The sequence below is a fragment of the Delphinus delphis genome, chromosome 18 (assembly GCF_949987515.2).
Source record: "Delphinus delphis chromosome 18, mDelDel1.2, whole genome shotgun sequence".
Taxonomy (NCBI): domain Eukaryota; kingdom Metazoa; phylum Chordata; class Mammalia; order Artiodactyla; family Delphinidae; genus Delphinus; species Delphinus delphis.
The window spans coordinates 64,411,841-65,565,273 of NC_082700.1; the positions used below are offsets into that span (position 1 = coordinate 64,411,841).

The 1,153,433-nt window shown below is 39.7% G+C and overlaps 4 protein-coding genes and 6 pseudogenes across 4 annotated transcripts; 6 read left to right on the forward strand and 4 right to left on the reverse strand.

Moving 5' to 3' along the window:
- Positions 1 to 291: 291 nt before the first annotated feature.
- DNAJC3 (DnaJ heat shock protein family (Hsp40) member C3) lies at positions 292 to 83,875 on the forward strand. The gene is made up of 12 exons (XM_059995736.1): positions 292 to 489; positions 19,549 to 19,659; positions 24,648 to 24,772; positions 26,955 to 27,029; positions 45,563 to 45,715; positions 47,605 to 47,786; positions 48,223 to 48,342; positions 53,491 to 53,596; positions 53,681 to 53,801; positions 77,138 to 77,270; positions 78,153 to 78,301; positions 80,022 to 83,875. The coding sequence occupies exons 1-12, from the start codon at positions 408 to 410 to the stop codon at positions 80,177 to 80,179; spliced, it is 1,515 nt and encodes a 504-aa protein (XP_059851719.1). The 5' UTR covers positions 292 to 407; the 3' UTR covers positions 80,180 to 83,875.
- LOC132413960 (ferritin heavy chain pseudogene) lies at positions 7,418 to 10,513 on the reverse strand (annotated as a pseudogene).
- Positions 83,876 to 88,884: 5,009 nt separating the features above from the next.
- On the reverse strand, positions 88,885 to 260,144 carry UGGT2 (UDP-glucose glycoprotein glucosyltransferase 2). The gene is made up of 39 exons (XM_059995737.1): positions 259,973 to 260,144; positions 246,236 to 246,318; positions 241,572 to 241,702; positions 240,991 to 241,103; positions 231,220 to 231,394; positions 225,665 to 225,764; positions 223,014 to 223,086; positions 220,556 to 220,656; positions 214,184 to 214,283; positions 211,752 to 211,812; positions 198,606 to 198,697; positions 194,314 to 194,464; positions 184,842 to 184,961; positions 183,894 to 183,979; positions 183,210 to 183,345; positions 173,159 to 173,290; positions 166,046 to 166,210; positions 165,568 to 165,691; positions 165,377 to 165,475; positions 163,136 to 163,227; positions 155,260 to 155,466; positions 151,778 to 151,909; positions 146,535 to 146,659; positions 144,645 to 144,740; positions 139,705 to 139,807; positions 136,222 to 136,301; positions 133,724 to 133,907; positions 129,307 to 129,465; positions 128,872 to 128,957; positions 120,269 to 120,353; positions 115,010 to 115,092; positions 112,487 to 112,585; positions 111,306 to 111,390; positions 107,899 to 108,081; positions 105,424 to 105,584; positions 104,667 to 104,781; positions 97,094 to 97,210; positions 92,606 to 92,732; positions 88,885 to 89,745 (listed from the first exon to the last, which is right to left on the reverse strand). Exons 1-39 carry the CDS (start codon positions 260,122 to 260,124, stop codon positions 89,723 to 89,725), a joined length of 4,536 nt encoding a protein of 1,511 aa, XP_059851720.1. The 5' UTR covers positions 260,125 to 260,144; the 3' UTR covers positions 88,885 to 89,722.
- On the reverse strand, positions 173,860 to 174,575 carry LOC132413653 (2-iminobutanoate/2-iminopropanoate deaminase pseudogene; annotated as a pseudogene).
- Positions 260,145 to 297,625: 37,481 nt separating the features above from the next.
- Positions 297,626 to 950,345, forward strand: HS6ST3 (heparan sulfate 6-O-sulfotransferase 3). Its single transcript, XM_059996259.1, has 2 exons — positions 297,626 to 298,466; positions 949,081 to 950,345. Exons 1-2 carry the CDS (start codon positions 297,760 to 297,762, stop codon positions 949,787 to 949,789), a joined length of 1,416 nt encoding a protein of 471 aa, XP_059852242.1. The 5' UTR covers positions 297,626 to 297,759; the 3' UTR covers positions 949,790 to 950,345.
- On the forward strand, positions 754,676 to 755,465 carry LOC132413961 (probable palmitoyltransferase ZDHHC24 pseudogene; annotated as a pseudogene).
- On the forward strand, positions 762,939 to 763,139 carry LOC132413892 (guanine nucleotide-binding protein G(I)/G(S)/G(O) subunit gamma-5 pseudogene; annotated as a pseudogene).
- Positions 797,577 to 798,368, forward strand: LOC132413963 (ubiquitin-conjugating enzyme E2 variant 3 pseudogene; annotated as a pseudogene).
- A 100,359-nt stretch (positions 950,346 to 1,050,704) lies between the features above and the next one.
- On the reverse strand, positions 1,050,705 to 1,051,718 carry OXGR1 (oxoglutarate receptor 1). Its single transcript, XM_059996265.1, has one exon. The coding sequence runs from the start codon at positions 1,051,716 to 1,051,718 to the stop codon at positions 1,050,705 to 1,050,707; it is 1,014 nt and encodes a 337-aa protein (XP_059852248.1).
- A 48,125-nt stretch (positions 1,051,719 to 1,099,843) lies between these two features.
- LOC132413628 (ankyrin repeat domain-containing protein 13D-like) lies at positions 1,099,844 to 1,100,444 on the forward strand (annotated as a pseudogene).
- Positions 1,100,445 to 1,153,433: the final 52,989 nt, after the last annotated feature.

Genomic DNA, 1,153,433 nt, shown 5'->3' on the forward strand with positions numbered 1-1,153,433 from the left:
GGACTCGGCGGCTGCCACACAGCTGCCCGGCCGCCTCCCTCCGGCCCGCCGCAGCGATTTGGAGATCCTGACAGCTCCACCGCAGGCGGACGCAGTCTTGTCTCGTGCTTCCACGTTATCCTATCAGATAAGGGGCGGGGGCAGCGGCCCCTACAGCCTATCAGCGCGAACCACGACCCCGGCGAGCCCAGTAGGAAAGTGGCCAGGAAGAAGGTGATTGGGCGGCGGCGGCGCTCGGGGCGTAGCCCCGCCCGGGCCCCGCCTACCGCTGCCTTCTTCCGCGGGGCGCCAGCCGCCTTAGGCCCGAGCAAGAGCGGACGGCGGGTGGGCGCAGCTGCAGCGTGAGCGCCGGCGGGGGCTGGTGGGCCCCGCACCTTTGCTCCTCCTCAGCGCCCGCGCCCTCGGACATGGTGGCCCCCTGCTCTGTGACCAGCCGGCTGGGCTCGGTGTTCCCCTTCCTGCTGGTTCTGGTGGACCTACAGTACGAAGGTGAGTCGTGTCCTGCCCCGGCCGGAGGAGCGGGCTCCCGGGCCAGGCCTCGCAGCGCTTCCCCGCCTCCGTCCCGGCACGAGTTTCGGGGCGGCCCGGGCGGTGGTGCGGGAGCCGGGGACTCCGTGGCCTGGCTTGGGCCTAAACCCGCCCCTGGGCGGGGGCCGGCTCCCGGTTCCGGGTTTGTCTGGGGAAGAGGTGCGGGACCGGCGGGCCGCGGGGCCGGGACAGCGGGTTTGGAGTGAGGAGTGGGGCTAATGGGGTCGGGGGGAAGCGGGGCACCGGGCAGCGGCTTCTGGGGCGTCCTGGGACGCGGAGACCCGGGCAGCCGTCGGCTCCCGGCCTCGCTCGGGACCCTCGCTTGGCGCCTGGGGACTCTAGGGCAGTGGTGCTGGGAGGAGGCGGTAAAGGTGGCCCAAGGGGTTCCGGGGGTTGGCGGTGGGGAGGATGTCCTGCTGAGTAAGGTGAGGGGGACAGTGTAGAATGTTAAAAGTGAGTAACCGTCACCCTGCTCTGCTGTCTTGTGTCTAGAAGTTGTTAGGTTGCAGTCGTTAAGTAGCCGGTGCAGGCATTCAGGCTCCCGGCGGGCAGGGCACTAAGTTTGTGGCTTTGCAGCCTGTTGTTGGTTCAGCTTTCCTATTACGAGTTCTCTGGAAAAATGTCCCCGTAAGAAGATACGAATGCTTCAGCTTCCCTACGGTCCTACAGTTGGGAATGTTGGCTACTCTAACAGAACAGCAAAAATAGAGGGCTGTCCCGTCTTAGTTGTCAACTTGAGGAGTACGAGTGAAACCTGCAAGCGCTCATTGAACTGACGCTGCTAACTTGGTTACCCTGCGAAATATTCGAGTATAATGACATACCACGTGCACTGACCTATTTTCGTCCCCATGAATAGGCTAGTAGTCAAATTAAACATTTTAATATTGGACTTAATATTAGAGGGAGTGCGGAGCTGAAGTTGGGAATTGTTTACGGTAAAATCCCCTCAAAATTATAAACTTACAAAAAGGAGTAATACTCTCCAATTTTTAGGTGTCATTTATGGCAGTGGTTTTTTTTTTGGAGGAGGGGTTCCCCTGGAGACCATATATTTTTTGGAACACCAAAACAAGATATATAGTGTGATAACATTGGGACAAAGAATTTGACAGTGAAATTGGAATGCCTGGACCACTTTAATATAGGTCATGTATTCCAGTTCTTTTGCGTTTTCTGATGTTAACACCTCCTGCCTGGTGAAGTTTAGCGTTAATCCCCAGTTGTCATTAATTAATTATGGCCACTTAAGAGAAAGTTGCCTATATTGTGCTTAACGTCAATTATTTTTTAAGTTACACAGGTACACACTTATGAATGATTTGCTTTTTCCACTAGCTTGTAGACCACCTTTTTAAAATCGCTGTTCTGTATATGATTCTGTAGGACTCATAACACTTCATATCTCTCCTGTGGTATTTTCCAGAAGAAAAACCTCGCCAGAGAGCTTTTCGGTATGGGAGGCATTGGTAACATTTCTCAGAGGGGTGCTAAAGTGCTGTCTTCTTTAGGGTGTTGTCTGTGTAAAGCAGCAGGGACTTGGTACAGGTGGTAGGGAAGAAAGGAAGATGATCTTACATTTATTGAAGGTCTGCTGTGTGCCAGGTACTGTCCTGGACACCTTTCTGTAATCTGTATCTTATTCATGGAGGTATGTGATGTTATTTCTGCTTTACAGATGAGGGAACTGAGGCTCCAAGAGTTTAATTAACTTAAATAAGGTCACATAGCTGTTAACTCTAAGAGCCATAAGTTTAACTCAAGTTATTTGACTCTAAAGTTCATCTTGTGTGTGGGCTGGAAACAGAAGTTAAGTGGTTGACAGCATAATGTGGGCCCAAGCATTTGTAAGTGGTGGCAGCTGAGAAAAATCAGCATTTTTGTTTGTTTCTTTGCTTGCCACCAGCAATAATGAACAGGAAGGTGATTTCCTGACATGTTTAATACAGCGGTTCTCAAGCCTGAGTGTGCATCACCTGGAGAGCTTTTTAAACAGTGCTGAAACTTACTCCCCAAACTTTTGATTCAGTAAGTCCAGGTAGGACCTGAAATTCTGCATTTCTAAAAAGAAATCACTGGTGAGAATCACTGATGTAATAAATTATATAGTGGAGTTAACTTAGGTATCTGTTATTATATATCTATTATTTTATTTGGTGATGGGGATATAAAGATAAGAAAGAACCTCTGACTTGCATTAGCAAATGGTTAGCTCCTGTTTTCCCAAATAAGTTCTGCCTCTGGGTTCTCTAACCTAAATGTCCTCTGGAGTCATTCAGGACTGTGTGATCCCACTGTTAGGCTTAAGGCTTGGGGAGAGAAGAAATAAATGAGAATGGGTGTGAGAAGAGTGAGTGAGAAACAAGACCTTGCATATGTTGGAGACTGTCGCCAATAATTAGCTTAGCTGGCCTATTTTTTTCTGATTTAAAATATTCATCTTTTTTTTTTCTAGGCTTTTCTGTTAATGTAATTCAGAGGAAGAAAATATGTGATAGGCTCATGAATTGAAAGGTTAAATCTTTTAGCATCCCTTTTCAAAAAGGCCTTTGAAAGGGGGAAGTCCAAAGCACTAGTTTGGGAATAGAATTTTTGGAGCAGAAAGAAAACTTTAGTATAAGCATCTACTTTAGTATTCTCATATTACAGATAAGGAAGCTATTTTAATTCTCTGCTAATGGTGTGTTCTATTTGGTGATTTAAGTAGGAACACAACCTGGGAACCAAACCTTCTTTTATCTCTTTTTCTTCCTCAACATTCTTTCAGGACTCAATTTTTCTTTATTTCACTGAACTGATCTGACTAAACCATATATTTTGGACATTGGGAAAAGAATAGTTAGAAATCTCCTGAGTACAAAAGATGGTGATACTTCTTATGTGAATCTAAATTACTAAAAGTATGTTTTGTGTTCTCTAGGATTTTCTTGACATTATTTAAATATGAAAAGAATAAAGTAGCGAAAACAAAGGACTTTCAGTAATTTATATACAGTAGTCCCCCCTTATCTGTGGTTTCGGTTTTCTTGGTTTCAGTTACTTGTGGTCAACCGTGGTCCGAAAATATTAAATGGGAAATTCCAGAAATAAACAATTCATAAGTTTTAAATTGCGAACTTTTCTGAGTAGCATGATGAAATCTCACGCTGTCTCACTTAGGTCATGAATCATCCCTTTGTCCCATGTATCCTGCCTGTTAGTCACTTAGTAGCTATCTGGATTATCAGCGGTATCTCAGGGCTTGTGTTCAGGTAACCCTTATTTTACTTAATAATGGCCCCAAAATGCAAGCCTAGTGATGCTGACAATTCGGAAATTTGGATATGCCAAAGAGAAGCCGTAAAGTGCTTCCTTTAAGTGAAAAAGTGGAAGCCCTTGACTTAGTAAGGAAAGAAAAAAAATTGTATGCTGAGGTTGCTGATATCCACGGTAAGAACGAATCTTCTATCCGTAAAACTGTGAAAAAGGAAAAAGAAATTTGTGCTAGCTTGGCTGTCGCAACTCAGACTGCAAAGGGTGCGGCCACAGTGTGTGTTAAGTGCTTAGTTAAGATGGAAAAGGCATTATATTTGTCCAGTAAGATATTTTGAGAAGAGGGGACCACATTCACATCTTTTATTACAGTGTATTGTTATAATTGTTCTATTATTGTTGTCAATCTCTTACTGTGTTTAATTTATAAATCAAACTTTATCATAGGTGTGTATGTATAGGAAAAAACATAGTGTATATATAGGGTTCGGTACTGTCTGTGGTTTTGGTATCCACTGGGAGTCTTGGAATGTATTCCCTGAGGATAAGGGGAGATTCTTATAAACTAAGTATTTTAGCAGATGATCAGATTGCTTCTAGAATTATTTTAGATTCATTTAATGATATATGCTATAGTTAGCAATAGTGTCCAAGTCCCAATTCACTTGACTAGTTAGCATTGCAAAGTGCCCAGAAATGCAGTTGATTAGATTCTGTGGGACAGGGGGAGTTGTTCTGAGATGGGTGCCCTGTAGTAATTAGGCTTTACTTTCCCATATGAAGTTAATTAATTTAATTTCTATTGCCATAGTGTTCCTTTGGTTATTGTCCAGCTATTAATCTTTGTTTCTATGGAAATAATAATGGGAACCCAATCACCTGCTCTTAAGAGCAAAAACATCATGTCAACCATAAATTGATTTTTCAAGATCTTCGGAATGCTGCTTTTTAAAAAAATTTTTTAATAAGTTTAAAAAATCTGATGAGTTTATGTTATATGGAGTTCTGGACTATGGAGAAGACTCATTTAATCAGTTAGCAGAGGCTTCACTGTAGTGTTCTTTGGTGAGGTATATGTAGTATAGAACTCTTGGTTTTTGCCTTTGAGTTTACAGACTGCTTGGGGATATAAAACATGCTTTGTGAAGCATCCATGTCCTCTTCCCTACTTTCTCAGTGTAGATTTAGCAGTCCATCTTGTAGTCACTCCACTGTAAACATCCTTTAATTTTCTTGCTCCTGTGCTCTTTTGTTTTACTCACCTGGCAAAATTTGAACTGATTAAATCCAACTTGGCCAACTTGTTTGTCAAACCTCACAGCTGAACATGGATGGAGAAAAATGAAGATAACCTTGCTGACTGGTCTCATTTTAAGCATATAATCTCTATTTCATATGCACACTCAGTACTGCTAACATTTCTACAATTCCCTAGTATGTCTATTGAAAATCAGTGTCTCAAACCTCTTCCTCTTTCCTTAAATCTCCAATTTAAACCCTCCTTTTCTTTCTTCTGTTGCCTCATTCTTTTAGACCTTATCTTTATTGGGAAAATGAAAGCCATCACAGGGCAATTTCCTCTTCTTTCTACCTCTGAATTTACTAGCCTACTTGCATCTCTACCCATTCTGCTAATTTTCTTATATTAATGGATAAAGCATCTCTATTCCTGGCAAAACCCAATTCCTATACTTATGCCCTGGATTCCATTTCCTCTTGCCTTCTGAAAATATTGCTTCTACAGTTATTGTTTTTCTCCTGTATCATCATTTTCTTCCTCTTCTGGGTCATTGACATCAGCACTTCAACATGCTATAGTATTTCCACTATAGTGTTTCCAAAGTTTTGATAGCAGAACTTAAAGAGTGGTTGGTAGTCTCTACTGCTATATTCTCGTCTTCTGTTCTCTTCTCAACCTAATACTCCACTAATACTGCAAAGCCTGACTTATATGACTCCTATTTACTTATATCTCTTTTCATCTTAATCTTCTCCATTGCTAGGCTCCTACCACATCAACTTTACTTCCAAATGCCAAGCTCATTTTTTGACTGTCTTTATTCCTGTTGTTCCTATATTCTGAAGATTTCAGAGAACAGCCAAATGAGCATTCATGTTTCAGTCCTGACGTATTATGTAAGAAGCACGCTCTAGGTCAGTTAATACTCTCCCTTTACCTTTTTGTATTTTCTTCATAAAACTTAATATTGTCTTGAACTACCTCATTTGTATTTCTTGTCTGTCTGTTCCTCTAGAACATAAGCTTTATGGAAAACACTCTTGTCTCTATACCTAAAACATGTTGACGTGAAGTAGATGTGCAGTAAATATTTTTAGAATGGATGAGTGAGGTTGACTGTTTTAACTTTTTTTTTTTTTGGGTAAGGACCATTGCACACTTATTTTCCAAGTTGAAATTCCTTGAACAAGGAGTTCCATCACAACATTTATGCTTCCATAGTTAATTGAAACAAAGACACATGTCCATTGAAATCGAGCAAACTTGGTTACAATAGATGTTATTTTCCTAGTTTACCCAGGAAGATTTCATGCAGGCATTGTTCATATGTACTTGCTACATAACTACTCAGCCTTATCTTCCTTTCAGTTTGGCTTTGTATACTAAAACACTTTTTAGGTTAGAGTAATTGGAAAGAGATGCTTACAAGGTCTAGGGTTTCCAGCTCAGTGTATTTTTATTAAAACTGTTTCATCATTGGTCCTCACTGACTGTGGAATTGCGAAGATAATGAACTTCTTGCTCTTTCTGTGGCCAGATTCCAGTTTCCTGTGTTTCTGTCATGAGACTTTTTTCGGACTCTGCCCCATCTTGCTTTGATCTTGGATTTAGATAGGACCTTTTACAGACAGTACTTTTTTTTTCCCCTTGTGTACCTTTTTAGAATGATCTTAAGGTTCTCTTCCTCCCTGACATTCTAAGTGCTCCAACCTGAACAACCACCCTAAACTTGCTTCTGTTCTGCCACCTGGTCTTGGCTTGAGCCTGAGCATCTCTGACCTTTTATTCTTGCCTTTTTCAGTCTGGTTGCTCCAGTCTTGATTGTGACTGTCAGCACATCATACTTTTTTTTTTTTTTTTTTTTTTCAGTACGCGGGCCTCTCACTGTTGTGGCCTCTCCCGTTGCAGAGCACAGGCTCTGGACGCGCAGGCCCAGCGGCCATGGCTCACGGGCCCAGCTGCCCCACGGCACGTGGGATCCTCCCGGACCGGGGCACGAACCCCTGTCCCCTGCATCGGCAGGCGGACTCTCAACCACTGCGCCACCAGGGAAGCCCAGCACATCATACTTTTAACCCCTCAACTTTATGTTTCTTAAAATTCTTTATATTTTGCTCTCTAAAATATGACAGATTCTAATACTAACTTCAGTGAAAGAGTTAGCTACTCCACCTTTTTTCCTGTCCTTCCTGTATATTTTGCTGACCTTTGGTTGATACTTGTCTATGGAGAAACTTATTGTTTAATTCTGTTCAGGAGATGGCAGGATGTTTGGTTGCCTCATCTCTCAGAATTAGGAGACTGCTTTCATTGTCACTGTCTCCCGGGATGTGGCAATGGAATAAAAAATTATCCATGGCTCAAAATAACACAGTTGAGATATTGCAAAAACAGCCACATTTGCAATTTTTAAAGAAATGTATTAGTGTATTTATGAGTCTTTGGTAGTAGTATCAGTTTGATTTTTTAATTGTTATTACATAGCTTCTATTATTCTGACGAATTATACATTTAAGAAGGAATTTAGTTACATTCATTCAATAAATATTGAGTGTCCGCTTTGTGAAAGGTACTGAACTAGGTGATAAAAAGAAGAAAAGACCGTTCATTCTCTCCGACTTGCTTTCGATCAGGTTTGGGACTGTGGGGGTTGTGAGAGGCAGGCAAACTGTGAAGGTCAGCTTATTGAGACTGGGGTATTGCAAAGTGAAGTCATGTACTTGTGAGTGGAGGGATGCACAGTATAGCAGGAGCATAGGAGGAACTTTTCCCACCTTCTCACTGAAGTAGTTAGGGAAAGTTTCACAAAGGAACCAGCATTTGAGGGCAGAATCCTGATAGAGGAGTGGGAGTTATCCAGGTAGGCAAGGGGGGGAGGCCTTTTCATGGCATAGCAAGTTTAAAGGGATGCAGCATAAGAACTAGTATGTTCAGGAAAGTTCGGCCAGTTCATTATGTTATTGGAGTATAAATTAAGAGTTGAAGGAGTGAGGGGTGATAAGGCTGGACCCACATCAAGGGACCTGATCAAGAAGGGTCTTGTTTGCCTTTAGATCTGAAGGGACTGAGGTTGAATCTAGCCAGCGACCTGAAAATACTGCAGAATTGTTACTAGGAGTGCATCTTGGGAGGATTGCTCTTGCAGTAGCATGGGGGCTGGATTTGGAGGAAGGTGAGAGAAGATCCCGGTTAGGAGGCACACCATCTCTTTCGGGGAGAAGGCGGCCTACACAACCGCCACGTACACTATGGCAAGTTCTGTTATGGAAAAGTGACCAAGATGCACTGGAGGAATAGTAATTCTCCCTGGATGATTGAAATTTTTGTAGAGGAAGTGGTATTTACTTATCACATTATTAAATAGAAATTATATTGGGTAAAATTGTAACATAATAAAGATCTGAGTTTTATTTAAAAGGCACAGAGAAATGCTGGATACCTCTTTTAATCATAGAAGGCAAGAGAAAGTTAGTTTGGAGAGGAGCTCAACCTTTGGGGTGACAGTATACATAACTTTTTGGAGGGATACCACATTACATTATTTGAAGGAATAGTACAAATGAAAGAATGTAGATGGATGTTTTGGTGCAACTTATACAAGAGGTAAAGGTGACCCCAACTTGCATGCACTGCCTTCGTGACCAGGAAAGTGACCCTGTGGCCATGGGAAGCCAGCCTGAGGCTCAGCTCTCAGTGTCCCTGTCTCCCAGTGTGTGCTTGTGAGAGAGATACTTTGCCATGCCAGGTTCGTGGGCCCCCGTTTGTGCAAGCTGGTGTTATGGTCACCCAGTTCTTCGGATTTCATCTGCTCATTCAGGTAGTGAGGCTCAGTGAAATCACACAGGTGGGTATCATTTGTCAGTGAACAGTTTGTGCCGTTCCAGTAGGGACTGATTCACACTGTTTTCCAAGTATAACACATGTTCTGTTGCATTCAGCCAGCTTGCTCAGTCGTCATGGTTTAGTGTCTTGGTATCCTGAAGAGTTTGGGATTCAGCCACCTCATTGGTTCTGCAGCTTCATCAGTTTCTCAGCGTATTCTCTCTCCTCATGACACTGCTGAAGAAAATATTAGGCAGTGTCCTTCACAGCCCCACCATCGGGGTCAAAGCAGCAAGACACGGCCAGGTAGACGGAGGAGGCGTAGAGCTCCAGTCTGGTGGTCGATGGGGGCCTCCGAGTCCTGGTGGTCGCTCCGGCACACCCGCGAGGGGGCCTCGGTCATGGTGGCAGGTGGCTGAGGAGGGGCCTCCAGGGTGCTGTGGGGAGGTGTTGCAGCGACGGTTTGACCCAAGCTCTGTCAAGCCCTGTTGAAGCAGGACACCGCTGTGGCTCTCCGTGAAGAATGTCTGGCTGGGGGCATCTGGACAGAGTACTTCAGGGAACTTCACAAATATGTTCTTGGTTCCCACTAGACTTCAGGCTCCGCTTGTGAGGTTGGAAAGGATTGTGGCTAAAATGTTACATTAAATGATGGGTTCGGTGAGTGAAGCATACAAGGCTTAGTAGCTGTGGAAAGAAAGCTTAGCCTGGTTTATATGGGGAAAAGTTTCCTGAGCTGTGCTGCAAAGAAAGCTAGGCTTTGGAATTGAATCTTATTGTGACAGTTACTGTGAGTCTTCAGGCAGATTGGGTAACTTCTTTGAGCCTCAGATTCCTCAGTTATAAAAGTATGGAAGATGTTTACTTTCTACGTTTGTTGTGAAAATTAAGTGAAATAAATATACTGAAAGTATCCACTGTATAGTAGGTTCTTAATTTCTTTCTGTGTTACATCTTTCCTGTTAGACATTTTCATGAGTGGATAAGGAAAGTACTGTGACTAATGGTTTATCTCATATCCAGATTTCTTACCTCCTCAAGCAATCTGGAATCTTCTATTCAGTACATTGATCTGATCTTCCCTTTTGAGAAAATATAAGTGGGAGATGTTTGAAATCTTCTTGCTAATTTGAAGACTACGTCCTTTCCCCCAACATGTTGAGAACACATAGATAAACCCATCAACTTGCCCTAGTAATTAATTGTTCTTACTGTGACAGGCTGGATCCTTCCATAGCCCACACACAGCATTTTCACCATTCTTATTTGCATCCCTAGTTCATTCTCTAGTATCATTTTAACATGGTTTCTGCACACGTTTCTGCATAAGTGATGCACAATCCTTTATATTTTACACTAGGAACTGTAAACGTTTATGGGTGTAGAGTTTATATTAGAATTTACCTTTACAAGATCAAAATGAACTATCTTTAATTGTTTTAATTTCCCCACCTCTATCTCTTAAAAGGATTTAAAGTAAAACCTTATTTTGTGAAACGTTCTACATTTACAAAGGTGGGGAATGGTATCATGAATCCCCAAGTACTAATCTCCCAGCTTTAACAATTTTCAACCCACGAGCAATCTTATTTCATCTATACCTGTGGATTATTTTGGAACATTTCACATGACATCATTTCATTCATAAATATTTTAGTATTTATGAAAGATAAGGACTTTAAAATTTTAGAGCCTGTATCATCTATATTCCCCGCAGTGTCTGATTATAATGCTATATCTTTGAACTACAGTTTAACGAAAACGTTTAAGGCAGGGTTATTTTGCTCTTCTTCCTCACTTATTAGGCTGCTTAATTATAAAATATGTCTCTAGTGTTAACAAATACTCTCTAAAAGTTTTCAGTTGCAAGTGATTATTTAATCAGTACATTGTTAACAAAACACATTCCTCAGTTTACTTTCTTTTTAAGCGCATGAATACATTCTTACTAGAAAAAATTAAACAGTACAGAAATACATACTATATCTTCTTTTTAAAGCATAAATGAAATCTGAGTATATTTACTGTAATGAAACTTGCTGTCCTTGGTTCACACCACCACAGTCCTTTCCATTCTTTCCCGCCTCTAATCTGTTTTCCACACCGCAGGCAAAGTGATCTTTTTAAAATGTAAATCAGATAGTCAGTTCCTTGCTAAAAAGCTATCTAATGACTTCCCTTTGCTCTTAGAATAAAACCCAGATTTCTTACCAGAGCCTGCAAGGCCCAGTGTGATCTATATTGCCTGAATCCTCTATCCTTCTTAACATGCTGGGAGCCTCCTTTTGATTCCTTAGAGTTGAGCTTGGCTTTGAGCTTATTTTCTGCTCCTTGCCTGGTCACATTCTGGCATGCTGGAGGCTTCTTGTCATTCAGGACTGCTCTCCCGCCTTTTATGCTTTAACTCAAACATCTTCTCAGGGAGGACTTACTTGACTATATTAAGTCCTCCTCTTCCTTGCCTCTGGCAGAAATGATCTTGTTTATCCAGCTTTTTCTCCACTGCATTCCTACTGCTAGATTAGTCAGTGCATAGACCTTTGGTCTGTTTTTTAATGTGTGTGGCATCCTGTGGATCTGTAAGAATGTCAATTGTATTCATTTTTAGATTTTTTTTTTTTTTTTTTTTTTGCTCCACTAAGTTTGGTTCCTTAATTTTCTTATTTGGTGTTAGTTTCTTATGGATTGATTTTATAATTAGCTTTGTTTTTCAGAATTGCTCATTGCTAATCTTTGAATTCTGATTGTGGGAGAAGGCCGATTGCCTGTCTGGAGGCTGAGAAATCCCCAGGGCCCCTTCCTTTTCCTTGTATCAGAGTTTGGATCCCTCAGAGAACTGCAGCCACCTCCATGGTACATTTCCCCTGAGAGGGTCTTTGGATATGATTTTGCCCACCAATCTAATCCTGTCCTTTTTATGTTTTGAGAGTTTCCCCCAAATTTCTGTATTTTAGGTGGCCCTCTTCTTCTTTAAAAACATTTTTTTTCCAGCAAGGTTATGCATTTATCTTTTTAAGTGAATTCTGTCATTTCTAGAATTTGAGCATGTTGGGAGGTAGGCTCATGTGCTTAGGTGACTGTCTTACTCTAGTCCCCATGGACTACTTTCTTCAAAAAAAAATTTTTTTAATGTAAGGGGTAGTTTTTATCAGCCAGTCTTTCCTCACTGAAAGGATTTACATTAAAAAAAATTTGTTTTTGTAAAAATCTTAAAAATATACCAAAGTAGAGAAAATAGTATCATTTACCACTGTGTACCGTCTGTCACCCAGCTTCAAAAATTACCAACACCAGGTCGCTCCTATTTCATCTATATTTTCATCCTCCTCTCCAAGATGATTTTGACGTCAGTCCCGTTCTTCACATTATGTATTCTGTAAATACTTCAGTATGTGGCAGAGACTCCAATGTAATGCTGGAAAGTAGCCTCTCTCTCCAGAGTCCATGATTACCTGCCGTCTAGGGGGTCCTCATAAAGCTAAAGGCTGCTGGGTTCTCCTCGGTGCTGTTTTGGGAGAGGCTGCCTTATTCATTACTGTTATGGCCACAGCCTTACATATAGATTTCAGTAACATTTGTTAAGTGAAACATTAATTTCCATAATCTTCATTATGAAAAGTAGGTTATATTTTTGGAAATGGTATGGAATAGGTGGAAACAGGTGACCCTCACATTCTGAATATAATCAGTTTCTAAATCTATATTGCATAGTGAATTTTCACAGGGCAGGAGCCTATATCTTCATTTTAAGTGGGAAAAATAACAGTACTTTCCCAGCCCACTGAGATCCCCCAACTGATTTCTCCAAATTTTACCCACACGCTCTTAAATAGGTTAGATATTTTCACATTTTTGCCCTAAACAAATAGGGCTGTGCAGGACCCTGAGTTTTTTGTTTTAAATTAATTTTATTGAAGTACAGTTGACTTAAAATGTGTTAATTTCTGCTGTACAGCACAGTGATTCAGTTATACATACACACACACACACACACACACACACACACACATACATACATACATTCTTTTTCATATTCTTTTAGGGTTTATCACAGGATATTGAATATAGTTCCCTATGCTATACAGTAGGACCTTTTTATTTATCCATTCTATATATAATAGTTTGCATCTGCTAATCCCAAACTCCCAATGCATTCCTCCCCCACCCCCTTTTCCCCATTGGCAACCACAAGTCTGTTTTCTGTGTCTGTGACTGTTTCTGCTTTGTAGATAAGTTCATTTGTGTCATATTTTAGATTCCACATAAAGTGACATCATATGGTATTTGTCTTTTTCTGACTGACTTTCTGATAGTCTCTAGGTCCATCCATGTTGCTGCAAATGGCATTATCTCATTCATTTTTATGGCAGAGTAGTATTCCATTGTATATCTGTACCACATCTTTATCCATTCATCTTTTGATGGACATTCAGTAGATTGTTTCCATGTCTTGGCTGTTGTGAATAGTGCTGCTGTGAACAAAGGGGTGCATTTTATCTCTAAATTATAGTTTTAGGGCTCCAAATTTTTGAGACCACCAAGTTAAAGTTTCCTCCTTCCCCCTCTCCCTTTTTCCCTTCCTCCGTTGTACAGAGGGCTCCAACAGGCAGCCAAGGTAATAAAACACTATACAGAAACTGCAGACCAGGAATAGGAAAAGCAAGCTGCTTTGTTTAGTAGGGTAAATAGTAAGGTAAAGTGCATTTCATGTGGCTTTTTGCTCTATTCGTTGAAATCAGGAATTCACTAGCTTTTGATGACTGAAATAGCAGGCAGTTGCTCAAATAGTCACTCTGGGTGTCTTCCTGATCTCCTGCTCTTTCTTCACTTGACCTCTGCATCCAGACAGTTGACATAAGTCACAGGTAGTCATCTTTTTCTTTCTCTTATTTTTCTAAGCAGTGTATTCTTCTCTGTTTCCATTGCTACTACTCCACGGTCAGGTCAGCGTCATGTCGCCTGGGTTATTGTAACAGAGAGTTTATTGGTTTCCCTCGTCCCTTCTGGCTGTTTACTGGAATCCTCTAGCAGTGAAAGTGACCCACTCAGAGCAATGAAGTCATGATGGAGAGGGGAGCTGGCTGAAATCCTGGACTTGGAGTTCTCTGAAAGCCTCATTAATCTTGAGCTCTGGGCTTCTAAGTATGATGTTCTTTGTGTTTGGAGTGCTGCTTTCTCTCTTCAGCCTATTCCCACAGGTCCATCCTCCCCATTTGTCTGTCAGGTTTCAGGGGGGACCTCGGGGAGACCGCACCCCCCACCTCACCCCCAGCACTGTCCCGTAGAACTTTCTGTGATGGTGGCAAATGTTCTGTATCATCCTTGCTGTCCCACACACTAGCTGCTAGCTATCCAGCATTTACACTGTGACTAGTGAGACTGAGTAGTTGAATTTTAAATTTAATTTTAACTACAGGTGTTAGGCGCCTTCACTTGTGCCCTCACAGCACCCTGTGTGTATTCCTCGCATCCAAACACTTACTGTAGTGTATGTTTTCCCAACATTTTGTTACTAAACATTTGCAAGTTGAAACAGTTTTATACTGTCCAGTCCTATACCCATCACCTAAGCTCTATCATTAATGTAATTAGTATACTTGGTTTTTGTTTTCTTTTGGCTGCGTCGCGCAGCATGCAGGATCTTAGTTCCCTGACCAGGGATCGAACCTGTGCCCCCTGCATTGGGAGCGCGGAGAGTCTTAACCACCGGACCGCCAGGGAAGTCCAGTATGCTTGTTTTTAACACATATCCATTTGGGCATGTCTCTATCCATCCATTCATTAATCCTTTTTTAAAAAATGTTTTTCAAAATAACATCAATACACAGGTCCCTAAATAACATGCATATCATCAGTAGTTTTGGGGGGGATTAAAATTTATATACAATAAAATGTCCACTTTGTCCAAGCATAAATCTGCTGGGCTTTGATAACCGCGTGTGCCTGTGTAACCCTGGCCTCCACCAGGGCTCGAGCGCTCAGCGCCCCGGAGAGCCCCTCCAGCTCCTGCCCGTGGTCCCCGCACCTTCCTGAGGGGTGACTTCGGATTTTTTTTCCCTGCAATGTCCCTTTACACACTGAAACACGTAACATCATGTTCCCTGTAAAAGAGAAGTGCTTTGGCTGCTTCGTGTCCATATGCGCCTTCTACACACGTTTGAACTTCAGAACAAAAATACTCTATTTCCTACCTAACAAGGTACAGCTCTTCTTATAAGCGAAGAAGTTCTCACCTGTACCCTGGTTGAGAAGATACATTTCCAACAATCACTGTGTCTGTTACTGGCTGTTACTAATTACTACTCTGAGTCCATCACTGTCCTGTTCAGTATTCACTTATATAAAAACGAAATTGTAAAGTTAATTCCAACAGCATATTGTAAAATAAAAATGGGAATTAGAGAAAATGTGGTTAGTACAGTTTATTCTCCTTATTCATGGCACTTATATTCCATATGTCTTTACGAATGTTGAATTAGCAAATACTGAACCATTGTACGTGGGAGGAAATTCAGGGTTAGGATCCTGCAAGGCCTCAGGTCACTACATGTTTGTTAGCAGATCAAAACATAACTTTGTTTTGTGTATGTTTCTGTTTAAAAATATCTTATTTAATATATATTATTGATTGACTAACATTGAACTCATGGCCAGCAGCATTATCATTCATGTCTGAATGAAGCTTATCTAACAAACTTATTTTCTTTTATTTAATTAAAAAATTTTGTTTTAGTTTTTTGCCCGCTCTGCGTGGCTTGCAGGATCTTAGTTCCCCGACCAGGGGGCGAACCCATGCCCCCTGCAATGGAAGCGCGGAGTCCTAACCACTGGACTGCCGGGGAATTCCCTAAACATATTTTCTTCGAAAGGCACAGTACAGTCTCTTGCCCTTAGTAACACTAGGCAACACTATGCTTGGGGGCCATTTTAAACAGTGAAATAACCAAAAAAAAAAAAACCCACAAGAATAAAAAAATGACACCAAATACACTGTAGAAAGGACACTTGCTTATAACATGAGAGCTCACACAGGAAGAAAAAGTATCACCTTGTTTGACTTCAGCTCGGAACGTGCACTTTGAGGGACTCAAGTGTGCCACCATTCTGCACATTCACATGTCCTCAAATGACTGCCAAGGCACCCTGAATATTAATTTGGGGATTACACATGAATTGGAGGGGGTCACAAATGCATTTTCGGGAGTGGGCAAATTCTGAGATACAGAATCTGTGAATTGTGAGGATTGACCGTATATACAAATAAACGTGTATAAATAAGCAAAGAGAAAATGTGCAAAGCTACTACAGTCCTGAGTCTGTAATTAGTCACGAGGTCAGAGTTGATATATATGGCATCCTTTGTCAACTTCCTGTTCCATACTTCTCATGCCTTCGGCTGGAACCTCAGCCACTCTGGCTTCTTTACCTGATGGCGTAACCCAGACCTTTGTTCCTGAAGGGTCTGAGTGCTTAACTGTTCTGTTTTTGGTTGCTGTAGTTTTTAATTAACCTTTAGTATTGGGCATGGAAGTACTAACACCCTAGAGAATCCGCTGGGTTCCAGATGTAGCCCTCTTTGCCACTCCTGTATAGCAGCAAACGCCATTTTTCCTTGATAAGCAACCACTTGCAGCTGGACAGCTAGCTGATGCTTTATCTCAGTTTCGTGCTGCATTATTAGGTTTGTATCTTGGAGCCAAAACCCTCAGTGGCCGTCCTAGTGAATTCTAATTTATAGTTCTTTTTTTTGGATAACATTTAAAATAAATATTATTTACTGTTTAAGTAAAATATTTAAAAATATATATAGGATTCTGGGTGAAGTAGGTTAATAAATGCATAACAGTCAAATGCGTGTGTATCCAACATAAGAGAATTTTCCATGTAACTTAAGTTACAACTGTAAGTACCAGGAAAAATTCAAGATAATTTTGACAGAACACTTTTCTCAGTGTATTATAGTCATCCCTAGGTTTTGTGGGCTCTATGGCTTTTGTCAAAGCTACTCAAGTTTGCCATTGTAGCATGAAAGCAGCCTTAGGCAGTGTGTAATGAAGGGGCGTGACTGTGTTCCAGTAAAATTTTATTTACAAAAACAGTTTGCTGAGCTCTGCTCTAGTAAGTGGGCACACATCAGTTAATGATACCAGATACAGTGTTATATTCCACTCTTCTTGTTCTAACACCTTTAGAATCCATTCCCACATGTTCCATGGGTTTCTGCTAGTTTATCAGCAAAGTCTTGCAGTTCTTTTGGTGTGTAAACTATTTTTCTTAGGTCATAGTGTATATACCTGCTAGTGACATCTGGAATGGTTAGGGTGGGTCTGAGTGAGCATCCCCTTTCATGGCATCTTCCCTAAGTAGTCCTAGGAATTGTAAGCAGTGGAAGGCTAGGTTTCTCTGATAGTGGAAGGCAAGCTGCTTCTACTGGTAAAGGAGGCTCAGAAGGGCTGGGAGGTTTAAGTTGGTCAGTTTCATCCAGGTACAACCAGATGTCTCCATTCGAAGTCTGAGGATCCCATTCTTTACTAATACGTGTCCTGAATTTCACAGGCGAAACTTGGCGAGACTCTGAATTCGACTATTGTTTTAATTCAACAGCCCTCAAAATTAAATTTTGTGCCTGATTTTCAGCTAAATCAGCTCTGTGGCTACAAAAAAAATAAAAAAAGAGAGAGAGAGATGGTTTCAAGGCTGCCATGGAATCTCTCAGACTGAGTGGAGCTAGGAGTTAGCCCCGAGCTTGTTATTTTCTCTCTGTAAGTGCTCTAGTGTGCTCAGAGGAACCCACCCCACGTTGCAGTCCTTATATTCATCATTACTGCTATGATGGTCAAGTGCAGCAGCCACTTCGGTTTCCAAGGCATGTGCCTCAGTTAGTACTCATTTTCTGTCAACCACAAACGATATCTTCATTAATTGATTCTACTGCCTGCTACAGATGACTAACCTCTTGTTTCTCATTGACAGGGAACTCAGCCCTGCACTCAAGCTCAAGGGCATGACCAAACCAATCCTTAAATCCCATGTTTGTGGCTCTCTTAGAACCACTCCTAGTACCATTTGTGTATAAAAGTCTGGGTCCCTGCAGGAGACAGAAACCACAGGTGATTTTAAAGGGGGAAGTTTAATATAAAGAATTATTATGATGGGAGGGTGACCATAATGATGTAGAGAGAACTCTGCAGGATAGTCTAGGACTGAGAGACACTCCCCAAGGAAGGGCCAACTTGGAGGGGGACCCTCTCCTCAAGGCTGGGGTTCAGACTTCATCGGAGACAGTATAGTTGCAGGCTAGGGTTGCTGGTAGGAAAGTGCGCTGAGTTGTCGGGGATAGAGCTGGTCCACAGTGGCTGCGGAAGCGAGAAACCACCTTCTCAGGTGTAGGTGAGCCCCAGCTGGTGGGCTTGGGTGTGGGGGGGAGTTGGGGTGCTGCTGTGGGTGTGAAGCCTGGAGTACATGGCGTCCTGCTTGGGAGGGGGTGTGTGACCAAGGCTCCAGGTGGCTGAGGGACTGGATCCCTGGGTGTACGGCTAGGCCAGGGCACCACTGGATGTCCTCCCCGCTGCACGCCACGCAGCAGGAGCCAGAAGGAAGTAAAGGCAGCAGTGGGGACCAGGAGGTGTCCTTCCTGCAGTGCCCCTTCAGCACCCTTTCCTGACAAAGCCTAACACTGTGCTCAGCGTAAAGAAGAATGCTTACACGCTCCGGCCCGTCATTACAGTCAAGAGCTGAAGGATGAATTCAGAGCCGAGAGGCAGCACGTTGGTTGAAAATTGGCCTGGTCAGTCGGATCGTATTATTCTACTCACGATTCCTCGCCAGCTCCCGATTTTGCTAAGAGTGAAGCCAAAGCTGTACCTAGTCGGACCCTCTACTACTACTCTGACCTCATCTTATTTGTTATCTCCCTTGTTGGCTCTGTGGTAGCCATCCTGACCTCCCTGCTGTTTCCACGACATACCTGGCATGCTCCTGACCCAGAGCCCTTGCACTAGCTGGCCCTTCTTCTTGGCAAGCTCTTATCCTAGTAGATATCTGCCTGGTGAGTCCTCACTTTCTTCAAGTAGGTCTTTGCTCAGATGTCAACTTCTCAATGAGGCCCTTGACCACCTTAGTTAATACTGAAAGCCCCGCCACTCCTGACCCCCCTCATGCAGCTCTACTTTTTACCTACCTTACTTTGTAATTCACTCCTTTCTTATGTCTGTCTCCTGCTACTATAATGTCAGGTGCCATGAGTGATAGAGGTTTTTGTTTTGCTCACTTATCCCAAGTATCTAGAACAGTGCCTGGTGCCCTGTAGATGCTCAGTAAGTTCTTGATTATTGTAGTGGACTCTAATATTCGTTGAAGTGAAATTCTAGTTTAACAAAGCAATTCTAATTTTGTTGTTGAACAACAAATTATAAATATTTTTGGTAGTACCGTGTTAGGCAGTTTTCCTTGCATTTTGTAGACTGGGTACATTCTTTTGACTAACTAGGTCGATATGGGTATATTTTTGGGTGGCTTCTACTCTATAAAATGAAGCACTGTTTGTACTTTATTGTTACTTTCTCTAGGTCGCTTTTCAGCTTCTGTGACTTTTCTCATCTAAGTAAATGAAGGAGGCCGACAGCTATTTTTTAAACATTTTATTCTTTAGAATTAAGTCTTGGTTCGTGGAAAGTTAATTTATTATTATTTTTATTTGTTTTTAGGTGCTGAATGTGGAGTAAATGCAGATGTTGAGAAACATCTTGAATTGGGCAAGAAACTTCTTGCGGCTGGACAGCTAGCTGATGCCTTATCTCAGTTTCATGCTGCAGTAGGTTTGTATCTCAGAACCAAAACACTCAGTGGCCATCTTAGTGAATTCTAATTTATAACCCTTTTTCTGGATAACATTTAAAATAAATATTATTTATTGTTTAAATAAAATATTTTAAAATACAGGGTTCTGGGTGAAATAGATTAATAAAAGCACAATATTTGAATACATACGTATCTAACGTAAGATTTTTCCACGTAATTGAGACTTAACAACTATTAAGTACTAAGAAAAATTCAAGATAATTTTGACAGAACACTTTTCTCAATGTATTATAGTCATCCCTAGATATCCTCACAGGATTGGTTCCAGGGCCCCCTTGGATGCTTAAACCTGTGGCTACTCGAGTCCCTTATATAGAATAGTGTAGTATTTGCATGTAACCTACACACATCCTCCCGTATACTTTAAATCATCTCTAGATTACTTATAATACATAATGTAGTACAAATACTATATAAACAGTTGTAAATGTAATGCAAATGCTATGTGAATAGTTGCGCAGCGAATTTTTTCCCGAATATTTTCTGTCTGTGGTTGTGGAACCTGTAGGTACAGAGGGCCGACTGTATATATTTTTCTGCCTCCTTAAGCAGATTTCACTGAATACAGTTTTAATTTTCTTGATGATTCTTGATCAGTATAATAGTTACTTTGAGGCCCTTGGGGGATCCTGCAGTTCATCTCCTGTTCATTGTTGGTCAGACTCTCTCTACCCCTTAGGCTGTTGCTTTTCTTATTGCTCACTTGTGTCTGTCTGTAGCATCAACTATCTTTGCAGTGTGTAATCTGTTGGGACTGTGAGAAACGAGGTGACCAGAGTAAACAGGTTGTGAATGAGGTCTTAGAGGATTTTCTTATGAGTCACTACATAAAGTTCTTTGCTAAAGCTTTTTGATATCGTTATTCCTCATTCTTTTTTTTTTTTTTTTTTTGTGGTGCATGGGCCTCTCACTGCTGTGGCCTCTCCCCTTGCGGAGCACAGGCTCCGGACACGCAGGCTCAGCGGCCATGGCTCACCGGCCCAGCCGCTCCGCGGCATGTGGGATCCTCCTGGACCGGGGCATGAACCCGTGTCCCCTGCATTGGCAGGCGGACTCTCAACCACTGTGCCACCAGGGAAGCCCTCCTCATTCCTTTTTTATTTACTTATATATACTTACCTTTATTTGGGATAGTTAAGAGTGACAAGTCAACCTGCAGAGTAATGAGTAGTGTATTTTTAATAAGATATAGTTCTGCTCACCAGAAGAATTATCCTATTGTTGTAACTTACTATATAAGCAAAAAGTAGTTAGGTTTTGGTTTGGTGATATTTTTCTTCATGCTTTTTCTTGAACTTAGATTTTTATTACTGACGTTACTAGCTCTCTGGAATAATAGGAAACCTAGATTTTAATCTTGGCTTTGCACTTGATAATTCTGTGACATTGGTCAAGTTACGTAAGAAAGTGTAGGCTTAAAGAAGTGACCTGCACATTCCCAGCAGTTTCACTTTGCCACGGAAAAAAGGACTTTCTGTGAAGATTAGATGAGAGAAATGTATATAAAGATTTCTTTGAAAATAGGGGACAGTTACATGTGTAAGGTATGTAGAAATACTGTATCTTCGAAAATTAAGACTTTTCTAAAAGCAAATTTACTATGTTAATAGGGTTTTCTTAACTATGTGGAGCTTCTAAGGGGAAGGTTTTTCCATTTCAGTGACTAGCTCACCTTGGAAAGTTGTAGTTAATTGGTACTATTTGCAGTAGTTACTTTTCGCTAGAGACGGTATACTGTGTGACCGGGTCATTCCTAAGTCCACACTTTCTCTGGTGATTTGAGTTGTCTTCAGTGCTGCAGCACGGTAATTAACATTTTTTCAGTTATTGTCTTAGATAAAGCATGTCTTAAAAAAAAAAAACTGATTCTTCCTTGCTACCATGAGAATTTTGGAATATGTATATGAACTATATAAAGAAGAAAATCCAGTCTCTGCCCACGTAACTACTGTTGACCTGAAGTGAATTTCCTTCTGCTTTCAGACACAGTCACTGTAAGTTTCACTAATTCTTAGATGTCAGATCATTCTTATGGCCAGTTTTGCTGACCAAGTGCCATATATTTTACATTTATTGCACATTCTAAATCAAATATGAATTGAACCAGAAATATTATATATCTGGCTAGTATGCGCTAAATATAGTTCCTCTGTTTCTTACTCATTCTTCAAGCTAATTACAATTTTTGTGGGAAATAACCTGTATTTCCCACAAAGTCATTAGCAAAGGCTACTGACTTTGCTCTTTTGTCCTTACCTTCCAAGGGAAATTGATCAGGGAAGAAAGTTCAGTGATGCTTAGCTGGGAACATATATGGATTTTTTGTTTTTTTATTTTAGATGTAAGGAAAAGAAGTCTTATATTGTTAAAATGCCCAATTCTCTTATTTTTTCAAAAATAGTCCTGTTTTTCCCCTGACTGCCTCATTCTTTTGCTTTTTTTATTGTAGTAAAATATACATAACAAAATTTACCATTTTAACCATTTTTAAGCATGTAGTTCAGTGGCATTAAGTGCATTCACATCGCTGTGCAACTGTTACCACCATCCATCTGCAGAACTTTTTCATCATCCCAGACTGAAGCTCTATACCCATTAAACAAGTGTTCCCCATTTCTGATCCCCGTCTCTTCTCGGTCCTTCCTTGGCAACCACCATTCTAATTTCTGTCTCTATAAATTTGACTACTCTAGGTACCTCATAGAAGTAGAATTGTACAATATTTGTCTTTTTGTGTCTGGCTTATTTCACTTAGGATGATGTCTTCAGGGTTCCTCTGTAATGTAGCATTCATCAGAATTCCATCCCTTTTTTAAGGCTGAATATATTCCACTGTATGTGTATACCACATTTTATTTATCTACTCATCCACCGGTGGACATTTAGGTTGTTTCCACCTTTGGGCTATTGTGAATAATGTCACTGTGAATATGGGTGTACAAATATCAGCTTTCAGTTCTTTTTTTTTAAAGGTTATACTTCATTTATAGTTATAAAATATTGGCTATATTCCTCATATTGTACAATGTATCCTTGTAACTTATACCTAATATTTTGTGCCTCTTAATCCCCTACCCCTATATTGCCCCTCCCCTTTTCCCTCGCCCCCACTGGTAACCACTAGCTTGTTCTCTATATCTGTGCGTCTGCTTCTTTTTTTTGTTATATTCACTAGTTTGTTGCATTTTTTAGATCCCACATATAAGTGATATCATACAGTATTTGTCGTTTTCCGTCTGACTTATTTCACTTAGCATAATGCCCTCCAAGTCCATCCATGTTGCTATAAATGGCAAAATTTCCTTCATTTTTATGTCTAATATCCCATTGTATATATATACACATCTTCTTTATCCATTAATCTGCTGATGGACACTTAGGTTGCTTGCATGTCTTGGCAGTCAGCTTTCATTTCTTTTGGGTATGTGTACTCAGAAGTAGAATTGGTGGTTCATAGGGTGATTCTGTGTTCAGTGTGTAAGGAGCCTCCGTATTGTGTTTCACAGCAGCCACACCAGTTTACATTCCCTCCAGCAGTGCACACGGGCTCCAAGTTCTCCACACTCTTACTAATCCTCCCTCCCTCCCTCCCTTCCTCCCTCCCTTCCTTCCTTCCTTCCTTCCTTCCTTTCTCCCATTCTCCCTTTCTCCTTCTTCTTTCCCTTTCTTTTCCTTTTCTTTTTCTCTTTCTTTCTTTCCTTTCCTTCTCCCTTTCTGTCTTCTTTTTCTCCCCTTTCTTATCCTAATGGGTGTGAAGTGGTATCTCAGTGTGGTTTTGATTTGCATTTTCCTAATGATTAGTGATGTTGAGCATCTTTTCATGTGCTTATTGGCCATTTGTGTATCTTCTTTCATATATGGTTTTATAGCCTGTTTTCTCTTCCTGCCTTAACTCCCCCCAGCAGTACTTCAGGTAGTTTTCAATGCCGTTAACAACTCCTTAAAATCATAATTTTGAGTGATTATATACTATCCCGCCATATAGGTTCCCATACTGTAATGTTTTACAAATGATAAGACCTTCAGGGATAGAACTTTTAGGGAATTTTAGTTGTAAATCTTATGGTAGTGAATATCTGTGTGCATAAATATTTATTTTTTTAAGGTACATGACGATTTGGTCAAGATAATTTTTAAGAAAACAAAATGTATATATATTGCTTTTTAGAAGGATTGTTTGGCAGCATGAGGTTTACTTCTCATTGAATTTACTCCTTCCCCCATTTTGTAGGTGCTGAGCAGAGTAGAGTTAGTTCAAGCACCTAACTCATCTGTCTGCTTTCCTTCCTTCAGATATTGTTAACGACTCTAGCCTTACTCTCTGGTCTCACTCTCTCTTCCATTCTCCTTTGTCCCATGGTCTGTACCTTTACTTCTTCACTGCCATTTTAGTTGGAGTTTGGGAGAGAGCAGTTGCACATTCAGTATATCAGTTTAAATGGAAGTCTGTAATTTTCTAAAATCCTGTGAGTAAGTGCAAAGTCCATATTCTCAATCAGAATTTCACTTAAGAAAATTTCAACAAAGACAAACAGAATTGCAAACAGAATTGGATACTTATAAAAGTTAAGAGTTGAATATAGTTAATATTCTAGACCAAAGGTAGGCAAACTTTTTTCCCTAAGGGACCAGATAATAAATGTTTTAGGCGTTGCAGCCACGTAGTGTCTTGCATATTTTTCTATTTTTTTGACAACTCTTTAAAAATTTAAAGAATATTAACTTGAAGTCTGTGGGTTGTTTTGGGCTCAGAGGCTACCAGTTTGCTGAGCCCCTGTTCTGGATTTATTTGCAGTGATCTTGCTAGGCAAAATGACCCAGTATTGATGAAGAAATTCTTTTCTTAATGCCTTTGCTAGTAGAATTGCAAACTCTAATACTGTTCAGATGACTTGGTTTTTTGAATAAAGTACTGAGAGTTAATATTTGTTATTTTAATTTTCAGATGGTGACCCTGATAACTATATTGCTTATTATCGGAGAGCTACTGTCTTCTTAGCTATGGGCAAATCAAAAGCAGCACTTCCTGATTTAACTAAAGTGATTGAATTGAAGATGGATTTCACTGCAGTAAGTTCATCTAAATTTTCTTTAAAGGAAAATTTAAGGAAACTCGGAAGAGGTGATTTGTTTCTTAAGGTGAAGACTGGCATGCTAGGCATAGCTGGAGGATGTAGAAAGCCACTCTGATGTAGTGGACCAGGCAACAAGAGAAACTCAGTCCCTGGAATCAAAGGCCTGTGTGAAGGAGGCACAGGGGAGTGGGTACATTAGGTGATTTTTAGAAGGTTGGTAGTGATGTTAGCCTTGTGGTTTAGAAGGATATCTGTGTGGAGGATGGAGTGTAGGGCAAGATGTGAGGCTGAGAAATGAGCTGATTAAGAGACTGTTGAACTAAGAGGCTGTCAGGTGGCTGATGACAGTTTCAATTAAGGGTGTGGTGGGAAGAATAAAGAAGAGGGTGTAGCTTAATTAAGCAGTGGTTTGTGATGAGAGTACAGTGCTGAATGACACAAGAGTCCTGCCCTGAACCAACACTCAAGCTTCAGAAGTGGAGGAATTTACGGTCTAACAGGATATCTTGACAATTGGCAGGTCACTGTAATAGCTTAAAATAATAGGACCCAATTATATTGTTTCAAAATTAATTTGGTAATTCACTTATTGTTTATGTCCTGCCATAATCCAGAAAGTATTCGAGATGATTGATTAGATATGGGTGAACATTTGGTTTGAAATATTACTATTATTTTAAGAAGGAATTCACAAGTGTCAGTTTTTTCTTTATTACTTTACCCAGCTAAGCATAACCTTCCACAGAGGTTAAGTACCTCATTTTCCTAGTATTATAGTACTTATTAGCTAGTTGAAGTGGCTTTAATCTTGCTTTTTATGTGTGTTGATGCATTTTACAGAGGATTAGGGAAGTTTTTAAGTACTGTAAAAGTAATATATAAGTTTTAGTAGAATATTGGTGTGGTTTCTGTCTTATGGTAGACATTGATCATCAGAGAGTTGGTATTCTTGGGAGAGATGGGATTATGCGCATTAGAAGAGGAATATCAGAGATGATTGATGGATGTTAAAAGGAAGAGGCATTGTTATTCTGGTTATAGTGGAATAAATATGTGCATTAAGAGTTAATAAAAAAAAAAACTATTTCTAGTCCTTTGATTGGTAGAGTCCCAAATTATAACAACTTTTATTATAGTGGTAAAAAGTTATCATGCTGGCTTAAAGTACTTTTTAAGTGAGATATAACTCACATATCATCAAATTCACCCTTTTTTTTTTTAAAGAATGTGACCATTTTTTAATATTTATTTATTTGGTTGCATCAGGTCTTAGTTGTGGCTCACCAGCTCCTTAGTTGGGGCACGTGGGCTCCTTAGTTGGGGCATGTGGGTTCCTTAGTTGCGGCAGGTGGGCTCCTTGGTTGCGGCAGGCATGCTCTTTAGTTGCGGCATGTTAACTCTTAGTTGCGGCATGCATATGGGATCTAGTTCTCCGACCAGGGTTCGAACCTGGGCCCCCTGCATTGGGAGCGCGGAGTCTTGTCCACTGCGCCACCGGGGAAGTCCCCTCACCCTTTTTTAAAGTGTGCAATTCAGCAGTTTTTATTATATTCACAAGGTTCTGCAAACATCGTCATTATCTAGTTCCAGAGTGTTTTTATCACCCCCCACCCAAAGAAACCCTGTACCCATTAGGAGTCACCTCCCATTTCTGTCTTAGCCCCTGGCACCTTCTGTCTCTATGGATTTGTCTGACTTGGATATTTCGTATAAACGAAATCATACAATATGTCGCCTTTTGTGTCTGACTTCTTTCACTTAGCATAACGTTTTCAAGTTTCATCCATATTGTAGTATGTGTCAGTAGTTCATTCCTTTTTATGGCTGAATGATATTCCATTGTATGGACATATCACATTTGCTTATTGATTTATTAGTTGATGGGCATTTGGTTTGTTTCTACTTTTTGGCTATTGCTATGAACATTTATGTCCAAGATTTTGTGAGGACACGTTTTCTTTTTTTTTTTTTGAGATATAGTAAAATGTATATTTAAAGGAAGCATACTTTAACAAAATTTATACACATTCATTGGTTCCAGGAATTATTCTCAGAGTGTGAAGTCAAATGGGCATAGGAAAATTTAATATTTCATTAGCTTATTTAGTTTTATTCTTTGTGTTTAAAGAAAATTTAGAAATTCATAGTACTCAGTATACTTTTTTTTGTTTTTCTAGGCAAGATTACAGAGAGGTCACTTGTTACTCAAACAAGGAAAACTTGATGAAGCAGAAGATGATTTTAAAAAAGTGGTAAGTTAAGTTCAATTTGTTTATGGCTCTGTGAAGATATTTTGAGTGAACATATTGAACTTATTTTTTTATATTAAGACATTTAATAATCATTTTATACCTGAAAGGGAAAATCATTGGATTTATGTGTGTAAGATCCATAGTTCCTGAATTAATATTTAGTGGCTGGCATCAAAGAATCATTTTAACAGATGGAAGGTAAAGTGTATGGAATAGATAAGTAACCCTAACTCAGTTTATATAGCTCATGTTCTGCCTTGTCCTCCATGAGAATCTAAAGATGTCAGCTGAGCTATTCTAAAAGTTGCCTGAGTGACCTGGGAAACCCTTTATTTGATTTGAAAGGAATAATGAAACAGATCTTAAGAGGAAATTTTGCAGTCACCCACATGACTACTTTAAAAAGTATAGTGTTTTGGGTTTGTTGGGGGAAGTGTTACAGATTACATGTAATTGAAGGGGTTATATCCTGAAAAAGGATTTGAAGAGAGACAGCTAGCTAATGTCTTTATGCCCTCATGGGACTTGTTTTAAGACCTGCTTTTTGTTCCACATGGATTTGATTCTGGAGGTCTAGAAAGGGTATGTCTATGTATATATATATATATATATGTATCTCCCATTGTTCATTATTTGCATTTTTGTAGTTTATCAAAATGCTTAGTTACCGTGATGATAACCACTATGAAAATAAAACTAAAATTTTTAATGTTTTCATAACCTTTGTCATAATATTCAGACAGGTGCAGACAAATCCAGAATACATTAGAAGTTAACTGTATTGAATCAGAAACTATCTCATGGTCTTAATAAAGTTCGATGTCATTTTCTGTTTATCTAATCTACCTTGCTACGTGGGAACGTGTTAGAGAGGAGGCTGAAGGACAGGTGATGGGGAGGTAAAGTGCTGGAGTGACCTTTCCCTAGCCTCGGTCCTTTGTACCCAGCAAGTGTTGTGTAAAAATTTGTTAAATGGATGAGTGATAAAACATAAGAATGTATTTCCTTCTTTTAAACAAATACTTAAATCTATTACTTAGAATTCTTTTCCAGTTACAAAGGCTAGAGTAGCCTTTTAGAAATACCACAATTTAGAATAAAGCTTTATCACAAATTAGTCCTTACTGGGTATTGAATATATCCTTTTGGAAAAGTGTGGATATGTCTTGAGTTAATGTCTTTTCTGTCATCAATATTAAAACCTCTCGGAAATAAGAAGGGGACTTTCATGAAACTTTACACTTTTGATTGTCCTCTGAGAGTCGTGCTTCTGCTAGTGTGTTCTTAAAACCACCCTTGCTATTATTGTTATAGGATTCTTCCATGAGAATGTGCATCTGTATTGAATGATATTTTCCTTTTACTTGAAATCTTTATTGAGATAATTGTAGATGCCCATGTAATTGTAATTAATAATACATAGAGGTCCTGTGTACCCTTTACTCACTACCCAGTTTCTCCCAATGATAACATCTTTTAAAACTATATTATGGCATTACGGCCTGGATATTGACATTGATATAATCTACCAGTCTATTCAGATTCCTCAGTCTTACTAATATTCATTTCTCTATATGTATTTAATTCTATACACTTTTTCCTGTATCCATCACCACAGTCAAGATACTGAACAGTCCTCTTGCCACAAGGATCCCTTCTGTTGCCCTTTTATAACCACACCCACTCCCCTCCCATACTGCTTCAGCCCCTCATTCATAACGCCTGGCAACCACTAATTTGTTACTTGTTTCTTAAAGTTTGACGTTTGAAAAATGTTACATATGTGGTCTCAAATGTTATGTAACCTTTTGGAATTTTCTTATTCAGCATAATTCCCTGGAGATTCACGCAGACTGTTGCATTATATATCACTTAGCTATTTCTTTTAATTGCTGAGTATTGCATGGTATGTGTGTGATGCACTTTATTCATCTGTTCATCAGTTGATAGACATTTGGGTTATTTCCTCTCCTTTCCTGGCAAGGACTCAGTGAATGAAAAGCCACGGACTCTGTTTACTACAGCCCTCCCAACTTTCTTTTCCCCTCTATAAAAGTGCTCTCCTTCCCTTGCTGTCTGGGGAGTTGCACATAGCTTGCCTTGGTCGCAGACCCCAAACTGCAGTTCTTTGCTGATCCCGAATAAATACAACTTTGCTGGAGAAATATTTGGCAATCTATTTGTTTTAGGTCAACATTTTGGGATCAGAGAAGACTCCCAGTGGCTCCAGAGCTGGCAAGCAAACAGGTGCATTATCCATAAATGAGCTCATTGTTGCTCACTGCTTTTCTCACTGACCCTGGAATTTGAAGGTACATCTTTCTCATTGATCCCAGCTCATGCCCTCTTTGCATTTGAAGCTCTCCAGGCTTTATTTGGGATCTATTTTAAGGTTTCGTCTTACCGGTTAAGGCCTTGCTCTGTATGAGAGTACTCATTTGGCATTTTGGTCTGATTTTCAGATCAGACTGTTTTATTGAAGCTGGCTAGCCTTCCGCGCATTCCTTCGGAGACAGGGGCAGTTTCTCCTGAACCAGTTTAGCGATCGGCCCATTGCTTTGGAATAGGGGCTGTTCTCTGGAAACTGGATGGAAAAAGCCTTTGGTCTGGCTCTTCCAACACCAAGCTACACCAAGCTATCTCCTTAGAATTGGCTGGTATTAGCTTGCAAGCTGTCTGAATTGAGCTGTTTGAGCTGTAGACTGTTTAAGCTGTTTGAAAATTGTTCCTTTACTCTAGGAAAAAAATCTCTGAGAAATGGGATCCCAATACACAAATATTTTGAGGGCCCCCCCATGTTTAAAAACTATGGTCCTTCCTCATGTGCATTTCTAACAAAATGGACCAACCTGACTAAAGACCGTTTAGAATACCAGTGGCCATTATGGAGAACTTTTGAAATCCAGAAATGAAAGGAATGCCTATTTCAGTTGGTATTTTGAGGCTTCCTAATGTTATCAGAAGCCTAAAATTGTTTCTCTGCAAAATAAGATTTTAAGATTAACTGAGGCACACAAATGATTAAAGAAAAGTAAACTGGCTCCTGAAGCCTTAGGCTCTTCTTCCTTGGCTTTGAGGATCTGTTTATTAATTTTTCACAGTATGCATCGTTTGCAGGCTATTCCTATGGAATGTAGGCACAGGTCTGAAATGTGTGTATATGTTCTGCATGGTGTAGAACATTTGTTGATATTTGCATTAGAAAGAGTGAGAAAACATGTGTATTTGCTTGTATATTGATAAAAGCCTTTGGAAAGATATGCAAGAAACTGATAATATCCGTTACCTCTTGGAGGAGAACTGTAAAGTGACCTTGGGAAGTTCTTACCTTCTGAGGACCTCATTTTCCTCATTGTGAAGCATAGAAATTGAAGAGATGACATGGTCCAATCTTTATTGTTTGGTACCATAAAATGGTTTGAAAAGATAAATTTTATATTATGACTATATTTTATCTTTGCCAATTAAAGAATTCTTATATTTTATTTTTTGATGATCTGTGAATATAGATGATATATAATTTATTTTCTTTCTATGTTCTTAAGTGAGCTTTTTGTGGTATTTAAGAGAGTTTACCAGTCTATAAAGTCCATAAAGATTTCATCTTACTAATAACAATATACAGTCAGGTAGCTACATTCAGTTACAGATTTTACACCTTGGAATAGAAGTTTGAATATGCTTAATCTCTTTCTGAGCTACAATGAGAATTTCATATTTGTTAAGTGTACAGGTTACTCTGCTGCCAGAGGGTCTCCTGTAAACAGGGTTGCCTCAGGTCCATACTGGTTGTCGTAGTCCTGGAAAGGATCTTAGATGGTTTAGTTTGTCTTCAAGCTATCAGTGACTCCTGTAACCAGTGCCTACGGTCATTTCTTAGTTCAGTGAGTGTTTTAGTGCATATTTGCAAGTCAGAGCGGTAGGGTTAGAGGGTTGCTGACAAAGAAAACTAGTCTCTTAGGATAGCGTATGATAAGTACTATGATTGAGCCTGTGGGAACATACCAGTAGAGTTACCTAACTGAGCTGGGAGTTGGGGGTCTGGGGTCAAAAAGGGCTTTCCTAAAGGAGGAAGAGCATGCATTTATGATCTCACAGTTCATGGGGTCAGGAATTTGGACAGGGTTAGTTGGGTCCTCTGCTCTAGCATCTCTCACAGGCTACAAAGTGCCAGATGGGGCTGTAGTGTTATCTGAAGGCTTAGTTGGTGAAGGAATTGCTTCCAAACTCACTTGGTTGTTGGCAGGATGAGTTTTGTTTTTTTTTTAAGAGCATCAGCTTTATTGGTCATTTGTGCTTTGGAAATGTGTGTGAGTGAGAGTCCCCTGAGGAGGGGGCTGGGTCTCTGCCTGGTCACTGCTGGTTCCTCTTGAGCTGTTAGACTGACTTTGGTTTCTTCCAAGCTATTGACCAGAGGTTTCCCTCGATTCTTTCTTACCTGGGCCTCTCCATAAAGCATCTCACTACCTGGCAGGCTTGCATCATCAAAGTGAGCAAGTGAGAAGGCAAGAGATTACCAGCAAGAGACAGAATGCCAGCAAGATGGAAGTCACAGTGTTTTGTACATAATCAGGGAAGTGACATCCTGTCACCTTTGTCATGTTCTGTTTGTTAAAAGGAGTTACCAGCTCTATCCCATACTCTAGGGGAGGGGATGACACAAAGGAATAAATTCCAGGGGGGGTGCATCTCAGAAGTCAAACAACCTGCTGTTTTCACTTGAGGTACCAAATTAGGGGTGTATTTAGATTAGAGTAGAGTAGATTAGAGGGCAACTTACCTCTTTCAAGTCCCCATCCCATAGTTATTACAGGGTTTTTGTTTTTTTATAACCATCTTTATAATTGAAGTACAGTTAATTTACAAAATTATGTTAGTTTCAGTTGTACAGCAAAGTTGATTAAGTTATACATGTGCAAAATCTATTCTTTTTCAGATTCTTTTCCATTATAAATTATTACAAGATATTGAATATAGTTCCCTGTGCTATACAGTAGGTCCTTGTTGTCTATCTGTTTTATGTATAGTAGTGTGTATATGTGAATACCAAACTCCTAATTTATCCCCCCCTCCCACCGCTATCCCCTTTGGTAGCTATAAGTTTGTTTTCTATGTCTGTGAGTCTATTTCTGTCTTCTAAATAAGTTCATTTGTATCATTTTTTTAGATTCCACATGTAAGTGGTATCATATGATATTTGTCTTTCTCTCTCTGACTTCACTTGGTATGATAACCTCTAGGTCCATCCATGTGGCTGCCGATGGCATTATTTCATTCTTTTTATGGCTGAGTAATATTCCATTGTGTGTGTGTGCGTGTGTGTATGTATATCTGCACACCACATTTTGTTTTTTTGTTTTATTTTACATTTTTATTGCAGTATAGTTGCTTTACAGTGTTGTGTTTATACTGTACAGCAAAGTGAATCAGCTATACATATATCCCCTCTTTTTTGGATTTCCATCCTATTTAGGTCACCACAGAGCACTTAGTACAGTTCCCTGTGCTATACAGTAGGTTCTCATTAGTTATCTATTTTATTTTATTTATTTATTTTTAATATCTTTATTGAAGTATAATTGCTTTACAATGGTTTGTTAGTTTCTGCTGGATAACAAAGTGAATCAGCTATACATATACATATATCCCCATATCTCTTCGCTCTTGCGTCTCCCTCCCTCCCACCCTCCCTATCCCACCCCTCTAGGTGGTCACAAAGCACCGAGCTGATCTCCCTGTGCTATGCGGCTGCTTTCCACTAGCTATCTATTTTACATATGGTAGTGTATATATGTTCATGCCACTCTCTCACTTCGTCCCAGCTTACCCTTTCCCCCCGCATATCCTGAAGTCCATTCTGTAGTAGGTCTGCGTCTTTATTCCCGTCTTGCCCCTAGGTTCTTCATGACCTTTTTTTTTTTTCCCTTAGATTCCGTATATATGTGTTAGCATACGGTATTTGTTTTTCTCTTTCTGACTTACTTCACTCTCTATGACAGACACTAGGTCCATCCACCTCACTACAAATAACTCAATTTCATTTCTTTTTATGGCTCAGTAATATTCCGTTGTGTATATGTGCCACATCTTCTTTATCCATTCATCTGTTGATGGACACTTACGTTGCTTCCATGACCTGGCTGTTGTAAATAGTGCTGCAATGAACATTGTGGTACATGACTCTTTTTGAATAATGGTTTTCTCAGGGTATATGCCCAGTGGTGGGATTGCTGGGTTGTATGGTGGTTCTATTTTTAGTCTTTTAAGGAACCTCCATACTGTTCTCCAAGTGGCTGTATCAATTTACATTCCCACCAACAGTGCAAGCAGGTTCCCTTTTCTCCACACCCTCTCCAGCATTTATTGTTTGTAGATTTTTTGATGATGGCCATTCTGACCAGTGTGAGATGATATCTCGTTGTAGTTTTGATTTGCATTTCTCTAATATTAATGATGCTGAGCATCCTTTCATGTGTTTGTTGGCAGTCTGTGTATCTTCTTTGGAGAAATGTCTATTTAGGTCTTCTGCCCATTTTTGGATTGGGTTGTTTGTTTTTTTGATATTGAGCTGCATGTGCTGCTTGTAAATTTTGGAAATTAATCCTTTGTCAGTTGCCTCATTTGGAAATATTTTCTCCCATTCTGAGGGTTGTCTTCTCATCTTGTTTATTGTTTACTTTGCTGTGCAAAAGCTTTTAAGTTTCATTAGGTCCCATTTGTTTATTTTTGTTTTTATTTCCATTTCTCTAGGCGGTGGGTCAAAAAGGATCTTGCTGTGATTTATGTCATAGAGTGTTCTGCCTATGTTTTCCTCTAAGAGTTTTATAGTGTCTGGCCTTACATTTAGGTCTTTAATCCATTTTGAGTTTATTTTTGTGTTTGGTGTTAGGGAGTGTTCTAATTTCATTCTTTTACATGTAGCTGTCCAGTTTTCCCAGCACCACTTATTGAAGAGGCTGTCTTTTCTCCACTGTATATTCTTGCCTCCTTTATCAAAGATAAGGTGACCATAGGTGCATGGGTTTATCTCTGGACTTTCTATCCTGTTCCATTGATCTCTATTTCTGTTTTTGTGCCAGTACCATACTGTCTTGATTACTGTAGCTTTGTAGTATATTCTGCAGTCTGGGAGCCTGATTCCTCCAGCTCCATATTTCTTTCTCAAGATTGCTTTGGCTATTCGTGGTCTTTTGTGTTTACATACAGATTGTGAGATTTTCTGTTCTAGTTCTGTGAAAAATGCCATTGGTAGTTTGATAGGGATTGCATTGAGTCTGTAGATTGCTTTGGGTAGTTTAGTCATTTTCAGAATGTTGATTCTTCCAATCCAAGGACATGGTATATCTCTCCATCTATTTGTATCATCTTTAATTTACTTTATCAGTGTCTTATAATTTTCTGCATACAGGTCTTTTGTCTCCTTTTGTAACTTTATTCCTAGTTATTTTATTTTTTTTGTTGCAGTGGTCAGTGGGAGTGTTTTCTTAATTTCACTTTCAGATTTTTATCATTAGTGTATAGGAATGCCAAGATTTCTGGGCATTAATTTTGTATCCTGCTACTTTTACCAAATTCATTGATTAGCTCCAGTAGTTTTCTGGTAGCATCTTTAGGATTCTCTATGTATAGTATTGTGTCATCTGCAAACAGTGACAGCTTTACATCTTCTTTTCCTTGGATTCCTTTTATTTCTTTTTCTTCTCTGATTGCTGTGGCTAAAACTTCCAAAACTATGTTGAATAATAGTAGTGAGAGTGGGAAACCTTGTCTTGTTCCTGATCTTAGTGGAAATGGTTTCAGTTTTTCACCATTGAGGACGATGTTGGCTGTGTGTTTGTCATATATGGCGTTTATTATGTTGAGGTAAGTTCCCTCTATGCCTACTTTCTGGAAGGTTTTTATCATAAATGGGTGTTGAATTTTGTTGATAGCTTTCTCTGCATCTATCGAGATGATCATATGGTTTTTCTCCTTCAGTTTGTTAATATGGTGTAGCACATTGCTTGATTTGCATATATTGAAGAATCCTTGCATTACTGGGATAAACGCCACTTGATCATGGTGTATGATGCTCTTAATGTGCTGTTGGATTCTGCTTGCCTGTAGTTTGTTGAGGATTTTTGCATCTATGTTCATCAGTGATATTGGTCTGTAGTTTTCTTTCTTTATGACATCTTTGTCTGGTTTTGGTATCAGGGTGATGATGGCCTCATAGAATGAGTTTGGCCCCATAGAATGAGTTTCTTCCCTATATTTGGAAGAGTTTGAGAAGGATAGGTGTTATCTCTTCTCTAAATGTTTGATAGAATTCGCCTGTGAAGCCATCTGGTCCTGGGCTTTTGCTTGTTTGAAGATTTTTAATCAGTTTCAATTTCAGTGCTTGTGATTGGTCTGTTCATATTTTCTATTTTTTCCTGGTTCAGTCTCATAAGGTTGTGCATTTCTAAGAATTTGTCCATTCCTTCCAGGTTGTCCATTTTATTGGCACATGGTTGCTTGTAGTAATCTCTCATGATACTTTGTATTTCTGCAGTGTCAGTTGTTACTTCTCCTTTTTCATTTCTAATTCTATTGATTTAAGTCTTTTCCCTTTTTTTTCTTGATGAGTCTGGCTAATGGTTTATCAATTTTGTTTATCTTATCAGAACCAGCTTTTAGTAGTATTGATCTTTGCTATCGTTTCCTTCATTTCTTTTTCACTTAACTCTGACCTGATGTTTATGATTTCTTTCCTTCTGTTAACTTGGGGGGCTTTTTGTTCTCCTTTCTCTAACTGCTTTAGATGTAAGGTTAGGCTTTTTTATTTCAGATGTTTCTTGTTTTTTGAGACAGGGTTGTATTGCTATAAACTTCCCTCTTAGAAGTGCTTTTGCTGCATCCCATAGGTTTTGGGTCATCATGTTTTCGGTCATCATGTTTTCATTGTCATTTGTTTCTAGGTATTTTTTGATTTCCTCTTTGATTTCTTCAGTGATCTGTTGGTTATTTAGTAGTGTATTGTTTAGCCTCCATGTGTTTGTATTTTTTACAGATTTTTTCCTGTAATTGATATCTAGTCTCATAGCGTTGTAGTCAGATAAGATACTTGATACGATTCAATTTTCTTAAATTTACCAAGGCTTGATTTGTGACCCAAGATATGATCTATCCTGGAGAATATTCCATGAGCACTTGAGAAGAAAGTATAATCTGCAATTTTTGGATGGAATGTCCTATAAATATCAATTAAGTCCATCTTGTTTAATTTATCATTTAAGCTTGTGTGTCCTTATATATTTTCATTTTGGATGATCTGTCCACTGATGAAAGTGGGGTGTTAGAAAGTTCCCTACTATGATTGTGTTATTGTTGATTTCCTCTTTTATGGCTGTTAGCATGTGCTTTAATGTATTGAGGTGCTCCTATGTTGGGCGCATAAATATTTACAGTTGTTATATCTTCTTCTTGGATTGACCCCTTGGTCATTATGTAGTGTCCTTTTTTGTCTCTTGTAATAGTCTTTATTTTAAAGTCTATTTTGTCTGATATGAGAATTGCTACTCCAGCTTTCTTTTGATTTCCATGGAGTATCATTTTCCGTCCCCTCACTTTCAGTCTGTACGTGTCCCTAGGTCTGAAGCGGGTCTCTTGTAGACAGCGTATGTATGGGTCTTATTTTTGTGTCCATTCAGCCAGTCTGTGTCTTTTGGTTTGAGCATTTAATCCATTTACGTTTAAGGTACTTATCGATATGTATGTTCCTTGTACCATTTTCTTAATTGTTTTGGGTTTGTTATTGTAAGTCTTTTCCTTTTCTTGTGTTTCCTGCCTAGAGAAGTTCCTTTAGCATTTACTGTAGAGCTGGTTTGGTGGTGCTGAATTCTCTTAGCTTTTGCTTGTCTGTAAAGGTTTTAATTTCTCTGTCGAATCTGAATGAGATCCTTGCTGGGTAGAGTAATCTTGGTTGTAGGTTTTCCCCTTTCATCAGTTTAAATATGTCCTGCCAGTCCCTTCTGGCTTCCAGAGTTTCTGCTGAAAGATCACCTGTTAACCTTACGGGGATTCCCGTGTATGATAATTGTTGCTTTTCCGTTGCTGCTTTTAATATTTTTTGTGTGTGTTTAATTTTTGATAGTTTGATTAATATGTGTCTTGCCATGTTTCTCCTTTGATTTATCCTGTATGGGACTCTCTGCGCTTCCTGGACTTGATTGACTATTTCCTTACCCATATTACGGAAGTTTTCAACTATAATCTCTTCACATATTTTCTGAGTCCCTTTTTTTTCCCCTTCTTCTTCTGGGACCCCTATAATTGGAATGTTGGTGTGTTTCTCTTGTCCCAGAGGTCTCTGAGTCTGTCCTCAATTCTTTTCATTCTTTTTTCTTTATTCTGCTCTGTGGTAGTTATTTCCACTATTTTATCTTCCAGGTCACTCATCCATTCTTCAGCCTCAGTTATTCTGTTGATTCCTTCTAGAGAATTTTTAGTTTCATTTATTGTGTTGTTCTTCATTGTTTGTTTGATCTTTAGTTCTTCTAGGTCCTTGTTAAACATTTCTTGTATTTTCTCCTTTCTATTTCCAAGATTTTGAATTATCTTTACTGTCATTACTCTGAATTCTTTTTCAGGTAGACTGCCTATTTCCTCTTCATTTGTTTGGTCTGGTGGGTTTTTACCCTGTTCCTTCATCTGCTGTGTATTTCTCTGTCTGCTCATTTTGTTTAACAGTGTGTTTGGGGTTTCCTTTTTGCAGGCTGCAGGTTTGTAGTTTCTGTTGTATTTGGTTTTTGCTCCCAGTGGGTAAGGTTGGTTCAGTGGGTTGTGTAGGCTTTCTGGTGGAAGAGAGCGGTGCCTGTGTTCTGGTGGATGAGGCTGGATCTTGTCTTTCTGGTGAGCCAGGACCATATCCAGTGGTGTGTTTTGGGGTGTCTGTGAACTTATGATTTTAGGCAGCCTCTCTGTTAATGGTTGGCTTGTGTTCCTGTCTTGCTAGTTGTTCGGCATAGGGTGTCCAGCACTGGAGCTTGCTGGTCGTTGAGTGGAGCTGGGTTTTAGCGTTGAGACGGAGATCTCTGGTAGAGCTTTCGCTGTTTGGTGTTACGTGGGGTTGGGACGTCTCCTGGGGACCAATGTCTTGAACTCAGCTCTCCCACCTCAGAGGCTCACGCCTGACACCTGGCCAGAGCACCAAGACCCTGTCAGCCACACGGCTCAGAAGAAAAGGGAGAAAAAAGAAGAAAGGAAGAAAGAAAAAATAAATAAAATAAAGGTATTAAAATAGAAAAAAATTAATAAAAATGAAAACATAAAATGTAATAAAAAAAAGAAAGAGAAAAGTGACCAACGAAACCAACAAACAAATCTACCAAAGATAACAAGTGCTAAAAACTATACTAAAAAAACCCCAAACAACAACAACTAAAAATGGACAATCAGAACCCTATGACAAATGGCAAAAGCAAAGCTATACAGAGAAAATCACACAAAGAAGCATCCCCATACACACTCACAAAAAGAGAAAAAGGGAAAAAAAATGTATATTAAAAAAAAGGAAGAGAGCAACCAAATCAATAAACATATCTACCAATGATAATAAGCTCTAAATACTAAATAAGATAAACATAAAACCAGAAACCAAATAGATGCAGAAAGCAAACCCCTAGTCTAAAGTTGCTCCCAAAGTCCACTGCCTCAATTTTGGGATGATTCATTGTCTATTCAGGTATTCCACAGGTGCAGGTACGTCAAGTTGATTGTGGAGATTTAATCCACTGCTCCTGAGGCTCCATGGAGAAATTTCCCTTTCTCTTCTTTGTTGACACAGCTCCTAGGGTTCAGCTTTGGATTTGGCCCCGCCTCTGCATGTAGGTCGCCTGAGGGTGTTTGTTCCCCACCCAGACAGGATGGGGTTAAAATAGTGGTTGATTAGGGGGCTCTGGCTCACTCAGGCCGAGGGGGGCAGGGAGGGATATGGAATGCGGGGCAAGCCTGCAGCAACAGAGGCCAGAGTGACGTTGCACCAGCCTGAGGCGCACCATGTGTTCTCCCGGGGAAGTTGTCCCTGGATCACGGGACCCTGGCAGTGGCGGGCCGCACAGGCTACCGAGACGGGAGGTGTGGACAGTGACCTGTGCTTCACACAGGCTTCTTGGTGGCGGCAGCAGCAGCCTTAGCATTTCATGCCTGTCTCTGGGGTCCGTGCTGGTAGCTGCAGCTCACGCCCGTCTCTGGAGCTCGTTTAGGTGGTGCTCTGAATCTGCTCGCCTTGTGCACCCTGAAACAGTGGTCTCTTGCCTGTTAGGCAGGTCCAGACTTTTTCCTGGACTCCCTCCCTGCTAGCTGTGGCACACTAGCCCCTTCAGGCTGTGTTCATGCAGCCACCCCCAGTCCTCTCTCTGGGATCTGACCTCTGAAGCCCGAGCCTCAGCTCCCAGCCCCCGCCCGCCCCAGCAGGTGAGCAGACAAGCCTCTCAGGCTGGTGAGTGCTGGTTGGCACCAATCCTCTGTGCGGGAATCTCTCCGCTTTGCCCTCCGCACCCCTGTTGCTGTGCTCTCCTCTGTAGCTCCGAAGCTTCCCCCCGCCCTCCTCCTGTCTCCGCCACTGAAGGGTCTTCCTAGTGTGTGGAAACTTTTCCTCCACAGCTCCCTCCCAGAGGTGCAGGTCTCGTTCCTATTCTTTTGTCTCTGTTTTTTCTTTTTTCTTTTGCCCTACCCAGGTATGTGGGGAGTTTCTTGCCTTTTGGGAAGTCTGAGGTCTTCTGCCAGTGTTCAGTAGGTGTTCTGTAGGAGTTGTTCCACATGTAGGTATAGTTTTGATGTATTTGTGGGGAAGAAGGTGATTTCTACGTCTTACTCCTCCACCATATTGAAGTTGTCCCCTAGTTACCTATTTTATACACGTTATCAATAGTGTATATATGTCAATCCCAATTTGCCAATTCACCCCCCCTTCCCCCTTGGTATCCATACATTTGTTCTCTGTATCTTTGTCTCTATTTCTGCTTTGTAAATAAGATCGTCTATACCAATTATTTCAGATTCCACATATATGCATTAATATATGATATTCATTTTTCTCTTTCTGACTTCCTTCACTCTGTAAGACAGTCTCTAGGTCCTTCCACGTCTCTACAAATGACCCGATTTCAGTCCTTTTAATGGCTGAGTAGTATTCTTTGTGTGTGTGTGTGTGTGTGTGTGTGTGTGTGTGTGTGTATCTCCACACCACATCTGTTTTATCCATTCATCTGCTGAGGGACATTTAGGTTGCTTCCATTTCTTGGCTATTATAAACAGTGCTGCTGTGGATATTTGGATGCATGTATCTTTTCGAGTAGGGTTTTCTCTGGGTATATGCCCAGGAGTGGGATTGCAGGATCATGTGATAACTCTGTTTTTAGTTTTTTAAGGAACCTCCATACTGTTCTTCATAGTGGGCTGCACCAATTTGCATCCCCACCAACTTTGTAGGAGGATTGCTTTTTCTCCACACCCTCTCCAGCATTTATTGTTTGTAGGCTTCTTAATGTTGACCATTCTGACTGGTGTGAAGTGATACCTTATGGTAGTTTTGGTTTGCATTTCTTTAATAATTAGTGATGTTGAGCACCCTTTCATGTGCCTGTTGAGCATCTGTATGTCTTCTTTGGAGAAATGTCTGTTTAGGTCTTCTGCCCATTTTTCATTGGGTTGTTTGGTTTTTTTCATATTAAGCTGTATGAACTGTTTGTACATTTTAGAAATTAATACCCTGTCTGTAGCATCATTTGCAAATATTTTCCTCCAGTCTGCTGGTTGTCTTTTCATTTTGTTTGTGGTTTCCTTTGCTGTGCAAAAGCTTTTAAGTTTAATTGAGTTCCTTTTGTTTATTTTTGTTTTTATTACCATTACTCTGGGAGATGGATCCAAGAAGTATTGCTGGAATTTATGTCAAGGAGTGTTTTGTCTCCATTTTCCTCCAGGAGTTTTATAGTATCTGGTCTCACATTTAGGTCTTTAATCCATTTTGAGTTTATTTTTGTATTTAGTGTTAGGGAATGTTCTAATTTCAGTCTTTTACATGTAGCTGTCCAGTTTTCCCAGCACCACTTATTGAAGAGGCTGTCTTTTCTCCATTGTATATTCTTGCCTCCTTTGTTGTAGATTAATTGACCATAAGTGCATGGGTTTATTTCTGGGCTTTCTATCTTGTTCCATTGATCTCTATTTCTGTTTTTTGTGCCAGTACCACACTGTTTTAATTACTGTAGTTTTTTAATATAGTCTGAAGTTAGGGAGTGTGATTCCTCCAGCTCCATTCTCTCTCAAGATTGTTTTGGTTATTCGAGGTTTTTTGTGTTTCTATACAAATTAAAAAAATTTTTGTTCTAGTTCTGTGAAAAATACCATTGGTAATTTGATAGGGGTTGCATTGAATCTGTAGATTGCCTTGGGTTCTATGGTTGTTTTAACCATGTTAATTCTTCCAGTCCAAGAACTTGGTGTATATTTCCATCTATGTTGTCTTCAGTTTCTTTCACTAACATCTTAGAGTTCTCAGAGTACAGGTCTGTTGCCTCTTTAGGTAGGGTTATTCCTAGATATTTTATTCTTTTTGATGTGATAGTTAATGGGATTGTTTCCTTAATTTCTGTTTCTGATATTTCATTGCTAGTATATAGAAATTCAACAGATTTATTTATATTAATCTTGTATCCAGTAACTTTACCAAATTCATTGATGAGCTCTAGTAGTTGTCTGGTAGCATCTGTAGGATTTTCTATGTATAGCCTCATGTTGTCTGCAACAGTTTTACTTCTTCTTTTCCATTTTGGATTCCTTCTATTTGTTTTTTTTCTCTGATTGCTGTGGTTAGGACTTGAATAAAAGTGGTGAGAGTGGACATCCTTGTCTTGTTCCCAATCTGAGAGGAAATGCTTTCAGCTTTTCACCATTGCGTGTGATGTTGGCTGTGGGTTTGTCATGTGTGACCTTTATTATGTTGAGGTATGTTCCCTCTATGCCCACTTTCTGAAGAGTTTTTTTAATCACAAGTGGATGTTGAATTTTATCTTTTCTGTATCTATTGAGATGATCATATAGTTTTTATTCTTTAACTTGTCAATGTGGTATATTGTGTTGATTTGCAGATGTTGAAAACTCCTTGCATCCCTGGAATAAACCCCACTTGATCATGGTGTATGAGCCTTTCAGTGTGTGGAATCAGTTTGCTAGCATTTTGTGGACGATTTTTGCATCTATGTTCATTATTACGATTTTTTCTCCAAAAGATAGTGACTGTGGTTAATAAGAAATAAAGTACTATTACAGATAGAGGTTTGGCTGAAAGAGTCAGAAATGTAAAGCACCAAAGAAAAGAAGGGATATCAAGAAACATGACAAAAGGAGGGAGGGAAATATCAGTAGGGTTCACTCTCCACGGGTAAGTATCGCAGAACATGAGAGGGCAGTTGGGAGGAGTCAGCAACCTTGGGATAAGAGTGAAAAGCTTCATCTCACTTAACCCTCTTTGAAACTCTCCTGAGTTATATGCCCTTAGTTTGTTCCTCAGATTCCTTTCTTACCTCCCTGGAAGAATCTCCCCCTCTTCTCCTCTTCCCTCCCAACCCCAAAGAAGCCCAGATGACCAGAGCTCACTCCTTCTTTCCCATTCCCATTATTTGACCATGGAGTGAGGCTGAGCCCTCCATTCTCACCCTCGAGGTTTAGGGCCTTCCCCTCCCTCACCTTCCTACAAGAAAGATTGTGTTGAAGAGAATAGACTGTAAAAGTTTGGGAGAGAAAAGATGCAAATTCCATCCAGAAGAGGCAGTCTCTAATACATTCTGTCCAAAAGGGGGCAGTAGTGTACATATAGGAAACAACTTACCAATATATATGCCCCCCTCTATGTCCACTGCAGCATTATTTACAATAGCCAAGATATGGAAACAACCTAAGTGTCCATTGATGGATGAACAAATAAGGTGTAGGGGCTTCCCTGGTGGCGCAGTGGTTGAGAGTTCGCCTGCCGATGCAGGGGACACGGGTTTGTGCCCCGGTCTGGGAAGATCCCACATGCCACGGAGCGGCTAGGCCCATGAGCCATGGCCACTGAGCCTGCGCGTCTGGAGCCTGTGCTCCACAACGGGAGGGGCCACAACAGTGAGAGGCCTGTGTACTGCAAAAAAATAAAAAATAATAAAAAAATAAGATGTAGTATGTATATGCAGTGGAATACTATTCAGCTATAAAAAAGAAATCCTTCCATTTGTGACAATATGGATGGATCTTGAGTGTATTAGGCTGAGTAAAATAAATCAGATGGAGAAAGACAAATACTGTATGATTTCACTTATGTGGAATCTAAAAAGACAAACAAATGAACAAACAAAATGAAATTTATTCATAGTTGCAGAGAATAGATTAGTGGTTACTGGAGGGGACGGGGGTTGGGAGTTGGGTATAATGGGTGAAGGGGGTCAGCTGTATAATGATGAATGGTAACTAGACTTGTGGGAGTGATCACTTGGTAGTGTATATATACAGATGTTGAATTATAATGCTGGATACCTGACACATCATCATCATCATCATCATCATCATCATCATCATCATCGTGGAAACAAGTTATCACTAAACATCTACTTTTACCCAGAGCAAAGTGACAGCACATACACACTTATACTCCTTCCAGCGTGGTTTATTAAAAATATTCAAGACTACCCCGAGGATGCTAAAGCAAAGACAGGTATTCCATAGCCCAAAGTAGCTTCCTTCAACTTGTAAATTCAGTCATGCAGGGAAAATCCTCCTCCATAGTGAGCTAAGGTTGCCATTTCCCAGTGACCTATGAATGCTTGGAGTCCTAGCCATTCCTTCAAAAGCCAAAGATTAAACAGACAGAAAAGAATACCTAAAATATCCAAAAAACAAAATGGAGAAATACAGTCCCTTCACCAAGAACTAATATTCCTAAGTTTTCTCATTCGGAGTATTCTCTTCTACCAGGTAGCTACTGGGGGTGTTTTTAAAACATGAGTCCACTGAAGGGGAAGCAGTGTGATCGGTCAACCGAAGGGGAGGTATTTCTAGAAATAACCTACTGGTGTCTGTACTTCACCCAAAACGGGAGCCCATTAACTACAATTCCCATCTTAGTAGGAATATTAGATTTCAGGAATTATCACATAGAAACTAATCTTAAAGAAAAATCTTTCCAAAAAATCAGTAGCTTTTTATTTATTTATTTTATTTATTTTTTTTTTGCGGTACGCGGGCCTCTCACTGTTGTGGCATCTCCCGTTGCAGAGCACAGGCTCTGGATGCGCAGGCCCATTGGCCATGGCTTACGGGCCTAGCCGCTCTGCGGCATGTGAGATCTTCCCGGACCGGGGCACGAACCTGTGTCCCCTGCATTGGCAGGCGGGCTCTCAACCACTGCGCCACCAGGGAAGCCCAAAATCAGTAGCTTTTTAATGTAGGCATCCAATTTTTCTGTGCCGTTAGGCTTAAGATTTTTCCATCTGGAGGAAGAAATTGTTAAGAGTTGACTGTGCATATGAGGCCAACCTGGGGGCAGGAATGAACTGTAAGCAGACACAAGGGATTTTATTGAGGTGGCAGAAATGGTCTAAAACTGTGATAATGGTTGCATACTTTGTAAGTTTATTAAAAATCATGAAATTGCACAGTCAAAATGAGTGAATTTTATGGTATATAAAGTATACCTTGATAAAGATGTTTAATAAAAGAGTCAATGTGTGAACCTCCTAAAATCATGTCATAAGCCTTTTAAATAAGATATTACTCTCTTATTTTTCCCTGTAAAGTCTTCCTTTCTTACTATACCTCAAACCCTCTGGTATCAAATCCTTTTTATCTTATAACCTCTAAAAAACTACCCTCTCCTTCAGTTTCCCTATGCTCTTCATTATTGTGATAAAATTATTTTATACTTAAAAATAAATACTTAAGGGGCTTCCCTGGTGGCGCAGTGGTTGAGAGTCTGCCTGCCGATGCAGGGGACACGGGTTCGTGTCCCGGTCCAGGAAGATCCCACATGCCGCGGAGTGGCTGGGCGCGTGAGCCATGGCCGAGGAGCCTGTGCTCTGCGATGGGAGAGGCCACAACAGTGAGAGGCCCGTGTACCGCAAAAAAAAAAAAAAAAAAAACTTAAGAAATATAATTAGAAGGCAAAACACATAAAACTCAAGTTTTTCTGCAGCTATATATAAGAAAGTGAGAAAGGTGCTTTTCTTCATTCTTCTCTACCTTTTCACATTCCTAAATATATTTGCTTCCTGGGAAGTTTTGGCGACCCAACTGTTTTGACTCTAGCTCCACTGCTTGCTCTCGTGCACCGTATTGGTGGGAATAAGGATGCCTTTGCTGCTGCTTCCCACAGTGATCAGCACCAGGGGACGAGTCATTGGAGAAGCCGGTTGTGCCAGTGTCTCCTTACCCCTTTCCCCCGATGAACTTGAGTGTTTGGAAGGGTCAGATCATTGTATATTATGGTTGTTACACTCAAGAGATTGAAAACCCTGTTTAATTTCTTACTATTGTTATAGCTCAAATCAAATCCAAGTGAAAATGAAGAAAAAGAAGCCCAGTCCCAACTTATCAAATCTGATGAAATGCAGCATTTGCGTTCACAAGCACTTGATGCTTTTGAAAGTTCAGATTATATTGCTGCTATAACCTTCCTTGATAAGGTTTTAGAGGTAAGTTTTTTTTTGCTCTTGCAGCTGACATGCCTAACACTTACTGCTTTTTACTATAAGGTATGTGTATATACTTTGACATGTTATATACCATAAAAAAACCTAGATAGCATAAAATCAGATTGACCCTGGGGTTTTCAGCTCCTAATTGAAAGATGGTGTTTATACAGAACAAAATTTGGGACTGAAAATTTCAGTAAACATACTGAAGGTGCTATGGAGTGGGAGTTGCATATTTTTGTACATTGCCTGCTTTGCTGTTTTCTGTTTGATTTTGCATTTTGGGGGGGCAGGGCAAAAAAACTCTAGGGGTTAGTTAATGGGGCAAAAGATGAAAGAGTTGGTTGAAGAAAAAGGAAAGATGATGTTTGGGAGGAAAGATGAGTGTTTAGAGTGAGAAGTTTCTAGGGAAGAAGGCAGATGAAGAGTTGATAGGATCCAGAGGGTTCTAGATAGGGAAGTCTAAGTCTGCCTCAGCAAGGACTTAATGACAAAGGATGTAATGGTTTCAGAAGGAAGTCTAAAATAATATTCAAATGGAAGCAGTCATAATTCATATTTATTTATCATTTTCATAGCACTTTGTGTAGTCTAATCTTGGCAATAAACTCGATGTATGTAGAATGGCCACTTTTTGATAGTTTTATAGAGGAAATTGTGTGATGTCCAGTGGAATTCACGGTTTACTAAATTATTTTGTTAATGCTTTATCAAGGAAATATAAATTTATGATTTTCACCTTCCAGTAATGAGACTATCCATCTTGACCTAGCTTGTTGTATTTAGTTTATATACAATATTGATTTTGATATCTTACTCTGTGAAAAGTTGACATGACTTTAATACAGCTCTAAGAAATATATAAAGACACTTACACAGGTCTTATTGGTGAGCATTTGGGTTTACATTTTGAAGAATACTAGTGGTGTACTAAACATTGACAACTTTTTGATAAAATGGAAACAGTGAAGCTTCAGCCTTCTCACATTGTTTTTCTCTTTATTTTTGTGATATGCGGATTTAATTTCAAAGAGGTAACATATTTTAAAAGATCATTTAATATAGTTACTGGTAGAATAAAAATACTTTGTGAATTTAGAGCCTAGATTTTATTTTTTGAGACTAGAAATTAGAATTGTTAACTACAAAAATCCAGTTAGAAAATATTCTCTTCAAAATCAAATACAGTAGGGCTTCCCTGGTGGCACAGTGGTTAAGAATTCACCTGCCAATACAGGGGACACGGGTTCGAGCCCTGGTCTGAGAAGATCCCACATGCTGCAGAGCAGCTGAGCTTGTGCGCAACTGCTGAGCCTGTGCTCTAGAGCCCGCGTATCACAACTACTGAAGCCCACGTGCCTAGAGCCCTTGCTTCGCAATAGGAGAGGAGAGGCCACCGCAATGAGAAGCCTGCACAACGCAGCAGAGAGTGGTCCCACTCGCCGCAACTGGAGAAAAGCCCATGTGCAGCAACGAAGACCCAACACGGCCAAAAATAAAAAATTAAATAAAATAAATAAATTTATATAAAAAAATCAAATATACTTCACTGGGAACCACCTTCTAATAGTAAATACCATGTTTTCTTACTTTCAGTGTTTTAGAATTATATAACTGAAAGGGGTAGGGAAAGGGCCTTGTTAGTACATATATCCCTTACCCCATTGGAATTTATTTAAGACATCTGTGGAGAAATTATTTTGTCACATCTCATTATTTTTGTCACATCTAAATTGTATTAGACTTTTTAATATTACTTACAATATAGGAGTCATCACATTAATTGAGGATGTTTTATGTTGATAAATATGTAGATAAAATATATCAGGTGCAAGTATGAATGTGCATAATTTACTGTTTCTTTAAGTCTAGTTCTTTTGTTTCTCAAGGTTTGTGTTTGGGATGCAGAATTACGGGAACTTCGAGCTGAATGTTTTATAAAAGAAGGGGAACCTAGGAAAGCGATAAGTGATTTAAAAGCTGCATCAAAATTGAAGAATGATAATACTGAGGCATTTTATAAAATCAGCACACTGTACTATGAGCTAGGAGACCATGAACTATCTCTCAGGTCAGTTCTAGTAACATACACATCTCCTCATCTTTTTATTGTTTGCAGTAAGAGAATACTCCCATTTTCTTTTTAACTTTAATAAAATTATGGTTAAGGCTTTTTTATGTATCTATAATTTTGTGTTATCTCTTAAGTTATTCTGCTTCCACATTAGTTCTTTTCATACTTCATGAAATAATAAATAGGGTATTACATTTGCAGAAGCAAAATAGTGTTTGTTATATATCTCTACTTAAGTCATTTGAACTAGAATTAATAAATGTGTGTGCATAATACAGTGTCGTATATAACAGTGTATGATAAATTATTGTCAGTATATTTTAATTGTTACAGACAAAAAATACCTTTTGTTGTGATTTCTATATTTAGTATGAAAAACCATTTATTGATTATTTTTACTTGGAGTATTTTCCTTTTTTTAATCCATGAACAGTGAAGTTCGTGAATGTCTTAAACTTGACCAGGATCATAAAAGGTGTTTTGCACACTATAAACAAGTCAAGAAACTTAATAAGCTGATTAAGTCAGCTGAAGAGCTCATCAAAGAAGGCAGGTAAGACTATGCTTGTGTAGAGGATCTCACCTTCCCTCATATGTCTGGTTGTGGCCACAAAAGAACAACTGAACTGCTTGCTCTTACTTCTTGCCGTTGAGGGTGGAGTATCTTAGATGGCATTGAGCCTTAGCAAAACTACAATTGTACACTTTTTGAATAAGGCAGAATATAAATAATGGTAACTACATAGTATTCTTTTTTAAATTTATTTACAATTTGTTTATTTGTTTATTTTCAGCTGTGTTGGGTCTTCATTGATGCGTGTGGGCTTTCTCTAGTTGCAGCCAGCGGGGTTGTTGTGGTGCGCAGGCTTCTCATTGCGGTGGCTTCTTTTGTTGAGAGCACAGGCTCCAGGTGCACGGCCTCAGTAGTTGTGGCACGCGGGCTTAGTTGCTCCGCGGCATGTGGGATCTTCCAGAACCAGGGCTCAAACCCGTGTCCTGGCAGACGGATTCTTACCACTGTGCCACCAGGGAAGTCCCTGCATAATATTCTTACCAGCAGATTTATTTTATATTTCACCAACTATTTACTGAATTTTTCCTGTATCAGGAACTGACTATGTACTGGGGGGTGCAGAAATGAATATGAATAGTAGTGTTTGGTCTTAAGACGCTGGTAGTTTAGTGTGGGAGACAGGCACATAAATTGATTATTAAAAGGTAATATACATCTAGAGTGATAGCGATGTATACAGAGTATGCAGACATTTCCTCTCAGTACAGGATTCTGGGTTAACAGTTCTTTTGTTACAGCAGCTGAAAAATATTGTGCCATTTCTTTCTGGCTTCCATGGTTCCTGATGAGAAATCCATTGTCATTCTAATTGTTTTTTCCCTAAAGATAAGGAGTTATTTTCCTCTGACTGCTTTTCAGATTATTTCCTTGTCTTTAGTTTTCAGAAGTTTAATTATGATATATCTCAGCATGGATTTCTTTGTGTTTATCCTGTTTGGCGTATCCTTAGCTTCTAGAATATGTAGGTTTATGTCTCTTGTCAAATTTTGGGAAGTTTCCAGCCATTATTTCTGGGAATACTTTTTCAGCCCTGCCCTCTCTCTATTTTCCTTCTTAGACTCTAATTAACATAAATGTTAGAGTTTTTGTTTTAGCCCTACAGTCCCTGAGGCTCTGTTTATTTTTCTTTTTCAGTTCATTTTCTCTGTTGTTCAGATTTGGTAATTTCTATTCTTCCAATTCACTGATTCTTTTCTCTGTCCCCTACATTCTGCTCTTGAGCACATGTGGTGAGCAATTTATTTCAGTTTTTATACTTTTCAGTTCTAAAAATTCTATTTGGAATGTTCATATCTTCTATTTCTTTGCTGAGACTTTCCATTTCTTTGCTGAGGCATTCTATTTTTTCATTTGCTTTAAGCATGTTTGTTAATTGCTGCTTTTTTCATGGCTGCTTTAACATCTCTGTCCTCTTGGTGTTGGTTTGAGATCTTCCTGTTTCTTGGTATGATGATTAGTTTGTTTTTTTGCGGTACACGGGCCTCTCATTGTTGTGGCCTCTCCCATTGCGGAGCACAGGCTCCAGATGTGCAGGCTCAGCGGCCATGGCTCACGGGCCCAGCCACTCCATGGCACGTGGGATCTTCCCAGACTGGGGTACGAACCCGTGTCCCCTGCATCGGCAGGTGGACCCCCAACCACTGCGCCACCAGGGAAGCCCTGATGATTAGTTTTTAATTGAAACCTGGATATGTTCATTTTATAAGATACTGTATTTTATTTAAATCTTCTGTTTTGGGTGGCTTTTCCTGACATTGTTCCAGCAAAGTGAGCATGAGGGCCTGGGGGGTAGGCACAACCTCGTTAACTGCCAGATTGAGGTAGAAGTTTCCCACTTGGCCTTCATTGCTATTCGAGGTGTGGGATTGTCACTGCTGCTTGGTGTGGGTAAGAGTTTTGGGGACTCAGTTCTGGCCATGGATGAAAGTTTTGGCTCCCAACGTGGCATTCTCCGACACCACCTTGCTTGGGTGTGGACACACCTCATTACAGGCTCACCAGGGAAGAAGTCTAGGCTCTCCAGTTGACCTGCTGATGTTGGTGGGGGTGGGATCATAATTTTCTTGTCTCCCCCTTTCTTAGTCTTTTCATATTAAAAAAAAGGACATACAATGTCCAGGATATTTACACAGGTATCTAGGTAGAGGAATTGGGGAAGGTACATCTACTCCACCTTTCCAGAAGCTACCTTTTTTTGTTTTTTTAAAGTGAAGTGCATTATTTTCTAATTGAACTTTTAATTTCTAATTGTAGTTTCACACATAGTTTTAAGAAATAGAGCGAGGTCTCGCATACTCTGTATAATTTCCTACAATTGTACCATCTTGGAAATCTATAGAACAGTATCCCAACTAGGATTTTGACATTGATGTCTAGCTTTTGCTTTAAGTTTTGTATTTAAACCTATATTTTAATACAGTGGCATTTAAATTTGAAGATTGCAGCACTTTGGGAATAATGTGCCACAATGGCATGTAAATGCAGCTTGCGTTGGGTGGGCCAAAAAGTGCCTTCGGTTTTTTAACTAAAAATAAAAGACACATTTTTCATTTTCACCAAGAACGTTATTGAACAACGTATTCACCCTTTTTTTCCACTACCTTCTGCCATTTTTCAGGCAACGTCATAATTCCATCTACCAAAACCTTTTTATCTTTTTGAGCAAAGAACTGTTCCAGGTGCCTTTTACAGTCTTCCAGGAAATTGAAATTTTTTCTGTTAACAGAATTTTGTAAAGACCGGAATAAATGAAAATCTGAAGGTGCAATGTCTGGTGAATATGGTGGATGAATCAGGACTTCCCAGCCAAGCTGTAACAGTTTTTGCCTGGTCATCAAAGAAACATATGCGGTCTTGTGTTATCCTGATGGAAGATTATGTGTTTTCTGTTGATTAATTCTGGGTGCTTTTCGTGGAGTGCTGCTTTCAGTTGGTCTAATTGGGAGCAGTACTTGTTGGAATTAATCGTTTGGTTTTCCAGAAGGAGCTCATAATAGAGGACGCCCTTCCAATCCCACCGTATACACAACATCATCTTCTTTGGATGAAGACGGGCCTTTGGTGTAGTTGGTGGTGATGCGTTTCGCTTGCCCCACGATCTCTTCCGTTCCACATTACTGTACAGTATCCCCTTTTCATCGCCCGTCACAATTTGTTTTAAAAATGGAACGTTTTCATTACGTTTCAGTTGAGAATTGCATGTGGAAATATGGTCAAGAAGGTTTTTTTCGCTTAACTTACGTGGAACCGAAACATCAAAGTGATTCACATAACCAAGCTGGCGCAAACGATTTTCAACATTTGATTTGGATATTTTGAGTATGTTGGCTATCTTCCGCATGGTATAATGTTGACTGCTCTCAGTTTTTGTTTCTATTTGATCGCTGTCAACTTCAACTGGTCTACCCGACCGTGGAGCATCATCCAGTGAGAAATCTCCAGCATGAAACTTTGCAAACCACTTTTGACATGTTCAGTCGGTCACAGCACCTTCTCCATACACTGCACAAAACTTTTTGTGCATTTCAGTTGCATTTTTACCTTTCTTGAAATAATAAAGCATAATATGCTGAAAATGTTGCTTTTTTTCTTCCATCTTCAACATTTAAATGGCTACACAAAAATTCACCAATTTTTTTTTTTTTTTTGGCGGTACGCGGGCCTCTCACTGTTGTGGCCTCTCCCGTTGCGGAGCACAGGCTCCGGACGCGCAGGCTCAGTGGCCATGGCTCGCGGGGCCCAGCTGCTCCGCGGCATGTGGGATATTGCCGGACCAGGGCACGAACCTGTATCCCCTGCATCGGCAGGCGGACTCTCAACCACTGTGCCACCAGGGAAGCCCACCAATTTTGATCTTTTTTTAAATGCACACTGATATGACAGCTGTCACATACAGTCTAACATAATTGTTTCAAATGAAGTTAAAGACAACTAAGTGCTACTAGAGCCATCTATGGAAAAAACTGAACGAACCTTTTGGCCAACCCAACAGTTTGCCATTAATGAGGAGAGTAACAATGCATAACATGACTAGTACTTTCCACCGGTTTAAAAAAATGCTGAAATAGCTTTTATTGTTCTTAGAAAGCTAGTAATGTTGGGAATTTAAGCAGGTTTCTTGTCCGCGGAGTAAGTAAGCCTGTGCGCCACAACTACTGACCCCGCGTGCCACAACTACTGAAGCCCGTGCGCCTAGAGCCCATGCTCCTCAACAAGAGAAGCCACTGCAATGAGAAGCCCGCACACCGCAATGAAGAATAGCCCCCGCTCGCCACAGCTAGAGAAAAGTCCACGTGTGGCAATGAAGACCCAATGCAGCCAAAAATAAATAAAATTAAAAAAAAAAAGGTTACCTACTGTATGATTACATTTATATAGCATTCATGAAATAAAATTATAGAGGTGGTAAACAGATGAGAAATTGCTGAGGGTTAGGGAGCAGGATGATGTGTAACTATAAAGGGATGGCATGAAGGAACCTTACAGAGGTGGAGTAGAGCTGTATCTTCATTGTGGTGATGGTTACACGAATCTACACATGTGATAAAACTATATAAAACTACGTATACTCACACACATACATATACACACACAACTAAGTGAGTAGAAAACTGTTGAAATCTCCAAAAAAAATAAAAAGCAGGTTTCTTCTGCAAGGAATTACAATGTACTTAGATTTGAATATTGATATTTGTTATATAAAATAACATGTAATGGGCGCTGTTATTTCATCAAAGTGTGTAGTAACTAAGAAAGAAAACCTGATCTCTGTTTTGCTGAAAGTATAAGCCTTGTATAGTCGGACTTTAACAAAGTGTTTTCCTCAGTTTCAAAATCATGAGCACTTTTCTGTAGAGAATTCATCATTTGGTTTGATGGGTACTCACAGGTATGCTTTGATTTATCCAGATACATTTTCTGTGGTCATGTGTGTTATCTCCCAACTCTTAATTGCAGAGAGAACCTTCCTTGCTACTGTAGATTAATAAGGTAGAAGCAGTCTTTGAAGGGATGTGCTCATTCAGGTCAATTGATTTAAGTAACATATAGTGAAGAATAGAGGGTCGTTTCTTTAGCTCTGGAAATAGAATTTCATTTTTTACTCATCATGATTTGCTCATTTAACAGATACACAGATGCGACCAGCAAATATGAATCTGTCATGAAAACAGAGCCAAGTGTTTCTGAGTATACAATTCGTTCAAAAGAAAGGATTTGCCACTGCTTTTCGAAGGTAACTGTTGACTCACTCCCAGAATTGTAAAAACTTGACATTGTGGAAAACAACTATAAATTCTTTTCTCACACTTACTTTTAGGATGAGAAGCCTGTTGAAGCTATTCGAGTGTGTTCGGAAGTTTTACAGATGGAACCTGACAATGTGAACGCTCTGAAAGACCGAGCAGAGGCCTATTTAATAGAAGAGATGTACGATGAAGGTAAATCTTTGAGGAATTTGATTTGCGATACCTAAAAGTTGTTATATGTGCAATTAGCACCTGTTTAACATCCTTTTGTTTAGAACAAGTTTACCAGAGTACCTGGAAATGTTGGCAATTTTAGAAAAATGGCAGAGAACCTGAAAATTATTCTTTCTTGGTGGAACATGAAAACTATACCATATAAGGAAAGAGTTCTGCTGTTGACACCAGTACAGTGGAATATAAAAATAAATATTTTAACTTTCTTTGTTGGAGACAAGTTAGAAAAGATATATAACAAGGTAGAAAATTTAAATTATAGATCTCATATCATCCAGAGGTAATCACTGCTTGTTTTGGATTTACACCTTTCAGACTTTATGCATATGTATGAGTGTGTATTTTATGCATACATATTCTACGCATGTATGCAGTATATATATTCTACCTACAGCAGACATACATGTGACATATATGCGTAAATATAAAATGATCCTCTGTGACCCCTAAGCTGTTTAGTAAATGTTAGGATACCTGCTTACCGAACTTTGTTCAAGTTGAAGTAGCAGAGAGAGAGATTCCTGCTAGATGTTGTAAGGACCTTGAATAAAGGCAGTGGCCTATTTTTGGAAGATAACTAAGGGAAATACAGTAATTGTATAGAATCCTTTCATATATATATATATATATATATATATATTTATCTTTCATATATTTTGTTTTGTGATCTTTTTCATGTGACATTATGCTATAAACATTTAAATGAGATGATTTTGAAAAGAAGTGAGTCTTAGAGCCCTTAATGAAAAGTTTTTGTTTCAAATCAAGTAAAGCGTTTTGTTTTCTTTATTTATTTTTAACATCTTTATTGGAGTATAATTGCTTTACAATGGTGTGTTAGTTTCTGCTTTATAACAAAGTGAATCAGCTATACATATACTTATATCCCCATATCTCCTTCCTCTTGCGTCTCCCTCCCACCCTCCCTATCCCACCCCTCGAGGTGGTCACAAAGCACCGAGCTGATCTCAATGTGCTATGCGGCTGCTTCCCAGTAGCTATCTAGTTTACATTTGGTAGTGTATATATGTCCATGCCACTCTCTCACTTCATCCCAGCTTACCCTTCCCCCTCCCTGTGTCCTCAAGTCCATACTCTTATGTCTGTGTCTTTATTCCTGTTATGCCCCTAGGTTCTTCAGAACCATTTTGTTTTTTTTTTAGATTTCCATATATATGTGTTAGCATACGGTATTTTTTTTTTCTCTTTCTGACTTACTTCACTCTGTATGACAGTCTCTAGGTCCATCCACCTCACTACAAATAACTCAATTTCATTTCTTTCTATGGCTGAGTAATACTCCATTGTATATATGTGCCACATCTTCTTTATCCATTCATCTGTCGATGGACACTTAGGTTGCTTCCAAGTCCTGGCTATTGTAAACAGTGCTGTAATGAACATTGTGGTACATGACTCTTTTTGAATTATGGTTTACTCAGGGTATATGCCCAGTAGTAGGATTGCTGGGTCGCATGGTAGTTCTATTATTAGTTTTTTTAAGGAACCTCCATACTGTTCTTCATAGTGGCTGTATCAGTTTACATTCCCACCAGCAGTGTAAGAGGATTCCCTTTTCTCCACACCCTCTCCAGCATGTATTGTTTGTCGATTTTTTGATGGGCATTCTGATTGGTATGAGGTGATACCTCACTGTAGTTTTGATTTTCATTTCTCTAATGATTAGTGATGTTGAGCATCCTTTCATGTGTTTGTTGGATATCTGTATATCTTCTTTGGAGAAATGTCTATTTAGGTCTTCTGCCCATTTTTGGATTGGGTTGTTTGTTTTTTTTGATATTGAGCTGCACGAGCTGCTTATAAATTTTGGAGATTAATCCTCTGTCAGTTCCTTCATTTGCAAATATTTCCTGTCATTCTGAGGGTTGCCTTGCATCCCGTTTATGGTTTCCTTTGCTGTGCAAAAACTTTTAAGTTTCATTAGGTTCCATTTGTCTATTTTTTTCCATTTTTCTAGGAGGTGGGTCAAAAAGGATCTTGCTGTGATTTATGTCATAGAGTGTTCTGCCTATGTTTTCCTCTAAGAGTTTTATAGTGTCTGGCCTTACATTTAGGTCTTTAATCCATTTTGAGTTTATTTTTGTGTATGGTGTGAGGGAATGTTCTAATTTCATTCTTTTACATGTAGCTGTCCAGTTTTCCCAGCACCACTTATTGAAGAGGCTGTCTTTTCTCCATTGTATATCCTTGCCTCCTTTATCAAAGATAAGGTGACCGTATGTTCGTGCGTTTATCTCTGGGCTTTCTATCCTATTCCATTGATCCATATTTCTGTTTTTGTGCCAGTACCATACTGTCTTGATTACTGTAGCTTTGTAGTATATTCTGCAGTCAGGAAGCCTGATTCCTCCAGCTCTGTTTTTTCCTCAAGATTGCTTTGGCTATTCGTGGTCTTTTGTGTTTCCATACAAATTGTGCACTTTTTTGTTCTAGTTCTGTGAAAAATGCCATTGGTAGTTTGATAGGGATTGCATTGAATCTATAGATTACTTTGTGTAGTATAGTCATTTTCAGAATGTTGATCCTTCCAGTCCAAGAACATGGTCTATCTCTCCATCTGTTTGTATCCTCTTTAATTTCTTTCATCAGTGTCTTATAATTTTCTGCATACAGGTCTTTTGTCTCCTTAGGTAGCTGTATTCCTAGGTATTTTATTCTTTTCGTTGCAGTGGTAAATGGGAGCGTTTCCTTAATTTCTCTTTCAGATTTTTATCATTAGTGTATAGGAATGCAAGAGATTTCTGGGCATTAATTTTGTATCCTGCTCCTTTACCAAATTCATTGATTGGCTCTAGTAGTTTTCTGGTAGCATCTTTAGGATTCTCTATGTATAGTATCATGTCATCTGCAAACAGTGACAGCTTTACATCTTCTTTTCTGATTTGGATTCCTTTTATTTCTTTTTCTTCTCTGATTGCTGTGGCTAAAACTTCCAAAACTATGAGACTGGACAACCTTGTCTGGTTCCTGATCTTACAGGAAATGGTTTCAGTTTTTCACCACTGAGAACAATGTTGGCTGTGGGTTTGTCATATATGGCCTTTATTATGTTGAGGTAAATTCCCTCTATGCCTACTTTCTGGAGGGTTTTTATCATAAATGGGTGTTGAATTTTGCCAAAAGCTTTTTCTGCATCTTTTGAGATGATCATATGGTTTTTCTACTTCAATTTGTTAATATGGAGTATTGCATTGATTGATCTGCATATATTGAAGAATCCTTGCACTCCTGGGATAAACCCCACTTGATCATGGTGTGTGAGCCTTTTCATGTGCTACTGGATTCCGTTTGCTAGTATTTTGTTGAGGATTTCTGCATCTATTTTCATCAGTGATATTGGCCTGTAGTTTTCTTTCTTTGTGACATCTTTGTCTGGTTTTGGTATCAGGGTGATGGTGGCCTCGTAGAATGAGTTTGGGAGTGTTCCTCCCTCTGCTATATTTTGGAAGAGTTTGAGAAGGATAGGTGTTAGCTCTTCTCTAAATGTTTGATAGAATTCGCCTGTGAAGCTATCTTGTCCTGGGCTTTTGTTTGTTGGAAGATTTTTAATCAGTTTCAATTTCAGTGCTTGTGATTTGTCTGTTTATATTTTCTGTTTTTCCTGGTTCAGTCTCGGAAGGTTGTGCTTTTCTAAGAATTTGTCCATTCCTTCCAGGTTGTACATTTTATTGGCATATAGTTGCTTGTATTAAACTCTCATGATCCTTTGTATTTCTGCAGTGTCAGTTGTTACTTCTCCTTTTTTATTTCTAATTCTAGTGATTTGAGTCTTCTCCCTTTTTTTCTTGGTGAGTCTGGCTAATGGTTTATGAACTTTGTTTATCTTCTCAAAGAACCAGCTTTAGTTTTATTGATCTTTGCTATTGTTTCCTTCATTTGTTTTTTCATTTATTTCTGATCTGATCTTTCTGATTTCTTTCCTTCGCCTAACTTTGGCGTTTTTTTGTTCTTCTTTCTCTAATTGCTTTAGGTGTAAGGTTAGGTTGTTTATTTGAGATGTTTCTTGTTTTCTTGAGGTAGGATTGTATTGCTATAAACTTTACTCTTAGAACTGCTTTTGCTGCATCCTATGGGTTTTGGGTCATTGTGCTTTCATTATCATTTGTTTCTAGGTACCTTTTGATTTCCCCTTTGATTTCTTCAGTGATCTGTTGGTTATTTAGTAGTGTATTGTTTAGCCTCCATGTATTTGTATTTTTTACAGATTTTTTCCTGTAATTGATATCTAGTCTTATAGCGTTGTGGTCGGAAAAGACACTTGATACGATTTCAATTTTCTTAAATTTTTCAAGGCTTGATTTGTGACCCAAGATATGATCTATCCTGGAGAATGTACCATGAGCACTTGAGAAGAAAGTGTATTCTGTTGTTTTTGGATGGAATGTCCTATAAATATCAATTAGGTCCATCTTTTTTTAATGTATCATTTAAAGTTTGTGTTTCCTTATTTATTTTCATTTTGGATGATCTGTCCATTGGTGAAAGTGGGGTGTTTAATTCCCCTACTATTAATTGTGTTACTGTCAATATCCCCTTTTATGGCTGTTAGCATTTGCCTTATGTATTGAGATGCTCTTATATTGGATTCATAAGTGTTTACAATTGTTATATCTTCTTCTTGAATTGATCCTTTCTTGAATTGATCCCAAAGTGTCCTTCTTTGTCTCTCGTAATAGTCTTTATTTTAAAGTCTATTTTGTCTGATACGAGATTTGCTACTCCAGCTTTATTTTGATTTCCATTTGTGTGGAATATCGTTTTCCATCCCCTCACTTTCAGTCTGTATGTGTCCCTAGGTCTGAAGTTGGTCTCTTGTAGACATCATATATATGGGTCTTTTTTTGTATCCATTCAGCCAGTCAGTGTCTTTTGGTTGGAGCATTTAATCCATTTACATTTAAGGTAGTTATTGATATGTGTGTTCCTATTACCATTTTCTTAATTGTTTTGGGTTTGTTATTGTAGGTCTTTTCCTTCTCTTGTGTTTCCTACCTAGAGCAGTTCCTTTAGCATTTGTTGTAAAGCTGGTGTGGTGGTGTTGAATTCTCTTAGCTTTTGCTTGTCAATAAAGGTTTTAAGTTTTCTGTCGAATCTGAATGAGATCCTGCTGGGTAGAGTAATGTTGGTTGTAGGTTTTTCCATTTCATCACTTTTAATATGTCTTGCCACTCCCTTCTGGCTTGCAGAGTTTCTGCTGAAAGATCAGTTGTTAACCATATGGGGATTCCCAGGTATGTTATTTGATGTTTTTCCCTTGCTGCTTTTTTTTCTTTCTTTCTTTTTTTTTTTTGCAGTACACGGGCCTCTCACTGTTGTGGCCTCTCCCGTTGCGGAGCACAGGCTCCGGACGCACAGGCTCAGCAACCATGGCTCACGGGCCCAGCTGCTCCACAGCATGTGGGATCTTCCCGGACCGGGGCACGAACCCGTGTCCCCTGCATCGGCAGGCAGACTCTCAACCACTGCGCCACCAGGGAAGCCCTTCCCTTGCTACTTTTAATATTTTTTGTTTGTATTTAGTTTTTGATAGTTTGATTAATATGTGTCTTGGAGTGTTTCCCCTTGGGTTTATCCTGTTTGGGACTCTCTGTGCTTCCTGGACTTGATTGACTATTTTTTTTCCCCATATTAGGGAATTTTTCAACTATAATCTCTTCAAATTAAATGTTTTCTCAGTCTCTTTCTTTTTCTCAGACTCTTATAATTCAAATGTTGGTGCATTTATTGTTGTCCCAGAGGTCCCTGAGACTCTACTCAATTCTTTTCATTCTTATTTCTGTATTCTGCTCTGCAGTAGTTATTTCCACTATTTTATCTTCCAGGTCACTTATCCATTCTTCTGTCTCAGTTATTCTGCTATTGATTCTTTCTAGAGATTTTTTTTTTTTTTTTTTTTTTGCTATACGCGGGCCTCTCACTGTTGTGGCCTCTCCCATTGCAGAGCACAGGCTCCGGACGCGCAGGCTCAGCGGCCATGGCTCACGGGCCCAGCCGCTCCGTGGCATGAGGGATCTTCCTGGACCGGGGCACGAACTCGTGTCCCCTGCATCGGCAGGCAGACTCTCAACCACTGCGCCACCAGGGAAGCCCCTAGAGAAGTTTTAATTTCATTTATTGTGTTGTTCATCAGTGTTTGTTTGCTCTCTAGTTCTTCTAGGTCCTTGTTAAACGTTTTTTATATTTTCTCCTTTCCATTTCCAAGATTTTGGATCATCTTTACTATCATTACTCTGAATTCTTTTTCAGGTAGACTGCCTATTTGCTTTTCATTTGCTAGGTCTGGTGCGTTTTTACTTTTCTTCTTTATCTGCTGTGTGTTCCTCTGTCTTCTCATTTTGCTTAACTGACTGTGTTTGGGGGTTTCCTTTTCACAGGCTGCAGGTTCGTAGTTCCTGTGTTTTTTTTGATGTCTGCCCCCAGTGGCTAAGGTTGGTTCAGTGGGTTGTGTAGGCCTCCTGGTGGAGGGGACTGGTTCTTGCGTTCTGGTGGATGAGGCTGGATCTTGTCTTTCTGGTGGGCAGGACCATATCCAGTGGTGTGTTTTGGGGTGTCTGTGACCTTATTATGATTTTAGACAGCCTCTCTGCCAGTGGGTGGGGTTTTGTTTCTGTCTTGCTAGTTGTTTGGCATAGGGTGTCCAGCACTGGAGCTTGCTGGTTATTGAGTGGAGCTGGGTCTTAGCTCTGAGATGGAGATCTCTTGGAGAGCTTTTGCTGTTTGATATTATGTGGAGCCGGGAGGTCTCTCATGGACCAGTGTCCTGAACTCGGCTCTCCCACCTCAGAGGCACAGGCCTGACACCTGGCCGTAGCACGAAGACCCGGCCGGAGCATGAAGACCCTGTCAGCCACACGGATGGCTGGCAGGTTGGTACTAACTGTTGGCAGGCGGCCTCAGTTCCTCTTAGACCACTCCATACGGCTGCTTGAGTGTCCTCACAGAATGGTAGCTGGATTCTGCTTGAAGGGAGACAAGTAAGGGGTGACCCAGAGCCGACTGTGTGTATTGGTGGTGGTGCCGGAGCAGGGGTTAGAGAGCAAGTAAAGCATTTTAAATCAAAACCAGTAAGTGTATTTTTCTGGTGAAACTTGGTTTGTGATACTCTTTTTTCTTTTCCACAATTAATTGCTGCATATTTATTTAATGAAGTTTGCAGCTATTTTATTTTATTTCATTTTTTTTCACATTTAATTTTTTTTTTTTTTGGTGGTACGCGGGCCTCTCACTGTTGTGGCCTCTCCCATTGTGGAGCACAGGCTCCGGACGCGCAGGCTCAGCGGCCATGGCTCACGGGCCCAGTGGCTCCGCGGTATGTGGGGTCTTCCTGCACCGGGGCACGAACCCGTGTCCCCTGCATCAGCAGGCGGACTCAACCACTGCGCCACCAGGGAAACCCACATTTAATATTTTTATTAATTTCCATGAGAAGAGGTACAACATTGGCAATGTTTATATATATATTTTCCACATACACGCACTGTATTTTATTTTTACAAGAGATAAATAAACTGACACCAAGCATTGTAAGTGGATGACCACAACAAAAGCAACAATGATTGCAGTTACCAAACACGAAACACACTCATAATGTCGTAATATTGACATTCAGTCCAGTAATCGTCCTTTGTAACAGCTCCTTTACTTTGCAGTGAAAATTGATTTGTGTATTTTTTGCCTGAGTCCTTGGGGGATTTTTTTTTTTTATTCAAACAAAGTCACAAAAATTATAATCATCCTCATCAGTTCACTCAGTCCCATGTAATTAATTTTTTTTCATCTTGATCTTTTGTTAGCACTTTTATGAATTCATCAGTTTTCCATTAGAGTTCTGAAAATGCTTATTCATTCAGTTCAGCAGTATAGTCAGTTACCAGAAACCTGTTCTTGTCAGTCTTTTCCATGAATTCCTTGAAGATGAAACCCTTTTATAGGAACATTTTTGCAAAAGCATCAGAGTACACCCAGAACTCTGTAAATGACAAGAGACTTAAAAATGACCACAGTTAAAGATTTGATGAAAGTTCATAATAATGCAATTGACAAGGAAATTTAGTTATTTCTGAGATATACATTTTAAAGTAATAACTGGAATTATGACTTATAGCATTATACCAGAACATATAAGATTTTTAGAAATTTCATGTAATGTCTGAAACATTTATATTAACATATTTCCATACAAATAACCTAAAGAAAGTTTAGTATTAGTTGTTTTTGTTTTTTTATACTGCAGATTCTTATTAGTCATCAATTTTATACACATCAGTGTATATATGTCAATCCCAGTCGCCCAGTTCAGCACACCCCCATCTCCACCCCACCATGGTTTTCACCCCTTGGTGTCCATACGTTTGTTCTCTACATCTGTGTCTCAACTTCTGTGCAGCTATTTTAAATGTAGTAAGAATGCATTGCAGCAATGATAAAACCTATACTAAGATACAGATAACTACACTTATAATTGAGAAAGGTTTGTGGTACTCATTTTTAAGGCAAACTGATCATTTACTTTTTTCCTGCTTTAATTTAAAAAGAATCTTGCTTCTAAATGGTTTCCTGGGAGTGTTGACAACTCTGGTTGCACTGTGGGACATTTGTATACTATAGTCTTTGAGGTCTGATTGAGGCTTGAAATGTATGCGATCAAAATGATGAGCTTTCAGAGCCACAAGAATGCATCAGTAAGGCATGTGGTCTACATAGATTCCTTTCGCATACTTGCTCTTTTCACTTTTGAGCTCCTAGATGGCTATATTCTAGGATTTTGCATTCCAGTTAGTTATTGGAATGCTTCATCAAAGTGTACTTTTCTTATCTGTATGTGAACCCTCAGCTCTAACTGTGAAATCAGCGACGCTGCAGAAGAATTTAAGCTTAGCTGTTAAGAAAAAAGGGTTAAGGGACTTCCCTGTTGGCACAGTGGTTAAGAATCCGCTTGCCAATGCAGGAGACAGGGGTTTGAGTCCTGGTCTGGGAAGATCCCACATGCCGCAGAGCAACTAAGCCCGTGTGCCACAACTACTGAGCCTGCGCTCTAGAGCCCACAAGCCACAACTACTGAGCTGCGTGCCACAACTACTGAAGCCCGTGTGCCTAGAGCCCGTGTTCCACAACAAGAGAAGCCACCGCAATGAGAAGCCTGCACACTGCAACGAAGAGTAGCCCCTGCTTGCCGCAACTAGAGAAAGCCCACGCTCAGCAACGAAGACCCAATGCAGCCAAAAATAAATAAATTAAAAAATAAAACTCGTAGGCTGCTAAATATAAGTTGAAAGATGCCTTTGTATCTTTTTACTTTTATTATTATTATTTTTTTTTGCGGTACGTGGGCCTCTCACTGTTGTGGCCTCTCCTGTAGCGGAGCACAGGCTCCGGACGCGCAGGCTCAGCGGCCATGGCTCACAGGCCTAGCCGCTCCGCAGCATGTGGGATCTTCCTGGACCGGGGCACGAACCTGTGTCCCCTGCATCGGCAGGCGGACTCTCAACCACTGCCACCAGGGAAGCCCAAGATGCCTTTGTATCTTGAATATTAAACCAACTTTAGTTTTTAGAGAAATTTGACAGCTTAATTCTTGAAGAAAAAGATGCTTAATACTAATTTAATAGAATAGGTCTGTCTTTGAAGTCTATTTTAGCATTTAAAAATTTTAAAAACATAGGAGTTTATTCTGTGTCTTTCTGGGGAGTTTAGATTGTGCATTGCAGGATCTTTCTGAATTATGGTTTTAGAAGAATAAAATGGTTGTTTAGTCACAACTATGAAAATCAAGCAACCTCATGGAGAGAGAGACAATGGGTTGCTAGGTCTTTTATTTTGGGTTGGGGGCTGGGTAGGGTGTAAGTTTGTATAGTTGAAACTGAAAGGCGTTACTTGAGTTGTTTGGATTTGAATCAGAGGTTTAGTAAATGATGTAACTGAGTAGTAATCTTACTTAAAGGTGAAATAATATGTTGAAGTCCTGAGTTAATATATGAAGCCTTTCTGTATTATGTTTGCTGGTTTTACTTTTTTTTCAATCAGCAGTTTAAAATGATGGTAGGTATATAATGGATGAAGAAAAAATAGGTTTAGATTAGTGAATAATGGAACATGGAGGTTTATTAATTTGGAGCTTATGATAGAATGATCCGGAAAGATATTAGGGGATTCTGCTTACTAGAACATGACTGTACAAATACCTCTTCAACCCACCTTTCAGTTCTTCTGGATATATACCCAGAAGTGAAATTGCTGGATCATAAAGTAATTTTAATTTTTTGAAGAACCACCACATTGCTTTATCCATAGTGGTCGTACTATTTTGCATTCCCACCAGCAGTGTTGCAAGGGTTCCAGTTTCTCTCTGTCCTCCTCAACACATTTTCTGTTTTTTTGTTTGTTTTTTCTTTAATAGTAGGCATTCTAATGGATGTGAAGTGATATCTAGTGCTTTTGATTTGCATTACCCTTATGATTAGTGATGTTGAACATCTTTTCATATGCTTGTTGGCCATTTGTATATCTTTGGAGTGTGCCGTTTATTTTTGCCGTGTGATTTCAATCAAGTAACTTAGCCTGTTATGTTTTACTTTCCTTATCTGTAAGATAGGAATGAGAATAGTACCTATTACATAGGACTGTTGTGACAGTTAAAGAAGATGATGCTCAGAAAGTGATGCTTATTAGTACAGTGCTCCTAGTAAATGGTTTCCATTGTACTCATTTTTAGATCGTTGTTTGGAACTTGCATTGACTTTTGTATACAAATGGTACTTAGTGGGGTAGCTAGCTTCTAGGTCTGACCTATGACTGCTGTATTAACTCCATTTGACACGGCTTTTATTTTAGTATTACTAATAGTATCCAGAATATCCAGATACTAATAGTATCTTCTATTCTGAGAATAGGAACCAACTAGCATTTTTTTCTGGATGAAGGGCCAGCCTGGGCCAAATTGTGAAATAGACGTATTTTATCTTTGACGTCCTATGATGTTCTGTAACCAGATTCTTGTGCCTTCTTGCTTATTCTAGGACTCTGCCTAGTGATGCTAAGTCCTCCCTGGTCCACAAAAGTATTCTGTGTTCAAAGTTCATACCACCTCCTCGCTTCAGCATTCTTATGCCCCCAAAACAGCTGTATTTTAGGAAAAGTGGCCAAATTTAAGATATTTGTATAAAACACTGGTAGATTTCTGTGCCTTGTGATATAAGCATAAACTGGAATTTAACCCTAAAGAATATCAGATTAATGGAATTTCAGGCAAGTGTCTACGATAGCACACACATTGGGCAGCATGGCGGTCAGGTATGGGGCTATGGGGCTCATCCCTAGGCAGGAAGGAGACCATGTTTTTCTGAGTGGATCAGATTTCTCATGGCTGCTTCTTTTTTCAAGTTTGTCGGCCAGGGGTCCTTGGCTCCTGATTTAGGGAGGAGAAGTGGAAGAGGTTGGTCTTTATTGGAAAATGCTGGCTCTATTTAGGATCATACCTAAAGTTGGGAGGCTGCTTATATATTGATATTTTTACACACCAGTCATAACCATGGACAAGTAATCAGAATCTTGAAAGCAGTTACTTCTGAAACTCAAATCTTGCCTTAGGTGCATCCTAGTTTAGCTTCACCTAAGGAGTTGGAAGCAGGTAGTTAGAACAGAAAAATGGCTACTCCTTTGCAAAGACAACTAGGGTAATATATTGTATGTGGGTTGCTTAATTCCCTTGGCTGTAAATTTCATGACTGTGCGTCCTGCCTCTGCTTTTATTCACAGCCAGGCTGCTTAGCCACAGCTGCAGCCTCCTCTTTTCTTTTGAAAAGTGCATGGTTACAGGGAAGATTGCAGAGGTACCTGCTCTGTGGGGATTAGCACATCTACCAGTTAGCTTAGATTTAACACACTTGCCTATCATGCCAGTCAGAAAACATTGCACCCCCTATAGTGCCAACCCTATGACTTCCTGTAGGAAATACCAAGGAATCCATGAATTTAATATGTAGATAGGGAAATAGAAAACATTCACGGGAGTGAAGCAGTATTATTCAGCAGAAAAAGATAATGTTACAAGGCTAATTTCTGAATGGTCAAGAGCGTAAAGTATTGGAAATAAAAAAAAAATAGTCAGGAAGTATTAGGGAAGGACACTGCCTGTGTGGGAGAAGATGTAGTCAGAACGGAAGCCCAGAAGGCAGGGGAATTGAAAGGGTGTTTTGCCTTCCCAAAGGCGACAGCATTTGACTAGGACAGCGGGTAGCTTTAGAGAGGAGGAAGTAGGCCGTGGGTATGTTTCTGTTTTGGCTTTTTATTTGCCGGTTAACAGGAAAGTGATTACTGTGACAAACAGGTGTGACCTCAAACAGTGAAGTGGCTTCTTTAAAAGCGAAAAAAACAAAAAAAACAAGAATCTCTTACCATCTTAAATTGAAACAGACTACGTACATGGTCTGTATTTGTGTCTGTGTACTCCAGTGCTTTGAATACAGTTGGTGATATTTAACTGTTGATAGAGAAATTATTGCACGAGAGTTAAAATTTTATAATCTGACGGAAACTGGAATTTTCTTTTGGTATGTTACTGTTAGCACTATTATCTCTTTTCCACTATAAAAATTTCAACAAAACACATGTATAAAGCACAGTAATGTATCAGGTTCAGTTAGGGTGCAGGCCACCTTACGCCCCTGTGTACAGAATTAAAAATAGTTCGTCTCTTCACTTTCTAAGTATAATGGTTAGGCTTGCCCTCAGAGTCCAGTGCTAGAATGTGGTCTATTGTAGGAGGTAGTTCCATCGATGGAAGTTTGACTTAAAATTGTTCAGCCCTTTGTAGTGTCAGAAATATCTCACGGTTCTTTCATACTTCTGTGCTAATAGTGAATCTATATTGTAAGGGTACTTGGATAAAACTTCCCCTTTGTAGTCTAAGGATGAATATGTGTAAAACACAGTGGTAGAAGAGTTATTTTCATCGTCTGTATTATGACAGTCTCACAGCAGGTAAGCATTACCCCCAGCATTTTATTATGAGAAATTTCAAAGATAGAAGTTGAAAGAATTTTACAGTGAACAATCATGTCCTCACCATCTAGATTCTAAAATTAACATTTTACTATGTTTTATCACATTTATCTGTCTCTGTCCTTCCATGTATCCATCAGTTTATCTTTTTAAGATGCATTTCAAAAAAAAGTTGTAGATTTTGGTTTACTTTTTCCTAGATACTTCACCTTGCTTATTATTAACTAGGAGGTAATTGTATTGGGTTGGCCAAAAAGTCCGTTTGGGTTTTTCTGTAACATCTTATGGAGAAACCCAAACGAGATTTTTGGCCAGCCCAATAGATAAAATGAAAGGTACAGATCTTAGGGATACCAGTCCTGAGTTCTGATATCCATGCAGCCTGTTAAAGAGAAAAATTATTCATGACCCTTGTTAAAGACCTTAAGGAGGACTTTATTCGGGGGGTGGGGTGGGCTATCATGGTAGGTGTAGGGGACACTGCCCTGGGCTCTGGCAGTGAGAGAGAGAAAGTTTGGGCTCAAGTCTGACTCTAGAGAGGACAAGTGGGATTTCTAATCAAGGACCAGAGTTGGTGCGTGGTCACTGGATGCGAAATTACAAAGAGGAAGCATTAGGGAGAGGGGAGGTTCTTGCTAGATGGACCCAGCTGAGTTCTTGGTGAAGGCAGGCCAGAGTAGGGGAGGGGGAATTCGATCAGATATCAAACTCAAGTTTGGTTAGATACCAAGGGTGGGGAATCTTAGCAGGATTCTTGCTCATCCTGGATTCTGCAAGGACAGAGACGGAAGCCCAAGGTTGGGCCTTAGTCAGAAAGAAGATTTACTCCGAGGAGCCAGTCTAAAGTTTTGGTATAAGAGAGTCTTTGTCAAAGCCAGACTCCTATCAAGATGCAGAACTGGACATTATCCTCTTGTCCCTTACCAGGCGGTCCCCATCCTACCCCTACAGGCAGCCGTTATTCTGATTTTCTCCGTCACAGGTTGGTTTTACCAACGCTAGATCTTTATATCAACAGAACCATATAGTATGTCCTCTTTTGTATAAGGCTTCTCTCATTCGGCATGTTTTTGAGATTTATTCATGTTGTTATAGTCATTGGCAGTTCATTCCTTTTTATTGCTGAAGAGCAGAAGCTGGCAAACTTTTTCTGTAAAGGTCCAGAGAGTAAAAATTCCAGGCTCTGTGAGCCGTGCAGTCTCTGTTGCTCCTCCTCAGCTCTGCCACTGCAGCGGAAGAGCAGCCATAGACACGTAGACGAGACTGTACTCCAGTGAAGATTTATTTTAAAGACAGGTAGTGGGCTGGAAGGCTGTTACTTTCTTTTTCTACTGTAAAAGAGGGAAAAGCATTCAATATTTCATCATTAATCCTATCCCTGAAGAATATTCCAATTTATGGGTATACCATACTTTATCCATTCTCATATTAATGGACACCTGGGCTGATTTTAGTTAGCATGAAAAAAGCTGCTGTGAACATTATTCTGCAAGGTTTTTTTAGACATGTTATCAGTTACCTTGTCTAAATATCTAGGAGTGGAATTGTTGGGTCACAGGGTAAGCTGTATGCTTAGTTTTAAAGAAACTGCTAGACCCTTTTCTAAAAAGTAATTTAAAATTTACACTTTCATCAATAAAGTATGAGAGTTCCAGTTGCTACATCCTTGCAAACATTTGGTGTTGTGAGTCTTTTTAATTTTATACGTTTTGGTATGTGTTAGTAGTATCTCATTGTGGCTTTAATATGTGTTTCTTTGATGACTAAGGTTGTTTAATACTTTTTCATGTGCTGCTTGTTTATTCAAATACCTTTCTTTGTGAAGTGTTCAAATATTTACCCACTTAAAATTTGTTGTTTCTTTTTGTTAGAGTTATAGAAGTGTTATGTATATATTTGTTTTTCTCCTTTATTCTGTTAATGTGAAAAATTACATTGATATTCTGAAGTTAAATCAACCTGGAAATATTGGGATAAACTTTTCTTGGACATGACGTATTATCCTTTTTTAGATATTGCTGGATTTGATTTGCTAGTATTTTAAGAAGTGTGCATCTGTGTTCATTGCTCTGTAACTTCTTTTTTGTAATATCATTGTCAGATTTTAGTGTTAAGGTTGTACTGAACTCAATTAGTTAGAAATTGTTCCGGTCTCCTGCATTGTCTGCAAGAATTGTATAAAATTGGTGTGATTTCTTCTTTAAAGTTTGGGAGAATTCACCAGTGAAACCATCTTGGGTCCCAGAGTTTTCTTAGTAGGAAGGTTTTTGATGATTAATTCAGTGTCTTTAATCAATACAGGGCTATTCAGGACTTCCTTGGTGGTCCAGTGGTTAAGAGTCTGCTTCCAACTCCAGTGCAGGGGTTGTGGGTTTGATCCCTGGTTGTGGAAGCTCTGCATGCCATGCAGTGTGGCCAAAAAAAAAAAAAAAAAAAAAAAAAATTAGGGCTATTCATATATTTTGTTTGTTTCATCTTGTTTTAGTTTTTGTAAGTTGTGTCCGTCAATGAATTCGTCCGTTTTACCTACGTTGCTGATTTTGGTTCTATGAAGTTTATAATATTATTCTTCTTTTAATGTCTGTAAGGTCTGAAGTGATGATGATTCCTTCTTCATTTCTAATAGTGACAGTTTTTTTTTGTTGTTGTTCTTGTTTTTCCTCTTGATCAGTAGAGTTTGGTCAAATTTGTTGGTCTTTTGAAGGAACCAACTTATTGATTTGTTAATGTTTTACATGATTTTTCTTTATTATTTCATTGATTTCTTCTCTTTAGACTTCCTTTGGGTTTATTTTTTGCTTTTCCAGCTTCTTAATTTTAAACTATCAATGATTTTAGGCCTCTTTTCTTTTTTAATAAAAGTATTTAAAGCTGCCCTCTCACATTGTTTTATTTTCATTGTTATTTGATTTGAAATGTATTCTAACTTTCCTTCTGGCTACTTCTTTGATGCATGGATGATTTAGATGTTTTGTTTAATTTTAAAATATTTCACGGTTTCCTTAGTACCTTATTATTGATTTCTAATTTAATTCTGTTGTGCATAGGGAGCATACTCTGTATGAGTTCTGTCCTTTTAATTAGATTTGTTTCCTTTTGAATTTATGTAGCCTTGTTTTGTAACCCAGCATAGGCTCTATGTTGCTGAATGTTCTATGTGCACTTGAAAATAATGTGTATTCTGCAGTTGCTGGGTGTAATGTTTCTGTTAGTTTTCTCATCAGTTACTGAGAGGGAACTTTACCTGGTGTGGAAATTGCAGACTTTCCTACCTTTCCCTTTAATATTGTCCTTTTTTCCTTTATGTATTTTGAAGCTCTGCTGTTAGCAGCCTGCACATTTATGACTGTTAAATTCTCCTGATGACGCCCTCTCCCTGTCCTTCTATCAATTCTAGAAAGGAGTATTGCAATATTCTCAAAAAATTCTGAGGAAAAATGATTTTTAACCTGGACTTTCATATATAGAAAACTGTTAGGGTAGTTTTTTGTGATTATTTGGAAAGTTTCCTGTTTCAGTGTTATGGAATCTCCATGGAGAGCCCACTGCTTTATTGGGAGGTGGGGTTTTGGCAACTTTCTCTATGAAACTTGTTCTGTTTAGGTTTTCTGTCTCTTTTGGACTGGGTTTGAGTTACTCCGTTGAGTTTTCAGATTTATTTGTAGAGAATTTAGCAAAGTAGTCTCAATTTAATTTCTTCTATCTCTTTGATTATTTTTCACTTATTGCTTTTTGTATTTGAGCTTTTTTGACTAGGTTAGAGGTTTTTATTGATTTCTGCTAAGAAGTAAGCTTAACAGTTTTTATCTTCTTTGGTTTCATTAATTTCTATTTTTGTTCTACAATTTTTTTTCTAACTTTGAATCTCATAATTAATTCATTTTTCATCTTTAATTTTTATTGAACCACTAAGGCTATGAATTGTCCTCTTAGCACTGCTTGAGCTATGTCCTGTAGGTTCTGAATGGTAGTGTTTTCAGTATTATTATTTTCTAGATATTTTCCAATTCTTATTTTTATATTTCTTTGTCATAAGAGTTGTTGGAGAGTTTTAAAATGGTGCACAGAGCCTAGGTGGAAAAGTCCTATTTTCTCATTTACTATTAATTTCCAGTGTTAAAACATTTTGATCAAAGAATGTTTTTACTACTACTATTTTTTGGAATTTATTAGTCTTAGTTTTGGCCTAAAATGGCTGAGCTCATGAGTCAGGGACTTGAAAATAGATCTGCTCTTTTGTTTCTGGGACAGAGTTTGGCACATCAATCAGATCTACCTTATATTGTGGTCTTTCTTTTCTTGCCTTTTTTTTGGGCCACTTGATCTCATATGAACAGAGAGCTTGAAGTCTTCCACTACTAGTGCCCTTACATCTCTGTAGTGCCTCTTATAATTTCTGCTTTATAAATGGTTGCTGCTTTTTTATTTGATGCACAGATATTCATAATATGTCTTCACTATGATTTCTACACTCCCCCTTTTCTGCTCTAATGCTTTTTTTTTTTTTGGCCATGCTGAGTGGCTTATGTGATCTTAGTTCACCGAACAGGGATTGCATCCAGGACTATGGCAGTGAAAGTGCTGAGTCCTAACCACTGGACCGCCAGGGAATTCCCTCTGTTTAATGTTTTTAACCTAAATTCTAATTATCTGATGTTAAGATAGTGAACCAAATTTTATTTGCGTTTGCCTGGTGAAACTTTGACCATACTTTTAGTTTCAACTTTTTGGAATCACTTCATTTCAGGTGTGTTTCTTGCGTAGAGTTGGGTTTTGCTTTGTGGTCCAGTATGAAATTCTTTTAAATAGGTGAGTTAATAAGCACATTTATACTTATTGGTGTGACAAATATATTTGGTCTGAGTACTGTTACTCTATTTTTCAGAGAATATTTGTTATTTGGCCTGTATTATTTTGTATATACTATTCTAATATTTCAGAAGGTTTGTATTTCTCTTCTTGGTTATTTTTATAGGTTTATTAACTTAGCCCTCTTTCTTTGGGCAATATATATTAGTATCCTACAGCAAGGAACAATATTAGCATGTTTCTTCCTCTTCTTTCCCTTTCCCCTACCACTTAAGACTTGTTAATGAAATTCTAATTGTTTGCCTGTTGCTCACTAGTGGGTGATGTTTCCTGATTGCTTTAGCTGTGATTGGTGGGAATTAATGCACTTACTTACTCATCTTTTCTCCCCTTTATTTTCTCACTTTTTGTTAGCTGTACCCCTTCTGCATTGGCAGGGCATACACTCTACCCTGTCACTGTAATTCCCTGGTTTGTTTTAGTCTCAGTTCTACATTGAATATATTTAATGTGTACCATCATTCCTTTGACCATGCTTTCTCTAGCCTTTTCTTGGTGAATTCATCCAGTAGTAGTTTCCTTGAGCGGCTCCTGGGAAAATTCTGATTTCTTCTATGTTCAAAGCTGTTTGTACCTTTTATACTTGAAGGATGGCTTGGCTAGATGATAAAATCCTTTGTTCACACTCTTTCTGTATATCTTATAGTTATTTTCCCATTTTCTTCTGCACTGAATATTGCTATGGAAAATCTGGGGCCAGATTTTTTGGTTTTGGTCTGGCTGTCCAAAGAGCAGTTATCTTTTGGGTGTGTTGATTTTACTAGGATATATCTTAGAGTTGACCATCTCAGCCACTTTGCCCTGGTGCACCTGCTGTGCCCTTTCAATACCTAGATTCATCTTTTATTTCAGGAAAGTTTTCTTAAATTTAATCTGAATTGTTTTGTTATATTGGTTTGGTTTTCTGCTTCAAAGATTCAGTTAAGTACTGGTTGTATTCTCTTTGCTCATCATCTATAGCCATAATTTTTTTCTCTAGTTTTTTAAACTCTATTTCCATTTCATTTTATTAGGTCCTTATTTTTTCCCCATATGCTGCTTCTCCCTTGTGCTTCTTCTCATTTCATCTTCACTTCCATGATAGTTTTAATTTGTTCTTATTTTTCTTGAGTTCTGATTACTCACATTTTTATCTCTTCCTTGTCTCCCTCTTTGCTGAGTTCTTATTGTGCTTTGTGATTACCCTTAATAGAGGTGATTGGATTAAGTTTTAAACATTTATGCCATAACGTTTGCTTAGAATTTTCATATATTCTTTGGCTATGTTGTTTTGATGCATGTTCATCAGGCAAGTTTTGGTGTTCTTCTCCTGTTTTTAATTTAAAATTTAAACGGCTTTTAATTGAGACTGTGCCATATAAAAAACATTATTGCTCATCATAAAGTGACTTGAATTACCTTGCCCTGGCTATTTGTGGGACAGTCCTCCGGGGGTGTGTGTGTAAGGGGTGCTGGGGACAGGCAGCTTCTATACTTAACAGTTGCAGTACTTTCTGCTTCACTGTTTCCACAGACATTATGCTTCCTGCTAAAATGGCCTTTCTCTATAGCCCTGCCCTCTCTGTTTCTGTGAACCAAACTGTGTCCAGGAGGTCGTCTGCTGCCAGCCCTGTTGCCCCTCTGCCCACTTCCTTTGCTACACCGAAGGGGTGTATCTTTTGCACTTCTGGGTGAGCCCGTCACTTGCAGAGAGCACACAGTCTCCAAGCTGCCTGGGATGTGTTGCCCAGGGCTCTGTGCTCTTGTCACTCATCGTATTCTCCCTTTCTTGTCTTCTCCCCAGCAAGGCCTCTGCCTTATCTCCACCGTGTCTGCTCCAGATTTCATGCTTCTTGTACTAGGTACACGATGTAGGTTGTCACTCACTTCAGGGTGAGTCCATACTCATCGTGTATTTGCTGGCATTTTCTGTGATCTTTTCTCTTAGGGCTCTCTCACTGTTTGCTTCTTCCTCTCATCTTGGATTCATGGCTGCTATTAGCTAATTGTAGCAGCCTTTGAACAGTCTCCTTGTATTGTTGTGCTGAGAATGCTGTGTCCCCCCACGTCACCCCTGCCGTTTACCTTGTTTTGTGTGATACGCGGGAGAAGAAAGCTCCCTGGGGCATATTATATTGCAGGTCTGATGAACTCTTTAAAAGGACCTCTAAGGTCCCTGTTTTGAGAATAGACTTTTAGGGGAGTAAGGTGGAAGCTGGGAACACCTTATGAACACCTTTTGAAGCTATTATAGCTGTTCAGGTGTATTAATGATGGACTGCATCACAGTGCTAAGTGTGGACGTGGTGAGGAATGGTTCAACTCTGGATAGGTGTTGAAGCTGATTCGGGGCTTTTGCTAGTGGAATAATGGAGTGTGAGAGAGGGGAGCCATTTGCACCTGTGCATATTAGTGTATCTGTCTTTTCGAATGCTTCTCTGTACTGGGGAGCTCACGCCGGCTTTAAGCGGGTAGGACCTGTTCACAGGAAGACGTTCCCTACCGTGCTTGTCATCTTGCCCAGTTGCCAAAATGAGCAGGACTTCACACAGTTAACTTACCAGGTGGAGTCCTTTGGTGTTTAAATTCCGGGTGGGACTGCTTTTCCTGTGTGTATTCCAGACCTGCTGTGGAGGCCTTGGGTACCCGTGGGCTCGGCTCTGCTTCTCTTCCTGGGCCCAGCAGCACACGGCAGGGGCCTTCCACATGCGCATTTTCTGTTCTGCTTAGAGACGAGCTCTTGGGGTTAATGCTGCAGCCAGCTGCTCCACGTACAGGGGCAGAGGCTGCCCAGCCACTGCTTAGTCATCTCGCGAAGTAACCTGATGATTGCCTTAAAGGCCCTCCTGCTTGCTAAACTCAGAACCCTGGGCCAAAAAGAACAGCTCCCAAATCTGCTAGGGCCTCTTTTCAGCGCATATTTGGATTGTGGTTCTATTAGGTTTATTCGTGGTTAATGTGATCCTATTTGCCTTCTCTCTTCCAGAAATTTGTCAAAATTTCTGGTCCGCTGTAGTTTTCAGGGCTGCCATGGTTATATTATTTTTTGTCATTTTTGTGGGATAGTGGGATGGAAGACAGGAAATTCCTGTACTTACCGTCTGCCGTCTTGCTCTGGTTGTTTCACTGCTCCTTAAGAACTGGGTGAGGGGCACATAGGAGAAAAAGAATTTGGGAAGGATCAGAGTTTTTAGGTTCAGAGGTTAGAAAATGATTTGGCTAATATGTAACATACTGTTCATTAAGGACCTTAGTATTTCTGGCTTATTGTAATCTGTACAGCTGTTCAGTCATATGGGACATATAATATGGAACATAATTGGGTGTCATTTACTTTTTTTTTGAAGATACCCCCTTAGAGAGTGCACTATGAGAAAATATAAGTATGAATGAGCTGTCTAGTTTATGTCCATGGGAAGTCTTACATCGTCCATATTAAGTTTCTGATTAGTTAACTACCTGTAATCATGTGAATTTTAGGAAACAACTTATAATTTTATATCTTTCCTGTATTGGGAAAAATGTATCTACCTTAAGTGTTAATGAAAGATAGGAGACAGAAGACTGCTTTGGGGAAGATACTCTGAACATTTAAGAATGAAAACATGTTTTAAATGTAGGGTTTGCATAAGTAGAAAAATTGAGTATATTGAAACATTTTCCCCTTGTACTAAATTTCAAGTGTATTTCCTTACTAGGTTGTGATATCAAGTGCTATGCGTATTGCAAGTTAAACCTCACTACTGTTTATAATGGCTTTGTGTCTGTGTGCTAAATTGGAAAGGTATTTTATGGTGTCACTGTTGGTTGGGTGACAGTAATATTAATGTTTCATGTTAATATTTAATATTAATGCACTGAGGCAGGAAATAGGATAATAGCTTGAAGCGTCCCCCCTTCCGCCATGAGCCGAAGGTCATATTGGTTCATTTTTCTTTGTAGTGCAGGCTAACTAAATTTGTCCACCTTATTCTAATATCTTTCTCATTTTAAACCTGCCCAAGGTGCCTTCTTAAACCCCTTGCAGGATTAGCTGTTGCCAAGATGAATGCTCAGCTCAGGCCTGTTATCCAGAGAGATGGCTTTCCCACAGTGAAATGCACTTCCATAAAAAATGAGAATTTGAACCCAACAATCCATTATTTAAGTTCTCTGTCCAAGGAGGACAGTGAGAAAAATTACTACCCCCAGATTAGGTGATTCAGAAGGAGGACACTGGGACTCAGCATACAGTTGTTCTCAGGGCTAAGACTTATCCTAATGAAAGGATACAAACAAGATCAGCAGAGGGAAAAGGCACATGGGTGAAATCCAGAGGCAACCGGGTGGAAGGTTCCAAGAGTCTGTGAAATCAAGCAAGACAAGCTTAATTCCTCGGAGAACCAGGGCCCGGGGTCTTTACTGGGGGCTGGCCAGGTAGGCACCTTCTGCCTAGCCCGCACCAAAATGCCCACAAGGCGAGATGTTTAGCATAAACCACATGGTTTATACAAACAGTTTAGGTAGCCCAGCCATTCTTACCAGGGAAGGGTGGGAGCACTGCTGAAACCCAACTTGCCAGTCGTCAGCCAAGGGCCAGGCTTGCCAGCAGGTCCTTCTAAGGAGCGGCCTCTGCTCTGCATGACGTTAGATATCCAGAGGCCTGGTATTTTCTAAATATTTAAAATAATATGAAAAGAAAGATGCCATGTGAATTGTCATCAGACTTCCCATACCAGGACTGTATGTGTCTTTCTGGTTTTTTTTTTTTTTTTTTTTGGCGCGGTACACGGGCCTCTCACTGCTGTGGCCGCGCAGGCTCAGCGGCCATGGCTCATGGGCCCAGCCACTCTGCGGCATGTGGGATCTTCCCGGACCGGGGCACGAACCCGCGTCCCCTGCCTGCATTGGCAGGCGGACTCTCAACCACTGTGCCACCAGGGAAGCCCTGTCTTTCTGTTTTGATTGATACTTAAAAAAAAAAAAAATCAGGTTTGTAATAGTTTGTGTTGAAACCTGTGGGTGAACCTGCTCATTCTGACTGCTGATGGTTTCTCCAGGTCTCTGAGCCTCGCACCCTTCTGAACCGTGGCCCCATAGCTACCCACGAAGCTTTTCTTGGCTGCTGTCGTATTTTCCTGTGCAACAGGCACTTCATTGCTTTGCCTAAAGTGCTGATATTAAGACACCTTACGGTTGTGGGGAAGGTAATGTGGGAGGGTGGGCAGGCAAGCAAGCAGTGTGGCTTTTACTGAACGGGAGCAGTAGGCTACCTAATTCAGCCTTAATTATGCCTTTTGTGGTTTTGAACAAAATTATTAGGCTCTTCTTAGGCGCTTAGTAATGGCAAAGGAAGGGGTTGAGGATGGTGACTTCAGTATCACATTTGCAGGGTATGTAAAGGTTTAATTCATTTTAACAGCACTGTCTTCAACGTATTTTGACAGCTATTCAGGACTATGAAACTGCTCAGGAACACAATGAGAATGACCAGCAGATTCGAGAAGGTCTAGAGAAAGCACAGAGGCTACTGAAACAGTCACAGAAACGAGATTATTATAAAATCTTGGGAGTAAAAAGGTGAATTATAAATTTAAAATTCACATTGTTATTTTTAATCAACTGTTTTAAAGCTAATTGTTGCTCTTTTTTCCCTCTGATTCATTTCCTTTTCTTAGGTAATTTCAGTCATAGATTAAACCCTAACAATCTTGAACATCATAAAGCTGTTTTGAATATATTACAGATAAATTTCTTTGATAGAGACTAGTCATGCAATGATGGAGAATTAGTAGTTGGTGACAAAGAAAGGACACTGTGGCATGAATAGGTCCTGGGCCTAGATTTCTTAAGAGGGTAAAGAGGTGGGAGTGAGCTTTCTTTTGGTGGGGGCAGGAGGGAGGGAGGGGTTGGGGAAAAGATAACTTCTCTAGGCCTAAAAATAAAGTGGCACTTTCAGAATGAACTTGAAGGCACAGGGAGAATGTAATTTACTCAATACCTGCTTTTATATTAGACCCACCTTCCCTGAACAGGGGAACCATCAATCTTTCAATCAACAGTCTGAAACTTTGTTCTTTTGAGTAAGCTAATAAGCCAGGAGCAAAATACAAAGTGGGCTTCAAAGAGTCAGTGTCTCTTTTAATGCCAAGAATCGAATCATGGTAGTTTGGAAATTCAGAAAGTTTAAAAATGCATCAGTGCAGTTTTCTTAAGGGAGAATTGTAAAGCTCAGGAGCACTTAAATTGTTCCTGGTGAGATTCTGACATCAGGAAGCCTGGCGCCTGTAAGGGTCACGCGGAGTGCTGGGGGAGACGCTCAGCCGGCTATGATGCGGTGTTCAGAAAGCCGGGCTGCGGATCTGCCAGTGGGGTCTCCCTAACTGCCCCTCTTAGCTCCTCCTGGCAGTATGTTGGACACTTCTTAACTAATGATTATGAATTAACTTTACCACCCTTCAGAAATGCCAAAAAACAAGAAATCATTAAAGCATACCGAAAATTAGCACTGCAGTGGCACCCAGATAACTTCCAGAATGAAGAAGAAAAGAAAAAAGCTGAGAAAAAGTTCATTGACATAGCAGCTGCTAAAGAAGTCCTCTCCGATCCAGGTACTGCTTGCTTTAATGTTTCTGTTCTCCTGAAATGGCCGCGTCAGTGACTGGCGACTTCTTAGCTCTATTCCTTTGCCCGTCTTAGAGGCCGTGTCAGGAGTGGACAGTGGGGCGCGTGGTGGGTGGGCCCCCTGGGGCTGAGCTCGGGAGCTGGTGATGGTCCCTGAAGCCCATTCTCATGTCTACCCTTGTCAGACTCTAGGGACCCTCATGTGCACAGTGCAGTGGAGACGCCACCAAGTGTGGAATCAGAAGGCCTGAGGGTGACTCTTACCTCTCTTTGAATAAGGTCCTAGAACTTTTTTGGGCCTCAGGTTTTTTCACCAATGATAATGCCAGTACAACAAGAGGGCTCCTCTTAGGTTCGTTCCTTCCAGCTTCACAGATCAATGTGAATTTTTATACCAAACTTACAGTAGCTTGATTAGGATGTGGACCGCCAGGCAGGAATGTGCAGTGGTGGGACAGGGGCAGATCCTCTGAGAGTGGCTCCCCAGGAATCGTGCTCGAGCTCTAATGGTCATTCGATTTACTGGTTGATATAAATGTTATTTCACCATAAGCTAAAATGACCTGGAAAATGAGGGAGATGGTTTAAGAATTTAGGTATTACCGAGCAGTGCTTTGACATTTCCAGAGGGAATTTCATGTTAAGCTACTACCTACTGCTTTTTTGTGGCTTTCCATGTCAGTGGGAGCAGAAACTATGACTTGAGCTAGACAAATTTAACAAAATAGAAGGAAATCACATTTTATGCCCATTTGACAAGTTTCTGAACTACTTATGCTATGGAATTGAAAGTAAATGATGTTTGTTCTCAAGTAATTTATAATCCAGTGAGAGAGGGAGGAGTTACTTAACGAGTACAGGAGGATACATACTGTTTGTTCTTTTATTCTGCACACGTCGATGCCCGTGAATGGCTCTGTCCTCAGCGTGTGCAGCGGGCAGCTGAGGCGCTCTGGAGCTGAGCCCTGAGGGGAGCAGGGGGCCTGCGGGCAGAGCCGCGTGCATCGAGAAGAGAGCTGCACCCTTGGTTACTAGGAGTTCTTCTCTGTCCTCTGTGCCTTCTTCTCAGCCCCCGTCCTTACTGTAAAGATGGCAGCTGTTCCTATGAGGATATTAGCTTGCTCGTCTGCTGCCTCCAGGGTTCCTGTCTCCCACATGTCTGCGCTGGCCTCTGTCTCATCACGGGCTTCGCTCCGGACTGACAGGCACAGCAGTGGAGGTGGCCTCCTGGGCTGTACGATAGGGCGCCTCCCTCCCTCAGGTCTGGGGAGCCTTCCTTCTGTTTAGATTTAACAGTGAGGCCCCAGACGCTTCATGGGTTGATGAGGTTCGCCTGGCTGACTTGATGCTTGGAGTTAGGACGGTGAACACGGCCGTTTGATCAGAAGAGCGTGCGTGACTTTGAGGTCTCATTCCCTGCAACTCCTCGGCTTTCCCAGAGAAGAATTTCCTTGGGTAGCTTCTTGTGAGGAGAGAAGATTCAGGGGGTCCGAACTTGCATGAATATCCATTTTCAACCCTGAACCTCACCGCCTTCTCCGTGACTGGTTTCTCCTGAAACCTGTGATCTGGGTGGGAGAGGGAGGCTGGATTTGAGCATCAGTCGGTCACGGTTGTCTCGGTAACCGAGGGGTGTGGTCCTTAGACCCCGCCTCAGCCCACACCTCTGGCAGCGCCTGGCTCTTAGCTCGCTGCTTTCTTTTACAGAGATGAGGAAGAAGTTTGACGACGGAGAAGATCCCCTGGACGCAGAAAGCCAACAAGGAGGGGGCGGCAACCCTTTCCACAGAAGCTGGAACTCATGGCAAGGGTTCAATCCCTTCAGCTCAGGCGGACCTTTTAGATTTAAATTCCACTTCAATTAAACCAGCTGTTTTTCTGCTCTTCATTTTTTAAAGATTAAACACAAAAAACCTTGTTCCAGGATCTTAATGAAAAAAAATTTCAGTCTTTCGGTTTGTCCATGACCAAAGAGTTGTTTTCATAGGAAATACCTGTTCTTCTCCGTTTAGACCTGAGGCTGATGGGTTTGTGAGGGCCGGGAGGCAGGGGAACGGTTCGGTTCTGTGTCTGGCAGAGCAGCCTGTGTCTGGGCTGTGAACGTCGGGACGAAGGAGTCTGAGACAGGCGCGCAGAGCTTGTATTTTTCTACACTGGAGCACGTGGCAATTCTTTCCTTCACATCCTTGCTTACGTGTCTGTCAGTGCCTGCATTTGTGAGGAGCTGTGGTGTCAGGATTCTCCCAGAGGAATGAACATTCTGAGCTGTATGTTCTTAGGGACAACTTTGCTTAGATTCTGGTCAGTCCAGTCATTTGTAAATGTGTTACATTTCCACATGCATTCCCATCTCTCTACGAGCATGAATGTGGCTGTCATGGAAGGTGGGCAGAGCCTGTCTTTTAGAAAACCTGCTACCGAACGATAGTCGCTGGAGCCAGGGTTAGATTTGGACCGATGTTAAGCATGCATGCTTTTTTGTTCAGTACCTGCAGGGGAATGCTGAAAATCACTGAAATAGAATTAATTGTAAATCCTACTGGCCCTTTTAATATGAAACACAACAAACGAAAAAGTAATATGTAAAATAGGTTCAGATAATATAGCAGTGGTATTTAAAATAATATTGCTGTAGTGCAGAATGAAGTACTTTAACAACAACTGAAGTTGTGAGTTAAACAGCATTTCCTGTAACAGGATTGGCTTAGAAATGTAAAGTCGCTCAGTCAATATAAACAAACAGAACGCCATGTTTCCCACTTTTAGTAAATACAGCCGACAGTATCTCTTAGGTCCTGGCCTACCTGGCCCGTGGGTGCTCGTGTGGGACTGTTTTGAGGTGGGCATTAAATAGCAGGCCTGCCCCTTTTTCAGACCTTGATGCCTCCGGATGTTCTCTGCCAGAAAACAACAACAAAACAACAGAAAACAGGTTTACAGATCTAGTCAGCTCCAGCTGTATGGCCACTATCAAGATGGCATCTCTTCCTGGGATACCTTCTTCTTAAGAGAAATGAACTATTCAGTCTTTCTTTATATACTGGATAATTTTTTCCCTAAAAAAAAAAAAAATGAGTTACTTTAATCAAGAACACGGAATATTTATGGAATTATGATGCTGCATTTAAAATCTAAGAGAATTACTTTAGATAAAAATTACTACATTCTGGAAAGGTTTTTGTTTTTGCCTCAGAGCATTCTGAAGCAATTTAAGCAGGGTAGGCTTAATATATTGTTTTCAGGAAATCAAGCATTTTCTTTGAGTCGCAGGGACCGTCCTGACTGCTAATATCCACAACAGCCAGCCAAGCACAAATCGTTTTCTTCTACAGTCATCCTGAAACACGCGTGGAAAAAAGTTGTCTAAACTGAGACAAAACATATAGTTGAGATGAGCAAAACACGTGAGTGCTTTCTGCATCTATTTAGAAGTTTATTTCTTACCAATAAACTTAAGATTGCATTTTGAAAACTAGCAAACAGCTTGCAGCTCTCATTTTGTTTTAATGTCTCAAAATTCAAGTCAGTGTGAAAGTAATTTACAAGGGAAATTCATTTTTGTTTAATCTTGTTACTTCATTAGTTACATCAGCAACTTTTTTTTCAATCTGGTTCTTTCATATATGATGTCACTGTGAACTCTGAAATCTAGCGATGGCCTCTAATGACTTTCACAAGTAAGAGTTTTCACACAGAATCAGAAGGAGGGAAATATCAAACCACTTGCCGTTCTGTCCGGAGGAGAGGGTGCAAGGCTGCAGCGAAGAGGAGCTGGAAGGAGTCCGCAGGACTGGAAGCGGGCCACACGTCCTGGGCACCCGTCACCCCGCCGACTGCCACCCCGCCGCCGAGAGGGCTGTTTGCTTCACTTTTTTCTCCACCTGTAATAACTATAAATCCTGTTCCTAAAGCCTTACCGTGGACGGACTTTAGTCATCGTAGTGGAAATGTGCAGAGAGTTACTCGTTTTCAGTGAAGAGGGAGAAGCAAGTATGGTGCCCAGCGCCAACGCCACGAACAGAAATTCTCTGGGCTCTGTTGTTTTGCTAATTAATGAAGAAAATAACGACCTTGAAGTTCCAGCCGTGAGGGTCATCAGCGGTCTTCTGGCATCCCCGTGATTGGGAAGGTGGTCACTCCACGCTTCTTTCAGAGTGACCGAGGAGAGCGCTGGGAGTGCGAAGGGACACTCGTCTGTCCTGGCGGCCTGACGCAGGAGGTCGCCACCGCTCCCGCGGGTGCCGGGTAACCGGTGTGGTGCTCTCTGGAAAAGCCAAAGGAGCGGGGCGCCCAGCCGTGGCTGAATTACGTTCCCTGTTGAACTCCTCCCTCCCTTTTCAGTGAGTGCCGGAAGTGAAGTATCGCTGGCCTGTAAATGGATATTCTTCCACAGCAACAAGTATTCAACACATCAGCCTATAAACCTGAGAAAGTTCTAAAAAGAGAGGGTAAATTAATGCCCACTTCTGAAAGTTTGTGCTTTCTTAACATGGATAAAATAAAAACTGGAAAACGACTTCAGTAGTTTACTAATGTGAATTGGATATAACAATACTAATTTTAAAACATTTTTCTCTTCAGGCAGTATTAAAAGTTTAAGTATCAGTATGAAAACAGAACTTTTTGGGACTCTGATAATGGAATGTAAAAACTACCCACAGCTTAAGAGAAAAATACTACTGATAACCAAGTATGAAGGAAAAAAGCTAAAAGAATTGCAGTTTTAAGTTGGCACCATTTTCTATTCATGGTGGAAAATGAAAGATTTCACCTGTAAAGCATGAAATCGGTCAGAAGTTGTACGTGACATTTACCATGAAAAAAGGGCACAAGATGCTTCGTTAAAAATGTCTCCTCAGTCAGGCTTGCGCCTCCTTAGAGGGACAGGGCACCGGTGACTGGCCCCGTGCAGTTTTCACCGAGTACACACCAGTGGTTAACCTAGAGAAATTCATGCAGCTACGTTGAATGTAGTTGACTTTTCCATGTTTATAAAGGAAGGAGGAAGGCAAATGCTGATTTACCAACAATTATCTTTATTCTAAATCAGATCATTCCTTTTTTGTTAGTAGCAGAGTTTATTCTGTAATTGCAAATGATGTTAATAGGTGGGGATAATTCGTTTTGTTTAATGATCTCATTTGCTGAATGATTTAAGAGTAAAATTAGCCACTGCGTGGCTTGTGTATAGTAAACAGACTTTGTTTCTGCCTCTGTGGGTTGAACCTCCTCCGTGCAGTGGAAAGCAGAGCACGGGGAGGGGAAGCACTGGAGATGTCTGATCAGTTAGGCCGTTACTCCTATGTGGTTGGTTTGAATGAGACAAGACGAAGTAACTTAATCCATCTCAATTTAGTGTCTTAGTAAAAACACCACCGAACATTAACTGAAATGGGTCTCAGACATGTCTACAAATATGGGTACTATTTTTATGCCCGTGTATTTTCACATTTAATAAAAATATTTATGGTCAAATGAGTACTTCCTTGCTTTCAGTCTTTTGGAGAAGTCTGTTTTCCAACTTTGCTTTACAGGTAATCAGCTACTGAGGTGACAGAGGGCTCCTGCTTGACACGAGCTGCAGGAAGAGCGCAAAAAGCAGAAATGATTACAGTCTCGTAACCCAGCCCCCCGAGGTCCTAGGACAGTGAGGCCTTAACAGGTGGCGGTTCTTCACTTTCAGTACCATTAAAATCTAACACTTAGGTTGGCTCTGAGGACTTTCCCTTTTATATCATAACATGCACATTTCTGTTAAAAGTTCTGAAAGGGGTGGTGGGGACACTGCGGCTTACCTCAGTCAGATCTCTAACTACAAACAAAAGGAGATTTCTTCCTGTATTCTGCGTGTCCTAAAACTGCAGGACAGCTAGAATACTTAGAGAACTTTCTCAGAAAGCAGTTTCCTCATTCTTAATAATCATGATACCTACCTTAGCAACACGTCATCAATGAGCCTTCGTCTGAAGATACTGCAAGCGCCTGCAACAGGCCTGATGGCTGCCTGCCTGCGCACAGGAGGGGAGAGCACAGGAGGGCAGAGCCCAGCCTGCCAGCCCCTCAGGGGTTGCAAGCCCTGATCCCCTCCCCTTCCTACCCTCACGCCCAAGAAATCCAATCACTCCAGTCTTAAGGCACATAGGTCACACCCCAGAGACCCTGAACTCCGCAAACCTCTATCCACCGAGTCAGTCCTTCCTTGGAGATCAACAGATGATCAACAGAAGCGTGAGATGCACAGTCATCTGTCACTGCCTCACGCTAGGATTCAGTTTCTAACAAGGAGGCCTCCAGGTGACAACTCCGAGGTTGCAGTCTTGTTTTGAATACATTTCCAGCCTGTTCACTAAGGTCAGTCTACTGGGAGAAGCATCTCCTCCAGTTCTAATATTGCGAGGGACCGAGCAGCTGGATTTGGAAGGGCCACTGGCAGAAGGAGTTCCAAGGTCTTCCTGAGGAAATTGGAATTGAACGTTGTTAAAAGGCACGAAGGAGAAACCACTGCTTGCAGCATTTCTTGGTGGATTTAAGTCTGTGTTATTTGCATGTTTCCCTGCTCTTACAGGAGATTTCTATAAGAATAGTGTCTCATTTGTATGTATGTATTTATCTATGTAATGGATTTTTTAAGACTGGTTGCCCTAAATGGATGTGATTTTTCTCTGGAAGATTCTTTAAAGATAGCAAAGGATAACTCTTCTAACAATCCTTCACTGTATTAGTTTTCTTAGGATTTTAATAATACTCCTTCACACATACCACCTGTTGCAATGTTGTATTTCCTGCAGTGCTTATGCCTTTGTTGCCGCAGGTTACTAAAACCTCATAAAAGTGGAAAGACCTCATTCTACAGTGGCAAGATTTTAGTGCAGGCAAACTAGCTTCTCTTCCTCTTGGTAGGTCAACATGCAGTGAATGCTCTGTACAGCATGGCCTTAGGCCAGGGGAATTTTGTCTCGGACGCTGTGCAGTGAAGAAAAATCACATCGTCAGATCCCAAATAAGGCTGTTTGTCCTTATCCAAGAGCTTCTACCCGATATAGTCAGGAATGATGTTATGAATAAATATAACTGTTAGGAAACAATGCAGGCATAGAAATACTCCCGGAGAGGTTCTGGATTAACACTGATGAATGTGAGAGCCCTTCACTGCACTTTAGGGTCAGATCACCAAAGCGCTCCACGTACTTGATAAACTCCCCTAGGTCACCTTGTGCACCTGGCTCCAGCCTCCCCACCCCCTCCTCTCCTCGTCCTAAAAGGAACAAAACTACCCCCTTGCTAGTCTGCGCCCGGTGTGCACTTCCTCCTACTTCCCTTTGCACCTAAATGTCACTTTCTCACGCCTTCCTGACGCTTTCCCTGCCCAGCATTTTCATTTGGATATTTAGTGAATGCCACTTAAACTGGCCCAGTAACTTCCAAAGGACAGCCTCGCGCACTGTAGGTACTTAGCTATTTGTTGGATTTGTTCAGGTTAGGAAGACCTAGATTACTGGCCTTCGGATGAAACTGGAAACATTCTTCTGGTGGAAGCAGACTGTGGGAAAACAAAGGAAAGCCTACACACCAGTGGTGGGTTCGCTGACTTCTGTTTAGAAGGGAGTTTGAGCCTGGTGCTCTGGACTAGATTAGGTACTCCACTGTATGATTAGTTACGTTGACTTCGCAATTCATCTTACTCAGCAAGGCTAGTACCAAAATTACTCCTTCTCTGACTTTGCCCCAAATTTTAAACACTGGGCTACCCAGAGCCTTTGTCATTCAAATCTTTTGGTCTTGAACCAGTCTTTTAGAATTTGAATACCTTTTGTCCTTCCACTGTAATCAAAACCTTTGATTTTAAAGTGAAATCACGTAGGATGCAAACCTTACACCATTGGGCAGGATCACAATTGAAATACACTTAAATTCAAGTAATTATGAACTGTAGGCGACAAGATGATTCTCCAAATCTGGAGTCTGTAAACGAAGCTGTTAACAGTAGGTTCTAAGTAAAGAGACTTCGCTCTAGAATTTCTCAGAAAATAGAATTTGATATTTGATAAGCTGGGCTAATAAACAGCAAAATGGGGAACAGCTGTCCCATTACCTAACACTTCGACTCATGTTCTGAGTGGTTACAGGGTGGGCTGGCACCCCTGACCACGTGCTGCCATCAGAGAGTTGCCTGTTTGCACGCTCACCACCAAAGTCCTGAACCTTTGTGCCTCACCTCCCTCACTTTGCCACCAAAAGTAAGGTCTTAAAATCAATTGGTTCTTTGGAAGAAGGACGACCCGCTTAAGTCTGCTGAACAGAAATGGGCAAGACAGGGCTGGGAAGTGACTGAGACGTCGTGGTACTGAGCCTGGATCCGTTAGCACTTTTCGTTTGATCTCTGAACCAGGGATCTGAGACATAACGTCAGAGCCCTTCGATGAACAGCCTAATGTGTTCCAGCGGGAAGTTAAATGCCACCAACTTCTTTGCTGCTGTATCTCAGAGAAGAAAATTCTCTTAGCTATGCTTTAGTTACTGAAGGATAGTCTGACTTGACATATACCTATTGCCTTGAACACTATTCATCTGGGTCTTCTTCTGGGTGGTAGCAGCTGTCTGTCTGGTTGCTGACCCATGGGAGCAGCCGTTTCTTTGGGCAGGCTCCCATTTGTGTCAAACTACATTTTTACTATTAAAGAAAAGCCTGGGGCTTCCCTGGTGGCGCAGTGGTTGAGAGTCCGCCTGCCAATGCAGGGGACATGGGTTCGAACCCTGGTCTGGGAACATCCCACATGCCGCGGAGCAACTAAGCCCGTGCGCCACAGCACTGAGCCTGCGCATGTGGAGCCTGTGCTCCGCAACGGGAGAGGCCGCGACAGCGAGAGGCCCGCGCACCGCGATGAAGAGTGGCCCCCCGCTCGCTGCAACTAGAGAAAGCCCTCGCACAGAAACGAAGACCCAACACAGCCAAAAATAAATAAATTAATTAATTAAAAAAAAAATTACCTCCCTTAAAAAAAAAAAAAAAAAAGCCTGATTTTGTCTGTAAGCCCAGGCTGACGGCCTGTGGTGCTTCCTGGAAGTATTCTATGCTCTCCCTCTAGGAGCTTCATTGTTCCCTGAACTTGATAACTGGAGCCGAAGGATGGGCACTTCCAACATCTAACCACTGGTACCAAAGCATCTGGGAGGCATGAAGACTTTGTGGACTGTCTTCAGTCTTATATTCTGGGTTTACCTTATACCAAAACTTATACCCCAAACTTAAATGTCTTTTCATGGTTAAAACTCAAAACCTCCTAATTCTCAGATATGCTCTGTTCCGACTTTCCTCTGAGAAGGAGGAAGGAAAAGTGGACTGCAACTTCTCAAAATGGGAAATACCGTTTGTCTCTGCTCTCTCCTAGGATTTGATTTTTGTTAAAATTTGCTATAGGGCCTGCACCTGAACACCAGAATTCATGGTCAGGAATGTATGTGGGAGGCCTCGGGCTACCTTCCAGCGCCCTCAGGGCAGCGGAGCTGGTGGCCTTCTCTGCGAGGGCTGCCCTGCGCTCCAAGGTGGGCTGCGGTTCAGTTCCCCTAGTGCGTCCCCGAGGAGGGCAGAGCTCTGTATGGCGCTGCGCTCTACGTGCACTTGACGTAAAAGTTAGCCATTTTATAAAAGAATCTCCCTGTAAAGAAATATTTATAAGTCTGGATTTTTAGATATAAGGTATCATTCATCTGGAAATGAGACAAGTAAAATTTAGCCATTCAAATCACAAGCTACAAACTACATTATTCTGCAATTTTAGCTTATATTCTATGAAGTACAGAATCTAGCATATTGGAGATGGTAGTTAGTAATAAGTGTGGAAATCGGGTGCCATTACCTAGTGAAGTACCAGCTCACAGTCAGCTGGGGCTTCTGCCTAAAGCACCACAGCAGACCTGGGCTGGAGCATCTGGTCTAAGCTAGAAGCTTACAGAGACTCTTACCTCTCACCAAGCCCCGACTCCAAAGAGGAGTGAACTGGAGACCCCATGGAACTGGGGTCTTCACCCCAGGCTAAGTTACCACTCAAGCCTCTGACAGCATCCCTTAGGACCCTTGGAACCCACAGGAACAATCTGCTTCCATTCCAGGCCACACCTGGAACACTCCATTTTATCACAGACAAACCCAAACAAGTAACAAAGGGAAGGTTACAGGGAGAGGGAGAGGCCTTGTGATCTCTCATTAGGAAGAATGAAGCTGCTGGGGGCAAAGCAGTTATTTTCAAATACTCTGTGGGCTGTGCCATCCAATAGAGGAGGATTAGGCTCGTTCAGAAGAGCTCAAAGGAGCGAGAGTAGAGACCACCGGTAGACAGCTTCGGGCTCACTGTGGAACTCTGTACGGAGCTGTCCAAAGATGGACCAGCCAGTCTCCAGAGGCAGACAGTTCCATGTGGCCCTGGAAGGTTCCAAGATGGCTTGAGAGTCCACCTGGCAGGGCCTTGTAAGGGGGGGCTGTTCCTCAAACCTCACTTATCACCGGAGTCATCTGGAGAGCTTCTAGACAATCATGATTTCCCACGCTCACCTCAGCCCTATTCAACCAGCTTCTTCAGGGGACAGGGTCCAAATGACATTGAGGTCTTCTCCAGTCCCAAGATCCTATGATTCTAGAATAGTTGGATAGTTTTTGAACATTTACTATTCCTATTCATCTATTATTAATATAAAACAGGAAAACAAACTGTTTACACTCTTAACTAAGTTTCTATAAAACTAGCCAGTTCTTTTTTAAAAAGAATACATATATACCCCCATAAGCCCATGAATATCGTTTTATGAAATAAAAATTAGAAACATTAAAAAAATACAAATACTGCATAGGATTAAAACATCATATAGTTTAGGATAAACAAAATAATTACAGTGTGACACTACTTCCATTTTAAAACAACAGTTAAGGTGTAAAGGGGCTTACTTTAAAAAGAAATTATTCGGAGATAACCATGAGTCCTTCTTTCTCAGAAGAAAAAACACAAAATAGATTTCTCTAATTTAAAAGCATCTTTTGAATGAAGAAATATGGATGCACATAGAGCTGGAATATCCAAACACGTAGATGGTTTGCTAATTCCCCATGAGGACCAGCTAGTCAGATACGTTCTTCTACGTGGTTATCCGGCAAAATTATCACTTTAACTGGTGAAAACACTGTTTTAAGCAATCAGGAAAGAGGAACAATCTAGTTTTAAATACTCAATGGCCATTGCTTATAAAACTTAAACTTATTCAATACATTAAACACATGTATTTTTAAATAATTTAAATTGAAGAATATGTCACTGATCCTTAATGAAACTTTCAGAAGTCTTAGCAGTAGTTCCACATTTCCCCAGCAGGTGGCAGATTTCTCGTCATACTTTCTCATCTTCTTACACAGGCCCGTGCTAGAGTTCATCATGTGTCAAAACTGTAGGGGAGGAAAGTTTATTTAGCTCCTGAAATCTCAAACATCACATTAGCTTAAACCTGACTGAGGTATGAATTAATACAATAAAAAGCGTAGGTGCTCCCTGAGGATCCTCTAGTTTGTTAGTTTAGTACCTACTTGCTTCATTATGTGCCATAAGAATAGCTCTTTCTATGTTATGGTATCTGTTACATTGTATCATAACTCCTTGCCTCTTTACCCACCTAGAAGCCAGGTCCCATGAGTCTATGAGAACAAGGACCACACCTTATTTATCTTTGTTATCTTCGGGGCCTAGCACCCTGCCTGGCAATAGAGGCCTTGAACAGTACTAACAGATTACTCACCACGTACAAAGTATCCTGTTATTAATGTAACGGAACAACAAAAAGCAGAAGACATATATGGTCCTCATCTAAGATGGGAGGACAGAGCATTCAAACACAGACACAAATACTGTACAAATGTGAGAATCAGTACTAGCGAAGACCCTTAGAGATCAAAGTGGTTTCCTCACCTTCTGCATCCCTGAGCTGTCACATACTGATTTAAAAACACTGAAAATTCAAAATGATATTTTCAGGCAGAAATTAATTAATATACATTTAAAATGGATCCTGTTCCATAATTCAAGATGGCAGACTATATCTCTCCAGTAAACTCCACTGGAAAGATAAGAAATATAAAAGGGAATAGCAATAAAGACAATGGGAGAAGTGGTTATGAGACAACACTGGAGCAGAGTTATCAACGAATTTCTGAACGCGGAAAACAGAATACACAGCTGAGATGATGAGTTGATTTTCTTGACAGAGAAGCCTGGGAAAGCCTCCTAACAGAAAACACTGGTGGGGAGTATATCACCCAGTGAAGCAATTAACTGAAGGACTGTATGGAAAATCTGTGCACCTCAGCTCTCCACTCTCATTCCTTCTTCTGCATTGCAGAAAGAAACAGCCTGGTGTTTATTCCAAGATAAAAAGTGGAAGGCTAAAAATAGAACAGTTTGGGCTTCCCTGGTGGTGCAGTGGTTGAGAGTCCGCCTGCCGATGCAGGGGACACGGGTTCACGCCCTGGTCCGGGAAGATCCCACATGCCGCGGTGCGGCTGGGCCCGTGAGCCATGGCCACTGAGCCTGCGCGTCCGGAGCCTGTGCTCCGCAACGGGAGAGGCCACAACAGTGAGAGGCCCGCGTACCGGTTAAAAAAAAAAAAAAAAAGCAATAAACCCAAAAATCTCTTCTGTAAAACCTCTCTTATTTATACATATAACCATACAAAAACATATATACACAGACATGCAATTTTTCTTTAATTAAGATGTGGGTCAATAACATTATAAATATTCTATAACCTATTTTTTAACTTAAAAATTTGCTGTCAGCACAAATCTGTCTCAATTCTCTTGAAAGGCTACATTATATTTCATTGTATGTATCAGTGTTTATGCAATCGATCCTCTATTGATGGACAGATTCTATTTCATTATTGAAAACAATGCTGTAACAAACATGTATATATATGCATAATTTCTCTCGTTTAAATGTAAGTTTCTTGTGAATTGCTGGGTCAAAGGGCATATATTTTAATTTTTTATACATATTATAAAATTTCCTTAATTTATACAGCTACTGTAGGTATGAGAGTGCTTACTTGTCAATACCCTTGCTAATGCTGGGTATTATTAATCCTTTAACTCTTTCCAATTTGAGAAGAGAAACATTTCATCTCAGTGTTTTATACCTTTAAAATTGCTTGTGAGGTAATTATGCGAATTTTCCTTTCTTCCTTCCTTTTTTGCCTTCTTTCCTTCTCTCCCTTTGAAAACAGTTACACCACTTAGAGAATCATCTTTCTTCTTCTGAATTGAAATGGCACCTTTATACTACAGTATTAAAAATGCTTGGGTGTGTTTTAAATACTGAACTTCTCAGACAACACACACTGATTTTGTGAAGGAAAACAGAGTCAAGATGAAACAGAATTTCATGCTTATATGAGAAATTTTATATATAATCATTTCAGCCTCCCTAAAAAGTAAAGCTGAGGAAAATAAGAATTATATTCTGAACTACTAGAAAGAATTACTGTGAGGATTAACTAGTCTAACCTGTGAAAGTCTCTAACCTACTGACTGGAACACAATAGCAGCTCAGTACTGCTTTTAAAAAAGAGCGAAGGACAATAGAGACAGGCACTGACCAGGAAAGGGGATTATGAAGCGATCAAGAAGTTAATATCAGCTTTAGAAGAATATCCCACACATAGTTATTGGTGTTGAGGATTTATGTAGGGTGGTGATGAAATGCTAAGGTAACCTCAGTTTTTTATTTTACTTTTTTTTTTTTTTCCAGTTTTTTAAGTCTAAGAAATGGAAACAAATTAATCCAAATCACCCTCTAGTCATGACCAAGGCTACTAGATCCAGGAACCAACTTTTCATGGGGAAACCTATACCATGTACCAGATTAATTTAGGAGACAGGAGGTAATATTGTAGTTAGCTGTGTAAGGCTTTTATTAAACTTCAGGGCTTGGATTTTCATATTTAGGAAATTCAGTGTGTCTTAAAGACAAGTGTTTCTTTTACTTTTTTCACCTCTACATTATGTCAGGAGGTTAATACTATACTGACTATGTGATGATCTGAAGCTATATCCATGGGGGAATAGATTCTCTATCCATGTTTTAAATTTGCGAGCTTAATTCCACATAAAAATGAAATTTGTAATCAAGTCACGGACTTTGGTAAAGAAATTCTGACCTAATCATTTGATAACTTCACCAAGGACTGAGTCTGTAATCTATTCTGATTTCACTTAATGCAACATATGGTTCGTACACCACTGCAGAATAACTTACTTGCATTTTTCTTCTTCTTTTCAAGGTGATCTAATAGTTGTCGTATCTCAGTATCATACTCCACCCATTCTGGGACAATCCTGGCAGCAGCTTTTAGTTTAGGTTCTTTTGTTTTGGGGTTATTGCACTGAAAGTTTAAATAAAGCTTTGTTAATAAAAAAAAACCATGTTCGAGGAAACATAAAGGAAATACTTGAGGACACTGCTATGTCACTAGAGCAAACAAAATGCATTTTATAAAAAGCAGGGCCCTAGGTACTAAGTACTTGAAATACCGGAATTAGTTTAATAGAGAAAGCATCAAGTGAAATGACAAATCATAGTTTATATAAGCAGTAAGTATTTAATGCAAACACCTCAATCAGAACTTTAAACAAAAATTGTTTAAAGACTTTTTGATGGCTCATAAGAAGTCTGTCAAACAATTCTGTAAAATGTTTGCACAAAACACCCAATTATATGACCATCCTGCAAAAGAACACAGAAGACTATATTAATAAATATTTGATTGCCTTTTCTTCAGACTAAAACCTGGGTGTATATACTTTATGTTTTCCATACACGAAACTATTTATCAGCCTTTAGAAACGTCTTGAGTTTCTTTGGCAAAAGCATTCATCCTCTTTCACATGCCTCCGTTCTCATTAGCAGTTATGATATTAAAAATCAGTTAACTGGAACTCATTTGTCAAAATACTGACAGCTGTGAAATTCAGAGTAGCTCAGAAATCTCCACACCTTAAAAGTACTTAACTAGCCTGCTTAACAGGCACAGCGGAGAAGCAATGGACTTGGACCCTCAGTCCTCATGGTTCCAGTTTTTACTGGTAGTAAGACTTGGACGGTCCACACTTACTGGTAGTAAGACCTAGTCACTAAACTGTGTGTGTGTGGCGGCGGGGGCCTGGGCAGTGGCAGAATCTTAGTGTTTTTCATCTGCAAAGGACGAAATTAAAACAAGATCATCTACAAAGTTCCTCTAATATTTGATCAATTTTAATTAGCAGTTGGTCCTGTTATAGAGTTTCTTGGGAAATTAAATCAAGGTTAAAAGGCAAAAAGTAGAGGAGGAGTTTAAGAAGGTTCTGACTCTGGATGTATTTGAAGGTACCGCTGACAAGGCTTGCTCATGGGCTGGATGTGAATTGTGAGAAAAGAGAGGCATCAAATATGACCCTAGTGTCGTTGGCTTGAGCAACGTAAAGAATGGAGATGCCACTGACTGAGACAGGAAAGACTACGGGAGGAGCATAAACTTCACAGAGTTACACAAGCATCCTGTCTGCTCTTCACGAAGCATTAACAAAGAATGTGTCCTGAAGCTCACTTCTACGCGGCATTTTCTTATAGTTGCCCCAACTTGCTTTCCCCTTCATCCTTCATGCCTTATGGGAGAGCTAAGTTATGAACCGTGAGCCTGTTGTCTTATTTATTTATTTATGTCTGCGTTGGGTTTTTGTTGTGGTGCGTGGGCTTCTCATTGCAGTGGTTTCTCTTGTTGCGGAGCACGGGCTCTAGGCACGCGGGCTTTAGTAGTTGTGGCTTGCGGGCTCAGTAGTTGTGGCTCGTGGGCTCTAGAGTGCAGGCTCAGTAGTTGTGGCTTGCGGGCTCAGTAGTTGTGGCGCACAGGCTTAGTTGCTCCGCGGCAATGTGGGATCTTCCCGGACCAGGGCTCGAACCCGTGTCCCCTGCATTGGCAGGCGGATTCTTAACCACCAGGGAGGCCCGGGCCTGCTGTCTTAATCCCTTCCTCATCCAACATTTTCAGTTCATTGCACTGTGGAATATTTTCTAAAGTAACTTGAAAACTATTTTATTTGTAGAAATTAATTTCACAGGCAATATGTTCTATAAAGAAGACAATGGAACTATTTTCTAACTATGTCAGAAACTATTAAAACAAAAATACTATGTTTGTCCTTAGTGTATGCTACACTTCCGCCCCCCACTACAATCTGTATCAGCGGTGCCTAAGTGGGGTGACCACGCCCCACAGGGGAGCTGTGGCCAGGCCTGGAGGTATTTCTGATTGTCGTAATGGCGGGGGGGGGGGGGGTGCTATGGCCACCTAGTGGGTAGAGGCCAGGGATGCTGCTAAACACCCTCCTGTACAGCGCACAGGTCCGCCTCCACAACAGGGAATTACTTGGTCCCAGATGTAAATAATGGCCCAGCTGAGAAACCTTGATCGAAAGGGAGTTGAGACAGTATCATGACCTTCACAAACACTCTCGTCCTCACCTTCAATACCAGGAATCATGCTTTTTCCTCTCCATTAGGCCATTTCCTTGGGATTTTTCTTGTTAACTTTTTCCCCAAGAAGATGACCAAAAATAGCATGTTCTTCCATTTTTATTTTAAATGTTTCTGTGGGAGAGACGATGTTGTCCACCAAAATTTATGTCACCGATCCTTCTTCTTCTATGTGGACCTATTGCTAGGAAGTGGCTGCCCATCGAGGAATGACGATCCTTAGCTCCTGTTACAACTGGATGTGGCCACACGACCAATTCCTACCACGGGGCCAAGGCCTTCAGGATCAGGGTGCATTCTCCACACTCCTTTCTCCTTTCCCTCCAGATCAACACTATCCAATAGAAATAGGACGGAAGCCACACACGCAGCTCTACATTTTCTAGCAGCCGCATATAAAAATGTAAAAGGAACGGGTGAAATAAGTTTTAATACTATATTTTGTTTAACCCAATATTTCTAAAATGTTATCAGTCAAAATGTAATCAATATAAAAATTAGTAATGAGATATTTTTACATTCTTGTTATTGTACTGAGTCTTCAAAATCTGATATGTTTCATACCTTACGGCACGTCTCAATTTACACTGGCCACATTTTAAGTGCTCTATGGCTGCATGTGGCATGTGGCTGCCATACTGGATGGATCAGCTCCAGATGGACACAGATGACGACAGGACCCTAGAGGATGAAGAAGCCACAAGATGGATGGAGACTGGTCCCTGAGTCATGATGTACAGGGAAGCTGCTCACTGATAGGACACCCACTTAGGTCTGAACCTGGGTGTATGTGAAACCATGGAAACATGGGCATTTGTTAGAGCAGCTCATGTTAATCTAAGTACTAAAGAGCCCAAGGAGACCTTATGTCACTAACATGTGAGTCACTACCTTATACAACATAACCTTAACATTTTATGTTATGTTCAGTAATGTTCTTGACCTCTCTTTAGAAATTTCCGTCGCTTTCTTCTTACCAATGCCATCTTGTTTCTGCTACATTCTATCCCCTATGATTGCAGTCTAACATTGCGGCATGCTACTTTCTTTCTATACCTTTCTATACATATCTGGAGAAACATCCCTATATTTTATTGCCCTGTCTTATTTTGTTCAAAACTATGAGTTCTAACATTTTGACAGTCTGTTCTTCAGTGAAGATCTTGTAAACAATTATTCTACACTTCTGGCACATAAAAACAATATGGTCAGAAAAAGAATAATATCTTATACTATTAAAGATAATATATAGTATTGGAATATAATGTCTAGACAGCTGGATAATTAAGTTAGTTTAAAATATTTCATGTCTAGATTTAAACTGTGTAGCATAAACTGCTTAAAATGAAAATCTAAGAAAAAAGCTTCTCAAAAATAATGAAGAAAAATAGACATGTATAGGATAATTTCAGTAGACAGAGTTATTTTGGTTGTCTTTATTTGGGAAAATTATTGGCAGGGCACCTAAACTGATGGCATGTTGAGATGGCAGCTACTCCATAAACATTTCAGCCAGCTCTTGGCCCTTCTTTCGAAAGGCCTTGTGCAGGAAAGAGTGAGCACAGCAGGCCCGGGACCACCACTCTTAGGCCCGTGCTTGCAAGGCTGGCCCTCGGCTGGCACCTGGGAACTTGGGTTTCAGGAGTGTCCCCACCGTTCCCGGCTAAGAATGGCTCACTGTGCCTAAACTGTGCAAACATGTGGTTTACGGTGACCACCTGCCTTTCTTCCGGATGCTGGGAATCTTGGCACGTGCCAGGCAGAGGGGGGTCTTGCCGTGACCAGGCCCCCAATAAGAATCCTGGGCATTGGGTTTCTGGTAAGCGTCCCTGATAGACCACCTTTCACATGGGTTGTTGTACTTCTTGTAGCTTAAGGAATTAGGGTGGTCCTGGGTCACTTCACAGGGAGAGGACTCTGGGAAGCTTGAACCTGGTTTGCTCTGGACTTCACCCCATGCGCCTTTTCCTGATTTTGCTTTGCATTCTCTCACTGTAGTGTCTTCACAGCCATGATTCTGAGTCCTGTGAGTCCTCTTATTGAATCATCAAACCTGAGGGTGGTCTTGGGGGCCCCCAGCACAGCCCTCTACTTGCCAACCTAGGTAAACGTAACAGTCAATAACAGACTGAGCAGCAGGGTGCCCTATGTGTGCCATTCCGTTTGTAAGACAGAAACTATTTCCACTGGAACATTTCCACATCTGCTTATACAGAGGAAGATGCAAACACTCACCAGGTCAATTGTTTTGGCTCTCTGTTTGGATTCATCATCACACCAGGTTTCACACCACAACCAGTCTTGGGGAAGAGACTTAATGGCAACTTGGTAAATCATATTGTTGGGAAGATCCTACAGAAAAAAAGAATGATTTAAACATAGAGGTAGAGAAATTAGGGTCAGAGTGAAAGAAGTTGAAGATGTCATTTAGATTATGAACAGATCCTACAAAAACATGCACATCTCAGGTGTGTCTGTATTTTGAAGCTTTAAATACTTAATTTGACCCAACAGTCTTGTGTCGTGAATGACCCTGTGCACTGGAACAAAGACCGCACCTGCCCTGGGCTTCACCCCCAGCATCCGAGGTGGAGAGAGAGGCCCAGAAACCCACCATCCCACATGCCCTCTCTACCTCTTATCTGCCTGGAAACACCAGGATTAATCACTTATACCGTGTCTGCTCTTACTGTTTATGTAGTCAACACTGCACTCTCCAGATTCTGAGGCGACTTATCATTTCCCTATCAGCAAACTATGCTCCACAAATATTTTCACATTTCTGCATACTCAGAGCTTTCTAAGCAAAGATCGCTGGCACCTGGGTAAAAGGATGTGTAAATGGCAAATGAGCCTACTAAGTTAAAGACAGAGACCTCTGCAGAGATTTAAAGACACCTTTCCCAGAGATACCTGCTTATACATGCCAGGGATTGCAGAGCCCTTCCCAGAGAGTATCTGTTTACATTCCAGAGCAAAGGGCATGTTTCCTCTCTCTCCCAGAGGGTACCAGCAGTACTTGTGTTAGCTGTCCCATCTAAGTTCCAAGATTCATAATTTTAGGGTTCTTCTCTCAACACTCCTATTAATCATCATACTGGAAGTTCTAGCCAGTGCAGCAAGACAGGAAAAAGAAATAAATGGTATAAAGATTGGAAAGGAAGCAATAAAACTCTTTCTTTGAGGATGACAGGATTGTTTACGCAGAAAATCCTAAGAATCAGTAAAAAAAAAAAAAAAAAAACAACTGGGGCTTCCCTGGTGGCGCAGTGGTTGAGAGTCCGCCTGCCAGTGCAGGGGACGCAGGTTCGTGCCCCGGTCTGGGAAGATCCCACATGCCGCGGAGCAGCTGGGCCCGTGAGCCATGGCCGCTGAGCCTGCATGTCTGGAGCCTGTGCTCCACAACGGGAGAGGCCACAACAGTGAGAGGCCCGCATACCGCAAAAAAAAAAAAACCTCCTGGAACTAATAAGCAATGATAGCAAGGTTTCAGGATACAAGGTTAACATACAAAGGTCAATTGCTATATACCAGCAACTGGAATTTGAAATTAAAAGCACACCATCACTTACATTAGCACCAAACACCGCCCCCGCCAAAAACAAAAAACCCCAAATAAACCTGGGTTAAAAAATCTAACAAAATATGTTCCTCTACATGAGGAAAACTATAAAATTCTGATGAAAGAAATCTAGGAACATCTATATAAATGGAGAGATATTTCATGTTCACAGATAGACTTAATAGTGTTAAGATGTCAATTCCTCCCAACTCAATTTATAGATTCAACACAATCCCAATAAAAGTCGCAGAAAATTATTTTGTGGGTATCAACCAACTCATTCTCAAGTTTAGATGAAAGGCAGAAGACCCAGAATAGTCAACACAGTGTTGAAGAAGAATAACAAAGTCAGAGGACCGATACTACTGAATTTGAAGTCTTCATATAAATTCTATAGTAATTAAGAGATTGGTAATGGCAAAAGACCAGACAAATACAGCAACGGTACAGAATCGAGAGCCCAGAAATATGAGACTTCTTTGTATTTTCTGCTCAATTTTTTCCTGTAAATCTAATACTGCTCTAAAAAAATAGTCTATTAATTAAAAATAAATAAATAAAAGCTAGTTAACTGTTCCCTCTTCCAACACCCTTTTCCTGGGAATCCATTCTTTAATTCCTTAAACAACCTGGTCTGTCATCTTATCTCAGCCACTTTCTCCCATGGTCATATCCTAGCCAAGTCCTCTATAATTTCAATTTCATGCTCCCACTCTCTGACAACCTCTTGATTTTCAGCTTACTCCATCAAGTACTCAGATATCCATATCTTTTGACCCCCACTGGGACCTCCAATCAACTGATCCTACCATTATTTCACTGTCCTTTACCACCTGATGTCTTCACTCCCCCCTTCCTTAATTTCCATGGTTAATCATTATATTTAATCCCTTGAATATCTTCTCAATTGTCTTACCATTCTTGCATTTAGTTGTACTCGCTTGGCAAAATTATAGTCCTGGTTAAATCCAAACTCTGCACCTGCCTCCATGCAACTAGACATGGCTGGCGAAACACACAGACACATACACTACACTATACTATTTTATGTTCCCATCAGCAGTGTAGGATGGTTCCCAAATTCTCCATACCCTTGCCAAAGCTTTTACTGTCTTTTGTATTACAGCCATCCCAGTGAGTATGATGTGGTATCTCACTGTAGTTTTGACTTGAAGTTCCTAATGACCAGTGATGCTGAGCATCTTTTCACATATTTATTGGCCATTTGTATATCTTCTTTGGAAAAATATCTATTTAAATCCTTTGAGCAGGACTTCCTTGGTGGTGCAGTGGATAAGAATCCGCCTGCCAATGCAGGGGACACGGGTTCGACCCCTGGTCCAGGAAGATCCCACATGCTGTAGAGCAACTAAGCCCGTGTGCCACAACTACTGAGCCTGCGTGCCACAACTACTGAGCCCACATGCTGCAACTACTGAAGACTGCACACCTAGAGCCCGTGCTCTGCAACGAGAGAAGCCACCGCTCGCTTCAACTAGAGAAAGCCTGCATGCGGCAACAAAGACCCAGCACATCCAAAAACAAAAATAAAATCCTTTGAGCATTTAAAAATTGGTTCTCTTGGGCTTCCCTGGTGGCGCAGTGGTTGGGAGTCCGCCTGCCGATGCAGGGGACACGGGTTCGTGCCCCGGTCCGGGAAGATCCCACATGCCGCGGAGCGGCTGGGCCCGTGAGCCATGACCGCTGAGCCTGCGTGTCCGGAGCCTGTGCTCCGTGATGGGAGAGGCCACAACAGTGAAAGGTCCGCGTACCGCAAAAAAAAAAAAAAAAAATTGGTTCTCTTTTTGTTATTAAATTATAAGAGTTCTTTATGTGTTCCGGATACTAGTCTCTTATCAGATATATGATTTGCAAATATTTTCTCCCGTTCTGTGGGCTGTCTTTTCACTTTCTTGTGTCCTTTAATGCACAAAGTATTTGATTTTGATGCAGTCCTATTTTTTCTTTAGCTGCTGGTACTTTTTGTTTCATGTCTAAGAAACCATCGCCTAATCCAAAGTTACAAAGATGTACACCAGTATTTTCTAGGAGTTTTATACGTGACCCTCTTACATTCAGGCCTTTGATCCATTTTGAGTTAGTTTTTATATATGGTGTTAGGAAGGGGTCCAATCCATTCTTTACACGTGGATATGCTGTTGTTCCGGCACTTTTGCTGAAAAAGCTATTCTTTCTCCATTAAATTATCCCGGCATGCTTGTCAAAAATCCAGTGGCCATAGATGCATGGGTTTATTTCTGGACTCTCAGTTCTAGACCGTTGATCTGTATATGTCTAACCTTATGCCAGTCCATCCACTGTTCATATTTAAAGGGTACAGTCTGATAAGTTTTACGTACAAATATTCCTGCGACACAACGATCACAATCAAGCTCACTCTCAAGTTTTCTTGTGCCTTTTTGCAATCCTTCCTGCCTGTCCTTTCTACATTCACCTAAGCCAGTTAGCTCCTGGGCAAACACGAACTGCTTTTTGTCCATGTAGATTGGTTGCATTTTCTAGAATTCTGTATAAATAGAATCCTACGATATGTATATTTTCGGCTTGGCCTCTTTAGATCAGCGTAATGGTTTTTAGATTCATCGATGTTGCTATATGTATGAATGATTCCTTCCTTTTTACTGTTGAGTAAATATACCACCATCTTTCTGTCCGATCTCGTGTTGATAGCCATCTGGGTTTGTGGTCGGCAGTTTCTGGTATGGCTCCCGGTGATCCGTGCCTCCTGGTGTTCATTCTTTCGTGCACTTATTCCTCCTGGAGTGTGGCTGGACCTAGTGACTTCCTTCTGACAACAGAATATGGCAAAAGTAATGTGATGTCAGTTTTCTGGAAGAGCTTGTGTAGAATTGATACTATTTCTTTCTTTAATGTTGGGTAGAATTCACATAAGTTTGGTAGAATTTAGAAGCCACCTGGGCCTGGAGATTTAACCTAATTTCTTCAATTGCTATAGGGCTATTCAGGTTATCTATTTCATTTGGAGTGCATTTTGGTAGTTTGTGTCTTTTAAGTAATTTGTCCATTTCATCGAAGTTGTTGAATTTATTACCGTAAAGTTGTCTGTAATAGTTTCTCATTGTTCTTTCAATATCTGTAGATACTGTGCTGTCATGTCTCTCATTTCTATATTAGTAATTTATGTCTTTTATTTTTTTTCTGATCAGTCTGGCTAGAGGTTTATGTTTTCTTAATTTTCTCAAAGAACCAGCTTTGGTTCATAAGAAAATCTATGGAAACATACCATTTTTCCGTTTTTTTTCATTTCATTGATTTCCACTCTATTCTTAATTATTCTCTCTTTTCTACATACTTTGGTTTCAAATTTGCTCTTTTTTTCTAGTTTCTAGGTAGAAGCTGAGGTTGAGAGCCTTTTTCTTTTCTAATATGTACTTAGTGCTATGAATTTTCTAAGAACTGTCTTAACTGCTGTACCTTATCATTCACGTTGTATACAGAAGAGAAGCAGCCTAAGGCTAAAATATATATAAATTCATATGAAATGGTGAATGGCTTGGTTGATTGGTCAGGGGCCCAGAAAGAAGATTAAGGACAAGGGCGTGGGTCCAAGGGGGCAAAGTAGAAGTGACCCTGCTTATCCCTCCCAGTGACCTTCCTGGGGAACTTGTGCTTATTATCCCCATAACTCTAGGAGGTTCTGGGTTGTATCACTAGGTTAGGGGAATCTAGGTGAAGGAATAAAGACCTGGGCCCCTCGACAAACTGTGACAACAAGGAAAGGCCATCTCAGCTTCAGAACTCCCTGTGGGGGTTGTCTGAGGCCTTGGCTGAATTTGTAGAATTCGCCTAATTCTGCTTCCTTTCCTTCTCCAACAGCGGTTAGTCCTGAGAGCACTTCCTAATAAACTTCCTGCAGGCTAATTTCCACTTTAGAGTCAGTTTGTTTCCTGGGTAACCCAACCTGTAATAGGCAGCTGAGCAGTAGCTGCTGATGTAAGGAACAGTGGAGGAGGAATATAGCTCAGGTTTTTGACTTTTAATTTGAGAAATGTTCTGGGCATTACTGGGTCTATTTCAGTAGATTTAACATATGAGTTAGGCATTCAGAGGAGAGAGAAGAGTGAGATAAAGGTTTGGGAATTCTCGGTAGAGAAGCTGGAAATTAAAGCCAGTGTATGTAAGAAGCCAATAGAGCGGGTACAGAATGAGAAGTGGGCCACGGGCAGAAACTTAGAGGACAGCAACATTTAAATAAGAGGTAGAAAAAGAGTAGTCCTCAAATAAACTGTGCTGGGAAAGTCACGGACATCAGAGAAGAACCAGGAAGATTTGATATTATGAAAGCCAAGGGAGTTTCAAGAAAGGAGAGGTCAAAAACACCCACATCAGAAAAAAGGCAAAGAAGAAGAAACAAGAAGTGTTCACTGGATAAGAAGATATCACTTTCACTTTAGTGAGAAGTGTTTAGTGGACTGGTGTGAATGGTAGCCAAATGTGTCCGAAGAAGGACCACCATCCCGCAAATGTGGTGATGTAGCGCTGGGAGAGTCCCTCAGATGTTTGCTGGTCTGCTTGAAAAATGGGTCCTTTCCTTAGTTACCCACACACAGATAACCAGTAGGGTTCCTTCTGAATAATCCACTGGGGAAATGACTAAGAATTATAAAAATGTGATATTCACAATTTAAATCTGGAATGTTGCTGGGGTCTACTGAGGGCTCTACGTCTGTTTTTTACTAATTGGCAATATTGCAAAGGCGCTACCTTGCATTTGCACACGTACATATTTGGAGTTCTCTCAACTTTCAAGAATGATTTTTTTAAATCAGTCCTTCATCAGTGTGCTCCTGAATCAGTCATTAGTATTTTGATCTATAATATTCCATTTGCTCAATTTTTAAACAAACAGCCTCAAATTTCTATATTATCTAGACCCTCCGTCACCTCTCTTCCCTATGCCAGACTGTTTTTCCCCTCTGTACTATTCCTCAAACATGTAAGGCCCATGCCCACCTTGGGACCTTTGCATTCGATATCCTCTCTGCTTGGGATTCTCACAGGTACCTGTGTGCTCAGCTCTTAAGCCTCCATCTGCACGTCACCTGCGTATAGACATATGGCCGCTCAGCTTACAACAACAAACTCTAACCCCTATTCACCATTCTGAACTCTATCATGTTTTCGTGTTTTAGTTTTTCTCTAAAGCACTTATTACCTTTAAATATTGTTCATTAATTTATTTAGTTATTTTCCCACTAGAATGAAAGCACCATGAGCTAAGGATCTCTGTTTTGCTTTCTGATGTCCCAGGGCTTAGGAGAGTATCTGACACATAGCAAGTATTCAACAGATACTTCCTGAACTAACAAACATGGAAGGTTCTAGCAAGAGCCTATATTCTTAATTTACTTATTTATTTTTGGCTGCGTTGGGTCTTTGTTGCTGCATGCGGGCTTTCTTTAGTTGCAGAGAGCGTGGGCTACTCTTCGTTGTGGTACACGGGCTTCTCATTGCGGTGACTTCTCTTGTTGCGGAGCACGGGCTCTATGCACGCAGGCTTCACTAGTTGTGGCTCACGGGCTCTAGAGCGCAGGCTCAGTAGTTGTGGTGCATGGGCTTAGTTGCTCCGTGGCATGTGGGATCCTTCTGGACCAGGGATCCGAACCTGTGTCTCCTGCATTGGCAGGCGGATTCTTAACCACTGTGCCACCAGGGAAATCCAGAACCTATATTCTTTAGTCACTGGAAAGAGGAATAATAATAAAGAGGCTACAGGGTCTTTTTCTTCTGTTTAAATTGCTAAAATGAGGAAATGAGCAGGATACAATAATGAGGAAATAATGGGATTTGAGAAAAAAAGTATTTGTGAAGAAAAACAAAATGTAAGGCAGTAGTCAGGGAGGGCACAGGATGAAGGGAGTTTATCTTAAAAATCACAGAGAAAGAGAAATGGGAGAAAGGGAGGGGGGAGGGAGACAGACATGTTTAAATGATGATGGAAGCAAGTAAGAAAAATTTAGGGTAACAAAGTGAGATAGGGCACATAGTGGAAAGAAGAGGTTTAAGCATGGAAAGGTGAGGATCAAACGCTATTCTGAAAATGTTAGGCTTGAAGTGAAAAAATATGTAAGTCAAGATAGCTAATACAAAATTGCATAAAGGGAAGAAAGAGGCTAAAAATATAAGATTTTGACATCTATAAACAGGGAGATAGAACAGTCTATGTCTATGCATTGAAAATTATTCCATGAATATTTTACTTACCTGATCTAGGTTTGAAAGACTGTTTGGATCTTGACTGAGAGTTTGGTACTGGCCCCGGAGCCTGTCACCTGCTGCGATTCTCCTGAACTTCTTGAGATCCACCACGTATAAGGCACTGCAAGAAATGAAGACTCCTTGAGAGCCTACGTTGTTTACATAGATTTACTTTCCTCCAGTGATTGTCTACAGTGTTGGTACTAACGTTAGATATCCCTGGGTCTAATAATAATGAATCCTTTCATAATTTGCTCCTGATGTCTAATACTGTTTCCAAGGAGTTTGAAGTTTGATATGACACTGTTAGGATCCACATCCTCTTAAGGTCACCTTAAGTTTTTCCAAGATCTCCTGAAACTCATGGGCCTACAAAACAGTAACAGCTTTGAAGACAATCTTCATTTTGTTATGCGACAAACCAAGTTGAAATCTTCTACAGTAGTTAGGATCATACAGCTGAGCCATAGTACTTGGGTTTAACTCCGGGCTCAGCTATGAACTAGCAGCATAAGCCTGGGCAAGGTACACAAATGCTGTATGCCTCGGTTTCCTCATCTATAAACTAGAGATGATAGCAATATCTCAAAAGGCTGTCATAGAGATTTTATGAGTTAATGTATGTAAAGTCTTGTAAGGGTGATTGGCATGTAATAAGCACTAGATAATGGGCTGCCATTATTGTATATTTTCCAAGAAAACTGAGTATTGTAATTCAACAAGTTATTTATTCACTCAAAGGTAAGAGTATGACTCTTCGTACCTGATATGGTACTTCCTTCTTAAAAGATGTGATGCCCAGTATCCCGTCTTCCAGAAACGATACCCATCCATTTCCGTGCGGCTATCACAGAAGGGAGTATACCCATAAGGAGCTCCATCCAGATCAAAATCTCGGAGTTCTTTTAGGTCATGTCTCACAACCTAAATAATTAGAATACTTTCTCTGATGAAGACTATAAAATAATAGAAGCCCCTGTAATATGAATCTCAAATCATCATCACCTTGTTGTAGAAAGACAGAGAACTGAGTTTTCCCCACAGTTCTGTCACGTAGCATGAATTTACCAAACTTCTATTTTTTCCTTTTGCCCTTACAGATTAAAAGAAGCCTAAAATTTACATACCTAGTCTGTATGACAGTGGTCTTACTCATTAATAAGAATAGCTTGTTACATCATTTTTAATCAAGGTATTTTTTAATATTCTTTTTTAAATTAAAGTACAGTTGATATACACCTGTAGTATATATTACAGACGTACAATATAGTGACTCACAATTTTAAAGGTTATACTCCATTTATAGCTATTATAAAATATTGGCTATATTCCTCGTGTTGTACAGTATATCCTTGTAGCTTATTTTATTCCTCATAGTTTGTATCTCTTAATCTCCTACCCTTATATTGCCCCTCCCTCCTTCCCTCTTCCCAGTGGTAACCACTAGTTTGCTGTCTACGAGTCTGCCTCTTTTTTGTTTTATTCACTAGTTTGTTGTATTTTTTAGCTGCCACATATAAGTGATATCGTACAGTATTTGTCTTTCTCTGTCTGACTTGTTTCACTTAGCATAATGCCCTCCAAGTCCATCCATGTTGCTCCAAATGGCAACATTTTATTCTTTTTCTTTTTCTTCTTTTATTTTTTAGGCTGAGTAGTATTCCATTATATACATACACACACACCTCACATCTTCTGTATCCATTCACCTGCGGATGGACACTTGGGTTGCTTCCATATCTTGGTAACTATAAATAATGCTGCTATGAACACTGGGGTGCGTGTATGTTTTTGAATCAGTGTGTTTGTTTCTTTCGGATATACACCCAGGACTGGAATTGCTGGGTCATATGCTAGTTCTGTTTTTAGTTTTTTGAGGAGCCCCCCTACTGTTTACCACAGCGGCTGCACCAGTTTACACTCCCACCAACAGTGCTGGAGGGCTCCGTTTCCTCCACATCCCTGGCAACGTTTGTTATTTGTGTTCTTTTTGATGATGGCCATTCTGACAGGTATGAGGTGATATCTCACTGTGGTTTTGATTTGTAATCAAGGTATTTTGAACAAAATATATTTTGGTAAGGAATTAAATATACAAGTACATAGCTCTTAATTTCTCAAGGTATAGATTAATACTTCAAAATGATTTCTATGATATATCTCCCTTATTATATATTGGCAAATATTAGTTTGAATCATAAAGAAAAATCTCTTAATTATTCTCAGGGGCTTCAATGACATAATGTTAGTATGCTTCATTTTTTAATAGACTCTAGCCTGCTGGAAAAATATTATTGTATATATTGGGGGAAAATAGGAAAAATAAATTTTATGTCAGACAGTATGCTTGGAAATGCTTACTTCATTACACTTTTGCCTATTAGTTTTTAATTATAATGATTCATATCTATCAATTTGAAAAATAATATAAAAGTAATAGAATTTAGAATACAAGTAAATTATAAAGTAGGATTTGAAAATATACTTTTGGTCCTAAATAAAAATACTAACTTGTGCATTTGATTTATGTAATATTTATATTTACATATTATTGTTCTTAGAAATTCTGTGTATTTTTTTAAATTTTTAAGAGAAATTCTGTGTATTTTAAAAATATTTTTTACCATTAGTGATTAAAAAGGCATGCAAGGAGAAAAGGGGAAAAGTCATAAAACCTTCTGGATATATAAATTTTGAAAGCTGAGGACCATAATTTTTTCTGGCCAAATTTAGGACTCTTTTCTTTAAGTGGCAGAATGATGGGATTTGGTTATTGGCTAATTGCCAAAGAATGTGGCCGAAGGTGGAAAAATGAGAGGAGAGTGTGTGTGATTGCTAACTTTTCCAGCAAGAAGAAATAGTTCACTTTAAACAAATTTCAGCTCATATCCATAGGAACTCACATAGCTACTTTTATTATGACTAATATAAGTATTTCTTTCATTTTTAATTACCAACCCCCCGCCCCCAAAAAAAACAAAAAACTACTACTTCAGAGGAAAAAACTGCCTCGTCCTAAGGAATAAATGGTACTTCTGGCAACACCTTTGATTTTCCCCTGGAATACTGACTTTTTTTTAAAAAAAGATACTTTGCTTATATGTCAAAATTATGTCTTATGTTTGCATAGCGTGGCAACAAAGACAGTAATAAGAAGCGGCAACATAAATTGCATCCCTGTACTCAGAAGTGTAAAAAAGTCTTAAGTACTCTTAAAAACAATAGTTAATCTTATTACCTGGTCAGCATCAACAAAAATGATTTTGTCCACCGCAAGAGGAAAAAGGACATCAAGGAAAAGAATCTTATAACCCCAAATAATCCTTTGTTTTTCCGTCTGTTGATGAAGCCACTGGGGCCACCTGTACTGGACTAGTTCATATTGGAATCCATACTCCTCAGCCATGTGAGGGATCACCTCCTAAAACACACACACAAATCAAAGACTATGTTCAAGGAACAGAAAGCAGTTTTTGTTTTGGAGAAAAAATTAACATTTTAAAGGTTAGAGTTTACAAGTTGTTACAAATGAATCGGTAAAATGTCTGAACGGTACTTCTACAACTTACACCTATTAATCAGAAATAAGACAATGCTGACAAACATAAAGATGGAAGTATACATAAAACTTTGTAGTTTAAAGGCATTAAAAATAGGTACGCTAGCAGGCTTATCAAATAAGATAATTGTTCCTCTACTTTTACTACTAATGTTTGACCTGAGAAAACCTGACGATAGAAAGGAAAGCCTCTGGATCGTGGAACACCTGTGCATCAAACACTTTATGCACATGTCAACATGCTGGTTGGTCAGAGAGATAGGAAGATGAAAAGGGTGTACAAAACCCACAAAATTAGTAGTAAATTGATAAATTATATTCTCCATATGAGTTTCATGTTTGAGATTTATGACTATTTAATTGAAGAATTAAAAATACAAGGTAGTTATTGTGGCATGAATATTTGATATTTGATTCAGTGTCTTATAGGCTTAGAGTATCTTATTCTGTTTAAAACAGGGCAGTTAATTAAATATGTACACTGTTAGCTAAGTTTGGCTCAAGAGCCCAAATATTGAGAGGGATGACGGTAAAGGAGTGGGTAAAGACGGGTCAGCAAATGTAGAATTTGCATTCATCTCCTCAATTCTCACTTGTAGCTAGTTGCTGGTTATATGCTTAGTTTAATTTTCTCCCTGCTCTTGTAAGAACGATGTAGATTTAAAGTATGTTCCTTACTGTGAGCATTGGTTTTATCTGTGAGTTGCAAAATGTTGAAATTATGGCTAGAACAGTTACCGGGAGTCACTGCTTTCATTTCAAACTTAAAAAAAAAACTAGGATAAATTAGAAAAACTTTTTTTTAATTCAACGAATATGTATTAAAATATGTTCACTGAGAATGCACTATGTGCCAGGCACTATGCTAGGCCCTAGGGATCCAGTAATGAAACAAAACAGACACAAATCATGGCTCTCGTGAGGCTTACATTTTAGATAAAATAAGTGAAATTAGTAAGGTATCTATAGAAGATAGTGCTATGGAGAAAAATAAAAGGGGAAGGGAAATACAATGAAAGATCAGAAGGGACTGTCATTTTACATAGTGTAGTCAGGAAAGGGTTATTCCCAAAGTAGGTATAATTCAGCGAAGATCTGAAGGAAGAAAGGAGGTATGCTTTTAAAATTGAAGGGAAAAGATCTAGGGTACTAGCAATTTCTGTTTCCATATCTGGCTGCTGGTTACACAGGTGTTTTAAATTTGTAAAAATTCATCAAAGTTGCACATTTACCGTTTGTACACATTATATTTCCCTGAAAAAAATATAAAAGGTAAAAATTTCGAGCAAAAAGAACAAATTACAAAAAGAAGGAAAATATTATTTCAGGTATGGTATCACCTTTGGCCATGCAGCAGAACAAGGCTTTTTTCCACACACAGCACTGCGTTTCTAGTGAATGATATAATTTCCTGGTAAGAGAATCTTCACATTGTATCATCGCAGTATATGCAGAGTTAAATCCCCCGATGCAGTGTTGCATCACGTGTTAAAAGTTTAGTAACAAACTAGTAAGACTTCTTGTCTAGATTTATGGGTTCTTTTTCAGTTTACAAGTAAGTACAGGAGGCGGCACTCTTGGTGGTGGTGGGGAGGGTAGAGGAGCTGTTTCATAAGTGTTAAGCACCTGGGCTTTGAGGTCAGAACACTTGGGCTCAAATCTCAGCTACTAATTAGCTATTTGATCTAAGGCCTGTGCCATAAAGGACAAATCCTGCTCAAAGCATGGTTGGGACCTTTGCCCTTCACTCCTGGGAAGTAAATGCTAACCTTGGAATATCCTGCCTGATGAGAACGTCTGTATTTACCTGGCCACCTAGGGCCACACCAGATAGTCTGTGCCAACAATGTGATTTATGATGGAGACCTTGGGCCACAAGATATCAGCTCAAGCTCTGGAGGGGCTAGATGCTAAGGTCAGTCATGGCGGCCGTCAGGTGGGTCTATGTACCCAACTCCCAATAAAAACTCTGGACAGCAGGTCTGAGTGGGCTTCCCTAATTGGCAACACTCCATGTGTACCGTCACAGTTTTGCTGGGAGGTATAAGCTCTGTCCACATGACTCCACTGGGAAAGGACAGCTGGAAGCTCGGTCTGGTGTCCCCTGGATCCTGCCCCATGCACCTCTTTGCTTTGCTGATTTTAATCTGTATCCTTCTGCTGTAATCAACTGTAATTGCGAGTATACTTGCTTTTCTGAGTTCTGTGTGTCCTTCTAGTGGGTTTCTAAACTTAAGAGTGGTCCTGGGTACCTCCCAACTGTGCAGGCCAGTTATGTAACTTCTGAGTCGTGGTTTTCTGGGAATAGGACTTTATGAAGAGCAACTGATAATGTAGGTAAAGTACTTAGCAATGTGCCTGGCAACGCCAAGGAATAAAAGCATGGTTGCCTGTTTTTATTTCTGCTTTCACAGCTGGTTTTGGTCTAGAAAGAAAATTTCTCTGAACTGCTGTTGAATGAGACCCTAACTTGCCTGGAATCTGATTAATAGGAAGAAACGGGGTACACTCTGTGGCAAGAGTGTAGGGCTGAGTAAAGGGTAACAGATGTTGGCCGTCGAAAAACTTCTAAATACAAATTGCTGGAGACACTACCTATAGTGCCCACATTACCACACCAACCGATGCACCGCATGTGATACCAGAGCCCCACTCTTCTTGGTCCTATCAAGCTATTCTCTGTGGTGCAGTTTTCATATTTTCTACTGTTCCTGCCTTTCTTTGTCAAAATATGACAGAATCTAATTCTTTTAATTAACAATCTGTACATATTTTTCATTGCCAACTTTTATTTACTTATTGTTATGAAAACCCACTAATCCTGATTTTGAGTTTACTTAAACATAAACCATCTTCTGCTGTGTTTTTAATCACTTCTTTAAATAAAAGCTGCATAGACTTTTTCTTAAACTAGATTAAAAAATACTGATTATCGAGGTTTTAAATTGATTACATATAGTAATTTGAGTAAATATACATTTCAAAAGACTCATTCTGAAAAGAGAAATGTTATGTGAACTTACAATGATATAAAGAATTTACTTCTGAAATATTAACTACTCTATTAAAAAAATTAATGTACTTACTTTAAATGTTGGTGAGAGATAATTTTTAAGAAACCAGAATTTCACTGGTGTTTTGGTGTTCCGTAAAACAGAAAGCATCATAATTCTGCATAAAACAACAATAAACTCAATAAATTAACATTAATAGGGGTTCATCCTACTTCTCTTAAGGCTTTTAAATATTTAAAGATATTAGTTGGTAGTTTTCACTATGAATTATGGAGAAATAGTGACGTATCTTCAAATATTATGGCTGCTCAGCAAGTATGTAACGTATGAGAATATATGTATATATACACATATATTGTATATACGTAAGTATGTGTGTGTGTATATATACATATATATACCTGGTATAGACTAAATTGATTGCTTTTTGTTTGGTCCAGCTGACAAGAGAAAGAAGCTAGTCTGAAACAGTCTTGTTTAGTTAAACTAGCATCTAATCTTGGCTCTGTTACTGTGTCACTAATAGCAGGTGTGTAAACCTTGAAGGGCTGAACAACATGTCGTATTTTGATAAAGTCACTGGACAGGCCACTTGTTTTGCTATCCTAGACCTCTGATTGGAGAAGATACAGATGTATCTAAAGTACATCTTAAAATATCAACACATATTCAAACATTTTTGAGGCGTTCTCTGTGATCCTTCTATAGAAGCAGTTAAAAAATAGCCCTTTGTAGTTTATAAATATTGCTTTCCTTCTCTCAGACTCCTCCCCGTTTTTATAAAACGTGGTATTTCTTCACCAGGAAAGGAAAATTTACTATATATTCTTTTTTTCCTTACACATCTTATTACAAAATATGTCCATTTTCTAACCTTAAAGAATAACAATATTTCAAATCAAACACATGGAATTTCACTGTATTTAGAAAATATACTTCCCTCATAATTTTAGGTAAAAAAAAAATAAAAAAGGCCAGGTGCAAAAGCACTATGTACTTTGTTACTATTTGGGAAAAGGGAGTTAAAAAAAGCAAAAATACATATTTGGGCTTGTCTATACATATATTTGGCAGGCTATGAAAATAATAACATTGGTTTCTTGTGGGAAAGGGAACTGGGTATCAAGGAAACAGAGGTGGGAGATTTTTCTTTTTCCACTGTAATTTCTTTTATTTTTTTAAACTTTAAAAATTCTTTTTGGACCATGTAAATGTATTACTTTTCAAAACATTAAATAAAAAAATATACCTACCTTAAAAAGCGTTCATATAAATGGCCAGAAGCAACTGAAAAAATGTTTAGAACGTCTGTTTCCTTATTGTCTTCTTTTTTATGCAGGCTCCTTGTGAAACTTTGAATGAAAAAGAAGTGACTGTCATTTTCTTAATACACAACTGCAAACTTTACATACCTAAATATTAAATTTGATAAGAAATAAAAATAGGAAGGCTTTTCAAACTGAATGGTTATTACACCGTAAACAAGTACTTATCCTAAAAATTATGAATTATTTAAACATGTGACAATGTAACTTGAAGTTTTATGATTTTTTAAAATTGGACAACATAGAATGCAATTCTATTTTCTCTAGGTTAATGGGATAATACCTTTGAATCTTTGTGAGTTACAAAAGTTGTTTTAAGAGCAGAGGATGAACTGTGGCGTTCTATGGCTATATGCAACATACTGAGGCTTTAGGAAGGCCAGTCGTGAGCGAAGAAACAGAATGTGCGAGTGTTAACAGCGGCACACCAGAGCTTCCGTCTGTGCTAACAGGGGAGGCCCCTGAGTGCTGTGGATGTGCCTTCCCAGGACAAGATGCTCTAAGAGGCGCCCGCAGCTTAGAGCTCCTCCGGCCAGGGACAGCCTCCCCACAGGCTGCGGGGACCTCTGTGCCTTGGGCGTGTCTCCAGGAGGGATAAGACAGCACTGGGGAGCCGCATCCATTCACGATGTGGTTTACATCGCCACAGCCTCATCTGGGCCCAGCTGTCACTGTCACCCCTTTCTGGACCCAGACCAGCCTTTGATATGCCCCACCTCATACATAAAAGTGACTGAATCTTATTTGGGGTATTCATAGTGTATCGTTTCTTCTTTTTCCTATTGAAAATGTTTATTTAATTAGAAATCTCATTTTTATACGCACAGATATTTAAAATGACTGACTTTAGAAAACTAAACAATTCACAATTGACATGGAATATATTTTGCCAAATAAGAATTGTTATGGCAGATGTATTCTTGCAATGTTTTCTCATTGTAATCCCCCAAATAAGAAAAATACACAGTTGATTCAGGGAGGGAAAAAAAAAAAAATCACTTGAAGTTAGGATTAAAACTAAGATAAAGAAGTGAAAACACTGTAAAACACTTATGCATCTGGAGGAGTTACCATCCCCCAAACTTACCCTCTCTCTTTCTAACAAAGCAGCATTTGTTTTGTATCCTCGCTGTGTAGTAAGTGGCTAAGCCATAGGCTAACAGTTATCTTTACTCCTTCTTGTCTCTACCTTTGGTTTTAATGGAAGCTCATGAACAGATACTCTTTAAAATGCCCAGATCCTGTTACATCATCCCCTGTCAAACGAACCTGCTCTGAAGTCCTCTCAAAGTAGTGAGTTCGAGCCTTTCTTGGTCAGTAACCAGTTCAATGCACATACTGGGACAGTAACACGATTCTTCCTATCAAACAAGGAGTCAACTATAGAAAAAGAGGCCTGAACTGGGCAACATCCAAAATGACGGGAGTGCTTCTGCTTAGGTTGCTGAAGCTATTTGGCCTGAAGTTTCTATTTCTTATCTTTGATAAAAATGATCAATAGTTCTCTATCATAATTCAAATTAAATCTCTAAAATGGACTTTCAGAGTTGTCTACAATGTGGACCACAGCAGCCCACTTCTGTGTTGCCCATCTAACGCCCTTTACACTTCTAGTCACAGTAACTTGGTATTGTGGGCAGGTGGGTGGGTGAGTAGCTGTTCCTCCTCTAATTTCATTCTACGAGGTTTAGGCAGGATGGGCCTTCTTGCTGGCTCTAGAGGTAGTAGCCACACGACCCAAGATTAGTCAGTAAGTCACAGGGATCAGTTCAGTCTGGTATACAAGGCAACAGCTGGGCCAATGAGTCAGACTTGGAACTGTGCTGGTAACTATCTGGAAAGAGGCAATTTCTTCCCATGGGAGATAGATGGCAAGTTCTTTCTTGTAAATGTTTGTCTGAAAATGAAGGAAGCACAGATAATAGAACTAGGCGTTGGAGAAAGAGTTTCTGGACTACATCATCTGAATGCCCAAAGTCAGTTCTACTCCTGGACTCTTTAGATATGTGAGCCAAAATACTCCTTTTTTGATTAACTAATATAGGTCCCAACCTAACTTAAAGATTCCCCCTTACATTCAACATCCCAGCTAACCTGGGCTACTTCCTGTTCTTTGAGAAACACACCCAATCTTTTTGACTTCACGTAACCAGGTACCTTCACTCTGTCTCCTGTGCATCCTTTAGAACGTATCTTAGCCACACACTCCTCCAGAGTCTTTTCTGAGGTTCCTCCTAACTGGATATAGACTTTCCCTTCCCTGGTTTGAACAGCCCTTTATGTTCAGTTGTCTTATAGCTCCAGTTTCCTGTCTTACATCAGTAACATTTATGTATGTGTCTTATCCTTTCTAGAGAAGATCTGTGCTTGACTTAAATATTTACCATCTGCAGGGCTTCCACAAACTAGACTCCTGATGGGTCTATAGTTAAAATATTAATTAGTAATCACCTTTTAATGGAATCCCACACTCCTTTTTTTTCATCTTTATCAGAAAGGATATCTTCCTGAATTCTGTCTGGCTTTTTTTGTACCTAGATAGCATGGTAAAGAAAAACTTTAGAATTTTGTAGATTTAAATATTATGCTGCATGGTTAGAAATATATAGACAAGATGACCCTTGTAAATCTAAGATAGTTGTAGTAAATGAAGCCAAGAAAGATCTTAGTATATTATAGACGATCTGATTTCAACTACCAGTTCAGCCTCTTGTTTTTGGTGGCTACCTCCATACCGCTGAATAATGTGCTTATACTTGTATTTACTGAATTGTCAACCGTGGATGTGATCTACTGTATATCTGATTCATAGAGTTTAGGCATTATTCATTCTTTGTAACAAAAGATGAACAGCTTACTTATATCACCCTTCCCTTCCCCTCTGTCTGGAGGTTTTGATAATACTATGTCATTAGTTCTTCTACTGAGTATTTTTGTAACTTTAAATAATGCTTAAATCTGTATTTTTTATTCCAACAAATTCAAGTTTCTCTTGCATGGCCTGTTATAAGGACACTAATATCTCTACCTTTTCCCTCTGCCTCCCAACTTATATTAGCTAAAACTTTACTTTAGCATTGTAAGTATGGATAATATTTACATTTAGCTTGGTAAACATAACTGTATCTTTTGCACTATGCCATGTTTATTCTACAACTTGAAAATCAGTAAGAAGTGCTTATTGTGACACTGTAAACACAACGCACTGAAGAGCTGAAAGGCTACTACAGTTACATTTCCTCCACATAGTTACGATGATGTGACCACCACGCCCTCCTAGGACCCTCCTCCTGCTTCCCATGGATTCTGTTTTCTCACATTTCACCAATACAGAAGTGTATTTTTCTTGGAATTTTATTGTATTTATTTTTTCTTGTGGTGAGATATACTTCTTCTTTACCATATACCTAATATTTTCCAGTTTGTTATTCTTGTTACTTAACTGTCTGAAATTCCTGTCTTCTTGAAGACATTTTTCTTGGGGCTTAACAATTAACTGCCTCTTTCGAGCTTTCTTTGCATTGGTTTTCACACTGATTTCATCATTTCTTACAATACCTATTTTCCTCTTTCTTCTGCTTCATCTTCATCGTGCTGGCAAACACCTTCAAGAAGGGGTGTGAAAGATAATTTTTCTAAATCTTCACCCTTCAGAGAATATTTGCCTGAAGAATCCTAGATTCAAAGTAGTTTTCCTCAAAACACTGAAATCTTTGTTTTGTTCTCTTGAAAATGAAACATCTGATGCTAGTGTGTCGTTCTATTGCAGTGACCCGCCTCTTCTCCTTGGTAGTTTTTAGGATCTCGTGTGGGCCATTTTTCACTCATTTGTGGACCCCTTGACATGGATGTGTTTATATTTCTCTATCTGTGGGATACTTTCCTTCCTCCATTTTCTGTTCTTCCTTCCTGGAATTCCTATTAGTGGCTACTGGAGTTCATGGGCTGAACCTTTATCTTGCTTATCTTTTCTCCTCCCTTTTTCCTGTCCTTTTGTATAATTTTGAGAGATGGAAGGTGAGCAGATAAAATTGTTACTAAAAAACAACCGAAGCACCTAGGTAAGGTTAGGCTGTAGAACGTTTGCTTCAGGTAAGGCATGATTATCACCCTCAAAGATTTGGTGGCTTTGGTGAAAGAGTCAGACCTCCTCTATAGCAGGGACCAACAGGTAAAATTAGAGCCAATACAGACAGTGAAAAAAAAACCAGCTCAAGAAAAAGAAAATAATTTTTCAATGATCAAAATTCCTCAAAGATAAGACATCCCAAGTCTCCCAGCAGAAATAATATTTTTCTCTCCTGTTTGTAGGGCTAGGATAAAACTAGCTGGAATGCTGGTCCTAAAAGGCTTGGGATGAGTTAGTAACTTAAGCAGCTGGTCTGAGTTTGTGGGATTTTTCATCTGGAAGGACACAGTATAAGTTTCTCTTCCTGAGAAAGGAAGCCAAAGCCAGTAGAGGAAAAACAGTATCAAATATGAGTATAAACATGTATAACTGATCACAGGAAAAAGAGCAGAGGTGATAAGAAACAGGTTATGATGTGGGATGCAAGGTCAATTTTGATGATTTGGTGGTTTAGAATCTCTGCAGTATGTCAGGCTTGAGTTCTGGTAGCCTACCATTATTACATCACAGAGATTCTGGCAAAATGGGTGTTTTCTAGTTATCTTTGCATATTAATCTCTACTGCACTGTAGACGGAGAACATACTCTGTATGAGTTCATTCTTCTGAAATCTGTTGAAACTTGCTTTTCAACTAAACGTAAAGCTAATTTTTATTAATGTCTGTGTCTGAAAGATTGTTCATTTGGTGTTATTGGCTATTGTGTTCTATATACATCTATTAGGTCAAGATTTATAATCACACTGCTCAAATCTCCATCTCTAATGAGTTTTTGGTCTGCCTGTTATACCAAGTACTGAGAGACGTATGTTAAAAATATCCCAGTATTATAGAGAATTGCCAGTTTCTCTTGGTAATTCTATTTCCGCCTTATATACACATATAAAGTAACCTTCTTTACCTTTAATAATGTTGTTTTAATATCTCTGATATTAGTATAGCCATACAAGCTTTGTTTAGGTTAGTATTGGCCTAGTATACTTTTGCCACACTTTTATTTTAATCTTTACCCTGAAACTGTATTGTTATATATTAGGTGTTCCTTCTTGCAAACATAGAGTGGGATTTAAAAAAAAATCCTGTCTGACAATCTTAGTCTTTGGACTGGAACATGTAGTCCATTTACATTTAATGTAATTGGGTTAAATTCTAACTTACTATTTTGTGGTTCTTCAATGGCGCATGTATTCTGCTTTGTTTCTTGTTTCTTAGTCCATTTATATTAATTTGCTTCATTCCATTTTCCTCTTCACTATGACATTATGCCTTGTTTCTGTTCTTTTAGTGGTTATCTTAGAAATGTAAAGCATTCAGATTTGCCCTTAAGTCTAAAAGTAATCATAATCCTTGTCCTGGTCAATATAAGAACCTTATATGTTATTATACACACCCTTATTTATATAATGCCTTAAATGCTATTGCTGATTTTATATATATATATATATATATATATATATATATAATTGATTATATATATATATATAATTGATTTTTAAGATCCTAAGACATAACTGTTGTTTTATATATTCACTGTTCACAGATTCATCCGCAGAGTTGCCATTTTCTTTTCTCTTCATTCTTTTTTCAAACTCAGATCTTCCATCTGAGATAATTCTTTTTCTGCCTGAAGTATACCATTTAGAATTTCCTTTAGTGTGAGCATACTGGTGGCAAATCCAGTTTTTTATTTGTCTGAAAATACCTTATGTTTTTTCTTGAAAAATACTTTTCAGGGTGAATTATACGAGGTTGACATTCCTTTCTTCTGTCAGTGCTTTTAGATATCATTCATTATCTTCTGGCTTCCATTATTACTGCTGAGAAACCAACTGTCAGGCTAACTACAGTTCTTTGAAGGTAATTTTTCTTTTTTCTTCTGGTTACTCTCAAGATTTCTCTGTCTTTTGTTTTCTGCAGTTTTATTAACAAGAGTCTAGGTGTAGATTTCCTTTTCATTATCTTGCTTGGGAATCACTCGACTTCCTGAATATGCAAATTAGTACCTTTCATCACTCATGAAAATTCTCAGCTATTATTGCTTCAAATAATACCTGTACCTCATTCTGTCTTTCGTCACCTTCTGGAACTCCATTTAAATGGATTTTATTTTTAAACACTCATAAAGTACTTCATAAAGCTAAATTATCTTATCCTTATAGTAGACCTATAAGGAGGGTTTCATCATTAACTCCTATTATGGATAAGGAAAATGAGATAGAAAGAGGTTAAGTAATCTGTCCAAGGTCACACAGCTAATGAGTGGCAGAGCCATGTTTAAATGCAATCCTGGTATCTTAGATTTCTCACTCTATTCTCTATGCCTTTTATATACTCTCTGCTGTAGTTTCCTCTTTTATAAGGTCAGTTGCATTTGGGATACGTCTTTTGGTCTATCTTCCGACTCACTAGTTCTCTCCTGAGGCCTTGTTAAAGCCACCCACTGAATTCTTTGGTCATTGTATTGTTCAGTTTTAGAAGTTTTACTTTAAAAAAAAATCAGATATGCACTTTTTATGGTTTTTTATTCCCTGCAATTGTTTTCAAGCCTGTCTTTTATTTCTTTAAACACTTTAGGCATAGTTGTTTCAGTGTCTGTGTCAATAATTCTAACATATGGAGTGTTTGTGCATCTGCTCTCTGTTATTTGCCATTTCTGTTGGTTTTCCTTGTTTATTTGGATATAGTAGTCTTATTCCAGAGATATCTGGATGTTTCTGTCAGATGCCTGTAAAACCTTATTAATCTGGAGACATTTTAGTGCAAATTCAAGGCTCAGGGTTCCTTTGATTTCTTAGGTGATGCCCATTTGAGCTAAAAGACTGCGTGGTATACTTTACTATGGTTCATCCTTACCCTGAAGCTATAGCCAGCTTATTGCAGAGAGGGTCTTCTAATAGATTACCCACTTTATGTGGGTCTAGGGTTTTAAGTTCTGTCCCCATCACCTCACAAATTAAATCAAAACGATAGTTCAAGTGCGCCAGGACGAACAAATGTTTCAGGGCAACAACAGCTTTCCTGGGATAAGAGAAGCTTCGGTGCCTGCTTACTTCACTAGGCTCTCATTTTCCAGTTAATTTTGGTTTTGTATTTCCTTATTATCATTCTTGTCAGCTCCTCAGTGCTTTTAAAATTTTTAAAAAACATTTCGCCCAGCATTTTTACTGATTTTAAGTAGGTGGGTTTGTCCAAAAGAACTAAACCTGCCATCATTAAAAACTTTTCTGGTTTTTGAAACATCACTTTTGTTTTTTTCCTGTTGAAAGGGGTAACTTTTCAACCTGCATTCCTGATCTCATCTCTGAAGCCTAATTTATAACATAATTTGGTTACAAATATAGTAGATACAGTAGACACATCATAACTTAAAAAAAAAATCGTTTCTTCTCTTCTATCTTCAAGCTCTCTGCTTTCCCTTCATGATTTAATCCTCTTCTTCCTTTCACTGCCAGAGTTCCAATATGAGATTTTAGGTACTAAAACTGTGAAATCAGTAGTAAAATAAAAATTAATTAATTAAGGACAAAAAAAGAATTCTTAATACTAAGAACAGAGCCTGTAAAGAGCTTTGGCCTCACACACTTGTACTTCCAGTATTTTGCTTTTGAAGCTGTTTAGCACAACAATGACATCTCCTAGGTCTGGTTGAGAGTCAGTTTCTTCATGCCTAGAAGCAGAAAAAACATGTAAATATCTATAATCAATTTAAGACATACAATTATGATGGTACAAATAACAGAATAAATTCATTTTGCAATAGACATAAGTATAATATCATTTGTGTATATGTCATATCTGCTCTTTCTATAGTCAATTAAAATACGCTGCAGGGCTTCCCTGGTGGCGCAGTGGTTGAGAGTCCGTCTGCCGATGCAGGGGACACGGGTTCGTGCCCCTGTCCGGGAGGATCCCACATGCCGCGGAGCGGCTAGGCCCGTGAGCCATGGCCGCTGAGCCTGTGTGTCCGGAGCCTGTGCTCCGCAACGGGAGAGGCCACAACAGTGAGAGGCCCGCGTACCGAAAAAAAAAAAAAGATATGCTGCAATACACTACAATTTTCAAAATTATCCAATTTTAACTTAATTAATAATTAATAAGTATTAATATTAATACTTAATACAAATTAAGATCGTACAAAAATAACTCACTAAATTTGATATCACCTAGTCACTCAGAAAGTGCAGATTATAGCTTATCTTTATTACTGTACACTAAAATTATCACAAGTCAGATCTTTCATATATTGTAATGATAATTAAAATATGAAACATTTTCTAGACTTTAAAATAAGTTGTTTATACAGCATAATCAAAGGAAATCTACACCATACAACTACTTTTCATTATTTACTAGCCAATTTCAAATGCCAAAATTTGAAGTATATCATTAAACTTAAAAGACTGAAAATGTGTCTGTCATGTCCATCTGCATCACTTGGATCTATTTTATATTACACATTATGTAGTTCATAGTCTAATTTTCAACACTGCATAAATAAATCAAACATGACAGCTTTGCTCAAAAATTTTTTGATACTATTTTCACTATGAACTGAAAAATGCTACTGTAAAAAGCATTTACCATAAAACTGAATTTTTTCAAAGAGGGAAAGCAATCAGATGTCAAATTAGTAGATACTTTGCATTCAGTCAGACATAACATACGCTTGAAAATTTTTCTAAAATAAAAACCTGGGGATTCTAGGGCTATGCCGACTAACACGTCTCTGACTCTCACTCGCAGTTCCTCAGATGAGGTGCCTGACCCGCAGCACGAGGCACAGCCCCTGCCAACATTTACCACTGGAAAAAAGAAAGTATTCCAACTTATGTAGTAGAAGCGTCAAATCTCTTAAAAACGTGCAAGAGCTTCCAGTACCAAATGTTGCTCAAGGACATCAGCAACTTCAGCCGTCGGATCCACCATCCACTGAGACCAGAATAGAGGCAGCACAACACTGCAGTTAGGCCCGTACAAGATCTAAAGCAACTTCCTCCATCCCACATGGTAGAGGGGGTAGTGATGACGATTCTTGTTCTACTTCGGGCACTATTTTAAGCACTTTATAGATATTAACTCATGTAATCCACACACCCATCCTCTGAGGAAGGTACAATAATTATCCTAGATCCAGACTAAGCCCTAGTAGTCTGGCTCTTCACGACTGCACTGTTACACCTGTGTAAGTAACACTAAGCAACTAAAACCACTGGATACGTGAAGACAGTCAGCCACTGAAATGAAGGGAACAAGCCAAGAAGTCAGAGGACACGGGCTTCATTGATAAGGAGTTAATAGAGGGGAAAAAAAGGAGCACTCAAATCATTTATATTCTCAATAAGAGACGTGAGAGAGTATTTCTCAGTAAAAGCCATTTATTTCAAAATGAGAGGATTCATTACACATCAGGAAGTATTACTTTACAAAAAAGGACGCATACGTATTTGTCCTGGAATTCTAACTCTAAATATCATTTAATTTTTTGTAAAGGAAAAGTTAATCACACTGCCTCTCATTTCGAATCCAAAACACCGGATGGCAGAATATGATGAGGAAGTCCTGTTTCAAGCATTCTGAGGAGAATTATAATCAGTACTATTATCAGGACTTAGAAAATAAGCCAAAGAAAGGCAAAAACATTTTCAGGCCTTTAAAATCAAGAGTATACCCCTAAAGTTTCTATAGAAAATATTTGTAGAAATCTGGTGCATATCGTGATATGGCAGGCAATATCCATTCCACCTTTTAGCATATACTGCAGAGGTTAGAAAGCTAAAAACTCTTTTTTCTTTGTAGATTCTTTTACAGCTATGGTCCTGGTTAATAATTAGATTCTACTAAACAGATACATGTGCATGTGATTTGGAATTTACAAGTAAGGGAGGGTCAATGCAGTGATGCCTGTTTTCTTTGGGCAAGCGACGTCATGGAGACCTAGAGGTTGTCTATGCCAGGGTTCCAGTGTGCAAACTCAGCTCTCTGGGGACTGACAGGGAGTTGACGTGTTGGTGGGGCAGCTTCATGCTTTCTCACTCTTCTGATCATGGGAGAGGTAGCAGTTCTTTCTGGCTGGTGAGTTCCTGGGCTGGTCCTGGGAGGCAGCTCTCCTGCAGAGCTAGCTCCTCCAATCCTTCCTGGTCCAATCAAGAATCCATTTCCCTGTGTTAACTCCGTCTCTGATATGGAAAGTCAGCCACCCAAACCAAAAATGAATGTGAAAGATGAAAGAAACATATAAAACCTATGATCAATAGTGAATTTGGTCAAGCTTATATTTAACTAACGGCAATGTGATGGTAAAGAACTAAAAGTTTGGGGGGTGGGGTACTAAAAAGATACTAAAATGCTTCAACTGAGGCGCTTGAAAGGAGGAAAGGAGTGAGATGAAGGCTGAAGAGAGTCTCTGGAGAAAGCTGTTGCCAGGCTGTGAGTGTGCACCTCTACACGCCCCCTGGGGAAGTGTGGGGAGCATTACCTTCTAATCCTAAACTCAGTAAGGCAGATGCTTTAAGGGGAAAGCACTTTGCAATGTACTTTCCTGAAGTTGTGAGACACAGAGGACTGCATTTGACTCTTGTCTGGGAAAGTTAAAATGGACCATGGACTGATATTTGAGGACTGACCTATTACCACTCTCACTGCCTTTGAGACCAGCCTGCACTCCTAGAGTTTGCTAGGCAAGTGATGTGTAAGTACTTCTCATGGATCAGAAGTAGCCAAGTAGGAGAGATTTGGTTTTGTTATCATGGGGTAGTCATGCGTCCTGCCAGAACAGCAACCTGGAGATATGAGGAGACCTCGGCAGAAATACGCTGTGGGTATAGCCCAGGATGCCCAGAGACCGAGGAAGATGCTAGAGAAGCCACCTGGAATAGAGATGCACCAACTGGGACCAGGGAATCAAACGAGAGTGAGGTGCAGCAATTAGAGACCTTCTAAGAGCTCACAGAAGGGCTTCACAAAGAGTGAGCTATAACCACCGCCAGGGCCAGTGGGCAGAGCTCTGAAACCTCTCTTGCCTTCTATATAAAGCACAGGAGAAGCAGATCAGTTTCAAAGGTGTAAAATAACTACGAATTAGGTAATCTGTTTTCCTGAAGATTTCAAGTGAAAAAGACTAGCAAAATAATTTAGCATGTTGAAGGCATATATAAAAATATATATGTATATGTAAAGCATCTGCTATTCTCTGTAATTAGGAAAATCTGAGAAGCATTTGTCTGATTTTAGTAGAGCTACAAAAATTTTCTAGGAGAGAATAATTTTATTGAGTATTTTTGAATTCAAGGTAAATAACAGTCAACACAGAGTATGGGTAGATGATTTGCAGTTAAAGATTACAAAAACATGGATAGACATAAAAAGTACATATGTGAGGATTATGCCTAATAAACAAAAAGGCAAATTAAAAAATATCAAACTATATAGTCATGGTTTTAAAATCTGAACTTAGAAACTCATGTCAATATTACTTTAGCTTAGCTTTTCAGCATATTTCAAGAATACTTTGCTTAAATATAAATGTAATATCAATTAGAACTAAATCATAAATTGGGATAAATAGAATTTCCATTTTTGTCATATTTCATATTGACCTGTTTTTCATTACTGAAACTTTAATTTCAAAAAAATCAAAGAGTAGCATCATTTATGTTTTTTCCACTCTGGCTATCTAGTGACATATTAATCGTATTTGGAGTTAAGTAAATTATGACTGAGAGAAATTTATGATATTATCATTTATAAGGAACATAAACAAATTTGAAATTCCTTCCATCACCAAGAGTTGGGTAACTGTGAATGAGAAAAATCAGTTTTGCACTAATTTGTTAGTGGTACTTAAACACAAAATCAGGGGCTATTTTCTCCCTAAACCATCCATTTATAGGCTGTGTATAATAACAAATAATGGTAAGGAAGATAAAATAGAACCTAATATAGTAACTGTTTTACATAATATATACTATGCATATTATATATAATACATATCGCATATGTATTATACAATATACATATACAATAATATATGTAACTGTAAAGAAGAAAGAAAGAGTAAGTGAGGAGGAAATGGACATTTACTCAGGACATGAGACACTAATCTCATGTAGTCCTTACCAAGACCCCACAAGATAGGTAGGATTATCCCCTCTTGTTATGAGGAAATAAAGACTTCAGAAACTTTTGCAAACTCATACAGAGAGTTGGTGGCAGAGAAGGAATTTGAATCACAGCTTACCTAATTGTTTGCAAAAAACAACAGTGAAACAATAGTGGCAGATTTAGAAACACAGAGTTCTTGGCAGCACAGTTTGCAAAGACCAAAGAAGACGAAGCAAATTTATCCTTTGAAACCATGATTTTTGTAAGAAGAGTCAATATGAAAGTCAACAGTGTATTTTGCTTATTTTCTGTACCACCACAGCACTCTTTTGTAGCACTTAAAACGTTTTACTGTCATTCATTTCCTTAACTGTCTTTCCTACTGGGATGAATTGTGGAAGGGTAGGAACTGTGTTTTATTCACCTGTTTATCTCCAACACTTTGCCTGCTTACCTGCCCCCTCCCCACCCCAGCTGCCCTCCATCTCCAAGCAACAAGTGATCTGACTTCCGTCACCATAGTTTGTCTTAATTACCTACCGTTTTACAACTTATAAAAGGAATCATACAGTATAGACTCTTTTTTTCTTTTACCTCACTTCTTTTACTCAGCATTAATTATTTTGAGATTCATCTATGTCACTGCATGTATCAATAGTTGATTCCTCTATATTGCTGGGTAGTATTCCATTGGATGGATATACCACATTTTGATAATTCCTTCACTTGTTAGCATTTGGGTTCTTTCCAGTGTCTTGCAATTACAAATAAAGCTGCTATAAACATTAATGTACAAGTCTTTGTATGAACATATATGTCCTTTTATGTTGGGTAAATACCTATGATTGAAATGCCTGGATCATATGGTAAGTGTGTATTTAAATTTTTATGGACCTGCTAAACTGTACCAAAGTGGCTGTACTTCTACATTCCTAATGATAGTGTATGATAGTTCCTGTTGCTCCATATTTTCATCAGCACTTGTTAGTGTCAGTCTTTTTTTTTTTTTTTTTTTTTTTTGCGGTACGTGGGCCTCTCACTGTTGTGGCCTCTCCCGTTGCGGAGCACAGGCTCCAGACGCGCAGGCTCAGCGGCCATGGCTCACGGGCCCAGCCGCTCCGCGGCATGCGGGATCCCCCCGGACTGGGGCACGAACCCGCATCCCCTGCATCGGCAGGCGGACTCTCAACCACTGCGCCACCAGGGAAGCCCTAGTGTCAGTCTTTTTAATGTTACACGTTCTAATAGATGTGTGGCAGTATCTCACTTTGGTTTTAATGTGCATTTTCCTTATAACTAACAACGTTGAACATCTTTTTTACGTGCTCATTTGACATCCATGTCTCTTCTTTGGTGAAGAGTCTGCTCAAGTTTTTTGCACATTTTTTATCAAGTTTTCTTATTGTTGAATTTTGATAGTTCTTTATATAATTTTTTGTTGAATAATGCTTTGCAAATATTTTCTCCACCTGTGTCTTGTCTTTTTGTTTTCTTTTACAGTCATTATATATTCCTTTAGTGTGAATTTCACACGTTTGTGACAGAAATGATATTTAATGAAGTGCTTTCTTAGATCCTGCTCAATACATCATAATATATGATATGTGTACTATACTAACTTTCTAAAATTTGGAAAATGCTATATTCGAAAACACATATGGCCCTAAGAGTTTTAGATGAGAGATCTGTACCTCCACCCTCTTCCTGGAATGTTCTGGCTGTCGTATGACTAGCAGTAAGTTCCTATAATTCTTCAAAACTCTCTTGAGGTATTATCTCATTTCTAATGTCAATACTGACTTCCCCCTACCCTTCACCCTATCACAGAATTAAGCATTCCCCATGCTCCCTGACTTCAGACTATACTACAAAGTTACAGTAATCAAAACAGTATGGTACTAGCACAAAAACAGACACACAGATCAATGGAACAGAACAGAGACTCCAGAAATAAACCCACACACTTATGGTCACTTAATCTATAACAAGGGTTGCAAAAGTATACAATGAAGAAAAGACAGTCTCTTCAATAAGTGGTGCTGGGAAAACTGCACAGCTACTTGTAAAGGAATGAAGTTAGAACATTCTCTAATACCATATATAAAAATAACCTCAAAATGGATTAAAGACCTAAATGTAAGGCCAGATGTTATAAAACTCCTAGAAGAAAACAGGCAGAACACTCTTTGACATAAATTGCAGCAGTAATTTTTGGATCTGTCTGCTAAAGCAAAGGAAACAAATGTAAAAATAAACAAATGGGACCTAATTATACTTAAAAGCTTTTGAACAGCAAAGGAAACCATCAACAAAACCAAGACAACCTACTGAATGGGAGAAAACACTTGCAAATGATATGACCAATAAGGGGTTAATAATCTACATATATAAACAGCTCATACAACTCAGCATCAAATAAACAAACAACCCGATTAAAAAATGGGCAGAGGAACTAAATAGACATTTCCTAAAGAGGAAATGCAGATGGCCAACAGGCACATGAAAAGATGCCCAACATCGCTTGTCACCAGGGAAATGCAAATCAAAACCACAACAAGATATCACCTCACACCTGTCAGAATGGCCATCATCAAAAAGAACACAAATAACAAATGTTGGCAAGGATGTGGAGAAAAAGGAACCCTCCTACACTGTTGGGGGGAAAGTAAATTGGTGCAGCCAACCGTGGAAAACAGTATGGAGGTTTCTCAGAAAACTAAAAATAGAATTACCATATGATCCAGCAATTCCAGTACTGGCACCCCGGTGTTCACAGCAGCATTATTTATAATTGCCAAGACATGGAAGCAACCTGAGCGTCCATCAACAGATGAATGGATAAAGCTGTGTTGTGTGTGTGTGTGTATATATATATATATATATACACACACACACACACACATATACTATTCAGCCTTTAAAAACAAATAAAATTTTGCCATTTGCAGGCACATGGACGGACTTGGAGAGCATTATGCTAAGTAGTCAGAGAAAGACAAATATTGTATGATATCACTTATATGTGGCATCTAAAAAATACAATAAACTAGTGAATAATATTTTAAAAAAGCAGACTGACAAATATAGAGAGAGAACAAACTAGTGGTTACCAGTGGGGAGAGGGAAAGGGGGGCACTATAGGGATAGGGAAGAAAAGGGTTATTATGGGATTACATGAAATAGTGTGTGTGAAACTTTTGAAAATTGTAAAGCACTATAGAATTTAAAGAATCTTTCATTCCATTAAAAAAAAAAGATTTAAAAGGAAGAATTCAGCATTCCCAGCTTTGTATGCTTAAATTATTAAGCATGTTTGTTGAAGGACACTATGTTCTAGGCACTATAAGGAAAAGGGGAAAAAAGCATTGAAAAAAGGTACAATAACCCCTGCCCATATATTACCTTTGTTAAGCACACTGCTTGTTATAATCATAGGTGCCCAATAAATACTTATTGAAATAAATGAACACTACAGATATTAAGGGGTACAAAAAAGAGTCTACCAGGTGCTGGCAAACGATGGCTGGTGAGCAATATCAAGTTGGTGGCTTATTTTTGTATGGCCCCTGTGCTAAAAATGATTTTTACATTCTAACATGGTTGTTGAAAAAGAAAATATTGACAAAAATCATATGTGCCCTCAAACATTAAATATTTACTATTGGCTCCTAATAGAAAAAGTTTGATGATCCCTGCTTTATACTAGACTCATTAATGAGTCGGAAAGAAACCAATTCTTATTTATAAAAATGAAAAACTGAACATAACTCACAGATAATGGCTTTGCTATATAAGATGCTATACATACTATATAGTCATTAAATGATAAATATGTTCATTATGTTAACACATGGAAAAGTCTATAGAAAATTAGGAGATGGAGTAAAGAACAAGATGTATACTTCAGTCATACCTTTTATATTTTGAAATAAAACAATGACAGGAACAAATGTCACAGTTTTATAAGAAGTTTTTGTTTTATACTAATGGTATTTGTGAGTATTTTAGTTGTTTTGATGACCTTGGTCTATCACACTAAAAACTTATTTATATATAAAAATTTGAAAGTGGTTTATATAACTCACCCAACTATTTGATAGATGTCTTCAGATTTTCCTTGGCGTAATTTCAGTATCCAAGCACCTGGGTTTGCTTTTAATTGAAAATATCCCTTTTAAGATGAGAAAAACATGATCATAGTTATATGAATGAAAATGAGGTCCAATTGTTCAAGAAAGATTATTCATGAATACTCCAAGATAAGTGTTTACTAACTGTGGAACGAATGATTTCTATAAATGAATTCCAAGGAAGAAGACTCTGCAATAACCTTAAAAGCACATTCTGAAAGTATGACTCTCTTCATGTTCCCTTTATTTAATTACCTTATTCAAGGATTTTTTTCTGGGAGCTGTTCAGTAACAGTAGGATACAAATTATTTCATATTATTAGGAAAACTTGGAGGATTTCACCAAAACATCTAATTAAGTATCATCCATTGAGTATGTATAATACTTACAAGATTGGCCATCACTATTGTATCAACGACAACAGGTTTATTTTTTGTGCCCAGTGTAAACTGCAGACCCCAAGGAGGTTCTTCTGTGATTATGTCAAAGCAATGTCCTTCGAGCAGTAGATATTCTAGTTCATATTCTGCTGTGACAGTTTTCTCAATCTACGGAGGAAATATGTCATTGTTTTTGGTGTTAGTAATTCTCATAATGTAAATTTTGTAATAAGTATATGTGATTATTTTAATATTAGCCAATATATTTTTGGGGGCAACCTCAAGTCTTTCTTTTAGACAAGTGAACCTAATAGCTGAATCAACTTCTTGAACACTAAAGCTCATGATGAATTTTCTTCCTTTCCCATGACATCAGCTCTACTCCAACATCACGATACATGCACCAAAATCGCAAGCAGGAGAGATGTGAGAATGGATGGGTGGCTCGGTAAGTTGTAGCACTCAAAGAATCTGCTTCGTTGGCTGTGCCCTAGATCTCCTGCTTCAGACCTGGCAAGAAGGCCAACTTGTCATCATTATCACCTTTCTTGCAATTAAAAACAATTAACGGTGAATTGTTTTGCATTCAAAAAAACATATGCTCATTAAAGAAAATTTAGCAAATATAAGAAAGTGTAAAAGGGAAAAAATAGAAACTACCTACAGACTAAACATTCATATACACGTCAATGCACTGATTTCTACTTTTGCTCCATAATTTTTTTCTAAGAAAGTATAACCTTTTTCATTAAATATAGTTTTCTAAGAACAAGTCCTTTATTTATTTATTTTTTAATTTTTTTTTATTTTTGCGGTACACAGGCCTCTCACTGCTGTTGCCTCTCCCGTTGCGGAGCACAGGCTCCGGACGCGCAGGCTCAGCGGCCATGGCTCATGGGCCTAGCCGCTCCGCGGCATGTGGGATCTTCCCGGACCGGGGCACGAACCCGCGTCCCCTGCATCGGCAGGCAGACTCTCAACCACTGTGCCAACAGGGAAGCCCCATGTCCTCTTTTTAAAACATCCTTTTAAATGGCTGGACATTCCAAATGTTTCCAGATTTTACTCTATTGCAAATGTTATAATAAATATTTTAGGGAGAAAGTTTTTTCTCTACATCACATGAAAAACATAACCAAACATAAAAATAAATCAAATGGTAAGTGATTTTTATATAGTCTGGCAAATTCTGTTGAGCAGATAAGATAATGATGCTATCTATCTCTAATTTTATTTCACACTACGAGGTTTTTGATACTACTTTTAATGATGTTTAGCATACAGAGTATTTGAAAATATTCTGTACTGTATAGTTGTTTTTCTTTGACTATAATTACTACAGAAATAATTATAGCACTTGTGTACAGTATTTCTTTCTTGAGCCCTGTTCTTATAATTTTACTGTTTTTAAGAACATGAAATAAGTAACTTGTTTGAAAATAGCATTTGTTTCAATGACTTTAGTTGAGCTCTGAATTAGTTGTTGAGTTATTACTACTCTAATGATGAACTTCATATACTTCATTAACCTGTATCCACAATCCTTACAGCATTTTGGATAGAAAGATTTCTATGGGATAGTCTCAGAATATGAGAAATCCTAGAGATCATCCAGCTTAGCTCCTTCACTTTACAGACAAAGAAACTACCCCAGAGGGATTATGAAGTAAAGCTTAACTATTTTAAATTATGAATTAGATATCAGGGCAGAGTTCAAATACATTCAATCAGTTTGTGACTAAATAATATCTTCATTTATAATACATTAATGTGAAAATTTCTCTTCCTTATATATTTGTATAACAGACATCAATTGTGTTGACTTATTCAAACCACAACACTAAAAATAGCAAATTCATTTTTCAAAGAGTACTTTCTGGTGAGTATTTATAATTTTGTGAATATTTAAAGTTTTATAATAATTTCATAAAGGTGATTTGAGTTAAATTAGTTCCTATTATCAAGGTTTATTTTTAGCAAGAATAGGAAAGCTAGTGATCTTTTTTGATGTTTACATCTCCTTTATATTTTTATTTATCTGTTCTAAATATTAACTATTGACATGAGACATGAATTTAATACCTTTCCAATATAACTTTGGTGCATATTAGTATTTCTAAATAGAAGTGTTTATTGTATTGTTCTGTGACTGAATAGTTAAGAATTTAGCTTCCTCCTTTAATAAAAGTATAAGTTTGATTATAAAGATTAACATTTGGGTTTATTAATATTATCTATGGCATTCAAATAGGAATTCTTTGACATTTACATTGGTAATGAATGCCTTGTCAATAAAGGCATATAATTTATTTATATTTCAAAAGGGGCTAATGCATTTTTCTGTGAATTCCTTTTAACATAGCCACATACCATTTTCCTTCAGCAATCTTTTATTTACTCACTTCCTCTTTACTGGGTAAACAATCACTATTGTTTCAGGTATTTTGACATCTGTCAGATAAAGGCTATGATGAAATGTAACCAGAGAGTCTTTGGACGCAGTTCTAGTTACAAGCTCTGAGAACCACCTCTGAACTCCAGGTAAATGTAACTGTCACACTTTAAGCTTTCCTAGAACCACTTTTGTCACCTTTAATAATGGCATTAATGCCGGCTGTGCAATAAACCATGTGAACAAAGACCTGGGAAGGAAGAATCTTTCTAGATCAAGCTTTTTTCAGGTGGTTATATAATGTTCGGGAATTAGATGTAGCAAGGAGTACTGACTATACAAGCTAGTGTGTAGTGACACATCTCTCATTATTAGTCTCACTTTTTTCCTTTACCTACAACTCCTTCTTTCTACTTGAGCACATGTCTTTGTTATTTCATATATTTCTAGGATAGTTGCAGGTAATACTGTAAGTATGTACAGCACAGAGTGGAAGAGAAGAGCCTTAGAGGTAGTTAACTTTTACAGCTGGTAGAATTTGTAATTTCCTTTTGTTCACTCATATAATCTACGACAATAGGGGAAATTATTTGTTTATTTTCGTCTTCTAAAATACTGTTCATTCAAATAGGTTCTAAAAAGGCATTGCTATATTTGCCACTCACAACAAAATGTTTAATCTCTATTAACTGTACAATAGAAACTAAAATTTTTTTACCAGCAGACTCAATTTAAAAACTTTAAGCTACATTAATTCTCCCACCGCAAACTTTTTACCCTTTTGGTTAGAATCTTTAAAGTTATTTACTGATATATATTGGTGAACTCTCTTAATGAAGAACCAACAGACCAACAGAGATCCAACTAATCATGGAGGAAACAGGATTTTTTTTACTTCATGCCAAATTCACTTCTGAACTTTCCCTCATGGATTTCATTGTTTTGCTCTCTTTCTATTTTTTCCCTCAATTTGAAGGACCGATTTCAGATGATTGCTATGACTGAGTTTTAGGTTCTTCTCCGGGTGGGTAAAGTTGGTCGTATAAGTGAGTATGTTCCAGGGAAGTGACTCAGGATCCCACAGGATCTACACATGAGTGAATCAGAAGAACGCTGCCTAGAAGGAAAATCTTTAGACAAAAGGTGACACGTGAAAAGCATGAGAAACAAATAATGAACAACCTGAACCAAATTATTAGAGGTAAAATGTTTATGCCTGGGTCAAGGTAATGGCTACCTTCTGAAGGAGCTGTCAAATGCAGAACTGGAAATAGGTCAGAGGCTGTGCAGGACCGGGCAGCGGGGAGGACAGTGAGAAGGAAGCACTGCCCCCAGCCACCCCAGTTTCTAGATACCTGTCTTCTAGGTAAACTCTCCTAAAATGCTTCTGTTTTTTTTTTTTTTGTGCTTTCTGAATGCCTTTCCAATTTTGAATAGAATGTTTGGAAAGACTCCGAATATTATAAAATAGTCTCCTGTCAGTGGTTTTGTTTTGTGTGTGTGTGTGTGTGCTGTGGATTGAATGACTACAGGTGGGGAAGAGAAGTCCGGTCATTTACTGGACAAGGGTCACACTGGAGGTGGTGGGAAAGAATGCACTCAGCCCGAAGTATATAAGCAAACTTTTTCCTGCTTTCTACCCTAATCTCATTAGAACTGCTTTCTCTGGCTATGAGCTGTGGGGCAAAAAAGAATTTCAGATGAAACTGTTCCTCTCTGAGTTAAAAACAAAACCTGAAGGGCAAAGGTACTTAATGGTTTTGTCCTAAACTGCCATTCATCTGTCTCCATAGCTTCTACATTGTTCATCTTAGGGTAGCACTTCTGAAGCAACAAAAACAGTGAGGGCATTTAAGAACCCATAAAACCAGAGAAGCTGAATTTGGAAGTTAGGGAAACTCGAAAATCAAAGGAAAGACTGGATCAGGATCTAGAATCATAAAGGAGAAAATTCTGGTGAGCAGTGAGTAGGCACTTGGTACAGGAATAATAGCTCATAAGAATTTATCCTATTCCTCTTTCTTTGTAACTTACATCCTTTAAATGAATATTATCAAGGTCACAGTTGCTGTGTACTGTTTCAACCAACCAGCTTTCAGGAGTAATCATGTTGAGGGTTAGAAGGGGTGATTCAGGGATATCCAAGAATTTTGCCACTGGTCCAGTAACATCATTAGGTGGTAATGTCAGTTCCGGTTCCAGAACAAAACGGTAGAAGCTGTTGGTAGAACATAAATAAAATACATAGTGTGACCAAAACTGAGATTTCTTCTAAAATATTTTAAAACTGAAAATGGCTTAAAAACATGACCAGAAAGTCTTAAGTTAAAAACACACTAAAGATTTAAAACACACTAAGGTCTTAAAAACACGCTATACTGAAGTTAATGCTTATGTAAATGGTAGGCAATCATTATTTTGTTTACACTGTTATCTATTTTAAGACTGTGTATATTATATACCCTTGTTAATTATTTCTTAATGAACACAATTAGAATCCCTTTAAGATATACTGACTTATGCGGGTTCCAGCAGTTTATGATCTGTATTCACTCACTGATCCTTCTTCAAAGTTTGAGCATGGTCTATTTTTAGTGATTTTTATTAGCTCTTAGCACCATTAAGAACACGAAGAGAAATGATAACCAGAAAGCAAGTAAAATTTAAGCTAAAATTCTGGTACTAATTCAAAAAGTGCAATTAAAAACAAACAGGAGTGAGTTTAAAGCAGCTGCTTATTAATAGAGCTTTTAGAAGTACCAGCAATCTTAATGTATTTAGCCTCATGCCCTAGTATCTTACATAATAAGAAATAGTTATAATACTAAGAACATTGACTTTCACTATTCTGGGACTACAATCAAGGTGTCCGCTGTGCTGTGGTTATCTCAAGGCTGCATGGGGGAAGGATCCACTCCTAGGCTCCTGCAGTTCCTCAAGGTCCACTGGCATGAGGGCAGTAGCTCCTCACTAGTGGTTGGCTGGAGACCTCCTTCAGTCCTTGCCACAAGGGCATCTCCAGCAAGCGTAGAGAAGCACTCAAGAGCAAGAGAGAGAGAATGCCAGCAAGACAAAAGTCACAGCCTCTTACAACCTAATTGCAGAGGAGACATTCCATCGCTTTTGCCATATTCTGTTCACTGAAAGCAAATCACCAGGTGCAGCCCGCACTCAAGGAGAACGTACGCTGAGTGTGACCCCAGGGGCGCTCATCACTGGCAGCCGTGAAGCTGCCTATGGCAGGCAGGCCAGCAGAGTCAAAAAAGAAGAGTGGGTAAGAGGAGACCCTGGAGAGAACACAGTCCAAACCAAGTAGCTGGTACTGTCAAATGCAGCAGAAACATCACTAGGTAAGAAGTATCCCATGGATGTTGCAAACAGCAATTTCTTTGTGATTCACTTAAAGCCCAGCTTCAGTGGAGGTACCGGTGAATGAGAGATGAAGAGGGGGCTTGGCCACACGTCTGCAAAGCTGAGATGATAAAGACTGGAGAAGAGGAGGAAAAGCCAGGGCACCAGAGGAGAGGAATTTAAGTTTATTTCTTTTTAAAAATTGAATAATTCTTAAGACTGAAAGAAGAGGGCTAGTAGAGAGGTTAGAGATACAGAACCAGGAACTATGTGGTAAAGCAAGGATCCAAAACAAATGGATAAGTTATGCGTATACTGTATATATATGCTTTTTTATATTCTTTTCCATTCTGGTTTATCACAGGATATTAAATATAGCTCCCTGTGCTACACAGTAGGACCTTGTTGTTTATCCATTCCATATATAATAATTCGTATCTGCTAACCCTGAACTCCCAATCCATCCCTCCCCCAACTCCTCCTCCTTGAAAACCACAAGTCTGTTCTCTGTATCTGTGAGTCTGTCTACGTTTTGTAGATAGGTTCATTTGTATCATACGTTAGATTCCACATATTATGATATCATATGGTACTTGTCTTTCTCTTTCTGACTTACTTCACTTAGTATGATAATCTCTAAGTCCGTCCATGTTGCTGAGCCCACTGTATATTTCTTTTGTTTGTTTGTTTGTTTGCTTGTTTTTGCGGTACGCGGGCCTCTCACTGCTGTGGCCTCTCCTGTTGCAGAGCACAGGCTCCGGACGCGCAGGCTCAGCGGCCATGGCTCACGGGCCCAGCCGCTCCACGGCATGTGGGATCCTCCCGGACCGGGGCACAAACCCCCGTGTCCCCCGCATCGGCAGGCGGATTCTCAACCACTGCGCCACCAGGGAAGCCCCACACTGTATACGTCTAAATAGGTATTCCTAGATCACATTTTTAAAAACACCCATGGATGAACACAAATCCATGTAAATTCTGTAATTAGATTGGGTCAATTTTACTGGTTAGGTTACTTTAGTTTTATATCAATTAAGGTTAATAAGTTATCTCTGATCTTCTGATCATTTCAGTTAAACATTTTGTGAAGACAAAAACAACAGATGCAGTAACTATGTTCCTTTTTTTCCTTTTAGCATTTGCAAATTTTTCAAAATGAAATTATGTTCACGTAGACCCACCTCTTTAAAGGGGCTTCTGAAAGCTTACCCCTACAGTTCATGAACAATTTTATCTTCATGTTGATAATCTTGCCAAGTACCTATTAGAAAAGATTTCCATATTTGAAATTAATAGCTAACACTTACGGCGCATTGACTATCTACCAGCTACTACATTAATACTTGACATCCGTTATCTCATCTGATTCACACAACATCCTTTTGAGGTAGCTACTTTTACACAGCTGAGGCACAGACAGAGGTAGTAATTTGCCCGAGATCACACAGCAAGTCATGGCAGAAGTAAGATTTGAATCCACACAGTTGATTTCACTGCCCAAAGGTTATGCTGCCTACCTTTTGCCTAGTGTGACTTTCTTTACTGGTATCCAAATTTCCTTACTACTGAAGAACAAGTAAAATAATTATTAGAACCTTGACTTGAAAGACAAAGTGGTGACCTCACAACAACGATGGCGAGGGTGCCCTGATCCTTTTGGAATTTCATCTACACTGTAAAAGATGTAGGAAGGTCTTGGCTACATACAGATAAAATACTCTCTTTTCTTTTTATTTCCCTAGAGCAGCGGTTGCCAACCTTTTTGGCAACAGGGACTGGTTTCGTGGAAGACAATTTTTCCACAGACCGGGGTGGGGGGTAGTTTTGGAATGATCCAAGTGCATTGCATTCACTGTCACTTTATTTCTATTATTATTACATTGTAATATATAGTGAAATAATTATACAACTCACCGTAATGCAGAATCAGTGGGAGCCCTGAGCGTGTTGTCACCTGCCACTCACTGGTAGGGTTCTGGTATGAGTCTGCAAGCAACTGATTATTATGGTCTCCGTGCAGTCAAACCTGTCTGCTAGTGATAATCTGTATTTGCAGCCACTCCCCAGCGCTAGCATCACCGCTTCAGCTCCACCTCAGATCATCAGGCATTAGATTCTCATAAGGCGTGCGCAACCTAGACCCCTCTCACGCGCAGTTCACAGTAGGGTTCGCGCTCCTGAGAACCTAATACCACCGCTGACCTGACAGGAGGCGGCGCTCAGGTGGGATTGTGAGCGATGGGGAGCGGCTGTAAATACAGAGGAAGCTTTTCTCGCTCACCCGCCGCTCACCCCCTGCTGTGCGGCCTGGTTCCTAACAGGCCACGGACCGCTACTGGTCCGTGGCCCGGGGTTGGGGATCCCTGCCCGAGAGCACTGAAGTAGGAGAATTATTAATGTTGATAGTCCCCACCTCCACAGAGGCAACAAGTCAGTGAAGATCTGAAAGATATTAGACAACAAAGGACATAGGTAAAAGGAGAAGAATAACACAGATACATGGAAGGGAAAGGATACAGGTTCAAGGAGAAATCAGAATGTACAGACCAAGGATTTAAGAGCTGTGAGTTTTAATTCCCATTCTATCAGTCCTATTAGCTACAACGGAGGCTGCTGAGCCACTGTTTCTTCCAAGTGTTAAATGAGACACTGACCATTTTTTCCAGTAAATTAATTTGTGCTTTATAGCACGAATTTACAGCATACATTTTCTCTATAGTAAGAAATAATATGCCATGTGAGGTTCTGAGTTGCTCAGAAACAAAGTATGCTACTGTTACCAATGATGTAAACTGGAATGCAATTCCATATTTTATATTTCTGTATAACCCATACTGCTTATTCCTAAATTCTATGTTTACATAAAAGCTTCAGAGGTAAGCAATTTTTTTTTTGGATAATGAATCCCCATAGGAATAGGGAATCATACTACCTCCATTCCTCATAGGTATGATTACTGATCTCTGTTTTCTAGAGACTAATAGGAATAGTGTGTCTACAGAAGTTAAAGTTTGAAGGTATACAAATGCAGAAAGAAAGAATGAGGCAAGTAAATCAGCTGTGGAATGAAGTTTGCCCTGATTATACACTGAACAGGTAGAATGGCAACGGGTTTCCAAAATTATTTGTACACATTAATAAATGCATTTATAACAGATACCTATCACCCATTTTTCCTATTTGATTTGAAAAGGCAAACTAATTTCTGAGAGAAACATTTTGAAATTTGATAGAATATACACCAGTGTGACCCAGCTTGATCATCTACATTTTCACCAGGCTTAATATCTAATTACTTTTGCCTGTTTCCAAAAGTAAACTGTCAAAGAACAAATAGTTTCCTCTTCTGAGAATATTTTGTGATGTGTCTTTAAAAGAAACAGTATTGAGTAATTTCAAATAGAAGTATCCCAAAATTTTAAACATCATCAGAAAAAAAAATAGAGCCTTCCAACATAACTAGCTTATTCAAATTTAAGCTACTGAAAGCGGCATCACAATTTGAATTTTTAAAATTTTCAGTACAAGGTAAGCCACATAATGTCCTTTCAGAGTCTGCTGTCTGTCTCCTAAGACTCATTCTCCTCTACTTGCCTAGGGGAAGGATCCTGTGACCAGGTGCAGCTGGCTGGCTGGCTGGCTACATTCTGGTCAGAGGGATGCAACTGGATGGAATATGTTTGGGCTTCGGCCCTTGTTCTCCCCTTCCCGCTGCACAAATACAGAGATGATGTTGTGATCTTAGACTGCTGGAAACAAGCTGCTTCATGAGGATGGCGGAACAGTACAGAAGATGTCTGAGTCCCTCACGTGTGGAGCTGCCTTGGCAACTCCAGTGGCTTACAGTGGGATGGGGAGATGACAGAAATCAACTTCAGACTTGAAGGTACCGTTACTTTGCTCTTGTTACAGTGGCCAAACCTCTCGAACATAGCCTTCATGTTCTTTCTTCCACTAGCTTCACCTGTTTGGCTAACGTTACTTATTATACTTTAAGCTTATTATACTAATTACGCTTAGACATCAGCTTCTCCAGAGGCCATTCTCCACACCTGGGGTAAGAAAGATGATGATGGGAAGACGCTTGTATTAGCTCAGGCTGCCATAACAAAACGCTGGGTGGCTTGAACAACAGAACTTTATTTCATGTCAGGGTGCTGGCATATTCAGTTTCTGGAGAGGGTTCTTTTCCTGGCTTGTAGATGGCTGCCAGGTGGTGGTGTACTCACATGAACTCTTTTTTATGTTTGTGAGGAGAGAAAGATCTCTCTTCTCCTCTTCTTATAAGGCTATCGATCTTACTGCATTACAGCCCAACCCATAGGATTTCATTTAACCTTAACTACTTCCCCAAGGCCCTATTTCCAAATACAGTCGCATTGGGGATAGGGCTTTAACATATGAATTTTGGGGGCGATGGGGACAGCAATTACATCCACATTAACACCTAACCTGGTACTGCCATAACACCATAGGCATACCTCTATCATTTCATTTTCTACACTGAAATATGACAATCTATTTAGAACGCTGTATGAAAGAATCAAGAGCAGACATTTGATTATACTTGAAAACAGACCTGAAAAGATTATAAATTTCAAAATAAAAGTAGTATATATCATATAATAAATATACATAATATTTAATAAAATATGATATCTTACAATCAATAACTGTGCCATCTTCTGTGCCTCTCTTGTCAATGGATCAACAATAGCAATGACATCAAAGGACATATCATTCTGCTGAGAATTTATCTTTATAATGCTAGAAAAATAGAAAATAAGATGAACAATGATCAGTTAAGTTTATTCAATTGCCTAATTAATCTTAGCGACATACATTCTTATAAATTTCTTTCTTTTTCACTGGATTAAATTAAATTAAATTAAATTAAATCCTGGTTATTTCACAGAAGAAAATGCAAATTTAAAAGTTTAATGTTTACGTTCACTAAATTAGAAAACTGCAAAGAATTAGAGAAAATGAAAGTAAGAAATTATGGACAAATGATTTTTTAAAAACTCTTCAAAGAACAATACTATTATAGTGAAAAAACTTTATAATTTTTTTTTTTTTTTTTTTTTTTTTTTTTTTGCGGTACACAGGCCTCTCACTGTTGTGGCCTCTCCCATTGCAGAGCACAGGCTCCGGACGCGCAGGCTCAGCGGCCATGGCTCTCGGGACCAGCCGCTCAGCGGCATGTGGGATCTTCCCAGACCGGGGCACGAACCTGTGTCCCCTGCATCGGCAGGCGGACTCTTAACCACTGCGCCACCAGGGAAGCCCAAAACTTTATAATTTTAAGCCCCCCAAATTCTCATGGATCATACAACGTAAAAAAATAAAACAGGGGCTTCCCTGGTGTCACAGCGGTTGAGAATCTGCCTGCCAATGCAGGGGACATGGCTTTGATTCCTGGTCTGGGAAGATCCCACATGCCGCGCAGCAACTGGGCCCGTGAGCCACAACTACTGAGCCTGCGCGTCTGGAGCCTGTGCTCCGCAACAAGAGAGGCTGCGATAGTGAGAGGCCCGTGCACCGCGATGAAGAGTGGCCCCCTCTCGCTGCAATTAGAGAAAGCCCTAGCACAGACACGAAGACCCAACACAGCCAAAAATAAATAAATAAAATAAATAAATAAATAAATAAAACAAAGATGCTTCTGTGTTAAATATATTTTCTCAGATTTGAGAATGACAGAATTAACTATTCAGTACTTCTATTAAACTTACTAGTTTTAAAAACCCAACATATTATAATAGGAAAGCTCAGGGGAAAAACACCCAAATTTTTCATATTATTTTGACCTAAGTCATCCTCTCCACACCTCCTCCCCTCTGACCTTTCCGTTTTTGAATTTCACTGATCTAAGTTAGAAGACGGACTAATCTTTAAAGGAAAATGTTGGGAAAATCATTAAAAGCACAGAAAAGGCCAGTAGGAGATAATCCATTCTATATTTAATTTAATGAAAAGTTTAAAGGATGTATTTAATTAAAAGTACAGAACAGTCCAATTGATTACTGTTTTAACACTACAATAACATAGGAAATCAGTTTTTTTGGAGATGTATAAATTAAATATCTTACATATTACAAAGGTAGAAAGATTTTACCAAATCAAACTGTACCCCTGTAAGACTACAGGGATCTTAGTCTTCTTTGGTACAAGAAGACTATAAATATCTAGACTTCTGCAGTGAAATAACTTCTCAGCAATCAAATAAAAGCTAATGTAAAATTCCCTTCAAATATGGGTCTTCTGACCTAGAGAGATGAAAGACACTTTATTTTATATGCAGTTGATAAGAGTTAATAATGTTTAAACAGGAGTGTCAGAATCAGACAACAAATCCTGGTAGATAATTGCTGCTAGAAACTAGGGCTACAAATCGGATGTTTTAAATTAAAGAGACTACCTACAATGGTTAATTCCTTTAGTTTTCTTGGTGAAAATTTTACAAATTACTGTCATACTTGTAGCACTAGTCAAAAGTGGTTGTTTTCTATATGCTTCATGAGACATTACTATGGCTAAAGGCTAAAGTAGGCATCTGTTGACAGCTACTTTAAGTTTTTTCCCCCAGACTACTACCAATTCTGTGAGGTTCTGTGAATCAGAATCCCATAGTTCCCATCACCTGTGTAGTATGTGTGTTGGTTAGGCCGAACGACATTTTCCAGAATTCCCTTTCCTTCACGTTTCTGGTGGGTGGGCCAGAAGAGAGATTCTCAGGATATCTGGAGGGCAGGAGGGGGCGGCAGCCATTCTCTAGCTCACACACTTTGTTACTGATCTGCTGACTCAACGTCGCTGGCATGAGGCCCCCACTGGTTCTACCTTCCCCAAGGTCCTCCTTCTACTCTCTGACTCCTAGGTCACGTATGTGTGTTTAGCACTGTGATAAGGCTCCCATCTTCTGCAGGACACCTGCTATGCACGAAGGTCAGAGGCAACAAGAACTGACACAGGTTTCAGTCCACACTTGTGGGATTCCAGCTTGCTCTTGACAACTCTCCCTTGCTCTCTCCCCTCTTGACAGTTACCTCTCTTCCTAATTGCCTGCCCTGTGAACTTAAAGTTCCAGTATCAAAAGTCAACAGCCTTACAGAGACTACTTAACCAGCTCCCACAATTGTGTAACGTCAAATCCTATAACAATTCATTCATTCACGCATACATACGTACATAAATTCTTATCTATACACTTCCCAATATACATATGCATACATATATACCACACACGCATGTGTGTGTGCAACAGTGATTCTACTGCTCTGACTGACCCAGACTACACAGCCCAGCATTGCTAATGTGCTTCTCTCTTTTTCTAGGCTTCCAACACAAATGAAATCCAACAAAGTCATTGTTTCTTCAATAAATTAAGACCTTCAATCAGATTATCATTAAGTCTTGCTGACATGGATCCTACATTTAAGGTAAGTATTCACATTTCTCCCCTGATTAATACGAGTTGATTTTATGGCTTAACTTTCAGGTTCAAGCTTAGTTCTCTTATTTCCAAGTTGGGAGAAGCACCTCGTTATTTGTGTAACAAATACACATAGCTACAACGCATTAAATAAAGATCTACTATACTTGAGACAGTAGGCCTGAATCTCATAAAACCCCTGAAGGGTAGGGATCATCATCTATATTTTATAGACTAAGAAACTGAGGCTAAGAGAGGTCACATAGCTAGGTAAGTCGTAGACTGGGATCAAAAAGCTGTTCTTTTTTTTTTTTTTTGACAAGAAAGCTCACGCTATGCCATACAACCAACGTTGATGTGGATGAATAGATCGTACCAACGTGTGTAAACACACAGAAGGAAAAGTTAGATACCTAAATTATACACATGAACTCAGAAAAGTGGAAGATTACTGACTTTGCCTTAAAAAATGTCAGGCATTAGATGAGTATTATTGTATAAACATAGATGCATACCAATACACATATACTACATATCCACTTACAAATATTCGTAACAATGCCCCAGAAATAAATAGAAAAGAACTGGAGAATTGTAAACCACTGTCACAAAGTCACATCATATCCTTCCACATAAAAGAAGGCTTAAAAGCAGCAGGACACATTGATTGATGTGAGAGCTAAAGAAAGAAAGCAGAGACTACAACAACAATAACCTATGAAAGATCAAATGTTTCAGACATTTAATGTGGGAATAAACATTTCCAAACATATCAAAATTCCTAAATATAACATAACCGTGTAACAGTATAGTGATTAATGTTTGCAATGATAGTTGTGAATAATTTGTGTTAAATTATTTCAGCATATGGTATTTAAGAAATCAAAGACGTTTGCAAAAAGAATTCCACTAAATGTGTTTAAAATACTTTAAAAGTATTGAATCTCAGTTATCTGAAAAAAATAAAAATTTCATTCCCAATAGCGCTAGATAATTTCTCTTTAGAAAGTAATTTTTCCTAAGAATGATACTACTATACATGTGTGAAGACACCTCAAAAGATAGACCTTCTACAGCCAAAGAACGTGTTATCTTGTAATACAGTAAACAGAAGCAATGCAAGATCGCATCTCCCATAAAATCAGAAAACTTAGAAGGAAGTGTCAGCCATTTTAAGTTTACGATAAAGTAATTTGTCTCATTTTAGCTTTATAAGAGCAGTGATTAGAAAAAGAAAATAAAACATGTCTATAGTTTAGTTACATAATGTCTAACTGATTATTTTTTCCCATTCTAAGTGGTCCTTAATTTTTAAATTAAAAAAAAAAAAAGTTCCTGCTGGGGACTCAGATTATTTTACGTATGTAGATAGAACTTGATGAATTTTATTTCAAATATCTTAGAGGGGAAGTATTATACAGTAAAATTATAAACTAGTTTATTATTCTAAAACACTATTTCTCTGATGGCTCTTTTTGGAAACCTAATTTTTATGAAATAATAAATTTTTAACAAAAAAAGTGTTCCATGAATAAGTTACCCAACTGTTGAGTTTACCAAAAATGAACTTTTCTTTTGTTTTCTTTTAGCCACACCACACCTCATAATCGTCAATATGTTGAGGCACACTGAAAATCTCACTCCTCCACCCCAAAAGGTTCAGTATTCTCTAAATTTACTTGACTACAGTTTCTCCCTCAGAAGATATCTGTCAACATTTCAGAGTAATGTTCCATAAAACACAGTTTGGGATATTCTGTTGTACATGTCTACACTTTATTAAACAGAATTCTTCAGTAACTGAGCCTTTTATACATTGAGAATATAAAGATATTATTATTTATAAAGATTATACTGCAAAAATTCCAAATGATCTTGAATGTGGAAGAAAGATGAGAATAAGACAAATCATACTAGATTTAACTTACTTGAAACTTCATATCCTATATATATATCTGTGTGTGTGTATATATATATATATATATATATATGTCATTTATTTACTAGAATATAATTAACTAAAATTTCTTTTCCCTATCTTGTCGAATACATTTATTCTCTAACAACTTTTAATTCTACTTTAACTTTTGCTATATTGTGATACATATGGTAACCATAATTCAGTATAAGATGCAGTGTCAGGAGAAAAACAGCACTAATACATCTTACCTGTGATTCTCCTCAAGAAATGTGACATCATGCCGAGATGCATGTTTAGGTAAAGAGGAAAGAAGGGCATCGATTTTCATAACAAGGTCACTCAGGCTGGAGAAACAAGATAAATGAGTTTTGGGGGGGAAAGAAAGGTCCATATTTTATGTCACAATTAATGTCTCAAGAAAGGGGAATTTAATGTAAAATATCTCCAATAGACAAACTGTATATAAATGACCTTTCTTCCAAACTTGTATAATTTGTCAAAGTAAAATGACTGCTGCTTTTAAAGTCATCCTATTTTTTCTTATCATTGATATGATATTTAAACACATAAGTGTTCCTAATAGTGTCTATAAGAATATGGAGAATCATTTAATTCAAGTCAATATTTGCTGAGTGCTGGTTATATATCCAAGCACTGGGACCCATGTAGGAAAGAAAGAAGAGCAGGAAGAACAAAAATTAAATGATAGAATAACTACTTTCAAAGAACTTTTAATATAGTTGAGAAGCCCAGATTTCTTTGGTTTCAAATTCATTTGAAAACTAAAATTGTACAAAATAAATACCTGGATCAAATATAACCAAATTAAAAAATCCATAATAGAGAAAATGTATATGTTCAATGATACGCTGGAACAGAAAATGTTAGCTGAACTTTAAGAAATGTTCCCCTCCACCAAAAAAAAAAAAAAAAAGGAAGAAAGAAACAAAGAGAGAAAAGATAGGCATCTCCATTTTATAAACAAAGAAATTTAGAGTCAGAGTGGTTGAGAACCTTGTCAGTACTGTCAGCATCTCTCTACTATAACATGTTTTGCTGGACTACAGGTCCTGTACACTGTATATTATTTTAATTCGTAATACCTACCATATCTTTACAGAGCATTACATTTAATGGCCACTTAATAAACATAAAATAAATGGGTTAATCCAAACCATAATCTACTCGTAAACTTTCTTAAGGTATTTATTTATTGGCCACACACTCTCTAATACATAAAATTGTAGGCACGTTGGAGGAAGAGCAAACATAAATTAAAACAATCATATGAAAAGATGCTCAACTTTACTAGAAGTCAAGGAAGTGCAAATTAAAACAAGATGCAATTTCACATCCATCAGATAGGAAAAATTAACAGGTTGCGTAACACCAAGTATTGGTGACGACTTGGGGAAACGAACACTTACACATTTCTGGTGGCAGTGTTAATTGTTGCAACTCCTTTGAAGGACAGAATTTAGCAACATCTGGTAAAGCCGAAGGTACATCTATCCTACAGCCCAATAACAACACTCGTCTACTCTAGAGAAACTCACACATTGTACAAGGACACATGTAAACCAGGTTCATGATAGCATTCACATGATAGTAAAAAACTAAAGCCAAGTTAACTGTGCTTCAGTAACGGAGTATATAAATGAACTGCAGTATATTCACAAAATGAAATACTAAAAAGAAACTGAAATGAATAAGCTCGCTCTATATACATGAACATGGATAAAGCTCTTATGGAGGCAGACTGCAAAAGGAGCCTATGTGTAATAGCATCTCTCTGAAAAAGGCAAGACTTTAACACAAACACTAATAATAGATATTTACATATGAAGCAAAAGTATAAGCACATATATGGGAATCATGCACACAACATTTGAGAAAATGGTTACCTCTTAGGGAGGGAGGAGAATGGGACAATCAAGACAAATAAAACGAAATATTAACATCTACAGTTTGGTAGTGGTAAGCAAATGGTTATCATCCGCTGTTTTTTTATATTCTCTACATGTCTTTTATTATATCTTCTGTGTGTATTTGAAACATTTTCTAATCTCAAAAAGAAAAAATCGGATACAAAATACCAAACTCTAAAATGAATTGCTCTTACAATTTTAAATACTTACTTCTTTGAGTTGACTTCTGTATTTTCAACAATGTCTTCAATTTTCTCTACTAAATTAGTCAATGTTATCTTTTCCAACAAGTAAAAATCTTCCGCACAGAAATCTTCATCTAAAGGTCCTAAGAACTTAAAAGCAGTTATATTATTGTATATCTTCTATAAGATACCAATTTGGGACAAGTATTTTCTTATCAAATAGATATTTCTTGAAGCAAATATTGATTAAAGATTAAACAGATGGTGGCTATTAATCCCACCATTTACTAAGTCTCCTGGGAAACAAGAGAAAACTATTTCCTCACTTCGATATTATAAATAACATTTGCATCAATACCAAAATCAATGTGGCAAAAAAATCAGCAAATTATTTCCATTTGAAAGTTTTACTTTGAGACATAATGCTTCCAAAAACCTAAAGCTTTTCATTCTAAAGTAAGTTATCAAAGCAACTGTCTATATTCCATAAGTCTTTTAATTTCAGTATTTTCCTATTTAATCTGTAAATTGTACTCTACACTATGCAGATATGAATTAATATATAAACAAGGCATAAAAGAGCAAAAACCAAGAAACAAATCCCATAATTACTTAATAATACCAACCAATCTTCATCTAACTGATGCTGTATAAACTGTCTGGAGCACAGCAAGGTCTTGTAGGTTAGCTTTAAACCAGTAACTACAGAGCGGGGAAGCTGTAAAATTCCCAGATACCTGAACTTCTCAGGATGGCTATCCCACCACAACCACCCCAACTCTGCTACCGTTATCATTTTCTGGAAAAGCTAATACGTGCATCATCATAAAATTATTAACATAAGCCTGATGTAGAAGGTGAGCCCTGACATAGTCTTATGCACTAAACAATTAGACTTAATGACAAACAACTAGAAAACATGTCAACCAGAATGAAATGGTTGCAGTGGATTTTTTAAAGTTAATTAATTTATTTATTTTTGGCTGTGTTGGGTCTTCGTAGCTGCACGCGGGCTTTCTCTAGCTGCAGCGAGCGGGGGCTGGCTATTCTTCATTGCGGTCTTTAGGCGCGCGGGCTTCAGTAGCTGTAGCATGCGGGCTCAGTAGTTGTGGCTTGCAGGCTCTAGAGCGCAGGCTCAGTAGCTGTGGCGCACGGGCTTAGTTGCTCTGTAGCATGTGGGATCTTCCCGGACCAGGGCTTGAACCCATGTCCCTGCATTGGCAGGCGGATTCTTAACCACTGGGCCACCAGGGAAGCCCTGCAGTGCATTTTCTTACTTCCCCTTCATATGCTTCTGCAATTAATATTTTCTAAAAATTAATGAAGTATAGTTCTTGAATCTTTTCTCATTTGCTCACATCAAAGGTGATATTAGTTGGAATGTTGGCATCCAGCTAAATAAATACCATGTTCACTTTAAACATAAAACCTGGGCTCTTAAAAGTACAAAAAGTGGGCACTGTAATACTAAAAGTACACATATGAACATTTCATTTCCTTAAGATTTGCTATCATTTTTAAGGTAACTTTCAAAGCACTTTTAATGCTGTATTTTTTTGACTGTGAATAGGAGAGGCCTGGAAAAGGGCTGAATTTTATCTATACCACTTCTAGTGACTTGAGTAGTTTGTTAATAACTTAGAATAAGGAACTAAAATCTCAAATAATTTTCCTAAGGGATGAACAAGATTGGGTATCTTTACTGATTAAATTCACCAGAAAACCGGCTCTATTGCACCTATGTAAGTTCAGTGTCAAACAGCTAGCAGAAACTTGGTTCTTCTGTGTCTTAGTTCTTCTACTTAAAGATGAATATGATGTTTGTGGAATAAAGCAACTTAAATAGTATAAAATCACATAATGGCCAAATTGGGAAATGGAACATTAAATTTGAAAATCACGTAATAGTACAATAAAACCTATCTGGAGCTTAAATCTTTACAACGTTTTGGAAATGTGATTTTTCAGTTATACAGAATAACTGCTATAACAGAAATGCATTACCTCATTTGACAGATCATTACAATTTTAGAAAACTCTGTTAGAATGTTCTTCCACATAGTGAGCTAAAAATCTCTCCCCCCTCGTGGAAGTTGGATCAACTGGGCTTGATTCTGTACTGACTCTCAATGAATACAATGCAAATCAAATCTATAAATGTACCCATATTTCCCATGATAGCCTTCAAATATTTAAAGAGAAAACAGAAGTTAATATTTACTGAAAATTTACTCTGGGGCTGTTCTATGTGTTTTATGTGTAAAAGTATATTTAATCTCTCTGGCAACTTTAAAACAGACTATTACCTTTTCCATTGTGCAAATGAGGTAACCAAGTCTTGCAAAGGTTATACAATTAATGGTGCAACCAGAATTTGAAGCCAGATTCGCCTAGCTAAAACAAAAAGGCCTTGTTTGTTTCCCTTCTCTCTGCCACACCACGTCTTTCATCAATTTGTAAATATGTAACATGATAAAAATAAATATAATTATAGCAATAGCATTATTTAGGGTTTTGTTTAATCTTAAAATATATAGATTTTTAATTCTTTAGCATGGCAGTAAGAAAGTATGAGATCATCATTACACCCCAGTTTGATCATTTATGAACAATTTTAACTTTGAATATGTTTCAATCCTAACGTAAATATTTGGACAGGTTCAAAATGAAGATTGATTCTAAAATGTCAGAATTATTTTAATCATTAAACTATCTGGTTCAGAATTATAACTATCTGTTACAATTGTTATGATTATTGTGTTTCATAGCATTGCTCTGAGACACAGTATAATATTACATTATAGTTCATAAACCATAGTACTTATTTTCAAATATATCATACTTTTGTATTCAAACCACAGTCCTACAAATAAAAGGATAATCAAAATTACAATTTTCCATTAGTCAACACAAAAAGTCAATGTCATCTGACTTAATATCTATCTCTAGCCCCAACCTCTCCCCGAATTTAACTCATACGTTCAGCTGTCATCTCAACCAGTCTACTCAGAGGTCCAGAACTGAACACTGAACTCTTAATACGTCCAGAACTGAATTCTCTATCTGCCCTTTCCACTCCTTCTGAACAAGCCCACTCCTCCTGCAGTCTTCCTTTCCTTAAAACAGCGGCAGCTCAATTCTGCCAGTCACGTAGTTCTCTTACATCCCACTGTAAATCTGTCAGCAATTCCTGATCATCCTCCAAAATACATCTCACGTCTACTTCTCCCTACTTCCACTAGAGCCATTCCGGTCCAGGCCACCATCACATCTTGCTTGGACTACTGTAATAGCTCCTTATGGTTTCCTAACACCTACAGTCTATCCTTGATGTAACAGCCACTAGCGATCCAAATGAAACGTCAGTTCATGTCAATCCCCCGCCCAGAACCATTGGCTTCTCAACTCATTCAGAGTAAAACCCTACCTGACCTGGCCTCCAGGTACCTCTCTCCTGTTCTCTTCATATCTGCTGTTCCTAGAACACACAGATGTGAGCTCATCTCAGGACCTTTGTACTCACTGTTCCCTCTACCTAGAACGTTCCCCTTCCAGATATGCAACATGGCTCGCTCCCTCACCTCCTTTGGTTCTCTGTCCAAATAACACTTTATCAGTAAGGACACTACTTTTTTTTGGTCCCTGCCCACCAAAGTGTAAACGCCACAGAAACATGTTTGTTCACTACTACACTCTCAGATTCTAGAAGGATGTTTGGTTCATGGCAGATGCAAAATTACATCTAAATGCTTTTGTCAATTTCAAGGGCAGTGAGAAGAAAACAGTTCTAAGAGAAATAAGTTGAACATAACTATATTTGTTATCACTAACATTGATAACAATATCTGAATTATATTAAACAATGACAAAAGAAAACATAGGGTAGCTTTTCCGTAACCAAAAGGCAAGGTAACAGATACAGCAGGCTGTAATTTTTTCTTTTTATCTCTTAAAATGCCTGACAGAGCCGAAGGTAGCCATATACTTTAAAACTGTTCTAAAAAGTTAGATTTCTTCCCAAAGCAACTGTTGACAAAAAAAGCAATGCCATTTTTGGGCTTTCACATAGCTCATTATCAAAATTCACTAATATTTTATATTACTGTAATAATAAATGGCAACTGTTGTCACCAATTGTAAAACAGCACTGTACACAGATGAACCCGCGTCTAACTATTTTTAGGAGCTAACACAATTAGCTCAAGAGCTGTTACACTGAAGCGGAAATATGTGATTTGTGGATGCTTGTGGATATGAGTCCCTCACTATTCTCCAATTTCTATTATTTATAGATTCAGATAAGAAGGAATAAATAAGCATAACTTTAAGGGAATGATGACACAGGAATGAAGCACGCAGGTGAATAGAGCTCATAAAAAGGCAGAAAACAGAGAAAACACTACAGCTTTGAAGAGGATTTAGGGATACGTAATTTGACGCTTCAAGCAGAGATAATGTCAAACACACTGCATTAGTTGATTTCTAAATATACCTAAGCACCAGATTCAATTTTTAAAAACTTAAACCATTCCTGAGAAAGAAAACCAGACTATCATACTAAAAAATATTAATAAGTAGCTATCATCCACTAATTTTGTATGTACCTATTAAAACTCCCTAATTAATCATATACACATTTATGATATACTAAGAGAAAAAAGTATGATATAAAATTATATATATATAATAGCATTACAATTATGTATTTAAAAAGACAGACATGGCTACATAGAGTAGAAAAAAGGGTTAGATGGTAAAACAATAAACTATTAATAATAAATTTTATTAGGATGGTGGGAGTAAGAGTGATTTTTACTATAGATTTTAAAAGATTATATTAATAAATACTACTTTATAGTTCAAAACTTGCAGTATTGTTATTTAACATAATCAGTTGTAGAAAAAAGCTACAAGAAGAAAAAGATGTCAGAATGTACTTTTTGCACCTACTTACAACAGTGCTCGATCACAATGTTGTAATGTATACAAAATTGTTCAATATTTATATTATAAAAGCTATCCCCCAAAACATCCTTAGCCGCATTCGATGTTATCACCAATGGGAGGGAGGGGTGAAGAAACAGGTACTGTGCCACGAACTGGACATCTCAGTGGCCATTTTATTTACGCTGAGACCTGTCTGGCGTGTCTAGCCCATGAGCACCGTCCTCTGTGTGTGTTGCATCAGGTGTGTTGTGACAGAAAACGCTTGACACCCCCGTATCACAGTGTCACTGAGAAAAGTGAGCAATTGCTTTTTTTACTTACTTTCCCATTGCTGACAACACCTATTTCTCCAGGACGCAATTTAAGTACATCTTGACAGAATAACTGGTGAGTTCGAAAAATATTCACTCCAATGGTATTATATTTTTTCTCAAAGGCATTTTTATCCACTCCCTAAGGTATAAGTTAAGAATGATAAAACCAGTAAGAGAACAGTAAATACATTAAATAATTTTTTAAACATAGCCTACCTTAATATATTAGTATAAAATTTTAAATTATATTAACTTGTAATTTTAAAAAGTACTATTTTGTTCTGAAACCACATTTAAAAAAAGAATCCTTCTTTGGCAAGGCAATTACAATATCTGTAAATCCTGTTACAAGTAGATACAGTTTGCTACTCATTCTTTGAGAATTTTGGGTGGATTACTGATTAGTAAAATGCTAGGAAACATCAATTTAAATAAAATTTAACATTAAACAATGAAATACAATGTTTATTAAATTCTGAATTCAGTACCTCCATTTTGGTGTGTTCAATTAAAAAAATTATTGTTTAAAATAGAAATACCCTGCTCATTCCATTATACCAATCCCATGAAACCAATTTAGTAATAGTGCATTTAAACTCTGAAATACAAAAGTAATCTTTGCCATCTCAGTGTGTATCAAACTTTAATATGCATACAAATCACCTGGGTGTAGATCCAGGGAGGGCCTTACATTCTGACTTTCTATCACGTTCCTGGTACTCCTGCAAGGTCAGAAATGTTCCCCCGCGTTGTCCAACACACAGCCACAGATGGGTACTGAGCGCTTGAAATGTGGCTAGTATGACTGAGAAACTGAATTTAAATTTAATTTAAGTTTAAAATAGCCACATGAAGTTAGTGGCTGTAGTATCAGACAGTGTAGCTCTAGATCTTTACTTCCAAAACCTCTGTCTCAGTCAACCCCTCTCTGACCACAATCTGCTGACCTTCTAGCTCATTCATCCCAGTGTCACCAGACCAACCATTACTCAACCCTTTAGTCCACTGACCCTACCACTTATTTACTGTCCATCACACTTTCCATATTATCATTTTGCTCCTAACCAAGTTATACCCCTGATCCCTTTACTATAACAGAAACATTCCATGCTCACCTCCCCTGGATGCTTCCCCTCAGTTATTCACCTGGCAAAACCTCAACTCTGGTTAAACACTTCTCTGCTTACTCTGCAACTGGATCCAAACAGCTTTAGGACAGCTGGAGAAAAGCATGCAGCCAACATCGATCTCACTTTCAATTTATGGTCATCAACCTCAAGTGGGCCCTCAGAAATCTTACTATAATGTTTTTAATTCACTTTCTCACTCGCAGAATACTAGAAAAATATTTGACATTTTCTCCTCTACCCTCGAACCTCTAAAAGCACCTACTCCTATTCTAATACTTAGCTAATGACTTGACCTTCTTTTGAGGACAAAATCAATCAGAAGTAAAGTACTCATCTTGCTACCACCAAAAAAATCTACCCCATTCTTCAGCCAATACTTACAGCTTGTGCACTGGGTCCCAGCACCTCTTAGCTACGCAAGAGCTATCCTCCCACTTTGCTCTGCTCCGTTTCATCTTTTCTCATTTTCTGGATGGACTGTTTTCATCAGCATACCACAAATAAGTGAAATCCTTCCATGACCTCAAGCCCTATTCTAGCTACAGAATATTTCTCGGTTCCCCACATAGGAAAATTCCTTTAAAAAGCTACCTATACTTGCTGTCTCTGTTTCCTGATTTCCTATTCTCTCTTGAATCCAGTTCACATTTATACCTATCACTTCACTGAAACTGCTCTTATCAAAGCCACCAATGACCACCTAAACAAATAAAATGGTCCGTTATGAAGCCTAATTTCAAGAAATATGGCATAGTTTATCATGTCCTCCTTGAAATACTTCCTCCAGGTGGCTTCTAGGATATCACACTCTCCTGGTTATCTTCCTAACCCAGTGGCTGTTCCATTTGTCCCCTCTACTGGATCATCCTTTTCTTGCGTTCCTCTACATGTTGGAATGTTCCAGGGCTCTTTTTCAGTCCCTCTGTTCTCCAACCCCTGCCCCACTCACTTCTAAGGTATTTCGTCCAGTTTCTTAGCTTTAAATTATATATAATGTTGACGACTCTCAAAACAAAACAAAACATTGTACCCTCCATTGATTCCTACACTTATTAACTAAATTGTCAACTCAACATCTCCACTTGAATGTCCAACAGGCATCTCCAACTTAACACATACAAAACTTAACTCTTGATCCCCTATGTATCCCAATCTTCTCTTCATCAAGACTTCCCCATCTCAAAAAAAAAGACACCACAATTCTAGCTGTTCAAGACAAAATCCTTGAGTATTACTTTCACATGTCACATACAACTGGCAGCTCTTCAAGCTGACTACAGTTGTAACAGATATTACGTATATACCATCTCACCATGTCCACCACCAATATCTACTCCAAGACACCATTATTTCTTACCTGGATTGTTGTAATAGCATTCTAATTGTTCATCCTATTTCCACTCTTGTTTACCTACTATCAAATCTTCACATGGCACCCAGAGTCATCTTTTTCAAGATTATTTATCTCACGAGATTCCTCAATGACTTTCCATTATACTCAGAAAAAATTTCAATTCCTTACCATGGCCTATGAGTGCTTGGATATCTGGGATTATGTTTGTGAACTCATTTCCTACTAGTCTCCCCATCACTCTACTTTGGTCATGATGACCTTCTGCCTATACCTCAAACCTGGCAAGACTGTCTCTGTGTCAAGCCTTTAGACCTGCTGTGTTCTGAACCTGGTATATTCTTCTCTGTAAGAAAGTCTGTAGACTTTCCATGGCTTGACTTCTCATTTCATTCAGAGCTCTGCTCAGACATCAGCTCTTTAGAGATGACTTCCCTTGACCACTCCAGCTAAAATAGCATCCCTCAAACTGTTTACTTTCTTATATTTCTTTATATCTTTCCAATACTACTTACCTGGTCTTTCCCATTACAATGTAAGCTCCATAAGAACTGGGACTCTGTCTGCCTTGTTCATAAGTATTATCTCCATTGTCTGGTAGACAATCAATAAATATTTTTTGAATGGATTAATGAATCTTTCTTCCAGAGGATCAGCTTCTGTCTTTAGAATTTTCCCTGTACTGGACCCCTTGAGTGAAATAACTGAGGATTATTCACATAATCCTTTAACTCCTAATGCTTCACATAAGTACGTATCCTGACTAGAATGCCTTTAACTTTAAGGATCATGAAGTAGCAGCTGAAATATATGAAATTTGATTTGTTAAGTGCCTCTATGCAAAGCTGTATCATGTAACATGCATCTTTTCCCACTGTAAAGGAAAGTTTATTATCCCCGTTTGATTATACTTAATGATTTTTTAACATGATATCTCTAAGCACACTGACTTATACTTTTGAAATATGCAAGATACTTATTTATTATTTCAAACAAATAGCTACTGACCTCAGTAAGGAATGTTTTAATTTTATCTCCAGAGTAAATAGCTGTAGCAGTTTCTTCCTCTGCCAGTTTCCTGAGAAAGTTTCTCAAAAAGCTGTTTTTTAGTGTAAGAAAAGCTGCCAGAATTCCTCTGGAAATAGCTGTGTTATCTTCATCTATTTTTGATGTAGGATTATAAATAACTCCCAACCGACCATGAACACTTACTTCCTGCAAAACATATTTATAGGTGAAAAATATCAGTATCTTACCTATCCTTTTACAACTGAACTTTCTTCTTTCCAATTAAGTTTGCTGGCTTTACTATACAACATCTTTCACTGTCTTCCTGTTGAATGTATTGAATGCGGTATACCACTGAAATAGTCTAAAAACAATCATTTTATTAACTAATTCTCTCCTCTTTGCGTCATGATTCTTTTGGCCTCTTTTTGGATGTGTGTGTGTAAACTAACACACATAAAAATGCACAAAATAAAACTGTAGAGCTCAGTGAATTAACCCACAAAATATCGCCCAGGTCAAGAAATAAAGCACTGCCAGCAACCCAGACATCTTTCATATCCCCTGCCAATTACTTCACCTTCCCACTTTCCTAAAGACAACCACTATCTTGTCATTCACAGTAACAACATTCTTGCTTTTCTTTATATTTTACCACCAATGTTTTCATCGTTAAACATTTAATCTACTTTGAACGTCATATGAATGTAATCATACACTATATATTCTTTTGTACTCTTTTTCCATTCCACATGATAGTGAGATTCACCAACACTGTTTGGAGTAGCTATAGTTACTTTTTTTTGGTACCATACAGAATTCCATATGAATATACTCTCCTTTATCCATTCTACTGATGCTAGACCTTTGAATTTTTTTCACTTTGGCACTCTACAAACACAATATACATATCTTCAACTTTAGAAGATGTTAAAAAGAGTTTTTCAGGAGAGTTAGACTAATTTTTACTCCCACCAGCAACATATGAAAGTCCCACTACCCCAGAGCCTCATAAACATTTTGTATTGTCAGATTTTTAAATTTAAATCATTCTGGTGGATGTGTAAAGATATCTCATTAGGTTTAATTTGCTTTTTCTCATCACTAATGATATTAAACATTCTTTAACATGTTCATTGGCCTCTTTTCTGATTTGTCTGTTGAATCTTTTGCCAGTATTTCACTGGAGATAATTGCCTTTTATGTACTGAGTTATAAGGGTTTCATTTCTAAGACTTGAGTGCTTTTTTGGCTACCCGTATGCAGATAACTTCTGCTAGTCTGTGGCTTGATCTTTTATTCTCTTGCTGGTGTGTTCTGACAAAAAACAGTCCCTAATTTCAATGTAGTTGAATTTATTGGTATTCTTCTTCATTGCTACTGGGTTTTGTGTTCTGTTTTACAAATCTTTCTCTTCTCTCAAGTCCTAAAGATAACCTTTGTTACCTTTGAGAACCTTTATTATTTTGCTTTCTATGTTTAGATCTCTATCCATTTGGAATTGATTTCTGAGTGTGATGTGAAAAGAAGAAAGTTTAAGAGACACCCTTACTGCTCTTTAAGGTCAACTCTATCATAAAGCACGTGTAGTATATACATGGGTCTGTTTCTGGATTCTCTATTCTTCTTTCACTGCTCTATTTTTCTATCCAAATTGTTTTCAGTTGTATAGCTTTATGAAAGATCTTGATACCCAGCAGAGCAATTATCCTACCTTCCTCTTCTTGAAGAGTAACTTAGTTATTCTTGGTCCTTTGAATCTCTATATAAATTTGAGAATCAGCTTGACAATTTCCATAAAACACGCTCAGATTCATATTGGAATTGCACCTAACCAATGCATCAATTTGGGGAGAACATCTTTAAAATACTGACTCTTTCATGATTATGGTATATCTCTCCATTCATGTAAGACTTCTGAATTTTCTCTCAATATTTTATTGTGTAAAAGTCTTAAACAATTATGTTACATTTATTCCTAGCATTTGATATTTTTGATACTATTATAAGTGATATTTTTATTTAAAATGCATTTCTTATTTGTTGCAACGCTTAGACTTAATTCTGGTATACTGACCTGTTGGGCAGCAACCTAGTTAAACTAAAAAATGAATTCTAATAACTTTTTGTGGATTTATATGTATTTTCTGTATAAACAATTTGGAAAAAAGACAATTTTAATTTTTCCTTTTTGATTTTTATAATGCTTATTCCTTTATTCACTTGTTTAGGATTTTTGCACCTATGTCCATGAGTAAGAGTGGCCTACAGTTTTCCATTCTTATATAATGCCCTTTTATGCATTTGGTTTTGAAGTAATGCTGACCTTGTACAATGAGTTGAAATGTATTGCTTATTTTTCTATTCTCTGGAAAAAAATTTGTGTTAGATTGATGCTCGGTACAGTTTACTAGTATGGTCATATAAGTCCGGGGTTTTCTCTTTTGAATATCTTAAATTACAGATTTAATTCCTTTGATAACTAAAAATGCCTTCTTCCTACCTCTGTCATGTCCACAGAATCTTGAGTAACATCCCCTCTTTCTATCAGAGCACTGATTGATTGGGTCTGCTTCTCCATATTTCTTGACCAGTTTTACCATGTGTTTCTATCAATTCTATTAGTCTTTTCAAAGAACCAAATTTTGGCTTTGTGGACCTTAACTACTGTATGTCTTCTATTTCATGACTTTTTGTTCTTATCTTTATCTTCTTTTTCCTTTACTTTCTTCGATAGAAGTTTAAGTTGCTGTTTTTAAATTTTAAGATTTGTGCTTAGATGACTGATTTTTCAACCTTTCTCTTTTTCAGATATAACATAGTTTTAGTTGTATCTGTCAAGTTTTAATGTCATTCAAATCTTAAATCTTTCAAAAAATATTTTCAAATGTGCATTTTTGTATCAACAGGTTACACAGAAGCATTTCTTAATTTCCAAATGTACAGAGATGTTCTAGTTTTCTTTTCGTGATTGATTTCTAACTTAATTACACTGTGGTCAAAGAATATACAGTTGATCTTTCAACAACACAGGTTTGAACAGCATGGGTCCACTTAAAAACAATTTTTTTTCAGTAGTAAATACTACAATATTACATGATCTGTGGTTGGTTGAATCTGCAGATGTGGAACCTTGAATACAGAGGGCTGACTATAAGTTATAAGTGGATTTCTGACTGCTCAGAGGGTCAGTGGCCCTAACCCCTGCATTGTTCAAGGGTCAACTGTACTTTGCATAATTGAAGAAGATACAACAATTGTGAATATTTATGCACCCAACATAGGAGCACCTCAATACATAAAGCAAATGCTAACAGCCATAAAAGGGGAAATTGAGAGTAACACAATAATTGTGGGGGATTTTAACACTACACTTACACCAATGGATAGATCATCCAGACTGAAAATTAATAAGGAAACACAAGCCTTAAATGACACATTAGACCAGACAGACTTAATTCATATTTATAGGACATTCCACACGAAGCAGCAGAATACACTTTCTTCTCAAGTGCACAGGGAACAGTCTCCAGGATAGATCATATTTTGGGTCACAAATCAAGTCTCAGTAAATTTAAGAAAATTGAAATCGTATCAAGCATCTTTTTGGACCACAACACTATGAGATTAGAAATCAATTATAGGAAAAAAAACTGTGAAAAACACAAACACATGGAGGCTAAACAATATGCTACTAAATAACCAAGAGATCACTGAAGAAATCAAAGAGAAATAAAAAAATACCTAGAAACAAGTGACAAGAAAACATGACGATCCAAAACCTATGGGATGCAGCAAAAGAAGTTCTAAGAGGGAAGTTTATAGCAATACAATCCTACCTCAAGGAACAAGAAAAATCTCAAACAACCTAAACTGACACCTAAAGCAACTAGAAAGAACAAACAAAACCCAAAGTTAGTAGAAGGAAAGAAATCATAAAGATCAGAGTAGAAATAAATGAAATAGAAACAAAGAAAACAATAGCAAAGATCAATAAAACTAAAAGCTGGTTCTTTGAGAAGATAAACAAAACTGATAAACCTTCAGCCAGACTCATCAAGGAAAAAAGGGAGAGGACTCGAATAAAATTAGAAATGAAAAAGGAGAGGTCACAACGGACACTGCAGAAATACAAAGGATCATGAGACTACTACAAGCAACTATATGGCAATAAAATGGACAATGTGGAAGAAATGGACAAATTCTTAGAAAGGTACAACCTTCTAGGACTGAACCAGGAAGAAATAGAAAATATAAACAGACCAATCACAAGTAATGAAATTGAAACTGTGATTAAAAATCTTCCAACAAACAAAAGTCCAGGACCAGATGGCTTCACAGGTGAATTCTATCAAACATTTAGAGATGAGCTAACACCTATCCTTCTCAAACTCTTCCAAAAAACTGCAGAGGGAGGAACACTCCCAAACTCATTCTACAAAGCCACCTGATACCAAAACCAGACAAAGATATCCCAAAAAAGGAAAATTACAGGCCAATATCACTGATGAACATAGGTGCAAAAATCCTCAACAAAATACTAGCAAACAGAATCCAACAGCACATTAAAAGGGTCATACACCATGATCAAGTGGGGTTTATCCCAGGAATGCAAGGATTCTTCAATATACGCAAATCAATCAATGTGATACACCATATTAACAAACTGAAGGAGAAAAACCATACCATCATCTCAATGGATGCAGAAAAAGCTTTCAACAAAATTCAACACCCATTTATGATAAAAACCCTCCAGGAAGTAGGCATAGAGGGAACTTACCTCAACATAATAAAGGCCACATTTGACAAACCCACAGCCAACATCGTTCTCAATGGTGAAAACTTGAAACCGTTTCCACTAAGATCAGGAACCAGACAAAGTTGCCCACTCTCACCACTATTCAACACAGTTTATGAAGTTTTAGCCACAGCAATCAGAGAAGGAAAAGAAATAAAAGGAATCCAAATCCGAAAAGAAGAAGTAAAACTGTCACTGTTTGCAGATGACATGATACCATCCATAGAAAATCCTAGATACACCAGAAAACTACTAGAGCTAATAAATGAATTTAGTAAAGTCACAGGATACAAAATTAATACACAGGAATCTCTTGCATTCCTATACGCTGACAATGAAAGATCAGAAAGAGAAATTAAGGAAACAATCCCATTTACCACTGCAACAAAAAGAATAAAATAGCTAGGAATAATCCTACCTAAGGAGCTAAAAGACCTGTACGCAGAAAACTGTAAGATACTGATGAAAGAAATCAAAGATGACACAAACAGATGGAGAGATATACCATGTTCTTGGACTGGAAGAATCAATATTGTGAAAATGACTATACTACCAAAGCAATCTACAGATTCAGGGCAATTCCTAACAAATTACCAGTGGCAATTTTCACAGAGATGGAACAAAAAATTTTACAATTTGTATGGAAACACAAAAGACCTTGAATAGCAAAAGCAATGTTGAGGGAAAAAAACAGAGCTGGAGGAATCAGGCTCCCTGACTTCAGACTTTACTACAAAGCTACAGTAATCAAGACAGTATGGTACTGGCACAAAAACAGAAATATAAATCAATGCAATAGGCCAGAAAGCCCAGAGCTAAACCCACACACCTATGGTCACCTGATCTATGACAAAGGAGGCAAGGATATACAATGGAGCAAAGACAGCCTCTTCAAAAAGTGGTGCTGGGAAAACTGGACAGCTACTCGTAAAAGAATGAAGTTAGAACACTCCCTAATACCATACACAAAAATAAACTCAGAATGGTTTAAGGACCTAAATGTAAGGCTAGACGCTGTAAAACTCTTAGAGGAAAACATAGGAAGAACACTCTTTGACATAAATCACAGAAAGATCTTTTTTGACCCACCTCCTAGAGTAATGAGAATAAAAAGTAAAATAAACAAATGGGACCTAATGAAACTTAAAGCCACAGCAAAGGAAACCATAAACAAGATGAAAAGACAACCCTTAGATGGGAGAAAATATTTGCAAATGAAGCAACTGAGAAAGGATTAATCTCCAAAATATACAAACAGCAGCACATGCAGCTCAATATCAAAAAAAACCACAAAGCAACCCAATCAAAAAACGGGTGGAAGACCTAAATAGACATTTCTCCAAAGAAGACATACAGATGGCCAACAAACACATGAAAAGACGCTCAACATCACTAATTATTAGACAAATGCAAATCAAAACTACAATGAACTATCACCTCACACAGGTCAGAATGGCCATCATCAAAAAATCTACAAACAATAAATGCTGGAGAGGGTGTGGAGAAAAGGGAACCCTCTGCACTGTTGGTAGGAATGTAAATTGATACAGCCACTGTGAAGAACAGTATGGAGGTTCCCTAAAAAACTAAAAATAGAACTACCATATGACCCAGCAATCCCACTACTGGGCATATACCCTAAGAAAACCATAATTCAAAAAGATACATGCACCCCAGTGTTCACTGCAGCACTGTTTACAATAGCCAAGACATGGAAACAACCTAAATGTCCATCGACAGAAGAATGGATAAAGAAGATGTGGTACATACATACAATGGAATACTACTCAGCCATAAAAAGGAATGAAACTGGGTCATTTGTAGAGATGTGGATGGATCTAGAGACTGTCATACAGAGTGAAGTAAGTCAGAAGGAGAAAAACAAATATCGTATATTAACGCATATATGCAGAATCTGAAAGAACTGGTATAGACAATCTTATTTACAAAGCAGAAATAGAGACAGACGTAGAGAACAAATGTATGGATATTAAGGGGGAAGGGGGAGGTGGGATGAATTGGGAGATTGGGATTGACATGTATACACTATTGATACTATATATAAAATAGATAACTAATGAGAACCTACTGTATAGCACGGGGGACTCTACTCAATGCTCTGTGGTGAGCTAAATGGGAAGGAAATCCATAAAAGAGGGGATATATGTACACGTATAGCTGATTCACTTTGCTGTACAGTAGAAACTCACACAACATTGTAAAGCAACTATACTCCAATAAAAAATTTTAAAAAAATAGTTACTACTGATGCAAAAAAGCAAAAGAAAATTTCATGAGATTTGCTTTATAGCCTAGCATCTACAAATGTTTTTTAAACGTTACATTTGTGCTTTGCAAGAACATATACTATGTGTACTTTTCTATCAATATCCATTAGGTCAGGTTTGATTATTTTATTATTCAAACATTCTATACATCCCTACTGATTTTCTGTGTACTTGGTTTACTTGTTATTGAGAGAGGTATGTAAAAAAAAATAGTACAAACTGGGGGCTGGTAGTCCAAGATCAGTGTGCCAGCATGGTCAGGTGCTGGTGAGGACCCTCTTCTGCACTACATTCTGCCGATTTCTCCTTGTATCCTCACATGACAGAAAGAGAGTGGGCTACCTCTCTGACCTCTTCTTGTAAGAGCAATAATCCCATTTATGAGGACTCCACCCTTTTGACCTAATTACCTCCTAAAGGCCCCACCTCCAAATATCATCACATTGAGGATTAGATTTGAACACATAAATTTTGGGGGGACACAAACATTCAGTACATACACACTATGTATGTAAATGTATGTCCAACTGCAAGGACTAGCAAAGAATATATAGGTCATGAATCACAGAAGACATGTAGGTTTTTCTTTTCCTGGGCAAGGTTACCCATTCTACATGGAGAAAGAATTTGAATGCCTGTCTTAATCTCCTTAGCACCATGTTCTAACCAAGTCAAGGTACTGAAAATGTTAACATGAAGGGAAATAATGATTTAATGCATGTTCTTCATATTGCTTTCTCGAAATTACAACAAATTAGAATTTTTGTAGTAAGAGTGTCTAAATACTCACCAGGTGATTTAATGCATTAAAAAGCAGTTTTCTCCCAGATGGTTTGTCAAAATCAGCAATAATCCAGAAAGTAACTGAAGAAATTACATCATCTGAAAGTTTCAAACAGTTTAGTCAAACTAATTCTTCTTAAAGTCAAACTAAAGACAGGGGCATGTCCAGTTAACAAAATACATAAAAACAGTAACAATTTTTAAAATGAATCTTTCTGAAAATAAGCAAATATTGGTAAAAGTTACATACACACAGAGTGAAATACACATAAAAATGTTGAAAGAGGAATAACCTTTATATAAACTCAGATACCAAAAAGAAAGAATAGTCCCCAAGAAACACATATGTGAGATACTTTTGCCAGTAGGGAAAACTGTATCATGCTTATCAAAGTTCTACTGTTGCCAAGCAAAAATGCCTTCCAGCTACACTTGTAAAAAATAATGATATTTGTACCTCACATATATGTAAAACTGGACACAATAAATTATTAGCAGATATTGAAAACAGCAATATTTATTAGCTTATGATTCATGTATTTCAAAAATTCTGACTATTATTAACTTGGCCTAATTCACATCATCCTATGCCAACATCAATGCAATTCTTGTTTCAGAAACATCTGAAAATTTGGAAGCCACAAGAAGAAATAATTTTTAATTCTGCAGTCACAGTTAAATGGGTTTAATTTCATCCAGCCTCAGCATATAACACCTGAAATAATACTTGTCTGGCCATCATTAAAACCTATAGAAAAATCAGTCCCTTAGATCTTATGACCCACTTAAAACAACTGTAAAATGTGTGCTACACCAAAAACCTACACCTGAATAGATGTGAAGCTACAGTTATTACCATACTCAGTAATATATAACTGTGCAAAAACTGGCTTTGGTTAATGAAAAAAATATAACAAAAAGAAGGATAACATCGATTCTACTTGCAATCCTTCAGAAGCAATTTGAGAGTAAGGCAGTGGCACATTCTTCTCAAAGAAGAAAGGTAAAGAATTCTCGTGCCTTCTTAATGTCATCACTTTTACCATTACAACTAGTAAACAGAACTATTTCAAAAGTGCTAAGCAAATTTCTCCCAACTCTTTTATTTCTTTACATACTTACATAAATGCAAATAAAGAAATCAGGTGTTTCTCAGTTAATAAAGTCTTCTTTTAGATTGCAAGAGATTTAACCAAAGGGCATTAATTATGGCCTAACTTATTCTGATGCCCAGAAGCAATTTTTGAAATATACCCCAGAACCTGATAAATATGTTTGCCCTATTTTTTATTCCCTGTTTCTCTGCCTCCTTTTCCCTTCACTTGACACATTCGGGACCTTAGCCTGCCATAATATGGAACTGAATTACATTTTATTATTTGTTGGTTCTCTTGTAGACAGACCACTTTATGAACATGAAATCATAGATCTGTTCCAAAGTAATTCAAGGGCCATATGGTCCTAATTTGGATTCACTCCACAGCATTCTCAAAAACTAGCTGTCTGCTTAAATCTCTCTCATATATAAAAATTTATCCCTTATTACATAGTAATTCCATCTTGAGATCACTCATTGTTAGAAAGTTACTGCTTTATATACTGAAATAACAATCAGCTTTCTTTTATGTTTCATGCATTGGCTCTTTTTGTTCTCTCTAGAGCAAAGCAGGTCAAACAAAACAAAGTGAAACCAAAACCAACCAAACTCCAATTATCTTCATGTATCTGAATAGTTCACGGTCTCTAACAGAACTGTGGTCACACTGAAGACTTTCCTATCCAGGCTAAGCCCTTATTTCCAAAGATGTTCCTGTCTTGGCTCCCTCTCCTTTGGTTATGACCCTTAACTTAAGCAAAACATTTAGACGTTGTTTAATCAGAATACAGAACTATTCTCCTCTCATCTGGGAATTACACTTTTATTCATGCCTGATAAGATTATCAATTTATTTAATCTTGAAAGGGTTTTTACTACCTTCCTAAAAAGGAGGAAAATGGAATAGCTTGCTTTAAAAAAAACAAAGGCAAAAACCCCTCAAGATTAACCCCTCTGCATATACGATTAGCTAAGATAGGAGGCATCACATTTTCTCATCACAGTCCTTACATCCTAATAATTTTCAAATCCTCAAATTGAAAGCCAGGTCTCCAGTCAGATATCAACATCTAGAAACGTATTATGCAAGCATTTAATAAAATTACAAGTTTTTGCTATTTAGGAATAAATTCAGGAAAATATGCTTATTACCTTCCTGGGTTACATAATACATGTTCTCTGCAATTACAGCACTCTTATCTTGTGAATCCAAGAAGAAGAAAGTAGAGAAATCTTCAACATCAGCAGTTACTAAAAATTTTAATATTAAATGTTAAATAATGAATAAAACATTCACAACTCAATAAACATTTATAGGAAAGTATATGGAAGGATTGTATTACCTGATGTAGATATTAAATTAAGGTACTGCCATTTATTGTACAAAATCAAAGGATTTATACGGGGCACAACATTATTTCTATCCATAAGGAAGTCAATTGCATTTGTTCGATCATTTAATGTACCCTAAAATAATAAAATATTATTTAGGTAACATATGTGATTTATATGCAGATGTTTTAAAATTATGCAGAGAATACATTTAAAGACTACTGAATCTAAAATAAGTCAATAAGTAACATGCAATTTAGGATTCTTATAATAAATTTTCCTATAAAACTGTGAAGTTTCTTTCCAATTAAGCAATTTTTTAGATGCAATTACGCACAGATAAATTTAATTACTACTTTAAAAATCATTACTAAACGATCAGAATGGAAACTTTTACACAATTAACTTTTGCTATTAAAAGATATTTTTAACATAAAAATCATCTTTAAATATCATTCATCAGATATTTTCTCATACATGCTTACCTACCATAAAAACTTCCTTTTGTAAATATGCAGTTTCATCCATCATTCTGTGAAGAACAGCCGTTTCTAGTTCCCTAATATTCAGCTCTTCATGGTGAAAGGATTCACCATTATAAAGAGCTTGAGGCAAAGGACCCAGGCCAGTCATCCTGTAATAGCTTGCTCCTGCCTATGCAATTAAAAAATACCAGAGAGTTAAACAGAATACGTTTGTCTGAAAAAGAAACACATAAATAAAGAAAGGGACACGGCCACATTTTGTATGTCATAGAAAAAATGTTAATTTTGCTAATTTTATCTGTCCTTTCCAAACATTATTTAAAGGAAAGTAATTTACCTACATAGAATAAGTCAGAAAACTTTTTCTGTAAAGGGCCAGATACATATTTTAGGCTTTGTGAGCCGTCTGGTCTCTGACACAACTACTCAACCGTGATGTTATAGTGCAAAAGCAGTGGCACACAACACATGAATGAGTGAACGTGGCTGTGTCTCCAAAAACCTGTATTTATAAAAACACGTGGTAGAAAGGCTGGATTTGGCTCATGGGCTGTAGTTTGCTGACCCCTCATAGAGAGTATGACATTACTTTAAAAAATGCATTTACCTGCATAAGAGATTCATTTCTCGCTATATTCATTTGTTTAGTTAACATTTATTGAATTCAAGCATTTGGCTAGACTTTGTGCATACACAGCTGAAAAATCTGCCTTCAAGGGGCTCACATATATACAAGCAAAACTGAGGCATATACCAGATTGTATGGGAGCCCAGAAAAGGAATGACTAAGCTTGAGGGTGGAGGGGAGGGATCACAGAAGGCCTCTGTTAGGGAGCGACACTAAAAGTCTTAAAAGGATGAGCAAAAATATGCTAGGGAGATAAAGTGGAGAAAGACATTCCCAGTGAAAAGAGACAGTACTGCAAGGAACAGAAGGGGAGAGAGAGGTGGTATATTTAGGTAATGGCAAGTACTTTTCTGTGTTTACAGTGGGAGGAGTTACATAGGGAGAAGATGTGGAGTCAGAGGGGATGGGGAGAGAGGACAGATCATGAAGGTCCTCAACATCTGGATTTTATCTTGTGAGGGATAAAGCATCACTAAACAATTAATTCATTCACTACTCAACCCTACAAATTATTAAAACTTTCATTATAGCCAACATATTCACAATTACCCTATGAAGCTAAGGACTACTATTATATCCACTTTACAGATGATAAAACAGAGAGTCACTTCCAATGCCACATAACGACTACACTTGGGAAACAGACTTTGTAGTTACATCTGTTTGACCAAGAGTCTGAACTCTTACCATCTCTGCATTTATTGGACATTTACTGTGTATTAGGCAATGAATGCATGAGAATGATATGCAAACTCTGTCCTAAGAAGACATAGTTTAACAGGGGGAGAGATGGATACATTAAAAATAAGTGTGAATAGATATCCAGGGGTACTAGGGAGGGCACGGTCAATTCTACCTAGGAAGAGGGCTCATGACAAGAAATACGATCAGATTTGCTCTTTAAAAAAAAGAATATAGTGGCGACAAAGAGAAGGAAGAGGGTCGGAGAGCATGCACTGGGGGCGGTGGGTCAGGGGCTACTGCAAAAATACAGGAAAGAAAAAGCAAGAGCCAGACAAAAATCAGTGGTGAGAAGCAAGGAGAGAATGAGGCAGTTTCTGAAATATTTAGTTGACAAAACTGACAGAACTTGATGATCTACTGTTCGGGAGGGTGTGAGGGAAAAGAAGCTGGACAACTATCCGGCTTCTAGTAGCCTGAGTGCCCTGGGAGAATGATGGCGCTACCCGCTAGGATAAGGCACAAAAAAAGAAAAAAAGGTTTGGGGTAACAAGAAAGACGATGGGCATAGTTCTAAATTCATTTAAGACCCTTATGGGCAATCCCCCAGGCAGCTGAATACATGGCTTTGGACCTTAAGAAGGATATTGCTGCTAGAAATACAGCAATTTTCCCCTGTGATTTTTCAGTTAGGCAACCTGTCTATTACAAAAGCCTTAATTACCACAAATAAGCCATAACACTGAATTTTGTACTTTTAGCCTACATCTCTATTCTGAGCTGTAGACACAAATATCCAATCACACTTCACATCTCCTATGGAATTCTCACAGGCACCTCAAATTCAACATGTGAAAAACTGAACTTCTGTTCTTATTTCCCACTTGGTTTCTCTTCCACCCTTTCCATCTTGGCAATGGCATTACCACCATCCCAGTGAGTTAGTTGAAGCCCGGGAGCCGTCCTTGACAATTTCTCTTCTCCTCTCTCCCCTTTCCAATCCAGCAGCAGGTCCTGGATTGTATTTCCCAAATACCTCAATTGTGTCCATTTTTCTCTGCCTCTACTCTTCCAAAAACCTACTAGCCCATCTCTCATCTCTCACCTAAATGCTTCCTAATCCGTCTTCCTATGTACACTTTTACCCTCTGACAATCTATTCTCAACAACGGAGAATGCTCTTTGGAGAAAATGCATGTCACTGTCACTTCACTTGCTTAATATCTTCTCAGGTTTTTCACTGTTGCAAAGGTATTCTACTGTTTTGAGTTCACAAGCTTGTTAATTAACTACGGCTCACCACACTCTGTGTAATCAGGCCCCTCGCTTACACCTCCAGCCTCATCTTAGGGACTTCCCTCTACAACACAAACACATACTTGCTACATCTACTCAGTAGTAACACCAACTCTCTTCGTTCCTTCACATTCAGGACATCCTAACATTTTTCTCTGGAATGCCGACTACCTACCACTTCTTTGTCTTCTTTTGTCCAAGTGTCCTCCTACTTCTGGACGCGGCTTTAATGTCACTTTAAGGTCTATGTATTGCGTATTGGGTGGGCCCCTTCTAATAAAGACTCATGTCCATCAATTTGGGGAATTTCTTTGTGGTATTCCTCTAATGCTTTCCTTTGTTTTCTCTGTTCTTTCTGAATCTTGTGAATTGAAGACTGTTTACCTTCTTACTTTTCATGTGTCTCTTTTTGTCTCTGTCCTATTAAATTTTGATTTTATTTTTAATTTTCAAAAGATCCTCAAGTACTCTATTCTTTTACCTCTTGTGGACAGAATATTGTAAGTAATAAATGTTTGTTGAAAGAAAAAATAAAGTTTGGATACAGAGAGAAAACTACAGGAACATGAGTTTAGGGAATAAAGGTCTGAAACATTTATTTTCTTTGTGACGTAGTAATCAGAATGATTTTTGAGGCATGAAGAGAAAGGTGAAAAGGGCTTATAGGACTGATGAATGTTTAGAATAACTCTTGGGAGGAATAGGTAAGGAATAAAACCAGGCACAACTAAAGGACGGTAAGTAACACAGAGTCCAATTTAAGCTGGAGATTAAGTAGACTTGAGAAAAATGCAGAAATTAAGAAATGAAGATACCGTCATTACAAGACAGTCTTAAGGGAGAGAGGTGTAAAAAAGGAGAAAACAGAAGACTGAACTCACACACAAAAGATGGGATTCAATGTTTCTGAGGCGTGTACTGAGTCCATAATCTTCACAAAAATCCTTAATGTGTTTCATCATTTCAGGAGAATATGACTACAGGTATCTTAAAACTGGCAACACCATAAAAATATTCATTTTGCAGCTTAACTTGATAAAGAGTAAAAGTGGATTTCTGATAAATACGGTAGATTTATCACACGTGCTCATCTCGATTCTGCAAGTTTCACTATGCCAGCTACAGAATGGCGCTTGCCACCCACCTCTACAAGGATTAAATCATGTGCTGCTGCAGCCGCTGACCTTCAACACCCCCTGAAAGGAGTTCAGGTGGAGAGCAGAGACGAGGCACTCTGTGCTCTGAGAAAAACTGGCAGAACAGGTCTTCAGATAGATATTTTCAGAAGCCAATTTTATGAGCCCAATTCTTATTTCTCCTCTTATCTAGAAAAGCACTAAAATCCTTCATGGTGACATCTGCTCCTCGTGACTAGCAGCAGCCTTCACTAGACTAGCGGAAACCTTCTGCAAAGAAAATGTGCTTAATTGCATGTACTTCCCTGTCACCAAAATCACATGTATACTGACCTTCCCCCCTACTTCTTCGGAGCAGTTTCTCAGAGCTATCTGAAATGCCGTCTCCCGGGCTATAGTCCTCATTTTGCCCCCAATAAAACTTAACTCGTGACTCTCACGTGCATTTTTTTAAGTCAGCAACTAAAATGAGAGTATAATAATAAAAATCATGATGACAACGATGATGATAACAACAATAACAAGATATGAGCCCACAAAGAAAAACGGGAGAAAAGATAAAGAGTAGGTGACCAAAGTAGAAAGGGAAGTCGCTCCCGTGCAGACAGAAAGGAACGTCAACGTTTTCAGAACCCCTGAGGGCTAAAAACCTAGACTACCTTAGAAGGAGAAGATAAGGAGCAGAGCATGAAATGCGGAAACCTGTTGAGAGTCTGTATGCAGAGAAGTTGTATACCAAGGTCCCTCTCTCAATCCTGAAAGGCTAAACTATTCTGCTTCCCTTTACTCTCTGTTGAAATTGAATCACAAAGGCTCTAGATTTGGGGATTCCAGGTATAGTGGAAGGCTGAGAAAGGGGATGGAAACAAGACAGAAGATTGAAGGAAAGTTCACATTCTTTCAACGCAGCCTATTACCACATCCTATTTCTGGACATATCCTATCGCCTCGTTTCCCACATCTGCACCCTTTCATTTGCCACATATACTCCTTCTAAGAGGAAAATAAAGAATTCTCATTTGAAGAAATCAAACCCTGCAACAGAATGCCAGCATTCGAAAAGACATTCATTTGTTGGTCATCTAACTGAAAAAACTGACTCACTCCCCAAGTGAGGCCCACCAGCCGAAAAGACCCGTTTATTTGTAAGCAGCTTTTTACGGTTTCATACTTACATGTCAAAGACAACCAGACATCATAACACATTTGACAAATGCTTCAAACACAAAAAAGGAAATCAAACTGGATGAAAAAGGGAAGGTATAGAAGGCAGAGATAGCGCGGGGCACAGAACAACACGTCAGAAAGCTAACATTCTTAGATTAAAAAACTGTGCTCATGAAAGAAAAACTGGACACTCCAAAAAGGAATAAAAGAAGAAGAAAAAGTAAATAATTGCTCAATCCAGAAGATTCAGAAAGAACAGAGAAAATACAGGAAAGCATTGAAAAACAACACAAAGAAATTCCCAGAATTGATGGACACGTATCTCCATTAGAAGGGACCCACCAAACACCCAATGTGTTAAATGAAACAGGATCAAGACAAAGACATATCATGAAATTTCCAAGCAACAGGGATAAAAAGATCCTAAAAACCTTCAAACAGGAAATATAAATAAATAGATCAAAGAAAGACAAAGGAGTCAAAATCAGATTGGTATCATTCATTTCAGTAGCTTATTAGGAGCTAGGAGAGAGTAAAAGAAAGCCTTCAAAATCCACACGAAAAATGATTACCCAGTCCATCAATAAAATGCAAATATAAAATAAAAAACTTTTATATAAAAGAGATCAAAGAATGTTTTTCATTCATACTTGCTTGAGAAAGCGGTAAAAGCAAAATAAATCAAAAAGAGGAAACGCACAGTGTTCATGAAGCCGGAGAAAAAGCAGAGATCCAATGAAGGAAAGCAGCAGAGGCAGATCCAGAAATGACAGCTGTGCTTCAGTACAGAGGACAACCAGTTCAGTTTAGACAAAATGCAGAGTGGCTGCAGAAGGGCATTCTTGGGGCTGGTGTGTATGGGGCAAAGTGCTGGCTTGTTAATGGCTTTGTTTGTGTAAGGAAAATTCTAGATATGTTATCTGACCAATATCTTGACTATCTTGATATATTTGCAATAGGTAGAAAAATACGTGAATGAGTAAAAATGGAGTAACCCTTAAAGCTACAAAAAAAAAGTTGTTAAAAAACAACCATAGTACTTGACTTACTAACAAGGAACACTTTAAAAGTCACACTCACACTAAATATTCATTTAACCAAAATGTGTTAAAAACAGATCTGATAATCAGCTGGTTTGCAACAGGACTTTCCAATTCTTATTGTACTGAAATACTTTTGCACCAGTTGGTAAGTAACTGCTGTCTTGGGACTGCGATTCCCCACATGAGAACTACCTTGACCACTTTCCCAGACCATCCATGTCAGCATGATACAGCTATAAGCAAGTCAGTATCAGCCTCCGAATGAAGCCTTCGAAGACTCCATTCCAGTTCGAGGATGTGCTTTGATTGATTCATCTGATTGTTTGCTCTTGAAGCCACAACAGGTTTAAAATATTTCAAGTACTACCACTGGGACTGGAGGAGACCAAGGGACGGTCAGGAGGTGGAAGAGAGCTCAACCTTCAATTACTGTAAGACTCAAAAAATAATATCTAAAAATTAAGACGTGCAAACTTGAGGAATACAAAAGAATAAGAAGACAAGATTCCTTTCCTTAAAGTACTTATAATACAGTTGGAAATGAAATTTACATCCAAATATATTATGTATAAAAAGGTATATATTATGTATAAAAAGGTAGTTAATAGGAAACAGTAATATTGGGTTGTGAACACCAATATCTGAGGATAACATGGTGTTAGATATTTTCATGGCAACTGATATAAATAGTATGTTTTGGCTATATAAAATTATCTCAACTTAAAAATTCATTTGTATCACATCATATGTTGCTGTTGCCTTTACCTAGAATACGTATGAATAAATGAATTCATTTATCTCTACATAAAAGTTAGAGTCTTGTTTGTAGAGCCATTCAGCCACTCTTTTGATTGGAGCACTTAGTCCATTTACATTTAATTATTGATAGGTGTGTACTTATTGCCACTTTTTAATTGTTTTAAGGTTGTTTTTTGTAATTTTCTGCACTGTAAATTCTGAGAAGTATCTGTTTTGGTACTTTTAAAAAAGCCAATAGTGGCAACTTAAATACTGTATACAACTTGTGTCATTCCAAGGTATAAATTTCCCTTTTTTCTGAGGGTCTAAAATCTAAATCATGAGTTAATTATACTGAGATCATTTATTCATGAGATTATAATAAAAGTTTCTTGATCACATTTTTAAAAATTTGCATTCCAGCTTACCTTTCTTTCACCATCATATTTAGAATAAATTCCCAAAATATCCCAAATGTTAGCATGAGGAAATTCATTTTGGAGAACACCCTTCACATTGTCCACAGTGAGTATATTGTGATTCTCTACTTTTTGGTACATCTGTGAAAATAAAGATATTATAATTAACTTTCACCTTACAGTAATTAGTTTTATTTCTTTCCCTTAGCATGCATATTTATAAAATAAAGAACATATTTTATATTTTGTAAGTTCTAAGCATACTATATACATACATATATATATATATACACACGATTCCCACACATACACAAATAAACCATTTTAAGAATACAATCTATTATCCTATAGTAAAAATGGTTTTGTGAATATTCTTTGGCTTTCAAAATGCCATATCATATTTGTATATTATATTCTATTTTGATCAAACCAGATGTTATGATTCTTAATAAAATAATGGTTAACTTTATTTTTTTATTATTTTTTTATTTTTTGAAAATCTGCATGCTATTTTATTTCCATTAGAAAAATGTTATCTATATAAAATTTGGTCCAGTTTCTTCTCCTTTACCTCTACCATTCAAACTTAAATGCTTTAATTTTACTCAAGTAAAAGCAGAATCATGTATCTGACATGAGAACTGAATAGTTCATACCATTAAATTAACAGAGTTTAATTGAATTAGGTGTGCTCTTCATTATTTCTCAGGAATACTAACTCACCTTTCCTACATGCTATTTCCCTTTACTTTTATTTTTCCGAGTAACTATGTAACGTGTGTCTCTTTTCCCACATCCAGTAATGAGTGTTATAGAAGTGTAATTTATAACATCAGTAACTAGATTCATCATTAATCTTCCACTCATGTTCAATTCCCCTTATTATATGGTATTTCCATAATAACTTCAGATATTTCAGTCAACCTTACACTTTCCAACAAATACTGTAAAAATTAAGATGTTAATTTAAAAACATTATTAAAATTCCAGACTAAATAACACGGGGCCCACTTAGAGTGATGCTGGCACGAGAGGTCCTTGGACAGCTACTGCTTCAATCTCAACACGGCCTCCTTTGGGCAAAGCAGCAACCTGGTAAGCAGCTCTTGCAGGAAAACTACTCTAGAAATACTGCTTGTAGATGTCATTGACAGTATTGAAGTCGTTTATATCAGCCAGCAAAACAGCTGTTCTTACCACATTCGTGAAGTCACAGCCTGCTGCTTTCAGGATTTCACCCATGTTTGTAAGAGCTTGTTTAGCCTCTTCTGCCACCCCTCCTGGCACAAGCTGTCCACTTGCAGGATCCATGCCTAGCTGTCCTGAAATGTAAATGGTCCTGTCGACTAACACAGCCTGACTGTAGGGAACCAATGGCCGCTGGGGCTTTCGCAGTGCTGATCACCTTTCTGATCAAAGATGACATGGTTAATCCTTTTTCCTTGCCGCCCCTCAGAGACAACTCAGCCCATTGGTTTTTTTAGTAGCATGTTGTTTAGTTGCCATGCAGGCTTTTCTTCTCATTTCTCTTTCTGTGATTTCTAGTTTCATGCTGTTGTGGTCAGAAAAGATCTTTGAAATAATTTCTATCCTCTTAAAATTTTTTGAGACCTGTCTTGTGTCCTAGTGTGTGCTCCATCCTAGAGAATGTTCCATGTGCACTTGAAAAGAATGTATATTCTAGTTTTTTTGGGTGTAATGTACAGAAAATATCAATTAAATCTAACTGTTCTATTGTGTCATTTAGGATCTCTGTTGCCTTACTGATTTTCTGTCTGGAATATCTGTCCACTGATCAATGGGGTGTTATAGTCTACTATTATCGTGTTCCTGTCAATTCCTCCCTTTATGTCTGTTAGTATTTCTTTTATGTATTTAGGTGCTCCTTTATTGGGTGCATATATGTTAACAAATGCAATATCCTCTTCTTATATTAATCCTCTTATCATTAGGCAGTGTTCTTTTTTTATCCTTTATGGTCTTTGTTTTAAAGTCTATTTCATCTAATATGAGTATTGCTATCCCTGATTTCTTGTCATTTCCATTTCCATGAAATATCTTTTTCCATACCCTCACTTTCAATCTATGTGTGTCTTTTGCCCTAAAGTGTGTCTCTTATAGGCAGCATATCGTAGGCTCTTGTTTTATTATCCAATCTGCCACTCTATGTCTTTTGAGTGAAGCGTTTAGTCCTTTGACATTTAAGGTAATTATTATTATTATTTTTCTTTTTTGTGGTACGCGGGCCTCTCACTGTTGTGGCCTCTCCCATTGCGGAGCACAGGCTCCGGACGCGCAGGCTCGGCGGCCATGGCTCACGGGCCCAGCCGCTCCACGGCATGTGGGATCTTCCCGGACCGGGACACGAACCTGTGTCCCCTGCATCGGCAGGTGGACTCTCAACCACTGCGCCACCAGGGAAGCCCTAAGGTAATTATTGATAGACATGTATTTATTGCCATTTTAAACCTTGTTTCCCTTAAATATTTCCATTTAAGGTAATTATTGATAGATATGTATTTATTGCAATTTTAAACCTTGATTTTGTATTTCTCCTTTGTTCTTTTCTTTTTATTTTCCCTTTTGCAGTTTGATGATTTTCTTTTGTGCTATGCTTAAGTTCTCCTCTTTTTTGTTTCTGTGAATCTATTTTATGTGTTTGATTTGTGGCTTCTCTGTTTTTCAATTATGTTATCCCATTACTATATCTACTTGATTTAGACTGGTAGTCATACAGGTTTAAATAAATTCTAAAAAAAAAATCTAAATTTTCTTATTCCCTTCCCCCACATTTTATGATTTTGAGGTCCTCTTTTACATCTTCATGGTTATTCTTTTGCTGTTCATTGTAGTCATCATCGCATTTCCAACTGTGATCTTCTCTTTTCTATAGATTCTTCCTTCTTTTCTATTTAGAGAAGACCTTTCAATATTTCTTTTAGGATAGGTTTAGCATTGCTGTATTCTTTTAGTTTTTGCTTGTCTGAGACATTCTTTATCTCACCTTCCATTCTAAATAATAATCTTGCTGGGTAGAGAGTATCCTAGGTTGCAGGATTTTCCTTTTTAGGACTTTGAATATATCTTGCCACTCCCTTCTGGCCCCCAACACTTCTGTAGAGAAATCAGCTGATAGTTACAAAGGAATGCCCTTAGGCTAACTCTTTGTTTTTCTCTTGCTACCTTTACAATCCTCTCTTTAACTTTTGCCATTTTAATTATAGCATGTCTTGGTGTAGGTTTATTTGGTTTTTCTTGTTTGGGACCCTCTGTGTTTCCTGTACCTGTTTATCTGTTTCCTTCTTTAGGTCTGGGAAGTTTTCAGCAATAGTTTCTTCAAATACATTTTCAATCCCATTTTTCTTCTTCTCCTTCTGGGATCCCTATTATGCATAGATTGGCATGCTTTATATTATCCCATAGGTCTCTTATATTGCTTTTATTTTTTTGTTTTCATTTGTCCTTCTGTCTGCTGGTTCTTATTGGGTGATTCCATTATTTTATCTTCCAGATCACTTATTCATTCTTCTGCATTATTTAGTTTGCTATTTATTGCCTTTAGCTGAGCTTTCATCTCAGCAATTGAGTTTTCTAATTTTAATTGGCTCCCCCTTATAGTTTCTAGTTCCTTGTTACAGCGATCTGCACTTCTATCGATAGTCTTTCTTAATTCCCTCAGTATTTTTATTACCCCCTTTTTGAACTCGGGACCTGGCAGATTGGAAAGATCTGTTTCATTGTTCTTTCAGAGGATTTTTCTTGTTCTTTTGGTTGAGAGTAGTTCCTCTGCTTCTTCACTTTACTTATATTTCTCTGACGCTATGAATTTGGGAGTAACAATTATCTACTGTGGTCTCCAAGGGCTGTTTTTATGCGGGAGCATCCCTGTGTATCCTGCATGAGTCTAATATCTTTGGTGTGAGGGCTGTTTGTAGTATGGATGTCTGCCACGTCTTTCCTCCATGTGTGCTGGCTGTTATCTCCTTAATAGAGGGTGTGACTGGTGTTGTGGTGACCAGTGCACTGGATGTTGAGTGGGGCCTCCTCTTTGCTCTGTGGTTGTCACAGCCCTGTTGGGGGCTGGGTCTGCTCCATAGTTGTTGGAATAGAAGCCCCCAGATTTGTTTCTAAGCTGTGGTGTGAGGTATGCAGGACTGGAGTGCTTCCACTGGTAGATGAGACGTTGAGTATGCCTCTGCAGGAGCTGTCCACCGGGAAGTGCAATCTGTGGTGGTGTCTGTCACCTGTTGTGTGGGCTCACAAAGTAAACTGTTGCTGGCGCTGCCCTTGACCCTGCCTCAGTCATGGGAATGCAGGCAATCAGCCTGGATGTCTCTCAGGTACTGTGCTCACAAAGCCATCAGTGCAGTTCCACTGAAGTCAGGAACCAGGACCCACTGTGGGAGCTAGGGAGTCAGCCCAGACCCCAGCTCCTGCAGGGAGCTGTTCACATGTCCTGTAGGCTCTGAGCTTACAAAGGTCCTGTGGTATAAATCCACTAAAGCCGCCCAGGACAGGGCTCAGATTTCAGCCACCCCCTTCCAAAGTCACATGGCCCCTGGGGATCAGCTCAGATTTCAGGCCCACCTCCACTTGGGGGCAACCCCCTGCACTTGCAGGCTCCCAGAGTTCTTGAGGCAGAGCTGAGCCAGCTCTGTTCACGGTAAAAAAGCTGCTGCTATGGTGAGGGCCCACCCTCCCTTTGCACATTAACAATGAATGGGGCTTTTTATGGTGGACCTGGGCTCCTTAAACACATTCCCAGTTTTGGCCTGTACTGCATTCTCGCCCCTTCAGGCTGTCTCCACACAGCCAACCCCAGTCCTCTCCCCGGGTCTGTCTGCTGAAGCCTGAGTTTCAGCACCCCACCCCCGCATGCACCAGCAGACAGAAGTCTCATGTTGGGGAATGCAATGAGGTGGCAAGAACCATCTGTGGTGGCCTCCTCTGTTTTTCCTGTTGCAGTCTAGCTTCTGTACTCTCCCCTGACCCTCTGAAGCTGGCTGATCCCCCAGCCACTGAAAAGGGTTCCCAGGGTAAGGGAACATTTCCTCTTTCATAGCTCCCTCCCAGGGTTGCAGGTCCCATCCCAATTCTTTTTTTTTTTTTCTTCATCCTACCAGTTACATGGTGATCTTTCTTGCAGTTTTGACTATATGAGGTCTTCTTCCAGAGATCAGTAGGTTTTCTGTGAGAATTGTTCCACAAATAGATGTATTTAATGTATTTGAGGGAGGAGGTGAGCTCCACGTCCTTCTATTCCACCATCTTGATCCCTGCCCCCGAATTTCTTACATATTTCGGTATTAACCCCTTATCAGATACGCGGTTTGTAAATACTTTCTCCTATTCTATAGGCTGCCATTTGCTTTTGTTGATGGTTTCCTTTGCTGTGCAGAGCATTTTAGTTTGATACAGATTCCCTGTTTATTCTGGGTTTTTTTGCCTTTGATTTTGTCAAATCCAAAAAATTACTGCCAAGATAAATGTCAAGGAGCTTAACTCCTATGTTTTCTTCTATGAAATGTTTCTTTTTTTTTCTTTTACAGCATCAGAGCTTATGTTCAACTCTTTAATCCCTTATGACTTGATTTTGGGGTATGGAATAAGATAGGGGTCCAGTTTCACCATTCTGCATGTGGATATCCAGCTGTCCCAATACCATTTATTGAAGAAACTATCTTTTTCCCATTGTACATTCTTGGTTCCTTTGGTGCAAATTAATTGATCACATATGAATGGGTTTATTTCTCAGTTCTCAATTCTATTTATCTGTTTTTTTGTTTTGTTTTGTTTTTTTGCGGTACGCGGGCTTCTCACTGTTGTGGCCTCTCCCGTTGCGGAGCACAGGCTCCGGACACGCAGGCTCAGCAGCCATGGCTCAAGGGCCTAACCGCTCCGTGGCATGAGGGATCTTCCCGGACCGGGGCACAAACCCATGTCCCCTGCATCGGCAGGCCGACTCTCAACCACTGTGCCACCAGGGAAGCCCTATTTTTCTCTTTTTATACCAGTATAATACTGTTTTGATTATTATAATTTTGTAATATATTTGACATCAGTAAGTGTGATGTCTCTGACTTTATTCTTTCTCAAGACTGCTTTGCCTATTAGGGGTCTTTCATGGTTCCATATGAATTTTATGATTTTTTTTCTATTTCTGTGAAAAATGCTGGAATTTTAAATGCGCTAAATCTGTAGATTGCTTTGGGTAGTACAGAATATTTAATGGTATTAATTCTCTAATCCACGAACATGGAATATCTTTCCATTTATCTATGTCCTCTTCAATTTCTTTCATCCATGTTTTATAATTTTCAGTGTAAAGATCTTTCACCTCCTTGGTTAAATTTGTTCCTAAGCATTTTACTTTTTTTGATGCTATGGTAGATGGGACTGTTTACTTAGTTTCTCTTTCCAAGAGTTCTTTGTTAGTGTATAGAAATGTAACTGATTTTTTCTGTTGCAACTTTATTGAATTTGTTTATTAGTTCTAACAGATTTTTGGTGGGGTCTTTAAGGGTTTTCTACATACAAGATCATGTCATGTGCAAACAGATAATTTTGCTTCTTTCTAATTTGGATGCCTTTTATTTATTGTTTTTGCCTAATTCTCTGGCTAGGATTTCAAATACTATGCTGATTAAGAGTGGTGAGAGTGGACACCTCACCTTGTTCCTGATCTTAGAGAAAAAGCTTTCATCTTTTCACTGTTGAGGATGATGTTAGCTGTGGGCTTGTCACATATAGCTTTCATTATATGTTGAGGTACATTCCTTCTATACCTAATTTGTTGAGAGTTTTTTTTTTTTAATCATAAAAGGCTGTGAATTTTGTCAAATGCTTCTTCTGCATCTATTGAGATGATCATATGAGTTTTATCCTTCCTTTTGTTAATATGGTGTTTCACACTGATTGATTTGTGTATGTTGAATCATCCTTGCATCCCAGAAATAAATCCCACTTGCTTGTGGTATATGATCCTTTTAAGGTACTGTTGAATTCACTTCTTTAACACTTCGCTGAGGATTTCTGCATCTATGTTCATTAGGGATACTGGCCTGTAATTTTCTTTCCTTGTAGTGTCCTTAACTGGCTTTGGTATCAAGATAATGCTGGGATTGTAAAATGAGTTTGGAAGTATTCTCTCCTCTTCTATTTTTTGGAAAAGTTTGACAAGGATTGGTATCAACCTGTCTTTAAATGTTTTGTAGAATTTGCCAATGAAGCCATCTGGTCCTGGGTTTTCTTTGTTGGGAGGTTTTTGATCCCTGATTCAATCTCCTTACTAGGAATTGGTCAGATTTTCTATTTCCTTATGATTCAGTCTTGGTAGGTTGTAATTTCTAGCAATTTATCCATTTCTTCCTGATTGTTGAATACTTGGCTTGTGAATAATTTCCCACCTTTCTTTATCCATTCTTCTAGTATGCTTAAGTTTAATTTACTCATACTTAACATAAGTATTGGTATGGGTGGATTAACTTGTGCCATTTTGCTATTTGTTTTCTATATATGTGTCTTTTGTTTATTGATTCTTCCTTTACTGTCTTCTTTTGTGCTTAAGAGATAATTCTTAGAGTGCCATTTCGATTCTTCTTTTGATTTTTAAACGATTTTTAAATTTATTTTCTTTGTGGTTACTCCAGTAATTACAATATACATTGGAACTTACCACAATCTACTTCCTATTAATCCTAATTACAAAATATAGAATTTAAAATAGATCCATTTCATTCTACTTTGTACAATTATTGTCACATGTATTACCTCTAAGTAAGTTAGAATTTATGTTTCATTAAATCTTGTATAATTTAAAGAGAAAAATATATTCATACAGCCTTCTGTATTTATCTATATATTTACATTTTATTTACAGTTGCCATTTCATTTCTTCCCGTAGATGTGAGTTACCATCTGGTGTCATTTCCTTTTAGTGTTTCTTTTTAGGTGGCCAGAAATTCTTTTTCTGTGAATATCATTATTTTACCTTTTTCCAAGGATGACAGTCCTTGTTGCTTCTTGTTGAACATCTGAAAACAGACTTATATCATGTATTTTGTTCAGTTTTATAAGTGCTTACTGTAGGATGGCTAATCTATTGTTTGTTACTCCATTGTAGCCAAAAGTTAAAGTCTTAAAGTGCTTTTACATTCTCTAACTGAATTCATCAAATATTCATTAAGTATGTAACATATACTTTTGAATCTGAATGTTGTAAGGTAGGGAGAGAAAATTAAACTACTTGTATGTCTGTACAGTCACTATGCAGTAGAGCTGAGATACAAAGTAAGATCATTCTACTACAAATAATGTACTTACTCTACCATAATTCTCCAATATATTTCAATAACTTTCATAGACTGTTATTATGACTTTGGCCTTCTGTTATATTCTTCCTCTCTCCTGATACTGTATTTTCAAATTAATTTAAATATAATAATTTGCTCATTGAAAGTAACGAAACAGTATTAAAGAGAATTTATAATTCATGTATTTTACTGAAAGACAAGATTTTGCTCAAATTATTCTAAATTAGTGAAGCTAAGTGATCTAATGGACATAATACTCTCCCAACAGAATGTTAACTCAACAACGTTTTACCTTTCTATGGGATATAAAAATTTTGTGGTCACAAGCACCTACAGTTTGAAAAACTATGAACAATCTGACCCTTCAGACCCCAGTGGATTCTAACTGCTTTCTCTAAATATCTCTTCCTCACTGATTTTTCCTTCTTCTTCTTCGTTTAGCACAACTTATAGGCTATTGCACATATTCAATACCTACTTTTATGCTGCTTTGTATTGAATCATATGGTTTCGAGTGCAATTCGGTTTTCCAAGAGATTACAGTACTGTGCTGAACATCACAGTAGATAATTCAAAAGGTAAGGTACTGACAAATATGCCATCATGTGCAAATTAACGTCTAATACAAAATGCTCAAAGAAGAGAGATTAAGTAGAGATAATTAAGGTAATTTAGGTCTCAATTATAAATAATTAAGGTAAAGATAATTTTGGAAGGTCTTGAAGTTTCTTAGTGTTGAATATCATACTGATCCTTTCACAGTGAGGTAGGTGGACTTTAATAAAAGATTTAAGTCAATTTGACTGAATCCCTTATAAACTCTTACACCAATCAGTAAAACTAATAGACTGAGATATAATATTGACACTTATTCCATGGTACTATTTTACAGAATACAGTGTATCCCCAAGTCACTGAAGTGTAGGTAACTTCTATACCTCAGGACAATGACTCAGTGAAGTATTTAGTGGTTTTCGTGGGAGCTCCAGAAACAGGGCAGGAAATTTACACTGCTTCGGTAATTTCATTTTCAGTTTGAAGAAGAACCATTCCCTGTTAGAATAATGGTTGACAAGCCAAAGAATAATAAATATAAAAATGAATAGTTGTTTAAAGCTATAACCTGACTTTCTTGATAACAACAGTATAGCTCTTTAATACATTTATATTTCCATTATGAGCCATAAGAGGGTTTCAAACCCTCCATTATAAAATAATCTTCTTACCTCTTGTTCTTCCTAAATAAGGTTCTTACCAATTTCTGGCATTTCTTATAGTCTCTTTGTCAGACTCAGCATCAATCTTACCATTTTGATACCAATTTGCTGTTGTGAAGTTTTCTTCCTCCTTTGAAATTCTCTAGGAAGTCTCTATATACTTTGTCATTTAGAACATTTAAGTTTGAAATAATCTTTTCTATTCATGATTTTATTCCAAACCCAGCTCAAGAATTCTTCCCTTACTAATTATTTTCTATTAATATGCTTCCTCTAAATTTATATATACAATTTAAGTTCCTTTATTGGTTGGGTAAACCTAAATAAATTCATAGATTTGGGCAGAGCCTCATTTATAAAATGGGGACAATACTATGTACTTCAGCTGGGAGCTGCAAGAATCAAATTCATCATGTGTACTAATCCCCATGGTAGTTTTTATAAACTTTGAAATGTTAAAATAATAATAATTATAGTAATGCAAAAACCACTAAACATCCTAAAGAAATTATATGTAGTACATCAACTCACGTGTACTATGGAAATAAATGCTTGTGATACACCATGCTCTTCTGCAATATAGTTGAAAGCTCGCCAAAGAGCAACTCCAGCATCATTTTTTCCATCAACTTCATCATCTGTATTAACAATGAACACAAAACCAATTCTAGGAAAGAAGATGAATGAGAGATGTTACAACTACCTCTTGAACCACAATAAACCACGATTTTTAAATATTATTAGACTAGAACATCTAGATGGGGGGAATGTGTTAGTATCTGGGGTAAAGGGGAGTATTATTATTTGAAAAGCTTTGATTTGTAATGCCTTTTCACCAAAATCCTCATCTCTGTTGGATTCCTCCAAAATGTAAAACTCTCTCTGGTGGTGACATTATCAAATAGCTATTTTTTTCCAGAAAGAAAAAGTGGAGGGAAGTGTACTCCTAACACGACCACGGAAAATGGACCCATCCTTAAGTACCCAAGTGACAATCATTCTCTCAGGAAGGTAACAGGGTAAACAAGACTACCAAGCAGCTCTGATTACTGGAGTCGACCATAAAGGTGTATGATTTTTCACAGCACACAGCTATGTCGTGTCAGGCCCTAGAGATGACCATCACTTTGAATTCAACATTGACACTCCGTGTGACACAACATGAACATCACTGGATTTCCTTCAGTTGACAGTCTGTTATAAATTGATAATTACCTAAGAGGAATTTTATGATAAAAGAAAAGTTCAGCAAGTTTTATAAAGTCCACGGTATATTCTTGAGCCGGATCAATAAACAGAACCTAAAAAAAAGTAGTAGACTATAATCACCATTTTGTTTTAACACTTCATAATTTTCATGAAATTGAAACTTAATCTAATTTCTGTAGCTAAAAGCATGAAATTCAAGGTACAATTTTTTAAATTTTCTAGCAATTTTAAAGAATTTTGAGGAACGTACATAAGAAAGAGTTGCACAGTTTACAAATTTCTAAAAGCTACACACCAAAATATAATACACGAAACTTAATCAGGTTATTCATCCTCTTTTTGAAGCACAGCACTAAGTAAATATTTTTTACAAGAAGTGAAATACCTTATTCTAAGTGTTCGTTGGATTTTCTGTGACGGGTTTTTTAAAAAAGGAAATAGAAATTGAATTTTGATCCAAAAAATAACAGCATTAACATCTGCTGTAGGAACTAAGATATTCAATTCCCATGTGAAAAAAATATAAAGCCCTAGGTGTTTTCTCCACATTACAAAGTTCTATAAGGTTATTTAACATTGTAATAATGAATATTTATATCACAGATGACATAGTAGTATTTATGTATTTTTCCCTGAAATGTACTTAAATTAGTTCTTTATAATAAAGAAGGAAGAAAAGTTTGATCATAAATTGCTTTTAGAAAATATAACAGTAACCCATCAATTTAATGATGGTATTATAAAAGCACATGAGGGTTAAATAATAAAAGGCAGGTTATGTGACACTGCTAGCTTTTGATACCTAGTCAGCCATGCCACCTCAAGCTTGTTGCATCAGGCAAATACTCCTTTCCTTATTACTCACATGCCTACTTACCAAGAGCAGGGTAGTCCAAAAAGAATGGTGATATCTTTATAAAAGATGTATACAAAATTTCAAAGTATAAAACTTACCAAATTATGAAAATTACGCCTTATGAAAGGTATACTTCCAGGGGACACTGGCTTCAAGAGTTCCTGGCAACTTGAAGGCCACATAACGTACAAATCATCAGTTTCTAAGTCATTAATCCACTAGAAAAGAATCCAGAAATCTGTGAAAGCTATATTAATACTTAGATCATTTTCAAAGCCGGATTTCACTCTGTCAAACAGCAAGTGAAATATACACAAGATTTTCTACATTTCTGATTAAGTATAAGAAGCTAGTTGAACATTCTTTAAGGAACATATATGTGCAAAAATTTTATATTCCCATAGCCTTCTACATTAAGCCTTCCCCTTCCGAAACAATTGACTCCATTTACTCATATGTTTGTTTTTCATACTAAAAAATAAAATTGTATAAAAATTACTCCGATAAACCATTTAAGGTACAGGAGGCAATGAGGTCATTTACCTTTCCTCTAAAATTTAAAAGCTTGGACATAAGGAAAATAAAACGACTTAACAAAAGTTAAATGTTTAAAACCGACATTTTGGACGTCCAGTTCTAATAAAGATGGAACAGCTTATATTAGACTAGCCTTTCCCCCCCCCACCCCGAAACAATGACAAAAGGTAGAGAAAAGCATTGTCTAGAGGCATGGAGGTAGGGGTCAACCAACAATTAACAACTGAGGAGTTACAATCCTTGAAAGCAGGAGGCAGAGGAGGAAAGCTCCTCAACTTTGTTGCTGGGGGCATTTTCCAAATTGCAGCCTGGAGGAAGAGAATTCCAACAGAGAGTGACAGTCATATTGCGCAGTCCCAGTGTGGGGAAGATATATTTCCTACATATCGGGAAAGACAGAAGAGAAAGTTAGGGCTGCCAAACTGATGAGATGTGAGATGGGGGCAAGTCCAGCAGAGGAGGAAACCGCAGAGAAGAAACCAAAGAAATCTCTGCAGAAACTCCTCTCATTTGCTGACTACTCATTTACACATACACATGGCAACACGCCTCCCCCCCGCAAAAAGGCCAGGAGAAAACAGAAACGCGGAGGTTGAAGCTGCAGGCATAACATGTTACTGAAGAGACAAGAGGTTGGAGTTCAAGGTGGAAGGACTTTGCTAAACACTGCACTTTCATTAGAGACCCAGTAGGGCCAGACGCTAGGAGTAAGACACAAAAGAGAAGAACTCTCACACAGCCTAAAATCAAGCCTCAACAGAATGAAGTAAGCGTCTGGTACCTGGACTGCCAGAACAGACCTTACAATTCTTTGCTTCTATAACTTTTCATCAGCAACTTCTGGTTCTTACCAAAAACCGTCATACGAAAAGAAAAGGACCAAATATCAAAATGCAGGAGAAAAAAAACAGACAATAGAAAGGGACTTAGGCAAGGACTTTAAAATAACAATTCATATACATTTTAAAAAGAACAAAAATAGGTGGAAAGACGGAAACTTTTAACAGAGAACTAAAACCTATTAAAAAGAAAGAACCAAAGGGATATTGCAGAATTTAAAACAGTGTCCATAATTAAGAAATGGATGAACTTATCAGGTGGTTTTAATTGCAGACCAGACACAAAAGAAGAGACAGGGATTAGGAAACAGGATGACAGATCAACAGAATGTATTTTAACTAAAGCAAACAAAAATAATGCAAAATCAAAACAAAGTGTAAGAGAGATGAGTGACACGGGCAAAAGGTCTAACGTACCTGTAGCTCAAAGTCAGAGAGGAGAGGACAAATGGGACAACGCAGTACCTGAAGAAACGAGGCGGCTTTTGCACTAATCCAGACATGAATTTCTGGAGGGCTTACCTAAGCCAGAGGCAGTGGTTTTAGAGAGAAGGCAGAATTAAGAGACACACACAAAGAGGGATGAAGAGGAGGGAGAAATCTAGGGTAATTCATGGCTTTCAGAGAGGAACACTGTATCAGCAGAGAGACATTAAGCTCTAAGAAGTAGGTTTTTCCAGGGGAGAGGACAGGAAAGCAGAGAAGGAATTAACTCGGTTTCAGACATCCTCGTCTATAAATGACAGTTGACAGTTGTAACAATTTCTATTTTAGTGGCTAACAAGTATGATGGGTTCTGGGATTAGCTTTTTTCCACTAAAATTTGTCTTGGTGGTACTGAGATAGAGGGGAGAACTTTAGTCTCCCTGGAAAAATCAGTAGTACTGTCTCTTATTTATGTTTCTGAGGTAATGCTTGCCAAGATGTGAAGGTAATGGGAACGGTTCCAAAGATCCTCACAATAGGCCGGGGATCCTGTGAGAACTGGAACTTGCAGTAGACTCAGTCAGCAATGTCTAGATGAGTTAACTGTTCTCCTGCGGGAATCCTGGGTCAGAGGAGAAGGCGGCGCCATGTAGAGGATGTGAATATCCGATCCCCTTGGTGGTGAGTTGTATTTTTTACTTCAGGTGATAAACTGGCATTATGCTCTGTGTATCAGTCCCACTGAACTTGAATTAATGACTGGAGACAGAGTCATTTCTAATGTGGATCAAAACAGCTGCACGTGTTTATTTAATATGAAGACTCCTTGGTGCCACTTCAGGTCTGCTAAATCATCCCCATTTAAAACAAGGGCCCTACGTGATTCTTATCACAAATACTAAAGTTAGAAAGCTAGAGAAATGGCCTAATTTACAGCCATGGGTTTTGGGGGAAGTAATTGAGGTAATAACGTGGGTCCATTTTGGAGAACTACTGAGACAACACTGGAAATCACATTGACTAGGCCCACAGACACTGAACTGCCCCTTTCCCCAGTCTCAGGTGAATACACAAAAGCAGCAACAGTAACTGGAAGAGCGCCTCACAAATTCGCATGCAGAACTGGCACTGACACTCCAGTGATCTACCTCCATCCATTCTGTTGGTCATAACTCGGGCCTTTCTATCTACTAGGCTTCCAAGATACTGAAAAAAAGATACTGTCATTTATAGATTAGAACCTGGAAGACAATTTCCTGAACATCCAAGGAGCTATACAGGTCAACAAATAATCACATAATGGGTCATGCTGTTAGAGGCTGACTCTCTCTCTGAGAGAAGCAAAGAACTTAAAAGACTTACAGTTCACATTTCTGGGCTCTCTTTGGGGAGTGACATTAGCTAAAATGGCTGAGTAAGGAGCTCCAAAACTCCATCCTTATACAGAAAATGGAAAAACTAGAAAATCTGTGGGAATGAATATTTTCAGAACCATGAAAACTAACCAAAAGCTTGCAGCAACCCTGAGAGTGTTTATTCAAGAAAAATGGCTGCATCTCAGTAAGAACACTGAGATGTGTGGCATTATAACTTACCTAAGTCCCATCTCCTGCTCCCAAGCTAATCAGTAGCCTTGAAAATGACAGCTCACATTCCAGTACCAATATTACCAGAAGCAGTAGAATGGACTTTATTCTGAATGAATTGTAACTTTTTGTTTGAACTGTCTGGTGACTCCCTAGAAAACCTTCTGAAAAGTCTTGCCTTTATCCTGCCTAACTTGTGATTCGCCTAGTGTTAAAGCTGCTACTCTGATTTATGGAAAACATTTACAGGCAAATGTTTTAGTCACTCCTGAGACAACAGAAAATAGCTGGGACGCACAATAGAGTAACCACAAACTTAGTGAGGAAAGGCTGGGGAATGAGATGTTTTGGGAAACAGGGCTTTGAGAAGTTCTGACGTATTCCTGGAAATCTACAAGGCCACGTGCATGCCCAGGAACACGTGCATGCTCAGGAAAGACCTGAGAAGGCCCTACGTTCTTCTCACACCTGGCTGACTTCCAAGCTCTATGCAAACAAGAACTGAAGGCTAATGCAGAGATGCAGACCACCTGATTGAATGTTTAGCGTGTGCTGCTCCCCCTCCCTCCATGTGCCACACACACAGAGCCCCCGTGCAAAGACTGGGAGATTTTCTGGTTCGAGGCATGTAAGTAAATCTCTGTCCAATACTTAGCAGATGACTAGGCTAACATAACAGACACTTCTGTGGCCACACATGAAAAAGAATACAGACTTTATAAAATTAGTCACTAAACAAATAACAAAAACAACAGCAAACAGCAATAACAAACCCTGGGGAGGGGTGAGAATCTGACTTCCAGAAGTGCCACAATACTATATTCAAGATGTCCAGTTTTCAACAACAACAAAAAAGGCAATGAAAAATCCTAAATTAAACATAAGAAAACAATTCCATTTATAGGGACATAAAAAAGGGTAAAATACTTAGAAATAATTTAACAAGTCTGAGACTTACACTGAAAGCTACAAAACATTGTTGCAAGAAATTAAAGAAGACCTAAATAAATGGAAAGGCATCCCATGTTCATGGACTGGAAGATGTAATATATTTCAATAGCAATATTCCTTAAATTGATCTATAGATTCAGCAAAATCTCAATAAAAATTCCAGCTGTCTTTTTTTTCTTTTTAACAGAAATGGACAAGCTGATTCCATAATTCATAATGAAAGGAAAAGGTGCAAAGATGCCAAGACAATCTTAAAAAAGAAGAATAAAGTTGGAGGACTCAAAATTCCCGATATTTAAAGTTACTACAAAGCTACAGTAAAAAAAACCCAAAAAAACCAGTGTGGTGCTGTCATAAGGATAAGATACAGATCAACAGAACTGAACTGTCTACAGTCAACTGATTTACAACATCATGACTGGACGTGGACAGGGAAACTTGCCTTTATGACTGTGGGATCCACTGTGGTTGGCAAGTTACACTCTTAGCTAAAGAACTTATAAGCTCTGCCTGTGCCTACTGGTGCCTTTTTAAAAAAAATCATATCACTATCATCTTGGTGACAATAACAAAAAATTAGAATTGTTTTTATATAATGACAAGTGGCTAGAGTGACTTGGGAACATTAAAGAAAATTAAAGAAAGTTATAATAAACGCCCCAGGAATACGGCTACATCATCAACATCACAGTACAGAAAATAGTTGCAGGGGTAGTTTTGCTAGAATATGACCAAAGCCTCTGTCACTGTTCGTGGTCTGGCACAGTGAACTGAAAAGAAATTACAATCCAAAGGAGCCAAACATATAATCCTATAATTGTTTTTACTGGCTCTTAACAAAATTCCAGTGACACCTGAGGTGATTCCTGATGTCTGAGACAGAGAAAGCTGGAATGGTAAATCAGGGACGGAAGAATACCAATGAACCTCAGATTCTTACTTAACTGTCAGTTAGACTTTTAAGAAATAAACCACCAAGATTTTTTGAGGGGGAGGGTATAAACACAGAGGTCAGAAGTGATTTAACTCAGGGCCTCAGCTTTCTCTGTAAAGATAAAAAGTAAGTGGGGAGACAGATCCAGGGGAAAAAGAATTAAAAGCAAAGTATTGCTTTCATTCATGAATAACTCTGTTTTGACATTAAGATAGTCAATGATTTTTTTTTGGAGTGCTTCCTATTCAATAGGACGTGATGTATGTTGAAGATATTTAACAAAGTCCTGGTTTTTGTGGCACTTAAATTCCACTGGAAGATTATTATAAACAAATACATATCATACTGGGTGGTAGCAAGTGCTATGAAACAAAAATAAAGCTAATGTGTGAGCTAATTTTGCCGCTCTAACAGACCAAGCTGAAGAGTACTGAGACCTCAGAGCTCTGCATTTGTACCAGTTGATTTTTTTAAGGTATCTAGAGAATAAAGCCTCAGAAACAATTTTCTACTCAGGCAGGCACTTTCCAAGTGGAAAAACAGAAGCATTTAATTGAGACACGAAGCTTCCCTTAATAGTATGTAAAAAAGATACTTTAAAAATTATTAGTTTTAAAAAGGAATGAAATTCTGATACATGCTACAATACGGATGAACACTGAAAACATTATGCCTAGTGAAATAAGCCAGGCATAAATGGACAAATACTGTATGATTAACCTTACATGAAGTACTTAGAATAGGAAATTCATAGAGACAAAAAGTAGAACAGAGGTTACCGGGGACTTAGAGGAGAAGGGAATGGGTTTCTATTTGAAATAATGAAAAAGTTCTGGAAATGGATAATGGTGATGGTTGGACAAGACTGTGAATCTACTTAATGCCAATGGATTACACACTTACAATGGTTAAAAAAGCATTATCTTATTTATATTTTATCTCAATAAAAATTACTTCATGACACTCTCAGATAGAAGTTCCTTGTAAAAGAAAGCCGCCCGAAGGTGTCGAAGAGTTGGGCAAGAAAGGAGACTTTATAGCAGTATAGGAGGAGACTTTGCAACTCTGTGGGCGGTGGAGGCAATGGGAACAGCATCAGGGCTGCTCCCCCCATGTGAGTGACTGTCTTCCACAGCCAACCTTAGAGGATCAGGATGTTACTTTATAAATGCAGCTGGACAGTTTCTTTACAGGTCTATTTCTTATGTCCAGAATAGCCTTGAAAATTACTTCCCTCATTTTAACAGTGTGACTTACTCTCAGCATTCTTCTAGAAATGATCAAAAGCATAAATGCTTAAAATAAAAGGCACAAAGTATTAAGATTACTAACATGGTCATTCCTTTTCCTGATAAAACATTATTAGAAAAGATATCTGCTATAGAGTTTAAATATATCCAAGAAAGAGTAAAATCTAGCTAATGAGAGAATATGGTCTAAAGAGTAGTAAAAAAAACAGTATCAACAAACAAATCATTTAGAAAATTGTTCTGGAAAATACGATGGTAACTAATTAATAACATATGTGGTTTGTCCTCAGTCTGAGGTCTCTGATGTTCAGGGAATATGGTAGTTCTTTGGTGCTGTTATTGTTCCATGATTCTTGGATGGTGGACTAGGTCTATAAGTGGGACGGCTGTTCCCACAGGACAAAATAACTGTAACAACTGCAACACTTCAGAGCGAATCCCTTAAATTTCTACAGGAAAACAAACAGTATGACATCCAGTGAAGTTATGTTTTTTTCCCTTAAAACCTCTTTTTTCCTGATCATATAATAATGCCCATTGTTAAAATCTGAAATTTACAGAAAAGCATGAAAAAAAATATCGACCAAACCACATCACCCATTAGTAACTTAATATTTTGATAGATTTCCTTCTGATCCTCTATCTTTTCACATGATGATATCATATAAATCTATATTTTTTATTTACATGAGGACATAGTCATTATCCCTGGTTATTAAAACATATCTATAAACATAATTTTGATCTCTGAATAATAATTGTGTGGTTATACAACTTACAACATTTCTGTTTATAGCTAACTCATTTCTAGTTGTTTCAAAAATATGCAGTAATGATATCTTTGGATATAATGATTTTTCTCCATTTCCTACTTCTTTATGGAAGTTTCCAGTGAAATTACTAGCTCAAGTATATATGAACAGTTTAACAGCACCGCAGCCATAATTTTTTAAAAGGCTATGCCAATTAACACTCTCCATGTGTCCTTTTACCCTTCTTTTCTAACTCATCAGTTAAGTTGTAGTTTTTATTATTAGTTATTAAGACTATTTTATCACATAGTAGTTATTAAGATATTATCAGGGTATTTCAATTTTTATGTTATTATGAATAAATCATTATGTCTTCCAAGTGGTTTTTGGAAAAAAAGCTTTTGATCTGTTTACAGTTACTTCAAACCCATATTACTAAAATCTCTTATTAATTATAAATGCTTCCCTTAAGGAGTTTTAGTTACATAATCTTATGCAACATTTTTATTTTCTCATTTCTAATAGTTAATACTTTTTATAATAATGTTAAATCATATCAGTGAATGAACATACTTATATTATGTTCTGACTGGAATGCTTCCGGAGTTTCACTGTTAAAATTATGCTTTATGTTGGTTTGAGATAAGTATTTACTTATTCATTCAAGGAATATTTATATTTATTGAGTACCTACTACAGCCAGGGATATAATGGTGAGAGAAAAAATGAAAAAATTCCTACCTTCATGAAGTTTATATAGTCAAGTAAGAAACAAAGACATCACAAAGAACCACAGGATAAATGTAAAATTATAACTGTGCTAAGTACACAGAGTGATTGGTAGTTCTATAACATAATAAATATAGATACATACATACACACACGTGTGTGTGTGTGTGAGTGAGTGAGTGAGTGAGTGAGTGAGTGAGAGAGAGAGAGAGGGAGAGAGAGGGAGTGAGAGAGAGAGAGAGAGAGAGAGAGAGAGAGAGAGAGAGAGAGAGAGGATTAAGTCAGCAAGCCTGGGCTGCCCACACCTTGCACATTCCCAAGAAGGGCCTGTGTTCCTGATAAAGGGTCTCTAGGTTGGCTCCTGGGAATTGAGCTCTTGGAATGTTCTGACTGATAAAGAGTGTTTTGCACGCTGAGGGCCTGCTGCATGCTCTAGCAGTTTGTACAGAGTTTTTACAAACGATATGATTTATGATGAATACCTGCTTTTTCTCTCAGGGTCTGGCGTTTCAGTGACTAACATCAGCCACATGGCCACTATATGCTCAAGTGCCAGACCCCTCTTAAACCCCTCTTAAACCCCTGAACCCTCAGGCTCAAGTCAGCTCCCCTAGTAGGCAGCACTTTGCGCGGACTGTCACACATCCAATTCAGCATGTCCTGCACAGCTCCACCAGGAGGAACTCCTGGAAGCTTGTACTTGGTTTCCTCTGGACTTCACCCCATGCCCTTTCTGCTTCTGATACTGCTTGGTATTCTTTTGCTCTAATAAATCGTAACCATGAGTATAACAACTTCCAGGCCTTGTCAGTCCTTTTAGCAAACCCACTGAACCTAAGGGTGAACTTGAGGATTCCTTGACACAATGCGTATATGAAATAATCGTCTACTTTGGATAGTTAAGGAAAGCTTCTCTCAGGAAGTATTTTTTGGAGCTGAAGTCTGAAAAGAGAGTAGGGGTCAACTGGATAAAGAGAGGAAGAACTGCTTTCCAAGCACGGGATAAGGGAGAGTGGTAAAAAAGAATGTATCATAGTTTAAGATATGAGAGGAGGAAGTAGGCCATTTACACCTATTAGGCCATATGATGGACTTTTTTTGTGCTTTAAGCAAGGGAAAGTGATGTGATCAGATTTCCAAAAAAATTCACTTAGGCTATAATACATGGACCGAACGTTAGGAGGCCACTGCAAATGGTTAGGCAAGATTTCCATTATATTAAGGTGGTATTCGTGTATTCCTCAGATTTTAACCATTTGGTATTTTGTTGTTGCTCATGTGGTTATTCTGTTGTTCTCACTTGTTTTTATCTTTAAAGCTGGAAAGGATAGTGAAGGAGCTGAGTAGATATTCTCGTGAGGAAGTACAGAGAATACCAGGAAGGGGAAAGAAGATGTAAGGATGAGAGGGGATGAGTCTGTAGTTTTAACTTTTTCTTCTCACTGAGTTCTCCTACAACATCTTTCAAAATGCTTACATTTACTCCAAAGTCTGCCAATATTTGGTATTATGTTAACTCTGAAGTCTACTAAAGGTTTTAAAGTGAGGAATTACATGCATACTTACCATTATGGAAGGATGTCTAATATCTAATGCATAGGTATCGTCCCAATCAGGCGAGCTTAACTTTAAAAATTTGCTCATATGTTCTTCTTTGATCCCAAGATTGCGAAGGCCATTCATCACTTTTCCTTCTAGTTTCAGCATATCCAAAAGACTTTATGTTTAAAGAAAAGAAATGTTTTGTTTTGCCAAAATTTTTAATTAAATCCTGTAAAGTTTATAGATTTCTCAAAGCATTAGAAACAAGTTTCACTGGTATTTTTATTAATAGCAGGAAAATACACTATTAAACTCATTAACAAATAAGACAAGGAGTCTAGTTATCCAGGGTAAACTTATGCTGAGGTTTTTTTTAAAGTGGTAACAAAATCTTCTTATTTAAAGGATAAGACAACAAGGTATATTTATTATACTCTTCACTAAAGAAGTGAGGATATACTCACCACTGAGCAGGTCAAAAATGAAAGGAAAAAATACAGTAGGTCGCTCTTTTGATAAAGCTACTACAAAAACAAGGTAAAATCAAACATGACCTAAAATATAAAATTTTAATGCAGGAGAAACCCCATTAAAGTATGAAAGTTCACATCTGTTGAGAATACATACTAAAATTTCTAATTACATATATAATAATAATTTGATAGCTCTTAAACATGTTTGAAAGTATTACTGCTAAAAGTAACAACATCAATAAATAACCCTACTGACAAAAAGTTAGGGCAGTTTGATTCTTTAAACTACTGTTTATCAAGTTCATTCTGTGTCTCAAAACAACCTCAGGAAGTCTCAAGTGACACCAATGAGGCTCAGAGAGGTGAAGCCTCCTGCCCAGTCACTCAGCCAGTAGAGTGGAAGAGCCGGGACGTGAAGGCTATAGGCACGCAGTGCTTCCCTGTATCTGCAAAGATGGATAAGGCTGTACAGAGTAGGGTAAAGCATGTTCATGTTCATGTTTGAGAAGGTAAAAATCTACTAGGCAAGGAGGAATTTTGATTATTACTTTTTGAAACCAAGTGTTAAAATTTATATTTATTTTATTTAACCTAAGTGCTTCATTCAAAAATCCATTCCTGGAAATCACTTCACCTTTCAGAAATGAAAAGAATTAGAATAAAGCAATATACGGACTTTAGAGTACAGTTCTCGGGGAGGACAATAGAGATCTACATTTAAAAAGCAGAGATCTAATAGCTAAACTCTGAAGAAGGCTGTTTTAGAAGTATTTCAAGCTGCTCTGTATGACATCAGCTCAGCATGTCTGTATCCTAGACAGCTCTGACCACTGCTTTACAAAGGAGAGTTTCTACCCCCTCCCCCCAAATCTATTAGAAGATGAGCGTGATAAAAAGAGTACTAGGTTGAATATCATAGTAAGATTTAGTCAGAGCTATAACACTACTTCTTCATGTGGGGCTTCTTGAAGTTCTTAATTCCTTGAGTCTAAATTTTCTCATTTGTAAAATAAGAATTTTGGATGGTATTGCCAATGTTCTCTCCATTTAAAAAATTTTATGATGCTTATTGATCTTATTGACTTTCGTGTGACAGAATTATAATATTCCTCATAGCTTCTGTAACGATCATCTTTGTTATCACAACCTAGTTTCCAAGGAAAACCACCAATAGAAAAACTAGATAGAGTTACATACTGTGGTACCTTGAAAAGGGCATGAAATTTCAAATCCTGCAACTACTTGCTAGCTATGTCCCTATCTTTATGTGAGATCTGAGTCTTTGTTTCCCCATCAATAAAAAACAGAATAGTAATAATCACTTGATAGGGTATTACGATGAAATGAATTTACTGCTGAGCACACAGTTGCCCTCAACAAGCAGTAGTTTCCTCCTTGCTCTTCTCAAATCTTGAATTTTGGATACCAATAGAAAATATCTGGTTCTTGAAATATGCTAGGTTTATTTATCAGGAAAACTTATATCTCTGGATTGTTAAATAACCTCTCATGCTTTCTCCTTTTAAATAGTCACTATCTTTAAATTTGCTTAGAAGCCTTCACTGGCTTCTCCTGCCCTTGAGACAAAAGGCCAAAACCCAGAACCTGGTTTCACAATCTGATCTTTGCCCACCTGTGCGACCTCAGCTTCTTCTAATGCTTCCTCACTGCAGAGTCTGGCCATACTAGACAATGCATTCTTCTCAAATATGTCATGCTTGCAGAACCTCAACTCCCCACTTTGCCTGATTCATCCTTAAATATCACTTCCTTGAAGAAATCTGATATGCACTGTCCCCACGTTCCATCAAGAGCAAGTTTAAATCCCTGGAGTTAAAAGCTCTCAAAGCACTGCACTTCATCTTTTACAAACCTTATCATAATACAATTATTTAATATCAGTTACCCTCCTAGACTGTAAATTTTGCTTAAGCAAGATGTTTCTGTCTTGTTCACCATGACACCCCTGATATCTAGCAGTCTCTACAGCATAGTAGGCATTCAGATATTAACCAAATCGAATTTTAATATTGAATTGATTTTATAATATTGAATTTTAATGTTGCTTGCATTACAAATACATATTTAATCCAGAGCGCAAAAGAACTGTGAGCCAGACAACTTTATTAAGATATAGAAAAACTCCACAAGTGCAAATATCAAGACACCTTTGTTACCTCTGTCTTTCTGGTAGTTATACTGTAGAGATATTACTCAAGCAGGAACAGGCTGGCTGTCAAAATGAGTAACATCCAGTATGTACCAGAGTCAGCTTCTTGAGCACTTGGACCTGACCAGAGTCTGGCCCATCCTGTGGCTGGAGTGACTACTAAGTAGCTCTAAGGCAAATGCATCTAAGGTAGATATAGAAAACACATTTACGGAACTCGTCAAATTTCCTCAGTCCTACCTGCCTTTTTCCCTGGTCATTGCCACTCCCTCCTACTGTCCTAGTCTCCCTGGGGGTGAGAGCTGGGCTTGGACACAGCCTGTGTGGACCTGGGCTGACCTGACACTGAGGCATGGAGGCTCTGGCTCCTCCGGGATCAGAGGAAGAAGGGTTAGGGCGTGGGCGTGGTACCAGCTCTACAACCCAAACCGCGACAAGGGTAGGAGATAGGAAGAAAGAGAAAAATAATTCCCCCTTCACTTTCTTTCCCCAAATCGACAATGTTAAAGTACTGGTTGCAAAGCACCTCTCTCCAGATCCAGGATATAACTTAATAGGACATTTCCTTCCTCTCCTCTTTCCTGAATCATTTTCTTTCATTCATCAACCTTTTCACACTTTTGATTCTACATGCTCTGATCCTTCCTGAGAACTTCTTTCTTTGATTTTTTATTTTGTGCTAAAAATGTCAGAAGATATAAATATCCTCACATATTTTCTTTTTTCTCCTTTAAGGGAATTATAGTAGTTTTAACTAGTGATCCGATCAACGAGGAACAAAAATGTATCACACGCCCTGCAGATCACTGATTACCAGGTGGAGAAGCCCAGGGGGCTCTATCTCTTGAATAACCTGTAGCCTTTCCAAGTTACACGTCACAATGTTCCTGTTATGAAAATTTCCCCATACACTGCCACAGAGAACTTTCCAAAATCTACCTACCATTTCTGCCCTCTTTTAAATCTATTTTCACTGTTCTTGAGCACAAATGTAATTTCTGTCCTCTAAAGTTTACTGCCAGGAGCTGACAACTGCTCTTCTCTATGTGTAGTATTTGGCCTTTATATCTCAGATTAGTATTTTCCCAAGATTAGGTCCAAAAATTCAACTAAATAAAGATAAAAGCCCCACTTGAACCCTACTTCTCAATCTTCCCTGTGTTTTCAAATATATTTCCAAGGTGCTAAGAAAATGAAACAAATGATCAATTAATTTAAGTTCAATAAAAGCAAATTGAATTCAATTAAAACTGAATATCTGAACTAAAGTATTGTGTTTACTAAATTCATTTTATATTCTAAATATGAATTTTAAAGTAGTTTTATGACTCTCTTTAAAAGTAAAATAGGGCTTCCCTGCTGGCGCCGTGGTTGGGAGTCCGCCTGCCGATGCAGGGGACACAGGTTCGTGCCCCGGTCCGGGAAGATCCCACATGCCGCGGAGCGGCTGGGCCCGTGAGCCATGGCCGCTGAGCCTGCGCATCCGGAGCCTGTGCTCCGCAATGGGAGAGGTCACAACAGTGAGAGGCCCGCGTACCGCAAAAAAAAAAAAAAAAAAGATATATTTGCTTTACCTTTAAAGTGATTATTTGCATTTTAACAAATACTAAATTCAGGACAAAAGTGTACCTTCATATATAAACCACAGTTTGTATCAATAATTCAATACTTACCTAAAAGGATCATAAGAATCCATATCAACATGAAGTCCATTTATATAGAGACCAGCATCGCCTGGCTGAATTTCAAATCTATCTTGAAGATGCTGGAAATACAGAAAAGAGTTAACCGAGTGATAGAACAATAGCTGATTTATGTCAGGAGTTGGCCAACTATTTCTATTAAGTCAGACAGTAAATATTTTAGGCTTTGCCAGCTGTATCATCTCTGTTGAACCACTCAACTCTGCCCTTGTAGCACAAAAGCAGTCACAGATAATTAACAAATGAGCATGATTATGTTCCAATAAAACCTTTATATGTATAAAGACAGGCAGCAGGCCACATTTGGCCTATATGTGGGTAGTACTGCCCACATCTGATCTAAGTGATGGGAATCTTAAAACAGATTAAAGACACGATACCTGAGGATTTTGATTTTGCAGTATGTGATATTAAATTTCTAATGCTACAACAATTACTTGCCTATTACATTTTATACTGTGTGTGTGTGTGTGTGTGTGTGTGTGTGTGCGCACACTTAGAATTTAATAGCTGGCACAATCCTATTGTTTGATATCCCAGAACTCAAAACCTTGGTGTATGTGTAAATATTTAGCAATCATTTATGAATTCATAAGTTTTCATTAAAGCAGTGTTTCAATGTTCACTAACTTTTTATTAAGTAAATATTTCCCAAGTGCCTACTCAGTGCTAGAAACAACTCCAGGCACTAGAAAAAAAGGGAATGTCCTAGCCATACAGCAGAGTTAGCAAGATCACGGTGAGGGAGTCAGATCTGGTTTAAACCCTAGTCTTGCTACTTACTCGTGGTAAGATTTAGGCAAATTTACTTAGTATCTTCCATAAGTCTCAGTTTCCTCATCTGTAAAATAGAATACTCACAAGTCTGTTATAAAGGTTTAATGTAATATATATCTGTGTCTAGTCACATATAAAGTACTCACAAATGAAGCTTTCATTATGACTATTACCATAGTAGGCAAATTGATTTAGGAAGAAAAACAATTTTAAAACAGTGCATTTCAATGACATCACACAATAAATGACCTAAGAGAGATTTGTATAAATTATTCTGGAAAGACAGATGAAGCAACTAACTTGAAGAAGTTCAGAGGAGGCTTTACAGAGGTGAATTTTTCTGTATGGTTATCACTCACCATGACAGGTGAGCTACATATAGAGAGGGGAGAGGAGGAACTAAATTTGTAACAGTACAGAAAATATCTCCATTTGCTTTATGCAGAATACTGGCAAGAGATTAACATGAGAGATTCAAAGGTGAAATTCTGATTTGTCTTTAGCTACTTCTGTGCCTTTCTATCAAATAGTTACTTTTTGCTAGGAAACTTGCATTTAAACTTCAACGTCTATAGAGGTCTAGTGAATCCACTGCCTGTTTTCCCAAAATTTGCATGGAACCATCATACACATTGTCTCAAGCTCTCTCCAGCACCTCCTTTGTTTTAGGCATCACATCTGAAAGTAGAAAGCATGTCAAACACTGATCTATACTAAACTAATTCCCTCTCTGCTAATTCCCTCAAGAATTTTTAGGCCAAGCACAGAGTCTTGAACAAAAAAGATGCTCAAAACAAGGGTAATAAGTTAAACTCAGTAAACTTGATGCTGAAACAATGTCAAAGAGAGGTATGTGTACTGGAACTGGTGGTGACAAATTATTTTCCCCTCAAAGGGGGTAGCCTTCAATCCTGGCAAACTATCCCAAGTGTATGATTAAAGGCAGCCGTTCTCAAATCAAGGAGTAAGAATTTAGTTTCTAGCAATACGATGAACCAGAGATCCTGAAATCCTTCTACTAAAAGAAAATATCAGAAATGCTAGATTAAAATATTAATATTGCCCTCTAAAAGAATGGTTTAACCTTTTAAATTAAAGATTTCACTTAAGAGTAGAGAAGAAGTGTGAATAAGAGTCCAAGGATATAACAAACACTGAAGGCCCTGCCCTGAGGAAATCTCAAGCATCCTCATCCTAGGTGGCCTAAAGTGTGAGTTTTTAAAGGTCAGTCTCAGAAGGACAGGAGGCAGCGCCTTGGGCCCACCAAGGGCAGGCAGCAGGGTCAGAGATATCCTTGTGCACATAAGGAAGTGCTACACTCACAGTGAAGTGAAAAGTTGACCTAGAAAACAAAATGTCCTGCAGAAACAGCATAGAAACTTGCTGAGTTCACCATGGTTCTTAATGGAGGAAGAACAGTCTTCCATAAGAATTCACAGCTTCTGGCTTATCTTCACATGAGTTTGAGGCCCAATTTCACACTATTTTGAAGGTCCAAAAAATATAAACAGACTTTTAATTTAAAGTGGAATTAGGGGAATTCCCTGGTGGTCCAGTGGAATTAGGACTCCGTGCTTCCACTGCAGGGGGCATATGTTCAATCCATGGTCAGGGAACGAAGATCCTGCATGCCCTGCTGCGCAGCAAAAAAAATAAAAAATTTAAAAAAAAAAAGTGGAATTGAGTTGGGAGTGCTCATAAGCTTTGAGCAGAAACAAATTCAAATCTCCATGGACAAATATGACCTCATTGAAGAAAAGAGGGAACAATGTACAGAAATGTATCCCTTTAACAACCAATGGAGCTGCGCCATTAGTTGAAACTAAAAAAATTCCAATTGATTGGATTTCAGGAGACTGGTTGAGCGTTATAACGGTAAATTGGTTTATAAACTTGTCTGGAGGTCCCTATGCTGGAACTACATGCATTCTGAACTTAAAATTTGAAGTCCAATCAGATGTAAATCTAATATAGGAAGGGTTTTGCTGTTTTCTGGATGAGTGATGAGAGAAACAAAGATTCTGAAAAAATATATTTTACAGAAGAACTGTTGGAGAAGATATGCTAACCTAGGAATTTTCTCTAGAACTCTGTAAAATTTTCACACATTCTAAGTAATTAGTTGACATAATTAGAAAAGTGTGAGCTTTTATCTGAATTAGGTATAATCTTTTAATTGGATTTTGTACTTAAATATCTGCATCTGGTTTATTATGTAATTACATAATTGAAACAATCTGTTTCACAATACTGACGCAAAAGAAGTTACCTGACCACCTAACCCCCTTCCCCATTTCCCCCCAACCAAAACAAATAAGTGTCATGCAATTTAATTAATATATTTAACAGCTCTTATGGTAAACAATAAGAGATACATATTGCATTGACATTGAATTTTAAATCATCTAAAGTAGATTCTGCCCAGTCTCTGAGCAAAACAACAATTATGAACTTCAAAGGAAACTTGCTGTACTTTGGAGTTGAATCAATTGCTTCCTGAATAAAACCAAACTCAAATTCACTTATACAACTTCAGCATAGTCATGATATTTTGGGGATAATCTTTGCATGAGTCCAAAGTCAAAAACTATGTAAAAACTATTCACAAAGAATTTTTGTTCTCATTCCAGCACCTTCCACCCTGTTCACCAGCCCCTACCCTTGGCCCACAGAGGTGACAAATTTTTCCCCCAAAGTTTCTGGTTTATCCTTCTGGTGTTTCTTTATACAAATATAATACAAACACATATCTTGTTTTCCCTGTTTTCTTATGCAAAATAAGACTCACCAATAGAGTGACTATCGTACGTATGAATTTTTGAAATCTGCTTTCTCAGTCTAACTCTGATCTGCATTTCTCTTACTATAGAAAGATGAATCATCTTTCTGTATATTTAAAGACCACTATTATTTCTTTGCTGTGTGTAAGCCCTTTGTTTACATGTTTTGCAACAGTGACACGTTTTACAGGAACTGTACTATTTGGTGCGTATGGATAAGATGTTGGAGCAGTGACATATTTCCAGGTGTTCCTGTAGCCCATCCGTTTTGCCTACATTAACACTGCAAGGGGCATTCCACGATTTTTTCACTTTCCGATCACAATCATCCCTTTCTTCTCCAAGGTTGGAACTCCCAGTTTAGTTACCTCCCACACACTCCACGTGTTAGTGGGTAACAGGGACTACTAGCCCCACACCTTTGCCTGGGATTAGTGACGTGAAAGCCATTATTCCCTTGTCTTTCTCTCAGCGTGTTCCGAAAGAGGCAGTAAACAAGACGGCCATATACAGTGTCAAGAGTAACTTACTGAATAAATGCAAGGTTCCTTGCTCAGTAATCAAAGCTTCTTTCAAAACTGTTTCACTGCTAATTCCAAGCGGATGAGAAGTGGCCAAGGTGACAGCAGTGGGTGGCCCCGGCATCCCTAAGCAGGCTGGAGCACCTGGTGGCCAGCATAGATATAGGAGGTACAGTCTGTGCTGCTGTGCACACAGGGCAGAGGTTCCTACTGCTCCTTTAATTTTTCAGAGTAATCCTGGCTATTATTCCTTGTCTACTTTTTCCACATGAATTTTTAGACTCATCTTGTCAAGTTTCAGAGGGAAAAAAAAACACTCCAGGTTCTGATTATATTTACAAATTAACTTAGAATTGACTTCATTGTAATTTTCCAATACAAGATACGTCCTTCTACATGCCCTTAAGTAGACTGTCAAATTTTTCTTTATATAGGCTTTACCTACTTGTTACGTTTATTCCTATATACTTTTTGTGTTGCTATTGTACATGGAGTCTTTTCGTACATTATAACTTTTAACTAGTTGCTTGCAATACATGGAGACTACTGGTTTTTTTTTTTTTTTTTTTTTTTTTACCAAGGTTCTTTAATGGAGAAATGAGTACCAGGTATAAAAGTTTGAGGGCATATCTCTAGTTCACATTTCACCATCTTGTCCAAAAGTCTATTTTGGAGATTTTTTTTCATTTTTTCTATTGTTAAACTTTATGCCACTCCTCTGATACTACACAGTACATTCTAGATTGTTAGAATTATAGAAAAGTCTGGCAATTTCACTGCTGTGAAAATTGGAACTACAGAAATAACATTATAAAAGAACTTAATACTATTTTGTTTATATAACAGTCTTTCAAAATGTAAGTGTAAAACCTTATTATTACCATAAATTGATGATAACTCCAAGTAAAGTAATAATTTAACAAGATGATAGACATAGTTTAAAATATTGAGAATTATTTTCCTTTAAAGTCACTAATATCAGTCTAGTAGATTATGATATCCTCTCCCTCTTTCTGACATACTCCAACTGCCTTACATATGTAAATATACATAGATATTTATGTATGATGTATTTTTCCCTATGTGTGTGTGTATATATAAAAATGCGGGTTTATGTATATCTACATATAAATATGTGAACACTTAGCAGAGGGCCACAGTTACTGAGGCGGACATTGTGCTAAGTCACTTTATATTCTCATTTAATCCTCCTAATAATCCAGTGAAATTGGTACTATTCTTTTTTTCTTTTTTTTGGATGCATAGAACTGATTAGCTTTTATTCATGTTACAAAGAGTTTTTTCTTTACAAAAATTATCTTTCTGTCTTTTTTTTTTTAACATCTTTCTTGGAGTATAATTGCTTTACAATGGTGTGTTAGTTTCTGCTTTATAACAAAGTGAATCAGCTATACATACACATTTATCCCCATCTCTCTTCCCTCTTACGTCTCCCTCCCTTCCACCCTCCCTATCCCACCCCTCTAGGTGGTCACAAAGCACCGAGCTGATCTCCCTGTGCTATGCGGCTGCTTCCCACTAGCTATCTACCTTACGTTTGGTAGTGTATATATATCCATGCCACTCTCTCACTTTTTCCCAGCTTACCCTTCCCCCTCCCTGTGTCCTCAAGTCCATTCTCTACGTCTGTGTCTTTATTCCTGTCCTGCCCCTAGGTTCATCAGAACCTTTTTTTTTTTTTTAGATTCCACATATATGTGTTACCATATGTTATTTTTCTCTTTCTGACTTCACTCTGTATGACAGACTCTAGGTCCATCCACTTCACTACAAATAACTCAATTTTGTTTCTTTTTATGGCTGAGTAATATTCCATTGTATATATGTGCCACATCTTCTTTATCCATTCATCTGTTGATGGACACTTAGGTTGCTTCCATGTCCTAGCTATTGTAAATAGAGCTGCAATGAACATTGGGGTACATGACTCTTTATGAATTATGGTTTTCTCAGGGTATATGCCCAGCAGTAGGACTGCTGGGTCGTATGGTAGTTCTATTTTTAGTTTTTTAAGGAACCTCCATACTGTTCTCCACAGTGGCTGTATCCATTTACATTCCCACCAACAGTGCAAGAGGGTCTCCTTTTCTCCACATCCTCTCCAGCATTTGTTTGTAGATTTTTTGATGATGGCCATTCTGACTGGTGTGAGATGATATTCCCCTGTAGTTTTGATTTGCATTTCTCTAATGATTAATGATGTTGAGCATTCTTTCGTGTGTTTGTTGGCAATCTGTATATCTTCTTTGGAGAAATGTCGATTTAGGTCTCCTGCCCATTTTTGGATTGGGTTGTTTGTTTTTTTGATATTGAGTTGCATGAGCTGCTTGTAAATTTTGGAGCGTAATCCTTTGTCGGTTGCTTCATTTGCAAATATTTTCTCCCATTCTGAGGGCTGTCTTTTCCTCTTGTTTATGGTCTCCTTTGCTGTGCAAAAGCTTTGAAGTTTCATTAGGGGCCTATTGATTTGTATATTTTAATTGTGCCTTCTATTATCTTTTGCTGTGGACTGAATTGTGTTGCCCCACCCCAAATCCATATGTTGAAGCCCTAAACCCCCATGAGACTGTATTTGGAGATGGGGCTTAAGGAGGTAATTAAGGTTAAATGAGGTCGTAAGGGTAGCACATGGGTGTGCACACAGAGGAAAGGCCATGTGAAGACACAGAAAAAAGGCAGCTGTTGACAAGCCAGGAAGAGTCCATATCAAATACAGAATTTGCTGAAACTCTGACCTGGGACTTCCAGCCTCCAGAACTGAGAGAAAATAAATTTTTGTGGTGTAGGCCACCCAGTCTGTGGTACTTTGTTATGGCGGCTCAAGCAGACCAACACACCTTTCTACATCTAATTTTTGTTTTTAGTTGATTCTCTTACATATTCCTCACCTTCCCCCAATTTTTATACTTCCAATATCCTTCTCTTGACTAATGATGTGGGCTAATAACTAATACAATAATAATTACCGTGATGATAATGTGCTTCATTGTCTTGTTCCTGATTTTGGTAAATATACCTCTAGTAATTTTCTATTAGTAAGATGCTGACTTTTAAGCTGAGATAAACACAAATACATATGCACATGCACACTTTTAATCATGTTAAGGAAGTATAATCAATTTCCTTATAAAGTGTTTTTTTATATTCAGGAATAGGTCTTGAATTTTATAAAATGCTTTTTCGGCATGTACAAAGATAATCATACAATTTTACCACTTAGATCTAACGATAGTATAGGAATAGATTTCCTAATCTATTGACCATTCTTGCATCCCTCAAGCTCCATTCAATTATGATATATTATCATTTCATTAGTTTTACTATTTTTATCTTTTAACTCATTTTTACCTGTATTAATTTCTTCTGCTTTTGCTTTTCTTTACTGTTCTTAACATTTTAAGTCTGATATTTAATTCATTTACTTTTTTTTCATTTTATTGATGTAAGACTTCAAGGCTTTTCTCTGAACTTTGTTTTATTTGGGTCCCAAAGATTCTAGTATCTTATGTTTTCAAATGTTGTTATCAAGAACTGTTGCAATTTTGATGTGTATTTTTTTAAATGTTTATTTTATTTATTTTCCTTATTTATTTATTTTTTTGGCTGAATCGGGTCTTAGTTGTGGCACATGGGATCTTTGTTGAGGCACGTGGGATCTTTTTCGTTACGGCGCGAGGTCTCCTCGGGTTTCTCTCTAGTTGCAGTGTGCGGGTTTTCTCTCTCTAGTTGTGGCACACAGGCTTCAGAGCACGTGGGCTCTGTAGTTGTGGAACGCGGGGTCTCTCGTTGAGATGCATGAGCTCAGTGGTTGTGGCACACGGGCTTAGTTGCCCCACTGCATGTGGGATCTTAGTTCCCCGACCAGGGATCGAACCTGGTCCCCTGCATTGGCAGGTGGATTTTTTACCACTGCACCACCAAGGGAGTCCCTTGATGTGTATTTTATTTTCCCTTCTACTTAAGAGTAAATAGTTTTTAACTTCCAAGTGAATAAACCCTTTTTTTCTGATGTTGTTATTGATTTCTAGTTTGCATTGATATTGAGAATTTTTTTTCTATTTTACCCACTTTCTGGATTTTTTGCCATTACTACTTCATAAAAACTTGAAGAAAGGCATATTTTTTCTATTATCAGGATACAAAATTTGTTATATAACCAGAAGACCTATTATCTATACAATCATAATGTCATTTGGTCTTCTATAGCTTTACTTACCATTTCACTAGTCTGAGAGAGGTAAATTATATTTCTCCTTCCATCTCCTGTAGTCTGTTTCAGGAATGTTGCTGCAGTGTTTTGATGTAAAAATATTTTAAACTGCTATTGTAGCCTTGTGAATTATAGCCCTAAGCATTATAAGCGGCCATTTTTTGCTCATTAATATTTTCAGAACTGAATTTGGCTTCATGGCATTTTAAGGTCACTACCCTTAACACACAGTATTCGCTTGGTATACCTTGGCATGTCCTTTAATTTTTGACATTTCTAAATTACTTTAAGAGTTTTTATTTTACATACATTGTACATGCCTAATGAAACAAACTGAACATTTTTGCTAATATGCTAGTTAAGCTTATTTACATTTATTGATATCATAGACCTGGTTAGCCTCAAATGTCATTCTTTCATGCTGTATTTACTCTTTCTAGATGTATTTTTTAAATGTCTCTTTCTTTTCTTGTGCATTCAGTTCTTTTCACAGTTTGGAAGATTTAGACTTTTGTTACTCTAGTTACTATTAAACATATATGTTGGGCTTCCCTGGTGGCGCAGTGGTTGAGAGTCCGCCTGCCGATGCAGGGGACACGGGTTCGTGCCCCAGTCTGGGAGGATCCCACATGCCGTGGAGTGGCTGGGCCTGTGAGCCATGGCCACTGAGCCTGCGCGTCCGGAGCCTGTGCTCCGTGATGGGAGAGACCACAACAGTGAGAGGCCCGCGTACCGCAAAAAAAAAAAAAAAAAGTATGTTCATTTAATACCCTCAGTCATCTCTTTCTTTAACCAACAACTAATGATTTCTGTTACAAAAAATAATAAAATTAGCCTTTAACCTCTTTCTGCTGCCTTTCCTCTTGCACAGCCCAATTTTATTCAATAGTTTTATATTCATTACTGGTTAACTATATACTTTCAAATAAGTTCAGGCTTCCACTGCTTGACTTTTCAGCTTTAATTATATCTTTGATTCCTGAGTATTATAGTTAAGGCAATCAACAAGTTCATTTTATTTTCTATCCCCCGCCATATTTATTAGTTGCAATATTTTATCTTTGTCAGAGTAGGTACTGTTTACATACTATACTATCACCCTGTCCCTCACTTTTTACTTTTAGTTCTACACATAAACATATTCAACGCCCAACAGGCAGTTGCTCTGCCCAAGAATCTTCAATCAGTTCTTGGTCGGAGAAATTCCACAGAAAGTGTTCTTGGGAGCAATATTCCCTGAATTTTTGCATGTTCAGCATTTTTGTAGCCTGTATATACATATCTTCTTGAAGGACAGTTTTTCTTTCCTTGAATGTCTTGTAGATGGAGCTTCACTGTTTCTTGGTGTTGAATTTGTTTTTGAGAAGTCTGATGCCAATGTGATTTTCTTTCCTTATCATCTTTCTTATTAAATGCATAAGTAATTTCCTTTGTTCCCTATAAAGTTCAATAGCTTATATTTGACCACTCTTGGTCAATTTTCCCAAGTTGCACAGTGCACCCTTTTTATTTGTGGATTTGGAACTTCTTTTGTTTCAGAAAATTTTCTGATTGTAGTTTTAGGTATTCGTTCTGTCCATTTGTTTTATTCTTCTATTTCACGGACTCTAGTCTAGGTATATTGAATTTCCTTTACCTGGCTTTACTTTATCATCTTCTCCTGAGTCCTTTCTATTTCTTTTTTTAAAAATTATCTCTGCATTTATTATTTCTATCTACTATGTCTTCTGCTGTGTTTTCTGTAAGGTCAGTTCTCCTTTGTGCCACTTTATAACTTTAGTTTTTATTTCAGAAATGGTTTTATCTTTACTTTCTACATCTTTGCAAAGTCCTTCCAGTTCTAGTTTCACATTCCCTTGTTGTTGCTCACCAAATCCATCACTTTAATGTTCACCAACACAATGTAAACTATCGTGTTACAAAGTCTACCCAATCCCAAACAATTCCCCACCTTGAAAGACCCAACTTAAACCACCTAAACAGAGACCCTCTCCAATCCTCTAATTACTCTACCCTAATGTCCTCCTTTTGAGACACTTAACAAGTGTCTATCAAGGTGTTGCTCTCCCTCATTGCAGCAAGTTTATTAAACTCAGCTTTGCCTGAGTAACAAGTTTCCCTGGTGGCTTTTTGTTGGCGAGCTGACAGTCTACACCAGACTGCCCCCTCTCACCTGGTTTTACTTAAACACATCTGTCTAGCCCTTTGTATGCTGTTCTCTTAGAAATAGGAGTCACTGAAGAATTTTTTTTAGAAGACTAGATCAAATTTCTTAATTTCATCAAATATCTTTCCAATCACCTAGCAAGGTGACTGGCAATAGAAAAACTCACAATTCTTATTAAATTGTTCTGAAATGAGCTGTAAACCAGGGCACAAATTCTGGTTCCATCAGTACCAATTCTGTGACCCAGAAGAAATCACTGGATCTCAGTTTATACATTAGGATATTAACAACTGCTACAATATACAGAACATCTTAAAAACTACACATTGCTAAATATAGAATGTATTATAGGTAACATTTAAATATTAAAAGTTTTCAATTCAACAAATATTTCTGACGGAATGCTCTGTGCCAGGTACTGTGCTCATTCAAACCCCTAGGTTCAGAGTTCCCTGATTTACTCATTTCCACTAACTTTCATTCCCACTCTACTTCAGCAGCTAGCTTTGACTGTCATCCTGTGATTATGTCATCACAGTGGTTCACCTTTGGAGCTATCCCATTTGGTCCTTCCAATTATCTCTTTTATTCCCACAATATCTCTTAAATCTCATAAAATTCTTCAGCCTCTGGAATCAAAATCATCACATAGAGCAAAGCTTTGATGACCAGGAACACCCCCTTTGGACTATTAACGGAGCAAAAAATAAACTGGATTATGTGATGCCACTGATATTTTGGCATTCCTTTCTTTTCCCTCCTTTTTCTTTCCCAACCTCTCTTCATTTCTTACTGCAAGTGGCATTATTCAAACAAACAAATACAAAAATTCTTATAAGAAAACAATGCGTTCTGCTTGAAGAATGGTAAAGAGCAATTAGGAAGATTACTGAAAGGAGTAGTGCTCAGTTTTGAAGGATAAGCGAGAATTTGTTAGGTGGTCAATGAGGCAAAGAACATCCCAGGTAGGGATGATGTGCTGCGGCTTCTATCACTCAGTCTCCCATGAACTGTGCATCTACTTCATTATCATCATTGTAGTTGTCTGTCATCATCAAAACAGCTGATATTTACTGAGAGCTTACTGTCTCAGTGTAAGAGGCACTGTTGATGGGCTAACCTGGCACTATCTCTAAGCCATTTCGCCTCTGCTCCCCTCGATCACTAGAAAAGTAAACACTAACTTTTCTAGTCTCCCTTGTGGCTAGGAATATCCACATTACAAAATTTTGGCCAATGAGACAGAAGTCAAAGATGGCTGAAGTGTTCCAGAAAGGCTTCAGTCAGGAATAATGTGGTTTGATCTTCCTGCCTCTTTCTGCTTTGAATCCAGACAAGTAGTCTGGAGCTGTGGCAGCCATTCTGCAACCATAAAAGAAAAAACCATGTCTGTGGAAACCTACTTTGAGACTTCTGGTTTTTTTAATATTTAAAATTTTATTTATTTTTGGCTGCGTTGGGTCTTCGTTGCTGTGCACAGGCTTTCTCTAGTTGTGGTGAGCCAGCTTCTCATTGCGGTGGCTTCTCTTGTTGCGGCGCATGGGCTCTAGGGTGTGCAGGATTCACTAGCTGGGGTGCATGGACTTAGCTGCTCCACGGCACGTGGGATCTTCCTGGACCAGGCCTTGAACCCGTGTCCCCTGCACAGGCAGGCGGATTTTTTTTTTTTTAAACATCTTTATTGGAGTATAATTGCTTTTCAATGGTGTGTTACTTTCTGCTGTATAACAAAGTGAATCAGCTATACATGTAAATTTATCCCCATTTCTCCTCCCTCTTGCGTCTCCCTCCCACCCTCCCTAACCCACCCCTCTAGGTGGACACAAAGCACCGAGCTGATCTCCCTGTGCTATGCGGCTGCTTCCCACTAGCTATCTATTTTACATTTGGTAGTGTATATATGTCCATGCCACTCTCTCACTTCGTCCCAGCTTACCCTTGCCCCTCCCTGTGTCCTCAAGTCCATTCTCTATGTCTGCATCTTTATTCCTGTCCGGCAGGTGGATACTTAACCACTGCGCCACCAGGGAAGGGACTTCTTTTTATGTGAGAAAAACAAACTCCTACTGTTTAAGGCCCTGTGTGCCTGGGATTAATATTACTTAAAGCCAAACCAGTCCTATGTAATAAAGCCAGGAAGTGTTCTCAAGCACTTCCTAAGTATTAACACAGTTAGAATCATTTGGGGTCTTAAGGTAATTTAGGAGACCATTTAGCAGAATCTTATCAAACTAGTGATCAACTGTGTACTGTATGTTATAGGACTCTAGTAATGTGTCAGTGGTCTAAACATGGCTTGGTCCTCACAAGCTTTTAAGCAAAACTAATGAGAAACAGAAGAATTATCTCATAGCCTTTATTCTCTATTTTGTGAAGAAAACCATACAGCATGGGCAGAAAATTTGGAGTATATAAGGTTAATGAGAAAGTAAGTAGGATCTATGTCAGGAAAGATTGGCTAGGATCACAAACTGTATGCTATATAAAGTAGACAATATAAAAATGGAAAAACCTGAACTGTTTTAATAATCAGAAAGTACAAGTTAACATTTCCTTTTTTGTATGAAAATTGAAGATCCAAAGTCTAAAATATAGTGTTATTAGTGTAGTAAATTTTTTAAAAAAGGAATTCAAACAAACCTTTTGATTTTCCTGTATTTCCTCCCTCATACGTTGATTTACAGCAATTCTGGTCAGAGATCTGGGAACATAAATACAGATACAATTCATTCTTCCTTAAATGTTTGGACTAATCTATGATTCAATGCAATATAATACTTTGTACGAGAAACTAAAAACTCTAAAGGCATCATGACTGAGAAGTGTACATTTCCACATAGCCTATTTGACAGGTGGTACTACGGCTTTCATTTGACAAGGGTATTTGACTCAGGTGGAATAGAGACTGTCAAAAGTTCACGTGCACAAACTGTACACATTACATGCTGTCGCATTTTTCAAGAATACTTGACTGAAAATGCTGTTTTGTGTTGTTTTGCCCATAGGGAGAAATTCTATATGAAATTACCAATGTCATTATATGTAGCGCTGCAAATAGGCAATGTTCGGAATATGTGTATAAAGAATTTTGGTTAACCTGAAATCTTTACCACAGTATGTAAGTTCTAAAATACTGATAATGCTGACTTCATATATTCACTCTATAAGGAAGCTTAGAACTCCCTTATAATTTAAAAACAGAGCAAACTGTCTTTTAAATAAGTCTATTAATTATATTTATTTGACCTAGTAACTACTAAGAATGCTTAATTAGCTATTTATCTGTCAATTTTATACATAGAAGAAAATGATTTAAAAATTAAAAGATTGTTAATGCAAAGTCTGGCATTAAGTAAAACGCAAGCGAAGGGTGTATCTTAGAACGACCCACGATAAGTGCGTATTACCTCCTAAAATCTGGCAGCATTTGAGATTAATTGCAACTGAAAATCTGATAATGCAAATTTTTCATTCATTTATCAAGTATTTCATTTCAATGAACATTTACTGGCTGTCTACAGAGTGACTTTATTTTTTTTGATGAAAAATAAAAACCATTTATTAAGTCTGAACATATATGGAGGCGAGATTTTTAGCCTTGGGTATCAATTATGGTTGCACCATAGATGGAGTCTGGAGGAAACCAATTCAACTCGCTTCATCCCAAGATTCAGGAAGCATCCACAAGTTCATGGAGTAATGACTTATCAGAGTAACTGTAGAGATATGCTTAAGCCTACAGTTCAGCCATTAAGCAGTGTTAGCAGAGGTGGTAAATTTTTTTTTAACGACCAACCACAAATTAAGAGCAGAGTTTAGCCACAAAATCCCTGAATAATTATAATGACTTACCGTCAAAACAGCTAATCGACTATCTTCCTAAAACTAAAATTATTTCACTTTATTTGATAGAGTAATTTCAAAAGCTATTGTTAGTTAACAGCAGTGTGGCTAAACATCTATGTTTATACACACATACATATTTCATATACATATACTGACTTCTCAAATTCTTGATTTTGCTTAAACTAAAACTGAGAGTCATGCCAATATATTCATTTTTAATCTGTAAATAAGGTGACAAACCTCTCTATTTTCAGGGTATCATGAAAAGGTTCTTGGTATCCTGTGGCCAAACATGTACTACTTATTTATCTTACAAAGGTACTGACTGTCTAGATTCAGGATTCAGTAATTTGTGCTGTGGATAAATGTACCAAAGTGTCTGAAACAAATAGAGGCGTAGTGATTATCCACTGCTTAAGAAGGGATGCTGAGGGCACAAGGATGCTCTCCAATTCCTCTCGGTGAAACGCTATTGCTGCACCTGTCACATGTTGTATATCTTCAATATAAGCTAACTTAGCTTATGTTTTACTGGTTGCTTATAATTTTATACTATTATTCCTACAAATGCATCAAAGTCTTGTTATTTTGTAAATCCTTATAAAACATGGTAACCAGAATTGTATCTACTGGTTACTTCTAGATATGGAAATGTATTATCTATTGAACTGGAAGATGCATTTAATGTAATATTAATATTTCTGAAAGCAGTTCAATTAGATATCTTATTGGCAAAGAAGTATTCCACAAAATATTCTATACAATTAAGACATTACTAATTGTTTGGAATCTGAAAGGGCAAGAACATGATTTGGCCATACATTGGGCATAGGTCTACTTAGAGCAATACTTTTCATCATCCTCTGTAGGGTAAAGAGAAAAATGTCCCCTTATTATATACTGCTTAAATCAGTTTTTTCTTGGATCACCATCTCTCACTGTTTATGTTTAAATAATTTTTTAAATACATTATTTTTTCCTTTCCATTTGCCTCTAATTCAAGAGTTCTCTTTTGTAGTATGTATACATATGCATGCACAAGCCAATATTTTGCTCTAGTTAAAAAAAACCCCAATATACATAATGAAAAGAGACCCTGATCTCATAAACACTATATATAACAGAATTAACTGATATCATTATGTTAAATGAAATCAGCTATTTTCATAAAATTTATTTAACGGAAAGAGTTCTGACTATAATCAAATCAATAAACTTTAATATACCTGGCTTTTATGGGGAAGTTCTGCGAAATGTCCTTCATTAATTTTATGGCATCATAAACTGGAGTGGACATTATTTGAGAAGCTGCTTGAAAACTAAGATCTGGAAGGAAAAGAATATCATTAAGGAATCTAGCATAATGTTAGACCTTAACAGACATTTCCATGTAATTTAAATAAGCTTTCTTGCCATATATTCATTATAGACACATTAACAAACATTCAAATTTAGCATTATTCAAAAGTTTTAAATGAAATGGAAAGCTATCACTTACATCCAATAAGGTAAGTTTTACACTTTTATGAATGAATAATTGTCATTTAATACCTATTTTTTGTTTTCCACAAATTACAGTGGAAAGAGATATGAAAAAAGAGATATGAAAAGAAATGCTGACGCAAAGCTATCTTTTCTTAGGTTAAGTGAAACTGGCAACAAAAAGCTTAAAAAAAAAAAATAAGAGAAAGGAACAAAGAGCTCTGAAGAGCCAATTCTGAAAAGAACTTTAAGACCTAATGTGTTCATTAACTCAGTAAATATGAAACATTCACTTTCTTTTCAACATTGTTTTACCTTTATACAACAATAAAAATAAAATCCTAAACTTGGTATGATTTTACCTGAAATGATAGTTCTCCGGAAAGAAAAGTGCGTGTGGCTTCCTGTAATCAGTCTCAAGTATGATAGAAGCAGTAATCTGCGTCTCATTACTTTGTCAAGAGTCAGAAATGATTTTAAAACTGAATTCTTTCACTACCTAATAGTGAAGCATTTTGTTTCTCTTTAACATCTCACCAGAATTGGAATCCTAGCTTGTCAAATACTAGTAAAACGACCAGTTTATCATAGCGAGACTAGTTTTGTTTCTACCTTTTCAGTGTACAGTGGCGAATCCAGTTGGAGTCAAAGCCTAGAAAAGATGTTCCCAGGGCAGCCTCCCACGGACTGGTAAAGTCTAGTAGACCAAGGTTCAAACTCCAGCTCTACATCACTTACTAGCTGAATAACTCTAAATAGAATTTCCTTAACCTACCTAAGAATGTTTCCACTCCCCAGCACTAGTGGAGCTATCAGTGCTCACTAAAATCTCCTAATTGCAAACACAATGGACTCTTTTCAGTCCTTATCTTGCCAGGATCCTTCTGCCATGAGATCACTTCCTGACAAGAAAAAGTAAAACTTTCTATTCAATAAGTGGTGCTGGAAAAACTGGATGTCCACGTGCGAAAGAATAAAACTGGACCCCTATTTTACACTCTATACAAAAATCAACTCAAAATACTTTAAAGACTTGAACTTATGACCTGAAACCATAAAACTCCTAGAAGAAAACACAGAGGGGTAAGTTCCTTAGCACTGGTCTTGGCCGTGAATTTTTGGATTTGACATCAAACACAAAGACAACAAAAGGAAAAATAAACAAGTGGGACTATATCATACTAAAAAGTTTCTGCACAGCAAGGAAATCATCAGCAAAATGAAAAGGCAACCTATGTAACGGGGGAAAATATCTGCACATCATTATATCTGATAAGGGGTTACTATTCAAAATATACAAGTAACTCGTGTAAACTGCCACAGCCACTATTGAAAACATTACGGAGATTCCTCAAGAAATTAAACAGAACTACCATATGATCCAGCAATCCCACTTCTGGGTATATATCCAAAGGAAATGAAATCAATATCTTGAGAGATACCTGCACTCTCATGTTCATTGAAGCGTTAGTCACAATAGCCAAGGTATGTAAACCACCTAAATCTCTGTGGGCAAATGAATGGATAAAGAAACTGTGGTGTATATAAACACAATGGAATATTATTCAGCCTTAAAAAAGAAGGAAATCCTGCCATTTGCAACAATGTGGATGGACTGTGCGGGCATTATGCTAAGTAAAATAAGCCAGACAAGAAAAAAAACCACAAAAAAACACTGCACAGCATCACTTATACATGGAATCTAAAAAACGTCAAACTCATAGAAACAGAGAGTAGAAAAGTAGCTGCCAGAGGCTGAGGGTGGGAGAGACGGGGAAAGGCTAGGAAAAGGGTACAAACCTTCAGCTCTAAGACTGAATAAAATCGGAGGATTTAATGTGTAATATGGTGACTATAGTTGATAACATTGTATTATATAATTGAAATGTATTAAAAGAGTAGAACTTAAATGTTCTAACCTCAAAAAAAGTACCCGATACATAAGTAGGTGCTCAATATTGATGAATGAATGGGTGAATGAACAGTAAACTTACAAATAAGATCCTTTATGTGTCTTCTTATTCTATTGCTATTAAAGGCAATTTTAAGTAACATAATTTTTAACTGGTGTGTATATATTTATGCTTTTTTAGATGAGAAAACTTAGTCATTACTTATATGATTGATATAACAACTTATAAAAGAGGATTTCTTGTTTTGTTTTGTTTATGTATCTTTTTAAATTGAAGTAGAGTTGATTTACAATGTTGTGCCCATCTCTGCTGTACAGCAAAGTGACTCAGGTATCCACATAGGTACCTCCTTTTTTTGGTATTCTTTTCCATTACGGTTTATCACAAGATAGTGAATATAGTTTCCTGTGCTATACAGTAGGACCCTGTTGCTTATCCATTCTAAATGTAATAGTTTGCACCCACCAACCCCAAACTCCCATTCCATCTCTCTTCCCCCACCCTTGGCAACCACAAGTCTGATCTCTGTCTGTGAGTCTGCTTCTACTTTGCAGATAAGTTCATTTGTGCCATACTTTAGATTCCACATACAAGGGATATCATTTGGTATTTGTCTTTCTCTTTCTGACTTACTTAGTATGATAATCTCCAGTTGCATCCATGTTGCTGCAAATGGCATTATTTCATTCTTTTTTATGGCTGAGTAGTATCCCATTGTATACCTGTACTGCATCTTCTTTATCCATTCATCTGTCAGTGGACATTTAGGTTGTTTCCACGTTTTGGCTATTGTGAATAGTGCTGCTATGAACACAGGGGTGCATACATCTTTTCGAATTACAGTCTTGTCCAGGTATATGCCCAGGAGTGGGATTGCTGGATCATATGGCAATTCTATTTTTAGGTTTCTGGAACCTCCATACTGTTTTCCATAGTGTCTGCACCAACTTACACTCCCACTAACAGTGTAGCAGGGTTCCCCTTTTCTCCACACCCTCTCCAGCATTTGTTACTTTTAGACTTTTTAAGGATGGCCATTCTGACCAGTGTGAGGTGGTACCTCACTGTAGTTTTGATTTGCATTTCAAAAGAGTCTTTCTTTTGAGGATAGCATATGATGAAAGACCTTGCCTGAGAGCATTTGGCTGCATGACGTTATACTTAAAAACAGTACAACATAGAGGGAAAGAAAGAATTTAGGCTCTAAAATGAGAGAGACCTGCTGATTTTAGGTATCGCTGATTTGTGCCTTATGAGACTGGTGACCTCGGACTAATTATTTTATGTGTATGTTTCTCAGCTTCCTCATCTGTAAAAGCAGGATATCTATCAATACCCCATGAGTTTTTTTTAAAAAATTAATTACGATGATGCATATAAAGAGCCTAATACAGTGCCAGACAAATAGTATTAGCTAATATTTTTATCACCGCCAATCACCGTCATCATCACGACCATGGACAACTATATTTTACTCAGGTCTGATAGCATAACTGGTCTTTTAAAACTTTTTACAACATGAATGGAATTTTGCTTCACATATGCTGTTCAAAAGCCCCTGAAAATTCACTCATGAAATCAGAGAAACTGTAAATGACAAGTAAATGAATATACTAGTAGCATAGTCTATTAACATCTTTTGCTTTTTTCTAAATTATTCCCTACCTAGATGACTCATAAATTGTTTAAGTCCTTCACTTTGCCTCTGAAATCCAGATTCCCATATTTAACTGTTTTCCTGGTTTCACCACTTGGATACTTCAAAAGCAGCACGTTCAATAACACATTTGTGATATTCCCACCCATCTTTGCCCCAATTTGGTCCTCTTTAGTCTTCTCTTTCCAGAAAAGCCACCACTGTCCATCCAGCTGGGTAAACCATGAATCCAGCAGTTGTTCCTGATATCTTCTCTCCCTCACACTCCATTTGCAGCCCCTTGAAAGGGTCTTTGATCTTCTCCCTAAATAACCCACCCTCAAATTTATTCTAGCCCTTCCTCAGATCTCAATTCAATCACCACTTCTTGAGGAGCCCTCCCATTTCTGTTACCCCTTCCCTGCCCCCATCCCACCAGTCAGATCTTCCTGGTATATGCCCTTCTTCATCTTACGTCCCTTTACTTTGCAGCAATTACAATGCTAATTTTTACATTGGTTTTTAAAGTTGTTTATGTTTGTCCAAGATCCTTTGAATAAACGCGGTGTCTGCTTTAACTCTTATTTTATCTTCAGAATACAGCACTTTTTCAAAGTGTCAGTTGGAACCCATTAGTTAGTAGTGAAATCACATTAGTGGATAATGTGAAGGTTTCTTTTTCTCAAATGAAATAGGGTAGAGTAAAAGAAAGTCTTGGGCTTCCCTAGTGATGCAGTGGTTAAGAATCCACCTGCCAATTCGGGAGACAAGGGTTCGAGCCCTGGTCCGGGAAGATCCCACGTGCCGCGGAGCAACTAAGCCACCACAATGAGAAGCCCGCGCACCGCAGCCAAGAGTAGTCCCTGCTCACTGCAACTAGAGAAAGCCCGCGTGCAGCAACGAAGACCAAGCACAGCCAAAAACAAATAAATACATTTTTTTCAAGTCTTACAGAATTAATAAAATGTGGTAAACATACACATCTATGCTGAAGCTTTCTTTTTAGTTTTAAGCATATCTGTGTATTCACACATTATATACTTGTGTATGGGTCTTGATGTAAAATATACTTCCTTCTCCAGGTCTCAGCCAAAAATTATAAAACCATGGCTGTAGGGACATGACTGACTCATAGTAGAAACTTGATAAACACTTGTTAAATCAGTCAACAAAGGAAAAGGTCCTGATCACTTACCCTCTCCTGGACCTACTTCCTCGGCTTCTGTAAGGTGCTCTTTCCTCCACCTCTCATCATTCCACCGTGTCCACTTTCCCCACGCGGACGAGCACGCGGACACTCCCTTGGGCACTGATTTGGGCACCCTACACTTTCGGTTAGCGCCCCCCACCTTTAAAAAACCTCTATGCTAATATTTTCAACTTTTAAATCTTCTCCTTTTAGTATAAGGACTTTATATTCACCCCACAACTGGACCTGGTCTCATCTGGATATGTCACCATCACGTTAAGTCTATCTTTTTTAACGCCAGTCTCATTATTTCTGGGCCCCGTATTCAACCCCCAAACCCACTTACATGTTTTATGTTCTCTCTACTCAGGCTCCAAGCTGGAAATTTTAAATTCATCTTTGACTCTTTTCGTCTCCTAAATATTTGCTAAATCTGGCCTTCCTCTCTATGCCTTTTACCACAGTCATAGTTCTAGCTCCCGCTACACTAATTCAATGATGTCTTAACTAGATTTCCTGTTTCTAGTCCATTCAAGTATACCTTCCACAGACATCAGTGAGGTTAATTACAAGTAAGCTAACTTTGCATGTTCTGTTTACCAGCCTTCAGAAGCACCCTATCACTTACAATTTTCTAAATTATGGGTCTCTGAAATTGACTGCTGACAGCTAAAAAGCTCTAAAAATATACTAAACCCCACTGAATTGTACTCTTTAAATGGGTGAACTGCATATCAAGTATATTTCAGTAAGTTATTATATTAAAAAAAAGTTGATGAGAGATGTGATAAAATTATAGATTCCACAGAAAAGTGACATATCCCCATGACCCACTAAACATTACAAATAATAAGAAAGAAAATTACAAACTGAAAAGGAATTTTGGTTCATTCTCAAAATTTGGTTCAGTCTCAAAATATCTGCTTATAGGATGTCGGTGTGGGAGCTATTCTAAGTTCGCAATGAAACATGCAATGGTCTGTTAAGATCAAAATTTTAAAGAGAAGAAAACTAAGATTTAGTTCTGATTTCTCCTGACTTACTAATCAGGATTTCTAATCAATGCTAAAGATTCTCTGAAATGTGATTTAATACCTGAGATGAATCTATAACTCGTGTACACTTTAAAAATGATTAGATGATATCAAATAACTGTACTTTATATAATTTTAAATCTCACAAACATAAAAATATGGTTTGCTTGATGAATAACCTTTTAATTAAATTTGTATTTCCACAAAAATAATGTATATTAGTCACATCATTAGTAATTATTAGTGCCTATGAAATAATTTATATCATGTTATATAAAAGCCTATTTAACAAAACAGAGATAAGTTACCAATATGCTATGTTAATGTGGACTGAAATACTATACCTTGTAGTTCCCAGACTTTCAAAGGCATCATTTCGTTATTACTCTCAATCAGGTATTTTTGGAATGTTGTCAGATTATCTCTAAGATCTGAATATCTTTCTCTGTATTAGAATATTAAGTAATGTTAATTATCATCATCTACTACAAATTACTACTATACAAGCAGTATATTTTTGAAATTAACTTTTCAAAATATTTAGACACAAACTAACTGTTCATCAAGATAATAATAAATAGTGAGGCAGCTATATCCACAGAACTTAAAAAAAAAATGAGGGAGATATGCATGTCTACTTTTTTCAATGTATAAAACAAAACAAAAGAAAACAAAATCTGGAAGGATGTACTCTCATTTGTTAACATTACCTGTAAGGGATCCAAGTGTGAGGGCAGAATTATTAGTTTTTATGTTATATACTTTTTATTTAACATTTTATAAATTACAAGTCTTGCTTTTATAATTAGAAATGAAAACTATTTTATAAGGAAAGACATTAATGCTTCCTATACAATTTTAGAGTTTACTCTATTTCTGAAAAGTTCCATCTTTGAAACTTATAAAAAACTTAAATAAGATAATTCTGCCTAATTAAACATATCTAGCATTTTTTAGAGAGTGCCAAATAACGCAGCATATTTTACTATACATATAATAAAAACTATAATCTTTATTCTTCCATCTCTCGTGAAATCAAAACACAGTACCATTTCATATTATTAGAACTGTTATAAGAAAAAAACTTTACGTAGCTATCAGCACAATTTATAAACAAATACATATGTTCAACAGTAAAGAGAAATAAATATTTTAAAATGTGAGATGAAAAATAAATATACAGAAATAGATTAATCTTATAGTTAACAATAATAAATGTACTACAATTTCATATCTTGCAATTTTATTACAATGTGGGACCACATTTTGAAAATGAATCAAGTCTGCTCTTACAGTGAGAAAGAAAAAGAACTTCTTTGAAAAGAAGGTCACTATGAATTAAATTAACCACTCCTTTCTCAATACTTTAAGTTACAGAGTAATACTAAGTTTATAAGAGCTGATATATTGTTTTTCATGTTTAATCATAAGCTTAACAATAATTTTCACGGCTAAAATTATTTATGTAATTCAGGCAAAAACACATTATTCATACAATACCTCAAAGCAGAAGGTTCTTGCCTAAATCAATTAACTGTGTAAAAACTAATTCTGAGTATTTCCTCTCTAAAAAAACTAATATGCCAGGGTTCCAAAGGCTTTCTGAAAGACATGCAATTTATTCCCATAAATAGTTACGTTTAAAAAAAACAGGGCTTCCCTGGTGGTGCAGTGGTTGAGAGTCCGCCTGCTGATGCAGGGGACACGGGTTCGTGCCCCGGTCCGGGAAGATCCCACATGCCGCGGAGCAGCTGGGCCCGTGAGCCATGGCCGCTGAGCCTGCGTGTCCAGAGCCTGTGCTCCACAACGGGAGAGGCGACAACAGTGAGAGGCCCGCGTCCCTGCCCCCCCGCAAAAAAAAAAAAACAGAACTATGGATTCTAAGATGCAAGACACAGCTGGAAATGGAATAAAAATGTTACCTACTAAATAAAAATCTTACTTAAATCCATTTTAAAAGATGCATTAACTTTTTAAGGCCACTAGTATACAACTTGTCCAGTAAACCGTAGAACTATAACTCAGTCATCTGTATGAAGGAGCATAGTGTCCAAAAATGTTCCCCTCACTCTGTACAGTTATCTACTCCCCAGGAGAACGGACCTAAGTGTCCTTTATAAATATTTGTAATACTAAATAAGAACTAAAGATATTAATAAAAATGGTTCTTTATTTTTAATTAATGTTGTCTTTATAATAGAATGATAAACTTTCCCTTCTTGTAAATAAGAGAAACGACACATAAAAAGACAACAATCCCCACCCATGAACATTCAGCGAGCACTCACCGTCCTATTCCTTGTCCTCAATCAGTGATGCAGGAAAAAAGAAGGGGGACAGAACTTCAATTTTTTGAAAGGTTACTTATATGTGTATATGAAATTAAGACCAGAAGTTAAAAGGTATTTAATATGGCAATACATGGCACAGAAATTTAGGGAAATAAATATTTTCTCTTCGAGACACGAAATTTTTTTCATGTTAAAAATCCAATATTAACTACGATTTTTGTAACCCATTAGATCTGTAAAAGAGTCCATAAATTTTTGTTTTAGTTTTTAGCCAGAGATAACTCTGATCACTTTCAATTCCAATATCTCTAACCATACCCATTATCCTGTGGAATTAGCGATTATTTTTCAATTTTGTGCTTTTCTGCATTAACCATGTGTTACTTTTGTAATAAAAACAATAGTATGTATATTTTTAAAATGTGAAACATATGCCAACCCAGAATATGGAATCAAGTCCTTTAGAAACAAACTTAAGTGTAGTAATACTTTCATTTCGATTCAGACTTACTTTAATTTCCCAAAGAGAAACCCTTGAACTTCATTTGTTTCGGTAATATCTTCTACAGTAGTATTAGTCACAGCTATATTTTGGAAACAAAAGCAAAATGAAAATATTTCAGACTGGAAAATATGTAATAAAAAATTAGAAGAACTCAAAATAAAATCAAATTCCATTTGTTTTACCTTGTTTTCCTTTCATGGATCAGCTTAATGAGACATGAGTGTGCTCTCTGTTTAAACAAGCTTGATTATGAAATATTTTAAAACCATCATAAATGCTCTATAGATCATTTCATAGTCAAGTTCTATTTTATACCAGAATGATAAACCAAGGAGTGTGCAACGAACCCCGGGCTTAGCTCTTAAGCCAGCAAGGAATCCAAACCCTAACAGATACGGGAGTTCTCACATTCTTTCTGACACCTTTAGACGTAATCAAGAAATCTTTAGAAAGACACCAAAACTCATGGCCTCAAAGAACAAGGATATATTTTATGTTCATTTCTCTTCCCCTCTCCTTTACTTACCAATAATTATAGCGTACAGTGTGGTAAGTGGTATGCGTGAGGGTACCCTGGGATTCTAAGAATCTGTGACCGTAAGCAGTGTGGGCTACACTCCGTCAGAGCTCAGCAAGTACACTTCTCCCTTCTTACTCGTCTGAGAGTCTGGACCTCTAGGACTGCAACTAAAAACACCGGGTGCTTTGATCCAGTCTTCCTTTCCCTCCCTTTCATTCATTCATCAGGCAAATATTTATCGACTGCCTTATTGACGCCCGATGCCTGCCAGACAGACACCAGGAAGAGAGACGCAAAAGACGCAAACCTCAGTTGGTGGAAAAGGAGACAAATAGACAATTTTAACAGACTGTTTAAAACTTTTCCAAAAGAAAGCACAAAATATGTGGACTATAGAAAAGGGAAAACCTTCCTCTGACAGAGCAGGAAGATGGGCAGCCATCTCAGAGGTACTGACTGATACACATGATCCTTAAAAGATGAATAGGCCTTAGATGAATAAAAGAGGTGGGAGAATGGAGGAAGGTTTCAGGCAGCAGGAATAGTATATGCTAAGGGATGAGAGAGCTCTACAGAGGTCACGAGGGCTGGGCATGGAGCCACACATGGAGGCGTCCAGGGAACAGAAAATTATTCTGTATAGTAGTTTAGTGTTACAGGACCACAGTGTACAAATGAGAGGGCTGAGGGACAGTGATTAGGCAGAAAGAGGCCAGAATGTGAAAAGCTTTCTCTGTTATGCTATATAGTACTTGAATTTATGAGGAGGTTACAGGGAACCAGTCCGGGATTTTAACTGGTGGAATCATAAAGTCAGATTTTCATCATAAGAAGTGCAGTCAGAAAGCACTGTGGAGAACAGATGGAATATTCTATTTGGGGGATGAGGGGACTAGGGGTACTGAAGAGGTCAGTTAGAAGCCTGACACCCATATACAGAGGGAAAAAAAGAAGTGAACTAAAGGAGTGGAAACTAGAATGGAGAGAAAATATATTCCGAATGTACGACACAATTTAATGTGCAATTCGTAATATAGAAATACATGTGATCACATGACTTTAAAAAAAAATTCTATAAGCCCAAGGATGGCTAGAAAATGCCTTATGTTACTACCATGACTGTTAAACAAGATACTACATTATAAAGCATTGTAGAGCTATATACAAGCTATATGGAAATGTATAAAATCTGGGCATTATTATTTCTACTATACTTTTTCAGTAACTCTTTAACCAGCAGGATTTTCAATCACAATAATACAGATGTTGATTTGTAGCACATTCAATAGGAGGGCTAGAGCTAAGCTGTGATCAGGGTAGGGCTGCCAGGACCAGATCTTGAATAGAGAAACAAAATTGTAGCAGAAGCAACATCTGAGACCATATAAAAGAATGAATTAGAAACTCTTAACCAAGAATCAGGTACAAATGCATTTCCAATGAGCCAGGTAACAAAAGATTTCCATAAGAATCTGAGAAGTTCTTTAGTGTTTTTAGGTCTCCAGAATCCTTCATCTAGAGCATGCGTTCAGTACACAGAACACAGACACTGGACTGGTAGATCACAGATCTACTCAATCTACTTCATCTAACCATCAACTCACAGCCCTCTCCATCCCACTTCAAAACAAAAACAAAAGCAGAAACACAAGACCATCATCCTCACTTCATTACATATAAACACTTCAGACCAAGACTTGTAAGGCAGTGCTACCAATGAGTTTTAGGTTTACTGAGATACTGATCCCCTTAGAGCCCCCCCACCCTTGCTCCCAGGGGGTGACTGGGCACATCATGGGCCAGTCTGAGCTCCTGGGTCAGTCCCCTCTAGCTGTAAGCAGCCTCATCTATTGCTTCTACATACCCTACATATATTATCGATTTTTATATGTTGCAGAAAATGGTTGGGAAGCCATTGAGTAAAAGCAAATATGCTACTTCCACTTTCTGAAGTTTTTGAGAGCACAATAATATGAAATGTATTTCTTTTAGTTTAAATTCCGACTAAGGAGGAACATGTCTACCCTGTCTCCAGCCTCAAATTAATGTGTGTAAGATTACAGTCATTTTCTTTTTTCAACTGAAGTGTGTAAGCCTCCAAATTTTCATTCTACTCGAATACAGAGAATAAACTTACTTTTGACTTGGGTATCATCCAACGCTTTGTATTCTGTACTCTTAATCGCTAGCTCCACACCATAGCCAGACAAGTACATTTTCTTCTGTGAGGCTGGTTTCTGTTCAAACACATTTATTTTTAAAAAAAAAAAAAAGAGAGAGAGAGAGAAAATATTTAGTCAAACATCTGCTTTTGAATTCAGAATGACTGTGTATTAGGACATTAGGGTAAATGACTAATATTGAAGTAATCACTGTGAAATATTGTTATTTGGGGGATATTTATACTCTCTCTAGACAGTCTATCAAGGAACTAGAATTTGGTTGACTACCACTTCTTTACTTTCTAAAATCTTTGTCATGACTCTGATGTTTTAATTACTTTTTTACAATGAAAAAAAAATCTGATCTTTTTCTGTTATAACATGGTAACTTTGCCATCTTTCCCATGAATTAATTAACAGAGGATCCCATACAATTGAGTTTCAACACAACTGTACTCTTTTGGGGGAACTACACAAGATTTGCTAAACCAGTAAATGCTATTCATTTGCGAGTTGTCTGCATATAGGACATCCAGAGTGTCCCCAAAAGCACATACTAGAAAGTAGAGGTAAAGGAAACAAAAATGCTCAGTGCCTTGAACAACCTATTTAAGTCTTTCTTCATGTTTCTCAATGATTAAAATATACCAAATGCCACAAATTAATACCTATTCTTGCAGTGAGAGGTAACAATTTGCCTAAACCTGAGTTGTCTGAAGTATTTATGAGCAGCATTTGGTACCTTTTCTTTCACCTTTCCAAAAGTGCAAATATAAAACGTACTTCTAGAGACTACTCTGTGAAGGAAGAGAAGTCATCACACTTTTTCAAAAAAGTAAGCAACCTGGATGAATATATGTAATATTTTCGAAGATGTCTAAGGTTCTTTCTAGCTTCTAGACTGAAATTCTTATCAGCTGTGCTACAATCATTACCATTTGGCATATTCTTTCATGGGTTAGAAAACGCATCTAATCTAGCACTCAGCAAACTCCTGTGAAGATGTTATGTGTCTTTGCTTAACTAACGATTGCGTGAGGGCAGTTTTGCAATTCTAAACATGACAGAGGAAGAGGCAGAGGACAAACAGAAAGAAAACCTTAACAGTGTACTACGGGTTTTAGTCTCTTCTTTCCTCCCTAAACTTCTCCCTCAGCCTTCAAAATAAGTATACGACCATAGTGACTATTCCTGGACTGTTCTATTTCTAAATAAGATGATGTAAGAATTAGTTTCAGATATGCAGACAAGTGTTTAACATTGCTGCCCACACTAAAATTTAATTTGCTAATTTCTCAGGCACATGCTATAATGAAAGATAGCATGAGGACACTGGGTTGTTTATAATTATAGTAATCTGACAAAGTTGCAAATCTTTTAAAGAGTTTTCAATTTCATCCAGCTCAATTTAAAAATGTATTTTGACTATCCACTCAAAAGACAATCAGTTGGTGGCTAGGCAAACTGAACCTCTAAGTCCACATATCTTGTTATAGTTCATAAAAGAAATGCAATTTCACATAACCAATTTCCATTATCAGTTCTGGAATGTTACCAGCTCCTCAATAATAAAGATAAATGTTTATTAACTTCATACTTACTTTCTCCTTTTGAAAGGTATTGATAAAAAATTTGAATTGTAGTTTAATAATTTTAGATTTGCAAACCAAAAATGCTCATAGGCTAAATCAACTGGTGAAAAAAATCTTTCTTCATTATCCTATTTCTTCTTTCCCCACAAAAAAGCATCTGTTCAGAAGGTAGCACAGGGACTTCCCTGGTGGCGCAGTGGTTAAGAATCCACCTGCCAATGCAGGGTACACGGATTCGAGCCCTGGTCTGGGAAGATCCCACATGCTGCGGAGCAACAAAGCCCGTGCACCACAACTACCTAGCCTGCACTCTAGAGCCCGCGTGCCACAGCCACTGAAGCCTGCGTGCCTAGAGGCCGCGCTCCGCAACAAGAGAAGCCACCGCAATGAGAAGCCCACGCACCAGCAATGAAAACCCAACGCAACTAAAAAAATAATAATAATAAATTAATTAATTTTAAAAAAAGTAGCACAAATAAGTCTATTTTTATTAGGATTACATGCTGACTAGATTTACAGTATAACTATTTTGGATGTACAATATGTCATTAATTAAGTAGAAGGCCATAATTTGATGCTACAAAGTACCCAGATAGCTAGTGAATATGCTTTCACAGAAGTATATTTAATGGTCACATTCTCCAAATAATAGCTTGGGACACTGATTCCCAATAGATGACTATATCATCCAGGGGCGGGGTGCATATTAAAACCACTTAGGGGACTTTTTTAAAAAAGATAAACATATACTTTGATCTCCCATTCCTTTTCTGATAATTGACATATAACATAGCATTAGTTTAAGGTGTGCAACATAATGATTTGATATCAATTCAAATCAAACCCTGGAACAGCATGGGTTTGAACTGCGTAAACTGCACTGGTCCACTTACACATGGATTTTTCTCAATAGTAAATACTACACTATTGCATAACCCATGGCTGGTTGAATCTGCATATACTGAACCGTGGATACAGAGGCATGGCGTATATACGGAGGACCAGCTAGAAGCTATACAAAGATTTGTGAATGTGCAGAGTGTTGGAGCTCTTAACTTCCAAGTCGTTCAGGGTCAATTGTATTATGAAATGATTACCACAGTAAATTTAGTTAATGTCCATGCCTCGCATAGCTACAGTTTTCTTTTTCTTGTAATGAGAACTTTAAGATCTACTCTCTTAGCAACTTTCAAATATTCAATAGAGTACTGTTAAGTATAGTCATCATGCTGTACATTACATCCCCAGAACTTGTTTATCTTATATCTGGAAATTTGTACCTTTTGACCACCTTCACCCATCAACCCTCCCCACCCCTCAATTTCAGCAACCACCGATCAGTTCTCTGTTTCTATGCATTTGGTTTTTTTCACATTCCATATATGAGCTCATATGATATTTGCCTTTTTCTGTCTGACTTAGCATAATGCCGTCAAAGTCCTTCCATGTTATTACAAATGGCAGGATTTCCTTCTTTTTTAAGGCCAAATAATATTTCATTGGGCATGTGTGTATGTATACACACACACACCACATTTATCTATTCATCCATCACTGGACACATAGGTTACTCCTATATAAGTAATGCTGCAACAAGTATGGGGGTGCAGATAGCTTTTCAAGATGGCGATTCCATTTCCTCGAGATATATACCCATCAGTGGAATTGCTGTATCATATGCTAGTTCTATTTTTAACTTTTTGAGGAACCTCTATACTGTTTTCCAGAGAGGCTGTACCATTTTACATTCCCACCAACAGTGCACTAGGGTTTCCTTTTCTCCACATCCTTACCAATGCTTGTTAACTCTTGTCTTTTTGACATATAGCTATTCTAACAGGTGTGAGGTGGCATCTCACTGTGGTTTTGATTTGCATTTCCCTGACAATTAGTGATGCTGAGCACCTTTTCATATACCTGGTGGTTATTTGCATGTCTTCTTTAGAAAAATGTTTATTCAGGTCCTTCGCCCAGTTTTTAGTTGAACTGTTTCTTTTCATTTGCTCTTCAGTTGTATGAGTTCCTCTTGTATTTTGGATATTAACCCCTTATCATATATATGATTTGCAAATATTTCCTCCAATTCGGTAAGTTGCCTTTTCATTTTGTTGATGGCTTCCTTAGTTATGCAGAGGCTTTTATAGTTGGATGTAGTCCCACTTGTTTATTTTTGCTTCTATTGCCTTTGCTTTTAGGGTCAAATCCAAAAACTCACTGCCAAGACCAATGTCAAGAAGCTTTTCCCTTATGTTTTCTCTAGGTGTTTTATGGCTTCAGATTTTATGATTAAGTTATTAGTCCATTTTGACTTAATCTTTTTGAGTGCTACATGATAGGGGTCCAGTTTCATTTTTTTATGTGGCTGTCAGTTTTCCCAACACCGTTTATTGAAGAGACTATCTATTCCCCATTGAGTATTCTTGGCTCCCTTGTTAAATATTAGTTGATCATATATGCATAGGTTTATTTCTCAGCTCTCTGTTCTGTTCCATTGCTCTATGTATCTGTTTTATGCCAATACCATACAGTCTTAATCACTACAGCTTTCTAATATAGTTTGAAATCAGGACATGTGATGCCTCCAGCTTCGTTCCTCTTTTTCAATATTGCTTTAAATTTTAAAGCTACTACAATTAAAATAATGCTATATTTGTATAGAATTAGATATATTATTGGAACAGAATAGAGTCTAAAAACATATATGCCTATGAAAACTTGGCATATGATGGATTAGTATAAAGAGTTAACTGTCCAATGAATTATGTGGAGACCAATGAATTTCCATATGGAACTAAAATTATGTCTCTACCTTACAGCAAATTCAAATATATCCAGATGAATTAAAAAGCAAAACACAAAGAACAGCACTTTAATTCTCACAAGAAAATATAAGAAAATGTCTTTATGGCATCATGAAGGAAACCATTAAGGAAAAGTTGGATAAATTTGAGTACAACTGCAATTAATACTTGCACTAAATGAAATATGACATATATTTTTTATTACCAGGAGACCAGAAATACGCAGAAGATGTTTGTAGAGTGTAGAAGACCAGTATTCAGAATATGTTTTTAAAAATCCGTAAATGGGGGAGGAAAGCCCCAAAGAATCCAATATAAAAACAGGCAAAAGATATGGATAGGCAATTAAGTATATCTGTAATGCTTTTATTACTTTAAACATTAAATTCATCATGAATATTTTGGGAAATGCAAATTAAAACACTCTTTCCATGTTCAGAATATAGAAGTAAAAAACAAAGTCATTCCTCTAATGGCCATTATATTTTAATGTGTGATGGTGAGAGTTTGGTTGTGTGTGTGTGTGTGTGTGTGTGTGTGTGTGTGTGTGTGTGGAGGTGTTAAAGAAATAAAATTAGAGACAGCACAGTAATAAGTGCTACGAAGTCATTAAAACAGAATAATGTGATAGAGTGTGACTGCAACGAGAGCTCTGGAGACGGGGATAACACAACACATTTGATCTGAAACTTGCATAAGAAAGTAATCAGCCTTTCAAACAAATAGGTTTGAGAGCATTCGCATACCAAGCTTAGCACTCTGAACTAATATATACTATCAAAATACCAAGTAAATTAGACTTCCTCATCATAATACATTTTCATTTAAAATAACTACATTTATGAATCCTAGCAGATATTACCCATGCTATTGTTGTACGGTTTTGTTTTTTATCCAAGTTTTAAATCTGTTCCAAATATATTATAAAGGAAAGAAATATAAACATGATACTTCTAGAAAAGACACAGAATCTCAATATATTTTTCCACATAAAATTCATATGTGATAGTTGTGTTAATCAAAAAAAATCTTTAAATAACTATTCTAGGGGAAATTATCATGTAAAATCTAGTAACGAAATTATTATAAAATGTATTTTTTATAGCCAAAATAATCTTGGACAAAACAAACACGTACCTGAACATAATGCCGAAGAACATAAAGAATTTCCCCGTTTTGAGCTTTTTCAGACAACACCGTGTGAAATTTACGAAATGCTCTGGTACCCATTTCTGCATAGAGGATAATCACTGGTAAGTTCTCTTTGTCTGCAGGAAATTTGTGGTCTCCTTTATACAGATAAGGTCTGGGCCTAAAATGAAAACAAAACACAAACAAGAACTGAAAGCAGAGCATATGAGAAACATATCGTGAAACTTTACAATTTTTACTTATCAAACTTATAGGAATGTATGTATATGCATTTGTGTGTGTGTCTGTGTGTATATATATATATACACACAGACACATACATAAAATCACAGAAAAAGAACTTAGACTTCCTGTGGTGACTCTGTGAACAGAACTTCTTAATGACAGAAAAGACAAAAAATAAATTTGGTTAGCCCAACACTGAATATTAAAAATATTTGATTTTCAATCAATGTTTGCTATCTTTAAAAATAAAATATAGGGCTTCCCTGGTGGCGCAGTGGTTGAGAGTCCGCCTGCCAATGCAGGGAACACAGGTTCGCGCCCCGGTCCGGGAAGATCCCACGTGCCGCGGAGTGGCTGGGCCCGTGAGCCATGGCTGCTGAGCCTGCACGTCCGGAGCGTGTGCTCCGCAACGGGAGAGGCCACAACAGTGAGAGGCCCGCGTACTGCAAAAAAATAAAAAATAAAAAATAAAATAAAATAAAATATAAATGGCAACATATTTTTTGATGAAATAAAATTTATATTTTCTTCAATTAGAGGAATATAACCTTTCATTATAGCTCACATTCCCTGAAAATGGGCTCCAAATCTTTAAAAAACAAAGGTACTATGTCATGCAAAGATTATTAGTTCTTAATATGAATAACAACTCGTTAAATCCCGAAGGATAATCAAACAAACAGAGCAGTCCTATGGTCTGGCCCTACCATCATAAACAGACTTTGACATCTTATTTTCCAGGCACTATGCAAGATTCTTTATACATATTAGTAAATTCTATCTTCACAATGAAATTAATATTAGTATTAAAGATAAATGTTTTCAAATGTTGGTAATTGGAAAGGCTGCTAATGCTATTAGATAAATCTTGAGGTTGAATATAAAAGAAAAAAATTAGAAGAAATGAAATAGATTTTCCAGAGACAAAGGTAAAGGTTAACATAACGTTTGTTCATGAGTCTGTAATGGTGAGTGCCTTTTTTTTTTTTTTTTGCGGAGCACAGGCTCCGGACGTGCAGGCCCAGCGGCCATGGCTCACAGGCCCAGCCGCTCCGCGACACGCGGGATCCTCCCGTACCGGGGCACGAACCCGTGTCCCCTGCATCGGCAGGCGGACTCTCAACCACTGCGCCACAAGGGAAGCCCTGGTGAGTGCCTTCTTATACCCTAAAACACATACCTTTCAAAGTCTGCTTTTTTAATTAATTCAGGAATCACATGGATATATCATAGGTAATAAAAAATTATACTACATGTATGGAGAATTACTCCGTAAGAGGGAAAACAGCTTTTAAAAATCGACTAGATTACATTTAAAAATAGGAAATTACATTTCTTGAATTGACTAAGATTATAAAGGGAAGTCATACAAATTAGCATTAGTGAAAATGTTAGAAATGGAGTATGAAACATAACCAGCTTTCTGAAGAAAAATTTTGAAATATGTACCAATTTTAAATGCATACACTTATTTACCTTGTGATTCTAGTTCTAGAAATTTATCTAAGATAATATCAAGATAACAGTATAACGATACATGTACATAAAAATATATGTACATGGACATTCAACTACATATTGTTTATAATAGAGGAAAAATGTAAAATACCTTATATCTATCACAGGGGGTGGGATAATTAAATGTACTTGTTCAGTTAATCACAGTATTATTCATTTGATAAATATCTGAGCATCTACTATGTGTCAGGTGGAAATACAACACTATATAAATGGGTCCTGCTCCACAATGACAAAGCATAGACCTATATTTATATTTATTTATATGCAAGAAATGTAGGGATGTATAATTCAGTGGGGGAAGGTTCTAAGACATCCTTTATAGTACAATCCCATGTAGGTTTTTTAAAAAAGAATATATCTGCATGTGAATATATGTATTTAAAAAGAAAAAAATGTACCAAACTTAACAGAATTATGGGTCATTTTCCCTTTCTACTTTGTATTTTTTCTGAATTATTTGAATTTTTTAAATAATGACCACATATATTTTTAACTTTTAAAATGCAGCTTTTGTAAATCAACTATACTCCAATAAAATTTTTTTAAAAAGTAAAAATTTTTTAAAAATGCAGCTTTCCACTTTGGACAAAAAAAGGAGGGTAACACAGATTTGAAGTGGCATTTGGAGAGCAGACCTTAATGCTACATTTCCCAAATCTCCAATGATATTTTCAAAGACACAGAAAAAAACGAAAACTCTTAATGAAGCTGAAAACTAATAATAACGTTATACTATAATTTGGGAGTAAAACCCAGTAATTATAAAATCTATGCCGTTTAACTTAGAATCATAACTGATGTCTTCCTACTTAAAACATAATACACCTTACCACTTGAAATACAACAATGTACTAGACAAAAAGAAAGATAGTGTAATTCTTTTTCTCTCTACTTCCTGTTCCATGGTTCAAAGATCCATGGTCTGAATCCGCCCCAAACTTGACAGATATTACACTAAAATGTCATTTATTTATTTGGGAGAAAGTGACAGCAATCGTCACCATCCTAAATGAGTATAACTTTCTCTCCTCCCCTGCTCCCAACAAGGAAATAAAAGGAGTTTTTTAGGAAATTGGGACAAGAATACCATATAGTAAAGAAAGATAACTTTGATGCCCTAAATGTGTTATGATTAAAAGAAAAAGAACCACATTCCTAATTCAACCAAAGGCAAAATAAGAAACAATATGAATGCAAATGGTAATACATTAGAACAAAAAAAAAGTATAATAAGTGTACCAGTTATTTCTTTAAAAAATATAAATCTAATCTGGAAAAACTGAAAGAAAATGAAAACTGAAGAAAACTTAGGAATGAGAAACATCTACAGAGAGGGAAAAAATTAAAATGTTCCTATTACTGTGTGTGTGTGTGTGCGTGTGTGTGTAAATACATTATTTGCTTAAATGAGAAAAAACAACCACCATGGACCAATGTTGATAGTGTGACATAAACCAAGGATTATGTGCATAAGGTTCACAAAAAAGAAAAAAAAGATTAACGCTACATACATACATATATACATACACACATATACCACATATATAACAACTCTGTGTGTGTGTGTGTGTGTGTGTGTGTGTACATATAAAAGACACTATATATATCTATGTATACCCATTTAGTTTCTGTCAGGTTAGGGAATTGATTTTACCCCGCTTACAAGCTAATAAGTTTGCCTTTTGTTGTTTCATGGATCCTGGCAGAAGACAAACTCTTAGGTCAAAACCAAAGAACTTTACTACTCCTGGCACATAAGCAGCATGAGCATTATTTAGCATGTTTGCATCAGTTCCCTGTGGCCCCCGCATTCCATTAGGGTGGAAATGGACCCACAAGAATGCTACACAAGAATGCTTAGCTGTACGCACCACAGCTAAGAAGCACTGAGTGCGGGGAGCCCCTCATCCTATAAGAAGCAGTAAACAACCTGCTGCTTGTCCCAGAGGCAGACATTAACTCATCCCTCAAAGTCACCTGCCGCACACAACCCTGAGAAATGGCCTGGGCACAGACCATTCAAGTCCTCACAGTCTTACCATACCCAGAAAGACACTCGGGGCTATGGCAGAATCCGCCCCCCCCAATAATAAGAAAGCAACCGTTACCCCCAATGAAAACATTCTGTGCCTGCTTTCTAGAAATACAAACGTTTAATCCCAAAATGGCACGTGTCACTCCAGTTCCAAAATTGTTAAACTTGCACCTAGTAGCTGCAGCGTCAACCAGGCTGCTCAGGAGATGGAAGTGTGTATATACATTTGTATCATTAAGGTTAAAAGAAGGTTGTCCAGCCCACATGTTTACACATGAATTTGGGGGAGGGAGGAATCTACGCTTCGGAGCTGCCACTGCTGGGAGTCAGACACAAGTCAGACCCAGGACTGGCCATGTTCACACAGCATGTAGAGGAATGACAGACCCCACAGCAGGTCAGATTGTCAGCCGCAGCTGCTGGCGACTCAGGCAGACTGTACGACTCTTTTGACAGGCTGCTGTGCTGGATCCAGGATCAAAGAAAACAATGTTTCCCCTTCCCACACCTTCAGAGCCTAAGGTCAGGTGCTAGACTTGCAGTTCTACCTCAGTAGCCATGAAATCAATGTGTCCCATCCTAATATCTACAATTTTACCTATTTTCGAATCATCCTCTATTTATACCCACACCTTTCATCTGGAAGAATCAGGTTCAAGGGAGACAAGAGCATTTTTAAGAAACTTACAAAGACCCATTATAGGCCCCCAGCTAGGCCCCTGTGGTCACCGTAGAAAGACTTGGTAAGCAGTGGACTCAACCAACTGGTTATCTTCACGATGTAGGACCACATCTTTCCAACAACACCATCCAGGGGGATAGACCAAAATTAAAGCTTGAATTCTTCAAGCCCCTTCTGGCTGGGCTACCACGTGGAGGCCATACCAACCAGGATGATCTGAGGCTGCTGTTGACCGAAGGAAAGATACACGACACCCAGCAATGGTCATGGTAGAATCCTGAACAAATCCATACAACCTCCTACCTCTTTCATCCTAACCATTTCACAGGAGGTGGCCAAGAGATGGAACCTTTCCGAGCATGGTCACATCCAGAGATCAAACGGCCTTACTAAAGCCTATGGATCAGAGGGTGAGAGAGGCAGAGTCAAAACTTTTCGAATTAATTTCTGAGGAGGCTATTCTAGTATGCTCAGAAACCAGATGCCTGTGGGTGGCAGAGAACGTGGAATGTTCAGTGAATGCCTTTGACTACTGATCTAGTGTTGCTGGCCTCCGTGAAATAAGGTGCATAGCTGTCAGACTATAGATGATCTGGAAAGCCAGAAAAATAACAGTTTAGATCCAAGGGCTACAGTGGTGTGGCCAGAGTTGGCTGATTGGACTTAAGTAGCGAAACCATAACGTAAAGAAGTCTCAACAGGGATGAGGCACCAAAGGCAGCACCAAGAGCAGGGTCGAACATCTGACCTAGTCAGTTTGCCAGAAGCAGGTGGTGGCCCAGTGCAATGCGGGCGCCTTTACCACAAGACAAAGAAACCATCTCTGGGCAGAGGTCACAGCCCGGTATGCTGTGGTAGATCTTACATCAGAAGCATGTAGTCCTTTATTGTGCTCCTGTCTATAATGGTGCATCTTCCACGCAGTGGTGGAGCCAGGTAGCAACAGCAGCAATTTGGATGCTGCAGTCTTGACATGCAGCTCGACTCCACTCAGACTCATTGGATAATGGGTGTGGACTGTGTGTATCTACAGAAGTAACCCAGACTGTCAGATGGGCAGGTGCAGCTTATTCTCACAGTGTACAGCCCCAAAGACTGGTGCCTCTAATCTGGTGGTCTTCGAGTGTCAGACCTCGAATTCTGCCCACTGAATGGACTGACCACATCTGCTTTCGGTTTTTCATAGCTGCAGCCTGGATGCACTGCAACAGCAGCCCTAAGTCACCACCAGACTGTAACTTAGCTGAGTGTATCAGTAACTTGATCCAGGCATTAAAGGAAACAATTGCGAATTGAGGGCCCCACTGAGTCAGAGATTTTACTTCAGGTAATGGAATGGGGCATTGGGTTTGTCCCAAAGGGGAGCTGCTGCCACTTCATCATGTACCCCTAAGATCACACAAGGTTTAAGTAACTCTTGAATATACTGTTTCCACTTGACCAGAGAGGCTCACTGACTCCCTTCTACCCTGTTAGTCACTGAATCCTAGTTGACCTGTGCCAAAATGTAAACATCATTGTAAACAATGTAAACAAGACTGCCTGAGTCAGGTGTTCAGTTTCAACTAAAGCTCAGCAATTTTCTCTTTTTAAAAACGGGTGTACTTGATGGCTGAGTCAGGCAGGTGGCGACATTGTCCTTGGAAACTACCTCTCTGGGCATTCAAGCAGCCATTCGGTCTGTAACTGAAGTTGTGATTTCCCCCCTTCTCCTCCTGGGATTCTACGTTGAGTCTGCTGGACCACCTGGGAGTAGATAGTAGATATGTAGTCTCCCAGTGAGAGTATCTCGCTTCAGACTTCATCAGCATTCGAAATATATACACAAACAATATCAACACCAGTTATAGATTTAGATGTGGGAGCCAAAACAATAAAAATAGAAGTGCAATGAATTGGTCGAGAGATCATGTTAATTCCCTTTCCCATTATGAGCACCTTCCAAGGCCCAGCAATTGAGGTTAGGTGCCTTTTCCGGTACGAACAAAGATCAAACATCCTGTGTGAGGAGCCACAGTAGCAGTTATCAGAAGAAGACTGCTGTCATCCAGCCAGGAGCACAGGGAGTGCAGAATGGTGGAAGAGAGGGGAGCAGTAGCAAAGAAATCCAAGTGTTGAGCTTTTGTCTCCCCAACCCAGGGGGCCTTTGTCCTTCCTCTTTCAGAAAGCTATGCGTCTGTCAACATCCCACTCTTGTTTCTAAAACTGTCAAGAACTATAAAAGGTCTAAGGCTTGGTTTTAGCCTACTTACAAAGTAGTAAGTTAGGCTTTTGTCATTTTATGGATTCTGGCAGAAGACCTGAGACTCCTGGGTCAAAGAGAAAGGACTTTTATTGCTCAAAGCATAGCAAGCAGCATGAGCATTATGCCTGCTCCCCAAGTTCCACAAGGCGGGCTGTGGGACAAAATATGGAGCTAAATGGATACTACACAGTGGGGGTACGTTGCAGCTGAGGATCACCGTACTTGGGGAACCACAGTTTTATAACAAGCAGTAAACAAGTTCATTCTTCTTTCCAGAAGGAAACGTTACCTAGTTCCTCAAGGTTGCTCACTACAAACACAACCCTGAGAAATGGTTCAGGTATAGAGCAGGTCAGGTCTTGCATTTTTTACTGGTCAGACCAGGCGAGAACATGCAAGGGCTCACAGCAACCACGGCAGGTTGCTCTCCCAAACAGCTTGATGTTAACCTTTTTTTAAGCTTAATTTTAGATTAAATATCTAAATATTAAATATTTAACTTTAATATTAGTTTCTCTAAGAAAATTATAACATCAGACATCAGATGCCAGAAAACAGTAACAATAATAAACTTTAAAAGTTACCAGACTTCCCTGGTGGCGCAGTGGTTAAGAATCCACCTGCCAACACAGGGGACGCGGGTTCGATCCCTGGTCCGGGAAGATCACAAATGCCGGGAAGCAACTAAGCCCGTGTGCCACAACTACTGAGCCTGTGCTCTAGAGCCTGCAAGCCACAACTACTGAGCCCACGTGCCACAACTACTGAAGGCTGCGTGCCTAGAGCCCGTGCTCCGCAACAAGAGAAGCCACCGCACGGCAACGAAGAGTAGCCCCCACTCACCGCAACTACAGAAAGCCTATGCACAGCAACGAACACCCAATGCAGCCAAAAATAAATAAATAAATTAAATTAAATTAAAAAATAAAGTTACCAAAGTTAACTTTAAAAAATGCACTAGGAAAAGAAAAACACATTAGGGCTGACAATTTCATAGTCTATTAATGCTTTAGAGAAATAGGTAATTGCTATGCTACACCAATTCTTACAGAATGACATGGCTGCCTAATTCACTATATGAAGCTAGAATAACATTTAAAAATGGCATAAATAGTTTAAATAATAGCTAATCTCATTAAAGTAGAAAAATGAATCTTAATAAAGATACAAGCAATCTTACTTCAACAAAAATTAAGATAATCCCACACCATTAACAAATAGTTCTCCCTAGAAATGAAAAGGTGTAATAGTTTAAAATATATTACCATGATACACAGTACGTCCAAAGAGAAAAACTTCGAATTAATCTTAATAGATGCAAAACAACTGATAAAACAAGTTATTTCTGATTTTAAAAACACAGTAAATTATAAAACTTTAAAGTTTTAAAAGAAGGAATAAACAGAAAACGTACTATGTTATCTGTTGAGAGATTCGACATAATAAACATTTAAATTCTTTTAAAATTAACTAATAGGTTTAATATAATTCTAATTAAAACCCAACCAAGGCTTTTTCGGGAGGCAATTTGGTAGGAGAAAAAGGACTCTAATGTTAGTTTGAAAGCATCAACAAGTGCAAAGAGCTAAGAAATTCTGGAGGATAAAAAAGCAGCCATGAAGAGGAAACTGTCCTGTGAGGTACCGGAATAAATCGTAAAGCAATAAATACTAACGACATGGTACTGTTACAAGAAACATAACAGTATAGAACAAAGTTATAAAATAGACCATAATATAAATATAATGAATATAATAACTGACTAGCCACCTGAAGGGAAAAAGATCTGACTGGATCCTTGCCTTCCTAAGAAAATAAACTATAGATAGTTTAAAAGTTTAAGGTAAAACAAAAACTTTAAGAAAGCTACTGGGAAATATTAGTAAAATCTCTCACTCAGGTTTGGGAAAAACTGTGTAAGTATAAAAACATACATACATAAAGGACAAATTTGGCTACGTAAAAATAAAAGCTTCTCTATATTAAAATCAATATAAATAAATATGAGAAAAAGTTTCCGACAAATAAAAGAAGTTACTGTTTAATATATAAAGAACTCTTTCAAAATTAGAGAAACAACTTTAATACTTCTTAAAGTATAAACAATCAGGCAGTAAAACATATACTGGCAGGCATTACTCTGTAAAAATCACTACTAAATTAATAATCTCCTTCCTACTTCTCATATTCATTTGTATTAAATACTTGGAAGAAGAAAAAGGTTTTGAATAATGCATTATAAAAAAGCAATTCTATACTACTGTTTTTGTTATTAATTTTTTACTCCCAAGGTATACATTCAGTTTCTATTTAAAGAGATATAGCTTAGATAAATCCACAGCTTTGTATGTTTACAGGCATACCTCACTTTACTGTGCTTTGCTTTACTGTGCTTCACAGATATTTCATTTTTAACACATTGAAGATTTTTGGCAATGGTGTCCAGCAAGTCTATGGTCACCATTTTTCCAACAGCATCTGCTCACTTCCTGTCTCTGTGTCACATTTTTGTAATTCTTGCAATATTTCACACTCTCCACCAGCAAAAAGATTGACTCACTGAAGGCTCAGATGCTGGTTAGCAGTTTTTAGCAATAAAGTATTTTAAAATTAAGGTATACATTTTTTTAGACATAATGCTGTTGGGCACTCAACAGACTACTGTGTAGTGTAGACGTAACTTTTATATGCACTGGGATACCAAAAACTGTGTGTCAATTATTGCAGTATTCACTTTATTGAGGTGGTCTGGAAGTGAACCCACAACATCTTTGAGGTCTGCTTGTATTTGCAAAAACAACTTACGTTACATAAAATACATCTCTCATATATTTTACGGTATTTTGGTATTCTAAAATCAAAAGCTAATCAAGATAGAATATTGAAAGTACTTATATACTTTAGAGAAGGATTTAGATATATTGAGAGCACATTCTTTAATATACAATGTCTTGGAATATTAAAATCTTTTATTATAAGAAGTTTCTATTTCACCCCTCATCTCTTTTTATAAACCACTTCTTTCACTATGGCCGATCATTAATTTACCTTGAAGTAGCCTTCTTCAACAGCTTTTTAATCTCATTAACTTTACACGTGTGTTTCTCGTGGATAACCACAAATGCATCACAGCCATCTGGTGGAGGCTCGTCAGCTGCAATCTAAGATTTCAAAGATTCCACTTAGCTACAGTAGTCGATAATTACAATATCATTTTTAAAACTTACACATTATTTTGATTAAAATAGCTTACCAACTATTAAGTTATTGCTCTAATTAAAGTAAAAATACATAGACAGAATAAAACATTTTAACAAAATCAACTGTACAGGAGGAAAACATGCTTTGAAATTGTTGAAAACATCCCATTAAGTTAAAATTGTCACTACAGTTCACTTCACTGGTGATTAGTCTTCGTAACTGCCTTATCCCAAATAACTACAAAATTACCTAAAATACTCAATTATACTATAAACAATGGTAACAATGAAAATATAATCGATGATAGGCTATGGAACCAGGTATTACAAGTTTGGAGATTTTTAGCCAAAGATATTCACATTAAGATACATGTATGTACATTGCTAGCATGCTTCTTTGTCAAATATAGTTTGGGTATTTTTACATACCTGTTGAAACATCTGAATAGTTGGAGAGTATGCCCTTATAGAGAAAGCAAACTTTAAGAGATTGATATGTAAATTGTCTAAAAACTGTCCAGCTTTCCTCAGGATTAAGTTGTAGTAAGAATAATCTGATTCTACAAAAAGAATTCAAAAGAAAAGGATGTTAGTATTTTGTATTCAACACATTGGCACATCTCTCACTGTATAGCTAATTAAATTGATGTCATATTTTAAGTTTGGAATAGAAGATGTTAGAGCAAAAGGGAAAATCAAGATCTCCAGTTTATTATTCATTTTTATCTTCCAGTGAAGTCCAGGCAATCAATACAAGTCCAGATGAAAATAATCTTGCCATTAAAATCTATTTGGGGGCTTCCCTGGTGGCGCAGTGGTTGAGAGTCCGCCTGCCGATGCAGGGGACACGGGTTCGTGCCCCAGTCCGGGAAGATCCCACATGCCGCGGAGCGGCTGGGCCCGTGAGCCATGGCCGCTGAGCCTGCGCGTCCGGAGCCTGTGCTCCGCAATGGGAGAGGCCACAACAGTGAGAGGCCCGCGTATCGCAAAATAAATAAATAAATAAATAAATCTATTTGGAAGATGCCAACATAGACCAATTCACTCCAAGGTTGTAGAGTTATAATACATAGATAAGATATAGGCCCTACTTACAATTTAAGAGGAGACTAAGAATAGCAAAGGACTCTATACCATCCCTAGATCAATTCTCACACAGTAATTAAAAATTATCTGTATAATTATTTGTTTAATGCCGTCCTTCCCATTAAGCTATAAACTGTTAAGGTGAGAATCTTTTCTAGCCTTTCAATTATGCCTTTCCAGTCTTGGCACACAAAACAGGCATCTAATGCATTTCTGGAATTAATGTTTAAGAAGTGGATAGACCTCTTCATTCTAGGCCAATAATACTTTCCTAATCCAGTAATTTCAAAGAGTCATCATATGAGAGTAGGTGTGCTCATTCACTTCTACTTTAACAAACTGTAGGTGATTTTCTCAGGAAGTTATGGTGAGTTTCCCCCCAAGAATCAAAAAGTAAGGCAAGACTTGCCTTCACTAGTAAAAGCAACACAAAAGCCATTACAGAAGAGATGTTACCTTAAAAATGGATCTTAAAAAAGACATAATAGCTATAGTAGGGTCAACAAAACAGTCAAAATTAATGCAATAATATAACAAAAACAAAGACTACATCAGTCAAAAGGACATTGGTTTTACATGACAACAGAGAAGAGGGTCAACAGAAACAAATGTGAGTCGTGCCTGACCACAGACACCAAGATTTGTCAAGGTCACTGTTAAGGTTGTCTCTAATGTAGTCATGGATATAGGATTCAGGGGTTACAGAAAGTAAGCCTATGTATTTTTAGGCTTAACTTGCAAGATAATCATGGATGCACTGGACTATTTTAGCTAATGTTTAAAAATAACTAAATCCATGCTTACCAACTAACCTGCTGATAATGATTTTGCCCTTTCGATTTCTTTCACCTTTCACTTGTTTTTTTACCTATTGGCATTTAATATACATAAATCACTCTCATCTTTAAAAAAAAAAAAAGCGGCAGCAGTACATGATGAATCACGTACTGATTCACCTTATTTGCTCTATAGTCAATCTTAAAGACGTAACAATAGTTACCTCTACTTCCTCAACCTACTGTAGTTTTTATTACTATACCAGTAAAAGTGCTCTCAAAGTCACCACTAATTTTTCTTTTGTTAAATCTTAGTATTTATATTACTTGGTTCTTCTTTAGTATTTGATAATGTCTATCACGTAGCACTTAATATTCCCCTGGCTTTCATGACATCACACTTTCTAGGTTTTCACCCACCTCCACTGGTGCTCCCTAGTCTCTATTGCAGGTTATTCCTCTGGTTATCTCTTAAATACTGGTGTTCTTTATTTTCTTCTCATTCTATCTCTTTTCCCTATAACTGCAATTACCTTCTTGATGTTGATAACCCCCAAATTCTACCTTTTAGCTTGGATTTTTTTTTTTTTTCACCTAAATCTCTCACTTACATCAGCTTACTGGATATCCTCACTTGGATATTCCACAAGCATTTCAAATGTGACACGTCCAGATGGCAATCTTCCTACCCCAAACCTGGTTCTCAATTATAAGTGACTGAGTTAGAAATGTCATAGCATTTTCTAAAAATCTTTCCATTAAAATATACGAGCAACTTTACTTGTGTAGAAACCATTAAAATCTTGAAGGACTTTGAGAATGAGATTTTAATATGCTGAGAACATGGAGAAGGGGAAATAAATAGGGGCTCTGGAGTCAGATAAACCTTGCTTGATATTTCTGATTCACCACACAAAACTACAAAGGTTAGCTAATATCATGCCACTTGAATCTTGAGACATCAATAAATATATAACTCTGTGGCAGACCCATACAAAATGATTTAAAAACAGGCAATTCAATGTTTAAAAGGTCTGAATATGCTGGCCCATAATGTAAACTGTCCTCACGAAATGGCAGGAAAACTAGCACCTGAATTCAAAGAGTTAATGTTCAACTTTTACAATTTTTTTAGGCAAGTACATCACTGAAATTATTTTCCAGTGGAGAGAATTTAGAGGGTCTCATGGAGATTCAACAACCTAGAAAATTACAAGTAACTAAGGATTCTAAATGTTTCCTCTAGGATAATGCCTTGAAAACAAATTCAGTAAAATCTGATAGCTTGTGTCATATTTAATTCCTCATATATACCGTTTCTTCCTACACCTAACAAGGTCAGCATTGAGGCAGCAATATGCATTTGGCTCTCACCATTATGAACAGGTTCAACAGAATTATAGTTTTGTGTTAGTAGTTCTTATTTAATACACTTCATTTTAGGTTCAACCCTGAAACACATACACCTCCTATGCTTAAAGTAGAGTTTAGGTACTCCTGCGCTTATATTCCAACTTGTTGATGATCTGCCACCAGTTTGTCCAGACATGCTGTTTTATTTAGGTATAAAATATGCTGACAAATTTGAACAACTTAAAGGGTTCAAAATTTATAAGAGTAACTTTCAAGATTGCTTCTCCAATGAAAATGGCACCAAATAAGGCCATAAAGCATGTACTGAGAACAACAGGTTTGGGAAAGGTACAGTCAGGATTTTAGGTGAGAGCCAGGAAATCTGGTGTTGGATCTTTTGACTCTCATGAAAACCTGACATATTAATCTAGCTTATTTTTACCTCAAATACCAAAAGTAAAATCACCAGGACAAATACAAAACCAACGGACAACAATCACCCACTGCTTTCCAAGTAGACTCCTAAGTGGTCACAGTTTCTCCACGTAATCTATTCCTGTGGTGTCTTCTGCCCGTCTCCTGTCCCTACGACCTCGTTAAATCCTATCATCCAAAACTCCACGCCAGCATTCACCACTGAAAAGGCTGTCCTGCTCTCTCTGAAATACTGACGGGTGCCTCTTAACGCACGTCCGGGTTATACCTATCCCTCCCCATTAAAGTTCTGATCACCTAATAATACATGTAGCTGTTCTGTTGTCTCTATCATATTATAAGGTCTGGAGAACACAGATCACATTTATTCATCTTTGTATTCTCAGTATCTAAAGCAGTGCATACTGTCTCTCGTGACTCAAATCATGATTAATGAATAATGAAGCTTTTTAGTAAAAGTTTTTTCAAAGAGCAAATTACTTGTTTTTAGAAATATTTCAGTTTAAAATATCATTAAAGTCATGTCTGCTCCCTTTATCTTAAACCTATCTCATAAAATCATAAAACTGTTGAACTTCAAAGCCACTTAAGCCAAACAGGCTCTAGTAAATGAACACTTAAAACATTCAAAACCATTGTTCATCTTACATTTACACTGAGGAATAAAATCATAAACTATTTAATCACCGTAGTAAATTTTCTCTAAGTTAAAAGGCTAAAGAATCGCCTCTTGAGAGATTCCATGTTAATATCATTTATTCTATTCTCTGTAGAGATAGGAAACTAACCTTTTTCTTTAACCTTTCTTTATAATAATTAGTAATTAACCTTTTAGCCTCTGCCGTGAAAACCTAATTTCAGCATCTGATCTTCCTTAAGAAACACATTAATAAACATTAGTTCATTCTAAGAATATATGTATGTATGCATAGATATATACTCTCATATATATTTAAAAAAGTAGGAATAACTAAGTCCATTTTCTAAATAATGAAATGAAAGCACACAGGTTACCTAACTCAATAAGAGCAAGTATTAAAAATCTCTCTAAGAGTTCAGGAGTAAACGTATTCTGGCAAAAAAATTTTAGTATTACTAGATGCAAAACTAATACTATTTCAAAGAAATCTAGGTAAAAAGAAAACCATAATTCAACAATTTCTATTCCTGCTTGATTATAATGAAATATCCAAACACTGCTAATCATATGAGTTTTTGTATAACAAAGTATTAGAGCCTTATATTTTTGGAAATGGATGCTTGGAATAGTTTCCAGTAAAACATTTTTTCAAATTTAATATTCAGACTTACTAACCCAATTAAGCATTTACACTTAAACTTTACCATTAAAAACAATAAACAACAAAAAACAATAAACATATCTAATATAGGCACATAAATATTGATACATATCTTGAAAGTTGAAATATGTACATCACCTACCTGTTTGTTTATAAATTGCTAATTCTTGTACAGTTTCCAAAAACTGCCAAAATTTTTCATTACTTTCTTCTGCCATAAATTCACTATTAAAAAAAATAAAAGTAATCAGTTAATCGATGGAAATAAAAAATGGTTTCAATACTATATTTTAGAGCCAAATTACAACTTCTGGTAAAAACAAAAACCTCCTCAAATAAAAGTCACTGATTTCCATTTATTATAATGCAAAAAGAGAACAAATTGATGATTCTTCCCTGAGGTATCATTCTTAACTACAAGCATATAATCATGACTGGAAAAGACTACATGAGGAATTACTTTTGGCTTTTCCTCTTTATTAGCTACAGCTAAAAAATGGATAATTTATTTTGTGTCTTCATGTGAAATGCCACTGAGAAGTATAATTTAACGGCAATAAAGAGAGTGTTATATAAAAGTAAAAAGTTAAAAAATAGACTGCCTATTTTTCACAACCAAAACCTGGTTTTATAAACATTTTTTAAAAGTCATATGATCGATTATTTTCATTTAGCTACGTATTTGTGTCGACAATATTTTTATTATTTAAAACAGAAAATATCTTAATCAAAAAATTAACAGAAAATTGGTGTATTGCATTAGGTCTTTGGTCTTGAAGCCCAAAGAAACTGCCATTTATCCACAGAGTGTAAGTAATAAAAAAAAAAAATAGCCAAAGCAATATAAAGCCTTTTGGAAATAATGAAATAAGTGAAAGATTATTCAGTCCTGTATGAAACAAAGTGCAAGACAACTAAAACAAGTAGATTTAACTATTTAAACCAGAAGAGACACAACCACCAAACAGACAGTACAGACTTTGTTATTGCCCACCTTATCTTTCTTTTAAGCCTCAGTAAACCTAAACTAATGCTTAATATAAATGGGAAGTATTGAGGACTTCCAGACACACGCAGAGTGATAAATTCTTGTGAGTCTGAGATGGTCACTAAAGGGGGAAAAGGAGGTGAAAAGGAGAAAAACTGATTAATTCATCAACAGAAACAGGACAGACATAGGGATTTAAAGCAATAAGCAACTTCAAAGCAACTCTTGCTATTAATGGTATCCAACTCAATGGCATTGAAACAAACAAACAGGCTAAAAGCAGAGGAAACTATGGGGAATACTAAATAGGATGTGACCTGAAAAGGACAGGGATGGTACAAAACCTTGAGAAAAGTAGAGCGCAACACTTATTCCCTAATTGACTTGACCAAACAACTACTGACATGCTCATTTATTGTGCATTCACAGGTAAAAGACTTCTTCCATATGGCAGAATTTATACATATGAGTAAATATCATCATGTGAATTATCTAAACTATGTATGAGGGAGGCCCTGTACGATCCATCCAGAGGCAAACTTCTCCTCCACGCGTGGACCTGTAGAACTAAAAAATTACATGCTTCCAAAATGCAGTGGTGAGATAGGTGTTCCAAATCCCAAAGACAGATATTCCAATTCCAAAAGGGAGAAAGTAGAGAGTAGAGGAGTCATCAATCCCAAGCAAGTTCGAATTGCAGCACAAGATTCTGTTAGGTTTTTAAGACTTGAGCATAACTCTCCGTGGCTTATTGCTCCACCCTCTGTGCTGCCTGCCATGGCTTTGCCCTCAGTGTCATTCTCCCTTTTTCTTGAAGTGTAGCACACATTTGCAGCCATGTAGTTCTATCAGCCAACTTCCTGCCTATAGAATTTTGGAAGTCTGGCAGCCTTCTCTCATTTCATCCTGTCTCTGTCCCTTTTGATCCAAGCAGGCAGTGTTTCTATTGATGCAACAATCAAAATCCTTGGGGTTCTTCTACGTATCTCACCAGGGTCATGCCATTACACAAGGATCCTCCCCAGATCCTTCTCCTGGATAAGCCCCTCTTTATTCCTGGCATCTGCCGAGATAGCTGAGTGGATCCACAAGTCGCACACCTAATCTATACAACAAAAGATATCCAGCCACACATTTGGCCTTCTTTACAGAGCATGCATTCCCAACACCGAGTTTCCTAATTTTAGCAACCTTTGCAATCTGGATAGGCTGAGAGCCTCCCAAATTACCAAAGGCTGCTTCCTTTTTCTTTCACAGTTCCTTTTTCAATTTCTCTCTTTCCTCTTGCATTTTACAGCAACAAGGAGAAACCAGATGATACTTTGCTTGGAAATCCTTTAACACTTTGCTTGGAAATCCTCTTAACTATCCAAGTTCATCGCTTACATGTTCTGCTTCCCACACAACTGTACAATCTAATTCAGCTAGATTTCTGCCTATATAACAAGGGTCATCTCTCTTTATTTCCAATAACACATCCCTCAGTTCCTTCTAAGCCCTTGCCAAAAGTGCCTTTAATGTTCATATTTCTACCAACATTTTATTCATAATCATGTAAGTATTCTCTAAGATGACAGAAGCTTTTTCCTATCATGCTTCACGCTTTCTTCTAAGTCCTTAACAGAATCGCCTTTAATGTCCGTATTTATGCCAACAGTCTCTTCAAGGCAATCTAGGCTTTTTCTACGTTTCTCAAACCTCTTCCAGCTCCTTCCGGATTCAACAGGTATTTCTACATTTTTAGGTATTTAGGTATTACAGCAGTATCCCCACTTCAAGGTACAAAATCAAATTAGTTTCCTATTGCTGGTGTAATAAATTACCAAAAATTTGGTGACTTAAAGCAACAGAAACTGTCTCACAGTTCTGGAAAAGTCCAAAATCAAGGTATTGGTAGGGTTACACTCCCTCCAAGGGCTCTAGGGGAGAACCTTTCCTTGCCTCTTCCAGCTTCTGGAGGCTTAAGGTGTTCCTTGGCTTGTGGCTACACCAATCCAATCTCTGTCTCTATTCATATGTCCTCCTCCTCCTTGTATGTGTCTTCTCCTCTTCTTTATCTTATAAGGAAATTGGATTTAGCACCCATCCAGATCCATAACAATCTTGTCTCAAGACCCTTAACTCAATTACATCAGCAAAGATACTTTTTCCAAATAAGGTAACATTCACAGGTTCCAGGGGTTAGGATATGGACATATCTTTTTGGGAGCCACCATTCAACCCACTAAAAGTAATGGGGTTGGTACATCAGAGTGTGGCTAGATTGTGAAGGGCCTTAAAGAGCATCCTACAGGAGTTTCAGTTCTAAGACTCCTGAGGCAAGCAGAAATTGAAACACTGCAACTATCAGCCTAATACGGGGAGAAGTTAGACTGATTTGGAACTGAGTATGAGATCAGATCCATGCAAGCTATGGGAGAAACTGGGGAAAAGGTAGAGGAAGGGGACATATTTTAAACTAGAATAGTTTATTTAATAAAAACTGTTTTATTACATCTGATACCACAGAAGTACAAGGGATCATAAGAGACTACTATGAACAATTATACATCAACAAATTAGGCAGCCTAGAAGAAATTAATAAACTCCTAGAAATATACAAAGTATCAATACTGACCCATAAAACAGAAAAATCCAAACAGATTTATTACTAATAAGGAGATTGAATCAGTAATCAAAAGCTTCCCAGCAAATAAAAGTCCAGAACCAGACAGCTTCATTGGTGAATTCTACCAAACATTTAAAGTAGAATTAATACCAATCCTCACACTCTTCCAAAAAGAGAAGAGGAAGGAACACTCCCAAACTCGTTTTACAAGACCAACATCATCCTTATACCAAAACCAGAAAAGGACACCACAAGAAAATTACAGGTCAATATTCCTGATGAACATAAATGCAAAAATCCTCAACAAAATATTAACAAACTGAATACAGTAATACATTAAAAGGATCATACACCATAATCAAGTTATTCCAGGGATGCAAGGATGGTTCAACACCCACAAATCAATAAATGTGAAACACCACATTAACAAATTAAGGATAAAAATCATATGATCTGCTCAATAGATGCAAAAACAAAAAGCATTTGAAAAATTTCAACATCCATTAAGAGTAAAAACTCGAAGTGGGTATAAAGGAAATGTACCTCAACATAATAAAGGTCATATACAACAAGCCCACAGGTAAAATCATAGTCAGGCACAAGATCAGGAAAAAGACAAGGATGCCCACTCTCACCACTTTTGTTCAGTTTAGTACTTAAAGTCTTAGCCAGAGCAGTTAGGCAAGAAAAAGAAATTAAAGGCATCCAAATCAGAAAGGAAGAAACCAAACTGTCACTATTTTCAGATGACATGACATTATATATAGAAAACCCTAAAGACTCTGCCAAAAAAAACTGTGAGAATATATGAATTCAGTATACAAAACAGTATACAAAAACCTGTTGGGTTTCTATACACTAATAATGAACTATCAGAAAGAGAAATTTAAAAAACAATCCTGTTTACAATTGCATCAAAAAAATACCTAGGACTAAATTTAACCAAGGCAGTGAAAGACCTGTACACTGAAAATTATAAGCCAATGATGAAAGAAATTGAAGACAACACAAATAAATGAAGACAAGACAAATAAATGGAAAGATATTCTACGTCCATGGATTGGAAGAATATTGTTAAAGTTCTCCATACAATGCAAAGCAATATCCAGGGTCAACACAACCCCTATCAAAATTTCAATGCCATTTTTCACAGATATAGAACAAACAATCCTAAAATTTGCATGGAACCACAAAGACCCCCAAATTCAAAATAATCTTAAGAAAAGCTAGAGCTAAATGCTCCTTGACTTCAAACTATATTACAGACTTCCGGGAAGATGGCGGAAGAGTAAGACGCGGAGATCACCTTCCTCTCCACAGATACACCAGAAATGCATCTACGCGTGGAACAACAACTACAGAACACCTACTGAACGCTGGCAGAAGACCTCAGACCTCCCAAAAGGCAAGGAACCCCCCACGTACCTGGTTAGGGCAAAAGAAAAAACTAAACAGAGACAAAAGGATAGGGACGGGTCCTGCACCAGCGGGAGAGAGCTGTGAAGGAGGAAAAGTGTCCACACACTAGGAAGCCCCTTCGCGGGTGGAGACTTCGGGAGGCGGACTGGGGGAGCTTGGGAGCCGCGGAGGAGAGCACAGCAACAGGGGTGCGGAGGGCAAAGCGGACAGATTCCAGCGCAGAGGATCGGGCCGACCGGCACTCACCAGCCGAGAGGCTTGTCTGCTCGCCCGCCGGGGCGGGCGGGGCTGGGAGCTGAGGCTCCGGCTTTTGTCGGAGCGCCGGGAGAGGACTGAGGTTGGCGGCGTGAACACAGCCTGCAGGGCGTTGGTGCGCCGCGGCTGGCCGGGAGAGAGTCCGGGGAGGGGTCTGGACCTGCCGAAGAGGCAAGAGACTTTTACGTCCCTCTTTGTTTCCTGGTGCACGAGGAGAGGGGATTAAGAACGCTGCTTGAGAGAGCTCCAGGGACGGGCGCGAGCCGTGGCTAAGAGTGCGGAGCCCAGAGACGGACATGGGACGCTAAGGCCGCTGCTGCCGCCGCCAGGAGGCCTGTGTGCGAACACAGGTCACTAGCCACACGCCCTTCCGGGGAGCCTGTGCAGCCCGCCACTGCCAGGGTCCCGGGATCCAGGGACGGCTCCCCGGGAGAGCGCACGGCTCGCCTCAGGCTGCAGCGTCACGCAGGCCTCTGCCGCTGCAGGCCCGCCCCGCACTCCGTGACCCTCCCTACCCCCCGGCCTGGGTGAGCCAGAGCCTCCGAATCAGCGGCTCCTTTAACCTCGTCCTGTCTGAGCAAAGAACAGACGCCCTCCGGCGACCTACACGCACAGGCGGGGCCAAATCCAAAGCTGAGCCCCTGGGAACTGTCAGAACAAAGAAGAGAAAGGGAAATCTCTCCCAGCAGCCTCAGAAGCAGCGGATTAAAGCTCCACAATCAACTTGATATACCCTGCATCTGTGGAATACCTGAATAGACAACGAATCATCCCAAATTAAGGAGCCCTGTGGATGAAAGGCTCTTGGTGCTGCAGCCAGGACTCAGTGCTGTGCCTCTGAGGTGGGAGAGCCAACTTCAGGACACTGGTCCACAAGAGGCCTCCCAGCTGCACATAATATCAAACAGCAAAAATCTCCGAGAGATCTCCATCTCAATGCCAGCACCCAGCTTCACTCAACGACCAGCAAGCTACGGTGCTGGACATCCTATGCCAAACAACTAGCAAGACAGGAACACAACCCCACCCATTAGCAGAGAGGCTGCCCAAAATCATAGTAAGTCTACAGACACCCCAAAACACACCACCAGACGTGGACCTGCCCACCAGAAAGACAAGATCCAGCCTCATCCACCAGAACACAGGCACTAGTCCCCTCCACCAGGAAGCCTACACAACCCACTGAACCAACCTTAGCCACTGGGGACAGACACAAAAAACAACAGGAACTACGAACCTGCAGCCTGCAAAAAGGAGACCCCAAACACAGTAAGATAAGCAAAATGAAAAGACAGAAAAACACACCGCAGATGAAGGAGCAAGATAAAAACCCATCAGACCTAACAAATGAAGAGGAAATAGGCAGTCTACCTGAAAAAGAATTCAGAATAATGATAGTAAGGTTGATCCGAAATCTTGGAGATAGAATGGACAATAGAATGGACAAATTGCAAGAATCAGTTAACAAGGACCTAGAAGAACTAAAGATGAAGCAAGCAATGATGAACAACACAATAAATGAAATTAAAAGTACTCTAGATGGGATCAATAGCAGAATAACTGAGGCAGAAGAACGGATAAGTGACCTGGAAGATAAAATAGTGGAAATAACTACTGCAGAGCCGAATAAAGAAAAAAGAATGAAAAGGACTGAGGACAGTCTCAGAGACCTCTGGGACAACATTAAACGCACCAACATTCGAATTATAGGGGTTCCAGAAGAAGAAGAGAAAAAGAAAGGGACTGAGAAAATATTTGAAGAGATTATAGTTGAAAACTTCCCTAATATGGGAAAAGAAATCGTTAATCAAGTCCAGGAAGCACAGAGAGTCCCATACAGGATAAATCCAAGGAGAAATACGCCAAGACACATATTAATCAAATTGTCAAAAATTAAATACAAAGAAAACATATTAAAAGCAGCAAGGGAAAAACAACAAATAACACATAAGGGAATCCCCATAAGGTTAACAGCTGATCTTTCAGCAGAAACTCTGCAAGCCAGAAGGGAGTGGCAGGACATATTGAAAGTGTTGAAGGAGAAAAACCTGCAACCAAGATTACTCTGCCCAGCAAGGATCTCATTCAGATTTGATGGAGAAATTAAAACCTTTACAGACAAGCAAAAGCTGAGAGAGTTCAGCACCACCAAACCAGCTCTACAACAACTGCTAAAGGAACTTCTCTAGGCAAGAAACACAGAAGAAGGAAAGGACCTACAATAACGAACCCAAAACAATTAAGAAAATGGGAATAGGAACACACATATCGATAATTACCTTAAATGTAAATGGACTAAATGCTCCCACCAAAAGACACAGATTGGCTGAATGGATACAAAAACAAGACCCATATATTTGCTGTCTACAAGAGACCCACTTCAGACCTAGAGACACATACAGACTGAAAGTAAGGGGATGGAAAAAGGTATTTCATGCAAATGGAAACCAAAACAAAGCTGGAGTAGCAATTCTCATATCAGACAAAATAGACTTTAAAACAAAGACTATTAGAAGAAACAAAGAAGGACACTACATAATGATCAAGGGATCGATCCAAGAGGAAGATATAACAATTGTAAATATTTATGCACCCAACATAGGTGCACCTCAATACATAAGGCAAATACTGACAACCATAAAAGGGGAAATCGACAGTAACACATTCATAGTAGGGGACTTTAACACCCCACTTTCACCAATGGACAGATCATCCAAAATGAAAATAAATAAGGAAACACAAGCTTTAAATGATACATTAAACGAGATGGAGTTAATTGATATTTATAGGACATTCCATCCAAAAACAACAGAATACACATTTTTCTCAAGTGCTCATGGAACATTCTCCAGGATAGATCATATCTTGGGTCACAAATCAAGCCTTGGTAAATTTAAGAAAATTGAAATTGTATCAAGTATCTTTTCCGACCACAACGCCATGAGACTAGATATCAATTACAGGAAAAGATCTGTAAAAAATACAAACACATGGAGGCTAAACAATACACTACTTAATAATGAAGTGATCACTGAAGAAATCAAAGAGGAAATCAAAAAATACCTAGAAACAAATGACAATGGAGACACAACGACCCAAAACCTGTGGGATGCAGCAAAAGCAGTTCTAAGGGGGAAGTTTATAGCAATACAAGCCCACCTTAAGAAGCAGGAAACATCTCGAATAAACAACCTAACCTTGCACCTCAAGCAATTAGAGAAAGAAGAACAAGAAAACCCCAAAGCTAGCAGAAGGAAAGAAATCATAAGAATCAGATCAGAAATAAATGAAAAATAAATGAAGGAAACAATAGCAAAGATCAATAAAACTAAAAGCTGGTTCTTTGAGAAGATAAACAAAATAGATAAACCACTAGCCAGACTCATTAAGAAAAAAAGGGAGAAGACTCAAATCAATAGAATTAGAAATGAAAAAGGAGAGGTAACAACTGACACTGCAGAAATAAAAGAGATCATGAGAGATTACTACAAGCAACTCTATGCCAATAAAATGGACAATCTGGAAGAAATGGACAAATTCTTAGAAATGCACAACCTGCCAAGACTGAATCAGGAAGAAATAGAAAATATGAACAGACCAATCACAAGCACTGAAATTGAAACTGTGATTAAAAATCTTCCAACAAAGAAAAGCCCAGGACCAGATGGCTTCACAGGCGAATTCTATCAAACATTTAGAGAAGAGCTAACACCTATCCTTCTCAAACTCTTCCAAAATATAGCAGAGGGAGGAACACTCCCAAACTCCTTCTACGAGGCCACCATCACCTTGATACCAAAACCAGACAAGGATGTCACAAAGAAAGAAAACTACAGGCCAATATCACTGATGAACATAGATGCAAAAATCCTCAACAAAATACTAGCAAACAGAATCCAACAGCACATTAAAAGGATCATACACCATGATCAAGTGGGGTTTATTCCAGGAATGCAAGGATTCTTCAATATATGCAAATCTATCAATGTGATACACCATATTAACAAACTGAAGGAGAAAAACCATATGATCATCTCAATAGATGCAGAGAAAGCTTTTGACAAAATTCAACACCCATTTATGATAAAAACCCTGCAGAAAGTAGGCATAGAGGGAACTTTCCTCAACATAATAAAGGCCATATATGACAAGCCCACAGCAAACATCATCCTCAATGGTGAAAAACTGAAAGCATTTCCACTAAGATCAGGAACAAGACAAGGTTGCCCACTCTCACCACTCTTATTCAACATAGTTTTGGAAGTTTTAGCCACAGCAATCAGAGAAGAAAAGGAAATAAAAGGAATCCAAATCGGAAAAGAAGAAGTAAAGCTGTCACTGTTTGCAGATGACATGATCCTATACATAGAGAACCCTAAAGATGCTACCAGAAAACTACTAGAGCTAATCAATGAATTTGGTAAAGTGGCAGGATACAAAATTAATGCACAGAAATCTCTGGCATTCCTATATACTAATGATGAAAAATCTGAAAGTGAAATCAAGAAAACACTCCCATTTACCATTGCAACAAAAAGAATAAAATATCTAGGAATAAACCTACCTAAGGAGACAAAAGATCTGTATGCAGAAAATTATAAGACACTGATGAAAGAAATTAAAGATGAAACAAATAGATGGAGAGATATACCATGTTCTTGGATTGGAAGAATCAACATTGTGAAATGACTCTACTACCCAAAGCAATCTATAGATTCAATGCAATCCCTATCAAACTACCACTGGCATTTTTCACAGAACTAGAACAAAAAATTTTGCAATTTGTATGGAAACACAAAAGACCCCGAATAGCCAAAGCAATCTTGAGAACGAAAGAAGGAACTGGAGGAATCAGGCTCCCAGACTTCAGACTATACTACAAAGCTACAGTTATCAAAACGGTATGGTACTGGCACAAAAACAGAAAGATCAATGGAACAGGATAGAAAGCCCAGAGATAAACCCACGCACATATGGTCACCTTATCTTTGACAAAGGAGGCAGAAATGCACCGTGGAGAAAGGACAGCCTATTCAATAAGTGGTGCTGGGAAAACTGGACAGCTACATGTGAAAGTATGAAGTTAGATCACTCCCTAACACCATACACAAAAATAAGCTCAAAATGGGTTAAAGACCTAAATGTAAGGCCAGAAACTATCAAACTCTTAGAGGAAAACATAGGCAGAACACTCTATGACATAAATCACAGCAAGATTCTTTCTGACCCACCTCCTAGAGTAATGGAAATAAAAACAAGAGTAAACAAATGGGACCTAATGAAACTTAAAAGCTTTTGCGCAGCAAAGGAAACCATAAAGAAGACCAAAAGACAACCCTCAGAATGGGAGAAAATATTTGCAAATGAAGCAACTGACAAAGGATTGATCTCCAAAATTTATAAGCAGCTCATGCAGCTTAATAACAAAAAAACAAACAACCCAATCCAAAAATGGGCAGAAGACCTAAATAGACATTTCTCCAAAGAAGATATACAGAGTGCCAACAAACACATGAAAGAATGCTCAACATCACTAATCATGAGAGAAATGCAAATCAAAACTACAATGAGATATCATCTCACACCAGTCAGAATGGCTATCATCAAAAAATCTGGAAACAATAAATGCTGGAGAGGGTGTGGAGAAAAGGGAACCCTCTTACACTGTTGGTGGGAATGTAAATTGATACAGCCACTGTGGAGAACAGTATGGAGGTTCCTTAAAAAGCTACAAATAGAACTACCATATGACCCAGCAATCCCACTACTGGGCATATACCCTGAGAAAACCATAATTCAAAAAGAGTCATGTACCAAAATGTTCATTGCAGCTCTATTTACAATAGCCCAGAGATGGAAACAACCTAAGTGTCCATCATCGGATGAATGGATAAAGAAGATGTGGCACATATATACAATGGAATATTACTCAGCCATAAAAAGAGACGAAATTGAGCTATTTGTAATGAGGTGGATAGACCTAGAGTCTGTCATACAGAGTGAAGTAAGTCAGAAAGAGAGAGACAAATACCGTATGCTAACACATATATATGGAATTAAAAAAAAAAATGTCATGAAAAACCTAGGGGTGAGAAAAAAAACTATATTACAAAGCTATACAATGAAAACAGTATGGTATTGGCACACATAGATCAATGGGACAGAATAGAGAGCCCAGAAACAAATCCACGCATATATGGTCAATTAATTTATGATGAAGGAGCCAAGAATATACAATGGGGAAATTTATGATGAAGGAGCCAAGAATACACAACGGGGAAAGGACAGTCTCTTCAATAAAATGCTTTTGGGAAAACCAGATAGCCGTGTGCAAAAGAATGAAACTAGACCACTATCTTACACCATACACAAGTAACTCAAAATAGATTAAAGACTTGAATATAAGACCTGAAACCATAAAACTCCTAGAAGAAAACATAGGCAGTAGCTCCTTGACATCACTCTTGGCAATGATTTTTTTGTATTTCACACCAAAACCAAAGACAACAAATGCAAAAATAAACAAGTGGGACCATATCAAACTAAAAAGCCTCTGCGCAGCAAAGGAAATCATTAACAAGATGAAAAAGCAACTACTGAATGGGAGAAAATATCTGAACATCATATATCTGATAAGGGGTTAATAATCAAAATACGTAAAGAACTCATACAACTCAATAGGAAAAAAAAACACCAAACAATCCAATTAAAAACTGGACAGAATTTGAATAGACATTTTTCTAAAGAAGACATACAAATGCTAACAGGTACATGAAAAGGTGCTCAACATCACTAATCATCAGAAATATGCAAATCAAAACCACAGTGAGATATCACCTCACACCTGTTAGAATAGGGCTATTATCAAAAAGACAAGAGATAGGGCTTCCCTGGTGGCGCAGTGGTTGAGAGTCCGTCTGCCGATGCAGGGGACATGAGTTCGTGCCCCGGTCTGGGAAGATCCCACATGCTGGGGAGCGGCTGGGTCCGTAAGCCATGGCCGCAGAGCCTGTGCGTCCGGAGGCTGTGCTCCGCAACGGGAGAGGCCACAACAGTGAGAGGCCCACGTAACACAGAAAAAAAAAAAAAAAAAAAGACAAGAGATAACAAGTGTTGGAGAGGATGTGGAGAAAAAGGAACCCTTGTTTACTGTTGTGGGGAATGTAAACTGGTGCAGCCACTATGGAAAATAGTATGGAGGTTCGTCAAAAATTTTTAAAAGCAACTATCACATGATCCAGCAATTCCACTTCTGGGTATTTATGCAAAGGAAGTGAAAACACTATGACTGGAAAAAATGTAAGCACTCCTATGTTCAGTGCAGCATTATTTACAATGGCCAAGATATGGAAACAACCTAAGAATCCACTGAATGATGAATGAATACAAAAAATGTGGTACACACACACGAATATCATTCAGCCATAAGAAAGGAAATCCTGCTATTTGTGAGAACGCGGACGGACCTGAGGGCATTTTGCTCAGTGAAATAACAGAACAAATACCCTATGAAATCTTAAAACACACGCAAAAACAATAAACAAATGAGCTCATATACAGAGAACAGATTGGGTGCCAGAAGCAGGAATGCAGGTGAAATGGGTGAAGGTGGTCAAACAGTACAAATTTTCTGCTACAAAATAAATAGGTCATGGGGATGTAATGTACAGCATGATGACTATAGTTTTAATACTGTCCTGTAGATTGCAAAGCTGCCAAGAAAGATCTTAAAAGTTCTCATCACAAGAAAAGAAACTTGTGTAACTACGTGTGGTGACAGACGTTAACTGGACTTACGGGGTGATCATTTCACAACATGTAAATACATCAGATCATTATGTTGTACACCTGAAACTAATACGCTACATCAATTATAGCTCAATTTAAAAATCTGTTTTAGTATCAATATCTTACACATGTAATGTCACGTAGGGCGACAAAGACTCTTTTTAGAACCAAAAGCTGTTGCTTTGGTGAACTACAAATGCAACCGGCATTAAAACTTCATGCCGGTTAAAAAAAGAAAACTTTCAAATTTTGTTTAACTCCTGGAATACTAAGAGCAAAATTCAATAGCTCCAAGTTTTGTTTCTCCACAATAAATGAAACCTTATGCACTAAACCCAGTGAATGAGATTCAGAAAGAAGTAATGGCTTTGCGAAGCTGTCTTCTCCACAGGAAGCCTAGGAGCTGACCGAATAATGTTATCATCTTGAAACCAGGTGCTTCAAATACCGGTTCCTAAAAAGAACTGCCTACATCAATTGAAGAGCTTGCATTAAACGCCACAGTCTACCTCCCATTCTTCCTTTCCTCTTTCGTAAACGCTAAGAAAATCCAAACGAATTAAACAAAGTTTTAAAACCCGTGGATGAGGCAAAGTACGAAGGCGGGGGAAAGAAACTGCAAGTGAGTGCGACGCACAGGGTAGCAGGGGAGGAGGTGATGCTCTGGGGGTCAAAGCACCAGCGGCGGTGCAAGAAGCTGACTGCCGGCGGGCTAAGAGACGGCGTCCCAGGCGCCGTCGGGGTCCCGGACGCCGGTGCGTTCCGGACCCCCCGGACCCTCCCTCCGCGCCGGCTCGGCAGACGGTCCGGCCCGCACTCACCTGGCCTCCAGCAGCAGCGGGGTCTCCGGCCACTTCGCGGCCAAGTTGGCAGTCACCGCCTTGGACGCGGAGGCGGTCCGCGCGCCGAACAGCGAGAGCCAGAGTGCGGTGGAGCCCAGGAGCAGCCGCACCACGTCGCCGGCCTTCGCCATGGCGCGGCGGAGGAAGCGCGATTTCCCCCCAGACCCGGCGCCCACAGCCCACAGCTACTAAGCTACCCCCGGCTCCTCCCGCAGCGCGCCCGCCCACTTCCGGTGGAGGGAGCCCGAGTCCGTTACTCGGACCGGGGCCTGGCTTGGGCCGAGCGCATGCGCCGAGCGCTCTGGCGCAGTCCCTTGAGCCGCAGAGGACTGAGCCCTGAGCCACGTAGGTGCGGGCGGCGCCGGAATGCGGAGTGTGGCTGATGCTCCGGCGGGTCCACAACTGGGACCTCCGGTTCTCGGACAGAGACTCTGGGGCACGCGGCCAGGAGACTGAAGTGGGATTTTGGCCAACTAAGGCTGGCTGGAGATGGCAAAATCTGGAAGCGAAAGCACGAACCAGCGTGGTTGTTATCCACATTGCACAGGCGGAAAAAAGGCCTATCAAGTTCAAATGCCTACCTCGTGGGAGTCTCAAATTTTATTGCATATTCGAGTCACCTGGTCGATCTTTTAAAAAGTCCTATGCCGAGACCACACCACGCACCAATTACAGGGCAATATCTGGGGGTGAGATTCAGGCATCAATAGTATTTAATCCGCCCTTCCCCCCAGGTGCTTCGAGTATGCGAAAACCAGTGACATCACCTGGAGGGCTTGTTAAAACCCAGGATGCTGGGCCTCATCCCGGTGTTTCTGATTAAGTAGGTTTGGTGTGGGGGCTGATAATTTGCATTTCACATCCATCAAGTTCCCAGGTGATGCTGATACTGCTGGCTGGGAATTATGCTTTTAGCCTTTGTTCTCAAAAGTGGTCCACAGACCAGAAGCTTCAGCATCACCGGGGAGCTTATTAGAAATGCAGAATCTCAAGCCCCACCCCAGCCCTACTGACTCCAAGCCCCTAGATTAACAGGCACCCCACGTGATAGCTTTGCTCGTTAAAGTTTTGAGAAGAGCTGTTTTAGAAGGTTACAGGTGAAAATGCATAGAAAAGTGATAGTTGTTTTTGTCGTTATCAGCCAAAATGACACAGCTGTGATTGGGTCTCGATTTCATCCAAGGACTGTCTGACCCGAAAACTCATCAGGTTCAAAAACAAAACCTTGGAACAGAGTTAACTGGTTTTCCAGTACATATGACTCATCAACTCAAAATACTCCGTTTTATTTAACTGGGCAGTGGTGAAGCCTCAAGATTCTGGCTGCTAGTCAGGAATGCTTCTTTTCCTATTCAGAAGAGAGGAAATTTATTGTAAATATTAAAATATATGGTAAAGAGACGCAGCAGGCGGGGAAACTAGTTTAGGGGATGCACTGATCTATTCCTTTTTTCCCCCCATGACTCCCTTGCTCTGTAGGGAATCTGGGTCTCTCCAAGTTGCTGAAACATGACCACTACACTTTTTCTTTTCCCCTCATTTGCTTAGTAAGTATATACCTTTTCTTGGAAGACCTTGCTCTGGAAATTCTACTCAGGTCTCACTTCCTGAGGTTAGCCTTCCTTTCCTGATGGCTCCCACTTGGTATGATCTATCCCTCCTTTAAATTCCCATAAGCTCTTGATTTTAACTGTCATAAACCACTTATAATTCTCACTTTAGAATTTGAACACAGTGCTTATTTATTCTACTAGAGATGATATATTCCCTGAGGGCTCATGCCTTATTCATTTTTAGCATCCCTTGCAGTACCTAGCACAGTACGTTACTGAGGCTCAATAAATATTGAAGAGCCCTTGTTTTATGGATTGGTAGGCAGCGATCTAATGCAGATGAGTAAGGAGCTTCATTTCTATGCATAGAGCATAAGAAAGAACATATTATGAATCCTTCACAGGTATGTACTTTAATTAACTCCTCATTTCCACTTATTTTTGGAGTGAATTTTTGACTGAGCTTGTGGGATGAAGGAAATAAACTATTAGCAGTGAATGTTTTAAATGTCAGCATATCTGATGGGTTGATTTGCCATTTAAAAAGTCACATGCAATACACTATTAAAGGACACTACTAAAACGTATATTATTATACATTCCAGTACATTTGAGTTCAGAATAGTGAGGAATATATTTCTCTTTTAAATATAATGAAATTAATCTAATGCAGGGCTATTTGTTTACATAATTATTATACATTTTAGCTTATATAGTATTTTTCTAGAAATTTAAATGGGTTTGAAATATTCCTCAGACTGGGCATCCCTGGGCATAATCCTCTACTGCAGAACAAAAGAAAGAGTAGGATTGAATGATATTTAAGTGTTGGAAGAAGTCACTGAGCGGACATGACCACAGGCTGACCCTTGAGTAGAACCTGGGCCATCAGAGACTCCTTACTCCCTCTTTGGAATGTACATTTCACTCACGGCTTCTGCACTAGGAACCACTTCAAGGAAGCAGCCTGAGAGAATAATGTTATTGAGACCATCTGGACTGTATACATGCCTGAGCCCCATTAAGACCTCTATATGAACTTTTAAGATTCTGGCGGGTGGGTGCAGAGCTCTATTATTCTTGTAGCCCCCTATAACAAGCCTCGTGTGTAAGTTTCCCTTGCTGATGAAAACTGCCACCTGCCAATCTGGAGTAATCTTCCTAATTCTCTGGTCTCTCTTTGCCATCTGTATGTGGGGGCCGGATTCTAATTTCACCTGGGGAACTCCTGAGGCTGTGAACTAACATTAAGGTCTCTTCTATATGTCATTTCTAAGGACAGATAGAAAAACTAAAATGCAAAAATTAAGTGACTCAGTAAAAGTCACTCAAGTTAGTGGAGCAACAAAGTATTCCAACCTCTATTATCCATAATCCTTTGGCACAGATTGGCTGTGAACTGAATGTAGTTCAGGGACACAATTGCACTTTAATATTTCTTAGCAAAATGTTATTCAAAGTTATTCACATCGGGATAATATGAATGGAAATTGATGAGGATAGCAGTTTTCACTGTATGTGGAAGAAGTGATTAATGAATGCTTTATAATAAGAATATTGTGTTTAATAGAATAAATCATCTTGAATTATTTTTAGGCACAGCATAGACTATTTAATGAGAATAGTGGTTACTGTTACTGCCAAATTATCATGCAGTAGAATAAAACTTTAATTTTCTCCACCTAAAGTCTCACAGCTGCAATGGCTTTTAAAAATTATCACCCCTAGGTCTTCCAGATATCCCTTATTAAGAAAGACTCTATTCTCATTTTTTAATTTGAGTATCTTAAACACAACAATTTCCCCTTATCCTCGGGGGATATGTTCCAAGACCCCCAGTGAATGCCCGAAACCATAGATAGTACCCTATCTATACTATTTTTTTTCCTGTACACACACACCTATGATAAATGAGACACAGAGATTGACAGCTATAACTAATAATAAAATAGAACAATTATAACAACATACTATGATAAAAGTTACGTGAAGGTGGTCTCTCTCCCTCTCAAAATACCTTATCGTACAAATATAAAGCCTTTTGCATCTTAACTTTATCATGCACTGTGGCCATAAAGTTTGCAGCTTGAGGTGCGACAGCAACACTAGCATAGATTTCTCTTTCCTTCTTCACAATTTCACAGATAGAAGATTCGTTCTTACCGTAGATCTTAGCAACCTCAGCATGTGATTGTTTTTTCCTTATTAGGGCAAGAACTTTCACCTTTCCACTTAAAAAAAATAACTTTAAGGCTTCTCTTTGGCATACCTGATTTGCCAGCATCACTACTCTTGTGCTTCGGGGCCATTGTGAAGTAAGCTCAGGGTTACTTGAACACAAAGCACTGCGATATCCCAACAGTTGATCTGATAACCCAGACAGATGGTTACTAAGTGACTTTGTTCAGTGGATGCACTGAACAAAGGGATGATTCACTTCTCCAGTGGGATGGCTCAAGATTTCATCCCTCCGTTGGGAATGGAGTAGGATTTAAAACTTATGAATTGCTTATTTCTAGAATTTTCCATTTAATATTTTGGACCACAGTTGATTGCAGGTAACTGAAAGCTCAGAAGGTGAAACCACAGATAAGAGGGGGCTACTGGACACGAAAATCCTGCTCTTCATTCCACGTGGGAAGAATTTATAGGCTTAAGTAATCTGTTATGCTTTTCCTCCCTTAGCCAGATTACCCCAAAATCATAACCAAAGAGTAATGGTTTAGTTTCCTTTACGTATCAGCAGTAACCGTGATTTTTTAGGTTTGCATATTTTACTTAAAATAGATTACAAATGCCTCACAAATCTTTAATTCCAGGTATGTTTGATGAAATTTTCAAATAGCAAATTAACTATGTGAAATACATAATTTTTAAATTAATTATTTGGGATGATATTAGAACTTTAAATCTGCTATGTAACAACCTTCTGTTCTTATATACGTGGTCAGTATTTTATAATTATGCATTCAAAGGTTGCTAAGTCACTATTCTGCTGCTTTTATTATTTGTTTTATTTCTTCAGCAAAACACCCAGGATTGAAATGTGTTGGTAGAAGACAAAGAAAAGTATATTCTGTGTTTACATCTTCTAGTAGAAGTTTGTATAGTTATGTGCACAAACATTATTTTCTTCAAAATATATTGTATATCATCTATGGGAAGAAGACTGTATCAAAAACTGGGAAAAATACTGAGATAAAATGGTTAGTGTCTTCAAAGGCCTTAGAGTGTAGTAAGAACATAAGAACATATCAATATATTATTACAGAGAAAAGTTAATAAAGTTCTATAAAAGTCCAGAAGAAGACACATTTTTAAGAAATCTTGTTGAACCAATAAACCAATGAAAAGCAAATTTTCTCATTAAAATTATTTCCTGAGTTTAAATCTAGCACTTTGAGAAGCTGTACAAATTCTTTCAATCCCTAGGGAAGCATCTGAAAAATACTGTCATGATTATTGACCACAAAAATAGTCATGTGTAAAGCAGCTACTTTACATTTATGTCATGAAACACGGTCTCAAACCTTAAGTGACACTGTCATTTGGTTAGGAAGGTAGTACAGTACATAAAAAGTACATAAGTTTTATGTGACAAGATCTGAAGGTCTGCCACATTACAATAACTGTGAGAGGAATTAAAGGAGGAGACTATCTTAAGAAAAGCCTCAAAGAATAGGTAGTGTGACTACACTTTGAGGAAAGTATAAATGACTTAGGTGTCAGCACTGTCATTGCAGCATGAATGCAGCCATAGACAATATGTAAAGAAATGGATGTGAATATGTTCCAAAGAACATTACTTAAGGACACCAAATTCCCTATTTTCACATATCATGAAATCTTCTTTTGCTTTTTGTAAAATTAAAAAAAATTCTTAACTCTCGGGCTATACATATTTGGCCCATGAGCTATAGTATGCCAACCTTTGGTTCTAAGAAAGTTTTGCAGGAAATCTATGCAAGAAAGCTCATAGAATTATTGTTTATAATAATAACACCAACAACAAAACTAGGTGCAGCTCAAATATCCGTTGAAGTAGAATAACAAAATACTCAAATATCCATTGAAGTAGAATAACAAAATAAATTGTGGTTTATTCGTTCAATAGAATACTAACAGCAGTGACAATAGTCACAGCTATATAGATAAACAGATGAATCTCGAAAACATGTCAGTGAAAAAGCAAGTCACGAAAGCATACGTGTACTAGGAATCTATTACATGGGGTTCAAAAAGAGATAGTACCAAATGATATAAACTTTAAGGAGACATATAAACTCTAATGAAAGTAAGGGAATGATTAACACAAAATTCAGTATATTTATTATCTCTGGGTAAGGAAAAAAGATGAGATCAAAGATGGACCCACAGAGAGCTTCAAAGATATTGGTAGTAGTCTAAGTCTTAGGAAAGGTGGTGGGTACATGGATCTTACTTGCCGGTGATGTGGTTCATAATTTTTACAAAGCGAAATAAAAAGCCACAAAATGAATTATGTCCACGTCTTCCTTAAAAAACCCTGACGCTTCTCCACTGCCTACAGAATTAAGATGAAATTCCTTATGTATATACTGCTTGAAACACTTAGATTTTTATAATGTTTAATTGAATACTGGCTATGGTTTCTTCATTTCCTGGAAGATCCTCTGCCGATGTTCTAAATCTTGCAGTGTTGTTCAGAAATACCCTCTGTTGGAATGGCTAAGTTTTTAGAGAATCTTTCTATGGCTATTTTACTTTCCTTGTGTTTAAAAAGCAAACAAACATTTAAAAATATTTAACACTCTGATCCCATGTACCCATACCTTTGTCCTCAATCTCATTACCATGTTCCTTATTCTTAAAATTATTTTCCCTTTCCTTAGCTTACTAGGCCCTTTTGTGTACTCTGTTTAATGTGAATGTTATACCTTTTAGCTAGAATTCACTTTCATTCTTTTGCATCTGGTGTAACAGCAAAGCCCATGCCTTTTCTATTATACCAGGATGTAGAGATAACGTCTTAGTCACCATGTATCTCCAGTTCCTTGCGTGGGGTTTAGCTGATAATAAGTGCTCAACTAATATATCCTGAATATTAAGTGAGGAATGGATTAGAATTGTAACTTCTCTAGAATATTTCAGTTTTCTTTTGGTCAATTATTTTCAGTGCTTTCAATGAAACAACTACACAAAATGACCATAAAGCAATTAAATTAATTTTTCAGACAAACATTCCAGAATTTTCCTATTTAAACAAACCTCCTAGAAAGTCCGCTTCAGTGGATATGTACATCATCAGATGCTACAACTGGTAAAAGTATTTTTTTTAATTGTGGTAAAATACACATACATAAAAATAATCATCTCAACCATTTTTAAGTGTGCAGTTCAGTAGTAAGTATAGTCACATTGTTGTATAGCCCATTTCCAGAACTTTTTCATCTTGGAAAACCAAAACCCTTTATCCATTAAAACACACCTCACCATTTCTCCCCCACCTCAGGCCCTCTCAACTACCATTCTACTTCTGTCTGTGTGAATTTGACTACTCTAGATACCTAATATAAGTGGAATCATGCAGTATTTGTCATCTTATGGCTGGCTTACTTGGTTTCCATTAATGTACTCAAGGTTCATCCATGTTGCAGCATGTGTCAAAATTTCCTACCTTTTCAAGTCTGAATAATATTCCATTGTATTTACATGCAACATTTGTTTACCCTTTCATCTGTTGGACACTTGGGAGGCTTTCATCTTTTGTGAGTAGTGCTGCTACGAACATGAGTGTCTCTCGGATGCACTGCTTTTAATTTTTTTGAACACACAAATGTATACCCAGAAGTGGAATAACTGGATCATATGGAAATTCTATTTTAAAATTTTTTAGGAACTGATACTCTTTTCCATAGTGGCTAAACTATTTTACATTTCCACCAACAGGGCACAAAGGTTTCTGGGTTTTTTGCTTGTTTGCTTGTTTTGTTTTTTATAGTAGCCATCCTAACGAGGATGAGGTGATAACTCACTGAGGTTTTGATTTACATTTCACTAACCGCTCAAAGTATATTTGAAATATAAGTTTTGACACTAATTCGAGAGCTAATTTAGGAGTACCCAAGTAAGTAACTTCCATAATTGTGTGAGCACAAGACACTCAAAGTCCCTCTGTCCATGCTTCACTCAGATTATCTCTCAATGTATCACCTAAGAGATTGAGTTAGGCTGACAATATCAACAACCCCAAAAGAGTAGCTTAAGCCAGTAAGAGATCATATTTTTTCTCATAAAACTGGCAGTAGGCAATCTAGAGCTACTTGCCAGCTGAAAGGTGCCCAATCTTTTGTGTCTTTTTGTTCTGCCATTTTTACTGTGTGGATTTTAACCCGTCATAGATGACTCCTATGTCTCCAGGCATCACTTATATTTTCTTGGCAGGAGGAAGAAGAAAGAGAAAGGACAAAACGTAAAACCTGGATGCCAACCGAATTGGCTATATTTAATAAACTTTCCTGGAAGCCCTAGCGAATGACTTTCTCTGACCTCTATTAACTAGTTCTCTGCCATCTGGTCACATCTTTGTGTCGGAAATGCTGGGCACATTTTCCCTATTTCTCCCAACTAAATTGGGATTCTGTTACAAAGGAACCAGAACATCACATGTATCCTGTCGACAGCTGGCTGTGTTCGCTACACCATGTATCCCTTCTGGTTTCATTTTGAGGCAATGGATTAACCTGGAAACTATGGGGAGTTAGATTCTAGAAGCCAAAGGACAAGTTGTAAGGCAACATCAGGAAATGGACGGTCTGCCATAAGTAAATACCTTCTAGCCTAATATAAGTACCATAATGTGGATTTAATTTGTTGAAGAAACACTTGAAAGCCGAATGCAGTAAGTTAAGACATGCCTTTATTTAAAAAATACTACAATTGAAAAGTAACAAAATATCAAAATTTAGTGCTTTTATCTTGAATCGGTTATATTTGCAGCTGCAAGTGCTAAAAAATCGCTTTGTCTAAAATTAGTTGTATCAAGTATCATGAGCCAAGAAAACTTACGTCATTTGTGTTATTTTGGTTTAAAATCCTCCTGACCCAGCAACTAATCTAGATATAACTAAATAACAATTTGTTTTATTTCAAAAGCCAAAAGGATTATTTTTGCCTAGCTAAAGGAAGACCAGAGAAATTCATTCTTCCCATTTACTTCCTCATCTTATTCTGAGTGTATAATTCAGCTCTAGAATTAAGAAAAGAAAGAAGCGCAGAGACACTTCCAATAGCACATCAAACAGGGGATTTATATGATGTGTATATTGTGTCCAATGGAGATACTGAGAGGGAAACAGGGATGGAAAGAAAGTGAGAGGAGATTTTACAATATTAGCTGACTTGGTAAACCTTTTTATTATTAATTAATTAATTAATTTAACATCTTTAGTGGAGTATAATTGCTTTACAATGGTGTGTTAGTTTCTGCTTTATAACAAAGTGAATCAGTTATACATATACGTATGTTCCCATATCTCCTCCCTCTTGCGTCTCCCTCCCACCCTCCCTATCCCACCCCTCTAGGTGGTCACAAAGCACTGAGCTGATCTCCCTGTGCTATGCGGCTGCTTCCCACTAGCTAGCTATTTTACATTTGGTAGTGTATATATGTCCATGCCACTTTCTCACTTCGTCCCAACTTGCCCTTCCCCCTCCCCGTGTCCGCAAGTCCATTCTCTACATCTGCGTCTTTATTCCTGTCCTGCCCCTAGGTTCTTCAGAACCTGTTTTTCTTTTTTTTTTTAGATTCCATATAAATGTGTTAGCATACGGTATTTGTTTTTCTCTTTCTGACTTACTTCACTCTGTATGACAGACTCTAGGTCCATCCACCTCACTACAAATAACTCAATTTCGTTTCTTTTTATGGCTGAGTAATATTCCATTGTATAGGTGTACCATATCTTTATCCATTCATCTGTTGATGGACACTTAGGTTGTTTCTATGTCCTGGCTATTGTAAATAGAGCTGCAATGAACATTTTGGTACATGACTCTTTTTGAATTATGGTTTTCTCAGGGTATATGCCCAGTAGTGGGATTGCTGGGTCACGTGGTACTTCTATTTTTAGTTTTTTAAGGAACCTCCATACTGTTCTCCAGAGTGGCTGTATCGATTTACATTCCCACCAACAATGCAAGAGGGTTTCCTTTTCTCCACACCCTCTCCAGCATTTACTGTTTGTAGATTTTTTGATGATGGCCATTCTGACTGGTGTGAGGTGATACCTCACGGTAGTTTTGATTTGCATTTCTCTAGTGATTAGTGATGTTGAGCATCCTTTCATGTGTTTGTTGGCAATCTGTATATCTTCTTTGCAGAAATGTCTATTTAGGTCTTCTGCCCATTTTTGGATTGGGGTGTTTGTTTTTTTGATATTGAGCTGCATGAGCTGTTTGTATATTTTGGAGATTAGTCCTTTGTCAGTTGCTTCATTTGCAAATATTTTCTCCCATTCTGAGGGTTGTCTTTTTGGCTTGTTAACCTTTATATTTATTTTCTTTTTTACCTCCATTCCACTTTGGGGCCCCATGTCTTTTTTTCCTCTTCCCTCTTTTCATTTCCCTTCTACTGTTAATCTGATATTACTCATTTTTAATTGAGTGTGAATGCATTTCCAAACCTAAGCTAGAGTTGCCAGAGGGCTATTTGGAAGAGCTGTTCGGTGTGTTCGAAGGTCATTCACTGCCCCTGCTCGCGGCTATGCTGGAAGAAAAAGGGACCTGGACACAAACTGAGAGGGCACAGGTTATTCTGCTCTACAGGGTCCCCGCTTTACCCATCCTTGGCTTCTATACGCTTTTCCCTGTAGTTCAGGCTTCTCTCCTCACATCAACACCTTTAGCTCAGTGGTCCCGCTTCCTCCTCGCAAACTGTATAAACACCCAGTGGACTAGCACTTTTGTCTTTTTCCCCAGAATTTTTTTTTATTTTGAATCATTTTGCATCCAGAACATGTGGGGCTGGGACTTCTAAAGATAGGTGAGATGCATATGAATGTACTTCTCAGAAACATATAAGAGGGCGCTAGGCAGTAGGTAAATATGGATCAGCGGGTACACCCTGGCTGGGTGGAGACCATCAGTCACGTGTGGCAAAATTTCTCAACACTTGGCTACTGGGGACTTAGGTATTTTTGTGCATTATGTTAATATGTTAACTTATGTGATTATAGTGAAGATTAAACTACCAATGTGAGCACTGTATGGGTACTCAAAAAACAATAAAGAGTGGATAAAAACTCTAAGAACAATGGCATTGACTTGGGAGAACGTCTCACTGTTTTTTATCTCATTGTAATGCATCACAAGAAGTATGTGTAAAACTTCATTAAATAAAATAATCTCTATAAAATGCCTTGTGCATGCCTAGCAGATGGCAGACACTAAAATGCAAATATATAAGTAAACATATTATCCTATTATATATTTATCATATTATATTACAATTATATCATGTTATAATACATTATATCACTTCATCATTAATAGGTGCTTTATGAGACTTTCAGTTTCTTATTGTTATAACTTCGTGTTCCCATAGCAGAGTTTTCTATTCATACATGTCCCTAATCAGTGGTTACATTAGTGTGTATTTTTATTAAATCCTATTGAGAATTTTAAGTCATACCTTCACCTAAAATTTATGTTCCAAGTTCCTATAATTCAAAATGTCAGAGTAATGTCTGTCGTTGACTCAGAAGGTGTCTCTTTGCCCACCAGTTTTTCTGCTGTTCTGTCTGGATTGATGTTTAAGCATTTGGCTTTCATTTTTATCTCGAGTTCAGCCAGGCTGGAAGAGTAGAATAGTAATACCAGCTGGCATAGAGTTGAGCCTGTATCAGCATATTGACATTCCTGCGTCAGCATATTGATGCTAGTGACACCAAAATGTCTCTCTGTCTCACAGAACTGCCGCACATCGGCATTAAACTGTGTGGTGACAAAAGGGAGTGGATAAGAATCATCCCGTAGAGTGGATGCACGGTTGCCCGTTGGAAGAGAGAATGCTTCACGGTGAGGTGGTGCATTATCACAATGACATGAAACACATCAGTAGATCCCAACTATCTATAATAAATGAGCATTTGACTTTCTGCTGGTCATTGATGATTAACTATTGAGAGCAGAACACTTTTGATTTTGAGTGTGATTAAAACAGAAACTCACCATGATGGGGCTTCCCTGGTGGCGCAGTGGTTGAGAGTCCGCCTGCCGATGCAGGGGACACGGGTTCGTGCCCCGGTCCGGGAAGATCCCACATGCTGCGGAGCGGCTGGGCCCGTGAGCCATGGCCGCTGAGCCTGCGCGTCCAGAGCCTGTGCTCCGCAACGGGAGAGGCCACAACAGTGAGAGGTCCGTGTACCGCAAAAAAGAAAAAAAAAAAAAAAGAAACTCACCATGATGAAGGTGTTTGTAAAAAACTGAAACTATTGCTCAACCATAATAGGAAGGTAACTGGCTAATTAATCATTTTTTAATTTTATTAACTTTTAATTGAAGGAAAACATATGTACAGAAAACTGCACCCATCATACTTGTACAGGTCGATAAATTTTCATATATCTATCACATTCATGGAAACTCCACCAGGATCAAAAAATAGTACATATTGACAATAGCCCTTCTGCCTCCTAACACTCATTACCCACAGCTTTCTCTCCAAAGGTAGCCACTAACCTGAATTTTTGCACAGTACATTCGTTTCATTTGTTTTTGAACATAATTCTATGCCACTTTTGAGAGTGGTTTAAAGTGAAGAGTATATTATCAGACATATGTAATAGAAAGGTTATTCTGCAGCAATATGAAGAACCAACTTGAGCCCCAAAGATCAGGAAAAAGATGATTGAAATAGTGCAGGTAAGAGAGGATGAAGGGTCAGTAAGGTGGTAGAGTAGGGCTGGAAAAGGGTGGGTGTCTGGTTTGTGTGGAGCGTGAGGGATCCAGACTGACCTACAGTTTTCTAGCTCTGACAACTAGATGGAGGGGTTTCTAGTCACCTGAGAAGATGGAGCAGGTTTTAGGGGACAAGAGGCGAGTTCAGTATTGGACATGTTGAATTTGAAGTGGAATGTGGCAAGGAGGTGTGTAGGATTCAAGATATTAGGATGTTAGAATGCAAAATCTTTGTTGGTTGAATGTGTGGGGGAGAACACATTAAAGAAATAACTATGTGAGCGCTGAGCCTCAGGACTCTGGCTTGGGCAAGTTGACAATCACTGAGCCAGGAGAACTGATGAGTTTTGGACATACTGCGTTTGAGGGATTTGTGAGGAATCCAAATAGAGACAGGATATGGGTAGTTGGGTATATAGATCTGCGCTTGAAACATGGATTATTTTTTGAAGATTAAAATAAGATATTTTAAACCACTCTGGAAAGTGTAGTGTGCGCCACAGACTACTATTGGCTATTATTTTTTGTTGACGCAGTTTAAAAAGGCTCTGAATGTGATATCCAACCAGTCCAGTCCATGATTAATTGCTGGAAGAGAAACATCATTTGTGGTTTTGTGGAGGTAAAAGAAGACATCAGCATTTTGTCACCAATAACAATGGCATCGTGCCAGTCTTAGAAGCCATTTTAGCCAGTGTTCGTCAGAAATTATTCACCTAAATTTTAACTGTGAGGCAATTCAATTCCGTAAGAAAGGGATACTAATTTATTCTCTAAAATTGGTTACTATTAACTGTGGCACTAAGAAATGCCTGTAGTTGAGCCAGTAAGTTGTTGGAACTGAGGATTCTTCTATAGTCCAGAGTGAAAAATTCTGTTATTAAAAAAAAAGTTTTTGCTATGTCACAAAAAACTAAGAATAGGACATTGTTGTCACCTTCATTTTCTGATCCTGGTGACTCACCTGGAAACCAGGGAAGCGTCAATAAGAAAGCAGTGTAGTGCTTGAGTTTGAAGTGCTTGGACTAAATAGAACAATCTGAAAAATCTCTGTAAGAACATCACTAATTGTTTTAGACTGACCTCAAATGTATGTATAGGATATTTCTATATAGGATATATATGTACATATATATATATGTATAAAATTGAGTTATGAGAAAGAAGGAAATCCTGCCATTTGCAACATCAGGAATGGACCTTGAGGGCATTATGCTAAGTGAAATAAGCCAGACAGAGAAGAACAAATACTGCATGGTATCACTTGTATGTGGAATCTAGAAAAAGAAAGTCAAACTCATAGAAACAGAGAGGAGAAAAGTTGTTGCCAAAAGGCGCAAGAAATAGGGAGAAGTTGGTAAAAGAGTACAGACTTTCAACTATAAGATGAATAAGGTCTGAGGATCTAATGTATAACATAGTGACTATAGCTTAACACTGTATTGTATAATTGAAATTTGCTAAGAGAGTAGAACCTAAATGTTCTCACCAAAAGAAAAGAGATAAATATGTGAGGTGATGTATGTGTTAATTAAGTAGATGGGGTGAATCCTTTGGCAATGTATACATATATCAAATTACCACGATGTATACTTTAAATATCTTATAATTTTATGTGTCAGTTATACATCAATAAAACTAAAGTAAAAGAAATAGCAAAAAAGAAAAGGAAAGAAAAGAACAAACTTGGAGAGGAATGATAAACTGCACAAGAGAAACCACTGATTCATTCCACCAGTCAAAATTCATATTCATAGAGACTACGCTGAGTATAAATATGTCTCTTCTCTCAGGGTCCATATACATTAGTGGAGAGACAAACCTATAAATAATTACCATGCAAAAGTATTAGTTATGTTAACGGAGATACAAGCAACATACAATAGGAGAACAGAAGAAGAGGGCACGTAACACTCCCAGTAAAGAACACGTGACAGATAAAATGGTATGAGATATGGGTAGAGAGATGAGTGGGAATTCAAATAGGCAGGAAAGCTTGGAGAGGCTCCTACCAGACAGATTTATGATAACCTGAGGTCAAAGATGACAGTAATTAATAGTAGTAGGTTGAATAAAAAATACCCTCAGCTTCACAATGATTCTCAAGTAAGAGAGAAGGGGAAAAGAGGTAGGAGTGGAAGTGGTGGGGGAAAGAAAGCTATAAAATGTAAAAGGAATGGTAACATCAGAAAACCAACATTTTAAACCCCTAGTGTAATATTCCATTCAGACACAACTCATGAAGAGGTGCTAAAGCCACTGCATAAAATGATTTTGGAGAATGTGGTATTTGAACAGTGCCAAAGTATCACCCCAGAGCTTACTTATCAATTACAAAGGGAAAAGTGTATCTTTATAAGAGTGATCTGGGGACACTGCCTTAACTGAGTGATCACACTTAGCATCTCACAGAGTTAGACAATGTGATGTCATGTGTCTTCTGATGAGGTGCAATCAAATGTACACAACATCACTTATGGAGTCTTTTTGGCTAAAATGTTAAACCTGAACCTATTCAAACCTCTCAACCTAATTTCCACTTTATAGAAAGTACAGGGAAGAGAGGAACAAGTTAAACAATGTTGTGAGAAACAGTCAAACAAGTTCAGGATGAGGGGGCATTCTGCAATAAAACTGGCCTGAACTTTTGTAGGTTAATGCCTTATGGGGAAAAATGATGGGACTGTCCTAGATTAAAAGAGATGCTCAAGAGAGGCAGCAACAAAATACAATGTGTGAGCCTTGATTGGATCCCTGTTAAAAAAACAAATAGTTATTAAGCACATTTTGGGGAAAACTGGGAGTAAATTTGAATATAAACTGGATATTTAGTTATATTGTAAAATAGTTAATTTTCTTAGTTGTGATAAGGAAACTGTGGTTATATAGGATAATAGATTTATTCTTTGGAGATGCATGACGTTTAAAATGTCTGTGACACACTTTCAAATGATTCAACAAAAGAAGGTGTATATATTTGGCAAAACTGTTGAAACGAAATTGAGGGTTTATAGGAGTTCATTGCACTACTCTTTCAAGTTTTCTGTATGATTAAATTTTTCAAAATAAAACTTTTAAGTATTATAAACTAGGAGAGAGCTTAAAATGATATTTGATCCTAACAAAATCATTTTGGTGCCATTTCTGTCTCATTATGTTTATAAATGAACCATAACATCTCTCCATACCAGTTATTTCTTGAATTCTATTTGCACAACTTAATTTTCCTTCACAGGCATACTAAATTTTTCTTATACGGTATTATGAGTGCACTGTAGCTTAATGACTATGCATGCGGGCTCTGGAGTAAGTTTTCTGTTTCAGTTTCTAAATTCCATGAACAAGGACTTTGTTCTCTTCACTACTGTGTCCCCTGGGCTTAGAACACACCTGGCCCATAGAGAGTGCTCAAATAATACTTAAAATACTTTTAATTTTGAAAATTTTTCAGACTTACAAAGAAGTTGCAAAAATAATAGAGTTCCATTTACCCTTTCACCAAGAATCCTTAAATGTTAACCTCTTATTAAACCATAGCACAATGATCCAAACCAGGTAAATAACATTGAAAATGTATAATCTACATCAAATAATACTTTTCAAATGAATGAATCTGTAGAATAGGCAAAATAATAGTTGCTACCTCAAGCACATAAACCTCATTAAGTGTTCACTATCATTTAAAATAAATAGCATTGTTCTGATTATTTCTGCCCCTCTAGAGTTTCTACATAGAAGGGGCAGAGGGACAGCAATCTGGCTGGAAGCAGAACTAGGGGACAGGAAGATGAATTTACAGAGAAGGCCTTGTGTGTGTTTACCTTTTAGTTTATCTGGAACTGCTATCATGCCTACCCTGTCAAATTGTCTAGGTCCTGGATCACTCGAGCTTTAGACATATTAGGGAGCCACCTCCATCGTGTGCTACAAGGATTCATTCATTCAAAATTTACTGAGTCCCTACTACAAACCCTGAGCAAACCCATGGGGATTCAATGATCAACCAACTAACCAACCAACCACATAGATAAACAAACAAGCTAACAACCAAACCAAACAAATACAAAAACTCTTCCTTTCAGGGAGTTCAGTCCAGCTGGGGTAAAAGATAAATAGCCAGTGATAAAAATAACTAATAAAGCAAATGTGATCAGAGTCACTTCTCCAAAACCCAACTGAATGTCTCAGGGAACCAGGAGAGAGCTGCTGACAGCAGGTGATACGTTACAGAGAAGCTACCAGCGTTCCGAGGAAGTTGTACTCACATTTCCACCAAAGCAAAGTGGCACTGCCTCAGAATGTGGGGCTTCCTGATCTTAGAAGGATACTGCTTCAAAGATAAGATGGAGTCTTCAACAGTCCTTTTCATGCTTGCCCAGGGCTTCCTGTGTCAAACCTATGACTTGCTTCCTGATTTTACTATCCCAGACTCCTTGTGACCGCCTGCTGTCCCTGGCCTGACATCAGATCTTTCTGGACTTTAGACCAGCGTGAATGTTGACCTGTATTACTATGACATGGTGGTTTTAAATCCTTCTAAGAGCCACCTAATATCTTCTGAGCCCACTCCAGGCTCCAATTCTATGTCCGCTGTGTGACGGAATGTTTAACATGTCACCACAAGGTAATGTCTCTAACAGACATCCTCAGACTTCTTGGTCTTATTGCAGGAGACAGTTCTTTTCTTAACTTTCTGTAGATGGCTCTCTCATGCCATGTATAAATGGAGACTAAACCAGACTCAAGCAAAAACAAGCAATAACATCATTCTCCATTTGCTGCTATTCAATTCACCACTGCGATTTCTGGGTGCTGAATTTCCAGTGAGCATAAGAAAGACATATTGCCCCAGTTCTTGTATTATATTCAGCTTTAACTAAATGAGGATTGAGGCTCATACCCCTATTAAAATCAAATCCTCATATATTTCAAATGTAGTAAGATAAAACCAAAAAATATGCTGATAACTAAGACCAAAACATTATCAGGCAATCAGGATATATGATTCATGCTTTGGGAAATAGAGTAAATCACACTCTGATTATAACGTTTCAAATTGGTAGACTGAAAAATCTGTTTTGAGTGAAATACTTCCTTCTCAAAAACATTGAGTCTATATAACAACTTATTTTCATGATTCTAAACATAGCATTTAAGTTACAGTCATTTAATCATCGAGTCCATGCAATCACTTATACTGAGCATAACTATGGTGAACATGTAAAAATTACTTTTCCATAATGTAACTGAACATGTCATATCTTTTCCCATTAATTTGAATATGTAAAATTTTTGACTGAGTTGATTTACATGGGGTCATGGGGCCAAGAAACAGCTTTAAAATCAATGCAAAATATAAAAGTTACACATGAATAAGTATAAAAAAACTGTAGCCACAAGCTATTAAACATATAATTAAAATGGATTTATTGCTTTTGGCTTTGATTTTTTTTTCCCTCTCTGTTATTGAATCATTATAGGGATCCCTTGAGTTCAATTATAATTACACACATACACATTATAATGTTTCACATATATATATTGTACATATACAGTCTTTAAAGCTGAACTAATGTAACAATATATATGCAAATTTAAATGTGTAAAGTTCAGGTAATTAAAAATTATGATTCCCTAAGCAGCATTAACATACAGATAGTTATGAATCACTGCATTGTTTGTTAAATTTATATCACAATACATTTCTGTGGCAAGGTGGATTTATGGTGTAGCTGGTGAATTCTTTAAATTTCATAACTTACATTCTTAAAGTATTAGGCATAGATTTCTATGTTTAATAATTCTATTCTATATTTACAGGCTTTCTTTGTGTCCTAGACAGCCAATCCTTTCCTGCACAGGGTCCCCTGCCAAGCAAAGTAGCTCTAGATGACTGCATAAGTTTAAATGGCTATAGCGACATCTCTCGACCCTGTTCCCTTGGCCACAGGTGAGATTAAGGGTGGGTGGGCACCCTACCCAGCTTTCCACAATGAATCGACTTGTCAAAGGCCTGAGTGGTGATTAGAGTTGAGGGTTTTGCACAAGAGAAGAGCAGATAACTCATTAGAATAATCCTATTCTCTCATTGATTTTGAATGTGAGATTCAGAGAAAGCTGAGCAGTTGGTAGGTGGAACAAAATTATTAAAACCATGAGAATAAAGAAGCTGAAACATGTCAATAGTGGAATACTGCAAGGGGGGGTCCATAAAATTTTGTGCCCTGAGGTGGCAGCAAGGTAAGCTAGTTCGTTGTTAAAGCTGGTCCTACCCAACTTTCTAGGTCAGACTCTGTGATGAGTTGAATTGTGTTTCCCCCCCAAAACATATGCTGAAGTCCTAACACCCGGTACCTGCGATTGTGACCTTATTTGGAAAAAGGGTTTTTGCAGATGTAATCAGGTTAAGATGAGGTCATTAGGGTGGGCCCTAATCTAATACCACTGGTGTCCTCACAGGAAGGGAAGATGGCCTTGTGAAGATGTTGGCAGAGATTGAAATGCGGCAGCTGCAAGCCCAGGAAGGCCAGGAATGGCCAGCAAACAAACAGAAGCTGGGAAGAAGCAAGGAAGGATTCTCCCTTACCGGTTTCAGACACCTCGATTCTGACTTCTAGTCTCCAGAACTATGAGATGATACATTTCAGCTGCTTTAAGCCACTTGGTTGGTGATACTTTGTTCTGGCAGCCCTAGGAAACCAATCAGTCTCTTGGAGTCACCTCGGCCAATTTTCCTGTCCTCTCACGAAGACTGGTTGTCTGACTTCTGAAGCCCATCAAACATGGCTCTAAGTTCCTTGCAACTAAAATATGAGTATAAGTTGGAATCAGGAATAGGGCTGTGCGCAACAGAGGCTGATGGGAAATGAAGGACGCGTGGAACTGGTTATGGTGAAGAGGGACGGCAACGGCAGTGAGAGTTCCCTCCATATCATGGATGAAGTGCTGGTAGCCTGCACTCTGTGGTGATGGAAGAATTCATTAAGCCATAACCTGCTATCTCTAGATAATACGTACACCAAAGGCAAGTCTTTGAGGGCTTTTGTAACTCCAAAGACTAGGTCCCAAAGGCCTGTAGAATTGCAGGGTCAGCTGAATTCCTGATTAGTCCATATCTCCATGTAAGAATTTAGGGCTTAAGTGGCAGAGTTTGGGATCCACATAATGAGAAAATCTGAGAAATAGAAGAGATTAAATGAGTTGCTCAAGGTTGCATTAATTTTATGTTATGTGCATTTGACCACAATTTAAAAAAATAAATAAAAGCACAGCTTATTATGAGTCAGGCAAAAAAAAAAAAGTAAAGAAAAACAATTATTTGAAATGCAAAAGGATGTATTGAGGATTATATGTGTGAATATTTAAGGCTGAATTTGGAACAAGATCTGTGCCAAAGACCTCGTATTCTCCATTGAATGTGACCTGTTGGACCAATGAAGGACTTGTCTCTATGGAAGTTTTATTACTGTAGTATGCATGTTTTGCTGAAATGTCCTAGTAGGGAATGGAACAAAATTTAGGATAATCTAATCTTTATGATCTTTATAGAATAGCTCAAAAAATGGAGAGTGTCTTACTATATCTAATACTTTGGAAATATTGGGGAAAATGAAATTATAAAAGATGTAAGGAGATAACAATCAAGTACTTATTTCCTTTTTAATACTTTGCCTAAAACAACTCACAGAATTCAGTTCCATAGTGTTTACCTGAAATATGCATCCGTTTACTTGAAATATGAGAAAAGAATCTAACTTTTCTAGCCTATGTGCATCCTACGTATCCCTGATGCCAGTCTGTTCCTTAAACAGAGGATTCAAAACAAAGGTGGAAACCTCAGTGTTGTCACGAACTGTCTTTGTCCCATTCTCTGAATGTCCCATTCGCTTAAATATAATTGAATATTAGACATAAGCTTGATTCCTGTATGAGGAGAAGGGAAGATAAAGGATCCTCTAGTTTTCTTTTGGTAGAATAAAAATCGCACCAACCTGTAACCTTTGCCCCCATATCAGACAAACCAACTAACAAGCCAACAAACACAAATTCTTGTACTAAATGCTCCTGTGCTCGTCTGAGCATCTTCTCACATTATGCAGAGATTAGTCCCACTCTAGAGACAAGGTTCTCATTCTTCACCAAGGAAATGCGCATGACTGGTCAAGGACAGGCAAGAGAGGGAAAAAGGGGAACAGATATCTTTCAAAGGTCAACTCTTGTAATTCTTTCAATCCTACTGTGATATATAGGGAGTAGGAGTATCTCCACGTTACAGAAGCGAAGGTGTTTACTGAGTCAGGATCGCTCAGCCAGTGACAGCTTGCTCTGACTCCAAGCCAGTTGCTTTTTCTAGTACATCACCCAGACTCTCATATTAAGAGAATATTTATTCAGGGACAAAATGATTTTTGTTTAACAATTTCCATAAATATCCTGCTCCCTTCAGATCTTGCAACAGCTAAGACCCCTTTTCTTAGGGTAGTTACACATGCGCACGCATGCGCGCACACATACCCCCCCAACAAGTCATAAAAGTGATAACAATCTGCTAATTGGTGACTTCCAACTTTCCTAGGTGCCTTTGATATTCTTAGCAAGTCAGCTTATGCCAATGAATGCCTTTTTACGCATAGCAGCTGGATGATACGTATTTTGAAACGATGATTACCAATCATGATAAGGATCCCATTGAGGCTATCTAAAAGTTGATATTATATGAAGCACTCCCTTTGAATTTGGAAAATCTTAGTAAGCTCATCATAGAAAAAGGACTAGATCATTATTTAATCAACAGATATAGTGCAAACTTCGCTATTTTAATTTTACCGTATCCGCTTTTCCTTTTGCTTATTAATCAAAAACGATTCTGTTTCTTGGCTTGGAGGAGTTGATGCTAACAAAGTATACTGTAATTGTTTAGAAGTGATTTTCTCCAGCGATCCAGGCAGCTTAAGTAGTTGAGTTTCCTATTACTTTCCGCCCCCTGGGTTTTACATTCGTTCTGCACTGACTTTCTTGTCTCTGTGTTTGTTGGAGTTAACGATTAGGCAGGAGGGGCTCCAGGGGACTGTTGCTGGCAGGAGCAGGTTGTGCTTAACTACCTTCTACTTACATGAACCTGATGCTGTTGGTTATTAACAGAGTTTGTGGAATCAATGACTACAATATCTCTTTGCTTAATAGGTGTATACAAAGGGAAAAAACAGATGTAATAACATTTATCTGCAGGTGCATCCTGCGGTCTTAATCCCAGAAACAGAATTTTGTAGAGTTCTTGACAGCTGTTTTCCTTGTTCTATGTTTTCATTGCACAGGTTGAGCCATGAATATTCAAAACATGGCCTGCCCAACAATGCCACCCATGGGAAAAATCAACAAGAAGAGACGTACTTGGTAGAAAGCAATGGGCAGCAAAGGCTATTGCAAATGGAGTGGTAGGAATTAAGCATAGACAAACTAGAATAATGGTAGAGACAAAATGAAGTCTTGTCTTTACAAAATGAAATATTGATGCCAGTGTCGAAGTTATATCAATGAGTGCTTTTGGATACTTGGAGGACCCTGATGACATCCAATTCATCTACATTGTCTGGACGCTGGAGACGAAACCAAGTTTCGTGTAAGAAAGTGTAAGTTTTTGTATTCTTGTTCTATCATCTTTCTTTTTACTTACCTTTCTTGTCTCTCTTTTTCTTTCTTTTTTCCTTACTTCCTTTTCTCTTCCTTTTCCATCTCCTCCTCTTTTTTCTACTTATCTTCCTCTTCTTTTTTCTGAAGATACGAGGCCTTCTTTGCGGCTGGGTGGGAAGAAAACCTGGAGAAAATGAAAGCCGGATGGGTCTTTGTGATAAAAAGGGAAGGAGAAATTCAGAAGGGAAAATCTAGTTCAGGGGTTGAAGGCTAGAGGAGAGATGGCCAACAGGAGGCAGGGAGAGGGAAGAAGAGGTAGGTTCAGGTGCAGAGGTCTACAGAAGTGTGGAGCTAAATGGCAGACGGGACTTCTGGGGGGAAAGGGACTGCACGGTAAAGATTTGTTGCTATGGGATGTGTGATGTAATCTCCATATCTGTATATCCAGCCAAACTACTGAATTTTGCTTGTGTGTGAGTGTGTGTGTGAGAGAGAGAGAGAGAGAGAGGAGTGTGTGTGTGTGTGTGTGTGTGTGTGTGTGTGTGTGTGTATCTGTTATGTCATTAGGTATTAAGCATTAGGTAAAAGGAGAGCTGACCCACTAAGACCCAAGGAAGACAGGGTATGAAAATGTTACTTAAATATAGGAATCCCTTCCTTTACTGTCCTCTATTTCAGGGGTGCCCACGCCCTGGGCCCCGGAGCGGTACCGGTCCGCAGCCTGTTAGGAACGGAGCCGCACAGCAGGAGGTGAGCGGCGCGCAAGGGAGAGAAGCTTCACCTGCCGCTGCCCATCGCTCTCCATCACCCGCGTTACAGCCGAACGCCCCCGCCCCCGCGTCCGTGGAAGAAGTGTCTTCCACGAAACTGGTCCCTGGTGCCAAAAAGGTAGGGGACCGCTGCTCTAAATTACCTACTGCAGTCAAATGAGACTACTCGCTGCTTCCTGAACTTCTTGCCACTTCTTACCTCTGCACTCTTGGTGCTTGTGTTCTCAGCCTTAATATCCTGTCACTTCCGTTCCAGTAGGCTGTCAAAATCCTACTAACCTTAACAAAGTTTAAACAGCTTCTTTCCCGTAAAGCCTTCTCTGACTCCATGGCTGGAAATTATTTTCCTCTTTAATTCCTATCCTTTGTTTGCAGCTCTTTTAACTCCCTCATCATCCACTGCCTTGTATTACAGCCACACGGGTGGGTCATTTCTCTGCTGAGCATGTGAACCCCTCCTACGAAGGGATCCTGGTCTATGCATCCACGTGCCACCTAGATCCTGGATCAGTACACTTAGCAGATGCTCAGTGAACATCTATAAAAGAAAACATGCCTGGTTCACCAACTATAGTTTTTTGCCTGCATCTTCTTTTATAATATATAGGTATTTTTTAAAAGCTCTTTTGCGGGTAAAATTTCCTTCCCAGAGTACAACCCTGAAAGGTAACATTGGCAATCACAAATGGCAATAGTCAATATAGTTCTAAAACAGGCATCCTTTAGACGATACTATTTGTATTTCAATAACTAAATTATAATAGGTGTTCATCCATTTGGGAAATGTATTTACAAAGTAAAATTGTGTGGAAGTGAAAGAAAGCAAAACTGTCGTTCTCAAGGTTTTTATGAGAATGGAAGGGGGTTTATGCTGTTATCTATCTTTGTCTTAAATTAAAAGAAGAACTGTAAAATGCAAAGTACTCCAGAGTCAGAAAATGTAAGTAACCTGAGGTGATAATTAGAGGTGGTTTTCATATTTCCCTTGTGGGAAGAACGGATGCTTACGGCTGTGCACATTTCTCCATTTTCATATCGTCCCTGTGCCCTCTGGCAAAAAGTAAGAAGAGAAATTCTGACTTGAGACACTGCTTGGAAGAAATAATAGGATCCCAGAGAAAATGAATGCACGACAGCCATATATATCAACACAGATGAATTCCAAAAACACATTGATGAGTGAAAAAGCAAATCACAGAAGAAAATGGGCGGGATGAGTCCCCGTACACAAGGTAAAAAGCAGATCAAACAAAACAATATGTTGTTGAGAAATATATTTATAGTGTTAAAACTTAGAAAATAGCAAATGTGAATGCCAAGTTGAAGAAGTGAACCTTATACCTTTTTGAAGGGGTGGAAGGGAAGGTAAATTTAGGAGGGAATAACATGGGGCTTCAAAGATACAGATAATATTTTCTTTCTTAAGCTGGGGGGTGGCTTTGTAAAACTATACTTATATGTTATGTACACTTTTGTGTATATTATATTATTAATGTTTAAATATAAATATATATTGTAACTTCACAGCCCTGTTGCAAAATTGGTGTATATATAGCAGCTTAGTAGAGAGTTGTGTTAAGGGGCTATGCAGGCGTACAAGGTCGACATAGCATTTGGCAATATCACTTTTAGTCAAAGTGTTGCGGGCAACACTTTCAAATGAAAGTATACTGGAATATTTTATGGAACAAAACAAAGCATTTGCATGAGGTTTCAAAGAGAAAATACAAGTCTTGCCAAGAAAGTCATTGTATGCAGTGAGCCATGCACACTACGTGAGATGCTCACTCATTGCCCTCCATGGTATTGGATGGTGCAGGGGAACGATCTGGGAAGTTCCAAGCAGTCAAAGAGAGGTGTGTCCCCTGAGCCAGCAGGGAGAGTAGACTCGTGCCTTGTCTCAGAACACAGCAAAGGGGTATTTATAAATATAACCCTGTAGCATATGGTGGTACACAAGCTGGCTTCCTTTTTGCTATTTTAGAGAACACTGAGCAAATTGCTTTAGAGTTCTTTGCTGAAATAGCTATTATTTTTGGTGCCCCCTAGAGGTTACTGGGCATACGGTAATAAATCAGCCTCTAGTTCTCAAGTGACCTACTAGTGACACTTCTAGCAGAGTGAGTGAGGGGTTCTGGAGAGTTTATAGGGGCAGATAACACACCTAAGACACAAGAGCCATCAGCAAGGAAAAGGAGACTTTAGGACACAAGAAACAGTCATCCTTAAAATGCAGAAAGACTTTGTTAAAGTCCTTCATCCAAATGTGAATTGAGCTGTCTCTTGCCAAAAAAGGGAATGTCAGTCTTCCTAATGTATGTACCTCAAGACAGAGTAAAAGTTGTCTCTCTAGACTAGCAGGGTAAGGATATTCAGAAAGTCTAGATTCAATCATTCTGCAAATATTTATTGAGTGTCCACTGTGCTAGCCAACAGAGTTACAGTGATGAGTAAAAACATCATCACCGCCCTTTGGGACATATGTCTAGTAAAGAAAAGGGAAATTAATCGAGTGACGTACAAATAAATGTACAATTAAAAGCAGCTAAAATGCCGTGGAATGAAGATACATGGTGCTAGAAGAGGAGGTGCTAGAAGATATGGTGGTGGAATGAATCCAGAAGAATTTCTCTGAAGAAGTGACACTTGAAGTGAGATCTGAAGGATAAGCAGAAATTAACTTGCTGAATTGGGGGTGGGGTGCCATGTTCTAGAAGAGACACCGTATATGCAAATGTCCTGAGGCAAAATACAATATCCATGGTACATTCTAGAAAATGAAAGAAGACCAGTGTGACTATAGTGCAAATAATGAGGGGGGTGAGTGAGGTGGGCATGAGAAGGGTCTTGAGGGCTATTTTAAAGATTTAGGTCATTATCCTAAAAGCAGTGAGAAACCGTTGAAGCACTGTACACAGGGGAATGATATGATCAGATATATAAGGAGAATATTATGACTTCAGGGTAAAGAATAGATTGTCAGACAGATACAGAAACAGGAAAACCATTTAGGATGAATTGTGAACCAAAGGAGTGGATAATGGTACTTACCTTATTAGGCTAATGGAAACAAAAGTGTTCTGAGAAATATTTGAAAGATAAAGTCTATAGGGCTTGAAAATGGATTGAATATCAGGGGTGAGAATCATCAGGGGTGACTCTCAGGTTTCTGGCTTGAGGTGATTGTGCCACTGACTTGGGGCACCCATAAGGGAAAGATCATGAATTTGGTTATAGATATGTTGAGTTGGAGATATTAGTAAAACAACCAAATAGAAATATTGAGAAGGCAGTGGCTACATGCAGGTGCAGTTGAGGGGAGAGCTGTCACTGGAAAAGAAGCAGCTGTCATTTGTATTTTCTGGGAGAAGGAGATGTTTGGTCATTTTGTGGTTGCATGGTGTCTTTGTTTTGATCTCTGTTCAGGCTTGTTTATGGGGTGGTCTTGTTTTTGTCTTGTTTGTAATCACAGAGTCCTCATCTGACGATAGTATGGGAAGCTGTTTATATAAAACAGGAAAACACCATGGCCTAGCTTGTAGCAATTAAGCCAGCTACCGGCTGACAGGTTTCAGCGCTGTTTTTCTTTCTCACCAGACAAGTTGGGGTCAGATCAGGGTAGGGATGACAAAATGGTCAAGGATAGATTAAGGATGAAGAATGGGATGGAAGTCAGGAAACACAAATAGAAAAAAAATCTAATCTAAACAGACATAATATGTCTGCCACACTTGCTCGGCTCAGAAAGGCCCATCAATCATTCTAAGAAATTCCTTTATTCATTCTCTGAAAATTCACTTGTCCTTGAATGGGCCACAATACAAGCCCTTTTTAAAAAAATTAATTATTATTATTTTTTGGCCGCATCGGGTCTTTGTTGCCGTGCGTGCGCTTTCTCTAGTTGCGGCGAGCGGGGGCTACTCTTCATTGTGGTGTGCAGGCTTCTTATTACGGTGGCTTCTCTTGTTGCAGAGCACGGGCTCTAGGCGCGTGGGCTTCAGTAGTTGTGGTACGTGGGCTCAGTAGTTGTGGCTCGCGCGCCCTAGAGTGCAGGCTCAGTAGTTGTGGCACACGGGCTTAGTTGCTCCGCGGCATGTGGGATCTTCCCAGACCAGGGCTCGAACCCGTGTCCCCTGCATTGGCAGGTGGATTCTTAACCACTGTGCCACCAGGGAAGCCCCTACAAGCCCTTTTTCTAATTAGTATATTTCTTTCTCTTCCTTTCCTTCCCCTTCCTCCCTCCCTCCCTTCCTCCCTTCCTTCCTTCCTTCCATAACCTCCTTCATTAATTGAAACCATCCACCTAATAACTAACCAGCCAATATGTTATTATGTACCAGGCACTGGGCTAGTGTATTACTTTTCTGTTGCAATGTAACAAATTAGCACAAACATACTGGCCTAAAACAAGACAGTTTGTAGGTCATAGTTCTGTAGGTAACAAGTCCAGGCTGGATTTTGCACTTAGCATCTCACAATGCTAAAATCAAGGTGTCAGCTAGGTCGATGTCCTGACCAAGGAAGAATCTGCTTTCAAGCTCATTCAGGTTTTGACAGAATCCGGTTCCTTAAGGCTGTGTGACTGAGGTCCCTGATTTCTCCCTGGCTATTGGTCAGGGACCCTCTCGGCTCTTGGAGTTCGCCTGCAATTCTTTTCCACACGGCTCCTCATGGACAATTCACAATATGATTACTGCTGTTTCCTCCAGGTCAGTGGGAATGAGGTTTTCTGACTCCTTCCTCTGCAACCAGCTGGAGAAAACTTTCTGCTTTTAGAGGACTCAGGTCTAACTCGAAATATCTCCCTTTTGCCATATAACATAACAGAATCACAGCTTCTGCCCACACTCAACAGGACTGGATTATACAAGGGCAATGGTCATTGGCGGTCACCTTGGAATTCTGCCTACCTCAACTACATAGATAGAGCGATCAGTAATCAACAGTGCCTGCCTACAAGGAGTTCACGATCTCACTTAAAAGTCAGTCATATAAACATAATTTAAATACAGAATGGTACAATACTAGAGCTACAAAATTGTAGCAAGGTAGAAAAGAGGAAGGGGCAATTAATTTCACCTGCAACAGAAGGCTTGTGGCGTGTCCAAATCGCTTTATGGAAGAGATGTTTCAGCTGAATGTGGAAGGGTGAGATGGATCCTGACTTGGAAGAGTATTCCTGATTGACCTTTGCCAGGAAGTGTGTGTGTGTGTGTGTGTGTGTGTGTGTGTGTGTGTGTGTGATGGGGAGGTGAGACAAGGGAGATGATGGTCCAGTCTAGACAGATAACGTAAACACGTAAGTGCTAGAACAGGAGCTGGTAAAGCAGACCCAGGGAAGAGCCCTAGTCAAAGAGCTAGTGTTTGTTTTCACTCTCCACAACAAAGCTCCCAGCCCACTCCTCTCAAAGCGTGGGTGAGGCACTCGGTTTGGATAAGGAGCCATCGTGTGAAGCACATGATCGTTTTATCTTGCTCTGCCATTTTGTGCTTTTAGCAAATAGAACTTCTCACAACAAAGACCCAGAAAGACAGATGTTTTAATTTTGTTTTTTTTCAGGGGAATGAAATGTTTCTGCATTTGCTACATTAGGACATAGGACAGCACTTTAGTGTTAGACACTTAAATGACGCATTATTGCCTTATAAAATCACAAGAACAACGTTTAACTAACAATGATTGGGAAGAATTCGCATTAAATGCTTAAGAGCAATTCACTGGAAAGAATCATCGGTAGACAGCTCCACTCCATGGAGGGAGGAAAATGAAAGAGCAACTGTTTTGAAATGGCTTTTTCTGCAAAAAAAGTATATTGAATTTGGGTGTCTGGAGCACAATTATACCCTGAGAAAACCATAATTCAAAAAGAATCATGTACCACAATGTTCACTGCAGCTCTATTTACAGTAGCCAGGACATGGAGGCAACCTAAGTGTCCATCATCGGATGAATGGATAAGGAAGATGTGGCACATATATACAATGGAATATTACTCAGCCATAAAAAGAAAGGAAATTAAGCTATTTGTAATGAGGTGGATAGACCTAGAGTCTGTCATACAGAGTGAAGTAAGTCAGAAAGAGAAAGACAAATACCGTATGCTAACATATATATATGGAATTTAAGAAAAAAAAATGTCAAGAAGAACCTAGGGGTAAGACAGGAATAAAGACACAGACCTACTAGAGAACGGACTTGAGGATATGGGGAGGGGGAAGGGTAAGCTGTGACAAAGTGAGAGAGTGGCATGGACATATATACACTACCAAACGTAAAATAGATAGCTAGTGGGAAGCAGCCGCATAGCACAGGGAGATCAGCTCGGTGCTTTGTGACCACCTAGAGGGGTGGGACAGGGAGGGTGAGAGGGAGGGAGATGCAAGAGGGAAGAGATATGGGAACATATGTATATGTATAACTGATTCACATTGTTATACAGCAGAAACTAACACACCATTGTAAAGCAATTATACTCCAATAAAGATGAAAAAAAAAGAATTAATTGATAAAACCCCATGCATTTCATAGCATGATTTTAAAAACAAATACTTATATTTTTAACTGAATAAAAATAGATGTGTGCTTCTGAGGTTGTGTGTAAGACCTTGACTTGGGTTTCGGTAGGCAGGTTTGTAGCTACATTAAACAGTTGGTTTTTGCACTTAGAATATGCTTTCTTGACGAACTATAAAACTAAAACAATAATGAGAAGAACTGAAAGTTTTAAGAAAATGCTCTGAAGATAATAATTCATTGCCAATGTGGAAAAAAGGAGCATTGCATCCTGATTCGTCATATGAAACATTAGGAAAGAGAAAATAGTCTTTACAAAATACACTTCTATCTAGACTTTAGTTTCCAAAGCTAGTAATTAAACTAAGTTTATCTGGCTTACTGCGGAAAAATGAAAGTAAATTTTTAAAGCCTTCTTCCTTAAAATGGAATGTAAATGTTTTGAGGCTCAAACCCTTTTCAAAAATGCAAACACTTAAGTTTGCTGAAAGAATTAATAATTATCTACACTGATTTCACTCCCAATCCTTTATCTATTTCTACTCTCATAGTAATGGTATTACCATCCTTGTAGCTTTCCAAGCTAGGATACTTTCAGTCATCCTCAATTTCCTCCTCTCTCACACCTTCAGACTTAGTCACTAGATCCTGTTGATTCTACCTGGGAAATGTTTCTCAAATTTCTGCTCTTTTGTTCCACTACCATTCCTTTTGTTTGTGTCTCAATTCCCTCTTGGACTACAGTAATTGCTTACTTAGTCTTTCACAGATTCCTTCAACAAATATTTACAGAGCACTCATGGCTATGTGCTACCTATGTTATTAAAACCACCACAATTTTATCTCCTGTCCAGTCATAGCTGAGCTCCAGATCCTATATACAGCCGTTTATTTAATATCTCCATTTGGCTGTCTCATTAGTACTTTACACTTTACTTATCCAAAGCTGAAATTAGAATTCACCTTTCCTGAAGCCCCAGCCTCCCAACTGGTTTCTCCTTAATTTCTAGCCTTTCAGTAAATAGAATGTCAGCATTCTAGTAGCTCCAATGAAAAACCTCAGAATCAGCTCTGAGCCGCCCCCTGTCCACTCCCCCTTATGCAATCTATCAGCAAGTCCTATTGATTTAGCTTCCAGCATCCATCTGAATGCAGTCACTTTCTCCAGCTGAAGCAAACCACCTGGTTCAAATCCAAGTACCATCACTTACTAGCTATGAGACCCTGGGTAATTAATGTCTGCAAGTTTTGGTTTCAAATGCAAAACCATACTTTCTGAAGAAAAAAATAGGTATCATTTCAAAAAAATTCTAGAAGTGTGGCTTTACCTATCAAGAACCAAAGTCTGACTGAGTGAGGAAAAAATGAGTGCTGATTTGGTCGCTTTATCTCCCCCAAACTGATTCATATTGTTAGGGGAAAGAAAAGGGCGTTACTAGATTCTCAGCGGGAGCAGTAACAAGGCTTAGGGGGGTGTTTGGGCTTCTCACAATGACGGGGAGACTACTGCTTTTATTTGGTGGTTGCAGTGATAGAACTGTCTTGCTTCCACATGACTTTTAAATATTCCACTACATTCAGAAATCGGATTAGCCTTGATGTGTAGCATGACTTCAAGATAGAAAGTGTGTTATTTTGAGATATTTGATATTATAGAGAAGTATTTTGGCCCAACATTGAAAAAGAAAACCTAGCTCACTTATGAAAACCACACTTCCCTATTTTCCTCCCTCCAAAAATCTGCAGTTTGTCTTGGTGTATTACCTTTGCTTCTTTTTCTTATCGTATGTATATTTATAAATCAGGAGTATTCTTACTTATTCTAACATTATTTTAAATTCTAGTATCCACTAACATCTCTGCTCTTTCAAATTCTTCTTGAAAGGGATGGCTTCTGATTTTACTTCTCGTGTATTCAAACAAGATATTTAAGAGACACAAGCATCTGACTACTTCTTTATGTTGTAGTCAGGTCTACTGTAGTCAGGTCTGAGCATTTACATGTTAAAATATACAGTGTTCTATTATTAAGTACTTTCTTTTTGTATCTCAACATTACAGTTAGGGCATTTTAGGTTAGTTTGGTTAATTATGTGTGTGGGTAGATTCTATTATCTGTGATATTTAAGTTTGGATTATTAAAGGGATTATTTAAAAATATCTGTTCAATAAAAATGAATGCTGGGTCTGGTGGGGTTGAAAACCACTGATTTAGATGCAAATGTGTCCCTGAGAAAAAGGCCATAGAAGAGCCAAAGGGGCTGACAGACAGAAAGGGCCCCATAGTAGAGTTGAGTAAGATACAGATCCTGTGGACATGACAGCTGAGGTCATAAAAGGGCAGCAGGAGACCCAGCAGAAATCAAGACCTACACTTCGTTCAGGAGAGACTAACTATACATTGTCAGGAAAGGCTGTGGAAACAGGATACTCCCCACAGACCACATCTCCTGCAGCCAGTGTGAAGATACTACACAAACTCCCGCAGCTCAGACCACCCTAGAGAGAGGCAAAGAGAAAGGGAAGGGGAGAAGGAGCAACTTCACTGTTTACCGTAAAGAGACAGAGGGTAACTGAGCAGTGACTGAGTTAAGTTGGATGCTTTCATTTTCCTCCATCTCAGGAAATGGAATCTTTAAGGCGACATTTCTTTCTACTATTAAAAAATGAAAAAAGGTACTTCTTTTCACACTGAGTTTGTGCGACAGTAAATTATTTCTTCCACTGCTTCCATCCTTTTCCAAGTCTCCATCATCTCTTGCTTGGAAAACTACACTGAGTGAGCTTTTAACATCCATCAGTCACATCATGTCCTTACTGTAAAATTCTCCCGATGGCTCCTTTGCACCGCTGTCATGGCTCTGAATGATCTGCCCCAACCGCTGTCCCTAACGTCCCATTTCTCCCTTGAGCCTGCCAACGTCTTTCCCACTCCAGACCTTAGCACACGTTGTTGTGCATAGAAAGCTCTTCTCCAGGACGCTTGGCATGGCTGGTTCCTTCTAATCCTTCAGGGCTCAGCCCCTTGGTCTCTGCAGAGCAACAGTCTGTTCTGACTGCCCAGTGGAAATGACTGCCTCCTTCTCTCCATCCCTGTCATCTATGCTTTGAACATCACTCTCCTTATTTACCCTGATAGCACTTGCAATGGTCCCAGTTGGCATCCCGGTTGATGGCTGCTGCATCCTCTGACTACAAGGGCCCCAAACCTTGGCATCATCCCTGGCTCTGCCTTCCTCTAACACCCCTCGTTCAATCCAGCAGGAAACACCGATGGCTCTGTCCTGAAAATGGACGGAATCTGACCACTTCCCAGTGCCTCCTGTGCCTCCTGTCTTGGTCTGAGCCATATCGTCTCTCTTGGTTATGGAACACCACTTAACTGGTTTTCCTGCTTCTATGTTGACCCTCCTACAGTCTATTCTCAACAAAACAGTTAAAATGACCCTTTAAAAACTGTTAAAACCCCCAAGTGCCTCCCCATTTCTTTCACAGTAAATGTCGTACAGTAGTCCACAAGGCCCAACTATTTAACCCTGCTTACATTTAAACCCTTGAGGGTGAAAATTATAGTCTCTAGTGATCACTAAATTATCCCAAGTACCTAGAAGTACCTGGTAACGTAGTAGGGGCTCAATAAATATCCTTGAAGTCCTTGAAGTAAATGGATGAATCTTGTTTCCTTTTTCATCGTTTATTTTTCCACCGTTGGAATGTAAGCTACACTTATTGGTCTTGTTTAATGCAGTATCCAAAGCACTCAGAAGAGCACCTGGTATATATTAAGTGCTTAACAAGTTCTTGTTAAAGAAATAAGTGAATATCTACTATGAAAAGACTATTGTATCTGCTTACACAATACTGACTTAATGAATACATTGTGCATACAGGTAGCATAGCTTCCATCCATCACTTTTAGGCGGCTATCAGTGGCAGATGAAGAGTATCATACAATAAAGCAAAGAATGAACTGTTCATATAAATAGAACTTTATGGGAAGCAGTATGTAGGATTATGGTTGCCCCAAAGTTACAATCATGTAATGAACTGGAATACATTCAGTAAATATCGCCATTCTTTCTGCAGTTTGCCCTGTCTATACAGACTCTTCTGCTCAACTTCCTCTGGAAAAAGAAAGCTACTGCTTTGCTGGTTATTTGCAAAACTGCTTACCCTGGGGGTCTTTTTTTTGTTTGTTTACAAAAATGAAACCAAAAAGTCATTTCAGTCATTTCAGTGTATAAGAGCACTTTGTATCCTTGAAGGAGATGTTTACGCTGCCAATGACTTACACAATCTAGTTTGTTTTTCATCTGTACTGAAGGGCATTTATATCCATATACTCCTGTGTGCAAATGTAGGGGATCCGAAACTATTCTCTGTGATTGTTTGGATTGTTAATCTCTCCAGGGTTTCCTCAGCATTCTCAAAGGCAGTTTCTGGCACCAAAGGGAAAGTGGAGAAGTTGAGATGCAATTTCATCTCCCAACTGAACTTGATTAAATGGGGACTGTTCTAATCAAAAGTTTGAATCCTAGGGGAGTGCAATGTTGTTAATGCGTTTGAGAATATTTGAGAAGAACAGGGAGGAAGAGTACTGAAGTTAAGGCAGAGAAGGAATCAGGCAAGAACGTAATTGTGGTACAGCTTATTAAGGCATAAAATTAGGTGAAGAAATTGCTTCGCAGATAGCGTCAAGCTCATCGCAAGACTGGCAAAGGAAGTGGAAGAAAGCTCTTTGAAAACATTATTTTTATTATTTTAATAATTTGTGTAGGAATCATAGTAGCTGCAATCTGTTAGCCAGAAACAATTGCCCGCTGGTGTCATTGTGGAGTAACTGTAGTGAGCTGAATGCAAACATGTTTTTCCTTTTACCTGGAGAGCATTCAATTTTAGAAACTTTCTATTCATTTTCACCTGAACGTGAGGTCTGCCCTTGTAGATAAGGAAGCATGTTTATTGCGTGTGATTTAAGAGCTATGACTAGGTTCACGCCAAGTTCCACAACTATAATAGGAAGAGCACACCTGAGGCAGACCGTTAACACAACTGAAGTTACCTATCATTAAAAAAAAAGAATATTTGGGTATATCCCTGAATTATCTACGTAATTGCTTGATTCTATGAATTGCTTTCCTTGTGTTTACCTCAAGGAAATTATGGCATTCCATTAGTTATTTTACTGAAAGCAGAAACAGATCTTCTGGGATAATGTTCTTTGAAAAAAGTTAAAAGTGCACTTATTTATGGAAACATACATTTTGTTAGCAACATAGCTGTTATATTTGTTTGCTATAATATCTTCTCCTGAAATTCTCCTAAATAATTTAACAATGATATTATAATCATGTTAAGGTTGTCATTGTCTTTCCCCTGTTTATCTGGAAAGTCACAGACTAGGTTCCAAAACGATGCAGGATGTAGCGATTTCTCAGCTTTGCCTGTAAAGCCAGAGGGAGCGGGAAAATAATTTAATTGTTCTACTGCAATTCTGTGTCTCTTCCTGCCTCTTGACTCAAAGGATCTCAAGAGAGGAGAGCGGAAATTATGGGCTCTGTGTTGATGTTCATTGGATTTCTTAAATGGCGATTTGAATGTATTTCAAGGATGTAAGTGGTTTCTAATTGTCTCTGCTTTCACCTAGTTTTCCTTGGTTAAGTTTCCTCATCTTTAAAATGGGATATCATTCAGCTGGCCTTCTGTATCCCAGGTTCTGCCTCCACAGATTCAACCAAGGACAGAAAACATTTGAAAAAAAATTCTGGAAAGTTCCAAAAAGCAAAACTTGAATTTTCTGTGTGCCAGCAACTATTTACCTAGTATTTACATTGTATTAGGTTTTATAAGTAATCTAGAGCCATTTAAAGGTATATGGGAAGATGTGCATAGGTTATATGCAACTACTACACCATTTTATATAAAGGACTTGAGCATCCCAGGATTTGGGGGAGGGATCTTAAAACCAGTCCCTTTCCCCCCAGCCATAAAAAAGGGAGGACTGTACTTCTTTTACCTCCTTAGAGTGTTGTTCTGAGGAGCAAATGAGATAATGGCTGGGAAAGTGCTTTCCACTATACAAATTGCCTTTAGTACTCAGGTTATACATTTGGGTAGCTAATGAGGTTGTATTGATCCATTGGATATCAAGTGATTTTACAGAAAACAAGAAACTTCTCAAATAAAGTAATACAAAAAGGTGTAATAGATTTTTACTTTGCTAAAGCAAAGGCATATTTAAAAAAATAAGTAACGCCATTAACTAGATGCATTCAGGAAATAATTGTTGGATTTTATTGGATTTTGTTCTATCACAGTTTCCTGCTTTGGAGAGTGATGTGATGCCATTAATAGGATTTTAAACTTTAAGTGAGAAAAAGAGAAATAGAATCAAGTAAGCTTTAAGGAAACTGATTTATCTTACCTAACACCTTTCTTACTAATATAGTCTCATACAGTTTCAGGAAGGACACGGTGGTTGTTTATAGAGTTGAAAAGAGGAAAGGAAGCAGAGGAGGGACGTTTTCTTAGAAGAATCCAACCCGCCTAGAACAATAAAAATAACTTCCTTTGGGCAAGCGTTAGCATCCTTGAAAGAAATCTGGATCTTAACTAATGGCTGTGAAGGACACAGTCTGACAAATGAAATAAATCAGCACAGTGATCTATTTATTTACTTATTACGGAGACAAATACCGCATAGATCCATAAAGAGGCCAGGTGGGAAGGCTGGATGCTACGAAGACTGGGATGTTGGGTGTGGGAAACTAGGACTGGCAGGGTACCCAGGAGGGACATGTTGACCTGAGTCAGGGAATCAAACTGCATTGTGTCCACCTTCAATACGCTGCCACTCTCAACTTGGGTCAACCTGGGCGGGGAGAGGGGGTGAATCTCGCACATCTAGGAGCTCAGCGTGTGTTAGCAGGATGAATTTTACGAGGTGACCCCTAAACTCCTCTTATGATCTAAGTGCTGCATGGTTATGGGCTGGACTTATCTGGTACTGGAAGAAACGAAGTGTGCATCGAATACAGAGCCTGATAGACAGTAGGCGCCTCATGGGTAATTGATGAATGGATGCTGGTTGAATAAAGTTGTAGAGTTGAACAAACCGAGTCTGTACGTGCGGAAGGACCAGAATAAAACTTGAGCACCAGTTACAACGTCTTGTGTCGAGATTAAAAGCAGTGTAGAGCCAACATCCCCTGCCGGCGAGGGACCAGCCAACTCCTGCCAAGTCTTGCCTAGGTGAGTCTGCCCAGCAGTGGGCAGGTGTTATCCTTGCAGACAGACTGGCCAGATTTCTGTCCACTCTCAGATTGAGAAAGCTGAGGATTTGGAGATCTCGGATCAGCGCCAGCGACGATCTCCTCGGATCCTGTCCTCGCTCCGCCTTTGCCTTTCTCCCGAATCTCTCCTAGCTCTAGGCTGAAGAGATTCCCACCCCCAGTTGCCTGCTCCGAGCCCCGCGGAGCCGAGGACTCCTCCCCTGGAAACTCTTCGGGGGCTGGGGAAGGCTTTGGCGCATGCTCCTTACCTAGGGCAGGTTTTCGCTCCGGGTAGCAGGGCTCCTGTCACACCGGCTGGCGGGTTGTGGCGGCGCCAGCCAGTGTGTGCGAGTGTGTCTGCGTGCCCGCGCCTGGGCGGACCGACCCGGAGCAGCAGTGCGCCTCGCCCGGGGAGGCGGCTTCGCACCGGCGCCTAGTCCGCAGCCGCTGCGGGGCGGGGCGGGGCGGGGCGGGGCGGGACGGGGGCGGGGAGCTCCTCTGCTAACTTGCGGCGGACGCCGTCCGTCCTCGCGGTTCCGGCGCCTCGCGACCTGAGGGCAGAGGCGCCGGGCGCGCGTGCGGGGCGCAGGGCCCGCGGGCGGCCGGGCCGCGCCTTTGCCCTTGGCCGGAGCCCTGGAGAGCCTCATGCAGCCCCCAAGCTCGCGGCCGCAGCTGCCTGGCTGCCCGGCTGCCCCGGGGCAGGTCCAGGACCCGAGCCGCGCTCCCCAGCGACTGAGCGCCGGCGGCGGGGTGCCCTGCGCCGCCTGAGAGCGCGCGCCGCGCCCGGGCGGGAGCAGGGAGCCGGCGGAGCCGGCGGAGCCGGGTGCCCCCGGGAGCGCAGGGCGCCCCGCGCCGCAGCCGCCACCGCGCGCGCCGGCGCCCGCCTCCCCGCTAGACTCGCAGGCCCGGCTCTGTCAGCCCCGGAGCGCCGGTGTGCCGCGGGGCCGCCAGCCAGCCGCACGCCTCAGCGTCAGGGGCATGGAGGAGCGGCGGGCTCGGAGCCGCGCCCCGGAGCCCCCGAAACTTCCGAGCGGGAGCCCGACAACGTCGCTGCCGCCGCCGCTTAGCCTGCCGGCCTGAGAGCGGGACCATGGATGAAAGGTTCAACAAGTGGCTGCTGACGCCGGTACTCACTCTTCTCTTCGTGGTCATCATGTACCAGTACGTGTCCCCCTCCTGCACCAGCTCCTGCGCCAACTTCGGGGAGCAGCCCCGCGCCGGGGAGGCCGGCCAGCCTGCCGCCCCCGGTCCCGCCCGCCCGGCACAGGCGCCGCTCGAGGACTGGGAGCGACGGCCCCAGCTGCCCCCGCCACCCCGGGGGCCGCCCGAGGGACCTCGGGGGGCCGCGGCGCCGGAGGACGAGGACGAGGAGCCGGAGGACCCGGAGGAGGACGAGGCAGAGGAGGAGGAAGAAGAGCCGGACCCCGAGGCCCCGGAGAACGGGTCGCTGCCCCGGTTCGTGCCGCGCTTCAACTTCACCCTGAAGGACCTGACCCGCTTCGTGGATTTCAACATCAAGGGGCGCGACGTGATCGTGTTCCTGCACATCCAGAAGACCGGGGGCACCACGTTCGGGCGGCACCTGGTGAAGAACATCCGGCTGGAGCAGCCGTGCAGCTGCAAAGCCGGCCAGAAGAAGTGCACCTGCCACCGGCCCGGCAAGAAGGAGACGTGGCTCTTCTCCCGCTTCTCCACCGGCTGGAGCTGCGGGCTGCACGCCGACTGGACGGAGCTCACCAACTGTGTGCCGGCCATCATGGAGAAGAAAGACTGTCCCCGCAACCACAGCCATACCAGGTACTGTCCCCTTCCGCGTCTCGCTTCCTGCCAACTGCCACCCCCCTCCCAGCTCCCCCAAGTCCCGACCCCGGCGGCCCCGCGCTCACTGGGCGGCGTGCTGCTGGTTCCCCAACATCTTCCAGCGGTTCGGCCAGAGGCTTTAGGAGAGCGATGAGGAACCTTTGGATGGTGCCCTGGCCTTGAACTCGCTCCCCCCTCCCCCCCCGTCGATTCCCGCTCCCCCTCCCCCAAAGGTGATGGGAACCATCGTCGTGTGTGTGTCCTTCCTTTTGCCTAGCACGGTGTGGCCTCCCTCCCAGCCGATGCTCGGAGAACCGCGCAATGGCCAGGAGGCCTGGGTTAGACTAGCGAGGTCGAATGCTGTACCTAAGTGCTGTGAGTGGAAACTCAAACCTGGTAAAAGGCAGGGGGAGCTGGAGGTAGAGAGGCAGGGCAGGAGTTTTCCAGGCATGGAGAAGGCAGAGACGAGTCTAGTGGCTCTTGGGTGGCTGCTCTCCAGCTCAGGAAACAGTCCTCTTGATGCCACTTTGAAGACACACGTTCAATTTCCTGCTCTACCTCTATAACCCTAATTCTGGAGATGGGCTTTGTTGCTGAGCAGCGCCAGGGTCTGGACTCATGCTGTTCTCAGCAAGATTTCCACTCTCCCCCAGGCCGATCCATCAACTCGTTCTGAAAGTATGTGTTAAATGCCTACTGTGTGCCTGGAAGTGTGGTAAATGCTAGGTGGATTCAAAGATTTAATAAGTAAAATCCCTTCCTTTCAGGATAGACTAGCTTCCTCTCCCACCCCCATCCATACCCGCTTTTAAATAGTAATGCTGCTGAGAATTAGGAAAGTTTGAAATCTTAATAGCCAATGAAACTGCATACCTTATTAACATCCTCTGAGAGACGCATGGGCTTAAGAATTTTGGTTGAATGTTCTTTCTGCCCATTGCAATTTGAAGATTAATCTGACATGCTTGCTCAAAGGACTAAAATATTAAAAGCTTGGAATACTAGTTTATTGAGGTTTTTGTCTCAAAGGTTTCAAACAATTTGGTGCAAGGAAATAGGACTTTAAAAACTCAAGCTCAGCATGTTGATACCAGATAGCTTTTGCACCTGACATTATGGAAAAGCTTCCTTTACTGGAAGCTACCCAGATTCTGGAATTCACCACCACTGAAGCATCTAATTCTACTTCATTTCTCCAAGAATGAGCAAAATTTCATTATGGGATTTTTTTTACTCTGGCAGTTTTTCAAATACTTTCTCTCCTCCTTTCCCTGTTTAATGGAAATTGCTTAGAATAAGAAACTGGTTGGACTTGGAATGAAAGCATTAGGCTCCTTCCTTAGGTTTTAGGACTTTTTACTTTTAAAGATTTCTAATTGTGTAGTGTTTTAGATCCTGCCCTTCTATTTTAGTTTAAGACAATTTTTCAATTGATAATTACTTACAAACTTTCTACCAAAAGACATTATTATTTCATGAGAGAGAGTCTCTGCTACATTTCCCCCCAAATGGTACTTTTTGTATTTACACCTTTATGTATTAATTCCTGAGTGACCCCAAAGAGTTTACTAGTCTGATTCCCAGCTTCCATTTCACTTAAACTAGAGACTGATTATCACATAGAAACATCTAGTGATTCTTCAGTAGGGATTGGCATTATTTTCTATCAATGTATATAAAACTGTTAGTGAATAGATGAAGATTTTAGAGGAATTAGAGATTATGGAATCTAAAAATAATTGGATTTTTGCTTAGTGATGAAATGCTGCTGCTGCTACAGACCCTGCGCAGATTCCAGCAGTGAGGTCTTACTTCTGTAGGAAATACTCAGTATCTCTCTGCTGTGTGATGTGGGAAAATGCCACCTTGGCTATTTGAACATATGGTTTCTACTGCACAGTCAAGTGCTTTTCTTTGTTTAGTGATGGACTCATTTCTCTCAGAATCAGAAGTTATCAGATAATCACCTGCACTGGTTTGCTTTTTAAAAAATTTTTAAAATTTTGTGGTAGTATTTTTTTGGGGGACCATTTTTTATAATCCTTCCTCCTCTTCGTCCTCACCCTCTCTTTCTTTCCTGGTATTCTCAGTTACTTTTCTTCTCTGGATACTTTAGGAAGGAATAGCTGTGGTTTATGCGAAGTGCCCTGCATCAGAAGCGATAGGGAAAAAGTTGAAGAGATGTTCAGCTGCACCTTCCTCACAGAGAAGATTGAATTAGTTGTCTGTCATGAGAATGTCTGTGTACAGCATTCTACAGTCAACTAGATTAGCTTGGATAATGGAGGGTCCATTTCCACAATGCAAAATGACAGATAATCTATTGCTACGTAATGGGAACAAGGTTCTACTTCAAATAGGGCTGACTCTGAGCAAAATCAAGAAGTAGATCATGTTGACTTTGGTGCCCTAGTCTCTTTGCTTTTGGTTCCCCCAATGTCGCCTCCTCCCCCACTTCTCACAGGGATCAGTGTCCTTGTGGGTCATGTTATAGGTAAGAGCAAGGATTATCGAGTCAGATGGACGTGGCTCTTGTGCTTACTAGCTGTGTAAGTTAGTGAGTTGCCCTTTCTGACCTCAGATTCTTCATCTTTAAATATGGATAATATTGGTACTTTCCTCTTAGAGGTGTTATGAGAATTAAATGAGCAAATGCATGTAAAATACTTGGTATAGTATCTGTGCATAGTATAATATGCTGGTACACAGCACTCAATACTTACTATGCAGGTGTATAGTAATACTTAAATATTAGTTGCTCATTGTAATAGCAGTATTTCCCCTAATCAAGGCCTTCTTCCACGAAAGGATGTGAGGTCAGTTCCTTAGAGCAGCTCAGTGTAAATGGGTCACCTTAATTCGTAGAGATGCCATTTTATCATTGTTTGTATGGAGACGGAATTCTAAGTTCAAAACATTAAGCAATAAATCGAAAATTATGGATGGCCATTTGGGCATCAGTCATTGCAGAGGACAGGATGGGAAACAGGGGTGGGAGGACACAATATAACTGAGTACACATTCTGTTGGTGACAAGAAAAACTGGTTGGAATGGTGAGAGAGGAGTTGGGAACATCTAGGACCAAAGGCAGAAGCAGGGAGCCAACTCTGGGAGGAGGTTTGTGGTAGAGCGGAAGGAACTGTCATAGGGGTTATAAGGGGCCGGGAAGGGGCAAGGCTCTGGGGCTGGCAGTTTGGGTCCAGTACAGAGGGCATTTCTGACCACAGAAACTGGTTAGAGTAAGATAGGAAGCTACGAGGAAGACGGCTTATCTGAATGACCTCTTTTATCATATTAGCGATGATTTCTTCCCATTCCTTTTCTTTCTTTTCTCTGTTATTTATTTGGCAGGATATTCTTTCTCCTTATCTTTCTCCTTCCTTCATCATTGCAGTATGTTTCCCCTTTTTGTCTGCATACCCAGGTCTTTGGAAGACTCTTCTTTACCATTGTTGAGTGTGGGTAAAATCGTAGCATTGTATGGCTAAAAAAAAGACTGAAGAGATAATCTAGTTCCATAATTTATATGGCAAATGGGTTATCTAATACTAAGGAGGTGTAATATGTCTAAAGTTTCCCCAGGGAACTCGTGTCTTCATTTTGATAATTTATATTCAATGTTTTGCCTACTGTTTCTTCTGTTCACTATGACAACTATACTGGAGAGTGTTTTAAGCGCCTACTGTGTGCACCTACTGTGTGATAGGTCTAGGAACACAGTTTTGAACAAATAGTGTCAGCCCTCTGAGCTTGGGCCATTAGGCAAGATGGACCTTGCTCTTCTTCAATAAGTGGGTATCGCTCTCATTCTTAAAATGATGGAAAGAGAGTCCATCCATACCTTTTGTAGGGTAGGATGGCAGTTGTTCCCTTTTATGACCGCATTCTATTGGTCCTGTTAGAGGAACCTTATGAGCATGGTGTTAGATAGGACCCTCTGTGTTGCAGACGATACAAACCTGACTCAGGCTCAATTCAGGCAGAGGGGAATTATTGACTTACTAACCAGAACACAGGAAAGATGGGGGTAGAGTTGGTTTTAAGAATGGTTGGAACTGGAGATTTGGGAACTTTCTCCCCACACCCCTTTTCATATTGAACTCATTATATCAAATTGGCTTATTCCATGAAATGAGTAAATGGCTATCAACTCTAATAGCTCCACCAGCTAAGAGGAAAGCAGGCCTTCTCTGAGTTCCAATTTAAAACCTTGGGGAATGACTCAGATTAGCTCAGCTTGGAACTTGTGACTATTCTTTCAGCCAATCGGTGTGGCCAGGGAAATGAGGGTCTCTGACCCACTTTGTATCACAGAACCATCCCATCAGTAGTGTGTACGTGTGTGTGTGTGTGTGTGTATCACAAGAAGGGGAGCTAGCATACAGCTTCTGGAAGACCACTGGGTTCTGCATAGTCCTTGTAATTGTGTCGATTATAGTTGTAAATAAGCCTTCAGATCTCTTTTAAAAAACTTTTAAGAAAAATTTTGAGTCAAGCTACTACTCCAGTTTATTCGCAGCATCTGGAAATCATGTCGTATGAGGAATAATTGAAGGAGCTGGTAATATTTAATATGGAGATGGGAAAAATAGGAGAGACATAAAAATTGCTTTCAAATACTCAGAGAAGGAAGATGTGGAAGGTGCAGGAGAGTTGTTCTGTATTTCTCCAAAGGATAGAATTAGGATAAGTAGGATAGAAGTGATGGGATAAGGATTTCAACTCAGAGTAAGAAAGAATTTCTTAAAATTTATAACTGTCTACAATGAGAATGAACTCTTTTGTGAAGCGGCGTGCTCCCCAGCAGTAAACATTTTAGATGTAGCTAATTAACCACTGATGTTGTAGAAGGAATTTCTTCCTGGGGAAGGGCTTAGCCTGTGTGGCCTTTTATTTTAAGGTTCTGTGTTCTAATCTAAGCTGAGTTCACAGTATCTTTCTTGTCCTCTTTCTTGCCCTGTACAGAGAAAACAAAACAACCTCCACCACACACACACGAAAGGATTATAAAAATGAGCTAGTTAATTCTCAGAGATTTCTCAGCATTTCTACCAAGGAAACTTTTAGTATAGCACAGTCTGATGGTATAGACTATTTTACACATTCAAGGCCAAAAGCAATAAATAGGTCCTGTATACTAAAACGTCTGCTTCTTCATAATAAGTATGAAAAGGTAAGGTGAGAAAATATAACACAACTTGCCACAAAAAAGCCATAACCACTTTGGAACACCATCTGGTTATTACTTTTCCTTTAGACAGCAGGCTAAAATATATAAGGAGGCTGCAGAGCTCTGTTTCAAGGCTATCTAGAATATTATGGCCCATACTGCTTTCTAAGGGATAATCTTTTTGATGTCTCTTCTAATTAGAAATGTGGAACTGCAAAGAAGGTTAATTTTCACCATCAGGTTTGTGTGCAGTATAAAACCAAGGAGATAAGAGATTATTCTGTCTATATGCCAAATCCACTTATATGTTCAGTACAGGGTCTCTTAAAGTATTGCTTCTGGTTCAAACCATGATATTTGCTATAAATCAGAAGGAGGTTGAACTAAACCCATTCAGTGGTTTTTTTTTTTTTTTTTTGAGTTGTGAAGATAAAACTGGAAGTGGTAGATGGTAAGAGATGATTTATTTTTCTGCATTTTTCTTGCTGGTTACCTTGGGATTTTTGAAAGGGTTGACTTCAGAAAAATAGAAATGTTCATGTAATAATTGGAAGGCAGGTAAATTTAGCCACTAGCGATATGGATTTGCTTCATCTTAGACTCTTATTATTCCCCAAAGCTAATTATTATCGTCTCATTTTGACTAAGGACAATCAGAAGCTTATGCCATTTGAAAGTTATTTATGCTTGATAATGAATTAAACAGGTTTAATTGAGACTGGCAAATCCTAATGTGATTTTAAGAGTCATGAACTAAATTATTAGGCCAAGAAATAGGTTTAGTATGAAAACAAGTAAATGCGGAACCCAAATTAATATCTTGTAGTAATCAATTATCTTGTTTTTGAGTTTGTTAAATTATGGATATCACAGATAAGTCTCTGATGATTTTAATTGGCTAATATAACTTTGTTTTAATTATAGCTAAGCATTTGCTTATGTGTTGGGAATTATCCTAAATACTTGTTGAACCTAGACAAGTGTTATTTATTTATATCTTCCTCTAGCAAATACAGTTAGTCAGTAAACATATGCAAAGTTCCCAGTACAGAGACTGACCAATAGATGTTCAATCAGTGTCAGCTAAAAATATGCTCTATGTTCTAGATTACCTTTAAAAAATATCGTCATAACTTGACAAGACTTTGGTTCTTTGAAAGATGGGATTATCAAACATTTGGTGTCATCCCTCTCTTCTTTTGTCGTGCAATTTCGAATTGTTAATAATTGCCTTTCATAATTAACAAGATGTCAACTCCCCTTGTTCACTAGAAGAGTCAAAGTAAGCATCAAGCCCAAGGTTTCTTAGAACATTCTAGAAGCTTTCTTCTCTTAGTATGCCACAGATCAGACATTCATTTGGGTACAAACAGATGTTCTTGCCTCTTGGGAAGGTTAATCTCATCATTCATTCTCACTTCAGGGAAAAATCAGCCTACACCAAGAGCGTGAGAACTCTGAGGTAGGATGGGAGGATGAGAAAAGTACCAGTAACGTAGACTCTGGGTTATTACTGGTCAAAGCCCGATGGTCGAGGCGGTTGTGGTTAAGGATTGTGATATTGGAGAGTAGTGGAAGGAGACCCCGAGTAAGGAAAAAAGTCCTCAACAGAAATTGGAGAAAATGACCAATATATCAGCCCCTGAATATTCCTGAAATTCGTGCTGATGCCCAGTTTGTGAATGTGATTAGGGTCATGTTTACAGCGTGGGCTGTGAAGTCAAGGTAGCTCGATTTTAATCCAGTTCAACTACTTGCTGTCACGTAACCCTGAATAAGTCAGTCACCTGCTCTGTACTTCAGTTTCCTTCTCTGGAGAATGGGAGGAATAATAGTACTATCTCATGGTGAGTGCTAAGAATGCATGTGGCACTCTTCAAACAGAGCCTGACACAGACAAAGTCACTATTTTAATTCTCTCATGGGAGTCATCCTACACATCTGCATTGTTTTGTGTGAAAATAAAATGATATGTAAAGCTGTACTTCCCTCTTTGAATCTGGAACTTTTCATCCTGAACAATGCAAAAATGAACTTGCAAGGTGTGATGCAAAGGAAAAGCCATAAATGATAAAAGTAAATGTTAATACTCGGGATACCATGGGCACTCAGTGGGCACTTAATTAATGCTGTGAATAGAAACTTGCGTTCTTCCTTTTCTTCAGCATGTCATTTTATTTTTTATGGGATATTAATGAAACAGCAACAAAAATGTTTAAACACGTACAATTAAATTCATAAATGAAGCAGTCCTGCAGTGAAATTGAATTAGTCGCCTGTGGGCACATAAATATTTGTCGTTCATTGCTATTATTAATACAGTACCATGCTTTTTTGGTAAGTACTGGGTCATTTATTGTCAGAAGCTTGCATTTAACACCATATGTTCACAGTTGCCCCTGCGTTCTAGTTTTTTTATAAACATAAGAGGGTAGAAAAGCTAAACACCTTGATGTCCTCCATATTTATTTATTACATTTTACAGAGTATTTCTTTCAAAGAATTCAAGGTTATGGATGTATGACTGTAAACCTGGATGATAGCTTCTGTATTTTGTGGACTCTAATTGGGAACTTGTAGAATTGTATAGATTTTCTTAAAAAAATGAAAACAGATCCAGAAGGAAAAGTAAACATGACTTTAAACATAGGTATGTGGTAACTTGGCCTGTGTGTGGAAATCTGCAGGTAGGATCCATGTAACGCAGTAAAGAACAAGGTGACATGTCAAGGAAGAGAGAACAGACAGTGATGATGCAGAGAGTAAATTAGAAGGATGCTACGGAGGAGGGAGAGGAGAAGGACAAAAGTAGTCAAGGTGAAGAATGAAGTCCTTCAAGAACTGAATCAGAAACATGGTGATATTGAGAGTTGAGGTCAGAAGTGCATCTCGTATGCAATGGTTTGTCTCAGTAGTACGTTTATGGGAAGTCATCACCTATCTAAGAGGCTGTCTGATTCGCAGTGCTGGTGTATTTGAATGTGGCCGATGTTCTTTTATTTACTTATACATTATTCTTCTGTACCAGGTTGCTGTTTCAAACATTAGCAGCTGTGTTGTAGGTCCTGGCAGCAAACAGAGGTACCAACCACCTCGGGTGTTGCCAGTGGACTAGTTACAGAGGTACGGACCGAGTAAGGGCACCGACATTGAACATGAGGTTCCTTACAACTAGTAACAAGGGAAGCAGTTAACCACCCTGGGCATGAAGTGGTGGAGCCAGGCAGGCAGTGTCAGCCTCCCATGTCTGCAGGCACCTGACAGGAGCTACAGTCTTGGAGGTAGGAAGGGCTTCCCCATAGGAGCTGTTTGTAGAAGGCAGCCACTGCTAGCAGTAAGGAGCTGAGGGAGGTGGGGGGAAGGAAATAAATATCTTGACTCCTTTCTCCTCCCACCTGTCCGTCTCCTCCCATTGTCTTCCAGTGGCTGGATTTACCTGGAAGCTAGAGGACGAGCGAGCTCCTCATTCCACATGGTTCACCAAGGCAGAGAAAGGTGGAGACTGGATTTGGGGTTGCAGGGGTAGAAGGGAGGAAAATGGAGAAGAACTTGCACAGTGACTTAAAATAGTTTGAAATTTCCTCTAATTCATTTTATGAATGCCCAATTCAATTCTACATATGAGACTAAGAACAAGTACCCTTTCTTTTAGTACCTGTACCACATATTTTCTGTATGGACCATTAGTCTCCACCCAAAGAATGGTGGATGCAGCAAAGGACACTCAGCAGTGGAGCCGTCACCATAACAAGGGGCTTTTCACTGAGTAATAAAAATGATCTTAGATTTGGGTGTTTTGTCCCCGTAGTGCTCCAGAATTGACTGGTGATAGTGACACATTTGGACAGTTGGATCTGTATTTTGATACAGAGTGGATAATATACATTTTATCAATATATTTTATCTGTGTGAGGTACTTTATAAATTTGAAGTTATATAACAATATTAGTTAAGACATGACAAAATAATTTGCAAAACTGGCTCTAGTTTGCAAAAGCATATTCCCGAGATGAGATGCTTTGTGTTGCTTAGATTTTCTTCCAAGAACATTAAGCACATTAAAAATAATATTAATGTGGCTTTAAGTCACTGAAGGTAACAGGTGAGGGAAGAAAAAAATTATATCACACTTGAAACTATTCTCATGTTTTTAGTTTTAATTTTAAAGGACTTTTGAAACATTATTTCCATCTTTATTTGGGGGGAGATAGGATGTGCTTGAAAGTATATATTCATGCAACTCTGTATAAAACATCATGAACCTGGAATCTCCTAATATTAGATACTGAAAAATAGTTAAGTGAAGTTGGTATCTGAGAAAACTCCGATAGAAAAGATAAGAAAAGAACCATCGATTCACTGCTTTAATTTCTAGAGTCAAAACGCCGTGAACAAGATGCTATTCAGCATATGAATGACAAAAGCAATTTTGAGTGCCATGTCTGTACCTAGAACATCCATTGGGATTGGTGCACATGGGTTCAATTCGTTTCTCCCATCTGTAGGAGGGGATTTTGAGTTGCTGGGAACAGCGTCATCCATGAAGAACACAGCGACCTCCGTCCTCTTTCACAGCCCTTCTTATGCACAATACTTTTTTGTTGTTCTCTGGGACAGCATTTTGTGACAAGGTTAAAGTCAGCAATAGCGTGTAAACAGGAGGGTCATCTTCAGGCCCTTACTTCCGTATGAAAGTTACTTGCTGTGAGAAAATGGCCTTAGGGAATTGTTTTCTGCTGGCTATGAAAGGTATTAGCAATAAGGAACCTGCACTCTGTTCAATTGGATTTAAGTCCAGTTAACTTAAAGCTTCTGGGAGAGGTTTCAGAGAACGTTTTCTTTCCCATGTGGCTTCAGCGAATTTGTCGTTGTGCCTTTCATATAAGCCACGAAAGATTATTCTATTTCTAATATTTCTATTTATAAACATTTCTATCAGTACTTCTCTTGATAAATAACTATTAAAAGTATTGTGTATAAAAACGTTGGGCAACACAAAGGAACTTAGCTACATTGGAAGTGTCCAGTTGATTACCTGATGCATTTTTAGTCTAAAAATATTTGTCAACTATCCTGGTCCATTCTTTGTCTTTTCAAGTCAGACTTAAGCCTACAATACAACACGGTAGATAAATTTCTTTGCTTTGAAAGTTTTATTCTCCTAGTTCCTTATGTGTGCTGTAAAGAATAATTAATGTAATGAAAAAATCAATATCGTGTATAAATTATTTAGGCTTTACTATCATTGTAATTTTCTCTTCAACACTTATTGATCAGCAACAATTCATTTGTTAATTTCTTCCTAGTAAGAGATTCATTGTATTAGGCCTGTAGTAGTGCTGTCCCTGCACTTTCACAAATAAGTCATGAATTACTAATGATACATGGGACAAGTTAACCTGCTCGTGAGTGCTGTGAGATGGAAAACAGGCAAGGGCAGTCATTTGAGATGCTGTCCTGTAGAAACCTTGTGTAGCCAGACAACTGCTGATAACTAAATGAGCAGACTCTTGCAGGATATTAATTTGTACTTCAAAACTTAATGTGAACCTATTTTTCCAGGTAAAAAATGGTCTTAGCACTGGCTGATTCTGTCTCAGCAGCATTTTCTAGATCCAGTAAAGCATAGAGGCAAAGAACCTAAGTTCTGAAACCCAGCTTTGGGTTTAAGTCCTGACTCTACCATGTATTACTATGTGACCTCGCACACATTGCATGCATTCTCCAAGGTCTCAGTTCTCGATCTCTAAAATGGTGATAAAACATTCCTACCTGGTGTTAGTGTGGGTTTGCAACCTTGGGGACTCCCCTGGTGAAATGTGAAGGTAGCTCCGTACACAGAGGGCAGGGAGGGACGGAAGAAAGACGCAGATCAGTCCAAGTGGGTAGGTGGCAGGTGTAATAAACAAGGGAACTTACACATGAGGGTAGACCTCTGCACCCACCTGCTAGAATCTTAGGAGTTTATATAGAGGTTTTAACGAGGTTCAGGCATGTAGGCTCTCCAGGTGGTCTCAACAGCACCCTATTCTCTCAAGGCTACGTTCTTGAAACAGCTTCTAGTGTGGGAATAGTAGATGGAGCATTCATTCCAAGGACAGGGGAGTGGGGCAGGAGCCTCCGACTGCCCGAGCCCGCTTTTGGGTCAGCCAGCGGTTGCATCCTTTAGCTGACCTCCTCCAAGAATTAGCGATGAAGATCATATGAGTTAATGCACAGAAACAATTACGTGTGCGTATGTTTCTTTTTTCTTTTTTTTTTCCTCGGTACGCGGGCCTCTCATTGTTGTGGCCTCTCCCGTTGCGGAGCACAGGCTCCGGACGCGCAGGCTCAGCGGCCATGGCTCACGGGCCCAGCCGCTCCGCGGCATGTGGGATCTTCCCGGACCGGGGCACGAACCCGTGTCCCCCGCAACGGCAGGCGGACTCTCAACCACTGCGCCACCAGGGAAGCCCCCATATGTTTCTTTTTTAAATCAATTTTAACTCCCTCCACGATTCTCTTGTTTGGGGGAATATAATAGTGCTCTGAATGTGTTGGTTATTAAATGCCATTTTGACTGTTGTCCACTGGATTACTTTAGGGGAGTGGAAAACATCTGAGACCTTTTGGAAACCCAAAGAGATTCAAGTCCAAACTGCCAAAATTCATGGCAAAGAGAACATTTGCATCAGTGAATTTGGACCAGGGAGGCAGATTGGTATCCTGTAAAGAGCTCTAAAGTTTTGATCAAGCAGCCAGGGTTTGAATCTAGGCTTCCTCATTGATTTGTTTACTTGTTTATTGTGTGGCTTTCCTGCCAAAATTTAAGTTTCCTGAAGATGGTGACTGTTTTGTTTCCTTCTGCATCCTCAGTGCCTAGAATAGTACCTGGTACATAATGGCTGTCAAATAAATGAATACATGAAAACAAGCATAAATAAATTCACAAATTTATTGGACAATTTGGATAAGAATGTATGTCCTATCTCTTTTTTTAGAGTTGTTGTGGATTAAGAAAATGACTATGAAGGTACTTCGTAAAGTATAAAGTACTGTACAAATTTAAATTTACATTGACAGTGAGAATTCTTTTGACATAGAATGGAAAAGGAAGGGAAGTTGGATTTTGAAAGTGCAATGCATAGATAATTCACCTTTTATAGACATCTTCAAAAATTGGGAATGACAAAGATGCAGTTGAAAAATATGCAGAATACACATGCAGCTGAACAACTTGTTAAAGGAATGAGCAGTTTCTTTTAGAACAGGACATAATAGATCTTAAAAGACTCGTCAAAATGTATAAGTCTTTTCCTTAGACCATCAGGAGACCTTTTTCTCCAGGGATTTGGCACAGATCAAGGTACGAAAGTTTTCTTTCTTTTCCATGGCTTTACCCTTTTGGGAAAGTTATCCAGGAGTTAATATTTTAAATTTTGTATTCATACTTTTTCATTATTTTCATATGGCTATAAATTATAGGTATCAGTTAATACTATGTCATGACAGTGAGCTCAGAATGTAACTCTTCTTCATTTGAGCTGACTTAGGATGTGTTAATCCACTGAGCTCTTCACTACATAACTTGATTTTGCAGCTAATTATGAAAAAAGAATAGAAAATAAAATCTTCCTGCGTCTAGAGTTTGCATTATAATACATATCTGTTAGGAGAATATTTTTCCTTGGTAATGAGTTAGTTTTTATACATGGGGCAATGCCTGGCTACTTCCAGGAGGATATGTACATTAGCATGGGCAGAGACCTAGGAGCACACCTAGCTCCCGGGCTAGGGTGGAGTCTCGGAATAAGACTTTCCATTCAGTAAACCTATGGACAACCGCGAAAGGGGTGATGGCTGTGGTCGGAGTCCTCAGAAGAACTGAGGATGGTTTTTCATTTATGGAACTCTTCTTAATCTTAACAGCAACCCTAGGAGACATAGAGACGTATCCCCATTTTAAAGGTGAAGAATCTGAATATAGGTATTAGGATGCCATCAGCTGCATTTAGCAAAAACGCTTCAAATTGCCTGAATAAGACATTTAAAATCTCATAACAAGCCCAGAGGGAATTGGTTGATTCTGTCTTAGTCACATCTTCCAGATCCAGGTAAGCAAAAACATAAATCCTGAAGCCCAACGATAGGTTAGATCCCAACTCTACCATGTAGTGCTACGAGACTTTGCACAAATTGCTAAATTCTTCAGGTTTTTCATTGTGTAAAACAGTAATGAAAACATTCCTGCCGGGTATCAGTGAGGACGATTGTGTGAGTCAATGCACACAGACGTTTAGGAGAATAGCTGAAGCACAGTAAGCACCTATTAGATGTTAGCTATTGTTATTGTACTGAGGACCCAGGTGGTTTTACATCTTTACTCTGCCACCTGCGCTTGCTGACTTGGGCCATAGGATGCCTCCCTCATGGTTGCGAGAAGTCTACAGCCACACAGGCAGAATTTCCTTGCCAAATGAACAGTGACTACAGTGGAAAGGGTCACATTCCCATCTGGAAACCAGTCACTGGCAATAGGAATGGACCCTCCAGGGTTTGTCCCTGAATACGGCGATAGGATTGCCCTCCCGAGTCCCATGGGGACCGCAGAACAAAATGGGGGCTCTCCAAGCAAGGGGAAGGAGGGATGGATGTTGGAGAGGCTACCAGTAGCATCTCCATCCTGTCCTAGAAAGTCACATGGGATTAAATATTAAAGCTAGACTTCCAACCCAGGTCTCACTTCCAAGTTCTAGCCTGTCGAGTATTCTAACCTATGTCTGCTGAAAGTGTTGCATTTCTATGATTGGTTCAAGAGCTAGGATTACTTATTGATTTTTTTTCCCTTCTTTTGTTGGTTCAGTCAACTTCAACATACATTTATTGAGTATCTACTATGTATCAATCACACTACAGTTTTAGGGAAATCAGAGGGAGAAGAAATAGTAATTATTGCTGACACATTTTGATTGCTTGCTCTGCTCCAGGCAAAGTGCTTTATGGATGTAAGTACCTGAATTAAGTAGGTACTCCTGTCATCTCCATTGTACAGATGAGAAGATGAAGTTCAGGGATATTAAGTGACTTGTCCACGGTTGCAGAACTCATCACTGGTGGAGCAGTCAGGTATTTTAACCCAGGTGTATCTGATTTTAGGACCATCTCTCTTATCCCTAGGTTGTGCTGATACTGTGTGTATTTGACAGCTGTCTGGGTAGGTAGTAGGAGTATCAGCAGGAGGAACGCAGGACCAAGGTCGACCTAGGGGGGCTACTATTATAATAGCCTCGTTTTCTAGTTTTTGTATTTTGTGCTTTGACATCTGGGGCCTTGCTGATGCTTGAGGGATTGCTCCTCCCAGGGTTAGCTAATTTTTTGCGATAGTAAATGAGCATGACTGTGAGCATGCCTTCATATGCAAACCAACCAATCCAGAGCCCATACGTCCAACTATTTCCTTTCTCAAGCTCTTATACTCCAGACCACTATCCCCCTTGCCCTAATCACCCCAGGCCGGGTATCAGACAACTTGGGACAACCCCTATTCCCCAAAGCCCACAGAAATTATTCAAACTAGCCAGTCCCGAACCCATTTACCCTGCTACCCTTGTTCTTTCCTTTGGAATCCACAATAAGGCCTCTTGCCCACATTTCCCCCTTGCTTCCTCTGCCTCCTGAATGACCCTGCTGCTTCCCTGTGTGGCAGGCTGTGCCTCCTATTTCTAGGTATCTGTGAGTATAAACAACTTCTTCGTGACAGTCATTTCTGTGTCGGCTTGTCCTGCCATACCTGATTAAACAAATCCCAGGTATCCTTAAAACAGTCACCAAGAATGGAACTCAAACATAGGACCATGAATCTACTTAATCAGAAGCACACAAGTGATAAAAAGTGGATTCTGAATCAGTGTAGAAACCAGTTGTTCGGAGTACAGGTGCAAGGTCAAATTGAGACGAGGTCCAGGATTAAACTAATCAGTGCCCACACATCCGTGGTCAGGATCACGGATTGGTTATAGAGATGGGAGCAAGTCTTCAAGCTAAATGGTTCTGAGCTATAGGTGGACATGGATGTAGGCAGAGGCAGGGAGAGAAGGGAAGGGTTGCAACACCAAGCAAAACCTGAGACAGCCAATCCCTTATAATTTAAACAATGTTGTAAAAACATTGCCTGGTTGACAAGAGAGATATAACGTATGTACTTTTATTTTGAGGTCATTTTCTTTCTATAGCTAGTAGGTAGCTTGATTGATTGGTTGATTCATGGTTACACATAGCCTAATACCAGGCACTGCAGAGGATGCAGATTGGGGAGAAGACTTGTTCCTGGCTCTCAAGGAGTGAAATCACAGTGTATGTAAGTCATAGATAAAATGAACTGGAAATATTTACATCACAACCTTTAAGTCAATTCATGGTACTATAATTAGAAGTAGACCTAGAAATTCTGAAGAAGGTGTGCGAAAAGAAAGCGTGTGACTGTCTGCAGGAGTGAATAAGGCACAGAATAAAGAGTTTGAATTGGCTGAAGAGCTGAGGGCTACTGGAATGGGTGAGTGGTAGTGTATGGAGAGCCCTGAATATATGCTAGGCTGAGGAAATGATCTTGATTGAGTACCAAATTTAGAACGACTTTAAATTCATAAACAGGGATGGTTTTACCAATATGTCTGTAAATTCTGGTACTCTTCTCTTCGAGAGGTGAAGCCTAATGCCTGTCTTCACCCCCAGTGTTGACTTCAGTAACTTGACCCTAAGGAATCGAACACAACTGAAAGGGTGAGATGCCACTTCTGAGGTTTGGTTGTAGAAGGACCATGGCTTCTGTGTAGGTGTTCCTCTTTCTCTCTTTCGGATCCCTTGTCCTGGGTGAAGCCGTGTTTTGTGCAGCCTTATGGGGAGGCCCACATGGCAAAGAACCGAAACCTCCTGTGAGTGAGCTTGGCAGCCCCCCTCTAGTCTTCAGAGACTGCAGCCTTGGCCAGCTGCTCGACTGCAAGTTTGCGAGGGGCCCTGAGCCCTGTTTGAATGCTCACAGGAACGCTAAAGCAAAGAGGGGTGATGGTAGGAGAGGTGTTTTTAAGAAGATGAGAGATTATCTGATTACAGGACACAGGATCTCATCTAGCTTCTTCCCTTTTTAACAGAAATGAAGGCAGAGCATTTGAGCACCAGATACAGGAAGGTTGGTGAATTGATAGTTGAAGGATGAGGTCGTTCTAATCTGATTGCATCTCTTTTCTCTGTGAGTCATGAAGCAAGGTCATTAGCTGAGAGTGGGGAGGAGAGGAAGGAATGTTGGAAATTTGAGGAGAACAGAGAACGTATGAATAATTATCTCGGAAGTTGGGGAAACAAATTTCCTAGGGAAGTAAGCTGTCTGACAGCTTTTTTTTTTTTTTTTTTTTTTTTGAGGTACGTGGGCCTCTCACTGTTGTGGCCTCTCCCGTTGCGGAGCACAGGCTCCGGACGCGCAGGCTTAGCGGCCATGGCTCACGGGCCCAGCTGCTCCGCGGGATGTGGGATCTTCCCAGACCGGGGCACGAACCCATGTCCCCTGCATCGGCAGGCGGACTCTCAACCACTGCGCCACCAGGGAAGCCCCCACTAGAGGTTTTGATGAGATGCACTGGGAGAAGGGCGCATTAAGGGGTGATTATTATGGTTTCCGAAAGATCACGCATTGCTTATATGTGGAAGGAGCCTTGTTCATAGATAGATTGGCTTGTGTTTTGTCTAAAGCTTGATTTCTTTCCCCATTTGGAGAACTACCGACATTTGTTCAGAATCTGTTAGCCTCTTGGTGTCTTTTGGAGAAGGGGTGGAGGTGGTACCATAGTTACACTGGTGTTAATGACTTTGAGGCATCAGAAAGGTTTAGAGGGACCAAGGACGGGCCTAGGAATAAGATCCAAAAATGGCCCAAGAAAGCTTAAATAGGAAGGTAGAAATGGCGGAGGGTACAGCACTCAGTATTTATTAAGCCCTTCCCCTTGATGTTCAGTAATATGACAGTTTTGGGCATGTAGAAGTGGCTAAGGCCCTGCTGATAAAAAAAAAAAAAGGTCTCTATCTTTCTTTCCTGATGGAAGACAACAGTATGAACAACTAGGATACAATGTGAGTAGGTGGGAAGTGCTTAGGCCCTGTGCTGGGCACTGGAGATAAAGGATGACTGAGACATGGTCCCTTTTCTCAAGGACCTTACCGTGGACAGACTAAAAGGTGGGCAATTGTAATATAACGAGGGATGGGCTGTAAGGTAGGTGCAGTGCAAGCACAGTAAAGGGATAAGGCACAGCCTGCACGGCAGGAAAGTCTTCCCTGGAGGGAATGGAGTAACTATAAAGAGTCATCAGAACTCAGAATAAAGAGTGGATGATTTTGCCTAAAGGGGACGGTAAAGACTTCACAAGTTATGATTCAGGAACTGCACACGGCTTACTTTACCTTGTCAAGGAGCTTCTCCAAAATCATTTTCTCACCATTCTTCACCCATTTGCGTCCAGATGTGTCTTGATGACATGCTGTTTGCTGCATGTCGACCAGTTACATAAGTGATTTATTACCCAAAATGTTAGAAGTACCAAAGTTTATGAAAAATGATTATATTTTTCTTTTAAATTACAGAGGACCTAAGGTGACCCGTGGGATTACTCTCGTATTCTGTAATACTTTCTTGAGCAGGATATAAAGGGGTAGATTTATAGTGCGTCCTGAAGGAAAAAGGTTGATTACTCCGTTTTTAGCATATATAATTAGGAACAGATGAACAATACTATTCAATTGGCATATAGCTTAATTACTTTTGAATGTGAATATTAAGGTGCATAACCTTCCTAGGCCAACTGCCTACCTCCAAAGACAATTTAAGGTGGATTACAGAATTAAAATAGGACAATTAAAAATATGAGTAAAACCAAAACAATTTAAAAGGAGCAGAAAAATGTGTGTGCCAGGTATGTAAGCTTAGTTCACTTGTGCAGTTAAACATGAACTTAAGCTTTTAATATCTTTCCTGCTAAGACAAAAAACAAAATACTTAGAGAGCTTTTGTCATTGGGTTAAGTTTGTCTCAGGGATAAAAACCTTTCGTTCTGACCTCTGGAAGGAACTTATTGCTTAAAGGGACATGTGATGACACCAGGAACAATGTTTTCACAAGAGTTTTGCAGAAGATACAGAACAGTCTTCAAAAGGCCGTTACTTACATCAACTCTATAAAACAAAGATTTTGGTATATCAGCAGTAAGTGGCTGAAGAATATAATGAAAAAATCTTATTCACTATATTGACAAAGACATAAAATACTTAGGAATTAGCTTTATTAGGGATCCCTGTGAACCATGTGAAGCAAACTACAGCACTTCATTGGAGATATACTTGAACATGAATGGAGAAATGTTTTCTCAACGGAAGAATGAATATCGTAAATATTGTAAGTTTTTTATCAAGTTAATTAATAAGTTTAAAAATAAAAAAATCTGGGCTTCCCTGTGGCACAGTGGTTGAGAGTACGCCTGCTGATGCAGGGGACACGGGTTCGTGCCCCGGTCCGGGAAGATCCCACATGCCGCCGAGCGGCTGGGCCCGTGAGCCGTGGCCGCTGAGCTTGCACTTCCGGAGCCTGTGCTCCGCAGCGGGAGAGGCCACAACAGTGTGAGGCCTGCGTACCGCAAAAAAAAAAAAAAAAAAAAAAGGAAATCTAGAGAGGTGCAGGTGGCAGAACCCCTGTCCTGTTGTGATTTTGGTGCACCTGACTTGTGTTCTAATCATTCCCCTTATGCAGAAAGGCTTAGGGGAACTTGGAGGTAGGTCAAAATGTATTTAGGGATCAAAGGGAGTTTGTATGAAGTCATGGGAAAAGCATGGGTTTTGGAGTATACAAATTAATTTTGACCTGGGCTTTATCATTTACTACATATATGTACTTGAGAAGGTCACTAAGTTCTCTGAGCCTCAATTTACTCATCTGTAAAATGAAATAGATAATTTAATCCAATTTTTAGGATTGAATGTTAAATGAGATTGTGAAATGAATTTTCTACGATGTAGTAGGTGTTAGTAATTTAATTCCCTTCCCTTTTTCTCTCCTTGCTTCTTACCTTCTTAAGTGCTTTGAGAGTTCTCAAAGGAGTCTTAAGAGTCTTGATTTCTGTAGCATGAAAGAGACTGTTTTGGCCTGAATATTTCATAAGACAAGGACTTGCAGGAAAATGCTAAAAGGATTAACATGGTAAGATGCCCCTGTGGTCTAAGCATATCAAAATAATAGCAAAAGAATTACAAAAATCATAACAAGTATCATGGAGGGAAAATAACCTTTGAAAACAATAAATGAAAATTTAAAATAAAAATTTAAAAACAACCATATCTCACTGTGAAAATATTTTAACACCATAGAGGAAGAATATATTTGCAGGACCAGGTATTTGCACTGGTAGAGGTGGAAAACAAATATTAAAAATTACAAGGAGACAAGATTGAATGATGATATCCACTTGAGAAGACAGAAAAGAAGGTATAATATCTATAAAAACATGTAGTGATGAGGAAAGGCTGCAGCACATGGAAATGCTGCAGAAATACCAAAAAAACAAGACAGGATGCAAAGGATAGGCTTAGAGCACTGGAGTAAAGATTACATTAGTTATAAACGGTAACACTATGTGATTGAATTAAAAATATGTAACAGACTGCATGAATCTAGAAAATAGATGGAGATAAATCTGTAAAGAATAGGGACACTGTTATGGACTGCATTGTGTCCCCCCGCCCCCCCGCCAAATTCATATGTTGAGGTCCTAATCCTGGTACTTCAAAGTGTGATTGTATTTTGAGATGGGGCCTTTAAAGATGTAATTAAGGCTAAATGAGGTCATTGGGGAGCCCTAACTTAATATGACTGGTGTCCTTATAAAAGAGATTAGGACACAGATACACACAGAGAGAAGACAATGTGAAGACAAAGGGAGAAGATGGCCATCTACAAGCTAAAGAGAAAGACCATAGGATGAAATCAACCCTGCCAACATCTTGATCTTGGACTTCTAGCCTCCAGATCTGTGAAGAAATAAATTTCTGTTGTTTAATTCACCTAGTCTGTGGTACTTTGTTCCGGCAGCCCTAGCAAACCAATACAGACACCAAAAGAAAAGTGATGATGAAAACCGTAGGAAGGAAGTAGAGACTTCTTCTAACCTGGAAAAGGAGAAATTATGAAAGGAGAACTAGGAAAAGTGTTGAAATGCCTTCTATCAATACTCCTAATTAACAGTATTTAGAGATGCTTGCCACAGGACTATGAGTGGAAAAAATATGAAGGACCAGATGAATGACTCATGTTGCTAAATATAGATATCATTGTATATATAGAAATCAACTATAGTAATCACTATAGTAATATAGTAATCACTGAAAAGTAATCAATATAGTAATCACTGAAAAGGCAGTTTATAAAATATTCTGTGTGCTCTAACTCCTATTATCTAAAAAATACATAAATGGATTATGTATATTCCTCCAGTTTGTATTCTATACATCATATTGTTAAAACTTGTTTTCTCTGATAAGGGGCATTTAGGACAATTTTTTTCATTATATTTTTCTGAAGTTTTCAAATTTTATAAGGAGAGAAGAATCTGTACGTGTTAATTTTTTGAAGAAAAATGTTTTTTACTTGGTATTATCTTTCTGTGACTTAGGCAACTGTGCTCTCTCATGAAAAATACAGAACTATAAGCAATTTTTAAAATTTAAATTTCTATGCATGGAGCTCAGCAGAGCTATTACCAGCTCAGGCACGCAGGAGGCCTAAACTAACAAACCATTTAGAATGTATAAAATATAGGAAGCTGACATCTCTAAAGAACATGTATTACAAAAAAAGTTAGAAAGTTATACATTAAGACGTAGCAGGTCAGTCTTGTCTGGAAACTGGGTAAGTTTGGGATGAATATAGGAGGTTCTGAAACTAATGGAGATTGATTGGCCTGTAATGAAATGAGCCGGCCTGGGCTGGATAGGAAAAGTGCCTAATAAAACTTGGGCACCAAGAATTTCGTTTTCCAAATCCCAGACCTTTTAAAAATAGATACTGTTAAAACTGGTCACAGAGGATTTAAATTCGTTTGCACACCTATCTGAAGAATATTTTTAGTTATTTGTTAAGTGTGTTCCCAACCACCCTAAGGTTTTAAAAATGCCTTCATTTCCCTTTGGGGTTTTAAATGTATGCCATTTCAGAGTTACTGATTTACTCACATTTTGAATTTGGACCAATTTAATTTAGCTGAATTGAGATATCTCCAAGTAGGTAGGTTTTATGGACTTCCTGGTACAGTTTATGAGAGGTTCATTAAGGAGTCAAGCACATGCAAAGAGAGGCTGGGATATGTGAGGTGAGTGTCGCCCTGAGGGGTACAGAATGGAGATGTCTGTAGAAAAGGCAATGTACGGTGACCTCTGTGGCCACTCTGCTTCCCTTTGGGCAGCTAGAACCTCTTTGATGCCACCAAGAAATGGAGAAAGCAAATGAGGCAGCCGGTGGCCACAACTGCTGATGGCGCAGGCCAGCTCATAACAGCCACCTAAAGAGTGAGCTCAGTTCTCCTCCAGTCCAAGGTCCCTTACTGGTAGCAATGGTTATGAGTAGGACATTACATATTCATGAAAACTTGGCTTATTTTTATTGGCTGCAGTCATTCTATTTGGAGAAGCAGCTGGCCCTGGGCCCCCAAATTTTCCAGATGCTAGACTCCCTGAATCACCTTTCATTTACCACCCAAGCTCTTCCCCAAATGAACTTACTGTTTGTCCGGTACTCATGCTCTCCCAAAATTCAACCCAACCCTGAAGAGGAACTCACAGGACTACATGTTACTCTGTATTGATTTCTTACTATTGCTTTATATGCTGTGATTTGTACTATTACAATGACATTAGCATGAGAAGAGGGTCTTGTCAATGGGAAGTAATGTTTGTGCAACCCATTGTCACCCAAGATTTTGTTCCTTTTGGTCACACTCTAACTTTCACCCTTTCGTTTTCAATAGCTAAAAAATTCAAAGCATTTCCCATGATCTGGCTATTGTAAGAGACTTACATGCTGGTAATTCCTTTAATCATCAGTATAATCCCTTCAGGTAGGGTTACTATTATTTATTTCATTACTATCATTGTCCGTATTTTTCAGGTGTGGAAATTGAGGCACAGAGAGGAGATTTTCCCGAGGCCATAAAAGATAGGAAGTGGTGAAGCCAGGATTTGATCTCAGGAGCCTGTACATTTACCTATAGGCATTTGTGTTTCATCTTAATAGCCCAGAAACTTAGCTATATGTATTTGTTTCTATCCAATTATGTCTTTGACCATCATCTTCTGATGTTACAATATATAGACATATTCTTCTAAATCTATTATTATAGTATATTATATTTCTATTAACATAGTCTCATGGTTATACTTTTACAAACCCTGTAGCCAAATATATTATATATATTTTCTGCTTAACCTCATTGTTTCCCCCCCTCACATTGTTGTATGGGAAATTACACTGTAGCCTTTCAATACACTACAGAGACCACTGAACAGAAAGGTTCATGGATAAAAATTAAGATGATGCAATCACATGGTTTATTAATCAATTTAAAATAAATAATCAGGGCTTTCCTGGTGGTGCAGTGGTTAAGAACCTGCCTGCCAATGCAGGAGACACGGGTTTGAGCCCTGGTCCGGGAAGATCCCACATGCCGCGGAGTAGCTAAGCCTGTGCGCCACAACTACTGAGCCTGTGCTCTAGAGCCTGCAAGCCACCATTACTGAGCCTGCATGCCGCAACTACTGAAGCCCACGCGCCTAGAACCCATGCTCCGCAACAAGAGAAGTCACCGCAATGAGAAACCCGCGCACCGCAACGAAGAGTAGTCCCCGCTCGCCGCAACTAGAGAAAGCCCATGTGCAGCAGCGAAGACCCAGTGCAGCCAAAAATAAATAAATAAAATAAATAAAAATTTTAATAAAATAAAATAAATAATGAGAATCAAGAGGAAAAAGGTGGGGTAAGTTAATGCACTTAGGATAGTATTCAATTGGGGTGAAAGGAAATCCACAACCTGAATTCGGGGCTACACCATGTTCATATATCTTATCTCTTTCTTTGCTGAATCAGCCTCCAAACTGGTGGTGTGTTAATGAGGATGAGTGAGTTTTGAGAAAGGGGCCCGGACAGGCAGATGGAAGGTGTCTGGAGGCACACACTTGCTCTGTCAAAGAGACACAAGGGCAAGTACACCTGCAAACAACTTTGCTCGCCAGTTAGCCTGCTGAACAGTGTTGGGTTTTATCTGTGTTCTTTTGGAGAGAACACTTGTGGGGCTAGAATTGAACCATATTAGACAGCTGATTTAAGGATAACATAATTGTTAGACCAGAATGGTGTGATTTTTACCTTAAGACTTGGACTTTCTGAACCTTCCAATCCAAAAGTAACACTCTTGTTTGTTCCATCATACGTTCCATTTATTCTATCTTTAACATGTCTTACAGGTTACTAACTTCCTGTTTATATCATCATATGCCTGTGTCTCATAAGCGCCTCATGATCTATATTTAGTGCATTCTCTGAATTTTGCCTCTTCACTTATGCTCTTAGCTTACTTATTTTCTATGCATAACATTTCTTGAGTTCCATACATTCTGCTTGTTTTGCTTGTCTTTTTTAGAAGAATTGAGTATTCTTAAATAATAGGGCAAGCACATATTCTTCAAGTGCAATAGATTTTCTCTCCTACCAACAGCTGGTGAGTAAAAAGTACTTTGAACAGAGTGACCATTAGACAAATGGTCTTGTGGATGAATGGTATTTTTGGTGGAAATATCAGAAAAGGTTTCGCAAAAGGGGAATTGGAGCCGATGCTTAGGCTCTTCAGACTGGTTAGTTTGTTTTAAACTGCTTCTTGTCAACTCATGAAAACCTTCTGTCCCCCTTATTGAAAGCTATACAACTGCTAAAGAAATTTCTCAACTACTTTTGATTGTTGAGGAAGTACATTTCTGGAAATCTGGCATTGAGTATAACTAGAGTACATATAAATTCTCTCCCCTTGTAGGGGTCTGGAATTATCAACTGGGTTTTATTACCAAAGGAGTTTTGGCATGACAGCTTTTATGAAAAGGGTAAAGTCAGGGTTTTGATTGCCTTTGTACCTAGCTACCTCTTAATTTTCACGAGTGAAGGATGCAGATAAAAGATTTATATGGAAAAATCCTTTTGATGCTTATTCCAGAAAAGCTGGTTTACTGAGAATTCAAAATAGTGTGGATAAGGATCCTTTATTGTGCCTCCCTCTTGGAAACATTATAGAAAAGGACCACCTGGTTGTTTTAGAAAATTAAAAACGCAGAGCTTGTCAAAATATTAGTTGTTGCATACCTGGGCCGATTAGGAGGTTTGGCTGATACCATAAGGTTAAGCCTGTTGAAGATCATGGATTTAAGCTCTCGTATTTGTCATATAGGGACTGAATCATCCCAGATATTAAAAAGAAAAGAGAGTGAAACGTTCAGGAGCTTTTCCTTAACAGTGTTTAGAAGCGGAGCTTATTGCCCTCTTGATGGCCATTTCTAGCCCGTTGTTCCACTGAATTGCCAGGAACAGCGATTTTACGTGGGACGTTATTAACCATCTCAAGAGGGCTATCCTTTAGCCCAAGGAGACCACTGGGGACTTGAATTGGAGAACTGCTTTCAGGCATTAAAGGTCCCAGTGGACAATATCATTTAGCCAGGCTTCTTTGGCAGACAGGCCCCACCAGTCTGCTTCCTAACTTTGACACTTCTCATTTCTCGTTTAATTGAATATATGTGAAAGCCATCCAAATCCTCCACAGCATAAGATGCAGTGTAAACAACATAAAAGGAAGCAACGTGATGGTAGGGTTTTCAACTGCAGTTTTCATAGCAAATGCAGAATCACTTAATGTGGTCCTTTGTTATTGGCTCATTAAAATTACTAAAATAAAATAAATAACTAAAATTAGATAGAAAAAATAAAGTAGCTATTGTTTTACTCCCTTTAAATAATGGAATGTGTAAGGAACTTTGACTTACAAGGCCTGTAAGCATCTAACGGCAGTGATGATGGATAATCCTTTGGTATAGTATTGGGGGTTACCTTTGATTTCTGCTGTTGAGCCAGAGGCCCGTGGGTTACATACCAGGTAAAGAACGTGTTTTGTTGATCTAATGAGTCATCCATATTAAGAGATGGTATAAATAAGCACTTTCCTTTCCTAACTCGCCTGTCTTACTACCAGCTATTAAAGATTCTTGCTTTTGATGACAGGACACAGATAAATAGTGGTAGGTAGTATAGAGTGCTGAGAAGCAGCACAACTTATTGTAGGTCTAATGTATAGTATGTTATCAATGATCCTCCACTTCTGAAAATAGACTGATAAATGTAGTGATACCCCAAACTAGACTCATGCAGGGTATTTCACCATGTCACATTCTGCTGTATGTAGAAAGGTAAGAAAAAAGATTTTAGAATAGGATAAATTGAGAAATGCTTTTTAGTGTATGAAATTAATTATGGAGGTGGCAGTTTTAAGTAAAGGTCCAGTGGCTAATTATCTCTGTTACTTATCTTAAAGTTATTCTATTATGCTTTTTATAGCTTTGTAAACCGTCCAAATCCCTCATAGCCTAAGGTACAGTGTAAACAAAATAAAGATAAGCAACATGATGGAAGGGTCTTCAATTGCAGTTTTTCTAATATATGCAGAATCATTTAATGTGGTCATTTATAATTGACTATAAAATTACACAAGTAACAGCATGTGGTCAACGTTCTGTTAGGCCGTTCTGGCCAATGACCATGCCTATTTATTTTTAGTTCTGAAAGGGCGTGTACTTCCTTCCTTCCTGATCTCTCATAATTCCACTCCCACTATGCCTGCTCCTTGACTTCAAGTAGACCATTAATCTCTTAGCTTCTCTCCTTTCTCTGCACCTACCAATCAGTTCCCTCTTGATCTCTCTTCCTTTCCAGCTTAGTATGGGCCATGTGTTCTGTCATCCAAGCTATTCTTTCACCAGCAACTTTAGCTGTGCTATCCTTGTCCTTCTGCAAAATGTAGAAGTAGACTTAGACTTACCCAGCGCTGCAAAATCTGGAATCAGGATTGATGCTACAGTTGATGCTGAGCCCTGTTAGAGAAAACCACACAACTGTGTAGGCTGTTGCCATGATATTATCATGCGATTCTGTCTCAGCTGAGCCTCTGTGTTTTCAAATCATCCATACTTGTTCTGTCATTTATAATGAGCCCAAAGTCTTACCTCTCCCTTCAGGCTCCCCTTTCAACCTCTCCCTCTCGCTCTTACCTCTCACTCTCAGTAAATGACATTATTTTACTGCTGCATCAAGAAGATCAGGTCCATCAAGGTTATCCCCCTTTCTTCCCATTTCCAGTTTTGAATGTGTTTATAACTAGTGGAATTGATTACGTCTTAGATTCTATCTCATGAGGCACTAGCAGTATGGTGTCCCAGAATATTTCGAGGACAGAGGGATTTTCTGATTGTTCCGTAGATGTCCTCTCACGGGCAATCGCTGACCTGGAGCAGTGCTGGATCGTGATGCACCCAGGGTAGGTTAGCCTTAAAGTGCATCCAGAGATAACTGGATGGTTATTTCCCATAACCCAGAAGTCAGCTGAAGAACTCTGACCTCCCTGGCTCCTCCGGGAAAGTGCTGAATGGTTTTGCCCCACGTGGGTGCAAAGCTCAGCTCCTTTCAAGCTCCAGAGCCCCTGCTTGTTTTTGCGAGTTCACTGGTGCTTTGGGGGTTCAGGTGGGAATTCCATCTTGTGCCCTGCAGCCTTTCTAATCTCCCAGTTCTCCCCTTTCCCTGCTTTTCTCCCTTCTTTGTCTTCCCCGAATCCTGTTCCATCTATCTGCTAAGAGCTTTACACATTCCCCTCCTTGTTCAATGCAGCTGAATAATGGTCATTTAAAAATCTGAGTGTGCTTGGGACTTTCCCCTTCATCCTAAAAGGCTTTTCAGAGTTTTTTTTTTCCTGTTCTCTTTCTAAGAGGAATTCTGGAAATAACATTTTCTCTCTCTCACTTTCTAAGACATCTCCTTCAGAGCTGTTTCTTAAACATGACAACTGTAGTGGTGTTATAGCCAATATTGTGAGTGGTTTATTCTGGCCATGATTGTTCCATTTCTGCAGGAAGTTCATTTTTTACTTCTCAAGGAGGATGCTACGGCAGGCAAGCATGCATCCAGATAATCTGATGACTAAATTACAGAGGGTGGAAGCTGCAGCATAAAGTTTTGCTTTACATAATTTGGAGTTTGACTTGTCGAAACACAGTCTCTTCTGATTCTTGTGGTTATGTTACAGTAAAATCATTTAAAGTCCCCGGGATCTGTATCTTCATTAGTTCGTATGAAACCAAGAATTACGGGGAACCAAGCATCAAAATTAATTTGGAGCATTTAGTTCTATCTTTAAAAAATTCACCTGAATTAATATCATGAGTAGTAGTAATAGTCATATGTACAATAGTTACGGGTTGAACTGTGTCTCCCCCAAAATTCAGATACTGCAATTCTTACCCCCCAGTTAAGACCCAGAATGTGGGCTTATTTGGAGATAGGGTCTTTTCTAAGTTAAAATGAGGTTATTTTATGGTGGGCCCTAATCCAGTAGGATTGATGGCCTTATAATTAGGGGAAATTTGGAGATAGACTTGCATACAGGAAGAACACCATGTGATCATGAAGACGGCCATCTGCCAGCCAAGGAGAGAGGCCTAGAACAGATCCTTCCCTCACAGCCCTCAGAAAGAACCAACCCTCCCTACACCTTGATCTCAGACTTCAAGCCTCCAGAACTGTGAGGCAATAGATTTCTGTTGTTTAAGCCACCTAGTTTTTGGTACTTTGTTATGACAGCCCTAACAGACTAACGGAGGATGGCTGAAATTACGGTTCCTTACGCAGAATGTTCGATGGCCTAATCTAGCCCTGTAGTTTGAGAGGGGGGAAAAACCAAAGTTTTAAAACTATTTCCACGAAAAATGAAGGGTATGTAATTTAGGGGAGAAGGATGGAGAAATTTTGGTAAATTCAGTAACTTATCCTAGGATTTTCTAAAGTTTATTTGGCAGAGAATCTCTGTTTTTTTTTTTAAGAGCTTTAAAGGAGATATAATAGCAGAACTGCTTAGCTTTGGTTGAAAGGGCATGTGTGTGTATCGGGGGGGAGCTGGTTGGTTGTGATTCCCCCCTGCCTCCCCCCCCGCCCCCCCGACTCCACTCTCCCCATTAAGCAATCTGGAACCCTGGGCCTTTTAAGAAACAGTGGGCACTTAGGTTGTTTCCATGTCCTGGCTATTGTAAATAGAGCTGCAATGAACATTGTGGTACATGACTCTTTTTGAATTATGGTTTTCTCAGGGTATATGCCCAGTAGTGGGATTGCTGGGTCATATGGTAGTTCTATTTGTAGTTTTTTAAGGAACCTCCATACTGTTCTCCATAGTGGCTGTGTCCATCATTGGATGAATGGATAAAGAAGATGTGGCACATATATACAATGGAATATTACTCAGCCATAAAAAGAAACGAAATTGAGCTATTTGTAATGAGGTGGATAGACCTAGAGTCTGTCATACAGAGTGAAGTAAGTCAGAAAGAGAAAGACAAATACCGTATGCTAACACATATATATGGAATTTAAGAAAAAAAAATGTCATGAAGAACCTAGGGGTAAGACAGGAATAAAGACACAGACCTACTAGAGGATGGACTTGGGGATATGGGGAGGGGGAAGGGTAAGCTGTGACGAAGCGAGAGAGAGGCGTGGACATATATACACTACCAAACGTAAGGTAGATAGCTAGTGGGAAGCAGCCGCATAGCGCAGGGAGATCAGCTCGGTGCTTTGTGACCGCCTGGAGGGGTGGGACAGGGAGGGTGGGAGGGAGGGAGATGCAAGAGGGAAGAGATATGGGAACATATGTATAACTGATTCACTTTGTTATAAAGCAGAAACTAACACACCATTGTAAAGCAATTATACTCCAATAAAGATGTAAAAAAAAAAAAAAACAGTGGGACTATGCTTGGCTACTACTTTGAATTGACCCAGAAGGAACCCTGCCTGAGGGGTTAATTAGACTCTTTGCATGGGTTAGGATTTGCTGCCATTAAAACAAGTTACATTGTCCTATAGGCAAAATATTATTTCTGGGAAAAGCGATTCATTATATATGCTATAATGGGGGAGGGGTTGCCAGATCCTAGTTGGGGAAGCTTTTAGGGTCTTTGAAACATGGGGTGAATATCATGGGGAGAAATAGCTAACCGATCATTGTGAACTTGTCTTTCTTTGATTCCTTTTTCTTGAAGTTATGCCAGGAGCAAGTATATCCCCAAATCTTCCTTCATTATTGGCCCTATTGGTTAAGCCTTGTGCTTTTCAGTGAGCTCTGTAGTATTGCATTAAAAACTGCTTATAAAAGGATTTACATTTAATGAATTTCTCTGCAGCTTTCACTGAGCTCATTATTCTATCCAATCTAGTCTGGAACTTCCTCCTTCAATTATCACTGCTCTCAGATTTTCAACCTTCTCCTCTCTGGTGCCTTATTCCCTGTAGTTACTCAAAATGTTCAAGCTTTACCAAGTTTACCAAACCCCAAAACACCTTCCCTGCAGCCCATCTCAGCTCCCTGAATTTTAAAAGTCATTCCTTCATTTCCCTCTTCTTACCCCCAAGCAGGGTATTTCAGGGGCAGATGACGTCGGGGCCTGGATCAGCATCTGCAGTGAAAAGTGTGTTGTTTCTGATCTATGCTTCATCAGCTCACTGACCTCAGCTTTCCCTTGAAACCACCTTGAAATCCTTTGCCAGGGACTGCAAGTCTTGGAAAGTCAACTCTGTAGGAGCCCTGCTGCCTTTGCATTGAACTCAAAACATGTTCTAAACTGCATCCAAGAGAAGTGTATATCTTGCTTTAGTAAAGAGCCTCTTCTATTTGTCTGAACTGTTTCTGTTTATTCTCCTTAGCATTGTTTGTCTTAATTATTCCACTTAATGCTTATGATGTTTTCTCTTTAAAAATTAAAACAAAAACTTCCTAGTTTAACTTAAAAAATCTTCTTGCCATTTAATTTTGTTATTTTTTATTATATTAATTTTTTGTTATTTTATTTTATTGTAGAAAGAACACTTAACATGAGATCCACCCTCTTAACAAATTTTAAGTGTACAATGTATTACTGGTGAGTGTAGGTACAATGTTGTACAGCAGGTCACTAGGGCTTATTCCTCTTGTTTGACTGAAACTATGCCTATTGATTTAGTAACTCCCCATTTCTCCTCCCCTCAGCCTCTGGAAACCACCATTCTGCTCTGTGATTCTATGAATTTGACAATTTTGGATACCTTATGTAAGTGGAGTCATGCAGTATTTGTCTTTCTCTGATGGGCTTATTTTCACTTAGCATAATGTCCTCAAGGTTCATACATATTATCACATATTGGAGACTTTTCATTTTTTTTAAGGCTGAATAGTATTCCATTGTACATATCATATATATCATATGTCATGTATAACATATCATATGATACGTATGTATATTTTACTTCTTTACAATTTTACCTCTTCTTTTTAATTTAAATGCCTTTTATTCCTTTTTCCTACTTAATTGTTCTGGCTAGGACTTCCAGTACAATGATGAAGTAGTGAGAGTGAGCATCCTTGCCTTTTTCCTGATCTAAGGGAAAAACTTTTCAATTTTTCACCATTGAGTATAATGTCAGCTGTGGGCTTCTCATATATGCCCTTTATTATTGAAGTTGAAGTACATTCCTTCTATACTTAGTTTGTTGAGAGTTTTATCATATTAACTTTTAAAAAGTCAAAATCTCTTTTATATTTAGCTTAGCACGTTTATACTCTTAAATGCCTCAGCTTATGGTTTTATGTATTTTTAATGTTTGAATTTCTTTTTTAAATTCTTTCAATATTCTCTATATAATTATTATTTTTCACTTGTCCTATTTTTTACCCCCTCTTTTCTTGGTGCTCTGGTTTTTTTCGTCATTTATCTTCCTTTAATTTTGTATCTTTGATACTTTTTTCTTTGGCTCTTTTCTCCTGATTATTACTTTTTTACCCATTTATATTTTTAGCGGTGTAATATTTCTTTCTCTTTTTATTTTGAGGTTTTGATTTTATCTATTTTATAGATTTTAATTTTAGCAATTCTTTGCATTGTAATCTTCCAAATCCTTTCACATTATTTGTCTATTTCTTATTTTCCTATTATAGTACTTTAATTTCTTTTATTATTATTTTTTAAAAATTACAGACACAGAAGCATTTTGTTGGAGACAAAAATTCTAAGAAATTTTTCTTAGTAATCAGAGTTCGGATGTTGTTCTTCTGACTGTCCCTAATAGTGGCTCCTTTGCCTTCGTAGAATATCTCCCCATTTCCCTTCAGTGTTGTTACTCCAGGAAAAATAGTATTATCGTTGATACCTGCAGAATTGCATATGATAAATTTATTATCCAAAGGCAGTAATGATCCTCCTTATGGAAGAGGCTCATTTTACATTAAAATTAGTAAGTTTTTCTTTCCTTGAATCTCATATTGGCCAATTGTTTATGAAGGAGCTGGATAGTCTCATAGAACTCTACTGCTCTATGTTCTCATTAGACCATATATGGAATCATAAATCTGGTCTGGGACATATACTTTAAATAGAATGGTGAGGCGACTTAAAAAGCATGCTGCATGAGGAATAGTTGAGGGAGTTGTTTAGTTTAATTATAACAGGAACTTAAAGGAGATTTGCCTGCTATTGGCAGATAGCCCTGGGCTGCCATGGAAGAGGGGGTTGCTCACTAGGGCAGAAGTAGATGCAGTGGGTGAAATTTACAGGGAGCCAGCTTTGACTGTGTTTGTGGAAGGAAAACAATTTAAATATGGAAACTGTTCAACCACACACCATACTGCTTCAAAATGGATCATGACAGGTTAATTCGAGAGGGAAGTTAGAAGGTTCTGTGACTCTTTGGCCTTATGTTCATTTTTTACCTCTGGCCTTAAATTAGAGTTTAAATGATCTGATTAGCTTATTTCAAACACAGTATTCGAATTTGAAATAGGTTTTTTCGTCTGATTTGTTTTTTTTTTTGGCTGCGTTGGGTCTTCGTTGCTGCCCGCAGGTTTTCTCTAGTTGCGGTGAGCGGGGGCTACTCTTCATTGCGGTGCGCAGGCTTCTCCTTGTGGTGGCTTCTCTTGTTGTGGAGCACGGGCCCTAGAGCGTGTGGGCTTCAGTAGTTGCAGCATGCGGGCTCAGTAGTTGTGGCTTGTGGGCTGTAGAACACAGACTCAGTAGTTGTGGCACATGGGCTTTGTTGCTCCACGGCATGTGGGATCTTCCTGGACCAGGGCTCGAACCTGTGTCCCCTGCATTGGCAGGTGGATTCTTAACCACTGTGCCACCAGGGAAGTCCCTCCTCATCTAATTTTACTTCTTTTGTTAGTGAGGAGGAAAGCTTTCTTCTCAGCATCATCACTGGCTCTATGCCGCCAAGGTTGTGGTTGTTGTCCTGATATCCAGTAGGATGCATTGAATTTAAGTTGAGGTCATATGAGACAAAAGATACTAGCATTGGATTGGAATAATTTTAGAGCTAATCTTTAGCTATCTGGAGATTTATTTTGTCTCAATTTTCTTTAAGGAGGGTAAGTAACATATGATAAAACGCATGATTTTAAATGTTTAGTGTGATGAATTTTGACAATTGTCTACACCTGTGTAGCCACTGCCTGGAAATTCCTTCATGTCCCTTTTTAATTGATTTCTTCCCCATCCTCACTCCCATAGATCAACCATTTTCTGACTTTCGTAGCTGTAGTTTTGCCTCTTCTAGGGCTTCATATAAATGGATCATAGAACCTTTACCATTTGTGTCTGGCTTTCTTGACTCACTATAATGTTTTGGAGGTCCATCATTCATGTTAATACAGGATCAATAGTTTGTTCCTTTTTATTGTATTTCATTGACCATTTGCTCCTCCGGAGATTCTGTTTTTTGAAACCTGGAGGAACAATGTTGAACATTTCCAAAAGACTTTGCATTCTGTAGTAAGCTTCCTCCTGACCTCATTACTTAATATTGTCATATTTTTACTTCATTTTGGCTATTTTTATTGAAAGAAACAAGATAATTGTTGTGTAATATAAAATGCTAAAATAGTCTCTAGCTTATGGAAAGTCTTCAATGAATGTGAGCTCTAGTGACAGCAATTAGCAGTTTACCTAATTTTGCCCCAAATACTTTTTAGTCCTAAACTTTAATGGTGTATTAAATATGTTAGTTAAATAAGTCTCAGAAAAGTTTAATAAAATCTGTTGGGAATTGCACAGGAATTGAAATCTCTTCATCAAATCCATGAATAAGCTTTAAATATACAAAGTTATGTTCTCTTTGAAATAAAGTGGGAGTTATATTTGTTACCACTTTATTTATAATTGCTAAACAATGGAACCAACCTACTGTGCAATAAGAGAATTTATAAAAATTATTTTTATCAGCTTTATTGAGCATGGTTGACATACAATAGCTGTGAATATTTAGTTCTGTGAATAACTGTGAAATTTGATACATTTTTACATACGTTTGCAACATGAAACCATCACCACAACCAAGGTAATGAACATATCTATTATCTACAGAAGTTTCCCTGTGCCCCTTTAAAATTTTCCTCTCTTGCCCTATCTTTCTCCTACCCTCAGTAACCGCTGATTAGCTTTCTGTCACTACATATTAATTTGCCTTTGATAGAGTTTTAGTAAGAGGTTGTTAAAATAAGTTGTGGTACATTTATATTCTGTTAAAATAATGCTTTTGAAGAATATTTAATTATAGGGGAAGTACTCATATACTAGGTGATAAAATGATATAAAATTATAAATATAGAATCATCTTAAATTTACGCACCCAAAATACCTTTAACATGAATAGAAAAAGGATGGAAGAAACATTAAAATGAGATGGTTATTTCTGGGTGTGTGGGGTTACAGGTGATTTTATTTAATTTATACTACTTGTCTACTTTCTAAATTTAGTATAATCAGAATACATTACTTTACAGTGAGAATAAAGTCAAAATAAAGAAATCTATGAACAAGGTGATCTGAGTCTCCAGTGAACTCTATAATGCATTTCTGCTTGGCGGAGTAAGCTTTTACTTAGGGATTTAAACTGTAAATAGTTGAAATTGTGTTCTCTATGCTAAAGGAAAAATTCTGGTAAAGAGCATTTTCTTTTTCCGGGAAGTATTGGAGTGCCTTGCATATTAATATAATTTCTCTGAGTAATCATGTTAATAACTATGGTACGTAAAATAATTCCTACGGTATCTGACCGCTTATCCTCCTGGAAGTGAACTGAAAGCATTAAGTGAGCTCTTTTGGTAATGAGGGTCACAAATCAAAAGAAGGAATATATGAAAAAAGGATTAGAACAAAAAGAGCTAAAGCCATAACTCTACGTCCCTGTTGTAATGAATCCTGTAATTTGACAAAAGTAAGCAGGTAAACAATGGCACTTAATGAATTAATTATGAGCTGCTGTTTCTGACTGTCAGTTGGGAATAAAAACTTTTTTCCTGAAATCCTGAAAGATTCAGCCAAAAAAAGCACACATAAATTAAAATAAGTTGTTAGACATAAGCAAATTATCATTGTTTTATAAATAATGTTTGTAGTAAAGAGTAATTTTTCCTCTTTAATTTTCCATAGGGCTTATAGCATGTGTAACATAAATAAAAATTATAAAGTTTGTATATTTATTTTTACTTCTCAGTTTAACAAACTAGTAATTACCTATCAAGTGTTAGTAGGCTTCTGCTCAGTGCTATGAAAATTACAAAAATGAGCAACTAGTATCCCTGGTCACAAGACACATAGAATTTAGTGTATTCTTTTGGGTATCGTACTTAGGCTTTAAGCCAGGTATGTATTTTGAGCTTGAAGAAAACGAGTATTTACAAGTCTTCTTTTCATCCATTAGTATACCAGAAGGAAGTGAAAAGTGACAGCATAGATCAATACAGTTATCAATTTCTATTAAAATTTAGTGTTTAGGTCATTAAAAAAGAATGTATTCTATAAAAAAATAAATGAAAATCACAACACACTTTTTTACTCACTTATTTTTAGTAGTGTTATTATTTACTACTTTGGGTAAGTCATTCTCCTGGAAAACACTTTTTCCAGAGGAGTAATAATTTATTATTTTGCATCCAAATTCCAGATTAGTATAGGTAAAACCAGACTGAATCTGGGATCAGGTCAGGAACTCCTAAGGCAGTTATTTCAGCCCTCAACCAAAGTGTAAACCAATGTTACACACAATGTAATACACACAAGGAAATGGCTGATACTTTGCACAGTCGGAAGGGTATGTATTGTACTTCCGCTTACCTGTGGCAAGAAGGTGTGTGAATCATGACTATGGGCAATTCTGATGCAAATGATCATGTCTTATCATAGAATTGTTCTGGAAGTTTATAAATGTGGTAAAGATATATGTCAGAAACAAAGGCATATCATGAAAGTACAGTTAATGCAATTAAACATTTTCTCCTTCCTTTGTGCTTCTGGTCTGGTTTTCTTCACAAATCCTCCCACTTATTAAACTGAACTCATTTTGAAGGATGCATTAGAAAATCAAGAAACAGGAATACGATATCTCACTAATGTCTTTAAAAAAAGATATTTCAGAGTTAAACTGCTGATGCTCTCTGAGAGCTTAATTGTATTTAAACATAAATGAAAATCTGATGACTTATGTCTTTCACCTCCCCCAAACCTTTTTCTAATGTAAATGCTATTTCATAGAAAACTCCTTAAGCAGAACTTGACATCTTTTAAAATCATTCACTATCATAACATAATGTAGTCTGCAAATGTTTTTCACTTTATCTGAAATGTCTGTATGGATGAACACAGATCCTCTTGATAGCAACGACTGAATGCTTCACTCTCCTTGCATAATGGAGCTAATATCACTATGAAATGAGATAATGAGCTTTCAGAATGTACAGAGCTCCCACAGACTTTTCACAGGTCAAAACAAAAACGTGGAGTAAAAATAGTGATACATCAATATTCCTTAACTGCTTTATCTTTACGCGGATGATCCAATATGTATACGTTAACAGACAGGATAGTTTCAAGAATAACCTTAAATACTTGGATGTGGTTTACTGCCAAGTGACTAGAATTGAATCCCTAAATTATTTAAGTTGAAGAGATGTATAAAAAAAATACTTAGTAGGATTTAAGAACTACTGGAGGTCATTTTTCACTTTCAAAATGAGTACAGTTTACTGAAAAAATAATGAAGACTGCTTTGCATTGAAAATGAGTTGTTCTCCCTTTCTAGACACACTCTGCACAAACCATTTAATGCAGTTTACTCCTGATGGTTTGCAAGGTGCTTACCCAGTTTGTAGGTTATTCAGATCCTCCGTTTCTCTTCTTTTTCTGTCTGCTTTCTACCCTCTGTTCATATTAGTGTTTTCACCATCCTAATTGGGTTGGGTGATTGAGAGGAAATGCCTAAAGAAACAGAAGTCAGTGAGTCAGTGTTTTTCTTCTTTTTTTTTTAAAACATCTTTATTGGAGTATAATTGCTTTACAATGGTGTGTTAGTTTCTGCTTTATAACAAAGTGAATCAGCTATACATATACATATATCCCCATATCTCCTCCCTCTTGTGTCTCCCTCCCACCTTCCCTATCCCACCCCTCTAGGTGGTCACAAAGCACCGAGCTGGTCTCCCTGTGCTCTGCGGCTGCTTCCCACTAGCTATCTATTTTACATTTGTTAGTATATATATATGTCCATGCCACTCTCTCACTTTGTCCCAGCTTACCCTTCCCCCTCTCCATATCGTCAACTCCATTCTCTAGTAGGTCTGCGTCTTTTTTCCCGTCTTGCCCCTAGGTTCTTCATGACCATTTTTTTTTTCTTAGATTCTATATATATGTGTTAGCATACGATATTTGTTTTTCTCTTTCTGACTTACTTCACTCTGTAGGACAGACTCTAGGTCCATCCACCTCACTACAAATAACTCAGTTTCATTTCTTTTTATGGCTGAGTGATATTCCATTGTATGTATGTGCCACATTTTCTTTTTCCATTCATCTGTTGATGGACACTTAGGTTGCTTCCATGTCCTGGCTATTGTAAATAGAACTGCAATGAACATTGTGGTACATGACTCTTTTTGGTTTTCTCGGGGCATATGCCCAGTAGTGGGATTGCTGGGTCATATTGTAGTTCTATTTTTAGTTTTTTAAGGAACGTCCATACTGTTCTCATTAGTGGCTGTATCGATTTACATTCCCACCAACAGTGCAAGAGGGTTCCCATTTATCCACACCCTCTCCAGCATTTATTATTTGTAGATTTTTTGATGATGGCCATTCTGACTGGTGTGAGGTGATATACCTCATTGTGGTTTTGATTTGCATTTCTCTGATGATTAGTGACGTTGAGCATCCTTTCATGTGTTTGTTGGCAATCTGTATATCTTCCTTGGAGAAATGTCTATTTAGGTCTTCTGCCCATTTTTGGATTGGGTTGTTTGTTTTTTTGATATTGAGCTGCATGAGCTGCCTGTATATTTTGGAGATTAATCCTTTATCAGTTGCTTTGTTTGCAAATATTTTCTCCCATTCTGAGGGTTGTCTTTTTGTCTTGTTTCTGGTTTCCTTTGCTGTGCAAAAGCTTTTAAGTTTCTTTAGGTCCCATTTGTTTATTTTTGTTTTTATTTCTATTTCTCTAGGAGGTGGGTCAAAAAGGATCTTTGTGATTTATGTCATAGAGTGTTCGGCCTATGTTTTCTTCTAAGAGTTTGATAGTGTCTGGCCTTATATTTAGGGCTTTAATCCATTTTGAGTTTATTTTTGTGTATGGTGTTAGGGAGTGTTCTCATTTCCTTCTTTCACATGTAGCTGTCCAGTTTTCCCAGCACCATTTATTGAAGAGGCTGTCTTTTCTCCATTGTATATTCTTGCTTCTGTTATAAAAAATAAGGTGACCATATGTGCATGGTGTTTTTCTTCTTAACTTTAGCAAAATGTTTTTTCCAAAAGCTGTTAGTTAAAATCAGGTTTTCCATGTACTGTTGATTTTAGTTTATGGTATATGTGTCTTTCATTAACTTAGGGAATCCTAAACTTAATGGAAAAATAACAGCAGCACGATATAGTGAAAAGCTTTGAAATCAGACACAGTGGGATTCAAATCCCAGTTTGGCCATTAATAACCATGGTAAGATAATTTAATTTATTAGCCTCTATTTCTTCATCGGTTCATGGAGGATGAGATAGCTGTCATAGAGACCTATTTTGAGAATTATTAATCATTTATGTTAAAAACTGGTACATAGCATATTCACAATTTTACCTGTTGTGTTTCTCAGTTTATTAGAGCAGATTCAATACCAGAGGCACGTTACTTGATTATATTAAGATTGCCAACTATATTGTGAAAAGTGGTTATCAGAAATATCATTGACCAAAGTTTCAACACATAAACGTAATGGCCCATTACTCACATAATCCTATGAAGATGGCAGTTCTAAGTCATAGAAAAGCACGCACCAGTTTTATTTAATGTATAGAAGATCTTCACGAATTAGACAAACACAGAAGAGGACATTCAAATTGATAACGCTAGAGACCTCAGTTATTCCTCAGGTTGTGTTCACTGTCAAATAGACATGTATAAAAAGATCTCACTTTATGTACCTTATGGACTAGATGTGATCCTGGAATTGGTTATATAGAAAATTCCTTTTAAAAAGAAGAAGTTTAAATATATTAGCAAACACTGATGTTCAGAGGAATCAGAAACTTCTGATAGATGCTCCCGAGTATATTTTGGGTTTCTTCAAGATGCAGTTATAAATCATGTCACAGAGTTTACATCTTATTCTTCCCATTCCTGCCAGGCTCTGCTTCCCAGGCCTCTCATGCTTGCCTGGGATCGAAGCAGTTTCATAAACTAATTCATATCCAGGTGTAATCACTTTGTGAAGAAATCTGTCGGAAAAATTGTTTTTCAAGTGTGTTATAGTTTTTTTAAAAAAATTTATTTATTTTTGGCTGCGTTGGGTCTTCATTGCCGTGCGCAGGATTTCTCTAGTTGCAGCGAGCGGGGGCTACTCTTTGTTGCTGTGCGCGGGCTTCTCACTGCGGCGGCTTCTCTTGCTGCAGAGCATGTGGGTTGTAGGCATGCAGACTTCAGTAGTTGTAGTGCGTGGGCTTAGTAGTTGTGGCATGTGGGCTCAGTAGATGTGGCTTGTAGGCTCTAGAGCACAGGCTCCGTAGTTGTGGCGCACGGGCTTAAGTGTGTTATAGTTTATTTAAAGTTATTTTAAAAAATTCAGAGAACACAGGGCTTAGTTCCTTTAATGTAAAGGACACAACTGCATTAGCTAGTGTTGAATTGTTAAATGGAGTTGAACCGTGAATCAGGCAGGAGGTGGTGTTGACTGGGAGAATCATGACTGCAGGAGAAGGTTGCTCTACCATCTATCATCAACGACACAAGAAGAGTTCATTGTATTTTCCAGGTAAGGAATTGAAATGCTGAGAGACACAGAAAAGCCAATGGAGTGACTCAGTGTGGTTGAGGGGCCTTTTTTTTTTTTTGGTAATAAATTTATTTATTTATTTTTGGCTGTGTTGGGTCTTCGTTTCTGTGTGAGGGCTTTCTCTAGTTGCGGTGAGAGGGGGCCACTCTTCATCGCGGTGCGCGGGCCTCTCACTATCGCAGCCTCTCTTGTTGCGGAGCACAGGCTCCAGATGCGCAGGCTCAGTAGTTGTGGCTCACGGGCCTAGTTGCTCTGCGGCATGTGGGATCCTTCCAGAACAGGGCTTGAACCCGTGTCCCCTGCATTAGCAGGCAGATTCTCAACCACTGCACCACCAGGGAAGCCCGAGGGACCTTTTTAAAGTAAAACTTTTGTTTTCTCAAATTACTGTACATACACCCCCTATTTTAACTGGAAAAAAGGGCAAATGTGTTTTATCATTCTTGATAGTGATCAACTGAGCACATAATGAAGGATTAGCTTAATTATTGATCACTGTAGGGAGTGTCATTCATAAATAATCCACTTTCACTAAAGCTGTGTGCTTCCCCCATTTTACCCTGTATTTTTCAGGTTACTAAAAGAAAAATCACTTACTGACCCTTTGACCAGTTTATTAACTATCTCTTAGAAATGTTGCCAAGTTTCAGCTGGATGGATAAGTCATAATGAGGTTGAAGACTCACCATCATCCTAAGTGCATATTGGACATAACTGTTTATTTAACAAGAGAATTATAGCACATTCAGTGGATTAATGGCAGCAGAGTATATCTGGAACATAGTCAGGTAGAAACACCTCTGAGTAGGCTCTGGGGAGAGAGAGCAGAAAGAGAGGTGAGATTGTGCTGTATTTAGCTATTCTTGATTTTTGGCCTGAATACTAAAGCTATTTCTTTAATGAACATTTCGGTTAATTAAGAAACTTCATTTAAAGTTTGGTAATCTTTGTGTAAACTTCAAAGAAGTGAAAACGGCAACGTAAAGAAAATGAATTTCTGGAAAGTCAACTTAAGTAAACTTAAATAAATTATAAGAAGAGGATCTATAAGTGTAAGAATCCACGTAAACGAGATTATTTCTGAAAGCAGCGCTGGTAAAAGTAGCAAGAGGACAGGAAAGCAGGATGAAACGTGGGTAGCTACGCAGAGCTGCAGATTTAAAAGGCGCCAAAGAGTAAGGATTAGCAAGGAGTGTTAGACCAGAAACAGGGCATATCGGTGATGGCATGTAAGAATACAACCAGGAAACCTGTGGTGAATAGAACTGAAATACACCAATTGACAAAAAAAAATTCTTTAGGTATGTAAGAGGTGCAGGGAAGACTGAGCAAAACGTATCTTCTATTAGATGCAAAGAAAAAGAGATATGGTACCAAAACAGAAAGCAGAATTCAGTTGTTATTTAAGAAAATTTAACCTTCGTGATAGAATATAGTGTATAATTTGGAAAATGGAATCGGAAGCTGTGGTTGAAGGGCAGGGAAGCAAACTAGACTTGCCAGGGAGTGGTCAAAGATCAGTTAAACAGATCCTGATGACATTCAAATTAGAATGCCAATTATTGATGATTCTGGCCCTGAGGTGCTAAAGATAACACCTTTTTGTTACAGTAGAAAACTATTCTTAGTGATTTTTAGATCACTGTGAACTCTTAGTGCCTGCTTCATTATGCTTTATGTCAAAGGACACAAATGAAATTTTTTTTTTATTATGAACGTAGTTCCTGGTCTTTTTTTTAAGTGCCTTATTTTTATAGCTTTTTCCTTTGTAATCTAGTGTGACTCCCCATTTTCCTGGATCAGCATACGATGATGGGACAAAAGCTCACCTCATTTAAAGTGACTTGTGTTCACAGTAAGCATTATAGATCGGTCTCAAGTGAGAAAAGCCAATCTGTGTGTCCCAAAGCTGCCAGGGCATCAGAGAGGAGTGGGCCAAACGATGAACCCGGGACAGCACCCGTCTTTAAAAACATTTTTTTAAATTATAGTTGATTTACAATATTATATTAGTTTTAGGTGTTTTAGTATAGTGATGCAGTATTTTTACAGATTATACTCCATTATAAATTATTACAAGATAATGGCTCACACTCCAGTCTTATTTTTAAAAAGCAAACGTCTTATTTGGATCAATTAAAGAAAATATACAATATATGCTATTTTAAAAAATTATATAATCCTCCCTTCTAAAGACAGCTTTTTATTATGTCCATAACAGAATACAATGTACAACTTTATATTCTACAATTACAGGGATTTGAAGAACCTGGCAAGCTTCCATGAAAAGCTGCAAAGATTACTCATCAGTAGCTGAATAATGCCTGTACATGTAATTTAATATTGATATGTATTTGCCCTTAAGATGTCTGAGAATGAATCAGTCTCGTGGAGGATAACACACGTTACCTGAAGGCAACTAGTTTTACTAGCGGTGAAACTGCTAGTGGTGGAAGTTTGGTTGAATATATTTAGCTTCTGGTAAAGGTCTACACTTTATCTAGAAGCTCTAGAGGAAGGTTCACACCGGTTTTTCAAGTAGTTCCTATGCCATAAAAGCAGCACATTGAGAAGTGTGCATTCCTGTCTGGGTGGTTCTCCGGTGACTTTGGCCAGGACACTCCAACTTTCTGTCCTCCTGTTGCCCTAGGCTACGTGCCCATGAAGGACTCTCTCAGGCACTCTGATTCGCTTTTGAATTCTCTCTTTGAAAATTTGTGGTAAAGGATGTACATAAAAGATCTAAATGTACCAGACCTTTGTGTGTGTGTGTATTATCTATCGCCATATTCTTAAGGGGAAGTTGAATGAGGAAATGTGGGTAGCAGATCTATCACCATTTTCCTTTGGCACGTAGGTTAATGGTTTGAACACATTTCTAAGTAGATGCCTCAGACATTGAAGATGTCCCTCAGTAGGAAAGTGATTAAGTTATGGGACATCCTTGTGATAGCCAGTCTGCTGAATAAAGAATATCTGGACACAAAATAATGTGAGCAATGCACATTCTATTTTAAAAATTACACACACACACATGCACACACACAGGGTCTGGGTGAATTTGTACCCAGTGTCAACAGTGGCTCTCCTTTGATGGAGGGATTATAGGTGACTATTTTTGCACTTAGGGAAAAAGCCCCAGTAAATATTAAAAAAAAATCACCTATTAGTTTTCTAGGGCTACTGTAACAAATTACTATAAAGTGAGCGGCTTGCAACATCAGAACCTTATTGTCTCACAGTTCTGAGGTCAGAAGTCTGAACTCAGGGTGTCCAAGGGCTGTGATCTCTCTGTGAAACCTGTAGGGGAGAATACTCCTTTGCCTCTTCTGGGTTCTGGCATTTGCTAGCCATCCTGTGTCAAAAACAAGCAAAGTATTTAATTTTGAGAATTTTATAATATTTACATAAATTTTAGTTCTACTATGATAACCACTAGTATTCAAAAATTCTGTTTTGGGTCTTCCCTGGTGGTCCAGTGGTTAAGAATCCGCCTTCCAATGCAGGGGACATGGGTTCCATCCCTGGTCGGGGAACTAAGATCCTACATGCCACTGGGCAACTAAGCCTGCGTGCTCCGGATCCTGTGGGCCACAACTAGAGAGAAGCCCGTGCGCCACAAGGAAGATCCTGCATGCCGCAACTAAGACCTGATGCAGCCCCCTGCCAAAAAAAAAAATCCTGTTTTAAATTTTAGTAAGTTATGTATACTAAACTTTAAAAATATAATGGGCTTCCCTGGTGGCGCAGTGGTTGAGAGTCCACCTGCCGATGCAGGGGACACGGGTTCGTGCCCCGGTCCGGGAAGATCCCACATGCCGCGGAGCGGCTGGGCCCGTGAGCCATGGCCGCTGAGCCTGCGCGTCCGGAGCCTGTGCTCCGCAACGGGAGAGGCCACAGCAGTGAGAGGCCCGCGTACCGCAAAAAAAAAAAAAAAATAAAAAAAAATATAATCAGTGGTGTTGACCCTTATTAATGGAGTTATCGCTTGAGGAATTTCCAACCAAAATACATAGACTAAATGCACTTGATAAAATGTCTGTTTCTAAGTTTGTTTTCATCGGTATTAGTGAGTACGCAATATTGCCATGGTAAGGGCTGCATGAGTATAAGGCCACATGCTTAGTGGTGAGGGGAACAGGTCCTGGGTTTGCATTCCACTCCATCACCTGCTAGCTTACTGGTCTTGGCCAGGTGGGTAGCCATTCTGAACCCGTGTTTCTCAACTGTAAAGTTGAGAGGCCAATACCCATCTGAAAGGTTTATTTTGAGAATAAAATGAGATAATTTATCTAAACCACTTTGCACACTATCTGGTGCTTAGTAATTTTTCAGTGAAGGGAGGTGATCAGTAATAATGTTAGTATTAAATAATGTCAGATAATTTGAGATTTAGTGGAAGCATCAGTTTTAGAGCGGCAGAACCATCTGTTTTATTTGCATTCATTGATTCAACAATGCATTAAAAGGCCAAGGCAAGGATAGGGAATGAGACAATTTGTCTTTAATTGGCTGGTGTGCCATGTTTGGGAAAAAGCCCTTTATATTAATTTCAAAAGATAAGTATAACAGGTAAGTGTCAGAGAAGGTAAAGACTTTTAAAGCCTTCAAATTGTCCTCAAGTAATGTCAACTTGATGGTAAAGTGTTCCTACTATACTTTAATTTTCATTTATTAGTGACCGTGATTTCACTACTTGACTTAGTGTAACATCAGCAAAATGTCAAGGATCCTTCTAATATTCTTACTTGTAGTATTAAATAATTTTCTGAGTAAAGGAGATGGCCTCATACAAATCAATGAAAAAAATGAGAGTTCTAATAGATGAACAGATAAAGATAATGAATAGATGACTCACAAAGGAAAACTGGAAAATAACCATGAGAAGAAAAATGTTCTCTGTAATAAGGGAAGTAGAAATTAATACAGCAGAGTGTCTATTTTATTTCTTGCCTATTGTGATAGGAAAACTTTTTGCTACAGAGAATTGGGATCTAGTGAAATTAATTAGTCACCTAGAGTACTGATGGCAGTAAAATTGGTGCAACCATTTCCTCTCAGTTTGAGAATATGTATCAGGGGCCTTAAAGTTGGGAAAAGGTATATGCAGGAAATGTTCATCAAAATGTTATTGAAAATTGTGAAGACTGGAACAATGTTAATGTCAGCTACCATGGTTAAATTAATATTTTAGTTATATATTGTGTAGTCAACATGTATATTACTTGTATACACATATATATTCCAATAGTAGTGTTAATGGAGAAAAACAGAATATAAAGTTACATGTACACCATAATTAAAGTTTTATAAAAATATGCATGAAAAAAAAACTTGAAGGAAAAGCCCAAATTGCAGTTGTGATTACCTAATAGAGGTGGTATTATGAATTTTTTCCCTTTGCATATTCTCCAAATTTTCTTTGCTGTAGTACTTATATTTTATACAAATGTTTTATGAAACAAAAAAAAAAAGAGACTGACTGTTGAGCAGATATATTCTTGCCTTGTGGACACGTTTATCTTGGCCTCCAGGGCAAAAGCTGAATGCTTAAATAGGTATTAATGAGCCCTAGATTCAGCAGTAGGAGAGGATGAAGATGTCAAAGGTTAATACACATTTTGACTGGGATGATGGATACAATGAAAATTCATGTCCGTGCTATTCTGGCAATTTTTCCTTTAAAAAAGTTTGAGGATGTTTTTTTAAAGTTAAGAATGGTAGTAATTTTTAATAATGAAAAACTGACAACAGAAAAAAGGTTTCTGTATATACCAAGTACTTCTATTTTCCATGGCCAACAACATAAGTACAGTTAGTTTATCTTGGTCTGTAATTTATCATGCTACTTTTTTGTCAAAACATATGAGACTTAGGATTGCGTTTAATCTTCCAACAATGTTCCCCTGAATAAATAGAATTGTAAACATACTACATTGTTTGGTGAATAAGTCATTGAGTCATGAAAACTTTTTTTTATGTTCACTGAAGACCTCCTCTAATCCAAATGCAAAGGTTGCTTTTTCAGTTACTGTTGTGGACTGAATGTTTATGTCTTCCCCAAATTCATAAATTGAAGCTCTAATTCCCAGTGTGGCTGTATTTGGAGATGGGGGCTCTGAGGAAGTAATTAAGGTTATATGAAGTCATAGGGGTGGGGTCCTGGTCTGATAGGATTAGTGTTATAAGGGGAGACACAGAGAACTGGAACTCTCTCTCCTTGCACTAACACACCAAAAGGAAGGCCATGGGAGCACATAGAGAGAAGGTGGCTGACTTCAACCCAAGGGGAGAGCTCTCACCAGGTACCAGCCCTGCTGGCACCTTGATCTTGGACTTTCCAGCCTCCAGAACTGTGAGAAAATAAATTTCAGTGTGTGGTATTTTGTTATAGCAGCTCAAGCAGACTAATAGAGTGACCTTTGAAAGGACAGGCACATAATTTCTCCTTCCTTTAAATATGCCTTCCTTTCAGCTTCCACGAAGCTACATTCTCATGCTTTTCCTTCTGTTTCTGTCTTCTCACAATATGGAGTCATCTAACAATCTGTAAAATATCTAACACATATCTAGTGAACTTTTTTATGTAGAAAGTACTATTCTGAATAATCACAGAAGCCTTTGAGGTAGGTAGGGTTATTGTCCCTGTTTTACAGGTGAGTAAACTGAGACACAGAGAGGCTAAGTGACTGACCCAAGTTACACAGTAAGAGGGAGACCTGGGACTGGAACCCGGTCCCCTGGTTTCAGAGCCTGGTGCTTTACCACTGCACCCCGTTTCTTAACAGTGCCCCTCAGTGGCTGAAAACCCAGAGGTGGCTCAGCGAGGGCAGGCATTGCTATGAGAAACCCAGAGAGTGAAAGGTACATGGCTTTCTGATTGGGTGACGTGATAGGAAGATACGTTTTTAGAACCCCTGGAAGACCCATAGGATCAAGTATGACTTTTTACAACTAAATTTCAGAATGGGAGCGCCGAATTCCTGGTGCTGTTTCCAAACAAGGTCCTGCTGATTTAAGGCAGCACTGGCCATGTGACGGTCAAAGGAAACAGCAGAGTTGGTTTTGAGAGCATGGATAGCCAACTTCACTAACTAGGAGACATTGGGTTTGTTTCTGAACTTCAGGTCCTGACCTTCAGTTGCTTACAAGGTGATACATCGTACTGTCCCATTCATAACTCATTCAGTACTTACATGAAAAACGTATAAAGGCTTTTAGCATAGTACACAGCATAAATGCAGGCAAAGTATAGCACTGATGTTCTCTCATGGAAATAATGGTGACTGACCAGGAACCCAGAGGCAGGGAGCTTTAAGCAGGTCAGTTTTTCCTGAGAAAATTCCTTCATGTCACTCCCACATATGGCAAAAAAAAAAAAAGGCTTCCACTTATTATCTGGGTAACCTTTGACAGTAATTGACCCTCTCTGAACCTCAGTTCATTGATCTGTTAAACAAGGATAATGACATTTACTTTGATGAAGATTAAAGTTAGATAATAATGTCTTTAATCGCTAACCTACTTTCTTATTTCTTTAGTATTTGAAGCAATTTAGTAAATGTTAGTAAATGTTATGGAAAGGTCTTTGGCTGTGAATTTTTCCAGTTTTCATTTTATGGCCACCTTACCTGGAACTCTGTTTCTTCTTTCTGCCATTCAATGGGGTCATGAAATTATAGAGATTTTAACTCCCCCAAGTTTAGAAATTAGGGGAAGTTTATCAAAGAAATGATATCCTGAAAAATAAGAGAGAAGAAAAAGGATTATAAAACAGAATGTAAGCTGGCAGGAAGAGATATTTCCATTGTTTTAAAATGAGTCAAAACTGAGTAGAAATAAGTATCAGCACTGACATTTCAGAAAGCAATGAAGTATTTGCCCAGAGACCTGTGAGATAATTCGTCATTTTGGACTTTTCAAGTAGGACTTAAAAAAGCACAAGTGAGCAGTTGGCTGACTTGGGAAACTGATTGGTGTTCTCAGAGAATCTGTTTTCTTCATTCAGTGGAGGTAACCTTAACAAGAACCTTAAAGGGTCATATTTTGTGACAACGTTTTTTATTTCAGGAGGAAAACAATGTTCATTACCTCTTGAATTTTTCTTGGTGTCTTACGTGATGAATTATTTGAGTGCGAAGAGACTCAAAAAATCACTTCATAAAAGCCCGTACCCTTGAATAGGATTATATATAAACCTGACCTGACGGATGGATCAACTTAACGAAATAGACATCTTCGAAGACCTACTGTGAGCCAGGCACTTGATCAGCAGTACATGAGGTACAGAGGGGAAAACAGCACCGTCCTTTCTTTCTAGGAACAATGAAGACAGGAACAGGAGTGAAGGGGGACAGGATCTTACAAAGTTACCCTGGTACCAAAGCAGTAAATACTATACATTACTGGTTTATACAGAGTGCTCTGGGAACATCGAGGAAGAACTGGATATTCTTAGGAAGAATAGAGAAAGCTTCACAAAGTATGTGACACGTGAGCAGAAATCTGAAGGCTAAAGGCTATATCAAGTGAAGGAAACAATTTGTATAAAGGTATAAAAGCTATCAGAGAGAATAAAAAACTGAGAAGTGCATAGCAAGAGCAGCAGAATTTTGGTGCATGTCTTTCTTTCTCAGGCAGGTGATGGTATCAGAAACTCAGAACAATATCTGCTCTATCTACTATCCTCTTTGGAAAGAACTCCAGAACCAATCTTTTCGTTCCCCCAACTGCCACTGCCCTAATTGTCAAGGGGTAGAAGATGAAGGGTTGGCTAAAGCTTAAATTCATTTATCTCTAGGTTGGTTCTTGACAAACATGGACACTTGTTAGTCTTACAAACCTTTGGAAAGAATCATCATGTAATTCTTACTCCTTTTTCCATCTCGTCTGCGTTACACAAGTCTGGATGTTCCTGGAGCTGTGGCAGATTGGACAACGGTTTTGGCCCTTTTCTCCGAACCGTTTTTAATTTCCCTGATTTTGTGGAATATGACAATCTGTGAAAAGAAAAATGACCTCCTTTCAAAAAAAAGAAAAGCTATTGGCCGTCCAGCATGAGGACCTGGTATGCCTCTGTGGTTGCTTGGCTGCTGTGAGGAGTAATAAGAGATGAGGCTGCAGGAGAAGGTGTGGAAAGGATTTCAAAATGGGTGGTTTCTGTTTGGGAGATGGAGTGGATCTAGGTTTGGGCAAAAAGAAGAAGGAGTGGGTTTGAGGAGAGAAAAGCTACCATGGCTTTGTGTAGTTTGAAGTATGTATTGGGGAGAGCAGAGCAAGAAGAAAAATGAGAAGCTTGAACTCTTGGAAGGAAAGGCCAAGGAAGAAACCCGTGAATAAGACAGAGAAAGTAGGAAGGACTGGAGAGGAACCATCCTAGAGGTAGGAAGAGAACCGGGAAAGTGTAGCATGAATGAATCCCAGAGAGAGCATTTGAGGAGAGAGCTGGTGGCATTAGCACAAACTAGGGGGAGATTAAGTGGGATGAGAAGTGAGAGTCCAGTAGGTCAGGGTCACTGGTGACATTGCCGAGAATGACTTCTCAAAAGCCGGGCTACTTTGGAATGATGGGGGGGGTGGGAGGTGAAGAAGTGGAGGAAGAACACATCCCTCTGCTGGTCCTTTGGCAGAGAAGAGAAGAAAGGAGGGCGAGAGAGTTCTGCAGGGACGGTGTGGAGTGCAGTAGATACAGAAGATTTGCACATGTTTGTGTTTGATCTGAGAGCTGCAGCCAGGAAGGGAGCAGGTGAGGATACAGAGAGGGCGAAATTTACAGAGGAAGTATCCAGAGGAGGTGACAGAGTCTGGGGTCAAGAACACACATGGGAGGATTAGTTCTTGAAGAAGCGGGACACATTTTCCTCTAAGACAAGAAGGAAAGACACAGAGACCAATGAAGGTGAAAAAGAGGAGAGTGGATTCTGTAAATGCCCTGCTTTCTAAACTCTCTTACCAAAGGGAGCATTTGCTCCCAGATGCTAGTGTTTGCTAACATTTATTTTATTTTATTCTGTTTTATTGGAATTGTTTCGGTTTTTTGGTTTGTTTGCATTTTAAAGGAAATGGAGATATCATACCGATAAATCTTGCAGGTTTGCAGAAATCATACATCGTCCAAGCTCTAGAATGTGCTGATCTGGAAATGGTTTACTTAGGGGGAGAATTCCTGGCCACATCTTTTCAATATGTTTCTCATACAATCAACCTTTGATCAGAATTGAGGAATTACTTAAGGGATTGACTGGTGTTTGTATCTTATTGGTTATACCATAATTTGTAATAATAATAATTTTAGGAGTCATTAAATACATGTACTATACAAAATAAAGAGAAAATAGTACATTAGCAAGGAACCAAAAGCTGCAGATATTATTAGAATAGAATATTAACAGTCTACTAGGTTGAACCATTTGACCATTTTTGGTATACAGAAGTAGCAGTTTCATACAATTCAGTGTGATGATAATGTTAAACTTATGAGAATATCTGAACAAATATATCCTTCCAATGGACACTAATGTGAGTCAGTCTCTGTAGTGGGAGGAGCCAGGACTGTGGCCCCAGAAGGGACCAGGAACTGTTCCCACCTCCATCTCTTACTAGCTGCATGACCTGGGGCACGTTATTTCATATCTTTGAGCTCTCATTTCCATTTAAAAACAAATAAATTTATTTATTTATTTTTGGCTGCGTTGGGTCTTCGTTGTTGCGCACGAGCTTTCTCTAGTTGCGGTGAGGAGGGGCTACTCTTTGTTGTGATGTGCAGGCTTCTCATTGCGGTGGCTTCTCTTGTGGCAGAGCACGGGCTCTAGGTGCACAGGCTTCAGTAGTTGTGGCTCGCGGGCTCTAGAGCGCGGGCTCAGTAGTTGTGGTGCACGAGCTTAGTTGCTCCGCAGCATGTGGGATCTTCCTGGGCCAGGGATGCGAACCCTTGTCTCCTGCATTGGTAGGCAGATTCTTAACCACGGCACCACCAGGGAAGCCCTCGTTTCCATTTTTAAAATGTGATAATGATAGTCCCTAATGCGTAATGTTTTTATGAGGAGTAAATGAGATAGTTTATGCGGCTCTTAGCAACATGCCTGACACGTAGTAAACACTCAATAAACAGCTAATAAAATGAATCTATGTAGCTATATGAAATTTTAGTAGAAGCAGCTTGTTTGTAGTAGAGGATATTGTGTGTAATGAAAATGCTGAATTGGTAGAAATTAACATACACTAAATCTGGTGATATTTATAGCTTTTTAAAGTCCTTCTGAACAGGTTAAATTAATACGGTTGCCCTGGGCACCTAGAGATAATGCTGCTGTGCTGATCAGTGTGTGGATGACGACTTCGTTTATAATATTAGTTATGTGCCAGAAGCTCTCTGAACAGAGCTCTGGGGGTTATTTAAAGGTTGGTTTTACTTACTGTGTTATTGAGGGCTATTTCCTTTATTTAAAGAGCTCCAAATTGTCCATTTTCTTATATTCCTGACCATGGACGCTTCATATTATATAGGAACATTTAGAAATGTGGTGATTAATTTCAAGAAGACCTAAATTCTTCTACCAGGTTCCTTTGTCCTGTGACCATGAGTTCATTTAACATTCATTTACTTTGGTTATTTATTGGAAAATGAGAATGACAGCTTTCCTTCTAGCTTGGGACTATTCTGAGGACAAATAAGGGAAAACTGTGGTATTTAAGCATTTATTTAGTCAACACTTTTAAATTTATTCTCTGATAAACACTGGATCTGATTTCTGTTCTCAGAGGGAATATAATCTAGTAGGGTAGACGGATACACAGACAGTTGAACTTTGGGTGGTAAAAACAATGAAAGGGGCATGCAGGCATGCAATAGAACCCAGAGGACTGGGCTATCACTGGGGGCTTTTTAGAAAGGGATGTGGTACTTGAGGCTGGTATAGGTTCAGAATTTCAAGAAGCAGAAATTTCTTTTTCCTACAATCTAAAGCTATGATACCGAATCCTAGTTTGAATGTCTTCATTTCCTTTAAGTTTAATTCCTTAATTCCTTGAATTTAATTTTATGAATATATATTTGCCAAATAGCACTTCTAGTCACTGGAACAAGGGTCACATCATCTTTCATTTCAAAAATGTTGTTGAGTGTCTATTATATGCTGAACATTATGTTGGGTGCTGCTTGAAATACGGAAAGAAGTGGTTAATAATGTTTGCCCTTAAGAAGTTATGGCCTAGTTAGGGATTCTAATGCATTACGGCAGAATGAGATAAGTACTTCTATAGGGATATGGGTAATATCTATATGAGGCTGAGATAATGAAATGTCCACAGCATATGTGAGGTTTCATAGAATAGATAGTAGGATTTTATCTGGATCTTTGCAAGTGAATGGGACATAGAAGTGAATTGAGCTTCAGCAAAGGCAGGGAAGCATGAAATTGCATAGATTCTCTGAGTAGTAGGGATGACTAGAGGGTAGTGATTTTGAAAACATGAAGTGGGGGAGTAGATTGGAAAAGGAGATGGGGCTAAAATTTAGGGGTTTTACCCTTTGTAGCCTCTGCTAAGATCTCTACTATAGAGTTCTTTTTTCTCTTGAGAGTGAAGGATCTAAAAAGCTGTTTTACTATACTTTAGTTAGAGGAATAACACCAGACTCAATGATCAGATCCTTAGCAGAACCTTTAAGAATAGCGCTGGTTGCAGTGTGATTTGAAAGCTTGGGGAGGAGAGATGAGATAGGAGGCTACTACCCAAATACCCTGAATGGGTGATAAGAGACCTTTAATTCAAGATTGATGAAGAAAGCAGATATTGAAATCTTCCCTTCCCACACAATACTCAGAGAAATATGTAAAAGAGAAGATATTATAAAACCAATAATTATATATCTCTGCTAAAAGAAGAAAGTAGATGAGGTTAAGTGTAAGAGCACAAGGGAAGATTATCTCACATAAAAGATGAAGTCAGTAGGGAATTATAAAGACCTGGGAAAGAATTCCATCCTGAAAGAATTCACAATTACTTAACATACACAGGATTTGCTCCTGAGGAAATAGAGATAATTGAATAGTCTGAAAAAGACGGTAAAATGAAAATATTGAACATCTTCAGGGTGATAAGTGTCTTCACGCTTATAAAACCAAAACAAGTATTTGTAAAATAAGAATAGACATTCAGATATCTTGGAAATAAACAATAAAATTATTAAAATGAAATCATAGCTGATAGACTACATAATAGCTTGGACGCAGCTTAATAGTAAACCAGTGATTTAGAAGATAAACCTAAAAAATTTCCCCAGCATACAGCAGGGATAAAGCTATGGAAAAATGATAGAAAATTTAAAATTTAAGAGACATGGAGGATGAATTCATGAACTTCAACATCCATATAATGGTATGAAGGTACGGAAGGTAAAAAGACAAAAAAAGGAGGAAAAGTGGAGTATGGGAATACAAAAGAATGAACTGAATCATTGTCTTGAATGGTTGAATAGATGAGAAACTTGGAGCACTTGTCAAATGTTTGGATGTAGAGTGTGAAGCTGGAAGAGTTGAAGAGGCTCCTAAGGGGAGTAAACAGGTGATGATGCTACTGCATTTAGGAAGAAAAAGAAAGTTGTGGGTAAATTATATTTCAATTAGGTTTGGAAATTCAGGAAAAATAACTCTGTGGACATGCTCATCCAGTACTAGAAACCAAGTCTGGAAGCTCAGAAGAGAGGTGGGGAAGAGATCCCAGAGGCAGTACTTGAAGGAATTCAAGTGCATAATGTAATGGAAAATGCGCTAAAATGTGCTGTTTGATATACAATTGTTGTACTGTATGGTTTTACTTTATTAAATCAAAGTTGATGGTGGTACAAAGAGGTCTGTCTCATTAAAAATGTATCACAGGGAAGATGAAAAGCAATGTGTTTTGTTATCTGGCAGTTCTTTTTCATATTTTGTGTTTGGATTATGTTGTTTGGTTTATGTTTGATATGTTAATTAACCATTATGTTTGATTTTTATTAATGCTTTTCCATATACACAGTAATATGGCTTTTCTTGTTCTCCCAGCACTCTCTTTCCAAAAGAAATGTGTTTAAATCATCATAGCTACTAAATTGCTCAAAAAAGCGTTCTTACCCCCAAATCTGATGTATATAACATATATACAACCTAATTTTAGGATTTCACCCCACACTGAATAGGACTTTCTTCATCAATTCTAAAGAAAACAGGAGAGAGATTGATTTTATGAAGTTGCGCTTCTGGGTTTGGAGTAAAATGCTGCTTTCATGGGACAGTGGGCATATATAAATTTTTTTCTGTGCCATTTCAATGCATTTGGTATGTAAGTCTTTCTGAGATAGTTTTTTAAAAAACCAGACCAGTACACAGTATATATATATATATTTTTGGTGCCTCCTCAGGTGGTATGTTCCAAAAATGTCATCGAAATAATAGTAGAGGATTAATTTATAATGACATTTAATGTATCCAAAGCTTAATAAAAAAACCCTTTTTTTCCCCTCTAGCCTTGGAATATATCATTATTAAACTACCACTGCATGACGTGATGTACTTAGATCATTCTGCTGTGGTAAATTCTTCTCAGCAGAAGTTCTGAATCTGCCAGTGTTGACAGTTCTTTATTCCAAAGTGTAGCTGCTGGCAGGGGTCCTTTTAGGAGAAGAGTTTAGATATATTACCCATAAGTTCTTAAATATGTATAAAACTGGGAAAACATTTTATGGTCTGGTTGGCCTTCTAAGATACATGGTTTGGGTACCGGGGAACACAATTCTTAGTCTTTCCGCGGTGCCCTAGGGATGATTCCCAGTGTTTTCCTATAACTGCTGCTAATATCAGCACATTGAGGCATCGTCCCCTGGTCTTGGGGAAAAGTAACTTCGCCTGGGATTAGGCTTTCTGCTCAGACTTGCTTTGTGAATCCAGAAAGCACCCAGGAGAGGTAGCCTGTCCATCTACTTCTTTGTCACACGCACCCCAACTGTGTTTTATATGCGCGTGAAACGTACTCTTGCAACAGAGGGGTGCACGCCTTCCGAGGGTACTAATGCGTGGCTAGTTTACAGGATTTGCAGTAACATGCCACTTTCAAGATGATCAACTTCCACATGTATTCTTTTCTAAAACTGCCTGAGAAAGTGTCTGCTTTGCACATTTCTTCCCTCACTTTACAGAGAAGGGCCCTCTGATGTGTAAATCTAGTACATTTGCTCCAGCATTAGAAACCTCCCATGCCTCAAAAGAAAAAAAAAAGGGATAATTAGAAATATTCATTTTGAAGGAGGACTCCTTTAATGATTAATCAAGGAAACTTAAACCTGGTGGATTTCTTGCCTTTCTGCATCTTACATATAATTCTGATAAGGGTAAGCTGGGCCTTGCGCATAGGTGAGTGGGGCCGGTTCTTTTAAAAATCTGTGTTTTCCAGGACTACCAAAGTTTTAAAGATACATTGGATAAAACCACAAATACATTTTTCATGTGGTTCTTTTGGATTCAGTGCAGCTTTCAATATGATAGTTAAAACCTATTTTATCAAAGCATGTCATGAAATTAGATTTCAAAGTCGATCCTCATCTTATTTTGTCTTATAAAACATTTAATATTTCATATCTCCTCCTAACAAAAAATTAATTTTTAAACTTATGATGAGAATTTTGGGGTGACAGTTAAAAAATGTGCAAAGGAGGTGCATATTTTTTTCAAAGTTTGTATAAGGGGAATGCAAGCAGAGTATTTTGAATAACACTGAAAAAAGGCCTCCTTGAACATCACCTGGGATTCTCCGGAGGCCTCAGTTGGCCCGTTGTTCATACAATCTTACCTCTTCTGGTGGATTATTCTTGCTGCTTTTAAAGCCCCACTGTTCACCCTGTGTTTCCTCTGGGATATCTCATTCAGGAGGACTTCGGAGGTTAACTGCTAGTTGATGGAAGGCAGTGTCAGAGGGCAGCCTTCCCAGAGACAGTTGGTTCTTTCCAGAGCTTCTCTTTTGTGGTGCCAAGTTCCAGAAAGGGTATGTGACTAGTCAAGACCGCTGGTTGTGCTCTGGTAACAAATGATACCAACATCTCAGTGGCTTACAACAGCCAAGATGCATTCCTTGCTCATTCTGCATGTGCACATATGGGTCGGCTGTGATTGTGTTTCTGTTATCTTCACTTGAGAATTCAGGTAGATGGATCAGCCTCTGTTTGGGAAAGAGGGGAGGGGGCCAGCTACAGGTTAGGTCCCAGAGCTTTTGCCTGGGGTGGCATGGCCTTCAACTCACTTTTCATTGATCAGAGCAAGTTCATGGGCCAAACCTGGTGTCAGTGGGGATGAAGAATATGGTCCTTTCTTAGGGAGGGCCAGCCAATATTATCAAAGCAAAATTTACACTGGGCAGAGTTAAACAGGCAGGGAAAACTTTATTCAAGGCTATTGAGATAGGAGAAAGAGACCCGAACATAGTCTGCAGGCATTTCCACTGAAACAAAGGGCAGGAGTTGTGGGTGGGGATCATTGGCCAGCTGTGTTTGTTAACTGGTCTTACAAAAGGAGAAGTAAATTTTCCCATATCTTCATGACAGGAGGTCCTTTTACAACGAGGAGCAATGCACTCACTGACTTTAGCCTCTACCCTCCCCCAGAGGCTGGGAGAAGGGGCCCTGTCTTCCCTCATGATTACATTTCAAAGAGATGGCTCCCAGGCCCTGGAGAAAACATTCCTGGGTTTCAAAACTGGCAGGAGGCTTTTAGAAAGGTTTACATCTCAAAGGGACAGAGAAAGAACTTACAGTTACAAGTTTTCTAAACTAAATGTGTGTAAGTAACAGAAGGTCAGGGGCCTAGAGTCAGTAAGAAGCCTGTGTAAAGTTTATTGAAGCTGAGGAGAATGTTAAGGCCATCTTGGTGAACATTTAAGAACAATAACGCAGTCTATCTTAGTGTAGAGCATGTGTGTGTATGTGTGTGTGTGTGTGTGTGTGTGATTTGCTTGATGATAAACAACAGGAATCAATACTAACTGCCATAAGCAGAAAAATGCCTTTTTTATAAACTATTGGGGGCTCACAGAATTGATGGGAGTTGAAGAACCAGATCTGAAAAACATGCATGGCAGATCATGAGATGGTAGCCCCCCATCTTTTGGCAGGGACAATACAGCCAGAACTTTGCCACCACTGGGCAAAGATGTGACCACCACCATTCACTGCTGTAGCTGCTGGAAATAAAGGCTGGGCACTCCTTCAGTTTTGGTCCAGAGCCAAGTCTGGCTTGGAATATCTGATTGGCAGAGCCAAGGCCACACACCCTGGGTAACGAGGAGGGGGTTATCTCTCTCACACACCCTGGCCTTGGCCCCTGAGTGATGGGGAGGGAGTGAGCCCCAACGTGGGCTTTGGTAATGGGAAATAGGGTAATTTGGTCCACCAAGACCAAACATAACTGGAGATAACCTCCTTCCCACCCACCCAAAGGGAAGGTTGGATGGACAAAACAAAACAAAGCAAAGCAAAACAAAACCCAGAAGAAACATGTAACCACTAATGTCCACCACCTGAAGGATGGTGTGGTTGTGAAGAAAGTTGGGGCAACTGTTTCCCCACTTCTTTCCTATCTCTTCTGTGGGACCTCTGATGGCCAACAAACCACTAGACTGCTCTGACCACCCAATTCCTGCTCGAACCCCCTGGCTCTCCAGGGCAGCCTCGCAGGTCTCTGAATGCTCTTCTAATACCCTGTGGAGAGAGCTCTCTCTCCTCTAAGCTCCTTGTACTAAGATGGAATGAATGTATGACTGAGGTTTGCAAAACCTCTCATGTTTATCAAGTACAAATAGGAAGTCTATACTCTTAAGAGAGATTTTTATAACAGTTCCTTTAAAGGAGAGGGCAGAGGGTGGTCTTTGAAGTTGCAAAAACTAGGGCTTAGATCTCCTTCCCTTTTCTACCTGCGTTCCAGGTTCCCATCAGATAAATGGGGTTTTCATGCATATTTTGCAAGGAGTTTTAGAGAACATGTCGGATAATGTCTATAGAGCACACAGCTCCTAGTAGGAACAAATAAATGGTAATGATTATTAGGAAAGGGGCATCTCTAACTCTTCTTTTCCCTCTGCCAGAGTTATTTCCCCATAGCAGTCACATTTCCAGTATTGGTTCATGAGGAAGGAACACAGGTCTGTTTTTGAATTGGCTTCTGGGGGCTGCAGAATGCCATGTGCTCTTGTTCAATCTTTCCTTATAGCCCAAGGATCTCCCTGGCCACTCGCCTGGCCTCAGTCAAATAGGACCAGAAGAGGCCTGATCTTGGGCAGAACATTTTGGAGCATTTCTGCCAGGCCACTGGGTCATTTACTGAGCCGCAGTGCTTTGCAAATAGGAAGCATCTTGAGGAAGGAGGGTTTATTAGACAATCTTTACTGTGTCCTCACACTTGTGCTCATTAATCACCTGAATTGTGCAGGTACCCAAGTGGTTCATGAATAGGTAATTAATTAAACTGTTATATGCAGGTGCCATGCAGTATGTGAAGGTTTTTATGGAAATTATTAACATTTCTATGAACATTTCTCTTTGGCTCTATTTATAAATATACGCCTAAAGATATGGTATCTCTGATATATAAATATACTGTGTGTGTGTGTGTGTGTGTGTGTGTGTGTGTGTGTGAAGTGCTTGATGAGGATTAAGATTTTATCGGTGTGGGTTTAGTTAGATTATAAAGCTGGAAGTGAATACCAAAAATTTTTCCAAGTGTCATTGAAACGTAGCACTGTTTTTTTTTTTTTCAGTTTTAAAGAAAACTTACAAAATTGAACAAATTGGAAAGTTTTATTGGAAGTAATATTGTTTCTTAAACTCTGGTTGCCTTGGTTACTCTTGGAATATTAAAATAATCTGGGCCTTTCGGTAGTGAGGGCTAGTCTCCTACTTATTTCCGGCCCATGGTGGTACTAATTAACCGCTCTCTAGGGCAGGTGAGGGGGAAACGTACATGCTGTCTAGAAGGAAGGATGCCTGTGGCAGGCAGCAGTTTGGTTAATTTCTGAGCCCAAAAGACAGTAACATCATTGCTATGGAGGATCTTTATCTTTGACATACATGAGTCCTTTTCTGAATGTTTCTGGGGCACAAAGGCACATCTTTGACTGGGTATTTAAAGTTACTATTTTAGAATAGAGCAGGGAGCACCCAGCGATCCTCATCCACGCCTGTGGATTTGTTCTTTAATTATCATTCTCCACCCTCACCCCTTTCTCAGAGATAACCTGCTGAAAGGGGCAATGGTCACAGATTACTTCTGAAAAGCTAGCGGTTCCCACATGTTTATTTAAGGCCTGCTGCTGTACCTACCCCGGCGAGTGGTGGCGGCAGCCTTATCCCAGAATCAGAATTTCAAAGCTGAAATGAACCATAAGTGTTTGCCGAGCTCAGCCCACATTTTTCAGATCACGTGACCGATGATGAGAGAAGGGGCATTTCAGTTCTGAGTTTCTGATTTCCAGTGTAGTGTTTTTCTCTCATTCTGGTGGCGACTGAAGACAGTCCTGCCTTTTCCATGTAAATCAAAGTCCCTTATTGAAATACCACCACTGTAGGAAAATTGTTCTGTAGCGTTGGAATGTTAGAAGTTGTCTTGGTAGAGTTATGGAATCACAGAGTGGAAAGGAACCTTGAACAAGTGTATAATCCATCACGCCGGCCCCAGGCTCCAGCAGGAGTGCTCTTAATACCATGCATGCACTCCGCTCATCCCCTTCCGGACAGTGAGCTCCCAAAATGGGTGGGGCACAATGTGAGGACAGCAGGTCTCAGAAGCAAGGGAATCTGTGTAAAAACAAAGCTGTTTCGCTTATTTAGCCCATTTTTGTTAACCCACTTATTTAGGATTATTGCTCATAGTATTATTATTATTTTTTTTTGTGGTACGCGGGCCTCTCACTGTTGTGGCCTCTCTCGTTGCGGAGCAGAGGCTCCGGACGCGCAGGCTCAGCAGCCATGGCTCACGGGCCCAGCAGCTCCGCGGCATGCGGGATCTTCCCGGTCCGGGGCACGAACCCAGGTCCCCTGCATCGGCAGGCGGACTCTCAACCACTGCGCCACCAGGGAAGCTCGCCCATAGTATTTTTGAAGGATGGGAGCGTGGCTATGAGGAAGAATTAGCACTTGCTTGTGATAAAAGTAAAAGCATCTGGCTTGTATTTTAGTCTTTCCACTGTTATTGTTGCACATAATCCATCACAAAACCCATCCTGATAACTTAAGTGTTGAATTGATTAGCAGTTAATAACAATATCAAGAGTGAACAACACAAGACGGGGGGAAAAGGGAAGAATGACGCTCACTGTGTGCTGTGTTCTATCTGTGGGTCACTTATATTCAATCTTTACCATCAGGTGAAAAAGGTATTATTGTCACCATTTTACAGATGAGGACACTGAGAATCAGGAAGTTTTGTGTCCTTCTTAAGGTGGCAGGATTAATAAATGGTGACGGCAGGATTTGAACCTGGCCTGCTGCCTCCGGGTCTGTGGAGAAGACGTCAAACAGAAGAGCAACTTGATATCAGTGCAGTTCAGCCTACTTACCTTTTCTTCCTCTTGCCTAAAAGTCGGTCGTTTCATGTGATCCTCTTAGTTAGCTGTTCCTGCCAGAGCAAAGATGCAGCTAAGGAATTTTCTTAAGTTTCAGATCTCTTAAAGTTTAAAAGTGGTGGGAGAGTGGATTTTATAAAAAAGCTAACAAGTTTTTAGAAAAGCCGATGAGTGGGGAAAAACTTAAGATGCAGATTGATAAAGGCCTCACTGGCACCGTCAGGGGGAACTCAGTGCTCTGGAGGAGGAAGATGGGGATGGAAAATTGGGATGAGAAAGTAGTGCAACCACTGAACTGCCTATCTGGTAAGTGTGGCAAGTGGCAGAAAGGATTTGGTCTCCCGGAAGCCTAAAAACCCCGAAATGATTAATCAGACAATTGACAGAAAGTGAGGCCTTGATGTAGCACAGAAACTAGGTAGAGGGAACTCTTGAATTTCTGAAAATAGGAATGATAAACTAAGGGGTTTATATTATTTAACACACACACACACACACACACACACGCACGCACACGCACACACACACACACACACACCCCCGCACAGAGGCCAATGAGATTGTATTGAAATTATTAAAAAAAAAAAAAAAGATTGTGAGAGCTTTAATCTCAGCCTAGGCTGTAATAAAGGGACTTTAAGTATAGATTAGATGCATACCTTTTAATGAAGAAATGTAGAAGTTAGATTTTTGGTTAAGACTGCTAACTCACGGTTTTAGGATTGAGTATGACAGGAAATGCCCAGATGTCAAATTAAAGAGCCAGTATTATTTCATTAATAGGAAACCTTACAGAAGGTAGTTGAGGGCAAAGTAGCAATGAACACAAAATCCTGAATTTCCACAAATTTATTATCAGCCTCCTCCCTCCCCCTTCCTCCATTTATCTCTTCTCATCTCCCACCCCTTGCATCTGTCCTGCATGAGTTTCACAGTTCAGAGCTGGCACGGTGTGTTCAAATGTTTTTTCTTTCTTTCTTCGGTCTTAGGGAAGCCCAGCCTGAGCTGCAGGGGTTGTTCTTACGGAACATAAATACCCTCCGAGAGTTTCATTTGCACACAGTGATTCAGCATCCAGGAAGCTTGCTCAGGCCTCTCTGGTTACTTGGATATCTTTTCTTTGACAGTGTTCTTCTCTTCGTGGGCCTCCAGCCAACCTCGCAGTATATTCGAACTTCTTGACATATTACACCTTTTGTTTTCTACATGCGATAATGTGGTTTGCTTGTAACTCATATAGCAGAGGTTCCCAAACTTCATTGGTTCCTGGAGCCCTTAGGCAAAAACAACCAAATAAACAAACTTAATGATTCTGTTTAAGTAGTTAGGTTCAGACAACTTAATGAGTATTTATGTCCTAGCAATTGTGGCTATTTAAAAAATTAATGCTACCTTTCATTAGGTAGTTACTTTTTGCCAAAGTGCCAAGCATTTTACATACATTATTTCATTTTAATCATTCAGCAATACACTTTATTCAAGTATTCATTCAACAACATTCATTGAGCAGCTGCTGTGTGCTAAGCCTTGTTTTAGGTGTGAACGAAGTTATAGGTGTGAACGAAGCAGGTGGAACTCTATCCTTAAGAAACTTACAGTCTAGTATGGGAAACAGGTAATAAACAAAGGAAAGAATAGATAGATAAATAGCATGTAGAGATAAGGTCAATGGTTAAGAAAAATAAATCAGATAAAGGGGAAAGAGAATGATGGAGATGCTATTTTAGATAGAGTGCTCAGGAATATAACCGTGAAATAGGTGGTATTATCCTCATTTTAGGGAGAATGAAACCGAATCTCAGAGAGGTTAAGTGACTTGTCTATGGTAGCACAGCTATAAAGACTTTAGCTGGGAATCAAATATGTCTAATCAAGGAATTGAGACAATGAAGCCAAGGGTCTTGGATGAATTCAAAGATAAAATTATTAACATTCTTGTCAAAATGTGTGAGTTGATGTATCATTGTATGAATAAGTGCCTGAGATAGCCTAACATTAACTCCCACCTGTAAAGAACTGAGAACTACAGAAAGATTAGTCTCATTTACATACTGATCAGGGAGATAAAACCTATTATCATGAGGGTGGAATCATTGAATACAAGCAAACATTGCCTGGTGTGATACTGCAAAATGACTTCTCTGAGGACAAACAAGACTTGGCTTCTTTGAAGAGGTAAATTCTCAGGGTGGAAAAAAAAATGGGGTCTGGAGGAAAATAATATTTATTTAGTTCGAGAGAGAGAGCATTTTCATTTTGATTGGTGGCTAGTAATAAGAGAAACATCAATTGGGAATCACATTTGAAATTAAACAACTTAATTTTATTTTCTGTGAAAGAAAAGTAAAATATTCCATTCACCTGAATTTTTCAGTATAGAAAAGGGACCATATAAGAAAGACGACTTATAAGGGATAGTAATGTATTTCTTACTTATTGTTTTTCTGACCAGTAAAGTGGAAAATAGAGCAAGAGAGTGATGGACAGAAGGAGACTGAGAAAGCTCCAAGGGAAACGTGTTAGCTATAGGTAAATCACACTTGTCACACTGTGTTTCGGGCATCAGAATAAATTATCACCTGTTAACACTACTCCTGGAAGATTTTCAGCAGATAAGAATAGTCTTCAGTTCCTCAGTGCTCTGGGAAACATTGCAAATTAAAGCATATAAATACTGGTTCACATTTATTTACTTATTCTCATATTTTATGTTTAATTAAAATATTATTATGAAAAAATTCTAAGCATGCAGAATGAGAGTAAATGAAAAGTACATAATTTCCTAATTCCAGCACGACTTCCCAGAGGCAATTGCTTCCAGATTTTTCTGTTTATACGTTAATATTGTAGGTATGTAATGGGTTACTTATTTGTCCTCTAGTTTATCAACTTTAGGCAGTATCTATTGAATCCCAATCATGAAAGAAGAATCTTTCTCATACATCCTTCTGGTTGTGTTTTACTCTTTTCTCTCATTTCTCACATTTTAAAAGCAGTTTATTCTTATTTTCTGACTGCAGTATTCACTCGATTTCTCTGAGGATACTAATTAGGTTTTCATATTATTTTCACTTCCACTGGAGCCAGTTTTTCTCCCTGTCCCTCAGTGTTCTTGTGTTTCGTTTTTTTATTTTCAATTTTTTTGATGACATTTATTTCTCTGTTTACCTTTTAAAACCAGAGGGCTACCCACTTGTAGGAAATGACAAAGTTCTGGAAGTATGTATTATCAAGGCTATTGTTTACAGCGCTATTTGTAGTAGAAAAACGTTGCAAACAACCCAAATGTCTCTCAATAAGAGATTGGTTGAATAACAATGAAGTATCTTCAGAATGGATACTATATGATGCTATAAAGATGTTAGGAAGATCTATATATATTTATGTAGTGATCTATAGGATATATTGTTAGGTAAAAAAAAGCAAGGTGGATAAAAGTATGTATAGTATGATACTATATACTGCGAAAGGGGAGATAAAAATATAAATATATACACATGTGCTTATATTTTAAGAAATGGAAGGGTAAGCCATGAAATCTAAAAAAAAGAATGTTAGCTTTTGGGCAGAGAGGAAATAAGGTTATACTAATTGTAAATTTGACTTTGCACCATGTACATGTTTTACATGATTATAATAAAAAATTAAATTTTAAAAGAGAATCCCCCCGCATCAGTAGTAAAAACAAATAAATGAATCTGATTGTATATTCAGTTAGCAATATAACCAAACAGGGATGAACTATTCCAAGTGCTTTAAAACACCGTGATTTGTATATCCTCAGAGAGATGTGCTCCACGGAAAAAAATAATTGTAAAAAATCCTAAACTGTTTCAGCAATTATACTGATTATATTGTTGGTGGTAGTCTCCAAATGTGTATTCTGAGATTGCTGTTTATGTAATATACAATTAGGAAAAGTAGTAATTATGTTGGTGTTTTTAAGGACTGGGATTTTTGACATGGAGGATGGGTGTTGAGACATATAAGTTCAATGCGATTAAATTAAAGCTCTGTGGCCCTGATTTTGAAGTGGAAGTATCATTATGAACTCTGAGGTATTTTGTGTGTATGTGTATACATGTATTAAGTGTATTTATGCATGTGTGTATATATATATATGTATTATTAGCCCTCTTCTGTGAAAAACTGCAGAAACAAGGACCAACCCAAGAGCAACGAACAACCTCAGCGCCTAGCTTGTTGTTTCTAAATACCATCTTTCACTAAAATGAAAGAATTCCTTGAAAAAAAGCTTGATTCCTGGTCAAGGGTAAGAAATGTACAAGATAACCTACAATATCTTGTCATTCTAGAAAGCAAGGAAACTATCAAAGACCGTCAAAAGGGTTTAGGAGCCAACTTGTAGAGGCTCCTGGTGGACAAAGCTGGGGTGGTTTACGCATCAAAAAGAGAAGCTGCAATGAATTAAAATACATCACATATGTTTAAATCCATGGATTCATAATAAAACAAACAACTGTCCCCACCAAAAATCCCCCAAATTCATCGATCACCTTTGTAAGATACAAAACTCTTTTTTGGGGAAACTGATGAATAAAGGAAAGAACTTAGCATTTACCTTGACTTTCTTATATAGAAAGTACACCACGATAATCAAATATTTGATGAGAGGAAGCTTATCTTTATAGATGTGTTCCAGATAATAAGTGAAGAAGGAATGCTAGGATGAGAATATCATCTTTATGCAACTCCAATGAATGAGTTGGTTTAGGCAGTGATTATCAGTGGTTGCTAACTTTGTAAAAGGAGACAAGCAGACATTTTATACCTCCTGATGAAAGCACGCACACCATGTTTGAAGTGGTCTTGCCAAGAAAAAAAAAAAACAGAAAAAAAAACCCCACAGAAAAAAAGAACCAGTAACAGACCAAGCTTTCAACAAATCTATCAATGTACAAGAAATACCGACAATAAAGGACCATGTTAAGTGACTCCATGGTGAGAGGCAGTCAGTAAAATCTAGACTTTGAGAAACTCTACAGGACAAACAGTGTGATTTTGTCGACAAATTTAAATGGCAGGGAAGAAACAAAAATAGACAGGAAATCTATAGCCTATAAGAAATGAAGAGACTTGTCAACCAATCATAGTGTATACTTCTTGTTTTGATACTGATTCAAATAAACAAGTTGCATTTTTCAAAATATCATTTATTTAAAAATTTATTTTATTTTATTAATTTTGGCTGCATCGGGTCCTTGTTGCTATGCATGGGTTTTCTCTGGTTGTGGTGAGCGGGGGCCACTCGTCGTTGCAGTGCATGGGCCTCTCATTGTGGTGGCTTTTCTTGTTGCGGAGCATGGGCTCTAGGCGTGCGGGCTCAGTAGTTGTGGCACATGGGCTCAGTAGTTGTGGCTCGCGAGCTCTAGAGTGCAGGCCCAGTAGCTGTGGTGCACGGGCCCAGTTGCTCCGCGGCATGTGGGATCTTCCGGGAACAGGGCTTGAACCCGTGTCCCCTGCACTGGCAGGCGGATTCCCAACCACTGTGCCACCCGGGAAGCCCCTAAAAACATCATTTTTAGAACAACCAAGTATATGAACACTGAGTCATGACATCAAGGAACTGTTGTTTTCTGGAGGCTGTGATTTAGATACTGTGGTTATGATTTGAAAAGGGAACCTTTGTCTTTTAGAGATACATACCTACATGTTTAATGATGGAGTAGCATAATGTCTGGGAATTTTTAAACAATTGTGTGGACTGGGGAAGTAGGTTGGGTTATAAAGAAAACAAGATTAGCTATGAATTCTTGAATTAATACTTTTGAAGCTGGGTGTCATGTGCATGGAGGGGTGCGTTACACTATCCTCTACCTTTGTATGTTTGGAATTTTTCATAACTACAAGTATAAAAGAATAGAGAATGGAAAACTTGTTTGGGTTAAAAATAGGTAGCTGCATGGATTTCTTTGGTGATTGATTGGTACGTATTAGCCATCAGACGTCTTCCCTGTGAGGTGGGCTGACTTTGAGCTCCATGTAGGTGGGTGGGGAGTTTTAATTGGCAAACTGCACTTGAGGGTGTTTGGCATATGCAAAGGCCAAAAGAAGGAGGGTTTCACTTTGGGGGGGCCCCCACTCTTGCCCTGGAACTATAGTCTGCCTTGGTAAATTCCTTGCAGAGAAGATCTTAGGTTTCATTTTTGAGCAAATGTCTGGCTATAGGTCTCTAGGTGAGGGTGGGAGTGTTCCGAAAATAAGTCTTTCAGTGAGTTAGCTTGCTTACCATTATATAGCCCACTGGGGATGCATTCTACCTGAGATCTCTTAGTTTGGAGTGAATCTTTCTGTCTCCAAGCATCATTCCATAAGACAGCTGGTAAATGGCTTTGCCCTTGCTCTTTTACAGACCAGGAATATTTCTTTACGGGCAGGAGCAGAGAATAGGGAAGGTTGGAATTCTCTGGGAAAAGACACTGTTGTCTCATGAAGTACATGTCTGATGAAGTTAAAACTACAGCTGGATCTTTTATTTGGATTTCTGAAAGGTATTGACCAGGTTTTAATATAGAGGAATATTTGAAAAGCTGAATTATATTGGCTTCGGGCCGAATATTAAGAAGTGGTGATAGTGGGTAACACTAAGGAAATAAATGAGTCTTTCGGTGGATGAGGTTAACAGATTAATAAAATATGAATGCAGAGTTTCTTAGATTTTCACAAAGGCAATCAAGAAACAGTTTTGAACAGTGGAATTTCAGGTTGGGAAATGACAATCTCCACTAAGTAGTAAAATGATAAGGTGGAGAAAGTCTTGATGGGAGTGGTTAGGAAAGTGTGAGTTGAGTTAAAAAAAAGAAATCCAGCCTATATTTTAATATTCTGAATCCCATTTAATCTGGATTCTGTCGCTGCGCTGTTGAAGATGGTACTGTTGCAGGTCTCATTAACTCTGTATTCTGCAAAAACATTAGGAAGCTTGCTGCGTCAATAACTGAAATCTATCTTTTGCATTCTCCCTGCTGCAAACTAGCAACATGTTTGTATTTTCCATTGAAGTTCCTGGTAATGCTGTCTTTTCACACCTTGGGCTCATCACCTTGAAATAATTTATATATTCACTCACTTGTTCAACATACATTTATCACTGCCTACATCTACCAGTCTCTATGCTAGGCGCTGAGTCACTGTGGTAAATGAGCTAAACAAGGTCTTTGCACTCATGGAATAAAGAGCTTGCAGAGACCACCATGGCCCTTCTCCTCTCTTGGGTCATTGTACAGGTGACTTCTACTAAGTCAGTCTCTCTCAATTTTGTCGCTTTTTACTTGGCTCATCTAGAATAGTACTTATCAAAGTCTGTCTTAGATTATAGTTAGGTGTCTATCTCTTGCATTAGGTTAGGAGTAGAATTAATTGATTACGTATTATTCTTTGCCACCTTCCAAATGCTTGTTTATATGTTTTATGTTTCCTGGTATTAGGATGCGATTATGTGACTTCTTAGCTACACGCACGCACACACACACACACACACACACACACACACACACACACCCCCCACACCAGCCAACCAACAGAACCCCGTCATGTGCAGTAGTGAGGGGCTCCAAAGCAGGTGGCCAGATGCCTACGCTACATTGTGAGTCCCTCAGCTGGCAGCTTGAGGCATTCTTCCATATTTGTCAGCCTCCTACCTGGAGGGGAGTGAAAATGATGTCTGTCTCCCTTCTCTTATACTGAGTGTTATTGTTAGAACACTTCCACCTAAATTACAATTTTTTTTTTTTTTTGCTTTTGAATGCCTTTATTCATAAAACTTTAGGGGTTCCTTTTGGAAAGACAGAAACCAGAAAGGGTTAATAAATATTTATAAAAAAGTTTCAACTGTTCTAAATGATATCAGTAGAATCTTGAAAACCATGAGATTGCTTTGTAGCATCTGACATATAAACAATAAGAATGATTGAGTACTTGTATGTTCCTGGCACGGAGCCAAGTCCTGTATATGGTGTAACTTCTTTAGTCATCACAACAATTCTGTGAGGCAGGTACCTTTCCTATCTCCATCTGACTACAGATTAAGACTCTGAAGCTTAAAGACATTAAATAATATGGTCATAGCTATCAAGTGGTGAGTCTGACATTTGAACTAACCATAACAATTGTATCACATATAACCCTCCCTCCCTCTCTCCCTCCCCCCCTCCTTCCTTCCTTCCTTCCTTCCTTCCTTCCTTCCTTCCCTCCTTCCTTTCCTAACTCACTTCCTCCCTCCCTTCCCTCCTTCTGGTGTTATGGAGAGTACATTTACCATGACATACTTAATTAAAAAAAATGACATTCAGATTAAGGCAATAATATTAATATTCTATCAGTATTATCCCATGCATTTATTATTCAGTGAACAGTAGTAGCTGACTGGATTTCAGTTGCTAAATTTTACTCTGCATGTAGTAAAGAAATACATCCATTATTGTATTACATGAGTTACTCAACACAATTGAATTTAGAGATTTTATTTTTCATAATACACTTAATAAAATTCAAAAAAATTTTCCTACTCAAAATTCATGATATATTACATAATTTTTTTAACTTGCAACCATGAGAAACTTTGGAAGCACATTTCCTCAGAGGAGGGGCAGTTGGGTTTTGAATGTATGCCCATTTATATTTCTTACTGCAAGTCATTTACATTTCCATGTTTTAGCTATTGAGTTGTGCTCCTAAAATGTCAAATGCAATTATCATAGTTAGCAATGACTGGAAGAACTTCCCTCCAAATATTTTCCTTAGGAAAGAAGAGACTTTTTTTTCTGCCTGGCTTGAGCTCAGTAGCCAGAAGCTTCCAGGTTATATAGCTGTCCTTCAGCCTCCTCACAGACCTTCTTTAGCAGACGGTCTGCTTTTCGGAACCTCTTGCTGGCAATCCCCGTCCCAGGAGGCGAGATGTGCTCTGGAAGGCTGGTCCTAGATGGAGATGTTCACTTCCATTTCAGAGCTCTGGAGACCACCCAGCCCTCTCCTTGAACAGAATCCACACCTCTGAACTGACCTTAGGTTCTTTCAGACTGAGAATGGCTGGGGGTTGGCTAGAATTCCTACACCTTGAAAGCTGTTTCTCTAGAGTAAAAACAACCTCTGGATTTATACCCACACCTCTCTCCTGCTTTGTTTCAGTTCATCTGTTGAATCTTACACAGGTATCATATTTTTTTACTTGATGATTTTTACCCAGTAGTTATTTTTACTTAATAATACCTTATAGATTTAGTAATTTCTGGATTTAAAAGCACTTACACCTACCCTATTTTGTTTTATCTGCTCCATAAGCCTGTGAGTTAGTAGAAGAAATTCTACTAGATGAGAAACTACAACCTGGAAGAACTTCAGGGACTCATGTAATGACACACTAGTTGGCGAAGGAAGTTAGAATTTGTAACTAGTGGTCTTGAGACTAGACCACGCTGTTGATATAAAACACTTTCAGAATAACAGTTTTTGTAAATTGATCCCTTCAATTAACTTGAGTTTCTGAGGCTTTGCTGTATTGTCAACCCCTTGACTTTTGCTAAAATGATGTTGAACCCTGCAATTCATTATGACTTCTAGGGCACGGTGATTACAGCAGTTTCTAAAAGTATGCTTGGCCACAAAGACAATGTCTTAATGATCTAAGACAAGAATCCTTTATTCCTAAAATAATTCTGCTCACTAATGTGATCAGGGAGCTCAATTTCAGTTTGACAGAGGTTTCAAAATAGAACTTCATGAGGGAAAACTGCAACTAGATATTCATAGGTAATATTCGTAATTTTGTGAAGTAGAATGTTAATGAGGAGGGGTATTGATTTTATTTTACTTTAATTATACTACATTTGTTGTTATATCTGCTGCAGATTGTAAAGCACTTGATTTTTTTTTTTTTTTTTTTTTTGGTGGTATGCGGGCCTCTCACTGTTGTGGCCTCTCCCGTTGCGGAGCACAGGCTCCGGACGCACAGGCTCAGCGGCCATGGCTCACGGGCCTAGCTGCTCTGCGGCATGTGGGATCTTCCCAGACCGGGGCACGAACCCATGTCCCCTGCATCGGCAGGCGGACTCTCAACCACTTGCGCCACCAGGGAAGCCCAGCACTTGATATTTTTACTTTGCCTTTGCTTCTTGTTCGGTAGCTGTTGTGAATAAAGGCATAGAATTCTTTGCACTCTGCAGCTGATGTAACAGCAAATGTAATAATATACCTGTTGTGAGTAAGCAAATAAAATCCTTAACAAAACTCCTCTTACTAGTAGTTGCAAAATAGTGTCATAGTCTTACCTTCTTATCTCTGAAGGCTCCCATCTGAACTACAGAACTCTGTGAGATTAGGAATCAAATAAAATAGAGTAGCAGAAAAATAGCCAGCCCAGTCATTCAAACCTAAATTATTAGCTTCCTTTCAAAGTCTTCTGCAATTTCTTTCTTTATCCAGTATTTGGAGATTAAGGATTTCCATTTCGTGGAGGAGAGCTGTTGTCAGGAGGCTCCTCCTGGGTGAATTAAAGAAGTGATAGAAATTGTTTGAGAGCTGATTCTAGATGGCAATAGAGACTCGCATGGGACGTGGCCCTGCTGTTTTTCTGTTACGGAATGTTGTGGATAATAACAATCATTTTGATACTGTACATTTTCTTGGAAAATGATTGAATTGAAAATATAAGCTTGGAAATTACGGAGGTCTATGTTAAAGCCTTTGGAGGGGGGGAACTTGTACAGAAGTTGATTTTTCTTCACCTTTGCCATTGTGTGGGTCCAGTTTCATGTTTGGTGGGAGAAACTAAAGTGAAGCATGTTGATTTCCACGGGGTCCCACCCCGGTGTCAGTGACTAAGAGAAACTTAGATGCTTCGGGTGGAAAAAAATCTTTGAATAATCTTCACCTTACTCAGTGTGTCTTAGGAGAAATTACTGTGGATACCTGGAGATGTTTTTCAATTCTTCTGCCCTGTCCTAAGGGTTATGTATTAGCCCCCATCCTCCTTCCATTAAATTCCCAGTTTGAGACCCAGGTAGACTGTGCTCCAGGCTCCATTACTCTTTCTATGCCCACATCATAAAAATATCTTCGAAAGAAAATTGTGCCACATGCTACAACATGGATGAAATTTGAGGGCATTATTTGCAGTGAAAGAACCCAGTCACAAAAGGACAAAAACTGTCTGATTCCACTTCTATGAGGTGCCTAGAGTAGGCAAATGCATAGAGACAGAAAGGAGAATGGGTTGTCAGGGCAGGGGGGAAGGAGATGGGAGGTGTTTAATTGGTACAGGGTTTCAGTTTTGCAAGATGAAAAGAGTTTTGGAGATGGAAAGTGGTGATGTTTGCACAGCCATGTGAATGTACTTAACGCCAGTGAACTGTATACTTAAAAATGGTTAGGATCATAAGTTGTATGTTACGTGTATTTTACCACAATTAAAAATAATGAAAAAAATCTTCTATCATGCCATCTATTGTATCTAGAATTTCTCTTCTCAACTAGATAAACTCACCTTTTCTAATTGTTACCTACAAAACATGCACCCAGGTACTCAAATGCAGAGTTTGTATCCTCCCTTTCTTTTTTTTTTTTTTTTTTTGCCGTACGCGGGCCTCTCGCTGTTGTGGCCACTCCCGTTGCGGAGCACAGGCTCCGGACGCGCAGGCCCAGCGGCCATGGCTCATGGGCCCAGCTGCTCCGCGGCACGTGGGATCTTCCCGGACCGGGGCACGAACCCGCGTCCCCTGCATCGGCAGGCGGGACTCTCAACCACTGCGCCACCAGGGAAGCCCCTGTATCCTCCCTTTCTGTCATCCCACACATCCAGTCCATCCCCAAGTCCAGGTGATTTTTTTTACTCCTGAAATATATCTATCTCTGTTCTGTCAGCTGCTTTTGGTCTGTGTCACAATGATCCTATTACTAGATACTGTCCTACTAGATAGGAGTCCCCTGGGCTCCTGCTACAACCTCCTAACTGGTCTCCAGCTAAGTCTTTTCCAGCCCCTTTTGGGTGCTCCTTCTGCATGAAATGTTCTCTCTCCATCATTTCATTAGGCTGGCCTTTCAGGTCTTCCTGCAAAGGTCACATCTCACAGAGGGCCTCTCTCACCATCCCTTCTACATGTCCTTCCTCTCTCCCCTTCTTCCCTAGCTGCTTGCTTAATCCCTGTTTATTTTATTCAGCACACTTATCACATGATGTCCTTTTCTTGTTTCTTTGGTTGATTACTGACTATCTTTTCCAGAAGACTAGAAGCTCTGTGAGGGCAGGGATCTCATCTTCTCTACTAGAAGAGCCCCAGTACAGGGTACAGAACATGGCAGATAGTCTATGAATTTACTGAATGAATGAACAACAATGTATATTTGTACGTTTCTCACTTTCACAGATTAAAAATAATTTCCTTAAATGTTTGAGATATATTACATAGTTCATCGTGATATCATGGATTTGAAGAAATCATGTTTTTAGTTTGTTTCAAAGGTATTTAAAATATGTGACCTTAGTAACTAATAACTATAGAAATGAGAAATGGTGTTTTCAGAGAAGCAAAGTGCGCTCCGCCAGTCACCAGTTTGGATGTTGCAGGTCGTTAAGTTCGTCTGGCACATGAGCGACCACACTGAGTCTCTTTACTGTGAAATTTGGATAATGATACCTATCCCATCCACTTTAGGGTAGTTATAAAGATCATGTTTTTCTATTTCTTGTTAGTAAAGTGCTTTAACATTTATAAAGTGTTTTCTTATTTATGCCTCATAGCAACTAGGTGAAGTAGGTATCATTATCTGCCTTTTAAAGAAGAGGAACTTCATTGCTGAAATTCCAGAGCTAGCGAGTGGCAAGGGTGGGCTCAAGCCGAGGCCCATTGTCCGGCTGCGTGTCTGTTATTCTGTCTTTGGCACGACAGCTGCCTGCTCTCTGTACCCCAGCTGAGGGATGGAGACCGTTCGGAAGTGCTATAAACACATGGAGTCGTATCATTAGGGTTTTTAATCTTGGTGAGTTTTGCCTGCATAAGTTTGCTGTGTTTTCTTACGGTGTGCTAAATGGTTACGCACCTGAGCAGTATACAAAAACACACAAACATATGCTCCATCTAATTTCTTCAACAGGAGTTGTTCAACTGCCGAATTGTATATTTTGCTTGAATTTAGAGAAAAATAAAGAGAAAAAGTCACTTGAAATCATTTAACTTTCTGAATTTGACTCTATGTCTCTTTCTGTTTGCTTTTACTGCACATGCTTTTGGCCATGTGAGGGTATTTACCATGTGATGCTAGCGATTGGAAACATTTATTCACATATATAGTCCATCTGTTCCTCCCCAAATGGGCAGAGATGCTAAAAAAGTGGAGTAAGTCTCAATGAAGTCATACACTATGTGTATGTATGTATATGTGTGTCTATGTATATGTGTGTGTATATGCATATACGTGTACATATTTATGTGTGTATACTGTGTGTATATGATATACACAAATATACACATACACACGTGTGCATATATATTTTACATGTATATATTGTATATATGTATATAATGTGTGTATGTATATATACAAATACACACACGTACATGTGCATATATATATGGATATATGTACATATGTATGTGTGTACACCCATATACATATACTATATATATATATAGTTTTCCTCCTGACAGTGAACAAACTAGGCTTGCTATTTTTTTTTTTTTTTTGCGATACGCAGGCCTCTCACCATTTTGGCCTCTCCCGTTGCGGAGCACAGGCTCCGGATGCGCAGGCTCAGCGGCCATGGCTCACAGGCCCAGCCACTCCATGGCATGTGGGATCTTCCCGGACCGGGGCACGAACCCACGTCCCCTGCATCGGCAGGCGGACTCTCAACCACTGCGCCACCAGGGAAGCCCCTAGGCTTGCTGTTTTTCTTGAGGCATCACCTTTCCTATGTGCAGTGAAAACAGACGAGGTCCTCCAAAGTGTGTTTCCTTTGTGAAAAGTGAAAGAAGAAAAGTAAGAGGGCTTAGAGCATAAAGAATATGAGCTCCATAATCTAAGGTTCTCCGTCTAAGAAAGGTGAAGCTCCGGGGATTTCATTAGAATTTGCCCTATTGGGTCTCCTGGACCAGCAGGAATCCTGAGTGAGACAGCTCGTGTGATTGTAGACAATGATTGAATGTTTCTCTAACCTAGCTCTGGTGACCTTTCTCCTGCGGAGCCCCATGGCACACGTCCACAAGTCCCAACGTTGGCTTTACATTATCACGCACCCAGTGGTTGTATGTGCCTAGGTCTTGAAAGTTTGATGTGATTCAAAGTAATGCCTGGATGCCATCCACTCTGGAGACCTTTGTGTGTGGGTATAAAACACCCTCAGACTTAGAGCCTTATCTAAAGATATTTGAAAATCCAAGTAAATTGTGCACATTAGACTCACTATTTTCTACTAACTTTTGACTCTGAGGAGGGCCAATGTGTAAAATACGTTTCTGAGGAAAGCTACCTTCCCCCCCCCCCCCCCGAATGTTTCTTCAAATATCTATTTCTAATCAGCCTCTCTGATAGATCAGTCCCTTTTACTGCTTTTTAGGTCTAAGTGTGAATACTCATAACTCTCAGCATGTGTACTTCACCTTTATTCACACTGGACCAATGGAGCATTTTTTAGTTTATTGTCCATCAGGTTCAAGGATGCTGCTGTCCGTGATGATGCTCGTGGTGGGGGTGGATGTGATTGAAGAGGCCACTGTGATGAACAGTTTCTGCGATGTAATTTGCTATGAAAACCGTTTCTCGGTTTGTGGCGCAGGGCTCTCTTAGCTATGAGCAGATCTGATTTCCTGGGGGCCCTGGCTTTCATTCTCGCGATCTGTCCAGTACCGTCGCTGCGGGGGAGGCATCTTAACACGTCCTCTGGCTTGGTGGCGGTGGCAGTGGCTACTTATCAGCGGTTTGCAGGGAAAAGCATATTATTTGAGGCTGTACTTCAGTGCGTTTTTAAAACACTTTTCTGCTGTCTTTTGTACATGCCTGAATTCTGTTCACCTTGCAGCAACTTTTGTGATATCACATTTCTATCCCACATCTGGTGAAGGGTAAGTATACTGCTGAGAACACCACTTCCAAGCTGATCAAATGATTAAGAACATAAATAACTGTCATCTACTGAGTACTTTCTAAATGCCAGGCACCTTACCTATGCTATCTCATTTATTCTGTGCCAGGAAGGCAAGGCATTATCCCCATGTTACAGATGAGGAAATGGAGACTTTTAGTGTCAGTTTGCTCAACATTTTCCAGTTAGTACACTTATACTTACAAAGCCAGTTCAGGACCCAGATGTGTCAGGTGCCAGGGCCCAGATTTTCCATGGTGACAGTGCCCTATGGCTTATGGGTTACGTGATGGGTTCTGGCCCTTGAGTCTTGGCTATATGACTCTCTGTAGTTAAGCATGACCAGTTTGCAAGACTAAATGTGTTATTTATGGCAGATCTCCACCTCCCTGATGCATCATGGATTTGACACCAGGAAGTGCCCTTTGATTGGTAGATCATTGCCATGTTGGTGCCCTGGTCTGTCTGCCAGCCTGCTGAAGGACATGTTGATATTTCTGATTTGGCTGGCTACTTCTTTATCTGTCAAAGAGCTTGTTCCCTAGGTAGCAGAATTCAGTGACCATTTGTTTCTTTCCATTGGTAATCAACACCTGTAAATGAGTTGTACATTCTCCTAAGCAGAGGTTGGTCTCTATGTTGATCTTCTTCGGGCAACCGCCAGCTTTTAGCAATTCAAGTTCTCATCATTTCATTTGTAGGGTGCTGCTGGTTATACAGTGTATTACTTACCGTATATATGGTAGAAAACAAGTATATACCTTTCTCTGGTGTGCCCCTTTCCCTCTGTAGCACTGGGTCATGGGAGTTGCATCTGGTCCACGTCCTGGGGTGATCACCTATCCTAAGTGCTGCTTACCACGTATTCTATTTCATCTAACAAACTAGAGAACGTGACATAGTGTGTTATATAGGGCTATAGTTTAGTAAGTATGATGTTCATAGGAATTTTCAGATAAAGTTGATATCAGTCTTTGTTATAATTTATATATAACATGGTGTTTGTTTCAAAATCAACGTAAAATTTCTAGAAAATTAAGTCAAGTTTCTTAGTCAAGTTTCTTAATCTTTTTTGAGTCATTTTCCTTATAATTAAAACAGAAATAATATACATGCTTCTTATTTAGATATAGTTGATGAAAGGGAATATATATGCTTCTGGAATGAGAGTAAAGGAGCATGGACCTCAAAGACAAGGACTTCCTAGACAAATTCCATACCAGACAGCTCTCGAGAGCTAGCCCTGCATCCCCCTCACTGCTAGCGCGATCTTTCTAAAATGCAACTTTAGTCAAGTCAATCCCAGCATAAAGGCCTTCGGTGCTTCCACTGTCTTGTGCTTTACCGCCACCTGCACGCCACGGATACGCTCAGGAGCTGTATCTTTCACCCTACTGCATACTCCTTCACTAAAGGTATCACAGTCTCTCTTAACCTCCGTGACTAGGTACAGTTAGAACCTGTGCATTCTGTTTTTTCCACGTTCCCATACCTGAATGACTTCAATTCACCCTCCAAGTCCTAGTTTGCCTGACAGCTCAGTCAGGGTTAATTATCTCTCTTATGCGTGCTTATGGCCTTTTGTGTTATTCCTTTCCATTTTAACTTCATTCACATATCTATCTATCTATCTATCTATGTATCTGTCTATCTATTTTTGGTGGGAACATTTATATTGTACTCTCTGAGCAGATTTCACTTATACAATACAGTGTTGTCAACTATAGTCCCCATGCTTTACATTAGATCCTCAGACCATATTCATCTCATAGCTGAAAGTTCATACCCTTTTACCAGCCTGTCAATTTCCCCCACCCCCCAGCCCCTGGCAACCACTTTTCTACTCTCTGTTTCTACAAATTTGACTTTTTTTTTTCTTTCTTAGATTCTGCATATAAACGATGCCATGTAGTATTTGTCTTTCTGTTGTCTGGCTTATTTCACTTTAGCGTTGCTGTGAGGATTAAATGAGATAATGAAAGTGCTTAGAAAAGTGCCTGATAATGATTACTACTATTATCATTAGTAAAAATAGAGATTTGAATATTTTCATCAAGGGTTAGAATGTCCACCAAATATGATGAGTTTTTAAAAAGGCAGCAGTGATAGTAAATTAGTATAGAAATACATTCAGTTAGAATGAGTATAAGGTTGGGAAGAAGTAAAGAATGGGACAATACATGGCAAGGTTGAAGGAAAGTGTTTCCGAGCTCTCCTAGAAGTATTACGGCACTCAAGAGTCTTCTGGGAAGCCTTGAACTTCCTCCTGCCTCCTTCAGTGCTGCTTCTCTCTCCAGCAGATTGCAGAAATGCTAAGTCCATTACTTCCTCCACTCCAGCCCTGTGTCTAGTAACCCCCTGGTCCTTCTGATACCTTTGGCTCCAGGTTTCTGTTTAGAGCCAAACAAGAGAAATAGAGGTTGCCGTGGCCCAGAGATCTCTCTGTTTAGGTTTTAGGTGAACCCAATGGATTTTCCCATCTCTATTCTGTCAAGATGCTCAGGTTTTTAATGCTGGAGTAGAATCATCTACTCAGGGTTTACAGAAATCAGAAGGAACATTGCTTGACAGTTCAATTCCATTCCAGCATTTTTAAGTTCCCAGTGGGAACTTGATTCAGTATTTCTTCCAGATGTCAGTAAGCTCGTGTAAATAACTAAAGCACGGGAGGGAAAAAGTGGTTTAGTAAAAGCAGAGGGTACAAAAAGTGAAGGGAGCTTTGGTGTAAGTTTTCTAAGAGAGCTGTGAAACAAGTGATGGTGAAGCTAAGCGTAAAAAAAGGTGCTGAACTCTCTGAATGGCGATTGATTGAAAGAGGTCAGAGACTGTGTTGTGGGTGTGTCAGAAGGTAAGCTGGGGCTTCCCTGTGGCGCAGTGGTTGGGAGTCTGCCTGCCGATGCAGGGGACGCGGGTTCGTGCCCCGGTCCGGGAAGATCCCACATGCCGCGGAGCGGCTGGGCCCGCGCGTCCGGAACCTGTGCTCCGCAGTGGGAGGGGCCACAACAGTGAGAAGCCCGCGTATCGCAAAAAAAAAAAAAAAAGGTAAGCTGGTACTAAGTATGGGCATACTCTTCAAAACTGGAGAAGATGTTACAGATTTTTAAAAGGGGGAGAGAGAGAGAGAGAAATAGAGCGAGTGAGCGAGTGAGCGAAAGCCGAAAACGATAATGACCGAGACCATGTCTTTGAGTTGGTAGTTGCTTTGGTACTTCCTGAGTGTGCATTACTGTATTGAGTGCACAGGGCATTTAGAAAGAAGGGTAGTGGAGTTTCTTACGGGATTTCATTAAGCCCCTTCCTAGACATCTTATTATTTTGGAAATTGAATAAGCTCTTTCAGGACACCAGAGCTAATTAATACACTTGGCAATCTGCTACTTCATTAAGTGGAAATCCTTGAGGAGCCCCCGAAGCTTCAAAATGTGCATTCTAGGAATAAGTTTGTTGCTTTTCAGTAATAATAACAGTAGAGGTGAGCTATTGACATTTCCAACGTGCTAGGTACTGTGCTCAGAGCTTTATACAATTCCCCATTAATCCGCACAACAATCTTACTTGGAAGATTTCCCCAGCCCATTGCCAAAGCCTTGTTCCCCTTATTTGCTGCCATTTTGCTACAGACATATTGCATCCGTTTCCCTGGCGTCCTCATCTCATTATGTATATGAAATTGTAAAACGAAGAGGACCCAGAAATCTGCTTGCAGGAAATTGTGTATTGTGTCTGCCTAAACCCAATGGCCATGAAACCAAACCAGAAAGAGAGAAGTAGAAAAGACAGAATACATTTGAAGATATTTAGTCCTGGTCTCTGAATTTTTCATACAATTCCTTTGATATATTTTGTCAATTATAAACCCAGAGAAGTATGGAGATCTTTATTTTCTATACTTATCTTTTCGCCCAGAAAATTAATCTTATTATGTTCCTCTTATTTCTTTTAATTCCCCTTAGCCTTCCTTATAACAGTTATCGATCATTCTTATTAGGTAAATTGATCCCATTTCCTAACTTTAATTAACAGTGTGTTATTGATCAAACTTAGAGGTCATGTGCTACTCATGGAATTAATGTGACTATTGTGTGTGATGGTTATTTTAAAATTCAATTTTATTGATTTCAGATATAAAACCATTACTTCCTTCAAGAGAGCAATGTGCTGGGTGAAAAATGATGCCTTCACTGTTACTAGTTGAAGATTTGTCTGCCGGTTTCAAGGATTTTCTTTTTGAAATGTCAAAACTAAAAAGGGAAACAAAAATAACATTAACAGACCCACGTAGGAAATTATATTATTTGAGGGTGTCAGATTGGAAGATGGTACATGTTTTTTGCAGACTTCCCTGCCTCCTGAAAATAGCAGTGAATACCAGAGAAAATCTTCAATGCCATCTTTGAGCTTCTGCTTGATAAAAAGGAGCTACTGTATAGCTTCGAAGGTTTAAAAAAAAACCCAACTCTTTGCAGAAATAGTTCATCCTTTCCAGAGCATCTTCTCGTCTCTGTGCGTAAGTGCACTCCCAGTGGCATGCTTAATCCATCTTCACAGCCCTTCATATCTTCAAGTGTGTGCATAAATTCTGTCAGGAAGGAACTACAACCTCGTTGTGAATAACTGCAAGGAGCACTGTTTGTGGGGATTGATGTAAAACATGGCCCTGGGTGATTGCTCTGTACTTAGTTTTTTAGGGTTATAAGGTTCTATGTGAACTCCTCGCCAAGTTGGCAACCATCACTGAACGTTCATTGTAGAGCTGGTGCCTGAAAAGCATCCCTTGGTCCATTTCCATAAATTCTCCTCCACTCCCCAATAACTCCAAGGGTTCATAGACAGCATAATTTAACCTCTGTGCCTCGGTTTCCTCCTTTGCCAAACAGGGATATTACTGTACGTCTCACATAAAGTTATTATGAGATTAAATGAAATAAAGCACCCAGGACATCCTGAGCGGTGCATGGCACATAATAAAATACGCTCCCGAGTGTTAGTTTCAAGCGATTTTTTTTCTTTGCTCTTAAGAATAGGCTTAAGTTCATCAATCTCAGGAGCCAAATGATTTCTTTCTATTTTAGATCTGCTTTGACTTGTGTGCTTTTTCCTGAAGTAGAAGGCGTAATTTTAGTGTCTTCCAGTAAGTTTCTGAGAGCATAGATGTGAAAGTGAAGAGTCATTTAGTGCGGAGTGTCACGCTGGGTCAGCACATTAACCGCTTCCTCTCTGCGATCCCTGTAGAAGGCTGAGAAAGCCACCGCTGGGGGCTCACAAAATTGCTAGGGCCACCCACCCACTCTTGTATTTAAATCTGTCCCTTATCTGGTCTCTTGCTGTCCTCATCCATTTGGTTTCTTAGCTGCTCTGTCCCTCTTTGCCTCACCTATTTGGATTATGGCCCATGTATATGTATATTGTCTGTTGGGGTTTTGATTGGCATCTCCCTAAAACCCTCCTCAGAATGTCCCTTCGGCTCTCTAGTGTCAGGAAGGTAGATCAGACAGGAAGCGGAAAGGCACTGCGTTGACCAGAATTCCTACAACAGTCCTATGCTGTAGGCATTTATTATCCTCTTGTACAGCTGATGCTAAACAGCATAGAGAGAATAAATAACTTCCCACAGCCATAGGCCTGATGAATGATTTTGCTGGGTCTTGAGGGCCATATTGATGATGGTTGGTGATTGGTAACTGTACAGCTCAGAGCAGGGACTTAGGCAGACAATGATGTGACTGTTCCCTCACAACATGGTGGTGCCAATCAGGGGAGAGCTGTCCTGGGTGAGCCCCAGAGATCTTGGAGGGACCTTTCTCAAGAGGAACACAAGTGAAGCGGAGCGCCACAGATGAGGCAACACAGCTGGTTCCCACCCCGTAATCATTTCTCCTCCTTTCTTTGTTATAGGATCCCAATTTTTAGTTACTCATTTTTCCATCTGAGACAGACGGCTTTTCTCAGCCTTCCTTGCAGCTAGATGTGGCCATGTCACAATTTGGTTGGTGAGTTGTGAGTGAAGGGTTGTGTGAGCCTGTTGAGAACGTTGTCTAAGGGTACCTGACTGAACAGGATGCCTTTCTCCTTTCTGATGTCCCTCCTGCTGGCCTGCAACTCACATTGATGATCTTTTTTAAAAAATCAATTATTTTTATGATGTAGCGTGGATTAAAAAATTTATTTATTTATTAATTAACATCTTTATTGGAGTTTAATTGCTTTACAATGTTGTGTTAGTTTCTGCTGTATAACAATCAGCTACATGTATACATATATCCCCATATCTCCTCGCTCTTGCGTCTCCCTCCCACCCTCCCTATCCCACCCCTCTAGGTGGTCACAAAGCCCTGAGGTGATCTCCCTGTGCTATGCGGCTGCTTCCCACTAGCTATCTATTTTACATTTGGTATGTTATTTATTTTATTTATTTATTTTTGGCTGCATTGGGTCTTCGTTGCTGCGTGTGGGCTTTCTCTAGTTGTGATGAGCGGGGGCTACTCTTCGTTGCGTGAGCGGGCTTCTCATTGCGGTGGCTTCTCTTCTTGCGGAGCACGGGCTCTAGGCACGTGTGCTTCAGTAGCTACGGCATGTGGGCTCAGTAGTTGTGGCTCGCGGGCTCTAGAGCGCAGGCTCAGTAGTTGTGGTGCACAGGCTTAGTTGCTCTGCTGCATTTGGGATCTTCCCGGACCAGGGCTTGAACACGTGTCCCATGCATTGGCAGGTGGATTCTCAACCACTGCTCCACCAGGGAAGCCCCTGTGATGATCTTGAGGGGTGAAAGCCTTGCCCTAGGAAACTGGGTTCCTGGTGACACCATGAAGCTGTCCTACCAGCCCTGAACTGCTTCTCTGGACTACTTTTATGTAAGAAAGGACACTTCCGTCTTTTTTGTCACTAAATATACATAGCAAAACACAGTTAAGTCTGTGTTAAGACTACAGTTACGGAAAACGGCATCTAGAAAAAAACTATAAAAATATAAGCTAGGAGAGAAAAGGCACAAGGGACAATGCAAACAGGCATGAAGGGCCAAAGAAACACCAGAAAATCTGCCCAAGGACCGAGGGTCCTGAGGAAAGGACAGAGGAGCTCTGGCCACTCAGGAGTCCTAGACATAAAGGGGATAGGTGAGCAGGCTTCCTGTACCCGCCACCGCTGTGTTCAGGACATAGGAATCAGCTCTAGGCTAGAGGCTCACCCATTCATTGTCTGATTCCCGAGACCACGGAGAGTGACAGTAGCTGGCCCAGCTTTGGGAAGTACCAACCAGATGTGCAAACGACCTACGTTTTGGGCAAAGGGCCCTGTGGCTTGTATCTGCTCACTGCTACTGACCATCATTGCCATGGACACTAGGAAAACCAAAGCCCAGCTTTGCACTGTGGCCACTGGGTGGGCACCCAGTGTGGGCCACAGTGGAGTCCCCTCAAGTCTGACTGTCCAGCACTTCCAAACACTATGGGGCTAAGTTTTTTCATGCTGCACAGTCCTATTTTCCTTTGATCAGAGGTACAAACCCGAGGCTTCTGGTCATTTGCCATGACCAAGCTATCATCTTCATGAACCAACCCTCCACTCTTCTCTCTCCTTATTCCTTTTCCTTCTCCAGATGTTTTCCTCATCTCCTTGACTTGAACTGAAACCTGGCTGGTCCCCAAGGTCATGGCTTCTCTGCAGCCCTCTCAGTGGTCAGCTGACAGTCATCTCACAGCCTTTATTTCTCAGGGTTAGGAAGGGCCTTCTTTGCTCCAAAATGCAACTTTCTGACCAGTGTTTCTGCACTGTCCTGAGGCTCATGTCGCTGGCTCTGTTAACTCTTTCTCTGTGTGACCTCCAGGTGGATCTGTATGATTCATGCAGGACTGGTTCATTGACAACAATGAACAGGTAATCTTAATATATTTGATAAGTAGAGGATATAAACTACCTTTGGCTTTTAGGGCTAAAGTACATCTAAATACAAACAGTCTATAAATTAATTTACTTTATTGAGTTAAAATAGGGCTTTGGCAACAGGAAAATGTATTCATGTATATTGCTGAACAGTTACAGTGAAGGTGAGACTTTGTATGTAGGGTAGAGATTGCTTTACTTGAAAAAGGAACAACCACAGAGGATCTCTTGATAGTTATGTATTTTCCCTGGGATCTCAATTATATTATTTTAAAAATTAATTATAAGCTCACTGGATGGGAATTAGTGAGCTATTATGTAGCCAAGTGCCTAGTCAGCATTAATTCATTTTCATAACATTAATTCATTTTCATAACTGAAGCTGTGTAGCTATAAAGAAATGAGAATCATTAACATCTATGGATTATTTGGCTTCTGTTCTGCATTGCTTCTGTGTGTATCATTTTATTTTTAATTTTAAAAGCTGGCCTATATCTTGTTCTAAGACAAGGCTGAGGCTTTCGTAAATTGTAATACACGTTACTTGATGTGTAGAAGCTACGCTTACCAGGAAACAGCCCGTTGACAGTCTTATTCATTTCTGGTAGAGAAAAGCCTAGGAATTACCCATTGGTCAGTGTTGGAGTCAAAAGACATGCAGCTTCTGGTTTCCTCTGATTATTGGAATAGCTTGCTAGTAGGTTGAATGAGAATAGGATTAAAATTAAGCTTTCTCCGAGTAGCAGACTTCTATTCCCCTTCTAGGAGTGCAAACATATTTCTGACACCGATAATGAATTACATCCACATGTTTCAAGTCTCCCAATAAAACATCTTTGAGAACTACAGACCATGCTGAGTTCCATACTCTGACTTAAAATCCATTTCCCTTAAGGTAAAGTATGAGAACTGGAGTTTGCACAGGTGTTTCATCTCTGTGCCCCCAAATGTCTCCCATATTTTGGGGGTTGGAGCCAACAAGAAGACTTAACCGCTGGGACACAATGTAGAGTCAACTCTGTAGTGGCCCCGCATTTCCCTCACAGTAAAATCCAACACCCCTACTGTGGTTCCCAAGGCCCACCTGATCTGACTCCTGTTACCTATGGGACCTCATCTTCCACCACTCTACCGCCTACTTTCTTGACTGTAGCCACCCAGGCCTCCTTGTTTCTTTCAACAGTCCTGGCATGCTCCTGCCTTAGGACTTTGCAGTGGCAGCTCCCTCTACCTGGAAAGCTTTTCCCCTTCATAGTCACATGGCTAATTCTCTTAAGTCCTCCTTAAGTCTATGCTCAAATGTCACATTCTCACAGTAAGGCCTACCCTGACCCTGACTCTCCTACCTATAGTTACATCTTGCCATCTTCCTCCCCTCTCCCCAAGCCCTGCCAAACCCAGTCTTCCTTATTCTGCTTTACTATTTCATTTTGCCATATTACCATATTATAACTATATTATTTTCCTATTTATTGTATCTCCTGCTTTTATATGTCTCCCCCAAGCTACATGAGGGCAAAGATCTTTGGTTTGCTCACTAATACATCTCAGGTACCTAGAAGATCACCTGGCTGTATTTCCTGAATGGAAGACTATAGAGTATACTTCACATTCCCATCCATGATGCCTCACTTTTGAATTCCTCACAAGTTACCTTTTGTTTGATATGTGATCTGACTTTGCTTTGGACTCTAACCTTCATTCATTCCCAGCTTAACCCCATGATCCCCTTTTTTGTGTGTGTTCTGGGCCTACCCATGGGTCTGGGAGGACAAAGCCTAGGCCAGAAAACTTATGGCTGTGAGTTCATGGCAGGTGGCCATGGTATTCTGCCTGGGTATCTCTGAGGCTAGAGACACAGTTGATAAATGACAGCCTGCCAAGCATCTATTACTACATCCCAGCTGTGCATGGGGCTGGGTGTGCATCCGTCAGACGGCTCTGTGCAGATGCACCTGTTTCACTCTGAGCTCTGGCGTGTCTCAGAATTTCTGATGATGGTAGCTAAGTAGATAGAGCGATTTGGGACCTGATGTAAGGGGCAAAATTCCTTGTCTAAACGGAAGCTTGGCCTATAAAATGGCATCATCAGAATTTCAGATGAGAGCTGATCTGCTTTCCAATTAGTTTCCATTTCAAATTTCTAAATCCCTCGCATGGAGGAAGCCATCCCAGATTAGGCTGGTTGGAATAATGATATCTTCCACCCCAGGTTTCTGTGACTAATATTGGTCTCTACTTGTGAAATCCACAAGAAATTTAGCAAAAGAGAAACATTTAGAAATTGATATGGAACGTGAAAATCCATCATTTTTATGGAGAGATGTGTTTTGGGGCCGTTGCATGAATAATGCTGCATTCATTTGTAATTCCTGTTGCACAGGATCCCTCCAGCGCTCAAGGTACATGGCTCTATGAACTGTAGAGTACGTTGGTGTTAGCACTGTTCTTAGAGTGTGAGCTTCAGATATGAATGGAAAGCGACTAAGTAATGAGCTGAGGACTCTGTATCACTCGCTTTTGTAGCACTTGGCAAGCACCATGTGGAAACTATACGAATGCTTTTTCATGAAATTGATGAGGGTGGATATTTAATATTTATTAGGTAATAAGAGTAGCACAGTCTCATTTCAGGTTTCAGTATAAAATAGATTTCTATCTATATATTCATTGAACTGTAAATGAACTGAAATACTTGTTTGAATATGTATGTGTCTGTACACATCTCTCTATCTATCTGTCAAATAGATTATGTGTGCCAAATACTGCATGCTTGTATCAAAGGAATTGTGACCTCCAAATTAAGAATTTGTATGTTGTGAAGTAAAGCGAAGCATTTAGTTAAAATTAAAATTGTGATGAGTTTAAACATCCAAACCATCTCAGTATAGATCCATTTTAAAATAAGCCCTCGAAGATGAACACCTGCATATTGCTGGGTTACCGTGACACATTTCAGTGGCTATAAAAGACTGTTTCATCCCCTAAATCCTCTTTTTAATGTCATTTAAAAAATGAATTGATCTGACACTAATGAAACCTGTTATAATGAATCACATCAGAGAGCTGCATTTTAATGCCTGGATGCCCCATGAAACGAGTAGAGGGGGTGAAGGGGAAATGCATTTTCCTTATTCAGGTACTTCTCACATCCATTTGAAATTCCTCATCAAAGGTTTTAATGCTTTCTACCTACTATCCTCTCTGCAATCCACTTCTTTATGTAACTGCACTGATTTCTTCAAATGCCTCAGTCCTTATTCCCTACCCTCATCATCTGCAACCATCAACACCCGTGTCCCGTCTCTAAATGATGCTACACGTCATCTCCTCCATCCCGTGGTGCTGTGGCACCTTGCTCACTGCCTTATGCTAAGCTGTGCTTCAGCATCCCTGACACAACCCTATGATATTGAATTGGGAGCAACCATTCCCATTCATCTACAACTGCTCCTTCCAGGACTCCCCTAAGAGGCAGATGACTCTGAAATGTGTTACTTTCTTTCCATCACCTTTTCCATCCCAAGAGTTCTCAGGAAGTTTTCACCTTTCAGAATTTTAGGAACCAATTTCAAAGGTTAGGTGGTCTAATCCTGCTTGATTTGCTGGGGATTTAGAACTGACTTGCCTGTTGTGGGAATTACTCAGGTCACCAGCATAGAAAGCCTGGAACAGTTTCTGGAGGATACTCAGTTCTGCCCTTTATTGTCGTGCCTCTGACTTTTCAGAGATCTTTTCTGGCATGTAGTAAGCTCCAAGATGAAATTAGGAGGCAAATTCACTGTGGGTTACGGAGAAGACTCAAGAGACGGATCAATGATAAAGCTCTCTTACCATTCATCCAATTCATTCATCCCATTCATTCACCCAATTCATTCATGCCATTCATTCATTCACTCCTTTATTCATTCATTTACCGTTTGTCTCTTACTTATGGTGCCAGCCACATTTCCCCTTATACAGGCATTTTGGGCTTGATCCTTTCTTTTAATGTAAACCCCAATCCTATTACACTATCTTAGAGTAGGTTTAGTCTATTTTAAAATTAATTCATTTCTACCATCTGCTTTCTATATTTCCAAATTAGAGCCTCATACCCCTTCTTACTGGGACTCCTTTCTTGGGAGCTAGCTTGCTGATGTGAGAAGGGTGCTGGGAGCCATGTACGTCAAATACCTTGATGACGCTTAGAGGAAAACACGGGCAGTGGATTTAGTCTTTCTTACTTTCGTAGTGAAGCTGAGTTCAAAGTAGGGTTCAAATTTAAAGTATCTGCAAAATACATAAAAGTAGGAAATACTACACAGAATTTCACCTCTTTTTTGGTATTAGATGAAGAAATGAAATAAGCCAGAGTCTCTATACATCCCTCTAATCTCACATCTCAGGAGGTTACTGTGTATAGTATTTATGAATACATAGTAATATAGTATTTATATTTAATATATAGTATTTATATTTTATAAATACTATATATAGTATTTATACTCATATCTTAAGATGTTACATATGATTGTAAGGCATAAAAAAGGAAGCAAGCTAGATATTCATATCTATCAAAAGGAGACCAGTTGAGTAAGTTTGAGTACATTCTTACTATGAAATGTTATGTGATTATTAAAAGAGGGTGGTATTATACAAACTACTATACATAAACTAGATAGGCAACCAGGATTTCCTATATAAAACAGGGAACAATATTCAATTTCTTATAATAACCTATAATGGAAAATAGTCTGAAAAATATATATAACTGAATCACTTTGCTGTACACCTGAAACTAACAGAATATTGTAAGTCAACTATACCTCAATAAAAAAAAAATTAAATGGAAAAAAAGAGGGTAGTATTAAGGCTTAAAAGCAAGTTTCAGATTAATATGTGTCATAAGATTTAATTTTGGTTAAAAATGTGCATATAATGCAAATCATTAATAAAAAAGGATAGATGAGACACACCAAACAACTGCCATAGTTTTATCTGTTGCTTTTTTTGAATATTTCAGAAGTATATATTACTTTTATAATTCTAAAATAATAAGATATTAAAGCACCCTCTTCCACATATTCTTTTTTATTTTCCTCCAACATTCAGCCATGCTAAATATATTGGTTCTCAACTTGCATTTTTCATTTAATATGTCATAGACATCTTCCCCTTAAAACCCATTCTTTTCCTGGCTACAAAGCATCTCTTATATGTGTGTGTCACACTTTATTGAATCATTTTGCGATTGATGGACTTTCAGGCTGTTTTTAAATTTCTGCTGGCAGTTGCAGTGCTGCACAAAGCATCATTGTCTCTAGATTTGCACATATCTAAACAATTATTTCTGTAAGATGAAGTATCAGAAATGGGATTGCTAGAAATGTACACTTAACATTTTAATATCCTTCCTAATTTCCTAGGGTTCAACTGATTCTTCAGAGACTAAGCAGTTTCAAGTATTTTAGGAAATATTTTCTTTCCTTTTGATGATTAGGCTGATTATTGTTGAGGCCTAAGAATGGGTAATTGTATTTTTTATTTAATGTGGTTGAGTTTGGGAGGAACCACTGTATAAGGATAGCATGCGATTTTCATTTGATGTTTTACTCAAAACACAAGATTAGCCAGTGTTAAGTGGTGGCAGTCCTTTTATTTGCTATTATTATAAATTACGTACTTTGATATCCTCAGCTAAAAGGGCACTAGGGCACAATGAGAATTATCATTGTCCTTTGTTTATTCCCATTATTTTGAGATTAGTTGTTTATACCACAGACAATAAGGCAGAGTTTTTCCATGTACAGGCATCTTCTTGGAAATATAGTACATGTAGGGAAGTTAGCAAGAAACCTTTTTGGGAAGTGAAACTACCATTTTTTAAGTTACTGCTTCACTGAGTGCCTTATTACATTCATGAGTTTACACACTCTCCAGAATTATATAACGGATCATTTTTGATTTTTTTAGTTTGGCTGGGGATACCATACTACCATAGACTTTCAACTCTAAGTAAGTAAGTTTTGGGTATGGAGTTGACTGTAGCAGTAGGGATGTAACGGCGAAGTCAATATAGTAATAAAGATGGAAAGACAGTGGTGGAGCTCATACGAGAACCAGGTCTCTGACTCCTAAGCCAGTGTTTTTGCCACCCAACCATGTTGGATTTTGAAGGGAAGGCCTGAGGTCATTGAATTAATGCTACATTAGGGCACCATTGTGTAACACGTGGTTGATGCTTTCCAACTATTTTCTGGTTGCCTTTGAGAAAAAAATTACTTGGTTATTGTTTATCCCTAGACTATCCCCAAGCCCATCGTCTGTTATGGACAAAAATCCAGGAGAATAGATGGATTTAGGAATAGCGGGTCTGATAGTACTGAAAGTAGTTGATTTCTTTGGGGGAGAATTTGTAGCAAATAAGTGACATTGGCTGTAGGGGTGTCAGCAGGCTCTTATACAGTTTTCCATGTGGTTTGTGCCACCTCCCTGACCTCTTCTCATGCCGCTCACCCACCCAGGCTTTTATGTCCTCAAATACCCCGACCTTGACCCAGCTTAGGGATATGGTACCTGCTGTTACTACTTCCAGCCATACTCTGCCCCAGAGGCAGCATGGCTGCCACCTTCTCAATATTCAGGTCTTGGATCCAATTTAAAGGGGCATTTGTGACCACCCTATATACTGTAACAGTGACATTTCCTCCTACCAGACTCCATCACATTATTCTTCTTAAATTCTTTTGTTGAATTATTACTGACTAAAAATATCAGGTCTATTTATTTGTTTGTTAATTGTCTGCCTCTTCTTAGTAGGTTGTACCTCTGTGAGAGCAGCCCTTGTTGGTATTGTTTACTGCTGTAGAAAACAGTAGGTGCTCAACAAATTTTGGTTGAACGAATGGTCTTAATGGAATACTGCTTTGGTTGGGATAGCACTCTGCCTCTACACGTACTGTTTGGCTATGCAGGTCACAAATGATATGCTAAACCCTTGCTAATACTCGGGACAAGTTTTCAGAAAAAGTTTCCAAAACAGAAAGTAGTTTATATCAGGAATGAAGGAAGTGAGAAATGTAAGCCAGATTGCTTGTATTTCAAACTATTTTTATGTTGTTAAACTTTCAGATGTTGAATGTCCTTCACCCAGCTTGTGGTTACCAGGAAGAGAAGTGACTTTTCCTTAGAAATTTCCTGGGAGTGCACCTCATGGCTAGCCACTGTGGAGTCACAGTCAACTTTGCCATCTTTGGCATGTCCCGAGGTGCGCTTTTGGTCCCAGGAGGATTCACCAGTTTCCCTGCTCACATACCCTTAGCCTTAGCAGAAGTCAAGGTGGACAAATGTTGTCTTCCTGTATTTTTTTTTCTTCTGTGACACCAACTTAATGGCCTGTTGATATCATCGTTATCCTTATTGCTGTTTTTATTTCTATTTTTATTATTATGGTTATTATTTGGTTGGTGAGACAGACTTCTGACGCTTAGGCTTCTGGAAACCTTACCACTAGCAATCCTCAACCAGTCCTGTCTTCCCCACCTACCCGACTTCAAACCATGGTCCACGGTCCATCTGGAGTTAGGCCACCAGTGTCCACTCCTAGTGACTACACCATGGTTACAATTCTCAGCTTACTCTTTTATGTTTGTATAAATAGCTGTATAACAGACTTGTTGAATCCCAGTTCAGTACTTTGCAGGACTGAATTAGCTACGCCAATTTTCAGAGAACAGAGTTATGTATCGTCTAAATGTCTTTTGTATTGCGAGAATGTTGAAACCCTTTAAATTTATTGTTTTCTGTTATTTTATTAGATACTTTCTTACTCCAAAAATCTTTATTTCTTCTCCTAGAGGAGAAAAAAAAGATAATAAAGAGGATGCTATTTTCTTGTGGAAGTTTGGCACTGGAGGTGGCTTTCTTTATACTGTGTTTCTGGGAAACTTAAAATTTTTCATCCCGTATCAATTTACATTCCCACCAACAGTGCAAGAGGGTTCCCTTTTCTCCACACCCTCTCCAGCATTTATTATTTCTAGATTTTTTGATGATGGCCATTCTGACAAGTGTGAGATGATATCTTATTGTAGTTTTTATTTGCATTTCTCTAATGATTAGTGATGTTGAGCATTCTTTCATGTGTTTGTTGGCAATCTGTATATCTTCTTTGGAGAAATGTCTATTTAGGTCTTCTACCCATTTTTAGATTGGGTTGTCTGTGTTTTTGATATTGAGTTGCATGAGCTGCTTGTAAATTTTGGAGATTAATTGTTTGTCAGTTGCTTCATTTGCAAATATTTTCTCCCATTCTGAGGGTTGTCTTTTGGTCTTGTTTATGGTTTCCTTTGCTGTGCAAAAGCTTTTAAGTTTCTTTAGGTCCCATTTGTTTATTTTTGTTTTTATTTCCATTTTTCTAAGAGGTGGGTCAAAAAGGATCTTGCTGTGATTTATTTCAGAGTGTTCTGCCTATGTTTTCCTCTAAGAGTTTTATAGTGTCTGGCCTTACATTTAGGTCTTTAATCCATTTTGAGTTTATTTTTGTGTATGGTGTTAGGGAGTGTTCTAATTTCATTCTTTTACATGTAGCTGTCCAGTTTTCCCAGCACCACTTATTGAAGAGGCTGTCTTTTCTCCATTGTGAATTCTTGCCTCCTTTATCAAACATAAGGTGACCATATGTGCATGGGTTTATCTCTGGGCTATCTATCCTGTTCCATTGCTCTATCTTTCTGTTTTTGTGCCAGTACCATACTGTCTTGATAACTGTAGCTTTGTAGTATACTGTGAAGTCAGGGAGCCTGATTCCTGTGGAGAACAGTATGGAGGATCCTTAAAAAACTAAAAGTAGAACTACCATATGACCCAGCAATCCCACTACTGGGCACATACCCTGAGAAAACCATAATTCAAAAAGAGTCATGTACCACAATGTTCATTGCAGCTCTATTTACAATAGCCAGGACATGGAAGCAACCTACGTGTCCATCAACAGATGAATGGATAAAGAAGATGTGGCACATATATACAATGGAGTATTATTACTCAGCCACAAAAAGAAACGAAATTGAGTTATTTGTAGTGAGGTGGATGGACCTAGAGTCTGTCATACAGAGTGAAGTAAGTCAGAAAGAGAAAAACAAATACCGTATGCTAACACATACATATGGAATCTAAAAAAAAAAGAAGAAGAAAATGGTCATGAAGAACCTAGGGGCAAGATGGGAACAAAGACACAGACCTACTAGAGAATGGACTTGAGGATACAGGGAGGGGGAAGGGTAAGCTGGGAGAAAGTGAGAGAGTGGCATGGACATACATACACTACCAAAGGTAAACTTGATAGCTAGTGGGAAACAGCCGCATAGCACAGGGAGATCAGCTAGGTGCTTTGTGACCACCTAGAGGGGTGGGATAGGGAGGGTGGGAGGGAGGGAGACACAAGAAGGAAGAGATATGGGAACATATGTATATGTATAACTGATTCACTTTGTTATAAAGCAGAAACTAACGCACCATTGTAAAGCAATTATACTCCAATAAAGATGTTTAAAAAAATGTTTATTAAGGTGATTCAAAAAAAAAATTTTTTTTTTTCATCCTGGTTGCCTGGAACTCACCTAAATGTCTACACATTGCAGTGATATACTGCTGCCTTTCTTTCACTTACCCTCTTTTGGTCAAGAAAACACAAAACCTTTTATAGATATTAATTCTCTACAACCCCAGAGGATGAGACAAATAGCAACTGGGAAGAAAGTTACAGAAGAGATAGACAGTTTTCCTGACATCATAGAGTTTATCAGAAGCAAGAAAGTTTTATTAATTTCACAATTTCTCAAACCAGAGTATTTCCTAATTAGCATTTCTACCAATTTGGAAGTATCCTACTAACTTAAAAACTTACATCAAAAGGAGCTTTTATCTGACTGGTCAGTTGCTGCCAGGCACATTAATAGGAAAATATCTCTAGGGTAAAAATTAAAAGAAGGCTTTTTGTAGAATTTTTGGAATATTATAAAAGAAGAATTGAATTGAAATGCTGGCATTGGTTTTAATGCGTGGGTATTATAGCAATACATACAAGAAAACATGAAGTCATTATACCTCCTAGACATGTAGTAGGTACTAAATACGTATTTCATTGTTTTGAAAATTCCTTTGAAAGCCTATTTCTGTTTTGCAGTATTTCACTGTTGTTTAAAAGTTGAAGTCATATTTAACTTATTTTCTTTAAAAGATATGTATTATTAGGGCATAATGAATCTCAGCATATGTCTGTCTCTTTCAATAACAATGTCTCCCTACAAAATTTGAGAAAATTTGGGAAAATCACTGAATCTGTTTGTAGATCTAGTCCATGTGTGTGCAAGTTATATAAAGGTAGTCAATTTTGTATTTTCAGAGAAAAACCAAAATATATTTAGGTTTGAAGACAGGTCCCAAATGTTAAGTTACTTTCCGGAGTTTGGATTATTTTATTCTCTCGACTGGTTGATTCCCTTTTTGAGGCCAAAGAGGTCAAGAAGCTGGGAGGCAAGAGGACCAGGGTAGGAACCACTGAATCATAGATGTATTACAGGTGATGAATTTCAGTGAAGAATTCTATTACTGAACATGGCAACCTCACAGGTTCGAATAATAGTATTTCATTTTTCATTGCTCTATACAGTAAGTGACTAGATTAACTATTGAAAATATATTTTCTCTCTCCAGAATCCAAAGAGAGAAGAAAATTTCACCAGCTAAATTTATTAACTTGCACCGCTAAAGCAGATGGTATGATAGGAAATATTGATTTTTCTATACTGACAGAGCAGCTGATAACTTATTTTCAGTTTGACTTAATGTATAAACTGTGAGATAGGTCAAGGGATTTTTATACTATTTTGTACTGGCTTTACCTTGGACTTTACAAATCCAAATATTGACTTTTCAAAAGGAAAAAAAAATCTAATTTAACCCATTGTGGTTTTCATAACACAGTCACAGATTTTCCTTAAAATTTTGGCCACGTTGTACCTGCACTTGTCATTTATTTCCCATCATGTAGCCATAAACAGGGCCCAGTTCAGTACTGGAATCCACCCCTGCTGTGTCCACGCATATTACTTGTTCTGTGGCCCCTGTGTTCCTTTGCTGTTTTCTTTGCATTTGCTGGGGATATATTCTTATCCATTTCTTCCATCCAGACCTAAAGATTCTGTGCACTGTGCTTCTGTGGGGTCTCCTTTTTCCTACCTGTGACTGGTGAGGTGAAGACCAGGGTGGATGAATTAATGTCCCCACTGACTCCTGCCTCAGTGCAGGGCCTTTTGATACGAGTGAATGGTGGATCCTAGTGTGTATCTGTCTCTCTCAAAAACAATACCTGTTTAAAAAGAATAGGAACTTAGGAAAATTCCTGGAATCACTTTTGTATGTAGATCTAGTGCATATGTGTTCAAGTTATGTACATTTAGTTGTTTTCCTAGAGAAGCAAAATGTATTCACTTTTGCAGATGGGTCCCAAATGCTAAGTTTGGGTATTCCGATACTGAAATATTATTACAGAGTATGTGTGTCATAGACCTTTATGTCCTTGTTTCACTCATTATACCTACCTTGATTGGTGGGGTTCTTTTGCTGTCTGATTTTTATTGTGAAATATTTTATACTTATAAAAAAGTACAGAGAATAACATAGCATTCTCCTTAAATCCTGGGTTTAAGAAATAATACCTAACAAATACAGTTGAAGATCCTTGTGGATTCTCCCAGGTCTCATGATCTTTTTCCTGTTTGCAGTCAGTGGCTTAAGTGTGGTGTGATCATTTTTGCATATTTTTATGCTTGTATTATGCTTGCCTGCATATATAAACAAAAGTGAGATGATTTACATATTTAAAAAACTTTATAGAAGAGGTATCATGATGCCTGCTGTACTGTCACAATTTGGTTTTAGCTTAACATTGTGTTTTAGAGATCCGTCACATTAATACATATAGATATAGTTTATTTTTATCGCACTATGCACTTGCATTGTATGAATTTACCAGATTTTATTTATCCTTTCCCTTGTTGATGGGCATTTAGATTTTCCCAGTGCAGGTAGTTGATGCGTTGTATATTTCCAGGTGCACAAGTCTGAGATTTTTCTCTAGGGCATCTGCGTAGGAGTAGAATTGTTGTGTCGTAAGGCATACATAACTTTAACTTCACTAGGTATTGCCAAATTGCTCTCCAATTTACGCTTGTATCAGCAGTGTATAAGAACTCTAGTTTCTCCGTATCCTCACCAGCAATGGTATTGTCAGACTTTAAAATTTTAATTTTAGTTGTCCATCTGGTGCATATAAAATAATATTTCATTGTGTTTTTTATTCACTCTTCCCTGACAACTAATAAGGTTAAGCATCTTTCCATAAAGGCCATTTAAGTTTTTTCTTCAGTGAATTATTTTTTAATAGCCTTTTCTTTTTTTGGTGGTTGTCTTAGGTCAAGCTGCTATAACAAGTATACCATAGACTGGGTGGTTTATAAACAATAGAAATTTATCTGTCATATTTCTGGAGGCTGGAAGTCTGAGGTCAGGGTGCTAGCATGGTCGGGTTCTGGTGAGGACTCTCTTCTGGGTTGAAGACTGCTGACTTCTCATTTTTCCTGCTCTGGTGGAGAGAACTAGAGAGCTCTCTGGGTTTAATTTGAAAGGGCACTACTCCGTTCATGAAGCCTCTTCCTTCTTGACATAATTACCTCCCAAGGGCTCTACCACCCACGACTATCACATTGGGGGTTAGGATTTCAACATATGAATTTTTTTGGTGGGGAGGCACAAGTGTTCACTCCATTCAGGTGATCTTTCTCTTATCGATTTGTAAGACTTTGTTATATATTCTGGGTTCTAATCCTTTGTTACATGCATGGCAAAGATCTTTTCCCTCACTTGTAGCTTCTCTCTTCACTTTTAAAGAATGAAGTGTAATTTTTACATTTTATTCATCTATTTTATCAATCATTTCCTTTTAGTTTCTTGTTTAAGAAGTCACTCCCTAACACATGGACATTAAGAAACTTTCCTAGAACTTTACTCTCTCTGCACTTTCGTTTCTGCAGGTTTTTTTTTTTTTTTTTTTTGGTGATGATGTTCTACTTTTATAATATGAATCGTGTGTCACCAGTATATAAGTCTGCACTGGTCAGGCCAGGATCCAGAATTCCACCCATGGACCATTTCTATAAGAAATCTACTCACACTCAGCATTTTTGTGAGCTACTGAAGCCTGCATGCCTAAAGTCCGGGCTCCGCAACAAGAGAAGCCACTGCAATGAGAAGCCCAGGCATCGCAGCAAAGAGTAGACCCTGCTTGCTGAGACTAGAGAAAGCTTGTGTGCAGCAACGAAGACCCAATGCAGCCAAAAAGAAAGAGAGAGAGAGAGAGAGAGAGAGAGAGAGAGAGAGAGAGAGAGAGGGAAAGAGAAAGAGAGAAAGAGAGAGAGAGAGAGAGAAAGAAAGAAAGAAAGAAAGAAATGACTCATTGTAAAGATACAGGATAGAAGAGCCATGGATTATCTGCGGATTCAGGACTGGCAGTAGCCATGCTCTTCACCATCTCTGTGTCCACTGTGATAAGAAGCCAGGTAGGGAGGGTGGAGGGATGGCAGGAAAGGGTTTACTGAGACAGAGGAGAGAGGGCTGCACAGAGCAGGACAACTTGAGAGAACCAATGACTGTCAGGTGAGGAACACAGCAGCTAGAGGGGACCCTGCAGGGAAGGGGTCAGGAGGATAAATCCCCAGGCCTCACTCTGCTCCCTTTTCTCTAGTGTTTTGCCGGGGCTCCTCACCTGCTAAGGCCAAGTGGGAGCCAGGGGAGGGGGCCTCCTTGCTGTAGTCCACACAGGTGAGCCTCCAGGACAGAGAGCAAGGTGGAGAAGCGGGGAGAGACCTGGATGGGCCAAGGAATGAGATCTGGCCGAGAGTGGCTGTGTACTGTGTCTTTCTCTCTACTAATCTGGCTATTTCTAGGACCTCGTGTTTCCTCCAGGAACATGCCAGGTACTGAATATCAGATACCCAAGCCACCTGTTGCCTTGTGGGGAGAAGACAGGCATTTGGGATCTGTTTAAGAGCATAAGTCAGGAACTGGCCAGTGATGGAGACTTCAAGGACGAAATGCAGCATGGTCCCACTTCATTAGGAAGGCATCTGTTAAAGAAAGGGCTGTGGATTCAAGAGCCTCTGAGTAGTTTTGTCTTGTGCCGTCTCATACTACTTACTGCTGTCCATCACTTGACAGATGGGCTTTCCTGGTGCTCAACCAAACCTGAATATGCACCATTCTGTCTTCATCACAGCTCTGACTGCTCTTGGCAGGAGTGGTCTTTATCACCACTTTTGTTCTTCCCTCCAGTCCCCAGCCCACGCTACTTCTCAGGAGACATGTTTAGTGAAGAGCTTAGAGCTGTTGCTCATGGTTGGGTCTGGTGCGCCATTTTCTTTTTCCCACAAAGGCACCAACGACCCCCTAAGCTTTCCCTTTACAGGGCTGTATCTTTTCACACAAAGGTGCCCTGGGGACCAGCTGTGACCTCTGGAAGGTTCTTGTACATCTTCCCCTTGAATAGTCTACCTAAATTAAGACCCTCACATACAAGTATATGTGTTCAGATCTTGGACGGCTTACCTGGCTCATAAGTGGTCTTATTCTCTTTCACCTTCGCTTGAAGTTCCCACCTTGGATAATCACCCTGTTAGATTCTTGGCATTTTTCTTTCCTTCTCTCTTGTCCATTTTAACTTCCAATATAGTTTTATCATCCTTGTGACCATATTTTAAAGGTGGAACATCATCTAAATAACATGAACGAATTGCTGTGTGTGATAGAGGTTGCATTTCCCGAGAATACTACTTTGTGGTGATTATTTCCTGTAACTGTATTTTGAACGCTATTCTTTCAACATAGCTTGTTAATAAAAGCATGGATAGCGGAGGTAGATAGACCTGAGCTCACATTAGCATAGTAGCACCATTCATTCATTCCAGCAACATTTACTGAATGCCTCTTAAGTGCCGTGCACTTTTCTTTAGGCTTTGGCGAATTGGAGATAGACAAAGCAGACTGCAGATGCCTTTATGAGATAATGAAAATAATGTCTATCCTAGAGGGTGGTTGGTAGGATGAGATGATATATGTAAAGGAACCAGCATGGAAGTTCGCACACAGTAGTTGCTTCATAAATCTCATTTGTGATCCTTTCCCTGCGGATAATAAACTTGATATTAGATACAGTTTTAAGATTCTTGCAAAAGATCATCTGGAGGGAAAATATTTTTGAAAGACTTTTAAGAATAGAAGATTTTAAAGCATCACTAAGGCTTTAAATTTTCTGATTTGTTTCCTTAGCTTTTAAGTTGTAAAGTAAGACACATTTTTTTAAGGGTGTAAGGTAGAGGAGTTATCTCACAGACATCTAAAGTCACCTTTCTTTTTTCTGCCACTTAAAGAGCTTTAATTAGAAATGGTGGTGATTTTTCCTTCCTCTCAACCATCGGCTTATTCGAGCTAGCTAGGTTGTTTGTGATGATCTGTTTTATGCAGACACTTTATCTTAAAAAAAAAACAACAAACTTTAAGGAAACTCTATTTTAACTTCTTTCCCGTCTCATAATTTTATATCCCCTAATAAATCTGTGACATTCATCTGGCCCAAGGATTCTATAAATTCATGTATTAGATAGCTAAGCCATACGATGTAAAAATTTAAGACTGTTCCACTGGCTTCATGAATTTAATTCTGTAATTGTTGATATTAATGTGGTCTGACAATGTCATGATTTTCCTACTTTTTATGCCCCAGGGTTGAAGCCTTCTGTTCAGGGTAAATGTATTGTTACTGAAACCATGACAGTCCACTACCAGACACTAATCTCATTAAGAAATTAAACATCAAAAAATATTCTTAAAACCAGAATAATTCTAGAGCACAAATGAACGTTTGTTTTGTCAACTCCTCTAAAAATTTTTACTTGACCATTACTGGTGTTTGAAAGCTGGCCAAAAAACTTTGAGGCCTTCAATTTTTAGGTGGCTAAAAGAAACTCAGTACAGAACATATTAGCCATAAGATGTTATCTGACTGAATTCATAATTTAAGTAGCAACCAACCCGTTCTTTGAGAAATGCTATGGATAACTTTTAACTTATAGAACTTACCTGAGCATGCTGAGTATTGTCTACTTGCCTCTCGAGGTCTCCTTTCTCCCCTCCTCCTTTATCTGCTGGTGTATTACTGCTTTATCTCCTGGTGTATTACTGCTTTATCTCCTGGTGTATTACTCATCTTGGGCTGCATAACGAAATAAAGTAGACTGGGTGGTGTAAACAACAGAGATTTATTTTCTCACAGTCTGGAGTCTGGGAAGTCCAAGATCGGCGTCCAGCAGGGTGTGGTGTATGGTGAGAGCTCTTTTCCTGGCTTGCAGATGGCAGCCTTCTCAATGTGTGTTCACGTGGCCTTTTCTTGGTGCGTGTGTATGGAGAGAGAGAGCAGACTCTCTAGTGTGTCCTCTCATAAGGGCACTAATCCCATGGTGAGGACACTGCCCGCATAACCTCATGCAACGCTAATTACCTCCCCGAGACCCCGTCTTCAAATACCATCACATTGGGAGTTAGGGCTTCACATGTGAATTGGGGTGGGAAGCTGTACAGCCCACGTCAAGAGATTCCTTGCCTCTGGCTTACTGTTGAGTTTGGCCAATGGGGAGTATCAGGAGGAGATAGAGAGAGGGAGAGAAATGAAGTCAAGGGTTGTCATGGGCTTGCTGTGCCCTTTGACCCAAGGTCACATTGCCTGTCAGTCAGCCCTCTCCACCCTTCCTTTCACTCCAGTTGTTGTAACTACTGCATCTCCTTCCCTTCAGGCCTAGTGGTGGTGACAGTCCTGCAGTTACTGGTCTCAGGATACCGCAATCCCTGTGCTTTCCCTGTTTGTCCCACGCCCTGATTCATTTTTGTAAGAAATCCCTTTACTCAACTTCCCTCACATTATTTCCTCTATTGCCTGCTACAATCCTGAGCGATACACTTAATTTAAAACCTTTTAACTTTTGAAATATTATTATATATTAGATTGACATGAACAGACAGAAATAGCTAATAAGAAAATTTACCTTTCCTGTGTCTCAAATCCTCCTCCTGCCCTCCTCCTACCACCATAAAAAAAACAAAAAGAAAAACAAAAACTTTTTTTTTTTTTTAATGTGGGAAAGTAGGTGCCGCTTTGTGGATGGGAAACCAGTTTGTGACACTCTTCCCTTTTGATTGATTGGAAAACAGTTAGGGTCAGCGGAAGTCTTTTGGGGAAATAATAATTAAATTACCATCTCTCTGTGCAAGGCAGATATGACTCTTACTCAAATCACTGGTCAGGGCAAAGCAGTGCCAATCCCGGAACATTGCTAGGTGATCACTACTCGCTGAAATTGTCACTTATTTATTAGTTTCATTGCTTGTGCCTTATTCCCATCTTAGAGTTCAAGCTAGGGATTGTGATGGTCTTAAATAGTACAGTGTTCCAGACACAGAGAAGAATGCTCATGATAGCTTCCAATAAATTCAATTTGTCAAGTGAATTTGTTATCCACCTTCTGCTGAACCGCAGTATTATAGTGGGAGTCAGGACATGGGGGAACGGACTCGGGTGAATGCACTAAATAAAGTTCATCTAACAGGCAGCAAACAGTAGCGGGGAGATATGGTGCAGATAGCAAGGAGTGGCCTGGGTAAACTGTGGCTCAGAGTCTAGCAAAGTAGGAGGTGGTTCCGAGAATCTCATGGGCCAGAGGGAAAGAGGCCGTGGACTTTTGCCCGCCTGGAACTCTAAACAGCTGGAACGTCTATCAGCAGGTTGTAAGATGGAAGCAACCTGGCAGATGACAGGTGCTGGGGTGATGCGATATAAAGGTGGTATGGCATGGCCCCTTATATTCGGCTCTTTGTCTCTTTAGCATGGATGACTGAAAAAAATGATTACAGTTGATCCTTGAACAAGAGGGGGTTAGGGATGTTGTCTCTCCACACAGTCGAAATTCTGAGCAAAACTGATCGTTGTGTCTTCCTGTCTGTGATTCCTCCGTATCTGTATTTCCTCATCCAAGGATTCAACCAGCCATGGATCGTGCAGTACTGTAGTATTTATTATTGAAAAAATTCACGTCTAAGTGTACCTGTGCAGCTCAAACCTGTGTCTGTCCCTCAAAATGGAAAAAAAAATCAACTTTAGTGATACTATTAAATTTCCTTTTAGGATAATAAACGGTTATCCTTAATTTTATAATTGATTCTAGATGGTTGCACTATAAAGTGCAGCACATCAACTTTAACATTGCTCAAATTCTGAAATACAGATGGTGAAATTGACAGCATGATGGGATAAAATCAAGGTTATTTTTCCATGGGCAACCGTAAAACACCCATCTCAATTCTTTATTTAGAACTTCCTAAGGCAATCTGGAGATGCTGAAATAAATATGATTTTCCTCTTAGCACTTTATGATGTAACAGGGATTTATTGATTTCCTTTCTAAGAAGGCACAAATCACATAAGACAAAGTAGTAACGGCCTTGAAATGGACTTTAATAATTTCCAGGCCTTAGAAGATGGTACAGATGTCTGCGTGGAAAGGTGATGAGCAACATTTCTTGTGATACATCAGCTTAATTTTCCCTGGGCTGAAGATTAATAACAGGAAATTAAAGAGTGTAGTAAAGCTCAGAGAAAACCAGAGGCAAAATAGCTGAAGGAAGGTTAATATTTAAGCAAGCAGTTAACAAGATCAGTGATAGCTAACACCAGTGCCTAGGTATTATTAATGAAAATCGCCCACTGAACTCCTACCAGGTAAATGGGCTTGGTAGTTTTTACCTCATTCTTGGAGGAGTTGACTCTTAGAGCACTAATATTTAAACAGGAGTGTGCTATTCAGGCCTAACAATTAGTAATTGTCCCAATGGCTGGATCGGTAATGGAATAATCAAAATGAATGTATTAACAGAGAATTACTGTGTGTGTTAGTGAATTTTATTTTATTTTTTAAAATTTATTTATATATTTATTTATTTATTGGCTGCATTGGGGTTCGTTGCTGCGCACGGGCATTCTCTAGCTGTGGCGAGTGGGGGCTACTCTTCGTTGTGATGCATGGGCTTCTCATTGCGTTGGCTTCTCTTGTTGTGGAGCACGGGCTTCAGTAGTTGCAGCACACGGGCTCAGTAGTTGTGGCTCGTGGGTTCTAGAGCACAGGCTCAGTAGATGTGGCACACAGGCTTAGCTGCTCTGCGACATGTGGGATCTTCCCGCACCAGGGCTTAAACCCATGTCCCCTGCATTGGCAGGTGGATTCTTAACCACTGTGCCACCAGGGAAGTCCCTGTGTTAGTGAATTTTAGATGAATAATTAGGCAGCTTAAAACTTGGGACCTCCATGTCATGAATTTCTTGGATTTCCATCCCTTCTTTTCAGAAATTTCTCATTTATCTGAAGCATGCTTTAGCTCACAGAGTTTAATGATAGGACTCTTTTGTGGAGGGGACATCTCTTCCTTTAGTTCTTCCTGTGTATCTATTTCAGTGGGTTTATGGATATGAGCTTGGTAAAAGGTGTCAAACCAGGAACTTCTGTGACACTGTTATGTCTTGAAAAGGCAAAATTGAAGGTATGCGGTGTTTTGATGTAGAAATGGAGTATAAGCATGTAATATGCCCTTTATTTGTTTATGATCTGTAGGATGCTGTTGTGTGGTAAGTAGCCACTTATTGTTGTAAGCCAGACTTGTTTTGAAATATTTTATTTCATCAAAGAAAAAAAATTGTTTTCCTGGTGGAATGTTTAGTGTTAGTATGTTAGGTGTGAAATCCAATCAGGACAAGAATGGGATGAATCATGAGTGAAGTTGGAGGAGGGAAGTAGAGATGAAGAGGATGGTGAATCACCCTTCTTTTGCCATCAGAAATGTAATGGTGGGACCTTCAAGATGGCAGAGGAGTAAGATGTGGTGATCACCTGCCTCCCCACAAATACATCAAAAATACATCTCCGTGTGGAACCACTCCTACAGAACACCTACTGAACGCTGGCAGAAGACCTCAGTCCTCCCAAAAGGCAAGAAACTCCCTGCATACCTGGCCATGTTGCTGACAGGGTCTTGGTGCTCCGGCCAGCTGTTAGGCCTGAGCCTCTGATGTAGGAGAGCCAAGTTCAGGACATTGGACCACCAGAGACCTCCCAGCCCTATGTAATATCAGTTGACGAGCGCTCTCCCAGAGATCTCCGTCTCAATGCTAAGACCCAGCTCCACTCAAAGACCAGAGAGCTCCAGTGCTGGATACCCATGCCAAACAGCTAGCAAGACAGGAACACAATCCCACCCATTAGCAGAGAGGGTGCCTAAAATCATTATAGGTTCACAGGCACCCCAAAACACACCACCAGACGTGGACCTTCCCACCAAAAAGACAAGATCCAGCCTCATCCACCAGAACACAGGCAGCAGTCCCCTCTACCAGGAAGCCTACACAACCCGATGAACCAACCTTAGCCACTGGGTGCAGACACCAAAAACAACGGGAACTACGAACCTGCAGCCTGCGAAAAGGAGACCCCAAACACAGTAAGTTAAGCAAACTGAGAAGACAGAGGAATACGCAGCAGATGAAGGAGCAAGATGAAAACCCACCAGACCAAACAAATGAGGAGGAAATAGGCAGTCTACCTGAAAAAGAATTCAGAGTAGTGATAGTAAAGATGGTCCAAAATCTTGGGAATAGAGTGGAGAAAATACAAGAAACGTTTAACAAGAACCTAGAAGAACTAAAGAGCAAACAAACAATGATGAACAACAAAATAAATGAAATTAAAAATTCTCTACAAGGAATCAATAGCAGAATAACTGGGGCAGAAGAACAGATAAGTGACCAGGAAGATAGAATAGTGGAAATAACTACCACAGAGCAGAGCAAAGAAAAAAGAATGAAAAGCATTGAGGGCAGCCTCAGAGACCTCTGGGACAACATTAACTGCATCAACATTCGAATTATAGGGGTCCCAGAAGAAGAAGAGAAAAAGAAAGGGACTGAGAAAATATTTGAAGAGATTATAGTTGGAAACTTCCCTAATATGAGAAAGGCAATAGTCAATCAAGTCCAGGAAGCGCAGAGAGTCCCATACAGGATAAATCCAAAGAGAAACACACCAAGACACATATTAATCAAACTATCAAATATTAAATACAAAGAATAAATATTGAACGCAGCAAGGGAAAAAGCAACAAATAACATACAAGGGAATCCCCATAAGGTTAACAGCTGATCTTTCAGCAGAAACTCTGCAAGCCAGAAGGGAGTGGCAAGACATACTTAAAGTGATGAAAGGGAAAAACCTACAACCAAGATTCCTCTACCCAGCAAGGATCTCATTTAGTATTGACAGAGAAATTAAAACCTTTACAGACAAGCAAAAGCTAGGAGAATTCAGCGCTACAAAACCAGCTTTACAAGAAATGCTGAAGGACCTTCTCTAGGCAGGAAACACAAGAGAAGGAAAAGACCTACAATAACAAACCCAAAACAATTAAGAAAATGGTAATAGGAACATACATATGGATAATTACCTTAAATGTAAATGGATTAAATGCTCGCACCAAAAGACATAGACTGGCTGAATGGATACAAAAACAAGACCTGTACATATACTGTCTACAAGAGACCCACTTCAGACCTAGGAACACATGCAGACTGAAAGTGAGGGACTGAAAAAAGATATTCCATGCAAATGGAAATCAAAAGAAAGCTGGAGTAGCAGTTCTCATAACAGACAAAATAGATGTTAAAATAAAGACTGTTACAAGAGACAAAGAAGGACACTACATAATGATCAAGGAATCAATCCAAGAAGAAGATATAACAATTGTAAATATTTATGCACCCAACATAGGAGCACCTCAATACATAAGGCAAATGCTAACAGCCATAAAAGGGGAAATCGACAGTAACACAATCATAGTAGGGGACTTTAATGTCCCACTTTCACCAATGGACAGATCAACCAAAATGATTATGAATAAGGAAACACAAGCTTTACATGACACATTAACCAACATGGATTTAATTGATATTTATATGACTTTCCATCCAAAAACAACAGAATACACTTTGTTCTCAAGTGCTTATGGAACATTCTCCAGGATAGATCCTATCTTGGGTCAGAAATCAAGCCTTGGTAAATTTAAGAAAATTGAAATCGTATCAAGTATCTTTTCTGACCACAACACTATGAGACTAGATATCAATTACAGGAAAAAATCTGTAAAAAATACAAACACATGGAGGCTAAACAATACACTACTTAATAACCAAGAGATCACTGCAGAAATCAAAAAATACCTAGAAACAAATGACAATGAAAACATGACAACCCAAAACCTATGGGATGCAGCAAAAGCAGTTCTAAGAAGGAAGTTTATAGCAATACAATCCTACCTCAAGAAATAAGAAAAATCTCAAATAAACAACCTAAACTTACACCTAAAGCAATTAGAGAAAGAAGAACAAAAGAAGCCCCAAAGTTAGCGAAAGGAAAGCAATCATAAAGATCAGATCAGAAACTAATGAAAAAGAAATGAAGGAAAGGATAGCAAAGATCAATAAAACTAAAAGCTGGTTGTCTGAGAAGATAAACAAAATTGATAAACCACTAGCCAGACTCATAATAAAAAAAGGGAGAACCCTCAAAGCAACAGAATTAGAAATGAAAAAGGAGAAGTAACAACTGACACTGCAGAAATACAAAGGATCGTGAGAGATTACTACAAGCAACTATAGGCCAATAAAATGGACAACCTGGAAGAAATGGACAAATTCGTAGAAAAGCACAACCTTCCAAGACTGAACCAGGAGGAAATAGAAAATATAAGCAGACCAATAACAAGCACTGAAATTGAAACTGTGATTTAAAATCTTCCAGCAAACAAAAGGCTAGGACCAGATGGCTTCACAGGTGAATTCTATCAAACATTTAGAGAAGAGGTAACACCTCTCTTTCTCAAACTCTTCCAAAATATGGCAGAGGGAGGAACACTCCCAAACTCATTCTACAAGGCCACCATCACCCTGATACCAAAACCAGACAACGATGTCATAAAGAAAGAAAACTACAGGCCAATATCACTGAATAACATAGATGCAAAAATCTTCAACAAAATATTAGCAAACAGAATCCAACAGCACATTAAAAGGATCATACACCATGATCAAGTGAGGTTTATCCCAGGAATGCAAGGATTCTTCAATATATGCAAATCAATGTGATACACCATATTAACAAACTGAAGTAGAAAAACCGTATGATCATCTCAATAGATGTAGAAAAAGATTTTGACGAAATTCAGCACTCATTTATGATAAAAACCCTCCAGAAAGTAGGCATAGAGGGAACTTACCTCAACATAATAAAGGCCATATATGACAAACCCACAGCCAACATTGTTCTCAATGATGAAAAAGTGAAACCATTTCCACTAAGATCAGGAAGAAGACAAGGTTGCCCAGTCTCAACAGTATTATTCAACATAGTTTTGGAGGTTTTAGCAACAGCAATCAGAGAAGGAAAAGAAATAAAAGGAATCCAAATTGGAAAAAAAAATGTAAAGCTATCACTGTTTGCAGATGACATGATATATACATAGGGAATCCTAAAGATGCTGCTAGAGCTAATCAATGAATTTGGTAAAGTAGCAGGATACAAAATCAATGCACAGAAATCTCTTGCATTCTTATACCCTAATGATGAAAAGTCTGAAAGAGAAATTAAGGAAACACTCTCATTTACCATTGCAACCAAAAGAATAAAATACCTAGGAATAAGCCTACCTAAGGACACAAAAACCTGTACTCAGGAAACTATAAGGCACTTACGAAAGAAATTAAAGATGATACAAACAGATGGAGAGATATACCATGTTCTTGGATTGGAAGAATCAACACTGTGAAAATGACCATACTACCCAAAGCAATCTACAGATTCAGTGCAATCCCTATCAAACTACCAATGGCATTTTTCACAGAACTAGGACAAAAAATTGCACAATTTGTATGGAAACACAAAAGACCCCAAATAGCCAAAGCAATCTTGAGAACCAAAAATGGAGCTGGAGGAATCTGTCTCCCTGACTTTACAGTATACTACAAAGCTACAGTTATCAAGACAGTATGGTACTGGCACAAAACAGAAATATAGATCAATGGAACAGGAAAGAAAGCCCAGAGATACACCCGTGCACATATGGTCACCTTATGTTTGATAAAGGAGGCAAGAATTCACAATGGAGAAAAGACAGCCTCTTCAGTAAGTGGTGCTGGGAAAACTGGACAGCTACATGTAAAAGAATGAAATTAGAACAGTCCTTGACACCATACACAAAAATAAACTCAAATTGGATTAAAGCCCTAAATGTAAGGCCAGACACTATCAAACTCTTAGAGGAAAACATAGGCAGAACACTCTATGACATAAATCACAGCAAGATCCTTTTGACTCACCTCCTAGAGTAATGGAAATAAAAACAAAAATAAACAAATGGGACCTAATGAAACTTCAGAGCTTTTGCATAGCAAAGGAAACCATAAATAAGACTAGAAGACAACCTTCAGAATGGGAGAAAATATTTGCAAATGAAGCAAGTGACAAAGGATTAATCTCCAAAATTTACAAGTAGCTCAGGCATCTCAATAACAAAAAAAAAGCAACCCAACCCAAAAATGGGCAGAAGACCTAAACAGACATTTCTCCAAAGAAGATATATAGATTGCCAACAAACACATGAAAGGATACTCAACATCACTAATCATTAGAGAAATGCAAATCAAAAAGTACAATGAGGTATCACCTCACACCGGTCAGAATGGCCATCATCAAAATATCTACAAACAATACATGCTGGAGAGGGTGTGGAGGAAAGGGAACCCTCCTACACTGTTGGTGGGAATGTAAATTGATACAGCCACTATAGGGAACAGTATGGAGGTTCCTTAAAATACTTTAAAAAATGCTATCCTTGGATAACTGGTCCAGGTCTCCACTCTCTCTAAGCCATGGCAATTTTTTTCAGTTGGAAACTAGTTTCCTATATAATCTCAAGCAGAATATCCCAGTCACTTTCATTCTTCTCTCTCCTCCCCTCCCTTCTCCTGTCTTCTCCTCTTTTATTCTCCTTCTTGGCAAAATATAAATTAACTGAATGTGTAAGAGCGTGACTTAGCCCAGTAGCGGCAAGCTGTGTATCCTAGTGACACACACATACCTCCTCCTACATTTTACCTGTGGCTTTTCAAGATGTTCTCATTTCTGTGTCAGGATATTAGCTTCTGTGGTGCTTTCAGTTACGCTGTGTTTCTTCAGGCTAATGATCGCAAATGAGACTCCCAAGCTCCATGAATGTGAGCACTGCTGGTTTGGACAAGGAAGAGTAAAACTTTGAAGCTTGCACCAAATTTTAACATGAAAAACTTGAGATTAGCTCTTTGGTATTTATTAGAAATTAGGAAAACACCCTTGTCTTTTTATATATGTTCACAGTCTTATGTTCTAGGCAGAATATAAATCATGTTTGCTTTAGGATAAAAGAATATAGGGTTAGAGATAGCCAGATAGGGTTAGCTTGACCCAAGCTTGCAGGATCCCCTAATTGTTTCCTGATTTCCTAGACCGGTGATCTTCCTACAGGGTTCTTCTGGTGAGAATCTTAACACTCTCTAAAGATGAATATCTTCTCGGTCATCCGTTACTTAGATTTCTTTTAGGCTATTCTTAAATAATTTGGGCAGACTTTTATGTTGGTTTAAGTGGAGCATGTTTGCCTTATTACTGGAAGTGAGTTTAATTTTTCCAAAGGGTAACTGAATTATTCTCAAGTTGAATGCATGGTTTACGCACAGCAATATATTAGCTTGTAAGTTGGCAGTTGAGGGAGTCACTGAGAATAAAACATTTCCTCCAAGCATCGTAAGTATTTTGGGAGCTTAAAATGTGATTTTTCGTCACAGACATCCTATGTAGACAGGAGATTTAATTGCTCGTACCTGACAAATATTCCCATATACAAGGCTATTTAAGAAGTGAATGTGGGACTTCCGTGGTGGCGCAGTAGTTGAGAGTCTGCCTGCCTATGCAGGGGATGCGGGTTCGTGTCCCGGTCCGGGAAGATCCCACATGCCACGGAGCGACTGGGCCCGTGAGCCGTGGCCGCTGAGCCTGCGCGTCCGGAGCCTGTGCTCTGCAACGGGAGAGGCCACAACAGTGAAAGGCCCGCATACCGCAAAAAAAAAAAAAAAAAGAAGTGAATGTGTACCAAATGGAATTTGGCGTAACTAAATTATTCAGGGGACATACATATGTGGAAATACTGATGCTGTCATTACAAATTATTTATACTAGGAGGTGCAAACAATGAGTTATTCTGGGACTTGGAAACCTCTTCATGAATTATCAAATAATTTCCAAAGTTCACAAATTAAGAAACAGCAGACTTCAACATTCTTCTTCCACAAGTGGAACATTTTTACTGGAGATGAACATCAATACTTTTTAATATTTTCCTCACTGCATAGATAGGAGTATTTTAAGTAATCATGTTAGTTGTGTTCGCCTTTAATTTTTTAACAGAAGGAGCAATATTGGGAAAAGGCAAAGTAATATATCTTTTTAAAAAAAGAATAAATTTATTTATTTACTTTAAAATTTTTGGCTGCATTGGGTCTTCGCTGCTGCACATGGGCTTTCTCTAGTTGCGCTGAGTGGGGGCTACTCTTCGTTGTGGTGTGCGGGCTTCTCACTGAGGTGGCTTCTCTTGTTGCGGAGCATGGGCTGTAGGCGTGTGGGCTTCAGCAGTTGTGGCACGTGGGCTCAGTAGTTGTGGCTCACAGGCTCTAGAGCACAGGCTCAGTAGTTGTGGTGTACGGGCTTCAGTAGTTGTGGCTCGCAGGCTCTAGAGCGCAGGCTCAGTAGTTGTGGTTCACGGGCTTAGCTGCCCCATGGCACGTGGGATCTTCCCAGACCAGGGCTCAAACCCATGTCTCCTGCATTGGCAGGCGTACTCTTAACCACTGTGCCACCAGGGAAGTCCCAATATATCTTAAAGTTCTTATACATCCATCTCTACTTGCAACAGGATATCACTGATAGAACATTTCATTTGAAGAACTTTACTTCCCTGTTTTAATAACTGATCAGTTTATGAATTGATTGGTACTTTTCTTTCATTTTAGCTCTTTGCCTGGCAATTCTATTTACCCAGATGTTTTGGTTTTCTTGTCTCTATCTGGTAGTTGTGAACAACTAAAATTATTATTGTGTCATTTTTACCTATACGTTATTTTTACTTATGTTTTTACATTTTAAGTTATTTTACTTATGTATTTACTTATATTTTCTTATATATTATTATAATACTGTTATTATTAAATGATTATTAAGTCTCTTACGATTTAAGAAAGAGGAGAAAATGTACTTCATCTGGGGAAAAAAATTAAAAGAGCAAGGAGACTTTGTAGGAAGGTACCTAGTAAGCATGTCATCATTAATTGTGGCAAATCCTGAGATAATATCTTAGAAAATTTGGTTTATTGTCTTGCCACTACCTGGCTGATCTTGGTGAGTGCTTTTTGTTGATTCTCTGGGCTTCTGTTGCCCCCTCATTGGTACTGGGAATGAGGTTTAAGTGAAGACACAACCAGAAGTGTCACTTTGGTAGAGGATGACTCGTTTTTCAGAGGGAATGACACTCTTAAAAATGGATTTGATGGACTAACCCAAAGAATGTAGAGCATTTAAAAACAACGAACAACTGGACTTATATCTATTTCATAGGGGAAATACCTTGAACAGTTTCAGAATTTAGATGAAGAAATTAAGACATTATCTTTTGTTTGGTTGTTATTTATATTTTTGTCAAAAAGTGAACTCTCTTCTAAACACATACTATTTAAAGGGAACAACACACTTTCTAGTTTCAATGTTTGTCATACATACTGCAATATTTTTCTGTTTAAAGAAATATAGTGGCACCGTTATGGGCTTGGAGGCCTGAATCTGTGTTGCACATCTTGGTGTGAATGCACACTTATCCCCCACCAAAGTGACACATACATAAAGTAAAATGAAATATTAAACCAAGATATAAAAGGATATATTTGCTAGGCACATCATAGGCAAAGCCTTTTAACAATGGATATTATGGTAGGAGCCAGCTCATCTTGACGTCATTCACATTAACTGATTAATCTTTAGCGGGTCAGTAGCTTCCTGGTGCTCCATGGTGACTTTATCTGGCTAGTGTTCTGTATACATATTTTTATTATATTGAACATTGTGTCTAGTTAAATGCCTGGTTGTTGGGATTCGTCCCTTTACCTTGATACAAACCAGAAATGTGTTTAGCCGATCTCTTTGGAAGAAAAGCCTTAAAACATCGATTTTGCAGGACCCCGTGTTTTGCAGGCTCCATGCAAGAGTAAAAGTATGGTTTTACTCTTTAAGTGTGGCTGTTCTTCACGTATCAGATGTATTTCTTCTTGTCAACATACTGTATTTACTACAGTCTTTGGGATAAATATTTACCCATCTTTGCTGTAAAAGTAGGTACTTAACAGCATTTGCGGGGCTCTAGCTGAACACCAGTAATCAATTTGATCTGGCCTCTGAAACAGGTGTCATTTTGATAAATGGTCCTAATTAAGCGGAGACTTCAGGTGGGAAGCCGATTGAGTTAATGCGTGGGCACCTATGTGGCCGTGACCTGACAAGTACAGATGTTACAACAGGGTAAAGACACCACTTGATTAACGTAGTCAAGCCTCCAAGTTTTGCATTGCCCATCGTTTGATCGAAGCATCTCTGTGCTGCGACACCACTGGCTTTAACTTTCACTTATTTGCAGTATTGTGCGAGAGAAAGGCAGCTACGGAAGTTTCCACTCTTTCAGGTCATTTTTTTTCCTGATCCCTAGCCTGCAGTGAGAGACAGGTGCATAAACATGATTAATTAGACAAGAAGCCTCATTGTTTCCAATCCATGATTCATATTCCTTCTGCACAACATGGGTTTGAAAAGCTGGAAACAAAGCTCTTTTATGTCTTCTTACATTAATTGCGATATAGATTGTCCAGGTAAAGAATGCCCAGGATGCCCTCACTGCTCACTGCTTCCCATTTAGAAAGGCTTTTGGTGCAAAATGATACAGGGACATGGCCTTATCTCCTGAATTCATGTTGCTTTGTGTTCTCACAATATCAGGTTATGCCATGGACAGTTTTGCAACTGGGGACTCCAAGAGAAGACTTGTGATTTTATTTTTTTCTTACTTATTCATTTTGGTTTTTTTTTTTTTTTTTTGACGGGGAGGTATTTTGGGGGAATATTTCAATAATCCAGTGAACTTAATTCAATTGCTTCAACTTTCTAATGCAGAGATCAGCAAACTTTTTCCATAAAGGATCAAATAGTAGATATATCAGGCTTTGTGGGCCATATGGTCCCTGTCTCAGCGACGTACTTACCTGCTGTTGTGACGTGAAAGCAGCCACAGACAATACACACATGAATAAGCATGGCTGTGTTCCCATATGACTTTATTTATAAATGCTGAAGTTTGAATTTCATATACTTTTCACAGACCATGAGTATTCTTCTTCTTTTCTTTTCTTTTTACTTTTTGCAACCAATTAGAAATGTAAAAGATATTCTTAGCTTGTGAGTCCTATGAAAATAGACAGTGGGCCAATTTTGGCCCATGGGCCCGCTTGTCAACCCTGTTGTAACGCATTTCGTGAAACTGTGCTACGTAACTAGTGCTGTGTTTAGTGCTGGAGTGGTCACACAGAAAATACTGTGTTGTCCTTGCCTTCAAGGAACTTTTCATTCAGATGGAGAAAACATCAACTGCTTAAAAACATATCAATGTTATAAAACAAAAAGTAATTAAAGGCTGAACTCCAAACCATAGTAGTTCTTTAGCCAGCCCAGGAAGGAGGAAGAGGGACCAGGGAAGGGAGAGGATGAGTTAAGGAGAAACCGTTGTCACAGGGGAGTATGGCAGTGGGTGTGAGGGGAGCAGTGTGGGTGGAGAGGGAACCTGGAGAAGGCAGAGGTCCGAAGACACATGCAGCTCAGACAAGAACTGGTAGAAGATGCTTTCTGAACTTAGGAAGAGTTTCAGGAGGTTATAGTGAGAGAACCAGAATTTAAGCTACTTCAAAGTTTAGTTTTGCTCCTTTCTATAGCAGCAAATATACGAAAAGGCAAGATTAATTATAAGTTCCCTTTGTGTGCTGTGATCTATGCTGTAAAATCCAGGACAGATCCGGATTTCCCCTCTGATTTTGTAAGGCTTTTCGTTTTTTTTGTTGGGCAGCACATGCTGTTTTCCAGTCCTGTGTGTAATTTGGCCGTTCAGTAATCACTCATTACACTACCTTCTGTGAGCTGAGAGCTGTTGGTGCGCTAGTCAGCTCAGGCTGCTGCAACAGAATCCCACAGCGGCTCATAGCCTGAGTGGATTGAGCAACAGATATTTATTTCTCATAGTTCTGGAGGCTGGGAAGTCCAGGATCAAGGTGCCAGTAGATTGGTTCCTGGTGAGTACCCTGTTCTCACATGGCAGAGAGAGAGAGAGAGAGAGAGAGAGAGAGAGGGGGGGGGGTGGGGAGGGAGGGAGGGAGAGAGAGAGAGAGGGAGAGGGAGAGAGAGAGGGGGAGAGAGAGGGGGGAGGGGGAGAGGGAGAGCGAGAGGGAGAGGGGAGGGGGAGAGGGAGAGAGAGGGAGAGAGAGAGGGGGAGGGGAGGGGGAGAGGGAGAGAGAGGGAGGGAGGGAGAGAGAGGGGGAGGGAGAGGGAGAAAGAGGGGGAGAGGGGGAGAGAGAGGGAGAGAGAGAGAGAGAGACAGAGAGAGAGAGAGAGACAGAGAGAGAGCGAGAGCGAGAGAGAGCGAGAGAGCGAGCGCTGATACCTCTTTTTGTAATGTTACTAATCTCATCATGAGGGCACCATCCTTGTGACCTCATCTAAGTCTAATTACCCCCAAAGGCCTCATCTCCAAATACCATCATACTGGGGAGGAGATAGGGCTTTAACATGAATTTTAAGGGGTACAATTCAGTCCATAATAACTGGCTACTAGGAACATAAAGAGTAGAATATAACATAATTTTAGCTCCTGTCTCAAGGGGAGACCCCATTTAGGCTCTTAGTACCATAGAGTGATAAGGGCTAAAATAAAAGGACATATAATTTGCAAGGGAAGCACATAGGGAAAAGTGCTTGGGAGGCTAGGACAAGGAAACAATTCATAGAAGAGACAGCATTTGGAACGTGTCTCAAATGATGAGTACAAGTGACCCAGGTGGGAGAGAATATTCTCAGCATCAGGGGCAGAGTTGGGCAAGCATATGGTATGTTCACATTCAGGAAATGCAAGAAACTCAACGTGGCTAGAGCATGGGAAGAATGTGTTAGATTGGCAGGAAAAGAGTCTAAGAAGGGATCTGAGCTTAGGATTCTGAAAGGTCTTTCCTGTCATAATAAGGAGTTTGAACTTTATCCTGTGGGTAAGGGAAACAAGTTAAGAATCCGTTGTTTTGATCCATGTGAAAAGTGATGTGAAGTTAAATAGGCGGTGAGAATAGGAATGAAGAGGGTAGCAGGCGGGGACTGAGGATTCTTAGAAAGCTCTCGAGGTTCTGGTTTGGGTAATGGTGTAGATGATGTGCTTATCAACCAGATGGGGATCAGCGGATTGATTTGGTGGGGAAAACGTAAATTCAGTTTTTGGAGATGTTGAATTCGAGGTTCCGAGTATCCTGCCACCTGGGTGAAATATGGGTCTGGAGTTGTAGATTTGGGGAGCATGAAATTATAGATGAAGCATTTAGAGCTGAAGAAACTATGCAGGGAGGGTGAGTCGTGTGGGAGGGTGAGTCATGTGAGAAGATGAGGTCCAAGGATAAAACCCTGGTGAAGGTGGGTCTCCAGGGATGAGCAGAGGAGCTACATGGAAGTCAAGGAATTTCTCTCAAGCTACCAAGTCCCATATGATGCTGATGCAACATGTCCACACACCAAACTTTGAGTAGAAGGAAAGTTGGGCATTTTCTAGAAGCCGCACTTGTTTTTACTTAGATCATGTGTTTACGTGGGGTATGGGCTTTGGTGAGGAATGCTGTTAGAGAATATAGGAGGATTAGGGCCCTCTAAAACCAGCCTTGACCCAGTCATAAAGGGCACATAAAAGCTGTTTTTCTCCCTAAAGCTGGAAATTAAAACATTGATGACACCCACGGGAATGCCTGCTGTATCCAGCAGTTTGTCTTCTTGGGTGTAAGTAGGGTGAATATAGATAGTGGGACCCAAGGGGGCAGGTGAGGTAGGACATTTGAAGAAATGTGCCACGTTGATGTATTCTTGATTTGGAAAAATATAGAGCGCAGAGCCTGGGGACGGAGGTAAAGGTGTAAGAGGGAGAAGATGGAATGTCAGGGGATTGTGTTCTGTATGAATTCGCAGCGTGGGGTGACGGAGGTGGGGTAGCCTGAAAGATGACAACATCCAAGAGTGGCGCTCAGGGTGGTTGTTAAAGAATCGTTCAGAGGGATGGCAGAACTGAGGACCAGAGAAAGACACTTGCCAACACCCTCATCGATTGTGAGAGCGATCACAGGATCACAGTAACGAGGTAAAGGGGCCGGGGATGGGATGGGCAGATGCCAGGAGCCTCTGAAGAGGAGAAGTGTGGTACAAGGGCGGAGGAGTCATGGTTTAGAAATGGCAGAGAAAAAGCTACTCAAGGATGCTTGTGGATGGGTGTGAGAAAATGAGCAGGCTCCCCTAGAGAGGGCTAAAAAGGGAAAACAAATCCTCAGAAACCGGGATCTATTTAGGGTAAGGAAGAATCTGAGCATTCTGACATGAGCTTGAGAATACAGGAATGGGAGTGTGTAGGAGGGACTGGGGTGTTTCCAGAGAGCCCAGAGAAAAAGATTGTAGGGGCATTGGCTGTGGGAAGAATCAGCAGGAATTAGAAGGAAGGAAGGAGCCTTAAGAAGATGAGAAGGGGAGAAATGATTGGTACCTAAAGACAATTACCTGGGGGCACTGCTGAAAGATGACAGCAAGGAAAAGGGACAGAGATGCTGTTGACTGGTCTTGGGGTTCTGACTGAGACTTGGGGTAGAGTTGTTTGGAAGGGCATCTGCGAACCTGATCCCAAGGCAGATGTGTTGGGGTGTGTAGGTCCAGTATCTTCCATACAGTGTGAGGTCTTGGTTGGGTAAAGAAGAGGTCTGTTTATTTTATGTATAACAAGCAAGAAAACTGTAAAGGATAAATTCTATAATTTTGACAAGCATATTATGATTTTTTGAATGATGATGCAAAACAATCTATTGCTTGATTGATACATCTGTTTTCCCTTATTAAATTAAAGCATTGGTTTTTTGGTTTTTTGGTTTTGTCTTGTTTTTACATAATGTGTTCTCCTTGAACACATTTCTTTTTTCCTACAAACTGGAAAAGAGAAAATTACAGTAGAATGAAGTTCTAACTTCCTGCCCTAAGTGGGACCACTGTCAGGCTATCAAGAGTCGAATTTCCATCCAGAAAAAGGCCCTTTTCTTTTGAAACTATAAAACATACCACATGCAAAAGGCTTGCCACGTCTACAGAATGGGTAGAATATTGCAATTTGCAATATTAGTTCTCTGTTCTTTTTATTCCTTTAGTTTTGTGTGGTATTGTCCTATTGAAAGCAATAGCCAGTGAGAAATGTAATTTTGCACTTGACAAATATAGAGCATTCATTTTATTATCCAGCGTTTGAAACACCTAAGAAAGAAGCTATAGCTTGAAGAACTCCAGCACAATAAATCTGAGATAGAGATTCAGTGATGAGGCCTGGAAAACATACCTAACGAATCAAAATAAAACCAGTTATGAGGAAGAGGGAAAACACAGAAGGAAATTGGGAAAAGAATAAAAGAGATAATGAAACCCAATAGAAAAAGATGAAATGATAGCAATTTGTGTTTACCTGGAAGTTTTCATCCAGAAATTAAATTTGATAGGAGTGGGGGATTTGGAGAGGCTGGGAACAAGCTAATAATGACTTGGATCTAGGAGGTTAGGTATGGGGTCTAAGCAAGTCTGTAAATAGGAAATAAAAATTGGGAAGCAATTTAAATTTAATCCAGGGAGCTTTGGGGGGATTTTGTGCTAAAGGACTGGTCTGGTCAAAATAACAGCAGGGAAGATAATTAGCATTCAGGCTACAGGAGCAGGAAAAGGCTGGAGAAAGGCATCTTAGGGGAGGTGAGTACAGGAGATGTTACCTGCTGCACGTTGGAACCGAAAGGCCTTGGCACGTCAGCACTCCAGGTTCTGACTCATGAACAAGACCCTTCCTTTTGGGTCCTTATTTATTCATGTATTAAAAAGAAAGATATCATATGATATTTGTCCTTCTCTGTCTGGCTTACTTCACTTAGTATGATAATTTCTAGGTCCATCCATGTTGCTGCAAATGGCATTATTTCATTTTTTTATGGCTGAGTAATATTCCATTGTATAGATGTACTACATCTTTTTTATTCATTCCTCTGCTGACGGACATTTAGGTTTCTTCCATGTCCTGGCTATTGTGAATTGTGCTGCTGTGAACATTGGGGTGCATGTGTCTTTTTGAATTATGTTTTTCTCTGGATATATGCCCAGGAATGGGATTGCTGGATCATATGGTAACTCTATTTTTAGTTTCTAAAGGTCCTCCATACTGTTCTCCATAGTGGCTGTACCAATTTACATTCCCACCAACCGTGCAGGAGAGTTCCTTTTCTCTAGACCCTCTCTAGCAATTATTATTTGTAGACTTTTTGATGATGGCCATTCTGACTGGTGTGAGGGGATACCTCATTGTAGTTTTGATTTGCATTTCTCTAATAATTAGCGATGTCGAACATCTTTTCATGTGCCTTTTGGCCATCTGTGTGTCTTCTTTGGAGAAATGTCTTTATATCTTCTGCCTGTTTTTGGATTGGGTTTTTTGTTTTTTAGATATTGAGCTACATGAGCTGTTTGTATATTTTGGAGATTAATCGTTTGTCAGTCACATCGTTTGCAAAAATTTTTTCCTATTGTGTAAGTTGTCTTTTTGTTTTGTTTATGGTTTCCTTTGCTGTGCAGAAACTTACGATATCGCTTATATGTGGAATCTAAAAACAGGATACAAATGAACTTTTTTACAAAACAGAATTAGACTCACAGACGTAGAAAACAAACTTATGGTTACCAAAGGGGGGAGGGAGGGAGAGCGATTAAAATATACCTGCTACTATGTATAAAATAGATAACCAATAAGGACCTACTGTATAGCACAGGGAACTATACTCAGTATCTTGTTATAACCTACAATGGAAGAGAATGTAAAAAACAGATATATACATATATATGTATAACTGAATCACTTTACTGTACACCTGAAACTAACACAACATTGTAAATCAACTATATTTCAATAATAATTAAAAAATACATATTACAGTAAAAAAGAAAAAAGAAAAAAAGAAAGAAAGGAAACAAAGAGTATAGACAGGCTTGACAAGGTACAAGGGAAGTCTTAGATGCTGCTTGTAATACAAACTTTCTTTGAAGATGATTGAATGATATGTCTCAAAAACCCTAAAAACATCCATTTTCTATGACCAAATTATACTACTTCAAGGGGTTGATTATAGGCAATGATACAGATGTCTTCAAAGATTTATGCCTATGGATGTTCATTACAGCATTATTTATAGTATCCTAAATTTGGAAGCAACCTAGACATATAAGAATAGCATGTTGCTTAAATAAATCTCAGCTGATTTATCCAATGTAATACAGTGCATTTATTAATATCATGTTGTAGAAAAATATTTAATGTTGTTAGAAAATCTTTATGATAGGCTATCAAGTAGAAAAGAAGTAGTTTCCCAAACCCATACTGCTTGTACAATATGGCAAAAAAATATATATCTGAATGTATGGATGGATACTGAATATTTTGTCTGTATGGTTACCAATAGAAAAATGTATATTAGAGGACTGTCTGGAAATCTGGCTTTTAAAAAGTCCTGTGGTTGAGCTGTAAGATAACAGGCATTCATCCTTTGTAGGGTAGACATTCAGTTGATGTTTGAAGGTGGACTACAGCCCCATCAAGCAGAAACTGCTTTTTCACTAAACACAGAATCAGGAAACAGGAAGTCATGTCCTGGTTCCAGCAGAGGTATGGTGGGATCATCCTTTGTGGCAAATAAATTTCTGTTTCTATCCAAAGACCAAAAAATATTTTTCAATAAAATGTAAAAAAAAACAAAACAAAAACTATGGGGAGGCATGCGTTGTTCTTTTTCCTTGTTCTGTCTTACTGTTTTTAGACGGATCCTTCCCTTTCCCTACGTCAAAACCCCTGATCCTTTGTGTTACACAAAATAGATATCTCACCTTCACCCCAAGCCCATGCTGTCATCTGTCGATCCCCTGGTCACCCTTCTCCATTCATTGAAGGTTTCAGCTCCTAATTCATAGCCTTATTCCCCTCCCTGAACCCTGTCATTATCTTCTCCTCAATGACTGGAACACCCGTCTGCTCATCCAGCTTGGTTCGTCTACCTTCTCAAACAGTCATGTCTTGTTTGAATACATTCTCACTATCCACTCATCACCTCCACCATACTCTCTTCATTTGCCTCCTCACTCAGCTTAGACTCCATGGTTGTGTACCCGAATAACTCTCTTGAAAAAATCCCTCAACTTCTTTTACGTTTCTCCCTCTGTTATTTATCTCTAGAAAAACTCTGAGGCTATGAATATGCCATTCACTGTCTCCTTGCCGGTGCCCAAGCAGCTGAATATTCCTAGATTAAAAAGCACACGGGAGGGCTTCCCTGGTGGCGCAGTGGTTGAGAGTCCGCCTGCCGATGCAGGGGACGCGGGTTCGTGCCTCGGTCCGGGAAGATCTCACATGCCGCAGAGCGGCTGGGCCTGTGAGCCATGGCTGCTGAGCCTGCGCGTCCGGAGCCTGTGCTCTGCAACGGGAGAGGCCACAACAGTGAGAGGCCCTCATACCACAAAAAAAAAAAAAAAAAAAAAAAAAAAAAAAAAGCACACGGGAGGGCAGCCTGGTTTAATTTTTTTAAGTAAATTTATTTATTTATTTATTTATTTATGGCTGTGTTGGGTCTTCACTGCTGCGTGCGGGCTTTCTCTAGTTGCAGTGAGCGGGGGCCACTCTTTGTTGCAGTGCGCGGGCTTCTTATTGTGGTGGCTTTTCTTGTTGCAGAGCACGGACTCTAGGCACATGGGCTTCAGTCGTTGCAGCACACGGGCTCAGTAGTGGTGGCTCGCGGGCTCAGTAGTTGTGGCTCACGGGCTCTAGAGCGCAGGCTCAGTAGTTGTGGCGCACGGGCTTAGTTGCTCCGTGGCATGTGGGATCTTCCCGGACCAGGGCTCGAACCTGTGTCCCTGCGTTGGCTGGCGGATTCCTAACCACTGCGCCACCAGAGAAGTCCCAGCCTGGTTTAATTTTAAACGCACGATCACAAATCTCAAATAGCCAGTCAGTGCTCAGCTGCTATCCTACTGTATTTCTCTAGCAGACTCAGTTTCTCACTTCTTGAAATGGCTATTTCCTATTACCTGCCTTCCTCAAATCTCTCAGAACACTTCCTGCGTCTCTTGTAGTTGGTGACTTTCTTCTTACATCACTGAAAAGTTAGAAGCCATCAGGAAGACACTTACTTGTCTTCATTACCAAATATATGAACACACGTGCATATATCCCTCTTAGTATGATGGAGGAAATACCCTCCTTCTCCTATCAACTCCAGTTCTTTTCCTTTCCACTGGATCCTAGTCCTAGTTTTCTGCCTTCTGCAGGACTTGCTTCTCTAAGTTATTCCTTCACTGTGCCTCATTGATCTTTTCTCCAGTCCCCAATCAGTGTATAAAATCAAACTGAAAATCTTGGCCCCAAATTTCTCTTGATCATTTGCTCCATTCCTGTTTTCTTGGTAATCACCCTCTTTAAAAAATTGTCTACACCTACTGTCTCTAACGCTTTACCTCCAGTCTTGTTTTCAACCCAACACTCAGCTGAAACTGCTCTTGTCAAGGTCACGAATGACCTTCACTTGGCCTAATTCAGTGGCTGCAGCCTCGCTCTTTTTGATCTCAGGCTTCACTCAGCGCTGGATTCCATTGACCACTTGCTTTTTTGAAATACGATCTCATTTTGATTTCTCTAACCTTGGACTTTTTTCTGGTTTATTCTTATCCCCCTTGATGTTTCATCACTCCTCTGCTACAAAATTTTGATGTTCCTCTCAACTAAACATGGGCCTCTCTCCCCTCCTTTCTCTCTCTGCTTTCTCTCTTTTACAGATCTCAGTCTCTACCCATGAGTTTGATATTGTCTCCAACTGCTGTTTTGAAGTCTCTAGTTGATTGTCTTACAGGCTTTTCAAGCTTATCATGTCTGAAATGGAATCCTGGATTTCGTCCTCCAAATCTGTCCGTCTTTCAGTATTCCTTATCTCCATAAGGACTACCGCCATCCACCCAGTTGTGTGAGATAAACACTGAGAGTCGTCCTTAATTTGTTCCTTTCACTTTCACATCCAATTTATCACCCAAATCTATAGCTTTCACCTTCTATGTATCTCAAAACCGTCTGCTACTGTCCATTTCTATTGTCCAATTTTCTAAGCCACATCACACAGTCCCTGACTTGGACCACTGCCACAGCCCCCTACCTCTCCCCGCTTCCAGTATTAGCACCTTTTACTCATTCTTCAGCTGAAAGTGCTTTCTTTTTTAAGTTTTTTTTTGTAATAGCTTTATTAATATATAATTCATGTACCATAAAATCCACCTTTTAAAGCATATAATTCAGTGGTTTTTAGTATATTCACAAAGTTGTACATCATCCCCATTATCTAATATCATAACATTTTTATCACCCTGAAGAGAAACCCCATCCCCATTAGTAGTCACTCTGCATCCCACATCCTCTCAGTCCCTGGCAAGCACTAATCTACTCTCTGTTTATGTGTATTTCCCTATTCTGGACATTTCGAATAGTTGGAATCATACAGTCTTTTGTGACTGGCTTCATTCACTTAGCATCATGTTTTTATAGTTCATCCATGTTATAGCATAAATCAGTACTTCATTCTTTTTTCTGGCTGAGTAAATTTCCATCTTTTATTGACTGATTCTTCTCTTTTTTTTAAGTGAAATCTGATTTTGCCTCTTGGATGAACTGTGAGCTCCGTACTGTGGGCAATAAGGCTCTTTGGTCTATCATTCCTACCTCATTTTGTGCCTCTATCCCCTTTGCTGCTGAGACCTCAGATTAAATGTAGTTAATTCCAAGAGGCTTTCCTCTACCTCCTGATAAAAGTAGATCTTGTTTCCATTATTATTCTCCAGCACAGAACTATTTTAGTTTTCTCAATAACACTCATGATCTCTAATTATGTATATTTACATGTTTGTTGTGTGTCTCGTCTGCTAGGCTGGAAGCCCCCTGAGGTCAAAACTGAAGTCTCCTCTGGTCCCTCTTTTACCCCAGAACCTGGCACAGTGCTTGTGCCTAGTAGATAGTGTGCTTTCAGTAGGTATTTGTGAACAGAATTAATAGATGGAATGTTTGCCAGGTGTTGATTCTAGTTGGTGCTGATGGGAAGAGAAAGGATAAAAGTGATCCAGACTGTAAGATGATTACTGTGATGCCCAGGTGACACAGGATAAGTGGTAAGGATTGACAGCACAATATGGGGAAATGAAAAATGTAACAGCAAGGTTTAGAACTTGAAAAATGACAAAATGATTATATCTTTTTGGGGACAAGGAAATAGGGCAGTGGAAAGGTCTGAGGAAAAAACGCTGGGAGCTTGGTATTCTCTACCTTTTGTGGGAGATCTTATACTTAAAAAATCTCTTCAGGCCACCTGACTCAAAAATAGAATTCACAGAACTCTCCAGGATAGAATACAGAACAGAAACCACGAAGACATTAAACTTGAGAAAGGTCGTGTGGATATTAGGTCCTCGGTATCTACACACATACCAGTGAGTACGTGAAAACACACTAAGGAAGTGGTTAAGAGGAAGGTTATTTTCATGACTGATGCTTATTGATTATCAGAGAATTCCCTTGGTGATTGTCTTCTGCCTTCAAGAGTGTTGGTATGAAAGACATCCCTTCATCTGGCTACATAAATGAAATCAGTCATTTAGCAGCAGTTGGCTGATCATATTGCACTACTTTATACGAGAGCTGCTGTCCATAAAGGCAATTGTAATGGGTGGTTTCATAAGGCAAACGCTGCTAAAGAATACAATGTAGCTGTATTCTTAGCAAATACAATACTTCTTTCAATGCACTCGTTTGTTTTATTAAGGCCAATTATACCTTTGTTTTTGTTCCTTTTTACTGTACAAAAGAAATTTAAAATACTTAATAGTCAATTAACTGTGAGCATGCAGATAAAAATAATGAATGTTATCACACCAAGTTTATATATAAGAGGCAAGGCAGACATGAATATAGCATATGGAAATTTGTCAGAAATTAATAATTTCTATTTTAAGTCTCTTTAGGCATTCAGGGAAGGAAAACCTTTAAATTAATGAAATTCCTACCTGGGTCCATGTCGATGGCTGCCATGATTCTATCTAAATGGAATAGTGATGAAAGCTACAATCAGGGTCCTCTCAAGAAAGCTGACTTTTTTCTTAACAGCATCTTTAATGCAATAGATGAACAAACTCTTGGTACTTAGATCTCTATATTTAGTCACTTTGGAATATTTTATGCTTTTATGAGTCATCAGAAAGGAACTATGAACTTGCCTTCAAGTGATAATGGAGAATGACATATTTCAAAGAAATTTTGGGTCAGGGAATGATGACTATACCTATAATAAAATTATGGTTATGAATTAATAAGTAGACATTTTTAATTCACCAACCAGTTATGTAGCACTTACAATATTTCAGGCTCAGTACTAGATATAGAAAATATTTCAGGGTCAGTACTAGGTACATAAGATAGATATGGTCCTTGCAGTATAAAGTTGATAATCGCAAGGTGAAACAAAGGATAAAGCAAGTTTCTCCAGTGACATGTGATATATGCTGTTGAGAGGAATTAGGAGTACCGGGGGAGCATTCATCTGTGAGGGTCCAGCCTCACAGAAATCAGGAAAGGCTTCCTGGAGGAAGTAACAGTTAAACTAAGCCTTTCATTTAAGTAGGAGTTAGGCAAAGGGCACAGAGGAAACAACATGTATGTAGGTTTAGGTCCTGGAGCCTTTGAAAAATGGAAGGAAGTCCAGACTGGCTGGAGCTTAGAGTGTGAGGAAAAGTGGCAGAGATATGCCCAGGAGATGGATTGAGAATGGCCTTGGATTGCCCTGTGAGTCATAATAAAGGAGTTCTTACTTTAATCTAAATGCTGGGAGGCCGCTAAAGCTTTTAAGGAGGGTCAGAATGTGATCCACTTTTATTTTTATCCTTTAAACTATTCTAGCTATAGTGTGGAGAATGGGTGGGAAGGAAATAAGACCGGATGCAGGGAGATGAGTGAGGGAGGACGTTAATATGGCATCCAGTCAAGAAAGCACGGTGGCTTTCTTGGGCAAGGGCAGGGGGACATAAAGGCAAGTGGATAGATTCAGGAAATGCTGATGAGTTAGAATGGCAAGTAGGTTGGTAGGTAGGTGGTTCTGAATCTCCGGAGTGTGGGCTGACCTGACGTATGTTTGACAGTTACCAGCATTTAGACACGTTGTAGTTGAAGTCATGGGAATCAATGAAAGGTCTACAGCTGTGGTCTTCAAGCCAAGGTACCTGTACTTGTGTAGGTACATAAAGACCCCAAGGTTTCTGTGGGCACACAAATAATGGAATTTTAAGGGAATTCAGTTGTTAGGTCCTCACGTTCCTTATGTTGTCTTCCTAAAATCAATATTCCTGAGAATCCTTCTGTGGTCAGTTCCATCTATCTCCTTTCACAGAGTTCTTCTCCCATTGACAAAAGAAGGGCAGACCTGCAATTTATTCTTACTGGCCATGGTGCCTCCGTGAGCCCCACACAAAAGTAGTAGCATTTATATGGAGAAAGCGAACGACCCAAATGGGTAATAAAGGTTATAAATCCTTTTGCAACTCAAGTAATTTTTTTTCTGTTTGCTTTTCACGAAATGAAAGAAATGCCTAATAGAACTGTCAGCTGATAGATCATTAAAAATAATTTTTGGTTGCTAGATAACTATTTGACTTTTGGCCTGTAACTCAGAAGTTTAAAGAATTGAGTGGCATTGTTATACTAAATCCTTCCATTTCTATCTACCTATTTATGTAAAGAATGTTCTACGTACTTACATTAAAAAATGAAATACAGAAATAAACTTGATGCAGAACATTGTCTAATTTTGGCAATAAGTTATATTATCCATGGACCCGTGGAATAATTAAAAAAACTCATTTTAATTAATTAATAGTTCCATCTAAATACTGTTTATTATAATTAATAAATATCTGTCAAAATATAAAATATGTTACATTGTGTTTATCAGTTGGATGTAATGGTAATTTAATGAGAACTCAATCCAGAAGAAAAATGTTATCACTTAGAAACTTATGGACCCAGGAGATTAAAAAAATTAAATTTACTGACATATTTTTTTGCAGAGAGGTGTGATAAGGCGAACAATAAAAGACTTTCAAGCATAAAATATATTACATTGGGTTGAAATTTTGTTGGCGAAATAGAACAGAATAATGAGTTCCAAGAGTAGAAGGAACGATATAACATTTTCTGATGTTAAGGAAGAGCTTATTCATGTATTTTTTAACTGGATGAAGGTAGGAATAAAATCAGTAGTGATTTCACACGTTTTAAATGTTGGACATATTTAAAGAATGAAGTAACAGTTATATTTTTAAACGTTGTTACAAAATTTACAAAATAGAGGCAGTTATATCCTTTGCCAGTGATATCCTACACCAAATTAGATGGTAACTTTTGGATGTCAACCTAAAAATATGAGAGAGGCTTTTCAAAATCATTTTAGCGGGTATCTGAGAATAAAGTTTGGAGGACCACTTGGTCTAGGGTGAAAAGAGAAAGGAGATTAGGTCCCCAGAAGCATCATTATTCAGAGCTCCTTCTACCTTCACCAGTGTAACAAGGAAAGGAAGCAAGAAAAGGCTTGCTAAGTGTAAATTTGTAGGTTGTCTCTATAGGATTGGGATTAAGCCATCTATGAGAGCACAGGCTGGGTGCGGGAAGATGTCCAAAGAGAGTTTATTGTTTGAATTAGCTGTTGTGGAGAATGGGAGCTTCCATCAGTGGTTGAGAAGTTAGTCTGGAGGTTGGCTGATCACGATCCTAGAGTAATATCAATCTCTTTGGTATGTGGTATTATTCAAGCACTTATTGGTAAGAAATTCTTAAAGTCAATAGATAACATAGACATTAAAAAAAAACTAGAAATTACGCAATAAGAGACAATAAGAGTAATCCAAGGCAGAGACGATAAATCGTCTACCCAAGGTTACTTTCAGGAATGGCAAATGGAATCTCAGCTTCTTGCTTTCACACTGAAGATTTTATAAACTTACCTTGAACTTCCCTGTGGTATCTCTTTCACCGAGTTTGCTTATAAAGCACGGCAGAAGTGAGATGAGAAGTTAGGAAAAGTGTGTGTGTGTCCCTGTCTGACTTCAGAACTCGATCTCAACCCAGATGTCTAAACCCCCCAAATGCACTTCCAGGCCAATCTCTCTTCTACCCCCTAGAATTTAATATTCCAGCTTCCGCCTGGCACATGTCTCCCTCCTAACTCCACCTTCAAGGTCGTCTGGATCCTTTAAAGGCCAGCCCCTCTGTGAATTTTTCGAACAAGTACAAGTGTGACGCTTATCCCCTATCCTAGCCCTGCCCAGGAGAAAAAGAATACAAATGACAAATGCAAGTCACTTATATAATTTTTATTTTTCTAGTAGCCACATTTACAAAAGTAGAAAAAAAAACCAGTTGGAATTAATCTTAATATGCTTTATTTAACCCATTATATCTAAGATAGTGTCATTTTAACATGTGATCAATACAAAAATTATAAAAGAGATATTTGATATCCTGGGTTTTTTTGGGTACTGTCTTCAAACGCCAGTGTGTATCTTACATTTACAGCACATCTCAGTTTGAATTAGGCACATTTCAAGTGCCAATAGCCATTTGAAGCTAGTGGCTACTGTATTGGATAGTGAAAATCTATACGACAAATATTAGTGCTAAAAATTCCATTTTTCCTTGCTGATTCTTTCTTGGATGCTTTTGGTTTCCTTAGACTGTAAGATCCTTAAGGGCAGAGGTCCTATTGCACATTTCTTTGATATCCTTAAGGTGCTCAGCTGTTAACCTCAGCCATGGTACGGTATCTGCATCTACCACATTTGTTGAATTATTTTGACCAGTGAAACCACTTTGACCAAAGTTAAACCACTTTGACGATACCAGTCTGTTGGCTGGCCCTTTGGGAATAGGATAGCTCTTTTTGGAACAACAGAGCCGTCAGAGTTTTAAATAATTGACAAGGCTGCTAATAGATGTTGCTTGTGTAATTAGGTAATCATTCAAATTTGTGAGCATCCTGGTGGCGGGACTGTGGTGTCTTTTAAGCTACGTCCAGTCACAATAGCTTTTATTTTAAGCACGAACATCTTTACATGCAAATTAATAGTTCTTTGGAAGGTATTAGATGCTCTTTAAAAAAATTATGAGTGTAAATTTTCCCGGGGGTACTTGCCAAGTTGGTTAATATTATCATGCTTGTATTTGACTTCTCTGAGAACCTAGGTGAAAAATAAATTGGCTTAGCTGTACCAACTAGTCCCTTAGAAAGTTTTCATTTTTCTTAGGGGAGGTGGAGTAGAGGGGTTTGCCTAGATTCTGGAAATGTCATTATCTCCTTCCGATAAGCCTTTACAGTGAGAGCTATGGCCTTCAGGATAAACAAAGTGAAAAAGGGCCCCTTGAGAATCTTAATTTGTTCAAACTAAAATGAATGTAGGAAGATAATAAAGCTGTTTTAAAAAGCTAGTCTGAACTTTAGCATAGTACTTTAACTATTCCTTCGGGGAAGTTACATCACCCTTACATGCAGGGTCAGTGAAAAAACAGTAATTATTCCCAGTGGCAGGAATTTTTTCTTCAGCCTCCACCATTGTGATTGCAGGGGTATGAATTCAGTCTTGCAAATTTTTGAACTGCAGCTCTATGACATTAGAAAACCTTTGAGGGGTACTGCGTAGGGAGGAGGGTTGACAAGAGTGATCACTTTGTTCCAATAACTTTACGCTAAAATAAACTTACGATCTCAAAATCAGTTTTGTAATAGAAATCCTTGTAGCAATTGCAGAGTGTAGATCTTCTGCATGAGAAAGGATTTTTTTTTGGTAATTATGACCACTGTGTTAAAGCGATCAAGAAGGTGTGCTGATTTACTTCTAACTGATGCACATGATTTCCTAAAAGTTTTCCGGGGGGTGGGGGGTGAGGGTGGGTGCGATAGGAGATGTCATTGTGATTAATCAGAAATGCTTAATCCTATCACAATACAAAGCAAATTGAGTTGTTATGCATTCCATCTATTGTGGTATTAATCAAAGGGGAAAAAAACCTACTGTGTTCTTCATCTAGTTCTAGGTAATGGACAGATAGGAAGAGGATTATACAAGCTAGTTTTAAACTTTTACCAGAAGAAATTGAATTGAAATTTGAAGCCTCTGGCGCTCATTATTGAGGTGCATTCTGCTAGGGATTGAAGTCTGTGAGTGGCCCATAACAGAAGTCTGCCATATATGATATATTCCATACAGGGATAATGAACTGTTGTCAGTTTCCCTCAAGGGAAATCTGGATATATTGCATTTTCCCTCTAAGGCAGGTATAACTGTGTTTGAAAATAAAATTGTTGTTGCTGCTAATACTTATTAACTTTAAATGTCATTCGCTTGTCTATGCTAGGAAGTCACCGCATGTACTGAGCATTAATTGTAATCTCTTCCAGCAGCAGTAAAATTGTATTTCAGAAGCCACTTAGATGAATGAGATCAGCTACTGTGGCGCTAATTTTGTGTGCTATTGCCAAATCATCTCAGATGATTGAAATCAGGCTCTCAGTGCTGATTTGGAATCAACACATAACATTGCAAACAAGGAAGTGATTTTTGGATTCGTCTTAGAGCCAGCCCCTTGGTCATCATGTCGAGTTTGCACCTTACTGCTTATGCAAGATTCAGAGAATTGAATCTATCAGAGAAGAGTGTAAGCGGTATGGCATTAAGACCCCCACCTTAGGGTCTCCAATAGATGTAACTTAATTATTTTCCATTTCAAGTCTTTTGACAATTCAGGGTAATAGCTGTCAATTCAGAGTTTCCCCAGTCAGTCTATGGTTTCTGCTTTCTCATATGTTCCAACTAATTGCTAGCAACCTTACAGATGCCAAGACAGGAGGATCCATTCTGGTCCTCTTTGTGGACCGTATGTGTTGGTCCCTAGAGTTTGCTGCAAACCTTTGTTTTGATTGTAAGGAATATAGGGTCTAGGTCTCCCATTTCCTCACCCGTCCAGTGCTTCGTGGGCTTCTCTAGGGTTCCTAAACACCCCGTGCAAACTGTAGGAGTCTCCTGGTTGGTTTGGAAAACAGCATATTTTTTTTTTTCAAGTAAGTCTCTTGTCCATGCTAGGTTCTTGGCATTTTATATGCAAAAGTCAAGAATTTGCCTCTTTGGCTCTTCTCTAAAATAGAAACTCCCGAATGCCTACCTGTCTCCTAGATTGCAATAACATGGGAGTGGGGGAGTGTCCTGGGCTAATAGGAAATACAGCGGAACCTTGAAAACAGTGGGCTGGGGAGAGTATAGAGGTGCTGACCCTCTATGTAGTTGAAAATCCACGTATGACTTACAGTCAGTCTCCTTATCCATGGTTCCTGTGTATTCCTGGGATTCTGCATCCTTGGATTCAACCAGCAGGGGATTGCGTAGTACCGTAGTATTTACTACTGAAAAAAAGTCTGCATATAAGTGGACCTATACAGTTCAAACCCCTGTTGGTTGAAGGATCAACTGTATAGAGGGAAATACTGCATCAGTTAATATGTCAAAAATATTGTTCTCTACAAGAACAAACACAATGAATAGAGTTTAGGAAATGTTAAAAAAAAGATTAGGATTAGTCAATCAGAGTAAAAGAAAGCTATCTAAAATATGAATTATATATGTCATAATACATATATGAATGACTGTTTTGTTTGGCTTTTGCTAACCAGTTAGTTACTGTCTCTTAGAGTAGCACCGTGTCTGTAAATATGATCCAGTGCAGTAATTTCTTTTCACAGTTAGGAAACAGAGACCCACAACTAGCATGAAGCCACACAGCAAATATAGGATGTGAAGCCATTTCCTCTGACTCAGAATCTTTGCTCATTTCTTTCCTCCTTGCCTGAGAATGATATTACTTTGCAATTGAAGAAAATTGGGTTAGCTATCAGGATGAACTTTTTGATACTAATAGGTTGAAACACAGAAATACATTACCAAGGACATTTGCAGTGGTTATTTTAAAAAATCGTTAGACAGGTACATTTTTGCTCTGGCCTGGGGACAGTCCTGTGGAATCAGAGATGATGTGACTTACTGATGTCAATTTCTTTACCCTGGTTTTTAGATTACATGACTTTAAGGCATATACTTCAGAAAAGGTTTATAAATGTAGACTTGATTGAAATATTTACCACAGAAGCTGCCCCTGCAGTTTCTCCAAACTCACTGTGTTTATTTCCTCCGTGTGTGTGTGTGTGTGTGTGTGTGTGTGTGTGTGTGTGTGCAGGGAACATCAATCTGCCTTTTCAAGCAAATGTAAGGATTTTTCAAGATGTTTAAAAACAGACTAGTGAAATTGTCTTCAGATCCCTGGAGAAGATTGGGCTGCTTTGGGAGAGGATTTATAACTTTATGGGCCAAGTAGTGTAAAAGATGTGACAGGCTTCAAAAATAATTTTTCAGTGGGACTATTTCTTGGCAATGGTAATTGATTTTGCTTAGTGTCTGCTAAAAACAAACCTGGAAGACTGAGTTGCATAAAAAAGAAAAATCTAGAGCAAAGTATTCACATTTTTGTGAGGACGTGTAGAGATTTAGACAGATTTTAGAGAGATTATTTTGTCTTTCATTACTCCCTGGTGGAGAGAGATACATTTTGGAAAGCCAATCAGACACTTCCTTTTTCCTATGGTAATATTTAAAATCTTATAGCTTTCAAGAAAAATCTTCCAGAAGAACTTTTCTTTCTCATTCTGCACTCCAGGACACCTCCCCACTTCTTGGCTCCTTTCCTTTTGGTGGCAGTATGTCTATTTAACAGGATTTTTTTTTGGTAGGGGAAGCACCTGTTTGAATGCAGCCAACCCCTTCCTCCATCCCTCTCTCCCTCCTTTTCTCCATCCCTCCCTCTCTCCATCCTTTCCTTCCTGTTTTGAAGTGAATGACTTTGAACTGCCAACATCAAATAACATGATATCATAATACAGCCTATTCCCCTCCCCAGCTTTGTTGAGATATAGATGACATATAACATTGTATAAATTTAAGATGTACAGTGTGATGATTTGGTGCACATATATACTGCAAAATGATTATTGCCAATAAGGTTAGTTAACATATACATCACACATCAACTCACATAATTACCTTTTTTTTTTTGTAGTGAGAACATTTAAGATCTGCTCTCTTAGCAACTTTCACGTATACAATACAGTATTGCTAACTATAGTTACCATGCTGTATATTACATCCCAGAACTTATTCAACATATGCTTGGAAGTCTGTACCCTTTGATCAACATCTCCCCCATTTCCCCCACCCCCCTAGCCCTCGGCAGCCACCATTCTACTCTCTGTTTCTATGAGTTCAGCTTAATAGATTTTACACATAAGAGGTGAGATCATACAGTATTTGCCTTTCTCTGTCTAACTTATTTCGCTTAGCATAATGCCCTCACGGCCCATTCATGTTGTCGCAAATGCCAAGATTTCCTTCTTTTTTATGGTTGAATAATATTCCAGTTTTCTATATGTGTGTGTGTGTGTGTATCACATTTTCTTTTTTTTTTTTTAACATCTTTATTGGAGTATAACTGCTTTACAATGGTGTGTTAGTTTCTGCTTTATAACAAAGTGAATCAGTTATACATACACATATGTTCCCATATCTCTTCCCTCTTGCGTCTCCCTCCCTCCCACCCTCCCTATCCCACCCCTCTAGGTGGTCACAAAGCACCGAGCTGATCTCCCTGTGCTATGCGGCTGCTTCCCACTAGCTATCTATTTTACGTTTGGTAGTGTATATATGTCCATGCCACTCTCTCAGTTTGTCACAGCTTACCCCTCCCCCTCCCCATATCCTCACATTTTCTTTATCCATTCATTTGTAACAGAGGTTATTTTTAATATGGTTGAATCTGGGAATCTACAGTACATAATTTTATTGAATTTGGGGATCTAAAGTACATACTGCATACTACAGCTTCATATTTCAGTATATTTAGCTAATTTGAGGGAACTTTTAATTTTATGTAATCTCTTAAGGTTATAGTAATAGGGATAGTTGTGTTTCTAATATAACTTCCAGCTGCGTTCTCACTCTGTCAACTCTGTAACATTAATCCTTTAGAGACAGAACCTGAAAGTTGGATTTAATTCAGAATTGATATAAGATGAGAACAGTTACGAATATCACCTAATTCCCTAGAGTTTTGTTTTCCTTTTAAGGTATACAAGTGTATGTAAACTCTCATTATTCAAATATTTGCCGTGAGGATTTGTAGACACTTTTACCCTAGACTTACCATCAAAATCAACATCTCACCACAATCAGTATGCCTGTGTGTATAATAAAAAAACATTTGTTGTTGTTGAGATCGGGCAGGAGGATGGAGCGTGAGTGGGCTGCAGTCTTAAGTCCTTTGCTCGGGTTGTTTAAAAGCGTTCGCGTTGTCTCTAACCATCTTTCTCATCCTGTTGCCTGAGTATTAGCCCCTTCCTGAGTCTCAGTTCCTTTCTGCCAGGATCTGGGAGCACTTCTAACCAGGGTCTAATTTTGATAGGATCGTTAGTATCTCTAACATGTTATGTCATTGTCTACTTACATTACGGTATATATCTTTGCACATGTAAAAGGAAAATATAATTCCTGTTTGATATTGTAAGAAGGGATTCCTTATGTACTGCATACAAACATACCCTCCAAACACTTCATTATGTGTTAAAGAATTGGGTAATTGGTGTTTCAAATGATCTAATTTATATCATTCAGAAATCCTGGGTGGATTTGGATTGCTGTATAGATGTTTACAAGTGTTTTATTGATATTTGGGGAAACTGGATGGGTGTTTGGGTGGGTTGGGAACATGTTAATTTTCCTGATTAAAATAATAGAGTGAAAAAAAATAATGGAGTGATAGGCTTACATCACCTGAAAACTGCTGTGTAACATGTCTTCAGAAAAGAATTGATTCAGATGAGGGATGCCTGTATTTCTGTTCCAAGCAGACATGCATGTACTTTCTCTATCTTGAAACCTTTTGCATGACAAATCCTCACATTTGTCCTCTAGTTTAATTCATGTGGCTTCCGATTCTATCAGACAATACATTTATAACCTTTTGTGTATTTCTTGAAAATTTTCTGGATCTCTGGCTGTGTTCCCTCCACCTGTGTTCTAAAGGGTCAGTGCCCTTGGGTCTTCTCTTTCCTCTCTCCCCTGAAGACAACTTGTGATCTCATTCCTCTGCTGAACTCTTCATCTTGAACCCTGTTCTCTTTCTCATGCTCCTGTCTCCCATTTTCAACTAGTGGCTTTTCTACATTTGTGTCCTAATGCCATTTCAAATATAACGTAGCAGGGAGGAAATATATGAACGTAACAGTGGGCCCCAGAAATTCCATTTGGGAGGCCATGGACTTTGTCTAGAAAAATGCCCTGTAAGCCAATTGATGCTGCAAATTGAGACCCTGAGAGAAAAGGTTGGTAGCTGACAAGGTGAGAAAAGGTAGCTGAGTCACCCTGGATACATAATGAACAGGAATTTGAGGTTAGAAGGGAGGGAGAGAAAAGGAATAGTAGGAGAGAGTAAAGAGAGGGAAAGGCTGGAAAACTTACAGAGCAGTAGAAAAGGACTTTGAAAGGACAGGTTGGTTTGATAGTCAAATTTAGTTTATTTATATTCTTTGCAGTATAAATGTCTTCATCTCTCCAGTACAATCTGCTACACATGCAACAGCCTTCTATGGGCGAAGTTTTCCATGTCAGAATCTAGAGACAAATTAGAGCAGCATTATTCACAATAGCCCAAAGGGGGAAACAACCCAAACTGTCCATCAGGAGATGAATGGATAAACAAAGTGTGGTATAGCCATACAATGGAATATTATTCAGCTTATAAAGGAATGAAATTCTTATACATATTACAACAATGCAATTCTTATACATCCTATACATGATGAATCTTGAAGACGTTATGCTGAGTGAAAGAGGCCAGACGGAAAAGGACAAATATTGTATGATTCCATTTATATGAGGTACCTAAAGTAGTCAAATTCATAGAGACAGAAGATAGATTATAGGTTACCAGGAGGTGGGAGGAGGGTGAAGTGTGGGCTTAATGTTTAAGAAGTACAGATGTTTAAGGAGTTAAGTTTGGGATGATGGAAAAATTCTGGAGCTGGATGGTGGTGATGTTTGCACAACAGTGTGAATGTGCTTACTGCCACTGAGCTGTACGCTTAGAAGCGGCTAATGTGAATTTTATATTATGAATATTTTACTGTAAAATATATTTTTACAGGAAAAACATTTTTTTTTTTTTTAATGTGGAGATAGAGGCTCTATGCTATGTCAGGGGCCCTACAGTTTGTGCAGGATGAAAGATGATCTAGAAGCTAAATGACCTCAGCAGAGGTCAGGTTACAGAACCAGAGAGAGAGAAAAAACCCCCAAACCCCTGTAGTGGGTTGAATGATGCCCCCAAAAGATATGTCCATGGCCTAACCTCTGGAACCTATGGATGTGATCAGATTTGGATAAAGAGTCCTTGCAGATACAATTATTTTTATTTTTATTTATTTATTTATTGTAAATTTATTTATTTATTTATTTATGGCTGCGTTGGGTCTTTGTTGCTGCGTGCGGGCTTTCTCTAGTTGTGGCGAGTGGGGGCTACTCTTCCTTGCAGTGCACGGGCTTCTCATTGCAGTGGCTTCTCTTGTTACGGAGCACAGGCTCTAGGCGCGTGGGTTTCAGTAGTTGTTGTAGCGCATGGGCTCAGTAGTCGTGGCTCCTGTGCTCTAGAGCGCAGGCTCTGTAGTTGTGGCGCACGGGCTTAGTTGCTCCGCAGCATGTGGGATGTTCCCAGACCAGGGCTCAAACCTGTGTCCCCTGATTGGCAGGTGGATTCTTAACCACTGCACCACCAGGGAAGTCCTGCAGGTACTGTTAAATTAAGGATCTCGAGATGAGATCACCAGATTACCTGATTGGGCCCTAAATCCAGTGACAAGTGTCCTTTTAAGAGACAGAAGAGAAGAACCGGAGGAGAAGGCCAAGTAAAGATGTAGGCTGACATTGGAGTGATGCCAAGCAACGCCTGGAGCCACCAAGCTGCAAGAGGTAAGAAATCTCCTGCAGAGCCTTCAGAGGAGCGTGGCCCTGCCAACACCTTGATTTCGAACTTCCAGCCTCCAGAACTGTGAGAGAATAAATTTCTATTGTTTTAAGCCGCCAAGTTTGTCGTAATTTGTTATGGCAGCTCTAGGAAACTAATACCCTCCAGCCCTTCCGTGCCGTGGAAGATCTGACTAGTCATTGGGCAGTTGCAAGAGCTCCCATGGCAGAGAAGGCTGGCTTCCAGCTGAAACCATGAGCATCTTGAAGGCATCTTTACTGACTTCTAGGTTAAAGAAAAAAAGAAGAACGAGCCAGTTTTATTAGGTCTGATTCATGTGTCACCAAAACCCAGAGAAGGTAGGCATCAACATGTGTGCTTTCAGATGGGGAAACTGGAGACGCTACCCCAGCAGAGTGTGACCCGTGGACCATCTGCACCAGAATCACCTGTGGTGTTTGTTTGTTGTTTCATTAGGTCCCAAACCTGATGAATCAGAAACTCCGGGGATATTCTCCAGGAAGCTGAATTTTTAAAAATAATACTCATATATATTAGATTTTGAGAACCACTGCGCTAAGTGATTAGGTGATTTGGTTGATGTCTAATGGTGGGTAACAGATACAGCGAGGATTTGAAAACTTGTCTAGAAAGCATATGCTTTGCGCCGAAAACCAGCTGACTTTTCATCTCTCTTTTCACTCTGGATTCCTTTATAGGGTTCAGTGGCACCAGTGAATGAATCATTTTCTTTCTAGGTCTTAAATAGCTAATATTTATTTACTCTTTGGGTTCCAGACCAAAATGATGATTGTGTTGCTAACTGTGTGTGTGTCTGTTTCCTTGAGACCTTGAGCTCTTCCTGGGGGGCCCACATTTAATTTATCCCTGTATCTCTGATCTCTAGGGCAGGGCCTTTGTAAAGAAGACATCGCATACTGGAAAAACCTAACCATTCTTCTTTATTGTTTGAATTACACAAATTGTGTTTATTATTAAAATTTCAAACATTGTATGAGTATAGAAAGTGAAAAGGGCAAGTTTTGCCCTTAATTCTGTCATTTGGAATATATCCTTCCATTTTTTGGATGTATATAGATTATTATAAACATATTTTTTCCACAAAAGGGCCCATTACTCTGCAATATACTTTTTCCTTTTAAATACACCATGCACAGCCCTCCTGATTAGTCCTATGGTCTACCTTATGATTTCCAAAAATCCTGGTCCTTTACGATTTGTAGTTAATCTTCACAGCTCCTGCCAGAAGAGCTCAGCTGGGATCTGCCTAAGAAGGTGATGTCATTTGGGGCCTCTAAGGTATAAAGATGTGGAAAAGCTCAAAGGGATGGACAGACTCCAGAGAGAAGCTCAGAAACTGTCTAGCTCAGAGGAACCAAAGAAAGGAGACTTTTTTGCCTCAAAGGAAAAGAAAAATTGCAAGAAGGAACTTCAAGTTGTTCTAGAAAAGCGAAGGTTGTATGTTCTGAAGACCTAAAGAAAAAAGCTGACTACGTTCGTTCCTGACCTTGTAGCTTTCTCTACAGAGTGAATAGAAAGCCAACTTTCAGCAAGAATTATAAGTGGATTTCAGCTGTTTAAAAACCAGTTGCGGGAAGAGTGAGTCAAAGTAAATGGTGAAAGCTAGGTTAGAAAGAGATGTTTTATTTTTCTTACTTTTGTAAAGATTCTTAACTTTTTAGACTATTTTTAAAATTTATTCAAGAAGCAATTAATATCTGCCACCTAGCTGGAACAGGCGAGATGCTGAAGGCTGAGAGATAAGCGAATCTCCATCCACAGGGAGTTATGGTCAAAATTAGGGCAATGGGACCTCCCCTACCACAGTATTGCTTTGAAAGCAAAACAGTTTTCATTTTATCCTATTTTATTACAGAATGTCTTCTGAAAACATGGATGGAAATCATGTAAAAAAGCTGAGTAACATAGACCGGCAGGTTAAGAGTAAGGAGTTGTGGAGAACAGTCCCACAGAAGTGAAAATGTTATAAAATCCCTAACTGTGGCATCAACTATGGTATATGTTTTTCTCTTTAAATTTAAATTAAAATTTTTAAAATTTTACAATGTATATGTCAAATATAAAAATTGTATTAATATTGAGTACATGTATGTGAATGTATTTAAAAAATAATTTTCTACCTAAGGCTTTGGGTCTTTCAACTTACTTAGCATGGCTTTAGAAGATAGAGGAAATGTATTTTAACAGTGGGGCAGGCTTTTTGGTTGTAATTTGTCGGGGGATACAGCAGGCAATTATGATACTGCCTTTACTGAGGATTTACCAACTTTTGTACAAAATTTGCTCAAAGAAAGGTTAAAACTAGCCTTTTTCTTCCCTTGATAAGAAATCTGTAGAAAACTTTATCTGTATCAACAGCTCTAGCAATTTCTGAATCGCTTAAATGCTTTCCTGGTATTGATTCATAATCCACAAATTTACAAATATCTCCATTTTCTTTACCCCCGCACCTCAAATTGTAGGCATAGTGTTTGACCTAACTTCCATCGTTTTATGTATGTCATTGAATAACTGCTGTTTCCTTCACAAATAAACTCATAATTGACCAGTTCATGTCTTCTGAGCTTTTGATGTCTTGCTTTTGGCTTGCTTACTGATAACACAGATTTTATAAATTGTATTAGTATCAGGATCAGAATTTTCATTTTTCTGTCTTCCAGTCTACTGGATAAAAACAGAGAAGAAGAAAGCAACTAAATATTCAAATACACGAATGCTCCTGTACGGACAATGGTAGTGCCATCAGGCCATGTCTTTGCCTGGTGTTTCATCAGGTGATCTATATATGGAATTGGTGCTAGAGAGGGAATGGAATTTCATTGTATAATAAATGAAAGTAGAGGTTGGTATGAATCTTGAAGACTCTTGTCATGTGTATATTAAAGTATTCTATCATCCCAGCAGTGCAGTAGGGATGGGAGCTAAAAATTTCATGTTATTTCAACTGTGGTCCAAATTATTAACTTACTTTATCAGTTCAACAGTGACCTCTGAACCTCAGTTTTTCTCTTTTTCTAAAAAGAGAGTCCTGAGTGCTACCTCTCAGCGTTGCTGTGAGGACTGAGTAGTGTGCGACAGGGTTTAGACAGTACTGACTGTGTGGGGCGAGCGGCAATGGAACCTCAGCCTCTTCTCAACCAGAGGATGTTGCACACCTGTAGAGCAGGTGCCACATCTTTCATCTCTTTATGGGGATTTGTACAGGTTGTTACATAGTTAAGAAGTATTTTTTATTATTATTTTCCATGGTCAGGATATGTAAGGTGACTTAGCAGTTGAATTGAATTTTAGATGAAGAGTTGTGAAACAGATATCGTAAGTTTAGGGATTTTTAAGTATGCTGTACAGCTTCATCTGCAGAGCTAATTTTTGTGTGGATGTGTTGAGTTACAACCAACCCTTGGTTATTCTTGGTGAGGGTTGCAATGTGTTTTATCACCCAAACCGGTATGCTTTTCAGAGTGAAAGAGTGTGCTATAGATATTTACTCCTGGACTGCTGTTGAAATCAGGAATTGTCCCAGGCAAACAGAGATCGATAGATGGTCACTCTATTTGTGGGTGATCTTCTTCATTTGGAATCTTGTTTAATTTAAGGTGGAGCAGTTCTCCAAAGCACCTCCTGCTTCCGTTGAACTAATGTCATAACTACATTCTAAGCATGAGTGGACATCTTCCTGAGGATGGTGTTTCTCAGAAGTGTTTGTGATCTTTCTGGAGGTAAATGTTTAGCACTGCTTGACTGTTCTTAATTGAGCAATGGTACCAGGACCTTGAGATTAATGAGTTTATCAGGAGATCAGAGGATTCCCCTCTCCTAATCCTAATACCCCTGGTCCCTGAAGAGCCTTCCTCATCTACCTCCTGTGTATCCACTAGAGATGTTTATTAGTCTTGCAGTAGCGCCTGGAATATAAAGCTCTATGATTCAAAGCCAAAGATTATTCAGATATTATTTGCAGTTTTCCAATGATCCATATTAATATTCCTTTCCAGGATTAGCACATTTATCCGAGCGATAGACTAGCCTGGTGGTTAGAGCCAAGACTCTAGCTGCCAGATGGCCTGGGTTTGAACCCTTGCTCTGCCCACATCAATTTTGTGACCCTTGGCAAGTGACTTAATTTCTCCCCTTCAATTTCAGTTTCTTCATTAATAATATGGGGATAATAATAGTACTTACCTCATAGCAATGTTGCAGGGATGAAATGAATTAATACTTGCAAAATGCTTATAACAGTGTGATACCGAGCAAGAACTATATAAATGTTTGTAAGCAAAAAATATAAGTAAAACTTCTACATGTAATCCAGTGCTGGTGATACTAAGCTTGAGATGCTCACAGGCATACATATAGGAGTAAAGGAAAGAACAAAAGAAAGTGAGGGCTGTAGATAGCACTGGGGTAATTGAGAGAAGACCCAGTATATTATTGGGCATAATGAACCTGAGAATCAAATGTAATTTTTCCTTTGCTTTATTCTTTGGGTGCCATTGAGTTTTGCAGGGATGCCACTGAAATCATTTTTGTTATTGTTAGTATTGTCATCATCAATATTTTAATCAGTTATAAAATATTAAACCTTATTGGATTTTGGCAATCCACTATATCATTTAAATACAGTGCTCCAGCCTCAGCACTCAGAGGTTTTGAAATGATAGTTCTTTACTGAAGTCTGGATGAGCCCATAGTGGATTTAGTATGTCTATTGTTGAGTTCTCTGAATGAAACAAGAAAATGGAAACATTCATAGATTTGACAGCACAGCACAAAATCTGGCAATGGACTGCTTCTAAATCCTGGATAGAATGATCCGAGAATCATTGCTTCGGAGTGAGCTGAACAAGGTCATTTTATTATCAAGTTCCCAGTTCTCATGTCAGATTTTAAAAAATCAACAACAAAGAACCCAAGAAGCTTAAACGTTAGAAAGATACAAAGACACAGAAGAAAGGTCTGTGAGCTTTGGCATGAGGTAGAATTGTATTCAGATGCTGGCTTTGGGATCGATTGTATGGGCCTAGATAACTTGTTAAGCTTTTAGAGCCTATCTCTGAAATGGGATTGACACTTCCTCATATAGTCAGAGTAAGGATTAAATGAGATCATATATGTCAAAGCAGCTGTTCTTCATGTGTGGCACTTGGTTTAGGCATTTTCCTTTTCCCTACCATTCACTAGACTATTTCTTTATCATAGAGATCGTGTCTTTTTATTAGTAATCTCCAACATCCCACACAATGTCTGCATATAGTAGATCTTAAACGTATATATATTCAATACTGAATGAATAATGGTCTAACTAAATCCATTAATTTATCAACCATTAATTGAGTAACCACTCTATGTTAGTGACTATGCTAAGGACTTGGGAAACAGAGATGGACATGGTGTGGTCCCCTCCCCACAGGGGCTTATTGGCTGGAAAGAGGGAATATACATTGTCGTGAGTGCATTGCAGAGTTTGTATAAGGTGCTATGGGTGTACGAATGAGGAAGCACCCTACTCTAACATGGGGAGTCTGGGAAAGTTTCACAGAAGATGAGATATTTGACCTAAGTCCACCAAGCAGATACAGAGAGGGTGCTCTACACAGAGGGAACTGCACGTGCAAGAAATCAGGGGGGAGGAAAGAGCATGCTGTGTTCTGTGAACTGCAGGTGTTTTCACTTATCTGGAAAGGAGAGAGAGAGTGTGTGTGTGTTTGGGGGCTGGGGAAGGTGGGAACGTGGTGGAATCTGGGGTGAAAGCTAGGCAGGGGGGCAAGTCATGACAGCTCTTGTAAGACATGTTCAGGCACCTGAACACCTTATCCTAAAGGTGATGGAGAGAGCCTTCAGAGGATTTCAAGCCAGGACAGACAGGACCAGATTTAGAAAGGGCCCTCTGGCTGCCACACGGAGGGTCAGCTAGGTGACGATTGTGGTTTTCCACGTGAGACGGAGGAGGATATGGGAGCTGCAGTGGCTCTGGGAGGAGCATTGGGGTAGGAGTCAAAAGATCTTAGGGTGCAAGAATGATAGGATTTGGGGACTGATTGCGTGTAACATCTAGAGAAGTCCAGTTGTGGTTTGAATTGTGCCAAGTGAGATCCTTCTATACTTTAAGAGCCATAGAAAATATTTTATATCTAAGATGTTCTAATTTAACTATCAAGATAGTGTTTTAACGTCCGGAAGCCACCACTCTTATCATTTCTGTATTAAATGTGCACGAACACAAGAAAACACAGTGGTTCTAAGCTGAGGGTGAGGAGATGGCATGGTGAAGTGGGAAAAGCACAGAAATGTGTTCTCCTTAGCTCTGGGAGCTGAATGATTTTGCATGAGTCACTCAAGCTGTTTTGTGCTACCTCTCCTTTTAATTTTTCTTTGGTTCTTTCTAGCTCATGTCTTTATAGACGTTTAACTTTGATCATTTAATTTTGGATTTTCCCATCCATCTTACTTTTCCTTTTTCTACCTGTAGTTGTTTGATTGGGAATAATAATCAGTGATTAGCATCTCTGTCAGTAGTCATAGACAAAGAGGAAAGATAAATTTTTGTTTCTCGTGTATTAGTTCCAGTAACATTTACTGTTGGCTATATTAAACCATTATTTGGATATGTAGCAATATTTTCCATAAAATATTGTCCTGTTGGCGGTGCCCTCACTTGGGTGATGACTATATTGTTTCCATCTGAGTTCTCTACATACACGAAAAGAGTCAAGAATCTGAGCCTTTTATTCATTGTATCTTTTGTTACTACCACCAAAACCAAGACAGATCTTTTACTAATACTACTATATCTGAATATTCTTTAACGTCCTTGCTTAAGTCACTTGGTTGCCACTTTGCTAGGATCTTAGCTTGAGTGACTTTTTAAACATTTTCTTTTCATTGAGTGAATTCTCTTAGATTTTTATCTGTTTGCCTCTTATTTTAGTCCCATTTACAGTGGGTTACTTCCTGGGCTTTACAGTAAAAGCCAAATGGAATTTAATTGTAAGAACAGAAATTCATATATTTGGACATATTATTATGTCTTGAAGATGGTTTGATTTAACAGATCCATTACTTTCAAAATGTCTTTGAGTTGTATCATAAAAATTTTATATTCAGTTTCACAGAAATTTGTTAGTAAATGCGAATGTTTTAATAAAATATAACAGGAATTGAGTCTCTGTTGTTGGAAAGCTAATGTAAATAGCTAATATAAACACTTTAAAGTCGTACTTTTTAGGTATATATTTGTAAGTAATGGTAGGCTTCAAACTGGGGCTAAAAATAAGATATAGGAAAGTACCATTTGAAAAAAGGGGGTAGGACCTGTTAATGAGAAAAGAAAATTGGCTATATACTGCGGTTTTTAAAATGTTAGTAAATATCCTTGATACATAGTTTCTTTCTGTATTAAATGTGCACGAATATAAGGAAACACAGTGGTTCTAAGTTGAGGGCGAGGAGATGGCATGGTGAAGTGCAAAAAGCTCAGAAGTGTGTTTTCCTCAGCTGTGGCAGCTGAATGAGTTTGCATGAGTCACTCAAGCTGCTTAGGGCGACCTTTCTTGTCCATGAAATCAGGAGAATGAAACAATTGAACTTTAAGGTCTTTAAAAATGTTTTTCTTCAAAGCTTGGTAAGTGGCGTGAAGATAGAAATACGTAGAGGCTATGGATCTATATGGAAAATGTTTCCTGGTGGGTTTTTTTGACATTGAAATATGAAAAAAAGAGGTATTTTATGGTACTAGACTAACCCACTTCAGCTAGGGCTGGTAAATGTGCTAGGAATTTACAGCAAGTACAGAGGTCGCTTGAACCAAGTATCTCATAGAAGAAACTGAGAGAAGGATCAACTGCATTTATAAAGCTTTATTGGAAGTCCTGGAATCATCTTAGAAAGTAAGTGTACATTACCATGACAGTGAGATTTATCCCTTGATATGTTTATTTGGGGTGAATGGAGGTCATCAGAATGGTGAAGCACAACTGTCATTCAGGCATGTTTCAGAAGTAAGATGTCAACATCACAACTAGGTACCTTCATTCCCAGAACGTTAGGGCCAGTTAACTATTTGGCTCTACTGAAATGAAGGTGAAGAAGAAAAAAAAAAATTTAGGAGGTGAAAAATAGAAAAATAGGATTAACAGAAGGCAAACATTTTCTTTTTTTCTTTCTTTTTTTTTTTTTTTTAACTCTTTTGTCCTAGTCTGGAATTTTGGGTTGAACAATCAGACACAGGCTTTTAAGTGTCTGGGTAATTCTGATACCCATGGAGAGTCAAGGTGTACATTTTTGCCCTCTGTGACTTCTGAGTCTGAGGATAGCAGGTGCTTCATTGGGGGAAACATCAAGGAAATTATGACCAAACCTTGATTGTAATTGTTCCTTTACACAATAAGTGATTTGGTCCTCAACCAGCTTTAATGAAATGAAAAATCAGGCAGCAAAGACTACAAGAGGAAGATTCTCTGCAAATAGTCTTTATGAGCAGGGTGGTCAGTTATGTATTCATTTACCCATCCTGAGTTTATCATGGCGGAAATTTATCCTTATCCAACCCACCTAACTTGTACCATGCATCCACCAGAGAGCTGGGAAGGTCCGTCTCTCTTCAACTTTCAAGAGAGAATACCTCTGAAAAGAACTAGAACGAAAGAGAATTGAAATCTGCAATTAACTCATAACGGGTCCCAAGGTATTATCAAATATTGTTCATTTAAGCATTTGAGTATAGAAAGTTTTTTGTGTATTATCTCCCTGCATTTATTTATGTTATTAAGTATGAGTGATTAACAGTATTCTTAACCTGTTCTGTACCTTGGATCTCTGTGTTGGTCTATAGATGTCTCAGAATAATGTTTTCAAGGGCATAAAATAAAAACACAGGATAACAAAAGAAATCATTACGTATTAAAACATTGTTTTCAAAATGTACAAAACAAGTAACTAAATTTAATAAGACTGTAGTGAATATTTGAAAATTGCTAAGAGAGTAGATCTTAAAAGTTTTCATTACAAGAAAAAAATTTGTAACTAGGTGTAGTAATGGATGTTAACTAGACTTATGTGGTGATCATTTATCTATATAAACAAATATCAAATTATTATATTTTATACTGGAAACTAATGTTATATGCTAATTACACCTTAATAAAAATGCAAATTTTAAAAATTATTTTTATAAAGTAATAAAAATTTATAAATAAAAAATATTGTACAAAATAAAAATGTGATATGGGGTAGATGTCTTTTAAGTACCATGATTTTGAAGTAATGATAATATAATTGGTATTGTGAGACAGCTGTTACAACCTAATATGTTATGAAAATATACATGAATTCTACTGGTGACACAGTTATAGGATTGACTAACACTGTGCTGATGTGTTGCCTACATTTATAATGGAAAGAAATGTTAAATTTCCACCAGAGGTAGAGAAAATAAAGATGTAATTTTTTTTTTCCTATCCAAATCAATGGATTTCCTGGTTTCTATCCCTGTACCCCATAAGAATTCAAGGACCCCAAGTTAAGAACCATTCGCCTAGAAGATTTCCCAGTCTGTACTCTACAGTTGACTTAACTTTCACAGAAGAGGGGAAAGTGGGTATAAATGCCCACATTAATAAAATAAATGGAAAGTAAATCAATCCTTGACTATTTTAAAAAAATATATTTATTTATGGCTGCATTGGGTCTTCGTTGCTGTGTGTGGGCTTTCTCTAGCTGTAGCAAGCAGGGGTTACTCTTCGTTGTGATACGAGGGCTTCTCATTGCAGTGGCTTCTCTTGTTGCAGAGCATGGACTCTAGGCACGCGGGCTTCAGTAGTTGTGGTGTGCGGGCTTCAGTAGTTGTGGCTCGTGGGCACTGGAGCACAGGCTTGGTAGTTGTGGCACACGGGCTCTGTTGCTCCACAGCATGTGGGATCTTCCCGGACCAGGGCTCGAACCTGCTTCCCCTGCATTGGCAGGCGCATTCTCAACCACTGCGCCACAAGGGAAGCCCAATCCGTTACTATTTATTATAATCAGAATACTAGATCCTGACAGAAAATGTTGATGTGGTTAGGTATACCTCTCTATTCCTAACATTCTCATTAAGATACAAGACCATCAGTATAGCTTGGGCTATTAAAAACATTGTGAACAAACTTTCAGTAAATGAGGATTTCTTTCTTACATTTGACGGAGAGTTCTTAAATATTTAATGAATCACAGAAGACTTGATATAGACTGTAGATGTCAGGAGCCAAGATTCAGACATTAATTACATGGGGTAGACTATTGGCTTACAAACAACAGATCTGGACAAGAACAGAGCAGCCACTGACCCAGGTCCAGGTCTGGATACTTCATTCTGATTTACAGTGTTGTCTTGATTAATATGTTCCCAAAGGGAATGTATTCCTTGACAAAGAGCTCCTAGTCGGTGAAAGACTGGGGAATTCCCTGTGGTGACAGCCACATGTCAGGGCTCAGGATGGAGCCTGGAGTCCTGTGGAAGAGAACCGCTTTGTGAGCCAGCCAGGGTGGAAGACGCATCTCCATCCTTCTCACCTCTAGCCGTTTGAGAATGTTGGGGAGTTAGTGGCTTCATCTGGGTGGTTGGATGAGGTGTAGTGGGGTGGACATCATACCTGGAACACAAACCCATGCCTATGATAATTTTTTAAAATCTCAGATAATGCAGTTTTTCCTAGTAAAGAATGTTAAGAATCCACCTTCCACATTCATACCAATATCATTATCGCTCCATGAACTGGCTGTACAAATACTCGAAGAGGCGTGGAGGTGAGGAGATGTGTGAGATCTCCAGAATAAAGATCGTGGAAGGAAATGTGCCTTCTGTTCATGGGCAGACATTTTTTAAAACTCACTTGCACTGAAAGGTGCTCCCAAGGCTGTACCTACAAGTGCCAGCTTCTCCCTAGCTACAGAAAACCCTCAGATCTCTAGGGAAGTGTTTCTACTGGTCCTGGCTTGTCCACACCTGAGGGGCAATCCACAAAGCACATAGATCACAGCCAATTAGATTACTTCTATTTCTGGTCCCCCCAAATAATGAACAAGCTGGTCTCTCTTTAAAGACACCCTATCTGTAAAGGAGAGCTTGACCCTCATGGATGGCTGGAAACAGAAAGTAAACTGATGAACTCCGAGCTCAAACCAGTGGAACTCCAGTTCGGGCCCTTTTCTCAGTTTTCTTTTACAGTACAGGGAAGTGAGCTCTGGGGAGATGAGAGGCTTTCCAGTTCTCCAGAGCCAACCAGTGTCACCATGGGTTATTTCTAAAAGGTGAAGATACAAGGCTTTGAAGTTTGCACAGCTTCAAAGAAATTATTTGCAAGTGTTACAAGTTGACATTTCAAAATGCTGAAATTTGAAAGGAACTTTTAAAAAGTTCTAATTAAGCAATAATAAGTGGGAATTGACATTTTCTACCATTCACTGAGAAGTTACCCAGCTAATAACCCCCTCTTTTCAAATTCCCAACCTAAAGCCACTATATAAATATAGAATGGCATTATGGTGCCAGGTAGGAAATAGGGGTCTTAGCATCTAACCTATTCCCACCCCTCTCTCAGTCCACCTGCAGAGCACTATTGATATCACCCTAAATAGAAAAACGGTTTACCGTTTCTTGGAAATTTTAAATAGAAATTGACTTTCTTTCAGCAATTCTAATTTAATTAATACACCACAACACTATTGATCTAATTCACTTAGAATCCCTTGAAACACTCCAGCTACTTTTATAGTACGCAATGGGAAAGTTTGTACCTAGGAATCTTAAGAATTACAGACATATAGCCTGAACCAGAAGCAGTAAAGCTTTATGATCCAGTGATTTAAGATTATGGGGAACTCGCAGACATGCTGTATTGGAGGGAGGGATCCAGGGGCAGGACCAGGGTGATCTTCCAGTTTTGCCCAGGACAGAGCCAGCTTAAGCTTGTTGTCACAGTTCTTTCATTCTCAAAAAGTGTCCTCATTTGGGTGATGAAATACTGGGTTGGCTAAAAAGTTCGTCTGGGTTTTTCCATAAGATGTTACAGAAAAATCCGAACAAACTTTTTGGCCGACCCAAAAGATGGTCGTCCCATTTAATTGTTCAATGAATTCCATGGTTTCACAAGGAGAACTGAAGTAGAATCAAACTATCTGGCTTCTCATCTCTACTGAGGGACACGAGGCAGTTTGCTTAAATTCTCTGTGGCTTTTTCTTTCTCTCTAAAATGGAGATAACAATCCCTACCTCATAGAATAGTCCAGATACTTACATAATAAGCATGTATGCAAGAACACCACGGTAATGCTTGGCTAGTAGTGGGCACAAAGTGTTTTAGTTTGGTTGGTCTGAATCTACTGCCAATTATTGGGACTCAGCGCACTCATATGTTGATTCATCTGATATTCTAGAGAAAATATAAGTTGTTAATTCTTCTTCCTTGGACAGAGCTCCGTGGTTGTTTGATTTACAGAACTTAGGACTGGGAGACTCAAGTTTCAAGTCTGCCTCTGTCTCCCTGTTTGACTATGGGCACATCACTTGAGATTTCTGAGATCATTCTCACTTTCAATAATTATGAAATTGGCTAAAATGGATACACTGTAACCAACATATTTGACTTTAGATTTTGAATAGGCCTTTATTCATTCAACAAATGTTTATTGTATGTCTGTTCAGTAAATGTCTGTCTGCCAAATACACTCCAGTTACTGATAAATCAAAAGTGAACAAAGTAAATATGATGCCTGCCTCAAAGGAATTGTCAGCCTGGCTGTCCTGAGTTATATTTCCTAAGCATTTCTGATAGACAGGCATGTCTCTTCTCATACATCAACAGGATATTTTAGATTTCTTCATCTAATCTTATATAACAGTTTCTAAATCTTTAAATCTAACTAAAACTCCTCTGGTTTCTCCTTAAGTATTTTTCTTTCTGCTTTTTCTCAGCGGGAAAGGAGAAAATCTGCTCTTCTGACTACATGAATATCTTTTATGTTAGTAAAAATCTGTCAGGCTTTGTCAAGGCACTGCACTGTGCAATACCATGTGATTACCTTAAGTACCATAATGAACTCAACTATTAGGCTGCATCTTTTAATTTTCTTCATGCTAATATAAACAGTTTTATAAAATTTAGAGTATGAGACTGATTTTGTGAGCGCTATATTGTAACATTTGAAAGATGCTAGGAAAGTTAGTGTGAGAAATTGTGTAGGCGGAAACATCAAGAATTGTGTGTGTGTGTATGTGTGTGTGTGTGTGTGTGTCCCTGCTAGGAGATTGGTTACTTTTGCAAAGATCATGTGAGGACCTTACTGATAGGAAGGAATGGAGATGAAGCAGATTCTGGGTCCAGGAGTCAAAAGGGAATGGGCTTATCAAGAGACAGGGTGAGAGTAGAGAGAGAATCAGGCTTTAAGACAGATAACCAGGTATAGCTCGGTTCCCGCCATTGACCTAAGAACATAGTCTGCTTGCCCTTGGCTGCATTTTGATAACTCTTGCTGGGAGGAGGGGATTGTGTACAGGGAGCCAGAGACCAACAAGGCTTATCAAGTGATTCTCTGAGCGGCTGAGGTAGTTGATGAGAGCAGAGGGGGCAGCCTCAACAAAAGATAAAATCGAACATAGCCGTGTGTTGAACTGCCAAGAATTACCTTCATTTATCAGACTGCAAAGTACATCAGATCATCTCGCTTATCCTCTTGCTTCTTGGCAAAAAATTGCACATTAATGATTCTGGAAGGAGGTGTGTCTCACATATCAAATGACTTTAGAACAAAAGCTCAGCTAGAGCTACAGACAACTTTCCTGTGGGTCTATATTTCCTATATCATTTTGTCGATTCCATCCTGGTGCTACTTCAAGGAAATGGACATAATTTTTCTATTATAGATTACTTAAATAATCACAGAGATGTACACTTCTGAACAGGCAGGTACAAATGTTTCATGAAAAGAGGCACAATGACTCCCCCCGCCCTGTCTCTGGGTTAACAAGAGGTCCGTGCTTCTCAGCTGTACGCATGCACGAGACAGTCATATCTTACGTGAGGAATAGGTTCATAAAGACCTTGCATTTTTCAAAACACACGTAATTCAACGCTAATTTTCCTATTGTAATAAATGTGTAACGTGGGGGGATATGTTCCCAGACTTCATAAATCAATGACATTTCTAGTGTAATTTTACTTTTTATCACATCTAATTTCACTCCATAGCTTTTGTTTTTTAATTTTATTTATTAATGGCTGCATTGGGTCTTCGTTGTTGCGTGCGGGCATTCTCTAGTTGTGTCAAGCGAGGGCTACTCTTTGTTGCAGTGCACGGGCTCTAGGCACACGGGCTTCAGTAGTTTGGCACACGCATTTCAGTAGTTGTGGTGCGCAGGCTCTAGAGCGCAGACTCAGTAGTTGTGGTGCATGGGCTTAGTTGCTCTGTGGCATGTGGGATCTTCCCGGACCAGGGATTGAACCCGTGTTGTCTGCACCGGCAGGCGGATTCTTAACCACTGTGCCACCAGGGAGGTTCCCGCTCCATGGCTTTTGATTTGAGGGCTGCATTTAACAGCATCACCATTCAGTGCATTCTGGGATGCTGTTCTGGGATATAAAAACAATTATAAATTATAATAGCACTGAACATTAAAAGAATAGTACAGTAGTCACAAAATAAATCCAGGAATGTCCCCAGGCTATAAATCCCAGTGTTGTACACGGGGTACTTTTATTTCTGATATTTCTGCTTACCAGCCAAAGTGCTGCTACCTTGTGGGAATGAAAGAGATGCTGTTTGTGGTCAGCCTACTGCCAGCTTTGAAGGGACGTGATTCAGTGATGTTTTTAAAGTGTGTGTGTGTGTGTGTGTGTGTTTGTGTGTGTGTGTAGGGTTGTATTACTTCAAATTTTTCATGTTATATATAATATAAAAGATGTAGTATATATAATATAAAAACTAAATTATAACATTTCAAGCTGGCATATTTCAGTTTTGTGTAATAAAGAATGTCTTATATCTATATCCAGTAATAGCTATCATGATTATTTATGTAATTTTAGAAGCAATCTCTTTCTATTGTTGAACCAATAATCTGATGTATGTTCTTATATTATGTCCCCCCCCACCCACCAGTATCCACATGTTGAAGTCCTAACCCTCCATGTGACTGTATTGGAAATAGGGCCTTTAAGAAGGTGATTAAAATTAAATGAGATCATGAGGGCGAAGCCATGATCCAGTGGACAGGGCTGGTGTCTTTATAAAAGAGAATGAGATACCAGAGATCCCTCTCTCTTTCCACTTGTGCATAAACTCTAAGAAGAGGTCTTGTGAGCACATGGTGAGAAGGTGGCTGCTACAAGCCACGAGAAGAGGCCTCAAACTGAAACCTACCTTTCAGCACCTTGATCTTGGACTTCCCAGCCTTCAGAATTGTGAGAAGTAGATTTCTGTTGTTTAAGCCCCTCTGGGCTATGGTATTTTGTTATGGCAGCCCAAGCAGACTAAAGTACATATCGTCCTTTAACATTGAATATGTTTAAGTTATTAGTTCAGTTTTTATTTTTCTAACTTATAAATAATCAGTGCTTATATATATTTGATTGTCTTTTTTCACTTGAAACCTATTCTTTTTGTTTAATTTAAAAAGTTGAAATACGAATTTTGTCTTCTTTTCTGGGAATTTATTCATGTTTACTGAATTTAGTGTTACGAGGATTCATCCAGTCACTCACTTAAAAATATGCTCAGGGGAGGTAAGAAGCTGAGGTAGGCACCTGGCAATGGGAAAATGAAGAAGACATGGTCTCTGTCTTCAACAAAATTGTCTGCTGGGTGACAGGGAAAAGAAATGCACAAGTAACAGCAGCATGTGGCAGACCATGGTGACTGGCAAGGAAGGAAGTCTGGACAGAATGGAGCTAAGTGACAGACCCTCTCTCTTTGCATTGTCTCTCCATCAGCTTTTCAGATGTTTGCCAGGACCAAGATCTTTCCCTCGTCACAGAGTTCAGACATGCTTTTCCTTTCCCCGCAGTGCTCTTCCCCTCTCCTTCACCTAACCAACTGGTAGAGCTCAACTCAGGTATCACTTCCTTGTGGGCTAATACGTACTTATATTTCTGGTACTTATCACAGTTACTAGTGGTGTTTTGGTAAATGTTTAACAACCAGCTCTGTGGGATAGGGGATGCTTTGGTTTGTAGTGTTTGCTGATTTCAGTGATGTAAGTGCTCTCAGTTCAGCGATATCAAGCTACCACTGTGATGTCATTGAAAGTGGAGTTGAGAAGATGTGCAGTAGCAAACCGTGATGTCGAATTTCCACGAGAAAGGTGCAAATATATATTTAAGTAATTTCGAGAGTGTAGAAAACAGTAAATTAGAAAATGGTGAGCTTAAAGTATTTATTACTTTTGTTTTTCATATAATTAATTGAAAGTTTATGTAGTTTAATTTCTAATATTGACTGTGTTTAATGACTGGCTTGCACAATTCTAAAAATTTAGCAAACAGCTCTGACAACTGGCAGAAGCTGGCTTCTGCACACCACTGACCATTACATAGTTCTGTGTGTAATCGGTTGCTTAAATGTCTGTCTTCTCCATGAGAATGGAAGCATGTAAAGGCAGGGACTGTGTTTGCCTTGCTCTATCAGTAATTTGGAGAAAGGACAACAAAAGCCACCTAGGAATCCAAATAGGAAGGGCTTTATGCAAGGAACTAGAGGCTTACACCACCTTGGAAGGTCATGGAAGCAGATGGTTGGGTGTAGTTGACTCTCAGGAACCTACACAGAAGCTGTCTCAACTTCTCCCAGTCTCAGTGGGAACTGCTACTGCTGATCCTAGGGATTCTCAAGAACTAGCCTTTTGCCCATGAGTCTTCCTGCAGCTTCCAGCAGAGATGACCAAATCCCACGTGGGCTTCTCTCATTGGATGACTCTAACCTGGTTCCTTGCTGGGAAGGGCTGAAGAATCTGGCCTCAGGGTTCTCCTCTGCAATGCAGAGAATCTGCAGAAGGGAGCAGAGAGGACACCAAGTTGCTCTATCTTTCTCTCTTGCTCACTGCATATCACCAGCACGTAGAATATTCTCTTATGCCTAGGAGGTACTCAGTATGTGTTGGCTAAATGATTAACTCCCAGGTGTTGAAAGTATATAACACAACTTATATAATGTTGCTGAACTGTAACACTAATAATATAATAGCTCACCACCTTATAGAGTATTCTGTGAGAAAATGTACTTCAAGTTCCAGTTATGGTGCCCAGACCCACATTTTCTGATTTTGCATTTCTGGCAACAAGTATAGGAATTACTCGTCTCCAATTCCTTTTTAGACTTTAAGCAACAGGAATAGGAAGATCTTGATGTACATTCAGCTTTAGTCATGACAAGGAAAGTTAAGTTCTGAGTTCCTAGTCATAGGAGATAGAAATTCTGTGTGGAGGAGAGAGTTCTAGCGGCTATAATGGAAAAGTAAATTCTATGTAAGGGACTTTACGTAGAACTATGACATTACATAGAGCAAAGCAAGTGCTTTATATTAGGATTTTCTGTATTATGCTTATTTAATTAAAATCAGAGTTTTCATTGCAAAAGAATATAAGCTATATTAAAATTAAATTGGAAGAATAAGCTATATGAAATTTGCATAGAGATTTTCTATAGTAGGTCCTAACAGGTGAGTGAACCATACCTTGGGGTTATTAACTCTGGTAGTTCTTAAAGAAATCACTTAGTAAATTACTAGTATGATGAACTAAAATATACTCTAAAGAATACAGAAAAGTGCTTTAAGTTTCTGGCGGCAGGGATCATGCCTTAATCACTGTGTTATCCTTCAAGAGTTAGCACTATGTTTAACAAACAGGCATACAATGATTGTCAAATGAAATAGTGCAGGTTGTCAGGGAGATAAACTTAGAAAAGGAAGCGTAAATTAAAATAATCTAATCTAATCTCAGGACCCATGTAATAGACCATCAGAAACAATGAGTAAGAATTGTAGATTTACAGATAGGAAAACTGATTTACAATAAGTATGGAGTTAGAGTTTGGGTGTAATTAATGCTCTTCACCACAAGAGTTGAATTCTTGGCCCCAGGCCATGAGATGGGGCTGTGCCTAGCTCTGGCCAATGAGTTGTTAGGAGACATGACATTTCTAGTTGATGCTTCTAGTCTGGTTTAAGATACTAGAAATTTCTTTTCCTTCTACTGTGTTGACTGACAATGTTCCAGATAGTGACCATTCTATCAGCCTGGGTCTTATGTGATGGATAAGTAAAATAAATGAGAAATAAATAATGTGACCACAGAATTTTTCATTCAAACCAGATCACTTTCGAGACTTAGAGGAGGCTCTGTTAATAATTTGGCTGAGACAAGACACGTAAACTAGAACTGTCCTAAGCAAACAGAGACACATAATCACTTAGAACTAATTCTCTGTTATCTTAAGCTCCTGAGATTGGGGTTGTTTGTTACTGCAGCGTAATGATACATGGAGTCAATGCCAGAACTGAAAATGACAATCTCATTTTTGATTTGTTGCATTTGAATGAGTATATGTGTGTTAGTTGGATTGCAAGTGACAGAAACTGAAACGCATTGCGGCAAAGCAAAGGAATTTTGTAGCACTCGAAATCCAAGAAAGACTTAAAAAGAAAACAATACTAGGGTGCAAATGGAGCTGAGCTTCAGCCACACCCAGAGTGGGGGATGGGATGGGATGCTGTCAGGCCCTTCACCTCCACCTTCTGTTTCTACTTCTCTGTGTGTGGAGCCTACCTGCTTTTCACTAAAGCCAAATTTCTTCCATTGCAGGGCAAACCATGGCCACCAGCGGCTGCTAAATTCTAAATCTGACTGCTTCCATCATCAAGAGGGAAAGACTTACAAATGTTCTCTGAAGCCAGTTTCAAAAATCCCAAGCAAGGATTTCTGTTTGGCTCAGATTTGGAAAGGTGTCAGCCTTTTAACCAATCAGCTGAGACCAGAAAGTTGAGTCATGTAGGACCAGGGCAGTATCCCTGAGAACTACATTGGGATAAGGAGAGAACAGCTTTGAGAAGAACGGGGTGCTAGGAAGACAAACACACTAGATGTTTAACTTCATTGTACTCATGGATGTGGGTAGACACCATTAGTAAGGCACACGCTTAGAGCTTTTCTAGGGTTATTGCCGAAACTTGTAAAAAATTTTTGGCATTCTTCCCCTACTCCCTTACTGTCTTCTGTGATTCCTCAGATAAAAGCCTCACATTTGAAAATAGCTGGGTGGAAAAATGATGAGTTGTAGGGCCAAGGGACTGAGTCAAACTAACTGACCCATCTGGGCACTGAACCAGAAGTTCTGCTCTTGGTAGAATTATATTCTAATCAACCAAGCTGAGCTGTGGGAACATAAATGACATAGTGACATTCAAAGTGACTTTCTTTTTTTCTCTAAACTTTTGAGATCACCTTTATTTTTTTTTAAACATCTTTATTGGAGTATAATTTCTTTACAATGGTGTGTTAGTTTCTGCTGTATAACAAAGTGAGTAAGTTATACATATACATATGTCCCCATATCTCTTCCCTCTTGCGTCTCCCTCTCTCCCACCCTCCCTATCCCACCCCCTAGGTGGTCACCGATCATAAACTTCTATTATATACAATTAGCTAACTTAGTCCTTAAAAAAAAAAAAGGAAAAAAAGCTGAAGAGTTAGATTACATCATCTTAAGTCTGCCTTCAAAGGTTAGATTACGGGGTTTATGATTCAGTTGAAAGCTCCAGCACTAGGTTCATGACCTACTGTCCTCCTCTTCTGCTTCACCTGAGCAGTGACATTCGTATTTTCAATGTAAATTTGAGGCGTACAGTAGAAAGCCTACTCCCAACAAAGTTACCAGCCAAAGTCTCCTATGGCTCTGAAGGTACCTATGATTAGGTCTGTGTCATGATGAAAATAATTGCTTTAATTAGCCGTTAAACAGGCTCCGGGGTCAACATGACAATGGGTTTCTTTCTGTGTTTGATTTAGTGGAAGCAGTTAATGATTTTGTTTTTATTATCTTAACCCCCTGTTTCAGAATTATTTACTTAAGCACATGGAAGGCAACGGATATTTGTTATTATAAAATTAATTTCATGCCTGACTAGACCATATCTTCCACCTTTGTCATTACTCTTTGAGCTTTGGGTGTTATCTTGGGCTCATTTATGTTTATACAACTAGATGGCAATGGACCCTACCAATAATTATTTGGGGAATTTGAGCCATACAGCAAGAGGCAGTGCATTTTCATTCTAATTTTCAGAGTATTTTGTGTATTCATTTCCCTCCCTTTCCATTAAAATTTCTAATCAATAGAATAATGTTTCTCAAGTAAAAGTATTACATCGTACTTTCTCCAGATATCTACATGATAAGAATGGATTATGTATCTAGAGTAAAAGTTCAACATGTAAAAGGACTGAAACACACATCCAGAAGCTATCATTTTGGTTAAAAGCATTCGTCTTTGTTTCCTGAAGTCGTGTTCCTTTGTTTTCCCTAGCTTTTATGTGAGGCTCAAGGTGACAATCATGGCTTTCCTGAAATGTCAGTAGCTGTGAAGTTTAACCTAAAATGCCAGTAACATTTTTCTTTTTCTTCTTCTTTTTTTTTTTTTGGTGGTGGTGGTTCTGAATTAATTCTCAAACACACATAAAATTAGATCTGCAAAGTCTCTTTATGCCTGTTAAACACAGCCTAGATATAGCCTTGTGGGTGTGGGGTAGGAGTGACTTGGACTGGTTCTGATAGGATCAGCCCACTGGTTCCATCATGCCTTGATGCCCTCAGTTGCTGACAGGACCCAGAAAACTACCTTGACTGGTACCTTACTCCCATGAGGTCAGTTATCAGGAACCATAATGCCACGCTCTGATCCCATCACCTAATTTTTCCCACTGACTAGCTTTGACCTTCAACACCCAACAAACATTTATTAAGCATGTACCCAAACCTGGCTAGGAGCTCTAGCTCAGCACCTTACTGGCTGTGTGATGCTCAGCAAATTAAACCTTAGTTTTCATATTTAGAAAATGGGACTAATATAAACATTCACCTTATCTACCTCACAACAAATGTTGTAAGGACTCAAACAGTAAACCATGTGAAAATATCTTGTATAAGCTGCTGTATAGAGGTTAGTTGTTTTGTTTCATCGGAGGTATACATCTAGATTTCTGTTGAAAAATAATATCCCTAATCTTGATCAGGTAATTTCTCCTAGAAAACCGTATGCTGGTGTTATAGTTTAACATTTGGCATACGTTATGTAGAAGGTTCTTATGCTTTTATGCATATCAGAATCATCTGGGGTGCTTTATAGAGGTAAATCCCAGTGTCCCATGCCCAGAAATTCTAGTTTGAGGTTTGCCTTGGGGCTCAGAAACATGAATTTTTAACAAGCACCATGGAGATTTGTTTCCTGTTGTGTTTACCACAACAAGATAGCATGAACTGGGTGGTTTGAACAACAGAAATTTATTGTCTCACAGTCTGAAGTCAAGAAGTTCCCAGACCAAGGTGTTGGTAGGGTTGGTTCCTTCTCAGGGCTGTGAGGGAGAATCTGTTCCAGGCCTCTGCTCTGGCTTCTGGTGCTCTGCTGGCAATCTTTGGTGTTCCTTGGCCTGCAGATGTGTCACCCCAATCTCCGTCTTCCTGTTCACGTGGCATTCTCCTGACGTGCAAAATTTCCTCTTTTTAGAAGGACACAGTCATATTGGATTAGGGCCCCTCCTAATGATCTTTCTTTTTTTTCCTTGAAATACACTTGACATAGAATATTATGTTAGTTTCAGGTGTACTACATAATAACTTGACATTTATATACATTATGAAATGATCACCACAATAAGTCTAGTAACCATCTGTCTCCATACAAAGTTATTACAATATCATTGACCATATTCCTTATGCTGTATATTACATCCCCGTGACTTATTTATTATATAACTGGAGGTTTGTACCTTTTAATCCTCTATATCTATTTTGCCTACCCCCACTCCCCTCCCCTTTGGTAACCACCCATTTGTTCTCTGTATTTGTGAGTCTGTTTTTCTTTTGTTTGTTTTGTTTTTTAGATTCCACACATAAATGAGATCATGTGGTATTTGTTTGTCAATCTTCATAACATCTCTATTCCACCTTTCGTCTGTATGTTAAAAAAAAAGGAGTACCATGACACATAACAGGATGGTTATGATACTTCATTGTCAACCCCCAAACTCAAACAGGCTTTCTTCAATGTCCACATAGTAGAAAATGCCACCACTATTCACCAAGCTGCACAGAACAGAAATCCTTGGTCTGATCCATGAACCCTATCTTTCCTATCAACTGTGATCTTCATCAGCTCAACTTGTCTAGGCCACCAATATCTCAGACCATATTATTAACCTTCAAATTGTTCCCCCTCTATGACTCTTTTTATCTGATAATCTGTATGCCACATAGATGCCAGAGTTGTTTTTTTAAATTAGAAATGACCTTTCTTAACTTCATCTGCATAGACTCTATTTCCAGACAATGTCACCTTCTGAGGTACTGGCAGACTTCAACATATGAAATTTGGACTTCATTATATGAATTTTGAGGGGACATAATTCAACCTAAAACATACCCTAAGTGTTTCTCCTTCTGTACCACCTCACACGCTATGGCCCTACCTAGGCCAAGTAACTAGAGCCTTTTAGCTGGGTGCCTCAGAAGAGGGCTGTTACAGTTGAGGAGAGATGACACATAGGCATTGGAAAATCATGGAAGATATAATAATTAGAAAGACTTGTCTGTAAATATATGAAACAAACAATAGATTTGAAAAAATGTGTTACGATATGAAACCAAGTTTTTCTTGCCTCAGAAGAGATGTAGGTCCTACAGAATGGGAAGAGGACAGGAGAACTGGGGAAGAATCAAACGAGATGGGGGCAGCTCTCCAAGTGAAAGGGCTCTCTCCTTATTTCACCCCCTTCCTTAGGTTAGGTCATAACCCAAGACCCGAACATAATCATTTTGATTTTTATGTCTATTTTTACTTTTATGTGGTAGCAGTTTATACACCATTTTATATTTTGTGTTCTATTTAACAATATATGATGAATATTTTCCATGTTGTGGTATTCTTCATATTTTAATGCCTAAAAAATAGACCATCAGGTGGTTGTACCCTAATTGTGTTGTGAGTTATGCCTATGTATTGCAGTGATTGTAATGAAACTACACAATGAAGGGAAAGACCTGAGGAATTGGGGAGGAATTGCTCGTGAGTCTTTACCTCCCTGCCCACTTTTGTTGGACAAACATTGCCAAGAGAGTGGGTTTACTCACCAACCCAGTTTTCTGTCCCTGAGTCCCATTAACCCTCACAACTGGAAAGGATGAAATGCCCACTTACCGGTCCAATTCTGCTTCAGCCTGGGACAGATTTCACCACTCTTGCCAAGGCCCCTGTCTTGACATATTCAAATAACCTTTGCCCCTTCTGGAATGCCTGCCCTTCCTATATCTCTCTACCCATGCAAACACACTCTCTTCATATTTCCAGGCTCCACGCAACTTCAACCTACCCAGCGAAGCCTTTCTTTACTAGCTCAAGGGATCTAGCTTCCCCCTGAAGTCTTGGTTGTGTTTTATCCTCTGCTTTTGTCTCATCTCATCTGCTGTATTATAAATTGGTTGCAATCAGGGATCATGTGTTAGCCTTTTGGGTACTTCTCACCACTTCTGTTATAATGTGGAGCCTATATTAGGTGCTCAGCAAACACCATCTTTCAAAGAACTGAAGTCTTCAGGAAGGTGACAGATTTTCCAAGTGTCCTGGGAAGACTGATGATAAAGTATATTGTACTAATAAAATGGAATATATGCATTCATTAAAGTTATAAGTATGGTTATGTATTAACATGAAAATTTCACAGATTCTATTTTAATTTTAAGTGAAGAATATAGTACATAAAATTATATTTATACTACAATTACAGCTATGGAAAAATGTGAATAAAGGCTGGGAGAGAATGCAAATATGAAGACAGTTATATTTAGGTGATAGATTCATGGATAAATTACTTTCTTTTAATACTGGGGTGCTATTTTCATAATAACTAAAAAACATACAGTGATAGTTTGGATTGTAGACAGCTATGGAGAAAAAATACTCAGTTTCTGGAAATGGAAAATAAAATGAGTTATATAGAGACTTCAAGAGCCTTCAATGCATGAGCTAAGTCTGATAGCCTTGTGCTTTAGTTTTTAATCTTAACCAATAATGAACACTCAATACAGGAGATATTTTAAAGACATGGTTATCATGTCTTAGGAGATCCATTTGGTAATCCTGCCATTTATATAATAACTCCAATTTCAATTTCCCCCCAAAAGTAGAACTGCCAGTAAGATATCTGAAATTCAAGACCTATGACAATCTTAATTACTTCAGCTTCTTTTGTTCAAGATCCCCATATTTTTAGGACTCTTGTATTTTGTTTGTGTGGCAAGAAACAGTTTCCAGTGTTTGAATCATCACGTTCTTTCCCCACATAACAATGTCCTATGGGGTTTTCAACAGGGAAGAAAAGGCAGCACACTGGAGTAAGATTTTGCTATGATTATCTCATCATCTCTTTTCATGTGCGGTGCCACTGGCAAAACTCTTTTTTAAAGAAGGTTCAGCGAAATGATTGGCACTTGGTAAGTGGTTGATATTGAATAGGAAAAGCCAAGAGCTAATTTGAAGGCTTTATATAATGTTCTTTGTTTAAAAAATATAAGAGAAAAAATCCAGAATTAGACTACTAAGAACTAGAGCAGTCTTACACCTTACTGTTTTAATTGGTGGTTACTCATGAGAAGAATCAATAATTTCTTTTGAAGTTTCACATCGACTGATTAATTTTGATCAACTCATAATTAATCATCTGTGACTAAAATGAATCAGCTGTAATTTTAACCTTAGTTTTTAAAAACATAGCTACAATGATAGAAGGCATTGGTTATCTAACCTTATTCAAAGCCTTGTCAATGATTTTAGCTGTATTTTGGAGAAACTACAACTTATCAGTTTACTCATGAGTTTCAGCAATCACATTTTCAATACCTTTGCAGAACATATTTATTGAAATGTTAATGTAATTTTGTGTTCTTCAGGTATTTTACCTGTTTTATTTTAACTGCCAAGGAATAAAATAGTAGTATCCAGTGTATTTCCAGATACCATGGAGGCAGAGAAGTGAGTCAAAAGCATCATAGGGTGTGGAACCTATTCTCAAAGACCGTACAATATAAGTGGAGGAACAGACAGACTGGACACATACAAAATAATCAGAGAATAACTGACTTTCAAACTGTCATGTTAACTGATAGTAGATAAAATAATTTCAGAAAAGTAAGGAAGCTGGAGTAGTCTTTGAGTTCCTTGGAGGACATGGAACTTGAGTGGATACTTGAGGGATAGTGTGGCTGGGACTGCTAGTTTTCCCCAATATCTGTTCTTCCCTCCTAGATAGGAAGAGAACCTAGCTGGCCAGGAAGGCTACACTTAGGCTTCTTGCATATATGTGTGGCCATGGGTCCAAGTTCTGTGCAGTGAGTTGTAAGCAGAAGAGCATGTAAATTTTAGATCATGCCATTAAGGCAAGAAGTATGTCCACCTGTTACTGCTTTTTGTCCATCTTACTGGGAGGGACACAGATAAAATAGCTAGAGCTGGAGCAGCCATCTCGGGCCATGATATTAGAGTCATGTGAATACGGCAGAGAACAAGATGGAGCCTGAGCCCCCGTCACCCTCATCAAACAGAATTGTCAAGTAAGCTGGGAATTTTATATGTAAGAGAAATAAATGAATATCTTGTGTAAGCCATTATTATTTTGGGTCTCCCTATTAGAGTAGCCAACCCTATATCCCAGTATAGATGGATAGAATGTAGATCATCAGAACAATAGAGGGCACATTTCATGTAAGGAAACAGCAGGAACAGAGACCCTGGATGGGGATTATTTCCTACCTCAGAGTGTCTTTACATATGTTAAAGAGTGAAGAAAGTTATAGTTATTACTTATTTATCTTCATTGTGGTCAGAGAATACACTTTGTATAATTTGAATCCTTTAAAATTTATTGAGACTTGCTTTATGTTCTAACATATGGTCTATCCTTCTGTACTGGGGAACAGTGTGTATTCTGCTGTTGTTTTCTGGAGTGTTCTGTAGAGTCTGCTTGGTCTAGTTTGTTTACAGTATTGCTCAAAATTTTCTGTTTCTTTATCTTTTGTCTAGTTGTTCTATCCATTATTGAAAGTGGGATATTGAGTTCTCCAGCTGTTATTGCTGAATTGTCTGTTTCTCCCTTCACTTCTGTCAGGTTTTGCTTCATGTGTTTGAAGCTCTGTTAAGTTCATATATGCTTCTAATTTCTCATATATTTATATAGTGTAATTTCATATAATTTCATATATTTTCTTGATGGATTGACCCTTTTACCATTATAAAATATCATGCATTGTTTCTACTAACAGTTTTTGTTTTAAATCTATTTTATTTCATATTAGTATAGTCATTCCAGCTTTCTTTTGATTTAAACCCTACCATATGAGTAATTACATTAAATGTAAGTAGATTGAATCCTCCAAATAAAGGCAAATATTGTTTCTAGTTTTTAGTTTTCTATATGCCTTGTCATTTTTGTTTCTCTGTTCCTCCATTACTTCCTTCTTTTGTGTTAAGTATTTTTCTAGTGTACCATTTTAATTCCCTTGTCATTTATTTTACTGTATATTTTTGAATTACTTTCGTAGTGGTTGGCCTGGGGATTACGCTTATAAAATCATAATTTATAACAATCTAATTTGGATTAATACCAACTTAATTTCAATATTGTAAAACAACTTTACTCCTATTATTCCTATATAGCCCTTTTTTCTGCAGTTCTCCATATATATACACATGCACACATGTGCGTGTGCGTGTACGTGCACACACACACACGTATTGTACCCATTAACACAGGTTTATAACCGTTGCTTTATGTATTTGGCTTTTAAATCAGATAAGAAAAAATGTGTCGCCAACAAAAATACATTTCTGCTTTTATATTTACTTATGTAGTTTCCTTTGCCAGTATTCTTTATTTAGTTATGTAGATGTGAGTTACTCTTTCTTTTATTTCAGCCTGAAGTGTTTAGTGTTTCTTGGAAGGCAAATCTGCTAGTGATGAATCCTTCCAGTTTTTGTTTATCTGCAAATGTCTTAATTTCAACTTTATTTTTGAAGATAGTTTTGTTGGACATAGAATTCTTGTTTGATAGAGTTTTTTTTTTTTTTGTCTTTTACACACTGACTGAATATGTCACCCCACTGTTTTTAGCCTTCATGGTGTCTGATGAGGAATTAGCTGTTAGTCTTATTGAGTCTCCTTTGTAAATATGTGAGGAATTACTTCTCTCAGTACTATCAAGCTTGTGTCTTTGTCTATCAGATGTTTGATTATGATGTGTCTAGGTGTGAATCTTTTTTTTTTTTTTTCTTGCGGTACGCGGGCCTCTCACTGCTGTGGCCTCTCCCGTTGCAGAGCACAGGCTCCGGACTTGCAGGCCCAGCGGCCATGGCTCACGAGCCCAGCCGCTCCGCGGCACGCGGGATCCTCCAGGACCGGGGCACGAACCCGCGTCCCCTGCATCGGCAGGCGGACTCTCAACCGCTGCACCACCAGGGAAGCCCTAGGTGTGAATCTTTTTGCATGTATCCTATTTGAAATTTGTTGAGTTTCTTGCATGTGGAGATTAATATTTTTTATTAAATTGGGGAAATTTTAAACAATTATTTATTCAAATATGCTTTCTGCCTCTCTCCCCCTTTCCTCTCCTTTTGGGTCACGCCATATGCACATGTTCGTATGCTTGATGGTGTCTCAGAGGTCTCTGAGGCTCTGTTTCATTGTTCTTTGTTATTTTTCTATCTGTTACTCAGACTGGATAATTTCACTTGACGTATCTTCAAGTTCACTGATTTGTTCTTCTTTCTGCTGAAATCTAGTGTTGAGCTCCTCTAATGAGTTTTTCATTTCAGTTATTGTAGTTTTCAACCTCCAGAATGCCTGTGTGGTCCTTTTTATAATTTTGATCTCACTCTACCTGGTGAGGCATCATTCTCATATTAAAAAAAAATTTTTAAACATGGTTTCCTCTGATTCTTTAAACATGTTTATAATAGTTGACTTAAAATCTTTGTAGTAAGTCCAACATCTGGCCTATCTCAGAGACATCTTCTGTTGATTGACTTCTGTCCTGTGTATGCACCATGCATTCTTACTTCTTTGCATGTTTCACATTTTGTTGAAAATTGAATAATTTATATATTATAATATGGCCAATCAGGAAATTGGATTCCTTCCACCTTCCCCAGGAATTATTGTTGTTATTGTTTGTTGTGGTATTTGTTTGTTTAGTGATTTTTCTGAAGGAATTCTGTAAACTGTATTTTTTGTGATGTACATTCTCTGGAGTTTCTGCCTCGTTAGCTTAGCCATCAGCAAACGATTGGTCAGAGATTTTCTTAAATCCCTGGAATCAATGAGTCTCCCAGGTTTTGCCTGGGTGGTCTGCGTGCGTGTTGGGTATGCCTTCACCACTCAGCTAGCAGTTTATACCTCTGCCTTAGTCTTCACTTCCTGCTTGCTTAGAGCCTCCAGATCAGCCAGAAGTGAGATCTTCATGTGTGTTTCCTGAGCACACATTCAGCCCTGGACATATGCACAGCTCTACCTATGTACATGGCCTTCTAGTTTCCTAGGAATATGTTGGAGCTTTTCAAATCCCCTATGGGCACCTCATTCCCCAGATTATCCTTTTAGGCTTTTTAGTTAGTCTCTTATTTGCTCCAATTGTTGTCCACCACTTCAGACAGCCACAAAGTTGAACAATTTTCTGTAACTGCTGCTGAAAAACATCCTCAAAAGAAAAGAAGTTGGGGGAGAAGTTTTTTCCTCTGAGTGAGTTTTGAGTCAGATCAAATACAGAAGACAGATTTTCAAGTGGGTTTTCCAGGGAAGCACCACCCCAGTCACATAAGGACAATTCTTTGGAAATGTGGTGTTGAATGAGCTCCAGCTTTCCTCTGGTGGCTGCCAGGCTGCTGATTTTCAACCCAAATGTGACCTCCCCATGTTGGGGAATTGCAACATGGCAGTTCATCCATGTTGTCACAAATGGAGGGCAGGGGATGGCAAGTAAAATGCCACAAAGTTATTACTGATATTCAGCTGTTCTTGAAGAAATGTTTTCCATGTTCTTGTGAGCATTTGGGTAATTTGCAGAGTTCTGAGAAAGTTATTTTTGACATTTTTTGCCAGTTTTCTCATTACTTTTATGGAAGAGAGAATTTTTGGAAGTCTTTACCATTTTTGCTACAGTCACCCTCTCACCTACTTTTATGGCTTTTTCTAGGTATTACTTATTATTGTTTGGGCATGTTGAGGTAATTTTTCACAAGTCATTTGAAATCTCATTGGAGGCATTTTACTTTTATTCTTTACAATTATATTGGGTAGAACATGTGTTGTTGGTAGTAGTGGTCCATTGTACTTGGGAATACCAAATTTGGGTTTAGAGTTAATATATTAAAAAATTCAATTCATATTGTTTACAAATATGTCTTAATAACGTTCAAATATAATCACTTAACTAATACTCATTTAGTGATTAATATGGCTGTTTACTGTTCTAATCACTTTACAAATATTGATGTGTTTAATTCTCATAACTTTGTAAGGAAAATACCATTATTAACCTCATTTGCACGAAGGAAACAAAGTCACAGGTAGATTAAAAAACGTTCCAAAGTTCATATAGATAGTGAATGACAAAAACAGAATTTAAGGGGCTTCCCTGGTGGCGCAGTCGTTAAGAATCTGCCTTCCAATACAGGGCACATGGGTTCGAGCCCTGGTCCGGGAAGATCCCACATGCCGCAGAGCAAATAAGCCCGTGCGCCGCAACTAGGGAGCCTGCGCTCTAGAGCCTGCGAGCCCCAACTGCTGAAGCCCACGCCCCTGGAGCCCATGCTCCGCAACAAGAGAAGCCACCACAATGAGAAGCTTGCACAACGAAGAGTAGCCCCCACTCGCTGCAACTAGAGAAAGCAAAGACCCAACGCAGCCAAAAATAAAATAAATTTATATTTAAAAAAACAAACAAACCTTGTTTAAAAAAAACAAAACAGAATTCAAATCCAGGCAGTCAGGCTCTAGAGTTTTTGCTTTTAATTATTATGCTATGCTGCCTCTCCAAGTAGTTACATTAATGATTATATTTAATTCATGTATTCTAATATTTATTGAACATATACACTATATGCTAGGTACTGTGGATTTGGAGATAGGTATGGTCTCTACCATTGTGGAGCTTATAATTGATAGAAGACTATAAACATTAAACAAATAATTATACAAATTACAAGTGATACAAAGGGTAAGTTTCAGGTTGTATGAGAGCATCCTGAAAGTGTTATGTGGAAAACTTAATCTCGTGTAGAGGGGCCAGAAAAGGTTTGTTTCAGAAAGTACATTGCCACATTGAGAACTAAAACCAAGTCGGATTTGTCTAGACCCCAGGTATGGCAGTTCTTTCCAATGAATTCTGCTGCTTCTGTTAGCTGCCAGTGTATTTTCTTCCCTGCTCTATTCTCCTTTCTTGTCCTCTTTATCTCATAACTTCCCTTTTGTCTTTTGACTATCACATAAAAGGGTAGTCATTTGTCTTTCTCTGTCTGACTTATTTCACTTAGCATAATACCTTCTAGATTCATCCATGTTGTCACAAATGGCAACAACTCATTCTTTTTTATGGCTGAGTAATAGTTTTGTGTATATATATATATATATATATATATACGACATCTTCTTTATCCACTCATCTATTGATGGACACTTAGGTTACTTCCATATCTTGGCTATTGTAAATAGTGCTTCAACAAGCAAAACAAAACAGAAACTGACTCACAGACCCAGAGAACAAACTGGTAGCTGTCAGAAGGCAGAGGGGTGGAGGGTTGGGCGATACAGGTGAATGGGATTAAGAGGTACAAACTTCCAGTTATAAAAGAAATATCACAGGAATGTAATATATAGCATAAGGAATATAATCAACAATACTGTAATAACTTTATATGCTGCCAGATGGTTACTAGATTTGCGGGGATCATTTTGTAATGTATTTAAATGTTGAATCACTAGGTTGTACACCTGAAACTGGCATAATACTGTACATCAACTATACTCCAATTTAAAAAAAGGTAGTAATTGGTATTCAATCAGGATGTGTCTTTCATCCTGTGTTGGGCATAATTTGGCAGTGGCTGGAGATTCTCAATTGTGTCTGCAGTTGTTTGGTGCTTAGGGGTTTCTTCTCAGTGTCACCTCATTCATATATTTGTGCTACTTTAATTTTAATTTTTTAACGTTATTCATATTTCACTTTTCTAAGAGATCTAATACAGTTTGGAAGCGGTTAAATTGTATAAAAAATGACAGGGAATGACAACTCCCTAAAATGTGAATTTTTGCTCTTGTGGCTTCAAATGTATGAGGACGTAGCTTCTGGGTTTGTCAGTTCTTTGCCTTGGTGTCCTCAATAGCTTGGCAGCATTCTATACTGGCAGGTTCTTTTCGTCTGTCAACACAAGCTTGTTTTGTGCTCAGTGTTAGCTCTTGGATGGTTATGCAAAAGTGATGTGTCACTGAAATTTTCTTTTTTGACATGTCTCTTACCTGGTGGTTAATGGCTGTGATGAAATATTTTTCCTTCAAGAAATGAAGCACTTCTTCTTGGCTGTATATTCTAGTCTTTGATGTTATATTTGCCAAAAATTGCCAATGAAATGTTCTTTATTTTCTGTTCATTTAAAAAATATCTACCATTTCTCCATTCTATGTTTATTATTTCTATCCATGAAGTGATGTGTAGCTGTAATTTATCAGGCATTATATTGTAAACCAACTGATTGATTACCTTCAACATGAGGGACTTAGAGTAGAGAAAAAAGAGATGACAAATTCAGGATGTGTTCCATTCAACAACAAATGAAATAGAAAGTAAATTTCTACTAAATTGTTTGAACAATCAGAGAGCTGTGGGGGAGTATATATTTTGTAATCAATATAAAGTGAATTATGTTTTTGTCTGTCTTGTATCACATAACACAAAACCTGGTGGATGTATTTTTTTTTTTTTTTTTGCGGTACGCGGGCCTCTCACTGTTGTGGCCTCTCCCGTTGTGGAGCACAGCCTCCGGACGCACAGCCTCAGCGGCCATGGCTAGCGGGCCCAGCCGCTCCATGGCATGTGGGATCTTCCCGGACCGGGGCACGAACCTGCGTCCCCTGCCTCGGCAGGCGGACTCCCAACCACTGCGCCACCAGGAAAGCCCAGAAGTTTACATCTTTAAGGGTGGTTATTACCTTGAGCTCTGAGAGGAAAACCAGCCAATTTCTCATAAATCTGAGTATTGCATGGGTGAGGAATAAAAACAAAGGTGCATACTTTTTTCAGTACTAACAGAAATAAATAGGTAAAATTGCAATAAGAGTCATTTAGAGAACTGTGAGGAGAAAGACCAGTAGTAATAGCACTCTAGCACTACAACAGAATTCAGAGGGACATTGTGGAAGTTTTGTTCTGATGGCATTAAAAGTAGCATAGTGTCACCAGTCTGAAGTGGTTAAATTGCCTGTATTTGGATGTATTTGCTAGACATCATAAAATTACTGAATTAATTTTAGACTGAGACCTAGATTCTACTTCTGGTTCTGGTATATAATCATAGGTATATTTCCAAAATGGAAAACAGGGGAGTTAAATTGGATTCTCTCCAAGGTTAATTAGACCTGTGAGTTCTTTTGGATTTCCCTTATGAAGCACCAGATAACTCTGGTCATTGTATTTTGCATAACTGCCTGTTGTTCTCACAACAGTTAATATTATATCTAATCAATGCTCCAGGAAAAAATTAGAAAATTTGCAATAAGAATCTTCCACTCGATGACATAACTGGACTTAGGGCCTCTGGTCATGATGATACTTATGTGAAGTTCTAAAATTCTGTCACAGTTAGGAAAGTCATTTATTTAAATCAATTTTATGAATGCTATGGACAGGTTAATCTTTGCTGTATTTTAATCTCCTAATTCTTCTCAGTACCTATTCTAAATTTTTCAAAATACCTTCACACCTAGCGTCGACTTCAGTCTGCACAAATGAGTCTGGGAATAAAGGACGCCATGAGTCCTCACCTGGAGCCAGTTCTACCTAGTCATGGGAGATCTGAATAGGGGTGGAAGGATGAGGTCACTCTTCTGGAGTCAGTCTCCCACGGAGAGAAAGAAGGTCAGTGGTCAAGAAGTCCAGCCAAGGTGAGACAGCCAGTAGGAGTCCAGCTGTGTGTGCTTTGGCAGAAGCAAAAACTAACAACAGGTGAAGGTCAATAGCCAAGAGATCAAGAAAGAGTGAAGCAGATGAAGATCAGAGAAGACGTTTCAGTAGATACAGCTATGTCTAAGGAATGTGGAGTCCACATGTTCAGAAAAAGCTTGCTTTACTCAGTTAACCGATCAGGAACACGTGAGGGTTAGTGGGGTCAACCAGCTTACCCAAGGGTGTTCTTCCCCATGAAATGGGATGCCAAGAATTAAACCTACGTCTTTTGAGTACAATATCTATTTAATTTCTCCTCTACCTCTCACTGTCAGGATTAAGGTACTCTATGGATGTTAAAGAATATGTAAATTCTCATGTAAAGTTTTTATGAGGAACTTGGGATCCATGGTTTGAAGATTCACTTTCTCATGAGATACCAGAGCTGAAAGCAAGTGTTGTGAAGCAATGTGCAAGGTAGGATGTGTATCATGAAAACCTGAGGCTGCATGGTTGCTTACTCAGGTTGCTTTCCTCGCAAGCAGAGTGTTAGAATTTAGGATTTGCATGAAGGGCTGTTATGAGCATGAATTTTTAAAATGTGTTATCGTTTAACGCAAAATCGCAAATAAGGAACACATGCCTGGTTACCTGAGGGCATCATCGTTGGCTGGAAAAATCCATTTGCTCCACAGCTGTCCCTAGTTCCAAAAGTCCCTGATGGATAACCTGGCTCAGCATCTCTTGAGTATCTCTTTCTCACTGTGCTCCAAACATCTGCTGTTCCAGACGTGCCATTTGCTTCTCATGTTTCAGAGAGATGTTAGTGATGGAGGATGGGTTTTTTTTTTTTTTAATTTAAGAAGAATACAAACAAATGTTTGCTCTATCAGTTTACATTGTTACCTTTCCATTCTTCAGTAATAAAGCATTCTTTATGACTCACCTGGATTAAATCATTGTTCTTGCTTCATAATGCCCTACAACGCTGTTACGTAAGTCCTTTTCAATTCTCTATAGACCTGGCCTGTGCAAAAGCTGTTATTTTATGACTGCAAAACATGATATTCATTCTAGTTGAGGTTATGTTTTCTCACTTTAGTAAGTGTTTATTATGTAATATTTGAATATACAAAATATATGTAGCATAATAATAAAAAACACCTGTAAATCCACCCTTTCAATTATGAACTGGAACGACACTGTTTTGTCTTATCTTGTCCTCCTTTCCTACTGTACCTCTGTACCTCCTCTACCTCCAGAGGTAGCTAATGTCCTAAATTGCTTTGTAATTTATTTATTTTTATCGCATAAGTCTGAATCTCTAAACAATATACCATTTAGTTTCATTTAATCTCAAAATAGATATTGATGCGTGTAATTTCTATGGTTTGCTTATTTCTTAAACAAAATTATGTTTCTAAGAAACCTCCATGATTTGCTCCTTATAGAGCAGGGCTTTTTGACAAGCACACAGCTCACCTTGGGAGCATGTTAGCGTCGGGGTCCTGATTCAGTACATTCATAGAGGGACCTGAGGCTCTGCACTTCTAACAGGCTACCAGGTCTTGTTCATGCTGCTGGTTTGTGCTACACTTCGATCAACAAAGTTGTAGAGGGCACGGAATATTCCCAATTAATAGATGGTGCCTTACTCTAAATAAGGTTAGGCATACCTGTCTGAAAACATACACTTGCATTACATTTATTTCTCCCCCAAACCTTAGTGGAAAGATGGATGTTGTGAAAAGAATTACGGGGCCGGCTCCTTTTGACCTAAGCACAATGATGAGCAGTGGCCTTGTCTAAAAACCACTTGGGTAACATTAAACCAAGTTTCCCCCTGTGGTTGCTTGCTTGGATGCTTTTCTATCACAGGTCGTGTAGGGAGAATACTGGTCATCTTTTTGAAAGCTGGGATTTTCAGGCAATTATAATGTGTGCTGGCTATGTGTGGCTTGATACATAAGGGCTTTAGGACCGAAGGTATGTGTTTACCTGTTAGTCATGCACTCACCTCATGAATCTTTGCCTTCGGTGAGGTCCTAATAGTATAAGACAATCACCCTGGAAGGGAAGAACAGAAAGCCGTGTGACGCAACTTTGAGCCCCTCTTCAATGTGATTCAGCTGAGAGATCCACAGTGCTGATAGGCAGATGATTGATCATCCTTGTATTCCCCAGAGCACAAATTTCAAGGAGAAGCTGCCACTTCTGATCGTCTTAAAGATATACTAGTTAGCAATAATTTTACTTTCAGAGAGACGAAAAGATTCTTGTTACTTAGTGCTGTTTATTCTGCTTCTGAATTCACAACGTTAGACTGTAAGTCTACAATCACCTTCCACTTTCAGAAGAGCCATTCAGCCTTTGAGAAATGGAAGGTATGGGCACATATTTCCTGTTACTTAAGTGGTAGAGAATAGGGAATTGGGCTCTTTGGCTCTATTGGGTGTCTGCCTTAGTGAGAGAAATTAGCGTTTTGACGAAAAAGTCATGAATTACTTCACACAGTATTTACCATTATTCTAAATAATGATGAATTTGATAAGTTTATTCTGGTTTTGAGGGTCTTTGTAGCTTGTTTAGAGATACAAGAGTTGAAATTTAATTAAAGGACAAGGTGTCTTTTTATTGCAAGTGACAGAAACCCATCTCAAATCAAAAGCCAAAAGGGGAATGTCTGTGCTCATATGACTGGTAAATTCTGACGGTTCTCCGGCTTTAGGGGCAGATAGATCCAGGGCTTAAGCAAGTTATCAGCTCTCTCTCTCAGAAGCTCAGTTCTGTTTTCCTTGGTGTTGGCTTCATTCTTCCCGGGGAGTGGCCAAGCTGGCAGTCCACAGCTTGAGCCTGGCATTGTCTGCAAAGTGCCAACCTCGGAGAGCGGAGTGAGCTGCTTTCCAAGTAGCTTAACCAGTTAGTGCTTTCCGTCTTGTCCTTTGTGGTAACCTCTTCTCTTCTTCTCCTTTAACTATTTGACTCTTAATCCTTTGACCCTTAAATCGCTCTCATTTACAATGTCTTTCTGTTTCCTTCCTTAATTACTCCCTCTCTTTCTCTGTGTACCTAAGATGGTTGAAAGCTCTGGATGTGTGCGTGGCTAGGGAGAGATAGTGTGTGTTGATGTAGGCATTTAACATACTATTATATAATAGTATATAATATCATGTAAAAATGTTCACAATTTATAAGTAAAAAAGCTGGTTCCTGAATAGCTATAGACTATGATATCTTTTAAAACACAAGTAGAATATCTAGATGTATAGGCATAATGATATATAAATAACAGCAAAGATATCCAGTAGGATATACTCTAAAGAGTTAACATTGATTATAGCCAAGTAAATTCCAAAAATTTGGCTTAGTAGCCATAAGTCTTTTCTCTGGAACAGTTCACACTTCCCAGAAAAGGTCCCTTCACTCTCTTAGTGGAAGATATGCTTGTATATTTGGTTCCATTACCCTAGGAGCTGAGTGGAGAGGAAGACTGGGGGGTTTTAATACTGGGTGTGTAAACGTTCACTTAATGCTTCTGATTTCAGGATGGTACAAGCACCTGCCCTTAACTCTGCCTGAAGAGAGATGGGGTATGTGCGTGTGTGTGCACGTGTGTGCGTGTGTGTGCGTGCGTGCATGTATGTGGGGGGAAGTGCCTGGTTGAACTGTGCAAAGCGGGGACAGAGATCCGGGAGAGAAATCGAATTCCCCAGCCCCTCTGGCAGCTCCCCAGGGCCAAGCCTCTCCTCTGGAGGGCCTCAGAACACAGAGATCTTTGTTGCCAGGGTACAATGTAGTAGAAATTGACTCCAGTGGTCATATTCCCTAATCCCCGATGTGTCTCAGTAAAGTAAATCAGATGAGCGTCTATATAACATCCTACAAATTCCTGTTCAATTCCTAATTAAAAATCGAAATGAATCTTTTTTATTAAGGTATACTTCCAAATGTTTAATATCTAGGAAGTAAATCTGAGTTACTTCATTTTAAGTAGTTTCAAGCATAAAAATATACAGGAAATTTTTATCTAGTACTTTGAAATATTTGAATATTTGGCTATTTTAAGATCCTTAAGGAGCATTATCTCTTTAGAGATATTTTAAGATCATTAAAGAGCATTATCCACATACAGCTCCATACGTCATTACTTAATATCGAGCTATGTGTGAAAAGTCATTTAGTGAAAATTTCAAAATGGAATACCTAACATCAAACTTAAAGTAACATTGATGTTTTATTTTATTTTTCTTTTCAGGGCATTTAAGAGTCAGTGGCTGAAAGTCAGAACAATATTTTTTATCCTCACTGCCTACAGGGATGAGTGTTCCAACTCTTCTTCTTAATTTAATTATTTTGCCATGAGTTTCATGTGGTAGATATAGACATAAAATGGCAGGTATTGGGTTTGCCTTTTTAGCTCTTATTTGTTCCCTCTCTCTTTTTATTCTTTATTCCTTTCTTAATGAAAAATAACAACTAAAGTTTACTTAATGTTTACCAAGTTCTAGGCTCCATTTAAATCCTTTGCCTACACTAGATTATTTAATTCTCACAGTAATCTATGAGGAATGCTGGTTATCGGATGTTGAGGTTGAAGCTTCGAAGTTTAAAGGCTAGAGTGCTGTGTTGCAGCGGTTCTCCAAATGTAGTCCCTGCACCAGTAGCATGGGCATCACTTAGGAACTTACTAGAAACACAGATTCTTAGGCATCACCCTAGATTTATAGAATGAGAAACTCTGGGGGGTGGGACCTGCCAATTTGTGTTCTAACAAGTCCTTTCAGTGATTTTCATCCATGCTTATTACCCTTTGTTATAAGTATACGTGTTTGAATTTGTTCCTGCAGTTTGTTTTACATTTTATTTTACCTCTTAAAAAATTATTGAAAGCTCTTGGGTTTAAATAGATTCCTTATACTTTATTCCTGTGATTATTTAAGAAATTATATTGTATTTTTGGACTAGATTACTCCAAATGTTACCAGCTAGAATCCAGCTAGTAATGTATTTTAAAAAATATACACTGTGACCACTTATGGTTAATTTGAGGAATATAAGGATGGATCAGTATCTAGAAAACTATTAATATAATTTACTGCGTTGGCAATCTAAAGGAGAAAAAATCCTACATGCAGTGAAAAAGTTTTTGACAAATTTCGCAGCCAGCCCTCATAAAAAATTAAGCAACATGGGAATAAAGGAACTACAGTATGATAAAGACTATTTACTAAGCCCAATAGCAAACATCATCCTACATAGTGTTATAAAACACTAAGTCCATATCCACTGAAATCAGAACAGAGAAAAAGATGTCTTCTATTGCTTTTATTATTTAACATTGCTTTGTAGGTTGAAGTAAGTGCAAAAAGTTGGGAAGACAAAATAATAGCTATAAATAATAGCTATAAATATAAAGAAAAAGCAATGTCTTTTTTGGCTGAAGATATTTTTTCTGTACCTAGAAACCCCAAGATATACTAGCAAAAATGCCTAGAATTGATAAGGGAACTTTATAAGGAGTCTAGTTATAAGAAAAATAATTTAAAAATTTTATACTACTAATAGCCACTTAAAAATGGAAATAGTAAAAGTATCTCAATCACAGGAATGACAAAAAATATAAGATACTTAAGTATAATTTTTAACAAGAAAATCACATAATTCGTATAAATGAAATTACAAAGCAGTATTGAAGGATATAAAGCAAGACATAAACAAATAGAAGGACTAATATCCTGATCATAATATATGAATTTGATGTAATTTCCTTTAAAATCTCAAGCTATTTTTGGAATTTAATTTTAAAATTCAAGGTTAGGAAAAATGAATATCTGAGAAAAATTAGAATATGAAAAAGAATAATGCAGAGCTGTTTTTCTTATCGGATACCAAAACATGCTAAAAAACAACCTCAATAAGAACAATATGGGGTGGGAATGGATGGGGAAATTTAATATGTGATAAAGCTGACATTTTATTTAACTATGAAAAGAATGGTTTATTTCATAAATTGTGCTCACACAACTGGAAATCACAATAAATGGCTATCACTTCTTCATACATATATAAATTAATTTCAGCTGAGTAAAAGCCTTAAGTTTAAAGATAAACTTCTAGAAGAAAATTAATAGCTCATATAGTAACATACAGGTTGTGAAGACCTTAAAAACGGAGACAAGATATCTAGAAGCTACTCTGTAGCTTTTGGCTACATAAAGATGAACAATTTGAGTATTGCAGATGCTACAAAGGAAATAGACAGACCATAGCTTGAGAAGTTATTTCCAATGTATATGGCATGTAAACAATAATCGTAATAATAATCGAAGAAGTCTGACAAAGTTATGGTGGCAAGGATTGGTGGTTGTGTGAAGAGGCACCCCTGACTTCTCAGCATGGCCCATGTTTTGCAATATGATAGGACCTATTATCTTCTTAGGTATGTACTAGGCAACAAGGAAAATCTATGTGTTGGGCGAAGGTGGGGAAAATCTTGTTGGGAAGATAAAGTGTCTGATTGGGATTTAGTTTGATAATAAACTTCCGTTTTTAATAAAAATATCGATGGTCCTGACAAGCAAATAAGATAAATGTATTTATTTAAAAGATTATATTCTCCGAAGAGAAAAAACTTTCTTGATCTGATGTCATGAAGAGTTACTGAAATACCGCTTTGTGCTTTAACGGAGCTTTCTGTTAATGACTTAAAAAGATAAGTGCTGCTAGCAAAACCAAAACAAAAACGTGATTGATTTTGGAAAGCTCATCTAGGCAGGATTCCATTCACATGAAACCCATATAAAATAATGATCTGATTCAGTATCCAGGAAAGATGCTAATGATTTTTTTTTCTTTTTTTGCAAAAAACACATTCCACTTCCTACCGTGGAGTACTGAGTACATACCCTTTGTCTCACTTGTCAAACTGATGTTCCGTGGAAAGCTGTATTGCAAGAAGCTAAGAGCTGTGCTTCAAAAAAATTTTTTTCTGTGATTATGCATGTTTAGAAAACCTTTACTTCTGAGATTGAAATATCTAAGAGGACTTCTAGAATATGTTATAATTCCCATATCATGGTACACTTTTATTATATAACGTTTAACTTATTTGAGAATGGTATTCTATGCAAGTCAGTTTAGGACCATTCTAAAAGACAGTGGTAGTCTGATTATTTTATTTTAGCAAACTAAGTTTTGGTAAAGTAATTTTAATTTTCATCCTCGTCCAAACAATAGGATGATTCATCATGGATTTCGGGACGGGGTGCTATGTCTGTTCATATGTTTGTTATTTAAAAAGCCCATTTAAATTTAAAATGCTTTATTAAAACCAAACCACTTTTCATTATTCAGGACGTTTTTTAATCTATAGGAAGAAATGGATGTATTTCAAATTCATAATTTCAGTTAAACTTATGTTAAAGGTACGAAACTGTATATACAGTACTTCAGCTAATAGTCAATAGAGTGGCAAATATTTACTTAGCTTGCCACTGTGCCAGGTACCATATAGGCACTGGGGAAGAAGAAAGAGAAAATCTCTGTCCCCAAGGTGAATTCATTCTACTGCAGAATTCATCTTGGTGAATAAATAGCAAGATTATTAGAATAACTTTAATATTCTTCATAATTATTAGCTATAATAGAAAAACAAGTTTTCTGTTTTGTTCCATTTCAAATGATTCCAAATTTTAAACAGAAAATTCTAAATTACTTAAAATGTTTCTTAGACAAAGTAATTTATGCTAAACGCGGATTACTGCTTTTATATGCTGTGTTATCATGTTCTAATTTTCAAGCCACAGATTTATTTTACAACTAATGTATGATGACCTTCAGTAATAACGAATCCTGCAGTTTCTCTCTAAAACTGGGAGAATGTAGAGCTGTTAAGGTGGTATGAAGCCGGTCCCTCCAGTCAAGATTTATATGATTAATAAAAGGTAATGCAGGTATTTTATGAAACAATAGTGCCTTGAAATGGAGCAAGGACAACTTGTAAAATTATAAAACAATTAAGTTCAATTAGGAGCTTAACCATTCACTATATTTTGGGGATTTTATCTAACAATTATTTGGTATGTTTTCAGAAAAAAATAGCAACTCTTATAACAGTTTCTAAAGGTCAGGGCTACTGATGGTCTTCTACTCCAGTACAGGTGCTTTAGAGCTTATCTATAATTTTATGCCTTATTTTTGAAGCTCAGAGCAAGGGTCATTATAGATTTTAGCACTTAACAGTTGGTTATATCCAATTTACCTTTTCAGGGACTCCTTCAGGTAGAGAGAGAGAGAGAGAGCATCATATTTTCATATAGTGATCTCAGGTGAACTGATCTCTAGATGACTCTTGTAAGAACTTTCCATATGTGTGCACAGATACATATATACATATAAGGCATATAAGCTCAAATCAGCCACTAATGCACACATGCTCATATGTACTCCCCACTCACATGTTTGCCTATATAGAGGTATTTATCCAGGGTCACTAGTTTGTCATTCATATAATATTCAATAAATATTAAATGTTTTTCCTTTAACAATATTACGGGGACATGATTCTCAGATATTTATGTCACAACCGGCTCTTAAGTAGTTAAAGGTTAATTTTGGTATCACTGCTGGAGAGTATTGATAAATAAACTGGAAGTTGTCCAGAAACCGCTGTCTCTGTGATGCAGAAAGGGGGCAGCCGAACTGTAAGGTGTTCACAGGAAAATGATACCCACATCATCTCCACTAGAAATTCCCCAGGTTGAGGAGAGATGGCGATAGAGGATATTGCTTGTCCATACGCTTTTCTTGGCATTTTCAGGACTCCTGAGGTTCCATGGTGGGGCAGTGTCTTTAATAATAATAATTTTATTGTTCAAGACAGAAATCCTTTTGTGGCTTAAGGACGAGTAATGTCTGGAGGAGTGACATTACCTTTCTTGGGGTTTCAAACTTAGATGGATTTGGTAATGCTGTTTTGGCATTTTGTCCTGCTTCTCTGTAGGCAAGATTCTATACAGTGAGAATTCTATACAGGGAATTACTTATATACTTACATTGTTCTAACGTGAATGGTTGTTTAGGGAACTGATATTATGATAGTTATTTGTTACTAATACAGCATTTAGGTTAGTTTCAGAACAGCTCCTATGTATCTTGAGCCCCTTCTGTTGATAGTTCAGGCAATACGTCTGTGCATTTATTTTCGTAATTTATGGTATAAAGTCATAATTCAAGGTGGCGGAAGTTACTACACCATTATTTCTTAGTTCCCAAGAAATACCTTAAGTTAAAAGAAAAAGAATAAAACCATTTTCTTGTCCCAGTAGAGTTAACCTCAATAGAAGAATATAGATGGGTGGAAATAGTATTCATATTAGAGTTTGTGAACGAATACTGCAACTGTAAGCTTAGATTCTTATATAAAATGGCCTAAATGAGGTTGTTTCATTCTGTGACCGGAAGGGTTAATTTACTCTTCAGATTCTTTAAATACGTACTGTGTGTTTTAGGTTGTAAAAATGTGAATGTTGGTAATGAAAATGGGCTTTTTTTCTGAATGAGGAGTGTGCATTTATATAAATACCACATAGAATGAAAGCATGTGATAGAAGCCATACCTGGTTCTTAAGAGCATTGCTGTGAATACTCTGTAATTTAAAACTCCCTTTGTCAGTTGTATGAATAAAATGAAAGTTATTTCAAAGGAGTCCTAGCAAGAAACAAAACAATTGGATTTTTATAATCAATTTAAAAAAATAACTAGTCTGTGGTGAAAACTAGGTTGTGGTAAGTCGCCAGAGGGTGATCGCTGGGCAGGTTGTACTCCTCAGCTGTCTCACCAGGTGGCCACAGCCAGGTATTTTGTACCTTTTAAGCAGGATACATATAATAGAACGAAAATACTGCCATTTAGACCTTCTTAAGTTGATGATAATATCTCAAATGTTTTCCTTTTTTAGTTTTTTAACAGTGATAATGTATCTTTAGTATTTAATAGGTTATGCTCACTGAAGTTATTTATTAGTTTTACAAAGGAAAACATTCAATATAAGAATGTCGAGGTGTTTTCATTTTTCTCCCCCGCCCCCCAGGTGTCAGTGTGATTTAGAAGTAATGGCTGAAGAGAAGCCATGTTAACATAACAACAGTTGATGCAGTGGCAAATCTTGCCGTTTTAAGGCTCAGGGTTTTCCCCAAGGAGTGATCCTGGCCGATTGCAGATGTTGAGTTCTCTTTTAAAAAAAAAAATAGTGCTGAGCCTGATACAGATGTTCCCACATTGCCCAGCACTTTGATTAACTTTTGATGAAGTATCTGCCTACAGATATCTGGATTCGTATGTTCCCATGTGTCTTATTAAAAGCCTGCCAGGCTTTATTGAACCTTGTGTTTATACTTTGTGTTCTACGGACAGTTTTGGTGCCTAGTAAGTACAAAATGGAAAGCATTAGCTTACGCTAACAAGGATGTGTGATGTTCGCTGCTGACTTGAGTTTGAAATGGGAACCGTCATGGTTTGATGAGCTGATTGTCATGAAAGAATAACAGTAGTTACACGAATAAGAGGGGCTCTGACTTCCATAAACAAGTTGCTGATGGAGGACCTCCTTTGCTTCCTTTGGAGACGTGTTAGTAGAATTTTCTGCTATTATCCAATTGTTGGGATTGGGTTTCCAAGTGTGTGTCCATACTCTAGTCTAGCTCTGAGCCCTCCACACAGGACCCACTGGCCAAAAATAGTTCTTTAAATTTAAATAAAAATTAAATAAAATTCAAAATTCAGTTTCTTAGTCACACTGGTCACATTTCAAGTACTCAGTAACTACCTATGGCAAATGGCTACTGTATTGGTAATGCAAACATAGAACATTTCCATTATTGCAAAAAATTCTACTGGGCAGCATTGCTCTGACCTTTAAATACCTGACTGACCCATATGCTACAGAATTTCCATTTATACTCTGTATCCTTAAAAAGACTTCTTCAATGGGTTTGTGTTTCCTTTAAATTTATACTATTAAAATCAAAAGTATCAGCTTTTCCCTAGAGGAATGATCAGCTCCCACTTCTTTTAGCTTAATATTTCAATCCTTGGATGAGAGTTTATACTAAGAGATTTAAGAATGAATTCTTGGAATAGCTATTTTTTTTTTTAGAAACTTGGACAGCCCTCAACAAGGGACTTCTGAGGTGATGGTGGTCTGCATGTCTTTGTGCTGTGCAGAACTGTGGGGAGAAAAACTGGCCCCAAATTGCCAGTGTTCAGAAAATACCACAATTTTCTAGGCTTTTTTCGTACGTTATTTAATTAATAATATTCTATTTACATAGCTATTCAAATGACTTAAATGGATGAGATCATGATCACTTTACCCTGAAATTCACTTTTTTTAACCTACTTTGAGTAAATGGGTTCAAGTATTTTCTAATTTTCCAACTTGCATTGCTTTTATAATATGAAATACCTTTTCAAGTTATATAGTTTCATTGAAATGTTTTACAAGGTACGCTTTCACTCCTTGGGCTGGATCTACCCTTCTCCATATTCTGAATTGATTATTCTTTGCTTTATTAACACAATTAATTGCATAGCCTCATCTCTCACCTAGTTTATCATCGCATTAGCCTACAGAGTGGTCTGTTGTCTCCGGTTTATCCCCTCTCCGGTGGATCCTCAAGGCTGCTATAAGGATTGTCTTTCTGAAATGCACATTCCATCGTGTTCTGCTGTACTCCCATGGCTGGCTGAATGAGAGTCAGAGTCCTTAGCACTTGTCCAGTGGCCTGTCACAGCCTGGCTCTCATATACCTCCTAACTACATTTCCAACAAACTTTTTCCTTCCCTCTTATTCTAACATTGTTTTAAATCAATGCAAAGGTCTTTATAATCAGCGTTTCTCTTTTCCCTTTTTCTGCATAGGTTCCCAACCTCATCTGCGTCTACTTGCTGTCTGCAGTGAATATTATTTTACTGTAAAAATTGAGGTGGTTTTCTCAACTTCCTTCTTTTCTACCTCTAAATTTCTCTATATTTTGTCTGTTTTCTTTTCCTTTCTCTCTTCTCAGAGGAAGAAATATCTCTTCTTTTATCCAAATAACTGAACTGAAGCCAAACTCTGAATCCTTACTTCAGTGGTTGCCCCATGGAGTGTAGATTAAAGTAAATAAAGCTCTTTGCTTGGCGTTCAAGGTACAACATGATTTGGCTCAAACCTCCTTTGCCAGGGTTAGTCCTCGCAGTGGTTTTTGTAGATGGAATTAATTCTCTGTGCCTTGCTTTGCTTACTCCCTGGCCTCGTCTGATGCTTTTTCTTCTAAATGTCGTGTTTTTCTCCCTCATCCATAATGATTTTTAAGCATCCAGACAAAAGCTGTGTCCCAGACGAAGGCATTTCTGATTCCCCCCAGTGTGCGATGCTCACACCTATCTGCCTTCCTAGAACACTTTATCATCACTTCCACTGACGTTCATAATCTCGCCTACTGGAGGGGAAGCTCCTTGGTAACAATTTATTACTGACTTCGCTTTCCCAGTTCCCCATAATGCCCACCACATAACCTGGTATTCAGTGCATGGTCCAAAATGTACTTTGAATGAATAAATGAATTGAATCACTTATTGCCAAGCCTAAACATTTTATTGTGTTATTTACAAAGCTATATCTATTTTAAATGAAAATTTCTTAGAGAAACCTGCTGTATTGGCTGCTGCATTAATGAACTCCGGATTAGGATGGGGAAGTGATTAGTTTCTTGTTTTAGCTGGTTGGATATGGTGGGTTTAGACAATTATTGATAGGGGTCAAGTTTGTTAGATTTAAACATAGGGAGATATCTTGTTTTAACCGTGGTTATTTCATGAATTCTTTGGTGTGCTTAAATGCTAAGATGTCAGGATTTATGATGAGGTGAACAGAGGTACGTTTGCACTTATACGACCATGGTTTGGCATGTACACGGACAAAACACATAGTGCGTGGTGGAAGGAAGGAAACGGAGAAATGGGAAAGACATTAAAAAATATAGTTACAGGTTATTAGAAGGCTTGGTGCTAAGATGAGTATTACAACGTAAGTTTTCTCCTTAGGCTCAATGGCAAAGCACACTGGCTCTGAGATCAAACACGTGGGTTTGTAAGTTTTCATTTCCCAGGGGGTCCTCTAAGGCTGGGCACTTTGCCCCCTTCTTGTGCGCATTCTTTGAATCCAGAGACATCTCTAATAGTCTGCTACCTAAATCAAGATGAAGCAGCACCCAGATTGTTCTACAGCAATTGCAAAAATGTTTTTATTCCTGAACTCCATTTCAACTTTATAGATATTAGTTGACCTGTCACAAGGAATGAGGTTATGGTGCTTGACCTTTGTGTCCTCTGCCTATTTTAAGGGCAGGAACTAACAGCTCAGCAGAAGGGAGGCTCCGTACCTATCCTTTGCCATGGCAGCTTTCACTTCTATCAAACACCTGCAATTAAGTGGAAGGAATTTCCTATTGTAGGAAAAACAAGAAGATTAGCAATACCTGTTGGAGACAGGGGAAAATAATATACATTTTTAATCTATTGAATCATAAGTTTAATAGTGATAGAGAAAAATATATTTTGAAAATATTTCATTTTTAAAGTAAGCTAGAAATTTCAGTATACTTAATTCATCGAACTCTCACGTTTTAATGATCGTTTCTGAATCCGTTACCCTAGAAAAGCTAGAAATCCAGATGTCATGTTTCTTTGGGGTACTTCTCATGGTAGGTTGAACTCCTACTAAATTCCAAGCCTTAATACAGACCTTGGAAAATCCAAAGACAAATAAGACAGTCTCTACTTACATGGAATTTGCAGTCTTTTGGCGAAGGTAACCAAATAAAGCAATGATGAGAATAATGTAAGCTTTGGATGTAAAACTCCATAGAGGCAGAGTAGTGTCTGTTGCATTCACTGCTGCTTTCCTTGGCGTCTAGCACAATGACTCGTACGTGGCAGAAGCTGAAGAAATATGTTAGATACTTTTGGGGATTTTGCAGAGGAAGTACTTGGAGAACTGGTACTTGATCCAGTTCATAGAGGGCTTCCCACAGATGGTGCTACTTGAGTGGAGTCTAGAAGGATATGTAAATGTCACCATGCGTAGAAAAAATGGCCACCAGATGGGACTGATTTTGAAGGGCATACCAGGATGACCGAACAGAATGGGAAAACACAATAGCATGAGAAAGCTGCAATGGTTGTGTCAGATGAATTGTCCCAGGATAAGACTGTAGCGGCAGCAAGTCCAAATTATAGAAGGACTTAGAAGATAAGCTAGAAATTGCACTTTGGTATGAAGGCTACCAGGAGTCCATGAAGTATTTTTAGCAGCGTGACATACTCAGGTTTGCACTGAGGAAAAAAAATCACTGTGACATTGATATTTTGAAGGAAGGTGATAATGGGATAATGCAGACCAGACAACTAAAATATTCTAAATTGTGACATGAAGAAGTCTCACCTACAGAGATAAAATTTCCAGAACTCCTAATTCAGGAGAACAGATTAGTCTTTCTTTCATGAAAGAAAAACTTAGACAAGACACATATTTATTGACTATCTGGGGTAGTTTTAAAAGTCACTTATTGTGTTATATTAAAAAATGTATATAAATATATTCATACATACGCACCTCAATATGTTCACACAATAGTTGTATTTGCTCTATTAGGTTGTAAAACTAAAAATTATTTAATGATAACAATGTGTCATTTAATTTACTTTGAAAGATTTTTAATAATTGTAAAACGATAGTGACTTCATGAGAAATATTTTTTAGAAAGTTGACTGGACTATACTTTGCATAGATGTTGAAAAATACCAGGAGCACCATTAGAAAGAACTCGTTAAAGTCTGGTGTTCTAGAAGAAAGAGACACTTGCTATTTCTGTGCAGTGCTTCCCAAGTACCCCTATGATTAGCATTCTCTTCCAAATGAGAACATTTTTGAGAGTGACAGAGGATCCTGTTAATTATTATGCTGGATAAGAGGTGTTAACTGAGGTAGTTCCTGGCCAAACCAAGACGTATTCTCACCTCTAAGAACAACCCATATAGCATTGGAAATATACACTTTATTTGATATATTTGGTGTTCACAATGGTAGCTTTTAATCCTTCTCCAATGTACAAATTAAACAAAACAAAATATTAAACAGCACACTATAAACTTTGCCTTTACAGCAAGAACTTGGTCTGAAATGCTTTGGCAAGCGGAAAGAACAAAGGAAAAAGAAAGTTTATTGGTTACCTTGCCCTTAAACTCTCTAGGTAATAAAATGAACCAGAAATAATTTTTGAGCCCTCTTAGAGTGATCCAAATGTGAAGGTTATAGGTGGGTAATGTGGGAATACCACAGTCAGCGGAAAGGACTCTCTCTAGCTTTGTGACCATGAGACAATACATAACCTCTCTGAACCTCAGTATCCTTCTTGTCTTTCAAATGAGTGCCAAAGTTCACAAAATAAGAAAATAATTTCCCAAAGTGAGGAAAAATGCCTTTTCACTCATGTGAGAAATGCATGTTGAACTATTGATAGCATTTTAAGGTCATCAAGGTGGCAAATAGAAGAAGAAGAGAGAACATCACAAGATTGCATGGCTGGGAGTATTGCAATTTACTGATGATGGAGGTGTAAATTGATAAATCCACTCAGGAAGGCAATCTGGCAATATGTGTCAAAAGTCACAAAACTTAAAAAAATGTTTTTATGCTTTTTGATTCGGAATTCCCTTTCGAGGAATTTGCCATAGGGAAGTAATCAGATTGTCAAACAGATTTATGCACAACAAGATCCATTGTCTAGTTATTTATAATAGCATAGCAACTGGAAAGAAATGTCTAGTATTCAGGGACTGATTAAATAGCTTACGGCACATGCAGCTAATGATAAAATTATGTAGCCCTTTCAAATTATACTCTTGAAGAATATTTAAGGACATGACTAAATGCTTATGTAAAGTTGTTAAATAGATAAATGGTTCACAAAATTGCATGTATAGTATGATAATTACTTTGCAAGAAAGTACATATATAATATGAAAAATATGAAATTTATACATATGAGATTTATACATAATGACTAGAAGAATAAACACCAAAATGTTAACAGTAGGTATCTCAGTGTCATGAGAGTAGAGGTGACTTTCGCTTTCTTCTTTATTCCTTGCAGTTAGAAATTTTCTAAAATGAATTGTTGTTTATGTATTTTACAAAGGACCATAATTGTTGTATAATAATTTTGATTATAAAAAAAGTTGCTAAACTAGATAATTTATAGTGCTAGCTCTTGTTCTAAGGTTCTAGAATCCTATAATTTTGTTTTAGAACAGATGTTGGAAAACTATGCCCTCAGACTTGCTACTTGATTTTGTGAATAAAGTTTTATTGTAACATGACCCTGCCCATTCGTTTACATATTACTTGTGGCTATTTTCCTGCTACAGTGGTAGAGTTGAGTAGTTTTGATAGAGACTGTATGACGCACAAAGCCTAAAATATTTATTTTCTGGCCCTTTAAGAAAGTTTTCTGACCCGTTTTCTACAATGTTGCATCAGACATTACCATCATTTAAAAAAACTAACTCAGTTAAAACATAGTTTAATATTATTATTTCAGGTAAATATTGATGCCTAAAATTCTATAAGGATCTGTACATTATTTAAATAATTTTGTGAATGTTAAACTCACAAGGCCAGGAAAGATCAGGATCCAACTTGACTCATATTGAAGAGTCAGAGAAGTTTAGATGTGATTAGACCTAAGGAATGTTACACATTAGTGACAACATCTGAGCAAGTGACCATCTAATGAAGATCTGCCTTAGTTAATGGGAATGATGATGGTGGGAGAGTGGAGGGTTGATCATTTTGGAGCAAGAGATGTCTTTGGAAGGCACTGTGAATTCATTGATTGCCTAGGGAAGAGGAGAGAGAATAACATGTAGACAGTGTATATGTTGGAAGGCTTCAAAGCTCAGCCACGTGAGAGTCACTACTGGGTGTTTCTATAATGATTTTCCTGCTCTGACTATTCCATATTTCTATCCTTCCACGTTTACTTATTTATCAAGAGAACAGAGGTTTCTACTCATTCCTCTGAAATTCATTCCCATCTCTAGATTGTTGGCATTTTTATGGCTGGAAAATCTAATGGCATTTTTATTTGGAAAAAATAAATTTATGGGAAAACCGTTGACAGTGATAAATGTGGTTGTCAAGTATTCTCATTCATATTTGCTTGATATATTTATAAATATTTCTGAAAAATCCACATTTATCTCCTAAGTAAACATTTAGTTTTAAAGTACTTCATGAATGTTTTAATTTTTATGTTCTTTGATAGACGATATACTTTGATAGCAAATTTTTCTCGAACTACAAACAACATATAAAATGCATCATTTATGGAGTTTTCTAACTTGCATTATTCTTTATTCTTCTTGTCAAATTTTAGACAGCTCAGTATTTACACAAATTATACAGTTTATGCTTTAGAATCTGTACAGATTCTACTTGTAAATATATATATTGCATATAGAATTTCTAATATACATGAAAAATTTTAAAATAAGTTCTTTCACATTATCATATTTATATAAAATGATATATAACTAATTTTAGTATCTAACACCAAGTCCCATGTAAATCATTAATAGTTTAATATCCTTAGCAATTGTTATACATAAAAATAATTATCAGTGATTTATACTGCAATCTACATGTATCTCACAAGAATATACATAATATACCTTGGATATACATGCCTGGCTCAAGGTCAGTTTGTTATTTGCCTTCATATGAGCTGTTGTCAGGTTCATGGTTTACTGATCCCCCTTAGTTAAAGTGAGCCCACATTATTATTGCTTCAAATGATCTGTATGAAGGTGAGTTAAATACTATCCCTCTATGAGTGAAGGTGCTGGTTAGTAGTTTTTCCTTTCCAGGAGGACCAGAGGAGTCCCATTGACTGAGTCAGTTTCTCAGGTCAGGAAGCCTGAGTGCTTGCTCTGCACATATGCCCTTCTTGTTTCAGTGTGCAAGTCGATAGCTTCTTTTTGTGTTCCAGGACTTCCGACAGGAAGTGTTTAACGAAATAAATAACCTTTTAACTTTTAAGAGAAAATGCATTTACTTCCTTATACAACTGGATTCCAGTTGATAAGAAATCTTGATTCTAACAAATAATTTTTGTCACCATTTATACCAAGCAGTCTTTGAAAGTGCCTTATCTGGAGCGGGTCCTGGGTTGGGTGCAAAGTTGATGGGCAACGTTGATTCAAATAAATACAAGGAAAAGGCAGGCAGCTCAATCAATGTTAAAATTAAAAACATGTACGTCAAATAGGTGATTTAATAGCATTATAAGTCCCAGGGGAATAATTATATATGAAAGGATGAAAGTAAGCCATGAAATTTCTGTTAGTCTTCTACACTCAGTTAGTCTAGGGAAGCTTTAAGAAAGAGGAAGGATTTTAAGATATGTTTCAGTGAAAGAATGTGCTCCTTCTAATATCATATATTGGGTAGGAAATTACTGTTTCAGTGTCTTGCTTGCATTCATAATCGTGGGCAGTTATTTAGATACACAGGCATAGTGAATCTTCAAAACGAGGGAGTAATAGCCATTCTTTCTGCAAAGAATAGGAGTTTCTATTCTTTCTACAGACAGTTTCCTGGAAAAATTGAAAAAAATACTTATCTCACTAGAAGTGGGTAATATCCTAATTGTGTACATTTTGGAACACTATAGACAGTTTAAAAAATGCTACTTCTAAATTTTCTAGATGTGTGTGATGAGTCTTAAAAATTGAACTGCCAAGGTGTACTTATCAATATAATTGGTTACATATGTTTGACATTATTCCTGAGGATGGCATGTCCATTAATTATATTCTTTTGACTGATTTATTGTGGCATAGGAAATATTTTAATTTACTGTATATTGAATTATTCAAAATTCCTAATAGTAAGATAGCTCCTTCAATGGGCAGTATATATAATATGAATATGAATTCATGATACAGAGTGAGATTTAATAAAATTAAATTTATCACCAAGAACACACTCCTACTTCATATACATATTTTCTTAATATACTTTATATGTACTGCTGCAAGAATGCTGCAATTTGCTTTTTGAAATTACAGCTCTCCAGGATGAGAGGGAAGCTTGATTTGATTAATTATGCTTACAAGCTGTTGCAGGACGGGGGGGCGGGGCGGGGGAAAGAAAACGGTTTTGAGTTTAGTTTTTGCATAACTGCTGCTTTTTTGGATTTACATTACTTCCATCAGTTGTTGAGAAATGAAGAAGTAATTTATTTTAAAGAGAGAGATAAGATGAAGAGCTGAGAGCATCAATATGGAGAAGTAATGACATTTAACTACTACTCTAATGTGGTGATCAGTAAGAGGAGAGAAAGCATTTATTAAACTGTTAGTATGTCACTTTGTAGATACTTTTCAATCTTTAAGAAAATAGTTATTCTTATATTTAGAGGACCGGTTTCTTAGATGATCTTCATTTTATTTAACTGACAACATTAGACGTTACATTAAAAGGGACACAATTGATTCCTTATGTACTGCTTCCTTGAAAGCATTTGTGATGATCTTTGAATTTGGTATTCATTATCCTACTTAGAAGAGTAATTGAGATTCGTTTCAGTTCTTCTTAGTCAAATAATTATAATGAGACAGAAAATATTTATTGCTGGTACCAAGACAATGCTGTAGATGTGAAGCATTAGGAAAACAGAAAGTACATGCAGCGCAATATCCCAAATAAGCCCCTGAGTTGTAGACAGTCTAAAAATTAGAAATAAAGGTCATTAAAATAATCAACATTATTTCCTCTTCTCTATAATTAATTAGTAGGTATTGCATCAGACTTACATAAAAGATAGCAAGATTTATTTAAGTCTGTGTTATTAACTCTGGGAAGTTAGGGGTGAAAGTAATTTCTGGGGTGCCATTTTCATTCTTGTTGCCATTTCCATTCCATTCTATTCCTTTCTTCCTGTACACTCTTAATTCTGGGATCCAGCAAGAACCGCTCTCAACAGCCGTGTTTGGTTAAGATTAGCTTGTTCTTTTCAAGTTCACAGCTTCATAAATATGCATGCTATTCTGGGAAGCAAAGATTCTGTCCATGACAATTTGCTGTCTTGTGGCACGCATGATATAGCCTGTTACAATGGGGAAATTGCATACACATGTTGACTGAATAGAGTTTTACTGATAGGAATTTAAGAATTTCCGGGGAAGATTAGGAAAATTAACCTTTGTCTAGAGGGAAAGAAAGAAAAATTATATTTGGCATGTTTCTCTTCTATTTGTACAAAATATTTACACTGCCTTCCACTGTGAAAAACTGATTTAAACTATTTTCTAAGTGAATTTTCTGATCAAATATATACTTAGCATGGTTTGCAAATACTTATTTTCCTCAAACTTTATTCTTATATTGTTTTAGGTTGGGCACTGGGATGCTCTAGTACTTTGATCGACTCTTAACTTAGCATTTATCACCTTCTGGTTTTCATTATTTATTTTTCTCACTTAGTCATACATTTTGGAGGGAGAGGGCATTTATTTTATCATCTGTTTGGTTCCATGCTGAGCATGGTACATAGATCATGCTCGATAAATACTGTTTAATTGAAAGATGATAGTAAACATCAGTGATGATCAAAATGATAGGAGTCTTCATTTTTATTGTGATAAGAATGTAAATATAACATTTTAAGAGGTTGGTGCTAATTTGTTTATTAGAAACATTTATTTGAATTCCTGTTCTGAGTAAGGTTAGTTTCTTTAGCAGCAAAAATTTCACAAATATCAGGGTACTTAAGCCAAGTTCTGTAGTCCACTGGGGCTCTACGGAGGGGTTTAATATTAATAGAAACCCTTTGAAATAATTTGCAAATGTTGCATTCATGTCCATTTTTATGCAGAGAGGATCAAAGCTTTTATTAGATTCTTAAAGAAGTCTGTGACTTAAACAAGATTAAAAATGACTGAGTTGGGGCTTCCCTGGTGGTGCAGTGGTTGAGAGTCCGCCTGCCAATGCAGGGGACACGGGTTCGTGCCCCGGTCCAGGAAGATCCCACATGCCGCGGAGTGGCTGGGCCCATGAGCCATGGCCACTGAGCCTGCGCATCCGGAGCCTGTGCTCCGCAACGGGAGAGGCCATAACAGTGAGAGGCCCGCGTACTGAAAAAAGAAAAAAAAAAAAATGACTGAGTTAAAAGAGTAGTTGTTTTGGTGAACAGTCCAGATTTTGTCAGCTATCACATGTTCTCTCTGTGCTTTATCATTGAATTAAATTTTGATAAAAAATTTAAAACATATGTTCCTGTTCAACACTGCATTCAATGTTTTAAAGTTTAAAAACACATTAATGCCCTTACTTTTAACCATAAGAAGAGACTTTATACCAGAGGAACACTGGTAGAGAAAATCAGCAGCTAAATATATTAAGTGGGAAAGTATGTTACAAAACTTATGTACAGTAGGTATATAGTATATAATTAAATATACTTCACATAAATGAAATATGTGTCTAAATGTGTAAAGACAAGGAAGATATCCTCAGAAGATCTGTGGTGATTATTCCTGGGTGGTGAATCTTTTTTCTTAAAATCTTTATTGAATGTGTTACAATATTGCTTCTGTTTTATGTTTTTAGCCAGAGACATGTGGGATCTTTGCTCCCACACTAGGGATCGAACCCACACCCCCTGCATTGCAAGGTGAAGTCTTACCCACTGAACCACTATGGAAGTCCCCCTAGGTGCTGAATCTTGTAGGATTTAATTTTTTTCTTTTGGCTATTAAAATCTGTATTTTAAAATCTGCTCTTCAGATTTTATTAAAAAATATACCCCTTCTACCATGTAAGGACACAGAGAGAAGTTGTCAGTCTGTAACCCGAAACAGGGCCTTTACCAGAACTGGCTATGCTGGCCCTCTGATCTTGAACTTCTGGCCTCCAGAACTGTGAGAAATAAATTTTTGTTGTTTATAAGTACCTCGCCACTAAAAATATGTATATAGTGACTAGGTCTTTCTCTTAGAAGGTCTTTCTCTTAGAAGTTGTTCTTTGCATTTTGTCAGGCTAATTATTTTTCTTTAAGTATTTGAAAATAAATACAAACATGTACTTATACACAAACATGTATGCAAATACATATATATACATATACGTGTAACCAAACAGAGGAGTAATCTTCTTCAATGACATTAGAATAATTTAAACATCATTGAAACAAAATTTTATTTATCACTGTGTTTTGAGAACCCTATGCTTCCATTGTCAATGAATCTATCCTTTGCCTAAAAGTCCTAGGTTTGCATCAGGCTGAAGGGATGTCTCAACTTTTGGGGCACAGTTTGGAAGTTGCAAGAATTCAGAAAGTAGATGGGCTGGACAAAGTAAGTTAACTTTACCAGCCAGTGATGAAATGAGAGGTTCCCATATTATTCATACCATCAGCAAGGACATGCTCCACATCCTTCAACATTGCATGAACACTTTTTAGAGTTCTTCCTATCTTTTTTCCCTTACAGGGTTACCCTGGATATTCATTTAACTATAGTTTAATTTAAAAAATATTTTTGTTTTGGAAGCTGGAGAGTTCCCAGCAAATATTATGTTGCTTCGTGCTATACTTGCCCTTCCTACCTTCCCAGCATAAGTCAAATGGGTCCCTCTGAGCAGTGCCCACCCAAAACAAAAAAACCCGGAAAAGCCCCCTCAAAATCATGGAACCAGATTTATAAGTGGAAATTCAAAACTATTATTACCTCGGATCCAGACAAGTCTAATGAAACCGAGAGGACTAATGAACAAAAAGTATCCTAATGAATGAATTTGACCTTAAACTGTAAAATGTCACCGTATTATGTACCATATTTGTAAAAGGAATCTAAGTATCTGCATGGCCAGGTAAGCGCTTGGTGGAACTCCACCCCATTGTCAGAGTGTCATCAGGGAAGACAGATTTATAAGGCTTAGTGAAGCACCTTGGTAATGTTGATCTCCTATGTGCTCTTTCATTTCTGCCCTCTCATTTCACTGCCCACAGCCTCTGGAGCAGTGGAGCGGCAGTGTATATATATCAAGTCATCAAAGCACGAAATTTAAACTTCAGCACTTGGCTGGGTGGGGATGGGGGGGAGACACTTTCTGGAAGTCTTAACTGAAGACGGCAGGTAGGAGATGGTGTTAGCCAGAGCGGGGAGGCCATGGGCTCAACCCCTCTCTGCCTCTACCACCAGACTTGTCCCAGGAAACACGGGTTGAGAGCAGATTGAAATGGTTGTTCATGTTTTGGCTGGAAGGTGTTCACCCCTCGTCGTGTAGAAGTAAACTAGATTTCCTTTGAGAAACCAGACTCTTCTGCACATATATCATATATTTGAGGTGGATATGATTCAGGCCTACACAAATAGAACATTTTGTAATGTCCTGTGCAGAGAAGTTGATTCAGAGGTGGCACATGAGATGCAATGAGATGCCATGAGATGCATGAGATGCAATGCAGTTTTTCTGGGGCTGGGTAAATCCACAGAAGATGTGGGTCTGTAGCTCCTGGGAACAGTCTAGCCGCCAACAGAAGCTTGAGAATAAATCCAGTGTGGAGAAGGGTGGGTTTCAAGATGGAGAGAGACTGGGTTCTGGGGACATTGTTTGAACTCCTAAGTAAATCTCTGTTAGCTTTTTCATTTTCATCAGCCACTAAGTTCCTTTTTTGTTTAATCCACTTTGAATTTTTTTTTTTTTGTCATATACAACACAAATTTTCCTGATGAATACAATACCTGTTCTTTCCTAAAAAGTGCACAGACTCTATATTAGCTGGACAGTACACTCATGTTCCATAGCAGCACTGCAGAGTCTGACCCAATGCTGCCTTTCAGCTTCTTTGGAATTTTTCTTGTTAAGCTTCTAAATTCTTAAATTGATGCTTAGCCCAATAATGTTCAGCCTTTCTTTTCAAATGCAAACATTTAAGTTTACACATTTCTTTCTAAGTAATGATTTAGTTGGATTTCCCAGGGTTGTTTTTTTTTTTTTTTTTTTTTTTTTTGCTGCTCCACGCTGCTTGCGGGATCTTAATTCCCTGACCAGGGACTGAACCTGGGCCCTTGGCAGTGAAAGTGCAGAGTCTTAACCATTGGACCACCAGGGAATTCCGTGGGCTTCCCAGAATTTGATATGTAACATTTTCCAATTTCCATTATGGTTCATTTTTTGACCCATGAGTTATTTATATATAGATTTAAAAAATCACCAATCATAATATTTTAATCTAATTCTCTTTGTTTCTCACTTGACTGAATCATTATGGTCAGAGAATGTGATACGTATGACATCTATCATTTGAAATGTGTACGGACGTGTTTTATGGTCTGCTGTATGGTCAATATTCATAAATGTGCCACAGATGAAAGTGTGTGTATAAATTATAACTATAGTTTATATTGTTTGTTAATTCCATTAAAGTTGTTTTATATCTCTTTTAGCTTATTTGTTGCTGTTGTTGTCCTGTGTCATCAGACAGTTACTGAAAGCTCTCTGTTAAAAAATCTCCAAATATTATAGTGAGTCTTTCAAGTTTGCTTATTAGTTCTGTCAAATTTGGTTTATTTATTTGGAATTTTTGTTATTATCTGTATACAAGTTTAGAATTATTACATCTTCCTGGAGGACTGAATCTTTTAGCATTAGGTATTTATATTACTTTTCACTAAAAATTCTTATTGCCTTTGAATGTAAGTGCATTTTAAGTTAATATAAACAGCAATATCACTTTCCTTTTGGGTAGTGTTTGCCTAAAGATTGCTTTCTATCTGGATTACTGGAAATTGGCAAGTGCCTTAGGGAGTTGCTGGATTGAGAGACTGCTTGCCACCTTGGATTCTTGTACTTTCTTTCTGTTATCTTTTTAGGATCTCATTTATTTTCTTATGGTCTTGCAAGCTCAGCCATGCACTAGAATAGATTTTAAAAAAATAATTGTATTTAACATTTTTAGGAAGTTTATTTTATCTGCTATCTTGTGAGAAACAGAAATTCTCCTCCATTATCTGCCCATTTAAATCCTTATCATTCTGGGTGTGGGAAGACACAGAGTTAGCATCTCCCCACAACTAGGGTGCCTGCTGGCCGCTGGTGGGGGACTCTGACCCCCAAGGAGATGGGAGGAACCCCAGAGTGAACCGCTAGGACATAGGGGGACCGATGGGGGGAGGAGAAGTGGAGGCCAGACAAGATTGGCACCCCTGAGGCCGGAGAGATCAGAAGAGGCAGGTGGGAGGGACTCTCCAAGAAGAGAGGGAGAAGAGTGGAGGGCGATCGCCTGGCCCACTTGGGCCGGGGAGCCTGCTGAGCTTCCAGGCTGATCCCCTGCCCTCCAAGCCCCCTCCAGGCTGTACGGGTCCTTGGGGGCATAGGAGGGAGGCAAGAGAGATCAGGAGAGGAAGGTGGGAGGGGTCCTCCCAGACCCCAGACTGGAGGAGCAGGAGAGGAGAGGAGGGCGTTTGCCACCCCACTCGAGCCCAGGAAGCCTGCTGGGCTCCCAGGTGAGGTCCCCTGCCCTCAGAGACCAGGGATGGGGGGCACGCCTGGGCCTCTTCTGTTCCTTGAGCCTAAGCCCCACCCCCCACCACCCCCAGGGCCTTTTCCAGCCCTGTGGGTCCTGAGCGTTGGCCCTGCCCACTGCCCAAACCTTGCCCTTGCTTAGGCCCCACTCTCCACAGCCAAGGCCTTTCCCCCCTTCTCCTTTTTTTTTTTCTTTTCCTTCCTCCTCTTTTTTACTATTGTGGTACTGATTTACCTTCTGGTTGTTGATTCATCTGTATTTTTATTTTTACATTCTTTCTAACATACCTGTTAGTTTCCTAGTCTAATTTTATGTTTTACTTTGTTATTGTTCTTTTTTTGTTTTTGTTTTGCCACCCCATGCGGCTCATAGGATCTTGATTTGTGAGCCTGGGGTCAAGCAGAAGCTCCTTCTGTGGGAGTTCCGAGTCCGAACCACTGGACTAACAGAGAACCTCAGGTCCCAGGCAATATTCATTGGAGTGAGGTCTCACAGAGTTCCTCATCTCAGCACCAGGACCCAGCTCTACCCAACAGCCTACAAACTCCAGTGTTGGAAGCTTCAGGCCAAACAACCAGTAAAACAGGAACACAATCCCACTCATAAAAAAAAAAAAAGAGAGACAGCAAAATATGTCACAGATGAAGGAGCAAGGTAAAAACCCACAAGACCCAATAAATGAAGAGGAAATAGGCAATCTACCTGAAAAAGAATTCAGAGTAATGATAGTAAAGATGATCCAGAATCTCGGAAATAGAATGGTAGCATGGATTGAGAAAATACAAGAAATGTTTAACAAAGATCTAGAAGAACTGAAGAACAAACAAACAGAGATGAACAACACAATAACTGAAATGAAAAATACACTAGAAGGAATCAATAACAGAATAACTGAGGCAGAAGAACGAATAAGTGAGCTGGAAAACAGAATAGTGGAAATAACTGCCGAGAAGCAGAATAAAGAAAAAAAGAATGAAAAGAATTGAAGACAATCTCAGAGACCTCTGGGACAACACTAAACGCACCAACATTCGAATTATAGGGGTGGGTCCCAGAAGAAGAAGAGAAAAAGAAAGGGTCTGAGAAAATATTTGAAGAGATTATAGTGGAAAACTTCCCTAACATGGGAAAGGAAATAGTCACCCAAGTCCAGGAAGCACAAGAAGGTCCCATACAGGATAAACCCTAGGAAAAACACACCAAGACACATATTAATCAAACTAACAAAAATTAAATTCAAAGAAAAAATATTAAAAGCAGTAAGGGAAAAACAACAAATAACATACAAAGGAATCCCCATAAAGTTATCAGCTGATTTTTCAGTGGAAACTCTGCAGGCCAGAAGGGAGTGGTAGGATATACTTAAAGTAATGAAAGAGAAAAACCTACAACCAAGATTACTTTACCCAGCAAAGATCTCATTCAGACTCGATGGAGAAGTCAAAAGCTTTTCAGACAAACAAAAGCTAAGAGAATTCAGCACCACCAAATGAGCTTTACAACAAATGCTAAAGAAACTTCTCTAAACGGGAAACACAAGAGAAGAAAAACACACACAAAAACAAACACAAAACAATTAAGAAAATAGTAATAGGAACATATATATCAATAATAACCTTGAATGTAAATGAAGTAAATGCCCCAATCAAAAGACACAGACTGGCTGAATGGACACAAAAACAAGACCCATATATATGCTGTCTGCAAGAGACCCACTTCAGACCTACAGACACATACAGACTGAAAGTGAAGGGATGGAAAAAGATAGTCCATGCAAATGGAAATCAAAAGAAAGCTGGAGTAGCAATACTTTTATCAGATAAAATAGACTTTAAAATAAAGACTATTACGAGAGATAAGGAGGGACACTACATAATGATCAAAGGATCAACCCAGGAAGAAGACATAACATTTATAAATGTTTATGCATCCAACATAGGAGCACCTCAATACATAAGGCAAATGCTAACAATAATGAAAGGAGAAATCGACAGTAGCACAGTAATAGTAGGGAACTTTAACATCCTGCTTACACCAATGGACAGATCATCCAAAGAGAAAATAAATAAGGAAACACAAGCTTTAAATGACACAATAGACCAGATAGATCTAATTGATATTTATAGAACATTCCATGCAAAAGTGGCAGAATACACTTTCTTTTCAAGTGCACATGGAACATTCACCAGGATAGATCACATCTTGGGTCACAAATCAAGCCTTGGAAAAATTAAGAAAATTGAAATCATATCAAGTATCTTTTCTGACCACAACACTATGAGACTAGATATCAATTACAGGAAAAAAAACTGTAAAAAACACAAATACATGGAGGCTAAACAGTGTGCTAATAAATAACCAAGAGATCACTGAAGAAATCAAAGAAGAAATAAAAAAAATACATAGAAACAAATGACAACAAAAACATGATGACCCAAAACCTATGGGGACGCAGCAAAAGCAGTTCTAAGAGGGAAGTTTATAGCAACACAATCCTACCTCATGAAACAAGAAACATCTCAAATAAACAATCTAACCCTACACTTAAAACAACTAGAGAAAGAAGAGCAAAGAAAACCCAAAGTCAGTAGAAGGAAAGAAATCATAAAGATCAGAGCAGAAATAAATGAAATAGAAATGAAGAAAATAGTAGCATAGATCAATAAAACTAAAAGCTGGTTCTTTGAGAAGATAAAATTGATAAACCCTTAGCCAGACTCATCAGGAAAAAAAAGGAGAGGAAGCAAATCAGTAAAATTAGAAATGAAAAACGACAAATCACAACTGACACTGCAGAAATAGAAAGGATTATAAGAGACTACTACAAACAACTATATGCCAGTAAAGTGGACCATCATGAAGAAATGGACAAATTCTTGAAAAGGTACAATTTTCCAAGGCTGAACCAGGAAGAATTAGAAAATATAAACAGACCTATCACAAGTAATGAAATTGAAACCATAATTAAAAATCTTCCAACAAACAAAAGTCCAGGACCAGATGGCTTCACAGATGAATTCTATCAAACATTTAGAGAAGAGCTAACACTGATCCTTCTCAAACTCTTCCAAAAAATTGCAGAGGGAGAAACACTCCCAAATTCATTCTACGAAGCCACCATCACTCTGATACCAAAACCAGAAAAAGATATCACAAAAAAGAAAATTATAGACCAATATCACTGATGAACATAGATGTAAAAATCCTGAACAAAATATTAGCAAACAGAATCCAACAGCACATTAAAATGATCATACACCATGATCACATGGGATTTATCCCAGGGATGCAAGGATTCTTCAGTATACACAAATCAATCAATGTGATATACCACATTAATAAATTAAGGAATAAAAACCATATGATCATCTCAATAGATGCAGAAAAAGCTTTTGACAAAATTCAACACTCATTTATGATAAAAACTCTCCAGAAAATGGACATAGAGGGAACCTACCTCAACGTAATAAAGACCATGTATGACAAACCCACAGCAAGCATCATACTCAATGGTGAAAAACTGAAAGCATTTCCACTAGGATCAGGAACAAGACAAAGATATCCACTCTCACTACTGTTATTCAACATAGTTTTGGAATTCCTAGCCACAGCAAGCAGAGAAGAAAAAGAAATAAAAGCAATACAAATTGGAAAAGAAGAAGTAAAACTGTCACTATTTGCTGATGACATGATACTATACATAGAAAATCCTAAAGACGCCACCAGAAAACTACTAGAACTAATCAATGAATTTGGTAAGGTTGCAGGATACAAAATTAATGCACAGAAATCTCTGGCATTCCCATATACCAACAACGAAAAATCAGAAGGAGAAATTAAGGAAATACTCCCATTTACCACTGCAACAAAAAGGATAAAATACCTAGGAATAAACCTGCCTAAGGAGGCAAAAGACTTGTACTCAGAAAACTATAAAACACTGATGAAAGAAATCAAAGATGACATAAACAGATGGAGGAATATACCATGTACTTGGATTGGAAGAATCAATATTGTGAAAATGACTATGCTACCTAACGCAATCTACAGATTCAGTGCAATCCCTATCAAACTACCAATGGCATTCTTCACAGAATTAGACTGAAAAATCTTACAATTCATATGGAAACACAAAAGGTCCTGAATAGCCAAACAATCTTGAGAAAGAAAAACGGAATTGGAGGAATCAGGCTCCCCAACTTCAAACTATACCACAAAGCTACAGTAATGAAGACAGTATGGTACTGGCACAAAAAGAGAAATATAGATCAATGGTACAGGATAGAAAGCCCAGAGATAAACCCATGCACATATGGACACCTAAGTGATGACAAAGGAAGCAAGAACATACAGTGAAGAAAAGACAGCCTCTTCAATAAGTGGTGCTGGGAAAACTGTACAGCTACATGTAAAAGAATGAAAGTAGAAAACTCCCTAACACCATACACAAAAATAAACTCAAAATGGATTAAAGACTTAAATGTAAGATCAGACACTATAAAACTTTTAGAGGAAAATATAGGAAAAACACTCTTTTATGTAAAGCACAGCAAGATCTTTTTTGACCCACCACCTAGAGTAACAAATAAAAACAAAAATAAACAAATTGGACTTAATTAAAGTTAAAAGCTTTTGAACAGCAAAGGAAACCAAAAACAAGACAAAAAGACAACCCTCAGAATGGGAGAAAATATTTGCAAATGAAACAACAAACAAAGGATTAATCTCCAAAATATACAAAGAGCTCATAGAGCTCAATATCAAAAAAGCAAACAAGCCATTTAAAAAATAGGCACAAGACCTAAATAGACATTTCACCAAGGAAGACATACAGATGGCCAAGAGGCACATGAAAGGATGCTCAACATCCCTAATTATTAGAGAAATGCAAATCTAAACTACAATGAGGTATCACCTCACACCAGTCAGAATGGCCATTATCAAAAAAGCTAGAAACAATAAATGCTGGAAAGGTTGTGGTGAAAAGGGAATGTAAATTGATACAACCACTATGGAAAACAGTATGGCGGTTCCTTAAAAAACTAAAAATAGAACTACCATATGACCCAGCAATCCCAGCTACTGGGTGTATACCCTGAGAAAACCATAATTCAAAAAGAGACATGCACCACAATGTTCATTGTAGCACCATTTACATAGCCAGGACGTGGAACCAACCTAAATGTCCATTGACAGATGAATGGATAAAGAAGATGTGGCACATATATACAATGGAATATCACTCAGCCATAAAGAGAAATGAAATCGAGTTATTTGTAGTGAGGTGGATGGACCTAGAGTCTGTCATACATAGTGAAGTAAGTCAGAAAGAGAAAAACAAATATCGTATGCTAAAGCATATATATGGAATCCAAAAAAAAAAAAAAAAGTACTGATGAACCTAGTTGCAGGGCAGGAATAAAGAGAATGGACTTGATGACATGGGGTGGGAGGGGGAAGCTGGGGCGAAGTGAGAGTAGCATCGACATATATACACTACCGAATGTAAAATAGTTGGCTGGTGGGAAGCAGCAGCATAGCACAGGGAGATCGGCTTGGTGCTTTGCGATGACCTAGAGGGGTGGGATAGGGAGGATGGGAGGGATGCTCAAGAGGGAGGGGATATGGGGACATGTATGCATATGGCTGATTTGCTTTGTTTTGCAACAGAAACTAACATGGTATTGTGAAGCAATTATACTCCAATAAAGATCTATTAAAAAAAATCCTTATTCTTAAAGTCTCTAAAGCTTCCTCTTTAGAGAGCTTTTCAGCATCAGACAAAATTCACCATCCTTTCTCTGAATTTCCCCATATTATTTATACCTTCACTTAGTACTGTTTTCATTCAGTTGTAGTCACTTATCATTTATATATCTTAGCTCATGCAATTCTTCCCCACTTCCCTCCAACAAGGTCTTCCCTTGTCTGCCCCCCATCTTCCTAAATGCCATAGATTCTTCCCAAGTCTGGTACAAATTTCATATCCCACGTGATGGTTTCAAATACTCTACTCCTTGCTGATGTATTTCATTTGTGAACTCCTATTACCTTCTTACCTTATGTCACAGAAAGAGCACATTATGGTTCATAGCTTGCTTTATTCTCTAATTTTATGATGTTCCCAGATAGAAACCAGAAGGAGGTTAATATATTCTTGTCCTACCCTGTCAGATGGTTGGAACCTCCTTGCCTCTTGAATCGTAGGTAAGATGGACTTGAATCACCACCGCACACTGAGCATATGTCCAAAACCCTCCCCAAGCTGTTCGCCTTTCAGGCTGGAGTAGAAGTGTGGTTCTTCAGTTCACCTTCTGTCTTCAGTTTCCTGTTCTCACAGGTTTATCTGCTTATGGGTCACATTAACATGCCATACTTGCTGCTTTTTTTCTCCCCACATCAATCCAGATATGAAATTCATTCTCTTAATTTCTACAAGGAAACCCACTCACGTAAAGGCAGTTATTGTCTACAGTACACTTTACTAGAGATTGGGAGATTTGTATCCAGCAATGCAAGGCAATTTACTATGTTAACGTTATTTTAAAAATAAAGTTAAATCAGTTAAACTTTATTATTTTCCATATCTTTTCTTAAAAATCGCTCATATATCCCATCACCAGGAGTAAGTCTCCTGATTACCCGCACCCCAAATGTTGCTGCAGCCTTACATCAACGTTCTGGCTTCTCTCTTTCTTTTCCCCGACTCTTCCAATGCTCCAAATTTCTGGTGGTTTCTAATGCTAAGTAGTAGAAAAAAATTCCCCTTTACTTCTGTAGATCCACACTCTAAGGCTCTAACTAATTCATCAAGTAAACTACCAGTGTATTTTTCTAAACCTAAATCTCTGGAGCAGCTGTTAAGATGATAGCATTTTCATTCATTTCTGCCCTAGCAGCTCAAACCTGTCTTCTTCTAGCGGCTCGAGGCTAGCTTTGTGCTTTCTTGCAAGCCCTCCTTTAGCTATGTGGTCACTAGGAGGTAAGAACCCAGGTGGCAAGATGCAGCTGTTGCTAGCTATTTCTGGCGGCATGATTGAGCAGAAGGAAAGAACTATGCAGCAAAAATGTTTTCAGCATTTTCTCAGTTGACTCTACCTGTTTTCTGAATCCTGGTGCTGTACCTTTTGTTCTAAAGTTTCCAAGGTAAAAACTGGAATAGCGCTGCAAAAGTGGCTTTTTTTTTTTTGTGGCTTTTTTTTTTGGAGGGGGAATCTGAGGGTGGGGTGCAGAGGAAGAGGAAGAAAGAAAGAAATGGAGAATTATGTACTTCCTGTCTTTGAAATTATGTAACTCAACAGACTAGGCCCATTCATCTAATGCTTATTCTATTCCAAAGAGGCAAATCAGTCTATGTGTCTTTGGAAGGGGTAGATATTTGTGTGAAAAATAAACCAACATCATGAACAATAGCTATATTTATCAACACAGATGAATTTCAAAAAAATACTGTGACAGAAACAAATCTCAGAAGAGAATATATTTAGTATTATTCAATTTAAGTAAAGTATAAAAATAGGTAAAACCAAACTATGAATTGTTTAATGTTACATACAAAAGTAGTAAATATAATTTGGGAATGTATGGGAATATTCTACTTATTGGTCTGAAAGTCAGATGCAAGTATTTTATTTTATTACTGTTCCTTAAACTATACAATTACATTTATACATTTCATACTCTTTTGTATGTATGCTGTACTTCAAAGTATACAAAAGACATAAGTTAGACAACAGAAGCATAAAACAAATAAAGTGCACCAACACACCTATATCAACAAAGCAGATTGTATCAGAATTCTTAAATTTCCAAAGTCTGGCATTAGGTCCATCTATGGATGAACAAATCTTACCTAACTGTATTTAACCTTGGGAAAAAATACAGTTGCTACTAAACAAAAAGGCTTTTTTCTTGCTGAATATATCAACTGTAGAGGAGAAAATCAGTGACTCATATCATACTACACCCAGTGTCTGCACAAAGAATTTAGATTAATTATTCTTGGGAGGCTCAGACATATTTCTCTAAGATCTTGACAACAGATATTGGTTGGTTATGACCCAGGCCATTCCAGAGAAACAGAAAGAAAAAGACCATCATCATTTCTGTGGAAATAGAAAAGTTAAAATATAGCCAATTATTATTAATAGTTGCAGAATAAATAAGGATAAACATAACACATTATCTAACCTGGTAGCTAGGAATCTATTACTTGAAGTGCAAGAATATGCTTTTAAACACTATCTTTACATTCAGAACGATAACTGCCACCATGTACATTTAGGTTTTTGATAGGATCCCCTGTCAGAGATCTAAAATGAGAAAAATCTGGTAAATCTTTCTGTGCAGAATGTGTCAAAGCTCATGGTGAAACTACTGCTTTATATAACATGGAGTGTGATTTCCCCATTTGTATACATTAATAGCTTTTCTTTTTACTTGATCCTCCTTGTCGACCAATAGGACACATGAAAATGCCATTTTGTTTATAAAGGACTGTTTGTGTTAGTCATACAATCATGTGTGTTTTCTCAGACTTGGTACCTTTCAGGTGAGGGTATTTCTATCCCTCTGTATTTTCAATAGAAGCTCGCTAGTGCTTTGAATAGGTAAAATCGATACCCAACGGAGACGTGACTTCTCCTAAGTTGTGCATGAAGTCAGTGGGTTTTCTTTATAACAAGACCATGTTCCCTTTTTTCCTTTTGTGAGAAAGACAGGAGTTGACGTTATTATGGAGCAAACCAGACATACTTCAGCACTTGGCTTCTTCCCAGAACCCTGGGGTGCTCGCTTCTGGTTGTATTTTTTAAATTATCTCCATTGTGTTAATATTTACAGTTTGTATTAAACACATATTTGGAGCACATTTTTGCGGTAAATGCTGTTTTGTTTTCTTAAATCAGTACTTGTGGACCACTAGAGGTATAAGATTATATACACTCACATCCCCCCCCACCCCCAGGTGTGTGTAGTGTGTGTGTGTGTGTGTGTGTGTATGTGATTGTGTGTGAAAGTCTCTCTTTAAGAAAGAACCGAAGAACAATCAAATAAAGAAAAGAGCCCCCATAAATTCCCTAAGTTCCAAGCAATTTCAAGGTGCTCATCTCCATTGCCTCCTTTGGTTTTCTCCATATACAACTTATTTATCATGGATTGGGAGGACCTGGGAAGAAGTACAGTTCTATCAATGGTCTTCGTCTATCCAAAACCATAAGGTCACCCTGCAGGGGAGAAGCCCACTATCCTCAGGTTACCATTTGGCCTCTTCTCTCCTAAATGATGAGAAAATTGCAAGTCACATCTAGTTTGTTAGTTTTATTTCAATTATGATAATTTTAGTTGAAAGCTAAATTAAAGCTTAATTTTAGTCACAGGCAGCAGGAGCAGATGCTACTTTTCTGGCTCCTGGACATTTCTCCTCCTCATAGGAACAAACACACCTACCCCTCTTCTCTTTTTTCACAACTTTCTATATTCTATATAAAGGAACATGGAATAAATGGACAGGCATTCTGAAATCACAAAGAATCACTCTTTAGATGTTGGTCACCTGTGAATTCCAAATTCTAACGATGACAAAGAAAAATATTTGGCATAGAGATATTCATAAAGGAAGATGTTAATTCTGGCTTAATATTTGTCCTTAGCTTTTTAAAATAATAGTTTTACTGAGATATAATTCACTCATCATACATTTCATCCATTTCAAGTTTACGACTCAATGATTTTTAGTATATTCACAGTTTTACAGCGATAACGACAAATAGAGCATTTTCATCCGCCCCAAAAGAAACCCTGTGCCCATTAGCAGTCACTCCCAATTTCCCTCCAACCTCCCCCAGCACCTGGCAACCACCAATCTACTTTGTGTCTCTATAGATTTGCCAATTCTAGACATTTCATATAAATGGAATGAAAATATGAAATTTTTTGTTACTAGCTTCTTTATCAGTGTTTTCAGGGCTCACCTATGTTGTAGTGTATATTGATACTTTATTTTATTGCTGAATAATATTCCTCGGTATGGGTATACCACAGTTTATTTATCCGTTCATCAATTGGTAGATGTTTAGGTTGTTTCCATGTTTTTGGCCATTATGAATAATGCTGCCATGAGCACTTATGTACAAGTTTTTGTGGGGGTGTTGTGTTTTCATTCCTCTTGGGTCTATACCTGGGAATAGAATTGCTGAGTCACATGGTAATTCTATGTGTAACCTTTTGAGGAGCTGCCGAACTGTCTCCCAAGGCTGTTGCAACATTTTCCATTCCCCCCAGCAGTGTATGAGGGTTCCAGGGGCTCCTTGTCCTGAACTTTTAATTGTTTTTTTGTTGTTGAGGCACATTAGAATAAAAGTCTATGCTTAGCCTCAACAGTACAATGTCAACACCAGAGCCAATATTTATCAAACTTGTTAGGACTTCTGCAGGTACATTTTGAGATTTGGCTGTACATAACTTGAGAATGGTCTTCCTAGAGCTCTTTGCTAGGAGTCAGAAAAGTTACCAGTACTAGAGTTCTCTGAACACTGGAAAAATGAGTGCTACCCCAGAAATTGCTTTTCCTTGTTCTCTGAGGATATCAGATATGAGTCTGTGGTTAGGACTTCTGATGAGGTTTGCTGTTGAGGGCTTTAATGGCAGTGGGGTTTTCGGTTACTCCTCAAATGACTCCTTTCAAAAAAAAAAAAAAAGAATCTGTCAGAGCACTCCCTGACATAGTGCCTTGGGCCTGTGTATATTGGAGAATGAATATTCAGCTTCATGTGAAATCCTCCTTATTTCGTCCTGAAAAGTCATTCTTATGCCTAAGTGAACACTGTGATCTTTTACTCACTGTTTTCTTAGCTAGATGCTTGTCTTATGCTCTTCCCCATTTGGATTCTGAAATTGTTGTTTATTTCTCATTCAAAGCTCCAAGTACATTGGAGCACGTTTCTTGACACAAAATTGAACGTTGGAGGAAGAGATCGCAAAGCTTCACAATGCCTCTGGTGTTATATTGTCTCCAACCCTGAAGTTTGCATTGAGATGTGACAACATTCATTTCAAATCACTTTTCCACACTCCTCACAATTGTGCATAGCAGTGTTGTTATGGAAATAGACTGTGTTGAGGCATAAATATGTACAGGAAACTGACAAAGAAACACAGAAGGTTTGAAGATGAACTTTGCCGTCTTTGAGATTGGGGTGAGATTTATCACAGAGCTATTTCCCATTTTAAGTTTTCTCTGACGTGAGAGTGTGTCTTACTTATTTCTGTTCGGGACAGCATTTAGCTGACTTCAACACTGTCAGCAGCCAGTAGCCCCAGTGCAGCCCTGCAGCTGGTTGGAGGGCATCCCTGAGTCAGGGAACAGATGCTGGGACCCCAATTTCTCGTAGTGAGTGGGATCTTGCATCAATCTGGTCTAAAGCCTTTGATGCCTTGGTGACTTTGCTTCTGGGTAGAGACTGCTGCCTTTGTGCCAAGGCCCATCATGGTAGGTCGGGTTTGGTATTGATGCTGGTCCAGATCAGACCAACATTTGCCTCATGTCTTCGGATTTTATAATGTGGATTTCTGCCCCCTACCTAGGGCTGGGCTGTGCAGCAAGGATGATTTCCTTGGTCCACGTCCTATGTTTTCCACAATTACTCTTTTCATGCCTTCCTGGCTATGATGGATAACTGGTATACTTTCTTTTTGACTCCGTCTAATAAATTCAACCTTTAAGCAAAGAAACACAGGCCAGTGTTCTTTTGGCTTTCTTATTTAATACATAAAATACTAAGGAAAAATGTTCTTTAATCCCTCTACTTTGAATCTCCTGCTCTTAGACTAAACCATTCATGATCTGCCCATGTTGAAGTTGTCTCCCTATCCCCAGATTATTTCTCTTCAATCCTTGAAGACTGAGCCTCCACCTCACTGTCTGTCTTTACAGCACTACTGCTGTCATGTTTTCTGGTGATCTCTGTATCCACGAGGATGATTCTTTCTATATTCTTGCCTCTCACTTCCATTGCCACTCCTCCTCCTCCTCTGATGATTTTTTCCTCTAGTCTTCTTCATCTGGTCCAGCCTGGCTGTCATTATTACTGTTAATTTCAACTCCTCCGCATCTTAATTTTAAGAATCCCATTTTCTGATCACCATATCCTACGTTTCCAACTTATTTTCTCTGTAACATGACTCCAGTAATTCTTCAACCTCTCAGGAACAACAGTCCATCGACCACCATCTGTTCACTGTCTCTCACCCACCTCATGCCTCTCCTTCCCTCTAATACTCGAGTAAATTCCAGGATCAGTTATTGTATTTTTTCCCTTGCCTTTGCCTCAGTATCTGGCTCCTGTATCACTTCATTGTATTTGCTTGGTAAAACCACAATCCTGGGTATATTCACTTCTCTGCATCTGTGCCCATGCAGGTGAATGTGACCAGGGAAAAACAATCATACTGGTAAGTTTCACTTTAAGTCATGACCATGAACCTCAGATGTGCATGTACCATGCTTCCCTAGTCCATTCAATGTCTACTTTCCTTCTCAACTTTCATACCTTTCCCCCGCAAACCCCTAATACCTTTCCTCCTGTCCCCATTCTTAGCTGATGACTTTATTTCTACTTAACTGAAAAAAAAGGAAGCAATCAGAAAAGAAATTCCAGATTCCCATCATCTCATCTACCTACTCACATACTCTGCTTTTATAACAACGACCATAGGCAAACTCTTTAGCACCTAAACCGAGCCAATCTCTCAACCTATTTAGTAGTTTCTAATGCTTTGTCTTTTCAAGAACTCGAGGAATTTCTGACGTGCATAAGCAATTTTCCCTCTCTGTTTGGTCATCTCCATCAACAGATAAAAATACTGTTTATTTTACCTATTGAAAAAAAGAAACCCTCCCTTGACTCAGCATGTCTTTCAAGCATCTGCTCTTCTTCTCTTTTCTACATTATAGCAAAACTCCTAAAAAGTGTTGCCTGAATTTACTGTCTCCATCCCACTCCTTCCATTCTTTCATGAAGCCACTACAGTCAGTCTTTCTTTCTACCACTCCGTTGACATTGCTTTGTTAAGGCCATTGATGACCTCTGGCCCATATCAGTGCAGTTGACATAGTCAATCACTTGCTTGGTTTTGAACCACCGTTTTCACTTGGCTTCCAGGACACCATACTCTTATGGCTTTCCTTGTGCCTCCCAGTTGATACTTTTTGGTCTCCCCTGCTAGTTCCCCTTCACCTCTTCAACCTCCTTTTATTGGCACATTGCAAGGCTCAGTCCTTGGACCTCTCCTCTATTTCTCCCATTGGTGGTCTCATCTAGGCTCATGACTTTAAATACCATCTGTGTTTTACATGTCCAAATCAGCATCTCCAGCCTGCACATCCTTCCATCACTCCTTATGAGATAGGCTGGGACCTGGAACCCTTTACCAGCCTGCTTGCACTTGAACCTGGACAAACGTCTCCTCAAGCAACAAAATACAAAGAAACTATAAGGGACTAAAAATAACTGAATGCGTGTGCAGTTGGGGCAAATTATGACGGATACGATGCAAAAAGGCCAGAAACTAGCGGCCACTTCTGAGGGAGGTGTCACGAACAAAAGCAGGGTACTGTGCGTGACCCTTGCTCACCACCGGAGGGTGAGCAGACCACTGAAGCCACCGTTCTGGCCTGACCCACGGATCCGCCTCTGCCTTCAGCCCACGTAAGGAACCAGCTCGCCCCTGTTACTTGTTTTTGCTACCTTGTGTTCCCATACCTCCTTCCCTTCTTTCCATGGCATCATCTTCTCTAAAGAACCTATTTAAAGTTACAATCTGCTGCCTCCTGGTACTTTCTATTTTCCTTTCTTCTTTATTTTGTATAACATTTATAACCATCTAACATGCTGTATATTTTGCAGCTAGTTTATTTTCTCCCCACTCCCTTAGTAGAAAATAAGCTTCATAAGGGCAGGGATTTTTGTCCATTTCATTCAATGCCAAGAACAGTGCCTGGTATAAAAAGAACTCAATAAATATTTGCTATGTGAATACCATGTGGATTTAAATGGGGCCTTCTTTCTTATCATAACTTCTTTTCACAAACGATACAAGGTGACAACTCCTTTAAATGAACCACACTGAGAAACTGAAGGATACTTTATCAGTCCCCTGTGCTAGCCATGGAGATTTGCAGCACTAGAAGGTAGAAGACTAGACTCCAGGAGGAAACGGACAGAGGCAGCCGCTAAGCACAAATGGGCTGGCAGAAGTTGCCGAAACTCCTTCTCTAGACATCTTCAGAAACTTTATCGTGTGGCTATCTGCTTCACCAATAGGGTTGAGGGCTTTATAAATAGCTTCAGGATAGGGACATAAAGTACCCTTCCTCTTTACTAATTTTAATTTTAGTAAAGTAAGAAATTCTAAGGGAATCGTTTGGCAATGCTGAGTGATAGTATCTAGCCATAGCAGGGTAGTTAGTCCTGCTATGGGTTGAATGATGTCCCCTTTCAAAGAATGTACTGGAGCCTTGATCTGCAGTTCCTCTGAATGGAACCTTATTTGGGAATACAGGGTTTTTTTGCAGATGATCAGGTTAAGATGAAACATTAGGACTATGTCTTTATAGAAAGGGGAAATTTGAACACAGACATATACAGAGGGATAATGATGTGAAGACACAGGGAGAGAGCATCCTCCACAAGCCAAGGAATACTGAGGCCACAAGAAACTAGGAAAAGGGGCTGGAATAGATTCCCACTCAGCCCTCAGAAGGAACTAACCCTGCCAACACCTTTATTCAGATTTCTAGACTCTAGAACTGTAAGACAATGGATTTCTGTTGTTGAAGCCACCTAGTTGGTGGTACTTTGTTATGGCAGCCCTAGGAAACTATCAATAATACATTATTTTTGTTTTATTACTGTATATAGCTTGGACATACTATTTGAGGAATGATAATTTATTTAAATCCCAGAGCTTTAGATTTTAATTATCTAGAGAAAATTTCCATCTATCACTTACTCACTAGGAAAATCATAGTGTGTATTGGTAACATTCTCGGACATTTAATGAAAAGAAGTATAATTTTGCTGCTTTTTAAATGCAACATTTAGAGGGCTGACTTTATAAATAAAAGGACACATTATGTTTAACTATTTAATGCTAGACAGTAAGAAGTCTTTTTAATAAATAATGGTTTACAAATGCAATTCATAAAAAATGATACCCCTTCAGAGTTTTCTGAGGTAAGGTAATGTTTTCACAGAATTTTAAACATTTAACATTAACTACCGGGACTATGAGTGGAGTCTGGAAGAAAGGGTTATTTACGCTTTGAGGGGCTAAATTTTGTCATTTAAATTGGTTGAGAAAATGTTTAAGACATTGTGAAATTCATTTAAATTGACAGACTTTAATGTTAGTAGGAAGTGGTTTTCTATGTTAAAATCTTTTCCCTCCTGTATTCATTATGCATCTTAAGATATGGTAATATATACATAGAACTATGTTTTTTAAATACTTAATTTAGTTTGAAATTATTGTAAAAGAGAAAAGATCTAAGAAGAGAACAGTGGCTTAAAATTCCGTAGTGATAATGAACTTGGAGGGAACCTTGTATACTAAGTGAATTGTAGGCTAGAGACAATGGGAAAAATGTACTCAAGTAATAATTTTGAATATTATCCAATTGGCTCCATTTGTGAAGATCCGTAATTTGAAGCATGTCTGATACATTCGATGACTTTCTTTCATGTTTCAGGTTTATTTCCTCCAATTTTTATATCACAGTTTTAAATTTTGTTCCACTTAAAGGTACTTGACAGTTTTTTGTAATACATAAAAGCACCGAAGGTCTGAGTATATATGACTCTTGTAGGCCTTGTAAAGTTTGGATCCCAGTTCCAGCTTTAGCTTTACTACCAGCTAACTGGTGACCTTGGGAAAGTCTCTTCACCTTTTTGATTTCGTTTTTGGCATCTATAGAACTCTAACAATCTGTTTAATTTGCCTCTTGACGTCTTTGTGGAGCCTGACAAAGTTTAGGTGTGTGGCTCTTTCTCCCAAGAATTTAGAGACTGCAGGCACTGTTTTGAAATGTTCTCCTGGTTTATGTGGGTGTTGTGTCTTGCTCTGCTACTGGCTTTAGTGTCCCTTCATTAGCAGAGGCCCCCTTAGGACATCTCATTTGAGAATGTACTGCTCAATCTGTGAGAATTTGGAGACTACTGTTGTGACTTAAGGGATTGCAAAGAAACACGCCTGCTGGCCCTTCACATTTTGCACAGGGGGTTGCTTGGTGTCTAAAATATGCATTGACTTGCAAAGTGCCTGTTTAAATGTTCCGGCAGTAACACAGGGGTAAACATGCATTTGACAACATCTGCTTGAGGAAAGGAAATGGAAATGCAGGCCCATAGCACATTTTGGGTCACAGGCTGATATTTAGGAGAATAACTGCATGTATGACAGCTGAGCTCAGAAACAGCAGAGGAGGTTCTCTGCAGAGAGTCCATGTTGATAATTCTGGGTCCAGAGTGCAGGGCGGCTTCCACACTTAGGTCCTCTCTTGGCAGATCGTCAACCTAAGGTGATAACTCTTTAGAGTTGTGTGCTGTTAGGACTTGTGGTAAACGTCAGGTACTAGCAAAGGAAAGGTGACGGGGCTGCAGGGGGCGCGGGGGAGGGAGGTGGCCATCTGGGTGTCAAGCGCCTCCTCTCTTTTTGGAGTCCTGCAGTGCTGGATGGTACTGAGGGCTTTGGGGAAGCTTGTAGCATCCTCCAGCTGCTGATAAGCTTTTGGAGTAACAGTGGTTCCGGGATTTGCAGGAGAAATTGACAAGTGTGGAAGCCCTAGTTGTATCCAGGGTAGAAAGATACAGCGTGTCATTATAAGCAAATTCTGCAAGGTGTGGATTTGGGGGTAGGTGTTTCGTAAGATTTAAAGTTTCTTTTGACGGTGGGACCCAGCACACTGACCCTCGGATAGATGAAGGCAGAACTCTTTGTTGCTTACAGCTCCCAACAAAATCAGGCTGCCAGGCGGGGCCGCAAAAGAGGCTGTTCCCAGGGACAGAACAGCAGCGGCTGGAGCTGCAGGATGACATCTGGGATGGGGTTAGCTAGATGTCAGGGCTTCTTTGGGGATTTCATCATTCAAACAATTCTGCGGGCTCCAGGGCATGGGGTCTGTCCTTAGGGGTCTGGTACCTGGCTTTTGAGCAATTAGGGCAGGTGTATTGGAGCCCATGGCATGAGAGTCTGATAAGGGAAATGGTGGGGGATGTGGACTTAATTAGCTGGGCAAGGATGAGAGCTGCCTGGCCTCTAGCCAGGACCTCAAAAAGATCAAGATGGCACTAAAAAAAAAAAAAGAGAGAGAGAAAGAAAGAAACTATATTACAATAGGTGTAGGGCCTTTTTAATTGTTTGAGTACCTAGTTGATGCTTCTCAGCTCTGCCATGGGTTAGTGGGTGTCAGGGGAGGACAGGTATTCAGGGAACTGAAAGAGCTTAGAGAGCACCAACCAACACCACTCAAAACTTGTGTGTGAATTGGCCCTTGGGCATCTTGCCATCCCATGGAGGCTGAGGATCTTGGCGACATGGGAGAGGTCTGGTTGTTGCTAATTGGGGGTGGCTGGGGGGGGCAGGAGGTGTCACGTGCTTATTGAGGGCCATCTACATAAGCAGGAGAGCCTTGGGACCATGCCAATGGATAGAGTAGAAACCATATTCGGGGTAAACCGTTGCTGGAATACTTGCGGGTTGAAAGGGGTTGAGAAGTCTCTGGATTCACCCAAGCCTGTTCTTGACCAAAGGCATGTCCCAAGTGATGGTGTATTGAGCGTAAATGCTATACCAGTCATTCAATGGTTTGCACAGACCTCAGTGATCAGCTTGGGTGGTGTTGTGGCCCCAGTGACGTGCTTGACCGGCCAACTGAGCAGCACAACAGCTTGTCCTAATAGCGCTGGCCTCTCTTTTTATGCCTTGTGTCTTTGGTTCTCTGGTACCACGGTAAATAGGGCTCTACTTACTGCCCACACCAGCTCTCCTTTAGCAGTAGCTGGGCTAAAGATTTCCATGGTGATTCTAACTTCTGGAATAAGGCGTTGAGGTGGGGGCAGTTTGGGCTGGTCCCCATAGTCCCAGTTGACTGAACTGCTGCCTGTGGAGCATAGTTTTATAAATCACAGGGGGATTGGTGTAACGCTCTTCTCTAGATTTATTTCCTCCAGCCCCTTGGATAGAGTCCCCTTTGATAGGGTATGAACGGCTTGCATAATTCACTCTTGTTTTTTTTCAGAAGATGTATAGAAAACAAAGAAAAGTACTCCTTGTACGTGTCAGTGGTCGAATAATCTCTTCTGTGATCAGGCTCACGATGTCTTATGAATGTGGCCTTTCTTTAGATTATTGGTGCCAGGGAAGTAATAAACCTAAGTGTTTGACATTTTAAAACACTGTGAATTCTGGTTAGTTTATCACCATTTCCCTTAGTTATTTAGGCTTTAAATGTCATAAATTGTGGCACCCTCAAGCACCTGGTAATAAACGGAAAGTTTTGACTAATTGGTAATAACATTTTAAAATTATTATTCATATTTTCAAAATTATTTTATATTGAAAAGCTCTGATTTGTTTATTTTTATTGTATTTAGATAGTGCTTTTAAAAAACACAATTAGGTCTATAAGACTTAAAACAAAAAAGTTCGCTTCCATCCTCTGTTTGCCTCACTCTGCAGAGACAACTGCTTTAAATTATTTGAACTTTTACTCTTTCATGTTTCTAATAACATAATTTTTCAGTTTTAAGTTATTATCTACTGACCTGTGGGTTGTTTTGGGATGAATTATGCCCTTCCAAAATTCATGTACTGAAACCCTAACCCCAGTACCTCAAAGTGTGACTGTATTTAGAGATAGGGTCTTTAAAGAGGTAATTAAGTTAAAATGATACCATTAGGATGGGCCGTAATTCAATCTGGCTGGTGTCCTTATAAGAAGAGATTAGGGCATGAACTTTCGCAGGGGGAAGATCATGTGAAGACCCTGGAAGAAGATGGCCATCTACAAGGTGAGGAGAGAAGCTTCAGAACAAAACCAACCCTGCCAACGCCTTGATCTTAGACTTCTAGCCTCCAGAACTGGGAGGGAATAAATTTCCGTTGTTTAAGCCCCCCAGTCTGCGGTATTTGTTAAGGCAGCCTGAGTAGGAAAAACATACTCCTCCTGTGCTACAAATCAGAGGTTCCCATGAACCCCCTCCTTGGATTCAATTATTTGCTTGAACAGCTCCCAGAAATCAGGGAAACACTTACTTACATTTACCAGTTTATTATGTAATACAGGATACGATTGAGGATACAGATGAACCGCCAGATGAAGAGCTACATAGGGTGAAGTCTGGAAGGGTACCAAGAGCAGGAGCTTCTGTTGCAGTGGAGTTGCGGTGCATCACCCTCCCTGTACATGGGTGTGTTCACCAACCTGGAAGCCCTCCGAACCCCATACTTCCGGGATTTTTATGGAGACGATCGTGCAGCCATGATTGATCATTAACTCAATCTCCAGTCCCTCTCTCCGTCCTGGAGGATGAAGGGTAGGATGGAAAGTTCCAAGTTTCTAATCATGGCTTGGTCTTTCTGGTGACCAGCCTCCATCCTGAGCTCATAAGAATAAAAGACCCTCCCATCACCCAGGGAATTCCAAGGGGTTTAGAAGCTCTATGTCAGGAACCAGGGTCAAAGACCAAACATTAGAACAAAAGATGCTCCCAGTAGGAAATTACAAGCGTTTTAGGAGCTCTGCCAGGACCAGGGGCAGATATATAGATATAGATCAATCGATCGATCTGTCTATATACTTTTTTTCCCTATTATTTCACACAGCCCTAGCAAATCAATATGTATACTTGTATAAAAGAAAGATAAGATTTTAGCATTATACCCCCATCCTAAATTTATGTATACAAATCAAATTATGATATTTTTATAATATGATGGAGTCAGTGTTTGGGATTATAAGAGCTACTATTCACAGGTCAACCAAGAAGTATAATTAAATAATATTTTGTTCTTCCTGAAATTAATAAATGTCTCATTTCTTATTTGAACAGTTTGCTATGACCGGTCACTACTTCACTCTTACCTCTGACAGAAATATGCATCTTTCTTCAATACATCCATATATATGAAATAATTGATCAGTTTTGTTTTTCTCTTGAAAAAATTTCTTCTGATTTTGCTGTCAGCTTCATACTGCAGTCTTTGTTTTCCATGATGCCAGCAATGCCCATGACCTATCACTTACCTTGAATCCCGTTTTCTGGATTCCTTTTTCTAGGCTTACTTCCTCGTTTTGGTGGAACAAATCCTCTAGTATCATCCTTAGAACGGGTTCATGGTATATAAAATTTTCTTCTACTGCTACAATCGATTCTGGCTTGGAAAACATGTTTCCATTGTTGCTATTGAGATATGTGAAGAAATTTTCATTTCTGAGCCTATGTTGTGAATTTGCCTATATCTTCTCACTTGGAACATTGTAGTTCTTGGTGTTCTGATATTTCACAATGATGTGCATTGAGTTCTCCTACTTTGAAAATTCATCTTCCGAAATCTGGAACAATCTTTAAAAATATTGTTTTTGTTTTTGTTTGTTAATTTCTTCCTCCTCCACTTTCTCTCTTCTTTTTTTTTCCGGAGCAGCTGTCATTTGGAAGTAGAATTCCTGCATTGATTACCTAATTGCCTTATGATTTCTCCCCTATTTTCCAAGTTTTTGGCTTGACTTCCATTTCTGGAGGATTTTCTTAACTTTATCCTTCAACCCTTAAAGTAATTTTTTCATTTGTGCTATCACATTTTAATTTTTGAGAATTCTTTTCTGTTGTGGACATCAGGACACTGGGAACACTTTATTACCTTTTTCAATTTTATAGATGTGATACCTTTTTTAAATCTCTCTGAGGATATTTATAATAGAATTTTAAAGATTTATTCTCCACTGTCTTTGCCACCTCTGGGTTCCTATTTTATTTTGATTGCTTTGGACCTCAGTTTTTCTAGAGGCATTCCTCAAATGTCTGATGGTCTTTGGCTGAAATTGCAGTCTAAGGGCAAGGCATGAAAAGCTAATCAGAAACTTTAAAAATGATTGATGAGCCATGGAATTGTGGGACTTCAACTTTCAGGATGTATAGGTCTTTTTCTCCCAGGTCGTCAGTTCACGGGGTAGGTGTTTGCCTGACGGCAGTGTTCGGGAGCTAGTGAGGGCAGAGGGCTCTGGGGGCTGCCCACAGTTCTCTGTAGAGTTTCACGTATCTCTGGCTTTCAGGGGATGGTACTTACCTGAGCTCAGAATCCTTCTCTTTCACTGCCCCCAGTATAACCTTCCAGTTTTCTGCTGGAGCGTGAGAGAGGCTGGGAAAAGTTGGAGCGATGATCTGGAGACCTGAGTGTTTCCTTCAACCGATCTTACCAATGGCTGTCAGCTGTCTAGATGGTCCCAGCTTTCAGAGTCTCTGGTGCCTCTAATTCCTAGGGTTTGAGGGTATGACATCTCCAACTTCGGGGCTGCGTCCTGCCAGCTTAGGTGTCGGCTTCCTCAGCTGTCAGTTAAGCTGGCGTGTTTCTTCCCCACTCTTTGTAGTGGCAGGGCTATACCGCTGGTACCCCTTTCTCGTCATTTGGTGGGACTCAGGAGAGAGTGGTGATACCACTGCAGTTCCATCTGTATTTCTGGAGGGACCATGTTACACTGAAATTCTTTTTTCAAAACCAGGCTCCTCGCTTTTGGGGTCTTGGATAGTCAAGGGTAAGTCAGAAATTGGTGGTCTTGTTATGTGTTTGCAGAAGTCATTCAAACTGCTGCCTGTTCCACCTGGGGATATATTGATGTCATGTCTACCAAAGTTAGCATTTAGGGGAATAGTAGGGAAAATTTAGATTGTGGAGCATGCTGGCTCCTCCGTGAAGCCTTTGGTGATAATTTACAAGAAGGACAAAAGACTGGGTTGAAAATGGTCTATTTAAAAAAAAAAAAAAGAGAGGCACAAGAATAATTAGTTTTCCTAAAAGATACAGACTTTGGCTAGGGCCTGAAATCTGTGTCCATTGATTAAAAAGCCAAATTCCCTCCCTAAAGCAAGCAGAGGTAGGGCGGTGGATGCTTATCAGGAGATGAAATGGGGCCAAAAAATGAGCCTGAGCTGTCAGGACCTCCCAAATTCCTCTTAAGCTTTTGGACCTGCAAAGTGATCAGACCAGAGGGAGAGAATGCATTATGGGTGGTGCTTCCTTGCCCAAGGCTCTGGTTTGTAACTACCTAGAAGCAGAGGCCTTTAAACTGAAAGCCAAGGGTGGGCAGGGCCCAGAGCCCTGGGGCAGGGAGACTGCAGTTTCCAGAAGCAAGGTCTGTCCAGGAATCAAAGAGACCAGGAGTTTATTAAGAAACTGAAGAAGTGAATTGATTGCCAAAGAAACTCAAATGAGTAGATTACGCATAGCCTATGAGTATCTGTCTCCTATGACAATCCTTGGTCCTCCCTTCACAACCCCTCCTCAAACTGAACAATGTGTTACTGTTGTTATCCAAATCTTGATAAGGGGTTTCTTTTGTTGTTGTTTGTTTTTTATTTTATGTTATTTTTATTTGTTTATTTAATTTTATGTTATGTTTTACATTTATTTTATTAAAGTATAGTTGATTTACAGTGTTGTGTTAATTGCTGCACGGCACAGTGAGTCAGTTATACATATGCATACATTCTTTTTCATATTCTTTTCCATTATGGTTTATTACAGGATATTGAATATAGTTCCCTGTGCTCTACAGTAGGACTTTGTTGTTTATCCATTCTATATAAACACCCCTACCCCTTGGCAACCACAAGTCTGTTCTCTATATCTGTGAGTCTGTTTCTGTTTTGTAGCTAAGTTCATGTGTGTCTTATTTTAGATTCCACATGTAAGTGATATCATATGGTATTTGTCTTTGTCTTTCTGATGCACTTCGCTTAGCGTGATAATCTCTAGGTACATCCATGTTGCTGCAAATGGCATTATTTCATTCTTTTTATGGCTGAGTAGTATTCCATTGTGTATATATACCATATCTTCTTTATCCCTTCATCTGTCGATGGACATTTAGGTTGTTTCCATGTCTTGGCTATTGTGAATAGTGTTGCTATGAACATTGGGGTGCATGTATCTTTTCAAATTATGGTTTTCTCCAGATACATGCCGAGGAGTGGGATTGCTGAATCATATGGCAACTCTATTTTTAATTTTTTGAGGTACCTCTATACTGTTTTCCATAGAGGCTGCACCAATTTAGATTCCCACCAACAGTGTAGGAGGGGTTGGAGAAGGGGCTTCTTAATCATCATCTGTGTGCGGATATGGAGGACAGTGGAAAAGGATGACGTTCCTTGTGGGTACAACCACAGACTCTGGGAGACAGGGACCCAAGAAAGTCTTTCCAGAGAGCAGAACAGGGGTTGACAAGTTTGCTGATGAAGAACTAACTCTCACATCCAGGACAGAGTCCTGGCTCTTTCTGTCCAGCTGGGTATGTTTTATAATGTGAACCAGGGAGCCCGGTGCAGTCTCCCTGGTTCCCAGTCTCCCCTTTCCTGAATTAGGTTTTTTTTTTAGCTGCTGCTTTTGGGTCCTTACTGACGATTGTATATGAGCTATGTTGGTGTGTTCTCAAATCGTAGAGAACGTTCTCATGGTCTAAGAAGTGGATAACACGTCACCCAGAGGTCCTGGACTTGGAGCGGGTTTCAGAAGTGAATTCAATGTGGGAAAACCAAAAGCAACACAACCCGAAGGTCACCTTCCATACCAGGGGCAGTTGCTGGCTGACTCAGGGCCAAGGATTTGGAGTCAGAAGGACCAGGATATGCAAATCTAATCTCCGTCATTTACACTGTGTGCCCTTAGGCGCGTTAACCTCTCTAAATTGCATTTTCTTCAGATAAAGAGGGGATGATGATAATCCTGCCTCACAGGGTTGATGTAAAGATTCCATGAAGTAGCTTACCTGAAGCGCTTCGCAGCGTGTCTGGCGTAGAGGGAGCATGCAGTCCGTGTCATCTGCCTCAATCCGATCGGATGCTGACCACAGTCTCGCCGCGGAGGCAGGCATGCTGCTGTGCGTGCTAGGTACTGAGATATGAAGAACTAGGTGGGCATGTTCGGGAGTCGTAGGAATCAGTCTAAGGTTTCCTAAGCATGTCAGCTCCTCTGCCATGGTGTCCTTTCCTGTCCGTGTCTGTTTCTATCAAACCCTGTACTCTGCTTTGTGCATCACCAAGCCTTTCTGAGCTCTAGTCTCAGGGCCGAATACAGTGCTGTATAACAGATGTTCAGTAAATGGTTTTTGAATAAATATCAACTTATCACTAATTCCATTCTAAAATCAATATTTGCAAAAAAAAATGTTTTGGATTTTCTTAGCTTCCAGCTTATGTTTTACAGAAGTATTGGATGTTTTATTATTCTCAGATATAATGGCTAAAGTAACAAAAATTTAAAAGGTCTTTGAAATTAAGCTTTTTTGGGGTATATATGGGAAAATCAGCCATTTATTCCCAAGTAAGCTTCTACAGCTCGGGGGGGAAATGGCCTTCATTTTCTATGGAATAAAAATAATCTATAAAACGTTCTTTTTATTTAGATCTGTGCACAGAATTTGGCCTATTTTCAAATGGGGAAGAGAAAAGCTGAAACATTATTTTGAAAAGCATTTACTGTGTTTAAAAAGTGGTTTAAAATATTAGTGGTATTAATTTTTAAATGGCATTTTCAATGTACAGGTTAAAACAATAAAATAAATGTTTAAATGTAGACCAATTAGAAAATCACTTTATTTTAAACTTGAGGCATACTTTTCTTGGGGATACTTGTCTGCTGTTTGGGAAGGGTTCTTATTTCATTCTATAGGGCTAGTTTTTCTTCAGTGTGGGCAACCTTGCACTATGTGAATCTTGAAGAAATTTATAAATATATGTGCATATATATATGTAGATAGTTTTCAATATATCAGAAGCAGCCCATATATAAATCTGTTATATTTTATAAATTATATTATGTACAAATTCCTTTTAATGGAGAGATATCTAGCAAGTTCTTTGTGGTGCTTTTCAAACTGAGGTACTCTTACCCTGGGGATATACTGTAATGTGCCCTGGGCTATTGTGAAGCCCTAGGATGAATGTGGCACTTGGCGTATCTACCTGGGGTGTCATCTTTATTGGAATTCTTTTTTTTGAGAGATATAGAGGCTAAGAAGTGGAGGTTGAAGGGCTATATTAAATGTTTCTTCAATGATAAATAATTAAAATATTTTTATAATGAAAAAGTAGATACATTGTGGAATTGGATAAAAATTCTATGGACTTTTAAAACTAAAAATGGAGACTTAGGGAATATGTCTTGCTTGCTAAGAATAGGGTCCCCAAACTCTATGAGATGCATTTTTCATTCTCCTCTACGATTACTATAAATTTTTTAGTCAACTTTGCTAAAAATAATTATTGAATATGTCTATTTTAGTTACCATATGTAGAAGTGATTTGTAGGTTAGCAGATATTTGGTCCTGTCCAAAATGTCCATAAGACATTTGGTCCACGCCAAAAGGCCCTTGAAATTTGATCCTGTCCAAAACAGCCATGAGCATATTTGGTCCATGCCAAATGGTTTTGGACAGGACCAAATATCAAAGACCTTTTGGTGTGGACCAAATGTCTCCATGGACATTTTGGACAGGACCAAATACGATCAAATATCAAGGACCTTTTGGAGTGGACCAAACGTTTTATGAACGTTTTGGACAGGACCAAATGGTCCTGCAGATATCAAGGACCTTTTAGCGTGGACCAAATGTCTTATGGACATTCTGGACAGGACCACATGTCCTGCAAGGGATTTGTAATTTACATGTCTTGGTTGATATATTTTGCTCTAAATCAGGAATTCAGATGAACGTCCTGAAATTAAACACATCCATGTGTAAGTACGTTTGTATTTGTTACCCTCTCTCCACCGCTGAATTTTTTTTATCTAAAGGGAATTATGTACTAATAGAAGGAATTTCTTACTCTTCAGCATCAGTGCCAGTCAGACTCCTTAGTCTTCCAACCAAAAAAGGTCCATGATTTTCATCAGATTTATGAAAGGATTGATGGTAAAAATAATATTAAGAACTTATTGATTAAAAATTTTTTTAACTTCGTCATTCAAAGAATGGGGCCTCTATAAGCAAATGGTTACTTTTCATATTTTGACTCATTGAGATCCAATGGCAGTTTATATTTCTCTGCATATTGTTATAGTTTAGTTACTTGTTTACCACCCACATCTCAGTCCTCTAGACTATGAATTCCATGAAGGGTAAGGACTGTGTCTTATTAGCTTTAAAGTCTAAGCATTTAATACTATGCCTGGCTCAACAGTAGGTGTTGAGTTGAACTGAATAACAAACACATTCATATAGTTCCCCTGAAGCACTGCCCTTGTAACCAGTAGAACATTGTGTTGCACATTAGTTTGAACTTAAATGATTCAGTTGTCGTGTTTACTTGCTAATGCCATCCTATCATTGTATTTTAGACTTGGATGTTTTAAAGAATAGCTTCTCCTTAACAAGACAGAATCCAGACACAGCAATAATCTCTTTACTCAACCCAGACCTAATATGTTAATTTTGATTTAATTTAATTTTCTTCTGCTCATGGCACTGAAATTTTCAGATGGTTCATTTGGTGCTTAATTATCAGCTAAATTTTTTACCCTATCTGGAGAGAAGCCATGCTGTGTCAAGTGCAGATCATTTATCTGGGTACATTTCTGTTGTTCTCACTATTGTTGGGTTTTGTGTTCTTCAAGAAGAAATGCTTCCATCTGTGACTCTAATTTAGAGATCACTGGTATATTTCAGAAAGGGTTTCTAAGTATTCAGGGCTAAATGCCATGTCTTCTGATTCCACATCTGTATTCTGTATTCAATATTATACTGCTTCTCACTTCTCTTAAAGAGACTAGTCATAATAGCCAAACTAATCAAAGAGTCATGGAAACTTTCCCTTCATCTGAAAGGAATTATGTCCTAATAGAAGGAGTTTCTTACTTTGCAGCATCAATGACAACCAGACTCCTTAGTCTGTTTCTTTTCTGCCTGAGAGATAAGCTGTCTTGCTCTTCCTCACCCTTCCTGTATTAGTTTCCTGTTTCTGCTGTACAAAATTACTACAGATTTAATGGCTTAAAACAAAACAGGTCAAAGCCCAATACTTGTCTCACTGGGCTAAATCGAGGTGTCAGCAAGTCTGCATTCTTTTCTTGGGGCTCAAGGAGAGAATCCATTTTTGTTGTCTTTTCCAGCTTCTAGAAATTGCCTGCATTCCTTGGCTTGTGGCTGCCTTCCGTCTTCAAAGCCAGCAGTGGACGGTCCAGTCCTTTTCACACTGCATGACTTTGACTTCCTCTAATGCCTCTTTCTTCCAGTTTAAGGACACTTGTGATTACATTGGACCCACCTGGATAATCCCGGATAATCTCTCTTTTAAGGTCAGCTGAGTAGCAACATTAATTTTCCTTTGCCATATCACATAACGTATTCATATAGGTTCTGGAGATAGGGCATTGACATCTTTGCTGGGGAAGGGGGCAGGCTTATTATCTTCATGACCACACCTCCCATTCTCTTTTCCTTCTAACTCTTAGACTTTTCATTATCCTTCCACTCCCCTTATTTCTTCCTTGTCACTCCTTATTCATAGTAGCTTTTGTTCATCCATCTATTATGTTTTATTTATTTTTACTTTATTTAACATACACCTATATAGTATATATTATATAGGTGTGTGTATGTAGGTAGATGAAGCCTTTTTAAAAATATTAACATTTTAATTTTCATAAGGACTCTACAAAGCTGTCCTATGACAGGCACTATTTTCATCCCTATTTTATGGATGAGGAAATTGGGACTTAAAGAAATAGCAGTCTGTCTAACAAATTCTTCAATAATCAATATAACCCTTTCTTATTTATACATTTTACTTATGATGAAAAAAAAAGAAAAATCCATAGAAATAATCAGGAAGGAATGGATGCTACTGAGGGGTAGGTATAATTGTCATTTCGTAGAGTGAGTCTCAGAATTAAGACTTGCCCAAGGACAGACAGTTGGTAGTTTACAGGTACTTGGGGTGCCAAGCTTATGATCTTTGTATCGTATGACACTATCCTGCCTAATGAATATTTATAGATTTGGTTATGCGTTGCCACTGCTCTTTCTCTTTGTTATTGATGACTACTTTTAAAACACGGTGATAGGCATATTGTATTTGGGTATGTTTATCAAATTTGTACTCTCTCCTGTGGTAGTTAGTAACATACACTGACCTTGAACTATCGTCTACTATAAAGAAGTGTTTGCTTTGTATTTCACATCCTCCTTTTGACGTTACTTTCACACTAAATGTTTCTGTTTAGTGAAGGTCATTGCTTGTGAACAATGTCATTGATCTTCTAGAACACTACCCTAAGAATCAGTGTGCTGAGCCTGCTGATTGAGGTCTTATACAAAAACCTGTTTTGCCCTTAGATAGATGAGGAATCTTATGACATTATCTTTTGGCTTTCTTTCTTATTATTTGCTTGTCCACATGTAAGTAATAAGGGCAGGAAAATCCTTTTTCAATTGTGTGAAGATCAGATTTGAACAAAAGTAACAGGACACAGTCACATTTTCTAGTAAAATTATCTTTAGGTTTCATGTTGAAGAAACATTTGGGTTAGTAATAATCTCACCCCACCGCTCAGATTAAGGCAGAATTTGAGAAACACAGTAGAATGAGGGATAAGAGGCATTTTGCTATTTGTTTTGTTTTAGAGATATATTTGCATTGAATTAGGCAGCCTTCAGGAGAAATTTTCCCTAAAGTGAGCTCCCAGTGCCTTGTTTTTCATAAGGCTATCATCAATCCTTGAGAAATGCAATTACTTAGAAAACAAAACATAGCCTCTAGCAATTTTACCTGAAATATTCCTATTCATGTTGTTTCAGAGATTTGTCGTTATCAGGCTAGATAGCTTTTTCTCTAAAGGTTTGTCTCAGTGACTAGATTAAGTTTTAAGTGAGTGTGCATAGATCTAGTGCCCAGTATTATTTACTGGGACAGTCTGAGGATGCTATGTTGCCAGTGGATTTCAAACACCACTAGGTGTGCAAGAAGTTTATTTGGCTAGTAGAATCCATTTTGGCCATACCCATATTTACCATCTGCATTTCCTCCTGTTTCCTCCATGTCTACTAGAGGACATTGTTTGCCATGTCATTCATTTGAATCCTATATGGAAAGAGTAAGGTGTTTTTGATTCCTCATCTATAATAAAATTTTCTGTTGGAAACAGCTGTGCTTGTGACCATACTAAATATTACTTAAAAAAATAGAGCCAAACAATTTATTGACATTAATACGAAATTCCTCTTTTGATTGGACAACCCAGCCCCTTCCCAAGCCACCCTACCACACACATTTCCTTATTTTCCTCCCATATCGATAACCTGCCTGTGCTGGTTATTAAGCTGTCGTCTCTCAGCTCCAAATCGGTCCTTCTGTCCTCTGCTTTGTTGCCAGTTTGAGCCTGGGACTCCCCAACCACATTTCTGCTTTTTCAGCTGGTACCCTCTTAGTGTCTGTTAACGGGGACCCAAGAGAGATGCTTTGAGGCTGGAGGAGGAAGAAAGGACTTGCCCCTTCCTGCCTCCTAGCTGTTCTCATGAGCCTCATTCTGGGAACTCTACCTCACCCCAGCCGTGGCAATTCTTTGCTCTCCATTTTGTGGTTTTTCCAGCACTGGCAGTACCAGCTTCATTGGGCAACTCTGTCCCCCAGCCCCCAAGACACTGGCACCAGCTGAACAATGTCCCCTCTTCAGAGGTCTGAGCTTCGCCTGAATGGGGTTCCTTCTCTCAATTTCTACGTTTTTATAATTCTAAGCTCTTCTCTTCTTTCCCCCAGCCCTTGGGCTGGTAGCTACATTCTGCAGTTGCTACCTCCATGATACCTTAAAGTTCTCGCTCTCTCTTTTTAACCTCTTAGTTACCAGGTTAACAACTTTATACTTAACAATTATTTATGTCAAGTAAATTCTCTCTGGTCAAGTAAATTCTCTCTGGTCAAGTAAATCGTGTAATTTCTTTTTTTAAAATTTATTTTAAACATTGTAAAGCAACTGTACTCCAATAAAAATTAATTAAAAAGTAAGAAAAATAAATAAAAATAAAGTTTATTTTATCGACGTATAGTTGATTTACAATGTTGTGTTAGTTTCTTCTACACAGCAAAGTTAAATATGTAATTTCTGTCTCTGACCTTGACTTATACAATAAATATAAATTAATTAAAAAAATAGGTTCAAGAAAAAAAGATACTTTATTGCTAGAAAATTGGAAATATGCTAAAACTTGAGCACATTGTACACTGACCAGAGACATACCAAACATGGACCATCAGTCAGCCTGTAAGGCAGACAGCCTTTTGGATGGCTGCTGGTGATCCCAGCCTCCTGGTATTAGTGGCCTTGTATAATCCCCTACCTTTGAGTAACTTTCTTCTAACATACAGAATATGGTAGCATCGAAGGAATGCCATTTTCAAGAGCTCATGACTTCTATCTTGATAATGAACTCTATTGATTTCTTTGCTTGTATGCTTTGATGAAACAAGCTATCATGGTGGAGAGGTCTCCATGGTAAGGAGCTGAGGGTGGCTTCCAGACAACAACCAGCAAAGAACTCAATCCTGTAAACAGCTACATAAGCTCGAAGTGAGTTCTTCTTAAGTCAAGTCTATAGATGAGACTCAACATGGATGCCTTCATTACAGCTTGCAAGTGATCCTGAAGCCTAGGACCCAGATGAGCTGTGCCTAGATTCATGATCCACAGAAGCTATGAGATAATAAGTGTGCATTGTTGTTTTAAGCTGTTAAGTTTTGTGGTACTTTTTGTGCAGAAATAGATAACTGATATAGCCTGCTTCCCTGGGTTGATTTGCTCACACTTCCATTCTGTCATGAAACATAACATGCTTGCCAGCACAAGCATGTAATGGTTGACCATACATCCCAACCATATTCATGCCTCATTACATTCTTTTGCTATCTCTTTTCCTAAGACTCAAGCTTGAGGAAATTATCTTTGTTTCATCAGTCATTGTTCAGAAAATTAAATCTCATAAGTGAAACCGATAGCCTGATCAAAGCGTCCCTGTGTACATATTTCAACTTTGCAATTTGGGGGAATTTAAGAATTTTATACTGCAGGATTGCCTAATATTTGGAATCTATAACAAATTTTTCCTTCTGACTAGACCACAGTTAACATTAATAGAAACTAATAATACAATCAGAATAGATGCTGGACAGTGATACCACATTGTTTTTGGTCTTAGAATTCAGAAGAACAGAACATATTATACGTGTTCCATGATTAGGAAAAATTCCACTCCTATCCTCTGCCTCTTTTTGCTATCTTTTTTCCAATCATCTTTTAGATCCCAATTAAATGACACCTTTTCCAAAAACCTTCCCTGGCTCCCTTATTCACTTCCCCTTCCTCATGACTAGGCTAGGGGCCCCCACTATGTGCCTTCTATTCTAAAGTGCTTGTGCTGAAGAGCTATTGTTTAATTGCTGGTATCTCTGAATAGGCTTCAGGCCCCACAAGGCAAGGAGCATACAGCTCTTATCCATCCCATATCTCTAGCACCTGGCATCCTCTCTGGTATAGAGTAAGCACTCAGTAAGTATTTATTGAAGAAATACATATCTATAATATGCAATCAGAGAATTTTTACCAATGGAATCATCAAAAATGTGGGAGGAGGTACTTGTCCCAGAAAATCTACAGGTCATGGAGAACCACTAACACTTGCTTTTCTGCAGTATTATAGCAGCACTTTACTGGAAAATTCAAGAACATTGGATATAGATTCTGCAAAGAGAAAGCCATCTAAGGAGGTGTAACATTCAAAATCCATTAGAGTCAGGTTGAGGACCTATTACTGTAGTTCCAGTTACCCAGCATCGGGAGGTATTGGCTATTCACATAACACTGAGAGCCGTGGTTGTATCATATTTAGAGAATCTGAGGAATGTGCCTGAAAGTACTTCAGCTTTGGAAATCATACTCATCAATGACTAACCATGTAAGATGAAACGTAACTCTGATTGTGACATAATTGGCAAAGATGCCTTCCATATCATTTTTTCCTAAAGAACTGTTTGTCAAGATTACTGAAACCAACTTGTGGATTCAATGAACAATGGCTAAATGTTGGGCTGTGAAAAGTTCTCTCACAGAGGGACTGCCACTTGTCTTCACAAGGACTTCAGGCATCTGTTTCGTCATCCAGAGAACCTGTATCCTCGGCAGTTAGAATAACCCAGCTTCAGAAAGGTCTTAACTGATTTCCTAAGGCGCTCTTCAAAGTGATGGGCACTTATAGGAACAGCCAGTCTCTTCATGTCTAGATCTCTTTTGGTCACACATGCTCTTGAAGATTAGAGTTTTTGCTCAGAGAGGAATAAAAATGAAGAAAAGCCTGATAACTAATCAAAGTGTCCTTTGTCACACGTGGCAGTTGGTTTTTACTGATTATGTTATAGATAAAAGTCAGGGATGTTTCGAATACAGGCAACACAGGGAAAGAGGTTTAACAAATTTAGGGTTTACAAAATTAAAATTTCATGACAATTTATATCCTGCAACAGTCTCTCCTTGACTGATTACCGATACCCTAAGTGTTATGCTCCCTATAAATAGAAATTTGTAAACTTAAATGAAAGATTTGATTTCACATGCGATCCAGTGTTTGATTTTAATTTTCTTCTGAATTTGCAATAATCTTCAAGTATTAATACAATATTCAGCTGTTTGCTGCTGTTGATGGCCATTGCTCTAAGTTAAAAAAGTAAAACAATCTGTCCTCAGGATTTTAGCTTTTCTCTATATTTGAAACAAGTAAGTCAAGAGTCAGGTGTGTTGTGTATTCTATATTAGATTTTTTTTTTTTTTTTTTTTTTTTTTTTTTGCGGTACGCGGGCCTCCTCTCACTGTTGTGGCCTCTCCCGTGCGGAGCATAGGCTCTGGACGCGCAGGCTCAGCGGCCATGGCTCACGAGCCCAGCTGCTCCGTGGCATGTGGGATCTTCCCAGACCGGGGCACGAACCCGTGTCCTGCATCGGCAGGCGGATTCTCAACCACTGCGCCACCAGGGAAGCCCTATATTAGATTTTTAAGGAACTTATTGTGGTGGTGTTTGTTTTTGAATCATATTTTTCTTTGATTAAGTTTATTTGTCTCCCTTTCCAAACAACTCTCTCCAAAAGTGCTATATACCATTTTCAAAAATATAAATGGAATGTCACACCTCCTGACAAAGGAAATATCCAGCGGTTTTATATTTCAACCCCATGAAGACTGAGATTCACTCTACCTCTGAGACTATGTTGATTGTGTAGCTTAGTGCAAGCTTTAGCTTGCCAGTCGCCTTTCTTTAAAGCAAGTTTAGTTTTTGAATATGTGTTATTGGACTTTATTGCAACATAAGACAACTGTTTAAACCACTTTGTTCATTTCAGTTCAGTAGAAGTAAAAGAGGAAGAGAAAATTTTACAAAGAAAATGTGGTTGAATTTTTAATGCCAAGATCTTGATGCGTTTGTTCAGCAAAGACTAAGGAGAATCTATTATACATAAAAACCAAATAATGTTGTTGATGACTGGAGTTGTAATAAGGGATACAGAAAATCAACAAAGTATTTATTTCAAGGGAAACCATATAACCGCAGTTCAGATGGTACAGGAAGTAAAGATGAAACCCTTTCTCCCTGGTTGTTGTCTAGGCTGTTGTAACACATCTTCTTACACTGTGCTTCTGAAGGGAGTATTTGAAAACAGTATTTTGCAGCATCCTAAGGGTGGATCCACATCTGCAGAGTCCCAACAATCCCAGATTTCCTTGTCCTGATGAAATAGTCTTTCTTGTTTTTGCCATTATTCATGTCAATCCTGTAGCTACATTGAGTCAGGCCACTGAAATTAGTATTGAAATAAATGCAATTTCCCAAGTCTATTGTTTTTCATCACGTTCACAACAGATGTTAAGACTTGAAAAGGTTGGAACTGAACACGTCTGCCGTTCCAAGTTAAGCACAGAAAAAGCCAGCTTCCATGTTACCGTCACGGTCTGTACTCTGGTAAATCCTGTAATGTTTGGTGTGAGATGATTCCGCTAGTGTTGATCAAACTTGCTTATCAATCTGGCATTGTGATACGTCACGTTGGAAAGTCTTGGCATAAGATTCATCTGAAAAGCACAGAAAAGGGTCTTCTGGAGCAGAATTATGATTTATAGGCAAGATAGTGTTTATAGAATTAGAATCTGTAGAATGTGAGCAGTCCAACTCCAGACTTGTGTGTTCATTTTGCCTCTGAATCAATTGCTAGATGTTCTTCTGTTGGACATAGATAAGGAAAAAAATGGACACTAAACAACTCAAGGTAATAATGAACTTTTACTTACCTAGGTGTTATTTTGGCTTTCCTTTCCTTCACGTGGATATAATAATGAAATTGAAAATCCTCGGAGGGTGTTATAACACCTGCTAGTGTATTCTCTTCCTGCAGCACAATGAAGAGAGAGGGTTTTCAAGTGTCTAACGTTATTAAAAATCAATTTATCAGTTACCTTGTAGTGTTCTCATTTTCCTGGGCCTCAAAAATACTCCCCACTGCTTCCTTCCTACCTGTTTCACCTTGAAAATTTTTTTAAAACTTAAACATTTCAAAAATTGCCTTTCTTTTGAAAGTTATAAAAAGGAAAATTTATTTGGAGAGGTTTTATTTTCCTAAGCAATATCAAGATTTGTTCCTTCTCAATTTTAACCTTTGTCATTTAGAAGCATGTTTTTATTTATTTATGTAGTTTTGATTTCCACCTTCCTTGGGTTAGGAAGGTAATTAAGTCTTTTGGTTAGAGGTCAAGGAGGTTTAAAGATAGGAAATGAAAGATAGTGAACCATGACAACAGTGACTGTCATCTTTTAGTCATTTTAAAGTATTTTTTATCATATTGATAAAAACTTGAAAACAAGGTTTGATTTGGTATAATTTAAAAATTAATTGTTAATATTTCTATTAAAAATGAGATTTTATAGACTAAAAATATTAACCATTTCAGCCAAATTGGGGGATATGGCAGTCTACAACTACAAGAATATTCAGAATAATGGAAGAAATCAAACTGATAAATATTGCAGCTATATAATATCTTCAGCCATCATATGTTTTTAGAGCTAATATTTATTACTTCAGCCAATGCAAGTACAAAATAATAGCTATAAAATAATAATAGCTGTAGAGAAATAATAGCTATAAAAAGGAAAATATGAGGCAAAATTATGATTATTTTTAGATGATATAATTACACACATGAAAAATCCAAAATAATCAGTTGTCTGGCTACTAGAAAAATGCTATTCAGTGAGTTGCCTGGTTACAAAATTAATAGAAGAGTAATAGCATTAAAATTGATAGTATTAGTACAATTTAGAGAATAAAATAGAAGTATAGCAACAAAATGAATAAGAGAAATGTGCCAGACTTCGATGATCAAGACTTTAAATATCTACTTTTTAAAAAAAAAAAAATCTTGACTTGATGGATAGAAAGAAGTTCTACATGGATAGAAATGTCCAACATTGTGAAGAGGTCAGTTCTTTATAAATGAGTCTATAAAGTCAATGCCTTCCCAATAAAATTGTTAGCTGGAAGATGTATTAGTTATATATTGCTGCATAACCAATTAACCCAAACTTAGTGACTTAAAACAACAATAAATGTTTATTAATTCACACAGTTTCAGTGTGTCAGGAATTTGGGAGCAGCTTAGTTGGATGGTTTGGGGCTGGAGTCCTTCATCAGGCTCCAGTCATTTGAAGGGGAGCCTTGGGCTGGAAGATTTGCTTCCAGGATGGTTCATCCTCATGGCCATGGTTGTCATCAGGAAGCCTCAGTTCCTTTCATGTGAGTCTCTCCAGAGGCAACTTAAATGTCTTCACAACGTGGTAGTTGGCTTCTACCAGAGTGAGTACTCCAAGCGACAGGATAGCATGGAAGCCTCAATGTTTTTTTAAGACCTAGTTTCGAATGTCACACAGTGTCATTTCTGCAATATCCTCTAGTTACACAGGTCAGTCCTATTTAATGTGAGAAGAGGGGTATTTTTTTTAACATCTTTATTGGAGTATAATTGCTTTACAATGTTGTGTTAGTTTCTGCTGTAAAACAAAGTGAATCAGCTATATGTATACATATATCCCCATATCCCCTCCCTCTTGTGTCTCCCTACCACCCTCCCTATCCCACCCCTCTAGGTGGTCACAAAGCACCGAGCTGATCTCCCTATGCTATGCGGCTGCTTCCCACTAGCTATCTATTTCACATTTGGTAGTGTATATCTGTCCATGCCACTCTCTCACTTCATCCCAGCTTACCCTTCCCCCTCCCCGTGTCCTCAGGTCCATTCTCTAGTTCTGTGTCTTTATTCCTGTCATGCCCCTAGGTTCTTTAGAACCTTTTTCTTTTTTTTTAGATTCCATATATATGTGTTAGCATATGGTATTTGTTTTTCTCTTTATGACTTACTTTACTCTGTATGACAGACTCTAGGTCCATCCACCTCACTACAAATAACTCAATTTCGTTTCTTTTTATGGCTAATATTCCATTGTATATATGTGCCACATCTTCTTTATCCATTCATCTGTCAATGGACACTTAGGTTGCTTCCATGTCCTGGCTACTGTAAATACTGCTGCAATGAACATTGTGGTACCTGACTCTTTTTGAATTATGGTTTTCTCAGGGTATATGCCCAGTAGTGGAATTGCTGGGTCATATGGTAGTTCTATATTTAGTTTTCTAAGGAACCTCCATACTCTTCTCCATAGTGGCTGTATCAATTTACATTCCCACCAACAGTGCAAGAGGGTTCCCTTTTCTCCACACCCTGTCCAGTATTTATTGTTTGTAGATATTTTGATGATGACCATTCTGACTGGTGTGAGGTGATACCTCATTGTAGTTTTTTCTTTTTTTTTAGCATCTTTATTGGAGTATAATTGCTTTACAATGGTGTGTTAGTTTCTGCTTTATAACAAAGTGAATCAGTTATACATACACATATGTTCCCATATCTCTTCCCTTTTGCATCTCCCTCCCTCCCACCCTCCCTATCCCACCCCTCTAGGTGGTCACAAACCACCAAGCTGATCTCCCTGTGCTGTGCAGCTGCTTCCCACTAGCTATCTGTTTTACGTTTGGTAGTGTATATACTCATTGTAGTTTTGATTTGCATTTCTTTAATGATTAGTGATGTTGAGCATCCTTTCATGTGTTTGTTGGCAATCTGTATATCTTCTTTGGAGAAACGTCTATTTAGGTCTTCTGCCCATTTTTGGATTGGATTGTTTGTTTTTTTGATATTGAGCTCAATGAGCTGCTTGTATATTTTGGAGATTAACCTTTGTCAGTTGCTTCATTTACAAATATTTTCTCACATTCTGAGAACTGTCTTTTCGTCTTGTTTATGGTTTCCTTTGCTGTGCAAAAGCTTTTAAGTTTCATTAGGTCCCATTTGTTTATTTTTGCTTTTATTTGTGTTTCTCCAGGAGGTGGGTCAAAAAGGATCTTGCTGTGACTTATGTCATAGAGTGTTCTGCCTATGTTTTCCTCTAAGAATTTTATAGTGTCTGGCCTTACATTTATGTCTTTAATCCATTTTGAGTTTATTTTTGTGTATGGTGTTAGAGAGTGTTCTAATTTCATTCTTTTTCATGTAACTGTCCAGTTTTCCAAGCACCACTCATTGAAGAGGCTGTCTTTTCTCCATTGTGTATTCTTGCCTCCTTTATCAAAGATAAGATGACCATATGTGCATGGGTTTACCTCTGAGTTTTCTTTCCTGTTCCATTGCTCTATATTTCTGTTTTTGTGCCAGTATCATACTGTCTTGCTTATTGTAGCTTTGTAGTACAGTCTGCAGTCAGGGAGCCTAATTCCTCCAGCTCTGTTTTTCTTTCTCAAGACTGCTTTGGATATTTGGGGTCTTTTGTGTTTCCACACAAATTGTGGAATTTTTTGTTCTAGTTCTGTGAAAAATGCCAGTGGTAGTTTGATAGGGATTGCATTGAATCTGTAGATTGCTTTGGGTAGTAGAGTCACTGTCACAATGTTGATTCTTCCAATCCAAGAACATGGTATACCTCTCCATCTGTTTGTATCATCTTTAATTTCTTTCATCAGTGTCTTACAGTTTTCTGCCTACAGGTCTTTTGTCTCCTTAGGTAGGTTTATTCCCAGGTATTTTATTCTTTTTGTTGCAGTGGTAAATGGAAGTGTTTCCTTAATTTCTCTTTCAGATTTTTGTCGTTAGTATATAGGAATGCAAGAGATTTCTGTGCAATAATTTTGTATCCTGCTACTTTACCAAATTCATTGATTAGCTCTAGTAGTTTTCTGGTAGCATCTTTATAATTCTCTATGTATAGTATCATGTCATCTGCAAACTGTGACAGTTTTACTTCTTCTTTTCTGATTTGGATTCCTTTTATTTCTTTTTCTTCTCTGATTGCTGTCGCTAAAACTTCCAAAACTGTGTTGAATAATAGTGGTGAGAGTGGACAACATTGTCTTGTTCTTGATCTTAGTGGAAATGGTTTCAGTTTTTTACTGTTGAGAATGATGTTAGCTGTGGGTTTGTCACATAGGGCCTTTATTATGTTGAGGTAAGTTCCCACTGTGCCTACTTTCTGGAGGGCTTTTATTATAAATGGGTGTTGAACTTTGTTGAAACCTTTTTCTTCTTGAGATGATCATATGCTTTTTATCCTTTAATTTGTTAATGTGGTTTATCACATTGATTGATTTGCATATACTGAAGAATCCTTGCGTTCCAGGGATAACCCCACTTGATCATGGTGTATGATCCTTTTAATGTGCTATTGGATTCTGTTTGCTAGTATTTTGCTGAGGATTTTTGCATCTATGTTCATCAATGATATTGGCCTGTAGTTTGCTTTTTTTGTGACATCTGTGTCTGCTTTTGGTATTAGGGTGATGGTGGCTTCATAGAATGAGTTTGAGAGTGTTCCTCCCTCTGCTATATTTTGGAAGAGTTTGAGAAGGAAAGGTGTTAGCTCTTCTCTAAATGTTTCATAGAATTTGCCTGTGAAGCCATCTGGTCCTGGACTTTTGTTTGTTGGAAGATTTTTAATCACAGTTTCAACTTCAGTGCTTGTTATTGGTCTGCTTATATTTTCTATTTCTTCCTGGTTCCATCTTGGAAGGTTGTGCTTTTCTAAGAATTTGTCCATTTCTTCCAGGTTGTCCATTGTATTGGCATATAGTTGCTTGTAGTAATCTCTCATGATCCTTTGTATTTCTGCAGTGTCAGTTGTTACTTCTCCTTTTTCATTTCTAATTCTGTTGATTTGAGTCTTCTCCCTTTTTTTCTTGATGAGTCTGGCTAATGGTTTATCAGTTTTGTTTATCTTCTCGAAGAACCAGCTTTTAGTTTTATTGATCTTTGCTATTGTTTTCTTCATTTCTTTTTCATTTATTTCTTATCTGATATTTATGAATGATTCCTTTCCTTATGCTAACTTCAGGTTTCTAAAATCCTTCTTTCTCTATTTGCCTTAGGTGTAAGGTTAGGTTGTTTATTTGATTTTTCTTGTTTCTTGAGGTCGGATTGTATTGCTATAAATGTCCCTGTTACAACTGCTTTTGCTGCATCCCATAGGTTTGGGGTCATCGTGTTTTCATTGTCATTTGTTTCTAGGTATTTTTTGATTTCCTTTTTGATTTCTTCAGTGATCTATTGGTTATTTAGTAGTGTATTGTTTAGCCTCCATGTGTTTGTATTTTTTACAGTTTTTTTTCCCTGTAATTGATATCTAGTTTCATAGCATTGTGGTCGGAAAAGATACTTGATACAATTTCAATTTTCTTAAATTTACCAAGACTTGATTTGTCACCCAAGATATGATCTATCCTGGAGAATGTTCCATGAGCATTTGAGAAGAAAGTGTTCTGCTGTTTTTGGATGGAATGTCATATAAAGGTCAATTAAATCCATCTTGTTTAATGTGTCCTTTAAGGCTTGTGTTTCTTTGTTTATGTTCATTTAGGATGATCTGTCCATTGGTGAAATCGGGGTGTTAAAGTCCCCTGGTATGATTGTGTTACTGTCAGTTTCCTCTTTTATGACTGTTAGCATTTGCCTTATGTACTGAGGTGCTTCTATGTGGGGTGCATAAATATTTACAGTTGTTATATGTTCTTCTTGGATTGATCCCTTGATCATTATGTAGTGTCCTTCTTTGTCTCTTGTAATAGTCTTTGTTTTATAGTCAGTTTTGTCTGATATGAGAATTGCTACTCCAGCTTTCTTTTGATTTCCATTTGCATGGAATATCTTTTTCCATCCCCTCACTTTCAGTCTGTCTGTGTCCCTAGGTCTGAAGTGGGTCTCCTGTAGAAAGCATATATACAGGCCTTGTTTCTTTATCCATTCAGTCAGTCTCTGTCTTTTGGTTGGAGCATTTAATCCATTTACATTTAAGGTAATTATTGATATGTATATTCCTATTACCATTTTCTTAATTGTTTTAGGTTTGTTATTGTAGGTGTTTTCGTTCTCTTGTTTTTCCTGCCTAGAGAAGTTCCTTTAGCATTTGTTGTAAAGCTGGTTTGGTGGTGCTGAATTCTCTCAGCTTTTGTTTGTCTGTAAAGCTTTTAATTTTCCTGTTGAATCTGAAGGAGATCCTTGCTGGGTAGAGTAATCTTGGTTGTACGTTTTTCCCTTTCATTACTTTAAATATGTCCTGCCACTCCCTTATGGCTTTCAGAGTTTCTGCTGAAAGATCAGTTGTTAACCTTATGGGAATTCCCTTGTGTGTTATTTGTTGTTTTTCCCTTGCTCCTTTTAATATTTTTTCTTTGTATTTAATGTTTGATAGTTTGATTAACTATAGTTTGATAGTTTGATTTGTGTCTTGGCGTGTTTCTCTTTGGGTTTATCCTGTATGGGACTCTCTGTGCTTCCTGGACTTGATTGCCTCTTTCTTTTCCCATATTAGGGAAGTTTTCAACTATAATCTCTTCAAATATTTTCTCAGTCCCTTTCTTTTTCTCTTCTTCTTCTTGAACCCCTATAATTCGAATATTGGTGCAGTTGCTGTTGTCCCAGAAGTCTCTGAGACTGTCCTCAATTCTTTTCATTCGTTTTTCTTTATTCTGCTCTGCGGTAGTTATTTCCACTATTTTATCTTCCATGTCACTTATTTGTTCCTCTCCGTCAGTTATTCTGCTATTGATTCCTTCTAGAGAATTTTTAATTTCATTTATTGTGGTGTTCATCATTGTTTGTTTGCTCTTTATTCTTCTAGGTCCTTGTTAAACGTTTCTTGTATTTTCCCCATTCTATTTCCAAGATTTTGGATCATCTTTACTGTCATTACTCTGAATTCTTTTTCAGGTAGACTGCCTCTTTCCTCTTCATTTGTTTGATCTGGTGGGTTTTTACCTTGCTCTTTCATCTGCTTCGTATTTCCCTGTCTTCTCATTTTGCTTAACTTACTCCATTTGGGATCTCCTTTTCTCAGGCTGCAGGTTTGTAGTTCCCATTGTTTTTGGTGTCTGCCCCCAGTGGGTAAGGTTGGTTTTGTGGGTTGTGTAGGCTTCCCGGTGGAGGGGAATGGTGCCTGTGTTCTGGTGGATGAGGCTGGATCTTGTCTTTCTGGTGGGCAGGACCGCCTCCAGTGTTGTGTTTTGGGGTGTCTGTGACCTTATTATGATTTTAGGCAACCTCTCTGCCAATGGGTGGTGTTGTGTTTCTGTCTTGCTACTTGTTTGGCATGGGGTGTCCAGCCCTGGAGCTTGCTGGTTGTTCACTGGAACTGGGTCTTAGTGTTGAGATGATCTCTGGGAGACCTCTCAGTGATTGATGTTTCATCAGCCAGGAGGTCTCTGGTGGTCCAATGTTCTGATCTCAGCTCTCCCACTTCAGAGGCTCAAGCCTGACACCTAGTCGGAGCACCAAGACCCTGTCAGCCACACGCCTCAGAAGAAAAGGGAGAAAAAGAAGAAACAAAGAAAAAGATAAAAATAAAGTTATTAAAATAAAAAATTTTAAAATTGTTAAATAAAAAAATTTAAATAGTAATTAAAAAAAAGAAGAGAGCAACCAAACCATTAAACAAATCCACCAATGTTAGCAAGTGGTAAAAACTATACTAAGATAAACATAAAAATCAGAAACTAGTCAGTCTCATACAGGGAGCCCCAAGTCTACAGTTGTTCCCCAAATCCACTGCTTCAAATTTGGCTTGAATCGTTGTCTGTTCACGTTTCCACAGATGCAGGTACATCAAGTTGATTGTGGAGACTTAATCTACTGCTTCGGAGGCTGCATGGAGAAATTTCCCTTTCTCTTCTTTGTTCGCACAGCTCCTGGGTTTCAGCTTTGGAGTTGGCCCTGCCTCTGTGTGTACGTCGCCCTTTGGTGTCTGTTCTTCTTCCAGAGAGGAGGGGGTTTAAGTAGCAGCTGATTAGGGGCCTCTGCTCACTCAGGCCGGGATGGGGAGGGGTATGGAATGTGGGGAGAGTCTGTGGTGACAGAGGGCAGTGTGACATTGCAACATCGTGAGGTGTGCTGTGTGTTCTCCAGAGAAGTTGTCCTTCGATCATGGGACCCTGGCAGTGGTGGGCTGCACAGTCCTCTGGGAGGGGAGGTGTGGATAGTGACCTGTGCTTGCACACAGGATTCTTGGTGGCTGCAGCAGCAATCTTAGCATCTCATGCCTATCTCTGGGGTCCACGCCGATAGCCGCAGCTCGTGCCCCTCTCTGGAGCTCATTTAGGTGGTGCTCTGAATCCCCTCTCCTCATGCACCCCAAAACAGTGGTCTCTTGCCTCTTAGGCAGGTCCAGACTTTTTCCCGGACTCCCTCCCGGTTAGCTGTGGCGCACTAGCCCCCGCAGGCTGTGTTCACGCAGCCAACCCAGTCCTCTCCCTGGGGTCTGACCTCCAAAGCCAGAGCCTGAGCTTGCAGGCCCTGCCCACCCTGGCAGGTGAGCAGACAAGCCTCTCAGTCTGGTGAGTGCTGGTCGGCACTGATCCCTTGTGTGGGAACCTCTCCACTTTGCCCTCTGCACCCCTGTTGCTGTGCTCTCCTCCGTGGCTCCAAAGCTTCCCCCCCCCCGCCAACCCCTGTCTCCTCCAGTGAAGGGGCTTCCTAGTGTGTGGAAACTTTTCCTCCTTCACAGCTCCCTCCCAGAGATGCAGGTCCTCTCCGTATTCTTTTGTCTCTTTTTTTCTTTTTTCTTTTGCCCTACCCAGGTACGTGGGGAGTTTCTTGCCTTTTGAGAAGTCGGAGGTCTTCTGCCAGAGTTCAGTAGGTGTTCTAGTAGGAGTTGTTCCACATGTAGATGTATTTTTTTTTTTTGGTAGATGTATTTTTGATGTATTTGTGGGGAGGAAGGTGATCTCCACATCTTACTCCTCTGCCATCTTGAAGGTCCTCAGAAGAGGGGTACTTTTATTATTATCCTCGTTACAGATGAGGAGATGGAAGCATAGAGAGATTTAAATAACTTGTCGAAGGTCTCATGATAAGTGGAAGAAGCAGGATTTGAACCCAAGCAAGTGTGGCTCTAAAGTTCCAAGTTCTTAACTCTAACGCGAAAGATTGTGGGTACCTACTAGACTCAGTAATATTTAAATCTACTGTAATAAAAATAGTTCTGTTATAGCAACAGAAAGAGAAATGAATGGAACTGAATAGAGTCCAGACACAGGTTCAAACACATGTGCGAATTCAGTATGGAATGTGGGTGACAGTTCACATTAGTAGGGAAAATTCAGTAAATGATATTGTGATAAACTGGCTAGCCATTTGGGGAAAAAAATAAAGCTAGCTTTAATCATTCTCTATACCAAACTTCCAGGAATAGAGTACTATAATATAAAAAATGAAAACATAAAATTACTAGAAGAAAATATTACCAAACTGTTTTTAATAACAAGTAGGGAAAAGCTCTCATAACCAACAAGTCATATGACAAGATAGTGATCAATTTGACTACATATGCAAAATTTATCATAAGCAATCAAAAGATAAATAAAAAACTAGGGAAAAAGATATTCCTTCACTTATGCCACTGATACAGCTCTAATTTCCTCATTTATAAAGTGTTCTTACAAAATAAAAAAGGAAAAACATAATTCAATGAAGAATCACAGAGATGGTGATGGGCAAGAAATATTGAGGGTTTATAAACAAGAAAAATGCTCATCCTCCTATTTAAATAAATGAAATAATTTTTACCTATCATATTGGCATATGTCAGAGATTAAAATTTTACTACTTTACAGTATTGCTAAGGGTGTAGAGAGAGAAGTAACTCTCATACACTAACCCCCATGTTGTTCAAAGGTCAACTGTACACTCTGATCTTTTAACCCAGTAATTTTACTACTAGTGTTTATTCTAAATGCATACTCTTACATGTGCCAAAAGATATATGCGGAGTTATGTCTGTTGCACCATTCCTTGAAACAGTAAAAAATATGCAAATAGAAAAATGAAAACTGTTTACAAATATGGAACTGGTTAAAAATAAATGATGGTATAAGTACACAGTGAAAAACTAGGCAGATATCCATTAAAGAGAGTTAGGTGACAGTGGTGTGCTGATGTAAAAACTTTCTCAGATTCAGTTTAGGGAACCAGTCAAATGCAGAAGGCTGATTGTTACAAATTCCCTTTGATTAGCAGCACTGACCACAAAGGAGTCACCTACATTTACTTTTTTTTTTGCGGTACGTGGGTCTCTCACTGTTGTGGCCTCTCCCGTTGCGGACCACAGGCTCCGGACGCGCAGGCTCAGCGGCCATGGCTCACGGGCCCAGCCGCTCCGTGGCATGTGGGATCTTCCCGGACTGGGGCACGAACCCGTGTCCCCTGCACCGGCAGGTGGATTCTCACCCACTGCGCCACCAGGGAAGCCCTACATTTACTTTTATGAATTTAAAATTTCTGGAATTCCTTCCTCAAGAAGCTGTGAAAGTAGATGATTTTGAGGGGTCAGAGACAGGGTTTTGAGTAGAAGGAAAACATTATTTCATTATGTTGCATCTTGTACTTTTTGATTTTCCTTTTTGGTTTTGTCTATATTTTTTTTAATAAAAATTAATTAATAATTTAAAAAGTTGGTCTATGATAGGGTTTAGTTTTATGATACATGATGTGAACCTCCATATATCTTCAAGTTTATGTCTGGTTCCTTTGCAAAATTAAATAATGTTACTGTTTTTTAGGGGAAAACAACAAATAATAATACAGGTTTTATTATTACCACAATGTAAAATGCATACAGGTGACTTAAAATGGAAGAGAAAAGGTAATGTAGTGATTGTGAGATTCTGATTTTTAATTTTTAATACCATTTTACTATTAGCATTTGTAGTTTTATTTAAGTGAAGTACTCTGAAAAAAACCCTGTTAAAATCGAATGAGAGAACTACTTGCTATCAAATATACAACCATATTATATGTCAATATTTCCAAGTGTACTAACCCAGACTACAGTCACTCTCTGTATCTGAGGGTTCCACATCTGAAGATTCAACCAACTGAGGATCGAAAATATTTGGGGAAAAAAATTCCAGAAAGCTTCAAAAATCGAAGCTTGAGTTTGCCGTGCACTTGCAACTGCTTCCATTCCATAGTATTTACATGATATCAGGTATTCTAAGTAGTCTGGAGATGATTTAAAGTATACGGGAGGATATTGCATAGGTTATATGTAAATACTGTACCATTTTATATAAGGGACTTGAACATTCTTGGACTTCGGTATCTGTGTGGTGTCCTGGAACCAGTACCCCTTGGATACCGAGGGATGACTGTATAATGATTCAAGCTACCTTAAGATGACCAATAATTTACCCACCCATCTAAAATATGTAACTATTTTCTCGGAGAAAGTGTTAAAATCCATTTAAAATGAGCGTCCATTGAAAAATTTAAGCAACTCCACAAAAAACTAACCAAAATGAGAAAGTGTCTGCCTCTGGGAATTGGCATGAAGTAGATATAACAGGCCAATTTTGTACAATATGAACGTCAAAAAAGAATAATTATAATAATGAGTCATAACACATTAAATAAAAAGTAAAAGCATAAGTCCGTTGTGATATATATGTATATATATATATGTGTGTTTACATATATAGTGTACAAAGAGAGATCCATTTTTAACAGAAGAATGCTAACTAGTAATTATAGAAGAAAAGATAGAATCAGTGTTACAATCCTTAATTCAATAATTGATCGGTTGAGGATCATCAGTGGATACTGAACCTTTCTTTTTTTTCTTTTTTTGCGCTACGCGGGTCCCTCACTGTTGTGGCCTCTCCTGTTGCAGAGCACAGGCTCCGGACGCGCAGGCTCAGCGGCCATGGCTCACGGGCCCAGCCGCTCCGTGGCATGTGGGATCTTCCTGGACCGGGGCACGAACCCGCGTCCCCTGCATCGGCAGGCGGACCCTCAACCACTGCACCACCAGGGAAGCCCCGATACTAAACGTTTTGGATAAAGGTGGTTGGGAACAGAATATTCACGTGGTCTCAAGGTGTCATCTCCCAGATTACTTACCTCTTGCAAAGTGAAAAATGTACCTGTACAGTAGAAGCTACCCTATCCATGTCATCAAACCTAGTATTGCCAGTAGCAGAACAATCTGACATTATGTCTCCTGATTTGATGTTAATGTCACCTAGGTAATATCCATGCCAAATATGTTAAACTGGATCTGATCATGAAGAAACAATGAGACAAATCCAGAAAGTGGGACATTGTGACAGCTAGCCTGGATTCTTTAAATAGTTAATATTATGATTCATTAAAAAAAGCATAGGGAATATTTAAGTTTAAAAGATTTGGAGAGACCTAACAACCAGATGCAATGCATGGAATTTGGATGCTGGATTAAAAATAAAAAGGAGAGAAAACAACAAAAACTATTTTGGGGCTTTGAGAGCAATTGGAACAATTTGAATATAGGCTGTATAATGGATCATAAATTGAATTAATGTTGGTTTCCTAGGTATAATAATGGTACTGTAGTTACTTAGGAAAAAAATTTTTATTCTTAGAATATGCAGTAGGAAGGAAAAAAACTATACAGTTGACCCTTAAACAATGAAGGTGTTAATCCAAATATAATTTATAGTCCGCAGCCCTCTGTATCTGTGCTTCCTCCCAATCCGCAGATTCAACCAACCACAGACCATGTGGTACTGTAGTATTTACTATTGAAAAATACCCACGTGTAAACGGACCCGCGCAAGTCAAAGTCGAGTTGTTCAAGGGTCAACTGTATATATAGAGAGAGGAAGTGAATGTGGTAAAATAATAATCGATGAATCTCGGGGAAGGGTACACTGTTATTTATTATAATATTCTCTAGGTTTGAAACTTTGCAAACATAGCTTGGTGGCTTGCGCTATTTCTGATGGATGCCATAGTAGGTCCTTGATGCGAACTTCATCTTTGCCTTCGGGGTGAAATTACAGTGTTTGGAGAGGGTGCTTGGGAAGGACCTAATGAGGCAAGGTGAGCGGGACTCTTATTTTCACTAGAAACAAATGACGATTGTTAACGGGAATAAATGTAGTTCCGTGGCAGCTTTACCCAGGGTCACCTTTTTCTTCCTAAAACCGCTTCTACATTGGATGGGTTATCTGTGCTCCATAACTGACTGGCAGTCAGAGTGTCGAACAGCTTATCATAAACATATTTGCTTTAAATTTTTTTGGATTGGATTTCCGTGTAGGAATGTGGAAAACTGTCTAGTTATATGGGCAAATTGATTAATCAGTACACTTTTAGAAAACCTTACTTCCTCATTAAAGTTTTAATTTTTTTAACCACTGGTAACTGGTTCTAAAAGTGTGGTTCTCAGATCAGCAGCTTCTGTATCACCTGGGAAACTTGTTAGACATGCAGATGAGTCAGACATTGGAAGTGGGGTCCTGCAATCTGGCTTTATAAGCCTTCAGTGAATGAAGTTGACAGGTCCCCTTATGGACACATAGGTTGTCGGGAATGGCCACCAGTGGTCCTGCTGCTGTGGAGAGGGAGGGGGGACATCACACAGATTTTGGGATCCTTCATACCATTGGTCTGAACGTGCCGAAAGCACTGAAAAATTCTGGGAGGTTTGGCCTAATAAGGTAGAACAGCAGAAAGTGGATTAATACCTCCGAAGAGAATAGGTTGCCAAACAATTCTGCCCATTTTCTGTCCCAGCAGGGGTTGGTAGAGCCCCTCCAACCTGGGCCAAGGGAAGATTTGCTAGAGGAGTAGCCAGCAGTAAAGGAGGAGTGGGCATGGGGGTGGAAGGGCAGGGACACGCTAGAGCCATCCCATCCCACCATTGATCAGGGGCCGGGGCCAGTCTGGAAAGGGACCTAGGCTGGGTCCTCCAGAGAGAAAGTGAGGACACGCTTCAGATGGACAGGGCAGAGACGAAGTGTACAGTGTGCTTGGCCAGCTCAGAGTTGCTCCTAAGCAAACGAGTTTGGGAGAGTAGGAGCTGGACCCATTGTTGAAGGACCGGGTGCTGGCACAGTCCAAGAAGAGAAGCAGCTGGGGACTTTCCTGGGGAGGTTAAAATAGACTCCATTTTGAAGTTAAAAGAAGTTTGATGTTTCAGGTTAAAAGAGACTCCACTTTGTAGGGAGAGAACAAAAAGACGCAGGGTATCTTAGCTTCTGGGCCAAAAGTGTGGGTACCCTTTGGGTATTTTGTAGGACATATTGACAAAAATAGGGGAGGGGGGAAATGTCTTATTCAGTGCTCCTTTCTTGGGTGCAGGACAAGTGGGATTAATGTTGAATGCCCTCTAGGGCTTTGGGAATGATCAGACCTTCAAGCTGGTTGTGGGAAACCAGCAGAGAAGCAAGGCAAAACTCAACTCTGTTACTAACGCAGGTAGGAGGAGCCAGGGGAGGGCGCTGAGAAAATGTCAATCACCTGCTATCAGAAAGAGAGCTGCCAATATCCTGTCAGGTTCGGCTTCTATTGATACCAAGGTTGCTTAAGATGGGGACAGCCATCATTATGAACAACTGTGAGGAGGTCAAAAGAGGTAGGGAATGTCATGATTATTTTGAAATTCCCAGGAGACAGAGCAACCTTGATTTATGATGTTTTTGTATAATTAAAAAATGCAAGAGGAAACAACAGGGCATTTATATACCAGATATTTATGAGTGCTTAACCAAGGGACTAAAATATTATTGGAAATACTATGTAAGAATGGTATATTAGTTAAATAAAAGTAGATAATATGAATAATTAGGCTATTAATAGCTAACGAGTTGATTATCCCAGTTTAGAGAGTGCTTTCCTGTACATTATTAGATATGGTGCACCTGTGAGTAGTAAGGGGTACACTTTTATCTCCGTATTGCAAGTGCAGAGGTTTGGGCTAACAGTAATTAAATGTCATGACTTATCAGGAAAAGACTATGATTCTAGTCGAGTCTTGTGATGCCTTAGTTTATCACAAGGCTCTGCTGATCCTACTATTAAAAAATGTTTTTGGCTCTCTTTTAAATGACTTTCTTTACTTCCTCTTATTCTGAATGATGTGGAATGGAAAAAAAAAATGTTAGTAAGGAATTTTTAAAGATTCCTTTATAAAAGCTGTTAGGGAAAGCTAAGATGGTTTCATCCTCCCGTGTCTGAGTTTGGATCCCAAGTCATATCATTTTAAAGTAACACCTCACTAGCCTTTTCTTATCTGATAGTCTCAATTAGAGTTGCCCCTTGAACAACAGGTGTTTGAAATTCCAGGGTCCATTTATACAGGGACTTTTTCCCAGTAGTAAATAGTACAGTATTATACCATCTGAAGTTGGTTAAATCCCCAGATGAGGAACCTCGTATGTGTGGAGGGCCACCTAGAAGTTATAAGGGTTTTCCAGTGCACGGAGGGTCGGCACATTGTTCGAGGGCCACCTGTACTTGAAAACAATGCAAGGGTGAGTTACCCATCCCCGGAAGGGCTAAAAACAGAGTGGGGCTGCTCACTTGTTTTGGATGTAAAGGAGTTTCTTGCTTTGGGAAGTGGTTAAGCTAGATAACCTTTAAGGTCTGACCGCCAGGATTCCATGAGGAGTTGGAAGCAAGTGAAAAACAAAACAAACAGGAACAACAAAACCCAGTTCCTCTGAAGCCAAAGAAGATGCTGCAAAGTCTGGCTGCTTAATGCAACTCCCTCGCTCCTTAGAGACACACTCATCTGGGCTTGCTGCTCTTTCTGGAAAAATATTGGAAGCTTATTTTCCTGATTTTCTAGGTCAGTGGTTGGTTCCCAGGCCAACAGCATTGCTATCACCAGGGAAACTTGTTGAAAATGCAAATGAGAATCGGAGACTCTGGGGGTGGGGACCAGAAGCCTGGTTGTAACAAGCCCTCAAGGTGATCCTGATACAGCTTAAGTTTGAGAACCACTCTGCTAGGTAATAGGAGAGTAGAAGCTGCACATTAAATCTAGTGGAAGAGTAATGCGTAGTAGAAGAAGACAGATGTGAAACACAGGAATCAAATGAGCCATTCTGTTTGGGGATCCTTTAGTGTAGGGATTTCATATATATATGAAAAGAAAATCCACCTTCATAAAATAACCTTTACAATTTTTATTTTGGTGGCTAGTGGATAAGTTAAATGAGTCAAGAATTTATTTTGCTCATCATGCTGGAAATAAGAAAATAATTTATAAAAATATAGGGTGGCTATTATTAAAAAACAGAAAATAGCAAATGTTGGCAAGGATGTGGAGAAACTGTAATGCTAGTGCGTTGCTGGTGGGAATGCAATATAGAGTAGCTGCCGTGAAAAACAATTTGGCTGCATAGAATAAACATAGAACTACCATATGATCCAGTAGTTCCACTTCTAATCATATACCCAAAATAATTGAATTTAGGAACTCAAAGAGATACTTGTATGCCATGTTCCTAGTAGCATTATTCATAATAGCCAAAAGCTGGAAAAAGCTAAATGTTCATCTGCAAATGAATGGATGAACAAAATGTGGTATGTACATACAATGGAATATTATTCAGCCTTAAAAAGGGAAAAAATCTGAAAAATACTACAACGTGGGTGAACCTTGAAAACATTGTGCTACATGAAAGAAGCCGGACACAGAAGGACAAATATTGTATGATTCCCCTTCTATGAGGTACCTAGAATAGGCAAATTCATAAAGACGGAAAGTATAGGTTACAAGGGGTTGAGAGAGAGGGGGCTGAGTTATTGCTTAATGGATACAGAGTTTCTGTTTGAGATGATAGACAAGTTCTGTAAATGGATAGGGCGATGGTTGTACAACATCATGAATATACTTAATGCCACTGAATTGTACACTTAAAAATGGTTAAAAAATTTTACGTTATGTATATTTTACCACAATAAAAAAATATGATGAAAAACATTGGAAGGAAAGTATTTTAAGACTTTATGTTAACGACTGTTTGTGCTCATCCTATATGTAACACAGGATTTTGTCAGACCAAGAGGAAAGAATAGATTATCTCCATTTATTTTAAAAGTTATTCATAATCTCCATTCTGAAGTAAACATTGCATACTGCAGAATTGCCAAGGACTGAATAACTATGATTTTAAATTTTATAAGTACCTATTTAAAGGGACATGCTTCAAATTCTTTGAAATAGATTCTTCCTTTCCACCCAAAGTGATCCAGCAGGGTTGGGCTAGGCACTCTCTTTTGCTTGGTCAAGTTTAGGTCAAGTTTTGGGTCAGAATGTCCATTGTGGAATGACAGAAGTCTGGGCAGAGATATTTTATATGTAGTTTGCTGGGGCGAGGAGGCGGAATTCCCTCTTACGCTACCCTCAGATATTCCACCCCTGTCCCACATGAGACAGTCATGGAGATTCTGGGTGTGGTTTAATCTAAAAAGATGTGGTTTGTGGGCATGAATGTTCTCATAGTGTTCTATTCAAGTATTCCATGCCAGCCTGTCACATTGGCATGGGAAGGGTGTGAGGTAGGGGTACCAGTATTAGGCCTGACCTCATTTAACAAGTATTGATTGGGTTGTCTCTCTTTTTCTACTCTATGTTAGGCATTGGAGAGTTATAGGTAAAAACGAAAGGTATGTAATAAGGAGTTCAAAATTATACTTGTTGCACTATTCTATTTCTCCTGTAAGACTCTTCTTTATGAAAACTCTCTTGTCAACTGTGACATGTAGCATACATTATCTAATACTATTGTTTCTAAAACTAATATTTGTAATTACCTAAATAAGAAGATTAAGGAGAGGCCGTGAGTGTGAAGTGTATTTTCAAGTTTCATATCTTTTATTTATTTATTTATTGGTCACACATCACACGTGGTATGTGGGCTCTTAGTTCCCTGACCAGTGGTCGAACCCACACCCCATGCATTGGAAGCTCGGAGTGTTAACCACTGCACCGCCAGGGAATTCCCTCAAGTTTCGTATCTTTATCAGGCCAGAAAGTGTAATTTCCTTTTAAAAAATATGGTCATCATGCCTATAGAGGAAAGAGCAGATATTTCAGGAAAAATTGGGATTTTTGTGTTTCAGTTTGACAACTGGCTAGCTATTCAGTCTGGGTGAGTCAAAAGACTTGAACCTAAATTTGCTAATATTTCCAAGTGAGGATCTTAATATGACTACCTCACAAGGTCGTTATCATCCTAAATGAGATAAATTACAAAGAGAGCTTTTGAAATCACTAACGTACTTTAAAGAGGCATTAGCTTTACTATGCTTATTTTAACATGATCTTATTTATTACTGAATTAGTTTTGCTCCTTCTCTAGGAGATTGAATTTTGTTATACACTTGAATATCTTGGAACACTTTTCAGGTACACGTGAATCAAAAACATTTTTTCATATTCTTATAATTTATTGTGTTTAAGAATCACCTGGGTCCTTGAATTCCAGGGCCCATGCCCAGACGTTCTTCTTTGGTGAGTCTAGGGTAGTAGTTCTCAATCTTGAATGCACATCAAGATCATGTAAGGAGTTTAAAAAACTCCCCACACCCAGGCTGTACCCCAGACCTATTATGTCAGAATTCTGGGGCTGAGACCCAGGCATCAGTACCCCAGGTGATTCCGGTGTGGGTGGTCTAAGAACCATCATTTAAGAAACATAGCTTTAAAGAGTAAGTTGCTAAATTGACCTTCAAATAATTACAATTTGTATTTTCCTGCTGTGTAAAAGAACATACTTCTTATAACAGACTTAATAGCAATATTTAAAAGTACTTTTAAAAGAAAAGCTGAAGTAAAATAAATATTCTAATCCTGTATGGCAAAACTTCATATAACTCGATTATATTCTTAGACAATGGTGATGTTATAAAAGCAATATGTATTGAGAAATGAATAATAAAAAGATTTGCATTTTAAAACCTTTTGGTTATAGGGTGATAGGGTTCAAATATATATTTGCAAATCTGATGTCTCTATGTTTTGTTCCCTGTGCTTAATGTGTTTAATTAAATATTGATCCCCACTTTACTAAAATCATAGCTGTTGACTGTGATGCTGGTACGATCTTGCTATGCTTACTTTCTGAGATAAACTCTTAATTTCCTGCTTCTCAGTTCTTACTGGCCCTTCTTCCTGTTTTTTAAGACCTGTCTACTTCGTAGATGTTAACAATGATGAAAATGAAAGGGATGTAAATGAGATAACGTTAAAGCTCTTTGCAAAATGTAAGAACAAAACCACATCACTCATTATTATTGTTGATGCAAACATCTCGGAGTGTCCTAGGACTCAGTCACATTAAAAGACAGAGGAGGAGAAGCTGCTAATATCTGGCTTGATTAACAGGGCTTGTTTTGAGATCTTGCTTTGTAATCTAATCCCTTTACCAGTGGCCCACTCCCCTCTTTTATTTTCCCCTGATACCTGTTCTGACTACATCCATTCCATACTGAGCAAATTTCTATTGATAATTCATTGAAAACTCGTGTCATGAATTTTAGTTCTTTCCCCCGTAAATGTATGAGGTCAAAGGGAGAGTGTCCAGAGCACGATATTTCACTCCAAACTCCTACATTTCCCACATGATTTTGTTCAACAACCCCTGCGTGCTCATCCCACCCCACATCGCTTGCTACGTCTTTTTCACTTTCCTCGGACACAACTTTCTCTACTTTATTATGCATAATATCAATAGTTCATTAAATTGAGGTTCTTCTTCTGCACTTGCAGGCTGAAACCTATAACCCACTCCAAAATCCAGGGCTCTCCAGTTAGGGGGCTACCCTATTTGGACTGAAGATGTGGTGCTTATAAATAACAAAATTTTCAGGACTCAGTCATGAGAGAACGGCTGCTTTGTTTCAAAGAATGTTTTCTATGAATGCCTATTAGATTAAGCTTTATTTGAAGAAGATGTGTTTTCCATCCAGCTGGTAGACATGTTCCAATGAAAAAAGGACTTCTTACACCATGAGAATTAATCCAGACTCGAGCCAGAAAGCCTGATGTTCAGAGCTTTTAAAAAACCGTCATTTACTCTTTTGTTTTAAATTACATGGTGTCATTCAGGATCTACAGTATAATTCTTCATTTGAACAGAAACATAATAAAACTGAGTAAAAATTCGATTTTTGCCAGTCATATTTATGCATTTTCTTGTCTTAGTCAACTATCAATTAGTTAGAATTTGTCTGCGTTAGGGATTGTTCCATCCCTTTTCCTCTTTCTCTTTTATTTTTGAGTTTAGACAAAGCATTCTGAATTTGCCAGGGAAATGAAAGGAGACAAAATAATGAGTAAGTTATGATATTGTAAGGGTTGCATAAAGGTTCAAGAGCAGGATGTGTCAAAACTGTTGACACACACCAGTGTTTATCATTACTAACAATCTAAGTCTTTATGAACTCCCTAACTCCATTTCTTGGTGTACATGTGTAAAGGACACGTTTCACCCCCAGGAAACATTGATCTTGATATCACTGGGATCTAGGAGAGGTGTACAATTCCATCACAGCGTACTGTGTTTGGATTTAGGAGGATTAAATCCGTGAAAGAAAAATGGTGCCTCCTGAAGTTGTGCTTTTGAAGCGGGGCATGTGGGAGTGTGGGTGTGTGTCACTCATAATCATGAAGGGTAAGGACCCAGGGCATTTCAGCACGGCTAGCCCTTCCTCTAGAACAAAACCCAAATCCTCCGTTAGCAGGAGCTAACCCTCTTGCAGCATATTAGAGAAAGGATCCAAAAGTTCTTTGTGCAAAATTACCAAGCAGAGACTGACTGATTCCTGGTCAGAACCAACTGCAGGGGAGTGCACAGAAGGATATTTGGTGATTGAATCAAAAGATCACCCCCTCCTTGCCCAGTTTTCTGCACAGTGAAGCAGAAAGCAGACGCCTTAGCATACCCAGTTGCCTTAGGTCTTGTTAACAGATGTCTGATGACTCCGCGTGAGTATAATCTGGGATCCTGCAATATGACCATCGTTTGAGCTGACACAGAAGCCTTTCTGGCAAAGCCTGGGGAAGGAAGATGCTGAAAGTTAATTTTTTAAAATCTATTCTCCTTCCAGCCAGCCCTGCACATTTGTCAGGACCTCACTGGCCTCTGTCATCTGGGCAGTGGATGCACAAGAAGACTGATGAGTGCAGGGATGAGGCTGTTAGACACCTCTTCAGGGTGATTTCTCGGGCTTCGCTGCCCTTCCATAAGTACAAAGTGGAGCAAAGGATATGAAGCAAGGTGGGTTCCCCCCTCCCACTCATTGAAAGGGAAGGAAAAAAGATGAGGTTTTATATAATTTTTGCCTGGAGAAAATGTGGGGAGAGCTAGAATGCCAGGGCCCTGGTGACTATTTTCAGAACGAGATTTTTTTAAATGTTGTCCTCTTTCCACCTCTTTAAGATTTTTTTTTTAGAAGTTTGGTAAAAATTTCCAGACAGTATAATTCTGTTGATGAGTTAATGGATGGTTTGAAACTTGGGGTTTCCACTAATACTGATATAGCAAGTCACTTCTCTCTGGCCTCAGTTTCTCCACAGGAAATAGGAGGCTTGGTCTAGATCAGTGATCTGCCATCCTGGCTGCATCTTAGAATCATCTGGCAAATGGTGAAGGCAAACATAGAAGAAAACCAACAAAAAAATTGATGGCTGATTTCCAGCCCTGTACATTTTGATGTACTTGATCTCAGATAAGGTTCAGGCATTGCTCTTCTTAAAAATGTCCGCCACCCCAAGTGATGCTAATGGATGGCTAGGGTTGAAAACCAGAGACCTATAGTTAAAGATATTTTCAACTGCAGTGTTTTGCAGTTGTTTATTTGCAACCTTTCTTTCTCCCCTTAGAATAATACAATTTTGTCAGTTCTTTTGTTTATTCCTACATTATCTTTAGAAAGTTTTCTGTATAATATTTGTAATATATGAAACATTTTTGTAACATGTGTAAGTTACAAAGCATAACAGTAATATGAAAACCCATGAACAAATTACCCAACTTAAGAAGTAGAGTCCCAGGAATTCCCTGGTGGTCCAGTCAGTGGTTAGGACTCTGTGCTTTCACTGCCGAGGGTGCAGGTTCAATCCCTGGTTGGGGAACTAAGATCCCACAAGCCATGGCAGCCAAAAGAACCCCCCAAAACAAAAACAAAACTAGAGTCCCACCATTAGTTTTGAACTTGCTTATATGTTCCTCTAAATCCTTATATCTCCTGATTCACCCAAGGGTAATTAGTGTTGTGAATTTTGTCTTCATCATTTCTATTTAAACAATGTTTATTATTATTACTCTATGCATGTATTTCTAAAACATATCTAATAATATCTGTTTCGTTGACTTTTGCTGGATTTTGAGCATTATAAAAATGATATACTCTGTTATTATGCAATTTTTTCTCTTGAAGTTGTTTTTGAGTCATTCCTGCTGTGCATAGCTGTATTTCATTCATTTTCATTGCTGTGTAATATTCCATTTGTGTGAACATAGCACAGTTTGGTAAGTCATCCTTCTGACTATGAATATTGGGTAACATGTTACCCTACTCCACTGAATATCATGGACACATGGTATTGTAAGCCTTTAGAATTTTTGCCAATCTGCTGTGTATAAACTGGTATTTCAGGATGGTCTTAATTGGCATTTCCCTGATTACGAAACATCTTTTAACATGTTTATTTACTGTTTGAGTTTTTATTTCCATGAAAGTTCAGTTCAAGTTTTTTGCCCATTTTTCTAACGGTTGTTTTTATTTCCTTATCAATGGCTATTACTTCTTTACCCACTTTCTAATATTAATTCCTAGCAAGCAATATATGTGGAAATATCACTTTTGTATGTTGCAAATGTCATTCTGTGGTGTCTTGATGAGCAGTGATTCATTTTAACAGTCAAAATCATCAATCTTTTCTAACTATGCTTTCTGTACTTTAAGAAATTGTTCAGATCATTACCAAGGGGGGAAGGGGGGGGATGAATTAGGAGATTGGGATTGACATATACACACAACTATATAGAAAATAGATAACTAATAAGAATCTACTGTATAGCACAGGAACTCTACTCAATACCCTGTCATGACCTATATGGGAAAAGAATGTAAAAAAGAGTGGAGATATATATATGTATAACTGATTCACTTTGCTGTACAGCAGAAACTAATACAACATCGTAAATCAACTATACTCCAATAAAAATTAGTTTAAAAATAGTAAAAATAAAGAGCAGGAAAAAAAAGAAAGAAATTGTCCTGTACCCTATATCCAGTCATCTTGCTAAATTCATTAATTCTAATGATTTGGCTGTAGGTATTTTGGAGTTTTTCCTGTATAGATAGTCATATCATTTGCAAATTATGATAATCTTATTCCATTTTCCCTACATTTTCCTGTATTTTCTTCTCCTTGTCTTTTAGTGCTTTTTGGACTGCTGGTACGATGTTAAATAGAAGTGGTGACACGTGGCATCATTTTCTTGTCACCAGTTTTAAAGGAAAGACTCCTGACATTTCAGCAATGAAGCATGATGTTTGCTATAGCGTTTTGAGAGATGCTTTCTATTAAATTAGGGAAATTCCTTTCCCTTTCTAGTTTTCTAAGAGTTCTTTCTTTCTTTGTTGATCTGATTTATCATTTTACCATGTTTATAAAACACGTTGGCCATGTTTTATCAGTTTACCTTTCGGCTGTGATATAAACAAAAAGCCCATATACTTTCTTCATGTTTACTGCAGCATTCCTAAGACCTGGAACAGTGCCTGGTATGTAGTAGCTGCTCAAGAAATACTCTGGGGGATTGACTGATGGTTCCCTAAGCATGATTCAAGCAATATATATGGCATCAAAAATATCTAGGACTATGTCTGACTCTAGTAGAAAGTCATTTATTGGTAATATAAGCGTCAGCCCAGATCTTTAAAACATACAGAATGTTTAAGTAATATGTGGTGTATTAATTCAGTGGAATTTATACAGAATTAAAATATATTTGAAGGCTATTAGGGAATAAAGGACAATAAAATATCATGTATTCAGTCTGGGTACAATATGGACAAAAAGTCAATAGGAGTATGCCAAGATGAAAATATCTGTTAATTAGATTATTGAGCATATAGATGATTTGTCTTCATCTCCTGGTCAAACCTTCCTTTAATGCTGCCATACTTTTATAGTCATTAAGGAAAAGAGAAGAAAGATGCTGTATGAGTTTTCTAGAGCTCCTGTAATAAATTACCACAAACTTGGTGGCTTAAAAAAAAGGAATTTGTTCTCTCACAGTTGGTTCTGGAGTCCACAAGTCCAAAATCAAGGTGTCGGTAGGGCTGTGTTTCCTCTGAAGGCTCCGAAGCGGGGGAGGATCCTTCCTTGTTTCTTCCAGCTTCTGGTGGCTCCAGACGTTCGTTCGGGCTGCTTCCCTCCAGTCTCTGTTTCCATCTTCACGTGGCATTCTCTTCTCCCCATGTTTTACCTCCATGTATCTTTTCTAAAGACACTTGTCATTGGATTTAGGTCCCATGTGAATAATCCATGATGATCTCGTCCTGAGATCCTTACCTTAATTATGTCTGCAAAGGTCTTCTTTCCAGATAACATCATATTCACTGGTTCCTGGAGGTTAGGTCGTGGACATATCATTTTGAGGGTCACCATTCAACCCACTAAAGACACGTACTTTCCTGAAGCTAAAGTACAATATCTTGACACATTTCAGTATTTGGAGATCATGCATAGCGTACACATAAATTGGATAGCACTATATATACATTTAAGACAACATATTTCAAAAAGAATTTTGGCAGTGTATTATTTTTATGAAAAGGACAAGAATGATTATAAATAGAAATTGTGCCTTAATTTATAAATCCAACATTGATATGAAGGATAAGCTTTCTATTTTCCGTTGTCTGTTTACTTGCATTCCTTACCAGTTTGAAAGCAGGGCCATTGAGATTTTTGTTCATGTTGTTAACAAATATATGATTTAAGGAGATGTGAGAGGACTCTCTTATGTGAAGCTGTGAATGTTAGCAGGATCTTCCTCAAGCATCCTCTGCTTATTTCAATCATGTCTGTTCTCATCAATTTGATTGGAATAAGTGGCAGGGTTTTTCCCAATGTAATCCTGGAGGTGTACAAATCACAGTTTGCCTGACACGCTCTTATCGACGTTAAAAACACTGCTATGTCTATCACAACTTCTGAGTTGCAGTTGTCTTATTTTGTCATGATGTTAATTTAAATCTGTTTTCCTTCTCTCTTCCAGAATTAAAAACATTAAACAAATTTATTTTGGTAATGTTGGTTTGTAACATTATTTCAATTTCACATGTGCAACACTGTATTTCTCCCCCTGTATGTACCACAGTGTGTTCGCCAGGAAAAGCTTAGTTTCTATCTGCCACCATACAGCTGACCCCCTTTACCCGTTTCTCTCTTTTCTCCCCCTTCCCCTCTGGTAACCATTACTCTGTTCTCTATAAATGTGCTTTTGTTTGGTTTGTTCATTTATTTTGTCTTTGAGTTTGTTTTTTATATTCCACATATGAGTGAAATCATACAGTATTTGTCTTTCTCCATCTGACTTATTTCACTTAGTATAATACCCTCAAGCTCCATCCATGTGGTCGCAAATGGCAAGATTTCGTCTATTTTTTGACTGAGTAGTATTGCATTGTATGTGTGTGTGTGTTTGTATTCTTCTGAAGTGGAATAGCTGAATCACATGGCAGTTCTATTTTTAAGTTTTTGAGGGATCTTCATACTGTTTTCCTTAGTGGCTATATCAGTTTACATTCCCACCAACAGTGTATGAGGGTTCCCTTTTCTCCACACCTTATAGAATTTTGACCCTGTTAATCATGCTGTGTGTTTAGAGAGAACAAAATGATTCAGTTTTGTTAGGAGAGCGTTAATTACAAAGTTATTTAGTGTAGCTTTCTGTCCCCAAGCAGGCAAACACCTTGACCAGGCCCGTCCAAGCTCTGTCTCTCCAGAAAGAGAGGGCCAGTCTTAATCGTTATTAGGCTATTCCTCAAGTATGTATCCTATCATATGTCCTTATATTATTATATTATCATTTTACTCTGTATAGTATTTTTATTTATTTTGGTTAGTCAAAAAAAAGAACTGAAGAGAAATTTTAAATATATTGGGAAGAGAATCTGACCTAAGTGACACTCAATAATGGGAGATTTTTTTTTTTTTTTTTTTTTTGTGGTACGCGGGCCTCTCACTGTTGTGGCCTCTCCCGTTGGGGAGCACAGGCTCCGGACGCGCAGGCTCAGCGGCCATGGCTCACGGGCCCAGCCGCTCCGCGGCATGTGGGATCCTCCCGGACCGGGGCACAAACCCGCGTCCCCTGCATCGGCAGGCGGACTCTCAACCACTGCGCCACCAGGGAAGCCCTGGAGATTTTTTTAATATTGAATTTTTAAAGTTATTATTTAATGGGTTTTTTATGTCTATTTTACTTCTCTGGCAAACTTCGTGTCCTTTCCAGCTTTACGTATTGGTATCTGCTACTTTAGCCTATTTCACCTTGTGGGATTCCCCATTCTCTGTAATTTCATCAGTTTTCTCCTTCTTGTGGTACTTGCTGAATCTTTGTCCCTGTCTCTTTCTATAGACCCTACTCAAAGATGTAGTTTGTCTAAGAAAGAGCAAATCACAAGGGCCTTCAAGACATTCCTCCTGTAAGCAAGTAGAACTGCTCTCTTGTTCTTTTTAACTTCCATCTTCAGAGAAGAACTTCAGTAGCTGTGTTCTTCACCAAATGCTTGCTATGGGAGCCTGCAGATGACATGAAAAGGTCACTAGATGTCAAAGAATGTGGAGTTCTGGCTCCCCTTTTCACTGACCCCACGGGGCCTCACGGTCAACATCTATGAAACAAGGAGTGGCACAGATAATCTATAAATTCCCCTCCAATTCTAAAATTTTATTATTATTTTCTTCTAACTCACTAGCTATCCCAGGTAGACTGAATTAATTTTATATGGTGAGCTAAGTCACAAGGACCTTTTACTTCTCTTTACCATGTCCAAGTCTTTCCTGTCACACCAGGAAGCTCTGCCCCTGCCCACCTCTTCCACTTCATCACAGGCCAAACTCCTCCTTGCTCATCACACTCTAGCCTCCCTGACACCCGCTGTTTTCTTTTAACATAGAAGACCCTTTCTTTTTTATTTTAATTTATTTATTTTATTTGTTTTTAATTTTGGCTGCATTGGGTCTTCATTGCTGGGTGCGAGCTTTCTCTAGTTGCAGCAAGGGGGGCCTACTCTTCGTTGTGGTGAGCGGGCTTCTCATTGCGGTGGCTTCTCCTGTTGCGGAGCACGGGCTCTAGGCGCGCGGGCTTCAGTAGTTGTGGCACGCGGGTTCAGTAGTTGTGGCTCATGGGCTCTAGAGTGCAGGCTCAGTAGTTGTGGCGCCCAGGCTTAGCTGCTTCGCGGCATGTGGGATCTTCCCAGACCAGGGCTCGAACCCGTGTCCCCTGCATTGGCAGGTGGATTCTTAACCACTGTGCCACCAGGGAAGCCCAGAAGACCCTTTCTTGCTTCAGAGTCTTTGCACTTGTGCTTTCCTCTGCTCAGCACACTGTTCTTTGGCTGTTATCTTGCGTTTTTTCTTCTCTTTCTACAAGACTTGGCAAATACTCCGCTTTCTCGTAGTCATTGCCTGACCTCTCTGTAAAGACCTGCCCCTTCATCCACTTACCTCCGACTCCTAGTTGCTTCCCATCACTTTGCTAATTTTCTTTATAGCCTTTATCATGATCCGCAATGATTTTGCTTCCTTGTTTCCTTTTTATTGTCTACCTCTACTCTACACCCAAGCATATAAGTACTTAAAGGGTAGAAATCTTCTCTGGGTTATTTCTGCTGTATCCCAATGCCTAGAAGAGTATATGGATAGGTATCCAAAAAAAAAAAAATTCATTGAATGACTTAATTTTCCTGAGTAGATTAAATTGTTCTTGAATAAAGCACATTTAATAAATTATCATGATCTCTCTAAGAATCTCTATCTTCAAGCCTGTGACCTGGGTCAGTGTGTATAGCAGGGTGTTTATTTTGGTTCTCAATTATTTGTCCTTATTGCTTATTGCTATCTGTCAACACGAGATAAAAGCCAATTAACATGTGCCACCTAAACTCTAGAAAGTTGTAATATACTAACCATGCTTGACCTCGAGTGAAAACTGAATGGTGGTATTTACTTGATGTGGAAAATATATCCTATGGATTTAAACAACTTAGATGTTACTGGTAAAGATTTTTTTAATGAATATTACTGTTTGTTGCACTAGCATCTAATTAGGGCTTCCCAGAAGCCCTGGGAAGATAAAAGCTTCTCTCTGTGTATATATATATATATATATTTTTTTTTTTTTTTTTTTTGCGGTACGCGGGCCTCTCACTGCCGCGGTTTCTCCCGTTGCGGAGCACAGGCCTCGGTCGCGCAGGCTCAGCGGCCATGGCTCAGCAGCCTAGCCGCTCCGCGGCATGTGGGATTCCCCCCGGACCGGGGCACGAACCCGCGTCCCCTGCATCGGCAGGCGGACTCCCAACCACTGCGCCACCAGGGAAGCCCGCTGTGTATATATTTTTAAGGCTATATTTCAATGATAATTTCAGCCAACATTTCTCTCTGGATTTATTTACATATTTTGTTTTCAGTATTTTGAGTTCCTGGCATTTAATTTCCTTAATTCTCTGTTTCCTGAGCTTTGCAAGTCAGGCAATATGGTAACCATGCCCTCAGAAGCATCTGGAACCCCGAATGATCAACATAATCTAGGCTTCCACCAAGTAGGTGGTGTGACTTGAGTCAAGAGCAGATGGAGTTAAAAAGGGTGGATAATAATATCTAGAGACTAAGCTAAGTAAAGAAAAATAAATTTACCTTCATGGCCTAAGATACAAGTGTATTTTATCTTTTATAGAACATAATGTGCACATATGCTACAAGTACCATTTGTGCTTTTTTATGGATTGATATCTAAAATTGTTTTGGGGTTATTAACTACAGATGCTAATATGTTACTGTTATCTCCTGTAAGAGACTCTTGGTAAATAGACAAATGCTTGGGAACCATTGTGTTATCCTTCATGTCAAGGGTCAGATAGCAAAGTAATTTAACCCAGAGATAAATTTGTTCTTTACTGTTAAATTCACATGACACTGATATGTCATGTTTTCAAAATGGACTGTAATGTTTTGTTAGGGAAAATTGCATTGCTTCAAAAATGTCCAAGACTGGTAACCTGGCAAGAGCCTGACGTATCAGGGATTAAATTCTCGATCTGCCTTTTACCGACATCTTTGACATTTATAGTTTATGACATTATCTGTGATCTTCAGCAAGTTCCTTAGCCCTTATGACGTTCCTTATCTATAAAATGGGGAGAACATTTTATAGAGGAATTATTGTGAGAATATTTTGAGAAGTATTATAAATTCCTGGAATATGGTACATAAACGCTTATTTTTTTCCCTCTTTTCCCTTTCCCTAGAAACTTTGACTTTTGAAAATTAAGGATTTGTTCTTCCTAAGAAAAGGGAGCTTAACTTTAAAAGAAAAAAAAAAGCACACACATACATAAATAATTATTGGTGGTAGATCTCGTATTTTTGCTATATTTAATGAGATCTAGGTGTAGAGTATGAGAACTAACAAATAGTAGGAGTCCTATAAAAGGAACGAAAGCAGTATTTCCTCAGATATTTTCTCTCAATAAAGAAGCAACAATTCCTACTATGGATGTACAATCTATAAAATAATGAACCAAATGATACATTAAGGCACAGACTTAGCATACACGTGCTGACATCTGTGCTGTTTCCTTCTGATGCACATCTTCAGACAAAACAATTTAAGCATTGTTTTAAAAAGAACAAGGAAATTGAATATGACAAAACAAATGACACTATTAAAGAGCAAGAGAAAATCCAGAACAGGTATACAAAGCAACATGTTACAGGACCAAAGGTAGTCAACACTGGACAAACATTTTATTATAGAATAACATGCAACCTGGGTTAACAGAAAGAGACGTACGATAAAATGCTTGGTAGAATTTGTCTTCCCTTACAGTTGGGAAATCTCCAAAGGAAACCCCTTTTACTGTATTTGTTGAGTTTTGATGGGCTTGATAGACTGAATTGTCACTTATAAAGTTAGTCTTGTTCATGCCATTTTACAGTCTTGGGGAAGGTTAGAATAAGAACAGAGAACCTCAAGTCATGTTTCCACAAATGAGATGAAGAATATTATTGAAGGATGGATTTTAGGCATCATGATAACAATGTACTAGGTGCTGTCCAAGGTGCTGGGGGTACAGCGGTGAGTGAGACACCATCTCTGCCCTGTTCCATCTTGCAGTCTAGTGGGAGTTACCTGTGAATCCCACAACGAAGACCCCTCTTTCCCCCCAAATGGATCCTTACTTCAGTAATATCTGACCTAGTATCAGCTGAGGTGGTGAGGGTTCCCATGAGGCATTAGGGGGCCTTTTAGGGAAACAATCCTAGAAGAACTCATCATGCATGTAGGCAACCCATCCATCAATGAACCTCATGATTCCTGGGAACTGTTCCATCCAGTGACTTTACCATCCATTCCCAAGGCCACATCCTGAATCTTGTTAGTGTCTCCCTGGGCACATTATGATTTGCATGAGGGTCCTTAGTTGAGAGATGAGTGGGAGCTTAAATCCAGTCTTTGTTTTGATTCTCCAGCTGTGGGTCCTGGCACAGGGCTAGGTCTGCTCACAGACAAGAGCACCTTCTAATTTGCCCAAAGGAGTTTTCCACTTCCCAAGCTGCACCCAGAGGTGTACGTCTACATAGAAAGTGATGAATTTTTCTAATTTTTTCGAAGATACTCTATGAACCGGCAGTACGCCTGCTGGCTTGCACAAGTTCCAAACTTGACTGATACTCTGATGATAAGAAACTGTCTCAGTGGCACCTCCAGATCTCCCATCTCCAGAGCTTGAGTTTTAGAAGTTAATTTGTCCTTCACTGTTCCTGGTCTCTCACCCCAACTCTCTCCACCCCACTGTGCCTAACTGTTGAATCCCCAAGTCTTGTTGATTTAGTTTACGAATATTGACCCTCTTAAATATTATTCTTACCATCCTGCTTCCATCCTACACTCTCTACAACCCCACGTACATTTTCATCAGGTCTTCTTGACTGCAGCTTCTTTCCCCTGAAATCATTCTCCACGTCACCATAAAATCTTAAATTTAAGTTTGCTGTTCAAACCGACTTCACATTTCCTAAAGCAGTGTTTTTCCAAATGTAGTTGATACAACCCCCTTCCCACCCAATCAGGCAGTACCCAATAAAAATGCAGATTTCTTCACCACATTCAGATCTACTGAATTACAGTCTCTGGTATGAGGTATGTGGGGGGGGCTGTAGTGAGATTTAGGATCTGCATTTTAATAACTTCCCTAGGGGATTCTTACAAACTTAGGGTAATTATTGCCTAAAATGAGTTTATAATTTATTAAAAAGTTTGCAAGGAAAGTTTCTAGAATTTTCGGACACAGCACAGTACATAAAAGAATAAAATTTTTTTTTTTGAGCAGGTAATCAAGGGGAAAGAAGGAAAATATTCTAAAACCAGTTTATATTAGAATAGTGAGATGTTTGTGGTTTCTTTTTAAAACCATGGTCTTGTGATTAAAACTGCTTTGAGAGAGATTTGGTTCAACCTTTACTCAGGCAGAAATGTTCTTTTCCACATCCTTGATGAGTGGTCATCGAACACTTTATTTTCAGTGAGGAGCTCGGTACATCCTAGACGATTCTTTTTTTTTTAATTTTGTTTATTTTAATTTTTGGGCTGCCTTGGGTCTTGGTTGCTGCGCGCAGGCTTTCTCTAGTTGCGGCGAGCAGGGGCTACTCTTCGTTGCTCTGCGCGGGCTTCCCATTGCGGTGGCTTCTCTCTGTTGTGGAGCACGGGCTCTAGGCACACGGGCTTCAGTACCTGTGGCACTCGGGCTCTGTAGTTGTGGCTCACGGGCTCTAGAGCGCAGGCTCGGTAGTAGTGGCACACGGGCTTAGTTGCTCCGCGGCATGTGGGATCCTCCTGGACCAGGGATCGAACCCGTGTCCCCTGCGTTGGCAGGCAGACTCCTAACCACTGCACCACCAGGGAAGTCCCCCTAGACGATTCTGTTTCAGTGTTGGTCATCAACAGTTCGACCATGCATGTGCATATGTGCATGTGTTTGTGTTCATAAATGACATATGAATTGTATAATAAATATTAGTTCCAAATTATCACACTTGTTTAAAAGATGACAAGTTTTCAAAAATTTATTTTTAGGGAACTACTTTATCACTTTGTATGAAAACTGTAAATTCTATTCAAAACATTTGTCAAAATGTCCAGAAAAATATCTAACCTTTAAGTGAAGAACTAGTTTTGGATAAAATAAAGTAGCTACTAACATTTTGACATTTTTAAAATAAATGGTTCCTTGTTTGACTATATTTACTTTTATATTCATTTATTTGTTTATTTTCAAAAAACATGGAGAGACTGAGCTAGATTTTGGCCATGTAAAAAAGGAATGCATGACTTGATTACTACTAATAAGCAGATCATATTCTAGTTTGCGGAGAAAGATAGGGCATAGTGAAATGTACTACATTGTCCTGAGATGTTCAGCAGGTAGATGGAAGGACAGAAGCTGGATCAAGAAATCTAAGCAGAGGTAGCTTGTGCTAGAGATGTCATTGTGTATATTTATCTATTTTTGAAAATGAGTATAGTGTAGGAAAAAGAGAGGACCTAAAATATACTAAGCTATTTTCAAATTCTTAATAAAAATTTTTACTGTAGAGGATAATACTATCTGGTGTGCTGCACTTTCTAAACCATGCTTGAAGCAAACCTATCCTCCAGTTTGTACACTCAATAGACACCACTGTTTACTTAGTGACGGTTAACAGAACTGAAATCAGAGGGACTTTTGTGAACTCAATTTTGTGTTCATAAGCTTATTTTTTCAGCTGTTTTCATCTGATGACAAACTATTTCTATAAAATCCTTTCATCAGAGGATTCATTCATTCTGAGGCCAAGAGTTCTTTGGTCGTTGGTTTGGCAGTGACAGTGGGATCTCAGCTCCATCACTCACTAGCTGGTTACTTAGCTTCTCTGTACTTCAGTCTCATCGTCTGTAAATTGGGAAGAATAATGGTACCTACCGGGCAGGAGAGTTGTGAGGCTTAGATGAGACAATACATGTAAAAAGCCCAGAAAGAGAGTGGCACATAGAAATTTCTCCCTCAGTGCTAATGGTCATTGTATGGCAGGGAAAGCTCTGCCGGAGTGGAAGAGCAGTGGTTGTGGAGTCAGAAAGGCTGACTTGGGGCATCCTCTCTGCCATGTGCTTGCTTTGTGTTTTGATCACCTTCTGCTTCACCCTGTTGGTGAGTGAAGGACCCCTCAACCAGGGCTGTTGGGATGGCTGAACACAGGACACCTGACACTGGACAGATGAGACAGAGAGCAGTTCTCTAGTTACATATACTCACAGCCCAAGGAGGAGGATAGTACCCTATGCAGAGTCACACGGGGTTGCGCTCAGGAACAGAATGAACAGTCAGGAACTCTGGGAGACAGGCTTTGTAGTATCAACAGGGTGGGGTGTCTCCTCTCTCCCATGGAGGATGTGATTGGCCTTTTTGAATAATTTTGTGGGCTGGCAGGAAACTGAAACTTGCTACTGAGAGAGAAGCAAGAGCTGTGCTCGGTCCCTTTGATAAGGAGGGCTGTTTGGCTAGAGGAAGTTTTCTATGGATGCAGAGAGGAGAGGGGAACTTGCAGTGAAGCCGTTCAAGCCCCTCTTGATTTTACCAGATGACAAGGCAGCATGTGATATTGAACCTTAATTTTAGGTCTTACGCCACACTCTGACTCTGAGAAATTCACTTTCTTCTCATTGTAACTATGTTTCTCTCTCTGTAAAAGAGATATGACTTAAAATAAATGTGTCTTATTAACTACATACTCCACAAATATGCAGTGTTATTAAATAAGCTATTACTGAATATGGTTTAGAAAGTATTGCCTGTATGCTGATTATAATGCTTTGAAAAAAATATCTTGGTAAACTCCTCATAAGTCAAGGTTTTTCTCACATTCTTACTGAAACTTCCTTTCTTTCTTTTAGAGTCAAGGACTATGTTTCAAGATAGAAAATTAATGAGTTTTAGTAAGATTCGTGATAATGTAACTAACATAACTGTCAAACTTAGTCATATCACTTTAGTAATTGCAGCCCAAGGACCATGCACGTCTAGAAAAGGGTGAGTTTAATAACATTTACCTTGTAGATAGCAGACATCCATTAATGTTTCCAGCTGATCATGCTGGTTTACTTCTCAGATCAATATTTGTATCTGACAAATAATGTCACAGTTATGAAGAGCTATGTAATTAAGGGCATTTCTCCTCTCTACTTATCTACCTCCCTCAAACTAGGATGAATTTATAACTTGATTTTTTTTCTTTTTTTGTTTTTGTTTTGTGGTACGCGGGCCTCTCACCGTTGTGGCCTCTCCCGTTGCGGAGCACAGGCTCCAGACGCGCAGACTCAGCGGCCATGGCTCACAGGCCCAGCCGCTCCACGGCATGTGGGATCCCCCCGGACCGGGGCACGAACCCTTGTCCCCTGCATCGGCAGGCGGACTCTCAACGACTGCACCACCAGGGAAGCCCTGAGTTTTTTTCTTTTTTGATACATTGTATTAGTGGGAATGAATAGTCAGACAAAAGTGAAATAACACATACATATATTTAAAAACATTTTGCTGTGTGTGTTTGAGTTTGCCTATGTACTAGCATATCCTTGATGAATACAGACTAGGTATGAGAGGCTAAGGATCCACCCCTACACTGTGATGTAAATTAGTACCAGCTGATTTGTGGGCTAAGGGCCCCACATAGACGCAAGTCTGAGAGGTGATGGATGGAGTGAGGATGGGAGAGAGGGACTCAGGAAAGCCCAACTACAAAGGAGACTACAGGAATCCATCCTGGAAGAAGAATTTTCTGGAACAATGAGTCATACTTGGCAACTGAGTTTGAAGCTCGGAGGGGAGCTGTGTTTCTGGGTCAGGTGTGCGGTTATTGACCGATGCTGCTCTTTGTCAGGCCCTTGATAGTGTGTGAACAGTCTGAGGGGTGAACACCTATTGGTGGGAACCCTAAAAGGGCCAAATCCTGGGAGCGGAACAGCTCTGCAGTGCAACCTCTCAAAGAGAGGAGAACGCAGAGGAAGAGGGGCATTTCCCAGCTGGCCAAGAGAGGGGGACACAAAGTAGTGGACAGCGGCTGCTTGGCCTTGGGGTGAATGTTAGTAGACAGAGAGTGTCTGAGGGAGACCAAAGGTCAAGATGAAGTCCTGGCTTCAGGATGAATGTCAGTGGACAGATAGTACCTGAGGGAGGTCAGGGGTCAGGATGGAGCCCAGGAACCTTATCAGGCAGGTCAGTGCAGTCTGAGAGGGCATCAACAATCTGGAGAAAGATTCCCACGCCCCAGGGCAACCCAGGAAGAAACACTGGGGGAAGGAAGATAGTCAAGGGCAGATGGTGGTATTGAGACAGCTCCTGAGGGAGCTCGGACCACATGGTGGACACCTTTTGAGAACTGCTAAAGCTACCAGAGGCAGAAGTGAACCATGAAGCGTGGAGGCTATTTGAGACCCTGAAGTCATGTTTGTGGAAAGAGTTCTCTGCCTGAGCCATCGTTGGGTTTATTAATATAGCCTTGCATGGTGTTACAGTGAGGTGTGCTGAGTCTTTCAGCCTGTGACTACAAGTAAAGTTACATTTATTTTAATATTCAAATGATAACTCTGAGCTCCTACGTTACTTTCAGTTAAGTCTAACGTTGCTTCTCCTCAGGAACTCCTCTGATGTTATATCCAAGACTGGCAAGGGTGGTAACTGAAAACCAAAGGCCAGTCTTCGTTAGTCTTGTCTTCTCCTGAGTCCAGGAAGTTGGGAGTGTTGTTTCCTTTGCCAATGAGAGTGTTGGCTGTTGCTAAGCAACCCTGTCCATTGCTGTGGCTATGGGTGGGAACGGGCCTTCCCTACCCTGGTGTTAAGCCTTGCCAGAGGTGCTCGTCTCTCTGATGGCGAATTTGATCTCAGGGACTTCTCCAACTTGGCTTTAGTCAGGGCTAACTCGACAGAGCATCAGGGAGAAGGCTCAATACCTTCCATCCCAGAAGACCCCTAAGATGCAAATATGTACAACCCCTTTCCAGCAGCCTCTAGTCTTCATATACCGAAGGCTGTGGGTGAGCACTTCCATGAACTTAGTACTCAAGCTCAGATTCTCGTTAAGTTTAAGTCCTGTTGTAGACCCCAGAGATAAAGCATTGGGAACTTGCTCTGGATTCGTATAATTAAAAAGGTCTCTTAAAGTGGTTCTTTCAAAATTAAAATGTTGTCCCTAAGGAGAAGCTCTAGCTCCAAAAAAGAATGTGTCGATATTTGTCAAAAGACGTTTCACTACCCTTAAAAAAATAAAGTCTTCTTCTGCTCCAGCAACCGTTTCATGTCTATAAGACCTCAGTTAACATTCCTCTTTGCTGCCTTGGTCACACTGCAGCACAGCGTTAGTTGTACAAATATGTTAGAATCATAATGGACATTGGTAGTAATTCCAGCTTTTAACCAGCCAGATAGCATTGTGAGAAAGTGGATAGAGCACTCAATTGGCTTGGAAGACAGAAGACGCTGGGTGGACTGAATCTTACCACTTATAAGCTGTGAGACTACAGAGAAGTAACTTAATCTCTATGGACAGTTATGGAATTAGAGGGTTTGGACAATGGTCCTCAAAATTTATTCTTTGAAATTCTTTGTCCATCTCTTAATTTGTAAATGTATAGTAATGCTATTGTTGGTCAAGGATTATTATCTTATATAGTGAGGTATAATTAATACTAATGACAACTATAATAACAACAATAATTATTTTTTCAATGTTACTGTAATTTACATGAATTATCTTATTTAATTAAGGTGTTTATGAAGTGTGTGTTGGTATATCCATTTTGTGGAAGTTAAGTAACTTGTCTTTAACAGGAGACTAAGTAAGTTAAGTCATTTATCTAGCTCTTTTCGTGTACATACAGTGCATGTAGAAAAATACACAAACCAAAGTTCTAGCATGATTTGGCTGTAAAGAAACTGAAATCTAAACAAAAATGAATTAGGTAATATGTAGAGAGGAACAGGAGTAAATTGTGTAGAAAAAGAAAAAAAGATCTATTGAAAAATCCCTGGCAAGTTGCTTTCTAGTGACACAGATTGACCAAATGCCTTCAGGGACAAAGCAACAAAATTGATTTGTATGAATAAATATTGATTTGACAGGAAGTCAGACAAACTAATTATGTGAATAAGTATATCTACTGTATTTTAAGCAAAGCAGCGCCAAAAACAAGCTGGGAAGAAAACTGCTACTGCAGGTAGTTCCTGATGTAACTTGGGACTTCTTCAGTCCACTGAGATACTCTCGCCTCTGAAATAACATAGAGAATGACACCTTCTCCCCAAGAAGTTCTCCTTCCAAATGTCTCCATTTCTCCCAGCTACAGTGTTGGACATCTCACAGGCATTTTTGACCCCGTTCTCTCCTTTGATTCCTGTTTGCCACTTTCCTTTTTAATTCTTGTGTAGATGCTGGGCATCAAAGTTGAACCAGATGGACACAGACCTTGTCTCCTGAAGCTTGCTGTTTATTGGGGGTTACTTCTGGCTGAGTCTGTGAATGCTGTCAGAATAATCTTAGCCAGAGTGGGGTCTTGCTATTGTCAAATTCTAGTGGAATCAGGAGAGGTGATGTCAAATTCTAGTGGAATCGGGAGAGGTGATGAGGTCTGCCTTGAGAATTGAGGGGAGGCTGGTAGTGAAAACAATCCTAGAGGACTTCATCATCCATGTAAGCCTTCCATCCACAACCAATATTTCCTACTGGTTCTTAGATCCATCCTTACCTTTTCGTTCATCTGCTTCCATGGAGTCCAAGCTTTCATTATGTTTTCTTTGGTTATTATGAGAGACTCTTCTAGATGGCCTTCAAATCACTTCTTTTTTTAGTGCTTTCTGCCAAATGCTGCTGTATTTATTTTCCTGACATGTAAAAGTCATTGTTTCACTTTTCAGCCAAAGACTATTGAGTATTGTGTCCCTATTGTTTTTCCAAGTCAAGGCCAAGTTCCTCAATTCATAATTCAAAGATCTCTATCAGTTGTTTACTCTTTCCCTATTCACAGATCTCAACCCCAGTTCCATCACTTCACAGTACCATCCATCCACCTAATCTGCTCCCATCTGACTCATTATTTCTCTCCCCACAACTATTTATTTCACTGAGATTCACCGAAGCCATATTTGCTTTTTCTGTCTCTTCTTGGGCATGTGTTTATTTATAGATTTGTCTCATTTTTTTTTACTGAACCATTTGAGACTAAATTGCAGACATGATACATCACCTTTAAATACTTCAGTTGCATCTCTTAAAAATAAGGATATTCTCTTACATAACCATTATCACATCTAAGAATTTAGCACTGATCTATAATATTATCTAAAATACAGTATATATTCACATTTCTCCAATTTGGGGGGGAAAAAGTCTGTTTGTCCCCCTCTCCAGAATCTAATCAAAAAATTGCATTGTGTTAGGTTGTTATGTCTCTTTAGTGTCCTTTAATATAGGACACTCCTGGATGATGTTTTGTGACATTGGTATTTTTGAAGAGTATACATGAAGTGTTTTGTAGAATGTCCCTCTTTTGATTTGTCTGATGGTTTCCTTATGATTATGTTCCAGTTAAACATTTTAGCAAAAATACTATATATGTGATAGTGACTTGTTACTTTTTTCACTTCTTCTTTCCTCATGTTGCTCTCTTGGCTTGAAAGTTCTGCTACTTCCATTTTGTTATTGCAAACCCTACTACTCTCTTCAGTTAAATTCAGAAAATTGTTATGTGATCCTCGTACTGTGCTAGGTGATCTGGGTGTATGAAGGAAGCAGAAGAGTGTCCTTCCAGGGAAGCCTTACGATCCACACCCTCCCAGGAATCTTTGATTAATCCTGTTTACAATGATCTTATCTTCCTGAATTTCTATAGCACTATGGTCTCCAAACTGTAAGCTTACTTGGATTACTAATGTTCAGCCTTGTAATACGGTGTAACGTGTTAGTGTATATGAATGTACTGAACAAGTCTTCTTGTCCAATAAGATTCTACGTTCCCTTAAGGCAGATGTGTGCCTTTTGCCGTTTTTCCTTGTCAGTTACAGAACTCAGCACTGTGATAGACCAAAGGCAAGTGCTTAAGAATCATTCGTGAGTTGATTCTGTTTTTCTAATGCCTTCTTCATTTGAAAGCCTTTTGCCTCCTTTTCAAATGAAGGTAATTCTTAGCAGTCTTCTGCATTGAAAAGAAGCTGTAGCATAGATAATGCATTAATATATAGCTTTGGAATGCATGACAGGACTCTTGAAAAATCATCCTTTTATATCATCCTTATTATGTTTGCCTAGGACCATGATCAGTTTGTGTTCCTCGAGTATACATTTGAACACTGTGGAAACATAATAATCAGGAGTGTGTTGAGTGATTCAGATTTTTAAATTAACCGTGGGTGATCATCAAAGCAAATAATCCGCACCTGCAAAATTAATCACTTAAACCCTTTGTCTACATGTAAGATTAGATGGTTGAATCGTTATGCTATTCTGTACAGGGATCAGTCTTCTCATGGAGCTATTTATCATCTGTCTGGGCATGTTGGTTAACACATTTTCTTTTGGAAATCAAAAAGACAGCTCAGAATGTAGAGAATTATGATATTGCCACAATCCACATTGAACAGAATCCAGTGGGGAGGCTGGTATTTTTATAAAGGGTTCTTAAATTTTGTATTGTACTTTATTATTCTACGTTGGGGGAAAAACATGTTTACAGTCATGGGCCAACTGGATCACTCCAGTTACCCCAAGGCCCCAATATGGTCTGCTCCATGCAGAACTAATCAATTACTAAAAGTGAAACATTCATGCTTTACTGTTTGTTTGCTTGTTTGTTTATTCATCTATTTATTTATTTTGGACCCATCAATGCACAGGAGCTTTGCATGGTGCTCTGAACAGGGAGTTCCATAAAGCCTGTATTTTCTCCCACTTTGTGCATTAGGGGCCATTTGCAGGTGACTGTGCCAGGTCTCTCTATTGCTGGCCATCTGGTACAGCCTTGGCTTCCGAGTCTTAGAGCCACAGAGCGCCCAGCAGTGAATTTAACACCCATTCTGGTATAAAACAAGCATTTGGCCAACTCTGGTGGTCTTTAAACTGTCAACTACCCTCTGGTCTGCCTTGACTGCCACAAATTCATCTGTGGTTGTTTGCTGGAAAATAAACTTCAAGGTATTTAATCATATACTTTTGGTTACATCCAAACAGTAAGTGTTGCAGTTGCATTTATGGAGCGTAATCATGGAGCAGGTGTGAAAATATTCTATGCGGATATTCAGAATTAGTCAAAATAGCCATGTTATTTGAGTAATAAGTTAGACGTGGTTTTAAGAGCAGTGAGTCCATGGATTGTAACTAGAAGAGGTTAATATTCACAAGGATGGTGTGGCATATAGTTTCTGAAGGATTGCCATCATGTGGATGCCTAATAAATATATTCTTCGTGAATAGGCTAAGGCAATATTAATTTACTAAATGAGATGGTGGTTGTCAGGAACAATTAACTACGATGATTTCAAAGGCCTCTGCAAAGAAAGCACATTGTATAAACAAACCTTTGAATTAGAATGGGCCCATAGGCCTAGAGATGATGAAAAATATGATCATATCTAAAATTTCTGACAATAGAAAAAGAAAAAATGTCATTCATCTTGTACCCTTTATTTTATTGTATTGTAATTAATTTTTAAATTTTATATTTGGCTGCGTTGGGTCTTCATTGCTGCGCGCGCGCTTTCTCTAGTTGTGGTGAGTGGGGGCTGCTCTTCCTTGTGGCGCGTGGGCTTCTCATTGCGGTGGCTTCTCTTGTTGCGGAGCATGGGCTCCAGGCGTGCGGGCCTCAGTAGTTGTGGCACACAGGCTTCAGCAGTTGTGGCTTACAGGGTCTAGAGTGCAGGCTCAGCAGCCGTGGCGCACGGACTTAGCTGCTCTGCGGCATGTGAGATCTTTATGAACCAGGGCTCGAACCCGTGTTCCCTGCATTGGCAGGCAGACTCCCAACCACTGTGCCACAAAGGAAGCCCCTCATCTTATACCTTTTAAAAGTTTCTAAAACGTCTTACCATTGGCTACAGTCCTTTTTTTCCTCAGTTTGTTGACATACATCACCGTGTAAGTTTCAAGTGTACAGCATAAGGTTTGACTTTCATATATATATAAAAATTATTACCCCAGTAAATTTGGTTAACATAATCTCTAAAGATACAATACAAAGGAATAGAAGAAAGAAGGAAAAGAAATTTCTCTTTGTGATGAGAACGCTCAGGATTTACTGTTAACAACTTTCGTATACAGCAGTGGTAACTATAATTATCATGTCCATTGCACCTCTAGTACTTATAATTGGAAGTTTGTACCTCTTGACCACCTTCCTCCAATCCCCCTCCCTCCACTCCCCACCTCTGATAACCACAGATCTGATTTCTTTTTATAATTGGCTACATCCTTAACCTGATATAGCTGAGAGAGATTTGCGGAAATATGAAGTATTTGTTGAATATTCGATAAGCTTGGAGGTTAGAAATAAACATGTATACTAAATTGATATAAATAATGGTTAATTACTTTAAAAACCTGCCCCAGGGGATATATATAGGATTTTTTTTCTCCCCTGTATGGAACACATTGATATAGATACCTAGCATTAAAAATACATATATTCAGACATTTATTTAGTAGGTAATTAGTGAATTTTAGTCCCCTAAACTCACCTTTTCTCTACAAAAAGCCACTATGTATGAGAATATGAGTATATAATATTTAAGCTCTAAAGTACCACAAAGACTGTTAGCAATGGAAGGGATCTTAAAAACCATCTGCCTGAAACCCTTAATTTTATAGGTGAGGAAACTCAGGACTAGATAGCTGAAGGGACTTGCCCAAGATTTTAACAGTGACAGAGTTGAGATTTGAGCTCTGTTTTCCTGTCTCTTAGACCATTATTCTTTGCACATTCCAGGAGATAACAGAACATTTTAAATAATTTTATGCTTACCGAGGACCAACTCAGCAAGGAGACAGGTAGAGATCACCAAAGCAAACTGTCACTTTCGAACTTGGCTTATGATATAATATCTTTCCTCGCTTCCTACCCTTTGCTGTAGTGTGGATAACAGTATTTCTTCAGCGCTGAAGCAATGTATTTTTCTTTGTCATTTTAAATTCAGTGAAATGTAAGAATGTATTTAGTATTGATACAAACTTTATTTAAAGATTGATCTAGAGTTATCTGTAACTTTAGTATTAGCCAAAATACTGCATAGGATATTTAATTCAGTCCAATAAACATGAATTGAATGATCTTCCACCATGAGAAGCTCACAATCTACTTACAAGGGCTCATGGTGTTAAAAATATTTGTAGATCGTGAAAGGTACCATGCAATATGTTTAGATCATTCTTCCTTCTCTCTCATCGACCACAGTCAATCTGTCACCAAACTCTGTTGGTTTTTACCTCTTAAGTATGTGGCAACATATACCCCCCTCCTTACGCTTTTCTGCAAACTGCTAAAATTCAGGCTGTATCACCTCTGGGCTGACTTTGGCAACAGCTTTTTAACTGACCACCAGTCTCTGTCCTCTTCTTTTAATCCCATGCAATCCAGCTTTCTTAACATCACCAAGTTATTTTTTTAACTTTCCAGTCACTGCATGGCTTAAAATCTGTCCTTTGCTCCCACCATCGAGAGGCTAAAGTTCTAGCACCATTGCATCCACTCACAACATTCTTTGCTTCTTTAACTCCCTGTTGTACCTTTTCCCCCAACCTGATCTTCAATATCTAACACCCCAGCCCCACCCTGCATCTCTGTTCCTGTGACCTTTGGACTTTCTTTCCAATTCCCCCTCATCCTCACTCCCGCCAAGGAAGCCGGCAAATGCCTTCATCTTTAAGATGCACATCTTCCTCTTTGTTCACTTGGTATAATTGCATTCTTATTTGTTACATTTTTCTCTCAGTATATATAAATTCAGGAACTTATTTTTTTGCCTACGTATCCTCATCTTGTATTTTGAGGAGCTCAAAGGCAGTGGATCTTCGTTATTTGTGGATTCTGTATTTGAGAATTCACCTACTCACAGGAATTTATTTGAAACTGCAAAACAAATACTCACGGTGCTTTCACGGTCATTCACAGATATGCACAAAGTGGCAAAAATTTGAGTGGCCTGAAGTGCATATCCCCAGCTCGGTATGAATAAGGGGACACTCTGCATTCTTGGTTCAGCTTTCATACTGTAAACGCATGTCCTTTGAACAGTCTATTCAGTGCCACCCTTTTCACATTTTTGTGCATTTTCTTGGCGATTTTGCTGTTTAAAATGGCCCCCAAAACATAATGCGGAAGTACCACCTAATGTTTCTAGCACAAGGAGGCTATGACGTACCTTATGGAAAAATATGTGTGTTAAAATAAGCTTTGTTCAGGCAGGATCTATAGCGCTGTTAGCTGTGAATTCATAAGTTAACAAATCAAGAATATATATTAAAATGAGGTGGCTTTTAACAGAAACACACATAAAACAAAGTTATGTGTAGTTTAGTTGAAAATGTTGTGCCTGGAGCTCATAGGAACTTAACCCTGTATTTTTCCTAGGAGCAATGATTCAATATTTGCTATTTCAGTGTTTGTAATGACTATATAACAGAACTGTGAATAATGAGAACTCTCTGGATATTTGGTGGAAGTCCAAATGAATAAATGCGTCCCATCCATAGCTCTCCTCCCTCCAAGTTTAGTGGTTCATGAGAGGACAAGTTTCATTCTAACAATCTCAATGAGGAAACCTGTTAAAACTCCTTTTTGCAAATACTGATAGTCATTTTACATTTTTCTCGGATTAAGTAACAAGACACACTTGTGAATTAACATAGTGCATGGGAAGAGAAGGGAACCAGGCACTGAAGATCTGGTTCAAGCCCTGCATCTCTTCCCTTGGATAAATCATTCTTTAAGACTGTTTAATCATTCATAAAATGGACGTGAATAATACCTACCCTGCCCCGCTTACCATATTGTTGAGAAGAAAGAGTGAAAAGTGAAATAACTGATGTGTAACTTGAACTATGTTGCATACATGTGAAGACACATTATACCACATATTCACAGCTTGACTGGAATGAATAAGGCTCAGTCTTTGGTACAGCAACTGCTTTTCCAACTTTTCTCATTCCTCTCCCTTCATCGTTCTTTTTCTGACATCTTTATTCACACTCTCTCTGCTTAAGAAGAAGGACTACTAAGTGTCCATCGACAGATGAATGGATAAAGAAGATGTGGCACATATACACAATGGAATATTACTCAGCCATAAAAAGAAACGAAATTGAGTTATTTGTAGTGAGGTGGATGGACCTAGAGTCTGTCATACAGAGTGAAGTAAGTCAGAAAGAGAAAAACAAATGCCATATGCGAACACATATATATGGAATCTAAAAAAAAAAATGGTTCTGAAGAACTTAGGGGCAGGATAGGAATAAAGATGCAGACATAGAGAATGGACTTGAGGACATGGGGAGGGGGAAGGGTAAGCTGGGATGAAGTGAGAGAATGGCATGGACATATATACACTACCAAATGTAAAATAGGTAGCTAGTGGGAAGCAGCCGCATCTCCTGGGGAGATCAGCTCGGTACTCTGTGACCACCTAGGGGGTGGGATAGGGAGGTTGGGAGGGAGATGCAAGAAGGTGGGGATATGGGGATATGTGTATACCTATAGCTGATTCACTTTGTTGCACAGCAGAAACTAACACAACAGTGTAAAGCAATTATACTCCAATAAAGATGTTAAAAAAAAAGAAGAAGGACTACCCTCATAGAAACAGTACTTCATTAAGCATTTTGTGTGTGGCGTAAGTAGTTTACTTCAATTCATACTGACTGCCTTAGGCCGACTGCCTTACAGATTTCCATTGGAGCTCTACTATTATGTTATCCTTTGACCTGGGTCCAACCACACAAGAAAAGACAGATTGACTCACTGATCCATTCAATAAATACTTATTGAACATCTCCTCTGTGCCAGGCATGATGGTCAGTGATGGAGATGGAGTGATGAGCAGGGAGAGAGTGAAGCCCCTGTCCTAATCCACAGCAGGGGTGGACTCAATAATTAGCCATGATTATGAAACAAATAGGAAGTGAAGGAGAGGAAAGACAGCTTACCTAGAAGTGCGCTTGAAGGAGTTGATGGTGTCCTGAAGAAGTGACACGTGATCTGAAATCCAAAGAGAATTAGTGGGAGCTAACTTGGTGAATGAAGTTGCAATGGAGAGAGGAGAGAGTTTTGAGTGTCTCAAATAGGTGTGCAGCCTGTGCAAAGGCCCAGTGGCAGGATGGAACATGACACATTTAAGGAACTGAAAATAACTGGTATGGCCAAAGAGCAGTAAGTACATGGGAGATTGATAGGTGAAGAAGCTGGAGATACAGGAGGAAGCAGATCCACAGGGTCTCGAAGACAATGTTGACGGTTTCGATCATCCTCCTACAAGCAGTAGGAAGCCATTCAGGGGATTTAAACATGGGAGTTACATAAATGTACTTGGGTTCTGAAAGGATCACTCAGCCTCCAGGTGGAGATTGGATCTTAGAGGATTGGAGTAACCTGCAGGTGACCTCACATAGGAGGCTATTGTAATCATCCAGGAAACTACTAAATGTGTCAGGATTTGCTCTAAAATTTATAATAACTTAGGAAGTGAGTGGTTCAAATAAAGTTACATTTTCTTACCTTAAATTTCAAAAGCTGAGTTAATAATTATTACCTTCATACTGATGCTATAAATTTTGAAATAATGCTCATAGACAAGTATGTATGTTTGGTAATACCTGAAGTGTATTAAAAGGTTGCTTGCTTGCCAGTAAAATTCTTGATAATTCCACTTTTCAAAGATAGAAAAGCTAAGCACTTAAGAATTTAAAATTTGTGGCTCCTTTTGGTTGTGATAGTGAATTTGAAGTTACTCTTTTGGAAAAAGAACTCAGCCTGCAGAACCTGTGATAAGGAAGGGAGATGGGCTTGTTTAGAGAGACAGCAAGACTAGAATCTCCTGTCATCCCTTATAAAATATTAGTAGTGAACTTCCAAGTTAAAAATACATTTTTAGGGTTGGGGTGAGGAAAATGAGCCGGACAGAGTTTAAACAGGCCAAGATTTCTTCTTAGTGGATGAGGACAGCATGTTAGCATCCCAGATGCTGCTAACCATTTAGAGCTTGTGATGCCAGCAAATTATTCAACAATAAAGTAGTTGTGGGGGAAGGAATGATCTCAGTCCTACGTCCTATGAAGTTTTTTTTAATAAGGTATCAATTTTAAATGATTAGGCAAATGTAGAGAAATATGCTTTTTTCTGCTATTCTCAGCCTGTCTTGGTAGATTGTAGTCTCTGTGTTCTTAGCTTCCTGTCCCTACTGTCAGCACAGAGGAAGCAGGGTATACCAGATGTCTGGTTGTAGTTGTGGCTCCTTTATCGCTTCAGCTTCTCCACAGCTGTTCTTTTGATCCTTAATGCCTGCTGAGAGGAGTGCTTTAGTTGGTGACAGGCTCAGCCAGTCTTCCTGATTTGTTCTAGAATGCAGTGGCCACAGCTGGTAATGAGGAGTTCAGTAGTATTTAGAGCTCTAACACATCTTGGGGCAAGGGGTATGGCCCCTCTTACAGGCTCTACCAAGGATTAAGCTTATCTTCCAGTCTTAACTCCTGTCCTGCTTTCATTTTAACTCTCTTGACAGGGAAGGGGTTCTTCTATCTTTTGTGGTCTCAGTTTTAAATCAGCATGGTATCATTTTTGTAAAGCTATGCCTGAAGTTTGATGAATTAACTTTAGAGGTGACACCATGCATGTCTGGTAGAAATATGGTTTGCATAAAATTGTATAATCCTCATTATGCAGAACGTGAAGAAAGGGATAAATATAGCTTTTTGCCAGTAATCTTTGTAATAAGGAGCTTAGGGTGTGAGCCTATTATTTGAATTTTCCTTGCCTTATGATACTTTGTTTAGTACTATGCTACAGAATAGCATAAGCATACTACAAATTCAAACTCATTTCTGGACAAAGTGAGGCTTAGATCTTTTAAAGAAAAAACGTACACAAAGGTGAGAGAATTGTAATATCAAATACTCAGAATCATTCAGTTTTATATACTGTGTGAAAACTAATGGACATATTTTATTATTTTATTTTAGTAACTGTAGGAGAAAAATTAAGCGATGAAAGTGACAAAAGCAGTAAACTATCACTGTGTCTTCCTATTTGTACTCAGAAGATCTTTCTATCATGTCTTCCTTTGTTCATTTACTGCTTTGTGGTCTTCTCAAAAGGAAAACTTTTGGCTAATGCAGTCACATAGTTTGGAAGATTTCTGTTTGCTCCAGAGGATGTTGGAGAGACTCTAGTCCTTTTTCCAGCATCTGAGTTTAAAGATAAATGGTGTTGGGCTTCCCTGGTGGCGCAGTGGTTGAGAGTCTGCCTGCTGATGCGGGGGACACAGGTTCATGCCCCGGTCTGGAAGGATCCCACATGCCGCGGAGTGGCTGGGCCTGTGAGCCATGGCCGCTGAGCCTGCGCATCCGGAGCCTGTGCTCCGCAACGGGAGAGGCCACAACAGTGAGAGAACCACGTACTGAAAAAAAAAAAAGATAAATGGTGTTTTTGTAAAAATAATACTATTGTAGAATTTTTATAGTACTTCTGGAGAACAACAAAGAGGAGTGTTTCTTAGCATCCCTGTGAAGTTTCTAGCAACTATAATCATCCCAATTTTGTAAAAAAACAAACTAGTTAAGTAAAATTTATCTCTAATAGCAGACTAAAATCTATTCTCAGTTCTAAGTAGGTCATCTAGTGCTAAGTCTGCTCTTATAACGCGAATATGTTTTGTCTCTTTTGGGTCCCGTATGGCTTTTTCCTCCCAGCGTGTCAAACTACCGTCATCACCACATCAACATAAAGCATTCAGGGACCAGACTTTGCATACTGACTTAGGTAGTGACTCCCACCTCCTGGGCTTTACCCCAGTGTGCCTATTCACATTGCTATCATAGCACCTATCTCATTAAAACTATATTTTTCTATCTGTCTTGACCCTTGCCGTCTCCTGGTCTCAATAGTGCTGACTCCTTGAGGATAGAACTTTTAAAATATACTTTTAACCAACTTTTAAAATACTTGTTTATTTTTATGTACTTAGTTCTAGGCACACTGTCTTGGGCACAGTCAATACTAGATGAGTGTTTAGTAAAGGAGGGCCATGAGAGAGAAGGAGAGAGAGAGGGAGGGAGGGAAGAATGGAAGGAGAAAGAAAGGAAGAAAAGTAGGGAAGAGGTATGGAAGGGACAAAAGGATGGGCGGATCTGCCAGTTACTAGCCATGGGGTTGTTTGCCTGAGCCTACCTGAGCCTCTGTTTTCCTATCTGTCAAATGGGGGAAATGACACCTACCTTTTGTGGTTAATCAGGGAGTACCTGAGAGAACCTTTGTAGAATATCCAGTATGGTTCATTATTTTCTTTCCAGTCCTTCCCTTTGAAAAATCCTATACGTCCTCTAGAAGTTTTCCCAAATGTATCCTGCCCAGCCCAGTTTGAAAATTCCAAGGCTTCGGCATGTAAATATATAGGTTATGCTACTTTAGACTGAATTTTAATGTTCTCTTGATGGCTTCCTTCTCATCTTTCCACGAGGGCCATGTGGCTGGAGCCACCTTTTCCCATCTCCTGATCAGTGACATCCTATTGGTAGATTGAAATTGGCTTAGAAATTGACCAACATGTTTTCCTCCCAGAGATTGGATGTTAGACATTTACCAGCACAGCACTACTCTTGTCTTTCCTGCCTCTGTCCTGTAGGTGGCTCTTGGGCATGGGCACTGGGTGTCCTATTTGTGAATATCTCTTATGTTAATTCAACATTGTACATGTTGACAGCAGTGATCTGACAGTAACAATGAAAAATGAAGGCAAATATATGGCAAAGACAAAGCCAGGGAATTCAAGGAGAAATATAAGTCATCCCGTGTCTCAGAAATAATTACCTTTTTAGACTAGATAATTAACAATATGGGTATCTAATTTTTAAGCACGTTGTAGATTTATTAAGAACGACTTACTTTATATAATGTCCTATAATGCTATTATCATCATTAAATATTTCTGAATATCTTGTTTTTCTCTTTGATCCACTCATTCTTTTGAATATTCCCTTTTTGTCTGTCTTAATACTTTACATTTTAACAGAGGCTAACTCAACCATTCTTAACAAGCATGTAGTCAGTCCATGTCTTTGACCCACCAAAATGAATTGTTAAAAAAGGTCTTTTACATTTCAATTTATTTATGGATAAGAGAGTTTTATTGCTTTTCCTATAGAAAGATAGATGGAATTCCTCTTTATTCCTTGAGGGCCTTTTAACCATAGAAAAGTAATGGGCTGATTACTGAAGAACCTGAAAATTTCCTGCCAATAGAAACAAATAAAACATTAAAAAATCCATTAAGTTCATCATCCTTGCCTGTACTTTCATACATATAAAACGTTAGAGTTTATACAAGGCTTACAACAGAACAGAAATGTTACCACATATTAAACACTTAGCAAGTGTCAGTTTTTGAGTGAAGTGCTTTACATATTCTATTATCATTTTATTCTCACAACAACCTTCGGAAATTTCTACAGCAGGTATCATCCTCCCCATTTGACAGATGAGAAAACTGAGGCCTAAGGCTTTTATGATTTACCGAGTAATCTAGTTAATAGATTTACAAAACTAGCAGACAATCCCTTTGCTGCTGTACATGGAACTGAATTACGGGTTCTGAGCATGTTCTGCTTCTTTCTAGATGTGTGGACTTGTGCAAGCCACTTAACCTATCTGTCTCACTTTTCTTACTGTGTGATGAGGGTAATAATCTACCTCATAGGCTTATGTGACTGTTAAATGTAATAGCATGTGTACAATGCCCATTACTTAGAAGTGCTGCACATAAGCTTTCTACTCTTGTAATTGTCATGGTTGCTATTATAAGAATAGCAACTATTACAAGAATAGCAACTATTATAAGTAGTGTCTTTCTTTTCTCATTTTAGTTCTTAACTATCCATTAAAAAAAGCTTTTAATTGGTGGAAGGAAGTTAGGTTGCTGTAGTAACACAATTGTTTTGCATTCCACATTTTGGAAACACACCCTAAGATGACCCCCAGTGAGTCGTGCCCGTGTATCATCTGCCACCCTTGAGCAGTGAATGGAAGTGTGACTTGCTTCTAGTGAATAAGACTTGGTAGAGGTGATGGTTTATCCCTCCTGTGGATTATGTTATATTATGTAAGACTCTCTTAGTGGACAGGAATACCAGATTCTCATGCTGGCCCTGAAGAAGTGAGTTGTCACGCTGGGCAACAGAGAACACCACCACGTGGCATGGAGCTGCAGAAACCTCTAAGACCTGATGGTGACCCCCAGATGATATTCAGCAAGTGGATAGGGACCTCAGGAACTGGATGTTCCCACTACCACATGAACTTGGGAGAGGACCCCAAGCTCCAGGAATGAATGCAGACTGGCTGATACCATGACAGCCTTGTGAGAATTTGAGCAGAGGACCCAACAGGCTGTGCCCAGACTGTGTTGTTTTAAGCCCCATGTATTGCCACATTTGTGGTACTTCGTTACGCAGCAGTTGATATGAAATACACACATCTGTTCAAGTTTCTGAATACATGTCTAACTGATTCATTTTTGCCACATTAGAATTCAACATTAATGTATATTTTAAATTCCATTTGTAGTTAGAGCAAAATAAAAGCTAGTTTTTTCACGTTTTAAAGGGTAGTAATAATTTTTGATTACTGATTTAAATGTGAGATTACAGAGCTAAAACAGAAACTTTTCGAATCAAAGACATGTTCGTCTAACCCTTTTCTTTTATGGATGAGAAAACTGAATCACCTTTACCCTACATTCCATTGCCTCTGTGCATTGTGAAATTTTCACTGAGTTTTTTTCTTTTTTTTTTTTTTGCACTATGCGGGCCTCTCACTGTTGTGGCGTCTCCCGTTGTGGAGCGCAGGCTCCGGATGCGCAGGCTCCGGACGCGCAGGCTCAGCCGCTCCGCGGCATGTGGGATCTTCCCAGACCGGGGCACGAACCCGTATCCCCTGCATCAGCAGGCGGACTCTCAACCACTGCGCCACCAGGGAAGCCCTTCACTGAGATTTTTATAATATTCTTTTTATTGTTTATTTATAGAAATGAGGAAATGCCCGAAATGGCATTGTACAAATACAAAAAAAACTTTAATGTTAGCCAGAGCCCTGCCCATCACAGAGGATTACCGATAGTTGCCGGAGTGGATACAGGCATAGACTTATCAGAGGATCACCCATATTCACTGTCTGGTACCATCGGTCATGCCATCCCTCTTCTCATGGGCTATCAATAAATTGGCTTCTGTTGTAGGACTGGGAGACCCAAGTTTAATAAGTGTATTTGCTGTGTACTGTAGAGGATGCAGTATTTAGTTGAGTCGATGACTCACTATGCCTGCAGAATAAGTAAAAACTCTACACCTTGCTATGTAAGGTCTTTCCGCAGTGGTCAGGCCTAATCTACTGCTTCAGCTCTGTGACCCTCTGCTGCAGGACTCAAACTTTCTTTCCAAGGGAGATTGGCCTTAAAATTTCCACCTCTGGGTTTTGTTCACACAACTCACTACAAGTCTAAACTCTGCTCTTCCGTCAGACAGGGAAGCTCGAGTTCTCCATCGCTCCATCTCCACTCATATCAACACACTGGCATGCTCCATTTGATTTAGTGCTGAAATCAAACAACCACACACACACACACACACACACACACACACACACACACTTTTACTCTTGGCTCCCTAAACAGACTTTAAATTCCTTGAGTTCAGGGAAGAGTGTCCTATACCAATTTTTATCCCCCACTGTATCTAGTAATGTGCCTTGATAGGTATTAATTTGATGGTAAATTAATTAATTAATTGGTTAGTATGGATAGGAAGTGGGTATTGGATATAATTAGAGGGCTGATAACGGGAACGTATCACAGTTGATGGGAAGTGGGAAGTTGGTAATAGCTGTAATTAGAGACCTAGTAACAGGAGCATATCAGGAAAGGGATGCTGATGGGAAGATGAGGCCACAGGGAAGAACTGACAAGAGAAGAGGCATTGAGGCCGAAGAAATATCCCACCAATGGTGTAGGGCTTTGCGGTTTTGGAATTGGGAGAGTAGGATGTTTCTCTGACAACCTCGGCAGCAGAAAAATTTGTTGTGGTTTGTATATGATTTGTTTCTTCCCTCGCATCTATCTATATGTATCTAGGCAAGTATCTGTATATCTGTGTGTCTATTTGTGTGTGTGTGTCTCTCTCTCCCTTTATCTATCTATCACTATAATATCCTTGAGATATACTCCATCAAGATTATAGAGCATTTATATTCCTCTTCCTAAGAGTAACCTTACCCCGTGGTTTCTAGATCCAGAGTGTTAATTTGAAGATAATGAAGGGAGAAATGGACCATGTAAAGAACTAAAATCTAGAAAAAATTACTTTAAGCTTACCTTTCTGGAATGAAATTATTTGAATGTGTGACTGAATATCCCTAATTTAAAATATATTGACTATTAAATGTTTATTTTAAGCAAGTATAGGGACGACATCAAAGTAATTAAAATGGTGTGGCGACTGGGAGAGCACTGCACCCTCCTAGTACTGGGAATCTTCAACAGAAGACTTTCCTTTTCTCTTGCACTTTTTTTCTTTCTTTTCCTAATTGAAATGACCTACATTTGTTACTACTGAAAATCATTCTGTTTTTAATTCCAACTTGTAGGGGTTGTTTGAAACTGTGTCCGACCCTCTAAGCCCTCAAGCTGGATGTCAATACAGCCTTAATAAGCATTCTTTGTTTTCTCATCATCCAAGTTACCCTTCAAAATACCAGCTGTATCTGGCCCCAGAAAACCTCATTGGATGTCCCTGAGTAAATTGATAACTTTCCCAGAGCTGTGCCCATCTGTCCTGCCCCTATAAGTTGATAGTGCCTGAATGTACTCAGTGAATCTTGGTAAAGTATTATCCTTTCTCAGTTTCCTATATCTTTATTTAAGTGTTATAGTTGTCGTAAGCATATATATTCATGAATCAGAAATGCTGTATAACGACCTTTTTTATTTACCATATAACCTTGTGAAATAACTCAGTAGTTCGTGAATTAAAGAGCTCATCAACCCGAACTCTGAACTGCTTAGGACTCTTTAGAGCTGATGCAAGATATGTTTAGGCTTATTAACTGTCTATATAAGATATGGATAGATGTACTTGTCTATTAGTCCCTCAGGTTCTCATCTATGTAATGGGGATACCAAATAGCATTTAGCTCTTAAGATTGTTAGGTGCATTAAGTGAGATCATGTACATACACTGCTTAGAACAGCCTGGCATATATGCACGCTATATAAGTTTTAGTTTTTTATCATTAGGTGATTTGAAGTGGTCAATGTAAATGTGTCTGATCATTTTTAGGTCTGTATTTGTTTACTGAGGCATAATTTATATACAATAAAATGGATAATTTTATATGTGCATTTTGATGACTTTTGGCAACTGTATACACTCATGCAATTCACATTCCAATTAAGATATAGAATTTGAATCACCCCAGAAAATTCCTTGTGCCTCTTTACAGTTAATCACATCTCCCAGAAAACAAAATCGTTCTGATTTCTATCATCAAAGATGAGTTTTGTCTGTCATAGAACTTCAGGTGAATGGAATCATAGCGTATGTACTCTTTTGTGTCTTGTTGCTTTTCTGTGTCATATTTTGGACATTCACCTGTGTTGTTACATGTGCTGAGTGGCATTTCATTATATGAATATATAATTTGTTTATCCACTTTTCTATTGATGAACATTTGGGTTGTTTCCAGTTGGGGGCTCTTTTTTTTTTTTTTTTTTTGCGGTACGCTGGCCTCTCACTGTTGTGGCCTCTCCCATTGCGGAGCACAGGCTCCGGACGCGCAGGCTCAGCGGCCATGGCTCATGGGCCTAGCCGCTCCCCGGCATGTGGGATCTTCCCGGACTGGGGCACGAACCTGTGTCCCCTGCATCGGCAGGCGGACTCTCAACCACTGCGCCACCAGGGAAGCCCCAGTTGGGGGCTCTTAATGAAGCTGCAGTGCGTATTCTTATATACATCTTTTTGTGGATATATGTTTCCATTTCTCTTGGGTAACACCTAGGAGTGGAAACACTGGATCGCAGGGTAGGCACATGTCAGCTCTTAAAGAAACTAACATTTTCTAAGATGGTTTTTACCATTTTCATATTCTTTCCAGCAGTGTGCGAGATTCCCAGTTGTTCCATGCGTTTACTGATATCCATCTGTCATTTCAGCCGTCCTCATGGGTGTGAAGAGGATCTCATTATAGTTTTCATTTCCATTGTTTCCCTGTTGACAAATGAAGAAGAGCTTCTTTTCATGTGCTTGTCGGCCATTCATACATCTAACTTTGTGAAGCGTCTATTGAACTCTTTTGCCAATGTTTAATTCATTTGCTTTCATTATTAATTATTTTAATGTAATTTGAATACTTATATAACAACTTATTTGTATATGTACAGCACATTAATTATGTATTTAATCCATTTGTCAATGGGAGGAAATCACTGCCAGAGTGGTTTACTTATCCTCAAATAGACTCAGTAAAGTAGCAATACCTTTGTTGCGGAGTTTCACACCAAAACCAGAGCCAAAGCAGGTGTTGTTACCATCTGAGAGTGATAATCATTTGCAGATGCTACATATGGTATCTCTAGTACCTCAGATTCTACAGTATGTAGTTCTCTCCGTTTTTACGCTTTTGTGACTTAATCATCCCCTTCCTACACTTGTTTTAATTTGTCTGTTTAAGGAGAAAAAAAAAATCCCTGTGAGAATATGAGAATAATTAGTTTCTATGAATTGGGTATTTGAAACATACCCTTTTTTTAGGTAGGGAGAGCAACTCTCTCTTTTTTGCCGGGGTGGGGAGAGCACATTACCTTCTATGTACAATAAGGTAACTGAAATTTGAATGCTTTCATTAGCTTGTATCGGGTCATTACAGTAGTGACAGCTAAGAAATGTTAATACATACTTAGAAAATGTGTTTGTTAGTGGTTCTCAGGCAAAGAATGCGACAGAGCTGCCCCTAATTCCATAAACATAAGGCATATTAATCCCTTTAGTTGACAGGTGTTTAAATGGGCAGATTGGATGAGTAATTGGGTTGTTCTTCTAATCCTTAGCTTTGAATATAAATGAGAAATATCTCGATATTTTTATTTGTCTTCAGTAACGTCTTGTAATTGATTTATTTGAAAATAAACTGTTTGTGCAGAACAGTGATTTCTTTTCAGCATCTGTTGTTCATATGAGAAAGTTTGCAATCATAAAACATTTTTAAAAGTCCATACCTTTTAACACTCAACTCTGTTTCCAAATCCCATATGAAGGACTGGAGAAGTCATCCTCCAATGATTTCATTTTAAATAACATTAATTTTTTAAGGAAAAAAAAAAGCTATTCCCTAGGAAGAAGATGAATTCCTTTGGAGGCTGCTCTGTGCCTTATATGCCCCCAGGATACAATTTAGTGTTCTACCATGACCCAAAAATTTTAAGGTAGTTTCCAGAAGAGCCTAATATGCTCTCAAGAGGCAACACCTGTCCTGGAAAGACCCCGCTCAATATTTCTCTTTACTTGATGACAGTGAGAGAAATTACTTAACATTTTAAAGAGTGGGCTGATATATTTCTGAACCTTTTGTTGCTGTCTCTCATCTGTCAGTGTGATGAAGGATTGAGAAAAAAAATTAGAGTAAGTGAGAATTGTGGCAGGAGAGACATGGGAGACATTTTTAAGAGCAATTTAGGAAGAAAAGTTTGGAAAAAACGTTGGGGAGTTCTTCAGTACCAAATGGGGCCAAGAAGCCAAGAAGCTCGCAAAAGGTCAGCACCTTAAAAACTGACAGTGCAGCCAGTACCTCACAGTAAAGCCACAGTGAATGAGAGAAGGACAGTGGCGACTGGGGGCAAGGAGGTCAGGTCATAAAATGTGGTACCATGTCCACAGAGACCCCAGGGCGGGGAACATCTGAGTAGCCAAATTATGTATATATATATTTTTTTCCCCAAGAGGCTGAAAAAAATGCACAACCTAAAAGTTGAGAATTATGACTTATTTGGTGGACTTACTGAGGACTTAAGCCCAGGAAAAGCCTCTCAGATAGCTTTGAGGGACTGTTCTGAAAAGGTAAGGGAGAAGCCAGGATATATAGGAATTTTTGCAAAAGAAAAAGACAGGTAGTGAACCATCAAAAGATTGCTGCTAATTGAAGGAAAACCAGACATTTCAAGTGAATGAATTTAGTGCTTTTCTATATATGGGAAGATGCAAGAGTCTGGGCTTAAAATAATTCCTTTGATATGCACCTTAACTGGGCCAGTTAGGGCCAGTATCCTGTTTTCCTCCATCCTGAATCCCCTCAGGGTGTGCCTTTATGGGTGTCTGCAGAGGCTGATGACTTGATGGTCCAAACATCCTTTGTTTACTGATACGGCAGATGACATTCTTTGTCCACAGGATCTTTCTATATTTTATGCCCATATATACCATCATTTGTATAAGCATTTGAAAACTTAGCTCATGCAGACAACTGTGCAAATTTTTTTTTTTTTTTTTCGATACGCGGGCCTCTCACTGTTGTGGCCTCTCCCGTTGCGGAGCACAGGCTCCGGACGCGCAGCCTCAGCGGCCACGGCTCACGGGCCCAGCCGCTCCGCAGCATGTGGGATCTTCCCGGACCAGGGCACGAACCCGTGTCCCCTGCATCGGCAGGCGGACTCTTAGCCACTGCGCCACCAGGGAAGCCCTGTGCAAATTTTTAATTGATTAGCGTTTGTACTGTTAACAAATGTTAATGTTCTATTTTGAGTGGATTTTATCTATTTTATGTGGAAAAATGATGTGACCATGTTTGGTCATGGTTGATGGGCGCTCCTGGAAGAAGGAGCCATATCTCTTTATTTTTGTATTTTTTGGGTCTGATGCCATCCTTGCTTCTAGATACACGAGGAACATCTGTTGATGAAATAAATTCAGGTTCAGGACCTTTCTACTTGACTTGGCTACTTCTTAATAATGACCTTTCTTTTCTTTTTTCTTCTGGCTTTATTGAGATGTAATTGACATGTACTACTGTATAGGTTTAAGGTGCACAGCATAAGGATTTGACCTACATACATCATAAAATGATGACCACAATAAGTTTAGTGAACATCCATCGTCTCATAAGTATACAAAATAAAAGAAAAAAATGTTTTTTCATTGTGATGGGAGCTCAACAATTTTTGTATATAAAATACAGCAGTGTTAATTATTTTAATCATGTTGTACATTACATCCCTAGTACTTACTATAATGATAAGTATTATATCTTACTATAATTATTATATTTATAATTGTACTTATAATACTTATAAGTATAATAATTATGACATTATAATTATTAATAGTGATTTTTCTTGATAGAATGCAGTAAACCCTTTTTCTGAAATTCTAAGTGCATCCACAGTGTTGCTACATTTGTCTACCTCGTTTGTTGCTGTAAATTGCTTTTCTGATGCAAAAAGATTACCTGTGGCATAGCAAGACAAGAATCTTTGGAATGCTTGTTTCCACCTACTGGTATTAAATGGCCTGGCAGTACAGAAAAGGACAAGTTAGGAAGAACAGTAGAATTTCAGAATATTATTTACATTTTCTTGCAAGTGCCTTTGATGTGATCTTTACTTTTCAAAAAAGAGTCATTCACCTTCATAAACTCTCAGGTGAGTTTTGAACCAATTTACTTTTCAAGCAAGAAAGGGAACCTTCCAACTTGAGAAACTTAAAACAATAGAAAATAAATGTATAACAGGCACTTTGCTGTACCTTGAAACTAACACAACATTGTAAATTAACTATATGTCAATAAAAAATATTTAAAAACAATAGAAAATAAAATTCTCAAGTCTGTTCAATAAGACTGGGAAATATTGGGGGCTTCCCTGGTGGCACAGTGGTTGAGAATCTGCCTGCCAGTGCAGGGGACATGGGTTCGAGCCCTGGTCTGGGAAGATCCCACATGCCACGGAGCAACTAGGCCCGTGAGCCACAACTACTGAGCCTGCGCGTCTGGAGCCTGTGCTCCACAACAAGAGACGCCGCGATAGTGAGAGGCCCACACACCGCGATGAAGAGTGGCCCCCGCTTGCCACAACTAGAGAAAAGCCCTCACACGGAAACGAAGACCCAACATAGCCAAAAATAAATATAAAAATAAATTAATTAATTAAAAAAAAGAAAGACTGGGAAATATTTTCCCAATTCACTTTTTAGCTATGTGATTAATTTAGTTTTCTTGAAATTTGTAATCCTTTTATGCTAGGTTCCACCACTGTTTAAAGAGCTGGAATACTAATGGCGTTAAACTGTTGTGTTTATTTTGGATTAGTTCAGTTTAATTATAATCTCAGCCTGTTCTAATCCGTTTTATATTTTTATTCAGCCATTAATCTGCTATTACACCCAGATAATTATGACACTCCTTAATATGAAAAAAAATTCAACTAATACTTTGAAGAGTGTAAGACTTTGTACCATAATTCTCAGGCTCAGTGATACTGATTTCTTTATTCTCAAATACTAGTGAATACAGACATTACTTAGTCGTGTACATTTTGCTTAGGTTCATGAAATTATAGTACTTTGTTTTCATATTGGTGAAAATACCACTGCTGTCCATTAGCTGTAAACTGGAGCACAGAAGTGCATTGTGGATCCATCTGGCTTTGGAACCTTGGGGTCAGAATGTTGTAGCTATCATTTGCACTTCACAGCCAGGGAGATGTTCAACCGACACAAATCTAACAGGAAGGTAGGCATTGGCTCTATATGTATTCTCAATTTTCTTTGGAATGTTTTATCAGTTTTAAAAAGGCATGTGTTCTTTTCAGGTGAAAGAACGTACAATATAAGAGAGCAACACTACAACTTATTTAAGCCTAGTGTGTTTTCCTGAATCAGCGGGTGGGGAGAGTGCAGATCTCTGAGTCAGATAGAAGTGCATCTCAGGTATTTAGAATCTTTGTTGTCAGAGGTTACTCTAAATAGACTTTTTTTTTTGCGGTTTGCGGACCTGTCACTGTTGTGACCTCTCCTGTTGCGGAGCACAGGCTCCGGACGCGCGGGCTCAGCGGCCATGGCTCATGAGCCCAGCCGCTCCGCGGCATGTGGGATCCTCCCGGACCGGGGCACGAACCCGCGTCCCCTGCACCGGCAGGCGGACTCTCAACCACTGTGCCACCAGGGAAGCCCCTAAATAGACTTTTGATTTGGATCATCCATACTGTTTTCTTGGGATGTGTGGAGGAGAGACGAAAATGGACAGGAAGTCTCCTGTGTTCTCAGATTGACTCATTAGGTCCACACTTAATGAAGCCTTTTCTGTAGACAAGATACATATACAACTGTACTTGAAGTAGAGTTTTCTTGTTCTCAACGGAAGTTGCATCCTAATAATTATTCTTCACTTCAGCCTCTAGATATTTGTATTAACATTCTACAATGTAGTGAATTTAAAAAGTGACGTTATTTTCAAGTGTTTGACTTCAAATCTAGGAATCTCTTTAAAATGGATATATTTGTTAATATTGAAACTCACTGCAATAATTTGTTAATATTGAAACAAAATATTCTTTGTGAAATTTTGAGCTTAAAAGGGAAGAGCTGTTTATAAAGTTTCTATCAATTTCATGTGATCAAAGATAAGCCATAGGGCTTCCCTGGTGGCGCAGTGGTTGAGAGTCCGCCTGCCGATGCAGGGGACACGGGTTCGTGCCCCGGTCCGGGAAGATCCCACATGCCGCGGAACGGCTGGGCCCGTGAGCCATGGCCGCTGAGCCTGCGCGTCCGGAGCCTGTGCTCCGCAACGGGAGAGGCCACAACAGTGAGAGGTCCGCGTACCTCAAAAAAAAAAAAAAACAAAAACAAAGGTAAGCCATCATTTTTCTCCTCAGCAATAAATCCTTATATACTTCTCCAGGGAGTGTAGCACAGTGGTTAAGACATTAGTCTTGGCTCTTGGATAGATTGGGATCATATCTTTGCTCAGCTGTTCACTACCTGTTTATATTTAGGCAGCTTTATAAAACCTTGTTTGTTTGTTTTTTTTAAGCTAGTGGAATGGGAATCATAATAATATCCACCTGAGAGAGTTGTGTTGCTTCAATGAACAGGACGGGGTGTGAAGTGCCCCATATCAAGCACGTATTAGGAGCTCAATAAACGTTCATATTTTATATCTCAGACCTAGCACAGTGTCTTGCCGATGCTCAAATTATTTATTGAATAAATAAGTCCTTCGGGGTTCTGAGAACAAAATTGATTCTGAAACACCTGGCTGGATAAGTTATATTCGCTTTGGTAATCTATTAAATGTATTCGTGAGTAAAGTGCTAATTACTTAAATCAGTAAATAAGATTTTTGATGACCTAGCAAGATCAAGACACCGTGGGGCATGTACAGCAGAGTAAGAAGCTGTCCTTGTCTGTAAGGAACTTACGTTACTTTCTAAGTGGGGAGGGTAATACCTGAACATTTGAAAAGTTTAAGATTAATATTGAATTAAATAACAGTTGAATGATTAATGAAAATGATTTGAAAAAAAGATTCTAGTAAGTGCTGGAGATAATGAGAATCTTAGGAGTTAAATGAAATTTCAAGTCTCAGAATTCAGGGAAGATTTAGTTACAACTCAGAACTTCAATATTGATAACATTTGGGATTTTATGCATTTTTAATACTGATAATGGTAAGTATGTTCTATCCTCCCCTCACCAGTATTCATATTTCAAAGTATATAGTGTATAAATAAAGTGCAATATTTATGTTTCACTGTATGAGGACCAACATGGCCTATTGGATACACAAAAATGAATGAGAAATGTTCCCTAACCTGGAGCATATTGTACAAATACGCACGTAACTTAACTATGAGATGCAGTATAAATTCATTCAACTAACATATACTAAGTAAGGAAGGAAACTGAACATCATTTGTTTGTGTTCGTTACTGAATGGGCAGTGTGTTTGCTAAGGATGCAAAGGTGAAAAAAATATAGATCTGACCTCGAGGAGGAGAGAGTCCCTGGTGGCACAATGGTTAAGAATCCGCCTGCCAATGCAGGGGACATGGGTTCGATCCCTGGTCTGGGAAGATCCCACATGCCATGGAGCATTTAAGCCCGTGCACTGCAACTACTGAAGCCTGCACACCTAGAGCTGGTGCTCTGCAACAAGAGAAGCCACCGCAATGAGAAGCCCACGCACCGCAAGGAAGAGTAGCCCCTGCTTGCAGCAGCTAGAGAAAGCCAGCGCACAGCAACGAAGACCTCATGCAGCCAAAACAATACAAAACAAAAAAAACTCTGGGAGGCCAGAGGAATGTGATACATGAGAGAGAAACAAGAGGATTCTGAGTGAACAGTAATGACCTCTAATGGGGAAATCAGGGAAGACTTCATGAAGGAGAAGGTATTCAAGTTGAATATTGTTGGGAGATTATCTCAATGAATTCCCCAAATTGGAGATGCTTGTTCACATCTGATATGTGCAGATTTATATGGGGAATCCTGCACAGAATACTCTATGCTTTAGTATTCAGCTCCTAGCACTGTCTTATTATAGCGGGAGCTAATAAACATTTGGTTGAATAAATAAATATTGCATTTATATTGTACATAACAGAAGCACATTGAGGTTAGAAAAATACTGAACAGTAACTCCTAGCTCTCATTTATCTTTGTATCCCCTACGGTGCCTAATACAGTGGTTTTTGCACATTGTAAGTGCCCAAATATTTGTTAAATGTATGACTGCTGGATGCAGGGTGTTGATAATTAGGCTTATGTGGTAAGTAAACATGTCAGAGTTTTCCCGTGGCTGATATGTCAGAGCATATGGTAAACTTCAAAATGTGTTTGTCATTGTGCACTGGCACAAGATGAGATATAGATTAATTAAAAAATAATAGTAAATAGGAACTTCTCTCTATTGAATGCTTCTAAATTTCTCTGTGCTGTGATAAGCATTTCATATGAATCATCTCTGATCTTTAAAATGATTTGCAAGTAGGTCTAGCTCTGTTTTACAGATAATGGAATTAGACATCAAGAAGGGAACTGACTTATTCAAGGACACAAAATTAGTAAGACCTGAAAATGAGTCTAGAAACAGAAAGCTCCTAAAAGAATTCATTACACAAGATAGAATAGTCTATGATAATATAGTCTTAAAAACAAGTGCAAAAAATAAAAGTTTATTCAATAGGTAGTAATGAGGTTAATTTTAGTGGGGGAAAAAAGCTCCATTCCTACCTTAAACAGTATTTAAGTGTAAATGCCAGGTGTATTGATGTTATAGAGTTAAATGTAAAAAAAAAAAGAGGAAAAAAGTAAAAAACATATCATAAAAGCACCACAAGGTTAATTTTTTTTTTTTTTTTTTGCGGTACGTGGACCTCTCACTGTTGTGGCCTCTCCCGTTGCGGAGCACAGGCTCCGGACACGCAGGCTCAGTGGCCATGGCTCACGGGCCCAGCCGCACCGCGGCATGTGGGATCTTCCCGGACCGGGGCACGAACCCATGTCCCCTGCATCGGCAGGTGGACTCTCAACCACTGCCCCACCAGGGAAGCCCCCAAAGTTAATATTTTTTGTCACATTCATATGTAGAAAGATATTCTGTGTATAATATCTGTAAAAAGAACAATGAAAATAATGATGGATTTGACTATGTAAATATTTACAGCTTCTATAAATCAAAAGAATCAAAAGTTGAAAAGCAAATGACAAATTGTGCAAAACAATATATGCATTAGTAGGTCAAGATTCATGATACTATACAATATAAGTGTTTTATAAATCAATAAGAAAATTATAATTTCTCAATTAAATATAGGCAGAAGAAATAAACAAGCAGTTTTCCAAAGAAATGCAAATTGACGATATATATGTAAAAATATGTACAACCTCACTGATACTCAAAGAAATAAAAATTTAAAGCCATAAGGAGATGCCTCATATTATCTACCAAATAGATAAAGATTAAAAAAAACAAACCAACACTTTGTCCTGGGGAGAAATTGTGAAAAAAGCACTCTAATAAAGTGTTTGAATATTTGTTGCATTGTAACCTCTCAGAATGAAAAATTGAAAAACAAATTAAATGTCTGTAATAGGAAAGTATTAAATTATGGTTTGTTAGTCATAGTTATTGTTAATCAAATTATTCCAATTATAGCCAATGGAATATTAGTTGGCCACATTTAGATATAATATTTAATGATACAGGAGGTGCCACATAACATACTATTAAACAAATAGCACATACATTGAGAATAATATCGCCTTGTTAAAATAGGAATGTAGATAAAAAGACTGAAAGCAAACACATGTAAATGCTAATCATAGTTACATTATAAAGGGCATATTTTCCAAATTCACTACAATTAAGAAATGACAGGAGAATAAAACAGTAAATCTTAAAAAAATTAGTAGTGAGAAATGCTTTGCTGCACAATTTGAAATTTTATGTGAACCTTGGAGCTCAAAGCTAGGAATGAGGATATTGAGTTTCTGGATTGAAGCTCTTTGACCTCACTGCCAGAGAACACACAAACCACTGTTGGTGAGATTTAGGCAAAAGAAGCAACCAAGTGAAGCCAACTAGAGTTCAAGACTAAAACTGAGATGCATGATAAGTTATTCCAGAGCAATTAAATACAACTTATTTTTTTAAATAATAATCTGCAGGTTGACGATCTTAGCTAGTTTCAAAATTTAATGAAAGGCAAAAGATTTCATTTGGGGAAGATGAGAATAAAAATCCCCCCCCCCCAACATGGAAAATATTTTAAGACTTAAATAGGCTGAAATGAGGAGAAAACCATTCTAAGCAAAGGCAAGATATTTGCAAAGGCTCAGATGGGTGAGGTAATAGGGCAAATTTGGGGACTGCAAGAATTTTGGTGGGGCTGGAACCAAGAGGTTGGGGTGGAGAGAATGGTAGGAGATGAGTCCAAAAAGTGAACAAGGTCTGATTCCTGTGCTGAGCCAAGATTTCATCTTGCAAAGTACAAGAGCCAATTTAGGTTTTAGGGAACAGGAGTGACACACTCCGATTTATGTTTCAGAAAGGCTGCTTCACTACCAACCTGGAAGAGGGATTGGTGGGAACTCTGATTAGGGGCAGGACGATCAATTAGCTACTGCAGATGTTCAAACGAGAAATAATAAAGACAAAAACAAAGGACGTGGCAGTGGGGATGGATAGAAGATGCATTTGAAACGTAAAAAGTGGTAGAAACAACAAGGCTAGGTGGTAAATGAATAAGGGAGGGGTGAGTGAGAGGAAGGGAGAAGATGACTTGAAGTTTCAAGGTCGGATCACGGTGGTGGTGGAGCTCTTTCTACGGACAGGAAATGTAGAAGGAGAAACGGATTAGGAAACAGAAAGGTAATGGACTTGGTCAAGCATGAGGAATTACTAGGATGAGAGGTTCAGCAGTGGACTAAAAATGTCTTTAGAGCCCAGGAAGAAAATCTAGATCGGAGATAAAGATTCTAAGTCAAGGGCGGCAATGAGAGTACATCCTAGGGAGAGTTTTTGTGGAAAAGGGGGTGGCTGATATAATTGTGAGAAACATTGACATTTAGAGAATAAGATGGATTTAGAAGATACTTAGATAGAAATGCTCAGGCATAATGGCCGGAGGGCTAAGAGGAGCATTAAGAGACTCTATTATGGAAGTCATAAAAGAGAGAATTTCTATAAGAAGAGAGTGTGAAAAGCCACAGAGATGATGAGTGAGAAAAGTACGGTTTTGTTTTTGGGGTGTTTTTTTTGCGTTATGCGGGCCTCTCACTGCTGTGGCAAAAGTACAGTTTTGACTGGATCTCTTTCTTGCAGTAATTTGTAGGCACTCAGTAGAAACATCTCCAGCTCAATTTGAAAGGGAGTTTTTATAGAAAATAAATCCCATTAAATCCTACAAATTTCCAATTCAGAATGTTTTTCATATGTAAATTATATGTATATATGTAAATATAAGCCTTAGACATAGTGTTTAATCAATATTTACTGAATAAACAATTGAAGAAAGAAAGTACAAAAAATGCAGTATCCCCTCTTCCCACCTTTTTCCAAGTCCCTCTCTCTCTCTCTCTCTTACTGAGAGTGAAAATGGACTATCTTTGTTTCAGGCCCGGAGAACATGTCCATCCATGCACTGTGGAGACATGGACATATGAGCATGTTATGTGAGCCCACTCTTATTTGAAGGGCCTTTTGATGGGATGTTCTCTGTGTTTCACTCTCACCATCAGCTGACACTGTTTTTAATTGGAATTTGAGATTCCAGCCTCGGACTCAATATTGCTTCATCTCTTCATGAATATTATTCACTGATTAGGCAAAGTGTTTCTTAAATTTATGAATGACAGTATCTTGAACACTTCTGGAAATAAAGCAAATGGGTATGCACAGTATGAACTTCAATAGGTGAAGGCATACAATTTTATCTTTAGAATGAGCAGCAAAAAACCTGATACCACGGGGCATGAAGGATAATCTTAGTAAATGTGGTCAGAGAAAATTGGGGGTGAAAGAGATGGAAAAACCAATGCATTATCTTGTACAATATCACTGAAGAATTTTCAAGCCATCCATGAATTCTTGCAGAATTTTAATTTTGAGAATTTATAGAGGATATTGCAGCAAAACGTAATTTTCCGAAGGAATCTTTACTATTTAATTTCAACAGCATTCAGGTATTCACTGCATGTTTGGTTTTGTTTTACTTCTCAAATCCTTCTTGAATTGGCTTATGAAGGTTACAGTTGTGCAGATGATATCGTATTTGGTGGATATCGAAAGCCTGAATATATGTCATGGGATAATGGTTATGATTTGTGTTTTGGGTCTAAATCCATCTCTTACGATTTGTAAACGTCATCAGACTAGCACCGTATCAGCTATTGATGCCCCATATAGTTGTCCTTTGAATATGTTGGATCCTGGGGCCGACTAGCATGTGATTTACCAAAATCCATGGTGGGATTCCTTTCTTCTAACAGCTAGCTTTGGGTAGGATGAAAAATAGACTGTTAGAGCTTAGGTTTCAATTATGAATGAATATCATGTCTGCAGTTATGTTAAACACAGCAACGAAGTGTTACATAAATTAAACTGGACAATAGCCAAATTTCCTGCAGAGGATGGCAAAGTCAAAAAATAAGAAAGAGACTTAGTTTTTCTTATTTTGTTACAGTTCGTCTAATTCTCCACTAATGGCCTTATTTAATCCTGGTCCTACCTTTAAGAGATAAGGTGTTTTAATAATATGTATTAAGGAGATAAGTTTAAAAAAATAAAATTTTCACAAAGATCATATTTTTCAGAGAGAAAATTTATTTCATTGTGGCTTACCAAGTGTTAAATATAGCAAATTAAGACATGATTTTAAATCACTTTTCTCCTTAGTTGATTAGAATAGTGGAATTTTAGAGTTGGAAGGGATCTTAACATCATTTAGTCTGACCCGTTAATTTGTGTATGCAAAATATGGGGTCCCAAAAGGTATATTTACACAAAGCTAAATTTTAGCTACTTTCATGATTTCAATTTCAACTCAAATCCCTTGATTCATGTTTCAGTATTCTTTCTCAACCCAGTGCTACTTCTTGCTGAGTAAATATGGGCTTGTTTTCATTTTGCACAGAACTGACTCTTAGGTGTTCCAAAAAGAATAGTGTGTTTTGTAAGAAGTGATGGAGCCTTTCTTAGAACCCCGTGATATTTGAGCAAGAAAGTAAACTCCCCCTCCTTAAAAAAAATACACACACAACCTCAAACATTACTTGAGGATTCAACAAATTTTCTCTTTCTTAACTGAGCCTTCATAGTTATAAATAATTAACTACTCAGTGCTTCCCTGGTGGCGCAGTGGTTGAGAGTCCGCCTGCCGATGCAGGGGACACGGGTTCGTGCCCCGGTCCGCGAAGATCCCACATGCCGCGGAGCGGCTGGGCCCGTGAGCCATGGCCGCTGAGCCTGCGCGTCCGGAGCCTGTGCTCCACAACGGGAGAGGCCACAGCAGTGAGAGGCCCGTGTACCGTAAAAAAAAAAAAACCGAAAAAATTAACTACTCAAAAAGGTAGATTTAAAAATAGAATATTTTATACATAACTTAAAAAACTCAGGCTGGGATATTTCTGTCTTGCAGTTATGGTTCTTTAGGGAATGGGGTGACCTGCTCAACCATTCTGAATCTTCTCACAGTGTAACATCAATCAGAAAATTACAGCTCCTTAGGAAAGTTGTCTGGGAACATGATGTTCAGTACAGATGGGGTGGGAGCAGATGAGGAGGGGGCAGTGTCACCTGATTCCTTTGCTTGGGAAATCTCAGGAATTGGTGAGGAGCTCCCAAGTCATGTTGATGAAAAGGACACAGTATAGGGCTTCCCTGTTGGCGCAGTGGTTGGGAGTCCACCTGCCAATGCAGGGGGCGCGGGTTCGTGCCCCGGTCCGGGAGGATCCCGCGTGCCGCCGAGCGGCTGGGCCCGTGAGCCATGGCCGCTGAGCCTGCGAGTCTGGAGCCTGTGCTCCGCAACGGGAGAGGCCACGACAATGAGAGGCCCGTGTACCGCAAAAAAAAAAAAAAAAAAAAGGACACAGTATAATACAACTCTTAAGCCTCCCATAGCCCAGTGACGCACTTCCATTATCCTCTTGCTAAGCTACAGCAATTTTCATTGCCTTTTAAAGGAAAGAAAAAATAAAGTGCTCTGCTTTTATTGGGAATGAAGGGCACACCGTTTCCTGAACACTGTCTTTGCTGGTTCTGCCTAATGAAGCAGCTTAGGTACCACGTGACTGGAATAGCCTGAGTTGGGGAAAATAAGACCAGCTTTTGCATAGCTGTCGAGCTGCGCATATGGGCACAGAAGACCTCTGATTGGCTTTAGAAAATAGTGGTTGATGTTCTCTACGGCTCTTGCAAGGGAATCTTGATGATAAAAGACATGTTTCATTTACGCCACTTCTTCTGTTCCTGGCAGCCCTGCAAATGATCTGGAACAGGTGGGCATGCCAATAAGCAAAGAATGTGCTTTATAGTCTGTCATACTCCACTTTTCTTATTTTGATGAAGATGTATAAAGAGAAGATCTCATTTGTACTTGATCTTGTGTTAGGAATCTGTAAAGCACTAACAAAATAAAAGGGACAGTTTCTCTTTGCTAATCAGTCAGTTGACTATTAAAATTGAGAATAATTTTCGTGCAATTTCACAGGACAGTTTTTCATTGATGGCAGTCATCACTTGGGGCAGGAGAGGGAGATGCCGTCTATCAAAAACAGATAAAGAAAAGCCACACCACAGCCTGTTGTTTCTGCTGTTTGGGATGATCGAGCTTGTGCGCAGACGCAATCACGACAGGTTCATTTATATGAAATGGCCGTTGCTTATCTCCTTGCCAGAAACTAGATTGCTTTTTTATTTAGGAGATTTGCAAAGCATTCCTTGGCTTTTTTAGTTACTGGCAAAACGACACCTGGCCAAACTGCCTCTTTTCATCCAGTTGGTGTTGCCAATATCTTGGGATGCATGCATTAAAATACATTTGCAGTCAACTGAAAAAAATAGTTTTCTTTCTTAAATTTTTTAATCATTTTCAGAGTTGGATTGGAGGATACCCTATTTAGCATAATACTAAGATTAATAGCTGGAATGGTACAAATTTTGCGGTCAGTAAGCAGAGGGTTATGATTTTAAAAAACAACAAAAACAATTTATGGATGGGTTTTTTTCATTAATGGCATTTACCATTATTAATCATCTCTGAAGTGCTTAAAGTATTTTCATTGCTGGTTATGCAGGCCAAATTTATTGAGCAACTGAACTCAATAATTTGATTGGAGAACATAAAGGTATTAGGTCGTCACAAAGAAGCATCCTCTTTTAGAAGAGTAAACTCGCCAAGTGTGTTTTTGGATAGCTCATTCACTGATTTCCACCGTCCTTAGAGGGCAGACCTTCTTGCTTATTAGCAGAGGCATGGGGTTACTTTTCTTCTGCCAGTTCACATTCATAAATTCTTAGAAAGAGACAGGAATTAATAGAATTATTATCAGATCCGTGAATACGTTTTGTAGTTTTATTTTGCAGTTTGCTTCTCCTTCTTACAGTTGTTGGTGTGTTTGGTGGGCCAATAATATTATTCATTTATTGAGTGACCACTAGGTACAAGATACCTATGTTAGGAGCTGGGCGTTCAGAGCAAAATGAACAAAGATCCCTGCCACATTGAGCTTACATCCTCATGTACACTCTTCTTTCTTGCCCTTACCTCACAGCCAGTGGAGAGAGGGAGAGGAATCAAACAGTGAAGATAAACACATCAACTTTTACTACTGATGAAGCTGATTAGTGAATATGTCTTTCAATTTGGCTGCCCAAAGGGCCTTGCTAATTAATATTTTACTCCTTTATTAGACTTTAAGGTCCATGAGAGGCGGAGCCATATTTGTTTTGTTAGCCACCATCTATATAGGGCCCAGTGTAGTGAAAAAATAGAGCATCATAGAACATAACATAACCTGTATATGACGTGTAATATATAACTATAAATATATACACATATAAGTATGTTTATATGTGTATATAGAGTCGATTTCACATATATGTGTATGCATATGTATACAGACAGTCTATTCTCATTAGTTGTGGTAGTTATGTTCTATAAAGTTGCTGTGAACACTGAATTAGTGAATGCTAATTGCTCCTAGAATTACTGAATACTAATTGCAAGTTTAGATGCCTGCAAATCTCTGGTCACAGCATTTTCATCAGCTGATCCATACACAACCGTGTCTTATGTAAGTTTCTGTTTAAAGACACTTTATTTAATATCTATTGTGGATTCATTAACATTGAAGTCACAGCCAACAGCTCTATAACTCATACCCGAAAGGAAATTTATCTAACACGCATATTTTCTCCATAAGGCACATCACAGCCTTTTTGTGCTTCTCGTGCTTAGGATACTAGACAGCGCTTCAGCGCTACACTTGAGGACCATTTTAAGCAGTAAAATTACCAAGAAAAAGCACAAAACTGTAAAAACAAAAACCAAAAAAACATGGCATTCAATAGAGCTTGAAAAAGACGCTTATTTGCAGTGTGAGAGCTGGACTAAAAAGGCAGAATGTCGCCTGTTCAACCTCAGCTTGGAACATGCCCATTGGGTGACTCAGAATGTTTGCTGCTCTGAGCATTCAGTATGAATGATCGCAAGAGCACCAGGAGTATTGATTTTGGCATTACAAATAAATTTTAGCGAGTGGGTGATTTTGCAAATATGGAATCTGCAAATAGTGACGATTGATTATATAGAGAGATATACATTAAATTGCATCTTCTGTCTTTCTCGGTGAGCTCTGAGCTGTGGATTTAGCTCTGGATGAATTGTAATCCAAAGCTGGGAATGCAGTTTCGGGCTCAGAGCCGGGACGGAAGATAAGCCCCTCTCTCTCCAAGTGCAGGGCTCAGCAGTCCAGACCTCCCCTCTCTGCCTGTATCCCCGGTAAGCGCCACAAGAGATGCGAATGGTTTGGTGACTCCCAACCACTTCCCAGGAGCCCTGAATTCTGAAGTGGAGAAGAAATGGCTTGAAGAGGGGATGCAAGCAGTGACAGTGCGTGGAAGCTCGAGAAAATGTACTGTTTGAACTCTCAGGCAGCAGCAGGGCCTTGCTGTCTGTTTTTGGGTCAGATTCCTGTTTCTCAGCTGCAACTCCAGGCTTCCCTGAGTCATCACACGCTTCAGAATCCTGCTGGCCTAGCCTCCTGGAGACCATACTCTTCCCAGCTGACTGGCAATCCTTTCAAGGCAGGAGTGCCTTGAAAGACACTGGTCTGCATCTCTGGAAGCCTAAAGCTTAGCACCAGGGCACGGAGGGCCTCCCTAAATGCCTTCTTGATCGATTAACTGGTGTGAGGTTTTTTACAGATTTTAAATCAGACTTTTTTTCAAGTGTCAGTTGAATAGGCAGATGCTGAAATTCCTTTATTGAGGAGAAGAGCCTTTCATTCTGTAATTATGGACGCAAGGAAGAGATCATAAAAATATTCAGTTGTAACAATTTAGTGTGAATGCTTTTCAGTTAAAATGTAATTAATCAACAAATGTAAATTACTAATTATGAGTTCTTTTTCCATTTTGATATGAAATCATCCTTCAAGTGTTTATAGCAGGAGGAGACCTTAATACTAAAACTGCATAAAAGTAGGGGGAGAAAATGGAACGACCAATGTAAAAAACAAGTAAATTTGATCAGTTTGCACTGGATTGGGCCTGAACCGAGAATAGCTGGGTTCTGTGGTATAGTATTTACAAAAGCACCAGCTGTACTTGGCATGGCATTTTGATGATGGTAGATAGATAAATACGTAGAGAGATAGATCGCTAGATAGATGAATTTGTATATGAGGGTGTGTTCGTTTCCTAAGGCTGCTTAACAAAGTACCACAGACTGGGTGACTTAAAACAACGGAATTTTATTAGCTCACAGGCCTCAAGTGCAGATTTCCAAAGTCAAGGTGTCAGCAGGGCCAGGCTCCCCCTGAAATGTGTAGGGGAGAATCCTTCCTTGCCTCCTTTGGCTTCTGGTGTTTGCCAACCACCCTTGGCATTCCTTGGCTTGTAGAGTCATCCCTCCAACCTCTGCCTCATTGTCACATGGCTGTCTTTGCCTCCTGTGTCTCTGTGCCCACGTGGCATTTCCCTCTTCTTATGACACCAGTCATGTTGGATTAAGGGCCCCTCTAATGATCTTCTCTTAACTTGATGACATTTGCAAAGACCCTATTTCCAGATGAGGTCACCTTCACAGGTATCAGGGGTTAGAATGTCAATATATCTTCTGGGGGACACAAATCAACCGATATCAGAGAGGTTGCTGTATCATTCATGACAATCTTGTATATAACTTTGGGGCACCATCAGCTTGTCTGTGACCTGCTTCTCCATTCCTCTCTTGCTGGGGGTTTTCCTCAAGTCCTCCAGCCACCAGCAGCAGTCCACACACAGCTGACATCTGCCTGCCCTGGAACTTTATACTCTCATCAACTTCATTCTGTCTGGGCAGGGGAAGGGTGCTGGAAACTACCTGATGAGTACTTGCATTTACATAAAAGGATTCATGACACATCTTTAAGTGAAAAAAAAAAAGTCCAATTTTTGAGTTTGAAAGGGTCCCTGTGTTATGTCTGCTTTCCTGGGGATCTTTGTATATCTTCCTCTTCATTATTTCCCATCCTGTCTCTTTATCTGATTCATGAGAAATTTACTGAATGCACTGTAATATAACACTGGGAAGGACTCTGCTGGGTAAGGAATTGTATTTGAAAATTTTATTTTATTTCTTTTGCCAGTAGGTGACTATTTGAGGAAGGGCTATCTTTAAACCAACAAATACACATCTTAAATATTTAAAAATAGCTCATACTTGATGATCAAATGTGCACTAGTATTGGATTTCTGACAGTTTCATCACAGCAGAACCCATATTTGCCCTTTTTATGCCACCTTATGTTCTGTACACGGATGTGATAAGCAGGTCTTCATAACCTAGACTAGGAAGGCCATATAGACGGATGTGTGGTGCTTTTGACCTATCAGCATGCCTTTCATTTGGTCTGGGAAACAGTTCTGGACAGTCAGAGAGTAGTGTTGTCATTCCCACTTTGGCTGGATGGAGCGAAGTCGAGTCCATGTGAACCCTTTGCTGACGTTTTCACAGTTAGTGAATGAGGTTGTGTTCTGAACCTCAGTTATTTTAGTTCCAGTTTGGTCTTCTCTTCTACCCCACTATCACCTTTCGTGCAATTTTTATTTCAGATTCCACAATGCAATGCAAAGTGCATTTCTAGTGTCCAGCATGTTTTGGGACTTTATTATTTTTTTAAATTAATTTTTATTGGAGTGTAGTTGCTTTACAATACTACGTATAAAACAGATAACTAATGAGAACCTGCTGTATAGCTCAGGGAACTCTACTCAGTGCTCTGTGGTGACCTAAACGGGAAGGAAATCCAAAAAAGAGGGGATATATGTATACGTATAGCTGATTCACTTTGCTGTACAGTAGAAACTAACACCTTTCACGCAATTTAACCCTTGTTTTTCTGCCACTTTTGAGGAAATTTAGCCACATATAATTTACTCTTTGTGATGCTTTACTGAGAGTTCCTGACAGATGCTAGACTCTGTTATGTCAACTGCCCTGGAGGTTATTTATGGGTGGAAATTAGAGTTACATCAGAAAGCTAATAACAAATGTTAATATTAGTTACCACTGAATTATTAAAACCTCAGTTTTTTGAATTATTGCACAAAACACCCTTGTATAGGTTAGCTATAAAATTAGGATTGCTTTGTTACCACAGAAGAGAGCAGAGATTTGTAAAATACTAAGTCATCCATTCATTCATGACTTCCTCTCTCCTTGGTGGAGAACTTTAGGGTATTGTCAACGTCCCAAATTCTCAGTGAAAGGAAAAGGACCATACTGCTTTATAGTCTGTTACAGCTGGATTGAAAATCTGATCATAATACTCCATTATTTAAAATTTTTCAATGCCTCTCCATTTTACTCAAGATAAAGACCAAGGTCCTCCTTAGCATGGTACATAAGGCCTTTTATGACCGACCTCCGCTACATTCAATGGCACGCAGTCACACGTATGCGCCATTTTCTTTCTCACCTTTGTACGTGCTGCTTCTCCTACCTGGAAAGCGTTCTGTGCCTGATTTGCCCAATTGCTGGCACTCATCTCCTTAGGTTCTGGCTTAGTAATCTTTAGTAAAGGTGTCCTTGACTCACCAAAGGGAATTTGATGTCTTCCACCTCCATGTTCCCATAATATTTTGCAAACAGCTCTAGTAAAACAATCAACACATTGTTTGTTTGCATATCCGTCTTAACAGGCTAGATTGCAGGCTCTTCAAGGTCAAGAACAAAAATAATCAATGAGTAACAGAAAACAAGACAAAAAATCTCCCTTACTTATATTTCAGGAACACATATATTTTCCCCAAGGTTTTACAGATGTTTTTATATGTCTTGTTTATAAATTCATGTATTGGCTGAGTGCCCCCTGCTGGCACGAAGATAAGTAAATGTTTATTGAATGAATGCATGTTTTTGTGCGTTGGCTCACTTTCTCCACAATTCAGTTTTTCATATCTTTACATAATTTGTTTCATCATTTGTGAAATAATTATCACCTTCTTCTAAATATATTGCACGTTTCATGCTTCCCTGCCTAACACTGATTTCTTTTAGCACTATTTATCTTAGAAGTATTTTTGTAATTAAAACAAAATTACAGCACACTCTTAATATGTGCTCTTTGCCATGTACTCTGAGAGCTACGGCAGACTGTACCGTACGCTCCCGGCCAGGCGGCGTTAGCACATCATACTACAGACGCTCCCAGCCAGTGAGCCCCCCGTGCTGTTCTGAGTTGTGGGTTCTGCAACGCATGAACTTTTGGTCTCCCTCTTTGTCACATGTTTTGTACTTTGGCGAACTTTTCTGCAGAACAGGAGCTTCTTTTGGACGTTGAAATGTGGGTTTTATAAAAGTGGCATGAGAGTTCTCCAAGTGTTGTTCTAGAAAATAAAAAGATAATATTTGTCAGTAAGTTAGGGATTGGTAGAAGTCCTTGGACATTAGGAAGGGTCCATGTGCGTCACTGCAGACTGGGCAGGATGTTCAACAGTTGAGAATGTCATCTGGAGGAATCTATAGAGGAAAGTGTTTCATGGTTCCAGGAGAGTTTGGAGGAGGGTGAAGGAGCAACTGCCACTGTGTGAGGCATCTCCATGGGGACTTCCTGTCATGTGACTTGCATTACTGCTGATTCTCTTTGAGCCCTATCTAGGAATGCACACACCGTCCCCCCACTTATATCCTCCAAATGAGGTGAGTGTATACTCTTGGAATCAAGTGCAAGCTAGTCAAGTGTATGATAGGAGGGACCCAAAATAACAAACGAGCAAGAGGTAATAATAGAAGGTAACACTCCCATTTATCTTTTATTTTTAAAGCATGTTTTTTCCTACTTGCTTTCTTAAGCATCTGGTCCTACCACCTAGCTTATACAGTACTGTCATAACGTTATAGGTAATACATGGCTAATGTGGACATTGAGAGAAGCATACATACTTCACAGTAAGTAGTAGCACTAAAATGAAATAAATGTATAATTGAAACAAAAATCATCAATGATTGATAGAGAAAATACAAAAAATCTCCCTTGCTTATGTTTTAGGAACACATATATTTTTCCAAGGTTTTATAGCTTTTTGGAAAGTGGACATCCATATAGAATCGATGAATTTGCAAACTCTGCTTTCTTTTAGGGATGAGGCCCCCATCTTTATTCGAATTCTCATATTTCACTTTGAATCAAAATGGGCTGTTCATTCATAGGCTTTCACTCAATTTTTTAGATTCATGTGTTTATTCAAAAACTTTTAGAGAGTGCCTGTTACATACCTGGCAGGGTCCCGGGTCCAGAAAAAAGCCCTTGCTCTCAGTGAATTCACTTCCTAGGGGGAAAGATAGGAAACAAACAAACAAACAAATGGTACATGCCCTCGGGTGGTGAAAAGTAAATGAGAAATAAAATGAGTTAACTTCCTGGAGAGTATGCTAGGGTGAGTGACGCGAACTCTGAGATGGGGTGAATGGCAGGGCCTCTGAGGAGGTGACATTTGAGCACCCGGATGAAGTGAGAGTCCAGCCATTTGAAATTCTTCTGAAAAAGCATGCCAGGCAGAAGGAACAGCAGGTGCAAAGGCTGCTGTTCCTCGTGGGAGCCCACGAGGCGAGTGTGAGGACCAATGCCCAAGCGGCCAGTGTGGGTGGAGCAGAAAGGAGGCTGGACCTCGTTGGCCATGGTCAGGATTTTATATCGTGTTCTTCCTGTGATGGTACACTTCAAGGGAGTAACTTGCATTTTGCTGGCTGTTGTGTTGAGAGTCGGCTACAGAGGGCGAACAACATGGAATTAGGGAAACTAATTAGAAGGCTGCTGCAGCCCTCCAGGTGACTGCATGGTAACAGAACCTGTGGGCTTCCAAACTTACTTCATTCCCAAACGTGCAGTTGTATCTTGGCTGCAATAATCCAGATTATTCACTTGCATTAAATACTCTAAGCCTGTTATCCCAATTTTGCACTTCGTGAAGACTAGATTCAAAGCTACCACGGGGACTACCCATGTTCATATTACAAGAGTATGTTGCCCATAAAGCATCATCATTCTCCGGCTAGGTCAGTATCATGAAATCCAATTACACTGACCACATGTATTACAGATAAGTTTTTTTCCCATTGTTGACATTACCCAACAAATGAATTCCAGAACAATAGAATATTTCCAATTAAAATGAAGGCGTCTCACTTTATATTCACTCTTATTTTGATAAAACATGAGTCCAACCAATTCTTATTTAATGATTATACTTATAAGTGATCTCAACTAATTGGTTTTCAAACACAAAACAATAACATTGTTTAATAAATTACAATAATTATAAAGTCTAAAGTTGTTTGCTAGCATTTCATTTAGAAACACAAATGAATTGGGCACATCCTCGTGTTTTACACAATGAACTTGCAATAAACATAATAAAAGAAACTTCTAATGTGTGCCTCTTTGGAAGATTAATGCCTCTCACTTTTTTTTTTTTTCATTGAACAATACTTAAGAAAGATGCTAATAACCTACTATAGGCATCAAAATAGTACACAACTGGGTTATGTGATCCTGGCATATTGTTGTGGATGTATGGCAGCAGGTTGGCTGCCATAAACTACCCAAGTGAGGCAGGAGAGTCATGAGTCTGAACACTTGTCCTGGGGAGAGGCCACCCGGGACAGAGCCCAGGCTGTGTTTTTTTAAGAAGCATGTAGTTTTGGGCAAGTAACCTATTGACGCCTCTCATGTCTCCACTAAATGGAATAAACATGGTCGTAGTGAGGATGAAATAGGTAATATGTTTAAAGCACTAGAACAGCAAACGTGGCAAGCACGAAACAAATGTGAGCTTCTATTATTCTGTCCTGCAGTTTGCTGCCCGAAGTCTTGAAGAACTTCGCAGTTCTTCTTTCGAATGAAACCTCCGAGGTAAATCTCTCTTTGGCATATATGAGAAAAATCTGCCAAGCCCATATTTGACTTTTCAGAGATAAAATGTTTGTGTGACATAAGAGTTCATACACAGGTTTTCATTACTAAAGAACAAAAAAATGGACAACTCAGAATTAGTTTGTGCCTTTCTTGTGGATTGCTCTTTTTTTTTTCTGAGGTTCCTTTTTCTTGTATCTAAAAAAAAAAGGAGAAGTCAATCATTAGCCTTTGTAAGTCATGGTATGTAAAATTGTTAATTACAAGCCTTCTTTTGTGTGTGCATGTGTGTGACAGAGATTGAAGCAGGGGGAAGAGAGAGGGAGAGAACTCTAACCCAACGACTTTCCAAAGCTTTGTACCAAAAAATCAGGAGAGACAGGAAATAACCATTCTCTCTCAACCCCAGACAGTCGGCTGATTTGCCCGTGCAATTTGGTATCCAGGCCAATTACCAGAATGAAACTTTATTTGGCCTAAATATCACAAGTAATGGTTTCCAGGGCTTTTCAATCGGTTAGATTTTAGAAAATACAGCTTTTCTCTGCAGGTAGTTGAGTTCCTTTCATTTACCGCATATGCCTTTCCTAAGTGAGCGCGCTCTAGGATTCACAGCTCTGTGGTTGGTTGGTGCTGTGGATGTTTCGAAGGCTCTAGAAAAATAAGTCTGTGCCCCCGAGAAAACCAGGGGAGATGAAGGAGAGCTTCATACTGGCACTCAGAATAAGGAATTGCCATTTTCGCAGGTCAGATATTGGCAGTCCCGTATGATTGAACCTGAACTGTATTTTTTTAAAGTACAAAAATTCTGCTAAAATGAAAAGGTGGCACCCTTGCTCTAAGACCCCATAGTGAAGAGGAAAGGAACTGTGCTTCAGGCTGGGGTCTCTTCAACCTGTTACAGCTGTGTAATTATGTACAGCTAATAAGCTTCATAACCTCATTTCAGGGTTACTATCGTTCGCATTGCCTCTATTTGTATTTTTAGACTCTCCTAAACCCTATAATTAGGAAGAAGTATCAGAGTGCCTACTTACACACTTTGTATTTGTTTTCTAAGGTTGTAATTGTCTATAAGTGCTTGCATGGCTGACAATTCAGCAAATGGAATGGTTTCCAAATACCTTCATTGCAGCCTTCTTGACGGTGCGTTCCCATTTCATTCCTCACCTTGAAGCTATTCAGTTTTTTCCAGCTTTAATTCCGCTCAAAAGTAGGAAAATGTTTATTTTCAATTAGAGTCTTACGTAGCTTGATACTTCCCCTCTGCCATTTTAAAGGGACCCGAGGAAATTAAAATCAGGGACATAAGTCATTTGACTTCTAGTCGAAAGATTGCTACTTTCTTCTCTGTATTTGTAAGGGTTTTGAGATTTCTCTCTTAAGTCAGCTGCCTCTAAATTCTTGGCACTATGTGAGTTTGCTGATGATAGCACTTCTACAGCTGGTCCCTGTTCTCCATGTGTTTTTTAAAGAATTTCTTCTTCTCTTGTTACCATAAGGAATATGTTGCACAAGTCGAATTTAATTGATTTTGATGTTACGTGCTTACTCCTAGACAAATGATAGATATGACAGCCCTATCTTTGGGAAGATTTCAGTTCTGTTCTGTATGACCGTAACATTGAAAAACTAGTAGAGTTACTATTCTCTACTTGTTGAATCATCTAGGGAGATTTTTAAGATCCTGAGATCAGGTTGAACCCCAAAACAATTACATCAGAATCTCCTGGGGTGGGATCTGGACCTCAAGAGTTTTAAAAACTCCCCCGGTGATTCCTAATGTGCGGCCAAGAATGGGAACCACGGAGTTAGAACAGATAACTAGATAAATGTTTAGTGGGTGAGGACATAAATTATTACCCAACCCGTAAGAACAAGCATGGTATGTTGGATTTAAATGGTCTTGGGTCTGAAATCCAGGTCTCTCACTTGGTATGTGACCTTGGATGAGTTATTCAAATACTTCTGAGCTTCTGTTTCATCAGTTGTCACATTTCACAGGTGACAGTGTTGTTGTGAGGATTAAGTGCTTGGGCCTGTCATCCAACAGATCTCAATGATATTAGCTTCTTCTTTCTCTCCTCCCTTCTTTAATACAGAGTTTATTTCAGAGGATACTTCAATGATTAAATGTGTTTTTTCTTTCCTGGTGGTTATTTAGTGCTTCATATATTTTATTTATTTATATTATTATTTGTACTAGGTCTCATTTTATAATATATTTATAATATGTAATTTTATAAAATATTATGAAACATTATTTATGATTTGCATTATTTATATTATATATTATTTATTATTAGGAATTTATATTTTACTTTAAAACATTTGGAAACAATTTTAGGATGACCAAAATAGTACAAAGATAGAACTGAGCATTTTCATATATGCTTTGCTCAGCTTTTCCTAATGTAAACATTTGCACAACAATAATACTTTTATCAAAAGTAAGAAATCAACATAGGTAAAATGCTATCAACTAAAGAATAGGCTTTATTGCAATTTCACCAGTTTTCCACTAACATCCTTTTTCTCTGCCAGGATCCAATCCAGGATCCCACGTTGCATTTAATTGTCCTGTTTCCTTAGTTTTTCCCATTCTGGGACATTCTGTGGCAGTTCTTGATTTTTCCTTACTTTCACGGCTTTGACATTTTGAAGAGCACTGGTCAGTTATTTTGGAGAATGCCTCACAATTTAAGATTGTCTTATGCCTACTTATGGGTAGAGTTGATGCATTTTTGGCATGAATACCGCCAAAGTGATAGGCCCCTATCAGTATTGGTATATATAGGGCTCTTTACATAATTAATAATACAGTTAGTGAAATGAGACATTATAGGGAGCTGTATTCGTTTCCTAGGGCTGTCATAGTAACTACCACAGACCGGGTGGTTTAAACAACAAAAATTTGTGTCACAATTCTGGATGCTAGAAGTCTGAGATTGAGGTGTTGGCAGGGTTGGGTTCTTTTGAGGCCTTTCTGCTTGACTTTTAGGTGGCCTTTTTTATTGTCTTCACATGGTCTTAACTCTATGCATGTCTGTGTCCTAATCTCTTCCTATAAGGACACCAGTCATATTGGATTAGAGCCCATCCCAATGACTTCATTTAACCTTAATTAACTTTAAATGCTCTAATTCCAAACACAGTCATATTCTGAGGGACTGGGGGTTAGGACTTCAACATATGGATTTTCCGAGATGGAGGGAATGACACATTTTAGCCCATAACAGGCACCTCTCAAGCAGGGACATACACTGAAATAGCAGAGGCGAAGGATTTCGCCAGAATGGTAAATGATCTGCAGTCCTCCTTCGAAATAGAAGCAGCTTCTTGGCAAATTGGAGGAAACTCACAGCAAACATAATGAAACTCAATGAGGACAAAATGCTCAATGGGAGAACCAAGCTGCTTAAGCATTAAATAGAAGACAGTTGGTTAAAGAACATTATGGGGATGGGAGGAAGAGTTGGTCCTTGGAGTTATAAATGAGTCTAAAAAAAACCCATGTGCCAGTATTCCAGCTGTAAAAATCAACATGATATGGGGATGCTGCAAGATATTTAAAGGGACAGAAATCCTTTTAAGGAAACATTGAAAAGGGCTTATTCAGCCAGAAGAAGAAATTGCTGATAGGGGATTTAATTATCTCCGAGTACTGTGTGTGAGGGAGTTCTTAAACCAAGGACAGTGACCAGCTGTTTCAAAACTTTACAAGAACAGATTTCAAGTAAACAGGCTTGAATGGCAATGAATGAGAGTTAGATTAGAATAGAATAAAATTTTTCATAAGGAAACAATGGTTAAATACCAGAAAGTTTACAGATGGAAGAAGTATGATATTATAAAAAGAACATTGATTTGGAGTTAGATACCTCTGTTTTTGTTTTTTTTGTTTGTTGTTTGTTTTGTTTGCAGTACGCGGGCCTCTCACTGTTGTGGCCTCTTCCGTTGTGGAGCACAGGCTCCGGACGCGCAGGCCCAGCGGCCACGGCCCACGGGCCAGCCACTCCGCGGCACGTGGGATCCTCCCAGACCGGGGCACGAACCCGCATCCCCTGCATCAGCAGGCGGACTCCCAACCACTGCGCCACCAGGGAAGCCCGATACCTCTGTTTTAACTACAAGCTCCCCCATTCAGCTTTATGATCTTGGACAAAGAACTTAACCCCTATGATAACACTATCAGACACCTTATTTTTAAGGATGAAATGAGCTACTATAAATAATTTTAGCAGATTTAATGTAAATTTAGCAGATGGAGAAGAGAGCTTGCCACTCAGTCATTGTTAGTTTGATTGATTGTTACTCCCATGTATAATTTCATTTCTTAGACATGTCTGAAGAGTGCAGCCAGTGTTCTCTGCTCAGCCTAAACTGGCATGTGTGATATTATCTGAAGTCCAAGGAAATGATATTTCCAGTGCTTTTAGTTCTAAGACTTTACATTTTCTATCACAAAGTGATTTTGGGGCTGAAATGCCTAATGCTCTCAGAATCCAGGTAAAACAGACAGGCCGTCAGTTCAATGCAAAATTATAGGGACTAGGTAAACTCCTTTTGCTGTTGGAATCATGTGGGGCTTGTGTTTGGGAAAAAGCATGAATCATTTGACAAATCATAGTTTACAAAATTCAGTTATGGTTAACCACTGTGTATTACTGGATTTCACAGAAATATTTTTCTATTGTAGATTTAAACCCTTTAACAGATAATAAACCCTGACAGAAAGGCATGGTAAACTCTAGGCACTCATTCATAGAATCCAAATTGATGTTGATCACTGGGCCTTCACAATTTGCTGTAGTTTGCCTGCCGTGCATCCACTCTCCAAGACAACATTGCAGCTAGGGTCTCAGCTTAGCTTTGGGCTCTAATTTGGGGTATTACACTTTTGAGTTTGAGAAGATCTCACAGTCTTTCCATTTCCCATGTATGAATTTAGAATAGCCCTAATTTCTGGCTTCATAGGAGTTATTGATTTTAAGTGTATTCAGATGTCTCCCGGGTCTCACCAGCTTGAGGAATACAACTGATGTCACCTCTAAGTTAAATGCACACTGCTCCCTTTGCCTAGGAAATTGCAGTAGGCGAAACCTCTTCCTTCTGGATTCTTCAGGATTACCTCCTTTGTCTAGTATTTTTCCCTGACAGTGCCTCTGTAAGCCTGTGATGCCACACTGGGCACTGTCTGGCCCTTTGCTCCACTGCAGAGAGATGACTTCAGGCTCTCCTGGGGCTACGGCCCTTGTCTTCACCATTGCCATGATTAGAGCCTCCATCCCAAATATCTGCTTGTGTTGGCACCTGGGCTCCTGCTGCCCTCTATGGTGGTCTCAGAGGGCCCTTCTCTTCTCTTTACCACCTTGGACGTCCAGACATTCCCCACAGCAGCAGCTCAGAGATGGCCCGGGGGAAGTATACCACCCAGACAGACTTCTCATTGGCCACTCGCTATGGCTTCTCTCATAGCTTACAGGTCTATCCAACCATTCCATCTGATGCTTCTTCCCTGCTCAGCCACATAATACTGCCCTGCTTGATCACAGGGTGCTCTTTTGCCAAACCCCACTCCCCCAAACCCCCCCACCCCGCCTTTCTCCATCTTTCAAAGGCATAGTTCCTCCACTATTTATGTCTACCCTTGAGGAATCTTACTTGGGGTCCAGGCCTAAGAAAATCATACCAAGAGAGAGGATGGAATTCCCCTCTTACCAGCTTGGTCCCTTCTCCAGGTCTCACTGTCTGTCTCTCCAGGGTGATTGACAGCAGAAGTGCCCAATCCCTTCCCATCCCACCTTCTATTCACAGGGGTATGGCTTTAACCTTTCCCTCCCCAAAGACAGTAACACGCCAGAAGGCTATAATCCTATAATACTAAACTTCTTCCTTATACTTTCTCCTTCTAAATTACAAGCACAAAGACAGGTCCTTTTTTTTTTTTTGCGGTACGCGGGCCTCTCACTGTCGTGGCCTCTCCTGTTGCAGAGCACAGGCTCTGGACGCGCAGGCTCTACGGCCATGGCTCATGGGCCCAGCCACTCTGCGGCATGTGGGATCTTCCTGGACTGGGACACAAACCCGTGTCCCCTGCATCGGCAGGCGGACTCTCAACCACTGCGAAGGGAAGGGAAGCCCAAGACAGGTCCTTTAATTTAGAAATGTCTCAGTGTCTGTGGATTTCATTTTTACATACACCATGTGTTGGACTTCTAGGCTGAGTTTTGTCAAGCCTAGTTCAGCTCCTTTTCAAAGATCTTCCAGCATCTGAATGTTCTCAGGCTCTACTAACTTGGGAGCAAACAGTTTGAATAAAACATATACTTGCCCACAAGAACAAACAATGTTTGGCAAGCACTATTTCTCCAATTAGAAGACTGTGTGTAGAGATTCAACTCTTGCCTATTACAGAACCATCTCTTGCTGGCTAACTTTGTTTCTCATAGCCCCAGCTTCTCAAACTTTCCACCGTGCAACGTCCTTTGTTTTACATGTGCATAACTTAATGGTCTACACCTGTGTCTTTCTCAGAACAAAGGCATGGTCAGCACTAAAGTACATCCTACTCATCCCATTTCATTCCCCCTTGGTACAAGCTTTGAAATTAGCGGGGTTTTTTCCCCTCTTAAGATTCCAGGTTACCCAGCATTACTCTGCCCCCTCCCCTGCACATGGCCTGGAAATAGGACTTTCCATTTCTTTTTGCCTTTTTCCCTTTACATTTGGGACTAAAGTATTTGCCCAAATGATACCTTATCCCTACCTTTGGCCAGCTAGTGTGCTCTTTTATGTAAGAATTAATAGATCCACAAAGTCCTTCAAAATTATGGCTAATGAAGCCTGTAGAAATATGCAAATTGCCTCAGTGGGCGTAGATTACATTTACTACATATTTTAAATTACTTACCAGATACTGAGAGACTTTATTATATTTCATGATGTATGTTATCGCATCTTTAACAAATAATGAGAAATTTTATTTTTCCTCTTACCCCTTTGTTCTTTTCTTTTAAATAATATCTTCTCTAGTATCTTGTTAATAAGAGAGAAAACCATTGTATTGAATTATGGTTCATTGGCTAAAAGACTCCATATTATTTGAATTATTCACTGTTTTGTAGCATTTGCATTCTCCTCCGAATTTAGAAGTTTATTTGTAATGCAGCAATATTATAATCAGACTTACTCTGAAAAAGCTAATGGATCTAGAAAATAAAAGTTTTGACCTCCTTAGTCAGGATGAAATCATCAGTTTCTTCATACTAAATGTTCTTTAGCAAAAGGTCAGCAAACTCATCTTCATTCTTATAAAACACGGGCAGGAATGAGAAGAATGTGAGAGGACAAAAGTGAGAGAATCAAAATTACTTATAATTATATCTCTATGCAGTAATAATAACTTTATTACTATGTTGCATATGTGGCTTGACATTCTAAATGAGCTGTATGAAATTAATACCAATAAAACTATAAAGACAATTACTGGCAATTGTATAAAATAAAAGGTCTTTAAGCTCTTTTTAAAACATTGAAAATCATAAGTGAAGAGTGCATGGCAATTTCCCTTCCTTTTTTGACTTTAAATCCTAAGTAGTCTTATTTGGCTAATAAATGATAAGAAAAATGAATTTGGGAAGTAGCCAAAGCCACAGACTATTCAAATTTTTTAAAAGCATTTTCCACTAATTCTGTTTTGATTTGAGGTAAAATAATTTGATGGTAATACAATTTTCAGTTCTGATAAGAAAAAGACTTTAACAGTGTTGTACTTAGTGTTCTAGTACCTCAACCAAGCAAGGTAGACATCTTTATATAGTGGAGAATGTCATCCAAATATTGCTGTGTTTTCCAAAGCTAGGCAAGTATACCTATGACTAAATTTTGCCCAGGAGACTGATAACCAGGTGCATTTTTTTTTTCCGGTACGCGGGCCTCTCACTGTCGTGGCCTCTCCCGTTGAGGAGCACAGGCTCCAGACGCGCAGGCTCAGCGGCCATGGCTCACGGGCCCAGCTGCTTCGCGGCATGTGGGATCTTCCCGGACCGGGGCACGAACCCGCGTCCCCTGCATCGGCAGGCAGACTCCCAACCACTGCGCCACCAGGGAAGCCCTAGCCAGGTGCATTTTTAAAAGAACTTTATAATTAACACCCGTTGTGGGCTGAGTTGTCCCTCTTCCATATTCATTTGTTGAAGTCCTAATCCCAAGTACCTCAGAATGTGACTGAACATAGTCTATAAAGAGGTAATTAAATTAAAATAAGGTCATTAGGGTGGGTCTTAATCCAATATGACCAGTATCCTTACAAGAAGAGAAAATTTGAACACATAGACATACACAGAGGGAAGATGATGTGAAGGTACAGGGAGTAGATGGCCATCTACAGTCCATGGAGAGATGTCTCAGAAGAAACCCCTTCCAACACCAGACTTGAAGACTAGTCCTGAAGGGTGCCTGGAGTTGTTCCAGATGGCTCCATATCACAGTTCTCCCTGTTGCTGGTGGCCCTGCCTCTAACATTACCAGATCTTGACCTCACCAGCTCTACCAAGATCTATGATTTTTTTTCCCCAAGCTTTCCACACTTCCTCTTGAGCTTTTGTGGGTGACCTTGCCTCTAAATAGAATTAACTTTACTTTGATTGCTTTTATGAAGACTGAACATTCCTTATCTTTTATGTACTTATCATATTCCAATTTCTACACCAACATTTTTTGCTTATGTTTTATCTCCCCTGTAAGATTATTAGTCCCTTAACTAATTCTCTTTATGAATTATAAAAAAGGTTAATTGAAAGAATTCTAGACTTGAAGCCTCCCTTCTTGATCAAATAATGCCTTTTTATACCTGTAACTGAGCTGTTTGTCTTGATGGACAGAACCATTCTGTCTGCCTGCCTTGAGTTTTTTGCCTTTCTTTCTAGGTAAATTCTCAAACCTACCCTCAACCCCAATCCATCTTATTTTCTCTGTTTCTGGGGGTGTCAATATTCGATGCTAAACAATGCCTTGAAGCACTTTGGTAGTTTTAAAAGTGAAAGTTCAAAATGTGGTGGTTAAATTTGACCAACAGCTAATGTTGTTTGAGAAGACAACTGAGAAAATGGCGGCCCTCATTTTCCCTCCACTCATTCGCAAAACTTGACCATATGGATTTCCATGTTCCCTTTTTTCCTTCCTCTGTGAGAGAAGTGTCTCCATTCCTTTTCAAGGTGAACCCGTCCTTGGAGTCTGTTTGAGTTTTCCATGACTCTGATTTCGCACAGACACTTTTGTGTGAAATGCCCCCTCTCTTGTGATAACCTGACACGCTGACCACCTGGTAAACGTCAGCTCTAATTTTCCTTGTTTGAGAGCTCTTCCCAGACTCCTGGCTGACACTTAGATGCTCCTTTTTCTGTGTCCTCTTCAAAGTTGGACATATGGCCATTAAAACACACAACTCAGGGTAATTATCTGTATCCCAGCTAATCCAAAAGCTTCTGAAGGCAGAGAATGATAAACACAGTACTAGGATTTCTCACACGTGGGTTAAAGGAATACATGGAGGATTCCTCTCTCCTTTGATCCCCTAAACCGTACTTCTAAGCAGAGCCCTCTCCTTAAACTTGTAAACAAACCCCGTTTCATCTTTAAAACCAAAAAAAGAAAGAAAGAATAAAAAAGCAGAAAAAGAAAAAAGGAAGAAAAAAAGGAAACACTCCTTTTGTCTGTTTTTCCCCTGAACCACCACCATATTTCTCCAGTGTTCAGGCTTCAAAAACAGCCGGGTATAAAAAGAGAAATCACGAATTTTCTATACCTTATTTCCCATTCACTTCTCAATCCATGAAATCTGCCTTTGACTGTCTCAACTTTACTGGCACTGCTCTTCTGAGGGTCATAAGTGAACTCCAAAGTGCAATGTCACTAGAGTCTTCTTGGGCCTTATTTGTCTGATCTGTTCACAGCAGCGGATTCTTGCTGACTTCTTACAATTTATATTTTCTTTGCTTCTAAAATGTAGCTCTTTCCTAATTCCTCTTTTTTCTCTTTATCATTCTCTTTGGATGCCTTTTCTTTCTTGAACTGGAATCCAGAATGCCCCAAATCCTAATCTATGGCTCTTTCAACTGCATTACTTACTCCTGCCCTACATTTTTCTAGGACACAGTCATTTGTTTTATCAAAAAGCCTTACTACCAAATGTATCTATTGAGATATTTTGTCAGCCCGAAGGAAGGGGAATCAAAGGTCAGCGTTATCATTTCCTGGTCTAAATTTGTAACTCCCATATCTTGCAAGATTTTGGAGTTTAATTGTTTAAATTGTAATGTATTTATCTGTACTTTTATATAAATCTGTATTTTTAAATTACATTTCACATTTATAACTGTGCCCATTTTATCATGCTGTGTTTATAGTACTGTGTATAGCTATAGTGTCATTTATCTTAGGATTAAAAATCTTACAAAAATGCTTGTAAGTTATAAATGTTATTGGCTGAGTTGTTTTTCCCTAAATTCAGACGTTGGAGCCCTACCCCCAGTATTTTAGAATGTGACTATATTGGGAGATAGGATCTTTAAAGAGCTTAGTTGTCAAAATGAGTCCTTTGGGAAAGGCCCTAATTCAATCAGACTGGGATCCTTATAAGAAGAGGAAATTTGGACATACAAAGAGCTGCTAGGGATGGGGGCACAGAGAGGAAAGGCCATGTGAGAACACAGTGAGAAGGTGGCTGTCTGCAAGCCAAGGAGAAAGGGCCTCAGGAGAAACTAACCTGCTGACACCTTGATCTTGGATGTCCAGCCTCCAGAACTGTGAGAAAATAAGTTTCTGTTGCCTAATCCACCCAGTTTGTTGTATTTTTTTTATGGCAGCCCTAGCAAACTAATAACCCAGTAGCAAGAGTAAACACTCAAATATACTTATTGATAAAGTTGGAGGATACTAAAGAGGGAAGAGCAATAGCTCTGGTTCAACCAGATGCATTTACTGTACCATGGACAGTTCCATATATATATATCTCTTTTAGCTCTTGTTATCCTCAGATTCTCTGTGGGAACAGTCCTCAGGGCAGTGTTCTAGAAGGCCAACGTAGTTACCAAATATGCCGTGAGTGTTTCTCAAGCGACTTAACCCACCCTGTGGTCCATTCCCTGTGTGTCCCTTTACTAATCTAAGGTTCTGCTCTTTGAGTGCCGAGTTTACCAACTCAGGTTGCCTCCCTGCTTCTTCACACACATGAAACCCAGGCGAGTTCTCCTGCATAATGTTAATTTACCCTCTTTTCTGGAGATCGCCCTGACTACCCAGTCTGAGTAGTCACTGATCTCTTCCTTCTCGCCCTCTGTTCCTTGTTGTTCCTGTTATTCATGGAGGTTGCTCATCAGTGGCTGAAATCATTGTCAGTTTCATTTCCTTACTCTACCTCTTCAATGTTTTATCTACTTTGCTGTGAAGATTTTTTATATTTTGGAGGCAAGGAAAGTGCTATCGTTTCTTTCTCATTTCTACTCTTTCCCACCATCTCTGCCATGTCTGCATCCCAAAGGAGCTAGTGGACCACTGAACACAGGGCGGATGCTTAATTCTTTTTTTAAATTTTTATTTTATATTGGAATATAGTTGATTAACAATGTTCTGTCAGTTTCAGGTGTACAGCAAAGTGATTCAGTTTTTACATGTACGTGTATCTATTCTTTTTCAAATTCTTTTTCCATTTAGGTTATTAAGGAATATTGAGCAGAGTTCCCTGCGTTATACAGTAGGTCCTTGTTGGTTATCTATTTTAAATTCTTGAATTAAGTTCAGAGGATTTGACAACCCTGATTCCTCATGACTGCTTAGGGTGGAAACAAGTGATCAGAAACAAGGCTGGTAGGAATTATCCACATCTGAGAAATGATGGAATCTTTGAATGCAAAGATAGATTTATTATGCTAGACAGTACCTTTGCCTTTTCTCGCCCAGGATCTTTCTTGCTGTAGTCAGTTCATGATATGCTAGGGGAAAGAAAACTGCTACTGATGCTTCAGTGCATCTGATGAAAAGGTGCTTACATTATTTAAGGGGAACTTTTGTTTTCCCAGTAACTCTAGTGGGGATACTTCTCACGTTAAAAAGTATGAGAATTGGTCTCTTTTCTAATTTTTCTTTCTTGCTTGTGTAAATACACAATAAATTCCTTTGACAGTCAGAGACACGGACAAATGTCATTGGAAATCTCCAACCCATCTTAGGGAGGAGTAACACTTAACAGTGAACTCGCTGGGGGACGCTCTGTTATGATGTCTGACTTTTTACTCTTTGCAAATGTCAGCAACATCCATCTTTTAAGAGTTTCACCGCCCTAAAAGTCTGTTTCTTGCCACTTGTTCATTCATTCAATACATACTCCATAGTGTCAAGGGACTGGTGTCTGTTTTCACTTCAAGCTGGTTCTTGTGTATCAGTACACTCTATTTATTCTATAATAATTTGAGTCCCTTCCTCCTTCACCTTAGGTATATAGAACAAGCACATTTTAAGGGTTAATATATGCATGAGTTTTAACCATGTTCTGACAAAAATCTTGGAGCGTAACTTGGTATTTCATCATACTGCTTTTTCTCATGTGAAGTTCTTATTTTACAGATAAGGTCTGGAAAGGTGAAGTGACCTATTTAAGGTCTCATCTCGTAGGGATGGAACTAGAATCCACATCCAGATCTCGTAACTTCTAGTCTTGTGATTCCTTTTTTCTTTCTCTCTCTCTCATTTTCTTATTTGGTTCTTGTTTGACCCCCTTTAGCTCATCATAGAGTAGCTCCTTGGCCATTCCAATGTTATTCCCGTTTCTTAATCGGAGGAGTTGGCTTACCATGAGCACCACTTCAATAAAAAATATATTGACTCCATTCAAAGACCTCGTGATTGTTCCAGACCGGTAATGCCTGTAGGTGATTTAATGAAACTTCTCAAAAATCTTGAGAAATCATCTGTATGGTCAGTCCGGTGGTTCAGAATTCTGCTGCCTTTCCTGATGTAAAGTATTATGATTATATGTGGCCTCTAGAACAGCAGAGGTGACAGTGGTTTGACCTAAAGAGCCCCAGCAAGACTGTAGCCTTAGAGACTTTAAGAGGAAGGGGTGAGACAAAGGTTCTAAGACTTGGAATGGTTTTCAGATGAGGATCCTCAGTGATTCACTGAGGATTCACTGCCCAGTCCTTCTGAGACTGTGAAGTAGATCACTTCCATCAGTACTGAGCCAGGAGTCAGGGTTGAAGTCACCATTGCAGATGCTTAAATCAAGCTTTTTAATAAATTGGTAATCAGTTGTTAAGAAAACCCACAAAGAATGGAAAAATATTGAGGAAAGCATGTGCAAATGTGAAGCAAACTAGAATGTTGGCTAATTTTGAGCAATCATGGACTGTTAAAAAAAAAAAAAGAAAAACTCTTTGAACAACTTTCAAAAGTCACAAGGCATGATGCGGAACCATTGTTTAAATAAATAACCATTTAAAATTGTGTTATTTATTTGTTTACTTATTTATTGTTCTTCCTAACTAGAATGCAAGCACCATGTGCTGGTCTAGTTCACCAGTAGGTAGAAGAGTGTCTGGCCCATAGTAGGGAGTCAGAAAATATGTGCAGCTTGAAAACAATCTCCCCACAGTTATAATAAAGTAAGTGCTCTTTGCTAGCGTTCAGCTTCTGGAGTCGACCTGTAGCCAAAGACTTATTTCTAGTTATAGGACAGAATATAACTGTCATAGATCTTGACATTGTCAGTCCTGATACTGAAAAACGTCATCATCATTACAGATTATATTTAATCAGTATGTACTATGATCCTGACCCTGCTCTAGGTAGTTACATATATAAACTCATTTACCCCTCACTCTGAACTAGTTGCACTGTAATTATTCCCACGTTACAGATTTCTGTAACAGCTGGGAGAAACAGATGAGGAGAGGTGGAGAAAAGAATAGAGTGGGGGGCAGGGGTCTCTTCTTTATATTATAGATCCTTCTGAGCTGCTTGCTTTCTAAGACATGGGCGTGTGCACTTTGACCAAAGTTGAAAAGTGAATTACCTAATGCAGTGGGTACATGGGGTTGGGGTGTATGAGGGGAAGCGCTAAAGAGTTTGATGCAGTTAGACCATATGGATTCTTGGGAATCACCAAAATGATAGCCTATATCGCAAGGCACATAGATTTCAGAACACTAACCAGTTATTCTGGAATGGGCCCTGAGATGGGAATAGGCCAAAAAGGAAGTTGTATTGTAACGAGGCCTTCCCACTAATGGACATTTGCATGTTTAATTAAAATTGACTTCAACAGTGAGGTCTCACTCTTGTGTGTGTGAACTGAACAAAATTTAAGTATCAAGAACACCCTAATGATTAAGTAATCAGTATTAATTTCTTAATGCTAAAATCTTGAAATTTTAATTTTCATATAGAATACATAGGTTTGTATGTAAGTGACATTTTAAACTGTACTTTCTGGGCTCAGTATGACACCTGAATGATACGGCTTCTTATGCAGGAATATATTTAGTAGACTTCACCTTTTTATGGGCAATAAAAGGATTTGAACATGATCAAGTATACAGTTATATGGTATATAAAACAGATATTGTTACTCTGCTATTTATATAGGTGACATCTCTCAGAATAGTGATGTGAGACCAAGGGTTTCATCTGGTAATTTCTTAAAAATAGACCGAATGGATGGTGTCCGCTGAAACAGCATTTTAAAGATTTTTTCCCTCGTTTCAAACTGCACTTGAAGCTTGTAAACATGTTCTTTGAAGACCAGAAGATTTAGAGCATACTCTACTCTGTCTAAATAGAAGCATAATCTAAATGTAAGGAGAAATTGTAGAAAGAATGGGGTATCAAATGTAGTGACTGACCTCAGCACAGTTAGGGATCAATTGTGGAGTGAGAAATGAATCACCCTGCATTAGAGATGCTGACTGCTACAATAGGTTGTGGAAACTGGAAAGAAATAGGTAAAAATAATAGGTCAAACCTATTACATTGGCCTTTCTTTGGTGTAATTTTGTGCTGAGAAGCATTGAACCACTGTCACCCAGTGTTTACTGAAGAAGAAAATTATGTTTTTTATGAAATAAAACAATCAGTTGGGCAAAAAGTATGTTAGAGGGATGCTTGACATCAGTGTTGGTAACCAGAGTTTATGACAACCAAGTAAGTTTTGTTCGCTTATGTTTAACATTCATGGTTTTTAAAAAAATAGCTTGAAATCTTGTATATTATATTTTGTTAAATCTAAAATGCCTTTTTTAATGGGCAACTAAAATCCATTATTGCCAAAACATTACTTATTAAAGACTGAAAATTAACCCTGTGAGAGTACTCTGTTTTATGTTTTCCTTCATATCACTTTGGTAGAAATAATAGTTTAAAAATTATGATGTTAGATTTTCTTAATTAAAAAATACTTTGTTTATGGAATTCATGCAAAATGGCTATCAATCTTAATATCTATACCTTTTATAAAAAATGAGTTCCAGAGGAAGTTTTTTTTTTTTTTTATGTTTAGGATTTGTTTTTAGACCAGGGAACTGAAGCTAAATTAAATCAGCAACATCTTACTATGCATATTGACCTATCCAATAGTAACACCTTGAAATATGTATGCTTTTCTATGATAGATGCTATTTAATAATAAAAGAATTCTCTACGTGGGAGAAGGCTGGTGCAGGGTTACAAGTGTGAGTATTTTTCTCCTTTCATAATGGTAATGGAACATGATTGACAAGGTCTGTGGTATGACCTCCTTCTTAAAAATGAATACTTTGCACTCCCAACTGCCTAGACCTGGGCTTCATTATTTCTATTCCAGGGGTTTCTTTTATACTGAAGTCATACACAGCTTTGGCAGTGGAAAAGAGTAAGCATTTTCATAGATCCATAAGAGGTTGTGCGGGTGAGATCTATTATTTGAAAGTGGAATCTTCTTGTTGAATTCTTATTTGCAGAGACAGCCAATGCTGGTGTGGACATTAGGGTCCACTGGGACCGTGCTGTTATTCTACAGATGTGGGAAGGACACCAAGGTCCAGAAAGGCAAGCAGTTTGCCGTCTAGATGTGGACTTCTTCTGCATTCCTTAGTTCAGTTAGTGAGACTAGTATTGACCTCATATTTAGCCAGAAACCTAGAAGTCCTTTGTCATTTCCACACGTCTTTTTCTAGGTGTTCCTCAAGTCCTCTTTTCTTCTACCTCTTTCATCTCCTACTTGTCCATTTCCTCACTACAGCCCTCAATATCTGGACTATTGCAGTAATCACGCGTCGTGTCTTCTTGCAATAATCATACTTTCCATTCTCCATACTCTGTGCTCCATAATGGGCCTCCCCTGGTCCCTAGATAAGGATGCTCAGGAAAACCCCAACTTCTACTTTATTCCCACTCAACAAGTTTACCAGCTGAGGGAGACCTGGAGGTATCACTGACATGACAGGGTCATCAGCTTTCCCGCATTCTCCTCATTCATAACTGCCTATAACGCCCCGACTGCCCTTCCACCTCTTCTTTCTCCCCCATTCTTCCCTTTTGTGTCTCAATTCTCAGCTCAGAAGGCCTTCCCTTGTGCAGTCCTATCTCCAAAGTGTTATCTTCATTTCCATCTAATTATCCTATGAGGAGGGAGCGCTCTTCTTCCTGAAGATCCAGTTTCCCACTATGGAACTGTCCATGGTACAGTAAATGCAGCCGGTGGAACCAGAGCTATTGCTCTTCCCACATCCCCTTATCTTTAGTTCTGGCCTAAAAACTTGAGGATTATAGAACTTGTTTTCTCTCTTGGCACAAAGCTTCTGGGTTACCTTTACAAATCAGCTCACTAAACATGCATTTTGCAGTCTTAAATTCTATGCTTCTTAGATAGACCCACTTACTTGTATGTATTTCTTAGATAATCAACCATTGTCACCATCCCCATATATGGCACCAAAATGTCTCTTTCCAATGCAAATATGATCATATTTCCCCCTTGCTTAAAATTTGTCAGTGGTTTTTTAATCACCTGCACTAAAGACCAAAATACTTAGAACGGCATCTAGTGCTCATCCCACTGTACCTCTGGCTTAACTTTTTTTTTTTTTTTTTGCGATACACGGGCCTCTCACTGTTGTGGCCTCTCCCGTTGCGGGGCCCAGGCTCCGGACGCACAGGCTCAGCGGCCATGGCTCACGGACCCAGCCGCTCCGCGGCATGTGGGATCTTCCCGGACCGGGGCACGAACCCGTGTCCCCTGCATCGGCAGGCGGACTCTCAACCACTGCGCCACCAGGGAAGCCCTGGCTTAACTTTCAGTCCTTATTTCACATTGGTCTCTTGAGCACAGCTTTGTTCTGGATATTTCCATGTCTGTTACAAGGCATGGTACCTAAGAAATGCTAAACGTGTTCTTATCCATCCTAAATAAATCACTTGTGCTTCTGATGAATCATGTTCTTTTTCACTCCTGTGCCTTTTTTCCCTCCATCTAATGCTCCCGCAGCTTTTCTTCCTCCCCATCCTCTTGACTTTCTAGACTCAACTCTAGGGGGTCTCCCCTGGGGAACCTTCCCACCCAATGCCCAAGCCCTCCCCAACAGAGTGCGCTTCCTTGTTATTTCCAGCTCTTCTGTAGCACTTAGGTTGTATTGCAATTCAGTTTAATTGCCTGTCTCTCTTAGACTATGAGAATATTTGTTTTGTTCATCTTTATATGATATGTCATGCCCAGCAATTTAGCAGGTACGGGATGAGCATAATTTTTGGACGATGTATAATTTTACTTCTTTTTTCCCCAACATTGGGATGAATGGGTATAGTCTGGAAGCCTTTAGAGAGGTCATGCTGAGTATGAACTATTGTACAAAAAGATTCTCTTTCTCCTTTCACCCCAGGAAGACACTGCTAATGCTCTTTATGGCATCTACCATGGAAGCTAGGAGAAATAAAAGTTATGCCTCTGCTATGAGTCTGCATGATTCCTGTTCTTGTAGAGTTTCTGTGAGAGAGGATGCTTCTTGTGACTCAGTCTTCTGGCTCCCTTACTCACCTCCACTTCGTGACAAGGCTCTGTTGTTACCAAATACCACCACTAAACAGACCTCCTTATAGGACGGGCCCATGTTAAATCCGAAATATGTAAATACACACATGCATATATTTATTTATCTTCAGAAGACCGTACTCCTGTGTGTGTATAATACATAAAAAATGTTTATATCTATCATATAGCAAAAGCATATTTTTGGGGGTGTACGATTGACTTTTTATCAGTTTTATGAGGCTTTTTGATAGACTGTTACTTTCTTGTTTCCCCACTGGTATTTACCATAGGAACTTTTATGATTTGTTTTGAGGCATTTAAACACTTGTCTGTTCATCTCAATACAACATTGGTGTTTGTGAAATATCTCACCATAGTTGCCTATTTATAGAATTATTGTGAGATCTGCTTAGTTTTAGATAAAGATGTCTTTAAACATTTTGTGTTGAATAGAGACCCTGCCTGCCTACCTCTAAGTTTTTTTTTGTTTTTTTTTCTAGCTGGATTGGAATAACTAGTGAGTATTTTTTTCCATACCCTGGAGGCTAGCCATCTATCTTTCATCCTTCAGTACAAATATTTACCAATTCCACAAGAAGTTGAGATGATTGTCTTGAGCATACAAATTTCCCAAGAGGTTTCTGGCTAACTTGTCCTTAGAAACAGTGCCTGTGATTAATGAGAAATTATGCTCTAGCAATATTTTCTCTGCTGAGGGAAAGGCAGTGACGGTTCTTGCATATTATGAAATAGATGTGGCCAAAAGTGCAGTTGTAGACTGTCATGGAGCATTTGGCATCTCTGCTAAAGAGGTAAAATTATGTTATTGGCAAAACAGTCTGGGCAGGTATCAAGTGTGCTGGCGCTAGACAAACACTCGGTTGTGGCTTGTGAAGTCATAACGGGGACCCTTCAAACCCTGTGTGAAGGACCCAACTGGAACCAAGAGCCAGTTTTTGCCCCGTCAAAAGACCCACCAGCATTATGAAAGCAGATTTAGTCTCTTGTGGCTGCAACTATACTTATGCAGTTTTATTTCTGGCTCTTTTTCATGTTTCATAGAACATGATTGTCTCCAACATATCAAAAATCACCTGATGTTTTAGTGGGGTGGGGGGGAAGGGGGATAGTTGGTAATCACATTACCCATTTTTCTACAATTAAAAAACAAAACCCTCAATGCTGTTGATGTAGATAACATAATTTTATCCTTAATTTTAAAAAGCCAAAATATCTTTTTATTTTGAATTTCCAAATTAAGCAAAGCTGGTTTTATATCTCTTTGTGTTTTAGTTTTGTTCTAGTCTAAAAGGTAACACACATGGTCCCATTATCCGGCTCTGAGTGTTTGTCTAGAAAATGTAAGAATACCTTATCTTAGCTTTCCAATCAATGGTATTAGTTTAATTCAGATGCCGCACTTTGAAATTTTAGCTAAACATTGAAGTTTGGATTCTCTGTTCAAGCTTCATTAGTCGTGATTAGGTGACACAAATGCATCTCTGATTTATGCACGTCTAAAAACGATTCTGAAAAGCCATCTTGTGCAGGGTTGATTGTTCTTGTGTATGGTTTTGTCCTTCTAGGCCATCTTCTTTAAACACTCTGATCAGGGAGGCCACCTTTGGGACATAACACTGGCAGACCACTTGTACTCTGCAAATTAACATTATAGATGCAGTTCTAGAAATTAAGAAGACAGGTATTTTTGTGCTAATGAGAGGATGGGACTAAATTTACAGAAAAGCAAATTTATACCAGGAGGGGTTTTTTTTTAAAGGACAAATTTCTAAATGAATGTCTGACATTTTGAAATGTTTGACAGTACTTCATTTGTATAAAGCTCTATGTGTAGCAGCCTCATTGCCTTGTTTTTGTTTAGTCTGATTTTTATGCGATCGTTTTTACCTCTGTTGAATTGGCGAAAAATAATTTAAGATTATTTTTCGAGGCGGCTAGGTGGCACAAGAAAACTCTGAATCCAGCCAGGGATTTTTCTGTGGCCTAATTTGTGCATAGCAATGAGCATAAAATTTGCATCTAGTTTTATTTTTCAGTCTCTTTACTGGTATTTATGTAATGCAAAATTAAATGTTGCAGAGCGTTAATTAACCAAGGAGAACTGTAATCATCAGCAGAATCTATATAGTAAACCTGTGAAATCATAGAGGCTCAGAACTTGAGGGTAAAATAGCTGTGTTTTGAAATAATATCATTGAGTTTGTGCTGCAACCAAATGACACAGCTGAACAGCAGAAACTCAAGTGTTGAAGGAGACATTTTTTCATATTCCAGGGAAATATAAAGGTTCCCCTTTTCTACATCAAAAGGTTATCAAAAAACAGAGACAGAAAAATGACTGACCTTAAGGTTAATATTTTGTGGGAAGGCTGCAAATAATATAGGGCAATAAAAATATCTGATTTTAGTGCTATTGTAGTTTTCTTTTTAAAATGAGTTTTTGTGTTTTGTTTTGTTTGCGGTACGCGGGCCTCTCACTGCTGTGGCCTCTCCCGTTGCGGAGCGCAGGCTGCGGACGCGCAGGCTCAGCGGCCATGGCTCATGGGCCCAGCCGCTCCGCGGCATGTGGGATCTTCCCGGACCGGGGCACGAACCCGTGTCCCCTGCATCGGCAGGCGGACTCTCAACCACTGCGCCACCAGGGAAGCCCTTAAAATGAGTTTTAAGATGATTATCTTTGTTTTCTGGATGTGTCTTAATTTTATTTGAATTACCTACTATTCTAACTCTATCAGGTATCAAAACAGGTGTCCTGTGTCTTAAAATAATATCCATTTTTCTAATGTACAATAAAGGAAATTGTTCGATTATTTGGGGCAAGCAATGTGACTGTCTCTCAGGTCTTGGAGAAGTTCTTTTTTTACCTGGCTCTTTATTCTCCCTTTAGCACCAGAACTACCTCTGCTGGGATAAGACATACTCCTATATTTTTTTCCCGGGGGCGTTTGAGAATCCGTAGCAATTACCTGCCTACCATGATACCTGGGAGGATGATCTCGTCTTTCCAGGGGTGAGACTTCACTCCTATAGGGATGAGATTTTACTTTACTGGCATGCTAACGAGTGAGCCTGCCACAGTTTCATGGATGCTGGCCAAAGATGTGAGACGCTTGGCTCAGAGACACAGGACTTGATTACAGCACAACAAGCGGCATGAGCTTCCTGGTTCCTCTGGTTCCCCTCTTTCTGTTCCCCTCCTCCACCCACCTCTTCGGCTCCAAGTCTCCCCGTGGGGGTGTTGGGGAGCTGACCAGGTAGGTGCTGTGTACACAGTGGATTTGTGGCACAGCTGAGGACCCTTGAGTATAGGGAATCCAATATTTTATGATGGACTGTGTGTAAACCACACCAATCTTTGCCCTGGAGGGAAGCATTATTTTTATCTTCTAGGGCTATTTGCCATACGAACACCCTTGAAAAGTTAGGCTGGACAAAAGCTGGTACAACATATACAGAAACACCTTGGAGAATTGTCTCTCAACGCTACCAAGGGAAAATGTCCGGGCCTTGCGTGCGTCCACTCCACAAAGAGTGTAGCAGTGGCGTTCTTTTAGTGGCAAAAGGAGATAGAAGAAAACTGGTTCTAGTATAATATTTTTATTTCAGTCACAAGTCATCTCATTGGCCACTGGTTACTTTGCTCATTTGAAAGGCCTCAAAAGTCATCACACACCTGGAAATCAGCAACAGGAAACATTAATATAGAAGTGAGTATCTTAAGGATAACTACACTTCCCTTTCTGGGTCTCCTCCCCTTAACTTTATTCTTTTTATCTTACCCTGTTGAGTATTATTGGAAAGAACTGTATAAGATCTTTGAAAATATGGTGATAGGAAAGGGGAGGAGTCTCTTCTTTACTCTCACTCCTACTCTCTGACCCCCAGCCAGCTCACTCGTGGCCTTCTGAGCTCAGGCTTTCTGCCGTGATTCCTGGTGGCTGGTGGATATTTCCATCCTGCATCACCATTGACACCACTATGCTGAGATCTTTGGTCAGTAGGTGCTGTCAAGAGTTGACTGTGTTACACTAGGTGCTTTCAAGGTGGATCAAGGGTCTGGAGGTCAGGGCGTGTGTTAGGGAATGAATGTGCCTCAGCTCTGGGCCGTTAAGGAAATCATAGTGGGATCTATGGTGATGCAGGGTGGAGGTGTCCACCGTAGATGAGGAACCAGGATTTGAGACCCTTGCCCTTTCAATGTGGGTGTGAGAGCTACTGTATGTGATAGCAGACGTTGATTTTTGGGATAATTTAATGAAAATTGTAGTACTATGAACATTTGATTTTGCTGTGCAAACCTAACATTAATTTTAGTCATTTATGTGACTGACTTAGCATTTGTCCCTAATTACCAGGCAGCACAATGATTATTCGTAATGTTATATATGTGTCAGATCAATGTTTTTAAGTTGCATTGATTATCACACTGAAATCTGCTCTGCATGATACTCCATCTTCACTTGGATGGACGTCTACTAAAGTAAGTAGCAGGGCTTTCTGCTTACAACCTGAAACATTTGGGGTCTTTTTAATTTATTTATTTATTTTTGGCTGCACTGGGTCTTCGTTGCTGCGCGTGGGCGTTCTCTAGTTGAAGCGAGCAGGGGCCGCTCTTCGCTGCGGTGCGCGGGCTTCTCATCGCGGCGGCCTCTCCCATTGCGGAGCACGGACTCCAGGAGCACAGGTCTCAGTAGTTGTGGCACGTGGGCTCAGCAGTTGTGGCTCGCGGGCTCTAGAGCTCAGGCTCAACAGCTGTGGTGCACGGGCCTAGCTGCTCCGCGGCATGTGGGATCTTCCCAGACCAGGGCTCAAACCCATGTCCCCTGCACTGGCAGGTGGACTCCCAACCACTGCGCCACCAGGGAAGTCCCCTGTGGGGTCTTTTAATGGATGGAGAGACTCATTTGCATTGGAAAAGATGTCTGTAGACAGTTTGACTATGGGTCACTATGGACAGTAGAATCCTCATAACTTGAGGACAGAGGTTAGGAATAGCAGGGGAGCTGGCGTTTTAAGACTTTCAGTCTAGTAGCTAATTATCTAGTCCTCCTCTTGTTTTATTTCTGCCACTTCTGCTATTACTGGGGAATGATATTATTGAACCCTAAAAAATATGATATCTACCTTCATGCCGGCCAAGCAGAGAAGTATACAATATCCTTGATATGATGAAATAAATTGAAGTTCAAGGAATTAACTGTGCGTGGGAGGATGAGTGATATAAATTCCCCCTTTCCTGCTTTCTGAGTCAGGACTTAGTGTTCTTCTTTACATTTTTGTCAGTCTGACTACTAATATTACCAATGTATATTAACCAAGACCACTTTGCTTTAAAATTTATTAATGTGGCATTGAGTTAGAATGAAGTAAAACAAAGCAATCATCTTAACAGGGTAAGAGGAGCCCCAATAAGTATTAGCTCCAAAGAATAATGTCTTCACCACTGAAACGGGATGACTGACCACCAGTCTCTTAAATACTTACTGAGTGTCGAATGTACAGGTGACACATTTGAGTCCCCTGCACTTGATAGATGAAACAAGATTAAAAGAAATTGGGTGTTTGTAGGGTTTGAACTCGAATAACTGGCTCCTTTTAGTACTTTCAGTATAGTTTTGAAATAAAATTTTAGTGGCTAGATCATTGTGAACTTTGTCTTTATTATAAACCAGTGGGAACTGTTTACCCATCAGGCTATCCCTTGGATTTTAGGTCAGTTTAAAGCTCTTTAATGCTGGTTTTATAGTGGAAACAGAAACCCTGTACTTCTGTGAAACAGAAGTAACCAGGCCAGTGGAATTACTGTAGAAAAATATCTTTTTAAAGCTGATGGCTAAACCTTGGCCTCTTGAGTTAAGTATAATCTCTGAGTTATTCATGGCAGAGTAATGAGACTGTGTTATCTTTTGTGGAAGAGTCAGCTTCTCTGAACGCTTTTTATTATGTGTATGTTCAGTTGGATTCTGAGACTTCAGTGTAATTACACAACCTTGGCTTTTCTATCAATAGGTAAATTTTTTGTTAATTTATTTTTTATTGAAGTATACAGTGGTTGAAATATAGGTAAATTTTTGAAAGAACAAATTCATTTTCTTTCTTATTATCTAGATATGGTTGGGATGAATACAGTAAGGATAACATGTATATAGTTATTGTATAATCAGTGTTTTGATCCTTTTGTTATGATTACTGCTATGTGAAACCGAAGATACTAGATTGATGTAGCTATATAATCAGCGTTTTGACCCTTTGTTATAAATCATTTCTGCTGTGTAAAAATAAAGACGAGTAGATTAATCAGAACATGCATTATCCATTTGTAATCAGTTTACAGATGAGGCAAAGTGGCCCACTATATCCAGATTTGAATGTCCAGCAGCCCTCCACTCCAATTACACACATTATATTTTTGTAAGTGATAAGCAAGTGTATTTTTCTTAGTGATGAGTTATACAATATTTAATCATATTTATCAGTATATATTCTGTATATATTTATTATGTATATCTGTTATACATGTCCTTAATTTTGTCAGCTCTGGTGGTCTTAGATTTTAAGTTCCCAGAAGACAGTTTCAGTTCTGTCTCATTTATTTATTTATTTATTTATTTATTTATTTATTTATTTTTTTTTTTTTTTTGCCGTACGCGGGCCTCTCCCGTTGCGGAGCACAGGCTCCGGATGCGCAGGCTCAGTGGCCATGGCTCACGGGCCCAGCTGCTCCGTGGCATGTGGGATCTTCCCGGACCGGGGCACAAACCCGTGTCCCCTGCATCGGCAGGTGGACTCTCAACCACTGCGCCACCAGGGAAGCCCCCTCATTTATTTTAAAGTCATCTGAGAACGTGACAATTAGAGACTTGCGCAGGCTTTTTTTTGCCCTAGTGATGGTGGTATTTGAGGTTTTCTTGGATTAATCTGCTTTTCCCTATAACTTAGTTCATATGAAATTCTAAAACTTTACTTATATTTACAACTCATTTTTTTGGCATAAATCATAGATTTGACTGTGCAGTCCTGATTTTTAATATTTTTTTTCAGTCTCAGGTTAAGTATTTGGTTGCTGTCTAGAGTTTTTCTTTGGAAACTGCAGCCAATGTATATAGTTATAATGACGGCATATTTATGAAATAAATTAATCTTTTTGAATTATTACAAGAGCTGTCCTTAGTATATGCAAATAGTTTTTAATCTTTAGCATTTATCATTGCAATATTTTAATAAAGTAGCAAAATAATAGGCAAAAAAATGTTGATGGGTATAACTTTAAATTCTAACAATTTCATGGAGGCCGAATACAATTAGATTAATGGCCCTGGTTAGAATCTCTCCTCTTGTTTTGTCCTTGATCTGACTTATATTTCAAGGGTCAAACACTTATTTATTCCTTTAATGGGAAATTTTTGTCATTTGAATGTGGCCCAATTGAGATTTATCTTTAACACAGGTAGTGGAAACACTTAGCTTAAGTTGCAGAAATGCTTAACATCACAAGCTTTATAATCCCAGGGTGGGCCTCTTTAAAAGACTCTCAAACCTCAAACAATAGAAAATGATTTCCCTTAACTTGCAACTTCTGGCAACTCAGGTGGTAGAAACAGAAAACAGTTATTTGCTTGGTGACAATACGGCCAACATTCCATAAATGTGATGTACAAAGTGAACACATAAACAGTATTTCAGAAACAGAGAATCATCTAAGTCCCTGTTGATTATAGTATAGGTGCTGGACATTTTAATGGAATTGCTTCGTAATTACAGAACTCTTTTTGATAGCCATGAAAAAAAATTGGATTGGACAGTATTGATTCCAAGCACTTCTGTTTAGGGATAGTCTGAGCTGGCGAAACACATACAGATGGGCAGACAAGATTGCTTAGTTTGCCCTCTGCTGCATTTGATCAATAGGAACCTATTTCTGTATCAAGGAGAAGTAGCTCTGTTAATTTAGGCCTGGAAATCTCATCCTTGGATGCTCTTGAGTAAGAAGATTTAAAATGTTTTAGTTAAGATATAAATTGCATGTAGGCATTTTTACCAGTAAATTTTTTTTATCTTCTTCTTCTTTTATTTTTTAACATGTCAGGTGATTCTTTGAGGTTTTTTGGGGTTCTTGTTTCCTGAATAAAAATGCTAAGAGGGCCTTAACTAGTGTATAATACTCCTTTTCCATCCTATTCTGCTAGGATGGAAACATTTTTCTTTTTTCTGTAGTATTGCATATAGTTTTACGAACTGGGAGAAAATCGAATTTTTAAAGAAAAGAACCATTTGGCTAATAGCGTGATAGTGTTTTTCTCTTTTATTGTTTTCCAGTTAACACACTTCTGTTTTGTATTCTGTATTCTCATACTTCCATCTTACCTTTATTCATTCAAAACCCATTTACTGAGCCTTACTATGCTCAGGGGTAACTGGTTGATAACTTGGAATCAAGAATACATTGCATATTAGGAATGCCGAATTATATTTTTCTATTTTAAGCATTTATTCATATAGTCGCACTTGCAGTAACAAAATTGTATAAGGTATATGGATTGTCTATGTGACTTCTGATTTATGATACTTCCATCTTATAACAAAATACCCAAAGAAGTTTTTCTAGATGTTTTCTGCTCAGTTCTTCTAATGGAGTCATTTCTCTGAGTGCTGAGATAGAGTTCAGACTCACTCAAAGGAGTAGGAAGTGATCAAGAAGGGAGAAAACCTTGGCAAGCACCTGCGTTTCAGACTCAAGGTGCTCTGGCTCTGATGTAACTTTCTTTTTTAGCAGTTGGAAAAGAGTCTAAGAGACTGGCCTCCCCAATCTGTTACATTTGTCAGGTTCTCAAGACAGGAAAAAAAAAAAAAAGATCTTTGAATTGCAGTTTGAGATTTAAAATTCCCAGGTCGTATTTCCATTTCCTGCTATACGTATTCTGAGGGAGCTGGGACATTATTAAAATCATCAGGAAATTGGGACTCCCCTGGTGTTCCAGTGGTTAGGGGTCCACACTTCCAATGCAGGGGATGTGGGTTCGCTCCCTGGTCGGGGAACTAAAATCCCGCATGCTGTGTGATGCAGCCAAAAAATATATATATCATCAGGGAAGTCAGGACTGCAGTAGACACTGATAAAAATGAAGAGATTTTTAAGAAAGAGGTGCTGTGAAAGGGGGAGAACATTCATGCTTTGTAACTGGTCTTGACAGGAGAGACACTGGAACCTTGTCGTCAGTGCTCTTGTGAGATTATAATTCATACTCTTTTGAGTTTTATTAATTTTATGATAAATAAGGAAGAGAAAACAAACAAATTTCTCAAGTAGTCATCAAGCAAAGGAAGAAAAGATATACATTTTATCTTGTTCTGAACCCGACAGACATGAATGATCTCGAGAAAGGGGTGTCAGGATCATCACCGAGTTGCCTGTAATGAAGATCATCTTGGTCATTGCGTTGGAAAAGTCCAACAAACTGTGAAGTCATACTGCTTTCAGGGTAGAGTATAAAGCAATAAGGAGAAACACTGGGTATATCTAAAAATACAGGTACAGTTCTAAGTAGGTCAGTTTATATCCCTGATATCAGGACTAGTCATGTAGTTTTGGAATAAAGATGAACTCTGATGTGCCCCTTGACGTAGCGTTGCAGTGTGTTCATTCATGCATATTAACTGGGGTAAAAGGGTGATTTTAATTTTCCTCTTGTTTCCAACAATTCTTGGTAAGATTGCAGAGTATGTTCTTTTCCTAGCTTTAGGCACACAAACGACTCTAAGTTCATTCTGAGAATGATGCCCTCCCAGCTGTAAAGGGATAGATCGGTGTTCAATTGCTTTTGCAACTTAAAAATGATTAATTGATAGTGGAATAATTAAGATCTGCTTTAATTAACTGGTTATCATATGTGCATATATTTATTAACCATCTTTGTAATTCAGTGTTTGAAAATTGCAGGAGTAATTTGAAGTTCGACCCGAGAAACATTTTTAAAAGTTATTTACTTGATTCTCTTTGTAACTGTAGTGATGATTAATGAGCAACTTGGTTTATTTTAAATACTTTCAAGTAGCTAAATTCACTCTATTGCAATTATTAAAGGCAAGACTTTCATTAGATTCTTTTAATTGGAGCTCAAGATAGAGCCAAGATATTGTACATGACACGAGCCAAAAAAATGATTTCTGTGAAACGATGTTGTTTTCCACAGCTGGCTTCAGACTCTCAGACATTTACCAACAACTTAAATAAATGAAAGGAGTTTGTGAAAGTAAGTTGATTTGTTTGGAATTCTTCCACTTGTTATTTAAGTTGTTGATGGTTTTGTGTACAGAAAAGAAGTTTCTTTTAGTTTGGTAACTAAGCCTCATCCTGGAACAGTTTCCTTCTAGGGCTCATGGATTTTTCTGTAAGACTCCATAATGTTTTCTAAATATATATTTAGTTGTTTTATATTCTCTGAACTTCAGGTTTAGGAAGCAGGTTGCTGTTTTCCAACTCGGAATGCAGCAGGGTCAATCAGCCATTGACCTGGTCTTTACACAGTTCAAGACTGGATGCTGTCAGTTATTGCAGGAGCATTTGCTTTTCTGCAGAGAACTATATGTGCATTGATATTGATTTTTCATATCTTTATACTTAGTGGTAAACTGTAGGAGGCCATCACTTCACATAACAGAGGCTTTAAGGATTAGACAGCTCATATGACTCTAACTGGTATTTGCAGGTAGTTTTCAGTTAAGGAAATAGGTCTGGCAGCGTGCCTGCTCTGCACCATCTACTTGTATCCCTTCTCTTTCAGCGATGAGGTTCAGAGCATCTTGTCAAGAAGTATAACTTATGTTCAAATAATGCATGTGGGCTGGACATCTCCTGCCAAAAACAAGCTGCCTGGGGGCAAAAACGAAAAAAGCATCATGAGTGCTATTGAACAGCTCACTGTAGGCTTTTAATTATCTGAGATTTACATAAGCAACTGTATGAAATGGGAGATACACCCAATTAGATGACAGTAAATTTACTTTGCTGCAGAATTCAATGATTTACATCTCAGTTTCCCTGCATTGCATTAATTACCTATTTGTTAGCAGATTAAAAAGCATCTGGGTAAAATTTAACCTACATATACTTGAATTAAGTACAGTGATTGATTTATCTGTATATTTATTCACTCATTTATTCAGTAAATTTACGTGCTAAACGTTGGGGATAAGAACACATATAAACAGATAGAAACAGCTTCATATGCTTCAAAAGCTGGCAGTTCTGCCTGGGTGATAAACATGTAAGTAAAAATAATAATGTATTGGGAAAAGGACAATAACAAAATATGTGGAACACAGTTGTAATATTCATTTGCTCATTTAATCAATATTACTTGAGCCTCTACTATATGCCAGGGTGGACATGGCGTATAGTAGGTGGGCTTGAGTAGACCTGGTCTCAGAAGTAAGGACAGGTCAAATGTTATTAGAAGAATGTAGCCACTGGCATATCTATTTCTGATGGTATGAAAGACCACCGGATTAAGATAATCACAGGCTGGTGAAAAAATAGTTTAAAATCTTTTTTAAATGTATTGCTGAGTTAACACAAGACAAGGAAACTGAAGAGACCAAAACTCAAGCGAGAGCTGGAATTCTGCAAGTTGGGTGAGCTCCAAAGCTGGCTTACACCCCAGAGGTTTCTGCCAAATCTGTGAGACCTTGAACTTTCACACCAGGGCCAAGTGTCTCTCCAGATAGTCAGGGAAGGGTAATGCCAATGTTGCATAAACTCTTTCCGAGAAGAAGGAAGAGAGGGCAGTCCCAAACTTCTTGTATGAAGCAAACATAACCTTGATACAGAAACCTGGCAAGGAGGCAAGTAGATTAGAAGAAAAATTTTAGGCTACTCTCCTCATGAAAATATATGCAAATATCTAAACTTGTAGCATGCAAAATCCAGATACATCTGAAAGAGATAGTGTATATGTAATGTTATCTCAGGAATACAAAGTTTATATTAATATTAATTATATTAATATTAACAAATTAATGTAATATATCACACAAAACACAATAAAGAATCTTTTTAAACTCCCGGTGGATTCAGGAAAATAGAATTTTATAAATTTCAGCATCTATTTTTGACTTCAGAAGAATAATTCTTGGCAAACTGAGAGAACAATGAAACTTCATTATTCTAGTAAAAGGAATCTATACAAAACCTACAGCAAATATCCACCTAATGGTGACATACTGAAAGCGCTCTTTTTTTTTTATTATTTTTTTAAATTTTTTTTATTTTGCGGTACGCGGGCCTCTCACTGTTGTGGCCTCTCCCGTTGCGGAGCACGGGCTCCAGACGCGCAGGCTCAGCGGCCTTGGCTCAAGGGCCCAGCCGCTCCGCGGCATGTGGGATCCTCGCGGACCGCGGCACGAACCAGTGTCCCCCGCATCGGCAGGCGGACTCTCAACCACTGCGCCACCAGGGAAGCCCTGAAAGCGCTCTTTTTAAGGTCAAGAACAAGTTAAGAATGCCCACTGTCACCACTTCTATTCAATATTGTACTGGAGGTTTTTGCTGGTGTAATATGACAAATAAAAAATAAGAATTGGAAACAAGAAGCAAAACTGTCATTGTTCAAAGCTTATATATGTAGGAACCTCAAAAAGATATATTAATAAATAACTAGAATTAATAAGACAGTTTAACAAGTTGCTGGATATAGAATCAATATATGAAAGTGAGTTGCATTTCTATATGCTAACACTGGAGAACTTAGTATAACAATATATATAAAGTAACAAGAAATAAATCTGACAGCAGTTTTGTAATACAGTGTTCCTATTTAAACAATGTGTGAGGTTAGACAAATAGAACCAAGGAACAAATACAGGCAATTATAAATTTTATTGCAAAAAAATTAAAGAAAGTCTCAATAAATAGAGAGCCATATATTAGAGTCCTAGGTCAGAAGACGTTAATTTTTCCCTAGTTGATTTATAGATTCAATGTCAATTTAGGAAACACCTCAACAGAGTGGTGTGTATTTGTGTAACTATCAATAGATAAAATTATTTGAAAAAAGAAAGTACAAGGAATATCCAAGACACCCATGAAGAAGAACAAGGCGAGGCATATTCTTTTAAATAATCAGGTTTATTCAAGTCTATATTCCATTGTCCATATTTAGACAATGTACAAGTTTGGATATGTAGAAATATGGAGTAAAATGCAGACTCAGGCATATATGAAAACTTTATTTATAGAGGTAGCATTGCAGAACGGGGGTAAATGTAAATAGTAATGGGGCAAATGATTAGTTAATTGTACGACAGGATTGAAATTGGGTGCCCATCTCCTTACAAAAAGTAAAAGTGATTAAAATTTTAGAAATGAAAGAGAAAACTATAAAACATTTAGAAAAAAATATAGGAGTATGTTTTTATGACCATGGGGGCAGAAAGAGATTTCTAAAACAGACACAAATAAAGCAAGACACAAAAATGCAAACCGTTAAGGGAGGATTTAATTTGACCATATTAAAATTGTTATACTTTATCAAAAGACACTGGTAAACAGTGAAAAGACAAGCCACAAACCGGTACAACTGGCAAATAACTAATACCCAGATACCAAAAAAAACTTCCGCAAATCGGTAAGAAAAATACAGTCCAATAGAAAAAATAAAAAAGATTTAAAAAAGGAAGAGAAAATTGAAAGACACACAAACATACGACAGGGTGTGAAATAGCATTATTACTCAGGGAAATGAAAATTAAAAACACAGTGAAATACCATTACCCACTCACTACACCTACCAAGCTAAAAAAAGTGTTGTGAAGTTGTGATAGCAGTGGAGAACCCTCATTCACTTTTCGCATTTCTTAGTAAATTAAACATTCACACACTCCCATAATTCTAAATACCCCTTTTTAATATACATGTTAGAGAAATGCTTACACACGGTTGTACAAAAGTGTTCATAGCATCATAGAGTGTAATAGCTACTCTAGAGACAAAAGTAGAGCTTGTGAATAAGTACATATATGTTTATATCATGGAAGGAGAGGAATCATAGGTTTTCTAGAACTAACTGTGTAGTTTAGAAGTAGTCTCAGTAGAATTTGATCACTTACCAGAACATAGTGGAGAACATACTTTCTGGAAGGAAGGTGGAGTAATGGAAAATAAGGGGTGAGTGATTTCTGGTTCTAATTTGAGCAGTTATGTCAGTAGTGGTGCCATTGACCATGATATTTTTTCGAATAATTTCTGTGTTTAAGTTTTAAAGGCATAAATGGCCAGAGAAGTGCTTCCTGTCTCTCTTAATTTGAAAACAGCAGGTGGTTATCCACAGTATCCATTATAAATATACTGTGATATTGGCAAGACACTTCACACTATTGTGCGCGCGCGCACACACACACACACACACACACACACACACACACACATACATGCAGGAACTCAAATGGCAAAACTGATAGAAAAAGATGCTCCAACTCAGTAGTATTAAGTATTTAAACTATACATACCCACCAGATTGGCAAAAGTTAAGAAGCTGGTAACACTAAGTGTTAGGTTGTAGATGGGGACTCTCATCCACTTCATTGGGAGTAGAAATTGGTATAACTACTCTGGAAAACACTTTGGTATTACTTAGTAAATTTGAACCTGCACATAACTTATGAACCCAGCAGACTCATTATTAGGTGGAAACCCTCGAGAATATTGGCATATTTTCACCAGGACACATGCATAAAAATATTCTTAACATCAAAACATAGAAACAACCCAAATGGCCATCAGTATTAGAATCGAAATCTACACGGGGGCTTACTCATTCGGTGGGAAACTACACAGCAATAAAAATAACTGAATATGGACGAGTTTTGCACAGACGTAATGATGAATGAAAAGAAGCGAGTCTCTGATAATGCATATGTATAATTTCATTTCTGTCAAGTTAACAAACAAAACTTTTAGTTTTTTATTAAAGTATAGTTCATTTACAATATTATATTAGTTTCAGGTGTACAGAGCATAGTGCTTCAGTATTTTTACAGATTATACTCCATTAAATGTTACTACATGATAATGGCTATAATTCCCTGTGCTGTACAATTTATCCTTACCAAACAAAACTTTTAATCTTTATTTAGGGATGCAACCCACAGGTGGTAAAACAAACGCTAGGCTCAGGGAGAGAGGATGCAGGTGATGAGGAAGCATGGGGTAGGGTGACTGGGATTGGAGCAGCAAGGAATTTCTAAAGCGTGGTACAATTTGGTACTTTTGAATCTGGGTGGTGCTTCCACAGGTGCTTACTTTGTTACAATTTTTAAAATCTTCATATGTTCTCTCTGTATTGTGATCTATATATCGTGGTCAATGTTGCAATAATAAAAATGTTTAAATGAAACAGTAAACCAAAATATTGACAATACTCCGCTCTGAGCTATAGAATTACAGATAATTTTGATTTTTTTCTTGGAGTGTTTCTGTGTCTTAAAATTTTCAAGTGAAAATGATAATCAAAAGAAATGACACTGGGACTTCCCTGGTGGTCCAGTGGTTAAGACTTCGCCTTCCAGTGCAGGGAGTGTGGGTTCAATCCCTGGTCGGGGAGCTGAGATCCCACATGCCTCCTGGCCAAGAAACCAAAACATAAAATAGAAGCAATATTGTAACAAATTCAATAAAGACTTTAAAAATGGTCCACATGAAAAAAAATAAAAAAAAAAAGAAATGACACATATCATGTTATCATTTTTTAAACTGGAAAAAAATTATTTGATGAGAGGGGCCACATGCATCACGTATGAAAACTTCCTGGTCATAGAAGAAAAGGGTGGTGCCCCTGAGTAGAAATTGATTTTTCTATACTTCTTAGCAAGACATGTTAGGGAAAAAGGTTAGAAAAATATGCAGTATCACTTGAAGCTCGTTTCCTTTGCTTCAGTTATTTCATCTTTACATGTATATTTTCAGTTTCTTCTTTCTTACTCCCATTTGCAAGTTAAATGGAAGACAAGCTTATCGAACTCGGGGTGAGATTGTTTTCTGGGCTTTTTGCTTTTTCTCCCTCAACTTGACATCATGCTTTTCATTTTGGGTATATAGACATCAAGTGGTCTGTCTACGGGGTTGTTTGCACATTAGTGGTTGTACTTACCACCTTGTCTTCTAACTCTGAGTCCATTATGTTTGCTAGAATTCAATGTATCTTACATATGGATCTCATCCTTGCTGTTTATGGTAAGTTTCAAAATGTGATTGTACTTTCAACTCTCCTTGTGTTGTTCAATTTGCCTTTATTTTTTTATATATATCTTTATTGGAGTATACTTGCTTCACAATGTTGTGTTAGTTTCTGTTGTACAACAAAGTGAATCAGCTACAAGTATACATATATCCCCGTATCCCCTCCCTCTTGAGCCTCCCTCCCACCCTCCCTATCCCACCCCTCTAGGTCATTACAGAGCACCGAGCTGATCTCCCTGTGCTATGCAGCAGCTTCCCACTAGCCATCCATTTTACATTTGGTAGTGTATATATGTCAATGCTACTCTGTCACTTCGTCCCAGCTTCCCCTTCCGCTGCTGTGTCCTCAAGTCCGTTCTCTATGTCTGTGTCTTTAAATGGAAAGGTCTTTCTCAAAACATGGCCATTTGATATGATGTGAGAGAAAAGGACTGCAGGACTACTTGCAGGAATGCCATATTAGCAGTTGGCACCATCCTCTGCTTAAATCTCTCCTTAGTCCCATTTTCCTTTAATTAGTCTCATGGGAAAAGAGAAGTGAGATCATGTTGCAAAATGGGACATTTCTGGAATTCTCATTATTCTTTTATAATTGCGCCCCTGGTCATGTTTTATCTTTACCTCAGTAGAGTTTCTAGCAAAAACCAGAGACTGGACAGGTAATGGAGCACCTGCCTCATACAAGGCATTGTTCAAACTATACAAATAGTTCAAACTATACAAATAGCTCCTCTTCCTCAAGGAATCCATGATCTCAAGGGATGGGCAGCCATGTTAATAATAGTAATTAATGTGAATAACGCTGCAATGAACTTGGGAGCACAGATATCTCTTTGAGGTACTGATTTCATTTCCTTTAGGTATATATCCAGAAGTGGGATTGCTGGGTCATTTGGTAGTTCTAATTTTAATTTTTTGAGGAACCTCCGTACTGGTTTCCATAGTGGCTGCACCAATCTATGTTCCCACAGACAGCGTACTGTGGTTCCCTTTTCTTCACATCTTTGCCAAGGCCAGCATGTACCATCTGTTATCTTTTGGATAATAGCCATTTTAAGAGGTGTGAGGTGATATCTCACTGTGGTTTTGATTTGCATTTCCCTGATGATTAGTGATGTAGAGCACCTTTGCATGTACTTGTTGGCCATTTGTATGTCTTCTTTGGAAAAATGTTTGATCAGGACCTTTGCCCATTCTTTAACTGAGTTTTTTTTGTGTGTGTATGTGCTGTTGAGTTATAGGAGTGCCTTATATATTTTGGAAATATATTTTGAATTCAACTTTTTATCAGATATTAGGTTTTATCAGATATTTTCTCCCGATTCATACATTGCCTTTTCCTTTTGTTGATTGTTTCCTTGGTTGTGCGGGAGCTTTTTAGTTTAATGTAGTTCTTTTTGTTTATTTTTGCTTTTGGTGCCTGAGCTTTTGGTACCATTATAGTAGCATCCTTCGTAATAGCCAAGGTTAGTTTGACTCTACAAATCATTTCACTATGTATGTATTTATCAAAACATCCTGTTGTTCACCTCAAATATATACAATATTTATTTAAAATAATAATCGTTATCATAAATGATGAGAATAACCACAGAACTAATTTAGCATTTCCTATATAAGCAGTCTTTATATATTAAGTCATCTAGTCTTCAAACAACTATATCACCTGGTTGCAATTTGGTACCCTTTTGTAGATGAGGAAACTGAGACAGGGAAGTCAAATCACAGGCCCTAAATTATAGTACTACTGAAGGGTAGTCAAAATTTAAAAACCAGGTAGCCTGACTGTAGACGCACTGTCTGTACCCACTACACACATGGTGTTCAAGTTCACTGCAAAATAAAGCAAAGAACAAGCTTGGTACAAGGACTAGGTATGGACTGAGAGCAGTACTAGTCAGGGTGAAGATTCCAACTGAAACCTAGGAATTTGGAACTGACTTTACTAAACACCCATTCCCGGAGTGGTGTAGTCAGTGTTATTCAGTCCTGTGTTTCTTTATGTTGACATCCAAGGTCTGTGTCTTCCTAATGATTAAAACTTCTGTTTTCGGGCTTCCCTGGTGGTGCAGTGGTTGAGAGCCCGCCTGCCGATGCTGGGGACACGGGTTCGTGCCCCGGTCCAGGAAGATCCCACATGCCATGGAGCGGCTGGGCCTGTGAGCCATGGCTGCTGAGCCTGCGCATCTGGAGCCTGTGCTCCGCAGCGGGAGAGGCCACAGCAGTGAAAGGCCCGCCTACCGCAAAACAAAACAAAAAAACAAAAAACTTCTGTTTTCTTTAAACATACCTTAATATTGACTTTTCCCAGCAACTATGTGCACTTCAAAATGTCAGAAATTGCTGCACACAATTCTAAATGAAAACTTCATGCCTTAAGTTTAAAAAAATGACCAGTCAGACTTAGAAACAAATGTACAAACAATATATGGAATGATATGCTAGGCATCTTGAATGGGCAATTCTCACAAATTATGAGAAAGTACGGAAAGCAAGAAATTGGATGTCTTTAAACTGAAAAAAAGTGTGAATAAGAACACAGAAATTGAACGGATGGAACACTTATTTGGTTCTGTGGTCATTTAATTGAATGATTTTGTGTGATCATTTGAATTTTAACAGACACACACACACACACACCCGTCATTATGTGGTCAATCACATCTCTTTTTTCTGCAAGGAAAATAGGAAAACTGAAAGTAAAAGACATGCTAACACAAAGCTGCTTTAAGTGATAGCTCCCACTGAAAGTTTAAGTCTACCCAACATATACATGCTGGGTCAAGGTGCTATCATCTTAAAAAGAAAAATCTGTGTATGTACTATAGAGCCCTGTTTATAGAGGCTATGAAGTGATAATTTAGAATTTTAGATGTTTTTAAGAGGTAAAATATTTATCTTGGATCTTTGGGCATTAAATGTAAAATACAACAGTTTGCAGGAAGAGGTGGCTTCACTGAGTTCCTCTCTTTGGCAAGATCTAAAAAAGTCCATTTTTGATCACTTTTCCATATTGATCTCCTTCAAGGAAGCTAGTAAATAAGTTCAGCACCACTGTTTTCTTCTTGTTTATTCATGTGTTTCACTAGAGAAAAGAAATATTTGCTAATGGAAGAAACAGAACAAAATATTTACACATGCTGTGCCTTTCTTTTGACAAGGGCAGATGTGGTAAGGAAGCTTTTTCTCCCCCATAAAATTGTTTACAGGAAACAGTGGGAAAGAGCTAAAGAATAACAGTTTTTCTTTAGCAGCTGGAGGCTGTCTGAATGGAGTCTTCAATTCCCATGCATGTTTTGTAATGCAGATTTCTTTGACAATGGTCTTGCCAGTGCACCTTAAATACATTCTAGAATTATTTTACCATGAAATTAGTTTTCTCCATCATTGGCTTAGTTGAATCCCTTTTTTTCCTGATCAATGCTGGGACATTTAAAATAAAGCCCTGGCTGCACAAGCTATTTTTGTAAGTTCCTAACCCAAATCCATCAGCGTGTGTTGAGAGCCGAGTCATTGTTGCAGCCTGGTTACTGGGTATCTTACTCCTCCTCTCATCCTGAGGCTTCATTCTCCACTTCTGCCCCGGTCACTGGCTTGCATTTGTGTAATTATAGAGAAGGAAAGGAGCTTCAGGAGAAAAAAGTGGCACAGAACTTTGTTGCCACTGGATGAGCCATATCTAAAATTACTGATTCAAATAGCAACCCATGGTTCAGAAGTTATACTGGGAAACTAGCTGGTGGTGATGATATTGATAGAGGCGATGGTGGTGAGGGTGATGGAAGCGGGGTAGGAATGATCATTCAGATGGCTGGTGGCAGCAATGAAGGTGGTGATGGGATTGTAGTGGTGGTGGTGGTGATGGTGTCAGTGATGGTGGGGATGGTGATGGTGGTGTTGATAGTAATGGTAGTGATTCTGGTAGTGGCGGAGGTATGGCAGTGACTTAAAAGCATCCCAGTTAAGGTTCTAAGAAATACGGTTGCTGCAAGACTATTTCTATGCTGTGCTCAGTTCACAACAGGTGGTCCTCTTTCTATGCTAATATTTTTCTGTATTTAAAAATACAATTAATTTTCACAAGGGAAGTCTTTATCAAATATGCTATATACGTATAGAAGATTCTTCAAAGTCAGCACAATGAAATTTCAATTATTTGTTTGGTACCCATTTAGTACCCTTGAGGAATGAGAGTTATAAAAAGGAAACCAACCCTGTAAGTTTAGTAGTGTTAAAAATCTCCCCATATTCACTTTTCCAATTGCTGTTATACCCGAGGGTATTGTCTCTGTGTCATTGCTAGTTGGCACATTTTTTTCATTCCACACTTTGAAATATGAGTCTATTACAGAAGGATCATGTTGGTGAGGCATTGGGGATGAATAAGTTAGGAACAGTAATTAGTTTTCAGACATTCCATTTGAGGATGGCAATGCATTTTTCCCCCCAAATAATTTCCTCCCAAGCAGTTGGTTTATAGTAAGAAGAGTTTAGTTTGACTAAACTCACACATTCTGAGTGGACTCTCTTTATCTTCTTGATACATCATTTCCCAATGTCATTGTATTGTTCCTTGTGCTCATTGTTTCCCACAAAAGATGTCCTCTTCTAGAGTTGCAGCCTGTGACATCTATTACTCACATCTGGGGTATGAAGCCTTTCTGGCTTAGACAACAACAACAACAACAAACAACTTCTCAATCCATCCTGCTTACCGCTCCACCTAACCCCCTGCCTCTTCCATTGCCATGGTTCTTGAAAGTGGCGTGTGGAGTTGTCTTCCCTTGTTTCTACTTTCTCATCTCTTCAATTCACTGCAGTCTGGCTGTTGTCCTGACCACTTCGCAAAATTTCTCTCAATATTAGCCAATGACCTTTATTGCTCAACTGAGAGGCCATTTCTCAGACTCCTCCTGGCCACCTAGATGGAATTTGATCTTGTTGATTACACCCTCTCTGGTAAACTATCCAACTCATATTCAGCTTAAATACCAGTTCCTCCAAGATGATTTGCTGGACTCTTCCGAGTCTGGGAAGGTACTTCCGTAGCATCTGCATTTCCATCATAACTTAGGAACTGTTCAAAAAAGTCTGTTCATTTATCTGTCCTGCCTCCTTTGTACCCCCCACGCCTAGCACATCTATGACACATAACAGATACCTATTTTCCTCAAATTTCTTTTGAGGTCAGTAGCACATCTTTTCTTGAGCTTAAGCAAACGGAGGATTTATTACTGTGATTCGGGGTGACATCTTGGGTCAAAAAGCAGGAAGTACCACCAGGCCTTGTGGGGGCTGCGAACAGGAAGAGACAACTGTAGGAACCAAGACAATTTATCTCAGATGTACCCTGCCCTCTGGGGCCAAATAACTATGAGCTTCTGCTTCTTTCTCTGTTTTGGTCCCATTTTTTTCCTGCTTATCGGCTTCCCTTTCGCTCCTCTGAGTTTACACGTCCTCAGCTCCTGTCCTCTGTGCCAGGGAAGTGGGAGTGAGTGGAAGACACCCCCTGAGGGCGTGTGGGCTGCTCACACGAGCTGGGCAGGCACTCCAATGTGCCCATTTCAGCTCTCACTTAAAAATCGGGTGAATGATTGAACATCTGTCTCCCAGTCTTCTCTCATTTCCTTAAGCAATCTAAACTCTCAAAACACTAATACTTCTCACTGACAAGAAAGTGATTTTACCCAGCAGAGCTACAGCCTTCCTCTACACTCCTCTTATTCCCACGGTGGCATATACTGTCCTTATCCAAAAGGGCTATTTTTATCTAAAATGAGTTCCTTCTGGAGTCCGAGTTGACCATCACCTTCTTACTTTGGTTAAAAAAGTGGGAAAAATGGGATTCAGTACTTATATGAGTCAGTTATTGCTACAGTAATGGAGTGTGATGAACAATGACCCAACTCTCTAGGGCTTACCACCACAGGCGTTAGGGTTTTTTTTGCTTGGGGATCTTCTGTAGGAGCTGAGGTCTGGCTGATTTTAGCTGAACGCATTTGGGTCTGTTCATTTCAGGACCTGGGCTGAAGGGATGCAGGCTACCTGGGGTTTGCTCCTCCTGGGAGGGATCCTGAGTAAGAGTAGGGGATGCTTCTGCAGGCCTGGGCTCAGATGTGCCAACTGTCCTATTGTTTAAAGCCAGAGACAAGGCAGTCAGCTACCGTAGTCTTAAACTGCCTAAACGATTTCAATGGATTTTCAGTTTTTAAGGGGAAGTTCCAATTCCTTAGCTCAGTATGCTAGATTGCTAGGCCTATAACTGCCTCTAGTTGATGTCATGAGCCTCATTTCTCTCTCATTTGTCCTCATATATGTACAGTGTGGCTCAAGCCAATTAGGATCGCTATTGAACCTGGCATATTTCACATTTTTTTCACATTTTATTTCATTTCACATCACATTTCACATTTTTTTCACATTTCACGTATTTCACATTCTCATAGGCTATTCTTTCAGACTTTCCTCCCCTTCTTTATCAGCTAACTCCTATTTAAACTTTAAAGCTAAGATCAAGGAAAGACTTCCCCCTAGAAGCTACCCATGATTGCCTTAAGCTGGCATTGAGGCCCCTTCTCCGTGCTTATCATCTGGTGTTTCCCTCTCTCTCTGTCCTTACCATCCCCCCACTCCGTGCCATAACTTTGCTGTAACCCTCTGTTCCTCTAGACAGAACTGAAAGTTCCTCAGGGACTATGGTAACACCTTAATCAACTTGTGTCCCTAGGGAATAGCACAGTGCCTCACAGTTAAAGGCATTCAGTCAAAGCTGTGAAAGGAAAAGAGAAGAATGAAAAGGCCAGAAGGTGGAAGGGAGAGGGCGGAGGGGAAAGACGGAAGGAAAGGAAGGTGGTGGCTCGTTACTTGTGGCTCTGCTCATTCACTGGGTTCATCCAGTAAGCTTATGTTAGGAATATCTTATTTTTATAATTGAGAGATGCTGGACCTTAACAATATAGCATAGTTAGCTCAGTTTTGCAGGCACTGTTCTTCCATTGACAGCATCTAGATATTTAGTACTGTAAGCACTTGCTTAGACCATAAGTCTCTTCCCAAAGCCAAGTCTGTGCCCTTCTCAGTTTCCTGTGAGTATTTTGTGAGTCCTACCTTGCCTAGCGATGTCTGCATGAGTGTGGGCGAGGTTACTTGATATCAGTTTGACTGATATGTAGTTAGGTGCACGGTCTTGAGTACCCCTGGTGGAATGCTAATAAGGAAGTGGGGACTTAGTTGTTCTTAGGTCATTTTCTTATTAGAAAAACAAAGGGTGAGGAATGTAGCCAAGGCTGAGTTCCCCCATATTCTAGGCACATATCAAAAGGAGTTTATCTTTATTCTTCAATATATGCAAATCAATCAATATGATATACCATATTAACAAATTGAAGGAGAAAAACCATATGATCATCTCAATAGATACAGAGAAAGCTTTTGACAAAATTCAACACCCATTTATGATAAAAACACTGCAGAATGTAGGCATAGAAGGAACTTTCCTCAACATAATAAAGGTCATATATGACAAACCCACAGCCAACATCATCCTCAATGGTGGAAAACTGAAACCATTTCCACTAAGATCAGGAACAAGACAAGGTTGCCCACTCTCACCACACTTATTCAACATTGTTTTGGAAGTTCTAGCCACAGCAATCAGAGAAGAAAAAGAAATAAAAGGAATCCAAATAGGAAAAGAAGAAGTAAAGCTGTCACTGTTTGCAGATGACATGATACTATACGTAGAGAATCCTAAAGATGCTACCAGAAAACTACTAGAGCTAATCAGTGAATTTGGTAAAGTAGCAGGATACAAAATTAATGCACAGAAATCACTGGCATTCTTATACACTAATGATGAAAAATCTGAAAGTGAAATTAGGAAAACACTCCCATTTACCATTGCAACAAAAAGAATAAAATATCTAGGAATAAACCTACCTAAGGAGACAAAAGACCTGTATGCAGAAAATTATAAGACACTGATGAAAGAAATTAAAGATGAGACAAATAGCTAGAGAGATATACCATGTTCTTGGATTGGAAGAATCAGCATTGTGACAATGACTCTACTACCCAAAGCAATCTACAGATTCAATGCTATCCCTATCAAACTACCAATGGCATTTTTCACAGAACTAGAACAAAAAATTGCACAATTGTATGGAAACACAAAAGACCCCGAATAGCCAAAGCAATCTTGAGAAGGAAAAACAGAGCTGGAGGAATCAGGCTCCCTGACTTCAGGCTATGCTACAAAGATACAGTAATCAAGACAGTATGGTACTGGCACAAAAACAGAAATATAGATCAATGGAACAGGATAGAAAGCCCAGAGATAAACCCACGCACATATGGTCACCTTATCTTTGATAAAGGAGGCAAGAATATACAGTGGAGAAAAGACAGCCTCTTCAATAAGTGGTGCTGGGAAAACTGGACAGGTGCATGTAAAAGTATGAAATTAGAACACTCTCTAACACCATACACAAAAATAAACTCAAAATGGATTAAAGACCTAAATGTAAGGCCAGACACTATCAAACTCTTAGAGGAAAACATAGGCAGAACACTCTATGACATAAATCACAGCAAGATTCTTTTTGACCCACCTCCTAGAGAAGTGGAAATAAAAACAAAAATAAACAAATTGGATCTAATAAACCTTCAAAGCTTTTGCACAGCAAAGGAAACTATAAACAAGACCAAAAGACAACCCTCAGAATGGGAGAAAATATTTGCAAATGAAGCAACTGACAAAGGATTAATCTCCAAAATTTACAAGCAGCTCATTCAGCTCAATAACAAAAAAACAAACAACCCAATCCAAAAATGGGCAGAAGACCTAAATAGACATTTCTCCAAAGAAGATATACAGATTGCCAACAAACATATGAAAGAATGCTCAACATCATTAATCATTAGAGAAATGCAAATCAAAACTACAATGAAATATCATCTCATACCAGTCAGAATGGCCATCATCAAAAACTCTAGAAACAATAAATGCTGGAGAGGGTGTGGAGAAAAGGGAACCCTCTTGCACTGTTGGTGGGAATGTAAATTGATACAGCCACTGTGGAGAACAGTATGGGGGTTCCTTAAAAAACTACACATAGACCTACCATATGACCCAGCAATCCCACTACTGGGCATATACCCTGAGAAAACCATAATTCAAAAAGAGTCATGTATCAAAATGTTCATTGCAGTTCTATTTACAGTAGCCAGGACATGGAAGCAACCTAAGTGTCCCTCAACAGCTGAATGGATAAAGAAGATGTGGCACATATATACAATGGAATATTACTCAGCCATAAAAAGAAACGAAATTGAGTTATTTGTAGTGAGATGGACGGACCTAGAGTCTGTCATACAGAGTGAAGTAAGTCAGAAAGAGAAAGACAAATACCGTATGCTAACACATATATATGGAATCTAAGGAAAAAAAATAAAAAAGGTCATGAAGAACCTAGGGATAAGATGGGAATAAAGACACAGACCTACTAGAGCATGGACTTGAGGACATGGGGAGGGGGAAGGGTAAGCTGCGACAAAGTGAGAGAGTGGCATGGACATATATACACTACCAAACGTAAGGTAGATAGCTAGTGGGAAGCAGCCGCATAGCACAGGGAGATCAGCTCGGTGCTTTGTGACCACCTAGAGGGGTGGGATAGGGAGGGTGGGAGAGAGACGCAAGAGGGAAGAGGTTTGGTAACATATGTATATGTATAACTGATTCACTTTGTTATAAAGCAGAAAGTAACACACCATTGTAAAGCAATTATACTCCAATAAAGATGTTTAAAAAAAAAAGGAGTTTATCTTTATCTGAGCTCTGAGCTTCTCTAGAGCCTAAGTGACTGCGTGACAACTCATGGTAAATAACTCCTTAGAAAAGTACATGCTGACTTGTTTTAGAATGCATGTGCTGTTTAAAAATAGGTAGCGAGTCTGACACACACCTGAATGCTTCGGCGGTGGCATCTGAAGTGTCTGGCCTTGCTCGCAGCCTCTTCCGGGGGAAGGTTTCTCCTCACCTCCCCTCTGGTCTCCAGCTGCTGGCGGCAGTCAGATTACAGAGGCAGCATCCGTTACTCGGAGTATCTGCCTCTGCTCTTGGCTTTCACGGATGATGGATGGTACTTTTTGTAAAATGCGATTTCTCTAGAACATTAGGAGGTTGAGTCCGGAAGAGAGTCGGTCTTTATTCTCACAGGAAAGCATAACTGAGAACATGGCCAGACAAAGTCAAGAGGCCACTGAGCGAAGGCCCTGCTGTGACCTCCTCAGAATCCAGTGAGGACAGCGTTGCTCACAAACGTGTTGGCTGCAGTTTACTCGTACGTGAGAAACTGTAGTGTCTCAGTGTGAATTTCTTTCCAGTGTGTTGTTATAACTCGGTGGAATGGGAAGAGCCTGGCCAGGTGTTGTGAGTGTTCCTGTGTCCTTGCATGGCCTCCTCAGGAGCTCCAAGAGGAGTGGAAAGTTGCAGAGATGCCTGTCAGCATACAATGAGCAGTGAAAATCAGTGAGAGGAAAATGGTCCATTTTTGCTTCATTGATTTTTGCTAGTCAATGAATCATCTTCATTTTATATACCCGCCTCCTTCAATTTTTTTTCCCTGTTGGACATGTCTTAATGTTACCTCCCTCCATCCAGCATGGTACTAAGACTGACAGGTCCTTGGATCACAGGGGTTTGTTAGTGATGGCAACGTGCTAAGTTTGGTGCACAGCACAGAGATGAAGCTGCGGCTTGGGGAAGATGATGCTTGCCTTTCTTATTAGAGAGTGTCTGATACAATGGATGCATGAGGGGCCATGGTATTAGGGTTGAGTAGATTAGCTTAGAGACCGGAGGGATTGCATTGAAATGGATAGGAAACATTTAAAAGAAAGAAAAAAAAAAAGGACTGGTAACAGCTCCTATTGATGAAGAACAAATATAGGGCCCAGAGAAGTGAGTAGTGGGGCGAGTTATAGGACTTAGAAGGTATCTTTGGTTTAACACAAAGTTACTGCACTGATGTTTTTGTAAGAATGCTAAAAAAAAAAAAGCATTTGGTCTACAGTAATGTCAGTTTAATATATCAAGTTAATCGTTTGGAGTTCTTGGCATGTTTTTGGTCACCACACTGTGTAGAAGAATCATTTGCACGTAATGAAGAGAAATCAGAAACCCAGAAATCATGATCTCTTTGGAGTATTTGCCCAAGGGAGACTTGTTCAAATTAATACAAAAAGGATGAAAAGAAAAGTTTAGTACATACAGTTATTGTCTCTGGCTAGAATTTGTTTTAGTGATTTCTTTCAAATAATCACTGAATCGCTCTTCATATTTTTAACTCTTGGATGAGAACTGAGGCACAGGATTTTTTTTTTAATTGCATAATATCAAATAGGAGCTAAATGCAAGGGTTGGATAAGAAGTCAAAATCCTATACATTTTGTCTATCGATTGGCTATTGAAACACATTACCTTCTAGGGAGGCAGTCGACACTTATTGGAATTTTCCCAAGTAGGGAAAGGCAAGGTTCAAAGCTAAAATTCAACCCTGTCTTCTCACCAGTGAGGCTATTTATTTTGTTCCTATATAGACCTTTAAGGTCTACATAGGACCTTTAATTTATATTTTGCCTTAGGAAACTTTTGCTCCGATATCTAGTACCAAAGTGTCATGAACATTCTTGGGTTTAGAATGTGTTTAATTCTCTGAGCTATCATTACTCTTCAGTCTTATAATTTTTTGCTTTTGGACCAAGAAGGTGAGCAGTGACTTAAAAGCCTGCTCCCTGGTCTAAGCAATGCCTCTTCACAGGACAGTCAGTGCTCATGTAGCTCTGTGCACACACCCCAGGGATGACAGGAGGTTGATAGCAGTTATTAAAATGGGTTCCACATTTTCCTTAAGGCCTTGGGCACTAATATAAACCTAATACAGATGTTTAGTTCCCTGATAATAAATGTGTAATGTGTTCTTCAAGCGAGTTTTCACAAGTTTTCTTTTATTTCCCTGGAAACCTCTGTCTGCTCCTTGACCATTAGCAGTCTGTTAAGGCACATGTCAGCAGAAGCGATCTGGCTAGCATATAGCCCTAAGAAAATAGTGGCATCACCCATCAACCAGTATTATGCAGGATAAAAAACAAAAAGAAAAAACCCCTCCTGAATTTGTTTTGCTAATGGTATGCACTAGTTAATTAGGGACTTCACTCATCCAACCATTGCCACGGGAAAAAAGATCTGATGAAATCGTTCTAACTTTGTCCCTTGGTAAACCTGGTAAGGCACAAAGACATCTGTGGTCATATTCCAAAATGAGGAATCCAGAAGTTGAAATGGAACTTAATGATAATTAGCTTAATCTCATCTAAAAATCCTCATCCAAAAATGGAAGGAAGAACCATGAAATAAAACAAAGAAACCCCATTCTGGTCTCTCAGCCCTCATATTCAAACTGCTTTAGAAGAACATACCCTCACCTGCTGAGATGCACAGTGGCCTCGGCAGCTGGTAGATTTTTACTTGAAGAAAACAATCACCATCTGAACACAACAGGTAACTATCCTTTTGTTGAAAGGGACGAGTGGTGCTTTGTCATAGCTAGTGAAAACTCTTAAATGTAAGGAATAAATCTGACATGGACATGAAAGGAAGAGTCTGTCTGCATCTTTGCTGGAACCTTAACACTCCAAGAACACAGATAATTAGGTTAATTTCCTTCCACAGGTACTCAGGGTCCCTAGACAGATCTGATGGATGGGTTGCCCAAGGAGAGAGGGAACTAAGACATGAATCATTCCTTGAGATTGTTAGATCTTGTGAATGTCGCCAAATGTGGTTCACTAGGATAGGGTATGTTTGTGGTGTAGTGTCTGGAATCATAGGAAGAGAAATGTATCTGTGCAGTCAATGATGGGAAACCAATCTCTGAGGAAGAGTTCATTTCAAAGGATGGTGGATTGGCGCTCACAATGACAATACCTTGCTTTGATGATGTTCTTGAGTACCTCTAAATCATTCAGAGCATTTCACACATACTGAGGTTTGGAATAAGTTGTAAGGAGGAATTTCCTGAAACTCAGGGCTGTTTAATATTGGACATGAGCTACTGAGAAAGGTTGGTAACTCATCAACTTCCTGTGTGTGCTGTTGTTGTCTTAAACCCCTTTTAGGAAAATGTTGGTCATGGAGCATTTCTTTTCATTTTCCTCATGAGGACCCTGAGACTAACAGAGGCCAATTTCCCCCCATATGTCACACTCTAACTAGCAGTACAGAAAGGTAAGCCTTTGGAATTCCTGACCAGCATACTCTCCATGATGCTATGGCCTCATTTAGTTTGTACAGAAGGCAGTGTGGGAGGATGGGGTAGGGGAAGAAGAGAGCAGTATAACCATGACTTTTTATTTTGTTCATCAGACCTTGTTAGCAATGACAACCTCAAGTTACACAAAAGAAAAAGTTAAAAAATTACCATGTCCTTACCTAGTGATTATCATAGTAAGTGAAGTAAGTCACACAGAGAAAGATAAATATCACATGATATCACTTATATGTGGAATCGAAAAAAATGGTACAAATGAACTTATTTACAAAACAGAAATAGACTCACAGACATAGAAAACAAACTTATGGTTACCAAAGGGGAAAGGGGAGGAGGGATACATTAGGAGCTTGGGATTAACATATGCACACTACTATATAGAAAACAGATAAACAACAAGGACCTACTATATAGCACAGGGAACTATAGTCAATATCTTATAAAAACCTATAATGGAAAATAATATGAAAAAGAATATATATATACACACACATATATGAATAACTGAACCACTTTGCTATACATCTAAAACTAACACAGCATTGTAAATCAACTCTACTTCAATTAAAAAAAAAGGAAAAAACTGGGCTTCCCTGGTGGCGCAGTGGTTGAGAGTCCACCTGCCGATGCAGGGGACACGGGTTCGTGCCCCGGTCTGGGAAGATCCCACATGCCGCGGAGCGGCTGGGCCCGTGAGCCATGGCCGCTGAGCCTGCGCGTCCGGAGCCTGTGCTCCGCAACGGGAGAGGCCACAACAGTGAGAGGCCCGCATACCACAAAAAAAAAAAAAAAAAGAGAAAAACTAAATGAAATTAATTTTAATAATATATTTTACTGAATATATTCAAATATTCTTTCAAAATATAATCAATAGCAAACTTAAAGACATTACCATGCCCTTTAATATATGACAGTGCTCTTTGCTTTATTGACACCTCTGACACCTTTAGGTTAAAGAGATAAATGCGTTTAGGTATTGTTAGGTTCAGATTCAGGTTCAGTAGCAGCCCCATTATCCAGTCATGCATGTCCTTATGTCTTTGGTTCAATCAAAGGAGTGCCTAATTTTCATGAATAATTACCAATTTCCATACATGCCAAAATGAAATACCATATGTACAACCAATTTGCTACATGATTTATTAAAAACAACAACAACGGCAAAATAAACACCCTCTCTCTGCTTGAGTATCAAGGAGGCCTCAGCGTGGAAGGTGACTGGCTTTTCTCCAAGAAATTTTATTCTAATTAAATATAGCCAGTAGTTTGTAACTAATTAATGTTTGTACAGAGAAAAAAAAATAGTGCCCAGCTCAGTGGCTCGGGCCTCAATCTGTGGGTGCTCGAGCAATATCTGTTGAATGAATGACTGATGTGGACTTTTGAAGACTTGGGATTAAGACTTAGTATTTTAAGTGAGGATGGATTGCTCAGTCTCAGTTGTGCTCGTTAACAGCCTGCATCTTCTTGGCCAGGGATATAAAAAGGGAAATTTGCAGAGAGGAGTTTTAAGGATGACAGAGGAAGAGAACATGGAGAATGCAGGGAGTAATGACAGGAGTCCTAAGAGACAAGAAAGGAAGGAACATTGGGAGGAGCTTAAAAATTCATGTTTTTAGAAAAATATGAAGGATGCTGAGGACAGAGGATGCTGGCAGGGGAGTTGAGTAGAGGTCCATTATCCCCCATGCAGTTCTCTGGGCTCATTTCCAGTCTAATTGTTTACTCTTTGTTCCTGCTTGAAATGAAAGCCAATCTCACTTCCAAGTAAGTGCCTTTCCATCGCTGGCATCGGACTAGTTTTTATGTGATCAATAATAATAATAACAAGAATAATATTATACCTACCCTTTATATTTAGCATTTGCTTTGTGCCTCTCACTCCGTGGCTGGTTTATGTTCACGACTCTGATTTTTACAACTGTGTAATGGAGATGTGATTACTCCCATTTCCCAAATGGAGATTTGGGGACCAAGAAAGATTAAGTGATTTGCCTGGGTTCACATAGTTTCCAAGTGGTAGAGGAAGAATCTGAAGCCAGATCGATCAGACTTGAAGTCCCTTCTCTTTGCTTTTGTTCTATGCCTGAGATAACTGGGAAGGGAAGCTGGGAGAGAGGCATCTTAGATTTAAGCCTTCATTCATTCGTTTTTCATTTGAAAATACTTGTTAAAGGTCTATTGTGTGCTAAGCCCTGAGGATGCAATGATGACTAGAAAACAGTCCCTGTGTCAAGGAGCTCTCACTCTTGCAGAGGAGTGTCAAGGAGACAGGCAGTTATATACCCTGAAGAAGTGACCACTAACAGGGTGAGCAGAGGTTGACTCTGGAACACTCAATCCAGCCTTACGACATCAAGAAAGGAGGTATTATCTGAACAGGTTTCTAAGCGATTAACTAGAGAAAGTTGAGCAGGGTGGACAACAGTGTGCAAGGAAGAAGAAACAATGAGTCTATACCTTGGTAGTTCCAAGGAGATCGGATAGTTATGGGACTGAAGCAGAGAGAGAGAAATGTCAAGAGACGAGACTGGAGAAGTAAACAGAGGTCCGATTATGGAGGGCTTTGAAGGAATTCTTATTTTATCCTGGGAGCAATGGGCAACCATTGAATGGTTTTAGGGAAAGAAACAAAAGCTCTGGCACTTTAGAATGATGACTCTGGCTGTGCAGGAAATGGATTAGCATGGATCAAGACCACAGGCAGGGAGACCTGTTCCATTAATACAGCCAAGAGGGAATGATAACCTGATTTAAGGTAGTGACAATGGTTAGAATTAGATGGATTTGAGAAATACTGATGAGACGGAATAAAGAGAACTTGGTGATTAATAATATGGGCAAGGGGACTGAATTAGTCAGGTTAAACTAAGTTACACTGCTATAAAAAGCAGCACCCAACTCTCCTTAGCATAACAAAAGCTTCTCTCTCTTTCATACAGAGTCCCTCGTAGGTCGAGGCAGCTTTCGCAGGTAATTGTCTTACATGCTCAGTGAGCCAGGGTGCGGATCTCAGCGGCTTTCACAAATTTGGCTGCTTTGTGTTTTTTTTCTTTTTTTTTTTATGGTACGCGGGCCTCTCACTGCTGTGGCCTCTCTCGTTGCGGAGCACAGGCTCCGGACGTGCAGGTTCAGCAGCCATTGCTCACGGGCCCAGCCGCTCCGCGGCATGTGGGATCTTCCCGGACCCGGGCACGAAACCCTTGTCCCCTGCATCGGCAGGCGGACTCTCAACCACTGCGCCACCAGGGAAGCCCTGGCTGCTTTGTTTTAAAGGCGATCAGTGTTTATTCGAGGGCCCATTACTGGGTCCTTGAGGCTTCTGGGGCTTGCCTTCTCCACCTTGCTACTCCTAACTCCACTCCTGCCCACCCACTGCCATCATGGTGTACGTCTCCCTTTAAAAATGTTTTATGGGGAAGTTTAGTGCAGTATCGGATCATCATCAATCCTCCGTCTTCGTGTTAACTGCCCCAGATTGTGGATTCGTCTGAGTGTGGCCACAGTGTACTCTGGAGGCCACAGTGTCCAGTGCTTGTGACGTGTTTACATGCACTTGAAAAGGGCATCACGCTGAAGAGAAACTAACTGAATTAGATGCCTTTTGTTCAGATTCGTTCCAAACCATAAATGAGACGGATTAATCACAACAATATCTTCTCCACCTAAAAACCCTTATTTTCTGTTTTAGACTATGGAATTCAGGGTTTTAGCAGGACTTAGAATTTCTTTATTTTCTTTACATAATAAATTTCAGGATCTGAGTCAACCAAGTATATCGTGCACATTTCTGTCCTGTGCTTAGACACCAATTAAGTCAAAGTCAGATGAACTTTCTGAAATCTAAGAGCACATGATCTAGAATTCTTGTCAAGGCTGTTGAGAAAAGCTTAGGATGTAAAGGGAGAATGTAAATGTGTCTGTTGATTACAGAAAGCAATCATAACAAGAGCTGTGCCTCTTGCTTTTCCTGTTGCATAAGCAGAGAAGGAAGTGGTGTATTCCTTTTAGGGAAGATTCAGGACCCACTTTTTTCCAGAGTAGGTTTGGAGCAAACGTTTGTAGAATGAGTTAAGAGTAGAAAAACAGGATTTAAAGGGTTTCTTCTTTTCCGGAAGCATCTCTGCTTAACTCCCAGACTGGTGTAATACCAGCAGTCACCCGGGCTCACGCTTTACCAACCTCAAAATGTGGAGTTTCTTTTCTCCCTCCCCAGATGCGTTCTGCTATCAGAAACACCAAGGAGATCCATCCCACTCCTCTCCTCACTGGTCCTGAGACTTTGGGTAACTTGCATCCACTCTGAGCCTTGGGTAATCAACTAAAAAAAGAAGAACCAGGGTGGTGATCCCTGCCTGGCCTGTCTCACAGGCTTGGCGTGAGGCAGGGTAAAGTTGTGTGCGTGAAGTGCTTTGGAAACTGGAAAGCACTATGTGACAAGCTCTAAAGGGAAACTAATTATTTTTCAAAATTCTCTTTCTCTGGCCATGCTCTCACCCGGCTCACCTTTGTTTCTTTGTTCCTTTCTCTGTTCTCTCTGTGTCCTACTCACCTCTGTCCTCTTCCCAACAAGCTTACTTCCTCGCCCTTAGATCTTCACCCTCTGTGCTTCATCAGCTCCCCAAATAAAAGAATACAAATGGGGAAAAATCTCTTACTACTGCTGAAAGTTTCAGCAAAATGCTCTTTTCTCTTTTTCCCTTCTTCTCCTCAAGTGTGTTATTCACAGGGCTTCTCATACTCTGTGGATGCTTTATAAATATTCCTACTAATAATAACCCAGAGAGCGATCTGTTTCTATACCAGCGATAATATTTACTAGTTACCTAGAACACTGATCTTCAGGGTCTTTTCTCCGGGGGCAAATGTAGGCTCATTACGATGGTCTTGTCAATCTGCTTTCTTTCCCATACCTCCCAGTAGAGACTGGGAGGCTGGTTATGATACTGAGATCATTAGCTTTCAAATCCGGCTCCTTGAAACCAAACAGAATGTATTTTCTGCTCATATGACAATATTTTTCAATATCGTAGGATTCACATTCCTGCTTTTTTATTTTCCGTAAAGCTCAGCTTGGATATAGCGCTGTCTATCCTATGGGGACTAACTCTCTATTTGGTCTCCTTGCCAGCACTGTTAGAAGCTGGTAACAATCCAATGACTTGATTAAGGTCATTTCCTGGGCTGAGGAAGCTTAGGCTGTCTATATCCTGAGCAGCTTTCAAAATGACTTCCCTTCAATCCCGTACAGCAGTTGTCTTGCCCCATTTCAAGTTCAATCAAACATTACATATAAGGATGTAGGTGAAATAGAAATCTCTAGGAAAGTATAAAACTAAACAGAGAGATTAATCCACATGTGTATGTTCCTTTTGGTTGTTGATATCATTACATTCAAAGGAGAGCCTAAGCAAAATTGTTAAATAGATCAAAATGTATAGGTATGGCCATTACTTAAGTACTGTTCACTTTTTTCTGGCTTCTATAATGTCCCCAACAAATATTCTTTTGTTTCCCCTAGTATTACGTTAAGTATGCCATAGACTAGAGAATGTCTTAATCCATCAACAGATTTGATAATAAGCAGTGTTTATTGAGCAGTTACTTCGTGCCAGATACTAGGCACTGAAGGTAAGATTAATAAGCAAAAATAATCTCCATTTCACAGAACTTAGTCATTAAAGAGTTAATTACACTAATGAAAATATGAAAGCAAACTGAGATCTGAGTTCTGAAGGAGAGGGATATGGTTTTATGAATGCATTTAACCATGGCGATGACCAGATTTTGAGGGGATGGCATCAGGGAAGTGATCCTAGAGATGTGAAGGGGAGTAGGAATTACTCAGATGAAAGCTGGAGCTTGTGAGGAGAGTGTTCCTCTAAGAGGGAACAGCAGGTGCAAAGGCCCATTGGTGGAAAGAGTCTGCCATCTTTGAGGAACTGAAAGCAGGACAGCGTGTTTAGAGCTCGGAGAACAAGGGGGCAGTGGTTTGGGATGAGGTGAGAGGGGTGGATACAGCCAGTGCATCTGATGACAGATAGACCAACTATGGGAGGTCATGTGAGTCGGCTAAAGCATTTTTTTTTTTTTTTTTTTTTTTTTCTTTTTGCGGTACTCGGGCCTCTCACTGTTGTGGCCTCTCCCGTTGCGGGGCAACAGGCTCCGGACGCGCGGGCTCAGCGGCCATAGCTCACGGGCGCAGCTGCTCCGCGGCACGTGGGATCTTCCCCGACCGGGGCACGAACCCGTGCCCCCCCTGCATCGGCAGGCGGACTCTCAACCACTGCGCCACCAGGGAAGCCCCGGCTAAAGCATTTTAAATAGGACTATGACACAATCAGATTTTTAATTTTAAAAAAAGATGTTCTTGTTCATAGTGAAAGAAGGATAGAGTATTTTCTCATAATTAGGAAATATATTCATTCTGAGAAATTTGGAGAGGTGGTTCTTTGGCTCACTACCATATCATTTATCACATTATATTATTTTGTATCTTTTTTTTTTAAATAAGACTTTTTTTTTTAGATGTTGGTAGGAGTTTATTAATTAATTTATTTATCTTTGCTGTGTTGGGTCTTCGTTTCTGTGCGAGGGCTTTCTCTAGTTGTGGCAAGTGGGGGCCACTCTTCATCGCGGTGCGCAGGCCTCTTACTATCACGGCCTCTCATTGTGTAGCACAGGCTCCAGACGCGCAGGCTCAGTAGTTGTGGCTCACGGGCCTAGTTGCTCCGCAGCATGTGGGATCCTCCCAGACCAGGGCTCGAACCCGTGTCCCCTGCATTAGCAGGCAGATTCTCAACCACTGCGCCACCAGAGAAGCGCTATTTTGTATCTTTGAGGGTGTTTGTCTCACTCAACAAATGAGCACCCTGAGAGAAGGATTTTTTAGTCTCATATATTTTTATACATTAGCACCTAACACCCAGTGCCTACAACACACTGGTGATCGTTAAATTGTTGAGTAAATGAATGGATGGGGGGAGAGGTTTGAATGAATGAATAAACATTAGTGTTATGAACACGTATGGAATTGTTTGACCTAGCTCAAATAGTCTAAGATACTTCATAGCTCTCAGATTCTTTTTCAAAGTATATGTATTGATACTTCCTTGTGAATTCTCTGTTTGGTAGGAGCCCTTAAATAGATAGATTAGATATACAGAGTGATTCATACCAGTGACTGGGAACCTGGAATTAGAGCAGCCTTCATCTGATATATGACATTCTCAAGTACAAAGGGAGTAAACTGGGATGACTAGTATTTTTCAGTTGCAAAGATGCCACTGAATCAGACTCCACAAGTAGACAGAATTTCCAGTTTAGGGAATGCAAATTCTGGCAAAAGTTGGATAAAGGGACAGGGTGACTAGGAACTTAAAGAGTGAGACATTATTTGGAAAGGATCCATATAAGGTGAACAGGGATAAGGTGGATAAGGTTGGACCTGTTAATTAAGATCAGTTTGTTGTGAAGTAGCTCAAATACACCGGAGTTGCATTCAGTGTTCTTAAAGGAAGATCTGACTTTTTACATGTGGACTTTCCTATTCTCCCCCGAAATGTCATAAAGTAATTAAGAAAATGGAAAAAAATAGAAAATTCTAATAGAACTATGTTGAAAGATAAAATTGCACGGGGATGCTTGAGGTTTCCTAGAGCAGTGTTGAGATGATGTTGGCTTGGGGTTGTGAGTGGGACCTCACTGTCTAAGAGGTTGATAGGTGACCGTTAAATAATCTTAGAATATGCTCTGTGCTTAAATTTCATTTCCAAATGTGATATTCCTGTAGAGTGAAAAATGAATTTTAACAGGGACTAATGCTTTCTGGCAGGGAAGATATTGGGGGAGCCTTTTGGTGATGTCAAATCTAGGACTCATGGATGGTCTCCAGTTATTCCTATTTACATTATATGAACGTCATGTTCATGTAGGATATTGGATGTTAAGGAGCAAGGGAGTTTGGAGTCTAGATGTCATGGCTCCTAGTCTTGGCTTCTAGAATATTTTAGAGGTACAATCAGTATTTTTAAAAAGTGGAGAAAATAATTAAATCCTGGGTTACATTCAAGCTACAGGCACACCTCCTTTTATTGCACTTTGCTCTATTGTGCTTTGCAGATAATAGTGCTTTTTACAAATTGAAGGTTTGTGGCAACCCGGCATCAAGCAGGTCTTTTCACATCAAATTTTCCAACAGCATTTGCACCCCTTGTGTCTCTGTGTCACGTTTTGGTAATTCTCGCAATATTTCCAACTCTTTCATTATTATTTTATTTGTTATGATGATTTGTGATGAGTGATCTTTGATGGTACTATCACAAAATGGTTATGGTTCCCTGAAGTCTCAGGTGATGGTTAAGTGTTTTTTTATCAATAAAGTATTTTTAAATTAAGGTAGGTACATTGTTTTTTAGACGTAACGCTATTGCACACTTAATAGACTACAACACAGTGGAAACATAGCTTTTGTATGCACTGGGAAACTAAAAAATGTGTGACTCACTTTATTGCGATATTTGTTTTATTGCTGTGGTCTGGAACCTAACACGCAGTGTCACTGATGTATGACCGTATTCACATTTGACTCAGAATCCCTTTTCATTGTGATTTTGAACATGATTGCAGAATTTCTGCAACTGAATGAGTACCCATTGATATCATAAGTCATGTTCAGTGTTTTTGGTAGGGTTTTCTGTATTGTAGAATTATGTTATAAATATGATACTGGTTCTGTACATCTCTCACTGTGAGTAGACACAGCTGGATGCCACCTGAGAGTGTCTGGTGTAAGAGATCAGCCACATTACAGACAAATTATTTCAGTTTACTTGGCAGAAAAAAAAATGATTTAACTGAACAAATCCAGGCAATCAGGTGCTTTTTGAATAGGAGGAGAATGGTTTTCTTTGCAAAATGTTTCATTTTTATTGTTACCCACACTTTATTTTTACCCCAAATGATCCTTCTTATCTTTTCTTTCTCCCCCTTCGGCTTCCTCTCCTTGGATGTATATGGACCCTGTTAACTTGGCTTCTTCTCTCCTGTAACAGGTAAGAAAGACAATTTTGCTGCTTTTATTTTCTTCTGTGCTTCAGTTGTATTTAGTGCAAAAGATTACTTATCCATTCCATTGCTGTATTTTAATATGCTGAGAATATCTTCTTAAACCTGAAATCTGATACCTCTTAGGATGCCTCTAAGATGAAATCTTTAGATTATCGATGCTATACACTATCCAGTGTTATTAGATCATGTGTTGGTATTTGTATATCAAGACATTTTTAGTAAGAAGGATGAGTTCCTGAAAATGAGACTGAGCTGATTCATCATTGTCTGTTGACTTCTGTTGTAACGTCTGATTGAATGTCCATTGGCAATACTTCCTGATGTTTTCAAAGCTGAGCTTCCTTTGTTCCGTAGCTTTATCTCCATCAAGTAATGGCTGTTTATAAAGATCAGAAAAATGCATTTGGTGAGTAAGAATGTGACCGTGAAAAGTTTTGTTCATCAGATCATCTTTTATACCGTGAATAATCTCACCATCTGTATGGTAGTTTTCCTTTTTCAAATAGAACACACATGTAATTAAAATAATATTCTTGGTTACTTTGAAGGCTTCCGTATCAGTCTTACTTTGGGCACATGTGAATATGTGTCACACCACTTCCCCCCAAAATTTTGGAATCCTTAAAAAGCATTTTTTCCTTTACTTCTTGGGGAAAATATATACAAAAAGATTCCAAGAAAACATGTATAATGGCACTATACTTCTAATACAATATGTGTGTCCTTTGAGGGGTATGTGGTTTACTTACCGAGGAGGCACATTAGCAAAGTATGTGATACTCATGATATTCATGAACATAGTAAATTATAAATCATATCACAGTAGGCGTGTTAACCAAACCATTCCTTTATGTTCTCTAAGATATATCTTTGTATTATCAAAGTAAAGGAAATAGCATTTCTAGCTTCTATTAGCTTTTTGTCCCCAGAGAACTGCCTTTGAAGTTATGATTTAACGTTATACCAACAGCTTTTATCCGGGCTTTTTTTTTTTTTTTTTTGTAAAATGACTACTTACAGAACAAGCTACAGTGAGTAAATAGCACTTCATGTTACTCAGTGGCTCTTAATTCATCAAGACACACAATAAACTCACAAGATTTTGTGCCAGGAATTTTTTTCTGAATATATAAACATATATGTTCTTTCCCAAATTAGTAAAAGATACTAACAAAAAAAACGTGTTTCTATTTTTGACTACCAGCTAAGAAACTCAGAATTAAAATTTGTCCCTAATTATAGTAACTAGCTCATTGTAGCTCCTGGTGAAATTTTTTTCCCAGTATTTTTCCATGTTTTCTAAAAAACCCATCCTTTAACGGCACTGCTTATGTGTGTTGTAATATTTGCGTCGCTATCTTTAAGCAATATTTTAAGTGGTAAATGACATTAATATGCATCATAATAAGAGCTAATATTCTTTGAGTTTCCCAAGTGCCAGGCCCTGGTGTTAACTTGTTTAAATCACACATGCACGTACTCCTATACTTCTTACGTGTTTGGAGCACATTTTGTTAACGTTTGTGGGAAAGAGTACATTTATATCATAACATATCAAATAATACTATTCTTAAAATGTCTTCCTCCATGTAGCTCAGCCAATCTTTTTTCTCTCTTCTTCTCACTTCTGCTCCTTCCTTCACATGTACAGAAATACGTTCCATTCTCTTTTCTTGTGTGGAGCAAATTAGTTTTATCCCATCCTTCCCCTCACGCTCAGCTCTGAGCCTTCCTTTGCATATTAAAGGAACCTAGTGATGCATTCAATAGCTTCATATAGGGACAAATATATTAAATTTCTGAGGAGTAGGTCTTTCAGTTATATAGGCAATAATTATAATCAATCGTATAATTTCATGGAGTTAGATCCTTTAAAACATATTTGGATTTCGCTGCAGCTGAGCTTAATTCAATAGGAAAACATCCATAATTAGTTTAGACCCAGAATCTTAATTCTAGAACTGTTACATGTTTATGGTGTACAACAGAATAAGGGCATCTGTTTTCATGGTAGAATCCTAAGGAGGAAAGTAGAACATTTGTATGTGAATCTAAACCTCAGAGAATGAACTGAAGTCTGAATTGTCACAGTCATTTACCATAAATAAATATTTTCAATGTGTTTTTAAGGGTCATAAATAAAAATAAAAGTGCAGGGCAGAATTTTAAGGGTATTAATATGATTAAAATGAAAACAGTCTTATAATGCTTTATGAAATGACTATTTTGCATTGACCAGACTACAAACGCATTTAAAATATTAATACATGTATTGCAGTGCTGAAAACGCTGAGGATATTTAAATGACGTGGTTACGGTCTCTGTCTTTTCAAATACCAAACAATTGCATTTCACGGTCATGGTGTCACTTGAGAGACGTATTTTATTGGCTCGCCTGTATCATCTGGGCTATAAATAGAGCTCCCCGGAATATCTACAGAGTGGTAAATTATTACATATAGGTCTCTCACAGCATTGACAGGGTAGTAGGCAAGCTCGTTGATAACCCCACCCTCTGTTTCTATTATTGTACTAACACAGTCAGGCTATGCTGCTTCACATCGTGGAGCATATTGTGCTGTTTGTTGTCCTAGCAGTCAGTGTTGGGTCACATCTGGACAGCCTGGCTGAGCTATCTACGCTGAACCACACAAGGGCCCTTCCTGCTCCTGTGTATTTAGAACATGAGCGTGTGACTTGGGGCTGCTTGTGAGCCATTCTGAGTACTTGCCATAATGACTTCCTCGATAATCATGCTGGGGGGCCATAGGGTATAAGTTAGTTCTTAACGTAACTTACTTTCCTGGACCAGTTCCCAAGATGACCCACCTTAATCTGAGTATCATAATCTAGCTAATTAAGTCCAAGGGAGATTTCAATTCTTTGAGGGAATTATCCTATTATTTTTTGCTAACTAAACACATTTGGAAAAGCTAACAAAAACCCCCAAAAACCCAGAGTGACCATTGCTGAAAGTTGTTCCCAAAGCCATACGCATACCATTTGGTATTTCTTCCCATGGTCATTGTTTCAGTACTCTGTGGCGGGCTGGAGGGACTCAGGGACATATTTCTGAATACCATTAATAAAAGAGCAGGAAAAGTAGAGGAAAAACTATGTTTTCAAAGGGAAGAAGGGAATTGTCCTAGTACCGAGTTATCACTGACGTTATAATTGTAGTATTAATGTGCATAAGACACCCAGCACGGTACAGCTGTGTGGTTGTGAGACTTAGAAAAGAACGTGGTGATATACCGGGGGTTCCCTGGTGTCTGCCGCAGAATATGACATCGTTTGTATTTGCATTATCTGCCACCATCTGCTTGTATACTACTATGTTGTGAGCCCCACTGGGACAGTTCTGGCAATAAGTTGTACTTTAGCTGTTGGTGTTATCTCGTATCAGACAACCCATATATACATGGCCTCTTCTGGACTCAGTCATACGCTAACCCTTCAGTGAGACCCTGGTTACAGTACCTGTGCTCATTTTGATCTCACTTCTAGACCTTTCAATTCCAGTCACTCTTGCTAATAGATGTGTCTCAGTCATCTCCTGGGCAACTTTGTTATCTTTCATTTGCCTCCCTTCCAGAGAATTAATTTATTGTACAATATGAATTAATGTTTATTAATAGATTCTTCCATGCTACTTCCCCAATATTCTCCTTATCCAGGTAACCAATATAAACAACTACACATCTTACATTTCCTTAGAGTCACGCCTCACTCTAACTTCTACCCAATAATTGGCTATCGGGTTCAGCATTCACCCGAGTTATAATCTCACCTTGTCTTTCTTCCTTGTGCCTCCTTTGAAAGTACCTGGTCCATAGTTCGTTTTATGTGCCTGGCGCATAACAATGAATTGACTTCCAAAGGACTTCAACTAAATTGAAAATCTCATACATTTTCGTGTCCAGCACTAGAAATCTCACTCTTTTTTTTTTTTTTAATTTTATTTATTTTTTTGCGGTACGTGGGCCTCTCACTGTTGTGGCCTCTCCCGTTGCGGAGCACAGGCTCCGGACGCGCAGGCTCAGCGGCCATGGCTCACGGGCCCAGCCGCTCCGCGGCATGTGGGATCCTCCCGGACCGAGGCCCGAACCCGTGTCCCCTGCATCGGCAGGCGGACTCTCAACCACTGCGCCACCAGGGAAGCCCGGTCAGGTTGCTTTTGGTGGTGTTCTGCCCAGTCCTGCCACCGCGTCTCAACTCCTGCTTCGCAGATGGTACCTTTTGTTGTTAGTCCACACTCTCCAGGGGTTTGGCACATTCTCACTGCTTTTGCTGCTGAAGCCACACATTCCCAGGCAGTGACACTCTTTCTGCAGTAACTGGACAGGATCACAGTGCTTTCAGCCACCTTTAGAGAGGTTAGCTTCTCATTTTACTTCAAAACTTGTTCTGTTAAGCAAAGTGCACCAGCTGTCCAGAGGCTGGCCTTAGGGTGATCGTGTGAGACGACTCCGTGTCCGAGGTCCACCTTCCTCCCTGATCCTGACCTGCTCTGATGCTAGGGTACATATCCCTTACTCACTCCTCCCTAGTGAGTACTTTGCCTTTCTGGGCATTCTATTACCTGTCTTCTTCCTCGTAGAGTCTTAGTCTTAGCGTCTGCAGAGAGATGACGATCAGTCCTAAGACATCTTCACCATTTCTAACAGGGAATTTTTTTTTTTAAAGAATGGCCTTTACTGAGACCCAAATACATCGATGTGAGTATACAACTGAATTTGAACTCCTCCATGACTTTTCAGTGTAAATGAAAATTTATCTGAGTCTTATATAGTGACAGGAGTGCAGTAGCTACCCTTTCAGGGAGCCTCCCTCTCTTAAAATTTCCATGAAACCTGAGGGCTTAGCCAATCCAGATGGGGGCTGAAAGTTCAGTTCAATTTCTATTATAAGAGAGGAGAGATTGAATCCTCTTCAGTTTGTTAATGGTATTGCTTGCAGCTGGCAAGTCGGGTGGCTGTCGACAACATCCTGCTCCCTGCTCTGACAGATGTTGCCAATTCACATCTCTATACTGGCCAAGGGCACTCTGCCAGTGTTGACTTTTGAGCGAGGACAACTTTAATTTCTCAGAGCCACGCTCAGACAAGGTTGCCCTTTGCTTGGCTTCCCAAGGTCGTGGTTCTCGATATTCAGTTAATTTCATCCCTTTTCAGAACTAGAACCACTGTTTTCTTACTGCCCCTGGAGACCTGTACCTTGAAGTTGGGCAGCTCTTCTCTTTCTGTTCTTAAAACACAAAACGTTTGTCTATACCCATTTCCCAGACAGTTCATCATTCTAAGGGAGGTTACCTAAACGACTCTGGGTATCTCTCTATTCATCCTTCTGAAGGGTTCCCTCAAGGATTCAGAGTAATTCTCTGACACCTTTCTCAACAGAATGCATATATAAAAAATCACAACAGAGTACTTTGCTACATATATGCCTAATGATGACCGTCATTTTGGTTTTGGAATGTTTTACAGGGTTTAATGTTATTAAATGGGGACTCATTATTTTATTCTTCACAACCATTCTCAAGATCAGTGTTATCATATTTCTTTGTGATATTATGTGGCACAGTGTGAGGTGGTTTTTCTCTCTGTGCCAATAGTTTAAATAAATTAATGTTACCCTCTTGACTTTTATATATCATGGGGAAAAAGTTAACATCCCAACATAGGAACTGAACTACATGTTTCCTCAATAGCAAAGTATGAAATGTGTTCTGGTTTTTCTTTGTCAAAAAGCTCTGAAAAAAGGGTAAGTTTTCTCTTTGTTGTTGTTTATTTTTTCTTATGGTCATGTCTTTTAAACTTAAATGCCATGTGCTGGAAGTGACAGAGTTGTAGAATGATTAAAAGAGAGAGGTATGCAAAAGTTATGAGATAAATAGTATGATTTATTAAAATATGAATGTCAATATCTCACATTTTTAAACTAACATAGGGACTAAATATTGTAATTTTGCACAATAATTAATTACCTAAGATCTCATGGTCATTACTTAAAAGCAATTAGTTCAGAGTCAGGACTCAAACATAATATCCTTAATTCCTGTTCACGTCTTTCTACTGTGCTAATGATTTTTAGTCTTTGTGATGTATCAGAATAGCCTCTGGAGCTTATTACAATTAGAGATGCCGGGAATTGCTGTATATTTACTAAATCACAATCTCTGAAGATGGGGTCCGGAAATTAGTACTTTTATCAAACTCCATTAGAAATTTTGCAATATCAAGTTTCAGAGTCACCAAAACACATACACACCCACGGGGAAAGGGATAAGAAAAAGAGAAAATGTGTTTTTGAGCACGTGCGCGAGCGCACGTACTGGAGGAACCCATTAGTGTGGGATATTCACAAAGAAGTGATGGCATAAAACTGACTGCTATATTGTTACTGGTCCCACTAATAAGCTGTGCTGCAATGTAGCTAGTATTGTCGGGAGACCTTTCTTTGAGCCCTCTCTTTGTTGCATGCTATAGCAATATGAAGAATAGTTAGGAATATTTTTGCAGTAAGGACAAATGGAGTTTGACTGTATACAGTAGTGGGCCAGGTTACTATACTCCAGCCCTTCCTTTTCTCATGTTTTCACCCTGCTTCTTCCTTCTCCCAGCTGGCCTCCTGCTTTTCTTCTTACTCTGTGTTGATCTCTCTTTCTCTCCTCCTGACTGATGTTATACTGTTTCCTTTTCCACAATCACCCTGGGGGAGATTTTTATGTTTTTCCGCATCCCATTTATAACACCCAGTTCTTGTTACATAGATTTAAGAATTTATTGGTGCAGAGTCTGTTAATGGAATGAGAAATTCCTTCTCTTTCAATACTAGTATCGAGGATGCTATGTCATGAGGATTTTTGTTTTGAGAGCTGTAGCGACTTGTAAGAGATATCCCACCCTTCTTCTTTTCTTTTTTTGCTAGTTAGCAGTTCCCCTATTGCCAATATTTTTTAATAGGCTTCATTAAGAGAAAACGTGTTTACTTGACCATTACTCCTTAGAATTATAACAGTGCCTTCAACACTGAGAGCTTGTGGTTTTCCATCTTAGGTGGAAAGAGTTGATGAGGAAAATAGCCACAGAGTAAGTGGAGAGATTGTATTTGTTTTGTTGATGCCTTCTTTTAGTGATTTCTTTAGTCCTGTTCAAGCTGAGATTATTAACAGCTTAATGAAAAGAGCATATTGTCTCTTTACTTAAAGAGCCATTTAATCTAATATCATTCCAGCCCGGGGCAGGGGGAGTGTAATTGGTATGACTTCACAGGGCCACACTTTGTTTGTTGTGTACGTGTGTGTTCAAGACCTGAATCTTAGTAATTTTGAATACATCCCTTTGTATACTACTAACACTCGATTTGTGAAAAATATACATACGGAGCAAAGCATGCTTTTTAGAAAACTCATTAAGGTTTGGACTTCTCACGTCTGCTACCCTCATGAACAGGCAGTGGTTCCTCTTATCCCTTCAGCATTAGGCCCGGACACAGGGTACATGTGAGCTCTATGGTCCAAGTCCAAGACATCCTTGGCTGGACCACCCAGGTTAACTGGCTTGTCAGTGGGCCATGGGAACAGGCAGAAGGACTCCTAAGTGGGAGGTGGACACAGCAGGAAGAGGGCGAGAAGAAAGGGCAGTGAGCCAAAGAGTGCTCACTGCAGTGAGTTCCAAGGAAGCTTTCCAAAGAAATTTCCAAAGACAGGGCTGGGCTCCAACCTAATTTCACCTAAAATCCATTTCATCCCTTTCCTAAATGTTCTACCCCTGATTCCATTGGCCACGTTTTATCCCTGGTAATACATTCATCTTTGCCTTTGGGCAGATTCCATTCTTCCTGGGAATGGAGTTGTAGACTGTGGGGAGAGAACCTTTGAAATTCCTAGAAATTACTCTGAAGCTTTGAGAGCTTGTTTCCAAAGATGCCACTATCAGCTCTTTCCCCCTTGTACACTCTTGCCACTTTACCCCTCATGAGGGGGGCAGGTCTGTCTTCTGCCTTCTTGAATGGGCTAGCCTTCTGACTGACTTTGACCAGTAGAATGTGGCAGCTGTGACAGCCTGGGTCTTCTTCCCTCTTGGAAGCTAGCTGTCAAGTAAGAGATCTGATTACTTGAGACTGTGTTGCCCAAAAGAGTCTCATGGAGAGGCCATGCAGAAAAAGATATGCCTGCTCCGACACCCCTCTCCCACTTTTCCAGTCATCGCAGGTGAGATGCCAAACACATGAATAAAAATCCAGGATGGGCTCAGCTGGGTTGTGCATTTTCTGCTCCACGTGGTGTCTTCTGGTGTTGAATGTCTCAATAGATTTACCTATTCTAGATGTTCCATATAAATGGAATCATACAATATATAGTCCTATGTGACTGGATCCTTTCATTTAGCATCCATGTTGCAGGTTTTCAGGGTCCATCCATGTTGCAGCTTATATCAGTACTTCATTTCTTTTATTGTCAAGTAATATTTCATTGTAAGATATACCGTAGTTTGTTTAGCCGTTCATCAGTTGATGAACATTTGGGTTATTTCCACCTTTTGGCTATTACGAATAATACTGTGAACATTCATGTACAAGTTTTTGTATGAATGTATGCTTTCAGTTTTCTTGGATAATATACCTGTGAACTGATGACTTCTGTTTTAAAAGTATCACTCTCTGGGCTTCCCTGGTGGCACAGTGGTTAGGAATTCGCCTGCCAATGCAGGAGACATGGGTTCAAGCCCTGGTCCAGGAAGATCCCACATGCCGCGGAGCAACTAAGCCCGTGCGCCACAACTACTGAGCCTGCGCTCTAGAGCCCATGAGCCACAATTATTGAGCCCACGTGCCACAACTACTGAAGCCCGCGCACCTAGAGCCCATGCTCCACAACAAGAGAAGCCACCGCAATGAGAAGCCCGCGCACTGCAACGAAAAGTAGCCCCCGCTTGCCGCAACTAGAGAAAGCCCATGTGCAGCAACAAAGACCCAGTACAGCCAAAAATAAATAAATAAAATAAATAAATTTTTAAATAAATAATAAATTTTTAAAAATTAAAAAAAAATAAATAAAAAATAAAAGTATCACTCTGTCTACTATGTTGAAAATAGACTGAAGAGAGTCAAAGGTAGAGGCTATGGCAGTAATCAGGTGAGCGAGGATGGTTATTGCAGGATAAACTTGTCGACCAACCACAAGTCCGAGGAGATGACTGATCCGTGGACCCCTAGTGACAGCCACTGCTCAGGATGAATGCCATCCCAACATATCAGCAAGTCTGCCTGCCATCCTGCAAATGGTGTGAAAAGCCCCATATTTAATGGATTAGCACTCTGTAGTTTTCTAGAGAGATTTTCTATTCATCGATCCAATGATATTGTACGGGGCCAACATGAAATGTATTAAAATACAATAGTCCAATAATAGAGCCATAAAACATAACTGTAGTTGGCTTGCGAAGAATGAATTTGTGGCCATTTTTTACATGCGTTTGCCGATTGTAGCCTCCTTCAGCTATGAAATGCATTACGACTTATGACACATCTTGGCCATCTCTATTTTTCTTTGGTAACGTGAAAGTTTGAGTGGAAGGAATTATGGGAGGAGATGGAGAAAGACAGGAAAAAAATAGAGCCACCTGTTCGTTGACACATCTTCTGATGATAAACTGTCTTCTGGAGGTGACGAGAGAGAGGTTTCACAACCACATCTGGTGAGTTCTGATGCCGAGGTTGACGGATCTTTAGTAGACTGTGGCTGTGCTACTATTGAGAACCTAACGATCAGCTTAACAGAAGGGTGTCTATTCTTTGAGCACCCACAGCATATACAGTTGGCTTCTATATAAGGGAAAGTCAAGTAAAATGTATTGAGTGCCGGGTGGCGCAGTGGTTGAGAGTCCGCCTGCCGATGCAGGGGATGCGGGTTCGTGCCCCGGTCTGGGAAGATCCCACATGCCGCGGAGCGGCTGGGCCCGTGAGCCATGGCGGCTGAGCCTGTGCGTCCGGAGCCTGTGCTCCGCAGCAGGAGAGGCCACAACAGTGAGATGCCCGCGTACCGAAAAAAAAAAAAATGTATTGAGTGCCTACTACTTTGTATACTTTTTCACGTTAACCTTCATTACATCCTTTGAGCATGGTTAAGAGAAAGGATTCTGGGGCCAAACTCCCTGGCTTCAAATTCCACTTTGGGCACATTATGTAACTGTGTTGTGCTCTGTTTCCTTACCTGTGAATGGGGATAATATCAGTAAGCTACCACATAGGGCAGTTGTGAGGATTAATACGATCAAAGCACTTAGAGCAGGACCTGGCTTCATGAACCGGCATATGAACTAAGTTCATTCCCAGGTTCTTTCCATCTGCCTCGCATGCTTCCTCTTCCTAACACATCTAAGAACAGCACATTACACATGATGTACTGCTTTCCTAATTTATCTGTTATACTCCTGATATGCCAAGAAAGCCTGATGAATGTAGGAACCTACAGTCTGTAAAGCCTCAAATAAGTCTAATTGGATTTGTTGGTTGAGGAGTCAATCTGTGAACTTGACCTTTGACATATACCACAGGACTTTTGTAATGAACTTGACCTTTGACATATACCACAGGACTTTTGTAATCTAGCAAAAAATTGTAACGGTGAATGAAACAAAATTTCAAGGAAAATGAGACTTAATTCTTGCTGCTCCTTTTATTCTTACTTACATTTGTTCTACTCTTTCCTTCTCTCCTTAGGCCAGTAGCCAAATATATGGACCATAAATCATGACCATTTGTTAAGCCTCTGTATGACAGATATCTAACTTCTCCCCCTCAAGGAAAGCTGGACTAATAAATAAAAATGTCCTAGCAACCCTCAGGGACCCTAACCTTACTGTGTAGACTGCGTGTTTGGTTAGCTTACTACACCTGACCAGACTGGAGATATATTTTACGTTGTATCTGAAATGCCAGTCTCTGATATCTTGTAGTTCCACGGTTCTGGCCACCTAGCAGACGCTCAGTAAATATTGGGTGACTGACTGGTTTGATTTCCACAGCTTTCTGGTTAGGAAAGGGCCAGCATATCCTACATTGTCCGTGTGTGTGCACACGTATATCACCTTCTTTTCTTCCATTTGGCTGTTTCGGACACTCTAAGTGGGAATGGATCCAAAGTTTCAACATGAAGAGGGAAATGGTTTAAAGTACTCGTTTCTTCCTGACACTTTCTCACAAATGAGCTTCTGAAATATTATTAAAGAACCTATTTATTAGCCAGCAGGGACAACGAAGACACACAGTCTACTCTGTGATTTTGAAGAAGTCCCAGCTCTCAGTCCTTTAAGGGCTGCAACCATGACCTTGCCGGAAATAGTCACTGGAGTCGGATTACAGTATTCCAAAATCAGGATTCTATAGGAGTTTCTGTAGGTGGCTTTATGCAACTGGAAGTCTTCCAATGCCAGGTCTGCAAACAGGAACAGGCACTGCTCCTCATAGAGCAGATTCTGAGCTTCAGTACTTTTTACACCTTATTCAGTCAAAGATGACCCTTGAACAGTTGACCCTTGAACAATGCAGATTTGGACTGCCTGGGTCCACTTCTATGTGGATAGTTTTCAATAGTAAATATTACAGTGCTACACGGTCCACATTTGGTTGAATCTGCAGATGCGGAGGAATACAAAAGGCTAACTGTAAGTTCTATGAGGATTAACCCCCAGGTTGTTCAAGGGTCAAGTGTATTTCTAAAATATTTTAGCCAAACCCATATCTTAAACACCAAAGAGAACTCACTTCTAACATCCTTAATGTGGGTGACCAAACCATGAATTTCACCAATGAAAACCCATTTCTGACATTCATTATACTAACTAGCAAAGCTTCTGCTGTTGATTCAGGTACAGATCACAGAATCTCCTCTATAGGGTGGTTGCACTGGTGTGAGCTACCATCCCAGGGGTGAGAATTCCTGATTAGGTCAGTTGACTGCAACTGAGTGTAACTTAACTAAATCGCATCCGTTCTATCCACCTACTATCTATGCTGTACACAAAAGAGCTTTTTATAGTAAATGTGCTTTCAGTGAGCTTCATTCTGTGTGAGGATTAGAATTCCTCCTGCATGTATAGCTTGTTTTCTAAATGCTAACGTTGAATGAAATGAAAAGAAAGAGAAAATTTGGAAAGCTTCTTTTTTCGTGGTTAAACTCCTCTAGGATGTTCACAAAGGACCAAATCTACACCTGTTTGGAACTACCCATTGGTCAGCATCTGCTGCATGAGACGTAGGTCAGGGCAGTGCCTGTGCTGGCGTTTAGGCTACGAAGATAACAAGAATACATGGAAAACAATAAGAAAATCACACACGAGAGTATTTCACAATGAAAGGACATGAGAGTGTAAATGATACGGAAGAAGTAGGGGGAAAGCACTGTGATATGACATATGCCAAGAGCAGCTCATGGTGAAAGTAAGCCTAACAGGAAATGTAGGCGTTATAACTGGAAGGACGTGGGAAGGCATTCCAGCCTGGTGGGATAAGTGTTCACTGTGGAGGAGGGTGTGTGTGTGGATATTGTAGGTTCTGGAACAGCAAAGAAACCAACCTGAAAGGGGTACTAGAGGGGGTGCGGACTCATAATAATAGCTCACATTTATTGAGCCCTTATTATGTGTCATGCCACGTGCTGAATATCTCTGAATACGTTTACTGATTCCAAACCTTATGAAGTAGTCGCTACTATTATTCCCACTTCACAGAAGATGAACTAAGTAAGTAACTCGCGCAAGGGTCACAGAGCTACAGAGGTGGGATTTGAACCGGGGCAACATGACTCGGAACACTCACTCCTGTGACTGCTGCCTGGTTTTGCCCTCAGATGGCCAGTGGCTGTGGCAGCTGGTGGTGCTGTGGGAGTCTTGGACAACGCAGATATCTGAAGCGGATTCTGAACATGTGTTAGGAATTGCTTAGCAGCGCGTGTTGCCAGCAGAGCTCATCCTAAGCAGTAAGGCTTGGGATGTAGACAGGAGAAGGAAACATCCAGGGACAGAGAGAGACAGAGTCAGAAATAAGAAAGCACACAGAGAAAGTAAGTTAACAGACAGGGAAAGGGGGAGAAGAGTGCTTAGAGCCCTTGCCCCAGAATGACAGGGAGGCACAAACCTTCACCTCAGTGACAGTCAGTGGCATTCTTGTTCTCTGTTGCCTTAACATAGTCCCAAAGTACCTGACACAATTAAATACGACCTTTCCCCCTTAGAAAATGGGGCTCAAGTTGCAACAGCGTGGATGGACCTGGAGGGTGTTATGCTAAGTGAAATAAGTCAGAAAGAGAGAGAGAAATACTGTATGATATCACTTATATGTGGCATCTAAAAAAATGCAACAAACTAGTGAACATGACAAAAAAGAAGCAGACTCAGGTATAGAGAACAAGCTAGTGGTTACCAATGGGGAGAGGGAAGCGGGGAGGGGCAATGTAGGGGTAGGAGATTAAGCGGTACAAACTATTAGGTGTAAAATAAGCTATAAGGATATGTTGTACAACGTGGGGAATATAGCCAATATTTTATAATAACTGTAAATGGAGTATAACCTTTAAAATTGTGAACCACTATATTGTACACCTGTAACTTATACAATAGAAAAAAAAAGAAAATGGGCTCATTTTTTACTTTTTGCTTTCAGTGTGTTTCTTTTGAGCATGTTACAATGTCAGGCCACAACTTCAAAAGAGTTCAGTCGTGATAGAATGGCTTACAAAAACGTATGGAATATATAAACTTCTGTCTATAATTCTTATGCAACAGTAATAAAATGCCAGAACTTCAAGGTGAAACTGCAAAATGTACAAATAAAATTCAAAATAATAAATGACTAAAAGTCCAGCTCTTCTGCCTGCCGCTTTGGGGAATTATTTCCCCAAATGAGAAAACTCCGACCCAAAGTATTGTATTATCTACTCAAGTACTAAATTTTGGTGACATCCTCCCTATGAGGGTGTAAATAATGTTTATCCAACATGATGGAAATGTTTTCAAAATTTTCTAAATGATCTCCCCACACAGCTGAAAATATCTTTAATGTGGGACAAATCTGTTCCTCTGTGATCGCCCCTTTGCATCCCGTGTAATCACGTGGGAGAATTCGCAAAAGGTTGACAGGCTGCAGTTGATATCCATCAAAAACATGCGAGAGAAATACAAGCAGGCAGACTTCCACTAGAATGAAAAAGCACAGTAAGAACAGCAAGTGCGTCATGAAAGGGAGCCCCCTTTTAGGACTGTTCTTCCCAGTGATCAGCCCTTTTGGGCGGAACGCTGCATTTGGAAGACATTTCTAAGGATTCTCACAGTGCGACTCAGGCTGCAAGTTGGAGTGCTCCATGGGTTGGGGCTGAGTGTCGTCTAGTTTGTGCCATGGAGCTGTCCAGCTTAAACATGCCTGTTGGCCTAACAGCCCTCTCCATCACCCAGAGAATACTGACATGTGCAGAGCACTCTGGAAACACGTGGATTTAAATGAAATGAGGGAAATAGATTTGCAGGAAGATATTTACTTGAGTTCATCTGTTCTGGATATACCTTGCAAATCAACACAACTTCACCTGGTTAGACCTCGAGTTATTCAATGAAGAAATTTTGAGAGCTCTTTTAAAAAACCCTTTCCTAAGCACACAGAAAAACTACATGCATAGAAATGCACCTCTCTTGTTTGCTCTCGATAAAGTATGTGTCACGTCAAGAGATATAACTAAGGGGCTTCCCTGGTGGCACAGTGGTTGAGAGTCCGCCTGCCGATGCATGGGACACGGGTTCGTGCCCCGGACCGGGAAGATCCCACATGCCGCCAAGTGGCTGGGCCCGTGAGCCATGGCCGCTGGGCCTGCGCGTCCAGAGCCTGTGCTCCGCAACGGGAGAGGCCACAACGGTGAGAGGCCCGCGTACCACAAAAAAAAAAAAAAAAAAGAAAGAAATATAACTAAGGAAATGGCAGGGAAAAAAGTGGCTTTGCATATTCTTTTTGCAAAGGTTTCTCTGAGATTTTTGCTGGACTAGTGCTTTTAATTGGATTTTTTTTTTTTTTAAATTTAAAAGCTGCTGCTTCGGGCTCTTTCTGATATTAATGGTTCTAAGCTTCACTTCGCCACTGCATCTATGGGGTGTTGTGCACAGAATCAATATTGCTTTCTTTACCTGCTCTGCCCCTGTGTGACCTTGAGGACGTTTCTTATTCTTTTCAGGTCTCAGTTTACCCACCTCTAATAAAGAGCTAAATAATGCAGGAATTTTTTTATAAGATTTGAATAATAGATGTCTGAAAAAGCTTTCAGGTTTAGGATCTGAAACCACTCTGTAGTTGGCAGTGACAGTAATAGTAATAGCTTGGATTAACAGAGAACTTTTCTTCCAAAAGCTCTAACCACTTTTATATTCTTCTTCCATTTGTCCTCTAAATACCCTTTAGAGGTAAGAATGAGAAAGTATCAGCTTTCTCATTTTGCAGGTGAAAAAACGAAGCAGAGAGATGTTGGAATGAGTACTAATTTTCAGAAACAGTATTTCTGATTCCAGTATTTCTGATTGCATAATGGCAAACGCATTTCCACCACAAGCCCTAGAGGATTGGGCAAACTTCTCACGAAGGCTATCTCTACAAGTCGTGTCCGTCATTAATTCATCTCTTCAATAGGATAAGAAATCTTTCTTTGCATGTATCCCCTTATTTTCCTATTGAATGCTGCCCTTCCATTTAGATGGTATTCATTTTTTCAGTGCTCGATGCAATCAGTGAACAGAGAGATCCGTGTTATTTCTGCCCCCTGTGCAACTGATCACATGGTTATAGTCCTGGATGAGCCCTTGTAAGGTATGTACAAATGTCATTATGCTGCCACACAGGTTATCCGTATGCGGGCATTATGGTTTTCAGATGACTTCCACCTGTAGCTGTGTGTAACCGAAAACCGGCCGCTCCCAAGAACATCACAATTTCTCCTGCTGAAATGGAAATTGACAGGAGGAGTTAGATACAGCTGTACCTGCTCATCGAGGGATAAATTATTTTGTGTCATTGTTAGAGCCTTGCTAAGACCTCATGGAATGAACATGTTTTCCATGCCCGTGGATATAGATAGTCTTGGTAAATACTGTGTGCTTGGATTTAAAGGTGTGGGAGACTGTCAGCCTGTTGACCATGAGAAAAATTAATTTGAACTGCTGACAAAGAAGGAAAATGTACACAATGAATTAAATTTATTAGACTGAAAAATGTTTCTCCTTGCTATTTCCACGAATATGGAAATATGTCGTATGGAGTATGTCAGAGTTCATTAAACTCAACTATGGATATGAAGAACAGCTACGCTGCAGCCACTCTTGGAGAATTCTGCGTGGCAATCTGGTGCATCAGTTCTGGGCACTATTTTGGTTCACTTTTTAACGTAAACTGTAATGATGTGTATCCTGAGAAGAACAGAGAGCGGTTGGTTGTCAGTGACAAATCTGAAAACATTGCTGTTTACTCTCCTTTGGGGTTGTGCCTTTCCAGTAATGAAAAGTAGAGGAAGGCCAGACTCTGATTGGGCTGTGCCTTTCTGAAATCCTAAGAAGATGGATCTGATCTCTGGAAGGGGAGTAGAGTTTTACAACTAAGATCTCACTCAAAATACCATGTTGTTGCTTTCAATTTTCTACGATTGGTATATGGTGCCGGAAAACCTTGGTACATAGAGCTTAATTCTCTTTCCATCCATATAGTTTTATCACCTAATAGCTAATAAGAAGGGTTGTAGTCAGTGTCACCACTTCACTATTTTCCTCTATTTTATTAATAATAACTTTATTGTTCGGGTAAAACTGTTACAAGCATCTTAAAATTTTAAACAACTAAAAAAGACAAGGAAATGAACATAAACATTCAGGTATAATCATCACTAACATTTGGTGAGCACATTCCAGATATTGCCCTAAGCACACAGATTGATAAAAATAAAATTGAAATAACTTTAGACTGTATTATACTATGTAAACTATTTTAATATTAACTCTGCAGTTGAATGTTATGTGAAGTTAACAAAAGAAGCTGAATGAACCTAAAGGAATTGAAATTCAGGCAAGTCCTTCAAAAGGAACATTGGAACCTAAAGGAATCCAAAGTTGAGAATAAGAGTTAATGAAGAACTTGCTAAGTTCAAATTACAATGCTTATTAGACCGACATGTTCAAAAGTTAGACTTTATCTATACACTCCCTGCTATGAAAGATGAGGAAATTAGCACACTTTTTCCCTTTTATCCCTACCACCCCGTATTTTTATTAGTTACGTGATTAGGTTTTACATTATTGGGGTTTATAACATTAACCTTTTGCTGGGTAATAGCAATGCCCATGGTTTCATAATTGTAAGGGGATATTTAAATTAATAGAATGCCCACCTCAAGCCTTTCTACTACTGATTTTTAATCTTTTGCTTTGATTCATTTCATAATTGGCTGAATCCATTAAGCGGTAGCCATCCCTCCACTGCTGTCATTTTGGACTTTGGTTCTAGAGGATGAGTTAATCCCGTTCCTTTGTTCATGGGACACAATCCCTCTTTTTTAAAAAAATTATTATCTTTATTTTATTATTGTTGTCATTGTTATTTATTCTCTTTTATTCCCTAATTTCATTCTGCTCACCCTACCCCATAGATAATCATTCTGATGTATTTGATGAATATCCCACGTGTCTGATGCATACGAGTTTGCTTCCTTGTCAAACACGTACTGTTGTATTTGACGTAAGTGATATTGTGCTCATGGCATTGAATTAGCTTCTTCACTTAACGTGATAGTTTTAGCTTTTATCCGTGTTTCTGTGTCTATATTCTAGTTAGTTGCTTTATCTCTGCATAGTATTATGTGTAATTTATTGTTCGAAATGGAACACTTTTGAGGCTAAAAAAGACCCTATTAGAAATTATACCAGCACAATAGACATACAATGGGATTGACACAGGCCACCGAGATGCACAGTCCCCTTATCCTTAGTGTACCTTCTCCACATTTTATACTTTCAGAGCTGTATTCATGGAAACTTAGATTGTATCCAGCTTTCTGCCACCACAGACCATGCTGAGATGGATATGCTTATATGCGTCCCTCACGTAACTACTTGAGAATTTCTCAGGAATTTACACTTAGGGGTTGCTGGGTCAGAAATATACATATGACCGATTTGCTTGACTCTCCAGGGTGTGCTCCAGAATGACTGCAGCTGTGTAAACTATCAGTAGTGCTGGAGGATTGTCAGATCCTCACATCCCTCCAACAGCTGACACTCTGCAGCTTTCCAGTTTTTACGAATCCAGTGGCTTTAAAGTAATGGCTCAATGTTTTTTTTTTTTTATTTTGAATTTCTCTAAATACGAATGAGTTTGAGCTTCCTAGCCTCTGAGTTTCTCCCTCCATTGGATTGCCTACACATCTGCACAGCCCATTTTTTATTGTGTCTTTTGATTTTGTTTGTTTGATTTTGATGTGTTGGGCATTCTCAACATGATTCCCTTACTGAAGTTAGATTGCACACATCTCCCACTCTGTCGTGTTGTTGTGGCTAACTTTGTACATGGTGTCCTTAGTTGAAGAGAAATTCTCACTTTTTATTTAATCAAGTCCATCAGTATTGTTTTATGTCAGTGCTTTGAGGCTTATTTTCAAGAATTCCTTCTGTATCCCTAGGTTATGAAGTTTTCTTCTACTTCATTGACTGTTAACTTTATTGCTTTAATTTCCACATTTTGGTATGAAATCTACTTTTGTACACACTGTTAGATGGGAATACAGATTTTTTTTCATCCATATGGTGGATCAGTCTTCTCAACATTACTGACTATGCAGACTAATTTCCATCAATATATTTAAGGTACCAAAGGTATACAAAGATATATGATTATACATATAGTCTCTTTTTCTTGCCCCAGTATCATATTGTATTTATTACTATGACTTCACTGTGTTTTAAAAATCTCTCTTAGGGCAAGTCCCCCATCTCTGTTTCTTTTGCAATGTTGAACTGGCTATTCTTGGAATTTTTATTGATATTTTTAAAAAAGTTTTATATTGAGTTTATCAAAATCCCCCAAAATTTCAGCTCAAATTTTTATTTTGATTGTATTGAAGTTTAGATTGATGAGGGGAAGATTGATTGACTTCTTGTTAATATTGTGTTCCTAAGAGTATAAACTGTTCATCTGTTATGTCTTCTTTAAGTCCTGCAGTAAGTTTAACATTTTTCTATATAAAGGACTTATTAATTCTTTTAAAATTCCTAGACATTTCGTAAGTTTATTGTTATTGTATCTTGATTCTTAACTATATTTTCTAGTAGTTCATCATTGCGGTAGAAAAATGATATTGGTTTTGTAAAGTTGATCTTGTGTCTGTCAACCTCACAGAACCCTCTTATTATTCTAGCAGTTGGATTATTCTATTGGTTTTATCTGTGTGGGCAATTACGTCATCTATAAATAATGTATCGTTTTCTTTTTCTCTCGTTTTCCTGAACTTTAAGCTCTCATTTCTTTTTTGTTTGTTTTTTATGGGGTTTTTGTTTGTTTCTTAGAGTATGGGCAGAACTTCCACTAGAAACAGTGATAATACTACTCAGTGGTTTTAAGAAAAGCTTCATGGAAGTTGTTTTCCCTTTGTTCTTGTAAGCTTTAGACTATCTTTCTGCTCCTCCAATTGGATGATTCTAACATTATTGTAACATTATTGTAAAATCTTCTTTCCCCTTGAAATTCTGTGGGCTGCTATTACACAGCAGTGTGTGTTGCTGAGATCAAACTGTATTTTTTCCCTTTTAAATGTATTCTCCCCCCACCACTCTTTATTGGATATAATAATATCTATATTATATAGATATCTATATAATATCTCTTCTTATTCTTGAAGTTCAGTGACTGTTCACAGCATATTTTGGACTTGATCTTTCTGTGCATTTTTTTTTCACCCCGGGATAAGATCTAAAGATTCAAGTCTTTATTTTAGGAATTTTTTTTTTTTTTTGTATCATTGAACACTTTTTTGTTTTCATTTATTTTTGCCCTGGTTTTTTCTTTCTAAATACCAATAATACTCATTTGCAGTTTTCTTTGTTTTCTTGTCTATGCTCATTGCCATCAACATTTAAATATCTTTGCTAACTTCTATTTTGTGTGATTTTTACCATGATTCTGACTTTTTTATGTGTATGAACCCTCATTTTTGTGTTAGAATTTTTATGTTTCTTTCCTTTCCACTTCTTGTCTGAGCTCTACCGGCTTATTTTATTTTCTTACGTTGTCTTAGCTATTCTTTGAACTCTTGTATCTCTTTCCTGAGCTCTTTTCTTTAGAGCCATCCTACTGTTAATAATTTCTTTGAGGCAACAGACAGCTATCTGAACTTTGCCCATGTTTCCTCGGGTATTGCCTCTTGTAATGTATGTATATGTTTCTTTATTCCTCTGTTCTCCCAGGTTTTATGTGTAATTGTGTTACTGGAGCCTTTTAAGGGGTTGCTTCTGTAGTAACGGGGATGGTTATTTACTGAAGGAAAGCACATGTGGACTGTGAAAGCTGGGTGTTTTAGGGAGATGAAACAATCTGAAAACTCTTTGTCACTCAGCCTCACTAGGGTATCTGTCTCAGACTGGGCCTTCAAGAGGCCTCCATGGCTCAGAGCAACACTCTTGTGGTTATGATATCTTACTGTTGTCATGTGGCTCTTGCATATCTCTCGTCTTCATTCCCTCTGCTTTATATGCCATGGTCTCCCTGAAGAAAAGCTAGATAGTAAACAATAGAAACAGATATGTGTCATGGTTTCTCCTTTAGCAATCTTTCCCTGATTTTCCAGAGTCTCTAATTGTGATTTATAGAATCTTCACCCACCTTTCATGTGTATGGCCATGACTCTAGACCTCTCTCATGACTTTAATCCAAGGATCCCTGAATATTTCTTTCAAGACTGTACAGGTAAATTGGAGAACATCTGTGTCCTGCGTGAGATCTGAGGAAGTATGCATCTGCATCTTGGTAGGGATTTTGCATTATTGATGTGTTCATAAAGTATACTGCATATTTACATACTCTATACAAATGACATGTGTGTAAATAAGGACACATTTACGTGCAACTATCAAGGATTATTCATTCATTTTTGCTGAGAGTTTGTTTGTTACTGGTTAACACAATGGTTCTCAGACATTTTATCTGTGGTCTATGCTCTCAGGTTCTATTTTACAGTGGAAAAACACCAACAAAAATACAGTGATGAGGTATGAGCAAATTTGGAGTGTTAGGTTGGCATCTTTAGTGTAGGTTTGAGGAATGGGATGGTTTACACTTGAATCATAACTCATAGATATCTTAAAGTCTAGTTTTTGAAAAATTGTAGGTTAAAATATTGATAGAATATGTATCACCACATATTGTAAGGTGAACTAAGTAACCATAACAACCAAATCCATTAGTTTATCCAATATATATTATTTAAACAGATAGTGTAGTCTAGGTACTCTTCTAGGTGGAGGGAATTCAGTGGGAAAAAGGAGGAAGTAGAAGAAGGGTGGAGGGAAAGAGAAAGGAGAACTTTTATGTAAAACTTTCATTCTCATGGGAATAGATACATAATAAACAAATGCACACATAAACATAAATATCAAAGTACTATGGGAAAAGTACTCTGGGAAAAAACTAAGGTATGCAGACATTTTAAACAGGGTGAAGAGGGAAGTGATCTCTTAGGAGGACATCTTTGAGCAGAGACCTAAACTGAGTAAGATAAAATGAGAAACAGAGCCATGCTCTGGGGGAGAGATTCCCAAGCAGGGGGACAAGTAAGTACAGAAACCGTGAGACAGGAATGTTCTGGAAGTGTGTAGGGGAGAGTGAGGATGGTGTGGGTGTATTTAGGCCAGTGAGTAGCTAGTGGGAGGAGGCGGTTGATCCGGAATCTGCTCATGAGCCTGTGAGATGTGGTCAGGATTTGGATTTCATTCTCAGTGGGATGCAAAGCTAGTGCGGATCTGAGCAGGGTAGTGATGGGTCATAAGTTGTTTTTCAAAGAATCACTCTGGCTGCTGTTTAGGGAATAGCTTTTGGGAGGGCAGGGGTGGAATTTGGGAAGGGGGGTACAGATAGGAAGCCATTGTAATAATTCTGAGACTAGATGACACCCAGTTCAGTAGATTTATAGGGTAGACTTTACTGGATTTGGGCTTTATATTGAAGGTAGAGCCAGCAGGACTTGGTGATAAATTTCAGTATGAGATATAAAAAGTTTGAAAGGAGTCCACTTTCAAGGTTTTTCTTGGCCTGATCATTGGAGTGAATGGTGATGCAATTTACCATAAGTAACTGCTATGGAAAGAATTGTGTCTCCCCGAAATTCATATGTTGAAACCCTAACCCCCAGTGGGACTGTATTTAGAGATGGGGCCTTTAGGAGCTATCAAAGTTAAGTGAGGTCATAAGAGTGGGGCCCTAGTGTAACAGGATTGGTGGCCTTATAAGAAGAGGAAGAGAAAGAGATCTCTCTACTAGAGTATAAAGAAGAGGTCATGTGAGCAAAGAAGCACATGGTGGCCACTGACAAGCCAGGAGAAGAGGTCTCAGAAAGGAACTAACCCTTCCAGCGCCTTGATTTTGGACTCCCAACCTTCAGAACTGTAAGAAGTAAATTTCTGGCTTTTAAGCTACCCAATCTGTGGTGTTTTTGTTACAGCAGCCCGAGCGGACTAAAAACAAAGCTCTGACTGAAGCCCCTTTTATTAATTTACTTAGGTATTTTGATATGGTATTGTTAACCAAAGAGTTTGATTTTTGACAAGTTAAATTTGAGATTCTATTAGACATGCAAGTGATGTTGTCTAGTAGCAAGCAGTTCAGGGGAAAAGTGTTAATAATGATGAAGGTAAATGAGCAGTAATTTATGATAAAAAACCTAGAATAGCAATTGAAAGTCAGAGCTACCTCAAGGCAATAGCGATTGTGCACTAAAAACAAAGCATCCTTTCTAAAACTGTTAAGAATTCGATCTATCTTTATGTGCTCCTTGGCCTCCGAGGAAGGAGCTTTGCAGTTGGTGTGGCGGCTGGCCTCCTTGCTATACTCCTTCACTTGGGTTCCCATTAATTCGAGGAATAATAGAGCATTTGTTTTTGAATACCAAATATTGGTAAACTTGAATAAATCACTAACATGCAGCTCTAATAAAAATAAGATCCATAGAATTTCTTGTGCCTTTATAAGAATTGAAAAAGACAATTCTATTTATTGAATTAATAGGCATGCAGCCCAGTAGGAATGTTCCCTTAGTCCAAATTGTAGGGATCAGACTATCATTTGAGGAGTTGAGCTTGTGAGGTCCTTGCTAATGGTAGGCCTGAAGGGATGGCCTTGTTTACCTTTTAGTAGAGTCACTTCTGCTTTATTCATTCTGCATATGCTGAGTACATGCATGCTTTGTGCCTTTATATGTGCTCAGATGCCTTTTCCTTGCTCTAGAATTTGCAAACTCTTAGGCATCTTCCTCCTTTCACCTTAAATGCTGCCTACTCTAAGAGACTGTCAGGTTCCTTAAAGCAGATAGAAGCTGTTTGTGCTCTATACTCCTGTTTCAATGCTATGTGGAGTTCCATTTAGCAATTATTGTATTGCATTGTTGTTATAATATTTGCCATTTTTTGTCTAGGTGGTGATGATGAAGATAGTAACAGCATTAATATTTATGACATACTTACCATGTGACTGACACTACTCTACTTACATAACCTGTACTTCTCATCTCTGTATTCACATCTATTGAGCACTTAATAGATACTCAATAAATATCTATTCAATAGCAAAACATTTTCCATCTCTGATATATTTTGATGAAATTTAAATGTTCTTGATTTTGCATATTTTTTGAAAAAAGATTTAATTTATATTTTCAGTATTTTTCCTATGCCTAAGAAAAAATTGAAAAACCCTTATTTTGTTCAGTATAATCATTTACGTTAGGACCTCAGTGGACACACTGAAAAGAATTACATTTATTCTAGTCTTGGTGGATTGACAACCTAAATAGTTTTCAAAATTATTAGGTGTTAACCTTAACTGTTGCCACAATAAGGTGGTGTGACGAACTACCCCCAAGTCTAGTGGCATGCAATAGTAGCATTTTGTTTTCACACTAATGGATCTATGGGTTTTCTGGAGTTCAGTAATCAGATCTGGGTTTAGCTGGTCTTGGTTCAAAGCCATGGTGAAGTCCAGGTCATCTCCACATATTTGTCCTTCTTCTGTGACCAGTGGTTACCAGTTGTATGCTTTTTTTATGGCGGTGATTGGAAGCAACCAGGGGGCAAGAGGCCTTGCTCTGAACTGGCATACCATCACTTCCTCCTACATTCCATTGGCCAAAGCAAATCTTATGGCCAACCCCATATCAGTGGGGCAGAGAAGTGTGTGCCACCCATAGAGGTCAGAGCTGGGGTTGGGAACCAGAACAGAGGGGCAATAATTAAATCTACCACATTGGACTTTTAAATTTTCCTTGATGAAGAAATTTAGGTAATGGTTCTGACCCGCGGACCTTTGTTAAAGCCTCTCCTTTCTCTAGTCATTTTGGGTGTCCTTGAAATTCTTCCTTTTCCATGATGAAGACACCATCTCCTAAACAGATTTTTATTGAAGGAAAAGCAATGAGACCTAGACCATTATGAATTTCTTTCTGATTAAGACCATTCAAATGTCAATTAAATATGTCTTACATGAGGCAGTGGGCATGACTGCAAATTAATTCTTATTTCCTTTTTTTATGGGAAGAAGTTAGAATAGTACTAGTTAATTCAGTTGCTTGGAGCATGATATTTAGAGAAGCAGTACTATTTATTTAATCTATGTAGTATATTAGGTATGTTATATGCAACTTTTGAAACTATTTATAAAAAGTACACAAGACAGTATTATCCTGTGTACATCACCACTACCTCTCCTCCCCCTCAGATGGTAAAAATAAAGTCTGCAAATATTCTTTTGTATTACTTGCTTGGTGTAAGTAACTATTTATCTTAAATGAGTAGTTAACTAGATAGTTAAGTCATAGAAATTAGAATGTCTGCATTAAGGCAGCAATAATATAATTATTCCTCTATATTGTGTTCCTATTAAATGAAACTGTCTTGTGAAAAGAAAATGTCTAATAGCATTTTTGCACTTCTTATTTACTAGGCTACATTTTCTAATGCCTGTCCTTCATTCAGAGTCATCTTACAGTTTTCGGGTGGTTTTACATAGTGGTGTTCATGCTCAAATCATTTCACTTATTTCTAAAAAGGACAGGTTTCTGTGTTCTGGAACATTATTCCTATCCTTCCTATGTACAAGCCTTTAGAAAACATTTATTTTTATATTTTGACTGAAAATGACTTTAGAATAGAGAGTTTATTGATCCACATATGTGCATTCCGTTTTGTTTTTTATCGGTAAGTTGTCTAAAATGATAAAGCCCTTGTTTAAAAGCTATTTACTTAGCACAAGGTAATGGAGTTCATTCTCCCTGGCTTTCAGAAGGTGTGTTCTTAGTGGGCTGGGCAGAGAACACCTAGAGAATCTTCTGGGGCTTAAACATGGTTAATGCCATATTTGAATCGTTTTGTTAATGACTGGTGGTCCCAGTTCTTCTTGAACTGTTGATGTTAATGACTGTTCCTAGCTGGCTGGTAGGAAATTGGCAGTGCTTGACAGTCTGTCTGCTAGATAAGAACTGTGGCTTCAGTCAGTGACGTGTATACACTCCACATAAATTGTGGGACAGAGATTGGCTATTTTTAGGTAGCTCTTGTGCCTGTGCTTTGAATGACTGCGTCTAAACTAAACTCTTACCTGTGCTGACCTACCACTGGGGACAGAGGACCAAATGAATGAATATTTCTGGGCAGGGTCTGACGATGTGATCAGTGGTGAGCTGGCCACAGAAAGGTGTATAAGTATGAGTAACAAATAGTTCCCCCCTTGGGCAGTCTAAACTTACTTGGGGAGACAACGTTGATTTGTCGATTTATAGCTTAGGAGGCAGGCAGTATGGTGTAATGGATGCAAGCACAGCTTTGGAGTCAGGCCAGGTGAGTTTATATCTCACTTATGCAAGTTATTAGCTGTGAAACTTTAAACCTCTTTCTGAATCTACTTTAAACCTTAAGACATTCTCTTAAGGCCTGTCCACCCTCCGCCCCTGTGTGGATGGGATTCTCTCTAGGTCCGCAGCCCAAGGTCACGCAGGATGCACTGATATGCCGGGTAATGTCTCTTGTTTCCAGGAATCCCTGTTCTTAGTTTTCTTTCTTTATTTTTTGTTTGTTTTACTTTGTTTTTATATTTATTCAACAAGTACTTTTTGAGTACTTCCTCCATGCCAGGCACTCTTCCGAGTACTTTTGATATACTGGTGGATTAAACATATAAAATCCCTGTCTTTGTGGAACTTTCATTGTAGCCAGGAAAACAGAAAATAAACAATGAAAAAAGCTAACTTGTATAGGTATGTTAGAAGGTGGTGAGTGCTATGGGAAAAAAATAGACAGTGTAGATCAGGGTAAAGGAGGCTAGAAGGACCTGTGAGGAGCAGAGCTGCAATTTATTGTTTTAATTAACAGACTTTCTCTTTAGAGCAGTTTTAGGTTTGTAAAAAAACTGAGCAGCAAGTAGAGAGATACCAAGTAAGTAGATACACCATCTCCCGCCACAGTTTCCCTTACTACTACAGTAAGTCCCCTACCTACGAACCTTCAAGTTGTGAACTTTCAAAGATGCGAACTGGGTTCTCATGTCCAGTCACTTAAGTTAGCTCACGTGTCTGGCATACATCGTCACGTGTGCACATCCTCTACAAGTGGTTGAGCTTTTGTGTACTTTACTGTGCAGTACTGTATAGAGTACAGTAGTACAGTATCTTTATTTCAAGCCTAGGATGTCCACAAGCAGATGTAAAAGCAGCAGTGATGTAGCTGGTACTAAGAAGTGCCAAGTGACAACGATGGAAACAAAAGTGAAAATAATTGAGAGAGTGGAGCGAGGCGAAAAGATGGTAGACGCCACTCGTTCTTATACCATGCATCGTGCAACCATCGGCACAATTCTAAAGGACAAGGACAAGATCATGGAACATGTGAAGTCTGCCGATGATGTCAACAATAAAGTGAAGAAGCGTGGAAAAGTGATGGAGGAGACGGAGAAACTTCTCAGTGTGTGGATGCAGGGTCAGCATCAGTGGCGAGTCCCGCTCAGCTTAATGCTGATTCAAGAGAAAGCTAAAAGCCTTTATGAAGCCTTGAAGAAGAAACACGGTGAAGAATTCGAGGGCGCATCTTCTAATGCCCGCCATGGCTGGTTTCGTCGGTTCAAGGCTAGAGCCAACCTTCACAACGTAAAAGTGAGGGGCGAGGCAGCGAGTGCAGATACTGTAGATGCCTGGGAACTTCCTGACATGCTTCGAGAAATTATTGATGAAGGCGCGTATTGACCCAAGCGGGTTTTTAACGTGGGTGAGATAGGACTGTACTGGAAGAGGCTGCCAGACCGAGGTTACATCGGGAAGGAGGAAAAGTTGATGCCAGGCTATAAAGCAGCAAAGGATAGGCTAACTCTGTTGTTTGGTGGCAGTGCTTCTGGTGACATGAAGCCAAAGCCTTTCTTAGTTTATCATGCTGAGAACCCCAAGAGCCCTTGAAAACATAGCCAGGGGCTCTCTTCCTGTTGTGTGGAAGAGGAACCCCAAAGCCTGGGTGACACAGGCCATGTTCCAGGACTGATTTTTCCACCACTTGATCCCGGAGGTGGAGCAATATTGCTTGGAGAAGGACGTCCCATTCAACATTCTTTTGCTGCTCGACAGTGCTCCGGGCCTCCCCCCACCCGCCGCAGTCATGGACAGCTTTCGTCCCAACGTCAAAGGAGTGCATCTGCCACTGAATACTATGTCGCTCATCCAACCTATGGACCAGGAAGTTACAGCGACTTTCAAGAAATATTATTTACATCACACTTTTCGTCAGGCAGTAAAGGTGAGTGACGAATCAGGAGCAGCCTTGTGATAATTTTGGAAGGACTGTAACATCGACAAGGCCATAAAAAACATTGACTTTGCTTAACGTGAGGTCATGGCCATCACCATGAATGGGGTTTGGAAGAACCTTTGCTTGCAGTTTCTTCACGATTTTCATGGATTTGGGAAGGTGGATGAGGAGTCCAAGAGGTCTTCAGCAACTTAGTGACCCTCAGCGAGAAGCTGGAGCTAGATCTGCAAGAGGACGACTTCACTGAACTCCTTGCCATGCAACATGAGGAGCTTACTAATGAAGGCCTGATGGAATTGGAGGCCCAGAGAAAGGACAAAGAGAGACAAGAGAAAGAAGTAACTGAAGAACCGAAGGGATTCACGATGCAGGAAATGGCAAAGGGATTTTCTTTATTTGAGGCGGCACTGTTAGATTTTGAGGCACAGGACCGGAACGTAGGACGGTACACGAAGGTTGCAGCAGCCATTCAGAATGCGATCCAGTGCTACCGTATCATCTATGATGAGAAAAAAAAGAGCTACTACCCAGACATCACTGGATCGTGTTTTCAAGAGGGTAGATAGAACTGAATCCAGCAAGAAACCAGCACCTGTGCCGTCAGCGTCAGGCGTGAGCGACATTGCAGCTTGCCCTCCATCTCCTGTTGCTGGCGATCCTTCAGCTCTACCGTCTCCCCCTCCTCTCCCTCCTCCAGTCAGTGACTCTTCTTGCCTGTTCCCTCGATGCCAGCCCCTGCATGCCAGCTGTTGCACTGTACTATTGTACTCTTCAAGGTACAGTACTGTAAGATTAAAAATATCTTCTTTATTTCTTGTGTTTGTTTTTTGTGTATTATTTGTGTGAAAAGTATTATAAAACTGTTAGTCCTGTATAGCCGATTGTGTTAGTTGGGTACCTAGGCTAACTTTGTTGGACTTACGAAACAAATTAGACTTATGAACATGCTCTCAGAACAGAACTTGTTCATACGTAGGGGACTTACTGTTTTATCTTGCATTAGTTAGTGTTACAGTTGATGAATGGATATTTATATATTATTATTAACTGAAGTCCTTGGTTTACATTGAAGTTCACTCTTCTTGTTGAATGTTCTGTGGATTTTGATAAACATACGGTGTCCCATACTCAGCATTACGGTATCACACAGTTTCACCCCAAAACTTCCTTGTACTCCACCTATTTACCCTTTCTCCCTTGCCCCAATCCCACAGAGACTACTGATCTTTTTACCATCTCTGCAGTTTTGCCTTTTCCAGAATGTCGTATGGTTGGAATCATACAGCAGGTAGCCTTTTCAGACTGACTTCTTTCAGGTAGAAATATGCATTTAAGGTTCCTCCATGTCTTTTTTTTTTCTTTTTTTTTTAATTTTTTTGCAGTACGCGGGGCTCTCACTGTTGTGGCCTCTCCCGCTGCGGAGCAGAGGCTCCGGACGTGCAGGCTCAGCGGCCGTGGTTCACGGGCCCACCCGCTCCGCGGCATGTGGGTTCCCCCGGACAGGGCACGAACCCGTGTCCCCTGCATCGGCAGGCGGACTCTCAACCACTGCGCCACCAGGGAAGCCCCTCCATGTCTTTTGGTAGCTTGATAGCTCATTTATGTTTACCGAGGGTTGCGGTTTTTAATCGGGCGCGCAATGCAGGTCACTTTGCGGGAGCATATACTCTAATAACTTCTTATGAAAGATACCTGGGAGGGAGATTTTCTGAGTTCTTGAGTGCCCAAGCATGTGAGTGTTTTATCCACATCCTTAACTGACAGTTTGTATTGGCATCGTTCTCTAGGATAATGGAATGTCCCTCCAGTGTTTTGGTTGCCCCGTTCCATTGCCTTTTAGCATCTAGTGTTGATAGTGAAAAGTGTAGCACTCAGTACTTTGTAGATAATCTTCATGTTTCACTTTCCTCTGGATACTGAGGATTTTCTGCTAGTCTTGATTGTTCTGAAGTTTCACGAGCATGTGCCGAGGTGCAGAATCTTTTTATTTTCATTCTGGTCTTAAATTTTTTCTTCTGTTTTTTATTTGATTATATGCTTCCCTTCATTTTGGGTTCTCTCTTCTTGGAACTCCCATTGGTTCAATGTTGACTCTCCTAGATTGAATCTTTTTCTCTCTTAAACTTTATCTCATGTTTTCTGTGTGCTTTTCTTCTTTGTTCTGGAAGATTTCCTAGAAAAATAATTTGTAATTCTTTATTTGGATTTTTATTTTGATAATTATAAAAGATAATTATTTTCTTTTCACATATGTTTCTGTCTCATAGCATTCTGTTTTTATTTTATGGTGGCAATATCTTCTTAAATATCTACAAGAATAATATTCATTTTTTGAATGAATATTCACTTTCAAAAGACACTTTTGAAAGTTGTCTTTTGTTGTCTGAATTATGTTTCTTGAGCATCAATTTAATTGAGAGTGTTTGGGTATGAAATAGGCTAGCAAACTGACCCTCAATCGCTCTCTCAACCCATACTGGTTTTCCACAGGCAAATTAATTTCTGTCAAAAAGGAGGTCTTTAGCTTGTTTTGCCTTGAGGTGAATTCTGAGCTTCTCACTGTCAGTACCTGCTAGGGTGGAGATGTGATATTAGGGAACTAATGTGTTTTTTAAATTACCCATATCATTTTCTGTTTCACTCCCCACCGCTCCCAGTCACCAGTGGACTCTAAACCTGGGAATTCACCAGGAATATTGACTCTTGCCTCTACAGGCAACAGAGCACTCCAGCTACTGAAAATATACTGACACAGAAGCTTTGAACATGTTCCTAATGTTTCAGCACTAAACACACACATATTCTCTCTCTCACTCCTACACACACACACACACACACACACCCCAAACTCAATTTGGGGTCTTTAATGATCTGTTTTGCTATCAATGATTTCATATATAATCTGTGACTCTGAAAGAACTTCAACTGGAATTATTATTCTGCCTCGTTAGAATGTTTTTGTTTCATTATCAATTTTCTTTTTTTTTTGCTGTATGCGGGCCCCTCACTGTTGTGGCCTCTCCTGTTGCAGAGCACAGGCTCCGGACGCACAGGCTCACAGGCCTAGCCTCTCCACAGCATGTGGGATCTTCCCAGACCGGGGCACGAACCTGTGTCCCCTGCATCGGCAGGCGGACTCTCAACCACTGTGCCAGCAGGGAAGCCCTCAATTTTCTTTTGTAATGTACCTATTATAAGTGTGATGAGAACCAGTAAATGACAGCAAGTCTAAACATATTAATTCACTTTTGCTACAACTATGTATTGTGTAAACCATGAACCAGGCATTGTGTTAGGCTCTGGTGACAAAGCAATGAAACACGTCATTCCTGAGCTCAAGGATTTTGTGCTTCAGTCAGCAAGATGTACACGCAGAGCCACAATTACAGTGCTTTGTGTGCACTAATCCTGAGGCTTCCTAGGCCACCGTGTAAACACAGGGACCCATGATTAGTTAACCTTGGGGATGAGGAAGGGTTTTGGTAAGTTGCTGAGTTGAATTTGCAGGGGTTTTGGAGTTAGCCAGGGAAAGGAAAGGTAGAATATATTCTGGGCAAATGGGGTAGCTCGGCGAAAGGCACAGACGTTCCTGATTTGCAGAACTGCCACTTGTTTGGTGTAGTGAATGTGTGTCATGCAGATGGGAAGGTTAAGATGAAAGTGGATGAAGAACCGGGGAGGCCCAGGAGCTCAACCACGATGAGCTTGAGAGATGTGCTGACGAGCCTGGAACTTCTCCAAAGAATGAGGTACACAACTGAAGGATTTAAAATAGGTGAGTGTCATGATCAGGACTGCATTCTAGAAAGGTCGCTCTGGATGCTGTGTGGAGACTTAGAATTCTGCCCTTGAATCAGTGTGATGCTGTGGAGGATTTATTTTATTTCTGCTGAGATCCTGCAGTGATAGTTAAGGACTGCCTGCTCACCTCTTCCATTCAATTCTTTCCAAATCAGGAGGCATTAGTGAAAATTCTCAACAAGTTGGTAATTCATCTTCTTTGCCTAGTTCCATTTCTGGAGATTGAGGTGGGGATGGTTAGAAGTGTGGAGCGATGACAAAAGTTTTGCCTCATTTATGGCCACCATTTTGCAAAACTCATAGTATGAACTTGGACTCTTCCTTTATTTGATTGCTTCTGGTAATTATTATTATTATTTGCTACTGTTTATAATATTTTTCTTCATTCTGTTAGGCTTGGGAGAAAGAAAGTTCTTTGACTTGGTTTCTCCCCATCTTTCCTTAGGTTGTGTTCTCCAATACAGTAGCCTGTAGTCACAAATGGTTACTGAGCACTTAAAGTGTAGCTAATCTGAGTGGAAATGGTCTATAAATATAAAATAGACGCAGATTTGAAAGATTTAGTAAGAAAAATAAAGTATAGCATATTAATAACTGTATATTGATTACATGTTTAAATCATAATAATTTTAATCTATTAGGTTAAACAAAATAGATTATTAAATTATTTTCATCTGTTTCTTTTGACTTTTTTAATGTGGCTTCCAGAACATATAAAATTATATCTGTGACTCATATTATATTTTTGTTAGACAGCAATGACTCAGAAGACTTTCCTTTATTCACTGAAAAATAACACAGGAAGAGCATTTAAGGGATTTTTTTAATGTAAATTAATTTATTAATCAAGCAAGTATTTGTTGAGTATGATATGTTAAACACTTTTCTGGGCATTAGGGCTGTAGTGGTGAATAAAACAAAATCCTGGCTCTCATGGAGCTTATAATTTAGTTGGGGAGGCACACAGACAGCAAGTAAGCAAGTAGTTGCATAATGGAATTCTACTTAGTGTTGAGTGGTATGAAGAACTTGGACAGTGTAAGAGACTTTCCTGAGGCTCTGTTGGGGAAGATGGAGCCTAACATGGACAGGAGCATCAGGAAAAACATCTTGCAGGAGCTATCACTGAAATAGAAACCGGATGTGAGGAGGAAGAACCAGCTGGGTCAACCACAGTGGGAGCCTCACCGGCAGAGGAAACAGCAAATGTAGAAGCCCTGAGGCAGAAACAAGCTCAGAGTGTTTAAGAAATAGCAAGAAAGCCTGTGTGGCTGGGCCGAGTAAGGTGGGAGAGTGGTTAAGAGATACCTTGGAGAGGTAGGCTGCATTGTTCCCAAAGTGTGATTCATAGACCCTTGGGGATCCCAAGACCTTTCAGGGACCTCTGCAGGGTCAAAACTATTTAACTGTTTAAATATTTGCACTCCTGATGGAAAGGCAATGGGTGGTGCCCTCGTGTCTATCAAGACGGGAGCACTAAACTGTACTAGTCACTGTATACTTCATTGCCATTCAAGACCAGTGTACATAGTATCAAGTTCACTTAAGAATGAGCTTGCTAAAGCACTGCAATTATTAATTATATTGAGCTGTGAGCACACATCTCTTTAACATTCTTTGTCATGAAATGGGAAGTACACTTTAAAGAATTTTGCCACAGATCCAAATATGATGGTTGTCCCAAGGAAAAGCACTGGTGCAATTGATGGTGAGCTGAACTGGCAATGTTTCTCATGGAACATCATTTTTTGCTTGATATAATGTCTTCAACTTACGGTTATTCTGACTTGGGTATTTGGCAGACATTTTCTCAAGAATGAACCTATCACTTTGCAAGTGAGTCTATCACTTGAAAAGAAACAAAGACCATTATGTGCTAATGATAAACTTTGAGCTCTCAGGAGAAAATTAGAACTTTTGGAAAACCTGTATCAGTCTCCAAGGCAGGTACCCAATACTTGAAGTCTTTTAAGACTTTACTGATGAGATTGGTAGTAATATTAACAAATGTGACTTTTAAAATATTATGTAATGAAATATGTCAACGTTTGGATGGTCTACATAACTCAATAAACTGATAGTTTCCAGTGACCAATGTGTGATGTCAAAAATCATACCTGAGAAGAAGATTCATTCAAAGTGCAAGATAGACCAATATATTTTACCATGATACCTTACAAAAGTTCACTGGTAAAGCTTCAGATTCTATGTTGTAACTAAACATGAAGATACTACCACTCATCAAGTTTGCATGTGGTACCAAAGACATGTCCAGAATTATCTGAAAATGACATTAAAATATTTCTCCCTTTTCCAACTACATATTTGTGGGAAGCCAGATTTTCTCATCTCCTTCAACCAAAATAATGTATCAACCCAGAAGCAAAAATGAGAATTAACGGTCTTTTTTAAGCCAGCCATTAAAAAGATGCAAAATATAAAACAATGCCATTCCTCTCACTGATTTTTTTGGGAGGTGGGTTAGTATCTTTGTTTCCATAAAAATGCATTATTTATATTAACATGTAATGGATTTATTATTGCTATTTATAAACATATTAGTAAATTAATATTTTTAATATTCCTTACTTTTAATGTAAAATACAATAGATATCAGTAGATATTACCTCAAAAGCTCCTTGAGATACTCAATGTTAGGAATTTAATTGCTGCTAATGATAAATTTTGAGCTCCTGAGGCCAATTTGAGAACAGCTGATCCAGAGTTAGAAATTTGGATTGTATTCTAAGTGTAAGATCTAATTTATATGCAAAATATTATTGTAGCTACTAGAGATCAGAATAGATTGAAAGAGGGGGTATGGAGGCCAGTTGGGAGAGATGGAGTCTTGGATCAGAGTAGTGATGGTAGATGTGGTAAGAATACATTGGATTCAGAGTATACTTTGAAGGTAGAACCTGTGACATTTAGTGATGATTCAGATGTCTATAATACTCTACCTCATCCTTATTTATCCATATGCCTTTCTACCTTTTAACCATATGCATACATGAATTCATATAATTGCAACCATAGTAATCTTACATTTTATATTCTTCATTATTTGGTTATCATTTTATTATAAACTTTTTCCACTTGTAGAGGTCTGATGTTCATAACTTTCATGATTTTTGCTTGTAAAACATTGAGGTGATTTTATTTTTTTAATATAGATAGATCACATTGAATATATTAACAATTGCTTTCTTCTAGCAAATTATTTCTTTAGTATAAATTCAGATAGAATCACCCTTACCTTTTAGTTATCAAGTTAACAAGAGGAACTTGCCAAGTTAAACGATGTTTACTTCTCCCCTCTGTTTTTCTGGAGGTTGCCAGTAGTAAGGCCGAGCGTGTCTAAGTTTTATTTGTCTCAATACCTCAAAAAATAACATGAGTCCAAGAATACAGAGGGTAATAGTCCAGACATTAGAGTTGGTACTGATCCTCAAATTACATGGTTCAGAGATTCATAAGATAATTATGAAAAACACGATAGATATGTTGTTGTTGTGTGTTTCACAGATAAATTTTGAGAGCAAGGACTTGGAGAACTGCCCACATTTCTTTCTCCCCACCATGATGGTTCCTGAAACACCTCTTCAGATCCCCAGGTGTTTGTGGAACATGATTTGAAATCCATAGGTAGTGCATGCGGTCATCCAACTCATATGAAATGCATGTCTTCTCTGTGCCAGGTGAACAAGTCCTTATTTGACAAATGACCCAAGATGGAAGCCTTAGAACTTCATCATAATTCTTCCCTTACACAGGTGTGCTTCATCTGATCAGTCTCCAAATCCATTCTTTGTATTTCTGATATGTCTTCTGAATAAATCTATTCCCTCCATTCTATTTCCAACATCAGTTTGGTCTTTATCATCACTCACTTGCACTATCACAGTAGAATCCCAATTGGCTGTCCTGGTGTGGTCTTTCCTTATTAATAATTTATCCCCCTACTTTTGTTGGTCCCCCATGACTTGAAAGACCGAACTGATGCTGTCAATCTGTATTTTAAAATCCAGAAGGCCATAACCAGTGAGTGCTTCTCAAATTTTAATGTGCGTTAGAATCACCTGGGGTCTTATGAAAACGCAGATTCTGATTGAGTAGATCTGATGATTCTGCATTTCTAACAACTTTCACATGAACACTATGCTGCTGGTCCATGGACCACAATGAGTAGCAAGTGTTTAGGTCACTCCATGTGGTTTATAAATGGCACGTCTTCACAGTGGCATTCAGTGCTAATCAGAAACTCTCCAATCTCTACTGCTAGCCATATCTCTTTTCACATTCTCCCTCCTCTCTGGCCTCATCATTGTTCTAGTTATTATTCTGATGAACAGTAAATTTATTTGAGACAAAGTAAAAGTTTGCAAGCTCCCCTAGCCCCAATCTTGTCCACACAGCTGGGCTCTGAGAGCTTCAAATTATCCTGGCTTGGTGACAAACTGATATTTGGAAAAATAAGATTTTCCTTAGATTAAACCATGTTTTACAAATGTCTGAAATATAAGACATGACACCATAAAACTCCTAGAAGAGAACAGAGGCAAAACATTCTCTGACATAAATTGTAGCAATGTTATTTTTTTATCATCTTTATTAGAGTATAATTGCTTTACAGTGGTGTGTCAGTTTCTGCTTTATAACAAAGTGAATCAGTTATACATATACATATGTCCCCATATCTCTTCCCTCTTGCATCTCCCTCCCTCCCACCCTCCCTATCCCACCTCTCTAGGTGGTCACAAAGCACCAAGCTGATCTCCCTGTGCTATGAGGCTGCTTCCCACTAGCTATCTATTTTACGTTTAGTAGTGTATATATGTCCATGCCACTCTCTCACTTTGTCACAGCTTACCCTTCCCCCTCCCCATATCCTCATGTCCATTCTCTACTAGGTCTGCACCTTTATTCCCGTCTTGCCCCAGGTTCTTCTGAACATTTTCTTTTTAAGATTCCATATATATGTGTTAGCATACGGTATTTGTTTTTCTCTTTCTGACTTACTTCACTCTGTATGACAGTCTCTAGGTCCATCCACCTCACTACAAATAACTCAGTTTCATTCCTTTTTATGGCTGAGTAATATTCCATTGAATATATGTGCCACATCTTCTTTATCCATTCATTTGTTGATGGACACTTAGGTTGCTTCCATGTCCTGGCTATTGTAAAGAGAGCTGCAATGAACATTTTGGTACATGACTCTTTTTGAATTATGATTTTCCCAGGGTGTATGCCCAGTAGTGGGATTGCTGGGTCGTATGGTAGTTCTATTTGTAGTTTTTTAAGGAATCTCCATACTGTCCTCCATAGTGGCTGTATCAATTTACATTCCCACCAACAGTGCAAGAGGGTTCCCTTTTCTCCACACCCTCTCCAGCATTTACTGTTTCTAGATTTTTTGATGATGGCCATTCTGACTGGTGTGAGATGATATCTCATTGTAGTTTTGATTTGCATTTCTCTAATGATTAATGATGTTGAGCATTCTTTCATATGTTTGTTGGCAGTCTGTATATCTTCTTTGGAGAAATGTCTATTTAGGTCTTCTGCCCATTTTTGTATTGGGTTGTTTGTTTTTTTGATATTGAGCTGCATGAGTTGATTGTATGTTTTGGAGATTAATCCTTTGCCACTTGCTTCATTTGCAAATATTTTCTCCCATTCTGAGGGTTGTCTTTTCGTCTTGTTTCTGGTTTCCTTTGCTGTGCAAAAGCTTTGACGTTTCATTAGGTCCCATTTGTTTATTTTTGCTTTTATTTCCAGTTCTCTAGGAGGTGGGTCAGAAAGGATCTTGCTGTGATCTGTGTCATAGAGTGTTCTGCCTATGTTTTCCTCTAAGAGTTTGATAGTGTCTGGCCTTACATTTATGTCTTTAATCCATTTTGAGTTTATTTTTGTGTATGGTGTTACGGAGTGTTCTAATTTCATTCTTTTCCATGTAGCTGTCCAGTTTTCCCAGCACCACTTATTGAAGAGGCTGTCTTTTCTCCACTGTATATTCTTGCCTCCTTTATCAAAGGTGACCATATGTGCGTGGGTTTATCTCTGGGCTATCTATCCTGTTCCATTGATCTATCTTTCTGTTTTTGTGCCAGTACCATACTGTCTTGACTACTGTAGCTTTGTAGTATAGTCTGCAGTCAGGGAGCCTGATTCCTCCAGTTCCGTTTTTCTTTCCCAAGATTGCTTTAGCTATTCGGGGTCTTTTGTGGTTCCATACAAATTGTGCAATTTTTTGTTCTAGTTCTATGAAAAATGCCAGTGGTAGTTTGATAGGGATTGCATTGAATCTGTAGATTGCTTTGGGTAGTAGAGTCATTGTCACAATGTTGATTCTTCCAATCCAAGAACATGGTATATCTCTCCCTCTATTTGTATCATCTTTAATTTCTTTCATCAGTGTCTTAAAATTTTCTGCATACAGGTCTTTTGTCTCCTTAGGTAGGTTTATTCCTAGATATTTTATTCTTTTTGTTGCAATGGTAAATGGGAGTGTTTTCTTAATTTCTCTTTCAGATTTTTTATCATTAGTATATAGGAATGCAAGAGATTTCTGTGCATTAATTTTGTATCCTGCTACTTTACCAGATTCATTGATTGGCTCTAGTAGTTTTCTGGTAGCATGTTTAGCATTATCTATGTATAGTATCATGTCATCTTCAAACAGTGACAGCTTTACTTCTTCTTTTCTGATTTGGATACCTTTTATTTCTTTTTCTTCTCTGCTGTGGCTAAAACTTCCAAAACTATGTTGAATTATAGTGGTGAGAGTGGGCAACCTTGTCTTTTTCCTGATCTTAGTGGAAATGGTTTCAGTTTTTCACCATTGAGGATGATGCTGGCTGTGGGTTTGTCATATATGGCCTGTATTATGTTGAGGAAAGTTCCCTCTATGCCTACTTTCTGGAGGGTTTTTATCATAAATGGGTGTTGAATTTTGTCGAAAGCTTTCTCTACATCTATTGAGATGATCATATGGTTTTTCTCCTTCAATTTGTTAATATGGTGTATCACGTTGATTGATTTACGTATATTGAAGAATCCTTGCATTCCTGGGACGAACCTCACTTGATCATAGTGTATGATCCTTTTAATATGCTGTTGGATTTTTTTGCTAGTAGCAATGTTTTCTTAGGTCAGTCTCCCTAGGCAATAGAAATAAAAACAAAAATAAAGAAATAGGACCTAATCAAACTTACAAGCTTTTGCACGTCAAAGGAAACCATAAACAAAACGAAAAGGTAATCTACGGACTGGAAGAAAATATTTGCAAATGATGCGACTGACGAGGGTTTAATTTCTGAGATATACAAACAGCTCATACAACTCAACAACAAAACAAACAACCCACATTGAAAAATGAGCCGAAGACCTAAATAGACATTTCTCCAAAGAAGACATACAGATGGCCAACAGGCACATGAAAAGATGCTCAACATCACTAATCAAAACCACAATGAGGTATCACCTCATACCAGTGAGAATGACCATCATCAAAAAGTCTACAAATAATTAATGCTGAAGAGGGTGTGGAGAAAATGGAGTCCTCCTACACTGTTGGTGGGAATGTAAATTGGTGCAGCCACTGTGGAGAACAGTTTGGAGGTTCCTTAAAAAACTGAAAACAGAGTTGCCGTATGGTCCATCAATCCCACTCCTGGGCATATATCTGGACAGGACTATAATGGGAAAAGATATATGCACCCTAATGTTCACAGCAGCAGCACTATTTACAATAGCCAAGACATGGAATCAATGTAAATGTCCATCGACAGATGAATTGATAAAGAAGCTGTGGTATATGTTAATATATACAATGGAATACTACTCAGCCATAAGAAAGAATGCAATAATGCCATTTGCAGCAACATGGATGGACCCAGAGATTATCATACTAAGTGAAGTAAGTCAGAAAGAGAGAGACAAGTATCATATGATATCACTTATATGTGGAATCTAAGATATGATACAAAAGAACTTATTTACAAAACAGAAACTGACTCACAGATATAAAAAACAATCTTATGGTTACCAAAGGGGAAAGGGCAGGGAGAGGGATAAATTAGGAGTTTGGGATTAGCAGATACAAACTACTATATATCTAGAATAGATAAACAACAAGGATCTACTGAATAGCACAGGGAACTATACTCAATATCGTGTAATAAACTATAATGCAAAAGAATATGAAAGAGAATATATATATATAATCTATATATATATATGTGTGTGTGTGTGTGTGTGTATACAACTGAATCACTTTGCTGTATACCAGAAACTAACACAACATTGTAAATCAACTATACTTCACTTAAAAAATACTCATGAAAAACAAATACACGTAGTAAAAAAAAAAGAAAACGAAAAAAACCACATGGTTTTACAGATGTCCCTTCATTGCCTTTCAGAGAAACTGTAGATTTTCTTTTTAAAGATTTTTTGGGATATGTATCATTTTTTTAAAGTCTTTATTGAATTTGTTACAATATTGCTTCTGTTTTATGTTTTGGTATTTTGACCGCGAGGCCTGTGGGATCTTAGCTCCCCAACCAGGGATTGAACCCGCAACCCCTGCACTGGAAGGCAAAGTCTTAACCACTGGACCGCCAGGGAAGTCCCAAAGTGGGATTTGATTGTTTTCCAAGTAGTTGCTGTGAGATCATTACAAGCCCAAACTTTAGAAGGTGTTGTGGGAACATCTCAGTGTTGACTGGGTGTTAATCAGCATAAATTTCAATTCATGATAATTACATCAAAGCCTGAACTGTTTCTTATATTTATTGCTCTCCCAGTGCAGGTCAGCAGGGCAGAGGGTGGGCTGTGATCTGTTAGTGCTGTCGCAGCTAGAACCATCCTTCTGGCTAAGAGAGGATTCTCAGCGAATCCATGGCCATCTTTACCGTAAGCGGCATGGAAATGCCAGCTTCCTAGAGGGTGCAAGTATTTTGGCAACAAAATGCTTTTGAGAAAGGAAAGTAACACAGTGGCCCGCGGTCGTGGAAACTGTGAAGAAAGCTTACACTGAGAGATCCAAGGGACCTTCAGAACCCAGAGGACTGCTGCCTGGATTCCGTCCCTCCATGCATTATGAAGCTTGGTGGTTCTTGTTCTACTACTTTTGTGAATGTAGGCAAATCACCAGACATCTAGGAAACTCAGTCTCCTCACATGGGAAATGAAGATTTTATTTGCCCCCCCTGCCTACCTGCGGTGTCATGAGGGCTCAATGAGAGAAGAAGCAAGACCGTAATTCTGTATAGCCTAGAACGACCTGTTTGTTACTAAAGCCACTGGGAAGGGAGTAGCTGCTGTGAACCAGTCTTCATCGTCGGGGCAATGTGTGTACCTCATAGTTCGTGCTGCCTCTCTCCTGAGTCCTTTCCCCTTTGAGAAATAAACACAACTTATGGATGTCAGTTTTATTACAGGTAAAGCTGGGTGGAAAAACACAACTTGGACGCAAGACCAGTGTTTCATCTCTTCTCCTTCTCACTTGAATTAAAAGTTCCTGCCTCCCAAAGCCCATGAGTCAGATAGGTGACTGCAGTCTGTTGCAGAAACCCCAGCCTTATGAGGTAGGACCTGCCCCAGCTGAAGCCAGAGAACATCCAGACCTCACACTGCAGTCACCCCTTCTCTGTGGAAAGGCAACAATGACTGTGAGGCTGATAGCTAGTTCCCCAGGACTTCTGAGAGAGGGGAATTCCTATTTGATGGGTCACAAGGAGTAACTACTAAGGGAAATAATGAGTTCTTCTACATATACGCTATTCCATTTAACCCTTGCCACTGCACTTGAATATACACATTATTTTTCCAATGAGATATGTAACGCTTAGAGAACTTAGGAAACTTGCTCAAGTCCTTTCAGCTAGTGTGGATTTGCAAGTGTGCTGCACGCTTTCAGCCCTTTAGTAATATGAAAGGTATGAGGTCTGTGGGTTCCAGCGGCACATATATTTCAGGAAGATGGGTGTGGTTGGCAAGGAGTCATTTTATTTTATTCATTCATTTATTTATTTAAAATTTATTTATCTTATTTATTTACTTTGGCTGCATTGGGTCTTCATTTCTGTGTGCGGGCTTTCTCTACTTGCGGGCGAGAGGGGGCTACTCTTCGTTGCGGTGCACAGGCTTCTCATTGCAGTGGCTTCTCTTGTTGCAGAGCACGGTCTCTAGGCGCATGGGCTTCAGTAGTTGTGGCTCGCGGGCTCAGAAGTTGTGACGCGTGAGCTCATTAGTTGTGGCTTGCAGGCTTTAGAGCGCAGGCTCAGTAGTTGTGGCACATGGGCTTAGTTGCTCCACGGCATGTGGGATATTCCCGTCCAGGGCTTGAACCCGTGTCCCCTGCATTGGCAGGCGGATTCTTAACCACGGCGTCACCAGGGAAGCCCCAAGGAGTCATTTTAAAAGGAGGGTGTTAATGGAGGCCCCAATGTTCTAAGAAGGACTCACGGAAGAGGGAGAAAATGCTTGGCCTGAATTTTAGTCGGTCAAAAAGTACTAAAAGTGCAGAGGTCTGAGTGGGAACAGGGCTGGAGGGGAAAAAGTTGTGCGAGGATAAAAAGAGAACCTTTCTGAATACTCCAAGGAACCCAGATTTTATACTTACCCCACTGATTGGAGGAAAAAACAAGGATTAACAATCACACTTTCTTCCACTTTTACTGGCCTGATGAGACAGCTCTCCTCAGCGTTTCCCCCAAAGTAGAAGGCTCTTCTAGGAGGTGGTCTGCACCGCAGCGCTGCTAGGCGGGAGGTTAAAAGCTCTAACATAAGATGCATACTTAATGTGATTTTCTGCTTCATTCTCCTTTAAAGATAAACTGGGGAGCTAAAGTGTCCATGTTTGTAGCTTCTTTTTCTGTTGTAATTGGATGATGTTGTTTGCATTTGAAATGGGAGCTAAGTGAAGTGAAACTAAAAACTTCTTAAATGGTGCTTTGATTCTTCAGGGGAGAGGGGCCATGGAAACTGATGAGTTATTTGGCCCTTCCTCGGAAAATCCCCGGACGGACGGTGTCAAGACCTCCAAGTTTATTTACTTAAAAACAAGCTTCCCATTCCTCAAGAGCTTCAAAAATGATCCTGCATGTTATTGAAAAATAATAATTTAATGAACAGCCTGATTAGATGGGCACAATGAATTAGCTATCGGCCTGACAGCCATGTAAGCATTATGTTCTGTATCTGTTTACTCAGCACTAGGTGAAATGCAGAAGTCTATTGAAAATCAGATTTCCATGATGCTTTGTCAAAGCAAATTTAATCACAGCCAGAACTTGTGGAATCCATCATTTCCACTTCAGAAGGCATCACCCGGGACAGATCAGCGACAAGGAGTCTAGCTGCCATGGCTGTCCTCCACTCACAGGAAAATTAAATTTAACTATAGATCCTTGATAAATGAGGCTGCCGAAGCCATCAAACGTGGTGACTAAGTGCTCGGTATTAAAGTAATCCCCAGAGGCCCCCAGCCTGGAAAGAAGCGCAGTCTCATTTGATATGGCCTTGAGGTCTTTGCACACATTCACACCCTGCTATGGACAGATAAATATGGGCTTTAGTGCCCTGCCCCAGGGGTCCAGAGATAATTTTTCTAGAAATCTTTACTTGGTCTTTGCTTTTCTAGAAGTTTCTATTACAGTTCTCCCAGTCACTTACCCAATGTGTCTTTTCCTTATATACCTCTTTCCTTTCTCATTATTCTTTACCCCACCAGGCACTGATCATCTAGGCCCTAAAATGACTATTGGACCTTGATTGCTTTTTTTTTTTTTTTTTTTTTTTTTTTTATGGTACGCAGGCCTCTCACTGTTGTGGCCTCTCCCATTGCGGAGCACAGACTCGGGACCCGCAGGCTCAGCGGCCATGGCTCACGGGCCCAGCCGCTCCGTGGCATGTGGGATCCTCCCGGACCAGGACACGGACCACGTCCGCTGCATTGGCAGGCGGACTCTCAACCACTGCAGCACCAGGGAAGCCCCTGATTGCTTTTTAAAATGCTCCTTCTCTAGCATTTAACAGTATTCTCCCCCAGGCAGCAACTCATGGGAAATAAGACTAGAGACGTAATTTTGTGGAATGCCACAACTGTGAGCTGTTTGAGGGCAGGAACTATATTTTATTGATTTTTTTTAAATCACCAGAACTTAGAAATTAGCATATGGCACATGGAGGTGGCTTGATTAATGTATATTGAATGAATGAGTAAATAGTAAATAAATGCTTATGAAACTCAGCAGAATGCTGTGATTAGGAGCCGTATAGTTCTGAACTTGATCCAGGTGTGTATGCTGATTGTATTACTCAGTGTCTCAGGAATAATTGTGTATACCTGCCTCTCTGAAATTCAGTTTGATTAACTGACTAGCTAATCAAACTGACCTTTATGTGCCTCTGTTTTCTCATGTTTTAAATGAAGTGGGTTTTTTTGTTTGTTTGTTTGCGGTACGCGGGCCTCTCACTGTTGTGGCCTCTCCCGTTGCGGAGCACAGGCTCCGGACGCACAGGCTCAGCGGCCATGGCTCACGGGCCCAGCCGCTCCGCGGCATGTGGGATCTTCCCGGACCGGGGCATGAACCCGTGTCCCCTGCATCGGCAGGCGGACCCCCAACCACTGCGTTTCTAACCATATCTATCCCACGTGGTTGTTATGAGATTTAAATGCAATCATTTATTACCATTGGGTAGCACAGGGCCTGCCACATAAGCAAAGACTCAATATACATTAGTTGCCGTCATGGTCAAAGTGAGCCTCATCACAGTTATTATTTACATGCTCTTTGCTCAGCTCAGTCTTGGTGTTGTAGAGGAGGTAAGAGACTTGTAAAATCTGCTCTTTTCCTAGAAGAGATTTCTAAGTGCCTGGGAAGACAAAAAAAGAAAAGACATATACAGGAACAACATACCAGGGAAATGCGGAACAGACCATAAGCGCACAGAATTTCAACATATTGCCTGCTCAGCTGTGTATGGAGAAATCTGCGTTAGTAGGAAAGGATCTTGGTCTTAGAGGGCAAGTCACTGCAGCAGAGAGTCCTGAATGACATGAGGAACGGAGATGTACCTGGGAGTGGGTGGGCCCCGGGGGATATTAAGGAGACCAGCCTGACTTGAGTAGAAGGTTTGATTGGGGGTTAGTAGAAAATTAAATTGTATAGATATGGGTGGAGCTCAATTGTGGAGAGCTTTGAAAGAGAGGTAGGGTTTACATTTGTGGCCTGATACATATGCACAGAGATCTGTTTTAGGTCCTTTACCAGGAAGTCACATAGAGAAATGAGGTTCTTGAAAGAGTAGTGAATGTGGATTGGGGGCAAGAGGCAGGGTTTGCAGCAGAAACCAGGGATGAGATAAGGGAAGATGAGTGAGGGACAAACGTGAGCATCTCTCTGCGTTTCTCTGAGGAGGAAGAAATGGGTCTGGATGACTCTTCAGTTTCCATTTGCCCAACAGTGAGAACCCATTGCTGGCAGGGAGCAAACTCCCTTTCATAAAGCTGGTAAGAGAGAAAGGCAGATGAGTTCCCCTCACTCCAAATTGATTGACTTGCTGGAATAATTTGAAGTGTTAGTAATTGAGAATAACTCTACACCTGAGAGCACTCTGCATGTGGAGGTATATTTATAACTCTTTTTAACCTCATCAAATGCCAATTTAAAAACTTAGAGTCAATAATCAAGCACATCTTAACTCCCCTGAAAAAATTATGGTGCACTTAAGTATACCCCTGCACTTAAATTTTCAACATGAAGCATTCAGAAATCATTTGGACTAAGTAAATGTACTGTCTACCTTCTTAGCAGATTTACATAGAAAATGTTCAAAGTTGTTATGAAATTGTTAAGGCATTTTTTTCTGGTATCTCTTGGAAACACTTAGAAGCTTTGGCAGAAATTGTTGTCTTTGGTCTAATCACATATTTCCAAAGGCAGTTTACAAACATGTTATTTTGCTATTTAGTAATTATATTTATTTGATACACCAATCACTTAATAGCCTCTGGCTGCATTTACAAAGAGTATTGAAAAAGCTCCTGCTGTTACACTTATCATTTATTAGAGACACAACATAAAAACAAGATGCTCCCTATCCACATGCGTGACACACACAGGGATGCTTAGAGAAAAACTGTGCAGATCCTGAATGATCAAATATAAAGGGCTTTCTTCTCTGAGGGCATTCGTTTCTTTCTAGACAGCTGGAACTTGTGGCTCTCCTCCATCTGTGCCTGGGGGGAGGAGAGGCAAAAAGGTGCCTGCCATGCTGTCTTTGGTTGGCGGAGCAAAGTAGAAAACTATGGTCGCCAAGGGACACGTTGGTACTTGCCATCCTCCTTTTAGGAAGATCTGAAGCAGCCGGGTAAAATGTGGTCCTAGGGCCTCTCAAAGAGTCTGTGATGAGCAATACTTTCTCCATGAATGATTATGTAAAAAATGTCCATCCCATGTGGGTGCTACCTATGTCGTGTGGTTTTAGAAGGATGCTAATGGCCTACTTCTGGGGAGAGACTCTTCTATTTACCTATACTTGATGGTCCTCCCTTTTAGCCTCTTCTCACTTGAAAAATTATTCTTTCAACATCTGTAGGCCCTTTGCTCTGTGTATGATGTGAGGAGCCGTTGAGAAGCTTATACCCTGGAAGTGAGACTAAAGCACTTCTGTCTTGCCTCTGAGACCTGAGTAACGCTCTCTATTACTAACCGTGATGAAAAGAGCTTCCCATTCCCTGTTCCATGTTCATCCTGTATTGAGCATTTATTTCTCTGTGCTGGTCCCTCATTCAAACCATTCATTCCATTACTTATACATGTGTGTTTCCTTCCCTATAGATCATAAAATCATAAGCTTTTCTTAGGACAGGGAGCATGTTTTATACACCTTGTATCACTGACGTATCTAATGACCGGTAGGATGCTATTCACATCGTTAAGTGTTCATTATAATACAACAGAGAAAAATCATCTTAGCCTGGATCAGTTAATTTCATTAATGTGTCTCAAGGCAGGGCACTAATAAATAAACCAATGCTAGGACTGATACATTTTAAAAAATTTATTTCATTGAAGTATAGTTGATTTATAATGTTGTGTTAGTTTGTGCTATACAGCAAAATGATTCAGCTCTACATATATATATATACATATATATACAGACACACATATACACACATGTACATACATATTCTTTTTTATATTCTTTTCCATTATGGTTTATCACAGGATATTGAATGTAGTTCCCTGTGCTCTGCAGTAGGACCTTGTTGTTTATCCATCCTATATATACTAGTTTGCATCTGCTAACCCCAAACTCCCAATCCATCCCTTCCCCACCCCGCCTCCACCCTGGCAACCACGAGTCTGTTCTCTGTGTCTGTGAGTCTGTTTCTGCTTCGTGGATAAGTTCATTTATGTCATATTTTAGATTCCACACATAAGTGATATCATACAGTATTTGTCTTTCTCTTTCTGACTTACTTAGTATGATGATCTCTAGGTAGAACTGATACAGTTTTGATAGTAGGTTGGATGTCAGGTATATTTGATAAATGAGCAAGAGAGAGAGAGAGGTTTGCTTCCAGTTGTAGAGGTTTATTTTAAGATCCAGGTATGGCATGGTGGGAAGTGTGTGTGGGTAGTGATGCTTTCAAATGGGAAAGAGGGTACCAGAAAAAGTGGAGGGAGTGAGATAAAGAGACTCTTCCCCTCAACCTCACAATTCTGCTGAAGGCTTGGCATACCTTAAAGGTTATGCTCCAAGTATAACAGATGCAGATGAAACAGTTGCGAATGCAAGTGTGATGCTCACACTGTGGACTTCAAAATAGGAAGAACCAAACGCTGATCATAGCTTGAGGTGTCTTGTCTTTATCTAATGACTGGTAGGATGCTGTTGTGTTATCAAAACAACATTTTGAGCTAATTTTACTACACACTCCAAATAAGTGATGTGATTTATGTAGAAAGAGATGCCGTTTTATTATTCTAGCAGAATATGTGAATAATTTATGAGGTAATTCTAATCACACTTTGAAGAAAAAAAGAAAAGACAGTGGTCATGCCTCTCTCCATGCCTTATATATTAATTATAGAGATCATTTGCATTATAAACTTAGTAACAATTGAAGAGGAAAATAGTTTTGTTTTAAAATATTATGAGATGTCTTAGTGAAATATTTGAGTACGTGGAAATGGATTTTTTAGCAATATTTAGACCATACAAAAGCTAAAGACTTATATTACCAAAAATCTTACCTCTAAATTTTTCCCAGCTCCACATTTTCAGAAGATTTTTTTTAAACCAGTTCACTGTTTCTTGGTGAAGGTAGGTTACAGAGGACTTGGGGCAGAGGGGATCCTGCATCTCTAGCTGGTCTGTGAGTCCTATTTGGGCAGGTCTCTTGTTCTGTGTTTTTTGCATATTCTTAACATTTTGCCTTCCCCAATGTCTCTGTAGGTTGTGATATCATCAAGGCATGAGAGTGGCTTATTCCTCTGAGGTTTCTCAGAAGGTCTTTCTCAACAGAGAATGATGCCCAGACCATCTGGAAAAAAGAGTGGTTGACACAACATAGGTTCTTTATACTTTGGGCAGACTCGTTGGGAAATAGGGAAATTATACACTTAAAAATGTCCCTATCAGTTTATGTCCTGTTCTAGCATTCATTGTATTGTTTTACTAGTTTTCTCTATAAACTTTAATCTGAGCCCAAATTTGTATCTATCATATGACTACAAAGACTATAAAATCCAAACCAGCAAAGGCATTTGCCCAACTTGGTTTGGGTGCTCATTTTAAAGTCTGTTTATCTCCAGGCGGCTCTTCATTGTTTTACTGCCATTTTAATGTATTCCTGGAATTGAAAAGGGAAAGCCTACGATGGATAATCAACTGATTAATAAGAGATGTTGAGTTCCCTCATGTAACTGCTCCTGGGTTCAGAAAGCCACAGTGGCTCCCTGTCGCATCTTGATATGTCTGCTTGTTCTACTGGTTCCCTGGTTGAATATCCTTAACTAGTGCTGTGAGTTTGCATTACACACCTCCTACTCCTACCCTCTCCCCACACCATAAATGTGCTTGCTATCTTCCTGTAGCCCAGGGACTGGACCTTCTCCGTATGAGAATCTGCTTTATTCCTTCACTCCCTGGGTCTCTCTGATGGATAACAAGAGCAGAGTGTTGAGTATAGGTCACTGATGGGCCATACAACAGTAGTTGCTGTTGGCTAAAACCCAGTGGTTGTGGAGAATTCCTTTATGGGGATATAACATTGAAAACTAACTTTAGGCTGGCCAGGCAGAGTTCAGAAATCTTCTGGCAAGTTGAGTCTTGCTGTGTGGTGAGCAGTGCTCTAAACCTTAATACACAATGGACTCTGGTGAATTCAACTTTATTGCATTTCTTCCCAGGTACTTTCCAATGTATGATCTGTAGTTATTCTTCTAAGCCACTTTCCAAAACGAATTCTAACTTTCTCTGAATGCCCATCCCGAGGTCGTCACAGTATTTGGGTATAAAACTTGCTCAAGTTTTCCCAACTATTTATCATGTGCTGTCAGTTCATACATTTCTCTCTTTTTCTTTTTTAACTTGTCCCTTCACTTAAATGTTTGATTCATTTTAGCTGCTAAATTATAAGCACGTAAAGGTCAAGAAGTATTTAGGGACATTATCTGATCCCTACTATCTAACCCAGCATCCCCAATTCCTCCTCAGGCAAAGGGCCCTCGTCAACAGTATTTAAATTTGGTCATTGGATCCCTCTCTGAGGATAGCCTCTTAAATTGACATTTTAAGTTATGCCATCAGTTAGTGAGATGCTCTTGTGACGTAATGTCGTTCCCTCACTTCCCTCTGCAAACCATTTTTGTTCTAAAATAGATCTCATGAAGGAATCACTTCTCTTTGCTTAGCTTGGGACATCTAAATTAGCCCTGGGCATTCCTATTTATTTCTGGTTCTGAGGACCTTAAGGAATTAGATTTGACGTGGAGCCCTCCACAGGGAGCTGTAGGCTGGCAAGCACCAGGATGGATAATGCACTTAAGGAGTATAGAGTAAGAGTGACCCCAGGAACAGATTAATCCTTGTCTATGCATAGATGTGTGTCAGATACATCTTCCTGAGAGCGCTGATGTACAAAACCAGAAAATCTTAGAGCTGAAGAGGGTATCAGAGGCTGTTTAGTCCAAGCCTGATAGTTTACCCATGAGAAGACTGAGGTCTAGAAATCAGAAGTGACTTCTCTTAGCCACAGAGACAATGTGTGGAAAATCCAGCATTAGAACCCAGGACTCCTGGTTCCTGAGAAAGTACCCTGGTTTGAGTGCCTAAGAGTTTCAGTTCTTCCTACCGATTTTAGGGCTTCACACGTAAGGAGACCTGAGAGTTAACTAGCAAAATTGAAATGACTATAATAAATTAGCAATGGATAGTGCCTGGGAGCTATGATTACAGGGGCTGTGAAAATGCAAAATGTAATGGGAATAATAACTTTACTGAAAAAACTCTGAAAATGGGATGATATGATGTCTGCCCAGGGCCAGATGGGAGGTGCCTCTTCCAATCAACTGATGCTGTGTGACCTCATGGAACCTCTAGGAATGTTTGTCCATTAGTCATGGCTTGCGACTGTGATGCCCAAAATAGTCACCCAGGGGCCCGGCACATAAGGTATCATCATCAGTGCTAAATTATTCATGAAGTGATTTTCTTGGTAGACTGTAACTCATTGTATTATTTGATTTAGAGGCATTTCCACAATTTACAAAGTGTTCTTCTTATGTCAGTTGAAATCCAGTATAACACTATAGGAATAAAATTTGACATGGTGTGCATTTCCTGATAGTTTTTTTGGTTTGTTTTTACTTTTTTTCTCAGTCTTATTGGATCAAAATATTTTTTACCTCCTGTGGATTCGCTATGCATATTTATAGATCTAAAACCTTTTTGATTCGAGAATCCCCAGGGGCACAAAACCTCTGGGACAAATACTTAACAAATTACGTTGAACAATTACATAAGAAAAAGATGGTTCCTGGCTCATTAAGAACAAGACGTGACAAAGTTACTTTCTCCCATTTGTGGTTAGGATTACTGGACTGGCAGAAGGAGAAAAACATCATAAAGCATAGATACAGTATATCTTTATTTTATTACAATATCCAGCTGCTTTTCTACTGGTATGGATGTGCTCGTGGTGAGTAGGGAGAAATTGGATGTCATGATAACAGAGTCAGATGGACTCTTATTGAACACCTATATGCAAAGTATTAGATTCATGTCATCTGCAAGGTAATCTGGAGTCCCATTTGGTGTTTTTATTCATGATTATGCAAATACATAATTAAACAAAGTAACTGCTTCCCACTCTTTCAAGAGTCAACTTTTTCGGGCGTATTTGGGAAAGGGGAGCTTGGTGTCATGTTGCTAATGCAATCAGGGGCATTCACTTCATTCCTGGTCCCTTTCTCACTTCCTGACCACGGTCCCCTATGTTTGCTCTATCTTCCTTCCTATGAACTTAGCAGAGTGGTAAACATGGAGGTGACTACATTGACCTCTACCTCTCTATCCCTTTACTGCTCATGTGACCTCTTCAGGTGTGCACTAAAGGGAAAAGGACTAATAAGGTTTATCTTTAATAGAGATTTTCTCTTGGGGACACGGTCTAGGTTCTTGCTTTGCTAATTTCAAGTCCTGCCCTGTCCGGATCTGTCTTTCAATATGTCCCTGTAGCCTCACATAGTCATCGAGAGGCTCTCCAGGCACTGTTCTAGGTGCCAGGACACAAGTGAAAAAAATGTGATGGGTAACCCTACTCAAAAAATATCAAATAAACATGATGCTTTCAGTTAGAAACTAGTGCTATGAAGGAAAAGACACAATGGTTTTTAATTCATTACATGCCCATGTTCATATCTTCACACATCCATAGTTTGACTCCCTATGGGGAATGCAACCCCTACTCACAGACAGGATTCTGTCTCTCTTCCCATCTTCCCTCCAGACAATCTGGGACGTAGCAGTGCATTACTCAGTACCTGATTTATTCAGTCTAGAATAACTCCCTGGGAGACCTTAGCTACCCTCCTCTCCCAGGTCTGGTTGGTTCAAAGTCTGCTTGCCAGCCTGTGGTATAATAGGTCTCCTCATTTTGGTATTCATCCATTGGGTAGTGACACCCAAACTCAAGAACCTTGTCTCAGCGACAAGACAAAACACATGTTGAGAAAAAGAAGCATAACCTTTACAGTTGCCTCTGCCCATGAAAGACCATTACTGATTTGCAGATGTTTGTTCTTTGTACTGAAATCTATAATGATATAAAAAAATGGCCCACCTATTCCCTGTGGGCCAACTCTTTGCTCTTAGCTATATCGAGCAAAAACTTTGCAATTAATATAGTTTCCCTTAAATTTAGAGCCAAGCCAATTTCTTGACCAGGACGTTCTCCTATAATCATTGTATAAGAGGAACCAATTTCAGGATCTATTCTTTTTCTGTCTAAGTAACATTTTAGGAAAATGTGGGTAAATTGTGCTTCAGTTACACATGGAAAACACACTTCTGAGTTTTGTGTAAGACACAAAGTATGAAGGATGGCAAATACATTTTAAAACATGTCTTCATAGAAGTTATTTAGAAAAAAAAATGTTGAACGGGCCAAGGCCAAGAATAGACGACAGAATCAAAACGTTTCCTTAACAGAATGGAATGATGTATTTCAACCACGCTTATGATATATGACAGGAATAAATATAAAGTACTGAATTCAAAACCTTATCTGTATTAGTTCAGGCTTGGGGAGACCCAACGTGACTTCACAACAGTTAATGTTAAAAGAGACCCTGAGAGCTTCAGCAGACCGTGAACTTACCCCATGTCCACAGCATGGCAACAAAAGGGCAGAACAGGGGAGGATATATTCTCATAGACATCTGCCCTGGTAAACTCAAATCTGGAATATTGTATCTAATTTGGAGACTAACTCACTGACAGGGATAACTGCAAACCACAGAGCATTCAAAGTAGGTTGAATCCAATGGAAGGACATCTGAAGCTGTATAGTACAGGGAACTGTTTCTGGAACTGAATGCAGAAAGAAAAGGCTTATAATAAGCATGCTAAGTTTCTTTAAATATTTATATGGCTAGCATGTGGCAGAGCGGGTAGATAGAAACTGTATTATACCAGAGCACTGATGGTGGGTAGATGGAATTCTTCACTGCAACAGTCTAACCGTGGAATAAGCTTCCAAATGAAGTGGTGAGTGCTTTGTCCCTGAAAATGATCAAGCAGGGGCTTGAGCAGGTGTAAATCACTGTTAGGTATCTTTATTTTGTTTTAGTTATGATCTTCAAGACTATCTTCTGTTAGTCTTCATTCTTGACCCACAAAATGAAAATATGAATATTTTCCAGCTTTGAGTCCCTCATCTTTCTGCTTTCTTGCGCATGCATGACGTTTGCATCAAATGCTGCGATGCCGTCTTCGCTAGTGGATGTCTGATGCAATACGATAAGTGGGCCCCTAATGGCCCGGAAGGCACAGCAGTCTACCAGGGAGTGACTTCGGCTCATTATACTATTGAAAAATGAACCTTGTTAGAAATTCACACATGTATTGCTTTGCAATGAAGCTTGTACTAAGAGGAATATCTGGAAATTATAACAGTGAAGAAACTTCTTTCAAAATTGGTATTCTAGAGAGAATCATACGAATCTTTGATAATTACAAAATGGAAAATGCACTCCTTGTCTGGTGAATACGTAATGGAAATGTTTGAGAACATCTCTGGATACTGCTTTCGAAGTCTCGCTGGCATTATTTATGCAGCCTGTGTAGAAAGTTGTGGTGGGTTCTATGCAGGACTAAAATTTGTTTTACTTTTGAATCAATTCCTGCTCAAATTTCTGCTCTGTGTTTGGATTATGAATTTGATAACTCAGCCCCTTGTGCTCATGTTCTCCCATGTAAGAATGAAGCAGTTATTTCAAGTTACCTCATCCAGCCACTGTGAGCTGACTTCTCAGCTGAACATAGTCAAGACAAATAAAACGACATTCTACAAATGATGCTGGCATATCTACTGTCCTGTGCTCCCTTTATAGACCAAACTACTCTTTTGAAAAGTTTAAGAAATATTTTAGAGCTTATTTAAAATTATGTTCAAACCCACGTCAATAATCACAGGAAGGAGAAGAGTGATGCAACTCAGTACTGTACTTCTGATGGAGATCAGACCATTATTATCAAGAGTGGGAAGTACAGTTGTGCTTCTCTTACAAACGTCACAATAGAGGATCAAATCTTCATAAAGAGATGTTTCCTGTTTATCTTTCGGGTGATTCTTTGAAGTGCTCATTAGTTTCAAAATCATGTTATGACCTGTGTTCTTATTGCTGTTATAAAGATATGTGAGTTCACGAGTTTTCATCTGTATTCATAAGAAATTTAAAAACAGAAGTTCCGAGTAGAAAAATCCAATACCTACTTGGATCACCTGATACAGTTTAAATATCAAGAACAGGTATTGGCCGGAATACAGGAAGTAGAAAACGCTGCCCACAAACATCTGCTGAACCCTATACTCTGTGAAGACAGGGAATGTCTGTCTTATTTGTTCTTGTATCTCCAGGGCCTTCTGCAGCGCCTGGCACATAGTAGGTGCTCATGAAATATTTGTTGAACTTGCTATAATAAATTTCAGGGTGAATTAGAAGTGGAACAACCTTCGAGTTTACTCTTCAAGTTATTTCACTTGGGGGGATTTAAATTCCATATTGTAGATTTGCCTAATACTCTTAAAATTCTTTAATGTAGTAAATCTCAATCTGGACTTTACATTAGCCTCACCTGGGAACTTTTAAAACTCTCAATGCCCCCGGCTGCTCACCAAGCCAATGAAAGCAGACCCTCTGGGAGTGGAACCCAGGTATCACTATTTTTAGAGCTCTCCAGGAAATTCTAGTGTGCAGCAAAGTTTGAAAAATTATTATAGGATATGGTGTGCATGCAGGTGTGTGTGTGTACATGTGTGCAGGTGTGTTAGAGAGTTTAAGCCCCATATTGTGAATTTTGCCTGATACCGTTTCTCTCCTGGGGTAAGGGCAGGGATTGGGGTCTAGAGGGGAGGAGCTTGTACCAGCTACAGAAAATGCATAACTATGTATGGAGAAAGAGTTGATGCCGTAAATCATTTCACGATTAATTATGCCATGGCCTGTCTTTATGTTCACTCTTCTTTATAAATGAGATGAAATAGCTTTACAATGTGCCTAACATCGCTTTAAAATGCCACGTAAATTAACTCCTGTTTTTATGGCGTTGAAAAATTCTAACACAAAAATAATTTGCCTAGCTTGAAGAATTTGCATAAAACCGTCGTAGGGGTGTGTTAATAATTACTCTTCTTCCCTTTAATGTAAGAGCGCAAGACAGGATGGACGATAGGTTTCATTCTTACGGTGCCCCAGGTGAATCTCACATTTGCATATTAAGGATTCAATTTAAAATAAACTCTCTGGGCTTCCCTGGTGGCACAGTGGTTGAGAGTCCGCCTGCCGATGCAGGGGATGCGGGTTCGTGCCCCAGTCCGGGAAGATCCCACATGCCGCGGAGCGGCTGGGCACGTGAGCCATGGCCGCTGAGCCTGCACGGCCGGAGCTTCACAACGGGAGAGGCCGCAACAGTGAGAGGCCCGCGTACCGCAAAAAAATAAAAAAATAAATAAACTCTCAAGTCACAATGGGCATTTACCCTAGAATACATATTTCATCATTGGCCTGAGACCAAGTAAGGAAAATTCCTAGAGGGCCAGCAAATTCCTTTACAGGCAATAGTAGGAGGAGAATATGACCTGGGTAGCCCGAGGCTGATGCCAGAGAGAAAATGGTAAGTTACAGAAGTGAAAAGCTACAGTGGTCTGGGTTCTTAAAGTCTGTGGCATTGTTGTCCCTGGCAATAGTTGGGCTATTTTATGGGAATAAACAGATGAAAGCTTGCTGTTACTAACAAGCTCTGTGGGAGCAGAGTGGAGATGGGGAGATACTGGGGAGAGCTCCTATCAGTAGGGGTACAGTAAACATCCTCTAGAAGAAATTCAACCTGGAGGGAACAGCTGGGGGTTCAGGGCACGGGTGAAGGTTCAGGCAAGGTCCCGTACGGCTCAGGCAGCTGTGAACATCAGGATATCAACTTGGTGCCAAAATCAGCTCATAGTAAATCCACCAGCAATTCTAGGGTCTCTTTCCTCCTTTTGGGGTTTGCCCAGCCCCTCTATCTAGTATTTTTTATTCCTTAAAAGTCACTGGAAACAGAGCCTACCATCAGTAGATATCTTTCATTAGAGACAAACTAAAGGTACTATATGAATGAGATATTTATTACTTTCTTAGTATTGCTTTTGAAACTTAAATATAATAGAATAGTTTTCCTTAAGATTAATCTTAGTGGTTCCCTTGTCGTCAAAAAAGTGAAAGGCCCAGAGAGAGAGAAAGTTAGGCATTCTTTTTTTTTTTTTTTGGCGGTACACGGGCCTCTCACTGTTGTGGCCTCTTCCGTTGCGGAGCGCAGGCCCAGCGGCCATGGCTCACATAAGAAGCCGCTTCGCGGCATGTGGGATTCTCCCAGACCGGGATACGAACCCACGTACCCTGCATCGGCAGGCGGACTTTCAACCACTGCGCCACCAGGGAAGCCCTCAACTTAGGCATTTTAATCAACTCTACCCTTTATACAGTCTCACTGCGTTATCTGCCGCCATGATTGTTTCTGCCTTGTCTTCATTTGTAGTCTGGGTTTTTCGGGATTTGGCCAGTGTTTCCTATGAGCAGTTGTGTTGATCTGCTGCAATGGGGAAGGTTCCAGTTTTAGGTCTTAGTGTTGCTTGCTCTGTCGTTTGCTTTTGGTTTAAAAGACCACGGGGTGTTCTAAGGCCTGTGAATCCTTTTTTTATCCTAGAAATTTGTTTGAAAGTTGAAGCACCCAAGGAAGTCATGACAATTCTCTTCCACTGTGAAGCTTTATTTAGGAGAAATGGCAAAAAAAGTACAAAAATCACAAAATTGTAGTGTTTAGAGAAGGACAAAACCCAGTCTTCTTACATTTTGTTCAATGATTTTGTTTTCATTGCACTGTGGCTCCCCCTTGCCTCCCTGGCCAACCCAGTTTTTAACTGAAAATATTTTCCAGTTCTTTTGATTGAAAACTAGGTTTCTGTAGAGAAGCTTACTCTTCCTCAGCATGTGACTAGACCCAGGACCTCCAGACGCTTCCTCTTCCACGAGGTTCTGCCTTGTATCCAGACACATCTTCCTGAAACATTGTGCTAATTATATCCCCACCCCCTCAAAGACATCCAGTGATGTGGACACCTGCAGGAATCAAGCTTATGGTTCCAATTTAACTGTTCCATCTTCTTCTTCACAGTGCCGCTATAAGAACTCTGCTTATATAAACTGTCCTCTCCACTGTCACCCCAAAATGTCTTATACTAACTTAACTTTTCATGTTTTCTCATGCTGTTCCTCCTTCATTATTACTTTCTATATTAGTCAGAGTTCTCCAGAGAAACAGAACCAGGAGGAGATACATTTATCTCTCTCCCCCTCTCCCCATCTCTCTCTATATATATCTAGACTTATTATAAGGAATTGGTTCACATGATTGTGGATGCTGGCATGTCCAAAATCTGCAGAGCTGGTATCCCAGCTCAAGTCCAAAGGCTGGAAGCTGCTGTAGATTCAGGAAGAGCATATTTTTCAGTCTGAAGTCTGTCAGGCTGGAGAATTCTCTCTTAATTGGGGGATGGTCAGTATTGTGTTCTATTCAGGCCTTCAACTGATTGGATGAGGCCCACCCACACAAGAGAGGGCAATCTGCTTTACTCAGTCTACTGATTTAAATGCTCATCTCATCCAAAATACCTTTACAGAAACACCCAGAATAATGTTTGAGCAGGTAAATATCTGAGCACCCTATGGCCCAGTGAAGCTGACACGTAAAATTAACCATCACACTTTCCCTACCACGTTTGAAGACAGTTCATTATTCCCTTCAATATGCAGTTCTTCAACCTAAATACCCTAGACCTTCAGTCATTCCTCATACAGCTGAGTTTCAGATACACTAGCACCCTGGTTGCCCTCCTGTGAATGGCACTATGTCTTGTCCCTACCCTCCCTCATCCCCGAAGTCCTATCCCAAAGGACAGGAGCTGTTTTTCCTTCTCCATTTCTCCAAGGGTGACCAGCCTCACTTGCGTTTTTGGCTTTATTCTCCTAAGGCATTCAGGAGAAGTTATTCCTGGGTGTGCACACAAAATAAAGAAACTCTCCAGCCTCCAAGAATCATCATTTATTTGTTGGTTGGATGCATGTAATAATTTATTTGTGTTTTTCAATATACAATTGAGATAGTTCATCAGACTGGGGGAAATGGTGGTGTGGGGTTTGAGGTTTCCCTGCTGGCTTCTTCAGAGTATAGAAGATTAGAATATTAAATCCTCATTGCATCAGGAACAGCTGCAACTCTGATTTAATTCCAGACTTATATAAAACTTGTTGAACTCTTTTTGTGAAAGTCATCAAAAATACTAATATTGGAAAAGAAAACTCTTCAACTTTGTAAATGATATAGTGAAAGATTCTTTATCCTTTGATTTAATAATTATAATAAATCAATAATAATTTTTCATTTTGATTACTTGCAAAAGCATTGTTTTTGCTTAGGTAACAGTTTATAAGGAAACCTGAGAAAAATTCTGATTATGTCCACAGTACTCTTCAAATTTCCTTGTCAGCTGTAACAAAACATTTGTGGATTTAGAGTATGCCGAGTTCTTTCCCGCTGCCATGCCTTGGTACTTGCGGGTCTGTCTGCCGGGAGCACCCTCTCATGCCTGGCATGATAATGCTTCATCCCAATGGGGCTTCAGCCCAACAGTGTGTATTTCTTTGCCCTCTGGAGGCCAACTAAGGTATTCCATTAAGCAATAAAGCTCCCTGTGCATTCTTTTATTATCTCACTTGTCACAGTGTATGTTGTTCTCTGTTTTCACATCTGTCTTTCTAATGCATCAGCACCTTGGAAAGCGCCACAAAGAAATACATACTTATTGATACTCCTGACATTAGAGATTCAATGGTGAGCAGCACAGACTAGCTCCTGCCCTCACGGAGCTTCCAGCCTAATGTGAACCCAAGCCATGTTGTATTTGTAAATACCAATGCTTATGAAATCAACAAAAAGTGACTCCTCCGCTAGACTCCTCAAGAATAAGGATAGTATCTCATGGATTGGTTTTGGTGTTGGCTTTGGTTTTAGTTTTGCATTCCTTAGAACTTAGCAGAGTGAACAACACACTCCAGGCACTCAATAATTATGTGCTGAGTAAATGCAGGAATGATTAATTTAAGTAATTTCATTGTTGACTTTCAATTTTATACGTGCAAGTAGCTTTTCAGAAAAACCTCATTTAAAGGTCTATGTTAATTTCTTTTCATAAATGCTGTTTTGAAGCTGATAATTCTAGGGGTAATGCAAATTCAAAAGTCAGGTCATATCCCAGGAGGATGAGTCAGAATCATGACACTTTTTACTAGCACAAGATATTTAGACAATTCTAATCATAGTTTCATTAATTATAAAATTATTAATATCAACTGTCAGTTATATTTAGACTTCCAAGGTAGAATTTAACCTTTAACTCTGTCCAAATCTGTCATGGAAACAAGCTAAATTAACTGTCCTTTAAGATCAAAAACTAATATCTTACAAGGATTTACTCAGAGTGTGCTATTTCTTTGAAGCTTCCTGGAAAACAAATTCAAATTCAAGACAATTAAATGTTAATAAACGTCTAGTGATCAGAGAGATAAACAAAAGGAAGATTAATATTCTTTCTCATGCTTTAGAGACAGGTTCTCAAAGTGATAAAATAAAATGTTACCTTTGAAAGTGACACCTTAAATTACAGTGTTCCTATGGCCCTTATATATTTAGTGAACAAGCAAATTTTTTCTTTTGGGGGACATTGAATAGGTGCTAAGGTTAGTAAGGTCTTTTGAGGGGGTCATAGTAAGAATAAAAATGTATTCATTCAACAGATTTTTATTGAGACACGGCCACGTGTCAGGCTTTATTCTCGGCACTCAGAAATCTTGTCCTGTGGAGCTTACCGCGCGTGGGTGAGGAAATGCAAATACCTAGGAATATAAACACAAAATAATTGCAGAATAAAGACGTGATGATAATTTGCAAATACTGTAGAGAGTGTTGCATTTCACAATTCATATTTTGACATATCTTTGGGAAGGGATTTAGCCAGAGCCGAGAGTTGGGGATTTACCTGTAAACGTTTATTCAAGATGAAGAGTTTGCCTGCAGCCCTGGAACCAAAGCTCGTCGTTTGTCTCCGCTCAGCCCACATCTCCACCCCCTAGATCACACTTTCTCACTTTAGGAAAGAAAGCTAACGTAGGAGCTGTCTAACTGCAGCTCTCTGCCAGCTCTGTATTGACCTTATATGTTCAGCTCTGTAATTTTAAGACTTCATAAATATAAAAAATACTTACTTTTTATCTTCAGTTTGGCTTTAATTTCCCTTCTCTGTGAGAACTGTAAACCTGCCAGCATTAAAGTTAGTTGATCTATTTATTCTGAGCCGTAGGAATATACAGAACAAGTCAGTTGTTATTTTTTTCTTTTAGTTGGAGCGCTCTTCACCGATATCCTAGGGAAAAAGTTTATTGCATGCATTAAAAATGAAATTTGGTTTATTTCAATGGTTTTGGAGCAATTCAAAGTGCTAGTATTTATTGCTCAGATGCGTGCTATGTACCTATTACAGAAGTATAGCAGCTTAGGATGATATTTTCAATGTCTTTCCTCTTAAAAATGTTCCGCTTCTCTGAAGCAGGTTCCTTCATGTATTTGTGACCACAGCCTTACAGGGTCACCCAAGGGCAGAAGCAGCTAGAGAGGCAACAGCCGATCCCGACTGCTCTGACGGTGGTATGGCGTTTGTGCTCCGTGTTTCTAGGTTCTCTGCAGCTGGCCTCCTGTCAACCTGTCATATCTGTGGTCAGATCCAGGTCAGCTAGAGCAGAAAGGGCCAGAGAACAAGGGTCCAGGGGCCTAATTCAGACCTTCTCACCTGGCTGCTCTGGGCACTGTGGATGGATATCCAGTTGCGTACTCTTGGAGCAGATCTAGTGGGGCTGCCAAAGTAAATATCCAGGGCAGCAAGAGCCAGTGCAAGGGAGAGTTCACAGTAAGGACCAGTAGGGGCACGTGGACCAGTGGCTGGAGCTTGGCAGGGGCTTTGCAGGAGGTGGGCACTTGGTATCAAAAGCTCCTTCAGCAGGTAGGCGGCTCCCGGCTGAGGTTCAAACGTAGGAGTTTATGTCGGAGGAGGCATGAGGACAGTACTGAGAAACCCAAACTAAAATCCAGAACTCAGGGGACAGGAAAGATTAACAAGGTATAGCCACAGCATAATGCAAAGAATCCAGCTGCCAACCTGGAATATTAGGTGGAAGGAGAGGTAAGCCCAGTTTTAATGGCTCGGATAAAGATTCAGAGCAAAACTTGCAGCAAAGGCCCTTGGAATCTGGGAGGGGTTTGAGGTGTCCAGGCACAGGGACAGGAGTGAGGAAGGGGCTGGGAAAGGATCGCCTGACATTAGGGATCTGAGAGTCCTCCGTGGTGTGTGGACATTTGGGTCACTGAAGGTACCGGACTTCATGAAACTCAAAGTGCAGTTGAAGAGATCCATGCAGCTCCCACACACACAGAGTTTATTTTCCTCATTCCTGGTCAGTTCTACGTTGTGATCCCTCTATTCCTTGGTTTATAGCACCTCCTCCCTCTTCCTGGGAGCTCGAATACCCATTGTTCAAGGTTCAACATATGCTTTCCTTACGTGTACAAGGCCATGTGCTGGATGCCCTGGGAGCTACAGTGGTCAGATAGGTGCAGTGTCAAGATGCTGACGCAAAGGCAGTGAGTTATGACACAGATGCAAATGGGACAAGTCAGGGAATAGATGTAGTAGGAGTGGTCTACAGTGCTGCAGCAGTTCAGGGACAGAAAAAGGGGTTCCCAGGAGTAGGTACAGAAGGCTTCTCAGAGGAAATCTCGTTTGAGCTGAGCCTTGGAAGGGGGTAACATTTCAGTAGCTGTAGAGGAAAGAGATAAGCCTAAGGAAAGAGCAGGTGTTCAGATAGGAAGGCTTGGGCATTTAGGAGAACAGGACACAAAAGGTTAGAATGGGAAGGTAAGCTTGCACAGACATGCCTCATGCCTACATTTGATAGAGTCTTAAGTGTCAGATTACAGGCAGACCTCAGAGATATTGTGGGTTCGGTTCCAGACCACCACATGGCGTGAATATTACAGAATATGGCAATAAAGCGAGCCACACGAATCTTGGGGTTTTCCAGTGCATAGAAAAGTTATGTTTACACTATCCTTCAGTCTGTTAAGTGTGCAATAGCATCATGTCTAAAACTATATACATACCTTAATTAAAAATATTGCTAAAGAATGCTACCCAACATCTGAGCCTTCAGCAAGATGTAATCTTTTGGTTGTCAGAGGGTCTCACCTCCATCTTGACAGCTTCTGACTGATGAGGGCAGTGGTTGCTGACAGCGGGGGGCAATTTATTAAAATAAGACAACAGTGAAGTTTGCTGAATTGATTGATTCTTCCTTTCACTAGGACACATGGAGGCCATTGTAGGGTTATTAACTGGCCTGATTTCAATATTGTTCTGTCTCAGGGAATAGGGAGGCTCCAGGAGAGGGAGGGAGATGGGGGAACGGCCAGTCCGTGGAGCACACATTTCTCGATTAAGTTTGCCGTCTTACACGCACCCCCAAACAATTACCATAGTAACATCAGAGATCACTGATCACAGATCACTGGGACAAATAATAATGAAAAAGCTTGAAATCTTGCAAGAATTACCAAAATGTGACAGAAGAGAGAGGAAGTGAGCAAATGCTGTTGGAAAACTGATGCCAGTAAACTTGCTTGACGCAGGGTTGCCACAAAAACGTCAATTTGTAAGACACTCAGTTTCTGCGAAGCACAGTAAAGTGAAGTGCAATCAAATGAGGTCTGCCTGTAATTGCACTAAATTACATTGAAGCTTCATGGGGTAGTTCCAGAGTATTTTATGCATGAGATTAATACAACCAAAGAGGTGCATGGTTTCATCCAAAGTAAATTAAATGTTGACTCAAAGAAGAAAGCCATGTCAGAAAGCTTGTGCAACCCTGATTCCAACACGAAGCACGCATGATGGGAATAATTTCATGATGGAGAGAAAAGAATCAAGAATGGCTACAGGTTTGAATCTGGTAGACTCAGAGAATATTGGTACAATAAATAGCATTAGGGAAATTAGAAGGAGGAGTTGGTCCTGTGTGTGTGTGTGTGTGTGTGTGTGTGTGTGTGTGCGCACTTGACTAGGCTATGGAATGAATGCCGAGAGCTGAAATACAAATAGCCTGATTAGGCAGTTAGCTGGAAATAGATGTGAACATGTTCAGTAATTAGAATGTAGTGCCACAGCTCAGGGGATGTGTTAGGGATTAAGACAGAAGAGAGGTCGGAACCTTGCATTCATACTCATTTAAGGGACAGAAGAAAAATGAGGGAGAAGAGAAAGAAACAGAGAAAGGACAATTCAGAATAGATGAGAACAGGAAAGTACAAGTGTCACCAAGCCAAGAGATAAGAGTTTCATGGAGAAGGTATCATAGCTCGCTCTTGATTAAAAAAAAAACTTTTTTAAAATGACAAACGTGTTTGGGTAATTAACTGCAATGGGGTATAGACAGAACAGTAAAAGTCAACAATTAAGATGAATAAGAGTATCATAGCCAAACAAGTACATACATCCATTCATATCCATTTTCAGAATGTAAATAGTTAAAAAATAGCTGACCGAAGTTCCCTGTTTCTGCGACAACAAAACCAGCATTCACTGCACAAATTACTTTTTATTTGGGTTCTCTGGGGAAGAGTCTGGGCACAATCTCCTTATATGTGGGCCTTGGGTCGAGGAAGGAGCCCTGTAGGGTGGCAGCGAAGCCCTTGCTCTTTCAGCAGCAGCCATGCCCTTTTGCAGGCTCATAGCCCAGCACTGGAGTCCCAGCCTCCCTTGGTTACTTCCAGTCATGAGCTGGGAAAGGCACTGTGGGATTTAATGGCGGGTGATGGTCGAAAAGTTCTGCAGAATAAAGTGAGATGCTGTGTAGATATTTGTAAACAAACAGTATTACACCTAATTCTCCTTCTGCTCTTCTGAACACCAGTGGAAAGTGGGCCAGTGATCCAATAATTCACAATGAAGGAATAATGGTCTGAGTGCAAACTTTCCAGGAAACATATACCTTAAGCTTCAAGTCAAATATGATATCTTTCTTAGAGTTTTTTGATGTGGACCATTTTTTAAGTCTTTATTAAATTTGTTACAATATTACTTCCGTTTTATGTTTTGCCTTTTTGGCTGCGAGGCATGTGGGATCTTCGCTCCCCAACCGGGGATCGAACCTGCGCCCACTGCATTGGAAGGCAAAGTCTTAACCACTGGACCACCAGGGAATTCCTAAATATGATATTTTTTAAGAAAACAATGAGATAAGATAGAGACTATAATGAGAGTAAAATTATAGCCTTCCTGCAGAGTTCACTAGACCTAAGAGAAACTGTCCCACTGCACTATATTCCGTGTTACTGGAGTTTGTCTACTGATGATCTCAGTGATAGCAAACATGGCTTCCATTATGTAAGAGTTACTTGGGTGCATAGGTGAATACCAATTCTATATTTAGATTCTCATGTTAGGTTCTGCCTAGAGCTCTATGAACGATTTGTTATTAGAAAATTTATGATCTGTAATTTGTAGACGTGTCAAAAAATACACCAAAAGGAATTAATAAAATCATTTTAAACAGATGGTTCTTAAAAACAAAAGTCCTGAATGGGATACAGTGCGCTGAACTGAAGTGGGATGTGGAAGACAATACATTCTTGTCTGAAAATCTTCACAGATGTCAATGACAATAAATGCCAGACAGAGACAATAAATTCTCAATTTTTTAGCAGTAAAATTGCTTCAAACAATTTATTTGCCCAGTATCTCAGCCACCTTAAGTTAGTACCATAGATTATTATATCTTGATCTCCTAATGTATATAATTAAGGAGAAATGGAAAATTTCAGGAAGGGTCTGAAGGTCAAGGTGACTCTATGCCTTTACCCCTTGCAACTAGACCATTCTTCCTACATTGGAAATGGATCGTGACCATACGATCAACCACTACTGGACCATATGCCCTCTCTAGGCTATTCTTAAATTTAGAGAGAAATACATCTGGGCTTTCCCAGTATTAGACTAGGAGGGCCCTGGTTGCTCATAAAGTAATAGGAATGCCTTAGGTTTTCATGCCCGTATATTTATAATGCTTTAAAAACAATAACGCTGGACTTGGAGGAAAGAGACTTTTTTTTCTTTTTTGCGGTACGCAGACCTCTCACTTTGTGGCCTCTCCCGTTGCGGAGCACAGGCTCCGGACTCTCAGGCTCAGCGGCCATGGCTCACGGGCCTAGCCGCTCCCCGGCATGTGGGATCTTCCCGGACTGGGGCACGAACCCGTGTCCCCTGCATCGGCAGGCGGACTCTCAACCACTGCACCACCAGGGAAGCCCGAGACTTTGGTTTTAACGCTAGTTCTTATACTAACTAGGTGTGTAACTAGGTCGTTTGAGTTATGGCCTCCATTTCCTTAGCTTTAAAATAAAGTTCCTTTCCATCATAAGCAATATTTTATTTAAGTTTTACCATTATTCTTAGGTATCCATTCCTAGAAATTGATATCTAAACTGGCATCCTTTAAATTTCCATAATCATTCTCAGATTTGGCCAGAATTCATTATCCCTAAATTTGTCAACTGGAATTACTCCAGTTTAAAAAAAAAAAAAAATTCTACTTGGGTGTACTTTTGGGCTAATTGAGAAAATTATTTGCTTTGAAAATATGAGTGTATTTTAATCCTGGGCAATGAGGATTGGACTCTGCAATGCAAGTGAGGCAGCTTTTATCCTGATTCTGATACCAACTCTTTTGTGTGTTCCAAACATCCACTTCTATGAGAGAAGAGCTAACAATAGTAACTGTGTCCCAGGCACGGGTGAGTCATTACTCATAAAAAGGGCAGAAAAGCAGTTTTCCAATGCTAAAAGTGACATTAATGATATATAATAATGGCTCAGGTACTTTGGCTCTATGCGGTTATGTCGGCAGCAGCAGCTACAGCAAAGCACCATGGTCGGGTGTGCTGTAAAGAGGTGGCCCTGTATCTGATGTCACATCCAATTCCTTAAACTACTTAATCCAGGTGATTTGTAGATCATCCTTAAAGTTGAGATGGATTCACCCACAGTGAGGGTCTAGAAACAGTCAGTCCCGCCGTTCATAAGTAATATTTGCTACTGACAACCATATTCAGTACATATTGATAGAACACCAGATTACTTTTACAGGCATAATTTTGTTATACCTTTGCACCCACCCTGGGAGTTAGATCCTGTTGTACCATTTTTTTTTGTAGATGGAGATGTACTCAAGGAGGTTAAATATCAAGGAGGTTAAAGGTCACACAACTAGCAATGGTACAGCCTGGCCTGGGCTGCCTCTGACTGCACAGCTGGTACTGAAGGGCGTCAGCGGATAGGGTCTGTGTGGCAAAGGAGCCGCTGACGGATGAGCTCAAGTGGCTGTGTTTATGAGTAAGGAGGGAAGGGAGGAGGCTAAGAAGAGCCCTGAGGATGCCACACCGCGGGGGAAGCCCAGCCCTCCCTGAGCTTTCAGCGAAAGGACAGTCCTCACAAGCTCAGCATTTAGAATGGATTGCTGGGGAAGTTTACTGTCTTTCAGCCACAACCTCTCGATTTAAGTGATCCCTCAACAGTCTTGGCAAGTGCACAAACAACAGTGTCTGCTTTGTGTCTCATCATCCCACGCCCCTAGTGACCTGCTGCACTGGGCCAGGTCTGTCCAAACCAGAGCACACTCAGGTGGTTTCTGCCTTCAACACAGATGTCCTGTAGTTGAGTAATTGAGTATTTTCAGCATCTACTCTACCCCTCTGCTGCTTTTGACTCCCAGCTCAGACCAGGAGCAGAACAGTATGGAATAAGAGTGCAGACTTTGGAGTCAGAGAGCCAGGGTTTGAATCTCAGCTGTGTGACCTTGGGTAAGATACCTAACCTCTCTGTCCCTCAATTGACTCTTCTGTAAAATGGGGACAATAATAATAATAATCATCTCATAGGTTTAGTGAGAAGATTTAATAAGGATATGAATGCTATACCTGCTTTGGGTCATTCAATTATTATCCAGAGGCTGATATGTGCATATATGTGTAAGTATCATTTTTCTTTAAATTCTTCTTTTTTACTTCCCTCAGCCTTTACCTTTTTGCTCTTTTCCTATCTCAATCTCCTCCCAATGCTCTTTTATTTCCTATTTTACAAATGACCAAACCATCAAGTCTACTCTCCACTTACTTAACCTCCAACAGTTCCATCTTTGAAAAGAAAGAAACTGCATTCACAGCTTTAATTATCACGTAGGTTCTGATATTGCTCAACCTGAGATGCATATTAAATAGGACTTGCGAACTCACTCTGTGCCGAGTTCTGAGTTCCTCTGACATGCTCATTTGTTGATTTCTCTCAAAGGCAAGTATGTTATTATTTTGATATTAAGAAGAGAAAGTTAAGTTTCAGAGAGATTTACTAACTTGCCTTCAGCTCCCCAGCAGGCAGGTAACAGTTATCACTGTCTGCTGCCTGCTGAGCGTAAGAGGTTCATTTTTCACAAACCACTTACAGATTCATTTACAAAGAGTATAATAATGTTCTGGAGAATTTGTGCTGTACGGCAAGGGCCAGGTAAGGGGAAATTTTTAACTTAAAAAGACCAAGTCCTATAAAGAGCCCAGGGCCAGTTGGAAGTTCTGGCTTGGAATCCTCTTTTAGCCGTTTAAGATCAATGTCAGCTCAGGCAAGTCATGTAATCTTTTTTTTTTTTCTTCTTCGGTACGCGGGCCTCTCACTGTTGTGGCCTCTCCCTCTGTGGAGCACAGGCTCCGGACGCGCAGGCTCAGCGGCCATGGCTCACCAGCCCAGCCGCTTCGCGGCATGTGGGATCTTCCCGGACTGGGGCACGAACCCGTGTCCCCTGCATCGGCAGGCGGACTCTCAACCACTGCGCCACCAGGGAAGCCCAAGTCATGTAATCTTTTTGAGCCTCATTTTCCTCATCTGGAAAATGGGAATCAATATTGTCGATGTGAGAATTTAAAAATGGAAACAGATGTGAAAATTGTAGACTTTATGTTATAATAGATATGTAAGTTTTATTAATCTTATTATCATTTTTCAGACCAGTAGGTTCCACATGCAATTTAAGATGTAGACTGGGGAATATTAATTAACTCTTGGACAAGATGCCTTCTGAAGACCTGATATAATTTTGGCCAAGGAAAGATGAAGAATGGTAGGCTTGTGCTTTTGGACAAGCATGTTCTGACTTTAAAAGGAAGCTCTATTAGTATCAAACTGAATTTGGGGGCCATTTTGACCAATTTCTAAGTGAGAATGTAGACAGTCAATTAAATTTTATTGGTCAATAAAACTATGTATCATCCCATTCCTCTTTTCTCAACCTAGTTTATTTCACTGATATCTGTTTTTTGCGGATTTTCGTCCTAAGGAAACTAGACTATAGGAAGAGGTGTGTGGATTATATCTTTGGTTCATTTAATGAGCCAGGAAAAGGGGGTGTAGCTCTCTCTTTAATCAGCAGACCTCAGGCTGTTTCAATGAGAATAACCCAGGTGCTGATCACCTTAATGACAACAGTATTTTAAAAAGCATTTTAAACACATTATACTGTAGATTATTCTATTTTTTTTTCCCCTAATGGAGCTGTCCTTGAAGGACCATTATGCCATTCCTCTCAGATGTTTAATAAAGCACGAGATTATAATGATCATGCTTGAGAATAGGTTTTGTACAGCTGGGAATTGCAGTGTAACAATCTTCTATTAAATCATCAAGACTCTAAAATGTATCTTTAGTGGAATGGTGATGTGGATTTTATTAAATTGGTCTAGTCAGTATTGCCTATGATCATTCATATAATTTTATTTTTAATTACTATCATCCTAATCAAAAAGCATGTATTCAAGATTCCTTCGTGCATATTCCAGGGTTGAGATCTAGGAGAGTTTCAGCGCAGGCCCTCCATAGGCTTATAGCTGGAAACAACCCTGAAGTTTATCTAATCTAGTAAATGAAGGACAGATACATTGTTCATTGTAGATGTTGTAGATGTTGGTATGAGAGTTTGAGTGTGGGCTCCTGAGTGTACTTGCTTGGGTTCAAAGATGTGCAGTGCACTTAGTACTAGGCTATACCTGTTTGGGCATGTTACTTAATCGCCTCTGAGAACAATGTGACCTTGTGAGAATTAAATGAGATTATTTGTATTAAGTAAACCCTTAGCGTTGAGCCCTTAGCAAGTACCTAATAAATGGTAGCTTTTTATAAGTACGATGCTGAACATTACAGATAATATTTAACCAGGAAATTTAGATTTATTTCCCACACAATTTCTAAACAATCTTTATTACACTGTTCTTGACATTCAGATTTTTTAAAAATATAGAGTCAAAGGTCTGACCAGGTGAGTTGAATCTCTTTCTTTCAGAATTATAACAGGAAAAAAAAGAAAACTTGTAGCCAATGAATTTCAGTAAAGTAACTTTTATTTCGTTTGGAAAAAATTATTTACTTTCCTCCCAATATTATTCCAGATACATGTTTTACAGACAAGGGCCTCTGTGGCTTGTGTAGCATTGTATACACACAACAGGCAGGAGGACAGTGTGACTGGGCTCAGCATCTTTCACCCAGAGGGAAGGAGCTAGGCGCTCTCCATGCAGTAGGTGGTATTCAGGCAGAAGAGATCTTATAGGGTTTTTTTTGTTTTGTTTTTTAAATACCTTTTTTCGTGATTTTGTTGCTAATTGTTTTGCATATTGATCTTGTACCCAGGAGTCTTTTTTAAAAAATATTTATTTATTTATTTATTTGGTTGCACTGGGTCTTTGTTGTGGCAGGTGGGCTCCTTAGTTGCGGCAGGCGGGCTCCTTAGTTGCGGCAGGCAGGCTCCTTAGTTGTGGCATGCGAACTCTTAGTTGCGGCACGCATGTGGGATCTAGTTCCCTGACCAGGGATCAAACCTGGGCCCCGTGCACTGGGAGCACAGAGTCTTAACTACTGCACCAGCAAGGAAGTCTTATAGTTCCAGAGATCTTATAGTTCTGGAAACTGCAAGAGGTACCTTGTTTTTGGTTCACAGATGGTCAGGAGGGGAGCAGAGAGAGAAAGCCACAAAAGTGGAGCTCTGGGATCCAGACAGAAACTCTCAGGTTTCCTGGTTAAGAAGGAGAAAGCAGGAGCTGTACTGAGCCATGATTCAACTAGACGAAATGAAAAAGGAGCCTCAGGTTGGAAAGCTAGTCGGCGATTCAACCAATAAAATGTTTTCTTTTGATCTCAATTTAATTTTTTTAATAAATCAAACTTGTGATGATCTTACATAGAGCTTTTAATAAAAAGGATCCCGTGACACAGGTCTGGCCATGGCTTAGGCAAGGGATTTCTTTCTATCACATTGTTTCAGATCCGTTCCTGATTAAAGGGTGAACCTATCACACTTACGTGTATTATAAAGGACTGAAAAAAAAACTTAAAAAGAAATCAAACCCCAGGTGTCTCAGATAGTGACAGAGCAACAGCATTTGTTTGGCTTTGAAAGTTATTATTATTTTTGATCCCTGCTCCTTTAGAATGAACCCCCATTAGTCTTAAAAAAAATTTCTTTAAAGCTGCTTCATTTTCAAATATTTACTTTTATGCTTGAAGAAGTCTTAAAGCAGTGGGGAAAAAAAAAAACACTTCAGGTTACATTTGGGAGGAAGAAACTGAAGTATATAAGAAAGGGAAAGGAGGACAGGTAATAATCCACAGACCTGACTGGCAGATGCTCTAGGGGGTGTACAGGTATTGGGGACCTGTAATAGTCCCACAGAATCACGTCACTTTATGTAGCTGCTCAACGGTTTCGAAAGTGTGCCCTGCTCTTTAGTGTAGCATCCCAGCATGGTAATGACACCAGTTTAATGGTTGGGACGGAAAATGCAAGGAGGGATTTGAAAGAACTTAATTGTGCATCTGTTAGGTGCAATACCTCGTGTGGCCATGTCTTCATGGAGTCCCTCCGAAGTATGTATTTTCATACCTTTTTTTCTTGTAATGTTAAGTGACTTGCTAATGCCGTGTTTTGGGCAGCCATGCCTGATGCCAAAACTCATCACCTTCCTTTCTGATAGAGCCTCTTCCTGAGATGATGGGCTTCTGTAAGAGAAGTAAGCCCAAGGAGACGTTAACGCATGCCCCCCACTCGCCCCCTTCCCGTTGCTTTGGTCCCAAGTGTGAGGTCTGTGCTGTATCTGTACGGCCAGCCTGTGTGCAAACAACATCTTGACTTTTCTCCTGCCTCTATTTATTGCCCTGCAGATAGCACAAAAAATAATATAATTGGCTGTAGCTTCTTCAGATATAAATGATAATGGTACACATCCAGTTTATGACCTTACTCATTTTTCACCGCCCAGAAATAGGAAAAAGAAACTACTTTGTTGTTCCTTGCAATTGAAAATGAACTAAAAAGTTCAGCAAGAGGTGTGAACTGCATTTTGAAAGTTTCTTTAGAGCATGAGTGATTGGAGAATTTAGCACAGTACTTCTGGCTGATGCATTTGTAGAACTTTTCTTCTACCTATTCAGGAACTCTTTGGGAAAAACCTCAGACTGCGTGCAGTTTATGTGTTTTTAAGTGAAGAAAGTACATACTTACTATTCTTTTGTCTTATAAAATTACTTGAGATTATTTTTTTTTCCCTTTATGGTGAACTGCTCTAATCTGTCTTGGAAAGTACTTTTAAAAAACCAAAGATGAAGTTCTGTTTCCTTCACAGATCATTGGGTGCTTTGCCTTAGTACCTTGCATAATGAATGTCTTGTTGGCATACTGCTTAAGCACCATTTAGTCATGAAACCAGAAGAAATTCCCTATTTGACTAGGAGTGACTCTTTAAAACCATAGCAAATACACATGAAAATAAAAGGAAAAGAAAGCACAAGGTCATGAGAATTTGTGTGGGGATGCTTTCTCCATGAAAAGATCTGGGCAAATCTAAAATAAAGAGCTCTTAATTAAATTCACAGAAATAACAGACTATCTCATTACACCGAATCTTCCCTCATCCCCATCCCGAGTTTTAAAATAAGCAAGCTATTCCTCATGACCCTAAATAATTACTCAGTTAGCTTCTGGGATCATGCTCAAACATATCAAGAATAGAACAAACACAAAACCCAAATTATTTAAAGAACTCATAGTAATTAAACTTTCTACTAAAATCCATGGGAAAATACCCATTTTTCATGTGTACTTGCAGAATAAAAGCATTCTCTCCACCTGTCTCTTTGATGAGAGGAGAAATTAGAAGTGCTGTGGTGGGTGTTATATTAGAAGGACAAGGTCAGAGGCCATGGTGACATTGCAAGCTGCAGCTACAGTGCCTAAACCAGCACGTATGACAGAGTGAAGAGTCCAAAGTGTGGAGAGCTCAGGACTTCTGGTTGACATCGTGGTTGGCCACATACATTTATCTCTTTCCTCTTCCAAAACACTTACAAAATGAGAATAAAGGGAATCATGAAGTATGACGCCTCCAGCTTTGTTCTTTCTCAGGATTGCTTTGGCTAGTTGGTGTCTATTGTGGTTCCATAGGAATATTAGGATTATTTTTCCATTTCTGTGAAAAAGACCATTGGAATTTTGACAGAGATTGTATTGAATCTGTAGATTGCCCTCAGTAGATGGACATTTTAACAATTTTAATTCTTCCAATCCATGAACATGAGATATCGTTCCATTTATTTGTGTCTTCTTCACTTGTTTTTATCAATGTCTTATAGTTTTCAGTGTATAGATTTTTCACCTCCTTGGTTAAATTTATTCCTAAGTGATTTTTGTTGCTATTGTAAATGGGATTGCTTTCTTACTTTATTTTTCAGATAGTTCCTTGTTAGTGTATAGAAACAACTGATTTTTGTATATTGATTTTGTATCTTGCAACCTTACTGAATTCGTTTATTAGTTCTAACAGTTTTTTGTTGGGGTATTTAGGGTTTTCTGTATGTGAGATTTATCCTATCTATTTAACTTCCTCCTTTCTTATTTGGATATCTTTTATTTCTTTATTACAAAACTACAGAAATCAGAACAGCAGGGTACTGGTATGGGAATAGGCACGTAAACCAATGGAACAGAATAGAGGGCCCGGAAATAAACCCACACATACATGTGCAGCTAATCTTGGTCAGTGGTGCCAAGATACACAATGTGGAAAGAATAGTCTCTTCAAAATGATATTGAGACAACTCATCAATCACATGCAAAGGAATTTAAATGAAGACCTGAAAATGTAAAACTCCTGGAAGAAAACATAGGGGAAAATCTTGACATTGGCAATGATTGTTTTGGCTATGACTATAAAAGCGCAGGCAACAAAAGCAACAATAAATAAGTGAGACTACTTCAAACTAAAAGGTTTCTGCACAGCAAAGGAAACAGTCAACAGAGTAAAAGTACAACCTGCAGAAGCCGGGGGGGGGGGGGGGGGGGGATATATACAATCCATACGTCTGATGAAAGGTTAACATCCATAATATATAAGGATCTCCTATAAATCAATCGCGGCAAAACAAGTAACCTGACTAAAAAATGGGCAAGGACCTGAACAGATGTTTTTCCAAAAGAGCCATACATATGGTCAGTGGGTATATGAAAAGGTGCTCAGCATCACCAACCATCAGTGAAATGCAAATCAAAACCAGAATGAGATAATCATCTCTCACCTGTTAGAATGCTTATCATCAAAAAGACAAGAGATAACGAGTATTGGTCAGGGTGTAGAGGAAAGGGCACCCTTGTATATCATTGGTAAAAATGTAAATTGGTACAGCCATCATGAAACACAGTATGAAGTTTCCCCTCACAATTAAAAAAAAAATCGAACTATTACCATATTTCAGCAATCTCACTTCTGGGTATATATCCAAAGGAAATGAAATCAGTATGGCAAAGGAATATCAGTACTCCTTTGTGAGACGATGGATGTGTGAATTAATTTGATTGTGGTAGTCGTTTCACTATATATAAAATCATCATGTCGTACCCCTTTAAAAATCACGTTGTACAACCTAAACATATATGCAAGTTTTATTTGTGACTCATATTTCAATAAAGTTGGGAAAAATAAAATGAGATGGACTTCCCTGGTGGCTCAGTGGGTAAGAATCCTCCTGCCAATGCAGGGGACATGAGAAGGAGCCCTGGTCCAGGAAGATCCCACATGCCGCGGAGCAGCTAAGCCAGTGCGCCACAACTACTGAGCCTGCGCTCTAGAGCCCGTGAGCCACAACTACTGAGCCCATGCACCACAACTACTGAAGCCCATGCTCCTAGAGCTCGTGCTCCACAGCAAGAGAAGCCACCGCAATGAGAAGGCTGCGCACCGCAATGGAGTAGCCCCCGCTCGTTCCAACTAGAGAAAGCCCGCATGCAGCAACGAAGACGCAATGCAGCCAAAAAGGAAGGAAGGAAGGGAGGGAGAGAGAAAAGGAAGGAAGGAAAGAAAGAGAGAGAGAGAAAGAAAGAAAGAGAGAGAAAAAGAAAATGAGAGTAAAGGAGTAAAAGAAGCATTAACCCACAAGAACCAACATATATAGAAAAAGCGTATGTCAATATGAAATAGAAAACATCCCAATAGAAAAATGAGCAAACAGAACAAATAGGCATTTTTCAGAAGAAGAAAGGCTTATCGTGGCTAATGAACATGGAAGAAAGTGTTTAAGTTTAATCTCATTGGGAATCTGAGAAGTGCAAATGAGGAGAAAAATGAGATGCCATTTCTCACCCACCAGATTGGTAAAAATTAAAATGTCTTACATCATGTGTTTATGAGAACGTAGTGAAACAGAAACTCTCATATGCAGCTGGTGGGAATATGTGCAACCATTTTGGAAGCAATTTGGCAGCATTCGTGAAAATGAAGAATGTGCATGTACTCTGTGACCCAGAAGGAGTTCCACTACCAGGTCTCCAGCACAGAGAAACTGTCACTCATAGGCTGCAGAAGGCATTACCACAATATTGTCGGAAATATAAAATGGGGACGCAATTAGGTATTCTGTAATATATTCATACTACAGTGCTTTTAACAGCTTCTACCATTTGACTCTGTGAATCTCTAAATTCAAGTACCTGGATACTATGATTACTATTTCATCACACAGTCCAATTTTAGACCATAGTATAATATTACCAGTACAAAAACAGGATATATCTGAGAACAGTGGATTTAGGAATGCATTGTACATACCATATGCCATATATTTTAATTTATAGCAGCTATGATTATGTTTTACTGTTACACTATACTTATCTTGCTGAAAACCTTAGTCTAAATATCTCAAATAACCCTTGGCTGCAGTCCACTGCAATCTGAAATGCATTCTGCTTTGCCAAGCTTTAGTCACTTCAAAAGTAAGGTCAGGGGCTTCCCTGGTGGTGCAGTGGTTGAGAGTCCGCCTGCCGATGCAAGGGACATGGGTTTGTGCCCTGGTCCGGGAAGATCCCACATGCCGCGGAGCGGCTGGGCCTGTGAGCCATGGCCGCTGAGCCTGTGCGGCCGGAGCCTGTGCTCCGCAGCAGGAGAGGCCGCAACAGTGAGAGGCCCGCGTACTGCCAAAAAAAAGTAAGGTCAGTGTAGTCTATGATAAATTCCTTTGAAAAATCATCCTTAAGTATGGAATTTACAAGTAAGGAGTTTGTTTTCTTCAGAAGTAAGAATAAGGTCACACTGTCTAACCACACCTGGAGATTCTGCTAGGGCTGGGCTAACCTCATGGAAAGAGTATTTCTGTCCTGGTTTAAGGTTCTAAAACAGATTTACAGTTGATTCACCGTATCTGCGGGTTCTGCGTCCATGAATTCAACCAACCTCAGATGGCAAATATGCACACACACAAAAAAAAAATTCCGGAAAGTTTCAAAGAGCAAAACTTGAATTTGCCATGCAATGGCAGCTATATACATAGCAATTGTATTAGGTATTATAAGTAACCTAGAGATGATTTAAAGCATAGGGAGGATGTGCATAGATTATACGTGAACGCTATGCCATTTTATGTAAGTTACTTGAGCATCCTCGATTTTGGTGGTGCAACTGTACTTCATTTTCTGAATGTCATGATCCCACAATGAAAGACTGAATGGCTTTTCCTTTATACTTCTTTTTATTGTATCACGAACAATTCCTAGCATCGTACTGGTGTTCAACAGCTACTTCCCAAACTACTTTAATAATATGACAGAGAGGAGAAGATGCTTTGCTGAGAGATTTGACGTTATAGGTCTGGTCTTCATATTCTCTACTGTACCCTAGGACAAGCACCTTGCTACAAATCTGAAGAGGAGACTGGCACCCAGGAAGTCAGAGCAGAAAGATGGGAAAAACCTGGGTCCTTGATGATACCTTTCACCCAGCCCTGAGCCCATCCACACTCTAGATATCCTATTTATGAAATAATACTTTTGCACGATGTTGGACTTTCTATTATAGTACTTGAGGCTGGAAGCATCACAATGGATAGCATTTTAGAATAAGCTAACTTTGCAGTTATCAAATATGCTAAAAATTGCACATGTTTTATCAAGCCACTGACATTTTCCTCTAACAGAAGAGTAAGAGCAGGGATAACACAGCAAATAAACCTTAGAAATAGGAATGATTGAATATTCAAATTGAAATGACATAATGGTACACGCTTCTAGCCCTTTTCTTTAAATGGGGAACTTTAGGCCCAAGGAAATACAAACGTTGCTCAGGGTCACTCAGCAAGTTTGTGGCATATTGAAATTAGATCTCAGGGCTGGATCGGCTACCTCGTACTCTCTCTATATGGTGTTAGTGTCAGAGAGAGCGCGTGTGTTATTAAGAGTGGAGACCTAGGTATTAACACAACAGATTCCGTTTCTGGGTGGTCATGAGTGCTTGCCCACCTAAAACTTCATAGAATCCTTCCCAACTTATCATTAACTTGAAAGGATTGTATAAGATTGAGGCATTATTATTTTATGTTTCATTTTATAGGAATATACAATGTCAACACTTCCAGTGTGTTGTTTATACATAATTAATAATTATAGGTACTTCAGGGATTTGAGGATTTTTTTAAGCAATAAATATGCCTCTGGTTTGTTTTACATGCTTTCTGATTAATGCAGGAGGACCTGTGACACTTGCTCATTTCATCCTATTTTAATTGTGAAATGTTTTAGCCTGCATTTTGGCTCTGAGTTTTCACACAGCACGGTTTCTGCACTCATAGCTCTTTGCCTAGTTAATGTTTAACGTCACTTGTATTCTTCCACCTCTGGATATTAAGCTACAGAAAGGTTTTTCAGTGCTATAAATTATAGCTTCCATCAGAAGTGCTGGTGGAATTAATATCCCAGATTAATGTAGGGCTGAAATCTAAGTGGATAGCACATTAAAAGGATGAACAAAGATTCATGCACTCTGGTTCGCAGCCTAAATGAAAGGTCAGGGAGTTGAGCCTTTGGGTCAACACATTATGTTTAGGAAGGTTTTCATCACCCACAACTCTAACGACCCATTAGATCCTGACTATCCACTGGCCACTCCCACACTAGTTCAGTCAATAAACATTTATAGAACTTAATCTATGCCCACAGTATGCAAGAAACTGGGGAGCATATTGGCAGGTGTAAGGGGCAGGGGACCAAGGAGTGGCAGAAATACAACAAGGAATAACACAACAGCCCTGGCCATGAAGAGTGTGCAATCTAACGGGTGAGGTAGCTCATCAAGTAATGACAGCATATTATGGTCGGTGATGTAGGAATGGCTCGACCAAAGTACTTTTGAATGTAGATGAGTGTACAGTTGGCCTTGCATATCCGTGGGTTCCGTATCTGTGGATTCAACCAACTTCAATTGTAAGTATTTGAAAAAAATTTTCAAAAAGTTCCAAAAAGGAGAATTTAAATTTGCCACAAGCTGGAAACTGTTTACACAGCATTTACATTGTATTTACAAAGCGTTTACATTGTATTAGGTATTATAAGTACTCTAGAGATGATTTAAAGTATATAGGAGGATGTTCATAGGTTATATGAAAATACTATGCCATTTTATACAAAGGATTTGAGCACCTGTAGATTTTGGTATCCCCGGGGGTCCCTGGAGATAGCGAGGGACCACTGTACATTTACTTAGGTCTTCTCTGAGAAAGTGACATATAAGCTGGGTATTTAAAAGATGAGTAGAATTCTGTAGGTGGAGAAGCAAAGGGAGAAAGGGACTATTTCAACCAAGAAAACATAATTTGCAAAGGAATACTAGCCAGAAAATTGTTGTTGAAGTAACCATGAGTAAGTAGTTCAGGAGGTCTGGGGGTGGAGGATATGCATGGTGAGAAATCTAACTGAATATTCTAAATGATAAAGGGCTGATAGAGTGATGGCAGGAATGCTCACTTAATCCGTTCACAGCATTATTTAAAACTCAAGGCTTCTTTCCTCCTCTCCACGTACATTGCTCAGCTCTACATGTTGATCAGTCATAAGTCATCTGGTCAACCTAATCTGCTGTCACTGGGCAGTTATACATGTGCACACACATCAGTCACAAAAGATCTCCCTTCTATTATATACAAAGGCTAAAAGGTGACATTTCACCACTAAGAAGCTCCCAACTGAGCCGTGTTGAAGCTCGTATTTATAGCAATGTAAGGCCAATAATAAACATGATATTGCCACACAGGTAGGGTAAGGTGAAAGAGACTCTGCAGTTGAACATAAGTGCATGTTTATTTCAGCTTCCTCTTTATTAATAATTTTATAGCATAGAGTCGTTTATTATGCATGTATTTCTCCATTTAACAAATTAATCTCCAAGATTCTTTCTTTTGGTGTCTCTGCTCTCCCCACCAAAGTGAGGCTCACAGTAATTGTTGCCTGAGAAGAGAAGATTATCCATGAGTTTAGGTCTTGGTAATGTTAATGGTTGAAAAGGAGCTGTCATTTTTCTTGCCATTAGAATGACTAAGGGATATTTGACTCAGTTTCATTTATAAATTAAACCTAGTGTTTAGGAAAAAGAGTTGGAGAAACCAAAGATAGTTTGAGTATTTACGCTCATCTCATATCAACAAGAATTTAAGGTATTGAACACACATACTGATCCATGAAATACTGAAACAACCCACTGAAGGGAAATGCAGAGTCCCTGGAATCCAGTATATTTAAGCCCCAGTCGCACATATGTGTAACGTATACTTTCCTCTTTGAGGTCACTGCACGTAAAGAAATATAGACCCTGAGAATGAAAGAAAAATGACATTAGAGCTCATCTAGCCTAACCCAGAATGCTGTACTCTTCCTGGAGAGCATGTGGAAGAGTGAAAGAGTACTTAGCAGGGGTCAGAGGACCCCTGGGTTCTGGTCCAGGATGTAGAAATTAGTTGCTACTATATCTTGGGCAAGTTCCTTCACCTCTGTTTACCCTCACATCACAGAAGTCTGTTGGGCACAAATTAGAAAATACATATGGACTCCCTATGAGGAGTTGGAGATGAATCATTATACTATCGTTATCACTTCAGTAAGAGCATTAGCACTATGAGAATTCTTGATCGTTTAACTAGAACTAGACTAAAATTTACCTCTCTACTCTCTGTAGTCAAATGTTTTCCGTGCAAACTTTGGAATAAATAGATGGCACATTTTTGATGTGCAGAAGTATTTTCAAATGCTTTCTGATGCCATTTGCATGTAAACAGTTTATCTGCTAATTACAGATGAGTTATTCAGTTATTAAAATAAGCCCTACAGGACTTATATTGGACAGTATTTAAGTGGTTGCTTTCACTTACTTAAAAATAATCGTTATGTATTTCTTCAAAAATAGTTACTTTCTGACTTTATTTTTTACCAATTCGCTTGTCCCCACCTTGTACCCCATTCTCCCCAAAATGGTCCGAATCGATGAAGCTTTAAGTGCACCGGTTCAGCCAGTGCTTGACACAGCTTTTAATTCTACAGTCTGTGAGCTGTTGGTCGTGCCTGGGTCCCTGTTGGCCTGTGATGAACATTACAGACCCATAAGCAACACCCCAAGGCAATGACTGTTTATCCATTGTAATTACAAGGAGCAATAATAGATACGTTGAAAAATCAACATATAATAAAAACGTCATCTATTTCAGATTTTCAACTGTGGTGTTTGCGTTTACATTTAATGTGATTATCTTGCTCGATGAATTCCTTTTCAATGTTATAGTGACGCCTTACCCTGAAGACACAACTCAAGGTCAGGGTGCAGAGGAAAGAACCCTAGACTATATGGGTATACTGAGTCCAGTCCGATTTCTGCCACCAGCTAGCTGTGTAACACGGAGAAAGCTGCATCACCTCTCTGGACCTCACTTTGCTCATAGGTATAAGGTTGAGCGTGAGAATCTCTCAGAGTCACTTTCCAGTCCTATCTCCCGGTTTACTTTTTTTTTTTTTTTTGCGGTACGCGGGCCTCTCACTGCTGTGGCCTCTCCCGTTGCGGAGCACAGGCTCCGGACGCGCAGGGTCAGCGGCCATGGCTCACGGGCCCAGCCGCTCCGCGGCACGTGGGATCCTCCCAGACCGGGGCACGAACCGGTGTCCCCTGCATCGGCAGGCGGACTCCCAACCACGGCGCCACCAGGGAAGCCCTCCCGGTTTACTCTTGATGGGAATAGTGCTTTCATATCCCTCACCAAAGAGCCTTTTACACCTCTCTCAAATTTTCATATAACAGATAGAATATTTAGCTTCTCGTTTAAACAAACAAACAAGAAAATCAACAAACAACAAGCAAGATCTCAGCGGGGCAAATCATTAACCTCAGCTAATTCAAAAAACATCAGTATTTTTTCTAAAGCAAGAAGCCCACGTTTTAGCCCTTCCTCTGTCACTGACAAATTAAGCAACCTTGCAGGAGGCACTGTAGGGGGTTTCCCTGGTGGTATTTCTTGAGTGACAGGTCTTAGGCACTCATTAAGATGCCAAGTGCTAATGTAATATGATATGATTCTATGCAAATGCTCTGTTATCAGTAAGTCAGGTGCTGGGTTAGGAACAATATAATCTCCCTTGGATAATTGAGGACTGCTATCTTATATTTGAGTTGATAATGAATTTTCTCTGTCGAGTGATTTTTCACATTTTTTTCAATTTTGATTCACTATATGATATAATTGAATTAGAAACTAATGTCCTTATATATTTTTTCCTTCCAAATTCTTTTTTACTGCCTCCAAAGATTCAATTTGACTGGGAAATGATTTTTTTTCTTATTTATTAGTGCATAAGCATCTTCCAAGAAATATATATGTGTGTGTGTGTGTGTGTATGTATATATATATATATATATATATATATATATACGTTTATGAACGATACAATCCATATTTTGCAAAGCATATTGGCATATGAGCCTTTTCTAAAAGATTTGTCTATAATATTATTTTCGTCTTCACTAACTAGCTATAATGGAAGCAGTTAATCCATGTTTGCTACTTTATTCACCACTTTGCAGTGTGTGTGTGTGTGTGTGTGTGTGTGTGTGTGAAATGGTTGTACCTTATGGATTAGTTCTCGGCAGCAAAAGCCCACTTAAAATTTGTCATGCCTCGTGGTCCTGACAACACGTCAAGAGGAGGTGATTTAGGAAAACACAGATTGTTTGCTAATTCCTACTGTGAGTGGATTTCTTACTAATTATTTTTTTCCTTTGAACCTTCCTAAAATTTTCTTTAAAGGTAATTATTGTGTGGAAAGAATTTTTTTTGATTGAGGAAATGTTAGCTTTTTGGACCTCTCTCTTTAAATCTTATTCTTTTTTAAGGTATGTAACTAAAGCAAATTATTTAAAACTCACTGTTTTTTACAAAGCTGTTTAAATAGATTTTGGTATCTGCTCGTATAGTTAGAAAATTTTTCTTAGAATTCAGGCTTCTCATCTATTCCCTTATGTTTTAATAGATACATACACAGAGAATACTTCAGGTCTTTAACATTTAAATAATCAGCCTCCTTAAAGTGATGGAAAATTGGGTCTTTGAATTTTAATAATCTCATGAGAAGTAAGAACAAAATGAATGAAATTTTTAGTCTTTATTAGTCATAGAATCAAATATATTTATGGAATAAAATGAGATAGTGTGGTTTAATTGGGGGGCTTTATTAAATTACCTTAAACAACTTTAAAAGAGCTTGCTTAGTTTCTATTTCTTACATGCTATTTTTTTAAACTAGTAGATTTCAGGAAAAATAAACAGTTTCAAACCGTACTAGTATACTGTTCAAAAAAGGAATAAGTTCAGGTCCACTTTTCTCTTTATATGCTGATTAGATTGCAGTGTAGTCATTTTATGCAACCACTAATTTTTGAGTGCTTTGGGGATGCCCAGAATTACCAAAAGAGGTATCAAGGAAGGCTCTTGTCCTTAGGGAGCTGACACAGGAGTCTTGGTGAGATAAGATAAGTGCCCCAAAACACCTACAGAATATATGCATGTTAACTTTCAGAAAGAAAACCAAGGTAATGAACAATGTTGGTGAGATGTACAGAAACAATTTAAATAGGAAGTCAAATTAAAGAAAAAACAATCTACATTGACGAAGAGAAAATGTGGTGCAGGAGCGGGAAACAAAAATGAGACTTTTGGGGCTGTTGGCCTAACTGGGACCTAGGACTGAAGTGGGGAACAGGGAAAGAGCTTTGAAAGGTCTCTGATGTTTGCTGCAGAGGCGTTTGCATGTAATGCAATTTTGGTCACACTGTTAGATGCCAACCAAGTCACCTAAGCAGGTGAGGGCTTACATGTTCTGTGTAAAGAAGAAAGTTTCTATTCAACTCCAGCTGTTATAGCCAAGGGTAAACGCAGATCCAGTGTGGCCAGATCTTCAGATCTTTCAGATGCAGCCAGACACCCAGATTTTAAAGAAATCTTAACCTTAAATATTGATTCTTTGTTCCTACTATGTGAGCCAAGTTAAAAATATCTGCTAGCCTGACACAGCCTAAGAACGACCAATTTACAATTTTTTACAATGATAAGGAAGACTGGAAGGTTTAAACCTGAGAGTGTTACTGAACTCAGGTCCGGTGCTCGCCACTCGAAAATCAATAACCGACAGGCAGGTTTCGGTAGAAAGGAAAGTTGCTTTTAATCAGAATGCCAACAATCGGGGGAGATGGTGGACTCAGTGTCCCTCAAAAACCACCTCTGAAGATTCTGCTCGGCCATGAAAGTTTTTAAAGGGAAAAAGGGAAGTAATCGCAGTTAACCATTGAGATCGGGGGTCAGAGTCCTTGACGTGCCCCACTGTGCGCAGACTTGTCGACTCCCGACTCCTCCTGGCCTTTCCTTAGATGCTGTCTTGTTCACACGGTTTGTTCGCGAGATTACTGCAAGGGAAGCTAGGGAGGAGATCTGGTCATCTGTTGCTTACTTATTCTTCATTTCTACTTCTTTGATCTATGGGAAGAACCAACAGGTTAGGCAAGGTATTGTGTGATCAAAAGACTTGAAAGGTGTGCTAGGGCTGGAGATCAGTGGAGCATGGGTGTGACTTGTTTAAGGTTACTAACAAGACAAAAGGGGCCCCCCTGTGGAGAGCTCTTTCCTGACAAAAGCTGCTTACAAATCCCCACTTGTCAGAACATCTTTCTGTTTCTATGGGATTATGGGCGAAGGTCCGTCTTCTGTAACTTCTTCATGCTGTATAGGGAGCTGTATTCTTAGAGTGGAAGATGTCTACGTGGGTCTGTAACATATCTTTGCTGACAGTTTAGTTGCCCGTTTACATATACGAGCAGAACAAGCTACAGTTATTTTGATGCCCACAAAGATATAGATTATTATGAGCAATAGTACTAATGCCATTCTCTTAAGGCTGTTCTTGGACTTGTGTTAGCCGTAGACTCAGTACTGATCAAGATGGAGCACCTTCTGTCATGGCTGCAGCCTGGTCATCATGCAGTTAGCATTTTCCCTCTGGTGGCAGTTACAGTATCTGTAAAACAACTCCGGAATGTGCATCAGACACTGAGTCTGTGACTCTATTGTGCTAATCATCAGCTGCTTGACCCTGCACTTTGTGACTCAGGGGACCCTGGGAAACTTCAGCTTCTCTGTAAACAAGAGGCAGGGGACATGGAGAGGACTTCGTGGTTGGGGGGTGCTGCAGGGTTCTGCCTGGTTCCAATCCCCCTTTTCTTTGATACTCCTAAGGAGAATCTAGTTTAAGATAAATGTAAAAGAAGTGACAGAACGTGTATATTTTATTAGTTCACATTTGAAGATAAAAGTCATGCAAGAAGCCTATCCCAAGATTTTGAACTTGGGGTTCCTGGTTGATGGGGACAGAAAACAGCTTAGGGAGCAATGAGAACCAATTTATAATATATGTTCCTTCTTTTAGTAAGATACTAGAGGGATAACCTGAAGCTGGTTGGAGATTTTAAACTAATGAGAGAGAGATATAAATGTCAAAATTGATTAGGTACTTAATTGATCTCCTGTATAACCAATATATATTTGAACACATGCCTCTTTCACATATAGAAACCATTCATGCACAACCTTGTATTTTTGCATTTGAGAAACATAGCAGGTTGGCTCATTTCCCAAGTACAGATGATTCTGTGTTTACCTATGCAGATATCTGTCCATTCATGCATGCATAGAGTTGCCAGCTTTTACAAATAAAAATAAAGGATGCCCAGTTAAATTTGGATTTCAGAGAAACAACAAATAATTTTTTATATTAGTATGTGCCAAATATTGCAGGGGACTTGTTATATAAAAAAAATTAAATCATTCTTTGTTGATTTGAAAGCCAAGTTTAGCTTGATATCCTGTATTTTATTTGGCAACTCTACCCACTACCGCCCTCCCCCAGCAGCACGTGTAGATTTTCACTTAACCCCTTTTTTGGTCCAGTCCCTCACCCTCACCCCAGCGGGGTAGCTGCTTGGCTGCAAGGGGTCAGGTGGGTCCTGGGGGGAGGGGCAACCTAGCTGCTTCTCATAGAGACCTTGGTGTGCCTGGCACATCAAGGTGCTCAATAAACATTTATTGAATACATGCCAAATACCTTCAAATGACCTTTATTGAAAAGGTAACACACCCAGGCACTGTTGGGCTTTGGAGGAATAACAATGAACAGGACATTATGCCAGGTCTCTTGTCTCTGATGTCTTAGAGAGAAGCCCAATCGTGAACTCCATGCTATATGTAATAAGAATTACAGGCCCTACAGGCTACAGGCATCTTGGGTTCAGATTCAGGGAAGCTAACCTTGTGACAGTGCCTGGGTCAATCCCATAAAACAAAGAATTGTCCTGCCAGAATGAGAACTTTGTGTCTGAGAGAAACTCAGGCTTGAGCCATCCGTGCCTCACCTGCAGAGCTGGGAAGATTGTCATGGGGCACAGACCATGTGGAGGGGAATTGGGGAAAGGAGTTTCACAGGAAGGAGGAAGGTCCAGTGCTTGGGAGAAACACACGTCTTCTGTAACAGGGGAAAGGTATCAGTGGGAGGCTACCAAGGACTTCGAATGTGGAGGTTGGAGAACTTTATGAAAATAATATTTAGAGAATATTTTTGCATTATGTCACTTGGGTTAACTCTGATGAAATATAATTCTCGCTATTAATTATGGTATCATTTCTGTACTACACTTGGCACTGCTACAGAGGACTTTTTTATTTATTCATAGTGTTTATCTTCTCAAGTAAACTTAAAAAAAATTGAAGTCTATCATACATATTAAGAAGTTCACAAATCATAAGTGTGCAATGCAGTACCTTTTCACAATAGGAAACTACCCATGTAACAACCACCCAGTTCAGGAAAAAGAACGCGGCCAGGACCCCGAACCGGCCCCTGCCTGACTCAGTCACTGTTCCCCACTTTTCCCCCAAAGCGACCACTATGCTGATTTCTGTCACCACAGTGATTTTGTCAACCTTTGACGTTTACATAAATGGAATTGCAGAGTATATGCTATTGTGTTTGCCTTCTTTTGCTCAACTTTATGTTTGTAATATCCACTCCTGTTGTTTTTATAGCAGAAGTTTGTTGATTTCCATTGTCTTTATTATACCATTGTATAAATATGTCACAACTTATTTATTGATTCTGTCTGGATTGCCTCCTGGTTTGAGCTTTTACAAATAGTGCATCTATGAATATTCATATCAGTGTCTTTTGTGAGTATATTTATGCATTTCTGTGGGGCGTATACCTAGGAGTGGAATTGTTGGGCCATAGAGTATGTATATGTTCAGCTGTAATAGATACAGTCAAGCAGTTTTCCAGAGTGGTTGATTCCACTTACATATGTGAGAGTCCCATTTGCTCTACATGAGGACAGAATTTTTTTTAAAAGGCAGTAACTTACAGGAGTAGGATACGATGGAAAAAAAAAGTATTGCCTTAAGAGAAACACTGCCTACTCTGTAATAATTTTATGCACGCTTGGCATACTTCAGCGTCTGTAACGAAGCTGATCACTTCCTTTTGTGAAATTTTACCCCTGTGCCTACTTGAACCTACTTCAGACCAGATAATGATGGTAAGTATCTACTGAGTCTAGGAAATTCACATTATCCCCAGAATATTGGGGCTATGGGAATAACTTACTTTGTAAGTGTATAGTGTTCCTTTAACTAAATCATAAAAATCATTGCTGTGTTATATGAAAAGTTTATGAGGTCACATGAATGCTTGCTTACTGTGCATATGGTGAGAGCTGTGCATTTCAAGTTAAATATAGGAGCAGTTCTGGCTGTAAAGAAGTAGTTTAAGAAATCAAGAGAACTATAAATGGCCATCTGCTCTCTTCTCCATTTTTATTTGCTGAATTAACCCAGTGAAATATTTTAATGAATAACGGGTTGATATTCCATCTGTTTGTTAATTTTTTCAAACTATACAATAATCCATCATTTTTACTGAGTGGAAACAATTTGCTACTTTGTAAAAATATTTTTAAAAATAGAGGCAGTGTGTGTAATTCAACTTTCCATTAATTTCAAGTGCGTTTTAGAGATGGAGCTAACTGAGAGCATCTTTTGGGTCAGGGTGCTGGGGAAAGAATTTCAGTTCTTTGAGATCACAGTTCATACTGGGTGATGCATATCATTGTTTTATAAGATATGTGTGTTTGAGCTTATTTGAATAGAACATAGAGAGAACCTTTCTCTGTATAGCCAAAGGTTGCTGAGATGGAAATAGCATCCATGATAATATAACACTTTGGCAAAAAGAGTGTAAGGATTACTTCTTTAAAAATAATGTAAAACATATGTCACTATCGGAATGGAGCTTATGGCTTTCCAATTCTGTACTCAGTGCTACGAATCTAAAGCAATTGGAGCATATGACTGTGTATATATGTATGTGTGAGTGCACGCAAAGGCACACACTTAAATTACAAATTCATTTAAGTATATTTTAAATTTGTTTCTGGGTTTTGTTTTGTTTTGTTTGTTTTTGCTTTTTCTTTTGATTTCTCTTTAGTTGGCATGGCACACGTTATATGCTTTCAGGCCACTTAAGGTTCACGTGTCCAGGAGCAGATGTCAGCTTAATGGCATCTTTAATGCCTGCTGTGCCACGTCCACAAGTAAATTCCCTGGAACAGGATTTGGCCAGAGGGTTCAAGCTGACATTTGGAGAATTGATGGATGAGGTGAGAGGTGGAGAAGAACAGGGAAAGAGCTTTAAAATAATCCAGTATTGACGATTTTTAACATTTCTACATCATTTACCAAATATTTTCTCTTCTGGTGGTTTTCTAGCTCAATCAGTTTTAAATAATTTATCAACAGATTTTTAAAAGCCTCTACTCCAGTTCTTACAGGTTTGGGGACCTGAGGGTATTCTTACCTATCAGTAGAGATATATTATTCCCTTTAAAGATAAGGGGTATTTTGTACAGAGGGAATGGAAAATAATTAGTAACAATGTTCCTGTGGATTACAGGAGCCTCTTCTACATTAATATTATTTTGAAATAATGACTAAATTCTGAAAATTATGACAACGTACCAATCACCAGGTCTACAGTAGATGAACCGTCTTAGAAGCACACGTTTTAGTCCCACCGTATTTCACTTACAGCTTCTTTCTCCTGAGCAGAATGGATTAAAGCCATAGCTTTTTATTTACTCCTTAGACCTGTCTATGAAATAGTACATACTTAGATTTTCGTAAGTCTCTTGGGCCTCACATATTGTTCATATGATCTCCCACAGCCACTTTTCCCCCATATTACTAACCAGAGTATCTAGTAAAATTGGCACTATTGTATCCCGATGCATAAAGTAAATGATACATTATGAAGTTTTTCAAGAGAAGGTTCCATTAAAATGTAAAGACCAGGCAAAAGAGAAACAAAAATTAAATGAGTCCGTGTTTTAAATGATTCAATATAAGAAGTCAAGTATTTCTGTTTGGAGGAATATGAATATAGAAATGTTTGGACAGATAGCACCAAACTGTAAAGAGAGGACTTCTCTGTGGTTATGCCTTGGAGGATTTTTATTTATCTTTTTTAATGTCCTTGTAAAATTTAGTTTCAAAATAGACTATGAATGTTTCTGAGAACCTGTGGTCAGAGAAATGACAGTGCAAAATGTTTCTATGACCTACAAAGTATAAATAATAGATGGGTGTTTACTGACAACAGTCCAATACAATGCAAATGCATATGATGTGCATCTATGGTAGAGAACTGAGTCCATCATGGCGATGTCAGGAGCAGAACTCAGCTGACACTGCCTCCCAGTATGTGCCAGTAGATTCCTCAGTAGGTCATGTCTGACACAGTTACGTATTTTCAAGATCATAGGGACATTTTCTTCAATGACAAAGAGGGAATATAACAGAGGAAAAATCATTATGTTCTATGAAAATTTTCCCATGAGGTTAGTGGAAATAATTCCATTCGAACATACTTTAATTTGAAATATACAACACTTTAATGTTTCTAATAAAATATGTTGATAGAAAGTGTTCTAGGAAGGGCAATACAGCCTTCTCCTTAAATCTTCAAGAAAGCATACACGATAGAAGTTCTTTTCCTCGCTCTGCTACAGAGCTCGTAGGTAAGCTGCATGATAGCAGATTTTCTGCTGTTCTTCACCAACGTATCTCTAGTGAGAACACAGTACAGGGCACACAGGCTCAGAGGCGGATCTCAGGACACAGACAGTAACATAAAGGAATGACTCTGGGCATGGATTCCGGCATCAGATAGCCTGGGTTCAAACCCCAGTTTCTACAGTTAATGGCTTCTGTAGCCTTGGGGGAAATGACTTAATCTCTCCAAGCTTCAGTTTGTGCCTTTGGGGATAAAGTTAATGACCTCTAGGTTATTGTGAAAATTAAGATTTTATATATAAAATATTCAGTTCCATAAGTGGCAGAATTTGTGCTCCAAAAAAAAAAAAAAAAAGGTAACTATGTCATATACTAAAGCTTGAGCTCTTCCTGTCCCACGTAGAATTATTTATTTATAAGCAAAAATTTTGGATGGAGAATGAGGCTTACGCATGAATATCAAAAATACTAGAGAAGGGCTTCCCTGGTGGCGCAGTGGTTGAGAGTCCGCCTGCCGATGCAGGGGACATGGGTTCGTGCCCCGGTCCGGGAAGATCCCACATGGCTTGGAGCGGCTGAGCCCGTCAGCCATGGCCGCTGGGCCTGCGCGTCCGGAGCCTGTGCTCCACAGCGGGAGAGGCCACAACAGTGAGAGGCCCGCGTACCGCAAAAAAAAAAAAAAAAAAAAAAATACTAGAGAATCTCTCAGGGCATTAGTGATTTCCAGCACCCCCAATATGATATAGCTCTCAGAAATGCCAGGGACTGGCGTTATTCCCTTACGCAGTCAGTCACTGATAGCTGATTTATAAGTTAACTTCCTTTGTTCCTTTGCCTTAATTGTGTACCATGGTGTCCAGGAAGGAGAAATAACACCAGAAGCTTGAAATCCCTCTGAGAGTGACGTATGTTTATCAAAATCCATAAAAATTTTCGATTATACAATCTGTTCCATGAAAAAGCCTGTGTTGATTATCATGTTAATTAGAATACCTTCTACTCTACTGAAATGTCCTATACGATCAATATTTTACTGCCTTGTATCTCAAAGCACGTAATTTCTAGTTTTCTGAAATGGAAGAGACAGATAGTACCAAATCTTTGTGTTATAGCCGGTTCCCCAGAGAAGCTTGTAGCTGTGCTAAAAAAAAAAAAAAAAGGGAAAAAGAAAATCTTAAGGCATATTGCCTGAACTATATACTGGGATATCATAGAGACATTTTTAACCTTATCATGTAAAGCTCAAGGGTATTACCTTCATAATCAGCCAAAGAAACGTATTAGGTTTCAAAACAAAAGCAAAAAAACGGAGACACATCAATTCTCCCTTTCTTATAACTTTCTTTTCTTTTTCTGATTTACCTATCAATGTTTTATAAATGAAGGGAAATTTTTACATAGACATTTCATTTCATTTGATGAAATGAAAAATAAAATTATAAGATTAACATATTGTAAAGAGAGCACTTGATTGTTTTCAGATCAAAAGATTTGAAGTGATACACATGTTAATTTCATTTGGACAGAAATATTTTTATTTAATGCAAGCAGTGTGTTAGGAACTGTAGACCCACTGATGTAAATAAGATACGATCTCTACCTTCCAAGAGGTTTCGGTCTATTTGATGAAACAAACAACTATATAAAATAGCTTAAGGTGAAATGGAATATGTGTGACGAAAGTACAAAGCCCAAAGCCACCTGCCAAGAAATACCAGAGAAGCCTTCATCAGAGAATTGGAAATCCAAGTTAATCACGGAAGGATTAAGTGACCTTTTCTTAGGCATACAAGAAGAGGAAGTACTTCCAGGAAAGGGAGTATCATGAAAAAGTCATCCAATTGTGAAGGTTTGGGGACCAGACAATGGGTCGAGCTTGGCTGGAGCAGAAAGAGCATGGACGAAATGCATGTGGTGTCAACAGGACCTTGAATGGAAGGCCCAGGGGACTGACTTTACAAAGTAAGCGGCGGCCACTGAGGATTTCTGAGGAGGAAAATGATCTGACCTGTGACGGATCACGCTTCCCCTTAGTTTGCGCATCTCAGTCGGTGGCAGCTTCATCCCTGCAGAAGCTTGGACCCCAAATCTTGGAGTCATCCTGGACTCCTCTCTCTCTCACCCAACATCCCTCAGTCAGGAAATGCTGGGGACTAACCTAGAAAATAACCCGAACCTGGCCACATCTTATGTTCCCCTCCATCTTCATCAAGATACGTCATCACTCACCTAGCCTGCTGTTTCCTCACTTATCCTCCTGTGTTTACTCTTAACTCCTCGTCTTAGAGTTTCTTCTCTACACAGCAGCTATGGCGATCCGTTTACCACAAAAATCCAGCAGCGGGAAGCGGCGGGGTACCCGGGATCCACCGCTAGTGGGTCCAGGCCATGGGGCAGCCCTGGGCGGTGGGGAGGGCGGAGGCGGCGTCCGTGCGGCTGCCTCTTGGGCCAGGAACTGGCCTACGTGCTGGTGCTGGGTCCCGGGCCGCCCCCGCTGGGACTCTTGGCCCGGACCTTGCAGCTTGCGCCGGCAGCCTTCCAGCTGCTCAACCTACTGGGCAACGTGGGGAGCTCTTCCTGCGCTCGGACCCCAGCATCCAGGCTGTGATGCTGGCCGGCCGTGGTCAGGGCCAGGGCTGGGCTTACTGCTACCAGTGCCAAAGCCGGAGGCCACCGCGCAGCGGGCATTGCTCCGCCTGGCGCCGCTGCATCCTGCGCCGGGACCACCACGGCCGCCCGCTGGGCCGCCGCGTGCGCTTCCGCAACTACCGGCCGTGCGTGTGTCTGCTGCTTCATGCCGCAGGCGTCCTGCTGCACGTCTGTGCGCTGCCGGGCCCTGACCCGTCAGCCCTGCTGCGAGCCCACACACTCCTGCACACCACCGCCCTCCTCCCGCTGCCTCGCAGGCAGTGTCTGCGGCGCCGTTCGCGCTGGCCTTCGTGACCGACACGTGTCTGGCGTGTGCACCGCTGTGCGCGGCTGGACTGCTCTTCGGTGGGATGTTGCTGCTGAGGGGCCAGACCACGTGGGAGTGGGCTCGGGGCGGCACTCTTACGACCTGGGCCCCTCCCGCAACCTGCAGGCGGCCTTGGGGCCCCGCTGGGTCATTGTCTGGCTCTGGCCCTTCCTGGCCTCCCCGTTGCCAGGGGGACGGCATCACCTTCCAGACCACAGCTGATGTGGGACTCATGGCCCTTCCTGAAGAGCGTGAGCTGTACAAGGAGTGGGGAACGGGAGAGGGGACTCATTTCAGACCCACCCCCAGCCTCAGAAGGGGCGGCAGGCTGGTACTTGATGCCTGCTTTCGGCAACTCCAGCCCCACCCGTAGCCTTGCCCTTGCCCAGCTTGGACTCCTAGTGTCCAGGGCTTGGGCCCTGCGGCTCTGCCTCTATCAGTGGCCCCTGAGCACAGCGAAGGGTCTGGCAGGGGGCTGCTCGGCCTGCCCAGCTGCCCCTTTGCCAGGTTAATAAAGTGCCCACTTGGTTCTCTGACTCCCCCCATCTTTGTGGGTTTCTGGACCTTCACTGTTGCCCGGGCTGCTGTTTTTGGTTCCTCTGATTGGCAGGCCAATGGCCACTGAGCCTGCGCGTCCGGAGCCTGTGCTCTGCAACGGGAGAGGCCACAACAGTGAGAGGCCCGCGTACCAAAAAAAAAAAAAAAAAAAAAAATCCAGTAGCATTACCCTTCCATTCTAAATCCTCCAGTCGTTTTTCGTTAAAATGTGAGCTTCTTCAAGGCCCTGCGGGGTTCCTCTCTCTGTTCCTGCTCTGACCTGGCCCCTGGCCATTCTCCTCCTCACTGGCTTTGCTTCAGCACCTCTCCTTAGGCTCCTGTGGTTCTGTCAATGCTCCAAGCTGTCTTCCTCCTCAGAGCTAGTTCAGTTGGTTCCTCTGCCTGTGACACTCCTCCAAGATTTCCAGAGCTCCTTCCTCACTTATTAAGATTTCTGCTCAAAAGTCACATTATCAGAGAGGCCTTCTGGGGGAGACCACCTTGTATGAGCGAGCAAGGACCTCCATCCTCTGTTCCCTGGCCCCTCTTGCTGTCTTCGCAGCAGTAATCACCACGTGACCAATTACATATGTATGTGTTTTGTGTCTGTCTCTTTTGGGTAGAATTGAAGCACCTTGAAATGTTGTCAAGCATTTACGTATATCATACATTCCAGGCGCTCTTTAAAGAACTTTACAAATATTAACTCATTGAATACTCATAACAACCCATGACGTAGGTAATATTGTTCCCATTTTTATAGACTAGGAAATTGCAGCCCAGAGAGGTTAAGTAACTTACAGAAGATGTCACAGCTCATATGTGATGGAGCTTGAACTCAAACCCAGGTGGTCTGCATCCCTCACCACTACTAAGTTGTGCTGTCTTTTGAAAGCAGGGACTTTGTTTTGTCTGCTGTTGAGCTGGTACCTAGGACGTGGCCTGGCTCAGTATTCAATGAATAAATAAACTTTGACCACATTACGTTGAGGTGGTAGTACAGAATCTCTCCTGTGTTCAGAAACCAGTGGAAGTACAGAAAGATAAAAATCAGAAAGTTTGTTTCTGTTCAATCACCGTATACTATTTATCTTGAGAATACACTTAACTTTTTGTGTGTGGGCTTTCTGGATTTTTTTTAATCTGCCTGCATGATGCCATTTTCTATTAGAACACTGTTATTGTAAACTCAGCAGTAAATACTAAATATTCAATACTTGACTGCTTTTCTATGGTCATGTACTGAGTTGAGCAAAATAATCAAAAGAAAGCTTGTCTCTAAAAGTTCCTCTTTTTAATTTCACTGTGGGAAATAGTCAATAAAAAGATATTTGATGAGGAAGGTTAGCTTTATCAAAGTAATCAAGCTTATCTTGATCATCACAAGTGCCGGGCACTGTGCTGTGCTGTGAGTACACAGATCCGTAAGGTACTCCTACATCTATGGAGTTCAAAGTCCGGGGAACTGTGATAGACTAGTAAGTAAGTACAAAGATTATTAGCAGGGGACAGCAGGAACATAGAGTTATGTGTTTGGAGAACTAGGCAAAGACAGAGAGGTGACAAGGAAGGCTCGATGGAGGAGAGGAAGTTAGGTGTCTTACGAGGCTAGCGAGTATTTGCAAAGCTGACTCAGGTCTGGGAGTGACGTCCGGGGTGGGTATTGGTGATGATAGTGGGTTACAGGCTTCCCAGACAGAAAAAAAGCATGAATAATAGAAACTTCCCATGTTGTAAATCCTTGTTCAATTTGGTCTTTCACGGGGAAAAAGGTCTGTTAATTTGTGAGAATCCAATTTCTTATTAGCGCTATAAATAGCTTTAAGAATTTTGAAGGCTCAGAACTGCATATGTATAAAAATTGCTGACAGGAAATGATGTTATCATGTTATAGGCAGTTGAAAATGCATTTCCTTTTAATTATGAAAATGTGAGATTATGGTTTTATTTTTAACTTCTTCCTCTGAGAATTGACATTTTGTTACAGTTTTAGAAAGCAACCAAAGTTCTACAAACACTGGTTAAATTTTTGCTGAATTTCAGATTTGTTTCCATCTCAGATACATTTTTGTAATAAGATTATTCTTAACATTTGTTTATAATATATCTTTAAAATGTATCCAGTTATTTTATTTGTGGGTACAATGTGGCATAGATATTTTGTGGTATTCCATACATCTTGGGCAAGACATCTAGGTTTTTCTTTACAAAACTTTCACAGAATAACGTCTTAGGTTTTATGATCTTGAAAATTCCTTTTATCGGTATCATGCTTTCAGATGTACAAAGCCTGTCACTTTATCACTTTACCTACATTATATTAATTGATCCTAGTAATAGTTCTGTGGGTTAGACAAAGGGTAGCTACTTCAAGAATTCCACGTACAAATTCCTGCTTCTCTTTTTACTGGCTCTTCAAATGCATCGCACTCAGATTGCTGTTGAGAACATGTAATTCCAAAGAAGGTGTCAGGGCTCCCTGAAGATCATTGATCAAATGGCACCGTGAGAGCAACGTCGATGGACAGTGAGTCATGTGACCAGAGTTTCGATCAATCTTGGCCCTTTCATCACCCAGACGTAGACACTGGACATCTCACTAGATTTTTTGGGGTCTCAGTTAATCACACGTGAAGATGATTTGGAAGGGAAGAGACTAAATCATCTCCATGGTCTCTCCTAGTTCAGAGTGCTGAGACTTGATGTGAAGTTGAAAGTAAATGAAGCAGAATAAACACAACCATTAGAGGAATCGGTTAGAAGATTTCGGTGAAGCGTGGAAGTTTTAAGACCTTGTGACACCTGTGAAGTGCATTTGGACGTGTTATCCTAGGCATTCTGCAAATGGGCAGCATCTCCTCAGATGGAATGTACCAAAAGCTGGTTCCATGTTGGCCGTAGCACCATTTGACATATGTGACCTGAAATTTACTTGGTAAGGCAATTGCATCATTTAAGTGATCTGCTTCTAATAGGAATTTTTTATTTCCCTAATTATACTACACGAAAATTGTTGTTTTTCTGCTAACAACGTTAAAGAGAATTAAAATAATTATTTTCAGATATTGTAAATTAATAGAAATACAGTTGACACCGGGAAGAAAAACTGGCTTTCTTGTTTTGGGTTTTTTTTTTTTTTTTTGCTAAAGAGTATTTTTTTCAACCATCTGCCTATGAAATGTGGAGTGAAAAATAAATTTATAGAAGTCATTTTTAGAAAGCAAGAGTGGTATTAAATGTTGATATTATAGAGCGTATATTTATTTTCTTATGAAATCCCTCTTATGTGAAGGTAGCTGTATCCCATGATCATTGTTGGGAATTCATTGTTTTCTTGTGCACTGATCCATAAGGTAGATAATTGACAGGAGGTTAGAGCTAAGATTTATTGCCACTGATGGTACATTTTCTAGGAAAATGCAGAACTTTCTTTTATATCATTTTAGATCAAAGGCAAATTTTATTACCAGCTCCTCAGAAAATCACTGGTTCCTTTTCTGAAAATCTGTGATCCTATTTGGAAAAACTCTTAATTTCTTCTCATTATCAGAATCGCCATCAATTCCCACTCTTTGAACAATTCCTGTGTAATCTCCACTGCACACAAACCCTGCCCAAGAACCTCTGCTCCTGGAAGCAGAAAATATTATAACAAGGGGCCGATATTCGCATTATTTCTTAAAAACTAGTCTTTTATCCAATACAAAGATCACTATGTGAGAAAACTATGGAATCTCTGACCATCCATTCTTATAGATTGCACACCTATCAGAAGAAGAAGTCCATGAACCCAAAGCTCAAATTATTTTTCTTTCTCTGAGATGAATTACTAGATAGTTGTATTAATTCTATTTCCTTTCTTCAAGTAGAATAGAAAGAGGATAATGTAGTTGGCTAATTCTTTGAATAAGTATCTTATTAATTTGTGTATCCTTGGTACCTAGTAAGTGTCAATAATTCTTTGTTGAATAAACAAAGAGCCCCCTAGGCTTCCAACCGAAGAGCAAATACACAGGTTGTTTACTGCAGAATAATCCACGAGATACTAATGGCAAAAGGATCATCTTTTCTCTCTGTAAACATATTCGAGTCATTAAGAGTTCAGAGTGAACTAAAGTCTTTCAAACCTCAATATACTTAGTGCTCACATCTTAAACTAATTTCTGGATATGACTTTTGTAGTATGTCGTAGAGATAATTTGTCTACAGTCGTTTCATAAGCATCACTGAATAGCTTTCCTGTAATGAAAGTCCATCATCATTATATAGAATATCACTTAAATACAGAATGTAAGTTGTACTCTATTGTAGAATGCATTTAAATACCTTGATTAAACCCTAGTAACTCAATTTCAAATGACATTTCATGCCCTCAGTCCCTTAGCTCCGCCCCCCCCCCAACCTGGTGATTCTCTTTCCTTGGCTTCTCACCACATTCATTGATTCTATTTTTCTATTAGTTTACAGAAAAATTAGGGTATTTATATGAGTTTTCATTAACTACCATTACGTAACAGTTTTAAATTGTGCTATAGTGAGGCTAATTTAAATATACTGAGTTTCTCATTGTTGAATTGCATTTTAATACTATCTTTTCTTCCAACGTAATTCTTCACTAACATTTTTCCTTCTCAGCCTATTTTGTATTCCAGCTACTGTTAGTCCAGCTGAAATCTTTCATGAAGGGGTGGGGTTTAGCTCCATTTTAGCTGAGCTGGTTAAGCACCCCTGAACTACAGTAACTGGTTTCACTGGAGGAAGAAGATAGATGGGCAGAATGCTGGAATTAGCTCAGTTTCTCAAGGTCAGCAGCTAAATGCATGGTGCTGGCTGAACAGCATCAACATCACCTGGGAAATTCTCAGACCCCCCCCCCCCCACCCCAACCTACTGATTGAGAAACCCTGGAGGTGGGGCTCACAATCTGTGACTGCACAAGACTTCCAGGTGACTCTGATTCACGCTTAAGCCTTCCCTTGCTGTAGAGAATTCTCTGGGGGCTAAAACAAGAACACCACCCCATCTCGGGGAACTACAGGTGATAACAACCCAAACCTCAATTAACTTAAACCAAAACGCAGCAGTATGCATGGGTTTCAAGAGAGACAAACTTGAGCTTGCATCCCAATGAACGGATCCCTACCAGAGTCCTCTGGGGCAACGCATCTGAGCCTCAGGTCCTCATCTGAAGAATAATGCTGTCCTCGCTGGGCTTATGTGAGGATCAGAAATGATATGGGAAAAACAAGATCCAAAAATACTTTTACTTTGTCGCCAATGAGGCTTAAGTGTCTGGCTTTCACTTGCACAAGTCCCTTATAAATAATATTAAGTTTTGAAGTTGGTATTCTTTTTTTTTTAAGGAGGACTTCAAATTATATTAGCTTCAAGCCCCACAGTATCCCAGTGCACTCCTGGAATAGGACAGTTCTTAGCAGTTATTTGGGTATTGAATCTATTCACTGTTTCTGCCACTTTTTGTCATTTATTGATATATTTGAGTCCTGAATTTTATTCGCGAATGACTTATCAGCATAGCACATAAGCCAGGTGATGGGTGCATGGTACACATTTCTGGATGACAATGAGGCTGAAATGTATTTAGGAAACAAAACTTCAGTGCTGAGGGATGTGATCGCTCACAGAGCAGGAGTTCCCTTGCTCATCAGATCAGGCGAGGATCCCAGCCTCCCTTTACGTTTATCTAATGCGTGGCAAGCAAAGTGTTTGGAGAGTTGAATTTCTTTTAAGATAAAACCCTTTTTAAATCAATGGGAAGTTGCTTAAGATTCAAATGACAGTTCTCTGAAAGTCAGCATGTATACTTTGCCCTCTCTTTGACAATGATTATAGTAATTGAACAGGATATAGCCTTCTACATTCAAGTGTATGAATGTAGACACTTCAGATTGTATTTCCAAAGTAGCATGTATAGACCTAGCCATGTGTCTTTTCTTAATACCGATGATGTCATGCAAGAAAGTACTTTTTGCTCATTGGCTTGAAAATATACCCCACAACGTTAACGCAAGTATCCTACAGCATCACCAATTATCGCATTTCTATGCGACTTCTTTTCAATTAATTTCATTCCAGAATATAGAGTTATCTGAGCAGTGATTTTTTTTCTTTTCTTTTTTCTTTTTTTTTTTTTTTTTGGTTTAATGATAGGCATGCTAGCAGTTTCAGTATTTATCAAGTGCTGACTGGATCTTTTTGGTTGAAGAGTTGGTTAGGAAAATTACTGTCAAGCTCACTCACCACCGTGGTAACCGAATTTTAATACCTCTGGGGGTACAGACATTTATATAATCTAACTCTATGGCACTGAGGTACAGTGTATGTAGTGTATGTATGATTGAACAGAAAGTTTCAAACAGCAGCCTGTGAAATTGGATTTTAGATGTAATGTACCATAAATAAGTGCTATAAAGATTGCCTTTAATGCTATAAATCAGATTTTATTGGTTTCAGCTATCTCATTCTGGTTATTGTATTACCCACAAAATCAAAGGAAATCAAAGAGCTGGAATATTTTTTATTTTAATATCCCATATTCTACAGGAATGGCACACACACCCTTCCAGCTTCCTTCTTTGGGTAGGTTGGACAAAATTGACAGGTGGCAGGCCCCGGCAACATATCAGTGGCAGGATCAGTATAAATAACCAAACTTTTGGGACTTGAAACCTTTTCAGATTTCCTGTCTGTGAAATATACAAGGTAGGTGAATTGGCAGGTCTCTTTCCTTTCTGAGATGCTGGCTGTCATGTTTTCATGCAAGGCTGACGCCTGTAGAGATTGGCAGGTGAGGTGAGCTTTGCAGCTTCTGCAAAGCTGATGGAATTTGGTGATGATGCTTTCCATTGGGGATAGAGGGTATCCATGCATGACCTATCGAGTTACTTAAAATGCCAAAAACTATTGCTATAAAATAAAGTTGTGTCCTCAAACAATCTCTCAGTGTTCTGTTTAGAATCAACACGCTTCTCCCCCAGCACACACGCACACACATGCACACACACATGCGCACACACACTTTACAATGCTTTTTCTTCAGTATGATTTTAGTCAAGAAAATCAACATATTTGGCATTAAAAATTGCTTAGGAAAGCATACACGTGGGCGTGCCGATCTGCCCAGCCGTCGCGTGCGCCATGTCTGGTCCTTCCAGCGTCGCTGCTGTGAAGAAAGTGGTCCAACAGGCCCGGCTGGAGGCTGGGCTCAACCCTGTGAAGGTTTCCCAGGCAGCTGCAGATTTGAAAGAATTCTGTCTGCAGAATGCTCAACATAACCCGCTGCTGACTGGAATATCTTCAAATCCCTTCAGACCCCAGAAAGTCTGTTCCTTTTCGTAATAAAATGAATCTTTGCAAGATTTTCTAAACCACTTTTCATAAACCGGTGAATATTCAACGGGAAGCTGAATTTGAAGCCAGTACAAAAGCCTGTCTCTATAACACGTGCCATACTATACAAACTTGTACTTTTGTCAGTCCTTAACATCTACGTCTCTGAATATTCATGAATTTCTGTTTCACAAGGGTAATTGTTTTATATACACTGGCAGCAATAAAATACTTAGTATAAAAAAGAAAACAAGAAAAGTATACACATGAACTGGGAGAGCCCAGGAGGCTACAGTAATCTAAATTTGATCTAGTTAGGGGTAGAACAGTTTTCAAGCTGTTAAAAATGCAGTTGTGTTTGGTCTTTGTGTAGTTTTCCTCTGTGTTTACTTGCACAAATACTCTGAGTTCCAGGCACTCTGAGCTGCCTACCTAGGCATTGTGGGGTTGGGGGTGACCTTTATTTTTCAAGGTTGAAGCCATAGGACCTGAAGAAGGCAAGAGGGGTAGCAGGGGTTTCTTGAAACAGAGGCTAGCAGAGAGCTACATCTTCATGATGCTTCACTTTTATTATTATTATTTGCAGTATGCGGGCCTCTCACTGTTGTGGCCTCTCCCGCTGCGGAGCACAGGCTCCAGACACGCAGGCCCAGCGGCCATGGCTCACGGGCCCAGCCGCTCCGCGGCATGTGGGATCCTCCCGGACCGGGGCACGAACCCGCGTCCCCTGCATCGGCAGGCGGACTCTCAACCACTGCGCCACCAGGGAAGCCCCCCACTTTTTAATTTATTTTTACTGCAGCGTTACACCAGATATGTTCTCCTTAGTTCCTCCACCTGAAAAACAGCCATCCTTAGCAATCAGAGAAGGTACCAAAATGTTGTGCTTTGTCTTGATTACAAAGAAATCTGAGTCCCACAAATGCTTAAGTAATCTCGAACTTACTGGAGATAAAAGCCATGTAGAAAGTTAGCACTGCTAATATTAGGCCAGCCCAAGTTCAGCAATTTTTTTTTTTTCCAAAATAGGAAATCTTGATGCCACCTTTCCTTGCTGTGAACTAAGCTGGAAGAGCTAAGGGGATTATGCTGATCAGGGCTTGACATTTATGACTGCCAGTTCACTGATGAAAATACAGCCCAGGAGCTCAGCCCTAGACCTGGGAGGCAGCTGGATCCCAGAGTGTGCTTTGGCACTTGTTTTAGGCTGCACTCAATTTTCTGGGAGCCCCGTGGGCCGCCCGCATGGAACAAGGAAGTGTCCCGGTCTGGAAGGGTATGTGCAGCTGCAAAGAGAAGCAAAGGGGCTTTTTTTCTTTAAGCACTTCTGCCACTAGTTCCATGTTCTTAATGGAACATGAAGCAATTTCTTTCTCTCTCTCTCTTCAAGGCTGGCCTTCTCCAAGAAGCTATCATCAGTGAAAACCCTCTCTAGTTTCAGTCCAACCAAATGATTCTAACCAGCATTTACCTTTTCTGTTCCTCTCTTTTCCATTCCTCTCTATATGACTATCTTTAGGCAAATGCTAAAAACATAATTTTATATTTTGGTTTATTTGGTTTGCTTCACCCTGTCTCCTGTCCTAGCTTAATCAGCCTAAGGTCACCAGAAATGACCTTTTATTCAGCAAAGTCAGTTCTATTGCACCATTGCAATGAGGGAGACTGCATGCCAGGGGAACTGTGGGGCATCTCACCAAATAAAGGAAAAGACAGAGGTTATTATAGGATTTTTTAAAATAAATTTATTTATTTATTTTTGGCTGCCTTGGGTCTTTGTTGCTGTGCACGGGCTTTCTCTAGTTGCAGTGAGCGGGGGCTACTCTTCGTTGCAGTGCGTGGGCTTCTCACTGCGGTGGCCTCTCCGCTGCAGCGCATGGGCTCCAGGCACGTGGGCTTCAGTAGTTGTGGCTCGCGGGCTCTAGAGCACAGGCTCAGTAGTTGTGGCGCAGGGGCCCAGCTGCTCTGCGGCATGTGGGATCTTTCTGGACCAGGACTCGAACCCGTGTCCCCTGCATTGGCAGGCAGATTCTTAACCACTGCGCCACGAGGGAAGCCCAGGATTTTGAAGGATAATGGCGTTTAGGTTAAATTTAAATAAAGCAGTGTTTGGATAGGCTCAGAGAAAAGCTGGGCTGTGTGCGAAGGGTTTAACATCAACTCTGGACTGTGAAGTGGATCTAAGGTCCTGTTTCCTTGGGAACTACAAAGTTAAGATAAATGTGGAATATTGTATCCAGAAACCCCTTATTAGAAGCTCTGCACTTGGGTTGGAAATTGAGGCTGCCTCTGTGTCAGAGTGGCTTAAATCCTCTAGGCAAGAGTGGGATGTTTCATTTTTACTGATATAATTTCTAACAAACAAAGTTTTTGATAGTTAATGATTTTAGAAACCAAAGCATCTTAGTAAAAAAGCAGTAGTCACCCGAAGAGGTGATCGTTATGATACTTTACAGCTGCAATATGGGGGAAGTGTTGTCCCCTGTTAACTTTTAGCTGGATTTGTCTGAGTCTATTTTTCCAGATGCTTAATGGTCAGGTACTTTTTAAAAAAACTTTCTTAGTCTAATCTTTATTTTCTTACTTCCAATATCAGCTAGGAAAACTTAGCTTGCAAAGAACAAAATGCTCAACATAAATGGGATTAAATAATTTAAAAAATGTATAGGCTAACAATATAAAAGCTGAGGAATGGAAAGGGCTTCAGGCAAGGTTTGATCAAGCATCTTTTAAAAATCACCAAATATCTTATTTCTCTCTCTTCCCATTGGTCTCTATATTGTCTGCCCACATCTTAAATATATAGCTGTTTTGGAACTTGAATAAATGTTGTCCTTCATATTCTATCTTTCATGGCTTTCATATTTTATACTTTTTTTTAGTCCTGCTTTATTAATAATTTTATTTCTCTATATTTTAGTTCACTGATTTTGTCTTCATCTAGGTCTTATTTAGCTGTTAATCTGTCTTTTGGGTTTTATATTTCAATTATTTTACTCCTGGAAATTCCAGGTGGTAATTTTTCAAATCTCCCTGGCTTTGTGATAGTGCTCATAATTTTAAGATATTTTTAATTTCTCTTTTTATGTCCTCAATAATTTAAAATATACTAAATTTTTATTCTATATCTTGTAGTCCTATTATCTGAAATCTATTTTCAGACATCTGTTTCTATATATCTGTTGACTTTTACATGATGAATTTTGGGGGGGTTATTTGGTAATTTTGGGTGGTGAACTTATTTTTCTTAGGAGTTTATTTGTTGGAATCTCGTGCCTCCTGGGTTAAGCATTAGGGTGGAGGTGGGAGGCATGAATCTCAGGAGAATTACTGGCAGGAATACTGTATGTTAAATTTTCGGGTTGTAGGTTCCTGTATCATGGTGTAGGAAAGATGCAGACTCCAAATCTATGTGAGAGCACATTTGTGAGTATATATTCTCGGAGGAAACTTTTACAAACCCTGTATAAACTTTCATTCACCAGTATATCACCCTGTGCTGCTGGTATGTGTGTGTGAGTGTGTGTGTGTGTGTGAGTGTGTGTGTGTGTATTTTTTTTTTACAGGGGGTGAGGACATATATATATTTAATCCACCATTTTTCTGAGGGTTAGGCCTTAAACTTTACATATGGTCCCAGTTGCAGCTCTCTGACTTTTTGCAGACCTAAGCCACCATCTCCTGTCCCCACATGGGCTATAAAATGCAAGCTTCTTGGTTATAGAAAGTGGCAACCAATCTCTGCCCCTTGTCCAGTCTACCCTTCCTGCTCTGGTCTTCAGTTCCCACTTTATTTTTCATTTGGATTTTCATTTCTCACCTCTGCAGCCTACATATGCTGGGGAAGGTGACTCTGCTCTCATCAACTGGCCTGACTGAGAGATTTCCCTTACTTTCTTTTGGGCTCAGCCATGCACTTAAAAGGACGTCTGTTGTATTTTATTTGGCATTTCTAAGTGTTCTGTAGCAAGTGGTCTAGGTTACCTAGTCAACCATATTACCAGAAGGGCTGGCCCTGACCTACCTGGGGCTTCACTTAAGGCTAGCTCCTCAGATGCCACATAGGTGGCTCTAACAGCTTCTCGGGGCAGGGATGGGTTGCCAGTCTTGTTCATATGTTCAATAAACACAGCGAGTGCCTCTCTGAGTATCTTTCAGAAGACCTAGGAGGATTCCTCACCCCACCCCGAAATCACACACACACACACACCCCGAACCTCTCATAAATATTTTCTTGTATCTCATTTCTTGTCTCTCACTGGCTCATATTTTGTTAACTGTTTTGAACCAAACACTGTTGTCAAGAATTGGAAGATACTAAATTACTTAAGCCAATCAGAGTCCACCTTGGTTGCTAAGAGTGGGGTCACTTTCCCCAGTAGCATATAGACTGTGTGGTTGAGGGATAAGTATACAGTGAAAATTGGAGCTCTGTTACAAAGAACGGCTGAGATGGACAATTCAAAATAGCTGATGTCACACATTTGCCCCTTGTATTATACACATTTTAATTTAGTTCAATTCAACAAACATTTATTTAGTGCTATTTGTTGCATGACAGGAAACAGCCCGGGGCTTGTGGAGATCACATAATTATCATTTTTTTAAATCGGAAAGACCACACCTCCACTAAGTATTTATCTTAGGTCAAATTTTGTTAGGTACCTGAAAAACAGAGGAGTTGGCTTTTTTTGTGATGTGTTATTACTGGTGAAATATTTTTTTGACTGTTGAAATAGATCAAATATAAAAAGAACGTAATATATAGACATACATGCATAATGTAGGTGGATATATGTATCCACCCACACACACACACACATATATATACCGCTTAAAGAATAATAAGGAGATAAAAAACTGTGTACCATTACCTAGCTTGGAATAAAGACACAGACATAGAGAATGGACTTGAGGACCCGGGGAGGGGGAAGGGTAAGCTGGGACCAAGTGAGAGAGTGGCATGGACATATATACACTACCAAATGTAAAATAGATAGCTAGTGGGAAGCAGCCACACAGCACAGGGAGATCAGCTCGGTGCTTTGTGACCACCTAGAGGGGTGGGATAGGGAGGGTGGGAGGGAGACGCAAGAAGGAGGGGATATGGGGATACATGTATACGTATAGCTGATTCACTTTGTTATAGAGCAGAAACTAACACAACATTGTAAAGCAATTATACTCCAATAAAGATGTTAAAAAAAACTACAATAGGCAAAAATAATAATAATATAGTATCAGTTCCTTAGAAGCCCTCTCTACTTATCACGTCTCAGAACTCATACTTCTTTCAGAGGTAACACTGCTGATTTTTGTATTTATTAATACCATTGGGTTTCTTTACACCTCCACACATATATGTAACCGTAGGCAATACATTTGTTTTAGTTTTGCTTGGTTTTGGATTTTATATAAATGGAATTATACAATATTTTTCTGATTTGCTTTTGTTTCGTCAGTATTGCTTTTAGTATTCACCCATGCTGGTGCAGGCAGCTGCTGTATTATTTATTTATGCAAACATATACTATTGAATGACTATAACACAATTTCTGGTTTTCTGTTGTTAATTTATGTTAGGTTGTTTCCAGTTTGGTCCATCAAACAATGGGTCTGTGGACATTTGCGAACCAGTGTTTTGGTGCACGTGTACAGAAGGTTCTTTGGGTCTATATTAAGGAATAGAATTGCTGGCTTTAAGGCATATGCACATGTCCAGCTTCACAAGGTATAACAAGTCATTTACTGAAATGACTATACCAGTTTACCTTCCCAGCAGTACTGTATGAAAGTTTCATACAATATAGTGATTCACAATTTTTAAAAGTTAGACTCCATTTATAGTTATTATAAAATCTTGGCCTATACCCTGTTTTGTACAATATCTTTGTAGCTTATTTTATACATAAAAATTTGTACCTCTTTATCCCCTACCCCTGTGTTGCCCCTCCCCCCTTCCCCTCCCCACTGGTAACCACTAGCTTGTTCTCTGTATCTGTGAGTCTGCTTCTCTTTTGTTATATTCACTAGTTTGTTTTATTTTTTAGATTCCACATATAAGTGATATCATACAGTATTTGTCTTCTCTGTCTGACATTCCACTAAGCATGATGCCCTCCAAGTCCATCCATGTTGTTGCAAATGGCAGAATTTCATTCTTTTCTATGGCTGAAGAGTATTCCATTGTGTGTGTGTGTGTGTGTGTGTGTGTGTGTGTGTGTGTATACTTTAATTATTATTCAGCAATGTATTTAAAATTTTCCATCATGATTTCTTCTTTGATCCATGTGTTTTTCAGAAGCATGTGTTTTATTTCCAAATACAGTTCCTGTTCTAGACATCTTTTTGTTTTTGATTTTTAACTTAATTTATGTTATAGAATATGATCTATATGATACCAACTTTTGAAATATATTGAGATGTATTTTATGGCCTCTTTCTTTAAAGCATTTTTTAAAAATTAATTAATTATTTAAAAATTTATTCTTGTCTGGGTCTTTTTGTTGCACGCAGGCTTTTCTCTAGTTGCGGTGAGCGGGGGCTACTCTTCGTTGCGGTGCGCAGGCTTCTCATTGCGGTGGCTTCTCTTGTTGCGGAGCACGGCCTCTAGGCACGCGGGCTTCAGTAGTTGTGGCTTGCAGGCTCTAGAGCACAGGCTCAGCAGTTGTGGTGCAGGGCTTAGTTGCTCTGCGGCATGTGGGATCTTCCCGGACCAGGGCTTGAACCCATGTCCCCTGCATTGGCAGGCAGATTCTTAACCACTGCGCCACCAGGGATGTCCCATTTTATGGGCTCTTATGTGGACGATTTTCAAAAATAGCTCATGTGTTCTTAAAAGGATGGTATATTCTGAAGTTGTTTGGTGCAGTCTTCTATATTATATATGTCCATTTAAATCAAGTTTATGCTGTCCAAACCTTCATCTCCTTACCGGTATTTTTTGTTTACTGGAGCTAACAATTTATGAGAGATGGTATTAAAGGATTCCAATATCCTGTGAATTTTTCAATTTCTCCTTATGTACCTGTAAATTTTCAATGTATGTAATTCAAGATACATTAGTATGTTTCACATAAGTCTAAAATTGTTATAACTGACTGGTAAGTTAAACTTTTCATCATTAGGAAGAGACCTTATTTATCTCTGCTCATACTTTTTCCACCTTAAAATCTATTCTCTTTGTGATATTTTCAGTTAGTATTTGACATAACTAATCCTTTTGCATCCTCAGCTGTTAGAATGTGTGTGTGTGTGTGTGTGTGTGTGTGTGTGTGTGTGTGTGTGTGTATTTATATAATGATCATGTGTATGCTTACTCTAATCATCTTAAAAAAGTACTGGCTAGGTTATTTCTTTGGAATTTTATTTTACCTTTTCTTGTTCAGTTTACGTCTTGATTTATTTAACATTTTTCCCTAATATCTTGCTTCCTTTTGAACTTTATCTCTGTACTTATTTTTGATGTTTACTCTCTGTGCTTTTTTTTTAGTGGCTACTGTAGATATTTTAACATGCTTAATTAGCACAGTTTAAAATTAATAATAACCTTACTCTCATCTCAAAGGGTACAAAAACCTTTGAATGTCTTAGGTTTCATCACCACCCTCTCAACTTACATACTGTTCTTTTCCACTTATTATTTCTATATTTTTTAATCTTCACCAATAAACTGTTTTGTATATCGATGTTTGTCTTTATCATATATTTACTAATATCTTTGCTCAGAATCCTATCTTGTATTTTAGACCTTCCATCTGGACTAATTTTCTTCCTTCCTGAAACATATCCATTAGAGTTTCAGTTAGGGATAGCATGTATATGATGAATACTTACAGGTTTTACTTTTCTAAAATGCTCTTGTCTTTCTTCTTGAAGGTTAGTTGTACTGCGTGTGAAATTCTAGAGTGATAGTTGTTTTGTCTCAATGTATTGCATTATATCTTCTGGTATCTATTGCTGTGCTGAGAAGTCAGTCATCAGTATAATTGTTCCTTTATAAATGATATTCTTTCTTTCCTCTGCTTCCTTTAAATATCTGGTCTTTATTTTTTATTATTTTATTTTTTTTGTGGTACGCGGGCCTCTCGCTGTTGTGGCCTCTCCCGTTGTGGAGCACAGGTTCTGGATGTGCAGGCTTAGCAGCCATGGCCCATGGGCCCAGCTGCTCCACGGCATGTGGGATCCTCCTGGACCGGGGCACGAACCCGTGTCCCCTGCATCGGCAAGCGGACTCTCAACCACTGCGCCACCAGGGAAGCCCTGGTCTTTATTTTTATTGTTATATAATTTTACTTTCAGTATGACAAGGTGTGAATCTCTTTTTATTTAGTCTGCTTGGAAATCATTGAGCTTTTTGGATATGAGCTCACTATCTTCCAAAAATTGTTGAGAGTATTAGTTATTATTTTTTTGAATAGTTCCTTATCCCAATTTTATTCATTAGGTCCCTCTGAAACTCCATTTAGATGTACTCCAAACCTTCTCAGCCTATCTTCTCTATATCTTTTCAACATTTTTCTACTTTTAATAATTTTCTCTCTGGTTTGATTACTTCAGATTTATCTTTAAGTTTATTCATTCTCTCTCTTCAGCTGTGTTGAATTTGCTAATTTATCTTACTGAGTTTTAAATTTCATTTAAAAAATTTAATCCAATGGATTCTTTTAAACATTGATTTGTTTTTTAAAATATCTTGTTTTCCATGCTTCTGAATCTTTTATTTCTTAGATCATATTAAACATAATTCTTTTATAGTAAGAATATTATGTGTTCAGTATCTGAGAAATTTGTAGATGATTCTGCCATCTCTCATTCTTGGTGTGCTTTTTCTTGTGTGTGGTGATCTTTTTTTTATTGTGATTGCCTTGTTTTCCTTAGAATTATCTGTGATAACTATTAGGGCTCCAACTTGATGTTGAATTCCTCTAGAGAAGCTGTCCAAGCTTACTACCAACCTGGATGCATATTTAATTATTTTCTGTGCTTGTGGTTTTTTAATACATACAGAAAGCATAAATGAGGGTCACAAACTCCATAGTGTCCATAAGGATTGACTTGTGATGATGAATTCTCAGGGAGATTTATTTTTTCTCATACCGAGTGGCAAGTTATGGCAGGCACTGTCTTTTAAGTTCCCTTACTCTCCTTTCCTGGGATGAGGATTGTTTATTATTTACTCTTCCACTTTGGAATCTCAGCTTTGTTTAGAACTCTATTAAATATTTTCTTTGCAGACCTTGACTCTTATCTCTTACCTGCTATGCCCTGACAATCCATCCAAAAAGAGGGTCAAGGTCACAAGATTTGGCCAATACCCTCAAGACAATCGAGGCTTTGATGCTACCTTACCTCTCTGGGGTCTGGCTTTTGCTTCCTTTTGGGGATTCAGTTCATCTGGGGTTCCTTTTTTCCTCAAGACTTCCAAGATGGCTGAGGGATACGCAAGAGGGAGGAGATATGGGGATATATGTATATGTATAAATGATTCACTTCGTTATAAGGCAGAAACTAACACACCCTTGTAAAGCAATTATACTCCAATAAAGTTGTTAAAAAAAAAAGCTATGCTTTAAAAATGATTTTTTCATTCATTTTGGGAGCTTTCAAAGGTAAACAGAAAATTCAGCCTGCCATACTTTTAGAAATGGGAAGTCCTCTCCAAATGGGCTTTTTTTTTTTTTAATAGTGCCCATTGGAATAAGGGATATGAATGACATTCATGTTATTGAGTTTTACATTTTTTTAGAAATGCAGCTCACCATTATAATTAGAAATCAATGGTTTTTAGTACTCTTAAATGTAAATTCAAGGCAGAAACATTCTAAATGTGAGAGTGCAAATGCATATGAGATAGAGCTTGTTGCTAATTTCCTCTGAGGAAATAAAGGTCTACAGAATTGGGCTGTAATCAAAGGAGCTGTGAGGTGGAGGCAATATGTCAGGCAGCCTCCTTTAGTTTCAAGGGCAGGGTCAGGCATATACAAAACAGCTCATCTTTTCTCGAACGTTTCTTCAGAGTGCTTTTATTCTCGCATGGATTATGGACCTTTCCTTTCCTTTGTGCCTGGGTGTCATCTTTTAATTCCTCTCTATTTCTAAAAATAACGGTTTAGCAGCCCATGGCCCTATTTAGATCAAAGGGCATAGCAATAATAAATGTTTTTATCATGAAATAACAGCTATGAATGCTGTAAATTTCATTCTCAAAGACTGATAACATAAGACACTGACTTTATCCAACAGTCTTAAAATTTAATGAGGTAAACAAGAAAGTTCTAAGAGTAAACAATGTTGTTTATTTGGAAAAAGAAATAGCTACTTACTCCATTTTTCTTTTTCTCTGCATCAACCCTTACTACCAGTAATTCTATTGGGAGATTTTGTCATCGTTAAGGACTGGTTCTCAGCTCCAGTCTGTAACATCTTACAGTTATCTACTGATATCCCAGACATGTTGCAAAATTCCTAAAATGCAACTAACATCAGTATTCTTGGGTTGTTCGTCTTATTTCTTAAACATCAACTCAAGGTTTTTTTCTAGATATATCCAGATAATATTGCAAATTTCTCAAAAAGGCAATTAATTTTAATTCGCATTGGTAGAGATTTTATATGTTTCTTAAGCGTTTCTTGCAATGGTAGGATGTCAGAATCACTACGCTGGGACTCCTGAAAATCTCCTTGAAAGAAAACCAAGGGACTCTGCATGCCAAACCAGAGTGGAAAGGGCTGCCATTTGACAAATTCAGTGGAGATGTGTCTGAAAATCCATGCAAGTTAGAGCTCAGGTTTATGGAGACAGGAGTGAGGGACTGTCCCATTGACTGAACCTAACAGAGAGTTCTTTTCTTTCTAGAATATCAACTGGTGGACAGTTGTTTCTTTGGGGCCCCAGAATATTAGCTAATAAAACGTGATTTCTGAACTTCAAAACCCTGCTTGTTTCCTGCAATTAAATCTTTTAAAATACCTTTGCAAAGCCGTTCCGAAGCACCAGCCCTCGGAAGCACAGGGAACTTAGGTGATCATTAAGGGCTGAGATGTATGATATCAGTGAAAGAAGATGGGCTCCCTCGTTTTGCCATTTAGTCACTGCCCGCTGAGCTCTGAGAACAGTACATAACGTACACAGGAGTTTTGCCCTTAGCAGCTTCCATACTGAAAGCGAATCACTGTTTTGCAGTGGCAGTACCATTTCTTTTTATTGTTAGTGTTGGTGGTGGAACTTTGATAGTTCAGGCTGTACACTACACTAAGGATTAAGGAAAACATTGCCTCTGTCCATATGGTGCATCGTCTGAATACACCAGGCAAGACATCACTAGATGTAAAAATCTGGGAATACGTGAAGGAGATGTGCATGTTTATGGTGAAATCAGCCAGGTCATTTGTTTGTGTTTCTCCTCTCACTGTGCTGGGAACCACACTTTAATCAGCTGTAACCACACTTCTATTTCTTTTCGTACTCCTTCATCTTGCTTTCCTGTCACTCTTCGAACACAGGAAGATACAAAGTTGGCAGTATGCCTCCTCTCTGCAGTGAGTCAAAATATGGAGGAGTGGGTTTTGGTACCATTCCATGGACCCGTCAGCATGGGTGTGCGCATTGGCAGGGACCAGGGTTTCTCAGACGTCCAGAGAGAGAGGCGGGAATATAAAGTGAAGGCATATGTACAAACAGGGAAAGCAGAAATGAAGAGCAACTGCGGAAAGCAAAGTAAATCTCAGCTTGGTTCTGGAACAAACAGCAAACAGTTCTGTTTGCTAAAGGATAAAACTTTTCGTCTCAAAGGACTGAATTAACAACCAAAATCTTTGTTGAGCACGTACTGAGTGAATCCAGGATGCTCTAAAACATTTGAGGGTGAAGACTCTAGAAAAAAACTTAAAGTGGAAGAAAGTTTTGAAGCCCATTAGGCTACTACTTCAAATCAAGACATGGGCTGCTCCAAGAAAGGACTGGTGTTAAAATTCTGCCCCTGTGGCATCTAGTTTTCCATGCTTCCAAACACCTCTGATGACCTGTGACCCCAAGTGTACGTGTAAATGTGGAGGTGGGTCCTATTCGTGGCAAGTGATGAAGGGAGAGTATCCTTGGATTCTGCATTTCCACCTTAAGACTTGCTTCATCTATCATTTTTTTTCGTTTGTATTAGAACAATTTAATTGTATAAAACTTTTAACAGTTGCATATATGATATGATCACATTTATGCATCCATATGAAAAGTTTTTCTTTTTTTACATCTTTATTGGGGTATAATTGCTTTACAATGGTGTGTTAGTTTCTGCTTTATAACAAAGTGAATCAGTTATACATATACATATGTTCCCATATCTCTTCCCTCTTGCATCTCGCTCCCTCCCACCCTCCCTATCCCACCCCTCCAGGCGGTCACAAAGCACCGAGCTGATCTCCCTGTGCTATGCGGCTGCGTCCCACTAGCTATCTACCTTACGTTTGGTAGTGTATATATGTCCATGCCTCTCTCTCGCTTTGTCACAGCTTACCCTTCCCTCTCCCCATATCCTCAAGTCCATTCTCTAGTAGGTTTGTGCCTCTTTTCCTGTCTTACCCCTAGGTTCTTCATGACATTTTTTTTCTTAAATTCCATATATATATGTGTTAGCATACAGTATTTGTCTTTCTCTTTCTGACTTACTTCACTCTATATGACAGACTCTAGGTCTATCCACCTCATTACAAATAGCTCAATTTTGTTTCTTTTTACGGCTGAGTAATATTCCATTGTATATATGTGCCACATCTTCTTTATCCGTTCATCTGATGATGGACACTTAGGTTGTTTCCATCTCCGGGCTATTGTAAATAGAGCTGCAATGAACATTTTGGTACATGATTCTTTTTGAATTATGGTTTTCTCAGGGTATATGCCCAGGAGTGGGATTGCTGGGTCATATGGTAGTTCTATTTGTAGTTTTTTAAGGAACCTCCATACTGTTCTCCATAGTGGCTGTACCAATTCACATTCCCACCAACAGTGCAAGAGTGTTCCCTTTTCTCCACACCCTCTCCAGCATTTATTGTTTCCAGATTTTTTGATGATGGCCATTCTGACTGGTGTGAGATGATATCTCATTGTAGTTTTGATTTGCATTTCTCTAATGATTAATGATGTTGAGCATTCTTTCATGTGTTTGTTGGCAATTTGTATATCTTCTTTGGAGAAATGTCTATTTAGGTCTTCTGCCCATTTTTGGATTGGGTTGTTTGTTTTTTTGATATTGAGCTGAATCAGCTGCTTGTAAATTTTGGAGATTAATCCTTTGTCAGTTGCTTCATTTGCAAATATTTTCTCGCATTCTGAGGGTTGTCTTTTTGTCTTGTTTATGGTTTCCTTTGCTGTGAAAAAGCTTTGAAGTTTCATTAGGTCCCATTTGTTTATTTTTGTTTTTATTTCCATTTCTCTAGGAGGTGGGTCAAAAAGGATCTTGCTGTGATTTATGTCATAGAGTGTTCTGCCTATGTTTTCCTCTAAGAGTTTGATAGTTTCTGGCCTTACATTTAGGTCTTTAATCCATTTTGAGCTTATTTTTGTGTATGGTGTTAGGGAGTGATCTAATCTCACACTTTTACCATCTATCATTATTAAAATGCATGGCAAAGGGTATGGAGAAGAAAAGTCAGTAAGAAAAGGCTTGAAACAGAATGACTTCTTTTGTGTCACCAAATACTAATTAAGAGTTTTTAAGGCTAGAGATTTGGGCTCCTTTGAAAATCAACCTTCACCCAACAAATTAAGCCTCACTTTTTATATCCTAAGGGAAGAGAGTCTCTGAAAACTTGGTCTTATCCATTCATTCATTTATTCATTCATGTATTTATTAAACAATATGCGTGTGTGTCTCTGACACAGAAGAGGTCTTCAAAGACTTCCTTATTGCCAAAGCTATTGGACCTGACTCTATATTGACTTCACCACAATGGGGCATTGACACTGTTTTCTGCCTTTTCTATGAAAATCTCTATACATTTTGCAAGTCCCTGAGCCTTCAGGGCCTCACACTCTCTTTGCCTCACATGCAGGTCTCTGAAATGTCCCCTCATCACCTTCAGGGGCACCCACTCCCCAGCTCACCCCTTAAATGATAGTTTTTCCCCAAAGATTCCCAGCTACTGGGTCTCTCTTTTAACAAGAGTTCTTCATAGGAAATCTCGTCTACTTTCAAGGATAATCTCAGCTCCTATAAAATTAGGAGTCACGTAGTTTAATCTTAATCCCTGACACTTCCCTGAGCTTCAAGCTCATATATCTCAAGGTCTAATGAGTACCTCAAGTCACTCACTTCCTGCCTCTTAACCCAGCACAATGTCCTTCCCATTCTGCCTTTTCAATAGTTCTTGCGTAGCCTTACTCTCAGCCCTAATACAGGCTCCCATGGTCTTTCACCAAGATGATTAAAATTGCCTCCCAGCTGGGCTCTTTGTTTTCAATCTTTCACAAAGAAAAGCCAGCCCCTTTATTAATTTCCCAGTTTGAACAGTTTAAAGCATAGATATGAGCCTGTTTCCCTTAGGGTTGAACTCTTTCAATGTCTACTTTCTCAAAAATGATAAGGTTAAAAACAATCCTTGGTTACCTGGATACTGCCCACCTCTCTGGTCTTAATGGCCTGCTATTCCCAGCCTGGGCCTTGAAGTTTGCAGGGCCAACTGCATAGCGTTCTATGCCCTCTTGCCTCTGTTCATGCTGCTGCCCGTGCCTGGAACTCCCTCCCCTCCCTGCTAGCTCTTGACTTAATTCCTGTTTCTTTTCAGGGCCCAGCTCTGGCAAAGCCTTCTCCCAGCGGTCCTCTTGACTATACCACCAGGATTACGAACCCATCTGCTGTGTTCCCTTTGGCATCTTGGTCATACTCGATGTAACCTCTAGTTGCCTCGTGCATAAATGTTATGCTGATGCACGCATGTCCCGACTAGACGCTAAGTCCCTCAGGGGAGGACATTCTATCTCTGGACGAGGCTCGGTGCCTAGCGCAGAGTAGGTGGACAATAAATGTGTCTTGACCTGACTGCCAGACTCCTTGCTCTAGGCTAGAAATATGGAGATAAACATGATATTGGCTCTGACTCAGAGAGCATCAGACAATACCTAGCAAATCCACACACACACACACACACAATAAGATATGAGATGCACATGGGATGTGGAACCCGCCAACTTAGCCTGGGCGGGGGAGCGTAGAGGGAAGGATCTAAAAATACTCCTCAAATGAGGCAAACCTTTAACTCTTTTCTTCACTTATCCTCTTCTGCACTTTTACTTCTTCAGTTAAGGAAACACAATCCCTTAAGAACCTGACTGAGAGGCAGAGGACTACTTCATCGATGGACTGATGAAATCCAAAGCTTTCCCTGCGAGCTGTTCCTTTCATCTGGCTTCCACAAGTGTTGAAGCCAAGAAGAAAGTACACTTGTGTTTGCCAGGGACTTGCAAAATGTGTTCCTGACTGGCAAAACACAAAAATCTTTAAAAAGTGAGGAAATGGTACAGCAAGCACTGCCATCTGAGAGTAGCAAACAGGCTCACGTTTGTGCAGAAATTGGTAGAAACGCGCTTATTGCATAGTTAGTACGTGGCAGATAAGAGAACTCCATGGCGCTATCGCCAAATGTCACTTTCAGATACGCGCTCTACACCTAGCGACTTTGGATGAAGTTGCGTACGCAGAACTGAGGGGAGAATTTGGCTCCAAGTGTGCAATTTGGCCACGGCTGCAGCTCTGAATATTGAGAAAACAGCAGCATGCAATTGGAGGTAGGGTCTTGGGCACATCAGCTGGATTTCTCATCCTATCTCTTGGGCCCCCTTGTGCCTGGAACACAACGTGAGCCATTTTATTTACTTTCGGTGCTTTGCGATGCCAGAATCACAGCATCCCAGACCTGAAGGGAAGCTCAGCATATTTTTCTGAGAGGCCCTATTGCTAGAAACTCAGGATGGAGTTGACACAAATCTAGTGAAGTGAAAGAGCTCTCTTATCCTCTCCTGAATCCCAGAAAGCAGTGGCATTTGGAAAATTGTGTTCTAAACAAGTTGACAAGGGCAGGAGTTCGATAGAAGCTGGCTATGAATTTATATATATTTGAAGATTTCTGCCCTCCTTCTTCTCTGCTGTTTGAAGATAAATTGTATTCTGCTTTAGGGAGCTTAGTTTAAATAGCATGCATGTACACTGGAGGATTCTCTTTAAGAAGAAAAAAGGAGAGGTTTTAGAGCCATATTGGTTATGAACAGTAAAATAAAATAAAATAATGAATGAAATTGCATTTTTTGGTTGCCTCCTAAAAACTAGAAGAAGAAAAAAATTTTGGCAAGTTATGATGGTGGACTCAAAATTTGCCAGTGCTTAATGAATTCAGAGGTTATTACTACAACTACTGTAGCCTTACATAACTTTGTGTCAATTTGCACTTTATTAATAGAAGAGGGGCCCGGCTGGGACTGCCTTTATGTCAGATATGAAAAATATTTAGCTTACCAGATTGGTATGATAAACAATATCGGAGGCATGGAGAAGTGGTCTCTATAAGAAGCATAGAGCTTCCCTGGTGGCGCAGTGGTTGAGAGTCCGCCTGCTGATGCAGGGGACATGGGTTCGTACCCCGGTCCGAAAAGATCCCACATGCCACGGAGCGGCTGGGCCCATGAGCCATGGCCGCTGAGCCTGCGCGTCCGGAGCCTGTGCTCCGCAACGGGAGAGGCCACAACAGTGAGAGGCCCGCGTACCGCAAAAAAAAAAAAAAAGCATATATCAAACACCTGATATTCTGTGTTTTCCATTGTGTGGGTACAGAAATATTTCTTGCCAGAAGGATGATAGAATTGAGAAGTTATAGCACACATTTGTGGAACAAATACAGATTAACTTTGAGGTCTTGGACAAGTTCTTTCATCTCTCTTATCCTCAGTTCCTTCATCTGGAAAATGGGGATAATTACCTCAAAAGCTTATTCTGTCAATTTACTAGGATAACATCATGCCTGCGATGTTGTGAATAGTTCATACTGTTAGTTTGTATTTCTATTAAGGCAGGAAAATTAAAGTATTAAATCAAGGCAGGTAATAGATGGTGATTAAGAGCAAGACTTAGAAGTTACATGATCAGTGGCTCAAATATTTATTGAATATGCACCAGATGTCAGGCATTTGCTAGATGCTGAATGTTTGATGGTGAGTGAAAATGTGAGTCTCCTGCTCTTATGGAGTAAATAGCTTCCAGAAAGAAGCAGAATAAACAAGTAAAGAAACAATAATGCAATCTCCCTTCCTTCCAAAATGGTAGTGCTTTCTTGGAGAGCCTCTTTTTTTTTTTTCAAAGGCTGGGTTAAAAATCTCATCTTTGTTTAGTTTCTGTATGGTGTTTCCGTGGTGACTGAGAAGGGTGCCTTGTAGTGGGTAAACAGAGACCCTCCTGTGGTTTATAAGACACTTAGGGCTGTTGAGGGAAAGAAGGTTGGCTGCAGCACACTTATCTCCTGGGTGATAGCTCTTATGACTTACGAAGGGAACACCTAGTTGTGTGGCATCAGTGAGCTAACACTTGTAGCTTATTTATTTCTTAGTGTGACCAACCACCCGGATTTTCTCAGGACTAAGAGAATTCCAGTGCTTGGGACTATCAGTGTCAACCCCAGGAAAGTCTCAGGCAAACAAGAACAGGTTGCTCACACTACTTATATTATCCACTTGTCTGTCTTCAGACCCAGAATTATAATTTCACATTGTGAAAAGTTTTATGAAGAAAGAGAATAGGATGCTGTCAGAGTGAATTATAGAAGGGACCTTATACAGATTGGGTGGAAACGTTTACCCTGAGACCTCAAACATGAGAAGAACATTAATTGTAGCTCCTACCTTTGTTTCCTATTAACTGTTCAATCTTAGGCAAGGTATATAACCCTCTTTACTATAGTTTCTTCATCTGCAGTAAGTGGATATTCACCATACCTAACCATACTTCTTATACCTAATCATATCATATGTCATAGGATACTTTTGAGAATTAAATAAAATAATGCTTGTAAATCACTTAAAAGATTCCCTGGCCATTGATTTTTAATTCATTACATTTTAGTAATATACATGTACAATTATTGAGGCTTGTTTTTTGGCCTAACATATGGCATATCCTGGAGAATATTCCATGTGCGCTTGAGAAGAATATGTATTCTTCTGGTGTTGAGTAGAGTGTTTAAAAAATGTCTGTTAGGTCTATAGGTTCATACTGTTGTTCAAGATTTGCATTTTCTTGAGATCATCTATCAGTTGTTTTATCCATTATTGAAAATGAGTTATTGAAATTTCCACCTATTATTAAATTGTCTATTTCTCTCTTCAATTCTGCCAGTTTTTGGTACATGTATTTTGGGACTCTGTTGTTAGGTATATGTTTATGCCTAACATATATGTTTATAATGACCATATCTTTTTGATGGATTTACCCTTTTATCATTATAAAATGTTCTTATTTGTTTCTAGTAACAATTTTTGTTTTAAGGTCTATTTTGTCTAATGTTAGTATAACCACTGAAGTTCTCTTTTACTGTTTGCATGATATATCTTTTATACCTCCAATCTATTTGTGTCTTTAAAAGTGTGTCTTTTGCAGACAGCATATAATGGGATCTTTTTTTTTCTTATCTATTCTGCCAATCTCTTTCTCTTAATTGGAATGTTCAATTCACTTACGTTAAATAAAATTACTGATAAGGTATGATTTACATCTGTCATTTTGCTATTTGTTTTCTATATGTCTAATGTCTTTAATGTTTTTCTCATTACAACCTTCTTTTGTATTACACAGATATTTTCTAGTGTATTATTTTAATTCTTTTGTTATTTCTTTTATTATATTTTCTTTGAGTGATTGTCTTAGTGATTGCCCTGGGGATTATAATTAACACTTTAATATATAATAATCTACTTTGGATTTATACCAATATAATATCCATAGTATACAAATATTTTTTCCTATAGTCCATTTCTTCACCCTGACTTGTGCTATTATTTTTATAGAAATGATATCCTTATCCATTGTGTGCCCATCAACACATATTTACAAGTATTACTTTACACAGTTGTCTTTTAAATAAAATAGGAGGAAAAATGAGTTACAAGCCAAAAACCCAAAAGTTTATACCATCTTTTGTATTTACCTATATAGGTACCTTTACTAGTGCTTTTTTATGTCTTTATGTGGATTCGAGTTACTATCTAGCATCTTTTTATTTCAGCCTGAAGGGCTTCCTGTAGTATTTCTTGTAGGGCAGAAAAGCAAGCAAATAAATGCTCTCAGCAAGCAAAAAATTCTTCACAGTTTTCATCTGTGAATATCTTAATTTCTACTTTAGTTTTTTTTTTATATATAATTTATTTATTTATGGCTACGTTGGGTCTTCGTTGCTGTGTGTGGGCTTATTGCGGTGGCTTCTTGTGTTGCAGAGCATGGGCTCTAGGCACGCGGGCTTCAGTAGCTGTGGCTTGAAGGCTCCAGAGCTCAGGCTCAGTAGTTGTGGCGCATGGGCTTAGTTGCTCCGCGGCATGTGGGATCTTCCCGGACCAGGGCTCGAACCCGTGTCCCTTGCATTGGCAGGCGAATTCTTAACCGCTGTGCCACCAGGGAAGCCCCTCTATTTTAGTTTTGAAGGATAGTTTTGCTGGATTTAGAATTCGTAGTTGACATTCTTTTTCTTCCAACATTTTGATTATGTCATATCACCGCATTCTGGCCTCCGTGGCTTCTGATGAGAAATCAGCTTATTGGTTAGTCTTCTGGAGGATTTCTTGTATGTGATGAGCCACTTCTCTCTTGCTATTTTCAAGAGCCTCTCTTGGCCTTGGGCTTCAGCTGTTTGATTATGAAGTGTCCAGCTGTGGATCTTTTTGAGTTTATCTTACTTGGCCTTTATTTGGCTTAGTAGATATGTAGGTTGATAGTTTTCCTTAAATTTGGGAAGTTTCAGCCGTGAATTCTTCAAATTCTCCTTCTGCCCTTTTCTCCTGTCCTCTTCTCTCCCTCTGGGACTCCCATTATAAACATATTAGTCTGCTTGATGCTCTTAGGCTACGTTTATTTTCCTTTAGTCTTTTTCCTTTCTGTTCCCTAGACTAGGTAATCTCAATTGGTCTATCTTCAAGTTCACTCATTTTTAATTCTGCCTGCTCAAATCTGCTGTTGAACTCTTGTAGTGAATTTTTCATTTCACTTATTGTACTTTTTTTTTTTTTTTTTTTGCGGTACGCGGGTCTCTCACTGTTGTGGCCTCTCCCGTTGCGGAGCACAGGCTCCGGACGCGCAGGCTCAGCGGCCATGGCTCACGGGCCCAGCCGCTCCGTGGCATGTGGGATCTTCCCGGAACCGGGCACGAACCCGCGTCCCCCGCATCGGCAGGCGGACTCTCAACCACTGCGCCACCAGGGAAGACCCACTTATTGTACTTTTAATCTCCAGAATTTCTATTTGGTTCCTTTTTATAACTTCTTTAGTTCCTTGACCTTATTTAGTTAGTTGGTTTTAATTCTTTTTTTTCAGTGGGTGGGCTGGCAGGACCCTTGGAACGGAGGCATCCTGTCCCCTAATTTCAGTGGGTAGGCTGGCTGGACCCTTGGAGACTAGGCATTTTGTCCCCTGATCTTGAGTGACCTTTGGAAAATGTCAGGTCAAACGGAAATTTACACAGGCGTCCCGGTGATTCCAGAAATGCACGGCGCCCGGCCTCTTGTCCCCCGTGGCGGCGTGGTGCGCGTGTTCGTGTCTCAGGGTCCACGCTTGGGTCCCTGCAGCCCGCTTTCGGGAGGGAAAGCGCAGCGGGCTCCCATTCGTGCGCTCAGCTTGAGGGGGACCGGCCTCCGGGGGACCCAGAGGGGAAGCCGTGGCGCCTCGCCCCCGCGCGGTCTCCGTGTGTGTCTGTTTGTGGAAACTGTGTCGCGGCCAGGGGCGGGGGCGGGACGCTGGGACCCCCCGGGTGCCGATGTTGGCTCCGGGCCGTCCTCGACCATATTTAGAATAGCTCATTTAAATTCATTATTGTAAGTGCCAGTGTTTGGCCTGCCTCAGGAACAGTTTTTCTATTGATTGTGTGTACGGTCCATCTTTCCTTGTTTCTTTGTATGTCTCCTACTTTTTGTTGAAAACTAAACATTTTAGTTAATATAATACGGCAACTCTGGAAATCAGATTCTCCATCCTCCACAGGGTTTGTTGCTGTTGCTATTTGATGTTTGTTTAGTGACTTTTCTGAACAAATTCTGTAAATTCTATATTCTTTTTTGTGTGTGGCCACTGAAGTCTGCTCAATTATCTTAACGGTCAGCTAATTATTCAACAAAGACTTCCTTAAAAGCCTGTAATTAATAAGTCCCCCAGTCTTTGCCAAGGGCTCTGTGTGTGTAACTGGAGAATACCTTCAGCACTCAGCTGGGCTGTTGCTTCTTAGCCTTCGTTTTCTGCTTGCATAGAACCTCAGGTTTAGCAAGAGGTTAATGTGTTTTAGGCCCACCTGAGCACGCACACAGTCCTGGCCGGATGCACAGCCGGACACACACGCACGGGCTTCTAGATTACCGGGAATATACTAGGGATTTTCAAAGCCTCCTATGGCCATCTCATTCCCCATCTTTTCCTTTTAAGCTTTTGTTTAGCCTATTGTATTAACTGTTACCCACTGCTTCAGGGAGTTGCAGTGCTAAACAATTGCCCCCGATTTATTTCCAACACCCCTGGGAAAAGGCTTTTTTGCATAGGGTGAGCTTCAAGTCAGCTCATTTAAAGACAGTCTTGCAAGTGGGATCTTTCCGGGTCAAACAATGGCCGATTCTCTAGGAATGGGGCTTTGAAGATGCTCCAACCCCATTCTGCCCCTTCCAAAGGCTGCCAGACTGCTGGCTTTAGCTGTGATTGTGGCTCTTGGCTTTCAAGGGTACTGCAGATCTGGGGGATGGGGGTTGGGAATAGGGCAAGTTAAAACACCGTGAAGCTTGCTCTTCTTAATGAAATTTATCCTTTTTTAAAAAAAATGCTCTATGAATTGCTGCAAGAGTTTGGCTAGTTTTCGGAGTTATAAAAATGTCAACTTTGACAATTTTTGGCAATGTTCTCATTGATTTCATAAAGAGGAGAGGCTTTTTCGATGTCCTTACCAGCATTTTCACTGATGCTACCTCTCACTATTGAAAGACTCGATACATGGTGTTTATTGTTATCAATTATTAGCTCAACAACCTCATGGGATGAATATCATTATTATTATGTTACAAATGATTATGAAGCAAAAAGTAAGCAAAGTATTTGGTGTCTTCTGTCTCTTTTTGCTGCACTTTTCCCATTTCACCTGCCTTACAGTAAGGCTCCTCATCAATGTCTGTCCTCAGAAAAGGATTTTATATTAATCAATTTTGTCAGATTAATCAATTATATGGATTTCAGGTCATCTGTTTCCTCTTCCTTTGATGTACTGAGTCAAAGCATCTCTTTATTCTTTTAAAGGAATTTGAAGCATCAGTGAGAAAAGTGGAATTTTGATTTTAAGGCAGGGAAGGCCTTGAGATGCCTGAAATAGCATCATATGGGCAGGAGACGTTAATCATTTTAGTGGCTCTAGTTTGGAGTCCACCATTGCCCGTGGGCCTGGAGATCTGCCAGGGCTTATGTGGGATGATTTAGGGCACTGCCTCAGGGGGGTGGTGGGCAAAGAGCAGAAGCAGCATGGAAAGCTGATTGACATTCTTGGTGGGATGTTGTGAGGACTGGCTTTGTAACAGGTGTATAGCATACTCTAAATAGGATACTAAAATCAATAGCATGGCTGTACCTTAGGATCAGTAATGTCATAGGAGCATCTTACTCAAGAAAACAAAATTTTCAGACACCTTGTTTGCTTGTTGATATAGCAGATAGACAAAACATGCTTCAGAAAAGAAATCTCTGGCATTGGTTTTCCTCTGTGGCTCTTTCTGCAGAGATGACATACTTCCATAAATGGCCATCATTTGAAGGATGATTCAAAGAAGATTCTGTTTTAGGTAGAGGAAAGATTCTGCCTTATAACCTGGATCAGTCCTATTCCAGAAATACTAACTGTTCAATTCTAATATATGTGCTTCAGTCACTGGAGATAAACTGTGAAGAGATTCAGAAACCTGAGACTTTTTTTTTAAAGAAATATATTGTTTAAGAGGATTCAAGCATCATGGTGACACATCTGAACATAGGTTAATAACTCTGCTGCTAAATACTAAATACTCTTCACTGTGCTTGGGGGAGTAATACTGCAAAGATGGAAATTCAACACCACCTAGGTATAAACTAATGCCAGGTGTGTTCTTGTTGCCTTTTCTGTTTTTTGTTTTGTTTTTGCGTTGCTTTGTTTTGGTTTAGGAGAAAACATCAAAAGCCTGCTGTTAATCTGGTATTTGACATCGACCTGTAGAATCATATGACTTCAGAAATAGTTTCATGAATGAGGAAACTAAGGCCCAGGGAGTTTGGGTGACTGTCTAATGGAATTCATGAGTCAGAGAGCTGGACCTTAACTCCATACCCGTGATACCTCTTGTCCAGTGTTTGTTCCATGTTACTGCTCTACCTCACATATTCCACTTAGGTTAAATGTAATATTGAGGTGAGAATACCTGAACATGTGTGGAAATCTCCAGAAATGTGTTTGACCTTATTAACTGCACTTTGGTTATAGTATTCTTACCATGTGAAAAAATTCAAGCACATCTAATAGAGAACATCACTTACTGTGGACACTGTTGACACCAGTGCAATCTGTATTGAACTACTCTCCTTTAGCTCATAAATAAATATATCTGGGAATGATGATTCACCTTGATTGCTGGTTTTGAAATTAACTCCAATGCAGGCAAGAGAATTTGGACTCCATTTACCTGCTTAAAAGGGATGAAATGCCAGGCAAATTGTTAAGAGAAGTTCTGTGGTTTGTTGTATTTGCAAATAGTTCAGAAACAATTTTACAGTTTACTTCCCTTCTAGTTCATTTTGTACAATGGTCTACGTGGAACCAAGTGACCTTTCAGATTTCTTCAAAATCTGTGATTCTTGATTGAATGCCATTGCGAAGAGGACTTGTTACTGATAACCAAGATGAAATTCAACAGACTCAGAAAGATGATCTCATAGCAGAAGAAGCTTAGGATTTTCAATGATACAAAGGGTGACACAGAGGAACAGTAATAAAACGCCCGATTTAGAGGGTTAAAAAATAAGTAATGTAGCATGTTATGCATTGTGATTATAAACTGCTGAATTGGCATTTCCTGTGACAAGAGTCTCCAATTTACTGGATACGTGTCATTGGAATTTGCCCTTTCTTTTTATGTGTCTTTCCATGATGAATACCAGTGCTGGGAAATGAAGAGCTCTTACCCTTTTCGTGATTTGCTGAATGCTCACGAACTTGCCAATTGATGCTCCTGTAATTTTTGCCTCAAGGTCACCTGAGGGGACAGAGTCATCCAAACAAGGTCACTGACTCTGTGGAAAGTTAATAGTTGTTTCTTGAAAAGAAGAGTCACAGAAAACTTAGGACACCACGGATATAATTAAGATGGAAAATGAATGAAGAGAATGTTTTCTTTTAATAATGAAATTCATTTAAAATGTGGTAAATACTGCTTGGACAACTAAGGTCATTTGGTCTGCTCTCAGTAATTCAATTAGGAGAAATCTGAAGGCAGTAAGTGTGTGGTAGGTGGGAGCTGTAAAAGCACTGGACTGTTAATAATTTGAGACTTTCTCATCCCTTTACGCGGATGAAAGTGGATCAATCGTGTGAACGCTCGGGTCTCCGTATCGTCCTCATTTCATGTATAGGCCTTGAGGGACGTTGCTCAAGGACCCCAAACCGTGAGGCAATGCTCTTGCTCTTTGGAAGAGGGTCACTGTCTTCAACTTGATTTTTCAAACCAGGAAAAATGCAATAACGGGCTTTTTTTTTTTTTCTTTTCAAGTCGTAATTTCAATGTCCTGAGAACATAGAGCCCTTTTGAATCAGAGCAGCTGCTAAGAACTAGGGCAAACATTCAACAGCAATTTGAGAAAACATTTAGCATTGTAGCAAGCAGGGACTAGCTGAACGTTCCTAAGAGTGTAGACCCAAAGAGCATGTGGGTTAGGCTTCTGGTGCGTTTTCCCGTAGATAGTGGAATTCTTAGATTTGGGTAAGCTGCTCTCCACCCTCCGGCAGACACTGGGGGTGGGATCTAAATTTAGTTTCGCCCAAAGCAAATCTGCTAACAGTGTTCATGTTTTTCAAATGAAAAAAATTAGAATACATGGCTTGACAATTACAAACACATTTATGAGGATAGTGAGATTGTCCTGAAAATTTTTAGAAATGGGATTAGCATACATATGCTGTACCTCAAAGCTAAATAAAGCTTTTAAAAAGTCGTATCATATGTCTGATTGTTATAACATATGTCTAGTTATCTATAGCATGATTTGTTTCTAAATAATTAAGAATTAGCCATCATCTTTTGATTCTGTTCTTCTTTAATGAAGTTGATTGCACACACACAAAAAATAAAGTATCTCGGTACCACCTTTTTTCTAGTGCCTTTTCTTAGTATTAACCAGTGTAATAGGCCTATTGGCTGTTGGTGCAATGCCTTGTACCAAATGTCAAATGACCTTAAAAAAAATGTTTTTGAGCACATCTTGGAAACCACATTGACCATTTGGAAAGTCCAATGGTATATGTGTTGGAGTATTTAGATATCCTGATGACATTTTATTTTAAGGAACCTTTTATTTTAACGTTCTGAACAAGTGGGTCACCGTTAGGGGTTTGCTCCAAAGGCTGAGGCTGGGGTGAGGGATACCTGAAACAACCAGGAACAAGAAAGGTACAAGAATGAACGCTGAATCGCAAATCAGGGAAGTAGAACTTCCTATAAGTCCAAGAGCGATGTGGATGCTTGTGTGGAAACAGGCAATTGAACTAATGGGGCAGAAGACCGAAATACAAGAATGATGCTGGAGGGGAAGCAAAATGTAAAGGCCCAAACCATGGCCAAAATAAGCCTGAAGGGCTTGTGGGGTGTATATATTGGCCTGCAAAGCCGTGCTGTTGTGAGTGGGTACGTCTGAGAAAGCTGTGTAATAGCGGTAGATAGCTCCATCTTTCCGATGTGTCTTAAATTCATTCTCTCTCTATCCGTTCAATTCCTACCATTACCTAAATCCCTGTTATCTTGAGTCTGCGATACAGGGACAGGCTGTTCTTTCTGCTACCCGCCCTCTAGTCCATCCTTTATCTCGGTTCTGGACTCACAGTACTGACCCTGTCACTCTTTCCTTTGAAATTCCTTGAGCGCCTCCCATTGGCGACTGGATTAAGTCCCAACATTTTAGTCTGGAATTCAAGGTTCAACTCCAGCCCATATTTTGAAACCTCTTTCTCCCTCAGTTCCCTGTGATCAATCATTTATTTATTCATTCAACACGTATTTATTGAACTCCTAGCATGTGTCAGGAATGAACAAAAGTGTTTTATCCTAAGTGTACATTCACCATTCCCTAAGTCCACATTATATGTTCTTATCCCCAGTTCCTTCCTAATGCCATCTTGTTTTTCTGGAATGTTCTTTTCCATCCCACTTCTTTTATTTATTTGTTTGTTTGTTTGTTTTTGGCTGCGTTGGATCTTTGTTGCTGCGCGGGCTTTCTCTAGTTGCAGCGAGCGGGGGCTACTCTTCGTTGCGGTGTGTGGGCTTCTCATTGTGGTGGTTTCTCTTGTTGCAGAGCACGGGCTCTAGGCACGCGGGCTTCAGTAGTTGTGGCACGCGGACTCAGTAGTTGTGGCGCACGGGCTTAGTTGCTCTGCAGCTTGTGGAATCTTCCCGGACCAGGGATCTAACCCATGTCCCCTGCATTGGCAGCTGGATTCTTAAGCACTGCACCACCAGGGAAGCCCCTTCATCCCACTTCTGACTGTAGAAGTCATATTTATCTTTCAATACTTAGTTAAAATGCCCTGTCTTCCCCATTATCATCTCAGACTGAATTAGTAATTGCCTGTCTTCTGACCTAGACTCAGCACAGTGTCCACATCATAGGCCACCTTGTCCCTCTTGCTGTCCCTGGCATGGCTTCCTTGCTGCACCCTCCTCTCCAGGTGGGTGAACCTCCCTGTGATTCCTCAGCATGTTATTCCTCCCTTCTGGCGGGCCTGGCTCACATTTCTTAATGGCTTGCAGAATTCTTACACCTTCTCCCGCTATTAAAATTAGCTAAAAGGCATCTCCTTCAAGCAACAGTTCCTCGTCTCCTTCTACCCTCAGACCATATTATAATAAGCCCTCCTTCCTTCAGGTCTTCTTAGCATCTGGTTTTCTCTCTGTTAGGGCACTTGCTTCATACTGTTCGGTATGCAATGAGTTGTCTATGTGTCTTTTCCTTTATGCAGCTTGGAACTCATTTGGACTATGGAAACCAGATTCTCCTTGGCTCTCTTTCCCCAGCAGCATGTGGTCCGATTCTTTGTTCATAACAAAGTCTTTAGTAAATTTTTGTGGAATGAATGAATGCATACTTTTTTTTTTTTTTTTTTTTTGGCGGTACGCGGGCCTCTCACTGTTGTGGCCTCTCCCGTTGCGGAGCACGGGCTCTGGACGCGCAGGCTCAGCGGCCATGGCTCACGGGCCCAGCCGCTCCGCGGCATGTGGGATCTTCCCGGACCGGGGCACGAACCCGTGTCCCCTGCATCAGCAGGCGGACTCTCAACCACTGCGCCACCAGGGAAGCCCAGAATGCATACGTATTTGGCTCCGTATATTACTGTCATGACACACATCAGATATGTAGAAGCTTAATACCTGGTGTATAGTCTCAGGAATACATATATATATTTAATTTCATATATATAATTAAATTCTACTAGTATATATAATGCAGTCATATATTATAGTCTCTCTCTATATATATATCTATATTTATATATATGTAAACACATTTGTATGTATATAACTGATGTATAAATATAATAGATATATACATGCATATTTGCATGTGTGTGTATATATTGTATGTATATAATTATATAAAATGGATAAAATTATATATTTGGTATGCAGTCCAATATATATATATAAAATTTGGTATGCAATCCAATAACAGAAGCTTCATACCATCACCTTCCCTTGGGCTAAACGTATCGAGGAAGCTCTCTCGTTAACTAGCAGGAAGTACAGGCAAGACGGTGTCATGGCCATCGAGTGCAAGACATGGACCACGTGTGTGAAAGCAGTGACACATGTCGGCACAGGCCCCTTGGACACCTCTTGGTGCAGGAAACATGCTGTGAGCTGTGAGAGTGTCCCATTGACCTCCCCAATGGGGAGGTCACTGTGCCTCTTGGGTCAGCCCCCTTATTCGTTACTGTCTTTTCGTCTTGGGAGCAGCTGTCTCTCCAGGAAGAGATTAGACCTTCTGGAGTGTTGGGAAAGGTAGGGCTGGGGCATACTGGATGCTCTTCTGTGTGAGAAACCCACTTCTCTGAGTATGAATCAAATCCCCCTCTTTCAAACACAGATAATCCACTCCCTGCCAATCAGTCTTCACGTCATCAAGTCTCCATCTATGGTCTGAGTATCTATGGAAGAGATGCTCAAACACACTTTTTGCTTCCTTGCCTTTCCCGTTCTAGTCCATCTCTTGTCTACCCTTTTCTCTCCCTCCCTTCCCTCCTTTCCTTCCCCCTTCTGTTTGTCTGTTTGTTGCTTTCTCACTCTTTATTTTTAAGGTATGACTCTGCTTCGATGTACTTGGTACACACAGTAAAAGGAGCTGATGATTAAAGTAACCATCGTCACTTTGTATTGAATTGTTGGTGTACAGCCTTAAGATATGAAAGCATCTCACCTGTTTGTTCTTGACTGTACAGTGCCTTAGAGCAAATTGTTTTCTGTGTTTCTTTGAAGGGAAGACTAAATGCAGTCAAACAGTTACTTAGTAACTTTGGATGCGAATTACGCATCCAGTCTTTGAGGAACTTTGTGGGGATACGGGTTCTGAAAATATTGCTGCCGTCAGCAATAGCGCTCGTAATTACTCTAAAACTGTAAATGTAAAAAGGCGTTGCTGGGCTATCTTCATCCTCCTATTTGCCTGTTTTTTAGAAATGCCATTAAAAAATGCAGCACTGATAAAGGAAATGGGGAGGATTTTCTTATGGTGCTCCAAAATTCCAATCACATCATAGTAGTTGTCAATGAATTGATGACCAAACTCTGATGGCTGACTGTTTGCTCTGCAAGAAAATAGAAATGCTTTAAACAATTTTTTTAATGCCAGTGCTATTTGGTGTCTTGTGTTTGCTAAAATCTTTTCTGAGGTGAATGCAAAGGCAGGGGAGCTTCACATTTTATTCATACCGGTCTTGAACCAAGAGGATTAGAAAACACAATTGTCTGTTCACTGTGGATTTGATTCTTGTCTTCCACTCCCTCCCAAAGAAACAGAGGTTGGGTAGTAGGCAATGTATAAAATCTTTTGAAATTTTTGTTTTTAGAAGTACCACTTGCAAAAAATAAATATCCTGATGGAAACTAATGACGTCTGTAGTGAACCAGACTCTCTATGGTTTATTTTTAATCATTAGTGTAAGAACAGACGTCTCATCTTTATCTTTTACACATCCTAGATGTGCCTATTCTGAAAGCTATCGTTATTAGAAAAAAAACTAGAGTTAACCTGTTTGAAGTGGTTATTCAATTTGACAAGGTCAGTACCAATTTTTCCCCGTCAGGAGTTCAGGGAACTTCTTGGCTGTCTTGGCCGGCTTACTAGCAATTTTTGTTATTTTTTGAGGTGTGTATCAGTGGAGGGAAAAGATCACCTGAGCCCTTAGGACATTGTTATGTTTATATTTTCTCTCTGCCAGTATCTGTCAGGGGAGAGCAAAATGACCATCTTAGTTCTTTACTTCATGCTTTTCAGTGCAACTGAATTCCTCAATCTAACTTATAATGGCAGGGACTCGAGAAACTGTGATCCCACCCCTGATAGTAGGTGGGTGGTCAACTTTTCTTAAGGAGGTTAAATCAGGGGACATTTCACATGTGTTGGAAAATGTGCTTCAAAGTCAAGTTCAACGGGGAATACCAAAGTACTTGGAATGCACACGATTATGGCTCATCTCCAGGAGGATGAATGCCATAGAAGGCATCATCATTTTGAATTCTTACTCAAAACTTGTGAAGGAGCTGTTAATGGGAGGACAGCTGATTTTTGCTTAGGTTTTTTCATTTGTATCTATGCCCAAATAGTCAGTCTTATTGGGAAGCCTGTATAAAAGAACTACTCCTTTCATTTACAAGATTGTTCAAAGACCCTCTGGTATATCTGTGATGAGCCTTCTCCAGGAAGAAAATTCTGATTGTTTGCTGAAGAATATTACTACAGCTAGTGCTGTGGAAAGCCGGACATTGGTGATAAAAGGTAAAATGAAACTCTACCCAAAACCCACAGCTCATGCTCCCTCCATACTGACCAGATGTGTATTTTGTCCCCGGAAGTTGGGTGGGGATGGCTGGGGAAAAATGGCGAGACAGTCAGACCACAGTGTGATAAAGAGTAGAGATGTGTCTCCTAACCTTGTGTACTTGTCAACCTTCTGTCGGGCTGCTCAGTTCTCTCTACATCTTCTGAGAGGAGATCCTGCATCTCAAGAACAAAGGAGTGGGCTGAGCATAGTTTATTAATATTTCTGTGTCTTTATTCATAAACTAAGGGAATTATGAAGATTATCTTTGAACATCTGAAAAAAGCATTGTTAAAAATAATTCATGTGAATATTTTTTAAATGCAAGGAAAGTCAATTACGGTCATGGACCTAGATGCCAGGTATAGTTTAAAGTTATATGCTAAGTTGAGCAGAGCAGAACACTAATGCAATTAGTGATTTATTCCCCAATAGTGCTTTCCATCCATGATTTCTCAGGATGTTTTACAGAATCCCAATTATGTCACATACCCTTTCCTTTATTAAGGGAAATGTCATTTTATTTCAATCACAAATCCTGGTTAGATTCTCCCACAAACTGGAGGTACTCAGAAACTAGGACTGATGTCCGTGCGTCAAGCTTTGTGTGAGTTCTAAACCTTAAATTTCAGAGCAAACAGATTGGTTCTGTGTATATTATGCCTAAAACAGTCTCATGGTTGCTTTAAAGCCACATTTGGGATGCCTTTCCGCTGGGTGCCAGTTGTCCAAACCTAGATGTTTCATGGCAAAATGGAGTATTCTGACTTCCTTCGTGTGTGTGTGTGTGTGTGTGTGAGTGAGAGAGAGAGACAGAGCGAGAGAGAAAAATGCATGTGTCTCTGTGTTTTTTTGAGACATACCTCAAGTGGCCACACTAATTGCATTAGTGTGGCCAAGAAAAGAAGAAAAGTAGACTCCAACCAGCTCTAATGTTTATTCAGCACAAACAAAAATACATGTTCTTCCCTTATTTTTAGTTATTGCAAAGCAACGTTACAAACATAATAAGGATTATGTTAAAAAGAAAAAGAAAAAGACATTATCTAGAACTCTCACTTTTAAGATGTTAATACAGGAACAGTGTGCCCAGATGTATCCTGTTATCATTATTTCAAAAGAAATGTCTTAGAAGTTTGAAAAGTGCTTTGCTGTGAGTGCTGGAGGTTTAAAGATGCTATTGGTGACTTTTGCAGAAAGAGCTTTCATGAAGAAGCCGCCTGGCAATGGTCACGCCAACACCAAAAGTATTCAGTGTAATCTTTTAGACTCTTACCTGTCTGTAGATGTGAAAAAAGAAGTGAAGGGAGGAAGATGGGAAAGTTCTGTTCAAAATTACCATCAAAGCAGTTGGGAAGGAAAAACAGCACACCTTAGCTAGTAGCTGAAGTCAGACTTTTACAGAATAAAAACTAAGAGGCACTGGCCATAAGGAGGTACATTGAAGCTGAAGCGACGCCTGACTTTGTAGTTACATATAACTGTCACCCACATCCATGTCAACATTATCAATAGGATGCCTGTTCCTGCTGTTCGTATAAATGGAATCAGACCGTATGAACCTTTTTTGGCATCTGGCTCCTCAACAAAATGTCTATGAGATTTATGCTTATTAGTTCATCCATCATTAACTTGTTAAATTTTAATCCTGTCTACTGTTCTATTCTGTACCACGATTTACTTCTCTCTTCTTCTATTGATATTATTTGGGTTGTTTCCAGTTTCTGGCCATTATGAATAAGGCTTCTGTGGATATGCTTGCATATGTCTTTTGATAGACACATGCACTTGTTTCTCTTGGGTGTATGCCTAGGGGTGTGATCGTTGGATCATAGGGTAAAGGTATATGTTGCTTTAGTAGGTAATGGCAACAGTTTTCTAAAGTTGTTGCACCAGTTTAGTTTTCCTTCGGCAAGCTATGAATGTTCCAGTTATTCCACATTCTTGACAACAAGTGGTATTATCAGTCTTTTGGGTTTAGCTATTCTAAAGAGGATGTAGTGGTATTGCATAGTTATTTTAATTTGCATTACACTGACGATTCTATTGATTTTTGCTAATGTGTCACTTAGGTATTCCCTTTTATATAGTGCCTGTTTAAATCTTTTGTTCAATTTTAAAAATTGGTTTCTTTGTCTTTTCCTTATTAGCGTGAAGGAATTTCTGAGATATACTATGTATAAGCTTTTTTGTTGGATAGATGTATTAGAGTTGGCCCTCCACATCCATGAGATACGGAGCGCTGACTGTTCTTTGGCTGTTTAACGGACTTGAGCATCTGCCGACTCTGATATCTGCGGAGGGTCCTGATACAGATCCCCTGTGGATACCCAGGACCAACTGTATAACTATCTCCTCTCATTCTTGGATTATTTTCTTCATTCTCTTCCTGGTGTCTTTTGAGAAATTAATCCTTAAATTTAATGCAATACAATTTCTCATTTTTTCTTTGATGTATATTAATTTTTGTACTAATTAAGAAATAATTTTCTACCCTAAAGTATGAAAATATTCTTTGTTTTCTTCTAGAAATTTTGTGAGTTTTTTCTTTCATACTTAGGTTCAAGGTCCATTTCATGTTAATTTTTAAGTATGATGTGAAATACTGACACAAAGTTCTTTTTTTTCTCATAGAGATACCCAGTGGCTCCATAACCATTTATGGAAAATAAATTCTTTTCCTCCTGAATATTTGGCATCTTTGTCATAAGGCAGTTTACTCTATATGTGTGCGTCTCTTTCTGGACTATCCATTCTGTTTACACACAGTCTTTTGTAAATTTTTTCTGCTTGTATATTATGGTTATAGTCTCATGATAATGATATTCAACACAGTACCTTTCAATGGACAGGATTTAATTTATAGATGCACTGAAATTTACTTAATCCCTTATGGCTTTTGAACTCAATTATTAAATTTTTTTTCTTACATGTACTGAACCATTATGTACCCTTGTTCCATACAAGTGCAGTAAGGCTAGCAAGGGAATTAAATTTTTAATGAAGAGAACCTCTGTTGTATAGTGTGAAGTATATTAATACAGCATCAGAAGAACTGAATTCCAATCAAGATTCTGCCCCTTATTAACTGTGCAGAATAGGTCTCAGCTGTAATTTGGGTATAATAACACTTACCTCCAGAAATATTATAAGAATAAAGCCTATTAATGGACAAGTGCTTTCAAAAATGTAAATTGTTATAAAAACGTTTTTGTTATTGATAAATAATAAATGTTCGACAAACAAAATCATGTTAGCTTAGTTGACAGACATAAAATCATTTTAGCCTGTTCATAAGAAAACAGACCTTATCTGGGACAAGCCTCTAATTCAGGAGAGATCTCCAGTCTTCAGGAACTTTAAATTGTAGTAACCTTTTAAGTATTAAGTACTTGCCCTATCTCCAAAATTGGAGCCCTCCTAAATCTGTAATTGTTGGGTTAATCAAATAAATGATTTTGAAGTTTCAAGAGGAGCTTTGTGCTCCTTTTCATCCACCTGATGAGGCGTGGTAGGTAGACTTGGCAGCCTAGATTGCAAAAACGAATGAAGGTGTCTCAGACATAAATTCAAAGACCTAGGGAAATGATGAGAATAAAACAGTCCATACATTTAGGATGGTCGGAGTCAAATAATTATGTGTTGGGTTTCCCAGGTGGCGCAGTGGTTGAGAGTCCACCTGCTGATGCTGGGGACGCAGGTTCGTGCCCCGGTCTGGGAAGATCCCACGTGCCGCGGAGCGGCTGGGCCCGTGAGCCATGGCCGCTGTGCCTGCGCATCCGGAGCCTGTGCTCCGCAACGGGAGAGGCCACAACAGTGAGAGGCCCGCGTACCACAAAAAATAATAATAAAAATAATAATAATTATGCATTGCTTGGACACTAGCAATTTCAGCAATGACACTGCAGAAGGATGGTCCTCTTAGACATTCTAGAATGGTCTGTAGGAGACGTGATGACCTTGACATCTTCAGCTTGCACAAGGTGGAGCTCAACAGAGATGTGTCTGCCTCTGCTCATTCCAAGATATTTCTCCTCACACTCAGCTCATTGGACAGCTCTCAGTCCCACCCTCCTGAGGTTCAGAGAAAAATGGATTTATTCAGTGTGCTAGTCCCAGCCCTGGGACATGATAGTCAACTCAGTGTCCTGCTGTTGTATGTCAGCCCATGGAAATAATAACCCAAGTGACATGGAAACAGTGTTATTTTCTAAAACTTGAATGATAGAAATTGGATGCAATTGGATTCACAGAGAATACAATATATTATTACGTGTATTTTGAAAGCACAGACTTTGGGAGAAGAGTATGTGTTACTGGGAGCAAGAAGACAAAGTATCTACGTGTGATGTTGGCTGTAAAGAAGCAAAGAGTCATAACTGGCAGGTTATGAAGAGTCATGAAATCGTTAAGGATAAAAGTGAAAGACCTGCTCTATTGCCATCAGTCGCTTACCTGGTTGATAATATTGTGAGCAATAAGAAAAAGTTGCATTCTCCTTCAATTTCAGTGAAGGAATATTAGTATAAATAGTGAAATGTTTTTAAGTTTTCCTTGTATCCTTAGAACTAATAGGGTATCTGAAGTCATCAAAACCACAGTGAAAGAAGACAAAAAGTGACTAGAAACTCAAAGTCATCCATCTCTGGTCTCCCAGAAGAGTTAAACATTTAATTCCAAATTTCAGAGTTACCTAAAAGAAAATGTGTGCAAACTTTCCTAAGAATACAGTGTTGAAATTTCTGTATCTCATTACCTAGTCTTACAATTGCTTGGTTAGGGTAGATGGTGTCTTTATTAGCTTCGTAATTTAAACACTTAAGGTGCTAAGTAAGGAGAAATAAATCAAGTTTTCTTTGGCATTTTGTGATGTCTATATGCTGTCTAGAAGAGATGCAACTTAGGTGCAAAAACACAAATAGCTTTAAAGTAAAGGCTGGAAAAAGATATACCATGAAACAGTAACAATAATGGATCTGGAGTAGTTATATTAATATAAAGCAAAATAAACCTTCATATATTAATATTATTAGAAACAAAGGGAGATATTTCATAATGTTAAAAGGGTCAATACATCAGAAAGGTATAACAATTATAAATGTATATGCACCTTATAACAGAAACCCAAATGCTTGAAGCAGAAACTAACAGAATTGAAAGGAGAAATAGACAATTAAAGAAGTAATAGTTGGGGATTTCAGCACTCCACTTCAATAATTGATATAACAGGTAACTCAACAGAAAATCAGCAAGGGTATAAAAGACTGAACAACATTATCAACCAATGTTACTTAATTGACATTATTGCACATTTCACTCAAGGACTGCAGAATACACATTTTTAGAATGAAATATTCTTCAGAATAGACTATAGGATGAGCTCTGCAATAATTCTCAGTACATTTTTTAAAAACTAAAATCATGCAATTGTTGTTTTCTGACCACAAAAAAGTTAAATTGGAGATCCACAATAGAAGGGAATCTGTGCCGAATATTTGGGTACAAATACACTTCTAAATAACCCATGGGTCAAAGAAGAAACCAAAAGGGGATCAAAAGTTGTTCTGAGTTGAATGAAAACTAAAAAAAAAACAGATGAAAATTATGGAATGCAACTAAAGCAATGCATAGAGGGAAATTTATAACTCTAAATGCTTATGACACCAAAAAAGAGTTTCCAATCCCAATAACCTAAGCTTTCACCTTTAAAAAACTAGAAAAGAGCAAACCAAATCCAAAGTAATCAGAAGGAAGGAAATAATAACGATTAGAGCAGAAAATTGTGTTTACAAATTACCAAAATGGACTCAAGAAGAAATAGAAAATCTTGAGACCAGAACAAGAAATCTAATTAGTAATTTAAAATCTTCCCACAAACAAAAGCCCATGTTCTCTCATGTCTTAATTAGTGCATTCTATCAAATATTTAAAGAAGAAATATCAGTTTTTATAAACTGAGAAAATGGATGAAGAGGGAACACTTCTCATTTTTTTTTCGGGCCAGAATTACCCTGATACCAAAGCCATATAAAAACATCACAAGAAAACGACAGACCAACATCCCTTGTAAAGTTAGATGCACACTGGGCTTCCCTGGTGGCGCAGTGGTTGAGAGTCCGCCTGCCGATGCAGGGGACACAGGTTCGTGCCCCGGTCCGGGAGGATCCCACATGCCACGGAGCGGCTGGGCCCATGAGCCATGGCCGCTGAGCCTGCGCGTCCAGAGCCTGTGCTCCACAGCGGGAGAGGCCACAACAGCGAGAGGCCCGCGTACCGCAAAAAAAAAAAAGATACATGCAAACTCCTTAACAAATATTAACAAAACAAATTCAGCAGCATATAAAAAGGATTATGTACCATGAGCATGTGGGATTTATCGTAGGAATGCAAAGTTGGTTTTACATCTGAATATCAACCAATGTAATAACCACATAAATAGAATCAACAGCAGAAACCACGTGACCATCTCAATAGACACAGAAAGCACATTTGACACATGCCTTTCTGGTGGGGATACACAACGGTACATCTACTTTGAACAACGTTTTGACAGTTTCCTAAAAACTGACGTAACCTTATCACACAGCGTTGTAATTCCAAATTCCACTCCTGGGAATCTACACAAGAGAAGTAAAAATATATGTTCACACAAGGAATTGTAAGTGAATGTTCACAGCAGTATTACTCATAATGGTCCAAAACTGGAAACAATTAAAATGCCTGTGAATTTCAAAATGTGGTGTAGCCATATAATTGCTATTCAGCAATAAAAAAGGAACAAAATACCAGTACATACTACAGCATGAATGAACCACAAAATCATTATCCTAAGTGAAAGAAGCCACACAAAAAACCAAATCTGTATATTCTTTGATTCCGTTTATATAAGATGTCCAGAAAACGCAAATTTATTGAGACAGATAGTGCATCAGTGGTTGCCTGTGTTTGGGGGTTAAAGCAGGATTGAGTGCAAACAGGCTCAAGGGAATTTTTTAGAGTTATGGAAATGGTCTAAAACTGCCTTGTGGTGATAATTGCCAACTGTATAAATGTATAAAAAATCATTTAATTCTACATATGCAATGGGTGAATTTTATAGCATGTAAAAATACCTTAATAAAACTGTGTAAAAAAGAAGTCTCAGCATTCTCATTTGTAAACAAATGGATGTACACAGCATTCTTTGTGTGTGTAAGAAATGAAGCAATTCATAGAAACTGCTTTACACAGTCCTTGACGGAGTTAACAGTGAATCAATGTTGTCATCACCATCATCATCATCTTTACACTGAGTCTAACCATCTGTCTTCAAGACCCTGGTTGCTGAGCCATGCAGCAGGAAATGCCACCCGAGTCAGTGTAGCTTGGCAAGGCTAAGCCTTCATAATCTAACTTTGGCTGAATGCTCGATGCTTTCTGGCAGCTCTGGACTCTCATTTATTACCTTCTTCCGTTCTCTTCACTAAGCTCTTCAGAACCCCATCTCCTTTCAGTCACTCATTCTCACATGTAAATACCACCCTCTACCGAGTAGAATGTCTATGAAGGGATCTCCTTTGAAAATATTTCTGCATCTACAATGATCTTACAGTTGTCTTTCCTATCACAGTGTCAGAACTGTTCCTCCTCCTTTTCTCGGGCAGCTCTTGCTTCCATGCCCTGGATCAAGTTCTTTGAAATCCTCAGGGATCTTATTAACATTCTGTCATTAACAAATAAAACCAGGGAGATCTCTGGCGGCCTAGTGGTTAGGATTCCGGGCTTTCATCGCTGTGGCCCGGGTTCAGTCCCTGATCAGGGAACTGAGATTCTGCAAGCCGTGAAGCACGGCCATAAATAAAACCAAACAAAACTATTTGCCAACCCAAAACTCTTTTTCAGTCTTCACTTATCATTAATTGATGTATCCAACAAATTTTTATTGAATGCCTGCATTGTGTCAGGTGCCCTCCTAGGGATGGGAGACATGATGGTCGGAAAGAAAGAAATGGCCCCTGCTTGAGCTGACGGTCTAGTAGAGAAACAGTAGTTAAAAATAATTGGAAGATGAATTAACAACTTTAATTATTAATTAATACAACCAAGGAAAAATGAGAGAATACTAAGAGAACATGTAATAGAAGCTCCAGGCAAAGTTTACTGAAAAAGTTATATTTAAAATGAACTGTAAAGGATGAATAGGATTTAACAGGCAGTTGAAGATTTAGGAGAGGGGAGTGGAGGAAGAATTCCCAGCAGAGAAATGTACAGATATCTTGAGGCCAAATACATGAGTATTGCTTGGCTTTGGGACTAGACAGGCCTGATTTGAATCCCAGTTCTGCCACTAACTTTATGCCATGGTATGGTTATGAGCATTAAGTGATAGAACCATTCTGAGAATCCAAGAGTACAGGATGGTCTTTCTATTCTGCATGGATAATTTAATGCCTAACAGACATCTCTTGTGTAGTCCTCACATCGTTCTAGGCATTATTTCCTTCGCTTTGAAATGTGGGATCAGAGATTGATAGGGCTTGAATCACTCAAGGACACTGACTAGTAAGTGTTAAGACATTTTAAACTCAGTCTTTTGAATAAGTTATGTTAATGTGATATTGTTATATAGCAAGTACTCAATGTTATTTCTTTTCTTCCTATTCCTTTCTTTCACACTTTCCTTTGATCTGACAGGACTATCATCAATTCATTGGACTAGATCACCTTCATGCTGATTTTTTTTTCTGGTATGCCTTTCTTTCCAGTATATTTGCTAAATTAAGATTTTAATACTGTTAAAATAGAGCTATGGTTAATTTTCAAAGGGCTGAAGATATTTTCATTTTTTCTTTACCATCACCACAGTTATAATGTTACGGCAATATTTTTAGCTTCAGCTCCCTTATTTCTAATATAAGGGATTTGAACTAGACAATAACTATGGTCATTTCCATTTCTAACAGTCGGTGGATGCATATTTCTGGTCTTTCTGTGTAACTTAATTTTCAAAATCTTACTTTTTATCATGTAGTAGCTATATTTTATGCCTTCATGAAAATAAGTAAACGAAAGTCATTTCATCCTGTTTCAAGGTATGTAATTTGTAGATAGGACACTGCATCTACTTTGGTTGCTTTTTTATGTAGAATAAACTTAGGAGTCAAAATTCACACTATAAGACATTTAAATTGTCTTAACGTTTATATCAATACATTTTAATTCTATAATGTCACCTATGATAACTTACACCACTGTATTTGCCAATTTTTTTGTTATGTAGGATGTCAACTAATCATGGAATCAAAAATGTCTTTCTCATGCTAAGATGGTCTTTTAAACCACGATAAACACCGAATTCCCACTTTTATTTGTGATACTCATAAAATAGTTGTGCATAAAACAATTTGTATTTTGCTAAAGGCAAAATCTGTCAATCGTATTGAATATGTAGTAAAAGTACATTTGTAAGGCAATATTTAAACAGAGGAATAGATAATAGAAAGTAGCAGACAACTTCAGGTAGATTTTTCTATTCTCTTAATATCTAACTTTAACTTGTCATAAAATCTTCTGAAAGGGTCAGCATCCAATTAAACTCTTGTACTAAATGCCGAATACAGAAGCAGTTGCTTCTTTACAGAAAATACGCCTTCTGGAAATTTCTATAATGCATGTCAACTTTTTGAGGATAAAAAAGCGCATTTGTTATCCTAGTTCAGAGATAATTGCTTGCCATTAGGTGGGTTGGAACGTAAATTTTACTCATCTCTGTCAGCTAGTGTGTCAACTTCCTAAACTCCATCTCCATCTGCCCCTCCAGTAGAAGCTGAACATCGTTTTTTTGCCTTCCACCAAAATGATAATGACTCGTAAATGTAAACTGCATTGAAATCACATGTGTGGGAACGTTTATTAACTTTTCTTTCTTTTTTTTTTTTTTTAGGAGTAGAGAAATCAGATGGGTTATCTTGGTTAAGCAACAGGATTAAAAAATAATCCCATCCAAACTCATTTGCTTTTTTTCTTACAATGGTGTAAACATATTATTTACTTTTAACTTTTTTTCTGTTTTTGCCTTCTCTCTCTCTTTCAAGAATTACATATGCAATTGGCTGTCAGGACTTTAAGACATAATAGTGTCACAGAAGAGGTACTTACTCTGCCTTCCTCTAAGACGGGGTGGGGTGTGAGACCAGCCACCTGCATGTTCCCTTGTGCCAGGATTCTTGTCTCTAAGCCCAGAAGTCACATTTTAGCACCACAGACTGTGACTTTAGGGAAAAGCCTTTAATAAAAATAGCTGTGGTTTCCGAAGCATCTACAGTTTTTGTTTTTTCCCGATGTTCACCGAGACTTTACTATTTGCCAAGCTCTATTTTGAGCTATTTATAGATATTAACTCATCTTAATTTTTACAGGAACCCTTTAAGATAGATACTGTTATGATGCCCATTTTGTAGATGAGAAAACCGAGGCAGGAGAGAGGTAAAGCCGGTAGCTGAACTCAGGAAGTCTGGACCGGTGGAGACTACCCTCTTAATCACGATATGATTTTATCTTTTAGCATACTCTCTTCTTCAGTCCTGAGAAAAACCTGATCAGTCAGGCTGAGAAAACAGATGTTCAGAAAGTTTAGCTAGTGTCCTCCAGTTACACAACTAAAGCAACTAACAAGTGGTAAAGCAAGGCCTGGCAGCTGCTAACGCGCATGCTCAGAATGCCCTGTGATGTCAGAAGATCCCCCTACCTGCCCTTTCCCTACAAGGCATTGATCTACTGAAGGGGGCGAGGCAGGAAAACCTCATGGCGCTGCTGCTGCATTCCACCCATTCCTGGCAAAATCCTCTCAGGACTGGCCGGAGAGCACTTCCTGTACTGCTGTGCCACACCAGTTCTAGGGAAAAAAAAGAAAACATAGTGGAGGGAGCTAAGCACACCATTACAAACCCTCTTTTTCTTTTTTTTTTTTATTAGCTACATTTGGTATAATGCATATTTACCTTGATCGTCTAGCTTTTTCCAGGGGAAAAAAAAAGGCAATGTGGTTTTCTTATAGATATGAGATACTGCCACATTAGTCTTACATTTACCCTCGAGGATAAGAATGCTTGCTGATAAGAAGTGAGCTCTAAAATACGGATACCGTGTCTCAAGTATTTAAGGATAAAGCGATAAGCATGCAGATGGGGCCATTAATGAACATTAATTGCTTTAAATTAGGTTTTATTGTGCAGTGGGTAAATTGGAAGGTACACGTTTGCACTGGTAATAGAAAATTAATTTAAATGCTTCAGGAAGCAACGTATCACCTGATGTGCTAAAACCTGTTATTTGCAGTAGACTTCCAAGGAAACTTGAAGGGCATTATGTATTAAAATAAAATAAAATAAAATAAGCTGGAGGCATACATATGTGAAAACCTCCTTGGGTGTAAACCCTGTATGGCTACTGAGTTTGCCTACGCCAGGAAAGCTCCAGATGGGGACCTGGAGGGATAACGTGTCTCCCTTCTCTAGTGGCCCATTTCTAGCCAGGACCCCTCTGGGGTCACATCCAGAAAGCTCCCTCTCATGCCTCTCTTCGTCTCTCCAGCGGTAGTTTAAGCCTGTATCTTCTTATTCCGTCTCTGGAGAGTTGGTAACCAGAGGACATGCATGATTTGATGGCTCTCCAACTTTGTTCTACTTGGATAGAAGTAACCTTTTGTCACTTAAAGAAATGTGTCACTTTAAAAACACTTAATTTGTCACTTTAAAAACACTTTAAAAACTTTAAAAAAAGTTTAAAAACTTTTTTAAGTGTCACTTTAAAAACACTTAAAAAAATGATATTCATATCACTATTTTGTTCTGGATCCTGCCCTGAAAGTGATATTATTTTAAAAATATTAAAAATTCTCTAATAAGAGAGGTACATAATAAAGACCTTTCGTTTTAAGACAAAAGTAGTAGGAAATTGTCATCGTAGCCGTTCTATTGACTCAGCCAATGGTGCTGCAGTAACTTAAGATAGGGGAGTGGAGTGGGGCTGAGAGGAGGGATAGAGATTTGAGCCTTAAGTGTCATAGAGTACACCATTGTGGGGTTGGGAAGACAAATTGAGGCTAGAAATTTAAATTTGAGAGCCATCACTTTAGGGATTATTTTCAAAGCTATGGGATTGTATGAGATCAACTAAGGAGTAAATGTAGCAAGTGAAGTTAATATAGAAAGAACTGAGCCCTTGGGGCACTCTGGCATTTTGAGGTCTGAAAAGAGGGGAATGAGCCAGCAAAGAAGACTCAGAAGAAGTGAGGTCAGAGACGAAATAGAAAATATTGGGAGAACGTGGTGTCCTGGAAACCAAATAAAGAAAATGCTTTAAAAACATGGGAGCCGCCAGCTGTGTTTAGAGGTTGAGCAGAAAGACGTCCTTGTTGACCCTGGCAAAGTCATTTTTAGTGGTGTAATAGGGACAAGGTCTATTTGAGGTAAATTCAAGAGAGAATGGTGGATGAAAAGCCAAATGAGTGAATATAGACATCTTTTTCCGGGAGTTTAATATAAAGGGGAACAGAGAGCTGGGTGATAGCAGAGGGGACTGTGATATCAAGAGTACATTTTTTTAAGCAATGAGGTCTTACAACAAGACTATACTAGTGGAAATAATTCCGTAGAAGAGGGAAGTGAGAGAAATGGTGATCCTAGAGAGAAAGGAACTTCCAGACAGGGAATAGTATCCAGTACACAAGTGGAGCATTGATCCTAGATCCATGTAGGGAGAGCTGTCTATGGTTGCTGGGTAGAAGTCGCATATATGGGTACAGATGGAGGAGGTTTAGAGATTTGGCTCATTAAATAAAATATTGAACTGTTCTATTTCTACATTTGAATCAGATTTTTGTTTCAGGTAATCAAATATTTTCTCAAGCCTTTGAATAATCCACTGATGCTTGAAAGTCTGTTGTACCGAGTGGGTAAAGCGCAGCTAACAGAAATGGAAAATGTTGTGTCGTTTATGCAGCCAAAGATCTTATAAGTGCTTTCTGCTGAGCACAGCTGTCTTCCTTGGGGGTCGACCACTCTTTGACTGTCCCTTGGCTGGGCCTACTATACCTGGGAGCAGATCTCTGTTTGCAACAAGAACAGCTATGAACTTCAGGAGCAGTTTACTGAATGCTTAGGGAAAATGAAAGTACACCACCAGAGAGTAGCTTGTAACTTTGAAAAGAAGGGACCCCCTCTCTCCAAATCTGAGAATTTCTACTGGGTCAGCTCCCTTTCTGCTTCCACATGCACTGACGGCAGGTAGCTCACTTTGTTACTAGGAATACTGCAAGTGTTTTCAGAACGTAAGAGTCCAGGCCCGAATGCCATCATTTCCCCCGTCTCCCAAATCCTTTAGAACTCAAATCAGAAGAAGTCTCTTCTCCCTTATGTGTTTCAAGGGCTGCTCGTTGCCTGCACCAGGATTTACCTTCTTCCCAAGATGACTGACAGTGGCAATTCCCTTCAACTGAATCTCTGCCTAGCTGCAAGGATGTGTCCTGGATTCATGCCCTTGATAGAACAAGTGACATGACGCAGTTCCCAAGCCTATTAGTCTGTTAGAGTTGCCATAACAAAGAACCACAGACTGGGTGATTTAAACAACGGGAATTCACTTCTGATGAGTTTTGGTGTTAGTTTTTGTCAATTATCTTGCTTTGTAGGCACTTTGTGGGCAATTTCATCTAGAAACTCATGTCCTTTATTACAGGAATATTTTCTTTATTGATTCTTTGAATGTATTTCTCCTATATCCTACCTATTTTTTTCAAGAATCCCTACTTCTCAATTGTTGACACTCCTAAGTCCTTCTAGGTGAATCCTCCGAGTTACTTATATTTTCCCTTGTGTTTTCTGTTTCTTGAACTTTTTCTTCCAGTTCCTGAGAGATTTCTTCAACTTGTGTCTTCTGATTCTCCTATTAATATTTTACATGTCTGATATTAAAATTTTAATATCTAGTATCATGTTCCTCCTCTTTATAGCATCCAATTCTTGTTTCATGATCACGATATTTTCTCATCCCTTAGAATTTTTCCATTTGTTTTTTTTAAACTTCTTGTATCATCTCTTTTCCTTCCAAGTGCTTTAAAAATAATGGTCTGCTTTTACCTCCCTCTTTCACATGGGAGGATTTTTTCCAAATGTCTGGACATTTGCTCATACTTAATAGTGAGGGAATAAAATTTTATAAGATGATCCCCAAGTGTGTCAGCTTTTTTTGCTGGGTGACTTCCAAGTGTCAATTTCTCTCTCTCTTTTTTTTTTCATATAGGTAGTCCTTTTTCTTAGAGAGAAACCCTCTAACGTCCTCCTGAGGGGGTTAAGCCAGGCTGCTAGCATTGTGGGAGCTGAGTGGGGAAAGGACCCAGGCTTCTCACCACTCATGAACAGACTTTCACTGAGTCCCTCCATTCGGCCTGTCTTCCACGATCCTCAAGTGGACTCACTGTTCCTGAGTTCACACTCTGATTTCGCCTCAGCAGAAGTAAACAGTCCTTCTTCAAGATGGGGGAGAGCCTTGGAAGCACATGGCTTCCAGTTTTCTGAGCCTGGGTTCAGAAGTGCTCACTGGCTCATTTCTTCTCGGTCCAGCCCCCATCTCCATCCCTCCCCGAGCCCCACGCACTGTAGACTTCTATTTCAGCTCTGCTTTACACATTTTTCTTGACGTCTCTTACTTGATTCTGTCTCCTCTTCCATTCTCAAGAGAAATATCCTTGTGAATTTATGCCCTTTTTTTCTTTTTTAATTTAAAAAGTCATGATTCAGGAGAAGGCAAATATAAATGCATGCATTCAGCTTACCATGTTTAACCTTAGTGCAAAAATCACAGTAAATGTAGCATCCGCGTAATCTATTCCAGCTTTGGCTGCACCTGCCCAGCCTTTCTTCCAAGGTAAGATGGAGAGAAGTTCAGGCTTGCATGCCTTTCCTGCAGGAGTTCAGTTTCCACTCCTGATCTTTGGAAGCCAGTGCTTGGACAAGAATGCAAACAAAAGATCAACACACATACACACACACTGGTATAAATTGAAAATTTAAGTATAAATGTAATTCTATAAATTTAGGTCTTCCTAAAGCTAAAGCTAAATCCAGATTTGAGAAAATCAAGAGCAGTATTTTCTAATTTTGAGGGGGAATAATTCATCATTATATTATATATATATATGCTATTATAAATAAATATTATATATATTCTCTATACTCAATTTCCAATACTAAAAGATACATTTTTATTTCATTCTAAAAAAAGGGCATTTGGGTTATTTCACAGAGTGTAGGTCTTCCTCACTGAGTATAGGTCTTCCTTTGTATTAATTTGCTAGGGCTGCTGTAATAAAGTACCACAGACTGGGTGGCTTAAATGACAGAAATTTATTTCCTCACAATTGTAGAGGCTAGAAATCTAAGACCAAGGTGTTGGTCAGGTTAGTTCCTTCAGAGAACTGTAAGGAAATGGATCTATTCCAGGCCTCTCTCCTTGGCTTGTAGATGGCCATCTTCTCCTTTTGTTTTCACATCATCTTCCCTCTGTGTCTGTGTTCTAATTTCCTAGAAGGACAACAGTAATATTGGATTAGAGTGCAACTCATTATACTTTAATTACTTCTTTAAAGACTCTTATCTCCAAAGTATAGTCACATTCTTAGCTACTGGGGGTTAGGCATTCAAATTCTGAACTTTTCGGGGGACAGAATTCAACTCTTAACAGGGTCTATGGGGGCAGAGCTGCTTGAACCAGAAACCACCTCTTAAGGTGCAGACGCTATAACTGACATGCCCGGTGCGATGTTCAACTTCATCACAGCTCCATTAAACAAATGTATGCTTACTGAATTAAATGAAGTTGAATTATCCAAGACAGGAGTCCCTCCTATCAATTGTAGGTAGTGCCAGGCTAAATACATTTCCCTGATAAATTGCTTCATGTTTCCCATTCCTCCCCTCAGAGATGCAGACAACTATGTTTTTGAAAGTCCCCATTCCCAGGTTGTGGTTGTCTAGCTCAAAGTTTTTGAGGTCTAAGTCATAATTTTCTAAATTATTTATGATTGTGTTCTTCAGGAAAGACCAAGAAAATTTGACAAGTCTTGTGAAGTCAAGATAAATGACACCTTCTGTTCCCCTTTCATCTGTAAGATCCATTACTCTGTCAGAGGAGTAATTTAGATGGCTGTGATTTGTTCCCCAGAAAGTTATTTTGGTTCTTCCAGCACCCTCTCCTTGGGGGTGGTGATCAGCAGGTATTTTTAGTTAGAAAATCTCTCCAAGTGAACTAGAAATGGAAGAGGGGTCATGGTCATTGTCAGTAGAGACCGGGTGGCTTTCTATTTGCCTTTTGTCAAATACTGCATCGTGATATGTGCAGGAGATCTCTGAGGTAGAGCATGGGTCATCTTTATGGATGGTCGGATACATTTTCGAATTAAAGGAAAAAATTGCTCATCACATTAACTGAGTCTTAAATTACATTATATGGAGGTAAAGTACAAGAACATCTATCTACGTTCTTGTCTTGAGGGTCAGAGTTTTCTGTACTAAAGCAGGTTGTTTGGGTTGGTTTGCATTATGATAGTATACCTGTTCTCTACAAATAAAGATGAAATAAAATGTAAAATGAGAAATACCATTTAAAGGGGAGGTGAATGAGTCTGATTTCTGTTGATTACATTTGGCTGGCTTTGTGTGTCCCCCTACTTTTGCCAGCAGCTGTGGCATCTAGATGGATTGAAAGCCTCTCTATTAAATAGGACGTGAGTGGGCTGGTCTTCCTACGATGGTCATGAGTGTTTCTCAGCATTTTAAATTTCACTTAGGCATATACGTGTGTGTGCGTGTGTGTGTGTGTGTGTGTGTACGCGCATATGTATCAAACATATTTTGTTGTTGTTCAAGAAAAATTAAAGTGAAAGAGAAGGTTACATATCATTTTCATTCCCCACGTTATATTTCTTTTTAAAAGAGATTTATTTTCGGGATATTATTAGCAAATCTGGGCCCATATCACTTTGCACTCAATTCTCTTATACGTCTTATGACATTGTGTTGTAAATATTTGATTACATCTCTTTCCTCTCCTCGGGAACTTGAGTCATACTAGACTCACATAAATCTCATTTCAAATTTAAGTGAATATTGTACTTGGTCAAAACGTTTATTTATTTATTGTTTCATACTGAGTTCTTTAATGTAGAGAAATATTTTTTAGGACTTGGGCCTACAATATTTGGTAATACTCCTATTTATAATACATTATTATAGCTTTCTGGCTAATATTGAAAACCAGATAAAAGCAAGATTGGTCTTCTGAACTCAAAAGCAATGTGAAGAATCGACAATAATTCTGAATCAAGTCTTTTTGATTCAGATTCTGATTTACCTCATTAACTGTGCACCTACTAATTACCACACTATGTACTTCATCATTTATTTATTTTTCTTATCAATTCAGCTATTCATGCAGCCTGCACAGCATTAGGAAGAAGGAACAAAGAAAGCAGAATTTCAAATGGGTGCTTTTATTATTTATAAAACAATTTATTAAAATGTCAACCCAAAATTCACCCTGAGTGCAGAGAAGATCGGAAAAGTATTTTCTCAACTGGTCATAGGACAAAGAAGTCACTCCTGTTAGGACAAAGGGAGTTAATGCAGGACCCTCATCCATCTGGCAGGTTCCTCCGTGCTTATTTCACTTCCACGAGCAACATCATCTTCAGATATCAACCTGTTCCCATATTAGACTATTGGGTAGGACCAGCACTTATCTCTGGGTTCTGAGCATCTTAATATTATCTACAAGATGCTCACATTCCAGCATCTTAACATAAGAGTCAAAAGTTGACTGATGGCTGAACTAGGTAACTAATTAATCAATGAATGATGAGAAACACGAGCATCTCCTTAAAAAGCCCTGAGCAGGTTTGTTCAAGGCCCACAGCAGCATCTCTGCCTACCTCACCCCAGGAGATAGGACCTGGGACTCCTTATCACCCTGCCCCCCAGCAACCACACAAATGCTTAACGTAAAACAATTGCGCAGACACATTCACACGTGTATATTTGGACACCTTTATTTACTCCCCCAATTGCACATTCACACGTGTATATTTGGGCACCTTTATTTACTCCCCCATTCTTCATCCCGCCTACCACCCACGCCCACTGCAACTTTCAGACCCCAGCCTGTCCCAGCAGTCGCTGCAAGACACAGCCAAAGGCAGTTAATCCTTTAGCTTATGCAGCTCACTAGTCTCTGTAGTGTGATTTCTTTTTGTTCTTCTGTGAGTAGCACACTTGAAATGTTGCTCTCCCCTAGTTTTCTGCCTCCACAGACCCCTTCTTTCATGGAGGTCAACCACTGGTTACTGTGGCAACCGTGCTGTACGCAGCAGATTGTTTTTTTGCTATTTCTTTCTTTGAGGTAGATGTCAGACATTCATTCATCAAACATTTAAGGATCTGGTATTTACTGGGATCCAATAACAGGATCAAAAGGTCCAAGAGACTAGGTCCTGGCCTAGAGAGCATTAGAATTCATGGGGATAGTTTGGGCATAATAAGAAATGGGGTTCCTGAGACCCCAAAGGCCCTATTCTTAGCTTGAAAGCAGAGGTGGTAAAAACATGGGGAAGGAGTACAAGAAGGGGAAATAGAATACAGCCCTGGGTTGTGAAGAAAGACACCCTGAGCCCATGCCAGCACAGACCTCCAGGATGGATTTGCTGCCTGTGAGATGCCAGTGTTTATGGATGGGAAAAATTTCTATGAAAGGCCCTAGGCCCATCTTAGCATCTCTTTCTGAAGGACAACTGACCCAAGCAGGCTGCCACACAGCCCTTGACCTCTGAGTGATTTCTGCACTTCTTGATGGCATCCCTGAATCTTGTCGTCTCTTCACCACATTGGGTCAGCAACCCCTCCTTGAACCCAAGAGATATTGCACCACGTTAGAGCCCTACAATATGGATGAGTGTAACCTGGCAAATCTCCTGCACATTTTTAAGGTTTGTGAGAGGGTAGGGAGAGTGGGTTTGAACTAAATGCTATTAGAAGCCAGGCAGTGGAACGCTTAAGGACCCCTACCCTGTGATGAAATAAGACCCCTTTAGTGCACACCAGTTTGGAGACACAGGGAAGAAGACACTTCCCTTTATGTAGATGCAGTAAAATGTCTTTCTGCAGAGGTATAGAGAGTATGCTAGCACTGCTGAGGAAGGTTCCAGCACCACCATTCTCCTAAGAGGTTAGACCACAGTTCTTGGTCATATCTGCATGGACTGTCGTGGCCAACTTGTCAAGAAGACTCTTGCACCAGGAGATGACCCATCATCTTGGTTCAACTGTCCCCTCCTCCAGGCCTGGGCATATTTTTCTTCCCACTCCAGGGATATGTAAATTTCTAGAAGATTCCGTACTTCATAAAAGTCATCACTGGAATCCCAGGCATCATAAAAAAATAATAGCAAAGAGTTGGGAACTTGTAGGGTGGGAGAAGGTAGAGAGAGTGTGTGATGAATTTGGAGCTACGTAACTGTGATTTGGAATGCTGGCTTCACCACTAACTAGCTATATGACTTTGGGTAACACATTTAAGTTTTCTGGGCCTCAGTTTAAAATCTGTAAAATGGGGGGAAACTACTTGCCATCATTAGTTTTTTTTCCCTAAAATCGTCAAAAGATGCCATGAAAGTAGTTGCATCCTTCTCCTAGTTGGGATACTGGGCTCCACTTTATAGGATTCTCCACAATTTTGGCCCCAGCAAGAATAATAACACTTGACTGTATACATTTTGTTTGAATCGATTAGATGTATGACTATTTGAAATAAAACTAGGCACAAAAAGTATGTTTTATGTTGTCCAAGGTAAGAATATTTTGTGAAATAAGGAATTATGACACCTGTTTTCAACCAGTCACCTTTGTCAAATCTGGGATATTGGTGTAGACTGTTCTTTCATCTACACAATGCTTGACAATACCTTTTCTCCACCCCAGTTTCCTTTGCTGTAGACTCTCATGGGTCGGTCTCTTAGCTTCTGTAATTCTACCCCCACTAGGAACTATTCTCCATCCTGTTGCCGCTACACTTACCTTCCAAAAAAAGCAAAAGTGATCCTATCAGTAACCCTATTACAGCATTCATTTTCTTCATTGTCAAGATTAAAGTCCAAACCCCTTGGATGTTCATGCAAGGCGCTTCATTAACCTAGATTCTTTTTAGTATTCCCCCTGTACATCCCACTGTGGACATGTACTTTTAATGAATTAATTTTCAAATATATTTTCTTAGCAGCAGACTACTTCTTCAAAGGAAATCCAATTTCAAGCATGATATGAAAAATGAATGAAACGAGACTGCTTTATTTGATCTGTGGGTCGAGGTCAAGAGCCCCCCACACTCATTCTTCCATGTGCTCCCCTCTTCCTTTCCTCCTGCAGCAAGAGATTCTGTGTAGCCCACTTTTTAAACACCATCTCCGTCTAGGCTTGCTAACTTGTGGCCTTCTGTTGAATAATCCTTGTTCTCACGCCTCATCGAGAAATCTCCTTTTGTGTGAAAAATACCTCCTCATCCATTAGTACAGGGTTCCGTCTGGCATCCTCCCCCGCCTCCGCAGAGCCTGTGCTGACTACCCGAGCAAAACCAAGGGTCTGTTTCTTATATTTGTTTGGGTATATCCTTATCTAGTCCATAGACTGAGCTTCTGGAGACCAATGACATGTATTGTTCATCTGTGTGTCTAGACCATAGTGTGTGCTTCATAAATATTTGGGGAACTAAAAAACTAAAATGTATAAACGTAATTATTATTATTCCTCTCCAAGAACATTAATTAATACACAAGGCTTAGCCTGGATGTTCAGGATACCTGTCCATATGCAAACATGTATGTCTTTATACATGAATATATGACCTCTTCATATTCACAGATACGTATTAAGCTCACTGAAATCGTGCTTGTGCATAAATATTTAGGTGGCATAATAACTTTTTTACAACCTTCATATCATTTATATTCTCTTTCTATTCACTGTGCTTAGGAAAACCTTGCGTCCTGTGGCTGAATGTTTTTTTCGTCTTCTATGTTCAGTCTATCATTTGGTCTCGTGTAGTTATGGTTAAGGATTTGTAGAAACACAGTGATGCTTTGATGCATGCTGAGTTATCAGAGGAACTCCAGCTAGAAATTGGGCAAATGGAGGAGAACGGCTTTGACTCCAGAGGCCACCAGTGACGCTTGGAGAACTGAGTGTAGTGGATCACACATAGATTCTGGAGCTGCAGTACTTGGACGCTAGGCCTGGTACAAAAGAGACCTCATAAGCGCACATTTCCTTCATTAAGCTAAAGTACTTCAGGTGCATTCATGGTGGAACGCTGCTTAAAGGCCAATAGAGGAAGAAGCTCTTGTATTGATATTTTAAAATAAATGACGGGTTTATTTCTTTTGTCTTGATCATGATGCAACCTTGCATTAGTTGATGGATTTTGCCCAGTCTTTTGTTCGTACTAAATGAAAACAATTCCAGAAAAGCGTTCTTTTAAAAAACAAATCCTTGATACACTTTCAGAAGAAACTTTATATCCTCCCATTCCTTTTTATAAACACAAAATTAAATTACTTTTAGTGATTCTTTGCGAGGCTTTTTCATTTCTTACAGAAGACCCTACATGCGCGGAATGAAATTGATTTCACGCAAGTTTGTTTGATGCAACGGTGTCATCATAGGTTTATTTGCATCACTTGTGCTCTTCTCTGTGCCTTATGTATTTAACATATCTCTTCATCCTTCTTAATATTGACAGTGTGTTAGTGAGGGGAGCGTATAATATATCGTTTACAGTATTTAAATGTCAAACACTTGTTCATCCAGCTAGAGTCCAGCTATAGATATAACTGCTCCCATTAAATCTGTTTTATCTGTGCCTCAGTCGGAAATGTCAATTAAAGAAGAATCTAATCTCATTAGAAAAGCTCAGTGACAATGCCATGATATTCACATTTATCTGTCAAATTGTTTCTCCCGCGCATCTTGATGTTTTAATTAAACCTTGGTGTGCCTTAGCAGAATTTTTACTGATGGAGACAGTTGCCTAAAGCACTCTCCTTTTTATTGCATGTTCATTAAGACATTGTAGGAACATGAATCCTAGCAGATATTTCATCATTGGCTTAGTATGTTCATAATTCCTTTATTGTCATCACTTTGTTCGAAGCAAGTACTAGCCAAAGCACTGCGGAAAAAAGATTGGTAGCCATTCGTACCTATAGGTTTTGGTTTATTTGGCGAAGTCATTGCACTGTTGTTAAACAGTCTTCAGTTTGGGGGAAATACCCTCGTATCATATGTGTCATTTCTGTTGGTGTTACTGGACTATTATTTGCTTGCATAAGAAAGAGTCAACATTTTTCTGTAGGGGAAAAATCTTCAGTAATAATAATAACAAGATGTAAACAATTTCCAAGTCGTTTAGCATAACAGAACGCACTTAGTGCTATCTTCAGTTTATAAAAACTTTGTAGTGTAAGAATTATCGACCACACAGACTCTGAAAACAACTGAAATGTGGGTGGATGGATTTGAAACCTAGTGTTTTGTTTGTTTGTTTGTTTTGCGGTACGCGGGCCTCCCACTGCTGCGGCCCCTCCAGCCGCTCCGCGGCATGTGGGATCCTCCCGGACCAGGGCACGAACCTGTGTCCCCCGCATCGGCAGGCGGACCCCCTACCACTGCGCCACCAGGGAAGCCCCTAGTGTTTGTTTTTAACAGAAATAGGCATTTCTCTGCCACATTACTCTGCATACCTCTCTAATTGAAACAATCTTTGTATACTGGGGAATCTGAAAGGTTAAGCAGAGAGCTAAGTCACTTTCTACAAGCCCGTTAATATTTACTTACCTAGAAATAGTTAAGCAGGTGTGGTTTTGGAGACAATAGGTCTCGGTAGCACAGGTTAAACACTGAACTCACACATACATTTGTTGTCCCAATAACTATAAACTATTTTGCTCAGAGTAAAAAGTTCTGTATTTTCTATGATATAAAATTTCTAGGAACCTGGGTAAAATAATTATCTTTTCTCTTCATCTCTCTTGTGTAGTTTTTTTTCCCTTAATGTACCTTTTTGTTTGTTTCTACATGGATGCTCCAAAAGGTGGTCTGTTTTAAACTGCATTTCTGTATATCCAGAGGCACCATGTGCAGGACCAATGGATTTCTAATTTTTGAGCTATCTTAAGGAGTTGAGTTAACTGTTGCTGTTAATATTTGATAGCAGCCAATACTTTGCAATGAAGTTTTTACTTGCAGTCAGAAATATAAGTGGAAATAGGACTGGGAGACTTGTGTGTATAATTTTAGAGGCTTCTTCAAAACTCAAGCCAGAGATTAAAGTTCTCCGTATGCACATATTGGTGAGGGGCGTGAAAAGGACCAGTTGATGCTACAAATAAATGCTGTTGCAAAGGTAGCCTGTTGATCGATAGAGGCCTGAATGTTGAGTGACTCCTGGATTTGAAATCTTCGTATTGTGTTGTCATCTCTGCACTTAATATCCTTTCATACTCCTGATGCTTGAACTGACAGCCCTAACCTGTTATCACTTGATAGTGCAGCTCCATGACATGAAATGTACAGCTAATTACAATGCACTCCACAGTGGCACATGACAGCAAGGATGCTAGCAGAAGACCCAGCCAAGCAAGAAGTTACCAGGTGCATTTAGGAGCTGCTTACCAGGACAGTTACCGTAGAAACATGCTCTGTGTGTGTGTGTATATATGTGTGTATATACATATATATGTACATATGTGTGTGTATTACGCACATATGCAACAAAAACATGCTTATACGGCATTTTTTATTTGGTTCTTTAGCTTTCAACAAAAACATATGGGTGAAAAAGACTGATCAATACATAAAATGAGCATTCAGCACACAGCACACGGAATCGATCTATTTGGCAGGGGACTGGTTCTCTTCATCTGACAGTCTTCTATTTTTAATAGAGAAATATCATTTAACCATTATTCTCTCTGCCGTGATTCCAAAACAATCCAATGAAAAGATAAGGCAGGTCAAAGCGATCACTTTGGCACTAAGTAGACCAGAAATTGATTATTTTACTTCGGTCAATAGGGTTTATATGTGGCTAGTGTACTTCTCATTACCTCATTCTTTTGGGGGTTTTTTTTGGTCATAAAAGAGATGGAAATAGGACAGATGCTTGTGGTTGTGGAAAGAATGTCAATTCTTAAATATCTGGCATAAGACTGTGGAAGAGCAAAGGCCATATTGTATTTTGTATCTTTACACAAGTTTACATCGTCACAAATGTACGTTTCTAATCGTTTTATGTGGTGAGTTCCATACAACAGGCACATAGTATTTGCGTTAGATACTGCGTAGAGAATAAACGTGGCGGTCATTCACTAATTCAATCAATGTATGCTGAACGTCAGGCAGTATTTGAGGTATTATTATGCAGTTGAAATCTTCCGCTCCGTAGGTGTGTGCCATGGGTGAATTTTGTCCCCTTCCCATCCTACAGTGTGCTTGCTCCATGATGGGGTTCGAAGGGAAAAGAAGTAGAATTACACCCCAAGTACATAAAATATCGCCTCTTAAACACAGACACACCATGGGAAAGATGGCAACGACTGCATTTCATTCCTGTTTTCACTCATTTGCCCAGAATAATTTCCCAGAACTTCCAAGGAGCTGAGAGACGTGATCCATGTCATGTTACCTAACCCCCCGCCAGATCCAGAGGGAATTCAGAGAATGAGACGTTCATTTTAGATTCTCGGTTAATGACAGTAGCAGACAAAGTTGCAGGTATATGGCATTGGAGTTATATTTTAAAACTGAAAATAATTTCATTTTTGGAGTGTACAACGTTACTCACCTAAGTTATTACTTTCCCATTGGAAAAGTAACCCATCATTAAATTTTCATACAAGGAGGAAAGTGTTTGCCTGCAGTTACACACAACTCATCATCACACTTTCTCATTACCATACACGTCTCCTCCAATTCGGGGTCTCATTTTCCTTACAAACACAGCTTGAAAACCTTCCTCTTCGCCTATTTATTCCAGCAAATGATGACCTTTCGAGCCAAGAAAATAACTGTCACAGTGAAAAGGCATTTTTATTGATGTGAAGACCAGATTGTGGTATAGCCCACAGCACTGCGTTTCTTCCCTTTTAATAATTATAGTTTATTACCTGTGTAAATAGTGCTGAAATGCTGCTCAGTACATCCAGCTCAGAGACCAAAGCCATCTAAAAACGTGTCTTGAGTTATTGTAGTTTTCAAACGAATACAAGGAACTGAACCTATTCAGGTTTAATGTTCTATCTTCTGTTGTCTAGGCACATCTGAGAAGGATTGATAGTCATTTTTATTGCTTTGTTGTTGTTTTAATTTAGTACATCTAATAACTCCCATTCCTTAGACACTGAATGTACAAGACAGCCCCTTCCATCAAGAAGCTCGTGATCTGTGCAACTAAATAGTAAAATAGAAAAGGCTCCTTGATAAAGCAAGCATGCTTACAGTCAAGGAAAGTTAAAATGCCATATGTTTGTTCCAGTCCTCTAACCATTGTCCCTATGTAAAATTATAGCTCCAGCGCTCAATTTTTCCGTGGTGGAAACCAACTTAGAAGATGACTGTGTATAACATTGGTGTTGAGGAATGGGATTCATAGCCATATGTTTAGATACATTTGATTTGGTATCTATTGTCTATAGGTACTTTTTACACTGTTCCCCATTGTGGAGTCCAATGCATGTGATAATCAGATATATTAAAATGTGGGTTTGGTATTTAATATTCACCAGAGATAAAAGTGCAATTTAATTTATGCATGCTTACTGCTTTCTGTCCTCCAGGCTCTTTTCTCCTTTTCGTTAAAGAAACATGGAGTAAATACCAAATTTATTCTGAAACAGCCAGAAGAGGCTTTATTTATCTTTTTTCTTTTTTTACAAACATGACGGTAAAATGTTCCTTTTGTGAATATTTTCGGTATAACAAATAGACAAAATAATCTGTTAAAAAATAATCTGTGCAGTGAGACAAATTTACACGCTCCACCCCCAGCGAACACATTATTTTTATTCACTGTAGAATATGTGTGTGATTTCAAGGCAGACTATTAAAAGTTTCCTTTGGGGTGGAAAGTTCTGAATCTGGGGTGGGTTTTCGTGGTGTAACACACAGCATGTTCTTTTTTTTGATTTGGTCACAGTTGGCTGAAAGTCAATTACTTTGAATTTAGGCAACTTATGTTTGTAACACATCTAGACAGGGTGAATTTTAAGAATGACTACAATATGCAGAATGTCTCTAAACATGCTCACAGTTGAGCTCACTTTGGTATTTTAGATTTGCAGGAAATGAAGGGCAGAAATGATTATATATTTCCAACTCACGTATCAGCCAATCTCTGAAAAATGTGAAACACTTTCTATCTCTAAAATGATCTTGTAGTGTGTATGTCAATCCAAGAGGGAGTTCCCACAATGGGCTGGATGGGTCTAAATATTATCCTGGATGAGGGCAGGCTTGTTGATTGGTGGCCCTGGAAACAGAGTAGTAAAAGGTTAGGAAAGCTGGGAAGGATTGAGGCCCAGGGTCTTTTTAGGGGGATGGGCAATGGATGAAGAAGAAGAAGCCGGTGAGGCACAGTGACTGACACAGTGCAATTTCTCATTAAAAATTGGCTAAAACAATGAACGAGACAGTCAAACACCGGCTTAGTCCTCATTTGCGTCATTTGGATAATAGACCTCTGAAATGAATTGACTCTCTCTGGCTCCAATTTTGTCAACCAAAACCTTTCGGTTCTCCCTCTGGTGGTACTAAGCTAGGCTGCGGAGCTCAGCTGGACGCTATGCTTTTATGTGCAAATAAAATTTGCTTTTATTTTTTAATGGATTTTGTTCTTTGTGATTGATGTAACTTCCTTCAGCTGGTAGCATGAAGAGGTAGGATTAGTTTGGTGCGGATCCAAAGGATGGTAGATCGAAGGCATTTCCTTCCTTCTGTTTTTAATTACTGCCCCACCTTTTCAGATCTTGAAGGATATGGCTGAAGGAGTAATAGAGAAGAGATGCTCACTTGACAGAGAGGTTTATTCTAACCCTCTCAGCTGTCAAATTCACAACCTCGGAATTTAAGTGTGCTTTTGTTCATGAGTTTTTCTTGAACCTGTGAATCTGTCAGTTGTCTGTGAACTCTCTCTCTTCTGCAGTGACCTATTTAGTGTGATAAAATATATGTATAATCTTCATTAAATGAGTTGTCCGTCACCATGTAAAGGGCCCCACTAGTCCCTGGCATATATCTTTTGCCTGGCCACGGTGGTCAGCGTAGGACCTACCAAGGATGATTTGCCAATTCTTATTTACCCAAGACCCCCCATTTTTTAAATTAATTTTATTGCAGTATAGTTGATTTACAATGTTGTATTAGTTTATGCTGTACAGTAAAGTGAATCAGTTATGTATGTACATATATCTTTTTAAGATTTGTTTCCCATATAAGACATTACAGAGTATTGAGTAGAGTTCCCTGTGCTATACAGTAGGTCCTTATTAGCAAGACCCCCCCCCCATTTTAAGCATCCTCCTATTGCTGCCTGTTTATTTGAACCCTACTTATGCTTCGAAGTCCAGCTGAAATTCTGTCCTTGAAGCCTTTCCTCTCACCCTGGTCCATAGAGCCACCGTTTAGAGAATGCCAGTAATCTCCACCTGCGTGAGGTCCTTGTACTCCCTGCAAGTAAGCTGGTGATGAGACAGTATAGAGCAGTGGATATCGATTCATGAGTCTGACTGGGCAAGTTATTTACTTTCTCTGAGTCCTAGTTTTATCTTATGTACAATGGAGATAATCAAAATACAACCTTCTACAACCCTTTAGAACTGTTCTGAGGGTTAAATGAAATGGCATCTGTAAGGGTTTGCCGAGTGTACACAGTCAGCCCCAGGCACACGCTTATCACTCCCAGTCCTCGGAGGGGTCCCTGGAAGGTAGGAATCACTACTGTCTTTGTCAGCTCGTAAGTGGAGGAACTGGAAATTAGATTGAAATTTGTTGGGCAATAAAATCCAGGCTCTTCTTTATTTCCCATATCTTTCCCTCATCTAAGTTCCTAAAATACTGATCTGTAGCAAATGTAGCTTTATTCTAAACTATATTCTGGTGTAATTTACATGTATGCCCCGTATCCCCAGTGATGTAAGAATAGGCACAATTTTGTAGTTTATACCTAGTAAAAGGGTCTCCAACAAAATGAATTCATTTGTTGCTTAGTCAGCAGGATTTGTGTTTGTAGGGTTTTTTGTTTGTTTGTTTTGGGTTTTTTTGGTAATTGTGTGGTTGACTGACATATAGAAATAAATATATAAATACACCTACTTTATAAGTATGAAAGAAATGCAGTAGAAATTTTGGTTCACCTTCCTCCTAGAAAGAAGAAGGCTGCTTCCTTGGTTATTCTTCTTTATTTAGCATCCACGAGTGTATTTGTCAATAGATGTTTATCGAGAAATATATTATTAACTTCAGATCATGCTGGCCACAGACACCTTCTTCTTTATTATAATATGCAGCTTCCAGTTTGGGTTTTGTTTCAATGTTAATAATTTAGCCATATCATAAACTGATAGCTTAAAGATTCACAGAGGAGAAGGTATAAGCAGGGAAAATTGGCCCATTTTGAGAAAGGCCCTGGGTGCCCTTTCATTGCTCACGTTTTGAATTACAGTGAAGAAAACCTGTGACGGATCTATGGACAGAAATCACCTCTTTGTTGCATCCTAGATTTCAGATATTTGACTCAGTCCTTACAAAGGAAGTTCATACCATCCCATTTTCAAATATTAGATTTAAAATCATGAATGAACCTTTGAATTAAATGAAATAGAAATTCAAAGGAGAGAATTAGCCTTTAAAAAAACTGGAAACAAAGAATAGACGAACTCCAAGCATTGGGCTAAAGTACAAGAATACTAGAGCATTTCATTACTTAGGTTATCATTTATATGCAGCCAGTACACTGTGTATGGTTTACTATTCGAAACGCAATCCAGTCATCTTTGTTTGATAGATTGGTATTTTGCGTTTTCATAACAAAAGCTTTTCTAGACACTAATGCATGGCTCCCTTCCGACTTGGTATTTGAAACCAGAAAGTGGGATATCTTATAAATACAACACAGACTTCTCTAGTGTGCACCTGGGGACCTTCATGCATCATCTGAAATGAAAGTCATCTCCCAGGCCAGGAGGGAGTGACGAAGAAGTACTCTTGCCTTTGGCATATGGTAACCTTTACCTCCGTTTACCTGGATAGAGATTACCCTTCAAGCACTGTCAAGGACTTCTGAAATCGTGGAAATGCGTGTTTGGATCACTTTCAAAGTGCCTCTGTGCAGAGACCATTACTCTGCATGGAAACTCTCAGGGATAGGGAAACGAGAAAATCCATTCAGAGCACATGGGAAGGTCTTATACCTTGTGAAATGAATGCCCACAAGAGATATAAGAAAAAAAATCTGAATAAGGCTTTTATTCTTCTTATTGTCACTGTTCAGCTGTGATAGGTTTCAAATGTTTCAACTCCTAAATTGGGAATAAGTGCCTACCCAATAGATTATTATCGGGAAATAGGAAAATAAAGTGTCTAACACTGTCCTTGGCGTGCAGCACGCCTCCTGTAATTTGCAGTTCCCTTCCTGTCCCATGGAAAGTCCATCACATTGGTCAACGGTTACTGTGTCTGCACAACAGCAAATCCTACATCAGAAAGTAATAAATCAAAACACGTGACTAGTCGCCTTTACTGGATCTGCTTCATTTCACATCTCAGCAAAATGTTTATTTCAAATTAATGTGTCCTGACATAAGGAGGGGGTGTTTTCAGCCAAAATATTTAATTTGCAGCTGGCTCATGATTGATACGTTGTCAGAGGGCCATGTGTAAATGATTGCGCCGGTGACAGGCTACTGAAGATAAGGGATTTAAAGTGGGCTGTTAAATCTAAGACCGGTAGCCAGCTTCCCTGTGCCCCTCTCCTGGCTCATTTGATCTTCATAATCTCTCAACTTGTTGGCCAATGAAAGAAGCCCGTTGTATCTTTCCTCACTACTGGTAGTCATATAGAAAGAACTGAAGAAAGGAACAATTAGTTGGAATTTAAATAAACATATTATAGTTTAAGTTTTTGACTTTGTAGGATGGCAGATTTGGTCTTCTGAGAGTTTGACAGCCAGCTCAGGTAACTCTGCTGAGTTTTTCTTTCTCTTTCCTTTTATCTTTCTTTTTTTTTTTATGCTTTTTAAAAAGTTCTTTTCTCTTTTCTTTTCTTTTTCTTTTTCCTCATCCTATATCATTAAAACAACCTGAACACTAACTCAGCAGAGAGAAGAGTTTAAAGAAAAATAGCAAATTTGGTGGATGTGTGCCCTAAAGAAATTAACTCTTAACTAATTCTTAATCAAGGCACTCTTTCGTCTCATTTAACTCTTACCCCCATTAATCACCATTAGGTACATATTAATATTCCAACTCTACAGAAGAAAAAGCAGTGGCAGAAGTTAAACAATGTATGTTCAAGGTCAATTTGCACTTGAGAGAAATGGCATTCAAACTTGAGCAAATACAGTGTCCTTTTACTACAACTGCCCTAACTGAACTAAATCATGTTTACTGTGAGTCAGAGAAAGACTAATAATTAGAACAATGAAAATTGATCATTCAGTAATCAGCTCAGATTGAAATTTTCAGACTCATTCAAACAACAGATATTTCTGGGAAATCATATTTCTTCAGAATTATGTAGCCTTGGGGGCCTCACTGATTTCATAGTATATTCAAGGACACTTGATACTATAAGGCAGCTACAGATTCCCGAATCTGTTGGGAACTTTAATCACAGATTGCTTTCAGGGAGCTTGTACAAATCCTGAAGATGAAAATAATTAAACTGCATTAAGATTCCATACTGAATGACTCAGCAGCATCTATTTCTATATGAATATTAATAATGTTTCATGGAATAACAGATGTTCCTTTTTCACATCTTTTCTTTTTCTGGCATAGTTATTATTGGTCAAATTAGTAAACAAAAATGTATAGTTTTCCATTTGCTTATTTACTAATTTTGGTCTCCTGTTAATTCTTTTGTGTTTTATTTATCTATATCTTGTATTCAGAATTATACAAATCCAATTATTATTCTCAAAAATCACTGTGTAAGAGAAAATATGTTGTTGTTTGGTGCATTTTTTTTTTTTTTTTTTTTTTTGCGTTACTTGGGCCTCTCACTGTTGTGGCCTCTCCCGTTGCGGAGCACAGGCTCCGGACGCGCTGGCTCAGCGGCCATGGCTCACGGGCCCAGCCGCTCCGCGGCATGTGGGATCTTCCCGGACCGCGGCACGAACCCGTGTCCCCTGCATCGGCAGGCGGACTCTTAACCACTGCGCCACCAGGGAAGCCCTGGTGCATTTTTTAACGTGCTATTTGAAGAATATGGTCTGGTCTATATTTTACCAAGCTCATCTTGGAATTTTTGCTTGAAAAGGGCATTTGTGGCCAAACGATAATCCCCACTGGAAAAATTAAGCTTCATATTCAGTTGCAGTGACTCCCAAAGGTAGATGTCCATCTACAGTCCCAATTTACAATTTCATTTTAGTTCTCTAAGATGGAATTCACCCTTCATCTATTATCTGCTTTTATGCAGGTAAGGCTGCTTTCTCTACAGCTTACAGACAGAAAGCTTATTGTCCTGTTTCACCTGTTTTTAATAAAAATATGGGGAATTCCTTGGTGGTCCAGTGGTTAGGACTCCACACTTTCACTGCAGGGAGCCCGGGTTCGATCCCTGGTTGAGGAACTAAGATCCCGCAAGCCACACAGCGCGGCCAAAAAATTAAAATAAATAAATAAAATTATGAAAACAGATCCCATCCTCATTATTGAATATAGAACAACCTTCTCTAATGTCAGATATATGTGACTTTGTTCTGCCATTTAAAAAAATTTAGCTAGATTCTTCAGAGTTGTATTGGAGTTACTGCATAATCCAAACTGTTTCAGCTATTTAGTCTCATGGTAAAATGATGATTGGCTCTAAGCACAATTTGGCAGAGCTAGTGTGAGACCATCCCTCAGGAAGGTTGAAGCCAGAGTGACTGCTTTCATATTCACCTTCTCAATCTCTAAACATCTTTCATTTGGAAATTGGCTCTAGCCCTGTCACAGAGACTCCTCTTTAAATTAAAGTAACACAGGCCCCGATTTGACCCTTAAATTCATGCTGTTCTCAGCAACGGTTTGTAACCTACAGACCTAACATTCTAAAAGCAACCGAGCTTAAGCAGTAATATCCTTCTCTCCTCTGCAGGCCGCTATTCTTCTTTCCCTGTCCATAGTATTAAATCTTATGAAAGTAAAACCAACTTGATGTATCAAAATAAGGGACACACATACACACACACGCACACACGCGCGCACACACACACACACACACACACACACGCATCTGCCCAGAAACACAGACACCTAGAAACTCCAGCTTAAAAGTATCCTTAAAAATCTTTCGGTTCAAAGTCCCAGCTATGTGATGACTGATAGCATCCATCTAGGTGCTTGAACAGGATGGGTGATGAGAAAACCCATTTCATCTAAGGGTACTATTGTAGTCCTTTTTAAAATTATTTTTTAATTATTATCATTTTTAAATTTTTTAATTTAATGTTCTTTCGAATGTTGCCCAGAAAAAAAAAAAAATCTCTCTCTTTTAAATTCTACTCATTGATCCTAGTTTACTCCTTTGAGACAAGATATTGACGGTTCTCCTGTACCGTCGCAGTCTTCTCTAGGTCAATCATCCCTAGTTCTTTTGAATATAAGACAACGTCTGATTCTCTCCTTTGTAATGGACAATCTCCTTTGAAGGTTTTCCAGTTCCATGGCCCCTCAGAAAGTTTGATAGTCACTCTCACACGCTGCAGGTGGGATAGGGAAATAGGCATAAAATTCCTGCAGGACAATTCGGCAATATATAACAAAAAGATTTTAAAATGTGCTTAGTCTTTGATTCAGCAATTTCTCTTATAGGAACTTAGTGCAGAAAAATATTGAGAGGTACAAGGTTCATACACATGATACGGAACACAACATTAATAATAACACCAATAATAATAATAATGAAAACTTGGAAAAAGGGAATTATCCAAAACTAACGAGTGAATTAAATCTTCAGGGGTTAATGGCACCAAGGGGTAGACTGAGAATATATGTTCATACCTTCTTCATAATAATTTATTAAAATATAAATCCGTAACAGCAGAACTATACAGTAGGGAGGAGTCTCTGAATGGTTGGAAGAGCTTAACAAATTGCTAAATGTATCCATCAGGGTCCAAACAGAGAAATAGTAGGAAGTATATATTAAGAGCTTTAGTGCAAGGAATTGGCTTACATGACTGTCCGGGCTCACTAGGCCGCTGCAAAATCCACAGGCCAGGCTGCCAGGAAGGGCGGATGGAGCTCTCAGGTAGGGGCTGAGCCGCTGTCAACAGGTGGAATACCTTCTTTCTCAAAGAAGCCCCAGCTTTGCCATAGGCCTTTCAACTAATTGAATTGGGACCACCCAGATTATCTGGGATAATCTGCCTTATTTAAAGTCAACTGATTGGGGACTTTAAATCTCATCTACAAACACCTTCAGAAGCAACTGCTCTATTAGTGTTTGATTGAATAACTGGGAAGCGTAGTCAAGCCACATTGACACATAAAGCTGACTGTCACACCAGAAGATAGGCAATGCACGGCAGAATGTCTTCTGATAAATCAGAGAGGAGGAAGTCGCAGCATGTATAATACACTGACAGGGCGACAGCAGAGGAGGGAGCCTGGCAGAACCCCAGGGACAGTTTTTAGGCAGGACTGGGAAGTGAGGCAGAAAAGTAGATATTTACTGAACACCTATTGATTTCCCCACATCTTTCTTCCTTGTGCTCTTGTGCTATATCATACAACTAACCTTTAAAGCCGAGTGGAAAATTGCAGAGTTTTTCTCTAAGGAAGCAGAACTAACATCTGGGAAGAATTAGGACATAGGTGTTGGCAGACGAGGGTAAAGCCTGCATCATTTGGCGTTGAGAAGAGGCCCCTAGCCTGACAGTGAGCTCAAGATCTGCTCACATCAAACCAAAACACAATGAACAAGTGCAGTCCACGGACGCAGACACACCTCTCAGGCAGCCCCTCTGTTTCCTCGTCCTTAAATATAAATGACCAGTCAAAATCTTTAGGCACTTGAAGGAGAATGCAGCATTTAAAAAAAGAGAAAAGGGAAGAAAACACAATGGAAAAACTGCCCCAGAAAAAAACATAATATTCAAGAAACAGATGATAATGTACAGCTATTATATTCAGAGAGATTTGAGAAGATGATGCATTCATAAAACAAGAAGAAGATAAAGGGACCAAAAACAGTCCCTCAGAAATTAGTATGTGTGTAAAAAAGGAAAATATACGGCAACAATAATAAAAGTAATAGTAACAGGAAAGTATGAGCTAAAATATTAGAGACATTAAAATCGACCCATGCATTCCAACATATGACAAGTAAAAGGTCCACCCAAAGAGAAGAGAAAATACAGCCAGAGAAACTGGGAAAGAGCCAGTGCAAGAACATTTTTAGAGCTAATGGAAGACAAGTTTCTTCCATTTAAAAGTTTCCACTGAGTGTTGACTAGGACAAATGAGATAACACCAGAGTTAGACACATCCATGTGAAATTTTAGTACACCAACAGTAAAGAAAATATCCTTCAAGTTTCCAGAAAAAGAGAAAATTTAAACAAAATAAATCTAACCTCTGAAAGGGGTCTCCTCAGCAGCAATGCATGCTTGAAGACAATGGTATAGTGCCTTTAAACTAAAACTGTAAGGGGAAATAGTTTGGATCACAGAATTCTACCAGCCAGGGGTTATTTTTGGATGGTGGAGTGATGGGTTATCTCATTCTTTTTTGGAGTATTTTTATATTCTACTCTAATATTCTCCAGAGACCGGCATAATATATTTTTATACATTAAAAAATGTGATTCACAGAAGCAAACACAAAATACCAGATACAGACTAATCATTGATTAATAGTGCAGGTTTATTACATAACTCCTTTTAAATACTTTGCTTCTCCTGAGCAGTGGATTAAGATTGCATTAGCCCTTTTGGTGACAATAGCTTTTGTGGAATCCTATCGAACTTATTGGCAGTTTAAGCCCCTAAACTATTTTTCCTTTCTGTATCCTTAAAACATATCTCCCTCGCTCAGGACCTCAGCATTTATTTCTTATTTGTTTGTTTGTAGTTGTGTCCAAAGCTTTGCATTATCCCTTTTCAATTCTTTTTATTCGAACAAGCCCATCATGTACGTTGTCAACATGTTTGCAGATGCTGATTTTTATCTTAACCTATGAAACCTAAACTAATAAATCTGTTATTCCTAAAGCTAAAGAAAGAACTTGAATATTTTGCTTGTCGTCCTACTATATCTGGGTCTGTGTAGGAGAGGAGGAAAAATTATCCACTGTAGAGAACAAGAAGCCTTCTTTTGGCTTCTTCCTGGCTCCATAGGCACTGCTTGTCACACTGGAAAAGGTCATTTGCAAAATCGTTTCTTTTTGGCCTAAAATAGGTGACATACTTCCCGTAGAGCGAATGGTTCACTATTATTTCATTGGGTTTGATCGTTAGGCTAGATAATGACTTAATGAGTGTAAACTCCTTATTTGTATATGGCAGGGGCCCCGGGACATCCAGGTCTCATTTAGTTCATCCAAAGAAACAATACAACCAATGGAAATTCACCTCCTGGAATAACATGGTCACGATCTAAGGGGGGAATTGTTTACTCACAGAGTTGTTTTGATCATCATAATAAGCAGAACAATTTTATTTTAGCTGATTTGGGGAGAAGAAACATGTTGGATAATCATCAGCTGTTTTAAATAGCTGGTTGATCTATCAATCAAAATTACCATCTAACAAAAGAAGTACTATTCTTCTTTTGTCAATTAAATTCTGGAGCCTTAGTTACCAAAGTCACAACATTTCTATTATGACAACTGGCATGGCGTATTGTTAAAGCCAGCCTTTCACTTTGTTTTCATTTCATCTACGACACTTGCGCAATTAGAGACAGGTGAAAAGTTAATTACTGGTCTGAAGATGTAGAGAATGACTCATCAAATACCATCGTAGCTCACTGAGATTCTACATTATGTCTAGACAAATCCCAATGATGGTAGTTAAGAATAAAATTAGAAGAGGCTGGATTTTAAATAACTATTGGAAGTGGTTAAGTAAACATATTTAACTTGCCTTAATTTTTTTTTTTTTTCTGGGCACAAAAATAAAATCCAACAGTACAGAACTCCCAGAGCTGGGAAGAAAAGTTAGTCAAAATTTAATACTCAAAGCACGTTACTGTATTCTGGGTACTTGGTGGACTTAAAAAGGAGTCTTCATGATCCAATTGTTTATAATTTAATGAGGAAGACAAAAAAATGTAAGAATTACGTATAAGCAAAAGGGTATTAAGAAAACAATACATAGCATAGACAATGGATGGAAGGGAAGAGGCTGGATCAAGGTGATCAATGGAATTCACAGGGGACGGAAAGAGGATGTGATGAGGGAGATGAGAGGAGCAGTAAGCATGGCTGTGCAGAATCTGTGGAATTCAATATCTAGGTGAAGTCAATTAGAGGCAATGTTTGTTGTTTGCTCCACGTTAGTTGTGGGGAGGAATCATAGTTGCAGATGAGACCATTGAAGAACATGTGGTCCCTTCTTCTTTGGTCAAAAGCTGTCTGCAATCATCCCAGTAAGATGATGCAAAAGGCATCTGATAGGGATTTTTCTGCCTTTATTCAGAGTCTTTAGGGCCTTTTAGACAGACTGTTCTGGTGTTTTCAGATCCAGAATGGCCCTTTGGGGACAATATTCCCATGTAGTTCAGTTGGCACTTTTTAAAGGAAATACTGTCAATGTATGTACAAATGAGCCAAATCGATAATATTAACCAATTAGCCATATTCCTACCTTACTTTTAAAGTCGAATGTTGGAACCATCAGGGTGCAATGAGAATCGCCCACACCTTTCTTGCTGATACCAGCTTGGGCATCAGCATGGCAGTATCAAACCTACTGCCCAATTCTCTACTGAAAACCTACAAAACAAATCACTTGCTTATATATACAGAACAAAGAAAGTTTGGAGGGTTCAGCGTTTTAATTTCAGAAAAGTGTCCCAAGAGAAAAAATACTAAGATCATTGGATTTACGTCTCTTTAAGGGGCTTTGAAATACCTCCCAAGAATTACCATGAATATTTGAGTTCACAAGACTTGCTAGCTGGACACGGAACAAAGGGACTGAGAGATGAAGGGGGTAAGTGACCGGGGCAAGTCGATCAAATTCTGTCAGCCTCAGTTTGCACAGTAGGAATGGTATACTGGAAAGTGTTTTTAAACTATAAAATTTAATAAAGCATTACGTGCTATTTTGTGGGTTTTCTGCTCTATAACTTTGAGCTACCCCAGTCAACTATCCTGAGACTTCTTTCTTTGTCCAGTAAAATGGTTGAACTAGAGGATCTCCAAGTCCTGGTTTAAAACATTCATGCATATTGGACATATTTGCTCTCTGAATTGCTTCCATTAATGTTAAAATCAAATTCTAATACTGGGCATAATTCTGTTACCAGGAAGAGTTTCTGCTTCCAAATAGCAAACGATGTATACCTATGAGATAGCTTCCACTAAACACTAACTTTCCTAAATGATCTGTTGACATCGGCATTGCCTATCATTGAGGCTTTCCCTGGGCTTAAGAACTGTATTTAACAAATGGCATTGAGAACTTTTAGCATTAACCCGGGAAGCAGCTCTGCTCCTCGGCATTTGTTAAGGTTGTGAGAAGAGTAACCAACCTGTAATTTTCTGGTGCATCCTAATTAAAAATGGAGAATGAAAATAATGGTGTGCTCTCATCAGAGGCACTTAGCCTGCTCGAGCGCTTGCTTTTTGTTCCGCATAAAATTGCTGCAAATATTTTCATGTGTCTGAATGGGGGTAACAGAGAAAATGCAGCAAATTCATAGACATCAGTGTTAGCACTACTTACTGATCATCTCTCTCTTACGTTCTGTTTGCTGCATTTGTTGGGATTACTTACTTCACTCCTGGGGCACTTAACAAAGGATGCTAGACGTCTTCTGTTATTAAAACAAACAAACAAACAAACAACTTGGCTTAAACGTGTTGGTGTCAGTTCTTGTCCTCCAGGACTGAGTAGCTCTAAGGTGGTACTTCTAATTAGCCCTGAGCATCTCAGGCAACTCCACAACCTGCCCTGAAGCAAAGAGAGGTCAGTGCAGCAGACAGCAAGCTCTGTCTCTGGTCAGTATCACACAGATCAGATGGGATTCCGCACCAGGTATTTTCGAGACGAAATCCCAACCTGGAGGGCTTTTGGTTCTCTAGGAATGATCTGGATCTTGTCTGGATGGTTTACAGGACTCATTCCCAAGCTGGCCTGCCCTAGTCACCTTGCCAAGGACAAACGTCAGCAGTTAGATGGGGCAAATGGATGTGGACGTCTCAAGCGGAAAGATAATTATAGATTAATGCTATCGTTTGATCAAGAGCAAAGACCAGAAAATAAAATTATTGGATCTCTCTAGAAGCGGTAAACTTAAATGCCTGTATTAGAATTAAGATGGTGCTCATGAGTTGAATGCTCTGGGGCCTGGGCTTACAAGCAGGCTGAGAAGGAAAGCAGACCCAGGCCATCTGAAGAGTCAACCTCGTGGCGCTTTGCAGAGAAGCAGCCAGGTATGAGGAAGCAGGATGGACACTGAGAACTGGGACACCAGGCCTCAGGGAGACTTGAGTCACAGGACTGGACGAGTGAGAAATTCTCCCGAGTTCCTAAATATCTGAACCTGATAGGCACCCTGAGGTCTCTATCAGAGATGGGAAGGGAGCTGTTAAGGGTCCAGGTTGCCTGGGATCCCATAGGGGTGCTGTCTGACCTTTTTTCAGAAACTGTTAACGCAAATAAATTTGTTAAAAGACTCTGTTACGGCATTATAAAATAGACGTTATGTTTTAAAAACAATTTTAGGTTCATAAAAAAATTAAGTGAAAAGAACAGAGATTTCCTATGTAACCCCTGCCCACACACATGCATAGCTCCCTCCACTATCAGCATCACCCACCAGGGTGGGACGTTTATTATGACAGATGAACCTACGTCATCATGTCATTATCCCCTGAAGTCCGTGGTTTACATTAGCATTCAGTCTTGGTGTTGTACATTCTATGAGTTTGGACAAATGTATAATGTCGTGTACCCACTATTACAGTATCATACAATAGTCTCACTGCCTTAAAATCCTCTGTGCTTTGCCTATTTATCCCGCCTCTCCCCCTAGCTTCTTAGGATTTTTTAAAATTGCCTATGAACCAATGTAAGTATAACTTTCAGAAAGACAAAAGTAGCCAAAATAATGACTCAGGTTAACTCTTCTGTCAGTGTGATTTTTTTACTCAAATTCCTCCAGGTGATATCACTCATGGACTCCTGTGCAGTTTAGCAAATTTTCCATGTCTGGAATCAGAAGTTCCATAAGGGTGCCACAAAAAGAGAGCCCGCTTGGCCATCCCCGCCTCTCACAGCTCCTCTCTTGCACCCAGATCTTGATGACCCTCCCACGGGCCCACGTCTGAAACCCAAAGGTGGGTGGCTTCTGGCTGAAGCCTCAGGATCCTCTCCATGACTCACGTCCTCAGGGATCAGCTTTGTGCATTCTTTCCCCAAAGCAAGCCTTTGCCTGCAGCACATGAGGAACCTAACAGGTGGGCAGAAAAGGGTCACCTGCACACCTGCCCAGGTGACCACGATCTCATCAGATCTCCAGCTGGAGGGGCCATTAAACTCTTGCTTACTTCACCCAAAGGAAGATGACGGTAACTTCTCACTGGCTCCTGCCTCTTTTTCCTCTTTTATTCATAGATATCTGGTTAGTTCTCTACTTTTAGTACAGGTGTTTGCCAAATCCAGGCTCATCTAGGTATCTTTTTTCTTTTTGGAATAATCCATGGGTTCCTTTCCTTGTGTCACTTTTCCACAAAATATAATGAGTCGTCTTTTTAACTCTTTACAAATAAGGAAATTGACTTCTTTGTAGTACATCCGTCCCCAAAGAGCAAAAAGGAAATGAGCACGTTTCTCTTCACCCAGGATCATCCCCCCAGAAACTGAGCAGGCAGCCCCTGGAAGCTGTGTTCGGGTCGTGTGTTACACCCAGAGCTGGACTGAGGGACAGGCAGAACTGTTAGCGGCCTGGGTCTTCAAACAAAAAGGTGTGGAAAAAAAAAAATCTCTGGGAGCTAAAACATCAGTGCAAATATAATAGCAAGGAAATATCTTATATTTAGCAGGCAAAATGCTGCGTAGGTTAAGAAATATAGGTGCTGAGTTAAATGGGGTGATACTGAGGCTCTCAAAAGGCAGGCTTTGATAACAACTAGTGGTCAAGTAAATTTCTTCTCAGGACAGTGGGTCCATGTGACTGGAGGGCTTTTGTTTTCCAGGGCTGGGGGGGGGGATGCTATGAGTCTAGGACCAGAGCTGAAGCCTCAGGACGACAAAGACGGTTTCCAAGAATCCTGCCACTCCTTACGCAAGTCTGTCTCTCACACACACAAAATATATTTTTTTTTAATCAACTATTGGATGTGTTTTATTATTATTTATTTTTTGTGTGTGTGGTATGTGGGCCTCTCACTGCTGTGGCCTCTCCCGTTGCGGAGCACAGGCTCTGGACGTGCAGGCCCAGCAGCCATGGCTCACGGGCCCAGCCACTCCGCAGCATGTGGGATCCTCCCGGACCGGGGCACGAACCCGTGTCCCCTGCATCGGCAGGCGGACTCCCAACCATTGCACCACCAGGGAAGCCCCAAAATATTTTTTAATTTGTTTTCTTGGGGCAGTTTTGGGGGCAATGTCCAATGAAGGGCATTCCAGACGGGCTTTAAGTTAGTTTAGAGGAGTAGCAAATGGTTAACCTGCTCAGAGTACCCACATGGCTGTGTAGTTCTGGCAGTGCCAACAGATAATCTTCCTTCTCTCTCCCACCCTTGCCGCTTTTGGGCAGTGGAGAGATGCTGAAAGCTTCCCTGAACAGCAGTTCCCAAACTTCACTTTGCATTAGAACCACCAGAGTAGCTTTAAGGTAAAAAAAAAAAAAGATTCCTGAGCTCCACTTCAGTTCTACTGTATCAGTATCTCTAGAGGTGGGACCCAGGAATCTGCAGTTTTCAAGCCTTTCCATGACATTGAGATGCATCCAGCCAGGCCTGAGCCAAAAAGCTGACACTGGAGAACTACTGCAGCCGACTGTGGCAGTGCTGCATGTTGGCCGTGCCTCCTCTGGCTTCTACATACATGCACTGGGAGCCAGACACCCTGATGCTTCCTCCTTTGCACTCTGCATGTTCAGCTCATATGAGGAGCCCTGACAATCCCAGGGCTCATGTCCACATAGGAAGGATGTAGGAAGAATCCAGGATTTGTTCATTTCATTCTCTTCTCCTCTCCCTATAGAGAGCCAACCTAAGCAGGCAGTGAAAAACAAAGGAAAGTCCTCTGAATGAAAGGTCCTCTGAATGCAAAACAGTTGATAGTAAACCAGCTCAGGCCCTCTATTGACCATTAATGATCTAAATGAAGAAGCTGAGTTAGTGAGGTTTGCTGATGGCATAATCAACGTCAGTCGATAAGAGCTGCAAAGGAACAAGGGCATTCCAGATGGGCTTTAAAGTTCGGAAATCTAATGAAATAACTCCTGGGGATATTGGATTTGTGAACCTTTCAGCCAGCCTGCAGAAAAACACTAAGCGCTGGTGTCATGAGTTCAAGAAAACAGCAGTCAGAAATCATTGACCCGTTCCCTACTTCACAGTATGTTTGTGGCAAATGAATAAACATTGCACTTAGAAATCACTTTACATTTTTTGCCCATAATTATCTGAGACCAGCTCATGACTGGATTAAGTTTCTGAAAACCACGAGGCCATGTAAAAGTCTGGACCTCATATTCGCAGCACGTAACATGAAATTTTCAATAATAGTATTCTGACTTCCCAAGGCATGGTCAGTCTAATTTGAGAATGCAATGTCTTTCTCTGGCCTCTCTTAGGCTAATTGTCTCACTGAGGAAGGTCAGAAAAATAATGATGCAGTAATGTTCAATTTGCTAATATATCCTTCACTTATTTTCTTATCGCCAATAATACTATCCTCTCTCTTTTCCTTCTTCAGATGGCCCCTGTCCTCTCTATACACATAGGTCAGGCTTTTATTTAACTAAGCAGCTCTCATACACAGCCCAGAGACTGATTCTCTTCAGAGAGTTGTGGGTCTCCAAGGGAGAATACCCAGTGGTGTGGGACCCAAGGGTCCTGGTCAGACCATGCCAACTGAGCTGGGGGAATGTGATCACTCCTTCAACTCATTTGTGGAGCAGTTCTCCAGCATTGCCACAAAGATGCAAAATGATATGCCTATCAATGAGGCACAAGGGAATGGAAAGGAAATTTTACAAAGTAGATGCTGTTCAGTTGTTGATAGGATGAAAGAAAGGATAGGAGAAAAAATAATGTTTGACTACCCATCCCCCCACCCTTTTCCTAAAAACTGTCTTTTCATCACCACCCTCTTTCTGTGTGTCTCCCTCTTACTTTCTCTCTTTCTCAAACTCACACATACGAGCACACATGCACGTGTGTACAGTTTCTTTCAGTGAAAGCATTTTATCTTATTCATCTTTGTATCCCTGGAAACTTTCCCAATGGTAAGTGCTATAGACTAGTAGATGTTTGTGATTCCCCTAAATTTTGTTTGTTGAGGGCTTAACCCCCAGTGTGATGATATTTGGAGATGGGGTTTCTGGGAGTTAAATAGGTCATGAGGGTGGAACCCTCAGGAATGGAATTTGTGCCCTTATAAGAAGAGAAAGGAGAGAGATGGATTTTATGTAAACATACAGCAAGAAGCTGGCTGTTTGTAAACTAAGACGAGGGTCCTCACCAAGACCCTGACCATGCTGGCACCCTGATCTCAGACTTCCAGCCTCCAGAACTGTGAGAAATAAATGTTTGTTGTTTAAGCCACCCACTCTATGGTATTTTGTTATAGCAGCCTGAGCTAAGATAGTAAGCAATAAATAAATGTCAAATAGATGACTCAAGGTGAAGCATTTTAAGATACTGTTTAATTTTAATATCTATGTGAAGTGGTAAATTGAAACAGCTCCATCTTCCTTATTATGATTACCATTTTGTAACTTGGAGAAGATGTAAAGAAAATAATTTAGAATTCAGACAAAGGGCTCTAAATGGCAGAGCTATATTTGAACCTGTGTCTGCAGTCCCTGTCCTTAAATGCAACTCTGTGCCCTTTCTCAATCACTGCAAGATATAAGGGAGGCACAGTAGCTGAAACAATTCTGGTACAGAGTAAATAATCACTTTGTGCTATTAATGTCTATTGTAATGACTATTATTCTAATGCTCCTGCTATATATAATTAGCCTCCTAAGTGTACAGCTTAAGATTTTGAAAAAGGCTAAGAAGACAGCCAAAAGATACAGGATGAAATATTAAGCAGTATCATTTAACAATAAATTGAGAAATTAAACCACAGTGCAGGTCCCAGCCTGAACTGGCCACGTTCATTTGGGGGCTGACTCAGCAGCATTCTGCCTGAAGGCAGCTGACTCTGGGTTCCCCAGAACCCCACACCCACCAGCAAGGCTTTGGGGGCACAGCTCACCCAGAGCTGGCTGCTTCAGGTCCCAGAGACTAAAGTGATAAAACTGGGCTCTGGGAGGTCTTGGCATTTAGTAGGTGAATGCAAATAACAGAGGGAATGCTCTCTGTAAGGAAATGCACAGATTAGGCAGATAACTCATTCTTTCCTTGGTTACACAACACATGTCCATCAAATACCTACCAAGCCAGGCACAGTCCCAGCCCCCAGCCTCGTCTTGCCAGGCTGACCCCGCTGCAGCGGGTCCCGCATCATCTTTCCATCTCCTGGCAGGCACTGCCTCCCAGGCAACTGCCCCTCCCAAATTCAGACTGAGAGACCCCTGATGAGGCATAAGATGCTCTCTGTGTGCAGAGAAATGTCTCTCCCAGGGGCGAGGAGGACCTGCTGGAGAATTCTAGATGGAAGCTGAATCTATCTGTGCCCTGGGGAAACCAGGCCTAGAGACCTGTCCCAACCCTTGAAGATGAAATGGGAGTTTGTAGCCAGCGGGACCTGAATGAACTATGCTGGTATCAGAATAGCACGTTTCTCTCAGACTTCTCAATAATTCCACACTTCCGTCGTTCGCTGGTCTCATCAACAAAAATCTACCTTTTGTCCTGAGTCTATCCTACATCTTAACCTGCCTTGTGTGTAAACTGCCCAGTCCAAAGGGAGGTGAGCAAACTGTAGAAACTGAGCTTTTCCGTTCTCAGCTTGGGCATCTTTCTTTGACCGTTACCTGCACAGGCCAGTAAACTCAGGCTGACCTGTCTTCCCCCTGGTTGGCCACACCTCAGCCTATATCCCCTCATAACCCAGGCTGAATGACCCACTCTCTCAAGTTCTCAGAGCCTGACCAGCCAGAGCACCTGTCAGTCATATAATTACATGGTGAAAATAAAGTAACTGGGCACTCTGATGATTCCCAAATATGTATATCATTTATTAATAAAGTAATAAGTAGTAATAAAATAAGAAGAAATAAACTCTTTAACATTGAGATGAATCCTTTTTATGTGAGAAATACATAAGTTCATTCAGTAATTCTCTGTATGAAAATAGAATATGAGCAATTAGACAAGATACGCTTTTGCCTGTCTTCGTTCTCTCTGGCTTTTGTTACTTCATGTCCTTCTATGAACCTCTTAGCTTCTACTTCGCATGAACCTCTTAGTTTCTACTTTGCATCCGTATCTTTTTTCTCCTAACTTCTAAGGATGTCTCCTTATGAAGCCACCATCTAAAGCATCAGTTAAGCACCTGCATATCCATAGGACTTTTTTCAGGGGCTGCCTTCCCACATATTTTCTATTTATGTGTCGTTGCGTGTCTCATTCCAGACTTTCCATGTGTTTCCCAATATATTTTGTGCCACGCTCTCTCTGTGGGTTTTCTTTATGACTTCATACTTATTTATATCCCTACCTTGTGATTTTATAATCCAGATTGTGATCAATCTGAATTTTTTATCATCTCAGTTATATCTATTATCAAGAATGGTATCTAATATAATTGTAATAGATTGAGCAGACCAGTTAGTATTCTATATGTGAAGCTAAGATTTTTTTATTGTGATTCTCTGCCCCAGTAGAATATAAAATATATAACTTAGGTGGAACTCTAGTTTTCTGGGATAACAGATGCTTTACTCTAATATGGAATATTTGTCAAAAGTTACAGGCCAGGAGTGGTCTGAGTTCATTTCTTGTCTATTGTGTGAACCAGTTCAGATTTTCCTTCCATGACCTATAGCTTAGGGACTGTGTAAGGGCTGCCGAGATATGTGAAAAATGGCTAAATTGAACACAATTGAACTAAGGTGAATGGTAGAGAGAATTAAACAGTTTTAGGGCATGAACACTAAGAAGTACAAATATATCTTTCTTGGCACCAGGATTTCTGTAGATACTTCCTGATGTGACGGCCTTGTAAGAACCTGGAATACCAATAAAGCAGGGAACAGGTGGGTTGGGCATCACCTGATGATTGGAGCTGTGGGATTCGAGTTCCATGGGCATCACCTGATGATTGGAGCTGTGGGATTCGAGTTCCATGGTGATAGGCTGGGTTGGATTGGAATTCCGTATGTTGAACTCAATGAGATATCAAACTCACGCAAGCAAAAGCATACAGTTTCTGTTACTCCAGGGTGAGGGTTGAGGGGTGGTGTGTGGTGAGACAATGAAAGAATGAGCTAGCCGCCAGGACGGCACCTTAACGCTTTACAGATGTCAAATAGCCATTTTTCTAGAGTGAGAAGTGTTGGCTTACCATCCAAGTCAATCAAGGTGATATGTTGATAAGCAACTGTTGGGTAGCTTCCGAATGTCCCTCACATTTTCCTGACACTCTTTATTTAGCCGATAAAGGCTTTCTAAGAATATGATGCAAATTCTCTTTCTGGGACATCCTCTTCCTCCCCCACACATCCAGTGCATTGAAAGGATTCAGTAAGTGTGATTCAAACAATACAATGGAAAAGTAAGTGATTCTAAAGGGAGAAGAGAATGGAAATAGAAACCAAGGCCTGTGCAAACTGAATCAAATGAGATTTTTAAAAACAGTAAAGCTTCAAAGCTTATTTTCAGGAGAAATTGTCTTCAAAATGACTCCTACTGAGTAACCTCAAATGAAAATCCAATTGAGGATATAAAAAGGATGAGCCAGCTCTTCTTGTTTGGTACTACAACTTCACTATTGTGAAATGTCATCTTTTTCTGTGCTAAATTTTCTTGGCCTTTTTTTGGTGTGATGTTACTGGGATATTTTCAAAATTCCACATCTGCCCCAAGCTACAAAGAAGGATTTATAACCATACGCTTGTAGGCCTGCTTGTTATAGAAGTTTTAAATATGGACTGTAAACATTCTACATCTTTCAAAACCATTGATCGCCATTGATCAAATAGAACTAAACCACTTTTGAGTCTCTTTGAATCCCCTGCATAAATACATATTGAAGGGCTGTTTTAAATGCCCGTTAGATCTTAAGGTTTCTCTTTGGAGCCATTACCATTTATCATATGACTGTAAATATAGATTCGGGGATGTTTAAAACACACAGTATTTACCTGGCGAGGCTTAATGGCTCCAGAAGATGCATTAGAGACAGTTTATAACTCCTCTCCAAGAGTAGGTCCTGAACACCTCCCATATATGAAGTTTATTTTATACCAAGAGAGGAGATTACACTGCTGAGTAATTTAGCCAATGTTTTAAATAAAATATATTTTCCAAAGCACGTGCGTTCAACAATTTTGTGACTATTTGTAAAAGTAATTTGCTTTGAGTGGTGCTTTGATAGAAGCAGCCATCCATGGTTTTACTGAAAGCACTTTAAAAAAAAATAGAGGCTCAAAAGAAAAGGGAAAATTCTCTACCTTTACAGTAAAAAAAAACCCTTAGATTTTCTATTTTATTAATATTTATTATTTTGAAGTTAATATACATATATGGTTAAAATAAATATTTCAGAAGACCTGATGATGAAACACAGATGATCCCTGGAACAGAACAAAGCTCCTTAGAAAGCTCCTACACATGTGTGGAAATGTGGTAAGACGGAGTAGCATATAAATCAGTGGAGAAAGAATGGACATGTCAACAAATGATGCTGGGATAACTGGTTATCCACAAGGAGATAATCGTACCCTTACCTTACGCTAGGCTCCAAACAGCTTCCGTGCGGGCTAAAGAATTAAATGTGAAAATGAAAAAAACTTTTAAAATTTTAGAAGAAAATCTCAGAGAATATATTATGACCCCTTGGTAGGAAGAGATTCCTTTTTAAATTTATTTTTAATTAAAAAAATTTTTTTAACATCTTTATTGGAGTATAATTGCTTTACATTGTTGTGTCAGTTTCATGCCGTATAACAAAGTGAATCAGCTATACGTATACATATATCCCTGTATCCCCTCCCTCTTGCGTCTCCCTCCCACCCTCCCTATCCCACCCCTCTAGGTGGTCACAAAGCACCTAGCTGATCACCCCATGTGAGGCAGCTGCTTCCCACTAGCTATTTTACATTTGGTAGTGTATATATATCCATGCGACTCTCTCACTTCATCTCAGCTTACCCTTCCCCCTCCCCGTGTCCTCAAGTCCATTCTCTACATTTGCGTCTTTATTCCTGTACTGCCCTTAGATTCATCAGAACCATATATATATATTGGTTTTTTAGACTCCATATATATGTGTTAGCATATAGAATTTGTTTTTCTCTTTCTGACTTACTTCACTCTGTATGACAGACTCTAGGTCCATCCCCTTCACTACAAATAACTCAATTTCATTCCTTGTCATGGATGAGTAATATTCCATTGTATATATGTGCCACATCTTCTTTATCCATTCATCTGTTGATGGACACTTAGGTTGCTTCCATGTCCTGGCTACTGTAAATAGTGCTGCAATGAACATTGTGGTACATGACTCTTTGAATTATGGTTTTCTCAGGGTATATGCCCAGGAGTGGGATTGCTGGGTCATATGGTAGTTCTATTTTTAGTTTTTTAAGGACCCTCCATACTGTTCTCCATAGTGACTGTATCAATTTACATCCCCACCAACAGTGCAAGAGGGTTCACTTTTCTCCACACCCTCTCCAGCATTTATTCTTTGTAGATTTTTTGATGATGGCCATTCTGACCAGTGTGAAGTGATACCTCATTGTAGTTTTGATTTGCATTTCTCTAACGATTAGTGATGTTGAGCATCCTTTCATGTGTTTGTTGGCTATCTGTATATCTTCCTTGGAGAAATGTTGATTTAGGTCTTCTGCACATTTTTGGATTGGGTTGTTTGCTTTTTTCATATTGAGCTGCATGAGCTGCTTGTATATTTTGGAGATTAATCCTTTGTCCATCGACTCCTTTGCAAATATTTTCTCCCATTCTGAGGGTCGTCTTTTTGTCTTGTTTATGGTTTCCTTTGCTGTGCAAAAGCTTTTTAAGTTTCATTAGGTCCCATGTGTTTATTTTTGTTTTTATTTCCGTTTCTCTGGGAGGTGGGTTAGAAAGGATCTTGCTATGATTTATGTCACAGAGTGTTCTGTGTATGTTTTCCTCTAAGAGTTTTAGAGTGTCTAGCCTTACATTTAGGTCTTTAATCCATTTTGAGTTTATTTTTGTGTATGGTGTTAGGAAGTGTTCTAATTTCATTCTTTCACATGTAGCTGTCCAGTTTTCCCAGCACCACTCATTGAAGGGGCTGTCTTTTCTACATTGTATACTCTTGCCTCCTTTATCAAAGATAAGGTGACCATATGTGCGTGGGTTTATCTCTGGGCTTTCTATCCTGTTCCGTTGATCTATCTTTCTGTTTTTGTGCCAGTACCATACTGTCTTGACTACTGTAGCTTTGTAGTATAGTCAGAAGTCAGGGAGCCTGATTCCTCCAGCTACGTTTTTCTTTCTCAAGATTGCTTTGGCTATTCGGGGTCTTTTGTGTTTCCATACAAATTGTGACATTTTTTGTTCTAGTTCTGTGAAAAATGCCATTGGTAGTTTCATAAGGATTGCATTGAATCTGTAGATTGCTTTGGGTAGTATAGTCATTTTCACAATGCTGATTCTTCCAATCCAAGAACATGGTATATCTCTCCATCTATTTGTCTCATCTTTAATTTCTTTCATCAGTGTCTTATAGTTTTCTGAGTACAGGTTTTTGTCTCCTTAGGTAGGTTTATTCCTAGGAATTTTATTCTTTTTGTTGCAATGGTAAATGAGAGTGTTTCCTTAATTTCTCTTTCAGAATTTACATCATAGGTGTATAGGAATGCAAGAGATTTCTGTACATTAATTTTGTATCCTACTACTTTACCAAATTCATTGATTAGCTCTAGTAGTTTTCTGGTTACCTCTTTAGGATTCTCTATGTATAGTGTCATGTCATCTGCAAACAGTGACTATTTTATTTCTTCCTTTCCAATTTGGATTCCTTTTATTTCCTTTTCTTCTCTGATTGCTGTGGCTAAAACTTCCAAAACTTTATTGAATAATAGTGGTGAGAGTGGGTAACCTTGTCTTGTTCCTGATCTTTGTGGAAATGGTTTCAGTTTTTCACCATTGAGAATGATGTTTGCTGTGGGTTTGTCATATATGGGCTTTATTATGTTGAGGTAGGTTCCATCTATACCTACTTTATGGAGAGTTTTTATTATAATTGGTGTTGAATTTTGTCAAAAGCTTTTTCTGCGTCTATTGAAATGATCATATGGTTTTTCTCCTTCAATTTGTTAATATGGTGTATCACATTGATTGATCTGCGTATATTGAAGAATCCTTGCATTCCTGGGATAACCCCACTTGGGGTTATCATGGTGTATGATCCTTTTAAAGTACTCTTGGATTCTGTTTGCTAGTATTTTGCTGAGGATTTTTGCATCTATGTTCATCAGTGATATGGGCCTGTAATTTTCTTTCTTTGTGACATCTTTGTCTGGTTTTGGTATCAGGGTGATGGTGGCCTCATAGAATGAGTTTGGGTGTTTTCCTCCCTGTACTATATTTTGGAAGAGTTTGAGAAGGATAGGTGTTAGCTCTTCTCTAAATATTTGATAGAATTTGTCTGTGAAGCCATCTAGTCCTGGGCTTTTTTTTGTTGGAAGATTTTTGATCACAGTTTCAATTTCATTGTTTGTGATTGGTTTCTTTATGTTTTCTATTTCATCCTGGTTCAGTCTCGGAAGGTTGTGCTTTTCTACGAATTTGTCCATTTCTTCCAGGTTGTCCATTTTATTGGCATATAGTTGCTTGTAGTAATCTCTCATGATCCTTCGTATTTCTGCAGTGTCAGTTGTTACTTCTCCTTTTTCATTTCTAATTCTGTTGATTTGAGTCATCTCCCTTTTTTTCTTCATGAGTCTGGCTAATGGTTTATCAATTTTGTTAGCTTCTCAAAGAACCAACTTTTAGTTTTATTGATATTTGCAATCATTTCCTTCATTTCTTTTTCATTTATTTCTGATCTGATTTTATGATTTCTTTCCTTCTGCTAACTTTGGGGTTTTTTAAATTCTTCTTTGCTAACTTTGGGTTTTTTTAATTCTTCTTTCTTTAATTGCTTTAGGTGGAAGGTTAAGTTGTTCATTTGAGTTTTCTTGTTTCTTGAGGTAGGACTGTATTTCTATACACCTCCCTCTTAGAACTATTTTTGCTGCATCCCATAGGTTTTGGGTTGTTGTGTTTTCATTGTCATTTGTTTCTAGGGTTTTTTTTTTATTTCCTCTTTGATTTCTTCAGTGATCTCTTGGTTATTTAGTAGCGTATTGCTTAGCCTCCATGTTTTTGTATTTTTTACAGTTTTTTTGCTGTAATTGATATCTAGTCTCATAGCGTTGTGGTCAGAAAAGATACCTGATAAGATTTCAATTTTCTTAAATTTCCCAAGGCTTGATTTGTGACCCAAGATATGATCTATCCTGGAGAATGTTCCATGAGTACTTGAGAAGAAAGTTTATTCTGCTGTTTTTGTATGGAATGTCCTATAAATATCAGTTAAGTCCATCTTGTTTAATGTGTCTTTTAAAGCTTTTATTTCCCTATTTATTTTCATTTTGCTTGATCTGTCCATTGGTGAAAGTGGGGTATTTAAGTTCCCTACTGTTATTGTGTTACTGTCGATTTCCCCTTTTATGGCTGTTAGTATTTGCCTTATGTATTAGGTGCTCTTAGGTTGGGTGCATAAATATTTACAATTGTTATATCTTCTTCTTGGATTGATCCCTTGATCATTATGTAGTGTCCTTCTTTGTGTCTTGTAATAGTCTTTATTTAAAGTCTATTTTGTCTGATATGAGAATTGCTACTGCAGCTTTCTTCTGATTTCCATTTGTATGGAATATCATTTTCCATCCCCTCACTTTTAGTCTGTATGTGTCCCTAGGTCTGAAGTGGGTCTCTTGTAGACAGCATATATACAGGTCTTGTTTTTGTATCCATTCAGCCAGTCTATGTCTTTTGGTTGGAGCATTTAATCCATTTAATTGTTTTGGGTTTGTTATTGTAGCTCTTTTCCTTCTCTTGTGATTCCTGCCTAGGGAAGTTCCTTTAGCACTTGTTGTAAAGCTTGTTTGGTGGTGCTGGATTCTCTTAGCGTTTGCTTGTCTCTGAAGGTTTTAATTTCTCCATCGAATCTGAATGACATCCTTGCGGGGTAAAGTAATCTTGGTTGTAGGTTTTTCCCTTTCATCACTTTAAATATGTCCTGCCACACCCTTCTGGCTTGCAGAGTTTCTGCTGAAAGATCAGCTGTTTACCTTATGGGAATTCCCTTGTATGTTATTTGTTGCTTTTGTCTTGCTGTGTTTAATATTTTTTCTTTGTATCTAATTTTTGATAGTTTGATTAATATGTTTCTTGGCGTGTTTCTCTTTGGATTTATCCTGTATGGGACTCTCTGTGCTTCCTGGACTTGATTGACTATTTCCTTTCCCAAATTAGGGAAGTTTTCTATGATAATCTCTTCAAATATCTTCTCCATCCCTTTCTTTTTCTCTTCTTCTTCTGAGACCCCTATAATTCAAATGTTGGTGTGTTTAATGTCCCAGAGGTCTCTGAGACTGTCCTCAATTCTTTTCATTCTTTTTTCTTTATTCTGCTCTGCAGTAGTTATTCCCACTCTTTTATCTTCCAGGTCACTTATCCATTCTTCTGCCTCAGTTATTTTGCTATTGATTCCTTCTAGAGAAATTTTACTTTCATTTATTGTGTTGTTCATCATTGTTTGTTTGCTCTTTAGTTCTTCTAGGTCCTTGTTAAACGTTTCTTGTATTTTCTCCATTCTGTTTCCAAGATTTTGGACCATCTTTACTATCATTACTCTGAATTCTTTTTCAGGTAGACTGCCTATTTCCTCTTCATTTGTTTGGTCTGGTGGGTTTTCACCTTGCTCCTTCATCTCCTGCGTATTTCTCTGTCTTCTCAGTTTGCTTAACTTACTGTGTTTGGGGTCTCCTTTTTGCAGGCTGTAGGTTCATAGTTCCTGTTGTTTTTGGTGTCTGCCCCACATGGGTAAGGTTGGTTCAGTGGGTTGTGTAGGCTTCCTGGTAGAGGGAACTGGTGCCTGTGTTCTGGTGGATGAGGCTGGATCTTGTCTTTCTGGTGGGCATTCTGTGGTGTGTTTTGGGGTGTCTGTGAACTTATTATGATTTTAGGCAGCCTCTCTGCTAATGGGTGGGGTTGCGTTCCTGCCTTGCTAGTTGTTTGGCATGGGGTGTCCAGTACTGGAGCTTGCTGGTCGTTGAGTGGAGCTGGGTCTTAACATTGAGACGGAGATCTCTGGGAGAGCTCTCGCTGATTGATATTAGGTGGGGCCGAGAAGTCTCTGGTGGTCCAATGTCCTGAACTTGCCTCAGGGAGAGATTTCTTAAGGTACAAAACCCCACGAACTTTAAAGGAAAAGATGGATAAATTAAGCTATATTAAAATGTGTAACATCTATATAAAATGCACCATATACGAAGTAGAAAGACTATCTATAAAAATATATCTGTAAGGTATAACAGAGGGTTAGCATCCTGAGTCTATAGGTCACTTCTACATATTACCAAGAAAAAACAAACAATGGAATGGAAAATTGGGAAAAGGGTAGAGTAGGATAGTCACAAAGGAGGAAACCCAAATGTCCAACAAATATGTCAAAAGATGCTCTCCTTTTAAGGGGGGGATGGGATGAATTGGGAGATTGGGATTGACATATATACACTACCATGTGTAAAACAGATGGCTAGTGGGAACCTGCTGTATAGTACAGGGACCTCAGCTCAGTGCTCTGGGGTGACCTAGATGGGTGGGATGGCGGGGGAGGGAGGTCCAAGCGGAGGGGATACATGTATACATATAGCTGACTCACTTCATTGTATAACAGAAGCTAACACAACATTGTAAAGCAACTATATCCCAATTAAAAAAAAAAATGATGCTCTCCCTCACTAATGACCAGGTAAAGGCAGAATGAAGCAAAGCAATGCCATTTTACTTTATCAAGGATGCAAAATTGAAATGTTTGGGAATACCAATAGTCGGAAAGATTGTGAAGCAACAGGAACACTCATGCATTGATGGTAGAAATTTTAATTGGCATCACTACTTTTGATGTATTAATTTGACTAGATGTGATAATGTTGAAAGAGTGCCTTCCCTGCTCTCTAAGGACTCACTGCTAGCTACACAGCCTAGAAGAGCCCTTGCATGGGTGAATCAACACACAAGTGGATGTGTAAGGATATTCATGATTGCTTATAATGGTGAGGATTTGGAAACAGCCCAACTGTCCGTTGATGGAAGGATTAATTTAAAAATTGTAGAGCAGTCATAAAATGCAAATAGCATTATGCTAAATATACTAAATAGCAAAAACAAACATCTTGAATGCAGTAGAGCATGGAAAACATGGGTGCATCTTCAAGAAGTAACGTTGGAGAGAAAAATGGCAAACTGGAAATTTCAAGTTTCAAAACACGCGAAATAGTACTGTGTATGCTATGGATTTATTCATATGAAGGGAAAAACAAAACATTCAAGGGAATAAAACACTCACCTCCAATTAGTTTTTAACTCTGGGGAGGGAAGGTAGATGACAGATTAGAGAGGTACATCAGGTTCTTTGATTATATTTTACTTTTTTAAAAAATCAAACACTTTTTAAATTAGAAAAAATCTGGAGCAAATGTGGGAAAATACTGAATTTGATAAAACTGTGTTTACTTTGATGTTTATTCTGTTATTATCTATTCCTTTTTTTGAATTCTTGAACTATTTCTAATTAAAACACATACACAGGACTTCCCTGACAGTCCAGTGGTTAAGACTCTGCGCTTCCAATGCAGGGGGCGTGGGTTCAATCCCTGGTTGGGGAACTAAGGTCCCGCATGCCGCACAGTGTGGCCAAAAACAAAACAAAATAACAAACAACAACAACAAAACATACACACACAATGGTTCTCATCCAGACTCCCTTCCATTCCTTGTGCCACTTCCCAGAGGCAACTGTTATTAACTACCTTTAGCTATTTCTTCTAGCAGTTACTGCTCTATCTCTAGTTAAGATGAAAATCCTACCAGTTGAAACATTACCTATTTTCCATGATGAAAGTTAATGATTGTACTAACTTATACCACTTCCTACCTTCCCTCCACAATTTTTAAACATATTTATATCAAGATGTTTAGTTCCTTTATTGGTTCATATTGAGTTTTAAGAAATGTGTATACTTAAATCTTACATTTCGTGTTCCATCAATTACAGATGGTGTTTCTTGCTCCTTTCCTTCCTAACATGGGTTCTTCTTACTGTTTTCCTCCCCTTCCACCTTTGAGACTTTTTCTTTTGTGCTTTAACACTATTCAGATTAATAACATCTGCATTCTGTTTCACAATCATAATTAAATCTCCATGCTTTGAGCTAATTCTAAAAGATCAAAATCAAAAAGGAATATTTATATTATTGTGATTATTTTATGCAGTTTAAAATAGATCCAAACAGTGAATCATGGTTTTATTTCTTTTCTCATATTGCTTTTTGCTTTTCCTTGGAATTTTAATTGCCTTTATTTCTTGAATTAGCTACCATTATTGTTTCTGAAAATTGTTCAAATGTCCCATAATATCAAGCATTCCATGTGAGGGGCTGACACCATTAGGAAAGTTTTTTTTTAAGTAAAAGTGAATCTGGACAGATGACTGAAGTAGCCTACTAGAAATCTAAAGCTTACTACTTGAAAGTATAACCCATAATTGTTAAATGACATGTTAAATGAATTTTTGAATCTTTGGTTTTATATTAAACTGGGGTTAAAATCTTTCTGGAAGAAATAGCAACCAAGGGCACAATGTCAATTCTGTGATCTAGTAATAACCAACAGGGTATACTTGATCTAGACTCACCACCAAATAATCCTCCTATGACATGTCACTGAGTAATTTCAACTCTCCAATATTTTAATTAATGCAATATGCTGGCAGTGATATCTATTTGTCTGCCTATCTGCATTATTTCTATGTTACTGCATAACAAATTACCACAAATTTAGCTCATAGATTTGTAGGTCAGAAGCATGGGTGGACTTAGATGGGTTATCAACTTGGGGTCTCACAAGACCTAAATTAGGATGTGAGCTGGGCTGGGCTGTTGTCTAGAGGCTCTGAGAAAGAATCTGCTTCCAAGTCATTCAGATGGTCGACAGAATTCTTTCCAGCGGTTTTAGGAATGAGGTCCCATTTCCCTGCTGCTTGTCAGCCAGGGTTGCTCTCTGCTCCTAGTGGCTGCCTGCATGTCTGCCCATCTTCCAACTTCAAAACTCTGACTTCTGCTACCAGCTAAAGAAAGCTCTCTGCTTTGAAGAGCTTCATTGATAAGATCAGACCCACCTGGGGCTTTCATTACGTCTGTAAAAATTCCTTCAAAGCAGCACCTAGATTAGTGCTTGATTGAATAAACGAGGTTTGGGGACTCTTGGAGGTGGGGGCACCTTTAGAATTCTGTCCACAGCTCTCTCACCTTCCTTCCTATCTATCTCTCTAGCTATCTACCTACCTACCTAATCTATTTTTCATCTCTCCATCTAGCACCTATCTAGCCATCCATCTATCTAAATATATGCCTATATCTATGCCATTTATTTCTGTTCCTGGGGTTTTCAGACTTTTAAAAAACAGCATACAGTAAAAGTCAAGCAAAAGGAGAAGAGCATGCGTAAAGATAGAATATGCTCTGACTCCCTCATTAATGCAGGTAAGTGGGCCACACAGAGGAGCAGCCATTAGCCTCTAAACTAGCGAACTAACACAGACCGTGATGGAAGAATACCTGGTGTCACTTACCTCCATACGGGCGAGCCGGACGTTGGGGTCCAGCCTCAAATCACGAAGTCCGAAGTGTGGAGCTCGGATGGGAAATTGCGCGGAAGCCGGGCAGCCTGAGGACCTCTGGTCTCTGTGTCTGGGATGTCAGTAAACTTCCAGGAGTAATTTGTGAACAGTGTACATCGCTCAGTTTTTTAACCCATAAATCTGAACGAGATGTAGTCCAGAAAGGGAAAAAAAAAGTGTAGTTTTGTAGAGTAGGGATACTCGTGTGGCAGATCGTATGATTTTTGCCGTCCACTTGCATGAAGCAGATCTCCAAGGATGCATCGCAGGGACTAGTGTTTAGGGAGGTGACGGGGAACGTATTGGCTCTTCTATAGCTGATAGGTTATGTGCTGAGAGGGAGTAGGTTCTGGGAAGAGTAACAGTGTCTAGTCCCAAGTGTGAAGTACTGTATTTCTCATGCTTTTTCCAGTTTTTTTTTTTCCTTCCTGATACTTTTTGAGCGTATACTGTGTACCACATGCTTCCACATAGAGCATGGCATTTAATCCTCACACTAACCCTGGTAAGTGTGTATCCTCATTCCTGTTTTGCAGGGGTATAAAGAAGAGAGAGAGAAAGAAATTGATATTGACATATGTTACATGGCTATTAGTTACTAAGGACTGTTCAAGGGGCCCTTCATATTTACATTTATTTATTCCTCACAACCCCATAAGGTAGGCCTATTGCTTTCATTTCACAGCTGAGGAAATCAACACTCAGAAATGGGACAGAACTTTCCAGGTGTCAAGCTAGAGGTGGTGAACTTGGACTTAATCCTGGCGTTATGTCCTCAAAACTACTCTGATGGGAGGGCGGCATGAGGATCCTAGAGAGGTGCTTTCTATGTTCCACATGTGTGGGGGGCAGATGTATATTAAAAATATAATAAAATACACTCAGAGGTAAGATATCCAAATTTTAACACATTGGAGATCACCACGTATGACTCCCCCTGCCCTGCAAAATAAAATGAGAGTAACACACCTGCTCCACCTTGGAGTTCCCTGACTCAGATTCCACTCAACAGTCCTTGGTACCTCCCTCATTCCAGCCTTCCACACCCAACCAATCATCCAGTCCTGAGATTTCCTGGATCCCCAGTCAGAGTGAGCATCCCAGCCACATACTCAGATAGCACTCTGTAGCATTTATTACAATGATTATTAAATAATGACTTGTGTAATTAATTTTGTTTAATGTCTACCTCCCCTGCCGGATTTAAATTTCACAAGACTGACAAAGATAGTTTCTCACCACTATGTCCCTAGCAGTGACTTATTGAGTCTATAAATAAATACCAGGTTAAGTCATTTTTGTGCAGACCTCAGATCAAAGACTTCCTTTCCTCTCTATTTAATTGAAGAGTACCCTGAGATTACAGGACACATGCTGTCATGCTGTTAAGGAACTCTTACCAACTGTGACTCCTTTCTGGCATGAATCAAGATTTTTAATGGAACCAACAACAACAAAAAGGGAAGGACAAAAAATAAATTGGATGCTGACTGCTATAACTGCCAATGTCAAATTGGGGGGCTTATCAAAATAGCCATAGTATTTGGTGATTAGCCATAGAAAATAAAGATTATAAACTTGAGTTCATGACATGACAATCCAGCTTCATAAAATACCTCTTCAATCTATTTTGTATAATAAGACGTAATGTGAGATTTAAATTGAAAAAATATTGAATAACTACTGATATAACTTCCAAAAAATAGTGCTGGTAACAGAAGAGGCCCTAATTAAAACCTCTTTTAATTAGGTGAATTAAGTGAGTGAACAAATGAATGAATGAATGCTATATTTGGTATTATGGACCGAATATCTGTGCATCCTCTAAAATTCAAATGTTGAAACTCAGGGCCCAGTGTGATGGTATTGGGAGGTGGGGCCTTTGGGAGATATTTAGGGTTAGATGAGGTCATGAGGGTGGAGCCCTAATGAATGGGATTAGTGCCCTTATAAAAGTCATGAGAGCTTGCTTCCTCTCTGCTCTCTACCATTTGAGGACATAAGCAGAGTTTAGTAGCTGCACCTGACCCTGGTGTTGAACTTCCAGCCTCCAGATCTATGAAAAATAGTTGTCTGCTATTTATAAGCCACCCAGTCTCTGGCAGTTTCTTATAACAGCCCATTTGGTAAATGCCCACATTAGCAATTATGGCCATTAATTTCCACTTCACTCATCGGCCATCTCTGGACCTCCTCTGTCTTTTGCTTTTTATCCCCTCTTTTCTCTTACCTATAAACCTTTCTTTAAGTAATAAAGCTTTTCAGTAAAAAGCTTTAGTAAAGGTGCACCTTTATAAAGAAGCTTGTTCCTTTAGAAATAACCCAGACATATACCATCCAAATTTCTCTATGAAACCTTTTCTTTGAAATGATAACTAAGAAGCTCCTACTTGGAGAAGCCAGAAAGTGTGAGACCAATGTTAATTCTTGGTTTAAAGACAACAGAAAATGCAACAGAGAGGCTGTTTTATTTTATGAGGTTTTTTCTTTTTTTTTGGTAATGTTTGTGTTTTGACTTTTAAAATTATTAGGATTTTCATAACTAGTTGAACCCTGTGGAAATAATCTCATCAACATTCTATTCCTAGGTCTATAAAGCAATTACAAGCTTGAAAGTGCTATTTTATTGTAATAAAAAGGAGAATATTGGTGATACGTGGTGTGTGGTTTATTGAAGCCAGCTTGCTTAGACTTTAAAATGAGTAATTACCAGCATAATTACTGTTTTACATTATGCGATCTGCACTCGGCTTTTTTGGTGAATCAGTTTTTCTACAGGTTTACTGGTGCTCTTGCTTGCAGGACTAAAGAAAATGTGGTTAAATAATTTAGCACCTACACCGTTACCTATTACTGTGAACCTACGTCCACAAAGTTGTTCTCGAGAGTCTTTGGTTAAGCCCAGAACAAGAGTACCCACGCAACCCTCACTACCTCGAGATCCCAGTCTTCCTAACATCCTCTCTCTATTTCTTCTCCCCTCTCTGCTGCTGACCTCATACCTCCACGGGCAGCCACATTTCTCCTTGCATTCAAGGAGACGCTCTCTCATCCTCACTGACAAGGTGCTGACAAATTGGAGGTGTGTGTCCTTGGGGCCCCAGATGCCAAAGCATTCGTTCTGGATCACCTGTTTCTCCTCACCCCTCCTCCTTCCTGCCTGCCTCTTTAGGTCACCGGGACACTGGAGACAATGATAAAAGAAGTCACTTGGCTTCTGGGGAAGTCCTAAATAATCTCTCTCTCCTCTCAATGCCTAGACTGTATAGTGGTTCTAAGACCCAGACGTCACTTACGGGCACTGCCTTCCATAGAATTTGTTTTGTTCTTGTACTTTTATCTCAGAAAAATAGGTTATGAGTGCCACAAGGTCTACGGTGATCTTCCTTCCTTTTGTGTTACTCATGATAGTAGGTGGTAATGAAATACAGAAAGGAGAGAGTAACCCTGCAGGATGCTTCTGCTTGGCCTGGAGAAGCAACTGTCCATTCTTCTACCTTCCGAGGGTTTGCTACTAGCCTTCTTTTACCTCTTGGAGTTTAGGGGGGTCAGGAAAAGAATGAACTAAGAAAGATTTTCAGTGACATGGTCTTCTGTGTACTCGCTAATTGACTTTTAGGTGAGCTAACATAGCTGGTTAGCTATGGTTCTCGAACCTGACTGAACCACTGCTATTCCTGTTTTGTTGCTATTTCACTATCCTTTGCTTTTATCTTCATCCTGAAATGGCAAAAAAAAAAAAAAAAAAAAAAAAAAGCAATATCTGCTGCAAAAGGAAATCTCTTCTACTGATGAAAAGCCTATGGAAATAAAGATTTTCTCCCTTTGTTCATAATCCCTGTATCCTGATAGGCCTCTGGCTCCTAAGTTGATGACGTGGATATGCCTTGTGGTATCTGGAAGTTCGCTGCTCACTTAGGAAATAGTATTTATGTCATTCGTCTCGCATGTTTAAGGTTGTCATTAAAAGAACAATCCACATTAGCACATCTTCCTGTTGTCTTCATTGCATCTCTTCAGAAGCACTCAGTGAAAGACAACGTAATGATAACCACTGAGGAAACTGAAGAAAAGTCATACCATTTGTAGAAAGACACATGGTGAGCAGAGAGTAGGGATCTAGAAGCTGCGAATTAACAAGCAGACTGCAGCAAAGTTTTAAATTCTTCAAAACCCTCTCATGCTGATTGCCTGTGTTCTGAGGCTCATGATAATTCCTCTTGTTGAAAAACGAGCTGTTTATGTGTTTTTCTGGTGCATGTCACCTGAGTGCAAGGTGCTCAGACATGTTATTTTAGAACATGACACGGCGTTTTTATATCTTTTTCGACTTAATGACCCCATATTTGCCTCTGCAGCTGATTTGTGTTCTAGTCAGGAGCCTTCAGGGATTAACCTCACATAAAGTGTTGTCTCTGAGGAAGATATTTCCACAACCAAATTGAACCAGGCTAATTAGAATATTAGCATAAATCACAATATTTATCTAATAATAATAATGTCTAAGAAATTTATATTCAAAGTAAATTTACAGACACATTCTTTTCTATGGAGGAAAATATACCTCAGGTATTGACCTGCCGAGCCAAAGGTAAATGAGCCAGTCTGGCCATGAGCTAATAATAATATATTACACGTTTATGAATTTCTCAAGTCATCCCCATGCACTTTCACAGATGTTACCTTATCTGATTTTCAATAGTTAGAAAGGTTTTTATAGAGTCTATATTCCCTTAGCTGAACCCTAGGGGCCGGGTATATTTCTTACACAAAGTTTCAGACTTTGAAAGGTAATATTGTACATATACCATTATTACCCAGGGATGTATAGCAGTCCCTATAGTCAAGCTCATTGATACTGCTGCAGTGAAACTTATGAATAGTCACACAAAATAACTCACATCAGTTTAAGTCAGATTTTGCCAATAAATGATTTGGGGGAAAAAATTTGGTTTTCAGAAATTGAGGATTTGGCATATAAATAAGAGATTGTGAACCTATACAAGATATACGTTAAAGGCCCAAGTTTTCGCTAACAAAAACAAAAAATGTTCCGTAGACATCACATAGAACAATTTCCCCAAATTATCAATACATTGTCCTGTTTGTTATAAAATTTTAATCATTCTGCTTGGGTCTTCTGCCTCATTTTTGCATGTACATTTGTGCTTTTCCCAAGAATCTTTCCCTCAGGATTGACTCTTTTTTTTTTTTTAACATCTTTATTGGGGTATAATTGCTTTACATTGGTGTGTTAGTTTCTGCTTAATAGCAAAGTGAATCAGTTAGACATATACATATGTTCTATATCTCTTCCCTCTTGTGTCTCCCTCCCTCTCACCCTCCCTATCCCACCCCTCTAGGTGGTCACAAAGCACCGAGCCGATATCCCTGTGCCATGCAGCTGCTTCCCACTAGCTATCTACCTTACGTTTGGTAGTGTATATATGTCCATGCCTCTCTCTCGCCCTGTCACAGCTCACCCTTCCCCCTCCCCATATCCTCAGGATTGACTCTTAAATTTCCCATTTTTAACCGTGAAAAGATGCTGTGGAGCCAGATGGATCTAGGTTTTAATCCTATTGTGACTTTTCTATAATTTACTTGAACTCTTTCTATTTTTTTATTTTTTATTTTTTTAATTTAAAAAAATTTTTTTTTTTTTTTGCTGTATGCGGGCCTCTCACTGCTGTGGCCTCTCCTGTTGCGGAGCACAGGCTCCGGACGCACTACTTGAACTCTTGATTCCTCATTTTATTCACCTGTAAAGTGGGAGTAATAATATTTATCTTGTAGCATTTATATGAAAGTTAAAAATCTATGTGTATAAAAGCACTTAGCCTAAAGGAGTTTGTGATAAAGACTGCTAACTGTGTGCCCAGTCCCCCTGTTCTCTTCTGCTTAATATGGAATTATTGTGGAATTTCTGACACAGCTGAACCTAACTCTAACTGATAAAGCTTTCAATAGATGTTGGTTCTCTTGAGCTGTACCCTCAGTCCGCTTTTTACTGGCACTCATAAACTCTCTTTGCAGGTCTTTGGAACCTACCAGTTTGGGCTTACTGGTTAATTCCTACAGTGCATTCACAGCCCAGCTGTGGGTCCCTCCTCCCCATATCCTGGGCTGTCAGGTGCCTTCTTTCCCCAACACTTCAATGGGATCTTGATTTAACCAGCAGTTTGTTACATAAGGCATTTTCCATGCCATTTCTGCTTTATCCTACTTTCATTTCCTGCAGGCTCTTAAAGATCTTTTTAATGGTTTCATCTTAAATTTCTTTAATTCCTATTTTACAATTCTAGAACTCTTTTGGTGTTTCATCGTGAAATACTTTTTTTCGGCTTTCTCTTTGCCTCTTCTCTTCCAAAACTTTTCATCACATCTTTTCTTTGTTTTGTTTTTTTTTCAGTCTCATTTTTCCATTTCAGAAAAAGTTTCCTCTTCATTGCTTTATTCCTCTCGGAATTATATTGGTTTCTTCCCAGAAGGCAGTACAGCTTCAGAAGTGAAGCTCATATATCCTTCACAACACTCTGGAGAGATTAAAGCCAATAAAATATAATGTGCACACTATATTAACATTTATGTATGCTTAAAACACACAGAACAGTAGTATACATTGTATGGGTACACAGCAATGTGGAAAAAGTAAGAAAAAATGCACTGAGTACATAAGAAATTGACTTTATTAGTGATTACATATATGGGAGCAGGGAGGGAAATGGCATAAGATAGGAGACTTTGGTTCCATCTGTAACTTTTTAGGCAGTTTAATTGAGATGTAATTGACATACAATAAACTATACATATTTAAAGTATACAATTTGATAAATGTTGACATACGTATGCATCATGAACCCATCACCACAATCAAGATAGTGAGCATATTCCTTACTCCAAGAGTCTCCTTGTGCCCTTTTGTAAATTCTTCCATTGGCCCTAACTCCACCCCTCCCTGCCACTCTCATCCAGACAAAATACTGATCTGCTATCTGTAACTATAGATGTTTCTTTTTTTTTTGGTCTGGTTTCTATTTCTGAGCATAATTATTTTGAGATTCATACATTGTTAGTTCAAGTGATGCTACTCTTTCAAACTTCTTTTTAATCTAAAACTGTTTTGGCTATTCTAGGTCCACTGCATTTCCATATGAATTTTAGAAAACTTTAAAATGTCTACAAAAATTCCTGCTGGAATTTTAATTTGAATTGTTTTAAATCTATAGCTCAGTTGGGGGAGAATTGAAATCTTAATAATACTGATTATTCTTATTCATGAACATGGTATAACTCTCATTTAATTTCTCTGATAAATACTTGGCAGTTTTCAGGGTACTAGTCTTGCACATCTTTGGTCAGATTTGTGCCCAAGTATTTCATATTTTGATATTATTGTAAATGGTGATGTTTTAAAATTTCGAATCCTCAGTGTTTGTTGCTAATATATGGATAGTAATGAATTTTTGAATATTGAACTTTTATCAGGTAACCTTGCTAAGCTCAATTATTCTTGTAGCTTTTCTTTCAGATTCCATTGGATCCATTAGGAAATCTATTAGATTTTCTGTGTAGACAATAATGTCATCTGAGAATAAAGACAGATTTACTTCCTAAGTCTTAATTCTTAATCCGTATTGCCCTCTAGTATCATTTTCGTTATGTCTGGAAGACATCCTTTAACATTTCTTGGAGTGAGGGTCTGCTGGTGATGAATTATTGTACCTTTAGAATGACTGAAAAAAATTTCACTTTTATTTATTTATTTATTTTCCTTTCAGTACCTTAAGGTTGCAGTTCCATTATATTCTCATTTGCATAGTTTCCAAAGAGAAATCTAGGGTCATTGTTTTCTTTACCCTCTGTATGTTTTATGTGATTTTTTTTTTCTTTTAAGATTTCTTCTTTATCATTTGCTTTGAGCAATTTGATTGTGATATGCTTTGGTGTCATTTTCTTCATTTTGTTTCTGTTTTTGTTTTTGTTTTGGTTGGTACTCCTCAAGCTTCTTGGATCTCTGTGTTTAAAGTTTCAGCCCATATTTCTTCAAATATATGTTTTGTTCCCCCTTCTCCGCCTTCTCCTTGAGGCTCTGTAATTACATACATGTTAAGCCTCCTGAGGTTGTCTCATAGCTCAATGGTACTCTTCTCACTGAAATAAAGAAAAAAACAAAAAGGAAGGATTGTTTTATTTAGATAGTTTCCATTACTATATCTTCCAGTTTGCTAATCTTTCTTTCTTTCTTCTTCTTTTTTTTTTTTTTTTGCAGTCTCTAATCTGTGGTTAATCCCATCCAGTATATATTTTATCAGTTGTGATTAATCTCATCCAGTAAATCGTTTTCATTTGGGGTTATTTTTATAATTTCAATGTCTCTACTTAAGTTTTTGAACATGTTAATACAGTGATAGTATCCTGAATATAGTTTTAGTATACTTGTCTGCTAATCCTAATATCTGGCTCAGTATTGGTTCTGTTAGATTGATTTTCCTCCTCATTATGGGTGGTATTTTGTTACTTCTTTGCATGTCTGATAATTTTTGAGTGTCTTCCAGGCATTGTCATTTTTACTTTGTTGGACTGGATATTTTTGTATTCCTATAAATATTCTTAAACCTTCTACCTGGATTCAGTTACATTACTTGGAAATAGATTCATTAAGTCTTTCATCTAATTTTTTGAAGTGGGGCCAGAAAAATAGTACTTTATTCAATAGCCTGTGAATTTTAAGTTTATCTAGTTTGACTACTGGAACAGGTACAATCCCCAGCCCTGAGTGAGAAGCCAAATGATGTCTTCTCTAATCTTGTAGAGCGGCTGTCTCCTTGGTCTTGGACAGTTTCCTTACATATATTGTCCTCTCCATAACTCCAGTTGTGTAATTGTCTATTTTCTTCTCTGTCTCTTCCACTGATTGTAAACTTCTTGAAGGCAAAAACAGTCCCACATAGCACTTAGCCTAACAAAATTTACCCACTCAATAAATACTTGTTGAATAAATAAATAAAGTAGAAAGGACAAGGACATAAATACCGAAAATACAAGATAAATAACTGAGATATACTTTCAGTATATAAATTCCGATGTGAGAGAGATTACTTCCAGTTGGTGCTCAATAAATATTTACTGAAAAAATAAGGAAGCCCAATGTTATATCTATTTACCAAATTCGTGTTAGACTTATGTCTAAAATTCACTGTTCATATTTCCATGGCATCATTCTGTATTCCTAAAATGTAGATAAAATAGATACCTTAGAATTGAGATTAAATGTAACTCAGGGAATGCCTTAAATATTTATAAAGACAATGTTCTTTTTTCTAATATTTAACATTGTCTTCTTCTGGAAGGAGGAGGCCACCCATTGCTTGAGTATTTTTCTAGCTACTGAATTATGCTAAATATGAATATAATAGTGAGTCCTTTTCAGTGTTATAGAGTTGATGATTTCACCTTTTTTGTCACCATATTCACAGTATGACAGGCTCAAATGTTGAAAAGTTTTATCTGGGAACCTAATGAAACTTGCACCTTTCTACAATCATGATTTTAATCAACCATTCCTGGTCAGATACATGAAAAATAATCATGTTCAAAGAAGAGCCACATTTTTTTCTGGATCTTGCTAAAAGAAGTGCTTTCTAAAAATGGAGCTGGTGATCTTTAGGTCATAGGATTGTTGTGGAGCATAAAAGAGCTAATGTGTGCCAGCAGCCTGGCATATAGTTATTGCCAAATGAAAGCTAGTTCTGCTTTCAGAAAAAGTATTTTGTACCATTCAACCTACAACCAAACTATAAAACAGAGTAGTAGTGGTAGTGGAAGTTACCTCCTTCATTTGGTATAAATGGGAAAGAGAGAGAGCAAAAGAGCTAGATAATTTGCTTAATATCAACTTGCGAGTTTTCATCTTTAGCTGAGCGATACATGTCTTATTAAGCACTGTGACTCATCTGTGAGAATGCACATTGGGTGCTTGAGGAACAAGGCTTGAGGTCTCCTTTCACTGTCTAATCCAAAGACAACCTTAGATAAAATTGGTATATCTGAGAACGAGAAGGAGATAACAAGAAGAGGTTTTAGTAGTTAATGACAGTGTCCATGGTGGGGTGAGGTGTGGCAGGGCATCTCTCCTCTAGGGTAATGAATAGAATGCACACTCTGGGCTAGAATACCAACCTCCAGAGGTGCTTCTTTTTTTTTTTTTAATTTATTTATTTTATTTATTTATTTTTGGCTGCATTGGGTCTTTGTTGCTATGTGTGGGCTTTCTCTAGTTGTGGTGAGCGGGATCTACTCTTCATTGCGGTGTGCGGGCTTCTCATTGCAGTGGCTTCTCTTGCTGCAGAGCACAGGCTCTCGGCGCACGGGCTTCAGTAGCTGTGCCTTGCGGGCTCTAGAGCGCAGGCTCAGTAGTTGTGGCGCACGGGCTTAGTTGCTCCACGGCATGTGAGATCTTCCCGGACCAGGGCTCGAACCCGTGTCCCCTGCATTGGCAGGTGGATTCTTAACCACTGCGCCACCAGGGAAGCCCTCCAGAGGTGCCTTGAACACAGAGCCTTCACTGACTTAAAAAAGTAGTGCTATTCTTCCATCATTTCAGCTGATAGGATGCAAAAAGAGGCTCTGCCTTCAAAGAAGTAGAGAGAAGGTGTGGGCCATCCTGCACCCTGAACTAGGAAAAGCAAGAGGCTGGAGGCAGAACCTGCATGGCCTAAGATGCTCCAGACAGTAAACTTTTTCAGGGTTGCCTTTTGCTTCACTGCTTGTTTGAGGCTTTTAAAAATCGTTTAGGGCTTCCCTGGTGGTGCAGTGGTTGAGAGTCCGCCTGCCGATGTAGGGGACACGGGTTTGTGCCCCGGTCCGGGAGGATCCCACATGCCGCGGAGCGGCTGGGCCCGTGAGCCATGGCCGCTGAGCCTGCGCATCCGGAGCCTGTGCTCCGCAGCGGGAGAGGCCACAACAGGGAGAGGCCCGTGTACCGCAAAATAAATAAATAAAATAAAAATCGTTTATACTTTCTATATTCAAAACATCCAAAATATTTTTAGTCTATTTGGTTAGCAATTGCTTTTCCAGCTTCCTCGTCATCTTCTGTGTATATAACACCTTGCTCTCCTTGGATTTTATTGTTTTACTTGTCTCTGTCACCTCTGGTACATTCTCAGTGCAATTAGCATTTATTTATTTATTTATTTGAATCTTTGCTCTTTATGTAGAATACAGTGGTTCTTAATGTAGAATGACATGCAGTGACATCTTTTCTGTATGCCTGACCTTTATTTCTTGCTCTTATTAGCCTTTGCACATAATAGTCTTTCTCTGTTTTCACTGGTGTGTTTGACAATTCCCTAGTTAGCATCATCTGGAAATTTCATTAATGTTCGTCGCCTTCCAGAGGATTAATAAAGTTGTAGGTCGAACTGCAGCAGACATTCACTTCCCTGGCTCCCCCGGTCATCTTTTTGCAGTTCATTATGTTGCCTTTTATCAGTGTTTTTTGTGGGTTTTTTTTTTTGAGGATTCACCAGCCACTTTCCAATCCTCCAGATATTGCTTATAGCCAGTCATTTTAAATTAATTTTGTGACTGTTTCAGAATCTAGTAGAGTACCTTGCAGAAAATAAGCACTAGATAAACATTAGTAGAAGTAAATTGGGTCACTAGGCCAGCTCTTTGATTTATTCCGTGTGTTTGGGTCTCCCCACCCCTACCAAGGAAAAAAAAAAGAACATAAATCTTTTTTTAACAGATTTTTTAAGACAGCTTTTAGCACTTTTCTAGTCCTTTTAAATAATTAAGAATGCTCCATTTCTTTTTATAGTTTAGATGCTATCTTAATCCAGGTACTGATATAGATAATTAACAAGGGAGATATCCAAATACCATATACATATGTGTATATATGTATATATTTATACACATGTGTATATACATATATATATATTCTGTAGTAACTTTACCATTAATCAGTTTTAAAGAAGTCCTTGTAACTGGACTGAATTCCTCTAATGAGATTTGAGATAGCTTATAATAAATCTGGATTTACTGTAAGACGAAAACGAATTATCATAGGACAAAAGAGGACACAATTAAAAGAGAAAGAAAGGAAGAAAACATACCTTTAAAGTTCTTCTAAACTATGTCAAGAGTGGCAGGAGAGAGAAGAGAGGAGAAGCTAGAATAAGGTTGAATTCTGACTCCATTACTCATGAGATAAGTGGCTTCAAGCAAGTAATGTGACCCCTTTCAGACTCGGTGTCTTCATCAAGGATATGGGGATGATCATGTTTAACCATATGAGGTTTTGTGAATATAATAAGGCACTAGGAAAACTCTTGGCATATGTTGGGCTCTGGACCTATCCCCACCCCCTTTCCCTGATTGCAGTATATGGTCCCTCTGCCGCATAGCACAAGCATGAAATTTAGAAGAGACCTGTGATAGGCCTCCTCTTTCACCTCTGCATCCAAACAATAGCTAGTCCCACTACCACTTTCTCAGATTTACCCACTGCCACCTCACTATCGGGCCCCTGGTCACTGCAAAGGACTTGAAGTCTCCTTGGTTCAACTCAGCCTTCCTTTAGTTAACGCTGAAGCTGGATTTAACCTTTTAAAAGTGCAAGTCAGATCCTGACACTCCATTGCTTAAACCTTGCAGGGACTTCTCCCTGACTTGAAATAAAATCCAACTCCCTGTTTATTTATTTTTAGTCCAATTTAAAAAAAAATTATTTTTTTATATCTTTATTGGCATATAATTGCTTTACAATGTTGTGTTGGTTTCTATTTGTTGCTGTACAACAAAGTGAATCAGCTATATGTATACTTATATCCCCATATCCCCTCCCTCTTGAGCCTCCTTTCCACCCTCCGTATCCCACCCCTCTAGGTCATCACAAAGAATCGAGCTGATCTCCCTGTGCTATGCGGCAGCTTCCCACCAGCCATCCATTTTACATTTGGTAGTGTATATATGTCAATGCTACTCTCTCACTTCATCCCAGCTTCCCCTTCACCCCCTTGTGTCCTCGAGTCCATTCTTTATGTCTGCGTCTTTATTTCTGCCCTGCCACTAGGTTCATCAGTACCGTTTTTTTAGATTCCATATATGTGCATTAGCATACGTTATTTGTTTTTCTCTTTCTGACTTACTTCACTCCGTATGACAGACTCTAGGTCCATCCACCTCATTACAAATAACTCAATTTCATTCCTTGTCATGGATGAGTAATATTCCATTGTATATATGTGCCACATCTTCTTTATCCATTCATCTGTCGATGGACATTTAGGTTGCTTCCATGTCCTGGCTATTGTAAATAGAGCTGCAATGAACATTTTGGTACATGACTCTTTTTGAATTATGGTTTTCTCAGGGTATATGCCCAGTAGTGGGATTGCTGGGTCATATGGTAGTTCTATTTTTAGTCTTTTAAGGAACCTCCGTACTATTCTCCATAGTGGCTGTATCAATTTACATTCCCACCAACAGTGCAAGAGGGTTCCCTTTTCTCCACACCCTCTCCAGCATTTATTGTTTGTGCATTTTTTGATGATGGCCATTCTGACTGGTGTCAGGTGATACCTCACTATAGTTTTGATTTGCATTTCTCTAATGATTAGTGATGTTGAGCATCTTTTCATGTGTTTGTTGGCAATCTGTATGTCTACTTTGGAGAAGTGTCTATTTAGATCTTCCACCCATTTTTGGATTGGGTTGTTTGTTTTTTTGATATTGAGCTGCATGAGCTGCTTGTATATTTTGGAGATTAATCCTTTGTCTGTTGACTTGCTTGCAAATATTTTCTCCCATTCTGAGGGTTGTCTTTTCGTTTTGTTTATGGTTTCCTTTGCTGTGCAAAAACTTTTAAGTTTCATTTGGTCCCAGTTGTTTATTTTTGCTTTTATTTCCATTTCTCTAGGAGGTGGGTCAAAAAGAATCTTGCTGTGATTTATGTCATAGAGTGTTCTGTGTATGTTTTCCTCTAAGAGTTTGATAGTGTCTGGCCTTACCTTTAGGTCTTTGATCCATTTTGAGTTTATTTTTGTGTACAGTGTTAGGGAGTGTTCGAATTTCATTCTTTCACATGTAGCTGTCCAGTTTTCCCAGCACCACTTATTGAAGAGGCTGTCTTTTCTCCATTGTATACTCTTGCCTCCTTTATCAAAGATAGGGTAACCATATGTGCATGGGTTTATCTCTGGGCTTTCTATCCTGTTCCATTGATCTATATTTCTGTTTTTGTGCCAGTACCATACTGTCTTGGTTACTGTAGCTTTGTAGTATAGTCTGAAGTCAGGGAGCCTGATTCCTCCCGCTCCATTTTTCTTTCTCACGTTTGCTTTGGCTATTCAGGGTCTTTTGTGTTTCCATACAAAGTGTAAATTTTTTGTTCTAGTTCTGTGAAAAATGCCATTGGTGATTTGATAGGGATTGCGTTGAATCTGTAGATTGATTTGGGTAGTATAGTCATTTTCACAATGTTGATTCTTCCAATCCAAGAACATCGTATATCTTTCCATCTGTTTGTATTGTCTTTGATTTCTTTCATCCCAGGAATGCAAGGAATCTTCACTATATGCAAATCAATCAGTGTGATACACCATATTAACAAACTGTAGGATAAAAAACATATGATAATCTCAATAGATGCAGAAAAAGCTTTTGACAAAATTCAACACCCATTTACACAAAAACTCTCCAGAAAGTGGGCATAGAGGGAACCTACCTCAACATAGTAAAAGCTATATATGACACACCCACAGCCAACATCATTCTCAATGGTGAAAAACTGAAACCATTTCCTCTAGGATTAAGAAGGGTGCCCACTCTCACCACTATTATTCAACATAGTTTTGGAAGTTTTAGCCGTGGCAATCAGAGAAGAAAAAAAAATAAAAGGAATCCAAATTGGAAAAGAAGAAGTAAAACTGTCACTGTTTGAAGATGACATGATACTATACATCGAAAATCCTAAAGATGCCACCAGAAAACTACTAGAGCTAATCAATGAATTTGGTAAAGTAGCAGGATACAAAATTAATGCACAGAAATCTCTTGCATTCTTATACACTAATGATGAAAAATCAGAAAGAGAAATTAAGGAAGCACTCCCATTTACCATTGCAACAAAAAGAATAAAATACCTAGGAATAAACCTACCTAAGGAGGCAACCCCCTTATTTACTTATGATCTGACTGCTTCCCTCAGACCACAAGCTCTAAGAGGACAGGGACCAACCAGTCTTTTCAATACATACCTGGTACTGTCTGGCACATTACCTAATATACAGGGGGCACTCACAAATATTTGCTGGATGAAGGAATACTCTGTACCGTTGCTGCAAGGGAAAAAGACTTTTCTCCCAACTTGATCATATCCTTCACTCCTAAGTCAGTGTTCTAAAATAGACTGCTCAGACATCTAGCTGTGAGAAATGGTGAAACTATGATTGCTCCTACATTGGTCCCACCTTCATTACCCAGACACTGACATTTCATAATCATTGAGTGTTCAAGAATGCAGTTCTTATAGATGAAAGTAACTATTTGTTAAAGAGAAGGGGACTGGAATGAAAATGGAGAATCCTTTGATGAACATTACATTCAAATCATTAGAATTTCGTATAGATGTAATTGCTCCCTCAGAAGTAGATTAAATATACACAGCATTTAAAATGACATTTTTACATTGTTAAAGCGCAGTTGATTATAAACTGTGAGTATTTTAAACCAGGCATGCTTCCTGTCCATCAGTCAGCGTTATCATGACCATCTTTTTAATAAGATTATTTGCTAACGGAAAACTAAAATGTGCAATGCCTGCAGCAGCATTACCACAGAGGATGATCAAGTGACAGCTCACCCACCATTTGATTCTCTCTTCAGGACACTGTGTCTGGAGAAATTTGTTTTTCTTCGTTCACACACACCCGTGCAGCTTCTGCTATTGGGTATTTTTTTCCAGTGAGGAGTCATGAGTGCCTCCAGGCTTTGAGGTGTTAATCATTAGCAGTTAAGAATCATCTTATAGAACAAACTCTGGCATTCTCCCCAAAAGCTGAAGGTTGAGATGCTGCAGGGCTATTTTGGATGTAGGATTTTGCCATTTATTACTCAGTCAAGTTAGGAAGATAATACATTAAGTTGACAAAGAAAGTAAAGTCATCGGGCTTTCAGTTGAACAACTCAGTAGACTGCTTAGCTGGGTGCATTTCATTAGCCGATATTTACCTGCACAATTCTTTTTAAGAGGCCAGGATAATGCATGATGAAAATCACCTACAGAAGAAAACAGAGGAACACACAGGATCTCTAAAGGCAAATTTATTTTTATTTTAAAACATCAGAGAATGGTTGACGTGTCTTGTGTGTTAGAGGTGGGACACAGCTATGGGAAGGAAACCATGCAGGTTTAGAAATGCTGAGAATCAATGGAAAGTTATCAAGAAACACATCGATAGCTCATCATAGGTGTTACCTATACTTATTGCCAATTAAATAATTCTTATACATTGTAAGTGTTCACTATAAAAGAAGTGTTGACATATATGAAGAAGGATATTAAATACAAAATGTGAAAACTGTATTCAGAACATAGAAAGGATGTTGAGTCAGATCACTGCCTTGTATCTGAGGAACAAATGGTAGACAAAACCAAGACCTTCATTTCTGGCATTTAAGAGTCTCCCTTTCTCCAGACTTCCTAAATTCTCTGCACTAAATAAATGGAACCTGTATTCTCTCCTACCATATTCCGAGTAATTTTTTAAAAAGTAAAAGCTGTAAACGATGAAATAATTATATCTATCATATAATTAAATTTAAACTGGTCAAACTCATCTAAGAGAAAGACTCTCAGACATGCAACTCTCAGAACCCACCTATATTCTGTTTAAAAGGCAGACTCCTAAAACCAAGTGACCAACAAGGGGAGGAACTCACAGGATAGACAAGGACATCCCAGGCAGATAGGAACAAAAAGAAAGCATTGACTGCAGTGTTGTTATCAGATGAATCTGAATCCGGAGAAAATCTAGACAAAGAATGGCCCTTAATAAGGATATAGAGTATAGCTCACAATGAAGCTCAAACAATGTGACTATCCAGTCACCAAATAATATAACATCAAGATCATTATAAGAATCACCAGAAATATAAGGCAAAATTGGAGACTTTAAGTTACTTATTGCAGTCATCAATAGACCAAATGGACAAAAAATAATTAAGGGATTAAGGGTATAGAAAGCCTAAATAACAGTTTATAAGATGGAATATATATACATATATATGTGTGTGTGTGTATATATATATATATATATATATATACACACACACACACACACACACACACACATATATATATCAGACACACTACCCTGAAAATAGAGAATACTTCTTTCTTAGCTGCTCAGGAAATGTAATTAAGTTAATTAATTTTGCAAAAATTTATATGTTGGCCATTAATGTAACTTCAGCAAATTCACCAAAGCTGGAATAGAATCAGAACCATTTTTTGATCAATTGCAATAAAAGGAGAAATTTGAAAACATAACTATTTAAAAACAACCAAAAACAGTCATATGGAAATTTCAAATTTTTCTCTTAATCCTTGAGACGTAAAGAAATCAAAACTCAAATTGTAATACATCTAGAAGAATTGATGAAAGCATGACATGCCAGAACTTATAGCATACATCTAAAGTCATGCTCAGAGAAAGTCATAGCACTAAATACTTTAATAATGAACAAGAAAAATAATTTAAACTTCCAACTTAGAAAAGCAAAGGAATAGTGAAGAACGATAAAAACAGATTTTAATGAATGGGACAATTGAAAAATTATAGAACTAATAAATAAATCTAAAAGCTAGGTAACAGAAAAAAAGATAAATTATTAGCTGACTTAGAGAAAAGGGAGAAAGCAAAATACAAAAAAAAAATTTGACGAGTACAAGTGCAGTAGAAACTGAAAGAATCATAACAGTCTATTTTGCTCAGCTCTATACAAACATAATAAAGAATATGGATGAAGAGGATGACTTTGTAAATAGAATAGAATATATAGAAATTTTATACAGACCAACTTCTATAACAAATTATTTCAAAGCACCATTCTACTGAAATGTTAAATAATAGATAACTCCAATGCTGTTCTGTTTCAGAGTATAGAACCGTGGAGGAAAGTTTCTAGGTTATTTTAATGAAGCTCTCATTTCTAAGGGAGAGCCTGTTTCCTTGTCTTTCCAGTTTCCAGAGGAATTCATCTTTGTCCTGTGGCCCCCTCCGTCTTCAAAAAGCCACCAATCATATTGCTTGCCTCTGCTTTTCTGACATGTCTTCACATCCTTTCTCTGGCTCTCCTGCTTCCCTCCTTCACTTATAAGAACCCCTGTGATTATGTGGGACCCACAAAAATAATCCAGGATAATCTCCCCATTTTAAGATCCTTAAATTAATTACCAAGTCGCCTTTGCCATGTAAGGGAATATAGTCATAGGTTCTGTAGATTCGTATGTAGGCATCTTTGGGAGGCCACTATTCTGTCTCCCACACAATATTGCCAAATATTAATATATTTGACAGCACCATATGTTGGCTGGTGGTGGGTCAGAAAGCACGCTCAGACATTGCTGAAGGCTGGTAAAACCTTTACGCACAGCCATTTGGATTCTCCATAAGATGACAATTGCACTTCCAGAAATTTCTTTAACAGATTCACCTAGACAGGGTAAAGAAGACTGTATATATTAGGATACTCACTGCAGCATTTTTATGATATCAAAGAATTGAAAATAAGTCAGTCGTCATCCAAAAGAACTGGTTGAATAAGCTAGGGTACACTGATTAAAAGGAATATTCTTCAGGCTTTCATGAAAGATGCCTTTCTCTTTGAATTGAGATGGAAAAAATCACCAAAATGCAGATCATGTGTCATTGTTTATGAGAGGTGCTTTTTCTTTTTTCCCATTTTAACATCTCTGGAATCAGGATGTGTCTTTCAAATAATGGCCTGTCATATTTAAATGGCAGAATATTTGTTTCTTTCAGAGCGGTAAAATAATAATGGTGTGTGTTCTGGTCAGTGAGAACTTGAACTTGATGGAATACTGTCATTAAGTGGGGAAAAAATAGTTCAGATTTGTGTGTAACTATGTATTGGATTGGCCAAAAAGTTTGTTCGGGTTTAAAGGAACTTTTTGGCCAACCCAATATCATGTGTAACAGAATGAATGTGTGTAGACACGCACACACTTCCCCTTGTTATTAGATCATTCCCATCAGCATTCAAACAAATTTTTATTTCTCCCATTAAAAAAAAATCTCCTTTTGATCACATTTTCTCCCTCTAGTTATTACCTCTCTTCTTGGCTTCCTTTTACAGCAAATCTCCTCAAGAGACTTAATCTATACACATTTTCTCAAGTTTCTCTTCTGCTCCTAACTCCTAAATCCATTCTAATTTGTTTTGATCCCACTAAAACTCTTCTCATCAATATTGCCATTGACCTTGGTCTTGATAAATTGTTTAGCATCATTAGGTACAATTGTCATGCCTCCTCCTTGAAATATGTTCCTTCCCTTGGCTTCCAGGACATCTTACACTGCTTTCCTCCTCTCCGTTGCTGCTTCTTCTCAGTCAGCTTGCTTTTTCCTCCTTATCGTTTTCACTACGAACTGTGGGAGAATCCCAAGGCTCCACCCTGTTCCCTTCTTCCCTGCATTCACTTCTGTCGGGGTCTCCTCCAAACTCACAGCTTTGAACACCATCAATTTGCCCTTGACTTTCAAATTTGTATCTCCAGCTCAGGTCTGTTCTGCGATTTCATACTCATATATCCAACTGTTTGCTTAGCATCTCCAGTTTGATGTCTAATAAGCATCTTGGGCTTAGGGTAGCTAAGACTGCACTTCTCATTTTCCCCTCAAAGCCTACTCCCCCTTCAGGCTTCCTATCTCAGTAATGACACCACCGTTTTCTCAGTTGTTCTGGCTAAAATCCCTAGACTCGCTCTTGATTCTCGACTTCCTTTCTCAGCCCACTTCCAAGCCATAGTCTATTCTTGTTGACTCTGCCTTCAAAGTCTATCCAGAATCTGACCTTTTCTCACCACCTCCATTGCTGCCTTCTAGTCCAAGCCACCAGTCATCATCTTTTGACTGTATTCTTGTCAAGTCCTTCTTAGCGCCCTCATAAGTCTTGCTTCTCTTCAGGCTCTTCTCAACAGAGCATCCAGGATATCCTGTTAAAATGTAAGTCAGATCATGTCACTCCTTGCTCAAACTCCCCTCCCCCACCATTCGCTCCCTATTTCCTTCAGAATCAAAGCCAAGTTTATTATAGTGACACATCTCAGCCTGATGTAGTCCACTGGGTACCTTGATCTCATTTCTCATTCTTTGCTTCCAAACTCACTCTTCCTGGATGCTCTTCCCTGATAACCACAGAACTCACTATCTGTCCTCCTTTAAGTCTGCTCAAGTGTCACTCTATAAAGCTTTATTCTGACCACCCATTTCTACATCTTCCCAAGACTTTCTTCCCCCATTCCCTGTTTGAATTTTCTCCATAGCAATTATCATGTTCTAATAGGCTACAAAATTAGCACATTTATCTTATTTGATTGCCTGTCTCCCCACACTAGAATGTAGACTCCTTGAAGGCAAGGAATATTGACTCTTTTGTTCATTTATATATGCACATATTCAATGCCTGACATATATTCGGTGCTCAGTAAATATTTACTGAAAGGGTTATTAATTCCTTATATGGGCATTGCATAGTTCTGGAAGCATACACAAGCAAATGATGACAAAGGCTTCTCTGTGGAAGGGAATTGGATTTCTGGGGGACAAATGGACAATCTATTTATTTTCAAACTTTGAATTGTATGCCTCGTTACATATTTAAAACAATCAAACTAGATCATTTACAAACAATTGTAAAATACTAGATAAAGGCTCTGATCTCAACTGCAAGTTGGGGTAGAGTAACAGATTTTGAGCCAGGAGTGTGAAATAGTCCCTCCCCATTTGGGGTCACGCATCGCTCTTTTTGCTCTGGGCTAGTTACATGGTACTTTAATAAAAGTCAGTAAGGAGGAGTGTTGGTGATATTCTCCATCCCTAGTTCCTTCTTTCTCGTTTCATTGCCCCACTTTTTAAGAGAACTTGCCAGAGCTCTTGAGATCAAAATCAAATTAGCTCGAGCCACAGCAAAATTATATCTTCTTCTCTTCTAAGAGGAAGACAAAGACCAACCTTAGGGTGGCAGATGGATAGCTGCTCACAAAATGGACTCACCCAGTGTCTCTGGCAACAAGACTGGGACGGAAACGATGCTTGATCAAACCGTTGCCAGATACCAGCTAGCACGTAACTGTAAAGAGTTAGAAGTAGTGGTTATGATTATGATGCTGCTAAGCAAAGTCACCTTGTTAACGTTAAGCATTTTCCCCTTCAACTGAAATATACACTTACAAGGGGAAAAATCCATCCTTTATTATTTTTCAAAGTAACTTTTGGTCTGGAAAACAATTCACTGCCGCCGGAAATATGTCTTCTTTTAGAAAAGCATATAATTGGCTGCCATTTGACATTACGTGGCATTATTAAAGTCTTGAAGTTCTCTTAATGTGCATTTTTTTTTTCTGGCCACAGAGCAACATGTTCGCAATCTCAAAGATTCCCTTGCCATCTCACACGGCCCCATCTATTTTGCAAGCTTCTCAGCCAAGGATGGTTTTGAAAGAATCAGGTTCTTGGTACAACTTTAGAGGATTAAATGGGTCAGACTAATATAAAGATAAAATGTAACCATGGTTATTATTACTCTTGATTAACTTTTAGTCTGCACACCACACTATCAAGACCTTGTCAACTAATACCTGAACTACTGCTTTATAGAAATGTAGACTCCTACCTCCCCCAATTCTAGTGCAACAATCTACCTCCCAGTGGCAAACATTTATGGATCACCACTAAGTGCAGAATTGACTGGACAGACCATGTGACTGTGCTTCATCTCCATCTGAGAAAGTGCTTGTTAAAAATGCAGACCCCCAGATCTCCCCCATGACTGTCAAACTTCCCCTGTGGGTCTGATGCTCACTGAGGTTTGAGAACTACTGAATGAAAAGATGGAAAATGAATAGAAGACCGTGTCTTTGTTTCTTTGAAATGCACAATATAGCCAGTGAAGACAAACTCCTTGCATATAAAGCGATTTGGTTTTATTATCAAGTAATATACCAACAGTATGAGGGCATGCAACAAAGATCTGCTCTTTGACTACGTGCGTGGCTGAGTGGATGAATGAATTCAGCACAGACCAAGTGTGGGAGCGCGGTGGATATACTTGGTTTTCTCCTGTGCTTCTCTGCCTTCATGTGATTCTGTGGTTCACAAGTTTAACAAAATATCCCATGTCTCTGTAAGCAAGATTAGGTCTTGTCAGCTTTGAAGTTATACCAACATCCCACTAAAAGAGGGTGTATGAAGCCAGTAGTTATGATAATGTTAAAAAGTATAAAGGGCGGGCTTCCCTGGTGGCGCAGTGGTTGAGAGTCTGCCTGCCGATGCAGGGGATACGGGTTCGTGCCCCGGTCCGGGAGGATCCCATATGCCGCGGAGCGGCTGGGCCCGTGAGCCATGGCCGCTGAGCCTGCGCGTCCGGAGCCTATGCTCCGCAACGGGAAAGGCCACAACAGTGAGAGGCACGTGTACCGCAAAAAAAAAAAAAAAAGAAAAAAAAAAAAGTACAACGGGCTTCACTTACTCTGAACGAATCCTAGTTAATATAAATGGCTACTAGAGAATGGAAATAGTGTGTCACGTCCTAGCCAGTGGCAGAAAGCAGGTGAGTGAAATTTTAAAATTTGATTCCAAAATATGGCAGAAAAGAGAAAAAAATAAACCTAGATAAAATCAGGACAAATGGGAACAATAAAATAAGATGATTAGAACTCATTCCAAATGTATCAGTAGTCTCAGTTGATATAAGAGGAACAAACTCTCTAGTTTGAAATGCAGAGATATTAGTTTGAATAAAAGAAAACCGAAATTCACTATATTCTGTTTATAAGTGACACACATAAAATGACACAGAGAAAATATAAGGACAGAGAAAGATTGCAAGTGAAAGGAGGAAAAAAGATATACCAGGTGGATGTTAACAATAAATGTATTTGAGGCCACTGCAGTCATATAATTCTGTTACCTGTAGCTGTAAGATTTCCAGCTCCTACACATCTTGAAGGAATTTAACACATAGTTAAATACCACAGTTTCAGGTGCATGATATTTCAGCTGAGTATCCAGGCTTGTTTTAAATTCTGGGTTATTTTTTCCTAGAAAATGCCAATTTCTAAGTTTATGTTCATAAAATAGAGTTACATTCCTATGGTTGGCGATATTCATTTCATTTTCTTATTATAATGCTATAGATAAAGAAGAAGACACGCTCAATATGAAAGAGATTTCAGTAGGAAATTGCATCCTGTCTTGCTAATTGAAGGAATGACTTTCAATATCCTTGATAAAACCCAGTTCAGATTGCCAATGTTGGGGTGGAGGGAGAATCTCTTCGGGAAATACGTAGTGTCCCCCTTAACCTTTTTCTTATCCTCCAGGACTTACAGAGAAGCATGGTTGGTTTTTTACGTGGTAATACATTTCCTCATAGGGCTGCAGTAATGAGTACGAGATGTCCAAAGAGACCTCCAATCCTTCCCATGCTTCATTGCCAACCTTAGATGATCGGGTCTGATTTCGTTAATCCTATAGGAGGTGGTTTATTTCCTTATGGTCCAACCAGTGGTTAAGTTATGCTGTCTCAAGTCATTCTTTGTTCTGAGTTATACATCAGGCATGTCTCAAAAGAAAGTCATTTAATGTGGAAAAAGTGAGTTTGAAAAAAGTGGAGAGGCTCAAAATTCGTGCTTTAAAAATATCAAGGAGGGCTTCCCTGGTGGCGCAGTGGTTGAGAGTCTGCCTGCCGATGCAGGGGACATGGGTTCGTGCCCCGGTCCGGGAAGATCCCACATGCCGCGGAGCGGCTGGGCCCGTGAACCATGGCCGCTGAGCCTGCGCGTCTGGAGCCTGTGCTCCACAACGGGAGAGGCCACAAGAGTGAGAGGCCCGCGTACCACACACAAAAAAAAACAAAAAAACAAAAAAATATCAAGGAGATCGAACAGTCACTCGGGTGATTCTGATATTGACGCCTCTTTGGCAGCCTTTGGACTGAGCATTTGTGCTGGGAGAGAAAGCTTCTGTGATGACCCAGCTTTCCCTGGAGAACATGGCCATTAAACACCCTCTGTTCTTCTCTTGTAGGAGCGCTACATACTGTGAGTAAAATCCCATAATAGTGGAAATCCTGCTCAGTGAATAACTGATCTTTCTGTTCTTTTTGAAGTGGGGAAATGGGGGCATGTTTCTTTACAGTTTTTCTGGAGCTCGTAGTCCTTGTGCTGTATGAAATAAAACCAAAACACAGCTTGTGGTCCTGTCTTTGTTAGTTTGACAATGAGGATGTTGTGAATCGGGAGATTTCAAGAGAGTTCTCTGTTGTAATATACATTTGGGGGTAGGGACTAATTTTTGAAGATTTGTCAGTCTGGTGCTCGAAGAGGCATATCACAGGAAATGTTTTGTACCTTACAACTCTTTTTCCTGGCTGTGATTTATTGGACCATGGTACTATAAATCATGCTTTCTGATTCCCTCTTCTCCTTCTGAAATAAGTGCCTCATTCTATAGGGCCAAGCTTGCTCCTTTTTCTTTTTATTTCTTTATTATTTTCACTGAAAACCTTGTTTTCATCTATCCCAATCGTGTACATGTCATTTTTCCTGTTAATTCTCTCACTATCTGGGAATGTTCATTTAAAGAATATTTCTATAAAAGTCATATCTCATCTAAGAAATGCAAGAAGTAAAAAATTTAAAATATTTGAGTCCTTAAGAAAATGCATAGATTTCAGTATACAAGCCATATTATTGCTGGGAAACTTGGTATAAATTAAATTTTATCTTCTTTTGATTTTTTTCTCTTCCTATAAAGAGTATAATTTTCACTGGGCTTGGAGAATATGAATTTCACTTACAAGTCATGTTGTAAGCAACATTTATTTTTTTAAAGCCAAACTTCTAGAAAACTATAAGAAAAATAATCCTATTTTTTTACAACACTGCAGGTAAACAACAAACATATTTAGAAACTACGAGAGTTTTAAAGCGAATGACAGGGTAAATCAATAACTCCTACATGGAGGAGAAAAGTGATTTTCTATTCAGGATATCAAACAAAACTAACGTGATATTAATGGCTGAATGAACAGCCTTCCTACTTGCACTTGCATGAGGGGGAAGTTGAGGATTGGCAGTTGCTCATATAAATCAAGTCTGGTAAGAACCATATGAATAAGTGTTTGACATTTTCAGTTGGAAAGGAGCAGCTTGTCTTCAGTTCTAAAAAGCCTTCCCCTTGTGACAATCATCTTTTTTTCCTCTTTTGATGAACCAGATTTTCAACATCAACTTCGCATAAGCAAATGCACTGTAGTCCAGAGGGCAGAACTTTCGGAGGCAGCGAGGTAGCCAAGATGACAGGGGAAAACACGACCACATTTGCCCATCGAAACCAAATCTGTTGCCCGTGCATCTGCCAGCACGGTTTACTTAAGCTCTTTCCACTCACTCGTGCTGTGTTTTACAATTCTCAAATCTAAAGAAACAGGGAGAAAATGGAGACACATAAATCGGATTTTCTACTTTACGTCAACTTCGCAGAGGAATCTAGTTACTGATCACATGTCTTACATGGCAATTACCTGTTAAGCAACTACTTATTCAACATTTATAGTTGAAGGCCTACTAAGCATCCGACAAATTCCATGATTTGTATCCAAGAGAAGATACGTTGTTTCATAAGAACAAAACGTCACTCCAAACATCTGAGTTCTACTCTCGTCTCTACCACTCATCATATGACCACTGCAAGTCACCTGACCTCCTGGCCTTTGTAAAAATGAGGACATTTAAATAAATATTTTCTAATGCACCTTCCAGCTCAAGCATTATGTCCTCGATTAACTTAATTGAACTTGCCTTTCCTACCTCTAGGGAAGTAGGAGGAGATCAAAAGGCGAAAAGAGAACAAATAAACTGCAAAACAGTGGTCGTGACAACATGTGCTAGGATTTAAGGCAGTGCCCAGCCGAGTCATAAAAGTGATGACCTCATCTCAGGAGACATGCATGACTCCAGGGCCTTTCAAAAAGATGAGTCAAATCTCTCTAGGAGCCGGGTATTAGAGCAGAGCTGGAGACAGCTATGTTTTGGCAATGCACCAAAAGTGGTGCAAGTCACCTTAGTTCCTTCAGTGAACTGGCTTTGGCTTGGAGGCCGAGGGCAAGGCCACCTCCCTGTGGAGAGCAAAGAGTTTCCAGCGCGTGCCTGCTACAGTTAGCGTATATTTAATCTCTCAGAACTGATTGCAGTGCGTTCAGTTAGTTAGGTCTCTGGCTTGACCAACACTTGAGGTCATTGGATACGCACCCCTGGAACTTTCTGCTTTGACTCCAGGATTGCTCTTGCAGCCCCCTGGCAGTTGGCCTGATGCAGAAGCAGGCTTCCCTTGAAACTTGGCTTCTACTCCTTTGGCCTTGGTCCTGGTGCCTCACTTTTATCTTCAGCTCTTTCCACTGCTGCAGAAAGACGAAGCCCAAGCAATGAGTTGGAGCAGCAATTTCTGGTTGAACTGGCTTTCCTTACAGCATAAATTGTCAGCTCTAGAAAAAAGTAGGGAGTCAGTCCCCAATATCACAACTAGACCCAAGCAATGCGTTAGACTCATTGAAGAGGCAAGAAATTCCACTTGAAAATTATCCAGCCCCACTCCCACTTTAAAGAGAGAGTGGATTTTCTTGCCAAGAATGAGGGAAAGTAAGGGGACTAATCCAGGCACTTTTAGATAATTATGTATTTAATCTTCTTAATAACGTTTAACATTATTTGATATCATTCCAATTTTGCATTGAGGAATTGAAGGTTTAAAAGGTTAAGTAAACTGTCCAAGGTCAAAAACTTAATATGTGGTAGGATTGGATTAAAACCCTTGACCTCAAAATTCTATTTATTTTCACCAGGCTATCTCTTTTTGCAAGTACATAGAATAATAATTACCTTGGTTCCTCTCAAATTCTAAAGATCAAAAAAATGATAGTAGGTGAAAGATATACCTGAGGAAGGTAGAGTATAGTAACTATATAGAGGTAACTAGTTTAAAGTAGTCACTTCCAAAGCTTTGGATAACATGAAGAAAACTGGGCACTTCCTACATAAGAGTGGACTTCCATCTTTTTTGCATCACAAGAGTAACATGATTTGGGCTTCTATATTGATCTCATAGGAAATCATGAGCCATCAACATTAATGTTTCATTCATGAATATGATCTTTTTATTAAAGATATAACATTTAAACACTTGCTCTGTAATTAAATGTCATTTTGAAAATTCCATTTTCAGGTCAAGATTTCCCCTGAAACTCCAGTCTAATTAATGGCATTATGTCATTTGGTTTTTAAAATGATCTGAGGAGCTCATCTATAAGAGTGTCATACTGATAGCCCTGCAAAGTCTAACTTCACTGATAAAAAGTAAAAAGCTAGTGAACATCGCTGAAGACTGGAAGGTTCTTACACCATCGATTCTTGCCATGGTACTAATAGATGTTTTTAGTTTGATGTAGTTGTTTGTCAAGGAATTATAATAATATTTTTCAGAAAGCTTTACTTTGACTCCCATTACACTGCGAGACTATTTTTTTCCCCAACCTCCCTACCATCTGTCTTGATTCTGCATTGGAAAAATCTCCCTGATATTCCATCCAGAAGGGCTAAGTGAAATCAATATGGCAACCGCAGATTGCTGATGCATTCCAGTTTTTAAGTGGGATGTTGTTATGATTAACCGTAGCCCAGCTCCTTACCTCTCTATTATCCTAATGCTATCTCAGAACACTTCAGTCGCTCATCACATTCAATTAATTCTATATGCTTTCTAAAAATGCAGCATAAGGCTAAAAGAAATGTGAAGAAAAAAAAGATCAATTATATTTAGCTTTCAGCAGGATTGGAATGATACAGTTTTCTCTTTTTGTCTATTTTGGTTAAAGACCAATCAATATATAAGAATACCATGTGTTTTAAAATAGGGGCCATGAAAATCATTAACAAGATCTATTCTTTTATGTGCCATATGCTTAGCTAGAAATTAGATAGAACACTTGAGCTTTTTTTTTAATATTACTACCCCAAATAGGAAAGAATCTTTTAAAAACTTTATAGCACCTAATTATATTAAGCAATCTGTCACTACTGATTTTTCGTAATCCAGATACTAATGAATATGTGTATCTCTCTAATTATTAGAGGATAGCCCTTCATAGTGTGGCAGTTCTGAGTAATGACAAGGGCCCAGTGGTGTTTGAAGTAGATTAAGATTCAGGGCCATGGAGACAGTATAATCAAAACATGGTGATGCTGGGGGTATCACCAGAATCACTCACATATGGAAATCTCTTAGAAGCAGGGCAGATATTAGGAAGATACATTCAGGAAGCATTTAATTTTACGTGTCAGAAATTTTAACTAATGTAAAAAACAAATTCGTTAGCTCATACAAGTGGGAAGGCTGGAGGTGAATCTCACTTCATACATGTAGGTCATTTTTCTTGACCTCTCTCTCATCTTAGCTTGTCTCTCTCACCCTTATGTTTACTTCATCCTCTGCTGTTGCAAACATGTGTTCTCCATATGGCATGAAAGATGGCCATGGGTATCCCCAGATTTCTAACTTCCTTGTTCAGCAAAGAAGAATAGAGAGAACTTGTGTCTTACAAAGCCCATATACAACTCCCAGGACAAGATTTTCTGTAGCCCTGCTTGGATCTTGTATCCTCTCTTGGTTCAATAACTATGGATGGAGAAATAAAGATGCATTGCTTGCTTGGGTCAGGGTTGTGCACCCCTGTGACCTGGAGGTGTGAGGTCTTATGAAAAGGGAAGTAATTGGGGCAAAAGCTTCTAATACGGCTGGAAAAGAAGACCGCAAGCCAAAAGCAAAAGTCCTCAATTAATACAGAGGAATAGCTCTTGGTACTGGTGAATTAATTAACCATGACTAATCCTATGCAGAATCGAGCAATATAGCTCATGCTGTTATATTTAGCTACTCAGAGCTGAGCTAGCTTGCAAAGGTCTCACGTGCAACCCTTACACACTCTCCTTGTATGCCTGCCTTCTTTTCATAAATCTTTTGCCTGGTCTCATCCATTACAATGTACATTTTCAGGCTTCATTAAGTGATTGTGTCTTGCATATTGCTCTGCCTGGCTCATAGTAGAACCTCAGAAATGTCTGCGAAATGAATTATCATGCTTTTTTCTTCCCTTTGTAGAGAGACTGGTAGAGTCTGGCACTAGGTGCTGTGTAACAGTGTAAGTTCTTGCCGTTTTCAAATTGCCTTTATTTGAGTTGGCACTTGGTAGCCTCCCTCAAAATCCTTCTCTCTCCTACCCCCTGGCTCCCTTATTACCTTTTAGTTTAGGAAATAAATAGCCCAGACATTGAACTACTTTTAGTTCACCAGATCTTTAGAATTACCTCTCACTGCCCACCTTCTCTTTCTGCCGTGTTAATCTCTCACTAAAATAGAAAATTAACAGTTGATGCCACAGTTACTTGGGGAGTTCCTGAGACTAGCATAAAATGAGTAACTGTCAGGTGTTTGTTTTTTCCCTAGTATCACTGCAAAAATGCTCTGTGATTAACACGAGTACATTATTTCTTTATTTTGCCTTAAAATGGTGATTTTAATGGAATTCTGTGCAACTGATGAAGTACCATTGTTGAAGATGATAAGAAGTCAAGATTTTTCTTTTACATTTTAAGTGAAAAAAGCACAATATATATAATCTGTCTTGTTTTATATATAAATATGTAATTATATATAATTATACATATAGGCAAATATATGTATAAATGCATGTGTATATTAAGTTTCCAATACACCACTAGATTTAATTTGTTAATATTCTCACGTTTAGTTTATAGTTTTGGGTCAATATTATATGATCATTGTAGAATGAGCATGAAACTTCCCAGCCTTTTCTAAGCTTTGGAATAGTTTAAATAAGACCGGTATTCTTCATTGCCATTATTTTCTTTTTTGGTATTCATTTGTAAAATAATCTGGGTTGGTACTTTAAATTAGGGATAGAAATTTAACTAAATTTTTATCTCATCTCTGGTCATTTGTCCAATGAAGAATTTTAAATCTTTTTGAGTCAATTTTGGTAATTTATATTTTCTTTAAATATTGCTCCTCTCGTGTATATTTTCAAAAGTCGTTGAGTACGTTTGTACTTAGTACTCTCACATAACTTTTAAGATCATCTCTGTGTCTGCAGAAATGCCCCTTTTCTAATGTTATTTTTATTTCCCGCTTTATCAGATTGGTCAAAACATTGTGTGTTTCACACTTATATTTACTAAGCTCTACTGTCTCTTAGTTTTTTAGTTAACTAATTTCTACTTTTATCTTTTATAAGTTTACCTCTATGCTCTCTTCAGCTTTATTTTACTTATCATTTAATTCAAAATATCCCTAGGTATCATAATCCAGAGTTAATAACTAAATGGATTTATCAATTACCCTACTCCATGGGCATAAGAACAAATCAAACTTAAAATTCTTGGCTCTCAGTCTACTCTTCTAGAATTAAATGGAAGAAGATATTATTTTGTGTAAAGGGTTCTTAATAGCTGCAGAAATCTCCCACAAGTGTTCTGCCCATAATAACTAGAAGACAATAATCAGATGTTCCAAATTCCCTCAATTACATATTTAGGTTACCCTGGTACCATTGAAGAGACTTGTACCAGTTACCAGGCATTGCAAGGCAGGCAGTCGGTAAAAATATAAATAACACAGTGATAGTTACATGGCCCAAATAAAACTACCATCTTTTGAAATTGCTTCTATACATGCTGCCTAGCTCTGTACCAGCCCTGGGGAAAATCAGGGATTATAAGAGATGCAATATTCTACAGCTACAGCCTATACAGGAATGGTACCATGACCCCGGGTGCAGTCCTAGACCTCCCCTTCCTCACTGGGAAGCCACAGCCCATCTTCAACAAGCCCGTCTGTCTTTGACAGTGAAGTGAAGATAAAGGTACATGCCACATACCTCCTTCCTATAACTCTTTCATTATATCAACAGGAGTGTTATTGTTAATGAGATAATGCTTTCAAAATGCTTTGTATGCCTTTGACAAAAAAAAAAGAAAAAAGAAGAAGAAGAAGAAGAAGCTATTTTTAAAAGAAGAATTGCTCTGCTGGCCTTGAACTCAGATCTGAGTCTGACCCGTGTGCCTTCTGTTGAGAGAAAGCGATTAACCATGAAGACATTCAAGAGAGACTGGAAACTTTGCCCAACAGGCAGGAGATCAGCCATGACATAGCCTACTGTGAAATATCATTAGCTTCCTTTAAAATTCTGTCAACCTAAGTTGAAATGTAGGTGAAGGTTTTAAAATATAAAAAAGAAACATGTCAATAGCATTTTAGTTCCAAAGTGAAAAGAGCTTACTTTTTTGTTTACAAAAAATTACAGGTTCATTGAAACACCTTTTCAAACAATATAGAAAAATGTAAAATTAAAATTGCCTATTATCTACCACCTGGAGAGAATCATAATCTGGCCCATAACTTTTTCAGATATCTGTCTATGTATATTTGTATTAAGGGAATCATATAACATTTTCCCCCCTCATAATATGTTGTGAATATTATCTCAGATTTATAAATAATATTTAAAATAAAATGTATGTGGATATACCTACTGTCGTGGGTTGAATGATGCCCCTCCCCACAAGATATACCCATTGGAACCTATGACTATAACTTTATTTGGAAATAAGGTCTTTGCAGATGTGATTAAGTTAAAGATGTTGAGATGAGGTCATCCTAGCCTATCTGGGTAGGCCATAAATCCAATTTTGTCATTATACCAGGAATGCAGAGGGAAATGAAAAAGACACAGAGAGAGGGCTGGATGAGATAGAGGTGGAGATTGGAGTGATGTAGCCCAGGAAAGCTGACAAGGAACCCCTGGAAGCTGAAGAGGAAAAGGACAGGACCTGCCCCAGAGTCCCTAGGAAGAGCATAGACCCAGCACCACCTTGATTTGGGGCTCTGACCACCACCGCTGTGAGAGAATGAATTTCTGTTGTTTTAAGCCAACACATTTGTGGTAATTTGTTATATCAGCCCTAGAAAATGAATATACCTGTGTACACATGGAAATTGATACATTTGGATACATGTTTAAGTGGAGCCTGGATTTCCAATAGTTCAAAAAGAGTAAGTATATAACTAATCATAGCTAATGCAATGATTTCTCTTGAATATGGTGTTTAAAAAAAAGGAAAGCTGATTTCCAGGACAGAGATATATATTGTATATATATTGTATATTGTGTGTGGGTATATATATATATATAGAGAGAGAGAGAGAGAGAGAGAGAGTATACTGTAAGTCCCTTCTTAAAAAAATGTGAGGTATATACATAATACATATAATACATACATATGCTGCATATATACACACATAATCTAAGATACATATTGAATTATATATAATTATTTAGATTATAATCATTTGCATAACTTGCAAATAGAATTTATTTTTGACTGTGCCGAGCGGCTTGCGGGATCTTAGTTCCCCGACCAGGGAGTGAAACCAGGCCCCGACAGTGGAAGCGCTGAGTCCTAACCACTGGACGGCCAGGGAATTCATGCAAACAGAAAAATTTTAAAGCAAATACTTTAAAAGCAAAGACTCATTAACTGACCGTCAAATTTAAGAACAGGATTATTACTAATACAGATGAAGCTCCTTATGTGGTCTTCTGGCTCCCTCATGCCCCTGAATAGCCTACAGATGTAACTACTCTGACTTTAAAAAAATCACTTCTTGGGCCTCCCTGGCGGCGCAGTGGTTGAGAGTCCGCCTGCCGATGCAGGGCACGCGGGTTCGTGCCCCGGTCCGGGAAGATCCCACGTGCCGCGGAGCGGCTGGGCCCGTGAGCCATGGCCGCTGAGCCTGCGCGTCCGGAGCCTGTGCTCCACAACGGGAGAGGCCACAACAGTGAGAGGCCCGCGTACCGCAAAAAAAAAAAAAAAAAAAAAAATCACTTCTTGTGTTTTAAAGTTTTAAAGCCAGGTTTCCCTAAATACTATATTGCTTTTCTTTTGAGTTTATGGAATGGTATAACAGTCAATGTAGTCATTTCAGAGATGCTTTCATCACTCAATGAACATTTCTACTATTGATCCATGTGCTACATTCATTGTTTGTGCATCTGGTTTTCTACTGATGCATACCGGAGCTGTATGCAGCATTTGCTAGTATTTGCTATTAAGTAACATGCCTATGCATGTACCACTGCGTACTGGACTTGCACATTCTCAGGATGTGCACAAGTTTAGGTGTAGAAAATGATGCCAAATTGGTTTTCCAATGTGTTGACACCAATTAACACTCCTGCCAGTGGTGTAGGAATGTTTTCTGTTGCTCCACGTACTTTCCAAAACTTCGTAGTGTAACTCTTTTATTTTGCCAATCTAGTAAATGCAGAATGGGATCTTATGATCTTATTTTGCATTTTTTTGATTGATAATTGGTTGAGCATGTTAAAATAAGTTTTTAGACCATTTGTGTTTCCCACTGTGTGAGATATTTATTCATGTCTTTTGCTCATTTTTCTACTGAATCATGTCTTTTCATATTGATATTTAAGATTTCTATACATATTCTAGATATATTGTCAGTTACATATGTTGTAAATATCTTCCCTCAGTTTGTGCCTTGTCTTTCACCATCTTTATAATATCTCTTGATGATGAAAGCTTAATGTAATGGAATTCAATGCACCTATTAATTTTTAAATTTTTTGTTCGTGTCCTTTTAAAACTGTTTCTAACCTCCAGGAATATAAAGATGTTTTCTTATATTTTCTTCAAAAAGCTGCAAAATTTTGCCTTTTATAGTTAAAACATTTCACATTGATTTTTGTGAATGGTGTGAGAGGTAGTGTTCAAATTTAATCTCTTTCTCATGTCACTCACCAGTTGTCCCAGGGCACATTCTTGAAGAAGCACTTGTTTTCCGAGAGATTTGTGTTGCCATCTCTGTCATAAGTCTGTTGTGTCTATTCAGTTTTATTGTTGTTTTTTTTTTCCCTAGTCTATCCCTGTAATTATCCTACAGTGTTTTAATTGCTGGAGCCTTAAATTGATCTTGTAGGGCAAGTCTTCACCACCTATTTATCTTTTTCAATAGCCTTTGCCATTTTGCTTTGTAATATACATGTTACAATCACCTGGGCAAATTTCTTAAAAACAAACAAACAAACAAAAAACAACCCTGATGGGATTTGGATCTTTAGATAAATTTGGAGAGGAATGTACCTTTTATGATGGGAAGCCTTCCTTCCCCTGAAGATGCTAAACCTCTTTATTTAGTTATGACTTCTTTAATGTCTTTCAGTAAAGCTGTAAAAATATGTCCATAGTGGTCTTACAAATCTTTTGTTAGATTTTTTAGGTACTTTATATTTCTGTTGCTATTTTAAATGATATCTTAAAAAAAACTACATTTTTAAAATTGTTATTGATGGTATAGCGATTGTGTATTCATCTTATTTCTAGCCAGATTGCTAAACTCTCTTATTAATTTAATAATTAATTTGGATTTTCTGTGTATATAATTATATCATCTGTGAGAAATGACATTTTTGTTTTTTCCATTCTAGTTATTATATTTTAAAATTTAGTTTTCCTGTGTGAATATGCAAGCAAGGACCCATGATACAACTTGCATAGAAGCAGATAGTGGACATACTTCTCTTGCTCTTGATTTTAAAGTGATTGCTTCTAACATTTTACTCTAAAGGATGTTTTGGATCTAGGTTGTTGGAACTACTCTTTACTGGGTCCAAGAAGTTCTTTTTTATTTCCAGCTTACTCATGATATTTATTAGGAGTAAAGCAATTTTATCATGAATTTTTCTTCATGTACTGAGAGGATATATGACTTTTTTTTCTCCTTTTATCTATTAAGGTGGTGAATTGTCTGCAGAGACTTCTACTGTCAAACCCCTTTGTAATTTTGGGAATTTTTAAATGATGAATGGTACTAAATACTGTCAATTCTTTTCTTCACCTGAGATAATATAATTTTTCTCTTTCTTTAGTGAATATTGTGATTATATTGATTCATTTTCATATGCTAAACAAATCTTCCATTCCCTGACAAACCATATGTGCCCATGATGTATTATCTTTTTTTATATATATTAGAGTCACTATCACTTATATTTGGAGTCTAAAATGAAGACAAAGCAAAAAACAATGACAGCAGCAAAAGACCAAGCTCATAGAAAGAGAGATCAGATTTGTGGTTACCAGAGAGAGGCAAAGGATGGGGGCAGGGGAGTTGGGGAATTGGAGGAAGGTGGTCAAAAGGCACAGACTTCCAGTTATAAGATAAATAAGTACTAGGGATGTTAATGTATGACACAATGATTATAGTTAACACTGCTGTATGATATATAGGAAAGCTGTTAAGATAGTAAACGCTAAGATTTCTCATCACAAGGAAGAAAAATTTTGTTCCTTTTTCTTGTTTTTTTCTTTTTTATTGCATCTATATGAGTTGCTGGTTGCTAAATAAACTTATCGTGGTAATCATTTCACAATATATGTAAGTTAAACTGTTATGCTATACACCTTAAACTTATACAGTAATGTATATCAGTTATATCTCAATTAAACTGGAAAAAATAAGGTGTGTGTATATATGAGATTAAAGTAACATTGCTTGAATTGAAATATGTAGATATTTAAATATATACCATCAAATCAGAGAAGAGTTACTTATAAATGTTCTAAATATTGAGAGTTGTTAGGACACAAATTCTAAACCTTTCACCTTGCGTTTACTTAGCAATAGAAGGTGATGTTTACAGTCGTGTTGATCTCTCTTGCAAGCTGGTTCTGTATAGACTCCAACTGGAACCTTATTCTCTCTCTTCAGGTTGTTCTTGTCGCCCTGTGAATAAAATTAACAAAGAATTATTCATTGGCTCAACGGCCTTCTTCAAGACTGCTTCTTTTTGGGAGAATAAGATATTTTTATTTGAAGTCCAACCTGTTCTTTAACCACTCAAGTCACTGATTGTAAAGAATTAGCACTTACTATATTTATCTTGTGTGAACTGAACATTTTACAAGGCTTGGCAAAGCTGAGAGGTTTTGCATCTTTCCTATGTCCCCTCATTCCTTCCACTGTTCTTTCTTGTATTTTACTTATCCCTCCACCTCTTTCTTTTCCATTAGACTGCCTTCTCTCCATTTCAGTCCTTTAAGTTTTAGAAAAAATACAATAAACTTAAAAAACAACAACAACACACACAAAAAAACGAGATACAGGAATAGATGTTCTGTCCTAAACCGCCCTTGTCCAAGTGGTGATTTAGTTCCTTTCGAGAGAAATGATTTGCAAATGTGAGACGATGTAGCACATTGCCCATTTAGATTCTTTGGAAGTAAAGTGTAAGTGAGGAAACAGGGTGTGGGTAAACAGCATTGTGGGGGGCAGGGGGGGGGAGTGGCTTACTAAAAAGTTTTCCAAGCCAGTTAATTTTACCAAGGTTATTTTAAAATTTGACATAAGTATATATCTAAAATGAAGTAACACGACCTAAAGGTTAAGAGACCCAGACTGGCAGGGTTCAAACTCTGGCTCCACCTTTAGGAGCTGCATGGCTTGGACAAGATTTTTAACCTCCTTTTGCATCATTTTTCTCCTCTATAAATTGGAGGTAATAGTGGTAACTTGATTAAATGAGGTAATATTTGTAAAGTGCTTAGAATAATGTTGGACATATAGCAAGCACTATATAGTTTCCTCAGTAGATAAAATAAAAAATAAATAAATGGGAAAAAATTGGACAAGAGGGTTACAAGCGTTATTGCATCGATATGCTTTTTTGAAGACAGTTATTCTTGGATAACCTTGAAGTTAGAAAATAAATTGATTTCCAAAGGAAAATGTGGTATGCAGGAAAACAGTAGAAATGAAAGAAATTACGACAGGCAGTTATACCTACAGAATCACAACCATTTGTCCTTTAATTAAAAATAGTTCCTAGTGTAAGAACAATGTTTACTCACATCCACTTCTTTAGAGTCTAGGGATTTCCTCACATGGTTTTGCTCCATCCTTAAATATTTTAAAGTCTTTTCTATTGAGTACATGAACAACACTAATTTTAGCCCCGATTGTTATATTTTAAAAAAAGCTAAAAAAAGTGTGAAGCCTGACTGTTTTCAAAGAAGGCTTTTATAACAAGAAACTAGGACTGTGGTTTGAAAGTGATTGGTCTTATTAACTGGAGAGAGAAGTATGGCCTGATGGAAAAGGAACAAGTGATGATTATATCTTACACTTTCATCTTAGGCTTCCCAAGGCACCTGAAACCAAGTCTCATTATCATTTCTTTAAATAGGTGAAGCAAGGGAGATAGCCAGTTAAGTGTGATTCCCAAGGTCACACTCCAACTTGCTAACATAGCGATAAAAATCCAATATACTTGATTCGTGTCCGCTGCCTGCTCATCCTCTTGGCATCGAGTTTGCGCATGATGGGGAGAGGAGATGGGCAGGATGATCTTCTCCGTCTTTCCAGCCCTGCCATCTTGCTTAGTGGCTCCCCTCTTATTAATCATTGATTGCATCTCTGCAAGCTTTCCTTCACACCACTTCTGTTCAGGCAGGATTCTTGCTAGTTAAGAAGTGAGAGGGACACGTGTGTGCCCTGCCTGTTCCCTTGTGCCACTTTCACGCTTTCTCATCCTTTCAGCTCCGGAGGAAGCTTGTAAGTCCTCACGAGTGTTTTGGTTTTCGTGGGTCTTTGTTTTATGGACCACTTCCGCTTGGAATGCCTGTCACGTTTGTGGTTGATTTCAGAAAGCTTTGGGGATTTCATTAATTGTGAGTGACTTTTGTCTTTTTAATTCTTTCGCGTTTTAACCCGTCGTCCATGTCTTTAAACCTAGTTGTAGAGAAGGACATAGGAATAGCCAGTATAGGGTCGTCCAATAGGGTGGCCGCTAGCCATAAGAGCCTATTGAAATTGAAGCCGGAACTCAAACTAAACAAAATTAAAAATTCAGTCCCTGAGTTGCACTAGCCTTGCTTCAGGCACTACCTATTATCTCCCGCAGCTTCAGCCTCAGCCTACGCATCTCTAGAGTGGAGAGATTGGATTAGATGACGGTAAGATCCCTCTGGCACTAGCGTTGCCCTGACGGTAAGATCCCTCTGGCACTAGCGTTCTGTGATTTTTCCAGGGACTTTTCTTGGGTTTGGCAGTACTGCCTTGGATTCTGTGAGCAGAGCCTCTCCCTCCCAATCTCTCTCTCTCTCTCTCTCTCTCTCTCTCTCCATTTTGCAAAATGCACCTCTCTTATATTCACCTTGTATGTTGGAACCAAGTGCTTGACAAAGAATATGGTAATGTATTCAACAAAAGCTTTGTGTACTAAATATAGCCTCAGAGTTTTAAAGAGCTTTTTTTTTTCTTTTGAGTGTAGGCAGCTGTTTTACTATGAAACAGGTCTCAGGAAGAGATGAGGACACCTTCTATTTTGAGATAAAAGCTTCATCTGAGATGTAGCAATGACACTGTAATAAACGCTATTACAGTTAATGAAATCAGGGTAGAGCTGATTTTTATTTGATTGTACAAGGCAAATTCTTCCAAATTTCCATGTATACCTTCTGAGCATAAACTGGCAGTAGAGCCTGTTGTCAATCCATCAGAACCACAAGTTGGTCCCTGTTCCATTCTTCTTTGTCACCCTGAGGTAGTAAAGAAAAAAAGCAAGAAAAATAGAGGGTTAAAATAGTAGAGACTAGAATTTCCCTTTTTTTCCTCAGGACTTCCAATGAAAGGGCAACATTTAATTATCCAGTGAGAAACATTTATGAACCTCGGTTTATAAACTAAAGCAAATGATTAAAAAAATCATGTAAGACAGAGTTTCTGTTTACATCCCTTGGAAAAGTAACTGTGACAATATGGCGTTAATCATCATAAAAGGGGGAATTTTAAAACCTTGAGTGCAGCCAATTTCCTATGTGCTGATTATCTGTGCTAATTGTCTTTTGCTTGTTATTTCAACCCCTTAACTAGGAAGATTCTTAGCATATGTCTATTTTTCCCCCTCCTTCCCTCAGGCAGAAGTTCCCTTGGGAGGGAGGTGCCTGAGAAAATCATTAAGTAGAAGTTTTATGCGCCTATAGGTGGGATAACACTTGGAGATGACTGATGATGTGATTGCAGCTCACTGTTTGAGGGACTTGGAGACTCTCTAGCATCTTTAAAAGGAATCCTTTCACTTGCAGCCCAGCAAAAGAACTGCAGTTTTCTCTAAGGATAAACTTCCTTTGGGGTGTCACAGAGAAATATTTCTGAGGAACCTTGCATTAGCTTCAGTCTGTTTATTTTCTGATGAAAACAATCCCCCCTTTGTCACCAAAATATAGTTTATAGCTATAAGACCATCCCCAGCTAGGATGTTTGCCCTTCAACAAGATTGTCTGAGACTTCTTCTGATTCATACAAGAAATTACATAGCACTCACTTTGTCCTGTCAGAACCCTACTAATCTGAAAGGATTAACGTTCTTAACAAATTTACTCTGGGGATAGCTTGCTTTAAAAAAAAATGATTGTTATGAATAACATACATTTATTCATGTATTTATTTTTATTTAGTGTCGTAAGAACACTTAACATGAGATCTACCCTCTTAGCAAATTAAATGTACAAAGCAATGTTGTTAACCTAGGCATAATGTCGCACAACGGGTCTCTTGCTTTTGAATTGAGCCATTCTCTGAGTGGAGTGTCTCAAGTATTTGTAACTTTAGTGTATTTTTGTGCAGAGTATAATTATTACCCTACATTTTTTCAGCAATCTATCCATCAAACTCTTTGAGCTAGTTTCCTATGTTGTAGTTAATAAATAACCATTAGTTATGAAACTTGCAGTGAGGCCATCAGGCCTGGAATCCTCAGACCCACATCAAAATCCTCTCCATGGCCTTTTTGTTTCACATCTACTGCAGGACATGTGACACACTGTGATTAACACACATGCGTATATGCGCACACTAACACACATGCACCCCACGGTAAGGTTTAAGAAAATGAAGGTCACATGTGTCTCAATCTGTGTGTGATATTGAGAAATTATGACTTTGGGGGGGAAATGCGGGAGGGAATACAAAAACATTAAAAATGTTGCCTGTTTGTGTAACCTGTTACACATCTTGTACACTGCTTCTGTGTTTGTCTGAGAACCTCTTGAATTGCAACCCTGAAATAAAGCTGGGTGTATGCACGTGGTGGCAGATAGGATTTTGACAGAATTTCTGCTTGTGGGAGGTCTGGGTGGTATTTGGTGATAAATAGTGCCTACAGCCATGTGAAATGGATCAGGATGAAGAAATTAGTCTGGGAATTGAGGAATGCAGGCTGAGGCATGAAGCCAGCCAGTTTCATGTATTGCCCAAATCTCAATCAGCCTAGAAATTAATTATTAAGTGGTCAAAAAATGGGACATGCCCTGAATTAAAAGTGAAAAAAAAAAAAAAAGCATCAACACAACTTTATCGAATGAGATACCCATCACCCTGGCCTGGTTAAGGGCCAGGAATGCCTTGAGTCCTTGGAAGGAGCTAATATGAAAATCAGGTAAATTCCTTGTTCTTCTGCCCCCATTGGAAGCCATAGTATTTTTGCTTTCTTGTTTTAGCTAAGAAGAAAGAGGCCAGGGCCTGGAAAGGAAAACAGCCTGGAGGTCATCCTATACCTTGTTTTCTTTTTTCGCTTCTCATTCAGACAGGCACAGTAGAGCCTTAGAGACTCACAGTCTTTCTGAGGGCCTGGGAAGAAGAATGCTTTCATTATTTTTCCAATCACTAGCGGGGGCTTCCTCCTCTCTTTGTTTACCTCGCTTATGCTTGGAAGGTAGGTCACACTGGCTCAGCATACAGACACCACTCTTAACTGCCTTAGAGGCAATAGATTAAGGGGAATGGGGAATGAACACTGTCTATGAAAGAGAGATGCTTAGCGTCACTCCCTCAGCTAGTTGACCACGTAGCAAAGTAATTGCCAACAGTGATTCGGGACCTGCCTTCTGCAAGCAGAACATTTGAGTACATACGCAAGACTTTCTTAGCAAATGATCCCGAATTCCAACTATGTCAGTTTTGCATTCTTCTCTAGCTTTTCCTTCATTTCTCCTCAGACACAGTTGTTCAAGGGGCTAGAATTTTAACATAAATACTCAAACGCCATTTCTTCTATTCTGACTGAAGCATGTTTAAACTCAGAATAAAGTGGATTCTTTCCTGCTACGTAAGCCACAATACAGGTGGGGGAAAAAAGATTTTTAATACGACTTTTTTGGATCCCAGAAACATGCCCTTCATAAAAAAGCAACCTCCACACTCTTCCGTGAACGTACAAGCAACGCCATTGAGCCTATGAGCTATTTATATAAAATCTAAAATGCCAGCAGTCCCGTTATTTAGTCTCTAATATCTGCTTGCTTATACCCACTTCATTCACAGCACAGGAAAATTCTAGACCAATACTTCAGAAACTCTAGTGAGCGAACCCATCACCTGCAGAGCTTGTAAACACAGATCCCTGGGCTCTGCTCCAGAAATGTAATAGAGGGGCCGTGGGAGGGGCCTGAGAATTTTCAGCTCGAACAGTTTCTGAGGTGATGCTGATACTGCTGGCCCATGAGCCACTTGGGGGAGCACTGATCCTGGCCAAAGGGCCCACACTGAGAACCCCTTACTGTTAGCACCTAAGACAACACGCACAAACACACACACAATCTGCTTTTATTTAAGGCAGGGGATTTGGTAGGTTCGTTTCAGGATAGAGTGGTAACGCATCTTCTTTACATTTCAACTACCTTCAAGGAAATAACAGAAAGAGTTAGAAGGCCATTAGGGTAGACCGCTGAGCACATCCCTGACTTTAAAACCCCAAACAGAGGAGAAGCCATGAATGCAGACATCCATTCTGTGTTTCCTAGGAACACAGCATTACTGACACATTGCTTTAGCAGGGCCATTTAAAACCTCTAGCCAATTGGTAATTATTAATATTTATTACCACTCCGATGAAACCCCCAGCATATATTTACTTTCTAAAAGTTTGTAATAAAAGCACTTATACTGATAAACAATTAGTCATTTGGGGGACTTTTTCCCTGTTTAATTTGTTTCTCACCCCTATATACCTCCATGTAGATTAGATAGATAGTTTTGAATGAATATATATATAGAGAGAGAATATATGTATTTTATATATAGTTTTAAATGTATATAATATGTATTATATATATGTGTGTGTATATATATGTGTGTGTATATATATATATATATATATTCTAGTTTTGCTAGCTGAGTTATGAGGAAGAAATAAATTACTATCCCTATTCTACCCCTTTCTTATTTGGAGCTACACAATTATATCATTAAGTTAATTATACCAGTGATTAAAAGGGATCAAGTTATTTGGGAAGAGTTATTCAGAATGAATTACTCCTTAATGCATGTACACATGGATTGGTTTGATGGAAGAACAGGAAGGATGTAGGTTAGTGCAATATTTCTTGTTGCATTTTGCTGTCAGAGGCTTTCATTTCTGCCCTTGAAAGGCTCAGAAGTCCCGGATAAACCGCATTATACCAGTCCTTATCTTTCTTATGGGTATTAGGGACAGATATTCTCATTAACTCTCAGCTTGTGAATTATGGGCCAGCCATTTACTGTACAGAATAATAAATTATCCAGAACTATGTGTGTGCACAGCTATTGGCTCTAAATATTGGCTTCCTTGCCCAGTGCGGTTCAGTTATTTATAGACACCAGACTGGAGCTCCCGTGGATGAGCTGAATTGAAAGTGGATGCTGGTTGTGATTTTGACCATTTAGCACTTCTCCAATCATTTCTCTTGAGTGTAGCTTTAATGCAGACATGTTCTCATTTTTTAAATGACCAGAAACTTAGGCAAATATAAGTGAGGCCTAACACTTTCATGTTTTATGTACATGCCTGCCTTAAAGAACCAAGTGATTCTTAATTGAATATTATATATCATATGAATAGTGGTTTCGTAAGGCAAAAATTTGTTTGCCGCAATATATAGAAAACCGTGAGGCAGAACAAAGCATACTTGAATTTCTTGGTGGGGATGAAATAGAAGGAGATGTTGAGGAAAAAAGTAGTAGATTTTATGGCACTGTGAGTACTCAATAGATTGGTATTAAATTATGGATTGATTAATTATTGAGTAGTAATTGTGAGAAGTCGATAGAAGAGTTTGAAACAGTACTAACTTTTATCAAGCTTGAATTGGGATCTGAGGTCTGTGGTCATCCTTTAGGGGACTTTTGGGGTGTTCAGGGCACCGTATCAAAAGTAGTCTTGATGAGGTTACACATGTTTCAACAGTTATTGTCTCTGAAAGGAGGGTAGTGCTGTAATAGGTAATTAATCCATTGGCAGGACGACTTTTGCTGGATCAGCAAATTTGATGATATGTCGAAAGCAATTCATCTTTTGAAATAATTCAGGAAATCTCAATAAGCATTCTAATGATGTAATGGCTCAACTATTCATAGAGCTATAACATAAGCAGATCACAAATGGCTGAGGGGTTACAAGAGGAGAAGCCTAGTCATTCCAGCCCCCAGTCGAAGAGCATACGTACATTTCAGGAAGGTTGCAGTAAACAAATGTTCATTGTTTCCTCTATCAAGGTGCCAAGCCTTCCAAGGTTTTGGCAGCTGTGTCCTGTTACACAGCAGGCGTTCCATTCTCTCCCAGGCAGTTAGAGAAGATCTTGGCATGCCTGCTTTTGATACTCATAATCACATTCTGACAGAAAAAATCCTCAACTGATCAGGCATCAACTTGAAGCAAGACTACCAGGAGATACTAAATATATATAGTGTTTTGCAAGGAGACCGTCTTCCCCTAGCTTCTAGTTCTGACAAGCATGAGCAATGGATAGTGACAGTGAAATACTAGCTATGAAATATTACAAATCTATATGGTATACTCATGACCGAGTTTACACTCCTTATTCTTTCTTTGTTGTTTTTGTGTTCTGCTTTCGTATTTGGCGAAGTCTGTTTTTTCTTTTTTTATTCCACGGTGTTCCAGCTTTGCTAAGGGATAATGAGGGAAGGTATTTGGGTTCATGCATAGGACAGCGTTTATATGGACAATAGCACACATTTGCGGCCAAGATGTTGGCGCAGCCTATACTGACCAAGGTGGGCGAGACCCAAGGGGGACGTGAAACTCAACAAGGCCGTCAGAATTGGTGCTACTGAGACTACCAGTTGCTGGTTCCCTGCCAATCCCCAATTTACCTTCCAGAGGTAAAGGTTTACCTTATTTTAATAGAGTTTGTGATATGCCTAATTTCAGTGCATACCAGGAACATGGATGGTAGACTGCAGCACTATTCTATACTCTTAAGCACATCCAGTTAAAGAAAAACAAAAAGAGCAATGTTATGTTGGACAGAGTAAGAAAATGGACGCCAGAACAAAAAAGCCATCTGGTTGTTGGGCCGTGGTCATCAAATACTCATCAAATACTCAGAATATTGTAATATAAATATGTTTATAATAAACATTATATAGGGAGAAATATTAGAGTTAAATATTTCTTGTCCTAAGAGAACAGGTATGAGGAAATAAAACAATATTTATTAAGCATCGTCACTGAGTCAGGCATAGCATCAGGGGCACCAAGTTATACAGGTCAAGTTATGTAGGTATATCAATGTTTATAAGTGGGTGCAGAATGAACATTCAATAAGAAGAGCATCCCTTCCAAGTTACTGTAATGTTGGTTAAAGCATGGTCCTTCCCCCTCATATAGACTATAGTCTTGAATGTCATCTTTGGAATTTGTCCTATAGGAATGGAAGAAGTTTGGAATCTGTTCTATGAGAATTCCTCATAGATTCCCCCTATTGGAATTTGTTCTATGGGAATGGGATGTTCATGGAACTTTCTGAGGTAGCCAACAACTACCTCAGAGCTGCATGTTGGAAAGATCATTATGACTATAGTGTTAAAAATGCATCTGAGTTTGGAGGTCATTTGGGGGGAAAACAGTGGATTGAGGGTTTGGACATTTTGAGTATGGAGGCGCTAACAGAACATCCCTGTGTGGATGGATGTGATAGTTGTTGAAAATACAGGATGCAAAAAGAGAGTAGATGAAAATACAAAGTTGTGGAGTGGGCCACACACCGTGCAAGAGTAAACATGGGGTCAGATCAGTGAACACAGGTGAGATAACTCATGACTCTTTGACTTTTGGACTTGCCCCAAGATCAAGCAGGTATATTTGCTTTATTAAAACTTCTGATCTTACTTACACTGCTTCTTGCAGGGGAATTTGAATCCTTCTTGTCTGGCTCACCAAGAATGTGATTCAAGTTGAGGGTCTGGAAAGAAGCCAAGATGAATCATAAATTGCAGAGCTCAGCGACCTTTTGTTCAATCCCAGAGTGGAAATGCAGTTATTGGAATGTATTGCTGAATAACATGATTAATTTTAAAAGTCTGTGCTTGATTCGATCAGTGTGAGTAGAACAGGACACTAGGGCAGGGAACTAGGACCAGGAGATCGAAAAGCAGAGCAGGTAGAAGGCAAGCATGGGGGAGATTGGTCTCAGCGGCAGGCATGGAACTCAATCCCTAAGGCGGGACTCAGATCTGGAACGGTGAAAGTTAGAACTGGGGAGAATGGAATACCACAAGAAAACAGAAGTAGGCATCGAGAACTAAGAAGCTGGCAAGAGCAGGTGGATAGTTGGGAGTAAGGATTCCTGCAGAGAGACTGACAGCATCTATAGAAAGCAAGAGGATAGACCCTTGATACTATGCCAAGTATTTGCTTCAGCTCAAGTTAGGAGTGATTGTCCTGCGTTAGTAAGAACCAGCAGCCTTCAGTGAACAGCCAAGTCTTATAGAAAGAGATAAACAGGATGCAAAGAGCTAGACAAGGCAGTTCTTGACACATTCATTCCAGAGAAGAACTCTATTTCCTGGAGAAAGGGAGAGATAATCTTCCTTAATTCCTTCCCTCTCTCTTTCCTCAGTCTAGAGCTCCTTAAACTTTGTGTTGAAGGCACCTTCGGAATTGAGTGAATGCTACAGACTCACTCAGCAGAGACTTGCTAGGACTCACGGACCCTCAGATGTTTTCCTATAATTATAGGATTCATAGACTGCTCTCGCCCTCTGCTAAGAATGCTAGTCCAGGATGAGAAGAAGTCAGCTCCCCTGCAGCGCATCCTTCTGGAGCAAAGTTAAAGGCTCTGCCTACCCCTTATATGTGGGGGGCAGGCAGAAGACAGAGTAGAGCTGAGCTATGTCCTTACCTCTTGGTTATTCCTTGTTGCACACTTTAAGTATGAATGAGCTGATCCTGGTGGAGAGATAGTCTTCCTAGGAGTAGGGGGAAGGAAGAGATATTAATCATAGCACAATAAAATAGCAGCAGTGGCAACAGCTACCACCAAGCAAGGCAGGCCTATTAATGGCAGCCACTATATGGTCCACTTTACCTTGCCACGTATACATTATTACACCTGATTGACTGATGAGGAAACTGAGGCTAGAAGGAGTTAGCTTTGACTTATCCAGAGGCAGATAACTATATCTTTCTGACTCTGAGGAATTCTTCCTTCCATATCTCCGATTCCTCCATCTTGCTTGTGGAGACCCTCCCTTCTGCCCTTCGCAGAGCAAACATTAATCTTAACATGTTGGAGTTTTCCTATTCGATGTCAGCTGCCAGGCTAAATAAGGGCCTCCACTAGCATGTAAATGCCTCTGTGAAGATTAGTAAAAGGCCCTCCTTCTTCCAAGTGGAGGCAGCCCAGTGCCAGGGCACATGACTGAACAAGCAGAGCATGGGCTGAATTTCAGTCCGCTCGCCCCTTGGCTAGATGCTCTTGTGCAGTGAACAACCTGCCCAACTCTACACAGCAGCCTGGAGCCAAGTCTTTTTAAAGTACTATCAGAGGTGAAGAGCCAAGGACAAAGCTTTGTTCTCAGGAAAAGCTGTAGTGTATTCATGACAGTTGCTCAGTGATCTTGAAATTCAGTAGCTGTATCTTCTTAAATAAATTGCTCTGGAAGTTTACTCTTTTGAAAAAGCATGTACTGTAAAAATTGAAAGATAAAACTCTCAACAGGAAACCAGGGCAGATCATAACTCTGCTGCAGTTCAACAAATGAAAATATATCAATAATGAGATGAAGCCCACTTCAGAACAACTTCTGTTGTCTTTGGGCCTCAAAAATCATCTCTTTTCCATTATTATGGAAAACATGAACCCTTTTTTCACTTCTTGTGAATGCAAATCTTGTTTGCAAGAGATGATCGTGTTTAGCTAAAATTGCTTCCACTTAGCTATTATAGTGGAATGACAAATATGTTACTGCTGGTGTTCATTGGCCTTACTGTTCGTTAGTTGTCAAACCTTGAAGGAAAAATCACGGACTGAAACCCTGAAAAAGTAATCTTATTTTCATAAATACATTCCCAAATAATTATCTCATGTCCAATAGCCACTTAGCCTTCATATAGATTTTTCCTGTGAAACAGGAATGGTTGTAGGTAACTTAGAAATCTATTAAGAAAATGCATAGAAATATTTTGTGATATATTAGCATCCGTATTGATTACGAAATTTCAAGCTTGTCTCAGCTACTCTTTCTTTTTTTCCCAGAGTCTGATGCTTCTCTTCAGAGAATATAATCAATTTACCCGTCTAGCTCTGATGCTGCCCCCAGTTTCCACGGGTTATATATGTTAATGGTCAAGCAAAGAAGGCCATTGATTTATTTAGGAAACTGAAGACAGTAAAATTATCCCAGAGTTAAGGATTGCCAGTTTTCTCCAGAGTCTCCAGAATGGTTGCCATGAACATGTCACATCATTGCCAGATAGAATGAATTTTCTTTGTTCCTATTCAGCTTTCGTGTCTTTCCTTGCACATGGATGTGTGGCAGTGAATCGCTAAGTGGCCATAAGCCAGCTCTAAAATGGTGAACATACAAAGGGAATTTTAGAATTTGAGAGGCTTCTTTAAACAGGCTTATCTGATGTTCATTTAAAATCAGTCATTTTTAAGTAGAGGAGAAGCCCTCCAAATAACTCCAGCTGGAATTTCTGTTCCCTGTTAGGAAGGGAGAGAATAAATGGGCAGTTACTGTGTATGGCAGGAAAGATGAACTCTGAGAGGCCAGGAATTCTGGTCTGTAAGAATAGGCAGAGGCCCCAGACCTGAAATGATTCATAAGTTGAGTAAGTTATTTCAGACCATGTGATCAAATGAAACGGAGCATATTATTTATTGAAGGAACGAAGAGTCTCAGGAATGAAGAGTCTTAGGTGGATACGTGGATATGACCCCCAGAATATAAAAACAGAATATATGGCGCTGAATGAGCCCGTACGCTTAGCGCAGGAAGGCTTTGTGTCGGGACCATTCCTTGGGCATCAACAGCCTTAGCTGGTCTTTGTACTCCCGAACTTGGCTATTTGCCCCCATACTGGGTCATGACTCTGTTTTCTTTACTTCTTGTCCCATTAGGGTGTTGATAGCCTACCAGCTAAACATCAAGAAGGCTGCCTGAAGTTTTCATTTTTTATCCAATTTTAGCGTGCCGCAGGCTGTAGCAATCTCTGTTATTTTCCACCTGTCTCCCTTTCTGTCTCTGAGTTTGAAATCCAAAATAGTTTTTTTTTTCTATTAAGAAATTGTAAATTCCACCACCGCCACCCACAACTATGAGGTATTAGAAAAATAAAGGTATTTCTTCTCTCTTGTGAAAAGAAAAAAAAAGTCTTCCAGAGGCTTAGGCGTCAGTACCTTGATTTATGGACAGGATGGAACCAATGAAGTTTTGTCGGGCAATTTGAGCCAGTATAAACCAATTCCTTTTACTGGGAGATGAGCAATGCAGTTCTCAGCAGTAGGAGCTCTTGAATAGCAACATGAGATGTGATTAGGAGGAACCTGGCAGCAATGTGTGTAAGAACTTTGCATCACGGGATCACATCAAAGCTGTTATTGATTGGGTCGAGAAGAGGGTGCCTTAAAACCATCATATGTGGTACATCATTGATCTTCAGAAACTCCCACCACGCTGCTTCTCAGCACTTACCAAGGATCTTAATGACAACACCCCGAAGAAAGACTCAGTAGAAAGAGCGAGCGGAGGAGAACCAGACCCTGAAGGCCTCTCTTCATCTTGATATTTTCAAGTTCTTCTGGCTGTAGCCTTTTGATTCATCACTATTGGGAGATTGGAGACTGAGGCTGAAATTCACTTCCTGCTGAGAAGAGAGGAGATCTGATACGAATAAATAAGTTGCATGTTTATTTGTATCAAAATCTGCTTTATCTCCTCATGAGGATCTGGGGAAAGATTAAAGGTGGGAATGAAAACCCTTACGGAAATTAATATGACCTGCGTAACCGACCAGTCTGGTGAAAGCCAGTGTTTCAAAAGTGGAGTCAGCAGATGCAGCAAAGGGCAGAAAAGGGAAGGAGTTGCAATCTGCTTTTCAGGAAATGAGCTTGTAGGATTTGTAACTTATAAATGTTTATCTATTTATTTTTGTCAAGGGAGAGGCAGAGAGCTGGATAAAATGTCCTATGCTGAAATCTAACATGTGGCACACACATCGTCTTGTAGGACAGTGTTCGGGTAAGGGTCATAATGCTATTCCTGCTTGTGGACAGATAAAATGACTTGGCTTTGTTTAAAAAGCAGTAGAGAATGGATTCCTATTTCAAACGAAGATTAGCTTAAGAAGCATTGTACAAAATGCATTTTACAGATGTTACATATCATCCTCAAGGAATTATAAATTGGGTGCCTCACAGAGAACATGCAAACTAGGACTTATCAGCTGACTGTATTAGTCTTGATTTTCTAATTTTATTGTACCTTCTATCAGGGTCATCCTCAAGGAAGTGATGGCAATAATGTTTCGTGCAATGAAACCGTGAAGTTTGCCTAATAAAAAGATGACAGGATTGAACACTTCTGACACAGAAGGCAGTGCTTGGGAAAACTCTTTTGTATATTAATGTTTTGACTGTAAAGAGAACCCAGCAATCTGTTGGTCACCAAGACAGTGAGCCAGAGAGAAGGATGCTCACTTATACTAGTGAGAAAGGGTATGTCTTTTTGTTGTTTTTAATTATATATTAGTCTCTTAAATCAAACAGAAACCAGAAAGTGGAGCTACAAACCAAAGTTACAATCGTACTAGCTTTTCTAATCGCCCATCTGTCTACTTTTACCAGAGATCTTTATTTCTTCATGAGGCTTTGAGTTACTGTGCAGCGTCCCTCACCCCAGCCTGAAGGACTCCCCGCTGCAGGCAGTTCTGGTGGTTAAGAACTCTCTCAACTCTCTAACTGGGAATGTCTTAATTTCTCCCTCATTTTTGAAGGACAGTTTTGCTAAATACAGGATTCTTGGTTAACAGCTTCTTTCCTTCAATACTTCAAGTAGATCGACCCATGCCATCTGGCCTCTGAGGCTCCTGATAGGGTATGTCTTTGATGAACATGGGCTTGATTAGAATCACAGAATTTAGGACAATAATGGGTCTCAAAAATCATCTAATTTGTAGCAGATGAAGAAACACCTCGGAACGGTGATGGTCACATTTAAGTGTGCTACGAAGCTGAATCATGTGAAATCGGCTCACCCTAATTTAATCAGTTGTGATCTACCAAATAGCCATTTCGTATGGTTCAACCACACAGAATCAAAGCTGCCTGTCACCCCGCCCACTCTCGCAAGTGGGCAGTGACAGCAGAAACCAGAGGCTTTGGCTGTGCTTGTGCTGGAGGTCAGACAGAAAAGCAAAAGATGGAGCGGCAGAAAGAAGAGACAGAACTGAGAGGTTCACACAAACAAAAGCAATAAAAGGACACACACACACACACACACACAATGGAAGAAGAGAAACTCAAATTTTATTGAGCACCCAGTATAACCCGCACAATTCTAGACGCCAATATATGTAATTCTCGCAAAAATTTTGCTTGTTGTGTGATGATCGCCACTTACCATATGTGGAGACTGAGATGCAAAGTTAAAAGAACTTTCCAAAGGTCACACTGATAATATAAAGAAGACCATGGCCACTCCCTTGCTTAAAAAAAAACAAAAACACAACAAAACCCAGTGGCTTCCCATTGCTCTTCACATCAACCAGACCTCATGCCATGGCTTACGAGCCTCTGTGATGTGGCTACCTCATCTCTTTCTTTTCCCCTCACAACACTCCAGCCCCATCAGCATCTTTGTTGTTCCCAGAATGCACCAGCCCTTTCCTACCTCTGCTCCCTTAGCCTTGCTCTTCCCTGCAGCAGCAGTGCCTCTTCTCCTAGCCCTTTCCGTGGGCAGTTCATTGTCATCCTTCAGACCTCAAATGTCCCCTCGGCCCCTCCTTCATTCTGCTGCAGCTCATCGCCCTGTTTATTTTCTGGGTAGCACTCACCACAGTCTATAATCATCTTGAATTACCTATTCTAGTGTTTTTCTGCTTACTGTTTGTTTCCCCCACAAGACTGTAAGTTCCTTGATATCTAAACCTCTGTTTTATTTATCCTTCAATTCCAAGAACGCAACACATACCTGGCATACAGTAGGTGCTCAGTATATATATGGATAAAGTTTGGGGGCAAGAATTTAAAGTCAGATTTGCCCCTAAAGCACGTGTTTCTTCCATTAGACTGAAAGGATCTCCAGTTGGTGGATACGTAGATAAATAGAGAGTTACACACAGAGGCAAAACACACAATAAAACACACACACACTTGCATGAAAACGTTACAAACAGGAACATTTGACATATGATCAAAAGAGACTTCTAATTTTTTTATTTTTTAAATTTACATATAGTAAAATTAACTTTTTTTAGATGTGCAATTCTGTGAGTTTTAGCACATGTGTAGATTCTTGAAACAATCTCTACAACTAGGGCACAGAATGAAAATATCCTCATGGCGCTCTTTCTCAGTTAAATCCTCCCCTGCTTCAACCACTGATAACTACTCATCTGTTCTCCATCACTAGAGTTTTGTCTTTTCAGAATGTCATAAATGGAATCATACAATGTGTAACCTTTTAAGATGGGCGTTTATTCACCTAGCATAACTCCACGAAGAGCCACCCAATTTGTTGTATGTATTGATTGTTTGTTCTGTGTTGTTAATGAGCAATATTCCATTGTATGACAGTAACACAGTTTATCTCTTCACCTGTTGATGACATTTGGGTTGTTTCCAATTTTTTGACAATTATAGATTGAGCAGCTATAAACATGGTGTGCAGTCTTCTTTGTGGAGATAAGTTTTTTATTTCTCTGGCATAAATACCCAGCAATAGGATGGCTGGGTCAGGTCATTCTTACCACAAGAGTGGAAAATGCATGTTTAGCTTAAGAAACTGCTAAAGTGTTTCCCAGAGTGGCTGTACCAGTTTTCATTCTCACCATCAGTGCATGAGAATTACAGTGGTTCCTCATTCTTAAAGCTCTTGGCTTTATCATTTATGTATCAATGTATGTACATACATATTTATTTATACTAATTTATTTTAGCCATTCTACCAGGTGTGTAGTGGTATCTCATTTGGCTTTAATTTGCATTTCCTCAATGGGTAATAATGTTGGGAATCTTTTCATATGCTTATTTTCGTCTGTATATCTTCTTCACAGAAATGCCTGTTCAAATATTTTTGCCCATTTTAAAAATGGAGTTCTGTGTCTTATGATTGCATTGTAAGAGTTCTTTATATATTTTGTAATCAAGTTCTTTTTATGGCATGTCATTTGCAAATATTTTCTCCCAGATTGTAGCTTGTCCATTCTTTCTCTTGGCAGTGTTGTTTGCGCTGTCAAAATTTTTCAGTTTTGATGTTTTCCAATTTTCTCTTATGGATCATGCTTTCGGTATTTTATCTGAGAACTCTTTACCTAACCCAACGTCAGAAAGGTTTTCACCTATGTTTTCTCCTATAAATTTCTAGCTTTACATTTATGTTTAGGTTGATGATCCAGTTTTAATTTTTGTATAAGGAGTCAGGTTGAGGTCAAGTTTCTTTTTTTGCCTATAGGTATCCAATTGCTCCAGCACCATTTGTTGAAAACACTTTTCTTCCTCCTTGGAAACGCCTTTGTAGCTTTGTCAAAATGCAGTTTAGTATACTTGTATGGGTCTATTTCTGGGCTCTTTTCTGTTCCGTTGATCTATATGTCTATCCCTTTGCCAAAATTACACGGTTTTGATTAATATAGCTTTATAATGTCTTAAATAGTGTGATCCCTCCAACATTAATCTTCTTTTTCCAAATTGTTTTGGTTATACTATTTTGCCTTTCCATTTAAATTTTAGAATCAGCCTGCTTATATCTGTAAGACGTCTTCCTGGGATTTTGATTGGAATTGCATTAAATGCATAGATCAATTTGAGGAGAATTTGTATCTTAACTATATTGAGTCATCTAATCTGTGAACATGGTATGTCAGGTCAATTATTAGTTCTTTGATTTCTTTCATCAGCCTTTTGTAGTTTTCACATATAGTTTTGCTGCTCTTTTTGGAGTGTTCTTTAAATGTCACTTAGATCCATTGGTTGATGATGTTGTTCAGTTCTATTCAAAAGAGTTAGGGCTTCCCTGGTGGTGCAGTGGTTGAGAGTCCGCCTGCCGATGCAGGGGACAGGGGTTCGTGCCCCGGTCCGCGAAGATCCCACATGCCGCGGAGCGGCTGGGCCCGTGAGCCATGGCCGCTGAGCCTGCGCGTCCGGAGCCTGTGCTCCGCAACGGGAGAGGCCACAGCAGTGAGAGGCCCGCGTACCGCAAAAAAAAAAAAAAAAAAAAAAAAGAGTTTAATTGTGGATTGTCCATTTTTCCTTTCAGCTCTATCAGTTTTTTTGCTTCATGATTTTTGAAGTTCTACTGTTGGGTGCATACACCCTGAAGATTGTTATATATTTTTGATGAATTGACCCACATATCATTCTGTAATTCCTTCTTTATCCCTGGTAATATTTAAAGTAGGTCGTTTTAGACAGCATATAATTCAGTCTTTTGTTTTTGGCCATTCTGATAATCTTTCACTTTTAATTGCTGCATGAACTGTTTACATTTGATGTAATTATTGATATGCTCAGATTTAGGTCTGCCGTTTTTATTATTTGCTTTGGTTCATTTGTTCCCTTGGTTTCACATTCTTCTCTTTCCCCATAGTCTTGCCTTATTCTAGATTGTTTGAATTTTTTATTATTCCATTTTAGTTTATCTATTGAATTTTTTAATATTTCTATTTGCATTAATGTTTAGTGCTTGGCTAGAGATTATAACGTACATACTTCCCTTTTTGTAGTCTAGTTATAATTAATGTTTTATCACTTCTAGTGGAATGTGGAAACTTTACCTAAAGGAGTCCTTTAGTCCTTCTCCCTTTATGTTATCATCATTATTCATTGCATTGTAGTCATAATCTCTATACCTTGAAGCCCCAGTCAGACAATATTATAATTTTTGCCTTCAACCATCCTTCATATTTAAAGACTAATATGAGAAAAAATAGTCTACCATATCAACCAAATATCTACCATTTCTGTTTTTCTTCATTCCTGAAGTTCCACGTTTCCCACCGATATCATTTCTCTTTCTTTTGAAGAACTTTTGTCTTTTAGAGCAGGTCTGCTGCTGCTGATGGAGTCTCTTAGTTTTCCTTCTGAGAATGTCTTCATTTCCCCTTTATTCCTCAAGCATAATTTTGCTGGATATAGAATTCTAAGTTGACGGTTCTTTTCTTTCAATATTAAATAAACAATGCACTGCCCCCTGGCCTCCTTGGTTTCTGATGAGAAACTCACAGCCTCTGTATATAGTACAACACTTGCCCCTGGTTGCTTTGCCTTTAGTTTCCAGCAGTTTGATTATGATGTGTCTGGGTATGGACTTCTTTGAGTTTATGTTGTTTGGGATTTATGAGCTTCTTAAATCTGTAAGTTTATTTTCTACCAAATTTAGGATGTGTCAGAATCTCTTGAGGACATCAGAAAACACACATTCCTGGGTCCCAGGCATTGAGGTTTGTATAATATGGCTCGATAGCTGTCTCCACAGGTGGTTCTGGTGCCCCACCTTGATTCAGAGTGACTTTGGCTATCTCATGAATTAATTCCCTCACAAAATTCTGATAAATGATTATCTAACTTTCCCTTGAATGTACCATTTCCTCCCCTTAAACACATTTCTGTAATATTACAAAAGTACATATACATTTTGATTACCTGAATTGTTATTCAGGTAACAATATCATAATTGTTATTATGAAAGAGTGTTTTTAAAGGTCTTTTCCTCCCTGCTATTCCCACTGATATTAGATGCAGTTCTGAAGAAGCTTCTTCATTTAGCTCCTGGTAACTGTTTCTAGTACCAGGTCCTCAAGTTTTGCAATGTGAAATAGATTCTTTTTACATTGGAAGATGACTTCCTCAGGCAGCAGTCCATTTCTTCAAGTTATTGAACCTTGTTGAACCTCAATTTCATGAGGAAGCTTCTCCTTGCTGTGCTGATTTTCACCATCCTCTAACTTCTGACCTTTGGTGTTTTGGCATCTTGCATGCTAACATTCCATTCTTTGTTATCAATAATAAACATTTAACAAGCACCTGGTAGGTACGGAGTGAATCATGACAAGTATATGTTATGTACTCACCATCTGCCAGAGCAGATATTATTTATTGATTATCCCTTGTCTTCTTGAGCCCAGATGCAGCTTCAGAATCCTTCTCAACACAGGGGGTCCAGGCAGCCATAGCAAGCCATCAGACTTGATGCATGCAGTGAAATTTAGTTGCCATAACTATGCCAGGCTATAAAAAGCAATAATGTGTGTAATCTGGGAAGATAACAAGATAACTTTTAAATTAAGGATGAATTCCCATAAGTTTTTGTTAAGGGCTTGCCTGTCTACTTCTCATCAACAAAATAGTTTTATAGACAAAATAATATGGTTATTATTTCTCTATGTATATATTTTTATACATAAATAGTATACACATATATACTTCACCATGTATATGGTAACATATATATTGCATTTATATATGTACATGTATATGTATACAGATATTTTATATACATATATACATGTGAATATATATTAGTATTATTATATATTACATAATATATTATACTATATATTATATACACCTTACCCTGAGTCTCAAGTGAAAAATGGATTGCCATTCCACTACAAGTTCAAGGAAGTGGAAGAATGCAAAATTATCTTTTGTGGATAAGAAGCTTAGATACTCTGTTTTCAAAGCACTTAACTATCTCTCTGAAAAGAGTTTGCCCAGAGTTTCACAGCAAGATTCAAACTAATGTTCACTGATAGATTTACACACATGAGCTATGGAATGGAAATACACTTTGATCCTGAATTTGTAACACAAACCATGGCTCAGATGGCTCCCTGAGAACTCACAGCCCTGGCCCATTTTGACATTCTGAGAGAAACTAAATTCTGAGAGAAACTAAATTTTGAGTTGGCCACTTGTGTTCCCCTTTGGTGTTCCATGGAACGTTTCCTACACCTGTCACCATCATCTTCATATTTGTGTAGCTGTCCTGTGAAATTGTTGCTCTCTCCAGCCCCCTGGCTACCAATTTCGATGACAGTCTCTAACATAGTCCCTTACTTGGCTTCAGGCATTAACTTAGAGGCCAGGATGTTGCCTGGGTCCCTATGAGCAGAGACTGCCAGTTGAGAGGAAATTTTATAACCTGTGTTGTGGCCTGAACAGAGAGACCTCTGGTCCAAGTTCAATTTCCAGAAAGAAAGGGGACTATTTACCTTGGGCATAAAATATTCCAGGTGCAGAAAGGCAGTTCTTCCTATTCGAGCTGGCACGGCTTTGTTTATCTGGAGAGATTTTACTCTGTGGCAGCTTGGCAACTTGAAAATTTTGATTCTCCATTATCATGCATCTTGTAATGAGACATTTGCTGGTGACATATGTTTATTAATCTTAGTTAAAAGACACCTGCCTAGGGCTTCCCTGGTGACGCAGTGGTTGAGAGTCCGCCTGCCGATGCAGGGGACACGGGTTCGTGCCCCGGTCCGGGAAGATCCCACATGCCGCGGAGCGGCTGGGCCCATGAGCCATGGCTGCTGAGCCTGCGCGTCCGGAGCCTGTGCTCCGCAACGGGAGAGGCCACAACAGTGAGAGGCCCGTGTATCACAAAAAAAAAAAAAAAAAAAAAAGACACCTGGCTAGATGGTTTATGGCTGGAAAACACTTGCAGTCATCAATCCTTCTCTGATCATCAAGTATTCCTTCCCTCCTGGCACGACACCAGTTTATTGCGATGGCCAAGCGTCGCTTCTCTTCCGTCACGTGTGGTCCATGCCTTCTACATGAGAGGGATGGAGGGAAATAAAGCACATTGCTTAGTCCTGAGAAGTAAGTGAGTTTGTGCCTCGCCTGACCTTTAGCTGAAATGATTCATTTTACATTATTCTTTACCTTACAGTCTGAAAGTCGTGGTAATGAGGTGCCCTCTCTGTACCCACTCTCCGACAGGCTGTACTGAGAAGTACAGCTGCGCACAGCAGGGTTCTAATCACCACTTCCCGATGGATGGTGAGGACTGACAGGGCGTACAAGTGGGGGCTGGTTTCTGATTGGGGAGGCTCTCCTCATCATTCCAGCATCTGTTATCATTGCTTCCCTGGAAACTCCTGAGTAGTTGTTGCTTCCCACAGAAGCTAGGCTTCCATAAACAGAACCATTATTCTAGGGTGAAATTAGCCAAGGTACGAAATTGCTCCATGTGATGGTGAGCAAACATGGTAGTTGGGAGACAGACAATAAGCAGCAATCACCTGTGAAATACAAAACAGCCCAGACGTTAGCGAAGGAAAGTTGGTGAGCTGTGAGCCTGCCGGTGGTAACATGGTATTTCCCTGCATCCCATTATGTCAAAGGGGAATTCACTGGATTTTTACCTCATGCATCTTCCGGCATGTGGGCATGAGAATTACAGTGTGTGCCTTGATAATTTAAACAACCATCATTAGACAATGCACATTTGATGACTAAATCTCTCGGACCGCAGAATCACAACCACACTCTGTCATCTTGGGAATTTACAGTCTGCTCCAAGCAAAAATGTATATAAATCTGCAGCAAAATATATATAAATCTGCAAGCAAAAATATATAAAAATCTGCAGTAAATTCTCAGAAGGCCAGAGTGCTAGGAATTTATTTCCACGACAGTGCTCTGGGACTTCTATGCTAACCCTGGAAAGGGAATAAGGATATTATTATGGTTCTAAGAATTACCTCCCACCTAAAATATTGTTTAAAGATAATAACGTATTTTAGTTTTTCATCATCACCCAAATATCTTCTTATTGATCGGTTACAATGACGTGCTAAGAAAGAATGGAATTCTGGAGGAAGACTTAGGTGCGCGTTTAGCGGACTGCTTTTGTTTCTACTGATTTTGCAATTATGACATCTTCCACTCAGACAAATGGCAGTGATTTTCTTCTGAGGAGACCAGATGCTTCAGTGTCATCCTTTATGTGTCAATTTGCTTCTTTCCATCCCTGATGACAGATTAAACAGTAACACTTTTGACACTCCCTTTCAATGCGAAAATGTATAGCCCTGAACTTATATAATTTGGTAAATGAGTTATTTGTACTTCGTGCAAAGTTCTCTGATAAATACTCCATGCAGATTACAGATCCAGGAAATTGTGTAATAAAAGGTTGAATTTGATGCCAGAAATTTACAGTCTATAAAATATAGACGGGGCTTCCCTGGTGGCGCAGTGGTTGAGAGTCCGCCTGCCGATGCAGGGGACACGGGTTCGTGTCCCGGTCCGGGAAGATCCCACGTGCCACGGAGTGGCTGGGCTCGTGAGCCATGGCCGCTGAGCCTGCGCGTCCGGAGCCTGTGCTCCGCAACGGGAGAGGCCACAACAGTGAGAGGCCCGCGTACCGCAAAAACAACACAACAACAAAAAAACATAGACGTATTTTAACAATCGGATCTTTCCAACATGTAGATTTCCTGAATATTTATGGCCAAGTTTCCCAAAAAAATGTATTTAAGATATCACTACATAACTTCAGTGCTCTGAAAACAAAAATGAATCTTCTATTTGACAAATTACTTTGCCTGTGAAGAAGATATTTGACCAAGTGTGTATTTTTTTCTCACTTATTTTAGGGGTTTATTAAGTGGACATCTATTTTTGAATTCTGGTGTTGATTTCTGATAAGAACTTGAAAGGTGAAGAAAGGAAACAGGCTACATTGTGGCAGATTTTGGTCACTGTACCATCCTCTGAAAAAAATAAATGAGAATGAAGAGCGTTGTTTCAGCCCACAATTCTTGATTTGATGTATAAGGTCATCAGATGAAACATGAAGTAGAGATGGGCTTTCTAACCAGCTGTGTATGTTGGTTCCAGCTGACTGACAGTACAAAGAAAATGTGTCAGTCATGAATATTAAGTTTCTTTCTGGCATTTCTCTTTCAGATGGAAGCAACATGCACATTGTAGCAATGCTTCTTCCAGCTGATGAATTTTCTTATTTATATTTTGGCAAAGAATATTGATTTTCTCCTGTGATTTCCACCTTAGTACCCTACTGTGTGGTTTTTTAAAATGTGCAGCTTAGTTTCTTTTAAAATAGCCTACCCTCCAAAGAAATCTATTTATAGCGAAGTCATTCAAGCCCAAGTCCTTTTATTATCTCTCAAACCCTTCACTCTTTTTCATCCTCTTTCTTAGCTTTGGAAATGCATATTATAAACCTACCTTTTTAACTAACTGATGACATTACCACCCAGTCTTGTCATCACAGTACTATAATGATATTAATAATCAATTTTAATATTAAAATCTGCTATTTTTAATATCTTTGTGCCAGGTACTTGAAATATGCTGGATATTCATTCTGCCTCTTAAGTCTTCCACCAGCTCTATAAGTAAAACATTGTTTCCCTCACATAGTTGAGAAGACTAAAGACAAGAGGCGTTAAGGAAATTCTCCAAGGCCACATAACTAACACGTGGCAGAAGCAGGATTTGAAGCTAGTCTCTTTGAATCCCAATCTCATTATCTTGACTGCTAAGCTATCAAAATTGTATAAACGATGATTCTGTTCCTCATTCATTAATATCTGCCTTACGTTCTTCAAACAAAAATGCAACGAACTTATGGTTACCTGGGGGAAGAGTGCGGGGAAGGGATAGTTAGGGAGTTTGGGATTGACAGGTACGCACTGCTATATTTAAAATGGATAGCCAACAAGGACCTACTCTATAGCACAGGGAACTCTGCCCAATATTATATAACAACCTAAATGGGAAAAGAATTTGAAAAAGAATAGGTACATGTATATGTATAACTGAATCACTTTGCTGTACACCTGAAACTATTACAACATTAGTAATCAACTAGACTCCAATATAAAATTAAAAGTTTTTAAAAATGCAATAGAAATGTTAAGTATAAAAAATATTTTTAAAGATTATGCTGTTACTCCTTCAAGTTTCTGACTTTTTTGCAAATTATTTTCAGCTTGGCCCCCAGACAACCCAAAGAGAATCATATCTAAAGGGAAGGGTTTTATGTTGGGAGACGAGTTTTCATTGAAAAGCTCATTTCCTAACTCTTATCCCCATAGCAACAAATATCTGATTGAATTCTCCTTTGCAATCTCCGTCAAATGGCAAGGAGCCGCACATCCTAGAGGGGCTGTCGTTTGTTGGAGACGAGGCATAGTAATCCAGCCCAGGGGTGCTCACTCTACATGGCCAGTTGTGGTCTGGGCTTCCTGATACATCTGTTGACAGCTTTGAGATGGTGCAAAGGAAAAAGTAACACAAACCCAAATTACCGTCATTATGATCCTTGATGTCACCATTAGTATTGATAGAAGATCTATTTCCAATCTGTCTGTTACCTTTCAAAAGTATCAAGATTCACGATTTTAAGCAGCAGTCATCACGTCTAATTCATCTGACATGTATTCCGCCTTTAGTTTGTCTGAGTCAGTCACTGAAAATGAAACCTCGCCTTTTGATTTGTTGCTTGCCCTTATTTGAATGGAAAAAGGAAAACTTCACATCTGAACATCTCAAGCCTCATCGTATTTTCCTCTTCCACGTGACAGCAATAAACAGATCTTGGCAAAACCTCAGACGCAAAAGAAATTTTTTCAATGAACCATACTGTCATTTCTTTTGAATGATATGGCAATAAACCAATAATTCAAAGGATCACTGAACATCTAGACTTCTAAAACGGGAGAGCAGCTCAGACAGTTGGTATAAGAAAGCACCATTCAACTTAATGAATTTTCAAAGGGTAACTTTTTAAAGAAAACTCATATTTGGGGAGTGCCAGTGATGATTGGCTGAGAGAAAGTTTAATAGAGTGAAAAGACGTGAGCTTTGGAGATGGAGAGACCATCTCAGACACATAATTATGAGGCCTTGGATACATTACTTATATTCGCCAAGCTTTGGTCTCCTTATTTTTCTTTTAAGATTTACTTATTATTTATTTATTTTATTTATTTTTGGCCGCGTCGGGTCTTAGTTGCAGCACGCAGGATCTTCGTTGAGGCATGCGGGCTCTTCGTTGTGGTGTGCGGGCTTCTCTCTAGTTGTGGCATGCGGGTTTTCTCTCTCCAGGGCGCGTGGGCTCTGTAGTTGTGGCATGTGGGCTTAGTTGCCCCGTGGCATGTGGTACCTTAGTTCCGTGACCAGGGATTGAACCCTCCTCCCTTGCATTGGAAGGTGGATTCTTTACCACTGGACCACCAGGGGGGAATTCCCCCTGGTCTCCTTATTAATGAGAGAGAAGTAATGATTGACAGCTTGCCTGGTTATGGCAAGGAATAGGACTAAGGTATATCAGAATACAAAGAAATGCTCTGTCATACATTAGTTGCTCAAGAAACTGGCTGTGACCATTATTATCTCACTGATAGTTCCTGGTGGGTCGTGGCATTATTACTTGTCTGTCTATGAGGAGATCTGAGTGGATGACCATTTCTTCATCAGGGGACCATTGGACAGGCAATAATGCAGTAAACACTGTCTGTTAACTCTCTGCACATACGGATGTGTTCTTATGAGTCTGAGGACCCCGAAGACAACTTGCCAGACACAAAGCCATGCAACTCCGTAGGCTGAGGACATCTGCAACATTTCACAGCCCTCCAGTTTTTGAAAAATCCATTTATGAGAGGGAGAGAGTTGGCCCTCCAAGGGAAGATATTCAGAGCATGAGATCCAGTTGGATGAGCCTTTTAATTATATTTATTGACCCTTTAACTGGAAGTCACCCAGTGCCCAGGCCTGGATGCACAAGGGAGATTTGAAGCTCCACTTTTAATGGGAGTAAAATGCTGCAGGGGAGAGCAGAGAGCGCAGATGTTTGGCCAAGCTACGAGGTCCCAGGCTGCACTGACATAGGCGCCATCTGATTGCAACGCTGTCCCAGAAAATGGGGTCCAGCTCAGAGTTCTGATCTAAGCACCTCATTTCAGAACTGGCAAGCTGCAATCCCCTGGAGTGATCCAGCTGAGATGGGAACAAAGGCCGAGGGAATAAACAATCTGGTTGATTGAGTTTGAGTGATAGAATTGCAGCAAGGGGCCAATAAAAGGTGCAATAAGAAGGATGTTTAAAAATTCTAATAACCTTGACGAGATAGTGGAGTTGGACCTCTGAAAATAACGACGGAAAAAAAGCTATGAAATCGTAGCATATAAGCCAGGAATCTAAGAGAGTGGTTATGGGAAACAGATAAAAAGGTTTTTTTTTTTAATTTCTGTTTCTATGACTTCAGTTTTTATAGTTACCTTTAAGAGGGATCCTATAGTCAATATGCACTTTGTAAGAAATTACCTGTCATATGTGGCCTTGAGGAAGTCACTTAATCTCTCTAAATCTCCGTGTCTTCATTTATTTTTTGAACTTATTTTATTGATGTATAGTTGATTTACAAGTTTGTGTTAATTCCTGCTGTACAGCAAAGTGATTCAGTTATACATATATACACATTCTTTTTCATATTCTTTTCCATTATGGTTTATCATAGTATATTCAGTGTCTTCATTTATAACATGAGGATAATAATGCCAACCTAGTAGAGTTAAGGTGAGGCTAAGAGATTATACATATATATACATATATCTATATCTATCTATCTATCTATCTATCTATCTATCTATCTATCTATCTATCTATACTATGTATTAGTTTGCTAGGGCTGATATAACAAAATACCACAGACTAGGTGGCTTAAACAACAGAAATTTATTTTCTCACAGTTGTGGAGGCTGGAAGGTCAAGGTCAAGGTGTCCACAGAATGGGTTTCCTCTGAGGCCTCTCTCCTTGGCTTGCAGATGACCACCTTCTCACTGTATCTTCACATGGCTTTTTCTCTGTGCGTGTGCACGCCTGGCATATCTCTGCATGTCCAGTTTTCTCTTCTTATGAGAACACCAGTCAGAATGGACAGATTGGATTAGGGTCCACCCTAACAGCCTTATCTTAACTTAATCACCTCCGTAAAGGCCTTATGTCCAAATACAGTCACATTCTGAGACACTGGGCATTAGGTTGTTAACAAATGAATTTGCGGGGGACAGGATTCAGTCCATAACAGTATATATAGAGAGAGCAGAGTTTAGAATTACTGCATCATAGTAGGTGCTCAATAAGTAATAGTCCCTATTACTATTAGGGACATTGTTCGTATTATTTTCATATAATTTTATTTTCATATCAAATCCATCAGAGGCAAATTATCATCATAATAATTTTCTATGTAGTTAGAGAAACTGAAGCGCAGAGAAGGTAAAACACTAGCCCAGTATTATTCGATGTGTGTTAGATTTAATGCTGGGAGTGCCCCTCATTTCTTCTGACCCCAGATTGTTTTCTTTCTACTACTTTGTGCTGCCACCAAGTAGCTGGACAACAGTCAGAGAACTAGGTTTCCTGTTAAATGCATGACTACCCTGTCCCAAAGCATTTGCACTGTACCTACTCCAAAGAAACTCTTCATCCAAGCAGCTCAGCGTCTGAATCATTAGAGTGGTCTCCAGTTAGAGGCAGATTCTCCTTTCTCAGAATTCTGAATTTGAACCCAAGGTCAAAACTTTGAAATGCAGAACAAGGTAAATGTGTAACACTTTTCTGTTTCTGGGAAGTTCTTTATCTTTTGACTTTTATATCATGTTGTCCATTGTCTAAGATAGAAGCCAACAGATGGAAATCTTCCCCAATCCATCTGCACACATCATACCTCCTACCTCATTGTAACGTATACAGTTTCCCAGCTCCTACTTAAGGCCAGATTTTTCATCGTTATCTTTCCTCAAGAACTTTATCCTTGTGATCACCCCTCTTCTCTTGGCTCTGACAGTTTCTCCCCCTTTAGTGCACCATTTGCGTCAGCATACAGGCAGGTCCTAGCATCTCTCACCCTAAAAGAAAGAAAGGAAAAACACCTTTGGTGGCCTGCAGTTACTGCCCTATTTCTTTTTATCCTGCCCTAATATGATACAAAAGGTATGTATGGTCATTGTCTCCAAACTCTCAACCCTCATGGATTCCTCAGTCCACTCCACTCATCTTTTTGTCATCTTCCTCCTTGGAAATCCCTATGTTCCCTTCTGTATTCTTACTGTACTTGGTGTCTTAGCCGCATTCCACACTGTTGTCCACTCCATCTTTTAGGAACACTGTCTTCTCTTGGCTTCTGCATCAGTATGTTCAATTTTTTTTTGCCCTACTTATATCACTGGCTACTCCGTCTCAGCCTCGTTGTGTGATCCTTCTCTGACAATCTCAAAGCCCTAAAACACTGAGTACCTCTCATGTTCCTAAGGGATCCTCCCATCAGATTCTAGGTTCCTAAGAGATCAGAAAAAAATACAAATATTTTTGTACTTCATCTTGCACGAGGTGTCAAAAAATAGGCTTTGGGCTTCCCTGGTGGCGCAGTGGTTGAGAGTCCGCCTGCCGATGCAGGGGACACGGGTTCGTGCCCCGGTCCGGGAGGATCCCACATGCCGCGGAGCGGCTGGGCCCGTGAGCCATGGCCGCTGAGCCTGCGCGTCCGGAGCCTGTGCTCCGCAACGGGAGAGGCCACAACAGTGAGAGGCCCGCGTACCACACAAAAAAAATATATATATAGGCTTTAAGTCCTATACTCAGATGCTGTCTGATAATCCCATATGCCTTTCTAGTTTTATTTAATCCTGCTGCTTGAATGGTGTTTATTTTCTCACTTGATATGTTTCCTATTTGAAAACAGCCGTCAGAGCTACCTTTAGAATGCATGTGTGTTGGTAGGTTGGTTATTATTCCTTGAGTACACTTTGCAGACCTTCTCTTACATAATCTTTCCAAGTGCTCTTCAACATAGTTTCATTGACAGAAACTTGAGGTGTAGAGAGTTTAAGTGACTTATCCAAGTTCATACAGTCACTGGCAGAGTCAGGATCCATCCCTGCGTCTGACTCTATTGCTGGTACTCTCAATACACGTACAATGTTACATTTAGCATTTCTAGAGCAAACGGGAATTTGGGGACAGGAGGTGGTACTTTCTTTTGGATTTGTAGAGTGCCTTTGGCTGTAAGCTACAGAGAAAGGTTAACTAGAATAAATAATGGAACTTATCATCTCAGTGCACTTATTACTTATGTCACAGTGAGATCAGAGCTCAAAAGGAGCCTCCAAGCTCTTTCCAGCTCTCTGTTTTGCTGTTCTCTGTGTTGGTTTCGTCTAAAGGCTGTTTTTTCTTATAACTGCAAGATGGCTGAAGTAGTTACAGAATCACACCAACATACAACACCATCCAGCAGTAGAAAAGGAGATAATTTTCACCTACGAAATTTGTTATGAAGGAAAACTTTCAGAAGCTCTCCAGTATACATCTTCTCACATCTTGTTGACAAAACTGGCTACATGTCTACCTATAAACTGCCCACCTTTGTAGCAGTGGAACCATCACTAATGCCTTAGACTTATCTAAATCTACCTGATTCATGGGTAAGGGGATTGGATTGCAAACCAGAAGATCAGGGCTTGGGCATCACGAAAGAGGGAAGATGGCTACTGCACCGACAACCTACTCCATCCCTCAAGGAGCGTTTCAGGCACAGTGTCTGTGACTGCACATTTGTGTTTCTGTATGTTCCATTTTGAAGCCTTTTTCCCTTTGAACAAAACTTCACTTTGATAAGAAGAAATTTTCAGCTGTTCTTTGTACATACTTCTGTTCCAAACGTCTAATGAGCTACTTTTTTGGCAAGAGCCTTAAATAAAACATGCTTCCCATGGTACCGGGAATGCTTAATGATCCATCATTTGGTCTGTGACTGTTATGTGTAGGACTTCCAATTTTTCAAGATGTACTGGTATGCAAAAGGATTGAACACATTCCCAAATCTTCCAGAGGCTCATGCAATTTTAAAGTTTTCTCCTTGGAAACAAGTCACCTGAGCTATATATAATCTCTGGTCATAACTAACCATTTGAACGTCTTCCAGTGGCTTTCCCTTGTTAATAGTATCTGTGACTCAGATGCCCTGTGCTGGTCTCACCTCATTCTTATTTAGGGAATATTCACATTTTCAAATCCTTTCCCCATGCTCTTTTCTTTGGCTCTAAAGTAAACCATATTTTCAAGGGGCATGAAAAAGCCTCCCTATAAATTACCTCACCATTCTGCGTATCCAGTTATGCTGCAGGCCAGACCCTGCCTCTCTTGACACATCACTACATAATGTCTCTCTCAGTCAACAGCATAGAAGCTTACAATTATTCTACCACCCTGATGCTTCGTTTTACTTTAGGAGAGGCATTCTCACATCAACAGGATTTTTATTTGGTGGATTCCAATCTCTTTGCAGCCACTCTGGGATATAATTAAAGGCGTTGTCCCCTCCCTCCCCCAGTAGAGGCTGGAAAGAGTTTGTGGTGTGTCACGATCATCCAGCCTCTTTCAAATCCTCTTAACATCTCCCCCCCATACTTGTTAATCCTTGAGAATTTAATAAAGTGCAAAATAACAATACTTCTCATCTTTGCAGAGTTGACAATTAACGATTAGCCCATTAACTCATTGAGCCAGATTTGTCCCAGTGAGTTAAGGGCTTTGGGAGGTACATTAATCCTTTAAGGCCACTAGAGCGACATTTGCAGTTAATGGGTCCATATCCCTAAGTTACTACCAGGGAGGGTCTGGGGTATTGTTAGGAAATAGAAGTCATTAATCCTCACTGTGCCGGGAGGGGCAGGTGAGAATGACTTTGCACAAATTGATGAGAAAATGTGTTTTGTTTTGTTTTTCTCTTTTAAGACCAAAAAGAAACTCTGAGTTAAAACCAAGATTGGAACTCAGTATTTTCTGGCATACAGCCTATATTCAAATTTGAGCTCGTGCCAGAATTTGTTTATTTGCTTACAGTTGAGAGTGGATAGACAAGAAGTTTTGTGTATGTTGGTAGGTGGAGTGTAATTCTAGTATCTGGAGCCTTTGACAACAGGAGTGGGAAATTGTGATTTTGTTTCTAGCCTATGATCTGCTTAAATAAACACTTCCAGGTCGTGTGGAATATAACCCTAAATGGCTTTGTGGGGGGCAGAACGTACCAAAAGAAAAAGGTATTCTAACAAGATTCCTGCTCTGCAGAACCTACAGACTGTGGGAGTGAAGTGGGCCCCGCCTTCAAAAAGCTGCCGTTTATCTGAAGGAAACACATCTAGGACCATCTCTCCCTCTGACTCTGCAGGAGACTGGACATGCTTACTGGCAAATCCTGGGAACCTGGGATTATAAACTTGAAGGCTGGGCACTGGAGCAGTTGCTTGTGTCAGCGTTCCACGTGGGGTTTCTGGTTCTCTGTGCCAAGGCAAATGCTTTGGAGTCAAGTTACCAAATCCACATGGAGAAGATACAAGCATAAAGGCCAGAGATGGGAGTGATAGCGGTGGAGGGAGGACAGATACGCAGCTGAAGTGGTCAGAACAAAGTCAATCTCTGTAAAGAAACTTAGGGCAGGTGGCAGCCCCCAATGTCCTTTATGCGGCTTACAAGGCCACGTGGTATCAAGAGGGAAGTGGGCGATGCTTTCAGTATTGAAAGGTAGAGCTTGGGGATTACAAATGTATTTATAAACTTATGTTCATCACACGCACATAGCCATAAATCCTCAAGGGCTCTGTGTCTGACTGGATTCATGTTAATAATATGAAAATCCCTGCTTATATCAGTTCACTAGTTGATATTTAGGTTACCTAGGCAGTACACAACACTCCAGGAATCCTTTCTTCCTTTCCAGCTATTGTGATCCGTTCTCTCAGGGTCCTTCTCTATGCAGTTTCTGCACCAAATAAGAGGGAGAGCTCTCATTTCAACAATAAGTAGCCTGGAATGTGGCAAAAACCACATCAAACTCTTTGAAGGGATTGCGTGGAAATTCAGCCATTGGGAAACTTGTGTCCTTCTAGCCAAAAAAGACCTAAAGCTAAGATTTGGAACACAAGACTTCTTCCTGTTTTGCTACTCTGAATCAAGTCATTTCACCTCTCTGTGGTACATCATTGCCCTTTGAAAACCACTATGTGTACGTCTGTATGTACTAAAAACTCACTTTGTTCCGCAAAGATTGTAAGCCAGCATCTAAGAGTATGAACAAAAATGCACTTAGAAATATGTAAATGAAAAGGTAGTTCAAGGGAAAAGTAGGACTGGAAGAATGAAGTTAAGGGTTATTTTGTCCGTGAAGTAAATTTCACGTGGTTGAGTTGGTGCTTTCCAATCATAGATGCCAAGAAAGTAGTGTGATGGTGATGGTGAGCGGGATGACGGCAATGATGATGATGACAATACTTATTAATCGCCTACCACGCACCCAGTACTGGGCTAAGTAGGCATTTTGTTGGTGTTACCCCATTTTATCTTGTCCCAAACTCTCTGAGGTAGATACTACTATTGTCCTCATCTTTCAGGTAAGGAAACCAAGACTTGATGAGATGATCAAAATAAACAGATTTTCCAACGGAAGTAGAGTATGGAACTTGAGTCACCAACAAGCAGTCACAATGAACTGTAGTGACCAGTTTCCTCAAATATATTCTGCTGGTGAATCTAAACGAGTTCGATAGCATTAGAAAAGCTATAAAGTTGCTACAGGGCTACAGTTATCCAAGTGCAAGTTTGTTAAAGAAGTTCTGTAAGAAAACTATACACCTTTGTTCCAGGTACACAGGGCTGTGACGCTTTTGTCTAACCCAAGGATATATTTTAGGGTACCTAGAAGTATGAATAGTTCTAGCATCAAAGCAATGTTCCACAAATTCTATTTCAAGCTTTTTAAAATATGCTCCCTGACAAGCACCTGGAATAGTAGATATCTATAACCCTTGTTAAATCCCACCCATCGCTAGAGGTGGGATTGATTCCATCTTATAAATGTGGTAGAGACCAACACAGACACATAAGCAAATAGGTCACTGTAAATTCCCCCAGAGAATCTCCGTGGGTGGAACCAGAACGTACCTCATTAAACAACTTTGAAATTTTTCCAAGTCCCAGAATAATGAATAATCAAAGTTCAATCAAATCGTGTATTCATGCACTCACAGAAATTTTATTGAGATGTGCAGGTATTAGAGACATCATGCAAACAAAATGATCCAGCCTTTCTCATCACTGAGCGTACGTCTACTAACAGATACTGATAACGAAATTAATGATTAAAATAAAGCCCAGTAGAACCGTGATCAGATAGATTTGTGGTGCACAAACTGGGAGCATCCTTAACAGGTGTTTGCTTTATTGTGGGAGCAGGTGAGAGAAGACTTTCCTGAGGAAATGGCATTTCAGCTGAAATTGAAGAGAATATTAGGATTTAGTCAGCTTACGGGCACACCATCTCAGTTTAGGAGGAAACATATTAAAGTAAATATTATGAAATTCTTTACCAAAAACATAATCAGTGCCAGCAAAGCACCCACTGCACCTTCAGTCTTCCTGGTTATCAGGCTGTGAAGTGTGGTCTTAATTGGGTGGGTTGATGTACACATAGGGTAAGATAACCGTGAATCAGGTTAACGTTGACTATTTAATTGCAGGTGAGTTTCATATATTCTTAGATTTGGACAGACTCTAGGATGTCCACACTTCTTCTAAGCTGATATTTGCCAGATCTGTATCTTCACCTGATACAATTGCCTATTAGATCCCCTCTTACGTGGACTTCCCTGCAGAAGGAATGTCATAAAGTTTAAGAGCAAGGGTTCTGGATCTGAATATCTCGGTTCAAAGTCTACCTCTGCTGCTAGTAGACCTAGGAGCCTAATAGCCTAGTAGACCTAGGAGCCTAGGAGCCTACCTCTGCCTAATTCACTGGCAGATCTAGAGGACAGAAGTCTGAAATCAGTATCCCTGGGTCAAAATCAAGGTGTTGGCAGGGCCATGCTCCTTCTAGAGGCTCCAGGGGAGGATCTGTTCGTTGCCTCTTCCAGTTTCTGGTGGCTGCCAGCATTCCTTGGCTTGTGGCCCCTCCACACTGCACAGAAATTTTCTGCTTCCTTTGAAAATCTGAGCTCTTCCTGTGTGTGAACCTGTCTTCTCTGCCCTGACCACTCAGTTTCGCCCATAGTTAGATATGAAATCAGTGTTTGGGGGATTATCCCTGGGCTGTATCATTTAATGTTATACTCCCAGGTACCTTGGTTAGAAAATGCTTTCTCCAGTTGTTTTCATGTAGCTCTTTTATACATCAGAGCTTCCCACATTGTATAATCTAAAATATTGATGCCCTCAGCTTTCTGTGGAGCCGGATAGGGTCTGGATTTCACTGGAGTCAGCTCCGAGCAGCCTTATCCATTTATCCCAGAGGGCTGTATCATAAGGCTTGTCTTCTACATGTGCCGTTACATGAAGGAATTGGGGAGCAGTGTTCTCACTAAAGAAAATTTGGTTCTATCTCTTATAAATAAACATTTTATCTTCCCTGAATTCCAGTATAGATTGAAGTATAGTCTTATGTGGTAAAATGAACACAGTGCCTGGGTAGAGGAAGACATAAGCTTAGGCTCAGCCTCCACTAACTTACTGTGCTGTTGTTCTAGTCAGGCAACCTAGGATGTCTCGGTTTTCCCTCTGTGAAACGAGAACAGCAGTTCTCCCTACCCCTAAGGGATCATTTATGTGGAAACACTTTCCGCACTCTCATGTCTGATACAAGGGTTTGTCATAGTTTTTTGTTTTTTCTTGTTGATTTACAATGTTGTGTTAGTTTCAGGTGTACAGCAAAGTGAATCAGATATATATATATATAGATCTATCTATCTATATGGGAAGTTATACATATACATATATATGTTGTGTGTGTGTATATATATATATATATATATATGCAAACACACAGAATATATATATTCTTTTACAGATTCTTTTTCATTATAGGTTATTGTAGGATATTGAATATAGTTTCCTATGCTATACAGTAAGGTCCTTGTTGTTTATCTGTAGTGTGATGATTGTAGTTTTTGGTTTGAGATCAGAAATGCCAATCCGGCTCATGGGGTCTAATTAACCCCACATAACTCATTGGAAATTTGCCATCTTGGTTCGTGTGCTGCTGTCCTTATCTCTCCCAAGATGGCAGAGAGGTAGGGCCCCGTCTTGCATAATTGAGCATCTATGGTACAAACATGTACAAAGGCTCCACCAGGCTTGTACCAGCCCCTCAGTTCTTGAGGAAGTGGCTCACAGGTTCAAGGTGAGTGGAAGACGGACAGAGGGTTACAGCAGAGTGTCAAGTCCCGCAGTAGTGGAGCCAGGGGCCAGTGGGAAGGGCACCAGGGCGGGCTTCCTCAACAGACTTCCTGCTGTGGAAGTACCACTGGGCCTTGCTGCTCTTAAATCCTGCTTTTCCTTTCCCAACCCATTATTTAACCAGTTCATCAAGTCTACAAGCTCTCCTTTACCACCGCCCCCCAAAATGCCTTTTCTGCCTAAGTTAGCTAAGATGGCTTCTCCCCATTGCCATCAAGAACAAAGCTCGCAAATTTTATTTTGTATCAGAAACTATCCTGCCTTATCTGCCAGACATCCCTAAACCTCAATCAGTTTCTTCATCTGTAAAATGAGGACAGTTTCTCATAGGGTCATTTTTTTTTTTTTTTTTTTTGCGGTACGCGGGCCTCTCACTGTTGTGGCCTCTCCCGCTGCGGAGCACAGGCTCCGGACGCGCAGGCTCAGCGGCCATGGCTCACGGGCCCAGCCGCTCTGCGGCATGTGGGATCTTCCCGGACCAGGGCACGAACCCGCGTCCCCTGCATCGGCAGGCGGACTCTCAACCACTGCGCCACCAGGGAAGCCCTCTCATAGGGTCATTTTGAACACAGGATGAATTATTCAATGAGATATTTATTGGGTGATTATTATTTGTCAGGCACTATCCTATGTGTTTGGGATACAATGTAAAACATCAAAAATACTTAATAAGTGTTTGATAAAATATAAGTGCTTGATAAAACAACTAAGGAAATAGTATTTGAAATGATTATCGTAAAAATTAAACTGGCTAAACAAGGAGTTCAAAGCTCTAATGTATAGTGGTACAAAATCAAAGTGCAGTGTGATAGGTGCTGTATTTTCAATGGAATTTGGAAAGGTAATCAATACCTCAGTATGCTACTAAACATCTATCATGTGCTCTTAACCGTGGTAGATCAGGTGAATGATTTCCAAAATGACAGAGTTTCTGGTCTCAGAGGAGATAAGACGTGTGCATGAAATAATAACTTAAAATATGTTTAAATATGATAGCGCTAAATAAATGGAACAAAAAATAAAGTTTCTAAAAGTGAAGGGGAAAAAACACCACTGCCATCCACCTGGGCTCTGTGGGAAAAGCAACAGAGGAGAGAGTTTTTACCTTAGCCTTTAGTACTGATAGAATTTGAACCAGTACTCTCATAAATGCTATATACCACTATTTTTTCCCATTTCAGCCACTGGTGGCATTGTACATCCTGACTCTATTGTAGTTGGGTGGGGCCCCGTGGCTATTTATGATGAGTGAGTGGACAGTGAAAGTGACATGTGCCTCTTCCAGGTCAAAGCATTTATTGCCAGTCTGAATCTTGCTGAGCTGTCTTCATTCTCTGCTATGGCAACCAGCGATGTCCAAAATGGCTGCTTCATCCCCTGAGTCTGTAGTGTGACAGATGAGACCAGCCCGTGCTAACTTACAACAGACGTGCGACCTAAGCAAAAAATAAGCCTTTGTCGTTTTGAGCCATTGAGAGTAAGGGGTTGTTTTGTTACTACAGATAACCCAGCCTATTCTTACTGATTCAGCACTTGTAGGAGAAAAGGCAAAAGAGAAAGCGTAGATATGGGAATGTAGAATCTTAAGTAGGTTAACTCTTTGAAAAAACTTAATTTTGAAAAGAAGTGGATTCTAAAATAAAGAAAAGAGAGCCCAGATTGCAGAGAATTTTGTATGTCAGAGTAAGAAGCGGGGACTTCTTTCAGGAGTCTATTACTCGTTTTGAATAGAGGCTAGATGCGAGAAGTTAATTTGATGATTCATAGCAAGGCAGTGGTCCATGGGAATTAAAGAAGGGAGCCCAGTCTGACTACTGCAGGGTGCAGATGAGATGTGAGTAGATAAAAGTTTTCCTAAATTGGTGGCATTACTCTCCTTCAAGTCACAAAAAAGAACAAAACCAAATACATGCTAGGGCTTCCCTGGTGGTGCAGTGGTTAAGAATCCACCTGCCAGTGCAGGGGACAAGAGTTCGATCCCTGGTCTGGGAAGACCCCACATGCCACAGAGCACCTAAGCCCGTGCACCACAACTATTGAGCCTGCGCTCCAGAGCCCACGAGCCACAACTGCTGAGCCCATGTGCCACAACTACTGAGCCTGTGTGCCACAGCTACTGAAGCCCGTGCGCCTAGAGCCCAAGCTCTGCAACAAGAGAAGCTACCGCAATGAGAAGCCCGCGCACCACAAATAAGGGTAGCCCCCGCTTGCCACAACCAGAGAAAGCCAGTGTACAGCAACGAAGACCCAAAGCAGCCAAAAATAAAATAAATTAAAAAATTTTTTAAATACTTAAAAAAAGCAAAATACAATGCTAATATGGGGAGAATTTATAGATTCACCTCTAACCATTTGAGCTATTGGCTTAATATTTTAGACTCAAGGAAAGAGCTCTTGGACCTCTGATTTTGCGTTCGTCACAGTTGAGTAATGCTTCTTTTTAGCCCTATAATAATGTCCTCTTTTTTTCTAAAGTTAAGTGTAGTAATAAAATTTTTATTGTAATCCAATGCTAACATGATTCTTTCTAAGAATTATGTTTGGTGGATTTAAGCAGCCTCAGAAAAATATTCAGGCTAAGATTTTAGAAAGATACGTTTGGTGAAAAGAGCACTGTTATAGATTAATGTTTTAGGAGGATCTCCTGAGAATATACCTTATTCTGTCTTGTCTTTTACTTTTAAACTTGAAACTAGTAGTTGTCAACTTTTAATTACTTTAAGAATCACCTGAAGACACATTAAAAAATGCAGAATTCTCAGGCCCACCCCAGAAGGATTCTGATTTAGCATAAATAGGGGAAGAAGGGTGTTACAGACTAAATGCCTGAGTCCCGCCAAGTTCATTTGTTGAAATCCTAATCTTGAATGGGAATGGTATGGGTAGAGCCTTTGGGAGGTGAGTAGGTCATGAGGGTGGAACACTCATGAATGGGATTAGTGCCTTCATAAGAGAGACCCCAGAGAGTTCTCTCACCCCTTCTACTATGTGATGACTCATCAAGAAGATGGCCCTCTATGAACCAGGAAGTGGGTCCTCACCAGACACCAAAGCTGCCAGCACCTTCGTCTTGGACTTGCCAGCCTCCAGAACTGTGAGAAATAAATGCTTGCTGTTTAAGCCACCAAGTCTATGTTGTTTTTGTTGTTATTGTTGTTACAGCAGCCCTAATAGTCTAAGACAAGGGAGTTAGGAGCCTACATATTAAGAAATAGCTCAGGCCTTATGTTCAGGGCATCTGCAGACCTCACTTGGAGGGACACAATATTGATCCTTGAGTTCTATGAAGGGAGGGCTGTGTTTTCATTATCTTGGTATCCCTGAACTTATTATAATTCCTAGCACATTCAGGACAGAGCTATATAAGACTTACAGACACCGGCTTTGCAGTCGGATAGACCTGGATTTACATGCTGGCTGCAAGACTTATTAGCTCTGGGATAGGGGCTGTAACCTCTCTAGACCTGGCTTGGTCCTCTGAATGTTGAATACAATGACACCTGCCTCCCTAAGGATTACGGAGCTTCAGTGAGGCTATGTTTCCACAGAGCTTGGCACAGTGCCTGGGGCAAGGGATTTGGAGTGAGATCTTGGTACTGTAATGATGCTATTATGACCAGCATACAAAACTGCTACCATTGGGGTTCCTGACCAAGGAAGAACTGCCAAATAGAATCAAAGTTCCTCTTCATCCAGGGCTGAGACTCCATCCAGTACACCACAGGGCTGAAATCAGGCAAGGACTAATTTGGAGAAAGTGGTATAGACCTGGATGACCCAGTGAGGCATCCTGACTCCTTAACACGAGAAAAGCAAATACAAGGTGGTCTTACCATGGAGGCTTACTTTGACAGTTTGGTAGCCTTTCCTATCAAAAAAATGTAGCTCCGTCACGTTCTGGACTCTATCCAGTATTATTAGAAATCCCTTCTTCTTCCTTCCATGAGGAAGGGAGACAAAGAGGTAAAGAGAGAAGGAGGAAGCAGACCAATCTCCTCCCCTCACCAGGCACAATGGAAGGACCCCTCCCCATCAAAGGTATTTATTTGGGTTGTTATCATTTATTATTATTATTGTCATAAAACTTTGTGAATGATGAGAGTAGCTGATCTTTATTTAGTGCTTACTGTGTGGTCGACCGCGCTGAGATTTCTTCCTATTGTGTCTCACCAAATCCTCACAGGAAGCCCTGAGAGGTTGGTACTATTTTTTATTTATTTATTTATTTATTTATTTTTTGCGGTACACGGGCCTCTCACTGTTGTGGCCTCTCCCGTTGCGGAGCACAGGCTCCAGACGCGCAGGCTCAGCGCCCATGGCTCACGGGCCCAGCCGCTCCGCGGCATGTGGGATCTTCCCGGACCGGGGCGCGAACCCGTGTCCCCTGCATCGGCAGGTGGACTCTCAACCGCTGAGCCACCAGGGAAGCCCGGTTGGTACTATTTTTATCACCATTTGGACACAGGGAAAGTAACGCTTGGAGAGGTTAAATAATTTGTTCAAGTAAATGGTGTCAAAACTTGGATTCTGTCTAATGAGCAAATGTAGGACAATGTTAAACATGCATTAGTAATTAAATTGCAATAGAAGGAAAACTTGAGTTTCCCTGAATTTGGGGAATTTGCTCCCAACTTAAAGCTTGGGTGTACGTCATGGGGTGAGAGAATCTGCTTTGCCTTTGTCTAACGAAAAACGGTCCATGAGACGCACAACAAAACAGCAACAAAAAATAGAGCTGAAGAGCTTAGTTAATTTTTCTGTGACTTGTGTTACTCACAAAGAAGAAATTACAATTCAGGTTCTCCTGCGGCTTAATTATAGCCTCTGTGCTGTGCACAGTACACTAAGTACTAATAATAGGGACCGTCCAGAACCCCATTCTCTAGAGACCTCCCAACTCGCTGGGGTCTGTTTAGGACAAGTGATAAGAAAACAATGCTCTATATGAAGGAGCAGCAGGTTCCTAGACAGTGTGAATCTTTTTTCTGGTTAATGAAATAAAGTGAGCATTTTTACTCGTGTAAGACCAACAGCAGAAATGAAAAGCCATTTTTGTTACTGACCTCCGTGCTGCAAAGGAAATATCCGTTCAGTGTGTGAGCTAGGAAGTGATAAGGCCTCATCAGGAGACGTGCCCTGTGCTGCCTTGGCACAGAGACCCAGAAGAAATGGTCCTATTTTTAAACGGCTTTTCTACTTCTGATACAATTTGGGCCCTTTTCCTAAATCATCTTTGAGTCAGAATAGCAATTCTTTTTTTCCCCACTTGGCTGGAGTGTTAAAGAATCTTTGGAAAATGTTCAATAAATGTCTTGAGCTCTATGTAAACAGGAAAAATGAAGTTATTTGTAAAAAGGATATCAAAGAAAAGCTTAATATTATTCAACTTTTTCTGTATTAGGAAGCAAATACATTTATTACAGTGTACAAAAAAGGTGGAATTACTTCATGGAATAGAACATACACTGGCTGCAACATAGTAGGTTTCTAAGTATCTGTTGAATGAATTAATGAATAAAAACTATGACTAGGAGACCTCATTAAAAACAAATTAGAAAGTTGAACACATATAATGAATAACATTTGTACCTACCTTTGTGATTTAGTCTTTTACCACCGAAAGAAAGCCTTGTTTAAAATACAAAGAATATTGAGGCTTCAAACTCAAGATGGAGGTATGAAAGAACCAGGAATATCTGGGTCTCAAGATATTTTTATTAGATCAGAAAGAACATGTTTAGAACAGACTTAGGTAATGGAGGAGTCTTGGCCAGAGAGTGCATGTACCTGCTAGAGTGAGGCTGGGGTCGACCAGATGGGCTGGGGTCTTAGAGTTGGAATCAGGACCTGGGGGACAGGCAGGGGCACACGTATCCTTCTGCAGATTTTCTATGCCCTGTGAGGGCGGACTGCATTCCTTTTCAAGGTCACCTTTGGCGGACAGTCGGAATTCAGTGGCATCCCAGCTCTGGCCCGGATCAAACATTCTTTTCTTTGATTGCCCCAATCTACCACCCACGCAAGATGTTAGTATAGCAGCATTTACTGATGGTTTGGGGTAGCAAAGAGGACTTCCAAGGCAGAAGCACACACAAATAAATTCAGAAGTTAATATTAGTCATCTCTTCTGCAAATCTTTCAAGCACTGTGCTACCAGAAGCTTCCTGCTGGCTAACATTTCCCCACATGCCTCCACCTTGATGCGTGACCCATCACTGTCTTTCTCTTTCTTGAAACTTCTTTTTCCTTCCTACTTCCCCTCACTCCAAATTCAAGTTAGCTGCTTCTAGAAAGTGTCTGAGTCCTCACTTGATCTGGCCCCAGCCCCTCCACGCTGAGCACAGAGCTTCTGCTATATAAAAATACATGCCAATACAGGTAAGTTGCTCGGCAAATTCAGTTCTCCTGAAAAGAATTGTGAAGTTGACCCTTAAGACAACCTTTCGACATTGTTTTCCCTCCTCGAGAGCACATGAAAACAATGAAGATCTACACCGAAGGGCGGTTTTCCTGCTAATTAGCTTGCTAACCTTCCCGTTTCATTCTTGAAGCTTTGAGATACTGCTTACTCCAACTATTAGCTGAAGCTCTGATCATTATAAAGTTGTCAACCAATCATGGTGTCTTTTCTCCTTCCGAATATGAGGACTAACCTTTGTATTTAAAAATGAACACACGCACACACACACACACACACACACCCGGGAGATATCGGTGTTGGACACTGGAGATATATCTTTGATATCTGACTTAGGGTTTGCTGGAAGGTTCCACGTTGTCAGGGACTCCTGCAGATTGGAGCCTGAAGGAATCTGATATAGGGTTCTCAGCTTCTTAGGATTCAGGTGATAGCGGGGCCTGATTCCTTCTGTCCCTCTTCTCTGATCTCAGCACCTGTGAGATCAGCTCTGCCAGCTCTTTTATCTTATTTCTGGTCCAGCAGCGCAGCTATATATAAATTCCTTGCTTCTGAGGCTGGTTGGGTCTCAAGATAAATTTTGCAATTTACTTCCAGGAAGATTGAAGCATAAGTGCAGGTTTACCTGCCCCACAGCCATTCTAGGATCTGATAAACAGGAATAAAAGCAAAAATAAGTGTTAAAAATACAGAAGTGTAAAAAAGTGTTAAAAATACAGAAGAGGGGGATGGTGTGAACTCTACATTCAGCATTAGGAGAGTCTGTCCCATGTCGTGTAACTTGGGCTGAATGCAAGGGTAGTAAAAGGCATCAACCTGCAACCTTCCATCTTGAGAAGGATCTACTCCATCTAGACTGTCATGGATATTGTCACTGTCCGGTGAGGAATGAGACCCCTGAACCACAGCCTGTTTCCTAGTGTGCTGCTTCTACCCTTGCCTCTGCTCTCTAGGGCTCAACAAGTACTTGTATGCAAGGAATAAATGCCTTATCGATTTCTCCATCACCCAGAGATGTCCTGACTCTCCACTATGGAAGATGGAATTCATGCACATTTTGTTTGCTTCACCCCTGTTTGTAACTTTCTCTTTCAGCATTTTTCTCTTGGAATTGCTAATTGCCTTTCTTTTATCTTGTGGAGAGAAGAATTCTATGCCTCTTTCATCACTGTTATCCAAAATATTCAATTTAAGAATCCTGGTATTTGTTGAGAGTGAACCCCTTTTCTCTCACGTAAGTTCCTCTTGGAGATATCTGAGTTGTCATCCTCGTAAATCTTTCCCTTGCAGACATTAACACCAGTGTCTTAGAGCCCACCCTTTTTTCATGGATTCCTTTTTACTTATGTTGGGATGTTCTCTCGACTACAATTCTCTTTCTCCAGAAAATGTAGAGGAGGTAGATTTTCTGAGCATATCAATATTTTTTTGATTCTACCCTTAATTGATAATTTGACTAGATAGAAAATTCAGCGTTTAAAATCATTTTCCCACAGGAGTTTGAAGTCACTGATCCCATGTTTCTAGCTTTCAGAGTTCTGATTTTAAAGATTGTTGGCAGGCTTCCCTGGTGGCGCAGTGGTTGAGAGTCCGCCTGCCGATGCAGGGGACGTGGGTTCGTGCCCCTGTCCGGGAAGATCCCACATGTCGCGGAGCAGCTGCACCGCGGCAACTAGGCCCGTGAGCCATGGCTGCTGAGCCTGCGTGTCCAGAGCCTGGGCTCCGCAACGGGAGAGGCCTCAACAGTGAGAGGCCCGCGTACCGCGAAAGAACAACAACAAAAAAAATTGTTTGCAGTTTGCTTTTTATTCCATCTTAACTCTTTTCAGGTCCCTCCTCTCTGGAGGCTTTTTGGTCTTTATCTTTAAAGTTCTAAAATTTTATCCACACTCTTTGAATTTCACAGGCTTTTTCAATTTGAAAAGTCATGTATTTTCAGGCTTAGGAAATATTCTATATTTACTTTTATTATTTTTCCCCGGTGATTTCTTGTTTTTCTCTACTCTCTATTGGGAATCTTTTCTAAATGGGCATTAGACTTATAGAATCCATCTCCTTCTGTCTTAACTGAATTTCTCATATTTTCCACATCTTCCCCTCCCCATCATATCTGGCAGGTTTACTCCGACTACTGATTTTTTTCAGGCCCAACATATATATGAATATAAATTAATTTCTAAGAATTCCATGTTTTGTTTCCTACTATCCTATTCTTTTTTTTTTTTAGATGTTGGGGGGAGGAGTTTATTAATTAATTAATTTTATTTTTGCTGTATTGGGTCTTCATTTCTGTGCAAGGGCTTTCTCTAGTTGTGGCAAGCGGGGGCCACTCTTCATCGTGGTGCGCGGGCCTCTCACTATCGCGGCCTCTCTTGTTGCGGAGCACAGGCTCCAGATGCGCAGGCTCAGTAGTTGTGGCTCACGGGCCTAGTTGCTCTGCGGCATGTGGGATCCTCCCAGACCAGGGCTCGAACCCATGTCTCCTGCATTAGCAGGCAGACTCTCAACCACTGCGCCACCAGGGAAGCCCAATCCTATTCTTATTTAATGGATATGGTAACTTCTCAGGATAGTCGTAATAATATTTTTGTTTCTTAAATTGTGGATTTCTTCTAGGCAGTTATTCTGTTTATTCATTTTTTCTCAAATGTTTAATAATCCTTAATGTTCCATTCATATTTATAGACAAAAACTAGGCTTATTAATGCAGGCAGCTAGGGAGAATTCCTCTGCCATTCTGTTCATCTGTTTCTCCAATAAGTATCTCCCTTTGCATTAGTTTCCCAGGGCTGCTGTGGTTAAAGTACCACAAAACTTAAATAACAGAAATTGATTCTCTCACACCTCTGGAGGCTAGACGTCCACAGCAAGGTGCAGGCAAGCTTGGTTCTTCTGAGGGCTTCGAGGGAGAATCTATTTCACGCCTCTCTCCTAGCTTTTGGTAGTCTCAGACATGCCTTGGCTTGTAGATGGCCATCTTCTTGTGTCTTCACACCGTCTGTCTCTGTGTCCAAATTTACCCTCTGTATAAGGACACCAGTCATATTCGATTAGGGCCCACCCTAATGACCTCACCTTAACCTGATTCTCTACAAAGATCCAATTTCCAAATGAGACATATTCACAAGTACTGGGAGCTAAGACTCCAGCATCTTTTGGGGAAACAATTCAACCCATAACATCTCTCGGTGGGAGATCAATAACGGGTTTTGTGTTGATTAGTAAAGATTGGCAGTTGGTCTGGTGAATTGAGAAAGACTAGTTGAGAAGAACTAGTCCTCCAAAGCCTCACTCCCAACCTCCCTCATCTCAGCGGATTATTTAGTCATTTAATTTCTTTAGAGAGCTGGTGGTCACATACTATTGTAACCAGATGAGAGAGGAAGGATGGTGGAGAAGGGGTTCCCGTATTTTCTCTAAAACACCCACCTTTGCTATCATAATCAATTCAGGTGTTATAACAAGATACCACATACTGGGTAGCTAAACGACAGGAATGTATTTCTCATAGTTCTAGAGTCTGGGAAGCTCAAGGTCAGGGTGCCAGCAGATTCCGTGTGTGGTGAGGACCTTCTTCCTGGTTTGCAGACAGCTGTCTTCTGGTTTCCTCGCATGGCAGAGAGAGTAAGATCTGGTCTCTTTTTCTTCTTGTGAAAACACTAATCCCAACGTGGGGCTCCACCCTTAAGACCTCATCTAAACCTAATCACCTCCCAAGGGACCCATGTCCTAATACCATCCATTACGAGTTAGGGTTTCAACATATGAATTTTGGAGGGGACACAAACATGCAGCCTATAACATTTTTTGGCTTCCTTTTAGAGGTGGGAAATTCCTTCTCTTTATTTGAGTTATTTTAAGCACACAAATCAAAATGTATTTCAAAAATACGTATATAAACTTGACTAGATGTGCTTTGTCCAAAACCAAAATGCCCCGTGATTTGTTATGGATCTGGATGTTTCTACCTGCTCGATGCTTGATGCCCCCTCCTCCATAGGATCTGCCTCAGTCCTACCTGCCCTTCTGGCAGGGCAGGACTCTGAGTCAGGACCCAGCTGAGGGCTCTTGTCTGTGCACAGAATCCCTAGACTAAACGTAAATCCCAGGTCATGGCCGGAATGCTTTAACAAGGGTTGTCCCACTAGAAGGGCACTATTCCAGGGGTACACGAATGAGCAAAAGTATATGGGGCAGATGGGATGAATGCGGGAAAGCACAAAAGTAACTTGCAGAGTATCGAAGAGGAAGAATCTAAGCGGAAGTCTGGATTAGATCTGAAAACAACACGATGCTTCCTAGAAGGCACCCTTTGAAATTCTCAGAAAAGAAAGATTAAGGCACATTAAGAGGGACTACTGCTTTTCAAATGGAAAATTAAACTTGGGGAAGCACCAGCTCTAAAACTGTAAGTTAAAAATCCACGCAGTTTGCACCAAGGTTGGGTTCCATTTGTACTGGGGGCACGTGTCAAGCAGGGTAGGGTGTCGTAAGAGAGAACTTCATTTTCCAGAACACCTCTCCCGGGTGCCTGAGTCAGAGGCAGAACACTGACCTTTCTGAACCAGGAGTTTACTCTATGCTAATTCTTAATTTCAGAAACGAGTGAATGTGAGAGCATGATGTATGGGGACTCTGATCAGGAGTGACAATTGCACTGCCCGAGCCGGTGTCCCTCGTCTTCCTCAGCCCTCCCCCTGGTGCTGAGGTCCAGGACAGCGAGCTGTCTAAAAGAAAGACCACATCCCCGCAATTCCACGGGAGCACTCCTGCCCTATGACAACAGAAGGGTTAGCAATCCTTACCTTTCTTTGGGATTATTTTACCATTAGAGAAAAGGCAGTCAGCAAAGAGTCATTTCATGTCAAAGCTCAGAGGGGCTTTCTGGGTTTGTACAAGGTGATTTTGATAGCTAGCTAACCTGATGGAATGTTCTGGGAGTGCTTCTGTTCTGTTCCCGTAGTTTCCCTGTGGTAGGGGGTGACAGGTGGTATTCTCTCTTCTGCTGGAGCTTTGGAGAAAGCTATGTTTCCAGTCTGTCCTTAATTGCTGAAACCTTCCATTCTGCCTGTGGGCAGCACTATCTATTATATATCCTATACTATTCTGCCCTATCTTCTAGCTTGAACAGAAAATTAAAATCCCTTCTTTCTTCCAAGTGTCTTTTGTGGTACAGGCTGTAAACACCGTCAACACCGTCAAGCTCTCAGCGTGAGTTGAAAACCTCCAGAGCTAATGGCTCCAGCAGCTTCCCACTGCCCCAAGAGAGGGTCTGCATTTTAACTTCTGCCCCAAGAGAGGGTCTGCATTTTAACTTCTGTGTGTCAGCCTCCATGGCTGTTTTGGGGGGGTGTGATGTGGCAGAAGGAGGCAGAATAGCCTTTAAAATCCATTGGAGGTCAATGTATTCCATTCTATACATAGTGCTTCAGATTCAGTTTTAACCTTTGATGAAATTTGCAGTGTTGGAAATTTTTATGCTAGAGCAGACGCAGGAAACCACAGGTGCAACTCATTTTGGTTTTGACTTACGATCACTGCGGGGCACCTAGAATTTTTATAAGAAAGTCTCTTTAACTTGAGTGTAAAGTGTCAGAAGTCGATAGCTTGTCTCTGTAATGTACATTAATAGGTAATATTGATTGGTGGAAATTAATTACTAGGAAAACAGCTCTTGCCCTTACCTTGTGTTTGGAAAGATTTGAGGTCCCCCTTGTGGCTAGCATAAACCTAACCTGAAAACAGATGAAAAGAAGCTTTGAGCTGGTTTTTTGTTGCCGTTTTTGTTCATTTTTCCCCCTTTCTTCTCGGTTACATTTGTTTGCTTGCTTTAGGGTTTTGAATTTTTTAAATTTTAGATTAACATCAGCATATTCCACATCATTTCAATGGAGGACTCAGAGATGGTAGCTGGTGTCAATTTTAAAAGGACAGGCTACGTCTCTTTTATGATTATTAAACTTAGATTCTTATCACCAAGAGAAATAATAAATGCAGAGGGGACATGTTTGGGAAAGTTCACAAAACAAGGGAATTGCAGTTGCATTATTCCATTTCTTAAGGGATGCCTCCTCTTTATTTTATTTATTTTATTTTTTTGCGGTACGCGGGCCTCTCACTGTTGTGGCCTCTCCCGTTGCGGAGCACAGGCTCCGGACGCGCAGGCTCAGCGGCCATGGCTCACGGGCCCAGCCACTCCGCGGCATGTGGGATCTTCCCGGACCGGGGCACAAACGCGTGTCCCCTGCATCGGCAGGCGGACTCTCAACCGCTGCGCCACCAGGGAAGCCCCTCCTCTTTAGTTTTAATCCAGGTATTGATCGCCCAAAGGGAGATGCCATCTCTAGCACAGCCCCAAGCTACATTATTTTGAACATCTTAAAGCTTATTATCTCTGATTTACATATAGCAGAGGAAAGTAGGAAAATAAGTATCCTTGTTTGAGTGTTTTAAAATCTCTGTGAATACTGAAAGCTATTATTTCTCTGATGCTTCAATCACGCCTCAAGAAAAATATTTGCAACTTCAGGTCACTGTGCTCCACACTTGAATTGGCGAAGGGAACACCCAAGGCAAAGTTGAGACAGAACCGATTGATTTTCTTTTCTGGGAGATTTAAACTATGGTGCATATATTTTTCTAAATTTCTGTCATTGCATTATTAATTAGGCAGAATTACAGCTGTACTTCGGAACCCACTGCAGCTGAAAGATGTCATTGAGTGTCCATGTGGTAAGCTGGGCTTCTGGAAGGAACTCGGGCTCTTATTGTGAATAAGTGGATTTTGGAGAGAACCTGATTAGGGCTCCGAGTTACTTCCAGCATAATTTGGTTTCTCCTAGATTAGTTTGTGGAGTGGCATTGGCATCTGGTCACAGATGAATCACTAGCCCTGCCTTTTATTCCTACCACCAAGGAAAATGTCATGCATGTGAGCTTAAGAAGAAAAAGAAAAGGAAAAATGAAAGGGAAAACCTCTGGTGTTTGGGCCTCGATAGAACCTATGAAAGTTAAAGATGGTGTCTAGTCTATTTCCCCTTCGATGCACAGGTGTAATTAGCACAAACTGCAGTTACGTGCCTTTGTAGGAGTGAAAAAGAAGACTGTGGTGTGCAGGTAACACTGGCCAAGGAATCACTTTATTCTTCAGGAACTGAAGAAAATTTCAAGCTCTAACACCATCTTTCTTGATCTTTTGGGCAAGATCCTTTAAGAATATGCATAAATCGGGCTTCCCTGGTGGTGCAGCAGTTGAGAGTCTGCCTGCTGATGCAGGGGACACGGGTTCATGCCCTGGTCCGGGAAGATCCCACATGCCGCAGAGCGGCTGGGCTCGTGAGCCATGGCCGCTGAGCCTGCACGTCCGGAGCCTGTGCTCCGCAACGGGAGAGGCCACAACAGTGAGAGGCCCGCGTACCACAAAAGAAAAAATAAGAAGAAGAAGAATATGCATAAATCTACAAGGATTGCATCAAAAGGACCAAGGTTCCATCTAAATAAGCTCCTACTGGCCCAAAATTAGATAATTTGAACATCAGTAGGGATAATGTATTGAATGTATTGAATAATGACTGCAATGTATTGAAACTCATTCTATATGTTTAGATGCATGAGCTCGTAATGATATTAAAACAAACAAACAAACCTCGACAAAAACGCCTTTGGAGGATTCTAGGAAAGCAAAGTGTTATTTTGAAAACCAGTACATAGAATGAGTCAAACATTCACTGCCTTGGGGTATCAGATAGTTGATGGGGGAAGTTTGTCTTCATAGAAGCGTGGCAGCTGAAAACTGAAGAAGAAAGGATGTTATGACTGTCACCATTTGCAGTCCTCTAACGGATGATCACCAATGGCTGTGGTACCACAAAAGGGCAGACCACCAGGTGTTAGTGCCTCCAGATTGAAGTGCACAGCACTGCCTCTGTAGAAGCACGAGCTTGTTATTTCAGAATGATTATCTTCCACAACTTTAAATGCTACCTGAGGGTGTATCCATGTCTTGGCATTTCTGGCTATTTCTTCTGGGTCCCCCTTTTCAGTGGGTTTCAAGGAGAAAATGAGCTAATGTACAAACCAGTGAAACCCCAAATGTAGAATAATGAGCTCATGACATGTTTTCTTTCTAACTCTTAACTACATTTGGGCAAAATAAGACGACTCCACAGTCAGCTCTTGCGATCAGGCTGTGTCTTGTGCACCGTTACACCCCGAGAATCTAACATAGTGTTTGGCATCAAATATATAATCAACAGGTATTTTTAGATAAACAAATAAGCTAGTCTAGTAGCTGAAGAAGAAAAAGGAAAGTCTCAGCTTCACTAGTTGTTTGATCTCAGGAACATCCTTTCATATCTGTGAGCATCAGTTCCTTCATCTGTAAATTCTGCCTCTGATATGATTTTGTACTAAGAACCAAGTGAAATAATGGATGAGGAAAGTGTTTTGAAAACCATAAGTATGTTATACAAATAGAAAAGCGCTATCAGCTGGTTTTTTTAATTATTAACACAGCTTGTTCAATATTTAAAATTTCACTGTATTGGGTAGTTTCTGAGGCTCTGACATTCATGGAAAAAGGGAAATTTTTTTTTTTTTTTTTGGCGGTACGCGGGCCTCTCACTGTCGTGGCCTCTCCCATTGCGTAGCACAGGCTCCGGACGCGCAGGCTCAGTGGCCATGGCTCACGGGCCCAGCCACTCTGCGGCACGTGGGATCTTCCCAGACCAGGGCACGAACCCTCGTCCCCTGCATCGGCAGGCGGACTCTCAACCACTGCGCCACCAGGGACGCCCGAGAAAGGGAAATTTTTGAAGTGGAGGGTGTGCACTATGCTGAGAGTCTGCTTCTCAGCTACTGCTGGACCCTTTATGGTCATTAGTTTAGTCATTAATTCCCACAACCCTATGAAGTAAGCATTTATACCCTGGCTATTTAGATGAGGAAACTAAGGCCCCCAGAGGTCATATAAGCTAACCAGCTCACCCCAAACGTGAGATGGACCTGACATAGAAACCAGATCTTTCTAACTTTAAACTTATTTTCCTTCCACAGCGCCTTAGGTGATGCTCCCAACATGTCTGAAATTTTGTGTTCATGCTCCGTTCGAATGGTAGAGCTTGACTTGCATTTTCCTCGAATCTTCTCTTCCTGAATAAAGGCATCAGAACAGCCAACTTCAGGATCCAGTAACCTTTCTGGGACACAGTTCTGAGTCTTTGTAGCATTGTGTTTAAAAAGACCTATTTTAAAACCAGGAACAGAATGATGGCGTTGCGTGAGGTTTGGCTGTATCCGAATTCCCTTGCATCGCTATTTCTAACCACCCTTTACTGTCCTGATACCCTTTACTGTCCTGATACGACTGCAGCTTTGGGCTTCCAGGTTACCTGGGAGTGTTAAAAACGCATAGAACTGCAGTAATTCCCACTTGTCTCTAACACCCTTCCCTCAAGTGTGAATTTGTTATGTAGTTGTGAGGGAGCTCAGGAAAACTGTGTTTAGGACTTTTGCCAAGTTCTAAGCATCTAAGAGAGCCTCTGACCCTGAGAGGGGACAGGTACGCCTGCCTCCCCGGCCCCTGCCATGTGCTGCCTCGCTCCCATCGACCCACAGGCAAACACAAATCCCTCACTCTGAGTTGCTTATTTTGCTTCCGGAGCTTTGACTTCAACCAAAGCCTGGACCCCTGCAGCAGTAAGTCGCAAAGTATCTCTAAGACAGCCTGCCACTTACAAGATGATGGAAGAGACTGTGGGAACTCTCATCACTTTGTGAAATTTCAGATATCATCTAAAAGCCTGTGTAACTCAAGGGTTATTTTGATGACCAAATTGATTAGTGGAAGTCCTTAGAACTGTACTTGGACATAGTATGCACTCGGTAAATGTTAGCCATTATTATTATTGCTATTAGTACCAATTTTTCTTTCAATAGATACACTGAATTTAAAAATTCAATAAAAATTTCTATTTTTGTTTTAATACCTAAAGCATTTAGAACTGTACATGGACACAGTAGGTACTCAATAAATGTTAGCCATTATTATTATTGCTATTAATATCCATTTTTCTTTCACACGGAACTTTCCGTATTTTAAGTTAGCTTGCTTTTAATCATTGCTTGGGGATGACCTTCAAGGCACTCTTTCTTTGAGAACTGGCAAGGGATGGAATCAGGTGGGGAATCTCTTAAGTATTTTGTTGAATATGCTAAAATGATTGCCCAGTCCTGACAGCAGAATCTAGGAAAATCCTAACCCAAAAGGATCTCTCATGGAAGAATATGGCAAAATCTGGACACAGAAGATTTATTTTTCAGGTCTGTGATGTTTTAGGAACACCTGTATCAAAGCTCCAGGTATAAACCTAAATGTCAAAACATGTGCCTTGTCCTTGAATGTCCTGATTGACTACTTTTCCTTTCCAACTTGGCTGCTACAAAACAATGGCAATGAAGACACCTCCTCGCTTCTACCCTGCAATTCTCACATTCCCGAAAAGCAGCGCCTGAGAAATTAGCTAAAGAGCGAGCACGACTGAACACGCGCGGCCTAATAACACAATCTGAGTGTACTATCTGGTGTTCTGCTTTGCCTGGCTGGGAGTAGAGCTGTGAGTGAGATTGAATTAGGCCTTATCTCACTCTGGGGCGGCTCCAGGCTTCAGGTGGATGCCCGCATGCATAAACCACAGCTTTGCAGAGCAGAGCGCCTGGAAACGTCCTCGTGCCCAAGTCCCAGTGCGGCAACGCAAAGCAGGGCGCCTCTGAACCAAATAATCACAGAAGTCCCTGAATAATGCATGAGAGCAGGACCCTCCCTGGCACATTTGAAACTGTACTGGGAGGAACTGTGCTCAGCAAGCTAGCAGAAACACGTCCCTGGAACATGCATTTCCTGAAATTTATTCTTGTAGCAGCCACTTGGGGGAAACTGAAAGCAAACATGACAACGAAAATCATGGCATTTCTGTGAGTCTGAGGCCCCTAGGATTTGTGTCAATATTAAGAAGCAATGTGACAAGATTTAAAATGTTATCTTATTGATAAATACCACTTCTTCCTCTGGGGAATTTGGGGGGTGGACTGATCCTCGTGGAGAAATGACCAGTATCGTCCGGAAACCTCTATTTCTTGCTTTTGTGTGGTTGGTTTAGTAACGTGTGCAGCTTCCCATTATTAAAGTTAGCTGATACCTAGACTTGCAGAAAAGCTCCATCTCAAGAGGCTGTTTCTGTGAGGACCGGCCCTGAACATCATCAGGTGATGCACTTCCCTCTTTCTGATCTAGATGTCGGCTTTAATATAGCTGCAGTGTTGATGAGTGGGATTTGATTCCACAAATGTTTAGCCTCTAATTTGATATTACAGCTACTCATTAAGTGTAAAATAAATCTTTTAGAAAGTATGTTTCCTCACCACCACGTCACAAACCCCGCCTGGCTGTCCTGGAATGTCCATCTTAGGCTCATGATCTGAACAGGGCATCTTCCTGGTCCAGCTGGGAGGAGGGAGAGCCAGGAGCCTGTTTCATGACCTTCCCTTGACTTTCAAGTAGACTTGTTTCCTGGCACCCGGAGAGGTCAGACCTCATGGAAGGGCCCTGTCTTCACCTATACTGACCGTGGTCGGCTATATTTCGGCATTGTAATGATGAAATGAGGGCAATTCTCTCGGCTCAGAAATTCTGTTCCTAGCAATTTAGTCACTGCACAAATACTTATGGTTTAGGATGATTCATCAGATTATTGTTTATAGTAGCCCCCACTGCAAACAGAATCAGCTAAATTGTCCAAAACTGGGAGATGGGTCACATAGATTCCGGGACATCCATAATTGGAATAGTATGCTCTTAAGGAAGAACATTAAATAAAATAGAAAATATATCCTCCTTGTATTTTTGAGTTTAAAATACATGTTAAAAATATAATGTACAGTATGATCTCAAATCTGTAAAAGAAAGAAATAGATATTTAACTGTGGTTATATCCAATTGAAGTAATTATAAGTAATTTTCATCTTCTTCTTTTTTTACGGTTCTGCATTGCTCATACTTTCCATAATGACAGTGTGTTGCATTAATTGTCACTGGGGTTTAGGGGTGGGGATTAATGATTTAAAAAAAAAGACCAGCTACAACCAAAGTATTCTCCCTTTAATGTTACCAGGTACACAGGGAAGAAAAGGGATGCAGAGCCCCTCCCCTCCTGAGGGAAGCACAATGGGCTTTCCTCTCCCCAATATCTTACCAACTGAAAAGTGTCAAGATCTCTGGGTAATAAGTAAGATAAAACATGCCTTAGTCAAAAGGGTCTGGCTGCTTTGTAAGTCAGTCACTGTCAGGGAGGAGGTGACGACGGCAGCTTGGTAGGGGATGCAGGGTTTCTGGATGAAGTAAGATAAGAACATGTGAATGTTTCCATTTTCTCATCACAATGCCCGACATTCTTGGGACCAATTGCTCTGACACACACCATTGTCAGCCCCCGAAAGTTCTTTATTACAACACTTAACAATCATCGTCCCCAATTTCCCATTTGCTTAGAACATCATTCTTAGATTCCTTAATTTGTTTTCAAGGCTCTAATAAAAGGCCCTTTCATCGCTCTGTCACAGGGCAGTCTGATTGCCAAGCTCTAAGTGCCGTGATTCCCCCTATCAGATACAGAATAGTGCAGATAATACTCTACTGAGATAATGAAGAATGGGCAGCCCATAATGAGTGTGCAGCTCTAAAGAGAGTCAAGAAATTAATTCCATTCTGAGAATTTGGAAAATGACTCCTGCACACAATACAGCAGGGTGGAGGGAGAGCTAAGTTTCACTTTTTAAAAATGCACACATCAGCTTGAGTTTAAGATGGACTGGTTGTCTGTGCCTACTCCCTGGTGAGGACCAAAGAGCTCCTTCAGATGCCCCCAAGGCCACCTTACAGTCACTCGTGGTGTTCTTTTGTGAGACGCTGAACTTTGGCAAAACTTGATTATATGTAGAGAAAACTCATCTCAAAGTCTGCAGGGCAAGAGGAAGGAGGAAAGATTATTTCCTATACATTTCACAAGGTCTAAGCTAAGGGAAATCATTAGCCTGGGCTAATTCTGTTGGCTAAGGCACCAACAGAAGTTTCCCGGGGACAATCACCATGAGAATTCCTAAAACAGTGGCTGATAAAATGTATCTATTTTTTAATTCCATGAACATTGGACAACTGAACATCCATGATGTACAAGGTGATGTATCATATGCTCTGGAGGCTGAAGGATGAGTAAGACATAAAGCCAGTTCAAGGGATAAGATATTCACTGGTCCCGGAATGAAGATAAAAGCATGAGCGGCACATGTTTCAGCAGGTGGGGATGAGGGAGAGGATCCCTTCTGCTGAGGACATCAAAGGAGGCTGATGGGAGGAGTTTCTAGTTGAACTGGTTTTTAGGAATGCCTCGAACTGTGGATTGTGGAGATGAACTGTGTTACTTGATTTTACAAGAGGTAAGCTGGTGGTGGAAGGAATATACTTATTAACCCTCCTTGTGAACCTGGCATCTTGTAGCTTCCTTCAAATATGTTCTCACTGGACAGGCATGTCATAGCCTCATGGAAGTGAATATCTTTTAATCACCACAGGCACAGTGATTCCAGGGGCTTCTATGATGCACATGCCAGCACTGCCTGTTTTACATCACAGACTTGAAAGGGAAGGATTAGATAGAAGGAAGAAGGGAATACGGAGGAGGAAAAGGTAGTTTAGAGGAAGCTGAGGAAGAGGAACAAATGGTGAAGGTTGGGTGTGTGATAGTTCTTCAGTTCTGATTCTTTCTCATCAGTACCCACGGTTCTGGGTTCTTCCCTGCTGGCCTCTCTCCATGGCTGTCCAATGTCTGTCCTGGTCTCTGCCTACTTTTATCCATCCCAAACTCTGTTGCTCCGTGCGTCTTCCTAAATCAACACTTTTGCTATTTTAGCAATTCACAGGTGCACGTAGAGCCCATGACAATTGGGCCTCAGCCTCCTGTTCTAGCTTATGTCCCTCTTTTCATTCATTCATTTATTGACCAAACCTTCAGTGAAATGCACAACAGGAACTTCCTGGTCTCGTTAGGCCACTCTGCTCTCTGTACCTTCTGAAATATTCTCTTAAATACTCTTTGTCTACTGCTTACCTCCATGACTTGCTAATCCATGCCTCTTTTTCTAATCTACCACTTTTACACCTACAATACTTGAGTGCGTTCTATTTTTTTTTTATTCTCCACATTTCCTAGAGCAGCTCCTTACATACAACAAACCCTCAATAAGCATGTGTTAATTAAATGACTTGCTAATTAAAGAAATGAGCAATTATACAATAAACTGCTTGTGGAAATACAGGTTCTTGAAGCAGAGGGGAAGAAAACTACTAAGTTTAACATTAAAAAAACTCATTTCTATTAATTATCTGGTGTATGAAATATTCTGCTTTTTACCCAAAGTCTGTATTGACTGTCTCTCTCTCTCCCTATCTCTCTCTCTCTCTCTCTCTCTGCCTATCAACCATCACAATCGAATGATGGATGTATTAGAAGATTATATGCATTTTTATTCTTTTCACACATTTTGGACATTCAAAAATAATGTCAGATTACTTTTTAGGGGAGAAAAGAAGGGTCTATTTATCAAAGGCAATATTAACCTTAGTCATTAAAATACACTTATCTTGTATGAAGGTCACTTCTTTTCCACAGCATCGTTTATTGAATGCCTGCAGAGAGCAGGATTTGTGGAGGTGTCATGGGACACCAGGCCTAAGGTCCAGTGGTCAAAGAGGAACTTAAAGGGTAGATGTGACCAAGACTTCCATACGCACGTTAAAAGCACAGTAAGTGATGCAGTAAATCCTCGAGGCCAGAAAGGTCAGAGGAGATGGAAATGAGGCTTGAGCTGGGCCGGGAAAGACGAGCAGGATGCAGATGAGTGAAGGAAAAGGCAAAGACTGAGGGAAGGCAGTCATGTCCTTGTGCTGTGTTTAGAATTTTTTAATAGGATTACCTTACTGCAGAGCAAGAGACTGAAAAGTGTGTGTTCCGTGTATTTGTGCTTTTGTAAGCCATGATGGTCCCTGTGATAATCATCAGTTAAAATAATTATTGAACTGGGCTTCCCTGGTGGCACAGTGGTTGAGAGTCCGCCTGCCGATGCAGGGCACACGGGTTCGTGCCCCGGTCCGGGAGGATCCTACGTGCCGCGGAGCGGCTGGGCCCGTGAGCCATGGCCGCTGAGCCTGTGCGTCTGGAGCCTGTGCTCCGCGGCGGGAGAGGCCGCAGCGGTGGGAGGCCCGCGTACCGAAAACAAAACAAAACAAAACAAAACAAAATAATCATTGAACTACCCAAGGTGCCCCGTCCCCTAATGCCCCTGAGTACACAGGTCTTTGCCATCATTACCCTGAGGCCACAAGAATAACAATTCTAAAGAGTTGTAATTGTGTTTCAGACATTCGTAAATGAATTCGCCCAAACTCTCAATGAAGCAGGTGGCAAATGGAAGATGTGCTGTCAGCCCGCTGTCCATGAGACAGAAAAAGTTATCGTCTTTGGGATCGTTCAGGTCCATGCAGAATAGTCCCTTAACTTGTTGGTTAGCATTTCTCCCACTTTACCAGAATCACTGGGTGCCTGAGATCTCCTCGAGGACAATGTCTTAGTGATCTCGGGGTCCCCACTGCCTAGCCCCAGTGTGTGGCAAATACCAGGGGCTCAATCAATGTTTGGAGAATTACCAGGTGAGTGAATGGATGGATGAAAGGAGGAAATAATAGTTTGCTTATTAATGTTTCCAAAATCTGGGGAAAGTTTAACTGCCAGGACAAGTGTTGGAACAGATGAGACTCTGCCTCAGCTTAGGAGGTTGAGTTAAAAGGGATGGGTGTTGGGCTTCCCTGGTGGTGCAGTGGTTGGGAGTCCGCCTGCTGATGCAGGGGACACGGGTTCGTGCCCCGGTCTGGGAGGATCCCACATGCCGCAGAGCGGCTGGGCCCGTGAGCCATGGCCGCTGGGCCTGCGCGTCCGGAGCCTGCGCTCCGCGGCAGGAGGGGCCGCAGCGGTGAGACGCCCGAGTACAGCAAAAAAAAAAAAAAAAAAAAGGGACGGGTGTTGATGAGAGCCTCTGCATGTGGCCACATGGCCTTTGCTTGGGAGCTGCTTCTCCTTCTTCTCTGGTCTTCTCTGTTTTACCCTCCATTGTGCTGTTGAACAATTAACGTTTGAAAAGGAAAGTTGCAGATTTCAGAGTATTTTAAGAATTTTCCTTAGTTTGGGATAGATTGGAAGTTTGGGATTGACATGTACACACTGCTGTATTCAAAACAGATAATCAACAAGGACTGTATAGCACAGGGAACTCTGTTCAATATTCTGTAATTACTTAAATGGGAAAAGAATTTGAAAAAGAATAGACACATGAATATGTATAACCGGATCACTTTGCCGTATACCTGAAACTAACACAACACTGTTAATCAACTATAACCCAATGTAAAATAAAAAATTTTTTAATAAAATATTTTGTATTTTCTAAAAAAAAAAAAAAGAATTTTCTTAGAAACTAAATTGCGAGTTATGGGAGCAGAAGAAAATGAGTTTCCGTTGTTAGGGAGCAGGGAAGAGAGTCATGAAACTGGACTGAAGCTTGTACACAATGAAGGTTGGGCGTGTGGCCTGGAGGTAGACATCATTTCATCAATGACTTTTGCAGTTTTCTGTCTGATAGTAGAGGAGCAAATGAAAGTAGAGAAAAAAATAGAGATGAGAAAAAAATGCTTTTAATGAATCAAATTGTGTTTTCTTCTTCAATAATTAGGTGTTCTTCAACCCTAGTTTCTTTTTACTATTATTCTAGCTTTCTATTTTGATTGCTTTGCAAGATTGAGACAAACAAATAAAACATACATGAGAATATGTCTGACTAAAGCAATACCCAAATGCTATTAGGCACTTGGTTCCAGAACCATGAGATGGGACAACTTTGTACTTCATCAATATGAATGTTGCCCTAGTCCATTTTTGTGTCTTGATGTCAGAGTTTGTTTTCGTTACAAATGGACCTCTGTCCTATTTGGCTAGTAGAACTTGCAGACATTTGGGGCTTATTTTACTCATGTAAACAGCACTCTACAGCTTAGCTAGTCTTTGTTAAATGCAGTGTTACCTTGAATAAAGTTAAATTTGAAACCAAGATCATTTTAAAGTGTAAGCTAGTTTCAGTTAGCTTTGAGACCATGTGGGGTCCAATGCAAAGAAAGCACAGGGAACTGTATGGCCAGTTAATTTTCCCAAGTGAAACCAAAGCCTCTCAGGTTCCAGCAGCAAGTTCCAGTTAACCATTTATGTCACAAACTGTTATAATTCTCAGCCCTAAAATCCTCCAGCTCTTATGATTATTTTAAAAATCTGGATTATGTCTAAATTTGAGACACATAAATGGGGTTGAGTCTTATCGATCGATAGTCATCATCTTTCTTGTTTAAATCCTCTTTTGTGTTTTCCGTTTTGTCCAATTAACAAGGGAACTTACAGATTTCCCATCTGTGATCTTTTTTGTTTTCTCTGCGGTACGCGGGCCCCTCACTGTTGTGGCCTCTCCCGTTGCGGAGCACACGCTCCGGACGCGCAGGCTCAGCGGCCATGGCTCACGGGCCCAGCCGCTCCGCGGCATATGGGATCCTCCCGGACCGGGGCACGAACCCGTGTGCCCTGCATCGGCGGGCGGACTCTCAACCACTGAACCACCAGGGCAGCCCCCCCATCTGTGATCTTATTTGAGCATTCAAAAATCTGTCTGGGGCTTCCCTGGTGGCACAGTTTTAGTCTGCCCAGGGGCACCCTGAGTGTCACCGCTGGTGATGAAGGTGGGCTGGGCAGCCCATTCCATTGGCGGCTGCTCAAAGGACGAGAAAGATTTTCCTTACTTGGAATCAATGTTTGCTTCCCTCTAACGCCTACTGCTGTGTCTTTTTTTTTTAAAAAAAAAAAACATCTTTATTGGAGTATAATTGCTTTACAATAGTGTGTTAGTTTCTGCTGTATAACAAAGTGAATCAGCTATATGTATACATATATCCTCATATCTCCTCCTTCTTGCGTCTCCCTCCCACCCTCCCTATCCCACCCCTCTAGGTGGTCACAAAGCACCGAGCTGATCTCCCTGTGCTATGCGGCTGCTTCCCACTAGCTATCTGTTTTACATTTGGTAGTGTATATATATACATGCCACTCTCTCACTTCGTCCCAGCTTACCCTTCCCCCTCCCCGTGTCCTCAAGTCCATTCTCTACGTCTGCATCTTTATTCCTGTCCTGCCCCTGGTTCTTCAGAACCTTTTTTTTTTTTTAGATTCCATATATATGTGTTAGCATAATGAGGCATCACCTCACACCAGTCAGAATGGCCATCATCAAAAAATCTACAAACAATAAATGCTGGAGAGGGTGTGGAGAAAAGGGAACATTCCTGCACTGTTGGTGGGAATGTAAATTGATACAGCCACTACGGAGAACAGTATGGAGGTTCCTTAAAAAACTAAAAATAGAACTACCATATGACCCAGCAATCCCACTACTGGGCATATACCCTGAGAAAACTATAATTCAAAAAGAGTCATGTACCACAATGTTCATTGCAGCTCTATTTACAATAGCCAGGACATGGAAGCAACCTAAGTGTCCGTTGACAGACAAATGGATAAAGAAAATGTGGCACGTATGTACAATGGAATAGTACTCAGCCATAAAAAGAAACAAAATTGAGTCATTTGTAGTGAGGTGGATGGACCTAGAGTCTGTCATACAGAGTGAAGTAAGTCAGAAAGAGAAAAACAAATACCATATGCTAACACATGTATACTGCTGTGTCTTTATCTGTCGACTTTTCCACATCTCTTCTGGCCTCTTCATACCTCTCTTGCCCTTTTGAGCCAGTGGTGCCCTAATCTTTACCTGATCATTCTGAAACTAGCCATTTATAAAATGTATCTCTTCTCAATGTTCCAATAGATGCCATTAGATGAGATGAGACCCGTGATTATAATAACCACCACACCTGACAACTCGTAGGCATTCAATAAATATTAGTTACATTTTTGTTTTTAAAATATCAATATGGTGCCCAGGAAAGCACAGAAGCTTTGAAATCAAATAGGCCTAAATTTCTTGCATCAAGTATTAATTTGCTCTAGGATCTTGGGCTGTATTTTTCGCCTTTCTCAGTCTCTGTGTTCTCAGCTTTTTTTTAAAAAGTCATGATAAAACCCATTTTACAAAGTTATGTTGAAGGTGATCTGTGCCAGTGTCCATAAAGTACCCAGCCCAGTTTCTAGCACACAGTAACTGCTCGGTAAATATTAGTCTCTACACACAGCACATCCGTCCCCTACCCCACCCACCTCTTAACCCAGGACGCCCCTGTGAACAGGAAAGATTAAGGAGACTTGGCTTCCAGCTTTGCTCTTTCTAGTCACATGACTTTGGGGAAATCATCCTAACCCCCTTGCACTGTTTCCCTATCAAATAGTCCCCCCTGTCTACTACCAAAGTTCCTTTTAAGGATCAAATAAAATATCAGATGGGTGATACCGTTCAATAAACGTGGCGTGTTCTCTTAATGTAAGGTATTGTTATTGCTGGTAGCGATTGAACAGTGAATGATTGCTGAATGAATTATTGCTGATCGATTCTCCCAACCCCGCCCCTCCCCACCCTGGAGCAGAAAGAAAAAACCCAGCAAATAGTACTGAAAACCGATTCATGCGTGTTTGTATCGTAGAAACACGCACATAGGGGAACATGGCCCGACAGGTGCAAATCCGGGCAGATATTCTCACGTGACCATCTGGCAGAAAAACCCATTGAGTCAACGCTGATACAGACGCTACAGAGGCGCGGGGTCCCAGGGTTATAGTTACGGCAGACTGACGCTCTTCGTCTAATCTCTTCCAGGAATTTCTATTACATCACCATGTTGCGGGATCCGGTGTCCCGGTACCTGAGCGAGTGGAAACACGTCCAGAGAGGGGCCACGTGGAAAACCTCCCTCCACGTGTGCGATGGGAGGAGCCCCACCCCCGATGAGCTGCCTACCTGCTACCCCGGGGACGACTGGTCTGGGGTCAGCCTACGGGAATTCATGGATTGCACCTACAACCTGGCTAACAACCGCCAGGTGCGCATGCTGGCCGACCTCAGCCTGGTGGGCTGCTACAACTTGACTTTCATGAACGAGAGCGAGAGGAACGCCATCCTGCTGCAGAGCGCCAAGAGCAACCTGAAGAACATGGCTTTCTTCGGGCTCACGGAGTTCCAGCGGAAGACGCAATTTCTCTTTGAGAGGACATTCAACCTCAAGTTCATCTCCCCCTTCACGCAGTTCAACGTCACGCGGGCTTCCAACGTGGAGATCAACGAGGGCGCCCGCCAGCGCATCGAGGAGCTCAACTTCTTGGACGTGCAGCTGTACGCGTACGCGAAGGATCTCTTCCAGCAGCGCTACCACCGTACCAAGCAGCTGGAGCGCCAGAGGGACCGGCAAAAGAGGCGCGGGGAGCGGAGGCTGCAGCGGGAGCACAGGGGCCGCCGGTGGCCCAGGCAGGACGGGAACCCAGAGGGGGCAGTCACGGAGGACTACAACAGCCAGGTGGTGAGATGGTGACCCCCTGCCCTCCCCTCCTCTCCACGGGAGGGGGAGCATTAACCGGGGCACTGCCCTACCTTGGAGAATGTGGGACCATGCTGAGGACGTCTGGCTGGCTGTAGGTGGCTTGATTGGGTCCCCTGCTTCCTCTTTGTCTTCACCTTTATCCAGCTGGAGATGATCCGTCGTCTTCTTTTTCTCCTGACATTTTTCAGTCTGTGATGTTAAGTAGGGTAGGAATGCATCCAATAATAGACCGCTTTAGAAGGTCAAGGGGAGAAGCACCAAAAAGGAAAGAGCCCTTGGGATCTTTTATTTTTGCGGCGGCGGCATAGGTTATAGTTTGGGCAACTGGAACCCACCAAGGCACACGTGAAAAGCCAAATTATGGCTTGGATGTTCTGCTGAAACTGATCTGTTCGTACTGCCTCTTTAATGGAAATACTGCTGTTTAAAGAGAGAGGAAGAGAAGGCTTTCTCAGCCTTTAGATGAGGTTTAACGCCAACTCTCTCTTGGCACTTGGCTGTCATCTTTGGACTCTATTTGAATGTGGGTTAAATCATAAATAGTGTAAACATGTTTTGTTGTTACGGTTGTTTTTCAACAAGATTACCCTGCTACTGACCATCACTGGAGACTCACATCCCCTGCATCTTAGCCCTGAGCCATGCTTCCTTCCCCATCTTTTAAGGAAAGGCTAGTAGATTCAGGACAGGCATGCCTCAGAGACATGAACATTGGTAGGGGCATTCGGGAGAAAACGTGCTTATTAACGAATGCCTACGGAGATCACCATTTACCAATTTTTATTTTCAGCGTAAGGAATGAATGATAAATTAACGGGGGCAGGGAAAGCAGGAGGATAACTACATGTCTAGCATTTCCAATCTGGCTACAGAGCCTTAGTTTTCTAAGGACTCTTTCAGAGTTTTACCTCTGTGGAGCAGTCATCTTCTTTGGTACAGGACCACCACGTTTGAAACACTGCTGTCACAGAGGAAAAGACGTTTAAAAAGAATGTGGCCTGAAGAATAGGAACTCAGCTAGCATGTATACAAAATATAGTCAAGATCACTAAATTAAAAAATAACGGATTTAGGCCATGAGACATGGAACACAGTGGAGTGGTTATCCCAGGAGTTTAGAAAGACTCTACCTCCCGATAGCTCGAATATCTCTGGCCTGATAACACTTTCTCCTCACATGATCTCTATCTGTTGTGAGAGTGTGGCTACAACAGGACCGGAAAATATGCTGCATTGCTTAAGCGCTTCTTATGCTCACCTTTTCCCAATCGCAACTACAATAACAAAATTTTCGAGTAATAAGGGGAGACCTATGGCAGAGGGAATAGAAAATCCTTGCCCAGCATTTAGTAGGAGATCAGAGTGAGCAGAAAGTTTCAGAACAGATTGATCTGATCAATCCCTTCAAGGAGCCGAAGGCAAAATGAGTGAAACCCCTAAATGAGATTGAAAAGCCTATTTCATTGATATCTAACATGTTTGATGTTTAAGCCAGCTTTACATAAGCCTCGTCTCAGCCTCCAGAATACTCTCTCTGGGGTTGAGAGTTAATCAACTCACAAGCGTTCGCGGAGTGCTCGCCTGCACAGAGGGGAGCCCAGTATCTCCATCAAAGAGAGATCTGGAGAAGAGGCTTAGATGCTTCTTACACGACCCTTGGCTTCATCTGTCTTGGGGGAAAAGGCATCCCTGGGGCCTCCCTTGTGCCAGAAACTTTGGGAGACCCTTTTTATACCTCAGATCTAGTCACAAGAAGGTAGATCATATTAGTCCCAATAAGGTGAGGAAAGTGAGCCCACAGACAATAAATAGCTCCCTCAAGGGTTGTGAGCTACGTCTGGCAGACTGCAAAGGGCAAGCTCTTTTTTTTCTCCATCATGTTTTCCATATGGGATAAAAGCTTCCTGCCAATCATGCTAGAAGCCACCTGTTCTTGCCCAGAAGGGCTTGTCTCTAACCCACGTGGGTGTGACAGCACCAAGCCAGCAGGGACCCAGAGCCGTGTCGCCTTGGGTGAGTCCAGCCCCTTCCAGATCACTGACCCATCAAGGAGCCGAGACACTGATGACGTCATAGGCAATTGTACTTTTTGAGCCGTAGATGGGGTGAGTTAAAGGGGCCGAGTAACTATCGCTTGTTAGTTGGTAGAGATGAGGCTCACAGAGTATTAGCGTTTCCCTTCCTGATGACTTGTTCCTAAGGTAGTGGGGGAAGGAGGACTGCAGCTGGGGTTCACGATCAGCCTTTTCTCTGTCTTCCCATTTCCATGCTAGGATCTAGTGCTGCTTAGAACGGCAGGGCTGCACGTTACCGTTCTGACTGTCACTGTGAAAGAGACACACGAATACACACACATGCATACACACGTGCACAGTAACAGTCCAGTGTTTTGTCATGTGGAAAATCAAACAAGTTAGAAAGCGTTTAGACTGTTTCCTTTAAACTCACTTTCCATTTTTGGCAGGGAATTCACGCATAGCTGAGACTTGGCGGCCGCCTCTGCTAACTTCACGCCGTTCCTTAGGCACCTCGGGATTTATATCAAAAGGCTTTCCTCGGCCTTGCTGCTGAAGGTGTGATGTATGGGGCTCCACTGGAGACCCGATATCAGGATGTTCAGAGGAGAAACCTTCTCTTTGTATTGGCCCGAGGCCAGTGCTGAGCAAATTAAAAAGACAGACACGAGCTTCCTCCCTCGTATCATTTCATTCTAAAGCAGCACACTCATCCTCTCCCTGGGGTCCTACGTTGATAGAAATGAAGAGGTGGGGACGCAGTTTGTTCTCTGAAAGTCAGCTGCACACCTACATGCCAAGTGATGCTCAGCTCAGGGAAGGGATGTCAGTCAGCAGGAGGCCTCTGGGCCTAACCATGGGAAGCCAGCAGCCTTAAGACCCCAAACCAAAGCAATTCCAGATACATTAGTGTTAAAAGCCAAGAAGAGGCAATCAATCAATCAGTCAATCAATCATCCCTAAGTTCCGTGTCCTACCAGCTCCTACAATTCCCAGACAGACCTTCCTTTCCTCCTCTGGCAATGGCAACTCCAGTAACCACACTGGGATAAGATGTCTGTGTGTGTGTGTGTTTAAATTATTATTAAGGTCTGAGGTACATACTATATATTCTGTCTCCTTTTAACTTTTTGGCAATCTACTTCTGACAAATAGAGAAAACCTGCCCTGAGAATTATCTGAATGCTCTTTCTAATAATTGCTAACATGAGCAATCAGTGTTAGGCAACAGTTAAGGTTATCACGTATGTTATTAAAAATTATAAAAATCTGTTCCTTATCCTCTAAAGGAGGTAACTGTGTCAGAAATGGTTTGATCAAGGGTTTGAAATATAAGGATTTGTTCATAAGTCTGACTGGAGGTCATATGAATATGGGGGAGAAGATCTACCAGATAGACCTAGCAAGGAGGTGAGCAAAGATCATTAAAAAATAAATACAAGTCCATTAAGTAGGATTCCTACTTGGCTGCTTTAACAGAGAAACTCAAAATAATAGTGACTTCAAAAGATTGAAGCAATTGCTTGCTTTAAAGACAAACTGGTCTCGTGTGTGATCTTACCAGAATCCCAGGCCCTCTCATTGCTCTTTCATACTAATGTGCAGCTTCCAGCTCAAGGTCCGACATGGCTACTGCAGTTCCTGCCATCTCAATTTTATTTAAGACAGCCGAGAGGAAGTGGAGAGAAGTTGTACATATCAGTTCCAGTCACATCTCGTTGGCTAGAACCTAGCCATTAGATACATCTAGCTGCAAAGAAGGCCAGGAAATGTCATCATTATTGGTTGCGATGTGCCTTGATACATATAAGGGTTCTGTTATTAAAGAAACAATGTGAAAATTAATACTGATCAAAACTATCAGTCTCTGACACAAAAGGAAATTGAAAAATATTTCAAGTGCTTTTCAATGTCATCTATTTCGTCATCTATTTTGCAAAGGCTAAGATTGAAATTTGTAACTTTGTATAGTATTTAATGCTTTTCAAAACATTTCTACATCTAGTATCTCATTTGATCTTTACTACATTCTTGCATGTAAAATAGGACCTCTATTCATTAATCCCATTCAACAGTTTGACGTGGAGATTCAGGGATGATGAACGATTTCCTAAAGCGTCTAGCTTACTAACAAGACAGGTGCTCAGAGCCCCAGTCTTCTGACTTCATATTTTCTACTACTTCATGCTCATCATCAGTATTGGGATCGAGAATAGCAAGAATATGAAATCTAAATCTTTATTGATTTATATCTTCTCTGACCTTCTCATGGAGCTGCAGCGACTTAGAAAGTGCTAAGGAGGGGGTAGAGTTGGCTCTCAACCCCCTGCCTCCAGGGAGAGACCCTCTTATTAGGAGTGAAATGTCCAAGAGATGGACAGTGTTGCAGGGAGATCTCGAAGCACGACCACTCAAGCACCTGCAGCCTGAATAGAGAAGCTTCATGGGAGATCAATAGAACTCCTGCTCAAAAATTCTCCCTTCTTCTCTACTTCTTCCCCAGGTCCGTGGAATTTTATCAGCAACATACTGTTTGGGTTCTTGATTTTATTTGGTGTTAAATGAGTCCCTTTGCACATTTGCCCGGGAAAGGAAATGCTTTAAGTCGTCATGAGCTAACATCTTCGCACAGAGGTTTCATCTGATTCCTCTCCATCCCTGACCTCTAGCTGAGAAGCAGCGCCCGTAGGATGGGATCATGCAGAGGTGGGGTTTGGGAGAGTAGGGGTAACTGTGGAGGAAAGTAGGCCTTCTAAAAGGGGGCAGGTCTTTCAAAGGTGGAAAGATGAGGAATTAAGTAAGTGCCAGGGAATACGGAAACACAGAAAAGTAACTTAATGTAGTTTCTATCCTCAGGGTCAAGGGCAGTCTGGAGCCATGTGGACTGATTCTTTGGGCCACTGAAAACAGCAGGAAAAGGCATGAGGCTCGTGAGACAGGACCAGAGCATTGCGATGGTTTTAGGGACTGAATTGGAGTTGGAGCAAAGAGAAAGCTGGGGCAGACTTAGGCAGAGCACTGTGATCTGATCACAGCTGTGTCTCTAAGGTTTTTCTTTTCCATAGTTACTATACGTCCACCGGTCAGCAGAGCTCCAGCTGAAAGCCTGCAGGTGGGTATTGGGGCTGGCTGAGTCTGACGACTCTACCCAATAGTGCCACCTCTGGGAAGCATGCAACGGTTCTTTCTCCAAAGCACTTTCGGCTTTTCTTCTAACCCCCTCCCTCCATCGCTACTGGACGTAAGCCTGCTTTCCCTCACCACATTCAGCTGGACGCATCTGAACGAACTCCATAAAACTTTGAATTAGCCCTTCTGGGCAAGTGGGCGGGTTCTGAGACCTGTGTGTTTTGTAACCAGAATGCACATGGACCCATCTTCACAACACATCTACAGAACCAACCTACCCTGGAGAGGTGCTGAGATTTCCTGAGGACTGGCCTCGTTATGAACACCAGCAACATCTGCAAGACAAAAGCCCCTGAACTTCCAAGCCAGGACTCGAGGTCATCTAACAAAACTATGGATCTGAGAACACAGAAGCACAGATGTTTCTTGAGCCTGTGTTCTGAGTCGTTTATGGACGAGACTGCAACTGTCATCCTTTGGCACATTAAGTGGAACCTCTGTGGTCGCACGTTCTGTTGCACTGTGGGAATTCATCAAAGGGCCAGATGTCAGTGCTGAAAAGCTTCAGTTCTTGCTGGGGAACTGTCTGAGGGAGCAGAATGTGTATGATCTAGTCATTGCCACATTTGTCTTCCACCAACTTGTCATTTTCTTTTCCTTTCTTCTCCCCACCTCCCTCCCCAGAAGTACTTTCTGGGTTTTGCTTGCATCATTTTTCATTTAACGTATCCAAAATGAAAAAGCATCTGGAAAGAAGCATCTGGACTTTTATCTGGTGCCCCATTTTAGACGTAAAGATAGTTATCCAATAGATAGTAAATGATTTCTCCTAAGAGATATTTCTTTTTGTTTCTGTGCCATAATATGTATGAACTTGGGTACTCAGAGATTGTATTGTGACATTATCAACCTTTATTGCTGTTTAAAGATGATAGTTTGTAGAACTGAGGATTCCCATTGATGTGAAGCACAATTTAATGAACAAGTTAATGTATTAAACTGTTGTGATGTCGAGAACGACTGTTTTCCCCTGTGATTTTGTTAGACATTTTTTACAAAAGGAGAAGAGCGGGTTAAATACTTTAAGGGATTTATGGAAATTGCAGACAGGGGATCAGCTTTGTCAAATTCTCAGAATCCATGCTTTGGATAAAAATGTGAAACTTCTTTAAAAGCATAAAAGACAGAGAAAATATAGATTGAAGCAATTTCAAATCTCTGAGGCCAGGCAGGATTTCACAGGCTCTCAAACACATGAGCTTCTAAAACCATGGTTCTCAGTGAGTCTCCTTGGTCACTGCCCACCCGGCACAAGGAAATTCACTGTGAAATGCAGGAAACAACCTGGAGATGATGAGGGGGGAACGATTTAAGAGTGATGGAAGAAAACAACAGGAATTAGAGGAAAGCAGTTTGGAATTCAAGGTAACAGAAAGGAGGAAAGAGGAAGGGAGGAAAGGCAGAGAGAGAGAGACAGAGAGGAAGAAAACACAAGCAATAATGAAATCTAATATGGGTCTCTCCACAGTTTCAGTGTGCATGGTTTGCAGATTGTTTTTAATGACTAGCTCCTATAATACAAGCAAAGAAACAAAATTAACTTCTAGGAGAGAAGTTCGTTCATTCAAAAATCCCTTGATTGAAACAATTTATCATTTTCTTTTTGTTCTGTGAAAGCGGGAACTGCGGATTCCTTCCTTGCTTGTGGGTTAGTGAGATTTGGAGCCTTAGAAAAATGTCATTCGACCACGTTCCTCTATCTAGTGAGAATCATACGCAAAGGGAACTTGACTTTAATGCAATTGGAGTCGTCTTACGAAAGGCTCCAAAAGACAGCAGAAGTTAAATACACACACGCACACACACACACATGGAGACATATGGGGGACTTTTCCAAGAAAATCCTCACACAGGTTAGAGTAGGACTGAGGAATACTCAAGATTTACTTCTTTCTCTCATTCACCTTGAAAATATCATTGAAAATAAGACTGAAAAAAATATTATTGAAAATCTGCTCACAATATAGTACTGTTTCACTCTCAGAGATCACTTTTCCTATCAAATATATATTTGCAAATTAATGGAGTCTAATTCAGCATAATTATTTCTTTATTTTATAAACAACTTGTTTTTTATGATTATAAAGTAATATACGATCTTAGATAATTTGGGAAATACAAGGCATTGAAATGTCCATAAATTATAGAGCCGAACTCTGACATTATTTCGATCTATTTTCTTTCCTATTTTTTATGCATCAGCAATTAGAGTAACATTTAAAATAACAAATGTTTTAGAAAATGAGAATCATACAATCTGTGCAATGTAAATACATAGGTTAACATCTTAGTACCCATTCTTTGAAAACATAATTTTAATAGCTGCATATAATTTTATCATTCCCATATTTGCGGGCATTCTGCTCATTTTCAATTTTTCCACTAATGTAAATAACACTGAAGTGAATATATTTGTACATAAGTGGCATCGATTTAAGTGTCATTGTACACCCATTGGCGAGAGGACAGTGGGCCACTTGATTGTATCTTCCCAAGAACTCGGAAAGAAAAATTATTCAAGATTGTCAAAATTATATAGATGGAGCTAAATGAATGGTTAATAAAAGAAATAAATAAAAATTATCCATAGCATCAAAGGAAATTATATGCATGTCTCCAAAACCACCCTCCTGGCCCTGGAGTGAAGCTCTCGTTCCCCAAGATGCTGGGGGTGCTGGCGGCAGGCTGACAGCTCCCAGCTGAGTCTCTCAAGGACCTGCCCTCCCCCAGGGTCATGCCACCTTTTGGGAACAGGTCATATAGAATGACTCTTCTGTGGAGCTAAAGGTCAGGTCTTTTGACTGGCGACATCTCAGCTCCAGAACGCCCTGTAGGCTCAGCTGAGGACAGCACTGCAAAGCATCTCAGTTCACGGGCTGCTTCCAACCCATCCTGTGGCCCTTTCTCCCCACAGGTGTGACCTCAGTCAGGCTTTGACACACATCTTACCATGGACTCTGCTCTCCGGGGACCTAGACTTGCCACGGACCCCCGAGTTTTAGCCTCCGCAGCCTTCTGCTGTGTTTCTTCTTTGTTCTGCCACCTGCAGACTTCCTATCTTTTGAGCTCAGCTATGTTTTGGAAGGTTATTTTGGCATATTTGATCCAACGTTTCTACTTGTTTGTAGATGTAAGAGGAATCTGTGCTGGCTCAGTCTGTCAAGCTTCTAGAAACGAGTCTGCTTTTAAGTGTTGAAATCTCCTTTGAGTCTGTGCTTCTACTGCTTCTCCATTATTCGGCCCTTCATCACATTTTCTATTTTGAGCCTCCAGATTTTCACAATTAACTTTCACTCCTTTTCTATTCAGAGGGAATTTGCCCTCTGTTTGCTTATCTCCTCCAAAACCTGTTTGTATTCATTCCCTTCAATAATATATTTATTTTCCCACTTACACATGTATTTTATATATTTTACTTTACCTTTCCACTTTTAATGTCTGTTGTCAGTTATTAATCTTACATTTATGCTTGAATTTTTAATCTTAATTTTCTTTTTTTTTTTCTAAGCATCTGTATTGGAGTATAACTGCTTTACAATGGCGTGTTAGTTTCTGCTGTATAACAAAGTGAATCAGTTATACATATACATATATCCCCATATCTCTTCCCTCTTGCGTCTCCCTCCCTCCCACCCTCCCTATCCCACCCCTCTAGGTGGTCACAAAGCACTGAGCTGATCTCCCTGTGCTATGCAGCTGCTTCCGACTAGCTATCTATTTTACAGTTGGTAGTGTATATATGTCCATGCCACTCTCTCACTTCGTCCAAGCTTACCCTTCCCCCTCCCCGTATCCTCAAGTCCATTCTCTAGTAGGTCTGTGTCTTTATTCCCGTCTTGCCCCTAGGTTCTTCATGACTTTTTTTTTTAGATTCCACATATATGTGTTAGTATATGGTATTTGTTTTTCTCTTTCTGACTTACTTCACTCCGTATGATAGACTCTAGGTCCATCCACCTCACTACAAATAACTCAATTTCGTTTCTTATTATGGCTGAGTAATATTCCATTGTATATATGTGCCACATCTTCTTTATCCATTCATCTGTTGATGGACACTTAGGTTGCTTCCATGTCCTGGTTATGTAAATAGTGCTGCAATGAACATTGTGGTACATGACTCTTTCTGAATTATGGTTTTCTCAGGGTATATGCCCAGTAGTGGGATTGCTGGGTCATATGGTAGTTCTATTTGTAGTTTTTTAAGGAACCTCCGTACTGTTCTCCATAGTGGCTGTATCAATTTACATTCCCACCAACAGTGCAACAGGGTTCCCTTTCCTCCACACCCTCTCCAGCATTTATTGTTTGTGCATTTTTTGATGATGGCCATTCTGACTGGTGTCAGGTGATACCTCACTATAGTTTTGATTTGCATTTCTCTAATGATTAGTGATGTTCAGCATCCTTTCATGTCTTTGTTGGCAATCTGTATATCTTCTTTGGAGAAATGTCGATTTAGGTCTCCTGCCCATTTTTGGATTGGGTTGTTTGTTTTTTAGATATTGAGCTGCATGAGCTGCTTATAAATTTTGGAGATTAATCCTTTGTCAGTTGCTTCATTTGCAAATATTTTCTCCCATTCTGAGGACTGTGTTTTCTTCTTGTTTATGGTTTCCTTTGCTGTGCAAAAGCTTTTACGTTTCATTAGGTCCCATTTGTTTATTTTTGTTTTTATTTCCATTTCTATAGGAGGTGGGTCAAAAACATCTTGCTGTGATTTATGTCATAGAGTGTTCTGCCTATGTTTTCCTCTAAGAAATTTATAGTGTCTGGCCCTACATTTAGATCTTTAATCCATTTTGAGTTTATTTTTGTGTACGGTGTTAGGAAGTGTTCTAATTTCATTCTTTGACATGTAGCTGTCCAGTTTTCCCAGCACCATTTATTGAAGAGACTGTCTTTTCTCCATTGTATATTCTTGCCTCCTTTATCAAAGATAAGGTGACCATATGTGCATGAGTTTATATCTGGGCTTTCTATCCTGTTCCATTGATCTATACTTCTGTTTTTGTACCAGTATCATACTGTCTTCATTACTGCAGCTTTGTAGTATAGTCTGAAGTCAGGGAGCCTAATTCCTCCAGCTCTGTTTTTCTTTCTCAAGATTGCTTTGGCTATTCAGGGTCTCATGTGTCCATACAAATTGTGAAATTTTTTGTTCTAGTTCTGTGAAAAATGCCATTTGTAGTTTCATAGGGATTGCATTGAATCTGTAGATTGCTTTGGGTAGTATAGTCATTTTCACAATGCTGATTCTTCCAATCCAAGAACATGATATATCTCTCCATCTATTTGTATCATCTTTAATTTCTTTCATCAGGGTATTATAGTTTTCTGCATACAGTTCTTTTGTCTCCTTAAGTAGGTTTATTCCTAGGTATTTTATTCTTTTTGTTGTAATGGTAAATGGGAGTGTTTCCTTAATTTCTCTTTCAGATTTTTCATCATTAGTGTATAGGAATGCAAGAGATTTCTGTACATTAATTTTGTACCCTGCTACGTTACCAAATTCATTGATTAGCTCTATTAGTTTTCTGGTAGCATTAGGATTCTCTGTGTATAGTATCAAGTCATCTGCAAACAGTGAGAGTTTTACTTCTTCTTTTCCAATCTGGATTCCTTTTATTTCTTTTCCTTCTCTGATTGCTGTAGCTAAAACTCCTAAACTATGTTGAATAGTAGTGGTGAGAGTGGGGAACTTGTTCTTGTTCCTGATCTTAGTGGAAACGGTTTCAGGTTTTCACCATTGAGAATGATGTTTGCTGTTGGATGTCAAATATGGCCTTTATTGTGTTGAGGCAAGTTCCCTCTATGACTACTTTCTGTTTAGTATATTGTTTAGGATTTTTATCATAAATGGGTGTTGAATTTTGTCGAAAGATTTTTCTGCATCTATTGAGATGATCATCTGGTTTTTATCCTTCAGTTTGTTAATATGGTGTATCACATTGAGTGATTTGTGTATATTGAAGAATCCTTGCATTCCTGGGATAAACCTCACTTGATCAGGGTGTATGGTCCTTTTAATGTGCTATTGGATTCTGTTTGCTAGTATTTTGCTGAGGATTTTTGCATCCATGTTCATCAGTGATATTGGCCTGTAGTTTGCTTTTTGTGACATCTTTGCCTAGTTTTGGAATGAGGGTGACGGTGGCCTTGTAGAATTAGTTTGGGAGTGTTCCTCCCTCAGCTATATTTTGGAAGAGTTTGAGAGGGATAGGTGTTAGCTCTGCTCTAAACGTTTGATAGGATTCGCCTGTGAAGTCGTCTGGTCCTGGGCTTTCGTTTGTTGGAAGATTTTTAATCACAGTTTTAATTTCAGTGCTTGTGATTTGTCTGTTGATATTTTCTGTTTCTTCCTGGTTCAGTCTTGGAAGGTTGTGCTTTTCTAAGATTTGTCCATTTCTTCCACTTTGTCCATTTTATTGGCATATAGTTGCTTGTAGTAATCTCTCATAATCCTTTGTATTTCTGCAGTGTCAGTTGCCACTTCTTTTTCATTTCTATTTCTGTCGATTTGAGTCTTCTCCCTTTTTTTCTTGATGAGTCTGACTAATGGCTTATCAATTTTGTTTATCTCCTCAAAGAACCAGCTTTTAGTTTTATTGATCTTTGCTATCGTTTCCTTCATTTCTTTTTCATTTATTTCTGATCTGATATTTATGAATTCTTTCCTTCTGCTAACTTTGGGGTTTTTTTAATTCTTCTTTCTCTAATTGTTTTAGGTGTAAGGTTAGATTGTTTAGTTGAGATTTTTCTTGTTTCTTGAGGTAGGACTGTATTGTTATAAACTTCCCTCTTAGAACTGCTTTTGTTGCATCCCATAGGTTTTGGGTTGTCGTGTTTTCACTGTCATTTGTTTCTAGGTATTTTTTGATTTCCTCTTTGATTTCTTCAGTGATCTCTTGGTTATTTAGTAGTATATTGTTTAGCCTCCATTTGTTTGTATTTTTTACAAGTTTTTTCCTGTAATTGATATCTAGCCTCATAGCGTTGTGGTCGGAAAAGATACTTGATACAATTTCAATTTTCTTAAATTTCCCAAGGCTTGATTTGTGACCCAAGATATGATCTATCCTGGAGAATGTTCCATGAGCACTTGAGAAGAATGTGTATTCTGTTGTTTTTGGATGGAACATCATATAAATATCAATTAAGTCCATCTTGTTTAATGTGTCCTTTAAAGCTTGTGTTTCCTTATTTATTTTCATTGTGGATGATCTGTCCATTTATGAAAGTGGGGTGTTAAAGTCCCCTACTATTACTGTGTTACTGTCGATTTCCCCTTTTATGGTTGTTAGCATTTGCCCTATGAATTGAGGTGCTCTTATATTGGGTGCATAAATATTTACAATTGTTATATCTTCTTCTTGGATCGATCCCTTGAGCATTATGTAGTGTCCTTCTTTGTCTCTTGTAAGATTCTTTATTTTAAAGTCCATTTTGTCTGATATGAGAATTGCTACTCCAGCTTCCTTTTCATTTCCACTTGTATGGAATATCTTTTTCCATCCCCTCACTTTCAGTCTGTATGTGTCCCTAGGTCTGAAGCGGGTCTCTTGTAGACAGCATCCATTCAGCCAGTCTATGTCTTTTGGTAGGAGCATTTAATCCATTTACACTTTAGGTAATTATCTATATGTATGTTCCTATTACCGTTTTCTTAATTGTTTTGGGTTTGTTATTGTAGGTCTTTTCCTTCTCTTGTGTTTCCTGCCTAGAGAAGTTCCTTTAGCATTTGTTGTAAAGCTGGTTTGGTGGTGCTGAATTCTCTTAGGTTTTGCTTGTCTGTAAAGTTTTAAATTTCTCCATCGAATCTGAATGAGATCCTTGCTGGGTAGAGTAAACTTATTTGTACGTTTTTCCCTTTCATCATTTTAAGTATGTCCTACCACTCCCTTCTGGCTTGCAGAGTTTCTGCTGAAAGATCAGCTGTTAAGTTTATGGGGATTTCCTTGTATGTTATTTGTTGCTTTTCCCTTGCTGCTTTTTTTTTTCTTTGTATTTAATTTTTGACAGTTTGATTAATATGTGTCTTGGCATATTTCTCTTTGGATTTATCCTGTATGTGACTCTCTGCGCTTCCTGGATTTGACTGACTATTTCCTTTCCCATATTAGGGATGTTTTCAACTATAATCTCTTCAAATATTTTCTCAGTCCCTTTCTTTTTCTCTTCTTCTTTTGGGACCCCTATAATTCAAATGTTGGAACATTTAATGTCGTCCCAGAAGTCTCTGAGCCTGTCCTCAATTCTTTTCATTCTTTTTTCTTTATTCTGCTCTGTGGTAGTTATTTCCACTATTTTTATGTTCCATGTCACTTACCTGTTCTTCTGCCTCAGTTATTCTGCTATTGATTCCTTCTAGAGAATTTTTACTTTCATTTATTGTGTTGTTCATCATTGTTTGTTTGCTCTTTAGTTCTTCTAGGTCCTTGTTAAATGTTTCTTGTATTTTCTCCATTTTATTTCCAAGATTTTGGATCATCTTTACTATCATTACTCTGAATTCTTTTTCAGGTAGACTGCCTGTTTCCTCTTCATTTGTTTGGTCTGGTGGGTTTTTACCTTCCTCCTTCATCTGCTGCATATTTCTCTGTCTTCTTATTTTGTTTAACTTACTGTGTTTGGGGTCTCCTTTCCGCAGGTTGCATGTTCATAGTTCCTGTTGTTTTTGGTGTCTGCCCCCAGTGGATAAGGTTGGTTCAGTGGATTTTGTAGGCTTCCTGGTGGAGGGAACTGGTGCCTGTGTTCTGGTGGATGAGGCTGGCTCTTGTCTTTCTAATGGGCTGGACCACGTCCGGTGGTGTATTTTGGGGTTTCTGTGAACTTAGTATGATTTTAGGCAGCCTCTCTACTAATGGATGGGGTTGTGTTCCTGTCTTGTTGGTTGTTTGGCATGGGGCGTCAAGCACTGGAGCTTGTTGGTGGTTGAGCAGAGGTGGGTCTTAGCATTTAGACAGAGATCTCTGGGAGAGCTCTCACCAATTGATATTACGTGGGCCCGGGAAGTCTCTGGTGGTCCAATGTCCTGAACTTGGCTCTCCCACCTCAGAGGCTCATGCCTGACACCCAACTGGAGCACTAAGACCCTGTCAGCCACATGGTCAATTTTGGAGGCTGAGAAGTCCCTCTACAAGCTGAAGTCCCAGGAAAGCTGGTGGTGTAGTTCCAGTCCAAGACCCAAATCTGAAGGCCTGAGAACAGTTCTGGAGGAAAGAAAGGATGGATGTCCTGGAGAAACAGGTTACAAGTGCACTTCCAGGGCAAAGAGGTGGGTACTGGTTCTATTCCTGTTTTTCTTAATCAACATGTGGTCAGGTAGTTCTGCCTGCACAATTTCTACTTTCTGAACTGTACTGAGGTTCTCTGGGGGCTTTGTATGTACACAATTTTTGTAAAAATTTCATGGATACCTGAAAAGAATATGTACTGCATTATTAAATTATATAGCTATAGAACTCTCTCTATATATAATAGAAAAATATATGTAAGGTATACGGTAACTATATATTGCATATATATCCTTGTATGTAATCATTTAAATTATGATATATGTGTATATACACATATATATAAATATTTAATTTATCAAAGACAGAGTGCCTGCTAAAATCTCCCACTATAACTGTGCTTGTATCTTTTCATAAGTTTTAGTTTATATATTTTTGTGACTTGTTATTTAGTGTTTACGACTTCCATATTTTTACTGAGGGGGCTACCATTTCCAATATAAAATGACCCCTTTGTGTCATGTAATACTTTTTGTTTTAAATTTTCCTTTCATTTTAACATTATTTTCAAATTTTTGTAATTTGCAGTTAACGTGTAGCTTCATTTTTCTTCACATGGTCTGAGTCTTTGTCTTTTAGTTTGAGAATTGTTATGACTTTTAGATTGCTATCCTCTGATGTTCTCATTTTATGATTTCTACTACTTATGCTTCTTTTCTGTTTTATGTTCTATTGTCCTGATAAGCTATGATTTCCTTGGAACCAATATTAAGAATCCAACCATATTTATTTGACTTTCCTTTGTGTGATTTGAAGTCGTTTACATTTAAATGCTTCCCTCTTCCTACTTCCAGTTGTTGGCTTTAATTACCTGAAGTGAGAACCCTGGATTAGAGGTAATCTGGGGCTTAGATTTACATTGTCTCTGGGGCTTGAGATTTACATTTTCATTGCTGCTGTTAAACCATTACTACAGTTACCATTATAACTATATCAAAAAGAGATAAGAAAATGTAAATTAGGCACACTGTTATTCTTATCCTAGTCTGGAAATACTGAGCTATTTCAAACTCAAAGTCCTCACACTTCTGGGTGATGCTTGCATATCTGATCATTTAAATTATTCAAACAGTTGTTGCATGTGGGAAAAGAAGATATGACGATGAAGAGGAAATCGGGACCTCCCATCTTGGTGTTTGAAAGCCATGGGGACATCTAGCTTTCAGGATGTCATCTGTTCCTGTGAATAATATGTTCGTTCAATGAGGAAAAAAAAGAAAATTAAAGGAGTGAAAATTTTATCAGAACTCTAGAAGTACAACTGTTTTCAGGTTTATCTCATGACTAACTAAACCCATCATAATATACACAAAAGAGGGGAGAGGAAAGAAAATGATCTTCTGTAGTACATAGCAGGAGTTTTGAAATTGAAGAATAGCATTTTTAAATATTTCTGAGTAAGAACACTGAATGTTGATATCAAAGTAACAGTTATTGAATAAACATAGCATAAAGAATTCTTTTCTGGAAAGGCAAGACAGTGCCTTCACAAATCCATGGTGCTCACTCTCTCTGGGGACACTGGCAGGTACAAATACCCTCCCCTCTTGTCTCTGTACCTGCAGGTATTAAATGACAAGTCATTAAGTCCTGGCAAATCAGGGCATCACTGCCAGAAGCTCTGCCAGGAAGCCTGCCAGTTAAGTCTTAAGCAGTAACCCCCCAGCCACCTTCTCACTACTCCCCACGTGAAGGTGGAAGCCACTGAGGACGATGTATTAGCTCAGTCACCGCTGAAGAGTCATGATCTTCTGCTAATGTCATTTTCTTTGCTCTCTAGGAGACAAAGCCACCCCTAGGTGAGATTCTGAAATTTAGAAAAGTACACAATTAACTCATAGTATTCTGATGCTGCCCATCACAGAGTTACTAGTGACCAGTTTTACTCAAAGTCATCAGAGTATGGTTTCATTAATTTTCAGCAGTCCCCAAACTCAGATTATCAAGTTTTTACCCCCATAAAAATTTCTATGACTCAGTATAGTGTCAGTAGAGATTCTACAATATCTTTATTACCTTCTAACTCTAAAACTCATAATTTAACTCTTTCCAATGTTTCCTTCCTTTCTTTCATTGTATTATTCCTTTTTCTTTCCATTCTATAAAACATTCGCTAAGCATGTTCTACCAGGCACAATGCTAGGTACTTAAAAGAATAAGGTCCTTCTGATCCAAAATACTAATTTCCGATTGTTTTCAGCAATCACTTTAGCACCTATAGCTAAGTGACAGGTTCCCCAGAAAAGACTGTTGCCTCCCCTCACTGGAAATACATCAGGGAATCTCTTCACCCTCAACCCTCTCAACCTGCACGTTCCACCTTTCTGGTCCTGTGTTGTACCTTGTTTATTCCAGATCTGCATTTTGCTCTGTTCTCAGACACTCTTGCCAAGACTGTCTTCCCTCCTCCTTGTGCCATGACTCACAACCACAGACAAGTGATACTCCACTCTGTGCCCCACTCAGCAACCTGGCATCCAGTCCACACACAGGCTTGGGGTCCTGGTCACCCAGAATTGAAGGGCTGGGGCATCTGTGGCCATCTCAGATCCTCTACCCTAGGATAGGATAAGTTTCTGAGGGTCAGGGACAACTTCTGCCTGTTCACCATTGTTTAACATCACTGAGCATGGCTTATAAGAGACACCCAGCGTATGTTTGATGAATTAGTAGGTGAAAGAATCAATGAGAGAATGGATCCAACTTGTCCTCTTGGGCCAGCCAAGCAAATTCCATAGTGACCATAAGGGCCTACATTCTGATGAGTCCCGAATAGGCAGTGCTCTCTGGATAGCCCTGTTTTTAGTGAACTAATCACCACCGGCACCTAGATGTCTTCCACTCACTCTCTCAATTTAACTGTCCAAGATGAAACTCATTGTCTGCCCTTTTTCCATCTGAAAAAGATCTGTCCTTCTTCTGTCCTTCCTTAACCCCCACTCAGCCATGAGGTGTACAATTTGTCGGGTCACTCAAGATGCAACACCTAGCCACCCTCGATTCCTCTTACCCATCCCGGTGACGCTGTCTCCAAAGCCCATCTCCTCCTCTCCATGCCCACCACCACTGCCCTGGTTTAGACCTGCCTCCTGTCTCATCCTGTTTGCCGGTAGGAGCTCCTTATACCTATTTAATCTTCACAGCAATACTGCGAGGCATTGTGACTTTTTCCAATTAGGAAATAGAGAGAAAGTGAATAACAAGCACCTAATGGATACATAGTTGATAAATATTGGAAATAGGATTTTTAAAAAGAAATTTACTTATTTATTTATCTTGGCTGCGTTGGGTCTCCGTTGCTGTGCGTGGGCTTTCTCTAGTTGCAGAGAGTGGGGGTGCGGTGCGTGGGCTTCTCATTGTGGTGTCTTCTCTTGTTGCAGAGCATGGGCTCTAGGCGCGTGAGTTCAGTAGTTGTGGTGCGCAGGCTCAGTGGTTGTGGCACATGCGCTTAGCTGCTCTGCGACATGTGGGATCTTCCCGGACCAGGACTCGAACCCGTGTCCCCTGCTTTGGCAGGCGGATTCTTAACCACTGCACCACCAGGGAAGTCCCTGGAAGTAGGATTTGAAGTCAGCTTTACTTCAACACAAAGCCCAAGTTCTACGTGCAAGAATTCTCCCCCCACCTCTAAAACCTTCCCTGTTGGCCTGACTCTGCCTTTTCAAACACAAGGTCATGTCCCTTACTCGTTCAATCTTGTGAATAGTGATCTGTTGACTTTAAGGTCAAAGTACATTCTCTGTAGCGGGGCATTTAGAGTCCATCATCCCCACCACATACACTCTTTGCTGTCATCTTGATCTCTATCAAATCTGTCCTATATTCTACAGTCATGTAGATTCCTGGAGAAATCTCTCAAATGGTCTGGGGGAAAAATGCCTGAGGGGATCATCAAGTGGATAAGGATGGAGTTAACCAAGAAGGTAAAGGAAGAAATTAAATGACAACAGGGATTTGCACATTCTGTAGGCGGAGGACCTCATATAGCAAGACGGCCATTTTGGCTAAGTAGGCAACTATTGTTCTTCCCCCAGTGCAGAAGGGAGAGTGGAGAAGACTGAATTCTCTAATTAAAGGGAATTCTCTGGTGAGTGCCACTCTCTCTGATGACAACAGTTGAGAAGAGTCCTGTCTAATATTGAGGCATCACCACAGCAGTCAAGCCATAAACTATATACAGGAGGCCATGACTGTAGGGACATTGCTGATGGCCCCTAAGGAAAAGTTCTTGTGGGTCTGTCTTTGGTCATAACAAGGATGGGACAACTGGGACCCTCTTGTTCTACTTCTACTTCCTAGCCAATCTTTGAAGGAGAGACCCTAAATACATATTGGCAATTAAAAAAAAAAAAGGAAAAAGGAAAAGAAAGTTGGAGGTAGGGTGGGAGGTGGGGAAGGCAATCTGTCAAAATTCCTGACTCAGTGACAGAAAGAGGGACGTATTATGTATACGTTTAATGTTGTCCTAGTTAATTCTGTGAGGACAGATAATTCTAACTTAACATTCAGTTAACCAGAATATTTGCATGTTCCCTGATACTGCTATCCTTGGATTCTTTAGCCTGAACAAGTGGGAGTTTATCATGAAGCAATATCTTTTAGTTTGAGCTTGGCTTTTTGGTTCGTTTTCCTGCTTTAGGACTCACTATCTTGTTAGCACGTGGTTCCGGGACTGTCTATGGATTTCTTTGATGAAAGCCTCGAGGTAAATTGGTTTGCTTTACCTCCTGAGATAGTAATTTAGATAGACAAGAAGAATCAGACTCTTGAACATTTTCACTGGCCGTTCATGATCAAGTCTTCCCGTAAACAATCAGAAATAGGTAACGGTCGTGGATTAACCCCTTGCTGGCAGAAAGAAACCCATTCTAGATTTGGGATCTGCTGGCATCTAACCTTTGCTCTACCATCGCCTCCCAGATTGCCCAATCACGAGGCCATCCCCGCGTTTTCAGGACCAAGACAAGCATTCTGGTAGAGGCCCTGCCCTGCTGACCAGCCCACTCCCCCTCCCACCCCTTGTTCCATCCCACACTGAGACGGAGATGGTCTCAAGTCTGTGGACAGCTCAGGCCGAAAGTCCAAGCCGTGGTCATCTCTCCCCCAATGTTCACCCCTTGGATGGACTCCTACCAGACCTGGTGGGACTTTGGGGAGGGGCTTGCACAGGCCCCGCATGCTGTTGCGGGTTGTTTGGGCAAGGAATCTGGGGTGCTGGGTCCCCAGAACGTGGAGCAGAAGGGGGGAAGTTCACGAGCTTCAGTTGGCACATCCCTCCTGGGCCTGGGAGGGGCAGGATTGGAGGAGGAGCAGAGTGGGTCCTCTAAGCCTGGGAGCCCTGGTGGCCTGGGCCCGAGGGTTTTCATGCTCAGACCCTCTGTCCTCTTCATCTCTGTACTTCCTGGCTCTGATAGCTAGTCAATAAATTGATTTTAGATACAGGTAATTGAACAAAAATCCTTGGGTCAGGTCATATCTTAAGGTCTTCTCAGCTAACATCCGAACACAGAGATGGATCAGACTTTTTCTTCCCGAGAAAGGTAGCTGGGAGGGAAGGCAGGGCCGGAGTGGAGAGAGGGCTGTGGACACTGCTGGTGGGTAGGCTGGCGCTAAGATTTCACGGCACATCTATCCTAGTCATAAACCAGCCTTCTAGGCCTCCAGACAGGGGACCGGTAGTCGCGTGCAGCTACGCAGGAGAGGCCAGCGCTCAAAGTGACACTTCACCTGCATAATCACCTGCGCTGTCAGAGGCACGACCCTTCCAAGGAGGCTGATGTGGTCCTTTGGTGCCTCAGCACCCAGAACTTAACGGAGGCAAGTCAGTGCTTGACAGGTCGCTAGCTATTCTGGGATGTGGACACTTCTACTTGCTCTGCTCCCACCCCGCAGTGTCTGCTCTGGTTTCAGTTCTGGCTGTCCTAGTTCACACAAAGTTTAAAGCTGACCCTGCCACAAACCCTCCCGGAAGTAGGTGAAAAAGGAAGTCTCAGTCAGTAAGTTAATGTATTTGATGTTTATCCACACGGAACCGGCTGCATGAACCAGAAGGAGAATCTGTGGGTTCTTATTTTTTGTTTCTTTGCAAACAAGCCATTTTTATAGGATGAAGACGAACTGTGCACTGCAAATACAAGTGGAGAGGCTGTGTGGTCTGTCCCGGGAGAGCTCCAGCCCTGGAGAGCCCAGTCACTGGGTCCTTTGCTTGAGGTCCCTGGCCATGTTCTGTGTGGCAACACTAAACACCCTGGAAAGGCTATTCCTACTGTTCTTAGGGCGGAAATGTTGCCTTTGTCACCAGCAAGTTACTTTGTTCTCTTTCTTTTCAAGTTACTTTGTTCTCTTTCTTTTCAGCAAACAAACAAAAATGTGGGACATTTTAGAGAAAAGCGTAAACCTTTGCCTGAGGCTTTGAAGCAACCTCACACCTCACACCTGCTTGACTCCCTGTGATGAGAGGCCAAGGTGGGTACAGAGAGCATACAGCCTCTCCCTGTGCAATTGCTAAGATATTAACTTTTGGTCCAGGATTTAAGCATGTTATTGATGGTCAAGCTTAAACATTACCTTCTAAATTATCTCCTCCAAAGTAAACACTATTGTAGATATCTTTCCCGGGTCTCTGCTTCCAAGAAAGGGCAGGAAGAGGGGTCCACAATCCTCTGTCTAGTATCCCGTGACTATCCAGGCTGAGTAGCTCCCCCAGCCGGCTCTCATTCCAACAGCACTCAGGAGTGGAGACAAAGCTCAATGGGGTGGATGGGAGACTGTGTTGCTCCTCAGAAGTGTCCAGCCCTCACTCTGCGAGGGTCACACCACCCTGCCCTGCCGAACTCAGGCCTGGTCACTGAGACTGAGTGCAGTGAAGGGTGTCACCTCCCAGGCTGATGCTTTAGGAACAAGCAGGTCCTTAAGCCTTCCCGACTTGCCCTCTGCGCCCGCCATGAGCGACGCTCCGAGGAGTGCCTGCTCCATCGGCCTGGCCCTCAGAGTACAGACGACCACAGGGGGTGACTGAGCGAGGAGGACCCCAAGTGGCCTGGGATGGACATGCACCCTGGGAGAGAAATCAAGCTGGGTTGTCCAAGGCCACTGAGAGTTTCCTAACCTATCCTGAGTGATACAGAGTCCAATCAATGTTGGTTACTTCCTGAAGAATGGAAAGTATATTCCAGCTTTTCCTCAGAATATCTGGCTTTTACGTCTGCGTCTCCCTAAAAGTTAGATCTTTGCCAAGTCAATTAAACTCTGGGAATCTCTGCCCAGCCCATCAATTTCACAGGGTCATTGGAAAGAACAAAATCGATATAGCAAGACGATTCTGCTCTACAAATGTAGGTGTTAGCACCAGGGAGGGTTTCCCTCAACCTGAAAGCGCGAGATTTCGGGTTCTTTAGCTCCCTGAGTCCCTCCAAGGACCCTCCCTTGTTAGGGGCAGTGTAGGGAGGGGGAGATGTTTCAACTCATGTGCCACCGCTGTGGTCTGCTGAGCACTGATGGTGGGAAGATGACAAAGACAGAGAAGGAACAGGGCCTGTTCTTAGAAGGCTGACTCCTAGACGGAATAACACATAATGCCCAAGAAAGGTTTTTAGGACAACCTTCCAGCTAACACTGAATGGGGCAAAGTGTAGCCCACGATACACAGGTCCTATCAGCCATGAAGGGCAACAGAGATGGCAGATGGATGAGGTCCATCGGGGCAGGTGTGTTGGGCCAGGGGAAGGTGGGAAGGGAGGCTTCCAGTTTTCACCTGTGTGATCCGGGTGCTCTGCACCCTTCCCCCACCCCCCACCCCCCCCCCCGCCATCCTCCCACACATACACACATAATCTCACACAACACTCCATGGGGAAAACAGGCTTTGAGTGGTAGAGTAACATCTCTAGAACCAGGATTCCAACTCAGGCCTGTGTGACTTCAAAACCCCTGTCTCTCCCTCCTGCCACACGTCTGCCTTTTCGGGAACGATTTCAAGTGGCAGTCCCATCCGCTGTGAGCCTGGAAGTGCCCGTGGCATATTCCATTAAAGCCCATGCCCTCCCTCCTTCCCTCCCAAATTAGGTGGTTCAATTTTCTCTTCACAGGGCCTGTGGCAGCTTCCCCTGCCTGCAGGGCCTAATTGAGCACGAGTCTCCTGGGGGCTCCACTCTGCTATTTCCTGATGAGCAAGGGGAGAAGGGAGCGGAGAATGCGACCACGCTCATTAACGAGGGACCCCTGTTTGTCATTCTTCTTACCAGCATCATCACTATTTTAATTAACCATCTTTGCCATTGGGCCTGCAGATAATTGTTCTCTGCATTGTTCAAATTGCCAGGATGGGTACCTTTAAAGGTGCAGGCTCCCCCCTCCATCGGCCATCGCTAATTAGAGCAAGGAGAAGCTTTAACTTCTGCAGAAGGCCTGCAAGTCAGGTAGGAGGTGACCCTCATTAGCACACGGAAGATTACAAGCTCTGCTGTTATTATCCAGGCCCCGGTCCCCCTTCTGAAAGTCACTGCTTGCTAAGAGGGAGTGTTGATTGAATGTAGTTTTGCCCGACAGTGCAAAGTTACAAGAGAATTTTTTATTCTAACAACAGGAGAAGCAAGCATTTACCTTCCTATGTGGAGGGTAATTTTCTGGTTAAACAGCAGGTAAAAAGGCAAAGCCAAAAGAAGAAAAAAAAAGAAAAAAAAAACCCGTCTCCGAAGTCTGACTGTGAAAAAGATTGTATTAAAAGGAGTTCAGCAGAGAAAGCTAGGCTGTAACTCAGGATCATGGAGGTAAAGACTCTCCGGCAGGGGGGGTTGGTTCTAAAAAAAACCTGGAATGTAAGAGTCCACTTTAATGCTGGCTCTATGGAGGGAAGCGTGACAGAGAGCAAAGCAAACTATATAAAAGACTCTAAATCGTACCGTAGAAGTGGCTTTGCAAACCTGCTTTCAGATCCAGGTAATGAAAGGAAAAACAGGTGTGGCTTAAACATGGTCACAAGGAACCTGAACTGGACCAGTGACTTGTCATGTGTCCACATTTCTGAAGCATGTTATGGACGAACCTTTCTCTGTGGTGTTCATCATGGATTTATCTATAAGTCTGTGAAAAAGCAGCAGGATGCCTCTGATACTTTTCCCTTCTGTGACTAGGGATATCTGAAGTCCATTTCTGGAATCCCCTCAATTTAGTTCAAGCACCGCATTTCTTCATAACTACTCTTCCTTCTGAGAGATTGAATATACAAATGGACAATGGCTAGACCATATATAAAAATAGAGCCCTGAACCACAATCTGCATTGAACAGCCCATTATCCAGGCTAAGCAGCCCCAGAGGCCAGCCAGCTCTAAGTCAGACTTGTGGAAAGTCAGACTACTATCTCCAGCAACAGTCCAGGAAGCTAAACAATAACTCTTCTAGCATTTGGGCAAAAATGGCCGCGACTTGCTTAATAACTGCCAGCTTCCCTAATTTCCATCCTCACTTCCAACTTGGGGCCAATCAGAGAAAGCCAAACATGCCCCCCAACCAATCACATAGAGGCCCTCTTCCTAGTTGTCCCGCCCCCCAGCTTCCGCAGGCCAATAGCCTCCAATCAGGGCCCAGGTGGAGCCTTCCCTTCTCTCCTGTATGAAGCTCTCCCCCTGCCCTGCCTGCCCTTGAGTCTCTGCCAAACACAAATGATGGTGGCTGACTCCCTGCTACAGCAGGCGCTGAATCAATAGTCTCTGCTTCTCTCATTTGGTTGCTCTTTGTTTATTTCTACGTTTCCCTCTCTCTCTCCTCTCTGCCCCGGTTCTTCCTGGAGCATTTTTTCCCCCTTTTCTTCCATGTCAGGGTTTAACAACTTCACAGGTTCATTATGTCAGAGGTTTCGTTTCTTTTCCTCCAGAACCATTCCAGGTAATCCTAGGTTAACTGGTAAATTACTTACCTATAGTGTAAAAAATTATCCCACATTGGGCTTCCCTGGTGGCGCAGCGGTTGAGAGTCCGCCTGCCAATGCAGGGCACACGGGTTCGTGTCGCGGTCCGGGAAGATCCCACATGCCGCAGAGAGGCTGGGCTCGTGAGCCATGGCCGCTGAGCCTGCGCGTCCGGAGCCTGTGCTCCGCGACGGGAGAGGCCACAACAGTGAGAGGCCCGCGTACCGCAAAAAAAAAAAAAGTAGAAAATTATCCCACGTTTTAGCAGCTTAATACAGTACCCACTTATTACCTTACCATTTCTGCGGGTCAGGAATCTGGGCATGGCCGATCTGGGTGCCTCTGCCCCCAGTCTCTCACAAGAGACTCTTGCCTCTGCCATCAGTATCTCTCCTGGGGGATGGAGTTATCTCCAGGCTCAACTGGGCAGGATCTGCTTCCAAGCTCACTCAGCAGTGGTAGGCAGGCTTCAGTTTCTGATGAGCTGTTGGACTCCAGGTCTCAGCTCCTCCTGAGCTGTTGGCCAGAGGCCACCCCGGGTCTTGCTACATGAGCCGCTCTGAAGGGCAGCTGGCTTCCTCAGCGTGAGCAGGTAGGGTGAGGAGGTGCCGGCAAGATGGAAGTCACAGTGTTATAGAGCCTCATCGCAGAAGTGACGTCCCATCACATTGGCCATCTTTTGTCATTAGAAGCAAGTCACCAATCAAGGGAGGGGCCATCGGAAAGCATTGTAGATGGTCACATGTCACATTTAGCCAGGCCTGCTGGCTTTGAATCTATCTGTATTTCCCTCTGGGCACAAAACTTCCCCTATTCTGCAGTTAGTTCCACCCTCCCTTACCTCCCAAATATTATCAGCAAAATCTTCTTTTCCCCTTTGAGAAAACATCAAAGGACACTATTCCTTTTCAAATGATTTTGGATATACTTTCTTACTTTGCCCTTCCTCTAATCCTGTGAGTGAGAGAGAGTAGCCCTATTGCTTACAGACCCCACTGAGATTATTTTCCTTGAGGGCCCTGGTGACAGAGCCAGGACTGAAGCCCGTGTTCCCTTTCCTTCCTCAGGATCCTCAGGTCACCAGAACGCATTGCAGTCCTGCCCACTGTCCTGCTTCCGGATCCTGGTTGGGGGGGGGTGGATCACATGGGTCAGTGATGCGAAAGCTTCCAAATGAGTGAAGATGACTGTTTTAGGACTGCCGAAATTAAGGATGTCTCCCCTTTCCGGGCTAGAGTGGCTTAGATTCTTTTAATTATACTATGACGAAAATTTCACTCTTTAGATATGACGTACAGTTTTCAGCTCTCTAACAAAGGTCAAATTCTTGGCGACTTTGAACTGATCTGGACTCCAGAGTGGGTGTAGCTAAGTTTTATCTCCAACCATCACATCACTGGAACGATGGGGAATTCTTCCCATAAACTGGGGGCATGTCTCGATCTTTTCTAATAAACTTTCCTGGGGCAAAGGTTGCTGCCCACAATGAACTCTATTAATAACCTCCCCCATGGCCTAATCCTGTGAGGCTCACAGCAACTTTCCATTAGGTGTTTCTTCTGGTTCATTTGGGAAACAAGGGACAAGTCTGTAGGCAAATTAAGGGGACAAGCTTCCCAAACAAAGTAACTTCAAAGGAAGAATTTGTATCTATTATTCATTTATCTCCAGTGTAAACCCACAGATATTTTATAGGAAAAGGGGCACTGAATTTTGGCCTACCTTGACCAAAAAAACATTTACAATATTAATAGCCTCTGATCTTATAAGCACAATGGGAAAAAAATAATGCCATATGGCTCATAGGACTTCAAGACCCATTTGGGGATTTCTCTGAGGATCCCCATTTCATGCTTTAAAAATGCAAAGATAAAGAAATAATACAAATGAACTTATTTACAAAACAGCAACAGACTCACAGACTTAGAGAATGAACTTATGGTTACAGGGGGGAAAGGTGCGGCGAAGGGATAGTTAGGGAGTTTGGGATTGACAGGTACACACTGCTATATTCAAGATGGACAACCAACAAGGACCTACTGTATAGCACAGGGAACTCTGCTCAATGTTATATAACAACGTAAACGGGAACTAAGGCTTTCAGTAGAATAGATGTGCAATAAACCTTTGTTGCCTTCTCCATTACATTGAGTAAAAGGGGAAGAAGGGAGCTTTTAAGTTGTTTCTTATACTCTGAGTCTCTCTGACAGAACCTAACACAGTTCCAGGCGTGCATATTATAGGCTTGCAAAGGACTTACAGAATGGTTAATCCAGCATTTCCCACACTTGCCTGCTTATAAAAAGTTACCTGGAAACTTCTAAAAAATATAGATTCCTAGCATCCACCCCAGACCAACCGAATCAGAATCTCTAAGAAAGAATCCAGAAAACCTAGATCATTAACAAACACCATGAGAGAATCCTATGACCAAGCATGTTTGCAGAAATCCTGGATAAATCCACTGCAACTAACATAATGGCTTAAAGCACTTATGAACTGATTTTCATTCTGTTGTCTCACTTAGTTGCTTTAGATATTTTGATGGATAAGTATGGGTGAAAAGTTTTCCTGACAACATGTAATCTTGATTCCTTCCTTAAAAATTCTAGAGCACTGCTCTGGGCTGGTTGGAGCTGAAGCACAGTGGAGCAGAGAACCATGGGGTTTCCTTAATGTTTTCTTACAAATTCCTGAGTTAACTTTCAGAGACTTGTCTTCTGTTGGCCTCAGTTCACCCATCTGTAAAATGAATATGATGCCGCCTCCTCACAAGGGTACTGGAAGGTTTAATTACATTTTGAAATCCTTTGCATCTGTCAAAGAGTAAAGACGCGCCAGGTCTAATTACGAGCAGCGTGTTAGTATTCCTGGGTTATCATGCTGTAAATGTCATGTCTGCATTTAAATTCAGAGAATAAAGAGCCCTTAATTTTCATTTTAAATAACTCCTTTCTCCTGTTGCTTCCCGTTGTGCATAGAGCCTGACCATGGAGTCCCTTTCAGTTCCAAGGTGCCTCAGCTGTAGCATGTCGCCATCAATTCTGGAATCTCTTGTGGGTCAGCTTAAGTACCAGCCCTCAACCAAGCTGGACTCGAATCCGCCCTCTGACACTTGGGAAAGCTCTTTCAGCCTCAGTTGCCTCCTTTGCAAGATGGAGCAATATTTACACCAAAGGGCTATAAATGAGGATAAGAGAATAGGAACTGAATCAATGGTGATTATTTTTAAGGAGAAAAAGAATATTAAGAGACCAAAGATTGAGTAGGGAGAGGAAAAGTTTTACTGCCAAGCAAAGGACCGACTGCAGTATAGGGTCTAGGTTCACAGGGATGAGATCTGGGGGAGGAGAAATTGTTGAGTTGAAAGATTCTGAGCTGCCTTTTCCCACAACAAGAAAGCAAAGTCCTTGGGCGTGGCTGACGGGGTGGGGTTATCTGGCTCCTTGCTTAGCTGAGCAGTGGGGGCCGGAAGGGTCAGGGATGAGGGCCTTCACTTTGCCATTTTCGTACCCCGCTGGCCACTGCTGCCTGCGGAGGTGTGAACATCGAGATTTGTCTCCAGTGACAAGATGCCCAGGCTGGGGTTTATCAGTATTATAATGCTGATGATTCATAATATTACTAAACATAACAAATGGTCTCCCTCGAATCTCTTCACCTTCCTTCTCAGCATCCCTTCCAGCTCCAGTTCCCACTCTTTAGACTGCCCTTATCTGCCCCAGACCCTCAGGGTTTGTGAGTATCAGAATAGGACTCCATTTTCAGGAGTCAATATTATTATTATGTCTCTCTTTCCAGGGTCCAATGCCCAGCTAGCTAATCTGAGCAATTTGCCAAGCTAATAGTAAGGAAAATTCTATGGCCTTCTATAGGTAATGTTGTCCCTCTCGGCGACTTTCCAAAATGAATTTGCAGGCTGACTGGTAGACTTGGGGGTAAAGAGAGGAGGGGGGATGTTTGGGGATGAGCCATCTTATGGCAGCCCTTCAATCACAACTCCTGGGGACCAGCATGTCCCCCTTTTGCTATAAGAGTGAGATGCTGGTATTAGTAAGCAAAGAGTTCTCCCTGTTACCCTGCAGATTTTGGACTTGAAACTGTAACATCAACTCTTATTTATATATCATCTCCTATCAGTTCTGTTTCTCTGGAGAATACTGACTAATACTAGCATCTCACTCTTACAGCAAAAGGGGGACATGCTGGTCCCTAGGAGGTGTGATTTATAATAAGAAATACATATTTGATTTTCAACCCCTTCCTGGCACAGAGCTGCTATAACCCTTGGGATTTCTGTAAGTGAGGAGAACAATAGAGGTATCTTTTGTTATGTTGATGAGGTAGCTTTTTGAATGCCACCTAATGGTGGTGGGGGCTTGTCATGGGGGCTTGTGACCCCGGAGGAAGCAATCGTGTGATTAAAGGGTTGGAACTTTCAGTCCCACCCCCTGACCTCTGGTGAAGGGAGAAGGGCTAGAGATTGAGTTCAACCATCAATGGCCAATGGTTTAATCAATTTTGCCTGTGTAATGAAGCTTCCATAAACACCCAAAAGGGCGTGGTTCTGAGAGCTTCCGGGTTGGTGAACTCGTGGAGATCTGGGTAAAGTGGAGCAGCAGGAGAGGGCATGGACGCTCCACACCCTTTCCCCTTACCTTTTCCTAAACATCTCTTCCCCATCTGGCTGTTCCTGAATTATATTCTTTTTTTTTTTTTTTTTTACGGTACGCGGGCCTCTCACTGCTGTGGACTCTCCCATTGCGGAGCACAGGCTCCGGACGCGCAGGCTCAGCGGCCATGGCCCAGGGGCCCAGCGGCACGCAGGATCCTCCCGGGCCGGGGCCCGAACCCGCGTCCCCTGAATCGGCAGGCGGACTCCCAACCACTGCGCCACCAGGGAAGCCCCTGAATTGTATTCTTTTATAATAAACCAGTAATCTAGTAAGTAAAATGTTTCTCTGAGTTCTATGAGCCATTCTAGCAAATGTATTAAAGAAGGGTGTCGTGGGAACGTCCAATCTATAAGTGGGTCGTCAGAAGCACAGGTAACAACCTGAACTTGCAGTTGGCATCTGGGGAGGTGCGGGGAGCCATCTTGTGGGACTAAGCCCTTAACCTGTGGGATCTGCTGCTCTCTCCTGGTAGATAATAGCAGAATTGAGTTCAGTTGCAGGACACCCAGCTGGTGTTGGAGAATTGCTTGGTGGTGCTGGAAAACCCACACATTGGAACTGGTGTCAGAATTGTACCTACTGATTTAAATGTTAATCACATCTAAAAAAATATCTTCACAGCAACATCTAGATCGGTCTTAAAACAAACAAATGGACGCCACGCCCTAGTCAAGTTGACCCAAAATTGCCCATCACAATGTTCAATTCCATTCTTATGCCGCCATCCTACAGAGGTGAAAACCAATTGCTTCCTCTTTTTCCTCTTAGTTTTCCAGACACTGCTTGTATTAGGGCAGAATATGGCTGCAAGAGCAAGCATGCAAACAGAACAAGGAGGGGATGCAGGGCATTATAGCGTTTATGCAAAGCTACTGTGATTTCCAAAGTGATTCCAAGTCATTTTTTAAAATATAGGCATTTTTTTAAATTCTCAAATTTGGCTAATTCCATGTCTGTTCCCACCCCCATCTCCAGTCCTTTACACTTAGAACAAATTGTCCGAGAAGAGCTGGAGAAATTGTGGTTCCTTCCTCCAGGGAAGATCTAAAATAATTTTTAAAACATGGCAAAGGATAAAAATTGGAATCCAGATGAAACGCGGGCAGACTTTGGCACACAGTGAAAGTACCGCTCCCTAAGCATCTTTCCCAACTCCTTGTTAGGTAATGGTACCACCCAGGCTGGAGAAGAACAGTTCCCTTATCTTCTCGGGCCAGCTGGCTCATGGTGCTCTCTAGGCAATAGATCAGAGAAAATTATTTCCAGCTCTCAGCTTCCAACAAGCAACCCAAGGGCCTTCCTACTTCCCTGCAGCCTGCTTTGCTAATTCTGCTTAGTCCACAGCCAGTTTCCAAGATGGGCAGTGTTGAAATGCTTCCTGGGGTGAGTGGAGGTGGGTTCTCATCCCCATTTTGCAGATGAAGCATGGTGATGAGTTGCTCTTCAAAAACAGAACCAGAAACAGCCTTTCTAATAGCTGGTCTCTCCTGTTGAGTAACGTCTCAGGCCAGGCTGCTAAACTAACTCAACTAGAACGAAGCTAAATTCAAGTTCTCTGCCATCCAGACTGCAACCAGCAGTAACTGGTGGTTCATGGGGTTCACAGGACTTGGCTACTTTCTGACTGTTTGGATGCAAATGGTGATGATGATGATGAAGAAGAAGCTGGTACCACTCACTGAGCTTCTAATCTGTGGGGCACATACACTAACTCATTAAAGCATCAAGCTAGGAAATTTAATCTCTTTTTTACAAATGAGGAAACTGAGGCTTATGATCACTCCCTAACCAAGAGCCGCAGACATGGGTTCAGACTCTGGCTTGACTCCCCCGCTCTCCTAAGAGGCTAAGACCATTGTGGACCACGTGGCTCCCTCAGGCGCTCTGACTCAATTGCTTTAGAATCTATGTGTACGAATTGTACAAGTTGAGCCAGTAGGAAAATTGAGGTTGATTTACCTGATTTTGAATTTACCAAATTAGACATTTCTTTCACACAACCCTTAACTTCAAACTCGAGGGATTTTAAAGCTAAAATGCGACATCATTATTGATACAGGGGAAGCATGCTATTACAGCCCAGCTTCATTATATATGGAAAATACCCAAACCCAAAGAGAAGATCGAGGAGCCAGAATTTCGCAGAAATGTGTTCCCTGATTGGGTATAGAGAATGCTGAGTCTGGGAAACCTACGCAAACAAATAATAAACAAGGTGAGACTGACAGCAGCCACAATGTCTACTCTAGTACGTCTTGAAGCTGACTGCCCGCTATCTTGTACCTTTTCCCACTAGAAGACTTTTCTTAACTCTCATTTCTTGTAGGATTTTTTCCTGTAAAAACACCTGTTCAACTTCTTCTGAGAGTTCCGATAGGAAAATAGATTTCCTTTTACCAAAGAAATTGCTTTAGAGTTGTCTTTACTGGAATGTATGTATTCTGTTAAATGATAGATACTGAGATATCTTGGTGGGTTCAGAAATTAATTTCCTTCATGTTTCATGGCCTTGCACACTGGTTCCCACTCTTGACTGTTCCTCATATATCACTCTCTCCAATTATGAATGCTGCTTGAGAAAAAATGGCTGGAGGAAACATAAAAGTAGATCAATCATAATACTTATACCTCCTGGGAAGTAACCCATTCTATTTTCCAGGCCCACAAATACAGTATTAAATGAACTTTCTTTTAATTTATCAAATGCAAGGTATTTTTTTCATTCATGCATTCACCAAATATTTATTGAGTGCCTACTACGTATCGGACACTATTGAAGCAGCCAGAGACAGGAGAAGCAAATCATCAGTCAAAAACCTCTGTCTTCGCGGAATTTACATTCTCGCAATGCACACACACATACATACACATGCTCAGCTCAGTTTAGAGGTAAATAGATTATAACCAAATGTTAAGACCTGAAGGGTTAAATTTGTTGTTTAACACATTTACTTGTTAGAATTCTATAGCCTTAATAATTTCAAGTAAAATTTCTTTAATGAAGTATAACATATGTAAAAGAAATACACAAAATGTAAGTGTATACTTCAATGAATTTTCTCAAGAACACGTCATTGAAACCATCACTGAATAAATATAAAACACTACTAGCCTCTCAGTGCTGTCCCACTCTTTGTCTCCTCTGATAACGAACCCCTCTCCCTAAAGATATCCACCATCCTAACTTTCAGCATCATAACTTAGGGGTTTTTTACACTTTATATAAATGGAACCATACAACAAGCGCTATTTTGTATGTCTGGCTTATTTCATTCAAGTTTGGTTTTTTGAGATTTCTCCCCATTTTTGCATACAATAGTTTGTTCATTTTTGTTGCTATTTTGTAGTATTTCATTTTAGGACTATGTCATAATTTATTCATTTATTCATTCTTTCTACTGTTGGAATTTGAGTTATTTCTAGTTTGAGGCTATTAATAATAATAATGATATAAACATTTTTATACTTACATTTTGGGGCATATACCTGTGACTAAAAATCTAAAAGTGAAATTTCTGTGTCGTAGGATATACACAGGGTCAGTTTTAGTAGATACTGCTGAACAGTTTCCCACAATGGTTGTTCCCATGTACACTCCTACCAGTAGTGTGTAAGAGTCCCAATTGCTCTATACCCTCACCAGCACTCAGCGTTTTGTGTTTTTTTTTTAGCCATTCTGGTTAGGTATATAAAGGATTTTAATGTGGTTAACATTTAAATTTGTCTGGTGACATTGAACATCTTTTTATCTGGGGCATTTGGATATTATGTTTTGTAAGGTGTCTCTGCAAGTCTTTTGTCCAATTTTCTATTGTATTGTCTGATATTTTCTTGTTGAATGGTAGTTCTTTGTATATTCTGGATATGACTCTGTGTAACTGTCTTTGCATCTTTCTTTTCTCACTCTGCAGCTTGTATTTTCCTCTTTCAATATATTTTTTGACCAACAGAAGTTCTTCATTTTAAAGTAGTCTAATTTTCTGGTGTTTTTTTTTTTTTCTTCTTATAGCTAGTGTTTTTATGTCCTGCTTAAAATTGTTTTTCCCTTACCACAGTCCTGAAGATCTTATTTTTCAACTTCCTTTAGAAGAGATTTATGTGGAAACTTTAGTATTTATATTTACAATTTACCTGGAATTAATTTTTTTTTTTTTTTTTTTTGCGGTACACGGGCCTCTCACTGTTGTGGCCTCTCCCGTTGCAGAGCACAGGCTCCGGACACACAGGCCCAGCGGCCATGGCTCACGGGCCCAGCCGCTCCGCGGCATGCGGGATCCTCCCAGACCAGGGCACGAACCCGTGTCCCCTGCATCGGCAGGCGGACCCTCAACCACTGCGCCACCAGGGAAGCCCTGGAATTAATTTTTGTATATAATATTAATATGGCTCAAAATTCATTTTTTCCCACATGGATATTTTGTGTTGATGATTTTTGAGGAAAATTAAATAGATAACTAGAAGAGGTGGCAGAAAATGTTATTAACACTTAATACCAAAAAGAAAACACTTTATATAGGACTTATTATGTTCAAATATTGCCTTAGGCCACTTACATATGTCAGTCATTTTATGCACTATGACATAGGTACTATTAGTATGATTCCCATTTTACAGATGAACAAATTGGGGCTCAGAGAGGTCAAGCAATTTGCCTGAAATCACATAGCTAGGAAGTGGTAAAGCCAACACTCAAACTCAGGCATTCTGGCTTTAGCACCACCCCCTTAATCACAAGGCAATGTCACCTCTCAATAAATCTTACATTGTTTGCAGTCAGTTACGTAAGTGGGGTTATAATGTCTAAATTTGGATATCCTATTTACACAGTGCAAAGTATATGACTTTAGAGAAATCAAATACTAAAGAGTAATGTGGAGTTATAAAATTCAAGCTGTGCTTTTCTTCCCACCACCCTCCCACTTTGCCCTGATTTTAGTGCCTCTTTCTTACATTTCAGGCAGACAGAACTACTCTGGGAGCAATGTTTAATTTCAAAGGATGCGTCACTGCCTTAGTCTTCAGGACACTGGCAAGCTAAAAATGAAGCATTTTTGTCCACGTTCTCATTACAGACTTCTCCTCAGCAGTGGCCGCGATTTGACCAGTTTCCGCCTCAACTCTGTTTCTGTGGCTGGAAGCCAGCTCTTTAAAATCAGTTTCACTTGCCCTTGACTCCCGCGGTTGAATTTCTATTGGATTTCTTTTTCCTATTCTTTCTTTCTTTCATTTAAATCCTGGCTTCCATCCAAAATGGGAGGAGGAATGGGCCTTAACCTTGAAGACTGTTAGCACCAGCAGGCTGTACGGTTATCAGAGCCCGGCGTGCTGACCGGGGACCTTCCCACAGCCCATCTCGAGTCACTGATGGCTGCTGGCTGGCGTGTGGGAGCTGTCGTCACCTACCTGGATCACAACACACACTTTGACCATTAAGCGAAGAGAAATGGCCTCAGAGTGGTGTGTGGTTTGGGGCTTTTGGAGGAAATGCATCCCAAGATGGAATCAACAGACAAACCTGGAGAGGCAAGTGCAGCCTGCACTTCACAGGCAATGAATTAACCTGCCGTAATGCACAGCTCTAATCAGGTCCCAAATCCAGTGGCCCATATGACTAGCTGGTTTACAAATAGAACCTCGGTTGTAGAAAACAGAAGCACAAAAAGCGTAAGTCACCACCGACTGAGTTCGGTTTAATTAAAAGTCATTTGAGGCGGTGTTGTGATGGGACTTGCCTCAGCTCAGGCACCTGGGGAGACAACTGTTAGTACTAACTTTGAGGCAGAAACGTCAAAATGCAATTGTGCTGCTGGAGAAATCTCCCTATACTAAGTGTTCGGAGGAGCCGTTGCCAGGTTCCGGAAATATCTGTATACTAAGGGGGAAAGCAAAACGCAGAACACATTCTTCATTAAGAATATCAAGAGTTTTAAACTTTTTTTGTTGGGTCCAAGTTGGAAGGTGTTTCAAGGCCCTGCCATTGCTGTGGTTCTACTTTCTCTAAACGCCTCAAGGAAGGAAGGTCATTTGAAAATATCATGATCCTGCTTTGTCTCCGCCTTTCAGCATTCAGGTGACCTTGAGAAAGTCATTAGCTGCTCTTTCTTTGATGTACAAGCTTCTCAAGGGCAGGGGCAGGTCTTAGTAAACATGATCTCTACCTGTGGACATAATAATGAAAGAAGGTAATGAAAAAAGAATGAAAGAATACCTAAGCTGCCTTTTGGACTTAATACTCTATGTTTCTACTTCAAAAATATTTTACAGTGAGGAGTTCAGGAACACGCTAAACGTGGTCATACACCCAAGCCAATTGTTGGGTTTGCCCTGGCAGGAAGGAGTATTATAACACTGACATGATTGAGAATTGCAGCTACATGGTGGTAATAAATTGACTTTGTGTTGATTTTACTATAGTTTTAAAATTGTGTAGCAACAATGTACCCACTTTCCGGCAGCTCCCACCACCCTGTGTGGCCCATGCCCCAGACGCCAACTTCTTCTCATCTTTTCTTACGAAAATCACAAACTTGAGTCAAGTTTTTTCATCTCAGCTTTCCTCAGAAGAGTCACCTAGATGAGGTAAGAGGAAGCTACAGTGGGGTGGGATAGGGAGGGTGGGAAGGAGACTCAAAAGGGAGGAGATATGGGAACATATGTATATGTATAGCTGATTCACTTTGTTATACAGCAGAAACTAACACACCATTGTAAAGCAATTATACTCCAATAAAGATGTTAGAAAAAAAAAAAAGAAATGATTTCCAGTGGTCTGAGCTGGTAAGACCCATCACAAGAATTGAGTGAAAACAATTGCAAACATATTAGCAAAACACACACACAAGATAGATGACTCCTCCCCTGAGGGTTTAGTGGAAGAGATAAACTACAAGGTCCTTGGAAGCTGTTAGAAGCAAAGTGTGCTGTGGGCAGTAGCAGCAGCAGTAGTGTTCGGTGAAATAGGAATGTATCACTTCTGGAATTTTAGGTTAAATAAATTAGCCCTTGCTCTCCCCTGTGGAGCATGGCGTCTGGGTGCTGGGAACGCACGCTCTAATGGCCCAGCTCACTCCTCAGACTCTTCCAGTCCCATCACCACCAAGCTACCTTCCACACAAGGTTCTGAATTCACCTTCAGAACAGACATTTTCAGAGAGAGTTGATACGATGAAAAAATTGAAGTAACTGGGTTGACTCTGGATCTGGGCAGGAAAAGATATTTCTGCTTTAGTGATTGCATTTCCTCTCTTGCATTTCCCCACTCCCTCTCTCTGTTCCCCCTCTCAGATGCTGCCAGAGACTGATGGCTCCCAAGCCTCTCCGGTAGCGGTAGGTGGTTTTCTTTGCCTCCTGGTCACCACAGTCCCCCAGAAACCAGTGACTGGATATGCGTCAAGCACCTTTCTCCAGTCCCTCCCCATCTCCATCTCAGAGAGCCAGCCTCAGGTGAAGCAGCTCCCCATTGATTTCGAAGGCAGAATTAGGTTAAATTCATTGGTTTCTGAATGATACATTTACTCTTTGAAGGACAGAAATTCTGTGGCAGCAAGACTGATATGCCCACAGGCATTGACAGGAGGTCCTCTGGTGAGATGACCCATGTTCTTGAAGAGACTTCCACAAGCAAATATTGGGGTGGCCAAAAAGTTTGTTCAGGTTTTCCCACAGGATGCTACAGAGAACCCGAATGAACTTTTTGGCCAACCCAATATATTCTGCCCAGCACACCACCTACACAAACACACATGCACACACACATATGCACACACTCGCACTCATGCATATATTACTATGGAACAAGTGCATTTGTACTGAGTTTGAGACATGTTATTATCCAACAGGGATAGTTCCATCTAAGTGCATTGCATTGATATGACTTGTATATCAGGCACTCGGCTAGACACTGAGCTTTGACAGGTGGCCTAGAGCAGTGAGGCTAATGGCATGAACAAGCCAAGCTAGTTCAGAGAAGGAGGAATTCTGCCCAAGGACACTGGACAGGCTTCCCAGAAGGGTAACAGAGCCTTGAAGAATGGGTCTGAATAAACTCCTTGAAGAAGCACATGGCTATAGTGGGAATGCATTTACTGCTGTACTTCATGAGCCCTTTACTATCCGCTGTCCCTCCGTGGAATCCCAAGTTAAAAGCACGGAAGATGCGTGAGATTTCCTGAGGGGACGAAACTGAGGGGAAGACTGTCCTGGAAACCACCCAGAGCCTCTGTGGGACGGAATGGAGAGGAAAAAGTCTCAAAAGCTACTTCACATATTTCCCTGGGCCAAGCTTTATGAGAACATGTTTCTTTACATTACAAGGCTTGAATGCTTCCTGAAAGAGAAAGTCCAAGTCGTTCTGTATAGAATTCATGACTTCAATTTTATGAACCATACCTCTCTATTAAAAACTTTTTTTCGAGGTGAACTTCACACAAAATAAAATGAACAATTTAAAGTGAACAACTCAGTGGCATTTAATACATTCACAACATGGTGCAACCACGACCTCTATCTAGTTCCAAAATATCGTCATCACTCAAAAGGAAACCTCGTACTCAGTCAACAGTTACTCCCCAATCTCCCCTCCTCCAAGCCCCAGGCAACTACTGGACTAGTTTCTGCATCTATAGATTCACCTATTCTGAATATTTTATATAATCGGAATCATACAATATGTAACTTTTTGTGCCCGACTTCTTTCACTTAGCATAATGTTTTCAAGGTTCATCCATGTTGTAGCCTGTGTTCATACTTCATTCCTTTTTATGGCTGAATAATATTCCATTATACGTATACACCACAGTTTGTTTATCCACTCATCCGTCGATGGACATTTGGGTTGTTTCCCAAATTTGGGGCTACTTTTGGCTACTGTCAATAGTGCTGCTGTGAATGTCCATGTACCTGTGTTTGTGAGTATCTGTTTTTAATTCTTTGGGGTATATATCGATGCCTAGGAGTAAAATTGCTGGGTCATATGATAATTCTATGCTTAACTTTTTAAATTTAATTAATTAATTTTTGGCTGCATTGGGTCTTCATTGCTGCGCGCGGGCTTCTCATTGCTGTGGCTTCTCTTGTTGCAGAACACGGGCTCTAGGCACACGGGCTTCAGTAGTTGTGGCACGCAGGCTCAGTAGTTGTGGCTCGTGGGCTCTAGAGCTCATGCTCAGTAGTTGTGGCGCATGGGCTTAGTTGCTCCGCGGCATGTGGGATCTTCCCAGACCAGGGCTCGAACCCGTGTCCCCTGCATTGGCAGGCGGATTCTTAACCACTGCGCCAGCAGGGAAGCCCCTATGCTTAATATTTTGAGGAGGCCCAAATTGCTTTCCACAGCAGCTGTACCACTTTACATTTCCAGCAGCAAATGTACAAGGGTTTCTCTGTCTCCACATCCTCAACAGCAGTTGTTATTTTCTTGTTTCTGATTATAGCCATCCTAGTGAATGAAAAGTGGTCTCTCGCTGTGGTTTTGACTTGAATTTACCTAATGACTAATGTTGTTGAGCAGTTTTTCACATGCTTACTGGCCATTTGGATCGCTTCTTTTGAGAAATATCTATTCAAGTCCTTTGGCCGTTTACAAAATTGTGTTGTTTATCTTCTTACTCTTGAGCTGTAAAGTTTCTTTATATATTCTGCATAACTAGACCCTTATCAAATATATGATTTGCAAATATTTTCTCCCATGTGTAAGTTGTCTTTTCACTTTCTTGATAATGTCCTTTGTTGTCAATTTTGGTGAAGTCCAATCTACCTCTTTTTTCTTTTTTCCTGTGCTTTTAGTATCATATCTAAGACTCCATTGCCAAATCCAAGGTTATGAAGATTTACCCCTATGTTTTTTTTTAAAGTGTTTTAGCTCTTCTATTTAGGTCATCAATCCATTTGAAGTTAACTTTTGTATATGATGTGAGGTGAGTGTTCAACTTCATTTTTCTCCATGTGGGTGTTCAGCTGTCCCAGCACCATTTCTTGAAGAGACCCTTTTATTCTTTATTGAGTGGTCTTGGCACCCTTGTTGAGATCAGTTGGCCATGGATGTATGGGAATATTTTTCACTCTCTATTCTCATACCCTTCTATATTTATAGAACTTTCACGATAGAGATTTCAGCTACAGTCGGTTCCAGTTTGTTTATTTCTCTTGGATACTAGAATTTTGAGGGCTTTTCAAGCCATATGATTATGACTTTATTTCTCCTTTCTCATCCACTAAAGCATTTCTTGGCCTGTTTTCTACTGGTGCTACCGAACAATCCAATAAGACTGAAAAAAACTTTTTGAGTAATTTTTAAATAATAAATTGGACCCTTGTGATGATGTAGCACTTACAGTGCAAAGTCCAGGATGAATGGAAGCCCTCACACATTCTTGCATTCATCCTCCTGAGTTCCCTTGAAAACAGTCATTTATTGGGTCTTAGATTATTCTACTTCAAAGCTCCTCTTCTGACAAAGTTGTATTCTTTTTTTTTTTTTTTTTTTTTGCGGTACGTGGGCCTCTCACTGTTGTGGCCTCTCCCGTTGCGGAGCACAGGCTCCGGACGCGCAGGCTCAGCGGCCATGGCTCACGGGCGCAGCCGCTCCGCGGCATGTGGGATCTTCCCGGACCGGGGCACGAACCCGTATCCCTTGCATCGGCAGGCAGACTCTCAACCACTGCGCCACCAGGGAAGCCCCCAAAGTTGTATTCTTAAGAAATGTCATTTCTGTAACTTTCCTGTTAAATTTACTCTACCTGTGACATCCTGTGTCTTGCTCCTCATTTGTAGTTTTTTGGCCCAAGCTCTCTGACTGATGATTTAGCTATTGAAATATTTACCTTGACTGTTTGAGGCCAGAGTTGATCCTGGCAGAATTACCTCTGAGTCCCAATCAGCCAGTCTCTGAACTTTTCCACTTGAAAAGGTCAGGCGGTTATGGGTACTGACATTTTTTTTTTTAACATCTTTATTGGAGTCTAATTGCTTTACATTGTTGTGTCAGTTTCTGCTGTATAACAAAGTGAATCAACTATACGTACACATATATCCCCATATCCCCTCCCTCTTGTGTCTCCCTCCCACCCTCCCTATCCCACTCCTCTAGGTGGTCACAAAGCACCGAGCTGATCTCCCTGTGCTATGTCACTGCTTCCCACTAGCTATCTATTTTACATTTGGTAGTGTATATGTGTCCATGCCACTCTCTCACTTCATCCCAGCTTACCCTGCCCCCTCCCCGTGTCCTCAAGTCCATTCTCTACGTCTGCATCTTTATTCCTGTCCTGCCCCTACGTTCTTCAGAACCATTTAATTTTGCAGCCTCTGTGGAAAACTGAAGGGGACAGACTTGAACAAATAAATTAGTGTGAGCTGGCCACAAACCTCACTGAAAACTGCCATGGGAGGAAAGAAGAGACAATTTGAAGCCAATAAACAAAAAGGGGTGCTGGGTGTTCCTATGACAGCATCAAGCTGTGTCAGCCTGTGGACGGGAGGAAGGTTGAGTTATTGATCCCTTAAATCTGGTCCAAGTAAGAACTCTCCGCTGAGGTTCACTCAGTTTACCATGATCCAAAGAAGATTATTTACTGATTTCTGATGCCCCAGAAATACTGATGCTGAAATGTCCAAGGGTCCCTGTTTTCTGTAGGATGTTCAAGAGCCTCTAGACGTCTTGACCACAAAGGAGCCTTTATTGGAATGTTGTCTTTCATCTGAAGCCACGACCTTGTAGCGCTATGAAAGAGGAAACACATCCATGCCATGTCCTAAGATGCTGGGACCGCAGTTCTCAAATCCTTTCTATGGACAGTGGGGAAGCGATTCAGGCTCAACTCAGTGAGGAGTGAGAGCTAGACGTCTCTCGAACATTCCCTGCTGGCCTTGGGAAGAGGTTCGATTCTTCTGCATCCCCTACATTTAGTCTCTTGGGGTTCATGGGGCAAATTATAGAAAAGGAACTTTGTCAAATACGTGTCACAGAGTCAGTCACAGAACACCTAAAAACTACTCTTTCTAATACACCTAAACTCAAGTTAAGAAGTAGAGTTCGTGAATGCCCTATAGTACTTCTTCGCCTCCCATCTATTTTGCTCCTTTCATGCAATCAGGCATCCCCACTGCCCCTTTCTCCCCTAATGAAGCGGCGTGCTCAGGGCTTCTATCCTGGCTCGACCTTCTCTTGAGCCGCCTTGAGCTCCCTCCTATACTTACGTCTACTCATCCCTTCCTGAAACACTTGCCTCCTCTGAGTTCCAAAGCATCCACCTCTCCTGCTTCTCCTGTTACTTCTTTGATGACTCTTTCTCGGTCCTTCATTCATTTCTTGTTTTTTGATGCTAAAGGTGTATTTCCTCCAAAGTTCTGAGCTTCATTTTCTCTTCTTCTCACCCTACATATTCTTTCTGGATGACTCTACTAATGGTTTTCATTATCACCTGTATTCTGATGTCTCTCAGCTCTGTAGTTCTCGCCTGTCTCCCAAACTCCGGGCACATTTAGGCCACAACAGCCCCACAGTATTCTAACCCATAACACTTCAACTCTGTGAGGACAGGAATTTTTGTCCATTTTGTTCACCATCTATTTCAGCACTTAGCACAGTACCTGGCAGACTGTAGGCAATTTATAAATATTTGCTGAATTACTGAAAACACTATTTTCCTAGATTCTCTCCCCTTTAATTCATTCTACAAAACCATCAGAATTAAGCAAAACAAAGACACAGTCATATCATCAGTTGTCCAGAAACTTTTCTTTGTCACCTCCCATTTGCTACAGAGTGAAAGCCACCATGTCGACTTGAAATACTCGATCTCTCGCGGGGTGTCCCTACTGTATTTCTGAGAACTCATTTCCTACCACCATCCGCCAGGACCCCACTCACTGCAGAGACTAGACTATTTCCATACCTTTAATGTACTGTGTACATTCCCATCTCTTCGTCTTTGCCATGTCTATTCTCTCTGCCAAAAAACCTTTCTCTCCTTTGTATCTGAGCTGGGACAGTCTTTTATCTGTGGTCCTTTGAGCTGTCAAGTTTGGAAAAAAGTCAAGAATTAATAACAGACAAATAAAGATAACGTAACGTGAGGTGTAATTAAAGGTTAGGGAAAGACAAAAAGGGTACCATTCAGAATCCCTTTCTTTATAAATGACCTTGTAACTTCGTGCATTCTTAGGACCCGAAGTTCCCCCGCAACTACCTCCACCAAACCAACAGCAGAAACGAAGGGCAAAGGGAAAAGAGTGACTCACAGCTCACTCTAAGCTTTCTGAGACCAAGGAGAAACAGTGAGGGAGGGCCAGCCCGAGAATGCTGGAGGTCAAGACTGCAAGGGATGAGGGGATTTAAAGGAGGAAGCAAGCAAGTTTTAGGGGCGGGGCCATGAAGGGGAAAGAGGGAGGGAGAAAGGGAGAGAGGGGAGGAGAGAGAGAGAGTCTGATAGTTACTCCCTGGAGCCTGTAAGTGAGAGAAAGTCCACATACTGGTCTGTCGGTGCAAGCAGCGGGGTAGTGGGGGGCAGGGAGGCTCTGGGTTAGGACACGCACAGACCTGAGTGTGCATGAGGGTCTCCCTGCTAGCCTCCTACTTTTCTCATGCTCTGTACAGTGCCATTCCTCTACTGAGAAATGAAAGCAAAGCACTTCACCTTTTCTGGAGTGTGTGTGTATGTGTGTGTGCACGCGCACGAGTGTATGCCACCCTGGACTGTGCATAAGAATGGAGAATAGACCTTCCCCTCGCCCAGCCCTTGTAAATCACCTCCAGGCACTTGAGATCGTTCAACGCAGATAATGAGAACTAAAGAGGGCAAAGCAGGGGTTCACCCAAACAGCTAACCAGAAAAACCGATTTCACTGGCTGCTTCTGGGAACCCTCACCCCGAGCCCCGAAGAAACAAAGGCTGGTGACTCAGTTACATGCCTATCAATTGCCTTCTCACACTTCATCAAGCGTTGCCTCGCCGGACAGAATTGATGGTCTGTCCTCCGGCTCCCGGCAGCTTTCATGGGTGTTTCTGTTCTGCTCAACTAGATCCTGTCTTTTCAACTAGATCCTGAGTTCGCCGGGAGCAGAGCTGTGGACGCTGCCTCTGCATCCTTCAGACCTTCACTCGGGGTCTTGAGCCTTGTGGCCACTCAATAAATATTATCGACTTGGCTTTTACAGATGCCGTCACTGAGGCCCAAAGTGGCTAAATGGCTTTGCCTGCGCTCCCCGACTTGTCAGTGACTAAGCCAGGACAGGACAGCAGCTTTTTCTTTCAGAGGGAAAGCTCATTGTTTTCAGTCTAAAATGTTCAGTTATTTGCATATGTTTGCTTAAAATGCTTAGAATGTGCACAGATGTTTGCTTAAAATGCTTAGAATGTGCACAGAGCTTGTTTTCTTCAACCATATTATGCCCTAAACTAGTTTTCAAATGAGAGGCAGTGTCATGCAGAGATTATTGGCACAAGCTTCTGAATCAGAGGGAACTGGATGCAAGTCCCTTCATCTCCTGAGCTCACGTTCCTAATCACTGAGAAAGGATACTGGTACCCACGGCCCAAGGATGCTGCAGGATTAAACAAGACAGAGGGAGGTCGAACAGTTAGCTATTCCTCAAGTATATCATATGGGCCACAACTATATCAGCTACTCTTTGGCTCTATCTAGGTTTTTTTTTTTAACAATATGAAAATTTATTCAAATTGAGAAATCACAACAAACTACAAAATAGAAAAGCTAAAATTTACCTCAAACATCACAAAAACCAGGAAAACAATAACACAATATTGATATTAACTCTGTGACACAACTTCGTAACACCCTTTTCTACATATTTTGTCTACAGACTTAAAAAAATTTGTATTGTCTTAAAATATACATAACACAAAATTTGCCATTTTAACCATTTTGAGTGTGCCATTAATTATATTCAAAATGTACAATCACCACCACTGTCTGTTTCTACAACTTGGCATGGACTACATATGCTCAGGGATATTTTGGATAGGAACAAATATCAAGGATATTTTGGCATGGACCAAAGGTCTTATGGATGTTTTGGACAGGACGAAATGTCCTGCGAGGCTTGTCTTGCGGTACTCCCACGACTGTTTTCCAAATCATCACCAGACTGAGACCTGAAAAGCCCTAGCTCATGTTGCTTTAAATTGCTCACTAGTGACCCTTGGATCTAGTTCATGTAAATTAGAGACTAGCATTTCTTCTTTTGCCAATTATCTGTCTGCATTCTTTGTCCAGCTTCTCTGAACTACTTGTGTTATATAGTTGATTCACAAGAGTTTATGTAAATAGTGTTTGTATTATACTGTGTTCCTTATCTCTGGCGTATTGGTGATAATTCTAATACTGGGAAAGGCGGCAGCTGTTTGGGGCTTGTCTTCTGTGAGTGCTGGAGAACATTGGATTTTGAGAATACTGCTGGGCATCTGCAAGAGTATAGCTGTAAACAGGGGAGGAGCTTCAGAGAATGCTTTTGCATTGGAACCACAGAACTCTGCAGGCTGGTTGCCATGTCTCCCCCACCGCACCCGCAAAAGACTGACTATCTCCTCTCAGCAGGGAAGCCCAGAGAATTCCCTCTGCTCTGCATCTCAGCTCATTTCTCCATCTTACCTCTGCCTGTGTTTGACACCCATTAACTACAGAACATAGGAGACTCACTGACTACAGAAGGCCCAGGGCCTCAGAGGTAGAGCTGGGATAATAAGCATTCGATATATTTGACCTTCGGGACAAAGCCTATAGGCAAATGCAGTGTTTTCTTAATATCTGTTTTTAATGCGAGTTACAGATCATTCCATTCTATGTAGTTTCCAAATCAGATCTTCTCTACCATAAACCTATTTGTGATTATCGAGTATTTAATAACACTACACCTTGTTCTGTGCTGTGTCCGATCTTGCTGAAAGCCAGTGCATTAACCTCCAGAGAACTATTGAAAATTGGTGGCCGGTGCTCTTGTTTGCACTTAAGGCACATGGACACATGTAAGGCTAATATTAGACTCATGTAACCATCATGTTTCAAAAATCCTACTTGTCTCCTTTACTTTACTCTTGTTTGCACTTAAGGCACATGGACACATGTAAGGCTAATATTAGACTCATGTAACCATCATGTTTCAAAAATCCTACCTGTCTCCTTTTACTTCAGGGACACCTTACCCTTTCTCCTACGAGAGGACGGTAGTCACTTAGCCAATACTTGTAGAGTAAATGGCTGCAGAATATATATCTCATCTAAGAAGTGCTTGACACTTAATTTTTCATCAAATCCTGAGCTGGGCAAGTGTCTGCCCAGCCCCAAGCCCTTCTTTCTTGGATACAAAGTGTAGAACCTATACGTAAGAACCCCTAGAAACTTTAAAAATGTCAGTGTTTCCCGTTGGGCAATAATTAGTAATCTTCACAACTTGTGTGCATTTTCTTATATGTACCAGAGGGAAGATGTTCACATATCTAGACAGGATAATCATCTATCTGATTTCTAGGAACCTGATTCACACCCGTCATGTTCCTCTTATGCCGTGGCTTCAAGTTCATGATCTTATGACTTCACATCCTCATTGATGGGGGGAGGGGGCATTTCTTTAAAAATATTTTAAAATTATAGAGGTATACAAAAGGTACACAACAAAATGCACAGCTTTTAAATGTAGTTTTTTCATCAAGCCCAAGCTTGTGTGCCTGATGCATGGTGAGGCCAAGCTGAAATGTCAGAGTTTACAGCAGAGAATGGTTTATTGCAAGGGCTAAGCAAGGAGAATGGGTGGCTCACGCTCAAAAGACTCGAACACTCCAGTGGGTTTCAGGGAAGAAGTTTGTATATGCAAAATTTGGGAGGAGGGCTTCAGGGTGTGTAACCCTCCTCTGATTGGTTGAGGAAGTCACAGGGTGGTATTCCAGTTATCTCAATCATTAGCTTTCAGCCTGAAATAAGTTACTGCCAGAAGCAGAATTGGAGAATCCAAAAGGTAACAAAAGAGAATCTAAAGAATAGGTGTGGTTGGAGGTGGTGTGTGGGAAAGAAGAAAGTAAAGAAGAATCCAAGGCCTCTGGATTAGACACTGGGAAAAATTGCAGGACCATGGATTGAGATATTGGGCTTAGATAGAAAAATAGATCTGAATAATCAGTGATGAATTCAATTTGGAACAACCCGAGTTTGAGCTGGCTGCGGATATCCACCTGAAGATGACCATAGATATTAGATATGTAGGTCTGGAGCTCAGGAGAGCCATCCAAGCTTGAACTATATTTGAGAGTCACAGCATACACATGGGCACTGGAGTTTGGAGGAGTTTGAGTCCAGAGTATTGAGGATGGGACTCTGAGAAATGCTGACATTTTAAGGGATTGACAAAGAAAGATGAGGCAGCAAGCAAGACTGTGATGTAGCAGCCCATGAGGTAGGAAAAAAACCAAGTCAACACCGTGTCAGGAGAACGGGGAGCTGTGGAGGCTGAAATAGGTGATCACTTCCAGGGTCAGTGTAGGTCACTGATATTAAGTCATGATGAAGAGTCAGGTGAGATGAAGCCTGTTCAGGCCATTGTATGGAGGAAAAAGGAAGTCATTCACAGTTCTTAGCAAGAACAGTTTCAGTGAAGAGGTGAGAACAGCGGCTAGGTTGGAGTGAGCTGAATATATAGGAGCTAGCAATGGAGAGAGCTGAAGTAGGCTGCAGGGAAAAGAATGCAGGATCAAAGCTGACGTGGGATGCAAGACCATGGGGAGCTTGTGTTGTTGCACTTGTTTCTTGAACTGGGAGAGCAGTGAACTTGTTTGTATGTTGATTGGGAAGAGCTGGTATAGACGGAGCAATTGTAGTTATTGGAAATAAAAATGATACCTCCTTGGGCCATGTTTCTATAAAGACAGGAATGGTTGGACGTCATAATAGCTGTGGAAGGAGTAGCCACACAGAATAGGAATAGAACTTCTGAAACGATGAGGCAGGGTACCTGTTATGAGTTAAATTGCATCTCCCTAAAATTCATATATTGAAGTCCTAACACCCCACCCCCCAGTACCTCGGAATGTGACATAATTTAGAAACAGGTCATTGCAGATGTAATTAGTTAAGATGAGGTCATACTGGAGTATGGTGGGCCCCAATCCAATATGTCTGGCGTCCTTATAAAAAAGGGGCATTTGGACACAGACATGCACGTACAAGGAGTACACCATGTGAATATGAAGGCAGAGATCAAGGCATGCAGCAGAAGCCATCAAAGATTCCCAGCAGGGCTTCCCTGGTGGCGCAGTGGTTGAGAGTCCGCCTGCCGATGCAGGGGACATGGGTTCGTGCCCCGGTCTGGGAAGATCCCACATGCTGCAGAGCGGCTGGGCCCGTGAGCCATGGCCGCTGAGCCTGCGCGTCCAGAGCCTGTGCTCCGCAACGGGAGAGGCCACAACAGTGAGAGGCCCGCGTACCACAAAAAAAAAAAAAAAAAAAAGATGCCCAGCAAACCACCAGGAGTCAGGAGAGAAGCCTGGAGCAGGTCCCTCACTAGCAACTTCAGACGGAAGCAAGCCTTGATCTTGGACTTCTGGCCTCCAGCACTGCGAGGCAATACGTTTGTGCCACTGAAGCCACTCAGTTTGTGGCATTTTGTTACAGCAGCCCTAGCTGGCTAATAGGGTACCAGTGGCAGTAAATCTGAACGTGACAGGCAAGAAGTCAAGGGAGTTCTGACACGATGGTTGTTACCTTTTACTATGAACTTGGATCCAATGTCATCTTTGGGGCATCTGTGGAGGAGGTGGCATGGGGTGCTTGGAGATAAGTAGAGAAACCTTGAAATAACCACTCTGAACAATGGAAGACAGCAGTCTAAAAAAACATAGAAGGCTGCTGGGCAGTACTGAGACCCCAGTTGAGTCTGGATCTCAGTATTTTACAAGTTTTAAAACATAGTCCCTTCCAGTGGCATGCCAGCACCCAGCGCAATTATTTTGGGAATATATTTTCCACCAGGGAAGTCACAGCTAACTCTCTTTCTCTGCCCTACCTGCCTTTTCTTAGGCCCCTGTCCTTAGCAAAGGTACAAAGTAATAAAACTCTTTTATTCATAGGAAAGGTCATTAACGTTGCTCATCGCTCTGTTTGCCCATGTGCTTCTCACAGCCTTCCAGCACCAAGGACTAATCCCCAGGGTTTAATTTATAAAATCCATGACTAGAAAATGTTTTTGTCTTTCATCATCAGCTTTCTCATAGATTTGGTGCCTCTGAGCTGTACTCCGGTGCTGAAATGTCTCCCCAAGGTATTTTTCTTCACTCTAAAGTTCAAGGATGTCTTAAGAGGCTTGCTTTCTCTTTCCATGAATATGAATCAGGCCTCAGCAGGATCTGTAACTCGCTAGTCCTGAGGAGGTGCAGTAACATGGTTGATACAGGAAAAGCTGACATTGAAAACTTTGTGAACGCATGGTTTTTTTATTCCCCACACGAAGCATCAATTTCTTTGCGTAAAATATGGCAACTCGTGTGAATCACATGAAACTCACGTGAAATACAACAGAGAAAATGGGACTTCGATTTTTATGAAATTTGTATTATTCTCACTGCTAAGCAAGCCAGTTTTATTTTAGATCCCATCCTCTGAATAAGCAGCAAAGTTCAAAGCCTGCCAGAAAAAGGTGATGAATTTCTCAGAGATATGGCAGGAGAATTGCAACTTCTGGACAATGCTCATTAGAGACATGGAGGAGAAGGTCGGAGCTGGGGACACCTCCAGGAGGAGAAAGAGCCGGAGTAATGGACAGAGCAGGACAAAAACAGCAGTGGGCTAACAGTGTGTGCTGGTCACAGAACGTCCCATCAGATGCCTGTGACAACATCCCCGTGGGTATCACGCCCCCCCATTGAAGAAGTCAACATCTCAAGTCCTGATAGTCTGGCCTGGCCGCCCAAGCACCAGTGGATCCTTAGGGAGGAAGCCATCCAATTAGATGGTACTTAATGATAGATTCGGAGTCTAACCCCAGGGAAAGTAGATCCAAAGCTGGGTCAGGATTCACATCCTACTGCCATATGTAAAACGCCTTCTTGTAGGGGCAGAAGGTGAGCTGATATTCTGGATTCATTCTTTATCAGTGACCCTGTGTGCTTATACATACGACTCCAACCCTCGCATCCCATCTTATTCGCACCACTTTCTCTAAACTCTAGTTTGATCGTAACAATGAAACCTCAAAGCACACATATCATAGAATCACAGAATAATAAAGCTACAGCATAATTTAGAGCTAATCGAGTCAACTTCCTCCCATCCCACTCTCTCCCTCCAAATATACCATCAGCAACCCCATCACCATCACTACGTTATAGGAAAGAAAATAAAAACTGAAGCCCAGGGTTTAAGTAACTTGATCACATGGCTTATTGCTGGAAAAACAACGATCAAACCTGAATATTTTGCCTTTGTATTCACAGATCTTCCTTCTGCATCACTCAAAGTGGTCCAGAGCATAGAGATCAGATGGTCAGAAAGAAAGATCCACTGGGATAGACTCAGTAAACACTGACGTCATGAAAACAGCTCTGATCTGCACGCTAAGAGGGATGAAAGCAATGAGTCATCAAGGTCTCTTCTTATCTAATCAGTTCCCATTAACAAGTATTTAATAAGATGGATTTTATTTTATCTATACTTCATCATTTATTTCAAACCCTTTCCTACACTAAATTTCGTTTAATTCTTACAACAAATCTGTAGGAGAGGAAGAAAAGTTTAGTAGGATTTGGTGTCATTACCTCCACTTTAGAGATGAGGAAAGAGAAGGTCAGAGAAAAGTGATAGACCCAAGTTCACAAGGCTAATATTTATTAGAACTGAGATTGGATCCCAGCATTTTACTGACTTCGAGCCCAATATTTTCTCCCTATTCAGCAGACAATTATTAAACTCCCATTGTATATCAGGACTATACCAGAGCCTGGGGCATTTGAGATCTAACTAGAAGATGTCTGATTTCAAGGACATGGGAGCCTGGTAGGAAATTAAATAAATAAATAATTGAATTATGTTCAGTGAAAAGAAAATTATTCACTTGTGTAGACCAAAGAAGTCATTTAACTACTCTGAGCCTCTCTTTCCTCAGCTGCAATAATAATGCCTGGGCAGGGTCCTGTGGAATATATGCAATGCTCTTTTTTTTGCGGTACGCGGGCCTCTTACTGTTGTGGCCTCTCGCGTTGGGGAGCACAGGCTCCGGACGCGCAGGCTCAGCGGCCATGGCTCACGGGGGCAGCCGCTCCGCGGCATGTGGGATCTTCCCGGACCGGGGCACGAACCCGTGTCCCGTGCATCGGCAGGCGGACTCTTAACCATTGCGCCACCAGGGAAGCCCTGCAGTGCTCTTTTAACTTTCATTTATATACATACAATATTATAAAGGAGCTCAGAGAGCAGGAACAAGATGCTAACATTTGGGTGTGGGGAGTGAGCGTTCCGGCACAGTTGCTCTGTCAAAACAGAAATTTGTTTCACTGAACTTAGGAGAACCAAGTTCCCACTGATTCACACAATGCCTTCTAAGGCCCTGTAATCTTTAGGGGTAGGGACGAAAGCCTGCAGGATGCCCCCTCATAGTGTACTAGATCTTGGAGAAATCTATTCTAAATTGAAATTGGTTCACATGCTGAATGAATAAGAATAAATTGCTTACTCTCTCTGATTCTGGGCCCCTGAGGGGTAGAAAAGCATAATTATCCCAATAAATAATATGGCATTATAAGTCAATAATGGGATGGCATCTTCCTGGCAGCTAGACCGTAATCGCCTGAATTCAGACCATGAGTTTGCCGAGGTGCTTGTTACTGCAGGGTTACTATGGGCTTATTATATCCCTTTGGTCTTGAAAATGGCTGTCTCTGCAGCTGAGTCCGTTAGGTAAACAGCTGGGGTAATTGATAGTGTGAGTACCATTTCACTTCCTGCTGCTCTAAAAGAATTTGCTCTGAGGTGGAAGAAAATGACCGGTTCTGCCACTGTGAGTTCTAGCCAGTTTTCCTTGAGGAAAATGCTGCCGGCTGAGTGTCTGCAAATTGTCTTCTTTCCTGTAAGGCGAAGACCATAGGAGGGGCCTATTAATCCTCTCTCTTTCTCATGGCAGGGCTGGAGTTCCAAGTTCAGATCTCATTTGGCTGCAAAGACTTTTCCAGGGAGCCCCCAGTCTCCACTGGAAGGCCTTGGCAATGCCAGAGGGATCGTTGGGTCATCCAGGAAGAAGAAAGATGAGCCTTTGCACTACTGACAGCCCCAGGCATGAGATTTCCAAATGTCAGAGCAAGGGGTGTCCTGGTTTTGTGGGGCTTAAAATGGGGGATGATGCTCTTGGAGAAAAAAAAAAGGGACATGCAATTCTATTGGATGGGAAGAAATGTTTTTCCCCAAGTTAATTCATAAATTTAAAGCAATTTCAATAAAAATCTCAGAAGAACTTGTGGGATGAAATTATCCCACAAAGTATCCCAAAAAATGATAAAATAGTCAAATTTTACATAATCAAAATAATAAGAGGTGACTTGCACTTGCAGAAAATACAATACACTACCAAGTAGTGGTTATTAAACATTGTGTTTCTGGGACTAGGACACACATATCATTGGAAACGAATGATCCAAATGAAAAGAAACCCAAATTCATATGGGAAATGCAGTGCAAAATAACATTATTTACATCAGAAATGGTTGTCAACAACTTACCCCTTCACGGGTAAGGAGATTGGGAGAGACAGCAGCAGAACTGGTATAATTCGTACCAGTCGGTAACTAAATATCTCTTTAAAAGCACAGAATACCTGGAAGAGACTTTGGAATTTCCTTTTTTTTTTCCTTCTGTTTTTTTCTGTTTATTGGAGTGAAGGAGACATTTTTAAGAATGGTATTAAAGGCAAGTTATATAAATAGAAAGATTGTTTGGTCTAAAAAAGAAAAAGAAAAATCTGAATTTCAATTAAAAATAATTAAAAAGTATGTGTTAAACTGCGAAATATATTTCTAACATATATTATAAAGAAGTAATATCCCTAGGATAGAAAGTGTCCAACAGAACAATCAGGAACATAAATACTCCAGTTTTTAGAATGGGCAAGCGACCTAAAGAAGTAGTTTAGCAAAAAAGATATAAAAGCACCAATATTCACAAAAAAATGTGTGTTAGCTTCATGGAACGGTACCAAGGAAACAATGACCATGTTTTTGCTTATCAAATTGGCAAGCTTAAAATATATTTTTAATAATCATCATGGAGGAAGCAGAAAAATGCATATCTGATAGAAACATAAATTGATACACATTTGTGGATGGCAAAATGGTGGAAATTTGGAAAACGTCCATGTCTTTTAACCCAGCAAGTTCTTTGCATGGCATTTATCCTGTGGAAATCATTATAGATGGTCACAAAGATTTATAGTAAGTATTTTAAACACAGTGTTCATAATTTAGAAACAATAAAAAAGGTCTAACAATATGAGACTTGTGGAATAATATAAAAATACAATGGAAAACTATGCAACTATTGAAAAACACAGTGTAGAAGTACATTTAATGATATGGAAAATACTCTTTAGTAAGTTACTTGGAAAAAAGTTTACACACCTACCTGATTACAATGATTTTCTCTTGGTGGTGAGATTATTGTGATTTTTTTCTCCCTATTTTATGCTTTCCTGCACTTTCTAAAATTTCAACAATGAACACTTAGTGAATTAAAAATTTAGAAACCATGATATCCTATTATATTTTCTTTCTGAAAGCCTAATACAAAAAAATCCAAAGTGTTTTACAGCACAGACCTGAAGTAGCTATCTATTAGTTTCCGTACAGTAGTGGTGGTTATTTGTGCCTGCCTACAGCTATTCCCTATTCTCCCTGCAAAGAACTGCCTTGTGCCATACTGGTACTCAATCCCCAAGACTGTAAGGTACTTCAGGTGGCGATATTCCAGCTGCAGCTGCTAGGGTGGCCCGATGCCTATGACCTAGGCCTGGACCATCAGAGCATCCCTTCTCCTGGCCAAGTGGATGGGTCATGCGTAAGCAGGGGACACAAGCCAGTCCATCTTGTCCCATCAGGCTAATCTCAGAATCTTTGCCCAGGTGACCAGAAAGAAGGCGTTCTCTTTGTTTGTTTCATTGGACTTAGAGCTATGAAGTCTCTCTAGCAGCCACTGAAAGAAATCCTGCCAGAAATGAGGCCAACACAGGATACAGAGCAGAAGGATGGAAAGAAACTCAGTCCTCATGACATCACTAAGTACCTGGATCAATTCACACCTGAAACTAGCTTGATTCCTCCCCTAAACAAACAAACAAACAAACAAAAAAGAATCAGTCAAGTGAGAAAAAACAGTATTTTTAACCATCTTAGGCTGGTTTTGAGTCAGTTTCTATTGTTTGCAAATGAAAGAGAAGGAGTCAATTCAGAACTCAAAGAACTCACAGTTGATCACTCAGAAATGCACCAGGAAAACTCATAAGAATCAAATAAGGAGGTGTCCAAAGTGGGAACTTCTCACTCCTACCTTCCACCTCTTTTGAGCTAAAACATTCAACCAAGCTGAAGGGACTTCAGTAGGTTCCCCAGGCTGCACTGTCCCCACTTAACTAATTGTAATAATGCAACTAAAGGGCACTCACACACAGTTAGCAGAGACTCCAAAAGCTCCCTACATCACTGCGTGAAAAGCACATAATTCATTCAGATAAACCCTCTAAAGAATAGGGCCAGTGGGCTTGCTTAAAATGGATAACTTGCAGTGTTCCTTGTTAATCATATATGCAACGTAGACCAGGGCTTCCCAAACTTTAATGTGTCATTAATGAGAGTGCCACCAGGGAAGCAGGACCACCCTGAATAATATGGAGCAAGGGGTCTAGTCTAGGAATTGAACCTATTATAATCATGAGAATGATCTGGGAAGTAAGTCCAGTAAGTGGAATTGAAGAATCAAAGGAAAGTCACTAAGGAAACTTCCCGAAGATTTGGTCTGTGTGGACAAGTCAGAGCTTTCAGGAATATCTCAGATGCCAGCGGGAAGGAGAAGGGATGCTGGTGAATCTCTGGGAGGCTGTTGCCTCCGTGTCGGGATGTGGGCTTGGAGTTCCTTTGGTTAGCAGGGCTGACAGTCAGAAAGGAGAGCTGTGCGTGGAATGGGGGAGAGTGAGGAAAACCTGGACCCAGCAACATGCACTTGTGTGTCTCGCGGCGGCTACGAGGATTCTCAGAGAGCGAGGCAAACTGCTCCACTTCCATCTTGTCCAGTTCCTGCAAATTCCTCTCTGGTCACTCTAACTGGGGGCCCTCCAGGAGCAATGTCTTTCGAGCTTATCCAAATTGACACTGTCGTAAGACCAACACCGATGTGCATACAACACACCTGTGGATGCCGTTAAAATGAACATATACACACTACTATACAAAAAATAGATAATCAACAAGGACCAACTGTATAGCACAGGGAACTCTATTCAATACTCTGTAATAACCTCTATGGGAAAAGAATCTGAAAAAGAATAGATACATGTATATGTATATCTAAATCACTTTGCTGTACACCTGAAACTAACGCAACATTGTAAATCAACTATACTCCAATATAAAGTTTAAAAAAATTTTAGATGTAGACTCTGATGCAGTAGCTCTGGGTGGGGCCTGAGATTCTGCATCTTGAATATACTCTGTGTGATGCCACGGCTGTGGGTCCACAGATTGCGCTTTGAGCAGCAGGCCTTGGTTCCTCTAATGAAAGTGGGAAAAAAGGCACAGTAATGAGGGTTAGAATAAGGGAGACTGCTCTTGCCAGGTTCATTTTATTTTATTTTTAAAGTAATAAATACCACGTTGGAAGCCCTCACGAGAAACTAGCAAACCGGCTCACTTATGATGAACAAAGGGTAATTTAAAATTTTTTCTTAATCTTTTCTTAGTACTACATTAAAGGAGCCTGTGGAGACCACCGGTCTCTACTTGAGATCGGATACGTGGGCTTATCTTTCATCTAGACGGCTCTTTACCACCTGGCATCACATCAATCCTCTGTAGGGGGCTGATCGCCGTCTTTCCTCCTCTGCTCAAGACCAACAAAGCCAAACGTAGAAACCTCCTGTTAGTGGACAAAGAGATATTTTTTGTGCATTTCATCAACTTGCTTCCTTGTGAGACGCTGCACCACATTTTGATTCGTGGAGCCCAGGACCAAGTGACAAATGAGGGCACAGAGATCGGATTATATAAGAGACGAGTTATGAGTGTAATAAGCATGTGTTAATACCATTTACATATTTAATGATCATTTTATTCTATGGCCATTTTGCATGAAATATTCAGAAATTATGTTCTCTTTACTCATGTAAAAGCTTTTTGTCAAATGCATTATTATTATTCTGGGAAAAGAAACTATTACGCCATTATGTGACACGTGATGGCATTTAAGCTCTCATTGCAACGTCAGTCACCTGGAAGTCCTCACCTCAGCCAGCCTTACGGGGGCACCTTTTACTGTAATAGTGAAATGAGGTGGCTGGAGCTCCACCCATACAGGAGGAAGGAACTTCATTCCTGACCCCTCCATCTCCCACCTCCCATGGGCCAAGGGATTTCAAGGGCTTGTGTTTCTTCTCCTCTCTTTTTTGCTTCCTTCTTTTATTTCAGTTTCATTCTCAATTTCCCCTGTAGCTCCCGTTCTGTGACTATTCATTTCATTTCCCTTTCACCCCACTGTATTTCAACCCAAAATACAGAACACTAACCCTCCTGGTTTGCTGTGCTTTTCCTTCACAGCACCATTTGTGAAAGCCACTTGCGGTTAGAGAGACTTTTGCTGACAAAGTTGGTGGTGGGACGAGTGAGGGTGGGGCTGTAGGTGACAGCAAAGCCCCTGCAGCAGGGAACTGTGAATAGAGCATCGGACAGCCCGATTCTAGAGCGAGTTTCTGCCTGGTAGGTTTCTCTCCCCAAGCCCCACAGCCACTCACCCTGCTTCAACCTCCCCTATCACATCTCCTTTCATCTCCATTCTCCAGCGAGGGCATCTCATCCATCACAGCGACTTCTGAAACCCACAGCATCTCCCACTTCAGAAGGCAGAGCAAAGTGGGTCCCTCTGGTTTGCCCTGACTATCGAGGCCGTGAACAGCTTGTCAAGGTATCTGGATACAAGAAAAAAAATTTCCTCATCCCACTAGGAAGGAAGTTTGCCACCAGACGATGTACCACCAATAGCTGTTTGGTTTTTTCCTTTTCTGCTACATACTTCTCTCAGCAGAATCTCTGCAGCCCCTGCAAGGACATCTAATACTGCTCACACTTTCATCCTGATGTGCTATGTGGGAATGGAGGAAAGACAGGACCATATCATTTATTTGGGGAACTTGAAGGATGCTTCACATTGATCCCCAAGAGAAAATGGTCTACACACATCAAGCAATGTCTACGCATCACCCATATTTTGTAGACCGTGAGCAGTGCATTTAAGCGTAACAAGCAGGGCATTTAAGGAAGCGAATTTCTCACGCTCCCCAAGCAAGATCTCCTCTATCGCAGCTCTTATTCTCTTTCTTTCTCAGGAGTCCTAGTTTCAGACTGAATGGGAGTTTCCAGCAGGTTCTCTGGGAGGGAAGGCTGGGTGTTCAGCCCCCACTTGGAGGTGGGGCTCGGAGCCAAGAGCATTCCTCACGCGGAGAGAGGCCAACTCCCTCTCTACAGGAAGCTCTCCTTGACTCCCCCCGAGAGCAGGACAGTTCTCTTGGTACTCTGGTGCTCTGCCAGGCCAGCATTCTGCATCAGAGCTCTGCATGCTCTCTCCATACCTGGAGCCCTAACCCACCAGCTCTGGCGCCACGCTGAGTCCCCAGGCTTTGGGTAGCCCTGTCCTCATGCTCCCATATATTTTTTCTACTGCATGCAGACTTGGGTTCCTAAGTAGGAGAGGAGGGAAGCCCCAGTGAGTTACAACTATCCTGTCCATTGGCCTCATAGGTCTGGCGGAGAGTGGACAGTGCCCTGACTGGAGGTCGAGATCACCATAGCCCCTCTTCCCGCCGTGTCTGGAACACAGTCTCCTGTCGCTGGATCTTACCCACCACGACGTCTACCTCCTATGGCGCTTTGGGCCTTTAGCGCTGACTCAGCTGTTTTGGATTTTTCCTAAAAACGGCCAATACCGCCTCCCAAACGCCCTCATCCTAGTTTAACTTCACTGGTAGGAATACTTCAGGAATGCCTGTAAATCTCTTGTGCCACCCTAGTTCATTTTATTCCAAAATGTTTCACATACAATAGTTTCAGCAATCTTTAGTTCCACTTCTGTATCTGACAGTCCTGTTGTAGTTCCCTTATCGATGATCTCTCTGATAGGAAAACACAACAGTGGATTTTTTTCTCCTTACTTTTGGTCGTATAGTCAAAGTTTGCATGCACACAACCTATTGATCAAAATTAATGCAAAAATGATGAACTTAATACTCCAGTTTTGATTTTATTTAAATGTTATTTTATTTTATTTAATGGAAGTCTGGTTGATTTACAATGTTTCGCCAATCTCTGCTGTACAGCAAAGTGACTCCGTTATATACATATAGACATTCTTTTCCAAGTTTTAAATAAAGGAAGAATCAGTATGACCGATTTTTTCTTTTGTCTCAAGTTCTGATATGGTTAAAGTGTTGATTCTTTTTATCATAGATTTTTTGGTTTTCATTTCAGTTTTTTTTCTCCTTTCCCTCCCATACTCCCTTTTTTGGAGAAATGCTGGAAGATGTTCTCAGCAAAGGTGATAGGCAACTGGTTGGATGATGAGTAAGAAAACAAGACAGCTGCTGCCCTCCCCGGACTGTAAGATTTTCCAGTGACTTGGGTTTCCAAGGCGGTGTCAGCCCATGCTCTCTGAGCGAGATTTGTGAATTGTGTTTGGAGTGTTGCACAAGCACTGGCAGGTCAAGAAAGACACCATGTCAGCTTCTGTTGGAGGTGCCCAGGTGAGACAGCAAGGCTCCCCCTGAACTGCAGACAAGGGAAGAGGATCTCAACAAAAAATGGCTCTGCATGCATAGTGGGTGAGGACCAACCTGGGTGGGCCTTCCCTTTGAGTCAACTCATAAAGTAAAGTGTAGAGAGGGCAGAAGCAGCAGCTTCTGGAAGGTTGGGGAAGACTTCCCTCCTGGACAGTGTTCTCTGCTCTAAAACCTAAGAACTCAAGGTCCAAGGTTCATCGGACCTGGACCCGTGAAAGGAGACGGGACCCCTAATCAATTACATGTGCCTTTGTTATCCCTCCTTTCCTGAGTTTTCCTTCTCACTTGCCGAACACCTGTGAATTTTGGATGTCCAAGCTTTGACTAATCACCACTCCTGCTCACACATGCCCTACACACTTCTCAGCACACACCCCCTCCCTCATTCCCATCACGAGTTCTGTACCATAGATCAAAATGACCTCTCACTTCTTTTCCTTCTCACCTCTCCTCCCCCTCAGGGAAAAGCAACCCACGTTCTTGTTCATGAACTATCAATCATCAGAAAGAAAGCAATTCAGTTAAATTCATTCCCACTAAGCTGCGAATATTTGAAATTTCCCACTCTCCTCCAATAATACCATATTGAAGAAGAGGGTTGTTTGTCTCCATGTGGGTCCAGTTAGCTGAACTTCAAGCAGAAGGGTGAGTCTGCTTGGGATAGAATCACCTCCTGCTGACTTGCCAGAGAAGTAGGGAAGCCTGCTTGCTTCTGCCCTGTGGGACTCCTGGAAATGAGAGTCATAGAACTTGAGAACCCTTGAAGTTTCGCTATTCATCTTCCTTATTTTGCGGCTGAGAATAATGAAGTCCGAGAGGAGAATCCAACCACAGGTAACTGGTGGCTGAACCAAAGGAAAAATCTGTTTCTCTGACTCCTTCCAGCAGTCTTTTTGCTTTGAATGCCATCTCCACTTCAAGGACTCAAAGCTCCTTCTTATTCCATTTTGTAATCACTTGCCTGTTCCCCACATCTCTAGAGAAATTTCCCACAGATCCTATATTTAGAAAGATATTTACATATTATGTAATTAGACTTCTAGAAAATGATTTCAAACTACATCTTGAACAGTTATAAAAAAAAAGGTCATATACAACTCTTTGTGTTTTTGTTTGCTTGTTAGAGAATAGCGGCTACCAAAAATGACTCAGATACATAAGGAATAGTGACTCACCTCACTACCAGATTCTAAAGAAGCGTGTCACAAACGCTAATGCACATGCAAGACATCCATTAAATCAACATCAGCAAGGAGGCAACAATGATTTGCACAAAATATTCAGTAGCTCAGTGAAGTGCTGACTTTCGGTCTTTTTAAGCTTTCTGGCCTTACTTTGCAGGAACGTTTCTCTTGAGCCAAACACAACAGCTTTGCAGAGATGGTATTCCGGGCTCTGTAGTCAGACGTTCAGAAACCCTCCTAACTAATGGCTAGGCCGAGGGACATTTAGGGACCTCAGGTGCTTTGCCTATACAAGCAGGCTACAGACGTTGCTAGGTTTTATACCGTGGCCTTGTGAGAGGTAGGTGGGGAGGGGGGTCTCTAAAATATTTCTAATATATCTTAGAAACTGCGATTTTACCAATGAGATGCCATTCCTAACAGTCCTCACACTAGCCAACAAATCAATACTTTTCACCGATAAACACCCTTCTCTGACATTCAGTATGCAAATGAACACAGGGTAGCTCGCTTGAGGTTTGGCTGTTGGAAATACATGTAGTAGCTGCTTCCGAAATGTGTCGTTTTCCAAATAAAGCCAGCTGACCGCCTGCAGACTGTGTACTCTATGGTGAAGCAATCACTTGCACCTGGAGTTAAAGCTATGGTTACTAGTTGACCTTGATCCATGGTTTCTTTTCCCAAGAGCATGGGCTTCCCTTTAGAACATAGCCCTAGAGAAACTATCTCCAACCTCCTAGATATTCTACCCACTTGGGGATGTGCTCCTAGGAACGACCACAGGTTCTTCAGAGGTGGGATGTTAGAATTTCTGTCTTTTTATCAAGCTGCTAATTAAGTTATTTTCATCATGATCCATGTTGGTAGCTCTTTGCTCATAATATAGAATCACAAGCAGGCAACGGAGCCAAAGTATAAAGCAATGGCCACAGTGGAACATATGGTCTAAAAGGAATTTTCTATATTATTAGATCCAAGTGGACCCTAACCTACTATCACATGCAGAGTAAATTGTAGCTCAATACCCTTGGACTTCAACCAGCCATGCGGAAGCGAGTACCTCCACCACAGGCTAACCGATGTAGAATTACACAACCAAGAATGTATTCCTTCAACTTAAACTCTTGTCGAGACTTGAATGCAAATACCCACGAAGGGAAGCATTTGAAATTAGGGAAGAGAGCAATGGGGGAGATAGACTTTGTGGAGGATGGGGAGTTGGACAAAGGCCATTCTCTATGCCTCTCAAATCAAACTCTATTTGCCTATTTGCTCTACCCGCTTGTAGGATTTGCACTGATAAGGAAACAGAACCAAATCCTCTTACCCTGACACATCCAAATAACCTCGTGAGAAGGGATCAAGAAGAGTTCAGGTGGGTTTGTACTCCATAGGTATAATATTTGCCTTGTCTGATTTGTCATCGTGTGCAAACAGTGGCTATTACTTTTATGGTCCGTGGAAGGGCAGAAGGCAAAGCTCTGGCAGAGAGTATACAGAACATATTCCTCAGTGACGGAAGAAGACATTAAAAGCTCATAGGCAAGGAGTCCCTGTATGTGCAGCCCATCCTCGTGAGTTACAGCATTAGTGCTTGCTGTGCACAGCCCTTCCCTGTAATTGGAAGCTGGTCCTCCTTAAAACAGGAAAATCGTGGTAGTTTTGCAGGATTTATTGGGATCTATTGTGTGTGAAAGTACACACTTGAGAGAAAGAGGCATGGGAAAATGGTACTTCCAGTACACTACGTCCAAGAGTGTGTTTATCTGCATTTGGCCCAAGACCTCTGCCCTAGAGGCAGCCCCTTGCAGGGCCCGGGGGACTGGAAGGACCAATTCAGACTCTGCTCCCTGCATGGTCCACAGCTACTACATAACAGACCGACCCCAGGAGCTCTAACTGGGTTTGTCTGACTGTTGCAGGAAAGGGACCCCTTCCAGGGCCCAGCAGTGGGCTTTTGTCTAACGCTCGGAAATGAACTGCCCGAGGAGACACACGTGCTGACAAAGCAGGAGACTTTATGGGGAAGGGGCGCCTGGGAGCGGAGAGCAGCAGCGTGAGGGAACCCGGGAGAACCGCTCTGCCACGGGGCTCACAGTCTCGGGTTTTATGGACATGGGGATAGTTTCCGGGTCGTCTCTGGCCAAACATTCTGACTCAGGGTCCTTCCTGGTGGTGGGCGCATCGCTCAGCCGAGATGGATTCCAGCGAGGAGGATTCTGGGAGGTTGGTAGGACTTATGGACTGGTGTCTCCTTTCTCCTTTTGATCTTTCCTGAATTCTTCCTGGCTGGTCAGTGATAGCTCGTTAGTTCCGCATTCCTTACCAGGGTCTCCTGTTACAAGACACCTTATGCAAACGGTTACTATCCGGTCTGGCCAGGGCGTGTGGTTTCAGTCAGTGGTTCTCCAAACCTAACCACTAAGTTCAGGTGTGGGATGGGTCCCTCCTCGCCATCCTGCAGGGATCCAAGGAACTATAGATGAACACCAAGTATATATGAGAAATATTTTGGTTATCTGAGTGACCAGATATATATATTTCTTATAAATTGCAATATTGCAATCTGTTTCTCCTGGCAAACTTGAGTGACTACCTCTTCTTTATCAGTTAAAACTTTAACCTCACTCCATTCTTTTGCTTCTAGATAAGAGTTATTAAGATTCCCAATCATTGAATTACCCCTGTTTTCTGACAGTGATTTACCCAGAGAGTAACCTTATTTCCTTGAATCTCCCCAAATCACTTCACAGAAGCCCAAATCCTGTAACGGAGTCTTCCTAACGCTCTTACTGAGATAGCCCACGGTCCCCTATGGTGTGTAGTCCCCCTTGCTACTCCAAGCATCCGTAAACAGCTTAGGATGCAGATGCGCTCCAGATGAAGAGCCTTGAATTAAGAGTTTCAACAGCCATTAAAACTAAACCTCAAGTCATTCTGAATAAAAAAAAATACGTCTGTATATCCATATGTGAGAACAAAACACCTCGTTCCGGCTTCCTTTGAGGGTTGGGATGGCTCTGTGTTTAGCAATACAATTACAGAGACTCCACTTCCCAGAAGGGATGGAAGAAGTGTTTCAGATTTATCCTTTGCCCTTAGGAATGTCACCACCACCACCCTACAGCCATTTTGCTAAGAAAGGCAAAGGAGTCTTAAGTGATTCATTGGAAAAACCAAAGGAAAGCGATTGTATTTGTTTTCCACCCTGGTACAGTGACTGATTTCCCTATGGATTTTTCAAGTATCTATATCTAGATTTATCATTTGTACCTAATATTTTTAAAAGCATTTGACCAAGTCATTTGCAGGTATAAACCCAAAATGCAATGCAATGCAATAAGTATCATGAGAGCAGCGAACTCAGACAACTAAGGAGCACAAAGGGAGGGAATCTTTGTTCCCTCCCTTTGTTCCCTTTGTTGAGGTTAAGGAAGACTTCCCAGATAAGGTGATGCTTCTGCAGAGTTGAGTAGTTATTAGACAGGCATGTGACCTGCAAGGTATTCCCTGTAGAGAAAGCCACATTGGTAAAGGAAAAACGGTTAAGCTCCTTGGGAGAAATTTACATAGATCAATTTGACTCCCTTGAGAAAACTTCCCAAAGCCCTCAGGCTGAGTTGGTCTGTTCTCACTTTTAGGAAACACGTGATATATTTACATACCAGTGTATTTCTATACAATGTACTGGGATTGTTTTCTATGTATTTCTTTCTTGCAGTGGAGAGAATGTTCTGGAACATTCCTGATAGCAGTACAGTATATGAGACCGAGAATAGGGCTTTAGTGTCAGATAGAACTAGAGCTGCCATTTATTCATCATGCAACTTAGGCAAGCATCCAGCAGGACAAAGCAGGTGCTCAGAAATATTTTTGAATGAACATAGAAAGTCATTTCAGCCCTTTGAGCTTTAGTTTCCTCATGCATAAAATAAAGATAATACCTGCATGGAAGCAGGGAGAACATTAAGGGGCTATGGAATAATTCAGAGAAGTAGTGATGGCGGATTGCATTCAGAGAAGCAGATTGATTCAGGACGTCTTCTGGAGGAAGAGTCCTCAGAACCTTCTAATGGATTGGATATGAGACATAAGGGAAAGAGAGAAAACAAAAAGGACTCCATCCCCTTTTTGACCTTCAGTTCCAAGTGTCACTTACTGGTATGGGAAAGACTAGAAGGTATGTTGCAAGACTTTTCATCCTATAAGTGACATTTAAACGGGATACAAGGAACTACCGAGGGAGAGTATAGTTTGGGAGGAGAAAGGGTCCCGGGACATATCCCTGGGAACATTCCAACATTTAAGAGCCAAAAAGAAAAGCAAGAGTTAACAAGAGACTGGGAGTGATGGGCATGAGTGAGTGGCCCCAGTGAAGGAGAGGCAAAATCACGAGAAAGTGATATCACAGAAGCCAAGGAGAAAAAGAGTTTGAAGAAGGAAAGAACATCCATTTGCCCCAAATACTACCTAGAAATCAAGTGAGGCAACAAGAGAAAAGGAATGTGACAAAGTGAGGGTCGCTGGGAACTCTGATGAGCAGTGTTAGCTGGAAGTCAAGGTACAGTGAAGATAGGAACTCAGGACAACTCTTCAAGGATGTTTGCTTGGGGAGGGTAAGAAAGTAAGGAATTGGTAGCTATAGGGAAATTGTCAAGAGAGGTCTTTATGGTTCTTTTTTGTATCGTATTAAAGGCTGGAGCCACTTGTTTCACGTTGGTATGATCTGGTACAAAGCAGAAATTAATGATGCAGGAGAGAGAAGGGACCGCAGAACAAAACAAAACAAAACAAAACATTCCCAATCATTGAATTACCCCTGTTTTCTGATAGTGACTTACCCAGAGAGTAAGGTTCTTCTTGAGAAAGAAAAAGAGGATGGTTGATATGTGATTGATAGAAGCAGGGATAGATTATTCATCCAGCTGAAGGGCAGGTAAAGAATTTAGGTTGATATCCTGTAGGTTGGTGAATTTAGTGGAGGAAAGGGGAAGGAGTACCTATCTCGTTGTACCTAATTTCTCTTAGCGCTTTAGGGCAAGGTCATCTGTTGACAGTGAAGGGGGCATAGAGGAAGCAAGGTGTTTCAGCAGAGAGGGCAATGTGTCGAAAAGTCACTTTAGGGAGTGGGAAAGGGAATGCTAAGGATCTATAATGAGATTAGCAAGCAGCATTGTATGCCCATTGGAAATGTATGCGTTAGAGTGAGACAAACACATGAAACTGTGTGCTTTGCTAAGCCAATATTTGGCTACTCAGCTGCAGGAAGGAAATAAGTGGATGTTTCATTTCTCCAGGATTGTATTGACCAGGACGGTACAGAGGAGCAAGAGAATTAAGGTGTCTGTGCAAAAATCAGGCACATGAGGGGGAAGACGGCTAGGGCTGAAGAAATGTCTGTAAATGAATGAATGACTTAGGACAGAAAAAACTTCAAAAGTGGAAACATGCGTCATTAGTGGGTTACTTATCAACTCTACATGTTTGCGTTTTCTACTGTGATTGCTATTGAATGTTGCCTGAAGCTTGGAGTTCTCAAGTGCCCCTTCTCTGCACGTACTTGTGAAAGAAGCACACGTCATCTGGATGGGTTGAAGTAACCAAGGAGACGGGAATGATTCTTGCAAAAACCTTGAATGACATTTTCAGGGATGCAATCTTAGCTTCTTCTTAAACGTCTTTATAAATTATAGGTTTGCAGGGTCAGGAAGCCCATCACGAAAAGGTCTCAGAGGCAGAGTGTGAGAGTGGGGAACGAGCGACCTAAGAGGACAAAATGTAGAGAAGGATCAGAATGGACCACCTCCCCCACTTTGTTTCTTCTTTGCTGCCTTAACCGCCAAATGGAAGTTCATCTGCTGCTCTTTCCAAGTTTTCTGTCTCCTTTCCTTGGCCCCATGGCCCAGGCACAGTGGTTTTTTTTGTTGTTTTATTTTTTTTGCGGTACGCGGGCCTCTCGCTATTGTGGCCTCTCCCGTTGCAGAGCACAGGCTCCGGACGCGCAGGCTCAGTGGCCATGGCTCACGGGCCCAGCCGCTCCGCAGCATGTGGGATCTTCCCAGACCAGGGCACGAACCCGTGTCCGCTGCATCGGCAGGCGGACTCTCAACCACTGCGCCACCAGGGAAGCCCAGGCACAGTGGTTTAATGACAGCTCTCTTCTATCTTTTTTTTAAAGTTTTTTTTTTTTTGCATGTGGACCATTTTAAAGTCTTTATTGAATTTGTTACAATATTGCTTCTGTTTTTTGTTTTTGGTTTTTTGGCCATGAGGCGTGTGGGATCTTAGCTCTCTGACCAGGGATTGAAACCACACCCCCTGCATTGGAAGGTGAAGTCTTAACCACTGGACCACCAGGGAAGTCCCCAACAATCTCCCTTTTTGATAACAACTTCTTACGTGAAATGAGTGAGACTCCAGATTCCTGTCAATTCTAAAAACCATCAGGAGCTTTCATTACTCTCAACTACTAGTTTTGTTTTCCTTCCCCAACAGATGTTTGTTTGTTTGTTTTTTATTTTTGCCTCCATTAGAGGGGCCCCAAGGGCTCCTGAGATAGGGATACATTTTATTTTATTTTATTTTTTATAAACTTATTTATTTATTTTTGGCTGCGTCGGGTCTTCGTTGTGGTGTGCAGGCTTCTCATTGCTGTGGCTTCTCCTGTTGCAGAGCACGGGCTCTAGGCGCGCGGGCTTCAGTAGCTGTGGCTCACGGGCTCAGTAGTTGTGGCTCGCCAGCACTAGAGCGCAGGCTCAGTAGTTGTGGCACACAGGTTTAGTTGCTCCATTGCATGTGGGATCTTCCCGGACCAGGGCTCGAACTCGTGTCCCCTGCATTGGCAGGCGGATTCTTAACCACTGCATCACCAGGGAAGTCCTTGTTTGTTTGTTTGTAAATGCCCTTCTGCAGATAGGACCCTCGCAAATAAATAATAGCAAACACATAGGCATCAGTGTCTCTGTTTAGAAGTATCGTGAGTGAAAGGAGGGTGCCGGTTGCCTGGGGCCCCTTTTCCTTCCCCTTAGCCTGACTGCTAAACTGGCAAAAGCGCAGGTAACAGCTTCCTCTCAGAGCCTTCGAGCACAGTGACTGCGTGATGACAGCTGTGGTTGGAGGGCCCGAAGCTGCTGCACAAATACGTCTGCTGTTCCTGAGGAAATGGTATGTGAATTGCGTTTTTTGAGTCCAAGAAAGAGAAGACTAAAAGGTGCTTGAATTTATAGTCTTCTAGCATCTGAAAGTGTTTCTTTTTTTCCCTCCTAAGCAGAAGAATGGCTTTGAATGCCTACAACAAAACACGAAGTAGTAAACTTAGAGCAGGGAATCTTTCCCGTGGGCATGAGAAAGCATCTCCTAACTAATTTTCCTTGTGGAAACACCCAGATGTGCTCCTGAACAGATCAGCCATGTCTCTGTCCCTGGGTCTATCGTATATAGGGGCTCAGTGAACCTCGCTCTTCACCGTTCTGTGTGCAGGGAGCACGGTCACGTCAGCACCTCAGCCCCAGCACCTCCTTCCCAGGGCACTTGATATGCGGGGCAGCATCAAGTCACAATGTGCTTGTCTGTTCCTCCTGGAATTCACACCCACCTCTGTCCACCCAGCACGACCTAGGTGTCCCCTCCAAGGAGAGGGAGAGGGAGAGGGAGGGGGCTGGGACCTATACGCATTAACTCCTGCCACATACAAGGCCCTACAGATGAGAAAACTGAGATTCAGAGCCAGGACGTAATTTGCTCAAGGCCTCTAGCCAGCCTGACTCCAAACCCTCTGCAGCGCATTTCTGAAGCCTTTGAAATTCACAGACTATCCTTTTTCAGAGGCTCTTTCTGCCTGGCCTGTTTGTTCCAGCTTGACGGCAGCTGTAACCCTGCTGTTCTGTGAGTGGTGAATCCAAGCCCTTGTGTGGATACTGTGCTTTCAGGTTGAGTGGTTTATTGCTCTGATAATAAGAGGTAGACTATTATTCAGAAAATTCAAAGGCTTCTTTTCATTCTTGCATTAGATAAAGACACTGCATTATCATTTTTAGCGGAAGCCTCAGAGGGAATTCCAAGCTGAGATGAGCAGGCCCATCTTCCAAGTCCTTCCTTCGCTGTTGGCTGAGTTTGTGGAAGTCACCTGCAATTGTTGGCACTGGTTGGTGTTTAGGGGTTACAGGGTGATCAACTATCCCATTTTTTTTTCCCCTTGGGACTCTCCCAGTTTTAACACTGAAAAGTCCTGCATTCCAGAAAAAAACATCAGTCCTGAGCAAACCAAAAGTTAAGTAACCCTAGTTAAAACCTCAGCTGGAAGCAGTGATAGAAAGACAAAAAGGGCTGGTAACCAGGAACTCAAGCAGAGGTTTGTTAAAAATTGGTTTACTGTCCTTAGGCATTTGAAGCCACTTTTATATTTTTCCTGGTGACGGGATGGGATCTTTTGAAGGTCCAAGAAAATAACCTAGAAGTCCATTAAATGGGGGCTAGTTAAATAAAATTTGGAAACTCTAGAATATAGGACAGACTTAAAAACTAAGATAACAGATGTATATATACGACTATGTTGAATAATTTCCAAGACTGGAGGAAAATAAGTATAAGTCATTTGCATATGTACCCTATTTGTGGGAGGGTACTGTATTAATTTTATGTCACTGTGTAACAATGTTATCACACACTTAGTGACTAGAACAATGCACATTTATCATCTCACAGTTTTTGTGGGTCAGGCATCAGGGCTTGGCTTTGCTAGGCTCTCTCTAAAGCTACAACCCAGGTGGCAGGCAGGACTGTGTTCTCATCTGAAGGTGTGACTGGAGAAGGGTCTGCTTTCAAACTCACATGACTGTTGGCAGAATTCACGTCCTTGTGGTTGTAGGAGTGAGGGCTTTATTTCTCAATGACTATTGGGGGTTGGGGGCCACTCTCAGCTCCTGGAGGCTGCCTGCAGTTTTTTTTGCCACATGGGGTTCCCTAGTATGGCTGTTTGCTTCCTCAAAGCCAGCAAGAGAGCAAGAAAGTCAAGCAAGATGAGTGCTCCAATCTATATAACATAATCATGCAATCAGGTAGAGACTGACTTTTCATTACTATTCACAGTTTAATTTTTTTTTACCAAGTGCACAAATTACTTTTCATCTTGCTTTTCTTCCAGCATTTTAAAAATGATTCTATTGTCTTTTTTTATTGAAGTAAAGCTGACCTGCAACACCACTTTAGTTCCAGGTACACAGCAGTGATTCGATATTTCTAAACATTGCAAAATGATCACCATTATGAGTCTAGTTACCGTCTGTCCTATACAAAGTTATCACAATATTATTGACGATATTCTCTTGCACTAAGAATGCAAGTTGATGTCCTTTTTCTGCTTAGGTTGCAAGTAGCTAATTCTCTTAAACCAGAGAGAGCAAAGGTTGATAGGAGATGTGAGGTTTTGGATACAAACTGGGTCACTTTTAAGGTTTACCACCCGATGTCTTATGGTATCCCCAAGTTAGTGTCACTCTTCCTGCATTTAAAAATATAATAAAAGCAATCAATTAACCAAACGAAATGCATAGAATTTGCAACTCTGTATATGTTTCTCCATGGTAACTTTTATTTTATCTTGCAGAACTCCACAATTTTATTTATTTTTGCTGTCATTTTTTAGAGGAAAAAAAGAAACAATGGTGTCATAAATTAGCAAAATTTGAGATTTTCCCAGTTAGCTAAAATTTGTATAAGTCTCTTTTGTTTGTTTGTTTTGCCTTTAAGAAAATGGCAATCTTTGGAAGTTACTTAATGGAAGAAATGCCTTTTTGTGTTTGATATTTACTTCTGTAGCTGTCACTGTTTATATATTTTTTAAAAGACACATTTACTTATTTAAACTTAAAGGAATCAGTTTCTTTAGAATGTGTGTAAATGATTAGGAAATTTCTTTTATGTGTTGGATGTGCCTGACAAAATTTTTGGTAGCAGCCCAAAGAGAGCTCCATTTATAATGGGAAAGGTGGTATCACGTTGGTGAGTGAGGCCTATTGCTTTAAGTAATAATGAGTTTTCTCTCGGGCCCATAGTGTAAAAGGGATTTTTAAGCATTGCAAAACAGAAACCACATAGACCTGTTATACTGCTTAAATCTGAGGTCTGACCCTGTATCCAGGGACTCACTGTATGGCTCTAAGAGTTTAGATATGGCTAAAACCTTCAAGGACACTTGGTCACTAGGCCGGTCATTCTCATCCTCTAATACTGACCAATGATGGTTTTGTTTCGTTTGTTTCCATATTGGTTTATTTCTGGTATCATTGTGAATTCATGGATTTAAACATATTTACAGCGTGTTATGGACTGAATGTGTTTCCCCAACATTCATATGTTGAAATCCTACCCCCTAATGTGATAGTATTAAGAGGTGGAGCCTTTGGAGGGTAATTAGGACTAGATAAGGTCATGAGGGTAGAACCCTAATGAGTGGGATTTGTGCCCTTTTATGACTCACAAGAGAGCTTGCTTCCTCTCTCTGTCCTCCACCGTGTTAAGACACAAGGAAAAGTTAGCTGTCTGCAACCCTGAAGAGGCTCTCCAGACCTGCCCATGCTGACCCCCCAATTTTGGATTTCCAGCCTCCAGAGCGGTGAGAAATTTCTGTTGTTTATAAGATGCCCAGTCTATGGTATTTCTGTTACAGCAGCCGAGACGTACTAAGGTACTGTGTTTTAATCCTTTGTACTTATTAATGGACAAATTTTCTCACCTTTGGCTGGTAGGAGCCAGTTCAGACAGGCTCTTTCAGTGTGAAAAAGATCCCCTGATCCCCTTCAGTATTTACAGACAACATTCTGGGTATAATTGTATCGTGGCAAATGGGCTGGGCATTGTTTCTAACCTTTTCAGTGGACACAGTAGGAAATAATATATTTTCCTTAAATAAAAGATAAATAACTAAATAAATACTATGTTCAGGACAAAAAAATACAGCATAATACAGTTATAGTTCAAATCTAAGCCTATAAAGTTTTCATTTAACCTCGTCAATTTTATATTTGTATATCCTTTCAACTCTGCTGAAAATCTCACATAATTACTTATTTGATATTGTTCACAAAACATACAGAAAAATCTCGGAATAATCATATTAACATTTCCTCTAACAAAACAATTGCTGAAAACAGTGTAAGAGTTTTTTTCCACAGTGCTTTTGCCTCTGCATCTATCCCACTAGGGCCAATCATTCTATTGTTCTTTAAAGTCACTTGGAATAACTCTTCTCGGTGTGGTTTTGTCACCAAATAGATACACAGTTAAGGTGGTCCATTTTATTTTACTTTCAATTCTAAGTGATTACCTTTTAATTTATTTAAATGTTGTTGAAACACACTATTTACATGGCTCCAAAGTAAAAACTACAACGTGAGATATGTTCAAAGCAGTCTCACTTATATGTTCCCTCTCCTCTCGTTCCCCTTAAATCAGTCTGGCCCTTGTACTCAGAATGGTCTCTTCAAAATACAAATGCTGTCACCCTGCCCCCCTCCCCTCCTGCTTGAGAACATTTGCTCACTGCTCCAGCTGCTTCGCAAAGGTCAGCTGGCCTCTGCATGAGCGAGGCTTTGCCCACCTCTCCAGCCTCATGCTCCAACTAAAATGGAATTCATTCAGAGTCTTGAAAGTACCAACCTCAGTAGCACTTCTGGGCCTTTGCCAATCTCATTCCCTGTGTCTGAAACACTCCCATTGCCCAGAGTCTGTGTGTGGGTCTGCCTAAATCCTACTCACCCTCTGGTATCAGCCTATTCGCCACCATCTCCAGGAATCCTCTACCTGAATCAGGGTCCTCTTGCGTGTGCCCATGGCACTCCATACACGTAACAACCAACACACTGGTATGTATGTAATTGCCTCCTAATGTGTCTGCATTCTCCGCTGAAATGTAAGCTCTGTTAGGAGAGAGACTTTGTCTTTTTGGCTCACCATGTTATCCCCAGAGTCGAAAACCTTTCCGGACTCTAGCCCACATGGTTTCTTTGTGTGTATCCAGGTACTTTTGTGCAGTCTACACACTGCACGAATAGCAGCCCTGCCTGGCATAAAGTATTTGCTCATTAAACAGCTGTTGAATTAATATTAATTATCCCTGGTTTTGACATTTACTTACTGATAGTTTTACTGCTAATCCTCTTTTTCTCTTTACATTTTCTTTTTAGTGTTTTAGAGCATCCTTTAACAATGAAATTCCCTGAAGATGGTTATACTTCCATTTGCCAAACAACAAATTCAGGCTTGCTGTATAACTTCATTTGGGAAGGCACACGGCTTACTCCACCACACCAAGATGCCCCAATCTATCGAAAGAGGACATGTGCTTTTTATGACTCCTGTTCTCAGCTCTTTGAAGAAATAAGTGGGTAGTATAGGAGAGGACACAGCTGGAACCATTACTGTTTGTTGTACAGATAGCAGGCCCTGAACTTCATCTATTCTAAAGTGTGGGGAAATTTGGAAGCATAAAGTTTACAATCACAACTGTGCAGCTTGAGCTCCACTGTTTCTTTTATTAAAGCACGTCCTTGTGTCTAATCTGCCTTGTGGAACTCAAAACTGTCTGGGAGTTGGGTTGACCCTCTTCACGTACAGCGAAGCTTTAGAATAATTAAGGCAATAAGTCATTTAAGTACAAAGCCTCCTTTTTTTCCCACATTGTTGAAAGTATTGTCAAAATACCACTTTTTTTTTTTTTTTTTTTGCGTACACGGGCCTCTCACTGTTGTGGCCTCTCCCGTTACGGAGCACAGGCTCCGGATGCGCAGGCTCAGCGGCCATGGCTCACGGGCCCAGTCGCTCTGCGGCATGTGGGATCTTCCCGGACCGGGGCATGAACCCGTGTCCCCTGCATCGGCAGGCGGACTCTCAACCACTGCGCCACCAGGGAAGCCCTCAAAATACCACTTTTATCATAATTAAGGCTCTTCAAAACCCCAAGATAATCATTTTGAATGCTTCCTCCCATGTTCCATCACAGCATAGTCTTGCACGACAATGAAAGTCATGCCACATTGTACAGAAAGGACAGCTATTCTGTCTTCCCTGGGTAGGGCACATTTTACACCCTTTCTAGAAGATACTTCAAATCTGGAGATAGTGCACTGTTGAAGTATTTTTTGGAACAGTGTTTAAAGAACAGGAAGAAAGAGTTTAATTGCCTTACAGGGAGAATCTGGACTGAAACCTATCTCCTCTTCAAGAAATCTTTCCGAAGCTCCTTGTATTGCTTTCTAAAATATTTATGTGAGCAAATATCTTGACTTATCATAAAGAAAGTCTGGCATGACATAGTCAAACAAATTCATTTCTAAAAGAAGATAAACTCCCAGTGGATACTGAGGTGGCCAGCTGCCATTCAACAGTTAGATCTGTTAACAGTAGTAAGTACATATTAGGGAAAGCAGTTTTCTCATTGACTTCAAGAACGGGCAAATACATGATCATGGAAATAATTCTCTGAAGAACAGATTTAAAGATTTGTGTTGAGAAAGACTAAAAGTGAGTCTTCCACATGGTACTGAAAGCAGGAGCAAAGCTTTGAGATTCCCCAGAAAATTCATTTTTCCTTTTCTGAACTTAGAAGATTTTATATAAAAAAAAAAAGAAACAATTTTTAACTGTATAATTGGTGTACAATATTAACTGTATAATTGATATACAGTAAACTTCATATTTAACATGTACAACTTGATGAGTCTGGATATCTGTATATACCCATAAAACCATCACCACAGTCAAGGTAATAGATACAACCCACTCCTCCAAAGATTCCTCATGTACCTTTGGGGATTTTTTTGGTAAGAACACTCACCATAAAATCTATCAACTTAACAAATTGTTACATGTATTGTACCGTGTTGTTGACTATGGGCACTGTGCTGTACAGCAGATCTTTAGAACTATTCATCTTGCATAATTGAAACTTTATACCAACTGAACAACTATTCCCCATTTCCCTTTCTTCCTGGCCCCTGGTAACCGCCATTCTATTCTCTGCTTCTTTGAATTTGACTTACGTAGCTACTTTATAGAAGTGGAATCATACAGTATGTATCCTTTTGTGACTGCCTTATCTTATTCCAGGTTCATCCATGTTGTCACAACTGGCAGGGTTTCCTTATTTTTAAGGCTGAGAAATATTCCGTTGTGTGTATATATACCACATTTTTTTGTACCCATTCATATGTTGACGGGAATGTTGGCTATTTCCATAACTTGGCTATTGTGAACAGTACTGCAGTGACACAAGAATGCAGGTATGGCTTAGAGATCCTGATTTCAATTCTTTTTGGTATATACCCCAAATGGGGATGCTGGATCGTATGGTAGTTCTATTTTTAACTCTTTGAAGATAAAGATGTCCCAGAGGAAGTGAAGCTGGCAAAAAAAAAAAAAAAAAAAACCTTCACGTTAAAGGAAAACCCAGTGATATTTCATGACACTGAAGGCACAAAGAACACAATGTTGAAAAGTGAACCAGTCTTAGAAAGGAGTATGACAATTCAACAAGGTATGGAAAAGACGTTTTCTCCATGCATGTTGTAACTTCTACAATGAGAAGAAAGTAAGCTCTGTTCAAGTTGCTCTTGATACGTTTTTACAAAAACATGAAAAATTTTCATTGTCAATGTGTCTAGTGTTTTCATTTATAGTATATACTAAATTCATATATACTATATATATATACATATATACTAAATTCATACTATTTTACTATTCATATTTTCACTACTTCCCTTTATGTTTACAAGTGACATGGAGAGGTTTTAATGTTTCAACAAAAAGTATTAAAGATCAAGAAGCAATCATAATTTTCCCCATTGATTATTTTTTAACATCTTTATTGGAGTATAATTGCTTTACAATGGTGTGATAGTTTCTGCATTATAACAAAGTGAACCAGTTGTACATATACATATGTTCCCATATCTCACCCCTCTTGTGTCTCCCTCCCTCCCACCCTCCCTATCCCACCCCTCTAGGTGGTCACAAAGCACCGAGCTGATCTCCCTGTGCTATGCGGCTGCTTCCCACTAGCTATCTACCTTACGTTTGGCAGTGTATATATGTCCATGCCACTCTCTCACGTCTTCCCAGCTTACCCTTCCCCCTCTCTCTGTCCTCAAGTCCATTCTCTATGTCTGTGTCTTTATTCCTGTCCTGTCCCTAGGTTGTTCAAAACCATTTTGGTTTTTTTTTTTTTAGATTCAATATATATGTGTTACCATACTGTATTTGTTTTTCTCTTTCTGGCTTACTTCACTCCATATGACAGTCTCTAGGTCCATCCACCTCACTACAAATAATTCAAGTTCATTTCCTTTTATGGCTGAGTAACATTCCATTGTATATATGTGCCACATCTTCTTTATCCATTCATTGGTCGATGGACACTTAGGTTGCTTCCATGTCCTGGCTACTGTAAATAGTGCTGCAACGAACATTGTGGTACATGACTCTTTTTGAATTATGTTTTCTCAGGGTATATGCCCAGTAGTGGGATTGCTGGGTCAGATGGTAGTTCTATTTTTAGTTTTTTAAGGACCCTCCATACTGTTCTCCATAGCGACTGTACCAATTTACATTTCTACCAACAGTGCAAGAGGGTTCCCTTTTCTCCACACCCTCTCCAGCATTTATTGTTTCTAGATTTTTTGATGCTGGCCATTCTGACCAGTGTGAGGTGATACCTCATGGCAGGTTTGATTTGCATTTCTCTAATGATTAATGTTGTTGGCATCCTTTCATGTGTTTTTTGGCAGTTTGTATATCTTCTTTGGAGAAATGTCGATTTAGGTCTCCTGCCCATTATTGGATCAGGTTGTTTGTTTTTTAGATATTGAGCTGCATGAGCTGCTTGTATATTTTGGGGATTAATCCTTTGTCAGTTGCTTCATTTGCAAATATTTTCTCCCATTCCGAGGGTTGCCTTTTCTTCTTGTTTATGGTTTCCTTTACTGTGCAAAAGCTTTGAAGTTTCATGAGGTCCCATTTGTTTATTTTTGTTTTTATTTCCATTTCTCTAGGAGGTGGGTCAAAAAGGATCTTGCTGTGATTTATGTCATAGAGTGTTCTGCCTATGTTTTCTTCTAAGAGTTTAATAGTGTCTGGCCTTCCATTTATGTCTTTAATCCATTTTGAGTTTATTTTTGTGTATGGTGTTAGGAAGTGTTCCAATTTCATTCTTTTACATGTAGCTGTCCAGTTTTCCCAGCACCATTTATTGAAGAGGCTGTCTTTTCTCCATTGTATATTCTTGCCTCCTTTATCAAAGATGAGGTGACCATATGTGGGTGGGTTTATCTCTGGGCTTCCTATCCTGTTCCATTGATCTATATTTCTGTTTTTGTACCAGTATCATAGTGTCTTGATTACTGTAGCTTTGTAGTATAGTCTGCAGTCAGGCAGCCTGTTTCCTCCAGCTCCATTTTTCTTTCTCAAGATTGCATTGGCTATTCAGGGTCTTTTGTGTTTCCATACAAATTGTGCAATTTTTTGTTCTAGTTCTGTGAAAAATGCCATTGGTAGTTTGATAGGGATTGCATTGAATCTGTAGATGTCTTTGGGTAGTACAGTCATTTTCACAATGCTGATTCTTCCAATCCAAGAACATGGTATATCTCTCCATATGTTTGTGTCATCTTTAATTTCTTTCATAAGTGTCATATAGTTTTCTGCCTAGAGGTCTTTTGTCTCCTTAGGTAGGTTTATTCCTAGGTATTCTATTCTTTTTGTTGCAGTGGTAAATGGGAGTGTTTCCTTAATTTCTCTTTCAGAATTTTCATCATTAGTGTATAGGAATGCAAGAGATTTCTGTGCGTTAATTTTGTATCCTGCTACTTCACCAAATTCATGGATTAGCTTTAGTAGTTTTCTGGTAGCCTCTTTAGGATTCTCTATGTATAGTACCATGTCATCTGCAAACAGTAACAGTTTTACTTCTTCTGTTCTGAATTGGATTTCTTTTATTTCTTTTTCTTCTCTGATTGCTGTGGCTAAAATATCCAAACTCTGCTGAATAATAGTGGTGAGAGTGGGCAACCTTGTCTTGCTCCTGATCTTAGTAGAAATGGTTTCAGTTTTTCACCATTGAGAATGATGTTGGCTGTGGGTTTGTCATATATGGCATTTATTATGCTGAGGTAAGTTCCCTCTATGCCTACTTTCTGGAGGGTTTTTAATCATAAATCGGTGTTGAAATTTGTTGAAACATTTTTCTGCATCTATTGAGATGATCATATCATCTTGGATTTATCCCTTGATCATTATGTAGTATCCTTCTTTGTCTCTTGTAAGAGTCTTTATTTTAAAGTCTATTTTGCCTGATATGAGAACTGCTGTTCCTGCTTTCTTTTGATTTCCATTTGCATGGAATATCTTTTTCCATCCCCTTACTTGCAGTCTGTATGTGTCCCTAGGTCTGAAGTGGGTCTCTTGTAGACAGCATATATATGGGCCTTGTTTTTGTGTCCATTCAGCCAGTCTATGCCTTTTGGATGGAGCACGTAATGCATTTACATTTTAGGTAATTATCAATATGTATGTTCCTATTACCATTTTCTTAATTGTTTGGGGTTTGTTTTTGTAGGTCTTTTCCTTCTCTTGTGTTTCATGCCTAGAGAAGTCCTTTAGCGTTTGTTGTAAAGCTGGTTTTGTGGTGCTGAATTTTCTTAGGTTTTGCTTGTCAGTAAAGGTTTTAATCTCTCTTTCGAATCTGAATGAGATCCTTGCTGGGTAGAGTAATCTTGGCTGTAGGTTTTTCCGTTTCATCACTTTAAATATGTCCTGCCACTCTTCTGACTTGCAGAGTTTTGACTTAAAGATCAGTTGTTAACCTTATGGGGATTCCCTTACATGTTATTTGTTGCTCTTCCCTTGCTGCTTTTAATATTTTTTCTTTGTATTTAATTTTTGACAGTTTGATTAATATGTGTCTTAGCATGTTTCTCCTTGGATTTATCCTGTATTGGATTCTCTGCACTTCCTGGACTTGGTTGACTATTTCCTTTCCCAAATTAGGGAAGTTTTCCACTATAATCTCTTCAAATATTTCTCAGTCCCTTTATTTTTTTTTTCTTCATCTGGGACCCCTATAATTCGAATCTTGGTGCATTTTGTGTTGTCCCAGAGGTCTCTGAGCCTGTCTTCCAGTCTTTACATTCTTTTTTCTTTATTCTGCTCTGTGATAGCTATTTCTACTATTTTATCTTCCAGGTCACTTATCCATTCTTCTGCCCCAGTTATTCTGCTATTGATTCCTTCTAGAGAATTTTTACTTTCATTTATTGTTGTTCATCATTGGTTGTTTGCTCTTTAGTTCTTCTAGGTCCTTGTTAAATGTTTCTTGTATTTTCTCCATTTTATTTCCAAGATTTTGGATCATCTTTACTATCATTACTCTGAATTCTTTTTCAGGTAGACTGCCTATTTCCTCTTCATTTGTTTGGTCTGGTGGGTTTTTACCTTGCTCCTTCATCTGTTGCATATTTCTCTGTCTTCTCATTTCACTTAACTTACTGTCTTTGGGGTCTCTTCTTTGCAGGCTGCAGGTTTGTAGTTTTTGTTGTTTTTGGTGTCTGCCCCAGTGGGTAAGGTTGGTTTGGTGGGTTGTGTAGGCTTCCTGCTGGAGGGGACTGGTGCCTGTGTTCTGGTGGATGAGGCTGGATCTTGTCTTTCTGGTGGTCAGCACCGCCTCCGGTGCTGTGTTTTGGTGTGTCTGTGAACTTATTATGATTTTAGGCAGCCTCTCTGCTAATGGGTGGGGTTGTATTCCTGTCTTGCTAGTTGTTTGGCATGGAGTGTCCAGCACTGGAGCTTGCTGGTCGTTAGTGGAGCTGGGTCTTAGTATTGAGACAGTGATCTCTGTGAGAGCTCTCGCCAATTGATATTACATGGGGCTGGGAGGTTTCTGGTGGTCCAATGTCCTGAACTTGGCTCTCCCATCTCAGAGGCTCAGGCCTGACACCTGGCCGGAGCACCAAGACCCTGCATCCTCACAGCTTGCTAGGTCCTCTGGTCTGTATATTCTCCTTTTCTCCAAATCCTATCACCAGTTGGACCTCTGTAAAAAACGAGTACTGAAACCGAGCAGGACCTTGTGTGTCTCCTGGGAACAGGAGACTTTCTGTTCACCTCTCTGATTATTAAAATCACTTTTCATGGTTTCAGTTTGCATCTGCAAAATGAGGACTACCTGTATTCATAGGAATTTCAAGTGTGAATGAGTGAGTAGGAAGGGTGCTTCAACCACGAAACTGAAACTTAGATGATTCAAACTATTGGGCATCGTTTTTCAATGTATGTCAAAGAAAAGTCTTTCAGGCTCCAACTACCTTATGAGTCCCATGGGAAAACCTGACAGCATGAGAACAGGAAGGTGTGAGAAGGATGCTAGCTTTGGAGAACCAGAAAGCTGAACTAAATGTTGGCTCTTTATCTTATTAATTCTATAGTCCTGAGCACTCATTCAATAGCTGGGGTTATTGAAATTGAATATGAAAAATACTGTGCAGAGTATCTGGCAGAGACTAGGGACCCAAAAAAGTGTTGCTATATTTTAACACAACCACAAGAGAATCAAAACATAACATGCAATAGTAAAAATCCAGTGGAGGTAGTAGAGCCCTTTCCCCACCCAATCGAGGGCAGGAAGCTACCACTTATTAGGGGCTTAGTGTCAGGGTCTTTGACAGACTCACTCAATCAGTACAACAGCACAGCAAGATATGGAGAGAACCCTTCCAAAGACAGCCTGCTGATTTCAGTGACTGTGGACCTTCTTGTGTAAGACATGGTCAACTCTGGGTGATGAAGTTTAGGCCAATAGTTAGGTTAAACTATGGGGCATCTTGGATTTTCTAATAAAAATTTCAGATATCCTAGAAAGAATTTTCAAACTCTAGGTTTTTTGTTTTGGTTTGGTTTTTTTGCATTTAATTATTTCCCTGATTCTGCATTCATAGAAAATGTACCTTAACATCTCTGTTTCTCATTTTGTTTGAGTACACTACAAAGAGAATCAAATTTTAATAACTACTATTATTGTGTGTTTACATGTAATGAGGCTATTTCCATGTTTGCACAGATGGCCTGGAATAACTAAACGTCATTACAACCTGTTCTCGTAAACATGGAGCGTCTCTACTAGTTTCTTTGATCTCTATCAATACAATATTGTAATTTTGATATTTGTTTTTGTAATAAACTTTATGCTACACTGGAAATTTACTAGAATCTTTATTCATTCGTGTATTTTTCAGAGGGGCATGGGAAAAAGATTTTGTGGTGGAATGCTCCCTCCTAGAGGTTGAATAGATAGATTTGGGTAGATCATTAGTTAGCTGGGATCTAAAAGAGAGTTGAGTAGATGCAAAGTTGACCTTGGAAATACTCTTGGTGCCTGTTTATCTCTTCAGCTTATCTACTCTCACTCCTCCACACATTTTTACTCTGAGTTTACAATTCATTTTCTTAATGTATCATGTTCTCACTTGTATCTGTACCTCAAAACAGTGTAATAGTCCAAGCAAAACATATGGGAGCCTGGACTATGGTGATACAAGAGTGGATGGAGAGTAATTATGCTTAAGAAAGGGGTTAAAGAACCAGAAGAACAGATCCTGGTACCCATCTAAATACTTTACAATGATATAAAAGACCCTGTGCTATCTGCTCCTACATCACTTTCTCGCACTGTCGCAGGAAATGTGAAATCCAGGCACCCTCCATGCCCTACAGTTTTCCACTTGTTCTGTATGTATTCACCTCCAGATGGCTCTATTTGCCTGGTATGATTTCCTCCCCAGTCTTGCCTCCTTCATTTTCCAGGGTAAATGTTGCCTTACCCAGCTTTCCCTAGTAGAATTAAGCACTTTCGCCTAGTTATTCAAAAGGCCTGTTAAATATATTTCAGTTATGATACAACAGGGTAAAAAAAAAATTATTATTGCTTTGCTGTTGGCACCAGAGTTTCTGTTTGGGAAAGAAGTGTTTTTATTTAGGAAAATGCACTGAAAAGCTGAAGCTAACAGAAAGTAAGGCCCCGGAGGGGACGGGTTAGCAAAAGCAACACAGAGACAGTGACCCTAAAAAGACATATAGAGCTGGGAGAGAACAGAGGGGAGAGAGGTCAAAAGTGGGCTGAAGAGATAAAGGGAGTATGGTGGGAAGTGGAGATGGACATCGCCAGAATCGGCAGAGAGACTCTTATGAAAGAGGAATCTTAGGTTCAATTTAAATTCATCTACCGTGTGGTCAGGAGACGTAACCCCACCATGGCATTCTCCACTTCTCCCCAGTGAAAATCTCTTCCCTCTCGTGGGAGCATCATATGATTGGAACTTTTGGAGTATGAAGGAGACAGATCTGTGACCCGTATTTCAGTTGATGCCAAGATTGAGAGAAAGGGATGGAGATCAAAGAAGATAGAAGAAAAAAGAATTCCAGAGAAAGTGAGTTACCAGAATTGGCAAGGAAATTTAGAAAAAGAAATAGAAATACCGTCTTTCCCCCATTCCAGATCCTTGCCTCCCTTCCCCACTGTGAACCATATACCAGTAATTTCCCCACCTGTAAAATTAGGGGGATAAACTAGGTGGTCCCTCCGGGCCTCTCCAGCTTTAATATTCTATGAATCTAAGCTTTTCACCAAGCTTACGGAAATTAATAAAAGTTATGTCCTGTTGTGGAAGGATATTGCGTGCTGTGATGAGCTTGTTTAGGCTCTGGAGACGACACAAATAATGACAGTCGTTTAATGCCTAGGTGAGAAAAAAAAGCAAATTAAGAGACATATGCTCATGGCACCAAACAATGGCTTGTTCTGATTCATCTGGCAGTTGTGTTGCATCTGTTCTAAAAATTATGATGTGTTTTGAAATTACTACTTGGGGGTATATACAATGTGTGCAGACATTTATGTAATTATGTGATTAAAAAAACTTTCCAGTGTCTGTGGACACAAACATGCCAATATAAGCAAAAAATATCAACATCCCATTCTCTCCATATCTGGCACTTTAAAGGTGGTCAACACGAGCTATCGAGTAGCAAATGACAATGAAGGCTCAGTCCAATCAATTGATTAAAATGCGATTATTTGGAAGGAAAATATTAAATTGTTTCTGTTTATCTGCTAGAGGTGATTATCTGATTGTGTTTAAGAAACTCCAGTCACAAAGAGCTATCTTTTTGAAGAACAGGAGTGGGTTGGTTGTTTCGAACCTATTTAAACGATGGTAGCTCTGCCTGTTTTGAAGTGGGGAGACTGAGGCAAGGTGAGAGAAGGCATGGTTGTTACTTCTAAAATGAGCAAATATTGATGCCTTTAAGTCAATTTGCCATTAGTCATATATTAACTGGATGCACATAGAACCAGTGGAGTCCTGGACAGAGTTCCTTAGGAACCATCATAGAATCTTTGGCACCATGTGTAGAAGTTAAGCCCACAGACACTGGGTTCAAGCCTGGACTCCAACATTTATTGGTTGTGTGATCTCAGTTGCTATCTGCACTTCAGTTTATTAATATGAAAAATTATATATATAATATTATATATAGCTATATATTATAATATTATTATAACTATATATATATAATATATAACTCCTAACTCTTGGGTTTGTTGTGGGGATTACATGAATTAATACAGATGAAGTATGTAGACCAATGCCTAACACATAGCAAGCACTACATAAATGTAAGCTATAATTTTTGTTAGAAGATTTTGTCACGGGGAGAAATTTAGAAAGAGTATTGATTAGGAAAGAGATAAGCAAGTGTTCTTTGTTACACAATTAGAGACAATATGATGCAATGGTAGGATGGACACAAGGCACCTGGGTAAACAGAGAAGCTACTACATATTTCTTGCCTACTATATTCTAGACACCAGGCTAGGCACCTTACCTGTGGCAACTCATATAAGCCTTCTAACAATCGGAGAAATAGTTATTATTATCTGCAACTTACAGGTGAAGTGACGGGGGGCTCAGGGATGTTAAGTTACTTAGCGGAGAGCACAGAGCTCAGAAATGGGTGAGTCACGATGGGACCACCCTGTGGTCTTTGCACTACAGCAGGGCACCTGCCTAAAAGCAGACATGAAGGTTGTGGCCACTAAGGCCAGCTGTTCAAAGCAGAGGCCTTTAAACTCTTTGGTCTCAGGACCATTTTACACTCATAAAAAAAGTACTGAGTACTTAAAGAGCTTTGGTTATGTAGATAATATCTTTCAATACGTAGAAGATTAGAAATTAAAGCTGAAAAACATTTTATTTATTAATTTAAAATGACAACAATAAACCCATCACATGTTGACACAGATAATGTATATTTCTGAAAAATAACTATGTTTACCAAAGCAGAAAATATTTGTGAGAAGAGTGGCATTGTTTTACAGTTTTTTTCTGACCTCCTTAATGTCTAAAGTATTACCTGAAAGAAATGATTTAAAAATTTCAGGCTGTTGCTCAGATACACTTGGTAAGCAAATGGCCTGAATTCATGATGTGACTAAATATAAAACCTACATTTTAAACTATTTCACTCGTGGCAGGATGTACATAAATAGGCAAATTATGCCAATTCAAGCAGTGCTGCGTGAGCACGTCCTCAGTATTTTCCGGTTGAGGAGTTTCTTTAGGTTTGATCAAAGTCATAGAATTCTTCATTAAAATTAATTAAATTAATAAAAACTATTAAATAAAAGTGCTAATAAAAATTCTTAATGGGAGGAAACTTACCTTTAGAGAAAGAGTCAACACTGCACGGTATCAGTCCTATTACGGTTTCTGAACTTCCTGGTGAGAGCAAATTTTATACAGTCCTATGTATGAGGAAAGGCCTAGAAAAGGAAAAGGAAAAAGGGGGAATGAGAGAAAGGAGGAGGTGAGCTGTTAAGCTGGAGACACCAGTGGCTGAACTTGCCTTCTTCCTATCGCTCCAAACAACTCCACCCAGGTGACCAGGAACCTGAAAAATCATGGAAGATTTCCTTTTCACATGAAGAACACTGTTGAGATTTGTTTCCTTGAAATTAACTATTTGAAGTACTACAGTATATTTTAAGATATCCAATCTGGATGAAAAGTGTACAGATAACAAGAGCTAACATGATTGTAGCACTCACTGTGATATGAGGAAATCTTCTTAACCAGGGATCCAAGTAGCTAGCATGGGACACCTGAATGACAAGGGTGTACAGACCACTTCATTTCTACATTTCATTCGTACAATAATAAGTGCTAATGGGCAATAAAGTAATATAATTGTAGAATATAATAAAATAAAATAATGGGCGATAAAAATGCTAGCAAAACATATTTATCCATTTATCCAGTTCGACCAGTGGTTAACATTTGTAGATTCTGAGATGAATTATTTGAGTTCCACTCCATTTCCACCATTTACTACTTCTATGACCTTGGATGAGTCTCCTAAACTCTCTGTGCTTCAACTCTATCTATAAAATGGGGACGTTGATAATAATTACTAATTCACAGGGTTATTGTAAGGAATAAATGAGTTAATATATGTAAGGTGCTTACAATCAAGCATTATAAAGAGTTTGCTGTCACCATCACCATCATCATCATCATTGCCATCATCATTATCATATGGTTTAATGGTTTCTCTTAATTCTGGTTTGAAATGTCTCCACCATAGCACAGCCAAGGCAAGTATACAGTAGATAAGTGTGAGGACTGCCTCGCAAGGAGAGAGCTTAATTCTCACAGTTTCTGCTAACTCGGGATCCCTATGACCCCTAAGGGAATTTGGGTGAGATTCCACTGAATTCTTTGGTCTAGAAACTGTACCTGTTGCTAGAGATGAGCGTGTCACCCAAAAGCTCCCATTGGCCCTTCATCTACATCTCTTTTCACAAAGATAAAAGAGAACAGCAGTGTCCATGTTGAAACGTTATCAACATAAGCTCTATTACAATGAGTTATCTCATTTGGTTCATTCTTCACTCTTCCTTTTCCTTCGAATCTGCCACAAGCTCCATTTAACCAAATAACTCACAAGTTAATTTTTTACTCTTTCTTGACAATTTCTCCCTTGACTTCTTCCTGCAGGTTTAAAACTAATGACGTTCTGTTGGAATAAACAAAATTTCCTTCCGCGTCTCCTTCCAGCCCACGTACTCTTCTCCATCCTTTCCCAGGCAGGTGTGGTCCCCGGGAAGGCTCACATCTTCCTTGTGCATCAATGTTTACTAAGAGTTAGCTGGTCGTCCCCAGTGGTTTTGGTAATATGGAGATAATTGGTACTTCAGCAGACACAGGAGGAATGTGGCTGGCAAAGGAAGTTGTAGTGTGACCTAATAATTCATTTTTATCGCAAAGCAGGACTCAAAAGCTGATATGCATTTCTTACATTCTGGAGAGAGACCCACAGACAAGACAAACATCACCAACAGCCACCATCACCTATGCATCACAACGCAAACCAGGGCCAAAAACCAACCAGTGGAAGGATTAGCCAGCCACATGATCATGACCTTATAGCCCAGTGAGCGCAGGACACAATCAAATTAATCTTTAATAGCCACTACATTACTTTTTACAAAGGACCTTTCTGGATGAAATTCTTTTGAAAAAGACACTGATGTCTGTGGGTTAATCTAAATTGTAAGGTAGGTTAGAAATTGCTTCACATCAATGGGAAAATAGGTACATGTACTGATTTTGCTTATTTAATTCATATTCCAAAAGGAGAATCAGATTTTATAGGAAGAGATTGGATCTTTTAAAAAATTATTTATTTATTTATTTTTGGCTGCACTGGGTCTTCGTTGCTGCGTGCGGGCTTTCTCTGGTTGTGGCGAGCCGGGGCTACTCTTCCTTGCGGTGCACAAGCTTCTCACTGCGGTGGCTTCTCTTGTTGCGGAGCACGGGCTCTAGGCACGCCGGCTTCAGTAGTTGTGGCACGCGGGCTCAGTAGTTGTGGTGCACGGGCTTAGTTGCTCTGCAGCATGTGGGATTTTCCCAGACCAGGGCTCGAACCCGTGTCCCTTGCATTGGCAGGCGGATTCTTAGCCACTGCGCCACCAGGGAAGTCCAGAAGGGATTGCTTTTTAAAAATGCATCCTCACTTTGCCTTTCCCAGCTGTACCTGGCTAAGAGAACATTTCAAGCGTTTCATGTTTTCAGGTATTGATTGTTTTCTCTGAGGCACTTTTATTTCTAATAAGGTTTTCTATGCCCTCTAGTGGTTAGTGTTTTGTTTCTGGCATTGGAAGCAAGGTCATGTGCAATTAGGTAGCAAAATTTCACCTGAGGGGGATTGCTGTGCACTCACTGTAGTACTGGAAGTGGTTTCTGGGGATGTCTTCTCTGAGAGAGGGGGATTCTCGGACGACGTTACCTCCCATTCCACAAAGACAGTTTCAGACTTTGCTTTATTTTTCCAACCTCTTTTCCTGTGCTTCCCAACATGGAGCTCTTTGAAGTTCTGTCCCATTTACAGTATGCTTGATAGTTTATTATGAGAATTGGTTATTTCTTTTGAAAGTTAACAAAGAAGAGCCTATTTCTGTCCTTAAATTCTGGATCCTAGAGAAGAAGCTTCAAAATTCACTCCTGGAGAAATGGGAAGAGTCGTGTCAGTTTTTAAAGCCACTGGGTAGAGCCGTATGGCATTTGCTGGGGCCCTTCTTCCTGTCCAGTGAACCCTGTAGAAATGAGGCTATTCTCATGGTTGGGCTTTCAGAAAGCCAAGGTGATTTGGAAAATATGTTCTGAGAGGTAACAGCTGCGGCTGTGTGGTTCAAGGAAGATTTATTTTTGGTAGAGCTGCCAGGCCCTCATCATGCCTTCTGTAAATTTTGATCCCTAGTAATTATTAGAAATGACACCAACTCTTCTTAATTAACCCCTCTGACATAAACAGAAGGTATGCTTCCTCTGTGAGTTTCCTCCAGAGGATAGCATGTAGGGATGGAAAAGATTTCATTGCTCTACCCTCACACCCCTTTATCTACCAATCCTCAAAAGATTAAAATAATGAGGTGGATTTGTTCAGATTGGCATTTCACGTTAATCTAAGAAGTAATGCTATCCACTGCTTGTACAGTGATGAAACAGAAGACCATTTCTAAATATGTGGGCAGGAGGAAGAAGCAAGATAATATGTTACAGAATGTGTCCAATGCGATTAAGGTGGGACCACCAAGACCATCTTTTCCATAATTCTTACAGTGTAATTTCAAAAGATTATTGTTTAAAATGTTTAATTGTGAAATAGATCTCTCTCTCTCTCTCTCTCTCTCTCTCTCTCTCTCTCTCTCTCACACACACACACACACACACACACACAGAGTTTACTATTGAATAATGAAAAAGGAAACACCCTTGTATGCACTACCTTTAAGATGTAATGCCAAACTGTTTTACAAATTAGTGTGTAAATGTCCTTTCCTAACAGTACTGTCAGAGAATTCACTTCACTACATCTCCTTACTGATACTTATTATCCAACTTTTAAACACTTACCCATCTGATAGAAGTAAGATGGCAACTCACTGCAGTTCAATTTTGCATTCCTCTGAGTTCTAGCGAGTTAAAGAGCTTTCCATATATCTGTTGGCCATTCATGCTATGTCTTCTGGAAATAGCTATCTATGCATTTTTACTTATTGTTTCTACTGAATTATCTTTTATTCACTTGTAAGAGTTTTTAATATATTTTGGATATGTAGGGTCAGCTGTTAATATAGCCAAAATCTTTGGCAGACAGCCTTCAAAGACAGTTTGAGACTTGTCTTTTTGCTCTCTTTATGGTGTATCTTGATGAACAGAAGCTCTTAATTTTGTATGTAGTTGAATTTATCATTTTATTTATGGTTTGTATTTTTTTGTGGCTTATTTAAAAATCCTGCTCTTCCTCAAATTTTAAAGATAGGCTCCTAAATCTGCTAAGGTGTTTCTGTATTGTCTTTCATATTTGTGGCAAAGAAAGTTAACTGCCGGCCAAGATTCCATGCCCCTGCCCCTCTCCAGAGGATAGAATTGTTGTTGGGAAACAGCTGCTCAGTCAGCAATTGGTTAATCCATTTCTGCATCTAGATGGAGCCATATGGGACTTCCCTGACAGTCCAGTGGTTAAGACTCCACGTTTCCACTGCAGAGGGTGTGGGTTCGATCCCTGGCTGGGGAACTAAGATCCCACGAGCTGAGCAGTATGGCCAAAGGAAAAAAAAAAAAAAGAACCAGTGATAGAAGGATCCACATGACTAGTTCTTGCCAATGGACTGTGTGTAGAAGTGGTGTGGTACTTACATAAGAAGTGTGTGCCGGGCTTCCCTGGTGGCGCAGTGGTTGAGAGTCCGCCTGCCGATGCAGGGGACGCGGGTTCGTGCCCTGGTCCGGGAAGATCCCACATGCCGCGGAGCGGCTGGGCCCGTGAGCCATGGCCGCTGAGCCTGCGCGTCCGGAGCCTGTGCTCCGCAACGGGAGAGGCCACAGCAGTGAGAGGCCCGCGTATCGCAAAAAAAAAAACAGTGTGTGCCTTCTCTCTTTCCTCATCCACAGAGATGCAAGGACTCTGGATTTGGTGAAGCCACAGGTGGAAAGAACATAGATGTTTGAATCACTGCACGTAGGTAAATAGCCTGCCAAGCAGGAACCCCTATGTTGGGCAGTCGCTTGAGCAAGAAAAGAATTCTATTCCGTGAGCCGCTACGCTGAGGGGCCATTTTGTTTCATCGGCTGCTGTTACCCTAACTGATCCGGAAATTAGTATCTTGAAGTGGGAAGCTGCCTTAACAAGTTCTAAAATGTGCAGCATTGGCACTGTGGACGGGTGGCAGGCAGCAAGGAAAAATAAAGCAAGACAGAAGTACAGAGCTTTTTTTTATGGCAGCATAAAAATTTGCCTGCTGTAATTTTTAAAGCAGATTAAGTGCCTAGCGGATGTATAGCTCTGCAAGAACTATCTGGGAAGAGCTAGAAATGTTAGTGCATGTGTTGGTTTCTACTCACTGCTTATAGCAAGGTGTAAAAAGGAAAAGATGAGTCCCAGCAAGAAGTGGTTGGCTTGGGAGCAGAGATGGAAAGGAATGGAAAGAGTCCAGAACTATAGAGTTACAAGAATTGGCAAAGCTGACTGTTTCTGCACTTTAAACCAGGATTTAAAAATTAGAATGAAAAGAACTTTGAGCAACAAAAGTCCACTAGGAATTCTCAGTTACATGAAGGGATTTGATCTCGTGCCACAGAACTGATTAAGGTTACTTTTTTCCGACTCAAGGTTGGTTCTTTTATGAGACGGCCCCAAGGCACCTCCCACTGCAGTGAAAGACACAATCATGGGAGGTGGGGAGCCGAAAGCAAACATACGAATCAGGGTGAGAATTGTGTCTGGGAAAGCACTAACGTGGTTATCCACACATGGGATTTACTGGAAGCCTGCTAAGCATCTGTGAGAACTGTCTTGCTAAATAAAATGCAGTCTGGCTTTAAAAAGCCTGGGACTATGAAATAGCCCTCATGTGTCCAAACTTGTCCCAGTGGGAAGCTGGTAGTGAAGAGGGTGTGCCCTCAAAGAGGACATATTCCTCAGCCCGTTTCAGATGGAGACTTAGGGCACTGGTTTCTCCCAAAGTGTGGTCCCCAAACAAGCAGCCTCGCCATCACCCAGGAACTTGTTAGAAATACAAATTATCCGGAAATTCTAGGGATGGTGCCCACCAATCTGTGTTGTAACAAGCCCTCCAGGGGACTCTGACGCTTGCTAAACCTGGAAACCACTGCCTTAGAGGAGAATCAAATAGAATTTCCAGGACAGTGGGGAACAGTGGAAAGGAAGTTGCTTCTAAAGAGAAGAACTGAGTTTTCATCAAGCAGTGTCCACCACAGTGAAGGCACAGGGCCTTTACAACGCATCCACGGCAGGATTTCAGAATTCTTATGACTATTGTCTCTATCCTTTCCTTTTTCTGAAGGAGCTTTTATGTTGAAGTTATCTTTCATTTGCTCTGTCTTTACATATTAAGGTTGGGACAGTTGCCAGATAACTAGCCTTTTAATTCCTAAATAGATAATGAGGATCTACAACCAGACCATTTGGAAAAGAGCTGTGATCAGTTACTGCCAATGGAATGTGAGAAAGGTGGTTAGAAAAGGGGAGTTAAGAAGAAGACCCCAAAGCCCTAGGCAGTGCAGAAGTAATGAGTTGAAAGGCATTTGGGTCCCTGAATCACTGTGTGGACATTAGCTGACCAGGAACACATATAATGAATTTTTACATGAGTAATGAACTTCTATTGTATTGGGACAATTTCTATTGCTTTCATTGTTACAAGTATGTTTCATTTTTTTATTCCTTTGTAAGTTAGTAAGTTGTTTTATATTGTAGATGTGTCTCTTTAAAAGAGCAGAGAGGGACATCCCTGGCAGTCCAGTGGTTAAGACTCTGTGATTCCAACGCAGGGGGCATGGGTTTGATCCTCGGTCAGGGAACTAAGATCCCACATGCTGCACGGCATGGCCAAATAAATTAACTTATTAATTAAAATAAAATAAATAAATAAAAGAGAATAGATTATAGTAAAGTGTGGTCTGAAAATCTACACATTAGATTGGAATATGTAGTTTTTTCACATTTATTGTGATTATTGACATATTTGTTTTTCCATTGTATTTTATGGCCTTATTTGTTCCCCTTTTCTGTTTCTTCTTCCTTCCTCTTTCTTGATTTCATTTGGATTAATTGATATCTATCTATCATCTTTTATAACTCCCAGGTGAACAGAATTGAATTAATCATATCCTTGGTTTAGAAGGATATGATTTAGATTGTCATCACTGTTCTATACAAAGCCTTCCTTTCTATAATCTATCGGTTTGCTTGTCAATTAATACAACAAACATGTGACCTCATTACCCAACTGCTTTTGTTATTTTCCCCAGCCTCTTTGGCATCACCTTCTGAAAATCTGCTCAGATACACACTGGGCCTTCTCACCTTCTCCTCGAGGCCAAACTCTTTCAAATTTTTCATTTCCTTGCTGCTTTGGGTTGCATTCCAGATAGTTTTTTTCTTATTTCATGTCCAATTTATTAATTTTCTTTTTCTGTGTCAGGTCTCCTGTTTTACCTATCCATCCAAATTTTTATTTTTATTTATTTATTTTTTGCGGTACGCGGGCCTCTCACTGCTGTGGCCTCTCCCGTTGCGGAGCACAAGCTCCGGACGCGCAGGCTCAGCGGCCACGTCTCACGGGCCCAGCCGCTCCGTGGTATGTGGGATCTTCCCGGACTGGGGCACGAACCCGTATCCCCTGCATCGGCAGGCGGACTCTCAACCACTGCACCACCAGGGAAGCCCTAAAATTTTTATTTTAATTGATTATGTTTGTTAGTTCTAGAGGTCTGGGGGGTTTTTGCTTAATAATATTACAGTCTCACTTCCATCTCTCTTCTTCTCAAGACTCAATTTTTTACAGAAAATAAACATTCCATCTTGCAATTAATGTCTGATATTTCCCACATATGAAATCTTTGACAGTCTGCTTCTTCTGTCCTCTAATTCTGATGTATTTCGCCCATTGTGCCTTTTTGTTGACACTTCCTGTGATTTATTTTTACATGTGCTTCTCATTTTCCTTGGAAATTTTACCAATAGGAATTCTTGGAGACCTAGGTTAAAGTCGTGTTCCCTCAGAGAGTTGTTGCATATGCTTCTGCCAGTTGCCTGGTAGTCCTACCCATCTGGAAATTACTTTAAATTTAATTCTCCCCTTGAACTTCAGTTTTAACATGCAGGTAACAAATTTACATGAGCGCTTGATGCTGACGATGATTTCTCAGGGGCAAATTCATTTTCCTTCCATCCAGTGTCAAAGTAAATGCAGACTATTTTACATGCTGTTCCTTTCTGCTTTGTAGTCTTATTTATTTATTTATTCATTTTATTTATTTATTTATTTTCGCGGTACGCGGGACTCTCACTGCTGTGGCCTCTCCCGTTGCAGAGCACAGGCTCTGAACGCGCATGCTCAGCGGCCACGGCCCACGGGCGCAGCCGCTCCGCGGCATGTGGGATCCCCCCAGACCGGGGCACGAACCCGCGTCCCCTGCATCGGCAGGCGGAGTCTCAACCACTGCGCCACCAGGGAAGCCCTGTAGTCTTATTTAATATTCCCCCTAACACTGATGTGCAGAATTTTGCAAAGCTCTCCTATTAGAACCCCTACCTTTTTGAGCTCCATACATTATGTCCTGTCTTTTATACTTAGGATGAGCATGTATCATTCCATACACTTTTAAGAATGAAAGTGGGTTCAGTGAATGATTACACCTGAGCAGCAGAAGTTAACTAGTACTGTCCTGGGTAAATCAGGAGGTCTGATCACCCTACTCTTCCCGACACGGATTTCTTAGGCTCAAAAACTTAGACTCAAAAGCAGATACTATTTTGCAGATACTATTTGGAAAATTGCTGCTTTTGCTGCCTGCCAACTTCTAGTTTTCCATTTTTATATTTAATTTTTCTTTAGTTTCGTACCAGCTCAGTGAGCATTTTATAGGTGTTTATGAAAATATTTTATTTAGCCATTTTCACCAGTTCCAATTGGAAGGTTGTGCAGTAGATTTAATCTACTATGTTACCAGAAACAGAAGTCTTTTCCCTTTGCCTTCAAAGGCAACCCAAAGGCTCAATTTAAGCATGAATTTCCTATATCCAGAAATTGGTTGAGTAAGAATAGGGATTAAAAAGCAGGTATTTCACATTCTAAAAGAGGCTTGCGCTTGTTGTTGTTCTATATTCATGCCTTCTAGCATATTGCTAAGAGCTGGAAACACGATGTGACCTTGCGCTGGAGGAGTTAATAATCTCACTGGGGAGAAAAAGAACACATGGACACGGAAGAGTGATAATCCAAGTCCTATAAGACAAAGTGCCCAAAGGGCTTCATGAATAAGAAAAAGAATTTGCAGGACTGACTATCTTAGAATGAGTGGTTAGAGAAAAATTCACGAAAGCTGAACTTCAGCAGTCCTTTCATGAATGGTTAGAAGAAATATTTTTTAATTGGATTATAGTTGCTTTACGATGCTGTGTCAGTTCCTGCTATACAACGAAGCAAATCAACTCTATGTATACAGACATCCCCTGCCTCTTGGACCTCCCTCCCACCCCCCCATCCCACTCATCTAGGTCATCACAGAGCACCGAGCTGAGCTCCCTGTGCTATATAGCACGGTCCCACTAGCTATCTGTTTTACACCTGGTAGTGTAGATATGTCAAACGTAATCTCCCAATTCATCCCATCCCCGCTTCCCCTCCTGTGTCCACACGTCCATTTTCTGTGTCTGCATCTCTATTCCTTCCCTGCAGATTGGTTCATCTGTACTATTTTTCTAGATTCCACAAATATTTAACATACAATATTTGTTTTTCTCTTTCTGACTTACTTCACTCTGTATGACAGACTCTAGGTCCATCCACATCTCTACAAATGACCCAATGTCATTCCTTTTTATGGCTGAGTAATATTCTATTGTATATATATACCAATGTTCATTGCAGCAGTATTTACAATAGCTAGGACATGGAAGCAACCTAAATGTCCATTGACAGATGAACAGATAAAGAAGATGTGGTACATATATACAGTGAATGGTTAAAATTTGAATAGAAGCTTTAAGATTGGCCTTGTTTGAATTCTTTAATATGAATAATATTCAGATTTGCCCCGGAGTTTAGAGAAAAAACCAGCACGATTATTCAAACTGTTAGGTGGGTTATGTGAATCAGAAATGTTTTGCAAGATGGAGGTAGCTTATTAGATACCGAGGGCATCATTTGTGGTGCACATGTAGATTTTTTTCTTGGCTTTGTGATGTGAGATTAAGATATTTAAAATGTTGCCTTCCCCCCCCCCTAAAAAATGTTGCCTCTGATAATGGGATAACATTAAGTATTTAATACCAAATACTGTGGTGTTGTTCATCTCCTAGGTGGATTTAAACAGATAAATGGGACATTTAACCATGTACAATTAGCACCCTAGGAAATTTCTGTGGATTTGCCACTTAGAACACACTTTAGGGTTATTGGTGAGAGGGATTTAGATAATTATATATGTTCCTGAAATGCTCCCTTTGGGTTGAGCTCTTTAGATATAACTGGAATAATGATAAACTATAATGGTGAAAAGAACTTGATAAACTTTTCATTGAGATTTGCTTGCAGCATGACATAAATACTCAACCTAAAAGGCACATATGAATAACACAGTTAGTTTGCAAGATTGTAGTATCTTTGAAAGCAGAATTGTTTATTACTAAGGTTTATATATCCAGGGCATAGCACAGTACTTTGAACATAGTAGGGCTTTAGAAGATGCTGGTGTTAGTTAACCTGAATAGAAATTTAAAATAATCCTAAACAAGTAGGCTGTGCATTCCTCTGTTCTTTAAATCCCTGCATTCAACGAGCAAAGATATAAACTGAATAGAGAATATTTTATGCATCTATATTTACTTTTCAAATGTTTGTGGAAGGTACTGTGATTAATCCAAAAAGCCTCATTTAGGAGTATTAATGTAGTGTTAGCAAGCATTTCCAAAAAGAAAAACAATATGATCAGGCTATGGGCACATTCCCAGATCATGGAGAACAAATTATATGCTATTATGTTATCATATAACATATACTCCTATACGTGTCATATAATATGCAATCATAGAGACAAAATAAGAATAAGGAAACAGAGCAACTCCAAGAAAACTCAGTGGTTTAAGTGCACCTTGAAAAATCCCACTTTCCTAAACTCAAATGCACACAAAATAATAAAAATCAGAGAATGCTTCACCTGCCCTGAAATCAGGAAACAACTCTGGCATCATACTACCAGCCTCTAAGACTTTCTTCTAGATATCCAACAGTTAGGATAGATTGAAAGAAGATGCCAAGAATACCCCCAACTCCCCGGTGCAAAGGTGCAAAGGACGTATCAAGTTGGAGGCTGCTAGTGGAGGGCATTTGGAATAACCTCGCTAACCTCCTTCAGCTTAGTATACAAGAGCTCTTTTTTGTTCTTTGAATGATCATTCCTTTAGAACCTCCTGGCTTGTTTCAAGGATGTTTCTGAGAGTATTAATTATAGGTTTTTTGACATTGTCCTCGTGTCAAGAATCTTTCTGGTTCAACCTCACATGCTTAGCATTCTCTTGGTGTGGAAAAGGCAGGAAGCGTTCCATGTGGGTCCTGCTCCCTCAGCTGCTATAGACTATAGTAGGACATAAGGGAGAGGTTCTCTTGCTGTTGACAAAATACAACTGGGCAAAGTATATGCACTCAGCGTTTTCAGGCGTGGGACAACAGACAAAGCAAGACTGTGAGCCCCACAATCACCCCAGCGCGCCGTTTAGGCTGAATTTCCTGACCGTGGTGTAGAGATCTGGAGTCTAACCAGAGCACAGTGGTCCCACTGAGCCGAGGAGGCAGAGGGCACAGTCTGACATTGCCAGCGTGTCTAAAATGTTTGAAGCAGAGCACCAGTGATAGAGAAGGGGCAGAGATATACGGAGATTCCCTGTGACTCCTGGACCAAGGGCCATGCTTGCATGGAGAACCTTCTTGAGATTAACCACAAAGAGGCTGTTATGGCATCAGAGACACTAGTGGTCAACATTGGTGTTCATGCCCAACTAGAGAGGAAAAACCTCCTAACGCCCCGTGAACTCATTTTGCAGAGACAACAGAAAACTGTACCTTAGGAATAAAGACCACACCCTAGAGTAAGGTCTACTCTAGACATGCTTTGAAAAAAACTCTAAAACCAGGTCTGGACAAAACCATAGGAAAAACAGAATTTGGCAATTGGGTCCTGCTTCTTAAAAGGGCTTGGAAGGGCTTCCCTGGTGGCGCAATGGTTGAGAGTCCGCCTGCCGATGCAGGGGACGCGGGTTCGTGCCCCGGTCCGGGAAGACCCCACATGCAGTGGAGTGGCTGGGCCCATGAGCCATGGCCGCTGGACCTGTGCGTCCTGAGCCTGTGCTCCACAACGGGAGAGGCCACAACCGTGAGGCCCGCGTACCGCAAAAAAAAAAAAAACAAAAAGGGCTTGGAAAACATCTTGGGCTTTTCACAAATCTGTCCTTAAATTGTAAAAACAAGTCAACACAATTTCAAGGTGCTTAGCAAGTAATTGATGTGTCTGTTAGAGGAAAAGTCAACAGTCTTCAAAGGACAATAATAGAATATAGAGTCTCTACAATGATTTATTCACAATATCCAGTATTCAGTAAAAAATTGATAGACACACAAAACAAAATTGTGTCCCACAGCCAAAGGAAGAAAAAGCAATTAGAAACTGACCTCTAGGTCACTTTATATTGTTATTATTGTTGTTTTAACTTGTTGTCCCTTAAGAAACCACTGTGATAGGCTGCACGATAACCTTTCCAAAACGTCCTCATCTTAATCCCCAGAACCTGTAAACATGTTACATGCCATAGTAAAATGGACTTTGCAGACGTGATTCAATTACAAACTTTGAGATGAGGAGATTATTCTGAATTACCTGCATAACTGCAAAAGTTACAATGAAAAAGAAGGCAAGAGAATCAGAGTCAGAGAGAGGAGATATTCAGGTAAAAGCCCAGGTCAGAGAGATTTGAAGATGATACGCTGTTGGCTTTGAAGAGGAAAGAGGGGCCATGAACCAAGGAATGCGGGTAGCTTATAGAAGACGGAAAGCACAAGGAAATGGTTTCCCCTGTGGAGTTTCCAGAAGTGAGGCAGGACTGCCAGCTCCTAGACGTTAGCCCAGTGAAACTGGTTTCAGACTTCTGACCTCTGAAAGGGAGTAGGCTTGTGTGGCCTGAAGCCACTAAATTTGTGGTAACTGTTATAGCATCCAGAGGAAAGTAATACAAGCCAGATGCTGGACTTAATAGACAAAGATGTTAAAGCAGCTATTTAAATATGTTCAAAGAATTAAAGGAAAAAATGATTTATTTAGTGAATAAAAGAGTAGCCAAACTTCAGAGAGCAGTGGAGAGAAATAGAAATTTGACAATTGAAAAGTAAAACAACTGAAAGAAAAACCTCTCAGGGAAGCCTCTTTGATTCTTTCACATGCAATTTCTGTCATTTAGTCAAAATTAATAGATATGCCAGGAGACAGGATCATGTGACCAATAAATACGGGGAAGATGGCATTCAGTGGAAGCAGACCTGAAGGTTATCCAGATATGGAAAGATGAGGACATTAAAATAACTACGATTATTCAGTTCTAGAAAATATTGGAATAGGTGGACAACATAGATTAAAAGACAAAGCAATTCACTGACATGGTAGAATTAATAAAGGGAACCTAATGTACATCCTATAAATGAAAACAATGCAATATGTCACACTAGGAATTCAATGGATAGGCTTAGTAGCAAACTGCATACAGTACAAGGCAGGATCAATAGAAAATGTTCAGCTAGAAGCACAGAAAAGAAAATAGAATTGAAAAAAAAAATAAAAAGATCAGTGCGTATTATGATTTAAGTTCTTCCTGGGAACTCAGTAACACAAGGGGCTCTCACCCTTCAGGCATTTTTATGTTGTTATTCTTCTATCACTTGATATCACTTGGGCTCATCTAATATCTAATATCAGGTGGATTATATTGAGTGATGTTGCTGGGTAAAATTTAAGAATAAAATTAGAACAGGAAAGGAAGCTTGACCCCAAACGTTACATGGCCTTGCAGTTATTAATGTCTTGTTCTACTCCTTCTCAGAACCTCTGGGGGAAGACCGAAACGGCCTGCACTGGCCCAAGAGGACACACAAAGGCACTCAGGTGGTACGGAGGAGAAACCTGGCAGCAGCAAGAAAGCTCCCCTGATAACCTCCTTCCCCAAGGGGGCAACTCCAACCCTGTAGATCACAGGCATGGCTGTCAACCCCAAAGAGTTAAAGGACAAAACTTTGTCTCATATTAAAAGGAAATTCTGTCGAAATTTCTGTCTCATGGAGGAAATAATGGAGAGGCAGCTTCCATATCTCTTTCTATCCCTTCCTTGTGTCTTCCCAAAGGTGGAGGAGTGGGAGCTATGTTCAGAGTGGAAGGGGTAAAGGTCGTTGACGAGTCAAAGATCTTTACAGAAAAGCCATGACTAACAAAAGCAGAAGAACGTTAGAATTTTCAAAGTCACCATTGGGAAAAGCCTAGTGGGTCATGACAACAAGAAGCAACGACTGGAAAACTATGAAAGCAAAAATGGCTGGAGAATCTGATGATGGAGGGAGGGAGGAAGAGAGGGAGGGAGGAAGTATCTAATCTGTATCTAATCTAACCTCTAGCTCTGCCTTCCAAGTTACAGCAAATACAAGGTGTGGAGGATCATGATAAACAACAAAATGGAATGCAAACAGCCACACCCACAATGTGGGAAATTGCACAGGACAAACAGCTTGATTTCTTCAGTAAATAAACAGTGATACATAAAGGGAGGGGTAGTTCTAATAGATTAAAAGAAATTTAACCGACATATCAACCAAATGTAACACATAGACCTTGTTTGGATCTTGATTTCAGGAAAAAAAAAAAAGCAACTGTAAAAGGCACTTCTGAGGCAACCAGTGGAAAGAAAATATGGATTAGATATTAAATAATGTGAGGGAACCATGTTTTATTTTGTTTTGGTTACGTATGTTTTGAAAGAGATCAATGTTAAAGCATTTATTGGTGAAACTACTATGTTTTCCAGGATTTGCTTTTGAATATTCTAGAAAAAACTGTGTGAAGGGATAGAGGAAACAAGAATGGTAAGGTGTTGATTATAGATGAAATTAAGCCATGGGTATGTGAGGTCATTTGCTAATTTCTCTAATTTTGTAATTATTTGAAAACTTCCATGATATAAAGTTAAAAATGAAGTGGGGGGATTACTGTCAGAGCAGGTGTGTCTGGGTTCCCCGCCTGCAGGTTCAGGGAATCTGACTTGCTTCTCGTTCCTAGGCTGCGAGCAGAACAGGCAGGTCCCTCTCTGGCAGACAGTCAGAGCTCTGCTCTTTTGTTCTCGTACTTTCTCTGCCTACACCTGGGAGAACTGGGCAAAGGGCGTTCAGGTCCCACTCTATTCTCAGAAGTATCATCAATCTCTTTTTTGGCCTCAGTTCCAAACTGCATCCTCCAGCACAATTAGCCCAAAAGTCTTTACTTTGGAAAAGGAAACTGACCCTTGGAATCTAATTTAGCTTGGATCTTTGTTATTATATTCTATCAGCAGAACGCAGGAGGGCAGACAGTCATCTGCACCTGACCCATGAGTGCAGGGAACCAGTCAGATAAGAGAATGACAGAACTGCTGAGTCAAGGGAGGGTATTCTGAGGATAAAGGAAAATGATGCATGCTCCCAAACTAAGGTCAACTATCCAGGGTAAGAGAAACGTTAAAAATTTGAGAAAGTAGGATTGAGTGTTGGAGCAAGTCCCTAAGAGAGCAGAATAAGGACCTAAAACACGGTGGGAAGAATCACAACTCCTGAAGTCCGCGCGCCTAGAGCCCGCGCTCTGCAACAAGAGAAGCCACCGCAGTGAGAAGCCCGCACACCGCAACGAAGAGTAGCCCCCTCTCGCCGCAACTAGAGAAAGCCCGCGTGCAGCAACGAAGACTCAACGCAGCCATAAATAAATAAACAAACAAACAAATAAATAAATTCTTAAAAAAAAGAAAGATGATTTGTTGGTCTGTAAACTGGAGGGAAGAAGGAAAAGGATAAAAGAATCTATAGCGACAAGTTGAGATTGGGATGAAGGAGATTGAGGCAGCTTTTCTCTGGTGGGTGAAACCTTTGGAATAAGAAAGAGAGAGAGGGAGAGACAGAAAGGAAAGGGCTAGAATAAAAACAGTGGTATTACTATAAAGGCTATTCTGGCCACGCTTTGGTGATGGCCCAAGAGCTGAGCTGCGCATCAGGGGTGTGGGTGTGGGGAGGAGAGCTACCCAGCTTCTCGGTTCCAAGTGGAATTTTGAACGCAGTTCCACACTGTGCACCTGCACAGAGGGCCAAGTTGGGCCCTCTAGTGAAAGAGCTCATTCTACATGCTATAAAAAAGCCTCGGATAGGACTCCACGCTTCTACTGTCCCGGACCTGGGTTCAATCCCTGGTCAGGGAACTAAGATCCCACAGGCCTTGCATTGCGGCCAAAAATAAAAAAGAAGAGAAAGCCCAGGAAAAGATGGCTCAGAAGGTAGTGGGTAGAGAGAATGCCATCATCCAGAGAAGTTCATGCACAGAGCCGCTGGCTTTCCTCTTTCTCCTCCACACGCCTGGGGTCTCCTGGCTCCAAGCATCCTCACTTAGGTCTAAGTCAGATGTTAAGTCCTAGAAAAGCCTGAAAATCATGAAGAGCTCCTATGATACCCTTTTCTTTGTTTAAATCATCTCTTCCGGCCTTATTCCATAACTGATTCTTAAAATTATTTTTATTCTGTAAACATGGAGAACATAAGCTTCCAGTAAGTATAATAGCGGTAAAGCTACATTTTCAGAGAAAACTATTACCAGCCTATTCGGTGATTTTAAATTAGTTTATTAATTGTATCAACATATTTACCAGGGTTTTGAATATCCACACTAGGCATTTTCTCAAATATTTACATTTAATGATAATTAAATACACACAGTTCAAAAATAGCTCTGGCTGTTATAATAGAGAACATATTTTCAAGAGAGGCACAAAAGAGAAGGTAGCTAAAGAGAATTAGTGTTTCCTGGAATATTTTCCCACAGAAATCAAAACAATGTTAGATTTTATTTAATACCCAATAAATACATGAAAAGTACTTCTGTTCCCCTAAAAGTGCTCCTTCCTTCCCCAGGACATGTTGATAATTACTAGTACAACTTGATCATTTTTATAAATTCAATAACAATTTTAAAAATGATCTACAACAATAAAGACATAATTCCCCTATTTGGGAATTACATATGGACATCCATTATGTCCATACATAATTATGTAGGGACAGCTATCTGTATGGACATCTTTGAATTGTCTCAAGGGTGTTGTAACTGGGTTGCTTTCATCTACACAACTGACTAAAGCCTAGTGAAAAACACAGTTTAATAATCTCAAAGCAAAGTTTGAAAAAAAATTAAAGATATGAAATTTTTTTAAAAGCGAATATTGAAAAATATACAAATAATGCCTTGAGTAGTGTAGGGCCTCAATACAAATAGACCTGCGTATAAAGAAGCAAGAAACTGTGAATGAAAAGATTGGCTTTCTCTTGTTGTGGCATTAAATACTGAGAGATTTAGGGCAAGGAGGTGAACATCAATTTATATATATATATACACTATATATAATTTTATAAATTTATATATATAAAGATGGTGAGACTAGATTTCCTCCCACAGTTCCAATTCTGAATCTGAATTCTTTACTGATACGCATGTATCAGTATTGAGGATCTCAATAGACAGGTTGCAAAGAACTCGCAGCAGCCCTGCCCTGGCTCCGGCACGTCATTACCTGAGTGCACAGTATGTCCTAAGAGTTCCACCGAGGGAGATAGTCTGGACTTCGTAGAAGTTATAGGTGAAATACCAGCATTTCTTTTTGGCTGAGCATGTGAAACGTTTCAAGGGTTGTTTGAGTGACTGACTTTCTTCCCTTGCTCTAGGTCCCCACCTGCTTTGCATCTCACCATCGAGCAGACGGCCTGCTGGAAGTTGTTGCTGACCACCACATACAGTAACAGGTTGCCAAAGGTGTTCAGGGCAGCCAGCGGTCTAGAAACGATGTACGCCTCGTGGATCTGATTCTCAATGGAGCAGCTGATTGAAAGCAGGCGAGATTCAATCCGAATGACCCTCAAGATATGGAAAGGCAAAAAGCATATATAAAACACGAGGAGCAGCAGAATGGTTAGTCTTCGAGCTTTCTGCTTAAGGCAGCTGTGCGTCTGAGGTCCTTGTGTTAGGGTGTAGATAATCATCGTATAGCAAAGTGTCACGATTACCAAGGGGAGGCAGAAGGTGGTCGCCGTCAAAATTAGATTGTACCATTTGATGGTCGTGAGGTCATCTGAACTGGTGAGGTCGAGGCAGGCGGATCTGTTGGTCCTGGTGGTTGATGTGATCAGAAAGGTTATGGGCATGACGGCCACCAGTGAAATGGTCCACACCACCCCACAGGCCACCACGGCCCATCGAGTTTTATGGATGGAAAAGCAGCTCATCGGGTGAATAATGACAAAGTAGCGGAAGATGCTGAAACAGGTGAGAAAGAGGATGCTGCTATACAGGTTAAAATGGAAGCCGAAGCGGATGAACTTGCACATGAAATCCCCAAAGATCCAGTTTTCTCCACTGGCGTAGTAGTGAATCAGGAAGGGCAGGCTGGTGAGGTACAGCAGGTCCGTGCAGGCCAGGTTCAGCATGATGATCGTACTGCTTCTCCAGGGCCGCATCTTGAAGATGTACGTGGAAATTGCTACTGCGTTCCCGGGAAAGCCCACCAGGAAGATGATGCTATAAATAACTGGGAGGTAGTGCGTCTTGAGTGGGATCTTTTCATCAGTGCAGTTTCCAAGAGCAGCTGCGTAATTGGGGAAATCAGAAGCATTTGCAAAATCATCTAGTGGCCCATTCATGGTTGTCTCCTTTCATTTTGCAAGAAAACAAGAGAGTGCAGTTTGGCCATACGAATCGAGAGAAAGTAACTCGCTGATAAAGGAAAATAGAAAACATTACTGGTAGGATAATGAAAACAATGATCCACTTTTCAATGAAAATTGCTCTAACAGCCCAAATTTGCCACTCTTTCTCTTTAATCTCCAAAGAGACCCTGAGGAAGAAATTGAATTTCAAAGAAAATGACTGTAAGGCAAGTTACTAAAGACATCTAACAATAATATAAAAGTTAAATACTATGAGAAGTAAAATGAAGGACTGGGGTGGAAAACCCCACGTTGTAGCTGTAGAAGACGACTTGGCCAGGTTGCTGTTGAGGTATGCCCTAGAGTGTCACCATTAGAGACTTGACCACAGCAAGCGCCACCACTAATCACGTGTGAGACACCTCACCAATGTGTTACCTCTAAACTTGACAAAACGCTGAGGACATTTCTTCTTATCTCTATTTTACAGAAGAGACTAAAACCGCGACCTGTTCCTGGTAACACAACTAGTGGCACAGCTGGGATTTGAACCTATGTTTGTCTGACTTAGAACCCATTCTCTTTCCAAACTGCCTCACTGTGCTGCCTGTCCATCTGGATGACCCTAAATGAGGGATGCAATGCGAAGTGCAAAGGCACGACGGGACTGAATACCAGACATTTCTAAAATGTAGATTTCGTGCATTCCAACATCATATGTCTGGTAGATTTCATTTTCAGCTCTTCCAACCCATTTTAACAGGCAACATAATTTGCTCATGTTGTGGGGGGGGGGTGTTTGCAGGGGGAAGAGGAACAATAGCTTCATGCAGTGTTAAGAGCTAGGGTGCTATTGCCAGAGGTCCTGACCTTGACTCTGTTTAGCCAAAGAGTAGTTGTGTGTCCCTAAGCAAGTTGCTAACTCTCCAGGGCTGAGAGGAGTGGGATTTTAACCTTTCTTCTTCTTGCTTCTCAGTGTTTTCTAAAATTTTGACTGTGAATTTCTGCATGAAGATCATTTAAAAGAAGAATTACTTACGATTAGGTTATTATTCGGATGTAAACGCTGTTGGTAAAATGCATCCACTTACATATTTATGAAGCACCCACTGTGTATTAGTTAGGCACTCTGCCAGGTCCTACAGATACCAAATGAATAACATGCACAGATGTACAAGCCACTATCTCAGTCTACTCGGGGAGATGGACAGAGAAATTATTTTAACAAAATACAATGCTAACTCATGGAACTTTCAATATACCCCCCCACCAAAAGACACGAAAAACACTTGGAACACTACTGGGCACATAATAAGTGCTCAATAAATGTTAGGTGTTAATCACTAAGTCCTTTGATAGATGAATAGTACAAGGCTACTGATATTACAAAGAAGGGAGGGAACAGCTACTTAGAGAATAGGAGAGGGCACTAAAGGAACATCATTTAGGAGGGAACATTTCATCTGAAACTAGCAAGAAGAGAGGAAAGGCCTTCCAGGCAAAGGGAATAGCATGTGCAAAGGCACTGAGGTGTGACAGAGTTCAAGAGGTTTCAAGAGAAATCTCAGAATGCATTTAAACATTTATTACTTTTATTCTGAATGAATTGGGGAAAGAATAGTTCAGGGGTAGGAAGCCTGCCAGGCACTGAGGTGTGACAGAGTCCGAGAGGGCAGCTGTCAGGACCCACACGTGAGAGGCCAGCGCTCCCTGGGACCATGTATTACCAATCAAAAGCGAATGTTTCTCTCCTGGTTCAGTTAATTTACTCTCACTGGTATCGCTATTTGTAGAACTACCACAGACACAGAACTAAGGGTGACAGGAGTTAGGCACTGCTGACCAGCAAGGGTGCTGTGAAGCCAGAAAACCACAGTGGAGAGCTTTTCCCTTGACCAAAAGCCATAATGGGCTTATGCATGGAGAGAAGGCAGTCATTTAAACCCAAAAGAAAATGGTCAGGGTCAGGGAGTCACTGAAGTAGCACTTTCTGAAGTCTGTTCTTAGCAAGTCAAGATTCAAGACTGCTTATCCGTCAGCTCCTTGAAAGCAGAAGCAGGAAGTCACCTCGTACCCCAGGGGCCGACACACATATTTATTGTGTGGGCCTCAATAAATATTGTTGAATAAAAGAACCAAATATATATCTTGTGCCGCAAAGCTAGTAAAGCAGCAATGGTTATTCAAAAAAATAAAAAGTTTGATTCTTTCCTGGATTTTAAAATAAGGTGCAAAATTAATTTCTGTCATTGCAAATAAACGCCTGGCATGTTATGGGGCCATTTTAAACCGTAATCGTATCAGGAAAAGGCAGGCTGTAGGTAGAAACAACCACCTTATTGTTTTGAAAAACAACAGCAGCTTGGGATTTACTGAACAATGACTGACCACTTGTAAGGGAGCCGGGGTTGACCAAGAAGAGTCACCCCTCCCCCTAAACCTCACTGAAAGAATGGTTTGAGTTTACAAAATACGTGTGAAGTTAAGAACAGGAGACAAAAACTGGTCAGGGCTGTGAGCGAAGTAGAACGAGGCAGTTTCTTTCCTCGACAGTTCCAGAGTCCTGTGCAATTCACTGCTGCCACCAGAGCACCGGCTGACCACAAAGGCACCATTTGCATTCAGAGGACACTGTGGAATGATGTGCTGTATTCCCCACTGTGGATCTCAGACATGGGGCGGTTACAGACCCCCGAGGACTACTGTATGAACTCGAAAGAATGATCTATGAAGCTTCAACATAGCCAGATGGATACATTTGCACTAAAGTAGATGCCACACAAATAAAAGCAAGGACCAAAGATTTGGGAATTTTTTATGATGGAAAAAAAACTCCATCATTTTAGCCTCTACTTTTTTCTCTGAAATTGGGAAGACATTGGGAGTGTTTGAGCCTAGCTGCAGGATGTCAGTGTTTTGGGGATGCACAGCTCAGGACCGTCATCCTAAGGCCAGCCTGCATATGAACCTCACAGACTGGGATTGCAAGCTTCTGAGGATAAAGATGGCAGGACGCGGGACGTGGTATCTATTCAGGTGCAGCAGATGCTACTTTGTGTCCATAGAGGATTCTTGCCCACTTGGTGGGAACAAGTCAGGTGGGATTAATGAAGCAATGTGATTTTTCTAGGGTATCTGATAATTTTGTAATAAACTCCTTATCCAACAGCCCCCAACTGCTCTGCAGCTCCCCCTGCCACACCCTGGGCTCTTCTGGTGCTGAAAACCCAAGGCTAAGTTAACACCCGTTCTCTCCTCCTTTTCCCAAATTTCCAGTGGACCAGGGAGGGATAAACTTGGAACACTGCTCCTCTCGCCCTCCCTCAGAGGCCTTGGAAACCCCGCAGCTAGGGTTGCATGTGGTTACCAAGAAGAACCTTGGATAGACCTTTCATTCACAAAGATTCATCTTGGTTTCCTCATCTACCTATTTGTAAACTAATTTAATTTCGTACTTGTGGAAAGCGGACCAGTTCTCAGCCCAGACATACTTGTGAAGAGAGTGAACGTTGTCCTCCCTGGACCCTGAAGGACCCCTCTCCCCAACTCTTCCCTCAGACCCAAATTTCAAATAAGAATCTGCAACTCAGGTACCCTGACGAGTCTTAGGACCTGCCACATTGATGGGGCCCAAAGGTATGATTTTAGCTATTCGATCTTTGACATTCTCCAATCAAATAAAATCTATGGAAATGCACACACAGACACACAAAAGTTTTACATCCAATTTGGAGGTTTAGAGACAATCTTAAACTTGTTCGCTTAATCTATAGCAAAGACACAAAACAAGATACAATAAAGGCATAATAAAGGGAAATGTTTTTTTGGTGTGCTTGCTGAGGGGTTTGTGGGGCAGCGTCTCTGGGCTTTGCTAACACCATGAAGCCCAGAAGCATACGGTGTGATCTAAGTACGCATCCGGAGGGCGGAATCAATCGATGCCCCCAAAGTCCCCACGCTTGGTCGTGAAAAAGGTAGGAGAAATCCATAGTCTGGAACTTCTCCAGGCCTCCCTGAGACAAATCTCTGGCCATTCTAGGCTTTTATTTTGCCCAGATGCGCCCCTACCCCCTGCCAGGATGCGGGGTTGCTACTGCTGCCCCGAGATAAGAAGCTGGGGACGGGAGGCTCTGTTCCCGCTGGCTCAGGGCGTCCCGCAACCTGGGTCCCCGCTCCCGGATCAGCGCAGGTCCCCCATACCCGGCTCCCTCCCGCCCGCGGGGCCCGCTCCCCCCAGATCGCGGCTCACCTGGCACCCCAGGCGCGGCCGCCGTGCGCCCCGAGTGGCCGTCGGAGCGCGGCTGCGCCCTGGCGGCCGGACAGTCAGGAGCAGAGGCCAGCGCGCCGCCCCTGCCCCTCCCACCGCTCGGAGCCCACGCAGCAGGTGCGCCCCGGTCCCGCCCAGCAGTCAGAGGACAGCATCCTCCCTCGCTCACTTTCATGGCCAACACAGGAATAGCAGCTTCCTCTCCCGGGGATCGCTGGACATCCTCCATGTCTGTTTTGCGCGAAACTGGCCAAAGGGAGTATTCCCTTTGGGCAGTATTCCCAGGAGCAAACACAGCCTGGCAGGAGGGCTCTTGCACCAGGACAGTTGCGGTCCTGGGTCCTGTCATCTGGGTCCAGAACTATCACCTGCTTGTCCACAGTTCACGGCCTTTCATCTAGTATAGAGTGGAAGCAACTTAAATTCCGGCTCTCTAAATTGAAGACCTCCGCCAGAGGGTCTTTTCACTGTGTGCAATTACAGGCCTGCCCTCCACAGCTCAGCAAAGTGGTGTAAAAATAGTTTGTAACTGTGTGGGGAGAGCACCTGTCGGAATCTCCAGATCTAGGACGCAGCCCTGTTGCCATAACCTGAGAACAGCATTCTCCCTTCTCTGAAACCTGGCTACGCCATCCAAGAGAACCGGGCTCTGAATCATTGGATCCTGGGGTCCCTGACAGCATCAGAGACAAGTTTTCTGTATTGCCTGATGGGGACGCGTGGAGAAAGCCCCCTCTCCGCTCCGCCGTGAATGGGCGCTGAATGCCCCTTTTGCACTATCATGTTGATGGGCATTAAAGCAACCAGTCCATCCTCTGGGCGGGCCAGCCTGCAGGAGCAAAAATGTTAAACTAGGCATCCCAGAGCCCAAGTGAGAAGATCCTCCCTTGCTGATGGTTGGGACAGTACTATATTAGGTATTTTTATTAGTATGCTTATCATTATTTGAGTCCCAGACTCTCCCAGGAAATATTTTGCATCAGAGAAAAATTATTCTCCAATTTTACTATCTTTAATCACTTCCTCAATTCCTCATTTGGAATTATTTGATCCTATTTATTTCCAATCCATCCACACATTCATTCAACAGACATTTGCTGCTCGATTATTCTGTATCAGGCACTGGGGAGCTGAAGAAGAATAAAACTTGATCTCTGCCTTCCAGGAGCTCGTATTCCTGAAAAAAATAAACAGTTAGTTTAAAAAGTGATTAGGGTTTGACCCTGGAACATAAGGGTGCTATGAGGGAATATAAGTCAGTTGTGAGAGAGAGAGAGAGAGATCACAAGAAGCTTTCAGAGTAAAAGATGTTTGAGCATTTTCCCTTGGTGATCAAGATGTCCATATAAAGAGGAAATGGCTTAGAGGGATTATTTAAAAACAGGTATTGGGTCCTAGCATTTTAGATGTGGAAAGGACGTTTAAAAATATCCAGTCCTGGGAATGTAAAATGGTGCAGCTACTATGGAAAACAGTACGATTGCTCCTCAAAAAATTAAAAATAAAATTACCGTATGATCCAGCAATTCCACTCTGGGTATATTCCCCAATGAATCAAGGTCAGAGATTCAAAGAGATATTTGTACACTCATGTTCATAGCAGCCTCATTCACAAGAGCCAAAATGGGGAAGCAACTCAAATGTCCACAGGTGGATGAATGGATAAATAAGATGTAACATGTACCTACAAGGGACCCTTATTCAGGCTTTAGAGAAGAAGGAGGTTCTGACACATGCTACAACATGGATGAACCTTGAGGACATTACATTCAGTAAAATAGGCCAGTCTTAAAAGGACAAATACTGTAGGATTCTGTTTACATGGGGTGTTGAGAGTAGTCAAATTTATAGAGACAGAAAATAGACTGGTGTTGGCCAGAGGCTGGAAGTAGAAGGAATGGGAAGTGTTTGTTTAATGGGTATAGAGTTCAGTTTTGAAAGATGAAAACAGTTCTGTGTGAAACTCTCTGAAGATGGCATAGGTCTTCACGCCCAGAGGATGACGATAATGTGGGAGCATGACACATGAATGTACTTAATGCCGCTCAACTGTACGTCTAAAAATGGTTAAGACGGTAGCTTTTATGTCATGTGTATTTTACCACAATTTTTAAAATTCTGTTAACAAGCCCATAGTTACGGTCTCACTTTACAAAGGAGGTCACTGAGAATTAGAGACGTCCAGGTGACAAGCCTGAGCACACAGCCAGGGAGGCCTGTGGAAGACCAAGGCATCAGCCCTCTGTTCTCACTGCACCGTGCTGTTGGTAGCTGGACCACTTGATGGAAGCCATTGCTCTGTCAGAAAACAATGTGCTTCAACCCAGCACTCTAAAATGGCTCCATCAACAAGGTGATCATGAGCAACTGTCTTTTTTATCTTTTAATATTTATCTATAAATATTGTTTCTTATTACAACTTGAAGTCCTCACCAATAAAGTAGTCATTTCCAGGAAAATAGAAAATAAAATAAAATACTAACTGATAGATCTTAAACATCTCTGATTAAAGAGAATGATATAGTTTATACGTCTTTAAAACAACTTGCCTTAGAAAAATGACGTCACTAATTTAGACTATGTTTTAAACTTCAAATTTTGGATCTGGAAGTAGTCTTTTACCAACCCTAAGTCAAAGACTCATATAAGGGTAGAATTCAACTTCCCTTTAAAATTGGTCTCTTGGCCAGATTCAGAAATGCTTTTCCTTCTTTAAAATGAGCACCCAATAGAACAGAATTCCAGCACTTAGATTCATAGCTATTTGAGCAGTACAGGTGCCACCTGCAGTGTGCTGCAATTGGTCCTCTGAAGCAGGGGACGGGGTTTAGCTCCACGATAATCTGGCTACTCAGAATTTCTCTAATTAGGAAGCACCTCCAAAAGCCCTGTGAGACTCTGCAGAGAAGGCAGATTCAAGGAGCATCCTCCAAAGGCAGGAGGAAGAAGAAGGAGTAACATATTACAACTATCCTCTTCTTCATGGTTGAGTGAGAAAGGAAAAAGTCATTGGTGATAATGTGGGCCCTACAGTTTCTCTCTCCCCTGGTTATCATTCCCCATCATTCCCGACCATTTGTATTAACCATTTCTGTTCTTTTATTCTGATGCTTTGATATGTGGGGCTTTGCTGATGGGGAGAGACTGCCTCTCCCAGAGTTAGCCAATTCCTAGAGTTAGTAAACTCATCAGAGAGTGTACTCTCAAATGCAAACCAACCAGTCCAGAGCCCATAGCCCAACCACCTTCTTTATTGGGCTGTCACACTCTGGTCCACCATCCCCCTGCCCTAATCATCCCAGGACCAGGTACCAGACAACTAAGGTCAGCCCCTATTCCCCAGAGCCTGCTGAAATTATCCAAACTAGCCAGTCCTAAGCCTGATTCCCTGCCTTGCCTGGTCCTTCCCACAGAAACCACAGTAAAGGTTCTTGCCGTATTTCCCCCTCTCCTTCTGCCTCCTGACCCACACTGGTGCTTCCCTGTGTGACCTCCTGAGGTGTGGTGTACCCCCTCCTCTTGGGATCTGCGAGTATAACAAACTACCTTTTCAATGGCAATCATCCCCTGGTATCTTGGTCTCACCACACCTGAATGATAATAAAACTTATATTTTGAAACACTGTTCATGGCCTCGTCAGGCTTTTTTGTAACTTTGGCCACAATATGATACGTCTTGGTAGGATAGCAGTACTCTCATGAGATGAATTGTCTTGACTTAAGAAAGAAAAAAGGTTAACTTTTTTTCTAATGCCTTTAAAATGGATTGCTCAGTGAAGATGCGTCATTTAGATAAAGCAAGGGTTTTTTTTGTTTTTTTTTTTTGCGGTATGCGGGCCTCTCACTGCTGTGGCCTCTCCCATTGCGGAGCACAGGCTCCAGACGCGCAGGTTCAGCGGCCATGGCTCACGGGCCCAGCCGCTCCACAGCATGTGGGATCTTCCCGGACCGGGGCACGAACCAGCATCCCCCGCATCTGCAGGCGGACTCCCAACCACTGCGCCACCAGGGAAGCCCTAAAGCAAGGTTTTGATCTATACTAGGCAACAAATTCAGCTATTGCAATGCCTTCCAGATGCCTACAATATTTCTTCAGTGCGGAGGAAGACTTTATGGTACAGCAGAGAGAGTCCCCGAAGTTTGAGACCTGAATTGTAGTGTTCGGAAAGCAACTCAATTAGGTGGGAGAGGAAATTCCCTTTCTAGTTCTCCATCTAGGAAAAGCAGACGTTGGGCAGGTCAGTTCCAGATTAAAGGGATCTCAGTTTTGAAAACTTAAGAGAAACTCCAAGCTTCGTTGCTTAGACGACTTGTATGGTATTGCTGTGCTAACGTGAGTCCCCGCTATGCTTCTATGTGAACATCTTTTGATGATTTTTAAATGTTTTCACAATGATATGTTCTTTGAAAAGAGGCTCTTCTGGGGAATTTAGAGAACTATTAGGAAAGGGGTGGCCTAGGTCGTCCAACCTTAGACCCAATCCCAGTATAATCTGGAAGATGGCATGGGTCTTCTAGGTGGGTAAAGAGCCAGGCGGTCAGTAGAGCTAGTGGATGGGCACAGCCAAGCAGGGCTCCCAGTCTTCCCAGGAGGAGCTTTAATGTGAAGTATGGTAACCAATGGAAGCAGGGAGAAATGGAGATTCGAGACTAAGGAAAATGTCATATAGAAAAGCCAAGGAATGGAGAAAACCATTATCAAGAAAATGAGCGCTTTGCCTTTGCTGGTGCAAAGTCCTCTTTTTGGTGGTGCTGGTCCTCTGCTTGGACCATCCTTCCCATCTCATCTTTCTGGCTTGAATCTTAACAAAATACACCACTAGTCTGTGACTATCTTTGCCCAGAAATATATTTTCTTCTCTGAATACTTACTGTACTTATAGTATGTACCATACAGTCTAGCATGTATTCATTTGAAACTGTTTAATAGTATGATAAACTACAATGGTTTTAAAACTTGAGTCTTGTCTAATCAACAAAATTGTCTCTATCTCGAGAGAGGAGTTTATATTCTCCTCTTTGGATATTGCCGCACCATCAATCTGTGTATAGTAGACTATTACAACTGCCTACTGTTGTTAGGCAATTATTACTATAACCATGAATCTGATTCCTCATTTGACCTTGATTAATACTAAAATAGGTTTTAGTTACTAGTTGAGACTAAGCTGTCTCCCACTGGCCTCTGTCCAGTCAGTTGAACATATGAAAAAGGACGTGGGGAAAGAGTAGCCAAGAATTTAACAGAATGAACACTAAGCTGAAAGACTGAATGGGGCAATTAGGAAATCACTGCTGGCCCGAGAACAGTTCAGTCACGTGGTAGGGGCTGAAGCTCGTTTGTGCAGTGGGTAGAGCAGTAAAGCGGGAAGTTACAAGTGAATTAGGAGGGATGGGAAGAAAGAAGCAAGGATGTAGCTTGAAGGCTGACATGTTTAAAGGAAAGATTTTATTTATTTATTTATTTTTAGGTTAGAGAAACCCTAAGCATTATTGTAGAGTGAGGGAAGTAAGAAAGCCAATGGTGAAGAAAAGATTGAGGTGGTATAATTAATGGACAAGAACATGACACGATAATACTGGCTGTGAGGTATGACTCAGCAAATAATAAACGTGTTTGAATTCTGGCTCCTACCTTTATAAGCTGTATAATTTCTTTCTTTAAACCTCATTTTGTTCATTTGTCAAACTTGTTAACACACCATACAAAGTTGAAAATGATTAGGATAAATTTTGATTCTCAAAGTTGACTATACATTGTAAATACTTTAAAAAGTTTAAAAATACTCATGCCAACCATGGCTGAATTTCAAAAGCATTACATTGAGAAAAAAAAAAAAAAAGCCAGAAACAATGAACACACTTTGTATGATTCCATCAAGATCAGGCAAAAATCATCATCATCATCATCATCATCATCACCATCAACATCTATGAGGATAAAAATTACAGTAGTAGTTGCTTCTGGAAGGAGACGAGGGTTGACCCAAATGGGCAAAGAAAAAACTTTCCAGGTTGATGTAGATGTCCTATATCTTGATTAGGATGTTGGTTACTGAGATGAATACATTTGTTAAAACTCACTGAACTGGATACTTAAAATCTGTGTAAAAATACTCCATGTATTTATACTTTGATTAAAAAATAATTAACCCCAAAGGAAGATTTGATTTAATTGGTATGGGAAGTGGATTGGAAATTGGGATTTTTATAAGCTGCCCTGGCGATTATAATATAAAGAAAAGTTTGAGAACCACCGGGCTAAATCATCTGCTGAGATTGAGACTGAGATTGTGAAGAAGCGACCTTGAGAAAAGTTTGAAATTAGAAAGTGGGTTGAATGGGTACAACCTTTGTTCTCAGGGTATGCCCGTGGACTATCTGCATCAGAGACCCCTACGGTGCTTGAAAAAATGTTCATTCCTGGGGCCCACAACAGATGTACTGATTCATACTTTGGGAGTAAGTTCCAGGGTTTTGCATATTAACAAGTTTTCTCCGGGTGATTTTTATACTCTAAAGTTACAGCAATTCCTGAATAAAGGGACCAGCATTTCACTGGAGAGGAGGATTGGATGGAGAGCAATTCCTAGCAGGGGAGGGCAGCCTTAACTCGCAGCAGAGAAAGTATTTGGAAAACCAATCACATGACAATCTGGACTGCCAGGTACCCACATAAAGTTGAGGAGGTGATGTGCAGCTGTAACGCAAAAACAAAACAAGCCTGGAAAACCAAGAGAAACAAAAGGAGTAGTAAAGTATGGATCTGCTCTGGAGTCTGAGGCTCAGCCCTTGGACCAATGATCCTCTTGGGATGTACCTTTTGGACAGCAGCGAGAGCTTCTTAAAGTTGATTCCTCTGAAATGAACCAAAAATATATGTCTGGATTGACAATTTTCATGGGAAGTATTAGCAAAGTGTTAACATTTCAAAAAGGAATACAGCACACATTTGAGAAGGACTTTGGGTAGGATTTAGACCAAGGTAGATGTCAGAGAAGCTTCCCGGTGGTCTAGTGGTAGGATTCGATGCTTTCACTGCCGTGGCCCGGGTTCAATCCCTAGTAGGGGAACTGAGATGATACAAGCCCTGCAGTGCAGCCAAATAAGAAGGTAGATGTTTTTAAGGAGGATTTTCAGGAAGAGAGGTCAGTCTATATAAAAATACGGTGGCTGAGGATTGAAGGAAGTGTTCAGGTAATAACCTGAGGTCCAGTTCTCCTGAAATATTAAATAAAAACTACATCTAGAAGAGTAGTGGCAGGGACAGGTAAGTCCTAAAAAGTAGAATGGGAGCACATTTTGGTGAGACTAAATTCGCTTTCTCCAGCCCTGGCTCTGAAGAAGCAAGCTGCCATGAATCATGAGTCCTGCAGCCTCCAAGGAAGCCATTTCTGCTAACAGCCCAGGGAGAATGGAAGTAGGTCCTTCCATGCTGAGCCTCTGGTAAGAACTCAGCCCTGGACAACAGCTTCATTGCAGCCTGGTGAGACCCTGAGCAGAGAACCAGCTAAGCTGTGCTTGGACTCCTAACCCCGGACTCACAGAAACTATAAGATAATAAACATGTGTTGTTCTAAGCCACTAAGATGTGGTCATTTGTTATACAGCAACAGGGAAAGGATGTAGATTTTGGTAAGCTGTCTTCATCTAATTACACAGGCAGTGGGGAGCCATGAGAAGTGTTTGAGCTGGGAAGTGGAGTAAACGTGCTCAGCACCTTATCATCTACTATCTTTTCTCTTGGGCAGGTGTTCAGTTCAATTGTTGATCAGCAAGTTTCCACCAAGAAAAAAGGAAATCCCAGGAAACTGTGTGAAAAAAAGAACCAACTTTGTGTTTTTTGTCCTTTTTTTTACTTTAAAGAGTTAGTCATTCATATTTCTTATATTATTTATGTATCAAGTTATATTTATTATATATTATATTTTATGTTTTTAGGTTTTCGTCTTCTGCTGTTTACTCTTGTGGTTAAGGTTTTATTACCTCATTTTTTTCTTTGGAACCTTTGAAATTATAAAAAGAATGTTGGACCAGAATCACATGGTTCCTTAAGCTATCTTCTTGTTTTATGAAAGACAAGTAGATTCAGGGGTCAATGCCAAGTCTCTTGCCAGCATAAGGGAAACTTTATTATACCAGCATGTCACACAAACATTATCTTTGTCTTTACCTCTTAAGACCATGAAGGAATGCACCCCTCCATCGCCATAATGCACACACACTGCCATTCACCATGTAAAATACCGCCATACCCTCTCCTTTGCTGAGGTCCCCATAAGGCTACTTGTGACTTTTGTGAGCCCCAATGACATGACTAAGGACAGAATGGTTAAGTCTGAAGCAGATAGGAGAAAATTGTTTCAGGATTGCCCTCGACTTCTGTACCTCACCTGTTCTATTCATCATGTGAACAGAAGATTAATCCCTCTTACACGCTGATGGAAGTCCAGGGATTCAAATTCTTTGGTGCTGAAGTAATGATTGTTCACATTTTTTGAAATTTGTTTCTCTACCCTGCTAAAGTCTTATGTCACTTTTCCCCTTCAGCGACCACATTGCACAATACTATCTTATTATATCTGTCATGCTTCTGCATTTGAATTAAAATGCCTCAAAAAAAAAAAAAAACCATAACAGGCTCTGTAATTTCTTTATTATAGCATTTTCAATCTCTTCCTTTTGACCTTTTGGTATTGCTTTCACGATTAATTTTTTTCCAGGGCCCTGTTGACACAACAGACCACTGTACTAACCTATTAACCTTTGAAAAATCAAAGTTGAAATCTGACTTGAGTAAGGGAACCAAAATATTTTTCAGCTAGCCTGGGCTTTATGAACAATAAGGCAGACAAGTTCATCTCCGTGATGGACAGGCTCTGTGTGTGGAGGAGTTGGTACAAAGAAAAGGAGATTGAAATGCAGTGCAGTGCAACTAAAATGGAAAGTTAGCATTGTGTCTAATCTTAGAGTGGCTGGTCTTCATGCTCACTTTCAGGGAGAAAATGAAAACATAAGTAATTTAATGATAACAGCTGTGTCTTCCTTCTTCCATTTTTCATAGACAGTCCTCCAGAGTCTGCCCTTCCTGCTTTGTGTCTGATGTATGCTTGTTAGTTAAAATCGTTAAGCTGTTTATTGTTCCTCCCTTCCTAATTATACCAAACTGATATTTCATTAAATTGGAAAAATTTTAAACCTCTTTAATTGTAAATCCTGCTTTAATCCCAACTGTGAGTTTAACTGTACCCAGACTTTTGTGAAATTCTTACAATTGTCCATTGATAACTGAAGAGACAGTGTAAGCTCCATTTGGGTAACCTATACTTGGAGAAAAAGTGACTCACTCACCTCTACCCCATCTTCAAAGGTGGTTTATTCCTGACCTTTGCAAGCTTCCCTTAACCCTCCCCATGTCAAAATATACTGATCGCTGGTTCTGTGGTTTTAGATGTCCTTTGAGCCCTTATATCTGAGCTTTCTGTTTTATTTTATTTTTAACCAGGGGCAAATAGGTTGCCCAAATCTCAGTGATATTCTTTGAAGAAATACATCTGCATTTGGTTATGTTATTATGCATTTATTTGAAAAAGAAATATTGCCACTTTGTTGCCTCATGACCGCTTTCCAACCTGATTACCTTTGGTCTCTGAGGTCATAGCAGAGTGATGCCCAGGTGGGGGGAAAGCAGGGGGTGTGAGGGGCTGTGAGAGGGATGTGAGTGCTGGTAGACTTTCCTCCTAAAGGCAACCTTGCAGACCAGTCATGATAAAGGAACAGCTCCAGGGATGCCTAGGCTTTATCACACATGTACCCAGCGATTGTAGTCACTTGCCCTTTAAAGGCTGAGCTCTTGAACAGTGTTCTTGCCTGATTTTATTCAGGCAAGAGTGGAGTGGACACTTAATGCAGCCTCTTTTTTTTTACCATGGATGACGCACTTATTAGTCCTTGAGCATGGCCAGCTCTATAATTCGCAGGGCCATTGCAAAAGGAAAATGTGGGCTCCGTGCTTAAAAAACGGGAGAAAAATGTCTTTAAAGGTTTTAAAATATAAATCTTTTTCCTTTCTTCCACAGTCTCTCTTGATGTCATGGTGTTTTTTGTTGTTGTTGCTATTTAATGTCATTCTAAGTAAAGAAAAAATTAACATGTTAAATTATTAGCATGAAATGTACCATTCGTCTTTATATGATGCAGTGTTAGTTTTAAATGCAAATATAAGAGCATCCAACTTACATGAAGCACCCTCAAAATTACACAAGCCGGGCTTCCCTGGTGGCGCAGTGGTTGAGAGTCCGCCAGCCGATGCAGGGGACGCGGGTTCATGCCCCGGTCCGGGAAGATCCCACATGCCGCGGAGCGGCTGGGCCCGTGAGCCATGGCCGCTGAGCCTGTGCGTCCGGAGCCTGTGCTCCGCAATGGGAGAGTCCGCAACAGTAAGAGGCCCGCGTACCGCAAAAAAAAAAAAAAATTACACAAGCCATATTCCAAAGCTCATACCTACATGGATGTGTATTTTGGTTTTACCGTAACCGTGGAAGCATGACACAAAACCAACCCAGCTGTTTTACTTTATTCTTTTCCACACACACCTTCTATGTACTCTATCTGCAGATATTGATGAGTAAGGGAAGACTGAAAGGAAAGTAATCATGGGCCGTCCTATTTTTTCCTTTCTTCCTATGCCATCGTTTTCAGTATAATTCACTGGCTCACTCAGGGAAATAACACAAGTTAAAAAAATAACATGTTATGGTTCCTTGCTCATTAGTGTTTATTAGAGCACCAGTGCCTTCTTTCTGGGTGCAAAGCAAGTTCTGGCTCAAACAGAAAGCATAGCCTCTAGGGGCTGTCAATGCCCCCTCTTACTTAGTCATAGATGTAACACTGACCTTGCACTTGCTTTGAATCACTGAACTCCTATGCCCCATAGGTCCCCCAGTGTTCCTTGATTATCGAGCATCGTGAATGCTGTTTCATGGGCTGCAAGGAGTGACAATGGACACGCATCGCATCTAACTCCCCTGCTCAGACAACTACTCCATTGTCCGTCGTATTTCACTCACAAAGCATGAATTCAAAGGTAACATTGTGGAGATTTTCAAGACAGGAAGAGCGAACATGAAGCCCAAAGAGGGGGTCTTTGGAGCATGGGCCCTGGGCTACCACACGAGTCACATGCCCATGAAGTCAGCCCTGCCGTTGAACTAGGAAATCACTAGTTTGACTGACACAGACTCAACCTTGGAAAAGTTATGTGAAGTTTTCAGAAGTGTCAGTTGGGAAGAAACATAGTTATTATTCCCCGTGTTTATAAACCATGGGAGACTTCAAAATTTGGTTTCTTGATTGAGCTAATCAGGATGAACTGCTCCCTGTTCTATGTCACAAAATAATTTCATAAACTCTGAACGCGCTGGATTATCTCTAGCTTCTAGTAGAGTTTTCTGTCTGAACGACTGCACGCACCTAACCTTCTCAATTCAATGAGTCTCAGGCTACAGAACCTCCACCTCCGATTTATGCTGGGTCATTCTAGCTCAGAGCCTTGAGTGATGCCGTCTTTTGCACATGGCATTTGTACATATGTGATGTATCAGAGGTTTTCAGTGATGGCCTTCCATCCACAACGGGGATAATACACAGATAATAATGCTGTGAGAGGCAAAAGGGGAACTGGAGAAAGACCTTTACAAATTTGCCTAAAAGGAGCCATGCAGCATTGAGTACAACACACACACACACACACACACACACACACACACACACACACACACACACACACACACACACACACACAAGGAGGGAGAGGAAGCAGTAACATGGTTTCCCACCTCAAGGACGAAGATGGCAAGTTGTCTGTTTGTAAGTGACATTTTTTAAGCTGACTCTGTGCACACTTCAGACTTTTATCTTATTAAGTTACTGGAGACAAGGACTTTGCCAATAATCTGGACCCCTCAGACTTAATAGGAAAGTTGCCAACCACTCCTTATTTCTCTAACTTATTTCAGAGAGCGAACCTGCATATCAACAGAAATAACCTTGGGGCCAAATGCACCTGTTTCTCTAGCAAACAGCATTCCAGTCACATTTTTCTCTTTGTGTACTGTGGAGGGCTGAGGAAATGAACCCTCACCGCCCTGCCGCTTTTCTAGCAGCAAGGAATGAGAGCGAGTCTGCTGCCCGCAGGGGCGCAGTATGCCGGTTCTTAAGTGCGATCAGTAAGGACCCTCCTCCTCTCCTTGTCCTTGGGCGCTGACCTCAGCACCACACGTGTGCCAGGGTAAACAAAGACCAGTTTGGCTGTGCCTCTGCTCTCGCCATCAGTCTCTCTCTGCTGTCTCTCCTCCCTTCGGCTGGAGCATGTGCCAGAGGCATCGTGTCTGAAGCTGAGTGAGTCCAGTGGGCACGGTTGCGTCTAGAACATAGTAGAAAGGCACTACACCCTCAGTGTCTTGCAAATTCTCTTTACGGGACCTCCCCAGGCGCCCAGCTTTCACTATGACCTGTGACCCCAACCATCAACCAAACCAGGCCACAGATATTCACAGGGAGCCTCCTAAAAACATCCCGGTGACACGGACAGGGCACCACTGAGTTTGAAACAACAACAACCATAGTTCAGCATTTGACTATGCATATTTTAACTGGATGAGCTGAGACAAGTTACTTAATTCCGGAGGCTACTGTTTTCTCAATAATAAATTAGAGACGAAAATACCTCCTTGCCTACCTCATGGTTCGTGGGGAAACTGAACAAGTTTTAAAACTGCACATATAATAATATGCCCTAAAAGAAACTATTTAGGGCTATTGAAAAGTCAGGCATTACCCGCAAGTGCCTAATACCATGCCAGGCAATGTGGAATCACAGTATCTAAGATGTCATGCCTATCAGAAGTAAGCTCACAGCCTAGTGGGGAGGAAAGACGCTGTACATGGTACAAATATGCTCTTTTAGGTCCCCACATTATACATTGCTAAGGACAAACAACACTTCACGCTATAAGGTTGGTTCTGTTCATCTTTCCATTTTACGTATGAGGTAATGAAATGCAGGGATCTTGAATAATTCTGTAGGTCATATAGCTGTAGGAAAGTGGGGAAATGGCAGGTCAAAACTATGAAACCCATCTGGACAAAACTGTAATTCAAAAACATACATGTACCCCTGTGTGCATAGCAGCACTATTCACAATAGCCAAGACATGGAAACAACCTAAATGTCCATTGACGGATGAACAGATAAAGATGTGGTACATATATACAATGGAATACTACTCACCCATAAAAAAGAATGAAATAATGTCACTTGCAGCAACATGGATGGGCCTAGAGACTATCATACTAGGTGAAGTAAGTCAGAAAGAGAAAGACAAATACCATATATCACTTATATGTGAAATATAAAAGATGACACAAATGAACCTATCTATTTAGGTCTTCCACCGATTTTTTTAATTGGATTGTTTGTTTTTTCGATATCGAGCTCCATGAGCTATTTGTATATTTTGGAGATTAATCCTTTTTCCATTATTTCATTTGCAGATAGTTTCTCCCATTCTGAGGGCTGTCTTTTCATCCTCTTTATGGTTTCCTTCACTGTGCAAAAGCTTTGAAGTTTCATTAGGTCCCATTTGTTTATTTTTGTTTTTATTTCCAACACTCTAGGAGGCAGGTCATAAAGGAGCTTGCTGTGGTTTATGTCATAGAGTGTTTTTCCTATGTTTTCTTCTAAGAGTTTTATAGTGTCTGCTCTTACATTCAGGTCTTTAACCCATTTGGAGTTTATTTTTGTGTATGGTGTTAGGGAGTGTTCTAATTTCATTCTTTGACATGTAGCTGTCCAGTTTTCCCAGCACCACTTATTGAAGAAGACATACAGACAGCCAAGAGGCACATGAAAAGATGTTCAACATCACTAATTATTAGAACAATGCAAATCAAAACTACAGTGAGATATCACCTCACACGTCAGAATGGCCATTATCAAAAAAACCAGAAACAATAAATGCTGGAGAGGGTGTGGAGAAAAGGGAACCCTCCTGCACTGTTGGTGGGAATGTAAATTGATACAGCAACTATGGAGAACAGTATGGAGGTTCCTTAAAATCTAAAAATAGAATTACCTTATGACCCAGCAATCCCACTACTGGGCATTTACCCTGAGAAAATCATAATTCAATAAGAGTCATGTAGCACAATGTTCATTGCAGCACTATTTACAATAGCCAGGACATGGAAGCAACCTAAGTGTCCATCAACAGATGAATGGATAAGGAAGCTGTGGCACGTATATACAATGGAATATTACTCAGCCATAGAAAGAAACGAAATTGAGTTATTTGTAGTGAGTGGATGGACCTAGAGTCTGTCATACAGAGTGAAGTAAGTCAGAAAGAGAAAAACAAATACCATATGTTAACACATATATATGGAATCTAAAAAAAAAAAAAAAAAGGTACTGATGAAACTGGTGGCAGGGCAGGAATAAAGACATAGACATAGAGAATGGACTTGAGGATACGGCAGGGGGCGGGGAAGCTGGGGTGAAGTGAGAGTAGCATCGACATATGTACACTACCAAATGTAAAATAGATAGCTAGTTGGAAGCAGCAGCATAGCACAAGGAGATCAGCTCGGTGCTCTGTGACCACCTAGAGGGGTGGGATAGGGAGGGTGGGAGGGAGGCTCAAGAGGGAGGGGATATGGGGATAGATGTATACATGTAGCTAATTCACTTTGTTGTACAACAGAAACTAACACAGTATTGTGAAGCAATTATACTCCAATAAAGATCTATTTAAAAACTGAACCTATCTATGAAACAGAAACAGACTCACAGATATAGAGAACAGACTTGTGGTTGCCAGAGGGCGGGGGGGATGGAGTGGGAGTTTGGAGTTAGTAGATGTGAACTATTACATATAGAATGGATAAACAACAAGGTCCTACTGTATAGCACAGGGAACTATATTCAACACCCTGTGATAAACCAGAATGGAAAAGAATATAAAAAAGAATGTATACATATGTATAACTGAATCACTTTGCTGTACAGTAGAAATTAACACAACATTGTCAATCAACTATACTTCAATTAAAAAAAATACAAAGAAACCCCAAAATATGAAACCCTTGAAGTCTAACTTCAGAGCCCAAACTTCACTTTGACACCATGCCATCTCCTTTTACTGGTACCAAATATCTAGTACAGACAATAATTATGTAGAATTAGTTATGGAAGAGATCAATATAGTAATCCTTTCAAAGATCCTCTGTGAGTATCTTTCCCTCAGAGCTCTATTTTTAACTTTATGAAAAGCCATAGTAATAGTCTAAATATAAAAACTAAGCCTCCTTAATGCGCTCCCACCTCTGAAGTTCTCAAAATCCGTCAGTCTATTTAAATTGAAGAGCTCCTTAGGAAAGTCTTTATGGAACACTCAGGACTGGAGACTTGGATGCCTAGTGGAGAAGGTGTCTTTCAGGAAATCTCAAAGCAGGTCCTACAGATGCCAATAGCTCTGCCCACACATGGGACTGATTCTGCCAAGGACACCATATTTGCTAGTATAGTTTATGTCTCTCTTTCCTCATGGCCCCTTGCTCTAAACAACCGAACTTTGCATCATTCCTTTGAAACAATGCCGGTCCCATAAATGAAATAGAATCTAATAGCATTTCTGGCTCTTGCAGGGTCAAAAGTATATGTCAGATGATAAAGAGCAATTTAAACACACCAAGGGGCAGCACAATTGAAAAATAAAAGATGAGGTCTTAGTGAGAAGGCTGCTCTGGAGAAGAAAATGACAAACTTATTCCTTCTTCGAATCTGATAGAACTCACTGGTTCGTGAATCTTCCCTTATGTCTTTTGACACTTCTATCCAAAAATAATAGAATCTTAACGTGCCTGCCCCTATTTCTGCCTCTGCTAATGACTATCTTGGATTCATTTCAGCTGACTCCCCCCCAACATGGCCACGTGCAACAAAGAGGCCATAGTCTAAGAGTTTGAGATAGTAAGGCTGAAACCCTACAGATCTCCGCTTGATATCAGAAAATGGGGTATTTTTCTCTGAATGGCTTTTTTCATAAGTTTGCTCATGAGTTTTCATTTGATGTTTAAGTGTTGAAGAGTGAGTGGACAGTTCAACCAGGCTCCCAGCACTCCTCACTGGACACCAGTCCTGTGCAGCTGAACTTGGTGTGTTTGGGTGGCCACGTGTTGGTGGACATTCACCATTAGACTTCTAAGAGATCCCTAAGAGATTTTTGCTTTTGGCAGAGTTCTCCTTCAGAACCCCAGGCATCACAGCCGGATGACTCAGAATCAGACGTTTGCAGAACATTTTCTTGGGTAAATTTCTAATAGATTTGGAGCAACTCAACATGTGACATCCAGCCAGGGATTTGGTCACAGAGCCCCTAGAGGCCAGCAGAAGCCAGACACTCTGCAGCATATAGCCATGCTGTGCACGCCAAGTCTTGGATGTCTGTGCTCCACAAGAATAAGTTTGGACTAAGGAAAACCCTTAAAGGCTCTAACAAGTAACCAGAGGCCAGTCCCAGGATGACCTGAACACAAGTGCTTTCTGGAAGTCCTAAAGAATCATCACATGTCTTCCCCACTAGGCTATAAGTCTGTGTTAACCATTGTTTTCCCTATGCCTGGTACAGGGTCTGGTGCACAGCAGCCACTGAACAAGTCAGAGTTATTATTTTGGGGGCCGGGAGGTGGGGTCTTTAGGGATCAAGCTATGGGACCTGACCAAGTGAGGCATCATCAGGACCCAGCAATTGCCCTGTAATATACATAGTACATTAGTAGATCCCAAATTTTCATGCTGCCCCTCTCCTTGGAGTCAACCCTTGTGAATTCTGAACATGGACATGCTTAAGAAAAACACAGATGAATCTGTATTTCTGTAGCCTCTTTAAAGTTGTTCCCTTGAGCAAACTTGCTCCAGCTGTCTCCTAGAATAAGTCCAAATTTGTTTTCAACTTTTTATTTTTCATTTTAAAACTTAGTTTGTTAACATAAATAGAAGAGAATGAAATGGATTCAGCAATGACCCTTAGCTTTGTAAGAAATGTGCTGTGTGACCAGGGAGCAATAAAAAATTCCAACCCAGACAAGTTAGAGGCAGCAGAAGGCACTTCCTTGAAGAACTAAAGCAGCCCAGTGTTTTTGGTATTGGCATTGTTGATGTTTGTTATATAACATTATTATTTTTAAAATTTATTTATTTTATTTATTTAATTTTTGTTTGTGTTGGGTCTTCGTTGCTGCACGCGGGCTTTCTCTAGTTGCGAGCAGGGGCTACTCTTCATCGCGGTGCGCGAGCTTCTCATTGTGGTGGCTTCTCTTGTTGCAGAGCATGGGTTCTAGGCACGTGGGCTCAGTAGTTGTGGCTCGCGGGCTCTAGAGCGCAGGCTCAGTAGTTGTGGTGGCTGGGCTTCGTTGCTCTGCGGCATGCAGGATCTTCCCAGACCAGGGCTCGAACCCATGTCCCCTGCATTGGCAGGCGGATTCTTAACCACTGCACCACCAGGGAAGTCCCAATTCTCTCTTTTTTTAATTGACTGCTCTGTTTTCCTCCTCAGTTTCAGGTTGTTAGTAGGGATGCTGAAAAGATTAAGGATTTATGGTAATTTGGATATTTGCGAAGTTATTTCAAAGGTAGTATCTTTTGGTTGGATAGATTTTTAGGGGTTACAAATGTGTTCTCCGGCATCTCCAAATGTAAGGGTTTTAAATTGTCATGAGACTTGAAATTTTATCATGCTGTTATTTCTCCAAAAGAAGGGTGGGCATAACATAAATCTCCTCAGGAAATAAAGCACATTTTCTTTCCATTTCAACTCATGTTGAAAATGTTCAGTATATTAAGAAGTATCTTATTAAGTGCTTTCTTTTTGCAGCTACTAAACTAAGTCAGCTATATGCATTTTTGCATTTATTTTCAGGACATCCTCACGAGGTCCCAGAGTATTATTCTCCTAGCTTATATGTGGGGAAACTGAGCATCACAGAAATTTTTCAACTTATCCAAGGTCTCAGAGGCTGTACCAGTTATTATTTTCGTGTTTCTTAGCTCACACTTTTTTTGTCCTGCTTTGTGAGCTGAGGTCGCCACAAGCCTCATTTCCCCTTTGCCTTCCAACAGGTAGCCCTGGAGGGGAGCAGCAAGGCTGCAAGAGGCAGCAGGGACTTGTATTAGTTACAAAAGACTGTCTTAATCAAGTCCCACACACCCGGTAGCTTAACACAACAGAAAAGTAGTCTCTCGCATAGAAGTCTGAACTCAAGGTGTCGGCAGGGCCCACTCTCAACGAAGGGTCTAGAAGACAGTCTGTCCCATGCCTTTCTCTTGGCTTCTGGTATTGCCGGCAGTCCTTGGCATGTCTTGGTTTGCACATGCGTCACCCAGTCTCTGTCTCCATCACTGCATCATCTTCACATGGCATTCGCTTTGTGTGCGTCTGACTCTGTGTCCCTTCTCTTCTCTAGGGACACCAGTCCTATTGGAATAAGGGGCCACCCTACGCCAGTAGGACCTCATCTAATCTCACACCTTAATGAATCTGCAGAAACCCTATTTCCAAATAAGATCACATTCACAGGAACCAGGGGTTATGACTTTCATACATCTTTTGGGGGGATACAGTTCTACCCGCAACAGGACTAGTCTTCTTCTGCTGTTTTTGTTTTCCTTGTAGGATTCACTTACGAGGCAAGTGGTGGTCCTAGCAGAGCCGCAGAATTCACTGCGGTGGCCGTGGTTCTAAAGATTCCAAAGCACATAGTCTCCAGACCCTTTTTTTGTCTCTCAGGCTCGGGCAGCATGTTCCTCTACCCACCATTCCTTCAGCCCTGCCGGGCCCTCCTCAATGCTTCCAAATCCCTTCCTTGGTCACTTTTCCTCAGCCCTCGTGCTCGTAACTGCCGTCTTCAGGTGCTAGCCCTGTTAAACCTTAAAGTTCTATTTTGCTTCTTCTTGTAGTTAATCATCTTGTACTTAGTCAACAATTCTTCCTATTAAATTCTCTCTGTTCAGATATTAGTTTCCTTACTGGACCTTGACATGGGTGATGGACGGGGAACTCACACTTAAGCCAGTGTCCTGTTGCACCTGAGTTACGTCTTAGGAGAAAGCACTGGCATCTTTCCCCAATCCTCAATTTTCTACTGTCATTGTGAAATGACATGGATGAAAGTCACCTATCCTAGTTAGTTTTGAAGCCGGTGAAAGGGCAAAGCAATCTTAGAACCATCTTTAAAGTCTGCTCTGATCTCTAAATGTCCACGAGTCATGGACATTCACTACTGTCCTACTCCTACTTATTACCAGCACCCCACTGCATGGGAATCATTAGGGCTGTTTATAGGTACCCCGTTTTCATCTCCTTCTGGGCACACGATGACATTGCCTTTGCTTACCTCTTTTGAAGTTAGCCGTGGCCATGTCTTCCTCTGGCCAGTGAAATGTGAAGGGGAGTGGCCTGTGTCATTTCCAAGTTGGGCTTTAAGGGTCAATGCGTGAGCACTATGTTCCTATCCCCCGCCCTGTCAGTCATGGAACCATATCTCAAAACAGAACTTCTACAAGCCCATGTCCCTGGGTGACCACAATGAACAAAGCACCCAGCCAAGCTGAGCTGCACATGCAGCATGAGAGAGAAATAAAGGTTTGTTGGACCATTCGTCCCTGCAGCACGCCAGAGCCTGTCCTGTTTAGTTCACACAGATTCCTGTGTCTAGGGGCAATCTCTTAAGCTCATACATTTTTGATAGTTTATTCATTCGTCTCCTGGGACTTTGTGCTTGCCTGGTATTCCTTCACCCCCATGGGTGTCTCCTTCGTTGCAGCTTTGCTGGGTCCTTCTGCCACGCTCTTCTGGAAATGCTAAGGTGCATCAGGGCTGTAACTTCAGTCCTCTTTTCTCTTCTATTTATACTCTCGCCCTAGAAAAATCTCATTCCATCCCATGGAATAAATTTATATCTGCCCAGAAATTGGCCCCAATTACCAAACACATATCATGAACTACCTTGTAATCATCTCCCTCTTGACGTCTCATGGACCACTTTAAATTTCAGATACCTAACAGAAAGTTTGATTCTGCTCCACACCCACAGGAAATCTTCTCCATCTCAAATAATCATACCAGCATTCATCCAATCGCTCAAACTTCAAACCTGGAAGTCATTTCTGATTCTGTTCTCTCTAGCAGGTCCCCATGCAATCCATCACTAGGTCCTACTGGCTCCGGTCCCCAAACTTTTACCAAATCTGACTGCTTATCACCGCTTCTGCCCCGTCGTCAGAGTCACCAATCTGAGAACTAGTAAACTGCAACCTCGTAACTGATCTTTCTGCTTTCACTCTTAGACTACTCACATCCATTTTCCACACAGCAGCTATAGTATTCTTTTTAAAATATGAATTACATCCTATTGCTCCTCTACTTTGGTAACCTCCAAAGGCTTTCTGCTACACTTAGAATACAATCAAACTCCTGTAGAAAAGGTAAATTATAAACCCCATAGCTGTTCATTTAGAAAATGTAACTGAAGTCAGAAGCCACAGGCCTCCTTTCAGAGTGTCGTAAGAAATCTTACAAGAATGGGAGACTGTTGATTTGGGCGCTTGAGAAGACAAATTGTTCAACTCTCATTACTTGTTGTCAGGTAAGTAAGAGGAAAATGTAGCTAGTATATACACATGCTAGCTACCTACAAACTCATGGGTGAATCTGCATTTGTCTTTTTACTGAGGAGGTCAAAGAACTTTCCTGTAATCTTAAAAGGATTCTTAAAAGTTCCGAGACTGTTGGCGTGTGTTCTTAAAAGATTAAAAATGTCTACTATAAGATGTCACACTTATAAGATTGTTTTGTTGTAAAAAAAAAAATGTTTGTTCACCTAAGGTGTTAACTAGTTTTGTCATGGGCGATTGATTTTCACCTACAACCTTGGGATAATCGTTTCACTCTGACCTCCCTCATCCATCTCTAATAAAACCAACTCATATAAAACGACTATTGCAGATTCTTTTCAACCTAGGAAGAAATTTAAGAAGCATTTCTTCCTTGTAATAATTTGTAAGTAATAATAGATTGTTTTAAAATAAGTGTTCATTAAAAAGCATTACTTAGTGTCTCTTTCACAGTATTCCTTACCTTGGCTTCCAAGGCCCTATGTGACTGGACCACCATCTACCTCTCTGTCCTTTTTTCCTGTTTCCTCATCCACTATCTCCAGGTACTTTGGTCTTGTTGTTTCTAGAACACTGCAAGCTCATTCCAATCTTAGGCCCGTTAGGCTTGGTGGTTTTTTGGTTTTTGTTTTTTTTTTCTGGGATATTTTAGCATCTTTTAACAACAGGCTTAAATTTGTTAACTAATCACCACAAACTTGGAAGCATCCCTCATAAATATTTGGCCTTTTCAGATTTATTCAATATGTTGATAATTTCGACCTTATGCTTTTGTTAATGTTTCCTAAACTTCTTTTTAAACTTTTTATTTTATATTGGAGTATAGTTGATTTACAACGTTGTGTTAGTTTCAGGTGTACAGCAAAGTGATTCAGTTACACAAATATACATGTATCCATGCTTTTTCAGATGCTTTTCCGGTATAGGTTACTACAGAATATTGAGTAGAGTTCCCTGTCTATATAGTAGGTCTTGTTCTGCCTGAAATGTTCCCTGATCTTCCCATGACTCAAGTACTACACATTCTTTTTTTTTGGGGGGGGGGCATCTTTTTTTTTGAATTTTATTTTATTTATTTTTTTATACAGCAGGTTCTTATTAGTTATCCATTTTATACATATTAGTGTATAATGTCAATCCCAATCTCCCAATTCATCTACATATTCTGTTTGGTCCAAGTGCCTTGTCCAAGAAGTCTTCCCATATCACTCTACTAAACTTCCCCCCAAGCCCAATAAATCTCATCACCCTGCTTCTTTTCTACATTTTTTTTTGTTATATGAAACTGTGTTATTTGCTACTTGTTTGTCTCCTTCCATTAGAATACAAATTCCATAAAGGCAAGGACCTTGTCTGTCTTGTTCATCAGTTTCTCCCTGGCACCTTGAACTCCATCTAGTCTATAGCTGGTCAAATAAAGGATTGTGGAGTGAGTGAGTAAATGTTTATAACTTCAAAGGCATTTTAATGGCTAGTAATAGCACAGTACTATCTTACATATCTAGATGAATTAGGGCCAAGGGCAGTTCTGCACAAAGAAAATTGCTTGGTTCAGGCAATATTTTAGCACATGTCTTTTGTGGGCCACAGCTGTAAGTGGTTTAGATAATGTGTTTTATATCAAAGACCACTTGAAAATTGTCTGTATTGATCCACCTATGAATTAGCAAGAACTCAGCCCACAGTTCCAAGGTTTCACAAGTGTATTGTGAAAGTTAGGCTGAGCTGGTATAGTACATAAGTGCAGTTTTCTGAAATAATTAGGATTCCATAAAATCCTCCTGCTAAGAAACTTCTCAGCATGTCTGTCTGCAGATCAATAACCGTGCCTGAATAAAAGTTGATAGAGGCAGAAGGTTGTGGTCTCATCTAATCGGCTTTAGTTGGGTCAGCAGCTCAGTTCAGGGAGTGGCCAAGGACTCAGTGCTTCAAGTGGACCAGGATTGAGTAAAGGAGACATAAGCCCAGGCTGGTGGTAGGCACTCAGATAGGGTACATCAGTCAGACATTAAGAGACCAGTTGTCGAGAAGATTGGGATAATCCTTCAATATAAGTTATAATTTATTTTGTTTGTTATGTCTATTTGAGATTCAAAGATGGCTGCATGGCACAGTGAAAAGAACACCGTAGAAGACGGTGACTCTCTGCCTCTTAAAAGCTTGGTGGGATGTACCTGTGCAACCTTTTTGGCCTGGAGCTTTTTTTAGTTACTACAGCATCAATATATAGCATGGTTTTTAGTCCACTTTTATTTTCTATTTCTTCTTATGCCAATTAAAAAAAAACATTTTTGCTAGAAATTTATCTTTTTCATCTTGATTTTCAAGGTTATAGTGATTTCATCTCTCTTATAGATAAGTATATATCTAGAGAGAGTTTCTGTTATATTTTACTTTATTTCACTCTTTGATTCTGCATTTTGTGTGGCTGTATCTTCCATCAACCTCCCATCTCTCTTCAGGCATCTTCAGGGCTGGGCTGAATGTGCAGGAGAACTTACAGCCTTAGTTGAGCATCTCAACCAGAGATATTTTTAGTTGCTTTCAAAACGTTTTATGACTTTTTCTGTTTTTACTAGCCATTGAATTTACCAAAAAAATCAAGAGAGACATTTTCTGATGGAGAAAGCAATGATAGGTAGACTGTGTTGATGCAAGGTAGGCCCCATCTGCAAATCTCTCTTATGTTTTTCTCATTTGAAAATGAGTTTAATTAGAAACAGGCAACCAACTCACATATTTGGGTATTTTACCATGAAATTCCCTGCAAATGGATCAAAACTGTTTCACATGTAAAACAAAAATCAGCAAAGCACTTAGTACTTCATTCCCCTGCTCTCATCCAAATATTGTAAAAATTGAATTAACCTCAGTTTATCAGTCAGATGTTCAAGTATGTCCTTGCAGCGCATTAAAATTTAAGGTTTTTTATAGGACAAGTTTTTTTTTTTTGATAGGCCGCCTCTTTTTGACCTGAAACAGATTTGAAGGCACTTTAGTACAAACTTTCGTCAATGCTTGCTCTCTTATGTTAGTTTGTCTTTCAAAGTAATTCTGAAACTGACCTGAATTACTCCATTAGACAACGTGTAGATGTGGAATTCTGCTAATTTTACTTGTGCATATTTTTGATAAAAACTTACACACTGGGCTTCCCTGGTGGAGCAGTGGTTGAGAGTCCGCCTGCCGATGCAGGGGACACGGGTTCATGCCCCGGTCCGGGAAGATCCCACGTGCCGTGGAGCGGCTGGGCCCATGAGCCATGGCCGCTGAGCCTGCGCGTCCGGAGCCTGTGCTCCGCAACGGGAGAGGCCACAACAGTGAGAGGCCCGTGTACCGCAAAACAAACAAAACAAAACAAAAACTTATACACTGATGTGTACAAAATTGATGACTAATAAGAACATGCTGTATATAAAAAAAAAGTGATCAAATGTATTCTATTGGAAAGAAGCAAAAATAGACCATATTTACTGTCTAAATTATATAATAATTTAATGATTAAAAAAACACGAAAAAAAATTTTCCCCCAATTGTTAATGTCGCTTTGTTTTCCTGTGAGTCTGTGTCCCTCCAACATAGTTCTGGCCCTAGAAGATGTGCAAACCTCTGTTTTATATTTTTTTTAATTTTTAAAATTAATTTTATTTATCTATTTTTGGCTGTGTTGGGTCTTCGTTGCTGCACGCGGGCTTTCTCTAGTTGCAGCGAGCGGGGGCTACTCTTCATTGTGGTGCGCAGGCTTCTCATTGCTGTGGCTTCTCTTGTTGCAGAGTGCACTTCTCTTGTTCTCTCTAGGGCGTGTGGGCTTCAGTAGTTATGGCGCATAGGATTAGTTGCTTTGCGGCATGTGGGATCTTCCAGGACCAGGGATCGAACCCGTGTCTCGTATATTGGCAGGCAGATTCTTAACCACTGTGCCACCAGGGAAGCCCCAAACCTCTGTTTTAAAACAGTAAAGAGGTATAGGCTGAATCTGTACTGACCACAGGGCAACTCTTTGTATTATGTTGTCATTGTTATTTTTTTTATTTTTTGCCTCTTAATATAGGGAACAAAATATTCTTAATCAAGAAACACTCTTGTAGTGGTTGTTAGTATTAGGTAAAGTTTCAATTAATGCTGCTTAAGTAATGCCATGTAATATGCTAGTCTTGGGGATCTGTTTATATTTATTTATTTTCCTGGAGAAGTAGACAATTGTAATTCAGGATCTGCAACCGTGTGAGTCACATGTGAGTCCTCGCGCAGGATCTGCTTATATTTCATTTAGGATTTAATATCCATGAATACTTAAAACATAAAGCTATTTTTAAACTCTAAAATAAAACCATTCATTTGGAATTCTAAAAGAAAGAGAACTCTATCTTAATGCAAAGATGACTTTCTATTTTTTCTCTTGATTTTTTTTTCAGTATATTCAATGGCTAGTGAAAATAAAACAATTGGTAAAACTTTTAAAACAGCAAAAAATTTCTTGCTTTAAATTTGCAGGAAGGTTTGTAAATTTTAGGATTACCTGACGGATTCATTTTGCTTTCATATTGATTATGATGAAATATCTGACATGTTTGAAGTTCTTTGTTTTATTTCTTTCACTCCCGAGTCTTCTCCAGAAAATCATTCAGGATTAATATGAAGCATTTCATAACACTACTTAAATAGCATAATAATCCTTAAAACTCAGAGTGTTGGGCTTCCCTGGTGGCGCAGTGGTTGAGAGTCCGCCTACCGATGCAGGGGACGCGGGTTCGTGCCCCGGTCTGGGAAGATCCCACATGCCGCGGAGCGGCTGGGCCCGTGAGCCATGGCCGCTGAGCCTGCGCGTCCGGAGCCTGTGCTCCGCAACGGGAGAGGCCACAACAGTGAGAGGCCCGCGTACCGCAAAAAAACAAACAAACAAACAAAAACTCAGAGTGTTTACTAAATTCCAGAGACCATATTTGCTCATATTGACACACACTAGCTCAAGACTGCCTCTTATGCGATAGGTTTTATTATCTTTATTCCCACTTTATAGATAAGAAGAGTGAGCCACAGAGAAATTCAGTTACTTGCCCAAGGTTATGGCTGCTAGTGGCAGAGTTGCGATTCGAACCCACGCTCCATAGCTCTAAAGGTCCCATGTCGAATCATGATTCTATATCACCGTGGTTCAGTGTGATACAGGTTTGTTGTCCATTTGTTTATTTTGTGCCTTTGTAGAACTGGAGGTGGAAATTTGCTCTCCAGAGTATGAGAACAGCTGGCAAATTAATATTTCTCCATGTTAAAAAATCCTAGAAAGGAGAGGTCTTCTAGACCATTCCCTGACCTGCTCACCCATTTAGGTTAGAATCTCCTAAAGTTACTTAAGTAGTAAATATCATATACTCAGCACTGAAAATACACAGATCACAGGACTTCCCTGGCGGTCTAGTGGTTAAGACTTCACTTTCCAGTGCAGGGGGTGTGGGTTCGATCTCTGGTTGGGGAACTAAGATCCCACAGGCCTCACGGCCAAAAAACCAAAACATAAAACAGAAGCAATATTGTAACAAATTCAATAAAGACTTTGAAAAGGTCCACATCAAAAACAAATCTTAAAAAAAAAAAGAAATATACAGAACAACACTTTAAAAATAAAATATTTCTGGCCAATCAGAGATTAGACCTGTTCGTATTTGTCAGTGTTGTCTTGACCAGAGTACAAAGTTTCATAAACGCTGAAAAAGGGGAAAAAAAATTAGATGTGGCTGAAAATGTTTCCCTTCACCAGCAGATGTCTCTGTTGCCTCTTAGCATGGAACGTTTACCATCCACTGGCGATCAACTTGATGGAGAAGATGAGAGCTATTTTACTAAAATCTCTGTAAGTCTTTGGATACAAGCCAATATTGCTTTGGCATGAAGACAAAGAATTATACAAAAGATGGAGGGAGTGTGTTTCCACACTTTTACAGAGAGCCCAGTGGATTTCAGACAACCTGGTCCCCCTCTGCTACCTCAGGCAGCAGCACCTGGAGGGAGGCTGGGCATACGTGGAAGGAATTCCTGTGCAGTCAGCACAGAGCCATTCTCATTCCACGTGGCCAGTAGGATTCAAGCGAAGCCCGAGTTCTAGGAAACAGAAAGCCAGAGTCACAGGGCGGTGGTAAACAGAACTTGTTGGTGAGCACATGCTAAGGCACTCTCTAGCAATGCCTAGAAATAATTGGGAGAGAATTTGAAGAGGCTGGAGGTACTGCATTGGCGGGGGGCGGTGTGTGTGTGTGTGTGTGTGTGTGTGTGTGTGCAAACCAATGGAAATGAGGCTCACAAGAGGCTCGCATAAAGACATTCTGAGCACCTCTGCTGGGTCTGGGGATGCAGAAGTAACCAAACACTGCTCTGCACCCTGCCTTCACCCTGAAGGTAGCAGGAAAGCACGAACAATCCTGGCAAACCAGAAAGTATGGTTGTGACTTTTGTGCATTCCCCCGTGCCCAAAAAATATCCCACTACTCTGAAAAATTGCCATGATCATTGCTTTCAGTAACATTAGGATAAAATCATTAGCCATTTGAATGATTCCATAATCAAGTAATATGATACCTTTTAAATTGTAATTGTCTACAGCTGTATCAATTATTTGGGGTGCTAAAAATATCTGCTCCTCAAAGAGGTTTACTTATACAGGTGACCCTTGAACAAACTTGGGGGTTAGAGATACCGACCTCCCATGCAGTCCAAAATCCAGGTACTGCATTCTCTGTGTCAAAAATCCAAGGGCAAAAAAAAAAAAAAAAAAAAAAAATCCAAGGGCAGAAAGCTAAAACAGTTTGGATACAATCAGGACTCAAACGCTAGTTCTTTTGATTCCACATATTGCAATCTCTAATCAAACACAAACCTTCCCCTACACCTAGTTAATATATAGATCATAAAATGAAAATACAGGTATCATATTTATTGAAAAGTACCCGTGTGTAAGTAGACCTGTGCAATTCAAACCCTTATTGTTCAGGGGTCAACCGTACTCTAGTAAATTCTCTTGCCTGTGGTAGTCGGGAAATATATTCTAGCTAAATTTTAAGATTTTGTTTTGGAGGTCATTATGGAAAACTTTTCTACGATCAATCTGCACATTCTTCTAACTTGGTCCGATGATTTTGGAAGCTCATTGACAAAAAGGATATGACGTCAGCCTTTGCTTCTGGATGTGGGCTATGCTTTGGTCAGTCTGGTTGGTAATGAGAAGACAGCTAAAGGCTGACCCTCAGTGCTGTGAGGGAAGCAAAAGGACCCCTTCAACTCAAGCTGAGATTCACAATTATATCTCCTAAGCAACACTAATTCCTAGGTCACAAATAGTTTGAAACGAGAGGGTGATGCCTCCCTTGTGGAATGATTTTCTAGCAAAATTTTAAAATTCACTGTGACTGCCCTGCCTTGGTCTTTAGACTACAGTAATGCCCAGTTAAAATTGGATTTCAGATAACAAAGAAAACTTTTGAGTATAAGCATATATACTTCATAAGTATTCTTATTTTATACTGTTGGATTCAATTTGCTAACATTATGTTAAGGATTTTCACTTGTATGTTCTTCGGGGATTTTGCCCTGTAACTTCTTTTTCTTGCAAGCTCTTTTTTTTTTAAGGTTTTGATATCTAGGTGATGGTGGCCTCATAAAATGAGTTAGGAAGTATTCCTTCTACTTTCTAAAAGAGCGTGTAAGATTGGCACGATTTCATCTTCAAATGTTTAATAGAATTCACCAGCGAAATGATCTGGACCTGAGGTTTTCTTTGTGAGAAAGTTTTTGATAGCAAATCCAATATCTTTAATAAAATGTTCTATTTCTTTTGTACCAGGTTTGGGAGATTTTATTTTTCATCTGAGTTTTTAAAACTTATTGGCATAAAGTTATTCATATTGTTCCCTTTCTATCCTTTTCATTATTGTAGGATCTGTAATAACATGCTCTTTCATTCTCAATGTTTACAATTTTTGTTTTCTCTTTTTTGTCCTGAGTATTACTATTTCTCAACTTTGTTAATCTGTTCAGAGAACTATTTTCTGGCTTTAATTTTCTCTATTGTTGCCCTTTTCTTTTTTCTGTGATTTCTGCTCTTTACTATTTCATTTCTTATGATTTAGGTTTAAGATGCTATTCTGTTTCTAGTCTTGTAAGATGCATTTACATCACTGGTTTTAAATTTACCTCATTATCTAATATAAGCATTTCCCACTTAACACTACTTTAGTTGCATCCCTCAATTTTTTATATACTGTACTTCTATCATTATTCAGTTTGAAATATTCTGATTTCCCTTGAGATTTCTTCTTTGACCAATAGGGTCCAAATATTTGGGGCTTTTTAACATATATTATTGTCACTGATTTTTTTTTTTTTAAAGAAGATGTTGGGGGTAGGAGTTTATTAATTAATGAATTTATTTTGCTGTGTTGGGTCTTCGTTTGTGTGCGAGGGCTTTCTCTAGTTGTGGCAAGCGGGGGCCACTCTTCATCGCGCTGCGCGGGCCTCTCACTATCACGGCCTCTCTTGTTGCGGAGCACAGGCTCCAGACGCGCAGGCTCAGTAGTTGTGGCTCACAGGCCTAGTTGCTCCACGGCATGTGGGATCTTCCCAGACCAGGGCTCGAACCTGTGTCCCCTGCATTAGCAGGCACACTCTCAACCACTGCACCACCAGGGAAGCCCTGTCACTGATTTTTAATTTAGTTGTGTTGTGGTCAGAGAACACACTCTGCAATCTTTTGAAATGTATTGAAATGTATTTAATAACCAGCATGTGGTCTATTTTGGGGAATATTTTATGTTGTCTTGAAAAGATTGAATATTCTGCCATTGTGAGTATAAGGCAAGGTTAGTAATGTTGTTAAAATCTTCAACATCCTTACCAATTTTTTTGGTCTGGTTTCATCAACTTCTGAGAGAGTGTGTTAAGTCCCGAAATTTGATTGTATGGTCTCTATTCTCCTTTTAATTCTGTCACTTTTTGTTTCATGTACTTTGAAGCTCTGTTATTGAGGCATATACGCGTATGATTTTTATGTTCTGATGAAATGACTCTTTCATCTTCATGACATTTCCTTGCATACCTCTGACATTACTCCTTGTCTCCAAGTCTACTTTGTCTGGCATTAACGTAGTCACACCAGCGTTCCTATTCTTAGCATTTTTCTCTTTTTTTTGGCCACGCTGCACAGTATGCAAGATCTTAGTTCGCCGACCAGGGATCAAACCCATGTCCCTTGCAGTGGAAGCATAGAGTCTTAACCACTGGACTGCCAGGGAAGTCCCTTAGCATTTTCACGGTATAACTTTCCCCATATCTTTTCTTTCAACCTACCTGTGTCCACACCCATTACACATTTGGGACTGAGGAAACTGTCGCTGTGTGGTCCATGGGCCACTGAGAGCTGGCCCTGTACCAGGACTCCATTTAAGTCCTCCTATGTGTTCTCACTCCAGCAGGGGCTGTGATAATGCTTCCTGTCAGTAGCAATATCACCCTGTCCTTTCCCAAAGGAGCCTACTGCCATTTACAAAGGTAACAATACAGCGGGAAAGGGGAATACTTGGACATTGCAGGGACTGTTAGTCACATTGTATTACAAGATCTTGCAAGGCAACTACCTCTCCAACCTCACGTGGCCGCTCACACCAACACACTGTCTTCCAACAGTGTCCTCAGTGCCCTGCTGCCTGACTCTTTCACCTCGCTCATCCTATACAGTTGGCCCTTTGTATCTGCAGGTTCCACAGCCTTGGATTCAACCAACCATGGATCAAAAATGTTCAGAAAAAAAAAAATCCAGAAAGTTCCAAAGAGCAAAACTTGAACTTGCTGCTGCATACTGGCAAGTATTTACATGATATTTACAATGATCTACATAGCATTTACATTGCATTAGATAGTATAAGTCATCTAGAGATGATTAAAAGTATGCAGGAGGGTGTGCATAGGTTATATGCAAATACTACCACATTCTATATAAGGGACTTGCACATCCTTGAATTTTGGTATGCACAGGGGTCCTAGAAACAACCCCCTGGGCTGTCCTGGGATCTCCACTCTTAGACACTATTTCACTAGTGTGTTTTGCTCTTCTGCATACATGTAAAAATGCACAGCTGTCAGTGTTTTTAATGAAATGAGTGAAAATATACAGCACAGCTTTCCTTTGTTTATTTATCTTTTATTTTAATAAATTACCAGAGGACCTTCAAGATGGTGGAGGAGTAAGATGTACAGATCACCTTCCTCACCACAAATACATCAAAAATACATCTCCAGATGGAACAACTCTGACAGAATACCTACTGAATGCTGGCAGAAGACCTCAGACTTCCCAAAAGGCAAGAAAATCACCACATACCTGGCTGTGTGGCTGACAGGGTCTTGGTGCTCCAGCCGGGTGTCAGGCCTGAACCTCTGAGGTGAGAGAGCCGTGTTCAGGACATTGGACCACCAGAGACCTCCTGGCCCCATGTAATATCAATCAATGAGAGCTCTCCCAGAGATCTCCATCTCAACGCTAAGACCCAGCTCCACTCAATGACCAGCAAGCTACAGTGCTGGATGCTCCACGCCAAATGACTAGCAAGACAGTAACACAAACACATGCATTAGCAGAGAGGCTGCCTAAAATCATAATAAGTTCACAGACACCTCAAAACACACCACCGGATGCGGTCCTGCCCAACAGAAAGACAAAATCCAGCCTCATCCACCAGAACACAGGCACCAGTCCCCTCCACCAGGAAGCCTACACAACCCACTGAACCAACTTTACCCACTGGGGGCAGACACCAAAAACAACGGAAACTATGAACCTGCAGCCTGCGAAAAAATAACCCCAAAGACAGTAAGTTAAGTGAAATGAGAAGACAGAGAAATACGCAGCAGAAGAAGGAGCAAGGTAAAAACCCACCAGACCAAACAAATGAGGAGGAAATAGGCAGTCTACCTGAAAAAGAATTCAAAGTAATGATAGTAAAGATGGTCCAAAATCTTGGAGACAGAATGGAGAAAATAAAAGAAATGTTTAACAAGGACCTAGAAGAACTAAAGAGCAAACAAACAATGATGAACAACACAATAAATGAAAGTAAAAATTCTCTAGAAGGAATCAATAGCAGAATAACTGGGGCAGAAGAATGGATAAGTGACCTGGAAGATAAAATAGTAGAAATAACTATCACAGAGCAGAATAAAGAAAACGGATGAAAAGCAATGAGGACAGGCTCAGAGACCTCTGGGACAACATTAAATGCACCAACATTCAAATTATAGGCGTCCCAGAGGAAGAAGAAAGAAAGAAAGGGACTGAGAAATATTTGAAGAGATTATAGTTGAAAAATTCCCTAATATGGGAAAGGAAATAGTCAGCCAAGTCCAGGAAGCGCAGAGAATCCCATACAGGATAAATCCAAGGAGAAACATGCTAAGACACATATTAATCAAACTATCAAAAATTAAATACAAAGAAAAAATATTAAAAGCAGCAAGGGAAAAGCAACAAATAACATACAAGGGAATCCCCATAAGGTTAACAGCTGATCTTTCAGCTGAAACTCTGCAAGCCAGAAGGGACTGGCAGAACACATTTAAAGTGATGAAAGGGAAAAACCTACAACCAAGATTACTCTACCCAGCAAGGATCTCATTCAGATTCGACGGAGAATTTAGAACCTTTACAGACAAGCAAAAGCTAAGTGAATTCAGCACCACCAAACCAGCTCTACAGTAAATGCTAAAGGAACTTCTCTAGGCAGGAAACACAAGAGAAGGAAACGACCTACAATAACAAACCCAAAACAATTAAAAAATGGTAATAGGAACATAAATATTGATAATTACCTAAAATGTAAATGGATTACGTGTTCCAACCAAAAGACATAGACTGGCTGAATGGATACAAAAACAAGGCCCATATATACTCTCTCTACAAAAGACTCACTTCAGACCTAGGGACACATACACACTGAAAGTGAGGGGATGGAAAAAGATATTCCATGCAAATGGAAATCAAATGAAAGCTGGACTAGCAATTCTCATATCAGACAAAATAGACTTTAAAATAAAGACTGTTACAAGAGACAAAGAAGGACATTACATAATGATCAAGGGATCAATCCAAGAAGAAGATATAACAGTTGTAAATATTTATGCACCCAACATAGGAGCACCTCAATACATAAGACAAATGCTAACAGCCATAAAAAGGGAAATCGACAGTAACACAATCATAGTCGGGGACTTTAACACCCCACTTTCACCAATGGACAGATCATCCACAATGAAAATAAATAAGGAAACACAAGCTTTAAAGGACACATTAAACCAGATGGACTTAATTGATATTTATACGATGTTCCATCCAAAAACAACAGAATATACTTTCTTCTCAAGTGCTCATGGAACATTCTCCAGGATAGATCATATCTTGGGTCACAAATCAAGCCTTGGGAAATTTAAGAAAATTGAAATCGTATCAAGTATCATTTCCAAACACAACGCTATGAGGCTAGATATCAATTACAGGAAAAAAAAAGCTGTAAAAAATACAAACACATAGAGGCTAAACAATACACTACTAAATAACCAAGAGATCACTGAAGAAATCAACGAGGAAATCAAAAATTACCTAGAAACAGATGACAATGAAAACGCGACAACCCAAAACCTATGGGATGCAGCAAAAGCAGTTTTAAGAGGGAAGTTTATTGCAATCAATCCTACCTCAAGAAACAAGAAAAATCTCAACTAAACAACCTAACCTTACACCTAAAGCAATTAGCGAAAGAAGAATTTTTAAAAACCCCAAAGTTAGCAGAAGGAAAGAAATCATAAAGATCAGATCAGAAATAAATGAAAAAGAAATGAAGGAAATGATAGCAAAGATCAATAAAACTAAAAGCTGGTTCTTTGAGGAGATAAACAAAATTGATAAACCATTAGCCAGACTCATCAAGAAGAAAAGGGAGAAGACTCAAATCAATAGAATTAGAAATGAAAAAGGAGAAGTAACAACTGACACTGCAGAAATACAAAGGATCATGAGAGATTACTACAAGCAACTGTATGCCAATAAAATGGACAACCTGGAAGGAATGGACAAATTCTTAGAAAAGCACAACCTTCCGAGACTGAACCAGGAAGAAATAGAAAATATGAACAGACCAATCACAAGCACTGAAATTGAAACTGTGATTAAAAATCTTCCAACAAACAAAAGCCCAGGACCAGATGGCTTCACAGGCAAATTCTATCAAACATTTAGAGAAGAGCTAACACCTATCCTTCTCAAACTCTTCCAAAATATAGCAGAGGGAGGAACACTCCCAAACTGATTCTACGAGGCCACCATCACCCTGATACCAAAAGCAAACAAAGATGTCACAGAAAAAGCAAACTACAGGCCGGTATCACTGATGTACATAGATGCAAAAATCCTCAGCAAAATACTAGCAAACAGAATCCAACAGCACATTAAAAGGATCATACACCATGATCAAGTGGGGTTTATTCCAGGAATGCAAGGATGCTTCAATATACGCAAATCAATCAATGAGATACACCATATTAACAAAGTGAAGGATAAAAACCATATGATCATCTCAATAGATGCAGAAAAATGTTTCAACAAATTTCAACACCCATTTATGATAAAAACTCTCCTGAAAGTAGGCACAGGGAAGACTCAATCACAAAGTTAGTCTTCTCTGCCCCCTAGTGGCAGGCCTTGTGAATATTTGTACACTGGCTTTCTGTTGGGAGTTGCCACAAAACCGTCCTGTCGGAGTGTGAAACTCCTGGGTGTTTTTTTGTTTGTTTGTTTTAACATCTTTATTGGAGTATAATTGCTTTATAATGGTGTGTTAGTTTCTGCTTTATAACAAAGTGAATCAGTTATACATATGCATATGTTTCCATATCTCTTCCCTCTCGCGTCTCCCTCCCTCCCACCCTCCCTGTCCCACCCCTCTAGGTGGTCACAAAGCACCGAGCTGATCTCCCTGTGCTATGCGGCTGCTTCCCACTAGCTATCTATTTTACGTTTGGTAGTGTATATATGTCCATGCCACTCTCTCACTTTGTCCCAGCTTACCCTTCCCCCTCCCCATGTCTTCAAGTCCATTCTCTACGTCTGTGTCTTTATTCCTGTCCTGCCCCTAGGTTCTTCATGACCTTTTTTTCTTTTTTTTAGATTCCATATATATGTGTTAGCATATGGTATTTGTTTTTCTCTTTCTGACTTGCTTCACTCTGTATGACAGACTCTAGGTCCATCTGCCTCACTACAAATAATTCAATTTTGTTTCTTTTTATGTCTGAGTAATATTCCATTGTATATATGTGCCACATCTTCTTTATCCATTCATCTTAGGTTGCTTCCATGTCCTGGCTACTGTAAATAGAGCTGCAATGAACATATTGGTACATGACTCTTTTTGAATTATGGTTTGCTCAGGGTATATGCCCAGTAGTGGGATTGCTGGGTCGTATGGTAGTTCTATTTGTAGTTTTTTAAGGAATCTCCATACTGTTCTGCATAGTGGCTGTATCAATTTACATTCCCACCAACAGTGCAAGACAGTTCCCTTTTCTCCACACCCTCTCCAGCATTTATTGTTTCTAGATTTTTTGATGATGGCCATTCTGACTGGTGTGAGATGATATCTCATTGTAGTTTTGATTTGCATTTCTCTAATGATTAATGATGTTGAGCATTCTTTCATGTGTTTTTTGGCAATCTGTATATCTTCTTTGGAGAAATGTCTATTTAGGTCTTCTGCCCTTTTTTGGATTGGGTTGTTTGTTTTTTTGTTATTGAGCTGCTTGTAAATTTTGGAGATTAATCCTTTGTCAGTTGCTTCATTTGCAAATATTTTCTCCCATTCTGAGGGCTGTCTTTTGGTCTTGTTCATAGTTTCCTTTGCTGTGCAGAAGCTTTTAAGTTTCATTAGGTCCCATTTGTTTATTTTTGTTTTTATTTCCATTTCTCTAGGAGGTGGGTCAAACAGGACCTTGCTGTGATTTATGGCATAGAGTTTCTGCCTATGTTTTCCTCTAAGAGTTTGATAGTTTCTGGCCTTACATTTAGGTCTTTGATCCATTTTGAGTTTATTTTTGTGTATGGTGGTAGGGAGTGTTCTGACCTCCAGGCCCTGAGCCTCATTGCATGTCTCATCTTCACCCTACATAAAGAGGACATTCACTTTCCTCTTTATCAATGTTTGAATTTATTTGTTTATACTAAGTACTTATTACCTTCATTGTGAAAATGTGAAATGGAAAATATTTTTTTAAATAACTTTTTATAACAGCTTTGGTCTTAAGGAGGTCTGTCCCACAAAACCTTTGCCATAGAGGCGTTTTAAGACTTAAAATAAGACATGTCATAACACAGAGGAAGCCATGTAAACATTAAATTATTTCTTGTGCAGTTGGTAAATATGAATAAGAGATCATGTTTATTGTCCAATAACTCTTTTTGAACCTGGCAGCAACCCACTTTCTAATATCTATCCAATCTAATGAATGTTTTGAATAGGGAACCTAAAGTAAGGAGCGGGTTCCCCACGCTTAGACAAGTGTTTCATTACAGTTTTAATCCTTGGCTCAATTTGATAAACATGAACGTCTCAAAATCTATAGTCCTTCCTAGAGATTCACAGCCGCCATCCAGAAAGAGTTTCCTTTCAAGCTCTACTTTGACAAAACAATAATCTCCTTTCTCTTTTTTAAATACAAAACTGTACTGATTCTTGTCTTACCTACCCCTGACCCTCCCCACTTCCACACAACCCAAAGCATATCACTCAGATTGATTTAAAATTATGGTTTCATTAGCTACAGATCTCTCTGCGCTTGCTGACCTCAGGAGGTGCTATGAACAGTTCTAAGCCAAATAACCTGCACATTCTTGGGTATCATGCATGATAGGCACCTCCAAATCTCCGACATCTCTCTCAAAGAAACACAGTCTATGCTATGTTTATTTTTATTCAGTATATTGATCAATGGGCTTGGTAGGTACATGACTACAGCCTTTAAGATTTGTCTGCCAGATGGTGCCTGACCCTCTGTTTTTTCCATTCCCATCCTGGTGATGGTGGGAGGCTCAGGGATGACAAAGTGAGGGTTTCCCGATTTGCACAGTAGTTGATCAACGCTGAATAGAGGAGGATTGAAATTTACGTTATCCTGTGATAGCTACCTATTAAGTCGGAGATTCAATTTTTGAGAAGGTGAAAGTTTCAAACACTCCAAAACTCAACTGGTTAAATCCTAAGCTTTCAAAAATAGGAGATTGGGGGTGGGGAGAGGGGTGGAAAAAAGCTTGTGGAAAAGAGGAGTGTCTTAAGGTAACCTTTTGAATTTTATATTCCAAATTGCAATCTGCGTGAAGTATAAATATTAGCCCACTGAAAATTGGAAAAGCTATAAATCGGTGAGGTCATTAACAAGAATTAAGGCTGTTTGTGTGTGTGTGTGTGTTTGTGTGTGTGTGTGAGTGTGGTGTAGTGTATGCAGATGAGGGGTCTGGTGAAGGGGGATGATTTGGGTGACACATTTTAGACTGAGTCAATGGAAAAAATATATATCTCCAGCATGGATTTTAGCTCTTTATGCCTCATGGTACATATTATAGCCACAAGGTGGGGATACAACATAATCTTCCTTTCTCATGCTGCTTACAAGTAGAAAACTTGAAAAAGAGCCGGTTTTAACGTGACGTGATTATTTCCAGGCTCGTAAGAGGTTTCCTCCCTGTTTTCCCTTAGAATTTAATGGTAACTTTGACTACATATCCAGTCAGAAAATATGTTTGTCAAAGAAAGCATATATTTTTGAAAATCACTATTTACAATAACCAAGACACAGAAACAACCTAAATGTCCATCAACAAATAAAAGAAGATGTGATACACACACACACACACACACACACACACACACACACACACACACACCCCACTGGAATACTATGCAGCCATAAAAAAGAATGAAATAATGACATTTGCAGCAACATGGATGGACCTAGAGAATATCATACGAAGTGAACTTAGCCACACAGAAAAACACAAATATGATATTGCTTAGATGTGGAATCTTAAAAAATGATACAAATGAACTTATATACAAAACAGAAATAGACCCACAGACATAGAAAACAAACTTATGGTTACCAAAGGGGTAAGGAGGCGTGAATTAGGAGTTTAGGATGAACATACACACACTACAACATTTAAAATAAACAACACAGACCTACTGTATAGCACAGGGAACTGTACAGAATATTTTGTAATAACCTATAAAGGAAAAGGATCTGAACATGAATAGATACATATATATGTATAACTGAATCACTTTGCTGTGCACCTGAAATGAACACAACATTGTAAATCAACTATACTTCAAAGAAAAAAAACAAACAACATGAGGTAAATCCCTGAAAAAAATGCCTATACGATTTCTAAATGAAGGGGAAAAAATGGACAGAAGAGCTGTTTTCTCTCAATGGAAATTTTAACTTTTAAAAGCATGTGTGTGTCTTACTTTGGTAACAATGAAACTAAAATACATATTTATCCATAAAAAATTGAGGAAAGCATTAAGATAGACCCTCTCTAGCTGCAATAAAGGAATTCTAAAAGCAAAAATGATATTTTTTTCTATTTTCTATTTGCTTGTTTCCATGGTTGTTGAGAAAATATTTCTGTACAGTTTGAAATGAGCCTGTTAAAACCCACTACAAAAACTAGGTGTTTTGAAACATGAGAGAGGTTTGTGACAGGAGAATTTAAGCACCGTAAGAGAAGAATTTGCCGGAAAAACCTTTAAAAAATCTAGCAACCTGTACAGTCAGCTTTCAGTCATCTCATGTACCTTCCTATTTTGGAATACAAAATTATAACTTCTCAGTGAAAGAAAAACTTTCAACTAAGGGATGATCTCCACTCTTGTATAGCTCTTTAACGATTGGACGATAATAATTCTACAAATCTCATGAGCCCTCATAATGAAATACCATTTTTCTGAGGGAAAGGCTCTTCATGGAAATTTACATATGGTATTGGAATATAATGATCATTTGTTACAATACTATAATATTGAAATTATGAGGTTATGATAGATCTTACGGTCATATTTTAAAATAAAATAATATTTTAAAAAGGGATTGAGTATGTATGTATGAATGTGTGTGTATGTTGGGAAGCTGCTCTTTCAATTTTAGTGAAATGAAAGACCCCCTAGATAAAGATACCAGGGTAAGGTTCTGACATAATGAAAAGTCAGAACTTTTCTTGTAGAAAGTTTTTGTTTTGAATCAATTTATATATACTCCCTCCCTACCTCCCCCTGCTTCTTCTCTTTTTTCCTCCCTTTTATCCCCATGCAAAGTCAAATGTTAACTCTGCAGAGAGGGTATGTCTGATAATAGGATCATACAGATAGCAGATATATTAATTATCTCAGTGAATCACCTTAATAAAGAGTGTTTGATAATCCTGGTTGTAGCTCTCTTGGAGAAGCAATTCCTGGTTCAAAAAAACTCTTATTAGGATACATCCCAATCAACCAGATTCCCCCTAAGCATAGTCTTATTTACGAACTTTGTATCTTCTCATGACTCGTCTCCTTGTCTGGGACGGTTTTCTTCCTAGTCTAGCAAATCGTAATCATCTTTTAAATTTGGCTGCGGCATCAACTCACCTGACATAGCTAGTCTCTCTAAACATTCTCCAATCCCTAGCTTTTCATATTAACTAGCATGTCCCTTGCTCTGTAAAATGCCCACAGCACACTCAGGGCAACCTTCTTTCCGGATGCTCTTCGATGCTCCAGCTGGTTTCTCCCTTCATCTCAGCATGTGCTCACCAAGAGTCACTTCAAACCACTTGTACCAGTTGTGCACATTATTGTAATCATGTAATTTAATTAAAGCTTACACAAACCAAGAGAATGTGCATAGGGAAAGATATATCTCTCTGAAAAACAATTTGGATGCCCTGTTGAGAAGACTCGTTGAGGGTAAGTCTTCAAAAATACAAAAAGTATGCAAAAACTAATAGGCAAAAGGAGTGTGAAAAAGTGCATCTTTGGAAAACAATAAAAAATCTAGAGGGATAGGGAACTTGGATGTTTCATACGAGTCATTTCGGGTTCACTGGTCTGTAAAAACACTGAAACTTGGAATCATCGAAGATTCATTAGAAACATGGTTTGACACAAGAAGGAGGCCTCAGTTTTCCAAACTGTGGGCTTAGACACGAAAAAGGCTTGACCCTTTCTCAGAAGATTGACAAAGAAAAAACAACAGCAACCCCCAAAGGGATGTTTTGTTTCAAATAAAATGCTTGAGTTTCGTTAGGTGTTCTTTTCTTAAGTACTCACTTTGTCCAAACTTTTTGATTAGCCAACTGTCTTTGATAACATCTGATTAAAAAAAGAGAGCTTTTATCATAATCACTTTCTCTTCTGCAGTACTTTTTCTCCTTAATAAATAAGACATTCATTCAGTATATTCAATGCTTTAGGTGTTAAGATAAGTTCTGAGAATATAGCTGTGAAAAAGGAAAAGGTGGTCCTTATGGGGCTTAAAAGTCTTCACAGTTATCTTTTAGCATCTCATTGAACTATAACTATATGTTTACATACCTGTTTTCCTTACTATTTGACAACCAGTATAAGGTAGGGAATGTAATTTTCATTTATTTATTTTCAGTGCCTTACACAGTACCTGAGACTCAGTAAACACTACATAAAAGTTGGTTGAACTGAATTAGTAAATAAAGTCCAAAGCTTTACTTTATCTAAAATTTCTAAGATCTATGAGCTCATGGAGAACAATAGTGTGACTTATAATTTGTAGATGTGTCTGCCTTAAACCAATGGATGGAATTGGAACATAAGTGCATTGGATATTTTTAATGGAAAAAGAAGACGTCACGATTGAACAAATACTTCTTAACTGGGGCATTATTTACCAAAGGAAGTACTTAGCAAGCACCATGGTCAGTACTTAGCAGGTCTCCAGGTCAAAAGTTCAGCGAGGAAATAACCTCACAGTCATGCAAGTGCCTTTTAACGCATTTGTCTGCACAAAGATGAGTCAGAGAGACAATTCACTTCTAGTGGAGGGGGGCTGCTGGGCTTAAGCTGTGATTCTTCAAACGGCGCTGGGCTCTTCCCCCCACTTAACACTTTAATCCCGTAATAACAGACTGGAATAGACATAAGGATTCCTTGGAAGGGCTTGCACTTTGAACAAGTTTAATTCCACTAAAGAAAGCTCTTCAGTCCCGCCCAGCCAGAAAATTAATGAAAAGTCATAAATGAAACCTTAATCGATATCATTGATAATTTCATCTTGAAGATCTAAATGCTCCTTTCCGGTTCTGTGACGGAATCTGATTTCTGTTTCCCAGATTTGTTGCCCAAATGGTTACAGTTGTCCAAATGTCCTCAACTATATCTGCTCTGTTACCTGGCTTAAACGTCAGCCTTTGACGTTTCCATGCTTTTCGCGGATGTCAAGCTTTCTTTAACAGATGGTGGGGTTTCACACTTCCAGTTTCTCTATATAACTGGAGCAGATATCTGGGTAACATGCAGCCGTAATTTACTAAAGTATAGCCACCTTATTGTGTTGCTTTTCTTGAGAAATTTAAAAATACAGAAAGGTACAAATAACACATATCAAGTATCCATGAACCTACCACCCAATATTGAAAGTTGTTAATATTTTTGACACATTTGATTCGAATCTTTTTTTAAAAAAGTAAATATAATAAAGTATGGATAAAATTGAAGTCATTTTGCTCTCTATTCACAGCCTGAATTCTCTCCTTTCCTCTCCAAAGGTAGCTGTTGTCATGAATTTACTATCTATCTTCTCATCCATCAAAAAAATGATTTTAAGCTTCCAGGAACATAAAAGAGCATTGATTTGTGTGGGACTTTTTTATTAATATAAATGACATTATACTCTTTATATATTCAAAATTCCACACTTTGAGACCTATTCGTATATAAGTATGTATTAAATTCCTTCAGTAACTATATGGTATTTAATTGAATCAATATTCCACAATTTATTTATTCATTCACTATTGATTATTAGATGGTTTCTAGTTTTTCACTACCATAACTGCTGTAATTGTTTGTAATATTTCTTTGTGCACATGAGCAAGTGTCTCCAGACTGGTGCTGCTTAAAGTGTGTCCACACCCTGGCCATTCACCCACAAATTATTAGAGTCCTTGGCAAGATAGGGAGTCTGTGACAGAAAAGGTCATCTATGTCACAAAGCACACTTTTTAGTTCATTTGACATTTCACAACAAGACTCTTGAGAGAACGGAAGTGATGCATTGATTTATATTCTGGTGCAAAGCCCTTTATCTAAACACAGATTGAGTAGTGCTGCAGACGACACACATACAAGTGGAATTTCTGGGTCATAGAGTATGTGATTTTTCATTTTACTATGTGCTACGAAACTGTCCCAATTTACACACAGAGCATCTGAAACGTCTCGTTTTTTTTCACACTCTTACCCACTCTTTTTTTGATGTTTGTTTATTACATCTTGACTGAGATATAATTCACATACCACACAATTCACCCATTTAAACTGTACAAGTCAGTGGTTTTTACTATATTCACAGTTATGCAACTATCACCGCAATCCATTTTAGAATATTTTCGTCACCACCCCCCCAAAAACCCATACCTTTTAGCTATCACGCCTACCCCAACCATCTCATTCCCCCAATCCCTACTCAACCACTAATTTACTTTCTGTCTTTACAGATTTGCCTGTTCTGGACATTTCATATACACAGACTCATAGGGTATGTCGTCTTTCGTGACTGCTTTCTTTCACTTAGTGTAACATCTACAAGAGTCATCCATGTCGTAGTATGTGTCATTACTTCACTCCTTTTACAGTCAAATAATATTCCACGGGGAGCCGAGCTTCCCCTGCTTGCCCAGCCCTGGGGCCGCCTTCCCGCTGCACCTCCTGGTATGGGTTAACCAGCACTGTGGGCTGGAGGCAGTGCTGCACAGCTGCCTGCCAGTGTGACATTTAACTAGAGGGCCCCGGGGGCCTACCTTCCTGGGCTGGCTGTGTCCTGGGGAGCCTGGAGTACCTGAGAGTCCTCCTTCCATTACGGAGCCGGGTTGGTCTGCTTGACCCACAGCAAGCCCAGCGCTGAGACTCCTGAGGTAGAGAAAACGTTTGTTCACGAGGCAGCCAAGCAAGGACACTGGATAGCGAAAGGGTATGAGTCTTTTGGGCAGGAGGGGTTGATGAAAATGGCCCCGTTTGCTGAGGGTGGAGTTTGGGGCCCTCTGATATCAAAAGGTCACTGGACAGTCACACGTGCCCAGTTGGAGGGTGGGTGGTCCTAACCAGTCTTAAGGGGCTCCAGCTCGAACTGGACACAGAAAACTCCAAGTTCCTAGAAAACAACTCAGGCAAACATTGCCTAGGCTGCACGAGGCTTGGAGAACTTGCAAGTCTTTTGTAGCCACAATTAAAGCGAGCTTGATCAGGGAAGGCAGGTTAAAGTCTAATTGTTACCTACCCTGCAGAGTCAGGCCCCAACAAGTGTACTTCTGCCGGTGTCGCTGGCGCCAATAGAATGAGACCCAGTTCGGTTCAGAAGCAAAGGAAAGCTTTAGTCTGTGATCAAAGAATGGAGGTAGGAGCTCCCGCTCTAGCGCACAGGCTCTCTGCCTCAGGCCAGCGCGGGGCTGCGTTATAGGGGCCTCATCAGCCGGGGAGGGGGCGGAGATCTTGCGGGCTGGGCGGAGCTGTGCCGCTCAAGCTTCAGATCGCAGTGTCGTGCACAGCATCTCTGCACGTGGTCTGCCGCTGCCACCATCTTGAATTGAGGTGTCATGCTCAGCGCTCTTGCACACGCCCCCTGGGCCGAGGTGATGGGTGCAGCGGTTCTGTTTTGGGAACTCTAATCTGACATGTTAGGTGCAAGGCCTCTGCACCCAGCCCCCTAGAAGCAAGTGAAACTAGGCTAAGCTCAAAAGAAGAGGTTAGACCTATCGTATTTGTTTACCACCCTCCCTCTGCATCCTTAGTGGGCTTTGGCGGTGACATGATGGATTTAACTGAGAATTACCCTCAGTTTCACTTGGACACGTGGCAATGTGTCCGGGCGTTCCTGCAGGAGGTGGTCAGCCCTGGGGACCCTGAGATGCTGCATCTGGTGCTCTAGTAATGAGACTTAGAGGACCGCGCAGAGGCCGGCTGGAATTCTAGAATTACTCAACAGACTCCTCCAGACCCCAGATTGCTAGGAGGAGATGAAATGCAGGTTCACCAGCTGGGTGCCCCTCCTGTCCAGGGTGTGCCCGGTGACGTGGACCATGTGTGGATGTGACCACTGGGTCATATCCTTCCCCCAGTCTCCTGGGCTCTGAGCACGAGACCTGGCAGCTCAGGCTGAGAAGCTTCTCCTTCAAGGGCCAGGAGGCAGGAGCCTGGGGGTTGGATATGACCCAGGAAGTGACCCACAGAGATGCTTGGGCTCCCCCCTCCCCCGCAGGTGCTACAAGCACTGCTCGCTGCCCTGAGGCCCAGAGAGGAGCACGTGGCCAGTATCCTCACCGTCCATTGTCTCCGCCCAACTGGACACTCGCAGTGTGGCCTTCCAGAGGTCAGTTGTGGCCCGGCCACACCGTCGGAGGTGCCCTTGAGGCTCCTGGTTCCGGCTTCTGGGAGGCTGCCCAGTGAGGGAGGGGGGCACTGCAGGCCCAGAATCTCACCCAGGCTACCTCCTGGGGCACCTCTGAGCCCCCAGTGCCCATCTATACAGGCAGCTGTTGTCCTGGGAAGGAGTCTAGGTCAGGGTGCCCCCAGCTTCTTGACTTCTGACCTCACATGATTTCTCATAAAAACAAGGATTTAGGCTGCAGTTCAGGGTACAATGTTGGCTTCTCAGGGGCACAGCTGTTTCTTGGCCAGAGTCCTTTGCAGGTGGTGTAGGAACCTGACACTTGCAGGTAGAGTGTTATTTCTCTGACAACACATGCCTCGGTTCCAATAACAGACTTCAGAAAACAGACTTTTTAAAAAACAGCTTTACTGAGATAGAATTTCATATACCATACAGTTCACCTCTTTAAAGTGTACAATTCAGTGGTTTTTGCTATTTTCACAGATATGCAGCCATCGCCACAGTCAGTTTTAGAACATTTTCATCACCTCAAAAAGAAACCCCATACCCTTTAACTATCACCCCACTAACCCACCATCCCCTCATTCCCTCCCCCAGCCCTAAGCAACGACTAATCCACCTTCTCTAAAGATTTCCCTGCTCTGGACTTTCATCTGAACAGAATCATACAATGTGTACCCTTTTGTGACTGGCGTCACGTTTTCAGGGTTCATCCAGGTGGTGGCATATAACTACTTAGTCCCTTTTCTTGGCCAAATCCATCGTATGAAGAGACTACATTTTGTTTATTCATTCATTCATTGATGGATGTTTGCATTGTTTCCACTTTTTGACTGTTATGAATAAATGCTGCTGTGAACATGAGTGTACCCTCCAAAATTCAACTGTGTAAGTTTACCATATTTGGTTGATCTTATTCATTAGTTGATGGACGTTTGGGTGTTTCTACCTTCTTGGATATTATGAATAATGCTCCTATAAACATTTGTATACAAGATTTTTTGTGAACATATGCATTCATTTCTCTTGGGCATATACCTAGAAATGGAACTGCTGGGTCAAATGATAGGCTGTCTTTAACCTTTTGGGGAACTGCCAGACTGTTTTTCAAAGTGTCTGCAGCATTTTACATTCCCACAGCAGGGTATAAAGTATAAGTGTAATAGCTTTTTTGTTGTTTTTTTGTTTTTTGCGGTAGGCGGGTCTCTCACTGCTATTGCCTCTCCTGTTGCGGAGCACAGGCTCCGGACGCGCAGGCTCAGCGGCCACGGCTCACGGGCCCAGCCGCTCCGCGGCATGTGGGATCCTCCCGGACCAGGACACGAACCCGCATCCCCTGCATCGGCCGGCGGACTCCCAACCGCTGCGCCACCAGGGAAGCCCAAGTGTAATAGTTTTGTTCTGATTTCTCCACGTCCTCACCAACACTTGTTATTATTTAACTTTTTAATTATATCCACCCTAGAGGGTGTGAAGTGGTATCTCAATATGGTTTTGATTTTCTTTTTCCTAGTGACTAATAATGCTGAACATTTTTCATGTGCTTATTGGTTATTTGCGTTTTTTTTCTTTGGAGAAATGACTATTCAGATCCTTTGCTCATCTTTTAGCAGAGGTTGAGTTGTCTTTTTATTATTGAGTCGTTAGTTATTTATATAAACTAGGTACAAATCCCTTAACAGATATAGAATTTGCAATTTTTTCCATACATTTAAAGCAGTCTTTCCTCTTGGTCCAGCTAAGTCCCACCACTAAGGCTTGACTCTTCTGGTGTCTTTATTGAATGCCTGGGTGTGCAGATTTCCACCCTAGCTGGTTGGCACCGGAAGTTCTCTCACTCTGTGAGCTCCAAGACTTCTTCAGATTAAAGCTCCCTGGTAGTTCTTTGGTCAATTCATAGCATTTTCGATGCATCCAAAACTTCATATTCATCCTCAGACACTGGGAAAAACCTCCGCATGGGCTTTTATTCTATGTAGCCCTTTCCTCTCCATACTTTCCCCACAAATTCCAGATGCTTCTTCTTTCCCAAACTCCCATCTCTGTTGCCTCACCTCAGAGGGACCCCTGTGCTCTCGTTTAGAACCAGCCTCCCAATCCTCGCTCGCTCTCTGCATTGTTATTCAGAAAGTCTTTCCGAGAAGAAAGCTGAGGCTCACGTCATTTGTTTCCCTAATTGCAGGAATCGCAGTTCTGCACTGCCTGCTGTCCAGTCTCCGAACACAGTTGCCTTACTCATTTTGTCTGGTTTTCTACTTGGTTATAGTGGGAAAGCAAGTTCATTTCCAGTTCCTGTATTATGGCTGAAGCAGAAGCCTTCACAGAAAATCCAATTAACAAGAACACCAGCCTCTACCCAACTAATCAAGAGAAATTCATTCTTTTTTCCCTGGGATCCCCTTCTTATAATAATCTGGGGCTCTTATTCAGTCCAGAGGGCTCAGTACTGACTTCTGTCACCTGAGATATGAAGAACAGGAAATGTGCTCCATGCCTTGGAGACGTTTCTCCTCCCCTCTCTTCCCCTGCTGCTGCTGTAATTTCTCCGTCATGTCACCCTTGTAACAGGGGTTTCGGTATCAGGCAAGTGTTTCACACTGAGAGAGATTCCTTTTTATCACCCCATCTCTGTACTAGAAAATTATCTTTAGCAATAATCACGAAGAAAAATGCGTTTATTTCAGATGTGAATTAAAATGTGCACTTACCAAAGATATTACACCTTTCAATGAGTTCTCTGTTTCACACAGTTTTAAAACCAAACAAAAATCCAAGAGATCACATGATTGATAGAATTGAAATAGCATTTTGTTTCTTTGTCTTCATAATCATTGTGTATCATTATTTATTTATAATTTGCTGTTTAAACATAGGGATCTACATCACTAACGGGGTTGTTAATACAGTTTGTTCCTGAAACAAGCTCAAAGTTTCCAGACCATTAGAAACTTACTCTGAAAAAGTCCTAGGTAGCTAATTCTGCATGTTTATGGCTGACTTGGAGATCTCTGACTTAAATTCCATGTAAAATGCCATGTTTATTAAAGGAAGGGTAATTAAAATGTACATATGTATAAAATTAGTTCCGAAAGGAGCTGATTTTTTCACAAACGAGCATTTGATCGCTGACATTGTGTAGAACTGGAAACACATGGTGATAATACAAAGCAGACTAACCTGTAGCTGAAGCTGTTTTTCTTATAGTTTTTCAAACCGTCTGCAGAACGCACTCTCTTATTTGCCTGCACTCTGGGTGGATTGCTCCCACCCCCTCTCCTTGATTCACCATCTTCAGGAACGCAGGACAGTATCCCCTCTCTGAAGAAGCACTGTGATAATTAAGACTCCACAGTTTGAACCCAATCTAGGCTCTGCTCATCTCTGAGATTTCTTTGTTGCTCATGGCTCTCCATGTCCCTCATGTCCCTCTCCATGTCCTTCAGTGGGTCAGGTGGGTGCAGAGAACACCTCCATCACATCACTTCCAGGCCAAAGGAGGCTTCGGTCTCAACATCCAACTTAGTGGCATAGCTCTCAGTTACACACAACCACACATGCACACACAGGTCAGAAGGGGTCCAGCCTGCTGGAAGTATTTTATTTAGCATTATTATATTCATTTATATTCCAAGCAATTTATATTTATATTCAAAATGATTGCTGTATAGTTTTTTGTAATAGATTGTCTTGTTTTGGTGTCAGTGATATATTGTAGAACGAGTCGGAAATTTTCTAGCTCTCTGTGCTTTGAAACAACCTAAATATAGCAGTTCTGTTTCTTGAAGTTTTAGACCTTACCAATAAAATCCTCTGGCCTGGAGATTTTTGTTGGAAGAATATTTGACTACATTTTAAATTTGTTTATTATTTATTTATTTTATTTATTTATTTTTTGTGGCACGTGGGCCTCTCAGTGTTGTGGCCTCTTCCCATTGCAGAGCACAGGCTCCGGACGCACAGGCTCAGCGGCCATGGCTCACGGGCCTAGCTGCTCCACGGCATGTGGGATCCTCCCGGACCGGGGCATGAACCCGTGTCCCCTGCATCAGCAGGCGGACTCTCAACCACTGTGCCACCAGGGAAGCCCTGACTAAATCTTTTAAATAAAATCAAAATACATTTAGCTTTTGTTTACACATGCCACTTACAAAGAATTCAATTATTGCAGAAAAGGCAAAGATGAAAGTTAAATACTCAGATCCCATCATCTATGAATAATCATTAACACTTGGACTTTCATAAAACAGTCATATATTTTTCAATAAACAATATTAAATGTAATTTACCTGAATTTAAGAGAAGAAAAAGAAACTGAATAAAACAAGGGAGATCCCTTAAGCTTTACCTAAACGTTTCTTCATTCCATGAGATATTTCCCAACAAAAGATCCCTCTAAAATTAAGCAAAGGTACTAAAGAAAATCTTGAGAGTGTGGAGTCATTATGTCTCATTAAATACATAATACAATTTTAGGCAGTATCGGCTGATTACCTGCAGGGCTAGATAAGTGCATTAGCCACTTTCTCCTTCCTCTAATTGTCAAATATTTATATTCTGTAACCATAATTCCCAAAGCTGTTTAGTATTTGCTTTACATAGAGATAAAGTCAGTGCTCCCCACCAGTGCAGTCTCTTCATCTCTAACTTCTTTGTTTTACTTCACTCTGGAATTTGCTGAAGAGGGTTCGCACTGTACTTTGTATGTAGGCCTGAGTGTTTCCTCTATGCTGGAAAGCAGGGCCTGTAAGGGTCCTGCCCTGAGAAGGACCCCGTGCTTGTCTTAACGCTGTGCTGTCACAGTCTTGAAGTTCTTAATATTCTTTTAAATAAGGGACCCCACATTTTCATTTTGCTTTGGGACCCCTCAAATTATGTAGCTGTTGGCTTGAAAGACAAGGTATTTGGTGATGCTAGTTATTTTTTTTATTATTATTAATTTTTGATTGGAGTATAGTTGCTTTACAGTGTTGTGTTAGTTTCTGCAGTACAGCAAAGTGAATCAGTTATACATACACATAGATCCACTCTTTTTTAGATTCTATTCCCATATAGGTCATTACAGAGTACTGAGTAGAGTTCCCTGTGCTCTACAGTAGGTTCTTATTAGTTATCTATTCTATGTACGGACAGTAGTGTGTATGTGTCAATCCCAATCTCCCAATTTATCCCCCCGCCCCGCACTTTCCCTCTTGGTAACCATAAGTTTGTTTTCCACATCTGTGACTCTATCTCTGTTTTGTAAATAGGTTCATTTGTACCATTTTTAAAGATTCCACGTATAAGAGATATCATACGATATTTGTCTTTCTCTGTCCGACTTACTTCACTCAGTGTGACACTCTCTAGGTCCATCCATGTTGCGATGCTTGTTCTTAGTTACTCCTTCCTTGAGAACACAGCACCGACATCTTCTGGCATTCAGCATCATCATGGAGAGCTGGAGGCCAGCCTGACAGCTTTCTCTATTTTGGTGGTATGATACTGTTGTCTGGATGCCTGAAGAAATCCTTCATCTTTGAAGTTCAGCCACTTCACCAGGATGTGCCTCTGTGTTAAGCTTTCTGCATGACAGTGTTTTTGGAACACAGTATGTTGCTGCTTCAGTCTGCAGATTTGTTTCGGAGAATGATTCTTATATAATATATTTAGGCATTTTTGTTTTCTGAGAAAGTGAAGAAGCGGACTTGGACCACCACGTGCTCTTTATTAAGTTGCTCTCTCCTTGGACCTCAGCCTCCAGCAGCTGTGAAGAGGAGCCCTAAAACCTCTTCCTCCAGGGGCAAGGGAAGAGATCCCTTAAAAAAGCAAAAGCAAACCAAACCCTGACCCCAAATCCTTCTCCAAATAATTACGGTAAAGCTGCTTGACAAAGCTGTGTGTTATTACTGATCCCGGCTTTGGCGTGGTGGTGGCTTCCTGGTGTTGCTCATCTCTTGGCTCAACTACACACATCTGTCACTGCGACTCTTCCATCACATATGTTACCCATTTCTTGCACTAAATCCCCTCACCCCTGTTTTAAAGACTTAATGTGGCTTCTCTTTTCTTGATTGGCTCCTGACTGACAGATATGTGGGTGAGTATTTTAGTAATATCAAAATATCCATTAGATTGCATTTCTTAGTTGTGTTGTTTAAATCCTGTGTGTCTTTTCGGATTTTTTGTTTTGCTTTGTTTTTTGGTCTGCGGTCTATCCATTATTTGAGGTGAAAAGTTTTCCATTGTTTTGGCAGTTTCGTCAATCTCTCCTTATACTTCTGTCACTTTTATTAGTATTTATTTATTTATTTTATTATTTATTATTAGTTCTATAAATTTTATTAATGTATATTATTCAATGCATACAGGATTAAAATTGTTGCATTTTTCAGGTTGGAACTCAAAGTCAAATTTTGCTCTGTGAATTGCATGAACCCTTCCAAGTTTAAGTAGCCTGAGGGCTTCAAGGGGGGAAAGTATGGTTTTAGTCTATACATTTCTTTTCCGTGTGTGGTATATTTCTTTCTCTGGTTTCCATGCCCTACCGATCCAGTCTGCTTTTTCTTCCAAATGTTCAATGTTTCCAGCTCTCTAGTTTCACACTTCTTTCCCAGCAAGGTGATAGATGCATTCTTTTTTATAATGTGTGTGTGTGTGTGTGTGTGTGTGTGTGTGTGTGTGTTTGACACACACATATGTATTTCTATTTCAATGGAATGAATAAAGTAGTTTTATAGACTTTTCCTTCCCTCTACTGTTTTTATGGTATTGAAATCATGTGTTTAAAAGCATTGGCTGCTAAAATCATCAGAGCCTAGTCCCTTTGGAGAAGTAATTCTTTGATAATTTTTTCATTTTTTAAGTTACTATTTTTCCAGGTTTTCTATTTTTTCTCAAGTCATTTTGATCATTTATATTTTCTATAAAACCGAACTTTTACCAAGATTTGCAAATCTGTTAGCGTTATTTTAGTCTAATTCTAATTTGACCATTAAAACCCCTCGTTAGTAGTCACAGATATAATGCCTCCTCAGATTAATTTATGGTTTCTTCTGCCTAACTAAAGAGAGCCAGCGGTTTATTAATTTTATTAACACTCTTATTCTTTACAAATAAATAAATTGGAATTAAATTTTATAAAACACATTTTAATTTATTTTAAACACATTAGTAAAACATGTTTATTTTATGTGTCATGTAAAAAATATAGAATGCATAAAGAAAAAGTTAATACTCTTCTCCCCATTTCCCCCTTTACTGCCCTAAGATAATGCTAACAGCCTGGGGCTATTATATTTCAACTCTGTTCTGCATGCTTGTGCAAACACAAACACACACATATATGCACATATTTTTGTTTTTACAAGAAAAGGATACACTAAACACATTATTCTTTAACTTCCAGTTTTCAGTATTTAGGTATATTGGACACCCCTTCAAGTTAGTAATCTTTGTTTAGGCATGCGTGATAGTGCTATTGGCTAAGTTCAATGTTAATGAATCAGTAATATATATTAAAACAAGATGTCTTGGGCTTCCCTGGTGGTGCAGTGGTTGAGAGTCCGCCTGCCGATGCAGGGGACACGGGTTCGTGCCCCGGTCCGGGAAGATCCCACGTGCCGCAGAGCGGCTGGGCCCGTGAGCCATGGCCACTGAGCCTGCACATCCGGAGCCTGTGCTCCGCAATGGGAGAGGCCACAACAGTGAGAGGCCTGCGTACCGCAAAAAAAAGAAAAAGATGTCTTTAAACAGAAACACACATAAAACACAGTTATATATTAATCAGTTGACAAAAATGTTACCAGAGGCTTAATATAGCTTTCTTTAATAAAATCTGGTCAGTCTTCAGCAATACTTATTAAGCTACCCTGTCTATATGACTTTGGGGTATCTGCTATAGACACAAAGGAGACGTACACCTTAGCCCATAAAGCTTAACTTATATATGAAGAGAAAAAATAAATTGGAAACTATTAAAAAAAAATGTTACCAAAGGCTCAAAGGAACATAACCCTGTATTTCTCCTAGGAACAATGATTCAGTATTCACTAATTCAGTATTCACAGGGACTTTGTAAATCATAACTACCATAAAACAAGAACTGATTGTGTTTCAGACAGGTGCAGATTTTGAGAACAAGTATAATACTTGATGGTCAACCATTTTTAGCTGTATTCATATAAAATAGATAAAATAAGGTCTGAGTAGTTACTTTCTTCAAAATCACACACACACGCGCGTGCACACACACACACACACACACACACACCCCTCTCCCCAACTGGTAACCAAATTAGTGCTTTAATATTAGCTAAGAACCTCTTTGCCTCTTTTCTACTGGACCAGTTCTGGAAGGAGAGTACTGGGCTATTGGAAACATATTTCCAATTGAAACTGAGGATGTTGTCTTAGAATTTGGATGATAGTAAAGATACCTTTTGGAATTCCTTTGCTTTCTGCAAATAGCCAGCCAAAGTGGAATCTATTTCATGAATTTTTCTTTCTATGATGTTGATGTTGAATGTAAAGCACAAATAATCAGAAAGGATATGTTGAGATCTATTTTCTATTGAGCAGGCAATATATTTTTAAAAAGGCAAATAATCCAGCACATTTTAACACAGAACAAAATGCTTACTTTTGGAGTAGAAAGGGGGTTGTTATCTGTGGTATCATGAACGTTGCAGTAATAGTCATAATGAAGAACCCAAGGCCAGCTATCCAAAGTCCTGTGCTTTCTTTTGAAAGTATTATATATGCCTTCCGTTACTTTAGAAGGTATTTGGTGAAACATTGGGGGGGAAAATGAGAGGGTTTCATTATTTCTTCAGATTGTAAATACAGCAATCACTGTATATTAACTCTGAAGTGTCCCCAGATCAGTTCAAGATGTGGGTGCTCTCATCTAAATAATACTAATGATAACTTAAAAGATGCAATACATAACTTTTCAAACGATGAACACAAGTTAGGTTTTGGGGTTTGATTTTAATCCTCGACTTTTTGTCTCTACTGTTATAAGGATGAAATTCTCACTTTAGATATATCAGGTGTAGAGTCTACGTTGACTATTAGTTACAGAAGATGATAATTTAATGAAGACGGCATTGGCGGTCCTCAGCAGCCTGGGCCCAGCCTTGACTCTCTTCACCACCCTTCTAATCGCTTGCAGTTCCTTCCACCTCTCACCCCCTTTCCCGCTCTGCCTGCCACCCCTACCCCTGCCCGTTACCCAAGCGCTCTCTGGGCTTCACCTTGTCATCACCTTACCTGGAATGCCTTCCTCCTATATTGCCCTTCTAAATCCCATCTACTTCCGAAAGCCTTCCAGCAGCCAGCTAAAAATGTTTTCTCCCTTTCTGGACACCAGACTGTACCTGTGATAGAGCGTATACATTTTATTTTTAAAAATAATGTTTCACTTTATGTGCGTATGTTTAATATACCTATATTTGTTTCACCTTTGTAAGTTCTGTCTGCCCAGTAAGACTTTTTGAGAACAGGCTTCTTGTCATATTTTCTTCTTCTGTTTTCCTAGCATTAAAGCACATAAGTTTTCAACTATCTCCTATGAGTCCAATTGTCTTTCTTAACGGATATAACTACAAATCAAGCATGGGAAAATTAAACTAAGGCTGCAGGGAGATTTTCCAGGAGGATTTTGAGAATGAGACAAGGAATTAAAGACAAAGAAGAATTTTACTTAAATTAGTTTTAAAAAATAATACTCTGATTCCTTTTTATAATCATCTCTCCCAACTTTCCTACTTAACCCCTGCACTACAGCCAAAATGAACATTGCCCCAAACACTGTTTCCTCCCTCTGGGCCTTTTCATGATCTCGGGCTTTGACACAGTCAGACTGAGCTGGGTTCAGTTCCTATTGCACTTACCAAAGAGCTGCATGATCTCCAACACGTTACTTAATCTCTCCAAATCCCAGTTTCCTCATTAGGGATGATAATCGTACCCAGCATAGGATTTCTGCAAATATCAATTGATATTAATCAATTAATCAATATTAATCAATTAATCAATCAAAGTATCCCCACCCCTTCTATCCATTAAGGCAGTGTTTATCAAATTGTTGGCAACAGTTGGGTTGTGAAATAAACTTCACGGGTTCCAATCGTGATTTTTGGCTAAACGAAAATAAGTGGAGAACAGTAGAATAGAGAACAGGACATAACAGAGTATACTGACCCACAATAAGAGAAAATATCTCTTTGTGAAATTTTAATTTCAGATAGATATATGACTATGTGCACTACATTGTGATATGAAATGTATTTCTCATTGAAGTTTCAGGATAAAAGAGTTTGAAAACAACTTTTAACATCAGTTTAAATTGCATGTCATTTATGAAACTTTCCCAGCTTATGTCATCCAGAAATGAACCTCCCCCTTTGATCTTCTTGGATTCCTGTCTTGTAGCCACATTCTATGTAGTATCAGAGCTGCTTTTGAAAATATCTCATTTCTACAGCATTTTCAGATTCTCTTTGAGCATCTAGAATGTGCCATGTTCATCTCTACACACCTGGCAGGACTCTTAGCGTATTTGTTTGAATATTATAAATGCTAAATACATACTTTGTTAATAGATGTCTAAGTTTTACCCATATTTAATTATGAAAGTGACAAATTGACAAGGGAAGCCTGGAAGAGAAACTAAAAGCAAATATTAAGGAATTTAACTTCAGAGATTAAAAACTCATATTTACCTATTTGTTTTCATGAGGAATACTCACTCCATCCCCCCCTTAATTAAATATATTTAAACTTTCTGAAAAGGGGAATTTTGTTCTTAGAGCATTTCCCTCATACTCTATATAAGGCAGAATTTCCTAAACTGGGCTTAATGGGTAAGTTTAGGAGCACAAAAATTCTCTGAAATTGTATGTCAAGTCTGATATGTGTGTATGTACACACATGCACGTCCCTTGGAGTGTGAGCGGGTCCAAGACTTTATGTTTTGCAAGGAGGTGTTCCATGATTCAAGAAACCACAAATATAGGGCTTCCCTGGTGGCGCAGTGGTTGAGAGTCCGCCTGCCGATGCAGGGGACACGGGTTCGTGCCCCGGTCCGGGAAGATCCCACATGCTGCGGAGCGACTGGGCCCGTGAGCCATGGCCGCTGAGCCTGCGCGTTCGGAACCTGTGCTCCGCAACGGGAGAGGCCACAACAGTGAGAGGCCCGCGTACCGCAAAAAAAAAAAAAAAAAAGAAACCACAAATATAAATTAGTGATGCATCCGTATCGGTACAAATGAATTTCCCAACCATCTGCAGTTCCCCGTAGCTTCCATCCTCTTTCCTCTTAAAAGTCATCTAACTAGGGAAAAAAATGTCATCCAGCTAGGGTTAATGATCCAGATTCTCTCCCCGGTCCAAAGGACATCCCTGCTATTACGTTAGGTACGGAGGAAGGCACTGTCTCAGGTCATTAGGAAATCATTTAGTCACCGATCTCCTGGGTCCTGCTCGCTTTAGTCATCTCTTCTTGGCTTTCTGCAGGAGTAAATCACCTGCTCACTCAGCATCTGGACAGTTCTCAGAACATGTGTTCATCGTGCCCACTCGCCCTCCTCCAGCACTGAAGAAACCTGGTGGGTGGGGCATAGCATCACTAATGTTCAGTTTGCTTTTGACCTTTCACCTTGACAAGGGATGAGCACAAGGAAAGCCACTACAATCAATGGTTCTTTGGGACCTTCCACAAAATGAGCTCCCCAGACAAGGGAGCAGGGGTAGCCGTGCCCAGAACAACCTGGAGACTAATGCAGCCAGTGTTTAAGTGGAATTTAATATCTTCACTCTTGTGTGCAGCGGTGTCTTCCAATTCCCCCTGCCAGGGGGACTATTTCCAGCCCACTCCCCAGAATAAACAGGAATGCCTGGGAAACCATCAGGGGAAGGTAAACATTGTAGATATTTAAACAGCTACTTCCTGTCACCTTGAAGCACATCCTCTCTCCCTCATTCTAATTTCCACCATTAAAACTGACCTTGCTTTCTAGAGATGAGATGCCAGGACCTGGGGAACCTGACCTATGGTTTAAAAACCAAGTAGACATTTCCAGCCAGCCAAGAAGTATTATAGACAAATTACCCTCTGATTTATCTGGGGCAAAGTGTGCCTTCCGTGTAAGGCAACACTGTGAATCCATTTCAGGCCTTCTCCAAAGCTGCCCTACCAGTAATTATCTTTAAGGAAAGTGGTCCAGGTTGAATGCTAATGCAGGGAGGCTGGACTCTCTCAGCAGCAATTACTTGGAGGAAAGGAAGCATCATTCTGGCAGGTAAAAGAAACAGTTGGTTCCTAATTTTTTTCTTTTCTGCATGGCATCTAAAAGCCTGAAACATTAATCTCTTCAAATGCAGCTCCCTCTCTGCCTTAATTGACCACTTATCTTACGGGCAAACAATTTAGTGGTGAAATCAAATCACTTAAAAGGTGCCTCTGTTTGTAGGAGAGCATCTTAGGACAGTAGTGGTCTCCATTATCCATTATCCACTTAAAGTGCAGTTTTCTGTTCTTGGCTGGGTTTCCATTCTTCACCACTTCCCATTACGCTTCAGACTGTTTTACTTTCCGTAACAGCAGCCACGGGCACACCTGAATTTGGTGTCCTTTCTTCCTCGCCATCCATAAGAACGCCCTGGCTTCTGCATAAGCAGGATATTTATTCTCCACGTGTCTTGTGATGTGTTGAAAACACAACAGGTGGACCCATTTGCCAATGGCCGCCCCTTGACCAACGGTCAGTGTCCGAAGTCCTCTTCGCCAGTGCCCTGATTTTTCATACAAACAGGGAAGGTTTAAAATTCCCATCCCTATTCTCAGCCCCCAGCAGAAAGGAGTCTCGTCTCTTTTATTGCCTGATGGCCATTCTAGTCACTGACGACATGGGCTTATTGTGCTGCGAGCTGCTTAAACTTCCACCTGATCTAGAAATGTTAGCGACAGTGGTAGAGTTTGGGGCGGATACCTGCTCTTCCTCTTTCTCAGCTCTTAATGCTTCTTTCGAAAACTTAGTAGGCCTATTTTTACTTCTCTGTAGAGGAAGGGATAATCAATAATCAATTCCTCTAACTCCACTGCTCCGTTAGCCTGCAGCCCTGCCCCGGGCAGAGTGAAGAAGGGCCCAGAGCCTTCTAACTCGATGCCCCTCTCAAGCCCTCAGCCTCACCAAAGAGGGGCAGAGCCCAGCACCAAGCCCATTGTGTCCTGAGCCCCAAGGTCACATGTCCTTCTTCAGCACCTGGACCCCCATTCCTATGGGGCCCCCTAACCTGACCCCATCACAGACCCCTGCGCTCCACTATGCCCTCAGTAGCAAAAGCCACTGTGTTCTCAAGCTGTCATTCTAAGGAGATGCGACAGTCTCCCCTGAGGATGGTGCATTGCCCACAGCCCCTCTGGTGGTTTCCTCTTCCTCTGTCCTCTCAGCCCTGGGCCTGGCCTCTTCACTGTTGCTTTCAGACCATCCCCCCCCTTTCATCTTGAATGCCCACGTATCAGACCCCACCAAGTCCTCCACCTGGATGAAGTTTCCTTATACGTTGACCTGGGCCTCTACCATCAAAATATATCCAAACTGTATCCACTCACTTCTTACGCATTGACTCCTGCCACCCAGCGTTTGAACAGTGCCTGCCACGTTGAAAGAATTCTCTGTCTGTTGAGTACTGAATGACTTGAGACCACACAGAAAGGGTAATCTAATTTTATAAATTAAAAACAATTTAAGTGACAGGACATCCTCAGACATTTCACGGAAGTTATATGTGGATGCAGAGAGGTGAGGGGTCTGCATGGTTTTATACTCATCAGACACTTGTCTCCACAAAAATCACATAGCCCACTTAGTTCATGTTTCTTTCTCAGCAAAGCAAGAAGTTCCTATTTTTCTCTACCCCCTTATCAAGTACCATTTTCTACTGGTATATCACTCATTCAGATATACAAGCAGATGGCCCAGGAGGAATTGTAGAAAATTTGGAATGTGAATCCATGTTTACCAAATTTCAACTTTATTTTTGACTACCTATAGTAGTTCCAAATATTTAAAACATCTATTTCTTCAGTCTTGACTTCCTTTCATACAGTCCTTCAACATGATCAATCAAATGCGTAATAGCACCGATACCCACAAAGGATAGCTTGGGGTGCTTCAGTGTCATACTGGAGCATATTTCAGTCTGATGGAGCTGATCATCATAAACGTTAGTTTTATTACCCTGTTGGACGTTGAATGATTTGTCTGCAACTCAGAAAGTTATCTCAGTATGTCTTTCCTGGTGGATTGTATAATCTGTTCTTCTAGTTCTTATTTGAGCCAGCTTTACCTTTTAGCTGGTTCCCTCATTAATGAGTTATAGATCTAAGTAATACGTTTGTTCTGTATTTATACGACCCATGCTTTTTAAGTGGTTTGTGTTGAGACCAAGCCTATAACATACCTGGGCATATTGCTCGTGTTAGTTTGTTTGTAAATATTGCTTATTGATGTAGAATTGAACTTTATATAAGTGGAACCGTACTGTATTTTTGTGTGTGTTTGGTTTATTTTCTCAACATCTTTGTGAGATTTATCCAGACACTGTGTATAGCTGTCATTTATTCTTTCATTGCCTTGTAGTATTACATTATATGAATATGGCACAATTCATCTATCCGTTTTACTACTCCTGGACATTTGTATTATTTCCAGTTGATGGTTATCATGAATATTGTTGCTATGGTGATTTTTGTAAGTGTCGTTTTTTGGTATATGTGTCAGCCTATATAGGAGTGGGATTGCTGGGTTATAGGGTGTACCGATATGCAGCTTTACTAGGTGCTGCTAAAAGGCACTGTATCAATTTACCCCCCCCCCCCACCGTGCACAGTGTGCCTGAATTCCTGTTGTTCCACATTCTTACCAACACCTGGTAATGTCAGGTCATCCAATTATTATAGCCGGTCTGCTACATGTGCGATGCTACCGTGTTTTAGTTTTTAACTTGCATTTGTCTGATGATTAATGATGCTGAATAACTTTCCATGTTTATTGGCCTTTTGGATATCCTTCTTTGTGAGGTATCTGTTCAAATCTTTCATCTGTATTTTGTTCAAGTCATCTATTCATTTCTCACTAATACATAGAAGTGACAAATATTTTGGATATGAGCTCTCTGTCACTGAAAATAATTGTCTCTTCCTTGTTGTGGCTTTGCCTTTTCACTCCAAATGATGTCTTTAGATGAGAAATTTTCAATGTATTCATCTTTACCTTCCGATCAGTTCTTTTTTGTGTACTGTTGAGAAATCTTTGCCTATCTCTGGGTCATGAAAATATTCCTCCATATTATCTTTCGGAAGCTTCACTATTTTATCTCTGACAGTTAAGTCAGTCTTCAATCTATCTGAAATTGACTAATTGATTTTTGAGTGGCGTATCTATATGAGTTAAAACTGACTAATTGATTGACTAATTGACTTTTGAGTGGCGTATCTATATGAGTTAAAACTGACCTGGATAATACTTTGGAGTGTAGGCCATCTGAAGGAGAAAGTCCTAAATCTTCACGTAGAAAGACTATGCCAGTAGATACCAAAACATGTTCAATTTAGGGCAAACAAATCTCTTAATGTGATGGTTTGGTATCACGTTGACCAACGAAATGAATGATATTTTGACATTTGGACTGAAATGGTTCAGTTGTCAGTTTGGCAAAAACATAGCGAGGGACTGAACGTGAAACTCTACTTAGAAGAAGAGAGTAATCTTGAAATGGGCTTCTGGCCCAGACATAATTATTCCCAAGATACACCTGTTAATGAAATTGGGCTTGATTTCCTTAGTCACCTCTTGTTAATGATTATAAATTCATCATTTTCCTGGCAGGGGCCTGAATTGAGGCTATTAAGTTTCCTCTGGCTCTAATATCCAATGACTCCCTGCTTCTCTGCAATTCCCAGCAAACCAGCTGATTAATATAAAAATTAAAATATAAATAGGTTTAAAATGACCACAGGCCACAGCAGATAATTTTAGATTTTGTGAAGGAAGCAAGATTATTTTTAAGGTCCTTCTAGCTCTAAGACTTGGTATGTATATATGATGTATATATAAGCACATATATATCAATATGTACACTTGCAGACATACACATACTCACATACATATAACACATTTTTGTGTGTATAAGCATATATAAAAATATAATCTTAAGAATTCATTTATTGACAATCATAAAACTTTCTGTGAAAGAACCAGGTTGCTTTCTTACTTATTCAAACTTACCATTACTAAAGTAATCTAACATTTAATAAAATCTGGAGTCACCATCTGTAATTTTATCACTCAGATATTACCCATTTTATCATATCAGGGGGTATTTCTTTTTACTCTTTTCAAAATGTTTAATGGAGAAACATGTTTAATGGGAAAATTCTCTATAAATACAATTTTCTACCTGCTACTAAATTTTATAAAAATTGGGAGATAGCAGTGGGCTGATTTAACTTAAAATATAGGTCTTGAATATACTCAAAATTCACATTATTAGAGTTTGGGGCTGGGGTGGAGCATAGCAGAGAGATTTGCAATTGATGTGAGGCAAAAAGCAAGTGATGTGACTACCAACTGGCCAAGTCAGGCCAGGGTAATTAGAGAGGCCATGGATCAGGTAAACAACAGCGTCTTCAGACACAGGCCCCAAATCAAGGTCGCTGGTGGAGGTGACAACACCTGGAACTGAGCAGCTTCTTGTTAGCAACTCATGTAACAGCTCAGAAGCAAAGGGGATTTATCTAGTCAATGGCTAGCAAGGCTTATCTTGAGAGTCTCTAGGTTACACAGGGGACTGCTTTGTGCAGAAGCAGCAGGTTTATTAAAATATTACCAACAGTCCTTTTTTTAATATTTATTTATTTTTGGCTGCGTTGGGTCTTTGTTGCTGCGCATGGGCTTTCTCTAGTTGCGGTGAGCGGGGGCTACTTTTCCTTGCGGTGCGCGGGCTTCTCTTGTTGCGGAGCACGGGCTCTAGGGGTGCAGGCTTCAGTAGTTGCAGCACGCGGGCTCAGTAGCTGCGGCACGTGGGCCCTAGAGCACGCAGGCTTTGGTAGCTGCGGCGTGTGGGTTCAGTAGTTGTAGCTCGTGGGCTCTAGAGCACAGGCTCAGGAGTTGTGGCACACGGGCTTAGTTGCTCTGCGGCATGTGGGATCTTCCCGGACCGGGGCACGAACCCGTGTCCCCTGCATCGGCAGGCGGACTCTCAACCACGGCGCCACCAGGGAAGCCCTAGGAGGATTTTTTGAGCTATTTATCTAATTTCTTGATTTACTATTCATTCTGTTCTTTAGGGCATCTGCTATATTTGTCACTTTTAGTATAACAATTTCCCTCCAAAAGTAATCTTCCCTGCTCTCAATTTTTTTTCATTTATATAATATCTTAGGGAATCATATTGAGAATATAAATTAGATTTTAAAAACAGTTTTCTCCTGGATTTTGCCTGGTGCATAATCTGTTTCATCATAGGCTGTTTCCTCTGATAACTCAGATGCATGCCTTCTTTTGAACTACAGGATTTTTTTTTTTCTGTATAATGTTTTCTTTGTTTTCCTATCCTTTCAGATGCTTATATACATCAAGTATGTGGAGCTTAAATAAGTTGTCTTGAAAATGAATATGTATTGAATATATTGAATATGTATTTATATATTCAAATCTTTTTATCCTTAAAGAAGGGGGGAAATCTGCCTATCTATCTATCTATCTTATCTATTTATCATCTATCATCTATCTTTTTGCCTAGGTAGAGTTTCATCTGCCTGTGAAGAGAGCTGTTCAGAAGAGAATTCCACTGCTTGTTGAGGAGTTTCTTGTCTGTGTTTGCCACTGCCCTGCTCTCATTAGGGACCCCTGCGACTTAGTGGAGCCCTTGCTCCAGCCTAATCATCTCTGGGGCTATGAATACCAGTCTTCTCACAGGGAGATCAGCTCGGTGCTTTGTGACCACCTAGAGGGGTAGGATAGGGAGGGTGGGAGGGAGACGCAAGAGGGAGGATATATGGGGATATATGTATATGTGTAGCTGATTCACTTTGTTATAAAGCAGAAACTAACACACCATTGTAAAGCAATTATACTTCTATAAAGATGTTAAAAAAAAAAAAGAAAGAAAGAAAACCAGTCTTCCCCAAACTGCCAACCCAGTTTTGCCCACACTAAACATTTCTGATTATGTCTCACAAAGCCCATTGCTAAAGAATATTTCCCCTGTTCAGCTCACCCATGTTCTCTCTTAAGTACTGCATTTCCTCCAGTTCCCTCTGGGAAGCCCAGTATAACCTCTTCTGTGTGTTTAGGTTTTCACGCAGTGCAGGAAGAGCTGAGGGCAGGGCTTTGCTATGTGCTTGAAGCTGGAGAATTAAAATATACAGAGAGCAAAATACAACTCAGCTTAATAAAGATATTTTGCTTTAAGGTATGTGATTATCAAAATATAGCTAATAGAGGTCATGTTTAAGTACATATTGCTTGAAAGGAAAAAGGAAATAAGAAAAGAATGATAAAGAAAGAAAGTCACTTATGCCTTCCTTTCAGAAAGCTCTTAGACGAATATTGGGCCCGGTGACTGTTTTATTTAGCCTGTTAAAAGAAATCAAAGTTATTTCTCAACTATGGGTGCTAAGTATGGTGAAGAACATACTTTCACCAAATGTATCGAGTTTATCGCTATGATGACATAAGCTTGATGTCACCAGCCACTCTTAAATGGCCAAGAATATGAGTTTTGCTCACTGCAGGGTTGTCTAAATTAATAAGATCAGATGATTGTGTTGGAAGTCCGGGATCACCTCTATACTTTTGGACATTTCAGTGGGAACTTGGGAAGATTCGAAGTGCAATAGTGAATCAAAATTTTCATGTGGCTGTGTCATCACCGTTAAGAGCTGTAGGAGATAAAGAGATTATTGGGGAAAGACAATACTGGGCAATACCAACAGATGCCTATCTGCTCCTTAAGTACTGGGTTAGAACCCTCAAGTGCATATGATGGCATCATGTTTTCCCCATATTGGAGTTAGTAAGAGAAATCTTCCTAAAGAATTATGTGAACATTTGTGGAGATAGTTTAGAAGTGCAAAAGGCAACAGAGACTTCAATCTTAATATCTAGTGTGACCCATTCATGAGACAGAATGGGAAAGGTAAAGCTAATTCGAAGCTGAATGCCTCCACTCAGCTATGGCCAGCCACCTTAGAAAGCCTTACCAAGTAGGGACAAATCATTGCGATGGTAAGCCACTCCGTTCTTTTCAATGGTAGCATGCCACTTTGGGCTTCTTATATATAGCTGAAAAGCAGAAGAAGCTCAGTGTACCACATGGGTAATTGGTAATTCAGCCTTGCAGATCTGAAAAACTGTGAACATTCAGCACAACTGCTGGTACCCAATGCATGATGGATGCATATGTGTCTGAAATACAGGGCCCCCCATCCAAATTTTGAACAATTAAAAGTGTGAATAATCATTGGCATTTAAGTAGCTATTGTGATCATCAACTTCATGATTAGAAAACAGAATGGGGTGGGATGAACATTTCAGTGAACAACAGTAATAGCTACCATTTACTGAGTGCTTTGTAAGACATGAACACTGGGGTACTTCACATCATTTTTTTCCTCATTTAAGCCGCGTAACAATCTCATGATCAACTTTACAGAATAGGAGAATGAGACTTTAAAATGGTTAGAAATTTTACTTTAGATCACATTGTGAGCACGTATCAAAGCAGGGATTTGAACCTATGTTTTTCTGATTCTAATGGTATCCTTTTCAAGTTAGCCATGTTGCCTCATGCATAGACCTTCAGTGTAAGGATCTCTTTTGCTGTAGTGAATTTACATTTGAGTTTTTGATTTCCTCACCTTGAGATGGATGTATAGAAAGGGTAAAAGGCTGTGCATAAGGATTTTTCATGCAATGTCATAATCTATCGTATCTACGCTTTTAAGTACAGATAGGTTAAAGTCACACTGTGTTTAAGGAAAACATTGAGCATGTTTTGGTTTAAAATGTGCAACGAATCTGTAATAATTTTGAAGATGTGAGTACGAACTGATGGGTGCTTTGAGTTTTAAGTGTTGACAAGGTTATCTTTTGAGCAGGTTAACTGTTTCAATAATAGTTACTTGCCAACAACTCTAACTGTGCCTCAGGAGAAAATAAATCAGTGGGAGATATGCCCCTACTCTGATCCAGCAGCCATGGAGAAGAGAAACTGTTCAGGATAAACTGCTGTGTTGGAAACATTTCATACTGTCTTGTGAGATCTGATTAATAAATATTCAGGAATTTTGTAAGCGAGTTGTTAAATGCAGCCATTATTAAAAATCAAATTATATAGTCTTACAGTTTAATTGCATTAAAAACAAAGGTGATAAATACCCAGTGTCACTTCCTAATTATTTTATTACACTTTAGTATTATTGATGGTCTTGTTATCTCTACTGTATCTGTTTGGTGGAAATATCCCACAGTGTTCTGCTACTGTGCCTCTCTTCACAGCTCTGCATTCAGTGACGTCATAGCAGTAGTCTGAAATTGACCATGGTGGGAGTACTTACTCCAAACAAACTGGCAAACGCTATATATCAAGCACTGATTGAGGGTTTGGCAAACTACAGCCAGTGGGGCAAATTCAGCCTATGGTCTGTTTTTATAAAGTTTTATTGGAAAACAGCCATGCCCAGGTGTTTACGTGTTGTCTACAACTACTTTTGTACAGTGACAGAATTGAGTAGTGGTGAGAGTGACCATCTGGCCCACAAATCCTAAAATTTTAACTATCTGGCCCTTTACAGAAAATTTTTGCCAACCCCTAATCTAGATTTAAGAAACTAATGGAGGGCTTCCCTGGTGGCGCAGTGGTTGAGAATCTGCCTGCCAATGCAGGGGACACGGGTTCGAGCCCTGGTCTGGGAAGATCCCACATGCCGCGGAGCAACTAGGCCCGTGAGTCACAATTACTGAGCCTGCGCATCTGGAGCCAGTGCTCCACAACAAGAGAGGCCGCGATAGTGAGAGGCCCGCGCACCGCGATGAAGAGCGGCCCCCCACTTGCCACAACTAGAGAAAGCCCTCGCACAGAAACGAAGACCCAACACAGCCATAAATAAATAAATAATTTTAAAAAAAAAAAAGAAAAGAAACTAATGGAGACAATAATATAGGTCAAACATACAGCCATGACATTGTGACTAGCATAAAAACTTGTAAAAATATTCTTGGAGTCAAAAACTATGAACCAATTCAGCAAAAAAAGTTGCTCAGTAATTGACAAATGAGGGAAGTTCCCATATAGGCAGTGCTGAAGTTGAAAGAAGTTTCATTTTAGTGAATGTAATTTGTTCGAGTCTGAGAAGTAGTAGACTATGTATCAGGAAAAGAATTAGCAGATTGGTACATAACTTTGTCAAATCATGATTGAATTGCAATAATAGGTTGCCACGGATGCAAGAGTTTGGCAAAAAGCGATGAAAGCATTCCATGAGAATCAATTGGCTACACAAAACGTACACTAAAAAGTATTATACATTTTATTTTTTGTAAATTGTGTGCTACAAATTATTATCGGTAAAATTAATAATAGACTAGTATATATATATATACACACATATACATATATGGTGTGTGTATATATATATAGTTTGTGTATATATATATATATATATATATATATATATATATAGTGTGTATGTGTGTATATATATATATATATATATATATATATATATATATATGCCTGTGATTTTTTCCAGAGAACCAATTGTTAAACATTGACAGCTCACCACCAATCAGGCTCCAACAAGTGTGTAACTGCTGTTTACCCCGGTGATGTTAGGAGACCCAGCTTGTCACTAGTGATTTCCCCTGGAGACCGGACTAAGCAAATAAAAGTTGAACAGTAGACAGTAGTAAATTGAACAGTAGTAAAATTGGATGGGGCAGTAGACAAGCCCTAGTCCCTGAAGAGTCATAAACATCATATCCTTCATAGCTACATCCCAGTGAAGGAGCACCTGGCACAATGAACCTATCTTGAGACCAGAGGTGAGGACAGCTGGGAGTCAGGTGTTTGTTAACTGTAGGAAACAAAAAACGCTGTTACAGACAATTCCAGAAGCTCAGTGACTCACAGAGTTTTATTTCTTGCCCATCTCACAGTCCAGTGTGGTTTGAGGACTAGAGGTAGAGGCTCTGCTTAAGCAGAAATCCAGGCTCCTTCCATTGAATGGCTCCACCATCTCCAGGGGCCTCTGAGACTTCATGGTATGTCTTGTGTCTGGCCGGCCCACAAGGAGAGTGCATGGAGATTTTGGTAGGTGGTTTTCTGGGCTAGATCTGGATGGGACATGGGTCACTTCCAGTCCACATGTCCTAGCCAGAATTCAGTTGTCAGGGCAGACTGGGAAAATGTGGCCTTCCCACATGCCCAGCAGGAAAATGAAATGAGAATCTGTGAACACATAGTCTTTCTTCCCTCTGCCACTACTTCCCTCTTTTTCTTCTTGGTCTACAAAGTCCCAGCGACCACACGACATTCCCCCCTTTTAAGTACATGCCAAAGAGGATGCTTGACTTTGCTGAACTGCATGGTAAACCTGAAATGACTTGGATAAACTAGTGGATAGCCATCCACTGAACACAGCATGCTTTCAGACGGTCCCCAGGTTTTCCAGTATAAGCATGTGACTGGAAGATTGTGGAAGGGATGAGATATGAGGTTAAAAGGATTTTTTGGTTCTGATAGAAATGCTTTCCTACTTAAATTTTACAAGATAATTACTCAAAGAACTTGGCCAATTAATGCATATACATTTAGGTCAGTGCCTTCCTTTATTTCATTGCAATCTCTTGATTTTTTTTCAAAACTTTATGTTTATATGAGGAAGGGTGAGTGCAATCTCTTGATTTTTTTTTCAAAATTTTATGTGAGGGAGGGTGGGAGATAAAAAGAAGCAATAGGAGAAGTATATAAAATATGGATAATACTAAAGAGCTGTCCAAGAATAGGTACCCTAAGAACCATAATTGCATTGTTACAATCGCAAATTGCAAAGTGTTCAACCACATGAACTACGGCAATGTGCCTGCATGTGTGTATTGTGTGTCTGTGTGTGTTTGTGGGTGTGTGAGTGGCTTGCAGAACTCAATTTCTGTAGCATGATTCTAAGGACGGCACAGTAGGCATGTGCTCCTGGAATGACACCAAGCAAGCAGGCAACGTTCTCCTTCCCAACCTGGATGCCAATGGTGACATACATGTGAGGGAGGTGCTTCCTCATGCCTCTTCCCATCTGCTCCCTGGGCTTTGTGAACAGAATGGACTGCTGAGAGGCATGGCAAAGCCAGGGCCACTGCTGTCAGTTGGCCCGAGGTTACCTGCTCTCATGGTGTCTGGCACAACCCAGGTCATCTATGCTTTGACGAGAGCAGCAGCCCAGGCCTGTCCACTACAGGAGCTGCACCTGCACTAAAGGGCTATTTTTCATGAGTTTCTCTCCTTAGTAAAGCAAAGAGGCCATGGAAAGATGGAGATAGCTGAGAATCCATAAACTGTAGTGTCAGGAATATCTAGCTGGCAATGGGGGTCTCCCCCGACCTGTGGAGGGCTTGCCTGTGTTCCTCCTCTGGGTCTGTCCTGGAGTAATCTGTCATGTGTCATGCAGTATTCTGGGAGAGAACTTCCTATTCCAGTAACCTGCAGAGGAATGACAGATGAAGGTGGGGGAAGGGAGCACACATGGCCCCCAGTCTGAGTAGGCTCCTGTGACTACAAGTAAAGCAGGGCTTATTGCACTTTGAGCAATGAGCTTTGGAAACAGTATGTTCCCAATGCCCGGGGGAGTGGGGTTCTATCTTCTCTAGTGTGTTTCTGTTTCCCCTCTGTTTTTTCTTCCATATATACATACATATAGTTGTTGGTGGTAATAGGGGGAAATCTTACTCCTAAAAAAAGAAAAGAAAAGAAAAGAAAAAATTGGAAGTAAAGGTGGGGGAGAAATTGACTACAAAAGAACAGCACAAGGGAATTATTGGGGTAAGAAAATTGTTCGGTATATGACTGTGGGGATGGTCAGATGCTTCCATGTGTTTATCAAAATTCACAGAACTTTATGCCAAAAAAGTAACACCTGCTGTTTACAAAGTAAATTTATAAAAATTTTCAGATACATCACTAGCCCTTGTAGCTTCCTCTATGAAAAGGATAATAATGTAAATTAAAGGGACAAATAAACATTTATTTAAATTGACTGAATTGTCCTGATCCATCCAGTGTGGTAGCCCGTAGTCACATGTGGCCATAGAGCACTTGAACAGACAATCAAATTGTGTGCTGTAAGTGTAAAGTACACACCACATCTCAAAGACTTCATACAAAAAAATGCAAAGTAGCTCATTAATAGTTTTTACATATTGATTACATGTTGACGTAGTAATATTCTGGACATACATAAATAAATGAAATGACTAATCATTAAAATTAATTTCATCGGTTTATTTTTACTTTTTAAAATAGAACTACTACGAAATTTAAAATTACATTTGTGGCTCACATATTTCTATTGGACAGTGCTGGCTGACACTGAGTACAAGGTATAGGTAGATGGATCATGGAATTAGCAATTTGTTTGGAAACCCCCTTACGAGCCCCCAAACCTAATTTCATACTCATTACAAAGCTTTGTTCTTAGCCACCAGCCATTTCTTCTCAATGTTCCATTTCTTATTGGAACCAAGACTCGAAGCATAATCTTTAATCAGTTGACTCCTAAATTGATATATGTAATTCAGCATCTATCTCAACCAGGGGTTCTCCAACCAGGGCCAATGTCACCCCCCAGGGGACAACATTTATCAATGTCTGGATACATTTTTAATTGTCAGAACCTGGGGAGTGAGGATAGGATTGGCATCTAGTGGACAGGAGCTAGAGATGGTGCTAAACGACTTACAATACACAGGTCAGCACCACAACAAAGAACTAACAAGCCCAAAATGTTAGTACAGCTGAGGTCGAGAAACCCTGATAAACATTTGTCAATCTGCTCATTCATAGAACTAATGTTTATTGAAAATCTATCATGTACAATTCACTATGCTAATATTTTGAGGAAGATAAAGTAGTACTTTATTTACAAAGGTAAACTGGATATGGATCCTGCATTGACCATATTTACAGACATAAAACATCTGTTTGAAACAGACTAGGTAATCAATAATGTCATAATAGGATGATGTCATAAGAAGAGACAGTGATAAGTAAAAGTATAGATGATTTCTCACTTATATTCTTTGTTTCCAAAAGCTGACGTGATATTTCTACATATCATATTTCTACACTTATCAACACAGCTAAAACATAACTCATCAACTTTCCCTACAACAAACCATTTTCTAAGTATATCATTGTTATTTTAATCTCCTAGGTTAGAAAATTGGGAGATAACCTTTGACCATCTCCCCTAACTTATTTCTCATTAAGATTTTAAAAAATTCTTCTGATTTAGTCAACATAAATGATTTTTGATTTTCTTCTTTACCAACTGCGGGTAAACCATTTTAGGGGAATGTCAGTGCATTAAAATGTATAAATAGGGCTTCCCTGGTGGCGCAGTGGTTGAGAGTCTGCCTGGCGATGCAGGGAGCGCAGGTTCGTGCCCCAGTCCGGGAAGATCCCACGTGCCGCGGAGCGGCTGGGCCCGTGAGCCATGGCCGCTGAGCCTACGCGTCCGGAGCCTGTGCTCCGCAGCGGGAGAGGCCACGGCGGTGGGAGGTCCGTGTACCGCAAAAAAAAAAAAAAAAAAAAAAAAAAGGTGCAAGTAGAATCAGGAGACGCAATTTTCCTATTGATTTTAAGCTATTTCTGAAGGTAGTTTTAAATAAATGCTACAGTTCTGATTCCTGGTGGGAAGAGCCCCCTCCTACACAGGCAGAGCTCATGGACACATATTAATTGGCAAGATTAATCGCAAGATTTCTATGGGAATCTTCATCCAGCTCGTGTGCTGCTTTGTGCCACTCTTCACTTTACTCCCACTGTCCTTTGCCAATAAAGGCAAGAAAAATGTGTGATTTACAACACACATGAAGCCTTGCTAATTCCAGGGCAGCTATGCTAATTGACTGAATGAGTGAAGCTGACCTCTGGGATAGCCCTGTTCAGGTTTTTATTGACAAGTTTTAGGATGCTGTGACCTCTCGGTGAAGCTAAAAGATGATAAAAGATGGTAATCAAGACTTCAGAGGTAGAATGAACACTACTGCAAAGGTGGAATGACTTTGCTGGGGAGAATGAGACCAAAGCCCTCTCCCTCTCTCTCCTTTTTCCCCCCACGTGTGCGTGTGTGCGTGTGCGTGTGCGTGTGCGTGTGTGTGTGTGTGTGTGTGTGTGTGTGTGTTTGTGGGTGTTGAAGGGTAGAGCAGGAGACCTCACCGAGATGGACTAGGTGGATTGAGTATGACTTCAAGTACGACACTTAGACCTTTAGCACTACATATACTCAGTACCCCTCTGTCAAGCTCCCATGACAGCTGGCTATGATGTGTAATAATAAATTGGATTTGAGGTACTACACGGCTTCCCAGTCCTTTTTGAGCCTTGCTCGATTCTATGCACTGGTACATAGTCTCAAGCAGAGGGAAACAGGTGCTGTATTGTGTAGATGTTTCTTATCACACATTATTTCTTTTAATCCTCATAGCAACTGTCTCAGGTAAAAACAATCGTCCTCATTGCCACAAAAGGGGGAAGTAATATTAGAGGATTTAAGGATCTTGTCAAGGTCAGACATGTAGTAATTTTCTGAGTGGAACTGAAGAGAGTAAGTGGCCAGGCCAGGCCCCCAAGCCTTCTAGAACATTCTAAATCCAAGTGTGTGAGCCTTCCTGGAAAAATCTGCTGTTGCGCTCTTAGCAAGGTTGCGTATTTCTGCTGAGTCTTCTGCAGAATGATGACCTTCCACTTTGACAGACTGCAAGGATTCAAAACTTCTTTCAACTGGGGGCTCCTTTCATGCTGTTGAATATCAACAGTCAGTCTCTTGTGACCGCTCCTTGTTTCCGAAGGTTCAAATGAGAGAGAACAATGCAGAGTCACCTCCCGATATCCTGTAGCTTGCTCTGCTTAGTCATGCCTCTACACACCTTGTCTTGTGAGAGGCAACATATAAGCTATTTGCTGAGTGCATGAAAATAGGCTTATTTTCCCCTTTACCATTTATAAAGCATTTTCACACGCAGCATCTAATTTTATTTTACCTTGGCAAAAAAGGTGGTGCTGAGGCCAAACATTCCCACAGCAGTGGTTAATCAAGGTTACTTCTTTTAAATCATTATTACATATCTCTGCAGTAAAGGACAGACATGAAAGAGAAATGCCTTTAATAACTTACTGACAGGAAAGAAAGAAAGCCTAAGCACGCTGTTCTAAACCATGGCTTCTCACCCTGCTTCGGAGCACCTTGGGGGGCTTGTTATGTATTCTGGGCTCCCATCCCAGACCTACTAATCTGAGGCTCTCAAGGTGAAGCCTGGAAATCTGCACTGTTTTAAAAAGCTGTCCCGTGAATCTTTCATAGACTATTTTTATCAGGATTAACATGGAGGCTGTGGTCCAAAACAACGTCTTAAAGTCTTTCTGGTGCTATTTTCCATGATCTGCATTATTCAACTCACTGAGACCCAGGTGACTATTCTACCAGACCCCCTAAAAGAGTTAATCAAAATAAAAGAATTGATTTTAGGCTACATAGAGTATAACTGTCTTTCTGAAGCGGCTGTGGTCTCTGATTAGTTTACTTATAGCCTGAGTACTAACACTCACATGGATTTTGGGTTATTTTTAATTGGAATATTTTCCATGCATTATCCAAAATTAACACAACTAGATTGCTTTGGGAAATGGAAATGCTTAGATTTTGAAGGAAAAAGGAGAAATCCTTAATCACTGGGACATTGATACACACTAGGTCTTTGAATTAAATTTCATCAGTGATATAAAATGAAACACATTTAGCTCTATGACTCCTAGAGAGTTAATGCAGCTAAATTTGGTTACGCAGCTAAGACAACAGGTGAAGTAGTGTAGGACAAAAGGAAAAATTCTCAAATAGGGTGTTCTACTAGGTAAAGAGATATCTTGATTGTTCAGAAACATAGTCTTGAACCACTTGACTAACCACCACCATAACAAAAGGTCTATTATGTAGAAGGGAACTAAAAGCATAAAACAGACTCTAATATTCAAAACAAACCAAAAGGGACTCTGGAGGGGCTCACGCCAAGGAGTAATTCCCAGAAATTCTGCTGCCAGTGTCTTTGTCACCGTGGTGAGCCACACCCACCTCCGCCTCTGCAGTAGACCCTCCAATACTAGCAGCCATGTGGCTGACAGGGTCTTGGTGCTCTGTCTGGGTGTCAGGCCTAAGCCTCTGAGGTGGGAGAGCTGAGTTCAGGACACTGGACCACTGGAGACCTCCCGGCCCCATGTAATATCAATAAGTGAGAGCTGTCCCAGAGATCTCAGTCTCAATGCTAAGACCCAGCTCCAGTCAACAACCAGCAAGCTCCACTCAACAACCAGAAGCTCCAGTGCTGGGCACCCCATGACAAACAACTAGCAAGACAGGAACACAACCCCACCTGTTAGCAGAGATGCTGCCTAAAATCATAATAAGTTCACAGACACCTAAAAACACACCACTGGACACGGTCCTGCCTACCAGAAAGACAAGATCCAGCCTCATCCACCAGAACACAAGCACCAGTCCCCTCCACCAGAAACCCTACACAGCCCACTGAACCAAGCTTAGCCACTGGGGGCGACACCAAAAACAACAGGAACTACGAACCTGCAGCCTGTGAAAAGGAGACCACAAACACAGTAAGTTAAGCAAAATGAGAAGACACACAAATATGAAGCAGATGGAAGCAAGGTAAAAACCCACCAGACCAAGATAATGAAGAGGAAACAGGCAGTCTACCTGAAAAATAATTCAGAATAATGATAGTAAAGATGATCCAAAATCTTGAAAATAGAATGGAGAAAATACAAGAAACATTTAACAAGGACCTAGAAGAACTAAAGACCAAACAAACAATGATGAACAACATAATTAGTGAAATTAAAAATTCTCTAGAAGGAATCAATAGCAGAATAACAGAGGCAGAAGAATTGATAAGTGACTTGGGAGATAAAATAGTGGAAAAAACTACTGCAGAGCAGAATAAAGAAAAAAGAAAGAAAAGAATTGAGGACAGTCTCAGAGACTTCTGGGACAACATTAAATGCACCAACATTCGAATTATAGGGGTCACAGAAGAAGAAGAGAAAAAGAAAGGGACTGAGAAAATATTTGAAGAGATTATAGTTGAAAACTTCCCCAACATGGAAAAGGAAATAGTCAACCAAGTCCAGGAACTGCAGAGAGTCCCATACAGGATAAATCCAAGGAGAAACATGTTAACACACATATTAGTCAAACTATCAAAAATTAAATACAAAGAAAAATAATTAAAAGCAGCAAGGGAAAAGCAACAAATAACATACAAGGGAATCCCTTTAAGGTTAAAAGCTGATCTTTCAGCAGAAACTCTGCAAGCCAGAAGGGAGTGGCAGGACATATTTAAAGTGATAAAAGGGGAAAAACTACAAGATTACTCTACCTGGCAGGATCTCATTCAGATTTGATGGAGAAATTAAAACCTTTACAGACAAGCAAAAGCTGAGAGAATTCAGCACCACCAAACCAGCTTTACAACAAATGCTAAAGGAACTTCTCTAGGCAGGAAACACAAGAGAAGGAAAAGACCTACAATAACAAACCCAAAACAATTTAAAAAATGGTAATAGGAACATACATATTGATAATTACCTTAAATGTAAATGGATTAAATGCTCCCACCAAAAGACACAGACTGGCTGAAGGGATACAAAAACAAGACCCGTATGTATGGTGTCTCTAAGAAACCCACTTCAGACTTAGGGACACATACAGACTGAAAGTGAGGGAATGGAAAAAGATATTCCATGCAAATGGAAATCAAATGAAAGCTGGACTAGCAACTCTCATATAAGGCAAAAGGCAAAATAGACTTTAAAATAAAGACTATTTCAAGACAAAGGAGGACACTACATAATGATCAAGGGATCAATCCAAGAAGAAGATATAACAGTTGTAAATATTTATGCACCCAACATAGGAGCACCTCAATACATAAGGCAAATGCTAACAGCCATAAAAGGGGAAATCAACAGTAACAAAATAATAGTAGGGGACTTTAACACCCCACTTTCACCAATGGACAGATCATCCACAATGAAAATAAATAAGGAAAAACAAGCTTTAAATGACACATTAAACAACGTGGACTTAATTTATATTTATAGGACATTCCATCCAAAAACAACAGAATACACTTTCTTCTCAAGTGCTTATGGAACATTCTCCAGGATAGATCATATCTTGGATCACAAATCAAGCCTTGGGAAATTTAAGAAAATTGAAATCTTATCAAGTATCATTTCCGAACACAACGCTATGACACTAGGTATCAATTACAGGAAAAAAAAACTGTAAAAAATACAAACACATAGAGGCTAAACAATACACTACTAAATAACCAAGAGATCACTGAAGAAATCAACGAGGAAATCAAAAAATACCTAGAAACAAATGGCAATGAAAGCGTGATGACCCAAAACCTATGGGATGCAGCAAAAGCAGTTCTAAGAGGAAAGTTATTAGCAATACAATCCTACCTCAAGAAACAAGAAAAATCTCAAATAAACCATCTAACCTTACACCTAAAGCAATTAGAGAAAGAAGAACAAAATAACCCAAAGTTAGTAGAAAGAAAGAAATCGTAAAAATCAGATCAGAAATAAATGAAAAAGAAATGAAGGGCGCAATGGCAAAAATCAATAAAACTAGAAGCTGGTTCTTTGAGAAGATAAACAAAATTGATAAATCATTAACAAGACTCATCAAGAAAAAAAGGGAAAAGACTCAAATCAACAGAATTAGAAATGAAAAAGAAGAAGTAACAACTGACACTGCAGAAATACAAAAGATCATGAGAGATTACTACAAGCAGCTCTATGCCAATAAAATGGACAACCTGGAAGAAATGGACAAATTCTTAGAAAAGCACAACATTCTGAGACTGAACCAGGAAGAAATAGAAAATATAAACAGACCAATGACAAGCACTGAAATTGAAACTGTGATTAAAAATCTTCCAAGAAACAAAAACCCAGGACCAGATGGCTTCACAGGCAAATTCTATCAAACATTTAGAGAAGAGCTAACACCTATCCTTTGCAAACTCTTCCAAAATATAGCAGAGGCAGGAACACTCCCAAACTCATTAAATGAGGCCACCATCACCCTGATACCAAAACCAGGCAAAGATATCACAAAAAAAGGAAACTACAGACCAATATCACATATCAACATAGATGCAAAATCCCTCAATAAAATACTAGCAAACAGAATCCAACAGCACATTAAATGGATCATACACCATGATCAAGTGGGGTTTATCCCAGGAATGCAAGGATTCCTCATTATACGCAAATCAATCAATGTGATAAACCATATTAACAAACTGAAGGATAAAAACCAGATGATCATCTCAATAGATGCAGAAAACGCTTTTGACAAAATTCAACACCCATTTATGATAAAAACTCTCCAGAACATAGGCATAGAGGGAAATTACCTCAATATAATAAAGCCCATATATGACAAACCCACAGCAAACATCATTCTCAGTGTTGAAAACATGAAACCATTTCCACTAAGATCAGGAACAAGACAAGGTTGCCCACTCTCACCACTATTGTCAACATAGTTTTGGAAGTTTTAGCTACAACAGTCAGAGAAGAAAAAGAAATAAAAGGGATCCAAAATGGAAAAGAAGAAGTAAAACTGTCACTGTTAGCAGATGACATGATACGATACATAAAGAAACCTAAAGATGCTACCAGAAAACTACTAGAGCTAATCAATGAATTTGGTAAAGTAGCAGGGTACAAAATTAATGCACAGAAATCTCTGGCATTCCTATACACTAATGATGAAAAATCTGAAAGTGAAATTAAGAAAACACTCCCATTTGCCATTGCAACAAAAAGAATAAAATATCTAAGAATAAACCTACCTAAGGAGACAAAAGACCTGTATGCAGAAAATTATAAGGCACTGATGAAAGAAATTGAAGATGATACAAACAGATGGAGAGATATACTATGTTCTTGGAATGGAAGAATCAACATTGTGAAAATGACTATACTACCCCAAGCAATCTACAGATTCAATGAAATCCCTATCAAACTACCAATGGCAATTTTCACAGAACTAGAACAAAAAAAGTCACAATTTGTATGGAACCACAAAACACCCTGAATAGCAAAAGCAATCTTGAGAAAGAAAAATGGAGCTGGAGGAATCAGGCTCCCTGACTTCAGACTATACTACAAAGCTACAGTAATCAAGACAGTATGGTACTGGCACAAAAACAGAAATATAGATCAATGGAACAGGATAGGAAGCCCAGAGATAAACCCACCCACATATGGTCACCTCATCTTTGATAAAGGAGGCAAGAATATACAATGGAGAAAAGACAGTCTCTTCAATAAGAAGTGCTGGGAAAACTGGACAGCTGTATGTCAAAGAATGAAATTAGAACACTTCCTAACACCATACACAAAAATAAACTCAAAATGGATTAAAGACCTAAATGTAAGGCCAGACACTATCAAACTCTTAGAGGAAAACATAGGCAGAACACTCTATGACATAAATCACAGCAAGATCCTTTTTGACCCACCTCCTAGAGAAGTGGAAATAAAAACAAAAATAAACAAATGGGACCTAATGAAACTTAAAAGCTTTTGCACAGCAAAGGAAACCATAAACAAGATGAAAAGACAACCCTCAAAATGGGAGAAAATTTTTGCAAATGAAGCAACTGACAAAGGATTAATCTCCAAATATTACAAGCAGTTCATGCAGCTCAATATCAAAAAACAAACAACCCAATCCAAAAATGGGCAGAAGACCTAAATAGACATTTCTCCAAAGAAGATATACAGGCTGCCAACAAACACATGAAAGGATGCTCAACATCACTAATCATCAGAGAAATGTAAATCAAAACTACAGTGAGGTATCATCTCACACCAGTGAGACTGGCCATCATCAAAATATCTACAAACGATAAATGCTGGAGAAGGTGTGGAGAAAAGGGAACCCTCTTGCACTGTTGCTGGGAATGTAAATGGATACAGCCACTATGGAGAACAGTATGGAGGTTCCTTAAGAAAGTAAAAATAGAACTACCATAGGACCCAGCAATCCCACTACTGCGCATATACCCTGAGCAAACCATAATTCAAAAAGAGTCATGTACCACAATGTTCATTGCAGCACTATTTACAATAGCCAGGACATGGAAGCAAATTAAGTGTCCATTGACAGATGAATGGATAAAGAAGATGTGGCACATATATACAATGGAATATTACTCAACCATAAGAAGAAACAAAATTGAGTTATTTGTAGTGAGGTGGATGGACCTAGAGTCTGTCATACACAGTGAAGTAAGTCAGAAAGAGAAAAACAAATACCATATGCTTACACACATATATGGAATGTAAAAAAAAAAGAAAAGAAAAGAAAAGAGTTATGAAGAACCTAGGGGCAGGACGGGAGCAAAGACACTGACCCACTAGAGAATGGACTTGAGGACCCGGGCAGGGGAAGGGTAAGCTGGGACAAAGTGAGAGAGTGGCATGGACATATATATACCACCAAATGTAAAACAGATAGCTAGTGGGAAGCAGTCGCATAGCACAGGGAGATCATCTTGGTGCTTTGTGACCACCTAAAGGGGTGGGATATGGAGGGTGGGAGGGAGACGCTAAAGGGAGGAGATATGGGGATATATGTATACATATAGCTGATTCATTTTGTTATACAGCAGAAACTAACACAACATTGTAAAGCAATTATACTCCAATAAAGGTGTTAAATAAAATGGGTCTCTTACAAACAATAAAAACAGGAAGAAAAAAAAAAACCCAAAAAAACTCATGCACACCAATCAGCTCTATCAAGACCAGAGATTCTCAGGGAATTCCTTGGTTGGCCAGTGGTTAGGGCTCCACACTTTCACTGTCGAGGGCTCAGGTGCAATCCCTGGTCAGGGAACTAAAGATCTTGCAAGGTGTGCGGTACGGTCACAAAACAAAACAGACCAGCGATTCTCAACATCTGTCCTACTGATATTTGCGGCTGGAATATTCTTTGTTGCAAGGACCCGTTATGTGCATTGTCAGATGTTTAGCAGCATCTCTAGTTTTTACCCACTAGATGCCAGTAGCACTCCTTCCCCGGTGGGGACCACCAAAATTGTCTCCAGACATTACCAATGTTCCCTGGGGAGCATGTTCACTCCCAATTGCGAACCCCTAATCTACACACACACATTTCCTTAATACTTTAACTTCTGCAATAATAAAAAATGTTTTTTAAAAAATTAAAGGCATTCCTTAAGATGTGCTTAAAATAACTAAAAATAAATGTATTTAAATATCTGAAAAACACTCCAAAACTATATCAAGATCAAAGATACAGAAGGGTGAAGGGTTCCCATTTCTTATATAATGAAACAACTTTCATTATGAGCTGATGTGGATTTATATCAGTGCTAAGTAAAGAATCAAACTGTTAGGTTTCAAGGCAAGATTAGTTTAAGCTTCCTAGAGTTCCTGCCTCTGAAGCAACAGGACAAGCTTTTGATATGCAAAACAGACCCTAATAGAACCAGAAAAAATGGAAAGTGTAGTTGGAAGAACAAGCAGTGTCCCCATTTTCAAAGTGTTCTCTTGTGTTTCAGATGCATGAGTTTCAGAAACCACTGGGGTCCTCTTGAACTTAACCGCTGAATGTATCCATGTTTCTGTGCCAGGAAGAGATCTCCTTGCTCATTGCTACAACATTCCCCAAATCAGAGGAACGAGTGACTTCACATGTCTTTTCTCACTTCCTCTCAGTTAAGTCCTGTGTAAACTGAGATTTCCCCAAGACCCTAAAGCCTCGCGTAGAGGCCAAAAGAAAGAAACTTCACGGAGGGTAAGAGGTCTTAGTATGGCGTCCAGGGTCAGGGGCAGAAGAGGGGCCCTGAGAAGTGGAACAGCAGAAGGACCAAGTCCTCCTACTAGTGACACCTCTGGAGGAATATCCATCAAACATCGTTTTTCTTATTGTGTAGGTAATGAATGCCCACTTTAGGACCTCCAAGTGCGGAAAAGAATAAAAAGAGGATCCATTTATGCTGCCTTTCTGTATCACCATCTATGTTGCATAAATTCTTTAGGTTTGCCTATTTTTGACCTTTATATAAATTGAATCAACTGCATATATTTCTTTATTATTTGGTGTTGGAAATCAACATTAAGTTTTAAGATCCATTTATGTCGATGCGTGTAGCTATAATTTTTCACTGCTGTCTAATATTCTACTGTAAGAATACATCACACTTATTTACTCATTCCACCGTTGGTTTTGGTGTTTCTAGTGTTACCTATTACAGAAAAGGCTTCTATGACTATTTTTATGTGTCCTTGATGCAAGTATTCAAGAATTTTTCTTACCTCTCATATATGAGGGTGAAAAGGCTGGATTTTAGGGGATATATGTCTCCAGATGCCTAGATAATGTCAAATTGTTTCCCAGATTGTTTGTACCATGAACTCTTGCCAGCCCACCATCCTCACCAACACTTGGCATTGATCAGACATTTGAATATTTACCAATCTGATAGCAGGAAAATGTAGTTCATTGTGGTTTTAATTTACATTTCCATTATTACTAAAAAGCTTGTCATTTTTTTCAGATTTTAATTGGATATTCATGTTTCCCCTTTGGTCAAAATCCTGTGTCCATTTTGCTTCATTATTTGTCATTTTCGTATTGATTCATGTGTGTTTTTTGTATATTCTGGATACAAAGTCTTTCTCCAGTTATAGGTAGGTTTGTGTGTGAGTGTGTGTGTATGTGTGCCAGCTAGTGGTTTGTCTCGGTCTCTGTAGAGTTTTTTGGTGAACAATAGTTCTTCATTCTAATGTAGTCAAACTTACCGCCTGCGAGACCCTTTCCACAGCAGCTGCACCACTGTGAACATCCCCACCAGCAATGTATGAGGTGGTCTCCAGCTGCCCACGTAGTATCTGGTGCATAGGATGTTCTCAAAAAATATGTATGGAAGACCAGAAGAAAAGGGAAACGGGCATTCATATAGAAGTTCGTGTTGGCTGTGAAAAAGTTGAATTTAGAGAAGAGTGTGACTGTGGCTCTTCCAGCATCAGGCAGGGGCCAGGCTACGGCACCCAGAGTCTACCGACGTCTGGATGGCTCTGGGCACGCAGCCCCTCCAGTTCAAGCTGGATGCTCTCTATTTAGCCTTCAGGTTTCTGTTTTGATTTCATGGAGTCAAATCTGAATCTACGGGAGCAGGGATGTTCAGACTTCTTGAGACTCTGGTCCTAATACTTCCCATCACTGGAAGGCCACGTCACATAAATGTACACACACACACGCACACGTGCGCGCACACACGCACGCATATATCCGCTTTGTGATAAAGTTTTTGAGATCATGAAGATCTAGAAATACGTTTTAGAAAGCAAAAAAGGGAGCACCGTAGCCCTATCCACGTGCATTGCTGCTCTGGAAGCGTGTTTCTGCTTGGATAGCACACCTTCCCCTCCCCTTGGTCTAGCCTGGGTGACAACCTGGACCTGGGCTTCGCCTGGATGGCTGGCTCGGGGGGAAAGTGGCCAACATTAGTCCAGCTACCAGTAGACCTATTTATTCACATGAAGTCTCCTGATCCCAACAACTGGGAGTGTATCTGTAGAACAGCCCCTGGTTAAATTAAGTGCCAGCAGCGAGGTGGGCCTGGCCTATCCAGCCGAGAACAGCGAGGACGGACCCTGCTGCTCTGGGCTGGGGTGACACTGATGATGCAGGTTCTGGTTCCCACCCTTGCCAGAACCCCAGTCTTTACCTCTTTCCGCTGTCTTCCTGACCTCCCGCCCTTAGCATCCCCAGTGGTTTCCAACCCCTGCCATCTTTGCCTGCACCCTTCTCGCCACCAAGCTCATCTAACTTGCCTAATGCTGCCAGCTCTTGGGTTGGGCGCGGTACTTCCTTCCAGAAGTCTTTCCTGATTCCCAAAGTCAGGCCTCCACTGTTTTCACGTGCCACGTATCCCTCTTTATTTCTTCTACTTCAAATCGCTTGTGTATTTGTGTCCTTCTCTAAGTGAAAAGCTCCACGGAGGGAGGAAACATGTCCTGGTTGTTCACTCACGTGGGGGGAATTCAATAAGTGTTTGCTGAATGAATGAACAAATGACGTTCTTTTCCAGTAAAGAGCAGACCCAGCCTGAGCCCTTTGGGAAACACCAGCAAGTGGCATCTCAGGACCCAGAAGAGAAAACAACGGACTTCTGTGTGATCGCTGTCACGTGCAGACTTCTCCCGGACTTCTGTGTGATCGCCGTCACATGCAGACCTCTCCCGGACTTCTGTGTGATCGCTGTCACGTGCAGACTTCTCCCAATGAAAGTGCCTTCACATCTGTGATTAATCAGTCCAAAGCGAAGTCTTCTGTTTTCTTAACTGAAAAACTGTTAAAATTGTTTGCTGTCACGAGGAGGGTAAATTAGATCATGCTCTGGTGTGCCACAGATGGGTTACAGGTGTGACGTCGGCCCCTTCAGTTCAGCATGAGAAGGCCTGGGGCAGCTGGACCCCTGCCCAAGGTTGCCGGCCGTGCACAGCCTCATCTACTTACCCCAGTGTGTCACGCAAACGTTAGCATGGGACGTCTATGGTGGGTTTGAACAAGCTTGCAAGCACTCATGGCCACTATGTTGGCAGATTGGCCTGTATGACTAATTATTATTTTTAGCCATTATTAGTTCTTATGTAGACGTGTCTTTAGGAGGGAAATCTAAGGAAGCATCGTATTTTCAGGCTCTACAGAACCTAGCAGCAGCCCCATCCTCTTGGAGACCTGGGATTTCTCCAAATTCTAAAATAGAAGAAAATGGGCGTGCATGTTATTATGAGCAGTGGTAGTAGTTGGAGAAGTAGTTGTAGTAGTAGAAGCAGTAGTTGTACTAGTAGTAAGACTAGTAAGTAGTAGAAGCAGTCCTGGTAGCAGTAGTAATAAGCATATTTCCAAGGCAAAAACTGTAGATGGAACGAAATGTCTAATCTTATATTTTTCATACGTGGTCCCCCAAGAGCTCAGGGGGTCAAGAGCTAGAAGCCATCAGCTACAAACGAGGAATTTCCTTAAAATCTTGTGCTTTAAAAATCCATGTAAAATGTACTCGCTACTCCGTAATGCATCAGTGTCATCTCTTTCTCCTTCCCCCACAAAAAATAAAAGCTGTGAGTTATAAATATGTTCCTGGAACGCAGGCCAAGTTCATCCTGGGGCTTCAAGAATGCCCCTGCCCCGCCCCCTCGCTTCCAAGCACCCTGCAGGGGCTGTGCATTCCTGTATAGTTTTGTTTCTCCACCTGGTATGAAATAAAAGACAAGCCACAGAAATTCAGTGTTAATAGGGAAAATAGTGCATGGGACAAAAAAACACGCAATAAACAAACAGAAAACCAGAATGGAGTGGTTACTTATGTATTTATTTTTAAGGAAATAGGAGCGGGAGTTTTCTCTAAGCTGGGATGACAGCATTTGGGGCGTTGCAGCTGGACCTCCCTGCATCTCACCGTAACTCCAGAACGGCTGGGAACATTGTCCTGACAGCATAGCAGTCTGTCAGAGGCCCATCATTGTTTATCATACTCACGTTCAATTATGCTTGGCATGTGCTCTCAGTCTGGAAACTCTGCCAGATACCATCTCTGACTGCAACTTGGCCGCCTCTGACTAAGTGGGTTTGATTAGCGTTTGATTGGTATTTTATCATCAGTTCAAGAGTGGATATCATTTGGGCCTTCTCAGATAATGTGAGGTACAGTGTTTTCATGAAACTAGAGTAGCCCTCCAGGTGCCACGTTCAGAGGGAGAGATCTGGGAAAGATGCTAATTTATTTTTGGCGGTAGATCTGACTTTCTTAGCTGGTGAATATAATAACCAGGCTGAATCCTAACTTTCTGATGGCTGCCCTCATTCTGTATTGACTCAGCTTTCCTGGTTTCTTCCTCCCACTCTATATAAGGTACCATCTGAAATCCTGGAGAAGATGCTTGGTCCATCTCCTTTGATTGTTTCTAGAGAACTATCCTCATTTGGACAAATAGCTCAGACTGTCATCCATAAAATAAGAGAATGGGATCATATAATCTCTAAGGTGCCTTCCAGTTGGTTTGTTTTGGAAGTTTGAAATTTTCCATTAGATTGTCTGAGACGCAGAGGTGCTTCACAGCCCCATGTCGATAAAGCAATCCTTGAAATATTTTATGAGCTGAAGATCACAGTGAAACAGAAGAATGTCATAAGTCAATATCCAAACTAGTCAGGACTGAAATGTCCACCCACTTCTTACCGGTAAAGAACCAAACTAAAACTCCTTGAGGACTGATTCAGACCGAAAGAAAGTTTGCTTGAAGAAAATGGCGAATGATAAAAAAACAAAACAAAACACAAAAACAGAGGGGGAGGAAATTTTTGGAGGTGATGGATAATTTTATGGCATTGATTATAATGATTCTTTCGCATATACTTACCTCCAGACACATCAAGTTGTATACATTAAATATCTACAGCTTTTTGGATGTCAATCTTACCTCAATAAAGCAGATAAAAAAATGTTTAAAGGTACCACCAGCTTATTAAGTGGGACCTCAGGAACTCAGACCAGAGAATATAAAAATGTTCACGTCTCCTGGACCCTGCCAGGCATGGGATGAACCAGTTTGTAGTGTTCCTTCCTCAGCAACATAAACCGTGCATCTTGGGAGGGCAAGGCTGACTCTTTGGTAAATTTCACCCATGGTCAGATTTTTAAAACTTGAAGGCCTGTTTTGAGAACACAGCTCTAAAGCCTTTGACATAATTTGGAGGAGGATAGAAGCCAGGTAGCTTCTGGAGAATAGGTCCGGGGACCTGGCATGCTGAGGGCTACAGGGTAGGAGTTGGGAGCTAGTCTCTAGTAGCTTTGCTTGAGGAGAAATGCATGGTGCCCTTGGGGGGGGAGATGGTCCCATAGTCTACTCCTACTTAACAAGAGCAAATAGTAACAAAAGCTTGTACTCAGAACGTGAGAGCTGAGACGGAACTCAAAGTTCACCTCAGTCACCCCGCATTTGGAAAATATAGAGCACCAAGACCCAGCACGACTGAGTATGTGGTCCAACCCCACAGCTAAGGAACGAAAGAGACAGGTGTATACTGAAGTCGGAAAGGCCCTCGCTGCAAACCTGGCCGGGGCTCTCCCTAGTTAAGCTCCCTTCAGTAATGTCCCCAGTCTCCCCTGAGCCTCAGGTTCCTCATCTACAAAACAGGAGCGGTCCCCCCGCTTCTAAGGGTTCCTGAACAGACTACGTTCAAGTACGTTGCTCGGTGGTGCTGGGAAGGCACTGGCTATTTTCTTGCCCTCTCCTTCTCTTATCATTTCGATTTAATCGAAGCGCCAGGAGGTCAGTGATTTCCTTTTGTCAACGTGCTCTGGTTGCAGTCTGGTGTTGCATAACCTGCAGGTCCCCTGGGAGCCGTGGTGATGCGACCAGACACGGCGGCGCGGGTGGGCTTTCCGCCCAGCAGAGGGCAGCAGAGCACGGGCCGGGCTCCTCGCAGCCTTGTTTGCGCACTGCCAGCCGTGCTGTTTCCCTTCCGGAGAGGCCTAACGAGCTATCAATCCTCGCAGCGTGTTCTTTTCAGTGGAGCATTTTTCCTGTCTCATTTCAGTGAGCACACGATGTTTTGGCAATTTTTTTTTAAAGTTTCTGCTTCCGTTGGTTCGGTTTCGTTTGAGGGGTAATCACTGCATTTATTAGGCATCTTCCCTCCCCCGTGCACCAGGCACCGTGCAAGGCACCTGATAGCCATTATCACAGTTATTCCCGATTTAGAGACGATGACTGTGTCATTCGGAGGAGTTGAGTAACGCATAAGAGGCAAAGGCTCTTTCTAAAGCAAGGATGGGGCTGGGATGACGAAGGGGCGGGGAGGTATTTGATTTAACGGTGTCTGCCTCCCTTCTGTCTAAACATATTGGACATTTATTAAGTGCTCGATGCAAGTTAGGAGCTTTTATAAATGCAGGGGAACAGGAAACAAGAATATGGAAAGCCTTCTTAATTTTTTTTTTTTTTTTTTTGCGGTACGCGGGCCTCTCACCGCTGTGGCCTCCCCCGCTGCGGAGCACAGGCTCCGGACCCGCAGGCTCAGCGGCCATGGCTCACGGGCCCAGCCACTCCGCGGCATGTGGGATCTTCCCGGACCGGGTCACAAACCCGTGTCCCCTGCATCGGCAGGCGGGCCCTCAACCACTGCGCCACCAGGGAAGCCCCTTCTTCTTAATTTTATAAGATTTTTTTCTGCTTTGAGCAACTGATTTGGGAGGCGACGCTGCCTGTTGGGAATGGGGGTCTCAGACCCCAACCTAGATCTGCTGCATCAGAACCTGATGCTTCCCAAGCTCCCCAGGTGAATTCTGTGCACTTTCAAATGTGAGAAGCAAGGCCCTGGAGGGCAGCCAGCAGCTGACTTCAAATATTTGGAGGGCCAGTATTTGAAAAAGAGAACGTATTTGTTTTGCTTTGCTCTAAAAGGCAGGTTTAGGTTTAATTAACATAAGCCACAAGAGAAGTTTTCCAAATCCTTAAGGAGCAGAGGATTTGGAGTTGGACCTTATCCCAAACCTTACTAGCCTTCTACTAGTCACCCGGCTGAGTTGACACTGGAGGAGTCCAGCTAAACCCCTTCTCTCTGATTCTCATTATCTATAAAATGGGGATGTTGCTATCTAAACAACTAAAGCTGTTTTACTATAAATGAGACAATGAATTTGAAAATGATTTGTATATTTGAAAATACCATACAAATGTCAGTTGTAACTTGTCACCATTTGCAGTGTCCAAGATGGCACGTGGGTCGCCCTGTGTGGGAGGGCTTAGCATGGATCGATGGACAGTGTGAACGGATTCAGGGAAGTATGTTCGGGGCTGTTAAGAAACTTCACTATGGGGACGGGGATGATGAAAAGCTGGATGGGGAAGCCAATGGCAAAATTAGACTAGAACCCAGAAGTTGACTCATTCCATATTTATTGTGTCACGAGGAAGACCAGTCCCGCCCCTCTAAGCCCACACCCTTCAAACACTTGGCCCTTTAGGACTGATCCTTGGTGACATATGGTTGGCTAGAATCACCTAGACCCTTTGGGTTACCACGAGGACAGGAGAAAGCAGCCCGTTTACTATTTCTTGTTGCCTCTGCAGCCATTCAATTAAGAGCAAGTGGAAACAATGCCTAGAAGAGCCAGCATGTAGCTTGGTTGTGACCGCTGGAACCCCAAACAGTCCTTGTCTTGTCAGCACCGTGTTATTAAGCAGGAAGGAAACGGTGGCCACTTCTGGGGGGCCTGAGGCCCTCAGAGCTGTGGGTCCTCCCCTCCCAGGGCAGCCGAGGTCACGAGAGTGAGGAGAACAGGCGGGGGGCCGCGCTGGAGCCCAGCACACGGCAGGCCTCCAGAAATGCTCGTGGAGGAACCAGTGGCAAGCAGGAAACTCAGCCAACAGCTTGTTTCAGCCCCTCACGCCCCCATCTACACGGCCCACAGAGCGCCCCAAACGAGGGCAAACCTTCCGCCAGCGAGGTCCTGATTCAGCCCTTCAGCCTTGAGGGGCGTCTCTAACCCCTGGGATATCAAGGAAAGGGCGTAATATACAGAAACTCGTTCTGCCTCAGAGAACGCTCGTGAGCCCGACCGATTGTTTTCTCACTGCTGTCCTTGTCACTGGATACTGCGGTCAAGCTGAACACCATAGTCACTCCACGTTGGAGGTCTGTCTGGTTCTTAAACCATCTAGTATTTCGTTTCCCAGAGTGGAGGGCTGGCGTGGCGGAGGAGCTGTGACCTGTAGTGTTGGTCAGTGAGGACGGGGTAGGTGCTTGAACCCTCTCTGGTTACATGGTCCTGGTCGAAACAACGTGATCATCTATTTTCAGGCCTGTTTTGCCACTTGGACAGTCTCTTCCTAAGTCAGAGCAAGTCTTGCCCCCCTCTCCTCCCTTTCCCCTCCCTCCCTCTCCACCTTCTCTGCCTTGAATCCTTGCAAGGTCCAGGAATCCCTCCAGACGCTCTAGTTTCCAGAAGCAAGAAAACTCCAGTTCATTCAAGGGACGCCGCAATTCAACACTGTCTGCGGGTCACCACTTTGTGCCCCAAATAAGCAAGTAAATAAATAAATGCCGCCTCGTAGTTTGAACTGAATCCTCTGAATATATTTAAATGTATTTTGTCCTTTTTGTTGAGCTCCTACCTGAAAAACAGTTGCCTGTCTCTTTTCACATTGTTGACAGTTTCATGGGGTTTTCTTTTTTTTTCCTCTTCTCAGATCATCTGAATCTTTTTTTTAAAACCTGGTGTGATAAAGAGTGTGCAATTTGGAGAATCAGCCTCGTCTGCACGTTAGTACCAGCCTTGCCCCTAACTAAGTAGCTGACCCCTAAGATGCCGTTCACCCCTGTGAGCCTCAGTTTCCCTATCAGTGGACAGAGACCCTGCCAGGCTCCCAGGATTTCTGTGAGGATGCATGTGAAAGAGCTCTGAGAGGGTGTCGTGCAGATGATGTCTCTCTCTCTCTCTCTCTTTTTTTTTTTTTTTGTTTAACTCCTCTCCTGTTTCATTACCATTTGCTTTCTCTAATGTTCTTCTCCGTTCTCGCCTCAAAACTGGCATTTTAAAAACTGTTGCTGTTAAAATGAGTACTTGCCTTTTAAAAATCTTCAAGTTGCTAAGCAGCACCTACCTCCCCCCTCCCTTTTATGCAGCCTGGTTGCCATGGTACCCTCTGAGCATGGTAACAAGAAGTAAAGAGCAATCATTTTTCACTAAATAGGGTTGGGCAGACAGACAAACACGCTGCAATATTTTCTTACAACCCATCTCCAAGAAAGGGGGGAATTTGCTTCATAGTACACAGCTCGGTTCCTGTGATCAGCTCCTGCCTGGATTTCCCTATAGCTGTTCTGCACACCTGTAGCTCCCTGGATGTCCTACCACCCCTGGCATGACACTTCCTGCAAAGGTTTTTGAAGGGCTGCTACTCCCTTATTTGTAGCTATTTAGGGCTAAATGCAGACTTAGCTCTTCTGAGCTAGTTGCTAAATATAGAACGTTAAGCAAGGATCAGTATTGTGACTGAAGGTACCAGTGTCGCAGCAGGTTTAGAGAAAATAATAGATAAATGTCATCCAAGTGACATTCAAAGGGGGCTCTTAACAAACAGAAAAGTTTAAGAGGGAGCCGAGAATGAAGAACCTACTTGAAATTTAACACGTATGTGAGAAATATAAATCCCGGACTCCTGCTTTCCAACTCAAAGCTCACAAGGTCAGGTACTTGCTTCCCAACGATATAAACTGAAACACAACCGGAACCGACTCGTCCCGTTTGGCCCTGGGTGGTCAGATTTTTCATAGCCAGATATACAGGAGCAGCTCGACAGGTTGTCAAGACATTGCAGTATTTCTCTAGTGCTTGGTGTTCCCCCTTTCTCCCAGGGTGTCCTCCTGCTGCCCAGTGACCTGTGCTCTAGCTCCAGGGCCCTCCAGACCTCCTCACAATCCAGCACCTAAGGGGTTAAGGCTGGCCCGCAGGTCTCCAGGAGCCCAGCACTGAGGTTAGCATCTGTGCTGATTGGTCCGTGTCCATATCATACTTGTTAACTATTTTGAATATCGGCTCTTAAAGCTGTCCTCATGTACTCTGATCCTTTTTATAATTAAGTCAGTGTTTTCTTTTTTATTTCATACATTTATTTATTTTTAATTTATTTTTGGCTGCGTTGGGTCTTCGTTGCTGCACGCGGGCTTTCTCTAGTTGTGGCGAGCAGGGTCTACTCTTCGTTGCTGTGCGCTGGCTTCTCATCATGGTGGCTTCTCTTGTTGCAGAGCACGGGCTCTAGGCACACAGGCTTCAGTAGTTGTGGCACGCGGGTTCAGTAGTTGTGGCTCACGGACCCTAGAGCTCAGGCTCAGTAGTTGTGGCGCACGGGCTTAGTTGTTCCGCGGCATGTGGGATCTTTCTGGACCAGGGCTCGAACCCGTGTCCCCTGCATGGGCAGGTGGATGCTTAACCGCTGCGCCACCAGGGAAGCCCCAAGTCAGTGTTTTCTTGAGGAAGCAAAGTTTACTCTTCCAGGTTAAGCCATCAGGGAAGTGTGGCACCCTGGAAGAAAAACGTGCCTGCTCTCAGCCTTCTTGGGGAGACATTGCCTTTGAACTTGGGTCACAGGATTGAGATGAACAAGCGCTGTTGCTTGCACTCTCAGGCTGCCCAGTGACAATGACACACCACTGCCAGGCAGCCGGTTTGAAGAGGAAGCTTACTCCACGGCCCTACGGTGCTGCATGTGTTGATGGCCCGAGCTGATCCCTGCATCTTCAACACATACGGCGCAAAAGGACTCAACAGAGGGCTGTCTTTTCAGGCAAAGGCCAGCTTGTCCCAGACTCGTTCAAACAAAACGACTTCTCCCTCCAAGTGGAAGGAAGCTTCCCTGCCCTGGTCTTCCAGGACCTTTCTTCTTCTGCCTTAGACAACTTCTACTCTTCCTCCAGCCTGTCGGAAGCCACTTCAGGGCTAGTAACACATCCTGCCAGATGAGTCTTAGGGCCCACGAAGAGAACAGAAGAGATGTCCCTACCTTTGGTTCAGCCAGCAGGAACGGCAGACTCACAGACAGGTGGGATCTACCCAGCACCTCTCAGACAGAGCTTCTGCCACGTCACTCAGGACCCAGCCAACAGCTTGCTGACCCTTCTCTAGGAACATTCTCTGTGGTGTCTGAGCCTTGTGTTGTCAGAGCCCATTTTTCTTCCGTTTGGACTCCAGTGGAAGCAGACGTTAGCGGTCAGAATGCCACGTCCACCAGTTCTCCTGAGCCCCAGCTTCCTGGGCCTTCCCAACCGGTTTCTGTATCTGGAGTCCTTGGTCAAGTGAGAAAGGTTCCCCACTCCACTCCCAAGCAGTGCCTTCCACACGGCCTTTTCCACATCGACTGTCAGATCCCTGGTCTACGACCATGTCTATGATTGCACGACAAAGGTGTATTTTCCCAGAAGAACTCCTTCCCCTCTTCCCAGATTCTACAAACTTCCACATAGTCCCTAACTTGACCATACGCAGAAGGCCATGGGTCAGAGGCTCACAGGGTTGTGGCTGTCTTGCTAGCCATATTACCTTCGGATTAAGTTCCAGTGCTATGCTGATAAGTATTTTATGGCTGGCTCTCTGGGGAGAAAAAGAAAAGAGAAAGAAAAGACTGATTTGTGTCATTTGCCAATTTCAATGGTGTAAATAATTGCCCCGTGGCCAATTTCAAGCTGCCAAGGTGAAGTCACTGAATGCGGAGTTGGGAAGACATATATGGGCATGATCGTTTCTTGTGAGCTGGTACACACGAGCTGGCCCAGCACATCCTTGACGTAAGCCCTCTTCAGGGGAATATGACCACTGATCCTTGCTCACGCGCCTTTCTGTATCTTGTTTCCATCTAACATCTAATTCTGTCAGACATACCAATCCTTTAAGCCAGTGGTTTCCAAACTGTCTTTTGGCCAAAGGTCTTCCTGTCAAAGCAATGCCAGCCTGATTGAGGCACTGTGGAAAGTTCTAGGCCCCCTACCATCCTATAGCTATGGAGATCGCTAGGAATCACTACTTTCCGTTTCTTCCCACCTTTTAATGATTTGAAACAATCAGAATCCTATAGAACATATGACATAGCTCTTGACATGTGATTGTTTTCTTGAACTCTTTGGAATCAATTAAAATGAACAACTTTGGGGTCTACCTGAAACCATTTGTAAAACCCGTGGCTTTGGGCTGGGAGGAGCTCTTGGGAGCTCTAACGATTAACATATGAATAATGACCTCGTATGAGCTACAGGACAGGCCTTTGCAGCGGGAGCCCTTGCTCTCCCAGGATACCTAATTCAAGTGTTTGTCTGCAGCTCCGAATGTCCTCTAGCTTCAGCTCTCTACCGAGAACTGGGAGCTATGAGTCACACCACTTAACAGGCCTGCGGGTTTTCAGTTCTGCTCTTCTCAGTCAATACCTTCCTCTGTCTCTTATTTTCTTTCTCTCTGGGTTTTCTCACGATATTATTTCATGCAATTGCGATAGTCCTGAAAGATTCTTTTATATATTTTCCTTCCAACAGAGTGCTTTCGTTTTTATTCATCTGTTTTACAATGTAAATCATGGTTTAATGGAGATGCACCATTCAAGCGTTATGGACTCATGATCCTATCTGATGAGTTCCTCTCGTTTTGATGGGAGAAATAGGCATGGAATTTCCTGAGATTTCAGCATTCAAGTTATTAATAAAGAAATAAAAATTCTAAAGCAGGAAAGGAACCTATGAAGACAGAAGAGAAAGTGCAGGGATGTTCTATCTACGAAAACTCCATGTCTCTCTGACTATCACTGCATTGTGTAGGATTGGAAAGTCTCCCTATTTCTAGTTCTTTCTGGCCACACCCTTAGATCTGAAAGCAGTAGTAACTGGGACATATAAATGCTCAGGACCATCTTCAGGCTAAGTCGTGATGAAGGTGGCAATCCCAGTCTCCCATGCTGCGGGGGGCACACGAGCGCAGAAGTTTAAAGGGTTTTAACTTTAAGCTAATGGTGTGGAGTGCTAATAGTCAGATTTCAGACATCAAACTGGGTTAGGGAATAGGAAAAGTGAATTTCCAAAATTACACATGTAGGTTATTGCTCCTCGCATCTGCACGTAAGACCTATCTTGTTGGTCTACTAGGACCACATTCCCATCTTCAGTCAATTACTGGACCTCTCCATTAACATTCTAACATGCTTCACACTAAGCAGACCCAAAACAAAACTACTCAAATCCAATTTTTAATCCGTGCTCTGTACCTCCGTTAGTAGTGCCATTCACAAGGTTACCCAGACCACAAACCAGGGAGTCTTCTTTGGCTTCTTTCCTCTCCCTGCTCCCCACTGAGTTGTCAGATCCTATCAACTTCCTTTTCAAGGTCTCACATTGCTGCCTTTTACTTTCCAGTTGCAACACCATTGCCCTAATTTGGGCCATTGCAACTTTTGCTTCATTTGGAATCATGTTTTATTTATAAAACGTTTTCAGTAACTATCACTTGCATGGCTGGGTTACTCTAGAATCTTCCTCCTAACCTGGCTGCTCTCAGTCAAGTGTGCTGTCTGTTTCCCATCTCTGGTCCATCCTCCAGTGAAAGTTCTCAAGTGGACAGTGGATGGTGCCACTCCTGGAGGTCCTGACATTGCTCCTGCCGTGTTCCCCTTATGGTTCCACACCCTCTTCAGGCAATCTTTCCAAGCTCTTCCGCAGCACTCGGCTACCTCTACAGAGTCTGCTGGACCTTGCTGCCCAGGATCAATTCCACCCAGACTCAGCCCTACCAAGTTCACTGGTCAGTCTGACCCCGTTTGAGGGACTCCTTTCAGGATCACACCCCCATTAGCAAGCGGAATGTTGTTAGTGTTCTCACTTAGGCCAGATCATCTCTTTCCCCCTTCTCTGTTCTCGCAAATAGCGTGGGCCGTAAAATCTGGAAACTGTATTTCCCAGAAGCCTTTCCAGAGGTTTCCCACATAGATTGTTCCAAAAAGAAAATCTCAAGCAAGACAATTTGACCTCAACAGTTCCTGGAGCAGCTACAGGCAGGTTTAGAGGCTTCCCCAGAAGACCTAGGTGAGGCTTCCAGGACTGCTTCTGCAGGTCACCTGTAGCACTGAGCACCTGAGTGCAGGCACCTGAGATCATTAATCAACATTTCCTGAAATTCCCGCACTTCCTCATTCCCTAAATTCTAAAAGCAGTTTTCATTATCTTGTGTTCCATTAGCCTCCCAAAAGTTTTGCAAGCCTTTAACACCCTGCATTTAATCATTTCTTCTGGAAATATCTGGAGTAGGTTCTATTCTCCTGATGAAACCTTGACTAACACAAATCAGGGGGCCAATGATTTGGAAATGAGTTTAAACCAAGCCTCAGCTTCGAGCTCACTGAGATACAAGCTTCTGTCCCACCTGTGGTTGCATAAATCTTCTGCTGCAGTTCCTGAGTTTTATTCTGAATCCTCTGCAAGAGTTAAGCCCACTCGGGCTTCCCTGGTGGTGCTGTGGTTAAGAATCCGCCTGCCAATGCAGGGGACACAGGTTCGAGCCCTGGTCCGGGAAGATCCCACATGCTGTGGAGCAACTAAACCCATGCGCCACAGCTACTGAGCCTGAGTGCCACAACTACTGAAGCCTGCACGCCTAGAGCCCATGCTCCGCAACAAGAGAAGCCACTGCAGTGAGAAGCCCGTGCACCGCAACGAAGAGTAGCCCCCGCTCGCCGCAACTAGAGAAAGCCCGCGTGCAGCAACGAAGACCCAACTCAGCCAAAAAATAATTAATTAAAGAATTAAGCCCACTTGGCTTGTATTTTCTAAATGCTGCTGGAAATAAATTAAGTTCGTATCAGGGAACTTAACTCTGGGCCCTTATCTACTCTACCTCTTGAACTTGTGCTCCAAATTAGACAACCCGTCTGGAACTAAAGGACTGACATCACCTGACTTTGATATTCATTACTGCCTGGAAACTTCTGCTCTCATTCTTTACTCACTTTTTGGCTCCAGTCAATGTTGGTGAACGGTTGAATGTTTGCCCCATCTCTCCAGGTGACAAATCATGCAGTCAAGTGTGCTTCCATGGCCTGGGTCCTACATTATCCCTGTTTTGTCCTAGTTTCTTTCTTTCTACTGCTAGTCTATTCTTGAAGTCCCAGCTTGTCCTTCGATCAAACCTGTCATGGGTATAGTATTATAATAACGTATCAGTTGCTTAAAAGTATAGCATTTTTCTATCCCTTTAGTTGCACTTCAAGTCCTTGTTTTACCCAACTTCAAGTTAGTATATAACTCACAAATGCAAAAGGAAGTCCCTAAGGTCCAAATGAAAGGGCGTGATATTATTTAACGTAGAAGCATAGACCAGTTGCCTGGTCAGAACTACTCATGACAGATCTTCACTATACTGAAGTCACCTGCCCTTTTTTCCCTAAATATGACATTATGACAACTTGTTTTACTTTTTCCTCACACGTACAATTTGCTGTCCTGAATAATCTCTTATTCCATTTTCAGGTACGAAAACATACACACATAGCCTGCTTTTGAATCAGCCTTCTGTGGTTGCTGTGTGTTGCTGAAAGAGTTCTTTCTTTTCGCTGGCACCCTCTCTGCTTTTCCTCTCTGGAAAATTTTTGTAACCACATGTGTGCGTTTAGTGCTACAGACTCTTCTTTAAGAGGTAATTTATGGAAAACCAATCCATGTGCATTACGAGTGCCAATGTTATAAGTCCATGTAATCATATAATTTCAGATTTCGTTTCAGCCAGAAAACAAAGAAATCAATCTTTGGTATGCCTGTACAGCCCTCATGTCCATATTCAAAAGAGGATACTTAGTCCAGGAAACCATAGCAGCAATTGTTTTACCTGCCTCTCCTCGATATCTGAGTGGAGAAATCGTTTTTGCTAAACATTAGATATGGACACACCACCTATTCTTCTTGGAAATCATGTAAAAGAGATTCCACCCACCTATCACATTGTTCTGCAGGATGAGTCATGAGCACTGTAATGCCACAAACGGGAGATTCTAACACGTTTCCCCATAGACCTCCTGGCTGGACAGATTGGCCTCTCAGATCCGTCATGCTCCAGGGATGTGCGCTTTCACGGGCACACTGGCAGCATGAGGACCCCATTCCTCTTCAGTGTCTGACTTCATTCTGGGGCTTCAGACTTTCCCCCTCTCTCTTGCCATCAAGTCTTGCTTTATCCAGTTTCCAAAATCCAACTGCCTGCTTTCCAACGGGGTTTCCATGACAACCTCTGTTTGTGGTGGCGTTGACTCCAGCGCTTCGTTTCATCTCTCCTTTGTGGCACTGAGCTCTTCTTTCCTAAACATCCCTGGTTCCTCTCTGTTCTTACATTGTGCTTGACTTTGACCCTAGCCTCTCCGAGCTCAGTTTACATATTGATGGGCTTGATTCGGTTTATCTAAGAACAAAACTCCCATCCCAGAGAACTGAGTGAGATCAAGAGTCTCCTGCCTTGTAGAAGGCCATTAATTTTCTGCCCTGGAAAACAAGGATTAGATAAGAAAGAATCCAGGGAACAGCACTCACAAAAGATACATAATTTCAAGGTTACCTTTCAAAATAATTCCACATGTTGAACCAATTGAAAACTCATTTACGAACACGTGTCTTTATTTATTTATTTTTTTCAGATGCATTCCCCAGTACGGAATGTCTATCAGTCATCCACTCCATAGTATAAAGTGACTTTATCACTCAAGGACAAATTGGCAGTCCTGGATAGAGGTGGGAGATTGAGGAGAAGCGGGGTCATTTTTAAATGTGGAATACCGAGAGGCAAGAAGGAAGATGATTCTGTAGGGAGATGGGTCCCAGGGCCTGAGCCAATGAGACGGCACTTTGTATGAGCTGGTGGCTCTGTTTATGAAGGGAGGTTAGGGGGGCAAAATCATCACGTATTTTGCAGATTTCCTCAGCACATCGGTGGCAGCCCCTGCAACAGACCACTGTGAAGCCCCTTGGCGTGTGGCTGTGGGTGACGGATGCCTGTGTGTGTGTTATTTCACCAGGTGCAATTCAAATCCTCTCTCTGTAGTGTTCTTAGAGGAATAGCAGACACACAGATGCAGACCCATCACACTCTACCTAGAACACGGGCTCTGCTCCTGCCTCATCCTCCTTATTCCTCTCTACTTTAATCTCTGCTTTAATAAGGGCAGCTCATTAGGAATCACTTCTATGAAGTTATGTTGGTTGCCTTCCCATCCGAATGTATACAGTCAATGACGGATATAAAAGGAGGCACAGACACACAGTCTACGTAGTCGCAATAGGATGAGTAAGTCTTCGGGGATCTTTGAAATACCAAGCATCTTTATATACTGGAGAGACTAAAAGTTCTGGACTTACAGAGTCTGAGTGTGGGTCCTTTCCTGTCTCTTCTCTAACCAGATGCCCTTGAGGAAGTCATTTAACCTCTCGGAGCCTGAGTTTACCCAGGGAAGGGCGAATAAAAATATCTCCCTCTTAGGATTATGAAGATTGGGAGATAAAATTTGTAATGTGCCTAGCAGAAGGTTAAACCAAATTAAATTTCAATAAAGGGTATCATATATGTATGTATATATACATGTTTTTATATATATATATATATATATGTCTTCAAAATGAAAGCATTTTTAGTTTTCTAGGGCTTTTTGCTAGAAAATTTTCTATCAATATTCATCCAAAAATTTATCCAACAAAATAATCTTTGAATGACTAATCCATGCCAGCCAGTGTAATATTCGACATAATTTCTTTTTACGGATTGTAGCTGAGGATGTGACTTAGACTTATTTTGAAACCACATCTCTGGAACAGTGTCACCTTTATTAGACTCATGATATCTGTGTTCTCGTTGCTCTTTCTGGTTTGGAATTCTCTGCTTGTTTACTGTATTTGAAAACCCGTCATGATTCATCTTATGTCCAAATTCTCCTGAGAGCCCTCAACCCCATTCATTTCAATGCAATCAGTATTTATGTGCTACTTTCTGTGTGCAGAGGGCAGTGCTAGAAGCTGGGAGTAGTTAAGGGAGAATAAACC

What these genes read in the sequence shown, in the direction of transcription:
- DNAJC3 (XM_059995736.1), top strand. Translation starts at nt 408, where the DNA reads ATGGTGGCCCCCTGCTCTGTGACCAGCCGGCTGGGCTCGGTGTTCCCC. An exon ending in TCCTTGATAAGGTTTTAGAG is followed by an intron (nt 45,716 to 47,604) that starts GTAAGTTTTTTT and finishes TTGTTTCTCAAG; the next exon opens with GTTTGTGTTTGGGATGCAGA. An exon ending in TTTGCCACTGCTTTTCGAAG is followed by an intron (nt 53,597 to 53,680) that starts GTAACTGTTGAC and finishes ACTTACTTTTAG; the next exon opens with GATGAGAAGCCTGTTGAAGC.
- OXGR1 (XM_059996265.1), bottom strand. Translation starts at nt 1,051,718, where the DNA reads ATGAATGGGCCACTAGATGATTTTGCAAATGCTTCTGATTTCCCCAAT.
- HS6ST3 (XM_059996259.1), top strand. Translation starts at nt 297,760, where the DNA reads ATGGATGAAAGGTTCAACAAGTGGCTGCTGACGCCGGTACTCACTCTT. An exon ending in CGCAACCACAGCCATACCAG is followed by an intron (nt 298,467 to 949,080) that starts GTACTGTCCCCT and finishes AATCTCTTCCAG; the next exon opens with GAATTTCTATTACATCACCA.
- UGGT2 (XM_059995737.1), bottom strand. Translation starts at nt 260,124, where the DNA reads ATGGCGAAGGCCGGCGACGTGGTGCGGCTGCTCCTGGGCTCCACCGCA. An exon ending in GGATGATACCCAAGTCAAAA is followed by an intron (nt 223,087 to 225,664) that starts GTAAGTTTATTC and finishes TCCAAAATATAG; the next exon opens with CTGTGACTAATACTACTGTA. An exon ending in GATTCTTATGATCCTTTTAG is followed by an intron (nt 194,465 to 198,605) that starts GTAAGTATTGAA and finishes TTAAACATAAAG; the next exon opens with TCTTTTGGATATGCTGAAAC.